Below are 1,107,500 nucleotides of genomic sequence, written 5' to 3' on the forward strand. Positions count from 1 at the left end.
ACGTCACTCGTGTGACCGACTGTTACATCAACTCGGGTGGCTGACTGTGACGTCAACTCGGGTGGCTGACTGTGACGTCAATTCGGGTGGCTGACTGTGACGTCAACTCGGGTGGCTGACTGTGACGTCAACTCGGGTGGCTGACTGTGACGTCAATTCGGGTGGCTGACTGTGACGTCAACTCGGGTGGCTGACTGTGACGTCAACTCGGGTGGCTGACTGTGACGTCAACTCGGGTGGCTGACTGTGACGTCAATTCGGGTGGCTGACTGTGACGTCAACTCGGGTGGCTGACTGTGACGTCAACTCGGGTGGCTGACTGTGACGTCAACTCGGGTGGCTGACTGTGACGTCAATTCGTGTGGCCGACTGTGACGTCAACTGTCGACTGTTACGTCATAATGATCGTGAGTATAAACAGTGCCGCGGATTTATTCTTCTTGTAGCGAGTAGGCGATTGTGAAATTACTATATACATTTACATTATGTGCATCTGAGTTGTGCATATTAGTAGGGAAATTGATACAAAATTGATTATTCAAATAATCTCTTCTGTTTCTCTTTCTTTAGTGTTTCACAGATATAAATTGCAAGAAGTATTGTTCACTTCTAGTTCATTTTCGAGTATGTCAACCATGCCCACCATTTTTGAGAGTGCAGAGCAGTCCTCATCAACTGAATTGTCAGATGAGCTCACTACAGCCCTTGCTGCGGGGCGGTGGTGGGCGATAATGGAAGTTTCAGACCCCATATCTAAGTATCCTGACTATGAGGACCTCATCTCAGACCAGTGGTGGGAAACAGTGGAGGAAGGAGAAACATCATGCCCCACATCCCCGGTCTTCAGTGAAGCATCTGAGAAGGCTCATTCCCAGCACTCGGGCTTCTCAGATGGGAAATATAAGGGGGGAGAACTGAAGACAACGAAGCAGTGGAGGCAGCAGAACTCTCCCAGTGCTAAAAAAGAGGATCTCACCTCATCCCTGGTCTTCGGTGATACATTGGAGAAAGCTCAGCACTCAGCACCTGTGCCTGTTGTGTCCCCAAAGCGAGCACCTGTGCCTGCTGCATCTCCAAAGGGAGCACCTGTGCCTGCTGCATCTCCAAAGGGAGCACCTGTGCCTGCTGCGTGCCCAAAGGGAGCACCTGTGCCCATAGGGTCCCAAAAAAGAGGAAAACTCAGGATCCCCGAATATTTGACTAAACATCTGAAAAAGGCCGCTTTAGAAACACCCACACCCATCCAGTCACTACAGAGGGCACCAGTGGCTTCCTCAAAGGTGCTCACATGCTCCTCACATGGAGCACCAATGCCAGACAAGATCTCCAAGAGGAGAAATCCTAAAAACCCTGAGCTGCTGAGGCAGCATTTGCAAAATGCACCAGTGCTTGTGTCTTCCGCAAACCTCAGGATCCCTAAGCAGCAGAGGCAGAAGAATATCCAAAAGGGAGTGTCTGTGCCTGCCAAGATCCCACAGAGAACACTTGCTCCACCGTGTTCCCCACAGCAACCACCCAGTTGCTACCAAATTGACTATTTATGTAGCATATTTGCTAAATGTTGTGTCATTTCAAATATTTAATTGAAATTGTACATGATTTATATGAATGCATGTACACATTAATAAAAGGTTTTCAACCTCATCCAATAAAACATTTGTCTTAGTTTCAATTCATTTTACCATTATTTGTTTTATTTTGCAGGTAATATTTTTTTCGTTCAAAACATTGTTAAATATAAATATTTTTCATTAAGAGCTCAACTAAGAAATATTTGTTTTTCGACGAATGTACAATTTCAAGGTTACTCGGCGAAGCCAGCGCACGGGCATTAAACACATATCTCGACCAGTCACTACTGCAGCGTTAAACAGATTTCAACAAGATTTCAACGTCAAACAAACCAGACAACTCGTTTAAATAGTATTTTTCTACAAACTGTTAGCTAATAATTTTGTCAAGATGGCTACTGTAGTGGCACAGTCTCATTATATATTCGGATTGCGGACAGGAGTGAGGAATAATTTGTTGTATTTTGATGAGCAAACCATCATATTTCCGTGCGGAAACAACTGTGTGCGCTATAACATCAACCAAAAATGCCAGAAGTTTATTCCAGGTACTTTATTATAGTAAACATACATTTTTAGACACTTCATACGTATTTTAATAGGCTATATATTATATGTAATATATAGTAGGCCTATGTCTTGTAGCCTATATTATAGGCTCATAATATCATATGATAAGTATTAACGTAAATTATATCATTATCACTTGTCTCACTAGTCTTAATATAACTATTACTGGTTATTAACTGTATTTCTTGTGAATATCTGGGCCAGTGACAAATAAGGTTTTCAACTGATAAAAAATTCAAAAAGGTTAAAACTGCACATCAAAGTAGTTATTATCTTTATGGGGGTGTTTTTTACTTATTACTAAAATCTCAATTTTAAACAATGTATTTTAAGCGGTTTAACTGAGAATCATGTGACGACACCAGTCAAAATGTCATACGGGATAACGTTAATGCATTTTCTAAATATTATGATATTAAAACTTTTCAAATCAATAATACTTAATGAATATATAAAGTGATGCAGTAAACAATATTTGGAGCACAGAAAAAAATGTTTTGCACAAAAATGTGTGCACGTTCTACGCAATGCTACGTGCTGCAGCGTTCTGAAAGCTGCCAGTTTACACCAATGAGATGAAATGGGACGGTGTATAGCAACAACTCTGTACTTCCATTCCAATTTTTGACTTTTCAACAATGTTTTTTTTTTACAGTTGGATATCATTTGTAGCATCATAAAATACAACGGGGACAGAGATAGTGAGAATCTTTTTATTTTTAAATTTTTTTTACTGCAAGATGTACATAAATTGGGATCACAAACAGGGAAAACAAATAAACAAACAAACAAACAACCAAAACAAAACCAATACAGTCAGGAACTGACAGATGCGTGCGTTTGTGTGTGTGCGTGTGTGCATGTGTGCGTGTAAAGGTAACTGGGTGGACGTGTCACAGTACATACTTTGAAGAACAAGAGATAGATAAAAAAAAAAAAAAAAAAAGGAAGATAGTGAGATACTGACTACAGCTGCATTTCGAGTAGTGATGAAACTGAGAAATTGTCACATTTCCCTAATTCACTGCATTGTTCTCGGTTAAGGCTGTTGTTTTCTAAGGTCAATGTTTGCCAGCTCTTAGAAGTTGAAAATCTGACACTTGAGTACTGAAATTGTGGATATGTGTAAGTAATGTATAAGTTAATAAATATCTATGTAATGAAAATTCTTTCTTTTTTTAATTATTTTGGACAAGATTAAATATTAAGAAATGTTCCTTAATGGTAAACATGTTTTATTAAATCCATATCTTTTTGTTTGTTTAAAATAAATCATTTCAATTAATTTGTATTTTTAAAAATGAGAAATAATTGTATAATTAAATCTATATCTATTTGATTGGAGAAAACAAATAATGTCTAATACATATTTCTTAAATGTGATTTTTTATTATATTAAATCTATATATTTTTGTTTAGATCAAAAACAGAATTTAAATTAATTGACTTTCTTCAATAAGAAAAATATACTTTGTGCCAAGGTTTAGAAAATACATAGAAAATATTGGTTAGGGCAAGTTATTTATTTTTCATTGGCTCAAGTTATAAAATATAGATGTGAACCCTACATTTTTTTTAATTGGATGAATGAAACCTTTTTTTCAGTGTGTGTGTGTGTGTGTGTGTGTGTGTGTGTTTGTGCGTACTGTTTTGGAAATATTTTTCTTTCTATATATAGATATGTAAACTGTATATTTATTTATTTGTCAATGACAACACACATTAATTAGCACATTAGGCTAATATGGATTTATTCCCATGGAAATTCTTGGCTCTAAGAATATATATTTGTAAATCTCATCAAAAGACAAAATTAAATGTTAAAACTAAATTCACTGTAAATATAATCTTAATTTGAGTTTCATAAACTCGGCGTTGCGTTTGAAATCCGAATTTTATTATTCTCCATTTTTTCAATCAATACATATTACATAGCGAAAATAACCTGCTGAAAGAAGCAGTTTTTTTGACAAGAGACATCGTTATGTTTCGCTCCTCTGTCTGCGCTTCAGAGAGCATCTAAAGCCGCTAAACGTAGGCCTATGGAAAGTTTTCAGTCAGGGAAACTGTTTCTCAAAGATGAGCAACGATTTATAGATTTATTTGGAACTATTTTCGTTGCCGATATATAGAGCAAAATGTAAGTCATGTCATATTTACGACTTAATATAAAAAAAAACGTCCTGCTGATGTTCGGGACAGCACTCTTTCTCGTCCTATCTGTTGCTTTTTTAAATAATTGTCATAAATAGAAAGCCTTAAAAAAGCCTACAGGAACTTTTTTTGTGAATTATATTCTGTTTCAGAAATGTTTCAGATGGCAGATGCTTTTATTGTAGGCTAATATCTGTAAAAAACAAAACAAAACAAAAAAACAAAAAAAACAGTGGTCTGTTATTCTTAATAACAAAATGTATGCCAGCTTCACTTGCTCCCGTTTATGCACCAGCTGCAAATGCTAAAAATAAATAATAAACAGCGCTAGTTTTTCTATGAACAATCATGAATTAAAAAAGCTAAGTCAGTCTTTGTTTGTATTGCATGTTCACTTTTAATACAGCGAAACAGCCTAGGTCTTCCATTCCTCTCAAACTCTTGTGGTCGACTGTGACGTCACTCGTGTGTGACCGACTGTTACGTCAACTCGGGTGGCTGACTGTGACGTCAACTCGGGTGGCTGACTGTGACGTCAATTCGTGTGGCCGACTGTGACGTCAACTGTCGACTGTTACGTCATAATGATCGTGAGTATAAACAGTGCCGCGGATTTATTCTTCTTGTAGCGAGTAGGCGATTGTGAAATTACTATATACATTTACATTATGTGCATCTGAGTTGTGCATATTAGTAGGGAAATTGATACAAAATTGATTATTCAAATAATCTCTTCTGTTTCTCTTTCTTTAGTGTTTCACAGATATAAATTGCAAGAAGTATTGTTCACTTCTAGTTCATTTTCGAGTATGTCAACCATGCCCACCATTTTTGAGAGTGCAGAGCAGTCCTCATCAACTGAATTGTCAGATGAGCTCACTACAGCCCTTGCTGCGGGGCGGTGGTGGGCGATAATGGAAGTTTCAGACCCCATATCTAAGTATCCTGACTATGAGGACCTCATCTCAGACCAGTGGTGGGAAACAGTGGAGGAAGGAGAAACATCATGCCCCACATCCCCGGTCTTCAGTGAAGCATCTGAGAAGGCTCATTCCCAGCACTCGGGCTTCTCAGATGGGAAATATAAGGGGGGAGAACTGAAGACAACGAAGCAGTGGAGGCAGCAGAACTCTCCCAGTGCTAAAAAAGAGGATCTCACCTCATCCCTGGTCTTCGGTGATACATTGGAGAAAGCTCAGCACTCAGCACCTGTGCCTGTTGTGTCCCCAAAGCGAGCACCTGTGCCTGCTGCATCTCCAAAGGGAGCACCTGTGCCTGCTGCGTGCCCAAAGGGAGCACCTGTGCCTGCTGCATCTCCAAAGGGAGCACCTGTGCCTGCTGCATCTCCAAAGGGAGCACCTGTGCCTGCTGCATCTCCAAAGGAAGCACCTGTGCCTGTTGTGTCCCCAAAGCGAGCACCTGTGCCTGCTGCATCTCCAAAGGGAGCACCTGTGCCTGTTGTGTCCCCAAAGCGAGCACCTGTGCCTGCTGCATCTCCAAAGGGAGCACCTGTGCCTGCTGCGTGCCCAAAGGGAGCACCTGTGCCTGCTGCATCTCCAAAGGGAGCACCTGTGCCTGCTGCATCTCCAAAGGGAGCACCTGTGCCTGCTGCATCTCCAAAGGGAGCACCTGTGCCTGCTGCGTGCCCAAAGGGAGCACCTGTGCCCATAGGGTCCCAAAAAAGAGGAAAACTCAGGATCCCCGAATATTTGACTAAACATCTGAAAAAGGCCGCTTTAGAAACACCCACACCCATCCAGTCACTACAGAGGGCACCAGTGGCTTCCTCAAAGGTGCTCACATGCTCCTCACATGGAGCACCAATGCCAGACAAGATCTCCAAGAGGAGAAATCCTAAAAACCCTGAGCTGCTGAGGCAGCATTTGCAAAATGCACCAGTGCTTGTGTCTTCCGCAAACCTCAGGATCCCTAAGCAGCAGAGGCAGAAGAATATCCAAAAGGGAGTGTCTGTGCCTGCCAAGATCCCACAGAGAACACTTGCTCCACCGTGTTCCCCACAGCAACCACCCAGTTGCTACCAAATTGACTATTTATGTAGCATATTTGCTAAATGTTGTGTCATTTCAAATATTTAATTGAAATTGTACATGATTTATATGAATGCATGAACACATTAATAAAAGGTTTTCAACCTCATCCAATAAAACATTTGTCTTAGTTTCAATTCATTTTACCATTATTTGTTTTATTTTGCAGGTAATATTTTTTTCGTTCAAAACATTGTTAAATATAAATATTTTTCATTAAGAGCTCAACTAAGAAATATTTGTTTTTCGACGAATGTACAATTTCAAGGTTACTCGGCGAAGCCAGCGCACGGGCATTAAACACATATCTCGACCAGTCACTACTGCAGCGTTAAACAGATTTCAACAAGATTTCAACGTCAAACAAACCAGACAACTCGTTTAAATAGTATTTTTCTACAAACTGTTAGCTAATAATTTTGTCAAGATGGCTACTGTAGTGGCACAGTCTCATTATATATTCGGATTGCGGACAGGAGTGAGGAATAATTTGTTGTATTTTGATGAGCAAACCATCATATTTCCGTGCGGAAACAACTGTGTGCGCTATAACATCAACCAAAAATGCCAGAAGTTTATTCCAGGTACTTTATTATAGTAAACATACATTTTTAGACACTTCATACGTATTTTAATAGGCTATATATTATATGTAATATATAGTAGGCCTATGTCTTGTAGCCTATATTATAGGCTCATAATATCATATGATAAGTATTAACGTAAATTATATCATTATCACTTGTCTCACTAGTCTTAATATAACTATTACTGGTTATTAACTGTATTTCTTGTGAATATCTGGGCCAGTGACAAATAAGGTTTTCAACTGATAAAAAATTCAAAAAGGTTAAAACTGCACATCAAAGTAGTTATTATCTTTATGGGGGTGTTTTTTACTTATTACTAAAATCTCAATTTTAAACAATGTATTTTAAGCGGTTTAACTGAGAATCATGTGACGACACCAGTCAAAATGTCATACGGGATAACGTTAATGCATTTTCTAAATATTATGATATTAAAACTTTTCAAATCAATAATACTTAATGAATATATAAAGTGATGCAGTAAACAATATTTGGAGCACAGAAAAAAATGTTTTGCACAAAAATTTGTGCACGTTCTACGCAATGCTACGTGCTGCAGCGTTCTGAAAGCTGCCAGTTTACACCAATGAGATGAAATGGGACGGTGTATAGCAACAACTCTGTACTTCCATTCCAATTTTTGACTTTTCAACAATGTTTTTTTTTTACAGTTGGATATCATTTGTAGCATCATAAAATACAACGGGGACAGAGATAGTGAGAATCTTTTTATTTTTAAATTTTTTTTACTGCAAGATGTACATAAATTGGGATCACAAACAGGGAAAACAAATAAACAAACAAACAAACAACCAAAACAAAACCAATACAGTCAGGAACTGACAGATGCGTGCGTTTGTGTGTGTGCGTGTGTGCATGTGTGCGTGTAAAGGTAACTGGGTGGACGTGTCACAGTACATACTTTGAAGAACAAGAGATAGATAAAAAAAAAAAAAAAAAAAGGAAGATAGTGAGATACTGACTACAGCTGCATTTCTAGTAGTGATGAAACTGAGAAATTGTCACATTTCCCTAATTCACTGCATTGTTCTCGGTTAAGGCTGTTGTTTTCTAAGGTCAATGTTTGCCAGCTCTTAGAAGTTGAAAATCTGACACTTGAGTACTGAAATTGTGGATATGTGTAAGTAATGTATAAGTTAATAAATATCTATGTAATGAAAATTCTTTCTTTTTTTAATTATTTTGGACAAGATTAAATATTAAGAAATGTTCCTTAATGGTAAACATGTTTTATTAAATCCATATCTTTTTGTTTGTTTAAAATAAATCATTTCAATTAATTTGTATTTTTAAAAATGAGAAATAATTGTATAATTAAATCTATATCTATTTGATTGGAGAAAACAAATAATGTCTAATACATATTTCTTAAATGTGATTTTTTATTATATTAAATCTATATATTTTTGTTTAGATCAAAAACAGAATTTAAATTAATTGACTTTCTTCAATAAGAAAAATATACTTTGTGCCAAGGTTTAGAAAATACATAGAAAATATTGGTTAGGGCAAGTTATTTATTTTTCATTGGCTCAAGTTATAAAATATAGATGTGAACCCTACATTTTTTTTAATTGGATGAATGAAAACCTTTTTTTCAGTGTGTGTGTGTGTGTGTGTGTGTGTGTGTGTGCGTACTGTTTTGGAAATATTTTTCTTTCTATATATAGATATGTAAACTGTATATTTATTTATTTGTCAATGACAACACACATTAATTAGCACATTAGGCTAATATGGATTTATTCCCATGGAAATTCTTGGCTCTAAGAATATATATTTGTAAATCTCATCAAAAGACAAAATTAAATGTTAAAACTAAATTCACTGTAAATATAATCTTAATTTGAGTTTCATAAACTCGGCGTTGCGTTTGAAATCCGAATTTTATTATTCTCCATTTTTTCAATCAATACATATTACATAGCGAAAATAACCTGCTGAAAGAAGCAGTTTTTTTGACAAGAGACATCGTTATGTTTCGCTCCTCTGTCTGCGCTTCAGAGAGCATCTAAAGCCGCTAAACGTAGGCCTATGGAAAGTTTTCAGTCAGGGAAACTGTTTCTCAAAGATGAGCAACGATTTATAGATTTATTTGGAACTATTTTCGTTGCCGATATATAGAGCAAAATGTAAGTCATGTCATATTTACGACTTAATATAAAAAAAAACGTCCTGCTGATGTTCGGGACAGCACTCTTTCTCGTCCTATCTGTTGCTTTTTAAAATAATTGTCATAAATAGAAAGCCTTAAAAAAGCCTACAGGAACTTTTTTTGTGAATTATATTCTGTTTCAGAAATGTTTCAGATGGCAGATGCTTTTATTGTAGGCTAATATCTGTAAAAAACAAAACAAAACAAAAAAACAAAAAAAACAGTGGTCTGTTATTCTTAATAACAAAATGTATGCCAGCTTCACTTGCTCCCGTTTATGCACCAGCTGCAAATGCTAAAAATAAATAATAAACAGCGCTAGTTTTTCTATGAACAATCATGAATTAAAAAAGCTAAGTCAGTCTTTGTTTGTATTGCATGTTCACTTTTAATACAGCGAAACAGCCTAGGTCTTCCATTCCTCTCAAACTCTTGTGGTCGACTGTGACGTCACTCGTGTGACCGACTGTTACGTCAACTCGGGTGGCTGACTGTGACGTCAACTCGGGTGGCTGACTGTGACGTCAATTCGTGTGGCCGACTGTGACGTCAACTGTCGACTGTTACGTCATAATGATCGTGAGTATAAACAGTGCCGCGGATTTATTCTTCTTGTAGCGAGTAGGCGATTGTGAAATTACTATATACATTTACATTATGTGCATCTGAGTTGTGCATATTAGTAGGGAAATTGATACAAAATTGATTATTCAAATAATCTCTTCTGTTTCTCTTTCTTTCATAGTGTTTCACAGATATAAATTGCAAGAAGTATTGTTCACTTCTAGTTCATTTTCGAGTATGTCAACCATGCCCACCATTTTTGAGAGTGCAGAGCAGTCCTCATCAACTGAATTGTCAGATGAGCTCACTACAGCCCTTGCTGCGGGGCGGTGGTGGGCGATAATGGAAGTTTCAGACCCCATATCTAAGTATCCTGACTATGAGGACCTCATCTCAGACCAGTGGTGGGAAACAGTGGAGGAAGGAGAAACATCATGCCCCACATCCCCGGTCTTCAGTGAAGCATCTGAGAAGGCTCATTCCCAGCACTCGGGCTTCTCAGATGGGAAATATAAGCGGGGAGAACTGAAGACAACGAAGCAGTGGAGGCAGCAGAACTCTCCCAGTGCTAAAAAAGAGGATCTCACCTCATCCCTGGTCTTCGGTGATACATTGGAGAAAGCTCAGCACTCAGCACCTGTGCCTGTTGTGTCCCCAAAGCGAGCACCTGTGCCTGCTGCATCTCCAAAGGAAGCACCTGTGCCTGCTGCATCTCCAAAGGAAGCACCTGTGCCTGTTGTGTCCCCAAAGCGAGCACCTGTGCCTGCTGCATCTCCAAAGGGAGCACCTGTGCCTGCTGCGTGCCCAAAGGGAGCACCTGTGCCTGCTGCATCTCCAAAGGGAGCACCTGTGCCTGCTGCATCTCCAAAGGGAGCACCTGTGCCTGCTGCGTGCCCAAAGCGAGCACCTGTGCCTGCTGCATCTCCAAAGGGAGCACCTGTGCCTGCTGCATCTCCAAAGGGAGCACCTGTGCCTGCTGCGTGCCCAAAGGGAGCACCTGTGCCCATAGGGTCCCAAAAAAGAGGAAAACTCAGGATCCCCGAATATTTGACTAAACATCTGAAAAAGGCCGCTTTAGAAACACCCACACCCATCCAGTCACTACAGAGGGCACCAGTGGCTTCCTCAAAGGTGCTCACATGCTCCTCACATGGAGCACCAATGCCAGACAAGATCTCCAAGAGGAGAAATCCTAAAAACCCTGAGCTGCTGAGGCAGCATTTGCAAAATGCACCAGTGCTTGTGTCTTCCGCAAACCTCAGGATCCCTAAGCAGCAGAGGCAGAAGAATATCCAAAAGGGAGTGTCTGTGCCTGCCAAGATCCCACAGAGAACACTTGCTCCACCGTGTTCCCCACAGCAACCACCCAGTTGCTACCAAATTGACTATTTATGTAGCATATTTGCTAAATGTTGTGTCATTTCAAATATTTAATTGAAATTGTACATGATTTATATGAATGCATGTACACATTAATAAAAGGTTTTCAACCTCATCCAATAAAACATTTGTCTTAGTTTCAATTCATTTTACCATTATTTGTTTTATTTTGCAGGTAATATTTTTTTCGTTCAAAACATTGTTAAATATAAATATTTTTCATTAAGAGCTCAACTAAGAAATATTTGTTTTTCGACGAATGTACAATTTCAAGGTTACTCGGCGAAGCCAGCGCACGGGCATTAAACACATATCTCGACCAGTCACTACTGCAGCGTTAAACAGATTTCAACAAGATTTCAACGTCAAACAAACCAGACAACTCGTTTAAATAGTATTTTTCTACAAACTGTTAGCTAATAATTTTGTCAAGATGGCTACTGTAGTGGCACAGTCTCATTATATATTCGGATTGCGGACAGGAGTGAGGAATAATTTGTTGTATTTTGATGAGCAAACCATCATATTTCCGTGCGGAAACAACTGTGTGCGCTATAACATCAACCAAAAATGCCAGAAGTTTATTCCAGGTACTTTATTATAGTAAACATACATTTTTAGACACTTCATACGTATTTTAATAGGCTATATATTATATGTAATATATAGTAGGCCTATGTCTTGTAGCCTATATTATAGGCTCATAATATCATATGATAAGTATTAACGTAAATTATATCATTATCACTTGTCTCACTAGTCTTAATATAACTATTACTGGTTATTAACTGTATTTCTTGTGAATATCTGGGCCAGTGACAAATAAGGTTTTCAACTGATAAAAAATTCAAAAAGGTTAAAACTGCACATCAAAGTAGTTATTATCTTTATGGGGGTGTTTTTTACTTATTACTAAAATCTCAATTTTAAACAATGTATTTTAAGCGGTTTAACTGATGTCATGTGACGACACCAGTCAAAATGTCATACGGGATAACGTTAATGCATTTTCTAAATATTACGATATTAAAACTTTTCAAATCAATAATACTTAATGAATATATAAAGTGATGCAGTAAACAATATTTGGAGCACAGAAAAAAATGTTTTGCACAAAAATTTGTGCACGTTCTACGCAATGCTACGTGCTGCAGCGTTCTGAAAGCTGCCAGTTTACACCAATGAGATGAAATGGGACGGTGTATAGCAACAACTCTGTACTTCCATTCCAATTTTTGACTTTTCAACAATGTTTTTTTTTTACAGTTTGATATCATTTGTAGCATCATAAAATACAACGAGGACAGAGATAGTGAGAATCTTTTTATTTTTAATTTTTTTTTATTGCAAGATGTACATAAATTGGGATCACAAACAGGGAAAACAAATAAACAAACAAACAAACAAACAACCAAAACAAAACCAATACAGTCAGGAACTGACAGATGCGTGCGTTTGTGTGTGTGCATGTGTGCGTGTAAAGGTAACTGAGTGGACGTGTCACAGTACATACTTTGAAGAACAAGAGATAGATGAAAAAAAAAAAAAAAAAAAGGAAGATAGTGAGATACTGACTACAGCTGCATTTCTAGTAGTGATGAAACTGAGAAATTGTCACATTTCCCTAATTCACTGCATTGTTCTCGGTTAAGGCTGTTGTTTTCTAAGGTCAATGTTTGCCAGCTCTTAGAAGTTGAAAATCTGACACTTGAGTATTGAAATTGTGGATATGTGTAAGTAATGTATAAGTTAATAAATATCTATGTAATGAAAATTCTTTCTTTTTTAAATTATTTTGGACAAGATTAAATATTAAGAAATGTTCCTTAATGGTAAACATGTTTTATTAAATCCATATCTTTTTGTTTGTTTAAAATAAATCATTTCAATTAATTTGTATTTTTAAAAATGAGAAATAATTGTATAATTAAATCTATATCTATTTGATTGGAGAAAACAAATAATGTCTAATACATATTTCTTAAATGTGATTTTTTATTATATTAAATCTATATATTTTTGTTTAGATCAAAAACAGAATTTAAATTAATTGACTTTCTTCAATAAGAAAAATATACTTTGTGCCAAGGTTTAGAAAATACATAGAAAATATTGGTTAGGGCAAGTTATTTATTTTTCATTGGCTCAAGTTATAAAATATAGATGTGAACCCTACATTTTTTTTAATTGGATGAATGAAAACCTTTTTTTCAGTGTGTGTGTGTGTGTGTGTGTGTGTGTGTGTGTGTGTGTGCGTACTGTTTTGGAAATATTTTTCTTTCTATATATAGATATGTAAACTGTATATTTATTTATTTGTCAATGACAACACACATTAATTAGCACATTAGGCTAATATGGATTTATTCCCATGGAAATTCTTGGCTCTAAGAATATATATTTGTAAATCTCATCAAAAGACAAAATTAAATGTTAAAACTAAATTCACTGTAAATATAATCTTAATTTGAGTTTCATAAACTCGGCGTTGCGTTTGAAATCCGAATTTTATTATTCTCCATTTTTTCAATCAATACATATTACATAGCGAAAATAACCTGCTGAAAGAAGCAGTTTTTTTGACAAGAGACATCGTTATGTTTCGCTCCTCTGTCTGCGCTTCAGAGAGCATCTAAAGCCGCTAAACGTAGGCCTATGGAAAGTTTTCAGTCAGGGAAACTGTTTCTCAAAGATGAGCAACGATTTATAGATTTATTTGGAACTATTTTCGTTGCCGATATATAGAGCAAAATGTAAGTCATGTCATATTTACGACTTAATATAAAAAAAAACGTCCTGCTGATGTTCGGGACAGCACTCTTTCTCGTCCTATCTGTTGCTTTTTTAAATAATTGTCATAAATAGAAAGCCTTAAAAAAGCCTACAGGAACTTTTTTTGTGAATTATATTCTGTTTCAGAAATGTTTCAGATGGCAGATGCTTTTATTGTAGGCTAATATCTGTAAAAAACAAAACAAAACAAAAAAACAAAAAAAACAGTGGTCTGTTATTCTTAATAACAAAATGTATGCCAGCTTCACTTGCTCCCGTTTATGCACCAGCTGCAAATGCTAAAAATAAATAATAAACAGCGCTAGTTTTTCTATGAACAATCATGAATTAAAAAAGCTAAGTCAGTCTTTGTTTGTATTGCATGTTCACTTTTAATACAGCGAAACAGCCTAGGTCTTCCATTCCTCTCAAACTCTTGTGGTCGACTGTGACGTCACTCGTGTGACCGACTGTTACGTCAACTCGGGTGGCTGACTGTGACGTCAACTCGGGTGGCTGACTGTGACGTCAATTCGTGTGGCCGACTGTGACGTCAACTGTCGACTGTTACGTCATAATGATCGTGAGTATAAACAGTGCCGCGGATTTATTCTTCTTGTAGCGAGTATAGGCGATTGTGAAATTACTATATACATTTACATTATGTGCATCTGAGTTGTGCATATTAGTAGGGAAATTGATACAAAATTGATTATTCAAATAATCTCTTCTGTTTCTCTTTCTTTAGTGTTTCACAGATATAAATTGCAAGAAGTATTGTTCACTTCTAGTTCAGTTTCGAGTATGTCAACCATGCCCACCATTTTTGAGAGTGCAGAGCAGTCCTCATCAACTGAATTGTCAGATGAGCTCACTACAGCCCTTGCTGCGGGGCGGTGGTGGGCGATAATGGAAGTTTCAGACCCCATATCTAAGTATCCTGACTATGAGGACCTCATCTCAGACCAGTGGTGGGAAACAGTGGAGGAAGGAGAAACATCATGCCCCACATCCCCGGTCTTCAGTGAAGCATCTGAGAAGGCTCATTCCCAGCACTCGGGCTTCTCAGATGGGAAATATAAGGGGGGAGAACTGAAGACAACGAAGCAGTGGAGGCAGCAGAACTCTCCCAGTGCTAAAAAAGAGGATCTCACCTCATCCCTGGTCTTCGGTGATACATTGGAGAAAGCTCAGCACTCAGCACCTGTGCCTGTTGTGTCCCCAAAGCGAGCACCTGTGCCTGCTGCATCTCCAAAGGGAGCACCTGTGCCTGCTGCGTGCCCAAAGGGAGCACCTGTGCCTGCTGCATCTCCAAAGGGAGCACCTGTGCCTGCTGCGTGCCCAAAGGGAGCACCTGTGCCCATAGGGTCCCAAAAAAGAGGAAAACTCAGGATCCCCGAATATTTGACTAAACATCTGAAAAAGGCCGCTTTAGAAACACCCACACCCATCCAGTCACTACAGAGGGCACCAGTGGCTTCCTCAAAGGTGCTCACATGCTCCTCACATGGAGCACCAATGCCAGACAAGATCTCCAAGAGGAGAAATCCTAAAAACCCTGAGCTGCTGAGGCAGCATTTGCAAAATGCACCAGTGCTTGTGTCTTCCGCAAACCTCAGGATCCCTAAGCAGCAGAGGCAGAAGAATATCCAAAAGGGAGTGTCTGTGCCTGCCAAGATCCCACAGAGAACACTTGCTCCACCGTGTTCCCCACAGCAACCACCCAGTTGCTACCAAATTGACTATTTATGTAGCATATTTGCTAAATGTTGTGTCATTTCAAATATTTAATTGAAATTGTACATGATTTATATGAATGCATGTACACATTAATAAAAGGTTTTCAACCTCATCCAATAAAACATTTGTCTTAGTTTCAATTCATTTTACCATTATTTGTTTTATTTTGCAGGTAATATTTTTTTCGTTCAAAACATTGTTAAATATAAATATTTTTCATTAAGAGCTCAACTAAGAAATATTTGTTTTTCGACGAATGTACAATTTCAAGGTTACTCGGCGAAGCCAGCGCACGGGCATTAAACACATATCTCGACCAGTCACTACTGCAGCGTTAAACAGATTTCAACAAGATTTCAACGTCAAACAAACCAGACAACTCGTTTAAATAGTATTTTTCTACAAACTGTTAGCTAATAATTTTGTCAAGATGGCTACTGTAGTGGCACAGTCTCATTATATATTCGGATTGCGGACAGGAGTGAGGAATAATTTGTTGTATTTTGATGAGCAAACCATCATATTTCCGTGCGGAAACAACTGTGTGCGCTATAACATCAACCAAAAATGCCAGAAGTTTATTCCAGGTACTTTATTATAGTAAACATACATTTTTAGACACTTCATACGTATTTTAATAGGCTATATATTATATGTAATATATAGTAGGCCTATGTCTTGTAGCCTATATTATAGGCTCATAATATCATATGATAAGTATTAACGTAAATTATATCATTATCACTTGTCTCACTAGTCTTAATATAACTATTACTGGTTATTAACTGTATTTCTTGTGAATATCTGGGCCAGTGACAAATAAGGTTTTCAACTGATAAAAAATTCAAAAAGGTTAAAACTGCACATCAAAGTAGTTATTATCTTTATGGGGGTGTTTTTTACTTATTACTAAAATCTCAATTTTAAACAATGTATTTTAAGCGGTTTAACTGAGAATCATGTGACGACACCAGTCAAAATGTCATACGGGATAACGTTAATGCATTTTCTAAATATTATGATATTAAAACTTTTCAAATCAATAATACTTAATGAATATATAAAGTGATGCAGTAAACAATATTTGGAGCACAGAAAAAAATGTTTTGCACAAAAATTTGTGCACGTTCTACGCAATGCTACGTGCTGCAGCGTTCTGAAAGCTGCCAGTTTACACCAATGAGATGAAATGGGACGGTGTATAGCAACAACTCTGTACTTCCATTCCAATTTTTGACTTTTCAACAATGTTTTTTTTTTACAGTTGGATATCATTTGTAGCATCATAAAATACAACGGGGACAGAGATAGTGAGAATCTTTTTATTTTTTAATTTTTTTTACTGCAAGATGTACATAAATTGGGATCACAAACAGGGAAAACAAATAAACAAACAAACAAACAACCAAAACAAAACCAATACAGTCAGGAACTGACAGATGCGTGCGTTTGTGTGTGTGCGTGTGTGCATGTGTGCGTGTAAAGGTAACTGGGTGGACGTGTCACAGTACATACTTTGAAGAACAAGAGATAGATAAAAAAAAAAAAAAAAAAAGGAAGATAGTGAGATACTGACTACAGCTGCATTTCTAGTAGTGATGAAACTGAGAAATTGTCACATTTCCCTAATTCACTGCATTGTTCTCGGTTAAGGCTGTTGTTTTCTAAGGTCAATGTTTGCCAGCTCTTAGAAGTTGAAAATCTGACACTTGAGTACTGAAATTGTGGATATGTGTAAGTAATGTATAAGTTAATAAATATCTATGTAATGAAAATTCTTTCTTTTTTTAATTATTTTGGACAAGATTAAATATTAAGAAATGTTCCTTAATGGTAAACATGTTTTATTAAATCCATATCTTTTTGTTTGTTTAAAATAAATCATTTCAATTAATTTGTATTTTTAAAAATGAGAAATAATTGTATAATTAAATCTATATCTATTTGATTGGAGAAAACAAATAATGTCTAATACATATTTCTTAAATGTGATTTTTTATTATATTAAATCTATATATTTTTGTTTAGATCAAAAACAGAATTTAAATTAATTGACTTTCTTCAATAAGAAAAATATACTTTGTGCCAAGGTTTAGAAAATACATAGAAAATATTGGTTAGGGCAAGTTATTTATTTTTCATTGGCTCAAGTTATAAAATATAGATGTGAACCCTACATTTTTTTTAATTGGATGAATGAAACCTTTTTTTCAGTGTGTGTGTGTGTGTGTGTGTGTGTGTGTGTTTGTGCGTACTGTTTTGGAAATATTTTTCTTTCTATATATAGATATGTAAACTGTATATTTATTTATTTGTCAATGACAACACACATTAATTAGCACATTAGGCTAATATGGATTTATTCCCATGGAAATTCTTGGCTCTAAGAATATATATTTGTAAATCTCATCAAAAGACAAAATTAAATGTTAAAACTAAATTCACTGTAAATATAATCTTAATTTGAGTTTCATAAACTCGGCGTTGCGTTTGAAATCCGAATTTTATTATTCTCCATTTTTTCAATCAATACATATTACATAGCGAAAATAACCTGCTGAAAGAAGCAGTTTTTTTGACAAGAGACATCGTTATGTTTCGCTCCTCTGTCTGCGCTTCAGAGAGCATCTAAAGCCGCTAAACGTAGGCCTATGGAAAGTTTTCAGTCAGGGAAACTGTTTCTCAAAGATGAGCAACGATTTATAGATTTATTTGGAACTATTTTCGTTGCCGATATATAGAGCAAAATGTAAGTCATGTCATATTTACGACTTAATATAAAAAAAAACGTCCTGCTGATGTTCGGGACAGCACTCTTTCTCGTCCTATCTGTTGCTTTTTTAAATAATTGTCATAAATAGAAAGCCTTAAAAAAGCCTACAGGAACTTTTTTTGTGAATTATATTCTGTTTCAGAAATGTTTCAGATGGCAGATGCTTTTATTGTAGGCTAATATCTGTAAAAAACAAAACAAAACAAAAAAACAAAAAAAACAGTGGTCTGTTATTCTTAATAACAAAATGTATGCCAGCTTCACTTGCTCCCGTTTATGCACCAGCTGCAAATGCTAAAAATAAATAATAAACAGCGCTAGTTTTTCTATGAACAATCATGAATTAAAAAAGCTAAGTCAGTCTTTGTTTGTATTGCATGTTCACTTTTAATACAGCGAAACAGCCTAGGTCTTCCATTCCTCTCAAACTCTTGTGGTCGACTGTGACGTCACTCGTGTGTGACCGACTGTTACGTCAACTCGGGTGGCTGACTGTGACGTCAACTCGGGTGGCTGACTGTGACGTCAATTCGTGTGGCCGACTGTGACGTCAACTGTCGACTGTTACGTCATAATGATCGTGAGTATAAACAGTGCCGCGGATTTATTCTTCTTGTAGCGAGTAGGCGATTGTGAAATTACTATATACATTTACATTATGTGCATCTGAGTTGTGCATATTAGTAGGGAAATTGATACAAAATTGATTATTCAAATAATCTCTTCTGTTTCTCTTTCTTTAGTGTTTCACAGATATAAATTGCAAGAAGTATTGTTCACTTCTAGTTCATTTTCGAGTATGTCAACCATGCCCACCATTTTTGAGAGTGCAGAGCAGTCCTCATCAACTGAATTGTCAGATGAGCTCACTACAGCCCTTGCTGCGGGGCGGTGGTGGGCGATAATGGAAGTTTCAGACCCCATATCTAAGTATCCTGACTATGAGGACCTCATCTCAGACCAGTGGTGGGAAACAGTGGAGGAAGGAGAAACATCATGCCCCACATCCCCGGTCTTCAGTGAAGCATCTGAGAAGGCTCATTCCCAGCACTCGGGCTTCTCAGATGGGAAATATAAGGGGGGAGAACTGAAGACAACGAAGCAGTGGAGGCAGCAGAACTCTCCCAGTGCTAAAAAAGAGGATCTCACCTCATCCCTGGTCTTCGGTGATACATTGGAGAAAGCTCAGCACTCAGCACCTGTGCCTGTTGTGTCCCCAAAGCGAGCACCTGTGCCTGCTGCATCTCCAAAGGGAGCACCTGTGCCTGCTGCATCTCCAAAGGGAGCACCTGTGCCTGCTGCATCTCCAAAGGAAGCACCTGTGCCTGTTGTGTCCCCAAAGCGAGCACCTGTGCCTGCTGCATCTCCAAAGGGAGCACCTGTGCCTGTTGTGTCCCCAAAGCGAGCACCTGTGCCTGCTGCATCTCCAAAGGGAGCACCTGTGCCTGCTGCATCTCCAAAGGGAGCACCTGTGCCTGCTGCATCTCCAAAGGGAGCACCTGTGCCTGCTGCGTGCCCAAAGGGAGCACCTGTGCCCATAGGGTCCCAAAAAAGAGGAAAACTCAGGATCCCCGAATATTTGACTAAACATCTGAAAAAGGCCGCTTTAGAAACACCCACACCCATCCAGTCACTACAGAGGGCACCAGTGGCTTCCTCAAAGGTGCTCACATGCTCCTCACATGGAGCACCAATGCCAGACAAGATCTCCAAGAGGAGAAATCCTAAAAACCCTGAGCTGCTGAGGCAGCATTTGCAAAATGCACCAGTGCTTGTGTCTTCCGCAAACCTCAGGATCCCTAAGCAGCAGAGGCAGAAGAATATCCAAAAGGGAGTGTCTGTGCCTGCCAAGATCCCACAGAGAACACTTGCTCCACCGTGTTCCCCACAGCAACCACCCAGTTGCTACCAAATTGACTATTTATGTAGCATATTTGCTAAATGTTGTGTCATTTCAAATATTTAATTGAAATTGTACATGATTTATATGAATGCATGAACACATTAATAAAAGGTTTTCAACCTCATCCAATAAAACATTTGTCTTAGTTTCAATTCATTTTACCATTATTTGTTTTATTTTGCAGGTAATATTTTTTTCGTTCAAAACATTGTTAAATATAAATATTTTTCATTAAGAGCTCAACTAAGAAATATTTGTTTTTCGACGAATGTACAATTTCAAGGTTACTCGGCGAAGCCAGCGCACGGGCATTAAACACATATCTCGACCAGTCACTACTGCAGCGTTAAACAGATTTCAACAAGATTTCAACGTCAAACAAACCAGACAACTCGTTTAAATAGTATTTTTCTACAAACTGTTAGCTAATAATTTTGTCAAGATGGCTACTGTAGTGGCACAGTCTCATTATATATTCGGATTGCGGACAGGAGTGAGGAATAATTTGTTGTATTTTGATGAGCAAACCATCATATTTCCGTGCGGAAACAACTGTGTGCGCTATAACATCAACCAAAAATGCCAGAAGTTTATTCCAGGTACTTTATTATAGTAAACATACATTTTTAGACACTTCATACGTATTTTAATAGGCTATATATTATATGTAATATATAGTAGGCCTATGTCTTGTAGCCTATATTATAGGCTCATAATATCATATGATAAGTATTAACGTAAATTATATCATTATCACTTGTCTCACTAGTCTTAATATAACTATTACTGGTTATTAACTGTATTTCTTGTGAATATCTGGGCCAGTGACAAATAAGGTTTTCAACTGATAAAAAATTCAAAAAGGTTAAAACTGCACATCAAAGTAGTTATTATCTTTATGGGGGTGTTTTTTACTTATTACTAAAATCTCAATTTTAAACAATGTATTTTAAGCGGTTTAACTGAGAATCATGTGACGACACCAGTCAAAATGTCATACGGGATAACGTTAATGCATTTTCTAAATATTATGATATTAAAACTTTTCAAATCAATAATACTTAATGAATATATAAAGTGATGCAGTAAACAATATTTGGAGCACAGAAAAAAATGTTTTGCACAAAAATTTGTGCACGTTCTACGCAATGCTACGTGCTGCAGCGTTCTGAAAGCTGCCAGTTTACACCAATGAGATGAAATGGGACGGTGTATAGCAACAACTCTGTACTTCCATTCCAATTTTTGACTTTTCAACAATGTTTTTTTTTTACAGTTGGATATCATTTGTAGCATCATAAAATACAACGAGGACAGAGATAGTGAGAATCTTTTTTTTTATTTTATTTTTTTTATTGCAAGATGTACATAAATTGGGATCACAAACAGGGAAAACAAATAAACAAACAAACAAACAACCAAAACAAAACCAATACAGTCAGGAACTGACAGATGCGTGCGTTTGTGTGTGTGCGTGTGTGCATGTGTGCGTGTAAAGGTAACTGGGTGGACGTGTCACAGTACATACTTTGAAGAACAAGAGATAGATAAAAAAATAAATAAATAAAGGAAGATAGTGAGATACTGACTACAGCTGCATTTCTAGTAGTGATGAAACTGAGAAATTGTCACATTTCCCTAATTCACTGCATTGTTCTCGGTTAAGGCTGTTGTTTTCTAAGGTCAATGTTTGCCAGCTCTTAGAAGTTGAAAATCTGACACTTGAGTACTGAAATTGTGGATATGTGTAAGTAATGTATAAGTTAATAAATATCTATGTAATGAAAATTCTTTCTTTTTTTAATTATTTTGGACAAGATTAAATATTAAGAAATGTTCCTTAATGGTAAACATGTTTTATTAAATCCATATCTTTTTGTTTGTTTAAAATAAATCATTTCAATTAATTTGTATTTTTAAAAATGAGAAATAATTGTATAATTAAATCTATATCTATTTGATTGGAGAAAACAAATAATGTCTAATACATATTTCTTAAATGTGATTTTTTATTATATTAAATCTATATATTTTTGTTTAGATCAAAAACAGAATTTAAATTAATTGACTTTCTTCAATAAGAAAAATATACTTTGTGCCAAGGTTTAGAAAATACATAGAAAATATTGGTTAGGGCAAGTTATTTATTTTTCATTGGCTCAAGTTATAAAATATAGATGTGAACCCTACATTTTTTTTAATTGGATGAATGAAACCTTTTTTTCAGTGTGTGTGTGTGTGTGTGTGTGTGTGTGTGTGTGTGTGTGTGTGTTTGTGCGTACTGTTTTGGAAATATTTTTCTTTCTATATATAGATATGTAAACTGTATATTTATTTATTTGTCAATGACAACACACATTAATTAGCACATTAGGCTAATATGGATTTATTCCCATGGAAATTCTTGGCTCTAAGAATATATATTTGTAAATCTCATCAAAAGACAAAATTAAATGTTAAAACTAAATTCACTGTAAATATAATCTTAATTTGAGTTTCATAAACTCGGCGTTGCGTTTGAAATCCGAATTTGATTATTCTCCATTTTTTCAATCAATACATATTACATAGCGAAAATAACCTGCTGAAAGAAGCAGTTTTTTTGACAAGAGACATCGTTATGTTTCGCTCCTCTGTCTGCGCTTCAGAGAGCATCTAAAGCCGCTAAACGTAGGCCTATGGAAAGTTTTCAGTCAGGGAAACTGTTTCTCAAAGATGAGCAACGATTTATAGATTTATTTGGAACTATTTTCGTTGCCGATATATAGAGCAAAATGTAAGTCATGTAATATTTACGACTTAATATAAAAAAAAAACGTCCTGCTGATGTTCGGGACAGCACTCTTTCTCGTCCTATCTGTTGCTTTTTTAAATAATTGTCATAAATAGAAAAAAACAAGGATAGCCTACAGGAACTTTTTTTGTGAATTATATTCTGTTTCAGAAATGTTTCAGATGGCAGATGCTTTTATTGTAGGCTAATATCTGTAAAAAACAAAACAAAACAAAAAACAGTGGTCTGTTATTCTTAATAACAAAATGTATGCCAGCTTCACTTGCTCCCGTTTATGCACCAGCTGCAAATGCTAAAAATAAATAATAAACAGCGCTAGTTTTTCTATGAACAATCATGAATTAAAAAAGCTAAGTCAGTCTTTGTTTGTATTGCATGTTCACTTTTAATACAGCGAAACAGCCTAGGTCTTCCATTCCTCTCAAACTCTTGTGGTCGACTGTGACGTCACTCGTGTGTGACCGACTGTTACGTCAACTCGGGTGGCTGACTGTGACGTCAACTCGGGTGGCTGACTGTGACGTCAATTCGTGTGGCCGACTGTGACGTCAACTGTCGACTGTTACGTCATAATGATCGTGAGTATAAACAGTGCCGCGGATTTATTCTTCTTGTAGCGAGTAGGCGATTGTGAAATTACTATATACATTTACATTATGTGCATCTGAGTTGTGCATATTAGTAGGGAAATTGATACAAAATTGATTATTCAAATAATCTCTTCTGTTTCTCTTTCTTTAGTGTTTCACAGATATAAATTGCAAGAAGTATTGTTCACTTCTAGTTCATTTTCGAGTATGTCAACCATGCCCACCATTTTTGAGAGTGCAGAGCAGTCCTCATCAACTGAATTGTCAGATGAGCTCACTACAGCCCTTGCTGCGGGGCGGTGGTGGGCGATAATGGAAGTTTCAGACCCCATATCTAAGTATCCTGACTATGAGGACCTCATCTCAGACCAGTGGTGGGAAACAGTGGAGGAAGGAGAAACATCATGCCCCACATCCCCGGTCTTCAGTGAAGCATCTGAGAAGGCTCATTCCCAGCACTCGGGCTTCTCAGATGGGAAATATAAGGGGGGAGAACTGAAGACAACGAAGCAGTGGAGGCAGCAGAACTCTCCCAGTGCTAAAAAAGAGGATCTCACCTCATCCCTGGTCTTCGGTGATACATTGGAGAAAGCTCAGCACTCAGCACCTGTGCCTGTTGTGTCCCCAAAGCGAGCACCTGTGCCTGCTGCATCTCCAAAGGAAGCACCTGTGCCTGTTGTGTCCCCAAAGCGAGCACCTGTGCCTGCTGCATCTCCAAAGGGAGCACCTGTGCCTGCTGCATCTCCAAAGGGAGCACCTGTGCCTGCTGCATCTCCAAAGGGAGCACCTGTGCCTGTTGTGTCCCCAAAGCGAGCACCTGTGCCTGCTGCATCTCCAAAGGGAGCACCTGTGCCTGCTGCGTGCCCAAAGGGAGCACCTGTGCCTGCTGCATCTCCAAAGGGAGCACCTGTGCCTGCTGCATCTCCAAAGGGAGCACCTGTGCCTGCTGCGTGCCCAAAGCGAGCACCTGTGCCTGCTGCATCTCCAAAGGGAGCACCTGTGCCTGCTGCATCTCCAAAGGGAGCACCTGTGCCTGCTGCGTGCCCAAAGGGAGCACCTGTGCCCATAGGGTCCCAAAAAAGAGGAAAACTCAGGATCCCCGAATATTTGACTAAACATCTGAAAAAGGCCGCTTTAGAAACACCCACACCCATCCAGTCACTACAGAGGGCACCAGTGGCTTCCTCAAAGGTGCTCACATGCTCCTCACATGGAGCACCAATGCCAGACAAGATCTCCAAGAGGAGAAATCCTAAAAACCCTGAGCTGCTGAGGCAGCATTTGCAAAATGCACCAGTGCTTGTGTCTTCCGCAAACCTCAGGATCCCTAAGCAGCAGAGGCAGAAGAATATCCAAAAGGGAGTGTCTGTGCCTGCCAAGATCCCACAGAGAACACTTGCTCCACCGTGTTCCCCACAGCAACCACCCAGTTGCTACCAAATTGACTATTTATGTAGCATATTTGCTAAATGTTGTGTCATTTCAAATATTTAATTGAAATTGTACATGATTTATATGAATGCATGTACACATTAATAAAAGGTTTTCAACCTCATCCAATAAAACATTTGTCTTAGTTTCAATTCATTTTACCATTATTTGTTTTATTTTGCAGGTAATATTTTTTTCGTTCAAAACATTGTTAAATATAAATATTTTTCATTAAGAGCTCAAAGAAATATTTGTTTTTCGACGAATGTACAATTTCAAGGTTACTCGGCGAAGCCAGCGCACGGGCATTAAACACATATCTCGACCAGTCACTACTGCAGCGTTAAACAGATTTCAACAAGATTTCAACGTCAAACAAACCAGACAACTCGTTTAAATCGTATTTTTCTACAAACTGTTAGCTAATAATTTTGTCAAGATGGCTACTGTAGTGGCACAGTCTCATTATATATTCGGATTGCGGACAGGAGTGAGGAATAATTTGTTGTATTTTGATGAGCAAACCATCATATTTCCGTGCGGAAACAACTGTGTGCGCTATAACATCAACCAAAAATGCCAGCAGTTTATTCCAGGTACTTTATTATAGTAAACATACATTTTTAGACACTTCATACGTATTTTAATAGGCTATATATTATATGTAATATATAGTAGGCCTATGTCTTGTAGCCTATATTATAGGCTCATAATATCATATGATAAGTATTAACGTAAATTATATCATTATCACTTGTCTCACTAGTCTTAATATAACTATTACTGGTTATTAACTGTATTTCTTGTGAATATCTGGGCCAGTGACAAATAAGGTTTTCAACTGATAAAAAATTCAAAAAGGTTAAAACTGCACATCAAAGTAGTTATTATCTTTATGGGGGTGTTTTTTACTTATTACTAAAATCTCAATTTTAAACAATGTATTTTAAGCGGTTTAACTGAGAATCATGTGACGACACCAGTCAAAATGTCATACGGGATAACGTTAATGCATTTTCTAAATATTATGATATTAAAACTTTTCAAATCAATAATACTTAATGAATATATAAAGTGATGCAGTAAACAATATTTGGAGCACAGAAAAAAATGTTTTGCACAAAAATTTGTGCACGTTCTACGCAATGCTACGTGCTGCAGCGTTCTGAAAGCTGCCAGTTTACACCAATGAGATGAAATGGGACGGTGTATAGCAACAACTCTGTACTTCCATTCCAATTTTTGACTTTTCAACAATGTTTTTTTTTTTACAGTTGGATATCATTTGTAGCATCATAAAATACAACGAGGACAGAGATAGTGAGAATCTTTTTTTTATTTTTTATTTTTTTATTGCAAGATGTACATAAATTGGGATCACAAACAGGGAAAACAAATAAACAAACAAACAAACAACCAAAACAAAACCAATACAGTCAGGAACTGACAGATGCGTGCGTTTGTGTGTGTGCGTGTGTGCATGTGTGCGTGTAAAGCAGTGGTGTAGTCTAGTTTTTTGTAGTGAGTATACTCTAATACACCCCCCCCCCCCCCGCACGCCGCATACTCACCCATCCCAGAGCGTCACCCCATAAGCACCACCACACTCACTATGCATACAGTATGCATCGACATGTAATTGAGAGCATTATGAAATACTAAGTGTTATCAACATGTCAATTTATTATAAGCAACACAAGACTTTTACAGCCAATGACATTTACAGCTGGGGAGGCTGGACTGATTTTCTACTGTTTAGTGTTAATCACCATCTAACCATCTAGCTACCTTTAGCCTTAGATGTTATATGAATAATGGTCCCTGAAGCACAGGTTTTATCAGCTGACAATTTTCAAAAAAAAAAATTTTTTTAAACATTATAGGCACAAATACAAATTTACTTTTAGAAATGGTGTTTTTGAAAAAAAAAAAAAGTGTTATTTTAAAATACATTTTACTGTGCAATTTCTTTCTAATTAATTTGAGTTAGACCGAACTTTTATTTTGGTGGGTTGTAGACATTTGAGTTTCTGTGTGTTTTAATAAACTGTTATTATTATTATTATTATTATTAGGCCTGAAGTATACTCTACTGTGCAATAGTAATATATTTCTGTTATAATTTCTTCAAGTTATACCGAACTTTTATTTTGACAGGTTGTCGTAAAGACATTACAGTTTCTGTGTGTATATGAAACGAATGAATGACGATAGTTTTATCAAATGAAATGGTGAAATTCGTCAAGTGACTCTCATAGCAGCTCTGCGATGAAATGCACTGAAATGTAGCTGTAGCCTACCTCATTCATGTCTCAATACAGTGAAACGCTGAAAACACCACGAGCGTGAGTCACCCGTGCTTCTCTGTGTGTGTGTGTGTGTGTGTGTGTAGTGGAGCACACACTGAGCGCTCATTCCCAGAGACGCGTAGAGCAATTGCAGTCTCTTTTAGCTTTAATATTCATAGACACTAGTCCATATCGAGATTTGATTCATTGTACAGCCCTACTTTTGATTTATTCATTAAAAAATAGCCAAAATCCGTGACGTTCTGCCCTATAGCAAGTTCCATTTGTGACTGGATTCCGCGATTCGATCCGTGTCGCTTCGCAAACACAGACGGGGTGAATTTATGAATGAAAGTGAAAGTTCTGACACAAAACGAAGTTGTTACGTATCCTCACGCTTTTTTAAGTGGGTATACGCAAATCCTTGGCCTTTTCTAGTGGGTTTACGGCGTATACCTGCGTATCACGTAGACTACACCACTGGTGTAAAGGTAACTGGGTGGACGTGTCACAGTACATACTTTGAAGAACAAGAGATAGATAAAAAAAAAAAAAAAAAAAGGAAGATAGTGAGATACTGACTACAGCTGCATTTCGAGTAGTGATGAAACTGAGAAATTGTCACATTTCCCTAATTCACTGCATTGTTCTCGGTTAAGGCTGTTGTTTTCTAAGGTCAATGTTTGCCAGCTCTTAGAAGTTGAAAATCTGACACTTGAGTACTGAAATTGTGGATATGTGTAAGTAATGTATAAGTTAATAAATATCTATGTAATGAAAATTCTTTCTTTTTTTAATTATTTTGGACAAGATTAAATATTAAGAAATGTTCCTTAATGGTAAACATGTTTTATTAAATCCATATCTTTTTGTTTGTTTAAAATAAATCATTTCAATTAATTTGTATTTTTAAAAATGAGAAATAATTGTATAATTAAATCTATATCTATTTGATTGGAGAAAACAAATAATGTCTAATACATATTTCTTAAATGTGATTTTTTATTATATTAAATCTATATATTTTTGTTTAGATCAAAAACAGAATTTAAATTAATTGACTTTCTTCAATAAGAAAAATATACTTTGTGCCAAGGTTTAGAAAATACATAGAAAATATTGGTTAGGGCAAGTTATTTATTTTTCATTGGCTCAAGTTATAAAATATAGATGTGAACCCTACATTTTTTTTAATTGGATGAATGAAAACCTTTTTTTCAGTGTGTGTGTGTGTGTGTGTGTGTGTGTGTGTGTGTGTGTGCGTACTGTTTTGGAAATATTTTTCTTTCTATATATAGATATGTAAACTGTATATTTATTTATTTGTCAATGACAACACACATTAATTAGCACATTAGGCTAATATGGATTTATTCCCATGGAAATTCTTGGCTCTAAGAATATATATTTGTAAATCTCATCAAAAGACAAAATTAAATGTTAAAACTAAATTCACTGTAAATATAATCTTAATTTGAGTTTCATAAACTCGGCGTTGCGTTTGAAATCCGAATTTTATTATTCTCCATTTTTTCAATCAATACATATTACATAGCGAAAATAACCTGCTGAAAGAAGCAGTTTTTTTGACAAGAGACATCGTTATGTTTCGCTCCTCTGTCTGCGCTTCAGAGAGCATCTAAAGCCGCTAAACGTAGGCCTATGGAACGTTGCAACCCAGAGTCCAGTGAAACCTGCAGTACCTGCACATGTCCACTTGATGGCGAAGTCTGTCAAGAAACCCCAAACATTATACTTCCATCAAATCTGAACACAAGGTGACAGTAAAGTCATGAGATATAGTTCAAATGCTTTTCATGTAAGTCCATAAACTAGTCTTAATTGTACTTTATCATAATCTCTCAGATGTTTTATTAATTTAGTGTTTATAACTTTATTAAAAAAGCCTGTTTATACTGATAGTGGCTTAATTGCTGGCAACAGCAAACAGTCTACAGTTACATAAGGAAATATTACTTGGTGGAATTATTCTTTTTGGATATTATTAATAAAAATGATTTATTTATCATTTTTATTCCTATTGCTGTTGTTGACATGTGTAGCTTATTTCTTTAAGGGTTGAAATACAAATAAATAAACTGACAAGGCAAACAAAAAGTTTTTCCCTCTTGAAGAGATAGTTCATCATCATTCACTCAAACACTCATGTTGTTCCAGACCTCAATTACTTTATTCTGTCAAACACACAAAAAAAACAAATAAAATAAAATAATAATTATAATAATTAATCAGTTTTTTCCCCTTCATGTAGTAGAAGTCAATGGTAACCAAACCGGTTTGCTTTATCAACATTCTTCCCAATATCTTTATATATATAATGACTGAGCATCCTGGATTGGATCCTGTTTGTTTAAACGTGTATTCTCTTCAGAATGCATACATTTATCGAGCCGACTATGGAACCTTACCCTGGTATTCCAGAGTTCTCGCGAGAGCACAAGTTGAATTTGCTCAGCGAGTTAGATTTAGGTCTGGATTTCCAGGCTGTGTGGTGATGAGGGTTCGCCGTGAGTTTCCAGATGATCAGGGCAGATATGTTGGTTTCCTACCAGCTGATGATTGAATCTGGACACCATGGTGGAAATGACCTCCTCCTTGTCTGGCCGCTCATACTCCGCACAAAGGTCTGATAGTATGGGTATCTTAAGTACCTCATCCATGTATGGAGCAGGGTCCACAAAAACATGCTCAAATATTAGGTCCTGCAGGTCATCTAGGTACTCTGTGCAATAAAACAAAATGTATTTATAAATGTATATCCTGTTGATGATGTTGCTTGTGCACGACCAGCATTTTCATTGTAATGAAACACAGCCAGGTTTAGTCTGCAAGTGCACAGACACAATTCAGGAAAATAGCCTATAGTGATGTAAAGTTATTTTAACAGCAGTTAAATTACCTGCACAACATTCCAAGAAATGGGAACACTGTTACGTCAGAAACGAGGACACAATGTGCAAGTAAAAAGCTTTTATTTAATAGTCAATGATGATGATGATGATGATGATGATGAATAATCCAGGTGATGCAGGAGGTGGCACAGGGACTTTGATGGTCAGACACGGAGTGATGGATGAAGTGCAGCGTGCTCTGATGAGTGATGACGTGATCCAGACATGAAACGTAATCCAACAAAGACGCGAAACCGGAACACAGGAACTCAAGACGGGACACGAGGCACGGGAACAGGATCAGACAACACAGAGACTTCATGCAACGATCTGACAAAGGAGATGAGAAAGTGGTGAGCATTTCTAGGAGATGAGATGAGTGGCAGCTGGTGATGATGAGTGATTGCAGCTGGATACTGATCAACCGTAACGATCCGGACACACCCACTCACACACATGTAAACAACAAGGCACGAGACTAGAGAGAGACATTGGATCTATGAACCGTGACAAACACCACATTTTTTGGGGCAAACCGTAGAATGTCACTATGAAATGACTCCAAAGATGAAGTCTGGTGATGTGGACTTAGTTTGGTGATGTCCTTCAAAATCCGCGTGTTTGTCATCACTTTCTCCAGCTTGTAGAATGCCTGAGTTCCTATGAGAAATGATACAAAAATTGCATTAATTACAACTAATAACTTTAATTTTAGGTTATTTACACTTCGACTAACAAAATGATAAAATAATTTTGCATCTGGCTTTATCATATGTTCAGATCTATCTACCGAAAATATATGCAAAATCGTACATATTTAATGAGATAATGCCTAATTTGCATAATTAAACATATACATTTCTAAAACTTGTAATACATTTTTTTTATATACTTGTGTAAGTAATCAACTGAGGAAGTTTCATGGTGATATCTATTATTTAAACATTTTACCCTATTCACCTGTAGAGTCTCGCCTTAAAAATAAAAAATCCACCCGCAAACCGCCTATATTCTTTGATTTAGATCTGCATCTGATCATCACATTACAATTATTCAAATTCTTAGTGTTAAGCATGATAATATGGTAACATCACACTGAAGTAGGCTGATTTAAAATGAACATTTATTTAAAATAAAAGTTCTTCTTTTGGCAAAATTACATTTCCTTAATAGCCTAAACAGAGGCTTTACTCCCTTCAAGCTTAAATTGTCAATGTTTCATTACATCACTGTTTGAAAACACTCAGAATCATTTTTTGTACCTTTATAAAGGGCATTTTCCCCTAATTTTATTAAATGTATGCTCCATCTTTCATTTCAAATTCTTAAATTTGATAAATATATTCAATTAAAATAATTAGACACTAGGCTGTTACCAATAAAATTAAATCATTTACATTGAAAAATTATAACTATTAAATTAGATTATTTTAAATATTTTTGAATATACAAATAAGGAATGTTGAAAAGAATGATACTTTATGAAACTAGCGTTTTGTCATTCAACGTTGACACTTGCTTGAGAAGTTGAAGTCGTTCTCTATCGCCATGGTGGTTAAAAATGGTACGGTCCACAATAGGGGTGTCTGAAATCGCTTTACATTAAAATGTTCCTACAGTGAAAATAGGAGTTGACTTGTATTGTAACTGTAATTATATTTTTTCACAATATCAGAAAAATTATCTGACCCCCCCAAAACTGATATTTCTGTCCCCTACTGGGTCTTCATTGGGGGGTATAGTACCCCCCAGTACCCCCTGTAATTCGGCGGTCAGTTACAATACACTCCAGAGTAACACCACGAGCTTCCAACAGGGCAAGGCTCCTCTGTAATCCTTTTTCCATGTGGTAGCTTCCTCCCACTTCGTTACTCTGAAATAGACAAGTATAGGGAACGAAACAATCAACTTAGACAAACCAGAAGTTTTAAACTTCTCAAAATGTAATTTTTTTAAATACTGATATTTCTTCTCTCCCACCTGAACCAGCTCTGGTGTGTCCACAACGGTGTTGGTCTGAAGGTCCATCAATGTATAGCTTCCAAACTTTGCAGAGTGGCCTTTGAAAGTAATATTACACAAAGCATTATTACCACGAGTGCATTGAATTCAGTTAGATACTAGGGGTGTAAATCGGACAGTTCATCACGATACGATACGATATCGATTCTCTCAGCCAGCGATACGATATTTGCCGATACTTCAAAAAATTCTACGATACGATTCGATTCGATTCGATTCAGGGCTATATCGATCGATTAATTGATATATTTAGATATTATGTTCACACAACCAGTTACGTTTTTATTAACTCACAAATGCAACCAAAATATATAACATGAATGTTTAATTAAACTCTTTGAAAATTGCACACTCTCTCCCAATTGGGACATTTACAACAGAAGAGGTAATTTGCAAGTACTCCGTTCTTGTTCATTTTCATAAATCATGTTTTTTATTATTATTATTGTGCATTCCAAGTAATATCAATCAAACTGCAGCTGGGTTGTTTTGATTAATAATAATAATAATAACTTAAATACAGGTAAATTACAAAATCAAAGTTAATTGAAAGTATGCTTTAATATGTTAAAAGTTTTTTGTTTTTTTTGCAGAGCAGATTCACATTTCTCTGAGTCAAACAAAATCAAGTAATTGCTATGATAAATAATACAACACTCGGTTAATCTTCGTAACGTTAATCTCCTCAGCTGACATAGACGCCTGACAAACTTTGTTGTTGTGATAACGTACACGCAGTACAGAGAGCTTTTCTCTCACCACTAAACGAACTGCTTTAGTAAGGTTCTGTGAAAATGTTTCCGGTTTTATTTTCCTTTTACACCCTGAAGAAGATATCACGAGTTCATTGAAATTATCCACCCTCGATCACTTAGTCAGCTTTGACGAAACTCCTCTTAGCCAGCGCGTCTTTTCAAAGTGACATCTGACCTGAATACTGCGCACTGAGTAGCTAAAACGGACTCGCGTTCACCAACAAGGGTGCGAGTGCTTGTCTCTGCTCTGTAAAACATGAACTCGCGATGCCTTGACAGCGGACAACCGGCTTTTGTGAAAAAACGTAGGGTTTAGTCAGTCTTGTCAGGCGTCTATTTCAGATGAGGAGATTAATGTTATAAAGACACACCGGCAGGCGGTTGGTGAGTAAACGAAAATGTGCGCTTTGGCGGAAGGATGTTACGTGAGAATGTGGAGTGTCAAAATAAAGGTGTATATCGATATTTTAAGAGTGGAATCGATGCATCGTATCGTTAGACGTTATATCGATGTATCGTTACACCCCTATTAGATACTACCTATGCATGTTATGCTTCATGATCCGGAAAATACCCGAGCATCCATGCATCCTTCTTATTTACAACTATGTACCTGGTGAGTCAGCCCTCATGTCACCTCCAACGATGACCCTTTCCCTTTCACTCAGGCGATCTAGCGTCTCATTTTGCCATTTTGCTTGAGCACTAAGAAACAAAAACTCGTACTGGTTAACAAATATTAAATACAAAAGTAACAAAATATAATAATAATAAAAATAATAAAATTCTGAACCAGGGGTGTTAAACTCAGTTCCAGAAGGATCAACAGGCATACTTGAACTTTTTTAATGAGCCTTAGAGAGTTGATTAGCTGCCTCAGGTGTGTTTAATAATGATTAGAGCAGGGCTCCAGACTCACTTTTTTCACCTCCGTCCTGGAACCGTCCTGAAAAACGATTTGAACTGTCCTAAAGTGAATGTCAACCGTCCCAAAATAAACATGTTGTTTTTGTACTTTGTTATTATCATCTATAGTTGTTTGTTGTTAGTCTCATAATAAAAACACCATTGAAATGTTTTTGATATATAGCCTATTATTATATGTATTTAGCTCCATTCAAAGGAGTTATCTGTAAACAGGAAAAAAACAGATTTAATAAAAAATAACAGGAGTAAAATACTTTTTTGTATTCATGCAGAACTCATCTTTTTTTTTTTCTTTTTTTTTTTTCATATATGAAAATTAAGATAAAAATACATACAGCTCAAAACGTTTTTGAGTTGGTTGGATTAAAAAAATAACAAATAAATACTGGTGACGACATATCTCAAAAATATCATCATTCTTTATTCTTTCAAGCAGCAGACATATTTATTTGTATGAATTAAATATAATGAATCATTATTAAAGCTATTAACGAGCAGTGAATGCTTTTCTCTTTTTCTTTTGTTGCTTGATCAATATTAAGGACACAGACCGCATTAGGTTTATTACCCACTGTCACTTTAAGACATCATGTCCAATGACATGCGGATCCAATGCACTGATGCACATCCGATACACTCAAAACTGTTTAAGACATAACCAACATAGTTTACGTGAATACTCTCCAAAACTGACATTTCGACATAATGTTGTGTGTATTTGTCCATTCAGACACGAAAGAGAGCTCAGTTCAGTACTCGCGCGCTGTATAGGTGTCTCTGTGCATGGCTGCACGCTTCGGGTCGGGTGTGTGCGCACAGAAAACCGTACCGAATAGAGCTCTTTTTTTTTTTTGCGTCGTCACTCTTATTCAGATCTTCATGTCTGCTCCACTCATTCTCCCAGACGTTTACATTTTTTAACGTTTTATGAGACATGCAGCGCATGTCAGCCCGTGTGCCGCTGGGTAGATCAGCACGTTACAGTACAAATGTGCGCATCTAACACAAACGCAGGACATCAGTTCTGACTGGATCGCTTCCCAAATCGTCACTATCTAACATTTGTGTCTAGTTTTTATTCGTTGATGAAAATGTCAATAGATTTTCGTCTCGTTTTTGTCTGTGAAAATAAGCCATGTGATAGATGTACCGCGAAACAAGTCTCCGGGTGAGTAGCCGGCCAGTGATAGTAACTATAGTAACAGCATGAGAAGACGCGCTCCGTTGTAGTCAGCGCTTGGTCGGCATTTACTAAGTAAGTTAACGTTACCCTAATAGGTAATAAATGAACACACATACAAAAATGTCTTTCGTCCTGTAGGCGTCCTGGAGAATATTTCTGTACGTCCTAAACACATTTTCTATCGTCCCCAGGACGATAGGACGCCGTTAGTCTCGAGCCCTGGATTAGAGGTAAACTCTGCAGTGCTGTGGCCAACAAGGAACTCAGTTTGACACCCCTGTTCTAAAACAAATGCACAGTTTTGAAACTTACGACATGTCTGCTGTCTCCGTTAAAGTTGTGTCCGTCTCTGCTGGATCAAATGTATAATCTTGCTCTTCAGGTGCTACTACAGATGATGTGTCCATTAGGGTTTCTTCGTCATCCTCTTCCTCCAGTTCCACACGAGGTCTCTTTGATGGCCACTTTATAGGTGTAGAGGTCCTAAATATTAAAAGGTCCCATGACATGCTACTTTTTGTAGGCTTTAATATAGGCCTTAGTGGTCCCTAGTACTGTATCTGAAATCTCTTCCCAAAAATTCAGCCTCGGTGCAGAATTATAGCCACTACAAGCCAGTCCCAGAATGAGCTTCCTTCAGACAGGCCGTTTCGGTGTCTGTAGCCTTAAATACTAATAAGGAGGAGAAAGGTGGCGCAAGGTGGAGGGCGGGTGTGGCCTTGACCATCTTGCGCAACGGTACCGTGGCGTGCATGTTTACGTTGGATATTGCAATGGCACGAAGACACGCAGTCTTTCAAGCATTTCAGTTTGACCCAGAATCTGATCCAGATGGAGAAGCAACGGATGAAGAAGTTGCAACTCAGCGGCTCCAGCAGGACGTTTCCGAATGGTTAGTTTAAAATATTATGTCTGGATACAGTACTTTATTCGGATGGTTTACAGTTATTATCATGTAGCTAATGCTAACCTACTGTTGCCTTTTCATGAGAGATCTGTAACGTCTGTATTTATCTTATTACAATTACATCAAGCTCTGCGATCTTGAAATGCGGATATCGATCGCGCGCGCCATATAACCAACAGGAAAACGGTTATCCAAATAACAAAGAAGTGTACAACACTCGCGTTACAGTGTGTGTATTCACACACATAAACTGCATAGCTGAATAGCTAATGTTACAGCCACATTCTACGTGTAACAATCTAGGTAACCATAAACAGTAAAGCAACACACTTATATATCATTAGTTGACTTACTTGTCCGAGGTGTGTAGCTGAGCCAAAGAGAGTGATCCAGACTTTAGTTTCAGACGTTCAGCAAGCCCAGCTCTGTATTTGACCCTTCGGTGTTCATTTGTACATCCAATTATTGAGCAATTATTATGCTTCGCTCGCTCAAAAGCCATAATATCTCTCGTGGACAAACTAAAATCGCGCGCGCGCGTTCCTACTTCCTAGCGCATTTTCTCATGGGCGGAAAATATTCTCTGGGCGGGCAAAGCAGAGACAGGGGAGGTAACATTTCCTCCTTATGACGTCATAAAGAGGAGATTCAAGATCAGCGTGTATGAGCCTCCATTTTCTCAAAGGCAGAGAAAGATAGCAAAAGCTCGATTTACACCGATTGAAATTTCTAGAAACTTGGGGACCATATACAGGCTAGGGGAACTCATATTAATGTTAAAAAACCTCAGAAAGTGAAAATTTCATGTCATGGGACCTTTAAACCAGCTGCTGGTGACAAACTGTCAATGTCTGAAACTGTATCTGTCGTCTGGACACCTGTAATATACAAAGTAGTTGTGTGTTACTGTTATGTGACACTTGTTGTGTAACAAGACTAGTTATAGGTCCTCTGTATAAGCAGTATCATATAATACATAAACATACCTGAACTCCTGTAGCGAACATGAAACGTCTTCATTGATGACTGAGTACCAACAGACTTGGTCAGCGGTTTTGCGTCTGTCTGGCAAGCAACATCTCTGGTTTGGCTGCTCTGTTCTGATGTGCTGTCCTTAACAAATAAAGATTCCACTATCAGCGTGATAAAAAAATAACAACATAGCTGGACTCATGGTGCTTTATAAGTCAAACTTTATAAGTCTAACATGTTATTATGAACTTGACAAATTCAAAGGCAATTTGGAAAACCAACGCGTAATACATACTTCTAGATGTGTAGCTGGATCACGAACAGTTGGCACTGCTACATCCTTCAGGAGCCATTTTTTTGCAAAACCTGCTTTATACTGAGCCTCATTCAAAAAGCTGTCCGGTGTAAAATGATTGGCGCAGACATAAACGAATTTTGGTAGAGTTGAGGGAGCATTTTCTTCAAAAACAAACTTAATCCACCTCGTCTTCAGCGGTTCAGATTTCGGGAGTAAATAGAGAGAGGCTATGTGGATTATTACATCCAGCCCAACGCTTGGGAGACATTCTCGTCAGTGCAGCGATGGCGGATGTGATGCCCGGAGAAACATCTGTGGAAGCAGTTTTCCAGGATCTGGAGCAGCCTGAGGATGGAACATTTCAGATATCAAAAACTGTTTTTGTTTTATTTATTTTTTTATAATATTAATGATCAATGTCAGTGGTCACATCAAATTGTTACTTTGGTTTCACTTTATTTTGGTCCCTTTAAGACATTCTATAAGTCTATAGGAAACATTGCACCTACATGTCGACTAACTCTCATTAGAGTATTAGTAGAGTATTAGTAGAGGGTTAGAATAAGTTGACATGTAGTTGAAAAGTTACTTAAAGTCAGTAGAGTGTCTGTTGCTAGATCCATTGTTTTATTTAAAAAATGTCAGCGCTGGTCGAGAAAATAATATTATAATGGGGGAAATAATTTTAATATTCTGTAAAAACAAGCCTTATTTTTTAGTGGAAAACAAGATAATACTTTTTAAAATAATGTTGGAGAAATAATGATTTACCATTATTACATAGTATCAAGCGCTATATAAATGAAGGTGATTTGACTATAACAAGAACATTACAATGAACACAAATTTGAAAATCTCACTACAAATAATGCAGAATTTAAGACAAAAGATAATAATCCTACTCTGCTTGTTACACTTCCACACACCTGAAACTGATCGAGTGAATCTCCTCAGCTTCTTCAATCTAGCGTTGTGTACGAACAAACCATTGATGTTGTAACATCTGCTCTAAGCTGGGGCGTTCAGCTGGATCGCGAGCTAGACACTGTCCAATCAGATCCCTGCAGTCTGTACACATTTTAATAAGGAGAGAGCTGGTTAGTCATGACCATGTGACCTGGCATTTTTGAAAACAGCGATGCTCTCGGTGTACGTTGAGCTACAGTATATATAAAAATTCTGACACACTACAACCTTTAACTTTCTGTACAACTCGTTTGCTTTATGTGTGTTTATCCATGTTATCATCATTATTCACTCACGTTTGGATAAGTTGGGGTTCTGAAATGTAACTTCGGCTTGTGTGATTTCCGTTCTATTACAAAAAGGAAGACATGTGTTCGACAACTCGTACAGCACCACTCCTAGAGACCAGACATTTGCAGGGACGGCGTGGAATCGAGGTTCTGTAAAGACTTCAGGTGGGCAGTAATCCAGAACTCCTGTAAGGAAGACATTTGCACATTGTTGAGCTTTTTTTTTAAAGCATCATCCAAAAATTTGTAAGTCACTACCTTCAGGTTTCCACACTCCCAAAATGCTCACCCCTGTATCTGTTTCTCTCGTAGCCTTCACTACTAAACAGCTGACCGCAGCCAAAGTCTATCAGCTTGAGATCTAGCGTGTCTTTCTCAAACAGGACATTCTGTGGATGAATGTCACTATGGAAAACACCATGATGGATGCAGTGTAGCACTGCCCGCACAGCCTGTCTCATGACGACCCGTGAGAACCAGTCACTCCAAGGTTGACGATAGATTATGTCAAACAAGCTCTCGCAGTGCCCCGGATACTCCATAACCAGAGTGAATTCTTTAGGATGTTCAAACCACTCGTACAGTTGTATGACGAAGGGACTTATGGGTTCTAGCCTCATCATCATCAGCAGCGCCACTTCTGTGACGAGAGGTTTGGGATTCCCAGGCTAGAGAGAAGAAGCAGACAGAAGGTTAGCTGGGTAAAAATCTGAAGAAAACATCATTTTGAAATGTACTATTCTTTGATCTTTTTAGATGCGTTCAAAAGAGCCTTTTCAGCTCAAAGTTATTTGGTGCCTCTAGGCTTATTTGTTGATCACATTTATACCTAATGCTTCCTACGGGTGTATTAACTACAGTAATCTGCACTTAAACAACTCAATACACATTCAGGTTTTGGCCAACTTACAATATAAAGATAACGATAATTGGCACTCTTGAGCATCCGCTTGATGGCAACCTGCACAAAAAAAACACAAAAAAAACAGTTTCAATAACAGTAACAGTTTTCAAGCACCTGGCTTTGTATTAAGTATTAAACCATCTGTAAATTGTTTTAAATGTGTTTTGATGCATGCAAGAGCAAAATGTTTGTGCAATTCAGTAAGATTTACCTTTTTGCCATCAAATTTGCGTGTTCCCAGGAACACTCTGCCAAATCCTCCGGATCCAATTAACTGTTCCACGTTATAGAGAGACTCAAAGGACTCTGAAAAACAAACAGAAAAATATGAGACAATTATTAGCTTGCTAGATTCATTGTTTTATTTGAAAAATATCAGTGCTGGTCGAGCAACAGTAAATGTGATCGGACGTGTTAAAAACTTGACTCAGTTATGCATGAAATAGCTAAATCTCTATCTGTAGACTTTGCACTGCCAAGCCTTATTTCAGTCTCACCTGTTGAGCTCTCGTTCACAGGAGAAGCCTCCACGGCACCCTGAGCAGTTCGGCCAGTTGATGTCTCTGTTGGCTCGACAGGAACTTGACCCGGCAGCGGAGGACACAGAAACCCTTCGAGGCTGTTGGACCTGGACAAACTCTTTTCGCTTGGGCTCTCCCATCCATCGCCACTCCTGCTCCCCTCGACGCTGTCTGAGCCTCGGCTGCACAGATTCAACGACTCTCTACTTCCTCTCTCGACATGGGCCTCAGGGGGGGGGGGGTGAGGACCAGGGTGAGGACCAAGCTGAGGATGGCGTGATGCCCGGAGAGGAATCTGTGGAAACAGTTCTCCGGGATCCGGAGCGGCCTGATGATGGAACATTTCAGATATCAAAAACTGTTTTTACTATTATTTATTATATTAATTATCAATGTCAGTGGTCACATCAAATTGTTACTTTGGTTTCACTTTATTTTGGTCCCTTTAAGACATTCTATAAGTCTATCAGAAACACTGCACCTACATGTCAACTAACTCTCAATAGAGTATTAGTAGAGTATTAGTAGACTTTATTTAAAAAATGTCAGCGCTGGTCGAGAAAATAATTTTATAATGGGGGAAATCATTTTAATATTCTGTAAAAACAAGCCTTATTTTGAGTGGAAAACAAGATAATACTGTTTAAAATAATGATGGAGAAATAATGATTTACCATTATTTGGCTTGACGCCGGAGTGATCTGAACCAGGTGACGATGATGGTTCAGGAAAAAAAGGCTCCACAACAGTCACAGCATCACTGGAAGAGCTGCTGAAAACACCCTTCGTATCCTCCAAGATACATTCTGGAGCTTTTTCTGAAATGAAGAAAAAACAAATGAAAACAACTATTAGACCCATCTCTGACGTCAAATTAAGCAATGACATAATGATATAACTTACATTTTACTATTCAAATCTTAATAGTGTAACAAAGTCTCTGCTTAATATCTGCAAACTCTTTATTGTGATGCTCCTCCAACAGACATTCAGTTGTCTATAAGTAACATTGCACCTACATGTCGACTAACTCTCAGAGTATTAGTAGAGTATTAGTAGACTGGTAGGGTTTAGGGCTGGGACAACGCGTCGAAGTCATCGATGACGTCGATGCAAAAAATACGTAGACGCAAAATATGCGTGTCGATTCGTCGACCTGTTTTCATTTCTCTAAAAAACGTGTGCAAATTACTTCACAGTGTGTACCTTAAGTGCGCTGATACGCGATGGCCATCATTCTATCCATCCAGGGGTTTTCCTGCATTGAATTTTTTGGGGGGCGGCCGCCAAAGCCTTATTTGATCGGTGAGTGATGTAGAATAGAATGACTGACTGCGCTTGACAGGGCGCATATAAGTACGAGAGAGAGCGCCGGCCGCGCGCGCGCGCGCTCACCGTCTTCAAACAACACGAGCGCTGTCTTGCTCTCTCTCTCTCCCTCGTGCATATTAATCAAAATCATTAGACACGATAGAAAAAGGGCGGAAGACCAAAGTTTCACGTGGAGCATTCGGAGATTTTTTTCTCTTGAATTACCGCGGAGTGTGAATTGTGGTAAAAAATAAACTGCCGGGATAATCACACAACGCTTGCCGTAGGCTACACGTCCACTAATGACACGTCCGATTCGCGAACTAATGACTCATTTGAACCGATTCACTTCAATGAATGGTTAAAACAACTGATCTGTCCAACACTGAACTCACGAGGCGTCTGAATCGGTGTATAACAAATCGGTAACACTTTACAATAATGTTCCATTTATTAAATTCTAGTTAAGTACTTTTTTTTATTAGTATTTTTATTTATTTTTTAAGAAAAAGGTGAGTGGCAGAGTGTATTACTATACGTTGTTGTTATTTTTATGTGAATGAAGAATTAAAATATGCACTTTTTTCAGTAAGCTAGGACTATGCGTTTTCAACATAAATGTTCAATTCTGTTGGTTCAGGAAGGACGCCATGACAGGCTGCTGGCTCCCACTGTTCATTTATATTTATTTTTTGTTGGAAAAGCACTCTCTGTATTAGCTTAAAGCCCTCAAGTTTACATTGGTTACTGTATTCTTTCAATTGCTCTAAACAAGTATTTTGGGTGACCTTTTTATTTTTTTATTGAATACTAGACATCAAGTTGTTGTTATTTTCATCTGAAAGAAGAACTTTTTTTTCAGTAAGCTAGGCCCTATGTGTTCAGTAAGCTTGTTTCAGTAAGCTAGGCCCTATGTGTTCAGTAAGCTTGTTTCAGTAAGCTAGGCCCTATGTGTTCAGTAAGCTTGTTTCAGTAAGCTAGGCCCTATGTGTTCAGTAAGCTTGTTTCAGTAAGCTATGTGTTTTCAAGGCTTTAAGGTTTTATTGAATGCTACCTCTGACTAAGAATGCATTACTATGCACTTGTATAGTCTTTTATTTTGGAATTTTAAGAGCAATAAACATATATTGCAATGTTAAGGAATTCATGTTTTTTTCATTCAGATATGTAAATTAACATGTATAAATTGCTATTAGTCAATTAATGGGGATTGGGGAGATAATCGATAATCGAATCGAATCGGACTGGAAAAATGAATCGTTAGATTAATCGATGCATCGAAAAAATAATCGCTAGATTAATCGTTTAAAAAATAATCGTTTATCCCAGCCCTAGTAGGGTTAGAATAAGTTGACATGTAGTTGAAAAGTTACTTATAGTCAGTAGAGTGTCTGTTGCTAGATCCATTGTTTTATTTAAAAAATGTCAGCGCTGGTCGAGAAAATAATTTTATAATGGGGGAAATAATTTTAATATTCTGTAAAAACAAGCCTTATTTTGAGTGGAAAACAAGATAATACTGTTTAAAATAATGATGGAGAAATAATGATTTACCATTATTTGGCTTGACGCCGGAGTGATCTGAACCAGGTGACGATGATGGTTCAGGAACAGGATCTGCTGGAGGAATAAAAGGCTCCACAACATTTCTTGAGCTGCTGAAAAAACCCTTCCAGCGCTTCTGGAAACGACCAGGTTTCTTCATACGTTCTGGAGCTTTTTCTGAAATGAAGAAAAAACTAATGAAAACAACTATTAAACCCATCTCTGACGTCAAATTAAGCAATGACATAATGATATAACTTACATTTTACTATTCAAATCTTATCTGTAAAGTTACAAATCTAAAGTAATGGGAATTGTTCACGCTATCCACCTGACTTCTGCTTAATGCCTGCATAAATGTCCCAACATATTATTTCACAATATTAATAGTAATTTTATTTCACTATTATCACGATTACGAGGTGATTCCGATTCAACGCTAAAGTTATTTTTCTTATTTTATCTGATCTTTAATTAAAAAGAAAACATACATTTCCAGGCTTCATTTGGCCAACTCTGGCACATGTGGCTCAGTTCTTGTAATGGTAAAGATCATATGGGCCATATCTAAATATAGATATATTTTATTAAACACATTTATTAAATGCATAGCAATGTCTTATTTATGACATAACTGACTCTGTTATACTCGGCACGACAGCCATTTTGACAATTTTGCATGTTTTTGACAATTCAAGAGAAATAAGTGGTGAAATTGAATTCTTTTCTGGATCGTATGCTGTCTGTGAAGCGGCTTTCTGTGCGTGTGTTTCTGGTGTGTGTCAGACAGCCATCGAGCTCATGCCTTATTGAGAACATTTTGCTAACATTCCCACTCAATTAAGAAAACATTATTTCTAAATGTTCCCTGAACGTTCAAAACATCCAGTTTTTTCAACGTTTCAAAAATGTTTTATCTTGGTTAAAGGAACATTCTATTTTATAATTTTTCATTATTGGAACTTTACTTTTGAATGTTCTCGGAATGTTCCGAAAATGTCAGATGAATGTTGGAAAAAATTGGTTTCACTTTATTTTGGTCCCTTTAAGACATTCTATAAGTCTATAGGGGAATTATCACCCTACGTCACACGGCGTCACGCAGGTTTCTACTGCGCATGTCGGGACCAAAAGTGGTCAAAAAAATATGCGGAGAACATTACGAAAATTAAATATAAAATGTTTTAAATCGAGCTATTAGTATTATTCTTATCCGTATCCGTGTAAGGATCAGCTGTTAAACGGGTCTTTCTGCAACCACGATGCGCACGCATCCCGGATGTTTACAAACCTATAATTGGTCTATAAGTAACACTGCACATGTCTACTAACTCTCATTAGAGTATTAGTAGAGTATTAGTTGACCGTTAGGGTTAGATGTTAATGTTGGAGAAATAATGATTTACCATTATTTGGCTTGACGCCGGAGTGATCTGGAGAAGGTGACGATGGTTCCGGAATAAAAGGCTCCACAACAGTCACAGCACTACCGGAACAGCAGCTGAAAAGTCCCTTCGTAGCCTTCCAGATCCTGAGGCAAAGACGTTCTGGAGCTTTTTCTGAAATGAAGAAAAAACTAATGAAAACAACTATTAGACCCATCTCTGACGTCAAATTAAGCAATGACATAATGATATAACTTACATTTTACTATTCAAATCTTAATAGTAAAATGCTCCTCCCAACAGACATTCAGTTGTCTACAAGTAAAATTGCACCTACATGTCTACTAACTCTCATTAGAGTATTACAGGGTACCTGCACAATTTTTAAAGTCAAATTTAAGGCTTTTTAAGACCTTTTTAAGACCTGAAGAAATCAAAATGAATACCGTACATTAGGGGTGCGCAATATTGACAAAAATATGTCTCGATATTTTCAACGTTTTGTCGATAATAATTAGATGATATTTTAAAATTATTTAATGATTTACTGTACAGTTTTTTAATGTTTTAATTAAAGAATACTTTAAATATGAAACTAAAACCACCAGTAGGTGGCGGCAAGTCACTGTCTTAATAAGCGAGTTGTTGGAGTCATTTATTCAACCGATTTGTTCAAACCATAGATATTATATAGAGACTAGATGCCCTATTGGCCGCTGGGCACTGAGAAATGCGGCCGCCATCTTAAACCGGTCGTGTTCCTAGTTTCGTTGTGTGGCAGCAGTTAAGATGCTAGAGCACTGTGGAGTATTTTCCTGTTCTAATCGGCGGACCATCGCAAATAGGGCCCGGGGGATTACTTTTAACATTACCGTACTATTGGTTGTATTTTGTGAATAGAATATTACCAGATAATTGAGAAGGAGCAAGGATCTTTGATATTACTGTACTGATATCGTAGCCAGCTAACGTTAGCTAGGCAATGTTTACTGCACCAGCCGGTGTTCACCTGACATGGAGAGGTGGGGTAGAGTAATAATTACAAGAGCTTCTCGGTTATTTTAGTCCCGTCCGAATGTGCCATCTCAGTAATCATTTCGGACAATGTCAGTAAAGATTACGGCGACTTTTACCTTCTGTAAAAAGGTCCAGGAAAATTACCTCAGGTAACGTTAACGTTTATAAACGTGCCAATAGACCCTCTGTAAATCAAGTAATTTCGTGTTTAAAAGTAGTTTCCTGTGGTTTTTCAAGTATTGAGACGCTTGAAAAGGCATTCAGTTGCGTGTTTTCTCCCTCCCTCAACTCAAGTGTTTTCCACATACCATTCAGATCAGAAAGAAGTTCGAAAGCACTTGTAAGAGGCACGAAACTTACTTTTACCGCAATCCAATCTTAAGTTAATTCATACATTGTTCGACCGGACATAACTGTTTTATATATATATAAATATAGGTTATTTGTGTTTGCGCACGTGATATCAGGAAGCAATGTAAATGTAAAACACACACGTTTCTTCAGCTTATTAAAATATCTTACTTTACTGCAACTATCTGTTTCTGCTTCTTTATCATATTTATAGTGTGTGATTTATAAAATAGCTTATATCCTACATCACATATTTTGATTTTGGACGTCTGGTCACTTTATATCTTATATCAGAATATTATATTACTGTTAAGCCTACTATGAATATTAAAATACGCCGAACCATGTGTCCTGTATAATAGCTACATGAATGACCTTTGCAGCAAACAAACCCGCCTGAAAATCAGTTCGGTATTCAGTGAGGTATGATTAATTAAATGCGCTGACAGCTCATTGCACCTGCCATACAGATTACACTGAGTGGAGCGGGTGACCGGTCTAAGATGGCGGCCCCACGGCTCACCCGCGCCAGTAGGCAGTAGCGGTCGATAGGGCGTCTATCTATATGAAGTCTATGGTTCAAACGGCTGATTCATTCAGAAAACAAGTGATTGTTCATTGAATCGTTAAAATGATTCGTTCAAAACGCGGATTTCAGTAAAAAACAAATCTGTCTGTTGGACTACGGCTTCATTATGAAATTCTCGTCGGCGATATAAAGTGAAAATTGACAATATTGTGTCCAAAAAGTAACTCACAATGTTAACTTTATTGTTAATTTAACTGTTGTATAAAATAAATAGCACATTTGCAATTGTGCAAAAGAAAACGGCACTCTTGATCATGTGATATTCTAATATAACAACATAATATGATATAAATATAAGACAAAAACTAATTTGGGGACATCTATAACTGCACTGACACATCACGCAGTGAAAGCAAGCCTGAGAGACAAACGCGATGTCAGCTCGCACTCGCAGTGCCTCGTACATAGTTAAAACAATGATTAAAATATCATCATAGTTCATATTAAGGAGAGAGTCTACTGATGCTCTAATGAGAGTTAGTCGACATGTAGTTGCAAAGTTACGTATAGTCGACAGAATGTTCAAAAGGGACCATCAAAATAAAGTGTTATCGTTACTTTAGTTGGTTTAGTTGACAAATCAGCCATTGAAAATATAAATAGAAACTAAGCCATTACATCTTTATTAAAAGCCTATTCTGACCTCTGCGAGAGTGGTTAGATGAAGTGGACGGACGTCCAACATCTGGGTTCTGCTTCGCCCTCGTCCCGTGAGCCTGACCTGTGGACACAGAAACAGAAAACTCAGAAGACAGAGATGGTAAATATCCAGGACGATCCTGGCTCTGTGTCTGGGTCGGGTCTGGCAGCGGCAGAGGTGGACAGTAACAAAGTACATTTATTTGAGTACTGTACTTAAGTACACTTTTTGAGTATCTGTACTTTACTTGAGTACTATTTTTTCTGGAAACATTTTACTTTAACTTCACTACACTTGAAAGACAAGTATCATACTTTTTACTCCACTAACGTTACATTTCTGTCAAGGTCCTTGAGTAGAAAGTAGTTGGATTCTGACATCAATCTGACTTTCATTTTCAATGTTGGGTTTGGTCTTTTAAATGCTCATTTTGTCATTGTTTTGGAGCACACTAGCTTATAACAGTGGCTGACATATTCATCCTAAAAGCCAAAAATCTTTAAATAGGGCACTATTTGAGGGAACAGCCCGAAACTATTGTGGACGTTATTGAGAGCACTTATTCAATCTCACATTCAATCCCACTACAGGAACTGTGTTCTAGAAATAAATGATATATTGATATGAGGGTGGGTAGGTAGGCAGGCATAGATTCAGAGGCATAAGGTACTGTAAGTATTACAAACAATAATAAAACAATGCATTGACATTTACTTTTTACTTTTGATACTTAAGTACTTTTAAAAACAAGTACTTCTGTACTTTTACTCAAGTAAAAATCAGTCTTTTCAACTTTTACTTGTAACTGAGTAATATTTGACCAGAAGTAACGTTATCTGTAACTTACTTTGTCCATCTCTGGGCAGCGGATCCTGATCACGGTCATCAGAATCGGGCCTCCAAACCTCCCGACCAGCCGTCTGCCAGAAAGCAGCTCTCCTGGATCTGGAGTGCTCTAAGGATGGAATATTTCACATATCACATAACGTTAGTTTAATCATAATCAATAATCAATGTCTGTGGTCAATTACAGATTTTTACTTCAGTTAAGTTGCTCAAATTCAATTCAAGTTTATTTCACATGCAATGAATCAAATAAATGGGATCAAATGGGATCAGTCAGTCATTGTACAACACACCATAAAAAAATAATACAAAATTAAAGCACTCACTTCCTCTTCCACCCATCATGCGATTAGTGCTACGAGCCATCGCCATTCGCCAACCTGCAAGAAAATCAGTAACGTACAAAACACAAGACAAGACAATACAATACAATACAAATCTCCTCAGAAATAGCGTTAACGTTAACGTTACTCCCCTGAAAAAAATATCAAACAAACTAACGTTAACGTTACTTCTAAAATAAGAAAAGAACTATCAAATAAAAGTATTATAAGAAATTATATGACGCTTTCAAAAAGTATATATCCTCCGATGTCCTTCAAGAATATAGGTCTCCTCTCAGCAATCCAGAAAAGCTTCAAATTTGCAAGTTTCGGCCAGAAAATTCTCCGCAAAAGTCAGTCTGTTAATTCGCCTCGTCTCTCAACCAACAGACAGCGGTCGATCGTTGAGCAGAGAGATACATGCAGATCGCAGAATTCATAAAACGCGTCGCCATAGCAACTAACATTCGAATCATAACATGCATGCACGTCCAGACAGCGACTGTAAATATATATGCAGTCAGAATTCATAACCTACATAGCAACTAAAATTCGAACCACGCATGCACGCGCACATCGACTCTGATTTATTAAATAATTGCAACCTTAATGTTGACGTTTTCTTTAATATGATTTTCATTCTTTAAGACCAGTTTTATTATTAAAACCCGTGGAAAATGCGCGCAAAAAGGCACAAGAGAGAATAAATCGGACATCATATAAATTAATAATTAAATTGGCCCTTTTCCGCATATATATCAAGGCCAATCAGCTTTCAATATCACTAATACACCATCCAACCGGTTAGTAGTAGTGGTGAAGAAATCCAAATTATTTTTGAATTCTCTATTAAAATTGTTCACAATTGCTACCCAGTTGAGTTAACTATAAACGTGCTAAATTTGCTCTGCAAGTGAACGTCGTCTTGTGGTGCCATCTTATATATTTTTTTAATAATATTTATTATCAATGTCAGTGGTCTGGTCACTTCAAATTGTTACGTTGGTTTCACTTTGTTTTGGTCCATTTAAAAAACAGCCTAAGCGAATGTTATATTTGTTTATTTTTCTGATTCATCACATTACAATAAAATCAACTGTATTTAGATGGGAAAATGATTCTCATCTGTTTCATTTCATTAGCCTCCAGACTTGCTTAAAAAAAACAAAAAAAAAACAGAACCATTAAAGCTATTTTTGTGACAGTAACGTCATATAATATATAATATTGAAAGTATTGATTTTAGAAATATATATTATTACGTATGGTATACATAACATATTGTGCTTTTTATTTATTTAGTTAAATTACAAACATTTCAAGTAGCCTACAATGCAACAAAAAACTAAATGAATACAAGGCACTGTAAATACAATTCAAAATGTATAAACCAAAGAATAACAACAACAACTAAAGTATAAATGTACATAATAATAATAAAATAAAAAATAAATAATAAATACAGAAATGAAAGTTTATAATATCAGGGCAGTTATATGTATTTGAAAAGCTTTAAAATTTGTATTGTTTTTATAAGCTTTTTGTTTTGTGATCTCATGTTTAAAAGATATTCTAAGTATATTGTGAGATCAGTGTTATAAAAGGTAATATAGGAGGATTTCTTTTGAGTTATTTTTGTCTTATGGATATAAAACTTCGCCAAAATAATTAAAAGATTAATGATATAATTTTGTTTTTCAGAAAAAGAATTCACAAATCTAATGACTAGGCAATTTTAAATATTAATATTGCACATATTAATTCCATTGGCTGGTCCAGCAACCAATCGCATTGCATCTCGCGTGGGCCGAGGTTCCATATCTGCTTTACTTTTTGAAATGGATGATCCCCATGGAGGGAGAACCTGGATTTGTAAAGTTGGGACGGTTGTTTTATTCTCAACGATATGAAAAGTGTTGCCACTCCCATTTATTGCACATGTTCCCCCGAAATTATATTGCACGACCCGTAAATATGCAGGCAAACGCGGTTGCCTACTATATCAGTCGAGCCAATAGTGCGGCAAGATACTGAAATAGGATTATTATTAACCAATCAGATGTAGCTTATTTAGAACAGCTGTTACACGTATGATTCAGCTTTCGGACACGAGCAGCAGTTGCGGCGACAGCAAATTGACCATCGCCAAGGACATTATTTCTGTGATTGTAAGTATTCATTTAATTAGAATATGATATCTATATAAAATGTTTGTTTTGTACGCTGTGTTGTTAAGCGTCTCGTTAGTGTCGTTTTAACCCTTGTATGGTGTTCGGGTCTGTAGGACCCGGTTTCATTTTTTATCAAGAGAAAAATTATACGATTAATTATTTTTTCAAACTCAGACTCATTGGCCTTGGCTCATTTTCTGTGAAGAATATATATCTGAACACATTTTCAATGACCACACACCCACACCCACACAGGCTGTCCGGCCGGCTAGACCCGGGGCTAATAAAAGTGTGGGAATTGTAGGTCCTGTGTACCTTTACTCTGTCCTCCTCCTGTCAGAGCATATTGTGTGTGTGTGTGTGTGTGTGTGTGTGTGTGTGTGTGTGTGTGTGTGTGTGTGTGTGTGTGTGTGTGTGTGTGTGTGTGTGTGTGTGTGTCTCAGAGCATATTGTTTGTTTGTGTGTGTGTGTGTGTGTGTGTGTGTGTGTGTGTGTCAGAGCATATTGTTTGTGTGTGTGTGTGTGTGTGTGTGTGTGTGTGTGTGTGTGTGACGTGTGTGTTCTTGTATATGGTTTATGAGGACACAAATGTGTATAATGACATGGGTATTACAACGTAAACATGGTTTATGAGGACATATGTGTCCTTCTAAACCAAACGGCTTAAAAAACATACTAAATCTGTGATTGGTAGGTTTAGGGGTAGGGTTAGTGTAGGGGGATAGATTATACAGTTTGTACATTAGAAAAACCATTACGCCTATGGAGAGTCCTCATAAACCACATATCTGTGTGTGTGTGTGTGTGTGTGTGTGTGTGTGTGTGTGTGTGTGTGTGAGATTGTAAGTGTGAGTGCAAGAGTGAGTTCTGTGTTTCTTAAAGGGATACTCCACCGAAAAATGAAAATTCTGTCATGATATGTCAATGATAATAATAATAGCTAATTATTATTTTTTCCCGACCAAATGTGACCAAAACGGTTATAAAAATGCTGTCGTTATAACATTTCATGGTGTGACACAGACTTCAGATTGGCCAAAGCGTCAACAAGCTTCCCGTACCTTTTGACAAGCGTCCTTGACAGGGCGGCCAGAGCTTCTTTGCAGCTCAAGTCGGCGGCGGTGTGAACGTACAGTTAGCTCTCCAGTTAGAATATTGGCTTCTTACTGACCCTTTAAAGGGATACTCCACCGAAAAATGAAAATTCTGTCATCATATACTCACCCTCATGTTGTTTCAAACCTGTATGAATTTCTTTCTTTTGCTGAACAGAAAGGAAGATATCTAGAAGAATGTGAGTAACCAGACAGTTTTAGATACCATTGACTTCCATAGTAGGAAAAAAATATACTATGGAAGTCAATGGTATCTAAAACTGTCTGGTTACTGACATTCTTCTAGATATCTTCCTTTCTGTTCAGCAGAAGAAAGAAATTCATACAGGTTTGAAACAACATGAGGGTGAGTATATGATGACAGAATTTTCATTTTTCGGTGGAGTATCCCTTTAAAGGGTCAGTAAGAAGCCATTATTCTAACCGGAGAGCTAAGAGCTCAAGTTAGAACTGCATGTAATAGAAACAAAATTATAAGTATAACTATCAAACATAGTATTTTGGTTATTTAACTTTAAAATCTATATTTTATTGGATATATTTTATTGTATTTTGGTTAACTGGCCGGTATTTTGAGATCGCAATAGACGTGAAGGACTATAATGCGTTAAGAGCTCGCTCAAGTACTGGGGAGCTAAACCATTTAGTGCTTAACATAACCCATAACATTACTATAGTAGAAGTTTGGGGACTAAACGCATAAATAGAAACCGGTTTATTCCACGATCTCGACACCTCAGTGTGGAGATAGGGAAAAAACGGCATTGCCCGACGAGGAGGCTGAGATATAGAGTTTTACTTATATTTTCACTCTCATAATAACCGGCTGGCCAGTAATATTTAACTTAGCAACAGCACTAGATAAAACCTCCTTTTAAAAGCTCCTCTTTATTCAACAGAGTTATGAGCTGACTTGTTTATTTATTTATTGAAAATTCATAAACATCTGCTTTGTTCTTTATATTTTTAATTGTTTTGTTCTCTTAACAAAAACACTAACGATACCAATTCCTCGGAACTGGAAATCGCAGCATGAGTGCCTCATCCCGGGGAGGAGAAACCGCAGAGCGTTTAAAGGCAGAGATAGGGCGGGGCCCGTCTCAAACCCCGCTGTTCGATCCATTTGCGATCCCCAAGATGCGCGTCGACGCCGTGCCTCGGCAGCAGCGGGACCCGCGCCTCGGGGAGCGCGCACCGAACCGTCCTCCTCGAAGAATGGCCGGCGGGAGCGGAGCGTCCTCACGGACAGCTCCTCGCAATGCTCACAGTCAGCCCCCTCGAGAACTGACTGTTGGCATGCTCCACTCCCAAACAAGCAACACAAAGCTGAAGTGTGTGTCCTCCCCACCCGTGATATAACGTGGGCAGGGAACAACACAAGGCTTGCTTGCTCTCTTTTGCCATAAAATATATATATATATATATATACAGTACCAGTCAAAAGTTTGGAAACATTACTATTTTTAATGTTTTTGAAAGAAGTCTCTTATGCTCATCAAGCCTGCAGTTAAAAAACAAAACAAAACAAAAAACAGTAATATTATGAAATATTATTACAATTGAAAATAATGGTTCTCTTTTTTAATATATTTTAAAATGTAATTTATTTTTGTGATGCAAAGCTGAATTTTCATCAGCAAGTACTCCAGTCTTTGGTGTCTTATGATCCTTCAGAAATCATTCTAATATGATGATTTGATACTCAGTTATTATCAATGATGGAAACAGTTGTGCTGTTTAATATATTTTTTTGGAATACTTTTTTCAGGATTCATTGAGTAAAACGTTAACAGCATTTATTCATTAAAACAGCATTTATTCAAAATAAAAACATTTCTAACAATATAAATCGTTACCATCACCTTTTATCAATTTAACGCATCCTTGTTGAATTAAAGTACTAATTTCTTTAAAAAAAAAAAATTATTGTTACCAAACTTTTGAACGGTAGTGTATATTGTTACAAAAGATTTCTATTCTAAATAAATACAGTTCTTTTTAACTTTTTATTCATCAAATTATCCTGAAAAAAGTATCTCAGGTTATAAAAAAAAATATTAAGCAGCACAACTGTTTCCAACATTGATCATAAATCAGCATATTAGAATGATTTCTGAAGGATCATAAGACACCAAAGACTGGAGTACTTGCTGATGAAAATTCAGCTTTGCATCACAAAAATAAATTGCATTTTAAAGTATATTAAAAAAGAGAACCATTATTTTAAATTGTAATAATATTTCATAATATTACAGTTTTTTTTTGTTTTGTTTTAAACTGCAGGCTTGATGAGCATAAGAGACTTCTTTCAAAAACATTAAATAGTAACATTTCCAAACTTTTGACTGGTACTGTGTGTATATATATATATATATATATGTATATGTATATGTACTCTGCAGTGCCAAATGGGAGGAGCTAGAGCTCCAGCTCCTCCCCTCGCTGGAGCTCCAGCTTCACCCCGCTGGATTTAGTGGGCGGGGCCGCGCATGCGCAGGTTAACTTTCTCGCTATCAAAGAGTTACGTCACGATCTGATTTTTTTTCCTGGAATGGGATCAAATATGGACTTTTAATGAAAAATAAAAAAGTTGAATATTTGATAAATAATATTATACTGTTTGTTAAATTCTATATCCACAAATGTCGTCTCACAAAATCTCTTCCAAATGTGAATGCATTAAAAAATTACTTTTCTTTATTTTGTAAATCCTTAAAGAAAATTGATACAGTCCCTGCTATTAAATTCTTCTTACTTATATTAGAATATCAGTTTATATAAACCCCTATGTTAGGGAATTTGAATTGTTCTTAAGTTTGCTTATTTATTTTTTAGAATATTGCAATCAGTATTTACTCATCAAATGTTCTCTCCTGAATCGTATGGTAAATTAACTTATTTATAACTGTCTTAATTTATGTTTCAAGAACAATAGTTATTGCACATAGAGTAAGTCGAGACTTTCTTATTTTACAGTCCAGTTATAAGACCAGTCCTATATCAACGCAAGCTAATCGAATAAGTCCTTTGTTTCGGGTGAGGAAGGAACATCTGGTGCCCAAAGAAGACAGAAAGGTGCGTGAGTCCATTGGTATGTCTTGTATTGAAACAATGCTGTAATATGTAGTACATAATTTGATCACAGTAAATTTGAAATCTGGAAATCAACACCAATAGAGTTAATTTCAACACTTTGAAAGTGTATATATGGGAACCACCCACAAAGTGTTACTTCAACACTTTCAAAAGTGTTGCCTCTCGCAACACCGACACAGTGTAACAATATGAACACTGAGAGAGTAAAATTTTAACACCAATGCAGAGAACAACAACACTGTTACAGAGCTGGGTGCAGCTTTGTAGCAAACACTGGCAGAGTTAAACTTCTACACTGTTCTGGTGTTGACCTAACACTTTAAAAAAATGGAAATGACAATCTTCTCAACCTTATAGGAGTCAAATTTTACACCATCCTGGTGTTGATGGAACACCTATTTACAAATAAAAAACAACACTAAAGGAGTTACCAGTTTTTCTTATTAGGGTTTTGCATTACCTACTTTAAAGAACTGTAAAATAAACTAATAATTATTTAATCTGAAAAGAATAAATTCACTTTGAAATAAACACATCACTCTGTATTACTCTTTCAAAACTTTATTCCAGCACAGAGCACCAATACATCTAGCCAGTACTTTAAATTACATGAATACATTTATTTTTATTTTATTTTATTTTTTATTTTTACAAATAACAGTCCAAAACGATGTAAAATAGACTGTCATTTCCATAGGACATTTGTAAATCAAACGGCTTGTGGTAAAACAATTCGTCAGGTTTTTTGAGCACAAGACTGTTCTCTTGTGCAAAAACACTGAAAGCATGAAGATGTTCAACAAACTCTGATTCCATACATGATGGCAAAAAAAAAATTCCATCCATAATAAAAATGTAAACAATTTTTCCAAAGACAGGTGCATCATCAACCAAGTCTAAGCACACAACAAGACCACTACGATACTCCGTACCATGACACTTAACCCACGGTGTGACCGTTAAGATCAATGTGGAGCTGCTCAGAAATAAAATCACCGTTTTCAAGGTCGGACAACAATTCTTTTGAAACAGGGCCAGACTCAATACCTTTGATAGTACAGTGCTCCCAGTGATAGGCAATGGCTAGCTGGTGTTTTTTGGCAAGTGATTTGGTCAGGTTTTTGAAATTTTTTAGATTTTTCTTAAAAAACCTGTGTTTTGCTTCATACCTCATAGTCCATACATGAATTAATGGGCCAATTTGCCTGATCCAATCAGGGTAGTGAATCATAAGGTGGTGCTTTGGAATCAGATTCCTAGAAGGGTACAACTCCTTGAACAATCGATGATGCTCCACTATCAGATGCTTCAAAAATATTGTCATTCCTTCAGAGATGCAAGGAGAAAATATAATGTTAACAATATGTAAGAGGAGCAACATCAAATGCCAGTGCTTATCCCCTTCTGGGACTACATCTCCAAATATGAGAGGGATGTTCCTAATGAGACACAATTAGTGGTGCACGATATATCGGCCGCCGATATAATATCGGCCGATATGGTCATTTTTTTACACATCGGTATCGTTCCGATGTCAAAATATGGCCGATGTGAACAGGCCGATATTTGACGTGTGAAGTTGAAGATGAAGTTGACGATGCTGACTCGATCTTAGCAGTAGTGAATGTGCCGGAGATAAATACACATTTCATACAGATGACATAAGCAGAGAACAGTCTGTTTTCTTTCGTTTTGAATTGTTCTGTTTAAAAATAGACATTTCAAGCTTTCTATATATGTCCGGTCTGTGAGGCAGGTAGATTTCGGTTCATTTATGAGACGTGCTCCAGGTTCACGCGCCCTCGCCTCCGTGTCCTGATTAAATATTTTCTACTATATTTACTTCTTATTTAATTCAATCCAGGCAAATGGTTGATGAAACATTTATCAAAATTAAGATACAATTAATACAAAACGAAATTAAATTTAAAGACAGGCTTTTTGTGCTTTCTGTTTGAGGTCTCTGTGAAAGTTTTAAAGCAGTCTTAGTGGCGCTCTCAGAGCGCTCACGTCAACTGTCCCGTCCGTAACATTGTTAACGCAGTCCAGTGCGACTTATGTTTTTTTCCTCTTCATGACACATTTTTGACTGATCGTTTTTTTGACTCGTAGATATTTGAATATATTGCTTGATATTTCATACCCGTTCGAATTAGATTTTTCTCAAAAGTGACAGCACGTGTGATTTGTGGATTACTGATAAGCGCGAGTCTGGAGAAACAGGCGTTTATTGATTCATTCTCAGTGTTGAGAAACGTAGCCTTCATGTGTTACGTTATTGTATTAATAATAACTAAAGTAGCCTACCTAATTATGTTACATATCTATTTTGTATGAAAACTAGCGCGTTCGTTACTTATGGATTAAAAAGTAGGCTACCGTTGTATCAGTGCTGCGCGAGCTCTCTCTCTCACAAACACGGACGCGCGCACACACAGAGAGAGAAGATAATTGTAAAATGAAAAATTGACGGGCTAAGTTAAAATTTTGTTCTTGCTTGTTTTTTTTCTGTCAAAATATCAGAAAGTATTTTGTATTATCCATCCGTGTTTTTAAAATTCGTTAAATGACGGACGTTTTACTGTTAACACAGCCCATGTCGGATTCGTCTTATAGCCTAGGCTACTTGTTATTATTTTTTAGAATGATTCGTTATGCTATTATTGGACTCCTGTCTATTCATTGTCAACTGTTTTCTATAAATATGTTTGTATTGGCTAACATTTATTCAGTTAATGAGTGTCCTGTTTAAAATGTGCAATGTTCAAACAGACAGCACGTCACAAATAGAAGCCCTTTTCCCTGAGGTATTTTTTAGTATCATATTTGGATATTGGAATAATAAATAAAGTAGCCTATCTTAATTTTACACAATGTTCCTGGTTTTTTGTTGTTGTTGTTTTTACTGTTTTCTAAGGGTTTCTTAATTTTAGACAAGTTGACCAGCACACATTACTGTATATGCAATGCAGTATAATGCATGTGTGTCGTATGTGACATATTTTGCACACAGGTAAAGGTGCCCAATATCAGTCATTTCTAAAGTAAAAAAAAAAGTGTTTTGGAAAATAGCTCTTTATTTGATAATCATTAAAATTTGTTTTCTATACAGAGATATCGACATCGGTAAATATCGGTATCGGCCATAACAGCAATATTAATATCGGTTATCGGTATCGGACACAATTTTCACATCGGTGCATCACTAGACACAATGTCTGACTTGCGTTGAGTCCAATGCTGTTTCCAGCTTGTTGAAGGTTAACCTTGGTTGGGCGATTATTTTTGTCCAAATAGCCATAGTTGAAGGCATACAATCTTTGAGGAATGCAATCGCAAGAAATTAGATTGCAACTCATGTATTCAAAAAGCAGTTTCACTTCATACTGTGCAACTCCCTCCAGGATATCATGCATAATATCCAGCACAAAGTTCTCTGATACATTAAAGTAAGTCAAGGTATTGAGTACAGAATTTCTTTTAATACCATAACAGGAGTTTTCATTAGGGTTGTCAGCTAGATACTTATAATGTTCCTCATTTAGGTTTCTGCTACGCAATATCACCCGCGGATCATCCTCACTAAATACTTCCTGTGCTAACACCTTGTCAGTGAGGCACAGTCTGCAGTAATGTTTCGCAGAAAAAGATTCAACGTAACCAAGAATACCATTTAGACCAAGGTTATCGCCGTAAATTGCGCAATAGTACCAAAGATGGGCTCCTCAGAAAATGACACCTTCATTCCCTCCTGCTCAAGTATTTTCACATCATCAACCAATGGGCCAAGTATTTTGTCCATGCCATAGTTTTTTCCATCCTCAGAATGGAACAAAGAAATTAGATGTATGTTCATTAAGGAAGAATTTATGTGTGCTGGCAGGTTACGAAGCACAAAATATAAACAGCCAAGTTTATGAATCCCATGTTGAGATCCTAATGGGTTTGCCGTTTCGAAATCATCGTAGTAAATTTGGATCTGAAGGGCATTGCTATGGATGGAGTACAAAGGATGGTTTTTGTAATACTGTCCGTCACACAAATCTCGATACGTGTCACTTTGCCGTTTCTCTTGAATAAGATTACACACCTCATTATTCCTAAAAATGAATTCAAGAGTCTTCAGAAGAGGGATATATATGAAAGTGTCATTAACTGGAATCTGTTCATACATTCCAGAGATCTTATTCTTTCTTGTATCGTATCTGACACCTAAGTGTATTTCAGCAGGTTCAACAACCCCCCCCATTTCTCACTGAAATATTTTCTCCATTTTGTATCGGTATTAAAATCGGAGAATGGATTATGAAAACTATTAAAAACATCTTCAACTGAACTTCTACTTGTGCTGTCAACAGGCACAACATTTAAAATGTTTTCCCTTAAACTTGTATGGAAATCAGTGACAAAATCCTCCATGCTTTCAACAACTGACATAATAACACTGTTTGCAACACAGTTACCCTGCAATTTAGCTATTATGGATGCACACATTTCTTTGGAACAATCCCTTGAAACAGAAGAACATTCATGCAAACTTGCATCATTATCTGAACTTTGCTCTGTGTTAGACACAACAAGTGATGCTGCTTCACCGGGATTTGGAGCTTGTTGATTTTGTAGTGATACATTCTCACTGTTTGATGCTACACCACTAAAATGAAATCTAGTTAAATGTTTTTTAAAACCTGCATAACTTTTAAATTGCAAGCAACAACCATCCTGAGCACAAACCAGCTCAAATTTCTTGCCAGGATACAAACCATGTACAAGTTTAAGGTGCCGAATTAATTTTACTGTTGTAGCAAGCAGCGTTTTACAGATGTAGCATCTAAACATCATTCAATAACTTCGCTTTGAGCTCCTTTACCCTTGGGCTCTCACTTGTGGTGCCAACATCAATTCCGTAGATTGTAGTCTGGAGAAAAGTGTACATATTTTTGAGTGGAAGATCATAACTGATGCTGAAAACAAAATGGACCTTGAAGAGTTCATCAATTGCTGCAAGTGAAGAGGATTCTTGACAGGGGATGAGCTTTTTATCAACCACAATGAAGAACTGACTGATAGTTTCCTTGCTGCTCCCTGTGGCAAGAATGTATGGTTGACGATTCTCTTCCGCCTCAAGATGTTCCTGTATACTCCGGCATGCCTGAATGAAGAAAACAAACAAACAAAAACACAAATTTGATTAATAGTAATGACAAACAAGTGCAGGTTTATCAGTTAGTAGGGGTGTGACGAGACGCTTACTCCACGAGACGAGACGAGACACGAGAATGGGTTCACGAGAACGAGACAAGACGAGATTTTTACACAATTTTTAAGAAATCCTCAATGATGAAATATATGAATGGAAAATAGTCTTTTATTCAACTGAAAATCACAAAATGCAAAACAATTTAGGTGCATTTTGAAATCAACTTGTAATGAATGTTATTTTACTTCTATTTTAATTAATTCTATGCAGTAAAGGACATGCAAACACTGCAAAATGTTTTGCTATAAACTCTACCGTCTGGCTTCTCCCCTGTACGATTTCACATGAGAACTCTAACTCCTTTCCACAAATCGAACATAAAAAAATAAAACAGTATAAATAAAATAAATATAAATAACTGAAATAACACTTTAAATGCAAACCGTAAGTGTGTATCCATAATCAAAGTACTGCTTTCTCAAAACTACAAGTTCAAACAGAAACACATTTTTTTCTTCAAGCATGAAAAAGAGATAAATGAACTACACAGAACAGCCTAAGATTATGGTAATGTTCTTTTTCAAGAATATAAGCATGTCGACGATTTCTGGCAGCAGTTGAGACCTTTGGGCAGGGCTGCACGATATGAGGAAAAGCTGCGATGTGCGATAACGTACTCGGTTACTAACGTAACCTTGGTTCTCTCTAGAAGAGGGAACGAGTACTGCGTAAGATATCTTACGCTAGGGGAAAATCCTTTTTCCGCGAGATATTGAAGCCAAAAATTATCCTTAATATTGTAATAATGCAAAACGCGTTGCGGCAGCATGCAGACATAGGCGAGACAGCTCGCGCGCCTATTGGCTGCTCTGCGGCAACTGCAGCAGCCTATCGAGCGAGGCCTGGCGTGACGCCAGACCCAATCAGGGCACTTCGCGCCCGCTGCGTCACGTCCCGCCGAAATGGGCGTGGTCTAGGCCTATAAATACCGCTCGCAGGCAGCTATTATCTGGTTTTTCATCATCGAAGCAACCAGAGCGTGTGCATGCACGGCAAGATACGCAGTACTCGTTCCCTCTTCTAGAGAGAACCGAGGTTACGTTAGTAACCGAGTACGTTCTCTTACGAGAGGTCTCTCGTACTGCGTAAGATATCTTACGCTAGGGGACCCAATGCAAAACGCTGTGCATGCTGAGATCTGACACCAAAGACCCAAAGGTGAAAACCCGGGGTACATATAGTGCACAATCACTCAGGGAACTCACAGGGAGTCCGGGAAGAGGGAGGGGCGAAGCCGCACTCTTCCACATATGGCAGCGTCGCTGAGACGCGAATTTCATCATACAGACAGGGCGGGGTACGGCCTGAACTGATGGGGGAATGTGGGTCTTACACAGTTTTCCCAGGCACATCTCGTGCTGCTACTTTTTTACTGTCGAACATTGAGCTGTGCTCAGTAGACGCAGCATTCTGAGCTGATCGCATCAGGTCAGACAATACTGGTAAACTTAGACCGACAGCAGCCTGGCCTGCAGGGCGGGAACCTCTAGGTTATAAAACCTTATAAATGTAGACGGGGAGGCCCAGCCTGCCGCCATACAAATGTCTTGCAAGGCAATCCCACTTGACCAGGCCCACGAAGAGGCCATGCCTCTCGTGGAGTGCGCTCTGACACCCAACGGGCACTGCATGCCCTTGGAGGCGTATGCCAGCGCTATAGCATCAACTATCCATCTGGATAGGCTCTGTTTCGACGCGGCTAGTCCCTTAGAACGTCCGCTAAACGAAACAAAGAGCTGCTCCGTCTGTCTGAAACCAGACGAGCGAGACACATAAGCTCGTAATGCCCTGACTGGGCAAAGGAGGCTCGCGTCTCTTTCCTCATCAGGGACCGGTAGGGCTGACAGGGAGATAACCTGCGCCCTAAACGGTGTGTTGAGGGATTTTGGAACATAACCGTGCTTAGGTTTGAGTATAACTTTTGAGTCATTAGGCCCAAACTCCATGCACGCTGCGCTCACAGAGAGCGCGTGTAGGTCCCCTATGCGCTTCACTGGAGCGAGAGCCAGCAGAAACACAGTCTTGAAAGACAGGTGTTTCAAATCGATTGACTGTAAAGGCTCAAATGGCGCATCTTTCATGGCTTCCAGAACCGTAGAAAGGTCCCATACGGGGACTGAGGGAGGTCTGGGAGGATTCAGTCTCTTAGCCCCTCTAAGGAAGCGGATGACTAAATCGTTCCTTCCTATTGACTGACCAAGCGTTGTTTCTGAGAACGCTGCTATAGCCGCCACATAAACTTTGAGCGTGGAGGGGGCCCTGCCCCCATCCAACAGCTCTTGTAGGAAGGAAAGCACCTCCGCCACACCACAGTCTGTGGGTGACACACCACGGGATGTGCACCAGCCCGAAAACACTGACCATTTCGAGGAATAGAGTCGTCTCGTAGAAGGGGCTCTAGCCTGCGTGATCGTGTTTAATACTCCTTTAGGGAGTCCAACATGTACCCGTTGATGGCCCAGACATGAAGGGACCATAGTTCCGGGTGAGGATGCCAGATCGAACCGTGGGCCTGTGAGAGGAGGTCTCTCCTCACTGGTACTGGCCATGGGGCAGTACTTGCTAACTGCATCACGACTGGGAACCAAGGTTGGTTTTTCCAGAACGGTGCCACCAGCAGTACTGAGCATCCTTCTTCCCTGATCCGTTCTATCACCTGAGGCAGGAGAGAGACGGGGGGAAAAGCATAGAGCGGGCGGCGGGGCCACACATGGGCCAGCGCGCTCCTGCTCTTGGAGAAAAATTCCTGACAGTGAGCGTTTTCTTGAGACGCAAACAGGTCTACTTCCGCTCTGCCGAATTTCTTCCACAGCAGTTGGACTGTCTAAAAATGTCTAAAAGGTGTCTAAAAATCGTCAGGCACCTCAAACACCGAAGCCTGCGCGCCGAGCTCGCCCGCCCCCTCCTCCTGTGAGAGCTCTTCGGCCTCTTCGGCCAAAACGCCAGGGCCCACACCCTCCTCCATCTGCTCGAGGTGAACCAAAAACAACTGATACCAGCTCTCAGTGATGTGTTTTGGGTTCCTGTTATGATAACAGTAACTTTCTCAAATGTTTACAGAACAAGCGGGAACCCAGTGTGCCTGTATCTTTCTCTATTGCTGTTCAATTACAAGATAGAAAGTCTAAGGCCTTCAATAGCCGTACAGAAAACCCAACTAATCTGGTGCCTATTACATGTCAAACTAAGACTGCTGTGGGGACAAAAAGTAAGACTGTTAAGTTAGCACTTTTAAACATTCGCTCACTTAAAAATAAATCACTTCTAGTCAACGACTTAATAACCACAAACAACCTGGACTTTGTTTCTAAATGAAACCTGGCTAGAAGACAGCTGCAGTGCAACAATCCTCAATGAAACAGCCCCTCCTAACTTTACTTTTATGAGTGTCTGCAGAGCTGTTAAGAGAGGTGGGGGTCTAGCTGCTCTTTTTAAAGATATCTATCAATGTAAGCAAATATCATTTGGGAATTACCCGTCTTTCGAATATCTGGGTACTGTGTTAAAAGGTGCTCCTCGCATTTTACTTATCATTATTTACAGGCCTCCAAAATATTCTCCAGACTTTGCTGAGGACTTTACAGAACTGTTATCAACAATTACCTCAGAGTTTGACTGTTTTGCCATTGCTGGAGATTTTAACATTCACATAGATAATGCAGAAAACAATATGGCAAAAGAAATCAAAACTGTTTTAAAAACTTTTGATCTGACTCAGCATGTACATGGACCCCCACACAATCATGGACACACTCTAGATTTACTTATCAGTAAGGGTCTAAACATTTCATCGATTTTTATTAAGGATGTAGCACTGTCTGATCATTTCTGTATTTTCTTTGATATATTGATCTCTCCTGCCACTGAAGCTAGATCTGTGTCTGTCAAGAAGAGATGCTTAAATGAGAACACTAGTGTACTATTTATGAAGGCTATATCCTTAACACCAAGCATATCTGCTGACTCTGTTGATTTTCTCCTTGATTCTTTTAACTCAAAAGTTAAAAATATAATTGATGATATTGCTCCTGCTAAAGTCAGGAAGAAGAGTGGCAGACAAAAAGCACCTTGGAGAAACTCAACAGCAGTGCAACATATGAAAAGACAATGCAGAAAAGCAGAGCGCATGTGGCGGAAGACAAAACTTGTAGTCCATTATAACATCTACAAAGACAGCCTGCATGCTTTCAATATGGAACTAGGCAAAGCTAGACAGACTTTCTTCTCAAATATTATAAACAGCAATTTAAACAACACACGCACTCTTTTTGCTACTGTAGAGAGACTGACAAACCCCCCAAGCCAGATTCCTAGTGAAATGCTCTCAAACAGCAAGTGCAGTGAGTTTGCTTCTTTCTTCTCTGAGAAAATCAATAATATCAGAAAGGTGATCAGCACATCCTTGAGTTGCACTGGGGTCAGACAGATCAGACCACCTGAGAAAGTAGTTACTATGTCTGACTTCAAAGAAATTGATGGCAAAATTTTGGAAGAAACCGTACAACACCTTAAAACATCAACATGCGCCCTTGACACACTTCCCACATCTTTCTTCAAAATTGTGCTAAACAGTTTAGAAGCAGATCTTCTAGAATTGGTAAATGCCTCACTTCTCTCTGGGAGTTTTCCAAACTCCCTGAAAACTGCAGTTGTCAAGCCCCTCCTGAAAAAGAGCAATCTGGATAAGACCATATTAAGCAACTATAGACCGATCTCAAATCTTCCTTTCATAGGCAAGATCATTGAAAAAGTTGTCTTCAATCAGCTGAACAAATTCTTAAGCTCGAATGGATACTTTGACAATTTTCAATCTGGTTTCCGACCGCACCACAGCACAGAGACAGCGCTCATAAAGATAATAAACGATATTCGCTTAAATACTGATTCAGGAAAATTATCAGTGCTGGTACTACTCGACCTCAGTGCTGCATTTGACACTGTCGATCACAACATACTTCTTGACAGGCTGGAAAACTGGGTGGGGCTTTCTGGGATAGTCCTAAAATGGTTCAGGTCATACTTAGATGGGAGAGGTTATTATGTGAGTATAGGAGACCATAAGTCTGAGTGGACATCCATGACATGCGGAGTCCCTCAAGGCTCAATTCTTGCGCCACTCCTGTTCAACCTGTATATGCTCCCAATGAGCCAAATAATGAGAAATAACCAAATTGCTTACCACAGCTATGCAGACGACACACAGCTGTACTTAGCCCTATCGCCTAACGATTACAGCCCCATTGACTCCCTGTGCCGATGCATTGACGAAGTCAACAGTTGGATGTGTCAAAACTTTCTTCAATTAAACAAAGACAAAACTGAAGTTATTGCGTTTGGAAACAAAGATGAAGTTCTCAAAGTGAACGCATACCTTCACTCTAGGGGTCAAACAACTAAACATCAAGTCAGGAATCTTGGTGTGACACTAGAGTCAGACCTTAGTTTCAGTAGTCATGTCAAAGCAATAACTAAATCAGCATACTATCATCTGAAAAATATTGCAAGAATTAGATGCTTTGTTTCCAGACAAGACTTAGAGAAACTTGTGCATGCTTTCATCACCAGCAGGGTGGATTATTGTAATGGACTCCTCACTGGCCTTCCCAAAAAGACCATAAGACAGTTGCAGCTCATACAGAACGCTGCCGCCAGGATTCTGAGCAGAACCAGGAAATATGAACATATCACACCAGTCCTCAGGTCTTTACACTGGCTCCCAGTTAGATTTAGGATTGATTTTAAAGTATTATTACTGGTATATAAATCATTCAATGGCCTAGGACCTCAATACATTGCAGATATGCTCACTGAATATAAACCCAACAGATCACTCAGATCATTAGGATCATATCAGCTAGAAATACCAAGGGTTCATTCTAAACATGGTGAGTCTGCTTTTAGCTATTATGCCAGCCACAGCTGGAACCAGCTTCCAGAAGAGATCAGAGGTGCTCCTACAGTGGTCACATTCAAATCCAGACTCAAAACACTTCTGTTTAGCTGTGCATTTACTGAATGAGCACTGTGCCGCTGTTCGTCCGACTGTTTGTACTGTACTGTATTTTACTCTATTTTTCTAAACTGTTTTAATTATTCTTATTTCTTTTAATTATTTTAATTTCTCCTATGTCAGCAGGGCATTTAGCCCGAAACTGTAAATGCCCACTCAGAAGGTGATAATGTGAAAGTGATTAATGTGGGTTTGAAAGTAGAACAGTATTTAAATGACGATATTAAAGTTTTCGTCTGAGAAAGAATGTGAACGCAGTGCTAAAGTGCTAAAGAAAGTGAAAACAACGTGTGAGTAAATGAGGGAGAAAAGAAAGTTAAAGGAAAGTTGATAGATGGAAGTCGTAAGAAGATTGAAGGTTAAAAGAAGGTTGAAAGATTTAAGTCTTAAGGGAATCCTTTGAAAGAAAGATCTATAATAAATATTATTTTTTATTTTTTAAAAGTACTGTATTTTATTTTATTTTTCTAAACTGTTTTAATTATTCTTATTTCTTTTCATTATTTTAATTTCTTCTATGTAAAGCACTTTGAATTGCCATTGTGTATGAAATGTGCTATATAAATAAACTTGCCTTGCCTTGCCTTGCCTTGCCTTGCCTTGCCTTGCCTTGCCTTGCCTTGCCTTGCCTTGCCTTGTGGGTGTAGAGACCACTCGCCTGCCGGAACATTGTTCCTGGACAGTCTGTCCGGTCCTATATTCAGGAGCCCTGGCACGTGCGCTGCTCTGAGCGAGCGCAGGTCGCACTGAGCCCATACAAGGAGGCGTTCTGCCAGCCTGTACAGCAGGGAACGGCAACTGGCGGCCCACGGGCCAAAACTGGCCCGCCAGCAATATTTTCTGGCCCGCCGGATTATTTTGGTAGTCCTAAATGCTGCACAAAACTCTTCCACTACTTGAGAAAAGCCGTAGTCGAACCGACCGCCGCATACTGTGTGAAACACCCATAGGGAATCATGCGGCGCGGGATTACATTTTAAAGTATAACTGCGTTCACACCGGACGCGAATAGCGCGTCAAATTCGCGCCTTCCGCGTCTAGTTATACGCTTGACCACTTTGTGTCCATTCGCGCGTCAAAAGACGGTAGCGGTCAGAACTCTGGTGTACTTTGGACGGAGCGGGCGGTCTGACTGACAATAGCCCACTCGCACTCCCGACATCTTTTGACAGCGTATCCGCACTTAATTCTGACCGCCTGTACACCTATCTCTGAGGAGCTGTTTGGTACTGAAACCATTGTCAGTCAACAACATTCTTTTTTTGCAAGGATGTTTGAAATAGTTCGGCAGAAAATAGCCTACTTCATTTCGTCAGTAGGGCAATATGATTTTCGTTTATGTTGCTTAGAAATTTGAGTGATAGGCTTTGTCCTATTTAATTTATGTTATTTATATTTCTTTTCTTTTTTTCTGTGGCATTTTTTTTTTCTCTGCTGACAGTACAATGTTAAAATAGCCTAATATTTATATTGACAAGAACACAATTTTTGTATAGCCTAGCATTTATAATTATTATAGGCTACTTAATCTCCTTCTTTCCGTTAGAGACATTTGAATGTGAGATCATGGAAACGAGATCTAAATTTTGTGGACCCGTCAGGTCGGGAAATAAAGCGGGGTGAACACAGAGTATATTTTAAGCGGTTGCTGAATAGAACCTTGTGGGAGCGGGACTGAAAAAAAAACAGTCCCGCGCAGACCTCCTTAAACCTTAGGTGTGTGTATGTGTGTGTCCCCGAATAAATAATAATAAAAAAATTAAAGGAATAAAGTTCAAAAGTCGGACTGTACGGAATGAGGAACGATTGCTATTCACACTTTTATTAAAATGGCTGTAATCTGTTACCACAATAGTACTTGATCTGTTTAAAATGATTTCCTTGATATATGCATAAGGTGTTAAATTAAAAATTAAAAATCAAAATTAAAATTTGTCTAATCCAGTAATTCATTTTTTCTATTTTATCTGAGCACAACCAGAAAATCAGAAAACCCGTCCTTATTCGTTTTTTTCATTTCAGTTCAGGAAATAAATAATGGAAAAACAAGTCGTTTTTCATCTTTTTATTTTTGGTTTTAATTTGAAAAAAAAAAAGATTGAATGAATGATCCAGGGACGGTGACGGACACATCATATTCCACAATTATAGGCCTATATAAGAGTATTTAATTTGTATCCATAGGCCTACTCCGTGTAGCTGGCCCGCCATCTACTGGCTAAAAAAAATATTGGCCCGCAGCCAAAGTTACTTGCCGACCCCTGCTGTACAGGTTCTTGGACCTGAGGCCGCCCTGGCGATTTATGTAGGACACCACAGACATGTTGTCCGAATGGACCAAGACGTGGCGTCCTTTTATCTGGGGACAAAAACGCGTCAGCGCGTTGTCTACTGCCAGCATTTCGAGGCAGTTTATGTGCAGGAGCTTCTCCCGTTCCAACCACTGGCCGAAGAACGGTCTGCCCTCGAGCAGCGCTCCCCATCCCGAGGTGGACGCGTCCGTGGACACCACTTTCACCCTCGAGGAAGTCCCCAGGCTTACACCTGATTGGTATCAGTCGTTCGCTCTCCAAGGTTTCAGAGCTGTGACGCACTTCTGATTGACCCTGAGGCGAAGCGAACCGGATGCCCACGCCCTGCGTGGGACTCGCGCTTTCAGCCAAAACTGCAGCGGGCGCATGCGGAGCAGGCCCATCTGGAGCACTGACGATGCTGAGGCCATGAGACCTAGCATCTTCTGAAATTTCTTGAGCGGGACAGACGCGCCGCAGCGAAACGCGTTCGCTGTGCGTTGAATGTCTACCGCGCTGTGGCGATAGTCGCGCTATCATGGACAGCGAGTCCAATTCTGTGCCCAGGAAAGATATCTTCTGACTGGGTAACAGAGAGCTCTTCGCCCAATTGACACTGAGACCCAAATCCTCGAGGTGATCGAGTAAAATGGTCGTGTGTTCTATGAGCACTGCGCGAGATTGCGCTAGAATCAGCCAATCGTCCAAATAGTTCAGCACTCGCATGCCTCTCATTCTGAGGGGTGCGAGCGCCGCGTCCATGCACTTCGTAACTGTACGGGGTGCCAGGGACAAACCGAATGGCAGGACTGTGTACTGATATGCCTGGCCCTCGAAGGCGAATCTCAAATATCGCCTGTGACGTGACGTTATCTGTATTTGAAAATACGCGTCTTTCAGATCTATTGACACAAACCAATCTCCTTGGCGAATCTGCACAAGGATTTGTCTGGTCGTGAGCATCCTGAACTGTCGCTTCACAAGCACTTTGTTCAGTTGCCTTAGATCTAGTATGGGTCTGAGACCCCCGTCTTTTTTCGGTACCAGGAAGTATCTGCTGTATAGCCCTCCTTCGCTCTGGACTTGAGAGAGGGGCTCTATGGCCCCTTTGCTCAATAGTTTCGCCACTTCGGCTCGAAGTAAATGTGCTACTTCTGTTTTTACCGTGGTCTCGAAGCGCGCCACATAGCGGTGAGGGCGTCGGCGAAACTGCAGCTGTGCTAGGACGACTTCGGGGCCTCGGGCTTCACCGTAATCCTAGGTCGCGAGCCACGTACAGCGGGGCGGCGACCGGATGAGCGGGAGCGCGGTCTCGCGCTTCGGGCCTGGCGGCGCTGTGAAGTGGAGGCAGTGGACGGTGGCTGTGGCTGTGAGCTCTGAGCAGACGGTTTCGCACGGCCTGCTGCAGAGCTGGAGCGCTTCGGGAGGAAGTGCTTCATAGCCTGTGACGCTTTCTGTACCTCTGCGAATCTCTCCGCGAAATCCTTGACGGAGGATCCAAAGAGGCCTGTGGCGGAAAGCGGGGCGTCGAGGAACGCGGTGCGCTCAGACTCGGCCATTTCCGAGAGCGTCAGCCAAAGATGTCTCTCAGTCACGGTGAGAGAAGGCCATATTCCGTCCAATGGCTTGCGCTGCAGACTTAGTAGCACGGAGAGCGAGGTCCGTGGCACTCCTTAAGTCCGGCACGCAGATCGCGTCAGGTCCTTCCTCATCCAGCTTACGGAGGAGATCGGCCTGGAAGATCTGAAGCGTTGCCATGGTGTGCAGCGCTGACGCAGCTTGCCCGGCGGCGGAGAAAGCGCGGCGGAGCAGGCTTGACGTCGTGCGGCAAGCTTTAGAGGGTAGGGCCGACTTAGCACGCCGTCCAGTGACTCGTCCCGCTGAAGGTGCTCTCTCTCAGACGGCGCGGCTTCTTCTCCGGCTCCAGCGATGCGTGTGCTTCGCTTGAAGGATGAAAAATCAGATAATAGCTGCCTGCGAGCGGTATTTATAGGCCTAGACCACGCCCATTTCGGCGGGACGTGACGCAGCGGGCGCGAAGTGCCCTGATTGGGTCTGGCGTCACGCCAGGCCTCGCTCGATAGGCTGCTGCAGTTGCCGCAGAGCAGCCAATAGGCGCGCGAGCTGTCTCGCCTATGTCTGCATGCTGCCGCAACGCGTTTTGCATTATTACAAAATTAAGGATAATTTTTGGCTTCAATATCTCACGGAAAAAGGATTTTCCCCTAGCGTAAGATATCTTACGCAGTACGAGAGACCTCTCGTAAGAGAACATTGTTTAATATTGCGATGTCGGATATGTGAATGTTAGCTATACTGTTCCCATGTCTTAGTGCTTTAATAGGTTATTTGCATGATAGGTCAAATGTTTATTACCTGCCTGGTTCAGATTACACTATTTTAGCACGATTTTGGCACGATCCGTTTCGTGGAGATTCGGACAACGGGCGTCGGGACGCAAGATTCGATCGTTTCATTTCGTATAGTGTGTCATAGTGGGCGATAACCTACGCGTCTGCGATGCTTCAGGACATCACGACAGAAAGACTAGCATGTTTAATTTTAACGGTCCTCCACGACGGGTTGAATGCGAGCGAGAGTGAGTGTGCGCGAGTGAGTGAGAGTGCGAGCAACAGTGAGTGAGCGTGTGTGTGCGCAAGTGAGTGAGTGAGCGAGGGACAGTGAGTGTGTGTGTGTGTACGCGGAGTGTGTGTGTGATTGGCCCAGCACACAAATGATTTAAAAGTGGCAGGGGCATCTTCAATACTAATTTCACCCTCACGCTCCATCACTGACATCACAACAACTCACGAGACAATAGGCTTGTTTGAGATGAGCAAAATCTGCGCAGAATCGATCACCGGTGATCAGCGCGAGATGCATGCCGGTTAGAAATGTGTCCGAGTGCGGTCCGCCTTGCTCTGATGTCATGCTGACGTATGTCAAAAAACTCTCGCGAGCGCAAGCCGCACGTGTCGGATTCTGCAGTCGAGCGCAGTTGCTCTCCACTGACTGCGCTGATCAAAAGCATGATGGGAAACGACTTACTGACGACACAGCTTAATGATCATTGGTTTAAACAACCGTGATGTATTGTTCTCTTTTAAAATGTTTGATTTTAAAACTCTGATATCATGTTTTATGTCGTCGCTGCCCGATGAAACTCACGTATGTCCAAAACGGTTACTTTTCAGGAAGTGAAAAAAACACCGTAATTTCGAAAGCAGTTGAACGTAGCATTGTCATACTTGGTACGGCATCTTTAAATGTAACCATATTCTTGCCAGTGTAATGATATAATCCACATTTGACCAAAATCGAGTTTAAATGGACATACGTGCATATTTTACAGTAACGGTGGTCGATACGCGTTCTTCCGATCATTAATTAGAATGGCCAAGTCGCGTTTCATATTGACAGATGAATAGGCTACGCTCAATTTATTAAATAGCCTACGTCTCAGTTTATTAAATGTCTCTTGCAAACTATGAAGGGACAATGAATCAACACTCATTGCTGGGCCGGCGCGTCCATATAGGCGAACTAGGCAATTGCCTAGAGCGGCACTTTTGTAAGGGCAGCAAAATGTGTGCCAACCGGGAATGAACAATTCACAAAATAGGCTAGGCTATATGATCATATAATCATACATAATCAGAGAGCCTTTTTCTTTTCGTTTTGAATTATTTCGTTTAAAGACTTTTCAAGCTTTGTGTATTTGATGTATTTCTCATGTCTGTGTGAGGCATACACTGAGTTTCGTTAAGTTAGGATGAGATGCGCTCCAGTTAACGTGCAATGCAAGTGACCGCGCGGGCGCCTCCATGATTATATTGTCTGCTATATATTTGCTTCTTATTTATTAAATCCACTCCAGGCAATTGGTTGATGAAAAATTTATTAAAATTAAGATACAATTTATACAAAACGAAATTCACTTTAAAGAAAGGTTTTCTACAAAACCAAACTTAATGAAGTGGTCAAAATCATGTTTGACCCGTCTCAAATTGTGCATCCTATTACTCGTGCTGTTCACTTTTCATACTTTTAACAGTATAGTAGACCTACAGACTCTATTTGTACAAATTGCTGCACATTCATTTAATTCTGCATTTTGCACACACAAGTTGAAAGGCTTCAAATCAAGTTCACGGATAATTGTGCGTGCATTTATTAATCATTATGATACTAAAATCATAACAAAGTAGGCTATGCTATGTACAAAAAAATACAGCCATTTCAGTTTTTTTCTTTAAAACAAAAAAACAAGCTGCACCCTTTTTTTTACATTTCATCTTTCATTCCGAAATAGAATAATGAATGAACGAAAAAGTACACGGACCCAACATGTAGGCCAGTGGTTCCCAAACCTGTCCTGAAGGACCCCCAACACTGCACGTTTTCTTTGTCTCACTAATCAAACACACCTGATTCAACTCATCAGCTCATTAACCCATGTGATAATGAGCTGATGAGTTGAATCAGGTGTGTTTGATTAGGGAGACAAAGAAAACGTGCAGTGGTGGGGGTCCTTCAGGACAGGTTTGGGAACCACTGATGTAGGCTATTAGCCTTTTTACCCATTATCAATCTAAATTAATCTCGTTTTTAATTTAACTTAATTTAGTTTTTCTTTATTTAAATTTAGTTTTTCTTTATTTAAATTTCGGGTTTTTCTTTATTTAAGTTTCGTTTTTTCTTTATTTAAATGTCATTTTTCTTTATTTAAATTTCGTTTTTTCTTTATTTAAATTTCATTTTTCGTTTTTTAAATTTCGTTTTTTTCTTTATTTAAATTTAGTTTTTCTTTATTTAAAATTCGTTATTCTTTATTTAAATCTACCCTTTACTGTGTCAGTAATTTATTAGTCAGGAAAATATTAGACTACCTTAAAAGTATTGCTTAAGTTAACAGACCCGTGCGTGAACATCTCCACAATAAAAAGTGACAATTACTTCGTCTAGACCATTTACCGGTAAATAACAGTTGTGAATATATTGCGAATATATATATAATAAACTTGAACAGTTGTCAAAAACAAACGTTTGCTGATACTTTACCTCACAGAGTTATTCAGCTATCCAATGCTGAGCTTCCAGAGACGCTTAGACCGGCGAGATGCCTCCACAGGGCGGGAGATACGCGGCGTGATTGACAGCTTTGACACCAAATGGATATACGTGAAAATCAGATGACATGATTTCACAACTTTTCATTGGTCATTTAGATATGTGAAGCATACTGTATACGGAAATGAACCTGGACATTCTATCCGTCGAAAAATCTCAAAATCGGCAAAATGGACATACGCGGTTTTCATCGGACAACGACGATGTGTATACGTTATGTGTGAATATTCCCAAACTATCTGACAGTGCGATCTCTATGGGTTATGCAATGTAATTTTTATAATAAAAAATAAAAATAAAAACACATGTCTGTATTAAAGAAAAAAAAGATTGATAAACATGTATTTGGAATGGAATTAAATAAGTAGGCTACTTATGGGTGTCTTGTTCATTATATTTATTTTCATATAAAAGCAACAGAACTTAAATTCCATCCAGTTTATTAGCAACACTGTGCACGAGCGTGAATCCCGTGAATCCCGCGATATCCATCTTTGATCTCACAGGTGTTAGATCCACTGCGTGAAGAGCGAACTGTCCGGCTTGCCTGCTCTTTTTTCACTCCTCCTCTCACTGCAGCCGCCTACTCTCGCATACATTTCAGGCGAGGCAAGTCGCATCTCAAACAAGCCTAAAGTTTCACCTCGACGAGAAATCTCGTCGCGTTTTAATCTCGCGAGATCTCGTAACACGAGATCTCGTCACACCCCTATCAGTTAGCATAAATTTTAGTCTTTTTAGCTTGATTGAACATTGTACAGAACAAGAGACACTCCAGAAGAAAACAGTATATGCACCAACTAGCTGTTAAAGGTGATTTTTAAGCATGACATTTTTTATTTATTTTTTGTAAGCCATGAAATGACTTGAGACTCGACTCGGACTTCAGCTTAAAGACTTGTGAACATCTCTGGTTTAGATCATTTACATTTAGATAACTTACTATATTTACCCCCATTTACAGTTCATCTAATAGTGAATTATAAGATGGAGAAATTAACGGCGCAAATCTAAGTATAACGCTTATAGCCCTTGTATTTTGTCACCAATAACCTACTTTTTGAAATACCACCACGTGATCAACAGCCTGAGAAATACTGATCTTGTGGGGTTTTTTTCTTCCTGAAGCCTGGGGTGACAAGAGATGCAGAAGTAGAAGGAAGGATGATAGGTCACTGTCCCATTCTGAAAAACACAAAACATATGTTAAATGTAGGGCTGGGGTAAACGATTATTAATTAAACGATTAGTCGGGCGATTATTTTATCGATTAGTCGACTAATCTAACGACTAATTGGAATTATTTATCCTGTCTGTTATTCGCATATCTCTGTCGAGCCGTTACTCCGATGGATTTCAAACTCGACAGCTGTCTGGGCACGAGTAAGTGCAGTGCCAAGTTTGACGTTGTTTGGATGAGAAATGCAAAAGATATGTTAAATATATTGGTAAAAGAAGCACTTAGAAGGTTGTGGTTTAAAAATAAACATTCTGACATAAACACACTGTCAGCTACAATGTTTACTTCTGAATAATATAGTATAAATGTGATAAATCCTTTTTTTTTTCATGCAATTAATCCATTGAATCAATATAAAAGTTAATTTTCACATTGAAACTGTTGAAAATACACAACAAAGTAAGTTGATCCACATATGACAGCCTCTGAACTCGGTCAATACTAATCTGGACTAAACATAGGCTACATTCAATCAGCCATCGCTAGAAATACCTGCTGAACGACGGCGACCTTCTTTTTTGACGGCGATCAGCTGTAAAATGGCTTAGGTCCTGCTCGGTTTTCGTTGACTTTGAGTACAAGAATTGAAAGTTTTTTAAAAGATCCTCTGGGGTTAACGTGTCAGCATTCGACAGAAGTTTGACGCTGTCGTGTGAGAACAAGCATCAGTCGGCATTTCTCTTCCTCCCGCGTGCCTCATCTTCTTAATCTCCTCACGTAAATGATTAGATTTCGATGGCTTACGTTTCTTCCCTACGGCAGAATCCACCACAGGTTCATCAATGTATTATTTTTTTTGTTTGTTTGTTGATCAAAAAGTGCAAAGTAGATAAGGAAAACTAGGATGCCGGGTGTCAGAGCGCCACCGTTACTGTTTACAATGCGTGGAATGGTGCGCTGTGATTGGTTGAGCGGATTTGTGGCATTCTGCAGAGAAAGGAGACGTGTGTGTGTGGCGAGCTGTACCTCCGGGAATGGTGCAAAAAAAAAAAATAGATAATAAATAAAGAAGCGTCGACGCAAAAAATATGACGTCGACGTAATTTTGGCGTCGACGCGTCGATGTCATCGACGCACCGCTACAGCTCTAGTTAAATGTCTACACTACAATAACTAAGTTAAGCAGATTTTAAACCATTGCAAGTTAGTTCTGTACAACTCTACCTGGGGAATCCTGTTCCTCCCTTTTCTCTTTGGCAGATGACAGTAATCTTTTCAGCAGTGGAGTGGAAGTCAAGGTTTCTGCTAGCCTGATAACCTTTGGTTTGAAGACAGTTGGCCACCTTTCAAAAAGTCTGGAAGCAGATTCTGACCCAAAGAGGAGCGTGAAGTCCTGAAGAATCTGAAGCAGTTAGCAGAAAACATGTAAAGAAATTACCATAAAATATTACATTTCTTAACAAGCTAAATGTGTTTTCAACAAAGCAGACTATTTGACAATTCTCTGAAACTAGCATTTCAATTTGGTCAAAAAAAAGGAAAGACAAAATCCATACCAATCCTTTAGTATCCAGGAATCGAGGAAAAACTGAGAGAATGGTGGTGGATTTCTCTGGATCATGGATAAGGTGCTGTCTGTATTCAAACGTGGTCCTCATCTTCTGCATGATGACATCACGGTCACTTGTATGATTCATCAAGGAGATAGCCTCTAAACTTTGGTCATTATCTAGCTGATCTTCACGGTGACACAGCTGTCTGTCAAGCAAAGGGCCTCCCTTTTCCTATGTTTTTGGATCATCCTTATTTGCAGAAGGTTTTGTCCCCCGTTGTACTGTTTTGAGGCGCCATGACAAGAACCCAGTGTTTTTTTGGCCATCATAAAAATGTTCCTTATGAAATGAGACAAATTAAAACTCAAAATTGTAACCCTCCATCGAAAATGACAACTTCTTAGAAAGACATTTCTAAATGATCACAAAAATACTGAATGTTCTAATCTCACATTATGACTTACATATCCAGTCCTCCCTTGGGGATCTCTGAGTGAGGGAAACAAGGTGATAATTCCCAAACCATAGTTCTGTTTGGTAAGTCGATGTGGGACTCTCCTGAAAAATGGAAACACTCAATGTTACTTCACAATGATGAGAATTGTTTAAAAATATATAACTAAACTACTCTTATTTTCAGAACAATCAACAGCTTATTACTTAAAATTTGTAGCACCCAACTAATATAGTTCACAATTTATATACTATCTTATACTACAGGGCCGTTGAATGCTTGAATCTGATTGGTTGACGAACGTTCTAAGGTGTGCATTATTTTCAGGGAAACGCATGGCTAAAGTAGTTCCAGGCAGGTCTCGACCGCATTACAGTTCCATATCACTTCGCGTAGTCAACTGTAATAACGGAAAATAGGATACAATTCATAACAAGAAAAAGCATTTCGCCCCATGCGCTTGATCTGCAATTTTCAATGTCTAGCTTCACAATCAATAGAAACATGTTGTTTAATTTGAATAAATAAACCATAAAGTCCTATCTATAATCAATAGAAAATTAAACTGAATATAGGCTAAATAAATGGATAGTCCTGCAGCATGGATTTTTATTGCAGATAATTTAACAAATAAATTAATTATTGATAGGCCTACTTGTTAAAAGGGCTTTGGGTTTCATTTATTTGGCTAGTCTACTGTCATCTGTCAATAATAGAAAAAAAAGAATTAACGAATTAATTAAAACGAACTGAATGAATTAAAAAATAATAATATTGACGCACATGCTTTTCTGTCTCATTATTGCAACATCTCTCTCTAATAACTGCATTAATAACTGCATAAAGCCGGGAACACACTTTAAGGCCGGTTATGAATGTAATTTGATACTTATGACTGATCATGCCCAAACGCGTGTTCAGCGCGTTCAGTCTGTGTTCATAGTCGGTGTTTAAAATCTGCTGCAGTCGATGAAAACAGTCAGAGAATGTGTCAGCTAGTCGTGTGTCCCCAGCATTAGTCTGCTATCAGCGGCTCAAACCTCCGTTACTAACTCTACCTAACCCTAACCCTGCATTAGTCTGCTATCAGCGGCTCAAACCTCCGTTACTAACTCTACCTAACCCTAACCCTAACCCAGCATTAGTCTGCTATCAGCAGTGTTGGGTAAGTTACTTAAAAAAAGTAATTAGTTATAGTTACTAGTTACTTCTCACAAAAAGTAACTGCGTTAGTAACTGAATTACATCATTACAAAAGTAACTAATTACCAGGGAAAGTAACTATTGCGTTACTTAAAAAAAAAAAAAAAAAGTTTAAATATAAGACATTTCTTGGATACCCCCAATATGAAATGTTAAATGAATGAAATTGACACTAAATAGAACATCTTATTATTATAAAACATTGTACACTAATCTACACTATTTTAATGTTGCTGTGGGACAATGTGAGAGACCTATTAACACCTATTAACTTAAATATAAAAATATTATCATTACTATAGTGCAACAATAAAACAATAGATGGTTTAGAACTTTTAATATTTATTGCACAGGCCACAACTGGCCAACAAATAAGTCTAAACATAAATTATGCTTCTTAAGAAATGTACCAAAAATAAATAAATAGTAGCCTAATAAAAATATACGTACACATACACTAGTGCATATAATTAAAATGATAAAACTCACACACCTTTACAACTGGTAGACATTCTGTATAGCCTACTTGAAGTATTTTCTTCCTCACAATTGTAAGTTTAACAAAAAGTGCTCTCAATATAATACTGAACAATGTATCAACATAAATAATAATAATACAATATAATCTTTTGGGGGTTTATTTTTATAACCTACAGAGAACGTCATCATCAGAGGTTATTTTAGCCAAATTCTAGTCGTGTTTGCCGCACGTGCTCACAACCGTAAAACAAATTGAGAACGTTCCCTGCAGGTTATTTTGGAGTTTATGTTATATAAACTAATTAAAACATTGCATATGATACCAATATGCTACAGAGATTATTCAAATGCTGATATGTGTAATTTATTTATAAATAAAGTATTTATGCTCTGACACATTCGGTCTCTGTCGCGCACTGTCGAGCGCGTTCTCGGACACACTCGGTCTCTCGCGCACTGTCGAGCGCGTTCTCGGACACACTCGGTCTCTCTCGCGCACTGTCGAGCGCGTTCTCGGACACACTCGGTCTCTCTCGCGCACTGTCGAGCACGCTCGCGGCATTCGCCTCGCTTTTGTCGAGTCCCGCGCCTCATAAACACTCAGAGAAAAAACTTTGCAGCTCCTATGGCTGAGAGCGAGCCTACTAGGATGAAAACCGCTTCAGTGAGCTCAATTATAGTAACGCCACATTTTTATTGACAGTAACGGTAACGGCGTTGTAATGGAGGAAGCAGTAATTGGTTTGATTACTCGTTACTGAAAAAAATAACGCCGTTAGTAACGCCGTTTATTTATAACGCCGTTATTCCCATCACTGGCTATCAGCGGCTCAAACCTCCGTTACTAACTCTGAAATGACGTTTTGGAATTAGCAACGGAGGCATGGGATTAGATGCGTAAGAAATTAGTCCCACATACAAGAGCGTTTTAATGACAAAAACTTTACAAACGTCTTGAAATACATAATCTGAACAATGTTTCGAGGTGTGGTAATGTTGTGGCCAATTCTCTGTCTCTGGTTCAGGTCTTCAATATCAGGTTCAGGTCTCAGAAGAAATCTTTCAGAGTCGAAGTTTCAGGTCTCAGAAGTAACTTTATTGAACAATTCAACAAAGTGAGATGGTAGCTAAGCATCTAATTTTACAATGGTTTTCTCTCAGATCTTATACCTTTTCTCTCATCCCTTGGTGTCCAATTTCCTCGCTTGGTGACCAATTAGCGTTATCATGGTTATCTTTTTCTCTTTGCTCCTCCTTGTCACGTCGCCACGATTAGAAACACCTGCATTAATGTCCAATTTCTATTGGTGGCCATACTGGCGCATGCGCTTTATTAAATATGATTTCATATATGGTTTTTCGGGTACTTTTCCACTCTTGTCCTTAGACTACCTTTCACCCAGTTTTTGTCCTGTCCTCACACAACCTCTTCCTCGTAAACACTTTTGACAGGTTCAGTGTTTCCCATCATTTTGTCCCCTTTGACCTGTTCTCTCTGTTTCCCATGATTTTAGGCCTTCGTTTCCCCTGCTTTTGGGCCTCCCATATTCTAGGCCTAGTTTCCCTAATATTCATATCATGCATTTGTCTAGGATTTATGTGTGACACAGATGAGACAAAGAAAATTCTCCAACAGTAACTGTAGTATAAGCGGAATAATTGACTTCAGGCCGTTGAATTATTAGAAAAATAATGCACACCCGAGGTGTAACGGCCACTCCGCTTCGCGTCGTGACCGCATTACCACCTCGGGTGTGCATTATTTTTCTAATAATTCAACGGCCTGTCGTCAATTATTCCTTACATAATCACTAACAAATTAAATAACCCAAGACTATTACATTTTGATAATTACCCTTCTGTCTCAATCACGTGTGCAACCAAGATGTTCACCATCAGTTTTCTCATGTCATCGCTAATTGTCCCTGTATCTTCATTAGGGGTGGGAGAAAAAATCGATTCTTCGATGCATCGCGATGCGGACGTGGACGATTCTGAATCGATTCACAAATGTCAAAAAATCGATTTTCTAAAAAAAAAAAAATATTTTTTCTAATAACGTAATATTGACGGAACGCAAAAGGCGGAACTATAAGCGGACGTGCAGTGCGCGGACAGTCTGTGGCGTGCACATAACAGAGACGCGCACATAACAGAGTCGCGCACATACATAACAGACTCATGATGGCTGAGCGCCAAATTCGAACGGCACCTTCTTCGTTAAAAGCTAACGTATGTAAAATTGGCAATTTCATTGTTACCTATTTAGTATTTTTGTATGAGAGCTGCTTTCTGTATTGTTTAGTTTTCACATCAGTACACTGTGTAAACCGATCTGTTACGTACGTTATACTGCAATATGTGCAATTTCAGTCACAAAAAGTTACATTTTAACTGTGCTCTCTGCAGATGTTCATTCACTTTTTTTGTATAAGCTGTTTTTGATTGTAGTATACAGCAAACATTTCAAGTCATAACTCTTTATTATTTAGTTGTGTATAAGTATTTAGTATTTAGTAGAGTGGCTTTGTATGTTACTAATTGAAGCTGCAGTAAGTTGTTAAAAAATGTTGATTTTGTCTTCTTAATGATTAAATTGGACAATTTTCTTCTAGAAAGACAAGGTGTTCAGGTGGAGAAAAAACTTTTTCTTTACCTTGACATGTTTCGACTGCAACCTGCAGTCTTCTTCCACCTGAACACCTTGTCTTTCTAGAAGAAAATTGTCCAATTTCTACAGTATGTTGGTTCTGATCTACTTCCTAAAGGAAATAAGCCTTTAATTTATTTGTTATTGTTTAGTTCAACTTGATGAGTCACAACACAATGTGATGTATTCATTTCTGTGTTCTACAGAACATAAGCTACATACAAATAATTCTGAAGTTATAACTACACGACACAGAAAGTGCTTTGAGTTGTTGTTACTCAATAAAAGAGTTAAGTAATTCCGCAGCTGACTTTTTTTAATACTGCAATCACTTTGTAGTGTATTTTTGTTTACTGTTGTGAAATGGAAAATCAATAATCGCTAATCGAGAATCGTTAATAATCGAAAATCGACTGTAATCGTAATCGAATCGAATCGGGAAATCAGACAGATTAACCACCCCTAGCATTAATAAATGCATAAAATTTCCTTATTTCCTTATTCCTTCTTTTTCTTTTCAGTCACATATATCGTGATATATCGTTGATGAAATTTCTTCCAATATATTGAATATCGTAGATATCGCGAATCGTGATATTATCATATCGTGGACCACATATCGCCACAGAATTGAATCGTGAGGTACCTGTATCGTCCCACCCCTAATCTTCATACTCCTTCAGCACATTTGCTCCACCTGGTCTTGTGTGTAGAATTTCTTTTATCAACTATATAAAGAGGAACATTAACCAATTATGTAAGGGATGAAATGCATCCAGCCAGTTGTTATAGCAGAATAAACTCCGACAGGCTGATCAGGATATGAAGCGGTGGGTTCTTGAAAATTTTAAATATGAAGGGGTTTTACTTTAGCTCTCCTGCCCTCCATCTCTCAATAACCATGACAAATATATATATATATATATATATATATATATATATATATATATATATATATATATATATATATTTGCACAGATTAACTGTTCACCAAAAGACTAGTAATGTGCGCTAACGAAGTAAATGGGGTCAATTGACCAATCAGAATCAAATGTTCCACAGAGCCATGTAATAAGAGAGTAGAAAATGCAGGAATATTTAAATGCCCTGAACGATGGTCCTGAACTGGAAAATTACTATTGTGTATAAAAAAAAATAAAAAAAATATATGAATTAAACTTTTAGCATCTAAAGCTCAAGGTTATGATAAGTAAATCCCCCAATGTCTGTGTAAGGCTACTGGGACTCACATCTCTGGCCTGTAAGCTTTGAGAAGCCTCATTATCATCCTTCCTGAATCGTTTTGGACTAAACCAGTCACTGTCCTCACTGCTTTTTGAAGTTAGAGACAGTGTATCTGTATCCAAGCTGACTGAAGATTGAGGTGTGGAAGGTCCTGTTAATGTTCAAACTAGGTTAATAGACATATTTGGAATACATTTATCCACACATCATCAACACTAGCTACAACATTTAAAATACTGTACATATTAAACACTACCAGCATTCATTCAGATATTGGGATTTGATATCATTCAATAGCTCCTGTTATCACTCACCAATGTCATTCAATTAATTTATGACAAAAACCAACCCACTGGTGGTCATTAGATCAGGAAACACATCTTTATCCACCTCTGTGCCAGTGTCATCTGTAACTGTAACTGCAAGATCTTCCGGAATTGAGAACTTCTCTTTCACTGCACAACAAAAGTTTTATCAAATTTAGGCAATGCTTTATTCACAATTTGACACATAAGGATAGCTATATATATATATATATATATATATATATATCCCCTTATGTGTCAAATTGTGAATAAAGCATTGCCTAAATTCTTGCAGTTACAGTTACAGATGACACTGGCACAGAGGTGGATAAAGATGTGTTTCCTGATCTAATGACCACCAGTGGGTTGGTTTTTGTCATAAATTAATTGAATGACATATATACAATATATATCATATATAAAACTATATACAATATATATAGTTTTAGGTTGGTAAGATTTTTAATGTTTTTTTTTTTTTTTTAAGTCTCTTTTGCTAATCAAGGCTGCATTTATTTGATTAAAAAATTACAAAAGAATATTAATAATATTGTGAAATATTATTACAATTTAAAACAGTTATTTTCTGTGTAATATACAGTAATAGTGTAATTTATTCCTGTGATCGCTGAATTTTTAGCATCATTACTCCAGTCTTCAGTGTCACATGATCCTTCAAATTCTAATATGATGATTTAAATGCACACCAAACATTTCTGGTTATTATCAGTGTTGAAAACAGTTTTTTACATTTTTATTTCAGGATTTTTTTTAAAAGAAAGTTCAAAAGAACAGCATTTATCTGAAACGGAAAGCTTTTGTAACATTAAACACTACCCGTTCAAAAGTTTGGGGTCAGTAATAATTTAAATTTTTTTTGGGGGGGAAAATAAATAACATAAATCAATAATTTTATTCATCAAGGGTGAGTTAAATTGTTCAAACCAGTGCTCGAAGTGGGGCGGTACTCACCGGTACGCAGTACCGGCACTTCTGCATTTTACTCCAAAGCGTACCTGCACTTTTTCTTGCGTACCGCTACTTCTCGCATGTAGCCGGTACTCTACCACTGACAGAAAAAGCGTCAGTGTCACGCCCATTTCACATATACTCCGTTTGCAGTGCGTATTTTTTTCCCGCACCCATATTAACAGGTTAGAGCTTTCACACTGCATGCGGATGCGGTCCGGCAATGCGTTCCAGGAGCGGTGCGTATACAGCAGTGCAACGATCGTTTCCACACCGAGTCCATTTCTGCTGTGCTGCACGCGCTTAATTAAAGTGACAGCGTATGGTTCGTGGTCAAAATTAACACAGAATATGACATGAAAATATAATAATCTCACTATAAATGCATTTAATTAAATAAAATGTAGTAATCTCACCATAAATGTATTTTTGGACTTGCAGACTTGTTGTTCCGTTTTTATACACACACACACACGCACGCACGCACGCACGCACACACACACATACACGACTTGTTTAAATACATTTATGTTGTTAATAAATATCAATAAATTGTTGTTGTACCAGCAATATCTCCAAGTTTTGTTTTTCACTGTAGAAATCTCAAATGTCATGATTACTTGCCAATGCAAGAGAGTACCGGCACCTTTCCCCCCCCACTTCAAGCACTGGTTCAAACGTTACAGTAAAGACATTTATAATATTAGAAAAAATTCTATTTTAAATAAATACTGTTCTTTTGAACTTTCTATTCATCAAATAATTCTGAGAAAAAAATTGTACACAACTGTTTTCAACATTGAAAATAATAGGTAATGAATGTTTGAGCATCAAATCATCATATTAGAATGATTTCTGAAGGATCAGACACTGAAGACTGGAGTAATGATGCTGAAAATTCAGCTTTGATCACAGGAATGAATTACACTTTACTATATATTACATAGAAAACAATAATTTTACATTGTCATATAATTTCACAATATTAATGTTTTTTATTTATTTTTTTATCAAATAAATGCATCCTTGGTGAGCAGAAGAGACTTCTTTTAAAAACATAAAAAATCGTACCGATCTAAAACTTTTGACCGGTAATGAATATATACACCTAATTATTAATAACGACTTCATTACTTACCTTCTGCTATAAATATATCAAAGCAAGCCTCTGGGATTTTTATGAACTTCTTCTGATGTCTAAATTGTGCTTTGACTATCATAGTGATTTTACCTCTGAACTCCTGTGGGAGAGGAATAAACATCTTACTGGGTTGCTAACTTGCTATAAATAAAATTTGATTCAATATGAAACCATTTTCTTTTTTTACGTGATAAAATAAATTACATTTCAAAATATCAAAACATCAAAGATGCCATTTTCATTTTCTCCATGTAAACGCAAATTTGTGAAACCGACGTCTTACGCATACACATTACGAGATCAATATATCGATTGACTACTGTCCACGTCTGACTTTGCTCCATTAAATATGAGTAAAATGTACAAATAAACAAAAATAAATCAGCTGCATGTGAACAAATCTATATTTTTTTTTCTTTTTTCTTTTCTGTCCGTCGACTCTTTTTAAAAAAAATTTTTTTTTTATTGCAGAACTTGCACATAATTACAAGCTCAGGGAAGTGAAGCAAGGTTGTATCTCTTACAATGAACAAACAATGAAACGAGGAGAAAAAAAAAATACATATCCTGGATTTGCATGAAGCACATTATGTAATTATACATACAAAAAAAGAAAAGAAAAGCATAACAACAAGGTTAAGTCATATCTTTTAATAAATCATCATAATGCATCAAAAATGTTGCACTTTTTTTGTTATTTATAAGTCTAAGGGAAGAAATAAAATAATTAAGGTCAGCAAGAAAAAGAGGGAAGCTCAAAGGAGACTTAAACCATTTTTGCTTGTGGATGAAGAATTTTGCATATAAGATAAGGAAATTAACAACATGTTCAAGGGACATCCGCTTTGGGTTTTCATAATAAAAGATAATCTCTTTAAGAATGAAGGTGTGGGTCACATTTGTAGGGCCAAAAACAAAAGCACTTAAATTAGCCCAAAATCGATTGGTTACATTACACTCACAAAATAAATGGGGGACAGTTTCCTCAACAAAACCACAAAAAGAGCAAGTCTCATCAATATCAGAATATTTAGAAATGGAAGAGTTAACAGGATAGATTTTATGAAGGATTTTATAATGAATTTCCTTAACTTTGTTGGATACACAAAATTTACTAGGCAAAAGCCAGGCCTTTCTCCAAATTACATTTGTTACAAGGGATCCCCAATAGAATTTACCCCTTGGAGTAACTTTTCTCTTCATTTGAAAAATTGAGCGAATATGTCTGTTGTTGCATTTTCGATCTAAAAAATCTATCTCGCCCAAGCGTAAAGCCGGATAAACACTATATTACCTTTACTGAAGTTAAGGTGATTTTTAATTAGCTGAATTAAGCCTGCTGGGATAGCTTTTATCAAGGTATTATATTCCTTTGGTGGAATTGGAAAGTTATGGTGATTCAAAAATTGCTTGTAAGTTAGAATATGACCAGAATCATCAAAGACCGATAGAATGCAATTAAAATTATTGTTAAACCATCTAGGGAAAAAGAGAGATTTATTTCTAACGGTTATATCCGCGTTATTCCAAAGGAGAACTTTGTGGGGGGAAAAGCAATGGACAAAACACAATTTCCACGAGAGAAGGCATTGCTGATGAAAGTTAGATAAGGAGATGGGTAACTTGCTAGGTAAAAAGTTACACTTTAATAGGAAAGACAGGCCACCGAGTTTGTTGAAGATATTATTAGGAATGAAAAACCATAACGACACTGGATTCACAAGGCATCTTTTCAGCCAGTTTACTTTAAAGGTGTTTATAGTATCAGCAAAATCTAAAAAGTCAAGGCCACCTTCACCTCTGGAATTAGAGAGTACTTCTTTTTTCAATTTGTGAGGCCTATTTTTCCAAATAAAATCCAAAAATATTTTGTTAATTTCCCTTATAGCTTTATCATTGATAAACAAAAAAAGAGCAGGGTATACAAAGCGAGAGAGCCCTTCCACCTTAGATAAAAGGACTCTACCGTATAATGAAAGATCTCTCTGAAGCCAGATGTTAAAGACGTTTTTAGTTTTTGTCATTTTATCAGAAAAGTTTAAAAGATGTCTGGTAACTGGATTTTTAGGGATATGGATACCTAGATATTTTACACAGTTTTTAACAGGGATCCCCTCCAATGATGTCTCATCTATATCATGAATTGAGATAATTTCGAAATATTAAGTTTTAGACCCGAAGCACAAGAAAATTGTTCCACCAATTCCAGAGCATTAGGTAACTGTTTTTTATCCTCCAAGAATAGTGTGGTGTCGTCAGCTAACTGTGCAATTTTAAACTCTCGATCAAATATAGAGATTCCTGTCAAACTTTCATTTTGGTTAATCCTTAGACAAAGTAGTTCAGTGGCTAAAAGAAATAAAAACGGGGAGATTGGACAGCCCTGTCTGACTCCATGATGGATGTCAAACCTTTTGGATGTATCAAAGTTAACGATCACTGAGCTGTTAATATCTCTATAAAACATGGTTACAGTATCAATAAATGATTTACCGAATCCAAATAACTCTAGAGTGCGAAAAAGAAATTTGTGTTCTAAGGAATCAAAAGCTTTTTGAAAATCAAGAAAAAGTATGAGACCATCTGAGTGAATTAAATTAGAGTAATCTAGCACATCTAATACTAACCTTATATTATTAGATATGTGACGGCCTTTCATGAAGCCCGACTGAGATTCTGAAATAATGTTATTTAGACCAGTACGTAATCTTTTAGCATAAACAGAGGCTAACATTTTATAATCTAATGTTAAAAGAGTAATAGGCCGCCAATTGTCAATTAATAAAGGGTCCTTGCTTGACTTGGGTATAAGGGATTTCATTTCATTTCATTTCATTTATTAAGATCCCCATTAGCGCCTGAAATATCAGTTGCTATTCTTCCTGGGGTCTCCTCTTCATTACATCACAAATTTACATAATTCATCATTTTGTACATTATTCACACACACGCACACACACACACACACACACACACACACACACACACACACTCACTCACTCACACCCATCCACAAACTGGACATCATCTACAATAGCCCAATGCAATTAAATAAATAAACAAACAAAAAACAAAAAAAATGCTATACATTTGAACATATAATCCATAAATAGCTCTCCAATACAAACTATAAAACATCTTTCCATATTACCATACTCTTCCAACATCATGACTCTTGTGTGAACAGAAACAATTTTAATTTCTTTTAAAAAAAATTTCTATTATTTTCCAACAACAAAAATCCTGGTAATCCATTCCATGCAACCATGGCCCGATTAAAAACTGCTTTCTGAAACTGATTAGTTCTTACTTGAGGCAAAACAAATTGCATTCCAGTGGTTTGTCTTGTGCAGTAATTATGTTGATCAGCAAAAAATGTCAATTTTCTGTAAATTATTTCAGGAATTTTTGTTTCAATGATATTATAAATAAATGATAAAAGAAAATATTTTAATCTATATTTTACAGTTAACCATGCCAAATTATTATGCATTGTGATTATATTAGTTGTATATGGACAACCCAAAACGATACGTGCCACTTTATTCTGTGCGACTTGCAATTTGTATAAATTATTTTCATTGGTATTTGACCAAACAACTGACGCGTAGTCTAAATGAGCTAATACTAAAGATTGGGCTAATCGTTTAGTCAGCCATTTGGGAATACATTTCTTACAGTATCTAATCATTCCCATACTACGACCCATTCTTTGCAATATTTTATTTATTTGGCTATTCCAAGACAGTGAGCTATCCACAATTACACCCAATAGATGAATTTCTTCTACTTGCTGAATCACATTTCCTCCTATATCTAAGTCAAGTCAAGTCAAGTCAAGTTTATTTGTATAGCGCTTTTCACAATACAGATTGCATCAAAGCAGCTTCACAGTATTAAATTAAAATAATACAACAAAGTTTGTTTCAAGAGGAATTTATTGATTGATAAAATTAAATTAAATATCCCCAAAATATCCCCAACTGAGCAAGCCAAAGGCAACAGTGGCAAGGAACCGAAAAACTCCATCAAGTGACCTAATGGTGTCCTAAAACTCCATCAGGTGCCTTAATGGAGAAAAAAAACCTTGGGAGAACCCAGGCTCAGTCGGGGGCCAGTTCTCCTCTGGCATTTATGAGCTAGAGGCCGGATTGTAGTTTGATCTGTAGGATTATATGAATGCCTGGCTGAAGAGATGCGACTTTAATCTAGTTTTAAACTGGGAGAGCGAGTCTGAGCAACGAACAGTATCAGGAAGACTATTCCAGAGTTTTGGAGCCAAATGTGAAAATGCTCTCCCTCCTTTGGTGGTTCTGGATATCCTAGGTATGACCAAAAGCCTTGAATTTAGTGATCTCAAAGAGCGCGATGGATTATAGGGCGATAGAAGATCCGTTAAATAGACTGGAGCTAAGCCGTTTAGGGCTTTATAAGTCAGTAGCAATACCTTGTAATTAATACGGAACTTTATAGGTAACCAATGCAGTGATGATAAAATCGGTGTTATATGATCATATTTTCTTGATCTCGTAAGAACTCTAGCGGCGGCATTTTGGACTAACTGTAGCTTATTTATTGAGGATGCAGGACAACCAGCTAATAAAGCATTACAGTAATCCAGTCTCGAGGTCATGAATGCATGAACTAACTTTTCTGCATCAGAAACTGATAGCATATTACGTAGCTTAGCAATGTTTCTAAGGTGGAAAAAGGCTGTTTTTGTAACATAAGAAATATGATTTTCAAAAGACAGGTTGCAATCGAGTATAACACCCAGGTCTTTTACTGTAGAGGATAAAGTAACAGGACATCCTATGATGTTAAAGTTGTATTGTGCGAGGTTTTGTGGGCGGTTTTTTGAACCGATAAGTATTACCTCTGTCTTGTCTGGATTTAATAAAAGAAAATTACGCGTCATCCAATCTTTTATATCTTTAACACACTCTGTCAATTTGGAAAATGTAGCGTTTTCATCCGGCCGTGATGAAATATATATTTGAGTGTCATCAGCATAACAATGGAAACTAATTCCATGTTTCCTTATAATATTTCCAAGTGGCATCATATATATTGAAAATAACAGGGGGCCTAATACAGATCCCTGCGGCACTCCATAGTTTACTGGAGTTATGATCGATTTTTCTCCATTTAAATAGACAAAATGGTAGCGGTCAGATAGGTATGATTTGAACCAGCTTAGTGCTTGTCCTTGAACACCAGTATAATTTTGTAGTCGATCTAAGAGTATTGTGTGATCTATAGTATCGAACGCAGCACTAAGATCAAGTAAAACTAGTATTGAGATACAGCCTTGGTCAGAAGCTAAAAGTAAATCATTTGTGATTTTAACGAGCGCAGTTTCAGTGCTATGATGCGGTCTGAATCCAGACTGAAACTTTTCATAGATATCATTTTGTTGCAAGAAAGAGCCCAGTTGAGCGGACACCACTTTTTCTAATATTTTAGACATAAATGGAAGATTTGAAATGGGTCTATAATTTGCTAGATTATTATGATCTAATTGTGGTTTCTTAATGAGAGGTTTTATAACTGCCAGTTTAAATGTTCTTGGAACATGACCTAAAGATAAAGACGAGTTAATAATATTGAGGAGAGGCTCTTCCACTACAGATAACACTTCTTTCAGTAGTTTAGTTGGTATAGGATCTAATAAACATGTTGTTGTTTTAGATGAAGTGATAAGTTTATTTAACTCTTTTTGTTCTATAGTTGTAAAGCACTGTAATTGTTCTTTCGGGGTGATAATTGAAGCTGAATTGTAAGGCGCGATTGAAGATTGAACGTTTATAATTGTGGTTCTGATGCTTTCTATTTTCTCAGTGAAGTAGTTCATGAAATCATTACTACTGAACTGTAACGGGATATTTTGTTCGGGTGACGTCTGTTTATTTGTTAGTCTAGCCACGGTGTTAAATAGAAACCTTGGATTGTTTTGGTTGTTTTCTATTAGTTTGCGGAGGTGCTCAGCCCTGGCAGCTTTTAGGGCCTTTTTATAACGTGACATACTGTCTTTCCACGCGATTCTAAAGACCTCTAAATTAGTTTGTTTCCATTTACGCTCTAAAATACGGGTTTCTCTCTTTAAAACATGCGTAGTATTGTTATACCATGGTGCTTTATTTTTCTCTCTGACCTTTTTTAATTTAATAGGTGCAACCACATCCAATGTTCTAGAGAGAATGGTGCTCATAGTGCTAGTTAGTTCTTCTAGTTCATCTGTTTGTTTGGGTTCAGGCAGCAGCTGAGACAGATTAGATAAGCAATTTGAGAAATTATCTATGGTGGATGGGAGGATTGTTCTGCCTGGTTGATAACGCGACGCCGCATGACATATTACAGCAGTACGTAATATGCAAGTTACCATGTAGTGATCAGTGACTTCATCACTTTGTGGAATGATATCTATATCGGTTGGATCGGTTCCGTGTGATATAATTAAATCGAGTGTATGATTAAGACGATGAGTTGGTCCGGTGACGTTTTGCTTGACCCCAAATGAATTTAATAAATCTGTAAACGCAGCTCCTAACGCATCATTTGGATTATCTACGTGTATGTTAAAATCTCCAACAATTAATGCTTTATCGACATTGACTAATAGGTCTGAGAGAAAATCTGCAAACTCTTTTAGGAAATCAGCGTAAGGCCCTGGCGGTCTATATACGGTAGCCAAGGCTAGAGATAATAGGGATGTTTTTCTAACATCTAAGAGCGTAACATTTAGTACAAGTACTTCAAATGAAATAAACTTATAACCCGTTTTCTGAGTAACATTTAGAATATCTTTATAAATGGTTGCAACACCTCCGCCACGGCCAATCAGACGGGGCTCATGCTTATAGCAGTATCCAGGAGGAGTAGACTCATTAATACCGAAATAATCATTTGGTTTAAGCCAGGTTTCAGTAAGGCAAAGTACATCGAAGCTATTATCTGTGACTATTTCATTTACAATAACTGCCTTAGGTGTGAGTGATCTAATGTTTAGAAGACCTAGCTTTAGAAATAGTTTTTGTTTACTAATAGCAACATTTTCTGTTTTAATAACAATTAGATTTTTCCTAGATCCTGCATTAGATTTATTATTTGATCTCACTAAACGAGGAATAGACACGGTTTCTATGCAATGTTCTACACTAGTATTTATATCAGTTGAATTGGTGCAGCAGAGACTATGATTTGGACTTTTGGTTACTAGTCAAAGGGTATTTAACATTTTGGAGATGTTATCTGACAGAAGATCCGCTCCGAATCTGCTTGGGTGTAAGCCATCAGCACGGAAAAGCCTAGGACGCTCCCAAAACAGATTCCAATTATTTACAAAGAGCAGTTTCTGCTCATTGCACCATGACATTAACCATTCATTTAGCGCAAATAATCTGCTGAATTTTTCATGCCCTAGTCGGTACGTGGGAAGCGGTCCTGACACAATGATCGTTGTTTCAGGCGATGTGCTGCGTACCGTATCGATTAGATTCCTGAAGTCTTTCTTCAGAATCTCCGTCTGGCGCAGCCTGATGTCGTTCACTCCCGCGTGCAGGACCACAGTTCCGACGCGCTCGTCACCGTTCAGGATCTCGGGAACGCGAGCAGCGATTTCAGAAACACGAGCACCAGGGAAGCAGTGACTTTGCACCTTACTTGTACCTAACGTAGCGTGTACGTGCCGAACGATGGAATCGCCGATGATCACAGCATCGCGTTCTGTTTCGCGTAGAGGGGAGAAGCGGTTTTGTGTCGATAACTCGAAAACCGGGAGGGTCGGAGAAAGTCTTGGTCTAAACCTGACTCGCGTCTTCCGCTGCGGAACCACCCAGGCTTCGTGGTGGCGTGTTGGAGCCGGAGTGAACGAGACCATGGCTGATTGCGACCGATGCTGAGGAACGCACGGAGTAGACGCGGTCGGAGTCAGCGGGTTAGTAACGTTAAACACTGATTTGTGTGCGTCGGCGCGTGATGTTTCAAGAGCCAAACACCGGTCTCTCAGCTCGGCCTGTCTCAATAAAAGGTTGTGGATCTGTTTCTCAACAGCTTCCAGCTCAGACTGCAGTGCGTGAAGCTCAAATGTGTCCTCACCTGCACCAAGCGGTAGACTACTTACATCTGATATATTCGCCATTTTAACAGATGGACAGTGAGTTAGCAACGAAGCTACCAGTGATGCTATCAATATTAATACTAATTTATATTATAAGTTTGTTTGTAAATGAGTGTGGAGAAGACGCGTTCAGCCGTGATCCACGGACGTAACCTTTAAGAGTATGCAGCGTTGGATCACTAATAGGCTTGAGACGCGTCTGCTCAACAGTCCGCGTTGTAACTATGAGGTTTTTTAGTGGTAGGGGTGTAGAGTAGACGCACGATAGGCGAAAAAAAAGTGTTTGTTTATAAGTGAGTGTGGAGAAGACTCGTTCAGCCGTGATCCACGGACGTAACCTTTAAGAGTATGCAGCGTTGGATCACTAATAGGCTTGAGACGCGTCTGCTCAACAGTCCGCGTTGTAACAATGAGGTTTGAGCAGTAGTGCTTCTCAGTGAGGAAGAGTAGAAAATGTTCGTTGTAAGCGGGTTTAAAGAGAAAAATCAAGAATTATAAATCAAATCGATAGAGCTCCAAAAACAACAACGCATTCAGACGCAACGCATGATAATGACAGGACAAGACATTATTCACCGTGTTTGTTGAGTGTTTCTTATTCACCTGAGCTTTTATGAACTCAAAGGCGCGAGAGAAAATAAATAAATAAAAATAGCTGAGCGCAAGGGTGGCGCGTTAACAGGCTAGCGAATTACTAGCGTGTTATGCGTCAGGGTTGGGTAAGCTGTATTTAGTAGTAATATAAACAACTAGAAATTGTAGTAAATGATGGTTCAAAACAAGGAAATACGAGGCTAAGACGGAGCTTACAGCTCCGAAGCAAACACACTCACAGCAGGCAGCGAGAAAAATCAAGAATTATAAATCAAATCGATAGAGCTCCAAAAACAACAACGCATTCAGACGCGACGCATGATAACAACAGGACAAGACATTACTCACCGTGTTTGTTGAGTGATTCTTACTCACCTGAGCTTTTATGAACTCAAAGGCGCGAGCGCGCGAGAGACAAATAAATAAATAAAAATAGCTGAGCGCACGGGTGGCGCGTTAGCAGGCTAGCGAATTACTACCGTGTTGTGCTAGTAGCAACGGAAGCCAGCGATGTTGGGCAAGCCGTATTTAGTAGTAGTATAAACAACTAGAAATTGTAGTAAATTCTGGTTCAAAACAAGGAAATACGAGACTAAGACGGAGCTTACAGCACCGAAGCAAAACACACTCTAAGTGCAATGTTAATGATGGCTTAAGAAAATATTTTGACCCAAGTATCATACATTTTGTTAATAAGTAATTTATTGTCAGTAATCCATTGTATAACCAAGTCTAACTCCATATTTAACATAATATTCAGTTGATCTTTATCTCTTGCTGATTGACACAATGTTGTGTAATCTGCATACATTGCCATGGTTGCATGTTTAATTACAAGTGGAAAATCATTTGTGAAAACAGAAAATAAAAGGGGTCCTAAACAACTGCCTTGGGGCACCCCACAACTCATTTCTTCCACCTCAGAGTAGCTACCATTAAAGTAAACTGTGTACTCACGTTTTCTAAGATCGCTTTCAATCCATCTAACAGCAGTTGGTTCAAATCCATAACAAACTAACTTTTTTAATAAAATATTATGGTCTAGAACATCAAAGGCTGCGCTTAGATCTAAAAATACTGTGCCCACTAAATTCTTTATCAATTTCCTGTAGCCAATAGTCAGTTAACTGAGTGAGTGCTGTTGTTGTGGAATGACCCATTTTATAAGCATGCTGATACATTGTGTTTAACCCATTTACTTCCAAATACTCTTGTATTTGATCATACACAACTTTTTCCATCACTTTGCTTACTGCCGGTAATAAACTTATTGGTCTGCTATTCTGACCTGAAAACTGTTCTTTATTATTTTTTATTAAAGGTAAAATTTTTGCTTTTTTCCATTGTGAGGGAAAAACACCTGCTGTTAAACTCAGATTAATAATATGAGAAATGGGCAAAGCAATGACATCTACCACCATCTTCAACAATTTAACATCTAAGTGATCTATTCCACAGGGTTTATCTTTACTTGCTTGTAATATTTTCTTCACATTGTCCTCTGTTACAGTGTTAAATTTAAATGTGCAATCTTTTGTTTTCATTATCCTATTTGATATTAGATCATATGAGATATTTTCATCTTGTCCCAAATCCATGGCTTGTCTAATTTTTTGTATTTTATGCTTAAAAAAATTGGCTCAAATAATTAGCAATCTCTTTTGGTCTAGTAAGACAAATCCCATCAGCCTCTAATGATGTTGTATTACATTTTGTTTTCCTTCCCAGTAATTCAGTGTTTTCCATACCTTTGCACTGTCCATTCCAGCATCTCTTAATTTATTTTGATAATATATTTGTTTTTTACGTTTGTTCATTTTAGTCACCTGATTTCTAAATTTACGATACTAATTCCACTGAACCACGTCATTCTGTTTAATAGCTTCTGCTTTAGCTTGATTCCTGTGCCTCATATATTCTTTGAGCTCTTGATCCAGCCATGGAGTTGAAACATTTCTTACAGTTTGTTTCCTTAAAGGAGCGTGTTTGTCTATTACTCTGGTTATCAAGTTATCAAAAATGGCCACAGCTCTAGTAGGATTCTGCTGCTGTGTAACCTCCAACCAATCTACACTTCTCATTTCTTCTACGAAATCATTCTCTTTAAACTTTTTATATGTCCTTTTATGAATAAAATTTTGACCGGATTTAGATACTTTTGTAATTCTTTTCACAGCTATTAAATTATGGTCACTACAACCGACCGGAATAGAGACTGCCTCCGAACATAAATCTTTTACATTTGTAAAAATTAAATCAATAAGAGTTGCTGAATATGTGCCATCGGCTTTCAAATTTACTCGTGTATAATCCTTAACTATTTGAGACAGATTACAAGTATTAGCTAAAGAAAGTAATTTACCCTTTGATGTACAATTCATAGACTTCCAATCTATATTAAAATCTCCTAAGAAATAGATTTCATCTCCCATTTCACATGCTTTATCCAACAATTCACATATTTGATCCAAATACATTACAGTAGCATTTGGTGGTCTATAACAGCATCCAATAAGAATAGGCTTTACATAAGGTAATTGTAGCTGTACCCATATTACTTCAACTCCTGGTATATTAAGATCTCCTCTAACTTTGACTGGAATATTATTTTTAACATAACAAGCTACTCCTCCTCCATACAAATTTCTGTCCTGCCTATATAAATTATAGCTATCTATATTCAATACAGTAGTACAGTACTATTAATAGTTGAGTCTAAATGTGTTTCTGAAATGGCTAATATGTCGAAATTATAATTCTGTAATATTTCTGAGATATCATTTATTTTATTCCTTAAACTACAGATATTCAAATGAGCTATTTCAAACATCCCTTTTTGTACCAAAAAATATTTTTCAACCATCTAACACATGTTTGTCCATCAATACTCATGCCTGTAGTATTACATTGAGCTCTCATTAATGCAAATATAACATCCAACCACTCACACATCACACACATACACACACACACACAAATATCTTCTGCATTGTAATGAAATAAACAAAATACATCAGTAGAGCAACGCTTGCTCATGACAAATTATTCATTTTCCTAAACTAAATCTTAGCAATGTGGTCTTAAATTCAAGAACAAAAACTTTTAAAATCAAGCTTAACCAAAATTTGAAATTCATTTTCTATTTACCTTGCCCACATCATAATTAGCTTAACAGAAAAATCACTCTTAAATTCAGTGTTTAACTTATAGTCCATTTTATCTGTTATCATATGACCTTATAGTTTATCCGATCTAATCCCTAACATTCAATCCAGTATCGATTATGGTCTTTACATACACTTCTGCTGCACTGCGTTCTGTGAACTTCTTAGTCTCTCCTTTAAATGTTATTATCAGCGTCGCTGGATGAATTCTGCCATGTCTCACCCCTGCGTCCTTCAATTTACTCCTTATTTCATGAAATCCTGCACGTTTTTTTGCCATTTCTGTAGTGAGATCTGGAAAAATCCTTAACTTCATCCCTCGTACTTGTAGCACTCCCTCTTTCTTGGCGATTTTTATGATCTCTTCTCTCGTTGTGAGTTTGTGAAGACGTACAATCATCACTCGAGCTGCACCTTTCCCAACCGGTCCAACCCTGCGGGCCATCTCCACCTGTGGCTCCCCCCGTAGTTTATCTTGAAATAAATCCTCAAACAAAGCAGACATGTAGCTGGTCGGATTCCCTTTTTCGATCTCATTCGTCAGGCCAAATACACGCACATTGTATTTGCGACTGTACATTTCCAAGTCGCTCGGCTTTACCTTTCAACTCCTCGTTGGCCTTAATAAGTCCATCACACAGTCTCCAGCTTTGTCACACGTGAATCAAAGTTCGACATTGTCACATCAACTTCACCAAGCCTTTGTGTGCAGAAAGATATGTCTTTCGCGAGGTTATTTAGTTTATCCACCACCACGTTCAACTCCTCTCGCATTATATTACGTATGAGGGCTGGAAGCTCCAGCACGTTACACTCCTCACCCGCCATGTTACTTGCTCCCACTTGCTGAGACGCTTCTTCACCTTGTTTCGGCTGTACTTTAGACTTCTTAGGAGACATAACACAGCATAGAGTCTTTATTGGTGGCAAACTTATATTTTGGTCACTCTTGCCGTAAGTTAAGCACCACACTGCACGATATTTAGACTAATTGTCAGAGCTCAGTGTCCTCACCGTCTACTCAACTCCGCGCATGCGTGCACACATAACTCCCTGTTTCATTGTAGAGGTCATCTCTCCCTGACTGATGCATTCCTTATACATATGAAATAAAGGCAATTTAATAAACTCCCAAAAGTGAAGATAGAATTCTACTGAAAGCCCGTCAATACCAGGGGATTTACCTATTTTCATTGAGTGCAGAGCTTGATTAATTTCCTCTATTGACAAATCAGCGTCACAAATTCGACTAAACTCACGATCAATAATTGGTATACGGTGTTTAATTGTATTAATAAATTTCTCACAGCTGTCATAGTTAAATTCAGATGTATAAAGATTGCTGTAAAATTTGCTAACAAATTCTGATATTTCTTTAGGGTCTTTAGAGGTAACTCCATCGATGTTAAGCGCTGAAAGAGCTTTCCTCTGACCGTTTCTTTTTTCCAGGGCAAAAAAATAGTTAGAATTTTTCTCCCCCTCCTCAAGCCATTTCACTCGAGATCTAATATATGCACCTTTGGCCATCTCTAAATAAGCTCTGTCGAATTCCAGATTTAATTTTTTTTATTTCCATATCTTCTTCTTCTGTAATCTTATCTTTAGCTAGTAAAACATTAAGTCTATTAACCAACTCTGAATCGGTTTTATGTTTAATATTTTTAAGTTCCTTACTTCTTTTAACTGCAATATCTGCAATAGCTGCGTCAGCAGCCATGTCACCCTGTAGCCCAAGACTGGTTGCCCACTGAAGCTAAGCAGGGCTGAGCCTGGTTAGTACCTGGATGGGAGACCTCCTGGGAAAACCAGGTTGCTGCTGGAAGAGGTGTTAGTGAGGCCATCAGGGGGTGCTCACCCTGTGGTCTGTGTGGGTCCTAATGCCCCAGTATAGTGACGGGGACACTATACTGTCAAAGAGCACCGTCCTTCGGATGAGACGTAAAACTGAGGTCCTGACTCTCTGTGGTCATTAAAAATCCCAGGATGTCTTTCGAAAGAGTAGGGGTGTAACCCCGGCATCCTGGCCAAATTTGCCCAGTGGCCTCTGTCCATCATGGCCTCCTAATCATCCCCATATACTGATTGGCTTCATCACTCTGTCTCCTCTCCACCAGTAAGCTGGTGTGTGGTGGGCGTTCTGGCGCAATATGGCTGCCGTCGCATCATCCAAGTGGATGCTGCACATTGGTGGTGGTTGAGGAGATTCCCCCTTCTATGTAAAGCGCTTTGAGTGCCGAGAAAAGCGCTATATAAATGTAATGAATTAATTATATATCTAGCTTTATATTTAAAGAACTCCCAGTTTTTTTTTATAATCTCTGGTTGATCCGGTAAATATTTCTTTGGTAAGATTGATGATACTATTATTAAATTGTTTGTCTTGTAACAAGGTATTATTAAGTTTCCAATAGCCCCTCATTCTCGGGTTATCATTGATGTCACTCAATTTTATTGCAACTAATTTATGATCTGATAAGGGGGCAGTGACATGAGAAACATCTTTTACATATTTAAGGATAGAAGATGAAATTAGAAAAAAGTCAATCCTAGATCTAAGAGATAAACTTCTATTGGACCAGGTAAAATCTTTTGTAGAAGGATTAAAGAACCGCCATGCATCAGTAAGAGAGAGATCGGAGCACAGGGAAAAAATTAGATCATTGATAGATCCTGCTATCAAGTCTAGGGGGGTATCTATCCAGGTGATCGTCCATACATTCATTAAAATCTCCCCCCAAAATAAACATTATTATATTTTTTGTGTAACTTTTTAAGCTTGTCCACTAGAGAGAACATTACTCTATTGGATGCACGAGAGTTGTGTCCATATACACAACAAGCTATAAAGGTGGCGTCATCTTGTTTAATTACAGCACAAACCCATCTGCCTTCATCAGAACATACTGTTTCTAATACAGTCCCTTTAAATCTATGTAACATTATAGCAGTCCCAGCCGAGTGGCTGCTGCCATGGCTAAAGAAAATTGAGCTTCCCCATTGCGTTCTCCAAAATTTAACATCTGTTTCCCCTGAATGAATTTCTTGAAGAAAGATAAGATCAGCTGCACTTCTTTTACAAAACAAAAAAATTGCTTTTCTTTTCAGATTGTCCCGCAAACCTCTAACATTTAAAGTTACAACCGACAAGGAGTTAAACGAATACTCCATAACAAGAACCCCTAAACAAAATGAGAAAAAACAACAAAAAAGTTACTTTCTTTAGACTAGCTACCAGAATGTAAAGGGAGAGGTGGATAATAACCAAAGCACATGTTATCGAGGTGATAAACAAATAAGGAGATTAATAGTAAAGGTAACAATAATTAAAGAAGAACAAAAATAGTTCCTATTTGTGCACAACTTAAAAGTTTTTGCACAGTTTATATTGTTAGTCGTCAAGTTTCATCTTTTCGATTTTTGCATGAGAAAAGTAACCAGTGCGAGCAGCAGCTTGGCTTACACGACATCAGCATAGAAGATTTGTTTCCCATCAATCAAAGCAAATGAGTTGCGAAAGGTTGCCTTCTTGCCCTCCTCCCTTGCCTTCTTCACAAGAGGCCACAGCTTATCCCGCGCTGCTCTATCTTCAGGAGACAGCGGCTCCGAGAGACGCAGTTTATTGTCAGTTAGAAACTTGCAACCTTTAGCAGCACTCCAAATGATGTCACGAATGCGGCGCTGTGAGAAGAGAATTATGATCGATCTGGTCTTTCCATCCGTCCGCTTCGGACCCAGACGATGAACGACATCGACACTGTCCTGTAGCCCGTCTCCGACTCCAGGAGCAATCTTCCCTAAGATGTTGAGGACCACACTTCGGACATCCTCATTGTCTTTTTCCGCAACGCCGTGCAACTTTAGAAACCATCGCCAACTGTAACGTCTACACTCCTGTACACTTGCTTTCAGTGATTTGTTTTCCTTTCTCAGAGCGTGGACCTCAGATTCCATATGATCGAGAGCCTCTTTATGCACGCCAACATCCAAAATAAGCTGTTGTACCGTCGCTGTTAGACTTTTGACTTGTTTGGAAGTTGCCTCGGTGGTAGTTTCAATCGCCGAAATCTTCTGGAACGTTTTGTCTAATTTAGAATCAAGCTCACGAATAGCCGCCAAGACATTCTCATTCCCGTTTCCACTAACGTTAGATTCTGCGCGTTTAGTTTTTTTAGCAGCTGGCCTCTGAGGAGTATCCGAGAGGGATGTGACAACAACCTCATTGTCGAAATTTGGACGTGTCAAACCACTGTGATTCGGTATCTTTCTTAAGTTTAAATCCAGCACTACTCAAGGCTGATGCTGAATTCTCAAATTGATCAGTTGAGCCAGATGCGTCGGAAGACATGGTGTCAAGCCAAACTTGTTTAACTTTCTTCTTGCCTCTTTTTCCCATGCATAAAGATGTCAAATCAGAATCATATAACGTTTTCACGTATTTTTTTCACGTTATCACCAGTCCGATTAATAGGTTATATCACCACTTCACCTTTATTTCCCTGAAGAGCAAAGAAACACTACCACCTACACCGCCGCCATCTTGGCCTCACAAATCTATATTAAATAAAGCAGCACCATTAAAAGCTTCAACCGCCATCTTCTATTGCATCAGCTGCAATACAGCCTTGCACTACAGCGTCCCAACGGTTAAACCGCGTTATTGCAGGCGTTATTAGTTGAAAATATCTGTCGACAATATCTGTTTTGACGTTTATCGATAATGTCGACTACATTTTTCAGCCCTAGGGAGATGAGTGAAGAGCTGTGCCTTATTTCTAACGTTACCTATATTTCACGACGAGTGTTCCACACAGTGTTAGAGCGAACACTAACAAATATTACTGGATTTCGTTCCTTAAAAGGCAACTGAGAGCTTTAATTCACTACAAAATTTTAAATTAATTGCGTTTGACACCCATATTTGGCAGAAAATAATACCACGCAGATCAATCATTTCACAACATGATAAACTTAACGTTACCACAGTTCAGAACCACGACTATCACAGAACCACGGTCAACGAAAGAATATTCAAATTAAAATCATAACAATTAGTTTTAGTCCAGTGATCTTCCTGATAGGCCAATTTAACGTTACTGGTAGAACACTCTAGAAATTCAACAGTTAACCTTGTAAAATGTCCTGTGCTTCGCGCGCGCAAAACTTTAGGCTTTGTCGAGTGTGCTCAGAAAGAAAATGCCTGTGAACGTGCATAAAAACAATTACAGTGCGCGAGACGTGATGATAGACAAAACTAAGCTTAATCGAGGCTTTACTACCTTTACATAATTTATAAAGTGGCATGACATTGGCAAAAATCAAAATACAAAAATCAGACGTCAGAGCTCGTTGGCTGTCTAATGTTAATTATTCATTATTACAGTGATTTGTGATCGAATAATAGATTAAACTAATAAACTGTATACATTGAAATCAATTTACAGTCTGATTTATCTGTATTACTATCAAGTTAAAGTATTAGACTTACCCCACGCTTGACTCTTCCACAAGTAAAATGGCGTTCGCATGTGGTCTGGACTCTGGTTCAGTCAAAACGACGGTTGCACGTAAACGGAGGTGTGGCTTGGTTAACTCTAAAAGAGAGTTATGTTTGCAACAACGCAAAATGACACCAACTCTTATTTAAAATGGACACTTCTGGTGTTAAACCCAATCTGTTTAGTGTTGATTCAACACTTTATTTTAATACTTTATTGTAACACTGGAAAATCAACACCGGTCAATTTACTGTGATGTTGACAATTTTACATTGTACAGGTTATCACTTGGTTTTTGACCAAGTGAAGCTCTTGAAACAATTCACAGAAGAGTATGTTGTCTGGAAAGAAATCAAGCATCACTGGCAAAGGCTCAAAAGAGACCATGCCTTTCTTAAAAATCTTTTAAAATAGGTTGCTGTTGATATAACTGTTTTTGTTCAGTACTTCGATTATATTATGTGCTGCAATACTATATTCAATTCAATTCAATTCAATTCAAATTTATTTGTATAGCGCTTTTCACAATACATATTGTCTCAAAGCAGCTTTACAGAAAGTGCATTTCAAAAAAAGGTACATAGAAAAAATACAGTTAGTTAATCATGCATTAATTTAGGGCATAACATATCGCCTGCGTGGAGTCGTCTCCTCACGGGCGTGGAGTCGTCTCCTCACGGGCTTCGAGTCGTCTCTGCATGGGTGTTGGGGCATCTGAAGTTTCCATGAGAGGCTGGATACAAACTGGAGCTGTCGTACTCTTATTTACCTCGGGACTAGCGTCCCGAGATGATAACAGAAAAGCAGATGGGAAATAATTAGCGTAGCTGCTGTTCCTAATATTAATGCATTCAATCTGATTCAACTGTAGTATAAAAGGTAAGTATTATGTGAATGCTTGGCTAAAGAGATGCGTCTTTAATCTAGTTTTAAACTGGGACAGCGAATCTGAGCCTCGAACAATATCAGGAAGGCCATTCCAGAGTTTAGGAGCTAAATGTGTATATATAACACTTCAATGTGTATATTATATAATGTACTGACTGCTGCTTTGTAAATTTATGTAAGGAACAGGCAACTCTGGCCCTTTGCATTCTACTTTTTGAGGTTAATTAAGAGTTAACCTCCAACCCTAATCGAGCACATCTGAAAATTTGAACCAAAGTCTTCAGGTTTACTTATAGACAATAGGCAGGAGGGTTTGAGGTTGGAGCTAAATCTGCAGGACAGTGGACGCTGAGGGCCAGAGTAAACCATCACTGCTTTAAATAACGCAGAACATAAGCTGACCCGACTGTCCATTAAACAACTTCATTTGAATGGTTTGTGTTTTTTGTTTTACTTTCAGACCAGCACTGGAGAACGCCTGACAATGGGATGTTGAGACTTCTTCCTCTGGTTGAGAAAAAGCTACACCACATCAGTGATCACATCTTCTGTTCTTCAACTGAACAAACTGTTTAGACGAGGTAGAAGAACACAAACATGATAGAGACGTACAGGGAAGAGCAAGAAACCAGTTTAGCTGTGATAATGAATCATTATTTTCCAACACAATATCAAATCTGTTTTCTGTAGGTGACTGAATATGATTCTCTGGCACTCGTTTGGTGGCTTCAGCAGCTGTGAATGGATTCATATGATGGTAACGTATTTTTGAAGACACATTTTTATTTATCTTGAATCTCATTTTTCTTTATGCTACTTTATCAACTTTATGCTTTGTCCTCCAATAAAGTGTTGTTTAATAAAGTATGGTGACTATTGTGTATTGAAAGTGGTGTTTGGTACAGTAAATATACATTTTTATTTGAGAAATTTTTATTTCTTATTTCTTTAGTTTAATTAATTTAAAAAATAACTACATATAATTAAAAATAATAATAATTACAACTGGCCTGTTGGAGTATGCTTTTACTTCTACAAAAAGGGCAGATTAGGTACCTAGTCTTATTATTTTTTATTTCATAAATTAATCAGATGATTTAGATTAATTCACAAATAACACACACGTAAATGCGGTGGACAAAAAATAAATAGGGGTGCACTATCTAAGCTTTCACATTGCCTTTTAAGTCTAGTAATTTACATAATCATAGCAGATGCTTTTGTCCAAAGCAGCTTTAAAAGTGAGGAAAACAACGAAACCGTTATAAAGATAAAATAATAGGCTACTTAGATACGTTTCAACCGTTTTTAGAAACAGACACACACACACAGTGTGAGCAATGTTCTTATTAGGTGTTTTTATGCATTTGTCACAGAAACGATAAATATTTAATCAATCACGACAAATATTAGAGAAAAATACAATATGATGTATGCCAGCATCTTGCGCATCAAAACAAACTTGTCCTTCCTCCATCACGGTTGAACTCGCACTAGATCCAGCAAGGGTGAGCTAGAACTCTAGCTCCTCCCATTTGACGCTGCAGCGAATCCCCGCTCACTAAATTTAGCAAGGTGGAGCTGGAGCTCCAGAAAAGGGGGAGCTCGAGCTCTAGCTCCTCCCATTTGGCTCTGCATCGAGCACCATCTCACCCGCCTATTACGTCTCGTCTTTCCATTGGACTGGTTATACACGTGCTTCACGACGCAATCACGCAGGGCGTTCCCACCGCGTCTCGACGCAGCTCGAGTTCCCTTGAAAGGGAAGCTGATGTTTCGCCATGTAATCAGACAGTCGATTCCTAAGTTCCGATACAAAATAGTAGTAAGTATTTCACAGAAACTTTTATAAAACCGTAGACAGGAATGTGTGTACTAGCTACTTGATGGAAAAGATGGAGGAGTTTGTGAATCGGTTGGATATCTAGACTAAATATGGATCAAGGGGACTTTTTATGTCTTGAGGCCCTTTACAGGTGACGTCCACATTAATACTTTTTTTCTGAAAGGACGTGTTTGACATTTTTCATCCTGTAGTAAAGGAACGGGGTTTCTTTTGTGTATCGTGCTGTAAGTTAGGCTATGTGATGATTTTTCAAATTACTTTTTTGAGTGAACGCATCGATGTCATTATCTATTTACCTCCAACTCTCATGATCAGATCAATGATAAAGATGTTTAATTAAGTTTAATTACTTTAGTTTTGTGTTTGTTCGTCATTTACATCCAGTGTCAGTGGAGATCAGACTGTTTCAACTGTTCAGCTTCATCATGGATGACAGACAAACATCCAGAGTTGAAGATTTTTCTCCAGTTTGCAGGTACTTTAAATTAATACATTAAATAACCCTTTATAGACCCATAATAAAAGAGATGTCTGTTTTAAATGAATTTCTTGAAAACAATGCAAACCCTCCTCAAGTGCTTTTCATCCACTTCATCCAACATTTCTTAAAGACATGATTAACATTTTAATATTATGGTGTTTTGTATTTTGTATTTATGATATTCATAATAGACATTGTCTTCACCTGATGCAAGAGAGACATATCTATGAGTGTTCCAATTTCATGGCTTGGAATCAGATAAATAGCATTTTATTGAAAGAGATGCTTATATTATTTGAAACACCCAACTTTTGTGGTCATTTTAAATGGATTGTAGTCCTTTTTGTTGGTACCTGGGCGTTGTGGAATTGCAGGTAATGTGCAGCAGTGCTGCTGTGGCCTTACATGTATATTCAGAGCTCAAAAAAATACCCTATTCTATATTCTGACCTCAAACCCATTATAACCTCCTCCAAAATGACTCCTCCAAAAATGACCAACAGATGGTATCAAAATAATACAATTAAAGGGGTCATATGACGGTTCTAAAAAGAACATTATTTGGTGTATTTGGTTTAATGCAATGTGTTTATGCGGTTTTAGGTTAAAAAACAAACATACTCATTATTCTACACATACTGTACATTATTGTTGCTTCTCTATGCCCCGCCTTTCTGAAATGCGTTGATTTTTACAAAGCTCATCGTTCTGAAAAGCGCGGCTTGCTCTGATTGGCCAGCTAGCCAGTACATTGTGATTGGCCCAATAATCTTAAAGGGGTGGTATAATGCTCTTTTCACAAGATGTAAAATAAATCTTTGATGTCCCCAGTGTGTGTATGTTAAGTTTTAGCTCAAAATACCCCACAGATATTTTATCCTTTTACCTCACACAGACATGCACTGAAAATGTCAATGTTTATGTTCAAACCAGAGTCAGACAATAATGGAGAGACTCAAGAAGTGACAACATGTTGAATGCAACAGTACATTTCTGAATGGCTAGTTGATGAATTTAGGTAGCTTGTGTTATCTTCTATTCATTGATTAGCATTTTTTAAGGACTTCGTCTTCAACATTAAACACTAACTAAAGTTAAAAAAGTGAAATCATAATCAACCACCCCTTCAAGCGTGTGACGGAAATGTCTCGCCCCTTACCATATTTGGAACATCAGCTCCAGAAGCAATAAAGGCATGTGATCATGTCAGAACTACCTTATCAATTCGAGCCCGATTCTGATCCGGAAAATGCAGATGTCCAAGATGAGCGATCATCTTTGCATGGCGGCGCTGGCGGCAACAATAATACAGCGAGAACAAAAGTTACGCCTTCTTTCTTTGCGTATACATTTATTTATGAAACTCTGCCCCCACTCTCTGACCTAGATTTGTTGGGGCGTGTTTGAAAGAAGAGTTTTAGGAAGGTGTGGCTGAGCCTTTATAACTTTTATAAAGAATATCTCTTAAGGTTTTACACTTTGAGCTTTGTAACTCTGCAGATCTTATACTTGCACTAACAGCTACATAACACACTAAAGAAAAAGGAAAACAAGAAATGGCATCATATGACCTTTAAACTTTATGAAATTAATCCTGTTGTTGATAGAAAACATTGTTTCTACTCTGATAATCACTGGGACCAAATCATCTGCACATATTGCCAAATAGGCACAAGGTTTTGTTATCAGTTGAAGATCCTCCTTTATGCCTCTTATGACAGAGTCCACTATCTTTAAAGCAGATTTTAAAGGAATGTGATGCTTTTAACTCTTCTAGGACTCTGTTTTTATTCTGTTGATTCGTATTAATAGATTTTTTATTTTTATTAAGTGAGGCTGAATTAGTTTAAAAACTTTTGTAAATTTAGTTTAGTTTATTTCTCTTTTTATATTTTGCTACTTTTATTCTCACCATTAAAATAGCTCTGACAACTGACATGATGTTAAATTATAAGAAATCAATCAATAATATATTATTTTAATATAATATTTACAATATATAAAAAGCTTTCTCAAGCTAACACAAAGTTTGTCTTTTTTTATAGTTTTTGTTTTTAGTATTATTACAGTGGTGGCCTTGAGCAGTTGATTTATTAATAAGTGCATTTACTTATTATCTGTTTTAGGAGGGTGACAGTGAATTATTAAGGTAATATAAAACAAATCCACCAATATCACAGTGTCTGATTCTTGATTCTCTTCATGATGTTTAAAGACCCACTCCGATGAAAATCATGTTTTTCTAGGTGTTAACATGTTCTTGTGGCATTTTTCTTATGCTAGAGGACATATCTTGAGAAAAATAAGCTCAAAGTTGTATTTCTGAGTATTTCTGCATTCAAATGGCTGTGAATCAGTAGCAGACGCTAAAATGCCGGCTAAAATAGACTGGAGTTGTGACGTAGTAACTCCACTGGGCGGGGCCCGCCCGGTCGGTCAGGTTCTGAGGAGGAGTAGAGAAGACGATGGCGGATCAATACCTATGTGCGGTAGCGGGTTGCAATGCTAAGAGGAGAGATATTGGTATTAGCTTTCATGCTTTACCAAAACATGTTGCTGTGAGAGATGAATGGATTACGTTCCAGGGTTCCAGACTGCGACCATTTTTTGAGAATGTGCGAGTTAAAATTTTATGTGGTCGCATTTGTGCGAGTGCATGGTCATGTACTACTCAGTTAAATTCACGCATGAATTTTCCTGCATTGAACTTGTTTTAGCGCCCGCCAAAGTGATTTTTTGTCCCGCCAAAGTCTTATTTGATCGGTGAGTAATGTAGATGAACTTCTGCGCTTGTGACAGGACATGTTTATAACTGAAAGAACGAGCAGAGAGAGAGACCCGGACGCGCGCGCGCGCGCACTCTCTGTCTTCGGAGCCAGGCGAAAATGTAAACAAGACCTCACCGTCTCCAAACTAAGCGCTGTCTTGCTCTCTCTCCCTCACACATATTAATCAAAATAAATCGACACGGCGGTAAAAGGTCGGAAGACCAAAGTTTCATGTGGAGCATTCTGAGATTTTTTTTTCTTTTTCTGAATTGCCGCTGGGTGTGAATTGTGCTAAAAAAGTTGCCTTATCTTCTCTGAAAAGCGTTCCGGACATTCAGCTGACATAAAACAACACTTTAATTAAACGAAAAAAACTATCCAGTGATGAAATGTTTTCTGTGTTGACAGAAAGAAAGAAAGACAGAAAGAGGCTGTTGCTGCCTATGTATCTCGCTTCAGCCAACGGCTCCGCCCACAACGCAGAGGCGAATTGCTAATGAGCTACTGCCGCTCTGCTGAAGCGAAGTCCCAGAAAACGGAACAGGTTTTGTGATTTTGGCTAAAAACGGCATAATCATCATTTAAAGACCACTGAGAATGTTTAAAAATAAATCAAAATATGATCGGAGTGGGACTTTAAGGTCAATCCCACCACAAAGATCAGCAGTAACAAAACCCGCCTGTAAGAAGAATGACCAATCTATGAATCAACTACAAGACTTTAATGAAAGCAGGGATGCTGGTGTTAGGTAAAGCAAACAAACAGGTAAACAAATGCAACATTTTACTCTATATATTTAACTTATGTAATACCATGTTATTTAAATTTTACAGCCATGAAGTCCTCAACACATTTAGATCAAATCTGATGAAGAAGTTTAAGTGTCTGAATGAGGGAACAGCAAAGCAGGGAAACCCAACACTCCTGAATGAGATCTACACAGAGCTCTACATCACAGAGGGTGACAGTGGAGAGATCTGTAATGAACATGAGGTGAGACAGATTGAGACACAATCCAGGAGATCAGCAACAGAGGACAAACCCATCAAATGCAATGACATCTTTAAACCTTTACCTGGACAAAACAAACCCATCACAACTGTGCTGACAAAGGGAGTCGCTGGCATTGGAAAAACAGTCTCTGTGCAGAAGTTCATCCTAGACTGGGCTGAAGGCAAAGAGAATCAGGACGTCCAGCTCATATTTCCACTACCTTTCAGAGAGATCAATCTGATGAAGGGTGAAACATTCAGCCTTTCAGATCTTCTTCATGTGTTTTTTCCTGAAACAAAAGAAATGGAAATATCCAGTGACAAATATAAAGTGTTGTTCATCTTTGATGGTCTGGATGAGTGTCGTCTTCCCTTACATTTTCAAAGGAATGAGACTCTACGAGATGTAAACAAAAAGAAATCAGTGGACGTACTGCTGACGAACCTCATTGCGGGGAATCTGCTTCCCTCTGCTCTGATCTGGATCACCTCTAGACCAGCAGCAGCCGATCTCGTCCCCTCTGAGTGTGTCCATCGAGTGACAGAGGTACGAGGCTTCAATGAGCCACAGAAGGAGGAATACTTCAGGAAGAGAATCAGTGATCAGAGTCTGGCCAATACAATCATCTCACACCTGAAGTCATCAAGGAGCCTCTACATCATGTGCCACATCCCAGTGTTCTGCTGGATCTCAGCCACTGTTCTAGAGAAGATGTTGAGTGAAGCAGAGAGTGGAGAGATTCCCAAGACTCTAACTCAAATGTACACACACTTCCTGATCCTTCAGTCCAACATAAAACATGAGAAGAACTATAAGAAGAACCTGACAGATGAAGACATGATCCTCAAACTGGGGAAAGTGGCTTTTCAGCAGCTTGTGAAAGGCAATGTGATCTTCTATGAGAAAGACCTGAGAGAGTGTGGCATTGATGTGACAGAAGCATCAGTGTACTCAGGATTGTGCACTCTGATCTTCAGAGAGGAGTCAGGCCTGTATCAGGGCGAAAGTCTTCTGCTTTGTTCACCTGAGTGTTCAGGAACATCTAGCAGCTCTATATGTGCATCTCTGCTTCACAAACAACAACAGAAATGTATTTGACATAGTCTCTATAGTGTTGTCTATGTTTAAGAACTGGTCTAAACTCGATTTACCAGAATATGTTTCATTTTCTGAGCTCCATGAGAGAGCCGTGAATGAGGCTCTACAGAGTAAAAATGGGCATCTGGACCTTTTCCTGCGCTTCCTTCTGGGTTTGTCAGTGGAGTCTCATCAGATTCTCCTTCAGAGACTAATGACACTGAGAAGAAGAAGGTCTGACAGCAATGAGAAAACAGTTGAGTACATCAAGAAGAAGATCAGGACCATTGACTCTCCAGAGAAATCCATCAATCTGTTCCACTGTCTGAATGAACTGGGTGACCACTGACCAGTCACTAGTGGAGGAAATACAAAAGTATCTGAAATCTGGAACAATAAGTGAAGCCAGACTCTCTTCATCTCAGTGGTCAGCTGTAGTTTTTGTGTTGTTGACATCAGAGAAGAGTCTGGAGAAGTTTGATATTGATACATTTGTTGGAGAAAACAATAAAGCTGAAAAACTGAAGGTTCTTCAGAAGCTGCTGCCCTTGATTAAAGTTCAGTAAGTATCAGTGAAAACTATCACTTTACTGTTAAAACAAAAGAAAATCAAAAGATCATAAATCTAAGAAACATACGAACATTTATTGTATCAGTAATAGGAGCAATATGGCAGCATACTTGTTTTTATTTCTGATTTTTTTAAATTTGAATTTATCTATTTTATTGATGGGAATAATGACGGGGAGATGTGATTGGGAAACAATACAAGCTGACTCAAACTTGTGTTAAAGCACCTGACAGCCAATGTCTTCAACATGAGGATTCATTTAAAATAAACAAGTTTAATGTTACAAATGAATTAGTACTTAAACCATTTATATGGATTTGATCCACGTTAAAAGTTAATTCTTTATTGTTGCAAATTTGACAATGAAACTTGACTACTTAGTTGGTATACTGTCCATGTCCAGAAAGGTAATAAAAACATCATCAAAGTAGTCCATTTGACATCAGTGGGTTAGTTAGAAGTTTGACCACACACATGACCAGCGTCGGCCAATAGTGAGCTTACGTGTGACGTATAACACAGAAGCGCTACGCTGTTACACTACGACGTGAACTAACTCGAGGCCCAGAGAGAAGGAAATTAATAGTGGAATAAAGTGGGGTTTGTTGTTTTTTTTGCACAAAAAGTATTTTCGATGCTTCAAAAACTTCTAACTAACCCACTGATGTCACATGGACTACTTTGATTATGTTTTTATTACCTTTCTGGACATGGACAGTATACCGTACATACATTTTCAATGGAGGGACAGAAAGCTCTCGGACTAAATCTAAAATATCTTAAACTGTGTTCCGAAGATGAACGGAGGTCTTACGGGCTTGGAATGACATGCGGGTGAGGGGTGAGTCATTAATGACATCATTTTCCTTTTTGGGTGAACTAATCCTTTAACATTTTAAGTATTACATTTTAAACAGACAAACAAAGCCCAACTCTTATAATAGAGGTAAACAACATCAACTGGATAGAGCCAAAGACTGGACTAAAAAGGCAAAGGTCAAAATCTATAAATATGACATCATAATATGACATAATAAAGCACAAATGTTATTTTTAAAAAAAGGCTATCATGGTTGAGATATCAGTTGATGGTTGTAAAATTCTTGTCATGGGAATAATTTTTCTTAATTATATGCTAGACAAAGAGAGTGATTTATCACTGATCCAGTTTTATAAAGTCGTTTTCCTGGCAACAACGGACAAAAAATGTAATATTCATATAGCATGTTTATTGGTTATTCACCTGCAAGGGAGGCCAAGAATTCTAGCCCAAGAATGCGGTCTTACATTTAGAGCAAAGCGTGGAGTTAGTTGGTTTAATTTTATGTTGTATATGTCGTGTCTGTTCAGAATCTTGTTCTTTTGCACACTGAGAGTTTGTTATCCTGAGTCCACACCATGTCCCATTTGTCTTTTATTCACACTTAACTCTCTCCAATTGTAATCTGTGACACCATTACCTCAAGGTTCCTGAGTAATTTTGAGACAATGCCATCCATTGGTGACCAAGTGCAGTGTTTTCTTTACTCAATCTACAAATTGTCTATTTTTTCTCAATTTTCTATTGCTTTTTGTTTTCAGTTCATAGTGTTTACCAAGTATGATTTTCATCTCTCTACAGTTTGAGTGATTGTGGAGTCACAGAGAAAGATTGTGCTGCTCTGACTTCAGTTCTGATATCAAACCCCTCACAACTGAGAGAACTGGATCTGAATAATAGAAACCTACGAGATCCGGGTGTGAAGCTTCTCTCTGTTGTACTGGAGGATCCTGACTGTAAACTGGAGAAACTCTGGTAAGATCATCTACAGTATATCATAGTCAGACATGTTAATGTCTTCTGTAAGACTAAATCAGGGTTCCACAAATCTGGCACTGGAGGGCCACTGCCTTACTGAGTTACTTACCTTACTAAACTCAGCAGGACAGCGGCACTTCAAAACCGGATTTGAGGAACCCTGGACTAAATTCTTTGATGTAAATTTTAGGACTACCCCGCAGAAAAAAAATTTCTTTCTCCGTATTTTTGTCGTCTTTTCTTTTTTGTATTCTTAATTTAAGATAAATTTAGCACAATAACTTAAAATGTTAAGTCTTGTATACTGAAAAATTGCTTATGTATCTTGATTTAAGAATTTTTAGATATTAGATATTCAGACTACGTCTGGATCGGATTCAGAAGTTCAAGTCCAACAACACCCCCAAAGCTTCACAGTCCTATACCTCGTCCTGCGTCGACATTTCATCAAGTAACATTAGGCAGTTTTCTGCAAGTCTGCTGACATACGTGACCCGTTCTGGCAAAATGAGTCGCAATGAGCAAATGTTCATGACTGAGCTACACCTGTTTGACTTTAATTGTCAAAGTCAATTTTGAACGTTTAAACGTTTTCTGAAGGTTCCAAAACAAAATCATCTACCAACCATACCTTAAAATCTCTGGTAATAACACCAAATTTTTTATTTTTCCCCCATGGTACCACAATTGTTTGATTAACATTAATGAAAAAGACTATATATTCAGACCTACTGTACTGCACAGGTCTAATATAATGTTACACATCAGATGTTTTTCCCCAACAGTTAACCAAACGTTCACTTAACACATAGCAGATTATGTTTGCTTGAATACTCACCAAGACAGATATTTTGAAACACTGTAATTCTGTGTAGGTATAAGAGTATATCGGGATCACGCGCTGTCTGAGGCGTCTTTGAGGCACGCTTCGGATGTGTCAGTCAGTGTGGGTAAAATCATTTAGTTTAAATCAGTATGAGTTTGAAAATCACATTTCATTGGTTCTAGAGGTGGGAATTGGCAAAAATTTGACAATCCGATAGTATTGTGATATTTGGGCCACGATTCGATATTATTGTGATTCTTAACATATTGCGATACAGCAAGTATTGCGTTTCGATTCTGCGATATATTGCGATTCATGTCCCCCATATTATTCAAAGGCATTACAAAAAATGTGGATAATAAGACTGCTCAACTCACTTCAAATGTCACATCTACACATTTACTGAAGTGCAACTTAGGAGGGAAGTGCAAAAACTTTGTCCTTGAACATTCAGGACACAGGACCTTATTACAGAACGTAATTATATGAACGCGTCACCACCGCATTAGCACCAAAAACATGGATATTTTATTTTAGAGAATAATTACACAACCTATTCGATATTCTATAATTCATTAATTAAATAAACTAATCGAATATTCAAAAATCATGACTCATCCCTGCATGTAATCTCTTGTTTTTTCCCCTCAAATCTTCAGTCACGTCTCGATTTTCTAAGGGGATTATAAACGTTTCTTCCTTGGTTTGCTTTTAATTAGGCCTATTATATTCAGATTCTTTACTGTGGTAAAGTAGAAAAACGTTGTTGGACAGATAGCCTACATTTTTACTTGCACGTCAGATTCATTTTAACACAGTTTTTGTTTGTTATTAGACATGCAAGGCGCGTCAAGTTTATTTGTAAAGCGCGTTTCACACGCGCGGGTGATTTTTAGTCTCGCTCTCTCTGGAAACGCAATTTAGGTCACAAATAGGTCAAAAATGAAAGTCATATTGACGTCAAAGTGTCGATGTCAAGATTTTGACCTCTGCTGATGTCATTTTGCCAAACAAAAAGGTGAAATGCATGGCCGTACACTTATTACACGCTTCACTTAAAACGAACCAGATTTACTTTATTTAATTTCCGGTTTAAAGAAATCATATTTTGTATTTTAAAGACACCATGATGGTGGTTAGCGTTTGCTTTAGTTGCGCTCTTGACGCTTGACTTTTTAATATAAAAATGTCTCTGGCTGCTATAATTGTGAGTTTATGAAGCACAATTGTTGTAGCAAAAAAAGCCATGAGAAAATGAGATCAGGTGATGTTGGCTGTTTATTGATGATGATGACGATATCATCATGTAATTGCCTGAATCCCTGATCTTATTCTGGGTCTAATGTTTTGATCATATTGGACTTGTGGTTTTAATATTGTTTTATAATAGAAGCCATTTAATTTTACAGCATGAGAGTAATGTTGTTTATCAAATAATGTAAAGGATTTTAAAAGCATTTAAAGCATTAAACTTTTTCCTCTACATTATTACTTAGCCATCAGTGTATGACTCTCAACAATGGTGACAGTCAATGAAATGCTTCATGCTGCAGTGCATGCTGGGTACCACCAATCAAAACTCACCCTTATCTCCCAGCATGCATTGCGGCTTTAACAAATTATGCAGCTGGATTTTTTATAGCTTGTTTTATGCTCAGAGTTGATCTGATTATCTGGATATTTAGTTTGAATGTCACCATTGTTGAGATTCATATGCTGTTTCTTGATGTCTGTGTGCGTCTAAGTAATGCCATAGATGAAAGGTTTTTGTGCACTAAATACTAGTTTTTAAAAACCAAGTATATTATTTGATAAACAACACTGCTAGACATGACTTCTTTTGCCATTAATGATTATGAATAAAACAGTTTTATATAATCATAGCATTAGACATTGAATAAGATCAGGGATTCAGGCAATTACATGATGATATCGTCATCATCATCAATAAACAGCCAACATCACCTGATCTCATTTTCTCATGGCTTTTTTTGCTACAACAATTGTGCTTTATAAACACACAATTATAGCAGCCAGAGACATTTTTATATTAAAGGTCCCATATTATGCAACATTCACTTTTGCATGCTGTTTGGACATAAATGTGTGTTGGCAGTGTGTGTACAGAACCACCCAATAGTGATAAAAATCCACTCACTCCTTTTTTATTAATCCCCATAAATCATCAGCAGTGTCTCCCAACGACCTGTTTTCAGAATGCTGTTTTAGTGACGTCACTACAGCACAGGCCCCGCCCACGAGTGTTGACAGACACTGCCGTTTGAACATAGACCCGCCCTGATCGAGTTCACAGCTGCTGCACTGACGAGAATGTCTCCCAAGCGTTGTAAGTGTTGTGTGGCTGGATGTATTAATCCACATAGCTCTCTCTCTATTTACTCCCGAAATCTGAGGCAGCCGCTGAAGACGAGGTGGAATTATTTAGTTTTTTAAAGAAAATGCTCCCTCAACTCTACTGAAATTTGTTTATGTACTTGCGCACTTCTTATAACTTACTGTGTTTACTCAGCTCTTACGGTGATTTTCTGAAGTAAAACTGACGCTTCATCTTTTGTGTTATGTACAATAAACTTTATTAAACTCATCAGTATATGTTTGATCATCATTCGGACCTGGTCCGAAACAGCAGACTTGTAGGCTATTAATAGTGGATACATACAAGCAGATGACAAATACGTTATAACCGTAATACCTGTTCCATCTCTATACAGCACTCTGACTCTGTAGGCATTATTGTCCGACTCCGGGTCGAAATGAACACCGTTACTGAGAGTTTCTGATATTATTATCATCATTCCGTGAGATGAAATTGTCCTGAGACTGAGCGCGAGCTCATGAAGCTCCGCCCCCTGTGTTGTGCAGCAGCAGCTTATTTGCATTTAAAGGGCACACACTAAAACAGTGTGTTTTTCTGAGCCCCAAAAAATGACAATTTAAACATGCTGTAAAAAATGATCTGTTGGGTATTTTGAGCTAAAACTTCACATACACACTCTGGGGACATCAGAGACTTATTTTACATCTTGTCAAAAGGGGCATAATAGGGGACCTTTAAAAAGTCAAGCGTCAAGAGCCCAACTAAAGCAAACGCTAACCACCATCATGGTGACTTTAAAATGCAAAATATGATTTCATTAAACCGGAAATTAAATAAAGTAAATCTGGTTAGTTTTAAATGAAGTGTGTAATAAGTGTACGGCCATGGATTTCACCTTTTTGTTTGGCAAAATGACATCAGCAGAGGTCAAAATCTTGACATCAAATTGACATCGACACTTTGACGTCAATATGACTTTCATTTTTGACCTATTTCGTGACGTCATTTTGACATCAATGTTGATGTCATATTGATGTTAAATTGACTTCAAGGTGCCCGCTGGGTTGTGGAAGATTAAATTCGCTTTTCATACCTTATACAACAAGTAGCCTAGAAAACATGAAGATATCAGAAAATAGATTGATGGTCTCTGACTCTTTCCTCCTCGTGTCCCACATCCCTCTCAAAGCGCAGAACTGTAGGCTTCATGTGGAATCACGCGTCTTTGTGTGGAAGTAGGCTATTAAACGAAAGTTTTTTGTTGTTTTTTTAATAGATTTAACTTTATATTATTTAAGTTTCCAATATTTACTGATATTTATTTCAATGCTTTACAGGCTTTGTGTTGCTTCTTTGACGGAATTGCTCAAATTAACACTTTTTTGCTCGAACAAACCATAGACTGTAAAAAATATGGACAAAGCGTCTGTGACGTCACCCATAGACTTTCTGAAGAACGGGTTTGGAGCCGTTTATGGGGGGTATGGGCGGCGCCATCTTGGAAAATCTCGGGAAATCCTAACCCCGCCCACCTTCTGGCCAATCCATATATGGGTAAAAGGGCGGGCTTTGTGTGAGACTGGAACGATGTCATTTCCGCGTGAAGAAAGCAACATAAACAGCAATGGATGACATACAGCAGATCTTGTTCTTGCTTCCCAGCGTGTTTGTCACAAGAAGCCAAGCGCCGACATTAGGCGTTTCTCGATAGCAAGTACACAAAGTTCGGATTGCCAAGTTAATTGCCAAGTCCGACTCAGGAGAATGACTCCCGAGGACGCGAGTCCGGTTTATGGGATCAAATTCCCGCCAAATATATAGCGGTCACGTATAAAAAAATAATAAGCGTGAATCAAAAATTTTAAAACACATGTAAAAATATATTGCACAAACTGAAAAAAAAGAATGCAAAATGATCAGAATAGCAAACAACGTGGTCATGGATCAAAATATAATAAGCGTGAATCAAGAAATAACAAGCATGAATAAAAACTTTAAACACATTAAAAGTTATTTTGCAGAAAACTTAAACTTATGGTCATGCTTTCTTAAAAAGTATGTTTTCCTTGGTTTTATTACTGTGTACTTTGTGCTTTCTTGCATTTTCTGCTCATATTTTACTCTTTTGTACGCTTGTGCTGTTTTTCTCTTCGCTCTTCTTTCTATGTTCTGCGCTTGCTTTCCCAAATGTTGCAGTTCGAGTTTCATGTAAATTAGGGCAGGCTTAAGCGTCACCATTGGTCCACTAGTTCTAGATTGACAGCTACTCCTCTAGCCAATCAATCGAAGAGGGGAGTTGACGTCACACCAATGCGACTCGTGGCTACTGATGCTTATGTAGGAGTACAAGCTGTTTTTGTTTGTACAATTTCTTCAATGCCATTATAATATACTAAAATGTTATTTTTCTAATACTTTTATATACTGTTCAATTTCTTATTTGTGCTTTGTTATGTGCATTTATTAAATTAATTATTTTCGCTTGGCATACCAGCGTGATTACGTCACCACACACTTCAGTGGGTGGTGCGCGCCCGTGATGCACTTCATTCTGAGTAAATATAACAACAAAGAAGCACTGCTGCGCTCTCTTTTATTTCATTTTTCTTTAATCCTTACTCTTTTTCAGGAGTGCTGCACTTACTTATACAGGGGAAGACGGCAGTTCAATTTAACTTTACAAAGACTTTCAAGCAGTAAAGCTATCTGAACTCTGGACATAAATAATTAAATTCATCTTTTTTGAGATACATGAGAATGTTAATGTGCACACTGGTAATTGGTGTTAAACAATATTACTTGGCTCATGATGTCAATATGCTAAGGCTGCTGTAAGTAAAACATCCTGCAGTTATGAAACGCTGATTGTCACACATGTCTTTGTCCTCAGTAAGACGAATCATTTGATGTAAATTTTAGGACTAAAATTAGCTTGTAAAATTTTCTGTAAACACTGAATCTCAGCACAGAAATCACAGGTGTACACAAATGTCTAATCTCATGATCTGGTACCAGTGTTCACTTTTACATTTAAAAAAAAATCCTTTACATTTGATCAATATTTCATTATATTCAATAATTTTAGTCTGTTTCACTCTGACTACAATGACATTCCTGTTCCCCCATGTTATTCAACAGTGTTTTCCCCAATGATGTTCCTGTATAATAATTCAGTGGTTCTCAGCCCTGATCCTGGAGTTTCACCAGCACTGCACAGTTTTAGATGTCTCTCTAATCAAACACAGCTGACTCAACTCATCAGCTCGTTAGTAAAGACTCCAAGATCTCAGGTGTGTTTGTCAGACAAGAGAGACATCCAAAATGTGCAGTGATGGGGTTCTCCTGGGTGGTTTCTCAGATCTAAGAACAGACTTGTGTTCTTGTGGAGAAAGAATGAAAGAATGTACGTGCCCGAATGAATAGTTCAGTATTATGTATGATTTTGATGCACAGAAGCAGGAAACGTAAATCATGTGTCTATCTCGTTAATCTAAATCTGGAGCGCCCAAAACTGTTCCTGGAGATCTACCTATCAGCAGAGTTCAGATCCAACACACTAAACCAGCTCATTAAGCTCTTCAGGAGCACTTCAGAATGACAGTGAGTGGTGTTTGTTACAGCAGTGTTTCCCACTGTTTCTGTGTCCTGTTGCATGAAGCCAGTTTCAGTTGCTCCCCTTGTAAATTTGAGATTATTTTGAGCAAACTCTATTTTTTCGGGCTCGAGAAGGTGGATTGGTTTTTAGCGGGTTCGATCACCATGGTAACTTGCGCTGCAGGATGACCTTGAATAAAATGAATGTATTCTGTGTTCGAGATCACAAACCAAAACTGGACCAATCAGCTGTGAGTAAAGTGACATGTATCTGATGCAATAAAGCCACTCCCCCTGTATCTCTCACTCCAAATTAAAGCAGTTTAGAGTGAAAGAATTTTATGTTTATATTAAATGAATTGTAATTATTTATAATTCATATAGTATATTCATATAATTGAAGAGTTCAGATGCAAAAGCCTCTAAGTGCCATCTGAAATTTTCTTCTAGAATGATCATTTTTATCAAGCTTGTATATTTAAGTTCAGTAATTTCACTTAAATGACAATTAATAGGTCATTTTCATTGCCATTTAAGTGAAATTACTGAACTTAAATATACGAGCTTGATAAAAATGATCATTCTAGAAGAAAATTTCAGATGGCACTTAGAGGCTTTTGCATCTGAACTCTTCAATTATTCTCTTAATTTAAAATTAACCCTAAAAGGGGCGATGTATCCTGAGATAAGCAGGGAAAGTGTTGGTTTAATTTCTCAGTTTTCATGTTGAAAGGGTGTTTGTTGTGAATATTTAGATCTGGTGACTTCATTCATACATTCTCTGTTTAGCTCATGGACAGCATTTAAAAACAACATGACCTGTAGTGGGAAATCTACTCGCCTTCAGTGATACATTTCACATATTTACAATATTTGAGGAGACTTGCATGTTTGAAGAGTTGTTGTTAAGTGTTAGCTTATTATGTTTATGTTGAAATTTTATGGATTTAATTTTTCCATTTTCCATAATCTGCCTGTAAATGTTTGTATCTCCCAGGATACGTTTCCCCTTTGGGAGTTTAAATTAATTGGAAAAAAAGAATGCTTGTTTGGCAATGCGTGTTACAAGATTTTAATACGAATTTTAAAACATTTATTCTCTCATAACTTTAACTAAACATTCTTTGTAAAATTCGGTTGAACAATAAGTAAATGCCTATTTATGAATATATTAGCCTACTGTATCAAATTTAAAATGCAAATTTCTAGGGCCTATAAATTATCAATATGACCAACACTTTGCTGAGAAACATCGTGTACACAATCTTCTTCATACCTTCTGTCCTCTGATTAATTGTTTATATATATATATATTTTTTTTTTTTCAAGTAAGGTCCCTTTGCTCAGAAAATCTTGAATTATTTTTATAAAGTAAATGTAAGAAACATTTACTAGACTGAAGCAACTGGGGTTTGATTATTAATACATTTAATTTTTTATGTTAAAAATTGCATATATGATCCATAAAAGCTGTTTGTGTGTGTGTGTGTGTGTGTGTGTGTGTGTGTGTGTGTGTGTGTGTGTGTGTGTGTGTGTGTGTAATATGATACTCAACAAAAAAACGATACAAACTTGTATATGCATGTATGTGTGTTTTTTGTTTTTTTGTTTTTTTTTTGAGTATCATATTTATACATCGCTTTTATGGCTCATATGCAATTCAGTGCAAATCAATGATAATTAAGAGATGGAAAATGTTCCCCAAAAGCCTGTTGCGTCATATTTGACGTTTATATTAGCATGAAAAAATGTCAGAAGAATTACATTTTTAACATTAACAAATGGTGAATGAATATCAATAAACCCAGTTGCTTCAGTCCAGTAAATGTTTCTTACATTAATTTATAATAATCATGAATTATTAATAAATCATTTCTCAGCAAAAAATACTTTTTTTTTATTTTTATTTTTTTTATAAACTATCAATCAGAGGACAGAATGCATGAAGTAGATTGTGTGCAAGAGCAAAACAGAGAGGCAGAAGGTAGCATTAGGAAGACAGAAACAATCACTGCATATCCAGTAAAACCTCATGTTATGTTCACTGTCAGCAACAGTGTTGTCATAATTATCAGTTTAGGTTTGACCATATTGGTTTCACTTTATTTTAATGGTCCCTTGAACACATTCTGTTGACTATCAGTACAGTTGCACATGTCTACTAACTCCCATTGGAGTGTTAATAGATTTATTAGTAGACTGGTAGGGTTAGGGTTAGAATAAGTTGGCATGTAGTTGCAAAGTTACTTATAGTCAGTAGTTAACCTACCATACTCTTGTGTGCTTTCATCTTCACGATGAGTCTGTCACAGAGAAGAGGTGTAGTTGTGTTTGAGCTCATTTAGAACGGTTGGATTTATGAAGAACATGTGTTGAAAGCTTTTTGAATTTTTAAATTTTTTTATGACTGATAAATCTCCAATTGAAATTTAGACATATGTATAGTCTGTGTAGAATTGTGGCTTGTACGTGTTGATCTGAACTGAGAGAGTGAAGAGTGTGTCATTGTTCTCTACAGGTTGAGGGATTGTGGAGTCACAGATGAAGGTTGTTCTGCTCTGGCTTCAGCTCTGAGATCAAACCCCTCACACCTGAGATATCTGAATCTGTCTGTGAATAAACTAGGAGAATCAGTTCATCTGCTCTCTGCTGTACTGGAGGATCCTCACTGTAAACTGGAGACACTGGGGTAAGTTTGTCTCTCTGATTGTCACACATGTCTTTGTCCTCAGTAAGAATTTTAGGACTAAAATTAGCTTGTAAAATGTTCTGTAAACACTAAATCTCAGCACAGAAATCACAGGTGTACACAAATGTCTAATCTCATGATCTGGTATTAGTGTTCATTTTTACATTCTTTTTAAAATATATCCTTTAAATTTTTTCAGTATTTCATTATATTCATTATGTTCAATAATTTTAGTCTGTTTCACTCTGACTACAATGACAACTCTTTTCCCCCACGTTTACTCAACAGTGTTTTCCCTAATGATGTTTCTGTGTAATAATAGTGTTTCCCAACCCTGATCCTATAGTTCCCCCGGCACTGCACAGTCCTTAATCGTTGAAGTTTCTGCTTTGAACGGCTCTTTCCGTGGCTACAAAAATACAATTCTTCAAAGTAGCTTTTCAAACACTACTAATGTACTAATATGAAAGATAATTAGCAAAAGAAATGTAATAACTTCATGCTGATCTTCATTATCTTATATGCAGGGAAAACACCTGAACTTCTGCGGAGCAGTAATGAATAAAGTAACATGGTCAGCGCCGCGCTGGTGAGATTAGTTTGCTCTGTCCATTCGGTTTCGCTAGCAAACACGTCCTCCCTGCGATGTCGAGTCGGTCACACAGCTCGGTCCATTGAGCCGCACCGATGATGTCAGCACGGCACGAGCTCTGTAACACCGCTCCGTTTCGTCCCACTGTTGGTGTGTTTGGCTTCCCATACAACTCGTTACAACTAACAGACATTGCTTAAAAGAGTTTGTGAGACGCGCCAAATTAAACAGAAGTGCGGACACACAACTTCCTTTTCAAGGGAAATTAGCCATCATCAACTACCGAAATCTCTTCTTATTTCAGTAATGCGTATGAATGAATTTCACCAAGGTTGATCAATGTTTTTTGTTTCACTAGTGTTGAGGCTTTTCAATAATTGTTGCCTAACGGCCCTTCATACTGGAGATCTCATATTTGTCTCCTCGAAAGTTTAGAAGAAATCTCAGCAACATCACACACTGTGCTCAGATTTCTCTCTGTAGAATTGGGATCGCTCACATTTGTCTCTTTTGAAGTTTAGAAGTGATCTCAACAACATCACACACTGTGCTCAGAGTTTTTCCCTGAACTAAAGACCCTGGTGGTCTCATATTTGTCTCCTCCAAAGTTTCAGACAAGAATGAACATTGATCTAGTTCATTTGTACAGTATGGTGCACTGGCAGAATAGTTTTGTATAATTAGTGTAGAAATATGTGAAATGCTTATAAATCATTAAATGTTTAAGTTTTATAGGCCCCATTATTACACATTTTTCAAGTGTCCAGACATATATTGTTATCCATTTAATATGAAGAGACAATTTTATTAGTCTTTTTCATTATAATATATATTATAACATTTCTAAAGACACTTATTTACTGTTGTGGTAATAAACACTTATGTGTTAAACTGCAAGCATGAAGTTTAAGGCAACGCAAATAATAGAAATAAGTGATACACATGAAAATGGTCTTGATATAAAAGCTTCAGGTCAGGGGCATTCAGTCCGTATACTGTACGCTGTGAATGCTCTGCAGACCCAAGCCATTTAAGAGAATGAGTTTGTGAACTCGCAAATTAATATTAGCACTATAAATATGACTATAAATTTCCTTGTCGTTTGAGGTGTAAAATAAAGCTTACATAATAAAATTATGTTAATACTTTACGTATGTTACTGTCTGTCATTTATTTATTTGCCATCCGACTATTTTATTCTGAATTAGTGCCAGTTATAAATTAAATAAAATTTATTAAAAAAAAATTATTATTACATTATTAGCTAACTGTGTGATTTGTATATGTACATTTCTGAAATACATAACTTGCACACAGTCACCTCTGATAACAGATCACTCTAAATTGTAATGTAGAGTTGCATTTTCTGTAAAGCTGCTTTGAAACAATATGTATTGTGAAAAGCGCTATACAAATAAATGTGAAATTAATTGAAAAGTTATGGAGGGTTTTGGGTAAGTGTATCCACAACGTTGTTGCCTACGTTCTGTTATTATTTATCATCATCATTGTTTCGCGTTCTACGGAAGCATATGGGTAGCAATATTCAATTTGAAATGTAATATGTAAAATGGCAATGCATTTCTGTATTTAAATTTATGTTTTCCATTACATTTGTGCAACGTTTGGTACAAAATTCAAATTCAATTATATTATTTACATTTGCCATTTCATACACTAGTTTTAATATGTAAATTGAATACATATATTTTAACATATTTTAAGTTTGCAGTGGCTTCATAAATTAATAAAAAATATAAAAAAACTAAGTACACCTGATGCACATTTCTTTGTTCTTCATTTTCTAGAACTAGTTTAAGAACCTTGCTGTATTTATATGTAATTAATTAAGAGGAAGTACACCGCCATCTTATTCTGACGAAAGTGACTTGAACGCACTGCCGTAAACACGACTTCCCAGGAGGACTTATGATGACGTCACCGGGGGGCCAACTTCACACAGTGATTGACAGGGAGGGGGCGGGGCCAACTTCACACAGTGATTGACAGGGAGGGAGGGGGCAGGGCCAACTTCACACAGTGATTGACAGGAAGGGGGCGGGGCCAACTTCACACAGTGATTGACAGGGAGGGGGTGGGGCCAACTTCACACAGTGATTGACAGGGTGGGAGGGGGCGGGGTCAATTTCACACAGTGGTTGACAGGGTGGGAGGGGGCGGGGCCAACTTCACACAGTGATTGACAGGGTGGGAGGGGGCGGGGCCAACTTCACACAGTGATTGGTGGGAGGGGACGGGGCCAACTTCACACAAGGCTTGTTCGACTTCATGCAGCTCTGCGCAGACCGATCGGCGGCTGACTTGAAGCAGTGCATGCCGGTTAGAAATTTTGTCCGACTTGATACAGCGCCAACGCCACGTGACTGTGACGTATGCCATCAAAGTGCTTGCTTCCACTCAACAGCAAATATGACCTGAATAAAATAAAATGGCTTAATTTTAAAATGTTCTGTATACACGCATAAAAAAATAAATAAAAAAAAACTTGCGGTGACCACATGCTATTAATCCATCAAATTTAGGTTTAAAATCATGTGATTTAAAATGTTGTAAAATTAACTATTTTGCATGTATGTAGAGAGAAACTAGGATAACTTAAGATTCACATTTATGTAAATAATTATTCATTGATAATTACTTATTACTATTTATCAGTACTACTACTACACAGGTTAGGCAAGGCAAGTTTATTTATATAGCACATTTCATACACAATGGCAATTCAAAGTGCTTTACATAGAAGAAATTAAAATAATAAAAAGAAATAAGAATAATTAAAACAGTTTAGAAAAATAAAATACAGTACAAACAGTCGGACGAACAGTGGCACAGTGCTCATTCAGTAAATGCATAGTTAAACAGATGTGTTTTGAGTCTGGATTTGAATGTGACTACAGTAGGAGCACATCTGATCTCCTCTGGAAGCTGGTTCCAGCTGCGGCTGGCATAATAGCTAAAAGCAGACTCGCCATGCTTAGAGTGAACCCTTGTTATTTCAAGCTGATATGATCCTAATGATCTGAGTGATCTGTTGGGTTTATATTCAGTGAGCATATCTGCAATGTATTGAGGTCCTGGGCCATTGAATGATTTATATACCAGTAATAATACTTTAAAATCAATCCTAAGTTTAACTGGGAGCCAGTGTAAAGACCTGAGGACTGGTGTGATATGTTCATATTTTCTGGTTCTGCTCAGAATCCTGGCGGCAGCGTTCTGTATGAGCTGCAACTGTCTTATGGTCTTTTTGGGAAGGCCAGTGAGGAGTCCATTACAATAATCCACCCTGCTGGTGATGAAAGCATGCACAAGTTTCTCTAAGTCTTGTCTGGAAACAAAGCATCTAATTCTTGCAATATTTTTCAGATGATAGTATGCTGATTTAGTTATTGCTTTGACATGACTACTGAAACTAAGCTCTGACTCTAGTGTCACACCAAGATTCCTGACTTGATTTTTGGTTGTTTGACCCCTAGAGTGAAGGTATGCGTTCACCTTGAGAACTTCATCTTTGTTTCCAAACGCAATTACTTCAGTTTTGTCTTTGTTTAACTGAAGAAAGTTTTGACACATCCAACTGTTGACTTCATCAATGCATTGGCACAGAGAGTCAATGGGGCTATAATCGTTGGGCGATAGGGCTAAGTAGAGCTGTGTGTCGTCTGCATAGCTGTGGTAAGCAATTTGGTTCTTTCTCATTATTTGGCTCATTGGGAGCATATACAGGTTGAACAGGAGTGGCGCAAGAATTGAGCCTTGAGGTACTCCGCATGTCATGGATGTCCACTCAGACTTATGGTCTCCTATACTCACATAATAACCTCTCCCATCTAAGTATGACCTGAACCATTTTAGGACTATCCCAGAAAGCCCCACCCAGTTTTCCAGCCTGTCCAGAAGTATGTTGTGATCGACAGTGTCAAATGCAGCACTGAGGTCGAGTAGTACCAGCACTGATAATTTGCCTGAGTCAGTATTTAAGCGAATATCATTTATTATCTTTATGAGCGCTGTCTCTGTGCTGTGATGCGGTCGGAAACCAGATTGAAAATTGTCAAAGTATCCATTCGAGCATAAGAATTTGTTCAGCTGATTGAAGACAACTTTTTCAATGATCTTACCTATGAAAGGAAGATTTGAGATTGGTCTATAGTTGCTTAATATGGTCTTATCCAGATTGCTCTTTTTCAGGAGGGGCTTGACAACTGCAGTTTTTAGGGAGTTTGGAAAACTCCCAGAGAGAAGTGAGGCATTTACCACTTCTAGAAGATCTGCTTCTAAACTGTTTAACACACTTTTGAAAAACGATGTGGGAAGTGTGTCAAGAGCGCAGGTTGATGTTTTAAGGTGCTGTACGGTTTCTTCCAAAATTTTGCCATCAATTTCTTTGAAATCAGACATAGTAACTACTTTCTCAGGTGGTTTGATCTGTCTGACCCCAGCGCAAGTCAAGGATGTGCTGATCACCTTTCTGATATTATTGATTTTCTCAGAGAAGAAAGAAGCAAACTCACGGCACTTGCTGTCTGAGAGCATTTCACTGGGAATCTGGCTTGGGGGGTTTGTCAGTCTCTCTACAGTAGCAAAAAGAGTGCGTGTGTTGTTTAAATTACTGTTTATAATATTTGAGAAGAAAGTCTGTCTAGCTTTGCCTAGTTCCATATTGAAAGCATGAAGGCTGTCTTTGTAGATGTTAAAATGGACTACAAGTTTTGTCTTCCGCCACATGCGCTCTGCTTTTCTGCATTGTCTTTTCATATTTTGCACTGCTGTTGAGTTTCTCCAAGGTGCTTTTTGTCTGCCACTCTTCTTCCTGACTTTCACAGGAGCAATATCATCAATTACACCTTTAACTTTTGAGTTAAAAAAATCAAGGAGAAAATCAACAGAGTCTGCAGATATGCTTGGTGTTAAAGATATAGCCTTCATAAATAGGACACTAGTGTTCTCATTTAAGCATCTCTTCTTGACAGACACAGATCTAGCTTCAGTGGCAGGAGAGATCAATATATCAAAGAAAATACAGAAATGATCAGACAGTGCTACATCCTTAATAACAATCGATGAAATGTTTAGACCCTTACTGATAAGTAAATCTAGAGTGTGTCCATGATTGTGTGTGGGTCCATGTACATGCTGAGTCAGATCAAAAGTTTTTAAAACAGTTTTGATTTCTTTTGCCATATTGTTTTCTGCATTATCTATATGGATGTTAAAATCTCCAGCAATGGCAAAACAGTCAAACTCTGAGGTAATTGTTGATAACAGTTCTGTAAAGTCCTCAGCAAAGGCTGGAGAGTATTTTGGAGGCCTGTAAATAATGAAAAGTAAAATGCGTGGAGCACCTTTTAACACAATACCCAGATATTCGAAAGACAAGTAATTCCCAAATGATATTTGCTTACATTGATAGATATCTTTAAAAAGAGCAGCTAGACCCCCACCTCTCTTAACAGCTCTGCAGACACTCATAAAAGTAAAGTTAGGAGGGGCTGCTTCATTGAGGATTGTTGCACTGAAGCTGTCTTCTAGCCAGGTTTCATTTAGAAGCATAAAATCCAGGTTGTTTGTGGTTATTAAGTCGTTGACTAGAAGTGATTTATTTTTAAGTGAGCGAATGTTTAAAAGAGCTAACTTAACAGACTTACTTTTCCCCACAGCAATATTAGTTTGACGTGTAATAGGCACCAGATTAGTTGGCTTTGCTGTACGGCTATTGAAGGCCTTAGACTTTCTATCATGTAATAGAACAGCAATAGAGAAAGATACAGGCACACTGGGTTCCCGCTTGTTTTGTAAACATTTGAGAAAGTTACTGTTATCAAAACGGGGACCCGACACATATCACTGAGAGCTGGTATCAGTTGTTTTTGGTTCACCTCGAGCAGAAGGAGGAGGGTGTGGGCCCTGGCGTTGTGGCAGAGGCCGAAGAGCTCTCACAGGAGGGATAGGGCGAGCTGGGCCTGCAGGCTTTGGTGGTAGTGGTGCCTGTCTTTTTTTAGTTGGTATCTGGGGGCTTGCAGCAAAAGAGTGGGATAGTCTGGTTCCAGCATGCACCAGTTCTTCCATTTTCTGTGAGAAGCACAGTAATGGCGTTGCAGGGGAGAGGGAGAAAGTATCTGGTGAAAGGGGCTGTTGCTCTGGTGTTATAGGAGGCTGTAATATGCTGTCCTGGCTTCCCTGGCTGTTTTCCAGGAAGTCGTCCTTGGGTGCTGAATCTTCAAGCAGTTCTGATATGGCTGTCTGCGGTGAGCTCTGTGTGCAGGGCTCAGCTGAGATTGTGTCCGTGAGCAGAGGTTGTTGTGGCGGAGTGGTGTTATCATGTCCATTTTGCTGCTGAAGTGAAGTCCCGTGGTCATTCATACTGTGTCCAGGTGTGTGTGTGCCATTCAGATTGAGTGGATTGGCACAAACCGCAGAAGGATGATTTAGGGAGAAGTAGATATTGTCCTTTAACACTCTTGAACCAAGTTTGTTTGGGTGATGGCCATCCCGATGAAACAGTTGTCGTTGACTCCAGAAAAGATTGAAATTGTCAATGAAGTTCACTGCTTTTATATTGCAGGTTTTTTGCAGCCATGTATTTAGCCCAAGCAACCGTGAAAACCTGTTTGTTCCTCTTGCTGGTAGTGGTCCACTGATGAATGTTTGAACTTTCAGTCTTTTAAGTGTTTCAAAAAGTTTATTGAAATCCTTCTTAAGGAGTTCTGACTGCTCTTTATGAATATCATTCTTCCCCACATGTATGATGAGTCGATTAGCAGTCTTATGTTTCATCAGAATGTTCTGAAGTTCCCTGTTTATATCAGAAGTTGTTGCTTGTGGAAGGCAGCATGTAGTTGTATCCCTGCTGCTAATGTTTCTGATTATGGAGTCCCCCACTATCAGAGTCCTGGGCTCGGCTGCGCTCTGAGCTGAGTGCCGCTGTCTGCTCGACCTTGAGCGCCAGTTAGCATCAGTGTTAGCTACTGGCCTATTCAGTCTGTGTTCGATCACATTCATCACATTTGTGGATTTCTCATTTACATTCATTAGTACTTCAAATCTGTTCTCAAGATGTATAGGCAGTGGTAGCAGACTAGTGTTTGCAATCCTTGTCAGAGCTGTATCTGGGGTAGAGGATGCTACTGCGGTAATATGTAATGCTCGTGACAATCTGATGTCTCGAGTGCCTTTGGGTTTAGCTCCCTGTTTGTGCCATCGATTAGTAAGTCGATCGGCTTGTTTCTCTACCTGTCGAGGAGTACTAGTTTCATGGGACTCACCGGTATGCTGAGGGTGTCCATGACGAAGCTCTGTTGTGTGCTCCTGCTGGTTTGGTGGTCCCGTAAATAACTTTGTTTCTAGAACTGCAATCCTTTGTAAAAGTCTGTGGCAGTTAGTGCAGCAAGTAGATTCCAGAAGAGGCATTTTCTCTTATCCTTGTAGGCAGTTGTGTTTTCCTTTCCCGGTATGTAAGCTGGTCGGGTAAAAGAATTCTCAGTTTTTGTAGTAATCCAAACTTTGTCGTATGAGCACTGTGCTGATTTGCTGAAGTTAAAATTAGGTGATAAAAGGAAATAAAATAAAGGAAATAAAATATAGAAAAAATAGGAGATAAAATGTAAAAGCGATAGAGCAAAACGCGGAGCAGTAAGCAAGAGCGTCCGAACAGTAGCTGAGCAGGAAGTCAATTTTAGAACATCATCTCAATACAATATTGAGCATACTAATACCCTCAAAATTAATGGGTTAAAATTTTGTTTCAAAAAACCTTCTTTGTGGAATTTTATTCCTAATTTAATTTTTGACCGACTTGGGGGTCTTTCTTTTTTACTAATGTGTGATTATAAAATTGACAAATTGCCAGTGAAACTTTCTGCCTTTCATGCTCAAGCTTTATTGGCTTGGAAACTGATCTACAAACACAACTTCTCTCCGCACCGTTTTCTTATTTGGAATAATCGTTGTATTTTGTATAAACACAAGTATTTTTTTAAAAGCTGGTTTGAAAAGGGTATTGTTTTAGTTTGTCATTTGTTTAACTCTCAAGGATACCTTATGACTTCACACAGTGATTGACAGGGAGGGAGGGGAGGGGGCGGGGCCAACTTCACACAGTCATTGACAGGGAGGGAGGGAGGGAGGGGGCGGGGCCAACTTCACGTAGTGATTGACAGGGTGGAATGCATTTTCAATTTGCACATTGAATTTTGCTTCATTCATTGCGGGACAGGTTGTCTACAGGTTGAGGGATTGTGGAGTCACAGATGAAGGTTGTTCTGCTCTGGCTTCAGCTCTGAGATCAAACCCCTCACACCTGAGACATCTGGATCTGTCTGGGAATAATAAACTAGGAGATTCAGTTCATCTGCTCTCTGCTGTACTGGAGGATCCTCACTGTAGACTGGACACACTGTGGTAAGATTGTCTCTCTGATAAACACATATATTTTGTCCTTGGTAAATATATTATGTATTAGTTATTTAATAGTTTTTAACTTTTTTACTCAGTGATGACCAACTTTGCTTGTTAAACTCTAGCTTGTTTTCGGGTCTGGGGCCCGTTCTTCGTACGTTGCTTAGAACATCCGAGATCAAATGAGACATCCAAGATGATATCATCGTGGTAATCATGATCTGGCTAATTAGGTTCTTGGAACACACCTGCCAGTTATGATTAGTATCGCTGGATTGAGTTAGTGAGATAATTGCGCGTTCGTGCGCTGGGTTAAAAGGGGATATGTATCGATAGTAGAAACATTGATCAGCAACGCTGCTATTGGCTGTTCAGCGTGGCCAAAGAGCGCGCTCAGTTTTTCTCCTCAGCAGAGCAAGAACTAATAGTCCAAGTTTATTCGGAATTTTAATGTTTAATTAAAACGCCAGGGAACACATCAAAGTCTGCAAAAGCCAGGAGAGAGGGCTGGCAAAAAGTAGCAGACAATTTAAATCCGTTAGAAGTGGCCATGTTAGATGTTTTTATCACTTATAAGCCTATATTTTTGTATTTTAATAATTGCATAATTACTTTGTTCATTGTAATGTCAGAGTCACCACACTAGAACATGGGAACAAACAAAAGTGAAGTACAAAAATATTCTACATAATGGTAATTTTTAGTTAGCCTATATTATAGTCTCTTTTATAAAAGGCACTGTTAAATAAATGGTTGTCTGTTTATAAAAGCAACCAAGAAAAAGGCAAAAAAAAAAAAAAAAAAGATCTTAGTTGCTTACACTGTAAAATATTTTTTGCTGCATTAAATTAAGGCCGTGTAGTCATTTCAACTGTTAAATCTTGAGTAATGATGAATTGCTTTTAACTTATGTTAATGTAAAAATATATATATATTTTTTTTATCCTCTTTTGTGCACCTTTACATAATACACCAACACTTGTATCTGTTCCCAAGAAAGTGGTGGCTGAAATATGTGCAGTAAGTGGACATTTTCTAACTTTCCAAAGGAAAGAAAGTATAAGACTTTGTAATGTCCATTTGTTTCCATTGCACTGGACAGTGAATAAACCCTCTCAGATAACTGTCATATGGAGGAACTAGCCTACCTGCAAGTGCATAAATAACTTTACTTCATTTATACTTGTATGCTTTATGGCTGCAATATAAGTTGCAGGATTCCACATCTACAGAAAGGCCTACAGAAGAGTCTGCACAGACAGAGGAGACATAGGCCTACAGGTGGGCAGTGTATAGACAACTTTTCCTTTTTATTTGTTGCATGAGGCATGTGTCTAATATCTCTTGTTGCAGGCACTTGACCACTGGCTTTTCTTTACAAAGAACAATTGAAATAAAACTCAAGGAACTAAGTATATTGGTCTTTTATTAAACATATAATGAAAAGGTTTTTTTTTTTTTTTTTTTTTTAATGTTGTGTAATATGGCACATGCAGCAATGTCCCAGGCCCTGTCAGGTGTGCAACCCTCAGTCTTATCAGACACTGAAATCTTCCCTTTAGTTAGCCAAAGTTCATTTCATTGTGTGCCCTTGTCCTGGCTACTGCATTGTAACTGGTTTGGGTCAGGGAATGGGGTCATAAAGCACCTGTCTGCAGGAACATGTCATAATCACCTATGAAGAAATGCAGTTCTGTTAGGATCAGCATAAGTGTATGTAATACAGTGAGCTTGATATTTAATTGTGGAACTTTCCTTACCACTTTCAAATAATGTGCATAAATGTGAATTTCTGAAAATTCTTAAGTCATGCACAGATCCTGCCCATTTTGCTTTCACATTTGTGATATGGAAGATTTTAGTCAACTGCCTTTTTTAAATTTGATATAATATTATTAATCTGGAATATTAAGAATCCCAATAGTAACTGGGCTGCACATTTACATTGTGAACCCCCTTTCTGTTCACATAATCCCCTTCATTGAGGCCTTGATGGCAGCCTATGGTCTAGCTATATAAGGTACCAATCACGTTAGTGAAGCCTGAGTGACACATACTGTAATCGGCATGGTCATGATGGCATGATCTTCATTAAAAATTATGATAGCCAAAAAAAAAAAAAAAACTGCTTTAAAAAAAACTGCTTTACAACATTGGGTCTTAAGTGGCTTGGAAATGCCACAAAAAAACCTAAAACTGTTTTTTAAACCTAAAAGCGCCAGGTAAACTCCGAATGACACGACAGACAGCACTTTCCATCAAGTTCTCCGCATCTCCAATAGTGTAGGGAAAGAGCCACTCGCAAATAATCTTAGGGCAATGCAAACAGTTTGTTCTGTAGTTAAAGCCCGACTCCGACAAGTCGAAAATAAATATGCGTTTCCAACAAATTAATAATGTAAACGACAATCTCACGAGTCACGAGAAAAAAAGATATATCTCTGAAAGTGCACTATCGCGCTGCGCTGGACTTCCCGTATCAGCTCCGCTTATAAAGCTCCCATCTAATCCTGTTTACATGAAATAAGCCTCTGCTCCCGAGCAGGTTTAAGATCGCGCACCTGTTGCTATGACAGCAAGTCCAGGATGAGCGTCGAAGAACCAAACAATCCAAGATCATGCCAAATCGCCAACAATCAAATCCAGCTAAGTGAGTTAGCGACGTACGAAGAACGGGCCCCTGAAGAAGGAGTCCAACCAAACAATTACACATCCACACAACACAAATGAGAGACAATTGAATACATTTCATTGAGAGCTCATTTTCTGTACAATTATAGTTTGACCAGGAAAACCAAAACCAGTATTTTTATGTGTGATTCATAGACACTCAGTTAAACAATAAATTACAAGTGATTCTTACTTCAGTCCAAATGCACAGTATTTATTTAGAATATATACTAAATAAATATTCAGTTAAATCAGTGAACATCACAGGTGAGCCAATGCTTGATTAAACATGCTAATCCTAAAACATAAATGTTCTCCCCAGTGTATACAGTACTGTGCAAAAGTCTTAGGCATGTTAATATCCCCCCCCCCCCCCCCCCCAAAAGATGGTTTTAAGACAGTTTTTTATATATTTTGCTGTAATGTGTCAGTAGGAAATATCAGTTTAGATTTCCAAACATTCTTTTTGCCATTAATTGTAATAATCCAGTGAGATTTGTGTATGCACAAGGAATCTGACAACAGCCGGTATGATCTGATCTCACCATCATCGAGTCCGTCTGTGATTACATGAAGAAACAGAAAAATGATTAACATGCCTAAGACTTTTGCACAGTAATATATAGTATATATATATAATTACTCCACATCACAAACAAGACAAAACATTACACAAATACACAAAGTATAAATGTTATATTAAAACAACAGTGTTTTTGAACTGACAGTTACAACACCCACAGACTTCCATAGGAATCGAGGAATGCGGAAGTAAAGTTTTGTATTGCAGTAAATATCATTACAATAAGGCAAAACAAAACTATAATAAATGTCTTAAAGAACAGAGCACAATATAAAAAAGGAAAAAGAAATAGAAAAAAAATAATAATATCAGGGACAAAAAGGTTTCTAATAATTACAATTTCTTTAATAAATTGATTATAAATTGATTAATCTTCCACTTTTCAATGTTGACATTCTCTGATCCTCTTCGGTTTAAAAATGACCGAACACGTTTTTAATTTAATCTGAATGGGATGACACTTGGTGACGATTGTTGTATTAGCTTTGTGAACACACACAAAATAATCATAGACATGATTCGGATATGGTAAAGGGTCGTAAAAAAAAAAGTGTCACACTTGGTTCCTTCAAAAATGACCGACAGGAAATTAATGGGAAATACGAAAACTCAGAGAAACTTTTGGTGGTACAAACTACAAATCAGCCGCTGTGCAGAAAAAAAGTGCACAGCAATGAAGGAGTGACACTCTAACACATCAAGAGTGCAAATAAGACTGGTAAGACTGCAAAGGCAAACTTTGAGAATATGCGAAAGAAAATCAATAAATTAAAAAATACAAAAGAGACTCTCTTGCTCAAATGCACACGCACACACACTCACACTCTCTCTCTCTCTCTCTCTCTCTCTCTCTCTCTCTCTCTCACACACTAATAATAATTGTTTGGTCTTATTTTAGCCTAATAGGTGTTCCTGATATCTGCTGCATATGCAACAATACATAAATTACAGTTTTTATGTACATAGTTAAAATAATATTTATTATTATAATTCAATTTTTATTCCTGTTTTTTAACCTACAGTTTGATAATGATTGTTTGCTGTTGTTATTTTATTGTTTTTGCTGTTAGATCATAATTGCTGTTCCCTTCTGAAGTTGTATTACCATTTATAGAATTAAACTGAATAAAATACCAATTAATTGCAAAATGTCTGTATAAAGTGTTTTGAATTATCACTATCCATCCCTTATTTTGTTAGATTTTTTGAATTATCAAATACTGATTAACAAAAATGCTTGCATTGTGTTCCTTTTCTAACCAAACATTATTGTTTGATTGTAATCATAATGCAAAACCTGATACTTATGTAACAAAATTATCTAAACCTTGACAAAAATAGTCTTTTAGAATGTCTAAATATATATCTAAATAAATTTTAAAAAACTAATAAAATGGAGAAATCATGTCTAAAAAAAACAATGGGAATCAAAAAGCCTCTCTATGTATTTATATAGGGAGCAACAGTACAGCCTACAGGCGGTTACACGACATTACACAAGTTTTTACTTTTTAACGCCACTGGATGACGCTTTTCTCACTTCAAAAAAATGGATTTTAAAGGCCTGCACTAATGTGACATGTTGCATTTATTGAAAAATAATAATAATACAAATATGAATTCTAATGGAACAAAATGCTCATTTTTTTTAGTAGTACCATAGAAACCTTTCTAAATTCGAAATAATAATAAAAAAATATTATTGAACAAAAATATATTACATTGGTTTTCCTGAAAAAAAAAAAAAAATGCAACAAAAAAAGACATTTTAAGGCTTCGGTCACTTTTGACTGTGAAGGAGCCAAGTGTGACCCCTAAACGAAGAGGACCAGAGGGATTTACAGTAAATCCAAAATTGTTTTTAAAATACAGAAAACAATAAACTGAAAAAGTGTGTTGGATTTAAATGATTGAATCATGCACATCAGCGCCACATGAACCAATTAAGTTCAACAAAGATCATTTGTTCACATAATGTCAACATCGTGGAATCAAGTCATTTCCAAGTAACCCAATGAAGAAGTTTTAAAGTGATTTTAATATGGTTCCCTAACTGGATTAATTCATTCAATTTCTTATATTTGTGTCACATGACTGAGTTATAAGATTGTATTAGATTGCTACGAAACTATTAATTAGCAATAGCATATATTAGCATGCTAAATGCTAAGCATGAAATCTAATTGTAATATAAGTAATAAACATATTAGAAAAAAATATTCTTTTAAATGGCCATTAATGGATCATTATTGGACAAATATTTAGAAACAAAAATATCTTCAAAATATTAAATTAATATTATTGAACTAAAATATAGTACATTTAATTGATAAAGTTACACTTCAGGTGTTATTAATGTTATCTCTTTATCACTCCATAGTTACAGCACTGCATGGCATTTGTCCCTCAGTTTCTCCTCAAGTTCATGGAGAACCGGCATCCTTTATAAAGCAGTGTAGGATATAGAGGCATTGCTTGTCACTACATTCAAATCACATCACACATTGCAATCTTTAATAAAATGGTCATTTTACACACTGTTTACACAGCGTCATTGTTCTCTACAGGTTGAAATATTGTGGAGTCACAGATGAAGGTTGTTTGAGGAAGATCTTGCATTCGTTTGAGAGTGCTTATATTTAAATTTGACTTAGTGATGTTTTTTACCCATGTTTTCATTTTTTAACAAAAAATTATTTGTGATCAAGCATTAATTGACGGACCCCCTGCAGTACGGCTGCGGACCCTTGTGTTAAACTGATCTGATCTGAACTGAGAGAGTGAAGAGTGTGTCATTGTTCTCTACAGGTTGAGGGATTGTGGAGTCACAGATGAAGGTTGTTCTGCTCTGGCTTCAGCTCTGAGATCAAACCCCTCACACCTGAGATATCTGAATCTGTCTGAGAATAAACTAGGAGAATCAGCCGTGAAGCTTCTCTCTGATCTGAAGAATGATCCACATTATAAACTGGAGACACTATCTTGTAAGTAGATTATTTACTAAAGATTACAAAATACAGTCATTTGTAACATATTTCTAAATAATTTAGAATACTTTGGAATACTAATAAGGTTTCTTATTATAGAAGGTATAATATCTCACTACTGTAATAGAGGAAATGCAAACTGTCAAAAGTAGCTCTCATTTGTCCACTGGCCAAAGTGTTTTAAAGACACAGCTGTGCAGTGTTGAGCTCACTGCTGTCCTGGGACACTTAAACCATTGTGGAACATTACCTTGAATATGTGCAGGAAGAGCTTCTCTGATCTGATCAAACTCTGTTTCTGTGCAAATCAATCCATGCATTATAACTGTAACCATAATAATAGCAGGCATGTGTGACAGTGAGTATCTGTTGTCTCATTTCACTGGCCAGCTCTGTGTAATTCTCTCTGCAGTGGCTCTGAGCTCCAGTCCAGGGCTGCGTTTCCCAGAAGCATTGTGAAGTTGATCGTGAAGACCATTTGCCACCAATGTCCTCTACGATCAACTTATCTCACAATGCTTTGGGAAACGCAGCCCAGGTTTTTCTCTCAGATACCCAGACATTGGCCTATTGTGAGAGGAGATTTCTTTGTACCGCATATATCCAGAGTCTTTATTGCGCAACCACAAACTCTAAAATACAAATCTGGCAATCCCCATTCCCCAGGTTTAACAGTTTCATTTTCAATACTCTCTACCCCAGGCTCTGGGCAGACTTGTCTTAATATTTTCACACATCGAGTCCACTTTTGACATTTCGATTTCATCATCCCACTCCGAAACACAATCATATAAGGCTCTATTAGGTAAGAACCCTCTTACATCATATGCTATATCCTTAACTTGTCTCACTCCTGCTTTCATATACAATTTGTCATAAAACACTCTCTCTTTCATTAAAATTTTTTCGGATATAAAAATAATGGTTGTTTTAAGACTTGATTTATATTTTCACACTCATACTGTATATTTCTGTATATGACCTCTGCCCACACTTAGCACTTCCTGATAAAACAGCGGCATTTTGTCATACATCGGCTTTTTCAATCCCATAAAAAGCCCTTCTTCCCCACATCCACTACATTTGTCCAGCACATCCTTCATATAACCTTTCCATCTATACTCCACTTTATCACATTAATACTTTTTCATCGTTTTTACCCTTATGGCCTTCTTTTTAACATCTAAGTCAATCAATCCTAATCCTCCTTCTTTATAACTTGCAATTAATGTTTCCTTGCTATTTTAACTCCTTTCCCTCCCCACATAAAATCATTTGTTATCTCAGTCATCTCATTAAGAAAGCATGACAAATCATCAAGGGTGTTTCAGGCTATGATTAGGTTAGGGTGGGCTGTGTTTTATGTTTGTCAAGCAATTTTAGCAATATTTAGGACTAATCCTAAAGTGTGGCATGAGGGGCACTGGCAATCAAATTGTGATTTTAGTGTGTCATCCACTGTCTCTGCTATGCAACTGCAGCTCAATAACATATGTAATCAAAACTATGCTAATATCACCAACTGTCCATTTGAAGAAAAATGAATATTAGCAAAGCATGAACTAATACTGAAAACCCAAGTAAGTTGTTACCCAACCCTTTGTTGTTTTGAGAACAAAAAAACATTGATTAAAGATTCAATCCCTGAAAAATGAATGGTTCCACAAATCTGTAGAGAATGACAGGGAAACAATAGCGAAAACAACTAAATGAAGTGTTATTATCTTGGCCTTCTCAGGTGTGTATATCAGGTGTGTGTCATGTTCATATGGTCACTGTGATCTGCTTTCTTCATCCTCAAATTCAAAAAGAATCCCAATACATCAAGTATCTGTGTTGTGATGATGAGTTGACCATGACTCTGTGGGTGACTGGGATACGTATTGCAAAGGTGAGCAGAAACCAGGCCACACACCAAAAACCAAAATAGATAATGATTAATTATTGCATAAATGCAAGAAGACACTAAGTTGAACTTTATGCAGCAAATTAAATTATAAATTATAGTTTACAATGCAAAAACATACAGTAAATTGTAGCTGTATTGTGTTGGGTCCTATTGTGAGCTGTCTACTTTGTCAAAAAAAAAAAAGTTCTTCTACTTTATTAACGGTCTTGTTTTGTCATGATTTTGTCATAGTATGGTAAGCAGTTATATGAAAACTACAAAGCCGCTGTGAGGAAAGCAGCCGGCACTGGAAGCTGGGCTAACCGCACTATCCAGGCCTCCTCCAGTGCATCCACACCCTCTCCTACACCTAAAGGTAGAGATAATGAGCTAAATAGATTGTTATAAAATGTATCAAAGATCTTGATATATTAAAGGATTTTGATGACATTTTTGTGCTTATCTTTCAGCCAAAGCTGCGAATGGACACGCTCCTCAGCTTCCAAAGGACACCAAGGTACCTCTAAATCTATCAGTTAGTAATGAAGAACACCATAATATAATACCATAAATAATATAAGTTCATGGACCATACTGAAGTGTGAACTATAATGTTTTCAGACACTTAACTGCATGTTAATTGCAATTAAACAAAATATAGTTTACATTTATTGACACACTTAAGTACATCATTTTATAACATTTCATAATTACTTCTACTTTCAATGAAATATGAAGTTTACTGCAGAATGTACTGAGAAGCATTTATAGTAAACTAAAATATACATATATTATTTCTATTGAAACTTGACATGTTTTCAATATTTAATTACACATTTGTCATGATGAAGTTGCCAATTGGTAAATTTAAAATATATTAACATTAAATGTATTAACAAATAACACACTACAGTTGAAATTATAATCAAATTTGCATGTGCTCTAGTATGTTTGTCAATATCTAAATAAATGTACTGCAAAAGATTACTAAACCATAATTTAAAAAGTATAACTGTTAATTTGTCATGATTGCAAAGTACACTTTTTAAAATTGCACTAAACTCTGTTAAGAAACAGTCATGAAAGTGCAGTGTCTTTAAATACACATAGAGTGGCCTTTTATTTAATGAATATATTATCTGAAAATATATATATTTTTAAATATACTTTAAAGATTTAAAGTATACTTCAAGAGCAGTAAAATTAAGCACACTACTTTTCCACAAAGGGTGACGGTTCCTTTAGAGCTGTTTTAATCCCCTTGTAATTTCATCATTTATCTGAAATGCTCCTGAATGCTACTTTTGGTTTGTTTTTGAAGGGTCCTGGCAACCAAACATCTTTCCCACCACCTCCGCCTTCAATGGAAACCCTGCCTCCTCCACCACCCGACCCCATGTTGCCTCCTCCTCCCCCTGCTCCTCCTGCCAGCACAACCAAAGTCAACAAGTTTCCTCCTCCACCTCGATTCCCACAATCCTCCTTCCCACCTCCACCCATGGATGACCTGCCTCCACCACCACCTCCTCCAGAAGATGGCGAGCTGCCCCCTGACTTTCTTCCTCCACCGCCTCCTAGTTTTGCACCTTACAGGGGAGACTCGCTCCCCCCACCACCTCCAGACCCCATCACCTCCCTTCCACCTCCTCCTCCACCTCCTCCTCCTCCACCTCCTCTTCCACCTCCTCTTCCACCTCCTCTTCCACCTCCTCCTCCACCTCCTCCTCCACCTCCTCCTCCTCCACCTCCTCCTCCTCCTCCCCAAAACTTTGCATCTGCAGGTGGAGCTCCACCACCTCCACCCCCACCCCCGCCTCCACCACCAGCTCCACCACCAGCTCCTGCACCGGCTGCCAACCCATCCGCCGGCTCCGTCAGAAAAATGCCTCCAGCTCCACCAAAGAGAACTACACCTCTACACACAGCGCCCCCAGGTGGCGAACTCATGTCAGAACTGATGACAGCAATGCTGAAAAAGCGCAGTCAACAATGATCTTGAAGACAGATAGAGCTAATTGACATGTTTTTGTAGTTGGACTGAGGAACTGACCGCCAAACAAGTTCTCGGCGTGACATACGGACACACATCTTTAATTATTTTGTTTAATATTCTTGCATTACACCACCAGACTAAAATATGTAAATACTTTGTACTTACGCACCTAATCAGATTATTTGTATTACAAATATGCTATATCATCATTGCTAATGGAATGTCATAATAAATAAGGTCTTGCAAAGTTAACTGTTTAACAGATTTTGACATGCCTAATTGTTAAACAGGAGTAAACGAGATGCATGATGAAACGTTTTTTGCAGTTTTGTAGAAATGCAGAAACAGCAATATTACAAAAGACATCCATGTCCATTGTCCATATATAACGTGCATATGTACATATATAACTTCGAACATGACTCATCCTCCAATCAGATCATCCATTAGGAAGTGTGATTACAATGTCATAAACAATATTTTTGGTTCAAATGATGCTGACATTTGTGACTTTTTTTTTTCATTCGACCCTGAGTTAGGAAGAACAGCTGACCCTCAGCTGCTGAGCCCAGGATGGAGGTTTACTGGCATATCCGGCTCTCTCAGCCTCTTCCTGCTCCATAAATGGCTCCATTAAAGTCTTCTGCAACAGTGTCACCTAGAAATACATCAAACATACTGTCAACAAGCCATAATGGTCTGTCTGAAGATGTTACATTGTATGTATAATTGTCAAGTCTTCATTTCACAGTAATATATTAAAGCAAACACTCTAAGATATATGATAAGCATGATCATGACAGTATATTAGTTTGACATCACATGTAATAATACCTCTGAAAAGTCATTTTTCTCTGCTTTTCTGACAGCAGATTCAGCCATCCAGTTCCTCAACACATACCGTGGGTTTACTCCTGAACAATAGAAAAATTACTAATAACATTAAATACAACATAACACATCGTAAAAAAACACACACTACCGTTTAAACATTTACGCTCAGTAAGGCTTTTAAAAAAAAAAAAAGAAATTAATAATATTATTCAGCAAGGATGCATAAAAAGGGACAATAAAGACATTTATAATATTACAAAACATTCAAATAAACGCTGTTCTTTTGAACTTTATATTAATCAAAACATGTATCAGGGTTTCCTCAGAAATATTAAGCAGCTCAACTGTTTTCAAATGTTTCTTGAGCAGCAAATCATCATATTAGAATGATTTCTGAAGGATCATGTGACACTGAAGACTGGAGAAATGATCACAGGAATAAATTACATTCAACTGAACAAATATATTAATTACACAAATACTGTATATTCAAATAGAATAATTTATTTTATATTGTAATAATATCTCATAGTATAATAATATATTATAGTATTACAAAATTACTGTTTTTATTGTATTTTTGATTAAATAAATGCAGCCTTCGTGAGCATAAGAAACTTCTTTCAAAAACAAATCTTACCAATCATGAACATTTCAGCGGTAGTGTTACTGTAACAATATATAAACACATAATATATAACACTGCATCATATAACATATACAAAAACACACCTTGCATTCTGTGCTGCCGTTCTTCATCTGAGTCACTCATTATCCTGAAGAAGACGATTAACACATCAAGTGATGTTCATTTTTAATCCTCTAAAGAGTTTGAGTTTACATTACAGCAACATTACCTTGACAGACGCTGTAAATACAGCTGAACCCAGTCTCTGAAATGCTTGTGTGATGAGAGGTCTGAAAGAGCCCACAAAGACTGTCAAGAGAGACACAGTCACAGTTAATGGACTGAAATCATGATTATGGATATTGCGGCTGCTGTGGGAGTGAATGGAGAGGAAACGTACCGGAGCAAAGGATCCCTTCTGAAGCCGGGACAGGGTCACTTCACTCAGCTGTCTGAAAGTCATAGTGAAGTCTGCTCCAGTGTCCTCCATTAGCTCAACACATCACACATCATACAACATTATATGGGTCATTCTCAGGAAATGCTGCCATTTGTGTGATCTACTACTGATACCATACTGGACTTCACTATTTCTGACAGTTTGGCCGTTAAATATATAATTCTAAAAAAAAAAACTATCTAATTAAAAAAGTTTATAATTAAATTGTGTGTGTATATATATCAGTGTGTGTGTGTGTCTTACTGATTCCTTACTGATGGAAAAGGATGATTTTACCTGTTTGTGTATTCACCCAACAAATGTGCTCTTCCATCCCCCAGCTGTCCGGCCCAATAATCAAATTAACTAGATGTACCGCATGGCAGTACAAAATATGACCGCCGCTCAGGCCTGCACTGGCTTTCCACAAAAATAAATGACGTGGAGCAATTTGGCTATATTGCGTGTTTATGTATATACCTAAAAAAAGTAGTAGTATGTGCATGTCTGTCTGTGTGTGTTGTGTATGTGTGTGTGTTTGTGTATGTGTGTGTCTGTGTGTGTGTGTGTGTGTCTGTGCGTGTATGTATGCGTGTGTGTTTGTGTGTGTGTGTCTGTGCATGTGGATTTGTATGTGTGTGTATGGGTGTGTGTCTGTGCGTGTGGATGTCAGTGTGTGTGCATGCTTGCGTTTGTTTGTATTCCTGCATGTGTGTGTGTGACAGTATCATCCTAAACCAGCAACCCTTCGCTCAACAGCACCATCTACAGGCCGATGAGTGTACAGTCACTAAATGTGCACATAAATGAATTTATTTTATACCCCCCCATGGATGAAATTCTACGAAACTTAGCAGAGGATACCCCCAGAGGTTGTCAAGTTAATCATACACATGAAATATGGTGCAGTTCTGAACATCTCCACTGAAGATAGGGGCGATTAAAGCAGAAAAATATTGCATTTTCATTTTTTATGGGAGGGGCGCAAATCACAAATGAGTGATTATGGGCTAGGTTGATGTGGGCCATTAAGAGCAACATACCATAAAAATGTCTTCATCCTCGGTGCCACGGTTCAGGTAGTTATTTAGGAAAAACTGCATTTTTTGGGTTTGGGGGGGCCCAGCGCGGGGGGGGGGGGGGGGGTGGCCCCCGGGGACCAAACGAAATTTTTCCGTAAAAGTCTAGTGGGGCTACATGCCCACCAAATTTCATGTTCCCCAGTGTTTCGGTGTCCCTGGTATCGTTGACGAAAAATTCAGTAGATGACAAAAAAAAAAAAAAAAAAACGTTGACAATCCCTATATGACCGCTTTCGCTAGCTATGCTAGCGGCGGTCATAATTATAGTACAATTAGAGAAAAAAACAATCCAGCTAATATTTACCTTTAGAAGAAATGCAATCACATATGAATCCTTTTCTTCATTTCCCAGAAAGCCCAACTTTGCTTTGAACAGCTCATGAAATCTATAACAGAAACAGTAAAGTGAGATCAGGAACGACTCAGAGAGGAATACAGTGATCTATATTGTCTAATGACAGGCTCACCTTTGATGGTAGATTTGTGGATACTCTCTCAATATTTGCTGAGATCTGAAGTAAATGAATTGACATGAATCACCCGTATTTATTCCAGACCAATACCAACAGAAAATAAAAGGATCTCTTACTGTGAAAGCTGATCTGAGGTCAGCAGTGGTTTCAGAGCTTCTAGAAGTTTCTGTAGATTGAACAGGCCAACATTAGCCTGAGCTCCTATACTGTACCGGCCCTCGTCATCAGACGTGTTGGGGACAAAATCTATACAGAGGAAACAATGCTGGAGCAATAACACACATTTAACAATACAAATATTATATGTTATTATTATGGCTGTCTGTTTCACTTTAACTTATTAGAATATAATAAAGTAAAATAAAACAAGTAATGGATAAAAAAAATGATGCAATTAATCATGCCCCTCAACCCATACTGTAAGTATATACAAAATTTATAGTAGATCTAAAGTAGCTTACTATTCATACAATTTACCACTTTTGCAGTATTGTATATATGTATATATATGTATGCGTGTGTGTGTGTTCTCGTATATGGTTTAGGAGGACACAAATGTGTATAATGACAACGTAAACATCTTCACACTTCCTGTGTCCTCATAGGTTTAGGGGTAGGGTTAATATACAGAGTCCCTGTGTGTATGTGTGTGTGTGTGTGTGTGTGTGTGTGTGTGTGTGTGTGTGTGTGTGTGTGTGTGTGTGTGAAATGTTATATGACAAAAAAGCTTAAAAACTAAACGTATAGGAAGATGATTGCTAATATTATGAAAGTTTAAGTTAGACAAAGAAACATACTTGGGTCATATGATTCCATAAATCCAAATGGGCCATAATCAAAAGTGATAGAAAGCAGACTGAAGTTATCTGTGTTACAGACTCCTGTGTGAAGATGCAGATCATGATGTTGTGCATTTTGCGTATTAAGCTCGATCTATAATGATAAATCTATGTGATAACTAAACAAGTAAAGCAGAGTGAACTAACCATGAGCAAAACCAACCGACATCCAGTGGGCGATTAAATGTGCCGTTTCATTCAGCACTCGAGAGAAAAACACCTTCACACAACATGAAAACCATTCAAATATAGTGAGACTGATCAGACAATATAAAATAATCTTGTATTACAGCTAAACAGCAGAGAGACACAGATACTCACCACATACTTGTCAGGGTCATTTGTTGCTATAGATTTAAAATGCTCTTTAATTACAAAGTCCAACAATGTCCTGAAAATAAAAAATAAAAATAAATTAAAAAGCAAATAAGAGTGAGAAAAAAATATTATCTCCCAAGTTAAAGTTAATATACCGTAGGACATCTAACTCTCCAGTTCTAGTTAATATCTCCAGTGAACCGATACGAAACCAGGACTTGGCCAGACGCAGAACAACCGCTCCTGATAGATACAGAGAACAATCACATAAAGCTGAGGAGGATAAAGAACTTAGTTACTCGATTTTTCCAAATCTGATCGTATTTTACCTCTTTCTTTTATGACACTGCCATTATAAAACGGATCCCTCCAAACAGGTTCCTCACTCACAACCAGACTGACAAACAATAAAGGCAAAAAAATGGAAAAGGTATAAATGAAAAAAAAAAACTGTTGGAGTATAGAAGCAACCCTAATGCTCTACCAACTCAGATGGCTTGGTCATGTTGTGAGAATGCCGCCAAGTCGCCTTCCACGTAAGATACTCTATGGTCAATTACATCTTGGCTCCCGATTTACAGGCGCTCAAAAAAAGAGGCTGAAAGACCAACTAAAAGGAAGAAGTGTGTGATAAAGCCCACATCCCTGGAAACTAGTGCAGCGAATCGCACGCTCTGGCAACAACTCTGTCAGAATGGAGTACAAGCTACGAAGACAGGAGAACTGAACATCGCCTGACTAAAAGACATCAGAGAAAGCAGGCCATGCTTGTTCCTGCCCCCTTAAGGCCATCAGGAGAAACTTTTACATGCCCTGTCTGTAAAAGACAGTGTGCATCCCGCATCGGACTATATAGTCATCAAAGAACCCACAAATTATAGGAGAAGTTATCATCGGACGACGATGGACTACCCAGAAGTGTGTACCTGAGGGCTCTGCTGGTACATGTGTGTGTGTGTGTGTGTGTGTGTGTACCTGAGGGCTCTGCTGGTACGTGTGTGTGTGTGTGTGTGTGTGTGTGTGTGTGTGTGTGTGTGTACCTGAGGGCACTGCTGGTACATGTGTGTGTGTGTGTGTGTGTGTGTGTACCTGAGGGCACTGCTGGTACGTGTGTGTGTGTGTGTGTGTGTGTGTGTGTGTACCTGAGGGCTCTGCTGGTACATGTGTGTGTGTGTGTGTGTGTGTGTGTGTGTGTGTGTGTGTGTGTGTGTGTGTGTGTGTGTGTGTACCTGAGGGCTCTGCTGGGGCATTCGCACGGGATAAACGAAGCCTGTGATTTTACTCGAAATTACTGACATATCTCCCGGATATGATGTCAACTGGCTATTGCTTGGAAATATCTTGTCGTTATTATAGGTCTGTATGATATAACATAAACAGAAGAATGTTCCTTACCGCCAAGGCCGCCTTAATGCACGGGCTTACCTGGGCTGAAGCCCAGGGGCCTCCCAAGTTCAGGTTCATGATGAGCTGAAAAGGTCATATTGTTTTGTAACTTGTCAGATTTTGTCGCTGTATGTCGCTAGTCTCTATACTGTGAAGTCGCTTGTGGGCGTTGGTAGTGCTGTCGCTCTAATGTTATTGGTAGACTGCTCGTCTGGCCACATCTATACAAAACGTATTTTAACTATATTATTTTAATTTGACTAGGAATTAGGCTCGAAAGAAACAGTATGCTGTTCGGGAGAGTGTTTTTATATTACCACACAGCAGTGTTCAGTGGATTAAATAATTTACTAGATTAACGATCGATCAATCTATAAATTAAACTCACTCATACTGTCATAAATTACTAAAACGTCATCCGAATTTGACAAATAATACATTTTCTTGTCCCTAATAGTCAACATAATGCAGGGGAAACTGTAAAATGAACTGCAGCAGTGCTAAACTTGCATCATAAAACTGCAACACTCGATCTATAAATGTATGAATGAAACTCACTGAGACTGTCGACAGTTTCTTTTCCATGCATCATTTTATTATATCCATGTTTGTGGTTAGTTACAGTCAAATCATATAAAACAGTGAAATCGCCCTTGAACTCTTCTGTCTTGCAGTGCGCACTCGAGACGGTGACGGGAGCTGAGCGCCACTGAAAGGCTTCTTTCCTATTGGTTGTCGCTCGCAAAAATCGCTTCTCATTTGCATAAAGTTGAAATTTAGTTGCTGTGTGTGATTGTTAAATAAAGTGTCTTGTGTTTATGCTCAAGTGGGCTCAGTGATATGTTATTAACAATATTATGGTGTTTTCTGGCTCAAAGAGGGAAAACTCACTGTTGTAGGTCTCGAAAGAAACTAATGCATTTTGTGATGTAGATTACCTAGATATTACACTTTTTTTAAATGAGACTCTATAAATCGAGGGGATGGGGGGCCTACAAAACCTCTCAGCCCCGGGGCCTAACATTAAGGCGGCTCTGCTTACCGCATGCTGCTATACATGTCTGTAAGGAACATGGAACAATGTGCCGCTGCTCACCGCTCACAGCCAACATTCACTGGCAATCCTATAGCTACGATCCGCTTATTTGGGACTATTTCGGCTACAAAAAGAGGTACTTTAACTGCAGTGTTATAAAGTTGTGGATGGTTGTCTTTTTTTAAAAGTATTTTGTCTTTTATTTTTCGTGTTCGCATTTATGAGGAAAACGACCGTTCTGAACGCAGCACTAAAAGACTGCTTTAAAACTTTCACAGATACCTAAAACAGAAAGCACAAAGCCTTTCTTTAAAACGAATTTCGTTTTGTATTAATTGTATCTTAATTTTAATCAGTGTTTTATTATCCAATTTCCTGGATTTAATAAGTAAGAAGTAGCCTACATATAGATATTCAAGACACGGAGGGCGCCAGCGCCTCAACTGAACAGCGCTATCATCCATGAACCGAAACTCAGCGTATAAGGTAGCCTACTCTCCTCACACACGTAACAAAAAAAAAAAATATATATATATATATATATATATATAATCTACAGAAATCTCTACTTTTAAACAAAACCATTCAAAACAAAATTAAATTAAATGTGCATTTCTCTCCAGCGCGTTCACTAGGATACTGCGAAGATCGTGAGTCAGTAGCCTATCGTCATCTTTGCAGCCGACACAGAAAACACTTGTTTATTAATAAACAATTAAAATGTTTCATTGCAATAGTTTACATATTCAGAATCATTACTTTTGCTGGTTCTTAGTGACAGCTTTTAGGTGCCGTTTACATGAACGCGTCACTGCATCAGCACCAGAGAGAGAGAGAGAGATTTCATTTACTTATTTTTAGGAATTATAGCCTAATGAACAAACAAATATATTAAGAGCGCCGCCAAGTTGTATTGCGTAGAACTCTCTACCCCTGCACCACCACCCCCACCACCAGTCACTTTCAGACGAAACCTGCGCTCACTTTCCCCCTCCCATCTTTCCTCTGCCGTGTCATCCTCTCTTCCCCCACCCTCACAATTCTCATCTCTGGATGTGAATACCGCAACGGACACCTTATGCTCCACTCTAATCTCTTCTCTAGACATTATCTGCCCTCTCTCCTCCAGGCCAGCACGCGCTACTCCCTCTAACCCCTGGTTATCTGAGGTTCTTCGGGAACACCGGACCGAACTCAGGGCAGCAGAGAGGAAATGGCACAAATCAAAAGACGCATCTGACCTGAGTATGTATCAATCTCTCCTCTCTTCCTTTTCTGTTGATGTTCATGCTGCAAAATCTTCATACTTCCACAACAAGATCAACAGCTCCTCCAACACACGATTACTCTTCAAGACATTCAACTCTCTCCTCTGTCCACCTCCACCACCACCCGCCTCCTCCTTAACTGCTGACGATTTTGCGAACTTCTTCACCACCAAAACAACAGCTATCAGCAGTCAGTTCTCAGCTCCACACACACAGGAACCCAGACCGACCCCTTCCATAGCCAATATCCCTCTGTCCTCCTTTTCTTCGCTAACCGAGGAAGAAGTATCTACACTTCTCCTCTCCAGTCACCCTACCACCTGCCCTCTTGACCCCATCCCCTCACACCTTCTACAAGCCATCTCTCCCACACTTCTACCATCACTCACACACATCATCAACTCATCCCTCCATACTGGCACCTTCCCTACAGCATTCAAGCAGGCTCGGGTTACTCCACTGCTCAAAAAACCAACGCTAAACACATCATTTGTAGAGAATTACAGACCTATCTCTCTCCTACCATTCATTGCGAAGACACTTGAAAGAGCTGTCTTCAACCAACTAACATCCTTCTTGTCTCTAAACAACCAGCTGGATGTCAACCAATCTGGCTTCAAGAAAGGGCATTCAACTGAGACTGCATTACTGTCAGTCACAGAAGCCCTACGGATCGCAAAAGCTGCTTCCAAATCTTCAGTCCTCATTCTCCTGGATCTGTCTGCTGCCTTCGACACTGTGAATCATCAGATCCTTCTGTCCACCCTCTCATCACTGGGCATCACAGGAACTTCACTCCACTGGTTTGAGTCCTATCTCACAGGTAGGTCCTTCAAGGTCGCATGGAGAGGTGAGGTATCCAGAGCACATCAGCTGACCACAGGTGTTCCCCAGGGTTCAGTTCTTGGTCCCCTCCTCTTCTCCATCTACACCACATCACTGGGACACATCATACAGGCACACGGTTTTTCCTACCACTGCTATGCTGATGACACGCAGCTCTTCCTCTCATTTCAACCAGATGATCCCACAGTAGCTGCACGGGTCTCAAGCTGTCTGGCGGACATCTCCACATGGATGAAGGAACATCACCTGCAGCTCAACCTGGCAAAGACTGAGCTTCTCGTCCTCCCTGCCAATCCGTCTCTACAGCACGACTTCACCATCCAGCTAGAGTCATCATTAATCACCCCATCAAGATCGGTCAGAAATCTTGGAGTAACGTTTGATGACCAGCTGACCTTCACTGATCACATTTCAAAGACAGCTCGATCATGCAGGTTTGCACTGCACAACATCAGGAAGATCAGGCCTTTCCTAACTGAGCATGCAACACAACTTATCGTCCAGGCCCTGGTCATCTCTAGGCTTGACTACTGCAATGCTCTTCTGGCAGGACTTCCAGCATGTGCGACCAAACCCCTACAGATGATCCAGAATGCTGCAGCTCGTCTTGTCTTCAACGAGCCCAAGAGGGCCCACGTCACTCCTCTGTTCACCTCTCTGCACTGGCTACCTCTCGCTGCTCGCATCAAGTTCAAGGCACTGACGCTTGCTTACAGATCCATCACAGGCTCAGCTCCCTCCTACTTTCACTCACTCCTACGAGTCTACATCCCTACCAGACACCTACGATCGGTCAACGAGCGACGTCTCGTGGTTCCATCACAGAAAGCCACAAAATCACTTTCCAGAACATTCTCATTCACAGTTCCATGCTGGTGGAACGCTCTCCCCACCCTCATCCGGAATGCAGAATCCCTGACAACATTCAAAAGACAGCTGAAAACCCATCTCTTCCGTGAGAACTTAACCTTATAAAAAAAATAATAATAATAAAAAAAAATCCTTTCCCTTTGAAACATCACTTATCAGGCTTATGCTACTCTGAATAATACCTGAACTTCGTATTTTGAGCACTTCTTGCGTTGTTGTTGTTTTTGCCTCTTTATGATGACTCGCTGAATTTTTGTCCTAATTTGTAAGTCGCTTTGGATACAGGCGTCTGCTAAATGACTAAATGTACAATAAATGAACTGTTTGTGACTAAATAAATGTATGATAAAGTGTTTCTATTGGTATGTAAGTGTTTGGTCCAATTTTGAAGCTAGCATTATATAATATCTATATATATAATAGAGTATAATAGCTAAAAAATAATTTGCCCACAACCTAAAGTAGACATTTATTTGAGGAGTTGGGTGGTTCAAATTTATTTATTTTTTTAAGTGATCTGCTTCACCCTTGTAAAAAATAAGTGTTAAAAATAAAAATGGAAAACTATGTTTCTTTTAAAAAAGTTATTGCAGATAATACAAAATTAATGAAATAAAAAGCCACTTAACGAGTATACTTTCATGACCGTTTCTTAACAAACTATAATAAATGTTCATTTAATTTCAGTTAACATGATGCAATTAAGTGTCCGAAACATTATATTCAGTTTGCACCAAAGTATATTCTTTTAAAGTAGCCTATATTATTTTCATATAATTTCTCTTTTTAAAAGTATGATGAAGTGTACTTCTTTGTAACAACAGCCTGAATAAGTTCAAAATTATGCTGACGACGACAATGTTATTGGTGGTGATGATGATGATTCATTTATTACTATTTTAAAATGTGGACAAGAAAAATGATAAAGAATGGGTGGGTGTGACCAAACTTTTGACTGGTGGTTAGATGGCACTAGCTCCATTGTATTTTTCTGTTTCATAAATTATACACAGTTACTGCAACAATATCCCCAGGTTTGACTGCAGTGAAGCACAAGTTCTCTGTAAATGATGATGAGTGGATGGGTTTATTGACCTGTGACACAGCAGCCAGTGTCAGGGGCTCTTTCAGAGGAGAGGGCTGAGACTCTGAAAACACACTTCTCTTCACAGTACGAATAACATTACCATCAACCTCATCAAGAGGCAGAGCATCTGTAAAACACACAGAAGTTATTAAAACATATCAACGTGTAAAATAGCATGTTGGCACTCATATCTGTATCTTACCTAGTAGTTTATGTGATAATGCCAGTAGTATTTCTCCACAGTGTTTCACATTGCTATAAAAGTGACTCTTATCGAACTCTCTTTCATTACAACTTTCATTCTCACAGAATTCTTGTTCGTCCCTAAATGTAGCGATGGCGACGGCCGATAAAAATAAAAATAACGTGAAACCATGTTTTGTCATTACATCAAACTCACAGGCATATTTTTTTAACTATATATGTCCTGTACTTCCTTACATCACGTAACTAGAGGAAAACATCAGAACTGTCACACAAACAATCCTTCAATGTTCCACCAGAGGGCGCTCATCGGCTCAAAAACACGAATGCTCCATTTATGCAATATTCGGGACTTTTTTGTCTTTTTGGAAATGTATGCGCGTTATAAACCATAACCGATTAAATCTATTAATTGTATGGGTTTAGAAGCTGTCGTACTTTCTCACTATAATGATTAAATAAGCGTCTCTAGCCAATGATCAGAGACAACTGTGATTGGTCAACCTCCAATCTGTACTGTAACAAGTAACAAGTAACAAGTAACAGGTACCATGTGTATGGAAGCTTATGGGTAGCAATATTCAATTTGAAATGCAATATGTAAAATGGCAATGCATTTCTGTATTTAAATTTAAATTTCCCCATACATTTGTGCAACGTTTGGTGCAAAATGAAAATGAAAATTCAATTATATAATTTACATTTGCCATTTCATACAATAGTTTTAATATGTAAATTGAATACATATTTTAACACTTTATAAGTTGCAAAATTTAAATAAAAATGTATTACAGAAATGATTAGATATGTTTAACATGTTCATGCAAAAACTGTGGCAAAATTGTAATTTAAATTAATTTTTTTCTTCATTGCATTTACACTCACATTTAAGACACTTGCGATTTCCAAGCGCCACCTACTGACAGAAAGTGAATTTGCGTTTTCATTCAGTCCGTCTGCTGTTTTTGTTTTGTGCAGGTGTCTTCTAGCATAATTTCACAAAACAAAAGTCAGACCATTTTGTTTTTGCTTTAAATCTTGAAATTATACAATCTAATTTAAATAAAAAATAAATTATCATGCTACATGTGTGTAGCCTCTTTGTTTGCATCATGATTACATTTCAAATGGCTGGCAACAGATGTTATAGAGCAAATAAACAACAAATAAATTTGCTTAAAGGAAAAAATCGGCTATCGGAATTGGCCAATTTGCTTGAAAAAAATTGTTATCAGCAATAGAAAATCATAATCGGGCCACCCTAATAATAATTTAAAAAAAGAAATAAAACATTATTAACAGTCTTTTCACTGTTTTCACAGTTTTATTTTTCTAGTTTTATTAATTTGTAGTTTGTATGGTTAATATTAATGTAGGCTTATTGTCAGCGCACTAAGGTTTAAAAAAGGTAATTGGTATTATCAATGCTTATTGAGTCAATGTTTATTTTCTGTCACCCTCCAGAATGTCTGTTGCAAGCCAACCGTACAGCCGACCTGCTTTCACCCGGCTCATCTGAGTGGACAACCGCACAAACCGCCGCACAAAAACATGAAGTGTCCACAGATAAAGTTAAGATTGGGTCTTTCTAAACGACCACCATCAGTGCCCTCACTAATGTTGAGAGAACCTTTATGGCTCCAGTGGACGGTGACACCCAACTGTTTGAAACGGGTGTGGTTCATATTATTAAAAATTACATATTGTCCATGAAATTTGCGTGTACTTTTCTTGGTCCTGCATCCAAAAAATGCAAAACTGCTCCCTTTGAGTTGCCAGAGGAGGTAGAAAGCAGAAATGGCAAAAACAGTATATATCTCCCTGAAAGGACAAATTGAAAAAGTGAGTAAATTCATCTATCTATCATCTCAAAAATAGTATAAATTTAAGATAATCTCAGTCATAATTTTTATAGCTTTTGCATGAATAAGTGAAAGGTGATTACGGCTTTTAATACATACAGGTTGAATTATGATAATGTTTTGTGTAAAGACACATTTTATTCAGATTCACTGCCAATGTTGCACCCACTCCCTACTGCTCCAACACTCAACAATGGGCAAGCAATTCAAAGCTGCACACTACAGCCGTAACAACACATTTAAGCGTAACAACACACTTAAGCTTAACATACACCAACAAGAGCAACACTCCAAGTCTGGTAACACAACAGTCTCAGGCCACATTTACACATAGCCGGGTATTTAGAGAAACGAATATTTCTCCCCCTCCGTTTTCAAAAATAACATCGTGCACGCAATATCGTTTTCAAAAAAAGTTGTCGTTTACATCAACCCGCATAAATACAAAGGGGCGGCAGTGTAAGGAGAAGGATAAAGCCATGCAAGCCAATCAGAATCCTCAAAATCGACAACGACGAATAGCACGAGCGACTTCCTGTTCCTTTCAAAACAATAGACATGGCGCGAGGTTCGTTCGTGTGGACAGACAGCGAAGCAAATGCAAACAGGCCAAAAGCGTTTTCACAAAAGTAAAAATGAGTACCACTTTAACAGCATCCATGATCAAATAGTAGCCAAACAAACTCATAGACAGTATGGAACAAACTCTGAACATAGGGCGCTCACATGACGTAAGCATTTTCTGGCGCATAATGTGACGTTTGAGAACCTAAAACCCCGTTTCTCCCAGTTGACACGGCAACACATAACCGGCGTTTTCAGAAATCTCCACTTTGGCCGGAGTTTTTAGAAATAATCGTTCTCTGGGATAAAAACTGCGTTTTCGTGTAAATGACAGGCCAAAACGCAGGGAAATATCTGCGTTTTCCCATCGTGTAAACGGGGCCTCAGGCTCTTGGGAGAAGAAACCTCTCCCAGTCCCAGTCCCAGTCCCAGTCCCAGTCCCAGTCCCAGTCCCAGTCCCAGTCTCTCTCTCTCCCCCCCCGGCTCTGCTGAAATACTGGATCCTCTTGCCATTGATGAGGAACAGCTGGTAGGTCCCATCACCTAGATTAGGACAGGGAGGAGCACAAGAAATTGGACAAAAAAAAACCAAACAAAAAAACCTTTTAATATATGTCCAAATAGAAACTGTTATTTAAAATGGTAATAATATATCACAATACTGTAGTTTATAGCCTAGGCTACTATATTTTAATCAAATAAATGCAGGCTGGGGGAGCAGCGCAAGAGACTTATTTCAAAAACATTAAAAAAATCCACCTGACACACACACACACAAGTTTCAAGTTTTGAAAAATACAACAACAAACAGTAATATTGTAAAGTATAATAACAATTGAATTTATAATTAGCCTATATAGGATTATGTAATGGTTCACAAAATTCACGGTTCAATCACTGTCTGTTGTTGCATTGAGACTCTGGTAGGGCTTTATTTTGAAATTCTCGTCAGCAAAATAGAGGGAAAACAAACAATATTGACAATATTGTTTATAAAATGTTACTCACCATGTTCATTTATGGTAAATCTGACTGTTCCGTTGCGTTCGCACCACATACTTGATAATCGTGCTGTAAACATTGCCTACGCCAATAGAGCATCACAGTCCCGCCCACAGCCCGAGAGCGCTTCGGTGCCGGAAGTAAATTTCCCATTCATTTCTCCCATTGACGTTTTCGAAAATCCGTATCTAAAGAGTTTTAGAGCATGTCTGAGGATAACCAGCTACGGCTGAACTCATAGGCATACAACATATCATTTCGAGTGAAAAAACGGCGAGAAAATCCAAAAAAAGTCAAAGGTACAAGACTGTGTACATATTTTCATTTCCGAGCGAAGGAACTACTCATCCCATAAACCACCGCGCCTCACTGAAGTCGACTGAAGCCACAACCGCGAAAGAGCCTTTAGAGCGACTTTAAAATCTGACGACAGCCACGCGAACTTTTTCTTGTGCCGTTTATAGCAGTTCTTTCAGTAGTAATTGTGTAAATAGACTGGAAAGCATGGCTGGTGGTCCGCGGCTCACGGGTGCAGATCTGGCAGTCCGCGCGGCGTTCTGCTCATCAGTTTCAGCGGCCCACGGGCAGGTTGCTGACAAATGCCTCAACAATTTCCCACTTGTGATCCATGCTCATTTTATTCATGAAGTTATAGTTCATCCTTAATTTTAATAACATTTAATGTATTTTCTTAATAACAACAAGTGAAAATTAAAAAGTGAAGGTCAGCAAACCAGAAAGTGCATCATATTCAGTTTATTAACTTGCCATAAATTATTACACAAATGTTCAGTAAATGCATGAAGAGCTCTCTATGGCTCTGGGTATGCCTAAGCTAAATATTGTTTTGACAGTGGTATCATAAAATGCTTGATATGACTCATACCATATATGAAGACTCCTCGGTTCAAATGTCACATCAGTGATACAGTGCAAAAAAACGCAACAGTTTTTTTTTTTTTTTCTATTTATCTTGAGTCTTCACGAACTTTCGCGGGGTTTACACGAGCTCCACCAATCAGATGCATCACTGTGGGATTGTGGGATTGTTTAGGATTGTGGGTAATGAAGTACTTCTCCAAGACATCGCGAATAAAAGGCATTTATCTCAAAACAAGGTTAGTGCCCCATGAACTTTTGGCGGTTATATGAGCATATACAATCGCTTAGTACAGCCGTAGCTGGTTTTAAGTCTACCATGTATGGTTACGTTTTTATGGCTTATACCCCAACTGTCAATGGAGAAATTGTATTGAATTTTTACTTCCGGCACCGGCTGTGGGCGGGACTGTGATGCTCTATAGCAGGCGCTTATAATCGTGACGTGCGCCAATGGCAGCTGCAAAGGAGAAGCAATATGGGAAATACCGACTGTTTTAAGGAATAAACGCAGAATTTTTGGTTCTTGTCGTGTTTAACACAATCTACACTCGATCGCGCGAGGATATCCATCGTGAAAAATCGCAGCTTGAATTTTTTTTTAGTTACCATCGAAGTGAAAGACAGGTCCTTTCTGTGGTATAAATACAACGTACAACAAAACTACAACTCCCAGCAGGCCGTTGGGTCCATTGGCTGCGCGCGCACACACACTCAATAAATCAATCAATGACACTTACCCATTAGAAAACGCAAATGCATACGTCCTGGGACGGTAACACCAGTCAAATTAAATCATTCAAGGAAAATACATCTTTGCAGTGCATACACAGAAGTGCCAATAATATATTTTCACTGCATTTACAATTGCAGAAATAAAGCTATGAGATCGTTATTACAATTAGAAATCAGAAAAAAAAAAAAAAAAAAAAAAAAAAATTTTTTTTTATTTTTTTATATATGTCCAAATAGAAACTGTTATTTAAAATGGTAATAATACATCACAATACTGTAGTTTATAGCCTAGGCTACTATATTTTAATCAAATAAATGCAGGCTGGGGGAGCAGTGCAAGAGACTTATTTCAAAAACATTAAAAAAAATCCACCTGACACACACACACACAAGTTTCAAGTTTTGAAAAATACAACAACAAACAGTACTTTTGAACGGTACAGTTGGTTTCATTACAACATTTACACTACATTTATTCATTTAACATAACCTTTATTGACTTAGAAAATGAAGAAAATGACAGGCTAATTAATATGTTATATGAATTTGTGTTTCAATATGTGGCATCGTCAGGTTTTCATACCTCAGATTAAAACCCAGTGATGTCTAATGGTAACAAAATAAAAACGAAACTAAGATTATGCCCTGTATCATGAAGAAAACATAGGTTTATTTTGTGTTACATGACACCTATTGTTGCCTATATGAACAGTGCTAATTCAGGTTAAGAATACACTGTGACAGAGGCAAAACAATTTATTAAAATAATAATAACAACAATAACAATAATGATTATGACGACGCATGCAAAACAGAGAGAAAAGACTCAATTCTATTCGAATAATTACACAATACCACTGTTACGTTCCCAATTCATTTTCTAGGGGCAAAAGGGAAAGTCGCTTTAAAGCTAAAATGAACAGCGACAAAGAAAAGTTAACCTATCTGAGTCCCAGCACACAATACACAAAGTAAGATTTCCAATACATTTATTTACAATAAGTGATAAATACAGTGCAAAAAGAATCCTAAACAAACAGCTCCAAAAGAAAAAGAAATGAAGCCTGTTCTTCAGGAGCAGGTAAAGCCAAAACAAACAAAAGATCTCACTACCCGGTAGAAGGAACACCTAATTGACCTACAACAATCAACACAAATAAACAACAGAACTCTTACCTTACTTCCTAACTAACAAAAAACAGGAGAAAATGAGAAAAGAAAAATGGCACCCACTCCCTACTGCTCCAACACTCAACAATGGGCAAGCAATTCAAAGCTGCACACTACAGCCGTAACAACACATTTAAACGTAACAACACACTTAAGCTTAACATACACCAACAAGAGCAACACTCCAAGTCTGGTAACACAACAGTCTCAGGCCACATTTACACATAGCCGGGTATTTAGAGAAACGAATATTTCTCCCCCTCCGTTTTCAAAAATAACATCGTGCACGCAATATCGTTTTCAAAAAAAGTTGTCGTTTACATCAACCCGCATAAATACAAAGGGGCGGCAGTGTAAGGAGAAGGATAAAGCCATGCAAGCCAATCAGAATCCTCAAAATCGACAACGACGAATAGCACGAGCGACTTCCTGTTCCTTTCAAAACAATAGACATGGCGCGAGGTTCGTTCGTGTGGACAGACAGCGAAGCAAATGCAAACAGGCCAAAAGCGTTTTCACAAAAGTAAAAATGAGTACCACTTTAACAGCATCCATGATCAAATAGTAGCCAAACAAACTCATAGACAGTATGGAACAAACTCTAAACAAAAAAAACAAAAAAATTTTATATAAGACAATACAATACAATACAAATCTCCTCAGAAATAACATTAACTTACTCCCCTGAAAAGAACTATCAAATAAAAGTATTATCAGAAATTATATGATGCTTTCAAAAAGTATATATCCTCCGATGTCCTTCAAGAATATAGGTCTCCTCTCAGCAATCCAGAAAAGCTTCAAATTTGCAAGTTTCGGCCAGAAAATTCTCCGCAAAAGTCAGTCTGTTAATTCGCCTCGTCTCTCAACCAACAGACAGCGGTCGATCGTTGAGCAGAGAGATACATGCAGATCGCAGAATTCATAAAACGCGTCGCCATAGCAACTAACATTCGAATCATAACATGCACGCACGCCCAGACAGCGACTGGTTCGAGTGTAAATATATATGCAGTCAAAATTCATAACCTACATAGCAACTAAAATTCGAACCACGCATGCACGCGCACATCGACTCTGATTTATTAAATAATTGCAACCTTAATGTTGACGTTTTCTTTAATATGATTTTCATTCTTTCAGACCAGTTTTATTATTAAAACCCGTGGAAAATGCGCGCAAAAAGGCACAAGAGAGAATAAATCGGACATCATATAAATTAATAATTAAATTGGCCCTTTTCCACATATATATCAAGGCCAATCAGCTTTCAGTATCACTAATACACCATCCAACCGGTTAGTAGTAGTAGTGGTGAAGAAATCCAAATTATTTTTGAATTCTCTATTAAAATTGTTCACAATTGCTACCCAGTTGAGTTAACTATAAACGTGCTAAATTTGCTCTGCAAGTGAAAGTTGTCTTGTGGTGCCATCTTATATATATTTTTTGATAATATTCATTATCAATGTCAGTGGTCTGGTGTTACGGAAAAATTCAGTATTACTTATATTCATTTGTTTCCAAACTGTTAATTTCATTTAATCATCTGTTTCTGTGAGGGTTTTCTAGCAGCTGAAGGGGGGGACAAGCAAAACAAACGTAATAAAAGCAGATGGGCCAGGAAGATAGACACCTAGGGCACGAGAAGGGATCCAGGCAGGAGAATGCAGGAGGTAATTTAGGTCGTAAACGAAAGCCTTTTGGTATCTCAGAGACAAAGAACAGTTTGACCAGCCAAGGGGGGTAGAAAACCAGTTGAAGATATCCCATATCTTTAAGGAAAACTGCAGAAACTTGGAAGGAGGGGTCATGATGACAGAGAAAACTGTATAAAATGTCTATGTTTTATTGGGTCACCAGGCATTCTGTTTCAAGGCTGGGTGGCTGCGGTCTGTGGAAAGAATCCTCAAAGAATAAACCTTTTCTCTTTATAACAATTTTGCCTCTTGAAAGTTTCTTACACCTTTGATGCTGTTTTTATTAATCTCTGAAAATTGCTCTTACATCATGGTCACTTCAAATTATTACTTTGGTTTCACTTTATTTTGGTCCATTTAAAAAACAGCCTAAGCGAATGTTATATTTGTTTATTTTTCTGATTCATCACATTACAATAAAATCAACTGTATTTAGATGGGAAAATGATTCTCATTTGTTTCATTTCATTAGCCTCCAGACTTGCTTAAAAAAAAAAAAAAAAAACACACAGAATCATTAAAGCAATTTTTGTGACAGTGACGTCATATAATATTATAATATTGAAAGTATTGATTTTAGAAATATATCTTATTACGTATGGTATACATAACATATTGTGCTTTTTATTTATTTATTTAAATTACAAACATTTCAAGTAGCCTACAATGCAACAAAAAACAAAATGAATACAAGGCACTGTAAATACAATTCAAAATGTATAAACCAAAGAATAACAACAACAACTAAAGTATAAATGTACATAATAATAATAAAATAAATACAGAAATGAAAGTTTATAATATCAGGGCAGTTATATGTATTTGAAAAGCTTTAAAATTTGTATTGTTTTTATAAGCTTTTTGTTTTGTGATCTCATGTTTAAAAGATCTTCTAAGTATATGTGAGATCAGTGTTATAAAAGGTAATATAGGAGGGTTTCTTTTGAGTTATTTTTGTCTTATGGATATAAAACTTCGCCAAAATAATTAAAAGATTAATGATATAATTTTGTTTTTCAGAAAAAGAATTCACAAATCTAATGACTAGACAATTTTAAATATTAATATTACACATATTAATTCCATTGGCTGGTCCAGCAACCAATCGCATTGCATCTCGCGTGGGCCGAGGTTCCGTATCTGCTTTACTTTTCGAAATGGAAATGGATGATCCCCATGGAGGGAGAACCTGGATTTGTAAAGTTGGGACGGTTGTTTTATTCTCAACGATATGAAAAGTGTTGCCACTCCCATTTATTGCACATGTTCCCCCGAAATTATATTGCACGACCCGTAAATATGCAGGCAAACGCGGTTGCCTACTATATCAGTCGAGCCAATAGTGCGGCAAGATACTGAAATAGGATTATTATTAACCAATCAGATGTAGCTTATTTAGAACAGCTGTTACACGTATGATTCAGCTTTCGGACACGAGCAGCAGTTGCGGCGGCAGCAAATTGACCATCGCCAAGGACATTATTTCTGTGATTGTAAGTATTCATTTAATTAGAATATGATATCTATATAAAATGTTTGTTTTGTACGCTGTGTTGTTAAGCGTCTCGTTAGTGTCGTTTTAACCCTTGTATGGTGTTCGGGTCTGTAGGACCCGGTTTCATTTTTTATCAAGAGAAAAATTATACGATTCATTATTTTTTCAAACTCAGACTCATTGGCCTTGGCTCATTTTCTGTGAAGAATATATATCTGAACACATTTTCAATGACCCCACACACACACACACACCCCCCCACACACAGGCTGTCCGGCTAGACCCGGGGCTAATAAAAGTGTGGGAATTGTAGGTCCTGTGTACCTTTACTCTGTCCTCCTCCTGTCAGAGCATATTGTTAGTGTGTGTGTGTGTGTGTGTGTGTGTGTGTGTGTGTGTGTGTGTGTGTGTGTGTGTGTGTGTGTTCTTGTATATGGTTTATGAGGACACAAATGTGTATAATGACATGGGTATTACAACGTAAACATGGTTTATCCGGACATATGTGTCCTTCTAAACCAAACGGCTTAAAAAACATACTAAATCTGTGATTGGTAGGTTTAGGAGTAGGGTTAGTGTAGGGGGATAGATTATACAGTTTGTACATTAGAAAAACCATTATGCCTATGGAGAGTCCTCATAAACCACATATCTGAGAGTGTGTGTGTGTGTGTGTGAGATTGTAAGTGTGAGTGCAAGAGTGAGTTCTGTGTTTCTTAAAGGGATACTCCACCGAAAAATGAAAATTCTGTCATCATATACTCACCCTCATGTTGTTTCAAATCTGTATGAATTTCTTTCTTCTGCTGAACAGAAAGGAAGATATCTAGAAGAATGTGAGTAACCAGACAGTTTTAGATACCATTGACTTCCATAGTAGGAAAAAAAATATACTATGGAAGTCAATGGTATCTAAAACTGTCTGGTTACTGACATTCTTCTAGATATCTTCCTTTCTGTTCAGCAAAAGAAAGAATTTCATACAGGTTTGAAACAACATGAGGGTGAGTATATGATGACAGAATTTTCATTTTTCGGTGGAGTATCCCTTTAAAGGGTCAGTAAGAAGCCAATATTCTAATCGGAGAGCTAAGAGCTCAAGTTAGAACTGCATGTAATAGAAACAAAATTATAAGTATAACTATCAGACATAGTATTTTGGTTATTTAACTTTAAAATATATATTTTATTGGATATATTTTATTGTATTTTGGTTATTCAGGGTGGCCGCGGGTCCTTAAAAAGTCTTAAATAAAATGTTCCTAATAAAAGGCCTTAAAAAGTATTAAATATTTCTGGTCACATTACCGCTAAAATTTCTCCAGTCTGACGGACCTAATGTCCGTCAAATAACCAGTAAAGCATCGAATCGCGAGAATGATTCAGATTTTATTACTTAAACAGCTATTGATAATGATAATGTAGGCTTTTTCTGGTAACGCTGTTGAGGCTCGCTCTGCTTGTCTCTGTGATAGATTTTATAGTAAGAAATCAAAACAAATGAGCATAACGGCACATCAAAAACTCACAGAAGAAACATACTGAGGTAAAAATTCTAAATGTTGATTTATTTTATTTTATTTATAACATGTGATATAGTTAAGTAACATAAGATGACGGGAGCTATTTTGCTGAATATTCTCACGATTGCAAATGTTACATTGATTTTAGTTCAATAAACAAGTAGTTAATATTAAATTATTTAAATTACTTAGGTTAAATATTACATATACGTATGCAATATAATGTGTATTTCCATCACAGGTTTGATCTTAAATTTAATTCAAATTGGCATTAAAAAGGTCTTAAAATGTCTTAAATTGAACTTGTTTATATCTGTAGACACCCTGTATTAACTGGCCGGAATTTTGAGATCGCAATAGACGTGAAGGACTATAATGCGTTAAGAGCTCGCTCAAGTACTGCGGAGCTAAACCATTTAGTGCTTTGTAAGTAATCAGCAGTATTTTAAAATGTATACGATGTTTAATAGGGAGCCAATGCAGTGTTGACAGAACAGGGCTAATATGGTCATACTTCCTGGTTCTGGTAAGAACTCGAGCTGCTGCGTTTTGGACCAGCTGTAATTTGTTTATTAAGCGTGCAGGGCAACCACCCAGTAGAGTATTACAATAATCTAGCCTTGATGTCATGAACGCATGAACTAATTGTTCCGCATTTGTCATTGAGAGCATATGACGTAATTTAGATATATTTTTAAGATGGAAAAATGCGGTTTTACAGATACTAGACACGTGACTTTCAAATGAAAGATTGGTATCAAAGAGCACACCCAGGTTCCTAACCAACGATGAAGACTTAACATAGCAGCCATCAAGTGTTAGACAGTATTCCAGGTTATTACGTGAGGGAGTTTTTTGTCCAATAATTAGAATCACTGTTTTTTCTGAATTAAGTAGTAGGAAATTACTAGTCATCCAATTTTTTATATCAGGTATGCATTCCGTTAATTTTGTGAATTGGTAAGTTTCGTCTGGGCGTGAAGAAAGTCCTACTATTATTCCTTTCAATAAGTTGTTACATTAAGATATCACAATGCAGAAGAAAAGATCTGTCTATACTTCCGTTTCATTGTGACTTTTAAGGCCCTGTTCTAAACGGCACACTTCATGTGCATCTGTGGTGTTCCACAAGACTGCAGGGTGTCCCATTTGTCATTTTAGGTTTCAGAAGGAAGCAGACTTACACCCGACAGACAAAGCAGCGTTATGTCATGAAAGCGTGGAACTGGAGAAAGACGTCGAAGGCCTAGGGTTCCATTGGGACGGGCTGTGTCTTTATTAAAACAAATCTTTACATAGATTAAACCAATAGGCCTTTATCTCATTTCCTGGTTTTGGAACGTTCGAAATCACCAAGCAGTGTACTCGCACTTCCGGTGACGCGATATAGACCAGTGTCTGTCAATATTAAACCACATAAAGACCATTTAAATAGGAATCATGCATGTTCTGTGTATCTCTGTGAATGAATGGTTTCATTTACCACACACACACTGAGGCACGCATTATGTTTTCAGCCAAACATATTAACATTAATGCACTTTATCAACACAGCTGCTCTGAGAGTCACTTCAGCAGCATTTTAGCTTCATTTGAGAAAAAACTATCATATCATAAAACACAGAGAGACTCAAAGGTGTACAAAGCAACCCGTCGAAATAAAAGTTTGGTTTAACCTTTGAAGAAAGTTTGGCTTAAATCATTACATTTTAAATAATTGGTTATAACAATTTAATCAAACCATTAAAATGGAATCAAGAAAACAAAACAAAAAAATAAACTTTTGGCAGATGCGAGAGCGAAGTAGTCCAGTGCAATAACCGGAAGACGCCGTACACTGCTTCGCGACTACTTCCAGCGTTCTATTGTGTTGCGATAAAGGCCTATACAATATCCCTCAGTTTCACAGACAAGTCTTAAGATAGTCCCAGACTAAAATGTATGTTTGAGCTGTTTTAACTAAAAGCATCTTGCACTGACATATCTTAAAATATGTCAGTGCCATTGTTTTGTTTCAAGATGCACACCAGTCATGTTTTTTTCTAAGACACGTTTATTAAAGCTACTCAAATGCTCTAATTTAACTAAGGCCTAATCCTGGCTTACTCTAAGCCCTGTCTGTGAAACCAGGCCTAAACATTACATTTTGTATTTTAGCAAATTATCTGTAATCTACTGACATGATTTTAATTCTGAAACATATTTCTGCTTCCTAGATTATTTGATCTTTTTTCTAAGATGATCCCTGCAAGTTTCGGCCAGCTGTTGGCTAAAGTGAGCAAGCTGAGGACCCACCTGCTATTTGCTCCTTCATACTTCACTACAGCACGGCTATCAAATCAAAACTCTAAACCGGGGGAAAGAAACATTCTCCTGATGGGTCCTCCTGGAGCAGGGAAGACCTGTGTTGGGCGGATTCTGGGACATAGACTAGGTATGCCTGTTATTGATATAGATGACGATGTTCTCGAAAGGACGTGGGGAATGAGTGTGGCAGACAAGCTCTCTGAAATTGGTGGTGATGGTTTTATTGAAGAAGAAGGTAAAGCAGTGTGCAGGTTTGCAGCCACAGGAAGTGTCATCTCTCTGACCGGCTCCAATCCCCTGCATTTGGACGCCATGCGGCACCTGAAGCGCTCTGGACTGGCCGTGTACCTGGATGTGGACACAGAAGATATCATGCAGAGACTCTCTCGAATGAAGGTGAACAGGATTGTGGGTCAGGATGCTGGTGTTTCTATGAGAGAGATATTACATTACAGGAAGCAGTTTTATGAGAAATGGCTAGATGCGAGAGTCCTTTGTGGGACGGGAGACTCCGTGGAGGACGTGGCTGATAAAGTCCTGAGGACTCTGCTCAGATATGAGGATTCAGAATCAGAGGTGTTTGTTTCAACAAGGAGCCAAATGTCAAGTGACCCCAAGTTCTTCAGTGATGTCGTCATAGAGGGTCTTGCACCAGATGGAGGGCTTTACGTACCAAAAAAAGGTTTCCCCAAACTGGAACCTTCAGAATGGTTGAGAATATCCAGCCATGCCACGAGAGCTGTGGCCATACTGGAAAACTGTATCCATCCTATGGATGTGTCCCCTGTAGAATTGAGCACAATGGTGTGTCGTGCTTACGGCCAGAACTTCGCCGATCAGTCGGTTGTGCCTTTAAAGCACCTCACTGATCATCAGTATCTTCTAGAACTCTTTCACGGCCCAACTGCCTCGTTTAAAGACCTGGCACTGCAGTTGATGCCTCAGCTGTTTGCCCACTGCCTGCCACAGATGTGCAACTACCTGATTCTAGTGGCCACATCTGGAGATACCGGAAGCGCGGTGCTGAACGGCTTCAGAAATCTTAAAGACAGTGACCGGGAGAGGATCGGCGTGCTTGTGGTTTTCCCTGAGAACGGAGTGAGTGAGATTCAGAAGCTACAGATGACAGGATTTCAGGAGGGCAATGCCAAGTCCATCAGCGTCCTGTCCAATTTTGACTTCTGCCAGAGGAGCATTAAACGAATGTTTGGGGACTCGAGCTTGATCGGACATTTAGCTGTGGAATATGCCACGGTTCTCAGCACCGCAAACTCGATAAACTGGGCCCGACTGCTCCCTCAGGTGGTCTATCACTGCTCGGCGTACATGGACCTGCTTAGAAATCGCACGCTGACTTTCGGAGACCCCATTGACGTGTGCATCCCTACCGGAAACTTTGGCGATGCCATGTCAGCCCTGTATGCCAAACAAATGGGAATACCCATACGGAAGGTGATCTGTGCATCCAATCATAACTGCATCATATCCGACTTCATCGCTAGTGGCAAGTATGATCTCCGCAACCGGAAGCTGCAGGTTTCAAACTCTCCTGCCATTGATATCCTGAAGTCTTCCAACCTTGAGAGGTTCATCCATCACGCTTCCGGTGGGGATGGAAGTCAAGTCAAGTCAAGTTTATTTGTATAGCGCTTTTCACAATACAGATTGTATCAAAGCAGCTTCACAGTATTAAATTTAAATAATACAACAAAGTTTGTTTCAAGAGGAATTTATTGATTGATAAAATTAAATTAAATATCCCCAAAATATCCCCAACTGAGCAAGCCAAAGGCAACAGTGGCAAGGAACCGAAAAACTCCATCAAGTGACCTAATGGTGTCCTAAAACTCCATCAGGTGACCTAATGGAGGAAAAAAACCTTGGGAGAACCCAGGCTCAGTCGGGGGCCAGTTCTCCTCTGGCATTTATGAGCTAGAGGCCGGATTGTAGTTTGAACTGTGGGATTATATGAATGCCTGGCTGAAGAGATGCGACTTTAATCTAGTTTTAAAATGGGAGAGCGAGTCTGAGCAACGAACAGTATCAGGAAGACTATTCCAGAGTTTTGGAGCCAAATGTGAAAATGCTCTCCCTCCTTTGGTGGTTCTGAATATCCTAGGTATGACCAAAAGCCTTGAATTTAGTGATCTTAAAGAGCGCGATGGATTATAGGGCGATAGAAGATCCGTTAAATAGACTGGAGCTAAGCCGTTTAGGGCTTTATAAGTCAGTAGCAATACCTTGTAATTAATACGGAACTTTATAGGTAACCAATGCAGTGATGATAAAATCGGTGTTATATGATCATATTTTCTTGATCTCGTAAGAACTCTAGCGGCGGCATTTTGGACTAACTGTAGCTTGTTTATTGAGGATGCAGGACAACCAGCTAATAAGGCATTACAGTAATCCAGTCTCGAGGTCATGAATGCATGAACTAACTTATCTGCATCAGAAACTGATAGCATATTACGTAGCTTAGCAATGTTTCTAAGGTGGAAAAAGGCTGTTTTTGTAACATATGAAATATGATTTTCAAAAGACAGGTTGCAATCGAGTATAACACCCAGGTCTTTTACTGTAGCGGATAAAGTAACAGGACATCCTATGATGTTAAAGTTGTATTGTGCGAGGTTTTGTGGGCGGTTTTTTGAACCGATAAGTATTACCTCTGTCTTGTCTGGATTTAATAAAAGAAAATTACGCGTCATCCAATCTTTTATATCTTTAGTCTTGTCAGAGATCTGTTTTTGAATCTAGAAAGAGAGCGCATCTTTAAAGTGTCGGAGACTTTACGGCAGAAGATAAATCTGGAACTTCAAGCTGGTTGGTGCTCTGAAGAAGACTGTTTGAGGGCCATACAGGAGGTGCACGCGACAACAGGCTTCATAATGGACACTCACACAGCGGTTGGGAAAGTAGTCGCCGATCGTATACATGTCAAAACCTGCGATATGCTCCACTGCACCTTGTGATATGCTCCACTGCACACCACGGGAAGTTTGCTCCGGCTGTCTTAAAAGCCCTTCAGTGTCAAGATATCCCACCGGATCCTGTTGAGCAGTTGGATAAACTCTGCAGCATTGGAGGCCGAGAGCAGATGCATGACGCTCTGCTGAAGTGCATGGGAAACAGTGGACATCATCCACATAAAGTATGTCAGGCTGACTATAACAAGCTCACAGATGAAGTAGAAACTATGATACAAGACTCATTTCTGCAACCCAGGCTCATTGGAAATACGTTACTCTGGGTACTTTTTCAGAGTACAAACCCTGAAATACGTACCTGAAAGTACATTTCCCTGCACTTTCCGGGTGAAACGTCCACTAGAGGCACTATACATACATTTAAGCTTGGCATACATTTCCCCCGTTCCAGATGCTTGTTTATAAGCTTATAAAGGCGACAATATTAATAAATGATGTTCAGCATACACTTATTTTAATATAAATTAGGAATTATTTCCACGCCTTTGAGGTGCCAAACATGCCAGACTGAGGATAGACGTCCGACGAGCACATTGGATCGCACTTCCCCGAGGTAACTTACCGAAATAGTATGGTATTGCCTCGCAAAAGGAACAATTCATAATAAAAATGCTTTTGCATGTTTTAGTTTTCATGTGTTTTGTGTAAATTAAACGGCAGGGAATCGCGCAATCATGACCGTGTTGATTACGTACCAAACCGCACAAAACTTGTTGGCAAACTATTCGCGAACAGCCAGCCAAAAAATATTATACCTTTGCTATGTGTCTCACTATGTCTCACACTAGTATGATTTAATAAGATATCAAACGCATTAACAAGTTTTGCCAGAACGATACGTTTCAGTCAGGTGATTTGTTTTATTAACACTTTATTGCAGCGCTACAAATATGTACCACTCGGTACGTAAAGTTATTGCTCAATGCTCAAACATCCATTGGAGTCGCTAAAGAGAAGGACTGTCACTGTATGTGGCATTGCGATCGACAGTCGGAGAGGTATGTACTGTAGTATATCCAATTTCCTAAAACTGTGTTATTTAATGATAAATGTTAAGTGGTACGTGTTGTTTTACTTGATCTTGTTTTCTGTAATGATAAATCTAACTTTAGAACCATGTGAGTGATCATGACGTCAGTAGGACAAATGAATGCCTCGTGATTTAGCTGAAGTTCGTAAAGTTACATCGGCAAAGTACGCATGTAGCCAGCTGGCCAGCTAGCTGCTAGCTAGCGCTTGTTAAGTTATTTTTTAGTGATATGTTTGCTGTAATGGTAAATATGACGTTAGAATCGTATGTGAGCACTCTCGATGAAACCAATGGCCTTCAGTTACGTATCCTGTAATGTTTTGTAAAGTTAGTTAACGTTACGTATTTAGTGAGCTAACCCTGTACTGTTTGAACGATATATATTTGCACATACACACATTCTTCAACAAATATGTGCAAACAAATGCGAGATATATTGCATTACTTTCATGTAGATAAGCTGCGTGTAGGCCTATGCCTTAAGAACTACAGATCCCATGAAACTTTCGACCAATTAAGTCACGTGTTCCTGCCATAATGGTGCGTTCAAGTCATCTCGTATAGATCGTATTTACGAGTTGAATGCACATGAACGCCACCACAATGTCGTAAATACCAGTGGGGAGCTCGGGATTTTCTTTAAGCCCCAATCTGTACGAGTTGGGGGCGTGTCAGTGAGAAACATGGCGGAATCAATGAATGCAACGTCTGTAGTTGAGCAAAGTGATAGTAAAATATATCACAATATACAGGTATTTAGCAGTGACATTGTAAGGCTTTTTCATTTATAACAAAGTAAGCTCTCTGCACAATATATGATATAGCCTACTTGTAATATAAAAATTATATATATACTAATTATATAATGATACAGTTAATTTACATTGGCTTCATAAGTTAATTAAAAACAAAAAGAAAAACACACCCGATGCGCATTCTTTGTTCTTCATTTTCTATAAGCAGAGTTAACAAATCTTGCTATATTTTCGTGTTATTCATTAAAAGAAGGTACCACCATCTTGCTCCGACGAAACTGACTTGAACGCACCTCACGTCGTCAACACGACTTCCCACCTCGTACGTACGAAATTCCCAGGAGGACTTGAACGCACCATTATACAGCGTGTACTATGGTACAAACCTTACGTACAAATTAAAAATGTGTATTTTTTCTGCACAACATGATGTTCATTTTTTATATAGTATAACGTACACAGACAGGTGAGTTGATTAATGCTAGTTGGTTGCTTTTTTTATATATAAAATATAATGTTTGCCTATCCAAAATTTTAATTTATTTATTTTATAATTTAACAGCAACATTACACTAACTAAAGTTAGAAAAGTGAAATCATATTCAACCACCCCTTTACTTTTTAAATGCTTTTTAAATGTGATTTTTGGTTTAACCCAACATTATAATTGTGCCTCTTGTTACTGGATCTCATGTTACAAAAACAAGTTGTATATAGGTTTTAATATAATTTTTTCTTCATTTTAGAGATGCCAGGAAGTTCTCAGAAAATGTGCACAGGGTGCAACACCCTAATAAGTGTTGCATACAACCTGTCCAGCTTGCAAACAACTGCAGCCGTACAAAGCCAAAGTTGCAGCCAAGAGACGCAACTTTGAAAATCAAAAAATCAAGTGGAAGGATTCAATAAATAAAAAAAACAACAGGACAGTTGTTCTTAATAGCAGTCATCTGTTGGTAAGATTAGTTCAGAGTTAAGGATGCTAATATGGATTTATGAAATTAAGTCAATTGACCCTTTGCAGGGAGCTCGATTGACAGGACGATTGACACCCCCTGATGAATCATACTTCGCCATCTGCCATTTTGCCCGACAACTTTTCGGTTACTTTTGATATTAAACATATTAAAGGCACAATATGTAGTTTTTTTGCTTTAAAAATTGCAAAAATCAATATATCTATGTTATGTATCTTTTTAGTTGTGTACTTACATTATCCCGACTCTTTTCAACAACTTTCAAATAAGGATACATTTGTAATTTAATTCTAAGACATGGGACGTGTCTTTATTTTCGTTTTGTCTCCCGTCAATGGCGTCATATCCGCTTCTCTCTGGTTTCCGCTCGTACTGACATACACCCATATACAGTCTATGCATACACCAGAGCACCTTAACCAAGGCGACAGACATGGACAACTGTGTAGCTTGTAATGTCTATCTGCATGCTGTTGTTGTTTCGTTCAAACATTATGCATCATGGCAAGCAGACTTTGGATAAAAAAAGGTGAACTAAAACGAGGATTAAGATCAGCGCTGTGTTTTTGAGATGTTGAGATCGAGTTCCACGTCTATGACTAACTTCGACCGCTCGTACATGTACTTTATTAAACAGGTGAGCACATTTACATAAACTAATCAATGTTATATAGTTCAGCAATGATAAAATGTTATAATATGATCTGTAGGGCCTACGTTATTCTAATATTAATTGAGCTTACTGCTACAGCTTACTGTTCGTTTGTCATACAGACAAACGAACACATAGAATAACATAAATGTTTATTGTGTTTATGTGCAGTTTTGTGTGAAGGTGTAACGTTAGACCAAGTGAAACAGTGCTGCATTACCTCACACGTTTAATTTGTTTAATAAACTGACCTGTGAGTAGTAATTCTGCACTTTGGTAGAATGAAATGTCCATATTCCTTTTGACGTTACATTTGCGTGGGACTCGATTCGCGTGTGATTCTGCTGATAGCTGAAATGTCCATAGCATATTCCTTTTAACGTTAGCTGTTATATCTGCTGGACTCACGTCGCGTTTGGAACTGATAGCTGTCTCTTAGCAAACGCGCCCTGCTTAATATCACATTGATGTATTTACTCATCCATAAACAATATTAGATTGGTGGACTTGAAGTTGACCACAAGATCCATAATTCTTCTTAGCAAGTGTTGCGTCATCAAAATACGCCTTTGTTATTGTAAGAGGTTAGCGACCCCTAGCGGCGAAAAAATTACATATTATACGTTTAAACAAAGGCTCACCTTTCAAATTTGGTCATTTTTTTAAAAGAAATATAAACAATAAATATCGTAATAATGTGTCGTGAGACTCTTGACAGATCATTGTAGAGCATCAGTTACAGCTTCTCGTGACGCGATCATCTCTTCCTTCCAGTTCAGTTATATCATCAAATAAACATGAATGAACATAAGAAGAAATGTTGTTTTAACCACGGAAAGACATTAGTACACTCCGTTTCTCAAGTTCAAATCCTCACGTTAATCTGCTATCTCTTCTGACTGCATTGTCGGGCAAAATGGCAAAGTATGATTTGTCAGATCACCTGTCAATTAAGCTCCCTGTGAAGGGTCAATTGACACAGTAAAGGTCAACAGTCAATAGCCATGTTTCCATTTATTTGTCAAGTGAAATTTTTAAATGTTTCGAAAAAGAGACATTTTTTGTAAAATATGAATCAGGTGTTTCTATCAACTGGTTTGGAGGGAATTAATTAAGATCCAGCTAGGGAAATTACAGGTTTGCCTTACACCACATTTCCCATTCCGCCTGTCAGATAAGTATTAAGTGCTGGGATCTTTGCTCACTGCTACTGAGAGTTTCCTGGTTAGTTTATTTTCTTCCACTTAGTAATGTGCCTGACTGCATATACAGCTTGGAACTTTGTCAAAGCTTTTTCCATATCCCGTTCAGCACATTAACTCTTTTTCGAAAAAGGCAAATACCACCTCAAACAACAGTTAAAATAAAGTTTTTTGCTAAATTGAGGATATTTTTTTCTCTAATGTTGATGAAAACATGGTTAGTGAAACATATAGTATAGTAATGAATTCCTTGATATGAGCTGTACATTAAATATTACCATTAAACAGCTGTCATGAAATTCATATTTAAATCTTTTTTTAATATTTAAATGTAAAAAAATATGTGCATGTTTTTTATTTAATGTTTTTATATTTCAGCTTGACAAACGTGCTGCCCTTGATTTCTACCCCGTATTACTTTTGGGGAAGAAATACAAAGGAAGCTTAGTGGCCGATGTCATCCTAGGAGGGGATTATGTTTTGGATCCTGATTTGCTTCAGAGGGTTCAAATTATGTATGAAGCTGTGCTAAAGAGTAAGTATTTTTGTACAAACACGGAGCTCTGTAATGTGGAAACACTGGTAACCCAAAGGAATGTGAACCCACAAGTATCTTTCTCTTTATTTTTCATATTGACGCAAAGGATGAGCATTACTTTCAGCCATAATAGGATAAAGTAGCATGTGATCACCCAATAGTTTTTTTTAGCAGTTGAGCCAAGTCAACAAGCTAGATAAAAAGTAAGCAGAAAATCAAGAATGCTCTGATCAGCACAGCATTACCTTGACTGAGAACTAGATGACTAGATTTGTTGACATAGACTGTAGATAATTAATGGCACTTTTCAGTCATAACATAAACCGAGAACCCTCCAGAAGCTACTGTCAGCGAGACCGAGAACCCTCCAGAAGCTACTGTCAGCGAGGCCGAGAACCCTCCAGAAGCTACTGTCAGCGAGACCGAGAACCCTCCAGAAGCTACTGTCAGCGAGACCGAGAACCCTCCAGAAGCTACTGTCAGCGAGACCGAGAACCCTCCAGTAGCTACTGTCAGCGAGACCGAGAACCCTCCAGAAGCTACTGTCAGCGAGACCGAGAACCCTCCAGTAGCTACTGTCAGCGAGACCGAGAACCCTCCAGAAGCTACTGTCAGCGAGACCGAGAACCCTCCAGAAGCTACTGTCAGCGAGACCGAGAACCCTCCAGTAGCTACTGTCAGCGAGACCGAGAACCCTCCAGTAGCTACTGTCAGCGAGACCACAGGCTCATCAGAAGCTACAAGACCCCGGGGCCCTAAGGCAAAAAAAAGACAAAGAAGTGAAGTATATTTCCTTAATTGTCAGTAATGTCTTAATAGTGAATAATATGTGGGGCATCTCAGAACTATGTCTTTTAATACAGTACCTGTCAAAAGTTGGAACCCACATACCCATTTGAGAGAATGGGAAAGCGTGCCCAATCTTTTGACTGATACTGTACATTCTAAATGAGTCTGTAGAACCCAGTTCTGGCAGGTCACGTTAGACAAGCTCGCATCAGCTGATCCACGTCTACCTATAGGAATACAACGCCTATCACTGAATACATATATACGCTCCTCCAGTATTATTAAAAGCTATTGCGTTTCCCAGGAGCTATTTACTCTCCTCCATCCCCAGCTCCTCCTCTCATCAATCAGTATGTGGCATTCTGATTCCCTCTGAATGAGACTTAAATTCTCTAATAATGTTGTACATTACAAATAATTAATGATATCTGCAATACATTAATGTTGGTTCTGTTCTGTTATTGCTGCTCTCCCTGCTCTTATTCATGCTAGGCAGCATGGATGCGCATGGAGTTCTTGTCCAGAGCAAAACTAGATCGCCAATCAAAACTGTATGCTAACTGTCAATCATGTTTGATGATTGTGGTCCTGACTGAAATAATGTTTAATAAAATGTGGTATGTTGTATATTCTTTATACAGATTCAGTCCAACAGAGGGTAGCCAGCAAGATGAAGCAAAAAAAAAAGTGTTAAGTAAATTTTCTCTATTTAAAATGATATGATGTATCAATTACACATTGATTCAGGGTATTTGGTAACAGTTTGCCACAGTTTGGTATTGTCTATACTGGTATATTGGTATACTTATTTCAATGTTATATTGCCTATCTTTCAGATGAGTGTCCAGAATGCTGTATGAGAGTGAGGCAAAACAACTTTGAGTACTCCAAAGTTTTGAAAAGAAGAGTGAGAGAGGTTTGTCTTTCTAAAGCCATTTCAAACTGTCTTGCTTTATATCAATGTACCCTCATTCACTCATTATTAATATTTTAATCCTTTTTGATTCTACAATGAAAAAAGGCCATGTGTCCACCAAAGCGGTTTTTTCACGCGACTGCCGTATTTTTCCAATTGTTTTTAATGGGAGCGCCGTGGTTTTAAAACATGCATGGGTGTAACAAGGTGCTGAGCGTATTTTACACGCTGATATACCGAGCCTTCTGCGTTTTTTACCAGTCGCCGAGAGTTGACGAATGTTCAACTTTGGGTAAAACGCAGCGCTCATCACTGTCACTTTTTACCCAGCCGTCCAATCACAGTGGAGGAGGGGCTGGACAAATGCCACACAGACCAACTGTCACATTCTGCTTGCTCACATTTAAATTTATTGGAATTTTTAACAATACAGAAATAAAATGATCTCAGCAGAGAGCCTAGCGTTTTCAGCTGGCTAAAAACGGTTTGGTGGACATGCGGTTTAATACTGCGTTAAAAACATTTCTTCATTGTTTGAGCACTTGACTCTACAACTGGATGTTTGGAGAACAATAATCTGGATTTAGTGTTCATGCACTGAGCACTAATTTAACCAGAGTTTTACAAACAAGATGCATACATACTTTACAATAACAGAAAATAATTTGGCTGTACGTATTGCTCATATGATGTAGACTGCTGTCCAATCAATACTTCGGTTACCAACCAATATATGTTTAGGTAGGTCTTATGTTGGAATTTATTTAACGTTACTTGTTGTAGTTATTAGTTGTCTGTCTGTCTGACAAATATGAAAACTACAATTGCACATTAATGTAATTTTGCAAGTAATTATTCGTCTTTGATTTTCCTTATAGCCTTCATACTTTTTTGCAAGTATTGACATGAAATAGGTCTTAAATTCTTAAAATCTTAAAAATCTTTATTTACTAATTAAATGTAATTTACTTTTTGAAACTTGCAGAAACCTTGAAAACATTAATGTAAAGATAAAATAGTAGAATGAATACGTTGGTAATGTAAAGTTAACATGAATTGAAACTGTCACAATGTTTTCATGTAATTTACTAGACCACTCAGATGTATGATATTGTACTGTACCACTTTGAAACACCACCTTACAGCAATAAATGTTCTTGTTTTAATGTTATTACATGTTAATATTTTCCAACAAAGTATATTTTGAGTACTCCTGACATGACTTACTTGCTACCACCACAATTGCAAGACTTGTGCCAAGACAAACGTTGCTGGATGTTGTGTTGTGATAGTTTTTCTGTGTGTGTTTATTCTATAGGGAACCGAGGAGGTCCTTATTTGTTGGGTTCCATGCAAGACCTGGTAGGTGTACTAATGTACAGTTTATTACACACTGACACCATACACAACAGTTTAAACATTACAAATGTTAACAGTTTTTTTTAATAGTTATATTTCATAAAATGATATACCATTTTGCTAGCCTGACAGAGTTACTCAGCAAATGTAAATTTTTACTTTAAACGTTGTATCTTTACAGTGGGACCAAATGGAAGGACTCCTGGGAGCCCCTCCTCCCTTCTTGAAGAATGAGTTAAGCATTTTGTTTGTTAATTTTAAAATTATAATGAATAAAATAACTACAAAGTTTTTGGCTTGTTATTCATCGTCTAAAAAACTATGCTATATACAGTTCATACAGATCTTTAGAAATAACTTAATTTAAAATATTGTATTAAATGTCAGTTTTGTATGAATAAATGTTCACTAGTTCACACTTACATATAATTTCAGGTAGCAAGGTTTAATGCCTATTTGGCGTGCTGTCCGGAGGGAGGGCTCCGAGCTCGGATTAGGCCCGAATCCAGAGTACTCCCCCGTGTAAGTGTTCAGAACTAGAAGTGTGGAGAAGGGGTGGTGGAGGGATGATGCAAACTGTTAATGGATCGAGGTAAAACTGTTGAGTCTATAGATGACCTCTTGTCATTGTTTGCTGAGTGCTATCCACTCGTGTTAATTATCTGAACGTGTTCCTCCCAAACTTAGTTAATAAAACTTCATTTATATTTATGTCTGTGAAAGATGTTATTTTTTTTTCACCTGTGTTTTTCTGTATGTGTCTTGTTTGTAAACAGGATTACTTGTAACTTGATGGATGGGTGGGGCATGGTCCAGGTAGGAAACTATCAAATTTTTTATTAGGGTTTAGATTAATTAAAATGGATGTATTTGGAGACATTTGCTTTACTATATGCCCTTGATGTTCAGGTTTGTGTCCCTTTGTTCAGATGACATTGTGTGGTAAACATCATAATGGTCCTGGTTCCACACTAGGGAAGGAAGTGGAACAGTAGTTGGCATGCCATGTAATGGCAGTTTTCCACTACACAGTACCAGCTTGGCTCGGCTAGCTTTTCACTGTGTTTTCCATTGCAGCTAGTACCTCCACAATAGTGTCATAGCGACACACTCCCGCTACCCACACACACAGGGCAATGGAGGAAATCGAGTGTATATGCTGTTTTTGATCCTCTGGATGTGGCTGTTTCTCATAGCAAAAAGTAAACTATTTAAAAATGACGGGGTTATTCACTCGTTACTTTGCAGTGATGCAGTGAATAGTGACGATTCTCTCTGACCAATCAGCAGTCTGCCTGGTTTTCACAATGTTTTAGTATCGCCTCAGCTCGCTCAGAACCTGGCCGGAGGTGATACGAAAAAAAGTACCTGGAAGCAGTTACAGGTACAACTTTTATACATGTGGAAAACCAAACAAAGGCGAGTCGGGGCGAGCTGGTACTGTGTAGTGGAAAAGCGCCATAGATGTGCCAAGTGCCATCATTATATGCCTCTGTATTTGGATAGAAGACCAGTAGCAGTTGTATCTTTTCATCTATTATTCATTGGCAATGCAATAATTATGCCTTCTAAGCATCAAACTGATTTAATATTGGCATAAAATTACATATAAATTTAAATACATAAAAAAGAGACCTGTTTAATATCCAAGAAACAAATGTAACTTGTTTTTAACAATATGAACATGATTAAACAGAATAACCTGAATTATCAAGTAATCAGATAACAAAAATCAAATGGTGGTTCGTACACTAATAATAAGTTTCTTGTAATTTTAGACTTCTAAAGCAGATCCACTTTGGGACCTGGAAACCCTGAAAGCACCAGCTGCAAATGAGAGAGTGGGCAGATGGTAAGAAAATAATGAACATGATCTGACATGAAGAAGTTTTGTGTTTATTACGAAGTTGACCACAATGTTATTCTGCTGTAGTAATCTGTAATTAAATGCTTGTCTGTCACAATTTCACAATATCTCCAGCCAAATATTTATAGCCACTTGTATGATATCTTGGTATCGTTTTAAATGAAGCTGCATTTTCTTTTGACGAGTAAAGATAATGATTAAAAAGTTATTTTGATGTTGGAAATGCAGCATTGTAGACTATTTGTAGATATTTGGAATTGTCATGTTTTTTTGGGACCTTGACTGCTGTGTGATGTCATCTTTTTCTTTCTGTTTTTCCTTACAATTCCTCTACAGGTTCCTGTGACTTGATAGAGGACGCTAGATGTGGGCACAACAGTTCTATCAATCGTCTGTTTGTCTGTTGGAAAATAGTGCAATTGAATTTGACATTTCAAACCAAAGCTAATAAGTGTCTCTCTTGACTGGCATCACCAGTAGCGAAATAATAATGTTAAAAGTTTGTTAGTGAACTAAAAAGTCCTTAGTAGCCTACTGCTTTAATAAATCACTGTAACTTTTGCATGAAGTACATTGACAGGGTATGTAATATTGCCTCTGATCTTCTTCAATTTCTTCATATTATTCTATATGTTTTTCTGTTATGTTTTCCATATTGTATCATCAATAAAATCCACTTTCACTGACATCCTGTAAATCTGTGGAGAAATGTCTTCCTTTGTCTTGATGCATACATATGTTCACTACTGTAATAAACACAATTGTAATGGCCGGTTGTGTGAACTTAACAGAATACATATTTAAAAAAATTAATTAAAGAAAGTAGACTTATAATTTTATTCAGCAAGGATACATTACATTAATTAAAAGTGACAGTAAAGACATTTACAATGCTACAAAAGCTTTCTGTTAAATAATATATAATAATTATTTTAAACTTTCCATTCATCAAATAAACAAAACTTAAATGTATCATGCTTACTAAAGTTTTTATTTCTCACAAGTTCATGACTCATGCAAAAGCACTTAGGCCTATAGTGTAGCCTATTTTACTGTGGTACATACGTATGTGCACTAATAAACACCATTGTGATGGCATTGCCTGCTATGAAAGTACCATTTGGACACCTAATTGACTTATTCTCTATAATGCAGATGCTCACAAGTAGGCTACATGAATTGTGCAAAAACACTTAGCAAACACTTTCGTGCAAAAACACTTAAATGGTGCATATTTTACTTGTGTGGTGCGTACACTACTGTAAAGACAATTGTTAAGACAATTATAAAGACAATTGTGATGGCATTGCCTGTTGAGTGAACTACACTACAGTTTACCGTAGTAAAAACAAAACAGTAGGCTACACTTTATCAGGGTTCTGTAGTATTCATTAACAAAGTGTTGTAATACAGTTAGGCCTACTACAATTTACTAAAGTAAGTTTCACATCCAAAAGTAAATGCAAACTACAAACAGCGTCATGTTCACCCAAATAGCATTATTCATATCACATTAATCCTACACTGTTAACAACATGCTAACTGCTAATTTCTAAGTAAGGGGGCAGTTTAGTAAAGCCATGGCCAAACAAACGTTTTAAAACTCCAGCTGCAGTAAAACCTTTTTATATTATGTGCATAGATGGTTTTATAACCCTATATTTAACCCCTAATTTGCTAAGACAACGAGAGTGGTGCTGCTGATGTTTTTATAAAGCTGCTCCAAAATATTAACTAACATCTTTACTTTTTCTCAACATAGATCTATAAATACAGTGTAAGTATGACTTCGGTTTTAGGCTACTATAGGTTTGATATATTCCGTAGATGTATCTTTTTACAACCCTATTCACAGCAATACTTTGGTAACTGGAAGAACTACAAATATGGCGCTAATTTGTGTCAAGCTGGAAGGTGCTGCTATAGGAAATTGTAGTTTTAAATAAATATAGCTTATTACTTAAAATTGAAAGTAATAAATACTGAATTAAGAGTACAATTAGGCGGGATTTAAGTGGATGTAATTGCATTTGTGTGATAATATTTTATATAACTGCTAAATAGGTGAGAATCAATTTTGACCATAATTGACTGCACCCCATTTTAGTGACTCTATCCTTAAGAGTATAGTCACATAGCTAAAGAGCTCTCTATAACAATTGGTCCGATGTATTTCGCCCCTTCTGTATTTTGAATGACAAGGCTTAACACCCTGCTGAAAAATCCAGCTAAAACCAGCCTAAGACAGTTGGCTGGTCTAAGCTGGTTTAAACTGGAAGTAGCTATAGCAGATTGGTTTTAGAAGGGTTTTGAACATTTTTTAGCTGGTCTTAGCTGGTTTTAGCTGGTCAGGCTAAAACCAGCTAGGCCAGGCTGGAAAAAAGCTAGGCCAGGCTGGGAGACCAGCCATGGCTAGCTGGAATTTTCAGCAGGGCATGCACTGAGGTCAAAGTTCAGAGGTCAATATTCCAAAGCAGGAGCCATTTCCAATCTTCATACTGGCATATATTATTCTCTAATCCTACGTCAAGGCTTTAATTTCAACATTTCATTGACACAGCTTTGTCCCAGGGATAGTTTCAGTGAAACCTTTGGAAGCCCAACCTCCAGCCTCCAACCTCACAGGCATCCCATCACAATTGTGTTTATTACAGTAGTGCACATATGCATGTACCATGTACCACACCCAAGTAAAATATGCACTATTTAAGTGTTTTTGTATGAGTCATGAACTTGTCAGCATGGGGTCAACCCTATGTTCCCACATTTCTAAGAATTTTTTTTTTCTTGTTACGAAGAATTTAGAAAATTAGGCCCTATGTTTCCACAGTCTTATGTTCCCACAGCCCTATGATCCCACAGTCTCGTTTATATTGGGTTTAGGGTTAGGGTTAAAGAAAATCAACCTTGGAAATGATGGAACATAGGGCTGTGGGAACATAGACACGCTCCCGTGAGCATCTGCATTGACTTATCAAATGACTCTCTTTACTAATCAAAAAGAGAGTAATCAAATTAGGTGTCCAAATGTTACGTTCACAGGAAGTTCGCTCAACAGGCAATGTCCCTATTTGATCATCTAAGCCAGTATATGTGGGGTTTCCTCAGGCTTAACCCTAACCCTAACCTTCTCTGGTTTCCCTACAACAGTCCAAAAACATGCATCATAGTTCAATTGGAGACATAAACTGTCATTAGGTGTGAATGTGACCCCTGTTATAGACTGGCCATTCATCCAGGGTATTTCTCTACATGTGGCCCAAGATGTTGGGGAAGGCAAACCAGCCTCTGAAGTCTCATGCCTCTAAAGAGGATTAGTGGTCTGGAGAATGAGTGGATGGATTATATTGACAACTTAAAGTGATAGGTCATAAAGAAATTGTTTATTTCTTTTCTTAAACAGAGTAGATTTTTTTTCTCCCCATATTATTAAAGTCAAAGGGGGCTATCAACTGCTTGGTACGCAGAATCTTCAACATATCTTCTCTTATGTTTAACAGAAAAAAAACTCAACAACTTGAGGGTGAGTAAATGATGATAGAAGTTTCATTTTTGGGTGAATAATACTTTTAAGCAGTTTAAGAAACCTGATTTGAAGTGTAGTGTGTATATATTTGGCTAAAGGGCATTTAAGGGTGAGGAGAAAACATCATCCTGCACAAACATTCATTACAAAGCAATTTAAACTATGTGACCAGATTCACTAGAATGGATCATGTTTAGTGTCGTTAATTTTGATTAACTTATATAATTTATAAAATAGTCTGTTGAGGGAATATATTTTTCACAATTAGATTACAGGTTTTTTTTTTTTTAGAACAGCTAAAAATAAAAATTAACATTACCCTTAACATGGTTATAAGGAGCCACTAATGGTCTAACCTGTAAATGTATCCTTACTGGAAGAAATGCTATAGAAATCCTTTCAGATATTCTAAGAGATGACAGAAAATTAACATTTTCAATATACGGTAAGTAAATTAAGTTATTTAAGTTATTTTTTTTTTTTAACTGATAGGGTTTTATGATTTAGAATAATATAAAATGCATCATATAACCAATGCAAACAAGTAATTGTTAACTAAGCTATTACTTTATTGTAGTTGTTATCAGCAAATAATGCATATGGATGATCCTACTAAAGGAAATTTTGCTAAAATAAATGAACAAACAGGAAAACAAAAATGTCATAATAGAGCATGCCCTGGGACTGTTTAGGCCTATTTTAAACAAAAAGAGTGAGTCAAACATTTCTTTAACTTTTTAATCCATGCAATAGTGCTTTTTGAACCATTCTTTACTCCAGAAGTGCAATCTACAATGTTGTACATTTTTATGCAGATAAAAAAAAATTAAATACATTGGAAATCTCTGGAAAATCAGAAATGTGGATCTACGCTGTCTTCGTCAGCTGATTCGTAGGAATCTGTAGACATGCTTTCATAGTTGCCAGTCATCTTTTTAATCCATGCAATAGTGCTTTTTGAACCATTCTTTACTCCAGAAGTGCAATCTACAAATCTTGTACATTTTTAGGCAGATACAAAAAATAAAAATACATTGGAAATCTCTGGAAAATCAGAAATGTGGATCTACGCTGTCTTCGTCAGCTGATTCGTAGGAATCTGTAGACATGCTTTCATAGTCGCCACAGTCATCTTCTTCAAGGACATCCAAACTATCCCATCCAGTCACTAATCGGTGATATGCTTCCTTCACCCTTTGTTTTTCAGTCTTCAGATCATGCAGCTGCTTTCGAAGAAGACAGAGCAAGCCACAATATGCATCCTCTGACAGTCCTGATGGATAGGCTAAAAAAATAAATAAAATTAGGCATTATAAATATAGGTAATATAGGTAACATGAAACCAGGGGTGGATCTACAGGGTGGCAGCTGCCACCCATGGGATAAAGCCTTGCCACCCATGTTGCCACCCCATTTATAAGTCAGATAATATTTCTTAAAGGAATCATGAACTGGATTGTTTTATTATTTTATAATGTTGCCTGGGGTGCCCTTATAATGTTAGTATGATTTTTACATCAAAAAATGTCATAATTTATAAATAAAAGCCATTTTTCCAAGCCTGATTTCAGCCTCAGATTTGAACGCTCTGTTTTAAGGGGCGTGTCTGCTGTGAGACTGCAGTGCAAACGCCCACTGCTGTGATTGGCTGACATGCTTGCATATGAAATAGCTAATAGTATTACATGAACTCTGTCGAAAACTTTTACTACGTTTTTACTATTACAGCTATCGAGATTAACAAATCGTGAAAAGTATCGTTTAAAGCATTATATTTAAATCTGTTCCATCACATGAAAGGTTGCAGCATGATGAGCACTGACTGAGCAGATGACAGACAGTCTGTTGATCGCGTGAATAAAGATCTTATCATTGCAACGCAATTTTTGTAAAATGTTTAGCACAGACACCTAAGCCAGTGGGAAGGGTTGTAGGAACCGCGTCATTAAAATGAATTTAATCCACTGGTCCCTGATAGCTTGGTCCGTTCTTGGGAGAGAAAAAACTTTTCCATGTTGATTCTGGCAGTCAACAACAGAGAAACTCACGTGTACACCACGTTTCTGCATCTTACACGGTCGAGTGCGTACTTCGAATCGGAATTCATGGCGGCGCTCGACTGAATATGAGGGGGAGAGGGGCAGGGCGGGCTTCCTGCAGCATAGGTCAGCGGTGTCCATATATGGTATATCTTGCGCCGACTTGACGTCAAGTCGGCGCAGAAATTAACATCACGTATTTGAGTGCACGTGCACGTGGGCTGGTTGACGAACCCAGGGGTAAACAAACGCTTCACTTTTAAATATTGGCTTTCCGGCCAGTGTATAATCGTTAGGCAATCATAACATACATTTTTTCTCGTGGAAAAGTAAAAATTACAGGTCATGACTCCTTTAAAGGTGCATTATGTGATCCTGGTTGGTATAACCTCTTGTTGATATTTGAAATTATCATCAAACAAAACGGACGCTAACTAGCCCCTCCCTTCTCCTCATACTTTCCCCGAACCCCACCCCCACATCATTCTAGTCAGTTATTGACTGGAACAGTCTGTTATGTTTACTGCTTACGGGTCGAACTGTTTTTGCTCAGTTTGTTTGAGCTGCTTTTGTGGAGAATAGGCTGTCTGCAGAGACCTCGTTTCTCTACAGTGTGTTCAGGAGACAGCCAGCTAGCGGATCGTGAGATGTTGTTTGCGGTAGGTGAAAAAAAAATGTTTTGGCCTAAAAGACGCCTGACATCACTGATAGCACCTTTAAGTATATTTTATGTTCATAGCCTACGTTGAAGACCAAGGAGACCCGCATCAAACAGAAATCGCCGATTTAGAATCCCCTCCCCTTCACAATGGTTTCACCCATCATCAGCACAGCAGTGACCCCTGCGAAATTTTACAGTCTGCAGTACGCAGTGTCTCCATTGACGGTATATAATAAGTGTCTCGGAAAAGAGAGGCTGATAAGCAGTTAGCAGTGAGTTTAGAGGTAAGTTTTTCACCAAGTTGAAAAAGTCCATAAGCAGACAGTTAAGTAACCCTGCAACAACCACATTGTTACGTTATTTACATACGCAATACTTTCAAATTTTTCTATGATTGTCAGGTCTCTAAGATAAGGTTCTAACAACGTTAGTCTAGCTCTTTGGGTGTTAAACTAATTAACATTAAAAATAATGTTTGATTAAAAAGGTACTTTACTGAGTCTTTATGGAATTAGAGGGAAATGTTTGAACGTCATGGTTATCATTGCAACAATCCTGCATTATAATATTGTTTCAATCCAGATAACCTAAATCTACAGACCCTTTCCAAAAATTTGAATATCGTGGAAAAAGTTCATTTATTTCAGGAATAAAATGTGAAACTAATATATAGACTCATTGCATGCAAAATGAGATAGCCTATTTCAAGCCTTTTTTGTTGTAATTTTGATGAAACCTTTATTTGTTGTGATTTTGATGAAGCTTGTTAATTAAATGATTACAGCTTGTGAAAACAACAAAATCGAAATGTCAGAAAATGATAATATTGCATGAAATCACACAGTAGTTACACAGTAATCTCATGCTCATTGAACCAGGTTTTGGTTATTTTGGCAGTGTGGGCAGGTGCAAGTCCTGCTGGAAAATTAACTCAGCATCTGCATAAAGCTTTTCTGCTGAAGGAAGCATAAAGCGTTCTAAATGTCCTGGAAGACGGCTGCGTTGACTGGTCATAAATCTAATCCTGATTTTGTGGTTTTCACAAGCTGTAAGCCATAATCATCAAAATTATAACAAATAAAGGCTTGGAATATCTCACTTTGCATGCAATGAGTCTATAATATTAGTTTCACATTTTAAGTTGAATTCCTGAAATAAATGAACTTTTTTAATTTTTTGGAAAGGGTCTGTATTGATGGCTTATGTTTTATGACAAACGATAGTTTGCCTCAGGTAGATTAACAAGACGACCCTAGGTTGCATTTTGGCGAGAGTTACCTTTTAAGAAGCAACTTAGCGATGTATATCAATACACTAAATTTGACATGCCTGTCAAAATTCTTAAGTAAACTCCAATGAGAGGTAAAATATTTATAATTTAATAATCAATGATTTCTGAGAAAACAAACACTTACTCTTAGTAGTGAGGCCATCTGACAACGCATCAGTCTGATCGTTTAGATCTTTGACACGTCTGCAGATGTGATCCCAGTGTCTCTTCATCTCCTCCACAAGTATAGCCTCTTCTTCCTCAAGTCTCTGTACTTGCATCAGCTTGTCAAACACCTTTTTTTTCATGGCCAGAGAAGCATCACCAACTGAAAATGAACTTGTAACAAAAAATAAAAGGTATGATACAAGTTTTTGCACGTTTATCAATTAAATAAATTGTTTACATAAATTAAAAGATTTAATCACGTCAATATAAACATTTCTTGATCATCTACTCATCCCAATGCCAACCAAAATGTTCATTTCTCTATTTCTTAAGGTTTTTAATAAAACATTTCAGGATTTTTCTCCCCATGATGGACTTCAACTAACCAGGGAAAACACAGACCAACTTCTGGCAAATGTAGATTTGCTCTGCAAGTTAGTCTGGCCAAGAGTCCATTTAAGCTCATTTCTAATCTTTCCAAACCTTGGCAATAATCTCAAAAGTTGAGGTGGCTTTACACAATGATGATCGCTCTGATTAGTTTTAGGTCTATCCAATTACCCCCAGCGACATCCGTTGGTGAAGCGCAACAACTTTGAAATGCGTTATTATATTAAAATTGCAAACACATGAGGACAGTCTCAATGAAAGACCCACGACTGACAGAGGAACGTGCTATTACATTTCTCTCCTAAATGGTATTAAATTAGATTTAATGGAGCATTTTAACTGTGACAAGATGATTGACAGGGCAGTTTATGTGACAGGATGTATATGAAAGATCCGTCCAATAAAGATAACAAAGTAGTATGTCCCAAAGCTTGCCTACTCTTTTGCTACACATTCAAAAGTAAATACCTTTTATTCACAAAAAGAGTAAGTAGGCAAATTGGGACGCAGCATATGGCTTTACACAATGACGATCGCTCCGATTGGTTTTTGGTCTATTCAATTGCGCCCAGAGGCATTTGAGCAACGTCTGTTTGTGTTCTTTGAAAATGAGTTGTTAATGAAGCTTTTCCAGACCCTATCTCAGTTACGACTGAGAAGGGTCTGGTTTTAACCAGGCTAGACTTCAACCACAACCAACATATTGAAGTCTAAATCAATGCAGTTTCAAAGGGCTCTACACAATAGGGTCTTTATCTAGCATTTATATACTCTTTAACCACAGTTGTTCATCTTGTGATGGTCTGCCAGGCATCCGGTTCAAAAAGGCAGGGAAGGGGTGAAAAATTCCATCTCATTCTCCTCCAAATTCAAAATTGTTGTCGGACATCTTTGATTTAGTTTATTATTACCATTTAAAAAAACAAAACTCTTGTGACATTTCCAACATGATGACGTAATTTCCGGCACGTCGCAGACCAGCACAAGATGAACAATTGTGGTTAAAGTATATCAATGTATATATATATATTTTAGAAAATGACCAATCGTTTAGCTAGATAAGACCCTATTCCTCAGCTGAGATTAGGGCTGGGCGATATGGACCACAACACTTCTAATATACATGCATTTGAAAAGCAGATTTCGGTTTGCTTTCAGCTTAGACATAACCAACTTTCTTTATGTAAACCTTGTGTGTATTTGAGAGTATTAGCAAAATAAGACTCGAAAGATAACTTAGTCCAAAAGTAACCAGGCGCTGTTAAATAGGCTTCAGTGCATGTGCGCTTCAGGTGTTCGTGCTCAGTAAAGCGCATGTTAGAACAGCCCATCAGCAGTGAATGACACGTTTAACTGGGAAGGCTTTAAAGCACATGGAAATAATGAACTTTTGTGAACTCACTAAACTGCAGTGTCCCGTTCCTCTGCGTTAACATTCGATGCAAGTATGTGTCGCGCTGTACCCTAGGCTGTTGAGACGCACTCTACATAAGCAGTCAGCAGCTTGCTTGGAGCAATGATCACAGTGCAAATTTGAACTATATCGAGATATATGCGATATGGTCGAATTTTGTATCGCATTTTAAAATATATCGATATATTGACCAGCCCTATAGCTGATATTCTACAAAGCCCTTTGAAACTGCATTGATTTTGACATCAACATATTGGTTGCAGTTGAAGTCCATTGTGTTGAGAAAAATCCTGAAATGTTTTTCTAAAAAAAATATATATATATTTTACACTGAAGAAAGAGAGACCTTGACATCTTGGATGGCACTGAGGGGAGTAAATTATCAGGAAACTAATCATTTATGGTCATACCCATTTCCCATGGCCAGATAGGCGTTTCTGCAGCAAGCAAGTCATCTGCAGAATTCAAAGCTTTGGTACTTGTTGGAAGAGAATTGTACTTGGATATTGCATCGGATAACTTCTTCTCTTCGACAATCCTCCGTCGGACTTTGTGCCGCTGCTTGTTGCGATCTGGGTTATATAAAAAAAGGTGATTAAAACAGGCCATTTAAAAGAAATTAGGATTATCCAAATAAGAAACAACAGATTAGGGGTGTGACGAGACACCTATCTCACGAGATGAGACGCAATGGGTTCACGAGAACGAGGAAAGATTTTTGCACAATATTTTATTCAAATCCTCAATGGTCAGGCCAAATCATGACTTGAAAAATTTGAATTGTTTTACTGATAATCTTCTAATGAATGTCATTTCAGTACTACTTCATTGGAGTATCAATTATCAAATGCTTACAGACAATTATATACAAGCACTTTAAAAGGTTTTGCCAAACTCAACTGACTGGTTTTTCTCCTATATTATTTAAGTCTCTTCAGACCTTACTGTACATGAAAACATAAAAATAAAAACAGCATAACTTATAATAAAAATAAAATTTTCTTATTAAAGGAATAGTTCACCTCAAAATCAAAAACTGTGTCATCATTTACTCACCCTCAAGTTGTTTTAAACCTGTATGAATTTCTTTCTTCTGCTGAACACAAAGAAAGATATTTTGAAGAATGCCGGTAACCAGACAGTTCATGGACCCCATTGACTTCCATAGTAGGAAAAAAAATACTATGGGAAGTCAATGGGACCCAAGTTACCAACATTATTCAAAATATCGTTGTGTTCAGCAGAAGAAAAATTCATACAGGTTTGAAACAACTTGAGGGTCAGTAAATGATGACACAATTTTAAATTTTTTTGGAAAAAATAAATTCTCTCTCAGTTTTGAAGTGCAAACAAACCAAAAACAGAGACCAGAGTCACAGTACAGAGATATAAGTTTGATATTAGGTTATTGTATGCAGCTTAAATTGCACACATTAGAAAGAGCTCTTGTTTTACTTTCACTTTCAAATTCACGATTGCACGTACTATGTACCCGGAGCAGCGGTGCTGAACACGTGTTCTACAATACAATACATGCAGGCTCTTTTATGCAACAAATCCGTCGCAATCTTCACGCAATCAGTGAAATGTGATTCCTGTTACACTATTAGCAACTGCAACTCATGTTGGATGAGCAGAGCAGACTTTACAATAGTTTACAATGGTTATATTTATTTTTTTAACAGCAAAACATCAGTGGAGGCATGTAATGGGAATGTAACTGTGACATTCTATGCTAATTTCATCTTGTCACATTTTAGTCAAGCAAGATATTGTAGCAAGAGATCTCGACACACCCCTACAGCATATATAGAGCATTTTATTTACCTGTTAGCCGATACAAATCTCTCTTTTTCTGCTGAATGCCTAAATACAACCCTTCAATCTGATGCTGCAACCCCACTGGATCGTCGGTTCTACTGCCATCGGGAACTGTTTAAAATAGCATATCAGATTACTGAATCAGGACATTAAGCAAGAAAAGTATTTTAAGATTTTACTTCAAATAAATTATTAAAAACTATGATATTTACTTAATATAAAAACTGTCAAAATATGAAAAACAAAAAATTGAGAATGCACCTTGAGTTGCCCATTGCTTAACATCGCACACCCATTGCTGCAGCTCTATTTTGGACTTAGCCAGGACTGCCTGAACCGCCTCGACATCTTCCTTGGCTTCCTTCATCTTTTGCCCAGTCTTAAACATAGATGAGATTAAACATTTAACTGAATATGACTATTTAAAAATAAATTAATAGTAAATGTATGGCTTAAAACAACTGTTTTAAATGCGTGGTACCTTGATATACCGCTTAGACAAGTAAATGTGAAGGTTCTTCCTCTTTCTCTCATTCCATTCTTTAGCATGAAGGGTGATCATGTCCACTCGTGCTAAACAAAAACAAAAAACAAACACACACAAACATATATACATACACACACACATATATATATATATATATATATATATATTTTTTATTTTTTATTTTTTTTAAATGTCTATTCACTGCACATTGATATTCCAAGATTAAAGGAATTGTCCATTTCAAAATAAAAATTCTGTCAAGATTCATCCTCAATTGGTATGGAAGTTGTTCACCCTGAATTTTTTATACAAGAGAACACAACATATATTTTGAAGAATGTTGGTAACCACGCAGGTGATGGACCCGATTGACTTCCATAGTAGGAAAAAAAATACTATGGAAGTCAACAGGGTCAATCAATGATGAAAAAAATATTATTTTGAATGAACTATGTGATTTACGAAAAGCTAAACAACTAATATGAGCACAAATATAAATTTAAATAATAATAATTAACTGAACAATTCCAATAGGGTCCTCACACCATTGCTACTCAGGCCCTAAATCAGGCATCATTTTCATTTTTAAATTTGATTATGAAATTTTAGATTATTTTGTCTAAATCTATGGACTACAAAAATACAAGGCTGTGTACATGACACTTACCAGCCTTACTCAAATATTTTGTTGTAAGAGCAACACGTGATAAAAAACTGTTAACTTTCTCCACTTCTTCACCAATAGTAGTGCCTGCTCCCGTTTGATTTTTACCACTCCACTGAACCTATAAAACAAACCGGCACAATTTTACAGACAAATCAAGTTTAAAGTGAAAATGAGTATGCAGAAAAAGATATTTATATAAAAATATAACAAATTATAATTGTTACCTTTAACAATAATAATTAAGACCTTTAACAATTTCATGTTATTTAAAACAATCGATCAACGATTACCTTTACACAACTGCGGGTAAAAAAAAAAAAAAAATCCTGTACACGGTCAATACTTGCACAACTGTTATTAAAGTTTAGATCCCATGACCATCATGAATGTAGGTATATTACTGTGATGAAGGTCATGGGACCAAAACGTTGTTAATGGGCTATTTTGATACATGTGCAGGATTTTTTTTTTTTTTATGTCATTTAAAACAGAGTTACCTCACAGCTAGTAGAGTGTCCCTTTGCGTGCATAACAGAAAGAAAAGGCTTCATCTCTGTTAACGGCTGCAGACGTGGAACTGCCTGTGCAACTTTTTGCAAATAGGGCCAATATCGACACATAATGTCTGTGCAGAAGAATCTGCAGTTGGTTTTTGTAGGCACTTCATTTGTCAAAAACATTGGATAGGCAAATATTTCCCCCCTCTTCATGTTGAGTCCTTTAAGCAAAATGTTGTGTCTGCACACTGCCACCTCCAACCCTTCCTCATCCAATTTATTGCTTGACTTTTTTGAGGTCTCCCTGGCAGCAGCCCATGTTGACTGTCCACATGTGCCTCTCCCTTTTACCTGCAAGACAGTAATAATCATAATAATAAACAACATTATCAGTAAAGATGTATAACATATATACAGTTAAACAACGAAAATACTAATAAAATGATGGAAACATACAGGGTTGGTGTTTTGCTGAATGAAATCAACAAATGCTGCCACATCTTCATCCTTGGAAATGAAAATACCTTCGTAGAAAGGCTGCTCCTCTACTCTATATTAATTACAGTGGAACAAATTGGATTAGAGGGCCAATATACACTAAACATGTATAGAAATATTCTTTTAATATATTAGTTATGCTATTACTCTTTGGCTTTGTTAAACCGGTATAGTTTACGGTTTCCATCTGCAGACACAGCAACTGCATCTGGGACACATGCAGGGCACAAGAAATGATCGACTCCACTGAGCTTCTCTTTCTCATGACGACAATAAGTCCATTCCAAAAATGCTTTTTGGAATGTTTTGCCACAAATAGTATCAATCTAGCAGTGAAAAAAAAAACTAAAATTAATTGGGGATAAGGAAAAGTTCATTAACAAAATTAATTGTAATTTTTTAAAAGTACCCGTCCAAATGTCCGTGACCTATTCTCTAACATGTTCACAAAGGCTTGTCTTGAGAGGCCTGGTGCAGTGACTTTGAACTGCTCAAAAGATGTAAATAGGTCAATCTGATATATAGTTTGAAATGCAAAAGAGCCTGGCCAGTAACCACTTTGGATAAGGTCCTGCAGCTCAGGTGTCCATGTTTTGTGGCATGTAATGCAGCGCCAAACAGGCAAAGAGAGGTCATAGCGACCTACAATACAGTCCAAATAAGTAAGTGACAAGCCTGAATATCAAAAATTTTGGATCGAGTAAATACTTTGGTTTTAAGGAGTACATACCATTTATGTTGATGAGATGTACTAATCGGCCAGCACTTACAGACATGTTTTGAGCCACACAACTGCAAATGTTTTGCGGTTGTTGGATGGGTAACAAACATGCTAAAGAAAAGAAAAAAAAGAACGTAACTAACATATGACTTAGATTTTTAGACAACACATCTTAAAAATGTTTTACTTACCTTGCTCACATAATGTGTGTTGGCCATTGATGTTCTTTATGACATTTGATGGAGGAATAGGTTTAAAAAAAAAATCTAAAAAACACTCCCTGTTATGCAAAACAAGGTATTGGTGGGTTGACACATCACAGTTGTCGCAGTAATGTGGTTTTGGCAAACAGTCCTTGCACCTTATCACTGCTGCATTCACTCTGCAGTGATCACAAGATACGGAAAATACCCTGTCCGAGGCAAGCGAGCGGTCCAAGAGCTTTTGTCTTGCTTCCATCCAATGGTTTTCAGACACTATTTTTCTTACTGTCCAGTTGTGAGATGCAGACATACTTTTCTCTGAGATAAGTGCATCATGGAGCTGATGTAACTGTATATCTTAAAAGCCAAAAGTCATATAAAAAACAAAGTCATTATCTATTATAATTGATCAAAACACAGATAATGGTTTTGACAAGATGGAAGACTTTTGTTACTTACCAATAGCACACTGTGCATTGATGCGTGTATCTGAACAATCCTCATTCATAGACTCAGAGTCAGCAGCACTTGAATTTACTAGAATATATATTTTTTTTAAATCAGTAAACCCATTATTGTATTTTTGATTGGCTCTTTTATAAACTACTAAATGGACACAATCGGCTTACCAGGATCAATCAAAGTTTGGTTGCTTGTTGATGCATGGACCACTGAAGCTCTGGATTTACCTGTAACGTACCAGTGTAAAAGTGATAAGCCTCTATACGATTTTTGAAAACAGAAACATTAAGAGAAAATAAACATGATATTATCACTTACCTCCTTTTCCTTGTTTGGCTTCTCTTTTTGTATACACCAAATTACCACTTTTGTCTCTTTTTTTCCATCTGATCCTTGGAACGTCTTTCTTTTTTTTTAGGTCGTGATTTAAGAGCAGTATTCTCCTAGCCATAATGATATATGTTATCAGAATAAAATGCTACAAAACGAACAGTATCAATACTTACAGACATTTCAAGAGACAATTTACTTCCTGCAACTCCTGCAAATCAGACATTATTTCATCGATGTCGAGTTCAAATTCCTTTTCCATGTCTTCTGCAGATGGATCAGAGAAATGATTGGTGGCCATTATAACAGAATGGTTTTCAGGTTTACAGATGGTTATTTACAGGTATAGGCCTGTAAATTCACAGCCAGGCAGCGGGTCTTCTTCTTTTTTTAAATTGCAGTTGTCAAACAACTTTTAAGTGTGCATTACCGCCACCTTCTGATATGGAGTGTGGATCACATTCGCCGTTGCTCACTACTCTATAAATAAATAAATAAATATATAACCCCATAAATATCTAAAGCATTTACGATGCTGATCGTAGCCTGATCAGTCTGTGAATGTTCAATGTAAGACTATTTATATTTGCTTACATTCACTGATAACAAAAATAATAAAACGTTATTAATTAGCCTAAATGTGAGCAGTCCCCTCTATATGTAGCCTATATGTAAAATTCAAAAGAATATGTATGTATATAATATAGATATGATTATGGGGTCAACGTACTATTTTTTTTTTACCAGGGTTAATTGAAGCTCAGCTGGGTGTCCTCATGCTCACTAACGTTAACTTGCTGTAGTACGTTTCACGGAGTAGTCTACATAAAACAATCACCTGACTGAAACTTAGCCTTGGCTACATATCGTAAGGTTCTGGCAAAACTTGTTAAAGCGAGTGATTACACTGTAAAAAGTGAACAGTTGGATCAACTTAAAAAAAAAGACTTCAATTGGTAACACCTAAAGAAATTAAGTTTTCTCAACTTAAATTATCACGTTTTCGTGATAATTTAAGTTGAGAAAACTTCATTTCTTTCTTAATTTCTTAAATTCTTAATTTCTTTTTTGAGTACATTTTTTTTAAGTTGATCCAACTGCTCACTTTTTACAGTGTATGTACATTCACTGAATGAATATTATGAAAATAAAATATATATTTCTCGCTAGAAATGTAATCAAAACTTATTTTTATCCAGAATCTAACTCAAAATATTGTTTTTTTTTCACTAAAAATGATAGAAATGTCCGCCATGTTATTTTGTTCTCGCGACCGGAATCTTGAAAGTCACGTGACTTGGACATAGTGCCTCTAGTGGACGTTTCACCCAGAAAGTGCAGGGAAATGTACTTTCAGGTACGTATTTCAGGGTTTGCAAAAAAGTACCCAGAGTAACGTATTTCCAATGAGCCTGGGTTAAAACTTCTGATCAAAAAAAATAAAGACAGAGACACAATTTTTTCAATAAACCATTTAACCACAAATTCACATTACATAAACCCCTATTCACATTCCATGCTGCATTCCTTTCAAGCTGACAGTCATAGATGCCTTTGGAAATCTAAAAACTGTGAACCCAACATTCTTTTGTTAAATTTTCAAATGAAATAATACTCTGTATAAAAACAAGATTTGGTCTTCAAAAAGCTGTTTTTCAAAAATGAGTGAAAAATAGGGGGTGGTCTTATATTCAGGCCAATACGGTATTAGCTGGCCTGAATATAAGAATATACGGTATTAGCCTGCGGGCCGTCTGAATGTTAAGAGGTTAATCTGGGGGAAACCCAAGCTTTATCGATTCCTTATTCTTTTCCTAAATTCTTTTCCAGGTGTCGGAGAAGGAAGAGGCTGAAAAAAATCTTCAGCAAGAAAGCATGGCAATCTTCGTCATCAGAGATGCACAAGCTGTACCCACAAACATTGGCATCATACTTGAGGGACAAGAGGTTCTGAGCGACTTGCTGTCTGTCGCAAATGCTGTTGCCATTCTCCTGGGCCTTCTTTATGCCTTATTCAGTCTGGAATATCCCAAGACATTTGAATATATCCAGAAAGTCATCATGGACCCAAAAGGCATGACAAACAATGTCAAGAGGCTCTGTGACCAGCTCTACAATAGAGCTTAATTCTGGGTTCCCACACATCCCAGTTTACTCCCGTAAATGATGTCATGTTTGAGTGGCTGGCTATGGTTCGGCGTTCTACGCAATGCTACGTGCTGCAGCGTTCTGAAAGCTGCCAGTTTACACCAATGAGATGAAATGGGACAGTGTATAGCAACAACTCTGTACTTCCATTCCAATTTTTGACTTTTCAACAATGTTTTTTTTACAGTTGGATATCATTTGTAGCATCATAAAATACAACGAGGACAGAGATAGTGAGAATCTTTTTATTGCAAGATGTACATAAATTGGGATCACAAACAGGGAAAACAAATAAACAAACAAACAACCAAAACAAAACCAATACAGTCAGGAACTGACAGATGCGTGCGTTTGTGTGTGTGTGTGTGTGTGTGTGTGCATGTGTGCGTGTAAAGGTAACTGGGTGGACGTGTCACAGTACATACTTTGAAGAACAAGAGATAGATGGAGAAAAAAAAAAAAAGGAAGATAGTGAGATACTGACTACAGCTGCATTTCTAGTAGTGATGAAACTGAGAAATTGTCACATTTCCCTAATTCACTGCATTGTTCTCGGTTAAGGCTGTTGTTTTCTAAGGTCAATGTTTGCCAGCTCTTAGAAGTTGAAAATCTGACACTTGAGTACTGAAATTGTGGATATGTGTAAGTAATGTATAAGTTAATAAATATCTATGTAATGAAAATTCTTTCTTTTTTTAATTATTTTGGACAAGATTAAATATTAAGAAATGTTCCGTAATGGTAAACATGTTTTATTAAATCCATATCTTTTTGTTTGTTTAAAATAAATCATTCCAATTAATTTGTATTTTTAAAAATGAGAAATAATTGTATAATTAAACCTATATCTATTTGATTGGAGAAAACAAATAATGTCTAATACATATTTCTTAAATGTGATTTTTTATTAGGCCTATATTAAATCTATATATTTTTGTTTAGATCAAAAACAGAATTTAAATTAATTGACTTTCTTCAATAAGAAAAATATACTTTGTGCCAAGGTTTAGAAAATACATAGAAAATATTGGTTAGGGCAAGTTATTTATTTTTCATTGGCTCAAGTTATAAAATATAGATGTGAACCCTACATTTTTTTTAATTGGATGAATGAAAACCTTTTTTTCAGAGTGTGTGTGTGTGTGTGTGTGTGTGTGTGTGTGTGTGTGTGTGTGTGTGTGTGTGTGTGTGTGTGTGTGTGTGTGTGTGTGTGTGTATTGTTTTGGAAATATTTTTCTTTCTATATATGTAAACTGTATATTTATTTATTTGTCAATGACAACACACATTAATTAGCACATTAGGCTAATATGGATTTATTCCCATGGAAATTCTTGGCTCTAAGAATATATATTTGTAAATCTCATCAAAAGACAAAATTAAATGTTAAAACTAAATTCACTGTAAATATAATCTTAATTTGAGTTTCATAAACTCGGCGTTGCGTTTGAAATCCGAATTTTATTATTCTCCATTTTTTCAATCAATACATATTACATAGCGAAAATAACCTGCTGAAAGAAGCAGTTTTTTTGACAAGAGACATCGTTATGTTTCGCTCCTCTGTCTGCGCTTCAGAGAGCATCTAAAGCCGCTAAACGTAGGCCTATGGAAAGTTTTCAGTCAGGGAAACTGTTTCTCAAAGATGAGCAACGATTTATAGATTTATTTGGAACTATTTTCGTTGCCGATATATAGAGCAAAATGTAAGTCATGTAATATTTACGACTTAATATAAAAAAAAACGTCCTGCTGATGTTCGGGACAGCACTCTTTCTCGTCCTATCTGTTGCTTTTTTAAATAATTGTCATAAATAGAAAAAAACAAGGAAAGCCTACAGGAACTTTTTTTGTGAATTATATTCTGTTTCAGAAATGTTTCAGATGGCAGATGCTTTTATTGTAGGCTAATATCTGTAAAAAACAAAACAAAACAAAACAAAAAAACAAAAAAAACAGTGGTCTGTTATTCTTAATAACAAAATGTATGCCAGCTTCACTTGCTCCCGTTTATGCACCAGCTGCAAATGCTAAAAATAAATAATAAACAGCGCTAGTTTTTCTATGAACAATCATGAATTAAAAAAGCTAAGTCAGTCTTTGTTTGTATTGCATGTTCACTTTTAATACAGCGAAACAGCCTAGGTCTTCCATTCCTCTCAAACTCTTGTGGTCGACTGTGACGTCACTCGTGTGGCCGACTGTTACGTCAACTCGGGTGGCTGACTGTGACGTCAACTCGGGTGGCTGACTGTGACGTCAACTCGGGTGGCAGACTGTGACGTCAATTCGTGTGGCCGACTGTGACGTCAACTGTCGACTGTTACGTCATAATGATCGTGAGTATAAACAGTGCCGCGGATTTATTCTTCTTGTAGCGAGTAGGCGATTGTGAAATTACTATATACATTTACATTATGTGCATCTGAGTTGTGCATATTAGTAGGGAAATTGATACAAAATTGATTATTCAAATAATCTCTTCTGTTTCTCTTTCTTTCATAGTGTTTCACAGATATAAATTGCAAGAAGTATTGTTCACTTCTAGTTCATTTTCGAGTATGTCAACCATGCCCACCATTTTTGAGAGTGCAGAGCAGTCCTCATCAACTGAATTGTCAGATGAGCTCACTACAGCCCTTGCTGCGGGGCGGTGGTGGGCGATAATGGAAGTTTCAGACCCCATATCTGAGTATCCTGACTATGAGGACCTCATCTCAGACCAGTGGTGGGAAACAGTGGAGGAAGGAGAAACATCATGCCCCACATCCCCGGTCTTCAGTGAAGCATCTGAGAAGGCTCATTCCCAGCACTCGGGCTTCTCAGATGGGAAATATAAGGGGGGAGAACTGAAGACAACGAAGCAGTGGAGGCAGCAGAACTCTCCCAGTGCTAAAAAAGAGGATCTCACCTCATCCCTGGTCTTCGGTGATACATTGGAGAAAGCTCAGCACTCAGCACCTGTGCCTGTTGTGTCCCCAAAGCGAGCACCTGTGCCTGTTGTGTCCCCAAAGCGAGCACCTGTGCCTGCTGCATCTCCAAAGGAAGCACCTGTGCCTGCTGCGTGCCCAAAGGGAGCACCTGTGCCTGCTGCATCTCCAAAGCGAGCACCTGTGCCTGCTGCATCTCCAAAGCGAGCACCTGTGCCTGCTGCATCTCCAAAGGGAGCACCTGTGCCTGCTGCATCTCCAAAGGGAGCACCTGTGCCTGCTGCATCTCCAAAGGGAGCACCTGTGCCTGCTGCGTGCCCAAAGGGAGCACCTGTGCCTGCTGCATCTCCAAAGGGAGCACCTGTGCCTGCTGCATCTCCAAAGGGAGCACCTGTGCCTGCTGCATCTCCAAAGGGAGCACCTGTGCCTGCTGCGTGCCCAAAGGGAGCACCTGTGCCCATAGGGTCCCAAAAAAGAGGAAAACTCAGGATCCCCGAATATTTGACTAAACATCTGAAAAAGGCCGCTTTAGAAACACCCACACCCATCCAGTCACTACAGAGGGCACCAGTGGCTTCCTCAAAGGTGCTCACATGCTCCTCACATGGAGCACCAATGCCAGACAAGATCTCCAAGAGGAGAAATCCTAAAAACCCTGAGCTGCTGAGGCAGCATTTGCAAAATGCACCAGTGCTTGTGTCTTCCGCAAACCTCAGGATCCCTAAGCAGCAGAGGCAGAAGAATATCCAAAAGGGAGTGTCTGTGCCTGCCAAGATCCCACAGAGAACACTTGCTCCACCGTGTTCCCCACAGCAACCACCCAGTTGCTACCAAATTGACTATTTATGTAGCATATTTGCTAAATGTTGTGTCATTTCAAATATTTAATTGAAATTGTACATGATTTATATGAATGCATGTACACATTAATAAAAGGTTTTCAACCTCATCCAATAAAACATTTGTCTTAGTTTCAATTCATTTTACCATTATTTGTTTTATTTTGCAGGTAATATTTTTTTCGTTCAAAACATTGTTAAATATAAATATTTTTCATTAAGAGCTCAAAGAAATATTTGTTTTTCGACGAATGTACAATTTCAAGGTTACTCGGCGAAGCCAGCGCACGGGCATTAAACACATATCTCGACCAGTCACTACTGCAGCGTTAAACAGATTTCAACAAGATTTCAACGTCAAACAAACCAGACAACTCGTTTAAATAGTATTTTTCTACAAACTGTTAGCTAATAATTTTGTCAAGATGGCTACTGTAGTGGCACAGTCTCATTATATATTCGGATTGCGGACAGGAGTGAGGAATAATTTGTTGTATTTTGATGAGCAAACCATCATATTTCCGTGCGGAAACAACTGTGTGCGCTATAACATCAACCAAAAATGCCAGAAGTTTATTCCAGGTACTTTATTATAGTAAACATACATTTTTAGACACTTCATACGTATTTTAATAGGCTATATATTATATGTAATATATAGTAGGCCTATGTCTTGATTATAGGCTCATAATATCATATGATAAGTATTAACGTAAATTATATCATTATCACTTGTCTCACTAGTCTTAATATAACTATTACTGGTTATTAACTGTATTTCTTGTGAATATCTGGGCCAGTGACAAATAAGGTTTTCAACTGATAAAAAATTCTAAAAGGTTAAAACTGCACATCAAAGTAGTTATTATCTTTATGGGGGTGTTTTTTACTTATTACTAAAATCTCAATTTTAAACAATGTATTTTAAGCGGTTTAACTGAGAATCATGTGACGACACCAGTCAAAATGTCATACGGGATAACGTTAATGCATTTTCTAAATATTATGATATTAAAACTTTTCAAATCAATAATACTTAATGAATATATAAAGTGATGCAGTAAACAATATTTGGAGCACAGAAAAAAATGTTTTGCACAAAAATTTGTGCACGTTCTACGCAATGCTACGTGCTGCAGCGTTCTGAAAGCTGCCAGTTTACACCAATGAGATGAAATGGGACGGTGTATAGCAACAACTCTGTACTTCCATTCCAATTTTTGACTTTTCAACAATGTTTTTTTTTTACAGTTGGATATCATTTGTAGCATCATAAAATACAACGAGGACAGAGATAGTGAGAATCTTTTTTTTATTTCTTTTTTTTTATTGCAAGATGTACATAAATTGGGATCACAAACAGGGAAAACAAATAAACAAACAAACAAACAACCAAAACAAAACCAATACAGTCAGGAACTGACAGATGCGTGCGTTTGTGTGTGTGCGTGTGTGCATGTGTGCGTGTAAAGGTAACTGGGTGGACGTGTCACAGTACATACTTTGAAGAACAAGAGATAGATGAAAAAAAAAAAAAAAAAAGGAAGATAGTGAGATACTGACTACAGCTGCATTTCTAGTAGTGATGAAACTGAGAAATTGTCACATTTCCCTAATTCACTGCATTGTTCTCGGTTAAGGCTGTTGTTTTCTAAGGTCAATGTTTGCCAGCTCTTAGAAGTTGAAAATCTGACACTTGAGTACTGAAATTGTGGATATGTGTAAGTAATGTATAAGTTAATAAATATCTATGTAATGAAAATTCTTTCTTTTTTTAATTATTTTGGACAAGATTAAATATTAAGAAATGTTCCTTAATGGTAAACATGTTTTATTAAATCCATATCTTTTTGTTTGTTTAAAATAAATCATTTCAATTAATTTGTATTTTTAAAAATGAGAAATAATTGTATAATTAAATCTATATCTATTTGATTGGAGAAAACAAATAATGTCTAATACATATTTCTTAAATGTGATTTTTTATTATATTAAATCTATATATTTTTGTTTAGATCAAAAACAGAATTTAAATTAATTGACTTTCTTCAATAAGAAAAATATACTTTGTGCCAAGGTTTGGAAAATACATAGAAAATATTGGTTAGGGCAAGTAATTTATTTTTCATTGGCTCAAGTTATAAAATATAGATGTGAACCCTACATTTTTTTTAATTGGATGAATGAAAACCTTTTTTTCAGTGTGTGTGTGTGTGTGTGTGTGTGTGTGTGTGTGTGTGTGTGTGTGCGTACTGTTTTGGGAATATTTTTCTTTCTATATATAGATATGTAAACTGTATATTTATTTATTTGTCAATGACAACACACATTAATTAGCACATTAGGCTAATATGGATTTATTCCCATGGAAATTCTTGGCTCTAAGAATATATATTTGTAAATCTCATCAAAAGACAAAATTAAATGTTAAAACTAAATTCACTGTAAATATAATCTTAATTTGAGTTTCATAAACTCGGCGTTGCGTTTGAAATCCGAATTTTATTATTCTCCATTTTTTCAATCAATACATATTACATAGCGAAAATAACCTGCTGAAAGAAGCAGTTTTTTTGACAAGAGACATCGTTATGTTTCGCTCCTCTGTCTGCGCTTCAGAGAGCATCTAAAGCCGCTAAACGTAGGCCTATGGAAAGTTTTCAGTCAGGGAAACTGTTTCTCAAAGATGAGCAACGATTTATAGATTTATTTGGAACTATTTTCGTTGCCGATATATAGAGCAAAATGTAAGTCATGTAATATTTACGACTTAATATAAAAAAAAAACGTCCTGCTGATGTTCGGGACAGCACTCTTTCTCGTCCTATCTGTTGCTTTTTTAAATAATTGTCATAAATAGAAAAACACAAGGATAGCCTACAGGAACTTTTTTTGTGAATTATATTCTGTTTCAGAAATGTTTCAGATGGCAGATGCTTTTATTGTAGGCTAATATCTGTAAAAAAACAAAACAAAACAAAAAAACAAAAAAAACAGTGGTCTGTTATTCTTAATAACAAAATGTATGCCAGCTTCACTTGCTCCCGTTTATGCACCAGCTGCAAATGCTAAAAATAAATAATAAACAGCGCTAGTTTTTCTATGAACAATCATGAATTAAAAAAGCTAAGTCAGTCTTTGTTTGTATTGCATGTTCACTTTTAATACAGCGAAACAGCCTAGGTCTTCCATTCCTCTCAAACTCTTGTGGTCGACTGTGACGTCACTCGTGTGACCGACTGTTACGTCAACTCGGGTGGCTGACTGTGACGTCAACTCGGGTGGCTGACTGTGACGTCATTTGTGGCCGACTGTGACGTCAACTGTCGACTGTTACGTCATAATGATCGTGAGTATAAACAGTGCCGCGGATTTATTCTTCTTGTAGCGAGTAGGCGATTGTGAAATTACTATATACATTTACATTATGTGCATCTGAGTTGTGCATATTAGTAGGGAAATTGATACAAAATTGATTATGCAAATAATCTCTTCTGTTTCTCTTTCTTTAGTGTTTCACAGATATAAATTGCAAGAAGTATTGTTCACTTCTAGTTCATTTTCGAGTATGTCAACCATGCCCACCATTTTTGAGAGTGCAGAGCAGTCCTCATCAACTGAATTGTCAGATGAGCTCACTACAGCCCTTGCTGCGGGGCGGTGGTGGGCGATAATGGAAGTTTCAGACCCCATATCTAAGTATCCTGACTATGAGGACCTCATCTCAGACCAGTGGTGGGAAACAGTGGAGGAAGGAGAAACATCATGCCCCACATCCCCGGTCTTCAGTGAAGCATCTGAGAAGGCTCATTCCCAGCACTCGGGCTTCTCAGATGGGAAATATAAGGGGGGAGAACTGAAGACAACGAAGCAGTGGAGGCAGCAGAACTCTCCCAGTGCTAAAAAAGAGGATCTCACCTCATCCCTGGTCTTCGGTGATACATTGGAGAAAGCTCAGCACTCAGCACCTGTGCCTGTTGTGTCCCCAAAGCGAGCACCTGTGCCTGCTGCATCTCCAAAGGGAGCACCTGTGCCTGCTGCGTGCCCAAAGGGAGCACCTGTGCCTGCTGCATCTCCAAAGGGAGCACCTGTGCCTGCTGCATCTCCAAAGGAAGCACCTGTGCCTGTTGTGTCCCCAAAGCGAGCACCTGTGCCTGTTGTGTCCCCAAAGCGAGCACCTGTGCCTGCTGCATCTCCAAAGGGAGCACCTGTGCCTGCTGCATCTCCAAAGGGAGCACCTGTGCCTGCTGCATCTCCAAAGGGAGCACCTGTGCCTGCTGCGTGCCCAAAGCGAGCACCTGTGCCTGCTGCATCTCCAAAGGGAGCACCTGTGCCTGCTGCGTGCCCAAAGGGAGCACCTGTGCCCATAGGGTCCCAAAAAAGAGGAAAACTCAGGATCCCCAAATATTTGACTAAACATCTGAAAAAGGCCGCTTTAGAAACACCCACACCCATCCAGTCACTACAGAGGGCACCAGTGGCTTCCTCAAAGGTCCTCACATGCTCCTCACATGGAGCACCAATGCCAGACAAGATCTCCAAGAGGAGAAATCCTAAAAACCCTGAGCTGCTGAGGCAGCATTTGCAAAATGCACCAGTGCTTGTGTCTTCCGCAAACCTCAGGATCCCTAAGCAGCAGAGGCAGAAGAATATCCAAAAGGGAGTGTCTGTGCCTGCCAAGATCCCACAGAGAACACTTGCTCCACCGTGTTCCCCACAGCAACCACCCAGTTGCTACCAAATTGACTATTTATGTAGCATATTTGCTAAATGTTGTGTCATTTCAAATATTTAATTGAAATTGTACATGATTTATATGAATGCATGTACACATTAATAAAAGGTTTTCAACCTCATCCAATAAAACATTTGTCTTAGTTTCAATTCATTTTACCATTATTTGTTTTATTTTGCAGGTAATATTTTTTTCGTTCAAAACATTGTTAAATATAAATATTTTTCATTAAGAGCTCAAAGAAATATTTGTTTTTCGACGAATGTACAATTTCAAGGTTACTCGGCGAAGCCAGCGCACGGGCATTAAACACATATCTCGACCAGTCACTACTGCAGCGTTAAACAGATTTCAACAAGATTTCAACGTCAAACAAACCAGACAACTCGTTTAAATAGTATTTTTCTACAAACTGTTAGCTAATAATTTTGTCAAGATGGCTACTGTAGTGGCACAGTCTCATTATATATTCGGATTGCGGACAGGAGTGAGGAATAATTTGTTGTATTTTGATGAGCAAACCATCATATTTCCGTGCGGAAACAACTGTGTGCGCTATAACATCAACCAAAAATGCCAGAAGTTTATTCCAGGTACTTTATTATAGTAAACATACATTTTTAGACACTTCATACGTATTTTAATAGGCTATATATTATATGTAATATATAGTAGGCCTATGTCTTGTAGCCTATATTATAGGCTCATAATATCATATGATAAGTATTAACGTAAATTATATCATTATCACTTGTCTCACTAGTCTTAATATAACTATTACTGGTTATTAACTGTATTTCTTGTGAATATCTGGGCCAGTGACAAATAAGGTTTTCAACTGATAAAAAATTCTAAAAGGTTAAAACTGCACATCAAAGTAGTTATTATCTTTATGGGGGTGTTTTTTACTTATTACTAAAATCTCAATTTTAAACAATGTATTTTAAGCGGTTTAACTGAGAATCATGTGACGACACCAGTCAAAATGTCATACGGGATAACGTTAATGCATTTTCTAAATATTACGATATTAAAACTTTTCAAATCAATAATACTTAATGAATATATAAAGTGATGCAGTAAACAATATTTGGAGCACAGAAAAAAATGTTTTGCACAAAAATTTGTGCACGTTCTACGCAATGCTACGTGCTGCAGCGTTCTGAAAGCTGCCAGTTTACACCAATGAGATGAAATGGGACGGTGTATAGCAACAACTCTGTACTTCCATTCCAATTTTTGACTTTTCAACAATGTTTTTTTTTTACAGTTGGATATCATTTGTAGCATCATTAAATACAACGAGGACAGAGATAGTGAGAATCTTTTTATTTATTTTTTATTTTTTATTGCAAGATGTACATAAATTGGGATCACAAACAGGGAAAACAAATAAACAAACAAACAAACAACCAAAACAAAACCAATACAGTCAGGAACTGACAGATGCGTGCGTTTGTGTGTGTGCGTGTGTGCATGTGTGCGTGTAAAGGTAACTGGGTGGACGTGTCACAGTAGGGGAGAGCAGGGGCGAAAGTACCATTTTTCAGAAAAACATTATTTGAAAAGATGATGTTTTAGACAGAGATATATTTTTGCTGTGGTCAGTCACTCACAAGTGTGGTCTATCAATACCAGGTGGTATTTTGTAAAAATGTAGAAGGACTTCAGTATAATTTCACTTTGAACTTAAGACTGCTCATGTTACTTTCGACCCCGTCAGTTGGGACGAAAGTAACACACAGGTGGGTCAAAAGTAACACAACAATATACAAGCTAGATTGTTTGTGTTACTCTTGTTTTTTTTGTTTTTTTTATTAGCCTAAATATACCTGAGTATATGACCTTGTTAACATGTAACTGCAAACATATTTTGGCCTTTATATTTGTAAAAAAAAATTAATTTACATTTTCATTTTAAATTTCAGTTTCATCAATGTTTCAAATAACCCAACAGTACAAATTTGAATTGTTTAGAATATATTTTTTTTATTGGCAATGTCAATCTATTTTATAAAATGTGTTTTCAACATGAACAATATGAAAATTAAATTAAATTACCATAATATAATTTCTCAACATAATGTAATAGTCATGTTTCCATCAAGGTTTTATGCATAAATTTAAAATCTGCATTAAAACATCAGGATGGAAACCCTGAAAATACATAGGTGGAGGTGGAAAAGCTATAAGGTATGGCTAAAACCTAAATGTGACTAAGGTAAATGGAATGGTGACACAGAAATCAGCTGATTTAAATGTGAACGCCCTCTCTTAAACATCTGGCTGAATCAGACCTCTATCTGTCTTACTGACCCTCACTCTTGCCATGTTCTGTTGGTATAATATGACATAAACATGTTTTAATAAATGCTGCAACACAGAGAAAGTCACCACATTAGCAGCGCGACAAAAGAAACACTTGTTTTCACTATAGCGGGACAAAAGTAACAAGTGTTACTTTCGTCCCGACAGGAACTCCTGACGTTTAAACCCGATTTACTTTTATACTGAAAAACTCTAACAAGGCAAACTTCAGGATGTGTTACAGCACTTAATAACATGTAGATTGATCATTACTGTTTGACATGAAACGAAAAACACATCTTGTAATTAGAAAAAAAAGTACCGCTTCAGTAATTTACTTATCGAACTCGAAAACTGCTTACTGGACCTAACTGCGGGAAACGATGACGAAATCACGTGATATCTGGCAGCTCCGTCAATGGTTGCGTACTGAACGTGCTGTCATAGCTTGAAATGCTAATATAGTCAGGGCTCTGAGAAAATCGCTTTGTTACTTTCGTCCCGCGTTACTTTCGCCCCGGTTCTCCCCTACATACTTTGAAGAACAAGAGATAGATGAAAAAAAAAAAAAAAAAAGGAAGATAGTGAGATACTGACTACAGCTGCATTTCTAGTAGTGATGAAACTGAGAAATTGTCACATTTCCCTAATTCACTGCATTGTTCTCGGTTAAGGCTGTTGTTTTCTAAGGTCAATGTTTGCCAGCTCTTAGAAGTTGAAAATCTGACACTTGAGTACTGAAATTGTGGATATGTGTAAGTAATGTATAAGTTAATAAATATCTATGTAATGAAAATTCTTTCTTTTTTTAATTATTTTGGACAAGATTAAATATTAAGAAATGTTCCTTAATGGTAAACATGTTTTATTAAATCCATATCTTTTTGTTTGTTTAAAATAAATCATTTCAATTAATTTGTATTTTTAAAAATGAGAAATAATTGTATAATTAAATCTATATCTATTTGATTGGAGAAAACAAATAATGTCTAATACATATTTCTTAAATGTGATTTTTTATTATATTAAATCTATATATTTTTGTTTAGATCAAAAACAGAATTTAAATTAATTGACTTTCTTCAATAAGAAAAATATACTTTGTGCCAAGGTTTAGAAAATACATAGAAAATATTGGTTAGGGCAAGTTATTTATTTTTCATTGGCTCAAGTTATAAAATATAGATGTGAACCCTACATTTTTTTTAATTGGATGAATGAAAACCTTTTTTTCAGTGTGTGTGTGTGTGTGTGTGTGTGTGTGTGCGTACTGTTTTGGGAATATTTTTCTTTCTATATATAGATATGTAAACTGTATATTTATTTATTTGTCAATGACAACACACATTAATTAGCACATTAGGCTAATATGGATTTATTCCCATGGAAATTCTTGGCTCTAAGAATATATATTTGTAAATCTCATCAAAAGACAAAATTAAATGTTAAAACTAAATTCACTGTAAATATAATCTTAATTTGAGTTTCATAAACTCGGCGTTGCGTTTGAAATCCGAATTTTATTATTCTCCATTTTTTCAATCAATACATATTACATAGCGAAAATAACCTGCTGAAAGAAGCAGTTTTTTTGACAAGAGACATCGTTATGTTTCGCTCCTCTGTCTGCGCTTCAGAGAGCATCTAAAGCCGCTAAACGTAGGCCTATGGAAAGTTTTCAGTCAGGGAAACTGTTTCTCAAAGATGAGCAACGATTTATAGATTTATTTGGAACTATTTTCGTTGCCGATATATAGAGCAAAATGTAAGTCATGTAATATTTACGACTTAATATAAAAAAAAAACGTCCTGCTGATGTTCGGGACAGCACTCTTTCTCGTCCTATCTGTTGCTTTTTTAAATAATTGTCATAAATAGAAAAACACAAGGATAGCCTACAGGAACTTTTTTTGTGAATTATATTCTGTTTCAGAAATGTTTCAGATGGCAGATGCTTTTATTGTAGGCTAATATCTGTAAAAAAAAAAAAAAAAAAAAAAAAAAAAAAAAAACAGTGGTCTGTTATTCTTAATAACAAAATGTATGCCAGCTTCACTTGCTCCCGTTTATGCACCAGCTGCAAATGCTAAAAATAAATAATAAACAGCGCTAGTTTTTCTATGAACAATCATGAATTAAAAAAGCTAAGTCAGTCTTTGTTTGTATTGCATGTTCACTTTTAATACAGCGAAACAGCCTAGGTCTTCCATTCCTCTCAAACTCGTGTGGTCGACTGTGACGTCACTCGTGTGACCGACTGTTACGTCAACTCGGGTGGCTGACTGTGACGTCAACTCGGGTGGCTGACTGTGACGTCAATTCGTGTGGCCGACTGTGACGTCAACTGTCGACTGTTACGTCATAATGATCGTGAGTATAAACAGTGCCGCGGATTTATTCTTCTTGTAGCGAGTAGGCGATTGTGAAATTACTATATACATTTACATTATGTGCATCTGAGTTGTGCATATTAGTAGGGAAATTGATACAAAATTGATTATTCAAATAATCTCTTCTGTTTCTCTTTCTTTAGTGTTTCACAGATATAAATTGCAAGAAGTATTGTTCACTTCTAGTTCATTTTCGAGTATGTCAACCATGCCCACCATTTTTGAGAGTGCAGAGCAGTCCTCATCAACTGAATTGTCAGATGAGCTCACTACAGCCCTTGCTGCGGGGCGGTGGTGGGCGATAATGGAAGTTTCAGACCCCATATCTAAGTATCCTGACTATGAGGACCTCATCTCAGACCAGTGGTGGGAAACAGTGGAGGAAGGAGAAACATCATGCCCCACATCCCCGGTCTTCAGTGAAGCATCTGAGAAGGCTCATTCCCAGCACTCGGGCTTCTCAGATGGGAAATATAAGGGGGGAGAACTGAAGACAACGAAGCAGTGGAGGCAGCAGAACTCTCCCAGTGCTAAAAAAGAGGATCTCACCTCATCCCTGGTCTTCGGTGATACATTGGAGAAAGCTCAGCACTCAGCACCTGTGCCTGTTGTGTCCCCAAAGCGAGCACCTGTGCCTGCTGCATCTCCAAAGGAAGCACCTGTGCCTGCTGCGTGCCCAAAGGGAGCACCTGTGCCTGCTGCATCTCCAAAGGGAGCACCTGTGCCTGCTGCATCTCCAAAGGGAGCACCTGTGCCTGCTGCATCTCCAAAGGGAGCACCTGTGCCTGCTGCGTGCCCAAAGCGAGCACCTGTGCCTGCTGCATCTCCAAAGGGAGCACCTGTGCCTGCTGCATCTCCAAAGGGAGCACCTGTGCCTGCTGCGTGCCCAAAGGGAGCACCTGTGCCCATAGGGTCCCAAAAAAGAGGAAAACTCAGGATCCCCAAATATTTGACTAAACATCTGAAAAAGGCCGCTTTAGAAACACCCACACCCATCCAGTCACTACAGAGGGCACCAGTGGCTTCCTCAAAGGTCCTCACATGCTCCTCACATGGAGCACCAATGCCAGACAAGATCTCCAAGAGGAGAAATCCTAAAAACCCTGAGCTGCTGAGGCAGCATTTGCAAAATGCACCAGTGCTTGTGTCTTCCGCAAACCTCAGGATCCCTAAGCAGCAGAGGCAGAAGAATATCCAAAAGGGAGTGTCTGTGCCTGCCAAGATCCCACAGAGAACACTTGCTCCACCGTGTTCCCCACAGCAACCACCCAGTTGCTACCAAATTGACTATTTATGTAGCATATTTGCTAAATGTTGTGTCATTTCAAATATTTAATTGAAATTGTACATGATTTATATGAATGCATGTACACATTAATAAAAGGTTTTCAACCTCATCCAATAAAACATTTGTCTTAGTTTCAATTCATTTTACCATTATTTGTTTTATTTTGCAGGTAATATTTTTTTCGTTCAAAACATTGTTAAATATAAATATTTTTCATTATGAGCTCAACTAAGAAATATTTGTTTTTCGACGAATGTACAATTTCAAGGTTACTCGGCGAAGCCAGCGCACGGGCATTAAACACATATCTCGACCAGTCACTACTGCAGCGTTAAACAGATTTCAACAAGATTTCAACGTCAAACAAACCAGACAACTCGTTTAAATAGTATTTTTCTACAAACTGTTAGCTAATAATTTTGTCAAGATGGCTACTGTAGTGGCACAGTCTCATTATATATTCGGATTGCGGACAGGAGTGAGGAATAATTTGTTGTATTTTGATGAGCAAACCATCATATTTCCGTGCGGAAACAACTGTGTGCGCTATAACATCAACCAAAAATGCCAGAAGTTTATTCCAGGTACTTTATTATAGTAAACATACATTTTTAGACACTTCATACGTATTTTAATAGGCTATATATTATATGTAATATATAGTAGGCCTATGTCTTGTAGCCTATATTATAGGCTCATAATATCATATGATAAGTATTAACGTAAATTATATCATTATCACTTGTCTCACTAGTCTTAATATAACTATTACTGGTTATTAACTGTATTTCTTGTGAATATCTGGGCCAGTGACAAATAAGGTTTTCAACTGATAAAAAATTCAAAAAGGTTAAAACTGCACATCAAAGTAGTTATTATCTTTATGGGGGTGTTTTTTACTTATTACTAAAATCTCAATTTTAAACAATGTATTTTAAGCGGTTTAACTGAGAATCATGTGACGACACCAGTCAAAATGTCATACGGGATAACGTTAATGCATTTTCTAAATATTATGATATTAAAACTTTTCAAATCAATAATACTTAATGAATATATAAAGTGATGCAGTAAACAATATTTGGAGCACAGAAAAAAATGTTTTGCACAAAAATTTGTGCACGTTCTACGCAATGCTACGTGCTGCAGCGTTCTGAAAGCTGCCAGTTTACACCAATGAGATGAAATGGGACGGTGTATAGCAACAACTCTGTACTTCCATTCCAATTTTTGACTTTTCAACAATGTTTTTTTTTTACAGTTGGATATCATTTGTAGCATCATAAAATACAACGAGGACAGAGATAGTGAGAATCTTTTTTTTATTTCTTTTTTTTTATTGCAAGATGTACATAAATTGGGATCACAAACAGGGAAAACAAATAAACAAACAAACAAACAACCAAAACAAAACCAATACAGTCAGGAACTGACAGATGCGTGCGTTTGTGTGTGTGCGTGTGTGCATGTGTGCGTGTAAAGGTAACTGGGTGGACGTGTCACAGTACATACTTTGAAGAACAAGAGATAGATGAAAAAAAAAAAAAAAAAAGGGAAGATAGTGAGATACTGACTACAGCTGCATTTCTAGTAGTGATGAAACTGAGAAATTGTCACATTTCCCTAATTCACTGCATTGTTCTCGGTTAAGGCTGTTGTTTTCTAAGGTCAATGTTTGCCAGCTCTTAGAAGTTGAAAATCTGACACTTGAGTACTGAAATTGTGGATATGTGTAAGTAATGTATAAGTTAATAAATATCTATGTAATGAAAATTCTTTCTTTTTTTAATTATTTTGGACAAGATTAAATATTAAGAAATGTTCCTTAATGGTAAACATGTTTTATTAAATCCATATCTTTTTGTTTGTTTAAAATAAATCATTTCAATTAATTTGTATTTTTAAAAATGAGAAATAATTGTATAATTAAATCTATATCTATTTGATTGGAGAAAACAAATAATGTCTAATACATATTTCTTAAATGTGATTTTTTATTATATTAAATCTATATATTTTTGTTTAGATCAAAAACAGAATTTAAATGAATTGACTTTCTTCAATAAGAAAAATATACTTTGTGCCAAGGTTTAGAAAATACATAGAAAATATTGGTTAGGGCAAGTTATTTATTTTTCATTGGCTCAAGTTATAAAATATAGATGTGAACCCTACATTTTTTTCTAAGTGGATGAATGAAAACCTTTTTTTCAGTGTGTGTGTGTGTGTGTGTGTGTGTGTGTGTGTGTGTGTGTGTGTGTGTGTGTGTGTGTGTGTGTGTGTGTGCGTATTGTTTTGGAAATATTTTTCTTTCTATATATAGATATGTAAACTGTATATTTATTTATTTGTCAATGACAACACACATTAATTAGCACATTAGGCTAATATGGATTTATTCCCATGGAAATTCTTGGCTCTAAGAATATATATTTGTAAATCTCATCAAAAGACAAAATTAAATGTTAAAACTAAATTCACTGTAAATATAATCTTAATTTGAGTTTCATAAACTCGGCGTTGCGTTTGAAATCCGAATTTTATTATTCTCCATTTTTTCAATCAATACATATTACATAGCGAAAATAACCTGCTGAAAGAAGCAGTTTTTTTGACAAGAGACATCGTTATGTTTCGCTCCTCTGTCTGCGCTTCAGAGAGCATCTAAAGCCGCTAAACGTAGGCCTATGGAAAGTTGCAACCCTGAGTCCAGTGAAACCTGCAGTACCTGCACATGTCCACTTGATGGCGAAGTCTGTCAAGAAACCCCAAACATTATACTTCCATCAAATCTGAACACAAGGTGACAGTAAAGTCATGAGATATAGTTCAAATGCTTTTCATGTAAGTCCATAAACTAGTCTTAATTGTACTTTATCATAATCTCTCAGATGTTTTATTAATTTAGTGTTTATAACTTTATTAAACAAGCCTGTTTATACTGATAGTGGCTTAATTGCTGGCAACAGCAAACAGTCTACAGTTACATAAGTAAATATTACTTGGTGGAATTATTCTTTTTGGATATTATTAATAAAAATGATTTATTTATCATTTTTATTCCTATTGCTGTTGTTGACATGTGTAGCTTATTTCTTTAAGGGTTGAAATACAAATAAATAAACTGACAAGGCAAACAAAAAGTTTTTCCCTCTTGAAGAGATAGTTCATCATCATTCACTCAAACACTCATGTTGTTCCAGACCTCAATTACTTTATTCTGTCAAACACAAAAAAAAAATAAAAAAAAAAATAATAATAATTATAATAATTAATCAGTTTTTTCCCCTTCATGTAGTAGAAGTCAATGGTAACCAAACCGGTTTGCTTTATCAACATTCTTCCCAATATCTTTATATATATAATGACTGAGCATCCTGGATTGGATCCTGTTTGTTTAAACGTGTATTCTCTTCAGAATGCATACATTTATCGAGCCGACTATGGAACCTTACCCTGGTATTCCAGAGTTCTCGCGAGAGCACAAGTTGAATTTGCTCAGCGAGTTAGATTTAGGTCTGGACTTCCAGGCTGTGTGGTGATGAGGGTTCGCCGTGAGTTTCCAGATGATCAGGGCAGATATGTTGGTTTCCTACCAGCTGATGATTGAATCTGGACACCATGGTGGAAATGACCTCCTCCTTGTCTGGCCGCTCATACTCCGCACAAAGGTCTGATAGTATGGGTATCTTAAGTACCTCATCCATGTATGGAGGAGGGTCCACAAAAACATGCTCAAATATTAGGTCCTGCAGGTCATCTAGGTACTCTGTGCAATAAAACAAAATGTATTTATAAATTTATATCCTGTTGATGATGTTGCTTGTGCACGACCAGCATTTTCATTGTAATGAAATGCAGCCAGGTTTAGTCTGCAAGTGCACAGACACAATTCAGGAAAATAGCCTATAGTGATGTAACGTTATTTTAACAGCAGTTAAATTACCTGCACAACATTCCAAGAAATGGGAACACTGTTACGTCAGAAACGAGGACACAATGTGCAAGTAAAAAGCTTTTATTTAATAGTCAATGATGATGATGATGATGATGATGATGATGATGATGAATAATCCGGGTGATGCAGGCGGTGGCACAGGGACTTTGATGGTCAGAGACACGGAGTGATGGATGAAGTGCAGCGTGCTCTGATGAGTGATGACGTGATCCAGACATGAAACGTAATCCAACAAAGACGCGAAACCGGAACACAGGAACTCAAGACGGGACACGAGGCACGGGAACAGGATCAGACAACACAGAGACTTCATGCAACGATCTGACAAAGGAGATGAGAAAGTGGTGAGCATTTCTAGGAGATGAGATGAGTGGCAGCTGGTGATGATGAGTGATTGCAGCTGGATACTGATCAACCGTAACGATCCGGACACACCCACTCACACACATGTAAACAACAAGGCACGAGACTAGAGAGAGACATTGGATCTATGAACCGTGACAAACACCACATTTTTGGGGGCAAACCGTAGAATGTCACTATGAAATGACTCCAAAGATGAAGTCTGGTGATGTGGACTTAGTTTGGTGATGTCCTTCAAAATCCGCGTGTTTGTCATCACTTTCTCCAGCTTGTAGAATGCCTGAGTTCCTATGAGAAATGATACAAAAATTGCATTAATTACAACTAATAACTTTAATTTTAGGTTATTTACACTTCGACTAACAGTCCCCCTTTTTTTTTTTTTTTTACATGTCGTGTTGCCTAAAAATAATATTTGTTTACAGTATCATACTGGCAACAAGCCACTTGTTTCTATCTCTGCTTCCCTTTAGATGATGTAGACGAGCAGGAAAGTTTGGATCCTCTGTGTACGTTCCTGACATGGTTCAGAATCGATTTCCATTTTGCCACTCTTTCTGGTCCAGTGGTTGAAGATGATGCAGTCCAGTAAATGTGGTTTTTAATGCTTCTCTGCCATTTCCGTAATTTTTCACAAGTCTTTCATCTTGGAAATGTTTTCAAGTTTCCTCACAATCCCTGTAAATAAAAATATAGACAAGCATTTTACTGCTGAGAATAAATAAAGTGATGTTCACAGTTTGCCAGTACTAAATATTTGTGATATGCCTATAAACTGTCACAATTTCTTAATTTTCACATTAAACCCACTTATAAATCTATGTTATTGAATTTGTACGATTTATAATGAATAAAACCTTTTTCGATGTGCCACACATCATAAAACTGGTTGATGAACATAATCTCTGAGGCAGAGTGCGAATTACCCCACCATAATTGGGGGGAACTGCTCCTTCACTTCTTCTATGACCATCATGGTCCACTACCATATCAATCCCCACCGTGATCGCCAAGTGCAACATGTGTTGTGCAACACACATACAAGGTCTAAACATGCGACAAACTGATAATCAATAGGCTACAGAATATCTCATTGTTATTATATATCCAAAAGAGAACTGTTTTGATCAACTCCCAAAAGTTAGAAGTTAAGTGCACTGAAATACCATTCTAATTACTAGTAAATAGTAATACCTTTACAAGAAGCCTATTGCCTATTTCAGGGTTTTCCTGGCTCAAAATGAGGCGCAGGTGGTAAAATCATAATAATGTATTTTAATAATAAGATAATAAAAATGTGTATTTTTTTGTAGATCATCATATAGCCTAATGTGTTTTCCACCATTTTTTCTGTTGGTGGAGCTTGGTACCTCTAGGGGGGTCTGGGGGCATGCCCCCCATAAGAAAATGTTGTACATTTTAAAGATAAATTCATTAATCTGGTGCACTTTGAGTCGCCCGAATCCACTATTAAGGCGAGACACGGCAGGCAAAAACAAAGATTTTTCATGCAGTGGTTGTCATAATGACTGGATACGAGACAGGAAGCAATTGCAAGTGATTTATTCAGATAGTGCAAACAACAGTCCAACTGTGCAACAGTGCAAGCCGATGGGAAGAGTGACGCAGGGACTTCGATGGTCAGGATCCGTGAAGAAGTGCAGTGAAGGTGACGGTGAGACAACGGGTGAATCCACAACGAAGACTTGGAACAGGAACACAAGGCAGGAACTGGGAACAGGAACTGGGAACAGGAACACAAGGCAGGAACTGGGAACAGGAACACAAGGCAGGAACTGGGAACAGGAACACAAGGCAGGAACTGGACACCGGAACACCAACGACATCCACCAACGACATCCACCAACGACATCCACCAACGACATCCACCAACGACATCAACCAACGACATCAACCAACGACATCAAACAACGATCTGACAAGGATGATAGAACAACGGTAAGTATTTAAGGAGTCATGATATTGCTTGCAGCTGGTGATGAGATGATGATCAGCTGGAGCGGATCAAGTGATGTCATACACTCACGCCCACAACACACGCGCTCACACAACAACATAAACACAAGACTAGAAGGAACAGAGAATACCTCTACCGTGACAGTGGTCAGTTTTGAGATTTTGGGCTAGTTTACTCCTTCAATATGTGTTCTTTCAAGCTGCTATAAAGAAAACGTTGAAAATATACATTAAGATGTTTATTTTATTACATTTTGTTTACTTGCGGCAGTAAGTTTCTCCCGAATTTACCAAGAAGTTATCATTCCCACACGACACGCCGAGATCCGTCTGTTTACTGAAGTCTGTCATGACCGGGATCGCTGTAAAGCTCTGAGTCTCCTGCTCTGTAACCCAAATATGGGCATTTCCTTTCTATCAGTAACCAATGGTGAATGTCCAAAGGGGGATTTAAAGCTAACGACGAAATCTCATTTAGAGCTATTTAACTCTTTAACTGCCGTTTTCTCAAAATGAGTTTTTTGTCATTCTCCAGTAGAAACATCTCAGCCTGTGTAGCACCTGTGTACACCAAACTCTCCAGTTATACACTTAGCAGTATTCTGAAGATATTTTCAGAGGGATTTGTTAATAAATCATTCCTGGCCTGATTTATGTGACATTTAAAAAAAAAAAAAAAGGTGAAAATCGATTTTTTAAGGCTATGGACAGTATATTTTAATTTCCTAGGTAATGAAAGCATATATCCTGAAATCCCTCCGAGTTTTTATTTTCATCTTGTGTGTAAACAAAATGAAAAAATAATTTTGCATCTGGCTTTATCATATGTTCAGATCTATCTACCGAAAATATATGCAAAATCGTACATATTTAATGAGATAATGCCTCATTTGCATAATTAAACATATACATTTCTAAAACTTGTAATACATTTTTTTATATACTTGTGTAAGTAATCAACTGAGGAAGTTTCATGGTGATATCTATTATTTAAACATTTTACCCTATTCACCTGTAGAGTCTCGCCTTAAAAATAAAAAATCCACCCACAAACCGCCTATATTCTTTGATTTAGATCTGCATCTGATCATCACATTACAATTATTCAAATTCTTAGTGTTAAGCATGATAATATGGTAACATCACACTGAAGTAGGCTGATTTAAAATGAACATTTATTTAAAATAAAAGTTCTTCTTTTGGCAAAATTACATTTCCTTAATAACCTAAACAGAGGCTTTACTCCCTTCAAGTTTAAATTGTCAATGTTTCATTACATCACTGTTTGAAAACACTCAGAATCATTTTTTGTACCTTTATAAAGGGCATTTTCCCCTAATTTTATTAAATGTATGCTCCATATTTCATTTCAAATTCTTAAATTTGATAAATATATTCAATTAAAATAATTAGACACTAGGCTGTTACCAATAAAATTAAATCATTTACATTGAAAAATTATAACTATTAAATTAGATTATTTTAAATATTTTTGAATATACAAATAAGGAATGTTGAAAAGAATGATACTTTCTGAAACTAGCGTTTTGTCATTCAACGTTGACACTTGCTTGAGAAGTTGAAGTCGTTCTCTATCGCCACGGTGGTTAAAAATGGTACGGTCCACAATAGGGGTGTCTGAAATCGCTTTACATTAAAATGTTCCTACAGTGAAAATAGGAGTTGACTTGTATTGTAACTGTAATTATATTTTTTCACAATATCAGAAAAATTATCTGACCCCCCCAAAACTGGGGGGGTCATTGGGGGGTATAGTACCCCCCAGTACCCCCTGTAATTCGGCGGTCAGTTACAATACACTCCAGAGTAACACCACGAGCTTCCAACAGGGCAAGGCTCCTCTGTAATCCTTTTTCCATGTGGTAGCTTCCTCCCACTTCGTTACTCTGAAATAGACAAGTATAGGGAACGAAACAATCAACTTAGACAAACCAGAAGTTTTAAACTTCTCAAAATGTAATTTTTTTAAATACTGATATTTCTTCTCTCCCACCTGAACCAGCTCTGGTGTGTCCACAACGGTGTTTGTCTGAAGGTCCATCAATGTATAGCTTCCAAACTTTGCAGAGTGGCCTTTGAAAGTAATATTACACAAAGCATTATTACCACGAGTGCATTGAATTCAGTTAGATACTAGGGGTGTAAATCGGACAGTTCATCACGATACGATACGATATCGATTCTCTCAGCCAGCGATACGATATTTGCCGATACTTCAAAAAATTCTACGATACGATTCGATTCGATTCAGGGCTATATCGATCGATTAATCGATATATTTAGATATTATGTTCACACAACCAGTTACGTTTTTATTAACTCACAAATGCAACCAAAATATATAACATGAATGTTTAATTAAACTCTTTGAAAATTGCACACTCTCTCCCAATTGGGACATTTACAACAGAAGAGGTAATTTGCAAGTACTCCGTTCTTGTTCATTTTCATAAATCATGTTTTTTATTATTATTATTGTGCATTCCAAGTAATATCAATCAAACTGCAGCTGGGTTGTTTTGATTAATAATAATAATAATAACTTAAATACAGGTAAATTACAAAATCAAAGTTAATTGAAAGTATGCTTTAATATGTTAAAAGTTTTTTGTTTTTTTTGCAGAGCAGATTCACATTTCTCTGAGTCAAACAAAATCAAGTAATTGCTATGATAAATAATACAACACTCGGTTAATCTTCGTAACGTTAATCTCCTCAGCTGACATAGACGCCTGACAAACTTTGTTGTTGTGATAACGTACACGCAGTACAGAGAGCTTTTCTCTCACCACTAAACGAACTGCTTTAGTAAGGTTCTGTGAAAATGTTTCCGGTTTTATTTTCCTTTTACACCCTGAAGAAGATATCACGAGTTCATTGAAATTATCCACCCTCGATCACTTAGTCAGCTTTGACGAAACTCCTCTTAGCCAGCGCGTCTTTTCAAAGTGACATCTGACCTGAATACTGCGCACTGAGTAGCTAAAACGGACTCGCGTTCACCAACAAGGGTGCGAGTGCTTGTCTCTGCTCTGTAAAACATGAACTCGCGATGCCTTGACAGCGGACAACCGGCTTTTGTGAAAAAACATAGGGTTTAGTCAGTCTTGTCAGGCGTCTATTTCAGATGAGGAGATTAATGTTATAAAGACACACCGGCAGGCGGTTGGTGAGTAAACGAAAATGTGCGCTTTGGCGGAAGGATGTTACGTGAGAATGTGGAGTGTCAAAATAAAGGTGTATATCGATATTTTAAGAGTGGAATCGATGCATCGTATCGTTAGACGTTATATCGATGTATCGTTACACCCCTATTAGATACTACCTATGCATGTTATGCTTCATGATCCGGAAAATACCCGAGCATCCATGCATCCTTCTTATTTACAACTATGTACCTGGTGAGTCAGCCCTCATGTCACCTCCAACGATGACCCTTTCCCTTTCACTCAGGCGATCTAGCGTCTCATTTTGCCATTTTGCTTGAGCACTAAGAAACAAAAACTCGTACTGGTTAACAAATATTAAATACAAAAGTAACAAAATATAATAATAATAAAAATAATAAAATTCTGAACCAGGGGTGTTAAACTCAGTTCCAGAAGGATCAACAGGCATACTTGAACTTTTTTGATGAGCCTTAGAGAGTTGATTAGCTGCCTCAGGTGTGTTTAATAATGATTAGAGGTAAACTCTGCAGTGCTGTGGCCAACAAGGAACTCAGTTTGACACCCCTGTTCTAAAACAAATGCACAGTTTTGAAACTTACGACATGTCTGCTGTCTCCGTTAAAGTTGTGTCCGTCTCTGCTGGATCAAATGTATAATCTTGCTCTTCAGGTGCTACTACAGATGATGTGTCCATTAGGGTTTCTTCGTCATCCTCTTCCTCCAGTTCCACACGAGGTCTCTTTGATGGCCACTTTATAGGTGTAGAGGTCCTAAATATTAAAAGGTCCCATGACATGCTACTTTTTGTAGGCTTTAATATAGGCCTTAGTGGTCCCTAGTACTGTATCTGAAATCTCTTCCCAAAAATTCAGCCTCGGTGCAGAATTATAGCCACTACAAGCCAGTCCCAGAATGAGCTTCCTTCAGACAGGCCGTTTCGGTGTCTGTAGCCTTAAATACTAATAAGGAGGAGAAAGGTGGCGCAAGGTGGAGGGTGGGTGTGGCCTTGACCATCTTGCGCAACGGTACCGTGGCGTGCATGTTTACGTTGGATATTGCAATGGCACGAAGACACGCAGTCTTTCAAGCATTTCAGTTTGACCCAGAATCTGATCCAGATGGAGAAGCAACGGATGAAGAAGTTGCAACTCAGCGGCTCCAGCAGGACGTTTCCGAATGGTTAGTTTAAAATATTATGTCTGGATACAGTACTTTATTCGGATGGTTTACAGTTATTATCATGTAGCTAATGCTAACCTACTGTTGCCTTTTCATGAGAGATCTGTAACGTCTGTATTTATCTTATTACAATTACATCAAGCTCTGCGATCTTGAAATGCGGATATCGATCGCGCGCGCCATATAACCAACAGGAAAACGGTTATCCAAATAACAAAGAAGTGTACAACACTCGCGTAACAGTGTGTGTATTCACACACATAAACTGCATAGCTGCATAGCTAATGTTACAGCCACATTCTACGTGTAACAATCTAGGTAACCATAAACAGTAAAGCAACACACTTATATATCATTAGTTGACTTACTTGTCCGAGGTGTGTAGCTGAGCCAAAGAGAGTGATCCAGACTTTAGTTTCAGACGTTCAGCAAGCCCAGCTCTGTATTTGACCCTTCGGTGTTCATTTGTACATCCAATTATTGAGCAATTATTATGCTTCGCTCGCTCAAAAGCCATAATATCTCTCGTGGACAAACTAAAATCGCGCGCGCGCGTTCCTACTTCCTAGCGCATTTTCTCATGGGCGGAAAATATTCTCTGGGCGGGCAAAGCAGAGACAGGGGAGGTAACATTTCCTCCTTATGACGTCATAAAGAGGAGATTCAAGATCAGCGTGTATGAGCCTCCATTTTCTCAAAGGCAGAGAAAGATAGCAAAAGCTCGATTTACACCGATTGAAATTTCTAGAAACTTGGGGACCATATACAGGCTAGGGGAACTCATATTAATGTTAAAAAACCTCAGAAAGTGAAAATTTCATGTCATGGGACCTTTAAACCAGCTGCTGGTGACAAACTGTCAATGTCTGAAACTGTATCTGTCGTCTGGACACCTGTAATATACAAAGTAGTTGTGTGTTACTGTTATGTGACACTTGTTGTGTAACAAGACTAGTTATAGGTCCTCTGTATAAGCAGTATCATATAATACATAAACATACCTGAACTCCTGTAGCGAACATGAAACGTCTTCATTGATGACTGAGTACCAACAGACTTGGTCAGCGGTTTTGCGTCTGTCTGGCAAGCAACATCTCTGGTTTGGCTGCTCTGTTCTGATGTGCTGTCCTTAACAAATAAAGATTCCACTATCAGCGCGATAAAAAAATAACAATATAGCTGGACTCATGGTGCTATCACAAACTATAAGTCTAACATGTTATTATGAACTTGACAAATTCAAAGGCAATTTGGAAAACCAACGCGTAATACATACTTCTAGATGTGTAGCTGGATCACGAACAGTTGGCACTGCTACATCCTTCAGGAGCCATTTTTTTGCAAAACCTGCTTTATACTGAGCCTCATTCAAAAAGCTGTCCGGTGTAAAATGATTCGAGCAGACATAAACGAATTTTGGTAGAGTTGAGGGAGCATTTTCTTCAAAAACAAACTTAATCCACCTCGTCTTCAGCGGTTCAGATTTCGGGAGTAAATAGAGAGAGGCTATGTGGATTATTACATCCAGCCCAACGCTTGGGAGACATTCTCGTCAGTGCAGCGATGGCGGATGTGATGCCCGGAGAAACATCTGTGGAAGCAGTTTTCCAGGATCTGGAGCAGCCTGAGGATGGAACGTTTCAGATATCAAAAACTGTTTTTGTTTTATTTATTTTTTTATAATATTAATGATCAATGTCAGTGGTCACATCAAATTGTTACTTTGGTTTCACTTTATTTTGGTCCCTTTAAGACATTCTATAAGTCTATAAGAAACATTGCACCTACATGTCGACTAACTCTCATTAGAGTATTAGTAGAGTATTAGTAGAGGGTTAGAATAAGTTGACATGTAGTTGAAAAGTTACTTATAGTCAGTAGAGTGTCTGTTGCTAGATCCATTGTTTTATTTAAAAAAATGTCAGCGCTGGTCGAGAAAATAATATTATAATGGGGGAAATAATTTTAATATTCTGTAAAAACAAGCCTTATTTTTTAGTGGAAAACAAGATAATACTTTTTAAAATAATGTTGGAGAAATAATGATTTACCATTATTATATAGTATCAAGCGCTATATAAATGAAGGTGATTTGACTATAACAAGAACATTACAATGAACACAAATTTGAAAATCTCACTACAAATAATGCAGAATTTAAGACAAAAGATAATAATCCTACTCTGCTTGTTACACTTCCACACACCTGAAACTGATCGAGTGAATCTCCTCAGCTTCTCCAATCTAGCGTTGTGTACGAACAAACCATTGATGTTGTAACATCTGCTCTAAGCTGGGGCGTTCAGCTGGATCGCGAGCTAGACACTGTCCAATCAGATCCCTGCAGTCTGTACACATTTTAATAAGGAGAGAGCTGGTTAGTCATGACCATGTGACCTGGCATTTTTGAAAACAGCGATGCTCTCGGTGTACGTTGAGCTACAGTATATATAAAAATTCTGACACACTACAACCTTTAACTTTCTGTACAACTCGTTTGCTTTATGTGTGTTTATCCATGTTATCATCATTATTCACTCACGTTTGGATAAGTTGGGGTTCTGAAATGTAACTTCGGCTTGTGTGATTTCCGTTCTATTACAAAAAGGAAGACATGCGTTTGACAACTCGTACAGCACCACTCCTAGAGACCAGACGTTTGCTGGGACGGCGTGGAATCGAGGTTCTGTAAAGACTTCAGGTGGGCAGTAATCCAGAACTCCTGTAAGGAAGACATTTGCACATTGTTGAGCTTTTTTTTTAAAGCATCATCCAAAAATTTGTAAGTCACTACCTTCAGGTTTCCACACTCCCAAAATGCTCACCCCTGTATCTGTTTCTCTCGTAGCCTTCACTACTAAACAGCTGACCGCAGCCAAAGTCTATCAGCTTGAGATCTAGCGTGTCTTTCTCAAACAGGAAATTCTGTGAATGAATGTCACTATGGAAAACACCATGATGGATGCAGTGTAGCACTGCCCGCACAGCCTGTCTCATGACGACCCGTGAGAACCAGTCACTCCAAGGTTGACGATAGATTATGTCAAACAAGCTCTCGCAGTGCCCCGGATACTCCATAACCAGAGTGAATTCTTTAGGATGTTCAAACCACTCGTACAGTTGTATGACGAAGGGGCTTATGGGTTCTAGCCTCATCATCATCAGCAGCGCCACTTCTGTGACGAGAGGTTTGGGATTCCCAGGCTAGAGAGAAGAAGCAGACAGAAGGTTAGCTGGGTAAAAATCTGAAGAAAACATCATTTTGAAATGTACTATTCTTTGATCTTTTTAGATGCGTTCAAAAGAGCCTTTTCAGCTCAAAGTTATTTGGTGCCTCTAGGCTTATTTGTTGATCACATTTATACCTAATGCTTCCTACGGGTGTATTAACTACAGTAATCTGCACTTAAACAACTCAATACACATTCAGGTTTTGGCCAACTTACAATATAAAGATAACGATAATTGTCACTCTTGAGCATCCGCTTGATGGCAACCTGCACAAAAAAAACAAAAAAAAAACAGTTTCAATAACAGTAACAGTTTTCAAGCACCTGGCTTTGTATTAAGTATTAAACCATCTGTAAATTGTTTTAAATGTGTTTTGATGCATGCAAGAGCAAAATGTTTGTGCAATTCAGTAAGATTTACCTTTTTGCCATCAAATTTGCGTGTTCCCAGGAACACTCTGCCAAATCCTCCGGATCCAATTAACTGTTCCACGTTATAGAGAGACTCAAAGGACTCTGAAAAACAAACAGAAAAATATGAGACAATTATTAGCTTGCTAGATTCATTGTTTTATTTGAAAAATATCAGTGCTGGTCGAGCAACAGTAAATGTGATCGGACGTGTTAAAAACTTGACTCAGTTATGCATGAAATAGCTAAATCTCTATCTGTAGACTTTGCACTGCCAAGCCTTATTTCAGTCTCACCTGTTGAGCTCTCGTTCACAGGAGAAGCCTCCACGGCACCCTGAGCAGTTCGGCCAGTTGATGTCTCTGTTGGCTCGACAGGAACTTGACCCGGCAGCGGAGGACACAGAAACCCTTCGAGGCTGTTGGACCTGGACAAACCCTTTTTGCTTGGGCTCTCCCATCCACCGCTACTCCAGCTCCCCTCGACGCTGTCTGAGCCTCGGCTGCACAGATTCAACGACTCTCTACTTCCTCTCTCGACATGGGCCTCAGGGAGGGACCAAGATGAGGATGGCGTGATGCCCGGAGAGGAATCTGTGGAAACAGTTCTCCGGGATCCGGAGCGGCCTGATGATGGAACATTTCAGATATCAAAAACTGTTTTTACTATTATTTATTATTTATTATATTAATTATCAATGTCAGTGGTCACATCAAATTGTTACTTTGGTTTCACTTTATTTTGGTCCCTTTAAGACATTCTATAAGTCTATCAGAAACACTGCACCTACATGTCGACTAACTCTCAATAGAGTATTAGTAGAGTATTAGTAGACTTTATTTAAAAAATGTCAGCGCTGGTCGAGAAAATAATTTTATAATGGGGGAAATCATTTTAATATTCTGTAAAAACAAGCCTTATTTTGAGTGGAAAACAAGATAATACTGTTTAAAATAATGATGGAGAAATAATGATTTACCATTATTTGGCTTGACGCCGGAGTGATCTGAACCAGGTGACGATGATGGTTCAGGAAAAAAAGGCTCCACAACAGTCACAGCATCACTGGAAGAGCTGCTGAAAACACCCTTCGTATCCTCCAAGATACATTCTGGAGCTTTTTCTGAAATGAAGAAAAAACAAATGAAAACAACTATTAGACCCATCTCTGACGTCAAATTAAGCAATGACATAATGATATAACTTACATTTTACTATTCAAATCTTAATAGTGTAACAAAGTCTCTGCTTAATATCTGCAAACTCTTTATTGTGATGCTCCTCCAACAGACATTCAGTTGTCTATAAGTAACATTGCACCTACATGTCGACTAACTCTCATTAGAGTATTAGTAGAGTATTAGTAGAGTATTAGTAGAGTATTAGTAGACTGGTAGGGTTTAGGGCTGGGACAACGCGTCGAAGTCATCGATGACGTCGATGCAAAAAATACGTAGACGCAAAATATGCGTGTCGATTCGTCGACCTGTTTTCATTTCTCTAAAAAACGTGTGCAAATGACTTCACAGTGTGTACCTTAAGTGCGCTGATACGCGATGGCCATCATTCTATCCATCCAGGGGTTTTCCTGCATTGAATTTTTTGGGGGGCGGCCGCCAAAGCCTTATTTGATCGGTGAGTGATGTAGAATAGAATGACTGACTGCGCTTGACAGGGCTCATATAAGTACGAGAGAGAGCGCCGGCCGCGCGCGCGCGCACTCACCGTCTTCAAACAACACGAGCGCTGTCTTGCTCTCTCTCTCTCCCTCGTGCATATTAATCAAAATCATTAGACACGATAGAAAAAGGACGGAAGACCAAAGTTTCACGTGGAGCATTCGGAGATTTTTTTCTCTTGAATTACCGCGGAGTGTGAATTGTGGTAAAAAATAAACTGCCGGGATAATCACACAACGCTTGCCGTAGGCTACACGTCCACTAATGACACGTCCGATTCGCGAACTAATGACTCATTTGAACCGATTCACTTCAATGAATGGTTAAAACAACTGATCTGTCCAACACTGAACTCACGAGGCGTCTGAATCGGTGTATAACAAATCGGTAACACTTTACAATAATGTTCCATTTATTAAATTCTAGTTAAGTACTTTTTTTTATTAGTATTTTTATTTATTTTTTAAGAAAAAGGTGAGTGGCAGAGTGTATTACTATACGTTGTTGTTATTTTTATGTGAATGAAGAATTAAAATATGCACTTTTTTCAGTAAGCTAGGACTATGCGTTTTCAACATAAATGTTCAATTCTGTTGGTTCAGGAAGGACGCCATGACAGGCTGCTGGCTCCCACTGTTCATTTATATTTATTTTTTGTTGGAAAAGCACTCTCTGTATTAGCTTAAAGCCCCCAAGTTTACATTGGTTACTGTATTCTTTCAATTGCTCTAAACAAGTATTTTGGGTGACCTTTTTATTTTTTTATTGAATACTAGACATCAAGTTGTTGTTATTTTCATCTGAAAGAAGAACTTTTTTTTCAGTAAGCTAGGCCCTATGTGTTCAGTAAGCTTGTTTCAGTAAGCTATGTGTTTTCAAGGCTTTAAGGTTTTATTGAATGCTAGACATCAAGTTGTTGTTATTTTCATCTGAAAGAAGAACTTTTTTTTCAGTAAGCTAGGCCCTATGTGTTCAGTAAGCTTGTTTCAGTAAGCTAGGCCCTATGTGTTCAGTAAGCTTGTTTCAGTAAGCTATGTGTTTTCAAGGCTTTAAGGTTTTATTGAATGCTACCTCTGACTAAGAATGCATTACTATGCACTTGTATAGTCTTTTATTTTGGAATTTTAAGAGCAATAAACATATATTGCAATGTTAAGGAATTCATGTTTTTTTCATTCAGATATGTAAATTAACATGTATAAATTGCTATTAGTCAATTAATGGGGATTGGGGAGATAATCGATAATCGAATCGAATCGGACTGGAAAAATGAATCGTTAGATTAATCGATGCATCGAAAAAATAATCGCTAGATTAATCGTTTTAAAAATAATCGTTTATCCCTGCCCTAGTAGGGTTAGAATAAGTTGACATGTAGTTGAAAAGTTACTTATAGTCAGTAAAGTGTCTGTTGCTAGATCCATTGTTTTATTTAAAAAATGTCAGCGCTGGTCGAGAAAATAATTTTATAATGGGGGAAATAATTTTAATATTCTGTAAAAACAAGCCTTATTTTGAGTGGAAAACAAGATAATACTGTTTAAAATAATGATGGAGAAATAATGATTTACCATTATTTGGCTTGACGCCGGAGTGATCTGAACCAGGTGACGATGATGGTTCAGGAACAGGATCTGCTGGAGGAATAAAAGGCTCCACAACATTTCTTGAGCTGCTGAAAAAACCCTTCCAGCGCTTCTGGAAACGACCAGGTTTCTTCATACGTTCTGGAGCTTTTTCTGAAATGAAGAAAAAACTAATGAAAACAACTATTAAACCCATCTCTGACGTCAAATTAAGCAATGACATAATGATATAACTTACATTTTACTATTCAAATCTTATCTGTAAAGTTACAAATCTAAAGTAATGGGAATTGTTCACGCTATCCACCTGACTTCTGCTTAATGCCTGCATAAATGTCCCAACATATTATTTCACAATATTAATAGTAATTTTATTTCACTATTATCACGATTACGAGGTGATTCCGATTCAACGCTAAAGTTATTTTTCTTATTTTATCTGATCTTTAATTAAAAAGAAAACATACATTTCCAGGCTTCATTTGGCCAACTCTGGCACATGTGGCTCAGTTCTTGTAATGGTAAAGATCATATGGGCCATATCTAAATATAGATATATTTTATTAAACACATTTATTAAATGCATAGCAATGTCTTATTTATGACATAACTGACTCTGTAATACTCGGCACGACAGCCATTTTGACAATTTTGCATGTTTTTGACAATTCAAGAGAAATAAGTGGTGAAATTGAATTCTTTTCTGGATCGTATGCTGTCTGTGAAGCGGCTTTCTGTGCGTGTGTTTCTGGTGTGTGTCAGACAGCCATCGAGCTCATGCCTTATTGAGAACATTTTGCTAACATTCCCACTCAATTAAGAAAACATTATTTCTAAATGTTCCCTGAACGTTCAAAACATCCAGTTTTTTCAACGTTTCAAAAATGTTTTATCTTGGTTAAAGGAACATTCTATTTTATAATTTTTCATTATTGGAACGTTACTTTTGAATGTTCTCGGAATGTTCCGAAAATGTCAGATGAATGTTGGAAAAAATTGGTTTCACTTTATTTTGGTCCCTTTAAGACATTCTATAAGTCTATAGGGGAATTATCACCCTACGTCACACGGCGTCACGCAGGTTCTACTGCGCATGTCGGGACCAAAAGTGGTCAAAAAAATATGCGGAGAACATTACGAAAATTAAATATAAAATGTTTTAAATCGAGCTATTAGTATTATTCTTATCCGTATCCGTGTAAGGATCAGCTGTTAAACGGGTCTTTCTGCAACCACGATGCGCACGCATCCCGGATGTTTACAAACCTATAATTGGTCTATAAGTAACACTGCACATGTCTACTAACTCTCATTAGAGTATTAGTAGAGTATTAGTTGACCGTTAGGGTTAGATGTTAATGTTGGAGAAATAATGATTTACCATTATTTGGCTTGATGCCGGAGTGATCTGGAGAAGGTGACGATGGTTCAGTCACAGCACTACCGGAACAGCAGCTGAAAAGTCCCTTCGTAGCCTTCCAGATCCTGAGGCAAAGACGTTCTGGAGCTTTTTCTGAAATGAAGAAAAAACTAATGAAAACAACTATTAGACCCATCTCTGACGTCAAATTAAGCAATGACATAATGATATAACTTACATTTTAATATTCAAATCTTAATAGTAAAATGCTCCTCCCAACAGACATTCAGTTGTCTACAAGTAAAATTGCACCTACATGTCTACTAACTCTCATTAGAGTATTACAGGGTACCTGCACAATTTTTTAAGTCAAATTTAAGGCTTTTTAAGACCTTTTTAAGACCTGAAGAAATCAAAATGAATACCGTACATTAGGGGTGCGCAATATTGACAAAAATATGTCTCGATATTTTCAACGTTTTGTCGATAATAATTAGATGATATTTTAAAATGATTTAATGATTTACTGTACAGTTTTTTAATGTTTTAATTAAAGAATACTTTAAATATGAAACTAAAACCACCAGTAGGTGGCGGCAAGTCACTGTCTTAATAAGCGAGTTGTTGGAGTCATTTATTCAACCGATTTGTTCAAACCATAGATATTATATAGAGACTAGATGCCCTATTGGCCGCTGGGCACTGAGAAATGCGGCCGCCATCTTAAACCGGTCGTGTTCCTAGTTTCGTTGCGTGGCAGCAGTGAAGATGCTAGAGCACTGTGGAGTATTTTCCTGTTCTAATCGGCGGACCATCGCATATAGGGCCCGGGGGATTACTTTTAACATTACCGTACTACTGGTTGTATTTTGTGAATAGAATATTACCAGATAATTGAGAAGGAGCAAGGATCTTTGATATTACTGTACTGATATCGTAGCCAGCTAACGTTAGGCAATGTTTACTGCACCAGCCGGTGTTCACCTGACATGAGGTGGGGTAAAGTAATAATTACAAGAGCTTCTCGGTTATTTTAGTCCCGTCCGAATGTGCCATCTCAGTAATCATTTCGGACAATGTCAGTAAAGATTACGGCGACTTTTACCTTCTGTAAAAAGGTACAGGAAAATTACCTCAGGTAACGTTAACGTTTATAAACGTGCGAATAGACCCTCTGTAAATCAAGTAATTTCGTGTTTAAAAGTAGTTTCCTGTGGTTTTTCAAGTATTGAGACGCTTGAAAAGGCATTCAGTTGCGTGTTTTCTCCCTCCCTCAACTCAAGTGTTTTCCACATACCATTCAGATCAGAAAGAAGTTCGAAAGCACTTGTAAGAGGCACGAAACTTACTTTTACCGCAATCCAATCTTAAGTTAATTCATACATTGTTCGACCGGACATAACTGTTTTATATATATATAAATATAGGTTATTTGTGTTTGCGCATGTGATATCAGGAAGCAATGTAAATGTAAAACACACACGTTTCTTCAGCTTATTAAAATATCTTACTTTACTGCAACTATCTGTTTCTGCTTCTTTATCATATTTATAGTGTGTGATTTATAAAATAGCTTATATCCTACATCACATATTTTGATTTTGGACGTCTGGTCACTTTATATCTTATATCAGAATATTATATTACTGTTAAGCCTACTATGAATATTAAAATACGCCGAACCATGTGTCCTGTATAATAGCTACATGAATGACCTTTGCAGCAAACAAACCCGCCTGAAAATCAGTTCGGTATTCAGTGAGGTGTGATTAATTAAATGCGCTGACAGCTCATTGCACCTGCCATACAGATTACACTGAGTGGAGCGGGTGACCGGTCTAAGATGGCGGCCCCACGGCTCACCCGCGCCAGTAGGCAGTAGCGGTCGATAGGGCGTCTATCTATATGAAGTCTATGGTTCAAACGGCTGATTCATTCAGAAAACAAGTGATTGTTCATTGAATCGTTAAAATGATTCGTTCAAAACGCGGATTTCAGTAAAAAACAAATCTGTCTGTTGGACTACGGCTTCATTATGAAATTCTCGTCGGCGATATAAAGTGAAAATTGACAATATTGTGTCCAAAAAGTAACTCACAATGTTAACTTTATTGTTAATTTAACTGTTGTATAAAATAAATAGCACATTTGCAATTATGCAAAAGAAAACGGCACTCTTGATCATGTGATATTCTAATATAACAACATAATATGATATAAATATAAGACAAAAACTAATTTGGGGACATCTATAACTGCACTGACACATCACGCAGTGAAAGCAAGCCTGAGAGACAAACGCGATGTCAGCTCGCACTCGCAGTGCCTCGTACATAGTTAAAACAATGATTAAAATATCATCATAGTTCATATTAAGGAGAGAGTCTACTGATGCTCTAATGAGAGTTAGTCGACATGTAGTTGCAAAGTTACGTATAGTCGACAGAATGTTCAAAAGGGACCATCAAAATAAAGTGTTATCGTTACTTTAGTTGGTTTAGTTGACAAATCAGCCATTGAAAATAGAAATAGAAACTAAGCCATTACATCTTTATTAAAAGCCTATTCTGACCTCTGCGAGAGTGGTTAGATGAAGTGGACGGACGTCCAACATCTGGGTTCTGCTTCGCCCTCGTCCCGTGAGCCTGACCTGTGGACACAGAAACAGAAAACTCAGAAGACAGAGATGGTAAATATCCAGGACGATCCTGGCTCTGTGTCTGGGTCGGGTCTGGCAGCGGCAGAGGTGGACAGTAACAAAGTACATTTATTTGAGTACTGTACTTAAGTACACTTTTTGAGTATCTGTACTTTACTTGAGTACTATTTTTTCTGGAAACATTTTACTTTAACTTCACTACACTTGAAAGACAAGTATCATACTTTTTACTCCACTAACGTTACATTTCTGTCAAGGTCCTTGAGTAGAAAGTAGTTGGATTCTGACATCAATCTGACTTTCATTTTCAATGTTGGGTTTGGTCTTTTAAATGCTCATTTTGTCATTGTTTTGGAGCACACTAGCTTATAACAGTGGCTGACATATTCATCCTAAAAGCCAAAAATCTTTAAATAGGGCACTATTTGAGGGAACAGCCCGAAACTATTGTGGACGTTATTGAGAGCACTTATTCAATCTCACATTCAATCCCACTACAGGAACTGTGTTCTAGAAATAAATGATATATTGATATGAGGGTGGGTAGGTAGGCAGGCATAGATTCAGAGGCATAAGGTACTGTAAGTATTACAAACAATAATAAAACAATGCATTGACATTTACTTTTTACTTTTGATACTTAAGTACTTTTAAAAACAAGTACTTCTGTACTTTTACTCAAGTAAAAATCAGTCTTTTCAACTTTTACTTGTAACTGAGTAATATTTGACCAGAAGTATCTGTAACTTACTTTGTCCATCTCTGGGCAGCGGATCCTGATCACGGTCATCAGAATCGGGCCTCCAAACCTCCCGACCAGCCGTCTGCCAGAAAGCAGCTCTCCTGGATCTGGAGTGCTCTAAGGATGGAATATTTCACAAATCACATAACGTTAGTTTAATCATAATCAATAATCAATGTCTGTGGTCAATTACAGATTTTTACTTCAGTTAAGTTGCTCAAATTCAATTCAAGTTTATTTCACATGCAATGAATCAAATAAATGGGATCAAATGGGATCAGTCAGTCATTGTACAACACACCATAAAAAAATTATACAAAATTAAAGCACTCACTTCCTCTTCCACCCATCATGCGATTAGTGCTACGAGCCATCGCCATTCGCCAACCTGCAATAAAATCAGTAACGTACAAAACACAAGACAAGACAATACAATACAATACAAATCTCCTCAGAAATAGCGTTAACGTTACTCCCCTGAAAAAAATATCAAACAAACTAACGTTACTTCTAAAATAAGAAAAGAACTATCAAATAAAAGTATTATAAGAAATTATATGACGCTTTCAAAAAGTATATATCCTCCGATGTCCTTCAAGAATATAGGTCTCCTCTCAGCAATCCAGAAAAGCTTCAAATTTGCAAGTTTCGGCCAGAAAATTCTCCGCAAAAGTCAGTCTGTTAATTCGCCTCGTCTCTCAACCAACAGACAGCGGTCGATCGTTGAGCAGAGAGATACATGCAGATCGCAGAATTCATAAAACGCGTCGCCATAGCAACTAACATTCGAATCATAACATGCACGCACGCCCAGACAGCGACCGGTTCGAGTGTAAATATATATGCAGTCAGAATTCATAACCTACATAGCAACTAAAATTCGAACCACGCATGCACGCGCACATCGACTCTGATTTATTAAATAATTGCAACCTTAATGTTGACGTTTTCTTTAATATGATTTTCATTCTTTCAGACCAGTTTTATTATTAAAACCCGTGGAAAATGCGCGCAAAAAGACACAAGAGAGAATAAATCGGACATCATATAAATTAATAATTAAATTGGCCCTTTTCCGCATATATATAAAGGCCAATCAGCTTTCAATATCACTAATACACCATCCAACCGGTTAGTAGTAGTGGTGAAGAAATCCAAATTATTTTTGAATTCTCTATTAAAATTGTTCACAATTGCTACCCAGTTGAGTTAACTATAAATGTGCTAAATTTGCTCTGCAAGTGAACGTCGTCTTGTGGTGCCATCTTATATATTTTTTTAATAATATTTATTATCAATGTCAGTGGTCTGGTCACTTCAAATTGTTACGTTGGTTTCACTTTGTTTTGGTCCATTTAAAAAACAGCCTAAGCGAATGTTATATTTGTTTATTTTTCTGATTCATCACATTACAATAAAATCAACTGTATTTAGATGGGAAAATGATTCTCATCTGTTTCATTTCATTAGCCTCCAGACTTGCTTAAAAAAAACAAAAAAAACAGAACCATTAAAGCTATTTTTGTGACAGTAACGTCATATAATATATAATATTATAATATTGAAAGTATTGATTTTAGAAATATATCTTATTACGTATGGTATACATAACATATTGTGCTTTTTATTTATTTAGTTAAATTACAAACATTTCAAGTAGCCTACAATGCAACAAAAAACGAAATGAATACAAGGCACTGTAAATACAATTCAAAATGTATAAACCAAAGAATAACAACAACAACTAAAGTATAAATGTACATAATAATAATAAAATAAAAAATAAATAATAAATACAGAAATTAAAGTTTATAATATCAGGGCAGTTATATGTATTTGAAAAGCTTTAAAATTTGTATTGTTTTTATAAGCTTTTTGTTTTGTGATCTCATGTTTAAAAGATATTCTAAGTATTATTGTGAGATCAGTGTTATAAAAGGTAATATAGGAGGGTTTCTTTTGAGTTATTTTTGTCTTATGGATATAAAACTTCGCCAAAATAATTAAAAGATTAATGATATAATTTTGTTTTTCAGAAAAAGAATTCACAAATCTAATGACTAGGCAATTTTAAATATTAATATTGCACATATTAATTCCATTGGCTGGTCCAGCAACCAATCGCATTGCATCTCGCGTGGGCCGAGGTTCCGTATCTGCTTTACTTTTCGAAATGGATGATCCCCATGGAGGGAGAACCTGGATTTGTAAAGTTGGGACGGTTGTTTTATTCTCAACGATATGAAAAGTGTTGCCACTCCCATTTATTGCACATGTTCCCCCGAAATTATATTGCACGACCCGTAAATATGCAGGCAAACGCGGTTGCCTACTATATCAGTCGAGCCAATAGTGCGGCAAGATACTGAAATAGGATTATTATTAACCAATCAGATGTAGCTTATTTAGAACAGCTGTTACACGTATGATTCAGCTTTCGGACACGAGCAGCAGTTGCGGCGGCAGCAAATTGACCATCGCCAAGGACATTATTTCTGTGATTGTAAGTATTCATTTATTAGAATATGATATCTATATAAAATGTTTGTTTTGTACGCTGTGTTGTTAAGCGTCTCGTTAGTGTCGTTTTAACCCTTGAATGGTGTTCGGGTCTGTAGGACCCGGTTACATTTTTTATCAAGAGAAAAATTATACGATTAATTTTTTTTTCAATCTCAGACTCATTGGCCTTGGCTCATTTTCTGTGAAGAATATATATCTTAACACATTTTCAATGACCACACCACACACACACACACACACACACACACACACACAGGCTGTTCGGCTAGACCCGGGGCTAATAAAAGTGTGGGAATTGTAGGTCCTGTGTACCTTTACTCTGTCCTCCTCCTGTCAGAGCATATTGTTATTGTGTGTGTGTGTGTGTGTGTGTGTGTGTGTGTGTGTGTGTGTGTGTGAGACGTGTGTGTTCTTGTATATGGTTTATGAGGACACAAATGTGTATAATGACATGGGTATTACAACGTAAACATGGTTTATGAGGACATATGTGTCCTTCTAAACCAAACGGCTTAAAAAACATACTAAATCTGTGATTGGTAGGTTTAGGGGTAGGGTTAGTGTAGGGGGATAGATTATACAGTTTGTACATTAGAAAAAGGAGGAAAAAAATATACTATGGAAGTCAATGGTATCTAAAACTGTCTGGTTACTCACATTCTTCTAGATATCTTCCTTTCTGTTCAGCAAAAGAAAGAAATTCATACAGGTTTGAAACAACATGAGGGTGAGTATATGATGACAGAATTTTCATTTTTCGGTGGAGTATACCTTTAAAGGGTCAGCAAGAAGCCAATATTCTAACCGGAGAGCTAAGAGCTCAAGTTAGAACTGCATGTAATAGAAACAAAATTATAAGTATAACTATCAAACATAGTATTTTGGTTATTTAACTTTTAAAGGGGTCATATAATGGTACATGCACTTTTACAAGTTGATTGCACTGAAATGTCTTTGTTTTAATCTCCTTATATGTTTGACCATCTATGAAATCCAACATTATGAAGCTGCAGACTCGGAGCCTGCATCTACAGTCCCGCACCCAGAGTCCCGCATTCTCAGACCCCTCATTTTTCGAGACAGCGCCTCCTGCTGTTCGGAAAATCGTATAACACCCTTATCCAAATGCCATTGAAAACAATAGGATGCAATACGGTCTCGTTTTATTTAAAGTTATCCAAATAAATATTTGTGTTCCCTGCTTAATGCATGTGCCAAAAAAAAAAAACTCATTGTGTTCTCTGACTAACAAATGACCCAGTAGTTATTTTTTGAGCGTGGGTGTAATTGAAAGAAAATTACTGATGGAAGGGATACAATTACTATGGAAGCTTGACTCCGCCACTGAATAATAAATAAATAAATAATAATAATTGCGACTTTTTATCTCACAATTCTGATTTTTTTTTCTCACAATTGCAATATATCAAGTCAGAGTTGTGACTTTTTCTCAGAATTGCGAGATATAAAGTCGCAATTCTGAGAAATAAAGTCGCAATTGCATATTGAACTATCTTCTGAAAAATATTATGTGATATTATACTGTATTGCTACAATGTTTTTTTTTTTTTATTCAAATTCCAATTTTTCTTTCAGTTCAATAATGGTCTAATTAACATTATACCATGCTAACATTACAAAACCTGTTTTTTTGATATTTTGAATGCGAAGCAAAACTCAAATAAGAATAGACAAAACACCAATAATAAACAATTCTGTACTTTATTTAACGATCACCTAAGCATCATCTTGCTGTAAACAGGACAAAGGAAAGAAAAAAGGAAAGAATTGTGTTGGTGACTTTACTTTTCGTCTTCAGTTGCATTAAAAAAAAAAACTCCTCATTTATAAGTCGCTTTGGATAAAAGCGCGTCTGCTAAATGAATAAATGTAAAATGTAAATGCATAAGGTAAAATAATTTCTGGTAGGCGAATGTTCCTTCTTTTTGGAATCGCTCTGTCAAATTCCTCGACTTCACTAAAATAAAAGATGAATGCCATTGTCAAAAATATTGTGTAATAATAAATAATATTTTTTTGCAAATGCAAATTACAAGCATACCTAGGCCATAAAATAAGTAGGGCCACGGAGGAAATGGCTGGCAACAACTTCATATCAGTTAAATTAATATTGATTCATTTTAATACTACGTTTTATAATAACTAATTTAAGTAATCTACATAAATTATATAAAGTAAAATAATTACTCCGGCATTAATTAATTCAACTTAATAGTTTAAGGAAAAAAGGTCCGGTAATAAAAAAAAAGGTAAAATGGTGAATCTGATTAAATAATTAATGATGACATTCTTTGATATTAACACACTTAATGTATTTAATTGGTCTACTTTAATGTCAACGAATTTTAATCAAATTTTTACAATGGCTTGTCTACCAAAAGTCCAAGGTTAAAGGCTAACGTAAGCTATCAAAATATTTTCTGGGAAAAAAGGCGAAAAAACATACATTAACGGCTCAAATTTAGTTACAAACTACTTTACAAATATTAAATGGACTATTCATATGTTGGTGTATCGATGAGCTATAAAGTAGTTTGATTAAAAAGGAAATCGATTGAGGTATGATTCGCTAAATAAAATTGACGATACTCACGTTTCGGCTTAAGTTCTTCACATGTTTATCCGATCTAATTTGATAGGAGGCGCTGTCTCGAAAAACGAGGGGTCTGAGAATGCGGGACTCTGGGTGCGGGACTGTAGATGCAGCAGGCTCCGAGTCTGCAGCTTCATACTACTTGTCGGTACACGATCCGTTCCACCTGCACGATCCGTACACGCATGCGCGTAATTACGTAGTAGAAAACGTCACGGTTTTCCTACACTATCGGAACCACGCATGCGATGGCACAACTTGCGGCATATTTGTGTAACGTTGTATTGTGTTTAACATTTCACAGCGGGTCTATTTTGATGCTTTTAAATGTAGCTTACGCTATGCATTACGATGTGTTTACGTGGTTGCCAATCCAAAAATAATAAAGGAGTTGTGAGTTGTTACATTACCATTAGGGGTGTAACGATACACCAATGCCACGGTTCGGTTCATATCACGGTTTTGGAGCCACGGTTCGGTTCGGTTCGGTTCTGTTTGCTGTGGGGGCAGGGTTCATGGCAGGGCACCAGCAATAATAACGCTAGATTAACTTTAACTTTATTAACTGAACTTTATACAGTGGCTTCAGCCTTTCTTTAGAGCACTTAGCACACCTGAGTTAACTAAAATGAAATAAATGCCTCCACTGACTAGTCAGAAATAAACTGCACACCTGAGTAGGGTTGCCAACTTCAGAAAAGTAAAATGCGGGACAATCGTGGTTCTTTATAGGAAAACAAGGGACACTCAAAATATTTGTACTGCATCGCACAATGTACATCATTTCATTGTCTGCAGACAGTTAAGTATATGTTTAAAAGGTTATCAGACAAACACATTTGTATTGCTTAACCTATTTATGTACAATTTAATTCTAAAAATTATTGTAAAGTCATACAAACAAAATGTCACATTACAAACAAACCACCATTCAAAATAACAGCATTTATCTGAAATAGAAAGCTTTTTTAACATTATACATAGGCCTACAGTTCAAAAGTTTGAGGTTTGTAAGATAATTTTTTGGGGGAAAGAAATTAAAGAAAGTAATTGCCTACTTTTATTCAGCAAGGATGCATTACGTTAATCAAAAGTGACAGTAGCCTACATTTATAGTGTTACACAAGCTTTCTATTTCAAATAAATATCTTATGATCTTTACATTCTTCATAGAATCCTGGGGGGGAAAAAACAAACCAGTCTTAAACATTAATAATAATCAGAAATGTTTTGTGAGCATATTATTCCCTCAGGTAGATTACATGCGTGGCTGGATGTTGGACTCATGAACAATAATCACGTTGTTTGCATTCGAAAATTAATTTGCCGAAATCAAAACGTGGACAGTGAAAAGGAATTACCGTTAGCGCGAGACGAGTCCGGCTTGAAGCGGAAGCAACCAGACGGCAGAGGATTATGTTCGCAAAACAAACAATGATTTGTCTCAAAACGATGATTAAAAAATGCTGTGATATGTCATCATATTGGATGATGACAGGTGTCGGTGATTCGTGATCAGCAATGCTGCTGTTGCTGCTGTATCAGTCAGTGGTTGTGACCGGAGGGTCTTCAATCTCAATATGAGTTGCCATCCTGAAGTGCGTATGTAAACTCTCGAGCGTGATCGATCACCCAAATCACGTGACATGCACTTTATTTAGTAAATAATATTATAATAATATTTAGTAAAACTACAGCTCTTATTAGTTGTTAAAAGTGTACTCATTAATAACTATTTAATCAAATGTCAAGGAAGAAAAAAATAGTTTTGTGACAAAGTGATGTGAGAGTTGGGCTGGGGCAGCAGGGGGCGGGGCGCGTTCGGTTCGACATGAGAGTATCGCGGTTCGAACCGTGGCTGTTGTATCGCGGTTTGTCGGTTCGGTTTGAATATCGTTACACCCCTAATTAACATACATGATCAGTTTCCTCCATAGGCTACTCTCCTTTGCGATTCACTGCTGTATGGTATTAGGCTTAACTTGCCGTGTTTTGGTCTGAGGTCAGTAGTATTGTCAAAGACGGTTTGTGTCGTTTTTTTATTATTAAAAGCTGCTAATATTAGTTAACTTTTAAGTTGAGTAATTTTGTATTAGTATGGTATGGGTCTATATAATCTAAATGAGGAAAATGATCCCTTCAATGTTGTTTACAGAAGACAATAAGGAACATAATATGCATTTCTGCCTAGACAATCTGCACTTACATGAAGAAAGAACTACGTGGAACAGATCGTGCAGTGTCGTAAATCGTCGCAAAACAGAATTATCATTTGCGCATGTGCGTTTTCTACTGCGTCTACTACGCATGCGTGAAACGGATCGTGCAGGTGGAACGGATCGTGTACCGACACTACTCATGAAATCAAGCCGTTCGATATTGTGACGTCATAAGATCGTACGCCCCTCCCGCGATTGTGATTGACAGCCGTGCTTCAACACAAGACCCGCCCTGAGCAAGCTGTGACAGCCGTCGTCATAGTAGTCCGCCATTGTTGATATGCTGGAGTAGAATGGCGTCTACACGATTGTGGTGTTCTGATCTTAGATGTAATAAGGAACACAGCAGTCATTTGGATGTTCCTAAATCTGAGCCGTTATAGATGCAGTGGCTGAGTTTTGTTTTTGAAGCGATATGCCCAAAGGATTGATGCGGGGATTCCCCACGATCGTCCATGCTTTCATGTTTACGCGAATCATTTCACACCAGACAGCTTTACAAACGAGAAAAAACGGATCGGTACCAACGTGTTACTGCTGAACCTCCAGAAGATGTGAGTGTAATGTTTTATTAACCTTTATATTAGTATTTATATTAATCTTTGCGAAATTTGCAAACCTTGCTGCAGGCTTCACGATGAATGCGTCTAAGGTTTACACTCAGGGTACATTACAGCATGTTTTCTATGTACGACGTTCTCAATATAATTCATAATCCCACGTTTATAATGAACAACGCGTGGTTATTGTGTTACAAACGGTGTACGCACAGAACAGAGGGGCGGGGTGAGCAAAGCTCATTATCATTTAAAGACACATGCACTGAAACGGCGTGCTGAAAACAGAGCTGTTTTTGACCAGGTAAAATTAGTGTTTTCTTACAATACTAATGAGAATTTTTTATTAAAGTATATTACAAACTTTTAATTTAGACCCTAAAGAATCATATTAGCTTGTACAAAAATGGCATTATATGACCCCTTTAAAAATATATTTTATTGGATATATTTTATTGTATTTTGGTTAACTGGCCGGTATTTTGAGATCGCAATAGACGTGAAGGACTATAATGCGTTAAGAGCTCGCTCAAGTACTGGGGAGCTAAACCATAGTGCTTAACATAACCCATAACATTACTATAGTAGAAGTTTGGGGACTAAACACATAAATAGAAACCGGTTTATTCCACGATCTCGACACCTCAGTGTGGAGATAGGGAAAAAACGGCATGCCCGACGAGGAGGCTGAGATATAGAGTTTTACTTATATTTTCACTCTCATAATAACCGGCTGGCCAGTAATATTTAACTTAGCAACAGCACTAGATAAAACCTCCTTTTAAAAGCTCCTCTTTATTCAACAGAGTAATGAGCTGACTTGTTTATTTATTTATTGAAAATTCATAAACATCTGCTTTATTCTTTATATTTTTAATTGTTTTGTTCTCTTAACAAAAACACTAACGATACCAATTCCTCGGAACTGGAAATCGCAGCATGAGTGCCTCATCCCGGGGAGGAGAAACCGCAGAGCGTTTAAAGGCAGAGATAGGGCGGGGCCCGTCTCAAACCCCGCTGTTCGATCCATTTGCGATCCCCAAGATGCGCGTCGACGCCGTGCCTCGGCAGCAGCGGGACCCGCGCCTCGGGGAGCGCGCACCGAACCGTCCTCCTCGAAGAATGGCCGGCGGGAGCGGAGCGTCCTCACGGACAGCTCCTCGCAATGCTCACAGTCAGCCCCCTCGAGAACTGACTGTTGGCATGCTCCACTCCCAAACAAGCAACACAAAGCTGAAATGTGTGTCCTCCCCACCCGTGATATAACGTGGGCAGGGAACAACACAAGGCTTGCTTGTTCTCTTTTGCCATAAAATATATATATATATATATAGGTACTCGATGCAGCGCCAAATGGGAGGAGCTAGAGCTCCAGCTCCTCCCCTCGCTGGAGCTCCAGCTTCACCCCGCTGGATTTAGTGGGCGGGGCCGCGCATGCGCAGGTTAACTTTCTCGCTATCAAAGAGTTACGTCACGATCTGATTTTTTTTCCTGGAATGGGATCAAATATGGACTTTTAATGAAAAATAAAAAAGTTGAATATTTGATAAATAATATTATACTGGTTGTTAAATTCTATATCCACAAATGTCGTTTCACAAAATCTCTTCCAAATGTGAATGCATTAAAAAATGACTTTTCTTTATTTTGTAAATCCTTAAAGAAAATTGATACAGTCCCTGCTATTAAATTCTTCTTACTTATATTAGAATATCAGTTTATATAAACCCCTTTGTTAGGGAATTTGAATTGTTCTTAAGTTTGCTTATTTATTTTTTAGAATATTGCAATCAGTATTTACTCATCAAATGTTCTCTCCTGAATCGTATGGTAAATTAACTTATTTATAACTGTCTTAATTTATGTTTCAAGAACAATAGTTATTGCACATAGAGTAAGTCGAGACTTTCTTGTTTTACAGCAGAGAAGGAAGACCAGTCCTATATCAACGCAAGCTAATCGAATAAGTCCTTTGTTTCGGGTGAGGAAGGAACATCTGGTGCCCAAAGAAGACAGAAATGTGCGCGAGTCCATTGGTATGTCTTGTATTGAAACAATGCTGTAATATGTAGTACATAATTTGATCACAGTAAATTTGAAATCCGGAAATCAACACCAATAGAGTTAATTTCAACACTTTGAAAGTGTATATATGGGAACCACCCACAAAGTGTTAGTTCAACACTTTCAAGAGTGTTGCCTCTCGCAACACCGACACAGTGTAACAATATGAACACTAAGAGAGTAAAATTTTAACACCAATGCAGAGAACAACAACACTGTTACAGAGCTGGGTGCAGCTTTGTAGCAAACACTGGCAGAGTTAAACTTCTACACTGTTCTGGTGTTGACCTAACACTTTAAAAAAATGGAAATGACAATCTTCTCAACCTTATAGGAGTCAAATTTTACACCATCCTGGTGTTGATGGAACACCTATTTACAAATAAAAAACAACACTAAAGGAGTTACCAGTTTTTCTTATTAGGGTTTTGCATTACCTACTTTAAAGAACTGTAAAATAAACTAACAATTATTTAATCTGAAAAGAATAAATTCACTTTGAAATAAACACATCACTCTGTATTACTCTTTCAAAACTTTATTCCAGCACAGAGCACCAATACATCTAGCCAGTACTTTAAATTACATGAATACATTTTTTTATTTTTTATTTTTTTTACAAATAACAGTCCAAAACGATGTAAAATAGACTCTCATTTCCATAGGACATTTGTAAATCAAACGGCTTGTGGTAAAACAATTCGTCAGGTTTTTTGAGCACAAGACTGTTCTCTTGTGCAAAAACACTGAAAGCATGAAGATGTTCAACAAACTCTGATTCCATACATGATGGCAAAAAAAAAATTCCATCCATAATAAAAATGTTAACAATTTTTCCAAAGACAGGTGCATCATCAACCAAGTCTAAGCACACAACAAGACCACTACGATACTCCGTACCATGACACTTAACCCACGGTGGGACCGTTAATTCACTTGAGAGATCAATGTGGAGCTGCTCAGAAATAAAATCACCGTTTTCAAGGTCGGACAACAATTCTTTTGAAACAGGGCCAGACTCAATACCTTTGATAGTACAGTGCTCCCAGTGATAGGCAATGGCTAGCTGGTGTTTTTTGGCAAGTGATTTGGTCAGGTTTTTGAAATTTTTCAGATTTTTCTTAAAAAAACCTGTGTTTTGCTTCATACCTCATAGTCCATAGGCAAGGCAAGGCAAGGCAAGTTTATTTATATAGCACATTTCATACACAATGGCAATTCAAAGTGCTTTACATAGAAGAAATTAAAATAATGAAAGGAAATAAGAATAATTAAAACAGTTTAGAAAAATAAAATAAAATACAGTACTTTTAAAAAATAAAAAAGAATATTTATTATAGATCTTTCTTTCAAAGGATTCCCTTAAGACTTAAATCTTTCAACCTTCTTTTAACCTTCAATCTTCTTACGACTTCCATCTATCAACTTTCCTTTAACTTTCTTTTCTCCCTCATTTACTCACACGTTCTTTCCACTTTCTTTAGCACTTTAGCACTGCGTTCACATTCTTTCTCAGACGAAAACTTTAATATCGTCATTTAAATACTGTTCTACTTTCAAACCCACATTAATCACTTTCACATTATCACCTTCTGAGTGGGCATTTACAGTTTCGGGCTAAATGCCCTGCTGACATAGGAGAAATTAAAATAATTAAAAGAAATAAGAATAATTAAAACAGTTTAGAAAAATAGTGTAAAATACAGTACAGTACAAACAGTCGGACGAACAGCGGCACAGTGCTCATTCAGTAAATGCACAGCTAAACAGAAGTGTTTTGAGTCTGGATTTGAATGTGACCACTGTAGGAGCACATCTGATCTCTTCTGGAAGCTGGTTCCAGCTGTGGCTGGCATAATAGCTAAAAGCAGACTCGCCATGTTTGACTGAATACATGAATTAATGGGCCAATTTGCCTGATGCATTCAGGGTAGTGAATCATTAGGTGGTGCTTTGGAATCAGATTCCTAGAAGGGTACAACTCCTTGAACAATCGATGATGCTCCACTATCAGATGCTTCAAAAATATTGTCATTCCTTCAGAGATGCAAGGAGAAAATATAATGTTAACAATATGTAAGAGGAGCAACATCAAATGCCAGTGCTTATCCCCTTCTGGGACTACATCTCCAAATATGAGAGGGATGTTCCTAATGAGACACAATGTCTGACTTGCGTTGAGTCCAATGCTGTTTCCAGCTTGTTGAAGGTTAACCTTGGTTGGGTGATTTCTTTTTGTCCAAATAGCCATAGTTGAAGGCATACAATCTTTGAGGAATGGAATCGCAAGAAATTAGATTGCAACTCATGTATTCAAAAAGCAGTTTCACTTCATACTGTGCAACTCCCTCCAGGATATCATGCATAATATCCAGCACAAAGTTGTCTGATACATTAAAGTAAGTCAAGGTATTGAGTACAGAATTTCTTTTAATACCATAACAGGAGTTTTCATTAGGGTTGTCAGCTAGATACTTATAATGTTCCTCATTTAGGTTTCTGCTACGCAATATCACCCGCGGATCATCCTCACTAAATACTTCCTGTGCTAACACCTTGTCAGTGAGGCACAGTCTGCAGTAATGTTTCGCAGAAAAAGATTCAACGTAACCAAGAATACCATTTAGACCAAGGTTATCGCCGGTAAATTGCGCAATAGTACCAAAGATGGGCTCCTCAGAAAATGACACCTTCATTCCCTCCTGCTCAAGTATTTTCACATCATCAATCAATGGGCCAAGTATTTTGTCCATGCCATACTTTTTTCCATCCTCAGAATGGAACAAAGAAATTAGATGCATGTTCATTAAGGAAGAATTTATGTGTGCTGGCAGTAGTGTTGTCAAAAGACCCGGTACTTCGGTACCAAGTCGGTACTAATTTTTTTTTAAACGTCACGGTACCAGGTTTTCTCAAACCCGGTATTTGATGCGCGTGCATGCCCGAAGCGCGTGCAGTTGGTCCTCTTCATAAAAGCGCTGATGGCGATCGGCGGTGCTGCTGCTGATGTGGTGCTGATGTTTTTGCGCGTGCAGATACGTTATTTCAAATGGCGCGCGGCAAGCGCGCTCATAATAGAAGCGGCGCGCTCACTTTTCCATGTGCGTTCATGGATGCATAGCAACGACAGACGCCACGGGAGTACAAACGCTTGTGCGAACTGCGCTCTCCATGACGACGAGGAAGTGTGACATAGGCCTATTAATTGATTTCTAGCCCTTGCATTAGCTTTACTACTAGATATATTTATGGAGATGAGAAATAAAAAGCCGTCATTAATATCAGTCCGTCAGAAAAGTAGTTCTAGTCTTATTCTTGGCTGGATAACTCTTAGCAGGTTTAAAAAGCCCTTTTAAAGTTAAATATGAATACAGTTTTGGATTAAATAAAAGTATAGTCAAGTCAAATAAAACATATTTTATCTCATTAACATCACTTAATGCGTTATATAAAAAACAATATATTTTTACAACATTAATTAATGTTTGTGAATGTTATTTAATACAAAACACTTGATTGGTCATGTTTGTTCACTTCATTCATTGTGCATTAAATAATGTTAACAGAAATAATGTTAACTTTTGATTTTAAAAATGTATTTTTAAATTAACCCCTAAAGGAGAATAATTGCGACAGTATATAACTATTGTTTTTTTTTGTTAGGTCATTTTATCTAATGTTATCTAACAAATGGAATCTTATTGTAAAGTGTTTTTAATACTACAGTTTCCATCTTTGTGATATACACTTTAATATAATTATGTACATTTAATCTAAATTAAGCTTTGGTACCGAGAACCGTGGATTTTCACTGGTATCGGTACCGAATACTGAAATTTTGGTACCGTGACAACACTAGCTGGCAGGTTACGAAGCACAAAATATTAACAGCCAAGTTTATGAATCCCATGTTGAGATCCTAATGGGTTTGCCGTTTCGAAATCATCGTAGTAAATTTGGATCTGAAGGGCATTGCTATGGATGGAGTACAAAGGATGGTTTTTGTAATACTGTCCGTCACACAAATCTCGATACGTGTCACTTTGCCGTATCTCTTGAATAAGATTACACACCTCATTATTCCTAAAAATGAATTCAAGAGTCTTCAGAAGAGGGATATATATGAAAGTGTCATTAACTGGAATCTGTTCATACATTCCAGAGATCTTATTCTTTCTTGTATCGTATCTGACACCTAAGTGTATTTCAGCAGGTTCAACAACCCCCCATTTCTCACTGAAATATTTTCTCCATTTTGTATCGGTATTAAAATTAGAAAATGGATTATGAAAACTATTAAAAACATCTTCAACTGAACTTCTACTTGTGCTGTCAACAGGCACAACATTTAAAATGTTTTCCCTTAAACTTGTATGGAAATCAGTGACAAAATCCTCCATGCTTTCAACAACTGACATAATAACACTGTTTGCAACACCGTTACCCTGCAATTTAGCTATTATGGATGCACACATTTCTTTGGAACAATCCCTTGAAACAGAAGAACATTCATGCAAACTTGCATCATTATCTGAACTTTGCTCTGTGTTAGACACAACAAGTGATGCTGCTTCACCGGGATTTGGAGCTTGTTGATTTTGTAGTGATACATTCTCACTGTTTGATGCTACACCACTAAAATGAAATCTAGTTAAATGTTTTTTAAAACCTGCATAACTTTTAAATTGCAAGCAACAACCATCCTGAGCACAAACCAGCTCAAATTTCTTGCCAGGATACAAACCATGTACAAGTTTAAGGTGCCGAATTAATTTTACTGTTGTAGCAAGCAGCGTTTTACAGATGTAGCATCTAAACATCATTCAATAACTTAGCTCTGAGCTCCTTTACCCTTGGGCTCTCACTTGTGGTGCCAACATCAATTCCGTAGATTGTAGTCTGGAGAAAAGTGTACATATTTTTGAGTGGAAGATCAAACAAACAAAATGGACCTTGAAGAGTTCATCAATGGCTGCAAGTGAAGAGGATTCTTGACAGGGGATGAGCTTTTTATCAACCACAATGAAGAACTGACTGATAGTTTCCTTGCTGCTCCCTGTGGCAAGAATGTATGGTTGACGATTCTCTTCCGCCTCAAGATGTTCCTGTATACTCCGGCATGCCTGAATGAAGAAAACAAACAAACAAAAACACAAATTTGATTAATAGTAATGACAAACAAGTGCAGGTTTATCAGTTAGTAGGGGTGTGACGAGACGCTTACTCCACGAGACGAGACGAGACACGAGATTGGGTTCACGAGAACAAGACGACGAGATTTTTACACAATTTAAGAAATCCTCAATGATGAAATATATGAATGGAAAATAGTCTTTTATTCGACTGAAAATCACAAAATGCAAAACAATTTAGGTGCATTTTGAAATCAACTTGTAATGAATGTTATTTTACTTCTATTTTAATTAATTCTATGCAGTAAAGGACATGCAAACACTGCAAAATGTTTTGCTATAAACTCTACCGTCTGGCTTCTCCCCTGTACGATTTCACATGAGAACTCTAACTCCTTTCCACAAATCGAACATAAAAAAATAAAACAGTATAAATAAAATAAATATAAATAACTGAAATAACACTTTAAATGCAAACCGTAAGTGTGTATCCATAATCAAAGTACTGCTTTCTCAAAACTACAAGTTCAAACAGAAACAAATTTTTTTCTTCAAGCATGGAAAAAAAAAGAGATAAATGAACTACACAGAACAGCCTAAGATTATGGTAATGTTCTTTTTCAAGAATATAAGCATGTCGACGATTTCTGGCAGCAGTTGAGACCTTTGGGCAGGGCTGCACGATATGAGGAAAAGCTGCGATGTGCGATAACATTGTTTAATATTGCGATGTAGGATATGTGAATGTTAGCTATACTGTTCCCATGTCTTAGTGCTTTAATAGGTTCTTTGCATGATAGGTCAAATGTTTATTACCTGCCTGGTTCAGATTACACTATTTTAGCACGATTTTGGCACGATCCGTTTCGTGGAGATTCGGACAACGGGCGTCGGGACGCAAGATTCGATCGTTTCATTTCGTATAGTGTGTCATAGTGGGCGATAACCTACGCGTCTGCGATGCTTCAGGACATCACGACAGAAAGACTAGCATGTTTAATTTTAACGGTCCTCCACGACGGGTTGAATGCGAGCGAGAGTGAGTGTGCGCGAGTGAGTGAGAGTGCGAGCAACAGTGAGTGAGCGTGTGTGTGTGTGTGTGCGCGAGTGAGTGAGTGAGCGAGGGACAGTGAGTGTGTGTGTGTGTGTACGCGGAGTGTGTGTGTGATTGGCCCAGCACACAAATGATTTAAAAGTGGCAGGGGCATCTTCAATACTAATTTCACCCTCACGCTCCATCACTGACATCACAACAACTCACGAGACAATAGGCTTGTTTGAGATGAGCAAAATCTGCGCAGAATCGATCACCGGTGATCAGCGCTAGATGCATGCCGGTTAGAAATGTGTCCGAGTGCGGTCCGCCTTGCTCTGATGTCATGCTGACGTATGTCAAAAAACTCTCGCGAGCGCAATCCGCACGTGTCGGATTCTGCAGTCGAGCGCAGTTGCTCTCCACTGACTGCGCTGATCAAAAGCATGATGGGAAACGACTTACTGACGACACAGCTTAATGATCATTGGTTTAAACAACCGTGATGTATTGTTCTCTTTTAAAATGTTTGATTTTAAAACTCTGATATCATGTTTTATGTGTATACGTTATGTGTGAATATTCCCAAACTATCTGACAGTGCGATCTCTATGGGTTATGCAATGTAATTTTTATAATAAAAAAATAAAATAAAAACACATGTCAGTATTAAAGAAAAAAAAGATTGATAAACATGTATTTGGAATGGAATTAAATAAGTAGGCTACTTATGGGTGTCTTGTTAATTATATTTATTTTCATATAAAAGCAACAGAACTTAAATTCCATCCAGTTTATTAGCAACACTGTGCACGAGCGTGAATCCCGTGAATCCCGCGATATCCATCTTTGATCTCACAGGTGTCAGATCCACTGCGTGAAGAGCGAACTGTCCGGCTTGCCTGCTCTTTTTTCACTCCTCCTCTCACTGCAGCCGCCTACTCTCGCATACATTTCAGGCGAGGCAAGTCGCATCTCAAACAAGCCTAAAGTTTCACCTCGACGAGAAATCTCATCGCGTTTTAATCTCGCGAGATCTCGTCACACCCCTATCAGTTAGCATAAATTTTAGTCTTTTTTTAGCTTGATTGAACATTGTACAGAACAAGAGACACTCCAGAAGAAAACTGTATATGCACCAACTAGCTGTTAAAGGTGATTTTTAAGCATGACATTTTTTATTTATTTTTTGTAAGCCATGAAATGACTTGAGACTCGACTCGGACTTCAGCTTAAAGACTTGTGAACATCTCTGGTTTAGATCATTTACATTTAGATAACTTACTATATTTACCCCCATTTACAGTTCATCTAATAGTGAATTATAAGATGGAGAAATTAACGGAGCAAATCTAAGTATAACGCTTATAGCCCTTGTATTTTGTCACCAATAACCTACTTTTTGAAATACCACCATGTGGTCAACAGCCTGAGAAATACTGATCTTGTGGGTTTTTTCTTCTTCCTGAAGCCTGGGGTGACAAGAGATGCAGAAGTAGAAGGAAGGATGATAGGTCACTGTCCCATTCTGAAAAACACAAAACATATGTTAAATGTCTACACTACAATAACTAAGTTAAGCAGATTTTAAACCATTGCAAGTTAGTTCTGTACAACTCTACCTGGGGAATCCTGTTCCTCCCTTTTCTCTTTGGCAGATGACCGTAATCTTTTCAGCAGTGGAGTGGAAGTCAAGGTTTCTGCTAGCCTGATAACCTTTGCTTTGAAGACAGTTGGCCACCTTTCAAAAAGTCTGGAAGCAGATTCTGACCCAAAGAGGAGCGTGAAGTCCTGAAGAATCTGAAGCAGTTTGCAGAAAACATGTAAAGAAATTACCATAAAATATTACATTTCTTAACAAGCTAAATGTGTTTTCAACAAAGCAGACTATTTGACAATTCTCTGAAACTAGCATTTCAATTTGGTCAAAAAAAAGGAAAGACAAAATCCATACCAATCCTTTAGTATCCAGGAATCGAGGAAAAACTGAGAGAATGGTGGTGGATTTCTCTGGATCATGGATAAGGTGCTGTCTATATTCAGACGTGGTCCTCATCTTCTGCATGATGACCTCACGGTCACTTGTATGATTCATCAAGGAGATAGCCTCTAAACTTTGGTCATTATCTAGCTGATCTTCACGGTGACACAGCTGTCTGTCAAGCAAAGGGCCTCCCTTTTCCTCTGTTGTTGGATCATCCTTATTTGCAGAAGGTTTTGTCCCCCGTTGTACTGTTTTGAGGCACCATGACAAGAACCCAGTGTTTTTTTGGCCATAATAAAAATGTTCCTTATGAAATGACACAAATTAAAACTCAAAATTGTAACCCTCCATCGAAAATGACAACTTCTTAGAAAGACATTTCTAAATGATCACAAAAATACTGAATGTTCTAATCTCACATTATGACTTACATATCCAGTCCTCCCTTGGGGATCTCTGAGTGAGGGAAACAAGGTGATAATTCCCAAACCATAGTTCTGTTTGGTAAGTCGATGTGGGACTCTCCTGAAAAATGGAAACACTCAATGTTACTTCACAATGATGAGAATTGTTTAAAAATATATAACTAAACTACTCTTATTTTCAGAACAATCAACAGCTTATTACTTAAAATTTGTAGCACCCAACTAATATAGTTCACAATTTAATCACTAACAAATTAAATAACCCAAGACTATTAAATTTTGATAATTACCCTTCTGTCTCAATCACGTGTGCAACCAAGATGTTCACCATCAGTTTTCTCATGTCATCGCTAATTGTCCCTGTATCTTCATACTCCTTCAGCACATTTGCTCCACCTGGTCTTGTGTGTAGAATTTCTTTTATCAACTATAAAAAGAGGAACATTAACCAATTATGTAAGGGATGAAATGCATCCAGCCAGTTGTTATAGCAGAATAAACTCCGACAGGCTGATCAGGACATGAAGCGGTGGGTTCTTGAAAATTTAAAATATGAAGGGGTTTTACTTTAGCTCACCTGCCCTCCATCTCTCAATTACCATGACAAAAAAAAAAAAAAATATATATATATATATATGTATTTGCACAGATTAACTGTTCACCAAAAGACTAGTAATGTGCGCTAACGAAGTAAATGGGGTCAATTGACCAATCAGAATCAAATGTTCCACAGAGCCATGTAATAAGAGAGTAGAAAATGCAGGAATATTTAAATGCCCTGAACGATGGTCCTGAACTGGAAAATTACTATTGTGTATAAAAAAAAATATAATCTTAATTAAACTTTTAGCATGTAAAGCTCAAGGTTATGATAAGTAAATCCCCCAATGTCTGTGTAAGGCTACTGGGACTCACATCTCTGGCCTGTAAGCTTTGAGAAGCCTCATTATCATCCTTCCTAAATCGTTTTGGACTAAACCAGTCACTGTCCTCACTGCTTTTTGAAGTTAGAGACAGTGTATCTGTATCCAAGCTGACTGAAGATTGAGGTGTGGAAGGTCCTGTTAATGTTCAAACTAGGTTAATAGACATATTTGGAATACATTTATCCACACATCATCAACACTAGCTACAACATTTAAAATACTGTACATATTAAACACTACCAGCATTCATTCAGATATTGGGATTTGATATCATTCAATAGCTCCTGTTATCACTCACCAATGTCATTCAATTCATTTATGACAAAAAACCAACCCACTGGTGGTCATTAGATCAGGAAACACATCTTTATCCACCTCTGTGCCAGTGTCATCTGTAACTGCAAGATCTTCCGGAATTGAGAACTTCTCTTTCACTGCACAACAAAAGTTTTATCAAATTTAGGCAATGCTTTATTCACAATTTGACACATAAGGATAGCTATATAAAAAAATAAAAAAGAATAATAATAATATTGTGAAATATTATTACAATTTAAACCAGTTATTTTCTGTGTAATATACAGTAATAGTGTAATTTATTCCTGTGATCGCTGAATTTTTAGCATCATTACTCCAGTCTTCAGTGTCACATGATCCTTCAGAAAATATTCTAATATGATGATTTGATGCACACCAAACATTTCTGGTTATTATCAGTGTTAAAAACAGTTTTTTACATTTTTATTTCAGGATTTTTTTTAAAAGAAAGTTCAAAAGAACAGCATTTATCTGAAACGGAAAGCTTTTGTAACATTAAACACTACCGTTCAATAGTTTGGGGTCAGTAATAATTTACATTTTATTTTTGGGGGGAAAATAAATAACATAAATCAATAATTTTATTCATCAAGGGTGAGTTAAATTGTTCAAACGTTACAGTAAAGACATTTATAATATTAGAAAATATTCTATTTTAAATAAATACTGTTCTTTTGAACTTTCTATTCATCAAATAATTCTGAGAAAAAAATTGTACACAACTGTTTTCAACATTGAAAATAATAGGTAATGAATGTTTGAGCATCAAATCATCATATTAGAATGATTTCTGAAGGATCAGACACTGAAGACTGGAGTAATGATGCTGAAAATTCAGCTTTGATCACAGGAATGAATTACACTTTACTATATATTACATAGAAAACAATAATTTTACATTGTCATATAATTTCACAATATTAATGTTTTTTTATTTATTTTTTATCAAATAAATGCAGCCTTGGTGAGCAGAAGAGACTTCTTTTAAAAACATTAAAAATCGTACCGATCTAAAACTTTTGACCGGTAATGAATATATACACATAATTATTAATAACGACTTCATTACTTACATTCTGCTATAAATATATCAAAGCAAGCCTCTGGGATTTTTATGAACTTCTTCTGATGTCTAAATTGTGCTTTGACTATCATAGTGATTTTTACCTCTGAACTCCTGTGGGAGAGGAATAAACATCTTACTGGGTTGCTAACTTGCTATAAATAAAATTTGATTCAATATTCAATATTTTTTTAAGTGATAAAATAAATTACATTTCAAAATATCAAAACATCAAATATGCCATTTTCATTTTCTCCATGTAAACGCAAATTTGTGAAACCGACGTCTTACGCATACACATTACGAGATCAATATATCGATTGACTACTGTCCACGTCTGACTTTGCTCCATTAAATATGAGTAAAATGTACAAATAAACAAAAATAAATCAGCTGCATGTGAACAAATCTATATATTTTTTTCTTTTTTTTCTTTTTTTTTTCTGTCCGTCGACTCTCTCTCTTTTTTTTTTTATCGCAGAACTTACACATAATTACAAGCTCAGGGAAGTGAAGCAAGGTTGTATCTCTTACAATGAACAAACAATGAAACGAGGAGAAAAAAAAAAAACATAAATATCCTGGATTTGCATGAAGCACATTATGTAATTATACATACAAAAAAAGAAAAGAAAAGCATAACAACAAGGTTAAGTCATATCTTTGAATAAATCATCATAATGCATAAAAATTTTTTCACTTTTTTTGTTATTTATAAGTCTAAGGGAAGAAATAAAATAATTAAGGTCAGCAAGAAAAAGAGGGAAGCTCAAAGGAGACTTAAGCCATTTTTGCTTATGGATGAAGAATTTTGCATATAAGATAAGGAATTTAACAACATGTTCAAGGGACATCCGCTTTGGGTTTTCATAATAAAAGATAATCTCTTTAAGAATGAAGGTGATGGGTCACATTTGTAGGGCCAAAAACAAAAGCACTTAAATTAGCCCAAAATCGATTGGTTACATTACACTCACAAAATAAATGGGGGACAGTTTCCTCAACAAAACCACAAAAAGAGCAAGTCTCATCAATATCAGAATATTTAGAAATGGAAGAGTTAACAGGATAGATTTTATGAAGGATTTTATAATTAATTTCCTTAACTTTGTTGGATACACAAAATTTACTAGGCAAAAGCCAGGCCTTTCTCCTAATTACATTTGTTACAAGGGATCCCCAATAGAATTTCCCCCTTGGAGTAACTTTTCTCTTCATTTGAAAAATTGAGCGAATATGTCTGTTGTTGCATTTTCGATCTAAAAAATCTCTCGCCCAAGTGTAAAGCCGGATAAAGTACTTATTTTTTCAATTTGTGAGGCTTATTTTTCCAAATAAAATCCAAAAATATTTTGTTAATTTCCCTTATAGCTTTATCATTGATAAACAAAGAAAGAGCAGGGTATACAAAGCGAGAGAGCCCTTCCACCTTAGATAAAAGGACTCTACCGTATAATGAAAGATCTCTCTGAAGCCAGATGTTAAAGACGTTTTTAGTTTTTGTCATTTTATCAGAAAAGTTTAAAAGATGTCTGGTAACTGGATTTTTAGTGATATGGATACCTAGATATTTTACACAGTTTTTAACAGGGATCCCCTCCAATGATGTCTCATCTATATCATGAATTGAGATAATTTCGAAATATTAAGTTTTAGACCCGAAGCACAAGAAAATTGTTCCACCAATTCCAGAGCATTAGGTAACTGTTTTTTATCCTCCAAGAATAGTGTGGTGTCGTCCGCTAACTGTGCAATTTTAAACTCTCGATCAAATATAGAGATTCCTGTCAAACTTTCATTTTGGTTAATCCTTAGACAAAGTAGTTCAGTGGCTAAAAGAAATAAAAACGGGGAGATTGGACAGCCCTGTCTGACTCCACGATGGATGTCAAACCTTTTGGATGTATCAAAGTTAACGATCACTGAGCTGTTAATATCTCTATAAAACATGGTTACAGTATCAATAAATGATTTACCGAATCCAAATAACTCTAGAATGCGAAAAAGAAATTTGTGTTCTAAGGAATCAAAAGCTTTTTGAAAATCAAGAAAAAGTATGAGACCGTCTGAGTGAATTAAATTAGAGTAATCTAGCATATCTAATACTAACCTTATATTATTAGATATGTGACGGCCTTTCATGAAGCCCGACTGAGATTCTGAAATGTTATTTTGACCAGTACGTAATCTTTTAGCATAAACAGAGGCTAACATTTTATAATCTAATGTTAAAAGAGTAATAGGCCGCCAATTGTCAATTAATAAAGGGCCCTTGCTTGACTTGGGTATAAGGGATATAACTCCCTGTTTCATTGTAGAGGTCATCTCTCCCTGACTGATGCATTCCTTATACATATGAAATAAAGGCAATTTAATAAACTCCCAAAAGTGAAGATAGAATTCTACTGAAAGCCCGTCAATACCAGGGGATTTACCTATTTTCATTGAGTGCAGAGCTTGATTAATTTCCTCTATTGACAAATCAGCGTCACAAATTCGACTAAACTCACGATCAATAATTGGTATACGGTGTTTAATTGTATTAATACATTTTTCACAGCTGTCATAGTTAAATTCAGATGTATAAAGATTGCTGTAAAATTTGCTAACACATTCTGATATTTCTTTAGGGTCTTTAGAGGTAACTCCATCGATGTTAAGCGCTGAAAGAGCTTTCCTCTGACCGTTTCTTTTTTCCAGGGCAAAAAAATAGTTAGAATTCTTCTCCCCCTCCTCAAGCCATTTCGCTCGAGATCTAATATATGCACCTTTGGCCATCTCTAAATAAGCTCTGTCGAATTCCAGATTTAATTTTTTTTATTTCCATATCTTCTTCTTCTGTAATCTTATCTTTAGCTAGTAAAACATTAAGTCTATTAACCAACTCTGAATCGGTTTTATGTTTAATATTTTTAAGTTCCTTACTTCTTTTAACTGCAATATATCTAGCTTTATATTTAAAGAACTCCCAGTTTTTTTTTTATAATCTCTGGTTGATCCAGTAAATAATTCTTTGGTAAGATTGATGATACTATTATTAAATTGTTTGTCTTGTAACAAGGTATTATTAAGTTTCCAATAGCCCCTCATTCTCGGGTTATCATTGATGTCACTCAATTTTATTGCAACTAATTTATGATCCGATAAGGGGGCAGTGACATGAGAAACATCTTTTACATATTTAAGGATAGAAGATGAAATTAGAAAAAAGTAAATCCTAGATCTAAGAGAGAAACTTCTATTGGACCAGGTAAAATCTTTTGTAGAAGGATTAAAGAACCGCCATGCATCAGTAAGAGAGAGATCGGAGCACAGGGAAAAAATTAGATCATTATTCATCCTGCTATCAAGTCTAGGGGGGTATCTATCCAGGTGATCGTCCATACATTCATTAAAATCTCCCCCCAAAATAAAATAAACATTATTATATTTTTTGTGTCACTTTTTAAGCTTGTCCACTAGATGAGAGAACATTACTCTATTGGATGCACGAGAGTTGTGTCCATATACACAACAAGCTATAAAGGTGGCGTTATCTTGTTTAATTACAGCACAAACCCATCTGCCTTCATCAGAACATACAGTTTCTAATACAGTCCCTTTAAATCTATGTAACATTATAGCAGTCCCAGCCGAGTGGCTGCTGCCATGGCTAAAGAAAATTGAGCTTCCCCATTACGTTCTCCAAAATTTAACATCTGTTTCCCCTGAATGAATTTCTTGAAGAAAGATAAGATCAGCTGCACTTCTTTTACAAAACAAAAAAATTGCTTTTCTTTTCAGATTGTCCCGCAAACCTCTAACATTTAAAGTTACAACCGACAAGGAGTTAAACAAATATTCCATAACAAAAACCCCTAAACAAAATGAGAAAAAACAACAAAGTTACTTTCTTTAGACTAGCTACCAGAATGTAAAGGGAGAGGTGGATAATAACCAAAGCACATGTTATCGAGGTGATAAACAAATAAGGAGATTAATAGTAAAGGTAACAATAATTAAAGAAGAACAAAACTAGTTCCTATTTGTGCACAACTTAAAAGTTTTTGCACAGTTTATATTGTTAGTCGTCAAGTTTCATCTTTTCGATTTTTGCATGAGAAAAGTAACCAGTGCGAGCAGCAGCTTGGCTTACACGACATCAGCATAGAAGATTTGTTTCCCATCAATCAAAGCAAATGGTTGCCTTCTTGCCCTCCTCCCTTGCCTTCTTCACAAGAGGCCACAGCTTATCCCGCGCTGCTCTATCTTCAGGAGACAGCGGCTCCGAGAGACGCAGTTTATTGTCAGTTAGAAACTTGCAACCTTTAGCAGCACTCCAAATGATGTCACGAATGCGGCGCTGTGAGAAGAGAATTATGATCGATCTGGTCTTTCCATCCGTCCGCTTCGGACCCAGACGATGAACGACATCGACACTGTCCTGTAGCCCGTCTCCGACTCCAGGAGCAATCTTCCCTAAGATGTTGAGGACCACACTTCGGACATCCTCATTGTCTTTTTCCGCAACGCCGTGCAACTTTAGAAACCATCGCCAACTGTAACGTCTTGTAACGACAATGACTATGACATGCGGTCACATGCTGCTCAAATTAGTAGATCCTGATCTCCCAACACATCCTTCGTTGTCTCCTTAGACAACGAGTTTGTTCATGGCGCCTCTGAGTCTGCTTGAACGGTCAAAATGGCATCTTTGTGGCTCCCCAGAGGGACATTCGATTCACATAGGGAACCCTGTTTGGGAGAATACCCTCTAAAACCCCCATTTCAGCATGGACTCCCTGTGACTTTACAGCCTCATGACATTCCAACGCAGGCACTCATGACACACACACACACACACACACACACACCAGCATCCTTTAATGTATGTAACTCAGACTTGTATCTGAACTTCCTGTATGCATGTGTGATTAATGTTGTTTTTATCATATAGTTATGATCTTCGAGTGTTTGGCTCTGAAATGTATTTCTGAAGAATGTTCTCCCAGTAGAATCGCATCCCGTAATCCGATCTCATTGGCAGGTCATAAAAGTTGACCACCAACCCACACACAAACACACTCTGGACTTTGAAACAGAAACCCCCTACAGAAAAGGACTTTTACCCATAAAGTCACTCTTAAATGTACTAAATATATAAATTTGTGTGTTAAGAGGTGTGTGTAAACCATAGGAAAGCATACATGTCCTATTTGTAACATTAATAGAACTGCAAATGCCTATACAAATGCATAATAATGTATCTTTGCATTGCTACAACGCCTATATTCTATTTTTGATATCTCTGTAATCCTCTCCAGCTAACGGAGCTGAATTCCGATAGCAGAATTCAGTGATGCGCATTGTTTTATAAGTTCATATGTCTGGAGAAAATCCTCTCAAGTTAAAGTCAATCATGACTCATTCGAGTGGGCGTTTCTAACCGGACAAAGGAATCTTCCCGCTCGAAAAATCTCGACAGCTGATTCGTCCTACACGAAGGAGGGGACGGCACATGCGACACTGATAAAAGTCCAAACCTTCAGTTTCCTCTCTCTCTCATCCTCTCAACTCATCCTCTCTTCGGACCTTCTCCTCCACGCGCAGCGTTTCTCCAAGGAACATCTGAAGGAGGCCCTGGCCTTCTCCATCGAACAAACCCATGTTCGAGTCGTAGCTGCCGGTCTTTGCAACTAAGATTTCCAGCCTCTCCCATCCCGGGAGACGAATCTGAATTTTCTCGGTAACGTAAAATTCAAGTGAGCCTTTACATCGTCTTGCGAAACGACCCGGAAGACGAAGCTAGACGCAAACCAGCCGGACACGCGCACCACACTGAAAGAGCACAGAAACTTAACCGCTGAAAACTCTAAACGCTGATTTCAGGTGTCCCGTTCTTAGGTCTGTGAATTAAGTTACCCTCTATCTCTTTTCTCTTCTCTTTCTTTCTTTCTTTCCTTTATTCATTTCATTTATTCTGACCACGCGATGTTTTCTGTTTTGTTTGGTTAAATGTTGTCTGTTTTACTGTTTGCATTTTTACGTACGTTTATATTGTAGTTTATTAGTCATTTTATTAATAAACCCATTTATACTTTTAATTGTCTCTGTGTTTGAAAACCCACTTTATAAAGTCAATGAAACTAAAAGATCTAAGCTACAAAGCTCGATATTGTAAACTACATTGATTAGTTTTAATTAATAAACTCAGAAAGTTTGATGTTCGTGGCCAGAAAATAAAACTTTCTTGGAGTTTGTAAAGGGATACCCCTTTCTTAACTGAGATAATCTTACATTTATTCGCTGGACGAATAACTGATGATTATTACCAGTTACATATTAAGGTAATCTCGATAATTGATCAAATAAATGTACATGCGACTTATGAATTATGACCATGAGTTATAATTATTAATATTTCCAAAATTCCCTATATTCTTGAGCTAATTCAAATTTACCCCGAGTCGTTATTGTTACAGTCTACACTCCTGTACACTTGCTTTCAGTGATTTGTTTTCCTTTCTCAGAGCGTGGACCTCAGATTCCATATGATCGAGAGCCTCTTTATGCACGCCAACATCCAAAATAAGCTGTTGTACCGTCGCTGTTAGACTTTGACTTGTTTGGAAGTTGCCTCGGTGGTAGTTTCAATCGCCGAAATCTTCTGGAACGTTTTGTCTAATTTAGAATCAAGCTCACGAATAGCCACCAAGACATTCTCATTCCCGTTTCCACTAACGTTAGATTCTGCGCGTTTAGTTTTTTTAGCAGCTGGCCTCTGAGGAGTATCCGAGAGGGATGTGACAACAACCTCATTGTCGAAATTTGGACATGTGTCAAACCACTGTGATTCGGTATCTTTCTTAAGTTTAAATCCAGCACTACTCGAGGCTGATGCTGAATTCTCAAATTGATCAGTTGAGCCAGATGCGTCGGAAGACATGGTGTCAAGCCAAACTTGTTTAACTTTCTTCTTGCCTCTTTTTCCCATGCATAAAGATGTCAAATCAGAATCATATAACGTTTTCACGTATTTTTTCACATTATCACCAGTCCGATTAATAGGTTATATCACCACTTCACCTTTATTTCCCTGAAGAGCAAAGAAACACTACCACCTACACCGCCGCCATCTTGGCCTCACAAATCTATATTAAATAAAGCAGCACCATTAAAAGCTTCAGCCGCCATCTTCTATTGCATCAGCTGCAATACAGCCTTGCACTACAGCGTCCCAATGGTTAAACCGCGTTATTGCAGGCGTTATTAGTTGAAAATATCTGTCGACAATATCTCTTTTGACGTTTATCGATAATGTCGACTACATTTTTCAGCCCTAGGGAGATGAGTGAAGAGCTGTGCCTTATTTCTAACGTTTCCTATATTTCACGATGAGTGTTCCACACAGTGTTAGAGCGAACACTAACAAATATTACTGGATTTCGTTCCTTAAAAGGCAACTGAGAGCTTTAATTCACTACAAAATTTTAAATTAATTGCGTTTGACACCCATATTTGGCAGAAAATAATACCACGCAGATCAATCATTTCACAACATGATAAACTTAACGTTACCACAGTTCAGAACCACGACTATCACAGAACCACGGTCAACGAAAGAATATTCAAATTAAAATCATAACAATTAGTTTTAGTCCAGTGATCTTCCTGATAGGCCAATTTAACGTTACTGGTAGAACACTCTAGAAATTCAACAGTTAACCTTGTAAAATGGCCTGTGCTTCGCGCGCGCAAAACTTTAGGCTTTGTCGAGTGTGCTCAGAAAGAAAATGCCTGTGAACGTGCATAAAAACAATTACGGTGCGCGAGACGTGATGATAGACAAAACTAAGCTTAATCGAGGCTTTACTACCTTTACATCATTTATAAAGTGGCATGACATTGGCAAAAATCTAAATACAAAAATCAGACGTCAGAACTCGTTGGCTGTCTAATGTTAATTATTCATTATTACAGTGATTTGTGATCGAATAATAGATTAAACTAATAAACTGTATACATTGAAATCAATTTACAGTCTGATTTATCTGTATTACTATCAAGTTAAAGTATTAGACTTACCCCACGCTTGACTCTTCCACAAGTAAAATGGCGTTCGCATGTGGTCTGGACTCTGGTTCAGTCAAAACGACGGTTGCACGTAAACGGAGGTGTGGCTTGGTTAACTCTAAAAGAGAGTTATGTTTGCAACAACGCAAAATGACACCAACTCTTATTTAAAACGGACACTTCTGGTGTTAAACCCAATCTGTTTAGTGTTGATTCAACACTTTATTTTAACACTTTATTGTAACACTGGAAAATCAACACCGGTCAATTTACTGTGATGTTGACAATTTTACATTGTACAGGTTATCACTTGGTTTTTGACCAAGTGAAGCTCTTGAAACAATTCACAGAAGAGTATGTTGTCTGGAAAGAAATCAAGCATCACTGGCAAAGGCTCAAAAGAGACCATGCCTTTCTTAAAATTCTTTTAAAATAGGTTGCTGTTGATATAACTGTTTTTGTTCAGTACTTCGCTTATATTATGTGCTGCAATATTATATATATATATATATATATATATATATATATATATATATATATAATACTTCAATGTGTATATTATATAATGTACTGACTGCTGCTTTGTAAATTTATGTAAGGAACAGGCAACTCTGGCCCTTTGCATTCTACTTTTTGAGGTTAATTAAGAGTTAACCTCCAACCCTAATCGAGCACATCTGAAAATTTGAACCAAAGTCTTCAGGTTTACTTATAGACAATAGGCAGGAGGGTTTGAGGTTGGAGCTAAATCTGCAGGACAGTGGACGCTGAGGGCCAGAGTAAACCATCACTGCTTTAAATAACGCAGAACATAAGCTGACCCGACTGTCCATTAAACAACTTCATTTGAATGGTTTGTGTTTTTTGTTTTACTTTCAGACCAGCACTGGAGAACGCCTGACAATGGGATGTTGAGACTTCTTCCTCTGGTTGAGAAAAAGCTACACCACATCAGTGATCACATCTTCTGTTCTTCAACTGAACAAACTGTTTAGACGAGGAAGAAGAACACGAACATGATAGAGACGTACAGGGAAGAGCAAGAAACCAGTTTAGCTGTGATAATGAATCATTATTTTCCAACACAATATCAAATCTGTTTTCTGTAGGTGACTGAATATGATTCTCTGGCACTCGTTTTGTGGCTTCAGCAGCTGTGAATGGATTCATATGATGGTAACGTATTTTTGAAGACACATTTTTCTTTATCTTGAATCTCATTTTTCTTTATGCTACTTTATCAACTTTATGCTTTGTCCTCCAATAAAGTGTTGTTTAATAAAGTATGGCGACTATTGTGTATTAAAAGTGGTGTTTGGTACAGTAAATATACATTTTTATTTGAGAAATTTTCATTTCTTATTTCTTTAGTTTAATTAATTTAAAAATAACTACATATAATTAATAACTTATAAATAACTACATATAATTAAAAATAATAATAATTACAACTGGCCTGTTGGAGTATGCTTTTACTTCTACAAAAAGGGCAGATTAGGTACCTAGTCTTATTATTTTTTATTTCATAAATTAATCAGATGATTTAGATTAATTCACAAATAACACACACGTAAATGCGGTGGACAAAAAATAAATAGGGGTGCACTATCTAAGCTTTCACATTGCCTTTTAAGTCTAGTAATTTACATAATCATAGCAGACGCTTTTGTCCAAAGCAGCTTTAAAAGTGAGGAAAACAACGAAACCGTTATAAAGATAAAATAATAATAGGCTACATAGATACGTTTCAACCGTTTTTAGAAACACACACACACACACACACACACACACACACACACACACACACACACACACACACACACACAGAGTGTGAGCAATGTTCTTATTGGGTGTTTACGCGTTTGTCACAGAAACGATAAATATTTAATCATAATCACGACAAATATTAGAGAAAAATACAATATGATGTATGCCAGAATCTTGCGCATCAAAACAAACTTGTCCTTCCTCCATCACGGTTGAACTCGCACTAGATCCAGCAAGGGTGAGCTAGAACTCTAGCTCCTCCCATTTGACGCTGCAGCGAATCCCCGCTCACTAAATTTAGCAAGGTGGAGCTGGAGCTCCAGAAAAGGGGGAGCTCGAGCTCTAGCTCCTCCCATTTGGCTCTGCATCGAGCACCATCTCACCCGCCTATTACGTCTCGTCTTTCCATTGGACTGGTTATACACGTGCTTCACGACGCAATCACGCAGGGCGCTCCCACCGCGTCTCGACAGCTGGAGTTCCCTTGAAAGGGAATCTGATGTTTCGCCATGTAATCAGACAGTCGATTCCTAAATTCCGATAACAAAATATTAGTAAGTATTTCACAGAAACTTTTATAAAACCGTAGACAGGAATGTGTGTACTAGCTACTTGATGGAAAAGATGGAGGAGTTTGTGAATCGGTTGGATATCTAGACTAAATATGGATCAAGGGGACTTTTTATGTCTTGAGGCCCTTTACAGGTGACGTCCACATTAATACTTTTTTTCTGAAAGGACGTGTTTGACATTTTTCATCCTGTAGTAAAGGAACGGGGTTTCTTTTGTGTATCGTGCTGTAAGTTAGGCTATGTGATGATTTTTCAAATTACCTTTTTGAGTGAACGCATCGATGTCATTATCTATTTACCTCCAACTCTCATGATCAGATCAATGATAAAGATGTTTAATTAAGTTTAATTACTTTAGTTTAGTGTTTGTTCGTCATTTACATCCAGAGTCAGTGGAGATCAGACTGTTTCAACTGTTCAGCTTCATCATGGATGACAGACAAACATCCAGAGTTGAAGATTTTTCTCCAGTTTGCAGGTACTTTAAATTAATACATTAAATAACCCTTTATAGACCCATAATAAAAGAGATGTCTGTTTTAAATGAATTTCTTGAAAACAATGTCTAAACCCTCCTCAAGTGCTTTTCATCCAAACAGTATGAAAATCTTACATATTATGATTATCATCAAAAACTAATTAAATCTGTTCTGTTATAGTTCAGTTCAGCAGGAGAGATCAGAACCAGCGCCCAGCTGTGTGTCTTTGAGGAGTGACGGGTCTATGGATTATCCAATACATTTTAAGAATGACAATACACAGACTGATCTCAGGTAGGCTACAACATTTCTTAAAGACATGATTAACATTTTAATATTATGGTGTTTTGTATTATGTATTTATGATATTCATAATAGACATTGTCTTCACCTGATGCAAGAGAGACATAATCTATGAGTGTTCCAATTTCATGGCTTGGAATCAGATAAATAGCATTTTATTGAAAGAGATGCTTATATTATTTGAAACACCCAGCTTTTGTGGACATTTTAAATGGACTGCAGTCCTTTTTGTTGGTACCTGGGCGTTGTGGAATTGCAGGTAATGTGCAGCAGTGCTGCTGTGGCCTTACATGTATATTCAGAGCTCAAAAAAATACCCTATTCTATATTCTGACCTCAAACCCATTATAACCTCCTCCAAAATGACTCCTCCAAAAATGACCAACAGATGGTATCAATGTAATACAATTAAAGGGGTCATATGACGGTTCTAAAAAGAACATTATTTTGTGTATTTGGTTTAACCCTCTGAGGTCTGAGGGGTTTTTGGGGTCCTTGAGATGTTCTGACATGCCCTGACATTTGTGCTTTTTTCAGTTGCTTATAAACATATTAATGGCAAAGGTATAATTACACTCTATTTAGCACAAACAGGGCTACCATAATATGTGAGCAACATGCATATACATGTTTGTATTTTTGAGAGAATAATGTTTATGCATGGTTATTGAAAAAACTAAAAACTAAAGTTTCTGAAATAAGGCCACAAAACACATACTAAATACGTGTCAATAAGACTTTTGACTAATTGATGTCTTTGCCTAGAATTTTTTCTTCAAAATGATGTGAAAATCATCCTGCCCTTATCATTCACATAACACAATACATTGATTTAAATCTTGTAAAACACTTTTTGTTTGTAAAGGCAATATGCGCAAGGGGCGTCAACCATTCAACAGCATCATGCATATGTAGTGCTTCACACCTCAGGAGACAATGGGGCCCGCATACTTAATGAGCCATTCATTCAGGTGTGTCACCTATAGCCACAAGAAAGAATGCAAGAGCTATATATATATATATATATATATATATATTCTACCAAATTGGTTCACAGTTGGAAGCATGTCAATTTTTTTTTTTTTCACAAATTTTGCTTGCAAATTGTATAATATCCAAGGAAAACATGTCTATTAATTGTGCAGTTAATTCTCATACTGTATTTTCAGTTTTGGAATATGTATCCTCTCCCCAAATTTGTCAATAATAAAACACAATAAAAATTATTTAAAGAAAATGCTTATATTTACCTTTTAAAATTTGTTTACATCTACCTTGTAAATATATATTTTTTTATTAAAAAGGTTACAATTACAACAACAATTGAAGTGTAATCTTTCTTTGTAAAAACTAAAGTATACATTTTATCATACATATTTCAAACTTCGAATATAGCCTACATTGACAAAACATACTATATTTAACATATTAGCAAAAATTGGCAAACAAAAGCTTATTTGAGGTGGCAGATATTTTACAGTAAAAATGTGTAATCTATCCAAAACTAATCAACGAAATGTTGTCTTTCATTTGTCTGTAAAATAGGTCTTTCGTTTTTATTATAAGGAATATAAATGTTAATTTGCAGTTTAATACGTTGCTTATACAAATACATTTTATTTCAACATTTCAATCGATTTTACTCAGTATAGCAAAATAGTTTGCTAAAAGCAGATCATTTATTCACACACAGAAACGCAATTCAAATTTAAACCGTCTTTTTGCGAGTTGTGGTAAACAGCGCATCTCTGCGTTCATTCATTCACACAGAAACGCGATTTACTTGAGAATGAAAAAAAAAAACTTACTACATTATTCCATCCGTTGCTCCTCGAAATACCAGCACTTCTGAGGTAAGTTTTCCATTATTATTATTCCTCACAGCGCTGCGAGACAGTGTAGACGACTACACTTATCTGAATAAACTTGATGGGTTTTCTCGAGCTGATATGGGGGCGTTCACAGTTTGTATGGGATCGTCTCAGTCATTTGCGTTTGAATAGCGCGCGCTCTCCGTGGGCGGGGCCGATTATAACGTAATGAGATGAGATGAGCTCGACTGGAATCGCTCTCTTTTAATACAGATTTCACAAGATTAGAATATTTGTTTTTTATATAAATTACTTCATTTAAAAGAAGAAAATTCAAGCTTCATGCCTGTGTGTCTGTATGCCTGTTTGACTGAGTATTCGCTGAGTTATTGTTCATTTTCGGACGCGTTTCAGAATGGACTTCACTGGCAGAGAGAAGGCAGAACTCGCTTCGTGTTTATTTTTCTTTATTTGGCAAAAAGCACAACACTTTGTTTTTATTGTGAGTATACACAAAAATAATACACATTTAACAGAATCGATTGATGTATGAAACTCCTATGGAAAATCAAAGTCAACAGAGTATTTATGAGTTTCTTTTACATTGACAAAAAAAAAGCGAGCTGGTATCGCCGGCGATACCGTAGACCTCAGGGGGTTAATGCAATGTGTTTATGCGGTTTTAGGTTAAAAAACAAACATACTCATTATTCTACACATACTGTACATTATTGTTGCTTCTCTATGCCCCGCCTTTCTGAAATGCGTTGATTTTTACAAAGCTCATCGTTCTGAAAAGCGTGGCGTGCTCTGATTGGCCAGCTAGCCAGTACATTGTGATTGGCCCGATAACCTTAAAGGGGTGGTATAATGCTCTTTTCACAAGATGTAAAATAAGTCTTTGATGTCCCCAGTGTGTGTATGTGAAGTTTTAGCTCAAAATACCCCACAGATATTTTATATCCTTTTACCTCACACAGACATGCACTGAAAATGTCAATGTTTATGTTCAAACCAGAGTCAGACAATAATGGAGAGACTCAAGAAGTGACAACATGTAGAATGCAACAGTACATTTCTGAATGGTTAGTTGATGAATTTAGGTAGCTTATGTGTTATCTTCTATTCATTGATTAGCATTTTTTAAGGACTTCGTCTTCAACATTACACACTAACTAAAGTTAAAAAAGTGAAATCATAATCAACCACCCCTTCAAGCGTGTGACGGAAATGTCTCGCCCCTTACCATATTTGGAACATCAGCTCCAGAAGCAATAAAGGCATGTGATCATGTCAGAACTACCTTATCAATTCGAGCCCGATTCTGATCCGGAAAATGCAGATGTCCAAGATGAGCGATCATCTTTGCATGGCGGCGCTGGCGGCAACAATAATACAGCGAGAACAAAAGTTACAACATTGTTTCTACTCAGACAATTCATGGGACCATATCATCTGAACATATTTCCAAATGAAATAACCTTTTATAGGCCCATAATAAAAGAGATGTCTGTTTTAAATGAATTTCTTGAAAACAATGTCTAAACCCTCCTCAGGTGCTTTTCATCCAAACAGTATGAAGATCTTGCATATGATGATTATCATAAAAAACGAATTAAATCTGTTCTGTTATAGTTCAGTTCAGCAGGAGAGATCAGAACCAGCGCCCAGCTGTGTGTCTTTGAGGAGTGACGGGTCTATGGGTCATCCAATAGATTTTAAGAATGACGATACACAGACTGATCTCAGGTAGGCTATAACATTTCTTAAAGACATTTAAATATTTGAATGAAAGAGATTTTTGAATAGTCAGTAGCAAATTCTTAAAATATAAAAAAAACATACTTACTTACTTGGCTGTGTGTGAGTCAGAAGCGCCAGAATGTACAAGCAAATATGGAATTGCCCCACTTTTTAGAATCAGCTTTGTGCACGGCCTGCCTTGTACTCTCGCAGGGTCTGGAAACAGTCCTCTGAAAATTGCGCATCACACAGTCGAATATTTTAGTTGTACTGTTCTGGAACAGTTGTAAATAAAGTTTAAGCATTGTTTTCTAATTGTGTCCTCTTTTGGAAGGCCAAACTCATTTAGTTTGGCTTTCGCAGCGAAAAACACAGTGTCTCCACGACATGGCGGCGCTGGCGGCAACAATAATACAGCGAGAACAAAAGTTACGCCTTCTTTCTTTGCGTATACATTTATTTATGAAACTCTGTCCCCACACACTGACCTAGATTTGTTGGGGCGAGTTTGAAAGAAGAGTTTTAGGAAGGCGTGGCTGAGCCTTTATAACTTTTATAAAGAATATCTCTTAAGGTTTTACACTTTGAGCTTTGTAACTCTGCAGAGCTTATACTTGCACTAACAGCTACATAACACACTAAAGAAAAAGGAAAACAAGAAATCGCATCATATGACCTTTAAACTTTATGAAATGAATCCTGTTGTTGATAGAAAACATTGTTTCTACTCTGATAATCACTGGGACCAAATCATCTGCACATATTGCCAAATAGGCACAAGGTTTTGTTATCAGTTGAAGATCCTCCTTTATGCCTCTTATGACAGAGTCCACTATCTTTAAAGCAGATTTTAAAGGAATGCGATGGTTTTAACTCTTCTAGGACTCTGTTTTTATTCTGTTGATTCGTATTAATAGATTTTTTTTTTATTAAGTGAGGCTGAATTAGTTTAAAAACATTTGTAAATTTAGTTTTTAGTTTATTTCTCTTTTTATATTTTGCTACTTTTATTCTCACCATTAAAATAGCTCTGACAACTGACATGATGTTAAATTATAAGCAATCAATCAATAATATATTATTTTAATATAATATTTACAATATATAAAAAGCTTTCTCAAGCTAACACAAAGTTTGTCTTGACAAACGTTTTTTTTTATATAGTTTTTGTTTTTAGTATTATTACAGTTGTGGCCTTGAGCAGTTGATTTATTAATAAGTGCATTTACTTATTATCTGTTTTAGGAGGTTGACAGTGAATTATTAAGGTAATATAAAACAAATCCACCAATATGTCTGATTTTTGATTCTCTTCATGATGTTTAAGGTCAATCCCACCACAAAGATCAACAGTAACAAAACCCGCCTGTAAGAAGAATGACCAGCCTATGAATCAACTACAGGACTTTAATGAAAGCAGGGATGCTAGTGTCAGGTAAAGTAAACAAACAGGTAAACAAATACAACATTTTACTCTATATATTTAACTTATGTAATACCATGTTATTTTAATTTTACAGCCATGAAGTCCTGAACACATTTAGATCAAAACTGATGGAGAAGTTTAAGCGTCTGAATGAGGGAACAGCAAAGCAGGGAAACCCAACACTCCTGAATGAGATCTACACAGAGCTCTACATCACAGAGGGTGACAGTGGAGAGATCTGTAATGAACATGAGGTGAGACAGATTGAGACACAATCCAGGAGAGCAGCAACAGAGGACAAACCCATCAAATGCAATGACATCTTTAAACCTTTACCTGGACAAAACAAACCCATCACAACTGTGCTGACAAAGGGAGTTGCTGGCATTGGAAAAACAGTCTCTGTGCAGAAGTTCATCCTAGACTGGGCTGAAGGCAAAGTGAATCAGGACATCCAGCTCATATTTCCACTACCTTTCAGAGAGATCAATTTGATGAAGGACAAAACACTCAGTCTTTCAGATCTTCTTCATGTGTTTTTCCCTGAAACAAAAGAAATGGAAATATCCAGTGACAAATATAAAGTGTTGTTCATCTTTGATGGTCTGGATGAGTGTCGTCTGTCTCTGGATTTTCAGAGTGATGTGAGGTTTTGTGATGTAAGTGAATCAGCCTCAGTGGACGTACTGCTGACGAACCTCATTGCGGGGAATCTGCTTCCCTCTGCTCTGATCTGGATCACCTCTAGACCAGCAGCAGCCGATCTCGTCCCCTCTGAGTGTGTCCATCGAGTGACAGAGGTACGAGGCTTCAATGAGCCACAGAAGGAGGAATACTTCAGGAAGAGAATCAGTGATCAGAGTCTGGCCAATACAATCATCTCACACCTGAAGTCATCAAGGAGCCTCTACATCATGTGCCACATCCCAGTGTTCTGCTGGATCTCAGCCACTGTTCTAGAGAAGATGTTGAGTGAAGCAGAGAGTGGAGAGATTCCCAAGACTCTCACTCAAATGTACACACACTTCCTGATCCTTCAGTCCAACATCAAACAGGAGAAAGACTATGAGAAGAACCTGACAGATGAAGACATGATCCTCAAACTGGGAAAAGTGGCTTTTCAGCAGCTTGTGAAAGGCAATGTGATCTTCTATGAGAAAGACCTGAGAGAGTGTGACATTGATGTGACAGAAGCATCAGTGTACTCAGGATTGTGCACTCAGATCTTCAGAGAGGAGTCAGGCCTGTATCAGGCGAAAGTCTTCTGCTTTGTTCATCTGAGTGTTCAGGAACATCTAGCAGCTTTATATGTGCACCTCTGCTTCACAAACAACAACAGGAATGTATTTGACCCAGTCTCTGAACCAGATTTGTTGTTTGTATTAAAGGACTGGTTTCAAGTTAAGTTTAAACATGTTTCATTTTCTGAGCTCCATGAGAGAGCCGTGAATGAGGCTCTACAGAGTAAAAATGGGCATCTGGACCTTTTCCTGCGCTTCCTTCTGGGGTTGTCAGTGGAGTCTCATCAGATTCTCCTTCAGGGACTAATGACACTGAGAAGAAGAATAAAGTCTGACAGCAATGAGAAAACAGTTGAGTACATCAAGGAGAAGATCAGGACCATTGACTCTCCAGAGAAATCCATCAATCTGTTCCACTGTCTGAATGAACTGGGCGACCAGTCACTAGTCGAGGAAATACAACAGTATCTGAAATCTGGAACAATAAGTGAAGCCAGACTCTCTTCATCTCAGTGGTCAGCTGTAGTTTTTGTGTTGTTGACATCAGAGAAGAGTCTGGAGAAGTTTGATATTAATACATTTGTTGGAGAAAACAATAAAGCTGAAAAACTGAAGGTTCTTCAGAAGCTGCTGCCCGTGATTAAAGTTCAGTAAGTATCAGTGAAAACTATCACTTTACTGTTAAAACAAAGAAAATAAAAAGCTCATAAATCTAAGAAACATACAAACATTTATTGTATCAGTAATAGGAGCAATATGGCAGCATACTTGATTTGATTGTTTTTCTGATTTTTTTAAATCTATTTTATTGATGTGAATAATGACGGGGAGATGTGATTGGGAAACAATACAAGCTGACTCAAACTTGTGTTAAAGCACCTGACACCCAATGTCTTCAACATGAGGATTCATTTAAAACAAACAAGTTTAATGTTACAAATGATTTATAAAGTAGTTTTCCTGGCAACAACGGACAAAAAATTTAATATTCATATAGCATGTTTATTGGTTATTCACCTGCAAGGGAGGCCAAGAATTCTAGCCCAAGAATGCGGTCTTACATTTAGAGCAAAGCGAGGAGTTAGTTGGTTTAATTTTATGTTGTATATGTCGTGTCTGTTCAGAATCTTGTTCTTTTGCACACTGAGAGTTTGTTATCCTGAGTCCATGTCCCATTTGTCTTTTATTCACACTTAACTCTCTCCAATTGTAATCTGTGACACCATTACCTCAAGGTTCCTGAGTAATTTTGAGACAATGCTATCCATTGGTGACCAAGTGCAGTGTTTTCTTTACTCCATCTACAAATTGTCTACTTTTTCTAAATTTTCTATTGCTTTTTGTTTTCAGTTCATAGTGTTTACCAAGTATGATTTTCATCTCTCTACAGTTTGAGTGATTGTGGAGTCACAGAGAAAGATTGTGCTGCTCTGACTTCAGCTCTGATATCAAACCCCTCACAACTGAGAGAACTGGATCTGAATAATAGAAAACTGCGAAATCCGGGTGTGAAGCTTCTCTCTGTTGTACTGAAGGATCCTGACTGTAAACTGGAGAAACTCGGGTAAGATCATCTACGGTATATCATAGTCAGACATGTTATTGTCTTCTGTAAGACTAAATCAGGGTTCCACAAATCTGGCACTGGAGGGCCGCTGCCTTACTGAGTTTAGCTCAAACCCTGATAAAACTCTCCTTCCTGTAACTCTGAAGACATGGATTAGCTTGTTCAGGCGTCTTTAATTAGGGTTGGAGAAACTCTGCAGGACAGCGGCACTTCAAAACCGGATTTGAGGAACCCTGGACTAAATGCTCTGATGTAAATTTTAGGGCTACACTGCAGAAAATAAATTTCTTTCTCAGTATTTTTGTTTTCTTTTCTTTTTTGTATTCTTAATTGAAGATAAATTTACTTGAGAAGCAAAATAACTTAAGCAATTTTTCAGTATACAAGACTTAACAGTTTATGTAACTTGATTTAAGAATTTTTAGATATTAGATATTTAGACTACGTCTGGATCGGATTCAGAACGATGATCAAAACACAGATGGAGTAGATAAAGTCCAGCAACACCCCCAAAGCTTCACAGTCCTATACCTCGTCCTGCGTCGACATTTCATTAAGTAACATTAGGCAGTTTTGATTTTACATATGCGTCTGCTGACATACGTGACCCGTTCTGGCAAAATGAGTCGCAATGAGCAATTGTTCATGACTGAGCTACACCTGTTTGACTTTAATAGTCAAAGTCAATTTTGAGAAAAATCGAGTTAAAGTTTTCTGAAGGTTCCAAAACAAAATCATCTACCAACCATACCTTAAAATCTCGGGTAATAACACCACATTTGGCACACACCACCGAGTCAAAACCAAATATTTATAGGAACAATATATATTCAACTTTTTTCCCCCATGGTACCACAATTGTTTGATTAAAATTAATGAAAAAGACAGCCTATATATTCAGACCTACTGTACTGCACAGGTCTAATATAATGTTACACATCAGCTGTTTTTCCCCAACAGTTAACCAAATGTTCACTTAAAGGTATAGCGGAGGATCTTTCCAAATTTTAGATAAGACCCGCCCTCTCCACTTTTTGAAAAGTTTGATTGATTCACCAGAATGATTGACAATTAGGAGGACCAATAGTATAGGTTACCCACCAGGAAGTAAAACATCCTCCGCTATACCTTTAAGACATAGCAGATTATGTTTGCTTGAATACTCGCCAAGACAGATATTTTGAAACACTGTAATTCTGTGTAGGTATAAGAGTATATCGGGATCACGCGCTGTCTGAGGCGTCTTTGAGGCACGCTTCGGATGTGTCAGTCAATGTGAGTAAAATCATTTTGTTTAAATCAGTATGAGTTTGAAAATCACATTTCATTGGTTCAGACTCATGCCATCGAGAATTCGCTATTAATATTCACAAAGTTGGATTGCTACGTTTTAAAACAATACCAAACTTGTGCTGAGGGAAAGCACAGTCGTCGAGAAGCGAGCAGAGAAAACTGAATTTTTCATGGACAAAGGAAAACATACAAATAAAGATACTTTTAAATGTTTAATTGGTATTTTGACCCTTGGGATCACTAGATGAGGGCTTAATGAACTCATTTTTGTGAACACCTCAAATTCGACCATTTTGCCTGTAGCTCAGAATTATCCTGTACGCATTCTGACTCATTTAGCCAGCACGGGTCACATATGATATTGCATGTTTCTGCTTCTTCTTCGCCTGTGTTTTTATCAGGAGATTTAATACTTTTTCAAAAGTGAAAGATCTCAAACTAAACCGCCTTCAGTGATACATGTGTTAAATAGTTGTTGTTAAGTGTTAGCTTATTATATTTATGTTGAAATTTTATGGATTTAATTTTTACATTTTCCATAATCTGCCTGTAAATGTTTGTATCTCCCAGGATACGTTTCCCCTTTGGGAGTATAAATTAATTGGAAAAAAGAATGTTTGTTTGGCAATGCGTGTTACAACATTTTAATAACAATTTTAAAACATGTATTCTCTCATAACTTTAAACATTCTTTGTAAAATTCGGTCGAACAATGCCTGTTTATGAATATATTAGCCTACTGTATCATATTTAATATGCAAATTTCTAGGGCCTATGAATGATCAATATGACCAAAACTATGCTGAGAAACATTGTGTACACAGTCTTCTTCATGCCTTCTGTCCTCTGATTGATAGTTTATACTTAAAAAACAAAAACAAAATTCAAGTAAAGTCCTTTTGCTCAGAAAGTTTTTATTTTTATAAATGTAAATGTAAGAAACATTTATTAGACTGAAGCAACTGGGGTTTATTGATTATTAATAAACCATTTTTTTTATGTTAAAAATTGCATATATGATCCATAAAAGCCGTGTGTGTGTGTAATGTGATACTCAACAAAAAACAGATGCTAACTTGTATATGCATGCATGTGTGTTTTTTTGTTGAGTATCATATTTATACATCGCTTTTATGGCTCATACTGTCAGAAACACAGGGTTAGGACTAGTGTGAAAACTTGAACACAGTCAAAAGGTGAACCCAAATGCAGAAAACCAGATGACAGTTCTGGGAAATATAAATCTTTTATTTGATGAAAAGGAACGTCCAAACTTTCCTAGGATAAAGCCAAAAAGTAAACTCCAAAAAACTTCCACAAATAGTTTGATAACAGTTCCAAAAAGTAAATCCAAAAAGTCCACAAAGTAAATCCAGAAGGAATTTGAAAAAAAGTTCACAAAAAGATCTGTGAGTACTCCAAAATTTCAAAGAGCAAAAGTCAATTAAACAAAACAAAGGAACCATACCAGGTACACAAATTAGATTTAGATAACTCCAAAAGAGGCACAGCAAGAGAATGACCTAGACTTGGCCATGGCACTGGAAACACTGAGCAAAGTACTCAGGAGAAGGGTGACAAACAGGGAACAAGGCACAGGAGACATAATGACAGAGACTGAAAACCAACAAGAGACACAATGAACATATATAATCTATGTGGCCAAACATAAGTCTAAAACCTTGACACCAGTGTTGTGCCTGAACGCGTTCATTGAACGATAGATAGTTCATGAACTCGTTCATATTTTGGGTGAACGTGAACTGAACGTACTCTGTTACTGCCTGATGAACGTTACTGTGAACTCGTTCATTCTGGTGTCTGTGAACGGCACGCTCTCTCAGTTTAACTTCGTTCAAAAGGGTGCAAGATTTCTATAGAAATGTATTTGTCCCGTTCGGAACCTCCGTTGTCCCGTTTATTGACGCTGATCTAACCACTGATGTATGACTGAATCTGATACAACAGCAACACTTGATCACGACACCGGTTATCATCCAATCACAGTCCACACTCACGCGCATCAGACCCAGAGATCAGACCATACGAATAACAAACTCTAAATTGAGAATTAATTATTATTTTGGGACAAATCATTGTTTGATTTGCGCACAGAATCCTCCGCTGTCTGGTCGCTTCGATCCGGACTCGCGCTAACGGCAAATCCCTTTCACTGTCCGACTGGGTTTTGATTTCGGCAAATCAGTTTTAACGAATTCAAACAACGTGATTATTGTGAGTCCAACATACATCCAGCCACGCAAGAAAGCATCAAATCGTCCTGAGTCGAATAATATACTGATGTGATTTGCTGACCAAGAAACATTTCTGATTATTATTAATGTAAAAAAAAAAATCATCAGGATTCTTTGATGAATAAAAGGTTCAAAGTAAATTTATCCGAAATAAAAAAAACGTAACATTATAAATGTACTTGCTGAATAAAAGTGTAATATGACTTTAATCAAAACAAATGTGTTGTCTGAAAACCTTTTAAACGCATACGAACCTGAAATGACATATAGGCCTACTGTGTTATGTTGGCCTAGCCTATAGCCTACAAATATTTTGAGTGTCCCTCATTTTCCTGTAAAGAACCATGCACGATTGTCCCGCATTTGTTTAGTTGGCAACCCTACCCTCAATGCTATGTAAACCCTGGTTGGATAAGGATTTTAAAATTGGATATGAAGATGAAATCTGACGCATAGTTTCAGTGTTAAAACTGATAACATAATTGCTGTCTGTGGTTTTATATGGGCTGTGGCAATAATTTTGAAAAATAATAGTTTGCAGCAACATATGGAAAAAAAGAACTGAACTAGTTCATTTTTTGGAACTGTGAACTTTAGTTCAAAATTTTGAAGTTTGAACTATGAACTGAACTAGTTCATTTAACCCTCTGGAGTCTGAGCGTTTTTTTGGGCCCTGGGGGTGTTCTGACATGCTCTGACATTTGTGCTTTTTTCAGTTGCTTATAAACATATTAATGGCAAAGGTGTAAATTCACTCTATATAGCACAAACAGGACTACAATAATATGTGAGCCACATGTATGTACATGTTTTCATTTTTGAGAGAATAATGTTTATGCGTGGTTATCGAAAAAACTAAAAATTTAAGTTTTTGAAATAAGGCCACAAAACACATACTAAATATGTGGCAATAAGACTTTTGATTAATGGATGTCGTCGCCTATAGTTTTTTCTTAAAAATTATGTGAAAATAGTCTTGCTTTATCGTTCACATAAAACCATACATTGATTTAAATTGATGTAAAAGAGGTTTTGCTTGGAAAGCCAATATGCGAGGGGGGCGTGAACGAGGAGTGGTTTACACCTTAGAATACACCCACTCTGCATAATGATGAGCCATTCACTCAGGTGTGACACTGACTGAGCCACAATGCAAGGACAAAAGATATATTTAGAAGAAGACTTATATTGACCATTTAAGATTTTGCTTACATCTATCTTGTAAATATGTTTTGCTATTTTATTAAAACGGTTACAATTACAACAATAATTACAATTTCAACAATATTTCAAGTGTACTCTTTCTTTGTAAAAAAAAATGATTATAGGCCTACATTTTATCTATGTATTCATTAGTTTGAATATAACCAACATTGGAACAGCTAACATCTTAGTTGATGACTTTATTTTTGACAAAAATAGTATTTTATATATAGAAATTGCTAAACAAAAGCTTATTTGATGTGGCAGTATATTCTACAGTAAAAACTGTACCCAAATCTAGTCAACAAAATGTTGTCTTTCATATTTCGTCTGACTGTAACGTTGTTTTCATGAAATATTAGGGGATATTGTTAATTTGCAGTTTAATACGTTGCTTATACAAATAGCCTACATTTTATTTCAACATTCAGTCGATGTTTACTTATCTCAGTATAGCAATGCAGTTTGCTAAAACATCATCATTCATTCACACACGCAATTTAAATTTAAACTGTCTTTTGCCAGCTGTGGTAAACAGCGCGCATCTCTCCCATTTATTCATTCATAAACAGAAACCCACGTGAAGAAATTCACGTGAGAAGGAAAAAACTTACTTGTATTCCTCAGCTCGCTCCTCGATATACCCGCACTTCTGAGGGACATTTTCCATTAGTATTATTCCTCACAGCGCTGCAAGACGGTGTAAACAATGATCTAAATAAACTTGTGTGTTTTCTCGAGCTGATGGGGGGCGTTCACAGGATTGCCTCAGCCATTTGCGTTTGAATAGCGCGCGCTCTCCGTGGGCGTGGCCGATTATAACGTAATGAGATGAGATGAGCTCGACTGGAATCGCTCTCTTTTAATACAGATTTCACAAGATGAGAATATTTGTTTTTTATATAAATTACTTCATTTAAAAGAAGAGAATTCAAGCTTCATGCCTGTGTGTCTGTATGCCTGTTTGACTGAGTATTCGCTGAGTTATTGTTAATTTTCGGACGCGTTTCAGAATGGACTACACTGGCAGAGAGAAGGCAGAACTCGCTTCGTGTTTATTTTTCTTTATTTGGCAAAAAGCACAACACTTTGTTTTTATTATGAGTATACACAAAAATAATACACATTTAACAGAATCGATTGATGTATGAAACTCCTATGGAAAATCAAAGTCAACAGAGTATTTATGAGTTTCTTTTACACTAATAAAAAAAAAGCGAGCTGGTATCGCCGGCGATACCGTAGACCTCAGGGGGTTAAAAATGTGTTAACTGAACTTTGAACTAGTTCATGTAGAAAGTGAACTTTCCCAACACTGCCTGACACATATATGCAATTCAATATAAATCAATAATAATTAAGAGATGGAAAATGTTCCCCAAAAGCCTGTTGTGTCATATTTGACATTTATATTAACATGAAAAAATGTCAAAAGAATTAAAATTTTAACATTAACAAATGGTGAATAATAAATAAACCCAGTTTCTTCAGTCCAGTAAATGTTTCATTAATAAATAATTTCTCAGCAAAAAATACTTTATTTCATAAAAAAAAAAAGTATAAACTATCAATCAGAGGACAGAAGGCATGAAGTAGATTGTGTGCAAGAGCAAAACAGAGAGGCAGAAGGTAGCATTAGGAAGACAGAAACAATCACTGCATATCCAGTAAAACCTCATGGTATGTTCACTGATAATTATGACAACACTGTCACTGTAAGTTTCAGACAAGAATGAACATTGATCTAGTTCATTTGTACAGTATGGTGCACTGGCAGAATAGTTATGTATAATTAGTGTAGAAATATGTGAAATGCTTATAAATCATTAAATGTTTTAAAAGTTTTATAGACCCCATTATTACACATTTTTCAAGTGTCCAGACATATATTGTTATCCATTTAATATGAAGAGACAATTTTATTAGTCTTTTTCATTATAAAATATATAATAATATTTCTAAAGACACTTATTTAGTGTTGTGGTAATAAACACTTATGTGTTAAACTGCAAGCATGAAGTTATAAGGCAATGATAAACATGAAAATGGTCTTGATATAAAAGCTTCAGGTCAGGGGCATTCAGTCCGTATACTGTACGCTGTGAATGCTCTGCAGACCCAAGCCATTTAAGAGAATGAGTTTGTGGACTCGCAAATTAATATTAGCACTATAAATATGACTATAAATTCCCTTGTCGGTTGAGGTGTAAAATAAAGCTTACATAATAAAAGTCCGTCATTTATTTATTTGCCATTCAACAATTTTTTTTCCAAATAAGTGCCAGTTATAAAGTAAATAAAATGAATACATTATTAGTTAACTGTGTGATTTGTATATGTACATTTCTGAAATACATAACTTGCACACAGTCACCTCTGATAACAGATCACTCTAAATTGTAATGTAGATGTGCATTTTCTGTAAAACTGCTTTGAAACAATATGTATTGTGAAAAGCGCTATACAAATAAAATGTGAAATTAATGGAAAAGTTATGGAGGGTTTTGGGTAAGTGTATCCACAACGCTGGCGTTATTATGCATCATCATCATTGTTTCGCGTTCTATGGAAGCATATGGGTAGCAATATTCAATTTGAAATGTAATATGTAAAATGGTAATGCATTTCTGTATTTAAATTTACGTTTTCCATTACATTTGTGAAACGTTTGGTGCAAAATTAAAATTAAAATTAAATTAAATTATTTACATTTGCCATTTCATACACTAGTTTTAATATGTAAATTGAATACATATTTTAACATATTTTAAGTTTGCAGTGGCTTCATAAATTAATGAAAAATATAAAAAAACAAAGTACACCTGATGCACATTTCTTTGTTCTTCATTTTCTAGAACTAGTTTAAGAATCTTGCTGTATTTATATGTAATTAATTAAGAGAAAGTACACCGCCATCTTATTCTGACGAAAGTGACTTGAACGCACTGCCGTAAACACGACTTCCCAAGAGGACTTATAGACGATGACGTCACCAGGGGGGCCAACTTCACACAGTGATTGACAGGTTGGGAGGGGGCGGGGCCAACTTCACACAGTGATTGACAGGTTGGGAGGGGGCGGGGCCAACTTCACACAGTGATTGACAGCGAGGGAGGGGGAAGGGCCAACTTCACACAGTGATTGACAGGGTGGGAGGGGGCGGGGCTAACTTCACACAGTGATTGACAGGGTGGGAGGGGGCGGGGCTAACTTCACACAGTGATTGACAGGGTGGGAGGGGGCGGGGCCAACTTCACACAGTGATTGACAGGGTGGGAGGGGGCGGGGCCAACTTCACACAGTGATTGACAGGGTGGGAGGGGGCGGGGCCAACTTCACACAGTGATTGACAGGGTGGGAGGTGGGAGGGGGCGGGGCCAACTTCACACAGTGATTGACAGGGTGGGAGGGGACAGGGCCAACTTCACACAAGGCTTGTTCAACTTCACACAGCTCTGCGCAGACCGATCGGCGGCTGACTTGAAGCAGTGCATGCCGGTTCGAAATTTTGTCCGACTTGATAAAGTGCCGACGCCATGTGACTGTGACATATGCCATCAAAGTGCCGCGAGAGCGATTCGAGAGTAGCCGGAGAACTCAGCCAGCGCAGCTTCTCAAGAGCGGCTGCACGAGCTCTGATGACGACACAGCTGTTCCACGATTGGCCGGATTCACCGCATGACAACGATCACGTGTGTTTCGTGTTTATTCGAACACCTTTAGTTCCTCTAAAGCTCACAAATCAGGTTTTTTTATAACAGTAAAAACTCTTTTCATGTAGTTGCGATGTTATATTGTGTCATATTTATCAAATTAAAACGGATTAAAAAACGGAGACTCCACTTCATTGATAGAAGTTTATGTTGAACTTTATTCTTGTTCAAACAGACGCTGTATGAAGCAGTACATAAAGTATTGAATGAAAATGTCTCTGAAACATCTGTGTATTATTTGGCAAATATTGAATTTATTTCACTTCAGCTGTGGTAAAGTATCAGTGATGTGATCAGTTTGTATTTTAAACTTAAAATCTTTTTTTTTTTTTTTTTGTGCGTACATGTTATACAGCAAATTAAGAGGAACCTTATGTACAGATCACTGTGGAAAAATTAGCCATTAAAGAAGGAACTCTTACCAGACAAAATATCTTTAAGCACTTTTTTTTTTTTTTTTTTTTGACATCTGACAAGATTTCTTTTCTTGATGCTGTTATTATTTTTGCATTTTCTCTTGAATGTGTACTGGTATGTTAAGTTGTTTACAGACCATATCTTATTGTAGCTTTAGGATTAAAATTACAGAGACAATTACTTGACTCATGTTTGCTTCCACTCAACAGCAAATATGACCTGAATAAAATAAAATGGCTTAATTTTAAAATGTTCTGTATACACGCATTAAAATAATAATAATACTTGCGGTGACCACATGCTATTAATCCATAAAATTTAGGTTTAAAATCATGTGATTTAAAATGTTGTAAAATGAACTATTTTGCATGTATGTAGAGAGAAACTAGGATAACTTAAGCATCACATTTATGTAAATAATTATTCATCAATAATTACTTATTACTATTTATCAGTACTACTACTACACAGGTTAGAACATCATCTCAATACAATATTGAGCATACTAATACCCTCAAAATTAATTGGTTAACATTTTGTTTGAAAAAACCTTCTTTGTGGAATTTTATTCCTAATTTTATTTTTGACCGACTTGGGGGTCTTTCTTTTTTACTAATGTGTGATTATAAAATTGACAAATTGCCAGTGAAACTTTCTGCCTTTCATGCTCAAGCTTTATTGGCTTGGAAACTGATCTACAAGCACAACTTCTCTCCGCACCGTTTTCTTATTTGGAATAACCGTTGTATTTTGTATAAACACAAAAGTTTTTTTTTAAAAGCTGGTTTGAAAAGGGTATTGTTTTAGTTTGTCATTTGTTTAACTCTCAAGGATACCTTATGACGTATGACGAGTTTCTTCTGCACTTTAATTTTCCTGACTCCCAAGGAATTTGCTCTTGTATTTTCTGCAATCAATTCTGGTATAATTTCCTTATGTAGAAGTGTGTTGTCATCAGTTGATATGGCCATAATTAACCCAGCTGACACAGTATGTGGCAAAATTTGTTTTTTACAGTACAAAAACAATAACCAATCTATTCGTTCTCTATTTTTAAAGGAGGTTGTCACCAAATCTTGCTCTATTGCTTATTGGACTAAATTTGTTAATGACCTTGATTGGGAAAGTGTCTGGTTATTACCTCCTAAGTTTTTGGTTACAAACAAGGTGAAAGAAATCTCTTTCAAGATATTGCACAAATTCTACCCTGTCAAACATTTCCTTAGTAAGTTTAAGACATTGATGTAAGTTGCTCGTTTTGCTCTTTGCACTTGGAAACAGTTCCCCACATTTTCTGGCATTGTAGTCATGTGAAAAAGTTATGGGATGAAGTGTCTATGTTTATTAAGGAAAAGGTACTCTCTAATTTAGTTTTGCATTTTGAAAATGTAATTTTTGGATATTCAAAGTATGATAACAGTGTGATTAAGGAGGCTTTTGTAATTAATCTGTTAATTTTATTAGTCAAATTTCACATCCATAAGTGTAAGTTTTCTAACAAAAAGCCCCTTTTCTCAGTATTCCTTAAAGAATTTCATTCTAGTACTAATGGAAAAGCTATTAAGACTGTTAATTTGTGTACTGTCTTCAAAATCGTTGATTGATACAATGGTATTGTATTCTTGTGATTTATTATTATTTATTTAGATTTGTGTGTGTGTGTGTGTGAGAGAGTTTTCTTTGCTCCCCTGACTCTAAAATTGTATGTTGTATTGTTTTGTTGTTTAAAAAAAAAAATTATATTGAGTATACTAAGACCAGCGCATTATAACCCAGAGATCGGTACTGCGCATGCGTCTATGACGTCGCCAAAACACACCACCATCCAGTATGTACTGGATCTGATCCAGCTACGTCATCGTGCTACAGGCTGCAGTGCCGGCCCGAGCCTTTTGGGGGCCTTAAGCAGAATTTGATTTGGGGGCCCCCTCCCACCACGCGGAGTCACCTGTTTGACGATTATTGACACAAATGTCACAATATAATGTTACATTATAAATGAATACAATGAGGTTATGTATTAATACAAAATAAATACTTAATAAAAAATAGATACTTAAAAAGTTTTAACTCTTTGAAACTTCTGAAAACAAACTGTCACAAAACATATTAAATAAATTATTTACAAAATATCCTCCAACGTTTTGCAACACTTTGCAGTTTGAATGATGTCTTGTATGAACATGACGGAGTATGCATGGGCATAGATTACGCGGGGGACGTGTCCCCCCCACTTTTTATAAAATGTAAATTCGTCCCCCGCACTTTTTCATAGGGCAAGTGTGTCCACCACACCCGGTTTTCGCGGGTGTGTATAGCCTACATCGAGATTTAAAATCCAAAGAGTCAAGTCTATCTACAAACGTGACTTTCACGTTTCCATGGTAATCAGTCACTCGTGCATCACGACACGCCCATGCTCGCACCCGCGCCCAATCCATTTTTTTTCATAGAGGTTGCAGTGAGTTCAAAACGACAACAAACTCTTCAGTCTTCACTCGATCCTTTTTCACGAAAAAGTCAAGCGCTGTAAGTAAGTTGTCATGTGGTATCTGAATTGTGTTGCACAATGATGAATAACTCTGCCTATTTCTCTTGTTGAATAATTAACAAGTTTCGTTGTAAATTGAAAATATTCACTACCCGCACAAACGTGCGTTTATTTTCAATCTTTTTTTATTCGTAATGTCTTTTATTTTCACAGATGTTATCAAAGCCCTTCAAATTAGAATAAACATGGTGATTGTTAGCCTAATGCTGAATTTGTATTTTCATGCATTAACAGCCTGCTTGAATCAGGCAGCGTTGTAACATGTGTACATGATGACAAAATGTAAGTTCTCTTGAAAAAGCCTAACCAGAAAGTTTGAAGTAGTTTTAAAAGCTTGAAGTTTGAAGGTTTTCAATTGGAAAGTTTTAGTTTAGTAAGACAGACAGGCAGATAGATAGATAGATAGATAGATAGATAGATAGATAGATAGATAGATAGATAGATAGATAGATAGATAATATTAATAATAAATAGGGAATCACAGATAATGCAAGGATGATTCTGATTTAATTTAATTTAATGTTAAGTGGCGATTGATAGGCTATAGTTGATAATAATACACTGACGGTAACAAAGTTTCAATTTGAAATGAAAGATGGAGCATAGGCTACATTTAATAAAATTAAGGAAAAAATGCCCTTTATAAAGGTAAAAAACTTATTCTGATAAAAATGTTTTCCAACAGTGATGTAATAATTGTAGTTTGAATAATTGTAATGTGATGATCAAATATCATAGGTTTGGGCGGTTGGCGGGTGGATTATTTATTTTTTAACAGCAGATTCGGGTGACTCAAAGTGCACCAGATTAATGCATTTATCTTTAAAATGTACACATTTTCTTCCAGGGGGGCATGCCCCCCGACCCCCCTAGGGGTACCGAGCTCCACCCACAAACACAGTAGGCTATATGATGGTCTATGAAAAATACAAATTTCATTATCTTATTATTAAAATGCATGATCAGGATTTTACCACTTCCGCCTAGTTTTGAGCCAGGAAAAACCCTGCATGTGCAATATAAAGTAATGAACATCGTTCTTTCTTTCTGTTTTATTGCTTTAAAAATAAATAGCATATTAAGCCAATTAAGCAAAAACCTGTCAACAAAAGTCTGAAAAAAACTGGTATTACACTTGACATTCTGTCCCCCTCACTTTTGAAATGATGGCTACGCCCCTGGGAGTATGTTTTTATGTTTCCACTTTTCGATCGCGCCTCACACACACACACACACACACACAACATATTCCAGCATTGTAATCTTGCAGCCTGTTCATTATAGCCGTAATAAAATATAATAATAAAATAGTCAACCTAACATATAAAAATTGCACTGCTCTGTTTAAATAGTCAGAGGTATAATTCGTACATTCACAGTAAGCACCGCTCCACTGTGATGTTTCCAAGCACATTTTTGCACATGTGAAGAGGATGATTTTTTCCGTCGATAATGGAACGTGAGTGAAGTAAAAAGCCTATAATAAAGAATAGTTTACCATCCAAATACATCACGAATGTTGAAACATTTTGATTCTAATGAGAGAGATGCGTGAGCCCAACGCCACTTACTTTCACTTTCGCTTTAAATTATTTCGTTTCGGCTTGTTTATAGTTATTTTTTGTATTCTTGTTCTGTTCTGAATATTATTAAATTTAACTTCATTTAACTTAAATTTAAATCCAACTTCACGCAGTGATTGACGGCGGAATGCATTTTCAATTTGCACATAGAATTTTGCTTCATTCATTGCGGGACATTTAATGAAAATGCAATCGCAAGTGTCTTAACTGTGGGTGTAAATGCAATTAAGAAAAATAACATTTGAATGATCATTTTGCTACATTATTTGTTTGAACATGTTAAACATATCTAATCATTTCTGTAATACATTTTAATTTTAATTTTGCAACTTATAAAGCGTTAAAATGTTCAATTTACATATTAAAACTAGTGTATGAAATGGCAAATGTAAATTATATAATTGAATTTTCATTTTGCACCAAAAGTTGCACAAATGTAATAGAAAATGTAAATTTAAATACAGAAATGCATTACCATTTTACATATTACATTTCAAATTGAATATTGCTACCCATAAGCTTCCATAGCATTCTCATTGGTTTGCTGGCATTTGGGGGGTTTCATGCGAAAGGAAAGCTGACTGTGAATAGAGCTACAGGGATGACATCAAAACCTGGAAGACTAATTCGCCACTGGTTGCCTCTAATTTATGGAAGATTATTTCCGCCACGAAATAAAACAATTTAAAAGATAATTGTGACTTTTTATCTCACAATTCTGACTGTTTTTCCCCTCAGAATTGCAAGGTACAAACTCGCAATTCTGACTTTTTCTTGCAATTGCTATTTATGTCACGCAATTGTGAGTTTGGCCCTGTCACAAACGGCACCCTAAACACTCGCGGTCTTCCTCTGAGTCCGCACTTTCCTGACGTAACGCCGCTTTGACTGTCGGGAACAAGTCAGCTGTGGAGCTCGCTTCAGTGCGCATTTAGGGCACATATCGACCACAGAGGGGCGCTCGTGAGTACCCTTCTGAAACCTAACATTACTAAATGGGACACCCTATGGACTTAACGTGCACGCAGAAGCCATTGTAAGTCTACAAGACTGAAAGTGCATATGAAGTGTGCCATTTAGGACAGGGCCTTTATATCTCGGTGAGTGGATTCTGACAAAATGAAACACCTCTGATTGGCCACTGCGTTCAATAGACCAACAAACATGACTGTGATTGGCTACATTTCTCACCGCTGTAAAAACATTTGACGTTCTCCAGAGCTCAAACACAAAAACACACTTGAGAGTTTGCCAGTATGATATTATTACAGAATCAACTGAGGGTGATCTTGCATTCGCTTGAGAGTGCTTATATTTAAATTTGACTTTGTGATGTTTTTTTCCATTTTTTAATTTAACAAACTATTTGTGATCAAGCATTAATTGACGGACCCCCTGCAGTACGGCTGCGGACCCTTGTGTTAAACTGATCTGTTCTGAACTTAGTGAGTGAAGAGTGTGTCATTGTTCTCTATAGGTTGAGTGATTGTGGAGTCACAGATGAAGGTTGTTCTGCTCTGGCTTCAGCTCTGAGATCAAACCCCTCACACCTGAGAGATCTGAATCTGACTGTGAATAAACTAGGAGATTCAGTTCATCTGCTCTCTGCTGTACTGGAGGATCCTCACTGTAAACTGGAGAAACTGTGGTAAGACGAACTCTCTGATAAACACATATTTTGTCCTTGGTAAATATATTCTTTATTAGTAATGTAATAGTTTTTAACTTTTTTACTCAATGATCACCAACTTTGCTTGTTAAACTCTAGCTTGTTTTCGGGTCTGAAGAAGGAGTCCAAACAAACAATTACACATCCACACAACACAAATGAGAGACAATTGAATAAATTGTATTGAGAGCTCATTTTCTGTACAATTATAGTTTGACCAGGAAAACCAAAACCAGTATTTTATGTGTGATTCATAGACACTCAGTTAAACAATAAATTACAAGTGATACTTACTTCAGTCCAAATGCACATTAAATAAATATTCAGTTAAATCAGTGAACATCACAGGTGAGCCAATGCTTGATTAAACATGCTAATCCTAAAACATAAATGTTCTCCCCAGTATATACAGTACTGTGCAAAAGTCTTAGGCATGTTAATAGACTTCCATAGGAATCGAAGAATGCGGAAGTAACGTCAAAGTTTTGTATTGCAGTAAATATCATTACAATAAGGCAAAACAAGACTATAATAAATGTCCTAAAGAACAGAGCACAACATAAAAAAAGGAAAAAGAAATAGAAAAAAATTATAATATCAGGGACAAAAAGGTTTCTAATAATTACAATTTCTTTCAAATTGATTAATCTTCCACTTTTCAATGTTGACATTCTCTGATCCTCTTCGGTTTAAAAATGACCGAACACGTTTTTAATTTAATTGTTTTGCTTCATCGGAATGGGATGACACTTGGTGACGATTGTTGTATTAGCTTTGTGAACACACACAAAATAATCATAGACATGATTCGGATATGGTAAAGGGTCGTAAAAAAAAAAAAAAAATGTCACACTTGGTTCCTTCAAAAATGACCGACAGGAAATGAATGGGAAATACGAAAACTCAGAGAAACTTTTGGTGGTAAAATTACAAATCAGCCGCTGTGCAGAAAAAAAGTGCACAGCAATGAAGGAGTGACACTCTAACACATCAAGAGTGCAAATAAGACCCCCCCCCTCCCACACACCCACAAACACACACACACACACACACACAGAGAGAGAGAGAGAAATTAACTGGTAAGACTGCAACAGTAAATTTTGAGAATATGCGTAATAAAATCAATAAATGAAGAAAATACAAAAAAGACTCTCTCGCTCGCACGCACACACACACACACACACACACACACACACACACACACAAACACACACACATATTAATTGTTTGGTCTTATTTTAGCCTAATAGGTGTTCCTGATATCTGCTGCATATGCAACAATACATAAATTACAGTTTGTATGTACATAGTTAAAATAATATTTATTATTATAATTCAATTTTTATTCCTGTTTTTTAACCTACAGTTTGATAATGATTGTTTGCTGTTATGTTATTTTATTGTTTTTGCTGTTAGATCATAATTGCTGTTCCCTTCTGAAGTTTTATTACCATTTATAGAATTAAACTGAATAAAATACCAATTAATTGCAAAATGTCTGTATAAAGTGTTTTGAATTATCACTATCCATCCCTTATTTTGTTAGATTTTTTGAATTATCAAATACTGATTAACAAAAATGCTTGCATTGTGTTCCTTTTCTAACCAAACGTTGTTTACATTTACATTTAGTCATTTAGCAGACGCCTTTCTCCAAAGCGACTTACAAATTAGGACAAAAGTCAGCGAGTCATCATAAAAAGGCAAAAGCAACAACAACGCAAGAAGTGCTCAAAATACGAAGTTCAGGTATTATTCAGAGTAGCATAAGCCTGATAAGTGATGTTTCAAAGGGAAAGGAAAATTTTTTTTTTGTTTTTTTTTTTTCTATAAGGTTAAGTGCTCACGGAAGAGATTGGTTTTCAGCTGTCTTTTGAATGTTGTCAGGGATTCTGCATTCCGGATGAGGGTGGGGAGAGCGTTCCACCAGCATGGAACTGTGAATGAGAATGTTCTGGAAAGTGATTTTGTGGCTTTCTGTGATGGAACCACGAGACGTCGCTCGTTGACCGATCGTAGGTGTCTGGTAGGGATGTAGACTCGTAGGAGTGAGTGAAAGTAGGAGGGAGCTGAGCCTGTGATAGTTCTGTAAGCAAGCGTCAGTGCCTTGAACTTGATGCGAGCAGCGAGAGGTAGCCAGTGCAGAGAGATGAACAGAGGAGTGACGTGGGCCCTCTTGGGCTCGTTGAAGACAAGACGAGCTGCAGCATTCTGGATCATCTGTAGGGGTTTGGTTGCACATGCTGGAAGTCCAGCCAGAAGAGCATTGCAGTAGTCAAGCCTAGAGATGACCAGGGCCTGGACGATGAGTTGTGTTGCATGCTCAGTTAGGAAAGGCCTGATTTTCCTGATGTTGTGCAGTGCAAACCTGCATGATCGAGCTGTCTTTGAAATGTGATCTGTGAAGGTCAGCTGGTCATCAAACGTTACTCCAAGATTTCTGACCGATCTTGATGGGGTGATTAATGATGACTCTAGCTGGATGGTGAAATCTATCTGGCGGCGCGAGTACATCGCGAGGCTCGCGGACTCTCCAGATTCTGCAATTTAGCAGTATTTTTCTTGCTCATTTCGGGTCTGTTCGTGCAGAACAGTTGTGCCTTAACATCGTACACCCAAGGTGAGCTTTTGGATATTGGTTTGCGAATTTCCGACAGTTTTATGGACAACCTTCGACTCCTTCCTGAGATCGCCAAAACACCCGAGGCTATGCACTCTGCCCGGGCGGGCGGAAGTGCTCGCAGGCGGCGTCGAGATCGTAAACAAAGGCGGGGGAAGCGCGGAGGACTAAGAGCTAAGCTAAAGCTAACACCACACCGGCTCTCTTTACCCAGCATTTTCCTTGCCAATGTACGGTCGCTGTTGAACAAAATGGAGGAGATTCGACTCAACATCACATACAGCAAGAGACTTTTGAACTGTAATGTTCTAATTTTCACGGAAACATGGTTAAACAGCGGAATACCGGACAACGCTATTGAGCTAGCGGGACGCCATACATTCCGGGCGGATAGAACATTAGATGGCTCCGGTAAGACCAGAGGTGGTGGATTGTGCATTTACATTAACAAAGCTTGGTGCACAAACTCTGCTATTGTTGGGAGACATTGTTCAGCTAACCTTGAGTTTCTCATGGTTAAATGTACATTTACATTTACATTTACATTTAGTCATTTAGCAGACGCCCTTATCCAAAGCGACTTACAAATTAGGACTAAATTTAGCGAGTCATCATAAAGAGGCAAAAGCAACAACAACGCAGGAAGTGCTCAAAATACGAAGTTCAGGTATTATTCAGAGTAGCATAAGCCTGATAAGTGATGTTTCAAAGGGAAAGGAAATTTTTTTTTTTTTTTTTTTTTTTTTTTTTTGTAGACCGTTTTATCTACCGCGGGAGTTCACTTCCACTATTATAACTGCAGCCTATATTCCCCCGGATGCTGATGCCAAGTTTGCTATGAAAGAACTTCACGCAGCCATCAGTAAACAACAGACCGTTCACCCGGAAGCTGCGTTTATTGTTGCGGGTGATTTTAATCATTCAAACTTAAAGTCAGTGCTACCGAAATTTCACCAGCATGTTTCCTGTCACACCAGAGGAAACAAAACCTTAGACCATGTTTACACAAACATGGCTGGAGCTTACGTCGCGACACCCCTCCCCCACCTGGGACAGTCAGATCACCTTTCTTTGTTCCTCACCCCCAAATATGCACCTCTCATCAATCGCGTGAAGCCATCAGTGAAGACCATCAAGGTGTGGCCTGTGGGGGCAGATTCCTCACTCCAGGAAAGGTTTCTACACACAGACTGGAGTATGTTTGCTTCTCAAGCCACCAGTGGCTCTCACACGGACATTGACTGATACACCTCCTCTGTACTGGATTATATCAATACCACCATTGACAGTGTTACAACCCAGAAGCAGATCACCACATACCCAAATCAGAAGCCATGGATGAACAGGGAAGTGCGACTCCTATTGAAGACACGCAACACTGCCTTCAGATCAGGAGATGCACAAGCCTATAGCACATCCAGAGCAAATCTGAAATGGGGCATCAAAGAGGCCAAGCACTGCTACAAGCTTAAGATAGAGGGACACTTTTCCAACGCTGACCCTCGGCGCATGTGGCAGGGCATTCAGGCCATCAGTGACTACAAACCCTCTCACTCCACCCCCGCAGCCACTGATGTCAACTTCCTGAACGAGCTAAATGACTTTTATGCTCGCTTAGAAAGAGACAACAGAGAAACTGCCACCAAGCTCAAATCCTCAGCTGACCACCCGCCGATCACACTCTCCTCCACAGATGTCTGCAATGCACTGAGCAGGATCAGCGCGCACAAGGCTGCTGGACCAGACAACATCCCTGGACGCGTACTCAGGGCATGTGCGGAGCAGCTCGCTGGGGTTTTGACAGACATTTTCAACCTGTCTCTTGCCCAAGCAGCTGTACCAACATGCTTTAAATGCACTTCCATTGTGCCAGTGCCAAAACACTCCAGCCCAAAGTGCCTTAACGACTACCGCCCTGTAGCACTCACACCCATCGTAATGAAGTGCTTTGAGCGGCTGGTCCTGGCACACCTAAAAGACTCTCTTCCATCCACATTGGACTCACACCAGTTTGCCTACCGTAGCAATAGGAGCACAGAGGATGCAGTTTCCATGGCACTGCACTCTGTGCTCACACATCTGGACAATAAGAACACTTATGCACGCATGCTGTTTGTTGACTTCAGCTCAGCATTCAACACTGTCATCCCAACTAAGTTAATAGCCAAACTTGGAGACCTGGGCATCAACACCTCCATGTGCAACTGGATTTTGGACTTTTTGACCAACAGACCCCAGAATGTTCGATCAGGCTCCAACTGCTCCACGTCCATCACACTCAACACTGGTGTACCACAGGGCTGTGTGCTAAGCCCGTTTCTCTACTCCCTCTTCACCTCCGACTGCAAGCCTGTGTACGGATCTAATTCCATCGTCAAGTTTGCGGACGACACTACGGTGATTGGTCTCATCAGCAACAACGATGAGACTGCCTATAGGGAGGAGATCAAGCACCTGGCCACATGGTGCACTGAAAATAACCAGCTCCTCAACACCACCAAAACGAAGGAGCTCATCGTGGACTTCAGGAAAGTGTCAAGAGGCACACACGACACCATCCACATCAATGGAATGGCTGTTGAGCGTGTCTCCAGTTTCAAGTTCCTGGGGACCCACATCTCGGCGGACATGACCTGGACAACCAACACCTCCAGCCTGGTCAAGAAGGCTCACCAGCGCCTTTTCTTCCTGAGGACACTGAGGAAGAATCAGCTTTCCTCCACTATCCTGGTGAACTTCTATCGCTGTGCAATAGAAAGCATCCTGACCAACTGTGCTACAGTGTGGTATGGGAGCTGTTCTGTTGCAGAGCGCAAGGCACTGCAGCGGGTGGTGAAAACCGCCCAGCGCATCACTGGGACTCCACTACCTGCCATCGAGCACATCCAGAGGAAACGCTGTCTGCATCGAGCTCGCAGCATCCTTAAGGACTCCTCTCACCCAGCCCACAGACTGTTTTCTCTCCTGCCCTCCGGCAGGCGTTTCAGGTGCCTACGGACCAGGACCAGCAGACTAAAGAACAGTTTTTTCCCCAGAGCTGTCTCTTTATTAAACTCTAACCCTCATTGATCCCACTCCCCTCATATACTGATTGACTCTCCTCTCCCTCCTCACACCTGCCTCCATTTTGTTATTTGCAATACTATAATGTTCATTTGCACTGCTGACTGTTATTATAGAAACAACTGTTTACATATGCATCTTGCACTACTACCTTGACTGGAATATGCTCAATTTGCACTGCCGACTGTTTATTTACAGTACCGACTGTTTACATATACATTTGCAATACCGTACTTTAACTGTAATATGCAATTACTTCCACTGCACTTTCACTCGGATAGCTTCTGTCCAAACTTTATTTGCACTACTTTAAATCCATTGTTATACTGCTCATTTTAGCCTAACTTATACATATATCTATTTGTAAAATTCTGTTTATAGTAATAGCCATCTGTATATTATGCTCACATTCTGTTTATAGTAACACCCATCTGTATATATATTCATAGTACATATCTATCGGTAAAATTCTGTGTATAGTAATAGCCATCTGTATATTATGCTCACATTCTGTTTATAGTAACAGCCATCTGTATATATATTCATAGTACATATCTATCTGTAAAATTCTGTTTATAGTAACAGTCATCTGTATATTATATTCAGTACATATCTATCTGTAAAAATTCTGTTTATAGTAATAGCCATCTGTATATTATATTCAGTACATATCTAGCTGTAAATTCTGTTCACAGTAATAGTTATCTGTATATTATATTCATAGGACAAATCTATCTGTAAATTTTTGTTTATAATAGTATTCAACTCTATATTTATTCAGTACATATCCATGTTCTGCACTTATGGAACCACTGTATATCCTGCACTTGCTGCTATTGCACTTCTGGTTAGACCTAAACTGCATTTCGTTGCCTTGTACCTGTACTTGTGTAATGACAATAAAGTTGAATCTAATCTAATCTAATCTAATCTAAATGGTGAAGTCGTGCTGTAGAGATGGATTGGCAGGGAGGACGAGAAGCTCAGTCTTTGCCAGGTTGAGCTGCAGGTGATGTTCCTTCATCCATGTGGAGATGTCCGCCAGACAGCTTGAGACCCGTGCAGCTACTGTGGGATCATCTGGTTGAAAGGAGAGGAAGAGCTGCGTGTCATCAGCATAGCAGTGGTAGGAAAAACCGTGTGCCTGTATGATGTGTCCCAGTGATGTGGTGTAGATGGAGAAGAGGAGGGGACCAAGAACTGAACCCTGGGGAACCCCTGTGGTCAGCTGATGTGCTCTGGATACCTCACCTCTCCATGCGACCTTGAAGGACCTACCTGTGAGATAGGACTCAAACCAGTGGAGTGAAGTTCCTGTGATGCCCAGTGATGAGAGGGTGGACATAAGGATCTGATGATTCACCGTGTCGAAGGCAGCAGACAGATCCAGGAGAATGAGGACTGAAGATTTGGAAGCAGCTTTTGCGATCCGTAGGGCTTCTGTGACTGACAGTAATGCAGTCTCAGTTGAATGTCCTTTCTTGAAGCCAGATTGGTTGACATCCAGCTGGTTGTTTAGAGACAAGAAGGATGTTAGTTGGTTGAAGACAGCTCTTTCAAGTGTCTTCGCAATGAATGGTAGGAGAGAGATAGGTCTGTAATTCTCTACAAATGATGTGTTTAGCGTTGGTTTTTTGAGCAGTGGAGTAACCCGAGCCTGCTTGAATGCTGTAGGGAAGGTGCCAGTATGGAGGGATGAGTTGATGATGTGTGTGAGTGATGGTAGAAGTGTGGGAGAGATGGCTTGTAGAAGGTGTGAGGGGATGGGGTCAAGCGGGCAGGTGGTAGGGTGACTGGAGAGGAGAAGTGTAGATACTTCTTCCTCGGTTAGCGAAGAAAAGGAGGACAGAGGGGTATTGGCTGTGGAAGCAGTCGGTCTGGGTTCCTGTGTGTGTGGAGCTGAGAATTGACTGCTGATAGCTGTTGTTTTCTTGGTGAAGAAGTGCGCAAAATCGTCAGCAGTTAAGGAGGAGGCGGGTGGTGGTGGAGGTGGACAGAGGAGAGAGTTGAATGTCTTGAAGAGTAATCGTGTGTTGGAGGAGCTGTTGATCTTGTTGTGGAAGTATGAAGATTTTGCAGCATGAACATCAACAGAAAAGGAGGAGAGGAGAGATTGATACATACTCAGGTCAGATGCGTCTTTTGATTTGTGCCATTTCCTCTCCGCTGCCCTGAGTTCGGTCCGGTGTTCCCAAAGAACCTCAGATAACCAGGGGTTAGAGGGAGTAGCGCGTGCTGGCCTGGAGGAGAGAGGGCAGATAATGTCTAGAGAAGAGATTAGAGTGGAGCATAAGGTGTCCGTTGCGGTATTCACATCCAGAGATGAGAATTGTGAGGGTGGGGGAAGAGAGGATGACACGACAGAGGAAAGATGGGAGGGGGAAAGTGAGCGCAGATTGTTTGATTGTAATCATAATGCAAAACCTGATACTTATGTAACAAAAATATCTAAACCTTGACAAAACGTAGTCTTTTAGAATGTCTAAATATATATCTAAATACATTTAAAAAAACTAATAAAATGGAGAAATCATGTTTAAAAAAACAATGGGAATCAAAAAGCCTCTCTATGTATTTATATAGGGAGCAACCGTACAGCCTACAGGCGGTTACACGACATTACACAAGTTTTTACTTTTTAACGCCACTGGATGACGCTTTTCTCACTTCAAAAAATGGATTTTAAAGGCCTGCACTAATGTGACATGTTGCATTTATTGAAAAATAATAATAATAAAAATAAAAATATGAATTCTAATGGAACAAAATGCTCATAATTTTTTTTAGTAGTACCATAGTACCATAGAAACCTTTCTAAATTCGAAATAATAATAAAAAAATATTATTGAACAAAAATATATTACATTGGTTTTCCTGAAAAAAAAAAAATGCAGAAAAAAAAAGACATTTTAAGGCTTCGGTCACTTTTGACCGCGAAGGAGCCAAGTGTGACCCCTAAACGAAGAGGACCAGAGGGATTTACAGTAAATCCAAAATTGTTTTTAAAATACAGAAAACAATGCACTGAAAAAGTGTGTTGGATTTAAATGATTGAATCATGCACATCAGTTCCACATGAACCAATTAAGTTCAACAAAGATAATTTGTTCACATAATGTCAGCATCGTGGAATCAAGTCATTTCCAAGTAACCCAATGAAGAAGTTTTAAAGTCATTTTAATATGGTTCCCTAACTGGATTAATTAATTCAATTTCTTATATTTGTGTCACATGACTGAGTTATAAGATTGTATTAGATTGCTACGAAACTATTAATTAGCAATAGCATATATTAGCATGCTAAATGCTAAGCATGAAATCTAATTGTAATATAAGTAATAAACATATTAGAAAAAAATATTCTTTTAAATGGCCATTAATGGATCATTATTGGGCAATATTTAGAAACAAAAATATCTTCAAAATATTAAATTAATATTATTGAACTAAAATATAGTACATTTAATTGATAAAGTTACACTTCAGGTGTTATTAATGTTATCTCTTTATCACTCCATAGTTACAGCACTGCATGGCATTTGTCCCTCAGTTTCTCCTCAAGTTCATGGAGAACCGGCATCCTTTATAAAGCAGTGTAGGATATAGTGGCATTGCTTGTCACTACATTCAAATCACATCACACATTGCAATCTTTAATAAAATGGTCATTTTACACACTGTTTACACAGCGTCATTTTTCTCTACAGGTTGAAATATTGTGGAGTCACAGATGAAGGTTGTTTGAGGAAGATCTTGCATTCGTTTGAGAGTGCTTATATTTAAATTTGACTTTGTGATGTTTTTTACCCATGTTTGAATTTTTTAACAAAAAATGATTTGTGATCAAGCATTAATTGGCGGACCCCCTGCAGTACGGCTGCGGACCCTTGTGTTAAACTGAACTGATCTGAACTGAGAGAGTGAAGAGTGTGTCATTGTTCTCTACAGGTTGAGGGATTGTGGAGTCACAGATGAAGGTTGTTCTGCTCTGGCTTCAGCTCTGAGATCAAACCCCTCACACCTGAGATCTCTGTATCTGTCTGTGAATAAACTAGGAGATTCAGTTCATCTGCTCTCTGCTGTACTGGAGGATCCTCACTGTAAACTGGAGATACTGTGGTAAGATGAACTCTCTGATAAACACATATTTTGTCCTTGGTAAATATATTATGTATTAGTTATGTAATAGTTTTTAACTTTTTTACTCAATGATCACCAACTTTGCTTGTTTTTTTTTGTGATCAAATTTTTATTAATTTTTTCTTTTAGAAAAAACAATACATACAGGTATATACAAGCCACAAAAATAGAGTATAAACATATATATATATATATATATATATATATATATATATTTTATATATTATGTTAATCATATGCTTAATTATATATGCTTATGTATAGGTATGTATGTGAAAATATATATGTATGTGTGTGTGTGAATATATATATATATATATATATATATATGTATGTGTGTGTGTGTGTGTGAATATATATATATATATATATATATATATATATATATATATATATATATATATATATATATATATATATATATATATATAAAAAAAAAACCCTAAAAAAAAACCCCAGGTATAACCCATCCGCCCCCTGGATCCAGATCTCCAAATCTCAGTTACAACTTAAATCTGAAGCCCACGAAGAGTGGTTAGCAGTGAATGCCAAGCCTCTATTGCTGACTCTTTTGCACCGTGGACTCTAGCAGTCGACAACTCCAAGTAAACAATATCCATATATGTTAAAACCCAAGCCCGAAAAGAGAGTGAATGTGGAGGTTTCCAACGTGTGGCAATTAATTTTTTTGCAGCCGTAAGTCCAGCCAGCAATGCTCTTCTCTTATCCAATGTCAAACCCAACCTTGAAAGATCATTCAAAATGAGTGTATCAGGTGTACAAGGTAATCTAATCTTAAACAACCTAGAGAGGTTAAAGGCAATCATCTTCCAAAAGTCGGCCACTGGGGTACATTCCCAGAACATGTGAAAGTAACTGCCAATCACTTTGGAAGAACATAAAGTACACGTAGGATCGTTGATAACCTTCATCATATGAAGCTTCCTAGGAGTTAAATAAACCCTATGTACATAATTATAATGTATTTGCTGATGATCGGGGTTCCTGGACGCTAAACCCATACTGATCCACACTTTATCCCAATCAAATGTGGGTGCCAAATCTGGAACATCTCTCCTCCACACCGTGTCCAACGCCAGAGGTCTATAAGCATACCGCAGCACGAACCAGTAGAGTCTCGACACAAAACCCCTTGTACTCCCAACAGAGTGAAACAACTTTCGAAGTGGGTGTGGTGTGAGAGGGGCCTGTAAAGGGGCACCATTGCTTTTTAAAGCCGATCTCAACTGCAAATAAAAGAAAAAGGAGGTACGTGGTATACCATGCTTAATACAGATGTTCTGAAAAGTGAGTAACCCCCCCTCCCCATAAATATCACCAAGTGTACAAACGTTTTTGTTTTCCCAATCAGGAAATCGAATAGGACAACCGCCAATCAACAACCTCTCATTGTTAAATATAGGAAAGTGTGGGTCCCAAACAGAAGAGCAACCAGTCAATTTCTCCACCCTCCTCCATACCAATAACAAATATGAAATCATAGGACCAAATCTCAAACGGCACTGATGGGGTGAGATTTTAGCATGCAGAATGTTAGTAAAAGAGTATGGAGCTATCATCCGTTCCTCCAAAGTTCGCCAAGACACTTGAGCATCAGATTGAAACCAGGATAGGAGAGGTCTAAGTGTAAAGGCCCACTCATAGAACTTAAAATTTGGGAGAGACAGGCCACCGGCCTGCCTTTCTCGCTGCATAGTGGTGAGCTTAATGCGAGGTCGTTTGCCATGCCACAGAAATGTAGTTATTGCTGACTGTAATTTGCTCCAATAATTAGGGGGCGGGGGAAGGGGGAGCATCGAGCTGACGAAATTGACTCTGGGCAGAATATTCATTTTGATTATGGCTACCCTGCCACGAAGCGAATTTGGCAGGTTTGACCACCTGTCCAGATCCGCCACAACTTTAAGTGTTTTACAAAAATTGTTTTTAATAATTGTCTGTATGGAGGAAGAGATATCTATCCCCAGATAAGTGAAGTTTTTAGTGACTGGAATAGATGCAGGGATGGGAACATTACACATTGCCTGATTTAAAGGTAGCAAAGCTGATTTCTGCCAGTTTATTTTGAAACCAGAAAGCCATAAAGATCAAAGGTAGACAGAACATGTGGGATACATTGCACTGGGTTGTTAAAATACAATAAAACATCGTCAGCATACAGTGAGACATGATGATGTGTTCCTCTAATGGAAATTGGAGAGATTGTGGGTGAGCCGTGGATAGCTTGCACCAGTGGTTCAAGAGAAAGGGCGAATAACAGAGGGCTAAGAGGGCAGCCTTGTCTTGATCCTCTCGAGACAGCAAAGGGAGAAGAACTAATTTTGCCCGTAAGTACTACAGCTGTAGGGTTTTTATACAGGACCTTAATCATATTAATAAACGGCAAACCGACTCCCATGAACTCTAACACTGACCACAGAAATGGCCACTCCAGGCGGTCAAAGGCCTTCATTGCATCTAGTGAAAGGACAGCAGCAGGAGAACTTAAGCTTTGAGCTCCATCTATAACGTGTAAAAGTCTTCTAACATTATCTGTAGCAAGTCTAGACTTTATAAACCCTGTCTGGTCACTATGAACCAGTTCTGTCATATGACCTTGAAGCCGTCGGGCCAGTAATTTCGCGTAAATCTTTAAATCTGCATTTAAAAGCGAAAGAGGCCTGTAGCTGGAGCACTCAACTGGGTCCTTTCCTTTTTTAAGAAGCAGTGAAATTAATGCAGAATTAACATCCCTAGAAAATGATCCCACTCTGATCGAGTAAAGGATCATATCTAATAAAAGCGGACCGATCAGGGGCCAAAAGGTAAGATAAAATTCGGGTGGAATTCCGTCTGGCCCTGGTGATCTACCTTTACGCATGTCCCTAGCAGCTGCCTCGCACTCCTGCAATGTAATAGGGCGATCTAGGTTTATGGAGTCATCAGTGCTAAGGCGGGATAGTTTAACGCCATTCAGGAAATTATCGCAGACATGTTTATCAAAATTACTTTCCGAATGATATAACTCCTGATAAAAGGAGGCAAAAGAAGCATTTACTTTCTTTGGGTCACATTGTATAGTGCAGTCTTTGTCTTTAATGCAAAAAATATCAGCAAAGTGCTCATCCGTCCGGAGTTTCATTGCTAGTAAACGACTGGGTTTTGAGGAGTTAAAATAGTAAGTTTGTCTTGTTTTGTGCATGAGGAATTCTGAACGGCGCCTCAGAAGAGAGTTAATCTCTTTTTTAATCAGTTCCTTCTGTAGGGCTGTGTAATCGTTAAAATTATGTTGCAGTGAAGCATCAAGGGTGGCATATTTTAATTCTAAAGCTTCCAATTTGGCTGCACGTGCTTTGTTTCGCGTTGAAGCATATAAAGTGGTGTTACTCCTTATAAAGCCTTTTACCGCCTCCCAAAGTATCCTTGGATCAAAAACAGAGCCGACATTAAATTCCAAAAATTCGCAAAAAATTTTTTCAAACTGAGTTTTGAATGATTCATCACGCAGTAGGGAAGTGTTAAAACGCCACCTGGGGGCTTTAGTGGAAGATGGGCGAACAGTAACCGAACAATATATGGGTTTGTGATCAGACCAGGTAACCGGAATGTAATGCGCATTTTGAATATTTTGAAATAAATCTTTTGAGGCAAAGATAAAATCTAGCCTCGAGAAGGATTTATGTCTCGCTGAGTAAAATGAAAAGTCTTTTAAAGAAGGGTTTAACAAACGCCAAATGTCGACCATGCCTGTATCGGATGCCCAGTGGCGCAACGCCTCAGATGCAAGATGTTGGTCCCTAGTCTCGCTGCCACCTGATCTGTCCATGCCGCTGTCCCACACCGCATTGAAATCTGCCCCAAGAACTAAATGAAACCCTGTGAGATCAAGCAAAGATTTAGTTAATAGTTGAAAAAAAGTGCGATCAAATGCATTAGGGGCATAAGCAGAAATAAGTGCAATGTTTTTCCCATCCATGCAAATCTTTGCAATGGCTATCCGACCTGCATCATCCGCCCAAGAGTCAATCACATCAAATTTTAGTTTGCGTTTACACAAAACCATTACCCCTTTACATTTTGTAGCTGCAGATGAAGTTGCAATAGGGTGATAAAACTTATTGGCTAGTCGACCCACATCTTTGCACAATAAATGTGACTCCTGAATCATAGCAAAATCTATATTTTTCTTCCGGAGAAATTCTAGTACAGTGGTCCTTTTGTGTGGAACGTTAAGACCCCTGGCGTTGATTGAAATAAGATTAAGAGCTGTCATATGCTAGAAAAATGTGTAAAAAAGGAAGAAAGAAAAATGGAGTTGTCCCCACAATAGTAGAAGAGAAGTCTGGATCCATAAAAGAAAAAACACCCCAAAAACAGGGAAAGACAAAAAAAAACAAAAAAAACATCAAAAACACCCAAAAAGAAAAAAGGAAGGTGAGGAAACAAGGTACTGTCGAACCTTCCTGATAAATCCACAACTGGATAACTAACTCAAGGAACTAAGAGTTTCTGGCCACTCAAGTGTGGCAGCGGCACCACCAAATATCAAAAAACGAAACAGCAGCAGTGTGAACATTTTCTCTGCCATATAACAATGTGCTATACCCTTTAACAGACCACCAACTTTGCTTGTTAAAGTCTAGCTTGTTTTCGGGTCTGAAGAAGGAGTCCAACCAAACAATTACACATCCACACAACACAAATGAGAGACAAATGAATACATTTCATTGAGAGCTCATTTTCTGTACAATTATAGTTTGACCAGGAAAACCAAAACCAGTATTTTATGTGTGATTCATAGACACTCAGTTAAACAATAAATTACAAATGATACTTACTTCAGTCCAAATGCACAATAAATAAATATTCAGTTAAATCAGTGAACATCACAGGTGAGCCAATGCTTGATTAAACATGCTAATCCTAAAACATAAATGTTCTCCCCAGTATATACAGTACTGTGCGAAAGTCTTAGGCATGTTAATATCCCCCCCCCCCCCCCCCCCAAAAGATGGTTTTAAGTCAGTTATTTATATATTTTGCTGTAATGTGTCAGTAGGAAATATCAGTTTAGATTTCCAAACATTCTTTTTGCCATTAATTGTAATAATCCAGTGAGATTTGTGTATGCACAAGGAATCTGACAACAGCCGGTATGATCTGATCTCACCATCATCGAGTCCGTCTGTGATTACATGAAGAAACAGAAAAATGATTAACATGCCTAAGACTTTTGCACAGTAATATATAGTATATATATATAATTACTCCACATCACAAACAAGACAAAACATTACACAAATACACAAAGTATAAATGTTATATTAAAACAACAGTGTTTTTGAACTGACAGAGTTACAACACCCACAGACTTCCATAGGAATCGAGGAATGCGGAAGTAAAGTTTTGTATTGCAGTAAATATCATTACAATAAGGCAAAACAAAACTATAATAAATGTCGTATAGAACAGAGCACAATATAAAAAAGGAAAAAGAAATAGAAAAAATAATAATATCAGGGACAAAAAGGTTTCTAATAATTAACATTTCTTTAATAAATTGATTAATCTTCCACTTTTCAATGTTGACATTCTCTGATCCTCTTCGGTTTAAAAATGACCGAACACATTTTTAATTTAATTGTTTTGCTTCATCGGAATGCGATGACACTTGGTGACGTTTGTTGTATTAGCTTTTGTGAACACACACAAAATAATCATAGACATGATTCGGATATGGTAAAGGGTCGTAAAAAAAAAATGTCACACTTGGTTCCTTCAAAAATGACCGACAGGAAATGAATGGGAAATACGAGAAACTCAGAGAAACTTTTGGTGGTACAAACTACAAATCAGCCGCTGTGCAGAAAAAAAGTGCACAGCAATGAAGGAGTGACACTCTAACACATCAAGAGTGCAAATAAGACCCTCCCCACACACACACACACACACACACACACACACACACACACACACACACACACACACACACACACACACACACACACACACACACACACACAGAGAGAGAGAAATGAACTAGTTAGACTGCAACAGCAAATTTTGATAATATGCAAAATAAAATCAATAAATGAAGAAAAATACAAAAGAGACTCTCTCGCTCAAATGCGCACACACACACACACAAAGAAATTAACTGGTAAGACTGCAACAGCAAACTTTGAGAATATGCGAAATAAAACCAATAAATTAAAAAATACAAAAGAGACTCTCTCGCTCAAATGCACACGCACACTCTCTCTCTCTCTCTCTCTCTCTCTCTCTCTCTCTCTCTCTCTGTCTCTCTCACACACACACACACAAATAATAATAATAATTGTTTGGTCTTATTTTAGCCTAATAGGTGTTCCTGATATCTGTTGCATATGCAACAATACATAAAATAATTACAGTTTGTATGTACATAGTTAAAATAATATTTATTATTATAATTACATTTTTATTCCTGTTTTTTAACCTACAGTTTGATAATGATTGTTTGCTGTTATGTTATTTTATTGTTTTTGCTGTTAGATCATAATTGCTGTTCCCTTCTGAAGTTTTATTACCATTTATAGAATTAAACTGAATAAAATACCAATTAATTGCAAAATGTCTGTATAAAGTGTTTTGAATTATCACTATCCATCCCTTATTTTGTCAGATTTTTTGAATTATCAAATACTGATTAACAAAAATGCTTGCATTGTGTTCCTTTTCTAACCAAACATTATTGTTTGATTGTAATCATAATGCAAAACCTGATACTTATGTAACAAAAATATCTAAACCTTGACAAAACGTAGTCTTTTAGAATGTCTAAATGTATATCTAAATAAAAAATAAAAAATAAACTAATAAAATGGAGAAATCATGTCTAAAAAAAACAATGGGAATCAAAAAGCCTCTCTATGTATTTATATAGTGAGCAACAGTACAGCCTACAGGCGGTTACACGACATTACACAAGTTTTTACTTTTTAACGCCACTGGATGACGCTTTTCTCACTTCAAAAAATGGATTTTAAAGGCCTGCACTAATGTGACATGTTGCATTTATTGAAAAATAATAATAATACAAATAAAAATATGAATTCTAATGGAACAAAATGCTCATTTTTTTTTTTTTATATAATTATTGCATAGTACCATAGAAACCTTTCTAAATTCGAAATAATAATAAAAAAATATTATTGAACAAAAATATATTACATTGGTTTTCCTGAAAAAAAAGACATTTTAAGGCTTCGGTCACTTTTGACCGCGAAGGAGCCAAGTGTGACCCCTAAACGAAGAGGACCAGAGGGATTTACAGTAAATCCAAAATTGTTTTTAAAATACAGAAAACAATGCACTGAAAAAGTGTGTTGGATTTAAATGATTGAATCATGCACATCAGTTCCACATGAACCAATTAAGTTCAACAAAGATTGCTACGAAACTATTAATTAGCAATAGCATATATTAGCATGCTAAATGCTAAGCATGAAATCTAATTGAAATATACTGTAAGTAATAAACATATTAGAAAAAAATATTCTTTTAAATGGCCATTAATGGATCATTATTGGACAAATATTTAGAAACAAAAATATCTTCAAAATATTAAATGAATATTATTGAACTAAAATATAGTACATTTAATTGATAAAGTTACACTTCAGGTGTTATTAATGTTATCTCTTTATCACTCCATAGTTACAGCACTGCATGGCATTTGTCCCTCAGTTTCTCCTCAAGTTCATGGAGAACCGGCATCCTTTATAAAGCAGTGTAGGATATAGTGGCATTGCTTGTCACTACATTCAAATCACATCACACATTGCAATCTTTAATAAAATGGTCATTTTACACACTGTTTACACAGCGTCATTGTTCTCTACAGGTTGAGATATTGTGGAGTCACAGATGAAGATTGTTTGAGGAAGATCTTGCATTCGCTTGAGAGTGCTTATATTTAAATTTGACTTTGTGATGTTTTTTACCCATGTTTGAATTTTTTAACAAAAAATGATTTGTGATCAAGCATTAATTGACGAACCCCCTGCAGTACGGCTGCGGACCCTTGTGTTAAACTGATCTGATCTGAACTGAGAGAGTGAAGAGTGTGTCATTGTTCTCTACAGGTTGAGGGATTGTGGAGTCACAGATGAAGGTTGTTCTGCTCTGGCTTCAGCTCTGAGATCAAACCCCTCACACCTGAGAGATCTGAATCTGTCTGTGAATAAACTAGGAGATTCAGTTCATCTGCTCTCTGCTGTACTGGAGGATCCTCACTGTAAACTGGAGAAACTGTGGTAAGATCATATATGACTCACACATGAAACACAATGTAAAGTCTCCTATATTTGAAATGTTCAGCCTTTTTCTGCTGCTGTGTTATTGATCTTATTGAACTGTAAGTGATTTGTAAGCTCACGCTAAATCGGCCCAAAGTCCGGCATCCGACCAGCGCGGAAGGTCTTAACGTGTTACTGTCCTTTTCTCGAGGCAAAGTATTTTTTGATTTAATGCAATACATCTGAATATGTATTCTCTGGTTATTTCATCTGACTCCATGAATGAAAAGGTTTTAATGATATCTGTGGATCATTAATTGTGAGCGAATGTTTGACTTTTCCTTTTAACTCTTTAATGCAAATAATGCCAAAGTCAGTTAAAATAATCAAATGTAACAATTTATTATGTCAGGTAAATGTATCATGCCAATTTCTTAATCAATTCAAATATAATCGATACAAAACATCAAATACTCTGGAAAATGAGAAGAGATGCAAACCCAACAATAAGAAATACATGAGGCTGAAGATCTCTCTCTCTCTCTCTCTCTCTCTCTCTCTCTCTCTCTCTCTCTCTCTCTCTCTCTCTCAGCCTCACGGGCGAATCTGAGGTACAGAAAAAGGCCTCGAATTCCCTGCTGCATTTCATTAAATAGCCAGGACCTCTTTCACTTGGAAATATCTTTTAACAATGGAAATTTGCATTCAGAGGTTACACCTTTGGGTGTAGGGAGACCATTTGTCTAGAGGCCAACCCCTCCTAGTGTGCTAGTTATCCATAAACTCTCAAAAACCTTATTACCTTTTGTTTTACTTATTTGGAAACGAGACATTTGTACCAGTCGCACTGTGACATTTTAAATGATACCAAACATGAAAAATACTCTGTGATAATCATTCACATTAAACTATACATTTTCTTGGGTGATTTACATGTGGTCTCAGCATGTGAGAGGGGGAGTGAGGAAGAGGAGGAGAGATGTGTTCTGAGGTGTGACTTTGCCTCACAAATGCTGAGTTCAAATGGTAATTTCCAGAGAGGTCCTTTGTCCTCTCAGGGTCTGGGTGCTCCCCAAACAGACTGTCCGGCATTTCCTAATTGATCAATTCTTACAGATTGAACACATGAGCTGCTCTTCAGGAACATGATTCTGCAGGACTGAGTCACTGAAATACACACTGTCACATCACAATCAACACTTCAGTCTCTTGATTTTAAACCGACTCGATCTCAACACATTCAGAACCAGGGCTGGACTGGGACAAAAAATCGGCCCGGGCATTTTGGCCCAGACTGGCCCACTATATGATCATAAACACAACCCATCTTTGCACGCCCTTAATTATATGCATACCAACTCCTATTCCTTAAAACCACTAATGCCATGTCATGAGTGAGTATAGGAACGAGTGAAAATTTGACATTTATTAATTAATACAGTTGAACTATACTCCACAGTGATGAATCCTAAAACAAGCTATAAGCTGCAATGGCATAGCAATACCATTGTTTCTCACAGGATTTTTGGTAAAACTGTGGTGGGTGGACCTTGGTTCTTCTAGGGGGGTCCGGGGGCATGCCCCCACGTGAGAAAATTTTGTGCATTTTAATGTTAAATTCATCAATCTGGTGCACTTTGAGAGTTCAAAATTAAAATCTCCAACCCATATTCAGTGTGCAAATTAAACGAAAAATTCAAACCTCTTTTAGTTACAGTGTCTATTTACATTACACCTACTACATAATAATAGTTATAATATTAATCCAATGACAGTAATAGCCATATTTTGTAAAACAAATGCACTAAAAAATAAAGGAAACTTTCATAATTAGTTTTGTACCAATTTCTATACTTGAAAGAGATAAGCACATGATCTTTTATTTTGACGCAAACTGCATCAAGCTTTTATTTTGGCGGAAAACATTGTTTACAAACGCCTCTAATTAAATTTCTAGTGAATTGCGGTAATCGTCTTTATATACTGTCTATGTAATCGTCAACTATGCAATGTGGAAATAATCTGTAACTGGGTTATGGGTTCCTACACTCGATCATGACATAGCATAAGTGTTTTGAAAGTAGTTCTGCTTACCGCAGGCTCTACACTTTCTCATCTCTCTCCTGATCCTCCTCACTATCATCATCATCACAGGAGCTGATGAAGGGCAGAAAACATATATTTTGACACATTTTACTGTGTCTGCTTTAAGGGCCTGGTTCAATTTTTTCACGCTATTTCTCTGCACAATCCTTGCGTTTCTTCTCCATCTCGCAGACTACTTTGACAGATACAACTGAAACTGCTGCACGCGCGCTCACTAGTTTAAAGTTGTGATTGGGCCAGCCCAGTGTCAATCAAGAAAATAACCAATAGAAACACGTAGGCCGCTGATCTACGTGTTTCATGGGCTGGTCTGTCAGAAAAAAATAAATAACACTGACTTTTTTTGACCACTGACTGCATTACACCGGCACAAACCCAGCGCCGCCAATTAAGCAAAACAAAACAAAACGAATGGGCCGCCGATGTACAAATTTTATGGGCCGTAAAAAAAAAATAAAAAAAAAAAAAAATTATGTATGAGTATGAGATGTATCGGCCCAAAAAGCACGTCGGCCCACCGGGCAAATGCCCGGTATGCCCGATGGCCAGTCCAGCCCTGTTCAGAACTGAGAAATGAAGAACATGCTGGATTTATTCTTGCAGTTCATCACGTTCATCTTTCTGCAGGGACTGTTTTTTTAAATATTCTTTACACGATTAAAACAAATCATTACTCCATACGTACTGTATTAGTACAGATCTAAAGACTAGATGTTTAATAATCATGTTTTGAGCTCTTTGACATTTTAGATCTCAGTCCAATGATCCATCAAAACATTTTATTTGTGCTTTAAGTTTGTATTTTCTCTTTAATAATGGATTCACTGCTAAACTGATCTGATCTGAACTGAGAGAGTGAAGAGTGTGTCATTGTTCTCTACAGGTTGAGGGATTGTGGAGTCACAGATGAAGGTTGTTCTGCTCTGGCTTCAGCTCTGAGATCAAACCCCTCACACCTGAGAGAACTGGATCTGTCTGGGAATAAACTAGGAGAATCAGCCGTGAAGCTTCTCTCTGATCTGAAGAATGATCCACATTATAAACTGGAGACACTATATTGTAAGTATATTATTTACTAAAGATTACAAAATACAGTAATTTGTAACATATTTCGTTAGATTACACAAGCTTTGTAACCTAATCTAAATAATTTAGAATACTTTGGAATACTAATAAGGTTTGTAACACAAAGGGTCCACCAAACATAGGATTTGATTTTCCCTGCATATTATTTTAATAACATCAGTTTTACACAGTATTTCTTGAAGAAAAAAATGTTTTTTTAGTTTTTAGTAAACATTTAGTTTAATATTTTAGTAAAATATTTGTTATATATATATATATAATTTTTTTTTTTTTTACTGATGCAACACAATGCATTAAAAGCTGGGGTGTGTAAACTTTTTAAATTGCATGAACAGGATAAATTGTAATTATTTTGTCTTCTGTGAAACCGGGAAGTATTCACTTCTGAAGGGCAGTACTGGATGAAAAAAAAAAAGATGATCTTTGAACAAAATGTACACATCATCATAATCCTGTTTAAAGTTTACACCCCCTGCTCTTAATGCATCGTTTCCTCCTTGAGCATCAGTAAATGTTTTTACCTTTTGTAATAGTTGTGTATGAGTCACTCAATTGTCCTTAATGTAAAAATATGGATCTCAAAATCATACAGTCATTGTTGGAAAGGTGTCAAATATGCAGAAGATTCTGGGAAACCTAAAAATGTGCAAAACCTGGAGGATTTTTCTGGAGAACAGCGAGTTTAACTGCTCATGATTCTTACTAGGACTGTAAGTTTCACTCTCGGTCCCATCACCGATCAGTAAAAAAAAAAAAAACTGTTTTTTGTACAGTGTATTTACATAATAATTTGAATGTAATAAGATAACGTTCATTTTGGATGAAGACCTATTTAGCCTACACAAAATGATCATATTCATCTGAAATGATGGGTCAATCTGATGATCATCATGTTCACAAGAAAGCAAACAGAAGACAGAGCATAAAAGATTATTGAATTTACAGTTTGCTTGTTTTTGTGTGTAACATGATGTTTATTCATTTATTCTTATTATAGAAGGTATAATATCTCACCACTGTAATAGAGGAACTGCAAACTGTCAAAAGTAGCTCTCATTTGTCCACTGGCCAAAGTGTTTTAAAGACACAGCTGTGCAGTGTTGAGCTCACTGCTGTCCTGGGACACTGAAACCATTGTGGAACATTACCTTGAATATGTGCAGGAAGAGCTTCTCTGATCTGATCAAACTCTGTTTCTGTGCAAATCAATCCATGCATTATAACTGTAACCATAATAATAGCAGGCATGTGTGACAGTGAGTATCTGTTGTCTCATTTCACTGGCCAGCTCTGTGTAATTCTCTCTGCAGTGGCTCTGAGCTCCAGTCCAGGGCTGCGTTTCCCAGAAGCATTGTGAAGTTGATGGTGAAGACCATTTGCCACCAATGTCCTCTACGATCAACTTATCTCACAATGCTTTGGGAAACGCAGCCCAGGTTTTTCTCTCAGATACCCAGACATTGGCCTATTGTGAGAGGAGATTTCTTTGTACCGCATATATGCAGAGTCTTTATTGCGCAACCACAAACTCTAATGATCACAGTACATCTATGTGTGTAAGTCGCATAGTTGTACTATGTTTTACTAGTTTTACGACGTAGGCAATTGCATAGATACAAATAGAAATCCTTTTCATTGCTGAATGTGTTCCTAACAATTCAACTATTAATTTTCCCACACAGGGCCTCTGATGTGAGTTCACGAGAGCGCCACGGCGCATGCGCGAGAACTGAGAAGTTTTTCCCTTCATAAAACGCTTAGTTTCTCCTTGCCCATACTGCATATCTTGCATGACTCAGTACATAATTGCAGAGATTCACTTTCATATCTTTATAGTCTACACAATCTCCAATTTTTTTCCATTCGTCTTGTTTAACATTTCCCCCCCCAGTTTTCTTTGATTAGCTCTTTTAGCTTTTCATGAAAACCATCAAGTTCTCTGCACTCTAAAAAAACATGCATCAACGTTTCTGGAGCAGATCTACACACATCACAATCCCTCTTTATGTTCTTGTTTATCTGGTGGAGGACCACTTTCCTGTGGATTCTGTTGTGTCTTAATTTAAAATCCAGGTTTTCACATTCTATTCCATTGTACTTTACACATAGATTTTCCCAAATTTCCTTAACCTTTAAGCCAGGGAGCACCTTTAGGCCACACATTTTCTGATGCTGGTAATTTGATCTCTTTTTTCAAAATAAATGTGTACATCATATTAGTGGATACTCCTTCTAGTAGTCTTTTCCCATCACCTCCGTCAAAATACAAATCTGGCAATCCCCATTCCCCAGGTTTAACAGTTTCATTTTCAATACTCTCTACCCCAGGCTCTGGGCAGACTTGTCTTAATATTTTCACACATCGAGTCCACTTTTGACATTTCGATTTCATCATCCCACTCCGAAACACAATCATATAAGGCTCTATTAGGTAAGAACCCTCTTACATCATATGCTATATCCTTAACTTGTCTCACTCCTGATTTCATATACAATTTGTCATAAAACACTCTCTCTTTCATTCTAATTTTTTCGGATATAAAAATATTGGTTGTTTTAAAACTTGATTTATATTTTCACACTCATACTGTATATTTCTGTATATGACCTCTGCCCACACACTTAGCACTTCCTGATAAAACAGCGGCATTTTGTCATACATCGGCTTTTTCAATCCCATAAAAAGCCCTTCTTCCCCACATCCACTACATTTGTCCAGCACATCCTTCATATAACCTTTCCATCCATACTCCACTTTATCACATAAATACTGTTTCATCGTTTTTACCCTTATGGCCTTCTTTTTAACTTCTAAGTAAATCAATCCTAATCCTCCTTCTTTATAACTTGCAATTAATGTTTCCTTGCTATTTTAACTCCTTTCCCTCCCCACATAAAATCATTTGTTATCTCAGTCATCTCATTAAGAAAGCATGACAAATCATCAAGGGTGTTTCAGGCTATGATTAGGTTAGGGTGGGCTGTGTTTATGTTTGTCAAGCAATTGGGAAATAAAACGCAAAAAATGCAATAAATGTAAATACATGCACAATTAAACCCCGACTCCGACAGAAAAGGGACATACATTCTTTGTATGTATGAAATAATTCAAAATTATAAAGCAAAAGATTTTTGTGGTTCATTTTAGCAATATTTAGAGCTAATCCTAAAGTGTGGCATGAGGGGCACTGGCAATCAAATTGTGATTTTAGTGTGTCATCCACTGTCTCTGCTATGCAACTGCAGCTCAATAACATATGTAATCAAAACAATGTTAATATCACCAACTGTCCAATTTGAAGAAAAACTAATATTAGCAAAGCATGAACTAATACTGAAAACCCTAGTAAGTTGTTACCCAACCCTTTGTTGTTTTGAGAACAAAAAAACATTGATTAAAGATTCAACCCCTGAAAAATGAATGGTTCCACAAATCTGTAGAGAATGACAGGGAAACAATAGCGGATACAGCTAAATGAAGTGTTATTATCTTGGCCTTCTCAGGTGTGTATATCAGGTGTGTGTCATGTTCATATGGTCACTGTGATCTGCTTTCAGCATCCTCAAATTCAAAAAGAATCCCAATACATCAAGTATCTGTGTTGTGATGATGAGTTGACCATGACTCTGTGGGTGACTGGGATACGTATTGCAAAGGTGAGCAGAAACCAGGCCACACACCAAAAACCAAAATAGATAATGATGATAAATGCAAGAAGACACTAAGTTGAACTTTATGCAGCAAATTAAATGATAAATTATAGTTTACAATGCAAAAACATACTGTAAATTGTAGCTGTATTGTGTTGGGTCCTATTGTGAGCTGTCTACTTTGTCAAAAAATTATAATAATGAAAACCTACCTTATTAATGGTCTTGTTTTGTCATGATTTTGTCATAGTATGGTAAGCAGTTTTATGAAAACTACAAAGCCGCTGTGAGGAAAGCAGCCGGCACTGGAAGCTGGGCTAACCGCACTATCCAGGCCTCCTCCAGTGCATCCACACCCTCTCCTACACCTAAAGGTAGAGATAATGAGCTAAATAGATTGTTATAAAATGTATCATAGATCTTGATATATAAAAGGATTTTAATTACATTTTTGTGTTTATCTTTCAGCCAAAGCTGCGAATGGACACGCTCCTCAGCTTCCAAAGGACACCAAGGTACCTCTAAATCTATCAGTTAGTAATGAAGAACACCATAATATAATACCATAAATAATATAAGTTCATGGACCATACTGAAGTGTGAACTATTATGTTTTCAGACACTTAACTGCATGTTAATTGCAATTAAACAAAATATAGTTTAAATTTATTAACACACTTAAGTACATAATTTTATAACATTTCATAATTACTTCTACTTTCAATGAAATATGAAGTTTACTGCCGAATGTACTGAGAAGCATTTATAGTAAACTAAAATATACATATATCATTTCTATTGAAACTTGACATGTTTTCAATATTTAATTACACATTTGTCATGATGAAGTTGCCAATTGGTAAATTTAAAATATATTAACATTAAATGTATTAACGAATAACACACTACAGTTGAAATTATAATCAAATTTGCATGTGCTCTAGTATGTTTGTCAATATCTAAATAAATGTACTGCAAAAGATTACTAAACCATAATTTAAAAAGTATAACTGTTAATTTGTCATGATTGCAAAGTACACTTTTTAAAATTGCACTAAACTCTGTTAAGAAACAGTCATGAAAGTGCAATGTCTTTAAATACACATAGAGTGGCCTTTTATTTAATGAACAATATATTATCTGAAAATATATATTTTTAAATATACTTCAAAGATTTAAAGTATACTTCAAGAGCAGTAAAATTAAGCACACTACTTTTCCACAAAGGGTGACGGTTCCTTTAGAGCTGTTTTAATCCCCTTGTAATTTCATCATTTATCTGAAATGCTCCTGAATGCTACTTTTGGTTTGTTTTTGAAGGGTCCTGGCAACCAAACATCTTTCCCACCACCTCCGCCTTCAATGGAAACCCTGCCTCCTCCACCACCCGACCCCATGTTGCCTCCTCCTCCCCCTGCTCCTCCTGCCAGCACAACCAAAGTCAACAAGTTTCCTCCTCCACCTCGATTCCCACAATCCTCCTTCCCACCTCCACCCATGGATGACCTGCCTCCACCACCACCTCCTCCAGAAGATGCCGAGCTGCCCCCTGACTTTCTTCCTCCACCGCCTCCTAGTTTTGCACCTTACAGGGAGACTCGCTCCCCCCACCACCTCCAGACCCCATCACCTCCCTTCCACCTCCCTTCCACCTCCTCCTCCTCCTCCACCTCCTCCTCCTCCTCCACCTCCTCCTCCTCCTCCTCCTCCTCCTCCTCCTCCTCCACCTCCACCTCCACCTCCTCCACCTCCTCCTCCTCCTCCTCCTCCACCTCCTCCTCCTCCTCCTCCTCCTCCTCCACCTCCTCCTCCACCTCCACCTCCTCCTCCACCACCTCCTCCTCCTCCTCCTCCACCTCCTCCTCCACCTCCTCCTCCTCCTCCTCCTCCTCCACCACCTCCTCCACCACCTCCTCCACCACCTCCTCCTCCACCTCCACCTCCTCCTCCACCTCCTCCTCCTCCTCCACCTCCTCCTCCTCCTCCTCCTCCCCAAAACTTTGCATCTGCAGGTGGAGCTCCACCACCTCCACCCCCACCCCCGCCTCCACCACCAGCTCCTGCACCGGCTGCCAACCCATCCGCCGGCTCCGTCAGAAAAATGCCTCCAGCTCCACCAAAGAGAACTACACCTCTACAAACAGCGCCCCCAGGTGGCGAACTCATGTCAGAACTGATGACAGCAATGCTGAAAAAGCGCAGTCAACAATGATCTTGAAGACAGATAGAGCTAATTGACATGTTTTTGTAGTTGGACTGAGGAACTGACCGCCAAACAAGTTCTCGGCGTGACATTAGGACACACATCTTTAATTATTTTGTTGTTTAATATTCTTGCATTACACCACCAGACTAAAATATGTAAATACTTTGTACTTACGCACCTAATCAGATTATTTGTATTGCAAATATGCTATATCATCATTGCTAATGGAATGTCATAATAAATAAGGTCTTGCAAAGTTAACTGTTTAACAGATTTTGACATGCCTAATTGTTAAACAGGAGTAAACGAGATGCATGATGCAAAGATTTTTGCACTTTTGTAGAAATGCAGAAACAGCAATATTACAAAAGACATCCATGTCCATTGTCCATATATAACATGCATATATGTACATATATAACATCAAACATGACCCATCCTCCAATCAGATCATCCATTAGGAAGTGTGATTACAATGTCATAAACAATATTTTTGGTTCAAATGATGCTGAAATTCATGATTTTTTTTTTTTCATTCGACCCTGAGTTAGGAAGAACAGCTGACCCTCAGCTGCTGAGCCCAGGATGGAGGTTTACTGGCATATCCGGCTCTCTCAGCCTCTTCCTGCTCCATAAATGGCTCCATTAAAGTCTTCTGCAACAGTGTCACCTAGAAATACATCAAACATACTGTCAACAAGCCATAATGGTCTGTCTGAAGATGTTACATTGTATGTATAATTGTCAAGTCTTCATTTCACAGTAATATATTAAAGCAAACACTCTAAGATATATGATAAGCATGATCATGACAGCATATTAGTTTGACATCACATGTAATAATACCTCTGAAAAGTCATTTTTCTCTGCTTTTCTGATAGCAGATTCAGCCATCCAGTTCCTCAACACATACCGTGGGTTTACTCCTGAACAATAGAAAAATTACTAATAACATTAAATACAACATAACACATCGTAAAAAAACACACACTACCGTTTAAACATTTACGGTCAGTAAGGCTTTTTAAAAAAAAAAGAAATTAATAATATTATTCAGCAAGGATGCATAAAAAGGGACAATAAAGACATTTATAATATTACAAAAGATTCAAATAAACGCTGTTCTTTTGAACTTTATATTAATCAAAACATGTATCAGGGTTTCCTCAGAAATATTAAGCAGCTCAACTGTTTTCAAATGTTTCTTGAGCAGCAAATCATCATATTAGAATGATTTCTGAAGGATCATGTGACACTGAAGACTGGAGAAATGATCACAGGAATAAATTACATTCAACTGAACGAATATATTAATTACACAAATACTGTATATTCAAATAGAATAATTTATTTTATATTGTAATATCTCATAGTATAATAATATATTATAGTAATACAAAATTACTGTTTTTATTGTATTTTTGATTAAATAAATGCAGCCTTCGTGAGTATAAGAAACTTCTTTCAAAAACAAATCTTAACAATCATGAACATTTCAGCGGTAGTGTTACTGTAACAATATATAAACACATAATATATAACACTGCATCATATAACATATACAAAAACACACCTTGCATTCTGTGCTGCCGTTCTTCATCTGAGTCACTCATTATCCTGAAGAAGACGATTAACACATCAAGTGATGTTCATTTTTAATCCTCTAAAGAGTTCGAGTTTACATTACAGCAACATTACCTTGACAGACGCTGTAAATACAGCTGAACCCAGTCTCTGAAATGCTTGTGTGATGAGAGGTCTGAAAGAGCCCACAAAGACTGTCAAGAGAGACACAGTCACAGTTAATGGACTGAAATCATGATTATGGATATTGCGGCTGCTGTGGGAGTGAATGGAGAGGAAACGTACCGGAGCAAAGGATCCCTTCTGAAGCCGGGACAGGGTCACTTCACTCAGCTGTCTGAAAGTCATAGTGAAGTCTGCTCCAGTGTCCTCCATTAGCTCAACACATCACACATCATACAACATTATATGGGTCATTCTCAGGAAATGCTGCCATTTGTGTGATCTACTACTGATTTAACTCCATACTGGACTTAACTATTTCTGACAGTTTGGCTGTTAAATATATAATAAAAAAAATAAAAAAATGAATTAATGAATTAATTATAGTACAATCAGAGAAAAAAAACTATCCAGTTAATATTTACCTTTAGAAGAAATGCAATCACATATGAATCCTTTTCTTCATTTCCCAGAAAGCCCAACTTTGCTTTGAACAGCTCATGAAATCTATAACAGAAACAGTAAAGTGAGATCAGGAACGACTCAGAGAGGAATACAGTGATCTATATTGTCTAATGACAGGCTCACCTTTGATGGTAGATTTGTGGATACTCTTTCAATATTTGCTGAGATCTGAAGTAAATGAATTGACATGAATCACCCTTATTTATTCCAGACCAATACCAACAGAAAATAAAAGGATCTCTTACTGTGAAAGCTGATCTGAGGTCAGCAGTGGTTTCAGAGCTTCTAGAAGTTTCTGTAGATTGAACAGGCCAACATTAGCCTGAGCTCCTATACTGTACCGGCCCTCGTCATCAGACGTGTTGGGGACAAAATCTATACAGAGGAAACAATGCTGAAGCAATAACACACATTTAACAATAAAATTATTATATGTTATTATTATGGCTGTCTGTTTCACTTTAACTTATTAGAATATAATGAAGTAAAATAAAACAAGTAATGGATTAAAAAAAGTATGCAATTAATCATGCCCCTCAACCCATGTATATTATACTGTAAGTATATACAAAATTTATAGTAGATCTAGCTTACTATTCATACAATGTTCCTCCACTTTTGCAGTATTGTATATATGTGTGTGTGTGTGTGTGTGTGTGTGTGTGTGTGTGTGTGTGTGTGTGTGTGTGTGTGTGTGTGTGTGTGTGTGTGTGTGTGTGTGTGTGTAATGTCAAAATGACAAAAAGCTTAAAAACTAAACGTATAGGAAGATGATTGCTAATATTATGAAAGTTTAAGTTAGACAAAGAAACATACTTGAGTCATATGATTCCATAAATCCAAATGGGCCATAATCAAAAGTGATAGAAAGCAGACTGAAGTTATCTGTGTTACAGACTCCTGTGTGAAGATGCAGATCATGATGTTGTGCATTTTGCGTATTAAGCTCGATCTATAATGATAAATCTATGTGATAACTAAACAAGTAAAGCAGAGTGAACTAACCATGAGCAAAACCAACCGACATCCAGTGGGCGATTAAATGTGCCGTTTCATTCAGCACTCGAGAGAAAAACACCTTCACACAACATGAAAACCATTCAAATATAGTGAGACTGATCAGACAATATAAAATAATCTTGTATTACAGCTAAACAGCAGAGAGACACAGATACTCACCACATACTTGTCAGGGTCATTTGTTGCTATAGATTTAAAATGCTCTTTAATTACAAAGTCCAACAATGTCCTGAAAATTAAAAAGAAAAAGAAATTAAAAAGCAAATAAGAGTGAGAAAAAAAATATTATCTCCCAAGTTAATGTTAATATACCGTAGGACATCTAACTCTCCAGTTCTAGTTAATATCTCCAGTGAACCGATACGAAACCAGGACTTGGCCAGACGCAGAACAACCGCTCCTGATAGATACAGAGAACAATCACATAAAGCTGAGGAGGATAAAGAACTTAGTTACTCGATTTTTCCAAATCTGATCGTATTTTACCTCTTTCGTTTATGACACTGCCATTATAAAACGGATCCCTCCAAACAGGTTCCTCACTCACAACCAGACTGACACACAATAAAGGCAAAAAAATGGAAAAAGTATAAATAAAAATAAAACTAATATTCAACACCAAGCATTTGAATGTGATAAATCCATATATTACTCTTCTTGTGCATGTCCATTCATATATATTGTGTGTGTGTGTGTGTGTGTGTGTGTGTGTGTGTGTGTGTGTGTGTGTGTGTGTGTGTGTGTGTGTGTGTGTGTGTGTGTGTGTGTGTGTGTGTGTGTACCTGAGGGCTCTGCTGGTATGTGTGTGTGTGTGTGTGTGTGTGTGTGTGTGTGTGTACCTGAGGGCTCTGCTGGTATGTGTGTGTGTGTGTGTGTGTGTGTGTGTGTGTGTGTGTGTGTGTGTGTGTGTGTGTGTGTGTGTGTGTGTGTGTGTGTGTGTACCTGAGGGCTCTGCTGGTATGTGTGTGTGTGTGTGTGTGTGTGTGTGTGTGTGTGTGTGTGTGTGTGTACCTGAGGGCTCTGCTGGTACGTGTGTGTGTGTGTGTGTGTGTGTGTGTGTGTGTGTGTGTGTGTGTGTGTGTGTGTGTGTGTGTGTGTGTGTGTGTGTGTGTGTACCTGAGGGCTCTGCTGGTACATGTGTGTGTGTGTGTGTGTGTGTGTGTGTGTGTGTGTGTGTGTGTGTGTGTGTGTGTGTGTGTGTGTGTGTGTGTGTGTGTGTGTGTGTGTGTGTGTGTGTGTGTGTGTGTGTGTGTGTGTGTGTGTGTGTGTACCTGAGGGCTTCACTGCACAGGAACTCCCTCACAGAGGAGCGAATCACAGCCCGTCCATCACCAGACCTGCACACAAAACATCATGTACAGTAAACAGCATAACCATTACACTCCTGCCAGACAGAGAATCACACACTATGAGTCATAATGTAAGATCATTTACAACTAAATATATTTCAGAATTACTTAAAAAGCATATCAAAAATATTGAGCAGCAGGAACTCATATTCACCTTGAGTACGGTGTCTTTCCTGAGCCTTTCAACTGGACTTCCCATCTTTCACCCTTTCTGGATAAAAGAGAGATTGTATACCGCTCTAACGGTTAACACTTGTCAGTTCTAAACTGAGAGATGTCATTGTTCAGACGCATGTTTAAGCATTAAGTGAGAATTAGATAAAAAAAATGCCAGAATCATCTATTTGCTGAAAAAACAGTAAGTATAGATCACACTTTCCATTCTTTAATCTTAAACAACATTATGGGAAAGTTGACATGCATTACAACAGAAAAGTCACATCTGACAATAACAACTGATGATTTGTGTTGAACGCTGATGGAAAAGGATGATTTTACCTGTTTGTGTATTCACCCAACAAATGTGCTCTTCCATCCCCCAGCTGTCCGGCCCAATAACCAAACTATAATAATAATAACACATGGTTGACATGTTTGCTCTGGTTGTCTTACGCCATCGCTGTCGGGTTTGAAGTGACGGTCAGTTTTACCTGATGGCCCCCGTATCTGTGTGCCAGTGGAACAGAGCCAGGAAACAGTTTCCCACCACTGACACAACGGACAAACTCTTCATTCTGAATCACAGACTCATTCAGATCCAAAATATTCCTCAACACATCCTGAAATACACAAAAGAGCCTGAATATATGCAGAAACAACATTTACACAAAAGTACTGTGGTGGTACCATGGTCCAGTTTGGTTTTAAAGCAGTTTTCTCAGACTGTGATCCTCAGACCACTGGTGGTTCTGTAAAGAGTCCAAGTGGCCCACGAGTTCATTAGCTGATTAAAAGCTTTATGACTGAATAAATAAATAAAAGTATAACTGACAAAAAAAACAAAAAAAAAAGAATTAACTGAATTTATTAACTCAATACAATAAATGAACTGTTTGTGACTAAATAAATGTATGATAAAGTGTTTCTATTGGTATGTAAGTGTTTGGTCCAATTTTGAAGCTAGCATTATATAATATCTATATATATAATAGAGTATAATAGCTAAAAAATAATTTGCCCACAACCTAAAGTAGACATTTATTTGAGGAGTTGGGTGGTTCAAATTTATTTATTTTTTTAAGTGATCTGCTTCACCCTTGTAAAAAATAAGTGTTAAAAATAAAAATGGAAAACTATGTTTCTTTTAAAAAAGTTATTGTAGATAATACAAAATTAATGAAATAAAAAGCCACTTAACGAGTATACTTTCATGACCGTTTCTTAACAAACTATAATAAATGTTCATTTAATTTCAGTTAACATGATGCAATTAAGTGTCCGAAACATTATATTCAGTTTGCACCAAAGTATATTCTTTTAAAGTAGCCTATATTATTTTCATATAATTTCTCTTTTTAAAAGTATGATGAAGTGTACTTCTTTGTAACAACAGCCTGAATAAGTTCAAAATTATGCTGACGACGACAATGTTATTGGTGGTGATGATGATGATTAATTTATTACTATTTTAAAATGTGGACAAGAAAAATGATAAAGAATGGGTGGGTGTGACCAAACTTTTGACTGGTGGTTAGATGGCACTAGCTCCATTGTATTTTTCTGTTTCATAAATTATACACAGTTACTGCAACAATATCCCCAGGTTTGACTGCAGTGAAGCACAAGTTCTCTGTAAATGATGATGAGTGGATGGGTTTATTGACCTGTGACACAGCAGCCAGTGTCAGGGGCTCTTTCAGAGGAGAGGGCTGAGACTCTGAAAACACACTTCTCTTCACAGTACGAATAACATTACCATCAACCTCATCAAGAGGCAGAGCATCTGTAAAACACACAGAAGTTATTAAAACATATCAACGTGTAAAATAGCATGTTGGCACTCATATCTGTATCTTACCTAGTAGTTTATGTGATAATGCCAGTGGTATTTCTCCACAGTGTTTCACATTGCTATAAAAGTGACTCTTATCGAACTCTCTTTCATTACAACTTTCATTCTCACAGAATTCTTGTTCGTCCCTAAATGTAGCGATGGCGACGGCCGATAAAAATAAAAATAACGTGAAACCATGTTTTGTCATTACATCAAACTCACAGGCATATTTTTTTAACTATATATATCCTGTACTTCCTTACATCACGTAACTAGAGGAAAACATCAGAACTGTCACACAAACAATCCTTCAATGTTCCACCAGAGGGCGCTCATCGGCTCAAAAACCCGAATGCTCCATTTATGCAATATTCGGGACTTTTTTGTCTTTTTGGAAATGTATGCGCGTTATAAACCATAACCGATTAAATCTATTAATTGTATGGGTTTAGAAGCTGTCGTACTTTCTCACTATAATGATTAAATAAGCGTCTCTAGCCAATGATCAGAGACAACTGTGATTGGTCAACCTCCAATCTGTACTGTAACAAGTAACAAGTAACAGGTACCATGTGTATGGAAGCTTATGGGTAGCAATATTCAATTTGAAATGCAATATGTAAAATGGCAATGCATTTCTGTATTTAAATGTAAATTTCCCCATACATTTGTGCAACGTTTGGTGCAAAATGAAAATGAAAATTCAATTATATAATTTACATTTGCCATTTCATACAATAGTTTTAATATGTAAATTGAATACATATTTTAACACTTTATAAGTTGCAAAATTTAAATAAAAATGTATTACAGAAATGATTAGATATGTTTAACATGTTCATGCAAAAACTGTGGCAAAATTGTAATTTAAATTAAATTTTTTCTTCATTGCATTTACACTCACATTTAAGACACTTGCGATTTCCAAGCGCCACCTACTGACAGAAAGTGAATTTGCGTTTTCATTCAGTCCGTCTGCTGTTTTTGTTTTGTGCAGGTGTCTTCTAGCATAATTTCACAAAACAAAAGGCAGACCATTTTGTTTTTGCTTTAAATCTTGAAATTATACAATCTAATTTAAATAAAAAATAAATTATCATGCTACATGTGTGTAGCCTCTTTGTTTGCATCATGATTACATTTCAAATGGCTGGCAACAGATGTTATAGAGCAAATAAACAACAAATAAATTTGCTTAAAGGAAAAAATCGGCTATCGGAATTGGCCAATTTGCTTGAAAAAAATTGTTATCAGCAATAGAAAATCATAATCGGGCCACCCTAATAATAAAAAAAAAAAGAAATAAAACATTATTAACAGTCTTTTCACTGTTTTCACAGTTTTATTTTTCTAGTTTTATTAATTTGTAGTTTGTATGGTTAATATTAATGTAGGCTTATTGTCAGCGCACTAAGGTTTAAAAAAGGTAATTGGTATTATCAATGCTTATTGAGTCAATGTTTATTTTCTGTCACCCTCCAGAATGTCTGTTGCAAGCCAACCGTGTACGGTTGAAAGCACTCATTTTGCACTCAGTACAGATGAGCCGGGTGAAAAGCCGACCTGCTTTCACCCGGCTCATCTGAGTGGACAACCGCACAAACCGCCGCACAAAAACATGAAGTGTCCACAGATAAAGTTAAGATTGGGTCTTTCTAAACGACCACCATCAGTGCCCTCACTAATGTTGAGAGAACCTTTATGGCTCCAGTGGACAGCGACACTCAACTGTTTGAAACGGGTGTGGTTCATATTATTAAAAATTACATATTGTCCATGAAATTTGCGTGTACTTTTCTTGGTCCTGCATCCAAAAAATGCAAAACTGCTCCCTTTGAGTTGCCAGAGGAGGTAAAAAGCAGAAATGGCAAAAACAGTATATATCTCCCTGAAAGGACAAATTGAAAAAGTGAGTAAATTCATCTATCTATCCTCTCAAAAATAGTATAAATTTAAGATAATCTCAGTCATAATTTTTATAGCTTTTGCATGAATAAGTGAAAGGTGACTACGGCTTTTAATACATACAGGTTGAATTATGATAATGTTTTGTGTAAAGACACATTTTATTCAGATTCACTGCCAATGTTGCACCCACTCCCTACTGCTCCAACACTCAACAATGGGCAAGCAATTCAAAGCTGCACACTACAGCCGTAACAACACATTTAAGCGTAACAACACACTTAAGCTTAACATACACCAACAAGAGCAACACTCCAAGTCTGGTAACACAACAGTCTCAGGCCACATTTACACATAGCCGGGTATTTAGAGAAACGAACATTTCTCCCCTTCCGTTTTCAAAAATAACATTGTGCACGCAATATCGTTTTCAAAAAAAGTTGTCGTTTACATCAACCCGCATAAATACAAAGGGGCGGCAGTGTAAGGAGAAGGATAAAGCCATGCAAGCCAATCAGAATCCTCAAAATCGACAACGACGAATAGCACGAGCGACTTCCTGTTCCTTTCAAAACAATAGACATGGCGCGAGGTTCGTTCGTGTGGACAGACAGCGAAGCAAATGCAAACAGGCCAAAAGCGTTTTCACAAAAGTAAAAATGAGTACCACTTTAACAGCATCCATGATCAAATAGTAGCCAAACAAACTCATAGACAGTATGGAACAAACTCTGAACATAGGGCGCTCACATGACGTAAGCATTTTCTGGCGCATAATGTGACGTTTGAGAACCTAAAACCCCGTTTCTCCCAGTTGACACGGCAACACATAACCGGCGTTTTCAGAAATCTCCACTTTGGCCGGAGTTTTTAGAAATAATCGTTCTCTGGGATAAAAACTGCGTTTTCGTGTAAATGACAGGCCAAAACGCAGGGAAATATCTGCGTTTTCCCATCGTGTAAACGGGGCCTCAGGCTCTTGGGAGAAGAAACCTCTCCCAGTCCCAGTCCCAGTCCCAGTCCCAGTCCCAGTCCCAGTCCCAGTCCCAGTCCCAGTCCCAGTCCCAGTCCCAGTCTCTCTCTCTCTCTCTCTCTCTCTCTCTACCCCCCGGCTCTGCTTAAATACTGGATCCTCTTGCCATTGATGAGGAACAGCTGGTAGGTCCCATCACCTAGATTAGGACAGGGAGGAGCACAAGAAATTGGACAAAAAAAAAAAAAAAAAAACCTTTTAATATATGTCCAAATAGAAACTGTTATTTAAAATGGTAATAATATATCACAATACTGTAGTTTATAGCCTAGGCTACTATATTTTAATCAAATAAATGCAGGCTGGGGGAGCAGCGCAAGAGACTTATTTCAAAAACATTAAAAAAATCCACCTGACACACACACACACAAGTTTCAAGTTTTGAAAAATACAACAACAAACAGTAATATTGTAAAGTATAATAACAATTGAATTTATAATTAGCCTATATAGGATTATGTAATGGTTCACAAAATTCACGGTTCAATCACTGTCTGTTGTTGCATTGAGACTCTGGTAGGGCTTTATTTTGAAATTCTCGTCAGCAAAATAGAGGGAAAACAAACAATATTGACAATATTGTTTATAAAATGTTACTCACCATGTTCATTTATGGTAAATCTGACTGTTCCGTTGCGTTCGCACCACATACTTGATAATCGTGCTGTAAACATTGCCTACGCCAATAGCAGGCGCTTATAATCGTGACGTGCGCCAATGGCAGCTGCAAAGGAGAAGCAATATGGGAAATACCGACTGTTTTAAGGAATAAACGCAGAATTTTTGGTTCTTGTCGTGTTTAACACAATCTACACTCGATCGCGCGAGGATATCCATCGTGAAAAATCGCAGCTTGAATTTTTTTTTAGTTACCATCGAAGTGAAAGACAGGTCCTTTCTGTGGTATAAATACAACGTACAACAAAACTACAACTCCCAGCAGGCCGTTGGGTCCATTGGCTGCGCGCGCACACACACTCAATAAATCAATCAATGACACTTACCCATTAGAAAACGCAAATGCATACGTCCTGGGACGGTAACACCAGTCAAATTAAATCATTCAAGGAAAATACATCTTTGCAGTGCATACACAGAAGTGCCAATAATATATTTTCACTGCATTTACAATTGCACAAATAAAGCTATGAGATCGTTATTACAATTAGAAATCAGAAAAAAAAAAAAAAAAAATATATATATATATATATTTTTTTATATATGTCCAAATAGAAACTGTTATTTAAAATGGTAATAATACATCACAATACTGTAGTTTATAGCCTAGGCTACTATATTTTAATCAAATAAATGCAGGCTGGGGGAGCAGTGCAAGAGACTTATTTCAAAAACATTAAAAAAATCCACCTGACACACACACACACACAAGTTTCAAGTTTTGAAAAATACAACAACAAACAGTACTTTTGAACGGTACAGTTGGTTTCATTACAACATTTACACTACATTTATTCATTTAACATAACCTTTATTGACTTAGAAAATGAAGAAAATGACAGGCTAATTAATATGTTATATGAATTTGTGTTTCAATATGTGGCATCGTCAGGTTTTCATACCTCAAATTAAAACCCAGTGATGTCTAATGGTAACAAAATAAAAACGAAACTAAGATTATGCCCTGTATCATGAAGAAAACATAGGTTTATTTTGTGTTACATGACACCTATTGGTGTTGCCTATATGAACAGTGCTAATTCAGGTTAAGAATACACTGTGACAGAGGCAAAACAATTAATTAAAATAATAAGGCCAAAACGCAGGGAAATATCTGCGTTTTCCCATCGTGTAAACGGGGCCTCAGGCTCTTGGGAGAAGAAACCTCTCCCAGTCCCAGTCCCAGTCCCAGTCCCAGTCCCAGTCCCAGTCCCAGTCCCAGTCCCAGTCCCAGTCTCTCTCTCTCTCTCCCCCCCGGCTCTGCTTAAATACTGGATCCTCTTGCCATTGATGAGGAACAGCTGGTAGGTCCCATCACCTAGATTAGGACAGGGAGGAGCACAAGAAATTGGACAAAAAAAAACAAAAAAAAAACCTTTTAATATATGTCCAAATAGAAACTGTTATTTAAAATGGTAATAATATATCACAATACTGTAGTTTATAGCCTAGGCTACTATATTTTAATCAAATAAATGCAGGCTGGGGGAGCAGCGCAAGAGACTTATTTCAAAAACATTAAAAAAATCCACCTGACACACACACACACAAGTTTCAAGTTTTGAAAAATACAACAACAAACAGTAATATTGTAAAGTATAATAACAATTGAATTTATAATTAGCCTATATAGGATTATGTAATGGTTCACAAAATTCACGGTTCAATCACTGTCTGTTGTTGCATTGAGACTCTGGTAGGGCTTTATTTTGAAATTCTCGTCAGCAAAATAGAGGGAAAACAAACAATATTGACAATATTGTTTATAAAATGTTACTCACCATGTTCATTTATGGTAAATCTGACTGTTCCGTTGCGTTCGCACCACATACTTGATAATCGTGCTGTAAACATTGCCTACGCCAATAGCAGGCGCTTATAATCGTGACGTGCGCCAATGGCAGCTGCAAAGGAGAAGCAATATGGGAAATACCGACTGTTTTAAGGAATAAACGCAGAATTTTTGGTTCTTGTCGTGTTTAACACAATCTACACTCGATCGCGCGAGGATATCCATCGTGAAAAATCGCAGCTTGAATTTTTTTTTAGTTACCATCGAAGTGAAAGACAGGTCCTTTCTGTGGTATAAATACAACGTACAACAAAACTACATCTCCCAGCAGGCCGTTGGGTCCATTGGCTGCGCGCGCACACACACTCAATAAATCAATGAATGACACTTACCCATTAGAAAACGCAAATGCATACGTCCTGGGACGGTAACACCAGTCAAATTAAATCATTCAAGGAAAATACATCTTTGCAGTGCATACACAGAAGTGCCAATAATATATTTTCACTGCATTTACAATTGCACAAATAAAGCTATGAGATCGTTATTACAATTAGAAATCAGAAAAAAAAAAAAAAAAAATAATAATATTTTTTTTTTATTTTTTATATATGTCCAAATAGAAACTGTTATTTAAAATGGTAATAATACATCACAATACTGTAGTTTATAGCCTAGGCTACTATATTTTAATCAAATAAATGCAGGCTGGGGGAGCAGTGCAAGAGACTTATTTCAAAAACATTAAAAAAATCCACCTGACACACACACACACACACACACACAAGTTTCAAGTTTTGAAAAATACAACAACAAACAGTACTTTTGAACGGTACAGTTGGTTTCATTACAACATTTACACTACATTTATTCATTTAACATAACCTTTATTGACTTAGAAAATGAAGAAAATGACAGGCTAATTAATATGTTATATGAATTTGTGTTTCAATATGTGGCATCGTCAGGTTTTCATACCTCAAATTAAAACCCAGTGATGTCTAATGGTAACAAAATAAAAACGAAACTAAGATTATGCCCTGTATCATGAAGAAAACATAGGTTTATTTTGTGTTACATGACACCTATTGGTGTTGCCTATATGAACAGTGCTAATTCAGGTTAAGAATACACTGTGACAGAGGCAAAACAATTTATTAAAATAATAATAACAACAATAACAATAATGATTATGACGACGCATGCAAAACAGAGAGAAAAGACTCAATTCTATTCGAATAATTACACAATACCACTGTTACGTTCCCAATTCATTTTCTAGGGGCAAAAGGGAAAGTAGCTTTAAAGCAAAAATGAACAGCGACAAAGAAAAGTTAACCTATCTGAGTCCCAGCACACAATACACAAAGTAAGATTTCCAATACATTTATTTACAATAAGTGATAAATACAGTGCAAAAAGAATCCTAAACAAACAGCTCCAAAAGAAAAAGAAATGAAGCCTGTTCTTCAGGAGCAGGTAAAGCCAAAACAAACCAAAGATCTCACTACCCGGTAGAAGGAACACCTAATTGACCTACAACAATCAACACAAATAAACAACAGAACTCTTACCTTACTTTCTAACTAACAAAAAACAGGAGAAAATGAGAAAAGAAAAATGGCATGAATAATGTCTAAGCACTAGTAGTTGTGTTCACTTGCAGTGCATTAGCAATCTTCCCACTGTGAAGTTGTACATGCTGGTATTCAGGATGATGCGAGTCGCTGATGCAGAGGTCTCCGTCAGGAACTCTGAGGTGTGGCCTCAAGGTCTTTAAGGTGTCCCTCTGACGAGATGAGGCTCTGGTTGAGCTGGCCAAATCCAGCTATAGATAGATTTACGATGACGTCACATTTCTCCCGCAACTCCTTACGGCGCCATCTTGTGTGTCAAGTGGGTCAAAGCATTTGTGTTACGGAGCATTATAATATCCTGAATCGGCATTATTCTGAACATGAAAATCATACGATTATTCTCCGTTTGGCTGGAGTTAATGTTCAGTGCTGCTCTTGTGAACATTTAGAGGTTTTGTGCTCTGGAGATGTGACACTTTATCTAATAATTTCCAAGATGGGCTAGCTAAACGCGCTAGCTCTCATCGGCTGTCAAATCGCTGTAACGTTACCCAGGTGGCTACTATCGACACAGCCCTTGAGAGGTGTTGGCTGGGCAGAAGCACACTCTGACGATTGTCCACCTTCATCACTTTCTCTGTGGCCACATCAGCTGGTCGAGCCAGAGGCAGAGGCAGAGGCTACACCTGGAGCACATCGCTCCGTGCCTCTGCTCTCCATCTCTCTCCTACACTAAATTAGTTCGGAGCGTTGTGTTGTTGTTTTTTTACCCAGATGGTGTTGTCTTGACACTGAGTCTAAATGTACCGTATAATAAGGGCTGTGCAGATATCAGCCGCCTGGCTACAGCGATGTGAACCGTCAATGCAGGGCTCCAGACTAACTTTTCCATGAGGGAGAGAGAGCAAGACAGCGCTTAGTTTGGAGACGGTGAAGTCTTGTTTACACTTTCGCCTGGCTCCGAAGAGAGAGGGAGTGCGCGCGCGACCGGCTCTCTCTCTCTCTCTGCTCGTTCTTTCAGTTAAACATGCGCCCAGTTCATCTACATTACTCACCGATCAAATAAGACTTTGGCGGGCGCTAAAACAAGTTCAATGCAGGAGAATTCATGCGTGAATTTAACTGAGTAGTACATGACCATGCACTCGCACAAATGCGACCACATACAATTTTAACTCGCACATTCTAACAAAATAATTGTATGCTTCCAGAGACTTTCTTCCTCTTAATTCGTCACGCACTAACGGTGTGGATGAGATACTTGGCAATGTCCATTTCCTGAATATCGGGGTACGCCGCAGGATTAGCCTACATAACCAGTCCTCTTTCGACATTGTGTAAGGATCCTTTCCATCGATATAACTCAATTTCTCATCATATCTTGCCTTGCAAACATCGTCTAATGTGTCCCTGTAAATAACCTTCACCTTGTCGCCAGGTTTGGAGGAATTTGTCATCGTTATCTCAACACAAAAGAGTCAAAAATACTTTATATTAACTGGCTTTCTATTAATGTAGCACAGTGAATGAGCCGTGTCTCCCAGTGGCTTACTGACAGTTTTGACACACAACATGGCGGCGCGCCGCAGAGGATAATGGGTAATTCGAGAAACGGAAACCCATCTATTGAGCTGTGGAGGTACACAACATCATGCATCATGTTACCTTATTATTCCCTAATTGATCTGTCTTCAACTTCCTACTCTTGCAAGTGTACCAAGTGGATATACATTTCTGAACTTTTTATACTTTACATTCATTGGTACATTTCAAATATTGGTCACACTTTAGAATAAGGCCCTATTAGTTAATGTCAATGCATACATAGGCCTATGAATCTTTGTTACAGAAAATAAAATACAACAGTTCCACAACGAGGCAAGGCAGCGAATGATCCATCTGTTGTATTCTTCATTTCACAGGAAACGAAGGACACTTTTGGAGGCTGCATGTGAAGGAGGCTTAGAATTGGATCAGCCTTCGTCGTGCCACGGTGACTCAGTCGGATGCAGCCTCTGAATTGGGAAGCAGCAATGGATCCTTCATGGCCTTACCTTCCCCAGAATTCATTCAGACGACAGGATTTCTTTGAGAGAAATTGCCGAATTACACTTTTAAATGCAAGTAATGCTTTTTTAAACAAACAAACAAAACATTATTTTGGCTAAAGACAATTTCAAAAGAAAGTATGCAATAAAGCATCAGTTGTATAAAAAAAGTATAATGATTAAATTACACTTAATTTTACACTATTGGTTATTTTCGGTCTCTATCCTCTGTGAGTTCATGGAGTAATGGAGTGTTTGAGAATAGGTTTGTTAAATACATGGACAGAGGATAGGTTTAGAATACTTAGATATAATGAATTATGTTTTCCTTCAAGAAACCTATATAAATAGAAAATATTATAGGGTAGACTGTGTACAGTTGAGACACCTTAAATAACTTGCGCGCGCAGCATGCACAAGTTGTGATTTTTGCTGTGCACATGCGTATTAGTGTCCTCTTTTATCCTGCAAAATCTGAAGACTGGACGCGTCTCCGATCAGAAGATATCTGCAAAAGTTTTTTTTCTAAGGTAAGGCTTGCATCGTTTTTTGCGCACTCAACTATGAATAACCTATTATCCTTCTGTGACTGTTAAACGTAACTGGTACCATTACAAACGTTATTCTGTGCCCTAAAAATTGGCATATTTCATGGTATTGAGTCATGCAAGCTCAATGCAAAATCTAGAGAAATGTGCGAAGTGGCCAGCGGGGGATAGTTGAGACACCGTACCCCAATAGAGTTATATTACAAAACACGCTGTTTATTTGTTCAGTGTTATGATAACAGGTTAAACGTCATAATTGGCCAGCATAGGACGCAATTAAAAATACAATTTCATATTTATTATATTTAAACTGTAATACAGTTACTGTATATTATTAATGAATATATTTTTCTAACATGCATGTTAAAGATAACCTAGCAAGTTGTCAAATAGACAAGGTGGTAAAATGATATCTGTTTGTTAAATATCTTGTTCATGTTTTATACATTTTAACGGTGCTAATTTACATCAAATTAATGAATTTAGAAAGGATGAACAAACAGACATGTTGCCCAATTGTTATTTTCTTCATTTCCCTCATTAGAAATGGGTGTCTCAACTGTACCATAGTACTGTCTCAACTGTCCCGTACATTGGTACAGTTGAGACAGAGTTGACACAAAAAGCACCTTATTTTTATTCGCTAATTGTGGAAAATATAAACTACTTATGGGTATTATTGATTGATAATATATTTGATTGATAATATATTAGTCTACAAGCTAATGTAATGTCATGTGGCATTTCATGTGAAAATTCAATTCTTTTCAGTATGTATTTTTGTGTGAAAAATCAAAACTCAAAAAGTGTCTCAACTGTACACAGTCTACCCTAATGAATGGGATGTGGTGGGAGAACAATTTGCTTTTAGTCATGGAACAAACAACAGTGCCCGTTTTATTTTATTTGTTGAAGAAATATAAAAAGGTGTTTATTGCTAACAGAGTTTGGGGTAAACATGTAGGTCCTATTTGAAACTATACACACACACACACAAATTGTGTATAGAAGAAGACTGGAGCTAAAAAAGAAAGGATCCTCATGGTCAATGTTGTGAGGTCTAGTTAAGTTTATTTAGTGAATGTGAAGAAGATGATGAGTGTAGAAGTGGTTTAGAGTTGCCTATTAAATAAGAAGAAAGTAGTGCTACATAGATTCTATTTAAGTGAGATGTGGAATAATAGGCTAATGAACGCTTAAATGTTTTATTACTGACTGATAAAGACAGGGGACCTGATCTGCACGCCTGTCTCGCACACCCGCTTTCACTACACAGCGCACACCGCCCTCTACTGGCGAACACAGGTATGAATAATCTGCTGTGGCTCCTACAAATGCATTAATCCGTGTAATAAATATGTTTGTTTTGAGTTTATCAGCACACAAAACTGACTGGAGTTATTAACTGTAAACCTTACTGGTGATTAAACTCAAGTCATTTGCCAATAAGGGCAACCATTATACACTAACTTACTAACTAAGAGTGAAACTTCATTCTCTGCTATAATGTTGGTTAGTAAGTTAGTATATGTTATATGTTAGGTCAGCATATCTTCAGAAGGCCACCTTCAAAGTTCTACCACTGGACCATTAAGATATACGTTAGTTAAGTAGGCGGATCTATTTATGTAGGCTATTCGGACAAATTCTAGAGCTGACTTTATGTACAGGACTCGTTGCACAGTTGATTTTTTTTCCCTTTGAAATAAATAGCAAAAAGTCATAGCTGAGACTATGTGCATGATTATGCTGTATTATTCTACTTGATAAAAACGTATTGCAGCGAGATTATGCGTGCAATAGAACTAGAACAGCTACGTCCGTGTGACTGTTATTCATGCGCAATTGAGCATCCACATCAAAGAGCAGGGCCTCGCATTTCAAGTTCACACAGGGCCTCGCACCGATTTCAAATACATAAATATTGACAATTTGTAGGCTGGCCTTTATGTATTTACTTATTAGGGTGGGGGTGCTGCTTTTGTATAAGAAACAAAATCAAGTCTATGAAACTCGTCAAAACTCTGCGAATCACAACAAGCGAATCGGTGGGTTTTGATGCTTTCAATCGAGTTGCGTGTCCTCCTGGATGAACTTTCACCGATGATCCTTCAGTGACAAGCACTAAAACACTGTAACGAGATGAATAATTGTGATTTCATGACCAAATGTTTTGATGGAAATCACTTGACTTGGCAATCACAATCATGATCTGGATCAATGTGATCATTTGCATTTAATCATTTAACACATGCTTTTATCCAAAGCAACTTACAAGTGATGAACATCACAGTGTTATCATAAAGTGACAACTGATTTTGATTTCTGAAGCTTGAATATGTTTATGGGCCAGAATCTTAACCAGAGCCCTGTGTGGAAAAACTCAAAATTGAGAGATATAAACTCGCAATTCTGACTTTTTTTCTCGCAATTGCGAGTTTAGGCTAGCCTATATCTCGCTTCTCGCAATTCTGAAATCTTTTCTCAGACGTGATACACTGTAAAATCTAATTAGTTGGACTTACTTAAAAAAAAGCATGCAAACCTATTGCCTTAAAAAAAAAAAAAAGTAAAGTGAAATAGGAATAGTATGTGGTACTGACAAATGCTTAGTTAGTATAGTTCACTTACACAAGAGTTCTAGTAATTAAACAAGAACTGTAGAGAGTGCTTGATAATTTACTTTAAATAAAATATAATTGTTACCATTGTTGTGTTTTGCATGCTGAATGTTGAAGTCTGTGTGACTCAAGTATGATCAATTGCAAGATTGTCACAAATATAGAGGGATTATATCAACACAATTAAAAGTTTCACAAGATGTGTAGGACATAAGTGTTAGCAACAAAATTACAAAAGATCATTAATTGACATGAAATATGTTATACTTCATACATATACATACATACATAACTTCTCTTCATTTGAAACCAAATAACTGATTTCTTGTTGCAATCACTGCATCAATGGGAAGATAATTAAAGTTCCAAGTGTCCAACCAAAGGGATCACTAATTGCCATAAAGGTGACTAAAAACATTTTAGGAAAATCAACATCAATTTATGAAGTCAGCTTATGTGATGTTCTCTCAAATAGTCACCCTCCTAAAATAATTGCCTAAGTCATTTTTTGACAAAAATGAATTTTTTTTTTTTTTTTTTTCATAAGTCATCTTCTCATGATGCTGGCCACCTCTGGTAAAATCACCCACATCCTCAGTTGAACAGATCATGCAATTCTACCCCTGTAGTATAATGGCCTATGTCAAGAGTTTGACTTAGGCTGTTTTATTTTGCCTAAGTCAAAAGACAATGAGACTTAGGCAATTTTACAAGCTTTTCAAGATGGCAGTTGCATCAAGAAGAACGAAAATCTACTCGGCCTCTGAAGTTAGGTTCAATTTTTTGTGTTTTCTGAGAAACCTGCAAAAATGACTTGGGCAATTATTTTAGGAAGGTGACTAAATGTATCAGTTGTATTCAAATTTCATCATTCAAGATGACTTTGGGAAATGAGTGAATGCAAACAGAGTCCATTAAGTGAAAAGTCCATTAAGATTTTCCCTGCCTCAAAAACCACACTCAAACTAATCAATTAATCTGAACTTGGGTTTTCTTAGTAAACAAAGCTTAGTATGTGAATAGTACAGATTACTAGATTTTTACAATTAAGTTAAGACATTAAGGAAAGTTAACTAAACCAATGGTGGATTTTACAGTGTATAAAGTCACAATTGTGAGTTATAAAGTCCAATTGCAAGTTATATCTCACAATTCTGACTTTATAACATGCAATTACGACTTTATGTCAGTGTCACGCAATTCTGACTTTATAACACACAATTGCGACTATATCACAAAATTCTGACTTTAAAACTTGCAATTGCGACTTAATATCACGCAATTCTATAAAAATAAAAAATAGAGATGAAAAAACAGAATTGCGAGATAAAAAGTCACAATTACCTTTTTTATTTTTTATTCTGTGGAGGAAACAAGCTTCCATAGGCTCTGTAGAATAGTTATTCTGGTGAAAAGAAAACAATACATTTAAAACAGTGCCATCTAGTGGCCATTAGTTCAAACAGGTAAGGTAGGCTACTGTAGGTGAAGGTAGGATTCCAATCCGTTTATTAAACTGGCCTGAACTGTCAATCTACAAGTTCTAAATGTAAACTGACATCCTGAGGTGACATTCAATTGTAATTGACATCATCCTCTACTGCAGTTTCCTGTGTTAACACCGTGACTGTGATGTTATGTTTATTGTACGGCTACAAACCACAAAGAGAGAGAGAGAGAGAGAGAGAGAGACAGAGAAAATGATCCTAAGACAGTTTTTAAGCGAGTAAGTGAAATTATATTTGATAAGCAAACATAGAACTGCAAATACTCTAATTTGACATATTTTTGACTATGGAATGGTAAAATACTTGTCATAAATATGTATGTAAGAGCTCCTGAAAAAAATAAAACAAATTCCTTGTGTGTTTGCGCACACTTGGCGAATAAAGCTCATTCTGACTCTGATTTTGATTCAGTTATCTTTAAGCTGATCACATTCTCATTCTTTTTGCTTTCCAGGGTGAAATAAAGTTAGGTCATTTTATGATGAGACGTGAGGAATGGACACTGACGGAAGTTATTTATACACCACTGAATAATATTTGTTAAATCATAATTTCAAAATTCTTTATACACTTACAGTAACATGTTTTGCACTCACATTAACAAGTTATTGAATTTGCACTGAATATGTTAAAACAAATGATCTTGTTGTGATTATGTGGCATCCTAAAGCACCAATTTCTGACTAAACTTTAAACAACATTGGCTTGATGGATACATTTATTATCAATGTGTTTTCTATTTGTAATTTTTGATGAGATTACAAACAGTTAAAAAAAAGCAAATAGCAACATTTCTAAAGAAGTGCATATACAAACAAAGAAGTAAAACTCTTTTCATGAGTTCACACTTACATTTGAGGGGGTAAAGTTTAATGCGTATTTGGCGTGCTCTCCGGCACTCTCATTTTTCTATATTCAATATTAATTCAAAAAACGACTGAACGAATGATACACGGATTCTATATAACTTCCCAATATTACCCTTTTTGTTTTTTAACGTCTTGTTTGGGGATGTGTGCGTACAGTAGCCTATGCAAAGTAAAAAAAAAAAAAAATGTTTATTTCTGTTTATGCCTTTGCTTGTGAATCTATCCCATAACATGTTTCATTTGTTTATTTGCTAAGCCAAATAAACACTGGTTGAGAGTTTTTTGGCTGATAAATTGCATAACCTACTCTGTGCATTAGGTGCTGTTCTCCACTAGAGGGCGAACTTTCTATTACTGTAACACAATTAATTAGTATACTACATACAAATGTTTCACCCAAAAACGAAAATTCTCTTATAATCTGCAAAATATTAGTATTCTGTTATCTTTTTTCCCATTCAATTACAGTCAATGGGGACTGGCTCTTTTTTTTTAACCTCAAAAAGGACTCGGAAGCAATAGTATCATTATAAGAGAGAAGAAGAGAGAAAGTAATTCTGATTCTTAATAACACGAGGATTTATATGTGAACCTGGACCACAAAACCAGTCACATGGGTCAATTTTTTTTTAAAATTGGGACAAAAAGGACAATAGGACAATATTTGTCTGAGATACAGCTATTTGAAAATCTGGAATCTGAGGGTGCAAAAAATCGAAACAAAATAAATGTTTTATATATTTACGGTAGGAAATTTACAAAATATCTTCATGGAACATGATCTTTACTTAATATCCTGATGATTTTTGGTATAAAAGAAAAATCCATAATTTTGACCCATATGTGTTGTTGGCTATTGCCACAAATTTATACCCGTGCGACTTGTGAGTGGTTTTGTGATCCAGGGTCACATATTTCTTTAATGATCTAGCTTAAATATGATTAAATACAGTACAAACTGTTACAGAGAAAAGGCTGGATGTAAGTAAGCAGTGTCATTTTTCCACCAAAAGTGCATTTCAAATTTAAAGGAGATAAAACAAAGCAATTAAGTGAAACTTCTTTTAACTTTCACATAAGCTAAAGGGGTCTAATGGGACCTTTTTTGCCTAAATAAACATATATATTCTATTTGAATAAATTGATATAGATAGATTTGCGGCATCTTTAGGCCTCCATTGGCTCAGTCCTCAATCTCCTTCAGACCTGAAGGAAAGATGATCATGTTATACGTTTTTTTAATTTTATTTTTTATCAATACACAAGCATCATATTAAGATGTCATATTAATATAGGCTCGTACCTTTCAGTCTGAATTGAATCCAGCGCGCTGTTGGATCAGAGCAGTACTTGTCTTTCTCTGTGTAGAATCTGCAGGACAGATATACAGTACCACTGAAATGAACACAATATCAGGCATATAAAACTGTGAAATGTGTGTAGAGAGAGCTTACACTATAGCATCCACACACGGACTCAGAGCATTCTGATGCTTGTATCCAATCAGTTTACAGTTTTGCTCGATTGCTTAAACACATATTCTCAAAACAGTAAACACAAATCTATAACATCTCACCCAATTCCCCAAACATCTTATTTTCAGGTCAAAATGAAGCTCTACACTCAAAACCATTCACTCTTGCTGAAAAACCAAACTTTGCCCTCAGACATCACACACACTAACATAGTCTTACACACTGGTGCAATACATTTAAAACAACATTTCCAAAACTGGTAAGTTATGTTGCTTGTGGTTGCTCTATCTCTATCTATATGTGAGGCAATTTGATGCATTTCTTTTTATTACAGTATAGTGCAACAGCGACAGTACATGTATGTGTTGTAACAGCACATAGTACAGCTCTCAAAAGTTACAGAGCAGTCTGAAGTAAATCTCCTGTACCTGTTTTTCTCCCGGAAGGTTCTTATGATTGAGGCGACGGTGAAACGACTCAAATTTGGCCTTACTCGTATCCCAGCCTCCCTCATAGTCATACCATGGACAAAGACATGGGCAACTAGAGTGTCTTGTCTCCTTGCCCTTGCCCTTCACCTTCCTCATCCTCTTCCTTCACCTCTTCCTCCACTCCCATCTACATCTGATATTGAATACTAATGCTTTCTAAATGACAACATGGTGTAGGCAATGAGAAATGAAGGGATTTGTGTGTAGAGTTTATAGTGACAGTTCAACAAATCTGACTCATGTGTCAAAACAGGGGAATCGTGTTTATAGTTTCGGGAAATGGGTGTGCTTTTTGATAAATGGCGTTATGGTTTTGAAATTTTAGTTCTAAAGCCTGGTTAAAGTATTTAAGCAATCAAGAAAAACTGTGACAGCTGTATTTCTGCATGATTTGAGATAGATGTCATGCAGAAAGGGGAGAGCAGACCCTGTGATGTACTCAGCTAAGTGCCCTATATACTCTCTGCAGAGCTTTACAGTCCTGATTAGTGCAGTTCCCATAACACACTGAAATACATTGAGTTTGTACGCTTTCTATTGTTGCTGAATAGAAAGTTTTCAGGATTGCTTGAGAGACCCTGAATTTCCTCAGCTGTCGTAGATGGTACAGTTGTTGTCTGGCTTTATTCACCTGGGAACTTGGCTTGTACATGTACAGATCAGGTCAAGTTCTCAGAGATGTTTATTTCAACATATTTGAAGCCTCTCACCCTCTCTACGGGGGTCCCGCCAATCAAGAGTAGGGAGAAGGTTCTCTGCTGATGGTGAATCCATAACAGATTGCATTTAGCTATAGCACAGTTTTCTTTGATGGAGCCCTTATCAAGATCAAGATCGTCTTGTTTTCACACATACTGTATACAGTACAGTATAAGTGCTTTGGAGATTCCAATCTCTGTCTCTCTTTCAGATCGTCGGCCCACTAGAGTTGGAGTGACTTGCTGTAAGGAAGTGTCGAAGGGAAGAATCCCTCCTGAAGTTACAGTTTTTTTTCAATTGCTTACACACTAAAATTAAAACTTTCCCACAATTAGCAAAACCTTACAGTCACGGAGCAAACCTCCGGCCGAGATTTGCACGATTGTAAGCACATGGTCAGCTTCACACTTTTTGCAAAACATCATGTGGTGTTGGTGAATATATTTTTACACTCTCTCTGTGTAAATGCTAAAAGTGTTTTAAGTTGAGCACAGGAGTGTGTAACTGATTCAAACAGAATTAGACCATTATGATGGTTGTTTATGTTATGACAACAAAATAAGGTTTTATAAGACATTGTATAGTTTTGACGAAAGTGTTCCATTTTGCAAATGATCTGAGGTGTTGTGCTACTTTGGTGTAGTGTTGTGCTAATTGTGTGAAGGGGTGTGAAAAACCGAGCCCTGTTTTCAAAATTGTGCTTAAGCAATTGAAAAAAACTGTAACCTCCCTCAGTATTAGTCCGTGGTTTATTACATGGTCCACAATTGTTTCCAAAAACAACTATTGTCAAATGTATACAAGTGTGTTTATTGTTTTGCAAATCACTGTGTGTAATGTTTTGCAAAAAGTGTGAAGCGGACCATGTGTTTACAATCGTGCAAATCTAGGCCGGTGTTTTGCTCCGTGAGTGTAATGTTTTGCTAATTGTGGGAAAGTTTTAATTTTAGTGTGTAAGCAACTGAAAAAAACTGTAAATGGATCATTAATGCAAAATCTGATTATAAATGTAAAAAAAATCATTAAAATCAGTAGATCCATTAGCCTGGATGCCAGCCGAACTTAGCCCTGCCCACAACATTTGAGGTCGGGAAGTATTCTGACTAGAATCTGAGTATGACAACGTCAGCCTATAGATCCATAATAATCAATAACAAAGGCTCTTATAAAAATACTAGGGCTGGGAATCGATTAAAAAAAATTAACTAATTAATTGCACAATTTCTGTAATTAATTGCAATTAATTGCGCTTCCCCCAAGCTTGTAATCATCAATATTTAAACTTAGAATCACCTAATTAAACAACACAGGAAAAAAAGGGAACAGAAAATAGCCCTATATTAAAATATTAAACATCAATATATCAATATATTATTCTTTTTCAATAATCAATCAACATAATCAATTTAACAGATTATTATTATTATTATTATTTTATTAATTATTAAAACAAAATATAGTCCTACAAAGCTATTATTACCAGAGCATGTGATCAGAGCAGGTCATTTTACCATTGTTGCCCAGCATGGCTATACCAGCTCAGCAAACAGAAGTCAACAGAGAAATTTCACGTTACTTGAGTGGACTTTACTTTTCCAGTGCTTAGTACATGATTGAAGCCTTTGGGCCGTTAACGACAGAGCCGCCGACACACACACACACACACACACACACACACACGGAACGGAGAGCTCGCCGCTGCTGGGCCATTAACGACAGAGCGAGCCGACACACACACACATACACACACACACACACACACACACACACGCACGCACGCGCGCGCGGAGCACAGAGCGCGCCTACCACAGAGCGCGCCGACCGACCGACACACACACACACACACTCACGCGCGCGTGCGCGCGGAGCACAGAGCGCGACGCACATACCGAGCGGAAAAGACCCGCTCATGAAAGCTGCCCGCTCATGAAACCTGACCGCCGAACATGGAGGGGCGGGACGGCATATTTCGGCCTTTTTAATAGCAGACGCAACAGGAAATCATTAAAACGAGGCAAAAAAAAAAAGTGCTGCGTCAATTGCATTATTTTTTTTTTACGCGTTAAACATTTCAAATTAATCGCAAAGATTAACGCGTTAATTCCCCCAGCCCTAAAAAATACAAATCCAATGATAAAAAAATCCTCATCCTCAAAATCCTAAAACTCATATCTGATGAGTTAGTAAAAGCCAATTTCCTAATTGTTCACACAGCTGTCTTAATTACAACAACTACAAAAGGGGAAGAGAAAAACAACAAAGAAGACGAATGAGGAGAAAATAAAAATAAGAAGAAGAAGAATGAGCAGTGGAAAAGGAAGAGGTGTAAGAGTGAGAGGTGGTGGACAGGGTAGAGGGAGAAGAAGAGGAAGAGGAGATGGAGAAAGAGCAAGAAGAGCTGAAGATGTAGAAGGAGCAAGAAGAGCTGAAGATGTAGGAGAAAGAGAAAGAAGAGCTGAAGATGTAGGAGAAAGAGAAAGAAGAGCTGAAGATGTAGGAGAAAGAGAAAGAAGAGCTGAGGATGTAGGAGAAAGAAAGAAGAGCTGAGGATGTAGGAGAAAGAGAAAGAAGAGCTGAGGATGTAGGAGAAAGAGAAAGAAGAGCTGAGGATGTAGGAGAAAGAGAAAGAAGAGCTAAGGATGAAGCAGCAAGAGAAAGAAGAGCTGAGGATGTAGGAGAAAGAGAAAGAGAAAGAAGAGCTGAGGATGTAGGAGAAAGAGAAAGAAGAGCTGAAGATGTAGGAGAAAGAGAAAGAGAAAGAAGAGCTGAGGATGTAGGAGAAAGAGAAAGAAGAGCTGAGGATGTAGGAGAAAGAGAAAGAAGAGCTAAGGATGAAGCAGCAAGAGAAAGAAGAGCTGAGGATGTAGGAGAAAGAGAAAGAGAAAGAAGAGCTGAGGATGTTGGAGAAAGAGAAAGAAGAGCTGAGGATGTAGGAGAAAGAGAAAGAGAAAGAAGAGCTAAGGATGAAGCAGCAAGAGAAAGAAGAGCTGAGGATGTAGGAGAAAGAGAAAGAAGAGCTGAGGATGTAGGAGAAAGAGAAAGAAGAGCTGAGGATGTAGGAGAAAGAGAAAGAAGAGCTGAGGATGTAGGAGAAAGAGAAAGAAGAGCTGAGGATGTAGGAGAAAGAGAAAGAGAAAGAAGAGCTGAGGATGTAGGAGAAAGAGAAAGAAGAGCTGAGGATGTAGGAGAAAGAGAAAGAGAAAGAAGAGCTAAGGATGAAGCAGCAAGAGAAAGAAGAGCTGAGGATGTAGGAGAAAGAGAAAGAAGAGCTGAGGATGTAGGAGAAAGAGAAAGAGAAAGAAGAGCTGAGGATGTAGGAGAAAGAGAAAGAGAAAGAAGAGCTGAGGATGTAGGAGAAAGAGAAAGAAGAGCTGAAGATGTAGGAGAAAGAGAAAGAAGAGCTGAGGATGTAGGAGAAAGAGAAAGAGAAAGAAGAGCTGAGGATATAGGAGAAAGAGAAAGAAGAGCTGAGGATGTAGGAGAAAGAGAAAGAAGAGCTGAGGATGTAGGAGGAAGAGAAAGAAGAGCTGAGGATGTAGGAGAAAGAGAAAGAAGAGCTGAGGATGTAGGAGAAAGAGAAAGAAGAGCTGAGGATGTAGGAGAAAGAGAAAGAAGAGCTGAGGATGTAGGAGGAAGAGAAAGAAGAGCTGAGGATATAGGAGAAAGAGAAAGAAGAGCTGAGGATGTAGGAGAAAGAGAAAGAAGAGCTGAGGATGTAGGAAGAGATGTAGGAAGTAGAGGGAGAAAGAGATGGATAGATTGGAGGGCAATGGTATAGTGGAAAGAGAAAGAGTAGAAAATATAAGAAGAGATGGACAGAGAGGAAGAGGAGCGCAAGGTGTAAGAGGAGGGCAAGCTGTAAGAGGAGGGAGGAGAGGTAGAAGGATAGGGTACACACTTGTTTCAAATGAAATCGGAGCAACACTTATTGACCATATCATAAATCATGGTCTCTCACTGAGAGAAGCTGGGAAGAGAGTTCAGTCCAATATAAACAGATCCACAGTGGCTTCAATTATCCGCACATTTCAGAGGGAAAACCGGTAAGTAACTATATCATTCTACTTCTACAATGAGAGTCCATGTAGTCTTGTTTGACACAGGTCTAGATTTCTACAGTAAATGTTTCTGCTTGTCCAAATATTTTTCAGATTTGAAGTTAGAGAACATTCAGGTGGACTAACAAGACTCCTTTCAATTGAACAAGAGCATGCCATTGTTGACATGGTGGTCCAGAACAACACCCTCCACCTCAAAGAAATTCAGCAAAGAATAACACAGGACAATCAATTGTTCCACAATATCCACCAATGCAGTCTCTCCACAATTGATCGTGTTCTAAGGAGAAATGCAATCCGAATGAAACAAGTATACAAAGTGCCCTTTGAGAGGAACTCCGTTAGAGTGAAGGAGTTGCAATTCCAGTTTGTTCAAGTGCAACCCAATTACTGCACTTTTACTGTCAACACAAAGATATATATTTCCTGAATTTTAAGTATGTGTCCATAAACTATTCCATGCTACTGTAAGTGAAGAGATTTAAGCATATCTATGTATACTGCTGCTTCAAAGTGTGAACTCAAACTTCAGCAACAGTTTCACAGTAGTATTGACTGCAATCAATGCCATTACTGTAAAACACTAACTTACTGTATTGTACCTTGTGTTCTTTTTACTCTAGAGAATCTTGGAGTTGGATAGCAGTGCAACTCATTATGAGTACCTATATATTGATGAAGCAGGCTTCAATCTTCACAAAAAAAAAGGATAAGAGGGAGAAATGTGATTGGCCATCGTGCTATAGTCAATGTCCCTGGACAACGAGGGGGCAACATCACTCTCTGTGCCACAACTTCTACAACTGGTGTTGTGGCACACAATGCTGTCTTGGGACCATACAACATGGCAAGGCTCCTACATTTTTTTTTAACCTCCTCAATGAAATCCTCTTTCCGCAGGGTGATCAGGAGCAAATGGTGCGGAATTTTGTAGTTGTTTGGGACAATGTCCAATTCCACCATTCAGCACTAGTGCGAGAATGGTTTGAGAATCACCCACACCCACATTTCAGGATGGTGTTCCTTCCACCATATTCTCCTTTCTTGAATCCAATTGAGGAATTATTCTCCTCTTGGAGATGAAAGGTACATGATCACAACCCTTACAACCAAGTAAGTCTTCAAGCGATGGAAGAGGCCAGTGGAGATATTGGGGCACAAGCATGTCAAGGATGGATACAGCATTCAAGGCATTTTTTCCCACGATGCATGACTCGTGAAAATATTTGCTGTGATGTTGATGAATTTCTCTGGCCAGATGTAATTGAGAGGCATTATCAATAAATTAATTGATTCAATGAATGCAGTAAATTTTATTTATTTACCTACGTACTTATTTGCATAATTTTTTTTGTGGGGTGACAACTCATTGTAATACACCTGAACTCCTCATTAAAGTACTTAATGAAAAACATGTATTTTCATTTATTTCTTTGTGTATCTTCAGCTGAATTTGTTATCAAATGAACAGAGAACACACTTTTAGTTTTGATGTTAATATTGAATTTTAATAAATGCATTACTAGAATAAAATGCTGTGTTTCATTGTGCAGTGAATACTTAACTGTTTCACCAACATAAGAGTGTGTTTAGTTTGCTGTGTTTACTGTTTTGAGAGCTGTTACCTGAGTTTGAAATGTACCAACTCGATTGAGAAAAACGAACTCAAAAGCCCTTACTTGGAATTGTTTTATACCAACACTAACAAAGTTGTGTTAAATTCAATTCCTAATTCTGTCTTAAAAATGTAAGAATACATACCTGGTAAAAAAACCCCGATATAAACAGCAACCTCCGTGTGATCATCTCCTGAAACAGACACTCATCAAAACCAGTGTCCACTTGGAAAATGATAGGGCCTATCATTTTCCAAGTGGTAAACTAACGTTAGATGTTTTAAGTGTGACTTGACTGCAAATATGGTTACTTTAAATATGAGCATTATTACATTAATATAATCATAGGCTGAGTTTGCGGGGGGGGGGGGGGGGTTGTCCCCACCACTTTTAAAACAAAATGCACACAAACGTGTCCCTGCTTGATATACAACCACTGATAAACATAATAGATTTTGATGAGGAAAATATTTTTTGCGGAATAGAACCCAGAACCTCTGACACGCTTGGCAAAAGTTATACCACTGGTCCTGGACCATAAAGTACAACAGTCGGATCTATGTATTTATTCACGTGAAAATTCTTGCCACTAACAACATATTAGATCTCATTAAACGCCAAATTAAACCCAATGTACGATTTATCGATTACTGGACATCGTAATGCTATTGTACATACATCTGATTTATGATTTAGCACTGTAACCCCCCTCACATACACCTGTCCCACCCACTTTTTAAAACAAAGTTAACCCACTTAATATAATTACAGTCTTTTTTTCACGAGCTTCAACAGTAAGCTACTGCCTTAATCACCTTATAGGGTTCATGTTAACGTAGTAGATAGCCAACTGTTCTTTGCAATATGTGCCTCTAGAGAGCAGCACAGTATGTGTTATGCATATTATGTGCACTACAGTGCTGTTTTGCAGATGATTAATATTGAGGGATGGTTAAAATTTTGGAAGGCATCACGTCATGATAATTTAATAACAAAAAAACCTTTCAAACAGCCAGTGTGAATATTAATATTTGTTCAGTATGGGACACTCCTGATGGAGTAATATTTGTACACTAAAAAATTATGTTGGTTCAACAACAATTCTAATAAAATAACACAACTGTTTGCATCAACCTTTTTTTAGTCATGGCTCTAATGAAATTGTTAAATCTAAACTAAACTGAGTTAGAAGAACTTGATCATTTTTAGCTACTCCTATTTAGTTACTCACACAAATGGAGTTGTGGCCCTGGAACTAATTAATTGGATCTTTTTCAGTTAAAATCAGCAGCTAGCATAAGCTAATTTAAGTTAATGCAACTTATTAAGCGTGTAAATTAAATGAACAAGTAAGATATCTGCCACTGGCATTAGCACAGTAATTGCTCATATAGTCATTTACCTGCAAGTATCGACTCTTCAGCACAATGGTAAACATACAAAAACAGAAACTCAACATAACAGAAACTATTTTAAATGTCGAACATAACAGCATTTAACACTAACAGGCATTTTCCTTTACCTAAAAGCACATAAAATAACACTTAATTTCAACATTTATTCTCCTTATTCAGTCTTATGCAAAGCATATGCAAATAAATCTACTGCCCAATTTCGAAGTTAACAAGAAAATTTTAAGTTACTTCAACTTATTTTTTTTAGAAAATAAGTTAACAGAGACATTTGAGTTTACATTACATGCAACATTAACTTAATGTAATGATCAACATTATTATCTCAACAGAACTAGTTCTGTTTGTTGTTGTTCAAGATTTTGATTGACCTTTTACACCTTAAAGTTTATTCAAATTAGGGGAAAATAGTATGTATGCATCATCTGAAAACATGTTTGTCTGTGGAGGGTGTGTCATGATCAAAACATTTCGAACAATTTACTTGCATGCAAATAGTTGAAAGCATTCAGCGGTTTCAAATGTATGAGCAGCAGTACATACATGTTCAACTTTCTGACAGAATTCTTCTTACAAAGTTATGGTAAACTTACCAAGACCAAAAGTATTTGGAATGTGTGTAGTAATAAAATAAATATTTTTACTTGTACACTAATTGTAGTGTTGTCTATTGGGTTGAACAAAATAGAGGCATGATAGCTAGCTAGATAGACAGACATACTTTATCATCTCAGGAGTAAATTTTAATGTTTTTATTGGCTAGTCATAAAACTAGCTAAGAAACAAATTTCATTAAGCCTACTTTAATGATTCTTCCTCTTTTTGTAACCCCATATTTCTCTCTGTGCATTTAGATTTCAGCTTGTTTATATGCAAATGAAATAAGAGACCCAAGTCAAGCGCATATATATATATATATATATATATATATATATATATATATATATATATATATATATATATATATATATATATATATATACAGTGAGGAAAATAAGTATTTGAACACCCTGCTATTTTGCAAGTTCTCCCACTTGGAAATCATGGAGGGGTCTGAAATTGTCATCGTAGGTGCATGTCCACTGTGAGAGACATAATCAAAAAAAATAAAAATCCAGAAATCACAATATATGATTTTTTAACTATTTATTTGTGTGATACAGCTGCAAATAAGTATTTGAACACCTGTCTATCAGCTAGAATTCTGACCCTCAAATACCTGTTAGTCTGCCTTTAAAATGTCCACCTCTACTCCATTTATTATCCTAAATTAGATGCACCTGTTTGAGGTCGATAGCTGCATGAAAACACCTGTCCACCCCATACAATCAGTAAGAATCCAACTACTAACATGGCCAAGACCAAAGAGCTGTCCAAAGACACTAGGGACAAAATTGTACACCTCCACAAGGCTGGAAAGGGCTACGGGGAAATTGCCAAGCAGCTTGTTGAAAAAAGGTCCACTGTTGGAGCAATCATTAGAAAATCTCCCTCGGACTGGGGCTCCATGCAAGATCTCACCTCGTGGGGTCTCAATGATCCTAAGAAAGGTGAGAAATCAGCCCAGAACTACATGGGAGGAGCTGGTCAATGACCTGAAAAGAGCTGGGACCACCGTTTCCAAGGTTACTGTTGGTAATACACTAAGACGTCATGGTTTGAAATCATGCATGGCACGGAAGGTTCCCCTGCTTAAACCAGCACATGTCAAGGCCCGTCTTAAGTTTGCCAATGACCATTTGGATGATCCAGAGGAGTCATGGGAGAAAGTCATGTAGTCAGATGAGACCAAAATAGAACTTTTTGGTCATAATTCCACGAACCGTGTTTGGAGGAAGAAGAATGATGAGTACCATCCCAAGAACACCATCCCTACTGTGAAGCATGGGGGTGGTAGCATCATGCTTTGGGGGTGTTTTTCTGCACATGGGACAGGGCGACTGCACTGTATTAAGGAGAGGATGACCGGGGCCATGTATTGCGAGATTTTGGGGAACAACCTCCTTCCCTCAGTTAGAGCATTGAAGATGGGTCGAGGCTGGGTCTTCCAACATGACAATGACCCGAAGCACACAGCCAGGACAACCAAGGAGTGGCTCTGTAAGAAGCATATCAAGGTTCTGGCGTGGCCTAGCCAGTCTCCAGACCTAAACCCAATAGAGAATCTTTGGAGGGAGCTCAAACTCCGTGTTTCTCAGCGACAGCCCAGAAACCTGACTGATCTAGAGAAGATCTGTGTGGAGGAGTGGGCCAAAATCCCTCCTGCAGTGTGTGCAAACCTGGTGAAAAACTACAGGAAACGTTTGACCTCTGTAATTGCAAACAAAGGCTACTGTACCAAATATTAACATTGATTTTCTCAGGTGTTCAAATACTTATTTGCAGCTGTATCACACAAATAAATAGTTAAAAAATCATACATTGTGATTTCTGGATTTTCATGTCTCTCACAGTGGACATGCACCTACGATGACAATTTCAGACCCCTCCATGATTTCTAAGTGGGAGAACTTGCAAAATAGCAGGGTGTTCAAATACTTATTTTCCTCACTGTATACATATATATACAGTGGTGTGAAAAAGTGTTTGCCCCCTTGGTAAATATGAGCAAATATGGCTGTAAAAAATAAATCTGCATTTTTAATCCTTTTGATATTTTATTTAAAAAATGTGCACAAATCTAACCTTTCATTGAAGTAAAATAATTGAAAGTGGGGGGAAAATCACATTATGAAATAAATGTTTTTCTCCAAAACACGTTGGGAACAATTGTTTAAGTTTCTGTTTAAGTGGCATGCTATAAATTAATTCAGTAGTGAACTTTGAGCCATTACAAAATAGCATGGATAGTGCTGTTGACCTTAATCAGACTGATTCAAAGAAAACCATTATAACTTGAACCATTATATGTTAAAGTAAATGCATTCAACAACAATAAATAATGTTTAGCTTTCGTTTAACTGAATGTACTGTTTTGTGTAAACCGGTTTAACCGGACTTGTTTGACCTATTCCGGTGAAAAATGAACCTGGGGTAATTAACACATGGTTACCGACATTGGCGTCGGAAGAAGAAAAAAAGTGGGTGGGTCCTCCCCCAGAAAACTGTTACTGGAGTAAATACAAGTAAACTAAACTCCACTTCACGTCGGGCGGTTCTTTGCCTCCACGTCGTGCATTAAATGCACAGCTATCCGTGGATTATCCCCCTAATACGGTAATTTGCCAGCAATGACAACTTAAAGCTGTTATTGATGTTTGCAATGCAATATTTGACTGGAAAGGTACAACGGGCGGTTACTTTCGTCAGTTGCGGCTCGTTGAGAAATATAATGTAGTGATTCAGTGGAAATGGAGTTTAATTTATTAATTTTAATTAAAAAAAAAATTTATTTTAATTCCTCAAGTGGAATGGATTTGACTGACGGCGCTCTGAAAAGCGAACAGACAAATGCGCTGAATTAGAGATGGTAAAAGTGAGTGGGTATAATATCATTGATCTTAAAAAGTGGGTGGGTCCTGTCCCACCCATATACAATGGTTCCGACGCCCATGGTTACCGAGTCGAACGTTCTCTGGGATGCGTTTTCATGATAATCGAATGTAAAGAGTTTTATCTCTAAAAACAGATTAGCTTATAACGCTAGTATATGGGGCATAGAATAAGTAAAAGTAAATCACTAGTTAATACCACTAACAAGGCTCAAAATAGCCTCACACTAACACGGTAGCATAATGAGGATCCCTACATGTAAACCAAAACATTGTGAACTTTGTAAGTGTACAGACAGTTTAATAAGAAGATACTTTATAAAGACAGTACATTACAGGCAGGAGCCATCTTGGAAAACAATAGGTTACTGTCGTAACCCCGGTTCTCTGAAACATCGAGTGGAGAGATCCACCTATGGGAAGGGCATCCGTACCTGACCTCTGCAGAAGCATCCAATTGCACCAAGTCTGGCTAGACAGACAGAAGCGCGCAGCCAATGCCAGGTAAGGCCACACCCCCTTACCCAAGGCATATAGCTGTCAGGCGCGCTGCTATTCCTCAGTAAGTATATTCGCTTCTCGTGCGGCAAGCGGGGCGAAGCTGGTGGATCTCTCCACTCGATGTTTCAGAGAACCGGGGTTACGACAGTAACCTATTGTTCTCTTTCATCATCTCGTTTCGAGATCCACCTATGGGAGAGACATGGACAGCTCCCCGATTGCCCAATACACTCACAGTGAGGTTCTGAAGGCCAGAGAAGGACGGTCACCTCAGAGAGGCGGTGCCTGACACGTCCCACAAACATGACCCTGCAAGGGTGACGCCACGCTAAACTGCTGTGGACAAGCAGGGCATGAAACATGCATGAGACCCATACATGATAATGACCCCCGCACCACCAATGCACATAGCTAAACCCAAGAAGGAATGCGAATGCTTGGTGACAGGAATGAACATGGCCAGCCGGCCCATTCACTCTTCGTTGGTTAACCCAACGGGGCTGTGGGAAAGGGCTAAGAGGACCCTACCCATAGGACCGAATGTGCCACCGAGGTTCTGGTGACATCCAACCGGTAGTAACGCTCAAAGGTATGAGGAGAGGCCCAGCTGGCCGTGGAGCAGATGTCTTGCAGTGGCACTCCCCTGAACAAAGCCCAGGAGGCGGCTAAGCCCCTTGTAGAATGAGCTCTGATGCCCCCTGGGGGCTGCACTCCCTTTGCTTCATAAGCCATAGTATAGCGTCCACAAGCCAATGTGAGAGGCATTGCTTTGAAATGGGACTCCCCTTGTGCGGGGGAGCCCTTGAAACAAAGAGCTGGTCGCTCTTGCGGAAAGCACTGGTCCTGGTCATACATGCTTGCAGAGCGCGACCGGGACACAGAGCATTCAGCCCCTGATCCTCCGAGGAGGCAAAGGGTGGAGGGTGAAAAGCGGATAGCTCCAAAACCTCCGAAGTGAACACAGGGAAGCATTTCGGCATGAAGGCCGGGTTAGGCTCAAGGGAAACCTTATCTCCACTTAAGGAGAATTTGGCGCACGAGGGTTGAACCAAGAGTGCATGTAGCTCACTGACCCGTTTAGCAGATGCCAAGGCCGAGAGCAAAGCTGTCTTGAGGGACAGCAGCTTAAGGGAAATACTTCCCAGAGGCTCAAAAGGATAAAGAGACCGCGCTTCCAGCACCATGGAGAGGTCCTACCCTGGAACAGATCTCCTGATGACCGGCAAAGAGCGGCGTGCACCCTTCATAAAACTGCGGGTTAGAGGGTGCTGCCTGACGGTGGAGCCCTCAAAACCCACATGACAGGCTGAAAACGCAGCCAGGTAGACCTTAATGGTGGAAAAGGACCTGCCTCTTTCCATGAGGTCTTGCAGGAAACACAAAATATCAGGCACCGAGCACTGATAAGATGTGAGACCACGCCCATCACACCACCCTTCGAACACTTGCCACTTCCAGCCATATAGGGATCGTGTGGAAACGGCCCTGGCATTCTGAGTGGTGGCGATTACACGCGGCGGGAGCCACAGTGCATTTAGGTTCGTCCTCTCAAAGGCCAGGCCCAGAGAGTCACCCTGTCCGGGTGAGGGTGGTAAATCTCCCCGTTGGCTTGGGACAGTATGTCCGTGCGATGGGGGAGGCGCCATGGCACAACAGAGGGATTATCTCTGCCAGCCACAGGGCTTTGAGCCACCTGGGTGCTATCAGAATGAGAGACAGGCCGTGCTCTCTCACCCTGGCCAGTGTGAAAATATCAGGCACAGGGGAGGAAAAGCATACAGCAGCACTTTGGGCCATGGGTGGGCCAGTGCGTCTGCCCTGAGGGGCGTGTCCACGTCCTTTAGTCGAGAAGAACATAGGACAATGGTGGTTTTCGCGCGAGGCGAAAAGATCTACGGCTGCCTGTCTAAATCTCATCCATAACATCTCCACTATCTGCGGGTGAAGACGCCAATCCCCTTAGATTGGGTTTCCCCTCGATAGCAGATCCGCGCCTCTGTTCAGAATGCTCGAACATGAGTCACGCGTAATGACAGAAAAACCCGTCTGCTCCACACCAACAGCCTGTAAGCTAGAGCGTGGAGTTTCGACGAGCGCATGCCGCCCTGACGGTTGATATAAGCCACTGCCGTGGTATTATCGCACCGTACTAGAACGGGATGTCCCTGCAGGCGAGGCAGAAAATGATTCAGAGCTTTCCAAATGGTAAAAGCTCTAAATAGTTAATGTGCGCTGAACGTAGTCTGCTCAGCCACAGACCGTTCACCATTCTGCCTTCCCGGGTGGTTCCCCAGCCTGTTAAGGACGCATCTGTCGTCACAACTTTCCGCATCGTAACCGTCCCAAGGGGGTTCCCCGAGCGTAAAGTTCTCGCTCTCCCAATGGCGCAGGGCCGCCGAGCAGGCGCGCGTCACTGTTACCGAGCGGCAGAGATCGCGAATCGGGCTGAAATGTAGTGACAAAACCCATTTCGTGAACGCTCTCATTCTCAGGAGACCCAACGGCACAACTTGGATAGATGAAGCCATGAGACCCTGCAGCCTGAGGCATGTGCGATATTGTACTCTCGCCCCTTCTCTGAACTGAGACAGACAGTTCATCAGAGAGCGAACGCGCTCTTGAGAGAGACGCGCTCGCAAGGAGACTGAGTTCAATTCCAAGCCCAGGAAAAAGACATTCTGACTGGGAGTCAGATTGTTTTTGCTCGCATTCACCTTGAACACGAGGGATGTGATGTACGCGAGCACCCGGCCGGTGTCCAGCGACACCTTCTCCTTCGATTTGGCTATGATGAACCAATCGTATATGTAATTCAGAATTCTCAGCCCTGATAGTCTCAGGGGCGCCACGCCCGCCTCCGCACACAGACAGAAAGTTCGGGGACTCAAATTTCGCCCGAACGGAAGAACTGTGAATTCGTAACAAATGCCTTGGTAGGCGAGACGAAGATATTTCCTGTGTGGAGGGTAGATACTTATGTGAAAGAAAGCATCTTTCAGATCGACTGATGTGAACCAGTCGTTCTGCTTTATGGCACTAGAGAGCCTTGTGTCACATTCTGAAATTGTATTTCCTCAAATGTTTGTTCAACATTCGAAGGTCCATATAGGGCGGGGGGCACCACGCCTTTTGGAAACATAAAAATACCAGGAATAAAAACCATGGTTTATAAGATTGGGTGGCACCATCTGAATCGCTCCCTTGTTTAGGAGGGAGGAAATTTCTTCTTTCAGAATGTGTGAGGCATTTTCTTCTGTGTGAGAAGAGAGAACGCCGTTGAAAAGTGGAGGTTTTATTGCAAACTGCAGCCTGTAACCCTAGGTTACGGTACGCAAAACCCACTCGGGCGCTGAAATGGCTTGCCAAGCCACTTCGTGACTCGAGAGCGCCCCCGCTCGGGCCGGAGCGGGGGTGTATGGGCCCAGCTGGTTCATTCGTGATTCAAAGGCGCCATCTAGTGGGCACACTAGAGGCGACATGCAGGGGTTCGGAGGGATTTCCTCCCTCTGCAGTGAGAAGTTTTCTCTGCGGAGAGAGGTCTTCTCTCCAAAACGAATTCATTTGATTCGTAACTTTGTGTGTTTTGTGTTGGGCAAACACTGGGGCCGGAGCCTTTATTGACAGAGTGAGGGGAACATAGTGTGGTGTCCACTGTGCTAAACTTTCCCTCACAAGGCCTGAAAGTGGGCGGAAAACACACATATCTCCTGAACACATGAACTGGGCAGTCTTAAGTGCAGGCAGAAAAATAATATCCGCGGAGAGAGAAATTCTCTCTGTAACGGATTTATTTAATTTGTATGTTTTAAAGTGTTATTTAGTTATGTGTGTGTTTTGTGTTGGGGAACACAGGGGCCGAAGCCTTCCACACACAACGTCCACTAAAAACACACTGCAGGCAGAAAAATTATATCCCCGGAGAGAGATACTCTCTCTGTAACGGATTTATTTAATTCGTTTGTTTTAAAGTGTTATTTAGTTATGTGTGTGTTTTGTGTTGGGGAACACAGGGGCCGAAGCCTTCCACACACAACGTCCACTAAAAACACATGGCTGGGCAGCCGCAACTGAGCTGTGTGAGCCCAGCTAGTTGATTTGTGAGGCAATGGAGCCCTCTTGTGGACGGACTCAGGGCGACATGCATGGGATCAGAGAGATTTGCTCTCTATGTTGGCAGATATATAAATCTGCACGAATTCATTTGATTCGTTTGTTAAATGTGTTGTTTAGTAATGTGTGTGTTTTGTGTTGGGAAACACTGGGGCCGAAGCCTTTAATAACTGGGTGAGGGGAACCAAGTGCGTGCAGTGTGGTAACACTGCTACGTACTTTTCCTCACGACAGCCCCGCTTGGGGGGGGGGTACACACACACAACGTCCACTAAACGTCCTCGTGGCCCGTGAACGCGGGCTCGATACTCCCAACGGTCGAACAACAGGCAGGCCGCTTGCGTCCGGGGCCGCCTTCCTAGGAAGGCATAAATTGAAAGCCTCAACACGTAATCGTAACACATCAAGGCCCGTGAGACCGTGTTAACAGTCTAGCGGGACGCTCCAGTTTTAAGAGTTGTTTCCTCAGACTGGGCGGTGGTCTCAGCGCTTACCCGTCATAAATATTCCTATCCTGGTCGGTGGCGCTCTGTGGAGCTGGCCACACAATGTTGAGACGAACGGCCGCTCGCTCACAAACTTCCAGGAGGATGGACAGAGGCAAAGCCGCGTGAGCGCTAGCCTAGGGAACGCTAAAAGGACCGCGTCATCCCCGTCGCCGGAACCGGCCAGTTAGTCAACGAGAGTGAGGTTTTCCCGCGAAGATGTCCTCTTCAGGGAATGCGGATTGGGCTGATGTCAGCTCAAATATTTAGAGAGGTGGCGCTCCGGGAGTCCCCCGGTAGTGCGTCATCATCACCGTGTCCCCCATCCGAGTCAGAAAGGCCGAGCACGGCGCGCTGGGTCGTGCAACTAAAAGCCGGCTTAGTAAAAAGCTACATGTAATTACAATGACCGCAATTCTCCGGGTTCTCCAAAGCTTCTTGAGCGTGTTAAGCTCAAGCAAACAGCGCAGAACGAGAGGGTCCTTAGCGGCGATTATTAGAGCACCACACGCGGCCGGGCAGGCTCGTCGTGATAGGCTGTTCCCCGGAGAAGCGGCTGTTTAGACGGTCACATAGCCATGGGTGGGCTAGCGGTGAAGAACTCGGAAAAATCCGTGGCGGGCAGCCATGTAAGGAGGAGCAGGTGAAGGACAGCGAGAGCGCGGGCGGCTCCGGATGCAAAAAACACAGCGGATAGGCTGAAGAAACGACTGTCACTCACGTCTGGCGGAGGCTGATCTGGCGATATGTCCTCCTGAAGACTCGAAAGTGAGCAGCGTAACGTTAATCCAACCGAACTGTGTCAGTGCAGAGATCGCGAGAAGCGAATGTCAACTGAGGAATAGCAGCGCGCCTGACAGCTATATGCCTTAGGTAAGGGGGTGTGGCCTTACCTGGCATTGGCTGCGCGCTTCTGTCTGTCTAGCCAGACTTGGTGCAATTGGATGCTTCTGCAGAGGTTAGGTACGGATGCCCTTCCCATAGGTGGATCTCGAAACGAGATGATGAAAGAGAACAGTCTCGACTAGTCGAGCCATGAACTGTAATGAACGAATGTAATTTCATCGGCTTCATTCCCCTGAAACAATAGAGATAAGTGTAAGTTACCAGAAAAAGGTTTGTAAGACTTAATCAGTTTAACAGGCCAGGTCATTAAATACTTTAACTTTATATATCAAGTGTACTTAATATTTAAAGTTGCTAACCAAACAAAAATAATTGAATTTAACAAATATAAACAACTTTTCAGAAGTCTAAAGATGAATACCTGTTCGTCTCGTGTACTTTTATATAATGACTTTGATGCCTTTAAGTTTCCTGAAAAAAGAAAAGAAATGTGTAATTTGTACAGCTGAACAGTTAAACTGAATTTAGGCAACATGAATTGTGATATGTGCCGCTAACCTTTTTTTGGTCTTTTTATTCTCCAGCACATGCCAACCCAGTCTCACGGCAGTTCGTGAAGTGGTCACGTAATTTAATCTATTTATTCGTGGCAGGGACACGTTTATTTCGTTATTTTCGTAACTCCAGCACGTTTTTTAAACTAATGCATTTCAATTGGATGAATCTTTCGTGCATCCAGCACGATTCTTTCTGCCGTTATTTTCAATTGGAACAGCACGATTCTTTCTGCCGTTATTTTCGTAATTTCAGCACGTTTTTTAAACTAATGCATTTCAATTGGATGCATCTTTCGTACAACAGCACGATTCTTTCTGCCAATCGGGCTGGAGCACAGAAGCTGTTTAATCAACATTTATTCACGAGATCTTATCACGGTTTATATATTTATTATGTATTATTATTTCGGTCTTTTTCGGTTATTATTTCGAAGCTGGATTGCTTTGCTGTTTATTGATAGGATTTTTAAAACTATAACGCTACATCTATCAACATTTATTTAGATGTCATCATTGTATTCATTAATTTCTTTATTTTAATAATATTATTTCGGTCTTGAAATATTACAGTAAGCCAGAACACGGGCCGAGCGGGTTTTTGTAAAAAGTTTTTTTTTTTAATTGAAAAGTCCAAAGATCTGTAGGCCTATCTCTGCTAAATGAATTTAACATACGTTTGTGATGCCCTTTATTTTTTTATTTTTTGGTTCTTTTTATTTAAACTATATTGTTACGAAATGTGAAAATGTGTAAAAGTTATGTGTCAAGGACTTGATATTGAATTCTGTAATTAAATTTTTTTTTTATTATTATTATTATTATATATTTTTTTACAGTAAGTTAAGCTCCGAAATATATATTTTAAACGTTCCAGGGAGTTTCTTCTGATGCTCTGTTGAAATAATAAAAATAAAAATAATTTGTTTAATTATTTATTTATTTTTTAATAAAATAAATAAATTTATTTAGTCGTTGATTAAGGTAGGCTAAAATTATTACCTCATGAACAAGTAGCCTATAAATATACATGCAAAAGTGTAGTCAAGTATGTAACGTTATGTTGCTGGGGTATTGTCATGACTGCCTTATGCCCTATTTTAACTTTTTTGTGACATTGCTTTGGTGTTTCCATTTGTCTGATATACAACCCTATAAAGTGCTAACTGCATGTCTTAGCATGCCACATGTTAGTGTAGCCTACTAGTTCACAAACTTTTTCTCAACTCTTCCTTTTCACTTTTCGTGTATTTTAATAATGTGATATTAACATTTGACATGCATTAGACATGAAATTGTCACATTTTTCCTTTATCAATAGGACGATGTTCTGTCTCTCATCTGGGCAACACACACACACACACACACACACACACACACACACACACACACACACACACACACACACACACACACACACACACACACACACACACACACACACACACACACACACACACACACACGCACACACACACACTGTATTATTGTGTAAATGGCAGTTAAAAATCAGATAAATGTTTACCCTTATCACAATGTCATCACGAACAAAGTTCAAAACTCAGAAGAATGACTGGTTAAGACAATTTGACCATTGAAATTAAGAAAGCATATAGCATCCCTTGCATAGTGTGATTTTAAATCATAGTGTGATATTAATTCAGAATGTTTCTATCGGTATTTATGCCTATATTATACATAAATAACTTTCTCTTTTTTCTTTCTTTTTTTCCTCAGACAATATGGTTTCTAATCAAAAGAAATGCCCCAACTGCCCCCAGGTCATGCCCTGTGCCACTAAGGTTTGTAAGGCCTGTGGGGCAGAGCAGCCCAAGAAGGCTCGTTTGATGAAGAGGCTGCAGGCCCTTGATATGAAGAAGGGGGAGTGGCTTGCCAATCTTAAAAAAAAACCACAATGAGGCAGCCATGCGGGACGAAGCCATCATTTTGGTGTGTACAATTAACACTACCTTTTTTAATAGGGTCGCCACATTTACCAGTCCTGATTGAGTGACATTTTTGACAGAAGATCATAATATATTTTTCAAATTCTTTTATTTTTATTTTTGAAAAGAGCGATTTAAGCCAGACTTCTGAAATATAGGGTTTACCGACCTCTAAACATTTTAAACACAAAATGCAACTTTAAGGTTCTCTTTCACACAGTTAAAGCCTAGTGCAGGCGTGTTAAACTCAAATACACGGTGGTCCAAAATTAAAAACTGGGTCCAAGTTGCGGGCCAGGTAAATCTTTATTGAAAAAGGTGCACAGTTCTAATAAGCTATATACATTAAAATAGAAAGATAAATATGGTTTGTATACTGTGTGATTTTGATTGTATCAGAAGTATTAAATATTAAGTATTAAATATTGAACAGTAATGAAATTGCACAGAATATCAGTGTTATCAAAAGTATTAAATGTTAAATATTGCACAGTAGGTGGGTAGAAGAAAGGTATAAGGGTTCGGGGGGTGAGTGTGGAGTCAGTGCCTGTGTGAGTTCAAATTGGTTATGGCTTTTGGGAACAGGCCAGCAGATTTAACCATTAAGGTCACTGACTGTTAACTTGAAAGGCATTAATGAACTAAGTAACCTTTGCCAAAAAAATCACTCTCCAGAACATTCTCATTCACGGTTCCATGCTGGTGGAATGATCTCCCCACCGTCATCCAGAATGCAGAATCCCTGAAAACATTCAAACGATAACCGAAAATTCATTTATTTCGTGAGCACTTAACCTTAAAAAAAACATACAGTATGAATAGGTTCACCAAAGTAAAGAACAAAGCTATATTGTGTATTTTACTAAATCCTGGATCCTAGATGTCCCACCTTCCTCCTCGTAGAACTAATCCTGTTATGTACTGTATTTGCAATGAATTGAAATGCATTGATTTTCAGTGTAAACCTATTCATTTGGGGTGGTAAACATGAAAGATGGGTGAAAAAAATCATATACAGGGCTGAACATTAATGTTTGCCCTTGGCTACCAAATTCATACAAGTGGCAACCAGATTTTGACTTTTAACCACTTTTAAAATTTAACGTTGAGTCCTTGATCTGTTAATAATTCTAACATCAAATTCAAGCCAGAGATAATTTTTCATACACAGTAAATTTGACAAAATAGAAACTTCACTTTTGAGGATGACTCAGTAATTTTGCTTTTGCTGGTCATAAGTGCATTTGAATTATGTCAATATGATCAGAGGAACTTAGTATAATATGACATGTAATAATGTGCAGTTTTTTGTCAATGTTTGGTCTTTGAACAAATTTCAAGTCTTGCCTCAAACTGAATTTACACTCAGGTTTTTTGATAACATACATTTTTTATCCTTTACAAATAAATGTCTTTGCAGCTTGAGAAGCTACATGCAATGGGCTACAAGCCACTCCTCCTCCTTCAGAAGGAAGGCAATGGGAAGAAACCTAAAATAACTTCCCTCACCCCAAGATGTGAGCTGGACCCGCTGGCTACACAACACCTCAGCAAAATGTCAGCATTTTATGAGTTGGTTTGTGCAGGTGAGATGTACAGTATATTTTTTTCAGTCGCCATACAGTGTACAGTTGATTGTCAATCCTTCCCTATTTTTTCAGCACTTATCAAATATTTATATTTTATAAAACAAATGACAACCTTATTACATTTCAACGTTGTGGAATGTTGGTTACATGGCAAGACAATCGTGGCAAACAAGACACTGTCCACTGAAGGTAGAACTACTTTTTGTTGTGGAGAAACTAAGTCGAAAAATAAATAAATAAACAATACTCTGATGTTTTAAGGTTATAATTCCAGCCATGTTCAATACATAGCCCTGTTAATATAGGTTACCAAGTGTAGGCTAGTCTGAAAATTTGGTAAAACATAGTTGGGTTTTCTTTAGATGGCAGTTCGGTGTATGTTGCACCAAGTTTCCCTGTTTTCCCCATTGTTTTGCCTTTAGCTCATGTAAACTTGCATCCAGTGTGAAAAATAGCCTATAGCCCATTTTTTGCCTGTGTTTCAGAAATATGTAAATGCATACAAGATAAGAAATATAGTCTTAAAATGATTTTGTGTGGGAATGTCAAATAATATGCCTGTTTGAATTTTTATAATACATTATATTTCAGCCTCATTCCTACTTTTTTTTCTAATCAAATTTGAACAGGTTGGAAGGCGAGTGAGGACACTGTCCTCACCCTAACCCTCACCCCCTGTGACGAGCAGGGCACCTCAGGAGAGGCGGGGCCAGAAATCCTCGTGGAGGAGGCGGGGCCGGAAGGCCTCGTGGAGGAGGAGGGGTCCGGAAGGCCTCGTGGAGGAGGCGGGGCCGGAAGGCCTCGTGGAGGAGGAGGGTCCGGAAGGCCTCGTGGAGGAGGCGGGTCCGGAAGGCCTCGTGGAGGAGGCGGGGCCGGAAGGCCTCGTGGAGGAGGCGGGGCCGGAAGGCCTCGTGGAGGAGGCGGGGCCCGAAGGCCTCGTGGAGGAGGCGGGGCCGGAAGGCCTCGTGGAGGAGACGGGGCTGGAAGGCCCCGCTGTGGTGACGGCAGGCCTTTTGGAGAAGGTGGGGCTGGAAAGCCCTGCTGTGGAGGCAGAAGGCCTTGTGGAGAAGGCAGGTGAAATACATCTACCTAAAAAAGGTAACTCTTACAGCTAACTACAAAGCTCTTAAAGCAACATTCCACTGTGTTTAAGTTAATTCGCTCACTTGCTGTCTACCAGAGAGTTAGATTAGGCAGGGACATGTAAGGAATATGACTTAGCTCAAATGATTATAGGGAATCAAAATTATGAATCGGGTTGATTCATCTATATTCTTACAATATTAATAAATTATTGAAGCTGAAATTTTGACTTATTCGTATACATCAATGTTCAATTACAATGAATTATAATTCAATCATTAATATACCAAAATGTCCCTCTTTCAGATCAATTAATCAGAATAATTTTAAGGGAAATTAATGTATTAATTAAACAGTTGTTTGTCCCGCAAACTGGTCGTAAAATTAATTCCATCAACTTCTCAACAAAATTATCTCTTTCTTATAATTCGAAGAAAGCTATATTTTCTGGCCAAGAAAATTACTTTCTTGTTCTTATAAAATGTAGGTTACTTAACAGTAGCGCATTTGTAAAGCGTAGCTTGATCGTCATTTCATTGACTTGTAAAATGAACACTTATACAGAGACAATCTAGGATATAATGGGTCTTTAATAATTTGACTAATACTACATCGAACTAAGGAATACAAGTTCTACAATTTACATGAGTATGCATATAACAATACAAACAGTAAAGACAAATACAAGACTAAACGAATAACGAAAATGAGAGAGAGAGAGAGAGAGAGAGAGAGAGAGAGAGAGAGAGAGAGAGAGAGAGAGAGAGAGAGAGAGAGAGAGAGAGAGATCGGACAATGAGAGAGATGAGAGAAAGTGAAACTAACATGTGCGATCAAAGATCGATCACAGTTAGGCAAAGTCACAGGCAGGGTAACCTCAAGAGACAACAAGGAATCAAATCACCTTAAAAGTTCAATAAACTTATCTTGCAAAATGGTTCTCTTTGTTGCTGAAGAACGCCGAGTTCGTGCGTGTGTCCTAAGAGCAGCTGCGTGTGTTTCTTTAAGAAAGCAGGGCTTGCTTCGGTGTGCGCGGCCGCGGGATTTTCAAAAGAGTCTTTTTCTTTGAGTTGAAGTTGCTTGCTGCGTTTGCTTCGCTGAGTCCGAATACGAAAATAAAGAAAAGACTTAAAGAAAAGAAAAGAGAAATTCATTCACGAAAACGGTGAATGAATGCTCCCAACGGGAGCCATATGGGTCTTCTCGCTGATGAAGCGGGTTCGTAAAAGTGCTCCCGGAGATTTCCTGAGTTGGTCTTTTATGGAAAATATGGGTTGACGCCTCTGTTCGCACGAACAACCAATGAACGTCCAAAGATCTGAAGCGGGAAAAAGTTCTTTGTCTCTGGGGGGCGACACCCACTCGAGGGAGTTATGGTGTTGTCTTAATACTCTAGTAAGATGATTCATATAGTAATAATCATATCATTGCAATCTATTATCGAGATTCAACTCCGTTAAGTCTCAAGATTTAAAATGATATAAAACATGTCATATGAAAGATTATGGGAATACACAAAGTTACATACTTGTATGCATCTTACAAACATTTTAAAGTTTTGATTAATACACGATAACATTGCAGATACACAAATTTGATATGGGAAAATCAAATCCTTGTTTATACATTTCTTAAGTGGTTATACATAAATGTAGGATTAACACTTTATTCCTACTCCTCTCCTGGAATCTCAGTTTGCTTGACATTCTGTTAGGGCAATAAAAACCAAGTGGGGGGAAGGCAATTGCCAGACAATCTTGAATGCTGATTCTAGATTACACATTAGAAAACTACACCTCTATTATAAAGCAAAGCTAATCACACATGCATAATGGCATTGTACTTATATGAAAATGATATTTCTAAGTTCTAATACAAAGGTGTGTGTGTGTGGGGGTGTGATGTCACGTAGCAGGAGGAAGTTTCGTTATCTTTCTGTGGTCCAGAGAGGGGAAGGGGGTTTGGAATGTCTCTGAGGTGCAATTAGTGTCGTAAAAGTCCATTTGTCGCCGACTAGCTGGAGCCGACGTATGATATACATTTGGGAGTCAGGAGGTTACAAGCTTTAGTAAGCTTAGCAAAGAACGTTTTGGGAAGGAATGTGCTTAGAAAACACAGAGAGTCTGAATTTGTTAATTCAGGACAAACGAACGAATGATTCAAATAGCCCAGTCGCTACAGTCCCCCTTTCCGTAGGATGAAGTCCCTGCGTGGACATCATCGGACGGCAATCATCACGATGGGCAGATGACAGGTGAATCATGAAGGTCGTGTAGCAGGTGGATCATGATGGTCGTGTAGCGGGTGGATCATGATGGGGGAAGGCAGGTGGTTCTTGGAGCTGAGGATTCAGCTCGATGAGGTTCGGCGTGGTCTCTGACTTGGCACCCCCTTTCCGGGGATTCCGTCTGAAACCTCCAGGCACGGCTTTCGTGAGCTTGGCTGGATTGCATCCCGTTGAGTCTTCTGTACAGGATGGAGGCCAACCTAGTGTCAGGGTGTGGCTGATTACCTGCAGAGATGCACAGCACAATGTCGGCAGCGGTCCAGGCTTGGACCGCAGATGAAGTGTTCAGAACGGGCAGTCGAGACAGTGCTCGGAGGGCTGTGTTGACAGGAGCAGGGTCGATGAGTTGGGACCCCCTTTTCTCAATCCAGAGTTCCAGTTCTGGATCTAAGGTGAAGTTGTAGTTCTTGAAGGATGGGAGTTCCAGTGCTGTTTGGTACTCTTTGCTAGGAAGATGGTACAATGCCAGGCCATCAAGGTGTAGGGTGACACCTTTCGGTACTTGAAGTCCCGTATCCTGGTTGAGCATGTTGACACGGCTGGTTCTGTCATGCTGGTCGTGAGTGACGGTGGCTGTGCGCACAGGTGTGTTAGCGAGCCACCTTTTACCTACAATCTCTGCTTGCGTGACTTGTGTGCGAGGCTTAGCTTCGGCAGGGCAGAGATAATGAATGTCTTTAGTCAAAGTACACATGTGCGGGTTTGAAGCCGAGTACAGTTGTGTGTCGCTGTCGTGGTAGGCCACCACGTCTGGAGTGCGTATCTTGATGTGGGCGTCGTCTTTCCAAAACCTGACCTTGACAATGTCTGTAAGTCTGTAGACTTGGCTTGACTCGCTGATGGGTAGGTTTAGGAGAAAGCCCACTTCTCTCTGTTCGGGATCGACGTAGAGTGGGATGGCGCTACCCAGAGAGTAGGCCAGGTGTATTTGTAGAGGGTCAGCCGGCATGGTGATGGCGGAAGCCAGCACAGTTAGCACGAAGCTTAAGGGTATCATGAACGGTGGGCTTCTACCCGTGGCTAGGCTGTCATTGGAGGAGCTAACCTCCCACAGCATGTCTGTCGTTGTGACCAGCTGAGTCGGGGCAAGGTCATTCTGTAAGACAGTAAACAGTGGTTTCATGGAGTTCACAGTCTGGTTCGCTGCATTGACATTGGACATACCAATGGCTCCGAGCAACGCTCCCAGGAACCATCTGGAGTGGTGGTTGGTGCTTAGGAGTCCCGATTGTGCAACAGTCACTTTCTCAAGTTGGTTGAGCATGTGTTTGACCTTGGCCTCGGCATGAGAGAGGGAGTCCTCTGTCCATTGGGCACTTGTCCAGATGTATTGGGCTACGGAGCTGGGGTAGTGTGCTCTGTGGACCGGGCAGGGCTGGATGAGTCGAACGTGCACTTGCTGGGGGTAGGTCCTGCAGTCGGTGATCATGAGTCTCAGTTGTTCTCTCGGTGGCAGCTGTTCTCTGGTTGGCTGACAGTACAGCATGGCGAACCACAGCAGCAACCTGGTACAGACAACAGGGAGAGAGAGAGAGAAAGGGGAGGAAGAAGCCAGCAAGGGTTGTCTTTGATTGGACAGGGCAGTCTTTTTACTTCGTGGGCGGCGACTGGGTTTAGTTCGCCTTGGCCCATGTTTTGCCACATCTTGCTGTCGGCTTGTCGCTTGCTTCAGTGTCTCGTCAGTGTCTCTGGTGCTGCGGTGTGCAGCGCATGATGCGTCGTGGGCATATATTACCCCCCCTTTGCTCCGTTGCCTCACAAGCTTTGGCGCTGTGATGTCAGACGGTGCACAACCCAGAATTGTTTTCCGCGCTCGCAGCATGTGCTTGGTGTCATGCAGTGTTCTGAGGCATTGGTTGTCAGTGAGGTCAGACGGCGTGTGAGGGTGGATAAGCAAAGTCTTTATGTAGATGTCAGAAGCCCGCATGTCCATTATGTTTTTCTTTGTAAACAGCGGAGCCAGCGTAAGCGGCTCTGAGGTAGGCAGTGTAGCTTGTAAAGTTCTTATGCTGTGTGTAATCACTTCACGCTTGAGGGTGGGTGGGTGGGTTTGAAGTGACCACAGCTTGTTGTTTAGTGCGCCAGGTTTGGCGATGGCATGAGTGAGGTCATGTCGCTGCAGGTCAGTCATGACCTTGAGGCAGCAGGTGTCAAAGTCTTTGGTGGGCTGTAAGGTGCAGGGTAGCGGATTCGAACCTTCAGTTGGTGCTGAGTCTGTGTCTTCATGGCTGGCTGTGGGAGTTCCCATGAACTCTGTGGCCTGAAAGTCTGGCTCTGCGGAAGTTCTCGTGACCTCTGTGACCTGACCGTCTGGTTCAGATGACCTGTGTGGCTGAAGAGGAAGAGGTTCTCGCACTTGAGCCCAGACTTTGAGCTGTTTCAAGTCCAGTAATGGTTCAAAACGATCTAGAAGGTCTCTGCCGATGAGGAACGGAAAAGTGTCCATTTTTGAGATGAACACTGGATGGAGTAGACTCAGAGGACCAATTGTCAGGTGAATGTGAGCTACCTGTTCGAGCCGGATGTCATGTTGACTGTATGACTGTACGTTCAGTTCACAAGTTTGAGGTGTAAGAGTTTGATCTTGTCTCTTAGCTTCACATTGGAGTCTTTTGAAAAGTTGATTTGAGATCACCGTAATGTCTGATCCTGTGTCTATCAGGCTTCCATGCTCACTGCCTTTTCCAACGTGATGTTCAGGTAGAGTTTTTGGGCCACCCCCTTTTTGATCAGGTTGCCCAAAAACATTGGCATCGGGACAGGTGTAACGGTCGTTGGGTGGTTAGGACCGGTCTCGTGTAGCTTGCTGTGGAGGCAGTTAGACAGAACAGCGTTTCCTGGTACCTTGGTATTTTGGTACCTGGTGTGAGGAAGTGTGCCGTCTCGTTCAGGGTGTGCAGCTGTCAGCTGTGGAGCTTTGGTGATGCTGTCACCTTGTGATGTGACAGTTAGCTCTGTGGTCTGTGGATGATGAGCAGTGTTCGAGGTGCTTGGCTCAGTCAAATGGCGGTCAGACGGTTTGGTTTCAGTTCTTATGCTTAGGCATAAGATGTCTGGCTCGTCCTTCTTGTCTTTCTTGCAACGTTCCTGGTGAAGAAGCTCTTTCAGCACCCTTAGGATCTCTGCTGTTTCAGACGTGGCTGCACTGTGGTTATCTGATGTGAGCTCAGGCTTGAGCTTACCAGTGTCGTGTCGAGAGTGGTTCCACTCTCTGTCGGGGCTTGTTGTCCTGGACGGTGGAGATCGGCTCTTCTTGGGTCGCCGGCCGGCTTCCCAGAATCTTTCAGAGCGCTCGCTCTGGTGCTTTGGACGAGCACCACCGCGATTGTGTTGCCCTCTGCTGGTTTGGAACGGTCGTGACTCTCTGTAAAAATGTCTGTGACTGTGGTGTTGTGGGTCACCCTCTAAAGTCAGTTCTGAACAGTGCTCAGAGACAGAATAGATTGTGGGGTTTTTCACAGTCTTTTCAGAAATAGTCTTTTGCTTGGTGTAAGCTTTATGGGCTAAGTCACGCAGCTGTTGGGTAGACATGGTCCGTGCATCGGCCAAAACCCCAATATGATGGGATAAGGTTGGATGGAGATTCCGCAGGAAAAGAGTTTTAAAGGTAACATCCTGTTCCATCCTGGGCTCATTCCGTGCTCCGAAGAAGGCTTGTCGGAGTCGGTTGTAGTAGATCTGGGGGTGTTCACGCCGACCTTGCTTGAGGTCTACAGCAACGATGAAACCTTGATCGGAGTCTGGATCAGAGAATTCACGGATCAAAGCTTGCCTTAATTGTTGGGAGTCCGTTTTGACAGTCTCAGGTTGGCGGTCTAGGAAGCCACGAACATCACTACTAGCCGTTATTCTTAACAGATACAAATTGTCCCAAGCTGTCACGTTGGCGACAGTTTGCAAGTAAAAGTCAATGTCTTTTAAATAAGCATGAATGTCACAACCTTCTGCAGAATTTGGATCGAACATAGGAATGTTTCGAGCTAGCTTGTCAAGTTCTCGGGGGGTCGTGCCGTGGTTAGTGGCATGGGTTGTCTGAAGGGGTCCTCCCCCTTTTGCTGCTGACAGGTGATCTTGAAAGCTGGCTGGTGATGTCTTGAGCGGTGGGCTTATATCTCCCTTTTCAGCTCTGGGTTCTTGGCTGAAAGGGTTGGGGTGGCTGGATGGGAGAAACTCTGTGATGTGTGTTTCTCCGTTCCAGCCACTCTGCAGTCTGTAAGAATGTCTCAGTTCTGCATGAACAGTGTCAAGTTCATCTTGGAGCTCGTCTCTCTGCAGAGTAAGCTCGCCGATTTTAGCTCGGGCCTTTTGCAAATGTTTTTCGCAGGCCCTGGCTTTTGCGTCTGTTTCTTTTAGTTCAGTCTCGGCTCTCCGTAGAAGAGCGTCACTTTGTTGGAGTTTTTCGTTGAGTTCTTTTCTGGTTTCTCTCTCCAACTGTTCTCTTTGGTCTGTGTCAAGGCGCAGATCTTGCAGGGCATTTCGAAGTCTTTCTACTTCTTTCTGTAGCTCTGGATCTGTGGCGTCCTCTTTCTCGCGCCGGTACTGGGTCTCGAGGAGGAGCTGATCTAGACGACTCTGGGTTCGGGCCTGGTCCCTCCGGGCCTCCTCCGCTTGAAGCTTAAGCGCTGCGGCTTGCTGCTCCAGGTCGATGTTGCTCCGTTCGCTGAGCCTCGCCTGGGCAACGACATTGTGGGCGACGCTGCTGACGATCCTGGCCCCGTCTTTGTAGTTGTAGCTTTGGGTAGGATCGTGTGTTATCAGTTCGTTTAACTCGGTGTCCAGTTGCGTTTGGCTCAGATGCTGCAGGTCACTGGCGTCCTTGGCTAAGTGCTCCCGACGGACCGCGGGACTGGATGCACGGGACATATTGGCTTCACTGTAGGCGAGAGAAGCACAGCACACACACAAAGAGACCAATGCAAGTTCGTTCTAAGGTTGATGAGCTATACTCATACGGGCTATGCCGTTTATGAGAATTTTGGGCTAACTGATGCACAGTTAGACAGTTAGCGGAGCCAATTGACTTGGGTCGAAGGACCCGAACTAGAGATTTGACAGGCAGTAGCCTCGCGGGTCATGTGATGACACCGGCTGCTTGGTCTGTCGCCCTATTATTTAGCTTCCTTGGTGGCTCTCACAGGTTACTTGTCTCTAGGTGAAATGAAAGAAACAAATCACAACAGAACAAAGGATAGAAAAGACTGAGGTAAAACAAAACACTAGTGATGACTAGGTCTGAAATTAAATAATCAGAATAGTAACACAGTACGTGTTCAAGAGGATAAAGAGACCTAAGCTATTACCACTGCTAGGGTTTAGGATAGGCCAACAGGTGAGTGGGGGCTATCGGGGGGGGGGGGGGGGGGTAGGAAACCTAGGAAGATGGTATGGCTTAGAGAAGAGATGGGCCAAACACCTAGACTGTACCCGGGGGAATATCTAATATTCTGTGGCTTATAGTAAGTGGAATGGGTTTTACTAAATTTAGATTAACCTGTGGTGAATTGAAGCCGCTCTGGTGGGATCCGTGGCTCAGTCAACCCCTCCGACGGTTCCCAACTCTTGATCGCAGTGTTCTCGGGCAACTTCGTTTTCTCCCTGTACCTTGCTGCGCCCTCTCAGACAACTTGCGACTTTAAAACACAACCTGGCAACACCAAGGTTTCCCCGGCCAGACAACACGTCAAAATTGGGTTTTAGCCCGGAACTCTCTCGAAGAGTGGCCCACTTTTAGGCCTCAGTTCGGGTTTATTGTCCCAAAATTGCTTTGTGTGTGTCGGCTGGCGCGGTTGACCTTTGGAGTGCCAAATTGCTAATGTCGAAGTTGCGTGCCGCAACGATGGTACGGGATTTGAAAGTGTCCGAAACTCACGGAACGGCAAGTGTCAGTAACGCCGGTTGGGCAACCTCGCTCGCGGAAACCAACCCGAGATGACTGCAACTCCCCACAGTGCTCTAGTGAATGCCACCTATAAATACACAAAGGATAAACAAGTGAAACTTAAAGTGAATTAAGGTTAGTTTGTTTAAACCAAATTGATTAATTATTTATGTGGCAATAAGAGTCAAAGGTTTTACTAAACAAAGGGAGATTATGATAATGTTACTTATCAAAATGACCTAACCCAAAAGAGAGATAGGGAAAGAATAACAGTAGATATAAAATAATAGAATAATAATTAAAATTTAAAAATAAAATCAAAATGAAATGACAGGATGAACCCAGGAGAAGAGGCAGGCCGCAGTAGTGGGTTTTCACCACAAGGGGGCGTGCTCCCTCTCTGTGCTTAACCTGGCAAACAGAGAACTTAATTCAAATCAAAAATTCAAAACTTGTTTAAATTAAAATTTAAAATAAGCATGTAAGGAAATGTAAAAATAAGAATGATCTCTTATAATAATCCAGATACAATAAAGTATCAGTCCTATTTATAAAAATAATCAGGAGAGAAAGACGATATAAAAGAGTGAAAGGAGGAAAATAGTGATGCCGACTTAGTATCCACAAGGCCACACGATGGTGCTGTTTCCTTCAAGTGGATGTAAGTGGCTGAATACACAACTCAATTTAAATTTAAAATTCAAACTAGTTTAAATCAAATTTGAATGAGCATGTAAATAACATGTAAAAGGAAAACTCAGAATAATATCCCATAATAATTAATGGTAACAGTGAAGTCTCATCACTAATTATTAAGATAATCAAAAGAGAAACGTGGAAGTAAACAATTCCCGACAGGATTTGTAAAGAGAGAAAAGAGAGCTGAGTGGACCGACCTAGCGGGAGGCGGCCACTAGGTGCCGTTGTTTCCTCTAAGGCAGTGGTTCCCAAACCTGTCCTGCCGGCACCCCAACACTGCACATTTTCTTTGTCTCCCTAATCAAACACACCTGATTCAACTCATCAGCTCATTAACCCATGTGATAATGAGCTGATGAGTTGAATCAGGTGTGTTTGATTAGGGAGACAAAGAAAACGTGCAGTGTTGGGGTGCCGGCAGGACAGGTTTGGGAACCACTGCTCTAAGGGAATGGCTGAGATTTAATCTAAGTTTTAATTCAAATCTTGTTTGAACCAAACTCAGAGTAAATGTATCAGTTAAAAGCAGGAAAATTGTCTAACACAAAATAATATTCGCACGAGCAAAGCTGTAAATGCGAATAGTTATTTAGAGTTTAAACATTAATTCACAGGGAAATGAATTCAGCCATAAAGAGAGCGTTATCTGATAACTGGCCACGAGATGGCGTTGTTGCGCTCATGCAGGCGGAAATCAGAGGGGCAAAGGGTTAATTTGGGGCTGCTAAACACTTACGCCCTCTGGCGTTTAGTCAATGGAATTACACCACTTCAATGTGATTCAAACGCTAAAGCCGCTTGTCCACCAGCGTCCGATCAATTTTTGTTCCGACGCGACGCCAGTGACGTTTTCGCTGCTTTTCGCGCCGGGAAAAATGTTAAAAAAAATATGAAACCATAGCAACGGCCATACACAAATTCTCGCCGCCGAGTTTCCATTGGCTGCTGCCCCGCGTTTTGACGCTCTCATTTGCATAAAGTATCCACCGAGATACTTTTTTGCAGCGCCGCTGTTGACCAAATCGACGCGACGCGACCCATCATGCTTTGCGGGGGCGTTTTTGCTGCCTGACGTAGTTCCATTGGAAATGAATGGGCTTTGGCGTCGCGTCAGAAATCGAGACGCTGGTGGACAAGCGGCTTAAGAGCTTTCAGCTCGCGTCACGCGCTGATTTTCTGCAACAGTCACAAATTAGACAGGTCTCGGCGGACCTTTTGGTGCTATTAATTCTGCACAGGAGAGTATGGCGGGGTTTCTTCGCCGCAAATACTCAAATGTGGACAACAGGAATTTTCCGTCTGTTGCTAGACTCCATACACACTTTATCAAAATAGCACTTATGATTTAATGTGTCGGTTTAAAAATTGGGTAGCTAATCCATTTTTTTCGACCAGGAGTTTTATCGTTTATTTTTGAATATCACTGTGGCTAACCACGAATTCAATAACGATAGCATGCATGCAAGGCCTAAATGTTTAAAAAGGAATCTCGCTTTAGAAACATATTTATTAATACCGGTAGTATGCACGTGAGAATTCTTCGTTCACAGCGATGTAAAACAAATATTAGAAATGTATCAACTGCAGAGATATTTCTTCATCTCTTAACAGGACATTTGTAATATCAAATAGGCTACTGCAGTGTACGTAGCATTTAACAGTGCTAAAATTGTTTAGGCATATTTTAGCAACTTGTTAAAATGTAACGTTAGGCCTACTGACTTCGTTTTTTTTACCTTGGACAGTTAGGAGTGAGTTCGCGATGCGACTTCATTTCATAATTTCATAAAATATGTGCACAAAAATTATTAATAACCATATAAACAGATTGAAATTGAATATTGTTCATAAAACAAAGTTTGAAACGTGCCCGCATTCTCCACCATCTGTAAGGAATATGACTTAGCTCAAATGATTATAGGGAATCAAAATTATGAATCGGGTTGATTCATCTATATTCTTACAATATTAATAAATTATTGAAGCTGAAATTTAGACTTATTCGTATACATCAATGTTCAATTACAATGAATTATAATTCAATCATTAATATACCAAAATGTCCCTCTTTCAGATCAATTAATCAGAATAATTTTAAGGGAAATTAATGTATTAATTAAACAGTTGTTTGTCCCGCAAACTGGTCGTAAAATTAATTCCATCAACTTCTCAACAAAATTATCTCTTTCTTATAATTCGAAGAAAGCTATATTTTCTGGCCAAGAAAATTACTTTCTTGTTCTTATAAAATGTAGGTTACTTAACAGTAGCGCATTTGTAAAGCGTAGCTTGATCGTCATTTCATTGACTTGTAAAATGAACACTTATACAGAGACAATCTAGGATATAATGGGTCTTTAATAATTTGACTAATACTACATCGAACTAAGGAATACAAGTTCTACAATTTACATGAGTATGCATATAACAATACAAACAGTAAAGACAAATACAAGACTAAACGAATAACGAAAATGAGAGAGAGAGAGAGAGAGAGAGAGAGAGAGAGAGAGAGAGAGAGAGAGAGAGAGAGAGAGAGAGAGAGAGAGATCGGACAATGAGAGAGATGTCCCTGTCAAATGAATGTGTCTGTCATTCATTTGGTTGTCAAAACAAAAAAACATAGCTTTCATTTTAAGGAATCAGGATTAATAGCCTTTGTATTTAATTTAGTCAGGACTAAAATACTACCCAGTGTTATTTTACATTTGATTACTTTATTCAGTCTCTGTAGTATTTCTGAATACTAGTGTTAGACCGAAGCAAAAACTTTTCTCTTTATTTCTATTTATTGGTATCTTTATTCTATTGTATTTATTTGTGCTACTTTTTTCAATTTAATTCAAAGATTGAAATCAAGCTTCCTTGTGTTGTGTAAATTCTTAAGAACAAAATTACCCCATTGTAAAAATGCAATGAGTGAGCATACATTTAGGCGAGATAAATGTAATAAAAAAAAAGTCTAAACTCCCCCCTCAAATAAAAAATCCCCCCCATAAGAATCACCTAAGGGGGGATTTCCCCCATTTTCCAAAATGAAATTCAGGCCCTGCATAAGAAAGAGTATGGTATGTACTGTATCCAACAACTTTTTCAGCAATTTTGCTGGGCAACTTCTCAACCGATTGATTTAGTTCTGATTGGGTGTTCATGATCATTTTTGTGGTAGGACATAGGTTACACATGAGGGTGTGTGTGTGTGTGTGTGTGTGTGTGTGTGTGTGTGTGTGTGTGTGTGTGTGTGTGTGTGTGTGTGTGTGTGTGTGTGTGTGTGTGTGTGTGTGTGTGTGTGTGTGTGTGTGTGTGTGTGTGTGTGTGTGTGTGTGTGTGTGTGTGTGTGTGTGTGTGAGCGAGCGAGCAAGTGAGTGTGTGAATGTGTGCCTGTTTTAATGAACATGTATAAAAAGACATACCTAGATAGTCCTTAATTGTTTGCCATGCACTCCATACTTAGTTTGACATCTGATTTCTTCAAAACCACAGGGTCAACAGGGAAGAGAAAGCGGAAGTCAGGCATGTTTTGCATTTGTCAGTTTTTTTTAATGATATTGTTATTTGTAATAAATTCTATGATGAGCAAGACCGTTTCTGAATTGTTTGCCTTTTTTTAGTGGATATATGTATTTTTCTATCCCACAGAGGCAGAAATGGATAAAAGCAAAAGAAAACAAAAAAGTAAGTTTAAATGACTTAATACATTTGCATTCAGACTTGATATTTGATCATTTTGATGTGAATGCTTGACCTGAATATGTTAATGATGTTGTTGTGTTCCTAATCTGAGTTTTGATGCCTTCAGATTGCTCCTACCACACAGGCCTGGGTATTTATCCAATTAGGAGTGCTCTGAAAGAAAGAGTGAGAAAGGTAAGACATGCATAACTGAACACCATACTACTCTTTATTTGTTCTATTTACGTCAAAATAAAGTCAAGATGTTAAGTTAAAATACCCGTCAATCACAGAAGTAAAGATGGCAAATAGTCAAATAATGTAAATATTGTATAAAGTATACTACAGTCTCTTGACTAAAATACTTTAAATATCATGGTAAAACATGAAACAGGAAACATGGTGGCTGTTACCAAAGCCTGATGCAAAAGAATTGTAAGCATGTATTGTTGTTCCTGTCATAGGGCCAAACAGAATTACTTATTGACTGGGAGCCTTGTGAAGCATGGTATGTGATCTACTATATGACAAATACAGAAATAAGATTGCTCTGACTCTCTATTTCACTCTCACTCTTACACATGTTTTGAAGTCAAACGCTTTTACCTAGACCTGTTTTGAAGAATGTGCAAATGTGTTTGAAGTTAACATTCCCAATCTAATAATTGAAATATCACATGTAACGTCATTCTTTCCCTTCTGTTTTCAGTGGGAAACAGTGGACTCCTACTTGGGAGCCCAAGGAGTCATTTGTTTAAGTTTTTTAATTTTGTTCATTTTGTAATATATGTAGTTTTATGTATTTTTATTGTACATTCCATATTCAATAACTTTTTTTATAGTAATTTTGTTATATTTCTATTCAAAATAAAGTGTTGTTTACAAGCCCTGAGTTGAAGATGGTAGATGTTCAACATTTTCTGCCATTTCAGAACTGGATAATTCAAGAATGCCTAACATACAGAAACAGGTTCTTCTTTTGATATGTGGTTTATCAAGAGGTTAGTAAATTATTCAACCGAGCAAAATGTGTGCACAAATGGAAGCAGGACTCTTCATTCTCTCTATGCTGAGTAACTGACATGCTGTAAGTCAGATGCAATTTATTGTAAAAAAAAAAAAAAAAAATTCCCTCACTGATGACAGTGTTAATTATTTAAAATGAATGTGCAATATCCATAATGGTCATCACAAACACGTTTCCAACCTGGCAGTTTCCAACATTCATACAATAGAAGGTGATGTAGTGTGATTATTTACAATATTTGATAATTTGTGATTGTTTTGGGGGGTTGTGTGTGTGATTGATTTAGCTGAAACTTTATATTCTTGGTGTTTTAAATGACCTTACATCTGTCCCTTTACTGATGTTTTACCAGTCACTGCTCCTGATAGGCTGATGTGGTCCCACTCCATTATTTGGTTTCAGTTCCATCAGTGGTCCTTGGTAAGGTAGATAAGTAAGTGTTGTACTGTTTTGGACATCCTCAATTTTTTACTTTACCAACTTCTGTACACCCACTGGAAAATGTCAGCTGAGCATTACATATTTGTCTCCCCCCAACCAGAAGCAAGCTGAAGAAGCCGGTCTTTCTCGTGTCCCACTTCTCTGTAGAAGTACCTCTCCACTGTTTGGTCGTTGATCCTTGGTAAGTACATCTTTCACTTTCATTTCACAGCCACACAATATGTCTGTGAATGACTGTAGTAATTTAATAAGTAAGGGATCATGTGTAGAACGCCAGTCATTATATTGAAAATAACTCCCTACAAGGCGAACAGGTCTTGCTTCATTCTGAAGGGACTTATTTCCCAATAATGACTGGCATTTTGGCCATAAATCTATGTTTTTCCAATTTGATTTTTAGGCTCTCCTGTTATATTGTGGTGGTGAGACTGTAGAAGGACCCAAAAAGAAGACCCAAGACGATAAGAATGCTCCAGTGGACAATGGTGGTGGTGGTGGTGCCGCTTTTACCTCATGCCGCTTTTAGCACACGGCTGTCCAATCAAACAGCCTGTTAAGCCTAAACACAACCCCACACACCTGTCCACCTATCATCTGCTTGCATCCCTGTAGTTTCCATTAAATGTATATTAAATTCAATTTTTGCAAAATATTGAGATATTTTTGTCACTTTCATACATATATGCATAGAGAAGACAATAATTTTGAGATACTTTTGTCACTTTCAAATAGACAACATTCAACAAAGTACAAATTAATTAAAAGAAGCAATGTCTGTAAATGAAATTAGTATGCATTACATTAATAAATATGGAATAGTTTTTAAATTTAGTATGTTAACAGTGTTTTATTGTTAAAGGTAGTTGTGCAGTTTGTGATCTGAGTTTATTTGATGTTTACAGTCAAAAAGATTATTCCCACTACTCCGGGTGTGCCCCCAATGTGTGTGGAGTGGACACTCTTCCTCTGATTGAATGTTCATGTATTGATAATCCATAGCATAAGTAACAATAAAATTTTTTTCCTTCTAACAATGACTCAGTGCGTAATTGGGTGATATTATAAAGTTCTGTAGTTTCATGCAGCCTGTTTATTGTTCTTTAGCCAAGCTGTACAGGGTGTTGCCTAGCAACAGGGGTCAGAAGTACACATTTTTGATATATTTTGTATAATTACACTTTTAATCGTTTGTCATTGAATGATGTGGTTCATATAACATAATTGCACATGAGATGGACCAATAACCGATATAATTGTAAACCATATCTTAAGTAATAAGCATAACACATTTCAGAAAGATCTGACAGTGTTTTAAGGATTCAAGCCCTTTTAAATGTGCCATTTTTTACACCTTCGGTGGGCTCTACTGAGGTAACCTGGGGTCCAGGGGCAGTAACATTTTCTCAGATGCTTCCTTCTATCTGGTTAAATATCATATGTAATTTTATTGCCACACACACACACCAGGCATATCATATGCAGAGATACAGTACAATATCATGAGTATGTCATGAACAATAATCACGACCATAAAACATAAAGATATGTGCAATTTTGGCAAAATAAATTCAGATTTATATGTTTTGCTAAATATATCCAGTTTCATAGCTAACCTGCTTTGGCAAGTCAAGGGCTCAGACTCGGATCCTCAGACAGCATGTGGACAGTAATTTTCGGGACAAACCAGTTCACTAAATAATTCTCCAACCATTGACAGAACTGGTTAGGGTTAGGGTTAGGGTTAGTCATTGTCACAAGCTATAGGCTTTTAGAAAAATATATGGTTTTGGTAGTTGAATCAGCTGTCCTTCAGTGGTAAATAGGCCAAAATGTACCACCTGTAAAGTTGGTTCCACAATCTACAATATGGGGCTATGTAAACTGTAACCCATATGCTAAAAGCCTGTGCATGTCAGTTCATATGAATTAAGACATGTTCTATCCTCCTGCTTACTTCGGTGCATCATACTGCATACATAGCCCCATATTCTATATTGATGAACTAATTCTCCAATGCATCAATCTCATCCATGCCCTCATCACCTCCAGACTGGACTACTGCAACAGTACTCTCTATGGCAGTATTTACCATGCTCCTGAAGGACCCCCAACACTGCACATTTTCTTTGTCTCCCCAATCAAACAAATTAAATGTATTATTATTATTTAATGCCTCTAGTGCTGCTCTGTATTTGCATATACACTCACCTAAAGGAAGGATTATTAGAAACACCATACTAATACTGTGTTTGACCCCCTTTCACCTTCAGAACTGCCTTAATTCTATGTGGCATTGATTCAACAAGGTGCTGAAAGCATTCTTTAGAAATGTTGGCCCATATTGATAAGATAGCATCTTGCAGTTGATGGAGATTTGTGGGATGCACATCCAGGGCACGAAGCTCCCGTTCCACCACATCCCAAAGATGCTCTATTGGGTTGAGATCTGGTGACTGTGGGAGCCATTTTAGTACAGTGAACTCATTGTCATGTTCAAGAAACCAATCTGAAATGATTCAAGCTTTGTGACATGGTGCATTATCCTGCTGGAAGTAGCCATCAGAGGATGGGTACATGGTGGTCATAAAGGGATGGACATGGTCAGAAACAATGCTCAGGTAGGCCGTGGCATTTAAACGATACCCAATTGGCACTAAGGGGGCTAAAGTGTGCCAAGAAAACATCCCCCACACCATTACACCACCACCACCAGCCTGCACAGTGGTAACAAGGCATGATGGATCCATGTTCTCATTCTGTTTACGCCAAATTCTGACTCTACTATCTGAATGTCTCAACAGAAATCGAGACTCATCAGACCAGGCAACATTTTTCCAGTCTTCAACTGTCCAATTTTGGCGAGCTCGTGCAAATTGTAGCCTCTTTTTCTTGTAGTGGAGATGAGTGGTACCCGGTGGGGTCTTCTGCTGTTGTAGCCCATCCGCCTCAAGGTTGCTTCACAAATGCTTTGCTGCATACCTCGGTTGTAACGAGTGGTTATTTTTCCCTTTTCACACCATTCTTTGTAAACCCTAGAAATGGTTGTGCGTGAAAATCCCAGTAACTGAGCAGATTGTGAAATACTCAGACCGGTCCGTCTGGCACCAACAACCATGCCACGCTCAAAATTGCTTAAATCACCTTTCTTTCCCATTCTGACATTCAGTTTGGAGTTCAGAAGATTGTCTTGACCAGGACCACACCCCTAAATGCATTGAAGCAACTGCCATGTGATTGGTTGATTAGATAATTGCATTAATGAGAAATTGAACAGGTGTTCCTAATAATCCTTTAGGTGAGTGTACATTTGATGTATGTTTTAAAAATATATTAATTTTTTTGACAATTGGTCAACAAAAGTTCTGAAATCATACACAAACCATTAAAACATCCATATTTTGATTGATTATTATGATAAAAAGAGGTGTGTTTTGAGATAAACCCAATTTCACTGACCTTACCAGCCGTGGCAAGCTTGATGTACCGGATATACTTGTAACACCTTGTACAGTATATAAGTGTTACACCCATTAATTTATGAAATGTCAGCATGTGGCACATATTTTGATTCAGGGACCTCCAGCTGCTTGTGTGTTGTCAGGAGGCAGAGCATAAGATTGGAAAAATTTTGATTTCTAGAAAGCGCTATTGTCAGTGAATGAGTAAGGTGTGATTTTACTTAGCTCATATATAAACCTTACAAGTCCAGAAAAGTGGAACAACAGTGTAACCCTGACCAGGCTCCTTTTTGCCCAGGCAAAATTAAATGGGAGACCACACATGGATTAAGATACAAAAAATAGTGATTTATTACAGTAAATATATGAGATGAAAAATGAGAAATAAGCAATAATCAGTATAAATGATATGGTATGAAATAAAAGTGTGGCGTAATCAGTCATATGGCAAAAAGGCGAACAAAAAGAAAACAATGTGATACAGGAGCGGAATAGCAGCCATAAAAGTCCCTCACACTGCCCAGGCTGCAATCAATCGATTACAGACACCTGCCCGGTAGCTCCTCCCTGAGAGACACAGACACAAACAGAGTAAACATTAAACATGTCCCTATTCAAACTCTGGAAAACAAATGTAGTATTAATGTTATCTTTACTCAATTTGACAGGTTACATAAATCAAGGGTATTAAAAAAAAAAAAAGACACTTTTCACATAATCATTACCTGCACTCCTCCTCTTCATTTTCACTGGTGTCTGGACTGCTGAAATCACTTTCATTTTCCTCTTCCAGCTCTATAGCAGAGCCCCGAGGACCCAAAACAGCCTTGTATTGAAGATGCACCTCTTTCAACGTATCCGAAACTTCAGATAGACGTCTTCTGCAGAGACAGGAAAGGCCCTTGTTTTGCTTGTCTGTAAGTGAAAAGTGAAAAACATCCAAATTACCATGACATACATTTACATTAATTCATTTAGCAGACGCTTTTAGTTAAACCCACAGTAGGACAACAATATGCAAGTGCTATGACCTTTCTCAGTTTGATCTAACGCAGTACAGAAACGTTTTTGGGTTTATTTTTTGAAGAGAAGAGTAATGTTAGTATACTAGATCAAGTGCTTTTGAAAAAGATGCATCTTCAGATGTTTCTTAATAGTGGCTACGGACTCAGCAGCTCTGGTTGAGATAGGCAGATCATTCCACCAGCAGGGAAGTCATGGTAAAGGTCTGAGAAAGAGATTTTGAGCCTCTTTAAGATGGCACCACAAGACGTTGTTCGCTTGCAGAGCGCAAGTTTCTGGATGGCACATACCCACCTTGCTTTATAATATTTGTTATAACTCATCAAAATTAGATGGTCAGTGTAATGTTTTTCAACTGCTTTCTAGTAAGATATGTCTGTTGTTAGGTAAAGTTAAAGTATGGTGTCCTTAACACCATTACTTCCTTGTTTGATTGGTATGGTTACAAAGATGAAACTTGCCTTCCTCTGAAGTCTTTCTTTTAAGAGTTGCCTGCAACTTCTGCAACCATGAGCAGTGCTGGGCCATCTCCTGAACAAGTATTGTCCTTTCCTCCTCCAGTCTCATTTTCAGCATGGCTTTGTTGAAAATGTTTAACTTGTCTTGGATTTGTGCTACAACAGAAGTAAAGAAAATGTATAAATAACAATTTTGACTTGAATCTTTACAAAATAAATCAGATGCCTCAGGAAACTCTGCTTACCGCTGCCATGAACCTCCCACGGCCATGTTGGGGATGGGTTGTCTCCTGATAGTGACTGCTCCACTTCATTTAGATCAATTGCCATGGCAGGCTCATGACTGTTATATGTCTCTATGTCTTTCAACAGCAGTCTCTTGCTCTCAGCAATTTTTCTCCGCAGGCGGTGACGGAACTTGCCGCTATCTGTAAAGACAAGCAGAAGGTATAAAAAAATGACCAAAAATACAGTGAGCAATTATCTATAGACAATGTAATTCTACCATTTTGGCGGTATAGAGCCTGCTTCCGCTGCCTCACGTTAAGGTAACGTCCCTCAATGGACTGCTCTAGGGAAGTACCTGTTGTATCTGGAAACACAACACAAAAACACAGGCTTACAGAGATAGTGGCATGCAGTATAGTAAGCAGTAGACAGCTTAAATATCATGATCTATGATCGCCGCCAATGAGGAAGCACAAAGTGAAACATGTTATTGGTTCAAACTTACCACCAGCTGCCCATTTCCTCACATCAGACACCCACACTGCTTCATCAGTGCAAGCCAAGCTTTCTTTAAGCTCCGCTAGACTTGCTGTCTCCTCCTGAAGCCTCTGGCAAGTCTAATTCGACAGTTAAACAATACAGTTACACAAAGCTACACAATAACCACAAATTGAAACCATTTACAGAGAACACACCTTCACATATCTTGCAGACAATGCCCGATGCAGTGTTGTGAATTTTTTGTAGTTCCAGGCCATAGCATGGATTGTAAGCATATCCACACGTGCTGTTGAGAGTAAATGTTGAGTGAAAATCATGCAATAAAGCAATAAAAAAAATTACATTAGAAGAGAAATTCTACAATTACCTCCTTTCGACATGTATTTAGTTGTTAAGGCACAGCGGGAGAGGTAGCTGTTCACCTGTTCAACTTCCTCCCCTGCAGTTGACCCTGCTCCTTCTTGGTTTTTGCCACTCCATGTAATCTAGAAGAAGGCATGTAAGGGATAATGTAATGTCCGCCGATCATATCGGATAATAAGTAACGACAAGGCGAACCGGACCCTGACGCACAGCAGAGGGACTTATTTTCCGATGATAGTTAAACATAATAAACACTGAACATACCTCACACTTAGAGGAATGTGCTGTAGCGTGCATGACGCTTAGGAAAGGCCTGGTTGATGTTAGCCCCTGGAGATCAGGAAGGATGTTTGCTGATTTGTGTAAATATGGCCAGTATTTACACATTACATCCATGGCGATAAACCTTGGCTTTAAACTCATCAACTCCTTGTGCAGATACATGGGGTAGGCAAAGATTTCACCTAGGGATATAAAAATTATTATTGTACATTCTGAAGAGATCATAATGGGAAACTCAACCAAGCAGGGGTATATAAGCTGCATACAAACAACAACAATACAAAGTTACATTTAACAGCAAACAATTTATTATAATCTCACCTCTGAACATATTGAGCGCTTTAAGGAGGAAACCATGCCGACACACCGCAACCTCCATGCCCTCTTCGTCCAACTTGAAGGTCCTCCTAGAAGTCTCCTTCGCTGCTGTCCACGAGGAGCTCCCACATCTGCCTTGTCCAGGTAGCTGTGATGTAAATGAAACACACTATAAACATACTGTATATACTCCTTGTAATTTGAAGCTGAGGGCAGTTTTTTCACCAATGCAAATACAATCTGGGCTGTAAAAGCATACTAATTATATTAAGAAATAATTTGAAACCTGCCTGTTTCACAGCTTTATGCAGGACATCAACAAATGTTGACACAGATGTGTCTTCTGCAATAAATGCTCCTTCAAAAAACGAAGAGTCGGAGCTGAGGAAGAAACCAAACAGAACATTAATCTATGCTGAATATTAAATATAAAAAAATCCAGATCAATCTATACTGGAAGAAAAAAATATCACCTTCCGCTTCGGAGAAACCGGTATAGCTTCCTGTTGCCATCCACAGAGATTGCCAGCATGTCTGGGGTGCAAGCAGGGCAGGTGAAAGGTGCACCGCAGGACATGCTGTCTTCCTCAAAAGCACAATATGAAAATTCGAGGAAGCTGCGCTGCAGCGTGTCCCCGCACACTGGTCCTGACTGAAAGATGCATTATATTAAATGTTACTTTGGAGATGTCTACATATGGTAAAGAATTCTATAATATGGTGAATACTTACCCACCCACCACACTTTGTACGGTGCTCCAGCAGCTTTGCCAAGGCTTGTCTGGACAGTGCCGGAGCGATGACTTTTAGTTCCCTCACACTGCTGAAAAGGTTGAGGGAATACAAAGTGGAAGAGCTGGTGGAAGCTGGCCAGTATCCACTGTTTATGAGGTCCATGAACTCTGGAGCCCACTGCTGCTGGCATGTTTGGCATGCAAACAATGGCTGGTGCATGTCATAACGCCCTTGGGTAATAAGAAAACAAACCCATGAATACCTGAGTTTTTAGAAACAATCAGCTGGCACACCTTAAGACACTTGGGCTACATCTTGAGTAGAATCACACCAGCATAGTTCAAATAAGTATATATTTTTTGGTTTATCATAATGACAAGATGTATTCTGTCGTTTTAGTTAAAGTACTATTATTTTCATTTTAAAGCAAAGGCAAAAAAAGGGGGAAACAGCTGAATATTCAAAAAAGATCAGAGTTTAGAAATATTACCATTGATGGAAATTAAAATGACTGCTTTGCCAGGTGACACAGTTATGCTGGGGACTTCACAGGGACATTTTTGAGTCACTCTCACCGTTGGCAAAATACAAGCTAGCAAAGGAAAGATAAACACAAAATTAGCCTACTAGATTTATTACATAAGAGTACAAAAGAGTTTTGCAATTACCTACCTTGGTCGTGTGAGCTGTATCCTCCCTCCCCTCTAACAAAATATTTAGATGGGGGAATAGCTTTAAAAAAGCCCTCAAGGACTGACTCCCTATCGTGGAGTGGCCATCTTCTGTGAGTCTTGCTATCGCAGGTTTCACAGAACCACTGGTCTGGCAGACACTCTCTGCATCTAGGAACGAAATAAATGAACCAATATAGTCATTGAACCAACTCTTTAAAACAGCCCTGACTCCACCATAAACGTGCAGTTTATCCGAAACATGAAGACATCAATTAGTGATGCACTCTAAAAACCTACAAAGTATGAGATCTCATTAATGAGATCTCACCTAACAACTGCAGGCTTGCAGCAATGGCTACAAAATGGTTGGCCAACATCCTGAGTTTGGATGAGGCATTTAAGGTGGAATGGCCTTGCCTCCTTCCATCTTTGTGAGGCTTGCTGCTGCCTGAAAGCCCATGATGATGATGCCCTCTGGATTTCAGGGGAGTCCGACATAGCAGAGAGGCTCTCCATGTTTTTTTCTGCAAAGACAAATATTAATTTAATTGACAAAGGACCATTTCTATGCAGACCCATGATTTCATAAAAATGGGTAAATATATTGCCAATGCTTTCAGTAACATAAATTTCAGAACTTTTCCAAATCAACTTTCCAACAATCTAGGGCCAAATTCAGCATACTTTGAAACATGTATCAGGGTAAATTGTATGAACGTGAAAATTGAGACGTAATTCCATTGGGACAAAATTGAAAATACTAAATGTGTGATTGAAACTACCAAAAAAGTGGTTCAATAATAGGACTCAGGCCATTGTGGACACAATTTGTGGCTTTGATGATTTATAAGCAGTTGATGTGGGTACAACTGACCCTTCGCTAAGCCACGTCCGATACCGCCACAGGCCAATTCATGCCTTAGCAGGCCTTAACTAGGCACGGGAGGTCTGGCAAGCTTTCGAGTTTTAACATTTTATGCCAGAATTTTACATGAATCCAGGATTTGGGTGAACCCTGCTTTCAGAACTGCCTCAGAAAATTACCTAAAAATAATTCAAATGTATTCGACCATATTTTACCAAATTCCACTTGAGGATCAAGACTGGCTGCAGGAAGATCTTCAGTGAGCAGGTAGTTCCCGATCTGGTTGTGTGTAACTACAACAGAGCACACAGAGAAATAAAACCAAGTTAGACCACCAACACAACTTGATTTATTGACATGATGTGTAACCAATTACTATTATTATTATTACCGGTAGCTGAGGCTTTGGGCCGCCCTCCACGCCTCCCCCTTGGCTTGCCAAGCCCTCCACGCCTCCCCCTTGGCTTGCCACGCCCTAAACACACCCTTTTTGGGATTGGCGGAGGGGGAACTTGCCTCTGCTCCTCGGATTCTTTCTGGGGGTTGAAGTGAAAATCATGATTAGGCTGTTAAATATATTTTTAACAAAAGATGCAATGGATATGAAAAAAAAAAAAACTCTTATCATAAACTTTATACCCTATATATTTTGAGGTGGAAAAACAATTTCAAGAAAGAATCCTTGATCAATGCATTCAGTTTGGCTGGACCAAGGAGTTCAAAAGTAAAAACCAAATCTATACCCCTTTCATAAAAATGTTTGACAATTGAGAGGAGCTAGATACAATCACAGACTGAATGAGTCTGAGGTACCTAGGCTTATATAATAGTCTACAAGAGTGATTATTATAGCCTAAATATTTCTTCAACCATTAAGGTACAATGGATTTTTTTGTATGTGGTAATACATAGAATAGGACTAGGACCCAATGTAGGCACTCTACTTCATTGCATCTGAAAATTAATTTTAAAAAAAATAAACGCCTAAAAAACACCTACCCTGGCTTCAGTCAGAACATGTTCTAAGCTCATTTCAAGAGCCATCCGTCTCCCCTCCATGTAATTGTCATCTTGACAATCGGTGACACGTGTAGTGGTCATCACAGAAACGAGGGGCAGACAGAAAAAGAAGGACAGACACAGAGATGGACAGACAGAGATAAGAGACACAGACAGAAATGAGAGACAGACCGAAAGACAAACAGTGCACAAATCCAGAGAGGTTGGCGCTTAAAAGGGCCTTTGGTTGTGGTGGTGTAATGATAATCTACTAGTAGGTGGGTAATGTTGGAAGAATCTAAAAACAAAAACAAAAAAACACTTGTTTACGGGGAGGGAGTTAATGGGACAGAGACAATGAAATGACTTAACAATGGATAAAATATAACATTTTTGTGACTGTTATGCACAGAGCTAAATATACCTTTTTTTAATGAGCACTGAAGTGCTCAATTAAAAAACTAAAATGGACTTGGTTCTGTTCACTCTATTTTCTTTAGCGAATTTTTTTCTATTTTCTCTATTATCTTTTATTTCATATTGAAAAATTGTGATTAGCCACAATAGTAGTTATGAATTTGTATAGTTTATTATGGATTTATGTGGGTGTTTATTATATAATTTTGCGTGGATTTTTAACAATGATACGTTAGGCTGTAAAACTAACCAATCTGGCAACACCGTTCTTCATTCTGAACATTTAATGTTGGATAATAATTGTGGCCTAATGTAATACTGAAAATCTTATATTCCCCTATGATTGTAGGCTACCTTACATGATTATATATGCGACAAAAATGAACTTGAATTCAATTAACGTTAGCTAACTTTGCTAGCCTGCAAAAATCGATATTTTGGTGCAGAAAGCTATAAAGTCTTCGATCATTTATCGTCATAAGAATGAAATGGCCACCTTACAAAGTTTCTAAACACAACTTCTTGTCCTAATTCAACAGTTTTTGATGTGTAAATGTAAGAATAGTATCCATCTCTATTAATTAACTCTTCTACTTACCGAGTGGAAAATCGCAATGGACCTTGGGATCGACCCATACGGTGACGTCAGCGTTATTAATTAGAGGATTTAATAATAATAAAAAATACAAATAAAACTGATTAATTGAACACAATCGTAGCATATGATATATATATATATATATTTATTAAAATCAGCAAACCTCCGATAAAAATACGTTTTTATCCAGCATGCTCTCTAGTTAAAGCAGTCAGCGTCCTAACTTACCTATGACAAGAAAATGCTTAAACTGCTTACTTGCACGCGCCTTGGAGCGTTGTTAAACTCATCTTTTAATGCCGTTTTACCTGCAGTTGAGCGTTGGTTTGGTCAAACTCACCTCTGATTTCCGGTTTACCTGCAGTTGAGTGTTGTTAAAATCACCGCTGAATGCGGTTGCACACCGTGTGCGTTGTTAAACTCACCGCTGATGAACGCGCTAAACCTTTGCGCAGAGGGCACTTTGATATCAGATTGCGAGGGTTTTTAAACATCAAAAACCTGTTGGAGGGCCAGATAAAAATGTTCTAGGGGCAGCCATTTGACTCGCCCTGAATATTTTTTTGGGTCGTGCTTATATATTCGGATTGCGGACAGGAGTGAGGAATAATTTGTTGTATTTTGATGAGCAAACCATCATATTTCCGTGCGGAAACAACTGTGTGCGCTATAACATCAACCAATTTTACATTTTCAACTAGCAGAATAGTACAGAATCATATTAGCAAGGCTCCTCAGCTCCACTCCCGCCCCGCCTCTTTGCCTATTTTCTGTTATCCGGGAGTGACGCAAGGCCAAGATGGCGACGGCCGGCTCCGCCTACTTTAGGCTTCAAAAATGCTCTTCAGAAACCTACGGGTGACGTCACGGACACTACGTCCATATTTTTTTTACAGTCTATGGTTATCACACGCGCAACAACTTAAAAGATTTGAACGACACGTTTAATTCATCTATCTGTAAATATCTTGATATTGATTAAACTTGCTCATTTTGTGGTCTTTTTGAAGAAACTGCTGCCCATTTATTTTGTGAACACATTTATGGTTTGATTTAAGTTATATTTAACCCTACTAATGTGACCCACCGTTATATCCTTAAAGGTATAGTTCACTTTGAAATTAAATGTTGGTATGTTTTAGCTTACCTCAAGGGCATCCAAGACGTAGGTGTCTTTTTTTCCGCAGTAGTTTCAATTTTGATATTTTTAGGTCAAACGGTTTCGCAGTAGCCAAGGCGACATCTAGTGTATATATCTATACCCGCCCGCGCTCTCAGATCACTTGGACGTGGCTGAGTTCAAGAGGTAAAAACGATATAAAAACTCTTCGTTTTCTCACACAAACCGCTCGTTTCGTGTCTTAGGCCATCAATGTGTACTTACGATGGGGAATTGTTTAATTTGGACGACGGGGAATTGTTTTAATTTGGACTCTGTGCATGCTCTTTGAGACCGTGACCATAGACCTGCATTATATGACTGACAGACAAGAACGGTTTGACCTAAAAATATCAAAATTGAAACTACTGCGGAAAAAAAGACACCTACATCTTGGATGCCCTTGAGGTAAGCTAAAACATACCAACATTTAATTTCAAAGTGAACTATCCCTTTAACGATATTATTTATTTTTATTACGAAATCCCAAAATTGTCATCTCTTGAATATGTTGTTAATTTCTTTATTTTATATCCAAACATTTTCATCCACAAGCAAAAGTGGCTTATTGCTTTGTTTTCCTCTTTTTCTTGTTGAATTTAACTCTCGTTTCATCCCTCAGGCCTGGGCCTATAACTAACAAAAAAATGATTTTTTTAAATGTATTATAATGAATTATTTAAGAAAATATATATTAAGATATTCAATCTTGTAGATTCTTTTTTCCTGTGTAAAAAATCTCATATTATGTATGCAAACCCATGATTGATATATATATATATACCTCATAACATAGTAACTCAACAGCCCTACCTAGAACGGTTTTCCTCACTGTAAACCCGGATAAGTAGAATCTACTTAAAAAAACCAAGGTAACTCGTTGCCTTAAATTTTTTAAGTAATGAAGCATTAGTTGAATAAGACAAGTGGACTACGTTCAATGTACTTAAGCCCATAATGGAATGGAATAGAACATTTAAGTTGAATGTACTTATAACCGAGTTACAGTAACTGAAGATACTTAGTTTAAACTAAGGGTAGTGGTGGTGGGGGTAGTGGTGGCGCAATGGATAAGACACATGCCTTTGGTGTGAGAGACCCGGGTTCGAATCCACTGTGAGACACCAATGTGTCCCTGAGCAAGACACTTAACCCCTAGTTGCTCCAGAGGCGTGCGACCTCTGACATAATTAGCAATTGTAAGTCGCTTTGGATAAAAGCGTCAGCTAAATGAATAAATGTAAATGTAAATGTAAACAATCATTCCCCACCCATTTATTTAACTCAGCTTGTTAAGTAAGCATTACTCCATTACCAATTCAACTAAATTATATATTCTAACGGGCCCAACTTAACTTTTAGTTCCTGAAACTCAAAATATCTTTCAATCAATAGAGCCATGTAAAATACACACATACAACTGCAACATTACACTGATCCAATTATATTTTTATTGAACATGTCTTTTTTTTAGCAACAAAAGAAACAATGCCATGGCCTAATAGGCTTCTAGTGTGTAGTTTCCTCACATACTGTATTTTTACAGCACTAGTACAGTAAAAAGCATTTACAGTACTCCACTGTAATTACCAAATACAGTATAACCCACATACTTTTACAATATTAAACTTGTCTACAGCAATAAATTGTATTTTACAGGGAATGCTGCTTTTATAATTACATAATTAAAATATTATACGTTAAGGTTTCATAAGAGTAGCCACACTAGGAAAAAGAAAACAACATTTGGTTAAAAGCAAAGATCAGAAAATTGCCTTCTGTGAACATGTTGGCTGAATTTTTTAAAACATAAAATGCAATTTTAACACTTTAACAACAAACAGGTATAACTAAGCGCTTAATTAAAGGGATAGTTCACCCAAAAATTTTTAATTAGCACATGATTTACTCACCCTCAAGTCATCCTAGGTCTAGATGACATTCTTCTTTCAGACGAATACAATCGGAGTTATTTAAAGGGATACTTTAACGTTTTTTCATATTAAACTATGTTATTCCCTTAACTAAGACGAGTTGATACATACCTCTCTCGTCTCAGTGCGTGCACTAAATCCCTCTGTCTTGCGGCGAAACTTTGTTAGCCCAGTTCATTTAATATGGGCCAAGCAGAGAAGCTACCAAACACCTCCACGTTTTCCCTATTTAAATACAGTTACTCGCGAAGTGTAACTCGACCTAGAACGGTGACACAAAACAAAACGTTGCGCTTTTCTAAGCGTGTAAAATGGATAACTATTTTGTATGGCGGAATACCATAGCAAGTGCTTGTAAGCACTTCGACTTGGCGCAGTAATATCTTCACTAGAGGGAGCGGGGGCCGGTGAGAGGATTTTTCCACGAGTGAAGATATTACTGCGCCAAGTCGAAGTGCTTACAAGCACTTGCTATGGTATTCCGCCATACAAAATAGTTATCCATTTTACACGCTTAGAAAAGCGCAACGTTTTGTTTTGTGTCACCGTTCTAGGTCGAGTTACACTTCGCGAGTAACTGTATTTAAATAGGGAAAACGTGGAGGTGTTTGGTAGCTTCTCTGCTTGGCCCATATTAAATGAACTGGGCTAACAAAGTTTCGCCGCAAGACAGAGGGATTTAGTGCACGCACTGAGACGAGAGAGGTATGTATCAACTCGTCTTAGTTAAGGGAATAACATAGTTTAATATGAAAAAACGGTAAAGTATCCCTTTAAAAAAATGTCCTGGCTCTTCCAAGCTTTATAATGGCGGTGAAGTGCTGTTTCTGTTTTGAAGTCCATAAAAGTGCAAACGAAATCCCATTCAAAGTCTGCAAGTTTTCGCAGAAGTGAGGAAACCTGTAGGCTTACAGTGGTGTTCTTTTTTTTTTCATAACTTGGCCAGTTTTCTTTGAAATTACTTGTCCTTTCTTTGTTTTTGATCCACGTTCAGGATTGATGTCAAGAAAGCGTCTAAAAGGCAGAAAAGAAAGAGAAAAAAAACAATGAAATATTATGGACTGAGTTTATATATTTTGACAGAGAGAGACAGCACAAAAGACGTGTAAATAAAAACCAGATATCGGTTTTAACGACTAATTTGTTTGGATAAAACTAAACAACATGAAAAAAAAAATGCAATGTTGGATGTTGTGATCAATAACTGATATTTCTTCTGCCCTGGTTAAAATACATCAACTCAATGTGTCTGTTTACAAGCGCACTGTCAACTAACTAAACTTTTGGAAGTGGGGTTGCCAGATTTAAAGTTTATTCTACTACTTTTGTCTACTCATCACCCAGCTCATTAACAATATCATCCCCTCATCAGGTCCCATCAGAGTATCAGTGGAAAGGCAGTCATAGACTCTCAGTTTATATAGAGCACACATTGCCAGAATCCAGCCCAAACCTTTGTGACAGAAATAATTTAACTTAATTGCAAGCCTTGCAATGTGAATTGCATACATGACTACATGATAATGTTAAACATGACATTTACCAGACTAAAATGCATGTTTGCACCCAAAAATGAAAATTCTGTCATTATTACTCACCCTCAAGACTTTCGTTCATCTTCGGGACACAAATTAAGATATTTTTTATGAAATCTGAGAGGTTTCTGTCCCTCCATTGACATCAATGTCATTGCAACTGTCAAAGCCCAGAAAGGTAGTAAAAACATCAGTAAATAGTATATAACAACGTTGGTTCAACCTTAACCCTGGAGAACCCAAGAACACTTTTCTTCTTTGGAAAATTATGAACTATGCATTAAATTACTTCTATAAGTTCACTGAACACCAAAATATCCACTTTTTAAATTTTAACCCTTTATTCCCTAATTTAGGATTAGGGCCAAATTTGACCCATGGGCTTTAGGTGTATCATTTCACAGAATAACAATAACAAACACCGTCAATGCAAACTATTTTAAATTTAGGAAAATAATCAGTCAACCACACAGCTACATTTAACAATGTTTTTTTGTTGTTTTTTTTGCTTTATTTGTTGCATGTTAGAACTGGATATCAAATGTACAAACACTTTGGCCAATGGAAACAAGAACACAAGGCCAAAATCACGACTGAAAAAAACTAACACCATGGGTCTTTGCTTATCCAAAAATCTGTTCTGCTAGAGAGAGGAACTCACACTATCATCAGCTTCAAGTTGCTCCAATACTTGTGTTACAGTGACCTTTCTCTGCTGCTTTCCCTGTCCTGAAAAGGGAGTGGCCATACTCCCTGAAAAGATATACTACTTTATTTATTTCAAGGCTTTAGCCAAACACAGGACTGTCACCATTCTCCATAAAAGTCACTCAAAGAACCAGAGGGTCATTTTTGACCCAACATGTTTTTAACCCATACACCCAGAGGGTCATTTTTGGCCCATCGTTTTTTGAACTAGCTCAGAGTTGCTAATTTATCCCAAAATAATATAAAACATACTTCTAGGCATTCTGCAAGCTAATACTAAATAGATGAACAAAAAAGACACAATTTTACCATCCGCTGGTTTGCTGAGAAGACGATTTTGTTTGGCTAGGTTTCCAGCTCAACAAAACAGCATGTGGTCAGCCATCATATTACTACCACTCTGGCACTTGTGAGTTCAATATTCATCCACTAGGTGTCTCTATGCAGGGGCCAGAAGTGGCACTCTGGGCTTTTGAAGTAAAATTTGACCATTTTTTTTTTTTGGGGGTAGCAGCAATTAACAGGGGTCAAATTTGACCCCGTGGTTTTGTGCGCAAAATAACCCCAAAATAACAACATTGTTGAATAATCTCTTCTTTTCCATGTCATTCTCCTACACTGTTGACGTAGTGTAAACAGTGCAGCGCTTATGGATTGTACATCAGAGCGTAGGCTCACTATTGGCTAGCTCCTGGGTCATCACACACGACCAGAGTCGGCCAATAATAAGCCTACGTTCTGACGTAGAACCCAGAAGCACTGCACTGGCTTTTTTTCAAGGCTTGCACCTTGAAATCTATAACAGGGTTTGCGTTCTCGAGCCACCAGGCACTGTTTTGTGTAGATGAGTGGGCCGGAGAGCGTTAAAGGATAACTCTTGCCAAAATGCAACCTCTTTTTGTTAATCTACCCGAGGCAAACTTTCGTTTAAAAGCATAATTAGGATGGAAACGTCACTTTTAAGTTTGACCGTATTTTCGTTTTCGGTCAAATTGCCTTTTGAATGGGAGTGCTTGGGGCACGACTATGATAGCATCAAAAATCGCTATTTTTAAAACACTAAGAAGGCTCGACACAACATGAAACTTTGCTCTCAGTATCACCAGGGGCTCTACACATGAACTCCAGCATGGAGAACATTGTTTGTGTACACAGAGTTTACTAAAAAGAAAGATTTTGAACAACTCACTGAAGCTGTGTCCGCCGGCATTTTGACGGTCAAAAATAGTCGATCTGATCAATTTATTCTAGAGCTGCTGTAAAGCCTAAACAATCTATGTTACTGTACTTTCCTATTATCACTGTAAAGCTGCTTTGAAACAATCTATATTGTTAAAAGCGCTATATAAATGAAGGTGACTTGACACTGTTTACACTACGTCAACAGCGTAGGAGAATGACATGAAAGAGTAGAGATTGTTGAATAATGTCGTTATTTTGTTTTTGTGCACAAAAGGAATTCTCATCGCTTCATAATATTAAGATTGCACCACTGTAGTTACATGGATTATATAAACGATGTTTTGACTACCTTGAAAGTTGCAAAGACGTTGCTGTCTATGGGTGGTTCAGAAACCTCTCAGATTTCATCAAAAAATATCTTATCTTTGTGTTCTGAAGATTAACAAAGGTCTTACAGGTTTGGAACGACATGAGGGTGAGTAATTAATGACAGAATTTTCACTAATCATTTAACTGAAAACAACTTGCACTGACATATCTTAAAATATGTGACTGCCACTGTTTTGTCTCGAGATGCACACCAGTAATGTTTTTTTTTTTTTATTAGACATTTTTATAAAAGCTGCTTAAATACCCTAATTTGATTAAGGCCTAGACCCGGCTTAAGCTAAGCCCAGTATGGATACCATGGCCATATTGTTTATACCAGTAGTCAGCTATTTATATATTATTATATTTATAATATTTATATGAATGGCAAATATGCTAATGACTAACCTCTGAACAAACTCAAGGTGCTGCCTCTTCCTGGTACTGCAAGCTGAACTCATAGGAGGAGGCAAACAGCGCTGCCAGGCCAGTGATGAAGATGCTGTGATCCTTTCACACACACCTTGACCTTCCAAACGTAATGTCCACTACTGGTCGCTTAGAGATTGACCTGTAATTAAAAAATGTTTAAAAAAAATTAATGAATAAATAAATAATATTAATAATTAAAATAACTATTGTGGGTTTCACTGTGGTTCGATGTAGTTGTCTATTCATAGTTCTATGAATAAAATTTTTCACCTAAACATTAAAATTGATTAGGGTTAGAATGTTAAAACGCACTGGCATATTATTTTGCTTGTTTTAAGCATAAACTCACTTAATTTTGACTTATTCTTTCAGAAAACAATCCAATTTTTACTTGTCTATTAAATGCTTCTTCATAAGAATTTTAGATATCTGGACTGGAAACAAGAAAAAAACACTAATTAAGAAAAACATATTTTGCAGTGGGGTGAGTAAATGATGGCTTTTCATTTTAGGTTAAAACTACCCAATGTTTACATACCAAGCAACATAAAGTGTGGACTCCACTGGCAAATGTAGATTGCAGGACATCAGCGTTGCAAATTCCTGAAACAATTTTTTAAAAGGACAGCACAACCATGATCAACAGAACCAAAACATAAAACATTACAGATTAATGAGATTTGTTGAATAATCTCTACTTATCTGCTTTAAGGATAACACCGTCTAACTTCTCTTTGAATGGTGGGAGTAGTTGTAGGACCATGGCATGGCAATCAGGAATACTAGCCTACATTTAAAAACAACATTAGGAACATGGATTTTCTTGTGCTAGCAAAATTCTGACAACGATTCAAAAGCACGATCACAGAACTGACAATTTTTTTTTTTTTTTACCACACAGATAGACTAACGTTATAACTGTAGTAACTACTACTTAAAAGCACTTACATTAGCACTGGACCGTCATCAGCTTCAAGGTGCTGGATACTGAAGGAGAGGTTTGATCAGGTTGGTCTGAAAACACTGCTGTGGTGGACCAGTATCCTGAATTTAAACCAAAGGTCACTGAAGGTGCAGCTGAACATGTTTAAGCTCCAAAACACATACCCAACCAGTTCAGAGGCCGCAACTATTCTGAGGAATCAGTTGCCTGAACTTCGTGGCCTTTTCAACCAAGTAGAAGCACTTGTACGACTTCTTGTGGTTGTTCCTGCCTCTGCTGAAGAGGAGAGGAGCTTCGGTGCTCCGAGGAGGTTGAAGACCTGGCTGAGAAGCACAATGTTGCATATTCACATTGTATCAGTCTATCACATTCACAAAGTAATACTGGATAAAGTCAGAAAGGAAAACATTTGCCAGGAGTTTATCCTGGTGAATAAGTACAGGAAGCAAGTGTTTTGTTCTTTCGTGTGAGAAGACGAGACAGGACAGTATAGAAGGGTGGATAGTTAGGATACATGGAGAGATGTGATTGAAAGGATAGATGGAGGGCAAGGAAAAATGTTCTTTATATTAAAGTTAAATGTTTGTTTTTATGTTTGTGAGATAGTGTGACAATCTTGCAGCTTGTGTCCCAAATAAGTAGTGCATCTATTGTGTTATCAATTTTCCCATACTTTTGGATTACAGAAGTAATGATTACAGATCGTTTTATATTTTCAGGTACAGCGGTTCGTTTTAAATAAGTTTATTTAACAGATTTTATTCACACACAAATTGGATTCAAATAAAACATTTGGAGTTGGCTAAATTAGTAATGTAAACAGAGCACAAACAATTAGCCTAAGTATATTAACTTATTTTAACTAAGTTAACAGTGCATAATTGTTTACAGTGCAGCATGAAAGTTCTTTGATTCTTTATTTTCTCCTCATTAATTCCACACAGCTTCAATAAAGGTTCAGCACATAAGCACAAATGAGTACACTGGTGTTTTCATGGGTGTGTGGTCTAAAGCAACGCATATAATAATATAAATCAATATATAACATAACAGAAACACAATTCAATAGGCTAACTAAACAGATGCATACAATGAGATGTAGCAGAAACACTTTCATGAACAATAAGCAACATCATTTGAATACATGAACACAAATCAATCACTACTTCTATGTAAAGCTTCCTTAAACAAGGAATATCAACCAACATAATAAATTGACTTCATCAAACAGTTAACATGAGCTGAAGTACATAAATCAAGTTGGTACTATACGCACACATCAAACGTGAGGAAAGCATGCATGAGTCTGTTTGCTACACTCACTCACTCCATGCGGACTGGTGTTTTCTATCGACGCTAATACTGAACGCCCCCTGCTGGAGATTGGCGGAGCAGCGTCTTAACGTGCTTTGACAGCGCGCTGTTTTTAGCTCAAATTTTAGTCTTGATGTGTTCCTGGACTCAAAAAACTGTAGCATATAAATTGCAATGAATTAATTAATTAACCTTTATGTATCCAGGCAAGTCACTTAAGAACAATATCTTATTTTCGACAACAGCCTGGCAGGAGAGATCTCCTGAAATTCGAACAAACATGATGAACAATGAATTATGATATATTTTAAAATATGTGATATGTGTATTTTTAATTGAATCGACACACTACCTTTGATCATTGAAAAAAAAAGTTTAGAAATTGTTTGGTTTGATTTCTTCCTGCCGTCGACTACTCAATGAAAGAACCATATTTGTATCGAGAGCATCGGTTCCCGAGCAGACTGTGGAACATCTACGTTTACACTAGTAGTGCATTTTCGTTTTAAAACGCATACATTTATTTAGCTACGGTTAAGCCTGCCGTTAGACTATTTAGACCCGTCAGTCAAGTCCGAAGCAAGACACACGCAAGTGACATATTGCGTTATGGCAACGAAGTCTCAGACTGACAGATACATAAAAATAAAGGTGAATTTAGGCTACTTTAGTTTTGAACGTACGTTATCATGTTAATTATAATCAAATTGATTTTGTTTTATTGACCACAATATTATCACTGATATTTGTTTGAGATGGGCACATTTGATTAATTTTGGGGGGAAAATTAATGCACAGCAAGCCGTGGATTTTCCCTTACATATAAGTTTATAAAGATATACATTTTCTGTCAAAACAATAGCAGTTATCTTTGCAAGTTTCATTCGAAAAAAAACATTCTAAAAAATCCATTGGCAACCGGCCGACGCGCGTCACTACTCGTGACGTCACAGGCAGAGTCGCCCATAGAACTCTTCTCTGGTTTTCTAGCAGTTCAGTTGATTTCTGGTCTGTAGTACAAGCGATCTGACTAGTATTTCTGTTACATCTGTGGTGAAAAATTGCTCTAATTGTTTTATATCTCTCGATCTGTGTTATATCTCATGATTTTTTGTATTTCATTTCGATCTGTGCAATTTACGTTCAGTGAACTTGTGATAAGTTAGTGACAGAACATCAGAGAGACATCTGGAGCAATGGGTCAGTGCAAATCTCACAGTTACATTGTAAAGGAAGATGCTGCTGCATCTGTGTCGCCAAGGCCTGTCCCAGAGAAAGTAGAGAAGAAGAAGAAAGGGAAGTTCCTTAGATGGGTTTTGTCTCGGAAATCCAAGAACACTTCCACCAAAGCCCAACAGAGTCAGTGCAGAAATGACAGCAGCCAACAGCCTGAGAGATGCTCTGATGGGGAAGCTGAACACAACAGCGACACTGAACACAACTCAGTGTACAGCAGGCACAGCTGTGTGTCTTCTCCCACCAGTGTGCCGGATGGTGATAAAGACATCACCAGGCAAGAGCAAAGTGGCATCATCTCACACAACAGCAATCCTTCTCTGCCTGTGCCATCTATGACTGAGGAGAACATCAACTCAGCTTCGACATCGGATGACATTTCTTGGAAGAATGAGGATGAAATTATCCATATAAGTTCAAAGGGAAAGACAGGTCAGTTTATATAACAAGCCCCAACATGACTCATAAAATGTGCAAAAAGTACCTACATTTTAACATGTTTTTCTGGACATTGTCTTTATTATCCAAATGAAAATGTGAACTTAGGATGGATTTTGGTTGTGTGAGGCACCACAATAATGTGTCCATTCTACAGCTATTTTTAATGTGAATTTTTAATGTTTTTTTGTGGTTTATACTGTAAATTTTGTATGTCCCTCTTTTTTTTTAACAGGGGAAGTCTTGCAGCACTATGAAACTATGAAAATGCTGGGTAGAGGATCATATGGATGCGTCTACGACGGGATCCGTTTGTCTGATTCAAGAAAGGTAGTTTTTTTGCACTCTTGGAAGTTGGAATTTAAATTCATTAAAAGTTACATCAAGGTTAATTACTGGAATCATGTGACCTCTGCACATATAGTTAATTAATTGTAAAACATTCTTACAAAAAAATTCTTATTTTTTCTTTCCCTTGGAGAACAGGTGGCAATCAAACATGTGCTGAAGACAGAAGCCATGGAAAATGTCCGTATTGTAAGTAGGCAATTCCTCTCTTCGTTTTATTACTCTCAGAGTACACAGTCACATTAATAATAGGACATTTTAACAAAATTTTGCAGTCACAAAAGGACCATTGTCAATAGCGTATGAACTTCCGAACCAAGCAGCTTTCTGTTAGTCAGCACAGTTCATTCGTGTGACTTTACCCTCACGCAAAAATTCCCATTAAAATGACAAAATTTTGCCCTGAAAATTTTTGCCGGTCGACAGTAAAAGTGACCGAAACTTTAGTAACTATTTCCAGTATTTCAATTACTTAACTCTTCAAACCTATACTTACCCAAATGCAGGACATAATTCTGTAGCAATTCATTTAAATTAAACCATGTCCCCTAATTATCTCACTTTTGTATAACTATTATCTCTCCTGTAGGGTCTATTCGGCAAATCCCCTCCAAATGAGGTCGCTATGATGGCTCTTATGAACAAAAATCCCAGTGTTCCTCAAATAATAAAGCTGCTGGACTGGTACGAGACACCAGAGGAATATCTACTGGTCTTAGAGCGGCCCACGCCATGTGTAGATATGAGGATATTTTTACTGCAAAATGGTGGCATCCTCAAGGAATCGACGGCACGAGCTGTGATGCGTCAGGTTGTCACTGCTGCAAGAATATGCAGTGAGAGGGGCGTCTTCCACAGCGACATCAAGCTGGAAAACCTGCTCATCAACCCAAACACCTTGCAGGTCAAATTAATAGACTTCGGTTGTAGCAAACGCTTGAAGAAGTCTTCTTATTCGAAATTCAGTGGTACGTATTATTCCACAAATCTATGGTGAATAAATCGACAAAAAGCTATGGAAATACAAATTCATTGCAATGGACGAAATCTTGTTCTTTCTTCCAGGCACAAGAGATTATGCTCCCCCTGAGTGGGTCAGGCATGGAAAGTATCATGGCAAGCCTGCAACAGTGTATTGTTTAGGCGTACTGATGTTCAAGATGCTGTCAGGGAAGTATCCTGGCGAGTACCGGTACCTCCCTCAGATGTTTGGTGAGCCCTCCTACACAGAAGACATTTCCAAAGGTGAGAGCATGTGGACGGGTCATACAGGAACTTTTATTACTGCTTAAAATAATGTGAGCAGTTACACAAAGTATAACACTTACAATAATAACCGGACATCTCTCCCCTCTTCACAGAATGCAGGGATCTGATCCATTCATGCATGGAAAGTAATCCAGCCAAGCGGATTAATATGGAAAAGATCCTCCTCCACGACTGGTTCCAGGTATCGATCCTCACCTAAAAATGTTTGGAAATAAGATACCGTCATGAGAGGAAGAACGAGAAACAAAAGAAACCCAGAGAGTAGGTAAAGAAAAAACCTCATGTGCCTAAAAGAAAAAAGGTAAGGAAAGGAAGTATATGTAAGCGCTTTGAGGTCTCAGAAAAAGCGCTATATAAATGTAACGAATTATTATATATATATCCATATATGCAATCACAGGTCAAAGCACAGCTTACATGCACTATTGGTTGACGATGAGACGCTATAGTCGCAGGACAAAACACCGCTCTTCCGTTCCGATAACAACATTAAACAGGTTCTCCCCACTCAGTGAATCACCCACTGAGAATCCTGTTGATTGTGCCCTAGTTATTGGTGATTCTATTACACAGAACATGAAAATAGAGACACCAGCCACCATAGTCACATGTTTGCCGGGAGCCAGAGCGCCTGACATCAAAGCAAATTTAAAAGTGCTGCTGGCTAATGCTAATCGTAAATTCTCTAAGATTATTATTCACGTCGACACAAATGATGTTTGACTCCGCCAGTCGGAGATCACCAAAATTAATATTAAAGAGGTGTGTGAACTTTCCAGTACGATGTCAGGCACTGTAATTTGCTCTGGCCCCCTTCCTGTTCGCAGGAGTGATGAGATAGTTAGTAGATTGTGTTCACTCAATGGCAAAATAATATAGAATTCATAGACAATTGGAAAAGTTTTTGGGGCAGACCTGACCTGTTGAAAAGAGATGGTATTCATCCCTCCTGGGATGGTGCTGCTCTTCTCTCCAGTAATTTGGCTCATAGTCTTAGAGATAAAACATGACAATCTGCGGCTGGTTTCACAAAGATAGACTTTGACTATGGCTTAGATATAGTAGATAGTCAGACTTCAGATAGACATCTAAATCAGACCGTTGCACAAAGCACTTAAGACTCTGACTATCTTAAGTAGGACTACACTGCAATGCATTCTGGGTAAAATAAGACATTTTCAAAACAAAAAACATGGCGGATCGAGTAAGCGCATTCAACCGCTCAGTGCAGTTTACCCCAGCGGAAAATATGTGTTTGTTGGAGTATAACAGTTACAAGGACATTTTACTTGAAATTTAGCGGAGAATGTAGTAACAAGAAGAAATGTTTAATTTGGAAAAAGATTGCTTCGACAGTTAAAGGGATAGTTCAGCAAAAAATGATATTAAACCCATGATTTACTCACCCTCAAGCCGTTCGAGATGCATATGTCAATCATTTTTCAGACGAACACATTTTCAGTTATTTTAGAAAATGTCTTAGATCTTTCAGTGGTTATATGTATATTTTTACGACAAAACCGCACGGATTACACCCTCAGAAGGCCTTCGTTTATCCCCCTGGAGCCGGATGGATTAGTTTTGTGAAGGATGCATGCACATTTTTGGGACTTGAAGGAGGTGGACCCCATAACTTGACATTATAACCACTGAAAGATCCAAAACATTTTCTAAAATAACTGAAAATGTGTTCGTCTGAAAAATGATTGACATATGTATCTCGAACGGCTTGAGGGTGAGTAAATCATGGGTTTAATATAATTTTTGGCCGAACTATCCCTTTAACAGCGTTAATCCGATCACTGAGCGGAGCGTTAAAGACGTACAGAAAAGATACAAAAACATGGTACAAGATACCCTGTATACCACCCATGACACAGAAGCTTTACTGAGACCCACTGTGTCACCAACAGCATTCAGAAAAGTTCCTGTTGCATAAAATCTCAACGCAGTGCAAACCTGCGCGCCATTCGGCGTCTGTCCGCGGCGCCCATCAACGGCTCAGGACCTTGTTCAAAATCCTGCTGTGCCACAGAGCGCCATTTACATTTTTGTCTCATATTTGTCTAAAATCGTCGTTAATGTATACTGACTTCACCCTGTCCTGCAATATACATTTAGTTTTACATTCATTTGAGGAAATCAGCTGTGTGGATGAAAACGGCTGATGTTATCGGATTTTCAGGTGATATTCTCAATTCATTCAGTTAACGGACGCTCTGAGGTAAAGTGTTCAGACTGCAGACTTTAGTTTGCAACGATTGTATTTAATTGTACAGTACAATCATAACATAGTACAGACATTATCTTAATTCCATAATGTCCTTAACCCTTGTGCATTGTTCAAATTCACTACCCTTTCGTTATGTTCGTGGCTGAAAACAGCCACTACTTTAAACTGCTGTAAAAATGTATCAGATAAATATTTTTTTCAATTTTTTTGCATAAATCTATTAATCAACCTCAGTCCTGATCAAAACTACTAAATGTTTAAAACTCTTTAATTGCCAAATTCATAAATGATGTCACTGATTTTGGAGAAAAAAAAACACAAAATGACTTATTTTCAATATAAAATGTGAATGTGGACTGGATTTTTTTTTACCTTTTATCACAGTCTTGGACATGTCAAAGATTAGAAACAACATTGGTTTTGATGCATTGTTAGTTTTTGTGCAGCATCAGATTTGAACTTTTTCTCCCTCATTTACTGTTTGTGGCTGTTTTTGCACCATAGACTTCCATTATAACCACATTTTTTGATTGCAAAGCCATAACACCATATAATCATGCATTTTTGATTGTTGGTGGTTTTCCCTGTTGGGAAGAGGTAAAATTTGTAATTTTTACTGTTGATAACCAGGTGGCACCATTAACCCTTTAGATAGGCCTGTGCAAAAAAAAAGCTTAGTTTCTGGCTTTTACATGGAGTTATATGGAGTATAATAAGATATTTGTGTGTGTGTGTGTGTGTGTGTGTGTGTGTGTGTGTGTGTGTGTGTGAGAGAGAGAGAGAGTGTGAGTGTGTGTGTGTGAGAGAGAGAGTGTGAGTGTGTGTGTGTGTGTGTGTGTGTGTGAGAGAGAGAGTGTGAGTGTGAGTGTGAGTGTGTGTGTGTGTGTGTGTGTGTGTGTGTGTGTGTGTGTGTGTGTGTGTGTGTGTGTGTGTGTGTGTGAGTGTGTGAGTGTGTGAGTGAGAGAATATGAGAACTCACCTTGATACGTCTGAGAAAATCAAAATATGCACCTCAGCTCTCAGAACTACATGGAGTAAACAAAAACAAAGTAAGTGTATTTATGCATCTGCTGCCTTTTGATGGTGAGAAATGCAGACTAAACAAAGCAAGTGGATTTAAACACTTGCATGCAAGCCTGCTGGTCATTTGATGGTGAGAAGAGCAGCAAGCAACATGAGAAAGGGCTTGACTTGTAGTGAAGTTTTAGAGATGATTATGCAGCCTGACCCCTCCAGCGAGCTGCAGGATGTATCGTCTTCTCCCTCTGACCACAGACTCAGGAGAGTCAGATCCTGATTTGGATGTGGCATCCTCATCATCCTCTCTAGCTTCCACTGAAGGCGAGGAAGATTCGGAGGATCCTGGATCTGGGTGGATTGGGAGAAACGGCGAAGTGTGGTTTTCCACCAACGCGGAGACAACTTTCTTCAGCCTGCCAACTCCCGTGACTCCAGGGCCGACGCGCTATGCCATCGCAAGGGTCCAGAACATGGATTCTGTGTTCAATCTGTTTTTTACGGAGTAAAAATAGGAGGGGAAGGCGATGATCCCACAGACCCCATGTAGGCACGGAGATCTGTGGAGTCCACCCCGGTCCAGTCTCTCAATTTTTGTGCGGCGCGCATGGAGGTTGGTCATGCTGACAATGAGGTCAGTCATCTGCTCCGTAAAAAACAGAATCCGTTGAACACAGAATCCATGTTCTGGACCCTTGCGATGGCATAGCGCGTCGGCCCTGGAGTCACGCCTCTGGCAGGCTGAAGAAAGGGAATTGTCACCGCGTTGGTGGAAAACCACACTTCGCCGTTTCTCCCAATCCACCCAGATCCAGGATCCTCTGAATCTTCCTCGCCTTCAGTGGAAGCTAGAGAGGATGATGAGGATGCCACATCCAAATCAGGATCTGACTCTCCTGAGTCTGTGGTCAGAGGGAGAAGACGATACATCCTGCAGCTCGCTGGAGGGGTCAGGCTGCATAATCATCTCTAAAACTTCACTACAAGTCAAGCCCTTTCTCATGTTGCTTGCTGCTCTTCTCACCATCAAATGACCAGCAGGCTTGCATGCAAGTGTTTAAATCCACTTGCTTTGTTTAGTCTGCATTTCTCACCATCAAAAGGCAGCAGATGCATAAATACACTTACTTTGTTTTTGTTTACTCCATGTAGTTCTGAGAGCTGAGGTGCATATTTTGATTTTCTCAGACGTATCAAGGTGAGTTCTCATACTCTCTCTCACAAACACAAACACGCACACACACGCACACACACACACACACAAATATGCTATTATACTCCATATAACTCCATGTAAAAGCCAGAAACTAAGCTTTTTTTTGCACAGGCCTATCTAAAGGGTTAATGGTGCCACCTGGTTATCAAAAGTAAAAATTACAAATTTTACCTCTTCCCAACAGGGAAAACCACCAACAATCAAAAATGCATGATTATATGGTGTCATGGCTTTGCAATCAAAAAATGTGGTTATAATGGAAGTCTATGGGGCAAAAACAGCCACGAACAGTAAATGAGAGAGAAAAAGTTAAAATCTGATGCTACACAAAAACTAACAATGCATCAAAACCAATGTTGTTTCTAATCTTTGACATGTCCAAGACTGTGATAAAAGCTAAAAAAAAAAATCCAGTCCACATTCACATTTTATATTGAAAATAAGTCATTATGTGTGTTTTTTTTCCCAAATCGGTGACATCATTTATGAATTTGGCAATTAAAGAGTTAAAATCCTGATTTTTTTAAAAAACATTTAGTAGTTTTGAGCAGGACTGAGGTTGATTAATAGATTTATGCAAAAAAAATTGAAAAAAATATTTATCTGATAAATTTTTACATCTGATCCCTTAACTTCAAAAGCACATATTGTTATTGATATGATTACAGACAGTAATCTAGATGTGCTGTGTTTGACAGAAACCTGGCTAAAACCAAACGATTACATTACTTTAAATGAGACCACCCCTCTAGATTACAGTTATAAACATGAGCCTCATCTGAAAGGCAAACGGGGAGGTGTTGCTGTAATTTATAGTAATATTTTTAGAATTACCAAGAAGTCTAGTTTCAAATATAATTATTTTGAAGTGTTGGTGCTTAATATAGCAATATATAGTGTAAATGATAAATCACGTTTGAGATTTGTGCTGGCTACTGTATACAGGCCACCAGGGCACCATAAAGACTTTATCAAAGAATTTGCTGATTTTCTATCAGAGTTAGTATTGGCTGCAGATAAAGTACTAATTGTTGGTGATTTTAATATACAGTACATATAGATAATGAAAAAGATGCATTGGGATTGGCATTTAAAGACATTCTGAACTCTACTGGAGTTAGACAACACGTGTCAGGACCTACTCATTCTCGTAATCATACTCTAGATCTAATATTATCACACGGAATAAATGTTGATGCCGTTGAAATTCTGCAGCAGAGCGATGACATCTCAGATCATTATCTAGTCTCGTGTAAACTTCATTTAGCCAAGGCTGCAAAGCCGACCCCGTGTTACAAATATGTTAGACCTATCACTTCTGCCACTAAAGATTGCTTTATTAATAATCTTCCTAATCAGTTTCATCATCTCAGCATCCCAGATAGCTTAGAAGAACTCGATATTGCAACAGAAACTTTTAACTCTCTCTTTTCCAGCACTTTAGACACAGTTGCTCCGTTGCGCTTAAAGGGATAGTTCACTTTGAAATTAATTTTTGGTATGTTTTAGCTTACCTCAAGGGCATCCAAGATGTAGGTGTCTTTTTTTCCGCAGTAGTTTCAATTTAGATATTTTTAGGTCAAACCGTTCTTGTCTGTCAGTCATAATTATAATGCAGGTCTATGGTCACGGTCTCAAAACACAAGCACAGAGTCCAAATTAAAACAATTCCCCGTCGTCCAAATTAAAAATTGTTTTAATTTGGACTCTGTGCTTGTGTTTTGAGACCGTGACCATAGACCTGCATTATATGACTGACAGACAAGAACGGTTTGACCTAAAAATATCAAAATTGAAACTACTGCGGAAAAAAAGACACCTACATCTTGGATGCCCTTGAGGTAAGCTAAAACATACCAAAAATTTATTTCAAAGTGAACTATCCCTTTAAAGGGCATCTTGCAGGTTAGTATGGAAGCCCGTTTCCGCCACATTGAGTAAAAAAAATAAAGATTCTTTAAGTCATAATAATGAGAAACTTTCTCGAAATAATGACTTAACATCTCGTAATAATGAGAAACTTTCTCGAAATAATGACTTAACATCTCGTAATAATGAGAAACTTTCTCGAAATAATGACTTAACATCTCGTAATAATGAGAAACTTTCTCGAAATAATGACTTAACATCTCGTAATAATGAGAAACTTTCTCGAAATAATGAGTTAACATCTCGTAATAATGAGAAACTTTCTCGAAATAATGAGTTAACATCTCGTAATAATGAGAAACTTTCTCGAAATAATGACTTAACATCTCGTAATAATGAGAAACTTTCTCGAAATAATGACTTAACATCTCGTAATAATGAGAAACTTTCTCGAAATAATGACTTAACATCTCGTAATAATGAGAAACTTTCTCGAAATAATGACTTAACATCTCGTAATAATGAGAAACTTTCTTGTAATAATGAGAAACTTTCTCGTAATAATGACTTAACATCTCATAATAATGAGAAACTTTCTCGAAATAATGACTTAACATCTCGTAATAATGAGAAACTTTCTCGAAATAATGACTTAACATCTCGTAATAATGAGAAACTTTCTTGTAATAATGAGAAACTTTCTCGTAATAATGACTTAACATCTCGTAATAATGAGAAACTTTCTCGAAATAATGACTTAACATCTCGTAATAATGAGAAACTTTCTCGAAATAATGACTTAACATCTCGTAATAATGAGAAACTTTCTCGAAATAATGACTTAACATCTCGTAATAATGAGAAACTTTCTTGTAATAATGAGAAACTTTCTCGAAATAATGACTTAACATCTCGTAATAATGAGAAACTTTCTCGAAATAATGACTTAACATCTCGTAATAATGAGAAACTTTCTCGAAATAATGACTTAACATCTCGTAATAATGAGAAACTTTCTTGTAATAATGAGAAACTTTCTCGTAATAATGACTTAACATCTCATAATTAGGGCTGGGACAACGCGTCGAGGTCATCGATGACGTCGACGCAAAAAATACGTCGACGCAAAATATGCGCATCGATTCGTCGACCTGTTTTTATTTCTCTAAAAAACGTTTGCAAAACGTTTACCTTATGTGCGCTGAATATATGCGATGGCCGGATCAACATTCTGTCCAACGTTATATAACCAATCCAGGGGTTTTTCTGCATTGATCTTTTTTTTGGCGGCTGTCAAAGCCTTATTTGATCGGTGAGTGATGTAGAATAGAATGACTGCTGGGGCGCGTACGAGAGAGAGCCCCGGCGGCCCGGCCGCGCGCGCGCACTCACAGTCTTCAAACAACACGAGCGCTGCATGCTCTCTCTCTCCCTCGTGCATATTAATCAAAATCATTAAACACGATAGAAAAAGGGCGAAACACCAAAGTTTCACGCGCGCTCGCGCACTCACAGTCTTCAAACTACACGAGCGCTGTCTTGCTCTCTCTCTCTCTCCCTCGTGCATATTAACCAAAATCATTAGACACGATAGAAAAAGGGCGGAACACCAAAGTTTCACGTGGAGCATTCGGAGATTTTTGTTTTCTCCATGACAGGCTGCTGGCTCCCACTGTTCATTTTTATTTATTTTTTGTTGGAAAAGCACTCTCTGTATTAGCTTAAAGCCCTCAAGTTTACATTGGTTACTGTATTCTTTCAGTTGCTCTAAACAAGTATTTTGGGTGACCTTTTTTATTTTTGTATTGAATGCTAGTCATCAAGTTGTTGTTATTTTCATCTGAAAGAACTTTTTTTCAGTAAGCTAGGCCCTATGTGTTCAGTGAGCTTGTTTCAGTAAGCTAGGCCCTATGTGTTCAGTAAGCTTGTTTCAGTAAGCTAGGCCCTATGTGTTCAGTAAGCTTGTTTCAGTAAGCTATGTGTTTTCAAGGCTTCAAGGTTTTATTGAATGCTATCTCTGACTAAGAATGCATTACTTTGCACTTGTATAGTCTTTTATTTTGTAATTTTAAGAGCAATAAACATATATTGCAATGTTAAGGAATTCATGTTTTTTCATTCAGATATGTAAATCAACATGTATAAATTGTTAGTAGTCAATTAATGGGGAGATAATCGATAATCGAATCGAAATCGAATCGGTCTGGAAAAATTAATCGTTAGATTAATCGATGCATCGAAAAAATTATCGCTAGATTAATCGTTTAAAAAATAATCGTTTATCCCAGCCCTACTCATAATAATGAGAAAGTTTCTCGTAATAATGACTTCTGATTACTGATTTTCTCGCACTTCTACGCATGCGCAAAGCAGCGGAGCAGAAGGGCGTGCCGCACTAGCGACATCCGCTGGTCAAAGCCGTGTAAATGCATCACAGCAAACATGGCACGCTCTGCAAAACAGTTGTTTTCATTAAAGTCAGTGTGATCTACTAAGTGCAATCTGTAGTATCATTAAATAACATCATCAGTAGGCCTATATCTTCCATACTTTTCCATGCGCACGATAAGGTGTGAAAGTGGAATGCAGAAGCAGGATGGTTACCATGGTAAATTGTTACATGAATTTACAAAACTATCAGATTAACGTTGGAATATTACATTTATTCATCAAGTTTAAGTGTAACATCTTCATAAAATATATGGGTACGTGTGTTAATATAACACGTATTTTGCAGATGCTTCTAGGATATTTGATGTGCAGGTTCATCTGGAAGATATCAATACAGAAATCACCTTTAAGATGTTTATGACTTTGGCGACATTTAAACATAGTTGGGCAGTGGAATGGGGGAAAACGCAAGGTCGAGACGTGTTTTTAAAAGCTGAACTTCTTTTCAATTGAGCGCCGCATTTTTAGAACGCCGTGTCATGCGCGAGACGCTGCAGAAGAGCGAGCGAGCGTCCGTCTAGTGCGCATATGCCTAGAAAAGCAATGAAAAAGCGCGTTCTGTATGAACGGACCCTTACACAGATTTCCAGATAAGTGTTCTTAAACAGATTTGGAAAGGTGTGCTGTCTTATCATTCCTCCATCTATTTGAAATCCATGGATCACCCTTCTGTGTTGCTGCTTGTTCATATACAAAAATACAAATGAATATTACAAATGAATAAAATACGATCTAGCTATGGAAGCCCATCTCATATATTGATCATTTATCATTAATGTTATTCACTGCAGAGCGTGCCATGTTTGCTGTGATGCATTTACACGGCTTTAACCAGGGGATGTCGCTAGTGCGGCACGCCCTTCTGCTCCGCTGCTTTGCGCATGCGTAGAAGTGCGAGAAAATAAGTCATTATTACGAGAAAGTTTCTCATTATTACGAGAAAGTTTCTCATTATTACGAGATGTTAAGTGATTATTACGAGAAAGTTTCTCATTATTACGAGATGTTAAGTCATTATTACGAGGAAGTTTCTCATTATTACGAGAAAGTTTCTCATTATTATGACTTAAAGAATCGTTTTTTTTTTTTACTCAATGTGGTGGAAACGGGCTTCCATACTAACCTGCAAGATGCCCTTTAAGAGCAAATCATTTGTGACTCTAATGAGAGCTGTCTCAGTACTATGGTACGGTCTAAATCCTGACTGAAAATCCTCGCAGATATCATTTCTTTCTAAAAAGGAACATAGTTGTGAAGATACTGCCTTTTCTAGTATCTTTGACAGAAAAGGTAGATTCGAGATCAGCCTGTAATTGACTAATTTTGTAGGATCAAGTTGTGTTTTTTTTAACAAGTGGTTTAATCATAGCCAGCTTAAAGGTTTTTGGTACGTATCCTAGAGACAAAGATTAATTAATGAAAGTAAGAAGAGAATCTATGACCTCTGGAAGCATCTCTTTCATTAGCTTAGTCGGTATAGGGTATAACATACATGTTGTCGGTTTAGATGATTTAATGAGTTTAGCGAATTCTTCCTCTCCTATAGCAATAAATGAATCAAATTTTTCCTTAGGGAGACTAAAATGCACTCCCTGATGCGATACTGTAGTCGACGGTTGCATAATTATAATTTTGTCCCTGATATTATCAATCTTATAAGTGAAGAAGTACATGAAGTCATTACTGCTGTGTTTACATTTCTGGGCTTGAAGCTTTCTTTTTCGTTAGTTTAGCCACTGTTTAAAAAAAAATACCTAGGGTTTTGTTTATTTTCTTCTAATAGGATTGAAAAATAAGCAGATCTAGCAGCTTTTAAGGCCTATCTGTATGCAATCGTGCTCTCTTTCCATGAAATGCGGAAAAAAACTCTAGTTTTGTTTTCTTCCAGTTGCACTCCATTTTTCTGGCTGCTCTCTTAAGGGCTGATTTTATTTAATCTTCTTTAAAGGGATAGTTCACTTTGAAATACATTTTTGGTATGTTTTTGCTTACCTCAAGGGCATCCAAGATGTAGGTGTCTTTTTTTCCGCAGTAGTTAAAATTTTGATATTTTTAGGTCAAACCATTCTTGTCTGTCAGTCATATAATGCAGGTCTATGGTCACGGTCTCAAAGAGCATGCACAGAGTCCAAATTAAAACAATTCCCCGTCGTCCAAATTAAACAATTCCCCATCGTAAGTACACATTGATGGCCTAAGACACGAAACGAGCGGTTTGTGTGAGAAAACGAACAGTATTTATATCGTTTTTACCTCTTATACGCAGCCATGTCCAAGTGATCTGATCTGACGTGTACGCAGACTGGTGCATAGGTATACACACTAGATGTCGCCTTGTCTACGGCAGTTAATTGGAACGAATGTCTTTAAGGCGACATCTAGTGTATATATCTATGCACCAGTCTGCGTACACGTCAGATCAGATCACTTGGACATGGCTGTGTATAAGAGGTAAAAACGATATAAATACTGTGTCTTAGGCCATCAATGTGTACTTACGATGGGGAATTGTTTAATTTGGACGACGGGGAATTGTTTTAATTTGGACTCTGTGCATGCTCTTTGAGACCGTGACCATAGACCTGCATTATATGACTGACAGACAAGAACGGTTTGACCTAAAAATATCAAAATTTAAACTACTGCGGAAAAAAAGACACCTACATCTTGGATGCCCTTGAGGTAAGCAAAAACATACCAAAAATGTATTTCAAAGTGAACTATCCCTTTAAAGAAGATTAAATAAAATCAGCCCTTAAGAGAGCAGCCAGAAAAATGGAGTGCAACTGGAAGAAAACAAAACTAGAGTTTTTTTCCGCATTTCATGGAAAGAGAGCACGATTGCATACAGATAGGCCTTAAAAGCTGCTAGATCTGCTTATTTTTCAATCCTATTAGAAGAAAATAAACAAAACCCTAGGTATTTTTTTAAACAGTGGCTAAACTAACGAAAAAGAAAGCTTCAAGCCCAGAAATGTAAACACAGCAGTAATGACTTCATGTACTTCTTCACTTATAAGATTGATAATATCAGGGACAAAATTATAATTATGCAACCGTCGACTACAGTATCGCATCAGGGAGTGCATTTTAGTCTCCCTAAGGAAAAATTTGATTCATTTATTGCTATAGGAGAGGAAGAATTCGCTAAACTCATTAAATCATCTAAACCGACAACATGTATGTTATACCCTATACCGACTAAGCTAATGAAAGAGATGCTTCCAGAGGTCATAGATTCTCTTCTTACTTTCATTAATTAATCTTTGTCTCTAGGATACGTACCAAAAACCTTTAAGCTGGCTATGATTAAACCACTTGTTAAAAAAAACACAACTTGATCCTACAAAATTAGTCAATTACAGGCTGATCTCGAATCTACCTTTTCTGTCAAAGATACTAGAAAAGGCAGTATCTTCACAACTATGTTCCTTTTTAGAAAGAAATGATATCTGCGAGGATTTTCAGTCAGGATTTAGACCGTACCATAGTACTGAGACAGCTCTCATTAGAGTCACAAATGATTTGCTCTTAAAGGGCATCTTGCAGGTTAGTATGGAAGCCCGTTTCCGCCACATTGAGTAAAAAAAAAAAAGATTCTTTAAGTCATAATAATGAGAAACTTTCTCGTAATAATGACTTAACATCTCATAATAATGAGAAACTTTCTCGTAATAATGACTTAACATCTCGTAATAATGAGAAACTTTCTCGTAATAATCACTTAACATCTCGTAATAATGAGAAACTTTCTCGTAATAATGACTTAACATCTCGTAACAATGAGAAACTTTCTCGTAATAATGACTTAACATCTCGTAATGAGAAACTACAGAACGCGCTTTTTCATTGCTTTTCTAGGCATATGCGCACTAGACGGACGCTCGCTCGCTCTTCTGCAGCGTCTCGCGCATGACACGGCGTTCTAAAAATGCGGCGCTCAATTGAAAAGAAGTTCAGCTTTTAAAAACACGTCTCGACCTTGCGTTTTCCCCCATTCCACTGCCCAACTATGTTTAAATGTCCCCAAAGTCATAAACATCTTAAAGGTGATTTCTGTATTGATATCTTCCAGATGAACCTGCACATCAAATATCCTAGAAGCATCTGCAAAATACGTGTTATATTAACACACGTACCCATATATTTTATGAAGATGTTACACTTAAACTTGATGAATAAATGTAATATTCCAACGTTAATCTGATAGTTTTGTAAATTCATGTAACAATTTACCATGGTAACCATCCTGCTTCTGCATTCCACTTTCACACCTTATCGTGCGCATGGAAAAGTATGGAAGATATAGGCCTACTGATGATGTTATTTAATGATACTACAGATTGCACTTAGTAGATCACACTGACTTTAATGAAAACAACTGTTTTGCAGAGCGTGCCATGTTTGCTGTGATGCATTTACACGGCTTTGACCAGCGGATGTCGCTAGTGCGGCACGCCCTTCTGCTCCGCTGCTTTGCGCATGCGTAGAAGTGCGAGAAAATAAGTCATTATTACGAGAAACTTTCTCATTATTATGAGATGTTAAGTCATTATTTCGAGAAAGTTTCTCATTATTACGAGATGTTAAGTCATTATTTCGAGAAAGTTTCTCATTATTACGAGCTGTTAAGTCATTATTACGAGAAAGTACGAGATGTTAAGTCATTATTTTGAGAAAGTTTCTCATTATTACGAGATAAGTCATTATTTCTAGAAAGTTTCTCATTATTATGAGATGTTAAGTCATTATTTCGAGAACGCTTCTCGTTATTATGAGATGTTAAGTCATTATTACGAGAAAGCTTCTCATTATTATGAGATGTTAAGTCATTATTACGAGGAAGTTTCTCATTATTACGAGATGTTAAGTCATTATTTCGAGAAAGTTTCTCCTTATTACGAGATGTTAAGTCATTATTTCGAGAAAGTTTCTCATTATTACGAGCTGTTAAGTCATTATTACGAGAAAGTACGAGATGTTAAGTCATTATTACGAGAAAGTTTCTCATTATTACAAGAAAGTTTCTCATTATTACGAGATGTTCAAGTCATTATTATGAGAAAGTTTCTCATTATTACAAGAAAGCTTCTCATTATTACGAGATGTTTAAGTCATTATTATGAGAAAGTTTCTCATTATTACAAGAAAGCTTCTCATTATTACGAGATGTTTAAGTCATTATTATGAGAAAGTTTCTCATTATTACAAGATGTTTAAGTCATTATTACAAGAAAGCTTCTCATTATTACGAGATGTTAAGTCATTATTATGAGAAAGCTTCTCATTATTACGAGATGTTTAAGTCATTATTATGAGAAAGTTTCTCATTATTACGAGATGTTTAAGTCATTATTACGAGAACGTTTCTCATTATTACAAGAAAGTTTCTCATTATTACGAGATGTTAAGTCATTATTACGAGAAAGTTTCTCATTATTTTGAGATGTTAAGTCATTATTACGAGAAAGTTTCTCATTATTTTGAGATGTTAAGTCATTATTACGAGAAAGTTTCTCATTATTACGAGATGTTAAGTCATTATTATGAGAAAGTTTCTCATTATTACGAGATGTTAAGTCATTATTACGAGAAAGTTTCTCATTATTACGAGATGTTAAGTCATTATTACGAGAAAGTTTCTCATTATTTTGAGATGTTAAGTCATTATTACGAGAAAGTTTCTCATTATTTTGAGATGTTAAGTCATTATTACGAGAAAGTTTCTCATTATTTTGAGATGTTAAGTCATTATTACGAGAAAGTTTCTCATTATTATGACTTAAAGAATCTTTTTTTTTTTACTCAACGTGGCGGAAACGGGCTTCCATAGGTTAGACTACCCAGTGAGTCAAGGTATAGAAAAATAATGTAGGAACTAGATTAAAATATAAATATATACTTAAACGCTATTAAGGCTTCTAGAGTCGTTTTTGTGAGAAAATGTTACTTCCGCATCTGAAAACCGCCGGAAGTGACGTAACAGGAGGGAGTGCGGTCAAAGTAAACAATAGGAAAGCAATGGATCACAATGACAGTTCGGACGCTGAGGAAATTGTAAATGTTTACTCGTATGACGGACCTCAGCCATATAAGTTAATTATGAGCCTGCTATGCAGCCAAGAGAGCAGGACAGGCCAGGCAACTACTTTTATTTGTGTAAACTCACAACAACAAGAAAACGTTGTGCTTTTGTAAAATAAAATAAAATTGAACAGGTTCATGATCTCTGTGAATTGGAGCGCGTCTCAAATTAACCCTCTGAGGTCGGAAAACGCGCCCCCGCGTTTTGCTGGATTTTCTTCACATTGTAGTACAATAAACTTAAATTACTCCGTCATTTATGGTTATACAGAAAAAAGAAATATAAAAAAAGAATCTGTGATATTTCTACTTTTGTATGTGTCCACTTACAATCAAATCAAAACATTGTGCTTTTGTAAAATAAAGAAAATAAACAGGGTGTGCGTTCTGCCTCTCCGTCGCGGTGAACTTTTTTTTCTTGAGCACGTCTATAAACTGAAACAAAACTCAGCGAATCCTTCTCACACATTTATGAGCCATACACCTTTATACACATTTAAGTGTGTACTTTTAAATGATCGGATTCAAACTGAAAACAAATATTCTCTGTTTAAGTAATTTGTATAAAACCAACAGGATGTCCAGTATCTCAAACGCTTGCTAATTACTTTTAATTCGGCCACGCCCACTCGCGCAAAAAAGATTCACATGCAAATCTCCACATGGAACGCGAACGCCCTCGTTACCTCAAACACAAAACACCAAAAAACTTCACAAGTCTCTGCTTTTCGTCGAGTTTGGAAGACGCGCTGTGAGCTTACATTGGATTTACATCAGAAGAAGAAGAACGCGATTTGAAGACAAGAAAGATGTAAGGTAAGAAATTCTTACTTATTAGTTTATGGTATTGTTGCATAAACTTCACATTGCAGTTGAACTGTTGCTAGATATATGGTGAATATTATACTATTTAGACCCGTGTTTACTGTTAAATACTGTTTGTGGATATCTGCTCAAACATAGATATGTATAACCATAATGTTTAATATTTTGGAGCGCGATGGCGTTTGAATGTATCATATTTTGGAGCGCGCTGTGGGTTTGAATGTATCATATTTTGGAGCGCGCTGTGGGTTTGAATGTATCATATTTTGGAGCGCGCTGTGGGTTTGAGTATCATATTTTGGAGCGCGCTGTGGGTTTGAAAGTATCATATTTTGGAGCGCGATTGCGTTTGAAAGGAAAAATGCACCAAACATTAGGCTTTATGTTTTTACTATTATCTCATTTCATATCATCATAACGAATGGAAACATTTGAAGTAACATAAGATAATCAATATATTTTTCTCTAGCAGTTACTGAAATCTTTTGGAAGATTTATAGGCTTCTTTGTAAAATAAAATTATTTTATGCAGTACTGCACATAGCTTATGCCTACAAGGCACAACAAATATGGTGTTCTTTATATTATATATTGTTGGAAACATTTGTGTGTGTGTGTGTGTGTATTCTGTGAATTTTAAAAAGCAATTTTAACCAGAAAAATCTCAAATGTATTCCCAAAATCGTGCAGGCCTAGTTTCTCTTGATACCAGTATGTTCACTTTTTTCTTTTCTTTCAGGGACCAGATGCAACTGAGTCCTGCTGACTTCAACATTCACATGTGTCTCTGTACATGAACATGGTAAAGTGAAAATCAAACACCTTGGAAATGGTATGTACAATGTTTTTAGGAATGGCACAAAGGTCTCTGTCTTTGGATCATTGTTTTCAATGTGCTCTTTTGTCATTTGTATTTTTGGATTGTGTTGTGTTGTAAATAAATCCAAACAATCTAAAAGCCATTCTTTTTTAAATCTCCTCATTCTTTGTGCAAGGTTGCTCTGAATGAGCAACTAATAGGGCAGTTAGGGGAGTGTCTTTGTCTTTCTCAGGTGTTAAAAGCTTACATATTCATGAGATGATCACGCCTCTTCGAATATGGCTTTGTCACACAAAACACGTCTTAGAAATTTTAAATCAATATATTGTCTTATCTGAATGAGCAGTCAGGGTGATTTTCACATAGTTTTGGAGCAAATATTCTAGGCTACGTCATACAATTTTCAAAAGTCTTGTGAAGAAATAATCAGTATGGGTTTCATGGCCTTATTTCAGTGACAATTTTTTTTGGTATTTTCACAAACCACGCATAAATGTCATTATCTCAAAACTACAAACTTTTACATACATGCTGCTGATATATTATTGTAGCAGAGTTTGTGCTGAATACAGTGTAATTAGACTTTAGCCATGAAAATGTCACTAGTAACAGAAAAAAACACAAATGTCAGAGCATGTCAGAACACCTCCAGGCCCAGAAAACAGCTCAGACCTCAGAGGGTTAACTGAAAAACAGTGTATAGACAAGCCTCACAGACATGAGAAATATAACTATCTATATAAAGTCTGTCCACCAACGAAAAAAATTCAATCGAAAGCAAATACGGTACCATCTGATTATATCGAAATGAATGAATCTTTCGAGTCGAATCTTTTTCAATGATCCACTCACGATTCGGCTGCGATTAAAAGCTATCAAGAGGTAAAGCTCATCAGTGATTATAATATAACGACTTAAATTGCAGTTTGTTCGTCACATAAAGCTATCATATGAATAAATAACGATATTTATATAACGGACGAGTCGTATTAGATCACTTGTATGATACTTTTGTGATGTTTTTTTGTCTTTTATTATTATAATTTTTTGCGTGACAGCCCCCAGTAGGCTAACGTTACTCATTCACTTTCATTACATCGACAAGAAGAGTCTCCATTAGGCTACATATTCAAAAATGTCCCTTTGTCTTCCATGGAAAGTCAACTTAAGGATTTGCACATGAAGGTGAGTAAATGATGGCAGAATTATCATTTTTGGAAGAACTAGTCCTTTAATATGCTTTTTAAGGCAGAGATTATGCATCGTCTGCAGAGCTAACGTTACTTACACAAAATAACATCTAAAGCGCATGTGACGAAGACAATATCTTTTAAAGTCTTTTAAATAAATGATTCTCTCTTCTATCCTTTTCTTTTGGTATAGAATAAAATACCAGTTCGGGGTTCCTCTTTCGGCTGTTGTTGCAGCCAACTGCACATCATTTTAAATATAAAACGCATGTGTATACTGATATTTTTCTAACGTCTGAACTCCTGTTTATACATCCATACTCCCTTAATTAAGATGTTTCAATATATTAGTATTAAACGCATTTTCTGATAATTTATATTTCAAGTTTTGACTGCAAATGTCACGTCCATTACGCTAGAACTGCCCAATAGTAATGTAAAGATGTGGTAGCATTGGATCTGGACGGGAAGGATAACTCTGGGAGTTGGAAGGGATGTGTCGTGATTCTGCCTTCTCACACCGCGACAGGCGACACAGGTTCGTGGATCTGAGTGTCGTGATTTCGGTTTCATTTCGCATATAGCCTACAGCCCTTATAATCATAGATGACGCCACGGGTTTTTATTTAAAAGAAAGAGCGTAGCCTACGTTTGTATGTAGGCTTATGGGAAATTTATATTCACAATAGCGAAGAAAAAAAAAAATCGGTAGGTCTTAACGCAAGTTAACTTATGTTTACATTAATTATTTGAGTGTTTTCCATGGTTGTGTTGACATTTCTGCCTTTATAACTGAGGGGATTATAATCAGAGGAAGGTTAAGTTTAAAATAAAAAAACCTTTCAATGTAATGTATTTGTCTCCTGGTCCTTATTTTAGATAGGTCATAAAAAAATATCAATAATTATCGATATCGACCGATATGAAACCCTTATATTGTGATACAGTTTTCAGCCATATCGCCCAGCCCTATTTCAATGTTTAAGTTTTCTTTACTGACTGACTCACTCATAAAAGATAGTTTTTTGCTGAAATAATGTATGTAACTTCTGTTGCTGTTTGCGGTCAGGGACTATTATTTCCAGCGGAAGGAAGGCTTTTAGTGATTTTACTTCATGAAAGTTGCACAGATACATATTTTTCGGCTTTAATAAATGTATTGTGTAGTAACTGTTTTATAAAAGCAGTAAGGTACTCAAGGCTAGTGTTGGATCATAATTAAATGATCACCTTAATGCTTACATGGTTGAAACCAACAAAAGCACATCCATGTATGACGTAGCAGAAGCGTTTTTGAACTGCAAGATTCTTTAATCTGTAGATAAAAAATAAAATAAAGTACCTGATAGTGAAGTTTGTGGGATGAGAGACAAGATCTATAGCAAAATGATGGCCTCTCACGGTGGCTCCATACAAAGACCAGTCGCTGATGGAGGCACCACAGCCAAAATGGACAGGAGTTCTGCACGAGTCAGGTAAGCAGAATAAAATACACTGTAAATAAACAGTATTAAAACAAAGGGTTAAGTCACTAGTACACATGACCTTCCATGGCTTAATGCTTCCATAAATTAAATTTAGGAACTTCATTTTTAATATTCATAATAATTTAACAGAGGTGGAAAGTAACTAACTACAAACACTTTCGGGTAAGGTGTAAACAGCCCCTTAGTGGCGAAACAATGTAATCGATAAATGCGTTACTCTATATGCTGATATGCTGATTTACTCTATTTTGATCGCTATCGTAGACATCAGTGTTTATATTTGAACTTTGCACTTTTATCCCAGTACTATGATAATTTGAACTATTGTGTCACAGAAATAATGGTACTATGAGGTTGAAAAGGCTTTTCAATGCATTCAATCTCACGTCGCTTCCACGCGTCCACTTGAAAGGGATATTACGTCACTCAACACTAAAAGATAACGACACATTTCATCCTCTGTTGAAACAAAAGTGGCAAACTTCTGTCAACCTCATCTATAAGCAAGGACAAAAATAAAAATAAAATAATTTAATTCTTTATTAAGCAATATTATTTAACCCTCTGATTATCTTCATTTGGGACGACACTAGTTATCTTTGGGGTCCCCAGACAACAACATTTAATTTTGTAACAGAATAATAGTTGTTTTTTAAAAAATTTAATTTTACACTGTTTATTAATGTTTTTACTCAACATTTGTGCAGTTTTTGGAAGATTTATGATATATTTTCAATTTCTTTAAATAAATAAATATTTATTTAAATAGGCTTTTTACAAAAAACAGCATTTTATGTAAAATTCACTTTATAAAAGACCCATATTTCTAACTTTCATTCATGGGGATAACATGGATAATTTTACATGGTTTAGTGTAAACTTTTTGCCCATATTTTGTAAAATGTCGTTTTAAAAGTAAAAAATTATAATTTTAGCTACTAGATGGCTATAGAGCTCCACTATATGCTATTTGACTAACTGAAAGATATCTTTTCACAAGATTTTCCAGTTGGATTCATATCTAAATATTGTGAAATCACAATTCTAACAATAATTTTTTTTTTTTTTTTTACTGAAATTTTTTTTTTTCAAATAATGTTACATTATGATTAGAATCAAACCTGAAAAGGATAAAAGTTGAAATTTTAGAGTTTATCATTTATTTCATCATCTTTTTTTCATATAATTGTACAAATGTGATCTACACTTCAGTTACTAACTGTAACAGAACAGATATGTACAGTTAGATTATATATTGAGTACAAATACATGACATGAACATTAAAATGCAATGAATTGAACAGCATAAGTTAACAAATAAGCAAGTAAAGCCACCTCCGTTTCTCATAACAAGCGCGGGTGAAGCTCCGGGTGTAGCGTTAGCTTCGTCCTGTCACTGGCCTGTAAATCGGGTTGGTCCGGTCGGAGATCCTTTATTTCTTAAAGGTCTTGTGAAAGGTTTTTATTTGTAAATCAATAACAGAATTTGGTTTAACTTCTGCCATTCTCTCTACGAAAATGATCAGCCTAGCGATGTTTTGACGTAGTCGGAGTGACGGTGTCGCCCGCGCACTCGCGGTAGTGGCAAAGAGCGTTGAGTTGAATGGCAAGTGACGAGAACCAATCAGATTGGATAAAATAACATGTATCCAATTCTGATTCGCCAGGGACGCAGCGACCTGCGTCCGGGGGAGAATCTTTAAGAAACCAATTAGAGACCAGCTTCAGGTCACATGCTGCCCGAAAATTTAAAGAGTCCATAGACCAGTGGTTCTCAACTCCAGTCCTCGGGACCCGCTGCTCTGCACATTTTGTATGTCTCCCTTATTTAACACACCTGAACCAGATCATCAGCTCGTCAGGAGAGACTCCATGAACTGATTTGAGTGTGTCAGATAAGAGAGACATACAAAATGTGCAGAGCACCGGGTCCCGAGGACTGGAGTTGCCATAGATCCATTTGTCCGGCGTCCCTCTCACATGAAACCAGAGAATGTCTAATAGGAAGAGAATTGACACTCTCTGGTTACTTCCGGTTTCTGGACTGGCTGCAGTAACACGTCTCTGTCCATGCGGGGGCGCTCGCAGGCGAGTGCAGAATGAATGGAGGTCTATGGCGCTATACCCATCAAATTCCACTTTTCTCAGGATATTATTTTTTGTCTAGTAATTTGAATGTTGTATCCGAAAGGAGATGCAAAGAAATTACACATTGCTGGGTGTTAGATTTTTTAGAGTCACTTATTTGCTTTAAAAAGTCTTTTAAAATGTCAATGACGTCATACACAGTGATAGTGCTTTACGGCATCGGTTCCCAACAGGGGGGTCGCGGCCCACAAGGGGGCCTCAGCGAGCTCTGTGGGGGGTCGCGTCATATTTTGAAAAGTTTTGAGCAATTTGCATTAAATAAAAGTCCTTAACTTTTTTCTGTTCAAAATTTATATAATGAGCGAGTTCATCATGAATCCATTTTCCAAACCGTGTTTTTGTCTTATCCTGAATCACTATGGTGGTACACCTATAATAAGTGATTACATTGGGACTATTTTACCCTGGTTCGGATCGCTGCCGCTGCGGAGTAGCCCAGTACCTCGCACACAGAGAGAGAAGTAGTTCCGGCTACAATGTTCTTCCGAAAGATGCATTATTCTGTTAAAGAAGAAAAAACTGGCACTAGAGATTGAGTTGCTTCAAAAGGAACTTCAGAGTAAGTGCTAAATACACTATTTCACACAGAGTACTATTGCTGACCTTGGATAACAATATATCTTATTGCAGGCAAAAGATGACCATCATTGGCTTTTCTTGACAAAGAATAATTGAAATAAAACTCAAGGAACTAAGCATGTTGTCTTGTCTTCTATTCATTTAATGAAGGTTTTTGTTTTGAATTTTTTTTTTAAAAAAATGGTGTTCCACAATTCTGTCCCGTGCAGCTCTGCCACTTGGTTGGTCCAAGTGCACTGGCTGGAGGTCATCATCAGGCTGCACCTCCACCACAGGGGTCCTCTCCTTTCTGATGGTGGCACTATTGTGGAGTATGGCACATGCAACAATAATGTCACAGGCCCTGTCAGGTGCAACCCGCAGACACTGAAATCTTTCCTTTAGTTGCCCAAAGGTCATTTCAATGCGTGCCCTTGTCCTGGCTAGAGCTGCATTGAAACGGGTTTGTGGTCCGGGGTTTGGGTCAGGGAATGGCGTCATGAAATACTGCCTGCAGGTATAGCCCCTGTCACCAAGCAGGATCCCGTCGTAAGCACCTGGAAAAATGCAGTTTTGTTAGGCTCAGAATAAATGTATGTAATACAGTGAGCTTGATATTAAATATTTCCTTACCACGTTCAAATAATGTGCATAAATGTGACTCTCTGAAAATCCTGGAGTCATGCACAGAACCAGGCCATTTTGCTTCCACATTTGTGATGTAGGACATGGAGTCACACACCATCTAAGATATTTTTAATCAGTCAACTGCATACTTTTTGATTACATTACTTTTTGTATTATTTGATATATTCTGGACTCGCTTCTCCAAGGTAAATGGTGAATTGTTTGATGTCAGGCTGCATGCTCAGAAAGCGGCAGTGGATTGTGCAGAGTGAGACCACCTTCAGCAACAGGTTCTTGTCGTAAAAACGGACAAGACATGGCTGCGAAAGACTTCCCGTATCACCTCCGCTTATAAAGCCGGGATCTAATCCTGTTAACATGAAATAAGCCTGCTCCCGAGCAGGTTTAAGCTTGCGCACCTGCTGCTATGACAGCAAGTCCAGGATGAGCGTCGAAGAACCAAACAATCCAAGATCATGCCAAATCTCCAACAATCAAATCCAGCTAACTGAGTTAGCGACGTACGAAGAACGGGCCCCTGGGGCCTGTTTCAGAAAGGAGGTTCAACTGAGTTGACTTACCCTGAGATGGGAAAGAGTTTTCGGTTACAGAACAGCTGAAATTAGTTAGTTCAATCAACTCTGAGTTGACTGACTCTGAGATAAGCGCGTGCACCACCACTATAAAAAGCCATTATCAATGGAGTGCAGATATTATGAGTCACCATGGTAACAGCGCCAGACAAAAAGAGGTCTGCATATTTCTCACCAGCTTCTGCAAGCGTACGAAGACATATTATTATTTTTTTAAATATCGGCTGCAGCAGCGAAGGACAGAGAGTTAGCTAGGGAGAAAATAGTTGCTCGAGTCAATGCGTATGTTTACATTTTAATTAGTTATACAGTGTTGGGTGTAATTAATTACCAAGTCATCTAAATACTGTCATTTAATTAAAGGGATTACTCTTAATTCTTCTGTAATTTGAAGTAAAATCTGATGTAATTGCATTAGACTATAGAACAATTCTGTATATTTAACATACATTTTTAAAAGGTTTATTTTTTATGTAACCTTCTCCCTCTACACACTTTGGTCAATTCAAGAAAAATCCATGCAATTGTATATTGTTTATTTGAAAGCATTAAAAGTGCAGTTTCTTGTCTCTCCTTGTATTGTTCAAGTGGTTGAGGTTGATATGGGATTTATTAATAAGTAGACTTTCTAAAGATAGTCATTATTACATGAATCTAATTACACGGTTGAAGATGTCATTTGTAGTTAGTAATTAATAACTATTTTAGAGTAACTTACCCAACTGTTATAATATCAGAGGTGAAACTGGAAGAACAGTATGTTATTCAACCTAATTTTAATTTTCATGGGTGCAATCCTGCAGGTATTAAAAGAACATGGCAGCAGCTGAAAATTAAATATAAGAACATAATTCAATCAGGTAAGGTTTGAGCATATCATGGGTGTAGGCTACCTGAATTTACAAATATTTGACATATTAAATAACTAAATAGCATCCCAGTGTCTAGCAGTGCAGCAGCATTTTTGGCTGGGAGAATTCCTGGAGGGACTTCAGAGCCAGTCACTCCCGAAGATCCAAGGGCCTTCATAAAATGTAAGAGGTTTACATATGTGTTATTTCTTATAGGCTATTTTTGATATTTCCATTTATTTTACTTTGGGTTGGGTTTTTTGTTGGTCCCAACAGATTCCGATGGTAATATCTGTCTTTTGGAGCCTCCTGTCCCAACAAAACCTGCAGGCAGTTGTAAGTAGCCTACTCAATACACCAGAAATTATGACAAATAGTGTTATAAAGTGTACTCATCTTCACAGGACAATGGGGATAATGTTATGTGTCACATCAAACAATCTACACATTCAGATTTTTTCACATTTTTATGTGGAGTAGAATCTAAGTTTAAAGCTAAGTATAAATGGGTAGTCTTATCTCTCCCCCCCGCCCCCAAAGTGGAAGAACAGCAGGAGGACGGTCCATCAACTTCTGTTGCACAGATGAACAGAGTTCAGTGATTTTCGGTAAATGCACAGTTTAATTCTGTAGAATTTGTTTAGAACTACATTATGTAACTCTAATCTACTACTGTATATTCAGTTGCCAGTTAAGGAGTTAATAGACTTCATCTTATTTAAAAAATTGAAATTAAAAATAGCAATATTGTATTTATTAATTAAAGATTCATTTTATTAATAAAAATGTACTGAAAGAATGAATGAGGTGTTTAAACACCACTTCCTCTTTAAAAAAGGGGAGGAGACCGAAAGAAACTCTGGGTTTACCGAAGAAAACCTGCTCCCGACCAGGTTAGGTTCACAGAGTAAGTTACCATGGTAACTGACTCTGAGTATAAGTTACCTCTCTTTCAGAAACGGGCTTGACTTACTCTGCTTTCTCAGGTTTAACATACCTCCCATTCTGAAACAGAAAACCCAGAGTTTCCCTCATTTCAGGGTTAACATACTCTGAGTTTTCACTTAACCTCCTTTCTGAAACAGGCGCCCCTGGTCTTTTCACGATCGGATAGCTATCCGATCTGAGAAAACGCATGAAGTGGCCAGGTGTAAACAGCCCCAGAAATCATTCTAATATTCTGATTTATTATGAGTGTTGGAAACAGTTCTGCTGCCTAATATATTTGATGAATAAAAGGTTCAAAAGAACTGCATTTATTAAAAAATATATATAATTTCTAATAATATAAATCTTCTTTACTATCACTTTTATTTATCAATTTAACACATCCTTGCTGAATAAAAGTATTGATTTATAAAAATAAAAAATAAATAAAAAAAAATACTGACCTCAAATTACTGACCAGTAGTGTATATTGTTGTTACAAAAGATTTCTATTTTTAAAAAAATTTGCTTTTTTTTTTTTTTTTTTTACTTTTTATTCATCAAAGTATCCTAAAAAAAAGTATCACAGGTTATGAAAAAATATTAAGCAGCAGAACTGTTTCCAACTTTGATAATGAATCATCATATTAGAATTATTTCTAAAGGATCATGTGATAGACTGGAGTAATGATCCTGAAAATTCAGCTTTGCATCACAGAAATAAATTATCATTTAAACTAATTATTTTAAATTGTAAAAATATATCACAATATTACTTTTTTTTCTGTATTTTTGATCAAATAAATGCAGGCTTGATGAGCAGAGGAAACTTCTTTCAAAAACATTAAAAAATACTAATACTTATACTTTCCCTGTAATACATGTATTCTTTGTTTTAGATGTTATTAACTTAAATTCTTATGAATAATAAAAATGTTGTAATGTCTATTTGTTATTTATGGCCTGTATGCCTCATTATTGATCTGAGCTTCTACATCTTGAATTCGAATAACATTCGATAAAACATAATTGCTGGATTATTTTGACTATAATAAATAAGCAGATGAAACATAGTAGGCCTATACACTGTTTATCACAGATTACTTTGGACCAAAGTTACCATATTATAATTAATTATTATATAGTTCTATTCATTCATTTTATTTAAATTAGCACTGGTTAAAATGTATAAAGCATGAACAAGATATGAAACAATATTTATTAATAATACACAGTTTAAATATCACAAATATCAAATTGTATTTTCATTTGCGTCATATGCTGGCTAATTACGACGTTTAACCTGTTATCATAACACTGAATAACTAAACTGTGTGACCAATAGAATTCTATCGGGGGTACAGTTGATGATACACCTGTGTCTCCCCCGCTGGCCACCTCGCACATTTCTCTAGATTTTGCAATTACCTTGCATGACACAATACCATGAAATATACCAGTTTTTAGGGCACAGAATAACGTTTCTGGTGATACCAGTTACGTTTAACAGTCACATAAGGATAATAAGCTATTCGTTGTGCATGGTGAAGTGAACGTCATCTACCTTAAAAAAACAAAACAAAACAAAACAACGTTTCCGATATCTTCGGATCGGAGATGCGTCCGTTGTTCAAATTTCCCACGATCAAAGAGGACACTAATACGCATGTGCACAGCAAAAATCACAACTTGTGGTTGCTGCGAACGCAAGTTATTTAAGGTGTCGAAACTGTACACAGTCTACCCTATTCATTTTATTTTATTTTCGTGTTCGCATTTATGAAGAAACAATGTACGAACGAGACCGCTCTGAAAGCAGCACTAAACGACTACTTTAAAACTTTCACAGAGACCTCAAACAGGCATTTAAAACACCAAATATTAAGGATTGGCATATCAGGCAAAATAATATTCGATGATTGATCGAAAATCGTATCTCTCCCCCTACATGCTCACCGGCAAGCAGGGATGGGCAGTATGATACATGTATTTAAAATACGTATTTGAAATAAAAAAATACTATTTTCTATTTTACCAGCATCTGGCACACGTGAACTGATGCCAAATATCGCGATGTGTTCAGAATGAGACATTTCTTCAGCGCGATTTCACAATACTACTACTACTACTACTAATAATAATAATAATATATCACAATACTGTTGTTGGTTGTTTATACTGTTGATCAAATAAATGCAGGCTGGATGAGCATAAGAGACTTAATTCAAAAAACATTTAAAAATCCAACTGACCCCAAACTTTTGTACAGCAGGGGTCTCCAACCCGCAGTGAGTGACTGAGGGCTCCCTGAAGGGATAAAATAGTCTAGAGGGCTACTTGTTTGATATAGGCTACTCATACTCACTTGCTGCGTTCGAAACCGCATACTCAATGAGTAGGTACTTCATTTCAATAAGTACTTACTTAACGAGCGCTAAAAGAGTAGCTACTTTATAGCCAGATCTCGTTGAGTATGAATGCGAACCGGACATCTGCTATGTTGACGTTGTCATGTGACCTACGACGCGTTATCACCCAAGCGGCAACCTCCCCGTCTCTCTCTTGAAACCAACACGGAAGTGAGTTAAACTGCAATTCATTAACTGGCCGCTTGGGCTGGCTGCAGAAGTGAGTCAAATCTGTATCTCCCCCATGTTAAAATGACCAACTTTACAGCGGGAAAAAACATGTTTACAGCCTGGATCTCTATGTGGCTTTGGTCTATACAGCTAATTTTGCCCTTCATAACAAATGTGAGGGGGGTGAATTTTTTTATAACTCATCCGTTTAGTTGATTAATACTTAAAGTTCTGCATAATTAAGGGTGTGGCCACTTGAGTGACAGATGGATTCCCGCTGATGTCATTGCTAGCTGTTTGTCTGCTGTTGTTACTAGCCGTCACTTCACCTCAGCAAATTTTAGCTGCTGAACTTGCCATCTCTGCAGTGTTTTGTGCTTTTTTCCGGGATTATTTCATACAATTTAATACACCCATTACTTCGCCCACGGCTTAGGATTCCGTCGTCGAGTATCGTTCGAGAGAACAACCAGCGCTGTATTTCAGTTGTTTTCCTCTGTGAACATGCACTAATGGATGTCTGACAATTTCGTAGCTTTTTGGAGTTTTCAGATTTAAAAACGTCAATAAAGGCTCGTTCGTTCTGCTCTCACGGAACAGATAGATTATAATATGCTTAAGTACCGTCAGATGAAATCCTGCAGGTGTCGGTGCTTTCTCCGTCCATGCAATAAATGCACATCCATGAATGAGCGCGGATTTTCTAGCGCATTTACTTGAACTTCATAGGCAATATATCTATGGTTTAACCCATTTGAGAGGCGGCCAAAATCAGAATTTAAAATGGACTGAATAAGCTCATCTCTACGAACTTGAGCGATGCCGCGCTGACGGACCATAGACTATAAAAAGAGAGTGACTGACATGTAACGTTAAGCACATAAATCACTGTCACACACACACTCTCAGAGTAATATTAAGTTACTGCATAATAAAAATGCCAGAAGTTTATTCCAGGTACTTTATTATAGTAAACATACATTTTTAGACACTTCATACGTATTTTAATAGGCTATATATTATATGTAATATATAGTAGGCCTATGTCTTGTAGCCTATATTATAGGCTCATAATATCATATGATAAGTATTAACGTAAATTATATCATTATCACTTGTCTCACTAGTCTTAATATAACTATTACTGGTTATTAACTGTATTTCTTGTGAATATCTGGGCCAGTGACAAATAAGGTTTTCAACTGATAAAAAATTCAAAAAGGTTAAAACTGCACATCAAAGTAGTTATTATCTTTATGGGGGTGTTTTTTACTTATTACTAAAATCTCAATTTTAAACAATGTATTTTAAGCGGTTTAACTGAGAATCATGTGACGACACCAGTCAAAATGTCATACGGGATAACGTTAATGCATTTTCTAAATATTACGATATTAAAACTTTTCAAATCAATAATACTTAATGAATATATAAAGTGATGCAGTAAACAATATTTGGAGCACAGAAAAAAATGTTTTGCACAAAAATTTGTGCACGTTCTACGCAATGCTACGTGCTGCAGCGTTCTGAAAGCTGCCAGTTTACACCAATGAGATGAAATGGGACGGTGTATAGCAACAACTCTGTACTTCCATTCCAATTTTTGACTTTTCAACAATGTTTTTTTTTTACAGTTGGATATCATTTGTAGCATCATAAAATACAACGAGGACAGAGATAGTGAGAATCTTTTTTTTATTTTTATTTTTTATTGCAAGATGTACATAAATTGGGATCACAAACAGGGAAAACAAATAAACAAACAAACAAACAACCAAAACAAAACCAATACAGTCAGGAACTGACAGATGCGTGCGTTTGTGTGTGTGTGTGTGTGCGTGTGTGCATGTGTGCGTGTAAAGGTAACTGGGTGGACGTGTCACAGTACATACTTTGAAGAACAAGAGATAGATGAAAAAAAAAAAAAAAAAGGAAGATAGTGAGATACTGACTACAGCTGCATTTCTAGTAGTGATGAAACTGAGAAATTGTCACATTTCCCTAATTCACTGCATTGTTCTCGGTTAAGGCTGTTGTTTTCTAAGGTCAATGTTTGCCAGCTCTTAGAAGTTGAAAATCTGACACTTGAGTACTGAAATTGTGGATATGTGTAAGTAATGTATAAGTTAATAAATATCTATGTAATGAAAATTCTTTCTTTTTTAAATTATTTTGGACAAGATTAAATATTAAGAAATGTTCCTTAATGGTAAACATGTTTTATTAAATCCATATCTTTTTGTTTGTTTAAAATAAATAATTTCAATTAATTTGTATTTTTAAAAATGAGAAATAATTGTATAATTAAATCTATATCTATTTGATTGGAGAAAACAAATAATGTCTAATACATATTTCTTAAATGTGATTTTTTATTATATTAAATCTATATATTTTTGTTTAGATCAAAAACAGAATTTAAATGAATTGACTTTCTTCAATAAGAAAAATATACTTTGTGCCAAGGTTTAGAAAATACATAGAAAATATTGGTTAGGGCAAGTTATTTATTTTTCATTGGCTCAAGTTATAAAATATAGATGTGAACCCTACATTTTTTTTAATTGGATGAATGAAAACCTTTTTTTCAGTGTGTGTGTGTGTGTGTGTGTGTGTGTGTGCGCGTACTGTTTTGGAAATATTTTTCTTTCTATATATAGATATGTAAACTGTATATTTATTTATTTGTCAATGACAACACACATTAATTAGCACATTAGGCTAATATGGATTTATTCCCATGGAAATTCTTGGCTCTAAGAATATATATTTGTAAATCTCATCAAAAGACAAAATTAAATGTTAAAACTAAATTCACTGTAAATATAATCTTAATTTGAGTTTCATAAACTCGGCGTTGCGTTTGAAATCCGAATTTTATTATTCTCCATTTTTTCAATCAATACATATTACATAGCGAAAATAACCTGCTGAAAGAAGCAGTTTTTTTGACAAGAGACATCGTTATGTTTCGCTCCTCTGTCTGCGCTTCAGAGAGCATCTAAAGCCGCTAAACGTAGGCCTATGGAAAGTTTTCAGTCAGGGAAACTGTTTCTCAAAGATGAGCAACGATTTATAGATTTATTTGGAACTATTTTCGTTGCCGATATATAGAGCAAAATGTAAGTCATGTAATATTTACGACTTAATATAAAAAAAAACGTCCTGCTGATGTTCGGGACAGCACTCTTTCTCGTCCTATCTGTTGCTTTTTTAAATAATTGTCATAAATAGAAAAACACAAGGATAGCCTACAGGAACTTTTTTTGTGAATTATATTCTGTTTCAGAAATGTTTCAGATGGCAGATGCTTTTATTGTAGGCTAATATCTGTAAAAAACAAAACAAAACAAAAAAACAAAAAAAACAGTGGTCTGTTATTCTTAATAACAAAATGTATGCCAGCTTCACTTGCTCCCGTTTATGCACCAGCTGCAAATGCTAAAAATAAATAATAAACAGCGCTAGTTTTTCTATGAACAATCATGAATTAAAAAAGCTAAGTCAGTCTTTGTTTGTATTGCATGTTCACTTTTAATACAGCGAAACAGCCTAGGTCTTCCATTCCTCTCAAACTCTTGTGGTCGACTGTGACGTCACTCGTGTGACCGACTGTTACGTCAACTCGGGTGGCTGACTGTGACGTCAACTCGGGTGGCTGACTGTGACGTCAATTCGTGTGGCCGACTGTGACGTCAACTGTCGACTGTTACGTCATAATGATCGTGAGTATAAACAGTGCCGCGGATTTATTCTTCTTGTAGCGAGTAGGCGATTGTGAAATTACTATATACATTTACATTATGTGCATCTGAGTTGTGCATATTAGTAGGGAAATTGATACAAAATTGATTATTCAAATAATCTCTTCTGTTTCTCTTTCTTTAGTGTTTCACAGATATAAATTGCAAGAAGTATTGTTCACTTCTAGTTCATTTTCGAGTATGTCAACCATGCCCACCATTTTTGAGAGTGCAGAGCAGTCCTCATCAACTGAATTGTCAGATGAGCTCACTACAGCCCTTGCTGCGGGGCGGTGGTGGGCGATAATGGAAGTTTCAGACCCCATATCTGAGTATCCTGACTATGAGGACCTCATCTCAGACCAGTGGTGGGAAACAGTGGAGGAAGGAGAAACATCATGCCCCACATCCCCGGTCTTCAGTGAAGCATCTGAGAAGGCTCATTCCCAGCACTCGGGCTTCTCAGATGGGAAATATAAGGGGGGAGAACTGAAGACAACGAAGCAGTGGAGGCAGCAGAACTCTCCCAGTGCTAAAAAAGAGGATCTCACCTCATCCCTGGTCTTCGGTGATACATTGGAGAAAGCTCAGCACTCAGCACCTGTGCCTGTTGTGTCCCCAAAGCGAGCACCTGTGCCTGCTGCATCTCCAAAGCGAGCACCTGTGCCTGCTGCGTGCCCAAAGGGAGCACCTGTGCCTGCTGCATCTCCAAAGGGAGCACCTGTGCCTGCTGCGTCTCCAAAGGGAGCACCTGTGCCTGCTGCGTGCCCAAAGGGAGCACCTGTGCCTGCTGCATCTCCAAAGGGAGCACCTGTGCCTGCTGCGTCTCCAAAGGGAGCACCTGTGCCTGCTGCGTCTCCAAAGGGAGCACCTGTGCCCATAGGGTCCCAAAAAAGAGGAAAACTCAGGATCCCCGAATATTTGACTAAACATCTGAAAAAGGCCGCTTTAGAAACACCCACACCCATCCAGTCACTACAGAGGGCACCAGTGGCTTCCTCAAAGGTGCTCACATGCTCCTCACATGGAGCACCAATGCCAGACAAGATCTCCAAGAGGAGAAATCCTAAAAACCCTGAGCTGCTGAGGCAGCATTTGCAAAATGCACCAGTGCTTGTGTCTTCCGCAAACCTCAGGATCCCTAAGCAGCAGAGGCAGAAGAATATCCAAAAGGGAGTGTCTGTGCCTGCCAAGATCCCACAGAGAACACTTGCTCCACCGTGTTCCCCACAGCAACCACCCAGTTGCTACCAAATTGACTATTTATGTAGCATATTTGCTAAATGTTGTGTCATTTCAAATATTTAATTGAAATTGTACATGATTTATATGAATGCATGTACACATTAATAAAAGGTTTTCAACCTCATCCAATAAAACATTTGTCTTAGTTTCAATTCATTTTACCATTATTTGTTTTATTTTGCAGGTAATATTTTTTTCGTTCAAAACATTGTTAAATATAAATATTTTTCATTAAGAGCTCAACTAAGAAATATTTGTTTTTCGACGAATGTACAATTTCAAGGTTACTCGGCGAAGCCAGCGCACGGGCATTAAACACATATCTCGACCAGTCACTACTGCAGCGTTAAACAGATTTCAACAAGATTTCAACGTCAAACAAACCAGACAACTCGTTTAAATAGTATTTTTCTACAAACTGTTAGCTAATAATTTTGTCAAGATGGCTACTGTAGTGGCACAGTCTCATTATATATTCGGATTGCGGACAGGAGTGAGGAATAATTTGTTGTATTTTGATGAGCAAACCATCATATTTCCGTGCGGAAACAACTGTGTGCGCTATAACATCAACCAAAAATGCCAGAAGTTTATTCCAGGTACTTTATTATAGTAAACATACATTTTTAGACACTTCATACGTATTTTAATAGGCTATATATTATATGTAATATATAGTAGGCCTATGTCTTGTAGCCTATATTATAGGCTCATAATATCATATGATAAGTATTAACGTAAATTATATCATTATCACTTGTCTCACTAGTCTTAAGGCGGCCGCACACCGGACGCGCAGCTCAGCGCCGCGTCGCGCCACGTCTAGGACAACTGTCACCTGAAAATCCGATAACATCAGCAATTTTCTGATTTCTGTAAATAAATATAAAACTAAATGTATATTGCAGCACAGGGTGAGGTCCGTATATATATTAACTACGATTTGAGACACATACATGTAAATTTAATATAAAACTATGTAAATGGCGCTCTGTGGCGCGGCAGGATTTTGAACACGGTCCTGAGCCGCCGCGGACAGACGCCGAAAGGCGCCGCCGGTGTGTGTACTCTCATAGAGAATAGTGTGTTCGAATTTAAAAGACGTGGCGCTGCGCGGCGCGCCGCTGAGCTGCGCGTCCGGTGTGCGACCCCCTTGTGGCGCGGCAGGATTTTGAACACTGTCCTGAGCCGCCGCGGACAGACGCCGAAAGGCGCCGCCGGTGTGTGTACTCTCATAGAGAATAGTGTGTTCGAATTTAAAAGACGTGGCGCTGCGCGGCGCGCCGCCGAGCTGCGCGTCCGGTGTGCGACCGCCTTTAATATAACTATTACTGGTTATTAACTGTATTTCTTGTGAATATCTGGGCCAGTGACAAATAAGGTTTTCAACTGATAAAAAATTCAAAAAGGTTAAAACTGCACATCAAAGTAGTTATTATCTTTATGGGGGTGTTTTTTACTTATTACTAAAATCTCAATTTTAAACAATGTATTTTAAGCGGTTTAACTGAGAATCATGTGACGACACCAGTCAAAATGTCATACGGGATAACGTTAATGCATTTTCTAAATATTACGATATTAAAACTTTTCAAATCAATAATACTTAATGAATATATAAAGTGATGCAGTAAACAATATTTGGAGCACAGAAAAAAATGTTTTGCACAAAAATTTGTGCACGTTCTACGCAATGCTACGTGCTGCAGCGTTCTGAAAGCTGCCAGTTTACACCAATGAGATGAAATGGGACGGTGTATAGCAACAACTCTGTACTTCCATTCCAATTTTTGACTTTTCAACAATGTTTTTTTTTACAGTTGGATATCATTTGTAGCATCATAAAATACAACGAGGACAGAGATAGTGAGAATCTTTTTATTTTTTTTATTTTTTTATTGCAAGATGTACATAAATTGGGATCACAAACAGGGAAAACAAATAAACAAACAAACAAACAACCAAAACAAAACCAATACAGTCAGGAACTGACAGATGCGTGCGTTTGTGTGTGTGCGTGTGTGCATGTGTGCGTGTAAAGGTAACTGGGTGGACGTGTCACAGTACATACTTTGAAGAACAAGAGATAGATGAAAAAAAAAAAAAAGGAAGATAGTGAGATACTGACTACAGCTGCATTTCTAGTAGTGATGAAACTGAGAAATTGTCACATTTCCCTAATTCACTGCATTGTTCTCGGTTAAGGCTGTTGTTTTCTAAGGTCAATGTTTGCCAGCTCTTAGAAGTTGAAAATCTGACACTTGAGTACTGAAATTGTGGATATGTGTAAGTAATGTATAAGTTAATAAATATCTATGTAATGAAAATTCTTTCTTTTTTTAATTATTTTGGACAAGATTAAATATTAAGAAATGTTCCTTAATGGTAAACATGTTTTATTAAATCCATATCTTTTTGTTTGTTTAAAATAAATCATTTCAATTAATTTGTATTTTTAAAAATGAGAAATAATTGTATAATTAAATGTATATCTATTTGATTGGAGAAAACAAATAATGTCTAATACATATTTCTTAAATGGGATTTTTTATTATATTAAATCTATATATTTTTGTTTAGATCAAAAACAGAATTTAAATGAATTGACTTTCTTCAATAAGAAAAATATACTTTGTGCCAAGGTTTAGAAAATACATAGAAAATATTGGTTAGGGCAAGTTATTTATTTTTCATTGGCTCAAGTTATAAAATATAGATGTGAACCCTACATTTTTTTTTAAGTGGATGAATGAAAACCTTTTTTTCAGTGTGTGTGTGTGTATTGTTTTGGAAATATTTTTCTTTCTATATATAGATATGTAAACTGTATATTTATTTATTTGTCAATGACAACACACATTAATTAGCACATTAGGCTAATATGGATTTATTCCCATGGAAATTCTTGGCTCTAAGAATATATATTTGTAAATCTCATCAAAAGACAAAATTAAATGTTAAAACTAAATTCACTGTAAATATAATCTTAATTTGAGTTTCATAAACTCGGCGTTGCGTTTGAAATCCGAATTTTATTATTCTCCATTTTTTCAATCAATACATATTACATAGCGAAAATAACCTGCTGAAAGAAGCAGTTTTTTTGACAAGAGACATCGTTATGTTTCGCTCCTCTGTCTGCGCTTCAGAGAGCCTCTAAAGCCGCTAAACGTAGGCCTATGGAAAGTTGCAACCCAGAGTCCAGTGAAACCTGCAGTACCTGCACATGTCCACTTGATGGCGAAGTCTGTCAAGAAACCCCAAACATAATACTTCCATCAAATCTGAACACAAGGTGACAGTAAAGTCATGAGATATAGTTCAAATGCTTTTCATGTAAGTCCATAAACTAGTCTTAATTGTACTTTATCATAATCTCTCAGATGTTTTATTAATTTAGTGTTTATAACTTTATTAAAAAAGCCTGTTTATACTGATAGTGGCTTAATTGCTGGCAACAGCAAACAGTCTACAGTTACATAAGGAAATATTACTTGGTGGAATTATTCTTTTTGGATATTATTAATAAAAATGATTTATTTATCATTTTTATTCCTATTGCTGTTGTTGACATGTGTAGCTTATTTCTTTAAGGGTTGAAATACAAATAAATAAACTGACAAGGCAAACAAAAAGTTTTTCCCTCTTGAAGAGATAGTTCATCATCATTCACTCAAACACTCATGTTGTTCCAGACCTCAATTACTTTATTCTGTCAAACACACAAAAAAAAAACAAATAAAATAAAATAATAATTATAATAATTAATCAGTTTTTTCCCCTTCATGTAGTAGAAGTCAATGGTAACCAAACCGGTTTGCTTTATCAACATTCTTCCCAATATCTTTATATATATAATGACTGAGCATCCTGGATTGGATCCTGTTTGTTTAAACGTGTATTCTCTTCAGAATGCATACATTTATCGAGCCGACTATGGAACCTTACCCTGGTATTCCAGAGTTCTCGCGAGAGCACAAGTTGAATTTGCTCAGCGAGTTAGATTTAGGTCTGGATTTCCAGGCTGTGTGGTGATGAGGGTTCGCCGTGAGTTTCCAGATGATCAGGGCAGATATGTTGGTTTCCTACCAGCTGATGATTGAATCTGGACACCATGGTGGAAATGACCTCCTCCTTGTCTGGCCGCTCATACTCCGCACAAAGGTCTGATAGTATGGGTATCTTAAGTACCTCATCCATGTATGGAGCAGGGTCCACAAAAACATGCTCAAATATTAGGTCCTGCAGGTCATCTAGGTACTCTGTGCTATAAAACAAAATGTATTTATAAATGTATATCCTGTTGATGATGTTGCTTGTGCACGACCAGCATTTTCATTGTAATAAAATGCAGCCAGGTTTAGTCTGCAAGTGCACAGACACAATTCAGGAAAATAGCCTATAGTGATGTAAAGTTATTTTAACAGCAGTTAAATTACCTGCACAACATTCCAAGAAATGGGAACACTGTTACGTCAGAAACGAGGACACAATGTGCAAGTAAAAAGCTTTTATTTAATAGTCAATGATGATGATGATGATGATGATGATGATGATGATGATGATGATGATGAATAATCCGGGTGATGCAGGCGGTGGCACAGGGACTTTGATGGTCAGACACGGAGTGATGGATGAAGTGCAGCGTGCTCTGATGAGTGATGACGTGATCCAGACATGAAACGTAATCCAACAAAGACGCGAAACCGGAACACAGGAACTCAAGACGGGACACGAGGCACGGGAACAGGATCAGACAACACAGAGACTTCATGCAACGATCTGACAAAGGAGATGAGAAAGTGGTGAGCATTTCTAGGAGATGAGATGAGTGGCAGCTGGTGATGATGAGTGATTGCAGCTGGATACTGATCAACCGTAACGATCCGGACACACACACTCACACACATGTAAACAACAAGGCACGAGACTAGAGAGAGACATTGGATCTATGAACCGTGACAAACACCAAATTTTTGGGGGCAAACCGTAGAATGTCACTATGAAATGACTCCAAAGATGAAGTCTGGTGATGTGGACTTAGTTTGGTGATGTCCTTCAAAATCCGCGTGTTTGTCATCACTTTCTCCAGCTTGTAGAATGCCTGAGTTCCTATGAGAAATGATACAAAAATTGCATTAATTACAACTAATAACTTTAATTTTAGGTTATTTACACTTCGACTAACAGTCCCCCTTTTTTTTTCTTTTTTTTTACATGTCGTGTTGCCTAAAAATAATATTTGTTTACAGTATCATACTGGCAACAAGCCACTTGTTTCTATCTCTGCTTCCCTTTAGATGATGTAGACGAGCAGGAAAGTTTGGATCCTCTGTGTATGTTCCTGACATGGTTCAGAATCGATTTCCATTTTGCCACTCTTTCTGGTCCAGTGGTTGAAGATGATGCAGTCCAGTAAATGTGGTTTTTAATGCTTCTCTGCCATTTCCGTAATTTTTCACAAGTCTTTCATCTTGGAAATGTTTTCAAGTTTCCTCACAATCCCTGTAAATAAAAATATAGACAAGCATTTTACTGCTGAGAATAAATACAGTGATGTTCACAGTTTGCCAGTACTAAATATTTGTGATATGCCTATAAACTGTCACAATTTCTTAATTTTCACATTAAACCCACTTATAAATCTATGTTATTGAATTTGTACGATTTATAATGAATAAAACCTTTTTCGATGTGCCACACATCATAAAACTGGTTGATGTTATGTTCTCTGAGGCCATAATTGGGGGGAACTGCTCCTTCACTTCTTCTATGACCATCATGGTCCACTACCATATCAATCCCCACCGTGATCGCCAAGTGCAACATGTGTTGTGCAACACACATACAAGGTCTAAACCTGCGACAAACTGATAATCAATAGGCTACAGAATATCTCATTGTTATTATATATCCAAACGAGAACTGTTTTGATCAACTCCCAAAAGTTAGAAGTTAAGTGCACTGAAATACCATTCTAATTACTAGTAAATAGTAATACCTTTACAAGAAGCCTATTGCCTATTTCAGGGTTTTCCTGGCTCAAAATGAGGCGCAGGTGGTAAAATCATAATAATGTATTTTAATAATAAGATAATAAAAATGTGTATTTTTTTGTAGATCATCATATAGCCTAATGTGTTTTCCACCATTTTTTCTGTTGGTGGAGCTTGGTACCTCTAGGGGGGTCCGGGGGGCATGCCCCCCATAAGAAAATGTTGTACATTTTAAAGATAAATTCATTAATCTGGTGCACTTTGAGTCGCCCGAATCCACTATTAAGGCGAGACACGGCAGGCAAAAACAAAGATTTTTCATGCAGTGGTTGTCATAATGACTGGATACGAGACAGGAAGCAATTGCAAGTGATTTATTCAGATAGTGCAAACAACAGTCCAACTGTGCAACAGTGCAAGCCGATGGGAAGAGTGACGCAGGGACTTCGATGGTCAGGATCCGTGAAGAAGTGCAGTGAAGGTGACGGTGAGACAACGGGTGAATCCACAACGAAGACTTGGAACAGGAACACAAGGCAGGAACTGGGAACAGGAACACAAGGCAGGAACTGGGAACAGGAACACCAACACGAACGACATCAAACAACGATCTGACAAGGATGATAGAACAACGGTAAGTATTTAAGGAGTCATGATATTGCTTGCAGCTGGTGATGAGATGATGATCAGCTGGAGCGGATCAAGTGATGTCATACACTCACGCCCACAACACACGCGCTCACACAACAACATAAACACAAGACTAGAAGGAACAGAGAATACATCTACCGTGACAGTGGTCAGTTTTGAGATTTTGGGCTAGTTTACTCCTTCAATATGTGTTCTTTCAAGCTGCTATAAAGAAAACGTTGAAAATATACATTAAGATGTTTATTTTATTACATTTTGTTTACTTGCGGCAGTAAGTTTCTCCCGAATTTACCAAGAAGTTATCATTCCCACACGACACGCCGAGATCCGTCTGTTTACTGAAGTCTGTCATGACCGGGATCGCTGTAAAGCTCTGAGTCTCCTGCTCTGTAACCCAAATATGGGCATTTCCTTTCTATCAGTAACCAATGGTGAATGTCCAAAGGGGGATTTAAAGCTAACGACGAAATCTCATTTAGAGCTATTTAACTCTTTAACTGCCGTTTTCTCAAAATGAGTTTTTTGTCATTCTCCAGTAGAAACATCTCAGCCTGTGTAGCACCTGTGTACACCAAACTCTCCAGTTATACACTTAGCAGTATTCTGAAGATATTTTCGGAGGGATTTGTTAATAAATCATTCCTGGCCTGATTTATGTGACATTTAAAAAAAAAAAAAAAGGTGAAAATCGATTTTTTAAGGCTATGGACAGTATATTTTAATTTCCTAGGTAATGAAAGCATATATCCTGAAATCCCTCCGAGTTTTTATTTTCATCTTGTGTGTAAACAAAATGAAAAAATAATTTTGCATCTGGCTTTATCATATGTTCAGATCTATCTACCGAAAATATATGCAAAATCGTACATATTTAATGAGATAATGCCTCATTTGCATAATTAAACATATACATTTCTAAAACTTGTAATACATTTTTTTATATACTTGTGTAAGTAATCAACTGAGGAAGTTTCATGGTGATATCTATTATTTAAACATTTTACCCTATTCACCTGTAGAGTCTCGCCTTAAAAATAAAAAATCCACCCACAAACCGCCTATATTCTTTGATTTAGATCTGCATCTGATCATCACATTACAATTATTCAAATTCTTAGTGTTAAGCATGATAATATGGTAACATCACACTGAAGTAGGCTGATTTAAAATTAACATTTATTTAAAATAAAAGTTCTTCTTTTGGCAAAATTACATTTCCTTAATAACCTAAACAGAGGCTTTACTCCCTTCAAGCTTAAATTGTCAATGTTTCATTACATCACTGTTTGAAAACACTCAGAATCATTTTTGTACCTTTATAAAGGGCATTTTCCCCTAATTTTATTAAATGTATGCTCCATCTTTCATTTCAAATTCTTAAATTTGATAAATATATTCAATTAAAATAATTAGACACTAGGCTGTTACCAATAAAATTAAATCATTTACATTGAAAAATTATAACTATTAAATTAGATTATTTTAAATATTTTTGAATATACAAATAAGGAATGTTGAAAAGAATGATACTTTATGAAACTAGCGTTTTATCATTCAACGTTGACACTTGCTTGAGAAGGTGAAGTCGTTCTCTATCTCAGTTGCTTCTGGCCACGGTGGTTAAAAATGGTACGGTCCACAATAGGGGTGTCTGAAATCGCTTTACATTAAAATGTTCCTACAGTGAAATTAGGAGTTGACTTGTATTGTAACTGTAATTATATTTTTTCACAATATCAGAAAAATTATCTGACCCCCCCAAAACTGATATTTCTGTCCCCTACTGGGTCTTCATTGGGGGGTATAGTACCCCCCAGTACCCCCTGTAATTCGGCGGTCAGTTACAATACACTCCAGAGTAACACCACGAGCTTCCAACAGGGCAAGGCTCCTCTGTAATCCTTTTTCCATGTGGTAGCTTCCTCCCACTTCGTTACTCTGAAATAGACAAGTATAGGGAACGAAACAATCAACTTAGACAAACCAGAAGTTTTAAACTTCTCAAAATGTAATTTTTTTAAATAGTGATATTTCTTCTCTCCCACCTGAACCAGCTGTGTGTCCACAACGGTGTTGGTCTGAAGGTCCATCAATGTATAGCTTCCAAACTTTGCAGAGTGGCCTTTGAAAGTAATATTACACAAAGCATTATTACCACGAGTGCATTGAATTCAGTTAGATACTACCTATGCATGTTATGCTTCATGATCCGGAAAATACCCGAGCATCCATGCATCCTTCTTATTTACAACTATGTACCTGGTGAGTCAGCCCTCATGTCACCTCCAACGATGACCCTTTCCCTTTCACTCAGGCGATCTAGCGTCTCATTTTGCTTGAGCACTAAGAAACAAAAACTCGTACTGGTTAACAAATATTAAATACAAAAGTAACAAAATATAATAATAATAAAATTCTGAACCAGGGGTGTTAAACTCAGTTCCAGAAGGATCAACAGGCATACTTGAACTTTTTTGATGAGCCTTAGAGAGTTGATTAGCTGCCTCAGGTGTGTTTAATAATGATTAGAGGTAAACTCTGCAGTGCTGTGGCCAACAAGGAACTCAGTTTGACACCCCTGTTCTAAAACAAATGCACAGTTTTGAAACTTACGACATGTCTGCTGTCTCCGTTAAAGTTGTGTCCGTCTCTGCTGGATCAAATGTATAATCTTGCTCTTCAGGTGCTACTACAGATGATGTGTCCATTAGGGTTTCTTCGTCATCCTCTTCCTCCAGTTCCACACGAGGTCTCTTTGATGGCCACTTTATAGGTGTAGAGGTCCTAAATATTAAAAGGTCCCATGACATGCTACTTTTTGTAGGCTTTAATATAGGCCTTAGTGGTCCCTAGTACTGTATCTGAAATCTCTTCCCAAAAATTCAGCCTCGGTGCAGAATTATAGCCACTACAAGCCAGTCCCAGAATGAGCTTCCTTCAGACAGGCCGTTTCGGTGTCTGTAGCCTTAAATACTAATAAGGAGGAGAAAGGTGGCGCAAGGTGGAGGGTGGGTGTGGCCTTGACCATCTTGCGCAACGGTACCGTGGCGTGCATGTTTACGTTGGATATTGCAATGGCACGAAGACACGCAGTCTTTCAAGCATTTCAGTTTGACCCAGAATCTGATCCAGATGGAGAAGCAACGGATGAAGAAGTTGCAACTCAGCGGCTCCAGCAGGACGTTTCCGAATGGTTAGTTTAAAATATTATGTCTGGATACAGTACTTTATTCGGATGGTTTACAGTTATTATCATGTAGCTAATGCTAACCTACTGTTGCCTTTTCATGAGAGATCTGTAACGTCTGTATTTATCTTATTACAATTACATCAAGCTCTGCGATCTTGAAATGCGGATATCGATCGCGCGCGCCATATAACCAACAGGAAAACGGTTATCCAAATAACAAAGAAGTGTACAACACTCGCGTAACAGTGTGTGTATTCACACACATAAACTGCATAGCTGCATAGCTAATGTTACAGCCACATTCTACGTGTAACAATCTAGGTAACCATAAACAGTAAAGCAACACACTTATATATCATTAGTTGACTTACTTGTCCGAGGTGTGTAGCTGAGCCAAAGAGAGTGATCCAGACTTTAGTTTCAGACGTTCAGCAAGCCCAGCTCTGTATTTGACCCTTCGGTGTTCATTTGTACATCCAATTATTGAGCAATTATTATGCTTCGCTCGCTCAAAAGCCATAATATCTCTCGTGGACAAACTAAAATCGCGCGCGCGCGTTCCTACTTCCTAGCGCATTTTCTCATGGGCGGAAAATATTCTCTGGGCGGGCAAAGCAGAGACAGGGGAGGTAACATTTCCTCCTTATGACGTCATAAAGAGGAGATTCAAGATCAGCGTGTATGAGCCTCCATTTTCTCAAAGGCAGAGAAAGATAGCAAAAGCTCGATTTACACCGATTGAAATTTCTAGAAACTTGGGGACCATATACAGGCTAGGGGAACTCATATTAATGTTAAAAAACCTCAGAAAGTGAAAATTTCATGTCATGGGACCTTTAAACCAGCTGCTGGTGACAAACTGTCAATGTCTGAAACTGTATCTGTCGTCTGGACACCTGTAATATACAAAGTAGTTGTGTGTTACTGTTATGTGACACTTGTTGTGTAACAAGACTAGTTATAGGTCCTCTGTATAAGCAGTATCATATAATACATAAACATACCTGAACTCCTGTAGCGAACATGAAACGTCTTCATTGATGACTGAGTACCAACAGACTTGGTCAGCGGTTTTGCGTCTGTCTGGCAAGCAACATCTCTGGTTTGGCTGCTCTGTTCTGATGTGCTGTCCTTAACAAATAAAGATTCCACTATCAGCGTGATAAAAAAATAACAACATAGCTGGACTCATGGTGCTATCACAAACTTTATAAGTCTAACATGTTATTATGAACTTGACAAATTCAAAGGCAATTTGGAAAACCAACGCGTAATACATACTTCTAGATGTGTAGCTGGATCACGAACAGTTGGCACTGCTACATCCTTCAGGAGCCATTTTTTTGCAAAACCTGCTTTATACTGAGCCTCATTCAAAAAGCTGTCCGGTGTAAAATGATTGGCGCAGACATAAACAAATTTTGGTAGAGTTGAGGGAGCATTTTCTTCAAAAACAAACTTAATCCACCTCGTCTTCAGCGGTTCAGATTTCGGGAGTAAATAGAGAGAGGCTATGTGGATTATTACATCCAGCCCAACGCTTGGGAGACATTCTCGTCAGTGCAGCGATGGCGGATGTGATGCCCGGAGAAACATCTGTGGAAGCAGTTTTCCAGGATCTGGAGCAGCCTGAGGATGGAACATTTCAGATATCAAAAACTGTTTTTGTTTTATTTATTTTTTTATAATATTAATGATCAATGTCAGTGGTCACATCAAATTGTTACTTTGGTTTCACTTTATTTTGGTCCCTTTAAGACATTCTATAAGTCTATAAGAAACATTGCACCTACATGTCTACTAACTCTCATTAGAGTATTAGTAGAGTATTAGTAGACTTATAGTCAGTAGAGTGTCTGTTGCTAGATCCATTGTTTTATTTAAAAAAATGTCAGCGCTGGTCGAGAAAATAATATTATAATGGGGGAAATAATTTTAATATTCTGTAAAAACAAGCCTTATTTTTTAGTGGAAAACAAGATAATACTTTTTAAAATAATGTTGGAGAAATAATGATTTACCATTATTATATAGTATCAAGCGCTATATAAATGAAGGTGATTTGACTATAACAAGAACATTACAATGAACACAAATTTGAAAATCTCACTACAAATAATGCAGAATTTAAGACAAAAGATAATAATCCTACTCTGCTTGTTACACTTCCACACACCTGAAACTGATCGAGTGAATCTCCTCAGCTTCTCCAATCTAGCGTTGTGTACGAACAAACCATTGATGTTGTAACATCTGCTCTAAGCTGGGGCGTTCAGCTGGATCGCGAGCTAGACACTGTCCAATCAGATCCCTGCAGTCTGTACACATTTTAATAAGGAGAGAGCTGGTTAGTCATGACCATGTGACCTGGCATTTTTGAAAACAGCGATGCTCTCGGTGTACGTTGAGCTACAGTATATATAAAAATTCTGACACACTACAACCTTTAACTTTCTGTACAACTCGTTTGCTTTATGTGTGTTTATCCATGTTATCATCATTATTCACTCACGTTTGGATAAGTTGGGGTTCTGAAATGTAACTTCGGCTTGTGTGATTTCCGTTCTATTACAAAAAGGAAGACATGTGTTCGACAACTCGTACAGCACCACTCCTAGAGACCAGACGTTTGCTGGGACGGCGTGGAATCGAGGTTCTGTAAAGACTTCAGGTGGGCAGTAATCCGGAACTCCTGTAAGGAAGACATTTGCACATTGTTGAGCTTTTTTTTTTAAAGCATCATCAAAAAATTTGTAAGTCACTACCTTCAGGTTTCCACACTCCCAAAATGCTCACCCCTGTATCTGTTTCTCTCGTAGCCTTCACTACTAAACAGCTGACCGCAGCCAAAGTCTATCAGCTTGAGATCTAGCGTGTCTTTCTCAAACAGGACATTCTGTGGATGAATGTCACTATGGAAAACACCATGATGGATGCAGTGTAGCACTGCCCGCACAGCCTGTCTCATGACGACCCGTGAGAACCAGTCACTCCAAGGTTGACGATAGATTATGTCAAACAAGCTCTCGCAGTGCCCCGGATACTCCATAACCAGAGTGAATTCTTTAGGATGTTCAAACCACTCGTACAGTTGTATGACGAAGGGGCTTATGGGTTCTAGCCTCATCATCATCAGCAGCGCCACTTCTGTGACGAGAGGTTTGGGATTCCCAGGCTAGAGAGAAGAAGCAGACAGAAGGTTAGCTGGGTAAAAATCTGAAGAAAACATCATTTTGAAATGTACTATTCTTTGATCTTTTTAGATGCGTTCAAAAGAGCCTTTTCAGCTCAAAGTTATTTGGTGCCTCTAGGCTTATTTGTTGATCACATTTATACCTAATGCTTCCTACGGGTGTATTAACTACAGTAATCTGCACTTAAACAACTCAATACACATTCAGGTTTTGGCCAACTTACAATATAAAGATAACGATAATTGGCACTCTTGAGCATCCGCTTGATGGCAACCTGCACAAAAAAAACACAAAAAAAACAGTTTCAATAACAGTAACAGTTTTCAAGCACCTGGCTTTGTATTAAGTATTAAACCATCTGTAAATTGTTTTAAATGTGTTTTGATGCATGCAAGAGCAAAATGTTTGTGCAATTCAGTAAGATTTACCTTTTTGCCATCAAATTTGCGTGTTCCCAGGAACACTCTGCCAAATCCTCCGGATCCAATTAACTGTTCCACGTTATAGAGAGACTCAAAGGACTCTGAAAAACAAACAGAAAAATATGAGACAATTATTAGCTTGCTAGATTCATTGTTTTATTTGAAAAATATCAGTGCTGGTCGAGCAACAGTAAATGTGATCGGACGTGTTAAAAACTTGACTCAGTTATGCATGAAATAGCTAAATCTCTATCTGTAGACTTTGCACTGCCAAGCCTTATTTCAGTCTCACCTGTTGAGCTCTCGTTCACAGGAGAAGCCTCCACGGCACCCTGAGCAGTTCGGCCAGTTGATGTCTCTGTTGGCTCGACAGGAACTTGACCCGGCAGCGGAGGACACAGAAACCCTTCGAGGCTGTTGGACCTGGACAAACTCTTTTCGCTTGGGCTCTCCCATCCATCGCCACTCCTGCTCCCCTCGACGCTGTCCGAGCCTCGGCTGCACAGATTGAACGACTCTCTACTTCCTCTCTCGACATGGGCCTCAGGGGGGGGTGAGGACCAGGGTGAGGACCAAGCTGAGGATGGCGTGATGCCCGGAGAGGAATCTGTGGAAACAGTTCTCCGGGATCCGGAGCGGCCTGATGATGGAACATTTCAGATATCAAAAACTGTTTTTACTATTATTTATTATATTAATTATCAATGTCAGTGGTCACATCAAATTGTTACTTTGGTTTCACTTTATTTTGGTCCCTTTAAGACATTCTATAAGTCTATCAGAAACACTGCACCTACATGTCGACTAACTCTCAATAGAGTATTAGTAGAGTATTAGTAGACTTTATTTAAAAAATGTCAGCGCTGGTCGAGAAAATAATTTTATAATGGGGGAAATCATTTTAATATTCTGTAAAAACAAGCCTTATTTTGAGTGGAAAACAAGATAATACTGTTTAAAATAATGATGGAGAAATAATGATTTACCATTATTTGGCTTGACGCCGGAGTGATCTGAACCAGGTGACGATGATGGTTCAGGAAAAAAAGGCTCCACAACAGTCACAGCATCACTGGAAGAGCTGCTGAAAACACCCTTCGTATCCTCCAAGATACATTCTGGAGCTTTTTCTGAAATGAAGAAAAAACAAATGAAAACAACTATTAGACCCATCTCTGACGTCAAATTAAGCAATGACATAATGATATAACTTACATTTTACTATTCAAATCTTAATAGTGTAACAAAGTCTCTGCTTAATATCTGCAAACTCTTTATTGTGATGCTCCTCCAACAGACATTCAGTTGTCTATAAGTAACATTGCACCTACATGTCGACTAACTCTCAGAGTATTAGTAGAGTATTAGTAGACTGGTAGGGTTTAGGGCTGGGACAACGCGTCGAAGTCATCGATGACGTCGATGCAAAAAATACGTAGACGCAAAATATGCGTGTCGATTCGTCGACCTGTTTTCATTTCTCTAAAAAACGTGTGCAAATTACTTGACAGTGTGTACCTTAAGTGCGCTGATACGCGATGGCCATCATTCTATCCATCCAGGGGTTTTCCTGCATTGAATTTTTTGGGGGGCGGCCGCCAAAGCCTTATTTGATCGGTGAGTGATGTAGAATAGAATGACTGACTGCGCTTGACAGGGCGCATATAAGTACGAGAGAGAGCGCCGGCCGCGCACGCGCGCACTCACCGTCTTCAAACAACACGAGCGCTGTCTTGCTCTCTCTCTCTCCCTCGTGCATATTAATCAAAATCATTAGACACGATAGAAAAAGGGCGGAAGACCAAAGTTTCACGTGGAGCATTCGGAGATTTTTTTCTCTTGAATTACCGCGGAGTGTGAATTGTGGTAAAAAATAAACTGCCGGGATAATCACACAACGCTTGCCGTAGGCTACACGTCCACTAATGACACGTCCGATTCGCGAACTAATGACTCATTTGAACCGATTCACTTCAATGAATGGTTAAAACAACTGATCTGTCCAACACTGAACTCACGAGGCGTCTGAATCGGTGTATAACAAATCGGTAACACTTTACAATAATGTTCCATTTATTAAATTCTAGTTAAGTACTTTTTTTTATTAGTATTTTTATTTATTTTTTAAGAAAAAGGTGAGTGGCAGAGTGTATTACTATACGTTGTTGTTATTTTTATGTGAATGAAGAATTAAAATATGCACTTTTTTCAGTAAGCTAGGACTATGCGTTTTCAACATAAATGTTCAATTCTGTTGGTTCAGGAAGGACGCCATGACAGGCTGCTGGCTCCCACTGTTCATTTATATTTATTTTTTGTTGGAAAAGCACTCTCTGTATTAGCTTAAAGCCCTCAAGTTTACATTGGTTACTGTATTCTTTCAATTGCTCTAAACAAGTATTTTGGGTGACCTTTTTATTTTTTTATTGAATACTAGACATCAAGTTGTTGTTATTTTCATCTGAAAGAAGAACTTTTTTTTCAGTAAGCTAGGCCCTATGTGTTCAGTAAGCTTGTTTCAGTAAGCTAGGCCCTATGTGTTCAGTGAGCTTGTTTCAGTAAGCTATGTGTTTTCAAGGCTTTAAGGTTTTATTGAATGCTAGACATCAAGTTGTTGTTATTTTCATCTGAAAGAAGAACTTTTTTTTCAGTAAGCTAGGCCCTATGTGTTCAGTAAGCTTGTTCCAGTAAGCTAGGCCCTATGTGTTCAGTAAGCTTGTTTCAGTAAGCTATGTGTTTTCAAGGCTTTAAGGTTTTATTGAATGCTACCTCTGACTAAGAATGCATTACTATGCACTTGTATAGTCTTTTATTTTGGAATTTTAAGAGCAATAAACATATATTGCAATGTTAAGGAATTCATGTTTTTTTCATTCAGATATGTAAATTAACATGTATAAATTGCTATTAGTCAATTAATGGGGATTGGGGAGATAATCGATAATCGAATCGAATCGGACTGGAAAAATGAATCGTTAGATTAATCGATGCATCGAAAAAATAATCGCTAGATTAATCGTTTTAAAAATAATCGTTTATCCCAGCCCTAGTAGGGTTAGAATAAGTTGACATGTAGTTGAAAAGTTACTTATAGTCAGTAAAGTGTCTGTTGCTAGATCCATTGTTTTATTTAAAAAATGTCAGCGCTGGTCGAGAAAATAATTTTATAATGGGGGAAATAATTTTAATATTCTGTAAAAACAAGCCTTATTTTGAGTGGAAAACAAGATAATACTGTTTAAAATAATGATGGAGAAATAATGATTTACCATTATTTGGCTTGACGCCGGAGTGATCTGAAGCAGGTGACGATGATGGTTCAGGAACAGGATCTGCTGGAGGAATAAAAGGCTCCACAACATTTCTTGAGCTGCTGAAAAAACCCTTCCAGCGCTTCTGGAAACGACCAGGTTTCTTCATACGTTCTGGAGCTTTTTCTGAAATGAAGAAAAAACTAATGAAAACAACTATTAAACCCATCTCTGACGTCAAATTAAGCAATGACATAATGATATAACTTACATTTTACTATTCAAATCTTATCTGTAAAGTTACAAATCTAAAGTAATGGGAATTGTTCACGCTATCCACCTGACTTCTGCTTAATGCCTGCATAAATGTCCCAACATATTATTTCACAATATTAATATTCTTCTTGTAATGGTAAAGATCATATGGGCCATATCTAAATATAGATATATTTTATTAAACACATTTATTAAATGCATAGCAATGTCTTATTTATGACATAACTGACTCTGTAATACTCGGCACGACAGCCATTTTGACAATTTTGCATGTTTTTGACAATTCAAGAGAAATAAGTGGTGAAATTGAATTCTTTTCTGGATCGTATGCTGTCTGTGAAGCGGCTTTCTGTGCGTGTGTTTCTGGTGTGTGTCAGACAGCCATCGAGCTCATGCCTTATTGAGAACATTTTGCTAACATTCCCACTCAATTAAGAAAACATTATTTCTAAATGTTCCCTGAACGTTCAAAACATCCCGTTTTTTCAACGTTTCAAAAATGTTTTATCTTGGTTAAAGGAACATTCTATTTTATAATTTTTCATTATTGGAACGTTACTTTTGAATGTTCTCGGAATGTTCCGAAAATGTCAGATGAATGTTGGAAAAAATTGGTTTCACTTTATTTTGGTCCCTTTAAGACATTCTATAAGTCTATAGGGGAATTATCACCCTACGTCACACGGCGTCACGCAGGTTCTACTGCGCATGTCGGGACCAAAAGTGGTCAAAAAAATATGCGGAGAACATTACGAAAATTAAATATAAAATGTTTTAAATCGAGCTATTAGTATTATTCTTATCCGTATCCGTGTAAGGATCAGCTGTTAAACGGGTCTTTCTGCAACCACGATGCGCACGCATCCCGGATGTTTACAAACCTATAATTGGTCTATAAGTAACACTGCACATGTCTACTAACTCTCATTAGAGTATTAGTAGAGTATTAGTTGACCGTTAGGGTTAGATGTTAATGTTGGAGAAATAATGATTTACCATTATTTGGCTTGACGCCGGAGTGATCTGGAGAAGGTGACGATGGTTCCGGAATAAAAGGCTCCACAACAGTCACAGCACTACCGGAACAGCAGCTGAAAAGTCCCTTCGTAGCCTTCCAGATCCTGAGCCAAAGACGTTCTGGAGCTTTCTCTGAAATGAAGAAAAAACGAATGAAAACAACTATTAGACCCATCTCTGACGTCAAATTAAGCAATGACATAATGATATAACTTACATTTTACTATTCAAATCTTAATAGTAAAATGCTCCTCCCAACAGACATTCAGTTGTCTACAAGTAAAATTGCACCTACATGTCTACTAACTCTCATTAGAGTATTACAGGGTACCTGCACAATTTTTAAAGTCAAATTTAAGGCTTTTTAAGACCTTTTTAAGACCTGAAGAAATCAAAATGAATACCGTACATTAGGGGTGCGCAATATTGACAAAAATATGTCTCGATATTTTCAACGTTTTGTCGATAATAATTAGATGATATTTTAAAATTATTTAATGATTTACTGTACAGTTTTTTAATGTTTTAATTAAAGAATACTTTAAATATGAAACTAAAACCACCAGTAGGTGGCGGCAAGTCACTGTCTTAATAAGCGAGTTGTTGGAGTCATTTATTCAACCGATTTGTTCAAACCATAGATATTATATAGAGACTAGATGCCCTATTGGCCGCTGGGCACTGAGAAATGTGGCCGCCATCTTAAACCGGTCGTGTTCCTAGTTTCGTTGCGTGGCAGCAGTGAAGATGCTAGAGCACTGTGGAGTATTTTCCTGTTCTAATCGGCGGACCATCGCAAATAGGGCACGGGGGATTACTTTTAACATTACCGTACTATTGGTTGTATTTTGTGAATAGAATATTACCAGATAATTGAGAAGGAGCAAGGATCTTTGATATTACTGTACTGATATCGTAGCCAGCTAACGTTAGCTAGGCAATGTTTACTGCACCAGCCGGTGTTCACCTGACATGGAGAGGTGGGGTAAAGTAATAATTACAAGAGCTTCTCGGTTATTTTAGTCCCGTCCGAATGTGCCATCTCAGTAATCATTTCGGACAATGTCAGTAAAGATTACGGCGACTTTTACCTTCTGTAAAAAGGTCCAGGAAAATTACCTCAGGTAACGTTAACGTTTATAAACGTGCGAATAGACCCTCTGTAAATCAAGTAATTTCGTGTTTAAAAGTAGTTTCCTGTGGTTTTTCAAGTATTGAGACGCTTGAAAAGGCATTCAGTTGCGTGTTTTCTCCCTCCCTCAACTCAAGTGTTTTCCACATACCATTCAGATCAGAAAGAAGTTCGAAAGCACTTGTAAGAGGCACGAAACTTACTTTTACCGCAATCCAATCTTAAGTTAATTCATACATTGTTCGACCGGACATAACTGTTTTATATATATATAAATATAGGTTATTTGTGTTTGCGCACGTGATATCAGGAAGCAATGTAAATGTAAAACACACACGTTTCTTCAGCTTATTAAAATATCTTACTTTACTGCAACTATCTGTTTCTGCTTCTTTATCATATTTATAGTGTGTGATTTATAAAATAGCTTATATCCTACATCACATATTTTGATTTTGGACGTCTGGTCACTTTATATCTTATATCAGAATATTATATTACTGTTAAGCCTACTATGAATATTAAAATACGCCGAACCATGTGTCCTGTATAATAGCTACATGAATGACCTTTGCAGCAAACAAACCCGCCTGAAAATCAGTTCGGTATTCAGTGAGGTATGATTAATTAAATGCGCTGACAGCTCATTGCACCTGCCATACAGATTACACTGAGTGGAGCGGGTGACCGGTCTAAGATGGCGGCCCCACGGCTCACCTGCGCCAGTAGGCAGTAGCGGTCGATAGGGCGTCTATCTATATGAAGTCTATGGTTCAAACGGCTGATTCATTCAGAAAACAAGTGATTGTTCATTGAATCGTTAAAATGATTCGTTCAAAACGCGGATTTCAGTAAAAAACAAATCTGTCTGTTGGACTACGGCTTCATTATGAAATTCTCGTCGGCGATATAAAGTGAAAATTGACAATATTGTGTCCAAAAAGTAACTCACAATGTTAACTTTATTGTTAATTTAACTGTTGTATAAAATAAATAGCACATTTGCAATTGTGCAAAAGAAAACGGCACTCTTGATCATGTGATATTCTAATATAACAACATAATATGATATAAATATAAGACAAAAACTAATTTGGGGACATATATAACTGCACTGACACATCACGCAGTGAAAGCAAGCCTGAGAGACAAACGCGATGTCAGCTCGCACTCGCAGTGCCTCGTACATAGTTAAAACAATGATTAAAATATCATCATAGTTCATATTAAGGAGAGAGTCTACTGATGCTCTAATGAGAGTTAGTCGACATGTAGTTGCAAAGTTACGTATAGTCGACAGAATGTTCAAAAGGGACCATCAAAATAAAGTGTTATCGTTACTTTAGTTGGTTTAGTTGACAAATCAGCCATTGAAAATAGAAATAGAAACTAAGCGATTACATCTTTATTAAAAGCCTATTCTGACCTCTGCGAGAGTGGTTAGATGAAGTGGACTGACGTCCAACATCTGGGATCTGCTTCGCCCTCGTCCCGTGAGCCTGACCTGTGGACACAGAAACAGAAAACTCAGAAGACAGAGATGGTAAATATCCAGGACGATCCTGGCTCTGTGTCTGGGTCGGGTCTGGCAGCGGCAGAAGTGGACAGTAACAAAGTACATTTATTTGAGTACTGTACTTAAGTACACTTTTTGAGTATCTGTACTTTACTTGAGTAAGTTACTGTTTTTTCTGGAAACATTTTACTTTAACTTCACTACATTTGAAAGACAAGTATCATACTTTTTACTCCACTAACGTTACATTTCTGTAGAAAGTAGTTGGATTCTGACATCAATCTGACTTTCATTTTCAATGTTGGGTTTGGTCTTTTAAATGCTCATTTTGTCATTGTTTTGGAGCACACTAGCTTATAACAGTGGCTGACATATTCATCCTAAAAGCCAAAAATCTTTAAATAGGGCACTATTTGAGGGAACAGCCCGAAACTATTGTGGACGTTATTGAGAGCACTTATTCAATCTCACATTCAATCCCACTACAGGAACTGTGTTCTAGAAATAAATGATATATTGATATGAGGGTGGGTAGGTAGGCAGGCATAGATTCAGAGGCATAAGGTACTGTAAGTATTACAAACAATAATAAAACAATGCATTGACATTTACTTTTTACTTTTGATACTTAAGTACCTTTAAAAACAAGTACTTCTGTACTTTTACTCAAGTAAAAATCAGTCTTTTCAACTTTTACTTGTAACTGAGTAATATTTGACCAGAAGTATCTGTAACTTACTTTGTCCATCTCTGGGCAGCGGATCCTGATCACGGTCATCAGAATCGGGCCTCCAAACCTCCCGACCAGCCGTCTGACAGAAAGCAGCTCTCCTGGATCTGGAGTGCTCTAAGGATGGAATATTTCACATATCACATAACGTTAGTTTAATCATAATCAATAATCAATGTCTGTGGTCAATTACAGATTTTTACTTCAGTTAAGTTGCTCAAATTCAATTCAAGTTTATTTCACATGCAATGAATCAAATAAATGGGATCAAATGGGATCAGTCAGTCATTGTACAACACACCATAAAAAAATTATACAAAATTAAAGCACTCACTTCCTCTTCCACCCATCATGCGATTAGTGCTACGAGCCATCGCCATTCGCCAACCTGCAAGAAAATCAGTAACGTACAAAACACAAGACAAGACAATACAATACAATACAAATCTCCTCAGAAATAGCGTTAACGTTAACGTTACTCCCCTGAAAAAAATATCAAACAAACTAACGTTAACGTTACTTCTAAAATAAGAAAAGAACTATCAAATAAAAGTATTATAAGAAATTATATGACGCTTTCAAAAAGTATATATCCTCCGATGTCCTTCAAGAATATAGGTCTCCTCTCAGCAATCCAGAAAAGCTTCAAATTTGCAAGTTTCGGCCAGAAAATTCTCCGCAAAAGTCAGTCTGTTAATTCGCCTCGTCTCTCAACCAACAGACAGCGGTCGATCGTTGAGCAGAGAGATACATGCAGGTCGCAGAATTCATAAAACGCGTCGCCATAGCAACTAACATTCGAATCATAACATGCACGCACGCCCAGACAGCGACCGGTTCGAGTGTAAATATATATGCAGTCAGAATTCATAACCTACATAGCAACTAAAAGTCGAACCACGCATGCACGCGCACATCGACTCTGATTTATTAAATAATTGCAACCTTAATGTTGACGTTTTCTTTAATATGATTTTCTTTCTTTAAGACCAGTTTTATTATTAAAACCCGTGGAAAATGCGCGCAAAAAGGCACAAGAGAGAATAAATCGGACATCATATAAATTAATAATTAAATTGGCCCTTTTCCACATATATATCAAGGCCAATCAGCTTTCAGTATCACTAATACACCATCCAACCGGTTAATATTAGTGGTGAAGAAATCCAAATGATTTTTGAATTCTCTATTAAAATTGTTCACAATTGCTACCCAGTTGAGTTAACTATAAACGTGCTAAATTTGCTCTGCAAGTGAAAGTCGTCTTGTGGTGCCATCTTATATATTTTTTTTAATAATATTTATTATCAATGTCAGTGGTCTGGTCACTTCAAATTGTTACGTTGGTTTCACTTTGTTTTGGTCCATTTAAAAAACAGCCTAAGCGAATGTTATATTTGTTTATTTTTCTGATTCATCACATTACAATAAAATCAACTGTATTTAGATGGGAAAATGATTCTCATCTGTTTCATTTCATTAGCCTCCAGACTTGCTTAAAAAAAACAAAAACAAAAACAGAACCATTAAAGCTATTTTTGTGACAGTAACGTCATATAATATATAATATTGAAAGTATTGATTTTAGAAATATATCTTATTACGTATGGTATACATAACATATTGTGCTTTTTATTTATTTAGTTAAATTACAAACATTTCAAGTAGCCTACAATGCAACAAAAAAACTAAATGAATACAAGGCACTGTAAATACAATTCAAAATGTATAAACCAAAGAATAACAACAACTAAAGTATAAATGTACATAATAATAATAAAACATAAAATAAATACAGAAATGAAAGTTTATAATATCAGGGCAGTTATATGTATTTGAAAAGCTTTAAAATTTGTATTGTTTTTATAAGCTTTTTGTTTTGTGATCTCATGTTTAAAAGATATTCTAAGTATATTGTGAGATCAGTGTTATAAAAGGTAATATAGGAGGGTTTCTTTTGAGTTATTTTTGTCTTATGGATATAAAACTTCGCCAAAATAATTAAAAGATTAATGATATAATTTTGTTTTTCAGAAAAAGAATTCACAAATCTAATGACTAGGCAATTTTAAATATTAATATTACACATATTAATTCCATTGGCTGGTCCAGCAACCAATCGCATTGCATCTCGCGTGGGCCGAGGTTCCGTATCTGCTTTACTTTTCGAAATGGATGATCCCCATGGAGGGAGAACCTGGATTTGTAAAGTTGGGACGGTTGTTTTATTCTCAACGATATGAAAAGTGTTGCCACTCCCATTTATTGCACATGTTCCCCCGAAATTATATTGCACGACCCGTAAATATGCAGGCAAACGCGGTTGCCTACTATATCAGTCGAGCCAATAGTGCGGCAAGATACTGAAATAGGATTATTATTAACCAATCAGATGTAGCTTATTTAGAACAGCTGTTACACGTATGATTCAGCTTTCGGACACGAGCAGCAGTTGCGGCGGCAGCAAATTGACCATCGCCAAGGACATTATTTCTGTGATTGTAAGTATTCATTTAATTAGAATATGATATCTATATAAAATGTTTGTTTTGTACGCTGTGTTGTTAAGCGTCTCGTTAGTGTCGTTTTAACCCTTGTATGGTGTTCGGGTCTGTAGGACCCGGTTTCATTTTTTATCAAGAGAAAAATTATACGATTCATTATTTTTTCAAACTCAGACTCATTGGCCTTGGCTCATTTTCTGTGAAGAATATATATCTGAACACATTTTCAATGACCACACCACACACACACACACACACACACACACACACACCCCCACACACAGGCTGTCCGGCTAGACCCGGGGCTAATAAAAGTGTGGGAATTGTAGGTCCTGTGTACCTTTACTCTGTCCTCCTCCTGTCAGAGCATATTGTTAGTGTGTGTGTGTGTGTGTGTGTGTGTGTGTGTGTGTGTGTGTGTGACGTGTGTGTTCTTGTATATGGTTTGAGGACACAAATGTGTATAATGACATGGGTATTACAACGTAAACATGGTTTATGAGGACATATGTGTCCTTCTAAACCAAACGGCTTAAAAAACATACTAAATCTGTGATTGGTAGGTTTAGGGGTAGGGTTAGTGTAGGGGGATAGATTATACAGTTTGTACATTAGAAAAACCATTACGCCTATGGAGAGTCCTCATAAACCACATATCTGAGAGTGTGTGTGTGAGAGAGAGATTGTAAGTGTGAGTGCAAGAGTGAGTTCTGTCTTTCTTAAAGGGATACTCCACCGAAAAATGAAAATTCTGTCATCATATACTCACCCTCATGTTGTTTCAAATCTGTATGAATTTCTTTCTTCTGCTGAACAGAAAGGAAGATATCTAGAAGAATGTCAGTAACCAGACAGTTTTAGATACCATTGACTTCCATAGTTGGAAAAATATATACTATGGAAGTCAATGGTATCTAAAACTGTCTGGTTACTGACATTCTTCTAGATATCTTCCTTTCTGTTCAGCAAAAGAAAGAAATTCATACAGGTTTGAAACAACATGAGGGTGAGTATATGATGACAGAATTTTCATTTTTCGGTGGAGTATCCCTTTAAAGGGTCAGTAAGAAGCCAATATTCTAACTGGAGAGCTAACTGTACGTTCACACCGCCGCCGACTTGAGCTGCAAAGAAGCTCTGGCCGCCCTGTCAAGGGCGCTTGTCAAAAAGTACGGGGAAGCTTGTTGATGCTTTGGCCGCTCTGAAGTCTGTGTCACACCATGAAATGTTATAACGACAGCATTTTTAAAACCGTTTTGGAGAACAATAGGTTGAGAAGATTGTCATTTCCATTTTTTTAAAGTGTTAGGTCAACACCAGAACAGTGTAGAAGTTTAACTCTGCCAGTGTTTGCTACAAAGCTGCACCCAGCTCTGTAACAGTGTTGTTGTTCTCTGCATTGGTGTTAAAATTTTACTCTCTTAGTGTTCATATTGTTACACTGTGTCGGAATACTCACCCCAAATGGGAGGAGCTAGAGCTCCAGCTCCTCCCCTCGCTGGAGCTCCAGCTTCACCCCGCTGGATTTAGTGGGCGGGGCCGCGCATGCGCAGGTTAACTTTCTCGCTATCAAAGAATTACGTCACGATCTGATTTTTTTTCCTGGAATGGGATCAAATATGGACTTTTAATGAAAAATAAAAAAGTTGAATATTTGATAAATAATATTATACTGTTTGTTAAATTCTATATCCACAAATGTCGTTTCACAAAATCTCTTGCAAATGTGAATGCATTAAAAAATGACTTTTCTTTATTTTGTAAATCCTTAAAGAAAATTGATACAGTCCCTGCTATTAAATTCTTCTTACTTATATTAGAATATCAGTTTATATAAACCCCTATGTTAGGGAATTTGAATTGTTCTTAAGTTTGCTTATTTATTTTTTAGAATATTGCAATCAGTATTTACTCATCAAATGTTCTCTCCTGAATCGTATGGTAAATTAACTTATTTATAACTGTCTTAAGTTATGTTTCAAGAACAATAGTTATTGCACATAGAGTAAGTCGAGACTTTCTTGTTTTACAGCAGAGAAGGAAGACCAGTCCTATATCAACGCAAGCTAATCGAATAGGTCCTTTGTTTCGGGTGAGGAAGGAACATCTGGTGCCCAAAGAAGACAGAAAGGTGCGTGAGTCCATTGGTATGTCTTGTATTGAAACAATGCTGTAATATGTAGTACATAATTTGATCACAGTAAATTTGAAATCCGGAAATCAACACCAATAGAGTTAATTTCAACACTTTGAAAGTGTATATATGGGAACCACCCACAAAGTGTTAGTTCAACACTTTCAAAAGTGTTGCCTCTCGCAACACCGACACAGTGTAACAATATGAACACTAAGAGAGTAAAATTTTAACACCAATGCAGAGAACAACAACACTGTTACAGAGCTGGGTGCAGCTTTGTAGCAAACACTGGCAGAGTTAAACTTCTACACTGTTCTGGTGTTGACCTAACACTTTAAAAAAATGGAAATGACAATCTTCTCAACCTTATAGGAGTCAAATTTTACACCATCCTGGTGTTGATGGAACACCTATTTACAAATAAAAAACACTAAAGGAGTTACCAGTTTTTCTTATTAGGGTTTTGCATTACCTACTTTAAAGAACTGTAAAATAAACTAACAATTATTTAATCTGAAAAGAATAAATTCACTTGTTATAACGACAGCATTTTTATAACCGTTTTGGTCACATTTGGTCGGGAAAAAATAATAATTAGCTATTATTATTATCATTAATAGTGAGTGCGCGCGCGCGTCCGGGGCTCTCTCTCTCTCTCTCTCTGCTCGTTCTTATATGCCCTGTCAAGCGCGCCCTGTTAAACTGACAGGACTAAAAAAACACATGCAAATGGTAAACTTTCACTCTATGGTTAAACTGTGCAATTAATCCGATAATGATCAACTTCTCCTCCATTTTCTCGGAACTAATGTTTTGGTAGGAACGAAAGTTTACATCGTATGTTTCTCCGGAATCAGCCATCGCGAAGGACGTCTATATTCTGATTGGTTTCTGACGTTTTGCCGCTGCTTGCCGCTGAACCGCGTCATAGCTCATTACCATAAAGTTGAGCTACTTTCAACTTTCTGATTGACGCCCAAAACGCGACGCCAATGGATTTGCCGCTCCTTGCAGCTGAGAGAAGAGAGAAGCCAGCTTCCATTGAAAATGAATGAATGACTTCCGGTAACTTTGGAAGCTCAAGTCGGCGGCGGTGTGAACGTACAGCTCAAGTTAGAACTGCATGTAATAGAAACAAAATTATAAGTATAACTATCAAACATAGTATTTTGGTTATTTAACTTTAAAATCTATATTTTATTGGATATATTTTATTGTATTTTGGTTAACTGGACGGTATTTTGAGATCGCAATAGACGTGAAGGACTATAATGCGTTAAGAGCTCGCTCAAGTACTGGGGAGCTAAACCATTTAGTGCTTAACATAACCCATAACATTACTATAGTAGAAGTTTGGGGACTAAACGCATAAATAGAAACCGGTTTATTCCACGATCTCGACACCTCAGTGTGGAGATAGGGAAAAAACGGCATTGCCCGACGAGGAGGCTGAGATATAGAGTTTTACTTATATTTTCACTCTCATAATAACCGGCTGGCCAGTAATATTTAACTTAGCAACAGCACTAGATAAAACCTCCTTTTAAAAGCTCCTCTTTATTCAACAGAGTTATGAGCTGACTTGTTTATTTATTTATTGAAAATTCATAAACATCTGCTTTGTTCTTTATATTTTTAATTGTTTTGTTCTCTTAACAAAAACACTAACGATACCAATTCCTCGGAACTGGAAATCGCAGCATGAGTGCCTCATCCCGGGGAGGAGAAACCGCAGAGCGTTTAAAGGCAGAGATAGGGCGGGGCCCGTCTCAAACCCCGCTGTTCGATCCATTTGCGATCCCCAAGATGCGCGTCGACGCCGTGCCTCGGCAGCAGCGGGACCCGCGCCTCGGGGAGCGCGCACCGAACCGTCCTCCTCGAAGAATGGCCGGCGGGAGCGGAGCGTCCTCACGGACAGCTTCTCGCAATGCTCACAGTCAGCCCCCTCGAGAACTGACTGTTGGCATGCTCCACTCCCAAACAAGCAACACAAAGCTGAAATGTGTGTCCTCCCCACCCGTGATATAACGTGGGCAGGGAACAACACAAGGCTTGCTTGCTCTCTTTTGCCATAATATATATATATATATATATATATATACAGTACCAGTCAAAAGTTTGGAAACATTACTATTTTTAATGTTTTTGAAAGAAGTCTCTTATGTTCATCAAGCCTGCAGTTAAAAAACAAAACAAAACAAAAAACAGTAATATTATGAAATATTATTACAATTTAAAATAATGGTTCTCTTTCTTAATATATTTTAAAATGTAATTTATTTTTGTGATGCAAAGCTGAATTTTCATCAGCAAGTACTCCAGTCTTTGGTGTCTTATGATCCTTCAGAGATCATTCTAATATGATGATTTGATACTCAGTTATTATCAATGATGGAAACAGTTGTGCTGTTTAATATATTTTTTTGGAATACTTTTTTCAGGATTCACTGATGAGTAAAACGTTAACAGCATTTATTCATTAAAACAGCATTTATTCAAAATAAAAACATTTCTAACAATATAAATCGTTACCATCACCTTTTATCAATTTAACGCATCCTTGTTGAATTAAAGTACTAATTTCTTTAAAAAAAAAAATTATTGTTACCAAACTTTTGAACGGTACTGTATATTGTTACAAAAGATTTCTATTCTAAATAAATACAGTTCTTTTTAACTTTTTATTCATCAAATAATCCTGAAAAAAGTATCTCAGGTTATAAAAAAAAAATATTAAGCAGCACAACTGTTTCCAACATTGATCATAAATCAGCATATTAGAATGATTTCTGAAGGATCATAAGACACCAAAGACTGGAGTACTTGCTGATGAAAATTCAGCTTTGCATCACAAAAATAAATTACATTTTAAAGTATATTAAAAAAGAGAACCATTATTTTAAATTGTAATAATATTTCATATTACAGTTTTTTTTTTTTTTTTAACTGCAGGCTTGATGAGCATAAGAGACTTCTTTCAAAAACATTAAATAGTAACATTTCCAAACTTTTGACTGGTACTGTATGTATATATATATATATATATATATATATATATATATATATATATATATGTACTCTGCAGTGCCAAATGGGAGGAGCTAGAGCTCAAGCTCCTCCCCTCGCTGGAGCTCCAGCTTCACCCCGCTGGATTTAGTGGGCGGGGCCGCGCATGCGCAGGTTAACTTTCTCGCTATCAAAGAGTTACGTCACGATCTGATTTTTTTTCCTGGAATGGGATCAAATATGGACTTTTAATGAAAAATAAAAAAGTTGAATATTTGATAAATAATATTATACTGTTTGTTAAATTCTATATCCACAAATGTCGTTTCACAAAATCTCTTCCAAATGTGAATGCATTAAAAAATGACTTTTCTTTATTTTGTAAATCCTTAAAGAAAATTGATACAGTCCCTGCTATTAAATTCTTCTTACTTATATTAGAATATCAGTTTATATAAACCCCTATGTTAGGGAATTTGAATTGTTCTTAAGTTTGCTTATTTATTTTTTAGAATATTGCAATCAGTATTTACTCATCAAATGTTCTCTCCTGAATCGTATGGTAAATTAACTTATTTATAACTGTCTTAATTTATGTTTCAAGAACAATAGTTATTGCACATAGAGTAAGTCGAGACTTTCTTATTTTACAGCGGAGAAGGAAGACCAGTCCTATATCAACGCAAGCTAATCGAATAAGTCCTTTGTTTCGGGTGAGGAAGGAACATCTGGTGCCCAAAGAAGACAGAAATGTGCGTGAGTCCATTGGTATGTCTTGTATTGAAACAATGCTGTAATATGTAGTACATAATTTGATCACAGTAAATTTGAAATCCGGAAATCAACACCAATAGAGTTAATTTCAACACTTTGAAAGTGTATATATGGGAACCACCCACAAAGTGTTAGTTCAACACTTTCAAAAGTGTTGCCTCTCGCAACACCGACACAGTGTAACAATATGAACACTAAGAGAGTAAAATTTTAACACCAATGCAGAGAACAACAACACTGTTACAGAGCTGGGTGCAGCTTTGTAGCAAACACTGGCAGAGTTAAACTCCTACACTGTTCTGGTGTTGACCTAACACTTTAAAAAAATGGAAATGACAATCATCTCAACCTTATAGGAGTCAAATTTTACACCATCCTGGTGTTGATGGAACACCTATTTACAAATAAAAAACAACACTAAAGGAGTTACCAGTTTTTCTTATTAGGGTTTTGCATTACCTACTTTAAAGAACTGTAAAATAAACTAACAATTATTTAATCTGAAAAGAATAAATTCACTTTGAAATAAACACATCACTCTGTATTACTCTTTCAAAACTTTATTCCAGCACAGAGCACCAATACATCTAGCCAGTACTTTAAATTACATGAATACATTTTTTTTTTTTTTTTTTTTTTTTTTTTTTTTTCAAATAACAGTCCAAAACGATGTAAAATAGACTGTCATTTCCATAGGACATTTGTAAATCAAACGGCTTGTGGTAAAACAATTCGTCAGGTTTTTTGAGCACAAGACTGTTCTCTTGTGCAAAAACACTGAAAGCATGAAGATGTTCAACAAACTCTGATTCCATACATGATGGCAAAAAAAAAATTCCATCCATAATAAAAATGTTAACAATTTTTCCAAAGACAGGTGCATCATCAACCAAGTCTAAGCACACAACAAGACCACTACGATACTCCGTACCATGACACTTAACCCACGGTGTGACCGTTAATTCACTTGAGAGATCAATGTGGAGCTGCTCAGAAATAAAATCACCGTTTTCAAGGTCGGACAACAATTCTTTTGAAACAGGGCCAGACTCAATACCTTTGATAGTACAGTGCTCCCAGTGATAGGCAATGGCTAGCTGGTGTTTTTTGGCAAGTGATTTGGTCAGGTTTTTGATTTTTTTTTTAGATTTTTCTTAAAAAACCTGTGTTTTGCTTCATACCTCATAGTCCATACATGAATTAATGGGCCAATTTGCCTGATCCAATCAGGGTAGTGAATCATAAGGTGGTGCTTTGGAATCAGATTCCTAGAAGGGTACAACTCCTTGAACAATCGATGATGCTCCACTATCAGATGCTTCAAAAATATTGTCATTCCTTCAGAGATGCAAGGAGAAAATATAATGTTAACAATATGTAAGAGGAGCAACATCAAATGCCAGTGCTTATCCCCTTCTGGGACTACATCTCCAAATATGAGAGGGATGTTCCTAATGAGACACAATTAGTGGTGCACGATATATCGGCCGCCGATATAATATCGGCCGATATGGTCATTTTTTTACACATCGGTATCGTTCCGATGTCAAAATATGGCCGATGTGAACAGGCCGATATTTGACGTGTGAAGTTGAAGATGAAGTTGACGATGCTGACTCGATCTTAGCAGTAGTGAATGTGCCGGAGATAAATACACATTTCATACAGATGACATAAGCAGAGAACAGTCTGTTTTCTTTCGTTTTGAATTGTTCTGTTTAAAAATAGACATTTCAAGCTTTCTATATATGTCCGGTCTGTGAGGCAGGTAGATTTCGGTTCATTTATGAGACGTGCTCCAGGTTCACGCGCCCTCGCCTCCGTGTCCTGATTAAATATTTTCTACTATATTTACTTCTTATTTAATTCAATCCAGGCAAATGGTTGATGAAACATTTATCAAAATTAAGATACAATTAATACAAAACGAAATTAAATTTAAAGACAGGCTTTTTGTGCTTTCTGTTTGAGGTCTCTGTGAAAGTTTTAAAGCAGTCTTAGTGGCGCTCTCAGAGCGCTCACGTCAACGGTCCCGTCCGTAACATTGTTAACGCAGTCCAGTGCGACTTATGTTTTTTTCCTCTTCATGACACATTTTTGACTGATCGTTTTTTGACTCGTAGATATTTGAATATATTGCTTGATATTTCATACCCGTTCGAATTAGATTTTTCTCAAAAGTGACAGCACGTGTGATTTGTGGATTACTGATAAGCGCGAGTCTGGAGAAACAGGCGTTTATTGATTCATTCTCAGTGTTGAGAAACGTAGCCTTCATGTGTTACGTTATTGTATTAATAATAACTAAAGTAGCCTACCTAATTATGTTACATTTATTTTGTATGAAAACTAGCGCGTTCGTTACTTATGGATTAAAAAGTAGGCTACCGTTGTATCAGTGCTGCGCGAGCTCTCTCTCTCACAAACACGGACGCGTGCACACACAGAGAGAGAAGATAATTGTAAAATGAAAAATTGACGGGCTAAGTTTAAATTTTGTTCTTGCTTGTTTTTTTTCTGTCAAAATATCAGAAAGTATTTTGTATTATCCATCCGTGTTTTTAAAATTCGTTAAATGACGGACGTTTTACTGTTAACACAGCCCATGTCGGATTCGTCTTATAGCCTAGGCTACTTGTTATTATTTTTAGAATGATTCGTTATGCTATTATTGGACTCCTGTCTATTCATTGTCAACTGTTTTCTATAAATATGTTTGTATTGGCTAACATTTATTCAGTTAATGAGTGTCCTGTTTAAAATGTGCAATGTTCAAACAGACAGCACGTCACAAATAGAAGCCCTTTTCCCTGTGGTATTTTTTAGTATCATATTTGGATATTGGAATAATAAATAAAGTAGCCTATCTTAATTTTACACAATGTTCCTGTTTTTTTGTTGTTGTTGTTTTTACTGTTTTCTAAGGGTTTCTTAATTTTAGACAAGTTGACCAGCACACATTACTGTATATGCAATGCAGTATAATGCATGTGTGTCGTATGTGACATATTTTGCACACAGGTAAAGGTGCCCAATATCAGTCATTTCTAAAGTAAAAAAAAAAAAAAAAAAGTGCTTTGGGAAATAGCTCTTTATTTGATAATCATTAAAATTTGTTTTCTATACAGAGATATCGACATCGGTAAATATCGGTATCGGCCATAACAGCAATATTAATATCGGTTATCGGTATCGGACACAATTTTCACATCGGTGCATCACTAGACACAATGTCTGACTTGCGTTGAGTCCAATGCTGTTTCCAGCTTGTTGAAGGTTAACCTTGGTTGGGCGATTATTTTTGTCCAAATAGCCATAGTTGAAGGCATACAATCTTTGAGGAATGCAATCGCAAGAAATTAGATTGCAACTCATGTATTCAAAAAGCAGTTTCACTTCATACTGTGCAACTCCCTCCAGGATATCATGCATAATATCCAGCACAAAGTTCTCTGATACATTAAAGTAAGTCAAGGTATTGAGTACAGAATTTCTTTTAATACCATAACAGGAGTTTTCATTAGGGTTGTCAGCTAGATACTTATAATGTTCCTCATTTAGGTTTCTGCTACGCAATATCACCCGCGGATCATCCTCACTAAATACTTCCTGTGCTAACACCTTGTCAGTGAGGCAGAGTCTGCAGTAATGTTTCGCAGAAAAAGATTCAACGTAACCAAGAATACCATTTAGACCAAGGTTATCGCCGGTAAATTGCACAATAGTACCAAAGATGGGCTCCTCAGAAAATGACACCTTCATTCCCTCCTGCTCAAGTATTTTTACATCATCAACCAATGAGCCAAGTATTTTGTCCATGCCATAGTTTTTTCCATCCTCAGAATGGAACAAAGAAATTAGATGTATGTTCATTAAGGAAGAATTTATGTGTGCTGGCAGGTTACGAAGCACAAAATATAAACAGCCAAGTTTATGAATCCCATGTTGAGATCCTAATGGGTTTGCCGTTTCGAAATCATCGTAGTAAATTTGGATCTGAAGGGCATTGCTATGGATGGAGTACAAAGGATGGTTTTTGTAATACTGACCGTCACACAAATCTCGATACGTGTCACTTTGCCGTTTCTCTTGAATAAGATTACACACCTCATTATTCCTAAAAATGAATTCAAGAGTCTTCAGAAGAGGGATATATATGAAAGTGTCATTTACTGGAATCTGTTCATACATTCCAGAGATCTTATTCTTTCTTGTATCGTATCTGACACCTAAGTGTATTTCAGCAGGTTCAACAACCCCCCATTTCTCACTGAAATATTTTCTCCATTTTGTATCGGTATTAAAATCGGAGAATGGATTATGAAAACTATTAAAAACATCTTCAACTGAACTTCTACTTGTGCTGTCAACAGGCACAACATTTAAAATGTTTTCCCTTAAACTTGTATGGAAATCAGTGACAAAATCCTCCATGCTTTCAACAACTGACATAATAACACTGTTTGCAACACCGTTACCCTGCAATTTAGCTATTATGGATGCACACATTTCTTTGGAACAATCCCTTGAAACAGAAGAACATTCATGCAAACTTGCATCATTATCTGAACTTTGCTCTGTGTTAGACACAACAAGTGATGCTGCTTCACCGGGATTTGGAGCTTGTTGATTTTGTAGTGATACATTCTCACTGTTTGATGCTACACCACTAAAATGAAATCTAGTTAAATGTTTTTTAAAACCTGCATAACTTTTAAATTGCAAGCAACAACCATCCTGAGCACAAACCAGCTCAAATTTCTTGCCAGGATACAAACCATGTACAAGTTTAAGGTGCCGAATTAATTTTACTGTTGTAGCAAGCAGCGTTTTACAGATGTAGCATCTAAACATCATTCAATAACTTCGCTCTGAGCTCCTTTACCCTTGGGCTCTCACTTGTGGTGCCTGTCGGTACACGATCCGTTCCACCTGCACGATCCGTACACGCATGCGCGTAATTACGTAGTAGAAAACGTCACGGTTTTCCTACACTATCGGAACCACGCATGCGATGGCACAACTTGCGGCATATTTGTGTAACGTTGTATTGTGTTTAACATTTCACAGCGGGTCTATTTTGATGCTTTTAAATGTAGCTTACGCTATGCATTACGATGTGTTTACGTGGTTGCCAATCCAAAAATAATAAAGGAGTTGTGAGTTGTTACATTAACATACATGATCAGTTTCCTCCATAGGCTACTCTCCTTTGCGATTCACTGCTGTATGGTATTAGGCTTAACTTGCCGTGTTTTGGTCTGAGGTCAGTAGTATTGTCAAAGACGGTTTGTGTCGTTTTTTTATTATTAAAAGCTGCTAATATTAGTTAACTTTTAAGTTGAGTAATTTTGTATTAGTATGGTATGGGTCTATATAATCTAAATGAGGAAAATGATCCCTTCAATGTTGTTTACAGAAGACAATAAGGAACATAATATGCATTTCTGCCTAGACAATCTGCACTTACATGAAGAAAGAACTACGTGGAACAGATCGTGCAGTGTCGTAAATCGTCGCAAAACAGAATTATCATTTGCGCATGTGCGTTTTCTACTGCGTCTACTACGCATGCGTGAAACGGATCGTGCAGGTGGAACGGATCGTGTACCGACAGTGCCAACATCAATTCCGTAGATTGTAGTCTGGAGAAAAGTGTACATATTTTTGAGTGGAAGATCATAACTGATGCTGAAAACAAAATGGACCTTGAAGAGTTCATCAATTGCTGCAAGTGAAGAGGATTCTTGACAGGGGATGAGCTTTTTATCAACCACAATGAAGAACTGACTGATAGTTTCCTTGCTGCTCCCTGTGGCAAGAATGTATGGTTGACGATTCTCTTCCGCCTCAAGATGTTCCTGTATACTCCGGCATGCCTGAATGAAGAAAACAAACAAACAAAAACACAAATTTGATTAATAGTAATGACAAACAAGTGCAGGTTTATAAGTTAGTAGGGGTGTGACGAGACGCTTACTCCACGAGACGAGACGAGATTGGGTTCACGAGAACGAGACAAGACGAGATTTTTACAAAATTTTTAAGAAATCCTCAATGATGAAATATATGAATGGAAAATAGTCTTTTATTCAACTGAAAATCACAAAATGCAAAACAATTTAGGTGCATTTTGAAATCAACTTGTAATGAATGTTATTTTACTTCTATTTTAATTAATTCTATGCAGTAAAGGACATGCAAACACTGCAAAATGTTTTGCTATAAACTCTACCGTCTGGCTTCTCCCCTGTACGATTGCACATGAGAACTCTAACTCCTTTCCACAAATCGAACATAAAAAAATAAAACAGTATAAATAAAATAAATATAAATAACTGAAATAACACTTTAAATGCAAACCGTAAGTGTGTATCCATAATCAAAGTACTGCTTTCTCAAAACTACAAGTTCAAACAGAAACACATTTTTTTCTTCAAGCATGAAAAAGAGATAAATGAACTACACAGAACAGCCTAAGATTATGGTAATGTTCTTTTTCAAGAATATAAGCATGTCGACGATTTCTGGCAGCAGTTGAGACCTTTGGCCAGGGCTGCACGATATGAGGAAAAGCTGCGATGTGCGATAACGTACTCGGTTACTAACGTAACCTCGGTTCTCTCTAGAAGAGGGAACGAGTACTGCGTAAGATATCGTACGCTAGGGGAAAATCCTTTTTCCGCGAGATATTGAAGCCAAAAATTATCCTTAATTTTGTAATAATGCAAAAAAACGCGTTGCGGCAGCATGCAGACATAGGCGAGACAGCTCGCGCGCCTATTGGCTGCTCTGCGGCAACTGCAGCAGCCTATCGAGCGAGGCCTGGCGTGACGCCAGACCCAATCAGGGCACTTCGCGCCCGCTGCGTCACGTCCCGCCGAAATGGGCGTGGTCTAGGCCTATAAATACCGCTCGCAGGCAGCTATTATCTGGTTTTTCATCATCGAAGCAACCAGAGCGTGTGCATGCACGGCAAGATACGCAGTACTCGTTCCCTCTTCTAGAGAGAACCGAGGTTACGTTAGTAACCGAGTACGTTCTCTTACGAGAGGTCTCTCGTACTGCGTAAGATATCTTACGCTAGGGGACCCAATGCAAAACGCTGTGCATGCTGAGATCTGAGACCAAAGATCCAAAGGTGAAAACCCGGGGTACATATAGTGCACAATCACTCAGGGAACTCCCAGGGAGTCCGGGAAGAGGGAGGGGCGAAGCCGCACTCTTCCACATATGGCAGCGTCGCTGAGACGCGAATTTCATCATACAGACAGGGCGGGGTACGGCCTGAACTGATGGGGGAATGTGGGTCTTACACAGTTTGCCCAGGCACATCTCGTGCTGCTACTTTTTTACTGTCGAACATTGAGCTGTGCTCAGTAGACGCAGCATTCTGAGCTGATCGCATCAGGTCAGACAATACTGGTAAACTTAGACCGACAGCAGCCTGGCCTGCAGGGCGGGAACCTCTAGGTTATAAAACCTTATAAATGTAGACGGGGAGGCCCAGCCTGCCGCCATACAAATATCTTGCAAGGCAATCCCACTTGACCAGGCCCACGAAGAGGCCATGCCTCTCGTGGAGTGCGCTCTGACACCCAACGGGCACTGCATGCCCTTGGAGGCGTATGCCAGCGCTATAGCATCAACTATCCATCTGGATAGGCTCTGTTTCGACGCGGCTAGTCCCTTAGAATGTCCGCTAAACGAAACAAAGAGCTGCTCCGTCTGTCTGAAACCAGACGAGCGAGACACATAAGCTCGTAATGCCCTGACTGGGCAAAGGAGGCTCGCGTCTCTTTCCTCATCAGGGACCGGTAGGGCTGACAGGGAGATAACCTGCGCCCTAAACGGTGTGTTGAGGGATTTTGGAACATAACCGTGCTTAGGTTTGAGTATAACTTTTGAGTCATTAGGCCCAAACTCCATGCACGCCGCGCTCACAGAGAGCGCGTGTAGGTCCCCTATGCGCTTCACTGAAGCGAGAGCCAGCAGAAACACAGTCTTGAAAGACAGGTGTTTCAAATCGATTGACTGTAAAGGCTCAAATGGCGCACCTTTCATGGCTTCCAGAACCGTAGAAAGGTCCCATACGGGGACTGAGGGAGGTCTGGGAGGATTCAGTCTCTTAGCCCCTCTAAGGAAGCGGATGACTAAATCGTTCCTTCCTATTGACTGACCAAGCGTTGTTTCTGAGAACGCTGCTATAGCCGCCACATAAACTTTGAGTGTGGAGGGGGCCCTGCCCCCATCCAACAGCTCTTGTAGGAAGGAAAGCACCTCCGCCACACCACAGTCTGTGGGTGACACACCACGGGCTGTGCACCAGCCCGAAAACACTGACCATTTCGAGGAATAGAGTCGTCTCGTAGACGGGGCTCTAGCCTGCGTGATCGTGTTTAATACTCCTTTAGGGAGTCCAACATGTACCCGTTGATGGCCCAGACATGAAGGGACCATAGTTCCGGGTGAGGATGCCAGATCGAACCGTGGGCCTGTGAGAGGAGGTCTCTCCTCACTGGTACTGGCCACGGGGCAGTACTTGCTAACTGCATCACGACTGGGAACCAAGGTTGGTTTTTCCAGAACGGTGCCACCAGCAGTACTGAGCATCCTTCTTCCCTGATCCGTTCTATCACCTGAGGCAGGAGAGAGACGGGGGGAAAAGCATAGAGCGGGCGGCGGGGCCACACATGGGCCAGCGCGCTCCTGCTCTTGGAGAAAAATTCCTGACAGTGAGCGTTTTCTTGAGACGCAAACAGGTCTACTTCCGCTCTGCCGAATTTCTTCCACAGCAGTTGGACTGTCTGTGGGTGTAGAGACCACTCGCCTGCCGGAACATTGTTCCTGGACAGTCTGTCCGGTCCTATATTCAGGAGCCCTGGCACGTGCGCTGCTCTGAGCGAGCGCAGGTTGCACTGAGCCCATACCAGGAGGCGTTCTGCCAGCCTGTACAGGTTCTTGGACCTGAGGCCGCCCTGGCGATTTATGTAGGACACCACAGACATGTTGTCCAAACGGACCAAGACGTGGCGTCCTTTTATCTGGGGACAAAAACGCGTCAGCGCGTTGTCTACTGCCAGCATTTCGAGGCAGTTTATGTGCAGGAGCTTCTCCCGTTCCGACCACTGGCCGAAGAACGGTCTGCCCTCGAGCGGCGCTCCCCATCCCGAGGTGGACGCGTCCGTAGACACCACTTTCACCCTCGAGGAAGTCCCCAGGCTTACACCTGATTGGTACCAGTCGTTCGCTCTCCAAGGTTTCAGAGCTGTGACGCACTTCTGATTGACCCTGAGGCGAAGCGAACCGGATGCCCATGCTCTGCGTGGGACTCGCGCTTTCAGCCAAAACTGCAGCGGGCGCATGCGGAGCAGGCCCAGCTGGAGCACTGACGATGCTGAGGCCATGAGACCTAGCATCTTCTGAAATTTCTTGAGCGGGACAGACGCGCCGCAGCGAAACGTGTTCGCTGTGCGTTGAATGTCTACCGCGCGCTGTGGCGATAGTCGCGCTACCATGGACAGCGAGTCCAATTCTGTGCCCAGGAAAGATATCTTCTGACTGGGTAACAGAGAGCTCTTCGCCCAATTGACACTGAGACCCAAATCCTCGAGGTGATCGAGTAAAATGGTCGTGTGTTCTATGAGCACTGCGCGAGATTGCGCTAGAATCAGCCAATCGTCCAAATAGTTCAGCACTCGCATGCCTCTCATTCTGAGGGGTGCGAGCGCCGCGTCCATGCACTTCGTAACTGTACGGGGTGCCAGGGACAAACCGAATGGCAGGACTGTGTACTGATATGCCTGGCCCTCGAAGGCGAATCTCAAATATCGCCTGTGACGTGACGCTATCTGTATTTGAAAATACGCGTCTTTCAGATCTATTGACACAAACCAATCTCCTTGGCGAATCTGCACAAGGATTTGTCTGGTCGTGAGCATCCTGAACTGTCGCTTCACAAGCACTTTGTTCAGTTGCCTTAGATCTAGTATGGGTCTGAGACCCCCGTCTTTTTTCGGTATCAGGAAGTATCTGCTGTATAGCCCTCCTTCGCTCTGGACTTGAGAGAGGGGCTCTATGGCCCCTTTGCTCAATAGTTTCGCCACTTCGGCTCGAAGTAAATGTGCTACTTCTGTTTTTACCGTGGTCTCGACGCGCGCCACATAGGCAGCGAATAGCCTCTTTTTATAATGTTCAGCACCCACTTCGAAACCCCGGGCAGCTTTGCCCACGCTGGTTTCGTTTTTACAGAAACCGTGAGACATGCATAACGCGGTGTTAGTGGGCACTGGGTAGTGGGCACATTCACCATGTTTGAAGCGCAACCGATCGGAGTCGGTTTTATGTGCGCGAGCCCTGTGTGACAGGCTGTGCTTGTGTGTAGGGATGGGCACTGGGCAGTGGGCATTCTTACTACACATGAAACACCATCGGCCGTGGCCGGGACACCAGAAAATACACTCTTTTGGGGATTTATCTGGGTAGCCGTGAAAACGGCATTTGTGTGCAGGCAAGCGGGTGACAGAACCGACTTGTTGGCTGCAGAAAACACTGGAACAGTCACATTTGCTGGAACTGGACGAGCGAATAGCTTTGGTGTGAGTCTGGCCGCAGCGGGACTTAAACACCGTCGTTTTCCTAGCTGTGCTAGGACGACTTCGGGGCCTCGGGCTTCACCGTAATCCTAGGTCGCGAGCCACGTACAGCGGGGCGGCGACCGGATGAGCGGGAGCGCGGTCTCGCGTTTCGGGCCTGACGGCGCTGTGAAGTGGAGGCAGTGGACGGTGGCTGTGGCTGTGAGCTCTGAGCAGACGGTTTCGCACGGCCTGCTGCAGAGCTGGAGCGCTTCGGGAGGAAGTGCTTCATAGCCTGTGACGCTTTCTGTACCTCTGCGAATCTCTCCGCGAAATCCTTGACGGAGGATCCAAAGAGGCCTGTGGCGGAAAGCGGGGCGTCGAGGAACGCGGTGCGCTCAGACTCGGCCATTTCCGAGAGCGTCAGCCAAAGATGTCTCTCAGTCACGGTGAGAGAAGGCCATATTCCGTCCAATGGCTTGCGCTGCAGACTTAGTAGCACGGAGAGCGAGGTCCGTGGCACTCCTTAAGTCCGGCACGCAGATCGCGTCAGGTCCTTCCTCATCCAGCTTACGGAGGAGATCGGCCTGGAAGATCTGAAGTGTTGCCATGGTGTGCAGCGCTGACGCAGCTTGCCCGGCGGCGGAGAAAGCGCGGCGGAGCAGGCTTGACGTCGTGCGGCAAGCTTTAGAGGGTAGGGCCGACTTAGCACGCCGTCCAGCGGAGGGCGGGCATAAGTGGGCCGCTATCGCCTCTTCGACCGGCGGCAGCGAAAGGTATCCTTTGTTCTTGGCATCGTCAACAGCGGAGAATGCCAAAGAAACAGCAGGACGCACTCTAGCCGAATAGGGGGCGTTCCAGGACTTGGCGACTTCTCCGTGTAACTCAGGAAGAAAAGGCGCCGGTCTGGACGCAGGCGAAGCGCGCTCCCCAGGCAGGAAAAATCCATCCAGCCGGTTGTGAGCAGGCTGCTCAGGCGAAGACCACTCGAGGCCGAGGCTCGCCGCGGCCTGTGCGAGTACTCGCATGAGCTCCGTCTCGATGGACGCTCTCTTGCCTGACGACGTGCGGGCAGGGGGCTTGGGGTCCTCAGAGCCCGCCCAATCCTCACTGCCTGACGCCAGGATAGAGCAGGAATCATCCTCTCCCAGCAGGGCTTCCTCATCCACGATGTCAACGGAAGCGGCGGCAGACGGCGGCCGCTGTCCGTCAGGAAGCGAGGCTGACGAAGCCGGGGAAGCAAGCGGGCGAACCGGCGAGCTTTGGCGGCTGAGGGAGGGTTCCGGGGCCCGCTGGGCACGGCGCTTTTTACGGCGCGACGCTGCAGCGGGCAGGGGAGCAGTCTCGGTGAAGAAGGCTAGGCGAGTCCTCAGAGTCGCCATTGCCATCAGCTCGCAGTGAGGGCAGCCGCCGTCAGCGAGCGCGAGAACTGCATGTTCCTCACCCAGGCAGGAAACGCAAACCACGTGGCGGTCCCCGTCGCTGAGTGTGGCTCTGCACGAGCCGCAGGAAGGCATCTTTAAAAAGACGCTAGCTCTTTTAGAATGTGTGTCGCGGCGACACACACACACAAAAGTACAGTGTAATAAGGAAAGGATATAAGCGCCGGAAAGCGCAGCAGGAAGGCAGGAAGGCGGCGCGGCCAGCGACTTCAGTGACTCGTCCCGCTGAAGGTGCTCTCTCTCAGACGGCGCGGCTTCTTCTCCGGCTCCAGCGATGCGTGTGCTTCGCTTGAAGGATGAAAAATCAGATAATAGCTGCCTGCGAGCGGTATTTATAGGCCTAGACCACGTCCATTTCGGCGGGACGTGACGCAGCGGGCGCGAAGTGCTGCTGCAGTTGCCGCAGAGCAGCCAATAGGCGCGCGAGCTGTCTCGCCTATGTCTGCATGCTGCCGCAACGCGTTTTGCATTATTACAAAATTAAGGATAATTTTTGGCTTCAATATCTCGCGGAAAAAGGATTTTCCCCTAGCGTAAGATATCTTACGCAGTACGAGAGACCTCTCGTAAGAGAACATTGTTTAATATTGCGATGTCGGATATGTGAATGTTAGCTATACTGTTCCCATGTCTTAGTGCTTTAATAGGTTATTTGCATGATAGGTCAAATGTTTATTACCTGCCTGGTTCAGATTACACTATTTTAGCACGATTTTGGCACGATCCGTTTCGTGGAGATTCGGACAACGGGCGTCGGGACGCAAGATTCGATCGTTTCATTTCGTATAGTGTGTCATAGTGGGCGATAACCTACGCGTCTGCGATGCTTCAGGACATCACGACAGAAAGACTAGCATGTTTAATTTTAACGGTCCTCCACGACGGGTTGAATGCGAGCGAGAGTGAGTGTGCGCGAGTGAGTGAGAGTGCGAGCAACAGTGAGTGAGCGTGTGTGTGTGTGTGCGCGAGTGAGTGAGTGAGCGAGGGACAGTGAGTGTGTGTGTGTGTACGCGGAGTGTGTGTGTGATTGGCCCAGCACACAAATGATTTAAAAGTGGCAGGGGCATCTTCAATACTAATTTCACCCTCACGCTCCATCACTGACATCACAACAACTCACGAGACAATAGGCTTGTTTGAGATGAGCAAAATCTGCGCAGAATCGATCACCGGTGATCAGCGCGAGATGCATGCCGGTTAGAAATGTGTCCGAGTGCGGTCCGCCTTGCTCTGATGTCATGCTGACGTATGTCAAAAAACTCTCGCGAGCGCAAGCTGCACGTGTCGGATTCTGCAGTCGAGCGCAGTTGCTCTCCACTGACTGCGCTGATCAAAAGCATGATGGGAAACGACTTACTGACGACACAGCTTAATGATCATTGGTTTAAACAACCGTGATGTATTGTTCTCTTTTAAAATGTTTGATTTTAAAACTCTGATATCATGTTTTATGTGTATACGTTATGTGTGAATATTCCCAAACTATCTGACAGTGCGATCTCTATGGGTTATGCAATGTAATTTTTATAATAAAAAAAATAAATAAAAACACATGTCTGTATTAAAGAAAAAAAAGATTGATAAACATGTATTTGGAATGGAATTAAATAAGTAGGCTACTTATGGGTGTCTTGTTCATTATATTTATTTTCATATAAAAGCAACAGAACTTAAATTCCATCCAGTTTATTAGCAACACTCTGCACGAGCGTGAATCCCGTGAATCCCGCGATATCCATCTTTGATCTCACAGGTGTCAGATCCACTGCGTGAAGAGCGAACTGTCCGGCTTGCCTGCTCTTTTTTCACTCCTCCTCTCACTGCAGCCGCCTACTCTCGCATACATTTCAGGCGAGGCAAGTCGCATCTCAAACAAGCCTAAAGTTTCACCTCGACGAGAAATCTCGTCGCGTTTTAATCTCGCGAGATCTCGTAACACGAGATCTCGTCACACCCCTATCAGTTAGCATAAATTTTAGTCTTTTTAGCTTGATTGAACATTGTACAGAACAAGAGACACTCCAGAAGAAAACAGTATATGCACCAACTAGCTGTTAAAGGTGATTTTTAAGCATGACAATTTTTTTTTTTTTTTTTTTAAGCCATGAAATGACTTGAGACTCGACTCGGACTTCAGCTTAAAGACTTGTGAACATCTCTGGTTTAGATCATTTACATTTAGATAACTTACTATATTTACCCCCATTTACAGTTCATCTAATAGTGAATTATAAGATGGAGAAATTAACGGCGCAAATCTAAGTATAACGCTTAAACCCCTTGTATTTTGTCACAAATAACCTACTTTTTGAAATACCACCACGTGATCAACAGCCTGAGAAATACTGATCTTGTGGGTTTTTTCTTCTTCCTGAAGCCTGGGGTGACGAGATACAGAAGTAGAAGGAAGGATGATAGGTCACTGTCCCATTCTGAAAAACACAAAACATATGTTAAATGTCTACACTACAATAACTAAGTTAAGCAGATTTTAAACCATTGCAAGTTAGTTCTGTACAACTCTACCTGGGGAATCCTGTTCCTCCCTTTTCTCTTTGGCAGATGACAGTAATCTTTTCAGCAGTGGAGTGGAAGTCAAGGTTTCTGCTAGCCTGATAACCTTTGCTTTGAAGACAGTTGGCCACCTTTCAAAAAGTCTGGAAGCAGATTCTGACCCAAAGAGGAGCGTGAAGTCCTGAAGAATCTGAAGCAGTTTGCAGAAAACATGTAAAGAAATTACCATAAAATATTACATTTCTTAACAAAGCAGACTATTTGACAATTCTCTGAAACTAGCATTTCAATTTGGTCAAAAAAAAGGAAAGACAAAATCCATACCAATCCTTTAGTATCCAGGAATCGAGGAAAAACTGAGAGAATGGTGGTGGATTTCTCTGGATCATGGATAAGGTGCTGTCTGTATTTAAACGTGGTCCTCATCTTCTGCATGATGACATCACGGTCACTTGTATGATTCATCAAGGAGATAGCCTCTAAACTTTGGTCATTATCTAGCTGATCTTCACGGTGACACAGCTGTCTGTCAAGCAAAGGGCCTCCCTTTTCCTCTGTTTTTGGATCATCCTTATTTGCAGAAGGTTTTGTCCCCCGTTGTACTGTTTTGAGGCGCCATGACAAGAACCCAGTGTTTTTTTGGCCATCATAAAAATGTTCCTTATGAAATGACACAAATTAAAACTCAAAATTGTAACCCTCCATCGAAAATGACAACTTCTTAGAAAGACATTTCTAAATGATCACAAAAATACTGAATGTTCTAATCTCACATTATGACTTACATATCCAGTCCTCCCTTGGGGATCTCTGAGTGAGGGAAACAAGGTGATAATTCCCAAACCATAGTTCTGTTTGGTAAGTCGATGTGGGACTCTCCTGAAAAATGGAAACACTCAATGTTACTTCACAATGATGAGAATTGTTTAAAAATATATAACTAAACTACTCTTATTTTCAGAACAATCAACAGCTTATTACTTAAAATTTGTAGCACCCAACTAATATAGTTCACAATTTATATACTATCTTATACTACAGGGCCGTTGAATGCTTGAATCTGATTGGTTGACGAACGTTCTAAGGTGTGCATTATTTTCAGGGAAACGCACGGCTAAAGTAGTTCCAGGCAGGTCTCGACCGCATTACAGTTCCATATCACTTCGCGTAGTCAACTGTAATAACGGAAAATAGGATACAATTCATAACAAGAAAAAGCATTTCGCCCCATGCGCTTGATCTGCAATTTTCAATGTCTAGCTTCACAATCAACATGTTGTTTAATTTGAATAAATAAACTATAAAGTCCTATCTATAATCAATAGAAAATTAAACTGAATATAGGCTAAATAAATGGATAGTCCTGCAGCATGGATTTTTATTGCAGATAATTTAACAAATAAATAATTATTGATAGGCCTACTTGTTAAAAGGGCTTTGGGTTTCATTTATTTGGCTAGTCTACTGTCATCTGTCAATAATAGAAAAAAAAGAATTAACGAATTAATTAAAACGAACTGAATGAATTAAAAAATAATAATATTGACGCACATGCTTTTCTGTCTCATTATTGCAACATCTCTCTCTAATAACTGCATTAATAACTGCATAAAGCCGGGAACACACTTTAAGGCCGGTTATGAATGTAATTTGATACTTATGACTGATCATGCCCAAACGCGTGTTCAGCGCGTTCAGTCTGTGTTCAAAGTCGGTGTTTAAAATCTGCTGCAGTCGATGAAAACAGTCAGAGAATGTGTCAGCTAGTCGTGTGTCCCCAGCATTAGTCTGCTATCAGCGGCTCAAACCTCCGTTACTAACTCTACCTAACCCTAACCCTAACCCTAACCCAGCATTAGTCTGCTATCAGCGGCTCAAACCTCCGTTACTAACTCTACCTAACCCTAACCCAGCATTAGTCTGCTATCAGCGGCTCAAACCTCCGTTACTAACTCTGAAATGACGTTTTGGAATTAGCAACGGAGGCATGGGATTAGATGCGTAAGAAATTAGTCCTACATACAAGAGCGTTTTAATGACAAAAACGTCTTGAAATACATAATCTGAACAATGTTTCGAGGTGTGGTAATGTTGTGGCCAATTCTCTGTCTCTGGTTCAGGTCTTCAATATCAGGTTCAGGTCTCAGAAGAAATCTTTCAGAGTCGAAGTTTCAGGTCTCAGAAGTAACTTTATTGAACAATTCAACAAAGTGAGATGGTAGCTAAGCATCTAATTTTACAATGGTTTTCTCTCAGATCTTATACCTTTTCTCTCATCCCTTGGTGTCCAATTTCCTCGCTTGGTGACCAATTAGCGTTATCATGGTTATCTTTTTCTCTTTGCTCCTCCTTGTCACGTCGCCACGATTAGAAACACCTGCATTAATGTCCAATTTCTATTGGTGGCCATACTGGCGCATGCGCTTTATTAAATATGATTTCATATATGGTTTTTCGGGTACTTTTCCACTCTTGTCCTTAGACTACCTTTCACCCAGTTTTTGTCCTGTCCTCACACAACCTCTTCCTCGTAAACACTTTTGACAGGTTCAGTGTTTCCCATCATTTTGTCCCCTTTGACCTGTTCTCTCTGTTTCCCATGATTTTAGGCCTTCGTTTCCCCTGCTTTTGGGCCTCCCATATTCTAGGCCTAGTTTCCCTAATATTCATATCATGCATTTGAATAGGATTTATGTGTGACACAGATGACACAAAGAAAATTCTCCAACAGTAACTGTAGTATAAGCGGAATAATTGACTTCAGGCCGTTGAATTATTAGAAAAATAATGCACACCCGAGGTGTAACGGCCACTCCGCTTCGCGTCGTGACCGCATTACCACCTCGGGTGTGCATTATTTTTCTAATAATTCAACGGCCTGAAGTCAATTATTCCTTACATAATCACTAACAAATTAAATAACCCAAGACTATTACATTTTGATAATTACCCTTCTGTCTCAATCACGTGTGCAACCAAGATGTTCACCATCAGTTTTCTCATGTCATCGCTAATTGTCCCTGTATCTTCATACTCCTTCAGCACATTTGCTCCACCTGGTCTTGTGTGTAGAATTTCTTTTATCAACTATAAAAAGAGGAACATTAACCAATTATGTAAGGGATGAAATGCATCCAGCCAGTTGTTATAGCAGAATAAACTCCGACAGGCTGATCAGGACATGAAGCGGTGGGTTCTTGAAAATTTTAAATATGAAGGGGTTTTACTTTAGCTCACCTGCCCTCCATCTCTCAATAACCATGACAAAAAATATATATATATATATATATATATATTTGCACAGATTAACTGTTCACCAAAAGACTAGTAATGTGCGCTAACGAAGTAAATAGGGTCAATTGACCAATCAGAATCAAATGTTCCACAGAGCCATGTAATAAGAGAGTAGAAAATGCAGGAATATTTAAATGCCCTGAACGATGGTCCTGAACTGGAAAATTACTATTGTGTATAAAAAAAAAAAAAAAAAAAATATATGAATTAAACTTTTAGCATGTAAAGCTCAAGGTTATGATAAGTAAATCCCCCAATGTCTGTGTAAGGCGACTGGGACTCACATCTCTGGCCTGTAAGCTTTGAGAAGCCTCATTATCATCCTTCCTGAATCGTTTTGGACTAAACCAGTCACTGTCCTCACTGCTTTTTGAAGTTAGAGACAGTGTATCTGTATCCAAGCTGACTGAAGATTGAGGTGTGGAAGGTCCTGTTAATGTTCAAACTAGGGTTAATAGACATATTTGGAATACATTTATCCACACATCATCAACACTAGCTACAACATTTAAAATACTGTACATATTAAACACTACCAGCATTCATTCAGATATTGGGATTTGATATCATTCAATAGCTCCTGTTATCACTCACCAATGTCATTCAATTAATTTATGACAAAAACCAACCCACTGGTGGTCATTAGATCAGGAAACACATCTTTATCCACCTCTGTGCCAGTGTCATCTGTAACTGTAACTGCAAGATCTTCCGGAATTGAGAACTTCTCTTTCACTGCACAACAAAAGTTTTATCAAATTTAGGCAATGCTTTATTCACAATTTGACACATAAGGATAGCTATATATATATATATCCCCTTATGTGTCAAATTGTGAATAAAGCATTGCCTAAATTCTTGCAGTTACAGTTACAGATGACACTGGCACAGAGGTGGATAAAGATGTGTTTCCTGATCTAATGACCACCAGTGGGTTGGTTTTTGTCATAAATTAATTGAATGACATATATACAATATATATCATATATAAAACTATATACAATATATATAGTTTTAGGTTGGTAAGATTTTTAATGTTTTTTTGTTTTTTTTTAAGTCTCTTTTGCTAATCAAGGCTGCATTTATTTGATTAAAAAATTACAAAAGAATATTAATAATATTGTGAAATATTATTACAATTTAAAACAGTTATTTTCTGTGTAATATACAGTAATAGTGTAATTTATTCCTGTGATCGCTGAATTTTTAGCATCATTACTCCAGTCTTCAGTGTCACATGATCCTTCAGAAAATATTCTAATATGATGATTTAAATGCACACCAAACATTTCTGGTTATTATCAGTGTTGAAAACAGTTTTTTACATTTTTATTTCAGGATTTTTTTTTAAAGAAAGTTCAAAAGAACAGCATTTATCTGAAACGGAAAGCTTTTGTAACATTAAACACTACCCGTTCAAAAGTTTGGGGTCAGTAATAATTTAAATTTTATTTTTGGGGGGAAAATAAATAACATAAATCAATAATTTTATTCATCAAGGGTGAGTTAAATTGTTCAAACCAGTGCTCGAAGTGGGGCGGTACTCACCGGTACGCAGTACCGGCACTTCTGCATTTTACTCCAAAGCGTACCTGCACTTTTTCTTGCGCACCGCTACTTCTCGCATGTAGCCGGTACTCTACCACTGACAGAAAAAGCGTCAGTGTCACGCCCATTTCACATACACTCCGTTTGCAGTGCGTATTTTTTTCCCGCACCCATATTAACAGGTTAGAGCTTTCACACTGCATGCGGATGCGGTCCGGCAATGCGTTCCAGGAGCGGTGCGTATACAGCAGTGTAACGATCGTTTCCACACCGAGTCTATTTCTGCTGTGCTGCACGCGCTTAATTAAAGTGACAGCGCATGGTTCGTGGTCAAAATTAACACAGAATATGACATGAAAATATAATAATCTCACTATAAATGCATTTAATTAAATAAAATGTAGTAATCTCACCATAAATGTATTTTTGGACTTGCAGACTTGGAGTTCCGTTTTTATACACACGCACGCACGCACGCACGCACGCACGCACGCACACACACACACACACACATACACGACTTGTTTAAATACATTTATGTTGTTAATAAATATCAATAAATTGTTGTTGTACCAGCAATATCTCCAAGTTTTGTTTTTCACTGTAGAAATCTCAAATGTCATGATTACTTGCCAATGCAAGAGAGTACCGGCACCTTTCCCCCCCCCACTTCAAGCACTGGTTCAAACGTTACAGTAAAGACATTTATAATATTAGAAAAAATTCTAATCTAAATTATACAAAAATAAATCAGCTGCATGTGAACAAATCTATATTTTTTTTCTTTTTTTTTTTCTGTCCGTCGACTTTTTAAAAAAATTTTTTTTTTTATTGCAGAACTTACACATAATTACAAGCTCAGGGAAGTGAAGCAAGGTTGTATCTCTTACAATGAACAAACAATGAAACAAGGAGAAAAAAAAAATACATATCCTGGATTTGCATGAAGCACATTATGTAATTATACATACAAAAAAAGAAAAGAAAAGCATAACAACAAGGTTAAGTCATATCTTTTAATAAATCATCATAATGCATCAAAAATGTTGCACTTTTTTTGTTATTTATAAGTCTAAGGGAAGAAATAAAATAATTAAGGTCAGCAAGAAAAAGAGGGAAGCTCAAAGGAGACTTAAACCATTTTTGCTTGTGGATGAAGAATTTTGCATATAAGATAAGGAAATTAACAACATGTTCAAGGGACATCCGCTTTGGGTTTTCATAATAAAAGATAATCTCTTTAAGAATGAAGGTGTGGGTCACATTTGTAGGGCCAAAAACAAAAGCACTTAAATTAGCCCAAAATCGATTGGTTACATTACACTCACAAAATAAATGGGGGACAGTTTCCTCAACAAAACCACAAAAAGAGCAAGTCTCATCAATATCAGAATATTTAGAAATGGAAGAGTTAACAGGATAGATTTTATGAAGGATTTTATAATGAATTTCCTTAACTTTGTTGGATACACAAAATTTACTAGGCAAAAGCCAGGCCTTTCTCCAAATTACATTTGTTACAAGGGATCCCCAATAGAATTTACCCCTTGGAGTAACTTTTCTCTTCATTTGAAAAATTGAGCGAATATGTCTGTTGTTGCATTTTCGATCTAAAAAATCTATCTCGCCCAAGTGTAAAGCCGGATAAACACTATTACCTTTACTGAAGTTAAGGTGATTTTTAATTAGCTGAATTAAGCCTGCTGGGATAGCTTTTATCAAGGTATTATATTCCTTTGGTGGAACTGGAAAGTTATGGTGATTCAAAAATTGCTTGTAAGTTAGAATATGACCAGAATCATCAAAGACAGATAGAATGCAATTAAAATTATTGTTAAACCATCTAGGGAAAAAGAGAGATTTATTTCTAACGGTTATATCCGCGTTATTCCAAAGGAGAACTTTGTGGGGGGAAAAGCAATGGACAAAACACAATTTCCACGAGAGAAGGCATTGCTGATGAAAGTTAGATAAGGAGATGGGTAACTTGCTAGGTAAAAAGTTACACTTTAATAGGAAAGACAGGCCACCGAGTTTGTTGAAGATATTATTAGGAATGAAAAACCATAACGACACTGGATTCACAAGGCATCTTTTCAGCCAGTTTACTTTAAAGGTGTTTATAGTATCAGCAAAATCTAAAAAGTCAAGGCCACCTTCACCTCTGGAATTAGAGAGTACTTCTTTTTTCAATTTGTGAGGCCTATTTTTCCAAATAAAATCCCAAAATATTTTGTTAATTTCCCTTATAGCTTTATCATTGATAAACAAAGAAAGAGCAGGGTATACAAAGCGAGAGAGCCCTTCCACCTTAGATAAAAGGACTCTACCGTATAATGAAAGATCTCTCTGAAGCCAGATGTTAAAGACGTTTTTAGTTTTTGTCATTTTATCAGAAAAGTTTAAAAGATGTCTGGTAACTGGATTTTTAGTGATATGGATACCTAGATATTTTACACAGTTTTTAACAGGGATCCCCTCCAATGATGTCGATAATTTCGAAATATTACGTTTTAGACCCGAAGCACAAGAAAATTGTTCCACCAATTCCAGAGCATTAGGTAACTGTTTTTTATCCTCCAAGAATAGTGTGGTGTCGTCCGCTAACTGTGCAATTTTAAACTCCCGATCAAATATAGAGATTCCTGTCAAACTTTCATTTTGGTTAATCCTTAGACAAAGTAGTTCAGTGGCTAAAAGAAATAAAAACGGGGAGATTGGACAGCCCTGTCTGACTCCACGATGGATGTCAAACCTTTTGGATGTATCAAAGTTAACGATCACTGAGCTGTTAATATCTCTATAAAACATGGTTACAGTATCAATAAATGATTTACCGAATCCAAATAACTCTAGAGTGCGAAAAAGAAATTTGTGTTCTAAGGAATCAAAAGCTTTTTGAAAATCAAGAAAAAGTATGAGACCGTCTGAGTGAATTAAATTAGAGTAATCTAGCATATCTAATACTAACCTTATATTATTAGATATGTGACGGCCTTTCATGAAGCCCGACTGAGATTCTGAAATAATGTTATTTAGACCAGTACGTAATCTTTTAGCATAAACGGAGGCTAACATTTTATAATCTAATGTTAAAAGAGTAATAGGCCGCCAATTGTCAATTAATAAAGGGTCCTTGCTTGACTTGGGTATAAGGGATTTCATTTCATTTCATTTCATTTATTAAGATCCCCATTAGCGCCTGAAATATCAGTTGCTATTCTTCCTGGGGTCTCCTCTTCATTACATCACACATTTACATTATATTATATTTTGGGATATTTAATTTAATTTTATCAATCAATAAATTCCTCTTGAAACAAACTTTGTTGTATTATTTTAATTTAATACTGTGAAGCTGCTTTGATACAATCTGTATTGTGAAAAGCGCTATACAAATAAACTTGACTTGACTTGACTTGACATAATTCATCATTTTGTACATTATACACACACACACACACACTCACTCACTCACTCACTCACTCACTCACTCACTCACTCACTCACTCACTCACTCACTCACTCACTCACTCACTCACTCACTCACTCACTCACATCCACAAACTGGACATCATCTACAATAGCCCAATGCAATTAAATAAATAAACAAACAAAAAACAAAAAAAATGCTATACATTTGAACATATAATCCATAAATAGCTCTCCAATACAAACTATAAAACATCTTTCCATATTACCATACTCTTCCAACATCATGACTCTTGTGTGAACAGAAACAATTTTAATTTCTTTTTAAAACAATTTCTATTATTTTCCAACAACAAAAATCCTGGTAATCCATTCCATGCAACCATGGCCCGATAAAAAACTGCTCTCTGAAACTGATTAGTTCTTACTTGAGGCAAAACAAATTGCATTCCAGTGGTTTGTCTTGTGCAGTAATTATGTTGATCAGCAAAAAATGTCAATTTTCTGTAAATTATTTCAGGAATTTTTGTTTCAATGATATTATAAATAAATGATAAAAGAAAATATTTTAATCTATATTTTACAGTTAACCATGCCAAATTATTATGCATTGTGATTATATTAGTTGTATATGGACAACCCAAAACGATACGTGCCACTTTATTCTGTGCGACTTGCAATTTGTATAAATTATTTTCATTGGTATTTGACCAAACAACTGACGCGTAGTCTAAATGAGCTAATACTAAAGATTGGGCTAATCGTTTAGTCAGCCATTTGGGAATACATTTCTTACAGTATCTAATCATTCCCATACTACGACCCATTCTTTGCAATATTTTATTTATTTGGCTATTCCAAGACAGTGAGCTATCCACAATTACACCCAATAGATGAATTTCTTCTACTTGCTGAATCACATTTCCTCCTATATCTAAGTGCAATGTTAATGATGGCTTAAGAAAATATTTTGACCCAAGTATCATACATTTTGTTAATAAGTAATTTATTGTCAGTAATCCATTGTATAACCAAGTCTAACTCCATATTTAACATAATATTCAGTTGATCTATATCTCTTGCTGATTTACACAATGTTGTGTCATCTGCATACATTGCCATGGTTGCATGTTTAATTACAAGTGGAAAATCATTTGTGAAAACAGAAAATAAAAGGGGTCCTAAACAACTGCCTTGGGGCACCCCACAACTCATTTCTTCCACCTCAGAGTAGCTACCATTAAAGTAAACTGTGTACTCACGTTTTCTAAGATCGCTTTCAATCCATCTAACAGCAGTTGGTTCAAATCCATAACAAACTAACTTTTTTAATAAAATATTATGGTCTAGAACATCAAAGGCTGCGCTTAGATCTAAAAATACTGTGCCCACTAAATTCTTATTATCAATTTCCTGTAGCCAATAGTCAGTTAACTGAGTGAGTGCTGTTGTTATGGAATGACCCATTTTATAAGCATGCTGATATATTGTGTTTAACCCATTTACTTCCAAATACTCTTGTATTTGATCATACACAACTTTTTCCATCACTTTGCTTACTGCCGGTAATAAACGTATTGGTCTGCTATTCTGACCTGAAAATGGTTCTTTATTATTTTTTATTAAAGGTAAAATTTTAGCTTTTTTCCATTGTGAGGGAAAAACACCTGCTGTTAAACTCAGATTAATAATATGAGAAATGGGCAAAGCAATGACATCTACCACCATCTTCAACAATTTAACATCTAAGTGATCTATTCCACAGGGTTTATCTTTACTTGCTTGTAATATTTTCTTCACATTGTCCTCTGTTACAGTGTTACATTTAAATGTGCAATCTTTTGTTTTCATTATCCTATTTGATATTAGATCATATGAGATATTTTCATCTTGTCCCAAATCCATGGCTTGTCTAATTTTTGGTATTTTATGCTTAAAAAAATGGCTCAAATAATTAGCAATCTCTTTTGGTCTAGTAAGACAAATCCCATCAGCCTCTAATGATGTTGTATTACATTTTGTTTTCCTTCCCAGTAATTCATTAAGTGTTTTCCATACCTTTGCACTGTCCATTCCAGCATCTCTTAATTTATTTTGATAATATATTTGTTTTTTACGTTTGTTCATTTTAGTCACCTGATTTCTAAATTTACGATACTAATTCCACTGAACCACGTCATTCTGTTTAATAGCTTCTGCTTTAGCTTGATTCCTGTGCCTCATATATTCTTTGAGCTCTTGATCCAGCCATGGAGTTGAAACATTTCTTACAGTTTGTTTCCTTAAAGGAGCGTGTTTGTCTATTACTCTGGTTATCAAGTTATCAAAAATGGCCACAGCTCTAGTAGGATTCTGCTGCTGTGTAACCTCCAACCAATCTACACTCCTCATTTCTTCTACGAAATCATTCTCTTTAAACTTTTTATATGTCCTTTTATGAATAAAATTTTGACCGGATTTAGATACTTTTGTAATTCTTTTCACAGCTATTAAATTATGGTCACTACAACCGACCGGAATAGAGACTGCCTCCGAACATAAATCTTTTACATTTGTAAAAATTAAATCAATAAGAGTTGCTGAATATGTGCCATCGGCTTTCAAATTTACTCGTGTATAATCCTTAACTATTTGAGACAGATTACAAGTATTAGCTAAAGAAAGTAATTTACCCTTTGATGTACAAATCAGAATCAGAAAGAGCTTTATTGCCAAGTGTGCTTGCACCCACAAGGAATTTTTCTTGGTACTGAAGCTTCCAGTGCACATATACAAATACAACAAGAAACATAGTAATACAAATTCTAAGAATAAAATATATATAAAAAATAAATAAAAATAGTATAAAAAGTAAAAAAAGGGGTCACAGTTGGGTTTAGTCTGAATAAACATTTACAGATTATGAACATATTTACAGTATGTTGAGTAGTATGAATTATAATATAAATATAAATATCACCTGAGTTAGAGAATATTACACTAGACAGTGGGAGTCTAGTGCATGTTACAGATTATGAACATATTTACAGTATTTTGAGTAGTATGAATAATATAAATATAAATATCACCTGACTTAGAGAATATTGTACTAGACAGTGGGAGTATTGCACTTACAGGCATATGCATTGGGGGGCATGTTAAGTGTTCAGAAGGGAAATGGCCTGTGGAAAGAAACTGTTCCTGTGCCTGGATGTTCTTGTGGCCAGTGATCTGTGTCGCCGTCCTGACGGTAACAGTTCAAACAGGGGGTGTCCAGGGTGAGTGGAGTCTGTGATGATTTTACCTGCTCTCTTCCTCACTCTGGAAGAGTACAGGTCCTGGAGGGTTGGCAAGGGGGCACCAATAATCCTCTCTGCAGTCCGGACTGTCCGTTGTAGTCTCCTGATGTCCGATTTGGTAGCTGAACCAAACCAGACAGTGATGGAAGTGCTTAAAACGGACTCAATGACGGCTGAGTAGAACTGGATCAGCAGCTCCTGTGGCAGATTGAACTTCTTCAGCTGGCGAAGGAAGTACAGTCTCTGCTGGGCCTTTTTCACAATGGAGTCAATGTGATTTGCCCACTTCAGGTCCTGAGAGATGGTAGAGCCCAGGAACCTGAATGACTCCACTGCTTCCACAGTGCTGTTCATGATGGTGAGAGGGGGGAGTGCTGGGGATTTTCTCCTGAAGTCCACAATCATCTCCACTGTTTTGAGCGTGTTCAGCTCAAGGTTGTTATAGCTGCACCAGACAGCCAGCTGTTCAACCCCCAGTCTGTAAGCAGACTCGTCACCATTTTGGATGAGACCGATGACGGTGGTGTCGTCTGCAAATTTCAGGAGCTTGACAGAGGGGTCTTTAGAAGTGCAGTCATTAGTGTACAGGGAGAAGAGCAGTGGGGAGAGAACGCACCCTTGGGGGGCGCCAGTGCTGATGGTGAGGGTCCTGGATGAGAGCTTCCCCAGTCTCACTCGCTGCTGCCGGTCCGTCAGGAAGCTGGAGTATGGAGGTATTTTTGGTGCAAAACTACTGAACGCCTGTGAGTGGGACTGCACTATATCCTGCAACATCTTGACAGACCTGGGACTTATGCACAGATCCTATTTGTGGACTTCAGTTCGGCCTTCAATACCATCATCCCTGATCTTCTCACAGCCAAACTGACTCAGCTCTCCATGCCATCCTCAATCTGTCAGTGGATCTCCAGTATGGAGGTATTTTTGGTGCAAAACTACTGAACGCCTGTGACAGTGAAATTTGTAGTTGTAGAGAATAGCCACACATGTGTATCAGTAAATTTGAAGTCACAGAGAGAAATGTTTTAAGAGTTGCAAACTTGTAGACTTTTTTTTATCTTTCACAAACACAACACAACAGTTACACCTTCTCAAATTCTTCATTGCAGGTGCACAAATCCTATTCTACAAATCACAAATTAAGAAACTCATACACTCACATTTTTGCTACAGTTGCTGCAGTGAATATGGTGCAAAACGCATTTAAACACCTGCATCAAAAAATGTGAAGTCACGGAGAAATTTTGCTCATCTGCAAATCAGTATATGAATTAATCCAATGAGAGTTGCACACTTGTAGAATATTTTCTCACAAATGTCTTGTATATTTTTCTAGCACAAACACAAGTACATGACTACAGCTGCTTGCATCTGCTGCGACGAATCTCAAACACTGTTTTTCGCTTTCAGGTGACAAGTTTCGCGCGCTCTCCCTTTTGCACCAAGTGCACCTCGAAATGTGGGGCAAAAGTGAGTTGTGCATCTGTAGAGGCAGTGGGCGGAGCCTACATGAATATTCATGAGTTTCCCGGGCATGTGCGTGGAACTGCTCATTCTAGTTCACGCTCCTCGTTTCTCAGCAGGTTTAATGGATTATTTCAAAAAAAGGTAAATATAGTTTCAGCGCGAAATTAAACTACAATTGTGTATCGTTTTGTTAAACTCATAATGTTTTTATTAATTCGTCACTGACTGAATGATTGCTACAATTCACTTCGTGTAGGCCTATATAAAGCACAGCAAACTTCAACTCGTTCATTTCGTTGTGCTTTTCCTCTGTACATTGCAATGCTTTAAACTGTCTTTTGTTATAATTTGTTGAATGTCACTGCAACATTTTTTTTTATAATAATACGTCCCACTTTTACCATAAAACCAAAAATTCCAGAACACCTGAATGATTATAGCACTTATTTCCAACAGAAGAGCAGAATATTTCTAAATACATGAACCATTACCATTTAATTTATTTATTGCTAAGCTCTTCTGATAACTTACCTTATGAAGCTTTACAACTGTGTCATCTCTGGCAATAATCTCTGGGAAATAACTCCACAACCATATCAATGTCCAAATAAACATTTAAGATTTGCATGACAAAATTTTGGAATCACTATGATTTAAGAAATGTTATACTTGTAAAGCAGGCAAGGTCAATTTCCACACTTCATTAAGCAGCACAACCATTTTCAACTGTGATAATAATCAGAAATGTTTCTTGATCAGCAAATCAGTATTAGAATGATTGAAGGGTCATGTGACACTGAAATCTAGAGTAAAATTAGCTCTGCCATCACAACATTAAAATAGAAAACAGTTGATAAAAATATTTCACAATATTACTGTTAAATGATAAACTCAGATAAATGTAGTCTTGGTACCTTAGAGGTACCTTACCTTAGAACCTTACTAATACCAAACTTTTAAACAGTGTATATATATTATTAAAACCAGCACAAGTACACCTTGCAATCAAAACATTAAAAAATAATATTGTTACATTATTTTGCCAGTATGTTTGTAAATATTTTTTTAGAACATCAAATTGGTGGCTTATTATATTCCGTAAAATAATTCTAAGTGTTTTTTTTTATTTCTCATTTACAGTAACCTAGTTGTATCAAATGTAATTTATCCACTTTTGTCCATACAATTTAGTTTAATCCAAATTGTACGTATGTATTAAAGCAACACATTCATGCTTGAGTTTGGTCTTAAATGATTTGGCTTATTTAAACGAACAAGAATTTAAGAACAATCACACCAGGATATATTATATATATTTTAAAAAGTGTTAGCCCACAGATACATTTATGAGTTTTTTTTTTGTTTATTGCAATCAACAAATGATAACAATTAGTAAAAGCCACAGTTTTAAAGCTTTGCCAGGTGCAATTTATACAACGAGTTGAAGTTTGCTGTAGCTACTGTATATAGGCCTACACGAAGTGAATTGTAGCAATCATTCAGTCAGTGACGAATTAATAAAAACATTATGAGTTTAACAAAACGATACACAATTGTAGTTTAAGGTCGCGCTGAAACTATATTTACCTTTTTTGAAATAATCCATTAAACCTGCTGAGAAACGAGGAGCGTGAACTAGAATGAGCAGTTCCACGCACATGCCCGGGAAACTCATGAATATTCATGTAGGCTCCGCCCACTGCCTCTACAGATGCACAACTCACTTTTGCCCCACATTTCGAGGTGCACTTGGTGCAAAAGGGAGAGCGCGCGAAACTTGTCACCTGAAAGAGAAAAACAGTGTTTGAGATTCGTCGCAGCAGATTCAAGCAGCTGTAGTTATGTACTTGTGTTTGTGCTAGAAAAATATACAAGACATTTGTGAGAAAATATTCTACAAGTGTGCAACTAGTGAATTCATATACTGATTTGCAGATGAGCAAAATTGCTCCGTGACTTCACATTTTTTGATGCAGGTGTTTAAATGCGTTTTGCACCATATTCACTGCAGCAACTGTAGCAAAAATGTGAGTGTATGAGTTTCTTAATTTGTGATTTGTAGAATAGGATTTGTGCACCTGCAATGAAGAATTTGAGAAGGTGTAACTGTTGTGTTGTGTTTGTGAAAGATAAAAAAAAGTCTACAAGTTTGCAACTCTTAAAACATTTCTCTCTGTGACTTCAAATTTACTGATACACATGTGTGGCTATTCTCTACAACTACAAATTTCACTGTCACAGGCGTTCAGTAGTTTTGCACCAAAAATACCTCCATACTGGAGATCCACTGACAGATTGAGGATGGCATGGAGAGCTGAGTCAGTTTGGCTGTGAGAAGATCAGGGATGATGGTATTGAAGGCCGAACTGAAGTCCACAAATAAGATCTGTGCATAAGTCCCAGGTCTGTCAAGATGTTGCAGGATATAGTGCAGTCCCATGTTGACTGCATCATCCACAGACCTGTTTGCTCTGTAAGCAAACTGAAAGGGATCCAGCAGGGGTCCAGTGATGTCCTTCAGATAGGCCAACACCAGTCTTTCAAACGACTTCATGACCACAGACGTGAGAGCGACAGGTCTGTAGTCATTAAGTCCAGTGATTTTAGGTTTTTTGGGAACCGGAATGATAGTGGAGCGTTTGAAGCAGCAGGGAACTTCACACTGCTCCAATGATCTGTTGAAGATCTGCGTGAAGACTGGGGCCAGTTGGTCAGCGCAGGCTTTTAGACAAGCAGATGAGATGCCGTCTGGGCCTGAAGCTTTCCTAGTCTTCTGTTTTTTGAAGACTCGGCTCACGTCCTCCACACAGACCTTAAGCTCAGGTTGGATGGCAGAAGGGGGGAGGAGAGGGGTTGCAGGAGGTGATGGTGGATGTGTGAAGTGCACATCAGAGCGGGTGTGAGGTGTGAGTCTGGGCTTCTCAAACCTGCAATAGAATGCATTGAGAGTGTCAGCCAGTTGTTGATTCTCCACAGATGGGGGGGATGGTGATTTGTAGTTGGTGATGTTCCTCAGGCCTCTCCAGACTGATGCCGGGTCGTTGGCTGAAAACTGGGTTTTCAGCTTTTCAGAGTAGCTTCTTTTAGCAACTCTGATCTCCTTTGTCAGTCTGTTTCTGTTTCTGTTTCTGTAAGCATCCTCTTTGGCATGACGAAGCTGTTTGAGTTTCCCAGTAAACCATGGTTTATCATTAGTGAATGATAAGAATGTCCTGGTAGGAATGCATGTATCCTCACAGAAACTGATATATGATGTTACAGTATCTGTGAGCTCATCCAGATCGGTGGCTGCAGCTTCAAAAACAGTCCAATCAGTGCAATCGAAGCAGGCCTGTAGATCCTGCTCTGCTTCATTGGTCCATCTTTTTACAGTCCTTATTACAGGTTTAGCTGATTTCAGTTTCTGCCTGTAGGTCGGTATAAGATGAACCAAACAGTGATCAGAGAGCCCCAAAGCTGCCCGTGGGACGGAGTGATACGCATTCTTTATCGTGGTGTAACAGTGGTCCAATATATTACTGTCTCTGGTAGGACATGTAACATGCTGTCTGTATTTTGGCAGTTCACGGGAGAGATTTGCTTTGTTAAAATCCCCAAGAATGATTAAAAGAGAGTCTGGGTACCTTTGTTCCATTTCAGCTATATGTTCAGCCAGCTGTTGTATCGCCGCGCTCACACACGCGTCTGGAGGAATGTAAACATTCGCGAGAATGAATGAGGAAAACTCCCGTGGCGAGTAGAAAGGTTTACAGTTTATGAAATGCACCTCTAAGTTAGGAGAGCACATCTTGATTTGATTTGATTTGATTCAACTTTATTGTCATTACACAAGTACAGGTACAAGGCAACGAAATGCAATTTAGGACCGACCTGAAGTTATTAAGAGATACAGCATAACATGAGGAGAGTTGAGGAGAAAAAAAGGCAACCCCCAGACTATGTTCCAATAGGGAGTACAGTTTGGGGACAGTAAAACACCTCAGCACATTTGCACATAATCAGTACACAACATGAACACACAAGACTTGCAACAGGGGAGGGGACAGGGGGGTTGGAGGTAACCCAGCACTGGCAAGCAGCCATCCGGTCCTGCAGCCATTTCGGCGCTGGTCACAGACCCGCCTGTCAGACTGGTGGTAAAAAGCGTCGAAGGCGTGGGATGGGGGCTGGGGGTTGGTGATTGCATATCTGTATCTATGTAAGAGTTTCTGTATGTGTGGGCCTGAAGAGTCGCTACGGCTGGCATCCCAATCTAGGTGCCTCAGTCCGCAGGATGTCATAGCGAAACACAGCAGTTGCCATGGAGACAACCTTGATCAGGTCCCAGACAGAGTCAACAATCAGCAGGTGTCAGTGTGGAGTCGGGGAAGGAACGCAAGAGCGTCTCTTTGCAGTGCTCTCTCCAGAGGGGGTTGTTGTTCCAGCAGCGGCCTCGGCCAAGGCCAGTGCTGATAGAGTGGGGCCGAAAGTAGATAAGATTGTGGTTGTTTGGTCTGGGGACGAGTAGCCGCATTCCAATTTACACAGCTCCTGGTCCGTTTGGGTCTCCGAAACGATCCATTTGCCTTTGCAAAGCTGTGAGCTTCTCCATGATGTTACCCATATTGTGGTTCATAGTCACAGTCTGAGTGCCGACAGCTCTGCCCACTGCTTCAATCATAACGGGCAGCCTTGTGGGGCTTTGGACAGCTGTCACCGTCTTCTTAATTCCTCGATAAACCAGGGCAGTGCCTAATCCAAACAGCAGAAAACCTGTTATCATGGTTCCGAATAGGTAGATATCTTCAACGTCCTCCACGGAAAGAGCCGCCAGACACACGACCCGCCACTTCCCCCACGCGTCCATCGTGTAGCCAGCTGCGAACGTTCCGGCAGGGCAGTCAGGCTCCCCCGAACCCAAGCTTCTCGTCGAGAAGATGGTGTCAATTGCGTTGAGAGACCAGTTGATCAATTCCATAATTTCTTAGTTTGGAGAGCAGTGCGGAGAGAGTCTCTCAAAGTACAAGACAGTAACGAGACGAGAGGAGCAAAGCAGGGAAGATAAGGGAGAGGAGGGTAAGAAAATGCGACCGCCTTCGTTGAGAGCCAAAGCAAGCAGTGAAGAAGCTTCTTCTTCAGTGTTGTTACATCTGAACACCAACTTTCGTTAATGTAGAAACACAATCCACCACCTCTCGTTTTCCCCGTTAGTTCCGCGATGCGATCCGCTCGGAACAGCTGAAAGCCCGGCAGATGTAGTGCGTTGTCCGGTATGGCTTCACTCAGCCAGGTTTCAGTGAAGCACAGAGCAGCGGAGTTTAAAAAATCCTTGTTAGTGCGGGTGAGGAGAAGAAGTTCGTCCATTTTGTTAGGAAGAGATCGGAGATTTGCAAGATGAATACTGGGGAGTGCAGTGCGGAGGCCGCGCTCGCGGAGTTTCACCAGCGCGCCAGCGCGCTTCCCGCGTTTGCGTCTGACCGCGCGTTTGAACAACACCGCTGCCCCTCCGACGAGAATGTCCAGTAAAACGTCTGAGTAATCAAAATCTGTAAAAAAGTTGTCTGGTGTGTGTTTCCTAATGTCCAGTAGTTCGTCTTTGGTGAAACTGATAGGAAAAGAATGACTAAACGCAGAACAAACCAACAAAAACAACACAATAACTGGAGAGCTCCACACCGAGGCAGCCATCCGCAGCGCCATCTTGTTCGAGATACGCGAACAAGTATCATAGACTTCCAATCTATATTAAAATCTCCTAAGAAATAGATTTCATCTCCCATTTCACATGCTTTATCCAACAATTCACATATTTGATCCAAATACATTACAGTAGCATTTGGTGGTCTATAACAGCATCCGATAAGAATAGGCTTTACATAAGGTAATTGTAGCTGTACCCATATTACTTCAACTCCTGGTATATTAAGATCTCCTCTAACTTTGACTGGAATATTATTTTTAACATAACCTACTCCTCCTCCATACAAATTTCTGTCCTGCCTATATAAATTATAGCCATCTATATTCAATACAGTACTATTAATAGTTGAGTCTAAATGTGTTTCTGAAATGGCTAATATGTCGAAATTATAATTCTGTAATATTTCTGAGATATCATTTATTTTATTCCTTAAACTACAGATATTCAAATGAGCTATTTCAAACATCCCTTTTTGTACCAAAAAATATTTTTCAACCATCTAACACATGTTTGTCCATCAATACTCATGCCTGTAGTATTACATTGAGCTCTCATTAATGCAAATATAACATCCAACCACTCACACATCACACACATACACACACACACACACACACAAATATCTTCTGCATTGTAATGAAATAAACAAAATACATCAGTAGAGCAACGCTTGCTCATGACAAATTATTCATTTTCCTAAACTAAATCTTAGCAATGTGGTCTTAAATTCAAGAACAAAAACTTTTAAAATCAAGCTTAACCAAAATTTGAAATTCATTTTCTATTTACCTTGCCCACATCATAATTAGCTTAACAGAAAAATCACTCTTAAATTCAGTGTTTAACTTATAGTCCATTTTATCTGTTATCATATGACCTTATAGTTTATCCGATCTAATCCCTAACATTCAATCCAGTATCGATTATGGTCTTTACATACACTTCTGCTGCACTGCGTTCTGTGAACTTCTTAGTCTCTCCTTTAAATGTTATTATCAGCGTCGCTGGATGAATTATGCCATGTCTCACCCCTGCGTCCTTCAATTTACTCCTTATTTCATGAAATCCTGCACGTTTTTTTGCCATTTCTGTAGTGAGATCTGGAAAAATCCTTAACTTCATCCCTCGTACTTGTAGCACTCCCTCTTTCTTGGCGATTTTTATGATCTCTTCTCTCGTTGTGAGTTTGTGAAGACGTACAATCATCACTCGAGCTGCACCTTTCCCAACCGGTCCAACCCTGCGGGCCATCTCCACCTGTGGCTCCCCCCGTAGTTTATCTTGAAATAAATCCTCAAACAAAGCAGACATGTAGTCGGATTCCCTTTTTCGATCTCATTCGTCAGGCCAAATACACGCACATTGTATTTGCGACTGTACATTTCCAAGTCGCTCGGCTTTACCTTTCAACTCCTCGTTGGCCTTAATAAGACCATCACACAGTCTCCAGCTTTGTCACACGTGAATCAAAGTTCGACATTGTCACATCAACTTCACCAAGCCTTTGTGTGCAGAAAGATATGTCTTTCGCGAGGTTATTTAGTTTATCCACCACCACGTTCAACTCCTCTCGCATTATATTACGTATGAGGGCTGGAAGCTCCAGCACGTTACACTCCTCACCCGCCATGTTACTTGCTCCCACTTGCTGAGACGCTTCTTCACCTTGTTTCGGCTGTACTTTAGACTTCTTAGGAGACATAACACAGCATAGAGTCTTTATTGGTGGCTAACTTATATTTTGGTCACTCTTGCCGTAAGTTAAGCACCACACTGCATGATATTTAGACTAATTGTCAGAGCTCAGTGTCCTCACCGTCTACTCAACTCCGCGCATGCGTGCACACATAACTCCCTGTTTCATTGTAGAGGTCATCTCTCCCTGACTGATGCATTCCTTATACATATGAAATAAAGGCAATTTAATAAACTCCCAAAAGTGAAGATAGAATTCTACTGAAAGCCCGTCAATACCAGGGGATTTACCTATTTTCATTGAGTGCAGAGCTTGATTAATTTCCTCTATTGACAAATCAGCGTCACAAATTCGACTAAACTCACGATCAATAATTGGTATACGGTGTTTAATTGTATTAATACATTTCTCACAGCTGTCATAGTTAAATTCAGATGTATAAAGATTGCTGTAAAATTTGCTAACAAATTCTGATATTTCTTTAGGGTCTTTAGAGGTAACTCCATCGATGTTAAGCGCTGAAAGAGCTTTCCTCTGACCGTTTCTTTTTTCCAGGGCAAAAAAATAGTTAGAATTCTTCTCCCCCTCCTCAAGCCATTTCGCTCGAGATCTAATATATGCACCTTTGGCCATCTCTAAATAAGCTCTGTCGAATTCCAGATTAAATTTTTTTTATTTCCATATCTTCTTCTTCTGTAATCTTATCTTTAGCTAGTAAAACATTAAGTCTATTAACCAACTCTGAATCGGTTTTATGTTTAATATTTTTAAGTTCCTTACTTCTTTTAACTGCAATATATCTAGCTTTATATTTAAAGAACTCCCAGGTTTTTTTTTATAATCTCTGATCCGGTAAATAATTCTTTGGTAAGATTGATGATACTATTATTAAATTGTTTGTCTTGTAACAAGGTATTATTAAGTTTCCAATAGCCCCTCATTCTCGGGTTATCATTGATGTCACTCAATTTTATTGCAACTAATTTATGATCTGATAAGGGGGCAGTGACATGAGAAACATCTTTTACATATTTAAGGATAGAAGATGAAATTAGAAAAAAGTCAATCCTAGATCTAAGAGATAAACTTCTATTGGACCAGGTAAAATCTTTTGTAGAAGGATTAAAGAACCGCCATGCACCAGTAAGAGAGAGATTGGAGCACAGGGAAAAAATTAGATCATTATTCATCCTGCTATCAAGTCTAGGGGGGTATCTATCCAGGTGATCGTCCATACATTCATTAATCTCCCCCCAAAATAAAATAAACATTATTATATTTTTTGTGTAACTTTTTAAGCTTGTCCACTAGAGAGAACATTACTCTATTGGATGCACGAGAGTTGTGTCCATATACACAACAAGCTATAAAGGTGGCGTTATCTTGTTTAATTGCAGCACAAACCCATCTGCCTTCATCAGAACATACAGTTTCTAATACAGTCCCTTTAAATCTATGTAACATTATAGCAGTCCCAGCCGAGTGGCTGCTGCCATGGCTAAAGAAAATTGAGCTTCCCCATTGCGTTCTCCAAAATTTAACATCTGTTTCCCCATAATGAATTTCTTGAAGAAAGATAAGATCAGCTGCACTTCTTTTACAAAACAAAAAAATTGCTTTTCTTTTCAGATTGTCCCGCAAACCTCTAACATTTAAAGTTACAACCGACAAGGAGTTAAACGAATACTCCATAACAAGAACCCCTAAACAAAATGAGAAAAAACAACAAAAAAGTTACTTTCTTTAGACTAGCTACCAGAATGTAAAGGGAGAGGTGGATAATAACCAAAGCACATGTTATCGAGGTGATAAACAAATAAGGAGATTAATAGTAAAGGTAACCATAATTAAAGAAGAACAAAAATAGTTCCTATTTGTGCACAACTTAAAAGTTTTTGCACAGTTTATATTGTTAGTCGTCAAGTTTCATCTTTTCGATTTTTGCATGAGAAAAGTAACCAGTGCAAGCAGCAGCTTGGCTTACACGACATCAGCATAGAAGATTTGTTTCCCATCAATCAAAGCAAATGAGTTGCGAAAGGTTGCCTTCTTGCCCTCCTCCCTTGCCTTCTTCACAAGAGGCCACAGCTTATCCCGCGCTGCTCTATCTTCAGGAGACAGCGGCTCCGAGAGACGCAGTTTATTGTCAGTTAGAAACTTGCAACCTTTAGCAGCACTCCAAATGATGTCACGAATGCGGCGCTGTGAGAAGAGAATTATGATCGATCTGGTCTTTCCATCCGTCCGCTTCGGACCCAGACGATGAACGACATCGACACTGTCCTGTATCCCGTCTCCGACTCCAGGAGCAATCTTCCCTAAGATGTTGAGGACCACACTTCGGACATCCTCATTGTCTTTTTCCGCAACGCCGTGCAACTTTAGAAACCATCGCCAACTGTAACGTCTACACTCCTGTACACTTGCTTTCAGTGATTTGTTTTCCTTTCTCAGAGCGTGGACCTCAGATTCCATATGATCGAGAGCCTCTTTATGCACGCCAACATCCAAAATAAGCTGTTGTACCGTCGCTGTTAGACTTTTGACTTGTTTGGAAGTTGCCTCGGTGGTAGTTTCAATCGCCGAAATCTTCTGGAACGTTTTGTCTAATTTAGAATCAAGCTCACGAATAGCCGCCAAGACATTCTCATTCCCGTTTCCACTAACGTTAGATTCTGCGTGTTTAGTTTTTTTAGCAGCTGGCCTCTGAGGAGTATCCGAGAGGGATGTGACAACCTCATTGTCGAAATTTGGACATGTGTCAAACCACTGTGATTCGGTATCTTTCTTAAGTTTAAATCCAGCACTACTCGAGGCTGATGCTGAATTCTCAAATTGATCAGTTGAGCCAGATGCGTCGGAAGACATGGTGTCAAGCCAAACTTGTTTAACTTTCTTCTTGCCTCTTTTTCCCATGCATAAAGATGTCAAATCAGAATCATATAACGTTTTCACGTATTTTTTTCACGTTATCACCAGTCCGATTAATAGGTTATATCACCACTTCACCTTTATTTCCCTGAAGAGCAAAGAAACACTACCACCTACACCGCCGCCATCTTGGCCTCACAAATCTATATTAAATAAAGCAGCACCATTAAAAGCTTCAACCGCCATCTTCTATTGCATCAGCTGCAATACAGCCTTGCACTACAGCGTCCCAATGGTTAAACCGCGTTATTGCAGGCGTTATTAGTTGAAAATATCTGTCGACAATATCTGTTTTGACGTTTATCGATAATGTCGACTACATTTTTCAGCCCTAGGGAGATGAGTGAAGAGCTGTGCCTTATTTCTAACGTTACCTAAATTTCACGACGAGTGTTCCACACAGTGTTAGAGCGAACACTAACAAATATTACTGGATTTCGTTCCTTAAAAGGCAACTGAGAGCTTTAATTCACTACAAAATTTTAAATTAATTGCGTTTGACACCCATATTTGGCAGAAAATAATACCACGCAGATCAATAATTTCACAACATGATAAACTTAACGTTACCACAGTTCAGAACCACGACTATCACAGAACCACGGTCAACGAAAGAATATTCAAATTAAAATCATAACAATTAGTTTTAGTCCAGTGATCTTCCTGATAGGCCAATTTAACGTTACTGGTAGAACACTCTAGAAATTCAACAGTTAAAGCTGCCGTCGGCAACATTTTTTTGATCATATTCAGTGTAATCGACACTATAATCCGACAGAACAACATAAATAAGGTGGTTTTAGAAAAAAACCTGAGCTTCTAACTCCACCTGGAGCGTGTTATTTGTTTTGCAAAAATCCAGCGCTCCCGCTTCATCAGGTCCAATCAGCGCAGGGGGGTGTGAGATCTGACTGTCAATCACAGGTCGTGCACACGCCACAGATCCCCCCTCACTCACGTTAATATCACATGCACACGCCACGCCTGAAGTTCGCCTGGAGATTGCATGAAGCGTGATGGCGGAGAGAAAATCTACTAACAAGCTTCCAATTCCTCGGTTATTGCTATCTATGGATCAGTGATGCGCGGGTCAATGTATAAACAACCCGGACCCGACCGACGTTTTCAACTAACCCGCCCGCAACTCGGACCGCAAAAAAAAAGAAAGAAAATATTGTACCCGACCCGCTTCCTGACCCGCATTTTTTAAAAGTAGGCTAGTAAATGCATAGCAAGAAATACACATGACAAAGCCAGCACTTTGGTCATTATCTTTCATTATTTCGGCAACTTTGCTCTTTCTGTTTGTGTATTTGCGGAGCTTCCACTCCCCAGTCTTCACCTTTTCTCTTGCCGCCTCCATCTCTACCTGCAGACTGAGCTCGTGCGTCATCTTCGCGCCAGTTATTCAGCCAATAAAGTGTAGGCCTATGTATTTCATAGAAAATTGCATGTGAGCGGAGTGGAGCGGGAGCAAGCGGGCGGATCTTGGACAGAACGCAGAGCGGCATTTTTAAAAGGATGGAGCGTCGCCCTATTTCCCGCTCCGCGCACACCAAGATTCTGAAGCATGCTCAGTCAAGCCTGACTCAGTCTACTGTTGATGACTGCAAGATGGATTCTATTTTCAGTCAAAACTCGGCTCAATAATGGAGTTCAAAAAGTAGGCTACTTCAAAAAGGAAAATAAGAAGTCATACAGGTGTAAAACTAACTATTATGTGGTAGAAGAAAACGACATCGTTTCAGTCAGTAGGCCTAAAGATTAATTTTGGAATCTAAAAAGACACATCTCTCGAAAACATGCAGTGTGATATGTGAACACGCTGGGAAGAAAGCAAAAGGTTAGCAAATTGAATACGGTAACTTAAAGTGTAGCCTAAATTAAATACAGCGTAAAATGCAAACAATTGATACAAGCCCATTTAAATTGTAATCCTGCGCGCTGCGCACAAGTTCAGTTATAAGAATGTTGTCCTAATAGTTAATTTAGCCTAGGCCTACTTTTAAAACGTTTATGTATATTTATTTTATATTTTTGTTTATATAAATTTTATTTATATTATTAGGCCCATTTATTCGTTTTATTTTACAGCAGTTTGTGTGTACAATGGATATAAGCCCATTTAAATTTTAATCGTGCGCGTTGCACAAAAGTTAACTTATCAAAATTCTGGCCTAATAGTAAATTTACTTTTAAAATTTTTATGTAGGCTATATTTTTGTTTATATAATTGTTATTCATATTATTAGGCCCATTTATTCGTTTAATTTTACAGGACTTTGTGTAGGCTATATTCCTTCTTACATAGGCCTAATTTGTCATTTGAAATAAAACATTTCTATTTGAAAAATGTTGTTGTTGCTCATTAGTTCTTTAGGAGGTAAGGCTGTGGTCTAAGCTAACAGTGATATAGGCTACATGTAGATTTTTTTTCCCCTTTTTGGAGCGAGCGGGGGGCGATTTGAGTGGAGCGCGGATCAAACTGCGTTGAGCGCTGATCGAGCGATAATGAGCGGAGCGGCCTGATGTAGCTTTGAGCGGGGGAGCGGAGGGGTGGACAGTTCCGTGAGCGATGAGCGAAGATTCTCACCGCTCCACTCCGCTTATGCTCTCTATACTACTATATAAATTACAAAGGTTTAATTGGCATCTTTATTTCAAACGACCCGACCGACCGCGACCCGAATATCATTAAAACATTTTTGGGATGACTCGTAACCGCGGGTAACCGCGGGTGACCGCAGGCACCCGCTCATTTCGGATCAACCCGCGCATCACTGCTATGGATAGATTAGCCAGGGCAGCCTACCTCCGAGTCCATGGTGTTGATAGATGCTGAAGAGACGGACGCGTTCACAGAAAATCAGGTACACACGCACAGTGACACACTGATGAGCACGACCTCGATGGGAGGGTGCTCGCTGGTAGTGGGGAGGGGCATGAGAGTTGTAAACATTCAAAATTTTGGCTAATCGACCCAATCTGCCAGACTTGCCGACGGCAGCTTTAACCTTGTAAAATGGCCTGTGCTTCGCGCGCGCAAAACTTTAGGCTTTGTCGAGTGTGCTCAGAAAGAAAATGCCTGTGAACGTGCATAAAAACAATTACAGTGCGCGAGACGTGATGATAGACAAAACTAAGCTTAATCGAGGCTTTACTACCTTTACATAATTTATAAAGTGGCATGACATTGGCAAAAATCAGACGTCAGAGCTCGTTGGCTGTCTAATGTTAATTATTCATTATTACAGTGATTTGTGATCGAATAATAGATTAAACTAATAAACTCTATACATTGAAATCAATTTACAGTCTGATTTATCTGTATTACTATCAAGTTAAAGTATTAGACTTACCCCACGCTTGACTCTTCCACAAGTAAAATGGCGTTCGCATGTGGTCTGGACTCTGGTTCAGTCAAAACGACGGTTGCACGTAAACGGAGGTGTGGCTTGGTTAACTCTAAAAGAGAGTTATGTTTGCAACAACGCAAAATGACACCAACTCTTATTTAAAATGGACACTTCTGGTGTTAAACCCAATCTGTTTAGTGTTGATTCAACACTTTATTTTAATACTTTATTGTAACACTGGAAAATCAACACCGGTCAATTTACTGTGATGTTGACAATTTTACATTGTACAGGTTATCACTTGGTTTTTGACCAAGTGAAGCTCTTGAAACAATTCACAGAAGAGTATGTTGTCTGGAAAGAAATCAAGCATCACTGGCAAAGGCTCAAAAGAGACCATGCCTTTCTTAAAAATCTTTTAAAATAGGTTGCTGTTAATATAACTGTTTTTGTTCAGTACTTCGCTTATATTATGTGCTGCAATACTATATTCAATTCAATTCAATTCCATTCAATTCAATTCAATTCAAATTTATTTGTATAGCGCTTTTCACAATACATATTGTCTCAAAGCAGCTTTACAGAAAGTGCATTTCAAAAAAAGGTACATAGAAAAATACAGTTAGTTAATCATGCATTAATTTAGGGCATAACATATCGCCTGCGTCGAGTCGTCTCCTCACGGGCGTGGAGTCGTCTCCTCACGGGCTTCGAGTCGTCTCTGCATGGGTGTTGGGGCATCTGAAGTTTCCATGAGAGGCTGGATACAAACTGGAGCTGACGTACTCTATTTACCTCGGGACTAGCGTCCCGAGATAACAACAGAAAAGCAGATGGGAAATAATTAGCGTAGCTGCTGTTCCTAATATTAATGCATTCAATCTGATTCAACTGTAGTATAAAAGGTAAGTATTATGTGAATGCTTGGCTAAAGAGATGCGTCTTTAATCTAGTTTTAAACTGGGACAGCGAATCTGAGCCTCGAACAATATCAGGAAGGCCATTCCAGAGTTTAGGAGCTAAATGTGTATATATAACACTTCAATGTGTATATTATATAATGTACTGACTGCTGCTTTTTAAATTTATGTAAGGAACAGGCAACTCTGGCCCTTTGCATTCTACTTTTTGAGGTTAATTAAGAGTTAACCTCCAACCCTAATCGAGCACATCTGAAAATTTGAACCAAAGTCTTCAGGTTTACTTATAGACAATAGGCAGGAGGGTTTGAGGTTGGAGCTAAATCTGCAGGACAGTGGACGCTGAGGGCCAGAGTAAACCATCACTGCTTTAAATAACGCAGAACACAAGCTGACCCGACTGTCCATTAAACAACTTCATTTGAATGGTTTGTGTTTTTTGTTTTACTTTCAGACCAGCACTGGAGAACGCCTGACAATGGGATGTTGAGACTTCTTCCTCTGGTTGAGAAAAAGCTACACCACATCAGTGATCACATCTTCTGTTCTTCAACTGAACAAACTGTTTAGACGAGGAAGAAGAACACGAACATGATAGAGACGTACAGGGAAGAGCAAGAAACCAGTTTAGCTGTGATAATGAATCATTATTTTCCAACACAATATCAAATCTGTTTTCTGTAGGTGACTGAATATGATTCTCTGGCACTCGTTTTGTGGCTTCAGCAGCTGTGAATGGATTCATATGATGTTAACGCATTTTTGAAGACACATTTTTATTTATCTTGAATCTCATTTTTCTTTATGCTACTTTATCAACTTTACTTTATTAAACACTTTATTGGAGGACAAAGCATAAAGACTATTGTGTATTGAAAGTGGTGTTTGGTACAGTAAATATACATTTTTATTTGAGAAATTTTTATTTCTTATTTCTTTAGTTTAATTAATTTAAAAATAACTACATATAATTAAAAATAATAATAATTACAACTGGCCTGTTGGAGTATGCTTTTACTTCTACAAAAAGGGCAGATTAGGTACCTAGTCTTATTATTTTTTATTTCATAAATTAATCAGATGATTTAGATTAATTCACAAATAACACACACGTAAATGCGGTGGACAAAAAATAAATAGGGGTGCACTATCTAAGCTTTCACATTGCCTTTTAAGTCTAGTAATTTACATAATCATAGCAGACGCTTTTGTCCAAAGCAGCTTTAAAAGTGAGGAAAACAACGAAACCGTTATAAAGATAAAATAATAGGCTACATAGATACGTTTCAACCGTTTTTAGAAACACACACACAGTGTGAGCAATGTTCTTATTAGGTGTTTTTATGCGTTTGTCACAGAAACGATAAATATTTAATCAATCACGACAAATATTAGAGAAAAATACAATATGATGTATGCCAGCATCTTGCGCATCAAAACAAACTTGTCCTTCCTCCATCACGGTTGAACTCGCACTAGATCCAGCAAGGGTGAGCTAGAACTCTAGCTCCTCCCATTTGACGCTGCAGCGAATCCCTGCTCACTAAATTTAGCAAGGTGGAGCTGGAGCTCCAGAAAAGGGGGAGCTCGAGCTCTAGCTCCTCCCATTTGGCTCTGCATCGAGCACCATCCATAGACTGTAAAAGGCACCATCTCACCCGCCTATTACGTCTCGTCTTTCCATTGGACTGGTTATACACGTGCTTCACGACGCAATCACGCAGGGCATTCCCACCGCGTCTCGACGCAGCTCGAGTTCCCTTGAAAGGGAAGCTGATGTTTCGCCATGTAATCAGACAGTCGATTCCTAAGTTCCGATACAAAATAGTAGTAAGTATTTCACAGAAACTTTTATAAAACCGTAGACAGGAATGTGTGTAATAGCTACTTGATGGAAAAGATGGAGGAGTTTGTGAATCGGTTGGATATCTAGACTAAATATGGATCAAGGGGACTTTTTATGTCTTGAGGCCCTTTACAGGTGACGTCCACATTAATACTTTTTTTCTGAAAGGACGTGTTTGACATTTTTCATCCTGTAGTAAAGGAACGGGGTTTCTTTTGTGTATCGTGCTGTAAGTTAGGCTATGTGATGATTTTTCAAATTACTTTTTTGAGTGAACGCATCGATGTCATTATCTATTTACCTCCAACTCTCATGATCAGATCATTGATAAAGATGTTTAATTAAGTTTAATTACTTTAGTTTAGTGTTTGTTCGTCATTTACATCCAGTGTCAGTGGAGATCAGACTGTTTCAACTGTTCAGCTTCATCATGGATGACACACAAACATCCAGAGTTGAAGATTTTTCTCCAGTTTGCAGGTACTTTAAATTAATACATTAAATAACCCTTTATAGACCCATAATAAAAGAGATGTCTGTTTTAAATGAATTTCTTGAAAACAATGTCTAAACCCTCCTCAAGTGCTTTTCATCCAAACAGTAAGAAGATCTTGCATATGATGATTTATCATCAAAAACTAATTAAATCTGTTCTGTTATAGTTCAGTTCAGCAGGAGAGATCAGAACCAGCGCCCAGCTGTGTGTCTTTGAGGAGTGACGGGTCTATGGGTCATCTAATAGATTTTAAGAATGACAATACACAGGCTGATCTCAGGTAGGCTACAACATTTCTTAAAGACATGATTAACATTTTAATATTATGGTGTTTTGTATTTTGTATTTATGATATTCATAATAGACATTGTCTTCACCTGATGCAAGAGAGACATATCTATGAGTGTTCCAATTTCATGGCTTGGAATCAGATAAATAGCATTTTATTGAAAGAGATGCTTATATTATTTGAAACACCCAACTTTTGTGGTCATTTTAAATGGACTGTAGTCCTTTTTGTTGGTACCTGGGCGTTGTGGAATTGCAGGTAATGTGCAGCAGTGCTGCTGTGGCCTTACATGTATATTCAGAGCTCAAAAAAATACCCTATTCTATATTCTGACCTCAAACCCATTATAACCTCCTCCAAAATGACTCCTCCAAAAATGACCAACAGATGGTATCAATGTAATACAATTAAAGGGGTCATATGACGGTTCTAAAAATAACATTATTTGGTGTAATGCAATGTGTTTATGCGGTTTTAGGTTAAAAAACAAACATACTCATTATTCTACACATACTGTACATTATTGTTGCTTCTCTATGCCCCGCCTTTCTGAAATGCGTTGATTTTTACAAAGCTCATCGTTCTGAAAAGCGTGGCGTGCTCTGATTGGCCAGCTAGCCAGTACATTGTGATTGGCCCGATAACCTTAAAGGGGTGGTATAATGCTCTTTTCACAAGATGTAAAATAAGTCTTTGATGTCCCCAGTGTGTGTATGTGAAGTTTTAGCTCAAAATACCCCACAGATATTTTATATCCTTTTACCTCACACAGACATGCACTGAAAATGTCAATGTTTATGTTCAAACCAGAGTCAGACAATAATGGAGAGACTCAAGAAGTGACAACATGTAGAATGCAACAGTATATTTCTGAATGGTTAGTTGATGAATTTAGGTAGCTTATGTGTTATCTTCTATTCATTGATTAGCATTTTTTAAGGACTTCGTCTTCAACATTACACACTAACTAAAGTTAAAAAAGTGAAATTATAATCAACCACCCCTTCAAGCGTGTGACGGAAATGTCTCGCCCCTTACCATATTTGGAACATCAGCTCCAGAAGCAATAAAGGCATGTGATCATGTCAGAACTACCTTATCAATTCGAGCCCGATTCTGATCCGGAAAATGCAGATTTCCAAGATGAGCGATCATCTTTGCATGGCGGCGCTGGCGGCAACAATAATACAGCGAGAACAAAAGTTACGACATCGTTTCTACTCAGACAATTCATGGGACCATATCATCTGAACATATTTCCAAATGAAATAACCTTTTATAGGCCCATAATAAAAGATATGTCTGTTTTAAATGAATTTCTTGAAAACAATGTCTAAACCCTCCTCAAGTGCTTTTCATCCAAACAGTATGAAGATCTTGCATATGATGATTATCATCAAAAACTAATTAAATCTGTTCTGTTATAGTTCAGTTCAGCAGGAGAGATCAGAACCAGCGCCCAGCTGTGTGTCTTTGAGGAGTGACGGCTCTATGGGTCATCTAATACATTTTAAGAATGACGATACACAGACTGATCTCAGGTAGGCTATAACATTTCTAAAGACATTTAAATATTTGAATGAAAGAGATTTTTGAATAGTCAGTAGCAAATTCTTAAAATATAAAAAAAACATACTTATCTTCTGTGTGTGAGTCAGAAGCGCCAGAATGTACAAGCAAATATGGAATTGCCCCACTTTTTAGAATCAGCTTTGTGCACGGCCTGCCTTGTACTCTCGCAGGGTCTGGAAACAGTCCTCTGAAAATTGCGCATCACACAGTCGAATATTTTATTTGTACTGTTCTGGAACAGTTGTAAATAAAGTTTAACCCTCTGGGGACCAAGCTGTTTTTGGGGCCCTTGAGATGTTCTGACATGCTCTGACATTTGTGCTTTTTTCAGTTATTTATAAACATGTTAATGGCAAAGGTGTAAATTCACTCTATATAGCACAAACAGGCCTACCATAATATGCGAGCAACATGTATGTAGATGTTTGTATTTTTAAGAGAATAATGTTTATGCGTGGTTATTTAAAAAAATAAAAATGAAAGTTGCTGAAATAAGACCACAAAACTCATACAAAATATGTGCCCACAAGACTTTTGACTAATGGATGTTGTCCCTTTCAGTTCTAGCTTCAAAATTATGTGAAAATAGTCTTGCTTTATCGTTCACAAAAAAAAAATACATTGATTTAAATGGTGTAAAACAGGTTTTGCTTGGAAAGCCAATATGCGAGGGGGAGGAGTAGTTTACACCTTAGTCCCACCCACTCTGCATAATGACTCTGCATAATTAGCCATTCATTCAGGTGTGACACTGACTGAGCCACAATGCAAGGACAAAATTTTGAAGAAGACTTATATTGACCATTTAAGATTTTGCTTACATCTATCTTGTAAATATGTTTTGCTATTTTATTAAAAAGGTTACAATTACAACAATAATTACAATTTCAGCAATATTTCTGCAAAAAAGTACTCTTTCTTTGTAAAAAAAAAAAAAAAAAGATTATAGGCCTACATTTTATCATAGCCTATGTATTCATTAGTTTGAATATAGCCAACATTGGAACATCTTAGTCTATGACTTTATTTTTGACAAAATAGTATTTTATATATATGAGCAGAAAAGCTTATTTCAATTTCAATTTATTAATGGATAGCCCCTTGAGATGCAACATCTCATTTTCAAGAGGGTCCAAGTACACACAGACATAAAACAACAACAAAAACAAAAAACAAACAAAAAACAAAACAAAAAAACACACAAACAAGCAAAAAACAAATGCTCAAAACCATTGAGTTACTAGGCAGCCTACACCATTACCCTAAACCTAAGACACATCATAGCTCTGACATGTTATAACTGTCTCAAAAAACACATCACATTTACCTCATTATACAATTGGAACAATAATGCAAGAAATTCAATAAACAAAAGGATGTCACATAAGAAGGACCAAGGTTGAATCCACAGGAGGTAGATCAATTCAACAATTACATGAAACAAAAGACAATACCAAGCATTACTATTCAGTCCAACATCAGTAGCATGCACACACATTGTTCAAATATTGGAATAAAGTTAACTTGAATCTATGAAAAGATAAGATGGACCTCAAAGAAAGAGGAAGATTATTCCAATCACTAGTAGCTTTGTAGTGAAAAGTTTTACGACCAATGGCTGAAAAGATTCCTGGTACAGTAAAGGCGAGAGATTGCATATCTCTAAGGGGATACAAAGAACTACGTGGGACCAAGAGTTCTCTCAGATATGAAGGACATTCGAAGTAGGCACATTTAAAAATAAAAATAAACCAATGAAAGTCTCTTCTTGAATTCAGCTGAAGCCAATTCAATGATGCATACATTACGCAATGATGTGTTTTAAAAGGACACCTCAGAACAAATCTACATAGAGAGTTAGCTTATTTGATGTGACAGTATATTCTACAGTAAAAACTGTACCCAAATCTAGTAAACAAAATGTTGTCTTTCATACTTCGCCTGACTGTAACGCAGTAACTGTAACTGTAAAAGCAGTTTATTCTTTCACACACAGACGCGCGATTCATATTTAGGCTAAACACTCTTTACAAATAGACGCGCGATTCATAGAAACGCGATTCATCTTTTTGTTTACATAAGCCTACAACGTTATTCCATAACGTTATTCCACATTAACACTTGAGAAAGGATAACTTAGCCTACCTCACTCCTCAGCGGGATCTGCTCCTCATATCAGCACGGAAAATTTTCTCCATAAGGTAGGCTATATTATGCCTCTTTGTTTACAGCTGATGTGGGGGCGTTTCACAGACTGAAATGGTTCTCAGAATTTGCGTTTGAATAGCACGCGCTCTCCGGGGCGTGGTCAAATTACTTTTGAATGGCTCCTAATGAGCTCGACTGGAGTCGCTCTCTTTTTATACAGATTACAGAAGCTGATAATATTTGTTTTTTATATAAATTACTTCATTTAAAAGCTGCGATCTCAAGCTTTATGCCCGTGGGTCTGTTTGCCTGTTTGACTGAATTTTCGCGGAGTTATAGATAATTTTCGAACGCGTTTCAAATGGGAGTTTACTGACAGAGAGAAGGCAGAAATAGCATCATGTTAGTTTTTCTTTATTTGTCAAAAAGCAAAACACTTTATTTGTATTGTGAGTATACAGAAAAAAAATAGAAACTGAACAGGATCGATTGATGTATTACACGAAAATGAAAGATCAAAATTAACAGAGCATTTTGTGTTTATTTTTCATTGCTAAAAAAAAAAAACGAGCAAAACGCGCGGGCGCGTTTTTGGTCCCCAGAGGGTTAAGCATTGTTTTCTAATTGTGTCCTCTTTTGGTAGGCCAAACTCATTTAGTTTGGCTTTCGCAGCGAAAAACACAGTGTCTCCACGACATGGCGGCGCTGGCGGCAACAATAATACAGCGAGAACAAAAGTTACGCCTTCTTTCTTTGCGTATACATTTATTTATGAAACTCTGTCCCCACTCTCTGACCTAGATTTGTTGGGGCGAGTTTGAAAGAAGAGTTTTAGGAAGGCGTGGCTGAGCCTTTATAACTTTTATAAAGAATATCTCTTAAGGTTTTACACTTTGAGCTTTGTAACTCTGCAGATCTTATACTTGCACTAACAGCTACATAACACACTAAAGAAAAAGGAAAACAAGAAATCGCATCATATGACCTTTAAACTTTATGAAATTAATCCTGTTGTTGATAGAAAACATTGTTTCTACTCTGATAATCACTGGGACCAAATCATCTGCACATATTGCCAAATAGGCACAAGGTTTTGTTATCAGTTGAAGATCCTCCTTTATGCCTCTTATGACAGAGTCCACTATCTTTAAAGCAGATTTTAAAGGAATGCGATGGTTTTAACTCCTCTAGGACTCTGTTTTTATTCTGTTGATTCGTATTAATAGATTTTTTTTTTATTAAGTGAGGCTGAATTAGTTTAAAAACATTTGTAAATTTAGTTTTTAGTTTATTTCTCTTTTTATATTTTGCTACTTTTATTCTCACCATTAAAATAGCTCTGACAACTGACATGATGTTAAATTATAAGCAATCAATCAGTAATATATTATTTTAATATAATATTTACAATATATAAAAAGCTTTCTCAAGCTAACACAAAGTTTGTCTTGACAAACGTTTTTTTTTTATAGTTTTTGTTTTTAGTATTATTACAGTTGTGGCCTTGAGCAGTTGATTTATTAATAAGTGCATTTACTTATTATCTGTTTTAGGAGGTTGACAGTGAATTATTAAGGTAATATAAAACAAATCCACCAATATGTCTGATTCTTGATTCTCTTCATGATGTTTAAGGTCAATCCCACCACAAAGATCAACAGTAACAAAACCCGTCTGTAAGAAGAATGACCAGCCTATGAATCAACTACAGGACTTTAATGAAAGCAGGGATGCTAGTGTCAGGTAAAGTAAACAAACAGGTAAACAAATACAACATTTTACTCTATATATTTAACTTATGTAATACCATGTTATTTTAATTTTACAGCCATGAAGTCCTGAACACATTTAGATCAAAACTGATGAAGAAGTTTAAGTGTCTGAATGAGGGAACAGCAAAGCAGGGAAACCCAACACTCCTGAATGAGATCTACACAGAGCTCTACATCACAGAGGGTGACAGTGTAGAGATCTGTAATGAACATGAGGTGAGACAGATTGAGACACAATCCAGGAGAGCAGCAACAGAGGACAAACCCATCAAATGCAATGACATCTTTAAACCTTTACCTGGACAAAACAAACCCATCACAACTGTGCTGACAAAGGGAGTCGCTGGCATTGGAAAAACAGTCTCTGTGCAGAAGTTCATCCTAGACTGGGCTGAAGGCAAAGAGAATCAGGACGTCCAGCTCATATTTCCACTACCTTTCAGAGAGATCAATTTGATGAAGGACAAAACACTCAGTCTTTCAGATCTTCTTCATGTGTTTTTCCCTGAAACAAAAGAAATGGAAATATCCAGTGACAAATATAAAGTGTTGTTCATCTTTGATGGTCTGGATGAGTGTCGTCTGTCTCTGGATTTTCAGAGTGATGTGAGGTTTTGTGATGTAAGTGAATCAGCCTCAGTGGACGTACTGCTGACGAACCTCATTGTGGGGAATCTGCTTCCCTCTGCTCTGATCTGGATCACCTCTAGACCAGCAGCAGCCGATCTCGTCCCCTCTGAGTGTGTCCATCGAGTGACAGAGGTACGAGGCTTCAATGAGCCACAGAAGGAGGAATACTTCAGGAAGAGAATCAGTGATCAGAGTCTGGCCAATACAATCATCTCACACCTGAAGTCATCAAGGAGCCTCTACATCATGTGCCACATCCCAGTGTTCTGCTGGATCTCAGCCACTGTTCTAGAGAAGATGTTGAGTGAAGCAGAGAGTGGAGAGATTCCCAAGACTCTCACTCAAATGTACACACACTTCCTGATCCTTCAGTCCAACATCAAACAGGAGAAAGACTATGAGAAGAACCTGACAGATAAAGACATGATCCTCAAACTGGGAAAAGTGGCTTTTCAGCAGCTTGTGAAAGGCAATGTGATCTTCTATGAGAAAGACCTGAGAGAGTGTGGCATTGATGTGACAGAAGCATCAGTGTACTCAGGATTGTGCACTCAGATCTTCAGAGAGGAGTCAGGCCTGTATCAGGCTAAAGTCTTCTGCTTTGTTCACCTGAGTGTTCAGGAACATCTAGCAGCTTTATATGTGCACCTCTGCTTCACAAACAACAACAGGAATGTATTTGACCCAGTCTCTGAACCAGATTTGTTGTTTGTATTAAAGGACTGGTTTCAAGTTAAGTTTAAACATGTTTCATTTTCTGAGCTCCATGAGAGAGCCGTGAATGAGGCTCTACAGAGTAAAAATGGGCATCTGGACCTTTTCCTGCGCTTCCTTCTGGGGTTGTCAGTGGAGTCTCATCAGATTCTTGTTCAGGGACTAATGACACTGAGAAGAAGAATAAAGTCTGACAGCAATGAGAAAACAGTTGAGTACATCAAGGAGAAGATCAGGACCATTGACTCTCCAGAGAAATCCATCAATCTGTTCCACTGTCTGAATGAACTGGGCGACCAGTCACTAGTCGAGGAAATACAACAGTATCTGAAATCTGGAACAATAAGTGAAGCCAGACTCTCTTCATCTCAGTGGTCAGCTGTAGTTTTTGTGTTGTTGACATCAGAGAAGAGTCTGGAGAAGTTTGATATTAATACATTTGTTGGAGAAAACAATAAAGCTGAAAAACTGAAGGTTCTTCAGAAGCTGCTGCCCGTGATTAAAGTTCAGTAAGTATCAGTGAAAACTATCACTTTACTGTTAAAACAAAAGAAAAGAAAAAGCTCATAAATCTAAGAAACATACAAACATTTATTGTATCAGTAATAGGAGCAATATGGCAGCATACTTGATTTTATTGTTTTTCTGATTTTTTTAAATCTATTTTATTGATGTGAATAATGACGGGGAGATGTGATTGGGAAACAATACAAGCTGACTCAAACTTGTGTTAAAGCACCTGACACCCAATGTCTTCAACATGAGGATTCATTTAAAACAAACAAGTTTAATGTTACAAATGATTTATAAAGTAGTTTTCCTGGCAACAACGGACAAAAAATTTAATATTCATATAGCATGTTTATTGGTTATTCACCTGCAAGGGAGGCCAAGAATTCTAGCCCAAGAATGCGGTCTTACATTTAGAGCAAAGCGAGGAGTTAGTTGGTTTAATTTTATGTTGTATATGTCGTGTCTGTTCAGAATCTTGTTCTTTTGCACACTGAGAGTTTGTTATCCTGAGTCCATGTCCCATTTGTCTTTTATTCACACTTAACTCTCTCCAATTGTAATCTGTGACACCATTACTTCAAGGTTCCTGAGTAATTTTGAGACAATGCCATCCATTGGTGACCAAGTGCAGTGTTTTCTTTACTCCATCTACAAATTGTCTACTTTTTCTCAATTTTCTATTGCTTTTTGTTTTCAGTTCATAGTGTTAACCAAGTATGATTTTCATCTCTCTACAGTTTGAGTGATTGTGGAGTCACAGAGAAAGATTGTGCTGCTCTGACTTCAGCTCTGATATCAAACCCCTCACAACTGAGAGAACTGGATCTGAATAATAGAAAACTGCGAAATCCGGGTGTGAAGCTTCTCTCTGTTGTACTGAAGGATCCTGACTGTAAACTGGAGAAACTCGGGTAAGATCATCTATGGTATATCATAGTCAGACATGTTATTGTCTTCTGTAAGACTAAATCAGGGTTCCACAAATCTGGCACTGGAGGGCCGCTGCCTTACTGAGTTTAGCTCAAACCCTGATAAAACTCTCCTTCCTGTAACTCTGAAGACATGGATTAGCTTGTTCAGGCGTCTTTAATTAGGGTTGGAGATAAACTCTGCAGGACAGCGGCACTTCAAAACCGGATTTGAGGAACCCTGGACTAAATGCTCTGATGTAAATTTTAGGGCTACACTGCAGAAAATAAATTTCTTTCTCAGTATTTTTGTTTTCTTTTCTTTTTTGTATTCTTAATTGAAGATAAATTTACTTGAGAAGCAAAATAACTTAAAATGTTAAGTCTTGTATACTGAAAAATTGCTTATGTATCTTGATTTAAGAATTTTTAGATATTAGATATTTAGACTACGTCTGGATCGGATTCAGAACGATGATCAAAACACAGATGGAGTAGATAAAGTCCAGCAACCCCCCCAAAGCTTCACAGTCCTATACCTCGTCCTGCGTCGACATTTCATTAAGTAACATTAGGCAGTTTTGATTTTACATTTGCGTCTGCTTACATACGTGACCCGTTCTGGCAAAATGAGTCGCAATGAGCAATTGTTCATGACTGAGCTACACCTGTTTGACTTTAATAGTCAAAGTCAATTTTGAAAAAAATCGAGTTAAAGTTTTCTGAAGGTTCCAAAACAAAATCATCTACCAACCATACCTTAAAATCTTGGGTAATAACACCACATTTGGCACACACCACCGAGTCAAAACCAAATATTTATAGGAACAATATATATTCAACTTTTTTCCCCCATGGTACCACAATTGTTTGATTAAAATTAATGAAAAAGACAGCCTATATATTCAGACCTACTGTACTGCACAGGTCTAATATAATGTTACACATCAGCTGTTTTTCCCCAACAGTTAACCAAATGTTCACTTAAAGGTATAGCGGAGGATCTTTCCAAATTTTAGATAAGACCCGCCCTCTCCACTTTTTGAAAAGTTTGATTGATTCACCAGAATGATTGACAATTAGGAGGACCAATAGTATAGGTTACCCACCAGGAAGTAAAACATCCTCCGCTATACCTTTAAGACATAGCAGATTATGTTTGCTTGAATACTCGCCAAGACAGATATTTTGAAACACTGTAATTCTGTGTAGGTATAAGAGTATATCGGGATCACGCGCTGTCTGAGGCGTCTTTGAGGCACGCTTCAGATGTGTCAGTCAATGTGAGTAAAATCACTTTGTTTAAATCAGTATGAGTTTGAAAATCACATTTCATTGGTTCAGACTCATGCCATCGAGAATTCGCTATTAATATTCACAAAGTTGGATTGCTACGTTTTAAAACAATACCAAACTTGTGCTGAGGGAAAGCACAGTCGTCGAGAAGCGAGCAGAGAAAACTGAATTTTTCATGGACAAAGGAAAACATACAAATAAAGATACTTTTAAATGTTTAATTGGTATTTTGACCCTTGGGATCACTAGATGAGGGCTTAATGAACTCATTTTTGTGAACACCTCAAATTCGACCATTTTGCCTGTAGCTCAGAATGATCCTGTACGCATTGACTCATTTTGCCAGCACGGGTCACATATGATATTGCATGTTTCTGCTTCTTCTTCGCCTGTGTTTTTATCAGGAGATTTAATACTTTTTCAAAAGTGAAAGATCTCAAACTAAACCGCCTTCAGTGATACATGTGTTAAATAGTTGTTGTTAAGTGTTAGCTTATTATATTTATGTTGAAATTTTATGGATTTAATTTTTACATTTTCCATAATCTGCCTGTAAATGTTTGTATCTCCCAGGATACGTTTCCCCTTTGGGAGTATAAATTAATTGGAAAAAAGAATGTTTGTTTGGCAATGCGTGTTACAACATTTTAATAACAATTTTAAAACATGTATTCTCTCATAACTTTAAACATTCTTTGTAAAATTCGGTCGAACAATGCCTGTTTATGAATATATTAGCCTACTGTATCATATTTAATATGCAAATTTCTAGGGCCTATGAATGATCAATATGACCAAAACTTTGCTGAGAAACATCGTGTACACAGTCTTCTTCATGCCTTCTGTCCTCTGATTGATAGTTTATACTTAAAAAACAAAAACAAAATTCAAGTAAAGTCCTTTTGCTCAGAAAGTTTTTATTTTTATAAATGTAAATGTAAGAAACATTTATTAGACTGAAGCAACTGGGGTTTATTGATTATTAATAAACCATTTTTTAATGTTAAAAATTGCATATATGATCCATAAAAGCCGTGTGTGTGTGTAATGTGATACTCAACAAAAAACAGATGCTAACTTGTATATGCATGCATGTGTGTTTTTTTGTTGAGTATCATATTTATACATCGCTTTTATGGCTCATACTGTCAGAAACACAGGGTTAGGACTAGTGTGAAAACTTGAACACAGTCAAAAGGTGAACCCAAATGCAGAAAACCAGATGACAGTTCTGGGAAATATCTTCAAATCTTGTATTTGATGAAAAGGAACGTCCAAACTTTCCTAGGATAAAGCCAAAAAGTAAACTCCAAAAAACTTCCACAAATAGATTGACAACAGTTCCAAAAAGTAAATCCAAAAAGTCCACAAAGTAAATCCAGAAGGAATTTGAAAAAAAGTTCGCAAAAAGATCTGTGAGTACTCCAAAATTTCAAAGAGCAAAAGTCAATTAAACAAAACAAAGGAACCATACCAGGTACACAAATTAGATTTAGATAACTCCAAAAGAGGCACAGCAAGAGAATGACCTAGACTTGGTCATGGCACTGGAAACACTGAGCAAAGTACTCAGGAGAAGGGTGACTTAAATACACAAACAGGGAACAAGGCACAGGAGACATAATGACAGAGACTGAAATCCAACAAGAGACACAATGAACATATATAATCTATGTGGCCAAACATAAGTCTAAAACCTTGACACCGGTGTTGTGCCTGAACGCGTTCATTGAACGATAGATAGTTCATGAACTCGTTCATATTTTGGGCGAACGTGAACTGAACGTACTCTGTTACTGCCTGATGAACGTTACTGTGAACTCGTTCATTCTGGTGTCTGTGAACGGCACGCTCTCTCAGTTTAACTTCGTTCAAAAGGGTGCAAGATTTCTATAGAAATGTATTTGTCCCGTTCGGAACCTCCGTTGTCCCGTTTATTGACGCTGATCTAACCACTGATGTATGACTGAATCTGATACAACAGCAACACTTGATCATAGCTGTCAACATTGAACATTGAAAATAAGGGAGATTTCCCAGAATCCATCCCCAAAATAAGGGATTTTTTTTACACGATTCTTACCCACAAACTTTTTAAAAAAGCACTGATCATTAACAGTCTAAAGAGTTTATAACTACACAATATATATAAAAAAATGGCAGACCAATGGATATGTTTTGTTTTACTTTTCAAAAAAGTGCTTTATTTATGAACAAAGTAAACATTACTTACACATTTTCATTTGCTACAACGTATTTTTAGCTTAATGTTGAGAGACAGAGTGAGAAAGAAACAGAGAGAAAGAGACAGACAGGCAGAAAGAATGTGTAAGAGGCAGTTGAACAAATGGATAGAGACAGTGAAGACAACTGTACACTGTCTTTCTCTTTCACACACACACACAAACTGTCTTTCTCTCTCTCGCACACACACACAGAGTCTTTCTCACACACACACTGTCTCTTTCTCTCTCACACACACACACACAAACACACACACACACACACACAGAGTTGATATTTTTATGAGAGGTCGTAACACAACGTATTATTCAATGCATTACTTCTATATAGATTATATAAGTTGCTCAAGCAGAACCATGTAGCTACTTATATTAAAATTGCATACATTTTAAATTAAAACTTAATTTACCAAAACAGCAGATTTCATACCTTTTCTAAATCGTTATACATAAAGTCTTGCATGTCACAACTAACTTGTTTTTCCACATCCACGAATGAGACGAGTGTCGTTATGTTACCTTGTTGAAGTAAATTGTAGTTTTCCTTGCTTTACCTCGTCTTAAAATAAAAAGATGACTGTGAAAAATGGTACTATTTAATTACATGCATGAATGGTAAGATTACTAGCCTACATTTTATTTAATTAAACGCATTTATGGTGAAACTATTACATTTTAATGTCAATCTGTGTGCATTTTAAACACGAACCATGCGTTGTCACTTTACAGCACAGCAAAAAATAGACTCGGTATGGAAACGATCTCTGCACTGCTGTATACGCACCACAACTGGAACGGATCGACGGACTGCATCCGTGTGCAGTGTGAAAGCTCTAACTGTTACTGTAACATGGGTGCGGGAAAAAATACGCATCGCACACGCACTGCAAACGGAGTATGTGTGAAACGGGCGTCAGAGGAAGACCGCGAGTGCTTAGGGTTCCATTTGGGACAGGGCGACAGATAGTTGCGTGTTCTGAGTTAACACAATCAGAGCGTAAAAATACCGGATATTTTACGGGAAAATACTAAAACGGGAAGACAGCGGGAAAAGAGCTAAAATACGTGTGAAACCCGGAAAAAACGGGAGGGTTGACAGCTATGACTTGATCACGACACCGGTCATCATCCAATCACAGTCCACACTCACGCGCATCAGACCCAGAGATCAGACCATACGAATAACAAACTCAAAATTGAGAATTAATTATTATTTTGGGACAAATCATTGTTTGATTTGCACACAGAATCCTCCGCTGTCTGGTCGCTTCGATCCGGACTCGCGCTAACGGCAAATCCCTTTCACTGTCCGACTGGGTTTTGATTTCGGCAAATCAGTTTTAACGAATTCAAACAACGTGATTATTGTGAGTCCAACATACATCCAGCCACGCAAGAAAACATCAAATCGTCCTGAGGGAATAATATAGTGATGTGATTTGCTGACCAAGAAACATTTCTGATTATTATTAATGTAAAAAAAAAGAAAGAAAAAAAATCAGGATTCTTTGATGAATAAAAGGTTCAAAGTAAATTTATCCGAAATAAAAAAAACGTAACATTATAAATGTACTTGCTGAATAAAAGTAGGCTATTAATTTCTTTAAAAGTAGTGTATAATTACAAAAGCTTTCTATTTCAGATAAATGCTATTATTTTGAAATATGGTTTGTGTGTAATATGACTTTAATCAAAACAAATGTGTTGTCTGAAAACCTTTTAAACGCATACGAACCTGAAATGACATATAGGCCTACTGTGTTATGTTGGCCTAGCCTATAGCCTACAAATATTTTGAGTGTCCCTCATTTTCCTGTAAAGAACCATGCACGATTGTCCCGCATTTGTTTAGTTGGCAACCCTACCCTCAATGCTATGTAAACCCTGGTTGGATAAGGATTTTAAAATTGGATATGAAGATGAAATCTGACGCATAGTTTCAGTGTTAAAACTGATAACATAATTGCTGTCTGTGGTTTTATATGGGCTGTGGCAATAATTTTAAAAAATAATAGTTTGCAGCAACATATGGAAAAAAAGAACTGATTTTTTGGAACTGTGAACTTTAGTTCAAAATTTTGAAGTTTGAACTATGAACTGAACTAGTTCATTTAAAAATGTGTTAACTGAACTTTGAACTAGTTCATGTAGAAAGTGAACTTTCCCAACACTGCCTGACACATATATGCAATTCAATGCAAATCAATAATAATTAAGAGATGGAAAATGTTCCCCAAAAGCCTGTTGTGTCATATTTGACATTTATATTAACATGAAAAAATGTCAAAAGAATTACATTTTTAACATTAACAAATGGTGAATAATCAATAAACCCAGTTGCTTCAGTCCAGTAAATGTTTCTTACATTAATTTATAAAAATCATGAATCATTAATAAATCATTTCTCAGCAAAAGGCATGAAGGCATGAAGTAGATTGTGTGCAAGAGCAAAACAGAGAGGCAGAAGGTAGCATTAGGAAGACAGAAACAATCACTGCATATCCAGTAAAACCTCATGGTATGTTCACTGTCAGCAACAGTGTTGTCATAATTATCAGTTTAGGTTAGACCATATTGGTTTCACTTTATTTTAATGGTCCCTTGAACACATTCTGTTGACTATAAGTACAGTTGCACATGTCTACTAACTCCCATTGGAGTGTTAATAGATTTCCCAGCCGGCATTTCAACGTTGATTCACCGTTGAAACAACGTCAGGTACCATGGTTGAATCAACGGTGAATTACCTTTCGATTTTGCAAAACGGATCAACGTTGATATTATGACGTCGTTTCACCGCGGAAGAAACAACGTTGATTCACCGTTGAAATCGCGACGTCATTTCACTCTTACCTTTCGGGTTATGGTCTTCTGTCGACGTTGAATCAACGTTGAATTACCTTTCGATTTTGCAAATTGAATCAACGTTGATATCGTGACGTTGTTTCACCGTCTTACCTTTCATCATGGGATAATACAATTGTACATTCAATTACAAACTAGTTTGCAGTTGGAACATGAGTCATGACAATGCTGACTGAATTTGTGATTAACTGTCCATACTGTACACTAAAAATTGTTAACTGTCAAATGACTGGTAGCAATGGCTTAATTAAACACATTAAATAATGAGTTAACACATGCTCAAGATTGTAAAACAAGTTTTATTCTGAAAAAACAAGTCTAAAAATACTTTCTAAAACAGATGAAAAACATCTCAAACTTTAAATTGCAGCGTTTTCGAAGTAATGTTAAAAACCTGTAGAAGTAAACATCTAAATGGAATATTTAAAGACAGTTTTTGTTCAATTACAGTAACCCTTAAATTAAACATTTAATATTTAAAATGTACAGTAAAAAAAAAAAGTTTTTAAATTCTCAATAAAATGTGACAGCCTTGTGCAGTGCTCCGACAGAGTCCCAGCTCGAGGTCCATTCCGATGCCATCACTTCCTCTTCACTTCTTGCCCGCTGTATGCTACTATCCTATAAATAAAAGCAAAAACACTGAAAACAAAATAAATCATGTACAAGATTTTCACTTTACAGTTCAATTTGTCGGGTAGAAAACAAAGTATACAACACTATCCATTCTAAAACACATATTTGATGTATTCAGATGTACATTTACACAAGAAATTCTTCAGAGCCCCAAGGTGGAATTGTAAAAAATGTAATATTACTTCAATGTGTCAGTTACGGTTACTATAATCATAAGGTCATGATTTCATCCTTAAAACAGATGAAGAAATCAACAAATTGTGGTGTTGAGCTGAGAGGGTTGAGGTCTGTTGTTCTTTATATCTTTCAATGCAGGTTTATATTGTTTCAACAATTATATATTTCTGTATATTTCTGATAATATTTGTGGAGAAACATTACACTGTTTTAATTCAGAATCCTAACCATACATTGTACTAATTAAAAGTAATTTATTAAATCAAGTAAAAAAAAAAAAAAATTATTTAAAAAAATAAAAAAATAACACAAAAGGCCAATGAATCCGTACCAGAAGTGATAGTGCAATGTAGCAGTTAAAGAATAATCCTCCAACAAATTGCCAGTAATCAGCTGGATCCTTGGTGAATCTGAAGGGGGAAAGAAGAAATTATTCAATGAAAAGTCCTTAAAAAGCAGTATTTTTTTTTTTTTTTTACCATTCCTTTAAACAATCTTAAAATTGATTTAAATTGTAAAAACGTTTGCCATTATAACATTCACACAACATGAACGGAGTAATGTCATCTTTGAGACTGTTAGTATTACATGATTAAAAATGTAAACATACACTTAAAGCATGGCAATCCCATCAGAAATGTGTACAGTATCATAGCAAGGGAAGCACACACACAAAAAAGCCAAATGGTACCAAAATCAAATCATCAAATAATTTTACCTGCAGCCGAATTTATCCTATTATGACACGTCTGAGGGTCTTTCCCTTAATGGTTTACAGTGATTAAAGAAAGGACTGATGAAGGTGACATGAATCCACTTTCAGTGCGCCACTTCAGCAGAATAAAGACAAAAGGACAAAAAGTTACTCAGACTTTCTATCAGTAACGTTAAATGTCTTACTTTAAAGATGAAAATCATACTTAATACTATTAATCCCAGTGTAGGTTTTCGAACAGTGGGTAAAATTGACTTACTGTAGTTGGTGAATGGGTCTTTCTGTTGGGTGTTCTCCCCCGATAAAAATCTTATTCCAATGCTTGATCTAAAAAAAATTTAAACAAAAATCTTTTCAATATCGTTATCAGTGTTTGAAGAGGTTATGTAAACTTCTAACGAATAAATGACGGTTTTATCACTTTACTCATTCCCACGCTGTTTTACCTCTCATGCGTTTTTAAACTAACGTTAGCTGACAACATTAAACACATAACATTACAACAAAACACAGCAATGTCAGATGGTACTAACTTACATTGAAATACATGCTAATATCGCTACGCTAATGGTGAAGCAATACAAAAACACACACAGAGATACCTATGACCGTTACCCGTGTCCCTAAACGTTAGACTGTTAAGGACTGAAAAATGTTTTCTTACCTGATATCGCCAGTATTTTTACAGACCACGTACGACCCCTTCCTCTGTTCACATTCCAGCTTTTGTTCTTCGTTGACATATCAACTCAAATTCGCTCAAAATGTAAGAATTCAACAGGCAGATATAAAATAATCCAGGTCTGACCGAGTAATCAACGCAAGCAGTAGCTGCGCAGCTCACCGTCACCGACCGAGAGTAACGGACGTATTTTCAAACTTAAAATAAGCGCGCAGAGCTGCGCACACTCTCATTGGACAGTTTCCTGGAAGACAGACAGATTAACCAATCATGCTCAAAGTAAAACGGCGAAACAACCAATAACAATAGTTTGCGCGAGTTAACATTTGCCGTCTGAATTAATATTTAATTAATTGGTCAAATGACATGACAGTGTGAAATGTGAATACTAATGTAATAATGCAATGTGTTAGGCAAGCAGACAAAATTGTAAATTCACACAAAATCACATAAGGCAAAAGGTTTCTGCTGCACTGCTCTCTTGAGGGTGAAAATATTATTGTTAATAATGATAATAATTGTATTTTAACATATATAGTGAAGAGCTGTTATGATAAAAAAAATCATTAAATGCTAATTAATTATCATAATAATACGTTAAAAGGCAGATATTTCTTGTAGTATGTTGTCGAAAACATTACGTTGTTTCAACGTACAGATCTTGTAAAAATTTCAATGTTGATTTAGAAGTGTTTTTGTTAACCTTTTTCCACCATTTAGCATTAAACGTTATTTCAACGTTGAAACAACAACTGACATTATTTCAACCATATTTCAACGTTGAAGGTCGGTCATGTGCCGGCTGGGTTATTAGTAGACTGGTAGGGTTAGGGTTAGAATAAGTTGGCATGTAGTTACAAAGTTACTTATAGTCAGTAGTTAACCTACCATACTCTTGTGTGCTTTCATCTTCACAATGAGTCTGTCACAGAGAAGAGGTGTAGTTGTGTTTGAGCTCATTTAGAACGGTTGGATTTATGAAGAACATGTGTTGAAAGCTTTTTGAATTTCTTTATTCTTTTTTTTATGACTGATAAATCTCCAACTGAAATTTAGACATATTTAATAGTCTGTGTAGAATTGTGGCTTGTACGTGTTGATCTGAACTGAGAGAGTGAAGAGTGTGTCATTGTTCTCTACAGGTTGAGGGATTGTGGAGTCACAGATGAAGGTTGTTCTGCTCTGGCTTCAGCTCTGAGATCAAACCCCTCACACCTGAGAGATCTGGATCTGACTGGGAATAAACTAGGAGATTCAGTTCATCTGCTCTCTGCTGTACTGGAGGATCCTCACTGTAAACTGGAGATACTGTGGTAAGATTGTCTCTCTGATTGTCACACATGTCTTTGTCCTCAGTAAGAATTTTAGGACTAAAATTAGCTTGTAAAATGTTCTGTAAACACTAAATCTCAGCACAGAAATCACAGGTGTACACAAATGTCTAATCTCATGATCTGGTATTAGTGTTCATTTTTACATTCTTTTTAAAATATATCCTTTCAATTTAGTGAGTATTTCATTATTCATTATGTTCAATAATTTTAATAATCTGTAATTATTAAATTATTATTATTTAATAATTTAATAACAATAATCTGATCCTATAGTTCCCCCGGCACTGCACAGTCCTTTGAAGTTTTTGCTTTGAACGGCTCTTTCCGTGGCTACAAAAATACAATATACAAATAATCGTTGTATTTTGTACACAAAAGTATTTTTTTAAAAGCTGGTTTGAAAAGGGTATTGTTTTAGTTTGTCATTTGTTTAACTCTCAAGGATTCCTTATGACGTATGACGAGTTTCTTCTGCACTTTAATTTTCCTGACTCCCAAGGAATTTGCTTGGGGCCAACTTCACACAGTGATTGACAGGGAGGGGGCGGGGCCAACTTCACACAGTCATTGACAGGGAGGGGGCGGGGCCAACTTCACACAGTGATTGACAGGGTGGGAGGGGGCGGGGCCAACTTCACACAGTCATTGACAGGGAGGGGGCGGGGCCAACTTCACACAGTGATTGACAGGGTGGGAGGGGGCGGGGCCAACTTCACACAGTGATTGACAGGAAGGAGGCGGGGCCAACTTCACGCAGTGATTGACAGGGTGGAATGCATTTTCAATTTGCACAATGAATTTTGCTTCATTCATTGCGGGACATTTAATGAAAATGCAATTGCAAGTGTCTTAACTGTGGGTGTAAATGCAATTAAGAAAAATAACATTTGAATGATAATTTTGCTACATTATTTGTTTGAACATGTTAAACATATCTAATCATTTCTGTAATACATTTAAATTTTACTTTTGCAACTTATAAAGTGTTAAAATGTTCAATTTACATATTAAAACTAGTGTATGAAATGGCAAATGTAAATTATATAATTGAATTTTCATTTTCATTTTGCACCAAAAGTTGCACAAATGTAATGGAAAATGTCAATTTAAATACAGAAATGCATTACCATTTTACATATTACATTTCAAATTGAATATTGCTACCCATAAGCTTCCATAGCATTCTCATTGGTTTGCTGGCATTTGGGGGGTTTCATGCGAAAGGAAAGCTGACTGTGAATAGAGCTACAGGGATGACATCAAACCTGGAAGACTGATTCGCCACTGGTTGCCTCTAATTTATGGAAGATTATTTCCGCCACGAAATAAAACAATTTAAAAGATAATTGTGATTTTTTATCTCACAATTCTGACTGTTTTTCCCCTCAGAATTGCAAGGTACAAACTCGCAATTCTGACTTTTTCTTGCAATTGCTATTTATGTCACGCAATTGTGAGTTTGGCCCTGTCACAAACGGCACCCTAAACACTCGCGGTCTTCCTCTGAGTCCGCACTTTCCTGACGTAACGCCACTTTGACTGTCGGGAACAAGTCAGCTGTGGAGCTCGCTTCAGTGCGCATTTAGGGCACATATTGACCGCAGAGGGGCGCTCGTGAGTACCCTTCTGAAACCTAACATTACTAAATAGGACACCCTACGGTCTCATGGACTTAACGGGCACGCAGAAGCCCTTGTAAGTCTACAAGACTGAAAGTGCATATGAAGTGTGCCATTTAGGACAGGGCCCTTATATCTCGGTGAGTGGACTCTGACAAAATGAAACACCTCTGATTGGCCACTGCGTTCAATAGACCAACAAACATGACTGTGATTGGCTACATTTCTCACCGCTGTAAAAACATTTGACGTTCTCCAGAGCTCAAACACAAAAACACACTTGAGAGTTTGCCAGTATGATATTATTACAGGATCAACTGAGGGTGATCTTGCATTCGCTTGAGAAATTTAAATTTAAATTTATATTTAAATTTGACTTTGTGATGTTTTTTACTATTTTTTTAATTTAACAAATTATTTGTGATCAAGCATTAATTGACGGACCCCCTGCAGTACGGCTGCGGACCCTTTTTTTACAGTCTATGAGGCACACACACTCACTCTCACTCTCTCTCTCTCTCTCTCTCTCTCTCTCTCTCTCTCTCTCTCTCTCTCTCACTCACTCACTCACTCACTCACTCACTCACTCACTCACTCACTCACTCACTCACTCACTCACTCACTCACACACACACACACACACACACACACACACACACACACACACACACAAATAAATTAACTGGTAAGACTGCAACAGCAAACTTTGAGAATATGCGAAATAAAGTCAATAAATTAAAAAATACAAAAGAGACTCTCGCTCAAATGCACACGCACACACACTCTCTCTCTCTCTCTCTCTCTCTCTCACACACACACACACACACACACACACACACACACACACACACACACACACACACACACACACACACACACACACACACACACACACAAATAATAATTGTTTGGTCTTATTTTAGCCTAATAGGTGTTCCTGATATCTGTTGCATATGCAACAATACATAAATTACAGTTTTTATGTACATAGTTAAAATAATATTTATTATTATAATTCAATTTTTATTCCTGTTTTTTGACCTACAGTTTGATAATGATTGTTTGCTGTTGTTATTTTATTGTTTTTGCTGTTAGATCATAATTGCTGTTCCCTTCTGAAGTTTTATTACCATTTATAGAATTAAACTGAATAAAATACCAATTAATTGCAAAATGTCTGTATAAAGTGTTTTGAATTATCACTATCCATCCCTTATTTTGTTAGATTTTTTAAATTATCAAATACTGATTAACAAAAATGCTTGCATTGTGTTCCTTTTCTAACCAAACGTTATTGTTTGATTGTAATCATAATGCAAAACCTGATACTTATGTAACAAAAATATCTAAACCTTGACAAAACGTAGTCTTTTAGAATGTCTAAATATATATCTAAATAAATTAAAAAAAACTAATAAAATGGAGAAATCATGTCTAAAAAAAACAATGGGAATCAAAAAGCCTCTCTATGTATTTATATAGGGAGCAACAGTACAGCCTACAGGCGGTTACACGACATTACACAAGTTTTTACTTTTTAACGCCACTGGATGACGCTTTTCTCACTTCAAAAAATGGATTTTAAAGGCCTGCACTAATGTGACATGTTGCATTTATTGAAAAATAATAATAATACAAATAAAAATATGAATTCTAATGGAACAAAATGCTCATAATTTTTTTTAGTAGTTCCATAGAAACCGTTCTAAATTCGAAATAATAATAAAAAAATATTATTGAACAAAAATATATTACATTGGTTTTCCTGAAAAAAAAAATGCAAAAAAACCCAAAACATTTTAAGGCTTCGGTCACTTTTGACAGCGAAGGAGCCAAGTGTGACCCCTAAACGAAGAGGACCAGAGGGATTTACAGTAAATCCAAAATTGTTTTTAAAATACAGAAAACAATGCACTGAAAAAGTGTGTTGGATTTAAATGATTGAATCATGCACATCAGTTCCACATGAACCAATTAAGTTCAACAAAGATCATTTGTTCACATAATGTCAACATCGTGGAATCAAGTCATTTCCAAATAACCCAATGAAGATGTTTTAAAGTGATTTTAATATGGTTCCCTAACTGGATTAATTTATTCAATTTCTTATATTTGTGTCACATGACTGAGTTATAAGATTGTATTAGATTGCTACGAAACTATTAATTAGCAATAGCATATATTAGCATGCTAAATGCTAAGCATGAAATCTAATTGTAATATAAGTAATAAACATATTAGAAAAAAATATTATTTTAAATGGCCATTAATGGATCATTATTGGACAAATATTTAGAAACAAAAATATCTTCAAAATATTAAATTAATATTATTGAACTAAAATATAGTACATTTAATTGATAAAGTTACACTTCAGGTGTTATTAATGTTATCTCTTTATCACTCCATAGTTACAGCACTGCATGGCATTTGTCCCTCAGTTTCTCCTCAAGTTCATGGAGAACCGGCATCCTTTATAAAGCAGTGTAGGATATAGAGGCATTGCTTGTCAATACATTCAAATCACATCACACATTGCAATCTTTAATAAAATGGTCATTTTACACACTGTTTACACAGCGTCATTGTTCTCTACAGGTTGAAATATTGTGGAGTCACAGATGAAGTTTGTTTGAGGAAGATCTTGCATTCGTTTGAGAGTGCTTATATTTAAATTTGACTTTGTGATGTTTTTTACCCATGTTTTAATTTTTTTACAAAAAATGATTTGTGATCAAACATTAATTGACGGACCCCCTGCAGTACGGCTGCGGACCCTTGTGTTAAACTGATCTGATCTGAGCTGAGAGAGTGAAGAGTGTGTCATTGTTCTCTACAGGTTGAGGGATTGTGGAGTCACAGATGAAGGTTGTTCTGCTCTGGCTTCAGCTCTGAGATCAAACCCCTCACACCTGAGAGATCTGGATCTGTCTGAGAATAAACTAGGAGATTCAGTTCATCTGCTCTCTGCTGTACTGGAGGATCCTCACTGTAAACTGGAGATACTGTGGTAAGATCATATATGACTCACACATGAAACACAATGTAAAGTCTCCTATATTTGAAATGTTCAGCCTTTTTCTGCTGCTGTGTTATTGAGCTTATTGAACTGTAAGTGATTTGTAAGCTCACGCTAAATCGGCCCAAAGTCCGGCATCCGACCAGCGCGGAAGGTCTTAACGTGTTACTGTCCTTTTCTCGAGGCAAAGTATTTTTTGATTAAATGCAATACATCTGAATATGTATTCTCTGGTTATTTCATCTGACTCCATGAATGAAAAGGTTTTAATGATATCTGTGGATCATTAATTGTGAGCGAATGTTTGACTATTCCTTTTAACTCTTTAAAGGGATAGTTCACTTTGAAATTAATTTTTGGTATGTTTTAGCTTACCTCAAGGGCATCCAAGATGTAGGTGTCTTTTTTTCCGCAGTAGTTTCAATTTTGATATTTTTAGGTCAAACCGTTCTTGTCTGTCAGTCATATAATGCAGGTCGATGGTCACGGTCTCAAAACACATGCACAGAGTCCAAATTAAAACAATTCCCCGTCGTCCAAATTAAACAATTCCCCATCGTAAGTACACATTGATGGCCTAAGACACGAAACGAGCGGTTTGTGTGAGAAAACGAACAGTATTTATATCGTTTTTACCTCTTATACGCTGACATGTCCGAGTGATCTGATCTGTCGTGTACGCAGACTGGTGCATAGATATATACACACTAGATCTCGCCTTAAAGACATTCGTTCCAATGAACTGCCGTAGACAAGGCGACATCTAGTGTTTATATGTCTATGCACCAGTGTGAGTCTATCTGGAAATATACAGTCTATCTGGAAATATACTGTTCCATGTTACTCTGATCCGCTTTTTCCCACATACATCTGGCAAACATCAAATTACACTGGAGTTTACCATGCCCGTATTTTGCCGGATTTGAGTCTTTTCATGCAGTGATAGTGGCTCTTAAAGGGGAAATGCACAATAAATAATAAAGTGGCATAGCTATATATAGCCTAGACATTTTTTCCCAAGCGCCACCTACTGACAGAAAGTGAATTTGCGTTTTCATTCAGTCCGTCTGCTGTTTTTGTTTTGTGCAGGTGTCTTCAAGCATAATTTCACAAAACAAAAGTCAGACCATTTTGTTTTTGCTTTAAATCTTGAAATTATACAATCTAATTTAAATTTTAAAAAAAAATTATCATGCTACATGTGTGTAGCCTCTTTGTTTGCATCATGATTACATTTCAAATGGCTGGAGACAGATGTTATAGAGCAAATAAACAACAAATACATTTGCTTAAAGGAAAAAAGGTCAGCTATTGGAATTGGCCAATTTGCTTGAAAAAAATTGGAATCCACAATAGAAAATCATAATCGGGCCACCCTTATAAAAAATATTAAATAAAACATTATTAACAGTCTTTTCACAGTTTTATTTTTCTAGTTTTATTAATTTGTAGTTTGTTTGGTTAATATTAATGTAGGTTTATTGTCAGGCTCTGGTTGAGCTCAGCTTGGGAGCTCAAGTTGAGATTTCTTACCTCAAGGCGACTCTCAGGCCCGACGGACTGGCCAAATCCAGCTATTGAGCTGTGGAGGTACACAACATCATGCATCATGTTACCTTATTATTCCCTAATTGATCTGTCTTCATCTTCCTACTCTTGTAAGTGTACCAAGTGGATGTACGTTTCTGAACTTTTTATACTGTACATTCATTGGTACATTTCAAATATTGGTCACACTTTAGAATAAGACCCTATTAGTTAATGTCAATGCATACATATGAATCTTTGTTACAGAAAATAAAATACAACAGTTCCACAACGAGGCAAGGCAGCGAATGATCCATCTGTTGTATTCTTCATTTCACAGGAAACGAAGGACACTTTTGGAGGCTGCATGTGAAGGAGGCTTAGAATTGGATCAGCCTTCGTCGTGCCACGGTGACTCAGTCGGATGCAGCCTCTGAATTGGGAAGCAGCAATGGATCCTTCACGAATTACACTTTTAAATGCAAGTACTGGGTTTCAGCTTACTCAAATATCTAATGATATGAATATTAAAGTCCGGCCTTCGAAGGATGCACCCTTTGAATTGGGACGCAGCCCCAGAGTCGGGGTCGACTCCAGCACAGGAATCTACTCTCATACTGACTCTGTTTCTGTGTCCGAAATCTATCACTTGTTTACTGATTCTCTAATCCCTATATAGTGCATGGCAGTTGAGTGCCTATGAAAGTTAGATAAGCAAGGAGTGAAAGAAATGAAGCGAGGAATGCGGACACTGACGTATTACACCTCGTCAAAGAACTGTCGCAGAAACTTTGCCACATACATTTATCCGACATGTAGCTTACTTTAAAAATAGATAAAAGTCATATTGGCTTTAGTTTGTAATTATACATTCCTCCGTGCCAGCTTTAGTTTAACTGATGTTATATTAATGAATGAGGGAGTGTATGTGGTTTTAACTGTAGTCGGAGTCTACTCCAAAAAACCTGTATTGAACAGCACTAGTTCTACGCACATGTCCGGGAAACTCATGAATATTAATATGAGCTCTGCCCACTGAAACAGAACATTTCAGAAATAAAAATCTCATAACACCAGTCGACGTTATTTTCCATGTCGGTTCACAGTTTAAAGCTGCAGTCCGTAACTTTTTGGGGTTAAAAATTATCCAAAATAATTTTTTGAGCAAGTACATAACCAGCCAGTGTTCAAAACTGCTTGCCTTAGCTCGATTCAAAACGGTAAGCTTGTAATGATGTTTTTAATCCCAGTGGCACTGGTGGATTTCTGCGGGAAATTCAAGCACGTCTTTGCGTCATTACGTCACATCTGTACACATGAAGAAGAGTCTCGGCTATATTGCGTGAGGATGTTGGAGGTGGAGATTTATAGCCTTTTCTCACAGCACTTGATATAATTAAACTTATCAGTTTGATGGCGGATCCAGAAAGGTTCAAACGACAAACGACAAACGGTAACTGGAGATTCACCCGTTGTAAAATGGACTTCGGACTTCGGAGTGGCTACAGAAAAAAAGAGACTGCAACCGGCCCATGCGAAAACAAGGATAAATATCGGAAGGGCATTAAATGTAGTCACGCAATGCTGATGTTGTTAACATTAACAATTTGAGAACAAAGTATAATTTGCATGGTTTGGCGTGATATGATAAGCTTCATACTTCCAAAAAGTAGTATCTGTGATTGCGAATGACAGTATCCACACCGGCGGCGACTGACAGCCACATATTCTCCTCAAAACATTGGATTCATCAGCGCTGTGCCGTGCCGAGGCAAAACCCACGTAAAGTTGATCATTCTGCGAATAACTGCAATTGCAGATTTCGAACAGAGATGGCGACAAAGAGGAAAAACTACGGACTGCAGCTTTAACTGTAATGTTAATATTTAAATAGGTGTTTCTGTCAGTTCACAGTTACGATAACTTTAGCAAGTGTGTTTCTGTATGTTCACAGTTTAGCTATAACGTTAGCATTTCGTTAGTGTTTCTGGCTCTCTGACATTAGAGAATGTGCTAAATAGTTCTTATAAAGGTCATAAAGCTCTTATTAATTTCCTGAATATAACAGTTACATGATTATACAAAATAATAAAATATAGGTAATTTATTTTATTTTTTTACATTTTCCCTTGATATTAACGCCTCACACTCCATTCCAGTAGGTGTCAGGATATGCACCATTAGCTGGTTTACCAACAAAGAAGTGTTTCAGGCGGTTAAAGGGATGGTTCGGAGTAAAATCAACCTAGGGTCCTTTACACCATGACCTCGAGCCAAACACCCCCCAGAAGCTTTTTTTCCCTTGGTTGAATATTATTAAAGTTAGAGCTTATTTAGAGAAATCAGCCGGATGGCGTAGTGCAAGCGCTAATGGATCCTATGATGTATCTCGTAAATTACCCCACTAATAATGCTCAGAATTGTACCAAACTTATACAGTAGTTATAAACTTATACAGCATACACTCCAAATAAAAATAAATATGTGAACTAATGATTTTAAGTAAAGACTACTAATGTAAACTTGATTTGTCTACTGCATCCACTTAATGTGTTATGCTTGATCTCTTTAGTTTCACCTTGTGTAAAACTGAAATGGTTTAAGGCATCCTTATGCATTGCTTTCTGCCAGGACTTTTACGTGCTTTTCCCAAACCACTGAAGTGACGTCGACGTCCGGGTTAGCAGTAGCATGACCCCTTCTCTGGGGGTGTTTGGCTCGAGGTCATGGTGCAAAGGACCCTAGGTTGATTTTACTCCGAACCATCCCTTTAACAGTAGCATGTTGCTTTTAGTGAATGCTAGTTTGTCACTGATATGTTTTTTGTAAAAATTCATAATTTTGTTTCTTATGTTTATTTGTTCCATTTATAGTAATAACCTAACGAACTTTTAAGTAAATTAACAGCAAATGTTCATTTTTAAGGTGAACTATCCCTTTTTCCATTTATAATGGAACCTGATAAGTTTCTGTCTCTCCATTGAGAAAGTCAATTTAACCAAAACTTTAAAGATCCAAAACGGTCTTAAAGGCGTCGTAAAATGAATCGAGCTGTTTAATCCAAATCACTTTATATGATGAACAGATTTACTTCTATATATCTAAAGAAAAAAAACGACACACATTCATAGAGCACATCACGTATGGTAAACACAGAAAACATGCGTGAGGAATGAGAACCAATGGGGTTTGTTCTGGTGTGTGATGCATGAACAAGCTTCTGTGTTTACCATGAATGATGTGCTTTAACCTGTTAACTGTCACCACCCCCCCCCCCCCCCCCCCTTTTTTTTTTGAGTAGACATGAAAATGCACATTTTGAACTTAAATGGTTGTGATTAAAGAATGCTTTGGAGTATAGACGTACAATTGGTCTTGTTTTAAAGAAGACATTTGGCAGATTTTTGTAAAAGTTAAATAAATTAAGAAAGTGAAACAGAAAACAAGTTATAGAAGTTTGAGTTTATGGAAATGTACAATGTAAAAAATGTAATTATTCATATTTTATATAAAATATATATTTTTAAAACCTGGGCGACTCTAAAACTGCAAAAAAATCTAAGTCAAAAATCTGAACAAGTTGTTTTTCAAAATTTAGGTTGATATCTCAAAAAATGAGCTTTCAGTAAGATTTTGTTTGGGCGCAGTACCACATTTTTTTACTAGGTGACAACCTGACTCCATTTCTGCCCATATAAGGGCGCCGCCATTTCCATATGTGGTTTGAGTGATCTGAACCATTATTTCCACAATTTTAATACAATTTATGAAGTAGACATTCTATTCAGAAGTAATATGGGAAGTTTCTACCATTCTTTCAGGATTTTTCATGTTCATTGCTATTTCAAAATAAAGGTCTGAACACACCTTAGGAATATGAAAATATTCTTGTTGCAAATTGATAAATTACGGCTCCTCTGTAATTTATTTTGAAAATCAGTCACCAAATATGAAAACTAGAGATTGTAAACTTTCAAATGATATATAGTTTGTCGAGATTAGTTTAGGTTTAGTATAGGATATTACTGTTTTAAATATGTAATGGCTTTGGGCCCACGATCATTGTGATGACGGAATTGTTATTTTTGGGTAGACTATCTCTTTAATATACTCCAGCAGTCATAACCAGTTCACACATTCCCTCATGTGTTTGATTGTCTCATGACTAGACTCTATTGCTTAACATTATTGATGGTTATTTAATGAGAAATGTCATGATTGTGCTCTTATGTTAGGACTCTAATGACGATGACTCATTCTGCCATCTGGACATTAGAATCCTCCTCATTGAGCATGAAGGTGTTGTGCTCTCGTCTTCTCTCCGTCTCAATCAAGCGTCATTGAACATCATCATTGAGGAAGAAGTTATGATGGACAGCATTGAAACCGTGCTAAAAGCTATGTGCATTCTGATTGGACTTGCAAGCAGTTTCAATTCTTATTTTTACTTGTCTTTTGGTTGACAAGTTTATTACATTGAAGTGTTACCTGTTGTTTTGTTTTGTTTTTGTCGTCAACAATTAATAAAAAAAACATTGGAACATTGAAATGAATGGTTTCATTTTCTTCCCTTCCAATTTATGTGACAGAATGCATTTATTACAATAAATCTCAAAATAATATAAGACATTACATAAATATAACATTTGTGTAACATAAAATAGTTATTTTATACAACGTACACTCCAAATAAAAATAAATATGTGAACTAATGATTTTAAGTAAAGACTACTAATGTAAACTTGATTTGTCTACTGCATCCACTTAATGTGTTATGCTTGATCTCTAGTTTCACCTTGTGTAAAAACTTAAATGGTTTAAGACAACAGGTTTCCGTGCAATTTTCTAGTAAAGTCAAGTAATTCGGGTTAAGAGTGGGATATAGATGCATGCATCTGACTTGACTTTGTCCATTGTTGTAATCAGAAATAGGAAGAAACCAAACACGGCACACAATGCTTTTTTAAACAAACAAACAAAAAATTATTTTGGCTAAAGACAATTTCAAAAGAAAGTATGTAATAAAGCATCAGTTGTACATAAAAAAGTATAATGATTAAATTATACTTAATTTTACACTATTGGTTCTTTTCAGTCTCTATCCTCTGTGAGTTCATGGAGTTATGGAGTGTTTGAGAATAGGTTTGTTAAATACATGGACAGACGATAGGTTTAGAATACTTAGAGATAATGAATTATGTTTTCCTTCGAGAAACCTATAGAAATAGAAAACAGAGTATTGATAACAGAGTTTGGGGTAAACATGTAGGTCCTATTTGAAACTATACACACACACAAAAAATTTGTGTATAGAAGAAGACTGGAGCTAAACAAGAAGGATCCTTCCTCATGGTCAATGTTGTGAGGTCTATATAGTCAAGTCAAGTCAAGTATATTTGTATAGCGCTTTTCACAATACAGATTGTATCAAAGCAGCTTAACAGTATTAAATTAAAATAATACAACAAAGTTTGTTTCAAGAGGAATTTATTGATTGATAAAATTAAATTAAATATCCCCAAAATATCCCCAACTGAGCAAGCCAAAGGCAACATTATATAGTTAAGTTTATTTAGTGAATGTGAAGAAGAGGATGAATGTAGAAGTGGTTTAGAGTTGCCTATTAAATAAGAAGAAAGTGGTGCTAGATAGATTCTATTTAAGTGAGATGTGGAATAATAGGCTAATGAACGCTTAAATGTTTTATTACTGACTGATATAGACAGGGGACCTGATCTGCACTCCTGTCTCGCACACCCGCTTTCACTACACAGCGCACACCGCCCTCTACTGGCGAACACAGGTATGAATAATCTGCTGTGCCTCATACAAATGCATTAATAATCCGTGTAATAAATATGTTTGTTTTGAGTTTATCAGCACACAAAACTGACTGGAGTTATTAACTGTAAACCTTACAGGTGATTAAACTAAAGTCATTTGTCAATAAGGGCAACCATTAAAACACTAACTTACTAACCAACATTACAGTGACTTCAGAAGTTTAATCACGTGTCCCTTTCGTCACAGATAATAGCGAAAGTAAAAGAAAGCTGATGTTTCGCCATTTTAATAAAATAGTCGATTCCTTTCTTATGTGTAGCTAGCCTACTCGATGGAACAGATGGAGGAGTTTGTGAATCGGTTGGCTATTTAGATACATTTTGATAAAGGTTAGTCGTGCACTCGAGGTGACTTCCACATTAATATTTTCTCTGAAAGGAAATGAACGAGGTTTATTTTGTGTATCGTGTATATGATGATTTATCAAAATATCTCTATCTATTTCTCCAACTCTCGCGATCTAGTCAGATAAATTATAAAGATGTTTAACAATGTTTAATTACATTAGTTTTGTGTTTGTTTGTCATTTCCATCCAGAGTCAGTGGAGATCAGACTGTTACTGTTCAGCTTCATCATGGATGACAGACAAACATCCAGAGATGAAGATTTTTCTAAAGGATGCAGGTACTATGAATAAACACATTAATTAACCTTTTATATAATAAAAAAGATGTCTCCTGAAGAAAATAATGTGACATTCATTTTTTTTTAATACATTATTTTAAAGGAAATTTCTTGAAAACAATGTCTAAACCCTCCTCAAGTGCTTTCCATTAAAACGTTTTGTTTTTACGTTTCGTTGTTCTGTTATAGTTCAGTTCAGCAGGAGAGATCGGAACCAGCGCCCAGCTGTGTGTCTTTGAGGAGTGACTGGTCTATGGGTCATCCAATAGAATTTAAGAATGACAATACACAGGCTGATCTCAGGTAGCTATAACATTTTTTAAATACATGATTGAAAATTTTTTTTATGGTATTTTTGTATTTTGCGTTTATGATATTCATACTAGACATTGTCTTCACCTGATGCGAGAGAGACATATCTACAAAGTGTTACATTTTTTTGGCTTGGACTCAGATATAGCATTTTATTGAATGAGATGCTTATATTGTTTTAAACACCCAGCTTTTGTGTACATTTTAAATGGACTGTAGTCATTTTTGTTGGTACCTGGGCGTTGTGGAACTCCAGGTAATGTGCAGCAGTGCTGCTGTGGAGGCCTTATATTCAGAGCTCAAATAATGCCCTATATATTCTGACCTCAAACCCATCATAACCTCCTCCAAAATGAGTCCTCCAAAAATTACCAACAAATGGTATCAATGTAATACAATTAAACTTAATGAAATGAATCATGTTGTTGATAGAAAACATTGTTTCTACTCATATAATCACTGGGACCATATCATCTGCACATATTGCCAAATAGGCACAAGGTTTTGTTATCAGTTGAAGATCCTCCTCTATGCCTCTTATGACAGAGTCCACTATCTTTAAAGCATATTTTAAAGAAATGCGATGGTTTTAACTCCTCAAGGACTCTGTTTTTATTTAGTTGATTCTTATGAAAATAATAGTGAGGCCGATTTAGTTTAAAAACTTTTGTAATTGTATTTTTTTGTTTATTTCTCTTTTTATATTTTGCTACTTTTATTCTCACAATTAAAATAGCTCTGATAACTGACATGATGTTAAATTATAAGCAATCAATAAACAATGTATTATTTTAATTTAATATGTACAATATTGTCAAATTTATAGTTTTTTTTTTTGTGTGTGTGTTATTACAGTTGTGCCCTTTAGCAGTTGATTTATTAATGTGCATTAACTTATTAACTGTTGATAGAATTATTCAGGTGATGTAAAACAAATCCACCAATATCAGAGTGTCTGATTCTTGATTCTCTTCATGATGTTTCAGTTCAATCCCACCACAAAGATCAGCAGTAACAAAACCCGTCTGTAAGAAGAATGACCAGCCTATGAATCAACTACAGGACTTTAATGAAAGCAGGGATGCTGGTGTCAGGTAAAGTGTGACATTTTTGATTGAGATCAAAATTAAAACACATTAATAATTAACACATTTCATAAATATTATGATATGTTCTTGGTCATGATACAGAGAATAAGACATTTTACTCTATATATTTATCTCTATATTTAACTTATGTAATACATGTACCATGGAATTTGAATTTTACAGCCATGAAGTCCTCAACACATTTAGATCAAATCTTATGAAGAAGTTTAAGCGTCTGAATGAGGGAACAGCAAAGCAGGGAAACCCAACACTCCTGAATGAGATCTACACAGAGCTCTACATCACAGAGGGTGACAGTGGAGAGATCTGTAATGAACATGAGGTGAGACAGATTGAGACACAATCCAGGAGAGCAGCAACAGAGGACAAACCCATCAAATGCAATGACATCTTTAAACCTTTACCTGGACAAAACAAACCCATCACAACTGTGCTGACAAAGGGAGTCGCTGGCATTGGAAAAACAGTCTCTGTGCAGAAGTTCATCCTAGACTGGGCTGAAGGCAAAGAGAATCAGGACGTCCAGCTCATATTTCCACTACCTTTCAGAGAGATCAATTTGATGAAGGACAAAACACTCAGTCTTTCAGATCTTCTTCATGTGTTTTTCCCTGAAACAAAAGAAATGGAAATATCCAGTGACAAATATAAAGTGTTGTTCATCTTTGATGGTCTGGATGAGTGTCGTCTTCCCTTACATTTTCAAAGGAATGAGACTCTACGAGATGTAAACAAAAAGAAATCAGTGGACGTACTGCTGACGAACCTCATTGCGGGGAATCTGCTTCCCTCTGCTCTGATCTGGATCACCTCTAGACCAGCAGCAGCCGATCTCGTCCCCTCTGAGTGTGTCCATCGGGTGACAGAGGTACGAGGCTTCAATGAGCCACAGAAGGAGGAATACTTCAGGAAGAGAATCAGTGATCAGAGTCTGGCCAATACTATCATCTCACACCTGAAGTCATCAAGGAGCCTCTACATCATGTGCCACATCCCAGTGTTCTGCTGGATCTCCTCCACTGTTCTAGAGAAGATGTTGAGTGAAGCAGAGAGTGGAGAGATTCCCAAGACTCTCACTCAAATGTACACACACTTCCTGATCCTTCAGTCCAACATAAAACATGAGAAGGACTATAAGAAGAACCTGACAGATGAAGACATGATCCTCAAACTGGGGAAAGTGGCTTTTCAGCAGCTTGTGAAAGGCAATGTGATCTTCTATGAGGAAGACCTGAGAGAGTGTGGCATTGATGTGACAGAAGCATCAGTGTACTCAGGATTGTGCACTCAGATCTTCAGAGAGGAGTCAGGCCTGTATCAGGCGAAAGTCTTCTGCTTTGTTCACCTGAGTGTTCAGGAACATCTAGCAGCTTTATATGTGCATCTCTGCTTCACAAACAACAACAGAAATGTATTTGACCCAGTCTCTGAACCAGGTTTGTTGTTTGTATTAAAGGACTGGTTTCAACTTATGTTTAAACATGTTTCATTTTCTGAGCTCCATGAGAGAGCCGTGAATGAGGCTCTACAGAGTAAAAATGGACATCTGGACCTTTTCCTGCGCTTCCTTCTGGGTTTGTCAGTGGAGTCTCATCAGATTCTCCTCCAGGGACTAATGACACTGAGAAGAAGGAGTTCTGACAGCAATGAGAAAACAGTTGAGTACATCAAGGAGAAGATCAGGACCATTGACTCTCCAGAGAAATCCATCAATCTGTTCCACTGTCTGAATGAACTGGGTGACCAGTCACTAGTGGAGGAAATACAACAGTATCTGAAATCTGGAACAATAAGTGAAGCCAGACTCTCTTCATCTCAGTGGTCAGCTGTAGTTTTTGTGTTGTTGACATCAGAGAAGAGTCTGGAGAAGTTTGATATTAATACATTTGTTGGAGAAAACAATAAAGCTGAAAAACTGAAGGTTCTTCAGAAGCTGCTGCCCGTGATTAAAGTTCAGTAAGTATCAGTGAAAACTATCACTTTACTGTTAAAACAAAAGAAAATCAAAAGCTAATAAATCTAAGAAACATACAAACATTTATTGTATCAGTAATAGGAGCAAAATGGCAGCATACTTGATTTTATTGTTTTTCTGATTTTTAAAAATTTGAATTTATCTATTTTATTGACGGGAATAATGACGGGGAGATGTGATTGGGAAACAATACAAGCTGACTCAAACTTGTGTTAAAGCACCTGACAGCCAATGTCTTCAACATGAGGATTCATTTAAAATAAACAAGTTTAATGTTACAAATGAATTAGTACTTAAACCATTTATATGGATTTGATCCACGTTAAAAGTTAATTCTTTATTGTTGCAAATTTGACAATGAAACTTGACAACTTAGTTGAGGTTTTCATTAAAGGGTTAGTTCATCCAAAAATGAAAATTATGTAATTAATGACTCACCCGCATGTCATTCCAAGCCCGTAAGACCTGGAACAGTTTAAGATATTTTAGATTTAGTCCGAGAGCTTTCTGTCTCTCCATTGAAAATGTATGTACGGTATACTGTCCATGTCCAGAAAGGTAATAAAAACATCATCAAAGTAGTCCATTTGACATCAGTGGGTTAGTTAGAAGTTTGACCACACACATGACCAGCGTCGGCCAATAGTGAGCTTATATAATATCTATTATAATAGATATTACTGCGCCAAGTCGAAGTGCTTACAAGCACTTGCTATGGTATTCCGCGCATACAAAATAGTTATCCATTTTACACGCTTAGAAAAGCGCAACGTTTTGTTTTGTGTCACCATCCTAGGTCGAGTTACACTTCGCGAGTAACTGTATTTAAATAGGGAAAACGTGGAGGTGTTTGGTATCTTCTCTGCTTGGCCCATATTAAATGAACTGGGCTAACAAAGTTTCGCCGCAAGACAGAGGGATTTAGTGCACGCACTGAGACGAGAGAGGTATGTATCAACTCGTCTTAGTTAAGGGAATAACATAGTTTAATATGAAAAAACGGTAAAGTATCCCTTTAAGTATTACATTTTAAACAGACAAACAAAGCCCAACTCTTATAATAGAGGTAAACAACATCAACTGGATAGAGCCAAAGACTGGACTAAAAAGGCAAAGGTCAAAATCTATAAATATGACATCATAATATATATATAATAAAGCATGTATAATATGACATAATAAAGCACAAATGTTATTTAAAAAAAAAAGGCTATCATGGTTGAGATATCAGTTGATGGTAGTAAAATTCTTGTCATGGGAATAATTTTTCTTAATTATATGCTAGACAAAGAGAGTGATTTATCACTGATCCAGTTTTATAAAGTCGTTTTCCTGGCAACAACGGACAAAAAATGTAATATTCATATAGCATGTTTATTGGTTATTCACCTGCAAGGGAGGCCAAGAATTCTAGCCCAAGAATGCAGTCTTACATTTAGAGCAAAGCGTGGAGTTAGTTGGTTTAATTTTATGTTGTATATGTCGTGTCTGTTCAGAATCTTGTTCTTTTGCACACTGAGAGTTTGTTATCCTGAGTCCACACCATGTCCCATTTGTCTTTTATTCACACTTAACTCTCTCCAATTGTAATCTGTGACACCATTACCTCAAGGTTCCTGAGTAATTTTGAGACAATGCCATCCATTGGTGACCAAGTGCAGTGTTTTCTTTACTCCATCTACAAATTGTCTATTTTTTCTCAATTTTCTATTGCTTTTTGTTTTCAGTTCATAGTGTTTACCAAGTATGATTTTCATCTCTCTACAGTTTGAGTGATTGTGGAGTCACAGAGAAAGATTCTGCTGCTCTGACTTCAGTTCTGATATCAAACCCCTCACAACTGAGAGAACTGGATCTGAATAATAGAAAACTGCGAGATCCGGGTGTGAAGCTTCTCTCTGTTGTACTGGATGATCCTGACTGTAAACTGGAGAAACTCCGGTAAGATCATCTACAGTATATCATAGTCAGACATGTTAATGTCTTCTGTAAGACTAAATCAGGGTTCCACAAATCTGGCACTGGAGGGCCGCTGCCTTACTGAGTTTAGCTCAAACCCTGATAAAACTCTCCTTCCTGTAACTCTGAAGACATGGATTAGCTTGTTCAGGCGTCTTTAATTAGGGTTGGAGATAAACTCTGCAGGACAGCGGCACTTCAAAACCGGATTTGAGGAACCCTGGACTAAATGCTCTGATGTAAATTTTAGGGCTACACTGCAGAAAATAAATTTCTTTCTCAGTATTTTTGTCTTCTTTTCTTTTTTGTATTCTTAATTTAAGATAAATTTAGCACAATAACTTAAAATGTTAAGTCTTGTATACTGAAAAATTGCTTATGTATCTTGATTTAAGAATTTTTAGATATTAGATATTCAGACTACGTCTGGATCGGATTCAGAAGTTCAAGTCCAACAACACCCCCAAAGCTTCACAGTCCTATACCTCGTCCTGCGTCGACATTTCATCAAGTAACATTAGGCAGTTTTGATTTTACATATGCGTCTGCTGACATACGTGACCCGTTCTGGCAAAATGAGTCGCAATGAGCAAATGTTCATGACTGAGCTACACCTGTTTGACTTTAATTGTCAAAGTCAATTTTGAGAAAAATCGAGTTAAACGTTTTCTGAAGGTTCCAAAACAAAATCATCTACCAACCATACCTTAAGATCTCTGGTAATAACACCAATTTTTTTATTTTCCCCCATGGTACCACAATTGTTTGATTAACATTAATGAAAAAGACAGCCTATATATTCAGACCTACTGTACTGCATGGGTCTAATATAATGTTACACATCAGATGTTTTTCCCCAACAGTTAACCAAATGTTCACTTAACACATAGCAGATTATGTTTGCTTGAATACTCGCCAAGACAGATATTTTGAAACACTGTAATTCTGTGTAGGTATAAGAGTTTATCGGGATCACGCGCTGTCTGAGGCGTCTTTGAGGCACGCTCCGGATGTGTCAGTCAGTGTGGGTAAAATCATTTTGTTTAAATCAGTATGAGTTTGAAAATCACATTTCATTGGTTCTAGAGGTGGGAATTGGCAAAAATTTGACAATCCGATAGTATTGTGATATTTGGGCCACGATTCGATATTATTGTGATTCTTAACATATTGCGATACAGCAAGTATTGCGTTTCGATTCTGCGATATATTGCGATTCATGTCCCCCATATTATTCAAAGGCATTACAAAAAATTTGGATAATAAGACTGCTCAACTCACTTCAAATGTCACATTAAATCTGTGAACATCTTCTACACATTTACTGAAGTGCAACTTAGGAGGGAAGTGCAAAAACTTTGTCCTTGAACATTCAGGACACAGGACCTTATTACAGAACGTAATTATATGAACGCGTCACCACCGCATTAGCACCAAAAACATGGATATTTTATTTTAGAGAATAATTACACAACCTATTCGATATTCTATAATTCATTAATTAAATAAACTAATCGAATATTCAAAAATCGTGACTCATCCCTGCATGTAATCTCTTGTTTTTTCCCCTCAAATCTTCAGTCACGTCTCAATTTTCTAAGGGGATTATAAACGTTTCTTCCTTGGTTCGCTTTTAATTAGGCCTATTATATTCAGATTCTTTACTGTGGTAAAGTAGAAAAACGTTGTTGGACAGATAGCCTACATTTTTACTTGCACGTCAGATTCATTTTAACACAGTTTTTGCTTGTTATTAGACATGCAAGGCGCGTCAAGTTTATTTGTAAAGCGCGTTTCGCACGCGCGGGTGATTTTTAGTCTCGCTCTCTCTGGAAACGCAATTTAGGTCACAAATAGGTCAAAAATGAAAGTCATATTGACGTCGATGTCAATTTGATGTCAAGATTTTAACCTCTGCTGATGTCATTTTGCCAAACAAAAAGGTGAAATGCATGGCCGTACACTTATTACACGCTTCACTTAAAACGAACCAGATTTACTTTATTTAATTTCCGGTTTAAAGAAATCATATTTTGTATTTTAAAGACACCATGATGGTGGTTAGCGTTTGCTTTAGTTGGGCTCTTGACCCTTGACTTTTTAATATAATAATGTCTCTGGCTGCTATAATTGTGTGTTTATAAAGCACAATTGTTGTAGCAAAAAAAGCCATGAGAAAATGAGATCAGGTGATGTCGGCTGTTTATTGATGATGATGACGATATCATCATGTAATTGCCTGAATCCCTGATCTTATTCTGGGTCTAATGTTTTGATCATATTGGACTTGTGGTTTTAATATTGTTTTATAATAGAAGCCATTTAATTTTACAGCATGAGAGTAATGTTGTTTATCAAATAATGTAAAGGATTTTAAAAGCATTTAAAGCATTAAACTTTTTCCTCTACATTATTACTTAGCCATCAGTGTATGACTCTCAACAATGGTGACAGTCAATGAAATGCTTCATGCTGCAGTGCATGCTGGGTACCACCAATCAAAACTCACCCTTATCTCCCAGCATGCATTGCGGCTTTAACAAATTATGCAGCTGGATTTTTTATAGCTTGTTTTATGCTCAGAGTTGATCTGATTATCTGGATATTTTGTTTGAATGTCACCATTGTTGAGATTCATATGCTGTTTCTTGATGTCTGTGTGCGTCTAAGTAATGCCATAGATGAAAGGTTTTTGTGCACTAAATACTAGTTTTTAAAAACCAAGTATATTATTTGATAAACAACACTGCTAGACATGACTTCTTTTGCCATTAATGATTATGAATAAAACAGTTTTAAAATCACAAGTCCTATATAATCATAGCATTAGACATTGAATAAGATCAGGGATTCAGGCAATTACATGATGATATCGTCGTCATCATCAATAAACAGCCAACATCACCTGATCTCATTTTCTCATGGCTTTTTTTGCTACAACAATTGTGCTTTATAAACACACAATTATAGCAGCCAGAGAAATTTTTATATTAAAGGTCCCATATAATGCAACATTCACTTTTGCATGCTGTTTGGACATAAATGTGTGTTGGCAGTGCGTGTACAGAACCACCCAATAGTGATAAAAATCCACTCACTCCTTTTTTATTAATCCCCATAAATCATCAGCAGTGTCTCCCAACGACCTGTTTTCAGAATGCTGTTTTAGTGACGTCACTACAGCACAGGCCCCGCCCACGAGTGTTGACAGACACTGCCGTTTGAACATAGACCCGCCCTGATCGAGTTCACAGCTGCTGCACTGACGAGAATGTCTCCCAAGCGTTGTAAGTGTTGTGTGGCTGGATGTATTAATCCACATAGCTCTCTCTCTATTTACTCCCGAAATCTGAGGCAGCCGCTGAAGACGAGGTGGAATTATTTAGTTTTTTAAAGAAAATGCTCCCTCAACTCTACTGAAATTTGTTTATGTACTTGCGCACTTCTTATAACTTACTGTGTTTACAGTTCAGATAATTAACCAAATTATGCACAGCTGGAGATTAATCAGTAATCAACTCAATGACAGAGTATAAATTCACAGCAGACCTATCTCTGTTCATTGAAAGTTTGTCAGCATCCCTCCTCCACCCCATCTCCTCACTTCCAGTTCCATCTACACAGAGCCGATCAGCCCTATACGCACACTACGCAAGGTGCGTAGGGCCCCGCAAATTACTCAAGGCCCCGCCTCCCCTCGTGTCAAAGCGCGTCAATCAATGTTTACAATATCGATGAGAAAAGGAAGCGGAACTATCTTTCTGGTCACGAAAAGAGAGAGAAAAAAACACCATGAGAGTTAATTGCAGGAACAGTTATCAGGTAGACTTGTGACTCTCCTCTCAAAGTTTGATGTCAGCAACAGTAGGCTAAAGTTAAGTTGATGTGCGTTGATTTATTATGTTTAATAAACGACAAAGGACAACGGTGTTTGTTTATAAACTGCAGCTCGGAAAAGATAACCGCGTCGCGCGTTAACATGCGATCATATGAACGTGCATGAAATGAAACGCGCACTTTCCAGCAGAAACATCTGTTGTGAGTCAGGACCAGTACAATATGGGCGTGATGGCACTCCTCATTATAGTTTTAAAACAAGACGATGATTATCTAGTCGCTAAGTCAAGGTTTAGTTACAACTCTGCACTAATGCAATATGGAAAGCAATGTATTGACATTGACTATTGATAGGCTCCATTGAATTTAAAATGTTGATTGGCTGGAGATTCTGGTCAATATGGATGCACATCCCTCAGTAAATAATAACCATCAAGAATCAAGAGTATCAAGAATTACTTTTATCATTTAAAAACACAGTGACATGCTATGGCGCCATTTTAGCTTTTATTCATTCACAGGATATGCATTTTTGATATCAATAATTCAATTTGTACTATTTAAAATGTGAATTCTTGATATTGAGAATTAACTTTTTACTAGTAACAATGTCTTCTGATATCAGGAATTACATTTTCACTAGAACTAGTTAAAGGAGGGATTGTAGTGGGAACACTGGGGTGTCAGGTGTGACTGTGTGGCAATGGCAAATACCGTATTTTCCGGACTATAAGTCGCACTTTTTTTCATACCTTGGCTGGTCCTGCGACTTATAGTCAGGTGCGACTTATATATCAACATTACCAAGATTTACTCGTCACAGGATCGCTCACTTGCCGAAATTGGGGGTGACATTACCGTCTACAGCCACGAGAGAGCGCTCTATGCGCTCTAGGCTACAGCTAGTTTTACCCCTGAAAAAAATAAATGAAAACAACTGAAAAACTGTTAAGTGAAATATTAACTTAAAGACAACTAAGAAAGACAGAACGCAAACAAAATGCCCCCAAAAAGAAAATCCTATTCTGCAGATTACAAACTGCAGGTAGTAAAATATGCAGCCGAAAACGGCAATCGAGCAGCAGAAAGAAAGTTTGGAGTGAGTGAGAAACTTGTGAGGGACTGGCGAAAAGCAGAGGTTACTTTAACTGTAATGAAGAAAACAAAGAAAGCTAATCGCGGGCTGAAAGCAAGATGGCCAGAGCTGGAGGAACGAGTCCACAGATGGGTTCTTGAACAACGCGCTGCCGGGAGAGGCTTGTCAACGGTGCAGTTGCGTCTCCACGCCCTGGTAGTTGCCAAGGAGATGAATATAAATGACTTTGCAGGCGGACCTTCTTGGTGTTACCGCTTCATGCAACGCAACCGCCTCTCTATCAGAGCACGGACAACGTTGTGTCAGAAACTGCCAGCAGACTTCCAAGCTAAGGTCGACAGTTTCCGTGAGTTTGTTAAAAAGCAGGTAACTGAACACAACGTGTCACCGGATCATATTATCAACATGGACGAGGTCCCCCTCACATTTGACATCCCCATGGGCCGAAGTGTCGCAGAGAAAGGGCAGAAAAGTGTGAATATAGTGACAACTGGTCATGAGAAATCACATTTCACAGTGGTGCTGGCATGTTGTGGAGATGGATCGAAATTGCCACCGATGGTCATTTTCAAACGGAAAACAATGCCCAAAGACGAATCTCCCCCCACAGTTGTCGTGGCCGTGAATGAGAAAGGGTGGATGAATCAAGAAATGATGAACATTTGGCTTACAAAGTGCTACACTAAGCGTCCTGATGGCTTCTTTAAAACACGCAAAGCTCTGCTTGTGATGGACAGTATGCGAGCGCACATAACGCCACAATTCAAAGATAAAATAAAAGCTTGCAACTCCATTCCTGTCATCATCCCTGGAGGCTTAACCAAAGTACTCCAGCCACTCGACATCTCTGTGAACCGGAGCTTTAAGGCAGTCTTGCGTCGCCTGTGGGAGGAGTGGATGGTGGATGGAGAGCACAGCTTCACGGCAACCGGGAGGATGCGCCATGCAACTTTCCAGCAAGTCCTTGGATGGATCGACACAGCATGGACTTCAGTGACAACCGAAACCATCCTGTCGGGATTCAGAAAGGCAGGAATAACTGGAACTGATGCCGAGTCTGACGACAGCCCCGCAGAAGAGGAGACGGCGCTTCATCTTCCTCCGGAATTGGCGGAGTTGTTCAGAAGCGACACAGAGGATGAAGAATTCAACGGATTCAGTGACGTGGAATGAGATCGCGGGAGCTTGGTGAACTTGCTTTACCGATAACTGTTGGACTCGCTGGCTTGTTATGTTAATTTAGCCTATTCAGCCTCCCGGGTATGTTCTGCTATTGTGTAGCTAACTGTTAATGTGTTACGTTAACATACACCTATTCAGCCTGTTTTTCTGTGTGCTATTGTGTACCGGTAGCTGAATAACTTAGACATTAAGTTATTAAAACAGACAGACATTTGTTTAAATAACTTGTTATTGGTCTTGGATTTTGTTAAATCCATTTCTAAATAAATGCGACTTATAGTCCAGTGCGACTTATGTATGTTTTTTTCCTCGTCATGACGCATTTTTGGACTGATGCGACTTATACTCCGGAGCGACTTATAGTCCGGAAAATACGGTAGTTCATGGGTCACGGGTCAGGTATGAGGGCCCCTAAACAGAATTTTGCTTAGGGCCCCAGGGAGGTCAGGATCGGCTCTGCATCTACACTTACCGACTGGGGGGAGTACTCTGGGTTCGGGCCTAACTCCGAGCTCGGAGCCCTCCCCCCGGACAGCACGCCAAATACGCATAAACTTATTGTACTAATTATATGTAGATGTGAACTCGTGAAACTTTATTAAACTCATCAGTATATGTTTTATCATCATTCGGACCTGGTCCGAAACAGCAGACTTGTAGGCTATTAATAGTGGATACATACAAGCAGATGACAAATACGTTATAACCGTAATACCTGTTCCATCTCTATACAGCACTCTGACTCTGTAGGCATTATTGTCCGACTCCGGGTCGAAATGAACACCGTTACTGAGAGTTTCTGATATTATTATCATCATTCCGTGAGATGAAATTGTCCTGAGACTGAGCGCGAGCTCATGAAGCTCCGCCCCCTGTGTTGTGCAGCAGCAGCTAATTTGCATTTAAAGGGCACACACTAAAACAGCGTGTTTTTCTGAGCCCCAAAAAATGACAATTTAAACATGCTGTAAAAAATGATCTGTTGGGTATTTTGAGCTAAAACTTCACATACACACTCTGGGGACATCAGAGACTTATTTTACATCTTGTCAAAAGGGGCATAATAGGGGACCTTTAAAAAGTCAAGCGTCAAGAGCCCAACTAAAGCAAACGCTAACCACCATCATGGTGACTTTAAAATGCAAAATATGATTTCATTAAACCGGAAATTAAATAAAGTAAATCTGGTTAGTTTTAAGTGAAGCGTGTAATAAGTGTACGGCCATGCATTTCACCTTTTTGTTTGGCAAAATGACATCAGCAGAGGTCAAAATCTTGACATCAAATTGACATCGACACTTTGACGTCAATATGACTTTCATTTTTGACCTATTTCGTGACGTCATTTTGACATCAATGTTGATGTCATATTGATGTTAAATTGACGTCAAGGTGCCCGCTGGGTTGTGGAAGATTAAATTCGCTTTTCATACCTTATACAACAAGTAGCCTAGAAAACATGAAGATATCAGAAAATAGATTGATGGTCTCTGACTCTTTCCTCCTCGTGTCCCACATCCCTCTCAAAGCGCAGAACTGTAGGCTTCATGTGGAATCACGCGTCTTTGTGTGGAAGTAGGACGTTTTTTTTTTTTTTTTTTTTTCGATTTAACTTTATATTATTTAAGTTTCCAATATTTACTGATATTTATTTCAATGCTTTACAGGCTTTGTGTTGCTTCTTTGACGGAATTGCTCAAATTAACACTTTTTTGCTCGAATAAACCATAGACTGTAAAAAATATGGACAAAGCGTCTGTGACGTCACCCATAGACTTTCTGAAGAACGGGTTTGGAGCCGTTTATGGGGGGTATGGGCGGCGCCATCTTGGAAAATCTCGGGAAATCCTAACCCCGCCCACCTTCTGGCCAATCCATATATGGGTAAAAGGACGGGCTTTGTGTGAGACTGGAACGATGTCATTTTCGCGTGAAGAAAGCAAAATAAACAACAATGGATGACATACAGCAGATCTTGTTCTTGCTTCCCAGCGTGTTTGTCACAAGAAGCCAAGCGCCGACATTAGGCGTTTCTCGATAGCAAGTACACAAAGTTCGGATTGCCAAGTTAATTGCCAAGTCCGACTCAGGAGAATGACTCCCGAGGACGCGAGTCCGGTTTATGGGATCAAATTCCCGCCAAATATATAGCGGTCACGTATAAAAAAATAATAAGCGTGAATCAAAAATTTTAAAACACATGTAAAAATATATTGCACAAACTGAAAAAAAAGAATGCAAAATGATCAGAATAGCAAACAACGTGGTCATGGATCAAAATATAATAAGCGTGAATCAAGAAATAACAAGCATGAATAAAAACTTTAAACACATTAAAAGTTATTTTGCAGAAAACTTAAACTTATGGTCATGCTTTCTTAAAAAGTATGTTTTCCTTGGTTTTATTACTGTGTACTTTGTGCTTGCTTGCATTTTCTGCTCATATTTTACTCTTTTGTACGCTTGTGCTGTTTTTCTCTTCGCTCTTCTTTCTATGTTCTGCGCTTGCTTTCCCAAATGTTGCAGTTCGAGTTTCATGTAAATTAGGGCAGGCTTAAGCGTCACCATTGGTCCACTAGTTCTAGATTGACAGCTACTCCTCTAGCCAATCAATCGAAGAGGGGAGTTGACGTCACACCAATGCGACTCGTGGCTACTGATGCTTATGTAGGAGTACAAGCTGTTTTTGTTTGTACAATTTCTTCAATGCCATTATAATATACTAAAATGTTATTTTTCTAATACTTTTATATACTGTTCAATTTCTTATTTGTGCTTTATGTGCATTTATTAAATTAATTATTTTCGCTTGGCATACCAGCGTGATTACGTCACCGCACACTTCAGTGGGTGGTGCGCGCCCGTGATGCACTTCATTCTGAGTAAATATAACAACAAAGAAGCACTGCTGCGCTCTCTTTTATTTCATTTTTCTTTAATCCTTACTCTTTTTCAGGAGTGCTGCACTTACTTATACAGGGGAAGACGGCAGTTCAATTTAACTTTACAAAGACTTTCAAGCAGTAAAGCTATCTGAACTCTGGACATAAATAATTAAATTCATCTTTTTTGAGATACATGAGAATGTTAATGTGCACACTGGTAATTGGTGTTAAACAATATTACTTGGCTCATGATGTCAATATGCTAAGGCTGCTGTAAGTAAAACATCCTGCAGTTATGAAACGCTGATTGTCACACATGTCTTTGTCCTCAGTAAGACGAATCATTTGATGTAAATTTTAGGACTAAAATTAGCTTGTAAAAGTTTCTGTAAACACTGAATCTCAGCACAGAAATCACAGGTGTACACAAATGTCTAATCTCATGATCTGGTACCAGTGTTCATTTAAAAAAAAAATCCCTTAAATTTGATCAATATTTCTTTATATTCAATAATTTTAGTCTGTTTCACTCTGACTACAATGACATTCCTGTTCCCCCATGTTATTCAACAGTGTTTTCCCCAATGATGTTCCTGTATAATAATTCAGTGGTTTTCAACCCTGATCCTGGAGTTTCACCAGCACTGCACAGTTTAGATGTCTCTCTAATCAAACACAGCTGACTCAACTCATCAGCTCGTTAGTAAAGACTCCAAGATCTCAGGTGTGTTTGTCAGACAAGAGAGACATCCAAAATGTGCAGTGATGGGGTTCTCCTGGGTGATTTCTCAGATCTAAGAACGGACTTGTGTTCTTGCGGAGAAAGAATGTACGTGCCCGAATGAATAGTTCAATATTATGTATGATTTTGATGCACAGAAGCAGGAAACGTAAATCATGTGTCTATCTCGTTAATCTAAATCTGGAGCGCCCAAAACTGTTCCTGGAGATCTACCTATCAGCAGAGTTCAGATCCAACACACTAAACCAGCTCATTAAGCTCTTCAGGAGCACTTCAGAATGACAGTGAGTGGTGTTTGTTACAGCAGTGTTTCCCACTGTTTCTGTGTCCTGTTGCATGAAGCCAGTTTCAGTTGCTCCCCTTGTAAATTTGAGATTATTTTGAGCAAACTCTATTTTTTCGGGCTCGAGAAGGTGGATTGGTTTTTAGCGGGTTCGATCACCATGGTAACTTGCGCTGCAGGATGACCTTGAATAAAATGAATGTATTCTGTGTTCGAGATCACAAACCAAAACTGGACCAATCAGCTGTGAGTAAAGTGACATGTATCTGATGCAATAAAGCCACTCCCCCTGTATCTCTCACTCCAAATTAAAGCAGTTTAGAGTGAAAGAATTGTATGTTTATTTTAAATGAATTGTAATTATTTATAATTCATATAGTATATTCATATAATTGAAGAGTTCAGATGCAAAAGCCTCTAAGTGCCATCTGAAATTTTCTTCTAGAATGATCATTTTTATCAAGCTTGTATATTTAAGTTCAGTAATTTCACTTAAATGACAATTAATAGGTAATTTTCAATGCCATTTAAGTGAAATTACTGAACTTAAATATACGAGCTTGATAAAAATGATCATTCTAGAAGAAATTTTTTTTTTTGCTTTTGCATCTGAACTCTTAAATTATTCTCTTAATTTAAAATTAACCCTAAAAGGGGCGCTGTATCCTGAGATAAGCAGGGAAAGTGTTGGTTTAATTTCTCAGTTTTCATGTTGAAAGGGTGTTTGTTGTGAATATTTAGATCTGGTGACTTCATTCATACATTCTCTGTTTAGCTCATTGGCAGCATTTAAAAACAACATGACCTGTAGTGGGAAATCTACTCGCCTTCAGTGATACATTTCACATATTTACAATATTTGAGGAGACTTGCATGTTTGAAGAGTTGTTGTTAAGTGTTAGCTTATTATGTTTATGTTGAAATTTTATGGATTTAATTTTTCCATTTTCCATAATCTGCCTGTAAATGTTTGTATCTCCCAGGATACGTTTCCCCTTTGGGAATTTAAATTAATTGGAAAAAAAGAATGCTTGTTTGGCAATGCGTGTTACAACATTTTAATACGAATTTTAAAACATTTATTCTCTCATAACTTTAACTAAACATTCTTTGTAAAATTCGGTTGAACAATAAGTAAATGCCTATTTATGAATATATTAGCCTACTGTATCAAATTTAAAATGCAAATTTCTAGGGCCTATAAATTATCAATATGACCAACACTTTGCTGAGAAACATCGTGTACACAATCTTCTTCATACCTTCTGTCCTCTGATTAATTGTTTTTATATATATATATATATATATATATATATATATATATATAATTTTTTTTTTTTTTTTTTTTTTCAAGTAAGGTCCCTTTGCTCAGAAAATCTTTAATTATTTTTATAAAGTAAATGTAAGAAACATTTACTAGACTGAAGCAACTGGGGTTTGATTATTAATACATTTAATTTTTTATGTTAAAAATTGCATATATGATCCATAAAAGCTGTTTGTGTGTGTGTGTGTGTGTGTGTGCGTGTGTGTGTGTGTGTGTGTGTGTGTGTGTGTGTGTGTGTGTGTGTGTGTAATATGATACTCAACAAAAAAACGATACAAACTTGTATATGCATGTATGTGTGTGTTTTTTTTAGTTTTTTTTGTTGAGTATCATATTTATACATCGCTTTTATGGCTCATATGCAATTCAGTGCAAATCAATGATAATTAAGAGATGGAAAATGTTCCCCAAAAGCCTGTTGCGTCATATTTGACGTTTATATTAGCATGAAAAAATGTCAGAAGAATTACATTTTTAACATTAACAAATGGTGAATGAATATCAATAAACCCAGTTGCTTCAGTCCAGTAAATGTTTCTTACATTAATTTATAATAATCATGAATTATTAATAAATCATTTCTCAGCAAAAAATACTTTATTTGATTTTTTTTTATTTTTTTATTTTTTTTATAAACTATCAATCAGAGGACAGAAGGCATGAAGTAGATTGTGTGCAAGAGCAAAACAGAGAGGCAGAAGGTAGCATTAGGAAGACAGAAACAATCACTGCATATCCAGTAAAACCTCATGGTATGTTCACTGTCAGCAACAGTGTTGTCATAATTATCAGTTTAGGTTTGACCATATTGGTTTTCACTTTATTTTAATGGTCCCTTGAACACATTCTGTTGACTATCAGTACAGTTGCACATGTCTACTAACTCCCATTGGAGTGTTAATAGATTTATTAGTAGACTGGTAGGGTTAGGGTTAGAATAAGTTGGCATGTAGTTACAAAGTTACTTATAGTCAGTAGTTAACCTACCATACTCTTGTGTGCTTTCATCTTCACGATGAGTCTGTCACAGAGAAGAGGTGTAGTTGTGTTTGAGCTCATTTAGAACGGTTGGATTTATGAAGAACATGTGTTGAAAGCTCTTTGTTTTTCTTTATTTTTTTATGACTGATAAATCTCCAATTGAAATTTAGACATATTTAATAGTCTGTGTAGAATTGTGGCTTGTACGTGTTGATCTGAACTGAGAGAGTGAAGAGTGTGTCATTGTTCTCTACAGGTTGAGTGATTGTGGAGTCACAGATGAAGGTTGTTCTGCTCTGGCTTCAGCTCTGAGATCAAACCCCTCACACCTGAGACATCTGAATCTGTCTGGGAATAAACTAGGAGATTCAGTTCATCTGCTCTCTGCTGTACTGGAGGATCCTCACTGTAAACTGGAGATACTGTGGTAAGACGAACTCTCTGATAAACACATATTTTGTCCTTGGTAAATATATTCTTTATTAGTAATGTAATAGTTTTTAACTTTTTTACTCAATGATCACCAACTTTGCTTGTTAAACTCTAGCTTGTTTTCGGGTCTGAAGAAGGAGTCCAACCAAACAATTACACATCCACACAACACAGATGAGAGACAATTGAATAAATTGTATTGAGAGCTCATTTTCTGTACAATTATAGTTTGACCAGGAAAACCAAAACCAGTATTTTATGTGTGATTCATAGACACTCAGTTAAACAATAAATTACAAGTGATACTTACTTCAGTCCAAATGCACATTAAATAAATATTCAGTTAAATCAGTGAACATCACAGGTGAGCCAATGCTTGATTAAACATGCTAATCCTAAAACATAAATGTTCTCCCCAGTGTATACAGTACTGTGCAAAAGTCTTAGGCATGTTAATAGACTTCCATAGGAATCGAAGAATGCGGAAGTAACGTCAAAGTTTTGTATTGCAGTAAATATCATTACAATAAGGCAAAACAAGACTATAATAAATGTCCTAAAGAACAGAGCACAACATAAAAAAAGGAAAAAGAAATAGAAAAAAATTATAATATCAGGGACAAAAAGGTTTCTAATAATTAACATTTCTTTAATAAATTGATTAATCTTCCACTTTTCAATGTTGACATTCTCTGATCCTCTTCGGTTTAAAAATGACCGAACACATTTTTAATTTAATTGTTTTGCTTCATCGGAATGGGATGACACTTGGTGACGATTGTTGTATTAGCTTTGTGAACACACACAAAATAATCATAGACATGATTCGGATATGGTAAAGGGTCGTAAAAAAAAAAAAAATGTCACACTTGGTTCCTTCAAAAATGACTGACAGGAAATGAATGGGAAATACGAAAACTCAGAGAAACTTTTGGTGGTACAAACTACAAATCAGCCGCTGTGCAGAAAAAAAGTGCACAGCAATGAAGGAGTGACACTCTAACACATCAAGAGTGCAAATAAGACCCCCCCCCTCCCACACACCCACAAACACACACACACACACACACACACACACACAGAGAGAGAGAGAAATTAACTGGTAAGACTGCAACAGTAAATTTTGAGAATATGCGTAATAAAATCAATAAATGAAGAAAATACAAAAAAGACTCTCTCGCTCGCACGCACACACACACACGCACACACACACACACACACACACACTAATATTAATTGTTTGGTCTTATTTTAGCCTAATAGGTGTTCCTGATATCTGCTGCATATGCAACAATACATAAATTACAGTTTGTATGTACATGGTTAAAATAATATTTATTATTATAATTCAATTTTTATTCCTGTTTTTTAACCTACAGTTTGATAATGATTGTTTGCTGTTATGTTATTTTATTGTTTTTGCTGTTAGATCATAATTGCTGTTCCCTTCTGAAGTTTTATTACCATTTATAGAATTAAACTGAATAAAATACCAATTAATTGCAAAATGTCTGTATAAAGTGTTTTGAATTATCACTATCCATCCCTTATTTTGTTAGATTTTTTGAATTATCAAATACTGATTAACAAAAATGCTTGCATTGTGTTCCTTTTCTAACCAAACGTTATTGTTTACATTTACATTTACATTTAGTCATTTAGCAGACGCCTTTCTCCAAAGCGACTTACAAATTAGGACAAAATTCAGCGAGTCATCATAAAGAGGCAAAAGCAACAACAACGCAAGAAGTGCTCAAAATACGAAGTTCAGGTATTATTCAGAGTAGCATAAGCCTGATAAGTGATGTTTCAAAGGGAAAGGAAAACTTTTTTTTTTTTTTTTTTCTTCTATAAGGTTAAGTGCTCACGGAAGAGATTGGTTTTCAGCTGTCTTTTGAATGTTGTCAGGGATTCTGCATTCCGGATGAGGGTGGGGAGAGTGTTCCACCAGCATGGAACTGTGAATGAGAATGTTCTGGAAAGTGATTTTGTGGCTTTCTGTCATGGAACCACGAGACGTCGCTCGTTGACCGATCGTAGGTGTCTGGTAGGGATGTAGACTCGTAGGAGTGAGTGAAAGTAGGAGGGAGCTGAGCCTGTGATAGTTCTGTAAGCAAGCGTCAGTGCCTTGAACTTGATGCGAGCAGCGAGAGGTAGCCAGTGCAGAGAGATGAACAGAGGAGTGACGTGGGCCCTCTTGGGCTCGTTGAAGACAAGACGAGCTGCAGCATTCTGGATCATCTGTAGGGGTTTGGTCGCACATGCTGGGAGTCCAGCCAGAAGGGCATTGCAGTAGTCAAGCCTAGAGATGACCAGGGCCTGGACGATGAGTTGTGTTGCATGCTCAGTTAGGAAAGGCCTGATTTTCCTGATGTTGTGCAGTGCAAACCTGCATGATCAAGCTGTCTTTGAAATGTGATCTGTGAAGGTCAGCTGGTCATCAAACGTTACTCCAAGATTTCTGACCGATCTTGATGGGGTGATTAATGATGACTCTAGCTGGATGGTGAAGTCGTGCTGTAGAGATGGATTGGCAGGGAGGACGAGAAGCTCAGTCTTTGCCAGGTTGAGCTGCAGGTGATGTTCCTTCATCCATGTGGAGATGTCCGCCAGACAGCTTGAGACCCGTGCAGCTACTGTGGGATCATCTGGTTGAAAGGAGAGGAAGAGCTGCGTGTCATCAGCATAGCAGTGGTAGGAAAAACCGTGTGCCTGTATGATGTGTCCCAGTGATGTGGTGTAGATGGAGAAGAGGAGGGGACCAAGAACTGAACCCTGGGGAACCCCTGTGGTCAGCTGATGTGCTCTGGATACCTCACCTCTCCATGCGACCTTGAAGGACCTACCTGTGAGATAGGACTCAAACCAGTGGAGTGAAGTTCCTGTGATGCCCAGTGATGAGAGGGTGGACAGAAGGATCTGATGATTCACCGTGTCGAAGGCAGCAGACAGATCCAGGAGAATGAGGACTGAAGATTTGGAAGCAGCTTTTGCGATCCGTAGGGCTTCTGTGACTGACAGTAATGCAGTCTCAGTTGAATGTCCTTTCTTGAAGCCAGATTGGTTGACATCCAGCTGGTTGTTTAGAGACAAGAAGGATGTTAGTTGGTTGAAGACAGCTCTTTCAAGTGTCTTCGCAATGAATGGTAGGAGAGAGATAGGTCTGTAATTCTCTACAAATGATGTGTTTAGCGTTGGTTTTTTGAGCAGTGGAGTAACCCGAGCCTGCTTGAATGCTGTAGGGAAGGTGCCAGTATGGAGGGATGAGTTGATGATGTGTGTGAGTGATGGTAGAAGTGTGGGAGAGATGGCTTGTAGAAGGTGTGAGGGGATGGGGTCAAGCGGGCAGGTGGTAGGGTGACTGGAGAGGAGAAGTGTAGATACTTCTTCCTCGGTTAGCGAAGAAAAGGAGGACAGAGGGGTATTGGCTGTGGAAGCGGTCGGTCTGGGTTCCTGTGTGTGTGGAGCTGAGAACTGACTGCTGATAGCTGTTGTTTTCTTGGTGAAGAAGTGCGCAAAATCGTCAGCAGTTAAGGAGGAGGCGGGTGGTGGTGGAGGTGGACAGAGGAGAGAGTTGAATGTCTTGAAGAGTAATCGTGTGTTGGAGGAGCTGTTGATCTTGTTGTGGAAGTATGAAGATTTTGCAGCATGAACATCAACAGAAAAGGAGGAGAGGAGAGATTGATACATACTCAGGTCAGATGCGTCTTTTGATTTGTGCCATTTCCTCTCCGCTGCCCTGAGTTCGGGCCGGTGTTCCCGAAGAACCTCAGATAACCAGGGGTTAGAGGGAGTAGCGCGTGCTGGCCTGGAGGAGAGAGGGCAGATAATGTCTAGAGAAGAGATTAGAGTGGAGCATAAGGTGTCCGTTGCGGTATTCACATCCAGAGATGAGAATTGTGAGGGTGGGGGAAGAGAGGATGACACGGCAGAGGAAAGATGGGAGGGGGAAAGTGAGCGCAGATTATTTGATTGTAATCATAATGCAAAACCTGATACTTATGTAACAAAAATATCTAAACCTTGACAAAACGTAGTCTTTTAGAATGTCTAAATATATATCTAAATACATTTTAAAAAACTAATAAAATGGAGAAATCATGTCTAAAAAAACAATGGGAATCAAAAAGCCTCTCTATGTATTTATATAGGGAGCAACAGTACAGCCTACAGGCGGTTACACGACATTACACAAGTTTTTACTTTTTAACGCCACTGGATGACGCTTTTCTCACTTCAAAAAATGGATTTTAAAGGCCTGCACTAATGTGACATGTTGCATTTATTGAAAAATAATAATAATAAAAATAAAAATATGAATTCTAATGGAACAAAATGCTCATAATTTTTTTTTGTAGTACCATAGTACCATAGAAACCTTTCTAAATTCGAAATAATAATAAAAAAATATTATTGAACAAAAATATATTACATTGGTTTTCCTGAAAAAAAAAAAAATGCAAAAAAAAAAAAGACATTTTAAGGCTTCGAATGAGCCAAGTGTGACCCCTAAACGAAGAGGACCAGAGGGATTTACAGTAAATCCAAAATTCTTTTTAAAATACAGAAAACAATGCACTGAAAAAGTGTGTTGGATTTAAATGATTGAATCATGCACATCAGTTCCACATGAACCAATTAAGTTCAACAAAGATAATTTGTTCACATAATGTCAACATCGTGGAATCAAGTCATTTCCAAGTAACCCAATGAAGAAGTTTTAAAGTCATTTTAATATGGTTCCCTAACTGGATTAATTAATTCAATTTCTTATATTTGTGTCACATGACTGAGTTATAAGATTGCAGGGTTCTCAAGTTTTATCAAAAGCTTGGAGTGAGATCACATGCGGTTAGGGGAGGAGCCCTAATGGAGGCCCGCCCCCGCCTGTCCCCGCCCCCCAATTTTACCCATTGTTCATAATTAACCAGCACAAATTGAAATTATAACAATTGGTAAATCTGATAAATGACAGAGCAATTCATCACATCAAATATACTATTTAATGTTATATTTCAAATTACAAATATACAAAAATATAACAAATTGCCCCCCGTGAGAAAATTTTGTGCATTTTAATGTTAAATCCATCAATCTGGTGCACTTTGAGAGTTCAAAATTAAAAGCTCCAAACTATATTCAGTGTGCAAATTAAACAAAGAAAAATTTAAACCTCTTTTAGTTACAGTGTCTATTTACATTACACCTACTACATAATAATAGTTATAATATTAATCCTATGACCGTAATAGCCATATTTTGTAAAAACAAATGCACTAAAAAATAAAGGAAACTTTCATAATTAGATTTGTACCTATTTCTATACTTGAAAGAGATAAGCACATGATCTTTTATTTTGACGCAAACTGCATCAAGCTTTTATTTTGGCGGAAAACATGGTTTACAAACGCCTCTCATTAAATTTCTAGTGAATTGCGGTAATCGTCAAATATGCAGATATGGAAATAATCTGTAACTGGGTTATGGGTTCCTACACTCATGACATGGCCTAAGTGTTTTGAAAGTAGTTATGCTTACCGCGGATTACTCATCTCTCTCCTGATCCTCCTCACTATCATCATCATCACAGGAGCTGATGAAGGGCAGAAAACATACTGTATATTTTGACACAGTTTACAGTGTCTGCTTTAAGGGCCAGTTTCTATTGTTTCACGCTATTTCTCTGCACATTCCTTGCGTTTCTTCTCCATCTCGCAGACTATTTTGACAGATACACACTGACACTGCTGCACGCTCGCTCACTCGTTTAAAGTTGTGATTGGGCCAGCCCAGTGTCAATCAAGAAAAGAACCAATGGGCCGCTGATCTACATGTTTCATGGGCTGGTCTGTCAGAAAAAAAAACCTACTTTTTTTGACCAATGCATTACACCAGCACAAACCCAGCGCGTTCGCGCGATGTTGTTGGTTACCTAGTAACGAACGTACGGCGCGTGTGCGTGCGCCTCGTACACAACGTTATAAAGCTTGCAGGACAACTTGGTTGGCATTGCCTTTTCAGCGTGAGAAATACATGGTGTGGCGTGTGAGCGTGTGAACTGGTTGAATTGCGTGTGTCTCACGGCCAATGCGTGAGACTTGAGAACCCTGAGATTGTATTAGATTGCTACGAAACTATTAATTAGCAATAGCATATATTAGCATGCTAAATGCTAAGCATGAAATCTAATTGTAATATACTGTAAGTAATAAACATATTAGAAAAAAATATTCTTTTAAATGGCCATTAATGGATCATTATTGGACAAATATTTAGAAACAAAAATATCTTCAAAATATTAAATTAATATTATTGAACTAAAATATAGTACATTTAATTGATAAAGTTACACTTCAGGTGTTATTAATGTTATCTCTTTATCACTCCATAGTTACAGCACTGCATGGCATTTGTCCCTCAGTTTCTCCTGAAGTTCATGGAGAACCGGCATCCTTTATAAAGCAGTGTAGGATATAGAGGCATTGCTTGTCACTACATTCAAATCACATCACACATTGCAATCTTTAATAAAATGGTCATTTTACACACTGTTTACACAGCGTCATTGTTCTCTACAGGTTGAAATATTGTGGAGTCACAGATGAAGGTTGTTTGAGGAAGATCTTGCATTCGTTTGAGAGTGCTTATATTTAAATTTGACTTTGTGATGTTTTTTACCCATGTTTTAATTTTTTAACAAAAAATGATTTGTGATCAAGCATTAATTGACGGACCCCCTGCAGTACGGCTGCGGACCCTTGTGTTAAACTGATCTGATCTGAACTGAGAGAGTGAAGAGTGTGTCATTGTTCTCTACAGGTTGTGGGATTGTGGAGTCACAGATGAAGGTTGTTCTGCTCTGGCTTCAGCTCTGAGATCAAACCCCTCACACCTGAGAGATCTGGATCTGTCTGAGAATAAACTAGGAGATTCAGTTCATCTGCTCTCTGCTGTACTGGAGGATCCTCACTGTAAACTGGACACACTGTGGTAAGATCATATATGACTCACACATGAAACACAATGTAAAGTCTCCTATATTTGAAATGTTCAGCCTTTTTCTGCTGCTGTGTTATTGAGCTTATTGAACTGTAAGTGATTTGTAAGCTCACGCTAAATCGGCCCAAAGTCCGGCATCCGACCAGCGCGGAAGGTCTTAACGTGTTACTGTCCTTTTCTCGAGGCAAAGTATTTTTTGATTAAATGCAATACATCTGAATATGTATTCTCTGGTTATTTCATCTGACTCCATGAATGAAAAGGTTTTAATGATATCTGTGGATCATTAATTGTGAGCGAATGTTTGACTATTCCTTTTAACTCTTTAATGCAAATAATGCCAAAGTCAGTTAGAATAATCAAATGTAACAATTTATTATGTCAGGTAAATGTATCATGCCAATTTCTTAATCAATTCAAATATAATCGATACAAAACATCAAATACTCTGGAAAATGAGAAGAGATGCAAACCCAACAATAAGAAATACATGAGGCTGAAGATCTCTCTCTCTCTCTCTCTCTCTCTCTCTCTCTCTCTCTCTCTCTCTCTCTCTCTCTCTCTCTCTCTCTCTCTCTCTCTCTCTCTCAGCCTCACGGGCGAATCTGAGGTACAGAAAAAGGCCTCGAATTCCCTGCTGCATTTCATTAAATAGCCAGGACCTCTTTCACTTGGAAATATCTTTTAACAATGGAAATTTGCATTCAGAGGTTACACCTTTGGGTGTAGGGAGACCATTTGTCTAGAGGCCAACCCCTCCTAGTGTGCTAGTTATCCATAAACTCTCAAAAACCTTATTACCTTTTGTTTTACTTATTTGGAAACAAGACATTTGTACCAGTCGCACTGTGACATTTTAAATGATACCAAACATGAAAAATACTCTGTGATAATCATTCACATTAAACTATACATTTTCTTGGGTGATTTACATGTGGTCTCAGCATGTGAGAGGGGGAGTGAGGAAGAGGAGGAGAGATGTGTTCTGAGGTGTGACTTTGCCTCACAAATGCTGAGTTCAAATGGTAATTTCCAGAGAGGTCCTTTGTCCTCTCAGGGTCTGGGTGCTCCCCAAACAGACTGTCCGGCATTTCCTAATTTATCAATTCTTACAGACTGAACACATGAGCTGCTCTTCAGGAACATGATTCTGCAGGACTGAGTCACTGAAATACACACTGTCACATCACAATCAACACTTCAGTCTCTTGATTTTAAACCGACTCGATCTCAACACATTCAGAACTGAGAAATGAAGAACATGCTGGATTTATTCTTGCAGTTCATCACGTTCATCTTTCTGCAGGGACTGTTTTTAAAATATTGTTTACACGATTAAAACAAATCATTACTCCATACGTACTGTATTAGTACAGATCTAAAGACTAGATGTTTAATAATCATGTTTTGAGCTCTGTGACATTTTAGATCTCAGTCCAATGATCCATCAAAACATTTTATTTGTGCTTTAAGTTTGTATTTTCTCTTTAATAATGGATTCACTGCTAAACTGATCTGAACTGAGAGAGTGAAGAGTGTGTCATTGTTCTCTACAGGTTGAGTGATTGTGGAGTCACAGATGAAGGTTGTTCTGCTCTGGCTTCAGCTCTGAGATCAAACCCCTCACACCTGAGATATCTGGATCTGACTGGGAATAAACTAGGAGAATCAGCCGTGAAGCTTCTCTCTGATCTGAAGAATGATCCACATTATAAACTGGAGAACCTATTTTGTAAGTAGATTATTTACTACAGATTACAAAATACAGTAATTTGTAACATATTTCGTTAGATTACACGAGCTTTGTAACCTAATCTAAATAATTTAGAATACTTTGGAATATTAATAAGGTTTGTAACACAAAGGGTCCACCAAACATAGGACTTGGTTTTCCCTGCATATTATTTTAATGACATCAGTTTTACACAGTATTTCTTGAAGAAAAATATTTTTAGTTTTTAGTAAACATTTAGTTTAATATTTTAGTAAAATATTTGTTATATATATATATATATATATATATATATATTATTTTTATTTTTTTACTGATGCAACACAATGCAATAAAAGCTGGGGTGTGTAAACTTTTTAAATTGCATGAACAGGATAAATTGTAATTATTTCGTCTTCTGTGAAACCGGGAAGTATTCGCTTCTGAAGGGCAGTACTGGATGAAGAAAAAAGATGATCTTTGAACAAAATGTACACATCATCATAATCCTGTTTAAAGTTTACACCCCCTGCTCTTAATGCATCGTTTCCTCCTTAAGCATCAGTAAATGTTTTTACCTTTTGTAATAGTTGTGTATGAGTCACTCAATTGTCCTTAATGTAAAAATATGGATCTCAAAATCATACAGTCATTGTTGGAAAGGTGTCAAATATGCAGAAGATTCTGGAAAACCTAAAAATGTGCAAAACCTGGAGGATTTTTCTGGAGAACAGCGAGTTTAACTGCTCAGTTATTTAGATCCTGTAATAAACATTATTTGTTCTCATTATTCTGAGAACACACACAGTCTCTATGGAATATGGACTACATATGCCGTATTATCATTTAATCAGTTAGTACATAGATGTTGTCCGACAGGAGGTCCGCTCTGACTCTCGGCTGCAGGACATTGTCACAGAAGAATCTAGATCACTCCCAGAAAAGATTACAATTAATTGAGAGAGTAGTTTCTGTTCATCACATCATTCATATAATGCGAATAATCGACTGAACCTTTCGTTTCCACGACAGTAAGTGGGAAGTGGTCCTGACACGATGATCTGTTCACAATGGTCTTGATCAGGATCTTCTTCATCTTGTCGTTCTCCCGCGTGCAGAACAACAGCTCTGATGTTCTCCTCACCTTTATATCTCTGGCTGTAATATTAATGTACTCTGTATGTATCTCTCCCTGTGTTTGTTCTGAAATGAATCTACTGATGTGATGTGACCGCAGTAATGTCTCATACTCCATATGTGACTCTGTGTGTTTAATTGTAGTTTAAGGATCAGCTGATGGTGAATAAGGAGCCGCTACAGAGACCGAAGACACAGAGACTGAAGACACAGAGACCGAAGACGCAGAGACCGAAGATTCATTTTATGACATTGATTAGATATTGCACGGCTTGATTACAATGTTGATGATGTAACTTCCAATATTCAATGACAATTAGATTATTTTAATCAACCAGATATAGACGGTGTATATTAGTAATTTATTATTTAGGAAAAGGTGACAGAGTTTAGAGAGTTTATAGATTTACAAGAATGTGATTACAGAAGAGTAATAGAAGTATTTTAAATGAATATGTTACCGGCAAATAGTGACGAAGATGATTTCATCAAACATTCATTTCTGGGTTTTTTCTTTTTCTTTTGTTTTTTAAATATCATGACCTATTAAATTTTATCCTTAAATCTCAGTTTTCCCTCATGTCTCAGTTTATCAGTAATTGCTACCAAGGCAATTCGAAATGTTATTTTTAAAGGGATACTTCACCGATTATCATTAAGCTTTGTCTCAGTAGAAACCCGGTAGTATTTTCGAGTGCCCGTGCTTCCCTCCCTCATGTCCCCCTGAGACGAGAGATTTCTGTTTTGTGTGTCTGGAAAAAAAACTCAGATGATGCAAAAATCATCATTTCGCGTCATCGGAGGATTTTTCGGCGAGAGACTCCAGCCAGTAGGAGGAGCTCGTTCCGCATGTTTTCAACCCGTCCATAGGGGGATCTCACCATAAAACGGCGTCTTTTCAGTTTCGAGTCGACTAGTAGCCTAGTTGTATAATTTCTTCCGATACTGCCCTCTGTAACCGGTAGGCGTGGCTCGGGAGTGGCCTCGTAGGGCAGCGAAGCAAGTGCATTCTGGGAGTTGTTGTCTTTCATCTATGAGCCAAAATACATTTTCTGGCTTTTCTCAGTCTAGAAGGCACCAACTTCTAAAATAATTTCACATTTCTACTACATAAATGACCCAATTTAAATACACATTCATCTTTCCAGCAGTGAAATTATATTTTAATGAGCTAAACGGTCTAGTCTGCTCAGAGGGAGTCGAGGGAGTATCTCAGGACTTTTGACCCTCATAGGAAAAAGAAAACTGAAAATGTTTGTCACTTAATGACTTAAAGCTCATTCAAAGTCTGATATCATTTAGATTTTATATGTGGAAACCTTCAATGCAGTCAATCAGGTCATACAACAAGGTTGCCATTTTTAGCACAGGCCTATAAGAAGTGTTAATGTTCAGACTCAACATATCATTTTAAAATGATTAAACAATATCGATCTTAGGCAATAGATGCCATATTTCCACGATTGAAAAAATGGCTGAGAGACAGACATACAGTCCATTCTATGGGATTTAGAAACTATCCAAAGTCCAACAACAATGAGGTCATGAGGTCTGTGTGATGTTCTCTGCAGTAACTCTGAGCTTCAGTCCAGTTATTGTACTGGGAAACAAACACATAACTTGCACTAGCATTCATTCTTCCTGTAAAAAAATATTGTTGTAATTACTTGAAAAGCCCAACAGCAGTTCTCACCATTAGTGGTTGAGACTGGTTGGTTATTTCAGAATGATTAACCTTGGTCTATATATAACATTGTCCTATAATGAAATTGCTCCGCCACCGTCATAGATAAATGGTAATTCACTATACCAGAGTAGCATAAGCCCGATAAGCGAGGATTTAAAGGAAAAGGAAAGAATTTTTTTTTTTTTTTATGAGGTTAAGATCTCACAGAAGAGAAGAGTTTTCAGCTCTTTTTTGAATGTTGTCATGGATTCTGCATTCCGGATGAGGGTGGGGAGATCATTCCACCAGCATGGAACTGTGAATGAGAATGTTCTGGAAAGTGATTTTGTGGCTTTCTGTGATGGAACCACGAGACGTCGCTCGTTGACCGATCGTAGGTGTCTGGTAGGGATGTAGACTCGTAGGAGTGAGTGAAAGTAGGAGGGAGCTGAGCCTGTGGTAGATCTGTAAGCAAGCGTCAATGCCTTGAACTTGATGCGAGCAGAGAGAGGTAGCCAGTGCAGTGAGATGAACAGAGGAGTGAAGTGGGCCCTTTTGGGCTCGTTGAAGACAAGACGAGCTGCAGCATTCTGGATCATTTGTAGAGGTTTAGTTGCACATGATGGAAGTCCAGCCAGAAGAGCATTGCAGTAGTCAAGCCTAGATATGACCAGGGCCTGGACGAGAAGTTGTGTTGCATGCTCAGTTAGGAAAGACCTGATCTTCCTGATGTTGTGCAGTGCAAACCTGCATGATCGAGCTTATGATTAACTGGTTTGTTTGGATCATTTTCAATGGTGGCCAAATCAATGTATTTATCTCTACAGTATCTCTGAGCTTCTGCCCAAGTCTTGGATTCTTTCACAGAGACATAATGACGAGGAACACTGAAGCTGAAAAAAACTATAAAATACATACGTTTAGTTGGGAATTCAAATGCAAAATGAGTAAGTGTAGATCAATAATTTTATTTGATAAATGATTTAAAAAAATAACTAACTGTAAAACCAGAAGCCTGACAAAGTCAAAATCTTTTTTAGCAACTTCTGTGATGATAAAATATTTAATGGAAATGTTTGGCTTACCTGATAACAGAAGCAGGATAAATATGTTTACTGTTAGAAACATTATATACTTTAAATGTGCAATACATTTTAAATGATTAATATTTTTTAGTTAGTTCCGTTCCATCTTGTTTTAAACATGCAGTAGTTCATCCGCTGCTCAAAAAGGCAAATTTGAATCCATCTGATCTAAATAACTATAGACCTATTTCAAAACTGTCTTCCTTATCGAAAGTATTGGAGAAAGCTGTTTTAAATCAGTTATCCCCTTACTTAATTGAGAATAATATACTCGATCCGTTTCAGTCTGGGTTTAGATCCAAGCATAGCACTGAATCAGCCTTGTTGAGAGTGGTAAACGACCTGTTGTTATTTGTGGATTCCGGAAACTGTGCAGTTCTGGTATTGTTGGATTTAAGTGCAGCTTTTGATACAGTGGATCACTGCATTCTTTTAAACAGGTTAAAAACTGAGGCTGGTACCTGTGATTCAGCTGTAGAGTGGTTTGGATCCTATTTCTCAGAGAGGAGTTTCTCTGTGGAGATAGGTCAGTCTCATTCATCACCTGTTCCTGTCACGGATGGAGTACCGCAAGGCTCCATTTTGGGACCGATTTTCTTTTCTTTATATATGCTCCCCCTTCGTTACATCTTTGAATCTCATCAGGTTCCTCATCATTTATGCGGATGATACCCAGTTGTACATGTCAGTAAAGCCTGGTTCTAAATCTTTATCTGATCTATTAGCCTGTGTAAATGACATTAAAAGTTGGATGGGCGAAAATTTTCTTCGGTTGAATGAAAAGAAGACTGAGGTTATTCTTCCCCCCCCCATTTGGTAGATGGCCTGACCGCTGAAAGCGAATATTCGCACTCATGTAAAAAACCTGCACTGTAAAAAAAAATCCTAATTTTACAGAAAATAACTGATTTTTTGACGATCATTTTCTTTAATTTTAAATTGTACTCAAAACACTGTAAAATTACAATTAATATCTGTAAAATAAAAATGCAGCTGTTAATTTAGGTATTGTGACATTAATGACAAATTACAGTAATTTACATTTTTTATACAGAAAATTGATTGTATTTTTCATACAGTATTTTTTCAGTTTTCTTAAATTACATAAAAATGTATGTAAAATTACAAATATAATCTGTAATTTAACAGAAACAAAACAGTTAAATGATAAAATGGTCAAATGACTGTCAGCTCCCCAAAAAACTGTAAAACATCCTAAATTAAATAAACTGAAAAACACTGTTATTTTACAGGTATTTCCTGAATAATCACGATCAAATACCTTCATTGTTAAAAAATCGTAAAAAAAAGGGTCAAATGACTGGCAGCTACGGCTGCCAAACAAAAACCCTAAAATTAAAGTAAAATATGCTAATTTAAATAAAGTGTAAAAAACTTTAAAATAAATTTGATGTCACCATGATTGAGATCAGTGTCTGCTTTAGTTGGGCTCATGACCCTTAAGTTTATAGCATTTGTTTTTTTCTGGCTGCTTTAATTGTGTATTTGATACACGTTTGTTATAGCAATAAATGCTGGAGAAAATATCAGATGATCTTGGTCATTCATTGATGATGTTATAGTCATTATATGATGATCTGATTCACTGATGTGTCAGTCAAATCTCTGAATATATTAGCTTAGGTTACATAATATGTAGATGGAATTTAGCTTTATAGAAAGTCTGTAATTAATGTCGGAATTTTTCACATAACCCTTGAAGTATTGTGGCATCAGTATTATAAAAATAAAAAAAAAGATATATATTGTACAGAAAAAGTTTTGAGCTGGTTCATTTTTTTAGTAGAGACATCAAGAATCAACATATGAATCTCAACAATGGTGACAACCAACAAAGCCTTTTTGTGACTTTATAGTGATTCAGTTTTTTTTTTCATTGTCACCATTGTTGTGATTCATACGCTGACTCTTGATGTCTGAGTGAGTCTATATGATTCTGTCAAAACATTTTCTGTATAATGACATCATAAAATCTTAGTTTCACAGCACTGTAGGATCTTCTATAGCAGTTTTATCATGCAAAATGAACAACTAATATTTAACAACTTAATCAGATATTTCACTTTAGGTGGTATTAATAAAGCAGGACACAACATGATGACTATTATCACTAAAAAGTGACCAACATTTTCAGATCTGAGTTTCTCTTGCATTGTTACAATTAGAAATATGCATCAGAGACACACAGTTAATGCAGCCAGAGAAACATTAAATTTAAACACTAAAAGTTTAAGAGCCCAACTAAAGCAAACACTGATCTCCATCATGGTGACATCAAACTTTATTCTTTCAATAAAACTTCAACTTCTAAACCTCTGTTAATTCTCAATAAGAATGTTAGTATGAAAGAAATAAAGTCTGGATTGTAATAAGTGAAGATGCTGAGATCCTGAGAGATCTGTTAGTGTTTAATGTTCTGTTGGGGTTTAAAGTGTTTCTGTATGGTGTGTTTCATGTGTCACCATTGTGTTGAAGAGTGGAGCCTGAGCTTCAGTTCAGGATGAGCAGAGAAACACTGATGAAATGCTGCATGTTGCTTTATTTAACAGACAGTAACTGTGTAGTTGCTGATGCAGTGACGTATAGTCACAGTAAATCATGCATATAATTAACTACGTTTTTTTCAGTAAAAAAATCAGAAAATAAATGTGAAATAACTGTGTTTTAACTTTGTTTCTGTTAAAAAAGATTAATGAAGATTTCTGTAAAAGTCTTTTGCACTTATTTAAATTAGGATATTTTACATTAATTTTACGGTTTTTGTATTGCAGCCGTTGCTGACAGTCATTTGACTGTTATTTTATGGGATTTTTTTTACAATGAAGGTGGTTGATGGTAATAATTCAGGAAATAGCTGTAAAATAACAGTGTTTTTCTGTAAAACATTTAAGGAAAATATCTGTAAAAGTTGTTTGCACTTCATTTAAATTAGAATATTTTACTTTATTTTTACGGTTTTTGTTTGGCAGCCGCAGCTGACAGTCATTGACCGTTTTTTTACGATTTTATTTTTTACAGTGTGGGTGTTGTTGTCGACTCAGAGTTAAAATTTGACAAGCAAATAAACTCTGTTGTCAGAGGCAGTTTCTTCCAGCTTAGAGGCTTACGGAAATTGAAATCTATTTTATATTTTGGCGACCTAGAGACAGTAATTCATGCTTTCATCTCAACAAGGCTGGATTATTGTAACGCCTTGTATGCTGGTATCAACCAGTTTTCGTTAATGCGTTTGCAACTGGTACAGAATGCTGCAGCCCGCTTCTTAATGGGGAAGGGAAAGTTTGAGCATATCACCCCTATTCTATTGCATTTACATTGGCTACCGGTCAAATACAGAATTGAGTACAAGGTTTTGACTTTTGTATTTAAAGTCTTGCATGGTCTTGCTCCAGTTTATATTTCAGACCTTATTTGTCCGTACTCTCCTCGAAGATCTCTTAGATCATCATCTGAGAGATTATTAACTATCCCGCACTCTCGCTTGAAATCTAAAGGTGACAGAGCGTTCTCCGTTCTTGGTCCTAGATTGTGGAATTCGTTACCTCAATCTGTCAGGTTGTCTTCTTCTTTATGTATTCAAGTCAGCACTGAAAACGCATCTTTTCTCTCAGGCCTATTCATAATTGTGGATATGTAGCTTTAGTGAGTTAAATTTTTTACTATGGAATTTGTACGACTTGTGTTTTTATTGTGTTTTTATTGTGTTTTTATTGTGTTTTTATTGTGTTTCTGTGAAGCACCTTGGTCAGCAGAAATGCTGTTTTATATATAAATAAAAGTGACCTTGAGCTAGTTAGTTATTTGCATGATTTATTACTGTAAAGTTTAAAATGCCAGAATGAATGTCCATTTCAGCAGTTGTTCAACAGTTTACCTTTGGATGTCTGCTCTTGTCATTTCTCTTGATATGCTGTTTTGCTGGTAGTTTATTGTCTTCATATTTATAGTGATTTACAGAATGGGTGTGAATCATGTCTGTAACACCCATGACATTATAAAACCTGTCTGATCACAAGTTGCCATGTCAGATGTGCATACATGCTGTACTTACAGACTGAAGAAAAAAATATAATTATTTTCCATATGCATAAAAATAGCAAAGGTTACATGTTGTACTTCTTTATGATTCGTTCAGTGCCCATTATTACTTTACCTTTATTACTAAGCAGATCAAAACATCTCAAACAAAAGAGAAACTGATTCTAGCTGGTATATTTCCCTTGTTCATAACCATCTGCACTCCCCAGATGAGGTCAATAAATCTTTAATGTTCATCTTTGTATATCAGAAACATTCCCTGTTGGTACAGGTATCACACATTTTGTTTGTCAGTGTAAACAATAATTGTGTAAACAAACAATATATATTTAAAACAAAATCTTTGGCAACTAACATGCTAACATTTATTGAAATGTTTGACTTACATTATCTGACTGTAAACATAGTTGAAGCATATCTACTGTGTGAAGAAACATTATGTACTTTTAAAGTGTGTAATAATAATATACATTATATATCACTAGTATTTACTATAGTTTTTCAAAATTGTTTAAACATAATTTCTGAAACTATGGCTACATTTCTTTAAAACAGAAACCCACAAAACATGCACATAACACGAAAAACACCACACATCTCTAACAAAAGCAAAAATACTATAGAAGAATTGTTTTTTGTTTTGTTTTTTCATAGGGACTTTAATTAATATTTTGTTGCGCCTCCTTGTGAATACTTGTCTTTAATCCAGCTAGATTATATATATATATATATTTAACCAATGAGTGTAATAATTTTTATACTATAACGTTATTGTTATTGTTTACAATAAGATCATTATTATTTTGAACTATCGCACCTAACCAATTAGTGACACGTTATGGGCCACCATGCACGCCCATTTTAGTTTGACGCCTATTCTTCCCGTTTATTCTATTTCTAAAACGACCCTCCTCTTCTGCATCACATCACGTGACAATATTATCTTCCGGTTCATGCTGCGGTTCCGTAACGTGTCGTCACTGGGCATGTGCCGCTGTTGGTCGGGGCATCATGGCGGTGCCGTGGAGCCTGTGCTGGAGGAGCAGTGCTGGAGCTGCTGTAGTTCTGGACTGGTGTTGTGGGATCAGCAGAAGAGCTTTCACACACACGGCTTCTTCCGCGTCTTCCTCCGCTGTGACACAGGTAACGCGATCACACTGATGATGATGATGATGAAGGTCACCGGTGTGAGCCGATGAATGACAGATCACTGCCTAACATGATCAGGTTTGAGATGAGGATGAGTGCGAATGTCTGGCGCTGTAATAGTGTAAGATGTCTTAGATCAGATGATTGCAGTCGTGTGTGTACAGAACTCCAGCCTGAACTCTGTGTTAAAGGTCATGAACTCATGCATTAGAGACTCACTGATCAGTGTTGCATGCCATTCAATGTCACTGCTACACAAGATTGTTGCACAGGAAGTCTTGTGTTGTGCTTGTGTAAGTTGTGTTGGTAAATGTTAAGACACACTATATCCTGAGCACAGTTTGTACTGTTGTTTTGATAAGTGTTGCACAACTTTCAGCTTTATATGATATGGTATTTATGTTTTTCAGGTTTTATTCCGGCAGGGCCCTGTACATAATTCTGTACATCATTTTAACAAACCAATGATCCTTGCAAGGTATGTCAATGTTGTAGTGACAATGGGTATGAACCAAACGCAGACTAATCTTCGTCCAGAATATTAATTCAAACTCTCTGTGAACAAAGAGGAAGATTTGGTCAGGACTTCGTATCCTCATCAATCTTGTCATGGGGTCCAGGCGCCAACCAGTCGGGCTATTTAAAAGAGCCCCCAGCACTAACACATAACTGATCAATGACTTGCTTTGTTGCCAAATTACTGATTGGTTAAGAGAAAGACAGAGACCAAGGCATCACACAAGTGTCTTCACATCCCAGAGCCATAACTCACCCAGGCTCCAGAGAGTCTGTAACCAAAGACTTTTATTGGTTAACTGAAGGCAGAACTGGTCAACTTCGATAGTTTGCAAGACGGATCGATACCAGCAGATGTTGTTTTCCCCCACAACATTCCTGACCCCTTCCCCCTTAAGACCTCTGAACGAACAAACAGAGTTCTTTTTCTCGTCAATCCAGAGAACTGATTCTTACCAATAACTATACATAAAATCATTCAAGAACAATTTTCAATGGACTCAGGATCAAACAATCATGCAACTACCTAATCATGTGTGGTTTCCACCACTTATATGCATATTTTAATAAGATAATATGTTTTGATCCCATATAATTCATGTAAGTGTTATAACTATTAGAAGTATGAATGAAAGTGTGTACTGTTTCATATCAATGCTATCTTACGAACACAACTAGCAAGATGACTGGAATTAAATCTGTGTAAAATGTTTCATATTCTGATAATTAGAAATCATGCCTAAACTGTTGCATCTGGTTTTTAAATAGAGAACCCCCAGGGAAGACATGATTGATGACTTTGCAAACAAAGCCAGTGTCTAATTGGTCCGCTCTCTTCAGGAGGGGGGACAAACTTTGAGTTTAAAATCTTGGATTCTCTGTTCGCTCTCTCGCTCAGAGTTCGTTCAAAATGTTCTGATACAGAAGACCTCTCAACAAGTGCAGAACAAAGACGGAGACGGCAGACGATGGTTATAGTAACCATGTAACGTTAACAGACGAGCAGATCAACCCAAATTAAGATCAGATGGGTTAGATTCATTTCCAGTCATCTAGCTCCTTTCCGTATCTCATTTTCTTTCTTTCTTTTGTGTTATTCTTCTTTTCCGATTGAAAGTCTCGGTTTTAAGTTTTGCTGCAAAGTTTCGGTCCACGATTCATGGCTGCAACGCACGCTTTCAACTTCAAAGACTTTTCAACCATCCGACATCAACGCCACAGACATTTATCCAAGCACGAGGAGGCAAGCCCATGAACGAACGAGGGAAACCCCCTTTGATGCTCAACAAAAGGGAATCCCCAAAAGCAAAGACCAGCAAGTATACCTCCAGACTAAAAGCTGAACTGGTGTAGGCTACTGATATAAATTTAATAACCTGTCTAAGAAACGATAGAAGGGTTAAATTAATGATTTGATGGTTCGTTCCAGGTCAAGTCTTATAAGTGCATAAACTTGAGATTTCATCATCTCACTCTTAAACTCACTCTTAAAACTCAATCTTTCCTTACTCTTTTTCCTTCTGCAACTCGTGTGAATGTGTGTGTGTGTGTGTGTGTGTGTGTGTGTGTTAGATATTAGTTTTTATGTGTTAGTATATAATCAATAAAGTATTGTTCGTATTTTAACAAAGAGATTACTTGTGTTAATCTGCGTTATACATTTTATTGTCTTGAACTTCGATCTAAGTTACCGATGCTTTTACCCGTGATTATTTCTTAATTTATTGTTAGCTGGGGATTAATTCTTTCTTGGCCAGGAAGATATTATATTTCCTAGAGTTAATACTTGTTTATGCTTTCTGTTCATTGGATGAACTGATAAAATTATCATACTATTGATTCTGCTACGGTAAATTCTGAAGATAATTAAAATAATTTAATTATTAATTATTGATCATAATTCGTTATGAATAATAATTATTTAGATTTATACGTGGGTGTATAAACGCTGCAATGTCATGGATAGTAAATTTGCACTACTAGTTTGTACATATGTGTATAGGTACACTGGGGCTAGTTGTCACAGGGAAGGTGTAACATGGATTATAACAAAAAAACTATTAGGGTCAAAGTCTAGTTGCATAATGTTATGAGTATTACTTATGACAGTTTCAGTTAGCCAAAACAGTTTTGTGTGTATTTTTTTTTTTTTTTTTATGAAATTATTGAAACAAAACTATTTAGCTGCTGTTCAGAAGTTTGAGGTTAGCTGGATATATATTTTTCTCTTTAAAGAAATAAATAGTTTTAGTTACAGTAAAGACATTTAAAATGTTACAGAAGATTGGTTTCAAGCAAATCAGCTTATTAATTCTTTTCTAAAGGATCATGTGACACACAAGACTGGAGTAATTAAAGGTGCTCTAAGCGATCCCGGGAGTCGTAACTTCTTGTTGACATTCGAATTGTTGTCAAACAAAACGGAGGCTAGCTAGACCCTCCCTCCTCCTCATCCCGTCTCCTCCCTCCTCCCCTCCCTTCCGACATAAAGGAAAGTCAAAATAGTCACTACAAACAAAGTTAAGTTTTACTGATACTTCATTCAATGTGTAATGTCGCCAAGTTAGATAAATGCTTTTATATATTGCAGAACAGAATGCAGAAAAAAAGAAACATTATCTTAATCGTTTCACCACCTGAGGTTATAACCAGTGTTGTGTGTAACGCATTACAAAGTAACGCGTTACAGTAACGTAACTACTTTTTTGGGTAAAAAGTAGTGTAACGCGTTACTACTAAAAATTTGGTAACGAAACGTAGTTCCGTTTTCAATTCGGCGCAACGTTACTTTTCCCATGGATATATTTGACAGCGACACTGCCTCAGCTGCGCGCTTGAGAGAAGAGAACTGTTGAGAACTGAAGAAAACGATTTAGTTTCATATTTATGTTTAAATTAAATTAAATAAAAAAATTGCGCAATATATCGGGAGACAAATGGAGTGTGGAGACATGATTTTGACCACTTTATTAAGTTTGTTTTTGTAGAAAACCTGTATTTAAAGAGAATTTCGTTTTGTATTAATTGTATCTTAATTTTAATCAATGTTTTATCAACCAGTTGGCTGAATTAAATAAGAAGTAAATTAAAGAAAACTATTTAGTTTCATATTTATGTTTAAATAAAATAAATAAATAAATAATTTAATCTATGTTGATTATATGAAAAGTGAAAAGCGTGAGTAAGATCATAATTTTGTGCAATATATCGGGAGATAAATGGAGTGGGCAGACATGATTTAGACCACTTTATTAAGTTTGTTTTTGTAGAAAGACTTTCTTTAAAACGAATTTCGTTTTGTATTAATTGTATCTTAATTTTAATCAATGTTTTACCAACCAATTAATTGCCTGATTTTAATAAATAAGTAAATATGGCATGCAAAATAATCATGACGGCACCAGAGGTGAACTGGAGCTCCACTCCATACTGTAAATGAACCGAAACTCATAAGCTACTTGTCTCACAGACCTGAGAAATATATAGAAAGCTTGAATATGTGTACTTTTAAACAAAACAAAAAAAAATTCTCTCAAAATCTCTTTTTTTTCTCCTACTCCCTTGATAGAGTGAGTCGTATGTCTGAAAACGAAGCTTATGTCTTCTATATCATTTTGTCCTATGCTATCAAGACGCGATTCGCACCGGTGTTAGAGAGCAGGGAAGCTTTATTGGCTGTTGCCGAAATTTAAAGTTCGGTGGATAGGGGAAGCGGAGCGGAGAGAAGTGGCGCGAGCACGCGGCTCATCGCGGAGTGTCGCACTCTACCCCATGATGCAGAGCCGGCTGAGAATAAAAGTTGCAGCACACAGCAGCGCCAATGAGAAGGACTTTTTTTCTTTTGAAATTGATACTATTTTTTATAATAAAGAGCACAAAATAATTACCTGTTAGCCTATGTCCTCCATTGTATAACTTTATGTCTACATATTTAGGAACAGATATTGGGTTCTGCCCAAAGTCAAGCAACATAAAAGTAACGTAAAAGTAACGAGTAACGTAAAAAGTTACTTTCCAAACGGGGTAACTATAAAGTAACGGATTACTTTTTTAAAAAGTAACGAGTAACGAGCAAACACTACTTTTTAAAAGTAACTTCCCCAACACTGGTTATAACTATAACTATAGCTTCCATACAAGGACGCAATAATAGCAAGATAACGTTAGCTTCGCGTTTCCCAGTGAGCATAAACAACGGCGGCGTCGTAAACTAATTTTGTCAAAGTTGTCAATAGCCTATAAATGAACATTCAAATTCATAACAAACCGTGGGTGAAAACAATCATTCACACAAATTGTCGCCCTACTGTGAATTTGCTTGATCATTTACAATAGAGATTGATCGCTGCTAGAAACATATATGTTGTATTCACCAAAGTTAACGCTGACTGCATAGTTCTAGCTAATTACATCCTTGTGTTGGTTTGGCGAACATGAACGTCAGTTTAGAAAGAAAAATGGATTTACCTGTTCTGCAAAAACAGAGCAACTGAATGTCGGATTGGAAGCCCTTCTGCCGGCGGAGTTCTCGCCACCTTTCGAGGGTTTTTCCGATGTAAATTCGGGACTTCACGCGTTCCTTATCCTTGTCCCTCTTCTTTGCAATTTGTTCATCGGAACGTCGTCTCTTTAGTCGTGTGTCGGCCATAATTCAAACTTCCCTCTTCATGCTTCTCTCTCCTCCACACACCCCCTTCATGTGTACACGCACTAACCCCCCAAACCCCACCCTCCAATACTTCTTGTCGGTGATTGGCTGGAGCACTGTTTGTTATGTTTCGTGGTGCGGGTAAGCCCAGTTTGTTTTTGTTGCCGTTTGTGGAGCCTTTGTGTCTAGAGAGACCGCGTTTTTTTACAGTGTGTTCAGGGGACAGGCAGCGAGCGGATAGTGAGGAGATGTTTGCTGTATGTGACAAAAAATGTTTGGGCCTAAAAAACGCGTCGCATCACTTAGAGCACCTTTAAAAAGAAATTAAGAATATTATTCAGCAAGGATGCATAAAAAGGGCCAATAAAGACATTTATAATATTACAAAAGATTCAAATAAACGCTGTTCTTTTGAACTTTATATTAATCAAAACATGTATCAGGGTTTCCTCAGAAATATTAAGCAGCTCAACTGTTTTCAAATGTTTCTTGAGCAGCAAATCATCATATTAGAATGATTTCTGAAGGATCATGTGACACTGAAGACTGGAGAAATGATCACAGGAATAAATTACATTCAACTGAACGAATATATTAATTACACAAATACTGTATATTCAAATAGAATAATTTATTTTATATTGTAATAATATCTCATAATATAATAAATAATATATTATAGTAATACAAAATGACTGTTTTTATTGTATTTTTGATTAAATAAATGCAGCCTTCGTGAGCATAAGAAACTTCTTTCAAAAACAAATCTTACCAATCCTGAACATTTCAGTGGTAGTGTTACTGTAACAATATATAATATATAACACTGCATCATATAACATATACAAAAACACACCTTGCATTCTGTGCTGCCGTTCTTCATCTGAGTCACTCATTATCCTGTAGAAGACGATTAACACATCAAGTGATGTTCATTTTTAATCCTCTAAAGAGTTCGAGTTTACATTACAGCAACATTACCTTGACAGACGCTGTAAATACAGCTGAACCCAGTCTCTGAAATGCTTGTGTGATGAGAGGTCTGAAAGAGCCCACAAAGACTGTCAAGAGAGACACAGTCACAGTTAATGGACTGAAATCATGATTATGGATATTGCGGCTGCTGTGGGAGTGAATGGAGAGGAAACGTACCGGAGCAAAGGATCCCTTCTGAAGCCGGGACAGGGTCACTTCACTCAGCTGTCTGAAAGTCATAGTGAAGTCTGCTCCAGTGTCCTCCATTAGCTCAACACATCACACATCACACAACATTATATGGGTCATTCTCAGGAAATGCTGCCATTTGTGTGATCTACTACTGATACCATACTGGACTTAACTATTTCTGACAGTTTGGCTGTTAAATATATAATTCTAAAAAAAAAAAACTATCTAATTAAAAAAGTTTATAATGAAAGTGTGTGTGTGTGTGTGTGTGTATATATATACACTACTGGTCAAAAGTTTTAGATCTGTAAGATTTTTTATGTTTTTAAAAGAAGTCTCTTCTGTTTACCAAGGCTGCATTTATTTGATAAAAAACAATTAAAAAAATTAAAAAACAGTAATATTGTGAAATATTATGACAATTTAAAAAAACTGTTTTCAATTTTAATATATTTTAAAATGTAATTTATTCCTCAGATGATAGCTGAATTTTCAGCATCATTACTCCAGTCTTCAGTGTCACATGATCCTTCAGAAATCATTTTAATATGCTGATTTTATGCTCAAAAAACATTCATTATTATTTTCAATGTTGAAAACAGTTGTGTACAATTATTAATTTTTTTTCTTTGATGAATAGAAAGTTCAAAAGAACTTTACTGTATATTCACATAGAAAACAGCTGTTTTAAATTGTAATAATATATCACAATATTTTTTAATCAAATAAATGCAGCCTTGGTGAGCAGAAGATAAAAAATCTTACCGATCTAAAACTTTTGACCGGTAGTGTGTGTGTGTGTGTGTGTCTTACTGATTCCTTACTTTTTTTATAAAAAATAAAATGAAAAAATTGTCACAAATGACACCATGTCCTGAGAATGGCCAAATAACTTTATCACATGAATTAATTATAGTACAATTAGAGAAAAAAACGATCCAGCTAATATTTACCTTTAGAAGAAATGCAATCACATATGAATCCTTTTCTTCATTTCCCAGAAAGCCCAACTTTGCTTTGAACAGCTCATGAAATCTATAACAGAAACAGTAAAGTGAGACCAGGAACGACTCAGAGAGGAATACAGTGATCTATATTGTCTAATGACAGGCTCACCTTTGATGGTAGATTTGTGGATACTCTCTCAATATTTGCTGAGATCTGAAGTAAATGAATTGACACGAATCACCCTTATTTATTCCAGACCAATACCAACAGAAAATAAAAGGATCTCTTACTGTGAAAGCTGATCTGAGGTCAGCAGTGGTTTCAGAGCTTCTAGAAGTTTCTGTAGATTGAACAGGCCAACATTAGCCTGAGCTCCTATACTGTACCGGCCCTCGTCATCAGACGTGTTGGGGACAAAATCTATACAGAGGAAACAATGCTGGAGCAATAACACACATTTAACAATACAATTATTATATGTTATTATTATGGCTGTCTGTTTCACTTTAACTTATTAGAATATAATGAAGTAAAATAAAACAAGTAATGGATTAAAAAAAGTATGCAATTAATCAAGCCCCTCAACCCATGTATGTATACTGTAAGTATATACAACATTTATAGTAGATCTAAAGTAGCTTACTATTCATACAATTTTCCTCCACTTTTGCAGTATTGTATATATATATGTGTGTGTGTGTGTGTGTGTGTGTGTGTGTGTGTGTGTGTGTGTGTGTGTGTGTGTGTGTGTGTGTGTGTGTGTGTGTGTGTGTGTGTGTGTGTGTGTGTGTGTGTGTAATGTCAAAATGACAAAAAGCTTAAAAACTAAACGTATAGGAAGATGATTGCTAATATTATGGAAGTTTAAGTTAGACAAAGAAACATACTTGGGTCATATGATTCCATAAATCCAAATGGGCCATAATCAAAAGTGATAGAAAGCAGACTGAAGTTATCTGTGTTGCAGACTCCTGTGTGAAGATGCAGATCATGATGTTGTGCATTTTGTGTATTAAGCTCGATCTATAATGATAAATCTATGTGATAACTAAACAAGTAAAGCAGAGTGAACTAACCATGAGCAAAACCAACCGACATCCAGTGGGCGATTAAATGTGCCGTTTCATTCAGCACTCGAGAGAAAAACACCTTCACACAACATGAAAACCATTCAAATATAGTGAGACTGATCAGACAATATAAAATAATCTTGTATTACAGCTAAACAGCAGAGAGACACAGATACTCACCACATACTTGTCAGGGTCATTTGTTGCTATAGATTTAAAATGCTCTTTAATTACAAAGTCCAACAATGTCCTGAAAATAAAAAATTAAAATAAATTAAAAAGCAAATAAGAGTGAGAAAAAAAATAATATCTCCCAAGTTAAAGTTAATATACCGTAGGACATCTAACTCTCCAGTTCTAGTTAATATCTCCAGTGAACCGATACGAAACCAGGACTTGGCCAGACGCAGAACAACCGCTCCTGATAGATACAGAGAACAATCACATAAAGCTGAGGAGGATAAAGAACTTAGTTACTCGATTTTTCCAAATCTGATCGTATTTTACCTCTTTCTTTTATGACACTGCCATTATAAAACGGATCCCTCCAAACAGGTTCCTCACTCACAACCAGACTGACAAACAATAAAGGCAAAAAAATGGAAAAGGTATAAATAAAAATAAAAATAATATTCAACACCAAACATTTGAATATGATAAATCCATATATTACTCTTCTTGTGCATGTCCATTCATATATATTGTGCATATATATGTGTGTGTGTGTGTGTGTGTGTGTGTGTGTGTGTGTGTGTGTGTGTGTGTGTGTGTGTGTGTGTGTGTGTGTGTGTGTGTGTGTGTGTGTGTGTGTGTGTGTGTGTGTGTGTGTGTGTGTGTGTGTGTGTGTGTGTGTGTGTGTGTGTGTGTGTGTACCTGAGGGCTTCACTGCACAGGAACTCCCTCACAGAGGAGCGAATCACAGCCCGTCCATCACCAGACCTGCACACAAAACATCATGTACAGTAAACAGCATAACCATTACACTCCTGCCAGACAGAGAATCACACACTATGAGTCATAATGTAAGATCATTTACAACTAAATATATCTCAGAATTACTTAAAAAGCATATCAAAAATATTGAGCAGCAGAAACTGATATTCACCTTGAGTACGGTGTCTTTCCTGAGCCTTTCAACTGGACTTCCCATCTTTCACCCTTTCTGGATAAAAGAGAGATTGTATACCGCTCTAACGGTTAACACTTGTCAGTTCTAAACTGAGAGATGTCATTGTTCAGACGCATGTTTAAGCATTAAACGAGAAATAGATAAAAAAAAATGCCAGAATCATCTATTTGCTGAAAAACCAGTAAGTATAGATCAAACTTTCCATTCTTTAATCTTAAACAACATTATGGGAAAGTTGACATGCATTACAACAGAAAAGTCACATCTGACAATAACAACTGATGATTTGTGTTGAACGCTGATGGAAAAGGATGATTTTACCTGTTTGTGTATTCACCCAACAAATGTGCTCTTCCATCCCCCAGCTGTCCGGCCCAATAACCAAACTATAATAATAATAACACATGGTTGACATGTTTGCTCTGGTTGTCTTACGCCATCGCTGTCGGGTTTGAAGTGACGGTCAGTTTTACCTGATGGCCCCCGTATCTGTGTGCCAGTGGAACAGAGCCAGGAAACAGTTTCCCACCACTGACACAACGGACAAACTCTTCATTCTGAATCACAGACTCATTCAGATCCAAAATATTCCTCAACACATCCTGAAATACACAAAAGAGCCTGAATATATGCAGAAACAACATTTACACAAAAGTACTGTGGTGGTACCATGGTCCAGTTTTGTTTTAAAGCAGTTTTCTCAGACTGTGATCCTCAGACCACTGGTGGTTCTGTAAAGGAGTCCAAGTGGCCCACGGGTTCATTAGCTGATTAAAAGCTTTATGACTGAATCAATTAATAAAAGTATAACTGACAAAAAAAAAAAAAAAAAATGAATTAACTGAATTAATTAACTCAATACAATAAATGAACTGTTTGTGACTAAATAAATGTATGATAAAGTGTTTCTATTGGTATGTAAGTGTTTGGTCCAATTTTGAAGCTAGCATTATAAAGAGTATAATAGCTAAAAAATAATTTGCCCACAACCTAAAGTAGACATTTATCTGAGGAATTTTTTTAAGTGATCTGCTTCACCCTTGTAAAAAATAAGTGTTAAAAATAAAAATGGAAAACTATGTTTCTTTTAAAAAAGTTATTGCAGATAATACAAAATTAATGAAATAAAAAGCCACTTAACGAGTATACTTTCATGACCGTTTCTTACAAACTATAATAAATGTTCATTTAATTTCAGTTAACATGATGCAATTAAGTGTCCGAAACATTATATTCAGTTTGCACCAAAGTATATTCTTTTAAAGTAGCCTATATTATTTTCATATAATTTCTCTTTTTAAAAGTATGAAGTGTACTTCTTTGTAACAACAGCCTGAATAATTTCAAAATGATGCTGACGACGACAATGTTATTGGTGGTGATGATGATGATTAATTTATTACTATTTTAAAATGTGGACAAGAAAAATGATAAAGAATGGGTGGGTGTGACCAAACTTTTGACTGGTGGTTAGATGGCACTAGCTCCATTGTATTTTTCTGTTTCATAAATTATACACAGTTACTGCAACAATATCCCCAGGTTTGACTGCAGTGAAGCACAAGTTCTCTGTAAATGATGATGAGTGGATGGGTTTATTGACCTGTGACACAGCAGCCAGTGTCAGGGGCTCTTTCAGAGGAGAGGGCTGAGACTCTGAAAACACACTTCTCTTCACAGTACGAATAACATTACCATCAACCTCATCAAGAGGCAGAGCATCTGTAAAACACACAGAAGTTATTAAAACATATCAACGTGTAAAATAGCATGTTGGCACTCATATCTGTATCTTACCTAGTAGTTTATGTGATAATGCCAGTAGTATTTCTCCACAGTGTTTCACATTGCTATAAAAGTGACTCTTATCGAACTCTCTTTCATTACAACTTTCATTCTCACAGAATTCTTGTTCGTCCCTAAATGTAGCGATGGCGACGGCCGATAAAAATAAAAATAACGTGAAACCATGTTTTGTCATTACATCAAACTCACAGGCATATTTTTTTAACTATATATGTCCTGTACTTCCTTACATCACGTAACTAGAGGAAAACATCAGAACTGTCACACAAACAATCCTTCAATGTTCCACCAGAGGGCGCTCATCGGCTCAAAAACCCGAATGCTCCATTTATGCAATATTCGGGACTTTTTTGTCTTTTTGGAAATGTATGCGCGTTATAAACCATAACCGATTAAATCTATTAATTGTATGGGTTTAGAAGCTGTCGTACTTTCTCACTATAATGATTAAATAAGCGTCTCTAGCCAATGATCAGAGACAACTGTGATTGGTCAACCTCCAATCTGTACTGTAACAAGTAACAAGTAACAGGTACCATGTGTATGGAAGCTTATGGGTAGCAATATTCAATTTGAAATGCAATATGTAAAATGGCAATGCATTTCTGTATTTAAATTTAAATTTCCCCATACATTTGTGCAACGTTTGGTGCAAAATGAAAATGAAAATTCAATTATATAATTTACATTTGCCATTTCATACAATAGTTTTAATATGTAAATTGAATACATATTTTAACACTTTATAAGTTGCAAAATTTAAATAAAAATGTATTACAGAAATGATTAGATATGTTTAACATGTTCATGCAAAAACTGTGGCAAAATTGTAATTTAAATAAAAAATTTTCTTCATTGCATTTACACTCACATTTAAGACACTTGCGATTTCCAAGCGCCACCTACTGACAGAAAGTGAATTTGCGTTTTCATTCAGTCCGTCTGCTGTTTTTGTTTTGTGCAGGTGTCTTCTTAGCCTGACTACGTCAGACTTCGTACTTCCGCTCAATTTCATTTCGCTTCTGTACTCAGTCTGAGACAGCGTCATAGCTTTCCGTTTTCCTCCGGCCTGAAAACAGCCGGGCCAATCAACGAACAGAGGGCGGGCTGAGAGCCGTGACGTAGACGCTGATTGTACCGTGGATGCATAGATTTACTTCACATAATCTGCAGAAGTCGTTCACAGCCATGTTCACTCCGGTGTTTCGCTCGATGGTTTTTGTTTTCGCATCATATGTGTGTTTACAGTGGAAGTTAGATGCGGCTGAGCATGCGCATAACACACGCCATAACCAAACATTATGTGATTGGCTTACGGGTAACCAATGATTTTAAACTTCAGACAAGCGCCCCCCCCCCCGCGAGAGAGAAAACACTTCTCTATTATGCCATCAGTGTTGCCAGATGTACGATAATTATCGTATTTGTACGATAAATTTGACCTCTGTACGATGTACGATCAATAATGAAAAAAATCCCATAATGTACGATAATTTCAGAGTTTTCAGTCGTTCGTCCAAACACACATCCTACCGCTTCTCTCTCTGACCCCGAATCATTTCGCAGGCTCGCCTGCCTGCACGCAAGCACACACACACACACACACACACACCACACGGTGTCGACCGCACGTCAACACTACACTACAGTTTTGCCGAAGAAGACAGTTCAGTTTAGATCAGTTCCATGACGGCATCCAATCTGTACCGTAAAAGGATTCCCCAACCAACAACATCTGCCAACACAGCACAAGTGGATGTGGCATCCGATGATGACAGCGACTTAGAGACGGAATTTGAATCTTTCTAGTGTTAATTGTGCACTTTTTTCTCTCTGTCTCATAGTTTAATTATGGTCTAGTTCAAAATGTGGACTGTCGGCATATCTTTTGCACTTTGGCAAAAAAAAAAGTTAAGTAGCCAGACTTCCTCCAGTTAGTGTGAGCGTATTACACAGCTTGTTTAAATTGGCTGTAAAATTATTTGGAAAATAAAATTGTTGGAAAATAGCTATATTTTATGTGTTTGGTTCGTGTACGATAATTTTTCTCAAAAAACGATAATTTTGAGGTTTTGGTACGATACTTCGACATTTCTAATCTGGCAACACTGATGCCATTCCAGACTCTGTCTACGAAGCAAAGCGAAGTAGCAGAGTTTGGTATTACCAGGCTAGTGTCTTCTAGCATAATTTCACAAAACAAAAGTCAGACCATTTTGTTTTTGCTTTAAATCTTGAAATTATACAATCTAATTTAAATAAAAAATAAATTATCATGCTACATGTGTGTAGCCTCTTTGTTTGCATCATGATTACATTTCAAATGGCTGGAGACAGATGTTATAGAGCAAATAAACAACAAATAAATTTGCTTAAAGGAAAAAATCGGCTATCGGAATTGGCCAATTTGCTTGAAAAAAATTGTTATCAGCAATAGAAAATCATAATCGGGCCACCCTAATAATAAAAAAAAAAAAGAAATAAAACATTATCAACAGTCTTTTCACAGTTTTATTTTTCTAGTTTTATTAATTTGTAGTTTGTATGGTTAATATTAATGTAGGCTTATTGTCAGCGCACTAAGGTTTAAAAAAGGTAATTGGTATTATCAATGCTTATTGAGTCAATATGAACAGTGCTAATTCAGGTTAAGAATACACTGTGACAGAGGCAAAACAATTTATTAAAATAATAATAACAACAATAACAATAATGATTATGACGACGCATGCAAAACAGAGAGAAAAGACTCAATTCTATTCGAATAATTACACAATACCACTGTTACGTTCCCAATTCATTTTCTAGGGGCAAAAGGGAAAGTAGCTTTAAAGCAAAAATGAACAGCGACAAAGAAAAGTTAACCTATCTGAGTCCCAGCACACAATACACAAAGTAAGATTTCCAATACATTTATTTACAATAATTGATAAATACAGTGCAAAAAGAATCCTAAACAAACAGCTCCAAAAGAAAAAGAAATGAAGCCTGTTCTTCAGGAGCAGGTAAAGCCAAAACAAACAAAAGATCTCACTACCCGGTAGAAGGAACACCTACAACAATCAACACAAATAAACAACAGAACTCTTACCTTACTTCCTAACTAACAAAAAACAGGAGAAAATGAGAAAAGAAAAATGGCACCCACTCCCTACTGCTCCAACACTCAACAATGGGCAAGCAATTCAAAGCTGCACACTACAGCCGTAACAACACATTTAAGCGTAACAACACACTTAAGCTTAACATACACCAACAAGAGCAACACTCCAAGTCTGGTAACACAACAGTCTCAGGCCACATTTACACATAGCCGGGTATTTAGAGAAACGAATATTTCTCCCCCTCCGTTTTCAAAAATAACATCGTGCACGCAATATCGTTTTCAAAAAAAGTTGTCGTTTACATCAACCCGCATAAATACAAAGGGGCGGCAGTGTAAGGAGAAGGATAAAGCCATGCAAGCCAATCAGAATCCTCAAAATCGACAACGACGAATAGCACGAGCGACTTCCTGTTCCTTTCAAAACAATAGACATGGCGCGAGGTTCGTTCGTGTGGACAGACAGCGAAGCAAATGCAAACAGGCCAAAAGCGTTTTCACAAAAGTAAAAATTTGTACCACTTTAACAGCATCCATGATCAAATAGTAGCCAAACAAACTCATAGACAGTATGGAACAAACTCTGAACATAGGGCGCTCACATGACGTAAGCATTTTCTGGCGCATAATGTGACGTTTGAGAACCTAAAACCCCGTTTCTCCCAGTTGACACGGCAACACATAACCGGCGTTTTCAGAAATCTCCACTTTGGCCGGAGTTTTTAGAAATAATCGTTCTCTGGGATAAAAACTGCGTTTTCGTGTAAATGACAGGCCAAAACGCAGGGAAATATCTGCGTTTTCCCATCGTGTAAACGGGGCCTCAGGCTCTTGGGAGAAGAAACCTCTCCCAGTCCCAGTCCCAGTCCCAGTCCCAGTCCCAGTCCCAGTCCCAGTCCCAGTCCCAGTCTCTCTCTCTCTCTCTCTCTCCCCCCCGGCTCTGCTTAAATACTGGATCCTCTTGCCATTGATGAGGAACAGCTGGTAGGTCCCATCACCTAGATTAGGACAGGGAGGAGCACAAGAAATTGGAAAAAAAAAAAAAAAAAAAAACCTTTTAATATATGTCCAAATAGAAACTGTTATTTAAAATGGTAATAATATATCACAATACTGTAGTTTATAGCCTAGGCTACTATATTTTAATCAAATAAATGCAGGCTGGGGGAGCAGCGCAAGAGACTTATTTCAAAAACATTTAAAAAATCCACCTGACACACACACACAAGTTTCAAGTTTTGAAAAATACAACAACAAACAGTAATATTGTAAAGTATAATAACAATTGAATTTATAATTAGCCTATATAGGATTATGTAATGGTTCACAAAATTCACGGTTCAATCACTGTCTGTGGTTGCATTGAGACTCTGGTAGGGCTTTATTTTGAAATTCTCGTCAGCAAAATAGAGGGAAAACAAACAATATTGACAATATTGTTTATAAAATGTTACTCACCATGTTCATTTATGGTAAATCTGACTGTTCCGTTGCGTTCGCACCACATACTTGATAATCGTGCTGTAAACATTGCCTACGCCAATAGCAGGCGCTTATAATCGTGACGTGCGCCAATGGCAGCTGCAAAGGAGAAGCAATATGGGAAATACCGACTGTTTTAAGGAATAAACGCAGAATTTTTGGTTCTTGTCGTGTTTAACACAATCTACACTCGATCGCGCGAGGATATCCATCGTGAAAAATCGCAGCTTGAATTTTTTTTTAGTTACCATCGAAGTGAAAGACAGGTCCTTTCTGTGGTATAAATACAACGTACAACAAAACTACAACTCCCAGCAGGCCGTTGGGTCCATTGGCTGCGCGCGCACACACACTCAATAAATCAATCAATGACACTTACCCATTAGAAAACGCAAATGCATACGTCCTGGGACGGTAACACCAGTCAAATTAAATCATTCAAGGAAAATACATCTTTGCAGTGCATACACAGAAGTGCCAATAATATATTTTCACTGCATTTACAATTGCAGAAATAAAGCTATGAGATCGTTATTACAATTAGAAATCAGAAAAAAAAAAAGAAAACATTTTTTTAATTTTTTTTTTTTATATATGTCCAAATAGAAACTGTTATTTAAAATGGTAATAATACATCACAATACTGTAGTTTATAGCCTAGGCTACTATATTTTAATCAAATAAATGCAGGCTGGGGGAGCAGTGCAAGAGACTTATTTCAAAAACATTAAAAAAATCCACCTGACACACACACACACAAGTTTCAAGTTTTGAAAAATACAACAACAAACAGTACTTTTGAACGGTACAGTTGGTTTCATTACAACATTTACACTACATTTATTCATTTAACATAATCTTTATTGACTTAGAAAATGAAGAAAATGACAGGCTAATTAATATGTTATATGAATTTGTGTTTCAATATGTGGCATCGTCAGGTTTTCATACCTCAAATTAAAACCCAGTGATGTCTAATGGTAACAAAATAAAAACGAAACTAAGATTATGCCCTGTATCATGAAGAAAACATAGGTTTATTTTGTGTTACATGACACCTATTGGTGTTGCCTATATGAACAGTGCTAATTCAGGTTAAGAATACACTGTGACAGAGGCAAAACAATTTATTAAAATAATAATAACAACAATAACAATAATGATTATGACGACGCATGCAAAACAGAGAGAAAAGACTCAATTCTATTCGAATAATTACACAATACCACTGTTACGTTCCCAATTCATTTTCTAGGGGCAAAAGGGAAAGTAGCTTTAAAGCAAAAATTAAAGCTGCAAGCAGCGATGAAAGGGCCCTCGCACCCGTGCCGCCGCCACCCGGTGGCTTTAGGAAGACAGAGCATGGTTGGACAATGTGCATTTAAGGAGGTATATATAGTAGTTGCTAGCATGTTTAGTATGTTTTTAGCATGCTTAGTACACAATAGTTAAGTGGTTAGTACTGCATTACTGTGTTAACCATGTCAGTTTCTGTTGCCAGTAGGTGGGGCTATGTCTATATCTGAATATCGCTATGTAGATGTGTTCAGTGCAGGACTTTTATCAAACATGTGGAGTTTGGGGCAGATTGGACATTGTATGCTTGAGTTGCAACAACTTCCTTTAGCATTTCTAGCATGTTTTATGATGTTTCTAGCATATAACATATTAATTTTGGGGTAGATTGGACATTGAATGCCTGAGTTACAGCAAATTCATATTTAATTGCAGTAATAGGATGCTTTAACACTTAGCTAAGTATTTGATTGCATGTTTCTAGTATGTTGCTAACATGTTTAACAGTTGGTGACACTTTTTTATATGTTATTAGGAGTCCAGAATAGTGTTAAACGTCACTTCCTGTTGCCAGCAGGCGGCGCTATGACTATATCTGAATATGAGCATGGACTTGTGTTCAGGAGATAACTATTATCAAACGTGTGAAGTTTGGGGTAGATTGGACATTGTATGCCTAAGTTACAACAACTTCCTTTAGCATTTCTAGCATGCTTTAGAACTTAGCTATGTGTTGCTAGCATGTTTCCTGCATGTTACATATTAAGTTTGGGGCAGATTGGACATTCCATGCCTGTGTTACAGCAAATTCATATTTAATTGCAGCAATAGCATGCTTTAGCACTTAGCTAAGTGTTTGCTAATATGTTTCTAGTATGTTGTTAGCATGTTTAGCACTTGCTGGCACTTTTTTATATGTTATCAGGAGTCCACAACAGTGTTTAACATGTCACTTCCTGTTGCCAGCAGGCGGTGCTATGACTGTAACTGAATGAGCATGGTCATGTGTTCAGGACAGAACGCTTATCAAAAGTGTGAAGTTTGGCGCAGATTGGACATTGCCTTCTTGAGTAACAACAACATCCTGTTTCATTGAATTAGCTAAGTATTGCTAGCATGTTTTAACATGTTTCTAGCATTTTTAGAAGTCAATGGCATTTTTAACATGTTGCTAGAACGGCATCAACGTGTTAAACATGACACTTCCTGCTACCAGTAGGTGGCGCTATTACTATAACTGAATATTCTCATGTAGATGTGTTCAGGCCATGACTCTTATCAAACGTGTGAAGTCTGGGGCAGATTGGACATTCTGTGCCTGAGTTACAACAAATTTCTATTTAATTGCAGTAATAGCATGCTTTAGCACTTAGCTAAGTGTTTGCTAGCATGTTTTAGCATGTTTCTAGTATGTTGTTAGCATGTTTAGCACTTGCTGGCACTTTTTTATATGTTATCAGGAGTCCACAAGAGTGTTAAACATGTCACTTCCTTTTGTCAGCAGGTGGCGCTATGACTATAACTGAATATGAGCATAGTCATGTGTTCAGGACAGAACGCTTATCAAAAGTGTGAAGTTTGGGGCAGATTGGACATTCCATGCCTTAGTTACAGCAACTTCCTATTTATTTGCAGCAATAGCATGCTTTAGCACTTAGCTAAGTGTTTGCTAACATGTTTCTAGTATGTTGTTAGCATGTTTAGCACTTGCTGGCACTTTTTTATATGTTATCAGGAGTTCACAACAGTGTTAAACATGTCACTTCCTGTTGCCAGCAGGTGGCGCTATGACTGTAACTGAATATGAGCATGGTCATGTGTTCAGGACAGAACGCTTATCAAAAGTGTGAAGTTTGGGGCAGATTGGACATTGCCTTCTTGAGTAACAACAACATCCTGTTTCATTGAATTAGCATGCTTTAGCACTCAGCTAAGTTTTGCTAGCATGTTTTAACATGTTTCTAGCATGTTTAGAAGTCAATGGCATTTTTAACATGTTGCTAGAATGGCATCAACGTGTTAAACATGACACTTCCTGTTACCAGTAGGTGGCGCTATTACTATAACTGAATATTCTCATGTAGATGTGTTCAGGCCATGACTCTTATCAAACGTGTGAAGTTTGGGGCAGATTGGACATTCCGTGCCTGAGTTACAGCAAATTCCTATTTAATTGCAGTAATAGCATGCTTTAGCACTTAGCTAAGTGTTTGCTAACATGTTTTAGCATGTGTCTAGTATGTTGTTAGCATGTTTAGCACTTGCTGGCACTTTTTTATATGTTATCAGGAGTTCACAACAGTGTTAAACATGTCACTTCCTGTTGCCAGCAGGTGGCGCTATGACTATAACTGAATATGAGCATGGTCATGTGTTCAGGACAGAACGCTTATCAAAAGTGTGAAGTTTGGGGCAGATTGGACATTCCATGCCTGAGTTACAGCAACTTCCTGTTTCATGGCGAAACATCAAAATTTGTCAGGCCGCCGAGGACCCGCCCTTCGACGAAAACTCAAGATCTTCGCAATTTAACATCGCAAAGGCCTTAAGATTACACTCACCAAATTTGAAGATGATCAGATTAAAACTGTAGGAGGAGTTCGTTAAAGTACGAGGCATGAAAATGGCAAAAACTGCAGAAAAATCTGAGAGGAAGTTGAAAATGGCTGACTTCCTGTTGTGTTTAGGGCTACGCTCCAAGAGACTTTTTTGTAGGTATTAGGTCCTTACATGTATGTACCGAATTTCGTATACGTACGTGGAACATAGCGGGAGGCGCACTCCGTTGAACTTTTATAGGTGGCGCTATCGAGCCATTTTGCCCCTCCCAATTCTGAAACCTATATCAGATGTAAATTTTCGCCAGTTCTGATGCGTGTGCAAAGTTTCGTGAGTTTTCGAGCATGTTTAGGCCCTCAAAAATGCGATTAAATTCGGAGAAGAATAATAATAATAATAAACAGAGCAATTCCAAGAGGGTCCTCACACCATCGGTGCTCGGGCCCTAATAAACAGAGCAATTCCAAGAGGGTCCTCACATGTTGCTAGAACGGCATCAACGTGTTAAACATGACACTTCCTGTTACCAGTAGGTGGCGCTATTACTATAACTGAATATTCTCATGTAGATGTGTTCAGGCCATGACTCTTATCAAACGTGTGAAGTTTGGGGCAGACTGGACATTCCGTGCCTGTGTTACAGCAAATTCCTATTTAATTGCAGTATTAGCATGCTTTAGCACTAAGCTAAGTGTTTGCTAGCATGTTTTAACATGTTTCTAGTATGTTGTTAGCATGTTTAGCACATGCTGGAACTTTTTTATATGTTATTAGGAGTCCACAACAGTGTTTAACATGTCACTTCCTGTTGCCAGCAGGTGGCGCTATGACTGTAACTGAATATGAGCATGGTCATGTGTTCAGGACAGAACGCTTATCAAACGTGTGAAGTTTGGCGCAGATTGGACATTGCCTTCTTGAGTAACAACAACATCCTGTTTCATTGAATTAACATGCTTTAGCACTTAGCTAAGTTTTGCTAGCATGTTTTAACATGTTTCTAGCATGTTTAGAAGTCAATGGCATTTTTAACATGTTGCTAGAACGGCATCAACGTGTTAAACATGACACTTCCTGTTACCAGTAGGTGGCGCTATTACTATAACTGAATATTCTCATGTAGATGTGTTCAGGCCATGACTCTTATCAAATGTGTGACGTTTGGGGCAGATTAGACATTCCGTGCCTGAGTTACAGCTAATTCCTATTTAATTGCAGTAATAGCATGCTTTAGCAATTAGCTAAGTGTTTGCTAGCATGTTTTAGCATGTGTCTAGTATGTTGTTAGCATGCTTAGCACTTGCTGGCACTTTTTTATATGTTATCAGGAGTTCACAACAATGTTAAACATGTCACTTCCTGTTGCCAGCAGGTGGCGCTATGACTGTAACTGAATATGAGCATGGTCATGTGTTCAGGACAGAACGCTTATCAAACGTGTGAAGTTTGGGGCAGATTGGACATTCCATGCCTGAGTTTCAGCAACTTCCTGTTTCATGGCGAAACATCGAAATTTGTCAGGCCGCCGAGGACCCGCCCTTCGACGAAAACTCAAGATCTTCGCAATTTAACGTCGCAAAGGCCTTAAGATTACACTCACCAAATTTGAAGATGATCAGATTAAAACTGTAGGAGGAGTTCGTTAAAGTATGAGGCATGAAAATGGCAAAAACTGCACAAAAATCTGAGAGGAAGTTGAAAATGGCTGACTTCCTGTTGTGTTTAGGGCTACGCTCCAAGAGACTTTTTTGTAGGTATTAGGTCCTTACATGTATGTACCGAATTTCGTAAACGTACGTGGAACATAGCGGGAGGCGCACTCCGTTGAACTTTTATAGGTGGCGCTATCGAGCCATTTTGCCCCGCCCAATTCTGAAACCTATATCAGATGTAAATTTTCGCCAGTTCTGACACGTGTGCAAAGTTTCGTGAGTTTTCGAGCATGTTTAGGCCCTCAAAAATGCGATTAAATGCGGAGAAGAATAATAATAATAATAATTAAAGCTGCAAGCAGCGATGAAAGGGCCCTCGCACCCGTGCCATCGTCACTCGTTGGCTTTAGGAAGACAGAGCATGGTTGGGCAATGTGCATTTAAGGAGGTATACAGTATATAGTAGTTGCTAGCATGTTTAGTATGTTTTTAGCATGCTTAGTACACAATAGGTATGTGGTTAGTACTGCATTACTGTGTTAACCAGTTCAGTTTCTGTTGGCAGTAGGTGGGGTTATATATCTAAATATTGCTTTGTAGATGTGTTCAGTGCAGGACTTTTATCAAGTATGTGAAGTTTGGGGCAGATTGGATATTGTATGTTTGAGTTACAGCAAATTCATATTTAATTGTAGTAATAGTATGGTTTAGTACTTATAGTGTTTACTAGTATGTTTTACCATGTTTCTAGTATGTTGGTAGGATGTTAAGCACCTACTGGCATTTTTTTTATATGTTATTAGGAGTCCACAACAGTGTTTAACATGTCACTTCCTGTTGCCAGCAGGTGGCGCTTTGACTGTAACTGAATATGAGCATTGTCATGTGTTCAAGACAGAACGCTTATCAAAAGTGTGAAGTTTGGCGCAGATTGGACATTGCCTTCTTGAGTAACAACAACATCCTGTTTCATTATATTAGCATGCTTTAGCACTTAGCTTAGTATTGCTAGCATGTTTTAACATGTTTCTAGCATGTTTAGAAGTCAATGGTATTTTTAACATGTTGCTAGAACGGCATCAACGTGTTAAACATGACACTTCCTGTTACCAGTAGGTGGCGCTATTACTATAACTGAATATTCTCATGTAGATGTGTTCAGGCCATGACTCTTATCAAACGTGTGAAGTTTGGGGCAGACTGGACATTCCGTGCCTGTGTTACAGCAAATTCCTATTTAATTGCAGTATTAGCATGCTTTAGCACTAAGCTAAGTGTTTGCTAGCATGTTTTAACATGTTTCTAGTATGTTGTTAGCATGTTTAGCACATGCTGGAACTTTTTTATATGTTATTAGGAGTCCACAACAGTGTTTAACATGTCACTTCCTGTTGCCAGCAGGTGGCGCTATGACTGTAACTGAATATGAGCATGGTCATGTGTTCAGGACAGAACGCTTATCAAAAGAGTGAAGTTTGGCGCAGATTGGACATTGCCTTCTTGAGTAACAACAACATCCTGTTTCATTGAATTAACATGCTTTAGCACTTAGCTAAGTTTTGCTAGCATGTTTTAACATGTTTCTAGCATGTTTAGAAGTCAATGGCATTTTTAACATGTTGCTAGAACGGCATCAACGTGTTAAACATGACACTTCCTGTTACCAGTAGGTGGCGCTATTACTATAACTGAATATTCTCATGTAGATGTGTTCAGGCCATGACTCTTATCAAACGTGTGACGTTTGGGGCAGACTGGACATTCCGTGCCTGTGTTTCAGCAAATTCCTATTTAATTGCAGTATTAGCATGCTTTAGCACTAAGCTAAGTGTTTGCTAGCATGTTTTAACATGTTTCTAGTATGTTGTTAGCATGTTTAGCACATGCTGGAACTTTTTTATATGTTATTAGGAGTCCACAACAGTGTTTAACATGTCACTTCCTGTTGCCAGCAGGTGGCGCTATGACTGTAACTGAATATGAGCATGGTCATGTGTTCAGGACAGAACGCTTATCAAAAGTGTGAAGTTTGGCGCAGATTGGACATTGCCTTCTTGAATAACAACAACATCCTGTTTCATTGAATTAACATGCTTTAGCACTTAGCTAAGTTTTGCTAGCATGTTTTAACATGTTTCTAGCATGTTTAGAAGTCAATGGCATTTTTAACATGTTGCTAGAACGGCATCAACGTGTTAAACATGACACTTCCTGTTACCAGTAGGTGGCGCTATTACTATAACTGAATATTCTCATGTAGATGTGTTCAGGCCATGACTCTTATCAAACGTGTGACGTTTGGGGCAGATTGGACATTCCGTGCCTGAGTTACAGCAAATTCCTATTTAATTGCAGTAATAGCATGCTTTAGCAATTAGCTAAGTGTTTGCTAGCATGTTTTAACATGTGTCTAGTATGTTGTTAGCATGCTTAGCACTTGCTGGCACTTTTTTATATGTTATCAGGAGTTCACAACAGTGTTAAACATGTCACTTCCTGTTGCCAGCAGGTGGCGCTATGACTGTAACTGAATATGAGCATGGTCATGTGTTCAGGACAGAACGCTTATCAAACGTGTGAAGTTTGGCGCAGATTGGACATTCCATGCCTGAGTTTCAGCAACTTCCTGTTTCATGGCGAAACATCGAAATTTGTCAGGCCGCCGAGGACCCGCCCTTCGACGAAAACTCAAGATCTTCGCAATTTAACGTCGCAAAGGCCTTAAGATTACACTCACCAAATTTGAAGATGATCAGATTAAAACTGTAGGAGGAGTTCGTTAAAGTACGAGGCATGAAAATGGCAAAAACTGCACAAAAATCTGAGAGGAAGTTGAAAATGGCTGACTTCCTGTTGTGTTTAGGGCTACGCTCCAAGAGACTTTTTTGTAGGTATTAGGTCCTTACATGTATGTACCGAATTTCATAAACGTACGTGGAACATAGCGGGAGGCGCACTCCGTTGAACTTTTATAGGTGGCGCTATCGAGCCATTTTGCCCCGCCCAATTCTGAAACCTATATCAGATGTAAATTTTCGCCAGTTCTGACGCGTGTGCAAAGTTTCGTGAGTTTTCGAGCATGTTTAGGCCCTCAAAAATGTGATTAAATGCGGAGAAGAATAATAATTAAAGCTGCAAGCAGCGATGAAAGGGCCCTCGCACCCGTGCCATCGTCACTCGTTGGCTTTAGGAAGACAGAGCATGGTTGGGCAATGTGCATTTAAGGAGGTATACAGTATATAGTAGTTGCTAGCATGTTTAGTATGTTTTTAGCATGCTTAGTACACAATAGGTATGTGGTTAGTACTGCATTACTGTGTTAACCAGTTCAGTTTCTGTTGGCAGTAGGTGGGGTTATATATCTGAATATTGCTTTGTAGATGTGTTCAGTGCAGGACTTTTATCAAGTATGTGAAGTTTGGGGCAGATTGGATATTGTATGTTTGAGTTACAACAACTTCCTTTAGCATTTCTATTATGTTTTATGATGTTTCTAGCATATTACATATTAATTTTGGGGTAGATTGGACATTGCATGCCTGAGTTACAGCAAATTCCTATTTAATTGCAGTAATAGCATGCTTTAGCACTTAGCTAAGTGTTTGCTAGCATGTTTTAGCATGTTTCTAGTATGTTGTTAGCATGTTTAGCACTTGCTGGCACTTTTTTATATGTTATCAGGAGTTCACAACAGTGTTAAACATGTCACTTCCTGTTGCCAGTAGGCGGCGCTATGACTGTAACTGAATATGAGCATGGTCATGTGTTCAGGACAGAACGCTTATCAAACGTGTGAAGTTTGGGGTAGATTGGACATTGTATGCTTAAGTTACAACAACTTCCTTTAGCATTTCTAACATGCTTTAGAACTTAGCTATGTGTTGCTAGCATGTTTCTTGCATGTTACATATTAAGTTTGGGGCAGATTGGACATTTCATGCCTGTGTTACAGCAAATTCCTATTTAATTGCAGCAATAGCATGCTTTAGCACTTAGCTAAGTGTTTGCAAGCATGTTTTAGCATTTTTCTAGAATGTTGTTAGCATGTTTAACACTTGCTGGCACTTTTTTATATGTTATCAGGAGTCCACAACAGTGTTTAACATGTCACTTCCTGTTGCCAGCAGGTGGCGCTTTGATTGTAACTGAATATGAGCATTGTCATGTGTTCAAGACAGAACGCTTATCAAAAGTGTGAAGTTTGGCGCAGATTGGACATTGCCTTCTTGAGTAACAACAACATCCTGTTTCATTATATTAGCATGCTTTAACACTTAGCTTAGTATTGCTAGCATGTTTTAACATGTTTCTAGCATGTTTAGAAGTCAATGGTATATTTTTAACATGTTGCTAGAACGGCATCAACGTGTTAAACATGACACTTCCTGTTACCAGTAGGTGGCGCTATTACTATAACTGAATATTCTCATGTAGATGTGTTCAGGCCATGACTCTTATCAAACGTGTGAAGTTTGGGGCAGACTGGACATTCCGTGCCTGTGTTACAGCAAATTCCTATTTAATTGCAGTATTAGCATGCTTTAGCACTAAGCTAAGTGTTTGCTAGCATGTTTTAACATGTTTCTAGTATGTTGTTAGCATGTTTAGCACATGCTGGAACTTTTTTATATGTTATCAGGAGTCCACAACAGTGTTTAACATGTCACTTCCTGTTGCCAGCAGGTGGCGCTATGACTGTAACTGAATATGAGCATGGTCATGTGTTCAGGAAAGAACGCTTATCAAAAGTGTGAAGTTTGGCGCAGATTGGACATTGCCTTCTTGAGTAACAACAACATCCTGTTTCATTGAATTAACATGCTTTAGCACTTAGCTAAGTTTTGCTAGCATGTTTTAACATGTTTCTAGCATGTTTAGAAGTCAATGGCATTTTTAACATGTTGCTAGAACGGCATCAACGTGTTAAACATGACACTTCCTATCACCAGTAGGTGGCGCTATTACTATAACTGAATATTCTCATGTAGATGTGTTCAGGCCATGACTCTTATCAAACGTATGACGTTTGGGGCAGACTGGACATTCCGTGCCTGTGTTACAGCAAATTCCTATTAATTGCAGTATTAGCATGCTTTAGCACTAAGCTAAGTGTTTGCTAGCATGTTTTAACATGTTTCTAGTATGTTGTTAGCATGTTTAGCACATGCTGGAACTTTTTTATATGTTATTAGGAGTCCACAACAGTGTTTAACATGTCACTTCCTGTTGCCAGCAGGTGGCGCTATGACTGTAACTGAATATGAGCATGGTCATGTGTTCAGGACAGAACGCTTATCAAACGTGTGAAGTTTGGGGCAGATTGGACATTCCATGCCTGAGTTTCAGCATCTTCCTGTTTCATGGCGAAACATCGAAATTTGTCAGGCCGCCGAGGACCCGCCCTTCGACGAAAACTCAAGATCTTCGCAATTTAACGTCGCAAAGGCCTTAAGATTACACTCACCAAATTTGAAGATGATCAGATTAAAACTGTAGGAGGAGTTCGTTAAAGTACGAGGCATGAAAATGGCAAAAACTGCACAAAAATCTGAGAGGAAGTTGAAAATGGCTGACTTCCTGTTGTGTTTAGGGCTACGCTCCAAGAGACTTTTTTGTAGGTATTAGGTCCTTACATGTATGTACCGAATTTCATAAACGTACGTGGAACATAGCGGGAGGCGCACTCCGTTGAACTTTTATAGGTGGCGCTATCGAGCCATTTTGCCCCGCCCAATTCTGAAACCTATATCAGATGTAAATTTTCGCCAGTTCTGACGCGTGTGCAAAGTTTCGTGAGTTTTCGAGCATGTTTAGGCCCTCAAAAATGCGATTAAATGCGGAGAAGAATAATAATAATAATAATAATTAAAGCTGCAAGCAGCGATGAAAGGGCCCTCGCACCCGTGCCATCAACACTCGGTGGCTTTAGGAAGACAGAGCATGGTTGGGAAATGTACATTTAAGGAGGTATATATAGTAAGAGTATGTCAAAGTAAGTTACAAAATGTTTTGTATAATGGTGATAATAGCATGCTTCATGACTCAGCTAAGTGTTGCTAGCATGTTTAGTCTGTTTCTAGCATGCTTAGTACACAATAATTATGTGGTTAGTACTGCATTACTGTGTTAACCATGTCAGTTTCTGTTGCCAGTAGGTGGCGTTATGACTATAACTGAATATGAGCATGGATGTGTGTTCAGGACAGAACTCTTATCAAACGTGTGAAGTTTGGTGCAAATTGGACATTGCCTTCTTGAGTAACAACAAAGTCATGTTTCGTTGAATTAGCATTCTTTAACACTTAGCTAAGCATTGTTAGCATGTTTTAACATGTTTCTAGCATGTTTAGAACTCAATGGCATTTTTAACATGTTGCTAGAACGGCATCAACGTGTTAAACATGTCACTTCCTGTTGCCAGTAGGTAGCGCTATTACTATAACTGAACATTCTCATTTAGATGTGTTCAGGCCATGACTCTTATTAAAAGTGTGAAGTTTGGGGCAGATTGGACATTCCATGCCTGAGTTACAGCAAATTCCTATTTAATTGCAATAATAGCATGCTTTAGCACTTAGCTAAGAGTTTGCTAGCATGTTTTAGCATGTTTCTAGTATGTTGTTAGCATGTTTAACACTTGCTGGCACTTTTTTATATGTTATTAGGAGTCCATAAAAGTGTTAAACATGTCACTTCCTGTTGCCAGCAGGTGGCGCTATGACTGTAACTGAATATAAGCATGGTCATGTGTTCAGGACAGAACGCTTATCAAAAGTGTGAAGTTTGGGGCAGATTGGACATTCCATGCCTGAGTTACAGCAAATTCATATTTAATTGCAGTAATATCATTCTTTAGCACTTAGCTAAGTGTTTGCTAGTATGTTTTAGCATGTCTCTAGTATGTTGGTAGGATGTTTAGCACCTACTGGCATTTTTTTATATGTTATTAGGAGTCAAGAACAGTGTTAAACGTCACTTCCTGTTGCCAGCAGGTGGCGCTATGACTATAACTAAATATGAGCATGGACATGTGTTCAAGAGATAACTCTTATCAAACGTGTGAAGTTTGGGGTAGATTGTACATTGCCTTCTTGAGTAACAACAAAGTCCTGTTTCATTGAATTAGCATGCTTTAGCACTTAGCTAAGTATTGCTAGCATGTTTTAATATGTTTCTAGCATGTTTAGAACTCAATGGCATTTTTAACATGTTGCTAGAACGGCATCAACGTGTTAAACATGTCACTTCCTGTTGCCAGTAGGTGGCGCTATTACTATAACTGAATTTGAGCATAGACATGTGTTCAGGCCATGATTCTTATCAAACGTGTGAAGTTTGGGGTAGATTGGACATTCCATGCCTGAGTTACAGCAAATTCCTATTTAATTGCAGTAATAGCCTGCTTTAGCACTTAGCTAAGTGTTTGCTAGCATGTTTCTAGTATGTTGCTAACCTGTTTAGCACTTGCTGGCTCTTTTTTATATGTTATTAGGAGACCACAACCGTGTTAAACATGTCACTTCCTGTTGACAGCAGGTGGCGCTATTACTATAACTGAACATTCTCATGTAGATGTGTTCAGACCATGACTCTTATCAAACGTGTGAAGTTTGGGGCAGATTGGACATTCCATGCCTGAGTTACATCAACTTCCTATTTAATTGCAATAATAGCATGCTTTAGCACTTAGCTAAGAGTTTGCTAGCATGTTTTAGCATGCTTCTAGTATGTTGTTAGCATGTTTAGCACTTGCTGGCACTTTTTTATATGTTATTAGGAGTCCATAACAGTGTTAAACATGTCACTTCCTGTTGCCAGCAGGTGGCGCTATGACTATAACTGAATATGAGCATGGTCATGTGTTCAGGACAGAACGCTTATCAAACGTGTGAAGTTTGGGGCAGATTGGACATTCCATGCCTGAGTTACAGCAACTTCCTGTTTCATGGCGAAACATCGAAATTTGTCAGGCCGCCGAGGACCCGCCCTTCGACGAAAACTCAAGATCTTCGCAATTTAACGTCGCAAAGGCCTTAAGATTACACTCACCAAATTTGAAGATGATCAGATAAAAACTGTAGAAGGAGTTCGTTAAAGTACGAGGCCTGAAAATGGCAAAAACTGCACAAAAATCTGAGAGGAAGTTGAAAATGGCTGACTTCCTGTTGTGTTTAGGGCTACGCTCCAAGAGACTTTTTTGTAGGTATTAGGTCCGTACATATATGTACCGAATTTCGTACACGTACGTGGAACACAGCGGGAGGCGCACTCCGTTGAACTTTTATAGGTGGCGCTATTGAGCCATTTTGGCCCGCCCAATTCTGAAACCTATATCAGATGTAAATTTTCGCCAGTTCTGACGCGTGTGCAAAGATTCGTGAGTTTTCGAGCATGTTTAGGCCCTCAAAAATGCGATTAAATTCGGAGAAGAATAATAATAATAAACGGAGCAATTCCAAGAGGGTCCTCACACCATCGGTGCTCGGGCCCTAATAATAAACAGAGCAATTCCAAGAGGGTCCTCACACCATCGGTGCTCGGGCCCTAATGAACAGCGACAAAGAAAAGTTAACCTATCTGAGTCCCAGCACACAATACACAAAGTAAGATTTCCAATACATTTATTTACAATAAGTGATAAATACAGTGCAAAAAGAATCCTAAACAAACAGCTCCAAAAGAAAAAGAAATGAAGCCTGTTCTTCAGGAGCAGGTAAAGCCAAAACAAACAAAAGATCTCACTACCCGGTAGAAGGAACACCTACAACAATCAACACAAATAAACAACAGAACTCTTACCTTACTTCCTAACTAACAAAAAACAGGAGAAAATGAGAAAAGAAAAATGGCACCCACTCCCTACTGCTCCAACACTCAACAATGGGCAAGCAATTCAAAGCTGCACACTACAGCCGTAACAACACATTTAAGCGTAACAACACACTTAAGCTTAACATACACCAACAAGAGCAACACTCCAAGTCTGGTAACACAACAGTCTCAGGCCACATTTACACATAGCCGGGTATTTAGAGAAACGAATATTTCTCCCCCTCCGTTTTCAAAAATAACATCGTGCACGCAATATCGTTTTCAAAAAAAGTTGTCGTTTACATCAACCCGCATAAATACAAAGGGGCGGCAGTGTAAGGAGAAGGATAAAGCCATGCAAGCCAATCAGAATCCTCAAAATCGACAACGACGAATAGCACGAGCGACTTCCTGTTCCTTTCAAAACAATAGACATGGCGCGAGGTTCGTTCGTGTGGACAGACAGCGAAGCAAATGCAAACAGGCCAAAAGCGTTTTCACAAAAGTAAAAATGAGTACCACTTTAACAGCATCCATGATCAAATAGTAGCCAAACAAACTCATAGACAGTATGGAACAAACTCTGAACATAGGGCGCTCACATGACGTAAGCATTTTCTGGCGCATAATGTGACGTTTGAGAACCTAAAACCCCGTTTCTCCCAGTTGACACGGCAACACATAACCGGCGTTTTCAGAAATCTCCACTTTGGCCGGAGTTTTTAGAAATAATCGTTCTCTGGGATAAAAACTGCGTTTTCGTGTAAATGACAGGCCAAAACGCAGGGAAATATCTGCGTTTTCCCATCGTGTAAACGGGGCCTCAGGCTCTTGGGAGAAGAAACCTCTCCCAGTCCCAGTCCCAGTCCCAGTCCCAGTCCCAGTCCCAGTCCCAGTCCCAGTCCCAGTCCCAGTCTCTCTCTCTCTCTCTCTCTCCCCCCCGGCTCTGCTTAAATACTGGATCCTCTTGCCATTGATGAGGAACAGCTGGTAGGTCCCATCACCTAGATTAGGACAGGGAGGAGCACAAGAAATTGGAAAAAAACAACAAAAAAAAAACCTTTTAATATATGTCCAAATAGAAACTGTTATTTAAAATGGTAATAATATATCACAATACTGTAGTTTATAGCCTAGGCTACTATATTTTAATCAAATAAATGCAGGCTGGGGGAGCAGCGCAAGAGACTTATTTCAAAAACATTTAAAAAATCCACCTGACACACACACACAAGTTTCAAGTTTTGAAAAATACAACAACAAACAGTAATATTGTAAAGTATAATAACAATTGAATTTATAATTAGCCTATATAGGATTATGTAATGGTTCACAAAATTCACGGTTCAATCACTGTCTGTGGTTGCATTGAGACTCTGGTAGGGCTTTATTTTGAAATTCTCGTCAGCAAAATAGAGGGAAAACAAACAATATTGACAATATTGTTTATAAAATGTTACTCACCATGTTCATTTATGGTAAATCTGACTGTTCCGTTGCGTTCGCACCACATACTTGATAATCGTGCTGTAAACATTGCCTACGCCAATAGCAGGCGCTTATAATCGTGACGTGCGCCAATGGCAGCTGCAAAGGAGAAGCAATATGGGAAATACCGACTGTTTTAAGGAATAAACGCAGAATTTTTGGTTCTTGTCGTGTTTAACACAATCTACACTCGATCGCGCGAGGATATCCATCGTGAAAAATCGCAGCTTGAATTTTTTTTTAGTTACCATCGAAGTGAAAGACAGGTCCTTTCTGTGGTATAAATACAACGTACAACAAAACTACAACTCCCAGCAGGCCGTTGGGTCCATTGGCTGCGCGCGCACACACACTCAATAAATCAATCAATGACACTTACCCATTAGAAAACGCAAATGCATACGTCCTGGGACGGTAACACCAGTCAAATTAAATCATTCAAGGAAAATACATCTTTGCAGTGCATACACAGAAGTGCCAATAATATATTTTCACTGCATTTACAATTGCAGAAATAAAGCTATGAGATCGTTATTACAATTAGAAAAAAAAAAAAAAAAATTTTTTTTTTATTTTTTTATATATGTCCAAATAGAAACTGTTATTTAAAATGGTAATAATACATCACAATACTGTAGTTTATAGCCTAGGCTACTATATTTTAATCAAATAAATGCAGGCTGGGGGAGCAGTGCAAGAGACTTATTTCAAAAACATTAAAAAAATCCACCTGACACACACACACACAAGTTTCAAGTTTTGAAAATTACAACAACAAACAGTACTTTTGAACGGTACAGTTGGTTTCATTACAACATGTTATATGAATTTGTGTTTCAATATGTGGCATCGTCAGGTTTTCATACCTCAAATTAAAACCCAGTGATGTCTACTTAGGTAAAGTTGGTTTTATATTCGCATATTCGCACTTTCACGTCTCAATAACAAGCGCAATAAAGCACATTTTTGCTAAATAAAAGCAGCTACATGATCTTTAGGACAAAGATGGTGAACTACAACACTCTCCACAATCAATCAAAACGGGCAAATGTTGTTTTAATGGCATACAAAGTTGCAACTGTTCACTGAACATTCAATGTGTGTGGTAAAGAAGATTAGGGACCGTCTAAAAAGGTCTATTTTTTCCATTGTGTGCAAACAGACAACTACATTTTTGCAAAGTACAGATGTACCAGCAAATCTCTCTCACATTATGTGTTCTAATGCTATTGATTGTACTTTAGCAACAATAAAAAATGCATTATAATGATTGTATTTAGGAAACCTGCCTCACTTTACATAATGTACATAAATATTTTTTGAATAAAATTACATTAATTCACCAAAGGGATTTTTTACTATCCGAAGGTTGTAGCATGTTCCTAGTGACCACACTGACTTACTACCTGGTGAAATTTTGACAAAAAGTCCCTTACTGTACATACAGTTGACAAATTATGTTTTTTTTTTTTAAATTACTGTAATTCACCCTAAGTATTTTTTCGTGTTCCAAAGGTTGTAGTATGTTCCTACTGACCAGACTGACTTACTACAGGTGGAATTTTCACAGTATCTCCCTTACTGTACGTTCAGTATACAAATATTAATTTAAAAAAAATACAGTAATTCCCCTAAAGTATTTTTCCTGTTCCAAAGCCTGTAGTGCTTTCTTATTGGCTTACACTATCCCACACTGACTTACTACAGGTGAAATTTTGACAATACCTCCCTTACTGTACGTACTGAAAGGTTGGGGTCAGAATCCCCTGTTTCTTCAATTAAATTATATATATCCTTTTGAATGATTACTTTATTCTTATTAAAAATTCAACAGTCAAGTAGTATCCTAATCATTTCTGTATTCATTTTCTTTTAGGTGCATTCCAGTGTGTGCCCTTGGGTTGTGTTCACATGCAAGGGGCCTTTTGATGATAATTGTCTTGGGATTGTCTTGGGACTCCTCCTGGAAACTCCATCTGCATACATTTAGTGTTTTACAGCCAATTGGTCAAACACAAAATCTTGAACTGTCATTATTTCTGGAAGACCCCTTAGGACTTTCACATATAAAACTCTTTGTCTCTTTGTCCTCTTTTTCTGGACCTTTCCATCATGGCTGTATCTTCTGTATCTCGTCCTCAACACATAGATGGCAATGATGGCATTTTTCTCCTTTCTTTTGCAAAGCTCTTTCTAATACATTTTCAATTCCTTTCTACTCTGCCACCATCATCTGCTTAATAAATGCTTACAACCTTCAGTGTGGAATGCTTTTCTTTAAAAAATATTTTCATAATAAAAATATTTATAAAACAAGTTACAGTGTTTTCCCTAATAAACCAGCTTCCTAATAAAAATCTTTATAAAACAAGTTCAGGTGTTTTTCTTAATAAACTATTTTCTCAATATATGGTTACAATGATTATTAATACACACTGTAAAAGAAAAGTTGACTAAACTTAAAATTCTAAGGCAACTTGCTGCACCGATTTTTTGAGTTGACTCAACTAATAGAGTTTACTCAACTGGAGATGTTATAGTCGAGTCAACTCAACTATAGAGATGTTTTAGTTGAGTCAACTCAAAAAAATCTGCAGCAAGTTGCCTTATAATTTTAAGTTAAGTCAACTTTTCTTTTTTTTTACAGTGAACACTTTCTAAATAAATTGTTTAACAACTACTTATGGTACTTTTCATTATAAAACCACTTTTTTAATAGTTACAATTGTGGTTTACTATGACCCATAAATACTTCATATACAACAAGCCATGATTACAATAGAATAATTGCATATTTCAAAACAATATCCACATATCTTCATCTATATATCTGTCTTAGTTGACTTGTATAAGTTTGAGGGTCAATTTATACATAATTTCACCTTATTTTCATCAAGTGAACATCTCATGTGTATTTCTTTAGGGAGTGGAGTAAAGGGGCATATTATCGTTCCTGCTTTCCTGGAGTGAAATGTTTTATCAGCCTGTTTAGGTGGACTGCTCTTCTGATAATGAGCTCAGGCCTTCTTCAGCCTCAAAGAGAACTGTTGTTTGTCAGGCAGTGTTGTGTGTGTGTGTGTGTGTGTGTGTGTGTGTGTGTGTGTGTGTGTGTGTGTGTGTGTGTGTGTGTGTGTGTGTGTGTGTGTGTGTGTGTGTGTGTGTGTGTGTGTGTGTGTGTGTGTGTGTGTGTGTGTGTGTGTGTGTGTGTGTGTGTGCGTTTTTTATTCTTTGCAGGTTCTGAACTTTGTGATATACAACATTCTTGGACCCTGGAAGAAGGTCACCACGGACTTAAATCTCGGAAATGGACGACAATTATTCTGATTAACGGCGATATACCCACTTATCTATCAAAAATGTATTATTGTTTAGACTTTATGTTCTCTTAGCCAATCAGAAGTAAACAATTATGTAATGCATGTCCTTGAAAAAGGTATAATTGTGTGAGATTTGTTTGTAAGGTAGAGTTGGCTTGCGACCTTCTCGTGACTGACGCTGGCTCTACCAATTTAACTGCAAACTATTCTTCAGTAAAATTTTACTTATTTGATTGAATTTCACGACTCCTGGTCTTCTTTCATCATATCTGGTCCTGGGTCTTACAACTGTACCCCCCCCCCCCCCCCCCCCCCCCCCAAACAGTACAATAATCAAATCATTTTTTCCTGTTCCAAAGGCTGTAGTGCTTTCCTTGTGACCACACTGACTTACTCCAGGTGGAATTTGGACAATAACTCCCTTACTGTACGTACAATAAACGAATATGTTTCCAAAAAAATTACTGTAATTCCCCTAAACAATTTTTTCCTGTTTCAAAGGCTGTAGTGCTTTCCTAGTGATCAGACTGACTTACTCCAGTTGAAATTTGGACAATAACTCCCTTACTGTACGTACAATAAACAAATAAGTCCAAGAAAAAATTACTGTAATTCCCCTAAACTATTTTTTCCTGTTTCAAAGGCTGTAGTGCTTTCCTAGTGACCTGACTGACTTACTCCAGGTGAAATTTGGACAATAACTCCCTTACTGTACGTACAATAAACTAATACGTTTCCAAAAAAATTACTGTAATTCCCCTAAACTATTTTTTCCTGTTCCAAAGACTATAGTGCTTTCCTAGTGATCAGACTGACTTACTACAGGTGAAATTTGGACAATAACTCCCTTACTGTACGTACAATAAACTAATACGTTTCCCAAAAAATGACTGTAATTCCCCTAAACTATTTTTTCCTGTTTCAAAGGCTGTAGTGCTTTCCTAGTGACCTGACTGACTTACTCCAGGTGAAATTTGGACAATAACTCCCTTACTGTACGTACAATAAACTAATACGTTTCCAAAAAAATTACTGTAATTCCCCTAAACTATTTTTTCCTGTTTCAAAGGCTGTAGTGCTTTCCTAGTGACCTGACTGACTTACTACAGATGGAATTTTGACAATACCTCTTTTACTGTACGTACAATAAACAAATACATTTAAGAAAAAATTACAGTAATTCCCCTCAAGTATTTTGTACTGTTCCAAAGGCTGTAGTGCTTTCCTAGTGATCAGACTGACATACTACAGGTGGAATTTTGACAATACCTCTTTTACTGTACGTACAATAAACAAATACATTTAAGAAAAAATTACTGTAATTCCCCTCAAGTATTTTGCGCTGTTCCAAAGGCTGTAGTGCTTTCCTAGTGATCAGACTGACATACTACAGGTGGAATTTTGACAATACCTCTTTTACTGTACGTACAATAAACAAATACATTTAAGAAAAAATTACAGTAATTCCCCTAAAGTATTTTTTCCTGTTCCAAAGGCTGTAGTGCTATCCTAGTGACCACACTGACTTACTACAGATGGAATTTTGACAATACCTCTTTTACTGTACGTACAATAAACAAATAAGTTCAAGAAAAAATTACAGTAATTCAAGTAAAGTTTTTTTTCCTATTCCAAAGGCTGTAGTGCTTTCCTAGTGACCACACTGACTTACTATTGGTGAAATTTTGACAATACCTCCCTTACTGTACGTTCAGTATAGAAATATTAATTAAAATAAATTACAGTAATTCACCTATAGTGTTTTTTAGATATTGCAAAGGTTGTAGTGCTTTCATAGCGATCAGACTGACTTACTACATGTTAAATACTGCCAATACCTTACTGTAAGTATAGTACAAACATATTATTATTAAAAAGTTACTGTAATTTCTCCTTTTTTCATGTTCCAAAGGTTATAGTATGTTCCCAGTGATCGCTCTACTCAATTAACTTTGATAAATGTATTAGGTAAAAGTATGTATTAGAACTGCTGTTCCTTGTACAACACAATTATTTCATTGATTAAAAATAGCAGATATTTTAGGTTAATAATATTTTCAATGTTATAAATAAGCAACGCCCTTATTGTAATTATTCAAGTTACGTTTTTGTTATGAAGTCCTGAAGAAGTGGATTCTGGAACACACTGCTGCTTCAATGTATATCTAATGAGTGATTATAATCAAGGTGTTAATCAATAGTTTTCCTTCTATATATCAAATGAGTTGAATGACTTCTCTAGGCTTATGAGATTTTACTTTGTTATATAAATTATCAGTGTGATTATCGAAAATGTTATTTCATGTATCATTTAAATATAAGTCTGTATTTGATATCTGAGGTGTAACGTAAGGGTCTGTCCCATGCCCGGAATGCAGTAACAGTGCTTGCTCATTTAGCCTGGCTTCCAGAGATGAAATATGGACTTCTTTAACAGGTGTCACTACATCCATCTGCTTTTCTAGGCTACCCTGATAGCAATGGTCTCAGGAGTCATTGAAACCTATAGTTGAGAGACCATTTCTTAGTTAAAGTCTTTACTTTACAGTTAGTTTTAAAGTATCCTCTCCTTGAGATAAATAACATGTTATATTAATGTTTTGAGAAGACTCTCCTCCTCACCAAATCCAATCTTGAAGAAACTGTGTCTGTGTGTGTTAGTATTCTTGGTTACATGTTAAGGAACAAGTGGAAATATAGCTGCAAGCAGCGATACGGGGCCAAGCCCCTGAAGCAGCAGTAAGAGCAGTAATAGTAAAAACAGCAGAAATTGAAGAAAAAAGAGCTGGTTTAGAAGTATAGGTGAAAATGAACTCATAATGAACAGAAGTTCAGATGAGAATGAACATATAATGAAGAAGATATATATATTAATCCAAAAGGAAGAAAGATTAGTACAACGTTGAATAATAAAGGAATCAACATGACACACAATTTTTTTTTAAATCATCCCACACGGGGCTCGAACCCATTATCTGGGTCAGATACCTGTCACTCATATCATTGCACCACTGGGAAGTTGGTTCACCCGGAATGGTTCAGGGCTCGTGGCATGTGGTTTAGTAGCTTGCACCACTCAGATGACGTTATCTTACCAAGCTGCCGAGGAGAGGCTTAAGTGTAAGAATGAGCACACAAAGGCATGTTAACCAGATTAGTTAAGTTAGCAAGTTAAGTTAGCTTAATGCTAATGTAGTTTATGGTTATCCTGATAGCTGAAGAGCCACATTAGAAAGAATGGCATCAGGTAGCATGCTAACCAATTAGCATGCTAAGCTAACTACCATAAGGCAAAAAATACAGGTCAAATTTGGAGAAATGTATATCAGGAACGATAGCAAAAAAAAAAAAATCTGTTCAGTCACTTCTGTGTGGCTTGGTCCAAAGATCATCTGAGCCAATTTTTATAAAAATTGAACACAATTTGAATGAGGAGTAGCACAAAAAAATTAACACTGTACTTTTCAAAATGGCCACTACTGTAATGGGCAGAGTCTTAATGTAAGATATTGATTGTGATCACCATAATGAATGGAATCAGGTGTACTAAGTTTCATTTTACATCTATTTACATTCACATCTAGATCAAAGGGTTCAAAAGCTATAATCCTTTTAATGTTGATTTTTTTAACTGGTGGTGGCGCTATAGAGTTGGTCCTAGACTGGAGACTCAAAAATGGTTCCAATTATTCATTACAATCAATACAAGTGTGGAAGGTCACGACGTGCCTAAATTCAGGGTCTGAATGTCAGCCGCATAATTGATGGAGATATGCTTCAGTCTATCTATGTGTAGAAAATGTGTGATTATTTATTAGCCAATCAGAATCATTCAACCTGAAGCAATGACAAAGCTTAGACCTTGGTGAAGGGTATAATTGCTGTGATTTTTGTAAATGTAAGGGGAAGCGGACTACTTTTGATCACTGGTTCTGATTCTTGACTTCTGCCTGATGAAACTGCAAACATTCTTCAGTAAAATTTCCTTTAATTTATTATAATTCTGACTCTTGTCTTAAATTGAGTGCACTTCTAACTCCTGGTCTTAATAAATCATATCTGGTCCTTTAACTGTAAATCCCAAAATACAGATATACAGTGGTAATCCATATTGAAACAAGGACAATAAAGCAGAAGTTTGAGCAGATATTCTTTTGATGTTCCACTGTTTAAGGTACACAGTGAGCACAACCATTGGGCATCTTTTTTCAGGTAGCTTGTCTGGTGATAGTCCAATGCAGCATACATTGGGTACACTGTAAAAAATAAAATCGTAAAAAAACAGTCATTGACTGTCAGCTACGGCTGCCAAACAAAAACCGTAAAAATAAAGTAAAATATCCTAATTTAAATTAAGTGCAAAAAACTTTTACAGAAATTTTCCTTAAATGTTTTACGGAAAAACAGTGTTTTTTACAGCTATTTCCTGAATTATTACGATCAAACACCTTCATTGTAAAAAAATCCCATAAAAAACAGTCAAATGACTGTCAGCAATGGCTGCCATACAAAAACCGTAAAATTAATGTAAAATATCCTAATTTAAATAAGTGGAAAATACTTTTACAGAAATCTTCATTAATCTTTTTTAACAGAAACACACAGTTAAAACACAGTTAATTCACATTTTGTCTGATTTTTTACTGAAAAACATGCAGTTAATTATATGCATGATTTGCTGTGACTATACGTCACTACATCAGCAACTACACAGTTACTGTCTGTTAAATAAAGCACACTGTAAAAAATTTATAACCCTCCCAAATCAAAAATTTCAAGTGACCGATAATATCTAAATTTTCCAATTGGCCCAAGTGAAATTCTGTAAATTATAAAATTAAATTTACAGAATTTCACTTGGGCCAATTGAAAAATTTAGATGTTATCGGTCACTTGAAATTTTTGATTTGGGAGGGTTAGAATTTTTTTACAGTGCAACATGCAGCATTTCATCAGTGTTTCTCTGCTCATCCTGGACTGAAGCTCAGGCTCTACTCTTCAACACAATGGTGACACACGAAACACACCATACAGAAACACTTAAAACCCCAACAGAACATTAAACACTACCAGATCTCTCAGGATCTCAGCATCTTCACTTATTACAATCCAGAATTTATTTCTTTCATACTAACATTCTTATTGAGCATTAACAGAGGTTTAGAAGTTGAAGTTTTATTGAAAAGAATAAAGTTTGATGTCACCATGATGGAGATTAGTGTTTGTTTTAGTTGGGCTCTTGACCTTTTAGTGTTTAACTTAAAATTTTCTCTGGCTGCTTTAACTGTGTGTCTTTGATGCATATTTGTTATGGTAGGAATCCAAGAGAAACTCAGATCAGATGATGTTGGACTCTTTTTAGTGATAATAGTCATCATGTAGTGTCCTGCTTCATTGATACCACCTGAAGTGTAATATCTGATTAAGTAATTAAATATTTGTTGTTAATTTTTGCATGATAAAACTGCTATATAATATCCTGCAGTGCTGTGATACTCAGATTTTATAATGTCATTATACATAAAATGTTTTGACAGGATTATATAGACTCACTCAGACATCAATAATCAGCGTATGAATCTCAACAATGGTGACAACGAAAAAAAATCTGAACTACTATAAAGTCACAAAAAGGCTTTGTTGGTTGTCACCATTGTTGAGATTCATATGTTGATTCTTGATGTCTATACTACAAAAAAAAAAAAAAAAAAAATTAACCAGCTCAAAACTTTTTCCATATAATACATATCTTTTTAAATTTCAGATTATTACAATATTGTTGCCAAGGATCATGTGAGAAATTATCATTATAGATAATAATGTAAAATTTAATAAAAATCATTATAGACTTTGTATACAGCTAAATTCAATCTACATATTATGTAATCTAAACTAATATATTCAGAGATTTGGCTGTCATATCAACGAATCAGATCATCACGAAGACTGTAACATCACTGATGAATGACCAATGATCATCTGATATTTCTCCTGCATTTATTGCTATAACAAAGGTGTATTAAATACACAGTTAAAGCAGCCAGAAAAAACTAATGTTAAAAACTCACGGATGAGCCCAACTAAAGCAGACACTGATCTCAATCATGGTGATATCAAATTTATTTTAAAGCTGTCAGCTGCGGCTGTCAAACAAAAACCGTAAAAATAAAGTAAAATATCCTATTTTAGAAGTGCAAAAAACTTTTACAGAAATTTTCCTTAAATGTTTTACAGAAAAACACTTATTTTACAGCTATTTCCTGAATTATTACGATTTTAAAAAATTATATGCATGTGAGAAATTATGACATTATAGATTTTGTATAAAGCCAAATTCCATCTACATGTAATCTAAGCTAATATATTCATATTTTTGACTGTCATATCAGAGAATTAAGCCATCATGCCATCATCAAAGAATGACTAAAATCATCTGAAATTTTCTCCAGCATTTATTGCTATAACAAATGTGCATGAAATACACAGTTAAAGCAGCCAAAAAAAACGTAAGTTAAAAATTGAAGTCATGAGCCCAACTAAAGCAGACACTAATCTCAATCATGGTGACATCAAATTTATTTCAAAGTTTTTTACAATTTATTTAAATTAGCATATTTTACTTTAATTTTAGGGTTTTTGTTTGGCAGCCGCAGCTGCCAGTCATTTGACCCTTTTTTTAAGATTTTTTTACAATGAAGGTATTTGATTATAATAATGCAGGAAATACCTGTGAAATAACAGTGCTTTTTCGGTTTATTTAAATTACCATATTTGGCTTTAATTTTAAGGTTTTTGTTTGGCAGCCGCAGCTGCCAGTCATTTAACCTTTTTTTTACGATTTTTTTTACAATGAAGGTTTTTGATCGTGATTATTCATGAAATACCTGTAAAATAACAGTGTTTTTCAGTTTATTTAATTTAGGATGTTTTACAGTTTTTTGGGGAGCTGACAGTCATTTGACCATTTTATCATTTAACTGTTTTCTTTCTGTTAAATTACAGATTATATTTGTAATTTTACATACATTTTTATGTAATTTAAGAAAACAGAAAAAATACTGTATGAAAAATACAACAAATGTTCTGTATAAAAAATGTGAATTACTGTAATTTGTCATTAATGTCACAATACCTAAAATAACAGCTGAATTTTTATTTTACAGATATTTTTTGTAATTTTACAGTGTTTTGAGTACAATTTAAAATGAAAGAAAATGATCGTAAAAAAATCACAGTTATTTTCTGTAAAATTAGGATTTTCTTTTTACAGTGTACCATCTTTGGCACTGTTCAAGTTAGTAAACATGACAAGGATTAATTATGTAACAAACCACTAACAGTAATAGTTATGTATGTTAACCAATTACATAATGCAATGAATAAATATTGAATAAAATGTTCAATTGCTTAAATATTTTTGTTTACCCAAAGTAGTCCTGACTGGAAACATTTGAAAAAATTGTATTCAAACACACACATTTGTTTTACTTAAACTTTTACGTCACTTCACTAAAAGAAAATAATATAGTAAAGTAAAAAGTACTTGACAAAACAATCAGTTAAAGGGTTTATGATAATATAAGAACAACTTAAACCAAGAGAGGATCAACAACAGCAACATTTTAAAGAGGTGATATTGAAATTTTACTCTAACCACAAGGAATTAATTACAACTTTTATGTATAATCTCAGTGGAACAATTAGAAAGATAATAGACATAAAACAGTGCACTGTACAGTATCTTGAATGCCTCCATGATCTTGCTGTTCATTATCTGTCAGATTTGCTGCACCAATGCGTACAGGTTCAGTCACTACTGTTAATAATAATGTAGCCCCTATTAATGTACTACAACCTTAAACAAACAAAACCCCCTTTAGTGAATTACAGTTATTATATATATTATGTAAAACAGTATTATTAGGTATTGTCAAAATTTCACCTGGAGTAAGTCGGTGTGGTCACTAGGAAAGCACTACAATCCTTGGAATATATATATATAAAAAACACTATAGGTGAATTACAGTTTATTACATAAGCATGTGTAATAAACACATGTAATAATGTTTATTACATAAAAATATTTGATAATTGTACAGTAAAGGAGGTATTTAGTATTTAAAAGAGGTATTGTCAAAATTCCACCTGTAGTAAGTCAGTGTGGTCACTAGGAAAGCACTACAGCCTTTGGAACATGAAAAAATACTTTAGGGGAATTACAGTATTTTTTTCTTAAATGTATTTGTTTATTGTACGTACAGTAAAAGAGGTATTGTCAAAATTCCACCTGTAGTATGTCAGTCTGATCACTAGGAAAGCACTACAGCCTTTGGAACAGGAAAAAAATACTTTAGGGGAATTACTGTATTTTTTTCTTAAACTTATTTGTTTATTGTACGTACAGTAAAGGAGGTTTTGTCAAAATTCCACCTGGAGTAAGTCAGTCTGGTCACTAAGATAGCACTACAGCCTTTGAAACAGGAAAAAATAGTTTAGGGGAATTACAGTAATTTTTTCTTGGACTTATTTGTTTATTGTACGTACAGTAAGGGAGTTATTGTCCAAATTTCACCTGGAGTAAGTCAGTCAGGTCACTAGGAAAGCACTACAGCCTTTGAAACAGGAAAAAATACTTTAGGGGAATTACAGTATTTTTTTCTTAAATGTATTTGTTTATTGTACGTACAGTAAAAGAGGTATTGTCAAAATTCCACCTGTAGTATGTCAGTCTGATCACTAGGAAAGCACTACAGCCTTTGAAACAGGAAAAAATAGTTTAGGGGAATTACAGTAATTTTTTTTTGAAACGTATTAGTTTTTTGTACGTACAGTAAGGGAGTTTTTGTCCAAATTCCACCTGGAGTAAGTCAGTCAGGTCACTAGGAAAGCACTACAGCCTTTGAAACAGGAAAAAATAGTTTAGGGGAATTACAGTAATTTTTTTGGAAACGTATTAGTTTTTTGTACGTACAGTAAGGGAGTTATTGTCCAAATTCCACCTGGAGTAAGTCAGTGTGGTCACTAGGAAAGCACTACAGCCTTTGAAACAGTAAAAAATAGTTTAGGGGAATTACAGTAATTTTTTTGGAAACGTATTAGTTTTTTGTACGTACAGTAAGGGAGTTTTTGTCCAAATTCCACCTGGATTAAGTCAGTGTGGTCACTAGGAAAGCACTACAGCCTTTGAAACAAGAAAAAATAGTTTAGAGGAATTACAGTAATTTTTTTTGAAACGTATTAGTTTTTTGTACGTACAGTAAGGGAGTTATTGTCCAAATTCCACCTGGAGTAAGTCAGTGTGGTCACTAGGAAAGCACTACAGCCTTTGAAACAGGAAAAAATAGTTTAGGGGAATTACAGTAATTTTTTTGGAAACGTATTAGTTTTTTGTACGTACAGTAAGGGAGTTTTTGTCCAAATTTCACCTGGAGTAAGTCAGTCTGATCACTAGGAAAGCACTACAGCCTTTGAAACAGTAAAAAATAGTTTAGGGGAATTACAGTAAATTTTTTTGAAACATATTAGTTTTTTGTACGTACAGTAAGGGAGTTTTTGTCCAAATTTCACCTGGAGTAAGTCAGTCAGGTCACTAGGAAAGCACTACAGCCTTTGAAACAGGAAAAAATAGTTTAGGGGAATTACAGTAATTTTTTTGGAAACGTATTAGTTTTTTGTACGTACAGTAAGGGAGTTATTGTCCAAATTCCACCTGGAGTAAGTCAGTGTGGTCACTAGGAAAGCACTACAGCCTTTGAAACAGGAAAAAATAGTTTAGGGGAATTACAGTAATTTTTTTGGAAACGTATTAGTTTTTTGTACGTACAGTAAGGGAGTTTTTGTCCAAATTCCACCTGGAGTAAGTCAGTCAGGTCACTAGGAAAGCACTACAGCCTTTGAAACAGTAAAAAATAGTTTAGGGGAATTACAGTAATTTTTTTGGAAACGTATTAGTTTTTTGTACGTACAGTAAGGGAGTTTTTGTCCAAATTTCACCTGGAGTAAGTCAGTCTGATCACTAGGAAAGCACTACAGCCTTTGAAACAGTAAAAAATAGTTTAGGGGAATTACAGTAATTTTTTTTGAAACGTATTAGTTTTTTGTACGTACAGTAAGGGAGTTTTTGTCCAAATTCCACCTGGAGTAAGTCAGTCAGGTCACTAGGAAAGCACTACAGCCTTTGAAACAGGAAAAAATAGTTTAGGGGAATTACAGTAATTTTTTTGGAAACGTATTAGTTTTTTGTACGTACAGTAAGGGAGTTATTGTCCAAATTCCACCTGGAGTAAGTCAGTGTGGTCACTAGGAAAGCACTACAGCCTTTGAAACAGTAAAAAATAGTTTAGGGGAATTACAGTAATTTTTTTGGAAACGTATTAGTTTTTTGTACGTACAGTAAGGGAGTTTTTGTCCAAATTCCACCTGGATTAAGTCAGTGTGGTCACTAGGAAAGCACTACAGCCTTTGAAACAAGAAAAAATAGTTTATAGGAATTACAGTAATTTTTTTTGAAACATATTAGTTTTTTGTACGTACAGTAAGGGAGTTATTGTCCAAATTCCACCTGGAGTAAGTCAGTGTGGTCACTAGGAAAGCACTACAGCCTTTGAAACAGGAAAAAATAGTTTAGGGGAATTACAGTAATTTTTTTGGAAACGTATTAGTTTTTTGTACGTACAGTAAGGGAGTTTTTGTCCAAATTTCACCTGGAGTAAGTCAGTCTGATCACTAGGAAAGCACTACAGCCTTTGAAACAGGAAAAAATAGTTTAGGGGAATTACAGTAATTTTTTTTGAAACGTATTAGTTTTTTGTACGTACAGTAAGGGAGTTTTTGTCCAAATTCCACCTGGAGTAAGTCAGTCAGGTCACTAGGAAAGCACTACAGCCTTTGAAACAGGAAAAAATAGTTTAGGGGAATTACAGTAATTTTTTTGGAAACGTATTAGTTTTTTGTACGTACAGTAAGGGAGTTATTGTCCAAATTCCACCTGGAGTAAGTCAGTGTGGTCACTAGGAAAGCACTACAGCCTTTGAAACAGTAAAAAATAGTTTAGGGGAATTACAGTAATTTTTTTGGAAACGTATTAGTTTTTTGTACGTACAGTAAGGGAGTTTTTGTCCAAATTCCACCTGGATTAAGTCAGTGTGGTCACTAGGAAAGCACTACAGCCTTTGAAACAAGAAAAAATAGTTTAGAGGAATTACAGTAATTTTTTTTTAAACGTATTAGTTTTTTGTACGTACAGTAAGGGAGTTATTGTCCAAATTCCACCTGGAGTAAGTCAGTGTGGTCACTAGGAAAGCACTACAGCCTTTGAAACAGGAAAAAATTGTTTAGGGGAATTACAGTAATTTTTTTGGAAACGTATTAGTTTTTTGTACGTACAGTAAGGGAGTTTTTGTCCAAATTTCACCTGGAGTAAGTCAGTCTGATCACTAGGAAAGCACTACAGCCTTTGAAACAGTAAAAAATTGTTTAGGGGAATTACAGTAATTTTTTTTGAAACGTATTAGTTTTTTGTACGTACAGTAAGGGAGTTTTTGTCCAAATTCCACCTGGAGTAAGTCAGTCAGGTCACTAGGAAAGCACTACAGCCTTTGAAACAGGAAAAAATAGTTTAGGGGAATTACAGTAATTTTTTTGGAAACGTATTAGTTTTTTGTACGTACAGTAAGGGAGTTATTGTCCAAATTCCACCTTGAGTAAGTCAGTGTGGTCACTAGGAAAGCACTACAGCCTTTGAAACAGGAAAAAATAGTTTAGGGGAATTACAGTAATTTTTTTTGAAACGTATTAGTTTTTTGTACGTACAGTAAGGGAGTTATTGTCCAAATTCCACCTGGATTAAGTCAGTGTGGTCACTAGGAAAGCACTACAGCCTTTGAAACAAGAAAAAATAGTTTAGAGGAATTACAGTAATTTTTTTGGAAACGTATTAGTTTTTTGTACGTACAGTAAGGGAGTTTTTGTCCAAATTCCACCTGGAGTAAGTCAGTCAGGTCACTAGGAAAGCACTACAGCCTTTGAAACAGTAAAAAATAGTTTAGGGGAATTACAGTAATTTTTTTGGAAACGTATTAGTTTTTTGTACGTACAGTAAGGGAGTTTTTGTCCAAATTCCACCTGGAGTAAGTCAGTGTGGTCACTAGGAAAGCACTACAGCCTTTGGAACAGGAAAAAATTATTTGATTATTGTACTGTTTGGTGTGTGTGTGTGTGTGGGGGGGGGGGGGGGTACAGTTGTAAGACCCAGGAACAGATATGATGAAAGAAGACCAGGAGTCGTGAAATTCAATCAAATAAGGAAAATTTTACTGAAGAATAGTTTGCAGTTAAATTGGTAGAGCCAGTGTCAAAGTCACGAGAAGGTCGCAAGCCAACTCTACCTTACAAACAAATCTCACACAATTATACCTTTTTCAATGTCATGCATTAAATAATCGTTTACTTCTGATTGGCTAAGAGAACATAAAGTCTAAACAATAATACATTTTTGATAGATAAGTGGGTATATCGCCATTAATCAGAATATTTGTCGTCCATTTCCGAGATTTAAGTCCGTGGTGACCTTCTTCCAGGGTCCAAGAATGTTGTATATCACAAAGTTCAGAACCTGCAAAGAATAAAAAATGCACACACACACACACACACACACACACACACACACACACACACACACACACACACACACACACACACACACACACACACACACACACACACACACACACACACACACACACACACACACACACACACACACACAACACTGCCTGACAAACAACAGTTCTCTTTGAGGCTGAAGAAGGCCTGAGCTCATTATCAGAAGAGCAGTCCACCTAAACAGGCTGATAAAACATTTCACTCCAGGAAAGCAGGAACGATAATATGCCCCTTTACTCCACTCCCTAAAGAAATACACATGAGATGTTCACTTAATGAAAATAAGGTGAAATTATGTATAAATTGACCCTCAAACTTATACAAGTCAACTAAGACAGATATATAGATGAAGATATGTGGATATTGTTGTGAAATATGCAATTATTCTATTGTAATCATGGCTTGTTGTATATGAAGTATTTATGGGTTATAGTAAACCACAATTGTAACTAATAAAAAAGTGGTTTTATAATGAAAGTTACCATAAGTAGTTGTTAAACAATTTATTAAGAAAGTGTTTACTGCACTGTAAAAAAAGAAAAGTTGACTTAACTTAAAATTATAAAGCAACTTACTGCAGATTTTTTGAGTTGACTCAACTAAAACATCTCTATAGTTGAGTTGACTCGATTATAACATCTCCAGTTGAGTAAACTATATTAGTTGAGTCAACTCAAAAAATCTGTGCAGCAAGTTGCCTTAGAATTTTAAGTTTAGTCAACTTTTCTTTTACAGTGTGTAAAACACTTGTATTAATAATCATTGTAACCATATATTGAGAAAATAGTTTATTAAGAAAAACACCTGAACTTGTTTTATAAAGATTTTATTATGAAGCTGGTTTACTAAGGAAAACACTGTAACTTGTTTTATAAACATTTTTATTATGAAAATAAAATAAAAAAATAAGAAAAGCATACCACACTGAAGGTTGTAAGCATTTATTAAGCAGATGATGGTGGCAGAGTAGAGAGGAATTGAAAATGTATTAGAAAGAGCTTTGCAAAAGACAGGAGAAAAATGCCATCATTATCGTCTATGTGTTGCAGACGAGATACAGAAGATACAGCCATGATGGAAAGGTCCAGAAAAAGAGGACAAAGAGACGAAGAGTTTTATATGTGAAAGTCCTAAGGGGTCTTCCAGAAATAATGACAGTTCAAGAATTTGTGTTTGACCAATGGGCTGTAATACACTGAATGTATGCAGATGGAGTTTCCAGGAGGAGTCCCAAGACAATCCCAAGACAATTATCATCAAAAGGCCCCTTGCATGTGAACACAACCCAAGGGCACACACTGGAATGCACCTAAAAGAAAATAAATACAGAAATGATTAGGATACTACTTGATTGTTAAATTTTTAATAAGAATAAAGTAATCATTCAAAAGGATATATATAATTTAATTGAAGAAACAGGGGATTCTGACCCCAACCTTTCAGTACGTACAGTAAGGGAGGTATTGTCAAAATTTCACCTGTAGTAAGTCAGTGTGGGATAGTGTAAGTCAATAAGAAAGCACTACAGGCTTTGGAACAGGAAAAATACTTTTGGGGAATTACTGTAATTTTTTTAAAATTAATATTTGTATACTGAACGTACAGTAAGGGAGATACTGTGAAAATTCCACCTGTATTAAGTCAGTCTGGTCAGTAGGAACATACTACAAACTTTGGAACATGAAAAAATCTCTTTGGTGAATAATTGTAACTTTTACATAAAACATTTTTGCGTACTGTATGTACAATAGCCTACACAAAAGTACACTAAAGCAGTCTAGGTGAATACACAGCAAATATCAAAACTGAAACTTTTTTTTTTTTTTTTTTTTACTTGACTTATGTTCACACTTGATCTTACATGATCAAGTCTGCAACTTGGGTATTGCTTTTTATATTTGCTTCGTATATTTGTGGTGTTCTGCGTTTAATATCTTGTGAGCTGAATATTGTTACTTCACAAATAACATTGTTTTAATATTTAAATCTTCTTCTTAAAATTAGCTTTCCTTCGGGTTTGCACTTTGCAGATGGTCCCTTCTTAGCAGCCTGCGCATAGAGATCAATGTATTTTGTCCAGTGAAAAGGAAAGATCGTTTTGAGGAAAATTATGTTGTAGCTTATGATGTTTAATCTGTAGTTATATGTGATAGGTGTTTTGTGTAGCAACGACGTTTAGTTCACGAGTTATTGAACGCGGAAGTCCGCGAATGTGCGAATATGCGAATATAAAACCAACTTTACCTAAGTGTGATGTCTAATGGTAACAAAATAAAAACGAAACTAAGATTATGCCCTGTATCATGAAGAAAACATAGGTTTATTTTGTGTTACATGACACCTATTGGTGTTGCCTATATGAACAGTGCTAATTCAGGTTAAGAATACACTGTGACAGAGGCAAAACAATTTATTAAAATAATAATAACAACAATAACAATAATGATTATGACGACGCATGCAAAACAGAGAGAAAAGACTCAATTCTATTCGAATAATTACACAATACCACTGTTACGTTCCCAATTCATTTTCTAGGGGCAAAAGGGAAAGTAGCTTTAAAGCAAAAATGAACAGCGACAAAGAAAAGTTAACCTATCTGAGTCCCAGCACACAATACACAAAGTAAGATTTCCAATACATTTATTTACAATAAGTGATAAATACAGTGCAAAAAGAATCCTAAACAAACAGCTCCAAAAGAAAAAGAAATGAAGCCTGTTCTTCAGGAGCAGGTAAAGCCAAAACAAACAAAAGATCTCACTACCCGGTAGAAGGAACACCTACAACAATCAACACAAATAAACAACAGAACTCTTACCTTACTTCCTAACTAACAAAAAACAGGAGAAAATGAGAAAAGAAAAATGGCACCCACTCCCTACTGCTCCAACACTCAACAATGGGCAAGCAATTCAAAGCTGCACACTACAGCCGTAACAACACATTTAAGCGTAACAACACACTTAAGCTTAACATACACCAACAAGAGCAACACTCCAAGTCTGGTAACACAACAGTCTCAGGCCACATTTACACATAGCCGGGTATTTAGAGAAACGAATATTTCTCCCCCTCCGTTTTCAAAAATAACATCGTGCACGCAATATCGTTTTCAAAAAAAGTTGTCGTTTACATCAACCCGCATAAATACAAAGGGGCGGCAGTGTAAGGAGAAGGATAAAGCCATGCAAGCCAATCAGAATCCTCAAAATCGACAACGACGAATAGCACGAGCGACTTCCTGTTCCTTTCAAAACAATAGACATGGCGCGAGGTTCGTTCGTGTGGACAGACAGCGAAGCAAATGCAAACAGGCCAAAAGCGTTTTCACAAAAGTAAAAATGAGTACCACTTTAACAGCATCCATGATCAAATAGTAGCCAAACAAACTCATAGACAGTATGGAACAAACTCTGAACATAGGGCGCTCACATGACGTAAGCATTTTCTGGCGCATAATGTGACGTTTGAGAACCTAAAACCCCGTTTCTCCCAGTTGACACGGCAACACATAACCGGCGTTTTCAGAAATCTCCCCTTTGGCCGGAGTTTTTAGAAATAATCGTTCTCTGGGATAAAAACTGCGTTTTCGTGTAAATGACAGGCCAAAACGCAGGGAAATATCTGCGTTTTCCCATCGTGTAAACGGGGCCTCAGGCTCTTGGGAGAAGAAACCTCTCCCAGTCCCAGTCCCAGTCCCAGTCCCAGTCCCAGTCTCTCTCTCTCTCTCTCTCTCTCCCCCCCGGCTCTGCTTAAATACTGGATCCTCTTGCCATTGATGAGGAACAGCTGGTAGGTCCCATCACCTAGATTAGGACAGGGAGGAGCACAAGAAATTGGAAAAAAACAACAAAAAAAAAACCTTTTAATATATGTCCAAATAGAAACTGTTATTTAAAATGGTAATAATATATCACAATACTGTAGTTTATAGCCTAGGCTACTATATTTTAATCAAATAAATGCAGGCTGGGGGAGCAGCGCAAGAGACTTATTTCAAAAACATTTAAAAAATCCACCTGACACACACACACAAGTTTCAAGTTTTGAAAAATACAACAACAAACAGTAATATTGTAAAGTATAATAACAATTGAATTTATAATTAGCCTATATAGGATTATGTAATGGTTCACAAAATTCACGGTTCAATCACTGTCTGTGGTTGCATTGAGACTCTGGTAGGGCTTTATTTTGAAATTCTCGTCAGCAAAATAGAGGGAAAACAAACAATATTGACAATATTGTTTATAAAATGTTACTCACCATGTTCATTTATGGTAAATCTGACTGTTCCGTTGCGTTCGCACCACATACTTGATAATCGTGCTGTAAACATTGCCTACGCCAATAGCAGGCGCTTATAATCGTGACGTGCGCCAATGGCAGCTGCAAAGGAGAAGCAATATGGGAAATACCGACTGTTTTAAGGAATAAACGCAGAATTTTTGGTTCTTGTCGTGTTTAACACAATCTACACTCGATCGCGCGAGGATATCCATCGTGAAAAATCGCAGCTTGAATTTTTTTTTAGTTACCATCGAAGTGAAAGACAGGTCCTTTCTGTGGTATAAATACAACGTACAACAAAACTACAACTCCCAGTAGGCCGTTGGGTCCATTGGCTGCGCGCGCACACACACTCAATAAATCAATCAATGACACTTACCCATTAGAAAACGCAAATGCATACGTCCTGGGACGGTAACACCAGTCAAATTAAATCATTCAAGGAAAATACATCTTTGCAGTGCATACACAGAAGTGCCAATAATATATTTTCACTGCATTTACAATTGCAGAAATAAAGCTATGAGATCGTTATTACAATTAGAAAAAAAAAAAAAATTTTTTTTTTTTTTTTTTTATATATGTCCAAATAGAAACTGTTATTTAAAATGGTAATAATACATCACAATACTGTAGTTTATAGCCTAGGCTACTATATTTTAATCAAATAAATGCAGGCTGGGGGAGCAGTGCAAGAGACTTATTTCAAAAACATTAAAAAAATCCACCTGACACACACACACACAAGTTTCAAGTTTTGAAAAATACAACAACAAACAGTACTTTTGAACGGTACAGTTGGTTTCATTACAACATTTACACTACATTTATTCATTTAACATAATCTTTATTGACTTAGAAAATGAAGAAAATGACAGGCTAATTAATATGTTATATGAATTTGTGTTTCAATATGTGGCATCGTCAGGTTTTCATACCTCAAATTAAAACCCAGTGATGTCTAATGGTAACAAAATAAAAACGAAACTAAGATTATGCCCTGTATCATGAAGAAAACATAGGTTTATTTTGTGTTACATGACACCTATTGGTGTTGCCTATATGAACAGTGCTAATTCAGGTTAAGAATACACTGTGACAGAGGCAAAACAATTTATTAAAATAATAATAACAACAACAATAACAATAATGATTATGACGACGCATGCAAAACAGAGAGAAAAGACTCAATTCTATTCGAATAATTACACAATACCACTGTTACGTTCCCAATTCATTTTCTAGGGGCAAAAGGGAAAGTAGCTTTAAAGCAAAAATGAACAGCGACAAAGAAAAGTTAACCTATCTGAGTCCCAGCACACAATACACAAAGTAAGATTTCCAATACATTTATTTACAATAAGTGATAAATACAGTGCAAAAAGAATCCTAAACAAACAGCTCCAAAAGAAAAAGAAATGAAGCCTGTTCTTCAGGAGCAGGTAAAGCCAAAACAAACAAAAGATCTCACTACCCGGTAGAAGGAACACCTACAACAATCAACACAAATAAACAACAGAACTCTTACCTTACTTCCTAACTAACAAAAAACAGGAGAAAATGAGAAAAGAAAAATGGCACCCACTCCCTACTGCTCCAACACTCAACAATGGGCAAGCAATTCAAAGCTGCACACTACAGCCGTAACAACACATTTAAGCGTAACAACACACTTAAGCTTAACATACACCAACAAGAGCAACACTCCAAGTCTGGTAACACAACAGTCTCAGGCCACATTTACACATAGCCGGGTATTTAGAGAAACGAATATTTCTCCCCCTCCGTTTTCAAAAATAACATCGTGCACGCAATATCGTTTTCAAAAAAAGTTGTCGTTTACATCAACCCGCATAAATACAAAGGGGCGGCAGTGTAAGGAGAAGGATAAAGCCATGCAAGCCAATCAGAATCCTCAAAATCGACAACGACGAATAGCACGAGCGACTTCCTGTTCCTTTCAAAACAATAGACATGGCGCGAGGTTCGTTCGTGTGGACAGACAGCGAAGCAAATGCAAACAGGCCAAAAGCGTTTTCACAAAAGTAAAAATGAGTACCACTTTAACAGCATCCATGATCAAATAGTAGCCAAACAAACTCATAGACAGTATGGAACAAACTCTGAACATAGGGCGCTCACATGACGTAAGCATTTTCTGGCGCATAATGTGACGTTTGAGAACCTAAAACCCCGTTTCTCCCAGTTGACACGGCAACACATAACCGGCGTTTTCAGAAATCTCCCCTTTGGCCGGAGTTTTTAGAAATAATCGTTCTCTGGGATAAAAACTGCGTTTTCGTGTAAATGACAGGCCAAAACGCAGGGAAATATCTGCGTTTTCCCATCGTGTAAACGGGGCCTCAGGCTCTTGGGAGAAGAAACCTCTCCCAGTCCCAGTCCCAGTCCCAGTCCCAGTCCCAGTCCCAGTCCCAGTCCCAGTCCCAGTCCCAGTCCCAGTCCCAGTCCCAGTCTCTCTCTCTCTCTCTCTCTCCCCCCCGGCTCTGCTTAAATACTGGATCCTCTTGCCATTGATGAGGAACAGCTGGTAGGTCCCATCACCTAGATTAGGACAGGGAGGAGCACAAGAAATTGGAAAAAAAAAACAAAAAAAAACCCTTTTAATATATGTCCAAATAGAAACTGTTATTTAAAATGGTAATAATATATCACAATACTGTAGTTTATAGCCTAGGCTACTATATTTTAATCAAATAAATGCAGGCTGGGGGAGCAGCGCAAGAGACTTATTTCAAAAACATTTAAAAAATCCACCTGACACACACACACAAGTTTCAAGTTTTGAAAAATACAACAACAAACAGTAATATTGTAAAGTATAATAACAATTGAATTTATAATTAGCCTATATAGGATTATGTAATGGTTCACAAAATTCACGGTTCAATCACTGTCTGTGGTTGCATTGAGACTCTGGTAGGGCTTTATTTTGAAATTCTCGTCAGCAAAATAGAGGGAAAACAAACAATATTGACAATATTGTTTATAAAATGTTACTCACCATGTTCATTTATGGTAAATCTGACTGTTCCGTTGCGTTCGCACCACATACTTGATAATCGTGCTGTAAACATTGCCTACGCCAATAGCAGGCGCTTATAATCGTGACGTGCGCCAATGGCAGCTGCAAAGGAGAAGCAATATGGGAAATACCGACTGTTTTAAGGAATAAACGCAGAATTTTTGGTTCTTGTCGTGTTTAACACAATCTACACTCGATCGCGCGAGGATATCCATCGTGAAAAATCGCAGCTTGAATTTTTTTTTAGTTACCATCGAAGTGAAAGACAGGTCCTTTCTGTGGTATAAATACAACGTACAACAAAACTACAACTCCCAGTAGGCCGTTGGGTCCATTGGCTGCGCGCGCACACACACTCAATAAATCAATCAATGACACTTACCCATTAGAAAACGCAAATGCATACGTCCTGGGACGGTAACACCAGTCAAATTAAATCATTCAAGGAAAATACATCTTTGCAGTGCATACACAGAAGTGCCAATAATATATTTTCACTGCATTTACAATTGCAGAAATAAAGCTATGAGATCGTTATTACAATTAGAAAAAAAAAAAAAAAAATTTTTTTATTTTTTTTTATATATGTCCAAATAGAAACTGTTATTTAAAATGGTAATAATACATCACAATACTGTAGTTTATAGCCTAGGCTACTATATTTTAATCAAATAAATGCAGGCTGGGGGAGCAGTGCAAGAGACTTATTTCAAAAACATTAAAAAAATCCACCTGACACACACACACACAAGTTTCAAGTTTTGAAAAATACAACAACAAACAGTACTTTTGAACGGTACAGTTGGTTTCATTACAACATTTACACTACATTTATTCATTTAACATAATCTTTATTGACTTAGAAAATGAAGAAAATGACAGGCTAATTAATATGTTATATGAATTTGTGTTTCAATATGTGGCATCGTCAGGTTTTCATACCTCAAATTAAAACCCAGTGATGTCTAATGGTAACAAAATAAAAACGAAACTAAGATTATGCCCTGTATCATGAAGAAAACATAGGTTTATTTTGTGTTACATGACACCTATTGGTGTTGCCTATATGAACAGTGCTAATTCAGGTTAAGAATACACTGTGACAGAGGCAAAACAATTTATTAAAATAATAATAACAACAATAACAATAATGATTATGACGACGCATGCAAAACAGAGAGAAAAGACTCAATTCTATTCGAATAATTACACAATACCACTGTTACGTTCCCAATTCATTTTCTAGGGGCAAAAGGGAAAGTAGCTTTAAAGCAAAAATGAACAGCGACAAAGAAAAGTTAACCTATCTGAGTCCCAGCACACAATACACAAAGTAAGATTTCCAATACATTTATTTACAATAAGTGATAAATACAGTGCAAAAAGAATCCTAAACAAACAGCTCCAAAAGAAAAAGAAATGAAGCCTGTTCTTCAGGAGCAGGTAAAGCCAAAACAAACAAAAGATCTCACTACCCGGTAGAAGGAACACCTACAACAATCAACACAAATAAACAACAGAACTCTTACCTTACTTCCTAACTAACAAAAAACAGGAGAAAATGAGAAAAGAAAAATGGCACCCACTCCCTACTGCTCCAACACTCAACAATGGGCAAGCAATTCAAAGCTGCACACTACAGCCGTAACAACACATTTAAGCGTAACAACACACTTAAGCTTAACATACACCAACAAGAGCAACACTCCAAGTCTGGTAACACAACAGTCTCAGGCCACATTTACACATAGCCGGGTATTTAGAGAAACGAATATTTCTCCCCCTCCGTTTTCAAAAATAACATCGTGCACGCAATATCGTTTTCAAAAAAAGTTGTCGTTTACATCAACCCGCATAAATACAAAGGGGCGGCAGTGTAAGGAGAAGGATAAAGCCATGCAAGCCAATCAGAATCCTCAAAATCGACAACGACGAATAGCACGAGCGACTTCCTGTTCCTTTCAAAACAATAGACATGGCGCGAGGTTCGTTCGTGTGGACAGACAGCGAAGCAAATGCAAACAGGCCAAAAGCGTTTTCACAAAAGTAAAAATGAGTACCACTTTAACAGCATCCATGATCAAATAGTAGCCAAACAAACTCATAGACAGTATGGAACAAACTCTGAACATAGGGCGCTCACATGACGTAAGCATTTTCTGGCGCATAATGTGACGTTTGAGAACCTAAAACCCCGTTTCTCCCAGTTGACACGGCAACACATAACCGGCGTTTTCAGAAATCTCCCCTTTGGCCGGAGTTTTTAGAAATAATCGTTCTCTGGGATAAAAACTGCGTTTTCATGTAAATGACAGGCCAAAACGCAGGGAAATATCTGCGTTTTCCCATCGTGTAAACGGGGCCTCAGGCTCTTGGGAGAAGAAACCTCTCCCAGTCCCAGTCCCAGTCCCAGTCCCAGTCCCAGTCCCAGTCCCAGTCCCAGTCCCAGTCCCAGTCTCTCTCTCTCTCTCTCTCCCCCCCCCGGCTCTGCTTAAATACTGGATCCTCTTGCCATTGATGAGGAACAGCTGGTAGGTCCCATCACCTAGATTAGGACAGGGAGGAGCACAAGAAATTGGAAAAAAACAACAAAAAAAAAACCTTTTAATATATGTCCAAATAGAAACTGTTATTTAAAATGGTAATAATATATCACAATACTGTAGTTTATAGCCTAGGCTACTATATTTTAATCAAATAAATGCAGGCTGGGGGAGCAGCGCAAGAGACTTATTTCAAAAACATTAAAAAAATCCACCTGACACACACACACAAGTTTCAAGTTTTGAAAAATACAACAACAAACAGTAATATTGTAAAGTATAATAACAATTGAATTTATAATTAGCCTATATAGGATTATGTAATGGTTCACAAAATTCACGGTTCAATCACTGTCTGTTGTTGCATTGAGACTCTGGTAGGGCTTTATTTTGAAATTCTCGTCAGCAAAATAGAGGGAAAACAAACAATATTGACAATATTGTTTATAAAATGTTACTCACCATGTTCATTTATGGTAAATCTGACTGTTCCGTTGCGTTCGCACCACATACTTGATAATCGTGCTGTAAACATTGCCTACGCCAATAGCAGGCGCTTATAATCGTGACGTGCGCCAATGGCAGCTGCAAAGGAGAAGCAATATGGGAAATACCGACTGTTTTAAGGAATAAACGCAGAATTTTTGGTTCTTGTCGTGTTTAACACAATCTACACTCGATCGCGCGAGGATATCCATCGTGAAAAATCGCAGCTTGAATTTTTTTTTAGTTACCATCGAAGTGAAAGACAGGTCCTTTCTGTGGTATAAATACAACGTACAACAAAACTACAACTCCCAGCAGGCCGTTGGGTCCATTGGCTGCGCGCGCACACACACTCAATAAATCAATCAATGACACTTACCCATTAGAAAACGCAAATGCATACGTCCTGGGACGGTAACACCAGTCAAATTAAATCATTCAAGGAAAATACATCTTTGCAGTGCATACACAGAAGTGCCAATAATATATTTTCACTGCATTTACAATTGCAGAAATAAAGCTATGAGATCGTTATTACAATTAGAAAAAAAAAAAAAAAAATTTTTTTTTTTTTTTTTTTATATATGTCCAAATAGAAACTGTTATTTAAAATGGTAATAATACATCACAATACTGTAGTTTATAGCCTAGGCTACTATATTTTAATCAAATAAATGCAGGCTGGGGGAGCAGTGCAAGAGACTTATTTCAAAAACATTAAAAAAATCCACCTGACACACACACACACAAGTTTCAAGTTTTGAAAATTACAACAACAAACAGTACTTTTGAACGGTACAGTTGGTTTCATTACAACATTTACACTACATTTATTCATTTAACATAACCTTTATTGACTTAGAAAATGAAGAAAATGACAGGCTAATTAATATGTTATATGAATTTGTGTTTCAATATGTGGCATCGTCAGGTTTTCATACCTCAAATTAAAACCCAGTGATGTCTAATGGTAACAAAATAAAAACGAAACTAAGATTATGCCCTGTATCATGAAGAAAACATAGGTTTATTTTGTGTTACATGACACCTATTGGTGTTGCCTATATGAACAGTGCTAATTCAGGTTAAGAATACACTGTGACAGAGGCAAAACAATTTATTAAAATAATAATAACAACAACAATAACAATAATGATTATGACGACGCATGCAAAACAGAGAGAAAAGACTCAATTCTATTCGAATAATTACACAATACCACTGTTACGTTCCCAATTCATTTTCTAGGGGCAAAAGGGAAAGTAGCTTTAAAGCAAAAATGAACAGCGACAAAGAAAAGTTAACCTATCTGAGTCCCAGCACACAATACACAAAGTAAGATTTCCAATACATTTATTTACAATAAGTGATAAATACAGTGCAAAAAGAATCCTAAACAAACAGCTCCAAAAGAAAAAGAAATGAAGCCTGTTCTTCAGGAGCAGGTAAAGCCAAAACAAACAAAAGATCTCACTACCCGGTAGAAGGAACACCTACAACAATCAACACAAATAAACAACAGAACTCTTACCTTACTTCCTAACTAACAAAAAACAGGAGAAAATGAGAAAAGAAAAATGGCACCCACTCCCTACTGCTCCAACACTCAACAATGGGCAAGCAATTCAAAGCTGCACACTACAGCCGTAACAACACATTTAAGCGTAACAACACACTTAAGCTTAACATACACCAACAAGAGCAACACTCCAAGTCTGGTAACACAACAGTCTCAGGCCACATTTACACATAGCCGGGTATTTAGAGAAACGAATATTTCTCCCCCTCCGTTTTCAAAAATAACATCGTGCACGCAATATCGTTTTCAAAAAAAGTTGTCGTTTACATCAACCCGCATAAATACAAAGGGGCGGCAGTGTAAGGAGAAGGATAAAGCCATGCAAGCCAATCAGAATCCTCAAAATCGACAACGACGAATAGCACGAGCGACTTCCTGTTCCTTTCAAAACAATAGACATGGCGCGAGGTTCGTTCGTGTGGACAGACAGCGAAGCAAATGCAAACAGGCCAAAAGCGTTTTCACAAAAGTAAAAATGAGTACCACTTTAACAGCATCCATGATCAAATAGTAGCCAAACAAACTCATAGACAGTATGGAACAAACTCTGAACATAGGGCGCTCACATGACGTAAGCATTTTCTGGCGCATAATGTGACGTTTGAGAACCTAAAACCCCGTTTCTCCCAGTTGACACGGCAACACATAACCGGCGTTTTCAGAAATCTCCCCTTTGGCCGGAGTTTTTAGAAATAATCGTTCTCTGGGATAAAAACTGCGTTTTCATGTAAATGACAGGCCAAAACGCAGGGAAATATCTGCGTTTTCCCATCGTGTAAACGGGGCCTCAGGCTCTTGGGAGAAGAAACCTCTCCCAGTCCCAGTCCCAGTCCCAGTCCCAGTCCCAGTCCCAGTCCCAGTCCCAGTCCCAGTCCCAGTCTCTCTCTCTCTCTCTCTCCCCCCCCCGGCTCTGCTTAAATACTGGATCCTCTTGCCATTGATGAGGAACAGCTGGTAGGTCCCATCACCTAGATTAGGACAGGGAGGAGCACAAGAAATTGGAAAAAAACAACAAAAAAAAAACCTTTTAATATATGTCCAAATAGAAACTGTTATTTAAAATGGTAATAATATATCACAATACTGTAGTTTATAGCCTAGGCTACTATATTTTAATCAAATAAATGCAGGCTGGGGGAGCAGCGCAAGAGACTTATTTCAAAAACATTAAAAAAATCCACCTGACACACACACACAAGTTTCAAGTTTTGAAAAATACAACAACAAACAGTAATATTGTAAAGTATAATAACAATTGAATTTATAATTAGCCTATATAGGATTATGTAATGGTTCACAAAATTCACGGTTCAATCACTGTCTGTGGTTGCATTGAGACTCTGGTAGGGCTTTATTTTGAAATTCTCGTCAGCAAAATAGAGGGAAAACAAACAATATTGACAATATTGTTTATAAAATGTTACTCACCATGTTCATTTATGGTAAATCTGACTGTTCCGTTGCGTTCGCACCACATACTTGATAATCGTGCTGTAAACATTGCCTACGCCAATAGCAGGCGCTTATAATCGTGACGTGCGCCAATGGCAGCTGCAAAGGAGAAGCAATATGGGAAATACCGACTGTTTTAAGGAATAAACGCAGAATTTTTGGTTCTTGTCGTGTTTAACACAATCTACACTCGATCGCGCGAGGATATCCATCGTGAAAAATCGCAGCTTGAATTTTTTTTTAGTTACCATCGAAGTGAAAGACAGGTCCTTTCTGTGGTATAAATACAACGTACAACAAAACTACAACTCCCAGCAGGCCGTTGGGTCCATTGGCTGCGCGCGCACACACACTCAATAAATCAATCAATGACACTTACCCATTAGAAAACGCAAATGCATACGTCCTGGGACGGTAACACCAGTCAAATTAAATCATTCAAGGAAAATACATCTTTGCAGTGCATACACAGAAGTGCCAATAATATATTTTCACTGCATTTACAATTGCAGAAATAAAGCTATGAGATCGTTATTACAATTAGAAAAAAAAAAAAAAAAATTTTTTTTTTTTTTTTTTATATATGTCCAAATAGAAACTGTTATTTAAAATGGTAATAATACATCACAATACTGTAGTTTATAGCCTAGGCTACTATATTTTAATCAAATAAATGCAGGCTGGGGGAGCAGTGCAAGAGACTTATTTCAAAAACATTAAAAAAATCCACCTGACACACACACACACAAGTTTCAAGTTTTGAAAATTACAACAACAAACAGTACTTTTGAACGGTACAGTTGGTTTCATTACAACATTTACACTACATTTATTCATTTAACATAACCTTTATTGACTTAGAAAATGAAGAAAATGACAGGCTAATTAATATGTTATATGAATTTGTGTTTCAATATGTGGCATCGTCAGGTTTTCATACCTCAAATTAAAACCCAGTGATGTCTAATGGTAACAAAATAAAAACGAAACTAAGATTATGCCCTGTATCATGAAGAAAACATAGGTTTATTTTGTGTTACATGACACCTATTGGTGTTGCCTATATGAACAGTGCTAATTCAGGTTAAGAATACACTGTGACAGAGGCAAAACAATTTATTAAAATAATAATAACAACAACAATAACAATAATGATTATGACGACGCATGCAAAACAGAGAGAAAAGACTCAATTCTATTCGAATAATTACACAATACCACTGTTACGTTCCCAATTCATTTTCTAGGGGCAAAAGGGAAAGTAGCTTTAAAGCAAAAATGAACAGCGACAAAGAAAAGTTAACCTATCTGAGTCCCAGCACACAATACACAAAGTAAGATTTCCAATACATTTATTTACAATAAGTGATAAATACAGTGCAAAAAGAATCCTAAACAAACAGCTCCAAAAGAAAAAGAAATGAAGCCTGTTCTTCAGGAGCAGGTAAAGCCAAAACAAACAAAAGATCTCACTACCCGGTAGAAGGAACACCTACAACAATCAACACAAATAAACAACAGAACTCTTACCTTACTTCCTAACTAACAAAAAACAGGAGAAAATGAGAAAAGAAAAATGGCACCCACTCCCTACTGCTCCAACACTCAACAATGGGCAAGCAATTCAAAGCTGCACACTACAGCCGTAACAACACATTTAAGCGTAACAACACACTTAAGCTTAACATACACCAACAAGAGCAACACTCCAAGTCTGGTAACACAACAGTCTCAGGCCACATTTACACATAGCCGGGTATTTAGAGAAACGAATATTTCTCCCCCTCCGTTTTCAAAAATAACATCGTGCACGCAATATCGTTTTCAAAAAAAGTTGTCGTTTACATCAACCCGCATAAATACAAAGGGGCGGCAGTGTAAGGAGAAGGATAAAGCCATGCAAGCCAATCAGAATCCTCAAAATCGACAACGACGAATAGCACGAGCGACTTCCTGTTCCTTTCAAAACAATAGACATGGCGCGAGGTTCGTTCGTGTGGACAGACAGCGAAGCAAATGCAAACAGGCCAAAAGCGTTTTCACAAAAGTAAAAATGAGTACCACTTTAACAGCATCCATGATCAAATAGTAGCCAAACAAACTCATAGACAGTATGGAACAAACTCTGAACATAGGGCGCTCACATGACGTAAGCATTTTCTGGCGCATAATGTGACGTTTGAGAACCTAAAACCCCGTTTCTCCCAGTTGACACGGCAACACATAACCGGCGTTTTCAGAAATCTCCCCTTTGGCCGGAGTTTTTAGAAATAATCGTTCTCTGGGATAAAAACTGCGTTTTCGTGTAAATGACAGGCCAAAACGCAGGGAAATATCTGCGTTTTCCCATCGTGTAAACGGGGCCTCAGGCTCTTGGGAGAAGAAACCTCTCCCAGTCCCAGTCCCAGTCCCAGTCCCAGTCCCAGTCCCAGTCCCAGTCCCAGTCCCAGTCCCAGTCCCAGTCTCTCTCTCTCTCTCTCTCCCCCCCGGCTCTGCTTAAATACTGGATCCTCTTGCCATTGATGAGGAACAGCTGGTAGGTCCCATCACCTAGATTAGGACAGGGAGGAGCACAAGAAATTGGAAAAAAAAAAAAAAAAAAAAACCTTTTAATATATGTCCAAATAGAAACTGTTATTTAAAATGGTAATAATATATCACAATACTGTAGTTTATAGCCTAGGCTACTATATTTTAATCAAATAAATGCAGGCTGGGGGAGCAGCGCAAGAGACTTATTTCAAAAACATTAAAAAAATCCACCTGACACACACACACAAGTTTCAAGTTTTGAAAAATACAACAACAAACAGTATTAAAGCTGCAAGCAGCGATGAAAGGGCCCTCGCACCCGTGCCATCGTCACTCGTTGGCTTTAGGAAGACAGAGCATGGTTGGGCAATGTGCATTTAAGGAGGTATACAGTATATAGTAGTTGCTAGCATGTTTAGTATGTTTTTAGCATGCTTAGTACACAATAGGTATGTGGTTAGTACTGCATTACTGTGTTAACCAGTTCAGTTTCTGTTGGCAGTAGGTGGGGTTATATATCTGAATATTGCTTTGTAGATGTGTTCAGTGCAGGACTTTTATGAAGTATGTGAAGTTTGGGGCAGATTGGATATTGTATGTTTGAGTTACAACAACTTCCTTTAGCATTTCTAACATGCTTTAGAACTTAGCTATGTGTTTCTAGCATGTTTCTTGCATGTTACATATTAAGTTTGGGGCAGATTGGACATTCCATGCCTGTGTTACAGCAAATTCCTATTTAATTGCAGCAATAGCATGCTTTAGCAATTAGCTAAGTGTTTGCTAGCATGTTTTAGCATGTTTCTAGAATGTTGTTAGCATGTTTAGCACTTGCTGGCACTTTTTTATATGTTATTAGGAGTCCACAACAGTGTTTAACATGTCACTTCCTGTTGCCAGCAGGTGGCGCTTTGACTGTAACTGAATATGAGCATTGTAATGTGTTCAAGACAGAACGCTTATCAAAAGTGTGAAGTTTGGCGCAGATTGGACATTGCCTTCTTGAGTAACAACAACATCCTGTTTCATTATATTAGCATGCTTTAGCACTTAGCTTAGTATTGCTAGCATGTTTTAACATGTTTCTAGCATGTTTAGAAGTCAATGGTATTTTTAACATGTTGCTAGAACGGCATCAACGTGTTAAACATGACACTTCCTGTTACCAGTAGGTGGCGCTATTACTATAACTGAATATTCTCATGTAGATGTGTTCAGGCCATGACTCTTATCAAACGTGTGAAGTTTGGGGCAGACTGGACATTCCGTGCCTGTGTTACAGCAAATTCCTATTTAATTGCAGTATTAGCATGCTTTAGCACTAAGCTAAGTGTTTGCTAGCATGTTTTAACATGTTTCTAGTATGTTGTTAGCATGTTTAGCACATGCTGGAACTTTTTTATATGTTATTAGGAGTCCACAACAGTGTTTAACATGTCACTTCCTGTTGCCAGCAGGTGGCGCTATGACTGTAACTGAATATGAGCATGGTCATGTGTTCAGGACAGAACGCTTATCAAACGTGTGAAGTTTGGCGCAGATTGGACATTGCCTTCTTGAGTAACAACAACATCCTGTTTCATTGAATTAACATGCTTTAGCACTTAGCTAAGTTTTGCTAGCATGTTTTAACATGTTTCTAGCATGTTTAGAAGTCAATGGTATTTTTAACATGTTGCTAGAACGGCATCAACGTGTTAAACATGACACTTCCTGTTACCAGTAGGTGGCGCTATTACTATAACTGAATATTCTCATGTAGATGTGTTCAGGCCATGACTCTTATCAAACGTGTGAAGTTTGGGGCAGACTGGACATTCCGTGCCTGTGTTACAGCAAATTCCTATTTAATTGCAGTATTAGCATGCTTTAGCACTAAGCTAAGTGTTTGCTAGCATGTTTTAACATGTTTCTAGTATGTTGTTAGCATGTTTAGCACATGCTGGAACTTTTTTATATGTTATTAGGAGTCCACAACAGTGTTTAACATGTCACTTCCTGTTGCCAGCAGTTGGCGCTATGACTGTAACTGAATATGAGCATGGTCATGTGTTCAGGACAGAACGCTTATCAAACGTGTGAAGTTTGGCGCAGATTGGACATTGCCTTCTTGAGTAACAACAACATCCTGTTTCATTGAATTAACATGCTTTAGCACTTAGCTAAGTTTTGCTAGCATGTTTTAACATGTTTCTAGCATGTTTAGAAGTCAATGGCATTTTTAACATGTTGCTAGAACGGCATCAACGTGTTAAACATGACACTTCCTGTTACCAGTAGGTGGCGCTATTACTATAACTGAATATTCTCATGTAGATGTGTTCAGGCCATGACTCTTATCAAATGTGTGACGTTTGGGGCAGATTAGACATTCCGTGCCTGAGTTACAGCAAATTCCTATTTAATTGCAGTAATAGCATGCTTTAGCAATTAGCTAAGTGTTTGCTAGCATGTTTTAGCATGTGTCTAGTATGTTGTTAGCATGCTTAGCACTTGCTGGCACTTTTTTATATGTTATCAGGAGTTCACAACAATGTTAAACATGTCACTTCCTGTTGCCAGCAGGTGGCGCTATGACTGTAACTGAATATGAGCATGGTCATGTGTTCAGGACAGAACGCTTATCAAACGTGTGAAGTTTGGGGCAGATTGGACATTCCATGCCTGAGTTTCAGCAACTTCCTGTTTCATGGCGAAACATCGAAATTTGTCAGGCCGCCGAGGACCCGCCCTTCGACGAAAACTCAAGATCTTCGCAATTTAACGTCGCAAAGGCCTTAAGATTACACTCACCAAATTTGAAGATGATCAGATTAAAACTGTAGGAGGAGTTCGTTAAAGTATGAGGCATGAAAATGGCAAAAACTGCACAAAAATCTGAGAGGAAGTTGAAAATGGCTGACTTCCTGTTGTGTTTAGGGCTACGCTCCAAGAGACTTTTTTGTAGGTATTAGGTCCTTACATGTATGTACCGAATTTCGTAAACGTACGTGGAACATAGCGGGAGGCGCACTCCGTTGAACTTTTATAGGTGGCGCTATCGAGCCATTTTGCCCCGCCCAATTCTGAAACCTATATCAGATGTAAATTTTCGCCAGTTCTGACACGTGTGCAAAGTTTCGTGAGTTTTCGAGCATGTTTAGGCCCTCAAAAATGCGATTAAATGCGGAGAAGAATAATAATAATTAAAGCTGCAAGCAGCGATGAAAGGGCCCTCGCACCCGTGCCATCGTCACTCGTTGGCTTTAGGAAGACAGAGCATGGTTGGGCAATGTGCATTTAAGGAGGTATACAGTATATAGTAGTTGCTAGCATGTTTAGTATGTTTTTAGCATGCTTAGTACACAATAGGTATGTGGTTAGTACTGCATTACTGTGTTAACCAGTTCAGTTTCTGTTGGCAGTAGGTGGGGTTATATATCTGAATATTGCTTTGTAGATGTGTTCAGTGCAGGACTTTTATGAAGTATGTGAAGTTTGGGGCAGATTGGATATTGTATGTTTGAGTTACAACAACTTCCTTTAGCATTTCTAACATGCTTTAGAACTTAGCTATGTGTTTCTAGCATGTTTCTTGCATGTTACATATTAAGTTTGGGGCAGATTGGACATTCCATGCCTGTGTTACAGCAAATTCCTATTTAATTGCAGCAATAGCATGCTTTAGCAATTAGCTAAGTGTTTGCTAGCATGTTTTAGCATGTTTCTAGAATGTTGTTAGCATGTTTAGCACTTGCTGGCACTTTTTTATATGTTATTAGGAGTCCACAACAGTGTTTAACATGTCACTTCCTGTTGCCAGCAGGTGGCGCTTTGACTGTAACTGAATATGAGCATTGTAATGTGCTCAAGACAGAACGCTTATCAAAAGTGTGAAGTTTGGCGCAGATTGGACATTGCCTTCTTGAGTAACAACAACATCCTGTTTCATTATATTAGCATGCTTTAGCACTTAGCTTAGTATTGCTAGCATGTTTTAACATGTTTCTAGCATGTTTAGAAGTCAATGGTATTTTTAACATGTTGCTAGAACGGCATCAACGTGTTAAACATGACACTTCCTGTTACCAGTAGGTGGCGCTATTACTATAACTGAATATTCTCATGTAGATGTGTTCAGGCCATGACTCTTATCAAACGTGTGAAGTTTGGGGCAGACTGGACATTCCGTGCCTGTGTTACAGCAAATTCCTATTTAATTGCAGTATTAGCATGCTTTAGCACTAAGCTAAGTGTTTGCTAGCATGTTTTAACATGTTTCTAGTATGTTGTTAGCATGTTTAGCACATGCTGGAACTTTTTTATATGTTATTAGGAGTCCACAACAGTGTTTAACATGTCACTTCCTGTTGCCAGCAGGTGGCGCTATGACTGTAACTGAATATGAGCATGGTCATGTGTTCAGGACAGAACGCTTATCAAACGTGTGAAGTTTGGCGCAGATTGGACATTGCCTTCTTGAGTAACAACAACATCCTGTTTCATTGAATTAACATGCTTTAGCACTTAGCTAAGTTTTGCTAGCATGTTTTAACATGTTTCTAGCATGTTTAGAAGTCAATGGCATTTTTAACATGTTGCTAGAACGGCATCAACGTGTTAAACATGACACTTCCTGTTACCAGTAGGTGGCGCTATTACTATAACTGAATATTCTCATGTAGATGTGTTCAGGCCATGACTCTTATCAAATGTGTGACGTTTGGGGCAGATTAGACATTCCGTGCCTGAGTTACAGCAAATTCCTATTTAATTGCAGTAATAGCATGCTTTAGCAATTAGCTAAGTGTTTGCTAGCATGTTTTAGCATGTGTCTAGTATGTTGTTAGCATGCTTAGCACTTGCTGGCACTTTTTTATATGTTATCAGGAGTTCACAACAATGTTAAACATGTCACTTCCTGTTGCCAGCAGGTGGCGCTATGACTGTAACTGAATATGAGCATGGTCATGTGTTCAGGACAGAACGCTTATCAAACGTGTGAAGTTTGGGGCAGATTGGACATTCCATGCCTGAGTTTCAGCAACTTCCTGTTTCATGGCGAAACATCGAAATTTGTCAGGCCGCCGAGGACCCGCCCTTCGACGAAAACTCAAGATCTTCGCAATTTAACGTCGCAAAGGCCTTAAGATTACACTCACCAAATTTGAAGATGATCAGATTAAAACTGTAGGAGGAGTTCGTTAAAGTATGAGGCATGAAAATGGCAAAAACTGCACAAAAATCTGAGAGGAAGTTGAAAATGGCTGACTTCCTGTTGTGTTTAGGGCTACGCTCCAAGAGACTTTTTTGTAGGTATTAGGTCCTTACATGTATGTACCGAATTTCGTAAACGTACGTGGAACATAGCGGGAGGCGCACTCCGTTGAACTTTTATAGGTGGCGCTATCGAGCCATTTTGCCCCGCCCAATTCTGAAACCTATATCAGATGTAAATTTTCGCCAGTTCTGACACGTGTGCAAAGTTTCGTGAGTTTTCGAGCATGTTTAGGCCCTCAAAAATGCGATTAAATGCGGAGAAGAATAATAATAATAATTAAAGCTGCAAGCAGCGATGAAAGGGCCCTCGCACCCGTGCCATCGTCACTCGTTGGCTTTAGGAAGACAGAGCATGGTTGGGCAATGTGCATTTAAGGAGGTATACAGTATATAGTAGTTGCTAGCATGTTTAGTATGTTTTTAGCATGCTTAGTACACAATAGGTATGTGGTTAGTACTGCATTACTGTGTTAACCAGTTCAGTTTCTGTTGGCAGTAGGTGGGGTTATATATCTGAATATTGCTTTGTAGATGTGTTCAGTGCAGGACTTTTATCAAGTATGTGAAGTTTGGGGCAGATTGGATATTGTATGTTTGAGTTACAGCAAATTCATATTTAATTGTAGTAATAGTATGGTTTAGTACTTATAGTGTTTACTAGTATGTTTTAGCATGTTTCTAGTATGTTGGTAGGATGTTAAGCACCTACTGGCATTTTTTTTATATGTTATTAGGAGTCCACAACAGTGTTTAACATGTCACTTCCTGTTGCCAGCAGGTGGCGCTTTGACTGTAACTGAATATGAGCATTGTCATGTGTTCAAGACAGAACGCTTATCAAAAGTGTGAAGTTTGGCGCAGATTGGACATTGCCTTCTTGAGTAACAACAACATCCTGTTTCATTATATTAGCATGCTTTAGCACTTAGCTTAGTATTGCTAGCATGTTTTAACATGTTTCTAGCATGTTTAGAAGTCAATGGTATTTTTAACATGTTGCTAGAACGGCATCAACGTGTTAAACATGACACTTCCTGTTACCAGTAGGTGGCGCTATTACTATAACTGAATATTCTCATGTAGATGTGTTCAGGCCATGACTCTTATCAAACGTGTGAAGTTTGGGGCAGACTGGACATTCCGTGCCTGTGTTACAGCAAATTCCTAATTAATTGCAGTATTAGCATGCTTTAGCACTAAGCTAAGTGTTTGCTAGCATGTTTTAACATGTTTCTAGTATGTTGTTAGCATGTTTAGCACATGCTGGAACTTTTTTATATGTTATTAGGAGTCCACAACAGTGTTTAACATGTCACTTCCTGTTGCCAGCAGGTGGCGCTATGACTGTAACTGAATATGAGCATGGTCATGTGTTCAGGACAGAACGCTTATCAAAAGAGTGAAGTTTGGCGCAGATTGGACATTGCCTTCTTGAGTAACAACAACATCCTGTTTCATTGAATTAACATGCTTTAGCACTTAGCTAAGTTTTGCTAGCATGTTTTAACATGTTTCTAGCATGTTTAGAAGTCAATGGCATTTTTAACATGTTGCTAGAACGGCATCAACGTGTTAAACATGACACTTCCTGTTACCAGTAGGTGGCGCTATTACTATAACTGAATATTCTCATGTAGATGTGTTCAGGCCATGACTCTTATCAAACGTGTGACGTTTGGGGCAGACTGGACATTCCGTGCCTGTGTTTCAGCAAATTCCTATTTAATTGCAGTATTAGCATGCTTTAGCACTAAGCTAAGTGTTTGCTAGCATGTTTTAACATGTTTCTAGTATGTTGTTAGCATGTTTGGCACATGCTGGAACTTTTTTATATGTTATTAGGAGTCCACAACAGTGTTTAACATGTCACTTCCTGTTGCCAGCAGGTGGCGCTATGACTGTAACTGAATATGAGCATGGTCATGTGTTCAGGACAGAACGCTTATCAAAAGTGTGAAGTTTGGCGCAGATTGGACATTGCCTTCTTGAATAACAACAACATCCTGTTTCATTGAATTAACATGCTTTAGCACTTAGCTAAGTTTTGCTAGCATGTTTTAACATGTTTCTAGCATGTTTAGAAGTCAATGGCATTTTTAACATGTTGCTAGAACGGCATCAACGTGTTAAACATGACACTTCCTGTTACCAGTAGGTGGCGCTATTACTATAACTGAATATTCTCATGTAGATGTGTTCAGGCCATGACTCTTATCAAACGTGTGACGTTTGGGGCAGATTGGACATTCCGTGCCTGAGTTACAGCAAATTCCTATTTAATTGCAGTAATAGCATGCTTTAGCAATTAGCTAAGTGTTTGCTAGCATGTTTTAGCATGTGTCTAGTATGTTGTTAGCATGTTTAGCACTTGCTGGCACTTTTTTATATGTTATCAGGAGTTCACAACAGTGTTAAACATGTCACTTCCTGTTGCCAGCAGGTGGCGCTATGACTGTAACTGAATACGAGCATGGTCATGTGTTCAGGACAGAACGCTTATCAAACGTGTGAAGTTTGGGGCAGATTGGACATTCCATGCCTGAGTTTCAGCAACTTCCTGTTTCATGGCGAAACATCGAAATTTGTCAGGCCACCGAGGACCCGCCCTTCGACGAAAACTCAAGATCTTCGCAATTTAACGTCGCAAAGGCCTTAAGATTACACTCACCAAATTTGAAGATGATCAGATTAAAACTGTAGGAGGAGTTCGTTAAAGTACGAGGCATGAAAATGGCAAAAACTGCACAAAAATCTGAGAGGAAGTTGAAAATGGCTGACTTCCTGTTGTGTTTAGGGCTACGCTCCAAGAGACTTTTTTGTAGGTATTAGGTCCTTACATGTATGTACCGAATTTCGTAAACGTACGTGGAACATAGCGGGAGGCGCACTCCGTTGAACTTTTATAGGTGGCGCTATCGAGCCATTTTGCCCCGCCCAATTCTGAAACCTATATCAGATGTAAATTTTCGCCAGTTCTGACGCGTGTGCAAAGTTTCGTGAGTTTTCGAGCATGTTTAGGCCCTCAAAAATGTGATTAAATGCGGAGAAGAATAATAATAATAATAATAATAAACAGAGCAATTCCAAGAGGGTCCTCACACCATCGGTGCTCGGGCCCTAATAAACAGAGCAATTCCAAGAGGGTCCTCACACCATCGGTGCTCGGGCCCTAATAATAATAATAATAAACAGAGCAATTCCAAGAGGGTCCTCACACCATCGGTGCTCGGGCCCTAAATATTGTAAAGTATAATAACAATTGAATTTATAATTAGCCTATATAGGATTATGTAATGGTTCACAAAATTCACGGTTCAATCACTGTCTGTGGTTGCATTGAGACTCTGGTAGGGCTTTATTTTGAAATTCTCGTCAGCAAAATAGAGGGAAAACAAACAATATTGACAATATTGTTTATAAAATGTTACTCACCATGTTCATTTATGGTAAATCTGACTGTTCCGTTGCGTTCGCACCACATACTTGATAATCGTGCTGTAAACATTGCCTACGCCAATAGCAGGCGCTTATAATCGTGACGTGCGCCAATGGCAGCTGCAAAGGAGAAGCAATATGGGAAATACCGACTGTTTTAAGGAATAAACGCAGAATTTTTGGTTCTTGTCGTGTTTAACACAATCTACACTCGATCGCGCGAGGATATCCATCGTGAAAAATCGCAGCTTGAATTTTTTTTTAGTTACCATCGAAGTGAAAGACAGGTCCTTTCTGTGGTATAAATACAACGTACAACAAAACTACAACTCCCAGCAGGCCGTTGGGTCCATTGGCTGCGCGCACACACACTCAATAAATCAATCAATGACACTTACCCATTAGAAAACGCAAATGCATACGTCCTGGGACGGTAACACCAGTCAAATTAAATCATTCAAGGAAAATACATCTTTGCAGTGCATACACAGAAGTGCCAATAATATATTTTCACTGCATTTACAATTGCAGAAATAAAGCTATGAGATCGTTATTACAATTAGAAATCAGAAAAAAAAAAAAGAAAACATTTTTTTTTAATTTTTTTTTTATATATGTCCAAATAGAAACTGTTATTTAAAATGGTAATAATACATCACAATACTGTAGTTTATAGCCTAGGCTACTATATTTTAATCAAATAAATGCAGGCTGGGGGAGCAGTGCAAGAGACTTATTTCAAAAACATTAAAAAAATCCACCTGACACACACACACACAAGTTTCAAGTTTTGAAAATTACAACAACAAACAGTACTTTTGAACGGTACAGTTGGTTTCATTACAACATTTACACTACATTTATTCATTTAACATAACCTTTATTGACTTAGAAAATGAAGAAAATGACAGGCTAATTAATATGTTATATGAATTTGTGTTTCAATATGTGGCATCGTCAGGTTTTCATACCTCAAATTAAAACCCAGTGATGTCTAATGGTAACAAAATAAAAACGAAACTAAGATTATGCCCTGTATCATGAAGAAAACATAGGTTTATTTTGTGTTACATGACACCTATTGGTGTTGCCTATATGAACAGTGCTAATTCAGGTTAAGAATACACTGTGACAGAGGCAAAACAATTTATTAAAATAATAATAACAACAACAATAACAATAATGATTATGACGACGCATGCAAAACAGAGAGAAAAGACTCAATTCTATTCGAATAATTACACAATACCACTGTTACGTTCCCAATTCATTTTCTAGGGGCAAAAGGGAAAGTAGCTTTAAAGCAAAAATGAACAGCGACAAAGAAAAGTTAACCTATCTGAGTCCCAGCACACAATACACAAAGTAAGATTTCCAATACATTTATTTACAATAAGTGATAAATACAGTGCAAAAAGAATCCTAAACAAACAGCTCCAAAAGAAAAAGAAATGAAGCCTGTTCTTCAGGAGCAGGTAAAGCCAAAACAAACAAAAGATCTCACTACCCGGTAGAAGGAACACCTACAACAATCAACACAAATAAACAACAGAACTCTTACCTTACTTCCTAACTAACAAAAAACAGGAGAAAATGAGAAAAGAAAAATGGCACCCACTCCCTACTGCTCCAACACTCAACAATGGGCAAGCAATTCAAAGCTGCACACTACAGCCGTAACAACACATTTAAGCGTAACAACACACTTAAGCTTAACATACACCAACAAGAGCAACACTCCAAGTCTGGTAACACAACAGTCTCAGGCCACATTTACACATAGCCGGGTATTTAGAGAAACGAATATTTCTCCCCCTCCGTTTTCAAAAATAACATCGTGCACGCAATATCGTTTTCAAAAAAAGTTGTCGTTTACATCAACCCGCATAAATACAAAGGGGCGGCAGTGTAAGGAGAAGGATAAAGCCATGCAAGCCAATCAGAATCCTCAAAATCGACAACGACGAATAGCACGAGCGACTTCCTGTTCCTTTCAAAACAATAGACATGGCGCGAGGTTCGTTCGTGTGGACAGACAGCGAAGCAAATGCAAACAGGCCAAAAGCGTTTTCACAAAAGTAAAAATGAGTACCACTTTAACAGCATCCATGATCAAATAGTAGCCAAACAAACTCATAGACAGTATGGAACAAACTCTGAACATAGGGCGCTCACATGACGTAAGCATTTTCTGGCGCATAATGTGACGTTTGAGAACCTAAAACCCCGTTTCTCCCAGTTGACACGGCAACACATAACCGGCGTTTTCAGAAATCTCCCCTTTGGCCGGAGTTTTTAGAAATAATCGTTCTCTGGGATAAAAACTGCGTTTTCGTGTAAATGACAGGCCAAAACGCAGGGAAATATCTGCGTTTTCCCATCGTGTAAACGGGGCCTCAGGCTCTTGGGAGAAGAAACCTCTCCCAGTCCCAGTCCCAGTCCCAGTCCCAGTCCCAGTCCCAGTCCCAGTCCCAGTCTCTCTCTCTCTCTCCCCCCCGGCTCTGCTTAAATACTGGATCCTCTTGCCATTGATGAGGAACAGCTGGTAGGTCCCATCACCTAGATTAGGACAGGGAGGAGCACAAGAAATTGGACAAAAAAAACCAAAAAAAAAACCTTTTAATATATGTCCAAATAGAAACTGTTAATTAAAATGGTAATAATATATCACAATACTGTAGTTTATAGCCTAGGCTACTATATTTTAATCAAATAAATGCAGGCTGGGGGAGCAGCGCAAGAGACTTATTTCAAAAACATAAAAAAAATCCACCTGACACACACACACACAAGTTTCAAGTTTTGAAAAATACAACAACAAACAGTAATATTGTAAAGTATAATAACAATTGAATTTATAATTAGCCTATATAGGATTATGTAATAGTTCACAAAATTCACGGTTCAATCACTGTCTGTTGTTGCATTGAGACTCTGGTAGGGCTTTATTTTGAAATTCTCGTCAGCAAAATAGAGGGAAAACAAACAATATTGACAATATTGTTTATAAAATGTTACTCACCATGTTCATTTATGGTAAATCTGACTGTTCCGTTGCGTTCGCACCACATACTTGATAATCGTGCTGTAAACATTGCCTACGCCAATAGCAGGCGCTTATAATCGTGACGTGCGCCAATGGCAGCTGCAAAGGAGAAGCAATATGGGAAATACCGACTGTTTTAAGGAATAAACGCAGAATTTTTGGTTCTTGTCGTGTTTAACACAATCTACACTCGATCGCGCGAGGATATCCATCGTGAAAAATCGCAGCTTGAATTTTTTTTTAGTTACCATCGAAGTGAAAGACAGGTCCTTTCTGTGGTATAAATACAACGTACAACAAAACTACAACTCCCAGCAGGCCGTTGGGTCCATTGGCTGCGCGCGCACACACACTCAATAAATCAATCAATGACACTTACCCATTAGAAAACGCAAATGCATACGTCCTGGGACGGTAACACCAGTCAAATTAAATCATTCAAGGAAAATACATCTTTGCAGTGCATACACAGAAGTGCCAATAATATATTTTCACTGCATTTACAATTGCAGAAATAAAGCTATGAGATCGTTATTACAATTAGAAATCAGAAAAAAAAAAAAGAAAACATTTTTTTTTAATTTTTTTTTTATATATGTCCAAATAGAAACTGTTATTTAAAATGGTAATAATACATCACAATACTGTAGTTTATAGCCTAGGCTACTATATTTTAATCAAATAAATGCAGGCTGGGGGAGCAGTGCAAGAGACTTATTTCAAAAACATTAAAAAAATCCACCTGACACACACACACACAAGTTTCAAGTTTTGAAAAATACAACAACAAACAGTACTTTTGAACGGTACAGTTGGTTTCATTACAACATTTACACTACATTTATTCATTTAACATAACCTTTATTGACTTAGAAAATGAAGAAAATGACAGGCTAATTAATATGTTATATGAATTTGTGTTTCAATATGTGGCATCGTCAGGTTTTCATACCTCAAATTAAAACCCAGTGATGTCTAATGGTAACAAAATAAAAACGAAACTAAGATTATGCCCTGTATCATGAAGAAAACATAGGTTTATTTTGTGTTACATGACACCTATTGGTGTTGCCTATATGAACAGTGCTAATTCAGGTTAAGAATACACTGTGACAGAGGCAAAACAATTTATTAAAATAATAATAACAACAATAACAATAATGATTATGACGACGCATGCAAAACAGAGAGAAAAGACTCAATTCTATTCGAATAATTACACAATACCACTGTTACGTTCCCAATTCATTTTCTAGGGGCAAAAGGGAAAGTAGCTTTAAAGCAAAAATGAACAGCGACAAAGAAAAGTTAACCTATCTGAGTCCCAGCACACAATACACAAAGTAAGATTTCCAATACATTTATTTACAATAAGTGATAAATACAGTGCAAAAAGAATCCTAAACAAACAGCTCCAAAAGAAAAAGAAATGAAGCCTGTTCTTCAGGAGCAGGTAAAGCCAAAACAAACAAAAGATCTCACTACCCGGTAGAAGGAACACCTACAACAATCAACACAAATAAACAACAGAACTCTTACCTTACTTCCTAACTAACAAAAAACAGGAGAAAATGAGAAAAGAAAAATGGCACCCACTCCCTACTGCTCCAACACTCAACAATGGGCAAGCAATTCAAAGCTGCACACTACAGCCGTAACAACACATTTAAGCGTAACAACACACTTAAGCTTAACATACACCAACAAGAGCAACACTCCAAGTCTGGTAACACAACAGTCTCAGGCCACATTTACACATAGCCGGGTATTTAGAGAAACGAATATTTCTCCCCCTCCGTTTTCAAAAATAACATCGTGCACGCAATATCGTTTTCAAAAAAAGTTGTCGTTTACATCAACCCGCATAAATACAAAGGGGCGGCAGTGTAAGGAGAAGGATAAAGCCATGCAAGCCAATCAGAATCCTCAAAATCGACAACGACGAATAGCACGAGCGACTTCCTGTTCCTTTCAAAACAATAGACATGGCGCGAGGTTCGTTCGTGTGGACAGACAGCGAAGCAAATGCAAACAGGCCAAAAGCGTTTTCACAAAAGTAAAAATGAGTACCACTTTAACAGCATCCATGATCAAATAGTAGCCAAACAAACTCATAGACAGTATGGAACAAACTCTGAACATAGGGCGCTCACATGACGTAAGCATTTTCTGGCGCATAATGTGACGTTTGAGAACCTAAAACCCCGTTTCTCCCAGTTGACACGGCAACACATAACCGGCGTTTTCAGAAATCTCCCCTTTGGCCGGAGTTTTTAGAAATAATCGTTCTCTGGGATAAAAACTGCGTTTTCGTGTAAATGACAGGCCAAAACGCAGGGAAATATCTGCGTTTTCCCATCGTGTAAACGGGGCCTCAGGCTCTTGGGAGAAGAAACCTCTCCCAGTCCCAGTCCCAGTCCCAGTCCCAGTCCCAGTCCCAGTCCCAGTCCCAGTCTCTCTCTCTCTCTCTCTCTCTCCCCCCCGGCTCTGCTTAAATACTGGATCCTCTTGCCATTGATGAGGAACAGCTGGTAGGTCCCATCACCTAGATTAGGACAGGGAGGAGCACAAGAAATTGGAAAAAAACAACAAAAAAAAAACCTTTTAATATATGTCCAAATAGAAACTGTTATTTAAAATGGTAATAATATATCACAATACTGTAGTTTATAGCCTAGGCTACTATATTTTAATCAAATAAATGCAGGCTGGGGGAGCAGCGCAAGAGACTTATTTCAAAAACATTTAAAAAATCCACCTGACACACACACACAAGTTTCAAGTTTTGAAAAATACAACAACAAACAGTAATATTGTAAAGTATAATAACAATTGAATTTATAATTAGCCTATATAGGATTATGTAATGGTTCACAAAATTCACGGTTCAATCACTGTCTGTGGTTGCATTGAGACTCTGGTAGGGCTTTATTTTGAAATTCTCGTCAGCAAAATAGAGGGAAAACAAACAATATTGACAATATTGTTTATAAAATGTTACTCACCATGTTCATTTATGGTAAATCTGACTGTTCCGTTGCGTTCGCACCACATACTTGATAATCGTGCTGTAAACATTGCCTACGCCAATAGCAGGCGCTTATAATCGTGACGTGCGCCAATGGCAGCTGCAAAGGAGAAGCAATATGGGAAATACCGACTGTTTTAAGGAATAAACGCAGAATTTTTGGTTCTTGTCGTGTTTAACACAATCTACACTCGATCGCGCGAGGATATCCATCGTGAAAAATCGCAGCTTGAATTTTTTTTTAGTTACCATCGAAGTGAAAGACAGGTCCTTTCTGTGGTATAAATACAACGTACAACAAAACTACAACTCCCAGTAGGCCGTTGGGTCCATTGGCTGCGCGCGCACACACACTCAATAAATCAATCAATGACACTTACCCATTAGAAAACGCAAATGCATACGTCCTGGGACGGTAACACCAGTCAAATTAAATCATTCAAGGAAAATACATCTTTGCAGTGCATACACAGAAGTGCCAATAATATATTTTCACTGCATTTACAATTGCAGAAATAAAGCTATGAGATCGTTATTACAATTAGAAAAAAAAAAAAAATTTTTTTTTTTTTTTTTTTATATATGTCCAAATAGAAACTGTTATTTAAAATGGTAATAATACATCACAATACTGTAGTTTATAGCCTAGGCTACTATATTTTAATCAAATAAATGCAGGCTGGGGGAGCAGTGCAAGAGACTTATTTCAAAAACATTAAAAAAATCCACCTGACACACACACACACAAGTTTCAAGTTTTGAAAAATACAACAACAAACAGTACTTTTGAACGGTACAGTTGGTTTCATTACAACATTTACACTACATTTATTCATTTAACATAATCTTTATTGACTTAGAAAATGAAGAAAATGACAGGCTAATTAATATGTTATATGAATTTGTGTTTCAATATGTGGCATCGTCAGGTTTTCATACCTCAAATTAAAACCCAGTGATGTCTAATGGTAACAAAATAAAAACGAAACTAAGATTATGCCCTGTATCATGAAGAAAACATAGGTTTATTTTGTGTTACATGACACCTATTGGTGTTGCCTATATGAACAGTGCTAATTCAGGTTAAGAATACACTGTGACAGAGGCAAAACAATTTATTAAAATAATAATAACAACAATAACAATAATGATTATGACGACGCATGCAAAACAGAGAGAAAAGACTCAATTCTATTCGAATAATTACACAATACCACTGTTACGTTCCCAATTCATTTTCTAGGGGCAAAAGGGAAAGTAGCTTTAAAGCAAAAATGAACAGCGACAAAGAAAAGTTAACCTATCTGAGTCCCAGCACACAATACACAAAGTAAGATTTCCAATACATTTATTTACAATAAGTGATAAATACAGTGCAAAAAGAATCCTAAACAAACAGCTCCAAAAGAAAAAGAAATGAAGCCTGTTCTTCAGGAGCAGGTAAAGCCAAAACAAACAAAAGATCTCACTACCCGGTAGAAGGAACACCTACAACAATCAACACAAATAAACAACAGAACTCTTACCTTACTTCCTAACTAACAAAAAACAGGAGAAAATGAGAAAAGAAAAATGGCACCCACTCCCTACTGCTCCAACACTCAACAATGGGCAAGCAATTCAAAGCTGCACACTACAGCCGTAACAACACATTTAAGCGTAACAACACACTTAAGCTTAACATACACCAACAAGAGCAACACTCCAAGTCTGGTAACACAACAGTCTCAGGCCACATTTACACATAGCCGGGTATTTAGAGAAACGAATATTTCTCCCCCTCCGTTTTCAAAAATAACATCGTGCACGCAATATCGTTTTCAAAAAAAGTTGTCGTTTACATCAACCCGCATAAATACAAAGGGGCGGCAGTGTAAGGAGAAGGATAAAGCCATGCAAGCCAATCAGAATCCTCAAAATCGACAACGACGAATAGCACGAGCGACTTCCTGTTCCTTTCAAAACAATAGACATGGCGCGAGGTTCGTTCGTGTGGACAGACAGCGAAGCAAATGCAAACAGGCCAAAAGCGTTTTCACAAAAGTAAAAATGAGTACCACTTTAACAGCATCCATGATCAAATAGTAGCCAAACAAACTCATAGACAGTATGGAACAAACTCTGAACATAGGGCGCTCACATGACGTAAGCATTTTCTGGCGCATAATGTGACGTTTGAGAACCTAAAACCCCGTTTCTCCCAGTTGACACGGCAACACATAACCGGCGTTTTCAGAAATCTCCCCTTTGGCCGGAGTTTTTAGAAATAATCGTTCTCTGGGATAAAAACTGCGTTTTCGTGTAAATGACAGGCCAAAACGCAGGGAAATATCTGCGTTTTCCCATCGTGTAAACGGGGCCTCAGGCTCTTGGGAGAAGAAACCTCTCCCAGTCCCAGTCCCAGTCCCAGTCCCAGTCCCAGTCCCAGTCCCAGTCCCAGTCCCAGTCCCAGTCCCAGTCTCTCTCTCTCTCTCTCTCTCCCCCCCGGCTCTGCTTAAATACTGGATCCTCTTGCCATTGATGAGGAACAGCTGGTAGGTCCCATCACCTAGATTAGGACAGGGAGGAGCACAAGAAATTGGAAAAAAACAACAAAAAAAAAACCTTTTAATATATGTCCAAATAGAAACTGTTATTTAAAATGGTAATAATATATCACAATACTGTAGTTTATAGCCTAGGCTACTATATTTTAATCAAATAAATGCAGGCTGGGGGAGCAGCGCAAGAGACTTATTTCAAAAACATTTAAAAAATCCACCTGACACACACACACAAGTTTCAAGTTTTGAAAAATACAACAACAAACAGTAATATTGTAAAGTATAATAACAATTGAATTTATAATTAGCCTATATAGGATTATGTAATGGTTCACAAAATTCACGGTTCAATCACTGTCTGTGGTTGCATTGAGACTCTGGTAGGGCTTTATTTTGAAATTCTCGTCAGCAAAATAGAGGGAAAACAAACAATATTGACAATATTGTTTATAAAATGTTACTCACCATGTTCATTTATGGTAAATCTGACTGTTCCGTTGCGTTCGCACCACATACTTGATAATCGTGCTGTAAACATTGCCTACGCCAATAGCAGGCGCTTATAATCGTGACGTGCGCCAATGGCAGCTGCAAAGGAGAAGCAATATGGGAAATACCGACTGTTTTAAGGAATAAACGCAGAATTTTTGGTTCTTGTCGTGTTTAACACAATCTACACTCGATCGCGCGAGGATATCCATCGTGAAAAATCGCAGCTTGAATTTTTTTTTAGTTACCATCGAAGTGAAAGACAGGTCCTTTCTGTGGTATAAATACAACGTACAACAAAACTACAACTCCCAGCAGGCCGTTGGGTCCATTGGCTGCGCGCGCACACACACTCAATAAATCAATCAATGACACTTACCCATTAGAAAACGCAAATGCATACGTCCTGGGACGGTAACACCAGTCAAATTAAATCATTCAAGGAAAATACATCTTTGCAGTGCATACACAGAAGTGCCAATAATATATTTTCACTGCATTTACAATTGCAGAAATAAAGCTATGAGATCGTTATTACAATTAGAAAAAAAAAAAAAAAAATTTTTTTTTTTTTTTTTATATATGTCCAAATAGAAACTGTTATTTAAAATGGTAATAATACATCACAATACTGTAGTTTATAGCCTAGGCTACTATATTTTAATCAAATAAATGCAGGCTGGGGGAGCAGTGCAAGAGACTTATTTCAAAAACATTAAAAAAATCCACCTGACACACACACACACAAGTTTCAAGTTTTGAAAATTACAACAACAAACAGTACTTTTGAACGGTACAGTTGGTTTCATTACAACATTTACACTACATTTATTCATTTAACATAACCTTTATTGACTTAGAAAATGAAGAAAATGACAGGCTAATTAATATGTTATATGAATTTGTGTTTCAATATGTGGCATCGTCAGGTTTTCATACCTCAAATTAAAACCCAGTGATGTCTAATGGTAACAAAATAAAAACGAAACTAAGATTATGCCCTGTATCATGAAGAAAACATAGGTTTATTTTGTGTTACATGACACCTATTGGTGTTGCCTATATGAACAGTGCTAATTCAGGTTAAGAATACACTGTGACAGAGGCAAAACAATTTATTAAAATAATAATAACAACAACAATAACAATAATGATTATGACGACGCATGCAAAACAGAGAGAAAAGACTCAATTCTATTCGAATAATTACACAATACCACTGTTACGTTCCCAATTCATTTTCTAGGGGCAAAAGGGAAAGTAGCTTTAAAGCAAAAATGAACAGCGACAAAGAAAAGTTAACCTATCTGAGTCCCAGCACACAATACACAAAGTAAGATTTCCAATACATTTATTTACAATAAGTGATAAATACAGTGCAAAAAGAATCCTAAACAAACAGCTCCAAAAGAAAAAGAAATGAAGCCTGTTCTTCAGGAGCAGGTAAAGCCAAAACAAACAAAAGATCTCACTACCCGGTAGAAGGAACACCTACAACAATCAACACAAATAAACAACAGAACTCTTACCTTACTTCCTAACTAACAAAAAACAGGAGAAAATGAGAAAAGAAAAATGGCACCCACTCCCTACTGCTCCAACACTCAACAATGGGCAAGCAATTCAAAGCTGCACACTACAGCCGTAACAACACATTTAAGCGTAACAACACACTTAAGCTTAACATACACCAACAAGAGCAACACTCCAAGTCTGGTAACACAACAGTCTCAGGCCACATTTACACATAGCCGGGTATTTAGAGAAACGAATATTTCTCCCCCTCCGTTTTCAAAAATAACATCGTGCACGCAATATCGTTTTCAAAAAAAGTTGTCGTTTACATCAACCCGCATAAATACAAAGGGGCGGCAGTGTAAGGAGAAGGATAAAGCCATGCAAGCCAATCAGAATCCTCAAAATCGACAACGACGAATAGCACGAGCGACTTCCTGTTCCTTTCAAAACAATAGACATGGCGCGAGGTTCGTTCGTGTGGACAGACAGCGAAGCAAATGCAAACAGGCCAAAAGCGTTTTCACAAAAGTAAAAATGAGTACCACTTTAACAGCATCCATGATCAAATAGTAGCCAAACAAACTCATAGACAGTATGGAACAAACTCTGAACATAGGGCGCTCACATGACGTAAGCATTTTCTGGCGCATAATGTGACGTTTGAGAACCTAAAACCCCGTTTCTCCCAGTTGACACGGCAACACATAACCGGCGTTTTCAGAAATCTCCCCTTTGGCCGGAGTTTTTAGAAATAATCGTTCTCTGGGATAAAAACTGCGTTTTCATGTAAATGACAGGCCAAAACGCAGGGAAATATCTGCGTTTTCCCATCGTGTAAACGGGGCCTCAGGCTCTTGGGAGAAGAAACCTCTCCCAGTCCCAGTCCCAGTCCCAGTCCCAGTCCCAGTCCCAGTCCCAGTCCCAGTCCCAGTCCCAGTCTCTCTCTCTCTCTCCCCCCCGGCTCTGCTTAAATACTGGATCCTCTTGCCATTGATGAGGAACAGCTGGTAGGTCCCATCACCTAGATTAGGACAGGGAGGAGCACAAGAAATTGGACAAAAAAAACCAAAAAAAAAACCTTTTAATATATGTCCAAATAGAAACTGTTAATTAAAATGGTAATAATATATCACAATACTGTAGTTTATAGCCTAGGCTACTATATTTTAATCAAATAAATGCAGGCTGGGGGAGCAGCGCAAGAGACTTATTTCAAAAACATAAAAAAAATCCACCTGACACACACACACACAAGTTTCAAGTTTTGAAAAATACAACAACAAACAGTAATATTGTAAAGTATAATAACAATTGAATTTATAATTAGCCTATATAGGATTATGTAATAGTTCACAAAATTCACGGTTCAATCACTGTCTGTTGTTGCATTGAGACTCTGGTAGGGCTTTATTTTGAAATTCTCGTCAGCAAAATAGAGGGAAAACAAACAATATTGACAATATTGTTTATAAAATGTTACTCACCATGTTCATTTATGGTAAATCTGACTGTTCCGTTGCGTTCGCACCACATACTTGATAATCGTGCTGTAAACATTGCCTACGCCAATAGCAGGCGCTTATAATCGTGACGTGCGCCAATGGCAGCTGCAAAGGAGAAGCAATATGGGAAATACCGACTGTTTTAAGGAATAAACGCAGAATTTTTGGTTCTTGTCGTGTTTAACACAATCTACACTCGATCGCGCGAGGATATCCATCGTGAAAAATCGCAGCTTGAATTTTTTTTTAGTTACCATCGAAGTGAAAGACAGGTCCTTTCTGTGGTATAAATACAACGTACAACAAAACTACAACTCCCAGCAGGCCGTTGGGTCCATTGGCTGCGCGCGCACACACACTCAATAAATCAATCAATGACACTTACCCATTAGAAAACGCAAATGCATACGTCCTGGGACGGTAACACCAGTCAAATTAAATCATTCAAGGAAAATACATCTTTGCAGTGCATACACAGAAGTGCCAATAATATATTTTCACTGCATTTACAATTGCAGAAATAAAGCTATGAGATCGTTATTACAATTAGAAAAAAAAAAAAAAAAATTTTTTTTTTTTTTTTTTATATATGTCCAAATAGAAACTGTTATTTAAAATGGTAATAATACATCACAATACTGTAGTTTATAGCCTAGGCTACTATATTTTAATCAAATAAATGCAGGCTGGGGGAGCAGTGCAAGAGACTTATTTCAAAAACATTAAAAAAATCCACCTGACACACACACACACAAGTTTCAAGTTTTGAAAATTACAACAACAAACAGTACTTTTGAACGGTACAGTTGGTTTCATTACAACATTTACACTACATTTATTCATTTAACATAACCTTTATTGACTTAGAAAATGAAGAAAATGACAGGCTAATTAATATGTTATATGAATTTGTGTTTCAATATGTGGCATCGTCAGGTTTTCATACCTCAAATTAAAACCCAGTGATGTCTAATGGTAACAAAATAAAAACGAAACTAAGATTATGCCCTGTATCATGAAGAAAACATAGGTTTATTTTGTGTTACATGACACCTATTGGTGTTGCCTATATGAACAGTGCTAATTCAGGTTAAGAATACACTGTGACAGAGGCAAAACAATTTATTAAAATAATAATAACAACAACAATAACAATAATGATTATGACGACGCATGCAAAACAGAGAGAAAAGACTCAATTCTATTCGAATAATTACACAATACCACTGTTACGTTCCCAATTCATTTTCTAGGGGCAAAAGGGAAAGTAGCTTTAAAGCAAAAATGAACAGCGACAAAGAAAAGTTAACCTATCTGAGTCCCAGCACACAATACACAAAGTAAGATTTCCAATACATTTATTTACAATAAGTGATAAATACAGTGCAAAAAGAATCCTAAACAAACAGCTCCAAAAGAAAAAGAAATGAAGCCTGTTCTTCAGGAGCAGGTAAAGCCAAAACAAACAAAAGATCTCACTACCCGGTAGAAGGAACACCTACAACAATCAACACAAATAAACAACAGAACTCTTACCTTACTTCCTAACTAACAAAAAACAGGAGAAAATGAGAAAAGAAAAATGGCACCCACTCCCTACTGCTCCAACACTCAACAATGGGCAAGCAATTCAAAGCTGCACACTACAGCCGTAACAACACATTTAAGCGTAACAACACACTTAAGCTTAACATACACCAACAAGAGCAACACTCCAAGTCTGGTAACACAACAGTCTCAGGCCACATTTACACATAGCCGGGTATTTAGAGAAACGAATATTTCTCCCCCTCCGTTTTCAAAAATAACATCGTGCACGCAATATCGTTTTCAAAAAAAGTTGTCGTTTACATCAACCCGCATAAATACAAAGGGGCGGCAGTGTAAGGAGAAGGATAAAGCCATGCAAGCCAATCAGAATCCTCAAAATCGACAACGACGAATAGCACGAGCGACTTCCTGTTCCTTTCAAAACAATAGACATGGCGCGAGGTTCGTTCGTGTGGACAGACAGCGAAGCAAATGCAAACAGGCCAAAAGCGTTTTCACAAAAGTAAAAATGAGTACCACTTTAACAGCATCCATGATCAAATAGTAGCCAAACAAACTCATAGACAGTATGGAACAAACTCTGAACATAGGGCGCTCACATGACGTAAGCATTTTCTGGCGCATAATGTGACGTTTGAGAACCTAAAACCCCGTTTCTCCCAGTTGACACGGCAACACATAACCGGCGTTTTCAGAAATCTCCCCTTTGGCCGGAGTTTTTAGAAATAATCGTTCTCTGGGATAAAAACTGCGTTTTCATGTAAATGACAGGCCAAAACGCAGGGAAATATCTGCGTTTTCCCATCGTGTAAACGGGGCCTCAGGCTCTTGGGAGAAGAAACCTCTCCCAGTCCCAGTCCCAGTCCCAGTCCCAGTCCCAGTCCCAGTCCCAGTCCCAGTCCCAGTCCCAGTCCCAGTCCCAGTCCCAGTCTCTCTCTCTCTCTCCCCCCCGGCTCTGCTTAAATACTGGATCCTCTTGCCATTGATGAGGAACAGCTGGTAGGTCCCATCACCTAGATTAGGACAGGGAGGAGCACAAGAAATTGGACAAAAAAAACCAAAAAAAAAACCTTTTAATATATGTCCAAATAGAAACTGTTAATTAAAATGGTAATAATATATCACAATACTGTAGTTTATAGCCTAGGCTACTATATTTTAATCAAATAAATGCAGGCTGGGGGAGCAGCGCAAGAGACTTATTTCAAAAACATAAAAAAAATCCACCTGACACACACACACACAAGTTTCAAGTTTTGAAAAATACAACAACAAACAGTAATATTGTAAAGTATAATAACAATTGAATTTATAATTAGCCTATATAGGATTATGTAATAGTTCACAAAATTCACGGTTCAATCACTGTCTGTGGTTGCATTGAGACTCTGGTAGGGCTTTATTTTGAAATTCTCGTCAGCAAAATAGAGGGAAAACAAACAATATTGACAATATTGTTTATAAAATGTTACTCACCATGTTCATTTATGGTAAATCTGACTGTTCCGTTGCGTTCGCACCACATACTTGATAATCGTGCTGTAAACATTGCCTACGCCAATAGCAGGCGCTTATAATCGTGACGTGCGCCAATGGCAGCTGCAAAGGAGAAGCAATATGGGAAATACCGACTGTTTTAAGGAATAAACGCAGAATTTTTGGTTCTTGTCGTGTTTAAAGGGATACTTCACCGTTTTTTCATATTACACTATGTTATTCCCTTAACTAAGACGAGTTGATACATACCTCTATCGTCTCAGTGCGTGCACTAAATCCCTCTGTCTTGCGGCGAAACTTTGTTAGCCCAGTTCATTTAATATGGGCCAAGCAGAGAAGCTACCAAACACCTCCACGTTTTCCCTATTTAAATACAGTTACTCGCGAAGTGTAACTCGACCTAGGACGGTGACACAAAACAAAACGTTGCGCTTTTCTAAGCGTGTAAAATGGATAACTATTTTGTATGGCGGAATACCATAGCAAGTGCTTGTAAGCACTTCGACTTGGCGTAGTAATATCTTCACTCGTGAAAAATCCTCTCACCGGCCCCCGCTCCCTCTAGTGAAGATATTACTGCGCCAAGTCGAAGTGCTTACAAGCACTTGCTATGGTATTCCGCCATACAAAATAGTTATCCATTTTACACGCTTAGAAAAGCGCAACGTTTTGTTTTGTGTCACCGTCCTAGGTCGAGTTACACTTCGCGAGTAACTGTATTTAAATAGGGAAAACGTGGAGGTGTTTGGTATCTTCTCTGCTTGGCCCATATTAAATGAACTGGGCTAACAAAGTTTCGCCGCAAAACAGAGGGATTTAGTGCACGCACTGAGACGATAGAGGTATGTATCAACTCGTCTTAGTTAAGGGAATAACATAGTTTAATATGAAAAAACGGTGAAGTATCCCTTTAACACAATCTACACTCGATCGCGCGAGGATATCCATCGTGAAAAATCGCAGCTTGAATTTTTTTTTAGTTACCATCGAAGTGAAAGACAGGTCCTTTCTGTGGTATAAATACAACGTACAACAAAACTACAACTCCCAGCAGGCCGTTGGGTCCATTGGCTGCGCGCACACACACTCAATAAATCAATGAATGACACTTACCCATTAGAAAACGCAAATGCATACGTCCTGGGACGGTAACACCAGTCAAATTAAATCATTCAAGGAAAATACATCTTTGCAGTGCATACACAGAAGTGCCAATAATATATTTTCACTGCATTTACAATTGCAGAAATAAAGCTATGAGATCGTTATTACAATTAGAAATCAGAAAAAAAAAAAAGAAAACATTTTTTTTTAATTTTTTTTTTATATATGTCCAAATAGAAACTGTTATTTAAAATGGTAATAATACATCACAATACTGTAGTTTATAGCCTAGGCTACTATATTTTAATCAAATAAATGCAGGCTGGGGGAGCAGTGCAAGAGACTTATTTCAAAAACATTAAAAAAATCCACCTGACACACACACACACACACACACAAGTTTCAAGTTTTGAAAAATACAACAACAAACAGTACTTTTGAACGGTACAGTTGGTTTCATTACAACATTTACACTACATTTATTCATTTAACATAACCTTTATTGACTTAGAAAATGAAGAAAATGACAGGCTAATTAATATGTTATATGAATTTGTGTTTCAATATGTGGCATCGTCAGGTTTTCATACCTCAAATTAAAACCCAGTGATGTCTAATGGTAACAAAATAAAAACGAAACTAAGATTATGCCCTGTATCATGAAGAAAACATAGGTTTATTTTGTGTTACATGACACCTATTGGTGTTGCCTATATGAACAGTGCTAATTCAGGTTAAGAATACACTGTGACAGAGGCAAAACAATTTATTAAAATAATAATAACAACAATAACAATAATGATTATGACGACGCATGCAAAACAGAGAGAAAAGACTCAATTCTATTCGAATAATTACACAATACCACTGTTACGTTCCCAATTCATTTTCTAGGGGCAAAAGGGAAAGTAGCTTTAAAGCAAAAATGAACAGCGACAAAGAAAAGTTAACCTATCTGAGTCCCAGCACACAATACACAAAGTAAGATTTCCAATACATTTATTTACAATAAGTGATAAATACAGTGCAAAAAGAATCCTAAACAAACAGCTCCAAAAGAAAAAGAAATGAAGCCTGTTCTTCAGGAGCAGGTAAAGCCAAAACAAACAAAAGATCTCACTACCCGGTAGAAGGAACACCTACAACAATCAACACAAATAAACAACAGAACTCTTACCTTACTTCCTAACTAACAAAAAACAGGAGAAAATGAGAAAAGAAAAATGGCACCCACTCCCTACTGCTCCAACACTCAACAATGGGCAAGCAATTCAAAGCTGCACACTACAGCCGTAACAACACATTTAAGCGTAACAACACACTTAAGCTTAACATACACCAACAAGAGCAACACTCCAAGTCTGGTAACACAACAGTCTCAGGCCACATTTACACATAGCCGGGTATTTAGAGAAACGAATATTTCTCCCCCTCCGTTTTCAAAAATAACATCGTGCACGCAATATCGTTTTCAAAAAAAGTTGTCGTTTACATCAACCCGCATAAATACAAAGGGGCGGCAGTGTAAGGAGAAGGATAAAGCCATGCAAGCCAATCAGAATCCTCAAAATCGACAACGACGAATAGCACGAGCGACTTCCTGTTCCTTTCAAAACAATAGACATGGCGCGAGGTTCGTTCGTGTGGACAGACAGCGAAGCAAATGCAAACAGGCCAAAAGCGTTTTCACAAAAGTAAAAATGAGTACCACTTTAACAGCATCCATGATCAAATAGTAGCCAAACAAACTCATAGACAGTATGGAACAAACTCTGAACATAGGGCGCTCACATGACGTAAGCATTTTCTGGCGCATAATGTGACGTTTGAGAACCTAAAACCCCGTTTCTCCCAGTTGACACGGCAACACATAACCGGCGTTTTCAGAAATCTCCCCTTTGGCCGGAGTTTTTAGAAATAATCGTTCTCTGGGATAAAAACTGCGTTTTCATGTAAATGACAGGCCAAAACGCAGGGAAATATCTGCGTTTTCCCATCGTGTAAACGGGGCCTCAGGCTCTTGGGAGAAGAAACCTCTCCCAGTCCCAGTCCCAGTCCCAGTCCCAGTCCCAGTCCCAGTCCCAGTCCCAGTCCCAGTCCCAGTCCCAGTCCCAGTCCCAGTCTCTCTCTCTCTCTCCCCCCCGGCTCTGCTTAAATACTGGATCCTCTTGCCATTGATGAGGAACAGCTGGTAGGTCCCATCACCTAGATTAGGACAGGGAGGAGCACAAGAAATTGGACAAAAAAAACCAAAAAAAAAACCTTTTAATATATGTCCAAATAGAAACTGTTAATTAAAATGGTAATAATATATCACAATACTGTAGTTTATAGCCTAGGCTACTATATTTTAATCAAATAAATGCAGGCTGGGGGAGCAGCGCAAGAGACTTATTTCAAAAACATAAAAAAAATCCACCTGACACACACACACACAAGTTTCAAGTTTTGAAAAATACAACAACAAACAGTAATATTGTAAAGTATAATAACAATTGAATTTATAATTAGCCTATATAGGATTATGTAATAGTTCACAAAATTCACGGTTCAATCACTGTCTGTTGTTGCATTGAGACTCTGGTAGGGCTTTATTTTGAAATTCTCGTCAGCAAAATAGAGGGAAAACAAACAATATTGACAATATTGTTTATAAAATGTTACTCACCATGTTCATTTATGGTAAATCTGACTGTTCCGTTGCGTTCGCACCACATACTTGATAATCGTGCTGTAAACATTGCCTACGCCAATAGCAGGCGCTTATAATCGTGACGTGCGCCAATGGCAGCTGCAAAGGAGAAGCAATATGGGAAATACCGACTGTTTTAAGGAATAAACGCAGAATTTTTGGTTCTTGTCGTGTTTAACACAATCTACACTCGATCGCGCGAGGATATCCATCGTGAAAAATCGCAGCTTGAATTTTTTTTTAGTTACCATCGAAGTGAAAGACAGGTCCTTTCTGTGGTATAAATACAACGTACAACAAAACTACAACTCCCAGCAGGCCGTTGGGTCCATTGGCTGCGCGCGCACACACACTCAATAAATCAATCAATGACACTTACCCATTAGAAAACGCAAATGCATACGTCCTGGGACGGTAACACCAGTCAAATTAAATCATTCAAGGAAAATACATCTTTGCAGTGCATACACAGAAGTGCCAATAATATATTTTCACTGCATTTACAATTGCAGAAATAAAGCTATGAGATCGTTATTACAATTAGAAAAAAAAAAAAAAAAATTTTTTTTTTTTTTTTTTATATATGTCCAAATAGAAACTGTTATTTAAAATGGTAATAATACATCACAATACTGTAGTTTATAGCCTAGGCTACTATATTTTAATCAAATAAATGCAGGCTGGGGGAGCAGTGCAAGAGACTTATTTCAAAAACATTAAAAAAATCCACCTGACACACACACACACAAGTTTCAAGTTTTGAAAATTACAACAACAAACAGTACTTTTGAACGGTACAGTTGGTTTCATTACAACATTTACACTACATTTATTCATTTAACATAACCTTTATTGACTTAGAAAATGAAGAAAATGACAGGCTAATTAATATGTTATATGAATTTGTGTTTCAATATGTGGCATCGTCAGGTTTTCATACCTCAAATTAAAACCCAGTGATGTCTAATGGTAACAAAATAAAAACGAAACTAAGATTATGCCCTGTATCATGAAGAAAACATAGGTTTATTTTGTGTTACATGACACCTATTGGTGTTGCCTATATGAACAGTGCTAATTCAGGTTAAGAATACACTGTGACAGAGGCAAAACAATTTATTAAAATAATAATAACAACAACAATAACAATAATGATTATGACGACGCATGCAAAACAGAGAGAAAAGACTCAATTCTATTCGAATAATTACACAATACCACTGTTACGTTCCCAATTCATTTTCTAGGGGCAAAAGGGAAAGTAGCTTTAAAGCAAAAATGAACAGCGACAAAGAAAAGTTAACCTATCTGAGTCCCAGCACACAATACACAAAGTAAGATTTCCAATACATTTATTTACAATAAGTGATAAATACAGTGCAAAAAGAATCCTAAACAAACAGCTCCAAAAGAAAAAGAAATGAAGCCTGTTCTTCAGGAGCAGGTAAAGCCAAAACAAACAAAAGATCTCACTACCCGGTAGAAGGAACACCTACAACAATCAACACAAATAAACAACAGAACTCTTACCTTACTTCCTAACTAACAAAAAACAGGAGAAAATGAGAAAAGAAAAATGGCACCCACTCCCTACTGCTCCAACACTCAACAATGGGCAAGCAATTCAAAGCTGCACACTACAGCCGTAACAACACATTTAAGCGTAACAACACACTTAAGCTTAACATACACCAACAAGAGCAACACTCCAAGTCTGGTAACACAACAGTCTCAGGCCACATTTACACATAGCCGGGTATTTAGAGAAACGAATATTTCTCCCCCTCCGTTTTCAAAAATAACATCGTGCACGCAATATCGTTTTCAAAAAAAGTTGTCGTTTACATCAACCCGCATAAATACAAAGGGGCGGCAGTGTAAGGAGAAGGATAAAGCCATGCAAGCCAATCAGAATCCTCAAAATCGACAACGACGAATAGCACGAGCGACTTCCTGTTCCTTTCAAAACAATAGACATGGCGCGAGGTTCGTTCGTGTGGACAGACAGCGAAGCAAATGCAAACAGGCCAAAAGCGTTTTCACAAAAGTAAAAATGAGTACCACTTTAACAGCATCCATGATCAAATAGTAGCCAAACAAACTCATAGACAGTATGGAACAAACTCTGAACATAGGGCGCTCACATGACGTAAGCATTTTCTGGCGCATAATGTGACGTTTGAGAACCTAAAACCCCGTTTCTCCCAGTTGACACGGCAACACATAACCGGCGTTTTCAGAAATCTCCCCTTTGGCCGGAGTTTTTAGAAATAATCGTTCTCTGGGATAAAAACTGCGTTTTCATGTAAATGACAGGCCAAAACGCAGGGAAATATCTGCGTTTTCCCATCGTGTAAACGGGGCCTCAGGCTCTTGGGAGAAGAAACCTCTCCCAGTCCCAGTCCCAGTCCCAGTCCCAGTCCCAGTCCCAGTCCCAGTCCCAGTCCCAGTCCCAGTCCCAGTCCCAGTCTCTCTCTCTCTCTCCCCCCCGGCTCTGCTTAAATACTGGATCCTCTTGCCATTGATGAGGAACAGCTGGTAGGTCCCATCACCTAGATTAGGACAGGGAGGAGCACAAGAAATTGGACAAAAAAAACCAAAAAAAAAACCTTTTAATATATGTCCAAATAGAAACTGTTAATTAAAATGGTAATAATATATCACAATACTGTAGTTTATAGCCTAGGCTACTATATTTTAATCAAATAAATGCAGGCTGGGGGAGCAGCGCAAGAGACTTATTTCAAAAACATAAAAAAAATCCACCTGACACACACACACACAAGTTTCAAGTTTTGAAAAATACAACAACAAACAGTAATATTGTAAAGTATAATAACAATTGAATTTATAATTAGCCTATATAGGATTATGTAATAGTTCACAAAATTCACGGTTCAATCACTGTCTGTTGTTGCATTGAGACTCTGGTAGGGCTTTATTTTGAAATTCTCGTCAGCAAAATAGAGGGAAAACAAACAATATTGACAATATTGTTTATAAAATGTTACTCACCATGTTCATTTATGGTAAATCTGACTGTTCCGTTGCGTTCGCACCACATACTTGATAATCGTGCTGTAAACATTGCCTACGCCAATAGCAGGCGCTTATAATCGTGACGTGCGCCAATGGCAGCTGCAAAGGAGAAGCAATATGGGAAATACCGACTGTTTTAAGGAATAAACGCAGAATTTTTGGTTCTTGTCGTGTTTAAAGGGATACTTCACCGTTTTTTCATATTAAACTATGTTATTCCCTTAACTAAGACGAGTTGATACATACCTCTATCGTCTCAGTGCGTGCACTAAATCCCTCTGTCTTGCGGCGAAACTTTGTTAGCCCAGTTCATTTAATATGGGCCAAGCAGAGAAGCTACCAAACACCTCCACGTTTTCCCTATTTAAATACAGTTACTCGCGAAGTGTAACTCGACCTAGGACGGTGACACAAAACAAAACGTTGCGCTTTTCTAAGCGTGTAAAATGGATAACTATTTTGTATGGCGGAATACCATAGCAAGTGCTTGTAAGCACTTCGACTTGGCGTAGTAATATCTTCACTCGTGAAAAATCCTCTCACCGGCCCCCGCTCCCTCTAGTGAAGATATTACTGCGCCAAGTCGAAGTGCTTACAAGCACTTGCTATGGTATTCCGCCATACAAAATAGTTATCCATTTTACACGCTTAGAAAAGCGCAACGTTTTGTTTTGTGTCACCGTCCTAGGTCGAGTTACACTTCGCGAGTAACTGTATTTAAATAGGGAAAACGTGGAGGTGTTTGGTATCTTCTCTGCTTGGCCCATATTAAATGAACTGGGCTAACAAAGTTTCGCCGCAAAACAGAGGGATTTAGTGCACGCACTGAGACGATAGAGGTATGTATCAACTCGTCTTAGTTAAGGGAATAACATAGTTTAATATGAAAAAACGGTGAAGTATCCCTTTAACACAATCTACACTCGATCGCGCGAGGATATCCATCGTGAAAAATCGCAGCTTGAATTTTTTTTTAGTTACCATCGAAGTGAAAGACAGGTCCTTTCTGTGGTATAAATACAACGTACAACAAAACTACAACTCCCAGCAGGCCGTTGGGTCCATTGGCTGCGCGCACACACACTCAATAAATCAATGAATGACACTTACCCATTAGAAAACGCAAATGCATACGTCCTGGGACGGTAACACCAGTCAAATTAAATCATTCAAGGAAAATACATCTTTGCAGTGCATACACAGAAGTGCCAATAATATATTTTCACTGCATTTACAATTGCAGAAATAAAGCTATGAGATCGTTATTACAATTAGAAATCAGAAAAAAAAAAAAGAAAACATTTTTTTTTTATTTTTTTTTTATATATGTCCAAATAGAAACTGTTATTTAAAATGGTAATAATACATCACAATACTGTAGTTTATAGCCTAGGCTACTATATTTTAATCAAATAAATGCAGGCTGGGGGAGCAGTGCAAGAGACTTATTTCAAAAACATTAAAAAAATCCACCTGACACACACACACACAAGTTTCAAGTTTTGAAAAATACAACAACAAACAGTACTTTTGAACGGTACAGTTGGTTTCATTACAACATTTACACTACATTTATTCATTTAACATAACCTTTATTGACTTAGAAAATGAAGAAAATGACAGGCTAATTAATATGTTATATGAATTTGTGTTTCAATATGTGGCATCGTCAGGTTTTCATACCTCAAATTAAAACCCAGTGATGTCTAATGGTAACAAAATAAAAACGAAACTAAGATTATGCCCTGTATCATGAAGAAAACATAGGTTTATTTTGTGTTACATGACACCTATTGGTGTTGCCTATATGAACAGTGCTAATTCAGGTTAAGAATACACTGTGACAGAGGCAAAACAATTTATTAAAATAATAATAACAACAATAACAATAATGATTATGACGACGCATGCAAAACAGAGAGAAAAGACTCAATTCTATTCGAATAATTACACAATACCACTGTTACGTTCCCAATTCATTTTCTAGGGGCAAAAGGGAAAGTAGCTTTAAAGCAAAAATGAACAGCGACAAAGAAAAGTTAACCTATCTGAGTCCCAGCACACAATACACAAAGTAAGATTTCCAATACATTTATTTACAATAAGTGATAAATACAGTGCAAAAAGAATCCTAAACAAACAGCTCCAAAAGAAAAAGAAATGAAGCCTGTTCTTCAGGAGCAGGTAAAGCCAAAACAAACAAAAGATCTCACTACCCGGTAGAAGGAACACCTACAACAATCAACACAAATAAACAACAGAACTCTTACCTTACTTCCTAACTAACAAAAAACAGGAGAAAATGAGAAAAGAAAAATGGCACCCACTCCCTACTGCTCCAACACTCAACAATGGGCAAGCAATTCAAAGCTGCACACTACAGCCGTAACAACACATTTAAGCGTAACAACACACTTAAGCTTAACATACACCAACAAGAGCAACACTCCAAGTCTGGTAACACAACAGTCTCAGGCCACATTTACACATAGCCGGGTATTTAGAGAAACGAATATTTCTCCCCCTCCGTTTTCAAAAATAACATCGTGCACGCAATATCGTTTTCAAAAAAAGTTGTCGTTTACATCAACCCGCATAAATACAAAGGGGCGGCAGTGTAAGGAGAAGGATAAAGCCATGCAAGCCAATCAGAATCCTCAAAATCGACAACGACGAATAGCACGAGCGACTTCCTGTTCCTTTCAAAACAATAGACATGGCGCGAGGTTCGTTCGTGTGGACAGACAGCGAAGCAAATGCAAACAGGCCAAAAGCGTTTTCACAAAAGTAAAAATGAGTACCACTTTAACAGCATCCATGATCAAATAGTAGCCAAACAAACTCATAGACAGTATGGAACAAACTCTGAACATAGGGCGCTCACATGACGTAAGCATTTTCTGGCGCATAATGTGACGTTTGAGAACCTAAAACCCCGTTTCTCCCAGTTGACACGGCAACACATAACCGGCGTTTTCAGAAATCTCCCCTTTGGCCGGAGTTTTTAGAAATAATCGTTCTCTGGGATAAAAACTGCGTTTTCATGTAAATGACAGGCCAAAACGCAGGGAAATATCTGCGTTTTCCCATCGTGTAAACGGGGCCTCAGGCTCTTGGGAGAAGAAACCTCTCCCAGTCCCAGTCCCAGTCCCAGTCCCAGTCCCAGTCCCAGTCCCAGTCTCTCTCTCTCTCTCTCTCTCCCCCCCGGCTCTGCTTAAATACTGGATCCTCTTGCCATTGATGAGGAACAGCTGGTAGGTCCCATCACCTAGATTAGGACAGGGAGGAGCACAAGAAATTGAAAAAAAAAAAAAAAAAAAAACCTTTTAATATATGTCCAAATAGAAACTGTTATTTAAAATGGTAATAATATATCACAATACTGTAGTTTATAGCCTAGGCTACTATATTTTAATCAAATAAATGCAGGCTGGGGGAGCAGCGCAAGAGACTTATTTCAAAAACATTAAAAAAATCCACCTGACACACACACACAAGTTTCAAGTTTTGAAAAATACAACAACAAACAGTAATATTGTAAAGTATAATAACAATTGAATTTATAATTAGCCTATATAGGATTATGTAATGGTTCACAAAATTCACGGTTCAATCACTGTCTGTGGTTGCATTGAGACTCTGGTAGGGCTTTATTTTGAAATTCTCGTCAGCAAAATAGAGGGAAAACAAACAATATTGACAATATTGTTTATAAAATGTTACTCACCATGTTCATTTATGGTAAATCTGACTGTTCCGTTGCGTTCGCACCACATACTTGATAATCGTGCTGTAAACATTGCCTACGCCAATAGCAGGCGCTTATAATCGTGACGTGCGCCAATGGCAGCTGCAAAGGAGAAGCAATATGGGAAATACCGACTGTTTTAAGGAATAAACGCAGAATTTTTGGTTCTTGTCGTGTTTAACACAATCTACACTCGATCGCGCGAGGATATCCATCGTGAAAAATCGCAGCTTGAATTTTTTTTTAGTTACCATCGAAGTGAAAGACAGGTCCTTTCTGTGGTATAAATACAACGTACAACAAAACTACAACTCCCAGCAGGCCGTTGGGTCCATTGGCTGCGCGCGCACACACACTCAATAAATCAATCAATGACACTTACCCATTAGAAAACGCAAATGCATACGTCCTGGGACGGTAACACCAGTCAAATTAAATCATTCAAGGAAAATACATCTTTGCAGTGCATACACAGAAGTGCCAATAATATATTTTCACTGCATTTACAATTGCAGAAATAAAGCTATGAGATCGTTATTACAATTAGAAATCAGAAAAAAAAAAAAAAAAAAAATTTTTTTTTTTTTTTTTTTTATATATGTCCAAATAGAAACTGTTATTTAAAATGGTAATAATACATCACAATACTGTAGTTTATAGCCTAGGCTACTATATTTTAATCAAATAAATGCAGGCTGGGGGAGCAGTGCAAGAGACTTATTTCAAAAACATTTAAAAAATCCACCTGACACACACACACACACAAGTTTCAAGTTTTGAAAAATACAACAACAAACAGTACTTTTGAACGGTACAGTTGGTTTCATTACAACATTTACACTACATTTATTCATTTAACATAACCTTTATTGACTTAGAAAATGAAGAAAATGACAGGCTAATTAATATGTTATATGAATTTGTGTTTCAATATGTGGCATCGTCAGGTTTTCATACCTCAAATTAAAACCCAGTGATGTCTAATGGTAACAAAATAAAAACGAAACTAAGATTATGCCCTGTATCATGAAGAAAACATAGGTTTATTTTGTGTTACATGACACCTATTGGTGTTGCCTATATGAACAGTCCTAATTCAGGTTAAGAATACACTGTGACAGAGGCAAAACAATTTATTAAAATAATAATAATAACAATAATGATTATGACGACGCATGCAAAACAGAGAGAAAAGACTCAATTCTATTCGAATAATTACACAATACCACTGTTACGTTCCCAATTCATTTTCTAGGGGCAAAAGGGAAAGTAGCTTTAAAGCAAAAATGAACAGCGACAAAGAAAAGTTAACCTATCTGAGTCCCAGCACACAATACACAAAGTAAGATTTCCAATACATTTATTTACAATAAGTGATAAATACAGTGCAAAAAGAATCCTAAACAAACAGCTCCAAAAGAAAAAGAAATGAAGCCTGTTCTTCAGGAGCAGGTAAAGCCAAAACAAACAAAAGATCTCACTACCCGGTAGAAGGAACACCTACAACAATCAACACAAATAAACAACAGAACTCTTACCTTACTTCCTAACTAACAAAAAACAGGAGAAAATGAGAAAAGAAAAATGGCACCCACTCCCTACTGCTCCAACACTCAACAATGGGCAAGCAATTCAAAGCTGCACACTACAGCCGTAACAACACATTTAAGCGTAACAACACACTTAAGCTTAACATACACCAACAAGAGCAACACTCCAAGTCTGGTAACACAACAGTCTCAGGCCACATTTACACATAGCCGGGTATTTAGAGAAACGAATATTTCTCCCCCTCCGTTTTCAAAAATAACATCGTGCACGCAATATCGTTTTCAAAAAAAGTTGTCGTTTACATCAACCCGCATAAATACAAAGGGGCGGCAGTGTAAGGAGAAGGATAAAGCCATGCAAGCCAATCAGAATCCTCAAAATCGACAACGACGAATAGCACGAGCGACTTCCTGTTCCTTTCAAAACAATAGACATGGCGCGAGGTTCGTTCGTGTGGACAGACAGCGAAGCAAATGCAAACAGGCCAAAAGCGTTTTCACAAAAGTAAAAATGAGTACCACTTTAACAGCATCCATGATGAAATAGTAGCCAAACAAACTCATAGACAGTATGGAACAAACTCTGAACATAGGGCGCTCACATGACGTAAGCATTTTCTGGCGCATAATGTGACGTTTGAGAACCTAAAACCCCGTTTCTCCCAGTTGACACGGCAACACATAACCGGCGTTTTCAGAAATCTCCACTTTGGCCGGAGTTTTTAGAAATAATCGTTCTCTGGGATAAAAACTGCGTTTTCGTGTAAATGACAGGCCAAAACGCAGGGAAATATCTGCGTTTTCCCATCGTGTAAACGGGGCCTCAGGCTCTTGGGAGAAGAAACCTCTCCCAGTCCCAGTCCCAGTCCCAGTCCCAGTCCCAGTCCCAGTCCCAGTCCCAGTCTCTCTCTCTCTCCCCCCCGGCTCTGCTTAAATACTGGATCCTCTTGCCATTGATGAGGAACAGCTGGTAGGTCCCATCACCTAGATTAGGACAGGGAGGAGCACAAGAAATTGGACAAAAAAAACCAAAAAAAAAACCTTTTAATATATGTCCAAATAGAAACTGTTAATTAAAATGGTAATAATATATCACAATACTGTAGTTTATAGCCTAGGCTACTATATTTTAATCAAATAAATGCAGGCTGGGGGAGCAGCGCAAGAGACTTATTTCAAAAACATAAAAAAAATCCACCTGACACACACACACACACAAGTTTCAAGTTTTGAAAAATACAACAACAAACAGTAATATTGTAAAGTATAATAACAATTGAATTTATAATTAGCCTATATAGGATTATGTAATGGTTCACAAAATTCACGGTTCAATCACTGTCTGTTGTTGCATTGAGACTCTGGTAGGGCTTTATTTTGAAATTCTCGTCAGCAAAATAGAGGGAAAACAAACAATATTGACAATATTGTTTATAAAATGTTACTCACCATGTTCATTTATGGTAAATCTGACTGTTCCGTTGCGTTCGCACCACATACTTGATAATCGTGCTGTAAACATTGCCTACGCCAATAGCAGGCGCTTATAATCGTGACGTGCGCCAATGGCAGCTGCAAAGGAGAAGCAATATGGGAAATACCGACTGTTTTAAGGAATAAACGCAGAATTTTTGGTTCTTGTCGTGTTTAACACAATCTACACTCGATCGCGCGAGGATATCCATCGTGAAAAATCGCAGCTTGAATTTTTTTTTAGTTACCATCGAAGTGAAAGACAGGTCCTTTCTGTGGTATAAATACAACGTACAACAAAACTACAACTCCCAGTAGGCCGTTGGGTCCATTGGCTGCGCGCGCACACACACTCAATAAATCAATCAATGACACTTACCCATTAGAAAACGCAAATGCATACGTCCTGGGACGGTAACACCAGTCAAATTAAATCATTCAAGGAAAATACATCTTTGCAGTGCATACACAGAAGTGCCAATAATATATTTTCACTGCATTTACAATTGCAGAAATAAAGCTATGAGATCGTTATTACAATTAGAAAAAAAAAAAAATTTTTTTTTTTTTTTTTTTTATATATGTCCAAATAGAAACTGTTATTTAAAATGGTAATAATACATCACAATACTGTAGTTTATAGCCTAGGCTACTATATTTTAATCAAATAAATGCAGGCTGGGGGAGCAGTGCAAGAGACTTATTTCAAAAACATTAAAAAAATCCACCTGACACACACACACACACACACACACACAAGTTTCAAGTTTTGAAAAATACAACAACAAACAGTACTTTTGAACGGTACAGTTGGTTTCATTACAACATTTACACTACATTTATTCATTTAACATAACCTTTATTGAATTAGAAAATGAAGAAAATGACAGGCTAATTAATATGTTATATGAATTTGTGTTTCAATATGTGGCATCGTCAGGTTTTCATACCTCAAATTAAAACCCAGTGATGTCTAATGGTAACAAAATAAAAACGAAACTAAGATTATGCCCTGTATCATGAAGAAAACATAGGTTTATTTTGTGTTACATGACACCTATTGGTGTTGCCTATATGAACAGTGCTAATTCAGGTTAAGAATACACTGTGACAGAGGCAAAACAATTTATTAAAATAATAATAATAACAATAATGATTATGACGACGCATGCAAAACAGAGAGAAAAGACTCAATTCTATTCGAATAATTACACAATACCACTGTTACGTTCCCAATTCATTTTCTAGGGGCAAAAGGGAAAGTAGCTTTAAAGCAAAAATGAACAGCGACAAAGAAAAGTTAACCTATCTGAGTCCCAGCACACAATACACAAAGTAAGATTTCCAATACATTTATTTACAATAAGTGATAAATACAGTGCAAAAAGAATCCTAAACAAACAGCTCCAAAAGAAAAAGAAATGAAGCCTGTTCTTCAGGAGCAGGTAAAGCCAAAACAAACAAAAGATCTCACTACCCGGTAGAAGGAACACCTACAACAATCAACACAAATAAACAACAGAACTCTTACCTTACTTCCTAACTAACAAAAAACAGGAGAAAATGAGAAAAGAAAAATGGCATGAATAATGTCTAAGCACTAGTAGTTGTGTTCACTTGCAGTGCATTAGCAATCTTCCCATTGTGAAGTTGTACATGCTGGTATTCAGGATGATGCGAGTCGCTGATGCAGAGGTCTCCGTCAGGAACTCTGAGGTGTGGCCTCAAGGTCTTTAAGGTGTCCCTCTGACGAGATGAGGCTCTGGTTGAGCTGGCCAAATCCAGCTATAGATAGATTTACGATGACGTCACATTTCTCCCGCAACTCCTTACGGCGCCATCTTGTGTGTCAAGTGGGTCAAAGCATTTGTGTTACGGAGCATTATAATATCCTGAATCGGCATTATTCTGAACATGAAAATCATACGATTATTCTCCGTTTGGCTGGAGTTAATGTTCAGTGCTGCTCTTGTGAACATTTAGAGGTTTTGTGCTCTGGAGATGTGACACTTTATCTAATCATTTCCAAGATGGGCTAGCTAAACGCGCTAGCTCTCATCGGCTGTCAAATCGCTGTAACGTTACCCAGGTGGCTACTATCGACACAGCCCTTGAGAGGTGTTGGCTGGGCAGAAGCACACTCTGACGATTGTCCACCTTCATCACTTTCTCTGTGGCCACATCAGCTGGTCGAGCCAGAGGCAGAGGCTACACCTGGAGCACATCGCTCCGTGCCTCTGCTCTCCATCTCTCTCCTACACTAAATTAGTTCGGAGCGTTGTGTTGTTGTTTTTTTACCCAGATGGTGTTGTCTTGACACTGAGTCTAAATGTACCGTATAATAAGGGCTGTGCAGATATCAGCCGCCTGGCTACAGCGATGTGAACCGTCAATGCAGGGCTCCAGACTAACTTTTCCATGAGGGAGAGAGAGCAAGACAGCGCTTAGTTTGGAGACGGTGAAGTCTTGTTTACACTTTCGCCTGGCTCCGAAGAGAGAGGGAGTGCGCGTGCGACCGGCTCTCTCTCTCTCTCTGCTCGTTCTTTCAGTTAAACATGCGCCCAGTTCATCTACATTACTCACCGATCAAATAAGACTTTGGCGGGCGCTAAAACAAGTTCAATGCAGGAGAATTCATGCGTGAATTTAACTGAGTAGTACATGACCATGCACTCGCACAAATGCGACCACATACAATTTTAACTCGCACATTCTAACAAAATAATTGTATGCTTCCAGAGACTTTCTTCCTCTTAATTCGTCACGCACTAACGGTGTGGATGAGATACTTGGCAATGTCCATTTCCTGAATATCGGGGTACGCCGCAGGATTAGCCTACATAACCAGTCCTCTTTCGACATTGTGTAAGGATCCTTTCCATCGATATAACTCAATTTCTCATCATATCTTGCCTTGCAAACATCGTCTAATGTGTCCCTGTAAATAACCTTCACCTTGTCGCCAGGTTTGGAGGAATTTGTCATCGTTATCTCAACACAAAAGAGTCAAAAATACTTTATATTAACTGGCTTTCTATTAATGTAGCACAGTGAATGAGCCGTGTCTCCCAGTGGCTTACTGACAGTTTTGACACACAACATGGCGGCGCGCCGCAGAGGATAATGGGTAATTCGAGAAACGGAAACCCATCTATTGAGCTGTGGAGGTACACAACATCATGCATCATGTTACCTTATTATTCCCTAATTGATCTGTCTTCAACTTCCTACTCTTGCAAGTGTACCAAGTGGATATACATTTCTGAACTTTTTATACTTTACATTCATTGGTACATTTCAAATATTGGTCACACTTTAGAATAAGGCCCTATTAGTTAATGTCAATGCATACATAGGCCTATGAATCTTTGTTACAGAAAATAAAATACAACAGTTCCACAACGAGGCAAGGCAGCGAATGATCCATCTGTTGTATTCTTCATTTCACAGGAAACGAAGGACACTTTTGGAGGCTGCATGTGAAGGAGGCTTAGAATTGGATCAGCCTTCGTCGTGCCACGGTGACTCAATCGGATGCAGCCTCTGAATTGGGAAGCAGCAATGGATCCTTCATGGCCTTACCTTCCCCAGAATTCATTGCGCACAATTGACGACAGGATTTCTTTGAGAGAAATTGCCGAATTACACTTTTAAATGCAAGTAATGCTTTTTTAAACAAACAAACAAAACATTATTTTGGCTAAAGACAATTTCAAAAGAAAGTATGCAATAAAGCATCAGTTGTATAAAAAAAGTATAATGATTAAATTACACTTAATTTTACACTATTGGTTCTTTTCGGTCTCTATCCTCTGTGAGTTCATGGAGTAATGGAGTGTTTGAGAATAGGTTTGTTAAATACATGGACAGAGGATAGGTTTAGAATACTTAGATATAATGAATTATGTTTTCCTTCAAGAAACCTATATAAATAGAAAATATTATAGGGTAGACTGTGTACAGTTGAGACACCTTAAATAACTTGCGCGCGCAGCATGCACAAGTTGTGATTTTTGCTGTGCACATGCGTATTAGTGTCCTCTTTTATCCTGCAAAATCTGAAGACTGGACGCGTCTCCGATCAGAAGATATCTGCAAAAGTTTTTTTTCTAAGGTAAGGCTTGCATAGTTTTTTGCGCACTCAACTATGAATAACCTATTATCCTTCTGTGACTGTTAAACGTAACTGGTACCATTACAAACGTTATTCTGTGCCCTAAAAATTGGCATATTTCATGGTATTGAGTCATGCAAGCTCAATGCAAAATCTAGAGAAATGTGCGAAGTGGCCAGCGGGGGATAGTTGAGACACCGTACCCCAATAGAGTTATATTACAAAACACGCTGTTTATTTGTTCAGTGTTATGATAACAGGTTAAACGTCATAATTGGCCAGCATAGGACGCAATTAAAAATACAATTTCATATTTATTATATTTAAACTGTAATACAGTTACTGTATATTATTAATGAATATATTTTTCTAACATGCATGTTAAAGATAACCTAGCAAGTTGTCAAATAGACAAGGTGGTAAAATGATATCTGTTTGTTAAATATCTTGTTCATGTTTTATACATTTTAACGGTGCTAATTTACATCAAATTAATGAATTTAGAAAGGATGAACAAACAGACATGTTGCCCAATTGTTATTTTCTTCATTTCCCTCATTAGAAATGCCTCAACTGTACCATAGTACTGTCTCAACTGTCCCGTACATTGGTACAGTTGAGACAGAGTTGACACAAAAAGCACCTTATTTTTATTCGCTAATTGTGGAAAATATAAACTACTTATGGGTATTATTGATTGATAATATATTTGATTGATAATATATTAGTCTACAAGCTAATGTAATGTCATGTGGCATTTCATGTGATAATTCAATTCTTTTCAGTATGTATTTTTGTGTGAAAAATCAAAACTCAAAAAGTGTCTCAACTGTACACAGTCTACCCTAATGAATGGGATGTGGTGGGAGAACAATTTGCTTTTAGTCATGGAACAAACAACAGTGCCCGTTTTATTTTATTTGTTGAAGAAATATAAAAAGGTCTTTATTGCTAACAGAGTTTGGGGTAAACATGTAGGTCCTATTTGAAACTATACACACACACACACACACAAATTGTGTATAGAAGAAGACTGGAGCTAAAAAAGAAAGGATCCTGTCAATGCTGTGAGGTCTATATAGTTAAGTTTATTTAGTGAATGTGAAGAAGATGATGAGTGTAGAAGTGGTTTAGAGTTGCCTATTAAATAAGAAGAAAGTAGTGCTACATAGATTCTATTTAAGTGAGATGTGGAATAATAGGCTAATGAACGCTTAAATGTTTTATTACTGACTGATAAAGACAGGGGACCTGATCTGCACGCCTGTCTCGCACACCCGCTTTCACTACACAGCGCACACCGCCCTCTACTGGCGAACACAGGTATGAATAATCTGCTGTGGCTCCTACAAATGCATTAATCCGTGTAATAAATATGTTTGTTTTGAGTTTATCAGCACACAAAACTGACTGGAGTTATTAACTGTAAACCTTACTGGTGATTAAACTCAAGTCATTTGCCAATAAGGGCAACCATTATACACTAACTTACTAACTATGAGTGAAACTTCTCGCCATATTAGACATTCTCTGCCATAATGTTGGTTAGTAAGTTAGTATATGTTATATGTTAGGTCAGCATATCTTCAGAAGGCCACCTTCAAAGTTCTACCACTGGACCATTAAGATACGTTAGTGAAGTAGGCGGATCTATGTATGTATTCGGACAAATTCTAGAGCTGACTTTATGTAGGCCTACAAGACTCGTTGCACAGTTGATTTTTTTTCCCTTTGAAATAAATAGCAAAAAGTCATCATTGTTATACATCATTCATTCATACATATACATACATACATAACTTCTCTTCATTTGAAACCAAATAACTGATTTCTTGTTGCAATCACTGCATCAATGGGAAGATAATTAAAGTTCCAAGTGTCCAACCAAAGGGATCACTAATTGCCATAAAGGTGACTAAAAACATTTTAGGAAAATCAACATCAATTTATGAAGTCAGCTTATGTGATGTTCTCTCAAATAGTCACCCTCCTAAAATAATTGCCTAAGTCATTTTTTGACAAAAATGATTTTTTTTTTTTTTTTTTTTTCTTCATAAGTCATCTTCTCATGATGCTGGCCACCTCTGGTAAAATCACCCACATCCTCAGTTGAACAGATCATGCAATTCTACCCCTGTAGTATAATGGCCTATGTCAAGAGTTTGACTTAGGCTGTTTTATTTTGCCTAAGTCAAAAGACAATGAGACTTAGGCAATTTTACAAGCTTTTCAAGATGGCAGTTGCATCAAGAAGAACGGAAATCTACTCGGCCTCTGAAGTTAGGTTCAATTTTTTGTGTTTTCTGAGAAACCTGCAAAAATGACTTGGGCAATTATTTTAGGAAGGTGATGAAATGTATCAGTTGTATTCAAATTTCATCATTCAAGATGACTTTGGGAAATGAGTGAATGCAAACAGAGTCCATTAAGTGAAAAGTCCATTAAGATTTTCCCTGCCTCAAAAACCACACTCAAACTAATCAATTAATCTGAACTTGGGTTTTCTTAGTAAACAAAGCTTAGTATGTGAATAGTACAGATTACTAGATTTTTACAATTAAGGTAAGACATTAAGGAAAGTTAACTAAAAAGTGTTAGTTAGAATCAATGGTGGATTTTACAGTGTATAAAGTCACAATTGTGAGTTATAAAGTCCAATTGCAAGTTATATCTCACAATTCTGACTTTATAACATGCAATTACGACTTTTTGTCAGTGTCACGCAATTCTGACTTTATAACACACAATTGCGACTATATCACAAAATTCTGACTTTAAAACTTGCAATTGCGACTTAATATCTCGCAATTCTATAAAAATAAAAAATAGAGATGAAAAAACAGAATTGCGAGATAAAAAGTCACAATTACCTTTTTTATTTTTTATTCTGTGGAGGAAACAAGCTTCCATAGGCTCCGTAGAATAGTTATTCTGGTGAAAAGAAAACAATACATTTAAAACAGTGCCATCTAGTGGCCATTAGTTCAAACAGGTAAGGTGGGCTACTGTAGGTGAAGGTAGGATTCCAATCCGTTTATTAAACTGGCCTGAACTGTCAATCTACAAGTTCTAAATGTAAACTGACATCCTGAGGTGACATTCAATTGTAACTGACATCATCCTCTACTGCAGTTTCCTGTGTTAACACCGTGACTGTGATGTTATGTTTATTGTACGGCTACAAACCACAAAGAGAGAGAGAGAGAGACAGAGAAAATGATCCTATAAGACAGTTTTTAAGCGAGTATGTGAAATTATATTTGATAAGCAAACATAGAACTGCAAATACTCTAATTTGACATATTTTTGACTATGGAATGGTAAAATACTTGTCATAAATATGTATGTAAGAGCTCCTGAAAAAAATAAAAAAAATTCCTCTGTGTTTGCGCACACTTGGCGAATAAAGCTCATTCTGACTCTGATTTTGATTCAGTTATCTTTAAGCTGATCACATTCTCATTCTTTTTGCTTTCCAGGGTGAAATAAAGTTAGGTGAGACGTGTTATGAAACGTTATAAAGTTATGATGAGACGTGAGGAATGGACACTGACGGAAGTTATTTATACACCACTGAATAATATTTGTTAAATCATAATTTCAAAATTCTTTATACACTTACAGTAACATGTTTTGCACTCAACTCTGACTAAACTTTAAACAACATTGGCTTGATGGATACATTTATTATCAATGTGTTTTCTATTTGTAATTTTTGATGAGATTACAAACAGTTAAAAAAAAGCAAATAGCAACATTTCTAAAGAAGTGCATATACAAACAAAGAAGTAAAACTATTTTCATGAGTTCACACTTACATTTGAGGGGGTAAAGTTTAATGCGTATTTGGCGTGCTCTCCGGAGGGAGGGATCCGAGCTCGGAGTTCGGCCCGAATCCAGAGTACTCCCCCCGTATGTAAGTGTTTAGGACTAGAAGTGTGGAGAAGGGGTGGTGGGGGGATGCTGCAAAAACTGTCAATGGATTGAGGTGAGACTGCTGAGTGTATATATACCTCTTACCATTGATTGCTGAGTGCTCTCCACTTGTGTTAATTATCTGAACGTGCTCCTCCCGAACTTTGTTAATAAAACCTCTTTTGGATACATTTGCTTGTGGGTGATGTCTAGGTAATGACTTTTGAACATCCTAAATGTTTTTAATGCCATATAGTTTAGTGACCATTAACCACATCTTGTTTTTCATAGTTGTCAGTCACACTGGCCATTTATAACCACACATAGCGCTTTACCACAGTGAACCACTAATGCATGGGCGTAGGTTTAGGGGGGGACGCTAGGTACTAGTCCCAATCAATATTTTGAGATGACAAATTTGTCCCCACCAATATTTAGCAAGCTCCTTTGAACTGCTATTTGGATCTTTGCGCTGCTATTTGGATCGATTCCAAAGGCCAAAACAACGACAGTACAAGAAACGCCGTAATTTGATTGGCGGCGGTGTATCTGACAGGCTACACGCGCGGGCCGGGACTACTTTTGTGCTTGCACTGGCAGCGAGCGGGTGGTGTGTGTGTGTGTGTGTGTGTGTGTGTGTGTGTGTGTGTGTGTGTGTGTGTGTGTGTGTGTGTGTGTGTGTGTGTGTGTGTGTGTGTGTGTGTGTGTGTGTGTGTGTGTGAGAACAACAGATGGAAATTCTCACCACAAGACTGCAAATGAGTTTATATCTTCTTATTTTAATGCATGATGGTTGTTTGAAAGGGCATTAGAGTGGATTGGTTCAGTTAATACAAATTTAATTAGTAAAAAAAAAAAAAAAAAAAACAGTGTTGAAGGGGTCATGAACTGGATTATGTTATTATTTTATAATGTTTCCTGGGGTGACCCTATAATGTTAATATGATTTTTACATCAAAAATTGTCATAATTTCGAAATAAAAGGCATTTTTTCTAGCCTGGGCGGTTTTCAGTTTGGCCGATTGGAAATGGAGCGTTCTTTGATCGCATTCTGTATATAATTTAAACAGTTTAAAAAATATTATTTTCATCCTACTAGAGAAACGATGTGAAGTTGATCTTTTAGTCACTGGCTTGATTTACTGATGCATAAACAGTATTGAACGATTTTGAGAGAAAGATAATCTGTCTGAACTTGAATAATTACACATCAGAAATCACTGATCACAGATCAGGCATTAGAATAAACATGGTTACTTACATGTGGCGTAACCCCTTCGAAAATTAGATGATTCATCTCAAGGGGTTAATCCTAATAAATTCATTTCTAATAATGTGTTCTCATTATGAGTTTGCTTTTAGATTTTTGTCCAGATCACAGATGAAAAAACCACAACAGCCAAACTCCTCATGAGGATCCTTTGTGTCTCCATTGTCACAGTCGATCTTCAACTTTCACTGCTTGTGTCTGAGAGATTATATTCAAGACTCTCACTAGCTCACCTTAAATAGTCAATAAAGCAGAGCTTAACCCTTGTGCTTTGTTGAAAACCCTGTAACACCTTTTGTGTACTCGGTCAAAAATGACCGGCCTTTTAAAAATTGCTTGTAAATCGTTTGTTATGCTATATTATCACCAAATATTGGATTCAATCTTTTTTATCAACTTGTCTGTCAATTGGCACAGGTTTTCTATTTCTTTTTGGAACTGATTGATCATAGGCCTATAGACCTCATCGATCTGAGCTCATGCACCTCAGCTTTTGAGTAATGAAAGCCTGATTTGTGGATAAATTTGTCAATATTCAACAAAATATGACAGAAGTGTGCTTTAATATTTAACTAGGAAGTTTATTTTGAAATGCTTTTATTTGTACAAAATGTAACAAAGTCACACTTGTGGAGTTCACGGTCAAAAATAAATTACAAAAAATTGCTTGTAAATCGCTCGTTATGCTATATCACCAAATATTGGATTCAATGTTTTTGACAACTTGTTTTATTTCAATTAGGACAGGTTTCATATTTGTTTTTGAAACTGATTGATTGTAGGCCTCATTGATCTGATGATAAGATAAAGTGATCTGTGAGAAAGAAAGCCTGTAATACTCAAAATAGTTTGATTGTGTACATGTGTGTGTGTGTGTGTGTGTGTGTGTGTGTGTGTGTGTGTGTGTGTGTGTGTGTGTGTGTGTGTGTGTGTGTGTGTGTGTGTGTGTGTGTGTGTGTGTGTGTGTGTGTGTGTGTGTGTGTGTGTGTGTGTGTGTGTGTGTGTGTGTGTGTGCACGGTAGTGAGAGTGTGCATATCCATGCATGCACAGGTCCGAGGCCTCCGAGATCTTTGCAAGCACACATGCAATTATGTGAACATGAACATGATGCTCCTGAACACTAAATGTTTGAAAACATATATTGTCTGATGTATTTTCGATCTCACCATTCATTTTCGATGGATGTTCATTTTTGACCAATATAAGCTCAGATTAATGAGGCTTACAATCAGTCAGTTTAAAAAATAATCAAAACACCTTAAAAAAAAACTAATTTAAAGAAGTTAAATTTGAAGAACAAGCTGACAAAAAGATTGAATCCAATTAATATTTGGTGATAATATAGCATAATGAGAGATTCAAAAGGTACTTTTTGTAGGCTGTTCAATTTTGACCGGGAGCACCACAAGTCTGACTTTGTGTTCCATTTGTACAAAATAAAAGCATTTCAAAACTAAATTCCTGGTAAAGCACACTAGTGTGATACAGTGTATACAGAAAAATTTTACATTTTATGCAATATTGCTAAAATTACACAAGAATAATGTTTTTTTTTGGTAAAAAAATTAGGTGCATAAGCTCAGATAAAGAGGTCTACAATCAATCAGATCTAAAAAAATAAAATTAAAATAAAAAAACCTGTCCTAATTGAAATAAAACAAGTTGACAAAAAGATTGAATCCAATATTTGAATATACATTTCGAAGGGAGTGTAACGTTTTATTAACCTTTATATTAATCTTTATATTAATCTTTGCAAATCGCTTGCACGCTTCACGATGAATGCGGCTGTTTACACTCAGGGTACATTACGGCATGTTTTCTATGTACAACGTTCTCAATATAATTCATAATCCCACGTTTATAATGAACAACGCGTTATGGTTATTGTGTTATTGTGTTACAAACGGTGTGTGCACAGAGCAGAGGGGCGGGGTGAGCAAAGCTCATTATCATTTAAAGACACATGCACTTAAACGGCGTGCTGAAAACAGAGCTGTTTTTGACCAGGTAAAATTTGTGTTTTCTTACAATACTAATGAGAATTTTTTAAATAAAGTATATTACAAACTTTTAATTTAGACCCTAAATAATCATATTAGCTTGTACAAAAATGGCATTATATGACCCCTTTAAGGCAAAAGTTAGAATGAAGGATAAACTGAAATTCACAGCATTTAAACATAACTTCTGCTCACGTATTTGAAGGCTACTACTGGGCCATTGAGGGTAAATGTCATATTTCCGAGTCCTTTTTGAGGTTAAAAAAAAAAGAGCCAGTCCCCATTGACTGTAATTGAATGGGAAAAAAGATAACAGCATACTATTATTTTGCAGATTATAAGAGAATTTTCGTTTTTGGGTGAAACATTTGTATGTAGTATACTAATTAATTGTGTTACAGTAATAGAAAGTTCGCCCTCTAGTGGAGAACAGCACCTAATGCACAGAGTAGGTTATGCAATTTATCAGCCAAAAAACTCTCAACCAGTGTTTATTTGGCTTAGCAAATAAACAAATGAAACATGTTATGGGATAGATTCACAAGCAAAGGCATAAACAGAAATAAACTTTTTTTTTTTTTACTTTGCATAGGCTACTGTACGCACACATCCCCAAACAAGACGTTAAAAAACAAAAAGGGTAATATTGGGAAGTTATATAGAATCCGTGTATCATTCGTTCAGTCGTTTTTTGAATTAATATTGAATATAGAAAAATGAGAAAACGACAGTAGCTATTAAATCCCCTGTTGAGCAACACATCCAAGTGATGTCGGGTGTCGCAGCCTGTTCGTTATTAAAATAAATCACAGTCAACCAAACATATAAAACGTTATTCTGCTTAATCGGTCTGTTGACATTCCAAACTAATTTCCCTTGCTGTGGAGATGCTGATTTACGTGTAGGCCTATTGGGACTCGAATGAAGTACGAAGACTTCTTTACATTATTAATTAGCATCCAAATGTTACATTGCAAATATGGATAGGCTAGGCCTACTGGACGAATAAGAGATGCCCGAAACCAACGTCTGCTCTGTACAGTTTCAGTTTCTCGTTAAAATACGCATATTATGTTATTAATAGTGTTTATAATGTTAATGTTGTATTTTATTTACCGGTCTTTTACACTATTTATGAATATGCTTTTTTTTACAACGATGTGACGCGCGCGTTTCCCTCTTAACATGACCCGGCGCGCCACGCACAAGCGCGCATCCTAGAGATATAAATGATAAAACATTTTAATAAAACACAAGGCCTACATCATAAAACTTCTCCAGTTGTTAGATAGGCTAGTCAGTCTGAATGACAGTTTATACGTTAACGTTAATATAGGCCAATTATATAGTCAATGCATTATTCTTTTCTTTTTGCATTAGTGTTAAAAATATTTATTTTACAACTAATTATATTGATTTAGGCCTATATCTTAATTTATAATATATTTTTTTAATTACTGGGCGAGTGCGACAATGATAACAGCCGTCATTTATCCTGCCCATATAGCCAGCTGATGCAAATCGTAGGTGAATTTATCTATACACAGAAGAAAGCCCTATCTAGGCTATTCCCCGGTACGGGTTGTGTCGAGACATTCGTTAGTCTGGTGGTTTGATGTGAAAAAGATTAAATGTAGTTGCAATAAATACGTTAAGAATCCGCACAACGGAGGACTCTTATTCTGCTGTGCAGAACTGATGACGGAACAGTTTGATCTTCGGCTGACAAATCAGAGGAAAGGGGCGTTTAATTCCCGCCCACGTGTAGAAATCGAATATTCAAGCTGTTTATTCATTTTTCTAACTGAGAACGAAAAACAAGAAATCCAGCTGAATTCTTGTTTTTCGTTTTTTTGTAAAAAATGAAAAAACGAAAAAGGAACCGTTTTCTCATTTTTCTATATTCAATATTAATTCAAAAAACGACTGAACGAATGATACACGGATTCTATATAACTTCCCAATATTACCCTTTTTGTTTTTTAACGTCTTGTTTGGGGATGTGTGCGTACAGTAGCCTATGCAAAGTAAAAAAAAAAAGTTTATTTCTGTTTATGCCTTTGCTTGTGAATCTATCCCATAACATGTTTCATTTGTTTATTTGCTAAGCCAAATAAACACTGGTTGAGAGTTTTTTGGCTGATAAATTGCATAACCTACTCTGTGCATTAGGTGCTGTTCTCCACTAGAGGGCGAACTTTCTATTACTGGAACACAATTAATTAGTATACTACATACAAATGTTTCACCCAAAAACGAAAATTCTCTTATAATCTGCAAAATATTAGTATGCTGTTATCTTTTTTCCCATTCAATTACAGTCAATGGGGACTGGCTCTTTTTTTTTTTAACCTCAAAAAGGACTCGGAAGCAATAGTATCATTATAAGTGAGAAGAAGAGAGAAAGTAATTCTGATTCTTAATAACACGAGGATTTATATGTGAACCTGGACCACAAAACCAGTCACATGGGTCAATTTTTTTTTTTTTAATTGGGACAAAAAGGACAATAGGACAATATTTGTCTGAGATACAGCTATTTGAAAATCTGGAATCTGAGGGTGCAAAAAATCGAAACAAAATAAATGTTTTATATATTTACGGTAGGAAATTTACAAAATATCTTCATGGAACATGATCTTTACTTAATATCCTGATGATTTTTGGTATAAAAGAAAAATCCATAATTTTGACCCATACAATGTGTTGTTGGCTATTGCCACAAATATACCCGTGCGACTTGTGACTGGTTTTGTGATCCAGGGTCACATATTTCTTTAATGATCTAGCTTAAATATGATTAAATACAGTACAAACTGTTACAGAGAAAAGGCTGGATGTAAGTAAGCAGTGTCATTTTTCCACCAAAAGTGCATTTCAAATTTAAAGGAGATAAAACAAAGCAATTAAGTGAAACTTCTTTTAACTTTCACATAAGCTAAAGGGGTCTAATGGGACCTTTTTTGCCTAAATAAACATATATATTCTATTTGAATAAATTGATATAGATAGATTTGCGGCATCTTTAGGCCTCCATTGGCTCAGTCCTCAATCTCCTTCAGACCTGAAGGAAAGATGATCATGTTATACGTTTTTTTAATTTTATTTTTTATCAATACACAAGCATCATATTAAGATGTCATATTAATATAGGCTCGTACCTTTCAGTCTGAATTGAATCCAGCGCGCTGTTGGATCAGAGCAGTACTTGTCTTTCTCTGTGTAGAATCTGCAGGACAGATATACAGTACCACTGAAATGAACACAATATCAGGCATATAAAACTGTGAAATGTGTGTAGAGAGAGCTTACACTATAGCATCCACACACGGACTCAGAGCATTCTGATGCTTGTATCCAATCAGTTTACAGTTTTGCTCGATTGCTTAAACACATATTCTCAAAACAGTAAACACAAATCTAACATCTCACCCAATTCCCCAAACATCTTATTTTCAGGTCAAAATGAAGCTCTACACTCAAAACCATTCACTCTTGCTGAAAAACCAAACTTTGCCCTCAGACATCACACACACTACAACATAGTCTTACACACTGGTGCAATACATTTAAAACAACATTTCCAAAACTGGTAAGTTATGTTGCTTGTGGTTGCTCTATCTCTATCTATATGTGAGGCAATTTGATGCATTTCTTTTTATTACAGTATAGTGCAACAGCGACAGTACATGTATGTGTTGTAACAGCACATAGTACAGCTCTCAAAAGTTACAGAGCAGTCTGAAGTAAATCTCCTGTACCTGTTTTTCTCCCGGAAGGTTCTTATGATTGAGGCGACGGTGAAGCGACTCAAATTTGGCCTTACTCGTATCCCAGCCTCCCTCATAGTCATACCATGGACAAAGACATGGGCAACTAGAGTGTCTTGTCTCCTTGCCCTTGCCCTTCACCTTCCTCATCCTCTTCCTTCACCTCTTCCTCCACTCCCATCTACATCTGATATTGAATACTAATGCTTTCTAAATTACAACATGGTGTAGGCAATGAGAAATGAAGGGATTTGTGTGTAGAGTTTATAGTGACAGTTCAACAAATCTGACTCATGTGTCAAAACAGGGGAATCGTGTTTATAGTTTCGGGAAATGGGTGTGCTTTTTGATAAATGCCGTTATGGTTTTGAAATTTTAGTTCTAAAGCCTGGTTAAAGTATTTAAGCAATCAAGAAAAACTGTGACAGCTGTATTTCTGCATGATTTGAGATAGATGTCATGCAGAAAGGGGAGAGCAGACCCTGTGATGTACTCAGCTAAGTGCCCTAAATACTCTCTGCAGAGCTTTACAGTCCTGATTAGTGCAGTTCCCATAACACACTGAAATACATTGAGTTTGTACGCTTTCTATTGTTGCTGAATAGAAAGTTTTCAGGATTGCTTGAGAGACCCTGAATTTCCTCAGCTGTCGTAGATGGTACAGTTGTTGTCTGGCTTTATTCACCTGGGAACTTGGCTTGTACATGTACAGATCAGGTCAAGTTCTCAGAGATGTTTATTTCAACATATTTGAAGCCTCTCACCCTCTCTACGGGGGTCCCGCCAATCAAGAGTAGGGAGAAGGTTCTCTGCTGATGGTGAATCCATAACAGATTGCATTTAGCTATAGCACAGTTTTCTTTGATGGAGCCCTTATCAAGATCAAGATCGTCTTGTTTTCACACATACTGTATACAGTACAGTATAAGTGCTTTGGAGATTCCAATCTCTGTCTCTCTTTCAGATCGTCGGCCCACTAGAGTTGGAGTGACTTGCTGTAAGGAAGTGTCGATGGGAAGAATCCCTCCTGAAGTTACAGTTTTTTTTCAATTGCTTACACACTAAAATTAAAACTTTCCCACAATTAGCAAAACCTTACAGTCACGGAGCAAAACTCCGGCCGAGATTTGCACGATTGTAAGCACATGGTCAGCTTCACACTTTTTGCAAAACATCATGTGGTGTTGGTGAATATATTTTTACACTCTCTCTGTGTAAATGCTAAAAGTGTTTTAAGTTGAGCACAGGAGTGTGTAACTGATTCAAACAGAATTAGACCATTATGATGGTTGTTTATGTTATGACAACAAAATAAGGTTTTATAAGACATTGTATAGTTTTGACGAAAGTGTTCCATTTTGCAAATGATCTGAGGTGTTGTGCTACTTTGGTGTAGTGTTGTGCTAATTGTGTGAAGGGGTGTGAAAAACCGAGCCCTGTTTTCAAAATTGTGCTTAAGCAATTGAAAAAAACTGTAACCTCCCTCAGTATTAGTCCGTGGTTTATTACATGGTCCACAATTGTTTCCAAAAACAACTATTGTCAAATGTATACAAGTGTGTTTATTGTTTTGCAAATCACTGTGTGTAATGTTTTGCAAAAAGTGTGAAGCGGACCATGTGCTTACAATCGTGCAAATCTAGGCCGGTGTTTTGCTCCGTGAGTGTAATGTTTTGCTAATTGTGGGAAAGTTTTAATTTTAGTGTGTAAGCAACTGATGCAAAATCTGATTATAAATGTAAAAAAAATCATTAAAATCAGTAGATCCATTAGCCTGGATGCCAGCCGAACTTAGCCCTGCCCACAACATTTGAGGTCGGGAAGTATTCTGACTAGAATCTGAGTATGACAACGTCAGCCTATAGATCCATAATAATCAATAACAAAGGCTCTTATAAAAATACAAATCCAATGATAAAAAAATCCTCATCCTCAAAATCCTAAAACTCATATCTGATGAGTTAGTAATCCACTCAACACAGAAAAAGCCAATTTCCTAATTGTTCACACAGCTGTCTTAATTACAACAACTACAAAAGGGGAAGAGAAAAACAACAAAGAAGACGAATGAGGAGAAAATAAAAATAATAAGAAGAAGAATGAGCAGTGGAAAAGGAAGAGGTGTAAGAGTGAGAGGTGGTGGACAGGGTAGAGGGAGAAGAAGAGGAAGAGGAGATGGAGAAAGAGCAAGAAGAGCTGAAGATGTAGAAGGAGCAAGAAGAGCTGAAGATGTAGGAGAAAGAGAAAGAAGAGCTGGAGATGTAGGAGAAAGAGAAAGAAGAGCTGAGGATGTAGGAGAAAGAGAAAGAAGAGCTGAGGATGTAGGAGAAAGAGAAAGAAGAGCTGAGGATGTAGGAGAAAGAGAAAGAAGAGCTGAGGATGTAGGAGAAAGAGAAAGAAGAGCTGAGGATGTAGGAGAAAGAGAAAGAAGAGCTGAGGATGTAGGAGAAAGAGAAAGAGAAAGAAGAGCTGAGGATGTAGGAGAAAGAGAAAGAAGAGCTGAGGATGTAGGAGAAAGAGAAAGAGAAAGAAGAGCTAAGGATGAAGCAGCAAGAGAAAGAAGAGCTGAGGATGTAGGAGAAAGAGAAAGAAGAGCTGAGGATGTAGGAGAAAGAGAAAGAAGAGCTGAGGATGAAAGAGAAAGAAGAGCTGAGGATGTAGGAGAAAGAGAAAGAAGAGCTGAGGATGTAGGAGAAAGAGAAAGAAGAGCTGAGGATGTAGGAGAAAGAGAAAGAAGAGCTGAGGATGTAGGAGAAAGAGAAAGAAGAGCTGAGGATGTAGGAGAAAGAGAAAGAAGAGCTGAGGATGTAGGAGAAAGAGAAAGAAGAGCTGAGGATGTAGGAGAAAGAGAAAGAGAAAGAAGAGCTAAGGATGAAGCAGCAAGAGAAAGAAGAGCTGAGGATGTAGGAGAAAGAGAAAGAAGAGCTGAGGATGTAGGAGAAAGAGAAAGAAGAGCTGAGGATGTAGGAGAAAGAGAAAGAAGAGCTGAGGATGTAGAAGAAAGAGAAAGAAGAGCTGAGGATGTAGGAGAAAGAGAAAGAAGAGCTGAGGATGTAGGAGAAAGAGAAAGAGAAAGAAGAGCTGAGGATGTAGGAGAAAGAGAAAGAAGAGCTGAGGATATAGGAGAAAGAGAAAGAAGAGCTGAGGATGTAGGAGAAAGAGAAAGAAGAGCTGAGGATATAGGAGAAAGAGAAAGAAGAGCTGAGGATGTAGGAGAAAGAGAAAGAAGAGCTGAGGATGTAGGAGAAAGAGAAAGAAGAGCTGAGGATGTAGGAGAAAGAGAAAGAAGAGCTGAGGATGTAGGAGAAAGAGAAAGAAGAGCTGAGGATATAGGAGAAAGAGAAAGAAGAGCTGAGGATGTAGGAGAAAGAGAAAGAAGAGCTGAGGATGTAGGAAGAGATGTAGGAAGTAGAGGGAGAAAGAGATGGATAGATTGGAGGGCAATGGTATAGTGGAAAGAGAAAGAGTAGAAAATATAAGAAGAGATGGACAGAGAGGAAGAGGAGCACAAGCTGTAAGAGGAGGGCAAGCTGTAAGAGGAGGGAGGAGAGGTAGAAGGATAGGGTACACACTTGTTTCAAATGAAATCGGAGCAACACTTATTGACCATATCATAAATCATGGTCTCTCACTGAGAGAAGCTGGGCAGAGAGTTCAGTCCAATATAAACAGATCCACAGTGGCTTCAATTATCCGCACATTTCAGAGGGAAAACCGGTAAGTAACTATATCATTCTACTTCTACAATGAGAGTCCATGTAGTCTTGTTTGACACAGGTCTAGATTTCTACAGTAAATGTTTCTGCTTGTCCAAATATTTTTCAGATTTGAAGTTAGAGAACATTCAGGTGGACTAACAAGACTCCTTTCAATTGAACAAGAGCATGCCATTGTTGACATGGTGGTCCAGAACAACACCCTCCACCTCAAAGAAATTCAGCAAAGAATAACACAGGACAATCAATTGTTCCACAATATCCACCAATGCAGTCTCTCCACAATTGATCGTGTTCTAAGGAGAAATGCAATCCGAATGAAACAAGTATACAAAGTGCCCTTTGAGAGGAACTCCGTTAGAGTGAAGGAGTTGCAATTCCAGTTTGTTCAAGTGCAACCCAATTACTGCACTTTTACTGTCAACACAAAGATATATATTTCCTGAATTTTAAGTATGTGTCCATAAACTATTCCATGCTACTGTAAGTGAAGAGATTTAAGCATATCTATGTATACTGCTGCTTCAAAGTGTGAACTCAAACTTCAGCAACAGTTTCACAGTAGTATTGACTGCAATCAATGCCATTACTGTAAAACACTAACTTACTGTATTGTACCATGTGTTCTTTTTACTCTAGAGAATCTTGGAGTTGGATAGCAGTGCAACTCATTATGAGTACCTATATATTGATGAAGCAGGCTTCAATCTTCACCAAAAAAAAGGATAAGAGGGAGAAATGTGATTGGCCATCGTGCTATAGTCAATGTCCCTGGACAACGAGGGGGCAACATCACTCTCTGTGCCACAACTTCTACAACTGGTGTTGTGGCACACAATGCTGTCTTGGGACCATACAACATGGCAAGGCTCCTACATTTTTTTTTAACCTCCTCAATGAAATCCTCTTTCCGCAGGGTGATCAGGAGCAAATGGTGCGGAATTTTGTAGTTGTTTGGGACAATGTCCAATTCCACCATTCAGCACTAGTGCGAGAATGGTTTGAGAATCACCCACACCCACATTTCAGGATGGTGTTCCTTCCACCATATTCTCCTTTCTTGAATCCAATTGAGGAATTATTCTCCTCTTGGAGATGGAAGGTACATGATCACAACCCTTACAACCAAGTAAGTCTTCAAGCGATGGAAGAGGCCAGTGGAGATATTGGGGCACAAGCATGTCAAGGATGGATACAGCATTCAAGGCATTTTTTCCCACGATGCATGACTCGTGAAAATATTTGCTGTGATGTTGATGAATTTCTCTGGCCAGATGTAATTGAGAGGCATTATCAATAAATTAATTGATTCAATGAATGCAGTAAAAAAATTTTATTTACCTATGTACTTATTTGCATAATTTTTTTTGTGGGGTGACAACTCATTGTAATACACCTGAACTCCTCATTAAAGTACTTAATGAAAAACATGTATTTTCATTTATTTCTTTGTGTATCTTCAGCTGAATTTGTTATCAAATGAACAGAGAACACACTTTTAGTTTTGATGTTAATATTGAATTTTAATAAATGCATTACTAGAATAAAATGCTGTGTTTCATTGTGCAGTGAATACTTAACTGTTTCACCAACATAAGAGTGTGTTTAGTTTGCTGTGTTTACTGTTTTGAGAGCTGTTACCTGAGTTTGGAGAAATGTACCAACTCGATTGAGAAAAACGAACTCAAAAGCCCTTACTTGGAATTGTTTTATACCAACACTAACAAAGTTGTGTTAAATTCAATTCCTAATTCTGTCTTAAAAATGTAAGAATACATACCTGGTAAAAAAAAAACGATATAAACAGCAACCTCCGTGTGATCATCTCCTGAAACAGACACTCATCAAAACCAGTGTCCACTTGGAAAATGATAGGGCCTATCATTTTCCAAGTGGTAAACTAACGTTAGATGTTTTAAGTGTGACTTGACTGCAAATATGGTTACTTTAAATATGAGCATTATTACATTAATATAATCATAGGCTGAGTTTGCGGGGGGGGGGGGTCCCCACCACTTTTAAAACAAAATGCACACAAACGTGTCCCTGCTTGATATACAACCACTGATAAACATAATAGATTTTGATGAGGAAAATATTTTTTGCGGAATAGAACCCAGAACCTCTGACACGCTTGGCAAAAGTTATACCACTGGTCCTGGACCATAAAGTACAACAGTCGGATCTATGTATTTATTCACGTGAAAATTCTTGCCACTAACAACATATTAGATCTCATTAAACGCCAAATTAAACCCAATGTACGATTTATCGATTACTGGACATCGTAATGCTATTGTACATACATCTGATTTATGATTTAGCACTGTAACCCCCCTCACATACACCTGTCCCACCCACTTTTTAAAACAAAGTTAACCCACTTAATATAATTACAGTCTTTTTTTCACGAGCTTCAACAGTAAGCTACTGCCTTAATCACCTTATAGGGTTCATGTTAACGTAGTAGATAGCCTACTGTTCTTTGCAATATGTGCCTCTAGAGAGCAGCACAGTATGTGTTATGCATATTATGTGCACTACAGTGCTGTTTTGCAGATGATTAATATTGAGGGATGGTTAAAATTTTGGAAGGCATCACGTCATGATAATTTAATAATAGAAAAACCTTTCAAACAGCCAGTGTGAATATTAATATTTGTTCAGTATGGGACACTCCTGATGGAGTAATATTTGTACACTAAAAAATTATGTTGGTTCAACAACAATTCTAATAAAATAACACAACTGTTTGCATCAACCTTTTTTTAGTCATGGCTCTAATGAAATTGTTAAATCTAAACTAAACTGAGTTAGAAGAACTTGATCATTTTTAGATACTCCTATTTAGTTACTCCAACAAATGGAGTTGTGGCCCTGGAAGTAATTAATTGGATCTTTTTCAGTTAAAATCAGCAGCTAGCATAAGCTAATTTAAGTTAATGCAACTTATTAAGCGTGTAAATTTAATGAACAAGTAAGATATCTGCCACTGGCATTAGCACAGTAATTGCTCATATAGTCATTTACCTGCAAGTATCGACTCTTCAGCACAATGGTAAACATACAAAAACATAAACTCAACATAACAGAAACTATTTTAAATGTCGAACATAACAGCATTTAACACTAACAGGCATTTTCCTTTACCTAAAAGCACATAAAATAACACTTAATTTCAACATTTATTCTCCTTATTCAGTCTTATGCAAAGCATATGCAAATAAATCTACTGCCCAATTTCGAAGTTAACAAGAAAATTTTAAGTTACTTCAACTTATTTTTTTTTAGAAAATAAGTTAACAGAGACATTTGAGTTTACATTACATGCAACATTAACTTAATGTAATGATCAACATTATTATCTCAACAGAACTAGTTCTGTTTGTTGTTGTTCAAGATTTTGATTGACCTTTTACACCTTAAAGTTTATTCAAATTAGGGGAAAATAGTATGTATGCATCATCTGAAAACATGTTTGTCTGTGGAGGGTGTGTCATGATCAAAACATTTCGAACAATTTACTTGCATGCAAATAGTTGAAAGCATTCAGCGGTTTCAAATGTATGAGCAGCAGTACATACATGTTCAACTTTCTGACAGAATTCTTCTTACAAAGTTATGGTAAACTTACCAAGACCAAAAGTATTTGGAATGTGTGTAGTAATAAAATAAATATTTTTACTTGTACACTAATTGTAGTGTTGTCTATTGGGTTGAACAAAATAGAGGCATGATAGCTAGCTAGATAGACAGACATACTTTATCATCTCAGGAATAAGTCATAAAACTAGCTAAGAAACAAATTTCATTAAGCCTACTTTAATGATTCTTCCTCTTTTTGTAACCCCATATTTCTCTCTGTGCATTTAGATTTCAGCTTGTTTATATGCAAATGAAATAAGAGACCCAAGTCAAGCGCATATATATATATATATATATATATATACAGTGAGGAAAATAAGTATTTGAACACCCTGCTATTTTGCAAGTTCTCCCACTTGGAAATCATGGAGGGGTCTGAAATTGTCATTGTAGGTGCATGTCCACTGTGAGAGACATAATCAAAAAAAATAAAAAATCCAGAAATCACAATATATGATTTTTTAACTATTTATTTGTGTGATACAGCTGCAAATAAGTATTTGAACACCTGTCTATCAGCTAGAATTCTGACCCTCAAATACCTGTTAGTCTGCCTTTAAAATGTCCACCTCTACTCCATTTATTATCCTAAATTAGATGCACCTGTTTGAGGTCGATAGCTGCATAAAAACACCTGTCCACCCCATACAATCAGTAAGAATCCAACTACTAACATGGCCAAGACCAAAGAGCTGTCCAAAGACACTAGAGACAAAATTGTACACCTCCACAAGGCTGGAAAGGGCTACGGGGAAATTGCCAAGCAGCTTGTTGAAAAAAGGTCCACTGTTGGAGCAATCATTAGAAAATCTCCCTCGGACTGGGGCTCCATGCAAGATCTCACCTCGTGGGGTCTCAATGATCCTAAGAAAGGTGAGAAATCAGCCCAGAACTACATGGGAGGAGCTGGTCAATGACCTGAAAAGAGCTGGGACCACCGTTTCCAAGGTTACTGTTGGTAATACACTAAGACGTCATGGTTTGAAATCATGCATGGCACGGAAGGTTCCCCTGCTTAAACCAGCACATGTCAAGGCCCGTCTTAAGTTTGCCAATGACCATTTGGATGATCCAGAGGAGTCATGGGAGAAAGTCATGTAGTCAGATGAGACCAAAATAGAACTTTTTGGTCATAATTCCACGAACCGTGTTTGGAGGAAGAAGAATGATGAGTACCATCCCAAGAACACCATCCCTACTGTGAAGCATGGGGGTGGTAGCATCATGCTTTGGGGGTGTTTTTCTGCACATGGGACAGGGCGACTGCACTGTATTAAGGAGAGGATGACCGGGGCCATGTATTGCGAGATTTTGGGGAACAACCTCCTTCCCTCAGTTAGAGCATTGAAGATGGGTCGAGGCTGGGTCTTCCAACATGACAATGACCCGAAGCACACAGCCAGGACAACCAAGGAGTGGCTCTGTAAGAAGCATATCAAGGTTCTGGCGTGGCCTAGCCAGTCTCCAGACCTAAACCCAATAGAGAATCTTTGGAGGGAGCTCAAACTCCGTGTTTCTCAGCGACAGCCCAGAAACCTGACTGATCTAGAGAAGATCTGTGTGGAGGAGTGGGCCAAAATCCCTCCTGCAGTGTGTGCAAACCTGGTGAAAAACTACAGGAAACGTTTGACCTCTGTAATTGCAAACAAAGGCTATTGTACCAAATATTAACATTGATTTTCTCAGGTGTTCAAATACTTATTTGCAGCTGTATCACACAAATAAATAGTTAAAAAATCATACATTGTGATTTCTGGATTTTCATGTCTCTCACAGTGGACATGCACCTACGATGACAATTTCAGACCCCTCCATGATTTCTAAGTGGGAGAACTTGCAAAATAGCAGGGTGTTCAAATACTTATTTTCCTCACTGTATACATATATATACAGTGGTGTGAAAAAGTGTTTGCCCCCTTGGTAAATATGAGCAAATATGGCTGTAAAAAATAAATCTGCATTTTTAATCCTTTTGATATTTTATTTTAAAAATGTGCACAAATCTAACCTTTCATTGAAGTAAAATAATTGAAAGTGGGGGGAAAATCACATTATGAAATAAATGTTTTTCTCCAAAACACGTTGGGAACAATTGTTTAAGTTTCTGTTTAAGTGGCATGCTATAAATTAATTCAGTAGTGAACTTTGAGCCATTACAAAATAGCATGGATAGTGCTGTTGACCTTAATCAAACTGATTCAAAGAAAACCATTATAACTTGAACCATTATATGTTAAAGTAAATGCATTCAACAACAATAAATAATGTTTAGCTTTCGTTTTAACTGAATGTACTGTTTTGTGTAAACCGGTTTAACCGGACTTGTTTGACCTATTCCGGTGAAAAATGAACCTGGGGTAATTAACACATGGTTACCGAGTCGAACGTTCTCTGGGATGCGTTTTCATGATAATCGAATGTAAAGAGTTTTATCTCTAAAAACAGATTAGCTTATAACGCTAGTATATGGGGCATAGAATAAGTAAAAGTAAATCACTAGTTAATACCACTAACAAGGCTCAAAATAGCCTCACACTAACACGGTAGCATAATGAGGATCCCTACATGTAAACCAAAACATTGTGAACTTTGTAAGTGTACAGACAGTTTAATAAGAAGATACTTTATAAAGACAGTACATTACAGGCAGGAGCCATCTTGGAAAACAATAGGTTACTGTCGTAACCCCGGTTCTCTGAAACATCGAGTGGAGAGATCCACCTATGGGAAGGGCATCCGTACCTGACCTCTGCAGAAGCATCCAATTGCACCAAGTCTGGCTAGACAGACAGAAGCGCGCAGCCAATGCCAGGTAAGGCCACACCCCCTTACCTAAGGCATATAGCTGTCAGGCGCGCTGCTATTCCTCAGTAAGTATATTCGCTTCTCGTGCGGCAAGCGGGGCGAAGCTGGTGGATCTCTCCACTCGATGTTTCAGAGAACCGGGGTTACGACAGTAACCTATTGTTCTCTTTCATCATCTCGTTTCGAGATCCACCTATGGGAGAGACATGGACAGCTCCCCGATTGCCCAATACACTCACAGTTACCCCTTTTCCACCAAGGCAGAGCTGGTGCTGGTTCGGAGCCAGAGCCTAGTTTCAAATCGGTTCTTTGTTTTTCCACCGCCAAAGCACCAGCTCCGAACCAGTAAAACTGGTTCTTAAGTAGCACCAAATCATTGCAGGGTCTAGAACGGAGCCAAGAAAGAACCGCTTGCGTCAGAGGCTGGGGGCGGGGTTACCGTGGCCAACAAGACTGAAGAGAAACTTGTGACCGCCATTTTTAAATAGCAGCTAGTCGAGCTAATAGCAGCTCGATTATAATATCCGTCTATGTAAGTTACGGCGAGCTGCACGAACACGTTGGATTCGCCGTGTTTGGATGCCGATTTATTTTCGCAAACCCATGAGCATCCATAGTAACGCAACGTCTAAGTTATTATTGTTGATGCCTTGGTCGAGATGCATCGGAGCAGCGTGGACCGATCAGAGCTGCGGGAGTGTTTGGAGATCATACGACTCCTTGTGCTTTTTGATCGCTTTCGCAGTGATTTGATTTCATGTGCTGATCGTTCTGCGAGAAGCCGATGCATCTCGAACAAGTCTGGTGTGTTTGTGTTTGGCGCTGCCGCATAGCGTTGCTGGGCAACATGATACGTATGCAGTGACGTAAGATATAGCTCTGTTGTGGCTCTCTGGCCGGTGGAAACGCAAACCGGTTCTTGTGTAAGCTCGTCAGTCGAACCAACTCCGAACTGGCAATAGCTCTGGCTCTGAACCAGCACCCGGTTCTTGTTGGTGGAAAAGGGGTAAGTGAGGTTCTGAAGGCCAGAGAAGGACGGTCACCTCAGAGAGGCGGTGCCTGACACGTCCCACAAACATGACCCTGCAAGGGTGACGCCACGCTAAACTGCTGTGGACAAGCAGGGCATGAAACATGCATGAGACCCATACATGATAATGACCCCCGCACCACCAATGCACATAGCTAAACCCAAGAAGGAATGCGAATGCTTGGTGACAGGAATGAACATGGCCAGCCGGCCCATTCACTCTTCGTTGGTTAACCCAACGGGGCTGTGGGAAAGGGCTAAGAGGACCCTACCCCTAGGACCGAATGTGCCACCGAGGTTCTGGTGACATCCAACCGGTAGTAACGCTCAAAGGTATGAGGAGAGGCCCAGCTGGCCGCGGAGCAGATGTCTTGCAGTGGCACTCCCCTGAACAAAGCCCAAGAGGCGGCTAAGCCCCTTGTAGAATGAGCTCTGATGCCCCCTGGGGGCTGCACTCCCTTTGCTTCATAAGCCATAGTATAGCGTCCACAAGCCAATGTGAGAGGCATTGCTTTGAAATGGGACTCCCCTTGTGCGGGGGAGCCCTTGAAACAAAGAGCTGGTCGCTCTTGCGGAAAGCACTGGTCCTGGTCATACATGCTTGCAGAGCGCAACCGGGACACAGAGCATTCAGCCCCTGATCCTCCGAGGAGGCAAAGGGTGGAGGGTGAAAAGCGGATAGCTCCAAAACCTCCGAAGTGAACACAGGGAAGCATTTCGGCATGAAGGCCGGGTTAGGCTTAAGGGAAACCTTATCTCCACTTAAGGAGAATTTGGCGCACGAGGGTTGAACCAAGAGTGCATGTAGCTCACTGACCCGTTTAGCAGATGCCAAGGCCGAGAGCAAAGCTGTCTTGAGGGACAGTGAGCTTAAGGGAAATACTTCCCAGAGGCTCAAAAGGATAAAGAGACCGCGCTTCCAGCACCATGGAGAGGTCCTACCCTGGAACAGATCTCCTGATGACCGGCAAAGAGCGGCGTGCACCCTTCATAAAACTGCGGGTTAGAGGGTGCTGCCTGACGGTGGAGCCCTCAAAACCCACATGACAGGCTGAAAACGCAGCCAGGTAGACCTTAATGGTGGAAAAGGACCTGCCTCTTTCCATGTGGTCTTGCAGGAAACACAAAATATCAGGCACCGAGCACTGATAAGATGTGAGACCACGCCCATCACACCACCCTTCGAACACTTGCCACTTCCAGCCATATAGGGATCGTGTGGAAACGGCCCTGGCATTCTGAGTGGTGGCGATTACACGCGGCGGGAGCCCCAGTGCATTTAGGTTCGTCCTCTCAAAGGCCAGGCCCAGAGAGTCACCCTGTCCGGGTGAGGGTGGTAAATCTCCCCGTTGGCTTGGGACAGTATGTCCGTGCGATGGGGGAGGCGCCATGGCTCGGCGTACAACAGAGGGATTATCTCTGCCAGCCACGGGGCTTTGAGCCACCTGGGTGCTATCAGAATGAGAGACAGGCCGTGCTCTCTCACCCTGGCCAGTGTGAAAATATCAGGCACAGGGGAGGAAAAGCATAGAGCAGCACTTTGGGCCATGGGTGGGCCAGTGCGTCTGCCCTGAGGGGCGTGTCCACGTCCTTTAGTCGAGAAGAACATAGGACAATGGTGGTTTTCGCGCGAGGCGAAAAGATCTACGGCTGCCTGTCTAAATCTCATCCATAACATCTCCACTATCTGCGGGTGAAGACGCCAATCCCCTTAGATTGGGTTTCCCCTCGATAGCAGATCCGCGCCTCTGTTCAGAATGCTCGAACATGAGTCACGCGTAATGACAGAAAAACCCGTCTGCTCCACACCAACAGCCTGTAAGCTAGAGCGTGGAGTTTCGACGAGCGCATGCCGCCCTGACGGTTGATATAAGCCACTGCCGTGGTATTATCGCACCGTACTAGAACGGGATGTCCCTGCAGGCGAGGCAGAAAATGATTCAGAGCTTTCCAAATGGTAAAAGCTCTAAATAGTTAATGTGCGCTGAACGTAGTCTGCTCAGCCACAGACCGTTCACCATTCTGCCTTCCTGGGTGGTTCCCCAGCCTTTTAAGGACGCATCTGTCGTCACAACTTTCCGCATCGTAACCGTCCCAAGGGGGTTCCCCGAGCGTAAAGTTCTCGCTCTCCCAATGGCGCAGGGCCGCCGAGCAGGCGCGCGTCACTGTTACCGAGCGGCAGAGATCGCGAATCGGGCTGAAATGTAGTGACAAAACCCATTTCGTGAACGCTCTCATTCTCAGGAGACCCAACGGCACAACTTGGATAGATGAAGCCATGAGACCCTGCAGCCTGAGGCATGTGCGATATTGTACTCTCGCCCCTTCTCTGAACTGAGACAGACAGTTCATCAGAGAGCGAACGCGCTCTTGAGAGAGACGCGCTCGCAAGGAGACTGAGTTCAATTCCAAGCCCAGGAAAAAGACATTCTGACTGGGAGTCAGATTGTTTTTGCTCGCATTCACCTTGAACACGAGGGATGTGATGTACGCGAGCACCCGGCCGGTGTCCAGCGACACCTTCTCCTTCGATTTGGCTATGATGAACCAATCGTATATGTAATTCAGAATTCTCAGCCCTGATAGTCTCAGGGGCGCCACGCCCGCCTCCGCACACAGACAGAAAGTTCGGGGACTCAAATTTCGCCCGAACGGAAGAACTGTGAATTCGTAACAAATGCCTTGGTAGGCGAGACGAAGATATTTCCTGTGTGGAGGGTAGATACTTATGTGAAAGAAAGCATCTTTCAGATCGACTGATGTGAACCAGTCGTTCTGCTTTATGGCAGTAGAGAGCCTTGTGTCACATTCTGAAATTGTATTTCCTCAAATGTTTGTTCAACATTCGAAGGTCCATATAGGGCGGGGGGCACCACGCCTTTTGGAAACATAAAAATACCAGGAATAAAAACCATGGTTTATAAGATTGGGTGGCACCATCTGAATCGCTCCCTTGTTTAGGAGGGAGGAAATTTCTTCTTTCAGAATGTGTGAGGCATTTTCTTCTGTGTGAGAAGAGAGAACGCCGTTGAAAAGTGGAGGTTTTATTGCAAACTGCAGCCTGTAACCCTAGGTTACGGTACGCAAAACCCACTCGGGCGCTGAAATGGCTTGCCAAGCCGCTTCGTGACTCGAGAGCGCCCCCGCTCGGGCCGGAGCGGGGGTGTATGGGCCCAGCTGGTTCATTCGTGATGCAAAGGCGCCATCTAGTGGGCACACTAGAGGCGACATGCAGGGGTTCGGAGGGATTTCCTCCCTCTGCAGTGAGAAGTTTTCTCTGCGGAGAGAGGTCTTCTCTCCAAAACGAATTCATTTGATTCGTAACTTTGTGTGTTTTGTGTTGGGCAAACACTGGGGCCGGAGCCTTTATTGACAGAGTGAGGGGAACATAGTGTGGTGTCCACTGTGCTAAACTTTCCCTCACAAGGCCTGAAAGTGGGCGGAAAACACACATATCTCCTGAACACATGAACTGGGCAGTCTTAAGTGCAGGCAGAAAAATAATATCCGCGGAGAGAGAAATTCTCTCTGTAACGGATTTATTTAATTTGTATGTTTTAAAGTGTTATTTAGTTATGTGTGTGTTTTGTGTTGGGGAACACAGGGGCCGAAGCCTTCCACACACAACGTCCACTAAAAACACACTGCAGGCAGAAAAATAATATCCCCGGAGAGAGATACTCTCTCTGTAACGGATTTATTTAATTCGTTTGTTTTAAAGTGTTATTTAGTTATGTGTGTGTTTTGTGTTGGGGAACACAGGGGCCGAAGCCTTCCACACACAACGTCCACTAAAAACACATGGCTGGGCAGCCGCAACTGAGCTGTGTGAGCCCAGCTAGTTGATTTGTGAGGCAATGGAGCCCTCTTGTGGACGGACTCAGGGCGACATGCATGGGATCAGAGAGATTTGCTCTCTATGTTGGCAGATATATAAATCTGCACGAATTCATTTGATTCGTTTGTTAAATGTGTTGTTTAGTAATGTGTGTGTTTTGTGTTGGGAAACACTGGGGCCGAAGCCTTTAATAACTGGGTGAGGGGAACCAAGTGCGTGCAGTGTGGTAACACTGCTACGTACTTTTCCTCACGACAGCCCCGCTTGGGGGGGGGGGGGGGGGGGGGGGGGGGTACACACACACAACGTCCACTAAACGTCCTCGTGGCCCGTGAACGCGGGCTCGATACACCCAACGGTCGAACAACAGGCAGGCCGCTTGCGTTCGGGGCCGCCTTCCTAGGAAGGCATAAATTGAAAGCCTCAACACGTAATCGTAACACATCAAGGCCCGTGAGACCGTGTTAACAGTCTAGCGGGACGCTCCAGTTTTAAGAGTTGTTTCCTCAGACTGGGCGGTGGTCTCAGCGCTTACCCGTCATAAATATTCCTATCCTGGTCGGTGGCGCTCTGTGGAGCTGGCCACACAATGTTGAGACGAACGGCCGCTCGCTCACAAACTTCCAGGAGGATGGACAGAGGCAAAGCCGCGTGAGCGCTAGCCTAGGGAACGCTAAAAGGACCGCGTCATCCCCGTCGCCGGAACCGGCCAGTTCGTCAACGAGAGTGAGGTTTTCCCGCGAAGATGTCCTCTTCAGGGAATGCGGATTGGGCTGATGTCAGCTCAAATATTTAGAGAGGTGGCACTCCGGGAGTCCCCCGGTAGTGCGTCATCATCACCGTGTCCCCCATCCGAGTCAGAAAGGCCGAGCACGGCGCGCTGGGTCGTGCAACTAAAAGCCGGCTTAGTAAAAAGCTACATGTAATTACAATGACCGCAATTCTCCGGGTTCTCCAAAGCTTCTTGAGCGTGTTAAGCTCAAGCAAACAGCGCAGAACGAGAGGGTCCTTAGCGGCGATTATTAGAGCACCACACGCGGCCGGGCAAGCTCGTCGTGATAGGCTGTTCCCCGGAGAAGCGGCTGTTTAGACGGTCACATAGCCATGGGTGGGCTAGCGGTGAAGAACTCGGAAAAATCCGTGGCGGGCAGCCATGTAAGGAGGAGCAGGTGAAGGAAAGCGAGAGCGCGGGCGGCTCCGGATGCAAAAAACACAGCGGATAGGCTGAAGAAACGACTGTCACTCACGTCTGGCGGAGGCTGATCTGGCGATATGTCCTCCTGAAGACTCGAAAGTGAGCAGCGTAACGTTAATCCAACCGAACTGTGTCAGTGCAGAGATCGCGAGAAGCGAATGTCAACTGAGGAATAGCAGCGCGCCTGACAGCTATATGCCTTAGGTAAGGGGGTGTGGCCTTACCTGGCATTGGCTGCGCGCTTCTGTCTGTCTAGCCAGACTTGGTGCAATTGGATGCTTCTGCAGAGGTCAGGTACGGATGCCCTTCCCATAGGTGGATCTCGAAACGAGATGATGAAAGAGAACAGTCTCGACTAGTCGAGCCATGAACTGTAATGAACGAATGTACGAATGTAATTTCATCGGCTTCATTCCCCTGAAACAATAGAGATAAGTGTAAGTTACCAGAAAAAGGTTTGTAAGACTTAATCAGTTTAACAGGCCAGGTCATTAAATACTTTAACTTTATATATCAAGTGTACTTAATATTTAAAGTTGCTAACCAAACAAAAATAATTGAATTTAACAAATATAAACAACTTTTCAGAAGTCTAAAGATGAATACCTGTTCGTCTCGTGTACTTTTATATAATGACTTTGATGCCTTTAAGTTTCCTGAAAAAAGAAAAGAAATGTGTAATTTGTACAGCTGAACAGTTAATCTGAATTTAGGCAACATGAATTGTGATATGTGCCGCTAACCTTTTTTTGGTCTTTTTATTCTCCAGCACATGCCAACCCAGTCTCACGGGTTAAACAGATTTCAACAAGATTTCAACGTCAAACAAACCAGACAACTCGTTTAAATAGTATTTTTCTACAAACTGTTAGCTAATAATTTTGTCAAGATGGCTACTGTAGTGGCACAGTCTCATTATATATTCGGATTGCGGACAGGAGTGAGGAATAATTTGTTGTATTTTGATGAGCAAACCATCATATTTCCGTGCGGAAACAACTGTGTGCGCTATAACATCAACCAATTTTACATTTTCAACTAGCAGAATAGTACAGAATCATATTAGCAAGGCTCCTCAGCTCCACTCCCGCCCCGCCTCTTTGCCTATTTTCTGTTATCCGGGAGTGACGCAAGGCCAAGATGGCGACGGCCGGCTCCGCCTACTTTAGGCTTCAAAAATGCTCTTCAGAAACCTACGGGTGACGTCACGGACACTACGTCCATATTTTTTTTACAGTCTATGGTTATCACACGCGCAACAACTTAAAAGATTTGAACGACACGTTTAATTCATCTATCTGTAAATATCTTGATATTGATTAAACTTGCTCATTTTGTGGTCTTTTTGAAGAAACTGCTGCCCATTTATTTTGTGAACACATTTATGGTTTGATTTAAGTTATATTTAACCCTACTAATGTGACCCACCGTTATATCCTTAAAGGTATAGTTCACTTTGAAATTAAATGTTGGTATGTTTTAGCTTACCTCAAGGGCATCCAAGACGTAGGTGTCTTTTTTTCCGCAGTAGTTTCAATTTTGATATTTTTAGGTCAAACGGTTTCGCAGTAGCCAAGGCGACATCTAGTGTATATATCTATACCCGCCCGCGCTCTCAGATCACTTGGACGTGGCTGAGTTCAAGAGGTAAAAACGATATAAAAACTGTTCGTTTTCTCACACAAACCGCTCGTTTCGTGTCTTAGGCCATCAATGTGTACTTACGATGGGGAATTGTTTAATTTGGACGACGGGGAATTGTTTTAATTTGGACTCTGTGCATGCTGTTTGAGACAAGTGACCATCGACCTGCATTATATGACTGACAGACAAGAACGGTTTGACCTAAAAATATCAAAATTGAAACTACTGCGGAAAAAAAGACACCTACATCTTGGATGCCCTTGAGGTAAGCTAAAACATACCAAAATTTAATTTCAAAGTGAACTATCCCTTTAACGATATTATTTATTTTTATTACGAAATCCCAAAATTGTCATCTCTTGAATATGTTGTTAATTTCTTTATTTTATATCCAAACATTTTCATCCACAAGCAAAAGTGGCTTATTGCTTTGTTTTCCTCTTTTTCTTGTTGAATTTAACTCTCGTTTCATCCCTCAGGCCTGGGCCTATAACTAACAAAAAAATGATTTTTTTAAATGTATTATAATGAATTATTTAAGAAAATATATATTAAGATATTCAATCTTGTAGATTCTTTTTTCCTGTGTAAAAAATCTCATATTATGTATGCAAACCCATGATTGATATATATATATACCTCATAACATAGTAACTCAACAGCCCTACCTAGAACGGTTTTCCTCACTGTAAACCCGGATAAGTAGAATCTACTTAAAAAAACCAAGGTAACTCGTTGCCTTAAATTTTTTAAGTAATGAAGCATTAGTTGAATAAGACAAGTGGACTACGTTCAATGTACTTAAGCCCATAATGGAATGGAATAGAACATTTAAGTTGAATGTACTTATAACCGAGTTACAGTAACTGAAGATACTTAGTTTAAACAATCATTCCCCACCCATTTATTTAACTCAGCTTGTTAAGTAAGCATTACTCCATTACCAATTCAACTAAATTATATATTCTAACGGGCCCAACTTAACTTTTAGTTCCTGAAACTCAAAATATCTTTCAATCAATAGAGCCATGTAAAATACACACATACAACTGCAACATTACACTGATCCAATTATATTTTTATTGAACATGTCTTTTTTTTAGCAACAAAAGAAACAATGCCATGGCCTAATAGGCTTCTAGTGTGTAGTTTCCTCACATACTGTATTTTTACAGCACTAGTACAGTAAAAAGCATTTACAGTACTCCACTGTAATTACCAAATACAGTATAACCCACATACTTTTACAATATTAAACTTGTCTACAGCAATAAATTGTATTTTACAGGGAATGCTGCTTTTATAATTACATAATTAAAATATTATACGTTAAGGTTTCATAAGAGTAGCCACACTAGGAAAAAGAAAACAACATTTGGTTAAAAGCAAAGATCAGAAAATTGCCTTCTGTGAACATGTTGGCTGAATTTTTTAAAACATAAAATGCAATTTTAACACTTTAACAACAAACAGGTATAACTAAGCGCTTAATTAAAGGGATAGTTCACCCAAAAATTTTAAATTAGCACATGATTTACTCACCCTCAAGTCATCCTAGGTCTAGATGACATTCTTCTTTCAGACGAATACAATCGGAGTTATTTAAAAAAATGTCCTGGCTCTTCCAAGCTTTATAATGGCAGTGAAGTGCTGTTTCTGTTTTGAAGTCCATAAAAGTGCAAACGAAATCCCATTCAAAGTCTGCAAGTTTTCGCAGAAGTGAGGAAACCTGTAGGCTTACAGTGGTGTTCTTTTTTTTTGCATAACTTGGCCAGTTTTCTTTGAAGTTACTTGTCCTTTCTTTGTTTTTGATCCACGTTCAGGATTGATGTCAAGAAAGCGTCTAAAAGGCAGAAAAGAAAGAGAAAAAAACCAATGAAATATTATGGACTGAGTTTATATATTTTGACAGAGAGAGACAGCACAAAAGACGTGTAAATAAAAACCAGATATCGGTTTTAACGACTAATTTGTTTGGATAAAACTAAACAACATGAAAAAAAAAATGCAATGTTGGATGTTGTGATCAATAACTGATATTTCTTCTGCCCTGGTTAAAATACATCAACTCAATGTGTCTGTTTACAAGCGCACTGTCAACTAACTAAACTTTTGGAAGTGGGGTTGCCAGATTTAAAGTTTATTCTACAACTTTTGTCTACTCATCACCCAGCTCATTAACAATATCATCCCCTCATCAGGTCCCATCAGAGTATCAGTGGAAAGGCAGTCATAGACTCTCAGTTTATATAGAGCACACATTGCCAGAATCCAGCCCAAACCTTTGTGACAGAAATAATTTAACTTAATTGCAAGCCTTGCAATGTGAATTGCATACATGACTACATGATAATGTTAAACATGACATTTACCAGACTAAAATGCATGTTTGCACCCAAAAATGAAAATTCTGTCATTATTACTCACCCTCAAGACTTTCGTTCATCTTCGGGACACAAATTAAGATATTTTTAATGAAATCTGAGAGGTTTCTGTCCCTCCATTGACATCAATGTCATTGCAACTGTCAAAGCCCAGAAAGGTGTAAAAACATCAGTAAATAGTATATAACAACGTTGGTTCAACCTTAACCCTGGAGAACCCAAGAACACTTTTCTTCTTTGGAAAATTATGAACTATGCATTAAATTACTTCTATAAGTTCACTGAACACCAAAATATCCACTTTTAAAATTTTAACCCTTTATTCCCTAATTTAGGATTAGGGCCAAATTTGACCCATGGGCTTTAGGTGTATCATTTCACAGAATAACAATAACAAACACCGTCAATGCAAACTATTTTAAATTTAGGAAAATAATCAGTCAACCACACAGCTACATTTAACAATGTTTTTTTGTTGTTTTTTTTTGCTTTATTTGTTGCATGTTAGAACTGGATATCAAATGTACAAACACTTTGGCCAATGGAAACAAGAACACAAGGCCAAAATCACGACTGAAAAAAACTAACACCATGGGTCTTTGCTTATCCAAAAATCTGTTCTGCTAGAGAGAGGAACTCACACTATCATCAGCTTCAAGTTGCTCCAATACTTGTGTTACAGTGACCTTTCTCTGCTGCTTTCCCTGTCCTGAAAAGGGAGTGGCCATACTCCCTGAAAAGATATACTACTTTATTTATTTCAAGGCTTTAGCCAAACACAGGACTGTCACCATTCTCCATAAAAGTCACTCAAAGAACCAAAGGGTCATTTTTGACCCAACATGTTTTTAACCCATACACCCAGAGGGTCATTTTTGGCCCATCGTTTTTTGAACTAGCTCAGAGTTGCTAATTTATCCCAAAATAATATAAAGCATTCTGCAAGCTAATACTAAATAGATGAACAAAAAATACACAATTTTACCATCCGCTGGTTTGCTGAGAAGACGATTTTGTTTGGCTAGGTTTCCAGCTCAACAAAACAGCATGTGGTCAGCCATCATATTACTACCACTCTGGCACTTGTGAGTTCAATATTCATCCACTAGGTGTCTCTATGCAGGGGCCAGAAGTGGCACTCTGGGCTTTTGAAGTAAAATTTGACCATTTTTTTTTTTTTGGGGTAGCAGCAATTAACAGGGGTCAAATTTGACCCCGTGGTTTTGTGCGCAAAATAACCCCAAAATAACAACATTGTTGAATAATCTCTTCTTTTCCATGTCATTCTCCTACACTGTTGACGTAGTGTAAACAGTGCAGCGCTTATGGATTGTACATCAGAGCGTAGGCTCACTATTGGCTAGCTCCTGGGTCATCACACACGACCAGAGTCGGCCAATAATAAGCCTACGTTCTGACGTAGAACCCAGAAGCACTGCACTGGCTTTTTTTCAAGGCTTGCACCTTGAAATCTATAACAGGGTTTGCGTTCTCGAGCCACCAGGCACTGTTTTGTGTAGATGAGTGGGCCGGAGAGCGTTAAAGGATAACTCTTGCCAAAATGCAACCTCTTTTTGTTAATCTACCCGAGGCAAACTTTCGTTTAAAAGCATAATTAGGATGGAAACGTCACTTTTAAGTTTGACCGTATTTTCGTTTTCGGTCAAATTGCCTTTTGAATGGGAGTGCTTGGGGCACGACTATGATAGCATCAAAAATCGCTATTTTTAAAACACTAAGAAGGCTCGACACAACATGAAACTTTGCTCTCAGTATCACCAGGGGCTCTACACATGAACTCCAGCATGGAGAACATTGTTTGTGTACACAGAGTTTACTAAAAAGAAAGATTTTGAACAACTCACTGAAGCTGTGTCCGCCGGCATTTTGACGGTCAAAAATAGTCGATCTGATAAATTTATTCTAGAGCTGCTGTAAAGCCTAAACAATCTATGTTACTGTACTTTCCTATTATCACTGTAAAGCTGCTTTGAAACAATCTATATTGTTAAAAGCGCTAAGGTGACTTGACACTGTTTACACTACGTCAACAGCGTAGGAGAATGACATGAAAGAGTAGAGATTGTTGAATAATGTCGTTATTTTGTTTTTGTGCACAAAAGGAATTCTCATCGCTTCATAATATTAAGATTGCACCACTGTAGTTACATGGATTATATAAACGATGTTTTGACTACCTTGAAAGTTGCAAAGACGTTGCTGTCTATGGGTGGTTCAGAAACCTCTCAGATTTCATCAAAAATATCTTATCTTTGTGTTCTGAAGATTAACAAAGGTCTTACAGGTTTGGAACGACATGAGGGTGAGTAATTAATGACAGAATTTTCACTAATCATTTAACTGAAAACAACTTGCACTGACATATCTTAAAATATGTGACTGCCACTGTTTTGTCTCGAGATGCACACCAGTAATGTTTTTTTTTTTTTATTAGACATTTTTATAAAAGCTGCTTAAATACCCTAATTTGATTAAGGCCTAGACCCGGCTTAAGCTAAGCCCAGTATGGAAACCATGGCCATATTGTTTATACCAGTAGTCAGCTATTTATATATTATTATATTTATAATATTTATATGAATGGCAAATATGCTAATGACTAACCTCTGAACAAACTCAAGGTGCTGCCTCTTCCTGGTACTGCAAGCTGAACTCATAGGAGGAGGCAAACAGCACTGCCAGGCCAGTGATGAAGATGCTGTGATCCTTTCACACACACCTTGACCTTCCAAACGTAATGTCCACTACTGGTCGCTTAGAGATTGACCTGTAATTAAATTTTTTTTTTTTTAAATGTATGAATAAATAAATAATATTAATAATTAAAATAACTATTGTGGGTTTCACTGTGGTTCGATGTAGTTGTCTATTCATAGTTCTATGAATAAAATTTTTCACCTAAACATTAAAATTGATTAGGGTTAGAATGTTAAAACGCACTGGCATATTATTTTGCTTGTTTTAAGCATAAACTCACTTAATTTTGACTTATTCTTTCAGAAAACAATCCAATTTTTACTTGTCTATTAAATGCTTCTTCATAAGAATTTTAGATATCTGGACTGGAAACAAGAAAAAAACACTAATTAAGAAAAACATATTTTGCAGTGGGGTGAGTAAATGATGGCTTTTCATTTTAGGTTAAAACTACCCAATGTTTACATACCAAGCAACATAAAGTGTGGACTCCACTGGCAAATGTAGATTGCAGGACATCAGCGTTGCAAATTCCTGAAACAATTTTTTAAAAGGACAGCACAACCATGATCAACAGAACCAAAACATAAAACATTACAGATTAATGAGATTTGTTGAATAATCTCTACTTATCTGCTTTAAGGATAACACCGTCTAACTTCTCTTTGAATGGTGGGAGTAGTTGTAGGACCATGGCATGGCAATCAGGAATACTAGCCTACATTTAAAAACAACATTAGGAACATGGATTTTCTTGTGCTAGCAAAATTCTGACAACGATTCAAAAGCACGATCACAGAACTGACAATTTTTTTATTTATTTTACCACACAGATAGACTAACGTTATAACTGTAGTAACTACTACTTAAAAGCACTTACATTAGCACTGGACCGTCATCAGCTTCAAGGTGCTGGATACTGAAGGAGAGGTTTGATCAGGTTGGTCTGAAAACACTGCTGTGGTGGACCAGTATCCTGAATTTAAACCAAAGGTCACTGAAGGTGCAGCTGAACATGTTTAAGCTCCAAAACACATACCCAACCAGTTCAGAGGCCGCAACTATTCTGAGGAATCAGTTGCCTGAACTTCGTGGCCTTTTCAACCAAGTAGAAGCACTTGTACGACTTCTTGTGGTTGTTCCTGCCTCTGCTGAAGAGGAGAGGAGCTTCGGTGCTCCGAGGAGGTTGAAGACCTGGCTGAGAAGCACAATGTTGCATATTCACATTGTATCAGTCTATCACATTCACAAAGTAATACTGGATAAAGTCAGAAAGGAAAACATTTGCCAGGAGTTTATCCTGGTGAATAAGTACAGCAAGCAAGTGTTTTGTTCTTTCGTGTGAGAAGACGAGACAGGACAGTATAGAAGGGTGGATAGTTAGGATACATGGAGAGATGTGATTGAAAGGATAGATGGAGGGCAAGGAAAAATGTTCTTTATATTAAAGTTAAATGTTTGTTTTTATGTTTGTGAGATAGTGTGACAATCTTGCAGCTTGTGTCCCAAATAAGTAGTGCATCTATTGTGTTATCAATTTTCCCATACTTTTGGATTACAGAAGTAATGATTACAGATCGTTTTATATTTTCAGGTACAGCGGTTCGTTTTAAATAAGTTTATTTAACAGATTTTATTCACACACAAATTGGATTCAAATAAAACATTTGGAGTTGGCTAAATTAGTAATGTAAACAGAGCACAAACAATTAGCCTAAGTATATGAACTTATTTTAACTAAGTTAACAGTGCATAATTGTTTACAGTGCAGCATGAAAGTTCTTTGATTCTTTATTTTCTCCTCATTAATTCCACACAGCTTCAATAAAGGTTCAGCACATAAGCACAAATGAGTACACTGGTGTTTTCATGGGTGTGTGGTCTAAAGCAACGCATATAATAATATAAATCAATATATAACATAACAGAAACACAATTCAATAGGCTAACTAAACAGATGCATACAATGAGATGTAGCAGAAACACTTTCATGAACAATAAGCAACATCATTTGAATACATGAACACAAATCAATCACTACTTCTATGTAAAGCTTCCTTAAACAAGGAATATCAACCAACATAATAAATTGACTTCATCAAACAGTTAACATGAGCTGAAGTACATAAATCAAGTTGGTACTATACGCACACATCAAACGTGAGGAAAGCATGCATGAGTCTGTTTGCTACACTCACTCACTCCATGCGGACTGGTGTTTTCTATCGACGCTAATACTGAACGCCCCCTGCTGGAGATTGGCGGAGTAGCGTCTTAACGTGCTTTGACAGCGCGCTGTTTTTAGCTCAAATTTTAGTCTTGATGTGTTCCTGGACTCAAAAAACTGTAGCATATAAATTGCAATGAATTAATTAATTAACCTTTATGTATCCAGGCAAGTCACTTAAGAACAATATCTTATTTTCGACAACAGCCTGGCAGGAGAGATCTCCTGAAATTCGAACAAACATGATGAACAATGAATTATGATATATTTTAAAATATGTGATATGTGTATTTTTAATTGAATCGACACACTACCTTTGATCATTGAAAAAAAAAGTTTAGAAATTGTTTGGTTTGATTTCTTCCTGCCGTCGACTACTCAATGAAAGAACCATATTTGTATCGAGAGCATCGGTTCCCGAGCAGACTGTGGAACATCTACGTTTACACTAGTAGTGCATTTTCGTTTTAAAACGCATACATTTATTTAGCTACGGTTAAGCCTGCCGTTAGACTATTTAGACCCGTCAGTCAAGTCCGAAGCAAGACACACTCAAGTGACATAATGCGTTATGGCAACGAAGTCTCAGACTGACAGATACATAAAAATAAAGGTGAATTTAGGCTACTTTAGTTTTGAACGTACGTTATCATGTTAATTATAATCAAATTGATTTTGTTTTATTGACCACAATATTATCACTGATATTTGTTTGAGATGGGCACATTTGATTAATTTTGGGGGGAAAATTAATGCACAGCAAGCCGTGGATTTTCCCTTACATATAAGTTTATAAAGATATACATTTTCTGTCAAAACAATAGCAGTTATCTTTGCAAGTTTCATTCGAAAAAAAACATTCGAAAAAATCCCTTGGCAACCGGCCGACGCGCGTCACTACTCGTGACGTCACAGGCAGAGTCGCCCATAGAACTCTTCTCTGGTTTTCTAGCAGTTCAGTTGATTTCTGGTCTGTAGTACAAGCGATCTGACTAGTATTTCTGTTACATCTGTGGTGAAAAATTGCTCTAATTGTTTTATATCTCTCGATCTGTGTTATATCTCATGATTTTTAGTATTTCATTTCGATCTGTGCAATTTACGTTCAGTGAACTTGTGATAAGTTAGTGACAGAACATCAGAGAGACATCTGGAGCAATGGGTCAGTGCAAATCTCACAGTTACATTGTAAAGGAAGATGCTGCTGCATCTGTGTCGCCAAGGCCTGTCCCAGAGAAAGTAGAGAAGAAGAAGAAAGGGAAGTTCCTTAGATGGGTTTTGTCTCGGAAATCCAAGAACACTTCCACCGAAGCCCAACAGAGTCAGTGCAGAAATGACAGCAGCCAACAGCCCGAGAGATGCTCTGATGTGGAAGCTGAACACAACAGCGACACTGAACACAACTCAGTGTACAGCAGGCACAGCTGTGTGTCTTCTCCCACCAGTGTGCCGGATGGTGATAAAGACATTACCAGGCAAGAGCAAAGTGGCATCATCTCACACAACAGCAGTCCTTCTCTGCCTGTGCCATCTATGACTGAGGAGAACATCAACTCAGCTTCGACATCGGATGACATTTCTTGGAAGAATGAGGATGAAATTATCCATATAAGTTCAAAGGGAAAGACAGGTCAGTTTATATAACAAGCCCCAACATGACTCATAAAATGTGCAAAAAGTACCTACATTTTAACATGTTTTTCTGGACATTGTCTTTATTATCCAAATGAAAATGTGAACTGAGGATGGATTTTGGTTGTGTGAGGCACCACAATAATGTGTCCATTCTACAGCTATTTTTAATGTGAATTTTTTATGTTTTTTTGTGGTTTATACTGTAAATGTTGTATGTCCCTCTTTTTTTTTAACAGGGGAAGTCTCGCAGGACTATGAAACTATGAAAATGCTGGGTAGAGGATCATATGGATGCGTCTACGACGGGATCCGTTTGTCTGATTCAAGAAAGGTAGTTTTTTTGCACTCTTGGAAGTTGGAATTTAAATTCATTAAAAGTTACATCAAGGTTAATTACTGGAATCATGTGACCTCTGCACATATAGTTAATTAATTGTAAAACATTCTTACAAAAAAATTCTTATTTTTTCTTTCCCTTGGAGAACAGGTGGCAATCAAACATGTGCTGAAGACAGAAGCCATGGAAAATGTCCGTATTGTAAGTAGGCAATTCCTCTCTTCGTTTTATTACTCTCAGAGTACACAGTCACATTAATAATAGGACATTTTAACAAAATTTTGCAGTCACAAAAGGACCATTGTCAATAGCGTATGAACTTCCGAACCAAGCAGCTTTCTGTTAGTCAGCACAGTTCATTCGCGTGACTTTACCCTCACGCAAAAATCCCCATTAAAATGACAAAATTTTGCCCTGAAAATTTTTGCCGGTCGACAGTAAAAGTGACCGAAACTTTAGTAACTATTTCCAGTATTTCAATTACTTAACTCTTCAAACCTATACTTACCCAAATGCAGGACATAATTCTGTAGTAATTCATTTAAATTAAACCATGTCCCCTAATTATCTCACTTTTGTATAACTATTATCTCTCCTGTAGGGTCTATTCGGCAAATCCCCTCCAAATGAGGTCGCTATGATGGCTCTTATGAACAAAAATCCCAGTGTTCCTCAAATAATAAAGCTGCTGGACTGGTACGAGACACCAGAGGAATATCTACTGGTCTTAGAGCGGCCCACGCCATGTGTAGATATGAGGATATTTTTACTGCAAAATGGTGGCATCCTCAAGGAATCGACGGCACGAGCTGTGATGCGTCAGGTTGTCACTGCTGCAAGAATATGCAGTGAGAGGGGCGTCTTCCACAGCGACATCAAGCTGGAAAACCTGCTCATCAACCCAAACACCTTGCAGGTCAAATTAATAGACTTCGGTTGTAGCAAACGCTTGAAGAAGTCTTCTTATTCGAAATTCAGTGGTACGTATTATTCCACAAATCTATGGTGAATAAATCGACAAAAAGCTATGGAAATACAAATTCATTGCAATGGACGAAATCTTGTTCTTTCTTCCAGGCACAAGAGATTATGCTCCCCCTGAGTGGGTCAGGCATGGAAAGTATCATGGCAAGCCTGCAACAGTGTATTGTTTAGGCGTACTGATGTTCAAGATGCTGTCTGGGAAGTATCCTGGCGAGTACCGGTACCTCCCTCAGATGTTTGGTGAGCCCTCCTACACAGAAGACATTTCCAAAGGTGAGAGCATGTGGACGGGTCATACAGGAACTTTTATTACTGCTTAAAATAATGTGAGCAGTTACACAAAGTATAACACTTACAATAATAACCGGACATCTCTCCCCTCTTCACAGAATGCAGGGATCTGATCCATTCATGCATGGAAAGTAATCCAGCCAAGCGGATTAATATGGAAAAGATCCTCCTCCACGACTGGTTCCAGGTATCGATCCTCACCTAAAAATGTTTGGAAATAAGATACCGTCATGAGAGGAAGAACGAGAAACAAAAGAAACCCAGAGAGTAGGTAAAGAAAAAACCTCATGTGCCTAAAAGAAAAAAGGTAAGGAAAGGAAGTATATGTAAGCGCTTTGAGGTCTCAGAAAAAGCGCTATATAAATGTAACGAATTATTATATATATATATATATATATATATATATATATATATATATATATATATATATATCCATATATGCAATCACAGGTCAAAGCACAGCTTACATGCACTATTGGTTGACGATGAGACGCTATAGTCGCAGGACAAAACACCGCTCTTCCGTTCCGATAACAACATTAAACAGGTTCTCCCCACTCAGTGAATCACCCACTGAGAATCCTGTTGATTGAGACCTAGTTATTGGTGATTCTATTACACAGAACATGAAAATAGAGACACCAGCCACCATAGTCACATGTTTGCCGGGAGCCAGAGCGCCTGACATCAAAGCAAATTTAAAAGTGCTGCTGGCTAATGCTAATCGTAAATTCTCTAAGATTATTATTCACGTCGACACAAATGATGTTTGACTCCGCCAGTCGGAGATCACCAAAATTAATATTAAAGAGGTGTGTGAACTTTCCAGTACGATGTCAGGCACTGTAATTTGCTCTGGCCCCCTTCCTGTTCGCAGGAGTGATGAGATAGTTAGTAGATTGTGTTCACTCAATGGCAAAATAATATAGAATTCATAGACAATTGGAAAAGTTTTTGGGGCAGACCTGACCTGTTGAAAAGAGATGGTATTCATCCCTCCTGGGATGGTGCTGCTCTTCTCTCCAGTAATTTGGCTCATAGTCTTAGAGATAAAACATGACAATCTGCGGCTGGTTTCACAAAGATAGACTTTGACTATGGCTTAGATATAGTAGATAGTCAGACTTCAGATAGACATCTAAATCAGACCGTTGCACAAAGCACTTAAGACTCTGACTATCTTAAGTAGGACTACACTGCAATGCATTCTGGGTAAAATAAGACATTTTCAAAACAAAAAACATGGCGGATCGAGTAAGCGCATTCAACCGCTCAGTGCAGTTTACCCCAGCGGAAAATATGTGTTTGTTGGAGTATAACAGTTACAAGGACATTTTACTTGAAATTTAGCGGAGAATGTAGTAACAAGAAGAAATGTTTAATTTGGAAAAAGATTGCTTCGACAGTTAAAGGGATAGTTCAGCAAAAAATGATATTAAACCCATGATTTACTCACCCTCAAGCCGTTCGAGATGCATATGTCAATCATTTTTCAGACGAACACATTTTCAGTTATTTTAGAAAATGTCTTAGATCTTTCAGTGGTTATATGTATATTTTTACGACAAAACCGCACGGATTACACCCTCAGAAGGCCTTCGTTTATCCCCCTGGAGCCGGATGGATTAGTTTTGTGAAGGATGCATGCACATTTTTGGGACTTGAAGGAGGTGGACCCCATAACTTGACATTATAACCACTGAAAGATCCAAAACATTTTCTAAAATAACTGAAAATGTGTTCGTCTGAAAAATGATTGACATATGCATCTCGAACGGCTTGAGGGTGAGTAAATCATGGGTTTAATATCATTTTTGGCCGAACTATCCCTTTAACAGCGTTAATCCGATCACTGAGCGGAGCGTTAAAGACGTACAGAAAAGATACAAAAACATGGTACAAGATACCCTGTATACCACCCATGACACAGAAGCTTTACTGAGACCCACTGTGTCACCAACAGCATTCAGAAAAGTTCCTGTTGCATAAAATCTCAACGCAGTGCAAACCTGCGCGCCATTCGGCGTCTGTCCGCGGCGCCCATCAACGGCTCAGGACCTTGTTCAAAATCCTGCTGTGCCACAGAGCGCCATTTACATTTTTGTCTCATATTTGTCTAAAATCGTCGTTAATGTATACTGACTTCACCCTGTCCTGCAATATACATTTAGTTTTACATTCATTTAAGGAAATCAGCTGTGTGGATGAAAACGGCTGATGTTATCGGATTTTCAGGTGATATTCTCAATTCATTCAGTTAACGGACGCTCTGAGGTAAAGTGTTCAGACTGCAGACTTTAGTTTGCAACGATTGTATTTAATTGTACAGTACAATCATAACATAGTACAGACATTATCTTAATTCCATAATGTCCTTAACCCTTGTGCATTGTTCAAATTCACTACCCTTTCGTTATGTTCGTGGCTGAAAACAGCCACTACTTTAAACTGCTGTAAAAATGTATCAGATAAATATTTTTTTCAATTTTTTTTGCATAAATCTATTAATCAACCTCAGTCCTGATCAAAACTACTAAATGTTTAAAACTCTTTAATTGCCAAATTCATAAATGATGTCACTGATTTTGGAAAAAAAAAAACACAAAATGACTTATTTTCAATATAAAATGTGAATGTGGACTGGATTTTTTTTTACCTTTTATCACAGTCTTGGACATGTCAAAGATTAGAAACAACATTGGTTTTGATGCATTGTTAGTTTTTGTGTAGCATCAGATTTTAACTTTTTCTCTCTCATTTACTGTTTGTGGCTGTTTTTGCACCATAGACTTCCATTATAACCAAATTTTTGGATTGCAAAGCCATAACACCATATAATCATGCATTTTTGATTGTTGGTGGTTTTCCCTGTTGGGAAGAGGTTAAATTTGTAATTTTTACTGTTGATAACCAGGTGGCACCATTAACCCTTTAGATAGGCCTGTGCAAAAAAAAAAACTTAGTTTCTGGCTTTTACATGGAGTATAATAGCATATTTGTGTGTGTGTGTGTGTGTGTGTGTGTGTGTGTGTGTGTGTGTGTGTGTGTGTGTGTGTGTGTGTGTGTGTGAGAGAGAGAGAGAGAGAGAGAGAGATAGAGAGAGAGAGAGAGAGAGAGAGAGAGAGAGAGAGAGAGAGAGTGTGTGTGTGTGTGTGTGTGTGTGTGTGTGTTGTGTGTGAGAGAGAGAGAGAGAGAGAGAGAGAGAGAGAGAGAGAGAGAGAGAGAGAGAGAGAGAGAGAGAGAGAGAGAGAGAGAGAGAGAGAGAGAGAGAGAGAGAGAGAGAGAGAGAGAGAGAGAGAGAGAGAGAGTGAGTGTGTGTGTGTGTGTGTGTGTGTGTGTGTGTGTGTGTGTGTGTGTGTGTGTGTGTGTGTGTGTGTGTGTGTGTGTGTGTGTGTGTGTGTGTGTGTGTGTGTGTGTGTGTTCTGGACCCTTGCGATGGCATAGCGCGTCGGCCCTGGAGTCACGCCTCTGGCAGGCTGAAGAAAGGGAATTGTCTCCGCGTTGGTGGAAAACCACACTTCGCCGTTTCTCCCAATCCACCCAGATCCAGGATCCTCTGAATCTTCCTCGCCTTCAGTGGAAGCTAGAGAGGATGATGAGGATGCCACATCCAAAATCAGGATCTGACTCTCCTGAGTCTGTGGTGTCAGAGGGAGAAGACGATACATCCTGCAGCTCGCTGGAGGGGTCAGGCTGCATAATCATCTCTAAAACTTCACTACAAGTCAAGCCCTTTCTCATGTTGCTTGCTGCTCTTTCCACCATCAAATGACCAGCAGGCTTGCATGCAAGTGTTTAAATCCACTTGCTTTGTTTAGTCTGCATTTCTCACCATCAAAAGGCAGCAGATGCATAAATACACTTACTTTGTTTTTGTTTACTCCATGTAGTTCTGAGAGCTGAGTTGCATATTTTGATTTTCTCAGACGTATCAAGGTGAGTTCTCATATTCTCTCTCTCACAAACACAAACACGCACACACACGCACACACAAATATGCTATTATACTCCATATAACTCCATGTAAAAGCCAGAAACTAAGCTTTTTTTTGCACAGGCCTATCTAAAGGGTTAATGGTGCCACCTGGTTATCAACAGTAAAAATTACAAATTTTACCTCTTCCCAACAGGGAAAACCACCAACAATCAAAAATGCATGATTATATGGTGTCATGGCTTTGCAATCAAAAAAATGTGGTTATAATGGAAGTCTATGGGGCAAAAACAGCCACGAACAGTAAATGAGAGAGAAAAAGTTAAAATCTGATGCTACACAAAAACTAACAATGCATCAAAACCAATGTTGTTTCTAATCTTTGACATGTCCAAGACTGTGATAAAAGCAAAAAAAAAAAATCCAGTCCACATTCACATTTTATATTGAAAATAAGTCATTATGTGTGTTTTTTTTCCCAAATCGGTGACATCATTTATGAATTTGGCAATTAAAGAGTTAAAATCCTGATTTTTTTTTAAAACATTTAGTAGTTTTGAGCAGGACTGAGGTTGATTAATAGATTTATGCAAAAAAATTTGAAAAAAATATTTATCTGATAAATTTTTACATCTGATCCCTTACTTCAAAAGCACATATTGTTATTGATATGATTACAGACTGTAATCTAGATGTGCTGTGTTTGACAGAAACCTGGCTAAAACCAAACGATTACATTACTTTAAATGAGACCACCCCTCTAGATTACAGTTATAAACATGAGCCTCATCTGAAAGGCAAACGGGGAGGTGTTGCTGTAATTTATAGTAATATTTTTAGAATTACCAAGAAGTCTAGTTTCAAATATAATTATTTTGAAGTGTTGGTGCTTAATATAGCAATATATAGTGTAAATGATAAATCACGTTTGAGATTTGTGCTGGCTACTGTATACAGGCCACCAGGGCACCATAAAGACTTTATCAAAGAATTTGCTGATTTTCTATCAGAGTTAGTATTGGCTGCAGATAAAGTACTAATTGTTGGTGATTTTAATATACAGTACATATAGATAATGAAAAAGATGCATTGGGATTGGCATTTAAAGACATTGTAATCATACTCTAGATCTAATATTATCACACGGAATAAATGTTGATGCCGTTGAAATTCTGCAGCAGAGCGATGACATCTCAGATCATTATCTAGTCTCGTGTAAACTTCATTTAGCCAAGGCTGCAAAGCCGACCCCGTGTTACAAATATGTTAGACCTATCACTTCTGCCACTAAAGATTGCTTTATTAATAATCTTCCTAATCAGTTTCATCATCTCAGCATCCCAGATAGCTTAGAAGAACTCGATATTGCAACAGAAACTTTTAACTCTCTCTTTTCCAGCACTTTAGACACAGTTGCTCCGTTGCGCTTAAAGGGATAGTTCACTTTGAAATTAATTTTTGGTATGTTTTAGCTTACCTCAAGGGCATCCAAGATGTAGGTGTCTTTTTTTCCGCAGTAGTTTCAATTTTGATATTTTTAGGTCAAACCGTTCTTGTCTGTCAGTCATAATTATAATGCAGGTCTATGGTCACGGTCTCAAAGAGCATGCACAGAGTCCAAATTAAAACAATTCCCCGTCGTCCAAATTAAACAATTCCCCATCGTAAGTACACATTGATGGCCTAAGACACGAAACGAGCGGTTTGTGTGAGAAAACGAACAGTATTTATATCGTTTTTACCTCTTATACACAGCCATGTCCAAGTGATCTGATCTGACGTGTACGCAGACTAGTGCATAGATATATACACACTAGATCTCGCCTTGTCTACGGCAGTTCATTGGAACGAATGTCTTTAAGGCGACATCTAGTGTATATATCTATGCACCAGTCTGCGTACACGTCAGATCAGATCACTTGGACATGGCTGCGTATAAGAGGTAAAAACGATATAAATACTGTTCGTTTTCTCACACAAACCGCTCGTTTCGTGTCTTAGGCCATCAATGTGTACTTACGATGGGGAATTGTTTAATTTGGACGACGGGGAATTGTTTTAATTTGGACTCTGTGCTTGTGTTTTGAGACCGTGACCATAGACCTGCATTATATGACTGACAGACAAGAACGGTTTGACCTAAAAATATCAAAATTGAAACTACTGCGGAAAAAAAGACACCTACATCTTGGATGCCCTTGAGGTAAGCTAAAACATACCAAAAATTAATTTCAAAGTGAACTATCCCTTTAAAGGGCATCTTGCAGGTTAGTATGGAAGCCCGTTTCCGCCACATTGAGTAAAAAAAATAAAGATTCTTTAAGTCATAATAATGAGAAACTTTCTCGAAATAATGACTTAACATCTCGTAATAATGAGAAACTTTCTCGAAATAATGACTTAACATCTCGTAATAATGAGAAACTTTCTCGAAATAATGACTTAACATCTCGTAATAATGAGAAACTTTCTCGAAATAATGACTTAACATCTCGTAATAATGAGAAACTTTCTCGAAATAATGAGTTAACATCTCGTAATAATGAGAAACTTTCTCGAAATAATGACTTAACATCTCGTAATAATGAGAAACTTTCTTGTAATAATGAGAAACTTTCTCGTAATAATGACTTAACATCTCATAATAATGAGAAAGTTTCTCGTAATAATGACTTAACATCTCGTAATAATGAGAAACTTTCTTGTAATAATGAGAAACTTTCTCGTAATAATGACTTAACATCTCATAATAATGAGAAAGTTTCTCGTAATAATGACTTCTGATTACTTATTTTCTCGCACTTCTACGCATGCGCAAAGCAGCGGAGCAGAAGGGCGTGCCGCACTAGCGACATCCGCTGGTCAAAGCCGTGTAAATGCATCACAGCAAACATGGCACGCTCTGCAAAACAGTTGTTTTCATTAAAGTCAGTGTGATCTACTAAGTGCAATCTGTAGTATCATTAAATAACATCATCAGTAGGCCTATATCTTCCATACTTTTCCATGCGCACCATAAGGTGTGAAAGTGGAATGCAGAAGCAGGATGGTTACCATGGTAAATTGTTACATGAATTTACAAAACTATCAGATTAAAGTAGGAATATTACATTTATTCATCAAGTTTAAGTGTAACATCTTCATAAAATATATGGGTACGTGTGTTAATATAACACGTATTTTGCAGATGCTTCTAGGATATTTGATGTGCAGGTTCATCTGGAAGATATCAATACAGAAATCACCTTTAAGATGTTTATGACTTTGGCGACATTTAAACATAGTTGGGCAGTGGAATGGGGGAAAACGCAAGGTCGAGACGTGTTTTTAAAAGCTGAACTTCTTTTCAATTGAGCGCCGCATTTTTAGAACGCCGTGTCATGCGCGAGACGCTGCAGAAGAGCGAGCGAGCGTCCGTCTAGTGCGCATATGCCTAGAAAAGCAATGAAAAAGCGCGTTCTGTATGAACGGACCCTTACACAGATTTCCAGATTAGTGTTCTTAAACAGATTTGGAAAGGTGTGCTGTCTTATCATTCCTCCATCTATTTGAAATCCATGGATCACCCTTCTGTGTTGCTGCTTGTTCATACACAAAAATACAAATGAATATTACAAATGAATAAAATACTATCTAGCTATGGAAGCCCATCTCATATATTGATCATTTATCATTAATGTTATTCACTGCAGAGCGTGCCATGTTTGCTGTGATGCATTTACACGGCTTTAACCAGGGGATGTCGCTAGTGCGGCACGCCCTTCTGCTCCGCTGCTTTGCGCATGCGTAGAAGTGCGAGAAAATAAGTCATTATTACGAGAAAGTTTCTCATTATTACGAGAAAGTTTCTCATTATTACGAGATGTTAAGTATGTAAGTACACATTGATGGCCTAAGACACGAAACGAGCGGTTTGTGTGAGAAAACGAACAGTATTTATATCGTTTTTACTTCTTATACGCAGCCATGTCCAAGTGATCTGATCTGACGTGTACGCAGACTGGTGCATAGGTATATACACACTAGATGTCGCCTTGTCTACGGCAGTTCATTGGAACGAATGTCTTTAAGGCGACATCTAGTGTATATATCTATGCACCAGTCTGCGTACACGTCAGATCAGATCACTTGGACATGGCTGTGTATAAGAGGTAAAAACGATATAAATACTGTGTCTTAGGCCATCAATGTGTACTTACGATGGGGAATTGTTTAATTTGGACGACGGGGAATTGTTTTAATTTGGACTCTGTGCATGCTCTTTGAGACCGTGACCATAGACCTGCATTATATGACTGACAGACAAGAACGGTTTGACCTAAAAATATCAAAATTTTAACTACTGCGGAAAAAAAGACACCTACATCTTGGATGCCCTTGAGGTAAGCTAAAACATACCAAAAATGTATTTCAAAGTGAACTATCCCTTTAAAGAAGATTAAATAAAATCAGCCCTTAAGAGAGCAGCCAGAAAAATGGAGTGCAACTGGAAGAAAACAAAACTAGAGTTTTTTTCCGCATTTCATGGAAAGAGAGCACGATTGCATACAGATAGGCCTTAAAAGCTGCTAGATCTGCTTATTTTTCAATCCTATTAGAAGAAAATAAACAAAACCCTAGGTATTTTTTTAAACAGTGGCTAAACTAACGAAAAAGAAAGCTTCAAGCCCAGAAATGTAAACACAGCAGTAATGACTTCATGTACTTCTTCACTTATAAGATTGATAATATCAGGGACAAAATTATAATTATGCAACCGTCGACTACAGTATCGCATCAGGGAGTGCATTTTAGTCTCCCTAAGGAAAAATTTGATTCATTTATTGCTATAGGAGAGGAAGAATTCGCTAAACTCATTAAATCATCTAAACCGACAACATGTATGTTAGACCCTATACCGACTAAGCTAATGAAAGAGATGCTTCCAGAGGTCATAGATTCTCTTCTTACTTTCATTAATTAATCTTTGTCTCTAGGATACGTACCAAAAACCTTTAAGCTGGCTATGATTAAACCACTTGTTAAAAAAAACACAACTTGATCCTACAAAATTAGTCAATTACAGGCTGATCTCGAATCTACCTTTTCTGTCAAAGATACTAGAAAAGGCAGTATCTTCACAACTATGTTCCTTTTTAGAAAGAAATGATATCTGCGAGGATTTTCAGTCAGGATTTAGACCGTACCATAGTACTGAGACAGCTCTCATTAGAGTCACAAATGATTTGCTCTTAAAGGGCATCTTGCAGGTTAGTATGGAAGCCCGTTTCCGCCACATTGAGTAAAAAAAATAAAGATTCTTTAAGTCATAATAATGAGAAACTTTCTCGTAATAATGACTTAACATCTCATAATAATGAGAAACTTTCTCGTAATAATGACTTAACATCTCGTAATAATGAGAAACTTTCTCGTAATAATGACTTAACATCTCGTAATAATGAGAAACTTTCTCGTAATAATGACTTAACATCTCGTAATAATGAGAAACTTTCTCGTAATAATGACTTAACATCTCGTAATGAGAAACTACAGAACGCGCTTTTTCATTGCTTTTCTAGGCATATGCGCACTAGACGGACGCTCGCTCGCTCTTCTGCAGCGTCTCGCGCATGACACGCCGTTCTAAAAATGCGGCGCTCAATTGAAAAGAAGTTCAGCTTTTAAAAACACGTCTCGACCTTGCGTTTTCCCCCATTCCACTGCCCAACTATGTTTAAATGTCCCCAAAGTCATAAACATCTTAAAGGTGATTTCTGTATTGATATCTTCCAGATGAACCTGCACATCAAATATCCTAGAAGCATCTGCAAAATACGTGTTATATTAACACACGTACCCATATATTTTATGAAGATGTTACACTTAAACTTGATGAATAAATGTAATATTCCAACGTTAATCTGATAGTTTTGTAAATTCATGTAACAATTTACCATGGTAACCATCCTGCTTCTGCATTCCACTTTCACACCTTATCGTGCGCATGGAAAAGTATGGAAGATATAGGCCTACTGATGATGTTATTTAATGATACTACAGATTGCACTTAGTAGATCACACTGACTTTAATGAAAACAACTGTTTTGCAGAGCGTGCCATGTTTGCTGTGATGCATTTACACGGCTTTGACCAGCGGATGTCGCTAGTGCGGCACGCCCTTCTGCTCCGCTGCTTTGCGCATGCGTAGAAGTGCGAGAAAATAAGTCATTATTACGAGAAACGTTCTCATTATTATGAGATGTTAAGTCATTATTTTGAGAAAGTTTCTCATTATTACGAGATATTAAGTCATTATTTCGAGAAAGTTTCTCATTATTACGAGATGTTAAGTCATTATTTCGAGAAAGTTTCTCATTATTACGAGCTGTTAAGTCATTATTACGAGAAAGTACGAGATGTTAAGTCATTATTTTGAGAAAGTTTCTCATTATTACGAGATAAGTCATTATTTCGAGAAAGTTTCTCATTATTATGAGATGTTAAGTCATTATTTCGAGAACGCTTCTCGTTATTATGAGATGTTAAGTCATTATTACGAGGAAGTTTCTCATTATTACGAGATGTTAAGTCATTATTTCGAGAAAGTTTCTCATTATTACGAGATGTTAAGTCATTATTTCGAGAAAGTTTCTCATTATTACGAGCTGTTAAGTCATTATTACGAGAAAGTACGAGATGTTAAGTCATTATTACGAGAAAGTTTCTCATTATTACAAGAAAGTTTCTCATTATTACGAGATGTTCAAGTCATTATTATGAGAAAGTTTCTCATTATTACAAGAAAGCTTCTCATTATTACGAGATGTTTAAGTCATTATTATGAGAAAGTTTCTCATTATTACGAGATGTTTAAGTCATTATTATGAGAAAGCTTCTCATTATTACGAGATGTTTAAGTCATTATTATGAGAAAGTTTCTCATTATTACGAGATGTTTAAGTCATTATTACGAGAACGTTTCTCATTATTACAAGAAAGTTTCTCATTATTACGAGATGTTAAGTCATTATTACGAGAAAGTTTCTCATTATTACGAGATGTTAAGTCATTATTATGAGAAAGTTTCTCATTATTACGAGATGTTAAGTCATTATGACGAGAAAGTTTCTCATTATTACGAGATGTTAAGTCATTATTACGAGAAAGTTTCTCATTATTTTGAGATGTTAAGTCATTATTACGAGAAAGTTTCTCATTATTTTGAGATGTTAAGTCATTATTACGAGAAAGTTTCTCATTATTTTGAGATGTTAAGTCATTATTACGAGAAAGTTTCTCATTATTATGAGATGTTAAGTCATTATTACGAGAAAGTTTCTCATTATTTTGAGATGTTAAGTCATTATTACGAGAAAGTTTCTCATTATTTTGAGATGTTAAGTCATTATTACGAGAAAGTTTCTCATTATTTTGAGATGTTAAGTCATTATTATGAGAAAGTTTCTCATTATTTTGAGATGTTAAGTCATTATTACGAGAAAGTTTCTCATTATTATGACTTAAAGAATCTTTTTTTTTTTACTCAACGTGGCGGAAACGGGCTTCCATAGGTTAGACTACCCAGTGAGTCAAGGTATAGAAAAATAATGTAGGAACTAGATTAAAATATAAATATATACTTAAACGCTATTAAGGCTTCTAGAGTCGTTTTTGTGAGAAAATGTTACTTCCGCATCTGAAAACCGCCGGAAGTGACGTAACAGGAGGGAGTGCGGTCAAAGTAAACAATAGGAAAGCAATGGATCACAATGACAGTTCGGACGCTGAGGAAATTGTAAATGTTTACTCGTATGACGGACCTCAGCCATATAAGTTAATTATGAGCCTGCTATGCAGCCAAGAGAGCAGGACAGGCCAGGCAACTACTTTTATTTGTGTAAACTCACAACAACAAGAAAACGTTGTGCTTTTGTAAAATAAAATAAAATTGAACAGGGTGCGCGTTCATGATCTCTGTGAATTGGAGCGCGTCTCAAATTAACTGAAAAACAGTGTATAGACAAGCCTCACAGACATGAGAAATATAACTATCTATATAAAGTCTGTCCACCAACGAAAAAAATTCAATCGAAAGCAAATACGGTACCATCTGATTATATCGAAATGAATGAATCTTTCGAGTCGAATCTTTTTCAATGATCCACTCACGATTCGGCTGCGATTAAAAGCTATCAAGAGGTAAAGCTCATCAGTGATTATAATATAACGACTTAAATTGCAGTTTGTTCGTCACATAAAGCTATCATATGAATAAATAACGATATTTATATAACGGACGAGTCGTATTAGATCACTTGTATGATACTTTTGTGATGTTTTTTTGTCTTTTATTATTATAATTTTTTGCGTGACAGCCCCCAGTAGGCTAACGTTACTCATTCACTTTCATTACATCGACAAGAAGAGTCTCCATTAGGCTACATATTCAAAAATGTCCCTTTGTCTTCCATGGAAAGTCAACTTAAGGATTTGCACATGAAGGTGAGTAAATGATGGCAGAATTATCATTTTTGGAAGAACTAGTCCTTTAATATGCTTTTTAAGGCAGAGATTATGCATCGTCTGCAGAGCTAACGTTACTTACACAAAATAACATCTAAAGCGCATGTGACGAAGACAATATCTTTTAAAGTCTTTTAAATAAATGATTCTCTCTTCTATCCTTTTCTTTTGGTATAGAATAAAATACCAGTTCGGGGTTCCTCTTTCGGCTGTTGTTGCAGCCAACTGCACATCATTTTAAATATAAAACGCATGTGTATACTGATATTTTTCTAACGTCTGAACTCCTGTTTATACATCCATACTCCCTTAATTAAGATGTTTCAATATATTAGTATTAAACGCATTTTCTGATAATTTATATTTCAAGTTTTGACTGCAAATGTCACGTCCATTACGCTAGAACTGCCCAATAGTAATGTAAAGATGTGGTAGCATTGGATCTGGACGGGAAGGATAACTCTGGGAGTTGGAAGGGATGTGTCGTGATTCTGCCTTCTCACACCGCGACAGGCGACACAGGTTCGTGGATCTGAGTGTCGCGATTTCGGTTTCATTTCGCATATAGCCTACAGCCCTTATAATCATAGATGACGCCACGGGTTTTTATTTAAAAGAAAGAGCGTAGCCTACGTTTGTATGTAGGCTTATGGGAAATTTATATTCACAATAGCGAAGAAAAAAAAAAATCGGTAGGTCTTAACGCAAGTTAACTTATGTTTACATTAATTATTTGAGTGTTTTCCATGGTTGTGTTGACATTTCTGCCTTTATAACTGAGGGGATTATAATCAGAGGAAGGTTAAGTTTAAAATAAAAAAACCTTTCAATGTAATGTATTTGTCTCCTGGTCCTTATTTTAGATAGGTCATAAAAAAATATCAATAATTATCGATATCGACCGATATGAAACCCTTATATTGTGATACAGTTTTCAGCCATATCGCCCAGCCCTATTTCAATGTTTAAGTTTTCTTTACTGACTGACTCACTCATAAAAGATAGTTTTTTGCTGAAATAATGTATGTAACTTCTGTTGCTGTTTGCGGTCAGGGACTATTATTTCCAGCGGAAGGAAGGCTTTTAGTGATTTTACTTCATGAAAGTTGCACAGATACATATTTTTCGGCTTTAATAAATGTATTGTGTAGTAACTGTTTTATAAAAGCAGTAAGGTACTCAAGGCTAGTGTTGGATCATAATTAAATGATCACCTTAATGCTTACATGGTTGAAACCAACAAAAGCACATCCATGTATGACGTAGCAGAAGCGTTTTTGAACTGCAAGATTCTTTAATCTGTAGATAAAAAATAAAATAAAGTACCTGATAGTGAAGTTTGTGGGATGAGAGACAAGATCTATAGCAAAATGATGGCCTCTCACGGTGGCTCCATACAAAGACCAGTCGCTGATGGAGGCACCACAGCCAAAATGGACAGGAGTTCTGCACGAGTCAGGTAAGCAGAATAAAATACACTGTAAATAAACAGTATTAAAACAAAGGGTTAAGTCACTAGTACACATGACCTTCCATGGCTTAATGCTTCCATAAATTAAATTTAGGAACTTCATTTTTAATATTCATAATAATTTAACAGAGGTGGAAAGTAACTAACTACAAACACTTTCGGGTAAGGTGTAAACAGCCCCTTAGTGGCGAAACAATGTAATCGATAAATGCGTTACTCTATATGCTGATATGCTGATTTACTCTATTTTGATCGCTATCGTAGACATCAGTGTTTATATTTGAACTTTGCACTTTTATCCCAGTACTATGATAATTTGAACTATTGTGTCACAGAAATAATGGTACTATGAGGTTGAAAAGGCTTTTCAATGCATTCAATCTCACGTCGCTTCCACGCGTCCACTTGAAAGGGATATTACGTCACTCAACACTAAAAGATAACGACACATTTCATGCTCTGTTGAAACAAAAGTGGCAAACTTCTGTCAACCTCATCTATAAGCAAGGACAAAAATAAAAATAAAATAATTTAATTCTTTATTAAGCAATATTATTTAACCCTCTGATTATCTTCATTTGGGACGACACTAGTTATCTTTGGGGTCCCCAGACAACAACATTTAATTTTGTAACAGAATAATAGTTGTTGTTTTTTTTAATGTAATTTTACACTGTTTATTAATGTTTTTACTCAACATTTGTGCAGTTTTTGGAAGATTTATGATATATTTTCAATTTCTTTAAATAAATAAATATTTATTTAAATAGGCTTTTTACAAAAAACAGCATTTTATGTAAAATTCACTTTATAAAAGACCCATATTTCTAACTTTCATTCATGGGGATAACATGGATAATTTTACATGGTTTAGTGTAAACTTTTTGCCCATATTTTGTAAAATGTCGTTTTAAAAGTAAAAAATTATAATTTTAGCTACTAGATGGCTATAGAGCTCCACTATATGCTATTTGACTAACTGAAAGATATCTTTTCACAAGATTTTCCAGTTGGATTCATATCTAAATATTATGAAATCACAATTCTAACAATAATTTTTTTTTTTTTTTTTACTGAAATTTTTTTTTTTCAAATAATGTTACATTATGATTAGAATCAAACCTGAAAAGGATAAAAGTTGAAATTTTAGAGTTTATCATTTATTTCATCATCTTTTTTTCATATAATTGTACAAATGTGATCTACACTTCAGTTACTAACTGTAACAGAACAGATATGTACAGTTAGATTATATATTGAGTACAAATACATGACATGAACATTAAAATGCAATGAATTGAACAGCATAAGTTAACAAATAAGCAAATAATAAAGCCACCTCCGTTTCTCATAACAAGCGCGGGTGAAGCTCCGGGTGTAGCGTTAGCTTCGTCCTGTCACTGGCCTGTAAATCGGGTTGGTCCGGTCGGAGATCCTTTATTTCTTAAAGGTCTTGTGAAAGGTTTTTATTTGTAAATCAATAACAGAATTTGGTTTAACTTCTGCCATTCTCTCTACGAAAATGATCAGCCTAGCGATGTTTTGACGTAGTCGGAGTGACGGTGTCGCCCGCGCACTCGCAGTTGAATGGCAGGTGACGAGAACCAATCAGATTGGATAAAATAACATGTATCCAATTCTGATTCGCCAGGGACGCAGCGACCTGCGTCCGGGGGAGAATCTTTAAGAAACCAATTAGAGACCAGCTTCAGGTCACATGCTGCCCGAAAATTTAAAGAGTCCATAGACCAGTGGTTCTCAACTCCAGTCCTCGGGACCCGCTGCTCTGCACATTTTGTATGTCTCCCTTATTTAACACACCTGAACCAGATCATCAGCTCGTCAGGAGAGACTCCATGAACTGATTTGAGTGTGTCAGATAAGAGAGACATACAAAATGTGCAGAGCACCGGGTCCCGAGGACTGGAGTTGCCATAGATCCATTTGTCCGGCGTCCCTCTCACATGAAACCAGAGAATGTCTAATAGGAAGAGAATTGACACTCTCTGGTTACTTCCGGTTTCTGGACTGGCTGCAGTAACACGTCTCTGTCCATGCGGGGGCGCTCGCAGGCGAGTGCAGAATGAATGGAGGTCTATGGCGCTATACCCATCAAATTCCACTTTTCTCAGGATATAATTTTTTGTCTAGTAATTTGAATGTTGTATCCGAAAGGAGATGCAAAGAAATTACACATTGCTGGGTGTTAGATTTTTTAGAGTCACTTATTTGCTTTAAAAAGTCTTTTAAAATGTCAATGACGTCATACACAGTGATAGTGCTTTACGGCATCGGTTCCCAACAGGGGGGTCGCGGCCCACAAGGGGGCCTCAGCGAGCTCTGTGGGGGGTCGCGTCATATTTTGAAAAGTTTTGAGCAATTTGCATTAAATAAAAGTCCTTAACTTTTTTCTGTTCAAAATGTATATAATGAGCGAGTTCATCATGAATCCATTTTCCAAACCGTGTTTTTGTCTTATCCTGAATCACTATGGTGGTACACCTATAATAAGTGATTACATTGGGACTATTTTACCCTGGTTCGGATCGCTGCCGCTGCGGAGTAGCCCAGTACCTCGCACACAGAGAGAGAAGTAGTTCCGGCTACAATGTTCTTCCGAAAGACGCATTATTCTGTTAAAGAAGAAAAAACTGGCACTAGAGATTGAGTTGCTTCAAAAGGAACTTCAGAGTAAGTGCTAAATACACTATTTCACACAGAGTACTATTGCTGACCTTGGATAACAATATATCTTATTGCAGGCAAAAGATGACCATCATTGGCTTTTCTTGACAAAGAATAATTGAAATAAAACTCAAGGAACTAAGCATGTTGTCTTGTCTTCTATTCATTTAATGAAGGTTTTTGTTTTGAATTTTTTTTTTTTTTAAATGGTGTTCCACAATTCTGTCCCGTGCAGCTCTGCCACTTGGTTGGTCCAAGTGCACTGGCTGGAGGTCATCATCAGGCTGCACCTCCACCACAGGGGTCCTCTCCTTTCTGATGGTGGCAATATTGTGGAGTATGGCACATGCAACAATAATGTCACAGGCCCTGTCAGGTGCAACCCGCAGACACTGAAATCTTTCCTTTAGTTGCCCAAAGGTCATTTCAATGCGTGCCCTTGTCCTGGCTAGAGCTGCATTGAAACGGGTTTGTGGTCCGGGGTTTGGGTCAGGGAATGGCGTCATGAAATACTGCCTGCAGGTATAGCCCCTGTCACCAAGCAGGATCCCGTCGTAAGCACCTGGAAAAATGCAGTTTTGTTAGGCTCAGAATAAATGTATGTAATACAGTGAGCTTGATATTAAATATTTCCTTACCACGTTCAAATAATGTGCATAAATGTGACTCTCTGAAAATCCTGGAGTCATGCACAGAACCAGGCCATTTTGCTTCCACATTTGTGATGTAGGACATGGAGTCACACACCATCTAAGATATTTTTAATCAGTCAACTGCATACTTTTTGATTACATTACTTTTTGTATTATTTGATATATTCTGGACTCGCTTCTCCAAGGTAAATGGTGAATTGTTTGATGTCAGGCTGCATGCTCAGAAAGCGGCAGTGGATTGTGCAGAGTGAGACCACCTTCAGCAACAGGTTCTTGTCGTAAAAACGGACAAGACATGGCTGCGAAAGACTTCCCGTATCACCTCCGCTTATAAAGCCGGGATCTAATCCTGTTAACATGAAATAAGCCTGCTCCCGAGCAGGTTTAAGCTTGCGCACCTGCTGCTATGACAGCAAGTCCAGGATGAGCGTCGAAGAACCAAACAATCCAAGATCATGCCAAATCTCCAACAATCAAATCCAGCTAACTGAGTTAGCGACGTACGAAGAACGGGCCCCTGGGGCCTGTTTCAGAAAGGAGGTTCAACTGAGTTGACTTACCCTGAGATGGGAAACTCTGAGTTTTCGGTTACAGAACAGCTGAAATTAGTTAGTTCAATCAACTCTGAGTTGACTGACTCTGAGATAAGCGCGTGCACCACCACTATAAAAAGCCATTATCAATGGAGTGCAGATATTATGAGTCACCATGGTAACAGCGCCAGACAAAAAGAGGTCTGCATATTTCTCACCAGCTTCTGCAAGCGTAAGAAGACATATTATTATTTTTTTAAATATCGGCTGCAGCAGCGAAGGACAACTAGAGTTAGCTAGGGAGAAAATAGTTGCTCGAGTCAATGCGTATGTTTACATTTTAATTAGTTATATAGTGTTGGGTGTAATTAATTACCAAGTCATCTAAATACTGTCATTTAATTAAAGGGATTACTCTTAATTCTTCTGTAATTTGAAGTAAAATCTGATGTAATTGCATTAGACTATAGAACAATTCTGTATATTTAACATACATTTTTAAAAGGTTTATTTTTTATGTAACCTTCTCCCTCTACACACTTTGGTCAATTCAAGAATAATCCATGCAATTGTATATTGTTTATTTGAAAGCATTAAAAGTGCAGTTTCTTGTCTCTCCTTGTATTGTTCAAGTGGTTGAGGTTGATATGGGATTTATTAATAAGTAGACTTTCTAAAGATAGTCATTATTACATGAATCTAATTACACGGTTGAAGATGTCATTTGTAGTTAGTAATTAATAACTATTTTAGAGTAACTTACCCAACTGTTATAATATCAGAGGTGAAACTGGAAGAACAGTATGTTATTCAACCTAATTTTAATTTTCATGGGTGCAATCCTGCAGGTATTAAAAGAACATGGCAGCAGCTGAAAATTAAATATAAGAACATAATTCAATCAGGTAAGGTTTGAGCATATCATGGGTGTAGGCTACCTGAATTTACAAATATTTGACATATTAAATAACTAAATAGCATCCCAGTGTCTAGCAGTGCAGCAGCATTTTTGGCTGGGGGAATTCCTGGAGGGACTTCAGAGCCAGTCACTCCCGAAGATCCAAGGGCCTTCATAAAATGTAAGAGGTTTACATATGTGTTATTTCTTATATAGGCTATTTTTGATATTTCCATTTATTTTACTTTGGGTTGGGTTTTTTGTTGGTCCCAACAGATTCCGATGGTAATATCTGTCTTTTGGAGCCTCCTGTCCCAACAAAACCTGCAGGCAGTTGTAAGTAGCCTACTCAATACACCAGAAATTATGACAAATAGTGTTATAAAGTGTACTCATCTTCACAGGACGATGGGGATAATGTTATGTGTCACATCAAACAATCTACACATTCAGATTTTTTCACATTTTTATGTGGAGTAGAATCTAAGTTTAAAGCTAAGTATAAATGGGTAGTCTTATCTCTCCCCCCCGCCCCCAAAGTGGAAGAACAGCAGGAGGACGGTCCATCAACTTCTGTTGCACAGATGAACAGAGTTCAGTGATTTTCGGTAAATGCCACAGTTTAATTCTGTAGAATTTGTTTAGAACTACATTATGTAACTCTAATCTACTACTGTATATTCAGTTGCCAGTTAAGGAGTTAATAGACTTCATCTTATTTAAAAAATTGAAATTAAAAATAGCAATATTGTATTTATTAATTAAAGATTCATTTTATTAATAAAAATGTACTGAAAGAATGAATGAGGTGTTTAAACACCACTTCCTCTTTAAAAAAGGGGAGGAGACCGAAAGAAACTCTGGGTTTACCGAAGAAAACCTGCTCCCGACCAGGTTAGGTTCACAGAGTAAGTTACCATGGTAACTGACTCTGAGTATAAGTTACCTCTCTTTCAGAAACGGGCTTGACTTACTCTGCTTTCTCAGGTTTAACATACCTCCCATTCTGAAACAGAAAACCCAGAGTTTCCCTCATTTCAGGGTTAACATACTCTGAGTTTTCACTTAACCTCCTTTCTGAAACAGGCGCCCCTGGTCTTTTCACGATCGGATAGCTATCCGATCTGAGAAAACGCATGAAGTGGCCAGGTGTAAACAGCCCCAGAAATCATTCTAATATTCTGATTTATTATGAGTGTTGGAAACAGTTCTGCTGCCTAATATATTTGATGAATAAAAGGTTCAAAAGAACTGCATTTATTAAAAAATATATATAATTTCTAATAATATAAATCTTCTTTACTATCACTTTTATTTATCAATTTAACACATCCTTGCTGAATAAAAGTATTGATTTATAAAAAAAAAAAAAAAATACTGACCTCAAATTACTGACCAGTAGTGTATATTGTTGTTACAAAAGATTTCTATTTAAAAAAAAAATTGCTTTTTTTTTTTTTTTTTACTTTTTATTCATCAAAGTATCCTAAAAAAAAGTATCACAGGTTATGAAAAAATATTAAGCAGCAGAACTGTTTCCAACTTTGATAATGAATCATCATATTAGAATTATTTCTAAAGGATCATGTGATAGACTGGAGTAATGATCCTGAAAATTCAGCTTTGCATCACAGAAATAAATTATCATTTAAACTAATTATTTTAAATTGTAAAAATATATCACAATATTACTTTTTTTTCTGTATTTTTGATCAAATAAATGCAGGCTTGATGAGCAGAGGAAACTTCTTTCAAAAACATTAAAAAATACTAATACTTACTTGCCCTGTAATACATGTATTCTTTGTTTTAGATGTTATTAACTTAAATTCTTATGAATAATAAAAATGTTGTAATGTCTATTTGTTATTTATGGCCTGTATGCCTCATTATTGATCTGAGCTTCTACATCTTGAATTCGAATAACATTCGATAAAACATAATTGCTGGATTATTTTGACTATAATAAATAAGCAGATGAAACATAGTAGGCCTATACACTGTTTATCACAGATTTGGACCAAAGTTACCATATTATAATTAATTATTATATAGTTCTATTCATTCATTTTATTTAAATTAGCACTGGTTAAAATGTATAAAGCATGAACAAGATATGAAACAATATTTATTAATAATACACAGTTTAAATATCACAAATATCAAATTGTATTTTCATTTGCGTCATATGCTGGCTAATTACGACGTTTAACCTGTTATCATAACACTGAACAACTAAACTGTGTGACCAATAGAATTCTATCGGGGGTACAGTTGATGATACACCTGTGTCTCCCCCGCTGGCCACCTCGCACATTTCTCTAGATTTTGCAATTACCTTGCATGACACAATACCATGAAATATACCAGTTTTTAGGGCACAGAATAACGTTTCTGGTGATACCAGTTACGTTTAACAGTCACATAAGGATAATAAGCTATTCGTTGTGCATGGTGAAGTGAACGTCATCTACCTTATAAAAAAAAAAAAAAAAAAAAAAAAAAAACGTTTCCGATATCTTCGGATCGGAGATGCGTCCGTTGTTCAAATTTCCCACGATCAAAGAGGAGACTAATACGCACGTGCACAGCAAAAATCACAACTTGTGGTTGCTGCGAACGCAAGTTATTTAAGGTGTCGAAACTGTACACAGTCTACCCTATTCATTTTATTTTATTTTTCGTGTTCGCATTTATGAAGAAACAATGTACGAACGAGACCGCTCTGAAAGCAGCACTAAACGACTACTTTAAAACTTTCACAGAGACCTCAAACAGGCATTTAAAACACCAAATATTAAGGATTGGCATATCAGGCAAAATAATATTCGATGATTGATCGAAAATCGTATCTCTCCCCCTACATGCTCACCGGCAAGCAGGGATGGGCAGTATGATACATGTATTTAAAATACGTATTTGAAATAAAAAAATACTATTTTCTATTTTACCAGCATCTGGCACACGTGAACTGATGCCAAATATCGCGATGTGTTCAGAATGAGACATTTCTTCAGCGCGATTTCACAATACTACTACTACTACTACTAATAATAATAATAATATATCACAATACTGTTGTTGGTTGTTTATACTGTTGATCAAATAAATGCAGGCTGGATGAGCATAAGAGACTTAATTCAAAAAACATTTAAAAATCCAACTGACCCCAAACTTTTGTACAGCAGGGGTCTCCAACCCGCAGTGAGTGATGAGGGCTCCCTGAAGGGATAAAATAGTCTAGAGGGCTACTTGTTTGATATAGGCTACTCATACTCACTTTCTGCGTTCGAAACCGCATACTCAATGAGTAGGTACTTCATTTCAATAAGTACTTACTTAACGAGCGCTAAAAGAGTAGGTAGGCTACTTTATAGCCAGATCTCGTTGAGTATGAATGCGAACCGGACATCTGCTATGTTGACGTTGTCATGTGACCTACTATGGGGTGAGATTTCGGTCACAATTCTGCGCGCGCAAGATCACATTTTGAGCGTGGAAAAGGGCATTTCGCACGCGCGTGAACTGAGTTTTGCGGAGAAATGTTCGTCTCGCAGATAAGAAAATATTGCGAGCGAACGAAAATCAATTTTGCATTTAAAATAAGTATTTGGATGTGCGCGGACGTTCTCTTTCGCGTGTGCAAAGTTTCACTTTCTTGCTCCTTTCATACCAGCCGTGAGCGCTCTCTAAGCGCAGACGGCTCGCTTGCTCAACACAACCCAGCGTTACAATATGCCATAATTCCAGCCAATCAGAGATGAGACTGCTAAATTCTGATTGGCTGGCTTGAAAACCAATCACAAGACTCCCTGCATCACCTACTGCGGATTCAGAGAACTAGTGCAGTTGAGAGTAAAGTTGGCAGTAAATTCACAGATTCGAACTTCCCGGGTCAATAACTCGTGAGCTAAACGTTGTTACTGCACAAATGACACCTCTTTTTATAACAACACTTATTTTGTATAAATATCGTTTTGCATATATTCTTTATGATTATTATTTATGAAAAATATTCAATAATTTCACTGTAATTCACTGTATTGTTGGCAAATTCAGTTCACATCACTGCTGTCCTGATGGTTATACAACAACACTTATTTTGGTAAAATATATAGGCCTATTTTAAATTGTATATACAATTGTACTGTAAATGTATAATTTTTATGAAAATATTAAATAACTTCACTGTAATTCACTGTATTGTTGCCTAATTTAGTTCACACATCACTGCTGTCCTGAAGGTTATACTACAACACTTATTTTGGGAAAATATATATTTTAAATTTTATACAATTGTAAATGTATAATTTTTATGATTTTTATGAAACATATCTTTACTGTAATTCACTGTATTGTTGCTAAATTCAGTTCACACATCACTGCTGTCCTGATGGTTATACAACAATCGAATCTGTGAATTTACTGCCAACTTTACTCAACTGCACTAGTTCTCTTCCGACAAACATTATTTTTCTGGTCCCTTTTGTACAAACACAATTTTTCTCCCAGTAGGTGTTTTATATGGAACAATAGTAATATCATTCATAATAAAAAATCTTTGTACATGGAGAATTGGGTCCAACACAACATTTTAATTGTTAGCCAACTAATTGACAAAAATGGGCAATTTTACACCTACCCTAATTTTATTTCAAAATATGGTTTATTTGTAAATGAAAAAGAATTTAACAAAGTAATTAAGGCTATTCCTAATGGCATACTAATATTAAACAAATTTTCAGATGTAGATATCAATAATACATCTTTACAAAATCCTCAACTCTTTGTAAATGGTCTCTCTTTATTTGATAAAGGTTTTAATAACAACTTTATAAGAAACTCCTTTAATGTTGGATCCAGTCCTCCATGTAAATCAAAGTGGCTTAAACCTTATTGTATATCTTGGCGCAACATTTGGACTATGCCCTATAAGTTTATTATTTCTAATAAAGTCAAAGAAGTAATGTACAAAATTATTCATAGATGCTATCCTGTAAATGCAACCATTAGTAGATATATTCACGCTGTTTGTGATAAGTGCACTTTTTGTAACACATCACTTGAAGACAGAAAAAGGGCAATATAAAAATAAATGTTCAATTTCTTTTTGGACTGACTTTAAAATAGATATGACAAAAAAATTGAACAGATGTCTTGATTTAGACCCTCATGACATTTTACTTTGTTTCAAAAACCCTTTTTTTTCTGAAAAACAAAATTATATAATTAATCTTTTTATCATTTTGGCGAAATTTTATATTCATAAGACAAGAATAAAACAAAAGAAAACCTCCTACGGTATATTGCCTTCTATAACACTGATCTAACAATATATTTTGAAACTCTTTCAAACATGAGATCACAAAATAAAAAGCTTATAAAAACAATACAAATATTAAAGCTTTTCAAATACATATAAATGCCCTGATATTTTATACTTATATTTTTGTATTTGTTCTTATGTTTGTTTATTTTATAATAATAATTATTATTATTATTATTATTATTTTGGTAAAATATTTTGAGCTGTATTGTCAATACTTTGTAACCATTTTTTTTTTTTTTTTGCATTGTACTGAAATGTTTTTGTATTTGAACTGACTAAATAAAAAAATAAAAAAATAAAAAAAAAATAGTTCTCTTCCGCAGTAGGTGATGCAGGGAGTCTTGTGATTGGTTTTCAAGCCAGCCAATCAGAATTTAGCAGTCTCATCTCTGATTGGCTGGAATTATGGCATATTGTAACGCTGGGTTGTGTTGAGCAAGCGAGCCGTCTGCGCTTAGAGAGCGCTCACGGCTGGTATGAAAGGAGCAAGAAAGTGAAACTTTGCACACGCGAAAGAGAACGTCCGCGCACATCCAAATACTTATTTTAAATGCAAAATTGATTTTCGTTCGCTCGCAATATTTTCTTATCTGCGAGACGAACATTTCTCCGCAAAACTCAGTTCACGCGCGTGCGAAATGCCCTTTTCCACGCTCAAAATGTGATCTTGCGCGCGCAGAATTGTGACCGAAATCTCACCCCATAACCTACGACGCGTTATCACCCAAGCGGCAACCTCCCCGTCTCTCTCTTGAAACCAACACGGAAGTGAGTCAAACTGCAATTCATTAACTGGCCGCTTGGGCTGGCTGCAGAAGTGAGTCAAATCTGTATCTCCCCCATGTTAAAATTACCAACTTTACAGCGGAAAAAAACATGTTTACAGCCTGGATCTCTATGTGGCTTTGGTCTATACAGCTAATTTTGCCCTTCATAACAAATGTGAGGGGGGTGAATTTTTTTATAACTCATCCGTTTAGTTGATTAATACTTAAAGTTCTGCATAATTAAGGGTGTGTCCACTTGAGTGACAGATGGATTCCCGCTGATGTCATTGCTAGCTGTTTGTCTGCTGTTGTTACTAGCCGTCACTTCACCTCAGCAAATGTTAGCTGCTGAACTTGCCATCTCTGCAGTGTTTTGTGCTTTTTTCCGGGATTATTTCATACAATTTAATACACCCATTACTTCGCCCACGGTTTAGGATTCCGTCGTCGAGTATCGTTCGAGAGAACAACCAGCGCTGTATTTCAGTTGTTTTCCTCTGTGAACATGCACTAATGGATGTCTGACAATTTCGTAGCTTTTTGGAGTTTTCAGATTTAAAAACGTCAATAAAGGCTCGTTCGTTCTGCTCTCACGGAACAGATAGATTATAATATGCTTAAGTACCGTCAGATGAAATCCTGCAGGTGTCGGTGCTTTCTCCGTCCATGCAATAAATGCACATCCATGAATGAGCGCGGATTTTCTAGCGCATTTACTTGAACTTCATAGGCAATATATCTATGGTTTAACCCATTTGAGAGGCGGCCAAAATCAGAATTTAAAATGGACTGAATAAGCTCATCTCTACGAACTTGAGCGATGCCGCGCTGACGGACCATAGACTATAAAAAGAGAGTGACTGACATGTAACGTTAAGCACATAAATCACTGTCACACACACACTCTCAAAGTAATATTAAGTTACTGCATAATAAAAATGCCAGAAGTTTATTCCAGGTACTTTATTATAGTAAACATACATTTTTAGACACTTCATACGTATTTTAATAGGCTATATATTATATGTAATATATAGTAGGCCTATGTCTTGTAGCCTATATTATAGGCTCATAATATCATATGATAAGTATTAACGTAAATTATATCATTATCACTTGTCTCACTAGTCTTAATATAACTATTACTGGTTATTAACTGTATTTCTTGTGAATATCTGGGCCAGTGACAAATAAGGTTTTCAACTGATAAAAAATTAAAAAAGGTTAAAACTGCACATCAAAGTAGTTATTATCTTTATGGGGGTGTTTTTTACTTATTACTAAAATCTCAATTTTAAACAATGTATTTTAAGCGGTTTAACTGAGAATCATGTGACGACACCAGTCAAAATGTCATACGGGATAACGTTAATGCATTTTCTAAATATTACGATATTAAAACTTTTCAAATCAATAATACTTAATGAATATATAAAGTGATGCAGTAAACAATATTTGGAGCACAGAAAAAAATGTTTTGCACAAAAATTTGTGCACGTTCTACGCAATGCTACGTGCTGCAGCGTTCTGAAAGCTGCCAGTTTACACCAATGAGATGAAATGGGACGGTGTATAGCAACAACTCTGTACTTCCATTCCAATTTTTGACTTTTCAACAATGTTTTTTTTTTACAGTTGGATATCATTTGTAGCATCATAAAATACAACGAGGACAGAGATAGTGAGAATCTTTTTTTTATTTTTTATTTTTATTGCAAGATGTACATAAATTGGGATCACAAACAGGGAAAACAAATAAACAAACAAACAAACAACCAAAACAAAACCAATACAGTCAGGAACTGACAGATGCGTGCGTTTGTGTGTGTGCGTGTGTGCATGTGTGCGTGTAAAGGTAACTGGGTGGACGTGTCACAGTATACTTTGAAGAACAAGAGATAGATAAAAAAAATAAATAAAAAAAAAGGAAGATAGTGAGATACTGACTACAGCTGCATTTCTAGTAGTGATGAAACTGAGAAATTGTCACATTTCCCTATAATTCACTGCATTGTTCTCGGTTAAGGCTGTTGTTTTCTAAGGTCAATGTTTGCCAGCTCTTAGAAGTTGAAAATCTGACACTTGAGTACTGAAATTGTGGATATGTGTAAGTAATGTATAAGTTAATAAATATCTATGTAATGAAAATTCTTTCTTTTTTTAATTATTTTGGACAAGATTAAATATTAAGAAATGTTCCTTAATGGTAAACATGTTTTATTAAATCCATATCTTTTTGTTTGTTTAAAATAAATCATTTCAATTAATTTGTATTTTTAAAAATGAGAAATAATTGTATAATTAAATCTATATCTATTTGATTGGAGAAAACAAATAATGTCTAATACATATTTCTTAAATGTGATTTTTTATTATATTAAATCTATATATTTTTGTTTAGATCAAAAACAGAATTTAAATGAATTGACTTTCTTCAATAACAAAAATATACTTTGTGCCAAGGTTTAGAAAATACATAGAAAATATTGGTTAGGGCAAGTTATTTATTTTTCATTGGCTCAAGTTATAAAATATAGATGTGAACCCTACATTTTTTTTAAGTGGATGAATGAAAACCTTTTTTTCAGTGTGTGTGTGTGTGTGTGTGTGTGTGTGTGTGTGTGTGTGTGTGTGTGTGTGTGTGTGTGTGTGTGTGTGTGTATTGTTTTGGAAATATTTTTCTTTCTATATATAGATATGTAAACTGTATATTTATTTATTTGTCAATGACAACACACATTAATTAGCACATTAGGCTAATATGGATTTATTCCCATGGAAATTCTTGGCTCTAAGAATATATATTTGTAAATCTCATCAAAAGACAAAATTAAATGTTAAAACTAAATTCACTGTAAATATAATCTTAATTTGAGTTTCATAAACTCGGCGTTGCGTTTGAAATCCGAATTTTATTATTCTCCATTTTTTCAATCAATACATATTACATAGCGAAAATAACCTGCTGAAAGAAGCAGTTTTTTTGACAAGAGACATCGTTATGTTTCGCTCCTCTGTCTGCGCTTCAGAGAGCATCTAAAGCCGCTAAACGTAGGCCTATGGAAAGTTTTCAGTCAGGGAAACTGTTTCTCAAAGATGAGCAACGATTTATAGATTTATTTGGAACTATTTTCGTTGCCGATATATAGAGCAAAATGTAAGTCATGTAATATTTACGACTTAATATAAAAAAAAACGTCCTGCTGATGTTCGGGACAGCACTCTTTCTCGTCCTATCTGTTGCTTTTTAAAATAATTGTCATAAATAGAAAAACACAAGGATAGCCTACAGGAACTTTTTTTGTGAATTATATTCTGTTTCAGAAATGTTTCAGATGGCAGATGCTTTTATTGTAGGCTAATATCTGTAAAAAACAAAACAAAACAAAAAAACAAAAAAAACAGTGGTCTGTTATTCTTAATAACAAAATGTATGCCAGCTTCACTTGCTCCCGTTTATGCACCAGCTGCAAATGCTAAAAATAAATAATAAACAGCGCTAGTTTTTCTATGAACAATCATGAATTAAAAAAGCTAAGTCAGTCTTTGTTTGTATTGCATGTTCACTTTTAATACAGCGAAACAGCCTAGGTCTTCCATTCCTCTCAAACTCTTGTGGTCGACTGTGACGTCACTCGTGTGACCGACTGTTACGTCAACTCGGGTGGCTGACTGTGACGTCAACTCGGGTGGCTGACTGTGACGTCGATTCGTGTGACCGACTGTGACGTCAACTGTCGACTGTTACGTCATAATGATCGTGAGTATAAACAGTGCCGCGGATTTATTCTTCTTGTAGCGAGTCGGCGATTGTGAAATTACTATATACATTTACATTATGTGCATCTGAGTTGTGCATATTAGTAGGGAAATTGATACAAAATTGATTATTCAAATAATCTCTTCTGTTTCTCTTTCTTTAGTGTTTCACAGATATAAATTGCAAGAAGTATTGTTCACTTCTAGTTCATTTTCGAGTATGTCAACCATGCCCACCATTTTTGAGAGTGCAGAGCAGTCCTCATCAACTGAATTGTCAGATGAGCTCACTACAGCCCTTGCTGCGGGGCGGTGGTGGGCGATAATGGAAGTTTCAGACCCCATATCTAAGTATCCTGACTATGAGGACCTCATCTCAGACCAGTGGTGGGAAACAGTGGAGGAAGGAGAAACATCATGCCCCACATCCCCGGTCTTCAGTGAAGCATCTGAGAAGGCTCATTCCCAGCACTCGGGCTTCTCAGATGGGAAATATAAGGGGGGAGAACTGAAGACAACGAAGCAGTGGAGGCAGCAGAACTCTCCCAGTGCTAAAAAAGAGGATCTCACCTCATCCCTGGTCTTCGGTGATACATTGGAGAAAGCTCAGCACTCAGCACCTGTGCCTGTTGTGTCCCCAAAGCGAGCACCTGTGCCTGCTGCATCTCCAAAGGGAGCACCTGTGCCTGCTGCATCTCCAAAGGGAGCACCTGTGCCTGCTGCGTGCCCAAAGGGAGCACCTGTGCCCATAGGGTCCCAAAAAAGAGGAAAACTCAGGATCCCCGAATATTTGACTAAACATCTGAAAAAGGCCGCTTTAGAAACACCCACACCCATCCAGTCACTACAGAGGGCACCAGTGGCTTCCTCAAAGGTGCTCACATGCTCCTCACATGGAGCACCAATGCCAGACAAGATCTCCAAGAGGAGAAATCCTAAAAACCCTGAGCTGCTGAGGCAGCATTTGCAAAATGCACCAGTGCTTGTGTCTTCCGCAAACCTCAGGATCCCTAAGCAGCAGAGGCAGAAGAATATCCAAAAGGGAGTGTCTGTGCAAGATCCCACAGAGAACACTTGCTCCACCGTGTTCCCCACAGCAACCACCCAGTTGCTACCAAATTGACTATTTATGTAGCATATTTGCTAAATGTTGTGTCATTTCAAATATTTAATTGAAATTGTACATGATTTATATGAATGCATGTACACATTAATAAAAGGTTTTCAACCTCATCCAATAAAACATTTGTCTTAGTTTCAATTCATTTTACCATTATTTGTTTTATTTTGCAGGTAATATTTTTTTCGTTCAAAACATTGTTAAATATAAATATTTTTCATTAGGAGCTCAACTAAGAAATATTTGTTTTTCGACGAATGTACAATTTCAAGGTTACTCGGCGAAGCCAGCGCACGGGCATTAAACACATATCTCGACCAGTCACTACTGCAGCGTTAAACAGATTTCAACAAGATTTCAACGTCAAACAAACCAGACAACTCGTTTAAATAGTATTTTTCTACAAACTGTTAGCTAATAATTTTGTCAAGATGGCTACTGTAGTGGCACAGTCTCATTATATATTCGGATTGCGGACAGGAGTGAGGAATAATTTGTTGTATTTTGATGAGCAAACCATCATATTTCCGTGCGGAAACAACTGTGTGCGCTATAACATCAACCAAAAATGCCAGAAGTTTATTCCAGGTACTTTATTATAGTAAACATACATTTTTAGACACTTCATACGTATTTTAATAGGCTATATATTATATGTAATATATAGTAGGCCTATGTCTTGTAGCCTATATTATAGGCTCATAATATCATATGATAAGTATTAACGTAAATTATATCATTATCACTTGTTGTCTCACTAGTCTTAATATAACTATTACTGGTTATTAACTGTATTTCTTGTGAATATCTGGGCCAGTGACAAATAAGGTTTTCAACTGATAAAAAATTCAAAAAGGTTAAAACTGCACATCAAAGTAGTTATTATCTTTATGGGGGTGTTTTTTACTTATTACTAAAATCTCAATTTTAAACAATGTATTTTAAGCGGTTTAACTGAGAATCATGTGACGACACCAGTCAAAATGTCATACGGGATAACGTTAATGCATTTTCTAAATATTATGATATTAAAACTTTTCAAATCAATAATACTTAATGAATATATAAAGTGATGCAGTAAACAATATTTGGAGCACAGAAAAAAATGTTTTGCACAAAAATTTGTGCACGTTCTACGCAATGCTACGTGCTGCAGCGTTCTGAAAGCTGCCAGTTTACACCAATGAGATGAAATGGGACGGTGTATAGCAACAACTCTGTACTTCCATTCCAATTTTTGACTTTTCAACAATGTTTTTTTTTTACAGTTGGATATCATTTGTAGCATCATAAAATACAACGAGGACAGAGATAGTGAGAATCTTTTTATTTTTTATTTTTTTTTATTGCAAGATGTACATAAATTGGGATCACAAACAGGGAAAACAAATAAACAAACAAACAAACAACCAAAACAAAACCAATACAGTCAGGAACTGACAGATGCGTGCGTTTGTGTGTGTGCGTGTGTGCATGTGTGCGTGTAAAGGTAACTGGGTGGACGTGTCACAGTACATACTTTGAAGAACAAGAGATAGATAAAAAAAAAAAAAAAAAAAAAAAAGGAAGATAGTGAGATACTGACTACAGCTGCATTTCTAGTAGTGATGAAACTGAGAAATTGTCACATTTCCCTATAATTCACTGCATTGTTCTCGGTTAAGGCTGTTGTTTTCTAAGGTCAATGTTTGCCAGCTCTTAGAAGTTGAAAATCTGACACTTGAGTACTGAAATTGTGGATATGTGTAAGTAATGTATAAGTTAATAAATATTTATGTAATGAAAATTCTTTCTTTTTTAAATTATTTTGGACAAGATTAAATATTAAGAAATGTTCCTTAATGGTAAACATGTTTTATTAAATCCATATCTTTTTGTTTGTTTAAAATAAATCATTTCAATTAATTTGTATTTTTAAAAATGAGAAATAATTGTATAATTAAATCTATATCTATTTGATTGGAGAAAACAAATAATGTCTAATACATATTTCTTAAATGTGATTTTTTATTATATTAAATCTATATATTTTTGTTTAGATCAAAAACAGAATTTAAATTAATTGACTTTCTTCAATAAGAAAAATATACTTTGTGCCAAGGTTTAGAAAATACATAGAAAATATTGGTTAGGGCAAGTTATTTATTTTTCATTGGCTCAAGTTATAAAATATAGATGTGAACCCTACATTTTTTTTAATTGGATGAATGAAAACCTTTTTTTCAGTGTGTGTGTGTGTGTGTGTGTGTGTGTGTGTGTGTGTGTGCGCGTACTGTTTTGGAAATATTTTTCTTTCTATATATAGATATGTAAACTGTATATTTATTTATTTGTCAATGACAACACACATTAATTAGCACATTAGGCTAATATGGATTTATTCCCATGGAAATTCTTGGCTCTAAGAATATATATTTGTAAATCTCATCAAAAGACAAAATTAAATGTTAAAACTAAATTCACTGTAAATATAATCTTAATTTGAGTTTCATAAACTCGGCGTTGCGTTTGAAATCCAAATTTTATTATTCTCCATTTTTTCAATCAATACATATTACATAGCGAAAATAACCTGCTGAAAGAAGCAGTTTTTTTGACAAGAGACATCGTTATGTTTCGCTCCTCTGTCTGCGCTTCAGAGAGCATCTAAAGCCGCTAAACGTAGGCCTATGGAAAGTTTTCAGTCAGGGAAACTGTTTCTCAAAGATGAGCAACGATTTATAGATTTATTTGGAACTATTTTCGTTGCCGATATATAGAGCAAAATGTAAGTCATGTAATATTTACGACTTAATATAAAAAAAAACGTCCTGCTGATGTTCGGGACAGCACTCTTTCTCGTCCTATCTGTTGCTTTTTTAAATAATTGTCATAAATAGAAAAACACAAGGATAGCCTACAGGAACTTTTTTTGTGAATTATATTCTGTTTCAGAAATGTTTCAGATGGCAGATGCTTTTATTGTAGGCTAATATCTGTAAAAAACAAAACAAAACAAAAAAACAAAAAAAACAGTGGTGTTATTCTTAATAACAAAATGTATGCCAGCTTCACTTGCTCCCGTTTATGCACCAGCTGCAAATGCTAAAAATAAATAATAAACAGCGCTAGTTTTTCTATGAACAATCATGAATTAAAAAAGCTAAGTCAGTCTTTGTTTGTATTGCATGTTCACTTTTAATACAGCGAAACAGCCTAGGTCTTCCATTCCTCTCAAACTCTTGTGGTCGACTGTGACGTCACTCGTGTGACCGACTGTTACGTCAACTCGGGTGGCTGACTGTGACGTCAACTCGGGTGGCTGACTGTGACGTCGATTCGTGTGACCGACTGTGACGTCAACTGTCGACTGTTACGTCATAATGATCGTGAGTATAAACAGTGCCGCGGATTTATTCTTCTTGTAGCGAGTCGGCGATTGTGAAATTACTATATACATTTACATTATGTGCATCTGAGTTGTGCATATTAGTAGGGAAATTGATACAAAATTGATTATTCAAATAATCTCTTCTGTTTCTCTTTCTTTAGTGTTTCACAGATATAAATTGCAAGAAGTATTGTTCACTTCTAGTTCATTTTCGAGTATGTCAACCATGCCCACCATTTTTGAGAGTGCAGAGCATGTCACGGTTCATAAATCCTATGCCTCCTTCTTGTCTCGTGTTTCTGTTGTTGTGTGTGTGTGCTGATTGTGTGGGCGTGCCGACTAATTGACGCTCATCAGCGATCCCGTTCATCACTTTCATCACCAGCTGCAGCTCATCTCATCACCTATATATACTCACGCATTTCTCATCTCCCTTGTCAGATTGTTGTTTGTGATTCCCGGTTGTGTTGTTCCCGTCGTCGTTCGAGTCTGGTGCCTTCTTCGTTCCTGTTCCTGTTCGTGTTCCTGTGGATGTTAGGGATGGGGAAATGAAGCCTCATGAATCACTGAGGCTTTCCCCTGACTGTTCCGGGAAAAGATTCAAAGCTTCGAGAGTGTCGAGAACAGCGCCGAGAGCAGCGCCATCTGGTGCTTATTTAAAATAAAGCAGCCAGAAGCCTGTGTTAGAAGCTCTGGCAGATGAAGCAACCACAACACACTCCATAGTTTCAATGTTATGTGTACAAATAAAAACCTTACATGTTTGTGTTTGATTTGTTCATTAAATAAATTATTTTACCCATTAAAGTGTGACAATTAAAATGAGCTTATATGATTCAATAAAATCTAATGTAGGCTCTCTCTCTCTATATTTCTCTCTCTCTCTCTCTCTCTCTCTCTCTCTCTCTCTCTCTCTCTCTCTCTCTCTCTCTCTCTCTCTCTCTCTCTCTCTCTCTCCACACACACACACACACACACACACACAATGAATAAGGACATTGTCTGATAGGATCATCTGTTATTAAATGTGATTATGACACTTGTTAGTGCTTAATCAACTGTAGGAATGACAGAAAGTTGATAAAGTTTTTAATTATTTTTATATTTTTGGATGTTGCCATTGCTCTAAATACAAACCCTTCACCAAACACCAACACCCCTCTCCCCTAATCCCACCCTAAACCCCAATACCAACACCAAATTACCTAAAATCACCAAAAAGTGCAAAGATTTTACAAAAACAAAAAGACACAACAACAAAAAATAATAGCCTAAGTAGCGAAAAATTAATTTTGCTTATTTAAATGTAATATATTGTTTAACTTTCAAAGTACAGCACTCTCCTCACAAACCCATCAACCAGACTGAGGCAACAATGACTCGTTAAATACGATCTGGAGTTCGAGCCTTCTGACACCCAAAGCGAAACGCGCACGTGACTGGAGAGAAAGTGAGGCTTCGTTTGTCATCGATCACGTGACTCTAGTAAACCAATACACACCCCGATACGGGGCTTCACTAGAAATTGTTTCGCTTGTGTGATACGCGCATCGAAGCTTCAGTGTCATATGTAACATCACTAGTGGATGTTCACTCTGGATTTGTCACGTCACCTCAGCACTTCCCATCACGGCACTCATCTGACCATCGAAGTCCCTGCGTCACTAACCTGTTTCTTTCTGGACACTTCCCTACCATCATTACATTACTCAAATAAAAGAGAGTTTTTACTTGCAATTGCTTCCGTGTTTCCATCATGACAGAACAATCTGACCAAGCAATGGAAGCAGCGAGTACCGGATCACTGGAAGAGTTCGTGAACAGCAGCATACTTCGAATGGACTCCCAGGAGAAGAACCTCAACGATACAGCGCGCGCTGTTCAGGCTCTAGTGACGCAGGTGTCCGAGCTCACCCAACAGCTTCAACAACTGCGAGCTCCCACTGCGCCCCCCACACCGCCGGTTCCCCCACCACCACCAGAGAACCCCTCCCAGTCGGAGCCACGCCTACCAGTTCCCGAGTTATATGCAGGTGAACCCAACTTCTGTCGAGCTTTCCTAACACGATGCTCCATGCACTTTTCCCTCCAACCCAGAACATTCAATAATGAGCGAGCCAAGGTCGCCTTTGTGTTGACGCTACTGACTGGGAGAGCGGCACTCTGGGGAACAGCGGTGTGGGAGAATCAAGATCCATGCTGCGCCTCGTTCCGGGAGCTCTCCGCCGAAATGAAACGGGTTTTCGATCGGGCCGTCGCTGGAAGAGAGGCAGCAAGGATGCTGGCTGATCTGCGACAAGGAGAGAGGTCCGTTTCGGACTTTTCAATCGAGTTTCGGACCCTAGCGGCGGAGAGTCAATGGAACGAGGAGGCGCAGTGGGACATGTTCCTGCATGGGCTGGCTGACCGCGTCCAGAAGGAGATTTATGCCATGGACCTTCCCTCATCACTCAACGACCTGATCGCGTTGGCATTAAGAGTGGACGCTCGAATATAGTGCGAATGGATCGCCGCACTCAGCCCAGTCGTCCCACAGGAGGGTTCGAGGGCCCACGATTTGGAGGCGGGGACGCGGTCAGCCCTGTCTGCGATCACGAGCCCATGCAGGTGGGGCGAGCTCGGCTTTCCCGGGAGGAGAAGGAAAGGCGGAGGTCCCAGGGCCTCTGCATGTACTGTGGAGGAGCGGGCCACTTCGCCTATAACTGTCCGTTAAAAGGCCCAGCCCGATAGTAAGTATGAGGCTACTATCGGGTGGGATCTCCGCCGAGAAGTCCTCATCCACATCTACTCTCCTTCCGGTAAGACTGAGATGGTCAACTCACCTTCACGACTGTCGAGCACTTCTGGATTCTGGGGCAGAAGGTAATTTTATGGATCACTCATTCGCACGCAAACTCCAAGTTCCCCTCAGACCCCTCACACACAAGATCTCAGTACACGCTCTCAACGGCCAGGAACTTCCCACCATCTCACTCATCACGGAGGACATCACTCTCATAACATCTGGAAATCACACAGAGACTATTTCCTTTTACATACTGGACACTCCCCTCGCACCCATCGTCCTTGGTCACCCCTGGCTCACCCGTCACAACCCTAGAGTGGACTGGCAATTGAAGTCTGTGTCGGCGTGGAGCAGTTTTTGTCATAAGTCTTGTCTAGTGTCTGCCTGTCCGTCTGTTTCTGTCCCTGTGTTTCAGGAGGAGGCAGTGGATTTATCTAACGTGCCCGCGGAGTACCTGGACCTGAAGGAGGTGTTCAGTAAGTCTCGGGCTGCTTCTCTTCCTCCGCATCGTCCCTATGACTGTGCCATAGAGTTACTGCCAGGTACGTCTCCGCCTAAGGGCAAATTATATTCACTCTCTGCTCCAGAGAGGGAGGCTATGGAGAAATATATTTCTGATTCTCTAGCAACGGGGTTCATCCGTCCTTCCTCTTCTCCAGCGGGGGCGGGGTTCTTTTTTGTGGGGAAGAAGGACGGGTCCCTGCGACCTTGTATTGACTACCGGGGGCTGAACAGCATCACGGTAAAGAATACTTATCCTTTGCCGTTGATGTCTTCAGCCTTCGAGAGGTTGCAGGGGGCGTCGGTCTTCACAAAATTGGATTTACGTAATGCTTATCATTTGGTCCGCATCAGGGAGGGGGATGAATGGAAGACCGCCTTTAATACCCCCAGGGGGCACTTTGAATACTTGGTCATGCCTTTCGGGCTGTCCAACTCCCCAGCGGTCTTTCAAGCACTTGTCAACGACGTGCTGCGAGACATGGTCGATCAGTTCATATATGTCTACCTGGACGACATATTGATTTTTTCTTCGTCTCTCCAGGAACATGTGCAGCACGTCCGACAAGTGCTCCAGAGGTTGCTAGAGAATGGGCTTTTTGTCAAGGCGGAGAAATGCGATTTTCATGCACAGTCTGTTCCTTTTTTTAGGTTACATCGTGTCGGTTGAGGGAATGCGTATGGATCCTGAGAAGATCAAGGCTGTGGTAGAATGGCCAAGCCCAGATTCCCGTAAGGCCCTACAGCGGTTTCTGGGGTTCGCCAATTTCTACCGGCGTTTCATTCGCAATTTCAGCCAACTAGCCGCACCTCTGACCGCCTTGACCTCCCCCAGAACGACGTTCAGGTGGTCAGACGCAGCCGAGGCTGCGTTTGCCAAACTCAAGGGTTGCTTCGTTTCAGCCCCCATCCTGATAACCCCTGATCCATCACGTCAGTTCGTGGTGGAGGTCGATGCGTCAGAGGTGGGGGTAGGTGCAGTGCTATCCCAGCGTTCTCCTTCAGACGATAAGATGCATCCTTGCGCGTTTTTATCTCATCGTTTATCCCCTGCCGAGCGCAATTATGACATTGGCAACAGAGAGTTGTTGGCAGTCAAGTTAGCATTGGAGGAATGGCGCCACTGGTTAGAAGGGTCGGGGGTACCTTTTATCGTCTGGACCGATCATAAGAACTTGGAATATATTCGGACTGCTAAAAGACTAAACTCCAGGCAGGCTCGGTGGGCTCTTTTTTTCGGTCGTTTTGACTTTACTCTTTCGTACCGCCCGGGTTCTAAAAACATCAAACCCGACTCTTTATCGCGTATTTTTGACCGTTCCGAACGCCCGTCTACTCCCGAGTGCATTTTACCAGAGACTCTATTCATCTCTACACTCACATGGGAGATCGAATCGAAGGTCAAGAAGGCCTTAGAAGGGGTAACGCCTCCGGCCCGTTGTCCACCGAATCGTTTATTTGTGCCCGAGGGTTTACGGTCCAGCGTTATTCAGTGGGGACATTGTTCCAATGTGGCTTGCCATCCAGGAGTTAATTGCACTAAATTTTTGGTCAAGCAACGATTCTGGTGGCCTCTCATGGCTCGTGACGTTCACAATTTTGTCTTGGCTTGCTCAGTTTGCGCCACGGGTAAGACTTCCAATCGACCCCCAGATGGGTTACTTCAACCGCTGCCGGTGCCTTCGAGACCTTGGTCCCATATCGCTCTAGATTTTATCACCGCCCTCCCACCCTCCCAGGGTCACACGGTAGTTTTGACCGTGGTGGACCGGTTTTCGAAGGCGGCCCATTTCATTCCCTTGCCCAAATTACCCTCAGCCAAGGAGACAGCGTTGATAGTCGTTGACCACGTCTTTCGGCTACATGGCCTCCCGACGGACGTGGTTTCTGACAGGGGACCCCAATTTATGTCCAAATTTTGGCGAGAGTTTTGTAAATGCCTGGGTGCGACTGTCAGTCTGTCCTCTGGGTTCCATCCCCAGAGCAATGGTCAAACTGAGCGAGCCAACCAGGATTTGGAGAGAGCGTTGCGATGTTTAGTGTCCAAGAATCCTTCCTCTTGGAGTCAGCAACTGTCTATGGTGGAGTACGCCCACAACACGTTGCCAGTGTCATCCACGGGCCTATCACCGTTTGAGGGTAGTGTAGGATACCAGCCACCAATTTTTCCTAGTCTGGAATCCGAAGTCGCGGTCCCCTCCGCCCACGCCTTCGTCCAGAGGTGTCGTCGCACTTGGACTAGAGCCCGTGAGACTCTACTCCAAGTGGGGGCGCGCACCAAGGCCAAAGCCGATCGCCACCGGCGTAGGCCTCCCGTATACGTTGTCGGTTCCAAAGTGTGGCTTTCTACCAAGGACATTCCTCTCCGCTCCATTTCTAATAAGCTTGCACCCAAATTCATTGGCCCGTTCTCTGTCACTAAAATCATTAATCCAGTGACAGTCCGTCTCAACCTCCCTCCAGTGTACAGGAGGATTCATCCCGTCTTTCATGTGTCCAAAATTAAGCCTGTTTTCTTTGCTCGCATTAATCCGCCAGCCCCGGTTCCCCCCCCGCCGCGACTCGTAGACGGGGAACCTACTTATTCGGTCAATCGTGTTCTGGACTCGAGACGGAGGGGGCGCGGATTTCAGTACTTGGTGGACTGGGAAGGTTACGGTCCGGAGGAGAGAAGTTGGGTTCCTGCTAGGGACATCCTGGATCACTCCCTTATCGATGATTACAATCGGCAGGTAAGGGAGTCTGGGAACGCCAGGAGGCGTTCCTAGGGAGGGGGGTACTGTCACGGTTCATAAATCCTATGCCTCCTTCTTGTCTCGTGTTTCTGTTGTTGTGTGTGTGTGCTGATTGTGTGGGCGTGCCGACTAATTGACGCTCATCAGCGATCCCGTTCATCACTTTCATCACCAGCTGCAGCTCATCTCATCACCTATATATACTCACGCATTTCTCATCTCCCTTGTCAGATTGTTGTTTGTGATTCCCGGTTGTGTTGTTCCCGTCGTCGTTCGAGTCTGGTGCCTTCTTCGTTCCTGTTCCTGTTCGTGTTCCTGTGGATGTTCACTCTGGATTTGTCACGTCACCTCAGCACTTCCCATCACGGCACTCATCTGACCATCGAAGTCCCTGCGTCACTAACCTGTTTCTTTCTGGACACTTCCCTACCATCATTACATTACTCAAATAAAAGAGAGTTTTTACTTGCAATTGCTTCCGTGTTTCCATCATGACAGAGCAGTCCTCATCAACTGAATTGTCAGATGAGCTCACTACAGCCCTTGCTGCGGGGCGGTGGTGGGCGATAATGGAAGTTTCAGACCCCATATCTAAGTATCCTGACTATGAGGACCTCATCTCAGACCAGTGGTGGGAAACAGTGGAGGAAGGAGAAACATCATGCCCCACATCCCCGGTCTTCAGTGAAGCATCTGAGAAGGCTCATTCCCAGCACTCGGGCTTCTCAGATGGGAAATATAAGGGGGGAGAACTGAAGACAACGAAGCAGTGGAGGCAGCAGAACTCTCCCAGTGCTAAAAAAGAGGATCTCACCTCATCCCTGGTCTTCGGTGATACATTGGAGAAAGCTCAGCACTCAGCACCTGTGCCTGTTGTGTCCCCAAAGCGAGCACCTGTGCCTGCTGCATCTCCAAAGGAAGCACCTGTGCCTGCTGCATCTCCAAAGGGAGCACCTGTGCCTGCTGCATCTCCAAAGGGAGCACCTGTGCCTGCTGCATCTCCAAAGGGAGCACCTGTGCCTGCTGCGTGCCCAAAGGGAGCACCTGTGCCCATAGGGTCCCAAAAAAGAGGAAAACTCAGGATCCCCGAATATTTGACTAAACATCTGAAAAAGGCCGCTTTAGAAACACCCACACCCATCCAGTCACTACAGAGGGCACCAGTGGCTTCCTCAAAGGTGCTCACATGCTCCTCACATGGAGCACCAATGCCAGACAAGATCTCCAAGAGGAGAAATCCTAAAAACCCTGAGCTGCTGAGGCAGCATTTGCAAAATGCACCAGTGCTTGTGTCTTCCGCAAACCTCAGGATCCCTAAGCAGCAGAGGCAGAAGAATATCCAAAAGGGAGTGTCTGTGCCTGCCAAGATCCCACAGAGAACACTTGCTCCACCGTGTTCCCCACAGCAACCACCCAGTTGCTACCAAATTGACTATTTATGTAGCATATTTGCTAAATGTTGTGTCATTTCAAATATTTAATTGAAATTGTACATGATTTATATGAATGCATGTACACATTAATAAAAGGTTTTCAACCTCATCCAATAAAACATTTGTCTTAGTTTCAATTCATTTTACCATTATTTGTTTTATTTTGCAGGTAATATTTTTTTCGTTCAAAACATTGTTAAATATAAATATTTTTCATTAAGAGCTCAACTAAGAAATATTTGTTTTTCGACGAATGTACAATTTCAAGGTTACTCGGCGAAGCCAGCGCACGGGCATTAAACACATATCTCGACCAGTCACTACTGCAGCGTTAAACAGATTTCAACAAGATTTCAACGTCAAACAAACCAGACAACTCGTTTAAATAGTATTTTTCTACAAACTGTTAGCTAATAATTTTGTCAAGATGGCTACTGTAGTGGCACAGTCTCATTATATATTCGGATTGCGGACAGGAGTGAGGAATAATTTGTTGTATTTTGATGAGCAAACCATCATATTTCCGTGCGGAAACAACTGTGTGCGCTATAACATCAACCAAAAATGCCAGAAGTTTATTCCAGGTACTTTATTATAGTAAACATACATTTTTAGACACTTCATACGTATTTTAATAGGCTATATATTATATGTAATATATAGTAGGCCTATGTCTTGTAGCCTATATTATAGGCTCATAATATCATATGATAAGTATTAACGTAAATTATATCATTATCACTTGTTGTCTCACTAGTCTTAATATAACTATTACTGGTTATTAACTGTATTTCTTGTGAATATCTGGGCCAGTGACAAATAAGGTTTTCAACTGATAAAAAATTCAAAAAGGTTAAAACTGCACATCAAAGTAGTTATTATCTTTATGGGGGTGTTTTTTACTTATTACTAAAATCTCAATTTTAAACAATGTATTTTAAGCGGTTTAACTGAGAATCATGTGACGACACCAGTCAAAATGTCATACGGGATAACGTTAATGCATTTTCTAAATATTATGATATTAAAACTTTTCAAATCAATAATACTTAATGAATATATAAAGTGATGCAGTAAACAATATTTGGAGCACAGAAAAAAATGTTTTGCACAAAAATTTGTGCACGTTCTACGCAATGCTACGTGCTGCAGCGTTCTGAAAGCTGCCAGTTTACACCAATGAGATGAAATGGGACGGTGTATAGCAACAACTCTGTACTTCCATTCCAATTTTTGACTTTTCAACAATGTTTTTTTTTTACAGTTGGATATCATTTGTAGCATCATAAAATACAACGAGGACAGAGATAGTGAGAATCTTTTTATTTTTTATTTTTTTTTATTGCAAGATGTACATAAATTGGGATCACAAACAGGGAAAACAAATAAACAAACAAACAAACAACCAAAACAAAACCAATACAGTCAGGAACTGACAGATGCGTGCGTTTGTGTGTGTGCGTGTGTGCATGTGTGCGTGTAAAGGTAACTGGGTGGACGTGTCACAGTACATACTTTGAAGAACAAGAGATAGATAAAAAAAAAAAAAAAAAAAAAAAAGGAAGATAGTGAGATACTGACTACAGCTGCATTTCTAGTAGTGATGAAACTGAGAAATTGTCACATTTCCCTATAATTCACTGCATTGTTCTCGGTTAAGGCTGTTGTTTTCTAAGGTCAATGTTTGCCAGCTCTTAGAAGTTGAAAATCTGACACTTGAGTACTGAAATTGTGGATATGTGTAAGTAATGTATAAGTTAATAAATATTTATGTAATGAAAATTCTTTCTTTTTTAAATTATTTTGGACAAGATTAAATATTAAGAAATGTTCCTTAATGGTAAACATGTTTTATTAAATCCATATCTTTTTGTTTGTTTAAAATAAATCATTTCAATTAATTTGTATTTTTAAAAATGAGAAATAATTGTATAATTAAATCTATATCTATTTGATTGGAGAAAACAAATAATGTCTAATACATATTTCTTAAATGTGATTTTTTATTATATTAAATCTATATATTTTTGTTTAGATCAAAAACAGAATTTAAATTAATTGACTTTCTTCAATAAGAAAAATATACTTTGTGCCAAGGTTTAGAAAATACATAGAAAATATTGGTTAGGGCAAGTTATTTATTTTTCATTGGCTCAAGTTATAAAATATAGATGTGAACCCTACATTTTTTTTAATTGGATGAATGAAAACCTTTTTTTCAGTGTGTGTGTGTGTGTGTGTGTGTGTGTGTGTGTGTGTGTGCGCGTACTGTTTTGGAAATATTTTTCTTTCTATATATAGATATGTAAACTGTATATTTATTTATTTGTCAATGACAACACACATTAATTAGCACATTAGGCTAATATGGATTTATTCCCATGGAAATTCTTGGCTCTAAGAATATATATTTGTAAATCTCATCAAAAGACAAAATTAAATGTTAAAACTAAATTCACTGTAAATATAATCTTAATTTGAGTTTCATAAACTCGGCGTTGCGTTTGAAATCCAAATTTTATTATTCTCCATTTTTTCAATCAATACATATTACATAGCGAAAATAACCTGCTGAAAGAAGCAGTTTTTTTGACAAGAGACATCGTTATGTTTCGCTCCTCTGTCTGCGCTTCAGAGAGCATCTAAAGCCGCTAAACGTAGGCCTATGGAAAGTTTTCAGTCAGGGAAACTGTTTCTCAAAGATGAGCAACGATTTATAGATTTATTTGGAACTATTTTCGTTGCCGATATATAGAGCAAAATGTAAGTCATGTAATATTTACGACTTAATATAAAAAAAAACGTCCTGCTGATGTTCGGGACAGCACTCTTTCTCGTCCTATCTGTTGCTTTTTTAAATAATTGTCATAAATAGAAAAACACAAGGATAGCCTACAGGAACTTTTTTTGTGAATTATATTCTGTTTCAGAAATGTTTCAGATGGCAGATGCTTTTATTGTAGGCTAATATCTGTAAAAAACAAAACAAAACAAAAAAACAAAAAAAACAGTGGTGTTATTCTTAATAACAAAATGTATGCCAGCTTCACTTGCTCCCGTTTATGCACCAGCTGCAAATGCTAAAAATAAATAATAAACAGCGCTAGTTTTTCTATGAACAATCATGAATTAAAAAAGCTAAGTCAGTCTTTGTTTGTATTGCATGTTCACTTTTAATACAGCGAAACAGCCTAGGTCTTCCATTCCTCTCAAACTCTTGTGGTCGACTGTGACGTCACTCGTGTGACCGACTGTTACGTCAACTCGGGTGGCTGACTGTGACGTCAACTCGGGTGGCTGACTGTGACGTCGATTCGTGTGACCGACTGTGACGTCAACTGTCGACTGTTACGTCATAATGATCGTGAGTATAAACAGTGCCGCGGATTTATTCTTCTTGTAGCGAGTCGGCGATTGTGAAATTACTATATACATTTACATTATGTGCATCTGAGTTGTGCATATTAGTAGGGAAATTGATACAAAATTGATTATTCAAATAATCTCTTCTGTTTCTCTTTCTTTAGTGTTTCACAGATATAAATTGCAAGAAGTATTGTTCACTTCTAGTTCATTTTCGAGTATGTCAACCATGCCCACCATTTTTGAGAGTGCAGAGCATGTCACGGTTCATAAATCCTATGCCTCCTTCTTGTCTCGTGTTTCTGTTGTTGTGTGTGTGTGCTGATTGTGTGGGCGTGCCGACTAATTGACGCTCATCAGCGATCCCGTTCATCACTTTCATCACCAGCTGCAGCTCATCTCATCACCTATATATACTCACGCATTTCTCATCTCCCTTGTCAGATTGTTGTTTGTGATTCCCGGTTGTGTTGTTCCCGTCGTCGTTCGAGTCTGGTGCCTTCTTCGTTCCTGTTCCTGTTCGTGTTCCTGTGGATGTTAGGGATGGGGAAATGAAGCCTCATGAATCACTGAGGCTTTCCCCTGACTGTTCCGGGAAAAGATTCAAAGCTTCGAGAGTGTCGAGAACAGCGCCGAGAGCAGCGCCATCTGGTGCTTATTTAAAATAAAGCAGCCAGAAGCCTGTGTTAGAAGCTCTGGCAGATGAAGCAACCACAACACACTCCATAGTTTCAATGTTATGTGTACAAATAAAAACCTTACATGTTTGTGTTTGATTTGTTCATTAAATAAATTATTTTACCCATTAAAGTGTGACAATTAAAATGAGCTTATATGATTCAATAAAATCTAATGTAGGCTCTCTCTCTCTATATTTCTCTCTCTCTCTCTCTCTCTCTCTCTCTCTCTCTCTCTCTCTCTCTCTCTCTCTCTCTCTCTCTCTCTCTCTCTCTCTCTCTCCACACACACACACACACACACACACACAATGAATAAGGACATTGTCTGATAGGATCATCTGTTATTAAATGTGATTATGACACTTGTTAGTGCTTAATCAACTGTAGGAATGACAGAAAGTTGATAAAGTTTTTAATTATTTTTATATTTTTGGATGTTGCCATTGCTCTAAATACAAACCCTTCACCAAACACCAACACCCCTCTCCCCTAATCCCACCCTAAACCCCAATACCAACACCAAATTACCTAAAATCACCAAAAAGTGCAAAGATTTTACAAAAACAAAAAGACACAACAACAAAAAATAATAGCCTAAGTAGCGAAAAATTAATTTTGCTTATTTAAATGTAATATATTGTTTAACTTTCAAAGTACAGCACTCTCCTCACAAACCCATCAACCAGACTGAGGCAACAATGACTCGTTAAATACGATCTGGAGTTCGAGCCTTCTGACACCCAAAGCGAAACGCGCACGTGACTGGAGAGAAAGTGAGGCTTCGTTTGTCATCGATCACGTGACTCTAGTAAACCAATACACACCCCGATACGGGGCTTCACTAGAAATTGTTTCGCTTGTGTGATACGCGCATCGAAGCTTCAGTGTCATATGTAACATCACTAGTGGATGTTCACTCTGGATTTGTCACGTCACCTCAGCACTTCCCATCACGGCACTCATCTGACCATCGAAGTCCCTGCGTCACTAACCTGTTTCTTTCTGGACACTTCCCTACCATCATTACATTACTCAAATAAAAGAGAGTTTTTACTTGCAATTGCTTCCGTGTTTCCATCATGACAGAACAATCTGACCAAGCAATGGAAGCAGCGAGTACCGGATCACTGGAAGAGTTCGTGAACAGCAGCATACTTCGAATGGACTCCCAGGAGAAGAACCTCAACGATACAGCGCGCGCTGTTCAGGCTCTAGTGACGCAGGTGTCCGAGCTCACCCAACAGCTTCAACAACTGCGAGCTCCCACTGCGCCCCCCACACCGCCGGTTCCCCCACCACCACCAGAGAACCCCTCCCAGTCGGAGCCACGCCTACCAGTTCCCGAGTTATATGCAGGTGAACCCAACTTCTGTCGAGCTTTCCTAACACGATGCTCCATGCACTTTTCCCTCCAACCCAGAACATTCAATAATGAGCGAGCCAAGGTCGCCTTTGTGTTGACGCTACTGACTGGGAGAGCGGCACTCTGGGGAACAGCGGTGTGGGAGAATCAAGATCCATGCTGCGCCTCGTTCCGGGAGCTCTCCGCCGAAATGAAACGGGTTTTCGATCGGGCCGTCGCTGGAAGAGAGGCAGCAAGGATGCTGGCTGATCTGCGACAAGGAGAGAGGTCCGTTTCGGACTTTTCAATCGAGTTTCGGACCCTAGCGGCGGAGAGTCAATGGAACGAGGAGGCGCAGTGGGACATGTTCCTGCATGGGCTGGCTGACCGCGTCCAGAAGGAGATTTATGCCATGGACCTTCCCTCATCACTCAACGACCTGATCGCGTTGGCATTAAGAGTGGACGCTCGAATATAGTGCGAATGGATCGCCGCACTCAGCCCAGTCGTCCCACAGGAGGGTTCGAGGGCCCACGATTTGGAGGCGGGGACGCGGTCAGCCCTGTCTGCGATCACGAGCCCATGCAGGTGGGGCGAGCTCGGCTTTCCCGGGAGGAGAAGGAAAGGCGGAGGTCCCAGGGCCTCTGCATGTACTGTGGAGGAGCGGGCCACTTCGCCTATAACTGTCCGTTAAAAGGCCCAGCCCGATAGTAAGTATGAGGCTACTATCGGGTGGGATCTCCGCCGAGAAGTCCTCATCCACATCTACTCTCCTTCCGGTAAGACTGAGATGGTCAACTCACCTTCACGACTGTCGAGCACTTCTGGATTCTGGGGCAGAAGGTAATTTTATGGATCACTCATTCGCACGCAAACTCCAAGTTCCCCTCAGACCCCTCACACACAAGATCTCAGTACACGCTCTCAACGGCCAGGAACTTCCCACCATCTCACTCATCACGGAGGACATCACTCTCATAACATCTGGAAATCACACAGAGACTATTTCCTTTTACATACTGGACACTCCCCTCGCACCCATCGTCCTTGGTCACCCCTGGCTCACCCGTCACAACCCTAGAGTGGACTGGCAATTGAAGTCTGTGTCGGCGTGGAGCAGTTTTTGTCATAAGTCTTGTCTAGTGTCTGCCTGTCCGTCTGTTTCTGTCCCTGTGTTTCAGGAGGAGGCAGTGGATTTATCTAACGTGCCCGCGGAGTACCTGGACCTGAAGGAGGTGTTCAGTAAGTCTCGGGCTGCTTCTCTTCCTCCGCATCGTCCCTATGACTGTGCCATAGAGTTACTGCCAGGTACGTCTCCGCCTAAGGGCAAATTATATTCACTCTCTGCTCCAGAGAGGGAGGCTATGGAGAAATATATTTCTGATTCTCTAGCAACGGGGTTCATCCGTCCTTCCTCTTCTCCAGCGGGGGCGGGGTTCTTTTTTGTGGGGAAGAAGGACGGGTCCCTGCGACCTTGTATTGACTACCGGGGGCTGAACAGCATCACGGTAAAGAATACTTATCCTTTGCCGTTGATGTCTTCAGCCTTCGAGAGGTTGCAGGGGGCGTCGGTCTTCACAAAATTGGATTTACGTAATGCTTATCATTTGGTCCGCATCAGGGAGGGGGATGAATGGAAGACCGCCTTTAATACCCCCAGGGGGCACTTTGAATACTTGGTCATGCCTTTCGGGCTGTCCAACTCCCCAGCGGTCTTTCAAGCACTTGTCAACGACGTGCTGCGAGACATGGTCGATCAGTTCATATATGTCTACCTGGACGACATATTGATTTTTTCTTCGTCTCTCCAGGAACATGTGCAGCACGTCCGACAAGTGCTCCAGAGGTTGCTAGAGAATGGGCTTTTTGTCAAGGCGGAGAAATGCGATTTTCATGCACAGTCTGTTCCTTTTTTTAGGTTACATCGTGTCGGTTGAGGGAATGCGTATGGATCCTGAGAAGATCAAGGCTGTGGTAGAATGGCCAAGCCCAGATTCCCGTAAGGCCCTACAGCGGTTTCTGGGGTTCGCCAATTTCTACCGGCGTTTCATTCGCAATTTCAGCCAACTAGCCGCACCTCTGACCGCCTTGACCTCCCCCAGAACGACGTTCAGGTGGTCAGACGCAGCCGAGGCTGCGTTTGCCAAACTCAAGGGTTGCTTCGTTTCAGCCCCCATCCTGATAACCCCTGATCCATCACGTCAGTTCGTGGTGGAGGTCGATGCGTCAGAGGTGGGGGTAGGTGCAGTGCTATCCCAGCGTTCTCCTTCAGACGATAAGATGCATCCTTGCGCGTTTTTATCTCATCGTTTATCCCCTGCCGAGCGCAATTATGACATTGGCAACAGAGAGTTGTTGGCAGTCAAGTTAGCATTGGAGGAATGGCGCCACTGGTTAGAAGGGTCGGGGGTACCTTTTATCGTCTGGACCGATCATAAGAACTTGGAATATATTCGGACTGCTAAAAGACTAAACTCCAGGCAGGCTCGGTGGGCTCTTTTTTTCGGTCGTTTTGACTTTACTCTTTCGTACCGCCCGGGTTCTAAAAACATCAAACCCGACTCTTTATCGCGTATTTTTGACCGTTCCGAACGCCCGTCTACTCCCGAGTGCATTTTACCAGAGACTCTATTCATCTCTACACTCACATGGGAGATCGAATCGAAGGTCAAGAAGGCCTTAGAAGGGGTAACGCCTCCGGCCCGTTGTCCACCGAATCGTTTATTTGTGCCCGAGGGTTTACGGTCCAGCGTTATTCAGTGGGGACATTGTTCCAATGTGGCTTGCCATCCAGGAGTTAATTGCACTAAATTTTTGGTCAAGCAACGATTCTGGTGGCCTCTCATGGCTCGTGACGTTCACAATTTTGTCTTGGCTTGCTCAGTTTGCGCCACGGGTAAGACTTCCAATCGACCCCCAGATGGGTTACTTCAACCGCTGCCGGTGCCTTCGAGACCTTGGTCCCATATCGCTCTAGATTTTATCACCGCCCTCCCACCCTCCCAGGGTCACACGGTAGTTTTGACCGTGGTGGACCGGTTTTCGAAGGCGGCCCATTTCATTCCCTTGCCCAAATTACCCTCAGCCAAGGAGACAGCGTTGATAGTCGTTGACCACGTCTTTCGGCTACATGGCCTCCCGACGGACGTGGTTTCTGACAGGGGACCCCAATTTATGTCCAAATTTTGGCGAGAGTTTTGTAAATGCCTGGGTGCGACTGTCAGTCTGTCCTCTGGGTTCCATCCCCAGAGCAATGGTCAAACTGAGCGAGCCAACCAGGATTTGGAGAGAGCGTTGCGATGTTTAGTGTCCAAGAATCCTTCCTCTTGGAGTCAGCAACTGTCTATGGTGGAGTACGCCCACAACACGTTGCCAGTGTCATCCACGGGCCTATCACCGTTTGAGGGTAGTGTAGGATACCAGCCACCAATTTTTCCTAGTCTGGAATCCGAAGTCGCGGTCCCCTCCGCCCACGCCTTCGTCCAGAGGTGTCGTCGCACTTGGACTAGAGCCCGTGAGACTCTACTCCAAGTGGGGGCGCGCACCAAGGCCAAAGCCGATCGCCACCGGCGTAGGCCTCCCGTATACGTTGTCGGTTCCAAAGTGTGGCTTTCTACCAAGGACATTCCTCTCCGCTCCATTTCTAATAAGCTTGCACCCAAATTCATTGGCCCGTTCTCTGTCACTAAAATCATTAATCCAGTGACAGTCCGTCTCAACCTCCCTCCAGTGTACAGGAGGATTCATCCCGTCTTTCATGTGTCCAAAATTAAGCCTGTTTTCTTTGCTCGCATTAATCCGCCAGCCCCGGTTCCCCCCCCGCCGCGACTCGTAGACGGGGAACCTACTTATTCGGTCAATCGTGTTCTGGACTCGAGACGGAGGGGGCGCGGATTTCAGTACTTGGTGGACTGGGAAGGTTACGGTCCGGAGGAGAGAAGTTGGGTTCCTGCTAGGGACATCCTGGATCACTCCCTTATCGATGATTACAATCGGCAGGTAAGGGAGTCTGGGAACGCCAGGAGGCGTTCCTAGGGAGGGGGGTACTGTCACGGTTCATAAATCCTATGCCTCCTTCTTGTCTCGTGTTTCTGTTGTTGTGTGTGTGTGCTGATTGTGTGGGCGTGCCGACTAATTGACGCTCATCAGCGATCCCGTTCATCACTTTCATCACCAGCTGCAGCTCATCTCATCACCTATATATACTCACGCATTTCTCATCTCCCTTGTCAGATTGTTGTTTGTGATTCCCGGTTGTGTTGTTCCCGTCGTCGTTCGAGTCTGGTGCCTTCTTCGTTCCTGTTCCTGTTCGTGTTCCTGTGGATGTTCACTCTGGATTTGTCACGTCACCTCAGCACTTCCCATCACGGCACTCATCTGACCATCGAAGTCCCTGCGTCACTAACCTGTTTCTTTCTGGACACTTCCCTACCATCATTACATTACTCAAATAAAAGAGAGTTTTTACTTGCAATTGCTTCCGTGTTTCCATCATGACAGAGCAGTCCTCATCAACTGAATTGTCAGATGAGCTCACTACAGCCCTTGCTGCGGGGCGGTGGTGGGCGATAATGGAAGTTTCAGACCCCATATCTAAGTATCCTGACTATGAGGACCTCATCTCAGACCAGTGGTGGGAAACAGTGGAGGAAGGAGAAACATCATGCCCCACATCCCCGGTCTTCAGTGAAGCATCTGAGAAGGCTCATTCCCAGCACTCGGGCTTCTCAGATGGGAAATATAAGGGGGGAGAACTGAAGACAACGAAGCAGTGGAGGCAGCAGAACTCTCCCAGTGCTAAAAAAGAGGATCTCACCTCATCCCTGGTCTTCGGTGATACATTGGAGAAAGCTCAGCACTCAGCACCTGTGCCTGTTGTGTCCCCAAAGCGAGCACCTGTGCCTGCTGCATCTCCAAAGGAAGCACCTGTGCCTGCTGCATCTCCAAAGGGAGCACCTGTGCCTGCTGCATCTCCAAAGGGAGCACCTGTGCCTGCTGCATCTCCAAAGGGAGCACCTGTGCCTGCTGCGTGCCCAAAGGGAGCACCTGTGCCCATAGGGTCCCAAAAAAGAGGAAAACTCAGGATCCCCGAATATTTGACTAAACATCTGAAAAAGGCCGCTTTAGAAACACCCACACCCATCCAGTCACTACAGAGGGCACCAGTGGCTTCCTCAAAGGTGCTCACATGCTCCTCACATGGAGCACCAATGCCAGACAAGATCTCCAAGAGGAGAAATCCTAAAAACCCTGAGCTGCTGAGGCAGCATTTGCAAAATGCACCAGTGCTTGTGTCTTCCGCAAACCTCAGGATCCCTAAGCAGCAGAGGCAGAAGAATATCCAAAAGGGAGTGTCTGTGCCTGCCAAGATCCCACAGAGAACACTTGCTCCACCGTGTTCCCCACAGCAACCACCCAGTTGCTACCAAATTGACTATTTATGTAGCATATTTGCTAAATGTTGTGTCATTTCAAATATTTAATTGAAATTGTACATGATTTATATGAATGCATGTACACATTAATAAAAGGTTTTCAACCTCATCCAATAAAACATTTGTCTTAGTTTCAATTCATTTTACCATTATTTGTTTTATTTTGCAGGTAATATTTTTTTCGTTCAAAACATTGTTAAATATAAATATTTTTCATTAAGAGCTCAACTAAGAAATATTTGTTTTTCGACGAATGTACAATTTCAAGGTTACTCGGCGAAGCCAGCGCACGGGCATTAAACACATATCTCGACCAGTCACTACTGCAGCGTTAAACAGATTTCAACAAGATTTCAACGTCAAACAAACCAGACAACTCGTTTAAATAGTATTTTTCTACAAACTGTTAGCTAATAATTTTGTCAAGATGGCTACTGTAGTGGCACAGTCTCATTATATATTCGGATTGCGGACAGGAGTGAGGAATAATTTGTTGTATTTTGATGAGCAAACCATCATATTTCCGTGCGGAAACAACTGTGTGCGCTATAACATCAACCAAAAATGCCAGAAGTTTATTCCAGGTACTTTATTATAGTAAACATACATTTTTAGACACTTCATACGTATTTTAATAGGCTATATATTATATGTAATATATAGTAGGCCTATGTCTTGTAGCCTATATTATAGGCTCATAATATCATATGATAAGTATTAACGTAAATTATATCATTATCACTTGTTGTCTCACTAGTCTTAATATAACTATTACTGGTTATTAACTGTATTTCTTGTGAATATCTGGGCCAGTGACAAATAAGGTTTTCAACTGATAAAAAATTCAAAAAGGTTAAAACTGCACATCAAAGTAGTTATTATCTTTATGGGGGTGTTTTTTACTTATTACTAAAATCTCAATTTTAAACAATGTATTTTAAGCGGTTTAACTGAGAATCATGTGACGACACCAGTCAAAATGTCATACGGGATAACGTTAATGCATTTTCTAAATATTACGATATTAAAACTTTTCAAATCAATAATACTTAATGAATATATAAAGTGCTGCAGTAAACAATATTTGGAGCACAGAAAAAAATGTTTTGCACAAAAAGTTGTGCACGTTCTACGCAATGCTACGTGCTGCAGCGTTCTGAAAGCTGCCAGTTTACACCAATGAGATGAAATGGGACGGTGTATAGCAACAACTCTGTACTTCCATTCCAATTTTTGACTTTTCAACGTTTTTTTTTTACAGTTGGATATCATTTGTAGCATCATAAAATACAACGAGGACAGAGATAGTGAGAATCTTTTTATTTTTTTATTGCAAGATGTACATAAATTGGGATCACAAACAGGGAAAACAAATAAACAAACAAACAAACAACCAAAACAAAACCAATACAGTCAGGAACTGACAGATGCGTGCGTTTGTGTGTGTGCGTGTGTGCATGTGTGCGTGTAAAGGTAACTGGGTGGACGTGTCACAGTACATACTTTGAAGAACAAGAGATAGATAAAAAAAAAAAAAAAAAGGAAGATAGTGAGATACTGACTACAGCTGCATTTCTAGTAGTGATGAAACTGAGAAATTGTCACATTTCCCTAATTCACTGCATTGTTCTCGGTTAAGGCTGTTGTTTTCTAAGGTCAATGTTTGCCAGCTCTTAGAAGTTGAAAATCTGACACTTGAGTACTGAAATTGTGGATATGTGTAAGTAATGTATAAGTTAATAAATATCTATGTAATGAAAATTCTTTCTTTTTTTAATTATTTTGGACAAGATTAAATATTAAGAAATGTTCCTTAATGGTAAACATGTTTTATTAAATCCATATCTTTTTGTTTGTTTAAAATAAATCATTTCAATTAATTTGTATTTTTAAAAATGAGAAATAATTGTATAATTAAATCTATATCTATTTGATTGGAGAAAACAAATAATGTCTAATACATATTTCTTAAATGTGATTTTTTATTATATTAAATCTATATATTTTTGTTTAGATCAAAAACAGAATTTAAATTAATTGACTTTCTTCAATAAGAAAAATATACTTTGTGCCAAGGTTTAGAAAATACATAGAAAATATTGGTTAGGGCAAGTTATTTATTTTTCATTGGCTCAAGTTATAAAATATAGATGTGAACCCTACATTTTTTTTAAGTGGATGAATGAAAACCTTTTTTTCAGTGTGTGTGTGTGTGTGTGTGTGTGTGTGTGTGTGTGTGTGTGTGTGTGTGTGTGTGTGTGTGTATTGTTTTGGAAATATTTTTCTTTCTATATATAGATATGTAAACTGTATATTTATTTATTTGTCAATGACAACACACATTAATTAGCACATTAGGCTAATATGGATTTATTCCCATGGAAATTCTTGGCTCTAAGAATATATATTTGTAAATCTCATCAAAAGACAAAATTAAATGTTAAAACTAAATTCACTGTAAATATAATCTTAATTTGAGTTTCATAAACTCGGCGTTGCGTTTGAAATCCGAATTTTATTATTCTCCATTTTTTCAATCAATACATATTACATAGCGAAAATAACCTGCTGAAAGAAGCAGTTTTTTTGACAAGAGACATCGTTATGTTTCGCTCCTCTGTCTGCGCTTCAGAGAGCATCTAAAGCCGCTAAACGTAGGCCTATGGAACGTTGCAACCCTGAGTCCAGTGAAACCTGCAGTACCTGCACATGTCCACTTGATGGCGAAGTCTGTCAAGAAACCCCAAACATTATACTTCCATCAAATCTGAACACAAGGTGACAGTAAAGTCATGAGATATAGTTCAAATGCTTTTCATGTAAGTCCATAAACTAGTCTTAATTGTACTTTATCATAATCTCTCAGATGTTTTATTAATTTAGTGTTTATAACTTTATTAAAAAAGCCTGTTTATACTGATAGTGGCTTAATTGCTGGCAACAGCAAACAGTCTACAGTTACATAAGGAAATATTACTTGGTGGAATTATTCTTTTTGGATATTATTAATAAAAATGATTTATTTATCATTTTTATTCCTATTGCTGTTGTTGACATGTGTAGCTTATTTCTTTAAGGGTTGAAATACAAATAAATAAACTGACAAGGCAAACAAAAAGTTTTTCCCTCTTGAAGAGATAGTTCATCATCATTCACTCAAACACTCATGTTGTTCCAGACCTCAATTACTTTATTCTGTCAAACACAAAAAAAAAACAAATAAAATAAAATAAAATAATAATTATAATAATTAATCAGTTTTTTCCCCTTCATGTAGTAGAAGTCAATGGTAACCAAACCGGTTTGCTTTATCAACATTCTTCCCAATATCTTTATATATATAATGACTGAGCATCCTGGATTGGATCCTGTTTGTTTAAACGTGTATTCTCTTCAGAATGCATACATTTATCGAGCCGACTATTGAACCTTACCCTGGTATTCCAGAGTTCTCGCGAGAGCACAAGTTGAATTTGCTCAGCGAGTTAGATTTAGGTCTGGACTTCCAGGCTGTGTGGTGATGAGGGTTCGCCGTGAGTTTCCAGATGATCAGGGCAGATATGTTGGTTTCCTACCAGCTGATGATTGAATCTGGACACCATGGTGGAAATGACCTCCTCCTTGTCTGGCCGCTCATACTCCGCACAAAGGTCTGATAGTATGGGTATCTTAAGTACCTCATCCATGTATGGAGCAGGGTCCACAAAAACATGCTCAAATATTAGGTCCTGCAGGTCATCTAGGTACTCTGTGCAATAAAACAAAATGTATTTATAAATTTATATCCTGTTGATGATGTTGCTTGTGCACGACCAGCATTTTCATTGTAATAAAATGCAGCCAGGTTTAGTCTGCAAGTGCACAGACACAATTCAGGAAAATAGCCTATAGTGATGTAAAGTTATTTTAACAGCAGTTAAATTACCTGCACAACATTCCAAGAAATGGGAACACTGTTACGTCAGAAACGAGGACACAATGTGCAAGTAAAAAGCTTTTATTTAATAGTCAATGATGATGATGATGATGATGATGAATAATCCGGGTGATGCAGGCGGTGGCACAGGGACTTTGATGGTCAGACACGGAGTGATGGATGAAGTGCAGCGTGCTCTGATGAGTGATGACGTGATCCAGACATGAAACGTAATCCAACAAAGACGCGAAACCGGAACACAGGAACTCAAGACGGGACACGAGGCACGGGAACAGGATCAGACAACACAGAGACTTCATGCAACGATCTGACAAAGGAGATGAGAAAGTGGTGAGCATTTCTAGGAGATGAGATGAGTGGCAGCTGGTGATGATGAGTGATTGCAGCTGGATACTGATCAACCGTAACGATCCGGACACACACACTCACACACATGTAAACAACAAGGCCCGAGACTAGAGAGAGACATTGGATCTATGAACCGTGACAAACACCACATTTTTTGGGGCAAACCGTAGAATGTCACTATGAAATGACTCCAAAGATGAAGTCTGGTGATGTGGACTTAGTTTGGTGATGTCCTTCAAAATCCGCGTGTTTGTCATCACTTTCTCCAGCTTGTAGAATGCCTGAGTTCCTATGAGAAATTATACAAAAATTGCATTAATTACAACTAATAACTTTAATTTTAGGTTATTTACACTTCGACTAACAAAATGATAAAATAATTTTGCATCTGGCTTTATCATATGTTCAGATCTATCTACCGAAAATATATGCAAAATCGTACATATTTAATGAGATAATGCCTAATTTGCATAATTAAACATATACATTTCTAAAACTTGTAATACATTTTTTTTATATACTTGTGTAAGTAATCAACTGAGGAAGTTTCATGGTGATATCTATTATTTAAACATTTTACCCTATTCACCTGTAGTGTCTCGCCTTAAAAATAAAAAATCCACCCGCAAACCGCCTATATTCTTTGATTTAGATCTGCATCTGATCATCACATTACAATTATTCAAATTCTTAGTGTTAAGCATGATAATATGGTAACATCACACTGAAGTAGGCTGATTTAAAATGAACATTTATTTAAAATAAAAGTTCTTCTTTTGGCAAAATTACATTTCCTTAATAGCCTAAACAGAGGCTTTACTCCCTTCAAGCTTAAATTGTCAATGTTTCATTACATCACTGTTTGAAAACACTCAGAATCATTTTTTGTACCTTTATAAAGGGCATTTTCCCCTAATTTTATTAAATGTATGCTCCATCTTTCATTTCAAATTCTTAAATCTGATAAATATATTCAATTAAAATAATTAGACACTAGGCTGTTACCAATAAAATTAAATCATTTACATTGAAAAATTATAACTATTAAATTAGATTATTTTAAATATTTTTGAATATACAAATAAGGAATGTTGAAAAGAATGATACTTTATGAAACTAGCGTTTTGTCATTCAACGTTGACACTTGCTTGAGAAGTTGAAGTCGTTCTCTATCGCCATGGTGGTTAAAAATGGTACGGTCCACAATAGGGGTGTCTGAAATCGCTTTACATTAAAATGTTCCTACAGTGAAAATAGGAGTTGACTTGTATTGTAACTGTAATTATATTTTTTCACAATATCAGAAAAATTATCTGACCCCCCCAAAACTGATATTTCTGTCCCCTACTGGGTCTTCATTGGGGGGTATAGTACCCCCCAGTACCCCCTGTAATTCGGCGGTCAGTTACAATACACTCCAGAGTAACACCACGAGCTTCCAACAGGGCAAGGCTCCTCTGTAATCCTTTTTCCATGTGGTAGCTTCCTCCCACTTCGTTACTCTGAAATAGACAAGTATAGGGAACGAAACAATCAACTTAGACAAACCAGAAGTTTTAAACTTCTCAAAATGTAATTTTTTTAAATACTGATATTTCTTCTCTCCCACCTGAACCAGCTCTGGTGTGTCCACAACGGTGTTGGTCTGAAGGTCCATCAATGTATAGCTTCCAAACTTTGCAGAGTGGCCTTTGAAAGTAATATTACACAAAGCATTATTACCACGAGTGCATTGAATTCAGTTAGATACTACCTATGCATGTTATGCTTCATGATCCGGAAAATATCCGAGCATCCATGCATCCTTATTTACAACTATGTACCTGGTGAGTCAGCCCTCATGTCACCTCCAACGATGACCCTTTCCCTTTCACTCAGGCGATCTAGCGTCTCATTTTGCCATTTTGCTTGAGCACTAAGAAACAAAAATTCTCGTACTGGTTAACAAATATTAAATACAAAAGTAACAAAATATAATAATAATAAAAATAATACAATTCTGAACCAGGGGTGTTAAACTCAGTTCCAGAAGGATCAACAGGCATACTTGAACTTTTTTAATGAGCCTTAGAGAGTTGATTAGCTGCCTCAGGTGTGTTTAATAATGATTAGAGGTAAACTCTGCAGTGCTATGGCCAACAAGGAACTCAGTTTGACACCCCTGTTCTAAAACAAATGCACAGTTTTGAAACTTACGACATGTCTGCTGTCTCCGTTAAAGTTGTGTCCGTCTCTGCTGGATCAAATGTATAATCTTGCTCTTCAGGTGCTACTACAGATGATGTGTCCATTAGGGTTTCTTCGTCATCCTCTTCCTCCAGTTCCACACGAGGTCTCTTTGATGGCCACTTTATAGGTGTAGAGGTCCTAAATATTAAACCAGCTGCTGGTGACAAACTGTCAATGTCTGAAACTGTATCTGTCGTCTGGACACCTGTAATATACAAAGTAGTTGTGTGTTACTGTTATGTGACACTTATTGTGTAACAAGACTAGTTATAGGTCCTCTGTATAAGCAGTATCATGTAATACATAAACATACCTGAACTCCTGTAGCGAACATGAAACGTCTTCATTGATGACTGAGTACCAACAGACTTGGTCAGCGGTTTTGCGTCTGTCTGGCAAGCAACATCTCTGGTTTGGCTGCTCTGTTCTGATGTGCTGTCCTTAACAAATAAAGATTCCACTATCAGCGCGATAAAAAAATAACAACATAGCTGGACTCATGGTGCTATCACATGCTATCACAAACTTTATAAGTCTAACATGTTATTATGAACTTGACAAATTCAAAGGCAATTTGGAAAACCAACGCGTAATACATACTTCTAGATGTGTAGCTGGATCACGAACAGTTGGCACTGCTACATCCTTCAGGAGCCATTTTTTTGCAAAACCTGCTTTATACTGAGCCTCATTCAAAAAGCTGTCCGGTGTAAAATGATTGGTGCAGACATAAACGAATTTTGGTAGAGTTGAGGGAGCATTTTCTTCAAAAACAAACTTAATCCACCTCGTCTTCAGCGGTTCAGATTTCGGGAGTAAATAGAGAGAGGCTATGTGGATTATTACATCCAGGGAACTTGACCCGGCAGCGGAGGACACAGAAACCCTTCGAGGCTGTTGGACCTGGACAAACCCTTTTCGCTTGGGCTCTCCGATCCATCGCCACTCCAGCTCCCCTCGACGCTGTCCGAGCCTCGGCTGCACAGATTCAACGACTCTCTACTTCCTCTCTCGACATGGGCCTCAGGGGGGGGTGAGGACCAGGGTGAGGACCAAGCTGAGGATGGCGTGATCCCCGGAGAGGAATCTATGGAAACAGTTCTCCAGGATCTGGAGCAGCCTGAGGATGGAACATTTCAGATATCAAAAACTGTTTTTATAATTTTTTTATTTTTATTATATTAATTATCAATGTCAGTGGTCACATCAAATTGTTACTTTGGTTTCACTTTATTTTGGTCCCTCTAAGACATTCTATAAGTCTATAAGAAACATTGCACCTACATGTCTACTAACTCTCATTAGAGTATTAGTAGAGTATTAGTAGACTTATAGTCAGTAGAGTGTCTGTTGCTAGATGCATTGTTTTATTTAAAAAATTTCAGCGCTGGTCGAGAAAATAATATTATAATGGGGGAAATCATTTTAATATTCTGTAAAAACAAGCCTTATTTTTTAGTGGAAAACAAGATAATACTTTTTAAAATAATGTTGGAGAAATAATGATTTACCATTATTATATAGTATCAAGCGCTATATAAATGAAGGTGATTTGACTATAACAAGAACATTACAATGAACACAAATTAGAAAATCTCACTACAAATAATCCAGAATTTAAGACAAAAGATAATAATCCTACTCTGCTTGTTACACTTCCACACACCTGAAACTGATCGAGTGAATCTCCTCAGCTTCTCCAATCTAGCGTTGTGTACGAACAAACCATGGATGTTGTAACATCTGCTCTAAGCTGGGGCGTTCAGCTGGATCGCGAGCTAGACACTGTCCAATCAGATCCCTGCAGTCTGTACACATTTTAATAAGGAGAGAGCTGGTTAGTCATGACCATGTGACCTGGCATTTTTGAAAACAGCGATGCTCTCGGTGTACGTTGAGCTACAGTATATATAAAAATTCTGACACACTATAACCTTTAACTTTCTGTACAACTCGTTTGCTTTATGTGTGTTTATCCATGTTATCATCATTATTCACTCACGTTTGGATAAGTTGGGGTTCTGAAATGTAACTTCGGCTTGTGTGATTTCCGTTCTATTACGAAAAGGAAGACATGTGTTCGACAACTCGTACAGCACCACTCCTAGAGACCAGACGTTTGCTGGGACGGCGTGGAATCGAGGTTCTGTAAAGACTTCAGGTGGGCAGTAATCCGGAACTCCTGTAAGGAAGACATTTGCACATTGTTGAGCTTTTTTTTTTAAAGCATCATCAAAAAATTTGTAAGTCACTACCTTCAGGTTTCCACACTCCCAAAATGCTCACCCCTGTATCTGTTGCTCTCGTAGCCTTCACTACTAAATAGCTGACCGCAGCCAAAGTCTATCAGCTTGAGATCTAGCGTGTCTTTCTCAAACAGGACATTCTGTGGATGAATGTCACTATGGAAAACACCATGATGGATGCAGTGTAGCACTGCCCGCACAGCCTGTCTCATGACGACCCGTGAGAACCAGTCACTCCAAGGTTGACGATAGATTATGTCAAACAAGCTCTCGCAGTGCCCCGGATACTCCATAACCAGAGTGAATTCTTTAGGATGTTCAAACCACTCGTACAGTTGTATGACGAAGGGGCTTATGGGTTCTAGCCTCATCATCATCAGCAGCGCCACTTCTGTGACGAGAGGTTTGGGATTCCCAGGCTAGAGAGAAGAAGCAGACAGAAGGTTAGCTGGGTAAAAATCTGAAGAAAACATCATTTTGAAATGTACTATTCTTTGATCTTTTTAGATGCGTTCAAAAGAGCCTTTTCAGATCAAAGTTATTTGGTGCCTCTAGGCTTATTTGTTGATCACATTTATACCTAATGCTTCCTACAGGTGTATTAACTACAGTAATCTGCACTTAAACAACTCAATACACATTCAGGTTTTGGCCAACTTACAATATAAAGATAACGATAATTGGCACTCTTGAGCATCCGCTTGATGGCAACCTGCACAAAAAAAAACAAAAAAAACAGTTTCAATAACAGTAACAGTTTTCAAGCACCTGGCTTTGTATTAAGTATTAAACCATCTGTAAATTGTTTTAAATGTGTTTTGATGCATGCAAGAGCAAAATGTTTGTGCAATTCAGTAAGATTTACCTTTTTGCCATCGAATTTGCGTGTTCCCAGGAACACTCTGCCAAATCCTCCGGATCCAATTAACTGTTCCACGTTATAGAGAGACTCAAAGGACTCTGAAAAACAAACAGAAAAATGTGAGACAATTATTAGCTTGCTAGATTCATTGTTTTATTTTAAAAATATCAGTGCTGGTCGAGCAACAGTAAATGTGATCGGACGTGTTAAAAACTTGACTCAGTTATGCATGAAATAGCTAAATCTCTATCTGTAGACTTTGCACTGCCAAGCCTTATTTCAGTCTCACCTGTTGAGCTCTCGTTCACAGGAGAAGCCTCCACGGCACCCTGAGCAGTTCGGCCAGTTGATGTCTCTGTTGGCTCGACAGGAACTTGACCCGGCAGCGGAGGACACAGAAACCCTTCGAGGCTGTTGGACCTGGACAAACCCTTTTCGCTTGGGCTCTCCGATCCATCGCCACTCCTGCTCCCCTCGACGCTGTCCGAGCCTCGGCTGCACAGATTCAACGACTCTCTACTTCCCGTCTCGACATGGGCCTCAGGGGGGGGTGAGGACCAGGGTGAGGACCAAGCTGAGGATGGCGTGATGCCCGGAGAGGAATCTGTGGAAACAATTATCAATGTCAGTGGTCACATCAAATTGTTACTTTGGTTTCACTTTATTTTGGTCCCTTTAAGACATTCTATAAGTCTATCAGTAACATTGCACCTACATGTCGACTAACTCTCATTAGAGTATTAGTAGAGTATTAGTAGACTTATAGTCAGTAGAGTGTCTGTTGCTAGATCCATTGTTTTATTTAAAAAATGTCAGCGCTGGTCGAGAAAATAATTTTATAATGGGGGAAATAATTTTAATATTCTGTAAAAACAAGCCTTATTTTGAGTAGAAAACAAGATAATACTGTTTAAAATAATGATGGAGAAATAATGATTTACCATTATTTGGCTTGACGCCGGAGTGATCTGAAGCAGGTGACGATGGTTCAGGAATAAAAGGCTCCACAACAGTCACAGCATCACTGGAAGAGCTGCTGAAAACACCCTTCGTATCCTCCAAGAACTTGAGAGAACATTCAGGAGCTTTTTCTGAAATGAAGAAAAAACAAATGAAAAGAACTATTAGACCCATCTCTGACGTCAAATTAAGCAATGACATAATGATATAACTTACATTTTACTATTCAAATCTTAATAGTGTAACAAAGTCTTTGCTTAATATCTGCAAACTCTTAATTGTGATGCTCCTCCAACAGACATTCAGTTGTCTATAAGTAACATTGCACCTACATGTCGACTAACTCTCATTAGAGTATTAGTAGAGTATTAGTAGACTGGTAGGGTTTAGGGCTGGGACAACGCGTCGAAGTCATCGATGACGTCGACGCAAAAAATACGTCGACGCAAAATATGCGTGTCGATTCGTCGACCTGTTTTCATTTCTCTAAAAAACGTGTGCAAATGACTTCACAGTGTGTACCTTAAGTGCGCTGATACGCGATGGCCATCATTCTATCCATCCAGGGGTTTTCCTGCATTGAATTTTTTGGGGGGGGGCCGCCAAAGCCTTATTTGATCGGTGAGTGATGTAGAATAGAATGACTGACTGCGCTTGACAGGGCTCATATAAGTACGAGAGAGAGCGCCGGCCGCGCGCGCGCGCACTCACCGTCTTCAAACAACACGAGCGCTGTCTTGCTCTCTCTCTCTCCCTCGTGCATATTAATCAAAATCATTAGACACGATAGAAAAAGGGCGGAAGACCAAAGTTTCACGTGGAGCATTCGGAGATTTTTTTCTCTTGAATTACCGCGGAGTGTGAATTGTGGTAAAAAATAAACTGCCGGGATAATCACACAACGCTTGCCGTAGGCTACACGTCCACTAGTAATGACACGTCCGATTCGCAAACTAATGACTCATTTGAACCGATTCACTTTAATGAATGGTTAAAACAACTGATCTGTCCAACACTGAACTCACGAGGCGTCTGAATCGGTGTATAACAAATCGGAAACACTTAACAATAATGTTCCATTTATTAAATTCTAGTTAAGTACTTTTTTTTATTAGTTTTTTTTTTTTTTTTTTTTGAAAAAGGTGAGTGGCAGAGTGTATTACTATATGTTGTTGTTATTTTTATGTGAATGAAGAATTAAAATATGCACTTTTTTCAGTAAGCTAGGACTATGTGTTTTCAACATAAATGTTCAATTCTGTTGGTTCAGGAAGGACGCCATGACAGGCTGCTGGCTCCCACTGTTAATTTTTATTTATTTTTTGTTGGAAAAGCACTCTCTGTATTAGCTTAAAGCCCTCAAGTTTACATTGGTTACTGTATTCTTTCAATTGCTCTAAACAAGTATTTTGGGTGACCTTTTTATTTTTTTATTGAATGCTAGACATCAAGTTGTTGTTATTTTCATCTGAAAGAAGAACTTTTTTTTTCAGTAAGCTAGGCCCTATGTGTTCAGTGAGCTTGTTTCAGTAAGCTATGTGTTTTCAAGGCTTTAAGGTTTTATTGAATGCTACCTCTGACTAAGAATGCATTGCTATGCACTTGTATGGTCTTTTATTTTGGAATTTTAAGAGCAATAAACATATATTGCAATGTTAAGGAATTCATGTTTTTTTCATTCAGATATGTAAATTAACATGTATAAATTGCTATTAGTCAATTAATGGGGATTGGGGAGATAATCGAATCGAATCGAAATCGAATCGGACTGGAAAAATGAATTGTTAGATTAATCGATGCATCGAAAAAATAATCGCTAGATTAATCGTTTTAAAAATAATCGTTTATCCCAGCCCTAGTAGGGTTAGAATAAGTTGACATGTAGTTGAAAAGTTACTTATAGTCAGTAGAGTATCTGTTGCTAGATCCATTGTTTTATTTAAAAAATGTCAGCGCTGGTCGAGAAAATAATTTTATAATGGGGGAAATAATTTTAATTTTCTGTAAAAACAAGCCTTATTTTGAGTGGAAAACAAGATAATACTGTTTAAAATAATGATGGAGAAATAATGATTTACCATTATTTGGCTTGACGCCGGAGTGATCTGAACCAGGTGACGATGATGGTTCAGGAACAGGATCTGCTGGAGGAATAAAAGGCTCCACAACATTTCTTGAGCTGCTGAAAAAACCCTTCCAGCGCTTCTGGAAACGACCAGGTTTCTTCATACGTTCTGGAGCTTTTTCTGAAATGAAGAAAAAACAAATGAAAACAACTATTAAACCCATCTCTGACGTCAAATTAAGCAATGCCATAATGATATAACTTACATTTTACTATTCAAATCTTATCTGTAAAGTTACAAATCTAAAGTAATGGGAATTGTTCACGCTATCCACCTGACTTCTGCTTAATGCCTGCATAAATGTCCCAACATATTATTTCACAATATTAATAGTAATTTTATTTCACTATTATCACGATTACGAGGTGATTCCGATTCAACGCTAAAGTTATTTTTCTTATTTTATCTGATCTTTAATTAAAAAGAAAACATACATTTCCAGGCTTCATTTGGCCAACTCTGGCACATGTGGCTCAGTTCTTGTAATGGTAAAGATCATATGGGCCATATCTAAATATAGATATATTTTATTAAACACATTTATTAAATGCATAGCAATGTCTTATTTATGACATAACTGACTCTGTAATACTCGGCACGACAGCCATTTTGACAATTTTGCATGTTTTTGACAATTCAAGAGAAATAAGTGGTGAAATTGAATTCTTTTCTGGATCGTATGCTGTCTGTGAAGCGGCTTTCTGTGCGTGTGTTTCTGGTGTGTGTCAGACAGCCATCGAGCTCATGCCTTATTGAGAACGTTTTGCTAACATTCCCATTCAATTAAGAAAACATTATTTCTAAATGTTCCCTGAACGTTCAAAACGTCCAGTTTTTTCAACGTTTCAAAAATGTTTTATCTTGGTTAATAGGCCGCTGTACGTGAGCTGTATCGTTCAGTTTCGTTCCGACAAACGGGGCACTAATTTTTCTTTTGCTCAATATGTTCAACGTTAATAAAAGGTATCCAAGCAAAAAGTTCTCCACGCATTATCCTGCAGTTAATGAGAAATTGTAATTTATTGGCGCACTATATTGACTGCGTATTGAGACATGTAAACCTGTTGAGCTAGATTTTCAACCAATCAGCATCGAAAATGTAAGTAGGTCACAGCCGAAATCAAGCCAATATCACTACGCACATGTAAACATGGAGGAGGACGTAAGCAGCGCATCTTCATCTGATAGCGGCGATCAAGCTCGATTAACACCCGTAAAGTGTATTCTTCATGTCGGAAAAGATGGTGGGAAAGTTCCGCAGCCCTTTACTGAAGTCCGGTGGGAAAAAATCAAGCATAGGAATGGCTCAAAACGTCGGACACTACGGAGCTAACGTTAGCTATTGCTAATAAACATGTTGCCCTCTTGGACAAACCGGTCTCTGATGTCCCAACAACTACGGGTTTCACCCGGCCTGCTATCTGCGTTTTATAGACGCTTGACTTGTGTGTATGTGTGTGATGGGTAGGTTTAGGGGTCGGGTTAGTGTGTGTGTGTGTGAGAGAGAGAGAGGTGGGTAGGTAAATAAAGTGCAGACTAACTTTTTTTTTTATACATGCCATGGGATTAATCAATGCATGCTGATGAATGATGTATAATAATAATAATTAATCTGCATACCCTAGTTTTGCACTGATGTAACAAGACTGACCGTGACACAATAAGACCTCATGTTAGCATCTTTTTACTCTTAAAAAAAAAATATTAAAAAACATGTATGTTAGGGATGGGATTTGATAAGATTTTATCAATAATAACGCCACTGACGATTCTGATTATCGATCCAATTCTTTAACGATTCTCTTATCGATTCTTGATAGCACTGTGTGGAAAAATGTTTAAAATGCTTTTAAAAAAAAAGTGGTTTTATTTATTTTAAAGTTTAAGCTTGAGTTAGCAAACTGTACTTTTTATATAATGTATGTAATAAATAGAACCTTATTGTAAAGTGTTACTGATTAGTTATACACCGATTCAGACGTCTCCTGAGTTCACTGTTGGAAAGATCAGTTGTTTTAACGATTCATTAAAATGAATCGGTTCAAAGGAGTCATTATTAGTTCGCGAATTGGACGTGTCGTGCGCATTGTGTGATTACCCCAGCAGTTAGGACATGGACATCCAAGATTTGTGTCAAGTTGTCAACATAGAAAACATTTCATCACTGTATAGTTTTATTTGGTTTAATTAAAGTGTTGTTTTATGTCAGCTGAATGTCCGGAACGCTTTTCTGAGAAGATAAGGAAACTTATTTAGCACAATTCACACCCAGCAGTATAATTCAGGGAAAAAAATCTCCGAATGCTCCACACGAAACTTTGGTCTTCCGACCTTTTACCACCGTGTCGATTTATTTTGATTAATATGTGCGAGGGAGAGAGAGCAACACAGCGCCTAGTTTGGAGACGGTGAAGTCGTTTACACAGAGAGTGCGCGCGCGCGACCGGCTCTCTCTCTCTCTGGTCGTTCTTTTAGTTAAAACATGCGCCATGTCACAAACGCAGCCGTTCATCTACATTACTCACGGATCAAATAAGACTTTGGCGGGACAAAAATTCACTTTGGCGGGCGCTAAAACAAGTTCAATGCAGGAAAATTCATGCGTGAGTTTCCATTAGACTCGCACGGTAGCCAGGCAAATGGCGAGCTCAGCTGTTGTTGACGCTGTGTGTGTCATGGTGTGTGTGCTTCAAGATTATGACGCAAGTGCTAAGATTCCGATTGGCCAAGAGAAAAAGTGCTAAGATTCCGATTGGCCCAGAGAAATGTAAATTATAAGAATTATCCAATAATGTTTCGCAATTTCGTCAGCGAAATAAAGGGATAACAACAATATTGACAATATGAACAAGTATATACACGTGAACAAGCAAATCCACAAAGATAGAATAATAAATAAAAAAGTATGCTAATTAGATGGTTCTAATTTGGAAAACATTTAGATATGTGTAAGTCAAATTGCCATCGAAAATTTAAGACCTTTCATAAGTAAAAATAAGACTTTTAAAGACTTTTTAAGGCCTTAAATAAAAAAAATCGAATTTAAGACTTTTTAAGGATCCGCGGACACCCTGTAATACTGTTTAAAATAATGTTGGAGAAATAATGATTTACCATTATTTGGCTTGACGCCGGAGTGATCTGGAGAAGGTGACGATGGTTCAGTCACAGCACTACCGGAACAGCAGCTGAAAACACCCTTCGTAGCCTTCCAGATCCTGAGCCAAAGACGTTCTGGAGCTTTCTCTGAAATGAAGAAAAAACTAATGAAAACAACTATTAGACCCATCTCTGACGTCAAATTAAGCAATGACATAATGATATAACTTACATTTTACTATTCAAATCTTAATAGTAAAATGCTCCTCCCAACAGACATTCAGTTGTCTACAAGTGAAATTGCACCTACATGTCTACTAACTCTCATTAGAGTATTACAGGGTACCTGCACAATTTTTAAAGTCAAATTTAAGGCTTTTTAAGACCTTTTTAAGACCTGAAGAAATCAAAATGAATACCGTACATTAGGGGTGCGCAATATTGACAAAAATATGTCTCGATATTTTCAACGTTTTGTCGATAATAATTAGATGATATTTTAAAATTATTTAATGATTTACTGTACAGTTTTTTAATGTTTTAATTAAAGAATACTTTAAATATGAAACTAAAACCACCAGTAGGTGGCGGAAAGTCACTGTCTTAATAAGCGAGTTGTTGGAGTCATTTATTCAACCGATTTGTTCAAACCATAGATATTATATAGAGACTAGATGCCCTATTGGCCGCTGGGCACTGAGAAATGTGGCCGCCATCTTAAACCGGTCGTGTTCCTAGTTTCGTTGTGTGGCAGCAGTGAAGATGCTAGAGCACTGTGGAGTATTTTCCTGTTCTAATCGGCGGACCATCGCAAATAGGGCCCGGGGGATTACTTTTAACATTACCGTACTATTGGTTGTAATTTGTGAATAGAATATTACCAGATAATTGAGAAGGAGCAAGGATCTTTGATATTACTGTACTGATATCGTAGCCAGCTAACGTTAGCTAGGCAATGTTTACTGCACCAGCCGGTGTTCACCTGACATGGAGAGGTGGGGTAAAGTAATAATTACAAGAGCTTCTCGGTTATTTTAGTCCCGTCCGAATGTGCCATCTCAGTAATCATTTCGGACAATGTCAGTAAAGATTACGGCGACTTTTACCTTCTGTAAAAAGGTCCAGGAAAATTACCTCAGGTAACGTTAACGTTTATAAACGTGCGAATAGACCCTCTGTAAATCAAGTAATTTCGTGTTTAAAAGTAGTTTCCTGTGGTTTTTCAAGTATTGAGACGCTTGAAAAGGCATTCAGTTGCGTGTTTTCTCCCTCCCTCAACTCAAGTGTTTTCCACATACCATTCAGATCAGAAAGAAGTTCGAAAGCACTTGTAAGAGGCACGAAACTTACTTTTACCGCAATCCAATCTTAAGTTAATTCATACATTGTTCGACCGGACATAACTGTTTTATATATATATATAAATATAGGTTATTTGTGTTTGCGCACGTGATATCAGGAAGCAATGTAAATGTAAAACACACACGTTTCTTCAGCTTATTAAAATATCTTACTTTACTGCAACTATCTGTTTCTGCTTCTTTATCATATTTATAGTGTGTGATTTATAAAATAGCTTATATCCTACATCACATATTTTGATTTTGGACGTCTGGTCACTTTATATCTTATATCAGAATATTATATTACTGTTAAGCCTACTATGAATATTAAAATACGCCGAACCATGTGTCCTGTATAATAGCTACATGAATGACCTTTGCAGCAAACAAACCCGCGTGAAAATCAGTTCGGTATTCAGTGAGGTATGATTAATTAAATGCGCTGACAGCTCATTGCACCTGCCATACAGATTACACTGAGTGGAGCGGGTGACCGGTCTAAGATGGCGGCCCCACGGCTCACCCGCGCCAGTAGGCAGTAGCGGTCGATAGGGCGTCTATCTATATGATGTCTATGGTTCAAATGGCTGATTCATTCAGAAAACAAGTGATTGTTCATTGAATCGTTAAAATGATTCGTTCAAAACGCGGATTTCAGTAAAAAACTAATCTGTCTGTTGGACTACGGCTTCAGTATGAAATTCTCGTCGGCGATATAAAGTGAAAATTGACAATATTGTGTCCAAAAAGTAACTCACAATGTTAACTTTATTGTTAATTTAACTGTTGTATAAAATAAATAGCACATTTGCAATTGTGCAAAGGAAAACGGCACTCTTGATCATGTGATATTCTAATATAACAACATAATATGATATAAATATAAGACAAAAACTAATTTGGGGACATCTATAACTGCACTGATACATCACGCAGTGAAAGCAAGCCTGAGAGACAAACGCGATGTCAGCTCGCACTCGCAGTGCCTCGTACATTAGTTAAAGTTCATATTAAGGAGAGAGTCTACTGATGCTCTAATGAGAGTTAGTCGACATGTAGTTGCAAAGTTACGTATAGTCGACAGAATGTTCAAAAGGGACCATCAAAATAAAGTGTTATCGTTACTTTAGTTGGTTTAGTTGACAAATCAGCCATTGAAAATAGAAATAGAAACTAAGCCATTACATCTTTATTAAAAGCCTATTCTGACCTCTGCGAGAGTGGTTAGATGAAGTGGACTGACGTCCAACATCTGGGTTCTGCTTCGCCCTCGTCCCGTGAGCCTGACCTGTGGACACAGAAACAGAAAACTCAGAAGACAGAGATGGTAAATATCCAGGACGATCCTGGCTCTGTGTCTGGGTCGGGTCTGGCAGCGGCAGAGGTGGACAGTAACAAAGTACATTTATTTGAGTACTGTACTTAAGTACACTTTTTGAGTATCTGTACTTTACTTGAGTACTATTTTTTCTGGAAACATTTTACTTTAACTTCACTACATTTGAAAGACAAGTATCATACTTTTTACTCCACTAACGTTACATTTCTGTAGAAAGTAGTTGGATTCTGACATCAATCTGACTTTCATTTTCAATGTTGGGTTTGGTCTTTTAAATGCTCATTTTGTCATTGTTTTGGAGCACACTAGCTTATAACAGTGGCTGACATATTCATCCTAAAAGCCAAAAATCTTTAAATAGGGCACTATTTGAGGGAACAGCCCGAAACTATTGTGGACGTTATTGAGAGCACTTATTCAATCTCACATTCAATCCCACTACAGGAACTGTGTTCTAGAAATAAATGATATATTGATATGAGGGTGGGTAGGTAGGCAGGCATAGATTCAGAGGCATAAGGTACTGTAAGTATTACAAACAATAATAAAACAATGCATTGACATTTACTTTTTACTTTTGATACTTAAGTACTTTTAAAAACAAGTAACGTTACTTCTGTACTTTTACTCAAGTAAAAATCAGTCTTTTCAACTTTTACTTGTAACTGAGTAATATTTGACCAGAAGTATCTGTAACTTACTTTCACTCAAGTAAGGAAATTGTGTAACTTACTTTGTCCATCTCTGGGCAGCGGATCCTGATCACGGTCATCAGAATCGGGCCTCCAAACCTCCCGACCAGCCGTCTGGCAGAAAGCAGCTCTCCTGGATCTGGAGTGCTCTAAGGATGGAATATTTCACATATCACATAACGTTAGTTTAATCATAATCAATAATCAATGTCTGTGGTCAATTACAGATTTGTTCTTCAGTTAAGTTACTCAAATTCAATTCAAGTTTATTTCACATGCAATGAATCAAATAAATGGGATCAAATGGGATCAGTCAGTCATTGTACAACACACCATAAAAAATTAATTAAAAATTAAAGCACTCACTTCCTCTTCCACCCATCATTCGATTACGAGCCATCGACAACCTGCCAAGAAAATCAGAACAAAATACAAGACAAGACAATACAATAGAAATATCCTCAGAAATAGAGTTACTCCCCTGAAAAAAATATCAAACAAGCTAACGTTACTTCTAAAATAGGAAAAGAACTATCAAATAAAAGTATTATCAGATGACGCTTTCAAAAAGTATATATCCTCCGATGTCCTTCAAGAATATAGGTCTCCTCTCAGCAATCCAGAAAAGCTTCAAATTAGCAAGTTTCGGCCAGAAAATTATCCGCAAAAGTCAGTCTGTTAATTCGCCTCGTCTCTCAACCAACAGACAGCGGTCGATCGTTGAGCAGAGAGATACATGCAGATCGCAGAATTCATAAAACGCGTCGCCATAGCAACTAACATTCGAATCATAACATGCACGCACGCCCAGACAGCGACCGGTTCGAGTGTAAATATATATGCAGTCAGAATTCATAACCTACATAGCAACTAAAATTCGAACCACGCATGCACGCGCACATCGACTCTGATTTATTAAATAATTGCAACCTTAATGTTGACGTTTTCTTTAATATGATTTTCATTCTTTCAGACCAGTTTTATTATTAAAACCCGTGGAAAATGCGCGCAAAAAGACACACAAGAGAGAATAAATCGGACATCATATAAATTAATAATTAAATTGGCCCTTTTCCGCATATATATCAAGGCCAATCAGCTTTCAATATCACTAATACACCATCCAACCGGTAGTAGTAGTGGTGAAGAAATCCAAATTATTTTTGAATTCTCTATTAAAATTGTTCACAATTGCTACCCAGTTGAGTTAACTATAAACGTGCTAAATTTGCTCTGCAAGTGAAAGTCGTCTCGTGGTGCCATCTTATATATATATTTTAATAATATTTATTATCAATGTCAGTGGTCTGGTCACTTCAAATTGTTACGTTGGTTTCACTTTATTTTGGTCCATTTAAAAAACAGCCTAAGCGAATTTTATATTTGTTTATTTTTCTGATTCATCACATTACAATAAAATCAACTGTATTTAGATGGGAAAATGATTCTCATTTGTTTCATTTCATTAGCCTCCAGACTTGCTTAAAAAAAACAAAAAAACAGAACCATTAAAGCTATTTTTGTGACAGTAACGTCATATAATATATAATATTATAATATTGAAAGTATTGATTTTAGAAATATATCTTATTACGTATGGTATACATAACATATTGTGCTTTTTATTTATTTAGTTAAATTACAAACATTTCAAGTAGCCTACAATGCAACAAAAAACTAAATGAATACAAGGCACTGTAAATACAATTCAAAATGTATAAACCAAAGAATAACAACAACAACTAAAGTATAAATGTACATAATAATAATAAAATAAAAAATAAATAATAAATACAGAAATGAAAGTTTATAATATCAGGGCAGTTATATGTATTTGAAAAGCTTTAAAATTTGTATTGTTTTTATAAGCTTTTTGTTTTGTGATCTCATGTTTAAAAGATATTCTAAGTATATTGTGAGATCAGTGTTATAAAAGGTAATATAGGAGGATTTCTTTTGAGTTATTTTTGTCTTATGGATATAAAACTTCGCCAAAATAATTAAAAGATTAATGATATAATTTTGTTTTTCAGAAAAAGAATTCACAAATCTAATGACTAGGCAATTTTAAATATTAATATTGCACATATTAATTCCATTGGCTGGTCCAGCAACCAATCGCATTGCATCTCGCGTGGGCCGTTCCGTATCTGCTTTACTTTTCGAAATGGATGATCCCCATGGAGGGAGAACCTGGATTTGTAAAGTTGGGACGGTTGTTTTATTCTCAACGATATGAAAAGTGTTGCCACTCCCATTTATTGCACATGTTCCCCCGAAATTATATTGCACGACCCGTAAATATGCAGGCAAACGCGGTTGCCTACTATATCAGTCGAGCCAATAGTGCGGCAAGATACTGAAATAGGATTATTATTAACCAATCACATGTAGCTTATTTAGAACAGCTGTTACACGTATGATTCAGCTTTCGGACACGAGCAGCAGTTGCGGCGGCAGCAAATTGACCATCGCCAAGGACATTATTTCTGTGATTGTAAGTAATAATTTAATTAGAATATGATATCTATATAAAATGTTTGTTTTGTACGCTGTGTTGTTAAGCGTCTCGTTAGTGTCGTTTTAACCCTTGTATGGTGTTCGGGTCTGTAGGACCCGGTTTCATTTTTTATCAAGAGAAAAATTATACGATTAATTATTTTTTCAAACTCAGACTCATTGGCCTTGGCTCATTTTCTGTGAAGAATATCTGAACACATTTTCAATGACCACACACCCACACCCACACCCACACAGGCTGTCCGGCTAGACCCGGGGCTAATAAAAGTGTGGGAATTGTAGGTCCTGTGTACCTTTACTCTGTCCTCCTCCTGTCAGAGCATTTTGTGTGTGTGTGTGTGTGTGTGTGTGTGTGTGTGTGTGTGTCAGTGTGTCAGAGCATATTGTTTGTGTGTGTGTGTGTGTGTGTGTGTGTGTGTGTGACGTGTGTCGTGTGTGTTCTTGTATATGGTTTATGAGGACACAAATGTGTATAATGACATGGGTATTACAACGTAAACATGGTTTATGAGGACATATGTGTCCTTCTAAACCAAACGGCTTAAAAAACATACTAAATCTGTGATTGGTAGGTTTAGGGGTAGGGTTAGTGTAGGGGGATAGATTATACAGTTTGTACATTAGAAAAACCATTACGCCTATGGAGAGTCCTCATAAACCACATATCTGAGTGTGTGTGTGTGTGTGAGTGCAAGAGTGAGTTCTGTGTTTCTTAAAGGGATACTCCACCGAAAAATGAAAATTCTGTCATGATATGTCAATGATAATAATAATAGCTAATTATTATTTTTTCCCGACCAAATGTGACCAAAACGGTTATAAAAATGCTGTCGTTATAACATTTCATGGTGTGACACAGACTTCAGAGCGGCCAAAGCGTCAACAAGCTTCCCCGTACTTTTTGACAAGCGTCCTTGACAGGGCGGCCAGAGCTTCTTTGCAGCTCAAGTCGGCGGCGGTGTGAACGTACAGTTAGCTCTCCAGTTAGAATATTGGCTTCTTACTGACCCTTTAAAGGGATACTCCACCGAAAAATGAAAATTCTGTCATCATATACTCACCCTCATGTTGTTTCAAACCTGTATGAATTTCTTTATTTTGCTGAACAGAAAGGAAGATATCTAGAAGAATGTCAGTAACCAGACAGTTTTAGATACCATTGACTTCCATAGTAGGAAAAAAATATACTATGGAAGTCAATGGTATCTAAAACTGTCTGGTTACTGACATTCTTCTAGATATCTTCCTTTCTGTTCAGCAAAATAAAGAAATTCATACAGGTTTGAAACAACATGAGGATGAGTATATGATGACAGAATTTTCATTTTTCGGTGGAGAATCCCTTTAAAGGGTCAGTAAGAAGCCAATATTCTAACCGGAGAGCTAAGAGCTCAAGTTAGAACTGCATGTAATAGAAACAAAATTATAAGTATAACTATCAAACATAGTATTTTGGTTATTTAACTTTAAAATCTATATTTTATTGGATATATTTTATTGTATTTTGGTTAACTGGCCGGTATTTTGAGATCGCAATAGACGTGAAGGACTATAATGCGTTAAGAGCTCGCTCAAGTACTGGGGAGCTAAACCATTTAGTGCTTAACATAACCCATAACATTACTAGAAGTTTGGGGACTAAACGCATAAATAGAAACCGGTTTATTCCACGATCTCGACACCTCAGTGTGGAGATAGGGAAAAAACGGCATTGCCCGACGAGGAGGCTGAGATATAGAGTTTTACTTATATTTTCACTCTCATAATAACCGGCTGGCCAGTAATATTTAACTTAGCAACAGCACTAGATAAAACCTCCTTTTAAAAGCTCCTCTTTATTCAACAGAGTTATGAGCTGACTTGTTTATTTATTTATTCATAAACATCTGCTTTATTCTTTATATTTGTAATTGTTTTGTTCTCTTAACAAAAACACTAACGATACCAATTCCTCGGAACTGGAAATCGCAGCATGAGTGCCTCATCCCGGGGAGGAGAAACCGCAGAGCGTTTAAAGGCAGAGATAGGGCGGGGCCCGTCTCAAACCCCGCTGTTCGATCCATTTGCGATCCCCAAGATGCGCGTCGACGCCGTGCCTCGGCAGCAGCGGGACCCGCGCCTCGGGGAGCGCGCACCGAACCGTCCTCCTCGAAGAATGGCCGGCGGGAGCGGAGCGTCCTCACGGACAGCTCCTCGCAATGCTCACAGTCAGCCCCCTCGAGAACTGACTGTTGGCATGCTCCACTCCCAAACAAGCAACACAAAGCTGACATGTGTGTCCTCCCCACCCGTGATATAACGTGGGCAGGGAACAACACAAGGCTTGCTTGCTCTCTTTTGCCATAATATATATACATATATACAGTACCAGTCAAAAGTTTGGAAACATTACTATTTTTAATGTTTTTGAAAGAAGTCTCTTATGCTCATCAAGCCTGCAGTTAAAAAACAAAACAAAACAAAAAACAGTAATATTATGAAATATTATTACAATTTAAAATAATGGTTCTCTTTCTTAATATATTTTAAAATGTAATTTATTTTTGTGATGCAAAGCTGAATTTTCATCAGCAAGTACTCCAGTCTTTGGTGTCTTATGATCCTTCAGAAATCATTCTAATATGATGATTTGATACTCAGTTATTATCAATGATGGAAACAGTTGTGCTGTTTAATATATTTTTTTGGAATACTTTTTTCAGGATTCACTGAGTAAAACGTTAACAGCATTTATTCATTAAAACAGCATTTATTCAAAATAAAAACATTTCTAACAATATAAATCGTTACCATCACCTTTTATCAATTTAACGCATCCTTGTTGAATTAAAGTACTAATTTCTTAAAACAAATTAAATTATTGTTACCAAACTTTTGAACGGTAGTGTATATTGTTACAAAAGATTTCTATTCTAAATAAATACAGTTCTTTTTAACTTTTTATTCATCAAATTATCCTGAAAAAAGTATCTCAGGTTATAAAAAAAAATATTAAGCAGCACAACTGTTTCCAACATTGATCATAAATCAGCATATTAGAATGATTTCTGAAGGATCATAAGACACCAAAGACTGGAGTACTTGCTGATGAAAATTCAGCTTTGCATCACAAAAATAAATTACATTTTAAAGTATATTAAAAAAGAGACATTAACATTTCCAAACTTTTGACTGGTACTGTATATATATATATATATATATATATATATATAAATATGTACTCGATGCAGCGCCAAATGGGAGGAGCTAGAGCTCCAGCTCCTCCCCTCGCTGGAGCTCCAGCTTCACCCCGCTGGATTTAGTGGGCGGGGCCGCGCATGCGCAGGTTAACTTTCTCGCTATCAAAGAGTTACGTCACGATCTGATTTTTTTTTCCTGGAATGGGATCAAATATGGACTTTTAATGAAAAATAAAAAAGTTGAATATTTGATAAATAATATTATACTGTTTGTTAAATTCTATATCCACAAATGTCGTTTCACAAAATCTCTTCCAAATGTGAATGCATTAAAAAATGACTTTTCTTTATTTTGTAAATCCTTAAAGAAAATTGATACAGTCCCTGCTATTAAATTCTTCTTACTTATATTAGAATATCAGTTTATATAAACCCCTATGTTAGGGAATTTGAATTGTTCTTAAGTTTGCTTATTTATTTTTTAGAATATTGCAATCAGTATTTACTCATCAAATGTTCTCTCCTGAATCGTATGGTAAATTAACTTATTTATAACTGTCTTAATTTATGTTTCAAGAACAATAGTTATTGCACATAGAGTAAGTCGAGACTTTCTTGTTTTACAGCAGAGAAGGAAGACCAGTCCTATATCAACGCAAGCTAATCGAATAAGTCCTTTGTGTCGGGTGAGGAAGGAACATCTGGTGCCCAAAGAAGACAGAAAGGTGCGTGAGTCCATTGGTATGTCTTGTATTGAAACAATGCTGTAATATGTAGTACATAATTTGATCACAGTAAATTTGAAATCCGGAAATCAACACCAATAGAGTTAATTTCAACACTTTGAAAGTGTATATATGGGAACCACCCACAAAGTGTTAGTTCAACACTTTCAAAAGTGTTGCCTCTCGCAACACCGACACAGTGTAACAATATGAACACTAAGAGAGTAAAATTTTAACACCAATGCAGAGAACAACAACACTGTTACAGAGCTGGGTGCAGCTTTGTAGCAAACACTGGCAGAGTTAAAATTCTACACTGTTCTGGTGTTGACCTAACACTTTAAAAAAATGGAAATGACAATCTTCTCAACCTTATAGGAGTCAAATTTTACACCATCCTGGTGTTGATGGAACACCTATTTACAAATAAAAAACAACACTAAAGGAGTTACCAGTTTTTCTTATTAGGGTTTTGCATTACCTACTTTAAAGAACTGTAAAATAAACTAACAATTATTTAATCTGAAAAGAATAAATTCACTTTGAAATAAACACATCACTCTGTATTACTCTTTCAAAACTTTATTCCAGCACAGAGCACCAATACATCTAGCCAGTACTTTAAATTACATGAATACATTTTTTTTTAGTTTTTTTTTTTTTACAAATAACAGTCCAAAACGATGTAAAATAGACTGTCATTTCCATAGGACATTTGTAAATCAAACGGCTTGTGGTAAAACAATTCGTCAGGTTTTTTGAGCACAAGACTGTTCTCTTTGTGCAAAAACACTGAAAGCATGAAGATGTTCAACAAACTCTGATTCCATACATGATGGCAAAAAAAAAATTCCATCCATAATAAAAATGTTAACAATTTTTCCAAAGACAGGTGCATCATCAACCAAGTCTAAGCACACAACAAGACCACTACGATACTCCGTACCATGACACTTAACCCACGGTGTGACCGTTAATTCACTTGAGAGATCAATGTGGAGCTGCTCAGAAATAAAATCACCGTTTTCAAGGTCGGACAACAATTCTTTTGAAACAGGGCCAGACTCAATACCTTTGATAGTACAGTGCTCCCAGTGATAGGCAATGGCTAGCTGGTGTTTTTTGGCAAGTGATTTGGTCAGGTTTTTGAAATTTTTTAGATTTTTCTTAAAAAACCTGTGTTTTGCTTCATACCTCATAGTCCATACATGAATTAATGGGCCAATTTGCCTGATCCAATCAGGGTAGTGAATCATAAGGTGGTGCTTTGGAATCAGATTCCTAGAAGGGTACAACTCCTTGAACAATCGATGATGCTCCACTATCAGATGCTTCAAAAATATTGTCATTCCTTCAGAGATGCAAGGAGAAAATATAATGTTAACAATATGTAAGAGGAGCAACATCAAATGCCAGTGCTTATCCCCTTCTGGGACTACATCTCCAAATATGAGAGGGATGTTCCTAATGAGACACAATTAGTGGTGCACGATATATCGGCCGCCGATATAATATCGGCCGATATGGTCACTTTTTTACACATCGGTATCGTTCCGATGTCAAAATATGGCCGATGTGAACAGGCCGATATTTGACGTGTGAAGATGAAGTTGACGATGCTGACTCGATCTTAGCAGTAGTGAATGTGCCGGAGATAAATACACATTTCATACAGATGACATAAGCATAGAACAGTCTGTTTTCTTTCGTTTTGAATTGTTCTGTTTAAAAATAGACATTTCAAGCTTTCTATATATGTCCGGTCTGTGAGGCAGGTAGATTTCGGTTCATTTATGAGACGTGCTCCAGGTTCACGCGCCCTCGCCTCCGTGTCCTGATTAAATATTTTCTACTATATTTACTTCTTATTTAATTCAATCCAGGCAAATGGTTGATGAAACATTTATCAAAATTAAGATACAATTAATACAAAACGAAATTAAATTTAAAGACAGGCTTTTTGTGCTTTCTGTTTGAGGTCTCTGTGAAAGTTTTAAAGCAGTCTTAGTGGCGCTCTCAGAGCGCTCACGTCAACTGTCCCGTCCGTAACATTGTTAACGCAGTCCAGTGCGACTTATGTTTTTTTCCTCTTCATGACACATTTTTGACTGATCGTTTTTTGACTCGTAGATATTTGAATATATTGCTTGATATTTCATACCCGTTCGAATTAGATTTTTCTCAAAAGTGACAGCACGTGTGATTTGTGGATTACTGATAAGCGCGAGTCTGGAGAAACAGGCGTTTATTGATTCATTCTCAGTGTTGAGAAACGTAGCCTTCATGTGTTACGTTATTGTATTAATAATAACTAAAGTAGCCTACCTAATTATGTTACATATTTATTTTGTATGAAAACTAGCGCGTTCGTTACTTATGGATTAAAAAGTAGGCTACCGTTGTATCAGTGCTGCGCGAGCTCTCTCTCTCACAAACACGGACGCGCGCACACACAGAGAGAGAAGATAATTGTAAAATGAAAAATTGACGGGCTAAGTTTAAATTTTGTTCTTGCTTGTTTTTTTTCTGTCAAAATATCAGAAAGTATTTTGTATTATCCATCCGTGTTTTTAAAATTCGTTAAATGACGGACGTTTTACTGTTAACACAGCCCATGTCGGATTCGTCTTATAGCCTAGGCTACTTGTTATTATTTTTAGAATGATTCGTTATGCTATTATTGGACTCCTGTCTATTCATTGTCAACTGTTTTCTATAAATATGTTTGTATTGGCTAACATTTATTCAGTTAATGAGTGTCCTGTTTAAAATGTGCAATGTTCAAACAGACAGCACGTCACAAATAGAAGCCCTTTTCCCTGTGGTATTTTTTAGTATCATATTTGGATATTGGAATAATAAATAAAGTAGCCTATCTTAATTTTACACAATGTTCCTGTTTTTTTGTTGTTGTTGTTTTTACTGTTTTCTAAGGGTTTCTTAATTTTAGACAAGTTGACCAGCACACATTACTGTATATGCAATGCAGTATAATGCATGTGTGTCGTATGTGACATATTTTGCACACAGGTAAAGGTGCCCAATATCAGTCATTTAAAAAAAAAAAAAAAAAAAAAAAAAGTGTTTTGGAAAATAGCTCTTTCTTTGATAATCATTAAAATTTGTTTTCTATACAGAGATATCGACATCGGTAAATATCGGTATCGGCCATAACAGCAATATTAATATCGGTTATCGGTATCGGACACAATTTTCACATCGGTGCATCACTAGACACAATGTCTGACTTGCGTTGAGTCCAATGCTGTTTCCAGCTTGTTGAAGGTTAACCTTGGTTGGGCGATTATTTTTGTCCAAATAGCCATAGTTGAAGGCATACAATCTTTGAGGAATGCAATCTCAAGAAATTAGATTGCAACTCATGTATTCAAAAAGCAGTTTCACTTCATACTGTGCAACTCCCTCCAGGATATCATGCATAATATCCAGCACAAAGTTCTCTGATACATTAAAGTAAGTCAAGGTATTGAGTACAGAATTTCTTTTAATACCATAACAGGAGTTTTCATTAGGGTTGTCAGCTAGATACTTATAATGTTCCTCATTTAGGTTTCTGCTACGCAATATCACCCGCGGATCATCCTCACTAAATACTTCCTGTGCTAACACCTTGTCAGTGAGGCAGAGTCTGCAGTAATGTTTCGCAGAAAAAGATTCAACGTAACCAAGAATACCATTTAGACCAAGGTTCTCGCCGGTAAATTGCGCAATAGTACCAAAGATGGGCTCCTCAGAAAATGACACCTTCATTCCCTCCTGCTCAAGTATTTTTACATCATCAACCAATGGGCCAAGTATTTTGTCCATGCCATAGTTTTTTCCATCCTCAGAATGGAACAAAGAAATTAGATGTATGTTCATTAAGGAAGAATTTATGTGTGCTGGCAGGTTACGAAGCACAAAATATAAACAGCCAAGTTTATGAATCCCATGTTGAGATCCTAATGGGTTTGCCGTTTCGAAATCATCGTAGTAAATTTGGATCTGAAGGGCATTGCTATGGATGGAGTACAAAGGATGGTTTTTGTAATACTGTCCGTCACACAAATCTCGATACGTGTCACTTTGCCGTTTCTCTTGAATAAGATTACACACCTCATTATTCCTAAAAATGAATTCAAGAGTCTTCAGAAGAGGGATATATATGAAAGTGTCATTAACTGGAATCTGTTCATACATTCCAGAGATCTTATTCTTTCTTGTATCGTATCTGACACCTAAGTGTATTTCAGCAGGTTCAACAACCCCCCATTTCTCACTGAAATATTTTCTCCATTTTGTATCGGTATTAAAATCGGAGAATGGATTATGAAAACTATTAAAAACATCTTCAACTGAACTTCTACTTGTGCTGTCAACAGGCACAACATTTAAAATGTTTTCCCTTAAACTTGTATGGAAATCAGTGACAAAATCCTCCATGCTTTCAACAACTGACATAATAACACTGTTTGCAACACCGTTACCCTGCAATTTAGCTATTATGGATGCACACATTTCTTTGGAACAATCCCTTGAAACAGAAGAACATTCATGCAAACTTGCATCATTATCTGAACTTTGCTCTGTGTTAGACACAACAAGTGATGCTGCTTCACCGGGATTTGGAGCTTGTTGATTTTGTAGTGATACATTCTCACTGTTTGATGCTACACCACTAAAATGAAATCTAGTTAAATGTTTTTTAAAACCTGCATAACTTTTAAATTGCAAGCAACAACCATCCTGAGCACAAACCAGCTCAAATTTCTTGCCAGGATACAAACCATGTACAAGTTTAAGGTGCCGAATTAATTTTACTGTTGTAGCAAGCAGCGTTTTACAGATGTAGCATCTAAACATCATTCAATAACTTCGCTCTGAGCTCCTTTACCCTTGGGCTCTCACTTGTGGTGCCAACATCAATTCCGTAGATTGTAGTCTGGAGAAAAGTGTACATATTTTTGAGTGGAAGATCATAACTGATGCTGAAAACAAAATGGACCTTGAAGAGTTCATCAATGGCTGCAAGTGAAGAGGATTCTTGACAGGGGATGAGCTTTTTATCAACCACAATGAAGAACTGACTGATAGTTTCCTTGCTGCTCCCTGTGGCAAGAATGTATGGTTGACTATTTTCTTCCGCCTCAAGATGTTCCTGTATACTCCGGCATGCCTGAATGAAGAAAACAAACAAACAAAAACACAAATTTGATTAATAGTAATGACAAACAAGTGCAGGTTTATCAGTTAGTAGGGGTGTGACGAGACACTCACTCCACTCCACGAGACGAGACACGAGATTGGGTTCACGAGAACGAGACAAGACGAGATTTTTACACAATTTTTAAGAAATCCTCAATGATGAAATATATGAATGGAAAATAGTCTTTTATTCAACTGAAAATCACAAAATGCAAAACAATTTAGGTGCATTTTGAAATCAACTTGTAATGAATGTTATTTTACTTCTATTTTAATTAATTCTATGCAGTAAAGGACATGCAAACACTGCAAAATGTTTTGCTATAAACTCTACCGTCTGGCTTCTCCCCTGTACGATTTCACATGAGAACTCTAACTCCTTTCCACAAATCGAACATAAAAAAAAAAACAGTATAAATAAAATAAATATAAATAACTGAAATAACACTTTAAATGCAAACCGTAAGTGTGTATCCATAATCAAAGTACTGCTTTCTCAAAACTACAAGTTCAAACAGAAACACATTTTTTTCTTCAAGCATGAAAAAGAGATAAATGAACTACACAGAACAGCCTAAGATTATGGTAATGTTCTTTTTCAAGAATATAAGCATGTCGACGATTTCTGGCAGCAGTTGAGACCTTTGGGCAGGGCTGCACGATATGAGGAAAAGCTGCGATGTGCGATAACGTACTCGGTTACTAACGTAACCTCGGTTCTCTCTAGAAGAGGGAACGAGTACTGCGTAAGATATCTTACGCTAGGGGAAATCCTTTTTCCGCGAGATATTGAAGCCAAAAATTATCCTTAATTTTGTAATAATGCAAAACGCGTTGCGGCAGCATGCAGACATAGGCGAGACAGCTCGCGCGCCTATTGGCTGCTCTGCGGCAACTGCAGCAGCCTATCGAGCGAGGCCTGGCATGACGCCAGACCCAATCAGGGCACTTCGCGCCCGCTGCGTCACGTCCCGCCGAAATGGCCGTGGTCTAGGCCTATAAATACCGCTCGCAGGCAGCTATTATCTGGTTTTTCATCATCGAAGCAACCAGAGCGTGTGCATGCACGGCAAGATACGCAGTACTCGTTCCCTCTTCTAGAGAGAACCGAGGTTACGTTAGTAACCGAGTACGTTCTCTTACGAGAGGTCTCTCGTACTGCGTAAGATATCTTACGCTAGGGGACCCAATGCAAAACGCCGTGCATGCTGAGATCTGACACCAAAGACCCAAAGGTGAAAACCCGGGGTACATATAGTGCACAATCACTCAGGGAACTCACAGGGAGTCCGGGAAGAGGGAGGGGCGAAGCCGCACTCTTCCACATATGGCAGCGTCGCTGAGACGCGAATTTCATCATACAGACAGGGCGGGGTACGGCCTGAACTGATGGGGGCATGTGGGTCTTACACAGTTTGCCCAGGCACATCTCGTGCTGCTACTTTTTTACTGTCGAACATTGAGCTGTGCTCAGTAGACGCAGCATTCTGAGCTGATCGCATCAGGTCAGACAATACTGGTAAACTTAGACCGACAGCAGCCTGGCCTGCAGGGCGGGAACCTCTAGGTTATAAAACCTTATAAATGTAGACGGGGAGGCCCAGCCTGCCGCCATACAAATGTCTTGCAAGGTAATCCCACTTGACCAGGCCCACGAAGAGGCCATGCCTCTCGTGGAGTGCGCTCTGACACCCAACGGGCACTGCATGCCCTTGGAGGCGTATGCCAGCGCTATAGCATCAACTATCCATCTGGATGGGCTCTGTTTCGACGCGGCTAGTCCCTTAGAACGTCCGCTAAACGAAACAAAGAGCTGCTCCGTCTGTCTGAAACCAGACGAGCGAGACACATAAGCTCGTAATGCCCTGACTGGGCAAAGGAGGCTCGCGTCTCTTTCCTCATCAGGGACCGGTAGGGCTGACAGGGAGATAACCTGCGCCCTAAACGGTGTGTTGAGGGATTTTGGAACATAACCGTGCTTAGGTTTGAGTATAACTTTTGAGTCATTAGGCCCAAACTCCATGCACGCCGCGCTCACAGAGAGCGCGTGTAGGTCCCCTATGCGCTTCACTGAAGCGAGAGCCAGCAGAAACACAGTCTTGAAAGACAGGTGTTTCAAATCGATTGACTGTAAAGGCTCAAATGGCGCACCTTTCATGGCTTCCAGAACCGTAGAAAGGTCCCATACGGGGACTGAGGGAGGTCTGGGAGGATTCAGTCTCTTAGCCCCTCTAAGGAAGCGGATGACTAAATCGTTCCTTCCTACTGACTGACCAAGCGTTGTTTCTGAGAACGCTGCTATAGCCGCCACATAAACTTTGAGCGTGGAGGGGGCCCTGCCCCCATCCAACAGCTCTTGTAGGAAGGAAAGCACCTCCGCCACACCACAGTCTGTGGGTGACACACCACGGGCTGTGCACCAGCCCGAAAACACTGACCATTTCGAGGAATAGAGTCGTCTCGTAGACGGGGCTCTAGCCTGCGTGATCGTGTTTAATACTCCTTTAGGGAGTCCAACATGTACCCGTTGATGGCCCAGACATGAAGGGACCATAGTTCCGGGTGAGGATGCCAGATCGAACCGTGGGCCTGTGAGAGGAGGTCTCTCCTCACTGGTACTGGCCACGGGGCAGTACTTGCTAACTGCATCACGACTGGGAACCAAGGTTGGTTTTTCCAGAACGGTGCCACCAGCAGTACTGAGCATCCTTCTTCCCTGATCCGTTCTATCACCTGAGGCAGGAGAGAGACGGGGGGAAAAGCATAGAGCGGGCGGCGGGGCCACACATGGGCCAGCGCGCTCCTGCTCTTGGAGAAAAATTCCTGACAGTGAGCGTTTTCTTGAGACGCAAACAGGTCTACTTCCGCTCTGCCGAATTTCTTCCACAGCAGTTGGACTGTCTGTGGGTGTAGAGACCACTCGCCTGCCGGAACATTGTTCCTGGACAGTCTGTTCGGTCCTATATTCAGGAGCCCTGGCACGTGCGCTGCTCTGAGCGAGCGCAGGTTGCACTGAGCCCATACCAGGAGGCGTTCTGCCAGCCTGTACAGGTTTTTGGACCTGAGGCCGCCCTGGCGATTTATGTAGGACACCACAGACATGTTGTCCGAACGGACCAAGACGTGGCGTCCTTTTATCTGGGGACAAAAACGCGTCAGCGCGTTGTCTACTGCCAGCATTTCGAGGCAGTTTATGTGCAGGAGCTTCTCCCGTTCCGACCACTGGCCGAAGAACGGTCTGCCCTCGAGCAGCGCTCCCCATCCCGAGGTGGACGCGTCCGTGGACACCACTTTCACCCTCGAGGAAGTCCCCAGGCTTACACCTGATTGGTACCAGTCGTTCGCTCTCCAAGGTTTCAGAGCTGTGACGCACTTCTGATTGACCCTGAGGCGAAGCGAACCGGATGCCCACGCTCTGCTTGGGACTCGCGCTTTCAGCCAAAACTGCAGCGGGCGCATGCGGAGCAGGCCCAGCTGGAGCACTGACGATGCTGAGGCCATGAGACCTAGCATCTTCTGAAATTTCTTGAGCGGGACAGACGCGCCGCAGCGAAACGCGTTCGCTTTGCGTTGAATGTCTACCGCGCGCTGTGGCGATAGTCGCGCTATCATGGACAGCGAGTCCAATTCTGTGCCCAGGAAAGATATCTTCTGACTGGGTAACAGAGAGCTCTTCGCCCAATTGACACTGAGACCCAAATCCTCGAGGTGATCGAGTAAAATGGTCGTGTGTTCTATGAGCACTGCGCGAGATTGCGCTAGAATCAGCCAATCGTCCAAATAGTTCAGCACTCGCATGCCTCTCATTCTGAGGGGTGCGAGCGCCGCGTCCATGCACTTCGTAAATGTACGGGGTGCCAGGGACAAACCGAATGGCAGGACTGTGTACTGATATGCCTGGCCCTCGAAGGCGAATCTCAAATATCGCCTGTGACGTGACGCTATCTGTATTTGAAAATACGCGTCTTTCAGATCTATTGACACAAACCAATTTCCTTGGCGAATCTGCACAAGGATTTGTCTGGTCGTGAGCATCCTGAACTGTCGCTTCACAAGCACTTTGTTCAGTTGCCTTAGATCTAGTATGGGTCTGAGACCCCCGTCTTTTTTCGGTACCAGGAAGTATCTGCTGTATAGCCCTCCTTCGCTCTGGACTTGAGAGAGGGGCTCTATGGCCCCTTTGCTCAATAGTTTCGCCACTTCGGCTCGAAGTAAATGTGCTACTTCTGTTTTTACCGTGGTCTCGACGCGCGCCACATAGCGGCAAGGGCGTCGGCGAAACTGCAGCGAATAGCCTCTTTTTATAATGTTCAGCACCCACTTCGAAACCCCGGGCAGCTTTGCCCATGCGTCTGCATGGATAGCTAGGGGTTGAATACGAAGCGCGCTCCGCTCGCTCAGCGATGGAGAAGCTTCGGCGTGCTGCAACACAAGCATCGCGCTCGTGACATTTGAGGCATGGGGCGCGCTGATAACAGCGGGCAGATTGCCCGCGCTCGACTCCTCTGCGGTGGTCAGCCGCGAGGGGGAGGGCTGGGCGGTTCCCGTGGGAACTGTCATGTCTATATGTGGATGTGGGCGCGGGACAGCGGGCACATTTATCACACCGAAAGCATCGTTCGCTTGCGTGAAGCGAGTGCACGTTGGTTTCGTTTTTACAGAAACCGTGAGACATGCATAACGCGGTGTTAGTGGGCACTGGGTAGTGGGCACATTCACCATGTTTGAAGCGCAACCGATCTGAGTCGGTTTTATGTGCGCGAGCCCTGTGTGACAGGCTGTGCTTGTGTGTAGGGATGGGCACTGGGCAGTGGGCATTCTTACTACACATGAAACACCATCGGCCGTGGCCGGGACACCAGAAAATACACTCTTTTGGGGATTTATCTGGGTAGCCGTGAAAACGGCATTTGTGTGCAGGCAAGCGGGTGACAGAACCGACTTGTTGGCTGCAGAAAACACTGGAACAGTCACATTTGCTGGAACTGGACGAGCGAATAGCTTTGGTGTGAGTCTGGCCGCAGCGGGACTTAAACACCGTCGTTTTCCTAGCTGTGCTAGGACGACTTCGGGGCCTCGGGCTTCACCGTAATCCTAGGTCGCGAGCCACGTACAGCGGGGCGGCGACCGGATGAGCGGGAGCGCGGTCTCGCGCTTCGGGCCTGGCGGCGCTGTGAAGTGGAGGCAGTGGACGGTGGCTGTGGCTGTGAGCTCTGAGCAGACGGTTTCGCACGGCCTGCTGCAGAGCTGGAGCGCTTCGGGAGGAAGTGCTTCATAGCCTGTGACGCTTTCTGTACCTCTGCGAATCTCTCCGCGAAATCCTTGACGGAGGATCCAAAGAGGCCTGTGGCGGAAAGCGGGGCGTCGAGGAACGCGGTGCGCTCAGACTCGGCCATTTCCGAGAGCGTCAGCCAAAGATGTCTCTCAGTCACGGTGAGAGAAGGCCATATTCCGTCCAATGGCTTGCGCTGCAGACTTAGTAGCACGGAGAGCGAGGTCCGTGGCACTCCTTAAGTCCGGCACGCAGATCGCGTCAGGTCCTTCCTCATCCAGCTTACGGAGGAGATCGGCCTGGAAGATCTGAAGCGTTGCCATGGTGTGCAGCGCTGACGCAGCTTGCCCGGCGGCGGAGAAAGCGCGGCGGAGCAGGCTTGACGTCGTGCGGCAAGCTTTAGAGGGTAGGGCCGACTTAGCACGCCGTCCAGCGGAGGGCGGGCATAAGTGGGCCGCTATCGCCTCTTCGACCGGCGGCAGCGAAAGGTATCCTTTGTTCTTGGCATCGTCAACAGCGGAGAATGCCAAAGAAACAGCAGGACGCACTCTAGCCGAATAGGGGGCGTTCCAGGACTTGGCGACTTCTTCGTGTAACTCAGGAAGAAAAGGCGCCGGTCTGGACGCAGGCGAAGCGCGCTCCCCAGGCAGGAAAAATCCATCCAGCCGGTTGTGAGCGGGCTGCTCAGGCGAAGACCACTCGATGCCGAGGCTCGCCGCAGCCTGTGCGAGTACTCGCATGAGCTCCGTCTCGATGGACGCTCTCTTGCCTGACGACGTGCGGGCAGGGGGCGTGGGGTCCTCAGAGCCCGCCCAATCCTCACTGCCTGACGCCAGGATAGAGCAGGAATCATCCTCTCCCAGCAGGGCTTCCTCATCCACGATGTCAACGGAAGCGGCGGCAGACGGCGGCCGCTGTCCGTCAGGAAGCGAGGCTGACGAAGCCGGGGAAGCAAGCGGGCGAACCGGCGAGCTTTGGCGGCTGAGGGAGGGTTCCGGGGCCCGCTGGGCACGGCGCTTTTTACGGCGCGACGCCGCAGCGGGCGGGGGAGCAGTCTCGGTGAAGAAGGCTAGGCGAGTCCTCAGAGTCGCCATTGCCATCAGCTCGCAGTGAGGGCAGCCGCCGTCAGCGAGCGCGAGAACTGCATGTTCCTCACCCAGACAGGAAACGCAAACCACGTGGCGGTCCCCGTCGCTGAGTGTGGCTCTGCACGAGCCGCAGGAAGGCATCTTTAAAAAGACGCTAGCTCTTTTAGAATGTGTGTTGCGGCGGCGACACACACACACAAAAGTACAGTGTAATAAGGAAAGGATATAAGCGCCGGAAAGCGCAGCAGGAAGGCAGGAAGGCGGCGCGGCCAGCGACTTCAGTGACTCGTCCCGCTGAAGGTGCTCTCTCTCAGACGGCGCGGCTTCTTCTCCGGCTCCAGCGATGCGTGTGCTTCGCTTGAAGGATGAAAAATCAGATAATAGCTGCCTGCGAGCGGTATTTATAGGCCTAGACCACGCCCATTTCGGCGGGACGTGACGCAGCGGGCGCGAAGTGCCCTGATTGGGTCTGGCGTCACGCCAGGCCTCGCTCGATAGGCTGCTGCAGTTGCCGCAGAGCAGCCAATAGGCGCGCGAGCTGTCTCGCCTATGTCTGCATGCTGCCGCAACGCGTTTTGCATTATTACAAAATTAAGGATAATTTTTGGCTTCAATATCTCGCGGAAAAAGGATTTTCCCCTAGCGTAAGATATCTTACGCAGTACGAGAGACCTCTCGTAAGAGAACATTGTTTAATATTGCGATGTCGGATATGTGAATGTTAGCTATACTGTTCCCATGTCTTAGTGCTTTAATAGGTTATTTGCATGATAGGTCAAATGTTTATTACCTGCCTGGTTCAGATTACACTATTTTAGCACGATTTTGGCACGATCCGTTTCGTGGAGATTCGGACAACGGGCGTCGGGACGCAAGATTCGATCGTTTCATTTCGTATAGTGTGTCATAGTGGGCGATAACCTACGCGTCTGCGATGCTTCAGGACATCACGACAGAAAGACTAGCATGTTTAATTTTAACGGTCCTCCACGACGGGTTGAATGCGAGCGAGAGTGAGTGTGCGCGAGTGAGTGAGAGTGCGAGCAACAGTGAGTGAGCGTGTGTGTGTGTGTGTGTGCGCGAGTGAGTGAGTGAGCGAGGGACAGTGAGTGTGTGTGTGTGTACGCGGAGTGTGTGTGTGATTGGCCCAGCACACAAATGATTTAAAAGTGGCAGGGGCATCTTCAATACTAATTTCACCCTCACGCTCCATCACTGAGATCACAACAACTCACGAGACAATAGGCTTGTTTGAGATGAGCAAAATCTGCGCAGAATCGATCACCGGTGATCAGCGCGAGATGCATGCCGGTTAGAAATGTGTCCGAGTGCGGTCCGCCTTGCTCTGATGTCATGCTGACGTATGTCAAAAAACTCTCGCGAGCGCAAGCCGCACGTGTCGGATTCTGCAGTCGAGCGCAGTTGCTCTCCACTGACTGCGCTGATCAAAAGCATGATGGGAAACGACTTACTGACGACACAGCTTAATGATCATTGGTTTAAACAACCGTGATGTATTGTTCTCTTTTAAAATGTTTGATTTTAAAACTCTGATATCATGTTTTATGTGTATACGTTATGTGTGAATATTCCCAAACTATCTGACAGTGCGATCTCTATGGGTTATGCAATGTAATTTTTATAATAAAAAAAATAAATAAAAACACATGTCTGTATTAAAGAAAAAAAAGATTGATAAGCATGTATTTGGAATGGAATTAAATAAGTAGGCTACTTATGGGTGTCTTGTTCATTATATTTATTTTCATATAAAAGCAACAGAACTTAAATTCCATCCAGTTTATTAGCAACACTCTGCACGAGCGTGAATCCCGTGAATCCCGCGATATCCATCTTTGATCTCACAGGTGTCAGATCCACTGCGTGAAGAGCGAACTGTCCGGCTTGCCTGCTCTTTTTTCACTCCTCCTCTCACTGCAGCCGCCTACTCTCGCATACATTTCAGGCGAGGCAAGTCGCATCTCAAACAAGCCTAAAGTTTCACCTCGACGAGAAATCTCGTCGCGTTTTAATCTCGCGAGATCTCGTAACACGAGATCTCGTCACACCCCTATCAGTTAGCATAAATGTTAGTCTTTTTAGCTTGATTGAACATTGTACAGAACAAGAGACACTCCAGAAGAAAACAGTATATGCACCAACTAGCTGTTAAAGGTGATTTTTAAGCATGACATTTTTTTTTTTTTTTTTGTAAGCCATGAAATGACTTGAGACTCGACTCGGACTTCAGCTTAAAGACTTGTGAACATCTCTGGTTTAGATCATTTACATTTAGATAACTTACTATATTTACCCCCATTTACAGTTCATCTAATAGTGAATTATAAGATGGAGAAATTAACGGCGCAAATCTAAGTATAACGCTTATAGCCCTTGTATTTTGTCACCAATAACCTACTTTTTGAAATACCACCACGTGATCAACAGCCTGAGAAATACTGATCTTGTGGGTTTTTTTTCTTCCTGAAGCCTGGGGTGACAAGAGATGTAGAAGTAGAAGGAAGGATGATAGGTCACTGTCCCATTCTGAAAAACACAAAACATATGTTAAATTTCTACACTACAATAACTAAGTTAAGCAGATTTTAAACCATTGCAAGTTAGTTCTGTACAACTCTACCTGGGGAATCCTGTTCCTCCCTTTTCTCTTTGGCAGATGACAGTAATCTTTTCAGCAGTGGAGTGGAAGTCAAGGTTTCTGCTAGCCTGATAACCTTTGCTTTGAAGACAGTTGGCCACCTTTCAAAAAGTCTGGAAGCAGATTCTGACCCAAAGAGGAGCGTGAAGTCCTGAAGAATCTGAAGCAGTTTGCAGAAAACATGTAAAGAAATTACCATAAAATATTACATTTCTTAACAAGCTAAATGTGTTTTCAACAAAGCAGACTATTTGACAATTCTCTGAAACAAGCATTTCAATTTGGTCAAAAAAAAGGAAAGACAAAATCCATACCAATCCTTTAGTATCCAGGAATCGAGGAAAAACTGAGAGAATGGTGGTGGATTTCTCTGGATCATGGATAAGGTGCTGTCTGTATTCAAACGTGGTCCTCATCTTCTGCATGATGACATCACGGTCACTTGTATGATTCATCAAGGAGATAGCCTCTAAACTTTGGTCATTATCTAGCTGATCTTCACGGTGACACAGCTGTCTGTCAAGCAAAGGGCCTCCCTTTTCCTCTGTTTTTGGATCATCCTTATTTGCAGAAGGTTTTGTCCCCCGTTGTACTGTTTTGAGGCGCCATGACAAGAACCCAGTGTTTTTTTGGCCATCATAAAAATGTTCCTTATGAAATGACACAAATTAAAACTCAAAATTGTAACCCTCCATCGAAAATGACAACTTCTTAGAAAGACATTTCTAAATGATCACAAAAATACTGAATGTTCTAATCTCACATAATGACTCACATATCCAGTCCTCCCTTGGGGATCTCTGAGTGAGGGAAACAAGGTGATAATTCCCAAACCATAGTTCTGTTTGGTAAGTCGATGTGGGACTCTCCTGAAAAATGGAAACACTCAATGTTACTTCACAATGATGAGAATTGTTTAAAAATATATAACTAAACTACTCTTATTTTCAGAACAATCAACAGCTTATTACTTAAAATTTGTAGCACCCAACTAATATAGTTCACAATTTATATACTATCTTATACTACAGGGCCGTTGAATGCTTGAATCTGATTGGTTGACGAACGTTCTAAGGTGTGCATTATTTTCAGGGAAACGCACGGCTAAAGTAGTTCCAGGCAGGTCTCGACCGCATTACAGTTCCATATCACTTCGCGTAGTCAACTGTAATAACGGAAAATAGGATACAATTCATAACAAGAAAAAGCATTTCGCCCCATGCGCTTGATCTGCAATTTTCAATGTCTAGCTTCACAATCAATAGAAACATGTTGTTTAATTTGAATAAATAAACTATAAAGTCCTATCTATAATCAATAGAAAATTAAACTGAATATAGGCTAAATAAATGGATAGTCCTGCAGCATGGATTTTTATTGCAGATAATTTAACAAATAAATAATTATTGATAGGCCTACTTGTTAAAAGGGCTTTGGGTTTCATTTATTTGGCTAGTCTACTGTCATCTGTCAATAATAGAAAAAAAAGAATTAACGAATTAATTAAAACGAACTGAATGAATTAAAAAATAATAATATTGACGCACATGCTTTTCTGTCTCATTATTGCAACATCTCTCTCTAATAACTGCATTAATAACTGCATAAAGCCGGGAACACACTTTAAGGCCGGTTATGAATGTAATTTGATACTTATGACTGATCATGCCCAAACGCGTGTTCAGCGCGTTCAGTCTGTGTTCAAAGTCGGTGTTTAAAATCTGCTGCAGTCGATGAAAACAGTCAGAGAATGTGTCAGCTAGTCGTGTGTCCCCAGCATTAGTCTGCTATCAGCGGCTCAAACCTCCGTTACTAACTCTACCTAACCCTAACCCAGCATTAGTCTGCTATCAGCGGCTCAAACCTCCGTTACTAACTCTACCTAACCCTAACCCTAACCCAGCATTAGTCTGCTATCAGCGGCTCAAACCTCCGTTACTAACTCTACCTAACCCTAACCCAGCATTAGTCTGCTATCAGCGACTCAAACCTCCGTTACTAACTCTGAAATGACGTTTTGGAATTAGCAACGGAGGCATGGGATTAGATGCGTAAGAAATTAGTCCTACATACAAGAGCGTTTTAATGACAAAAACTTTACAAACGTCTTGAAATACATAATCTGAACAATGTTTCGAGGTGTGGTAATGTTGTGGCCAATTCTCTGTCTCTGGTTCAGGTCTTCAATATCAGGTTCAGGTCTCAGAAGAAATCTTTCAGAGTCGAAGTTTCAGGTCTCAGAAGTAACTTTATTGAACAATTCAACAAAGTGAGATGGTAGCTAAGCATCTAATTTTACAATGGTTTTCTCTCAGATCTTATACCTTTTCTCTCATCCCTTGGTGTCCAATTTCCTCGCTTGGTGACCAATTAGCGTTATCATGGTTATCTTTTTCTCTTTGCTCCTCCTTGTCACGTCGCCACGATTAGAAACACCTGCATTAATGTCCAATTTCTATTGGTGGCCATACTGGCGCATGCGCTTTATTAAATATGATTTCATATATGGTTTTTCGGGTACTTTTCCACTCTTGTCCTTAGACTACCTTTCACCCAGTTTTTGTCCTGTCCTCACACAACCTCTTCCTCGTAAACACTTTTGACAGGTTCAGTGTTTCCCATCATTTTGTCCCCTTTGACCTGTTCTCTCTGTTTCCCATGATTTTAGGCCTTCGTTTCCCCTGCTTTTGGGCCTCCCATATTCTAGGCCTAGTTTCCCTAATATTCATATCATGCATTTGAATAGGATTTATGTGTGACACAGATGAGACAAAGAAAATTCTCCAACAGTAACTGTAGTATAAGCGGAATAACTCCGCTTCGCGTCGTGACCGCATTACCACCTCGGGTGTGCATTATTTTTCTAATAATTCAACGGCCTGTCGTCAATTATTCCTTACATAATCACTAACAAATTAAATAACCCAAGACTATTACATTTTGATAATTACCCTTCTGTCTCAATCACGTGTGCAACCAAGATGTTCACCATCAGTTTTCTCATGTCATCGCTAATTGTCCCTGTATCTTCATACTCCTTCAGCACATTTGCTCCACCTGGTCTTGTGTGTAGAATTTCTTTTATCAACTATATAAAGAGGAACATTAACCAATTATGTAAGGGATGAAATACATCCAGCCAGTTGTTATAGCAGAATAAACTCCGACAGGCTGATCAGGACATGAAGCGGTGGGTTCTTGAAAATTTTAAATATGAAGGGGTTTTACTTTAGCTCACCTGCCCTCCATCTGTCAATTACCATGACAAAAAAAAAAAAAAAAAATAAATATATATATATATATATATATATATATATATATATTTGCACAGATTAACTGTTCACCAAAAGACTAGTAATGTGCGCTAACGAAGTAAATGGGGTCAATTGACCAATCAGAATCAAATGTTCCACAGAGCCATGTAATAAGAGAGTAGAAAATGCAGGAATATTTAAATGCCCTGAACGATGGTCCTGAACTGGAAAATTACTATTGTGTATAAAAAAAAAAAAAAAAAAAAATATGAATTAAACTTTTAGCATGTAAAGCTCAAGGTTATGATAAGTAAATCCCCCAATGTCTGTGTAAGGCTACTGGGACTCACATCTCTGGCCTGTAAGCTTTGAGAAGCCTCATTATCATCCTTCCTGAATCGTTTTGGACTAAACCAGTCACTGTCCTCACTGCTTTTTGAAGTTAGAGACAGTGTATCTGTATCCAAGCTGACTGAAGATTGAGGTGTGGAAGGTCCTGTTAATGTTCAAACTAGGGTTAATAGACATATTTGGAATACATTTATCCACACATCATCAACACTAGCTACAACATTTAAAATACTGTACATATTAAACACTACCAGCATTCATTCAGATATTGGGATTTGATATCATTCAATAGCTCCTGTTATCACTCACCAATGTCATTCAATTAATTTATGACAAAAACCAACCCACTGGTGGTCATTAGATCAGGAAACACATCTTTATCCACCTCTGTGCCAGTGTCATCTGTAACTGTAACTGCAAGATCTTCCGGAATTGAGAACTTCTCTTTCACTGCACAACAAAAGTTTTATCAAATTTAGGCAATGCTTTATTCACAATTTGACACATAAGGATAGCTATATATATATATATATATCCCCTTATGTGTCAAATTGTGAATAAAGCATTGCCTAAATTCTTGCAGTTACAGTTACAGATGACACTGGCACAGAGGTGGATAAAGATGTTTCCTGATCTAATGACCACCAGTGGGTTGGTTTTTGTCATAAATTAATTGAATGACATATATACAATATATATAATATTTAAAACTATATACAATATATATAGTTTTAGGTTGGTAAGATTTTTAATGGTTTTTTATTTTTTAAGTCTCTTTTGCTAATCAAGGCTGCATTTATTTGATTAAAAAATTACAAAAGAATATTAATAATATTGTGAAATATTATTACAATTTAAAACAGTTATTTTCTGTGTAATATACAGTAATAGTGTAATTTATTCCTGTGATCGCTGAATTTTTAGCATCATTACTCCAGTCTTCAGTGTCACATGATCCTTCAGAAAATATTCTAATATGATGATTTAAATGCACACCAAACATTTCTGGTTATTATCAGTGTTGAAAACAGTTTTTTACATTTTTATTTCAGGATTTTTTTGAAAAGAAAGTTCAAAAGAACAGCATTTATCTGAAACGGAAAGCTTTTGTAACATTAAACACTACCCGTTCAAAAGTTTGGGGTCAGTAATAATTTAAATTTTATTTTTTGGGGGAAAATAAATAACATAAATCAATAATTTTATTCATCAAGGGTGAGTTAAATTGTTCAAACCAGTGCTCGAAGTGGGGCGGTACTCACCGGCACGCAGTACCGGCACTTCTGCATTTTACTCTAAAGCGTACCTGCACTTTTTCTTGCGTACCGCTACTTCTCGCATGTAGCCGGTACTCTACCACTGACAGAAAAAGCGTCAGTGTCACGCCCATTTCACATATACTCCGTTTGCAGTGCGTATTTTTTCCCCGCACCCATATTAACAGGTTAGAGCTTTCACACTGCATGCGGATGCGGTCCGGCAATGCGTTCCAGGAGCGGTGCGTATACAGCAGTGCAACGATCGTTTCTGCACCGAGTCCATTTCTGCTGTGCTGCACGCGCTTAATTAAAGTGACAGCGCATGGTTCGTGGTCAAAATTAACACAGAATATGACATGAAAATATAATAATCTCACTATAAATGCATTTAATTAAATAAAATGTAGTAATCTCACCATAAATGTATTTTTGGACTTGCAGACTTGTTGTTCCGTTTTTATACACACGCACGCACGCACGCACGCACACACACACACACATACACGACTTGTTTAAATACATTTATGTTGTTAATAAATATCAATAAATTGTTGTTGTACCAGCAATATCTCCAAGTTATTGATAGAAATAAGTTCCAAGTCTCCAAGTTTCACTGTAGAAATCTCAAATGTCATGATTACTTGCCAATGCAAGAGAGTACCGGCACCTTTCCCCCCCCACTTCAAGCACTGGTTCAAACGTTACAGTAAAGACATTTATAATATTAGAAAATATTCTATTTTAAATAAATACTGTTCTTTTGAACTTTCTATTCATCAAATAATTCTGAGAAAAAAATTGTACACAACTGTTTTCAACATTGAAAATAATAGGTAATGAATGTTTGAGCATCAAATCATCATATTAGAATGATTTCTGAAGGATCAGACACTGAAGACTGGAGTAATGATGCTGAAAATTCAGCTTTGATCACAGGAATGAATTACACTTTACTATATATTACATAGAAAACAATCATTTTACATTGTCATATAATTTCACAATATTAATGTTTTTTATTTATTTTTTTATCAAATAAATGCAGCCTTGGTGAGCAGAAGAGACTTCTTTTAAAAACATTAAAAATCGTACCGATCTAAAACTTTTGACCGGTAATGAATATATACACATAATTATTAATAACGACTTCATTACTTACATTCTGCTATAAATATATCAAAGCAAGCCTCTGGGATTTTTATGAACTTCTTCTGATGTCTAAATTGTGCTTTGACTATCATAGTGATTTTACCTCTGAACTCCTGTGGGAGAGGAATAAACATCTTACTGGGTTGCTAACTTGCTATAAATAAAATTTGATTCAATATGAAACCATTTTTCTTTTTTTAAGTGATAAAATAAATTTCATTTCAAAATGTCAAAACATCAAAGATGCCATTTTCATTTTCTCCATGTAAACGCAAATTTGTGAAACCGACGTCTTACGCATACACATTACGAGATCAATATATTGATTGATTACTGTCCACGTCTGACTTTGCTCCATTAAATATGAGTAAAATGTACAAATAAACAAAAATAAATCAGCTGCATGTGAACAAATCTATATTTTTTTCTTTTCTTTTTTTTTCTTTTTTCTGTCCGTCGACTCTCTTTTTTTTTTTTTATTGCAGAACTTACACATAATTACAAGCTCAGGGAAGTGAAGCAAGGTTGTATCTCTTACAATGAACAAACAATGAAACGAGGATAAAAAAAATAAATAATAATAATAATAAAAATACATAAATATCCTGGATTTGTAATTATACATACAAAAAAAGAAAAAGAAAAGAAAAGCATAACAACAAGGTTAAGTCATATCTTTGAATAAATCATCATAATGCATCAAAAATTTTGCACTTTTTTGTTATTTATAAGTCTAAGGGAAGAAATAAAATAATTTAGGTCAGCAAAAAAAAGAGGGAAGCTCAAAGGAGACTTAAGCCATTTTTGCTTGTGGATGAAGAATTTTGCATATAAGATAAGGAAATTAACAACATGTTCAAGGGACATCCGCTTTGGGTTTTCATAATAAAAGATAATCTCTTTAAGAATGAAGGTGTGGGTCACATTTGTAGGGCCAAAAACAAAAGCACTTAAATTAGCCCAAAATCGATTGGTTACATTACACTCACAAAATAAATGGGGGACAGTTTCCTCAACAAAACCACAAAAAGAGCAAGTCTCATCAATATCAGAATATTTAGAAATGGAAGAGTTAACAGGATAGATTTTATGAAGGATTTTATAATGAATTTCCTTAACTTTGTTGGATACACAAAATTTACTAGGCAAAAGCCAGGCCTTTCTCCAAATTACATTTGTTACAAGGGATCCCCAATAGAATTTACCCCTTGGAGTAACTTTTCTCTTCATTTGAAAAATTGAGCGAATATGTCTGTTGTTGCATTTTCGATCTAAAAAATCTCGCCCAAGCGTAAAGCCGGATAAACACTATTACCTTTACTGAAGTTAAGGTGATTTTTTTAATTAGCTGAATTAAGCCTGCTGGGATAGCTTTTATCAAGGTATTATATTCCTTTGGTGGAACTGGAAAGTTATGGTGATTCAAAAATTGCTTGTAAGTTAGAATATGACCAGAATCATCAAAGACAGATAGAATGCGATTAATATTATTGTTAAACCATCTAGGGAAAAAGAGAGATTTATTTCTAACAGTTATATCCGCGTTATTCCAAAGGAGAACTTTGTGGGGGGAAAAGCAATGGACAAAACACAATTTCCACGAGAGAAGGCATTGCTGATGAAAGTTAGATAAGGAGATGGGTAACTTGCTTGGTAAAAAGTTACACTTTAATAGGAAAGACAGGCCACCGAGTTTGTTGAAGATATTATTAGGAATGAAAAACCATAACGACACTGGATTCACAAGGCATCTTTTCAGCCAGTTTACTTTAAAGGTGTTTATAGTATCAGCAAAATCTAAAAAGTCAAGGCCACCTTCACCTCTGGAATTAGAGAGTACTTCTTTTTTCAATTTGTGAGGCCTATTTTTTCCAAATAAAATCCAAAAATATTTTGTTAATTTCCCTTATAGCTTTATCATTGATAAACAAAGAAAGAGCAGGGTATACAAAGCGAGAGAGCCCTTCCACCTTAGATAAAAGGACTCTACCGTATAATGAAAGATCTCTCTGAAGCCAGATGTTAAAGACGTTTTTAGTTTTTGTCATTTTATCAGAAAAGTTTAAAAGATGTCTGGTAACTGGATTTTTAGTGATATGGATACCTAGATATTTTACACAGTTTTTAACAGGGATCCCCTCCAATGATGTCGATAATTTCGAAATATTACGTTTTAGACCCGAAGCACAAGAAAATTGTTCCACCAATTCCAGAGCATTAGGTAACTGTTTTTTATCCTCCAAGAATAGTGTGGTGTCGTCAGCTAACTGTGCAATTTTAAACTCCCGATCAAATATAGAGATTCCTGTCAAACTTTCATTTTGGTTAATCCTTAGACAAAGTAGTTCAGTGGCTAAAAGAAATAAAAACGGGGAGATTGGACAGCCCTGTCTGACTCCACGATGGATGTCAAACCTTTTGGATGTATCAAAGTTAACGATCACTGAGCTGTTAATATCTCTATAAAACATGTAAATGAAATAGTCACAGATAATAGCTTCGATATACTTTGCCTTACTGAAACCTGGCTTAAACCAAATGATTATTTCGGTATTAATGAGTCTACTCCTCCTGGATACTGTTATAAGCATGAGCCCCGTCTGATTGGTCGTGGCGGAGGTGTTGCAACCATTTATAAAGATATTCTAAATGTTACCCAGAAAACGGGTTATAAGTTTATTTCATTTGAAGTACTTGTACTAAATGTTACGCTCTTAGATGTTAGAAAAACATCCCTATTATCTCTAGCCTTGGCTACCGTATATAGACCGCCAGGGCCTTACGCTGATTTCCTAAAAGAGTTTGCAGATTTTCTCTCAGACCTATTAGTCAATGTCGATAAAGCACTAATTGTTGGAGATTTTAACATACACGTAGATAATCCAAATGATGCGTTAGGAGCTGCGTTTACAGATTTATTAAATTCATTTGGGGTCAAGCAAAACGTCACCGGACCAACACATCGTCTTAATCATACACTCGATTTAATTATATCACATGGAACCGATCCAACCGATATAGATATCATTCCACAAAGTGATGAAGTCACTGATCACTACATGGTAACTTGCATATTACGTACTGCTGTAATATGTCATGCGGCGTCGCGTTATCAACCAGGCAGAACAATCCTCCCATCCACCATAGATAATTTCTCAAATTGCTTATCTAATCTGTCTCAGCTGCTGCCTGAACCCAAACAAACAGATGAACTAGAAGAACTAACTAGCACTATGAGCACCATTCTCTCTAGAACATTGGATGAGGTTGCACCTATTAAATTAAAAAAGGTCAGAGAGAAAAATAAAGCACCATGGTATAACAATACTACGCATGTTTTAAAGAGAGAAACGCGTATTTTAGAGCGTAAATGGAAACAAACTAATTTAGAGGTCTTTAGAATCGCGTGGAAAAGACAGTATGTCACGTTATAAAAAGGCCCTAAAAGCGGCCAGGGCTGAGCACCTCCGCAAACTAATAGAAAACAACCAAAACAATCCAAGGTTTTTATTTAACACCGTGGCTAGACTAACAAATAAACAGACGTCACCCGAACAAAATATCCCGTTACAGTTCAGTAGTAATGATTTCATGAACTTCTTCACTGAGAAAATAGAAAGCATCAGAACCACAATTGTAAACGTTCAATCTTCAATCGCGCCTTATAATTCAGCTTCAATTATCACCCCGCAAGAACAATTACAGTGCTTTACAACTATAGAACAAAAAGAGTTAAATAAACGTATCACTTCATCTAAAACAACAACATGTTTATTAGATCCTATACCAACTAAACTACTGAAAGAAGTGTTACCTGTAGTGGAAGATCCTCTCCTCAATATTATTAACTCGTCTTTATCTTTAGGTCATGTTCCAAGAACATTTAAACTGGCAGTTATAAAACCTCTCATTAAGAAACCACAATTAGATCATAATAATCTAGCAAATTATAGACCCATTTCAAATCTTCCATTTAGGTCTAAAATATTAGAAAAAGTGGTGTCCGCTCAACTGGGCTCTTTCTTGCAACAAAATGATATCTATGAAAAGTTTCAGTCTGGATTCAGACCGCATCATAGCACTGAAACTGCGCTCGTTAAAATCACAAATGATTTACTTTTAGCTTCTGACCAAGGCTGTATCTCAATACTAGTTTTACTTGATCTTAGTGCTGCGTTCGATACTATAGATCATACATTACTCTTAGATCGACTACAAAATTATACTGGTGTTCAAGGACAAGCACTAAGCTGGTTCAAATCATACCTATCTGACCGCTACCATTTTGTCTATTTAAATGGAGAAAAATCGATCATAACTCCAGTAAACTATGGAGTGCCGCAGGGATCTGTATTAGGCCCTCTGTTATTTTCAATATATATGATGCCACTTGGAAATATTATAAGGAAACATGGAATTAGTTTCCATTGTTATGCTGATGACAATCAAATATATATTTCATCACGGCCGGATGAAAACGCAAAATTTTCCAAATTGACAGAGTGTGTTAAAGATATAAAAGATTGGATGACCCGTAATTTTCTTTTATTAAATCCAGACAAGACAGAGGTAATACTTATCGGTTCAAAAAACCGCCCACAAAACCTCGCACAATACAACTTTAACATCATAGGATGTCCTGTTACTTTATCCTCTACAGTAAAAGACCTGGGTGTTATACTCGATTGCAACCTGTCTTTTGAAAATCATATTTCATATGTTACAAAAACAGCATTTTTCCACCTTAGAAACATTGCTAAGCTACGTAATATGCTATCAGTTTCTGATGCAGAAAAGTTAGTTCATGCATTCATGACCTCGAGACTGGATTACTGTAATGCTTTACTAGCTGGTTGTCCTGCATCCTCAATAAACAAGCTACAGTTAGTCCAAAATGCCGCCGCTAGAGTTCTTACTAGATCAAGAAAATATGATCATATAACACCGATTTTATCATCACTGCATTGGTTACCTATAAAGTTCCGTATTAATTATAAGGTATTGCTACTGACTTATAAAGCCCTAAACGGCTTAGCTCCAGTCTATTTAACGGATCTTTTATCACCCTATAATCCATCGCGCTCTTTAAGATCACTAAATTCAAGGCTTTTGGTCATACCTAGGATATCCAGAACCACCAAAGGAGGGAGAGCATTCTCACATTTGGCTCCAAAACTCTGGAATAGTCTTCCTGATACTGTTCGTTGCTCAGACTCGCTCTCCCAGTTTAAAACTAGATTAAAGTCGCATCTCTTCAGCCAGGCATTCATATAATCCTACAGTTCAAACTACAATCCGGCCTCTAGCTCATAAATGCCAGAGGAGAACTGGCCCCCGACTGAGCCTGGGTTCTCCCAAGGTTTTTTTTTTCTCCATTAGGTCACCTGATGGAGTTTTAGGACACCATTAGGTCACTTGATGAAGTTTTTCGGTTCCTTGCCACTGTTGCCTTTGGCTTGCTCAGTTGGGGATATTTTGGGGATATTTAATTTTATCAATCAATAAATTCCTCTTGAAACAAACTTTGTTGTATTATTTTAATTTAATACTGTGAAGCTGCTTTGATACAATCTGTATTGTGAAAAGCGCTATACAAATAAACTTGACTTGACTTGACTCTCCTGAAAAATGGAAACACTCAATGTTACTTCACAATGATGAGAATTGTTTAAAAATATATAACTAAACCACTCTTATTTTCAGAACAATCAACAGCTTATTACTTAAAATTTGTAGCACCCAACTAATATAGTTCACAATTTATATACTATCATAATCAGTAACAAATTAAATAACCCAAGACTATTACATTTTGATAATTACCCTTCTGTCTCAATCATTTGTGCAACCAAGATGTTCACCATCAGTTTTCTCATGTCATCGCTAATTGTCCCTGTATCTTCATACTCCTTCAGCACATTTGCTCCACCTGGTCTTGTGTGTAGAATTTCTTTTATCAACTATAAAAAGAGGAACATTAACCAATTATGTAAGGGATGAAATACATCCAGCCAGTTGTTATAGCAGAATAAACTCCGACAGGCTGATCAGGACATGAAGCGGTGGGTTCTTGAAAATTTAAAATATGAAGGGGTTTTACTTTAGCTCACCTGCCCTCCATCTCTCAATTACCATGACAAAAAAAAAAAAAAAAAATATATATATATATATATATATATATATATATATATATATATTTTGCACAGATTAACTGTTCACCAAAAGACTAGTAATGTGCGCTAACGAAGTAAATAGGGTCAATTGACCAATCAGAATCAAATGTTCCACAGAGCCATGTAATAAGAGAGTAGAAAATGCAGGAATATTTAAATGCCCTGAACGATGGTCCTGAACTGGAAAATTACTATTGTGTATAAAAAAAAAGAAAAAAAAAAGATCTGAATTAAACTTTTAGCATGTAAAGCTCAAGGTTATGATAAGTAAATCCCCCAATGTCTGTGTAAGGCTACTGGGACTCACATCTCTGGCCTGTAAGCTTTGAGAAGCCTCATTATCATCCTTCCTGAATCGTTTTGGACTAAACCAGTCACTGTCCTCACTGCTTTTTGAATTTCGAGACAGTGTATCTGTATCCAAGCTGACTGAAGATTGAGGTGTGGAAGGTCCTGTTAATGTTCAAACTAGGGTTAATAGACATATTTGGAATACATTTATCCACACATCATCAACACTAGCTACAACATTTAAAATACTGTACATATTAAACACTACCAGCATTCATTCAGATATTGGGAACCTTGAGTCCTCAGAAAGGCGCTATATAAAACAAACATTATTATTATTATTATTATTATTATTGGGATTTGATATCATTCAATAGCTCCTGTTATCACTCACCAATGTCATTCAATTAATTTGTATCTAATGACCACTGGTGGTCATTAGATCAGGAAACACATCTTTATCCACCTCTGTGCCAGTGTCATCTGTAACTGCAAGATCTTCCGGAATTGAGAACTTCTCTTTCACTGCACAACAAAAGTTTTATCAAATTTAGGCAATGCTTTATTCACAATTTGACACATAAGGATATATATTAGGGGTGGGCGGTATGACCAAAATTCGGTTTCACGGTATGACTAATTTTATTTCACGGTAACGGGTTGTTCTCCAAAAATCGACAAAAAGGGCTTTATAATAAATAAACCCAAATACTTTAGAAATGAAAAGTACTTCACTTTGTTTGAATTTTCTTTTTCTTTTATTTGGTAAATTATTTCTTTGGTAAACTATTTTTAATAGCTAAATATAGTAAACAAAACACTCTCATCAACTTTTAGATGAACTGCCCCCAACTTATTGATATTAAATACAACTCATAGGTGCAATTCAACTTTAAATAAAGTGTTGCTGAATAATTTTTCAATCTCATGTTATTGCTTTACTTCATCAATCAGTTTATAATATCTGAATATTTTATATTGAACTATTCTATTCATAATAAATGAGTTACTTTCTTTTAATTTGGTAGGATATTAGTAAATACTAGTTATGTTTAAATGTTTTCCCGGTACATTTTTGCCATGTCTGCTTTTAAAGGGCTTGTTTTGTTCTTTTTGTGATCTGGCAACCCGTCACCTAAAGCTTTAACCAGATGTTCAGAAGCGTCAAGTTCATAAGTGACTAGGAGAACAGCAGTATGAAAACCGAACAGCAGCTACTGTTAGCGTTGACTAAGTAGTGTAAATTATACACACCTTGTAACTGCGTCATTATTTTACATAGCTCGGTGAACACCGACACACCGCGCTCCCTCTCAGTGCGTGTGCACGCGCGCTTCTTTTGCATCAGTAAAATGCAATCGGTTAATTTGAGTGACAAGTTGTAATCACGCATTGAATCGAAGCAAGATTTTATCAGCTGTTTCAGTGGCCAATTGTTTGGAGTTAGAAATATATAACTCGCGCTGCATATTTAGTAATTTTGCCTCAGATACAGATTAACATGTTATACATTTGCTTTAACAAGCAGGTTGTTCATTACCACGGCAACCGCTCTCGTGTCATACTGAATGCGAGTTTCATGTTTAAAAAGTAACTATACATAGACAGAAAGATGATAACTATACATTATTTAAGGTTATTTCTATTCGTTACGATATGATATATGAACTGTTGTTGTCAAGTAGCTTCATGCTTTCCCCGTTGCGATCGTGCACTCCTCTAACTGTAGCCTACGGGTGCCGCACTGCTCTAGTTGACTGCTGCGCCTTCCCCCCCCCAAAAATATCACGTTAACAACAACCCTTTAGAAAACGTAATGACTTTGTGGATCCTCTTGATCTGCTTTCTCCATGTTTCTTTGACAAATCTCAGTGTCTCAGTCTCTTGCACGCTGCATGTGAGTTAACCACGCCCACTTATTTACATGTCGCGGTATCACGGAATGAAAAAATCTGTTACGGTTGACATTTTCTACCGCGGTAACGATATATACCGTCATACCGCCCAGCCCTAATATATATATATATATATATATATATATATATATATATATATATATATATATATATATATATATATATATATATATATATATATAGTTTTAGGTTGGTAAGATTTTTAATGTTTTTTTTTTTTAAGTCTCTTTTGCTAATCAAGGCTGCACTTATTTGATTAAAAAATTAAAAAAGAATAATAATAATATTGTGAAATATTATTACAATTTAAAACAGTTATTTTCTGTGTAATATACAGTAATAGTGTAATTTATTCCTGTGATCGCTGAATTTTCAGCATCATTACTCCAGTCTTCAGTGTCACATGATCCTTCAGAAAACATTCTAATATGATGATTTGATGCACACCAAACATTTCTGGTTATTATCAGTGTTGAAAACAGTTTTTTACATTTTTTATTTCAGGATTTTTTTTAAAAGAAAGTTCAAAAGAACAGCATTTATCTGAAACGGAAAGCTTTTGTAACATTAAACACTACCGTTCAAAAGTTTGGGGTCAGTAATAATTTAAATTTTATTTTTTGGGGGAAAATAAATAACATAAATCAATAATTTTATTCATCAAGGGTGAGTTAAATTGATCAAACGTTACAGTAAAGACATTTATAATATTAGAAAATATTCTATTTTAAATAAATACTGTTCTTTTGAACTTTCTATTCATCAAATAATTCTGAGAAAAAAATTGTACACAACTGTTTTCAACATTGAAAATAATAGGTAATGAATGTTTGAGCATCAAATCATCATATTAGAATGATTTTTGAAGGATCAGACACTGAAGACTGGAGTAATGATGCTGAAAATTCAGCTTTGATCACAGGAATGAATTACACTTTACTATTATATTACATAGAAAACAATAATTTTACATTGTCATATAATTTCACAATATGAATGTTTTTTAATTTATTTTTTATCAAATAAATGCAGCCTTGGTGAGCAGAAGAGACTTCTTTTAAAAACATTAAAAATCGTACCGATCTAAAACTTTTGACCGGTAATGAATATATACACATAATTATTAATAACGACTTCATTACTTACCTTCTGCTATAAATATATCAAAGCAAGCCTCTGGGATTTTTATGAACTTCTTCTGATGTCTAAATTGTGCTTTGACTATCATAGTGATTTTACCTCTGAACTCCTGTGGGAGAGGAATAAACATCTTACTGGGTTGCTAACTTGCTATAAATAAAATTTGATTCAATATGAAACCATTTTCTTTTTTTAAGTGATAAAATAAATTACATTTCAAAATATCAAAACATCAAAGATGCCATTTTCATTTTCTCCATGTAAACGCAAATTTGTGAAACCGACGTCTTACGCATACACATTACGAGATCAATATATCGATTGACTACTGTCCACGTCTGACTTTGCTCCATTAAATATGAGTAAAATGTACAAATAAACAAAAATAAATCAGCTGCATGTGAACAAATCTATATTTATTTTTTATTTTTTTTATTTTTTTTTTCTGTCTGTCGACTCTTTTTTATTTATTTTTTATTGCAGAACTTGCACATAATTACAAGCTCAGGGAAGTGAAGCAAGGTTGTATCTCTTACAATGAACAAACAATGAAACGAGGAGAAAAAAAAAATACATATCCTGGATTTGCATGAAGCACATTATGTAATTATACATACAAAAAAAGAAAAGAAAAGCATAACAACAAGGTTAAGTCATATCTTTGAATAAATCATCATAATGCATCAAAAATGTTGCACTTTTTTTGTTATTTATAAGTCTAAGGGAAGAAATAAAATAATTAAGGTCAGCAAGAAAAAGAGGGAAGCTCAAAGGAGACTTAAGCCATTTTTGCTTGTGGATGAAGAATTTTGCATATAAGATAAGGAAATTAACAACATGTTCAAGGGACATCCGCTTTGGGTTTTCATAATAAAAGATAATCTCTTTAAGAATGAAGGTGTGGGTCACATTTGTAGGGCCAAAAACAAAAGCACTTAAATTAGCCCAAAATCGATTGGTTACATTACACTCACAAAATAAATGGGGGACAGTTTCCTCAACAAAACCACAAAAAGAGCAAGTCTCATCAATATCAGAATATTTAGAAATGGAAGAGTTAACAGGATAGATTTTATGAAGGATTTTATAATGAATTTCCTAAACTTTGTTGGATACACAAAATTGACTAGGCAAAAGCCAGGCCTTTCTCCAAATTACATTTGTTACAAGGGATCCCCAATAGAATTTTCCCCTTGGAGTAACTTTTCTCTTCATTTGAAAAATTGAGCGAATATGTCTGTTGTTGCATTTTCGATCTAAAAAATCTATCTCGCCCAAGCGTAAAGCCGGATAAACACTATTACCTTTACTGAAGTTAAGGTGATTTTTAATTAGCTGAATTAAGCCTGCTGGGATAGCTTTTATCAAGGTATTATATTCCTTTGGTGGAACTGGAAAGTTATGGTGATTCAAAAATTGCTTGTAAGTTAGAATATGACCAGAATCATCAAAGACAGATAGAATGCAATTAAAATTATTGTTAAAACCATCTAGGGAAAAAGAGAGATTTATTTCTAACGGTTATATCCGCGTTATTCCAAAGGAGAACTTTGTGGGGGGAAAGCAATGGACAAAACACAATTTCCACGAGAGAAGGCATTGCTGATGAAAGTTAGATAATGAGATGGGTAACTTGCTAGGTAAAAAGTTACACTTTAATAGGAAAGACAGGCCACCGAGTTTGTTGAAGATATTATTAGGAATGAAAAACCATAACGACACTGGATTCACAAGGCATCTTTTCAGCCAGTTTACTTTAAAGGTGTTTATAGTATCAGCAAAATCTAAAAAGTCAAGGCCACCTTCACCTCTGGAATTAGAGAGTACTTCTTTTTTCAATTTGTGAGGCCTATTTTTTCCAAATAAAATCCAAAAATATTTTGTTAATTTCCCTTATAGCTTTATCATTGATAAACAAAAAAAGAGCAGGGTATACAAAGCGAGAGAGCCCTTCCACCTTAGATAAAAGGACTCTACCGTATAATGAAAGATCTCTCTGAAGCCAGATGTTAAAGACGTTTTTAGTTTTTGTCATTTTATCAGAAAAGTTTAAAAGATGTCTGGTAACTGGATTTTTAGTGATATGGATACCTAGATATTTTACACAGTTTTTAACAGGGATCCCCTCCAATGATGTCTCATCTATATCATGAATTGAGATAATTTCGAAATATTAAGTTTTAGACCCGAAGCACAAGAAAATTGTTCCACCAATTCCAGAGCATTAGGTAACTGTTTTTTATCCTCCAAGAATAGTGTGGTGTCGTCCGCTAACTGTGCAATTTTAAACTCTCGATCAAATATAGAGATTCCTGTCAAACTTTCATTTTGGTTAATCCTTAGACAAAGTAGTTCAGTGGCTAAAAGAAATAAAAACGGGGAGATTGGACAGCCCTGTCTGACTCCACGATGGATGTCAAACCTTTTGGATGTATCAAAGTTAACGATCACTGAGCTGTTAATATCTCTATAAAACATGGTTACAGTATCAATAAATGATTTACCGAATCCAAATAACTCTAGAGTGCGAAAAAGAAATTTGTGTTCTAAGGAATCAAAAGCTTTTTGAAAATCAAGAAAAAGTATGAGACCGTCTGAGTGAATTAAATTAGAGTAATCTAGCACATCTAATACTAACCTTATATTATTAGATATGTGACGGCCTTTCATGAAGCCCGACTGAGATTCTGAAATAATGTTATTTAGACCAGTACGTAATCTTTTAGCATAAACAGAGGCTAACATTTTATAATCTAATGTTAAAAGAGTAATAGGCCGCCAATTGTCAATTAATAAAGGGTCCTTGCTTGACTTGGGTATAAGGGATATAACTCCCTGTTTCATTGTAGAGGTCATCTCTCCCTGACTGATGCATTCCTTATACATATGAAATAAAGGCAATTTAATAAACTCCCAAAAGTGAAGATAGAATTCTACTGAAAGCCCGTCAATACCAGGGGATTTACCTATTTTCATTGAGTGCAGAGCTTGATTAATTTCCTCTATTGACAAATCAGCGTCACAAATTCGACTAAACTCACGATCAATAATTGGTATACGGTGTTTAATTGTATTAATAAATTTCTCACAGCTGTCATAGTTAAATTCAGATGTATAAAGATTGCTGTAAAATTTGCTAACAAATTCTGATATTTCTTTAGGGTCTTTAGAGGTAACTCCATCGATGTTAAGCGCTGAAAGAGCTTTCCTCTGACCGTTTCTTTTTTCCAGGGCAAAAAAATAGTTAGAATTCTTCTCCCCCTCCTCAAGCCATTTCACTCGAGATCTAATATATGCACCTTTGGCCATCTCTAAATAAGCTATTAAAAATAAAAATTATTTTTTTATTTCCATATCTTCTTCTTCTGTAATCTTATCTTTAGCTAGTAAAACATTAAGTCTATTAACCAACTCTGAATCGGTTTTATGTTTAATATTTTTAAGTTCCTTACTTCTTTTAACTGCAATATATCTAGCTTTATATTTAAAGAACTCCCAGTTTTTTTTATAATCTCTGGTTGATCCAGTAAATAATTCTTTGGTAAGATTGATGATACTATTATTAAATTGTTTGTCTTGTAACAAGGTATTATTAAGTTTCCAATAGCCCCTCATTCTCGGGTTATCATTGATGTCACTCAATTTTATTGCAACTAATTTATGATCTGATAAGGGGGCAGTGACATGAGAAACATCTTTTACATATTTAAGGATAGAAGATGAAATTAGAAAAAAGTCAATCCTAGATCTAAGAGATAAACTTCTATTGGACCAGGTAAAATCTTTTGTAGAAGGATTAAAGAACCGCCATGCATCAGTAAGAGAGAGATCGGAGCACAGGGAAAAAATTAGATCATTATTCATCCTGCTATCAAGTCTAGGGGGGGGGTATCTATCCAGGTGATCGTCCATACATTCATTAAAATCTCCCCCCAAAATAAAATAAACATTATTATATTTGTTGTGTAACTTTTTAAGCTTGTCCACTAGATGAGAGAACATTACTCTATTGGATGCACGAGAGTTGTGTCCATATACACAACAAGCTATAAAGGTGGCGTTATCTTGTTTAATTACAGCACAAACCCATCTGCCTTCATCAGAACATACAGTTTCTAATACAGTCCCTTTAAATCTATGTAACATTATAGCAGTCCCAGCCGAGTGGCTGCTGCCATGGCTAAAGAAAATTGAGCTTCCCCATTGCGTTCTCCAAAATTTAACATCGGTTTCCCCTGAATTAATTTCTTGAAGAAAGATAAGATCAGCTGCACTTCTTTTACAAAACAAAAAAATTGCTTTTCTTTTCAGATTGTCCCGCAAACCTCTAACATTTAAAGTTACAACCGACAAGGAGTTAAACGAATACTCCATAACAAGAACCCCTAAACAAAATGAGAAAAAACAACAAAAAAGTTACTTTCTTTAGACTAGCTACCACAATGTAAAGGGAGAGGTGGATAATAACCAAAGCACATGTTATCGAGGTGATAAACAAATAAGGAGATTAATAGTAAAGGTAACAATAATTAAAGAAGAACAAAAATAGTTCCTATTTGTGCACAACTTAAAAGTTTTTGCACAGTTTATATTGTTAGTCGTCAAGTTTCATCTTTTCGATTTTTGCATGAGAAAAGTAACCAGTGCAAGCAGCAGCTTGGCTTACAAGACATCAGCATAGAAGATTTGTTTCCCATCAATCAAAGCAAATGAGTTGCGAAAGGTTGCCTTCTTGCCCTCCTCCCTTGCCTTCTTCACAAGAGGCCACAGCTTATCCCGCGCTGCTCTATCTTCAGGAGACAGCGGCTCCGAGAGACGCAGTTTATTGTCAGTTAGAAACTTGCAACCTTTAGCAGCACTCCAAATGATGTCACGAATGCGGCGCTGTGAGAAGAGAATTATGATCGATCTGGTCTTTCCATCCGTCCGCTTCGGACCCAGACGATGAACGACATCGACACTGTCCTGTAGCCCGTCTCCGACTCCAGGAGCAATCTTCCCTAAGATGTTGAGGACCACACTTCGGACATCCTCATTGTCTTTTTCCGCAACGCCGTGCAACTTTAGAAACCATCGCCAACTGTAACGTCTACACTCCTGTACACTTGCTTTCAGTGATTTGTTTTCCTTTCTCAGAGCGTGGACCTCAGATTCCATATGATCGAGAGCCTCTTTATGCACGCCAACATCCAAAATAAGCTGTTGTACCGTCGCTGTTAGACTTTTGACTTGTTTGGAAGTTGCCTCGGTGGTAGTTTCAATCGCCGAAATCTTCTGGAACGTTTTGTCTAATTTAGAATCAAGTTCACGAATAGCCGCCAAGGCATTCTCATTCCCGTTTCCACTAACGTTAGATTCTGCGCGTTTAGTTTTTTTTAGCAGCTGGCCTCTGAGGAGTATCCGAGAGGGATGTGACAACAACCTCATTGTCGAAATTTGGACATGTGTCAAACCACTGTGATTCGGTATCTTTCTTTTTTTTTTTTTTTTTTTTTTTTTTACTTTATTTTTCACAAATGTTATTTTACAAAAATAACAAAACAGCAGACCACAAAACAAAAACAGAAACACAGAAACGCAAAGCATCTAGTTTGCACACACACAATACCATTAGACTATTACACTTAATATTTTAGCATAATAAAATAGAGTAATACTTGTCAATACCTTAAGGCAGAGTTCTGTTTCATATAACTGTCCCATTTTTTCCAATAATGTTTACATTTGTCCGAGGCCAACCTTATTGAGAATGTGAGTCTTTCCATTTCGCGAATGTCTGTGATGATCTGGAACCAGTCTGTTTTGGAGGGAACATCTTCACACAGCCATTTGCGTGTTATGGCTTTCTTTGCACCAGCTAATAGTATTGACAGAAGATACTTCTCTGATTTTGTTAGCTCTTGAGGTAGATTACCTAAATAGACTATTGTGAAATCGCATAGCAAGTCCAGTCCAGTTATGCTTTTTTATTTCTTTTACCACCATTGACCAGTAGGGTGTAATTTTGGTACAGCTCCAAAAAACGTGAAAATGGTTTGCTTTGATGTCACCACAGTTTCTCCAACACACAGCTTTGTCTGGATCTTTACATTGTTTACTCTTAACATATGGTGAAATGAAGAAACGTACAATGTTTTTCCATGTAAACTCCTTCCAAGTACCAGAAGATGAGGTATTCATGGCAGTCTTACATATGTTCAACCAATCATCTTCAGAAATTAATATATCTGCTTCTTTTTCCCATGTTTTTCTAATATATGTGGTTGAGAGGTTTCTTGTAGCTTGTAAACATGTATATACCTTTGATATTTGTTTCTTAGGAGCATTACCTTTGCAAGATTCTAACAGAAGTTTAACCAGTCCAACTTCTTCCATAAAATGTATATTCTTGTCATAATAGTGCCTTAGCTGAAGATATCGGAACAAATCATGTTTTTGTAAATTATATGTCTCTGAAAGTTGTGAGTAACTTTTAAGAACCTTCTTATCTGAAAGAGCCCAATATCCCGTGATGCCTTTTTGGGACCAATGCACAAAACCACAATCTGTCTTTGAAGGTAAAAACTCAGAATCATAGGCTGGCCATCTTAAAAATCTGGCACTCCTCTCAGTATTGCTGTTTTTTAGTATTTTAAACCAAATTTCTATTGGTACTGTTATCCAGGAAGGTAGCAATTGTGAATTTAAATGTTTATTGAGAAGAGGTTTATCGCCGAGTATGGACTGTAGGGGGGTGTCAAAATATGACTGATCTATTTCCTTCCATTTAGCCTCGCATGTTGGGTCACTCCAGCCTATCAGTAATCGCAGCTGTGCTGCTTTGTAGTAATCTTCCAAACATGGCAAAGCCAATCCGCCTTTCTCCTTTTGCAACTGCAATGTTTGGAACTTTATTCTTGGTTTTTGTTTTGCCCAAATAAAATGTGACATCATTCTATTCCAATCATAAAATTGTTTGGGTGGTATCCGAATTGGCAGTGCCAGGAACAAATAGAGAAACCTTGGTAACACATTCATTTTGATAATATCAATCCTATTATACAGTACATATTCATTGGCAGCAGAGACCACCGCTGTATATCAACTTTAATATTTGAGGTCAATATAGCATAATTTTCCTCAAACAATCTAGAAAGATCTTTTGGAATTTGGATTCCTAAATATTTTATTTTGTTATTTTTCCAGTTGAATTTTGACAACTTTTTAATATCTATGGATGGGTGATAGTTAAATGAGATAATCTGAGTTTTCTGCAAATTTAATTTGTATCCTGAATAGGTACCAAATTCTTTAAGTAAGGACAAGAGGTTGGGTAAACTCACTTTAGGGTTAGATAATGTTAAGAGGACATCATCAGCATACAAGCATGCTTTATGTTCCGAGTCTCCTATGATAATACCTGAGATGTTTTTATGTTCTCTGATTGCTTGAGCAAGAGGTTCAATAAAAGAGAGCAAAAAACGTCGCACTTAGGGGGCAGCCCTGTCGACAGCCTCTTTCTAAATTCACAGTGTCGGAAAGGTCCCCATTTATTTTAATTCTGGCAGATGGCGAGTCATACAAAGATCTTATACATCCAATAATATTACTATTAAATCCAAATCTGTTTAAAACTAGGTATAAATATTCCCAACCAACAGAATCAAATGCTTTTTCAGTATCGAGACTAACGGCTATTGGTTCTTTATTTTTCATTTTATCAAAAAGATGGAGGGCCCGCCTTACATTATCATGAGTTTGTCGGTTTCGGACAAATCCAGATTGATCTGTGTCTGTTAGTTCAGGGACAATTGATTCAAGCCTCTTGGCTAATATTGTTGCAAATATACGGTAATCAATGTTTAAAACCGATATTGGCCTATACGAACCACATTCAATTTTGTCTTTGCCTGGTTTGTGGATAATTGAAATCACCGGCCGTTTCCAGGATGGTGGTATTTTTCCTCCTGTTAAGACGTGGTTAAAACAATTTTTAAGTTGGGGAATAATTAATTGTCGGAAATGTTTGTACCACTCTGCGGGGTAACCATCCTCACCTGCCATTTTGTTTACTTTCAATTTAGAAATTGTTCTACTAATTTCCTCCTCTGTTATTAATTGATTTAACCTTTCGTTCTGTTCTGTTCCTATTGATGGTAGGTCAAGCGAGGACAGAAAACGGTTTGTAGCTTCTTGATCCATTGGGTGTGGTTGGGTATATAGTTGCGTATAGAAAGCTGCAAAAGAATTTTGTATGTCTTTCAAATTATAGTGTATGTTGTCATCCTGAGGGTTTTCAGCCTGCTGTTTACGTAACCTCCAAGCAAGAAAATTCTATTCTGAATTGATCTGCTCTTGGGTTCCTATTGTCTCTGCACCTCCCTAACAGTACACACTGACCAGGATGGATCCAGCAGACCAATCTCAGCTACGCTCGGCTGTGGAGGCCCAGGGTGCGTTACTGGGACAGCATCAGGGGGAGCTGGTGGCCGCTCATCAAACCATGGACTCTCTAGTCAGCCAGGTTACTGAACTTACAGAGACTATTCGCCGGATGCAGACCGATCGCAACCCTGTGGCACCGGTCATCGAACGCCCTCTTGTCACTCCGGAACCACGCATCAACAACCCTCCCATATATTCCGGTGAGCCTACAATGTGTCGTGCATTCATGATTCAGTGTGAGGTGATATTTTCTCTGCAACCCCTCACTTATGCCTCAGACACTGCCAGAGTGGCATTCGTCATCTCCCTTCTCGCCAGCCGGGCCCGGGAATGGGCTACTTCTGTCTGGGCTGCAGAGGCAGCGTGCTGCGAGGATTTTTTCAGCTTCAAGGCAGAATTTGTCAAGATATTCGACTGGAGGACGACATAAAGGATGAGATGTATGCTCACAAACTCCCTGAACACCTGGATGAACTTGTTGACCTGGCCATCCGCCTAGACAACCGTCGGGATCTTCGTAGGAGAGCTCGGTTCCCTCCATCTCCGTCATTAGTCGACCTCGCACCTACCTCCTCCGTGTCTGCTGCTCCAGACCACCTACCTGCTCCGGAAGCTATGCAGTTGGGCAGGTACCGTTTGTCTGCAGAGGAGAAACAGAAACGTCTGTCTAAGGGACAATGTCTCTACTGTGGTCGTCTCGGACATTTTGCTTCTTCCTGCCCGGCAAAAGCCAACGCTCGCCAGTAAACGTGGGGATACTGGCGAGCGCTACTTCCACCACCCCACCCACTGGTTCCCGCTCCATGCTTCCAGCCTCAGTCATTCATAAAGGTGCTGTTCACCAACTCTCTGCCCTCATTGATTCGGGAGCCGAAGGAAATTTTATTGATTTTTCTTGGGCCTCAAAGAGAGGCGTCTCTTTCTCCTATCCTTACTGCTCTCGCCTTAGATGGCAGGGAACTGACCACTATTTCTCAGACCTCTGTTCCTTTAGAGCTTATCACCTCTGGCAATCACCGAGAAGAAATAGTGTTTTTTGTTTGTCACTCACCCCTCACTCCCGTGATCCTTGGTCACCCCTGGTTAACCACTCACAATCCTCACATAAACTGGTCAGACAGCACTATCTTATCGTGGAGTCCACATTGCCATGCCCATTGTCTTGTGTCTGCCTTGTCTCCTGTCTCCTCTGTCCCTGTGTTGCAGGAAGAGCCGAGCGATCTTTCCGGAGTTCCTGAGGTCTACCACGATCTGAGGGCGGTCTTCAGCCACTCCCGGGCCTCATCTCTTCCTCCGCACCGTCCCTATGATTGCGCCATCAACCTTCTTCCTGGCACTTCTCCGCCTAAGGGACGGTTGTTCTCCTTGTCCGCCCCTGAACGGGCGGCCATGGAGAAATATCTATCAGAGTCTCTGGCGGCCGACATTATTCGTCCTTCTTCCTCTCCGGCGGGGGCGGGGTTCTTCTTCGTGAAGAAGAAGGATGGTTCCTTGCGCCCCTGCATTGATTATCGGGGGCTGAACGACATCACCGTTAAAAACAGGTATCCCCTGCCATTGATGTCGTCGGCCTTCGAGATCCTGCAGGGGGCAAGGTACTTCACGAAGCTGGACCTCCGCAACGCATATCATTTGGTTCGGATCAGGGAGGGGGACGAGTGGAAGACGGCTTTTAATACCCCCACGGGACACTTCGAGTACCGGGTTCTTCCCTTCGGTTTGACTAACGCCCCAGCCGTCTTCCAGGCGCTCGTCAACGACGTGCTGAGAGACATGATCAACAAGTTTGTCTTTGTGTATCTGGATGACATTTTGATCTTTTCTCGTTCACTCCAGGTACACATTCAGCATGTTAGACGGGTGCTGCAGCGCCTGCTGGAGAACCAACTGTTTGCTAAGGCGGAGAAGTGTTCTTTCCACAACCAGTCGGTTCCGTTCTTGGGACACATCGTTTCGGTGGAGGGGATTCGTGTGGATCCCGCTAAGGTAAGAGCCGTCTCCGACTGGCCCACACCTGGCAACCGAAAATCACTACAGAGTTTTATCGGATTTGCTAATTTCTACAGGCGGTTTATCCGTAATCTTGGCCAGGTGGCGGCCCCTCTGACTGCATTAACCTCCACAAGGACACCGTTTTGCTGGTCCTCGTCCGCTCAGGCGGCCTTTGATGAACTCAAGAAGAGGTTTTCATCCGCACCTATATTAATTACTCCAGACCCTACCCGGCAGTTCATTGTGGAGGTTGATGCGTCAGAGATAGGTGTCGGAGCGGTTCTTTCCCAGCGATATTCCCTTGACAACAAATTGCACCCTTGTGCATTCTTCTCTCACCGCTTGTCTCCCACAGAACGGAACTACGACATCGGCAATCGTGAGCTGTTGGCAGTGCGGCTGGCTTTGGGGGAGTGGCGCCACTGGTTGGAGGGTGCGGCGGAGCCTTTTCTGGTTTGGACCGATCACCGGAACTTGGAGTATATCCAAACCGCCAAACGGTTGAATTCCAGGCAGGCTCGCTGGGCACTTTTCTTCGGTCGCTTTAATTTTACCCTGTCTTACCGGCCTGGTTCCAAAAACGTCAAGCCTGACGCACTCTCTCGTCAGTTTCCTGTCCCGGAGGACGCAACCCCGCCAGACACCATCCTTCCTCTAGGTTGTGTGGTGGGGTCCGTCACCTGGGACATCGAGAGATGCGTCAGGCAGGCCCAGTCGGGGGCAGAGGTACCAGAGAGGGTCCCGGCGGGTCTGCTGTTCGTTCCGGAGTCGGTTCGGCCGGGGGTTCTGGAGTGGGGCCACTCGTCCAGGCTGGCCTGTCACCCAGGAGTGAGGAGAACGTTGGCTTCCATCCGCCAGCGTTTCTGGTGGCCGGGCATGGGGGGGGATGTCCGGGGTTTTGTAGTCGCTTGCTCGGTCTGTGCTCAAAACAAGTCCTCTAATTCTGTACCCACTGGTTTGCTCCAACCCCTTCCCGTTCCCTCCCGTCCCTGGTCCCACATTGCGCTGGACTTCGTGTCGGGGTTACCGGAGTCCAGTGGCAATACAGTTGTCCTTACCGTAGTGGATCGCTTTTCCAAGGCGGTCCACTTCATTCCCCTTCCCAAACTCCCCTCTGCCAAGGAGACCGCCCAGAAGGTCGTCGACCACGTCTTTCGGATCCACGGTCTTCCGGAGGACGTGGTCTCCGACCGGGGGCCCCAGTTCATCTCCCATTTCTGGAGGGAGTTCTGTCGACAGATTGGCGCTACTGCTAGTTTGTCATCAGGATTCCATCCACAAACCAACGGCCAGACCGAGCGTGCGAACCAGGACCTCGGGAGGGCTCTCCGCTGTCTGGCCTCTCATAACCCTTCTTCCTGGTGCCAGCAGCTTACGTGGGTTGAGTATGCTCACAATACCTTGCCGGTGTCGTCTACTGGGTTATCCCCGTTTTCTTGTTGTCTTGGGTATCAACCTCCTCTGTTTCCTTCACAGGGTCCCGAAGCTGCGGTTCCCTCAGTTCAGGCGTTTATCAATCGATGCCGGCGGACCTGGAGGAGGGCCAGGGAAGCACTTCTAAGAACTAGGGACCGCACCAAGAGATTGGCGGACCGCCGTCGGGCTGAGGCACCCAAGTATGTTTGTGGACAAAAGGTGTGGCTCTCCACCAAGGACCTGCCCCTTAAGGTGCCATCCAAGAAGTTGGCACCGCGGTTCATTGGGCCATACCCCATTGTTAAGGTGATCAGCCCGGTGGCGGTTCGGCTTCGGCTTCCGCATCCCCTTCGTCGAGTGCACCCGGTGTTTCATGTGTCTTGTGTTAAACCTTTTATTCGTTCCCTTTCTTCGTCTCCCTCCATCCCTTCAAAAAATAAACCTCCCCCCCCCTTGATGGTTGAGGGCGCTCCCGCCTTCACAGTTAGGAAGATTCTGGATTCCAGGCGTCGGGGCAGAGGATACCAGTACCTGGTCGATTGGGAAGGGTACGGTCCGGAGGAGAGATGTTGGGTCCCGACCCGGGACATTCTGGACCGTTCTCTTATTGAGGAATACCATCGATCTGCTCCTCGTCCTGGGAAGCCTGGTGGCATTCCTGGGGCGGGGGGTACTGTCAGGACTCTGGTTTGATCTTCAGCCTTTCTGCTGTGTTTGTCTTGTGTCTTGATTGTCAGTTCACCTCACTCTACCATCACAGCTGAATCCCATCCTAATTAGTGCTCTCACTCTCATTACTCACACACCTGTTTCCCATTTTCTGCACTGATTTTCTCCACTACTTATGCTTCTCTCTTTCTTTGGTTCTCTGTCAGTGTGTCTTGGTTTCAGTCCGCTTCACCACTGTCCCCTTGCCTGAAAGTCTTGTTTTGGTTGCCTCTAAAACCTTTAAAGCCTTGTCTGATTATTTGATCCTGTTTTGTTTATTTGCCCAGTTCCTGTTCCCTATCTCAACTCAGCTTGCTCACCCGGCTTTTGACCCCCCTGCCTTCGTCCTGGACTATTGCCTTGGCCTCTTCCCTGAAACTGTTGGTCCACTACTGGTTTTGACCCCAGCCTGTCCATTGGATTTCGCCTCTGTCTCGCCCTCTTACTTGGTGGCTCGGCTACCAATTATTTTATGTTTTGTGTTGTTTTCTTTCAACCTTTTGGACAATAAATTCTATTCTGAATTGATCTGCTCTTTGGTTCCTATTGTCTCTGCACCTCCCTAACAAGAAGTTTCTTAGCTTTGGGACCATTTTCATAGTCATTTTGCTTCATAAATTTGGTTTTCTTTTCTATTTGATCCTCATAGGCCCTGTTTAAAGTTTGCTTTATTTCTGCTATATTTTCTAATAAGTCATTATTATTATTTTGCATATGTTCTTTTTCAAGGGACTTTAGTTCTGCGGTCAAATCATTGATACGCCTTTCTCTTTCTTTTTTCTTCATAGAAGACCACATAATCAATTTTCCCCTAAGAACGGCTTTTGAGGCGTCCCATAATATACTTGGAGAAGTGCAAGTGTCATTGTTATAGTCTGTATAGTCTCTAATTTCTTTTCCAACTAAATTATGAAATTCACCATCTTTTAAAAAACTGGTGTTCAATCTCCATAATGTTTCTTTACGGTCATTATCCAAATGTAATGTTAAACATACATCTGCATGATCGGATATGTCCTTCACTCCTATTTCACATTCTACAATTCTATGTCTGTCAGCGTTTAGCATAAAAAATTGTCTAATCGTGAATACACACGATGAGAATGAGAAAAAAAAGTATAACTCCTGTTTGTTGGATACAGACTTCTCCATACAGTACATCCATCATCCCAACTTCCTTAAGCATTTTCTTAACAAGGATTGCCTCTGCTTGAGGTTTTTTAATTTTGCTCGAAGAATCTATGGAGGTGTTAAGACAAATATTCCAGTCACCTCCACAAATAAACACTCCCGATATTTCTGTTGCAATAAGGTCAAAAATTCTCTTAATTAGACAATTGTCTTTACCTGGTGGTCTATATACATTTAAGAGAGTCACTTCTTTATGATCTATATATCCTTTAACCAATATATAACGTCCCTCCTTGTCGCTAACTTGAGATGAAAATTGGAAATTTAGCCTGCTTGGAAGAAGAATAGCAACTCCTCTAGAATTGCCTTTTGAGTATGAAGAGTAATACAAGTTTTTAAATCCCATTTTGCGTATCTTTTCGTGCTCTGCGTCTGAAAAATGCGTTTCTTGACAGAATATTATGTCATATTTCCCACGTTTCATTTTAGCAATAGCCTTGCTTCTTTTAATTGGGTTATGTAAACCATTTACATTAAGGGTAATTACCTTATAATGCTGTTTTACCGTCATCTTTATGGGGGTATAGAATAATGTACATATATCTCTCTAGATGCTCTGTTGAACAAACAAAGGTCTGCAAAGAAGAACGTAAAACACACCTGAACAAAAAAGAAAAAAAGGGGTGACTTCCAAAAGTGAAGTTTAGGTCCACCTTCATGTTTGGGGGGTGGAGGGAGGGCCTGGAGAACCAGGGCATCCCTCTCAGTGCTGCCACTCTTCCTCTCCTCTATCGTAGCAGCGCAAAGAGAAAGCGTTCCTCATGCGACGGTCAATAACAATGTCACTCTTTTTTAAGGGCGGAGTCATAATCCTCTGTATACTTTCCTATTCCAGCACGTAGAGATGATAAGCTGGGGTGTATTAGTTAGTCCTTATTATCGGGGCGCTTGAATCTTTTCAGCTTTTCCTGAATATGTTTTGTGCGCTCCTCTCTGTTCCGACCGGTTCCACGCGCTGTTTCCCAAGGGGTTTTCCTCAACCTGTGAGTGGGTGCGGCGGGTGCGGTGTCCTCCACCAGATCATCTTGTATTAGCCCTCTCTTCTTCAAGTCGTCCGTAGCTTCCTCTAGACTTTTGTAGATGATTGGGCCTTCATCAAAGAACACGCGAAGTCTGGCCGGGTACATAGTTTGGAAACGACACCCTTTCTCTTTCAGCATTTTTCTGATTGGGTTGTAAGATTTGCGCTTGGAGAGAATGTCACTGGGGTAGTCGTGGTCAAAATACACACGTTTTCCATGGAATTGAATAGTCTTTTTCTCCCATGCCGCGCGCAGCACTTTCTCCTTCGTTGTGTGCTCCAGAAAGCACATGACAATGGATCTGGGATTAGCACTCGGTGGTGGTTTGGAGCCTAGTGAGCGGTGGCAGCGCTGTATGTTAAGTGTCGTATTAGCGAGAGAAAGCTCTGATTTTAAAAAGTTCTCCATGAAAAGTTGAATATTAGTGCCTTCGGATTCTTCGGTTATACCATGTATGCGAATATTGTTCCTGCGTGAACGTGCTTCCAGCTCTGTTACTTGTGTTTGGAGCTCCTTTTGCATGTACAGAGCGTGTTCCAGGGCATCATAAACATCGGCATTGATCTCCTCAATGTCGGCCACTCTCTGCTCTGTCTCCTCCACTCTTGTGAGTCACTCCTTTTAATTCTTCAGCAATGTCGTCCATACGTTTCCCCATTTCTTCTCGGAAACCACTCACTTCAGTATTTAATGCCCCAATCTTGTCAATCAGCTCATTTTTAGCGTCATCTTGAACTTTTTTTAGCTCTGCAATGATGGTAGCTTGAATAGCTTCCATGCTTTTGTTATCTTTAGCTAGCTCGGTAGCTGCGATGGTTTCCGAGGATAAAAGATCTGCCGGTTGAGTAGTTGTTTGCTGATTCGCCCTTGTTCTTCTTTGTTTACCCCCTGACATACTATATTGGACTATAATTTTCAGGTTTTGAGGTATTTTTCAGTCAGGGAGCGTAAGACCGTCAGGGAGCTAAGATATTACGCTTTTGCTCGCTTCCTCATTATCCCGGAAGTCCATTTGGTATCTTTCTTAAGTTTAAATCCAGCACTACTCGAGGCTGATGCTGAATTCTCAAATTGATCAGTTGAGCCAGATCCGTCGGAAGACATGGTGTCAAGCCAAACTTGTTTAACTTTCTTCTTGCCTCTTTTCCCCATGCATAAAGATGTCAAATCAGAATCATATAACGTTTTCACGTTTTTTTTTTCACGTTATCACCAGTCCGATTAATAGGTTATATCACCACTTCACCTTTATTTCCCTGAAGAGCAAAGAAACACTACCACCTACACCGCCGCCATCTTGGCCTCACAAATCTATATTAAATAAAGCAGCACCATTAAAAGCTTCAACCGCCATCTTCTATTGCATCAGCTGCAATACAGCCTTGCACTACAGCGTCCCAATGGTTAAACCGCGTTATTGCAGGCGTTATTAGTTGAAAATATCTGTCGACAATATCTGTTTTGACGTTTATCGATAATGTCGACTACATTTTTCAGCCCTAGGGAGATGAGTGAAGAGCTGTGCCTTATTTCTAACGTTACCTATATTTCACGACGAGTGTTCCACACAGTGTTAGAGCGAACACTAACAAATATTACTGGATTTCGTTCCTTAAAAGGCAACTGAGAGCTTTAATTCACTACAAATTTTTTAATTAATTGCGTTTGACACCCATATTTGGCAGAAAATAATACCACGCAGATCAATCATTTCACAACATGATAAACTTAACGTTACCACAGTTCAGAACCACGACTATCACAGAACCACGGTCAACGAAAGAATATTCAAATTAAAATCATAACATTTAGTTTTAGTCCAGTGATCTTCCTGATAGGCCAATTTAACGTTACTGGTAGAACACTCTAGAAATTCAACAGTTCACCTTGTAAAATGGCCTGTGCTTCGCGCGCGCAAAACTTTAGGCTTTGTCGAGTGTGCTCAGAAAGAAAATGCCTGTGAACGTGCATAAAAACAATTACAGTGCGCGAGACGTGATGATAGACAAAACTAAGCTTAATCGAGGCTTTACTACCTTTACATCTATAAAGTGGCATGACATTGGCAAAAATCAAAATACAAAAATCAGACGTCAGAGCTCGTTGGCTGTCTAATGTTAATTATTCATTATTACAGTGATTTGTGATCGAATAATAGATTAAACTAATAAACTGTATACATTGAAATCAATTTACAGTCTGATTTATCTGTATTACTATCAAGTTAAAGTATTAGACTTACCCCACGCTTGACTCTTCCACAAGTAAAATGGCGTTCGCATGTGGTCTGGACTCTGGTTCAGTCAAAACGACGGTTGCACGTAAACGGAGGTGTGGCTTGGTTAACTCTAAAAGAGAGTTATGTTTGCAACAACGCAAAATGACACCAACTCTTATTTAAAACGGACACTTCTGGTGTTAAACCCAATCTGTTTAGTGTTGATTCAACACTTTATTTTAACACTTTATTGTAACACTGGAAAATCAACACCGTCAATTTACTGTGATGTTGACAATTTTACATTGTACAGGTTATCACTTGATTTTTGACCAAGTGAAGCTCTTGAAACAATTCACAGAAGAGTATGTTGTCTGGAAAGAAATCAAGCATCACTGGCAAAGGCTCAAAAGAGACCATGCCTTTCTTAAAAATCTTTTAAAATAGGTTGCTGTTGATATAACTGTTTTTGTTCAGTACTTCGCTTATATTATGTGCTGCAATATTATATATATATATAATACTTCAATGTGTATATTATATAATGTACTGACTGCTGCTTTGTAAATGTATGTAAGGAACAGGCAACTCTGGCCCTTTGCATTCTACTTTTTGAGGTTAATTAAGAGTTAACCTCCAACCCTAATCGAGCACATCTGAAAATTTGAACCAAAGTCTTCAGGTTTACTTATAGACAATAGGCAGGAGGGTTTGAGGTTGGAGCTAAATCTGCAGGACAGTGGACGCTGAGGGCCAGAGTAAACCATCACTGCTTTAAATAACGCAGAACATAAGCTGACCCGACTGTCCATTAAACAACTTCATTTGAATGGTTTGTGTTTTTTGTTTTACTTTCAGACCAGCACTGGAGAACGCCTGACAATGGGATGTTGAGACTTCTTCCTCTGGTTGAGAAAAAGCTACACCACATCAGTGATCACATCTTCTGTTCTTCAACTGAACAAACTGTTTAGACGAGGTAGAAGAACACGAACATGATAGAGACGTACAGGGAAGAGCAAGAAACCAGTTTAGCTGTGATAATGAATCATTATTTTCCAACACAATATCAAATCTGTTTTCTGTAGGTGACTGAATATGATTCTCTGGCACTCGTGTTGTGGCTTCAGCAGCTGTGAATGGATTCATATGATGGTAACGTATTTTTGAAGACACATTTTTATTTATCTTGAATCTCATTTTTCTTTATGCTACTTTATCAACTTTATGCTTTGTCCTCCAATAAAGTGTTGTTTAATAAAGTATGGTGACTATTGTGTATTGAAAGTGGTGTTTGGTACAGTAAATATACATTTTTATTTGAGAAATTTTAATTTCTTATTTCTTTAGTTTAATTAATTTAAAAATAACTACATATAATTAAAAATAATAATAATTACAACTGGCCTGTTGGAGTATGCTTTTACTTCTACAAAAAGGGCAGATAAGGTACCTAGTCTTATTATTTTTTTATTTCATAAATTAATCAGATGATTTAGATTAATTCACAAATAACACACACGTAAATTATAAAAAAATAAATAGGGGTGCACTATCTAAGCTTTCACATTGCCTTTTAAGTCTAGTAATTTACATAATCATAGCAGACGCTTTAAAGATAAAATAATAGGCTACATAGATACGTTTCAACCGTTTTCAGAAACACACACACACACACACACACACACACACACACACACACACACACACACACACACACACAGTGTGAGCAATGTTCTTATTAGGTGTTTACGCGTTTGTCACAGAAACGATACATATTTAATCATAATCACGACAAATATTAGAGAAAAATACAATATGATGTATGCCAGCATCAAAAAAAACGTGTCCTTCCTCCCTCACGGTTGAACTCGCACTAGATCCAGCAAGGGTAAGCTAGAACTCTAGCTCCTCCCATTTGACGCTGCAGCGAATCCCCGCTCACTAAATTTAGCAAGGTGGAGCTGGAGCTCCAGAAAAGGGGGAGCTCGAGCTCTAGCTCCTCCCATTTGGCTCTGCATCGAGCACCATCTCACCCGCCTATTACGTCTCGTCTTTCCATTGGACTGGTTATACACGTGCTTCACGACGCAATCACGCAGGGTGTTCCCACCGCGTCTCGACGCAGCTCGAGTTCCCTTGAAAGGGAAGCTGATGTTTCGCCATGTAATCAGACAGTCGATTCCTAAGTTCCGATACAAAATAGTAGTAAGTATTTCACAGAAACTTTTATAAAACCGTAGACAGGAATGTGTGTACTAGCTACTTGATGGAAAAGATGGAGGAGTTTGTGAATCGGTTGGATATCTAGACTAAATATGGATCAAGGGGACTTTTTATGTCTTGAGGCCCTTTACAGGTGACGTCCACATTAATACTTTTTTTCTGAAAGGACGTGTTTGACATTTTTCATCCTGTAGTAAAGGAACGGGGTTTCTTTTGTGTATCGTGCTGTAAGTTAGGCTATGTGATGATTTTTCAAATTACTTTTTTGAGTGAACGCATCGATGTCATTATCTATTTACCTCCAACTCTCATGATCAGATCAATGATAAAGATGTTTAATTAAGTTTAATTACTTTAGTTTTGTGTTTGTTCGTCATTTACATCCAGAGTTGAAGATTTTTCTCCAGTTTGCAGGTACTTTAAATTAATACATTAAATAAATACATTAAATAACCCTTTATAGACCCATAATAAAAGAGATGTCTGTTTTTAAATGAATTTCTTGAAAACAATGTCTAAACCCTCCTCAAGTGCTTTTCATCCAAACAGTATGAAGATCTTACATATGATGATTATCATCAAAAACTAATTAAATCTGTTCTGTTATAGTTCAGTTCAGCAGGAGAGATCAGAACCAGCGCCCAGCTGTGTGTCTTTGAGGAGTGACAGGTCTATGGGTCAGCCAATAGATTTTAAGAATGACAATACACAGGCTGATCTCAGGTAGGCTACAACATTTCTTAAAGACATGATTAACATTTTAATATTATGGTGTTTTGTATTTTGTATTTATGATATTCATAATAGACATTGTCTTCACCTGATGCAAGAGAAACATATCTATGAGTGTTCCAATTTCATGGCTTGGAATCAGATAAATAGCATTTTATTGAAAGAGATGCTTATATTATTTGAAACACCCAGCTTTTGTGTACATTTTAAATGGACTGTAGTCCTTTTTGTTGGTACCTGGGCGTTGTGGAACTCCAGGTAATGTGCAGCAGTGCTGCTGTGGAGGCCTTATATTCAGAGCTCAAATAATGCCCTATATATTCTGACCTCAAACCCATCATAACCTCCTCCAAAATGAGTCCTCCAAAAATTACCAACAAATGGTATCAATGTAATACAATTAAACTTAATGAAATGAATCATGTTGTTGGTAGAAAACATTGTTTCTACTCAGATAATCACTGGGACCATATCATCTGCACATATTGCCAAATAGGCACAAGGTTTTGTTATCAGTTGAAGATCCTCCTTTATGCCTATTATGACAGAGTCCACTATCTTTAAAGCATATTTTAAGGAAATGCGATGGTTTTAACTATTTTAGGACTCTGTTGATTCTTATGAAAAGAATAGTGAGGCCGATTTACTTAAAAAACTTTTGTAATTGTAGTTTTTTGTTTATTTCTCTTTTTATATTTTGCTACCGGTACTTTTATTCTCACCATTAAAATATCTCTGACAACTGGCATGAAGTTAAATTATAAGCAATCAATAAACAATGTATTATTTTAATTTAATATGTACAATATTTAATACAACATATTGTCAAACTTATAGTTTTTGTTTTTAGTATTATTACAGTTGTGCCCTTTAGGAGTTGATTTATTAATGTGCATTTACTTATTAACTGTTCATAGAATTATTCAGGTGATGTAAAATAAATTCACCAATATCACAGTGTCTGATTCTTGATTCTCTTCATGATGTTTAAGGTCAATCCCACCACAAAGATCAGCAGTAACAAAACCCGTCTGTAAGAAGAATGACCAATCTATGAATCAACTACAGGACTTTAATGAAAGCAGGGATGCTGGTGTCAGGTAAAGTGTGGAATTTTAGATTGAGATCAAAATTAAAACACATTAATAATTAACACATTTCCTAAATATTATGATATGTTCTTGGTCATGATACAGAGAATAAATAAGACATTTTACTCTATATATTTATCTCTATATTTAACTTATGTAATACATGTAACATGGAATTTGAATTTTGCAGCCATGAAGTCCTCAACACATTTAGATCAAATCTGATGAAGAAGTTTAAGCGTCTGAATGAGGGAACAGCAAAGCAGGGAAACCCAACACTCCTGAATGAGATCTACACAGAGCTCTACATCACAGAGGGTGACAGTGGAGAGATCTGTAATGAACATGAGGTGAGACAGATTGAGACACAATCCAGGAGAGCAGCAACAGAGGACAAACCCATCAAATGCAATGACATCTTTAAACCTTTACCTGGACAAAACAAACCCATCACAACTGTGCTGACAAAGGGAGTCGCTGGCATTGGAAAAACAGTCTCTGTGCAGAAGTTCATCCTAGACTGGGCTGAAGGCAAAGTGAATCAGGACGTCCAGCTCATATTTCCACTACCTTTCAGAGAGATCAATCTGATGAAGGGTGAAACATTCAGCCTTTCAGATCTTCTTCATGTGTTTTTCCCTGAAACAAAAGAAATGGAAATATCCAGTGACAAATATAAAGTGTTGTTCATCTTTGATGGTCTGGATGAGTGTCGTCTGTCTCTGGATTTTCAGAGTGATGTGAGGTTTTGTGATGTAAGTGAATCAGCCTCAGTGGACGTACTGCTGACGAACCTCATTGCGGGGAATCTGCTTCCCTCTGCTCTGATCTGGATCACCTCTAGACCAGCAGCAGCCGATCTCGTCCCCTCTGAGTGTGTCCATCGAGTGACAGAGGTACGAGGCTTCAATGAGCCACAGAAGGAGGAATACTTCAGGAAGAGAATCAGTGATCAGAGTCTGGCCAATACAATCATCTCACACCTGAAGTCATCAAGGAGCCTCTACATCATGTGCCACATCCCAGTGTTCTGCTGGATCTCAGCCACTGTTCTAGAGAAGATGTTGAGTGAAGCAGAGAGTGGAGAGATTCCCAAGACTCTCACTCAAATGTACACACACTTCCTGATCCTTCAGTCCAACATAAAACATGAGGAGGACTATGAGAAGAACCTGACAGATGAAGACATGATCCTCAAACTGGGGAAAGTGGCTTTTCAGCAGCTTGTGAAAGGCAATGTGATCTTCTATGAGAAAGACCTGAGAGAGTGTGGCATTGATGTGACAGAAGCATCAGTGTACTCAGGATTGTGCACTCTGATCTTCAGAGAGGAGTCAGGCCTGTATCAGGGCGAAAGTCTTCTGCTTTGTTCATCTGAGTGTTCAGGAACATCTAGCAGCTTTATATGTGCACCTCTGCTTCACAAACAACAACAGGAATGTATTTGACCCAGTCTCTAAACCAGGTTTGTTGTCTATGTTTAAGAACTGGTTTAAACTCAATTTATCAGAACATGTTTCATTTTCTGAGCTCCATGAGAGAGCCGTGAATGAGGCTCTACAGAGTAAAAATGGACATCTGGACCTTTTCCTGCGCTTCCTTCTGGGTTTGTCAGTGGAGTCTCATCAGATTCTCCTTCAGGGACTAATGACACTGAGAAGGAGTTCTGACAGCAATGAGAAAACAGTTGAGTACATCAAGAAGAAGATCAGGACCATTGACTCTCCAGAGAAATCCATCAATCTGTTCCACTGTCTGAATGAACTGGGTGACCAGTCACTAGTGGAGGAAATACAACAGTATCTGAAATCTGGAACAATAAGTGAAGCCAGACTCTCTTCATCTCAGTGGTCAGCTGTAGTTTTTGTGTTGTTGACATCAGAGAAGAGTCTGGAGAAGTTTGATATTAATACATTTGTTGGAGAAAACAATAAAGCTGAAAAACTGAAGGTTCTTCAGAAGCTGCTGCCCGTGATTAAAGTTCAGTAAGTATCAGGGAAAACTATCACTTTACTGTTAAAACAAAAGAAAATCAAAAGATCATAAATCTAAGAAACATACGAACATTTATTGTATCAGTAATAGGAGCAATATGGCAGCATACTTGTTTTTATTGTTTTTCTGATTTTTTAAAATTTATCTATTTTATTGATGTGAATAATGACGGGGAGATGTGATTGGGAAACAATACAAGCTGACTCAAACTTGTGTTAAAGCACCTGACAGCCAATGTCTTCAACATGAGGATTCATTTAAAATAAACAAGTTTAATGTTACAAATGAATTAGTACTTAAACCATTTATATGGATTTGATCCACATTAAAAGTTAATTCTTTATTGTTGCAAATTTGACAATGAAACTTGACTACTTAGTTGAGGTTTTCATTAAAGGGTTAGTTCACCCAAAAATGAAAATTATGTCATTAATGACTCACCCTCATGTCGTTCCAAGCCCGTAAGACCTCCGTTCATCTTCGGAACAGTTTAAGATATTTTAGATTTAGTCCGAGAGCTTTCTGTCCCTCCATTGAAAATGTATGTACGGTATACTGTCCATGTCCAGAAAGGTAATAAAAACATCATCAAAGTAGTCCATGGGGCATCAGTGGGTTAGTTAGAAGTTTGACCACACACATGACCAGCATCGGCCAATAGTGAGCTTACGTGTGACGTATAAAACAGAAGCGCTACGCTGTTACACTACGTGAACTAACTCGAGGCCCAGAGAGAAGGAAATTAATAGTGGAATAAAGTCTGTTTTTTTTGTTTGTTTGTTTTCGCACTAAAAGTATTTTCGATGCTTCAAAAACTTCTAACTAACCCACTGATGTCACATGGACTACTTTGATGATGTTTTTATTACCTTTCTGGACATGGACAGTATACCAGAAAAGACAGAAAGCTCTCGGACTAAATCTAAAATATCTTTAACTGTGTTCCGAAGATGAACGGAGGTCTTACGGGCTTGGAACGACATGAGGGTGAGTCATTAATGACATAATTTTCATTTTTGGGTGAACTAATCCTTTAACATTTTAAGTATTACATTTTAAACAGACAAACAAAGCCCAACTCTTATAATAGAGGTAAACAACATCAACTGGATAGAGCCAAAGACTGGACTAAAAAGGCAAAGGTCAAAATCTATAAATATGACATCATAATATATATATAATAAAGCATGTATAATATGACATAATAAAGCACAAATGTTATTTAAAAAAAAAAGGCTATCATGGTTGAGATATCAGTTGATGGTAGTAAAATTCTTGTCATGGGAATAATTTTTCTTAATTATATGCTAGACAAAGAGAGTGATTTATCACTGATCCAGTTTTATAAAGTAGTTTTCCTGGCAACAACGGCAACAAATTGTGCCGTTTAAAAGGCTACTGATGTAGCCGAAAACACTTAAGTTAAGATAAAAAAAATTTCTTCTCATATTATTTATATATATTATATATTATATTACGTATTATATATTATAGACTTTTACAAAACAGAGAAATATCTGACACTGAGCAGACATATTTAACACACATAGTATAGCCTCATATAAATATACTTGATATACGTACTTGATATGCAAGATTTGCAGTTGGCATTAAAATACTAGACTTACCCGAAGAGGAACACTGCAGCTGAACTTGAACTTTAGTCAAGAGTGTCAGAGGTTTTGGGTTCTAATCCGCATTCGTAGTTTTTTGTTTGTTTGTTGTTGTTGTTTTTTTAAACCGATTATGCTCATCAGTGGTTGTATATCAAGCAGGGACACTTTGTGTGCATTAGGCTATATTTTTTTGATTTCACCAGAACTCTCCGCGCACACTCATCTGAGACGCGAGCACACACACACACACACACACACACACACACACACACACACACACACACAAACTCACGCACTCATCTGAGACGCGAGCGCACACACACACACACAAACTCGCGCACATACTCATCTGAGACGCGAGCACACACACACACACACAAACTCGCGCACATACTCATCTGAGACGCGAGCACACACAAACTCTACACACACGAGACGCGCGGAACTCTCCGCGCACATGCTCATCTGAGACGCGAGCTCACACACACACACACACACACACACACACAAACTCACGCACTCATCTGAGACGCGAGCGCACACACACACACACACACACACACAAACTCGCGCACATACTCATCTGAGACGCGAGCACACACACACACACACACACACACACACACACAAACTCGCGCACATACTCATCTGAGACGCGAGCACACACACAAACTCTACACACGAGACGCGCGGAACTCTCCGCGCACATGCTCATCTGAGACGCGAGCTCACACACACACAAACTCACGCACATACTCATCTGAGACGCGAGCACACACACACACTCGCGCACATACTCATCTGAGACGCGAGCACGCACACACAAACTCTCCGCGCACATACTCATATAGACGACGCCTCATAAATAGATCGATCTCTGCAACGTATTGAAGCGCGCGTGAAGAAAGTGCGGTGTGCGCGAGCCACAAGAATCCGCGCCACTGATCGCAGCGGCAACGAGCACTTTGATCATTTAAAAAACACAGTTCAGCGCTAGATCGTCTCTTATTTAACAAACAAACTAAATGAATGCTCTGCTGGTTAACTGGAGATGTTTTGTTATTGGATCATTCGTGCCGCGAGATGTTTTATAGGGGGCGGTGAAAAAAGTCAGGCACCGAAATCAGGCACCGAAAGTTGCGTTCTTATTCGGTCTCGATACTACCGTTTACGTCGGAACCAGTTCTCTATTGGAACCGGGTTTCGGTACCCAACCCTAATTTTGAGACAATGCCATCCATTGGTGACCAAGTGCAGTGTTTTCTTTACTCCATCTACAAATTGTCAATTTTTTCTCCATTGCTTGGAGCTTTTTGTTTTCAGTTCATAGTGTTTACCTAGTATGATTTTCATCTCTCTACAGTTTGAGTGATTGTGGAGTCACAGAGAAAGATTGTGCTGCTCTGACTTCAGCTCTGATATCAAACCCCTCACAACTGAGAGAACTGGATCTGAATAATAGAAACCTACGAGATCCGGGTGTGAAGCTTCTCTCTGTTGTACTGGAGGATCCTGACTGTAAACTGGAGAAACTCCGGTAAGATCATCTACAGTATATCATAGTCAGACATGTTAATGTCTTCTGTAAGACTAAATCAGGGTTCCACAAATCTGGCACTGGAGGGCAGAGCCTTACTGAGTTTAGCTCAAACCCTGATAAAACACTCCTTCCTGTAACTCTGAAGACATGGATTAGCTTGTTCAGGCGTCTTTAATTGGGGTTGGAGAAACTCTGCAGGACAGCGGCACTTCAAAACCGGATTTGAGGAACCCTGGACTAAATGCTTTGATGTAAATTTTAGGACTTACCCCGCAGAAAATAAATTTCTTTCTCCGTATTTTTGTCTTCTTTTCTTTTTTATATTCTTAATTTAAGATAAATTTAGCACAATAACTTAAAATGTTAAGTCTTGTATACTGAAAAATTGCTTATGTATCTTGATTTAAGAATTTTTAGATATTAGATATTCAGACTACGTCTGGATCGGATTCAGAAGTTCAAGTCCAACAACACCCCCAAAGCTTCACAGTCCTATACCTCGTCCTGCGCCAACATTTCATCAAGTAACATTAGGCAGTTTTGATTTTACATATGCGTCTGCTGACATACGTGACCCGTTCTGGCAAAATGAGTCGCAATGAGCAAATGTTCATGACTGAGCTACACCTGTTTGACTTTAATTGTCAAAGTCAATTTTGAGAAAAATCGAGTTAAACGTTTTCTGAAGGTTCCAAAACAAAATCATCTACCAACCATACCTTAAAATCTCTGGTAATTGTTAACTTCATGTGCGAGTGAATGTATTATCGCGAGAGTCTACAAGAATGTATTGTCGCGTGAGTCGGCGAGACTTGTTGTTCTTCTATGGTTTTTGTCTCGTGGGAATGGAGAGTGTGGAGTAATAAAAAAACTTTCTGTGGAACTACGTTGTATCTTTGGCTATTTTCAATGGTAGCAGAGGATGGTTTCCAACTACAGAGTACCGCCTAAGCTTGACGAAGCCCGACCATACGAGTGCTGGAAAAATGAAGTTAGTATGTGGAGACTTGTTACGGCCTTAGAAAAGAAGAAGCAGGCACTCGCGGTGGTGCTGGGGCTCGAGGGGCGAGCCAGAGAGACCGCTTTAGAAATACCCGCGAACGATCTAAACAAAGATGACGGTATGGAAACCTTGCTAGCTAAGCTGGACGCGATATTCTTGAGAGAAGAAAAAGACCGCGCTTATGAAGAATACTCTCATTTCGACTCGATTTCCAAAGACAGTGCGGTGTCCATGACGGACTACATCATAGACTTTGAGCAGAGATACAACCGCATGAAGAAGTACAACATGACCCTGCCTGACGCTGTGTTAGCGTTTAAACTCCTGGACACGGCTTGTCTCGAGGAGAAGAGTAGGCAGCTAGCACTAACAGCGTGCACGGATCTGACATTCGCATCCATGAAGTCAGCGTTGAAGCGGATTTTCGGAGGAAAAACCAGTGGAGCAAGCGGCGGCAGCGAGACTCAAGATGCGGCGTTTTTCACGGAGCAGAGGCCACCGGACAAATTCAGACGGAACAACGGCCCGTCACAGAGCAGACAGCGGCAGCCACAGCAAGGTACAAACCCACTCGACAAATATGGTAAGAGAACAAAATGCGTCATTTGTCAGAGCACGTACCATTGGGCCAAAGACTGTCCTCATCGGAGAAATGAAGTAAAGCTAGCAGAAGATGTGGAAGAGTGTAACATTACACTATTTACAAAAGTCATGACGGACTCTGAGATCTTCCTAACTGAATCACTGGGATCAGCTATCATTGACACGGCATGCACACGTACAGTTTGTGGTGAGAAGTGGCTGGATAGTTACATGAAAGACCTGAGCCAAAGCCAAATGAGTAAACTGCTGCAAACAGAATCTTCAAGCAGCAGACCTTTCAGATTTGGTGACGGTCAGGTGGTACACTCCAACAGAAAGGTGAAGCTTCCTGCTAAGATCGGACAAACAAAATGTCACATTGAAACGGAAGTTGTTGTTGATATTCATACATGAAAATGTATCAACATATCCTGTTGATATTCCTTTACTGCTGAGCAAAATGTCTCTAAAGAGAGCAGGAACTGTTTTAGACATGGAGAATGACAGAGTTGTCATGTTCAAACAACCAGTGCCTCTTGAGCTCACTAGTTCGGGACACTATTGTGTTGACATTAGAGATGGTAATACTGAAGCGGATACCAATGAAAGTGAAATCCTTGTCGTTACAGCAGAGATGTCTACAAAAGAGAAGCGTAAAGTTCTCCTGAAGCTTCACAAGCAGTTTGGCCATGCCTCCGCAGACCGGCTGCAGAGGCTCATCCTCAGCTCTGGAAATACTGACAAAGACTGTCCAGTTATTCTGCAAGAGATCATCCGTGACTGTGAGGTATGTCAAAGATACAGCAGGACCAAGCCCAGGCCTGCTGTTGGTTTGCCTTTAGCCTCAGAGTACAATGAGACGGTGGCAATGGATCTACATGAGCTGGAACCTGGCGTATGGTACCTCCACATCATCGACCACTTCACACGCTTCAGCGCTGGAAACATTGTGAGAACAAAGAAAGCCTCGGAGATAGTCAACTCCTTCATCCACTCGTGGATAAGTGTTCATGGTGCCCCTAAACGAATATACACAGACAACGGTGGCGAGTTCAACAACGAGGAGGTAAGAGAGATGGCAGAAAAATTCAACACTGAGATAAAGACTACAGCGGGATACAGTCCTTGGAGCAACGGGCTGCTGGAGAGACACAACATGACACTGACTGAGATCCTCCTGAAGGTGAAAAGGGAAAACGGGTGTGGCTGGCAGACTGCTCTAGACTGGGCTCTAATGGCCAAAAATAGTATGATCAATGTGCATGGTTATAGTCCACACCAGCTTGTGTTTGGTCACAGTCCTAATCTTCCCTCTGTTTTGGTTGATAAACTGCCTGCTCTAGAGAGCACTTCTATGAGTACTAGAGTAGGACAGCATCTAGCAGCATTGCATGCTTCCAGAAGAGCATTCACAGAGGTGGAATGCTCAGAAAGAATAAGAAGAGCTTTACGAAAGCAGCTCAGGCCTACAGATGAAAAGTATGAGACAGGAGACAGAGTGTACTACAAACGAGCAGACAGTACAGAGTGGAAAGGCCCTGCTGTAGTTATCGGTCAGGATGGCTCTGTAGTGTTTATCAGACATGGTGGGATTCTTGTCAGAGTACACCAGTCCAGGCTGAATAAAGTCAATGCACAGGATGAGGATAAACCTGTACTACCTGATATTCCTGAAAATAGTAAAGAAAATGAAAATGTAATACACACGGATGTGTCAGAGAATTCAGATGATGAAATGAGTGTTAATGGAGACGTGCAAATCCCTGAAAACACAGAAACAGGTGATAGAGAAGACATGAGACAAACTGATGAGACAGAGAGTGATGCTACTAATACAGTGGGTTCCACTGGTGTCAAACTGAGAACAGGTCAGACAGTGACATTTACAAACAGAGATGATGGTACTAAGCACACTGCCAGAGTTTTAGGGGCTGTTTACACCTGGCCACTTCATGCGTTTTCTCAGATCGGATAGCTATCTGATTTATCAAAACGATTCCATTTACACCTGGTCACATAAATGTGTTTTTGCGAAACGGATTTAAATCCGATCTTCAGTTCCCGCGCTATATGCAGATTTAATGGAGTGCACGTCACCGAAAGCAACAGATATGATCTGCATTTTATTGATCATCAGCTAAAATTTCAAATCAAAGACCGCAATAAGAGAGAGCAGTAACAGCCCTGGTAAGATCATTTCGTTTCTTTACTTTTAATGATGAAGATGGTGTGTTAAGCGTCTGCGACTTACTTTCACTTTGATTTGCGATAGTTTGCACGTTGGCTTAATGAAGAGATGCTCAGCTTCTCATCTGCGGTGATGCATGTTCCGGTTGCGTCGTCATATCTGGCTATAACATTACATATAGCCTATAACACGCTCTCACACGCTTATTTTTAGCATTTTTGGGAGGAGTACAATTTACATATGTGGTTTCAACAACCAGATGCGTTTACACTTGTCCAGTTTCGTCTGGAATGCGGCCCAGACCACCTCCTGAAGTGGTTTGAGCGATCGGATTCAAATCCGTCTCGAATGCGTTTCGGAGGGCATTTACACCTGGTCTTTTCACGATCGGATAGCTATCCGATCTGAGAAAACGCATGAAGTGGCCAGGTGTAAACAGCCCCTTAGGCAGAGCAGGAAAAGCAAAAGGGCAATATAAAAACTGGTACAATGTGCAGTATTTTGAACCAAATGGCAGCGAGGGCCAAAAGGAAGCTTTAGACATGTCACAAGTTGATGATCTTCTCACTGAATGTGATAACACCGATGCTGATGTACTCATTACCAAAGACATCTCTTTTGATGCTGCTAAACAGCAAGAGATTGAAAACTGGCAAAATAATAATGTTTACGAAGAGGTCACAGACAAGGGTCAGAAATGTATTTCTACTAGATGGGTCTGTACGTTGAAGGAGACTTCTAATGGTATTGTTCCCAAAGCTCGCCTTGTGGCGAGAGGTTTTTGAAGAAGTCAATATTCATGAACTACAAAAAGATTCTCCCACATGTGCATCAGAGTCACTCAGGCTGCTGTTAACTGTTATTTGTCAAAACAAATGGAAAGTAAATTCTATGGATATTAAGTCTGCCTTTTTGCAGGGAATGGAACTCTCAAGAGACATTTACATTCGTCCTCCACCAGAAGCAGGCGTGGACAATGCATTGTGGAAACTAAAGAAATGTGTGTATGGACTTGCAGACGCTTCCCTCTACTGGTACAACAAGGTCAAAGAACTCATGCTGAACAGTGGTGGTAAAATGTCACGGGTTGATCCTGCAGTGTTTTATTGGCAGAATGAGCAGTCTGAGGTGACAGGTGTACTGGCATGCCATGTGGATGATTTTTTTTGGGCAGGTTCAGAGCACTTTGTAACTAATGTCATCCCTGTACTTAAATCTGCATTTCACGTGGGTCGTGAAGAGCATGACAGTTTTTCATACGTGGGGATGGACATTGCTACTGTGGGTGATGTAGTGCAGGTGCATCAGCACAGTTACATTGAAAACCTACAACCAGTTCACTTACAGGCAGCACGTGCTGTACAGAGAGAGGCTCCACTAAACGAGAAAGAAAGAGAACAACTCAGGTCCAAAATAGGACAGATTCTCTGGGTTGCTAAACAGACAAGACCAGATGTTATGTTTGACACATGTAGCCTAGCATCCAACATTAAGAATGCTACTGTTCAGTCCATACATGAAGTGAACAAAGTGATCCGTAAACTTAAGTCAGAGAAGGTTACACTTAAGTTTCAACACTTGGGCAACAGTGATGATTTGAGTTTGGTGGTCTTCAGTGATGCTTCACTGGGCAATCTTCCAGATGGAGGTACACAGGGAGGGGCTTTAATTGCCCTCATGGAAAAAACAGGAAAATTCTCTCCCCTGTTTTGGCAATCTAAGAAAATCAGACGTGTGGTAAGAAGCACGCTGGCAGCAGAAACCCTTGCCATGTCAGATGGTATTGACAATGCTATGTTCTTGGCTATGCTCTACTCTGAGCTTACCACTGGTAAAGCTGATCTTAATGCTCTCCCCCTTATTTGTGTTACTGATAACCATTCCCTGTTTGACGCTCTTAAGTCTACAAAACAGGTCACAGAGAAGAGACTAAGATTAGAAATAAGCGGTGTCAAAGAGCTCCTACATGCTAACAAAATCAAAGAAGTGCGTTGGTCAGAAGGCAAGTCACAACTTGCTGACTGTTTGACGAAGAAAGGTGCTTCCTCACTTATGCTTCTTAAAGAGCTGTATGAGGGTGTATGGAAACTGTAATATCTTCACTATTGAGCATTTATCTTGGTACAGTTTTTTTTGTTTAAATACTCAAGCTCATTTAAATGTTACAGTGTTCTGAAAATCGTTTGTATTTGGTGACGATGTTTAATATGTCAAAGTCCCCCGTTCATTTTTTTATTTTAAGAAGAGAGGGAGATTGTTAACTTCATGTGCGAGTGAATGTATTATCGCGAGAGTCTACAAGAATGTATTGTCGTGTGAATCGGCGAGACTTGTTGTTCTTCTATGGTTTTTGTCTCGTGGGAATGGAGAGTGTGGAGTAATAAAAAAACTTTCTGTGGAACTACGTTGTATCTTTGGCTATTTTCAGTAATAACACCAAATTTTTTATTTTTCCCCCATGGTACCACAATTGTTTGATTAACATTAATGAAAAAGACTATATATTCAGACCTACTGTACTGCATGGGTCTAATATAATGTTACACATCAGATGTTTTTCCCCAACAGTTAACCAAACGTTCACTTAACACATAGCAGATTATGTTTGCTTGAATACTCGCCAAGACAGATATTTTGAAACACTGTAATTCTGTGTAGGTATAAGAGTATATCGGGATCACGCGCTGTCTGAGGCGTCTTTGAGGCACGCTTCGGATGTGTCAGTCAGTGTGGGTAAAATCATTTTGTTTAAATCAGTATGAGTTTGAAAATACATTTCATTGGTTCTAGAGGTGGGAATTGGCAAAAATTTGACAATCCGATAGTATTGTGATATTTGGGCCACGATTCAATATTATTGCAATTCTTAACATATTGCGATACAGCAAGTATTGCGTTTCGATTCTGCCATATATTGCGATTCATGTCCCCCATATTATTCAAAGGCATTACAAAAAATTAGGATTAAGACTGCTCAACTCACTTCAAATGTCACATTAAATCTGTGAACATCTTCTACACATTTACTGAAGTGCAACTTAGGAGGGAAGTGCAAAAACTTTGTCCTTGAACATTCAGGACACAGGACCTTATTACAGAACGTAATTATATGAACGCGTCACCACCGCATTAGCACCAAAAACATGGATATTTTATTTTAGAGAATAATTACACAACCTATTCGATATTCTATAATTCATTAATTAAATAAACTAATCGAATATTCAAAAATCATGACTCATCCCTGCATGTAATCTCTTGTTTTTTCCCCTCAAATCTTCAGTCACGTCTCGATTTTCTAAGGGGATTATAAACGTTTCTTCCTTGGTTCACTTTTAATTAGGCCTATTATATTCAGATTCTTTACTGTGGTAAAGTAGAAAAACGTTGTTGGACAGATAGCCTACATTTTTACTTGCACGTCAGATTCATTTTAACACAGTTTTTGCTTGTTATTAGACATGTAAGGCGCGTCAAGTTTATTTGTAAAGCGCGTTTCACACGCGCGGGTGATTTTTAGTCTCGCTCTCTCTGGCAACGCAATTTAGGTCACAAATAGGTCAAAAATGAAAGTCATATTGACGTCAAAGTGTCGATGTCAATTTGATGTCAAGATTTTGACCTCTGCTGATGTCATTTTGCCAAACAAAAACTAACCAGATTTACTTTATTTAATTTCCGGTTTAAAGAAATCATATTTTGTATTTTAAAGACACCATGATGGTGGTTAGCGTTTGCTTTAGTTGGGCTCTTGACCCTTGACTTTTTAATTTAAAAATGTCTCTGGCTGCTATAATTGTGTGTTTATAAAGCACAATTGTTGTAGCAAAAAAAGCCATGAGAAAATGAGGTCGGGTGATGTTGGCTGTTTATTGATGATGATGACGATATCATCATGTAATTGCCTGAATCTCTGATATTATTCTGGGTCTAATGTTTTGATCATGTTGGACTTGTGGTTTTAATATTGTTTTATAATAGAAGCCATTTAATTTTACAGCATGAGAGTAATGTTGTTTATCAAATAATGTAAAGGATTTTAAAAGCATTTAAAGCATTAAACTTTTTCCTCTACATTATTACTTAGCCATCAGTGTATGACTCTCAACAATGGTGACAGTCAATGAAATGCTTCATGCTGCAGTGCATGCTGGGTACCACCAATCAAAACTCACCCTTATCTCCCAGCATGCATTGCGGCTTTAACAAATTATGCAGCTGGATTTTTTTATAGCTTGTTTTATGCTCAGAGTTGATCTGATTATCTGGATATTTTGTTTGAATGTCACCATTGTTGAGATTCATATGCTGTTTCTTGATGTCTGTGTGCGTCTAAGTAATGCCATAGATGAAAGGTTTTTGTGCACTAAATACTAGTTTTTAAAAACCAAGTATATTATTTGATAAACAACACTGCTAGACATGACTTCTTTTGCCATTAATGATTATGAATAAAACAGTTTTAAAATCACAAGTCCTATATAATCATAGCATTAGACATTGAATAAGATCAGGGATTCAGGCAATTACATGATGATATCGTCGTCATCATCAATAAACAACCAACATCACCTGATCTCATTTTCTCATGGCTTTTTTTGCTATAACAATTGTGCTTTATAAACACACAATTATAGCAGCCAGAGAAATTTTTATATTAAAGGTCCCATATTATGCAACATTCACTTTTGCATGCTGTTTGGACATAAATGTGTGTTGGCAGTGTGTGTACAGAACCACCCAATAGTGATAAAAATCCACTCACTCCTTTTTTATTAATCCCCATAAATCATCAGCAGTGTCTCCCAACGACCTGTTTTCAGAATGCTGTTTTAGTGACGTCACTACAGCACAGGCCCCGCCCACGAGTGTTGACAGACACTGCCGTTTGAACATAGACCCGCCCTGATCGAGTTCACAGCTGCTGCACTGACGAGAATGTCTCCCAAGCGTTGTAAGTGTTGTGTGGCTGGATGTATTAATCCACATAGCTCTCTCTCTATTTACTCCCGAAATCTGAGGCAGCCGCTGAAGACGAGGTGGAATTATTTAGTTTTTTAAAGAAAATGCTCCCTCAACTCTACTGAAATTTGTTTATGTACTTGCGCACTTCTTATAACTTACTGTGTTTACTCAGCTCTTACGGTGATTTTCTGAAGTAAAACTGACGCTTCATCTTTTGTGTTATGTACAATAAATTATGTTTTATTAACAAAGTTCGGGAGGAGCAGGTTCAGATAATTAACCAAATTATGCACAGCTGGAGATTAATCAGTAATCAACTCAATGACAGAGTATAAATTCACAGCAGACCTATCTCTGTTCATTGAAAGTTTGTCAGCATCCCTCCTCCACCCCATCTCCTCACTTCCAGTTCCATCTACACTTACCGACTGGGGGGAGTACTCTGGGTTCGGGCCTAACTCCGAGCTCGGAGCCCTCCCGGACAGCACGCCAAATACGCATAAACTTATTGTACTAATTATATGTAGATGTGAACTCGTGAAACTTTATTAAACTCATCAGTATATGTTTTATCATCATTCGGACCTGGTCCGAAACAGCAGACTTGTAGGCTATTAATAGTGGATACATACAAGCAGATGACAAATACGTTATAACCGTAATACCTGTTCCATCTCTATACAGCACTCTGACTCTGTAGGCATTATTGTCCGACTCCGGGTCGAAATGAACACCGTTACTGAGAGTTTCTGATATTATTATCATCATTCCGTGAGATGAAATTGTCCTGAGACTGAGCGCGAGCTCATGAAGCTCCGCCCCCTGTGTTGTGCAGCAGCAGCTTATTTGCATTTAAAGGGCACACACTAAAACAGCGTGTTTTTCTGAGCCCCAAAAAATGACAATTTAAACATGCTGTAAAAAATGATCTGTTGGGTATTTTGAGCTAAAACTTCACATACACACTCTGGGGACATCAGAGACTTATTTTACATCTTGTCAAAAGGGGCATAATAGGGGACCTTTAAAAAGTCAAGCGTCAAGAGCCCAACTAAAGCAAACGCTAACCACCATCATGGTGACTTTAAAATGCAAAATATGATTTCATTAAACCGGAAATTAAATAAAGTAAATCTGGTTAGTTTTAAGTGAAGCGTGTAATAAGTGTACGGCCATGCATTTCACCTTTTTGTTTGGCAAAATGACATCAGCAGAGGTCAAAATCTTGACATCAAATTGACATCGACACTTTGACGTCAATTTGACTTTCATTTTTGACCTATTTCGTGACGTCATTTTGACATCAATGTTGATGTCATATTGATGTTAAATTGACGTCAAGGTGCCCGCTGGGTTGTGGAAGATTAAATTCGCTTTTCATACCTTATACAACAAGTAGCCTAGAAAACATGAAGATATCAGAAAATAGATTGATGGTCTCTGACTCTTTCCTCCTCGTGTCCCACATCCCTCTCAAAGCGCAGAACTGTAGGCTTCATGTGGAATCACGCGTCTTTGTGTGGAAGTAGGCTATTAAACGAAAGTTTTTTGTTGTTTTTTTAATAGATTTAACTTTATATTATTTAAGTTTCCAATATTTACTGATATTTATTTCAATGCTTTACAGGCTTTGTGTTGCTTCTTTGACGGAATTGCTCAAATTAACACTTTTTTGCTCGAATAAACCATAGACTGTAAAAAATATGGACAAAGCGTCTGTGACGTCACCCATAGACTTTCTGAAGAACGGGTTTGGAGCCGTTTATGGGGGGTATGGGCGGCGCCATCTTGGAAAATCTCTGGAAATCCTAACCCCGCCCACCTTCTGGCCAATCCATATATGGGTAAAAGGGCGGGCTTTGTGTGAGACTGGAACGATGTCATTTTCGCGTGAAGAAAGCAAAATAAACAACAATGGATGACATACAGCAGATCTTGTTCTTGCTTCCCGGCGTGTTTGTCACAAGAAGCCAAGCGCCGACATTAGGCGTTTCTCGATAGCAAGTACACAAAGTTCGGATTGCCAAGTTAATTGCCAAGTCCGACTCAGGAGAATGACTCCCGAGGACGCGAGTCCGGTTTATGGGATCAAATTCCCGCCAAATATATAGCGGTCACGTATAAAAAAATAATAAGCGTGAATCAAAATTTTTAAAACACATGTAAAAATATATTGCACAAACTGAAAAAAATGAATGCAAAATGATCAGAATAGCAAACAACGTGGTCATGGATCAAAATATAATAAGCGTGAATCAAGAAATAACAAGCATGAATAAAAACTTTAAACACATTAAAAGTTATTTTGCAGAAAACTTAAACTTATGGTCATGCTTTCTTAAAAAGTATGTTTTCCTTGGTTTTATTACTGTGTACTTTGTGCTTTCTTGCATTTTCTGCTCATATTTTACTCTTTTGTACGCTTGTGCTGTTTTTCTCTTCGCTCTTCTTTCTATGTTCTGCGCTTGCTTTCCCAAATGTTGCAGTTCGAGTTTCATGTAAATTAGGGCAGGCTTAAGTGTCACCATTGGTCCACTAGTTCTAGATTGACAGCTACTCCTCTAGCCAATCAATCGAAGAGGGGAGTTGACGTCACACTAATGCGACTCGTGGCTACTGATGCTTATGTAGGAGTACAAGCTGTTTTTGTTTGTACAATTTCTTCAATGCCATTATAATATACTAAAATGTTATTTTTCTAATACTTTTATATACTGTTCAATTTCTTATTTGTGCTTTATGTGCATTTATTAAATTAATTATTTTCGCTTGGCATACCAGCGTGATTACGTCACCGCACACTTCAGTGGGTGGTGCGCGCCCGTGATGCACTTCATTCTGAGTAAATATAACAACAAAGAAGCACTGCTGCGCTCTCTTTTATTTCATTTTTCTTTAATCCTTACTCTTTTTCAGGAGTGCTGCACTTACTTATACAGGGGAAGACGGCAGTTCAATTTAACTTTACAAAGACTTTCAAGCAGTAAAGCTATCTGAACTCTGGACATAAATAATTAAATTCATCTTTTTTGAGATACATGAGAATGTTAATGTGCACACTGGTAATTGGTGTTAAACAATATTACTTGGCTCATGATGTCAATATGCTAAGGCTGCTGTAAGTAAAACATCCTGCAGTTATGAAACGCTGATTGTCACACATGTCTTTGTCCTCAGTAAGACGAATCATTTGATGTAAATTTTAGGACTAAAATTAGCTTGTAAAAGTTTCTGTAAACACTGAATCTCAGCACAGAAATCACAGGTGTACACAAATGTCTAATCTCATGATCTGGTACCAGTGTTCATTTAAAAAAAAAATCCCTTAAATTTGATCAATATTTCTTTATATTCAATAATTTTAGTCTGTTTCACTCTGACTACAATGACATTCCTGTTCCCCCATGTTATTCAACAGTGTTTTCCCCAATGATGTTCCTGTATAATAATTCAGTGGTTTTCAACCCTGATCCTGGAGTTTCACCAGCACTGCACAGTTTTAGATGTCTCTCTAATCAAACACAGCTGACTCAACTCATCAGCTCGTTAGTAAAGACTCCAAGATCTCAGGTGTGTTTGTCAGAGAAGAGAGACATCCAAAATGTGCAGTGATGGGGTTCTCCTGGGTGGTTTCTCAGATCTAAGAACGGACTTGTGTTCTTGCGGAGAAAGAATGTACGTGCCCGAATGAATAGTTCAGTATTATGTATGATTTTGATGCACAGAAGCAGGAAACGTAAATCATGTGTCTATCTCGTTAATCTAAATCTGGAGCGCCCAAAACTGTTCCTGGAGATCTACCTATCAGCAGAGTTCAGATCCAACACACTAAACCAGCTCATTAAGCTCTTCAGGAGCACTTCAGAATGACAGTGAGTGGTGTTTGTTACAGCAGTGATTCCCACTGTTTCTGTGTCCTGTTGCATGAAGCCAGTTTCAGTTGCTCCCCTTGTAAATTTGAGATTATTTTGAGCAAACTCTATTTTTTCGGGCTCGAGAAGGTGGATTGGTTTTTAGCGGGTTCGATCACCATGGTAACTTGCGCTGCAGGATGACCTTGAATAAAATGAATGTATTCTGTGTTAGAGATCACAAACCAAAACTGGACCAATCAGCTGTGAGTAAAGTGACATGTATCTGATGCAATAAAGCCACTCCCCCTGTATCTCTCACTCCAAATTAAAGCAGTTTAGAGTGAAAGAATTTTATGTTTATATTAAATGAATTGTAATTATTTATAATTCATATAGTATATTCATTATTCTCTTAATTTAAAATTAACCCTAAAAGGGGCGATGTATCCTGAGATAAGCAGGGAAAGTGTTGGTTTAATTTCTCAGTTTTCATGTTGAAAGGGTGTTTGTTGTGAATATTTAGATCTGGTGACTTCATTCATACATTCTCTGTTTAGCTCATTGGCAGCATTTAAAAACAACATGACCTGTAGTGGGAAATCTACTCGCCTTCAGTGATACATTTCACATATTTACAATATTTGAGGAGACTTGCATGTTTGAAGAGTTGTTGTTAAGTGTTAGCTTATTATGTTTATGTTGAAATTTTATGGATTTAATTTTTCCATTTTCCATAATCTGCCTGTAAATGTTTGTATCTCCCAGGATACGTTTCCCCTTTGGGAGTTTAAATTAATTGGAAAAAAAGAATGCTTGTTTGGCAATGCGTGTTACAACATTTTAATACGAATTTTAAAACATTTATTCTCTCATAACTTTAACTAAACATTCTTTGTAAAATTCGGTTGAACAATAAGTAAATGCCTATTTATGAATAAAATTAGCTTGTAAAATGTTCTGTAAACACTAAATCTCAGCACAGAAATCACAGGTGTACACAAATGTCTAATCTCATGATCTGGTATTAGTGTTCATTTTTACATTCTTTTTAAAATATATCCTTTAAATTTTTTCAGTATTTCATTATGTCCAATAATTATGACCGCCGCTAGCGTAGCTAGCCGGTCATATAGGGATTGTCAAAGTTTTTTTTTTTTTTTTTTTTGTCACCTTACTGAATTTTTCGTCAACGATACCAGGGACACCGAAGCACCGGGGAACATGAAATTTGGTGGGCATGTAGCCCCACTAGACTTCTAAGGAAAAATTTCGTTTGGTCCCCGGGGGCCACTCCCCCCCCGCGCTGGGCCCCCCCAAACCCCCAAAAATGCAGTTTTTCCTAAATAACTACCTGAACCGTGGCACCGAGGATGAAGAAATTTTTATGGTATGTTGGTCTACTAGACTTTTACGGAAAAATTTCGTTTGGTCCCCGGGGGCCACTTCCCCCCCCGCGCTGGGGCCCCCTTAAATTTTTCGTCAACGATACCAGGGACACCGAAACACCGGGGAACATGAAATTTGGTGGGCATGTAGCCCCACTAGACTTCTAAGGAAAAATTTCGTTTGGTCCCCGGGGGCCACTCCCCCCCCCCGCGCTGGGCCCCCCCAAACCCAAAAAAATTCAGTTTTTCCTAAATAACTACCTGAACCGTGGCACCGAGGATGAAGAAATTTTTATGGCACATCAACCTAGCCCATAATCACTCATTTGTGATTTGCGCCCCTCCCATAAAAAATGAAAATGCAATATTATTCTGCTTTAATCGCCCCTATCTTCAGTGGAGATGTTCAGAACTGCACCATATTTCATGTGTATGATTAACTTGACAACCTCTGGGGGTATCCTCTGCTAAGTTTTGTAGAATTTCATCCATGGGGGGGTATAAAATAAATTCATTTATGTGCACATTTAGTGACTGTACACTCATCGGCCTGTAGATGGTGCTGTTGAGCGAAGGGTTGCTGGTTTAGGATGATACTGTCACACACACACATGCAGGAATACAAACAAACGCAAGCATGCACACACACTGACATCCACACGCACAGACACACACCCATACACACACATACAAATCCACATGCACAGACACACACACACACAAACACACACGCGCACACATGTACGCACACATACATACACGCACAGACACACGCACACACACACACACACACACACACACACACACACACACACACACACATACACAAATACACACACACACACACACACACACACACACACACACACACACACACACACACACACACACACAGACAGACATGCACATACTATTACTTTTTTTAGGTATATACATAAACACGCAATACAGCCAAATTACTCCACGTCATTTATTTTTGTGGAAAGCCAGTGCAGGCCTGAGCGGCGGTCATATTTTGTACCGCGATGCGGTACATCTAGTTTTAGTCTGTTTCACTCTGACTACAATGACAACTCGTTTCCCCCACGTTTACTCAACAGTGTTTTCCCTAATGATGTTTCTGTGTAATAATAGTGTTTCCCAACCCTGATCCTATAGTTCCCCCGGCACTGCACAGTCCTTAATCGTTGAAGTTTCTGTTTTGAACGGCTCTTTCCGTGGCTACAAAAATACAATTCTTCAAAGTAGCTTTTCAAACACTACTAATGTACTAATATGAAAGATAATTAGCAAAAGAAATGTAATAACTTCATGCTGATCTTCATTATCTTATATGCAGGGAAAACACCTGAACTTCTGCAGAGCAGTAATGAATAAAGTAACATGGTCAGCGTCGCGCTGGTGAGATTAGTTTGCTCTGTCCATTCGGTTTCGCTAGCAAACACGTCCTCCCTGCGATGTCGAGTCGGTCACACAGCTCGGTCCATTGAGCCGCACCGATGATGTCAGCACGGCACGAGCTCTGTAACACCGCTCCGTTTCGTCCCACTGTTGGTGTGTTTGGCTTCCCATACAACTCGTTACAACTAACAGACATTGCTTAAAAGAGTTTGTGAGACGCGCCAAATTAAACAGAAGTGCGGACACACAACTTCCTTTTCAAGGGAAATTAGCCATCATCAACTACCGAAATCTCTTCTTATTTCAGTAATGCGTATGAATGAATTTCACCAAGGTTGATCAATGTTTTTTGTTTCACTAGTGTTGAGGCTTTTCAATAACTGTTGCCTAACGGCCCTTCATACTGGAGATCTCATAGTTGTCTCCTCCAAAGTTTAGAAGAAATCTCAGCAACATCACACACTGTGCTCAGATTTCTCTCTGTAGAAACTCGGGATCGCTCACATTTGTCTCTTTTGAAGTTTAGAAGTGATCTCAACAACATCACACACTGTGCTCAGAGTTTTTCCCTAAACTAAAGACCCTGGTGGTTTCATATTTGTCTCCTCCAAAGTTTCAGACAAGAATGAACATTGATCTAGTTCATTTGTACAGTATGGTGCACTGGCAGAATAGTTTTGTATAATTAGTGTAGAAATATGTGAAATGCTTATAAATCATTAAATGTTTAAGTTTTATAGACCCCATTATTACACATTTTTCAAGTGTCCAGACATATATTGTTATCCATTTAATATGAAGAGACAATTTTATTAGTCTTTTTCATTATAAAATATATTATGAGTAAGTAAAATGTATTTATACAGCGCCTTTCACAGACTAGGTCACAAAGCGCTTTACAATAGACAATAAAACATAATAAAGAACAAAATAAAATAAAATAGATACAATTTTCAATATATAAAAGGACAGAGATTACCCGAAAGCTAACCTGAACAAATGAGTCTTCACTTGTCCCCTAAAACTGTCCACATTCTCAGCAAACCTAAAACTGGTTGGCAAAGCATTCCATAGTCTGGGTGCCATAGCGGCGAAGGCTCTATCCCCACCTGTCTTTAAACGAGTGCGTAGCGTAGATAGCAGATTATTAGACCTGAGAGACCGGAGAGGGGTATGAAGATGAATTATGTCAGCAAGATAAGCAGGGGCCTGACCATGTAAAGCCCTATAGGTTATGGTTACAATTTTGAATTGGATCCTGTAAATTACAGGAAGCCAGTGAAGGGAGCAAAGTATCGGGGTGATATGGGTGCGCCTATTTGATCTAGTGAGTAACCTAGCAGCAGAATTTGGAATAGATTGCAGTCGATAAAGAACAGATTTGTTAAGTGAGGAGAAAAGTGAGTTATAATAATCAAATATATTATAACATTTCTAAAGACACTTATTTACTGTTGTGGTAATAAACACTTATGTGTTAAACTGCAAGCATGAAGTTATAAGGCAACGCAAATAATAGAAATAAATGATAAACATGAAAATGGTCTTGATATAAAAGCTTCAGGTCAGGGGCATTCAGTCCGTATACTGTACGCTGTGAATGCTCTGCAGACCCAAGCCATTTAAGAGAATGAGTTTGTGGACTCGCAAATTAATATTAATAAATATGACTATAAATTCCCTTGTCGTTTGAGGTGTAAAATAAAGCTTACATAATAAAATTATGGTAATACTGTACATATGTTACTGTCCGTCATTTATTTATTTGCCATTCGACTTTTTTTTCCAGATAAGTGCCAGTTATAAATAAAATAAAATTAATTTTCTGTAAAGCTGCTTTGAAACAATATGTATTGTGAAAAGCACTATACAAATAAATGTGAAATTAATTGAAAAGTTATGGAGGGTTTTGGGTAAGTGTATCCACAACGCTGGCGTTATTATGCATTATCATCATTGTTTCGCGTTCTATGGAAGCATATGGGTAGCAATATTCAATTTGAAATGTAATATGCAAAATGATAATGCAATATGTAAAATGGTAATGCATTTCTGTATTTAAATTTACGTTTTCCATTACATTTGTGCAACATTTGGTGCAAAATGAAAATGATAATGATATTATATTATTTACATTTGCCATTTCATACACTAGTTTTAATATGTAAATTGAACATTTTACCGCTTTATAAGTTGCAAAAGTAAAATTAAAATGTATTACAGAAATGATTAGATATGTTAAACATGTTCAAACAAATAATGTAGCAAAATGATCATTCAAATGTTATTTTTCTTAATTGCATTTACACCCACAGTTAAGACACTTGCGATTTGCATTTTCATTAAATGTCCCGCAATGAATGAAGCAAAATTCAAATATGTAATATGTTTTAATATGTAAATTGAATACATATTTTAACATATTTTAAGTTTGCAGTGGCTTCATAAATTAATAAAAATATAAAAAAACAAAGTACACCTGATGCACATTTCTTTGTTCTTCATTTTCTAGAACTAGTTTAAGAACCTTGCTGTATTTATATGTAATTAATTAAGAGGAAGTACACCGCCATCTTATTCTGACGAAAGTGACTTGAACGCACTGCCGTAAACACGACTTCCCAAGAGGACTTATAGACGATGACGTCACAGGGGGGGGCCAACTTCACACAGTGATTGACAGGGAGGGAGGGTGGGTGGGTGGGGACGGGGCCAACTTCACACAGTGATTGACAGGGTGGGAGTGGGAGGGGGAGGGGGAGGGGGAGGGGCCAACTTCACACAGTGATTGACAGGGGGGAGGGGGCGGGGCCAACTTCACACAGTGATTGACAGGGTGGGAGGGGGCGGGGCCAACTTCACACAGTGATTGACAGGGTGGGAGGGGGCGGGGCCAACTTCACACAGTGATTGACAGGGTGGGAGGGGGCGGGGCCAACTTCACACAGTGATTGACAGGGTGGGAGGGGGCGGGGCCAACTTCACACAGTGATTGACAGGGTGGGAGGGGGCGGGGCCAACTTCACACAGTGATTGACAGGGTGGGAGGGGGCGGGGCCAACTTCACACAGTGATTGACAGGGTGGGAGGGGGCGGGGCCAACTTCACACAGTGATTGACAGGGTGGGAGGGGGAGGGGGCGGGGCCAACTTCACACAGTGATTGACAGGGTGGGTGGGGACGGGGCCAACTTCACACGATGATTGACAGGGTGGGTGGGGACGGGGCCAACTTCACACAGTGATTGACAGGGTGGGAGGGGGCGGGGCCAACTTCACACAGTGATTGACAGAGGGGGAGGGGGAGGGGGAGGGGCCAACTTCACAGTGATTGACAGGGTGGGAGGGGGCGGGGCCAACTTCACACAGTGATTGACAGGGCGGGAGGGGGCGGGGCCAACTTCACACAGTGATTGACAGGGCGGGAGGGGGCGGGGCCAACTTCACACAGTGATTGACAGGGTGGGAGGGGAGGGGGCGGGGCCAACTTCACGCAGTGATTGACAGGGTGGGAGGGGACGGGGCCAACTTCACGCAGTGATTGACAGGGTGGGAGGGGGCGGGGCCAACTTCACACAAGGCTTGTTCGACTTCATGCAGCTCTGCGCAGACCGATCGGCGGCTGACTTGAAGCAGTGCATGCCGGTTAGAAATTTTGTCCGACTTGATAAAGTGCCGACGCCATGTGACTGACGTATGCCATCAAAGTACCGCGAGAGCGATTGGAGAGTAGCCGGAGAACTCAGCCAGCGCAGCTTCTCAAGAGCGGCTGCACGAGCTCTGATGACGACACAGCTGTTCCACGATTGGCCGGATTCACCGCATGACAACGATCACGTGTGTTTCGTGTTTATTCGAACACCTTTAGTTCCTCTAAAGCTCACAAATCAGTTTTTTATAACAGTAAACACTCTTTTCATGTAGTTGCGATGTTATATTGTGTCATGTTTATCAAATTAAAACCGATTAAAAAACGTAGACTCCTCTTCATTGATAGAAGTTTATGTTGAACTTTATTCTTGTTCAAACAGACGCTGTATGAAGCAGTACATAAAGTATTGAATGAAAATGTCTCTGAAACATCTGTGTATTATTTGGCAAATATTGAATTTATTTCACTTCAGCTGTGGTAAAGTATGCAAACACCACGTGAGCGGTCACTACGGGAACCAGAAAGTGTCCGACTTCACGTGTCCATTTGCAGCTCCTCCCCGCCTGCACTCGACTACTCTCAAGAAGTCCTCTCTGCAGCCTGTAGCACGATGACGTATAGCTGGATCAGATCCAACACGTACTGGACGCTGTTACGCGCATGCGCGGTGGTGTGTTTAGGTGACGTCATATAGGCCTATGCATGCGCACTACAAGAGAGTTGATCAGTGATGTGATCAGTTTGTATTTTAAACTTAAAATCTTTTCTTTTTTTTTTTTTTGTGCGTACATGTTATACAGCAAATTAAGAGGAACCTTATGTACAGATCACTGTGGAAAAATTAGCCATTAAAGAAGGAACTCTTACCAGACAAAATATCTTTAAGCACTTTTTTTTTTTTTTTTTGACATCTGACAAGATTTCTTTTCTTGATGCTGTTATTATTTTTGCATTTTCTCTTGAATGTGTACTGGTATGTTAAGTTGTTTACAGACCATATTTTATTGTAGCTTTAGGATTAACATTACAGAGACAATTACTTGACTCATTTTTGCTTCCACTCAACAGCAAATATGACCTGAATAAAACTAAATGGCTTAATTTTAAAATGTTCTGTATACACGCATTAAAATAATAATAATACTTGCGTTGACCACATGCTATTAATCCATAAAATTTAGGTTTAAAATCATGTGATTTAAAATGTTGTAAAATGAACTATTTTGCATGTATGTAGAGAGAAACTAGGATAACTTAAGCATCACATTTATGTAAATAATTATTCATCAATAATTACTTATTACTATTTATCAGTACTACTACTACACAGGTTAGAACATCATCTCAATACAATATTGAGCATACTAATACCCTCAAAATTAATTGGTTAATTGGCTTCTTTGTGGAATTTTATTCCTAATTTAATTTTTGACCGACTTGGGGGTCTTTCTTTTTTACTAATGTGTGATTATAAAATTGACAAATTGCCAGTGAAACTTTCTGCCTTTCATGCTCAAGCTTTATTGGCTTGGAAACTGATCTACAAGCACAACTTCTCTCCGCACCGTTTTCTTATTTGGAATAACCGTTGTATTTTGTATAAACACAAAAGTATTTTTTTAAAAGCTGGTTTGAAAAGGGTATTGTTTTAGTTTGTCATTTGTTTAACTCTCAAGGATTCCTTATGACGTATGACGAGTTTCTTCTGCACTTTAATTTTCCTGACTCCCAAGGAATTTGCTCTTGAATTTTCTGCAATCAATTCTGGTATAATTTCCTTGTGTAGAAGTGTGTTGTCATCAGTTGATATGGCCATAATTAACCCAGCTGACACAGTATGTGGCAATATTTGTTTTTTACAGTACAAAAACAATAACCAATCTATTCGTTCTCTATTTTTAAAGGAGGTTGTCACCAAATCTTGCTCTATTGCTTATTGGACTAAATGTGTTAATGACCTTGATTGGGAAAGTGTCTGGTTATTACCTCATAAGTTTTTGGTTACAAACAAGGTGAAAGAAATCTCTTTCAAGATATTGCACAAATTCTACCCTGTCAAACATTTCCTTAGTAAGTTTAAGACATTGATGTAAGTTGCTCGTTTTGCTCTTTGCACTTGGAAACAGTTCCCCACATTTTCTGGCATTGTAGTCGTGTGAAAAAGTTATGGTATGAAGTGTCTATGTTTATTAAGGAAAAGGTACTCTCTAATTTAGTTTTGCATTTTGAAAATGTAATTTTTGGATATTCAAAGTATGATAACAGTGTGATTAAGGAGGCTTTTGTAATTAATCTGTTCATTTTATTAGTCAAATTTCACATCCATAAGTGTAAGTTTTCTAACAAAAAGCCCCTTTTCTCAGTATTCCTTAAAGAATTTGAAAATTACTTTTCTACTATTCATTCTAGTACTAATGGAAAAGCTATTAAGACTGTTAATTTGTGTACTGTCTTCAAAATCGTTGATTGATACAATGGTATTGTATTCTTGTGATTTATTATTATTTATTTAGATTTGTGTGTGTGTGTGTGAGAGAGTTTTCTTTGCTCCCCTGACTCTAAAATTGTATGTTGTATTGTTTTGTTGTTTAAAAAAAAAAATCATATTGAGTATACTAAGACCAGCGCATTATAACCCAGAGATCGGTACTGCGCATGCGTCTATGACGTCGCCAAAACACACCACCATCCAGTATGTACTGGATCTGATCCAGCTACGTCATCGTGCTACAGGCTGCAGTGCCGGCCCGAGCCTTTTGGGGGCCCTAAGCAGAATTTGATTTGGGGGCCCCCTCCCACCACGCGGAGTCACCTGTTTGACGATTATTGACACAAATGTCACGATATAATGTTACATTATAAATGAATACAATGAGGTTATGTATTAATACAAAATAAATACTTAATAAAAAATAGATACTTAAAAAGTTTTAACTCTTTGAAACTTCTGAAAACAAACTGTCACAAAACATATTAAATAAATTATTTACAAAATATCCTCCAACGTTTTGCAACACTTTGCAGTTTGAATGATGTCTTGTATGAACATGACGGAGTATGTTTTTATGTTTCCACTTTTCGATCGCGCCCGCGCCTCACACACACACACACACATACAACATATTCCAGCATTGTAATCTTGCAGCCTGTTCATTATAGCCGTAATAAAATATAATAATAAAATAGTCAACCTAACATATAAAAATTGCACTGCTCTGTTTAAATAGTCAGAGGTATAATTCGTACATTCACAGTAAGCACCGCTCCACTGTGATGTTTCCAAGCACATTTTTGCACGTGTGAAGAGGATGATTTTTTCCGTCGATAATGGAACGTGAGTGAAGTAAAAAGCCTATAATAAAGAATAGTTTACCATCCAAATACATCACGAATGTTGAAACATTTTGATTCTAATGAGAGAGATGCGTGAGCCCAACGCCGCTTACTTTCACTTTCGCTTTAAATTATTTCGTTTCGGCTTGTTTATAGTTATTTTTTGTATTCTTGTTCTGTTCTGAATATTATTAAATTTAACTTCATTTAACTTAAATTTAAATCCAACTTCACGCAGTGATTGACGGCGGAATGCATTTTCAATTTGCACATTGAATTTTGCTTCATTCATTGCGGGACATTTAATGAAAATGCAATCGCAAGTGTCTTAACTGTGGGTGTAAATGCAATTAAGAAAAATAACATTTGAATGATCATTTTGCTACATTATTTGTTTGAACATGTTAAACATATCTAATCATTTCTGTAATACATTTTAATTTTAATTTTGCAACTTATAAAGCGTTAAAATGTTCAATTTACATATTAAAACTAGTGTATGAAATGGCAAATGTAAATTATATAATTGAATTTTCATTTTGCACCAAAAGTTGCACAAATGTAATAGAAAATGTAAATTTAAATACAGAAATGCATTACCATTTTACATATTACATTTCAAATTGAATATTGCTACCCATAAGCTTCCATAGCATTCTCATTGGTTTGCTGGCATTTGGGGGGTTTCATGCGAAAGGAAAGCTGACTGTGAATAGAGCTACAGGGATGACATCAAAACCTGGAAGACTAATTCGCCACTGGTTGCCTCTAATTTATGGAAGATTATTTCCGCCACGAAATAAAACAATTTAAAAGATAATTGTGACTTTTTATCTCACAATTCTGACTGTTTTTCCCCTCAGAATTGCAAGGTACAAACTCGCAATTCTGACTTTTTCTTGCAATTGCTATTTATGTCACGCAATTGTGAGTTTGGCCCTGTCACAAACGGCACCCTAAACACTCGCGGTCTTCCTCTGAGTCCGCACTTTCCTGACGTAACGCCACTTTGACTGTCGTGAACAAGTCAGCTGTGGAGCTCGATCGCTTCAGTGCGCATTTAGGGCACATATCGACCGCAGAGGGGCGCTCGTGAGTACCCTTCTGAAACCTAACATTACTAAATGGGACACCCTATGGACTTAACGGGCACGCAGAAGCCATTGTAAGTCTACAAGACTGAAAGTGCATATGAAGTGTGCCATTTAGGACAGGGCCTTTATATCTCGGTGAGTGGATTCTGACAAAATGAAACACCTCTGATTGGCCACTGCGTTCAATAGACCAACAAACATGACTGTGATTGGCTACATTTCTCACCGCTGTAAAAACATTTGACGTTCTCCAGAGCTCAAACACAAAAACACACTTGAGAGTTTGCCAGTATGATATTATTACAGAATCAACTGAGGGTGATCTTGCATTCGCTTGAGAGTGCTTATATTTAAATTTGACTTTGTGATGTTTTTTTCCATTTTTTAATTTAACAAACTATTTGTGATCAAGCATTAATTGACGAACCCCCTGCAGTACGGCTGCGGACCCTTGTGTTAAACTGATCTGATCTGAACTGAGAGAGTGAAGAGTGTGTCATTGTTCTCTACAGGTTGAGGGATTGTGGAGTCACAGATGAAGGTTGTTCTGCTCTGGCTTCAGCTCTGAGATCAAACCCCTCACACCTGAGAGTTCTGAATCTGTCTGAGAATAAACTAGGAGATTCAGTTCATCTGCTCTCTGCTGTACTGGAGGATCCTCACTGTAAACTGGACACACTGTGGTAAGATGAACTCTCTGATAAACACATATTTTGTCCTTGGTAAATATATTATGTATTAGTTATGTAATAGTTTTTAACTTTTTTACTCAATGATCACCAACTTTGCTTGCTTTTTTTTTGTGATCAAATTTTTATTCATTTTTTCTTTTAGAAAATAAAAGAAACATACAGGTATATACAAGCCACAAAAATAGAGTATAAACATATATATATATATATTTTTTTTTTTTATATTATGTTAATCATATGCTTAATTATATATGCTTATGTATAGGTATGTATGTGAAAATATATATATATATATGTATGTGTGTGTGTGTGAATATATATATATATATATATATAGCCTATATAAAAAAAACCTAAAAAAAACCCCCCAGGTATAACCCATCCGCCCCCTGGATCCAGATCTCCAAATCTCAGTTACAACTTAAATCTGAAGCCCACGAAGAGTGGTTAGCAGTGAATGCCAAGCCTCTATTGCTGACTCTTTTGCACCGTGGACTCTAGCAGTCGACAACTCCAAGTAAACAATATCCATATATGTTAAAACCCAAGCCCGAAAAGAGAGTGAATGTGGAGGTTTCCAACGTGTGGCAATTAATTTTTTTGCAGCCGTAAGTCCAGCCAGCAATGCTCTTCTCTTATCCAATGTCAAACCCAACCTTGAAAGATCATTCAAAATGAGTGTATCAGGTGTACAAGGTAATCTAATCTTAAACAACCTAGAGAGGTTAAAGGCAATCATCTTCCAAAAGTCGGCCACTGGGGTACATTCCCAGAACATGTGAAAGTAACTGCCAATCACTTTGGAAGAACATAAAGTACACGTAGGATCGTTGATAACCTTCATCATATGAAGCTTCCTAGGAGTTAAATAAACCCTATGTACATAATTATAATGTATTTGCTGATGATCGGGGTTCCTGGACGCTAAACCCATACTGATCCACACTTTATCCCAATCAAATGTGGGTGCCAAATCTGGAACATCTCTCCTCCACACCGTGTCCAACGCCAGAGGTCTATAAGCATACCGCAGCACGAACCAGTAGAGTCTCGACACAAAACCCCTTGTACTCCCAACAGAGTGAAACAACTTTCGAAGTGGGTGTGGTGTGAGAGGGGCCTGTAAAGGGGCACCATTGCTTTTTAAAGCCGATCTCAACTGCAAATAAAAGAAAAAGGAGGTACGTGGTATACCATGCTTAATACAGATGTTCTGAAAAGTGAGTAACCCCCCCTCCCCATAAATATCACCAAGTGTACAAACGTTTTTGTTTTCCCAATCAGGAAATCGAATAGGACAACCGCCAATCAACAACCTCTCATTGTTAAATATAGGAAAGTGTGGGTCCCAAACAGAAGAGCAACCAGCCAATTTCTCCACCCTCCTCCATACCAATAACAAATATGAAATCATAGGATCAAATCTCAAACGGCACTGATGGGGTGAGATTTTAGCATGCAGAATGTTAGTAAAAGAGTATGGAGCTATCATCCGTTCCTCCAAAGTTCGCCAAGACACTTGAGCATCAGATTGAAACCAGGATAGGAGAGGTCTAAGTGTAAAGGCCCACTCATAGAACTTAAAATTTGGGAGAGACAGGCCACCGGCCTGCCTTTCTCGCTGCATAGTGGTGAGCTTAATGCGAGGTCGTTTGCCATGCCACAGAAATTTAGTTATTGCTGACTGTAATTTGCTCCAATAATTAGGGGGCGGGGGAAGGGGGAGCATCGAGCTGACGAATTTGACTCTGGGCAGAATATTCATTTTGATTATGGCTACCCTGCCACGAAGCGAATTTGGCAGGTTTGACCACCTGTCCAGATCCGCCACAACTTTAAGTGTTTTACAAAAATTGTTTTTAATAATTGTCTGTATGGAGGAAGAGATATCTATCCCCAGATAAGTGAAGTTTTTAGTGACTGGAATAGATGCAGGGATGGGAACATTACACATTGCCTGATTTAAAGGTAGCAAAGCTGATTTCTGCCAGTTTATTTTGAAACCAGAAAGCTTGCCATAAAGATCAAAGGTAGACAGAACATGTGGGATACATTGCACTGGGTTGTTTAAATACAATAAAACATCGTCAGCATACAGTGAGACATGATGATGTGTTCCTCTAATGGAAATTGGAGAGATTGTGGGTGAGCCGTGGATAGCTTGCGCCAGTGGTTCAAGAGAAAGGGCGAATAACAGAGGGCTAAGAGGGCAGCCTTGTCTTGATCCTCTCGAGACAGCAAAGGGAGAAGAACTAATTTTGCCCGTAAGTACTACAGCTGTAGGGTTTTTATACAGGACCTTAATCATATTAATAAACGGCAAACCGACTCCCATGAACTCTAACACTGACCACAGAAATGGCCACTCCAGGCGGTCAAAGGCCTTCATTGCATCTAGTGAAAGGACAGCAGCAGGGGAACTTAAGCTTTGAGCTCCATCTATAACGTGTAACAGGGTTCCCGCGGGGTCTTAAAAAGTCTTAAAAAGTCAAAAATTCTGAACTTTAAATTTAAGGCCTTAAAATGTCTTAAAAACGGCCAGATTTTCATCCGTGGTCTTAAATTTCATTTAGTCAGGTCTAAAAAAGGTCTCGCCAACAGGCCGTTCACATATCGCATCTTTTGCGTGCTCAAGTTCGTTCAAATGTAGGCGCGCGCTCATAATTGAAGCGACGCACTCGTTTTTTTCCAGGCGCATCGAGATAAAAAAAATCTCAACTCTTCAGAATGCCGCAAACGCACCGCAGGTCATGTGACAAGAACCAACCAATCAGCTTCGCCCCTTTCCGTAACAACATTGAAAGCTCACTCAACTGGAAGGATGCGGGTGCACCCGAACACTAAGGGTGTTTTTCTCTTCTCCGTAAATAAATCTTGAAGCAGAGCGACAGCAAGCGTTTCTCGCCGGTGGAAATCCATTAGCCACTAAAACTTCTTTGTCATTGTGGAGAGCGCAGTGCATGGTTGCATAGCAACGACAGACGCCACGGGAAAATCCGACCGAATTTTACTATTAATAATAAAAGATAAGCTAAAGTGCATTGTAAATGTCAGTAATTTATCTTTTTATAAAAAATGATTTAAAGTCTGAAATATGTGAGGTTTATCTTTTTATAAAAAAACTTTTTTGTCTAAACTTTATTTGAACTTGTACATGTTAGTATATAACATGTTGCAAGACACTTTTAAAATCTGGCTATCATTTTTAATGGTATTATTTTAATGTTTATGTAAAAAAAAAGTGCATATTGATGCTAATTTTATTTGTTATCTGCTGGTTTTCGACATTGTGTAGTATTAGTACTTTTTGAACAGGATTCTGTGATAACCGTGGTAATTTTTGTCACTATAATCATTGAAATGAAATGTTCATGCCATTTCATCTCTAGTTATGATCAACTATGATCAACTAAAATCAACTAATTATGTGTTTTTTACAGTATAATATGCATAGTACAATTTTCTATAAAAAAAATTATATATCTGATTCTGATTCTGACACACGTTGTTGGGTGTGGAAGGTTACTAATGTGATTGTTTTATCTGTAAATTAAATTAATGTTTTTTCAATTACTTAATTCATTGAAATAAAATGAATTCTTTGATTTGAATTTTTTTTTTGGCAATGCGTCGTGTAGGTCTTAAATGTCAAACTTTATGGTCTTAAAATGTCTTAAAAAGGTCTTAAATTTGACTTGCTGAAACCTGCAAGAACCCTGGTGTAAAAGTCTTCTAACATTATCTGTAGCAAGTCTAGACTTTATAAACCCTGTCTGGTCACTATGAACCAGTTCTGTCATATGACCTTGAAGCCGTCGGGCCAGTAATTTCGCGTAAATCTTTAAATCTGCATTTAAAAGCGAAAGAGGCCTGTAGCTGGAGCACTCAACTGGGTCCTTTCCTTTTTTAAGAAGCAGTGAAATTAATGCAGAATTAACATCCCTAGAAAATGATCCCACTCTGATCGAGTAAAGGATCATATCCAATAAAAGCGGACCGATCAGGGGCCAAAAGGTAAGATAAAATTCGGGTGGAATTCCGTCTGGCCCTGGTGATCTACCTTTACGCATGTCCCTAGCAGCTGCCTCACACTCCTGCAATGTAATAGGGCGATCTAGGTTTATGGAGTCATCAGTGCTAAGGCGGGATAGTTTAACGCCATTCAGGAAATTATCGCAGACATGTTTATCAAAATTACTTTCCGAATGATATAACTCCTGATAAAAGGAGGCAAAAGAAGCATTTACTTTCTTTGGGTCACATTGTATAGTGCAGTCTTTGTCTTTAATGCAAAAAATATCAGCAAAGTGCTCATCCGTCCGGAGTTTCATTGCTAGTAAACGACTGGGTTTTGAGGAGTTAAAATAGTAAGTTTGTCTTGTTTTGTGCATGAGGAATTCTGAACGGCGCCTCAGAAGAGAGTTAATCTCTTTTTTAATCAGTTCCTTCTGTAGGGCTGTGTAATCGTTAAAATTATGTTGCAGTGAAGCATCAAGGGTGGCATATTTTAATTCTAAAGCTTCCAATTTGGCTGCACGTGCTTTGTTTCGCGTTGAAGCATATAAAGTGGTGTTACTCCTTATAAAGCCTTTTACCGCCTCCCAAAGTATCCTTGGATCAAAAACAGAGCCGACATTAAATTCCAAAAATTCGCTAAAATTTGTTTCAAACTGAGTTTTGAATGATTCATCACGCAGTAGGGAAGTGTTAAAACGCCACCTGGGGGCTTTAGTGGAAGATGGGCGAACAGTAACCGAACAATATATGGGTTTGTGATCAGACCAGGTAACCGGAATGTAATGCGCATTTTGAATATTTTGAAATAAATCTTTTGAGGCAAAGATAAAATCTAGCCTCGAGAAGGATTTATGTCTCGCTGAGTAAAATGAAAAGTCTTTTAAAGAAGGGTTTAACAAACGCCAAATGTCGACCATGCCTGTATCGGATGCCCAGTGGCGCAACGCCTCAGATGCAAGATGTTGGTCCCTAGTCTCGCTGCCACCTGATCTGTCCATGCCGCTGTCCCACACCGCATTGAAATCTGCCCCAAGAACTAAATGAAACCCTGTGAGATCAAGCAAAGATTTAGTTAATAGTTGAAAAAAAGTGCGATCAAATGCATTAGGGGCATAAGCAGAAATAAGTGCAATGTTTTTCCCATCCATGCAAATCTTTGCAATGGCTATCCGACCTGCATCATCCGCCCAAGAGTCAATCACATCAAATTTTAGTTTGCGTTTACACAAAACCATTACCCCTTTACATTTTGTAGCTGCAGATGAAGTTGCAATAGGGTGATAAAACTTATTGGCTAGTCGACCCACATCTTTGCACAATAAATGTGACTCCTGAATCATAGCAAAATCTATATTTTTCTTCCGGAGAAATTCTAGTACAGTGGTCCTTTTGTGTGGAACGTTAAGACCCCTGGCGTTGATTGAAATAAGATTAAGAGCTGTCATATGCTAGAAAAATGTGTAAAAAAGGAAGAAAGAAAAATGGAGTTGTCCCCACAATAGTAGAAGAGAAGTCTGGATCCATAAAAGAAAAAACACCCCAAAAACAGGGAAAGACAAAAAAAAAACAAAAAAAACATCAAAAACACCCAAAAAGAAAAAAGGAAGGTGAGGAAACAAGGTACTGTCGAACCTTCCTGATAAATCCACAACTGGATAACTAACTCAAGGAACTAAGAGTTTCTGGCCACTCAAGTGTGGCAGCGGCACCACCAAATATCAAAAAACGAAACAGCAGCAGTGTGAACATTTTCTCTGCCATATAACAATGTGGTATACCCTTTAACAGACCACCAACTTTGCTTGTTAAACTCTAGCTTGTTTTCGGGTCTGAAGAAGGAGTCCAACCAAACAATTACACATCCACACAACACAGATGAGAGACAAATGAATACATTTCATTGAGAGCTCATTTTCTGTACAATTATAGTTTGACCAGGAAAACCAAAACCAGTATTTTATGTTTTATGTATTTATTAGATTTCCAAACATTCTTTTTGCCATTAATTGTAATAATCCAGTGAGATTTGTGTATGCACAAGGAATCTGACAACAGCCGGTATGATCTGATCTCACCATCATCGAGTCCGTCTGTGATTACATGAAGAAACAGAAAAATGATTAACATGCCTAAGACTTTTGCACAGTAGTATATATATATATATATATATATAATTACTCCACATCACAAACAAGACAAAACATTACACAAATACACAAAGTATAAATGTTATATTAAAACAATAGTGTTTTTGAACTGACAGAGTTACAACACCCACAGACTTCCATAGGAATCGAGGAATGTGGAAGTAAAGTTTTGTATTGAAGTAAATATCATTACAATAAGGCAAAACAAAACTATAATAAATGTCCTAAAGAACAGAGCACAATATAAAAAAGGAAAAATAAATAGAAAAAATAATAATATCAGGGACAAAAAGGTTTCTAATAATTAACATTTCTTTAATAAATTGATTAATCTTCCACTTTTCAATGTTGACATTCTCTGATCCTCTTCGGTTTAAAAATGACCGAACACATTTTTAATTTAATTGTTTTGCTTCATCTGAATGGGATGACACTTGGTGACGATTGTTGTATTAGCTTTGTGAACACACACAAAATAATCATAGACATGATTCGGATATGGTAAAGGGTCGTAAAAAAACAAAAACAAATGTCACACTTGGTTCCTTCAAAAATGACCGACAGGAAATGAATGGGAAATACGAAAACTCAGAGAAACTTTTGGTGGTACAAACTACAAATCAGCCGCTGTGCAGAAAAAAAGTGCACAGCAATGAAGGAGTGACACTCTAACATCAAGAGTGCAAATAAGACCCCCCCCCCCCCTCCCACACACCCACAAACACACACACACACACACACACACACACACCCACCCACATACACACACACACACACACACACACACACACACAGAGAGAGAGAGAGAGAGAGAGAGAAATGAACTAGTTAGACTGCAACAGTAAATTTTGAGAATATGTGTAATAAAATCAATAAATGAAGAAAATACAAAAGAGACTCTCTCGCTCAAACACACACACACACTCACGCACACACACACACACACACACACAGAGAGAGAAATGAACTGGTAAGACTGCAACAGCACATTTTGATAATATGCTAAATAAAATCAATAAATGAATAAAAATACAAAAGAGACTCTCTCTCGCTCAAATGCACACACACACACGCACGCACGCACGCACGCACGCACGCACGCACGCACGCACGCACGCACGCACGCACGCACGCACACACACACACACACACACACACACAAACACACACACACTAATAATAATTGTTTGGTCTTATTTTAGCCTAATAGGTGTTCCTGATATCTGCTGCATATGCAACAATACATAAATTACAGTTTTTATGTACATAGTTAAAATAATATTTATTATTATAATTACATTTTTATTCCTGTTTTTTAACCTACAGTTTGATAATGATTGTTTGCTGTTGTTATTTTATTGTTTTTGCTGTTAGATCATAATTGCTGTTCCCTTCTGAAGTTTTATTACCATTTATAGAATTAAACTGAATAAAATACCAATTAATTGCAAAATGTCTGTATAAAGTGTTTTGAATTATCACTATCCATCCCTTATTTTGTTAGATTTTTTTAATTATCAAATACTGATTAACAAAAATGCTTGCATTGTGTTCCTTTTCTAACCAAACATTATTGTTTAATTGTAATCATAATGCAAAACCTGATACTTATGTAACAAAAATATCTAAACCTTAAAAAAAGTCTTTTAGAATGTCTAAATATATATCTAAATAAATTTTAAAAAACTAATAAAATGGAGAAATCATGTCTAAAAAAAACAATGGGAATCAAAAAGCCTCTCTATGTATTTATATAGGGAGCAACAGTACAGCCTACAGGCGGTTACACGACATTACACAAGTTTTTACTTTTTAACGCCACTGGATGACGCTTTTCTCACTTCAAAAAATGGATTTTAAAGGCCTGCACTAATGTGACATGTTGCATTTATTGAAAAATAATAATAATACAAATAAAAATATAAATTTTAATGGAACAAAAATAATTTTTATAATTATTGCATAGTACCATAGAAACCTTTCTAAATTCGAAATAATAATAAAAAAATATTATTGAACAAAAATATATTACATTGGTTTTCCTGGAAAAAAAAAAGAAAAAAAAAAAGACATTTTAAGGCTTCGGTCACTTTTGACTGCGAAGGAGCCAAGTGTGACCCCTAAACGAAGAGGACCAGAGGGATTTACAGTAAATCCAAAATTGTTTTTAAGATACAGAAAACAATGCACTGAAAAAGTGTGTAGGATTTAAATGATTGAATCATGCACATCAGTTCCACATGAACCAATTAAGTTCAACAAAGATCATTTGTTCACATAATGTCAACATCGTGGAATCAAGTCATTTCCAAGTAACCCAATGAAGAAGTTTTAAAGTCATTTTAATATGGTTCCCTAACTGGATTAATTCATTCAATTTCTTATATTTGTGTCACATGACTGAGTTATAAGATTGTATTAGATTGCTACGAAACTATTAATTAGCAATAGCATATATTAGCATGCTAAATGCTAAGGATGAAATCTAATTGTAATATACTGTAAGTATCAAAACACTTCTGTTTAGCTATGCATTTACTGAATGAGCACTGTGCCGCTGTTCGTCCGACTGTACTGTACTGTATTGTATTTCATTTTATTTTTCTAAACTGTTTTAATTATTCTTGTTTCTTTTTATTATTTTAATTTCTTCTATGTAAAGCACTTTGAATTGCCATTGTGTATGAAATGTGCTATATAAATAAACTTGCCTTGCCTTGCCTCTAAGTAATAAACATATTAGAAAAAAATATTATTTTAAATGGCCATTAATGGATCATAATTATTGGACAAATATTTAGAAACAAAAATATCTTCAAAATATTAAATTAATATTATTGAACTAAAATATAGTACATTTAATTGATAAAGTTACACTTCAGGTGTTATTAATGTTATCTCTTTATCACTCCATAGTTACAGCACTGCATGGTATTTGTCCCTCAGTTTCTCCTGAAGTTCATGGAGAACCGGCATCCTTTATAAAGCAGTGTAGGATATAGTGGCATTGCTTGTCACTACATTCAAATCACATCACACATTGCAATCTTTAATAAAATGGTCATTTTACACACTGTTTACACAGCGTCATTGTTCTCTACAGGTTGAAATATTGTGGAGTCACAGATGAAGATTGTTTGAGGAAGATCTTGCATTCGTTTGAGAGTGCTTATATTTAAATTTGACTTTGTGATGTTTTTTACCCATGTTTGATTTTTTTTAACAAAAAATTATTTGTGATCAAGCATTAATTGACGGACCCCTGCAGTACGGCTGCGGACCCTTGTGTTAAACTGATCTGATCTGAACTGAGAGAGTGAAGAGTGTGTCATTGTTCTCTACAGGTTGTGTGATTGTGGAGTCACAGATGAAGGTTGTTCTGCTCTGGCTTCAGCTCTGAGATCAAACCCCTCACACCTGAGAGATCTGGATCTGTCTGTGAATAAACTAGGAGATTCAGTTCATCTGCTCTCTGCTGTACTGGAGGATCCTCACTGTAAACTGGAGAAACTGTGGTAAGATCATATATGACTCACACATGAAACACAATGTAAAGTCTCCTATATTTGAAATGTTCAGCCTTTTTCTGCTGCTGTGTTATTGAGCTTATTGAACTGTAAGTGATTTGTAAGCTCACGCTAAATCGGCCCAAAGTCCGGCATCCGACCAGCGCGGAAGGTCTTAACGTGTTACTGTCCTTTTCTCGAGGCAAAGTATTTTTTGATTAAATGCAATACATCTGAATATGCATTCTCTGGTTATTTCATCTGACTCCATGAATGAAAAGGTTTTAATGATATCTGTGGATCATTAATTGTGAGCGAATGTTTGACTATTCCTTTTAACTCTTTAATGCAAATAATGCCAAAGTCAGTTAGAATAATCAAATGTAACAATTTATTATGTCAGGTAAATGTATCATGCCAATTTCTTAATCAATTCAAATATAATCGATACAAAACATCAAATACTCTGGAAAATGAGAAGAGATGCAAACCCAACAATAAGAAATACATGAGGCTGAAGATCTCTCTCTCTCTCTCTCTCTCTCTCTCTCTCTCTCTCTCTCTCTCTCTCTCTCTCTCTCTCAGCCTCACGGGCGAATCTGAGGTACAGAAAAAGGCCTCGAATTCCCTGCTGCATTTCATTAAATAGCCAGGACCTCTTTCACTTGGAAATATCTTTTAACAATGGAAATTTGCATTCAGAGGTTACACCTTTGGGTGTAGGGAGACCATTTGTCTAGAGGCCAACCCCTCCTTGTGTGCTAGTTATCCATAAACTCTCAAAAACCTTATTACCTTTTGTTTTACTTATTTGGAAACGAGACATTTGTACCAGTCGCACTGTGACATTTTAAATGATACCAAACATGAAAAATACTCTGTGATAATCATTCACATTAAACTATACATTTTCTTGGGTGATTTACATGTGGTCTCAGCATGAGAGAGGGGGAGTGAGGAAGAGGAGGAGAGATGTGTTCTGAGGTGTGACTTTGCCTCACAAATGCTGAGTTCAAATGGTAATTTCCAGAGAGGTCCTTTGTCCTCTCAGGGTCTGGGTGCTCCCCAAACAGACTGTCCGGCATTTCCTAATTGATCAATTCTTACAGATTGAACACATGAGCTGCTCTTCAGGAACATGATTCTGCAGGACTGAGTCACTGAAATACACACTGTCACATCACAATCAACACTTCAGTCTCTTGATTTTAAACCGACTCGATCTCAACACATTCAGAACTGAGAAATGAAGAACATGCTGGATTTATTCTTGCAGTTCATCACGTTCATCTTTCTGCAGGGACTGTTTTTTTAAATATTCTTTACACGATTAAAACAAATCATTACTCCATACGTACTGTATTAGTACAGATCTAAAGACTAGATGTTTAATAATCATGTTTTGAGCTCTGTGACATTTTAGATCTCAGTCCAATGATCCATCAAAACATTTTATTTGTGCTTTAAGTTTGTATTTTCTCTTTAATAATGGATTCACTGCTAAACTGATCTGAACTGAACTGAGAGAGTGAAGAGTGTGTCATTGTTCTCTACAGGTTGAGGGATTGTGGAGTCACAGATGAAGGTTGTTCTGCTCTGGCTTCAGCTCTGAGATCAAACCCCTCACACCTGAGAGATCTGGATCTGTCTGGGAATAAACTAGGAGAATCAGCCGTGAAGCTTCTCTCTGATCTGAAGAATGATCCACATTATAAACTGGAGACACTATTTTGTAAGTAGATTATTTACTAAAGATTACAAAATACAGTAATTTGTAACATATTTCTAAATAATTTAGAATACTAATAAGGTTTTCCCCTGCATATTATTTTAATGACATCAGTTTTACACAGTATTTCTTGAAGAAAACAAAAATATTTTTAGTTTTTAGTAACCATTTAGTTTAATATTTTAGTAAAATATTTGTTTTATATATATATATATATATATATATATATATATATATTTTTTTTTTTTTTTTTTTTTACTGATGCAACACAATGCAATAAAAGCTGGGGTGTGTAAACTTTTTAAATTGCATGAACAGGATAAATTGTAATTATTTCGTCTTCTGTGAAACCGGGAAGTATTCGCTTCTGAAGGGCAGTACTGGATGAAAAAAAAAAGAAGATCTTTAAACAAAATGTACACATCATCATAATCCTGTTTAAAGTTTACACCCCCTGCTCTTAATACATCGTTTCCTCCTTAAGCATCAGTAAATGTTTTCACCTTTTGTAATATTTGTGTATGAGTCACTCAATTGTCCTTAATGTAAAAATATGGATCTCAAAATCATACAGTCATTGTTGGAAAGGTGTCAAATATGCAGAAGATTCTGGAAAACCTAAAAATGTGCAAAACCTGGAGGATTTTTCTGGAGAACAGCGAGTTTAACTGCTCAGTTATTTAGATCCTGTAATAAACATTATTTGTTCTCATTATTCTGAGAACACACACAGTCTCTATGGAATGGACTACATATGCCGTATTATCATTTAATCAGTTAGTACATAGATGTTGTCCGACAGGAGGTCCGCTCTGACTCTCGGCTGCAGGACATTGTCACAGAAGAATCTAGATCACTCCCAGAAAAGATTACAATTAATTGAGAGAGTAGTTTCTGTTCATCACATCATTCATATAATGCGAATAATCGACTGAACCTTTCGTTTCCACGACAGTAAGTGGGAAGTGTTCCTGACACGATGATCTGTTCACAATGGTCTTGATCAGGATCTTCTTCATCTTGTCGTTCTCCCGCGTGCAGAACAACAGCTCTGATGTTCTCCTCACCTTTATATCTCTGGCTGTAATATTAATGTACTCTGTATGTATCTCTGCCTGTGTTTGTTCTGAAATGAATCTACTGATGTGATGTGACCGCAGTAATGTCTCATACTCCATATGTGACTCTGTGTGTTTAATTGTAGTTTAAGGATCAGCTGATGGTGAATAAGGAGCCGCTACAGAGACGTCACAGTCACACAGTCAACAGAGACTGAAGACACAGAGACCGAAGACACAGAGACCGAAGACACAGAGACCGAAGACACAGAGACCGAAGACACAGAGACCGAAGACACAGAGACCGAAGACACAGAGACCGAAGACACAGAGACCGAAGACACAGAGACCGAAGACACAGAGACCGAAGACACAGAGACAGAAGACACAGAGACAGAAGACGCAGAGACTGAAGACGCAGAGACCGAAGACGCAGAGACCGAAGACGCAGAGACCGAAGACGCAGAGACCGAAGACGCAGAGACTGAAGACACAGAGACTGTGACATTACTATTTTATTTATTTTTTCTGTATGTGCAGCTGCAAGTTTTTTTGTTTGTTTGTTGTTGTTTTTTTACTTTTGGTTCAGATCCAAAGACAGTTTGAAAAAGCATGAAACCTTAATACATTTTCTTTGTGTACAGGAATGCACCCTTATGTCTCTTATGAACTGGTTATACATTTATCAATGGTGAAGTTGCTCGGAAGTCATCATCTAAGAAATTCTTCTTGAACTGAAAATTTGTTTTGTTACTTAATTATTTAAACTTTCATGATGGTTTCACATTGCGACATTGTTTTTCTTTAACCTATTCTACACTTGTAAGTTTCACTCTCGGTCCCATCACCGATCACAAAAAAAAAAAAAAAAAAGTGTTTTTTGTACAGTGTATTTACATAATAATTTGAATGTAATAAGATAACGTTCATTTTGGATGAAGACTTATTTAGCCTACACAAAATGATCATATTCATCTGAAATGATGGGTCAATCTGATGATCATCATGTTCACAAGAAAGCAAACAGAAGACAGAGCATAAAAGATTATTGAATTTACAGTTTGCTTGTTTTTGTGTGTAACATGATGTTTATTCATTTATTCTTATTATAGAAGGTATAATATCTCACCACTGTAATAGAGGAACTGCAAACTGTCAAAAGTAGCCTCTCATTTGTCCACTGGCCAAAGTGTTTTAAAGACACAGCTGTGCAGTGTTGAGCTCACTGATGTCCTGGGACACTGAAACCATTGTGGAACATTACCTTGAATATGTGCAGGAAGAGCTTCTCTGATCTGATCAAACTCTGTTTCTGTGCAAATCAATCCATGCATTATAACTGTAACCATAATAATACCAGGCATGTGTGACAGTGAGTATCTGTTGTCTCATTTCACTGGCCAGCTCTGTGTAATTCTCTCTGCAGTGGCTCTGAGCTCCAGTCCAGGGCTGCGTTTCCCAGAAGCTTTGTGAAGTTGACCGTGAAGACCATTTGCCACCAATGTCCTCTACGATCAACTTATCTCACAATGCTTTGGGAAACGCAGCCCAGGTTTTCCTCTCAGATACCCAGACATTGGCCTATTGTGAGAGGAGATTTCTTTGTACCGCATATATCCAGAGTCTTTATTGCGCAACCACAAACTCTAAAATACAAATCTGACAATCCCCATTCCCCAGGTTTAACAGTTTCATTTTCAATACTCTCTACCCCAGGCTCTGGGCAGACTTGTCTTAATATTTTCACACATCGAGTCCACTTTTGACATTTCGATTTCATCATCCCACTCCGAAACACAATCATATAAGGCTCTATTAGGTAAGAACCCTCTTACATCATATGCTATATCCTTAACTTGTCTCACTCCTGCTTTCATATACAATTTGTCATAAAACACTCTCTCTTTCATTCTAAAATTTGGATATAAAAATATCGGTTGTTTTAAAACTTGATTTATATTTTCACACTCATACTGTATATTTCTGTATATGACCTCTGCCCACACACTTAGCACTTCCTGATAAAACAGCAGCATTTTGTCATACATCGGCTTTTTCAATCCCATAAAAAGCCCTTCTTCCCCACATCCACTACATTTGTCCAGCACATCCTTCATATAACCTTTCCATCCATACTCCACTTTATCACATAAATACTGTTTCATAGTTTTTACCCTTATGGCCTTCTTTTTAACTTCTAAGTCAATCAATCCTAATCCTCCTTCTTTATAACTTGCAATTAATGTTTCCTTGCTATTTTAACTCCTTTCCCTCCCCACATAAAATCATTTGTTATCTCAGTCATCTCATTAAGAAAGCATGACAAATCATCAAGGGTGTTTCAGGCTATGATTAGGTTAGGGTGGGCTGTGTTTTATGTTTGTCAAGCAATTTTAGCAATATTTAGGACTAATCCTAAAGTGTGGCATGAGGGGCACTGGCAATCAAATTGTGATTTTAGTGTGTCATCCACTGTCTCTGCTATGCAACTGCAGCTCAATAACATATGTAATCAAAACAATGCTAATATCACCAACTGTCCATTTGGAGAAAAATGAATATTAGCAAAGCATGAACTAATACTGAAAACCCTAGTAAGTTGTTACCCAACCCTTTGTTGTTTTGAGAACAAAAAAACATTGATTAAAGATTCAATCCCTGAAAAATGAATGGTTCCACAAATCTGTAGAGAATGACAGGGAAACAACAGCGGATACAGCTAAATGAAGTGTTATTATCTTGGCCTTCTCAGGTGTGTATATCAGGTGTGTGTCATGTTCATATGGTCACTGTGATCTGCTTTCTTCATCCTCAAATTCAAAAAGAATCCCAATACATCAAGTATCTGTGTTGTGATGATGAGTTGACCATGACTCTGTGGGTGACTGGGATACGTATTGCAAAGATGAACAGAAACCAGGCCACACACCAAAAACCAAAATAGATAATGATTAATTATTGCATAAATGCAAGAAGACACTAAGTTGAACTTTATGCAGCAAATTAAATTATAAATTATAGTTTACAATGCAAAAACATACTGTAAATTGTAGCTGTATTGTGTTGGGTCCTATTGTGAGCTGTCTACTTTGTCAAAAAAAAAAAAGTTCTTCTACTTTATTAATGGTCTTGTTTTGTCATGATTTTGTCACAGTATGGTAAGCAGTTATATGAAAACTACAAAGCCGCTGTGAGGAAAGCAGCCGGCACTGGAAGCTGGGCTAACCGCACTATCCAGGCCTCCTCCAGTGCATCCACACCCTCTCCTACACCTAAAGGTAGAGATAATGAGCTAAATAGATTGTTATAAAATGTATCATAGATCTTGATATATTAAAGGATTTTGATGACATTTTTGTGCTTATCTTTCAGCCAAAGCTGCGAATGGACACGCTCCTCAGCTTCCAAAGGACACCAAGGTACCTCTAAATCTATCAGTTAGTAATGAAGAACACCATAATATAATACCATAAATAATATAAGTTCATGGACCATACTGAAGTGTGAACTATTATGTTTTCAGACACTTAACTGCATGTTAATTGCAATTAAACAAAATATAGTTTAAATTTATTAACACACTTAAGTACATAATTTTATAACATTTCATAATTACTTCTACTTTCAATGAAATATGAAGTTTACTGCCGAATGTACTGAGAAGCATTTATAGTAAACTAAAATATACATATATTATTTCTATTGAAACTTGACGACATGTTTTCAATATTTAATTACACATTTGTCATGATGAAGTTGCCAATTGGTAAATTTAAAATATATTAACATTAAATGTATTAACGAATAACACACTACAGTTGAAATTATAATCAAATTTGCATGTGCTCTAGTATGTTTGTCAATATCAAAATAAATGTACTGCAAAAGATTACTAAACCATAATTTAAAAAGTATAACTGTTAATTTGTCATGATTGCAAAGTACACTTTTTAAAATTGCACTAAACTCTGTTAAGAAACAGTCATGAAAGTGCAGTGTCTTTAAATACACATAGAGTGGCCTTTTATTTAATGAATATATTATCTGAAAATATATATATTTTTAAATATACTTTAAAGATTTAAAGTATTCTTCAAGAGCAGTAAAATTACGCACACTAATATTTTACGAAGGGTGACGGTTCCTTTAGAGCTGTTTTAATCCCCTTGTAATTTCATCATTTATCTGAAATGCTCCTGAATGCTACTTTTGGTTTGTTTTTGAAGGGTCCTGGCAACCAAACATCTTTCCCACCACCTCCGCCTTCAATGGAAACCCTGCCTCCTCCACCACCCGACCCCATGTTGCCTCCTCCTCCCCCTGCTCCTCCTGCCAGCACAACCAAAGTCAACAAGTTTCCTCCTCCACCTCGATTCCCACAATCCTCCTTCCCACCTCCACCCATGGATGACCTGCCTCCACCACCTCCTCCAGAAGATGCCGAGCTGCCCCCTGACTTTCTTCCTCCACCACCTCCTAGTTTTGCACCTTACGGGGGAGACTCGCTCCCCCCACCACCTCCAGACCCCATCACCTCCCTTCCACCTCCTCCTCCACCTCCTCCTCCTCCTGGTCCCCAAGACTTTGCATCTGCAGGTGGAGCTCCACCACCCCCGCCTCCACCCCCGCCTCCACCACCAGCTCCTGCACCGGCTGCCAACCCATCCGCCGGCTCCATCAGAAAAATGCCTCCAGCTCCACCAAAGAGAACGACACCTCTACAAACAGCGCCCCCAGGTGGCGAACTCATGTCAGAACTGATGACAGCAATGCTGAAAAAGCGCAGTCAACAATGATCTTGAAGACAGATAGAGCTAATTGACATGTTTTTGTAGTTGGACTGAGGAACTGACCACCAAACAAGTTCTCGGCGTGACATACGGACACACATCTTTAATTATTTTGTTTCATATTCTTGCATTACACCACCAGACTAAAATATGTAAATACTTTGTACTTACGCACCTAATCAGATTATTTGTATTGCAAATATGCTATATCATCATTGCTAATGGAATGTCATAATAAATAAGGTCTTGCAAAGTTAACTGTTTAACAGATTTTGACATGCCTAATTGTTAAACAGGAGTAAACGAGATGCATGATGCAAAGATTTTTGCACTTTTGTAGAAATGCAGAAACAGCAATATTACAAAAGACATCCATGTCCATTGTCCATATATAACGTGCATATATGTACATATATAACATCAAACATGGCGCATCCTCCAATCAGATCATCCATTAGGAAGTGTGATTACAATGTCATAAACAATATTTTTGGTTCAAATGATGCTGAAATTTGTGATTTATTTTTTTCATTCGACCCTGAGTTAGGAAGAACAGCTGACCCTCAGATGCTGAGCCCAGGATGGAGGTTTACTGGCATATCCGGCTCTCTCAGCCTCTTCCTGCTCCATAAATGGCTCCATTAAAGTCTTCTGCAACAGTGTCACCTAGAAATACATCAAACATACTGTCAACAAGCCATAATGGTCTGTCTGAAGATGTTACATTGTATGTATAATTGTCAAGTCTTCATTTCACAGTAATATATTAAAGCAAACACTCTAAGATATATGATAAGCATGATCATGACAGTATATTAGTTTGACATCACATGTAATAATACCTCTGAAAAGTCATTTTTCTCTGCTTTTCTGATAGCAGATTCAGCCATCCAGTTCCTCAACACATACCGTGGGTTTACTCCTGAACAATAGAAAAATTACTAATAACATTAAATACAACATAACACATCGTAAAAAAACACACACTACCGTTTAAACATTTACGGTCAGTAAGGCTTTTTAAAAACAAAAAAGAAATTAATAATATTATTCAGCAAGGATGCAAAAAAAGGGACAATAAAGACATTTATAATATTACAAAACATTCAAATAAACGCTGTTCTTTTGAACTTTATATTAATCAAAACATGTATCAGGGTTTCCTCAGAAATATTAAGCAGCTCAACTGTTTTCAAATGTTTCTTGAGCAGCAAATCATCATATTAGAATGATTTCTGAAGGATCATGTGACACTGAAGACTGGAGAAATGATCACAGGAATAAATTACATTCAGCTGAACAAATATATTAATTACACAAATACTGTATATTCAAATAGAATAATTTATTTTATATTGTAATAATATCTCATAATATAATAAATAATATATTATAGTAATACAAAATACTGTTTTTATTGTATTTTTTATTAAATAAATGCAGCCTTCGTGAGCATAAGAAACTTCTTTCAAAAACAAATCTTACCAATCCTGAACATTTCAGTGGTAGTGTTACTGTAACAATATATAAACACATAATATATAACACTGCATCATATAACATATACAAAAACACACCTTGCATTCTGTGCTGCCGTTCTTCATCTGAGTCACTCATTATCCTGTAGAAGACGATAAACACATCAAGTGATGTTCATTTTTAATCCTCTAAAGAGTTCGAGTTTACATTACAGCAACATTACCTTGACAGACGCTGTAAATACAGCTGAACCCAGTCTCTGAAATGCTTGTGTGATGAGAGGTCTGAAAGAGCCCACAAAGACTGTCAAGAGAGACACAGTCACAGTTAATGGACTGAAATCATGATTATGGATATTGCGGCTGCTGTGGGAGTGAATGGAGAGGAAACGTACCGGAGCAAAGGATCCCTTCTGAAGCCGGGACAGGGTCACTTCACTCAGCTGTCTGAAAGTCATAGTGAAGTCTGCTCCAGTGTCCTCCATTAGCTCAACACATCACACATCATACAACATTATATGGGTCATTCTCAGGAAATGCTGCCATTTGTGTGATCTACTACTGATACCATACTGGACTTAACTATTTCTGACAGTTTGGCCGTAAAATATATAATAAAAAAAAAAAAAAAAAACCTATCTAATTAAAAAAGTTTATAATGAAATTGTGTGTGTATATATATATATCAGTGTGTGTGTGTGTGTGTGTGTGTCTTACTGATTCCTTACTTTTTTTTATTTCTTTTTTTTATTGTCACAAATGACACCATGTCCTGAGAATGGCCAAATAACTTTATCACATGAATTAATTATAGTACAATTAGAGAAAAAAACAATCCAGCTAATATTTACCTTTAGAAGAAATGCAATCACATATGAATCCTTTTCTTCATTTCCCAGAAAGCCCAACTTTGCTTTGAACAGCTCATGAAATCTATAACAGAAACAGTAAAGTGAGATCAGGAACGACTCAGAGAGGAATACAGTGATCTATATTGTCTAATGACAGGCTCACCTTTGATGGTAGATTTGTGGATACTCTCTCAATATTTGCTGAGATCTGAAGTAAATGAATTGACATGAATCACCCTTATTTATTCCAGACCAATACCAACAGAAAATAAAAGGATCTCTTACTGTGAAAGCTGATCTGAGGTCAGCAGTGGTTTCAGAGCTTCTAGAAGTTTCTGTAGATTGAACAGGCCAACATTAGCCTGAGCTCCTATACTGTACCGGCCCTCGTCATCAGACGTGTTGGGGACAAAATCTATACAGAGGAAACAATGCTGGAGCAATAACACACATTTAACAATAAAATTATTATATGTTATTATTATGGCTGTCTGTTTCACTTTAACTTATTAGAATATAATGAAGTAAAATAAAACAAGTAATGGATTAAAAAAAGTATGCAATTAATCATGCCCCTCAACCCATGTATATTATACTGTAAGTATATACAAAATTTATAGTAGATCTAAAGTAGCTTACTATTCATACAATTTTCCTCCACTTTTGCAGTATTGTATGTGTGTGTGTGTGTGTGTGTGTGTGTGTGTGTGTGTGTGTGTGTGTGTGTGTGTGTGTGTGTGTGTGTGTGTGTGTGTGTGTGTGTGTGTGTGTGTGTGTGTGTGTGTGTGTGTGTGTGTGTGTAATGTCAAAATGACAAAAAGCTTAAAAACTAAACGTATAGGAAGATGATTGCTAATATTATGGAAGTTTAAGTTAGACAAAGAAACATACTTGGGTCATATGATTCCATAAATCCAAATGGGCCATAATCAAAAGTGATAGAAAGCAGACTGAAGTTATCTGTGTTACAGACTCCTGTGTGAAGATGCAGATCATGATGTTGTGCATTTTGTGTATTAAGCTCGATCTATAATGATAAATCTATGTGATAACTAAACAAGTAAAGCAGAGTGAACTAACCATGAGCAAAACCAACCGACATCCAGTGGGCGATTAAATGTGCCGTTTCATTCAGCACTCGAGAGAAAAACCCCTTCACACAACATGAAAACCATTCAAATATAGTGAGACTGATCAGACAATATAAAATAATCTTGTATTACAGCTAAACAGCAGAGAGACACAGATACTCACCACATACTTGTCAGGGTCATTTGTTGCTATAGATTTAAAATGCTCTTTAATTACAAAGTCCAACAATGTCCTGAAAATTAAAAAGAAAAAGAAATTAAAAAGCAAAAAAGAGTGAGAAAAAAAATATTCTCTCCCAAGTAAAAGTTAATATACCGTAGGACATCTAACTCTCCAGTTCTAGTTAATATCTCCAGTGAACCGATACGAAACCAGGACTTGGCCAGACGCAGAACAACCGCTCCTGATAGATACAGAGAACAATCACATAAAGCTGAGGAGGATAAAGAACTTAGTTACTCGATTTTTCCAAATCTGATCGTATTTTACCTCTTTCTTTTATGACACTGCCATTATAAAACGGATCCCTCCAAACAGGTTCCTCACTCACAACCAGACTGACAAACAATAAAGGCAAAAAAATGGAAAAAGTATAAATAAAAATAAAACTAATATTCAACACCAAGCATTTGAATGTGATAAATCCATATATTACCCTTCTTGTGCATGTCCATTCATATATATTGTGCATGTATATGTGTGTGTGTGTGTGTGTGTGTGTGTGTGTGTGTGTGTGTGTGTGTGTGTGTGTGTGTGTGTGTGTGTGTGTGTGTGTGTGTGTGTGTGTGTGTGTGTGTACCTGAGGGCTTCACTGCACAGGAACTCCCTCACAGAGGAGCGAATCACAGCCCGTCCATCACCAGACCTGCACACAAAACATCATGTACAGTAAACAGCATAACCATTACACTCCTGCCAGACAGAGAATCACACACTATGAGTCATAATGTAAGATCATTTACAACTAAATATATCTCAGAATTACTTAAAAAGCATATCAAAAATATTGAGCAGCAGAAACTGATATTCACCTTGAGTACGGTGTCTTTCCAGAGCCTTTCAACTGGACTTCCCATCTTTCACCCTTTCTGGATAAAAGAGAGATTGTATACCGCTCTAACGGTTAACACTTGTCACAGTTCTAAACTGAGAGATGTCATTGTTCAGACGCATGTTTAAGCATTAAGTGAGAATTAGATTTTAAAAATGCCAGAATCATCTATTTGCTGAAAAACCAGTAAGTATAGATCACACTTTCCATTCTTTAATCTTAAACAACATTATGGGAAAGTTGACATGCATTACAACAGAAAAGTCACATCTGACAATAACAACTGATGATTTGTGTTGAACGCTGATGGAAAAGGATGATTTTACCTGTTTGTGTATTCACCCAACATATGTGCTCTTCCATCCCCCAGCTGTCCGGCCCAATAACCAAACTATAATAATAATAACACATGGTTGACATGTTTGCTCTGGTTGTCTTACGCCATCGCTGTCGGGTTTGAAGTGACGGTCAGTTTTACCTGATGGCCCCCGTATCTGTGTGCCAGTGGAACAGAGCCAGGAAACAGTTTCCCACCACTGACACAACGGACAAACTCTTCATTCTGAATCACAGACTCATTCAGATCCAAAATATTCCTCAACACATCCTGAAATACACAAAAGAGCCTGAATATATGCAGAAACAACATTTACACAAAAGTACTGTGGTGGTACCATGGTCCAGTTTGGTTTTAAAGCAGTTTTCTCAGACTGTGATCCTCAGACCACTGGTGGTTCTGTAAAGAGTCCAAGTGGCCCACAAGTTCATTGGCTGATTAAAAGCTTTATGACTGAATAAATAAATAAAAGTATAACTGACAAAAAAAAAAAAAAAAAAATGAATGAACTGAATTAATTAACTCAATACAATAAATGAACTGTTTGTGACTAAATAAATGTATGATAAATTGTTTCTATTGGTATGTAAGTGTTTGGTCCAATTTTGAAGCTAGCATTATATAATATCTATATATATAATAGAGTATAATAGCTAAAAAATAATTTGCCCACAACCTAAAGTAGACATTTATTTGAGGAGTTGGGTGGTTCAAATTTATTTATTTTTTTAAGTGATCTGCTTCACCCTTGTAAAAAATAAGTGTTAAAAATAAAAATGGAAAACTATGTTTCTTTTAAAAAAGTTATTGCAGATAATACAAAATTAATGAAATAAAAAGCCACTTAACGAGTATACTTTCATGACCGTTTCTTACAAACTATAATAAATGTTCATTTAATTTCAGTTAACATGATGCAATTAAGTGTCCGAAACATTATATTCAGTTTGCACCAAAGTATATTCTTTTAAAGTAGCCTATATTATTTTCATATAATTTCTCTTTTTAAAAGTATGATGAAGTGTACTTCTTTGTAACAACAGCCTGAATAAGTTCAAAATTATGCTGACGACGACAATGTTATTGGTGGTGATGATGATGATTAATTTATTACTATTTTAAAATGTGGACAAGAAAAATGATAAAGAATGGGTGGGTGTGACCAAACTTTTGACTGGTGGTTAGATGGCACTAGCTCCATTGTATTTTTCTGTTTCATAAATTATACACAGTTACTGCAACAATATCCCCAGGTTTGACTGCAGTGAAGCACAAGTTCTCTGTAAATGATGATGAGTGGATGGGTTTATTGACCTGTGACACAGCAGCCAGTGTCAGGGGCTCTTTCAGAGGAGAGGGCTGAGACTCTGAAAACACACTTCTCTTCACAGTACGAATAACATTACCATCAACCTCATCAAGAGGCAGAGCATCTGTAAAACACACAGAAGTGATTAAAACATATCAACGTGTAAAATAGCATGTTGGCACTCATATCTGTATCTTACCTAGTAGTTTATGTGATAATGCCAGTGGTATTTCTCCACAGTGTTTCACATTGCTATAAAAGTGACTCTTATCGAACTCTCTTTCATTACAACTTTCATTCTCACAGAATTCTTGTTCGTCCCTAAATGTAGCGATGACGACGGCCGATAAAAAAAAAAAAAACGTGAAACCATGTTTTGTCATTACATCAAACTCACAGGCATATTTTTTTTTAACTATATATGTCCTGTACTTCCTTACATCACGTAACTAGAGGAAAACATCAGAACTGTCACACAAACAATCCTTCAATGTTCCACCAGAGGGCGCTCATCGGCTCAAAAACCCGAATGCTCCATTTATGCAATATTCGGGACTTTTTTGTCTTTTTGGAAATGTATGCGCGTTATAAACCATAACCGATTAAATCTATTAATTGTATGGGTTTAGAAGCTGTCGTACTTTCTCACTATAATGATTAAATAAGCGTCTCTAGCCAATGATCAGAGACAACTGTGATTGGTCAACCTCCAATCTGTACTGTAACAAGTAACAAGTAACAGGTACCATGTGTATGGAAGCTTATGGGTAGCAATATTCAATTTGAAATGCAATATGTAAAATGGCAATGCATTTCTGTATTTAAATGTAAATTTCCCCATACATTTGTGCAACGTTTGGTGCAAAATGAAAATGAAAATTCAATTATATAATTTACATTTGCCATTTCATACAATAGTTTTAATATGTAAATTGAATACATATTTTAACACTTTATAAGTTGCAAAATTTAAATAAAAATGTATTACAGAAATGATTAGATATGTTTAACATGTTCATGCAAAAACTGTGGCAAAATTGTAATTTAAATTTAATTTTTTCTTCATTGCATTTACACTCACATTTAAGACACTTGCGATTTCCAAGCGCCACCTACTGACAGAAAGTGAATTTGCGTTTTCATTCAGTCCGTCTGCTGTTTTTGTTTTGTGCAGGTGTCTTCTAGCATAATTTCACAAAACAAAAGTCAGACCATTTTGTTTTTGCTTTAAATCTTGAAATTATACAATCTAATTTAAATAAAAAATAAATTATCATGCTACATGTGTGTAGCCTCTTTGTTTGCATCATGATTACATTTCAAATGGCTGGCAACAGATGTTATAGAGCAAATAAACAACAAATAAATTTGCTTAAAGGAAAAAATCGGCTATCGGAATTGGCCAATTTGCTTGAAAAAAATTGTTATCAGCAATAGAAAATCATAATCGGGCCACCCTAATAATAATAAAAAAAAGAAATAAAACATTATTAACAGTCTTTTCACTGTTTTCACAGTTTTATTTTTCTAGTTTTATTAATTTGTAGTTTGTATGGTTAATATTAATGTAGGCTTATTGTCAGCGCACTAAGGTTTAAAAAAGGTAATTGGTATTATCAATGCTTATTGAGTCAATGTTTATTTTCTGTCACCCTCCAGAATGTCTGTTGCAAGCCAACCGTACAGCCGACCTGCTTTCACCCGGCTCATCTGAGTGGACAACCGCACAAACCGCCGCACAAAAACATGAAGTGTCCACAGATAAAGTTAAGATTGGGTCTTTCTAAACGACCACCATCAGTGCCCTCACTAATGTTGAGAGAACCTTTATGGCTCCAGTGGACGGTGACACCCAACTGTTTGAAACGGGTGTGGTTCATATTATTAAAAATTACATATTGTCCATGAAATTTGCGTGTACTTTTCTTGGTCCTGCATCCAAAAAATGAAAAACTGCTCCCTTTGAGTTGCCAGAGGAGGTAGAAAGCAGAAATGGCAAAAACAGTATATATCTCCCTGAAAGGACAAATTGAAAAAGTGAGTAAATTCATCTATCTATCCTCTCAAAAATAGTATAAATTTAAGATAATCTCAGTCATAATTTTTATAGCTTTTGCATGAATAAGTGAAAGGTGACTACGGCTTTTAATACATACAGGTTGAATTATGATAATGTTTTGTGTAAAGACACATTTTATTCAGATTCACAGCCAATGCACCCACTCCCTACTGCTCCAACACTCAACAATGGGCAAGCAATTCAAAGCTGCACACTACAGCCGTAACAACACATTTAAGCGTAACAACACACTTAAGCTTAACATACACCAACAAGAGCAACACTCCAAGTCTGGTAACACAACAGTCTCAGGCCACATTTACACATAGCCGGGTATTTAGAGAAACAAATATTTCTCCCCCTCCGTTTTCAAAAATAACATCGTGCACGCAATATCGTTTTCAAAAAAAGTTGTCGTTTACATCAACCCGCATAAATACAAAGGGGCGGCAGTGTAAGGAGAAGGATAAAGCCATGCAAGCCAATCAGAATCCTCAAAATCGACAACGACGAATAGCACGAGCGACTTCCTGTTCCTTTCAAAACAATAGACATGGCGCGAGGTTCGTTCGTGTGGACAGACAGCGAAGCAAATGCAAACAGGCCAAAAGCGTTTTCACAAAAGTAAAAATGAGTACCACTTTAACAGCATCCATGATCAAATAGTAGCCAAACAAACTCATAGACAGTATGGAACAAACTCTGAACATAGGGCGCTCACATGACGTAAGCATTTTCTGGCGCATAATGTGACGTTTGAGAACCTAAAACCCCGTTTCTCCCAGTTGACACGGCAACACATAACCGGCGTTTTCAGAAATCTCCACTTTGGCCGGAGTTTTTAGAAATAAAAACTGCGTTTTCGTGTAAATGACAGGCCAAAACGCAGGGAAATATCTGCGTTTTCCCATCGTGTAAACGGGGCCTCAGGCTCTTGGGAGAAGAAACCTCTCCCAGTCCCAGTCCCAGTCCCAGTCCCAGTCCCAGTCCCAGTCCCAGTCCCAGTCCCAGTCCCAGTCCCAGTCCCAGTCCCAGTCTCTCTCTCTCTCTCTCTCCCCCCCGGCTCTGCTTAAATACTGGATCCTCTTGCCATTGATGAGGAACAGCTGGTAGGTCCCATCACCTAGATTAGGACAGGGAGGAGCACAAGAAATTGGACAAAAAAACCCCAAAAAAAAACCTTTTAATATATGTCCAAATAGAAACTGTTATTTAAAATGGTAATAATATATCACAATACTGTAGTTTATAGCCTAGGCTACTATATTTTAATCAAATAAATGCAGGCTGGGGGAGCAGCGCAAGAGACTTATTTCAAAAACATTAAAAAAATCCACCTGACACACACACACACAAGTTTCAAGTTTTGAAAAATACAACAACAAACAGTAATATTGTAAAGTATAATAACAATTGAATTTATAATTAGCCTATATAGGATTATGTAATGGTTCACAAAATTCACGGTTCAATCACTGTCTGTTGTTGCATTGAGACTCTGGTAGGGCTTTATTTTGAAATTCTCGTCAGCAAAATAGAGGGAAAACAAACAATATTGACAATATTGTTTATAAAATGTTACTCACCATGTTCATTTATGGTAAATCTGACTGTTCCGTTGCGTTCGCACCACATACTTGATAATCGTGCTGTAAACATTGCCTACGCCAATAGCAGGCGCTTATAATCGTGACGTGCGCCAATGGCAGCTGCAAAGGAGAAGCAATATGGGAAATACCGACTGTTTTACGGAATAAACGCAGAATTTTTGGTTCTTGTCGTGTTTAACACAATCTACACTCGATCGCGCGAGGATATCCATCGTGAAAAATCGCAGCTTGAATTTTTTTTTAGTTACCATCGAAGTGAAAGACAGGTCCTTTCTGTGCTATAAATACAACGTACAACAAAACTACAACTCCCAGCAGGCCGTTGGGTCCATTGGCTGCGCACACACACTCAATAAATCAATCAATGACACTTACCCATTAGAAAACGCAAATGCATACGTCCTTGGACGGTAACACCAGTCAAATTAAATCATTCAAGGAAAATACATCTTTGCAGTGCATACACAGAAGTGCCAATAATATATTTTCACTGCATTTACAATTGCAGAAATAAAGCTATGGAGATCGTTATTACAATTAGAAATCAGAAAAAAAAAAAAAAAAAAGAAAAAAAAAATGTTTTTTTTTTTTTTATATATGTCCAAATAGAAACTGTTATTTAAAATGGTAATAATACATCACAATACTGTAGTTTATAGCCTAGGCTACTATATTTTAATCAAATAAATGCAGGCTGGGGGAGCAGTGCAAGAGACTTATTTCAAAAACATTAAAAAAATCCACCAGACACACACACACACAAGTTTCAAGTTTTGAAAAATACAACAACAAACAGTACTTTTGAACGGTACAGTTGGTTTCATTACAACATTTACACTACATTTATTCATTTAACATAACCTTTATTGACTTAGAAAATGAAGAAAATGACAGGCTAATTAATATGTTATATGAATTTGTGTTTCAATATGTGGCATCGTCAGGTTTTCATACCTCAAATTAAAACCCAGTGATGTCTAAAGGCGGCCGCACACCGGACGCGCAGCTCAGCGCCGCGTCGCGCCACGTCTAGGACAACTGTCACCTGAAAATCCGATAACATCAGCAATTTTCTGATTTCTGTAAATAAATATAAAACTAAATGTATATTGCAGCACAGGGTGAGGTCCGTATATACATTAACTACGATTTGAGACACATACATGTACATTTTATATAAAACTATGTAAATGGCGCTCTGTGGCGCGGCAGGATTTTGAACACGGTCCTGAGCCGCCGCGGACAGACGCCGAAAGACGCCGCCGGTGTGTGTACTCTCATAGAGAATAGTGTGTTCGAATTTAAAAGACGTGGCGCTGCGCGGCGCGCCACTGAGCTGCGCGTCCGGTGTGCGACCCCCTTAATGGTAACAAAATAAAAACGAAACTAAGATTATGCCCTGTATCATGAAGAAAACATAGGTTTATTTTGTGTTACATGACACCTATTGGTGTTGCCTATATGAACAGTGCTAATTCAGGTTAAGAATACACTGTGACAGAGGCAAAACAATTTATTAAAATAATAATAACAACAATAACAATAATGATTATGACGACGCATGCAAAACAGAGAGAAAAGACTCAATTCTATTCGAATAATTACACAATACCACTGTTACGTTCCCAATTCATTTTCTAGGGGCAAAAGGGAAAGTAGCTTTAAAGCAAAAATGAACAGCGACAAAGAAAAGTTAACCTATCTGAGTCCCAGCACACAATACACAAAGTAAGATTTCCAATACATTTATTTACAATAAGTGATAAATACAGTGCAAAAAGAATCCTAAACAAACAGCTCCAAAAGAAAAAGAAATGAAGCCTGTTCTTCAGGAGCAGGTAAAGCCAAAACAAACAAAAGATCTCACTACCCGGTAGAAGGAACACCTACAACAATCAACACAAATAAACAACAGAACTCTTACCTTACTTCCTAACTAACAAAAAACAGGAGAAAATGAGAAAAGAAAAATGGCACCCACTCCCTACTGCTCCAACACTCAACAATGGGCAAGCAATTCAAAGCTGCACACTACAGCCGTAACAACACATTTAAGCGTAACAACACACTTAAGCTTAACATACACCAACAAGAGCAACACTCCAAGTCTGGTAACACAACAGTCTCAGGCCACATTTACACATAGCCGGGTATTTAGAGAAACGAATATTTCTCCCCCTCTGTATTCAAAAATAACATCGTGCACGCAATATCGTTTTCAAAAAAAGTTGTCGTTTACATCAACCCGCATAAATACAAAGGGGCGGCAGTGTAAGGAGAAGGATAAAGCCATGCAAGCCAATCAGAATCCTCAAAATCGACAACGACGAATAGCACGAGCGACTTCCTGTTCCTTTCAAAACAATAGACATGGCGCGAGGTTCGTTCGTGTGGACAGACAGCGAAGCAAATGCAAACAGGCCAAAAGCGTTTTCACAAAAGTAAAAATGAGTACCACTTTAACAGCATCCATGATCAAATAGTAGCCAAACAAACTCATAGACAGTATGGAACAAACTCTGAACATAGGGCGCTCACATGACGTAAGCATTTTCTGGCGCATAATGTGACGTTTAAGAACCTAAAACCCCGTTTCTCCCAGTTGACACGGCAACACATAACCGGCGTTTTCAGAAATCTCCACTTTGGCCGGAGTTTTTAGAAATAATCGTTCTCTGGGATAAAAACTGCGTTTTCGTGTAAATGACAGGCCAAAACGCAGGGAAATATCTGCGTTTTCCCATCGTGTAAACGGGGCCTCAGGCTCTTGGGAGAAGAAACCTCTCCCAGTCCCAGTCCCAGTCCCAGTCCCAGTCCCAGTCCCAGTCCCAGTCCCAGTCTCTCTCTCTCTCTCTCCCCCCCCCCGGCTCTGCTTAAATACTGGATCCTCTTGCCATTGATGAGGAACAGCTGGTAGGTCCCATCACCTAGATTAGGACAGGGAGGAGCACAAGAAATTGGACAAAAAAAAAAACCAAAAAAAAAACCTTTTAATATATGTCCAAATAGAAACTGTTATTTAAAATGGTAATAATATATCACAATACTGTAGTTTATAGCCTAGGCTACTATATTTTAATCAAATAAATGCAGGCTGGGGGAGCAGCGCAAGAGACTTATTTCAAAAACATTAAAAAAATCCACCTGACACACACACACAAGTTTCAAGTTTTGAAAAATACAACAACAAACAGTAATATTGTAAAGTATAATAACAATTGAATTTATAATTAGCCTATATAGGATTATGTAATGGTTCACAAAATTCACGGTTCAATCACTGTCTGTTGTTGCATTGAGACTCTGGTAGGGCTTTATTTTGAAATTCTCGTCAGCAAAATAGAGGGAAAACAAACAATATTGACAATATTGTTTATAAAATGTTACTCACCATGTTCATTTATGGTAAATCTGACTGTTCCGTTGCGTTCGCACCACATACTTGATAATCGTGCTGTAAACATTGCCTACGCCAATAGCAGGCGCTTATAATCGTGACGTGCGCCAATGGTATGGAGCTTATAATATGACAAAATGATTTGAATTTGAATTGTGTAAATTTGAATTATTTCCAAGTGTAATCTAACAAAATTGAATTTTAGGTGGTAGTTTAAATAGTTCTGAATTAGATTTTTTTTTAAACGAATATTGAACGTTTGAAATTTAACAAATTGAAATGTTTTTATGGCTGAATTGTATAGACATGTATTTTCAAACAGCTAGTTTTTTTGTTCTGAATTCGTATAGTGCAAATATTCAGTTTAAAAAAATACAGATTCAAATTTTCAAGATGAAGAAATTCGGAACTTCAAATTCAGTTTTCTAAAATTCAAGTTCAAAAATTCAAGTTCAAAAATTCAGATCTTACAGAAAGTAGGTCACAGGTCATCCACAGGGAAGAGTAAAGGATCTCAGATAAGTCGAACAGAGCATTTTGGCTGCACTGCAGTAGTTTTCTGCCGCAAACGCGGTGGTGGTTCAAGAGAATCCGTGTATCTTTCGTTCAGTCGTTTTTTTATTTAATATTAAGAGTAGAAAAATGAGAAAACAGCTTGAGTATTAGATTTCTTCTAATATTCTAGTAATAATAGTCCGCTGCAGCAGTTGCACGGAGCTTACAAAACGAGTGTATTGCAACTATAGGCTACATTTAATTTTCTCATCAAACAACTAGACTAACGAATGGCTCGGCACAACAGAAGAGCTTAGACAGGGCTTTCTCTCTGTGTAGACCAGCAGTTGGTCTGAATTTGCTATAACCTATAGCCTATTTTCTCGACTGTATAGGCTAAGTCACGTTTTATCATGAAACACGCTGTGATTAATTCCAAAGTGACTCAGGCATATATAATGCATTTAACGTTAAATAATCTAAATGTTGACTTTCAAAAGTAGGCGCGCCAAGAAGGCTATTCTCTGTATTTTGGTTCATTTTTGGTGAGCGCCAGAAAGATCTAAAGAGACCGAGACGCGCTAAAGCAGCGCATCATGTTGTTTTATTTATTTTTCAATGGCATGATATTTTGTAGTCATTTTGAATGTACACAAATAAAAATATACATTTTACTGTTTCGGATGATGTCATATTATCTGTATGACTAAATAACAGAGTATTAAGTTATTTCCCAGCAGTGGAACAAATCCAAGTGATGGCGCTCGTGCATCGCGCTCTCACACAACATAGTAGGATATCAGTTCTGGCGTTGCTTCATATCGCAGACTGTTCATTATCAAAATGAAACACAGTCAACCAAACATATAAAAATTTATTCTGCATAATTTAATTGGTCTGTTGTACAATATAAAGGGCAAGCTGTGCCACACACAGTCCTACTCCAAACATTTCCCTTGCTGTGAAGACGCTGATTTAGCCTACGTGTATTTTGGGACTCGACTGAAGTATGAAGCCTTCTTTATATTAATAGTTAGCATCCACATGTTACATTGCAATGAAAACTTTTGACTGAATGAGAGATGCGCGACCGTTTCGATTTAAATAAATTTGTTTAGGCTTGGCGTTTATAAAGGGCACAATATAGGCTATTTTTATAGTCTGTAGCCAATATATTATTTTATTATAGCCTAGCCTACATACTTATTTTTCATTCTTGTTGTTTTCTGCATTCATTTGTCATAATGGAAAGTAAAATAGGCAACACATAGCCTACATGTTAATAGTGTTTATCATGTAAATGTTGTATTTTATTTACAGGTCTTTTACACTATTGCTGAATAGGCTAATATAAAAATAAAATAAAAAAATATTATGACGCCTTTCTCTCTCAACATGATCCAGTGTGACTTGCACTCATGTGCATGCGACTTATTTTCTGGCAAATACGGTCAGTTAAAAAATGTTGCTGTATTATTACAAAATGCATAGAGTGGAGACCATTTGGGCAAAAAAACAAACAAACAAAAAAAACATATTGTGTTCATTACCCCCACCCACATTTGGGCTTAATCACTGTTATTATTAGGAAATGTATTTAGGTGTAGACAAAATCAGTTACGTTTATTTATATATATGAACGTACCTCGCATTTCCCGGACACTAGCCGTTAGTCTACTTCTTTGGCCTATTTTTTTTAGCTGGCCAGTTCTCAAAATCTGTGTGGAAAAGCTGCGGAGCGAGGAGAGAACGCACAATGGCTTTGCTTTGGAAGTTTTTTTTTTTTTGGAAGTTTAGTTGCCAGAGAAAATAACACACCGTTTTGTTTAACATCAATTGATACTCAATATTAATTAAATAGCCTAAATAAATATAATGTCAGAGAATGCACAAAGCGCATCCTTTTGAGATGTAAATTATAATACATTTTAATAAAACACACAAGGCCTACATCATAAAACTCAGAAGATTATGTATTATTATATTATAATACAAATAAAAAGGCGTCATACTTCAGTCGAGTCCCAAAATACACGGCTAAATCAGCGTCTTTACAGCAAGGGAAATGTTTGGAATAACAAGTAGGACTGTGTGCGGCACAGCTTGCCCTTCATATTGTACAACAGACCAATTAAATTATGCAGAATAACTTTTTATATGTTTGGTTGACTGTGTTTCATTTTGATAATGAACAGTCTGCGATATGAAGCAACGCCAGAACTGATATTCTACTATGTTGTGTGAGAGCGCGATGCACGAGCGCCATCACTTGGATTTGTTCCACTGCTGGGAAATAACTTAATACTCTGTTATTTAGTCATACAGATAATATGACATCATCCGAAACAGTAAAATGTATATTTTTATTTGTGTACATTCAAAATGACTACAAAATATCATGCCATTGAAAAATAAATAAAACAACATGATGCGCTGCTTTAGCGCGTCTCGGTCTCTTTAGATCTTTCTGGCGCTCACCAAAAATGAACCAAAATACAGAGAATAGCCTTCTTGGCGCCCCTACTTTTGAAAGTCAACATTTAGATTATTTAACGTTAAATGCATTATATATGCCTGAGTCACTTTGGAATTAATCACAGCGTGTTTCATGATAAAACGTGACTTAGCCTATACAGTCGAGAAAATAGGCTATAGGTTATAGCAAATTCAGACCAACTGCTGGTCTACACAGAGAGAAAGCCCTGTCTAAGCTCTTCTGTTGTGCCGAGCCATTCGTTAGTCTAGTTGTTTGATGAGAAAATTAAATGTAGCCTATAGTTGCAATACACTCGTTTTGTAAGCTCCGTGCAACTGCTGCAGCGGACTATTATTACTAGAATATTAGAAGAAATCTAATACTCAAGCTGTTTTCTCATTTTTCTACTCTTAATATTAAATAAAAAAAACGACTGAACGAAAGATACACGGATTCTCTTGAACCACCACCGCGTTTGCGGCAGAAAACTACTGCAGTGCAGCCAAAATGCTCTGTTCGACTTATCTGAGATCCTTTACTCTTCCCTGTGGATGACCTGTGACCTACTTTCTGTAAGATCTGAATTTTTGAACTTGAATTTTTGAACCTGAATTTTAGAAAACTGAATTTGAAGTTCCGAATTTCTTCATCTTGAAAATTTGAATCTGTATTTTTTTAAACTGAATATTTGCACTATACGAATTCAGAACAAAAAAAACTAGCTGTTTGAAAATACATGTCTATACAATTCAGCCATAAAAACATTTCAATTTGTTAAATTTCAAACGTTCAATATTCGTTTAAAAAAAATCAAATTCAGAACTATTTAAACTACCACCTAAAATTCAGTTTTGTTAGATTACACTTGCAAATAATTCAAATTTACACAATTCAAATTCAAATCATTTTGTCATATTATAAGCTCCATACAATGGCAGCTGCAAAGGAGAAGCAATATGGGAAATACCGACTGTTTTAAGGAATAAACGCAGAATTTTTGGTTCTTGTCGTGTTTAACACAATCTACACTCGATCGCGCGAGGATATCCATCGTGAAAAATCGCAGCTTGAATTTTTTTTTAGTTACCATCGAAGTGAAAGACAGGTCCTTTCTGTGGTATAAATACAACGTACAACAAAACTACAACTCCCAGCAGGCCGTTGGGTCCATTGGCTGCGCGCACACACACTCAATAAATCAATGAATGACACTTACCAATTAGAAAACGCAAATGCATACGTAACACCAGTCAAATTAAATCATTCAAGGAAAATACATCTTTGCAGTGCATACACAGAAGTGCCAATAATATATTTTCACTGCATTTACAATTGCAGAAATAAAGCTATGGAGATCGTTATTACAATTAGAAATCAGAAAAAAAAAAGAAAAAAAAAAGATTTTTATTTTTATTTTTTATATATGTCCAAATAGAAACTGTTATTTAAAATGGTAATAATACATCACAATACTGTAGTTTATAGCCTAGGCTACTATATTTTAATCAAATAAATGCAGGCTGGGGGAGCAGCGCAAGAGACTTATTTCAAAAACATTAAAAAAATCCACCTGACACACACACACACACACAAGTTTCAAGTTTTGAAAAATACAACAACAAACAGTACTTTTGAACGGTACAGTTGGTTTCATTACAACATTTACACTACATTTATTCATTTAACATAACCTTTATTGACTTAGAAAATGAAGAAAATGACAGGCTAATTAATATGTTATATGAATTTGTGTTTCAATATGTGGCATCGTCAGGTTTTCATACCTCAAATTAAAACCCAGTGATGTCTAATGGTAACAAAATAAAAACGAAACTAAGATTATGCCCTGTATCATGAAGAAAACATAGGTTTATTTTGTGTTACATGACACCTATTGGTGTTGCCTATATGAACAGTGCTAATTCAGGTTAAGAATACACTGTGACAGAGGCAAAACAATTTATTAAAATAATAATAACAACAATAACAATAATGATTATGACGACGCATGCAAAACAGAGAGAAAAGACTCAATTCTATTCGAATAATTACACAATACCACTGTTACGTTCCCAATTCATTTTCTAGGGGCAAAAGGGAAAGTAGCTTTAAAGCAAAAATGAACAGCGACAAAGAAAAGTGAACCTATCTGAGTCCCAGCACACAATACACAAAGTAAGATTTCCAATACATTTATTTACAATAAGTGATAAATACAGTGCAAAAAGAATCCTAAACAAACAGCTCCAAAAGAAAAAGAAATCAAGCCTGTTCTTCAGGAGCAGGTAAAGCCAAAACAAACAAAAGATCTCACTACCCGGTAGAAGGAACACCTACAACAATCAACACAAATAAACAACAGAACTCTTACCTTACTTCCTAACTAACAAAAAACAGGAGAAAATGAGAAAAGAAAAATGGCACCCACTCCCTACTGCTCCAACACTCAACAATGGGCAAGCAATTCAAAGCTGCACACTACAGCCGTAACAACACATTTAAGCGTAACAACACACTTAAGCTTAACATACACCAACAAGAGCAACACTCCAAGTCTGGTAACACAACAGTCTCAGGCCACATTTACACATAGCCGGGTATTTAGAGAAACGAATATTTCTCCCCCTCCGTTTTCAAAAATAACATCGTGCACGCAATATCGTTTTCAAAAAAAGTTGTCGTTTACATCAACCCGCATAAATACAAAGGGGCGGCAGTGTAAGGAGAAGGATAAAGCCATGCAAGCCAATCAGAATCCTCAAAATCGACAACGACGAATAGCACGAGCGACTTCCTGTTCCTTTCAAAACAATAGACATGGCGCGAGGTTCGTTCGTGTGGACAGACAGCGAAGCAAATGCAAACAGGCCAAAAGCGTTTTCACAAAAGTAAAAATGAGTACCACTTTAACAGCATCCATGATCAAATAGTAGCCAAACAAACTCATAGACAGTATGGAACAAACTCTGAACATAGGGCGCTCACATGACGTAAGCATTTTCTGGCGCATAATGTGACGTTTGAGAACCTAAAACCCCGTTTCTCCCAGTTGACACGGCAACACATAACCGCCGTTTTCAGAAATCTCCACTTTGGCCGGAGTTTTTAGAAATAATCGTTCTCTGGGATAAAAACTGCGTTTTCGTGTAAATGACAGGCCAAAACGCAGGGAAATATCTGCGTTTTCCCATCGTGTAAACGGGGCCTCAGGCTCTTGGGAGAAGAAACCTCTCCCAGTCCCAGTCCCAGTCCCAGTCCCAGTCTCCCAGTCTCCCAGTCTCCCAGTCTCCCAGTCTCCCAGTCTCCCAGTCTCCCAGTCTCCCAGTCTCCCAGTCTCTCTCTCTCTCTCTCTCTCTCTCTCTCTCTCTCCCCCCCGGCTCTGCTTAAATACTGGATCCTCTTGCCATTGATGAGGAACAGCTGGTAGGTCCCATCACCTAGATTAGGACAGGGAGGAGCACAAGAAATTGGACAAAAAAAAAAAAAAAAAAAAAAAAACCTTTTAATATATGTCCAAATAGAAACTGTTATTTAAAATGGTAATAATATATCACAATACTGTAGTTTATAGCCTAGGCTACTATATTTTAATCAAATAAATGCAGGCTGGGGGAGCAGCGCAAGAGACTTATTTCAAAAACATTAAAAAAATCCACCTGACACACACACACAAGTTTCAAGTTTTGAAAAATACAACAACAAACAGTAATATTGTAAAGTATAATAACAATTGAATTTATAATTAGCCTATATAGGATTATGTAATGGTTCACAAAATTCACGGTTCAATCACTGTCTGTTGTTGCATTGAGACTCTGGTAGGGCTTTATTTTGAAATTCTCGTCAGCAAAATAGAGGGAAAACAAACAATATTGACAATATTGTTTATAAAATGTTACTCACCATGTTCATTTATGGTAAATCTGACTGTTCCGTTGCGTTCGCACCACATACTTGATAATCGTGCTGTAAACATTGCCTACGCCAATAGCAGGCGCTTATAATCGTGACGTGCGCCAATGGCAGCTGCAAAGGAGAAGCAATATGGGAAATACCGACTGTTTTAAGGAATAAACGCAGAATTTTTGGTTCTTGTCGTGTTTAACACAATCTACACTCGATCGCGCGAGGATATCCATCGTGAAAAATCGCAGCTTGAATTTTTTTTTAGTTACCATCGAAGTGAAAGACAGGTCCTTTCTGTGGTATAAATACAACGTACAACAAAACTACAACTCCCAGCAGGCCGTTGGGTCCATTGGCTGCGCGCGCACACACACTCAATAAATCAATGAATGACACTTACCAATTAGAAAACGCAAATGCATACGTAACACCAGTCAAATTAAATCATTCAAGGAAAATACATCTTTGCAGTGCATACACAGAAGTGCCAATAATATATTTTCACTGCATTTACAATTGCAGAAATAAAGCTATGGAGATCGTTATTACAATTAGAAATCAGAAAAAAAAAAGAAAAAAAAAAGATTTTTATTTTTATTTTTTATATATGTCCAAATAGAAACTGTTATTTAAAATGGTAATAATACATCACAATACTGTAGTTTATAGCCTAGGCTACTATATTTTAATCAAATAAATGCAGGCTGGGGGAGCAGCGCAAGAGACTTATTTCAAAAACATTAAAAAAATCCACCTGACACACACACACACACACAAGTTTCAAGTTTTGAAAAATACAACAACAAACAGTACTTTTGAACGGTACAGTTGGTTTCATTACAACATTTACACTACATTTATTCATTTAACATAACCTTTATTGACTTAGAAAATGAAGAAAATGACAGGCTAATTAATATGTTATATGAATTTGTGTTTCAATATGTGGCATCGTCAGGTTTTCATACCTCAAATTAAAACCCAGTGATGTCTAATGGTAACAAAATAAAAACGAAACTAAGATTATGCCCTGTATCATGAAGAAAACATAGGTTTATTTTGTGTTACATGACACCTATTGGTGTTGCCTATATGAACAGTGCTAATTCAGGTTAAGAATACACTGTGACAGAGGCAAAACAATTTATTAAAATAATAATAACAACAATAACAATAATGATTATGACGACGCATGCAAAACAGAGAGAAAAGACTCAATTCTATTCGAATAATTACACAATACCACTGTTACGTTCCCAATTCATTTTCTAGGGGCAAAAGGGAAAGTAGCTTTAAAGCAAAAATGAACAGCGACAAAGAAAAGTGAACCTATCTGAGTCCCAGCACACAATACACAAAGTAAGATTTCCAATACATTTATTTACAATAAGTGATAAATACAGTGCAAAAAGAATCCTAAACAAACAGCTCCAAAAGAAAAAGAAATCAAGCCTGTTCTTCAGGAGCAGGTAAAGCCAAAACAAACAAAAGATCTCACTACCCGGTAGAAGGAACACCTACAACAATCAACACAAATAAACAACAGAACTCTTACCTTACTTCCTAACTAACAAAAAACAGGAGAAAATGAGAAAAGAAAAATGGCACCCACTCCCTACTGCTCCAACACTCAACAATGGGCAAGCAATTCAAAGCTGCACACTACAGCCGTAACAACACATTTAAGCGTAACAACACACTTAAGCTTAACATACACCAACAAGAGCAACACTCCAAGTCTGGTAACACAACAGTCTCAGGCCACATTTACACATAGCCGGGTATTTAGAGAAACGAATATTTCTCCCCCTCCGTTTTCAAAAATAACATCGTGCACGCAATATCGTTTTCAAAAAAAGTTGTCGTTTACATCAACCCGCATAAATACAAAGGGGCGGCAGTGTAAGGAGAAGGATAAAGCCATGCAAGCCAATCAGAATCCTCAAAATCGACAACGACGAATAGCACGAGCGACTTCCTGTTCCTTTCAAAACAATAGACATGGCGCGAGGTTCGTTCGTGTGGACAGACAGCGAAGCAAATGCAAACAGGCCAAAAGCGTTTTCACAAAAGTAAAAATGAGTACCACTTTAACAGCATCCATGATCAAATAGTAGCCAAACAAACTCATAGACAGTATGGAACAAACTCTGAACATAGGGCGCTCACATGACGTAAGCATTTTCTGGCGCATAATGTGACGTTTGAGAACCTAAAACCCCGTTTCTCCCAGTTGACACGGCAACACATAACCGCCGTTTTCAGAAATCTCCACTTTGGCCGGAGTTTTTAGAAATAATCGTTCTCTGGGATAAAAACTGCGTTTTCGTGTAAATGACAGGCCAAAACGCAGGGAAATATCTGCGTTTTCCCATCGTGTAAACGGGGCCTCAGGCTCTTGGGAGAAGAAACCTCTCCCAGTCCCAGTCCCAGTCCCAGTCCCAGTCTCCCAGTCTCCCAGTCTCCCAGTCTCCCAGTCTCCCAGTCTCCCAGTCTCCCAGTCTCTCTCTCTCTCTCTCTCTCTCTCTCTCTCTCTCTCTCTCTCTCTCTCTCTCCCCCCCGGCTCTGCTTAAATACTGGATCCTCTTGCCATTGATGAGGAACAGCTGGTAGGTCCCATCACCTAGATTAGGACAGGGAGGAGCACAAGAAATTGGACAAAAAAAAAAAAAAAAAAAAAAAACCTTTTAATATATGTCCAAATAGAAACTGTTATTTAAAATGGTAATAATATATCACAATACTGTAGTTTATAGCCTAGGCTACTATATTTTAATCAAATAAATGCAGGCTGGGGGAGCAGCGCAAGAGACTTATTTCAAAAACATTAAAAAAATCCACCTGACACACACACACAAGTTTCAAGTTTTGAAAAATACAACAACAAACAGTAATATTGTAAAGTATAATAACAATTGAATTTATAATTAGCCTATATAGGATTATGTAATGGTTCACAAAATTCACGGTTCAATCACTGTCTGTTGTTGCATTGAGACTCTGGTAGGGCTTTATTTTGAAATTCTCGTCAGCAAAATAGAGGGAAAACAAACAATATTGACAATATTGTTTATAAAATGTTACTCACCATGTTCATTTATGGTAAATCTGACTGTTCCGTTGCGTTCGCACCACATACTTGATAATCGTGCTGTAAACATTGCCTACGCCAATAGCAGGCGCTTATAATCGTGACGTGCGCCAATGGCAGCTGCAAAGGAGAAGCAATATGGGAAATACCGACTGTTTTAAGGAATAAACGCAGAATTTTTGGTTCTTGTCGTGTTTAACACAATCTACACTCGATCGCGCGAGGATATCCATCGTGAAAAATCGCAGCTTGAATTTTTTTTTAGTTACCATCGAAGTGAAAGACAGGTCCTTTCTGTGGTATAAATACAACGTACAACAAAACTACAACTCCCAGCAGGCCGTTGGGTCCATTGGCTGCGCGCGCACACACACTCAATAAATCAATGAATGACACTTACCAATTAGAAAACGCAAATGCATACGTAACACCAGTCAAATTAAATCATTCAAGGAAAATACATCTTTGCAGTGCATACACAGAAGTGCCAATAATATATTTTCACTGCATTTACAATTGCAGAAATAAAGCTATGGAGATCGTTATTACAATTAGAAATCAGAAAAAAAAAAGAAAAAAAAAAGATTTTTATTTTTATTTTTTATATATGTCCAAATAGAAACTGTTATTTAAAATGGTAATAATACATCACAATACTGTAGTTTATAGCCTAGGCTACTATATTTTAATCAAATAAATGCAGGCTGGGGGAGCAGCGCAAGAGACTTATTTCAAAAACATTAAAAAAATCCACCTGACACACACACACACACACAAGTTTCAAGTTTTGAAAAATACAACAACAAACAGTACTTTTGAACGGTACAGTTGGTTTCATTACAACATTTACACTACATTTATTCATTTAACATAACCTTTATTGACTTAGAAAATGAAGAAAATGACAGGCTAATTAATATGTTATATGAATTTGTGTTTCAATATGTGGCATCGTCAGGTTTTCATACCTCAAATTAAAACCCAGTGATGTCTAATGGTAACAAAATAAAAACGAAACTAAGATTATGCCCTGTATCATGAAGAAAACATAGGTTTATTTTGTGTTACATGACACCTATTGGTGTTGCCTATATGAACAGTGCTAATTCAGGTTAAGAATACACTGTGACAGAGGCAAAACAATTTATTAAAATAATAATAACAACAATAACAATAATGATTATGACGACGCATGCAAAACAGAGAGAAAAGACTCAATTCTATTCGAATAATTACACAATACCACTGTTACGTTCCCAATTCATTTTCTAGGGGCAAAAGGGAAAGTAGCTTTAAAGCAAAAATGAACAGCGACAAAGAAAAGTGAACCTATCTGAGTCCCAGCACACAATACACAAAGTAAGATTTCCAATACATTTATTTACAATAAGTGATAAATACAGTGCAAAAAGAATCCTAAACAAACAGCTCCAAAAGAAAAAGAAATGAAGCCTGTTCTTCAGGAGCAGGTAAAGCCAAAACAAACAAAAGATCTCACTACCCGGTAGAAGGAACACCTACAACAATCAACACAAATAAACAACAGAACTCTTACCTTACTTCCTAACTAACAAAAAACAGGAGAAAATGAGAAAAGAAAAATGGCACCCACTCCCTACTGCTCCAACACTCAACAATGGGCAAGCAATTCAAAGCTGCACACTACAGCCGTAACAACACATTTAAGCGTAACAACACACTTAAGCTTAACATACACCAACAAGAGCAACACTCCAAGTCTGGTAACACAACAGTCTCAGGCCACATTTACACATAGCCGGGTATTTAGAGAAACGAATATTTCTCCCCCTCCGTTTTCAAAAATAACATCGTGCACGCAATATCGTTTTCAAAAAAAGTTGTCGTTTACATCAACCCGCATAAATACAAAGGGGCGGCAGTGTAAGGAGAAGGATAAAGCCATGCAAGCCAATCAGAATCCTCAAAATCGACAACGACGAATAGCACGAGCGACTTCCTGTTCCTTTCAAAACAATAGACATGGCGCGAGGTTCGTTCGTGTGGACAGACAGCGAAGCAAATGCAAACAGGCCAAAAGCGTTTTCACAAAAGTAAAAATGAGTACCACTTTAACAGCATCCATGATCAAATAGTAGCCAAACAAACTCATAGACAGTATGGAACAAACTCTGAACATAGGGCGCTCACATGACGTAAGCATTTTCTGGCGCATAATGTGACGTTTGAGAACCTAAAACCCCGTTTCTCCCAGTTGACACGGCAACACATAACCGCCGTTTTCAGAAATCTCCACTTTGGCCGGAGTTTTTAGAAATAATCGTTCTCTGGGATAAAAACTGCGTTTTCGTGTAAATGACAGGCCAAAACGCAGGGAAATATCTGCGTTTTCCCATCGTGTAAACGGGGCCTCAGGCTCTTGGGAGAAGAAACCTCTCCCAGTCCCAGTCCCAGTCCCAGTCCCAGTCTCCCAGTCTCCCAGTCTCCCAGTCTCCCAGTCTCCCAGTCTCCCAGTCTCCCAGTCTCTCTCTCTCTCTCTCTCTCTCTCTCTCTCTCTCTCTCCCCCCCGGCTCTGCTTAAATACTGGATCCTCTTGCCATTGATGAGGAACAGCTGGTAGGTCCCATCACCTAGATTAGGACAGGGAGGAGCACAAGAAATTGGACAAAAAAAAAAAAAAAAAAAAAAAACCTTTTAATATATGTCCAAATAGAAACTGTTATTTAAAATGGTAATAATATATCACAATACTGTAGTTTATAGCCTAGGCTACTATATTTTAATCAAATAAATGCAGGCTGGGGGAGCAGCGCAAGAGACTTATTTCAAAAACATTAAAAAAATCCACCTGACACACACACACAAGTTTCAAGTTTTGAAAAATACAACAACAAACAGTAATATTGTAAAGTATAATAACAATTGAATTTATAATTAGCCTATATAGGATTATGTAATGGTTCACAAAATTCACGGTTCAATCACTGTCTGTTGTTGCATTGAGACTCTGGTAGGGCTTTATTTTGAAATTCTCGTCAGCAAAATAGAGGGAAAACAAACAATATTGACAATATTGTTTATAAAATGTTACTCACCATGTTCATTTATGGTAAATCTGACTGTTCCGTTGCGTTCGCACCACATACTTGATAATCGTGCTGTAAACATTGCCTACGCCAATAGCAGGCGCTTATAATCGTGACGTGCGCCAATGGCAGCTGCAAAGGAGAAGCAATATGGGAAATACCGACTGTTTTAAGGAATAAACGCAGAATTTTTGGTTCTTGTCGTGTTTAACACAATCTACACTCGATCGCGCGAGGATATCCATCGTGAAAAATCGCAGCTTGAATTTTTTTTTAGTTACCATCGAAGTGAAAGACAGGTCCTTTCTGTGGTATAAATACAACGTACAACAAAACTACAACTCCCAGCAGGCCGTTGGGTCCATTGGCTGCGCGCGCACACACACTCAATAAATCAATGAATGACACTTACCAATTAGAAAACGCAAATGCATACGTAACACCAGTCAAATTAAATCATTCAAGGAAAATACATCTTTGCAGTGCATACACAGAAGTGCCAATAATATATTTTCACTGCATTTACAATTGCAGAAATAAAGCTATGGAGATCGTTATTACAATTAGAAATCAGAAAAAAAAAAGAAAAAAAAAAGATTTTTATTTTTATTTTTTATATATGTCCAAATAGAAACTGTTATTTAAAATGGTAATAATACATCACAATACTGTAGTTTATAGCCTAGGCTACTATATTTTAATCAAATAAATGCAGGCTGGGGGAGCAGCGCAAGAGACTTATTTCAAAAACATTAAAAAAATCCACCTGACACACACACACACACACAAGTTTCAAGTTTTGAAAAATACAACAACAAACAGTACTTTTGAACGGTACAGTTGGTTTCATTACAACATTTACACTACATTTATTCATTTAACATAACCTTTATTGACTTAGAAAATGAAGAAAATGACAGGCTAATTAATATGTTATATGAATTTGTGTTTCAATATGTGGCATCGTCAGGTTTTCATACCTCAAATTAAAACCCAGTGATGTCTAATGGTAACAAAATAAAAACGAAACTAAGATTATGCCCTGTATCATGAAGAAAACATAGGTTTATTTTGTGTTACATGACACCTATTGGTGTTGCCTATATGAACAGTGCTAATTCAGGTTAAGAATACACTGTGACAGAGGCAAAACAATTTATTAAAATAATAATAACAACAATAACAATAATGATTATGACGACGCATGCAAAACAGAGAGAAAAGACTCAATTCTATTCGAATAATTACACAATACCACTGTTACGTTCCCAATTCATTTTCTAGGGGCAAAAGGGAAAGTAGCTTTAAAGCAAAAATGAACAGCGACAAAGAAAAGTGAACCTATCTGAGTCCCAGCACACAATACACAAAGTAAGATTTCCAATACATTTATTTACAATAAGTGATAAATACAGTGCAAAAAGAATCCTAAACAAACAGCTCCAAAAGAAAAAGAAATCAAGCCTGTTCTTCAGGAGCAGGTAAAGCCAAAACAAACAAAAGATCTCACTACCCGGTAGAAGGAACACCTACAACAATCAACACAAATAAACAACAGAACTCTTACCTTACTTCCTAACTAACAAAAAACAGGAGAAAATGAGAAAAGAAAAATGGCACCCACTCCCTACTGCTCCAACACTCAACAATGGGCAAGCAATTCAAAGCTGCACACTACAGCCGTAACAACACATTTAAGCGTAACAACACACTTAAGCTTAACATACACCAACAAGAGCAACACTCCAAGTCTGGTAACACAACAGTCTCAGGCCACATTTACACATAGCCGGGTATTTAGAGAAACGAATATTTCTCCCCCTCCGTTTTCAAAAATAACATCGTGCACGCAATATCGTTTTCAAAAAAAGTTGTCGTTTACATCAACCCGCATAAATACAAAGGGGCGGCAGTGTAAGGAGAAGGATAAAGCCATGCAAGCCAATCAGAATCCTCAAAATCGACAACGACGAATAGCACGAGCGACTTCCTGTTCCTTTCAAAACAATAGACATGGCGCGAGGTTCGTTCGTGTGGACAGACAGCGAAGCAAATGCAAACAGGCCAAAAGCGTTTTCACAAAAGTAAAAATGAGTACCACTTTAACAGCATCCATGATCAAATAGTAGCCAAACAAACTCATAGACAGTATGGAACAAACTCTGAACATAGGGCGCTCACATGACGTAAGCATTTTCTGGCGCATAATGTGACGTTTGAGAACCTAAAACCCCGTTTCTCCCAGTTGACACGGCAACACATAACCGCCGTTTTCAGAAATCTCCACTTTGGCCGGAGTTTTTAGAAATAATCGTTCTCTGGGATAAAAACTGCGTTTTCGTGTAAATGACAGGCCAAAACGCAGGGAAATATCTGCGTTTTCCCATCGTGTAAACGGGGCCTCAGGCTCTTGGGAGAAGAAACCTCTCCCAGTCCCAGTCCCAGTCCCAGTCCCAGTCTCCCAGTCTCCCAGTCTCCCAGTCTCCCAGTCTCCCAGTCTCCCAGTCTCCCAGTCTCCCAGTCTCCCAGTCTCTCTCTCTCTCTCTCTCTCTCTCTCTCTCTCTCTCTCTCTCTCTCTCTCCCCCCCGGCTCTGCTTAAATACTGGATCCTCTTGCCATTGATGAGGAACAGCTGGTAGGTCCCATCACCTAGATTAGGACAGGGAGGAGCACAAGAAATTGGACAAAAAAAAAAAAAAAAAAAAAAAACCTTTTAATATATGTCCAAATAGAAACTGTTATTTAAAATGGTAATAATATATCACAATACTGTAGTTTATAGCCTAGGCTACTATATTTTAATCAAATAAATGCAGGCTGGGGGAGCAGCGCAAGAGACTTATTTCAAAAACATTAAAAAAATCCACCTGACACACACACACAAGTTTCAAGTTTTGAAAAATACAACAACAAACAGTAATATTGTAAAGTATAATAACAATTGAATTTATAATTAGCCTATATAGGATTATGTAATGGTTCACAAAATTCACGGTTCAATCACTGTCTGTTGTTGCATTGAGACTCTGGTAGGGCTTTATTTTGAAATTCTCGTCAGCAAAATAGAGGGAAAACAAACAATATTGACAATATTGTTTATAAAATGTTACTCACCATGTTCATTTATGGTAAATCTGACTGTTCCGTTGCGTTCGCACCACATACTTGATAATCGTGCTGTAAACATTGCCTACGCCAATAGCAGGCGCTTATAATCGTGACGTGCGCCAATGGCAGCTGCAAAGGAGAAGCAATATGGGAAATACCGACTGTTTTAAGGAATAAACGCAGAATTTTTGGTTCTTGTCGTGTTTAACACAATCTACACTCGATCGCGCGAGGATATCCATCGTGAAAAATCGCAGCTTGAATTTTTTTTTAGTTACCATCGAAGTGAAAGACAGGTCCTTTCTGTGGTATAAATACAACGTACAACAAAACTACAACTCCCAGCAGGCCGTTGGGTCCATTGGCTGCGCGCGCACACACACTCAATAAATCAATGAATGACACTTACCAATTAGAAAACGCAAATGCATACGTAACACCAGTCAAATTAAATCATTCAAGGAAAATACATCTTTGCAGTGCATACACAGAAGTGCCAATAATATATTTTCACTGCATTTACAATTGCAGAAATAAAGCTATGGAGATCGTTATTACAATTAGAAATCAGAAAAAAAAAAGAAAAAAAAAAGATTTTTATTTTTATTTTTTATATATGTCCAAATAGAAACTGTTATTTAAAATGGTAATAATACATCACAATACTGTAGTTTATAGCCTAGGCTACTATATTTTAATCAAATAAATGCAGGCTGGGGGAGCAGCGCAAGAGACTTATTTCAAAAACATTAAAAAAATCCACCTGACACACACACACACACACAAGTTTCAAGTTTTGAAAAATACAACAACAAACAGTACTTTTGAACGGTACAGTTGGTTTCATTACAACATTTACACTACATTTATTCATTTAACATAACCTTTATTGACTTAGAAAATGAAGAAAATGACAGGCTAATTAATATGTTATATGAATTTGTGTTTCAATATGTGGCATCGTCAGGTTTTCATACCTCAAATTAAAACCCAGTGATGTCTAATGGTAACAAAATAAAAACGAAACTAAGATTATGCCCTGTATCATGAAGAAAACATAGGTTTATTTTGTGTTACATGACACCTATTGGTGTTGCCTATATGAACAGTGCTAATTCAGGTTAAGAATACACTGTGACAGAGGCAAAACAATTTATTAAAATAATAATAACAACAATAACAATAATGATTATGACGACGCATGCAAAACAGAGAGAAAAGACTCAATTCTATTCGAATAATTACACAATACCACTGTTACGTTCCCAATTCATTTTCTAGGGGCAAAAGGGAAAGTAGCTTTAAAGCAAAAATGAACAGCGACAAAGAAAAGTGAACCTATCTGAGTCCCAGCACACAATACACAAAGTAAGATTTCCAATACATTTATTTACAATAAGTGATAAATACAGTGCAAAAAGAATCCTAAACAAACAGCTCCAAAAGAAAAAGAAATCAAGCCTGTTCTTCAGGAGCAGGTAAAGCCAAAACAAACAAAAGATCTCACTACCCGGTAGAAGGAACACCTACAACAATCAACACAAATAAACAACAGAACTCTTACCTTACTTCCTAACTAACAAAAAACAGGAGAAAATGAGAAAAGAAAAATGGCACCCACTCCCTACTGCTCCAACACTCAACAATGGGCAAGCAATTCAAAGCTGCACACTACAGCCGTAACAACACATTTAAGCGTAACAACACACTTAAGCTTAACATACACCAACAAGAGCAACACTCCAAGTCTGGTAACACAACAGTCTCAGGCCACATTTACACATAGCCGGGTATTTAGAGAAACGAATATTTCTCCCCCTCCGTTTTCAAAAATAACATCGTGCACGCAATATCGTTTTCAAAAAAAGTTGTCGTTTACATCAACCCGCATAAATACAAAGGGGCGGCAGTGTAAGGAGAAGGATAAAGCCATGCAAGCCAATCAGAATCCTCAAAATCGACAACGACGAATAGCACGAGCGACTTCCTGTTCCTTTCAAAACAATAGACATGGCGCGAGGTTCGTTCGTGTGGACAGACAGCGAAGCAAATGCAAACAGGCCAAAAGCGTTTTCACAAAAGTAAAAATGAGTACCACTTTAACAGCATCCATGATCAAATAGTAGCCAAACAAACTCATAGACAGTATGGAACAAACTCTGAACATAGGGCGCTCACATGACGTAAGCATTTTCTGGCGCATAATGTGACGTTTGAGAACCTAAAACCCCGTTTCTCCCAGTTGACACGGCAACACATAACCGCCGTTTTCAGAAATCTCCACTTTGGCCGGAGTTTTTAGAAATAATCGTTCTCTGGGATAAAAACTGCGTTTTCGTGTAAATGACAGGCCAAAACGCAGGGAAATATCTGCGTTTTCCCATCGTGTAAACGGGGCCTCAGGCTCTTGGGAGAAGAAACCTCTCCCAGTCCCAGTCCCAGTCCCAGTCCCAGTCCCAGTCTCCCAGTCTCCCAGTCTCCCAGTCTCCCAGTCTCCCAGTCTCCCAGTCTCCCAGTCTCCCAGTCTCTCTCTCTCTCTCTCTCTCTCTCTCTCTCTCTCCCCCCCCCCGGCTCTGCTTAAATACTGGATCCTCTTGCCATTGATGAGGAACAGCTGGTAGGTCCCATCACCTAGATTAGGACAGGGAGGAGCACAAGAAATTGGACAAAAAAAAAAAAAAAAAAAAAAACCTTTTAATATATGTCCAAATAGAAACTGTTATTTAAAATGGTAATAATATATCACAATACTGTAGTTTATAGCCTAGGCTACTATATTTTAATCAAATAAATGCAGGCTGGGGGAGCAGCGCAAGAGACTTATTTCAAAAACATTAAAAAAATCCACCTGACACACACACACAAGTTTCAAGTTTTGAAAAATACAACAACAAACAGTAATATTGTAAAGTATAATAACAATTGAATTTATAATTAGCCTATATAGGATTATGTAATGGTTCACAAAATTCACGGTTCAATCACTGTCTGTTGTTGCATTGAGACTCTGGTAGGGCTTTATTTTGAAATTCTCGTCAGCAAAATAGAGGGAAAACAAACAATATTGACAATATTGTTTATAAAATGTTACTCACCATGTTCATTTATGGTAAATCTGACTGTTCCGTTGCGTTCGCACCACATACTTGATAATCGTGCTGTAAACATTGCCTACGCCAATAGCAGGCGCTTATAATCGTGACGTGCGCCAATGGCAGCTGCAAAGGAGAAGCAATATGGGAAATACCGACTGTTTTAAGGAATAAACGCAGAATTTTTGGTTCTTGTCGTGTTTAACACAATCTACACTCGATCGCGCGAGGATATCCATCGTGAAAAATCGCAGCTTGAATTTTTTTTTAGTTACCATCGAAGTGAAAGACAGGTCCTTTCTGTGGTATAAATACAACGTACAACAAAACTACAACTCCCAGCAGGCCGTTGGGTCCATTGGCTGCGCGCGCACACACACTCAATAAATCAATGAATGACACTTACCAATTAGAAAACGCAAATGCATACGTAACACCAGTCAAATTAAATCATTCAAGGAAAATACATCTTTGCAGTGCATACACAGAAGTGCCAATAATATATTTTCACTGCATTTACAATTGCAGAAATAAAGCTATGGAGATCGTTATTACAATTAGAAATCAGAAAAAAAAAAGAAAAAAAAAAGATTTTTATTTTTATTTTTTATATATGTCCAAATAGAAACTGTTATTTAAAATGGTAATAATACATCACAATACTGTAGTTTATAGCCTAGGCTACTATATTTTAATCAAATAAATGCAGGCTGGGGGAGCAGCGCAAGAGACTTATTTCAAAAACATTAAAAAAATCCACCTGACACACACACACAAGTTTCAAGTTTTGAAAAATACAACAACAAACAGTACTTTTGAACGGTACAGTTGGTTTCATTACAACATTTACACTACATTTATTCATTTAACATAACCTTTATTGACTTAGAAAATGAAGAAAATGACAGGCTAATTAATATGTTATATGAATTTGTGTTTCAATATGTGGCATCGTCAGGTTTTCATACCTCAAATTAAAACCCAGTGATGTCTAATGGTAACAAAATAAAAACGAAACTAAGATTATGCCCTGTATCATGAAGAAAACATAGGTTTATTTTGTGTTACATGACACCTATTGGTGTTGCCTATATGAACAGTGCTAATTCAGGTTAAGAATACACTGTGACAGAGGCAAAACAATTTATTAAAATAATAATAACAACAATAACAATAATGATTATGACGACGCATGCAAAACAGAGAGAAAAGACTCAATTCTATTCGAATAATTACACAATACCACTGTTACGTTCCCAATTCATTTTCTAGGGGCAAAAGGGAAAGTAGCTTTAAAGCAAAAATGAACAGCGACAAAGAAAAGTGAACCTATCTGAGTCCCAGCACACAATACACAAAGTAAGATTTCCAATACATTTATTTACAATAAGTGATAAATACAGTGCAAAAAGAATCCTAAACAAACAGCTCCAAAAGAAAAAGAAATGAAGCCTGTTCTTCAGGAGCAGGTAAAGCCAAAACAAACAAAAGATCTCACTACCCGGTAGAAGGAACACCTACAACAATCAACACAAATAAACAACAGAACTCTTACCTTACTTCCTAACTAACAAAAAACAGGAGAAAATGAGAAAAGAAAAATGGCACCCACTCCCTACTGCTCCAACACTCAACAATGGGCAAGCAATTCAAAGCTGCACACTACAGCCGTAACAACACATTTAAGCGTAACAACACACTTAAGCTTAACATACACCAACAAGAGCAACACTCCAAGTCTGGTAACACAACAGTCTCAGGCCACATTTACACATAGCCGGGTATTTAGAGAAACGAATATTTCTCCCCCTCCGTTTTCAAAAATAACATCGTGCACGCAATATCGTTTTCAAAAAAAGTTGTCGTTTACATCAACCCGCATAAATACAAAGGGGCGGCAGTGTAAGGAGAAGGATAAAGCCATGCAAGCCAATCAGAATCCTCAAAATCGACAACGACGAATAGCACGAGCGACTTCCTGTTCCTTTCAAAACAATAGACATGGCGCGAGGTTCGTTCGTGTGGACAGACAGCGAAGCAAATGCAAACAGGCCAAAAGCGTTTTCACAAAAGTAAAAATGAGTACCACTTTAACAGCATCCATGATCAAATAGTAGCCAAACAAACTCATAGACAGTATGGAACAAACTCTGAACATAGGGCGCTCACATGACGTAAGCATTTTCTGGCGCATAATGTGACGTTTGAGAACCTAAAACCCCGTTTCTCCCAGTTGACACGGCAACACATAACCGCCGTTTTCAGAAATCTCCACTTTGGCCGGAGTTTTTAGAAATAATCGTTCTCTGGGATAAAAACTGCGTTTTCGTGTAAATGACAGGCCAAAACGCAGGGAAATATCTGCGTTTTCCCATCGTGTAAACGGGGCCTCAGGCTCTTGGGAGAAGAAACCTCTCCCAGTCCCAGTCCCAGTCCCAGTCTCCCAGTCTCCCAGTCTCCCAGTCTCCCAGTCTCCCAGTCTCCCAGTCTCCCAGTCTCCCAGTCTCCCAGTCTCTCTCTCTCTCTCTCTCTCTCTCTCTCTCTCTCTCCCCCCCGGCTCTGCTTAAATACTGGATCCTCTTGCCATTGATGAGGAACAGCTGGTAGGTCCCATCACCTAGATTAGGACAGGGAGGAGCACAAGAAATTGGACAAAAAAAAAAAAAAAAAAAAAAAACCTTTTAATATATGTCCAAATAGAAACTGTTATTTAAAATGGTAATAATATATCACAATACTGTAGTTTATAGCCTAGGCTACTATATTTTAATCAAATAAATGCAGGCTGGGGGAGCAGCGCAAGAGACTTATTTCAAAAACATTAAAAAAATCCACCTGACACACACACACAAGTTTCAAGTTTTGAAAAATACAACAACAAACAGTAATATTGTAAAGTATAATAACAATTGAATTTATAATTAGCCTATATAGGATTATGTAATGGTTCACAAAATTCACGGTTCAATCACTGTCTGTTGTTGCATTGAGACTCTGGTAGGGCTTTATTTTGAAATTCTCGTCAGCAAAATAGAGGGAAAACAAACAATATTGACAATATTGTTTATAAAATGTTACTCACCATGTTCATTTATGGTAAATCTGACTGTTCCGTTGCGTTCGCACCACATACTTGATAATCGTGCTGTAAACATTGCCTACGCCAATAGCAGGCGCTTATAATCGTGACGTGCGCCAATGGCAGCTGCAAAGGAGAAGCAATATGGGAAATACCGACTGTTTTAAGGAATAAACGCAGAATTTTTGGTTCTTGTCGTGTTTAACACAATCTACACTCGATCGCGCGAGGATATCCATCGTGAAAAATCGCAGCTTGAATTTTTTTTTAGTTACCATCGAAGTGAAAGACAGGTCCTTTCTGTGGTATAAATACAACGTACAACAAAACTACAACTCCCAGCAGGCCGTTGGGTCCATTGGCTGCGCGCGCACACACACTCAATAAATCAATGAATGACACTTACCAATTAGAAAACGCAAATGCATACGTAACACCAGTCAAATTAAATCATTCAAGGAAAATACATCTTTGCAGTGCATACACAGAAGTGCCAATAATATATTTTCACTGCATTTACAATTGCAGAAATAAAGCTATGGAGATCGTTATTACAATTAGAAATCAGAAAAAAAAAAGAAAAAAAAAAGATTTTTATTTTTATTTTTTATATATGTCCAAATAGAAACTGTTATTTAAAATGGTAATAATACATCACAATACTGTAGTTTATAGCCTAGGCTACTATATTTTAATCAAATAAATGCAGGCTGGGGGAGCAGCGCAAGAGACTTATTTCAAAAACATTAAAAAAATCCACCTGACACACACACACACACACAAGTTTCAAGTTTTGAAAAATACAACAACAAACAGTACTTTTGAACGGTACAGTTGGTTTCATTACAACATTTACACTACATTTATTCATTTAACATAACCTTTATTGACTTAGAAAATGAAGAAAATGACAGGCTAATTAATATGTTATATGAATTTGTGTTTCAATATGTGGCATCGTCAGGTTTTCATACCTCAAATTAAAACCCAGTGATGTCTAATGGTAACAAAATAAAAACGAAACTAAGATTATGCCCTGTATCATGAAGAAAACATAGGTTTATTTTGTGTTACATGACACCTATTGGTGTTGCCTATATGAACAGTGCTAATTCAGGTTAAGAATACACTGTGACAGAGGCAAAACAATTTATTAAAATAATAATAACAACAATAACAATAATGATTATGACGACGCATGCAAAACAGAGAGAAAAGACTCAATTCTATTCGAATAATTACACAATACCACTGTTACGTTCCCAATTCATTTTCTAGGGGCAAAAGGGAAAGTAGCTTTAAAGCAAAAATGAACAGCGACAAAGAAAAGTGAACCTATCTGAGTCCCAGCACACAATACACAAAGTAAGATTTCCAATACATTTATTTACAATAAGTGATAAATACAGTGCAAAAAGAATCCTAAACAAACAGCTCCAAAAGAAAAAGAAATCAAGCCTGTTCTTCAGGAGCAGGTAAAGCCAAAACAAACAAAAGATCTCACTACCCGGTAGAAGGAACACCTACAACAATCAACACAAATAAACAACAGAACTCTTACCTTACTTCCTAACTAACAAAAAACAGGAGAAAATGAGAAAAGAAAAATGGCACCCACTCCCTACTGCTCCAACACTCAACAATGGGCAAGCAATTCAAAGCTGCACACTACAGCCGTAACAACACATTTAAGCGTAACAACACACTTAAGCTTAACATACACCAACAAGAGCAACACTCCAAGTCTGGTAACACAACAGTCTCAGGCCACATTTACACATAGCCGGGTATTTAGAGAAACGAATATTTCTCCCCCTCCGTTTTCAAAAATAACATCGTGCACGCAATATCGTTTTCAAAAAAAGTTGTCGTTTACATCAACCCGCATAAATACAAAGGGGCGGCAGTGTAAGGAGAAGGATAAAGCCATGCAAGCCAATCAGAATCCTCAAAATCGACAACGACGAATAGCACGAGCGACTTCCTGTTCCTTTCAAAACAATAGACATGGCGCGAGGTTCGTTCGTGTGGACAGACAGCGAAGCAAATGCAAACAGGCCAAAAGCGTTTTCACAAAAGTAAAAATGAGTACCACTTTAACAGCATCCATGATCAAATAGTAGCCAAACAAACTCATAGACAGTATGGAACAAACTCTGAACATAGGGCGCTCACATGACGTAAGCATTTTCTGGCGCATAATGTGACGTTTGAGAACCTAAAACCCCGTTTCTCCCAGTTGACACGGCAACACATAACCGCCGTTTTCAGAAATCTCCACTTTGGCCGGAGTTTTTAGAAATAATCGTTCTCTGGGATAAAAACTGCGTTTTCGTGTAAATGACAGGCCAAAACGCAGGGAAATATCTGCGTTTTCCCATCGTGTAAACGGGGCCTCAGGCTCTTGGGAGAAGAAACCTCTCCCAGTCCCAGTCCCAGTCCCAGTCCCAGTCCCAGTCTCCCAGTCTCCCAGTCTCCCAGTCTCCCAGTCTCCCAGTCTCCCAGTCTCCCAGTCTCTCTCTCTCTCTCTCTCTCTCTCTCTCTCTCTCTCCCCCCCGGCTCTGCTTAAATACTGGATCCTCTTGCCATTGATGAGGAACAGCTGGTAGGTCCCATCACCTAGATTAGGACAGGGAGGAGCACAAGAAATTGGACAAAAAAAAAAAAAAAAAAAAAAACCTTTTAATATATGTCCAAATAGAAACTGTTATTTAAAATGGTAATAATATATCACAATACTGTAGTTTATAGCCTAGGCTACTATATTTTAATCAAATAAATGCAGGCTGGGGGAGCAGCGCAAGAGACTTATTTCAAAAACATTAAAAAAATCCACCTGACACACACACACAAGTTTCAAGTTTTGAAAAATACAACAACAAACAGTAATATTGTAAAGTATAATAACAATTGAATTTATAATTAGCCTATATAGGATTATGTAATGGTTCACAAAATTCACGGTTCAATCACTGTCTGTTGTTGCATTGAGACTCTGGTAGGGCTTTATTTTGAAATTCTCGTCAGCAAAATAGAGGGAAAACAAACAATATTGACAATATTGTTTATAAAATGTTACTCACCATGTTCATTTATGGTAAATCTGACTGTTCCGTTGCGTTCGCACCACATACTTGATAATCGTGCTGTAAACATTGCCTACGCCAATAGCAGGCGCTTATAATCGTGACGTGCGCCAATGGCAGCTGCAAAGGAGAAGCAATATGGGAAATACCGACTGTTTTAAGGAATAAACGCAGAATTTTTGGTTCTTGTCGTGTTTAACACAATCTACACTCGATCGCGCGAGGATATCCATCGTGAAAAATCGCAGCTTGAATTTTTTTTTAGTTACCATCGAAGTGAAAGACAGGTCCTTTCTGTGGTATAAATACAACGTACAACAAAACTACAACTCCCAGCAGGCCGTTGGGTCCATTGGCTGCGCGCGCACACACACTCAATAAATCAATGAATGACACTTACCAATTAGAAAACGCAAATGCATACGTAACACCAGTCAAATTAAATCATTCAAGGAAAATACATCTTTGCAGTGCATACACAGAAGTGCCAATAATATATTTTCACTGCATTTACAATTGCAGAAATAAAGCTATGGAGATCGTTATTACAATTAGAAATCAGAAAAAAAAAAGAAAAAAAAAAGATTTTATTTTTTATTTTTTATATATGTCCAAATAGAAACTGTTATTTAAAATGGTAATAATACATCACAATACTGTAGTTTATAGCCTAGGCTACTATATTTTAATCAAATAAATGCAGGCTGGGGGAGCAGCGCAAGAGACTTATTTCAAAAACATTAAAAAAAATCCACCAGACACACACACACACAAGTTTCAAGTTTTGAAAAATACAACAACAAACAGTACTTTTGAACGGTACAGTTGGTTTCATTACAACATTTACACTACATTTATTCATTTAACATAACCTTTATTGACTTAGAAAATGAAGAAAATGACAGGCTAATTAATATGTTATATGAATTTGTGTTTCAATATGTGGCATCGTCAGGTTTTCATACCTCAAATTAAAACCCAGTGATGTCTAATGGTAACAAAATAAAAACGAAACTAAGATTATGCCCTGTATCATGAAGAAAACATAGGTTTATTTTGTGTTACATGACACCTATTGGTGTTGCCTATATGAACAGTGCTAATTCAGGTTAAGAATACACTGTGACAGAGGCAAAACAATTTATTAAAATAATAATAACAACAATAACAATAATGATTATGACGACGCATGCAAAACAGAGAGAAAAGACTCAATTCTATTCGAATAATTACACAATACCACTGTTACGTTCCCAATTCATTTTCTAGGGGCAAAAGGGAAAGTAGCTTTAAAGCAAAAATGAACAGCGACAAAGAAAAGTGAACCTATCTGAGTCCCAGCACACAATACACAAAGTAAGATTTCCAATACATTTATTTACAATAAGTGATAAATACAGTGCAAAAAGAATCCTAAACAAACAGCTCCAAAAGAAAAAGAAATCAAGCCTGTTCTTCAGGAGCAGGTAAAGCCAAAACAAACAAAAGATCTCACTACCCGGTAGAAGGAACACCTACAACAATCAACACAAATAAACAACAGAACTCTTACCTTACTTCCTAACTAACAAAAAACAGGAGAAAATGAGAAAAGAAAAATGGCACCCACTCCCTACTGCTCCAACACTCAACAATGGGCAAGCAATTCAAAGCTGCACACTACAGCCGTAACAACACATTTAAGCGTAACAACACACTTAAGCTTAACATACACCAACAAGAGCAACACTCCAAGTCTGGTAACACAACAGTCTCAGGCCACATTTACACATAGCCGGGTATTTAGAGAAACGAATATTTCTCCCCCTCCGTTTTCAAAAATAACATCGTGCACGCAATATCGTTTTCAAAAAAAGTTGTCGTTTACATCAACCCGCATAAATACAAAGGGGCGGCAGTGTAAGGAGAAGGATAAAGCCATGCAAGCCAATCAGAATCCTCAAAATCGACAACGACGAATAGCACGAGCGACTTCCTGTTCCTTTCAAAACAATAGACATGGCGCGAGGTTCGTTCGTGTGGACAGACAGCGAAGCAAATGCAAACAGGCCAAAAGCGTTTTCACAAAAGTAAAAATGAGTACCACTTTAACAGCATCCATGATCAAATAGTAGCCAAACAAACTCATAGACAGTATGGAACAAACTCTGAACATAGGGCGCTCACATGACGTAAGCATTTTCTGGCGCATAATGTGACGTTTGAGAACCTAAAACCCCGTTTCTCCCAGTTGACACGGCAACACATAACCGCCGTTTTCAGAAATCTCCACTTTGGCCGGAGTTTTTAGAAATAATCGTTCTCTGGGATAAAAACTGCGTTTTCGTGTAAATGACAGGCCAAAACGCAGGGAAATATCTGCGTTTTCCCATCGTGTAAACGGGGCCTCAGGCTCTTGGGAGAAGAAACCTCTCCCAGTCCCAGTCCCAGTCCCAGTCCCAGTCTCCCAGTCTCCCAGTCTCCCAGTCTCCCAGTCTCCCAGTCTCCCAGTCTCCCAGTCTCCCAGTCTCTCTCTCTCTCTCTCTCTCTCTCTCTCTCTCTCTCCCCCCCGGCTCTGCTTAAATACTGGATCCTCTTGCCATTGATGAGGAACAGCTGGTAGGTCCCATCACCTAGATTAGGACAGGGAGGAGCACAAGAAATTGGACAAAAAAAAAAAAAAAAAAAAAAAAAAAAAAACCTTTTAATATATGTCCAAATAGAAACTGTTATTTAAAATGGTAATAATATATCACAATACTGTAGTTTATAGCCTAGGCTACTATATTTTAATCAAATAAATGCAGGCTGGGGGAGCAGCGCAAGAGACTTATTTCAAAAACATTAAAAAAATCCACCTGACACACACACACAAGTTTCAAGTTTTGAAAAATACAACAACAAACAGTAATATTGTAAAGTATAATAACAATTGAATTTATAATTAGCCTATATAGGATTATGTAATGGTTCACAAAATTCACGGTTCAATCACTGTCTGTTGTTGCATTGAGACTCTGGTAGGGCTTTATTTTGAAATTCTCGTCAGCAAAATAGAGGGAAAACAAACAATATTGACAATATTGTTTATAAAATGTTACTCACCATGTTCATTTATGGTAAATCTGACTGTTCCGTTGCGTTCGCACCACATACTTGATAATCGTGCTGTAAACATTGCCTACGCCAATAGCAGGCGCTTATAATCGTGACGTGCGCCAATGGCAGCTGCAAAGGAGAAGCAATATGGGAAATACCGACTGTTTTAAGGAATAAACGCAGAATTTTTGGTTCTTGTCGTGTTTAACACAATCTACACTCGATCGCGCGAGGATATCCATCGTGAAAAATCGCAGCTTGAATTTTTTTTTAGTTACCATCGAAGTGAAAGACAGGTCCTTTCTGTGGTATAAATACAACGTACAACAAAACTACAACTCCCAGCAGGCCGTTGGGTCCATTGGCTGCGCGCGCACACACACTCAATAAATCAATGAATGACACTTACCAATTAGAAAACGCAAATGCATACGTAACACCAGTCAAATTAAATCATTCAAGGAAAATACATCTTTGCAGTGCATACACAGAAGTGCCAATAATATATTTTCACTGCATTTACAATTGCAGAAATAAAGCTATGGAGATCGTTATTACAATTAGAAATCAGAAAAAAAAAAGAAAAAAAAAAGATTTTTATTTTTATTTTTTATATATGTCCAAATAGAAACTGTTATTTAAAATGGTAATAATACATCACAATACTGTAGTTTATAGCCTAGGCTACTATATTTTAATCAAATAAATGCAGGCTGGGGGAGCAGCGCAAGAGACTTATTTCAAAAACATTAAAAAAATCCACCTGACACACACACACACACACAAGTTTCAAGTTTTGAAAAATACAACAACAAACAGTACTTTTGAACGGTACAGTTGGTTTCATTACAACATTTACACTACATTTATTCATTTAACATAACCTTTATTGACTTAGAAAATGAAGAAAATGACAGGCTAATTAATATGTTATATGAATTTGTGTTTCAATATGTGGCATCGTCAGGTTTTCATACCTCAAATTAAAACCCAGTGATGTCTAATGGTAACAAAATAAAAACGAAACTAAGATTATGCCCTGTATCATGAAGAAAACATAGGTTTATTTTGTGTTACATGACACCTATTGGTGTTGCCTATATGAACAGTGCTAATTCAGGTTAAGAATACACTGTGACAGAGGCAAAACAATTTATTAAAATAATAATAACAACAATAACAATAATGATTATGACGACGCATGCAAAACAGAGAGAAAAGACTCAATTCTATTCGAATAATTACACAATACCACTGTTACGTTCCCAATTCATTTTCTAGGGGCAAAAGGGAAAGTAGCTTTAAAGCAAAAATGAACAGCGACAAAGAAAAGTGAACCTATCTGAGTCCCAGCACACAATACACAAAGTAAGATTTCCAATACATTTATTTACAATAAGTGATAAATACAGTGCAAAAAGAATCCTAAACAAACAGCTCCAAAAGAAAAAGAAATCAAGCCTGTTCTTCAGGAGCAGGTAAAGCCAAAACAAACAAAAGATCTCACTACCCGGTAGAAGGAACACCTACAACAATCAACACAAATAAACAACAGAACTCTTACCTTACTTCCTAACTAACAAAAAACAGGAGAAAATGAGAAAAGAAAAATGGCACCCACTCCCTACTGCTCCAACACTCAACAATGGGCAAGCAATTCAAAGCTGCACACTACAGCCGTAACAACACATTTAAGCGTAACAACACACTTAAGCTTAACATACACCAACAAGAGCAACACTCCAAGTCTGGTAACACAACAGTCTCAGGCCACATTTACACATAGCCGGGTATTTAGAGAAACGAATATTTCTCCCCCTCCGTTTTCAAAAATAACATCGTGCACGCAATATCGTTTTCAAAAAAAGTTGTCGTTTACATCAACCCGCATAAATACAAAGGGGCGGCAGTGTAAGGAGAAGGATAAAGCCATGCAAGCCAATCAGAATCCTCAAAATCGACAACGACGAATAGCACGAGCGACTTCCTGTTCCTTTCAAAACAATAGACATGGCGCGAGGTTCGTTCGTGTGGACAGACAGCGAAGCAAATGCAAACAGGCCAAAAGCGTTTTCACAAAAGTAAAAATGAGTACCACTTTAACAGCATCCATGATCAAATAGTAGCCAAACAAACTCATAGACAGTATGGAACAAACTCTGAACATAGGGCGCTCACATGACGTAAGCATTTTCTGGCGCATAATGTGACGTTTGAGAACCTAAAACCCCGTTTCTCCCAGTTGACACGGCAACACATAACCGCCGTTTTCAGAAATCTCCACTTTGGCCGGAGTTTTTAGAAATAATCGTTCTCTGGGATAAAAACTGCGTTTTCGTGTAAATGACAGGCCAAAACGCAGGGAAATATCTGCGTTTTCCCATCGTGTAAACGGGGCCTCAGGCTCTTGGGAGAAGAAACCTCTCCCAGTCCCAGTCCCAGTCCCAGTCCCAGTCCCAGTCTCCCAGTCTCCCAGTCTCCCAGTCTCCCAGTCTCCCAGTCTCTCTCTCTCTCTCTCTCTCTCTCTCTCTCTCCCCCCCGGCTCTGCTTAAATACTGGATCCTCTTGCCATTGATGAGGAACAGCTGGTAGGTCCCATCACCTAGATTAGGACAGGGAGGAGCACAAGAAATTGGACAAAAAAAAAAAAAAAAAAAAAAACCTTTTAATATATGTCCAAATAGAAACTGTTATTTAAAATGGTAATAATATATCACAATACTGTAGTTTATAGCCTAGGCTACTATATTTTAATCAAATAAATGCAGGCTGGGGGAGCAGCGCAAGAGACTTATTTCAAAAACATTAAAAAAATCCACCTGACACACACACACAAGTTTCAAGTTTTGAAAAATACAACAACAAACAGTAATATTGTAAAGTATAATAACAATTGAATTTATAATTAGCCTATATAGGATTATGTAATGGTTCACAAAATTCACGGTTCAATCACTGTCTGTTGTTGCATTGAGACTCTGGTAGGGCTTTATTTTGAAATTCTCGTCAGCAAAATAGAGGGAAAACAAACAATATTGACAATATTGTTTATAAAATGTTACTCACCATGTTCATTTATGGTAAATCTGACTGTTCCGTTGCGTTCGCACCACATACTTGATAATCGTGCTGTAAACATTGCCTACGCCAATAGCAGGCGCTTATAATCGTGACGTGCGCCAATGGCAGCTGCAAAGGAGAAGCAATATGGGAAATACCGACTGTTTTAAGGAATAAACGCAGAATTTTTGGTTCTTGTCGTGTTTAACACAATCTACACTCGATCGCGCGAGGATATCCATCGTGAAAAATCGCAGCTTGAATTTTTTTTTAGTTACCATCGAAGTGAAAGACAGGTCCTTTCTGTGGTATAAATACAACGTACAACAAAACTACAACTCCCAGCAGGCCGTTGGGTCCATTGGCTGCGCGCGCACACACACTCAATAAATCAATGAATGACACTTACCAATTAGAAAACGCAAATGCATACGTAACACCAGTCAAATTAAATCATTCAAGGAAAATACATCTTTGCAGTGCATACACAGAAGTGCCAATAATATATTTTCACTGCATTTACAATTGCAGAAATAAAGCTATGGAGATCGTTATTACAATTAGAAATCAGAAAAAAAAAAGAAAAAAAAAAGATTTTATTTTTTATTTTTTATATATGTCCAAATAGAAACTGTTATTTAAAATGGTAATAATACATCACAATACTGTAGTTTATAGCCTAGGCTACTATATTTTAATCAAATAAATGCAGGCTGGGGGAGCAGCGCAAGAGACTTATTTCAAAAACATTAAAAAAAATCCACCAGACACACACACACACAAGTTTCAAGTTTTGAAAAATACAACAACAAACAGTACTTTTGAACGGTACAGTTGGTTTCATTACAACATTTACACTACATTTATTCATTTAACATAACCTTTATTGACTTAGAAAATGAAGAAAATGACAGGCTAATTAATATGTTATATGAATTTGTGTTTCAATATGTGGCATCGTCAGGTTTTCATACCTCAAATTAAAACCCAGTGATGTCTAATGGTAACAAAATAAAAACGAAACTAAGATTATGCCCTGTATCATGAAGAAAACATAGGTTTATTTTGTGTTACATGACACCTATTGGTGTTGCCTATATGAACAGTGCTAATTCAGGTTAAGAATACACTGTGACAGAGGCAAAACAATTTATTAAAATAATAATAACAACAATAACAATAATGATTATGACGACGCATGCAAAACAGAGAGAAAAGACTCAATTCTATTCGAATAATTACACAATACCACTGTTACGTTCCCAATTCATTTTCTAGGGGCAAAAGGGAAAGTAGCTTTAAAGCAAAAATGAACAGCGACAAAGAAAAGTGAACCTATCTGAGTCCCAGCAAACAATACACAAAGTAAGATTTCCAATACATTTATTTACAATAAGTGATAAATACAGTGCAAAAAGAATCCTAAACAAACAGCTCCAAAAGAAAAAGAAATCAAGCCTGTTCTTCAGGAGCAGGTAAAGCCAAAACAAACAAAAGATCTCACTACCCGGTAGAAGGAACACCTACAACAATCAACACAAATAAACAACAGAACTCTTACCTTACTTCCTAACTAACAAAAAACAGGAGAAAATGAGAAAAGAAAAATGGCACCCACTCCCTACTGCTCCAACACTCAACAATGGGCAAGCAATTCAAAGCTGCACACTACAGCCGTAACAACACATTTAAGCGTAACAACACACTTAAGCTTAACATACACCAACAAGAGCAACACTCCAAGTCTGGTAACACAACAGTCTCAGGCCACATTTACACATAGCCGGGTATTTAGAGAAACGAATATTTCTCCCCCTCCGTTTTCAAAAATAACATCGTGCACGCAATATCGTTTTCAAAAAAAGTTGTCGTTTACATCAACCCGCATAAATACAAAGGGGCGGCAGTGTAAGGAGAAGGATAAAGCCATGCAAGCCAATCAGAATCCTCAAAATCGACAACGACGAATAGCACGAGCGACTTCCTGTTCCTTTCAAAACAATAGACATGGCGCGAGGTTCGTTCGTGTGGACAGACAGCGAAGCAAATGCAAACAGGCCAAAAGCGTTTTCACAAAAGTAAAAATGAGTACCACTTTAACAGCATCCATGATCAAATAGTAGCCAAACAAACTCATAGACAGTATGGAACAAACTCTGAACATAGGGCGCTCACATGACGTAAGCATTTTCTGGCGCATAATGTGACGTTTGAGAACCTAAAACCCCGTTTCTCCCAGTTGACACGGCAACACATAACCGCCGTTTTCAGAAATCTCCACTTTGGCCGGAGTTTTTAGAAATAATCGTTCTCTGGGATAAAAACTGCGTTTTCGTGTAAATGACAGGCCAAAACGCAGGGAAATATCTGCGTTTTCCCATCGTGTAAACGGGGCCTCAGGCTCTTGGGAGAAGAAACCTCTCCCAGTCCCAGTCCCAGTCCCAGTCCCAGTCCCAGTCTCCCAGTCTCCCAGTCTCCCAGTCTCCCAGTCTCCCAGTCTCCCAGTCTCCCAGTCTCCCAGTCTCTCTCTCTCTCTCTCTCTCTCTCTCTCTCTCTCTCCCCCCCGGCTCTGCTTAAATACTGGATCCTCTTGCCATTGATGAGGAACAGCTGGTAGGTCCCATCACCTAGATTAGGACAGGGAGGAGCACAAGAAATTGGACAAAAAAAAAAAAAAAAAAAAAAACCTTTTAATATATGTCCAAATAGAAACTGTTATTTAAAATGGTAATAATATATCACAATACTGTAGTTTATAGCCTAGGCTACTATATTTTAATCAAATAAATGCAGGCTGGGGGAGCAGCGCAAGAGACTTATTTCAAAAACATTAAAAAAATCCACCTGACACACACACACAAGTTTCAAGTTTTGAAAAATACAACAACAAACAGTAATATTGTAAAGTATAATAACAATTGAATTTATAATTAGCCTATATAGGATTATGTAATGGTTCACAAAATTCACGGTTCAATCACTGTCTGTTGTTGCATTGAGACTCTGGTAGGGCTTTATTTTGAAATTCTCGTCAGCAAAATAGAGGGAAAACAAACAATATTGACAATATTGTTTATAAAATGTTACTCACCATGTTCATTTATGGTAAATCTGACTGTTCCGTTGCGTTCGCACCACATACTTGATAATCGTGCTGTAAACATTGCCTACGCCAATAGCAGGCGCTTATAATCGTGACGTGCGCCAATGGCAGCTGCAAAGGAGAAGCAATATGGGAAATACCGACTGTTTTAAGGAATAAACGCAGAATTTTTGGTTCTTGTCGTGTTTAACACAATCTACACTCGATCGCGCGAGGATATCCATCGTGAAAAATCGCAGCTTGAATTTTTTTTTAGTTACCATCGAAGTGAAAGACAGGTCCTTTCTGTGGTATAAATACAACGTACAACAACATTACAACTCCCAGCAGGCCGTTGGGTCCATTGGCTGCGCGCGCACACACACTCAATAAATCAATGAATGACACTTACCAATTAGAAAACGCAAATGCATACGTAACACCAGTCAAATTAAATCATTCAAGGAAAATACATCTTTGCAGTGCATACACAGAAGTGCCAATAATATATTTTCACTGCATTTACAATTGCAGAAATAAAGCTATGGAGATCGTTATTACAATTAGAAATCAGAAAAAAAAAAGAAAAAAAAAAGTTTTTTTTTTTTTTTTTTATATATGTCCAAATAGAAACTGTTATTTAAAATGGTAATAATACATCACAATACTGTAGTTTATAGCCTAGGCTACTATATTTTAATCAAATAAATGCAGGCTGGGGGAGCAGCGCAAGAGACTTATTTCAAAAACATTAAAAAAATCCACCAGACACACACACACACAAGTTTCAAGTTTTGAAAAATACAACAACAAACAGTACTTTTGAACGGTACAGTTGGTTTCATTACAACATTTACACTACATTTATTCATTTAACATAACCTTTATTGACTTAGAAAATGAAGAAAATGACAGGCTAATTAATATGTTATATGAATTTGTGTTTCAATATGTGGCATCGTCAGGTTTTCATACCTCAAATTAAAACCCAGTGATGTCTAATGGTAACAAAATAAAAACGAAACTAAGATTATGCCCTGTATCATGAAGAAAACATAGGTTTATTTTGTGTTACATGACACCTATTGGTGTTGCCTATATGAACAGTGCTAATTCAGGTTAAGAATACACTGTGACAGAGGCAAAACAATTTATTAAAATAATAATAACAACAATAACAATAATGATTATGACGACGCATGCAAAACAGAGAGAAAAGACTCAATTCTATTCGAATAATTACACAATACCACTGTTACGTTCCCAATTCATTTTCTAGGGGCAAAAGGGAAAGTAGCTTTAAAGCAAAAATGAACAGCGACAAAGAAAAGTGAACCTATCTGAGTCCCAGCACACAATACACAAAGTAAGATTTCCAATACATTTATTTACAATAAGTGATAAATACAGTGCAAAAAGAATCCTAAACAAACAGCTCCAAAAGAAAAAGAAATCAAGCCTGTTCTTCAGGAGCAGGTAAAGCCAAAACAAACAAAAGATCTCACTACCCGGTAGAAGGAACACCTACAACAATCAACACAAATAAACAACAGAACTCTTACCTTACTTCCTAACTAACAAAAAACAGGAGAAAATGAGAAAAGAAAAATGGCACCCACTCCCTACTGCTCCAACACTCAACAATGGGCAAGCAATTCAAAGCTGCACACTACAGCCGTAACAACACATTTAAGCGTAACAACACACTTAAGCTTAACATACACCAACAAGAGCAACACTCCAAGTCTGGTAACACAACAGTCTCAGGCCACATTTACACATAGCCGGGTATTTAGAGAAACGAATATTTCTCCCCCTCCGTTTTCAAAAATAACATCGTGCACGCAATATCGTTTTCAAAAAAAGTTGTCGTTTACATCAACCCGCATAAATACAAAGGGGCGGCAGTGTAAGGAGAAGGATAAAGCCATGCAAGCCAATCAGAATCCTCAAAATCGACAACGACGAATAGCACGAGCGACTTCCTGTTCCTTTCAAAACAATAGACATGGCGCGAGGTTCGTTCGTGTGGACAGACAGCGAAGCAAATGCAAACAGGCCAAAAGCGTTTTCACAAAAGTAAAAATGAGTACCACTTTAACAGCATCCATGATCAAATAGTAGCCAAACAAACTCATAGACAGTATGGAACAAACTCTGAACATAGGGCGCTCACATGACGTAAGCATTTTCTGGCGCATAATGTGACGTTTGAGAACCTAAAACCCCGTTTCTCCCAGTTGACACGGCAACACATAACCGCCGTTTTCAGAAATCTCCACTTTGGCCGGAGTTTTTAGAAATAATCGTTCTCTGGGATAAAAACTGCGTTTTCGTGTAAATGACAGGCCAAAACGCAGGGAAATATCTGCGTTTTCCCATCGTGTAAACGGGGCCTCAGGCTCTTGGGAGAAGAAACCTCTCCCAGTCCCAGTCCCAGTCCCAGTCCCAGTCCCAGTCCCAGTCTCCCAGTCTCCCAGTCTCCCAGTCTCCCAGTCTCCCAGTCTCCCAGTCTCCCAGTCTCTCTCTCTCTCTCTCTCTCTCTCTCTCTCTCTCTCTCCCCCCCGGCTCTGCTTAAATACTGGATCCTCTTGCCATTGATGAGGAACAGCTGGTAGGTCCCATCACCTAGATTAGGACAGGGAGGAGCACAAGAAATTGGACAAAAAAAAAAAAAAAAAAAAAACCTTTTAATATATGTCCAAATAGAAACTGTTATTTAAAATGGTAATAATATATCACAATACTGTAGTTTATAGCCTAGGCTACTATATTTTAATCAAATAAATGCAGGCTGGGGGAGCAGCGCAAGAGACTTATTTCAAAAACATTAAAAAAATCCACCTGACACACACACACAAGTTTCAAGTTTTGAAAAATACAACAACAAACAGTAATATTGTAAAGTATAATAACAATTGAATTTATAATTAGCCTATATAGGATTATGTAATGGTTCACAAAATTCACGGTTCAATCACTGTCTGTTGTTGCATTGAGACTCTGGTAGGGCTTTATTTTGAAATTCTCGTCAGCAAAATAGAGGGAAAACAAACAATATTGACAATATTGTTTATAAAATGTTACTCACCATGTTCATTTATGGTAAATCTGACTGTTCCGTTGCGTTCGCACCACATACTTGATAATCGTGCTGTAAACATTGCCTACGCCAATAGCAGGCGCTTATAATCGTGACGTGCGCCAATGGCAGCTGCAAAGGAGAAGCAATATGGGAAATACCGACTGTTTTAAGGAATAAACGCAGAATTTTTGGTTCTTGTCGTGTTTAACACAATCTACACTCGATCGCGCGAGGATATCCATCGTGAAAAATCGCAGCTTGAATTTTTTTTTAGTTACCATCGAAGTGAAAGACAGGTCCTTTCTGTGGTATAAATACAACGTACAACAAAACTACAACTCCCAGCAGGCCGTTGGGTCCATTGGCTGCGCGCGCACACACACTCAATAAATCAATGAATGACACTTACCAATTAGAAAACGCAAATGCATACGTAACACCAGTCAAATTAAATCATTCAAGGAAAATACATCTTTGCAGTGCATACACAGAAGTGCCAATAATATATTTTCACTGCATTTACAATTGCAGAAATAAAGCTATGGAGATCGTTATTACAATTAGAAATCAGAAAAAAAAAAGAAAAAAAAAAGATTTTTATTTTTATTTTTTATATATGTCCAAATAGAAACTGTTATTTAAAATGGTAATAATACATCACAATACTGTAGTTTATAGCCTAGGCTACTATATTTTAATCAAATAAATGCAGGCTGGGGGAGCAGCGCAAGAGACTTATTTCAAAAACATTAAAAAAAATCCACCAGACACACACACACACAAGTTTCAAGTTTTGAAAAATACAACAACAAACAGTACTTTTGAACGGTACAGTTGGTTTCATTACAACATTTACACTACATTTATTCATTTAACATAACCTTTATTGACTTAGAAAATGAAGAAAATGACAGGCTAATTAATATGTTATATGAATTTGTGTTTCAATATGTGGCATCGTCAGGTTTTCATACCTCAAATTAAAACCCAGTGATGTCTAATGGTAACAAAATAAAAACGAAACTAAGATTATGCCCTGTATCATGAAGAAAACATAGGTTTATTTTGTGTTACATGACACCTATTGGTGTTGCCTATATGAACAGTGCTAATTCAGGTTAAGAATACACTGTGACAGAGGCAAAACAATTTATTAAAATAATAATAACAACAATAACAATAATGATTATGACGACGCATGCAAAACAGAGAGAAAAGACTCAATTCTATTCGAATAATTACACAATACCACTGTTACGTTCCCAATTCATTTTCTAGGGGCAAAAGGGAAAGTAGCTTTAAAGCAAAAATGAACAGCGACAAAGAAAAGTGAACCTATCTGAGTCCCAGCACACAATACACAAAGTAAGATTTCCAATACATTTATTTACAATAAGTGATAAATACAGTGCAAAAAGAATCCTAAACAAACAGCTCCAAAAGAAAAAGAAATGAAGCCTGTTCTTCAGGAGCAGGTAAAGCCAAAACAAACAAAAGATCTCACTACCCGGTAGAAGGAACACCTACAACAATCAACACAAATAAACAACAGAACTCTTACCTTACTTCCTAACTAACAAAAAACAGGAGAAAATGAGAAAAGAAAAATGGCACCCACTCCCTACTGCTCCAACACTCAACAATGGGCAAGCAATTCAAAGCTGCACACTACAGCCGTAACAACACATTTAAGCGTAACAACACACTTAAGCTTAACATACACCAACAAGAGCAACACTCCAAGTCTGGTAACACAACAGTCTCAGGCCACATTTACACATAGCCGGGTATTTAGAGAAACGAATATTTCTCCCCCTCCGTTTTCAAAAATAACATCGTGCACGCAATATCGTTTTCAAAAAAAGTTGTCGTTTACATCAACCCGCATAAATACAAAGGGGCGGCAGTGTAAGGAGAAGGATAAAGCCATGCAAGCCAATCAGAATCCTCAAAATCGACAACGACGAATAGCACGAGCGACTTCCTGTTCCTTTCAAAACAATAGACATGGCGCGAGGTTCGTTCGTGTGGACAGACAGCGAAGCAAATGCAAACAGGCCAAAAGCGTTTTCACAAAAGTAAAAATGAGTACCACTTTAACAGCATCCATGATCAAATAGTAGCCAAACAAACTCATAGACAGTATGGAACAAACTCTGAACATAGGGCGCTCACATGACGTAAGCATTTTCTGGCGCATAATGTGACGTTTGAGAACCTAAAACCCCGTTTCTCCCAGTTGACACGGCAACACATAACCGCCGTTTTCAGAAATCTCCACTTTGGCCGGAGTTTTTAGAAATAATCGTTCTCTGGGATAAAAACTGCGTTTTCGTGTAAATGACAGGCCAAAACGCAGGGAAATATCTGCGTTTTCCCATCGTGTAAACGGGGCCTCAGGCTCTTGGGAGAAGAAACCTCTCCCAGTCCCAGTCCCAGTCCCAGTCCCAGTCTCCCAGTCTCCCAGTCTCCCAGTCTCCCAGTCTCCCAGTCTCCCAGTCTCTCTCTCTCTCTCTCTCTCTCTCTCTCTCTCTCTCCCCCCCGGCTCTGCTTAAATACTGGATCCTCTTGCCATTGATGAGGAACAGCTGGTAGGTCCCATCACCTAGATTAGGACAGGGAGGAGCACAAGAAATTGGACAAAAAAAAAAAAAAAAAAAAAAAACCTTTTAATATATGTCCAAATAGAAACTGTTATTTAAAATGGTAATAATATATCACAATACTGTAGTTTATAGCCTAGGCTACTATATTTTAATCAAATAAATGCAGGCTGGGGGAGCAGCGCAAGAGACTTATTTCAAAAACATTAAAAAAATCCACCTGACACACACACACAAGTTTCAAGTTTTGAAAAATACAACAACAAACAGTAATATTGTAAAGTATAATAACAATTGAATTTATAATTAGCCTATATAGGATTATGTAATGGTTCACAAAATTCACGGTTCAATCACTGTCTGTTGTTGCATTGAGACTCTGGTAGGGCTTTATTTTGAAATTCTCGTCAGCAAAATAGAGGGAAAACAAACAATATTGACAATATTGTTTATAAAATGTTACTCACCATGTTCATTTATGGTAAATCTGACTGTTCCGTTGCGTTCGCACCACATACTTGATAATCGTGCTGTAAACATTGCCTACGCCAATAGCAGGCGCTTATAATCGTGACGTGCGCCAATGGCAGCTGCAAAGGAGAAGCAATATGGGAAATACCGACTGTTTTAAGGAATAAACGCAGAATTTTTGGTTCTTGTCGTGTTTAACACAATCTACACTCGATCGCGCGAGGATATCCATCGTGAAAAATCGCAGCTTGAATTTTTTTTTAGTTACCATCGAAGTGAAAGACAGGTCCTTTCTGTGGTATAAATACAACGTACAACAAAACTACAACTCCCAGCAGGCCGTTGGGTCCATTGGCTGCGCGCGCACACACACTCAATAAATCAATGAATGACACTTACCAATTAGAAAACGCAAATGCATACGTAACACCAGTCAAATTAAATCATTCAAGGAAAATACATCTTTGCAGTGCATACACAGAAGTGCCAATAATATATTTTCACTGCATTTACAATTGCAGAAATAAAGCTATGGAGATCGTTATTACAATTAGAAATCAGAAAAAAAAAAGAAAAAAAAAAGATTTTATTTTTTATTTTTTATATATGTCCAAATAGAAACTGTTATTTAAAATGGTAATAATACATCACAATACTGTAGTTTATAGCCTAGGCTACTATATTTTAATCAAATAAATGCAGGCTGGGGGAGCAGCGCAAGAGACTTATTTCAAAAACATTAAAAAAAATCCACCAGACACACACACACACAAGTTTCAAGTTTTGAAAAATACAACAACAAACAGTACTTTTGAACGGTACAGTTGGTTTCATTACAACATTTACACTACATTTATTCATTTAACATAACCTTTATTGACTTAGAAAATGAAGAAAATGACAGGCTAATTAATATGTTATATGAATTTGTGTTTCAATATGTGGCATCGTCAGGTTTTCATACCTCAAATTAAAACCCAGTGATGTCTAATGGTAACAAAATAAAAACGAAACTAAGATTATGCCCTGTATCATGAAGAAAACATAGGTTTATTTTGTGTTACATGACACCTATTGGTGTTGCCTATATGAACAGTGCTAATTCAGGTTAAGAATACACTGTGACAGAGGCAAAACAATTTATTAAAATAATAATAACAACAATAACAATAATGATTATGACGACGCATGCAAAACAGAGAGAAAAGACTCAATTCTATTCGAATAATTACACAATACCACTGTTACGTTCCCAATTCATTTTCTAGGGGCAAAAGGGAAAGTAGCTTTAAAGCAAAAATGAACAGCGACAAAGAAAAGTGAACCTATCTGAGTCCCAGCACACAATACACAAAGTAAGATTTCCAATACATTTATTTACAATAAGTGATAAATACAGTGCAAAAAGAATCCTAAACAAACAGCTCCAAAAGAAAAAGAAATCAAGCCTGTTCTTCAGGAGCAGGTAAAGCCAAAACAAACAAAAGATCTCACTACCCGGTAGAAGGAACACCTACAACAATCAACACAAATAAACAACAGAACTCTTACCTTACTTCCTAACTAACAAAAAACAGGAGAAAATGAGAAAAGAAAAATGGCACCCACTCCCTACTGCTCCAACACTCAACAATGGGCAAGCAATTCAAAGCTGCACACTACAGCCGTAACAACACATTTAAGCGTAACAACACACTTAAGCTTAACATACACCAACAAGAGCAACACTCCAAGTCTGGTAACACAACAGTCTCAGGCCACATTTACACATAGCCGGGTATTTAGAGAAACGAATATTTCTCCCCCTCCGTTTTCAAAAATAACATCGTGCACGCAATATCGTTTTCAAAAAAAGTTGTCGTTTACATCAACCCGCATAAATACAAAGGGGCGGCAGTGTAAGGAGAAGGATAAAGCCATGCAAGCCAATCAGAATCCTCAAAATCGACAACGACGAATAGCACGAGCGACTTCCTGTTCCTTTCAAAACAATAGACATGGCGCGAGGTTCGTTCGTGTGGACAGACAGCGAAGCAAATGCAAACAGGCCAAAAGCGTTTTCACAAAAGTAAAAATGAGTACCACTTTAACAGCATCCATGATCAAATAGTAGCCAAACAAACTCATAGACAGTATGGAACAAACTCTGAACATAGGGCGCTCACATGACGTAAGCATTTTCTGGCGCATAATGTGACGTTTGAGAACCTAAAACCCCGTTTCTCCCAGTTGACACGGCAACACATAACCGCCGTTTTCAGAAATCTCCACTTTGGCCGGAGTTTTTAGAAATAATCGTTCTCTGGGATAAAAACTGCGTTTTCGTGTAAATGACAGGCCAAAACGCAGGGAAATATCTGCGTTTTCCCATCGTGTAAACGGGGCCTCAGGCTCTTGGGAGAAGAAACCTCTCCCAGTCCCAGTCCCAGTCCCAGTCCCAGTCCCAGTCCCAGTCTCCCAGTCTCCCAGTCTCCCAGTCTCCCAGTCTCCCAGTCTCCCAGTCTCCCAGTCTCTCTCTCTCTCTCTCTCTCTCTCTCTCTCTCTCTCTCCCCCCCGGCTCTGCTTAAATACTGGATCCTCTTGCCATTGATGAGGAACAGCTGGTAGGTCCCATCACCTAGATTAGGACAGGGAGGAGCACAAGAAATTGGACAAAAAAAAAAAAAAAAAAAAAACCTTTTAATATATGTCCAAATAGAAACTGTTATTTAAAATGGTAATAATATATCACAATACTGTAGTTTATAGCCTAGGCTACTATATTTTAATCAAATAAATGCAGGCTGGGGGAGCAGCGCAAGAGACTTATTTCAAAAACATTAAAAAAATCCACCTGACACACACACACAAGTTTCAAGTTTTGAAAAATACAACAACAAACAGTAATATTGTAAAGTATAATAACAATTGAATTTATAATTAGCCTATATAGGATTATGTAATGGTTCACAAAATTCACGGTTCAATCACTGTCTGTTGTTGCATTGAGACTCTGGTAGGGCTTTATTTTGAAATTCTCGTCAGCAAAATAGAGGGAAAACAAACAATATTGACAATATTGTTTATAAAATGTTACTCACCATGTTCATTTATGGTAAATCTGACTGTTCCGTTGCGTTCGCACCACATACTTGATAATCGTGCTGTAAACATTGCCTACGCCAATAGCAGGCGCTTATAATCGTGACGTGCGCCAATGGCAGCTGCAAAGGAGAAGCAATATGGGAAATACCGACTGTTTTAAGGAATAAACGCAGAATTTTTGGTTCTTGTCGTGTTTAACACAATCTACACTCGATCGCGCGAGGATATCCATCGTGAAAAATCGCAGCTTGAATTTTTTTTTAGTTACCATCGAAGTGAAAGACAGGTCCTTTCTGTGGTATAAATACAACGTACAACAAAACTACAACTCCCAGCAGGCCGTTGGGTCCATTGGCTGCGCGCGCACACACACTCAATAAATCAATGAATGACACTTACCAATTAGAAAACGCAAATGCATACGTAACACCAGTCAAATTAAATCATTCAAGGAAAATACATCTTTGCAGTGCATACACAGAAGTGCCAATAATATATTTTCACTGCATTTACAATTGCAGAAATAAAGCTATGGAGATCGTTATTACAATTAGAAATCAGAAAAAAAAAAGAAAAAAAAAAGATTTTTATTTTTATTTTTTATATATGTCCAAATAGAAACTGTTATTTAAAATGGTAATAATACATCACAATACTGTAGTTTATAGCCTAGGCTACTATATTTTAATCAAATAAATGCAGGCTGGGGGAGCAGCGCAAGAGACTTATTTCAAAAACATTAAAAAAAATCCACCAGACACACACACACACAAGTTTCAAGTTTTGAAAAATACAACAACAAACAGTACTTTTGAACGGTACAGTTGGTTTCATTACAACATTTACACTACATTTATTCATTTAACATAACCTTTATTGACTTAGAAAATGAAGAAAATGACAGGCTAATTAATATGTTATATGAATTTGTGTTTCAATATGTGGCATCGTCAGGTTTTCATACCTCAAATTAAAACCCAGTGATGTCTAATGGTAACAAAATAAAAACGAAACTAAGATTATGCCCTGTATCATGAAGAAAACATAGGTTTATTTTGTGTTACATGACACCTATTGGTGTTGCCTATATGAACAGTGCTAATTCAGGTTAAGAATACACTGTGACAGAGGCAAAACAATTTATTAAAATAATAATAACAACAATAACAATAATGATTATGACGACGCATGCAAAACAGAGAGAAAAGACTCAATTCTATTCGAATAATTACACAATACCACTGTTACGTTCCCAATTCATTTTCTAGGGGCAAAAGGGAAAGTAGCTTTAAAGCAAAAATGAACAGCGACAAAGAAAAGTGAACCTATCTGAGTCCCAGCACACAATACACAAAGTAAGATTTCCAATACATTTATTTACAATAAGTGATAAATACAGTGCAAAAAGAATCCTAAACAAACAGCTCCAAAAGAAAAAGAAATGAAGCCTGTTCTTCAGGAGCAGGTAAAGCCAAAACAAACAAAAGATCTCACTACCCGGTAGAAGGAACACCTACAACAATCAACACAAATAAACAACAGAACTCTTACCTTACTTCCTAACTAACAAAAAACAGGAGAAAATGAGAAAAGAAAAATGGCACCCACTCCCTACTGCTCCAACACTCAACAATGGGCAAGCAATTCAAAGCTGCACACTACAGCCGTAACAACACATTTAAGCGTAACAACACACTTAAGCTTAACATACACCAACAAGAGCAACACTCCAAGTCTGGTAACACAACAGTCTCAGGCCACATTTACACATAGCCGGGTATTTAGAGAAACGAATATTTCTCCCCCTCCGTTTTCAAAAATAACATCGTGCACGCAATATCGTTTTCAAAAAAAGTTGTCGTTTACATCAACCCGCATAAATACAAAGGGGCGGCAGTGTAAGGAGAAGGATAAAGCCATGCAAGCCAATCAGAATCCTCAAAATCGACAACGACGAATAGCACGAGCGACTTCCTGTTCCTTTCAAAACAATAGACATGGCGCGAGGTTCGTTCGTGTGGACAGACAGCGAAGCAAATGCAAACAGGCCAAAAGCGTTTTCACAAAAGTAAAAATGAGTACCACTTTAACAGCATCCATGATCAAATAGTAGCCAAACAAACTCATAGACAGTATGGAACAAACTCTGAACATAGGGCGCTCACATGACGTAAGCATTTTCTGGCGCATAATGTGACGTTTGAGAACCTAAAACCCCGTTTCTCCCAGTTGACACGGCAACACATAACCGCCGTTTTCAGAAATCTCCACTTTGGCCGGAGTTTTTAGAAATAATCGTTCTCTGGGATAAAAACTGCGTTTTCGTGTAAATGACAGGCCAAAACGCAGGGAAATATCTGCGTTTTCCCATCGTGTAAACGGGGCCTCAGGCTCTTGGGAGAAGAAACCTCTCCCAGTCCCAGTCCCAGTCCCAGTCCCAGTCTCCCAGTCTCCCAGTCTCCCAGTCTCCCAGTCTCCCAGTCTCCCAGTCTCCCAGTCTCTCTCTCTCTCTCTCTCTCTCTCTCTCTCTCTCTCCCCCCCGGCTCTGCTTAAATACTGGATCCTCTTGCCATTGATGAGGAACAGCTGGTAGGTCCCATCACCTAGATTAGGACAGGGAGGAGCACAAGAAATTGGACAAAAAAAAAAAAAAAAAAAAAAAACCTTTTAATATATGTCCAAATAGAAACTGTTATTTAAAATGGTAATAATATATCACAATACTGTAGTTTATAGCCTAGGCTACTATATTTTAATCAAATAAATGCAGGCTGGGGGAGCAGCGCAAGAGACTTATTTCAAAAACATTAAAAAAATCCACCTGACACACACACACAAGTTTCAAGTTTTGAAAAATACAACAACAAACAGTAATATTGTAAAGTATAATAACAATTGAATTTATAATTAGCCTATATAGGATTATGTAATGGTTCACAAAATTCACGGTTCAATCACTGTCTGTTGTTGCATTGAGACTCTGGTAGGGCTTTATTTTGAAATTCTCGTCAGCAAAATAGAGGGAAAACAAACAATATTGACAATATTGTTTATAAAATGTTACTCACCATGTTCATTTATGGTAAATCTGACTGTTCCGTTGCGTTCGCACCACATACTTGATAATCGTGCTGTAAACATTGCCTACGCCAATAGCAGGCGCTTATAATCGTGACGTGCGCCAATGGCAGCTGCAAAGGAGAAGCAATATGGGAAATACCGACTGTTTTAAGGAATAAACGCAGAATTTTTGGTTCTTGTCGTGTTTAACACAATCTACACTCGATCGCGCGAGGATATCCATCGTGAAAAATCGCAGCTTGAATTTTTTTTTAGTTACCATCGAAGTGAAAGACAGGTCCTTTCTGTGGTATAAATACAACGTACAACAAAACTACAACTCCCAGCAGGCCGTTGGGTCCATTGGCTGCGCGCGCACACACACTCAATAAATCAATGAATGACACTTACCAATTAGAAAACGCAAATGCATACGTAACACCAGTCAAATTAAATCATTCAAGGAAAATACATCTTTGCAGTGCATACACAGAAGTGCCAATAATATATTTTCACTGCATTTACAATTGCAGAAATAAAGCTATGGAGATCGTTATTACAATTAGAAATCAGAAAAAAAAAAGAAAAAAAAAAGATTTTATTTTTTATTTTTTATATATGTCCAAATAGAAACTGTTATTTAAAATGGTAATAATACATCACAATACTGTAGTTTATAGCCTAGGCTACTATATTTTAATCAAATAAATGCAGGCTGGGGGAGCAGCGCAAGAGACTTATTTCAAAAACATTAAAAAAAATCCACCAGACACACACACACACAAGTTTCAAGTTTTGAAAAATACAACAACAAACAGTACTTTTGAACGGTACAGTTGGTTTCATTACAACATTTACACTACATTTATTCATTTAACATAACCTTTATTGACTTAGAAAATGAAGAAAATGACAGGCTAATTAATATGTTATATGAATTTGTGTTTCAATATGTGGCATCGTCAGGTTTTCATACCTCAAATTAAAACCCAGTGATGTCTAATGGTAACAAAATAAAAACGAAACTAAGATTATGCCCTGTATCATGAAGAAAACATAGGTTTATTTTGTGTTACATGACACCTATTGGTGTTGCCTATATGAACAGTGCTAATTCAGGTTAAGAATACACTGTGACAGAGGCAAAACAATTTATTAAAATAATAATAACAACAATAACAATAATGATTATGACGACGCATGCAAAACAGAGAGAAAAGACTCAATTCTATTCGAATAATTACACAATACCACTGTTACGTTCCCAATTCATTTTCTAGGGGCAAAAGGGAAAGTAGCTTTAAAGCAAAAATGAACAGCGACAAAGAAAAGTGAACCTATCTGAGTCCCAGCACACAATACACAAAGTAAGATTTCCAATACATTTATTTACAATAAGTGATAAATACAGTGCAAAAAGAATCCTAAACAAACAGCTCCAAAAGAAAAAGAAATCAAGCCTGTTCTTCAGGAGCAGGTAAAGCCAAAACAAACAAAAGATCTCACTACCCGGTAGAAGGAACACCTACAACAATCAACACAAATAAACAACAGAACTCTTACCTTACTTCCTAACTAACAAAAAACAGGAGAAAATGAGAAAAGAAAAATGGCACCCACTCCCTACTGCTCCAACACTCAACAATGGGCAAGCAATTCAAAGCTGCACACTACAGCCGTAACAACACATTTAAGCGTAACAACACACTTAAGCTTAACATACACCAACAAGAGCAACACTCCAAGTCTGGTAACACAACAGTCTCAGGCCACATTTACACATAGCCGGGTATTTAGAGAAACGAATATTTCTCCCCCTCCGTTTTCAAAAATAACATCGTGCACGCAATATCGTTTTCAAAAAAAGTTGTCGTTTACATCAACCCGCATAAATACAAAGGGGCGGCAGTGTAAGGAGAAGGATAAAGCCATGCAAGCCAATCAGAATCCTCAAAATCGACAACGACGAATAGCACGAGCGACTTCCTGTTCCTTTCAAAACAATAGACATGGCGCGAGGTTCGTTCGTGTGGACAGACAGCGAAGCAAATGCAAACAGGCCAAAAGCGTTTTCACAAAAGTAAAAATGAGTACCACTTTAACAGCATCCATGATCAAATAGTAGCCAAACAAACTCATAGACAGTATGGAACAAACTCTGAACATAGGGCGCTCACATGACGTAAGCATTTTCTGGCGCATAATGTGACGTTTGAGAACCTAAAACCCCGTTTCTCCCAGTTGACACGGCAACACATAACCGCCGTTTTCAGAAATCTCCACTTTGGCCGGAGTTTTTAGAAATAATCGTTCTCTGGGATAAAAACTGCGTTTTCGTGTAAATGACAGGCCAAAACGCAGGGAAATATCTGCGTTTTCCCATCGTGTAAACGGGGCCTCAGGCTCTTGGGAGAAGAAACCTCTCCCAGTCCCAGTCCCAGTCCCAGTCCCAGTCCCAGTCTCCCAGTCTCCCAGTCTCCCAGTCTCCCAGTCTCCCAGTCTCCCAGTCTCCCAGTCTCCCAGTCTCTCTCTCTCTCTCTCTCTCTCTCTCTCTCTCTCCCCCCCGGCTCTGCTTAAATACTGGATCCTCTTGCCATTGATGAGGAACAGCTGGTAGGTCCCATCACCTAGATTAGGACAGGGAGGAGCACAAGAAATTGGACAAAAAAAAAAAAAAAAAAAAAAACCTTTTAATATATGTCCAAATAGAAACTGTTATTTAAAATGGTAATAATATATCACAATACTGTAGTTTATAGCCTAGGCTACTATATTTTAATCAAATAAATGCAGGCTGGGGGAGCAGCGCAAGAGACTTATTTCAAAAACATTAAAAAAATCCACCTGACACACACACACAAGTTTCAAGTTTTGAAAAATACAACAACAAACAGTAATATTGTAAAGTATAATAACAATTGAATTTATAATTAGCCTATATAGGATTATGTAATGGTTCACAAAATTCACGGTTCAATCACTGTCTGTTGTTGCATTGAGACTCTGGTAGGGCTTTATTTTGAAATTCTCGTCAGCAAAATAGAGGGAAAACAAACAATATTGACAATATTGTTTATAAAATGTTACTCACCATGTTCATTTATGGTAAATCTGACTGTTCCGTTGCGTTCGCACCACATACTTGATAATCGTGCTGTAAACATTGCCTACGCCAATAGCAGGCGCTTATAATCGTGACGTGCGCCAATGGCAGCTGCAAAGGAGAAGCAATATGGGAAATACCGACTGTTTTAAGGAATAAACGCAGAATTTTTGGTTCTTGTCGTGTTTAACACAATCTACACTCGATCGCGCGAGGATATCCATCGTGAAAAATCGCAGCTTGAATTTTTTTTTAGTTACCATCGAAGTGAAAGACAGGTCCTTTCTGTGGTATAAATACAACGTACAACAAAACTACAACTCCCAGCAGGCCGTTGGGTCCATTGGCTGCGCGCGCACACACACTCAATAAATCAATGAATGACACTTACCAATTAGAAAACGCAAATGCATACGTAACACCAGTCAAATTAAATCATTCAAGGAAAATACATCTTTGCAGTGCATACACAGAAGTGCCAATAATATATTTTCACTGCATTTACAATTGCAGAAATAAAGCTATGGAGATCGTTATTACAATTAGAAATCAGAAAAAAAAAAGAAAAAAAAAAGATTTTTATTTTTATTTTTTATATATGTCCAAATAGAAACTGTTATTTAAAATGGTAATAATACATCACAATACTGTAGTTTATAGCCTAGGCTACTATATTTTAATCAAATAAATGCAGGCTGGGGGAGCAGCGCAAGAGACTTATTTCAAAAACATTAAAAAAATCCACCAGACACACACACACACAAGTTTCAAGTTTTGAAAAATACAACAACAAACAGTACTTTTGAACGGTACAGTTGGTTTCATTACAACATTTACACTACATTTATTCATTTAACATAACCTTTATTGACTTAGAAAATGAAGAAAATGACAGGCTAATTAATATGTTATATGAATTTGTGTTTCAATATGTGGCATCGTCAGGTTTTCATACCTCAAATTAAAACCCAGTGATGTCTAATGGTAACAAAATAAAAACGAAACTAAGATTATGCCCTGTATCATGAAGAAAACATAGGTTTATTTTGTGTTACATGACACCTATTGGTGTTGCCTATATGAACAGTGCTAATTCAGGTTAAGAATACACTGTGACAGAGGCAAAACAATTTATTAAAATAATAATAACAACAATAACAATAATGATTATGACGACGCATGCAAAACAGAGAGAAAAGACTCAATTCTATTCGAATAATTACACAATACCACTGTTACGTTCCCAATTCATTTTCTAGGGGCAAAAGGGAAAGTAGCTTTAAAGCAAAAATGAACAGCGACAAAGAAAAGTGAACCTATCTGAGTCCCAGCACACAATACACAAAGTAAGATTTCCAATACATTTATTTACAATAAGTGATAAATACAGTGCAAAAAGAATCCTAAACAAACAGCTCCAAAAGAAAAAGAAATCAAGCCTGTTCTTCAGGAGCAGGTAAAGCCAAAACAAACAAAAGATCTCACTACCCGGTAGAAGGAACACCTACAACAATCAACACAAATAAACAACAGAACTCTTACCTTACTTCCTAACTAACAAAAAACAGGAGAAAATGAGAAAAGAAAAATGGCACCCACTCCCTACTGCTCCAACACTCAACAATGGGCAAGCAATTCAAAGCTGCACACTACAGCCGTAACAACACATTTAAGCGTAACAACACACTTAAGCTTAACATACACCAACAAGAGCAACACTCCAAGTCTGGTAACACAACAGTCTCAGGCCACATTTACACATAGCCGGGTATTTAGAGAAACGAATATTTCTCCCCCTCCGTTTTCAAAAATAACATCGTGCACGCAATATCGTTTTCAAAAAAAGTTGTCGTTTACATCAACCCGCATAAATACAAAGGGGCGGCAGTGTAAGGAGAAGGATAAAGCCATGCAAGCCAATCAGAATCCTCAAAATCGACAACGACGAATAGCACGAGCGACTTCCTGTTCCTTTCAAAACAATAGACATGGCGCGAGGTTCGTTCGTGTGGACAGACAGCGAAGCAAATGCAAACAGGCCAAAAGCGTTTTCACAAAAGTAAAAATGAGTACCACTTTAACAGCATCCATGATCAAATAGTAGCCAAACAAACTCATAGACAGTATGGAACAAACTCTGAACATAGGGCGCTCACATGACGTAAGCATTTTCTGGCGCATAATGTGACGTTTGAGAACCTAAAACCCCGTTTCTCCCAGTTGACACGGCAACACATAACCGCCGTTTTCAGAAATCTCCACTTTGGCCGGAGTTTTTAGAAATAATCGTTCTCTGGGATAAAAACTGCGTTTTCGTGTAAATGACAGGCCAAAACACAGGGAAATATCTGCGTTTTCCCATCGTGTAAACGGGGCCTCAGGCTCTTGGGAGAAGAAACCTCTCCCAGTCCCAGTCCCAGTCCCAGTCCCAGTCCCAGTCCCAGTCCCAGTCTCTCTCTCTCTCTCTCCCCCCCCCCCCCCGGCTCTGCTTAAATACTGGATCCTCTTGCCATTGATGAGGAACAGCTGGTAGGTCCCATCACCTAGATTAGGACAGGGAGGAGCACAAGAAATTGGACAAAAAAAAACAAACAAAAAAACCTTTTAATATATGTCCAAATAGAAACTGTTATTTAAAATGGTAATAATATATCACAATACTGTAGTTTATAGCCTAGGCTACTATATTTTAATCAAATAAATGCAGGCTGGGGGAGCAGCGCAAGAGACTTATTTCAAAAACATTAAAAAAATCCACCTGACACACACACACAAGTTTCAAGTTTTGAAAAATACAACAACAAACAGTAATATTGTAAAGTATAATAACAATTGAATTTATAATTAGCCTATATAGGATTATGTAATGGTTCACAAAATTCACGGTTCAATCACTGTCTGTTGTTGCATTGAGACTCTGGTAGGGCTTTATTTTGAAATTCTCGTCAGCAAAATAGAGGGAAAACAAACAATATTGACAATATTGTTTATAAAATGTTACTCACCATGTTCATTTATGGTAAATCTGACTGTTCCGTTGCGTTCGCACCACATACTTGATAATCGTGCTGTAAACATTGCCTACGCCAATAGCAGGCGCTTATAATCGTGACGTGCGCCAATGGCAGCTGCAAAGGAGAAGCAATATGGGAAATACCGACTGTTTTAAGGAATAAACGCAGAATTTTTGGTTCTTGTCGTGTTTAACACAATCTACACTCGATCGCGCGAGGATATCCATCGTGAAAAATCGCAGCTTGAATTTTTTTTTAGTTACCATCGAAGTGAAAGACAGGTCCTTTCTGTGGTATAAATACAACGTACAACAAAACTACAACTCCCAGCAGGCCGTTGGGTCCATTGGCTGCGCGCGCACACACACTCAATAAATCAATGAATGACACTTACCAATTAGAAAACGCAAATGCATACGTAACACCAGTCAAATTAAATCATTCAAGGAAAATACATCTTTGCAGTGCATACACAGAAGTGCCAATAATATATTTTCACTGCATTTACAATTGCAGAAATAAAGCTATGGAGATCGTTATTACAATTAGAAATCAGAAAAAAAAAAGAAAAAAAAAAGATTTTTATTTTTATTTTTTATATATGTCCAAATAGAAACTGTTATTTAAAATGGTAATAATACATCACAATACTGTAGTTTATAGCCTAGGCTACTATATTTTAATCAAATAAATGCAGGCTGGGGGAGCAGCGCAAGAGACTTATTTCAAAAACATTAAAAAAATCCACCAGACACACACACACACAAGTTTCAAGTTTTGAAAAATACAACAACAAACAGTACTTTTGAACGGTACAGTTGGTTTCATTACAACATTTACACTACATTTATTCATTTAACATAACCTTTATTGACTTAGAAAATGAAGAAAATGACAGGCTAATTAATATGTTATATGAATTTGTGTTTCAATATGTGGCATCGTCAGGTTTTCATACCTCAAATTAAAACCCAGTGATGTCTAATGGTAACAAAATAAAAACGAAACTAAGATTATGCCCTGTATCATGAAGAAAACATAGGTTTATTTTGTGTTACATGACACCTATTGGTGTTGCCTATATGAACAGTGCTAATTCAGGTTAAGAATACACTGTGACAGAGGCAAAACAATTTATTAAAATAATAATAACAACAATAACAATAATGATTATGACGACGCATGCAAAACAGAGAGAAAAGACTCAATTCTATTCGAATAATTACACAATACCACTGTTACGTTCCCAATTCATTTTCTAGGGGCAAAAGGGAAAGTAGCTTTAAAGCAAAAATGAACAGCGACAAAGAAAAGTGAACCTATCTGAGTCCCAGCACACAATACACAAAGTAAGATTTCCAATACATTTATTTACAATAAGTGATAAATACAGTGCAAAAAGAATCCTAAACAAACAGCTCCAAAAGAAAAAGAAATCAAGCCTGTTCTTCAGGAGCAGGTAAAGCCAAAACAAACAAAAGATCTCACTACCCGGTAGAAGGAACACCTACAACAATCAACACAAATAAACAACAGAACTCTTACCTTACTTCCTAACTAACAAAAAACAGGAGAAAATGAGAAAAGAAAAATGGCACCCACTCCCTACTGCTCCAACACTCAACAATGGGCAAGCAATTCAAAGCTGCACACTACAGCCGTAACAACACATTTAAGCGTAACAACACACTTAAGCTTAACATACACCAACAAGAGCAACACTCCAAGTCTGGTAACACAACAGTCTCAGGCCACATTTACACATAGCCGGGTATTTAGAGAAACGAATATTTCTCCCCCTCCGTTTTCAAAAATAACATCGTGCACGCAATATCGTTTTCAAAAAAAGTTGTCGTTTACATCAACCCGCATAAATACAAAGGGGCGGCAGTGTAAGGAGAAGGATAAAGCCATGCAAGCCAATCAGAATCCTCAAAATCGACAACGACGAATAGCACGAGCGACTTCCTGTTCCTTTCAAAACAATAGACATGGCGCGAGGTTCGTTCGTGTGGACAGACAGCGAAGCAAATGCAAACAGGCCAAAAGCGTTTTCACAAAAGTAAAAATGAGTACCACTTTAACAGCATCCATGATCAAATAGTAGCCAAACAAACTCATAGACAGTATGGAACAAACTCTGAACATAGGGCGCTCACATGACGTAAGCATTTTCTGGCGCATAATGTGACGTTTGAGAACCTAAAACCCCGTTTCTCCCAGTTGACACGGCAACACATAACCGGCGTTTTCAGAAATCTCCACTTTGGCCGGAGTTTTTAGAAATAATCGTTCTCTGGGATAAAAACTGCGTTTTCGTGTAAATGACAGGCCAAAACACAGGGAAATATCTGCGTTTTCCCATCGTGTAAACGGGGCCTCAGGCTCTTGGGAGAAGAAACCTCTCCCAGTCCCAGTCCCAGTCCCAGTCCCAGTCCCAGTCCCAGTCCCAGTCCCAGTCCCAGTCCCAGTCCCAGTCCCAGTCCCAGTCCCAGTCTCTCTCTCTCTCTCTCCCCCCCCCGGCTCTGCTTAAATACTGGATCCTCTTGCCATTGATGAGGAACAGCTGGTAGGTCCCATCACCTAGATTAGGACAGGGAGGAGCACAAGAAATTGGACAAAAAAAAACAAACAAAAAAACCTTTTAATATATGTCCAAATAGAAACTGTTATTTAAAATGGTAATAATATATCACAATACTGTAGTTTATAGCCTAGGCTACTATATTTTAATCAAATAAATGCAGGCTGGGGGAGCAGCGCAAGAGACTTATTTCAAAAACATTAAAAAAATCCACCTGACACACACACACAAGTTTCAAGTTTTGAAAAATACAACAACAAACAGTAATATTGTAAAGTATAATAACAATTGAATTTATAATTAGCCTATATAGGATTATGTAATGGTTCACAAAATTCACGGTTCAATCACTGTCTGTTGTTGCATTGAGACTCTGGTAGGGCTTTATTTTGAAATTCTCGTCAGCAAAATAGAGGGAAAACAAACAATATTGACAATATTGTTTATAAAATGTTACTCACCATGTTCATTTATGGTAAATCTGACTGTTCCGTTGCGTTCGCACCACATACTTGATAATCGTGCTGTAAACATTGCCTACGCCAATAGCAGGCGCTTATAATCGTGACGTGCGCCAATGGCAGCTGCAAAGGAGAAGCAATATGGGAAATACCGACTGTTTTAAGGAATAAACGCAGAATTTTTGGTTCTTGTCGTGTTTAACACAATCTACACTCGATCGCGCGAGGATATCCATCGTGAAAAATCGCAGCTTGAATTTTTTTTTAGTTACCATCGAAGTGAAAGACAGGTCCTTTCTGTGGTATAAATACAACGTACAACAAAACTACAACTCCCAGCAGGCCGTTGGGTCCATTGGCTGCGCGCGCACACACACTCAATAAATCAATTAATGACACTTACCAATTAGAAAACGCAAATGCATACGTCCTGGGACGGTAACACCAGTCAAATTAAATCATTCAAGGAAAATACATCTTTGCAGTGCATACACAGAAGTGCCAATAATATATTTTCACTGCATTTACAATTGCAGAAATAAAGCTATGGAGATCGTTATTACAATTAGAAATCAGAAAAAAAAAAGAAAAAAAAAAGATTTTTATTTTTATTTTTTATATATGTCCAAATAGAAACTGTTATTTAAAATGGTAATAATACATCACAATACTGTAGTTTATAGCCTAGGCTACTATATTTTAATCAAATAAATGCAGGCTGGGGGAGCAGCGCAAGAGACTTATTTCAAAAACATTAAAAAAATCCACCAGACACACACACACACAAGTTTCAAGTTTTGAAAAATACAACAACAAACAGTACTTTTGAACGGTACAGTTGGTTTCATTACAACATTTACACTACATTTATTCATTTAACATAACCTTTATTGACTTAGAAAATGAAGAAAATGACAGGCTAATTAATATGTTATATGAATTTGTGTTTCAATATGTGGCATCGTCAGGTTTTCATACCTCAAATTAAAACCCAGTGATGTCTAATGGTAACAAAATAAAAACGAAACTAAGATTATGCCCTGTATCATGAAGAAAACATAGGTTTATTTTGTGTTACATGACACCTATTGGTGTTGCCTATATGAACAGTGCTAATTCAGGTTAAGAATACACTGTGACAGAGGCAAAACAATTTATTAAAATAATAATAACAACAATAACAATAATGATTATGACGACGCATGCAAAACAGAGAGAAAAGACTCAATTCTATTCGAATAATTACACAATACCACTGTTACGTTCCCAATTCATTTTCTAGGGGCAAAAGGGAAAGTAGCTTTAAAGCAAAAATGAACAGCGACAAAGAAAAGTGAACCTATCTGAGTCCCAGCACACAATACACAAAGTAAGATTTCCAATACATTTATTTACAATAAGTGATAAATACAGTGCAAAAAGAATCCTAAACAAACAGCTCCAAAAGAAAAAGAAATGAAGCCTGTTCTTCAGGAGCAGGTAAAGCCAAAACAAACAAAAGATCTCACTACCCGGTAGAAGGAACACCTACAACAATCAACACAAATAAACAACAGAACTCTTACCTTACTTCCTAACTAACAAAAAACAGGAGAAAATGAGAAAAGAAAAATGGCACCCACTCCCTACTGCTCCAACACTCAACAATGGGCAAGCAATTCAAAGCTGCACACTACAGCCGTAACAACACATTTAAGCGTAACAACACACTTAAGCTTAACATACACCAACAAGAGCAACACTCCAAGTCTGGTAACACAACAGTCTCAGGCCACATTTACACATAGCCGGGTATTTAGAGAAACGAATATTTCTCCCCCTCCGTTTTCAAAAATAACATCGTGCACGCAATATCGTTTTCAAAAAAAGTTGTCGTTTACATCAACCCGCATAAATACAAAGGGGCGGCAGTGTAAGGAGAAGGATAAAGCCATGCAAGCCAATCAGAATCCTCAAAATCGACAACGACGAATAGCACGAGCGACTTCCTGTTCCTTTCAAAACAATAGACATGGCGCGAGGTTCGTTCGTGTGGACAGACAGCGAAGCAAATGCAAACAGGCCAAAAGCGTTTTCACAAAAGTAAAAATGAGTACCACTTTAACAGCATCCATGATCAAATAGTAGCCAAACAAACTCATAGACAGTATGGAACAAACTCTGAACATAGGGCGCTCACATGACGTAAGCATTTTCTGGCGCATAATGTGACGTTTGAGAACCTAAAACCCCGTTTCTCCCAGTTGACACGGCAACACATAACCGGCGTTTTCAGAAATCTCCACTTTGGCCGGAGTTTTTAGAAATAATCGTTCTCTGGGATAAAAACTGCGTTTTCGTGTAAATGACAGGCCAAAACACAGGGAAATATCTGCGTTTTCCCATCGTGTAAACGGGGCCTCAGGCTCTTGGGAGAAGAAACCTCTCCCAGTCCCAGTCCCAGTCCCAGTCCCAGTCCCAGTCCCAGTCCCAGTCCCAGTCCCAGTCCCAGTCTCTCTCTCTCTCTCTCCCCCCCCCCGGCTCTGCTTAAATACTGGATCCTCTTGCCATTGATGAGGAACAGCTGGTAGGTCCCATCACCTAGATTAGGACAGGGAGGAGCACAAGAAATTGGACAAAAAAAAAACAAAAAAAAAAACCTTTTAATATATGTCCAAATAGAAACTGTTATTTAAAATGGTAATAATATATCACAATACTGTAGTTTATAGCCTAGGCTACTATATTTTAATCAAATAAATGCAGGCTGGGGGAGCAGCGCAAGAGACTTATTTCAAAAACATTAAAAAAATCCACCTGACACACACACACAAGTTTCAAGTTTTGAAAAATACAACAACAAACAGTAATATTGTAAAGTATAATAACAATTGAATTTATAATTAGCCTATATAGGATTATGTAATGGTTCACAAAATTCACGGTTCAATCACTGTCTGTTGTTGCATTGAGACTCTGGTAGGGCTTTATTTTGAAATTCTCGTCAGCAAAATAGAGGGAAAACAAACAATATTGACAATATTGTTTATAAAATGTTACTCACCATGTTCATTTATGGTAAATCTGACTGTTCCGTTGCGTTCGCACCACATACTTGATAATCGTGCTGTAAACATTGCCTACGCCAATAGCAGGCGCTTATAATCGTGACGTGCGCCAATGGCAGCTGCAAAGGAGAAGCAATATGGGAAATACCGACTGTTTTAAGGAATAAACGCAGAATTTTTGGTTCTTGTCGTGTTTAACACAATCTACACTCGATCGCGCGAGGATATCCATCGTGAAAAATCGCAGCTTGAATTTTTTTTTAGTTACCATCGAAGTGAAAGACAGGTCCTTTCTGTGGTATAAATACAACGTACAACAAAACTACAACTCCCAGCAGGCCGTTGGGTCCATTGGCTGCGCGCGCACACACACTCAATAAATCAATGAATGACACTTACCAATTAGAAAACGCAAATGCATACGTCCTGGGACGGTAACACCAGTCAAATTAAATCATTCAAGGAAAATACATCTTTGCAGTGCATACACAGAAGTGCCAATAATATATTTTCACTGCATTTACAATTGCAGAAATAAAGCTATGGAGATCGTTATTACAATTAGAAATCAGAAAAAAAAAAGAAAAAAAAAAGTTTTTTTTTTTTTTTTTTATATATGTCCAAATAGAAACTGTTATTTAAAATGGTAATAATACATCACAATACTGTAGTTTATAGCCTAGGCTACTATATTTTAATCAAATAAATGCAGGCTGGGGGAGCAGCGCAAGAGACTTATTTCAAAAACATTAAAAAAATCCACCAGACACACACACACACACACACAAGTTTCAAGTTTTGAAAAATACAACAACAAACAGTACTTTTGAACGGTACAGTTGGTTTCATTACAACATTTACACTACATTTATTCATTTAACATAACCTTTATTGACTTAGAAAATGAAGAAAATGACAGGCTAATTAATATGTTATATGAATTTGTGTTTCAATATGTGGCATCGTCAGGTTTTCATACCTCAAATTAAAACCCAGTGATGTCTAATGGTAACAAAATAAAAACGAAACTAAGATTATGCCCTGTATCATGAAGAAAACATAGGTTTATTTTGTGTTACATGACACCTATTGGTGTTGCCTATATGAACAGTGCTAATTCAGGTTAAGAATACACTGTGACAGAGGCAAAACAATTTATTAAAATAATAATAACAACAATAACAATAATGATTATGACGACGCATGCAAAACAGAGAGAAAAGACTCAATTCTATTCGAATAATTACACAATACCACTGTTACGTTCCCAATTCATTTTCTAGGGGCAAAAGGGAAAGTAGCTTTAAAGCAAAAATGAACAGCGACAAAGAAAAGTTAACCTATCTGAGTCCCAGCACACAATACACAAAGTAAGATTTCCAATACATTTATTTACAATAAGTGATAAATACAGTGCAAAAAGAATCCTAAACAAACAGCTCCAAAAGAAAAAGAAATGAAGCCTGTTCTTCAGGAGCAGGTAAAGCCAAAACAAACAAAAGATCTCACTACCCGGTAGAAGGAACACCTACAACAATCAACACAAATAAACAACAGAACTCTTACCTTACTTCCTAACTAACAAAAAACAGGAGAAAATGAGAAAAGAAAAATGGCACCCACTCCCTACTGCTCCAACACTCAACAATGGGCAAGCAATTCAAAGCTGCACACTACAGCCGTAACAACACATTTAAGCGTAACAACACACTTAAGCTTAACATACACCAACAAGAGCAACACTCCAAGTCTGGTAACACAACAGTCTCAGGCCACATTTACACATAGCCGGGTATTTAGAGAAACGAATATTTCTCCCCCTCCGTTTTCAAAAATAACATCGTGCACGCAATATCGTTTTCAAAAAAAGTTGTCGTTTACATCAACCCGCATAAATACAAAGGGGCGGCAGTGTAAGGAGAAGGATAAAGCCATGCAAGCCAATCAGAATCCTCAAAATCGACAACGACGAATAGCACGAGCGACTTCCTGTTCCTTTCAAAACAATAGACATGGCGCGAGGTTCGTTCGTGTGGACAGACAGCGAAGCAAATGCAAACAGGCCAAAAGCGTTTTCACAAAAGTAAAAATGAGTACCACTTTAACAGCATCCATGATCAAATAGTAGCCAAACAAACTCATAGACAGTATGGAACAAACTCTGAACATAGGGCGCTCACATGACGTAAGCATTTTCTGGCGCATAATGTGACGTTTGAGAACCTAAAACCCCGTTTCTCCCAGTTGACACGGCAACACATAACCGCCGTTTTCAGAAATCTCCACTTTGGCCGGAGTTTTTAGAAATAATCGTTCTCTGGGATAAAAACTGCGTTTTCGTGTAAATGACAGGCCAAAACACAGGGAAATATCTGCGTTTTCCCATCGTGTAAACGGGGCCTCAGGCTCTTGGGAGAAGAAACCTCTCCCAGTCCCAGTCCCAGTCCCAGTCCCAGTCCCAGTCCCAGTCCCAGTCCCAGTCCCAGTCCCAGTCCCAGTCCCAGTCCCAGTCTCTCTCTCTCTCTCTCCCCCCCCCCGGCTCTGCTTAAATACTGGATCCTCTTGCCATTGATGAGGAACAGCTGGTAGGTCCCATCACCTAGATTAGGACAGGGAGGAGCACAAGAAATTGGACAAAAAAAAACAAACAAAAAAACCTTTTAATATATGTCCAAATAGAAACTGTTATTTAAAATGGTAATAATATATCACAATACTGTAGTTTATAGCCTAGGCTACTATATTTTAATCAAATAAATGCAGGCTGGGGGAGCAGCGCAAGAGACTTATTTCAAAAACATTAAAAAAATCCACCTGACACACACACACAAGTTTCAAGTTTTGAAAAATACAACAACAAACAGTAATATTGTAAAGTATAATAACAATTGAATTTATAATTAGCCTATATAGGATTATGTAATGGTTCACAAAATTCACGGTTCAATCACTGTCTGTTGTTGCATTGAGACTCTGGTAGGGCTTTATTTTGAAATTCTCGTCAGCAAAATAGAGGGAAAACAAACAATATTGACAATATTGTTTATAAAATGTTACTCACCATGTTCATTTATGGTAAATCTGACTGTTCCGTTGCGTTCGCACCACATACTTGATAATCGTGCTGTAAACATTGCCTACGCCAATAGCAGGCGCTTATAATCGTGACGTGCGCCAATGGCAGCTGCAAAGGAGAAGCAATATGGGAAATACCGACTGTTTTAAGGAATAAACGCAGAATTTTTGGTTCTTGTCGTGTTTAACACAATCTACACTCGATCGCGCGAGGATATCCATCGTGAAAAATCGCAGCTTGAATTTTTTTTTAGTTACCATCGAAGTGAAAGACAGGTCCTTTCTGTGGTATAAATACAACGTACAACAAAACTACAACTCCCAGCAGGCCGTTGGGTCCATTGGCTGCGCGCGCACACACACTCAATAAATCAATTAATGACACTTACCAATTAGAAAACGCAAATGCATACGTCCTGGGACGGTAACACCAGTCAAATTAAATCATTCAAGGAAAATACATCTTTGCAGTGCATACACAGAAGTGCCAATAATATATTTTCACTGCATTTACAATTGCAGAAATAAAGCTATGGAGATCGTTATTACAATTAGAAATCAGAAAAAAAAAAGAAAAAAAAAAGATTTTTTTTTTTATTTTTTATATATGTCCAAATAGAAACTGTTATTTAAAATGGTAATAATACATCACAATACTGTAGTTTATAGCCTAGGCTACTATATTTTAATCAAATAAATGCAGGCTGGGGGAGCAGCGCAAGAGACTTATTTCAAAAACATTAAAAAAATCCACCAGACACACACACACACAAGTTTCAAGTTTTGAAAAATACAACAACAAACAGTACTTTTGAACGGTACAGTTGGTTTCATTACAACATTTACACTACATTTATTCATTTAACATAACCTTTATTGACTTAGAAAATGAAGAAAATGACAGGCTAATTAATATGTTATATGAATTTGTGTTTCAATATGTGGCATCGTCAGGTTTTCATACCTCAAATTAAAACCCAGTGATGTCTAATGGTAACAAAATAAAAACGAAACTAAGATTATGCCCTGTATCATGAAGAAAACATAGGTTTATTTTGTGTTACATGACACCTATTGGTGTTGCCTATATGAACAGTGCTAATTCAGGTTAAGAATACACTGTGACAGAGGCAAAACAATTTATTAAAATAATAATAACAACAATAACAATAATGATTATGACGACGCATGCAAAACAGAGAGAAAAGACTCAATTCTATTCGAATAATTACACAATACCACTGTTACGTTCCCAATTCATTTTCTAGGGGCAAAAGGGAAAGTAGCTTTAAAGCAAAAATGAACAGCGACAAAGAAAAGTGAACCTATCTGAGTCCCAGCACACAATACACAAAGTAAGATTTCCAATACATTTATTTACAATAAGTGATAAATACAGTGCAAAAAGAATCCTAAACAAACAGCTCCAAAAGAAAAAGAAATGAAGCCTGTTCTTCAGGAGCAGGTAAAGCCAAAACAAACAAAAGATCTCACTACCCGGTAGAAGGAACACCTACAACAATCAACACAAATAAACAACAGAACTCTTACCTTACTTCCTAACTAACAAAAAACAGGAGAAAATTTGAAAAGAAAAATGGCATGAATAATGTCTAAGCACTAGTAGTTGTGTTCACTTGCAGTGCATTAGCAATCTTCCCATTGTGAAGTTGTACATGCTGGTATTCAGGATGATGCGAGTCGCTGATGCAGAGGTCTCCGTCAGGAACTCTGAGGTGTGGCCTCAAGGTCTTTAAGGTGTCCCTCTGACGAGATGAGGCTCTGGTTGAGCTGGCCAAATCCAGCTATAGATAGATTTACGATGACGTCACATTTCTCCCGCAACTCCTTACGGCACCATCTTGTGTGTCAAGTGGGTCAAAGCATTTGTGTTACGGAGCATTATAATATCCTGAATCGGCATTATTCTGAACATGAAAATCATACGATTATTCTCCGTTTGGCTGGAGTTAATGTTCAGTGCTGCTCTTGTGAACATTTAGAGGTTTTGTGCTCTGGAGATGTGACACTTTATCTAATCATTTCCAAGATGGGCTAGCTAAACGCGCTAGCTCTCATCGGCTGTCAAATCGCTGTAACGTTACCCAGGTGGCTACTATCGACACAGCCCTTGAGAGGTGTTGGCTGGGCAGAAGCACACTCTGACGATTGTCCACCTTCATCACTTTCTCTGTGGCCACATCAGCTGGTCGAGCCAGAGGCAGAGGCAGAGGCTACACCTGGAGCACATCGCTCCGTGCCTCTGCTCTCCATCTCTCTCCTACACTAAATTAGTTCGGAGCGTTGTGTTGTTGTTTTTTTACCCAGATGGTGTTGTCTTGACACTGAGTCTAAATGTACCGTATAATAAGGGCTGTGCAGATATCAGCCGCCTGGCTACAGCGATGTGAACCGTCAATGCAGGGCTCCAGACTAACTTTTCCATGAGGGAGAGAGAGCAAGACAGCGCTTAGTTTGGAGACGGTGAAGTCTTGTTTACACTTTCGCCTGGCTCCGAAGAGAGAGGGAGTGCGCGCGCGACCGGCTCTCTCTCTCTCTCTGCTCGTTCTTTCAGTTAAACATGCGACCAGTTCATCTACATTACTCACCGATCAAATAAGACTTTGGCGGGCGCTAAAACAAGTTCAATGCAGGAGAATTCATGCGTGAATTTAACTGAGTAGTACATGACCATGCACTCGCACAAATGCGACCACATACAATTTTAACTCGCACATTCTAACAAAATAATTGTATGCTTCCAGAGACTTTCTTCCTCTTAATTCGTCACGCACTAACGGTGTGGATGAGATACTTGGCAATGTCCATTTCCTGAATATCGGGGTACGCCGCAGGATTAGCCTACATAACCAGTCCTCTTTCGACATTGTGTAAGGATCCTTTCCATCGATATAACTCAATTTCTCATCATATCTTGCCTTGCAAACATCGTCTAATGTGTCCCTGTAAATAACCTTCACCTTGTCGCCAGGTTTGGAGGAATTTGTCATCGTTATCTCAACACAAAAGAGTCAAAAATACTTTATATTAACTGGCTTTCTATTAATGTAGCACAGTGAATGAGCCGTGTCTCCCAGTGGCTTACTGACAGTTTTGACACACAACATGGCGGCGCGCCGCAGAGGATAATGGGTAATTCGAGAAACGGAAACCCATCTATTGAGCTGTGGAGGTACACAACATCATGCATCATGTTACCTTATTATTCCCTAATTGATCTGTCTTCAACTTCCTACTCTTGCAAGTGTACCAAGTGGATATACATATCTGAACTTTTTATACTTTACATTCATTGGTACATTTCAAATATTGGTCACACTTTAGAATAAGGCCCTATTAGTTAATGTCAATGCATACATAGGCCTATGAATCTTTGTTACAGAAAATAAAATACAACAGTTCCACAACGAGGCAAGGCAGCGAATGATCCATCTGTTGTATTCTTCATTTCACAGGAAACGAAGGACACTTTTGGAGGCTGCATGTGAAGGAGGCTTAGAATTGGATCAGCCTTCGTCGTGCCACGGTGACTCAATCGGATGCAGCCTCTGAATTGGGAAGCAGCAATGGATCCTTCATGGCCTTACCTTCCCCAGAATTCATTGCACACAATTGACGACAGGATTTCTTTGAGAGAAATTGCCGAATTACACTTTTAAATGCAAGTAATGCTTTTTTAAACAAACAAACAAAACATTATTTTGGCTAAAGACAATTTCAAAAGAAAGTATGCAATAAAGCATCAGTTGTATAAAAAAAGTATAATGATTAAATTACACTTAATTTTACACTATTGGTTCTTTTCGGTCTCTATCCTCTGTGAGTTCATGGAGTAATGGAGTGTTTGAGAATAGGTTTGTTAAATACATGGACAGAGGATAGGTTTAGAATACTTAGATATAATGAATTATGTTTTCCTTCAAGAAACCTAAATAAATAGAAAATATTATAGGGTAGACTGTGTACAGTTGAGACACCTTAAATAACTTGCGCGCGCAGCATGCACAAGTTGTGATTTTTGCTGTGCACATGCGTATTAGTGTCCTCTTTTATCCTGCAAAATCTGAAGACTGGACGCGTCTCCGATCAGAAGATATCTGCAAAAGTTTTTTTTCTAAGGTAAGGCTTGCATCGTTTTTTGCGCACTCAACTATGAATAACCTATTATCCTTCTGTGACTGTTAAACGTAACTGGTACCATTACAAACGTTATTCTGTGCCCTAAAAATTGGCATATTTCATGGTATTGAGTCATGCAAGCTCAATGCAAAATCTAGAGAAATGTGCGAAGTGGCCAGCGGGGGATAGTTGAGACACCGTACCCCAATAGAGTTATATTACAAAACACGCTGTTTATTTGTTCAGTGTTATGATAACAGGTTAAACGTCATAATTGGCCAGCATAGGACGCAATTAAAAATACAATTTCATATTTATTATATTTAAACTGTAATACAGTTACTGTATATTATTAATGAATATATTTTTCTAACATGCATGTTAAAGATAACCTAGCAAGTTGTCAAATAGACAAGGTGGTAAAATGATATCTGTTTGTTAAATATCTTGTTCATGTTTTATACATTTTAACGGTGCTAATTTACATCAAATTAATGAATTTAGAAAGGATGAACAAACAGACATGTTGCCCAATTGTTATTTTCTTCATTTCCCTCATTAGAAATGGGTGTCTCAACTGTACCATAGTACTGTCTCAACTGTCCCGTACATTGGTACAGTTGAGACAGAGTTGACACAAAAAGCACCTTATTTTTATTCGCTAATTGTGGAAAATATAAACTACTTATGGGTATTATTGATTGATAATATATTTGATTGATAATATATTAGTCTACAAGCTAATGTAATGTCATGTGGCATTTCATGTGAAAATTCAATTCTTTTCAGTATGTATTTTTGTGTGAAAAATCAAAACTCAAAAAGTGTCTCAACTGTACACAGTCTACCCTAATGAATGGGATGTGGTGGGAGAACAATTTGCTTTTAGTCATGGAACAAACAACAGTGCCCGTTTTATTTTATTTGTTGAAGAAATATAAAAAGGTCTTTATTGCTAACAGAGTTTGGGGTAAACATGTAGGTCCTATTTGAAACTATACACACACAAATTGTGTATAGAAGAAGACTGGAGCTAAAAAAGAAAGGATCCTCATGGTCAATGTTGTGAGGTCTATATAGTTAAGTTTATTTAGTGAATGTGAAGAAGATGATGAGTGTAGAAGTGTTTTAGAGTTGCCTATTAAATAAGAAGAAAGTAGTGCTACATAGATTCTATTTAAGTGAGATGTGGAATAATAGGCTAATGAACGCTTAAATGTTTTATTACTGACTGATAAAGACAGGGGACCTGATCTGCACGCCTGACTCGAACACCCGCTTTCACTACACAGCGCACACCGCCCTCTACTGGCGAACACAGGTATGAATAATCTGCTGTGGCTCCTACAAATGCATTAATCCGTGTAATAAATATGTTTGTTTTGAGTTTATCAGCACACAAAACTGACTGGAGTTATTAACTGTAAACCTTACTGGTGATTAAACTCAAGTCATTTGCCAATAAGGGCAACCATTATACACTAACTTACTAACTAAGAGTGAAACTTCTCGCCATATTAGACATTCTCTGCTATAATGTTGGTTAGTAAGTTAGTATATGTTATATGTTAGGTCAGCATATCTTCAGAAGGCCACCTTCAAAGTTCTACCACTGGACCATTAAGATACGTTAGTTAAGTAGGCGGATATATTTATGTATTCGGACAAATTCTAGAGCTGACTTTATGTACAGGACTCGTTGCACAGTTGATTTTTTTTCCCTTTGAAATAAATAGCAAAAAGTCATAGCTGAGACTATGTGCATGATTATGCTGTATTATTCTACTTGATAAAAACGTATTGCAGCGAGATTATGCGTGCAATAGAACTAGAACAGCTACGTCCGTGTGACTGTTATTCATGCGCAATTGAGCATCCACATCAAAGAGCAGGGCCTCGCATTTCAAGTTCACACAGGGCCTCGCACCCCACCTGCGACGGTGCTACCTACAATATCACATCAACAAGAGTGCCGTTTTCCGTGCACAACTGCAAATGTGATATTTATTTTATATAACAGTTAAATTAACAATAAATGAACATTGTGAGTTATTGAACGAATCAATTTAATATGTTAGACAAACGTCCGACTAAAATATTTTGGAAATCATTTCGGAAAGAAAATTTCAGCTAAATTTTGCTGAGCAACGGTAAATATGACTAGACCTTAACCTGTTAAAAGCTTGAAGCAGTCTTATACACGAAATCTGTATCCGTACACTTTACACCCCCCAGCCTTATTTCAATCTCACCTGTTGAGTTCTTGTTCGCAGGAGAAGCCTCCACGGCACCCTGAGCTGTTAGGCGAGTCTGTAATAGTGTAATAGTGAGTACAGGCCGTTTGTGTTTGTACATTTCTTTGTAATATAGTGTGATGTTAATTTTCCAATACTTTTAAATATGGTTTAAATGTTTATTTGTGCTTTATGTTTAAAAAGGAGTGTGTGTTATGTGCATTTATTCATATCATTATTTTCGCTTGGCATACCAGCGTGATGACGTCATCGCACGCATTTCATAGTAACCCGCACGCCACGCGAGTGATGCTTCATTCGTAGTAAATGCAGAGAAGAGAAGCCATCACAAATGCGTTCTTCTCTTCATTGTCTTGTTACTTACAGGTAACTGCAAAGTATAATGCAAAACACTCTTCCGATTTAAGCATAAACACTGTTAATATAATATGAATGAGTTGTGCGTGGGTTTGTTTTGTTATATGAATAGTGCGTCATGAGTTTGTCATGTTGAGCACATGGTTAGCATAAGTGCTCCGCGATTAGTGCCAGAGTCCGCCACATAACTGATTAAAGTATAAATACTATTCGAATCTATAATGTATAATATTGTTTAGCGTTATAAATTATTTCTAATTTACATACGTGGTCGTAATCGACGGTGATGTCTGTAAACTGTGTAATGCGTTACATTTGAGTGAATGTAGTTGAGTGAATTTCACATGTCTTGTCATTCAATGTAATACATCAGACAACGAACTTGTATGTGTTCTAAACTGAGAATAGGGAGTGGATTCTTAATGTGTTTTACATCATTCTCATGTTATTATTGTGTTTTATATATAAAAATTATCCATTAGGGTGTCACTTTGGCAATTGTAAACCCTGAATATGCAAAATGTTTACAGTTGTAATATGCATATACTTTTATTGATTCGTAGTAAATGCATAGACGAGAAGCCATCACGAATGCGTTCTTCTCTTCATTGTCTTGTTACTTACAGGAGTACTACAAGTCCAGGTCACTTTTGGCTCCACAGGAACTTGACCTGGCAGCGGAGGGCACATCATCTCTTGGAGGCGGTCGGAGCTCCACTCGACGCTGTACATCCCTCCATCTGGGCTCTGCTGGCTGCCGCTCTGCCTCTTCCCGTAAGCCTGACCTGTGAACACAGAGACAGAAAACTCAGAAGGCAGAGGAGCGAAATCATCAGAACAGAAACTACAAACCTCCAGATCATCCGTCTGAGTGGAAGCAGCTCCTCCGGATCTGGAGCGGCCTGAGGCTGCAATATTTCAGACATCACATAGTTAGTTATGTTTTGATAATAATCAATGATCAATGTCAGTGGTCAATTACAAATTGTTACAATTGTTACTCAAATTGAAAGGTTTATTTCACATGCAAGGAATCAAATACATGTGATCACTTAGCTGGGAAAATTGGCGGATCAAATGGGTTAACGTTCCCTCGCACAAGTTTCTGCACATTAATTTAGTCCATCATCATACCATAACAAACCATAAACAAATGAAAAACTAGAGCACTCACCTCCTCTTTCACCCATGTGAGCCATCAACGTCCTCCTCCAACCTGCAATAGAAACAATACAAAATACAATACAAAAACAATAATACAATACAACCCTCCTCTGAAATACTACCAAAAAAAGTCTAATAATAAATAAATAAAACAAAAATAATCAAATTAAACACAAAATTAAATAAAACTACAAACTCCTAGTTTAACTCCCAAATAATAACAATTAGATAAAAGTGTCCTCAGAAATAATATGAATATGAAAAAAAGGAAAATATTATTATTATTATTATAAAGCTTCATATATATCCTCCGATCTGCTCCTTCTAGAATATAATAGGTTTTCTCTCAGGAATTCTCCGAATAGCTTCAAAATCGCAAGATCTGCACAGAAAATACTCGGCAAAAGTCAATCTGAATTCGCCTCGTTTCTCAATCAACAGACAGCGATGTTTGAGTGTATATTTTTGATTTTGAAGTCAGAATTAATATCATATCACACGTCGCTAATAGCAACTAAAATTCGAATCATCATCGCACGCACATCTGAAGTCGGCATCAATTAATCTACTACGCAACCAATCGCAGCGTTCGGGAGGAATCACATGACCTCCAGTCAGCTGATCATCAAATCCTGCGTCCTGTAGCTCGGGTCATAGCGATGGTATTATAATCATTTAATCGTGATATTACTTGCAAAACAACCCGATATACATGCGAAAATGTCATCATTCAAAACAAATAAAACTATCCGGACATAAATACAAAAGATGGAGTATTTGCATGCTGATGATGACTATATAGTGACGTTTAAAGCCCGACACGCTTCTGAAAGGATTGTTGTGTGTGAGAGAACGTTGTGTGTGTTTGTGTGTGTGTGTGTGTGTGTGCCTCCAGGTATGTTAGGTCAGCATATCTTCAGAAGGCCACCTTCAAAGTTCTACCACTGGACCATTAAGATATACGTTAGTTAAGTAGGCGGATCTATTTATGTATTCGGACAAATTCTCGAGCTGACTTTATGTACAGGATTCGTTGCACAGTTGATTTTTTCCGTCTGAAATAAATAGCAAAAAGTCATAGCTGAGACTATGTGCATGATTATGCTGTATTATTCTACTTGATAAAAACGTATTGCAGCGAGATTATGCGTGCAATAGAACTAGAACAGCTACGTCCGTGTGACTGTTATTCATGCGCAATTGAGCATCCACATCAAAGAGCAGGGCCTCGCATTTCAAGTTCACACAGGGCCTCGCACCCCACCTGCGACGGCGCTGATTTCAAATACATAAATATTGACAATTTGTAGGCTGGCCTTTATGTATTTACTTATTAGGGTGGGGGTGCTGCTTTTGTATAAGAAACAAAATCAAGTCTATGAAACTCGTCAAAACTCTGCGAATCACAACAAGCGAATCGGTGGGTTTTGACATTGTTGATGCTTTCAATCGAGTTGCGTGTCCTCCTGGATGAACTTTCACCGATGATCCTTCAGTGACAAGCACTAAAACACTGTAACGAGATGAATAATTGTGATTTCATGACCAAATGTTTTGATGGAAATCACTTGACTTGGCAATCACAATCATGATCTGGATCAATGTGATCATTTGCATTTAATCATTTAACACATGCTTTTATCCAAAGCAACTTACAAGTGATGAACATCACAATGTTATCATAAAGTGACAACTGATTTTGATTTCTGAAGCTTGAATATGTTTATGGGCCAGAATCTAAACCAGAGCCCTGTGTGGAAAAACTCAAAATTGAGAGACATAAACTCGCAATTCTGACTTTTTTTCTCACAATTGCGAGTTTAGGCTAGCCTATATCTCGCTTCTCGCAATTCTGAAATCTTTTCTCAGACGTGATACACTGTAAAATCTAATTAGTTGGACTTACTTAAAAAAAAAGCATGCAAACCTATTGCCTTAAAAAAAAAAAAAGTAAGTGAAATAGGAATAGTATGTGGTACTGACAAATGCTTAGTTAGTATAGTTCACTTACACAAGAGTTCTAGTAATTAAACAAGAACTGTAGAGAGTGCTTGATAATTTACTTTAAATAAAATATAATTGTTACCATTGTTATGTTTTGCATGCTGAATGTTGAAGTCTGTGTGACTCAAGTATGATCAATTGCAAGATTGTCACAAATATAGAGGGATTATATCAACACAATTAAAAGTTTCACAAGATGTGTAGGACATAAGTGTTAGCAACAAAATTACAAAAGATCATTAATTGACACGAAATATGTTATACATCATTCATTCATACATATACATACATACATACATAACTTCTCTTCATTTGAAACCAAATAACTGATTTCTTGTTGCAATCACTGCATCAATGGGAAGATAATTAAAGTTCCAAGTGTCCAACCAAAGGGATCACTAATTGCCATAAAGGTGACTAAAAACATTTTAGGAAAATCAACATCAATTTATGAAGTCAGCTTATGTGATGTTCTCTCAAATAGTCACCCTCCTAAAATAATTGCCTAAGTCATTTTTTGACAAAAATGAATATATATATATATTTTTTCATAAGTCATCTTCTCATGATGCTGGCCACCTCTGGTAAAATCACCCACATCCTCAGTTGAACAGATCATGCAATTCTACCCCTGTAGTATAATGGCCTATGTCAAGAGTTTGACTTAGGCTGTTTTATTTTGCCTAAGTCAAAAGACAATGAGACTTAGGCAATTTTACAAGCTTTTCAAGATGGCAGTTGCATCAAGAAGAACGAAAATCTACTCGGCCTCTGAAGTTAGGTTCAATTTTTTGTGTTTTCTGAGAAACCTGCAAAAATGACTTGGGCAATTATTTTAGGAAGGTGATGAAATGTATCAGTTGTATTCAAATTTCATCATTCAAGATGACTTTGGGAAATGAGTGAATGCAAACAGAGTCCATTAAGTGAAAAGTCCATTAAGATTTTCCCTGCCTCAAAAACCACACTCAAACTAATCAATTAATCTGAACTTGGGTTTTCTTAGTAAACAAAGCTTAGTATGTGAATAGTACAGATTACTAGATTTTTACAATTAAGTTAAGACATTAAGGAAAGTTAACTAAAAAGTGTTAGTTAGAATCAATGGTGGATTTTACAGTGTATAAATTCACAATTGTGAGTTATAAAGTCCAATTGCAAGTTATATCTCACAATTCTGACTTTATAACATGCAATTACGACTTTATGTCAGTGTCACGCAATTCTGACTTTATAACACACAATTGCGACTATATCACAAAATTCTGACTTTAAAACTCGCAATTGCGACTTAATATCACGCAATTCTATAAAAATAAAAAATAGAGATGAAAAAACAGAATTGCGAGATAAAAAGTCACAATTACCTTTTTTATTTTTTATTCTGTGGAGGAAACAAGCTTCCATAGGCTCCGTAGAATAGTTATTGTGGTGAAAAGAAAACAATACATTTAAAACAGTGCCATCTAGTGGCCATTAGTTCAAACAGGTAAGGTAGGCTACTGTAGGTGAAGGTAGGATTCCAATCCGTTTATTAAAGGGATAGTTCACTTTGAAATAAATTTTTGGTATGTTTTAGCTTACCTCAAGGGCATCCAAGATGTAGGTGTCTTTTTTTCCGCAGTAGTTTCAATTTTGATATTTTTAGGTCAAACCGTTCTTGTCTGTCAGTCATATAATGCAGGTCTATGGTCACGGTCTCAAAACACAAGCACAGAGTCCAAATTAAAACAATTCCCCGTCGTCCAAATTAAACAATTCCCCATCGTAAGTACACATTGATGGCCTAAGACACGAAACGAGCGGTTTGTGTGAGAAAACGAACAGTATTTATATCGTTTTTACCTCTTATACACAGCCATGTCCAAGTGATCTGATCTGACGTGTGCGCAGACTGGTGCATAGATATATACACTAGATGTCGCCTTAAAGACATTCGTTCCAATGAACTGCCGTAGACAAGGCGACATCTAGTGTGTATATATCTATGCACCAGTCTGCGTACACGTCAGATCAGATCACTTGGACATGGCTGCGTATAAGAGGTAAAAACGATATAAATACTGTTCGTTTTCTCACACAAACCGCTCGTTTCGTGTCTTAGGCCATCAATGTGTACTTACGATGGGGAATTGTTTAATTTGGACGACGGGGAATTGTTTTAATTTGGACTCTGTGCTTGTGTTTTGAGACCGTGACCATAGACCTGCATTATATGACTGACAGACAAGAACGGTTTGACCTAAAAATATAAAAATTTAAACTACTGCGGAAAAAAAGACACCTACATCTTGGATGCCCTTGAGGTAAGCTAAAACATCCCAAAAATTAATTTCAAAGTGAACTATCCCTTTAAACTGGCCTGAACTGTCAATCTACAAGTTCTAAATGTAAACTGACATCCTGAGGTGACATTCAATTGTAACTGACATCATCCTCTACTGCAGTTTCCTGTGTTAACACCGTGACTGTGATGTTATGTTTATGTTATGTTTATTGTACGGCTACAAACCACAAAGAGAGAGAGAGAGAGAGAGAGAGAGAGAGACAGAGAAAATGATCCTATAAGACAGTTTTTAAGCTAGTAAGTGAAATTATATTTGATAAGCAAACATAGAACTGCAAATACTCTAATTTGACATATTTTTGACTATGGAATGGTAAAATACTTGTCATAAATATGTATGTAAGAGCTCCTGAAAAAAATAAAACAAATTCCTTGTGTGTTTGCGCACACTTGGCGAATAAAGCTCATTCTGACTCTGATTTTGATTCAGTTATCTTTAAGCTGATCACATTCTCATTCTTTTTGCTTTCCAGGGTGAAATAAAGTTAGGTCATTTTATGATGAGACGTGAGGAATGGACACTGACGGAAGTTATTTATACACCACTGAATAATATTTGTTAAATCATAATTTCAAAATTCTTTATACACTTACAGTAACATGTTTTGCACTCACACACATTAACAAGTTATTGAATTTGCATTGAATATGTTAAAACAAATGATCTTGTTGTGATTATGTGGCATCCACTGTCTCCTCTCCACCAGTAAGCTGGTGTGTGGTGGGCGTTCTGGCGCAATATGGCTGCCGTCGCATCATCCAAGTGGATGCTGCACATTGGCGGTGGTTGAGGAGATTCCCCCCCCTTCTATGTAAAGCGCTTTGAGTGCAGAGAAAAGCGCTATATAAATGTAATGAATTATTATTATTAAAGCACCAATTTCTGACTAAACTTTAAACAACATTGGCTTGATGGATACATTTATTATCAATGTGTTTTCTATTTGTAATTTTTGATGAGATTACAAACAGTTAAAAAAAAGCAAATAGCAACATTTCTAAAGAAGTGCATATACAAACAAAGAAGTAAAACTCTTTTCATGAGTTCACACTTACATTTGAGGGGGTAAAGTTTAATGCGTATTTGGCGTGCTCTCCGGAGGGAGGGCTCCGAGCTCGGAGTTCGGCCCGAACCCAGAGTACTCCCCCCGTATGTAAGTGTTTAGGACTAGAAGTGTGGAGAAGGGGTGGTGGGGGGATGCTGCAAAAACTGTCAATGGATTGAGGTGAGACTGCTGAGTGTATATATACCTCTTACCATTGATTGCTGAGTGCTCTCCACTTGTGTTAATTATCTGAACGTGCTCCTCCCGAACTTTGTTAATAAAACCTCTTTTGGATGCATTTGCTTGTGGGTGATGTCTAGGTAATGACTTTTGAACATCCTAAATGTTTTTAATGCCATATAGTTTAGTGACCATTAACCACATCTTGTTTTTCATAGTTGTCAGTCACACTGGACATTTATAACCACACATAGCGCTTTACCACAGTGAACCACTAATGTGAAATGTGCTGTTGTATCTGAGCTACAGACCACAGCCGGTCCAGAAAGTGTGTGATCATTTCAGAGAACAACAGATGGAAATTCTCACCACAAGACTGCAAATGAGTTTATATCTTCTTATTTTAATGCATGATGGTTGTTTGAAAGGGCATTAGAGTGGATTGGTTCAGTTAATCCAAATTTAATTAGTAAAAAAAAAAAAAAAAAAACAGTGTTGATGGGGTCATGAACTGGATTATGTTATTATTTTATAATGTTTCCTGGGGTGACCCTATAATGTTAATATGATTTTTACATCAAAAATTGTCATAATTTCGAAATAAAAGGCATTTTTTCTAGCCTGGGCGGTTTTCAGTTTGGCCGATTGGAAATGGAGCGTTCTTTGATCGCATTCTGTATATAATTTAAACAGTTTAAAAAATATTATTTTCATCCTACTTAGAGAAACGATGTGAAGTTGATCTTTTAGTCACTGGCTTGATTTACTGATGCATAAACAGTATTGAACGATTTTGAGAGAAAGATAATCTGTCTGAACTTGAATAATTACACATCAAAAATCACTGATCACAGATCAGGCATTAGAATAAACATGGTTACTTACATGTGGCGTAACCCCCTCGAAAATTAGATGATTCATCTCAAGGGGTTAATCCTAATAAATTCATTTCTAATAATGTGTTCTCATTATGAGTTTGCTTTTAGATTTTTGTCCAGATCACAGATGAAAAAACCACAACAGCCAAACTCCTCATGAGGATCCTTTGTGTCTCCATTGTCACAGTCGATCTTCAACTTTCACTGCTTGTGTCTGAGAGATTATATTCAAGACTCTCACTAGCTCACCTTAAATAGTCAATAAAGCAGAGCTTAACCCTTGTGCTTTGTTGAAAACCCTGTAACACCTTTTGTGTACTCGGTCAAAAATGACCGGCCTTTTAAAAATTGCTTGTAAATCGTTTGTTATGCTATATTATCACCAAATATTGGATTCAATCTTTTTTATCAACTTGTCTGTCAATTGGCACAGGTTTTCTATTTCTTTTTGGAACTGATTGATCATAGGCCTATAGACCTCATCGATCTGAGCTCATGCACCTCAGCTTTTGAGTAATGAAAGCCTGATTTGTGGATAAATTTGTCAATATTCAACAAAATATGACAGAAGTGTGCTTTAATATTTAACTAGGAAGTTTATTTTGAAATGCTTTTATTTGTACAAAATGTAACAAAGTCACACTTGTGGAGTTCACGGTCAAAAATAAATTACAAAAAATTGCTTGTAAATCGCTCGTTATGCTATATCACCAAATATTGGATTCAATGTTTTTGACAACTTGTTTTATTTCAATTAGGACAGGTTTCATATTTGTTTTTGAAACTGATTGATTGTTCAAAAAAACAAAAAAAACGACTGAACGAATGATACACGGATTCTATATAACTTCCCAATATTACCCTTTTTGTTTTTTAACGTCTTGTTTGGGGATGTGTGCGTACAGTAGCCTATGCAAAGTAAAAAAAAAAAGTTTATTTCTGTTTATGCCTTTGCTTGTGAATCTATCCCATAACATGTTTCATTTGTTTATTTGCTAATCCAAATAAACACTGGTTGAGAGTTTTTTGGCTGATAAATTGCATAACCTACTCTGTGCATTAGGTGCTGTTCTCCACTAGAGGGCGAACTTTCTATTACTGTAACACAATTAATTAGTATACTACATACAAATGTTTCACCCAAAAACGAAAATTCTCTTATAATCTGCAAAATATTAGTATTCTGTTATCTTTTTTCCCATTCAATTACAGTCAATGGGGACTGGCTCTTTTTTTTTTTACCTCAAAAAGGACTCGGAAGCAATAGTATCATTATAAGAGAGAAGAAGAGAGAAAGTAATTCTGATTCTTAATAACACGAGGATTTATATGTGAACCTGGACCACAAAACCAGTCACATGGGTCAATTTTTTTTTTAAATTGGGACAAAAAGGACAATAGGACAATATTTGTCTGAGATACAGCTATTTGAAAATCTGGAATCTGAGGGTGCAAAAAATCGAAACAAAATAAATGTTTTATATATTTACGGTAGGAAATTTACTAAATATCTTCATGGAACATGATCTTTACTTAATATCCTGATGATTTTTGGTATAAAAGAAAAATCCATAATTTTGACCCATATGTGTTGTTGGCTATTGCCACAAATATACCCGTGCGACTTGTGACTGGTTTTGTGATCCAGGGTCACATATTTCTTTAATGATCTAGCTTAAATATGATTAAATACAGTACAAACTGTTACAGAGAAAAGGCTGGATGTAAGTAAGCAGTGTCATTTTTCCACCAAAAGTGCATTTCAAATTTAAAGGAGATAAAACAAAGCAATTAAGTGAAACTTCTTTTAACTTTCACATAAGCTAAAGGGGTCTAATGGGACCTTTTTTGCCTAAATAAACATATATATTCTATTTGAATAAATTGATATAGATAGATTTGCGGCATCTTTAGGCCTCCATTGGCTCAGTCCTCAATCTCCTTCAGACCTGAAGGAAAGATGATCATGTTATACGTTTTTTTTATTATTTTTTTTATCAATACACAAGCATCATATTAAGATGTCATATTAATATAGGCTCGTACCTTTCAGTCTGAATTGAATCCAGCGCGCTGTTGGATCAGAGCAGTACTTGTCTTTCTCTATAGAATCTGCAGGACAGATATACAGTACCACTGAAATGAACACAATATCAGGCATATAAAACTGTGAAATGTGTGTAGAGAGAGCTTACACTATAGCATCCACACACGGACTCAGAGCATTCTGATGCTTGTATCCAATCAGTTTACAGTTTTGCTCGATTGCTTAAACACATTTCTTGAAACTATGCCTCATATTCTCAAAACAGTAAACACAAATCTATAACATCTCACCCAATTCCCCAAACATCTTATTTTCAGGTCAAAATGAAGCTCTACACTCAAAACCATTCACTCTTACTGAAAAACCAAACTTTGCCCTCAGACATCACACACACTACAACATAGTCTTACACACTGGTGCAATACATTTAAAACAACATTTCCAAAACTGGTAAGTTATGTTGCTTGTGGTTGCTCTATCTCTATCTATATGTGAGGCAATTTGATGCATTTCTTTTTATTACAGTATAGTGCAACAGCGACAGTACATGTATGTGTTGTAACAGCACATAGTACAGCTCTCAAAAGTTACAGAGCAGTCTGAAGTAAATCTCCTGTACCTGTTTTTCTCCCGGAAGGTTCTTATGATTGAGGCGACGGTGAAGCGACTCAAATTTGGCCTTACTCGTATCCCAGCCTCCCTCATAGTCATACCATGGACAAAGACATGGGCAACTAGAGTGTCTTGTCTCCTTGCCCTTGCCCTTCACCTTCCTCATCCTCTTCCTTCACCTCTTCCTCCACTCCCATCTTCATCTGATATTGAATACTAATGCTTTCTAAATGACAACATGGTGTAGGCAATGAGAAATGAAGGGATTTGTGTGTAGAGTTTATAGTGACAGTTCAACAAATCTGACTCATGTGTCAAAACAGGGGAATCGTGTTTATAGTTTCGGGAAATGGGTGTGCTTTTTGATAAATGGCGTTATGGTTTTGAAATTTTAGTTCTAAAGCCTGGTTAAAGTATTTAAGCAATCAAGAAAAACTGTGACAGCTGTATTTCTGCATGATTTGAGATAGATGTCATGCAGAAAGGGGAGAGCAGACCCTGTGATGTACTCAGCTAAGTGCCCTATATACTCTCTGCAGAGCTTTACAGTCCTGATTAGTGCAGTTCCCATAACACACTGAAATACATTGAGTTTGTACGCTTTCTATTGTTGCTGAATAGAAAGTTTTCAGGATTGCTTGAGAGACCCTGAATTTCCTCAGCTGTCGTAGATGGTACAGTTGTTGTCTGGCTTTATTCACCTGGGAACTTGGCTTGTACATGTACAGATCAGGTCAAGTTCTCAGAGATGTTTATTTCAACATATTTGAAGCCTCTCACCCTCTCTACGGGGGTCCCGCCAATCAAGAGTAGGGAGAAGGTTCTCTGCTGATGGTGAATCCATAACAGATTGCATTTAGCTATAGCACAGTTTTCTTTGATGGAGCCCTTATCAAGATCAAGATCGTCTTGTATTCACACATACTGTATACAGTACAGTATAAGTGCTTTGGAGATTCCAATCTCTGTCTCTCTTTCAGATCGTCGGCCCACTAGAGTTGGAGTGACTTGCTGTAAGGAAGTGTCGAAGGGAAGAATCCCTCCTGAAGTTACAGTTTTTTTTCAATTGCTTACACACTAAAATTAAAACTTTCCCACAATTAGCAAAACCTTACAGTCACGGAGCAAAACTCCGGCCGAGATTTGCACGATTGTAAGCACATGGTCAGCTTCACACTTTTTGCAAAACATCATGTGGTGTTGGTGAATATATTTTTACACTCTCTCTGTGTAAATGCTAAAAGTGTTTTAAGTTGAGCACAGGAGTGTGTAACTGATTCAAACAGAATTAGACCATTATGATGGTTGTTTATGTTATGACAACAAAATAAGGTTTTATAAGACATTGTATAGTTTTGACGAAAGTGTTCCATTTTGCAAATGATCTGAGGTGTTGTGCTACTTTGGTGTAGTGTTGTGCTAATTGTGTGAAGGGGTGTGAAAAACCGAGCCCTGTTTTCAAAATTGTGCTTAAGCAATTGAAAAAAAACTGTAACCTCCCTCAGTATTAGTCCGTGGTTTATTACATGGTCCACAATTGTTTCCAAAAACAACTATTGTCAAATGTATACAAGTGTGTTTATTGTTTTGCAAATCACTGTGTGTAATGTTTTGCAAAAAGTGTGAAGCGGACCATGTGCTTACAATCGTGCAAATCTAGGCCGGTGTTTTGCTCCGTGAGTGTAATGTTTTGCTAATTGTGGGAAAGTTTTAATTTTAGTGTGTAAGCAACTGAAAAAAACTGTAAATGGATCATTAATGCAAAATCTGATTATAAATGTAAAAAAAATCATTAAAATCAGTAGATCCATTAGCCTGGATGCCAGCCGAACTTAGCCCTGCCCACAACATTTGAGGTCGGGAAGTATTCTGACTAGAATCTGAGTATGACAACGTCAGCCTATAGATCCATAATAATCAATAACAAAGGCTCTTATAAAAATACAAATCCAATGATAAAAAAATCCTCATCCTCAAAATCCTAAAACTCATATCTGATGAGTTAGTAATCCACTCAACACAGAAAAAGCCAATTTCCTAATTGTTCACACAGCTGTCTTAATTACAACAACTACAAAAGGGGAAGAGAAAAACAACAAAGAAGACGAATGAGGAGAAAATAAAAATAATAATAAGAAGAATGAGCAGTGGAAAAGGAAGAGGTGTAAGAGTGAGAGGTGGTGGACAGGGTAGAGGGAGAAGAAGAGGAAGAGGAGATGGAGAAAGAGCAAGAAGAGCTGAAGATGTAGAAGGAGCAAGAAGAGCTGAAGATGTAGGAGAAAGAGAAAGAAGAGCTGAAGATGTAGGAGAAAGAGAAAGAAGAGCTGAGGATGTAGGAGAAAGAAAGAAGAGCTGAGGATGTAGGAGAAAGAGAAAGAAGAGCTGAGGATGTAGGAGAAAGAGAAAGAAGAGCTGAGGATGTAGGAGAAAGAGAAAGAAGAGCTGAGGATGTAGGAAGAGATGTAGGAAGTAGAGGGAGAAAGAGATGGATAGATTGGAGGGCAATGGTATAGTGGAAAGAGAAAGAGTAGAAAATATAAGAAGAGATGGACAGAGAGGAAGAGGAGCGCAAGGTGTAAGAGGAGGGCAAGCTGTAAGAGGAGGGAGGAGAGGTAGAAGGATAGGGTACACACTTGTTTCAAATGAAATCGGAGCAACACTTATTGACCATATCATAAATCATGGTCTCTCACTGAGAGAAGCTGGGCAGAGAGTTCAGTCCAATATAAACAGATCCACAGTGGCTTCAATTATCCGCACATTTCAGAGGGAAAACCGGTAAGTAACTATATCATTCTACTTCTACAATGAGAGTCCATGTAGTCTTGTTTGACACAGGTCTAGATTTCTACAGTAAATGTTTCTGCTTGTCCAAATATTTTTCAGATTTGAAGTTAGAGAACATTCAGGTGGACCAACAAGACTCCTTTCAATTGAACAAGAGCATGCCATTGTTGACATGGTGGTCCAGAACAACACCCTCCACCTCAAAGAAATTCAGCAAAGAATAACACAGGACAATCAATTGTTCCACAATATCCACCAATGCAGTCTCTCCACAATTGATCGTGTTCTAAGGAGAAATGCAATCCGAATGAAACAAGTATACAAAGTGCCCTTTGAGAGGAACTCCGTTAGAGTGAAGGAGTTGCAATTCCAGTTTGTTCAAGTGCAACCCAATTACTGCACTTTTACTGTCAACACAAAGATATATATTTCCTGAATTTTAAGTATGTGTCCATAAACTATTCCATGCTACTGTAAGTGAAGAGATTTAAGCATATCTATGTATACTGCTGCTTCAAAGTGTGAACTCAAACTTCAGCAACAGTTTCACAGTAGTATTGACTGCAATCAATGCCATTACTGTAAAACACTAACTTACTGTATTGTACCTTGTGTTCTTTTTACTCTAGAGAATCTTGGAGTTGGATAGCAGTGCAACTCATTATGAGTACCTATATATTGATGAAGCAGGCTTCAATCTTCACAAAAAAAAAGGATAAGAGGGAGAAATGTGATTGGCCATCGTGCTATAGTCAATGTCCCTGGACAACGAGGGGGCAACATCACTCTCTGTGCCACAACTTCTACAACTGGTGTTGTGGCACACAATGCTGTCTTGGGACCATACAACATGGCAAGGCTCCTACATTTTTTTTTAACCTCCTCAATGAAATCCTCTTTCCGCAGGGTGATCAGGAGCAAATGGTGCGGAATTTTGTAGTTGTTTGGGACAATGTCCAATTCCACCATTCAGCACTAGTGCGAGAATGGTTTGAGAATCACCCACACCCACATTTCAGGATGGTGTTCCTTCCACCATATTCTCCTTTCTTGAATCCAATTGAGGAATTATTCTCCTCTTGGAGATGGAAGGTACATGATCACAACCCTTACAACCAAGTAAGTCTTCAAGCGATGGAAGAGGCCAGTGGAGATATTGGGGCACAAGCATGTCAAGGATGGATACAGCATTCAAGGCATTTTTTTCCCACGATGCATGACTCGTGAAAATATTTGCTGTGATGTTGATGAATTTCTCTGGCCAGATGTAATTGAGAGGCATTATCAATAAATTAATTGATTCAATGAATGCAGTAAATTTTATTTATTTACCTATGTACTTATTTGCATAATTTTTTTTGTGGGGTGACAACTCATTGTAATACACCTGAACTCCTCATTAAAGTACTTAATGAAAAACATGTATTTTCATTTATTTCTTTGTGTATCTTCAGCTGAATTTGTTATCAAATGAACAGAGAACACACTTTTAGTTTTGATGTTAATATTGAATTTTAATAAATGCATTACTAGAATAAAATGCTGTGTTTCATTGTGCAGTGAATACTTAACTGTTTCACCAACATAAGAGTGTGTTTAGTTTGCTGTGTTTACTGTTTTGAGAGCTGTTACCTGAGTTTGGAGAAATGTACCAACTCGATTGAGAAAAACGAACTCAAAAGCCCTTACTTGGAATTGTTTTATACCAACACTAACAAAGTTGTGTTAAATTCAATTCCTAATTCTGTCTTAAAAATGTAAGAATACATACCTGGTAAAAAAAAAACGATATAAACAGCAACCTCCGTGTGATCATCTCCTGAAACAGACACTCATCAAAACCAGTGTCCACTTGGAAAATGATAGGGCCTATCATTTTCCAAGTGGTAAACTAACGTTAGATGTTTTAAGTGTGACTTGACTGCAAATATGGTTACTTTAAATATGAGCATTATTACATTAATATAATCATAGGCTGAGTTTGCGGGGGGGGGGGGGGCGACATGTCCCCACCACTTTTAAAACAAAATGCACACAAACGTGTCCCTGCTTGATATACAACCACTGATAAACATAATAGATTTTGATGAGGAAAATATTTTTTGCGGAATAGAACCCAGAACCTCTGACACGCTTGGCAAAAGTTATACCACTGGTCCTGGACCATAAAGTACAACAGTCGGATCTATGTATTTATTCACGTGAAAATTCTTGCCACTAACAACATATTAGATCTCATTAAACGCCAAATTAAACCCAATGTACGATTTATCGATTACTGGACATCGTAATGCTATTGTACATACATCTGATTTATGATTTAGCACTGTAACCCCCCTCACATACACCTGTCCCACCCACTTTTTAAAACAAAGTTAACCCACTTAATATAATTACAGTCTTTTTTTCACGAGCTTCAACAGTAAGCTACTGCCTTAATCACCTTATAGGGTTCATGTTAACGTAGTAGATAGCCTACTGTTCTTTGCAATATGTGCCATAGAGAGCAGCACAGTATGTGTTATGCATATTATGTGCACTACAGTGCTGTTTTGCAGATGATTAATATTGAGGGATGGTTAAAATTTTGGAAGGCATCACGTCATGATAATTTAATAATAAAAAAAACCTTTCAAACAGCCAGTGTGAATATTAATATTTGTTCAGTATGGGACACTCCTGATGGAGTAATATTTGTACACTAAAAAATTATGTTGGTTCAACAACAATTCTAATAAAATAACACAACTGTTTGCATCAACCTTTTTTTAGTCATGGCTCTAATGAAATTGTTAAATCTAAACTAAACTGAGTTAGAAGAACTTGATCATTTTTAGCTACTCCTATTTAGTTACTCCAACAAATGGAGTTGTGGCCCTGGAAGTAATTAATTGGATCTTTTTCAGTTAAAATCAGCAGCTAGCATAAGCTAATTTAAGTTAATGCAACTTATTAAGCGTGTAAATTTAATGAACAAGTAAGATATCTGCCACTGGCATTAGCACAGTAATTGCTCATATAGTCATTTACCTGCAAGTATCGACTCTTCAGCACAATGGTAAACATACAAAAACATAAACTCAACATAACAGAAACTATTTTAAATGTCGAACATAACAGCATTTAACACTAACAGGCATTTTCCTTTACCTAAAAGCACATAAAATAACACTTAATTTCAACATTTATTCTCCTTATTCAGTCTTATGCAAAGCATATGCAAATAAATCTACTGCCCAATTTCGAAGTTAACAAGAAAATTTTAAGTTACTTCAACTTATTTTTTTTAGAAAATAAGTTAACAGAGACATTTGAGTTTACATTACATGCAACATTAACTTAATGTAATGATCAACATTATTATCTCAACAGAACTAGTTCTGTTTGTTGTTGTTCAAGATTTTGATTGACCTTTTACACCTTAAATTTTATTCAAATTAGGGGAAAATAGTATGTATGCATCATCTGAAAACATGTTTGTCTGTGGAGGGTGTGTCATGATCAAAACATTTCGAACAATTTACTTGCATGCAAATAGTTGAAAGCATTCAGCGGTTTCAAATGTATGAGCAGCAGTACATACATGTTCAACTTTCTGACAGAATTCTTCTTACAAAGTTATGGTAAACTTACCAAGACCAAAAGTATTTGGAATGTGTGTAGTAATAAAATAAATATTTTTACTTGTACACTAATTGTAGTGTTGTCTATTGGGTTGAACAAAATAGAGGCATGATAGCTAGCTAGATAGACAGACATACTTTATCATCTCAGGAATAAGTCATAAAACTAGCTAAGAAACAAATTTCATTAAGCCTACTTTAATGATTCTTCCTCTTTTTGTAACCCCATATTTCTCTCTGTGCATTTAGATTTCAGCTTGTTTATATGCAAATGAAATAAGAGACCCAAGTCAAGCGCATATATATATATATATATATATATATATATATACAGTGAGGAAAATAAGTATTTGAACACCCTGCTATTTTGCAAGTTCTCCCACTTGGAAATCATGGAGGGGTCTGAAATTGTCATCGTAGGTGCATGTCCACTGTGAGAGACATAATCAAAAAAAAAAAAAAAAATCCAGAAATCACAATATATGATTTTTTAACTATTTATTTGTGTGATACAGCTGCAAATAAGTATTTGAACACCTGTCTATCAGCTAGAATTCTGACCCTCAAATACCTGTTAGTCTGCCTTTAAAATGTCCACCTCTACTCCATTTATTATCCTAAATTAGATGCACCTGTTTGAGGTCGATAGCTGCATAAAAACACCTGTCCACCCCATACAATCAGTAAGAATCCAACTACTAACATGGCCAAGACCAAAGAGCTGTCCAAAGACACTAGAGACAAAATTGTACACCTCCACAAGGCTGGAAAGGGCTACGGGGAAATTGCCAAGCAGCTTGTTGAAAAAAGGTCCACTGTTGGAGCAATCATTAGAAAATCTCCCTCGGACTGGGGCTCCATGCAAGATCTCACCTCGTGGGGTCTCAATGATCCTAAGAAAGGTGAGAAATCAGCCCAGAACTACATGGGAGGAGCTGGTCAATGACCTGAAAAGAGCTGGGACCACCGTTTCCAAGGTTACTGTTGGTAATACACTAAGACGTCATGGTTTGAAATCATGCATGGCACGGAAGGTTCCCCTGCTTAAACCAGCACATGTCAAGGCCCGTCTTAAGTTTGCCAATGACCATTTGGATGATCCAGAGGAGTCATGGGAGAAAGTCATGTAGTCAGATGAGACCAAAATAGAACTTTTTGGTCATAATTCCACGAACCGTGTTTGGAGGAAGAAGAATGATGAGTACCATCCCAAGAACACCATCCCTACTGTGAAGCATGGGGGTGGTAGCATCATGCTTTGGGGGTGTTTTTCTGCACATGGGACAGGGCGACTGCACTGTATTAAGGAGAGGATGACCGGGGCCATGTATTGCGAGATTTTGGGGAACAACCTCCTTCCCTCAGTTAGAGCATTGAAGATGGGTCGAGGCTGGGTCTTCCAACATGACAATGACCCGAAGCACACAGCCAGGACAACCAAGGAGTGGCTCTGTAAGAAGCATATCAAGGTTCTGGCGTTGCCTAGCCAGTCTCCAGACCTAAACCCAATAGAGAATCTTTGGAGGGAGCTCAAACTCCGTGTTTCTCAGCGACAGCCCAGAAACCTGACTGATCTAGAGAAGATCTGTGTGGAGGAGTGGGCCAAAATCCCTCCTGCAGTGTGTGCAAACCTGGTGAAAAACTACAGGAAACGTTTGACCTCTGTAATTGCAAACAAAGGCTATTGTACCAAATATTAACATTGATTTTCTCAGGTGTTCAAATACTTATTTGCAGCTGTATCACACAAATAAATAGTTAAAAAATCATACATTGTGATTTCTGGATTTTCATGTCTCTCACAGTGGACATGCACCTACGATGACAATTTCAGACCCCTCCATGATTTCTAAGTGGGAGAACTTGCAAAATAGCAGGGTGTTCAAATACTTATTTTCCTCACTGTATACATATATATACAGTGGTGTGAAAAAGTGTTTGCCCCCTTGGTAAATATGAGCAAATATGGCTGTAAAAAATAAATCTGCATTTTTAATCCTTTTGATATTTTATTTTAAAAATGTGCACAAATCTAACCTTTCATTGAAGTAAAATAATTGAAAGTGGGGGGAAAATCACATTATGAAATAAATGTTTTTCTCCAAAACACGTTGGGAACAATTGTTTAAGTTTCTGTTTAAGTGGCATGCTATAAATTAATTCAGTAGTGAACTTTGAGCCATTACAAAATAGCATGGATAGTGCTGTTGACCTTAATCAAACTGATTCAAAGAAAACCATTATAACTTGAACCATTATATGTTAAAGTAAATGCATTCAACAACAATAAATAATGTTTAGCTTTCGTTTAACTGAATGTACTGTTTTGTGTAAACCGGTTTAACCGGACTTGTTTGACCTATTCCGGTGAAAAATGAACCTGGGGTAATTAACACATGGTTACCGAGTCGAACGTTCTCTGGGATGCGTTTTCATGATAATCGAATGTAAAGAGTTTTATCTCTAAAAACAGATTAGCTTATAACGCTAGTATATGGGGCATAGAATAAGTAAAAGTAAATCACTAGTTAATACCACTAACAAGGCTCAAAATAGCCTCACACTAACACGGTAGCATAATGAGGATCCCTACATGTAAACCAAAACATTGTGAACTTTGTAAGTGTACAGACAGTTTAATAAGAAGATACTTTATAAAGACAGTACATTACAGGCAGGAGCCATCTTGGAAAACAATAGGTTACTGTCGTAACCCCGGTTCTCTGAAACATCGAGTGGAGAGATCCACCTATGGGAAGGGCATCCGTACCTGACCTCTGCAGAAGCATCCAATTGCACCAAGTCTGGCTAGACAGACAGAAGCGCGCAGCCAATGCCAGGTAAGGCCACACCCCCTTACCTAAGGCATATAGCTGTCAGGCGCGCTGCTATTCCTCAGTAAGTATATTCGCTTCTCGTGCGGCAAGCGGGGCGAAGCTGGTGGATCTCTCCACTCGATGTTTCAGAGAACCGGGGTTACGACAGTAACCTATTGTTCTCTTTCATCATCTCGTTTCGAGATCCACCTATGGGAGAGACATGGACAGCTCCCCGATTGCCCAATACACTCACAGTGAGGTTCTGAAGGCCAGAGAAGGACGGTCACCTCAGAGAGGCGGTGCCTGACACGTCCCACAAACATGACCCTGCAAGGGTGACGCCACGCTAAACTGCTGTGGACAAGCAGGGCATGAAACATGCATGAGACCCATACATGATAATGACCCCCGCACCACCAATGCACATAGCTAAACCCAAGAAGGAATGCGAATGCTTGGTGACAGGAATGAACATGGCCAGCCGGCCCATTCACTCTTCGTTGGTTAACCCAACGGGGCTGTGGGAAACGGCTAAGAGGACCCTACCCCTAGGACCGAATGTGCCACCGAGGTTCTGGTGACATCCAACCGGTAGTAACGCTCAAAGGTATGAGGAGAGGCCCAGCTGGCCGCGGAGCAGATGTCTTGCAGTGGCACTCCCCTGAACAAAGCCCAAGAGGCGGCTAAGCCCCTTGTAGAATGAGCTCTGATGCCCCCTGGGGGCTGCACTCCCTTTGCTTCATAAGCCATAGTATAGCGTCCACAAGCCAAAGTGAGAGGCATTGCTTTGAAATGGGACTCCCCTTGTGCGGGGGAGCCCTTGAAACAAAGAGCTGGTCGCTCTTGCGGAAAGCACTGGTCCTGGTCATACATGCTTGCAGAGCGCAACCGGGACACAGAGCATTCAGCCCCTGATCCTCCGAGGAGGCAAAGGGTGGAGGGTGAAAAGCGGATAGCTCCAAAACCTCCGAAGTGAACACAGGGAAGCATTTCGGCATGAAGGCCGGGTTAGGCTTAAGGGAAACCTTATCTCCACTTAAGGAGAATTTGGCGCACGAGGGTTGAACCAAGAGTGCATGTAGCTCACTGACCCGTTTAGCAGATGCCAAGGCCGAGAGCAAAGCTGTCTTGAGGGACAGTGAGCTTAAGGGAAATACTTCCCAGAGGCTCAAAAGGATAAAGAGACCGCGCTTCCAGCACCATGGAGAGGTCCTACCCTGGAACAGATCTCCTGATGACCGGCAAAGAGCGGCGAGCACCCTTCATAAAACTGCGGGTTAGAGGGTGCTGCCTGACGGTGGAGCCCTCAAAACCCACATGACAGGCTGAAAACGCAGCCAGGTAGACCTTAATGGTGGAAAAGGACCTGCCTCTTTCCATGAGGTCTTGCAGGAAACACAAAATATCAGGCACCGAGCACTGATAAGATGTGAGACCACGCCCATCACACCACCCTTCGAACACTTGCCACTTCCAGCCATATAGGGATCGTGTGGAAACGGCCCTGGCATTCTGAGTGGTGGCGATTACACGCGGCGGGAGCCCCAGTGCATTTAGGTTCGTCCTCTCAAAGGCCAGGCCCAGAGAGTCACCCTGTCCGGGTGAGGGTGGTAAATCTCCCCGTTGGCTTGGGACAGTATGTCCGTGCGATGGGGGAGGCGCCATGGCTCGGCGTACAACAGAGGGATTATCTCTGCCAGCCACGGGGCTTTGAGCCACCTGGGTGCTATCAGAATGAGAGACAGGCCGTGCTCTCTCACCCTGGCCAGTGTGAAAATATCAGGCACAGGGGAGGAAAAGCATACAGCAGCACTTTGGGCCATGGGTGGGCCAGTGCGTCTGCCCTGAGGGGCGTGTCCACGTCCTTTAGTCGAGAAGAACATAGGACAATGGTGGTTTTCGCGCGAGGCGAAAAGATCTACGGCTGCCTGTCTAAATCTCATCCATAACATCTCCACTATCTGCGGGTGAAGACGCCAATCCCCTTAGATTGGGTTTCCCCTCGATAGCAGATCCGCGCCTCTGTTCAGAATGCTCGAACATGAGTCACGCGTAATGACAGAAAAACCCGTCTGCTCCACACCAACAGCCTGTAAGCTAGAGCGTGGAGTTTCGACGAGCGCATGCCGCCCTGACGGTTGATATAAGCCACTGCCGTGGTATTATCGCACCGTACTAGAACGGGATGTCCCTGCAGGCGAGGCAGAAAATGATTCAGAGCTTTCCAAATGGTAAAAGCTCTAAATAGTTAATGTGCGCTGAACGTAGTCTGCTCAGCCACAGACCGTTCACCATTCTGCCTTCCTGGGTGGTTCCCCAGCCTGTTAAGGACGCATCTGTCGTCACAACTTTCCGCATCGTAACCGTCCCAAGGGGGTTCCCCGAGCGTAAAGTTCTCGCTCTCCCAATGGCGCAGGGCCGCCGAGCAGGCGCGCGTCACTGTTACCGAGCGGCAGAGATCGCGAATCGGGCTGAAATGTAGTGACAAAACCCATTTCGTGAACGCTCTCATTCTCAGGAGACCCAACGGCACAACTTGGATAGATGAAGCCATGAGACCCTGCAGCCTGAGGCATGTGCGATATTGTACTCTCGCCCCTTCTCTGAACTGAGACAGACAGTTCATCAGAGAGCGAACGCGCTCTTGAGAGAGACGCGCTCGCAAGGAGACTGAGTTCAATTCCAAGCCCAGGAAAAAGACATTCTGACTGGGAGTCAGATTGTTTTTGCTCGCATTCACCTTGAACACGAGGGATGTGATGTACGCGAGCACCCGGCCGGTGTCCAGCGACACCTTCTCCTTCGATTTGGCTATGATGAACCAATCGTATATGTAATTCAGAATTCTCAGCCCTGATAGTCTCAGGGGCGCCACGCCCGCCTCCGCACACAGACAGAAAGTTCGGGGACTCAAATTTCGCCCGAACGGAAGAACTGTGAATTTGTAACAAATGCCTTGGTAGGCGAGACGAAGATATTTCCTGTGTGGAGGGTAGATACTTATGTGAAAGAAAGCATCTTTCAGATCGACTGATGTGAACCAGTCGTTCTGCTTTATGGCACTAGAGAGCCTTGTGTCACATTCTGAAATTGTATTTCCTCAAATGTTTGTTCAACATTCGAAGGTCCATATAGGGCGGGGGGCACCACGCCTTTTGGAAACATAAAAATACCAGGAATAAAAACCATGGTTTATAAGATTGGGTGGCACCATCTGAATCGCTCCCTTGTTTAGGAGGGAGGAAATTTCTTCTTTCAGAATGTGTGAGGCATTTTCTTCTGTGTGAGAAGAGAGAACGCCGTTGAAAAGTGGAGGTTTTATTGCAAACTGCAGCCTGTAACCCTAGGTTACGGTACGCAAAACCCACTCGGGCGCTGAAATGGCTTGCCAAGCCGCTTCGTGACTCGAGAGCGCCCCCGCTCGGGCCGGAGCGGGGGTGTATGGGCCCAGCTGGTTCATTCGTGATGCAAAGGCGCCATCTAGTGGGCACACTAGAGGCGACATGCAGGGGTTCGGAGGGATTTCCTCCCTCTGCAGTGAGAAGTTTTCTCTGCGGAGAGAGGTCTTCTCTCCAAAACGAATTCATTTGATTCGTAACTTTGTGTGTTTTGTGTTGGGCAAACACTGGGGCCGGAGCCTTTATTGACAGAGTGAGGGGAACATAGTGTGGTGTCCACTGTGCTAAACTTTCCCTCACAAGGCCTGAAAGTGGGCGGAAAACACACATATCTCCTGAACACATGAACTGGGCAGTCTTAAGTGCAGGCAGAAAAATAATATCCGCGGAGAGAGAAATTCTCTCTGTAACGGATTTATTTAATTTGTATGTTTTAAAGTGTTATTTAGTTATGTGTGTGTTTTGTGTTGGGGAACACAGGGGCCGAAGCCTTCCACACACAACGTCCACTAAAAACACACTGCAGGCAGAAAAATAATATCCCCGGAGAGAGATACTCTCTCTGTAACGGATTTATTTAATTCGTTTGTTTTAAAGTGTTATTTAGTTATGTGTGTGTTTTGTGTTGGGGAACACAGGGGCCGAAGCCTTCCACACACAACGTCCACTAAAAACACATGGCTGGGCAGCCGCAACTGAGCTGTGTGAGCCCAGCTAGTTGATTTGTGAGGCAATGGAGCCCTCTTGTGGACGGACTCAGGGCGACATGCATGGGATCAGAGAGATTTGCTCTCTATGTTGGCAGATATATAAATCTGCACGAATTCATTTGATTCGTTTGTTAAATGTGTTGTTTAGTAATGTGTGTGTTTTGTGTTGGGAAACACTGGGGCCGAAGCCTTTAATAACTGGGTGAGGGGAACCAAGTGCGTGCAGTGTGGTAACACTGCTACGTACTTTTCCTCACGACAGCCCCGCTTGGGGGGGGGGGGGGGTACACACACACAACGTCCACTAAACGTCCTCGTGGCCCGTGAACGCGGGCTCGATACACCCAACGGTCGAACAACAGGCAGGCCGCTTGCGTTCGGGGCCGCCTTCCTAGGAAGGCATAAATTGAAAGCCTCAACACGTAATCGTAACACATCAAGGCCCGTGAGACCGTGTTAACAGTCTAGCGGGACGCTCCAGTTTTAAGAGTTGTTTCCTCAGACTGGGCGGTGGTCTCAGCGCTTACCCGTCATAAATATTCCTATCCTGGTCGGTGGCGCTCTGTGGAGCTGGCCACACAATGTTGAGACGAACGGCCGCTCGCTCACAAACTTCCAGGAGGATGGACAGAGGCAAAGCCGCGTGAGCGCTAGCCTAGGGAACGCTAAAAGGACCGCGTCATCCCCGTCGCCGGAACCGGCCAGTTCGTCAACGAGAGTGAGGTTTTCCCGCGAAGATGTCCTCTTCAGGGAATGCGGATTGGGCTGATGTCAGCTCAAATATTTAGAGAGGTGGCGCTCCGGGAGTCCCCCGGTAGTGCGTCATCATCACCGTGTCCCCCATCCGAGTCAGAAAGGCCGAGCACGGCGCGCTGGGTCGTGCAACTAAAAGCCGGCTTAGTAAAAAGCTACATGTAATTACAATGACCGCAATTCTCCGGGTTCTCCAAAGCTTCTTGAGCGTGTTAAGCTCAAGCAAACAGCGCAGAACGAGAGGGTCCTTAGCGGCGATTATTAGAGCACCACACGCGGCCGGGCAAGCTCGTCGTGATAGGCTGTTCCCCGGAGAAGCGGCTGTTTAGACGGTCACATAGCCATGGGTGGGCTAGCGGTGAAGAACTCGGAAAAATCCGTGGCGGGCAGCCATGTAAGGAGGAGCAGGTGAAGGAAAGCGAGAGCGCGGGCGGCTCCGGATGCAAAAAACACAGCGGATAGGCTGAAGAAACGACTGTCACTCACGTCTGGCGGAGGCTGATCTGGCGATATGTCCTCCTGAAGACTCGAAAGTGAGCAGCGTAACGTTAATCCAACCGAACTGTGTCAGTGCAGAGATCGCGAGAAGCGAATGTCAACTGAGGAATAGCAGCGCGCCTGACAGCTATATGCCTTAGGTAAGGGGGTGTGGCCTTACCTGGCATTGGCTGCGCGCTTCTGTCTGTCTAGCCAGACTTGGTGCAATTGGATGCTTCTGCAGAGGTCAGGTACGGATGCCCTTCCCATAGGTGGATCTCGAAACGAGATGATGAAAGAGAACAGTCTCGACTAGTCGAGCCATGAACTGTAATGAACGAATGTACGAATGTAATTTCATCGGCTTCATTCCCCTGAAACAATAGAGATAAGTGTAAGTTACCAGAAAAAGGTTTGTAAGACTTAATCAGTTTAACAGGCCAGGTCATTAAATACTTTAACTTTATATATCAAGTGTACTTAATATTTAAAGTTGCTAACCAAACAAAAATAATTGAATTTAACAAATATAAACAACTTTTCAGAAGTCTAAAGATGAATACCTGTTCGTCTCGTGTACTTTTATATAATGACTTTGATGCCTTTAAGTTTCCTGAAAAAAGAAAAGAAATGTGTAATTTGTACAGCTGAACAGTTAATCTGAATTTAGGCAACATGAATTGTGATATGTGCCGCTAACCTTTTTTTGGTCTTTTTATTCTCCAGCAGGTTGCAACCCAGTCTCACGGCAGTTCGTGAAGTGGTCACGTAATTTAATCTATTTATTCGTGGCAGGGACACGTTTATTTCGTTATTTTCGTAACTCCAGCACGTTTTTTAAACTAATGCATTTCAATTGGATGAATCTTTCGTGCATCCAGCACGATTCTTTCTGCCGTTATTTTCAATTGGAACAGCACGATTCTTTCTGCCGTTATTTTCGTAATTTCAGCACGTTTTTTAAACTAATGCATTTCAATTGGATGCATCTTTCGTAGCACGATTCTTTCTGCCAATCGGGCTGGAGCACAGAAGCTGTTTAATCAACATTTATTCACGAGATCTTATCACGGTTTATATATTTATTATGTATTATTATTTCGGTCTTTTTCGGTTATTATTTCGAAGCTGGATTGCTTTGCTGTTTATTGATAGGATTTTTAAAACTATAACGCTACATCTATCAACATTTATTTAGATGTCATCATTGTATTCATTAATTGACACACACTGTATTATTGTGTAAATGGCAGTTAAAAATCAGATAAATGTTTACCCTTATCACAATGTCATCACGAACAAAGTTCAAAACTCAGAAGAATGACTGGTTAAGACAATTTGACCATTGAAATTAAGAAAGCATATAGCATCCCTTGCATAGTGTGATTTTAAATCATAGTGTGATATTAATTCAGAATGTTTCTATCGGTATTTATGCCTATATTATACATAAATAACTTTCTCTTTTTTCTTTCTTTTTTTCCTCAGACAATATGGTTTCTAATCAAAAGAAATGCCCCAACTGCCCCCAGGTCATGCCCTGTGCCACTAAGGTTTGTAAGGCCTGTGGGGCAGAGCAGCCCAAGAAGGCTCGTTTGATGAAGAGGCTGCAGGCCCTTGATATGAAGAAGGGGGAGTGGCTTGCCAATCTTAAAAAAAACCACAATGAGGCAGCCATGCGGGACGAAGCCATCATTTTGGTGTGTACAATTAACACTACCTTTTTTAATAGGGTCGCCACATTTACCAGTCCTGATTGAGTGACATTTTTGACAGAAGATCATAATATATTTTTCAAATTCTTTTATTTTTATTTTTGAAAAGAGCGTTTTAAGCCAGACTTCTGAAATATAGGGTTTACCGACCTCTAAACATTTTAAACACAAAATGCAACTTTAAGGTTCTCTTTCACACAGTTAAAGCCTAGTGCAGGCGTGTTAAACTCAAATACACGGTGGTCCAAAATTAAAAACTGGGTCCAAGTTGCGGGCCAGGTAAATCTTTATTGAAAAAGGTGCACAGTTCTAATAAGCTATATACATTAAAATAGAAAGATAAATATGGTTTGTATACTGTGTGATTTTGATTGTATCAGAAGTATTAAATATTAAGTATTAAATATTGAACAGTAATGACAGGGCTGCCAACTTTTGAGTTTAGCTTGGAGTGAGATTTTTGTTGGGGGGGGGGTTATGTAAAAACAAATATTGCATCACAATTGATTGTCAAAACATTTGGTAACTAAATAGAATTTTATGAAGTTTAGTGACAACATGTTACAATGTTTACATTGTACAATGACTGGTAGGATACAGTTTTTATTATTGCTTGACAAAAATTTCAAGATTTCAATTCCATTCTTGTGATTTGATTCCGATTTTGATTCAATATTGACTACTTTGGATACATGTTTATTTTAAATTTTATTTAAAAAAATAATCTCACCTAATGCTGTAAACATAGAGGGCCCAATCTGCTGGTATTATTAAAGGTTAAAAATAACAAATGAAATTAAATATAATTCAGTTTTTGTTATAATAACAATTATTTAATGACATAAGTAAAAATATAATAAATATGTAATATAGTGCTCAGCAAAATCTCCTCTCTAGCTATTTTTTCTATTCAATTAACATGCTATGGTCATTAAATGGCTTTCCTGAGGTAAATGTAACATTATGTGACATAATTGTTCTCCTGCTATTATATATTGACCTCTTTCCGTGGTTGAAAAACACTAATTGGTCGATATTATGTATACTTTCGGTAAGTTGTACTGCATCTTTAAATAAAAAAGTAACAGCTGATCGGTTCACGTGCACTTGAACTGAGGCGCTCAGCGATCTGTCACGTCACATTTACAAACGCCAAACGTATTTTTTGTCTGAATTTCGTAATAAAATTGACGGAATCTAAGAGCTGATAATTAGTTTAATATTAAAAGTACCTCTTTGCTCCGCAATTTTTCTGTGCGTGAGAAAATGGATGTGTGGCGTGAGAGCGTGTGAAAAGTGTCAATTGCGTGAGTCTCACGCTCAATGCGTGAGAGTTGGCAGCCCTGTAATGAAATTGCACAGAATATCAGTGTTATCAAAAGTATTAAATGTTAAATATTGCACAGTAGGTGGGTAGAAGAAAGGTATAAGGGTTCGGGGGGTGAGTGTGGAGTCAGTGCCTGTGTGAGTTCAAATTGGTTATGGCTTTTGGGAACAGGCCAGCAGATTTAACCATTAAGGTCACTGACTGTTAACTTGAAAGGCATTAATGAACTAAGTAACCTTTGCCAAAAAAATCACTCTCCAGAACATTCTCATTCACGGTTCCATGCTGGTGGAATGATCTCCCCACCGTCATCCAGAATGCAGAATCCCTGAAAACATTCAAACGATAACCGAAAATTCATTTATTTCGTGAGCACTTAACCTTAAAAAAAACATACAGTATGAATAGGTTCACCAAAGTAAAGAACAAAGCTCAGTAATTTTGCTTTTGCTGGTCATAAGTGCATTTGAATTATGTCAATATGATCAGAGGAACTTAGTATAATATGACATGTAATAATGTGCAGTTTTTTGTCAATGTTTGGTCTTTGAACAAATTTCAAGTCTTGCCTCAAACTGAATTTACACTCAGGTTTTTTGATAACATACATTTTTTATCCTTTACAAATAAATGTCTTTGCAGCTTGAGAAGCTACATGCAATGGGCTACAAGCCACTCCTCCTCCTTCAGAAGGAAGGCAATGGGAAGAAACCTAAAATAACTTCCCTCACCCCAAGATGTGAGCTGGACCCGCTGGCTACACAACACCTCAGCAAAATGTCAGCATTTTATGAGTTGGTTTGTGCAGGTGAGATGTACAGTATATTTTTTTCAGTCGCCATACAGTGTACAGTTGATTGTCAATCCTTCCCTATTTTTTCAGCACTTATCAAATATTTATATTTTATAAAACAAATGACAACCTTATTACATTTCAACGTTGTGGAATGTTGGTTACATGGCAAGACAATCGTGGCAAACAAGACACTGTCCACTGAAGGTAGAACTACTTTTTGTTGTGGAGAAACTAAGTCGAAAAATAAATAAATAAACAATACTCTGATGTTTTAAGGTTATAATTCCAGCCATGTTCAATACATAGCCCTGTTAATATAGGTTACCAAGTGTAGGCTAGTCTGAAAATTTGGTAAAACATAGTTGGGTTTTCTTTAGATGGCAGTTCGGTGTATGTTGCACCAAGTTTCCCTGTTTTCCCCATTGTTTTGCCTTTAGCTCATGTAAACTTGCATCCAGTGTGAAAAATAGCCTATAGCCCATTTTTTGCCTGTGTTTCAGAAATATGTAAATGCATACAAGATAAGAAATATAGTCTTAAAATTATTTTGTGTGGGAATGTCAAATAATATGCCTGTTTGAATTTTTATAATACATTATATTTCAGCCTCATTCCTACTTTTTTTTCTAATCAAATTTGAACAGGTTGGAAGGCGAGTGAGGACACTGTCCTCACCCTAACCCTCACCCCCTGTGACGAGCAGGGCACCTCAGGAGAGGCGGGGCCAGAAATCCTCGTGGAGGAGGCGGGGCCGGAAGGCCTCGTGGAGGAGGAGGGTCCGGAAGGCCTCGTGGAGGAGGCGGGGCTGGAAGGCCTCGTGGAGGAGGCGGGTCCGGAAGGCCTCGTGGAGGAGGCGGGGCCGGAAGGCCTCGTGGAGGAGGCGGGTCCGGAAGGCCTCGTGGAGGAGGCGGCGCTGGAAGGCCCCGCTGTGGTGACGGCAGGCCTTTTGGAGAAGGTGGGGCTGGAAAGCCTTGCTGTGGAGGCAGAAGGCCTTGTGGAGAAGGCAGGTGAAATACATCTACCTAAAAAAGGTAACTCTTACAGCTAACTACAAAGCTCTTAAAGCAACATTCCACTGTGTTTTAGTTAATTCGCTCACTTGCTGTCTACCAGAGAGTTAGATTAGGCAGGGACATATAATTTTTTTGTATTTGCATGCAACATCCCAGTTCAACATATCCCCCTATTAGCCTAATTCAATTGAAGTCGGAGGGGCCGACTAGCATGTAAGCTAAAGGCTAGTTGTCTCCAACTGAAATCATTAGCTTAGATTGGCCCAAGTACTCCTCCTGGGATTTGGCCAAGCTAAGCTAATGATGTCAGTTGTTACAATGGAGTTTATTGCACACATAACAGGGCTTGAATTTCGGCGCGGGATTGCGGGTATAGCGCATAATTTTAATAATTCCCGCAGGTCTCCCACTTATAATGCGGGAAATTCCCGCAAACATTGATGCACTTTAGCCTGTAGGTTGTATTAGTAAATGAATCCACACAGATTATAAAATCAAATCAGTAATTTTAAAACTGTCTGCGAGACGCAATTTCACAAACAGCGCGAGTGATTCAGCGGTGCTGTGTCTTCTATCAGCTCGTTAAGCGCTGCAAGCGGAGATAATACACTCTCACGTTTCGGGAATCGGGCCAGCATTGCATCATGAGTAACTAAAGTTTACCTTTTGCACGTCTTTTTAAGTCTTACCAGTTTATGCATTCACGCGATTTTAAACTATTCGGTACGTGCGCGCTGTCCGAGATGCTTTTCTCTGCGCACACACACATAGAGTAAAGCCGCCTCACACACAGCTCGTGGGTAACAAAAGTTATTTTTCGTGGATTATATCGCTTTAACAGTCAAAAACATGCAAAAATTATGTCATTTTCGGTCTTGGTGAGTATCCTGTAAACACAGTCTGTTATGTCTTAAATAAGCATAAATCGCACGTGACCGTATAATGAACACAGGATCCGTGCACTAGCTCTTAAAGGGACAGCAGCCGTATGTGTCTGTCATTCATTTGGTTGTCAAAACAACAAAACATAGCTTTCATTTTAAGGAATCAGGATTAATAGCCTTTGTATTTAATTTAGTCAGGACTAAAATACTACCCAGTGTTATTTTACATTTGATTACTTTATTCAGTCTCTGTAGTATTTCTGAATACTAGTGTTAGACCGAAGCAAAAACTTTTCTCTTTATTTCTATTTATTGGTATCTTTATTCTATTGTATTTATTTGTGCTACTTTTTTCAATTTAATTCAAAGATTGAAATCAAGCTTCCTTGTGTTGTGTAAATTCTTAAGAACAAAATTACCCCATTGTAAAAATGCAATGAGTGAGCATACATTTAGGCGAGATAAATGTAATAAAAAAAAAGTCTAAACTCCCCCCTCAAATAAAAAATCCCCCCCATAAGAATCACCTAAGGGGGGATTTCCCCCCCCCATTTTCCAAAATGAAATTTTTCTATCCCACAGAGGCAGAAATGGATAAAAGCAAAAGAAAACAAAAAAGTAAGTTTAAATGACTTAATACATTAGCATTCAGACTTGATATTTGATCATTTTGATGTGAATGCTTGACCTGGATATGTTAATGATGTTGTTGTGTTCCTAATCTGAGTTTTGATGCCTTCAGATTGCTCCTACCACACAGGCCTGGGTATTTATCCAATTAGGAGTGCTCTGAAAGAAAGAGTGAGAAAGGTAAGACATGCATAACTGAACACCATACTACTCTTTATTTGTTCTATTTACATCAAAATAAAGTCAAGATGTTAAGTTAAAATACCCGTCAATCACAGAAGTAAAGATGGCAAATAGTCAAATAATGTAAATATTGTATAAAGTATATACTACAGTCTCTTGACTAAAATACTTTAAATATCATGGTAAAACATGAAACAGGAAACATGGTGGCTGTTACCAAAGCCTGATGCAAAAGAATTGTAAGCATGTATTGTTGTTCCTGTCATAGGGCCAAACAGAATTACTTATTGACTGGGAGCCTTGTGAAGCATGGTATGTGATCTACTATATGACAAATACAGAAATAAGATTGCTCTGACTCTCTATTTCACTCTCACTCTTACACATGTTTTGAAGTCAAACGCTTTTACCTAGACCTGTTTTGAAGAATGTGCAAATGTGTTTGAAGTTAACATTCCCAATCTAATAATTGAAATATCACATGTAACGTCATTCTTTCCCTTCTGTTTTCAGTGGGAAACAGTGGACTCCTACTTGGGAGCCCAAGGAGTCATTTGTTTAAGTTTTTTAATTTTGTTCATTTTGTAATATATGTAGTTTTATTTATTTTTATTGTACATTCCATATTCAATAACTTTTTTTATAGTAATTTTGTTATATTTCTATTCAAAATAAAGTGTTGTTTACAAGCCCTGAGTTGAAGATGGTAGATGTTCAACATTTTCTGCCATTTCAGAACTGGATAATTCAAGAATGCCTAACATACAGAAACAGGTTCTTCTTTTGATATGTGGTTTATCAAGAGGTTAGTAAATTATTCAACCGAGCAAAATGTGTGCACAAATGGAAGCAGGACTCTTCATTCTCTCTATGCTGAGTAACTGACATGCTGTAAGTCAGATGCAATTTATTGTAAAAAAAAAAAAAAAAAAAATTCCCTCACTGATGACAGTGTTAATTATTTAAAATGAATGTGCAATATCCATAATGGTCATCACAAACACGTTTCCAACCTGGCAGTTTCCAACATTCATACAATAGAAGGTGATGTAGTGTGATTATTTACAATATTTGATAATTTGTGATTGTTTTGGGGGGTTGTGTGTGTGATTGATTTAGCTGAAACTTTATATTCTTGGTGTTTTAAATGACCTTACATCTGTCCCTTTACTGATGTTTTACCAGTCACTGCTCCTGATAGGCTGATGTGGTCCCACTCCATTATTTGGTTTCAGTTCCATCAGTGGTCCTTGGTAAGGTAGATAAGTAAGTGTTGTACTGTTTTGGACATCCTCAATTTTTTACTTTACCAACTTCTGTACACCCACTGGAAAATGTCAGCTGAGCATTACATATTTGTCTCCCCCCAACCAGAAGCAAGCTGAAGAAGCCGGTCTTTCTCGTGTCCCACTTCTCTGTAGAAGTACCTCTCCACTGTTTGGTCGTTGATCCTTGGTAAGTACATCTTTCACTTTCATTTCACAGCCACACAATATGTCTGTGAATGACTGTAGTAATTTAATAAGTAAGGGATCATGTGTAGAACGCCAGTCATTATATTGAAAATAACTCCCTACAAGGCGAACAGGTCTTGCTTCATTCTGAAGGGACTTATTTCCCAATAATGACTGGCATTTTGGCCATAAATCTATGTTTTTCCAATTTGATTTTTAGGCTCTCCTGTTATATTGTGGTGGTGAGACTGTAGAAGGACCCAAAAAGAAGACCCAAGACGATAAGAATGCTCCAGTGGACAATGGTGGTGGTGGTGGTGCCGCTTTTACCTCATGCCGCTTTTAGCACACGGCTGTCCAATCAAACAGCCTGTTAAGCCTAAACACAACCCCACACACCTGTCCACCTATCATCTGCTTGCATCCCTGTAGTTTCCATTAAATGTATATTAAATTCAATTTTGCAAAATATTGAGATATTTTTGTCACTTTCATACATATATGCATAGAGAAGACAATAATTTTGAGATACTTTTGTCACTTTCAAATAGACAACATTCAACAAAGTACAAATTAATTAAAAGAAGCAATGTCTGTAAATGAAATTAGTATGCATTACATTAATAAATATGGAATAGTTTTTAAATTTAGTACGTTAACAGTGTTTTATTGTTAAAGGTAGTTGTGCAGTTTGTGATCGGAGTTTATTTGATGTTTACAGTCAAAAAGATTATTCCCACTACTCCGGGTGTGCCCCCAATGTGTGTGGAGTGGACACTCTTCCTCTGATTGAATGTTCATGTATTGATAATCCATAGCATAAGTAACAATAAAAATTATTTCCTTCTAACAATGACTCAGTGCGTAATTGGGTGATATTATAAAGTTCTGTAGTTTCATGCAGCCTGTTTATTGTTCTTTAGCCAAGCTGTACAGGGTGTTGCCTAGCAACAGGGGTCAGAAGTACACATTTTTGATATATTTTGTATAATTACACTTTTAATCGTTTGTCATTGAATGATGTGGTTCATATAACATAATTGCACATGAGATGGACCAATAACCGATAAAATTGTAAACCATATCTTAAGTAATAAGCATAACACATTTCAGAAAGATCTGACAGTGTTTTAAGGATTCAAGCCCTTTTAAATGTGCCATTTTTTACACCTTCGGTGGGCTCTACTGAGGTAACCTGGGGTCCAGGGGCAGTAAAATTTTCTCAGATGCTTCCTTCTATCTGGTTAAATATCATATGTAATTTTATTGCCACACACACACACCAGGCATATCATATGCAGAGATACAGTACAATATCATGAGTATGTCATGAACAATAATCACGACCATAAAACATAAAGATATGTGCAATTTTGGCAAAATAAATTCAGATGTATATGTTTTGCTAAATATATCCAGTTTCATAGCTAACCTGCTTTGGCAAGTCAAGGGCTCAGACTCGGATCCTCAGACAGCATGTGGACAGTAATTTTCGGGACAAACCAGTTCACTAAATAATTCTCCAACCATTGACAGAACTGGTTAGGGTTAGGGTTAGGGTTAGTCATTGTCACAAGCTATAGGCTTTTAGAAAAATATATGGTTTTGGTAGTTGAATCAGCTGTCCTTCAGTGGTAAATAGGCCAAAATGTACCACCTGTAAAGTTGGTTCCACAATCTACAATATGGGGCTATGTAAACTGTAACCCATATGCTAAAAGCCTGTGCATGTCAGTTCATATGAATTAAGACATGTTCTATCCTCCTGCTTACTTCGGTGCATCATACTGCATACATAGCCCCATATTCTATATTGATGAACTAATTCTCCAATGCATCAATCTCATCCATGCCCTCATCACCTCCAGACTGGACTACTGCAACAGTACTCTCTATGGCAGTATTTACCATGCTCCTGAAGGACCCCCAACACTGCACATTTTCTTTGTCTCCCCAATCAAACAAATTAAATGTATTATTATTATTTAATGCCTCTAGTGCTGCTCTGTATTTGCATATACACTCACCTAAAGGAAGGATTATTAGAAACACCATACTAATACTGTGTTTGACCCCCTTTCACCTTCAGAACTGCCTTAATTCTACGTGTCATTGATTCAACAAGGTGCTGAAAGCATTCTTTAGAAATGTTGGCCCATATTGATAAGATAGCATCTTGCAGTTGATGAACATTTGTGGGATGCACATTCAGGGCACGAAGCTCCCGTTCCACCACATCCCAAAGATGCTCTATTGGGTTGAGATCTGGTGACTGTGGGAGCCATTTTAGTACAGTGAACTCATTGTCATGTTCAAGAAACCAATCTGAAATGATTCAAGCTTTGTGACATGGTGCATTATCCTGCTGGAAGTAGCCATCAGAGGATGGGTACATGGTGGTCATAAAGGGATGGACATGGTCAGAAACAATGCTCAGGTAGGCCGTGGCATTTAAACGATACCCAATTGGCACTAAGGGGCCTAAAGTGTGCCAAGAAAACATCCCCCACACCATTACACCACCACCACCAGCCTGCACAGTGGTAACAAGGCATGATGGATCCATGTTCTCATTCTGTTTACGCCAAATTCTGACTCTACCATCTGAATGTCTCAACAGAAATCGAGACTCATCAGACCAGGCAACATTTTTCCAGTCTTCAACTGTCCAATTTTGGCGAGCTCGTGCAAATTGTAGCCTCTTTTTCTTGTAGTGGAGATGAGTGGTACCCGGTGGGGTCTTCTGCTGTTGTAGCCCATCCGCCTCAAGGTTGCTTCACAAATGCTTTGCTGCATACCTCGGTTGTAACGAGTGGTTATTTTTCCCTTTTCACACCATTCTTTGTAAACCCTAGAAATGGTTGTGCGTGAAAATCCCAGTAACTGAGCAGATTGTGAAATACTCAGACCGGTCCGTCTGGCACCAACAACCATGCCACGCTCAAAATTGCTTAAATCACCTTTCTTTCCCATTCTGACATTCAGTTTGGAGTTCAGAAGATTGTCTTGACCAGGACCACACCCCTAAATGCATTGAAGCAACTGCCATGTGATTGGTTGATTAGATAATTGCATTAATGAGAAATTGAACAGGTGTTCCTAATAATCCTTTAGGTGAGTGTACATTTGATGTATGTTTTAAAAATATATTAATTTTTTTGACAATTGGTCAACAAAAGTTCTGAAATCATACATAAACCATTAAAACGTCCATATTTTTGATTGATTATGATATAAAGAGGTGTGCTGTGGTGAAATAAACCTAATTATGCTTATCTTAGGTGCTGTGGGAATTTTGATGCACAAGATATCTTCAACAACAACCGTTCAGAGAGCATATTTTTGACATGTTGGTCAACAAAAGTTCTGAAATCATACACAAACCATTAAAACATCCATATTTTGATTGATTATTATGATAAAAAGAGGTGTGTTTTGAGATAAACCCAATTTCACTGACCTTACCAGCCGTGGCAAGCTTGATGTACCGGATATACTTGTAACACCTTGTACAGTATATAAGTGTTACACCCATTAATTTATGAAATGTCAGCATGTGGCACATATTTTGATTCAGGGACCTCCAGCTGCTTGTGTGTTGTCAGGAGGCAGAGCATAAGATTGGAAAAATTTTGATTTCTAGAAAGCGCTATTGTCAGTGAATGAGTAAGGTGTGATTTTACTTAGCTCATATATAAACCTTACAAGTCCAGAAAAGTGGAACAACAGTGTAACCCTGACCAGGCTCCTTTTTGCCCAGGCAAAATTAAATGGGAGACCACACATGGATTAAGATACAAAAAATAGTGATTTATTACAGTAAATATATGAGATGAAAAATGAGAAATAAGCAATAATCAGTATAAATGATATGGTATGAAATAAAAGTGTGGCGTAATCAGTCATATGGCAAAAAGGCGAACAAAAAGAAAACAATGTGATACAGGAGCGGAATAGCAGCCATAAAAGTCCCTCACACTGCCCAGGCTGCAATCAATCGATTACAGACACCTGCCCGGTAGCTCCTCCCTGAGAGACACAGACACAAACAGAGTAAACATTAAACATGTCCCTATTCAAACTCTGGAAAACAAATGTAGTATTAATGTTATCTTTACTCAATTTGACAGGTTACATAAATCAAGGGTATTAAAAAAAAAAGAAGACACTTTTCACATAATCATTACCTGCACTCCTCCTCTTCATTTTCACTGGTGTCTGGACTGCTGAAATCACTTTCATTTTCCTCTTCCAGCTCTATAGCAGAGCCCCGAGGACCCAAAACAGCCTTGTATTGAAGATGCACCTCTTTCAACGTATCCGAAACTTCAGATAGACGTCTTCTGCAGAGACAGGAAAGGCCCTTGTTTTGCTTGTCTGTAAGTGAAAAGTGAAAAACATCCAAATTACCATGACATACATTTACATTCATTCATTTAGCAGACGCTTTTAGTTAAACCCACAGTAGGACAACAATATGCAAGTGCTATGACCTTTCTCAGTTTGATCTAACGCAGTACAGAAAAGTTTTTGGGTTTATTTTTTGAAGAGAAGAGTAATGTTAGTATACTAGATCAAGTGCTTTTGAAAAAGATGCATCTTCAGATGTTTCTTAATAGTGGCTACGGACTCAGCAGCTCTGGTTGAGATAGGCAGATCATTCCACCAGCAGGGAAGTCATGGTAAAGGTCTGAGAAAGAGATTTTGAGCCTCTTTAAGATGGCACCACAAGACGTTGTTCGCTTGCAGAGCGCAAGTTTCTGGATGGCACATACCCACCTTGCTTTATAATATTTGTTATAACTCATCAAAATTAGATGGTCAGTGTAATGTTTTTCAACTGCTTTCTAGTAAGATATGTCTGTTGTTAGGTAAAGTTAAAGTATGGTGTCCTTAACACCATTACTTCCTTGTTTGATTGGTATGGTTACAAAGATGAAACTTGCCTTCCTCTGAAGTCTTTCTTTTAAGAGTTGCCTGCAACTTCTGCAACCATGAGCAGTGCTGGGCCATCTCCTGAACAAGTATTGTCCTTTCCTCCTCCAGTCTCATTTTCAGCATGGCTTTGTTGAACATTTTTAACTTGTCTTCGATTTGTGCTACAACAGAAGTAAAGAAAATGTATAAATAACAATTTTGACTTGAATCTTTACAAAATAAATCAGATGCCTCAGGAAACTCTGCTTACCGCTGCCATGAACCTCCCACGGCCATGTTGGGGATGGGTTGTCTCCTGATAGTGACTGCTCCACTTCATTTAGATCAATTGCCATGGCAGGCTCATGACTGTTATATGTCTCTATGTCTTTCAACAGCAGTCTCTTGCTCTCAGCAATTTTTCTCCGCAGGCGGTGACGGAACTTGCCGCTATCTGTAAAGACAAGCAGAAGGTATAAAAAAATGACCAAAAATACAGTGAGGAATTATCTATAGACAATGTAATTCTACCATTTTGGCGGTATAGAGCCTGCTTCCGCTGCCTCACGTTAAGGTAACGTCCCTCAATGGACTGCTCTAGGGAAGTACCTGTTGTATCTGGAAACACAACACAAAAACACAGGCTTACAGAGATAGTGGCATGCAGTATAGTAAGCAGTAGACAGCTTAAATATCATGATCTATGATCGCCGCCAATGAGGAAGCACAAAGTGAAACATGTTATTGGTTCAAACTTACCACCAGCTGCCCATTTCCTCACATCAGACACCCACACTGCTTCATCAGTGCAAGCCAAGCTTTCTTTAAGCTCCGCTAGACTTGCTGTCTCCTCCTGAAGCCTCTGGCAAGTCTAATTCGACAGTTAAACAATACAGTTACACAAAGCTACACAATAACCACAAATTGAAACCATTTACAGAGAACACACCTTCACATATCTTGCAGACAATGCCCGATGCAGTGTTGTGAATTTTTTGTAGTTCCAGGCCATAGCATGGATTGTAAGCATAGCCACACGTGCTGTTGAGAGTAAATGTTGAGTGAAAATCATGCAATAAAGCAATAAAAAAAATTACATTAGAAGAGAAATTCTACAATTACCTCCTTTCGACATGTATTTAGTTGTTAAGGCACAGCGGGAGAGGTAGCTGTTCACCTGTTCAACTTCCTCCCCTGCAGTTGACCCTGCTCCTTCTTGGTTTTTGCCACTCCATGTAATCTAGAAGAAGGCATGTAAGGGATAATGTAATGTCCGCCGATCATATCGGATAATAAGTAACGACAAGGCGAACCGGACCCTGACGCACAGCAGAGGGACTTATTTTCCGATGATAGTTAAACATAATAAACACTGAACATACCTCACACTTAGAGGAATGTGCTGTAGCGTGCATGACGCTTAGGAAAGGCCTGGTTGATGTTAGCCCCTGGAGATCAGGAAGGATGTTTGCTGATTTGTGTAAATATGGCCAGTATTTACACATTACATCCATGGCGATAAACCTTGGCTTTAAACTCATCAACTCCTTGTGCAGATACATGGGGTAGGCAAAGATTTCACCTAGGGATATAAAAATTATTATTGTACATTCTGAAGAGAACATCATAATGGGAAACTCAACCAAGCAGGGGTATATAAGCTGCATACAAACAACAACAATACAAAGTTACATTTAACAGCAAACAATTTATTATAATCTCACCTCTGAACATATTGAGCGCTTTAAGGAGGAAACCATGCCGACACACCGCAACCTCCATGCCCTCTTCGTCCAACTTGAAGGTCCTCCTAGAAGTCTCCTTCGCTGCTGTCCACGAGGAGCTCCCACATCTGCCTTGTCCAGGTAGCTGTGATGTAAATGAAACACACTATAAACATACTGTATATACTCCTTGTAATTTGAAGCTGAGGGCAGTTTTTTCACCAATGCAAATACAATCTGGGCTGTAAAAGCATACTAATTATATTAAGAAATAATTTGAAACCTGCCTGTTTCACAGCTTTATGCAGGACATCAACAAATGTTGACACAGATGTGTCTTCTGCAATAAATGCTCCTTCAAAAAACGAAGAGTCGGAGCTGAGGAAGAAACCAAACAGAACATTAATCTATGCTGAATATTAAATATAAAAAAATCCAGATCAATCTATACTGGAAGAAAAAAATATCACCTTCCGCTTCGGAGAAACCGGTATAGCTTCCTGTTGCCATCCACAGAGATTGCCAGCATGTCTGGGGTGCAAGCAGGGCAGGTGAAAGGTGCACCGCAGGACATGCTGTCTTCCTCAAAAGCACAATATGAAAATTCGAGGAAGCTGCGCTGCAGCGTGTCCCCGCACACTGGTCCTGACTGAAAGATGCATTATATTAAATGTTACTTTGGAGATGTCTACATATGGTAAAGAATTCTATAATATGGTGAATACTTACCCGCCCACCACACTTTGTACGGTGCTCCAGCAGCTTTGCCAAGGCTTGTCTGGACAGTGCCGGAGCGATGACTTTTAGTTCCCTCACACTGCTGAAAAGGTTGAGGGAATACAAAGTGGAAGAGCTGGTGGAAGCTGGCCAGTATCCACTGTTTATGAGGTCCATGAACTCTGGAGCCCACTGCTGCTGGCATGTTTGGCATGCAAACAATGGCTGGTGCATGTCATAACGCCCTTGGGTAATAAGAAAACAAACCCATGAATACCTGAGTTTTTAGAAACAATCAGCTGGGACACCTTAAGACACTTGGGCTACATCTTGAGTAGAATCACACCAGCATAGTTCAAATAAGTATATATTTTTTGGTTTATCATAATGACAAGATGTATTCTGTCGTTTTAGTTAAAGTACTATTATTTTCATTTTAAAGCAAAGGCAAAAAAAGGGGGAAACAGCTGAATATTCAAAAAAGATCAGAGTTTAGAAATATTACCATTGATGGAAATTAAAATGACTGCTTTGCCAGGTGACACAGTTATGCTGGGGACTTCACAGGGACATTTTTGAGTCACTCTCACCGTTGGCAAAATACAAGCTAGCAAAGGAAAGATAAACACAAAATTAGCCTACTAGATTTATTACATAAGAGTACAAAAGAGTTTTGCAATTACCTACCTTGGTCGTGTGAGCTGTATCCTCCCTCCCCTCTAACAAAATATTTAGATGGGGAATAGCTTTAAAAAAGCCCTCAAGGACTGACTCCCTATCGTGGAGTGGCCATCTTCTGTGAGTCTTGCTATCGCAGGTTTCACAGAACCACTGGTCTGGCAGACACTCTCTGCATCTAGGAACGAAATAAATGAACCAATATAGTCATTGAACCAACTCTTTAAAACAGCCCTGACTCCACCATAAACGTGCAGTTTATCCGAAACATGAAGACATCAATTAGTGATGCACTCTAAAAACCTACAAAGTATGAAAGAACATTAATGAGATCTCACCTAACAACTGCAGGCTTGCAGCAATGGCTACAAAATGGTTGGCCAACATCCTGAGTTTGGATGAGGCATTTAAGGCGGAATGGCCTTGCCTCCTTCCATCTTTGTGAGGCTTGCTGCTGCCTGAAAGCCCATGATCATGATGCCCTCTGGATTTCAGGGGAGTCCGACATAGCAGAGAGGCTCTCCATGTTTTTTTCTGCAAAGACAAATATTAATTTAATTGACAAAGGACCATTTCTATGCAGACCCATGATTTCATAAAAATGGGTAAATATATTGCCAATGCTTTCAGTAACATAAATTTCAGAACTTTTCCAAATCAACTTTCCAACAATCTAGGGCCAAATTCAGCATACTTTGAAACATGTATCAGGGTAAATTGTATGAACGTGAAAATTGAGACGTAATTCCATTGGGACAAAATTGAAAATACTAAATGTGTGATTGAAACTACCAAAAAAGTGGTTCAATAATAGGACTCAGGCCATTGTGGACACAATTTGTGGCTTTGATGATTTATAAGCAGTTGATGTGGGTACAACTGACCCTTCGCTAAGCCACGTCCGATACCGCCACAGGCCAATTCATGCCTTAGCAGGCCTTAACTAGGCACGGGAGGTCTGGCAAGCTTTCGAGTTTTAACATTTTATGCCAGAATTTTACATGAATCCAGGATTTGGGTGAACCCTGCTTTCAGAACTGCCTCAGAAAATTACCTAAAAATAATTCAAATGTATTCGACCATATTTTACCAAATTCCACTTGAGGATCAAGACTGGCTGCAGGAAGATCTTCAGTGAGCAGGTAGTTCCCGATCTGGTTGTGTGTAACTACAACAGAGCACACAGAGAAATAAAACCAAGTTAGACCACCAACACAACTTGATTTATTGACATGATGTGTAACCAATTACTATTATTATTATTACCGGTAGCTGAGGCTTTGGGCCGCCCTCCACGCCTCCCCCTTGGCTTGCCACGCCCTAAACACACCCTTTTTGGGATTGGCGGAGGGGGAACTTGCCTCTGCTCCTCGGATTCTTTCTGGGGGTTGAAGTGAAAATCATGATTAGGCTGTTAAATATATTTTTAACAAAAGATGCAATGGATATGAAAAAAAAAAAAACTCTTATCATAAACTTTATACCCTATATATTTTGAGGTGGAAAAACAATTTCAAGAAAGAATCCTTGATCAATGCATTCAGTTTGGCTGGACCAAGGAGTTCAAAAGTAAAAACCAACTCTATACCCCTTTCATAAAAATGTTTGACAATTGAGAGCAGCTAGATACAATCACAGACTGAATGAGTCTGAGGTACCTAGGCTTATATAATAGTCTACAAGAGTGATTATTATAGCCTAAATATTTCTTCAACCATTAAGGTACAATGGATTTTTTTGTATGTGGTAATACATAGAATAGGACTAGGACCCAATGTAGGCACTCTACTTCATTGCATCTGAAAATTAATAAAAAAAAAAATAAACGCCTAAAAAACACCTACCCTGGCTTCAGTCAGAACATGTTCTAAGCTCATTTCAAGAGCCATCCGTCTCCCCTCCATGTAATTGTCATCTTGACAATCGGTGACACGTGTAGTGGTCATCACAGAAACGAGGGGCAGACAGAAAAAGAAGGACAGACACAGAGATGGACAGACAGAGATAAGAGACACAGACAGAAATGAGAGACAGACCGAAAGACAAACAGTGCACAAATCCAGAGAGGTTGGCGCTTAAAAGGGCCTTTGGTTGTGGTGGTGTAATGATAATCTACTAGTAGGTGGGTAATGTTGGAAGAATCTAAAAACAAAAACAAAAAAACACTTGTTTACGGGGAGGGAGTTAATGGGACAGAGACAATGAAATGACTTAACAATGGATAAAATATAACATTTTTGTGACTGTTATGCACAGAGCTAAATATACCTTTTTTTTAATGAGCACTGAAGTGCTCAATTAAAAAACTAAAATGGACTTGGTTCTGTTCACTCTATTTTCTTTAGCGAATTTTTTTCTATTTTCTCTATTATCTTTTATTTCATATTGAAAAATTGTGATTAGCCACAATAGTAGTTATGAATTTGTATAGTTTATTATGGATTTATGTGGGTGTTTATTATATAATTTTGCGTGGATTTTTAACAATGATACGGCTGTAAAACTAACCAATCTGGCAACACCGTTCTTCATTCTGAACATTTAATGTTGGATAATAATTGTGGCCTAATGTAATACTGAAAATCTTATATTCCCCTATGATTGTAGGCTACCTTACATGATTATATATGCGACAAAAATGAACTTGAATTCAATTAACGTTAGCTAACTTTGCTAGCCTGCAAAAATCGATATTTTGGTGCAGAAAGCTATAAAGTCTTCGATCATTTATCGTCATAAGAATGAAATGGCCACCTTACAAAGTTTCTAAACACAACTTCTTGTCCTAATTCAACAGTTTTTGATGTGTAAATGTAAGAATAGTATCCATCTCTATTAATTAACTCTTCTACTTACCGAGTGGAAAATCGCAATGGACCTTGGGATCGACCCATACGGTGACGTCAGCGTTATTAATTAGAGGATTTAATAATAATAAAAAATACAAATAAAACTGATTAATTGAACACAATCGTAGCATATGATATATATATATATATATATATATATATATATATATATATATATATATATATATATATATATATTTATTAAAATCAGCAAACCTCCGATAAAAATACGTTTTTATCCAGCATGCTCTAGTTAAAGCAGTCAGCGTCCTAACTTACCTATGACAAGAAAATGCTTAAACTGCTTACTTGCACGCGCCTTGGAGCGTTGTTAAACTCATCTTTTAATGCCGTTTTACCTGCAGTTGAGCGTTGGTTTGGTCAAACTCACCTCTGATTTCCGGTTTACCTGCAGTTGAGTGTTGTTAAAATCACCGCTGAATGCGGTTGCACACCGTGTGCGTTGTTAAACTCACCGCTGATGAACGCGCTAAACCTTTGCGCAGAGGGCACTTTGATATCAGATTGCGAGGGTTTTTAAACATCAAAAACCTGTTGGAGGGCCAGATAAAAATGTTCTAGGGGCAGCCATTTGACTCGCCCTGAATATTTTTTTGGGTCGTGCTGACCCAAGACGTCAAATTTCAACGCTGCAGGCCAGGGTTCCAGAAAGAATCGTGCTGTTCCAATTGAAATGCATTAGTTTAAAAAACGTGCTGAAATTACGAAAATAACGGCAGAAAGAATCGTGCTGGATGCACGAAAGATTCATCCAATTGAAATGCATTAGTTTAAAAAACGTGCTGGAGTTACGAAAATAACGAAATAAACGTGTCCCTGCCACGAATAAATAGATTAAATTACGTGACCACTTCACGAACTGCCGTGAGACTGGGTTGACCAGTCACTACTGCAGCGTTAAACAGATTTCAACAAGATTTCAACGTCAAACAAACCAGACAACTCGTTTAAATAGTATTTTTCTACAAACTGTTAGCTAATAATTTTGTCAAGATGGCTACTGTAGTGGCACAGTCTCATTATATATTCGGATTGCGGACAGGAGTGAGGAATAATTTGTTGTATTTTGATGAGCAAACCATCATATTTCCGTGCGGAAACAACTGTGTGCGCTATAACATCAACCAATTTTACATTTTCAACTAGCAGAATAGTACAGAATCATATTAGCAAGGCTCCTCAGCTCCACTCCCGCCCCGCCTCTTTGCCTATTTTCTGTTATCCGGGAGTGACGCAAGGCCAAAATGGCGACGGCCGGCTCCGCCTACTTTAGGCTTCAAAAATGCTCTTCAGAAACCTACGGGTGACGTCACGGACACTACGTCCATATTTTTTTTACAGTCTATGGTTATCACACGCGCAACAACTTAAAAGATTTGAACGACACGTTTAATTCATCTATCTGTAAATATCTTGATATTGATTAAACTAGCTCATTTTGTGGTCTTTTTGAAGAAACTGCTGCCCATTTATTTTGTGAACACATTTATGGTTTGATTTAAGTTATATTTAACCCTACTAATGTGACCCACCGTTATATCCTTAAAGGTATAATTCACTTTGAAATTAAATGTTGGTATGTTTTAGCTTACCTCAAGGGCATCCAAGACGTAGGTGTCTTTTTTTCCGCAGTAGTTTCAATTTTGATATTTTTAGGTCAAACGGTTTCGCAGTAGCCAAGGCGACATCTAGTGTATATATCTATACCCGCCCGCGCTCTCAGATCACTTGGACGTGGCTGAGTTCAAGAGGTAAAAACGATATAAAAACTGTTCGTTTTCTCACACAAACCGCTCGTTTCGTGTCTTAGGCCATCAATGTGTACTTACGATGGGGAATTGTTTAATTTGGACGACGGGGAATTGTTTTAATTTGGACTCTGTGCATGCTGTTTGAGACAAGTGACCATCGACCTGCATTATATGACTGACAGACAAGAACGGTTTGACCTAAAAATATCAAAATTGAAACTACTGCGGAAAAAAAGACACCTACATCTTGGATGCCCTTGAGGTAAGCTAAAACATACCAAAATTTAATTTCAAAGTGAACTATCCCTTTAACGATATTATTTATTTTTATTACGAAATCCCAAAATTGTCATCTCTTGAATATGTTGTTAATTTCTTTATTTTATATCCAAACATTTTCATCCACAAGCAAAAGTGGCTTATTGCTTTGTTTTCCTCTTTTTCTTGTTGAATTTAACTCTCGTTTCATCCCTCAGGCCTGGGCCTATAACTAACAAAAAAATGATTTTTTTAAATGTATTATAATGAATTATTTAAGAAAATATATATTAAGATATTCAATCTTGTAGATTCTTTTTTCCTGTGTAAAAAATCTCATATTATGTATGCAAACCCATGATTGATATATATATATACCTCATAACATAGTAACTCAACAGCCCTACCTAGAACGGTTTTCCTCACTGTAAACCCGGATAAGTAGAATCTACTTAAAAAAACCAAGGTAACTCGTTGCCTTAAATTTTTTAAGTAATGAAGCATTAGTTGAATAAGACAAGTGGACTACGTTCAATGTACTTAAGCCCATAATGGAATGGAATAGAACATTTAAGTTGAATGTACTTATAACCGAGTTACAGTAACTGAAGATACTTAGTTTAAACAATCATTCCCCACCCATTTATTTAACTCAGCTTGTTAAGTAAGCATTACTCCATTACCAATTCAACTAAATTATATATTCTAACGGGCCCAACTTAACTTTTAGTTCCTGAAACTCAAAATATCTTTCAATCAATAGAGCCATGTAAAATACACACATACAACTGCAACATTACACTGATCCAATTATATTTTTATTGAACATGTCTTTTTTTTAGCAACAAAAGAAACAATGCCATGGCCTAATAGGCTTCTAGTGTGTAGTTTCCTCACATACTGTATTTTTACAGCACTAGTACAGTAAAAAGCATTTACAGTACTCCACTGTAATTACCAAATACAGTATAACCCACATACTTTTACAATATTAAACTTGTCTACAGCAATAAATTGTATTTTACAGGGAATGCTGCTTTTATAATTACATAATTAAAATATTATACGTTAAGGTTTCATAAGAGTAGCCACACTAGGAAAAAGAAAACAACATTTGGTTAAAAGCAAAGATCAGAAAATTGCCTTCTGTGAACATGTTGGCTGAATTTTTTAAAACATAAAATGCAATTTTAACACTTTAACAACAAACAGGTATAACTAAGCGCTTAATTAAAGGGATAGTTCACCCAAAAATTTTAAATTAGCACATGATTTACTCACCCTCAAGTCATCCTAGGTCTAGATGACATTCTTCTTTCAGACGAATACAATCGGAGTTATTTAAAAAAATGTCCTGGCTCTTCCAAGCTTTATAATGGCAGTGAAGTGCTGTTTCTGTTTTGAAGTCCATAAAAGTGCAAACGAAATCCCATTCAAAGTCTGCAAGTTTTCGCAGAAGTGAGGAAACCTGTAGGCTTACAGTGGTGTTCTTTTTTTTTGCATAACTTGGCCAGTTTTCTTTGAAGTTACTTGTCCTTTCTTTGTTTTTGATCCACGTTCAGGATTGATGTCAAGAAAGCGTCTAAAAGGCAGAAAAGAAAGAGAAAAAAAACAATGAAATATTATGGACTGAGTTGATATATTTTGACAGAGAGAGACAGCACAAAAGACGTGTAAATAAAAACCAGATATCGGTTTTAACGACTAATTTGTTTGGATAAAACTAAACAACATGAAAAAAAAAATGCAATATTGGATGTTGTGATCAATAACTGATATTTCTTCTGCCCTGGTTAAAATACATCAACTCAATGTGTCTGTTTACAAGCGCACTGTCAACTAACTAAACTTTTGGAAGTGGGGTTGCCAGATTTAAAGTTTATTCTACAACTTTTGTCTACTCATCACCCAGCTCATTAACAATATCATCCCCTCATCAGGTCCCATCAGAGTATCAGTGGAAAGGCAGTCATAGACTCTCAGTTTATATAGAGCACACATTGCCAGAATCCAGCCCAAACCTTTGTGACAGAAATAATTTAACTTAATTGCAAGCCTTGCAATGTGAATTGCATACATGACTACATGATAATGTTAAACATGACATTTACCAGACTAAAATGCATGTTTGCACCCAAAAATGAAAATTCTGTCATTATTACTCACCCTCAAGACTTTCGTTCATCTTCGGGACACAAATTAAGATATTTTTAATGAAATCTGAGAGGTTTCTGTCCCTCCATTGACATCAATGTCATTGCAACTGTCAAAGCCCAGAAAGGTAGTAAAAACATCAGTAAATAGTATATAACAACGTTGGTTCAACCTTAACCCTGGAGAACCCAAGAACACTTTTCTTCTTTGGAAAATTATGAACTATGCATTAAATTACTTCTATAAGTTCACTGAACACCAAAATATCCACTTTTTAAATTTTAACCCTTTATTCCCTAATTTAGGATTAGGGCCAAATTTGACCCATGGGCTTTAGGTGTATCATTTCACAGAATAACAATAACAAACACCGTCAATGCAAACTATTTTAAATTTAGGAAAATAATCAGTCAACCACACAGCTACATTTAACAATGTTTTTTTTGCTTTATTTGTTGCATGTTAGAACTGGATATCAAATGTACAAACACTTTGGCCAATGGAAACAAGAACACAAGGCCAAAATCACGACTGAAAAAAACTAACACCATGGGTCTTTGCTTATCCAAAAATCTGTTCTGCTAGAGAGAGGAACTCACACTATCATCAGCTTCAAGTTGCTCCAATACTTGTGTTACAGTGACCTTTCTCTGCTGCTTTCCCTGTCCTGAAAAGGGAGTGGCCATACTCCCTGAAAAGATATACTACTTTATTTATTTCAAGGCTTTAGCCAAACACAGGACTGTCACCATTCTCCATAAAAGTCACTCAAAGAACCAAAGGGTCATTTTTGACCCAACATGTTTTTAACCCATACACCCAGAGGGTCATTTTTGGCCCATCGTTTTTTGAACTAGCTCAGAGTTGCTAATTTATCCAAAAATAATATAAAACATACTTCTAGGCATTCTGCAAGCTAATACTAAATAGATGAACAAAAAATACACAATTTTACCATCCGCTGGTTTGCTGAGAAGACGATTTTGTTTGGCTAGGTTTCCAGCTCAACAAAACAGCATGTGGTCAGCCATCATATTACTACCACTCTGGCACTTGTGAGTTCAATATTCATCCACTAGGTGTCTCTATGCAGGGGCCAGAAGTGGCACTCTGGGCTTTTGAAGTAAAATTTGACCATTTTTTTTTTTTTGGGGTAGCAGCAATTAACAGGGGTCAAATTTGACCCCGTGGTTTTGTGCGCAAAATAACCCCAAAATAACAACATTGTTGAATAATCTCTTCTTTTCCATGTCATTCTCCTACACTGTTGACGTAGTGTAAACAGTGCAGCGCTTATGGATTGTACATCAGAGCGTAGGCTCACTATTGGCTAGCTCCTGGGTCATCACACACGACCAGAGTCGGCCAATAATAAGCCTACGTTCTGACGTAGAACCCAGAAGCACTGCACTGGCTTTTTTTCAAGGCTTGCACCTTGAAATCTATAACAGGGTTTGCGTTCTCGAGCCACCAGGCACTGTTTTGTGTAGATGAGTGGGCCGGAGAGCGTTAAAGGATAACTCTTGCCAAAATGCAACCTCTTTTTGTTAATCTACCCGAGGCAAACTTTCGTTTAAAAGCATAATTAGGATGGAAACGTCACTTTTAAGTTTTTACTATGTTTTCGGTCAAATTGCCTTTTGAATGGGAGTGCTTGGGGCACGACTATGATAGCATCAAAAATCGCTATTTTTAAAACACTAAGAAGGCTCGACACAACATGAAACTTTGCTCTCAGTATCACCAGGGGCTCTACACATGAACTCCAGCATGGAGAACATTGTTTGTGTACACAGAGTTTACTAAAAAGAAAGATTTTGAACAACTCACTGAAGCTGTGTCCGCCGGCATTTTGACGGTCAAAAATAGTCGATCTGATAAATTTATTCTAGAGCTGCTGTAAAGCCTAAACAATCTATGTTACTGTACTTTCCTATTATCACTGTAAAGCTGCTTTGAAACAATCTATATTGTTAAAAGCGCTATATAAATGAAGGTGACTTGACACTGTTTACACTACGTCAACAGCGTAGGAGAATGACATGAAAGAGTAGAGATTGTTGAATAATGTCGTTATTTTGTTTTTGTGCACAAAAGGAATTCTCATCGCTTCATAATATTAAGATTGCACCACTGTAGTTACATGGATTATATAAACGATGTTTTGACTACCTTGAAAGTTGCAAAGACGTTGCTGTCTATGGGTGGTTCAGAAACCTCTCAGATTTCATCAAAAATATCTTATCTTTGTGTTCTGAAGATTAACAAAGGTCTTACAGGTTTGGAACGACATGAGGGTGAGTAATTAATGACAGAATTTTCACTAATCATTTAACTGAAAACAACTTGCACTGACATATCTTAAAATATGTGACTGCCACTGTTTTGTCTCGAGATGCACACCAGTAATGTTTTTTTTTTTTTATTAGACATTTTTATAAAAGCTGCTTAAATACCCTAATTTGATTAAGGCCTAGACCCGGCTTAAGCTAAGCCCAGTATGGAAACCATGGCCATATTGTTTATACCAGTAGTCAGCTATTTATATATTATTATATTTATAATATTTATATGAATGGCAAATATGCTAATGACTAACCTCTGAACAAACTCAAGGTGCTGCCTCTTCCTGGTACTGCAAGCTGAACTCATAGGAGGAGGCAAACAGCGCTGCCAGGCCAGTGATGAAGATGCTGTGATCCTTTCACACACACCTTGACCTTCCAAACGTAATGTCCACTACTGGTCGCTTAGAGATTGACCTGTAATTAAAAAATGTTTTTAAAAAATTTATGAATAAATAAATAATATTAATAATTAAAATAACTATTGTGGGTTTCACTGTGGTTCGATGTAGTTGTCTATTCATAGTTCTATGAATAAAATTTTTCACCTAAACATTAAAATTGATTAGGGTTAGAATGTTAAAACGCACTGGCATATTATTTTGCTTGTTTTAAGCATAAACTCACTTAATTTTGACTTATTCTTTCAGAAAACAATCCAATTTTTACTTGTCTATTAAATGCTTCTTCATAAGAATTTTAGATATCTGGACTGGAAACAAGAAAAAAACACTAATTAAGAAAAACATATTTTGCAGTGGGGTGAGTAAATGATGGCTTTTCATTTTAGGTTAAAACTACCCAATGTTTACATACCAAGCAACATAAAGTGTGGACTCCACTGGCAAATGTAGATTGCAGGACATCAGCGTTGCAAATTCCTGAAACAATTTTTTAAAAGGACAGCACAACCATGATCAACAGAACCAAAACATAAAACATTACAGATTAATGAGATTTGTTGAATAATCTCTACTTATCTGCTTTAAGGATAACACCGTCTAACTTCTCTTTGAATGGTGGGAGTAGTTGTAGGACCATGGCATGGCAATCAGGAATACTAGCCTACATTTAAAAACAACATTAGGAACATGGATTTTCTTGTGCTAGCAAAATTCTGACAACGATTCAAAAGCACGATCACAGAACTGACAATTTTTTTTTTTTTTACCACACAGATAGACTAACGTTATAACTGTGTAACACTACTTAAAAGCACTTACATTAGCACTGGACCGTCATCAGCTTCAAGGTGCTGGATACTGAAGGAGAGGTTTGATCAGGTTGGTCTGAAAACACTGCTGTGGTGGACCAGTATCCTGAATTTAAACCAAAGGTCACTGAAGGTGCAGCTGAACATGTTTAAGCTCCAAAACACATACCCAACCAGTTCAGAGGCCGCAACTATTCTGAGGAATCAGTTGCCTGAACTTCGTGGCCTTTTCAACCAAGTAGAAGCACTTGTACGACTTCTTGTGGTTGTTCCTGCCTCTGCTGAAGAGGAGAGGAGCTTCGGTGCTCCGAGGAGGTTGAAGACCTGGCTGAGAAGCACAATGTTGCATATTCACATTGTATCAGTCTATCACATTCACAAAGTAATACTGGATAAAGTCAGAAAGGAAAACATTTGCCAGGAGTTTATCCTGGTGAATAAGTACAGGAAGCAAGTGTTTTGTTCTTTCGTGTGAGAAGACGAGACAGGACAGTATAGAAGGGTGGATAGTTAGGATACATGGAGAGATGTGATTGAAAGGATAGATGGAGGGCAAGGAAAAATGTTCTTTATATTAAAGTTAAATGTTTGTTTTTATGTTTGTGAGATAGTGTGACAATCTTGCAGCTTGTGTCCCAAATAAGTAGTGCATCTATTGTGTTATCAATTTTCCCATACTTTTGGATTGCAGAAGTAATGATTACAGATCGTTTTATATTTTCAGGTACAGCGGTTCGTTTTAAATAAGTTTATTTAACAGATTTTATTCACACACAAATTGGATTCAAATAAAACATTTGGAGTTGGCTAAATTAGTAATGTAAACAGAGCACAAACAATTAGCCTAAGTATATGAACTTATTTTAACTAAGTTAACAGTGCATAATTGTTTACAGTGCAGCATGAAAGTTCTTTGATTCTTTATTTTCTCCTCATTAATTCCACACAGCTTCAATAAAGGTTCAGCACATAAGCACAAATGAGTACACTGGTGTTTTCATGGGTGTGTGGTCTAAAGCAACGCATATAATAATATAAATCAATATATAACATAACAGAAACACAATTCAATAGGCTAACTAAACAGATGCATACAATGAGATGTAGCAGAAACACTTTCATGAACAATAAGCAACATCATTTGAATACATGAACACAAATCAATCACTACTTCTATGTAAAGCTTCCTTAAACAAGGAATATCAACCAACATAATAAATTGACTTCATCAAACAGTTAACATGAGCTGAAGTACATAAATCAAGTTGGTACTATACGCACACATCAAACGTGAGGAAAGCATGCATGAGTCTGTTTGCTACACTCACTCACTCCATGCGGACTGGTGTTTTCTATCGACGCTAATACTGAACGCCCCCTGCTGGAGATTGGCGGAGCAGCGTCTTAACGTGCTTTGACAGCGCGCTGTTTTTAGCTCAAATTTTAGTCTTGATGTGTTCCTGGACTCAAAAAACTGTAGCATATAAATTGCAATGAATTAATTAATTAACCTTTATGTATCCAGGCAAGTCACTTAAGAACAATATCTTATTTTCGACAACAGCCTGGCAGGAGAGATCTCCTGAAATTCGAACAAACATGATGAACAATGAATTATGATATATTTTAAAATATGTGATATGTGTATTTTTAATTGAATCGACACACTACCTTTGATCATTGAAAAAAAAAGTTTAGAAATTGTTTGGTTTGATTTCTTCCTGCCGTCGACTACTCAATGAAAGAACCATATTTGTATCGAGAGCATCGGTTCCCGAGCAGACTGTGGAACATCTACGTTTACACTAGTAGTGCATTTTCGTTTTAAAACGCATACATTTATTTAGCTACGGTTAAGCCTGCCGTTAGACTATTTAGACCCGTCAGTCAAGTCCGAAGCAAGACACACTCAAGTGACATATTGCGTTATGGCAACGAAGTCTCAGACTGACAGATACATAAAAATAAAGGTGAATTTAGGCTACTTTAGTTTTGAACGTACGTTATCATGTTAATTATAATCAAATTGATTTTGTTTTATTGACCACAATATTATCACTGATATTTGTTTGAGATGGGCACATTTGATTAATTTTGGGGGGAAAATTAATGCACAGCAAGCCGTGGATTTTCCCTTACATATAAGTTTATAAAGATATACATTTTCTGTCAAAACAATAGCAGTTATCTTTGCAAGTTTCATTCGAAAAAAAACATTCTAAAAAATCCCTTGGCAACCGGCCGACGCGCGTCACTACTCGTGACGTCACAGGCAGAGTCGCCCATAGAACTCTTCTCTGGTTTTCTAGCAGTTCAGTTGATTTCTGGTCTGTAGTACAAGCGATCTGACTAGTATTTCTGTTACATCTGTGGTGAAAAATTGCTCTAATTGTTTTATATCTCTCGATCTGTGTTATATCTCATGATTTTTAGTATTTCATTTCGATCTGTGCAATTTACGTTCACTGAACTTGTGATAAGTTAGTGACAGAACATCAGAGAGACATCTGGAGCAATGGGTCAGTGCAAATCTCACAGTTACATTGTAAAGGAAGATGCTGCTGCATCTGTGTCGCCAAGGCCTGTCCCAGAGAAAGTAGAGAAGAAGAAGAAAGGGAAGTTCCTTAGATGGGTTTTGTCTCGGAAATCCAAGAACACTTCCACCGAAGCCCAACAGAGTCAGTGCAGAAATGACAGCAGCCAACAGCCTGAGAGATGCTCTGATGTGGAAGCTGAACACAACAGCGACACTGAACACAACTCAGTGTACAGCAGGCACAGCTGTGTGTCTTCTCCCACCAGTGTGCCGGATGGTGATAAAGACATTACCAGGCAAGAGCAAAGTGGCATCATCTCACACAACAGCAGTCCTTCTCTGCCTGTGCCATCTATGACTGAGGAGAACATCAACTCAGCTTCGACATCGGATGACATTTCTTGGAAGAATGAGGATGAAATTATCCATATAAGTTCAAAGGGAAAGACAGGTCAGTTTATATAACAAGCCCCAACATGACTCATAAAATGTGCAAAAAGTACCTACATTTTAACATGTTTTTCTGGACATTGTCTTTATTATCCAAATGAAAATGTGAACTGAGGATGGATTTTGGTTGTGTGAGGCACCACAATAATGTGTCCATTCTACAGCTATTTTTAATGTGAATTTTTTATGTTTTTTTGTGGTTTATACTGTAAATTTTGTATGTCCCTCTTTTTTTTTAACAGGGGAAGTCTTGCAGCACTATGAAACTATGAAAATGCTGGGTAGAGGATCATATGGATGCGTCTACGACGGGATCCGTTTGTCTGATTCAAGAAAGGTAGTTTTTTTGCACTCTTGGAAGTTGGAATTTAAATTCATTAAAAGTTACATCAAGGTTAATTACTGGAATCATGTGACCTCTGCACATATAGTTAATTAATTGTAAAACATTCTTACAAAAAAATTCTTATTTTTTCTTTCCCTTGGAGAACAGGTGGCAATCAAACATGTGCTGAAGACAGAAGCCATGGAAAATGTCTGTATTGTAAGTAGGCAATTCCTCTCTTCGTTTTATTACTCTCAGAGTACACAGTCACATTAATAATAGGACATTTTAACAAAATTTTGCAGTCACAAAAGGACCATTGTCAATAGCGTATGAACTTCCGAACCAAGCAGCTTTCTGTTAGTCAGCACAGTTCATTCGCGTGACTTTACCCTCACGCAAAAATTCCCATTAAAATGACAAAATTTTGCCCTGAAAATTTTTGCCAGTCGACAGTAAAAGTGACCGAAACTTTAGTAACTATTTCCAGTATTTCAATTACTTAACTCTTCAAACCTATACTTACCCAAATGCAGGACATAATTCTGTAGTAATTCATTTAAATTAAACCATGTCCCCTAATTATCTCACTTTTGTATAACTATTATCTCTCCTGTAGGGTCTATTCGGCAAATCCCCTCCAAATGAGGTCGCTATGATGGCTCTTATGAACAAAAATCCCAGTGTTCCTCAAATAATAAAGCTGCTGGACTGGTACGAGACACCAGAGGAATATCTACTGGTCTTAGAGCGGCCCACGCCATGTGTAGATATGAGGATATTTTTACTGCAAAATGGTGGCATCCTCAAGGAATCGACGGCACGAGCTGTGATGCGTCAGGTTGTCACTGCTGCAAGAATATGCAGTGAGAGGGGCGTCTTCCACAGCGACATCAAGCTGGAAAACCTGCTCATCAACCCAAACACCTTGCAGGTCAAATTAATAGACTTCGGTTGTAGCAAACGCTTGAAGAAGTCTTCTTATTCGAAATTCAGTGGTACGTATTATTCCACAAATCTATGGTGAATAAATCGACAAAAAGCTATGGAAATACAAATTCATTGCAATGGACGAAATCTTGTTCTTTCTTCCAGGCACAAGAGATTATGCTCCCCCTGAGTGGGTCAGGCATGGAAAGTATCATGGCAAGCCTGCAACAGTGTATTGTTTAGGCGTACTGATGTTCAAGATGCTGTCTGGGAAGTATCCTGGCGAGTACCGGTACCTCCCTCAGATGTTTGGTGAGCCCTCCTACACAGAAGACATTTCCAAAGGTGAGAGCATGTGGACGGGTCATACAGGAACTTTTATTACTGCTTAAAATAATGTGAGCAGTTACACAAAGTATAACACTTACAATAATAACCGGACATCTCTCCCCTCTTCACAGAATGCAGGGATCTGATCCATTCATGCATGGAAAGTAATCCAGCCAAGCGGATTAATATGGAAAAGATCCTCCTCCACGACTGGTTCCAGGTATCGATCCTCACCTAAAAATGTTTGGAAATAAGATACCGTCATGAGAGGAAGAACGAGAAACAAAAGAAACCCAGAGAGTAGGTAAAGAAAAAACCTCATGTGCCTAAAAGAAAAAAGGTAAGGAAAGGAAGTATATGTAAGCGCTTTGAGGTCTCAGAAAAAGCGCTATATAAATGTAACGAATTATTATATATATATATATATATATATATATATATATATATATATCCATATATGCAATCACAGGTCAAAGCACAGCTTACATGCACTATTGGTTGACGATGAGACGCTATAGTCGCAGGACAAAACACCGCTCTTCCGTTCCGATAACAACATTAAACAGGTTCTCCCCACTCAGTGAATCACCCACTGAGAATCCTGTTGATTGTGCCCTAGTTATTGGTGATTCTATTACACAGAACATGAAAATAGAGACACCAGCCACCATAGTCACATGTTTGCCGGGAGCCAGAGCGCCTGACATCAAAGCAAATTTAAAAGTGCTGCTGGCTAATGCTAATCGTAAATTCTCTAAGATTATTATTCACGTCGACACAAATGATGTTTGACTCCGCCAGTCGGAGATCACCAAAATTAATATTAAAGAGGTGTGTGAACTTTCCAGTACGATGTCAGGCACTGTAATTTGCTCTGGCCCCCTTCCTGTTCGCAGGAGTGATGAGATAGTTAGTAGATTGTGTTCACTCAATGGCAAAATAATATAGAATTCATAGACAATTGGAAAAGTTTTTGGGGCAGACCTGACCTGTTGAAAAGAGATGGTATTCATCCCTCCTGGGATGGTGCTGCTCTTCTCTCCAGTAATTTGGCTCATAGTCTTAGAGATAAAACATGACAATCTGCGGCTGGTTTCACAAAGATAGACTTTGACTATGGCTTAGATATAGTAGATAGTCAGACTTCAGATAGACATCTAAATCAGACCGTTGCACAAAGCACTTAAGACTCTGACTATCTTAAGTAGGACTACACTGCAATGCATTCTGGGTAAAATAAGACATTTTCAAAACAAAAAACATGGCGGATCGAGTAAGCGCATTCAACCGCTCAGTGCAGTTTACCCCAGCGGAAAATGTGTGTTTGTTGGAGTATAACAGTTACAAGGACATTTTACTTGAAATTTAGCGGAGAATGTAGTAACAAGAAGAAATGTTTAATTTGGAAAAAGATTGCTTCGACAGTTAAAGGGATAGTTCAGCAAAAAATGATATTAAACCCATGATTTACTCACCCTCAAGCCGTTCGAGATGCATATGTCAATCATTTTTCAGACGAACACATTTTCAGTTATTTTAGAAAATGTCTTAGATCTTTCAGTGGTTATATGTATATTTTTACGACAAAACCGCACGGATTACACCCTCAGAAGGCCTTCGTTTATCCCCCTGGAGCCGGATGGATTAGTTTTGTGAAGGATGCATGCACATTTTTGGGACTTGAAGGAGGTGGACCCCATAACTTGACATTATAACCACTGAAAGATCCAAAACATTTTCTAAAATAACTGAAAATGTGTTCGTCTGAAAAATGATTGACATATGCATCTCGAACGGCTTGAGGGTGAGTAAATCATGGGTTTAATATCATTTTTGGCCGAACTATCCCTTTAACAGCGTTAATCCGATCACTGAGCGGAGCGTTAAAGACGTACAGAAAAGATACAAAAACATGGTACAAGATACCCTGTATACCACCCATGACACAGAAGCTTTACTGAGACCCACTGTGTCACCAACAGCATTCAGAAAAGTTCCTGTTGCATAAAATCTCAACGCAGTGCAAACCTGCGCGCCATTCGGCGTCTGTCCGCGGCGCCCATCAACGGCTCAGGACCTTGTTCAAAATCCTGCTGTGCCACAGAGCGCCATTTACATTTTTGTCTCATATTTGTCTAAAATCGTCGTTAATGTATACTGACTTCACCCTGTCCTGCAATATACATTTAGTTTTACATTCATTTAAGGAAATCAGCTGTGTGGATGAAAACGGCTGATGTTATCGGATTTTCAGGTGATATTCTCAATTCATTCAGTTAACGGACGCTCTGAGGTAAAGTGTTCAGACTGCAGACTTTAGTTTGCAACGATTGTATTTAATTGTACAGTACAATCATAACATAGTACAGACATTATCTTAATTCCATAATGTCCTTAACCCTTGTGCATTGTTCAAATTCACTACCCTTTCGTTATGTTCGTGGCTGAAAACAGCCACTACTTTAAACTGCTGTAAAAATGTATCAGATAAATATTTTTTCAATTTTTTTTGCATAAATTTATTAATCAACCTCAGTCCTGATCAAAACTACTAAATGTTTAAAACTCTTTAATTGCCAAATTCATAAATGATGTCACTGATTTTGGAGAAAAAAAAACACAAAATGACTTATTTTCAATATAAAATGTGAATGTGGACTGGATTTTTTTTTACCTTTTATCACAGTCTTGGACATGTCAAAGATTAGAAACAACATTGGTTTTGATGCATTGTTAGTTTTTGTGCAGCATCAGATTTGAACTTTTTCTCCCTCATTTACTGTTTGTGGCTGTTTTTGCACCATAGACTTCCATTATAACCACATTTTTTGATTGCAAAGCCATAACACCATATAATCATGCATTTTTGATTGTTGGTGGTTTTCCCTGTTGGGAAGAGGTTAAATTTGTAATTTTTACTGTTGATAACCAGGTGGCACCATTAACCCTTTAGATAGGCCTGTGCAAAAAAAAAGCTTAGTTTCTGGCTTTTACATGGAGTTATATGGAGTATAATAAGATATTTGTGTGTGTGTGTGTGTGTGTGTGTGTGTGTGTGTGTGTGTGTGTGTGTGTGTGTGAGAGAGAGAGAGAGTGTGAGTGTGTGTGTGTGAGAGAGAGAGTGTGAGTGTGTGTGTGTGTGTGTGTGTGTGTGAGAGAGAGAGTGTGAGTGTGTGTGTGTGTGTGTGTGTGTGTGTGTGTGTGTGTGTGTGTGTGTGTGTGTGAGTGTGTGAGTGTGTGAGTGAGAGAATATGAGAACTCACCTTGATACGTCTGAGAAAATCAAAATATGCACCTCAGCTCTCAGAACTACATGGAGTAAACAAAAACAAAGTAAGTGTATTTATGCATCTGCTGCCTTTTGATGGTGAGAAATGCAGACTAAACAAAGCAAGTGGATTTAAACACTTGCATGCAAGCCTGCTGGTCATTTGATGGTGAGAAGAGCAGCAAGCAACATGAGAAAGGGCTTGACTTGTAGTGAAGTTTTAGAGATGATTATGCAGCCTGACCCCTCCAGCGAGCTGCAGGATGTATCGTCTTCTCCCTCTGACACCACAGACTCAGGAGAGTCAGATCCTGATTTGGATGTGGCATCCTCATCATCCTCTCTAGCTTCCACTGAAGGCGAGGAAGATTCGGAGGATCCTGGATCTGGGTGGATTGGGAGAAACGGCGAAGTGTGGTTTTCCACCAACGCGGAGACAACTTTCTTCAGCCTGCCAACTCCCGTGACTCCAGGGCCGACGCGCTATGCCATCGCAAGGGTCCAGAACATGGATTCTGTGTTCAATCTGTTTTTTACGGAGTAAAAATAGGAGGGGAAGGCGATGATCCCACAGACCCCATGTAGGCACGGAGATCTGTGGAGTCCACCCCGGTCCAGTCTCTCAATTTTTGTGCGGCGCGCATGGAGGTTGGTCATGCTGACAATGAGGTCAGTCATCTGCTCCGTAAAAAACAGAATCCGTTGAACACAGAATCCATGTTCTGGACCCTTGCGATGGCATAGCGCGTCGGCCCTGGAGTCACGCCTCTGACAGGCTGAAGAAAGGGAATTGTCTCCGCGTTGGTGGAAAACCACACTTCGCCGTTTCTCCCAATCCACCCAGATCCAGGATCCTCTGAATCTTCCTCGCCTTCAGTAGAAGCTAGAGAGGATGATGAGGATGCCACATCCAAATCAGGATCTGACTCTCCTGAGTCTGTGGTGTCAGAGGGAGAAGACGATACATCCTGCAGCTCGCTGGAGGGGTCAGGCTGCATAATCATCTCTAAAACTTCACTACAAGTCAAGCCCTTTCTCATGTTGCTTGCTGCTCTTCTCACCATCAAATGACCAGCAGGCTTGGATGCAAGTGTTTAAATCCACTTGCTTTGTTTAGTCTGCATTTCTCACCATCAAAAGGCAGCAGATGCATAAATACACTTACTTTGTTTTTGTTTACTCCATGTAGTTCTGAGAGCTGAGGTGCATATTTTGATTTTCTCAGACGTATCAAGGTGAGTTCTCATACTCTCTCTCACAAACACAAACACGCACACACACGTACACACACACACACACACACACACACAAATATGCTATTATACTCCATATAACTCCATGTAAAAGCCAGAAACTAAGCTTTTTTTTGCACAGGCCTATCTAAAGGGTTAATGGTGCCACCTGGTTATCAACAGTAAAAATTACAAATTTTACCTCTTCCCAACAGGGAAAACCACCAACAATCAAAAATGCATGATTATATGGTGTCATGGCTTTGCAATCAAAAAATGTGGTTATAATGGAAGTCTATGGGGCAAAAACAGCCACGAACAGTAAATGAGAGAGAAAAAGTTAAAATCTGATGCTACACAAAAACTAACAATGCATCAAAACCAATGTTGTTTCTAATCTTTGACATGTCCAAGACTGTGATAAAAGCAAAAAAAAATCCAGTCCACATTCACATTTTATATTGAAAATAAGTCATTATGTGTGTTTTTTTTCCCAAATCGGTGACATCATTTATGAATTTGGCAATTAAAGAGTTAAAATCCTGATTTTTTTTAAAAACATTTAGTAGTTTTGAGCAGGACTGAGGTTGATTAATAGATTTATGCAAAAAAAATTGAAAAAAATATTTATCTGATCAATTTTTACATCTGATCCCTTACTTCAAAAGCACATATTGTTATTGATATGATTACAGACTGTAATCTAGATGTGCTGTGTTTGACAGAAACCTGGCTAAAACCAAACGATTACATTACTTTAAATGAGACCACCCCTCTAGATTACAGTTATAAACATGAGCCTCATCTGAAAGGCAAACGGGGAGGTGTTGCTGTAATTTATAGTAATATTTTTAGAATTACCAAGAAGTCTAGTTTCAAATATAATTATTTTGAAGTGTTGGTGCTTAATATAGCAATATATAGTGTAAATGATAAATCACGTTTGAGATTTGTGCTGGCTACTGTATACAGGCCACCAGGGCACCATAAAGACTTTATCAAAGAATTTGCTGATTTTCTATCAGAGTTAGTATTGGCTGCAGATAAAGTACTAATTGTTGGTGATTTTAATATACAGTACATATAGATAATGAAAAAGATGCATTGGGATTGGCATTTAAAGACATTGTAATCATACTCTAGATCTAATATTATCACACGGAATAAATGTTGATGCCGTTGAAATTCTGCAGCAGAGCGATGACATCTCAGATCATTATCTAGTCTCGTGTAAACTTCATTTAGCCAAGGCTGCAAAGCCGACCCCGTGTTACAAATATGTTAGACCTATCACTTCTGCCACTAAAGATTGCTTTATTAATAATCTTCCTAATCAGTTTCATCATCTCAGCATCCCAGATAGCTTAGAAGAACTCGATATTGCAACAGAAACTTTTAACTCTCTCTTTTCCAGCACTTTAGACACAGTTGCTCCGTTGCGCTTAAAGGGATAGTTCACTTTGAAATTAATTTTTGGTATGTTTTAGCTTACCTCAAGGGCATCCAAGATGTAGGTGTCTTTTTTCCCGCAGTAGTTTCAATTTTGATATTTTTAGGTCAAACCGTTCTTGTCTGTCAGTCATAATTATAATGCAGGTCTATGGTCACTGTCTCAAAGAGCATGCACAGAGTCCAAATTAAAACAATTCCCCGTCGTCCAAATTAAACAATTCCCCATCGTAAGTACACATTGATGGCCTAAGACACGAAACGAGCGGTTTGTGTGAGAAAACGAACAGTATTTATATCGTTTTTACCACTTATACACAGCCATGTCCAAGTGATCTGATCTGACGTGTACGCAGACTGGTGCATAGATATATACACACTAGATCTCGCCTTGTCTACGGCAGTTCATTGGAACGAATGTCTTTAAGGCGACATCTAGTGTATATATCTATGCACCAGTCTGCGTACACGTCAGATCAGATCACTTGGACATGGCTGCGTATAAGAGGTAAAAACGATATAAATACTGTTCGTTTTCTCACACAAACCGCTCGTTTCGTGTCTTAGGCCATCAATGTGTACTTACGATGGGGAATTGTTTAATTTGGACGACGGGGAATTGTTTTAATTTGGACTCTGTGCTTGTGTTTTGAGACCGTGACCATAGACCTGCATTATATGACTGACAGACAAGAACGGTTTGACCTAAAAATATCAAAATTGAAACTACTGCGGAAAAAAAGACACCTACATCTTGGATGCCCTTGAGGTAAGCTAAAACATACCAAAAATTAATTTCAAAGTGAACTATCCCTTTAAAGGGCATCTTGCAGGTTAGTATGGAAGCCCGTTTCCGCCACATTGAGTAAAAAAAATAAAGATTCTTTAAGTCATAATAATGAGAAACTTTCTCGAAATAATGACTTAACATCTCGTAATAATGAGAAACTTTCTCGAAATAATGACTTAACATCTCGTAATAATGAGAAACTTTCTCGAAATAATGACTTAACATCTCGTAATAATGAGAAACTTTCTCGAAATAATGACTTAACATCTCGTAATAATGAGAAACTTTTCTTGTAATAATGAGAAACTTTCTCGTAATAATGACTTAACATCTCATAATAATGAGAAAGTTTCTCGTAATAATGACTTAACATCTCGTAATAATGAGAAACTTTCTCGAAATAATGACTTAACATCTCGTAATAATGAGAAACTTTCTCGTAATAATGAGAAACTTTCTCGAAATAATGACTTAACATCTCGTAATAATGAGAAACTTTCTTGTAATAATGAGAAACTTTCTCAAAATAATGACTTAACATCTCATAATAATGAGAAAGTTTCTCGTAATAATGACTTATTTTCTCGCACTTCTACGCATGCGCAAAGCAGCGGAGCAGAAGGGCGTGCCGCACTAGCGACATCCGCTGGTCAAAGCCGTGTAAATGCATCACAGCAAACATGGCACGCTCTGCAAAACAGTTGTTTTCATTAAAGTCAGTGTGATCTACTAAGTGCAATCTGTAGTATCATTAAATAACATCATCAGTAGGCCTATATCTTCCATACTTTTCCATGCGCACGATAAGGTGTGAAAGTGGAATGCAGAAGCAGGATGGTTACCATGGTAAATTGTTACATGAATTTACAAAACTATCAGATTAAAGTAGGAATATTACATTTATTCATCAAGTTTAAGTGTAACATCTTCATAAAATATATGGGTACGTGTGTTAATATAACACGTATTTTGCAGATGCTTCTAGGATATTTGATGTGCAGGTTCATCTGGAAGATATCAATACAGAAATCACCTTTAAGATGTTTATGACTTTGGGGACATTTAAACATAGTTGGGCAGTGGAATGGGGGAAAACGCAAGGTCGAGACGTGTTTTTAAAAGCTGAACTTCTTTTCAATTGAGCGCCGCATTTTTAGAACGCCGTGTCATGCGCGAGACGCTGCAGAAGAGCGAGCGAGCGTCCGTCTAGTGCGCATATGCCTAGAAATACGTCAGATCAGATCACTTGGACATGGCTGCGTATAAGAGGTAAAAACGATATAAATACTGTTCGTTTTCTCACACAAACCGCTCGTTTCGTGTCTTAGGCCATCAATGTGTACTTACGATGGGGAATTGTTTAATTTGGACGACGGGGAATTGTTTTAATTTGGACTCTGTGCATGCTCTTTGAGACCGTGACCATAGACCTGCATTATATGACTGACAGACAAGAACGGTTTGACCTAAAAATATCAAAATTTAAACTACTGCGGAAAAAAAGACACCTACATCTTGGATGCCCTTGAGGTAAGCAAAAACAGACCAAAAATGTATTTCAAAGTGAACTATCCCTTTAAAGAAGATTAAATAAAATCAGCCCTTAAGAGAGCAGCCAGAAAAATGGAGTGCAACTGGAAGAAAACAAAACTAGAGTTTTTTTCCGCATTTCATGGAAAGAGAGCACGATTGCATACAGATAGGCCTTAAAAGCTGCTAGATCTGCTTATTTTTCAATCCTATTAGAAGAAAATAAACAAAACCCTAGGTATTTTTTTAAACAGTGGCTAAACTAACGAAAAAGAAAGCTTCAAGCCCAGAAATGTAAACACAGCAGTAATGACTTCATGTACTTCTTCACTTATAAGATTGATAATATCAGGGACAAAATTATAATTATGCAACCGTCGACTACAGTATCGCATCAGGGAGTGCATTTTAGTCTCCCTAAGCAAAAATTTGATTCATTTATTGCTATAGGAGAGGAAGAATTCGCTAAACTCATTAAATCATCTAAACCGACAACATGTATGTTAGACCCTATACCAACTAAGCTAATGAAAGAGATGCTTCCAGAGGTCATAGATTCTCTTCTTACTTTCATTAATTAATCTTTGTCGCTAGGATACGTACCAAAAACCTTTAAGCTGGCTATGATTAAACCACTTGTTAAAAAAAACACAACTTGATCCTACAAAATTAGTCAATTACAGGCTGATCTCGAATCTACCTTTTCTGTCAAAGATACTAGAAAAGGCAGTATCTTCACAACTATGTTCCTTTTTAGAAAGAAATGATATCTGCGAGGATTTTCAGTCAGGATTTAGACCGTACCATAGTACTGAGACAGCTCTCATTAGAGTCACAAATGATTTGCTCTTAAAGGGCATCTTGCAGGTTAGTATGGAAGCCCGTTTCCACCACATTGAGTAAAAAAAATAAAGATTCTTTAAGTCATAATAATGAGAAACTTTCTCGTAATAATGACTTAACATCTCATAATAATGAGAAACTTTCTCGTAATAATGACTTAACATCTCGTAATAATGAGAAACTTTCTCGTAATAATGACTTAACATCTCGTAATAATGAGAAACTTTCTCGTAATAATGACTTAACATCTCGTAATGAGAAACTACAGAACGCGCTTTTTCATTGCTTTTCTAGGCATATGCGCACTAGACGGACGCTCGCTCGCTCTTCTGCAGCGTCTCGCGCATGACACGGCGTTCTAAAAATGCGGCGCTCAATTGAAAAGAAGTTCAGCTTTTAAAAACACGTCTCGACCTTGCGTTTTCCCCCATTCCACTGCCCAACTATGTTTAAATGTCGCCAAAGTCATAAACATCTTAAAGGTGATTTCTGTATTGATATCTTCCAGATGAACCTGCACATCAAATATCCTAGAAGCATCTGCAAAATACGTGTTATATTAACACACGTACCCATATATTTTATGAAGATGTTACACTTAAACTTGATGAATAAATGTAATATTCCAACGTTAATCTGATAGTTTTGTAAATTCATGTAACAATTTACCATGGTAACCATCCTGCTTCTGCATTCCACTTTCACACCTTATCGTGCGCATGGAAAAGTATGGAAGATATAGGCCTACTGATGATGTTATTTAATGATACTACAGATTGCACTTAGTAGATCACACTGACTTTAATGAAAACAACTGTTTTGCAGAGCGTGCCATGTTTGCTGTGATGCATTTACACGGCTTTGACCAGCGGATGTCGCTAGTGCGGCACGCCCTTCTGCTCCGCTGCTTTGCGCATGCGTAGAAGTGCGAGAAAATAAGTCATTATTACGAGAAACTTTCTCATTATTATGAGATGTTAAGTCATTATTTTGAGAAAGTTTCTCATTATTACGAGATATTAAGTCATTATTTCGAGAAAGTTTCTCATTATTACGAGATGTTAAGTCATTATTTCGAGAAAGTTTCTCATTATTACGAGCTGTTAAGTCATTATTACGAGAAAGTACGAGATGTTAAGTCATTATTTTGAGAAAGTTTCTCATTATTACGAGATAAGTCATTATTTCGAGAAAGTTTCTCATTATTATGAGATGTTAAGTCATTATTTCGAGAACGCTTCTCGTTATTATGAGATGTTAAGTCATTATTACGAGAAAGCTTCTCATTATTATGAGATGTTAAGTCATTATTTTGAGAAAGTTTCTCTATTACGAGATAAGTCATTATTTCGAGAAAGTTTCTCATTATTATGAGATGTTAAGTCATTATTTCGAGAACGCTTCTCGTTATTATGAGATGTTAAGTCATTATTACGAGAAAGCTTCTCATTATTATGAGATGTTAAGTCATTATTACGAGGAAGTTTCTCATTATTACGAGATGTTAAGTCATTATTTCGAGAAAGTTTCTCATTATTACGAGATGTTAAGTCATTATTTCGAGAAAGTTTCTCATTATTACGAGCTGTTAAGTCATTATTACGAGAAAGTACGAGATGTTAAGTCATTATTACGAGAAAGTTTCTCATTATTACAAGAAAGTTTCTCATTATTACGAGATGTTCAAGTCATTATTATGAGAAAGTTTCTCATTATTACAAGAAAGCTTCTCATTATTACGAGATGTTTAAGTCATTATTATGAGAAAGTTTCTCATTATTACAAGAAAGCTTCTCATTATTACGAGATGTTTAAGTCATTATTACAAGAAAGCTTCTCATTATTACGAGATGTTAAGTCATTATTATGAGAAAGCTTCTCATTATTACGAGATGTTTAAGTCATTATTATGAGAAAGTTTCTCATTATTACGAGATGTTTAAGTCATTATTACGAGAACGTTTCTCATTATTACAAGAAAGTTTCTCATTATTACGAGATGTTAAGTCATTATTACGAGAAAGTTTCTCATTATTACGAGATGTTAAGTCATTATTATGAGAAAGTTTCTCATTATTACGAGATGTTAAGTCATTATTACGAGAAAGTTTCTCATTATTACGAGATGTTAAGTCATTATTACGAGAAAGTTTCTCATTATTTTGAGATGTTAAGTCATTATTACGAGAAAGTTTCTCATTATTTTGAGATGTTAAGTCATTATTACGAGATGTTAAGTCATTATTACGAGATGTTAAGTCATTATTACGAGAAAGTTTCTCATTATTTTGAGATGTTAAGTCATTATTACGAGATGTTAAGTCATTATTACGAGAAAGTTTCTCATTATTTTGAGATGTTAAGTCATTATTACGAGAAAGTTTCTCATTATTTTGAGATGTTAAGTCATTATTACGAGAAAGTTTCTCATTATTACGAGAAAGTTTCTCATTATTTTGAGATGTTAAGTCATTATTACGAGAAAGTTTCTCATTATTTTGAGATGTTAAGTCATTATTATGAGAAAGTTTCTCATTATTTTGAGATGTTAAGTCATTATTACGAGAAAGTTTCTCATTATTATGACTTAAAGAATCTTTTTTTTTTTACTCAACGTGGCGGAAACGGGCTTCCATAGGTTAGACTACCCAGTGAGTCAAGGTATAGAAAAATAATGTAGGAACTAGATTAAAATATAAATATATACTTAAACGCTATTAAGGCTTCTAGAGTCGTTTTTGTGAGAAAATGTTACTTCCGCATCTGAAAACCGCCGGAAGTGACGTAACAGGAGGGAGTGCGGTCAAAGTAAACAATAGGAAAGCAATGGATCACAATGACAGTTCGGACGCTGAGGAAATTGTAAATGTTTACTCGTATGACGGACCTCAGCCATATAAGTTAATTATGAGCCTGCTATGCAGCCAAGAGAGCAGGACAGGCCAGGCAACTACTTTTATTTGTGTAAACTCACAACAACAAGAAAACGTTGTGCTTTTGTAAAATAAAATAAAATTGAACAGGGTGCGCGTTCATGATCTCTGTGAATTGGAGCGCGTCTCAAATTAACTGAAAAACAGTGTATAGACAAGCCTCACAGACATGAGAAATATAACTATCTATATAAAGTCTGTCCACCAACGAAAAAAATTCAATCGAAAGCAAATACGGTACCATCTGATTATATCGAAATGAATGAATCTTTCGAGTCGAATCTTTTTCAATGATCCACTCACGATTCGGCTGCGATTAAAAGCTATCAAGAGGTAAAGCTCATCAGTGATTATAATATAACGACTTAAATTGCAGTTTGTTCGTCACATAAAGCTATCATATGAATAAATAACGATATTTATATAACGGACGAGTCGTATTAGATCACTTGTATGATACTTTTGTGATGTTTTTTTGTCTTTTATTATTATAATTTTTTGCGTGACAGCCCCCAGTAGGCTAACGTTACTCATTCACTTTCATTACATCGACAAGAAGAGTCTCCATTAGGCTACATATTCAAAAATGTCCCTTTGTCTTCCATGGAAAGTCAACTTAAGGATTTGCACATGAAGGTGAGTAAATGATGGCAGAATTATCATTTTTGGAAGAACTAGTCCTTTAATATGCTTTTTAAGGCAGAGATTATGCATCGTCTGCAGAGCTAACGTTACTTACACAAAATAACATCTAAAGCGCATGTGACGAAGACAATATCTTTTAAAGTCTTTTAAATAAATGATTCTCTCTTCTATCCTTTTCTTTTGGTATAGAATAAAATACCAGTTCGGGGTTCCTCTTTCGGCTGTTGTTGCAGCCAACTGCACATCATTTTAAATATAAAACGCATGTGTATACTGATATTTTTCTAACGTCTGAACTCCTGTTTATACATCCATACTCCCTTAATTAAGATGTTTCAATATATTAGTATTAAACCCATTTTCTGATAATTTATATTTCAAGTTTTGACTGCAAATGTCACGTCCATTACGCTAGAACTGCCCAATAGTAATGTAAAGATGTGGTAGCATTGGATCTGGACGGGAAGGATAACTCTGGGAGTTGGAAGGGATGTGTCGTGATTCTGCCTTCTCACACCGCGACAGACGACACAGGTTCGTGGATCTGAGTGTCGCGATTTCGGTTTCATTTCGCATATAGCCTACAGCCCTTATAATCATAGATGACGCCACGGGTTTTTATTTAAAAGAAAGAGCGTAGCCTACGTTTGTATGTAGGCTTATGGGAAATTTATATTCACAATAGCGAAGAAAAAAAAAAATCGGTAGGTCTTAACGCAAGTTAACTTATGTTTACATTAATTATTTGAGTGTTTTCCATGGTTGTGTTGACATTTCTGCCTTTATAACTGAGGGGATTATAATCAGAGGAAGGTTAAGTTTAAAATAAAAAAACCTTTCAATGTAATGTATTTGTCTCCTGGTCCTTATTTTAGATAGGTCATAAAAAAATATCAATAATTATCGATATCGACCGATATGAAACCCTTATATTGTGATACAGTTTTCAGCCATATCGCCCAGCCCTATTTCAATGTTTAAGTTTTCTTTACTGACTGACTCACTCATAAAAGATAGTTTTTTGCTGAAATAATGTATGTAACTTCTGTTGCTGTTTGCGGTCAGGGACTATTATTTCCAGCGGAAGGAAGGCTTTTAGTGATTTTACTTCATGAAAGTTGCACAGATACATATTTTTCGGCTTTAATAAATGTATTGTGTAGTAACTGTTTTATAAAAGCAGTAAGGTACTCAAGGCTAGTGTTGGATCATAATTAAATGATCACCTTAATGCTTACATGGTTGAAACCAACAAAAGCACATCCATGTATGACGTAGCAGAAGCGTTTTTGAACTGCAAGATTCTTTAATCTGTAGATAAAAAATTAAAATAAAGTACCTGATAGTGAAGTTTGTGGGATGAGAGACAAGATCTATAGCAAAATGATGGCCTCTCACGGTGGCTCCATACAAAGACCAGTCGCTGATGGAGGCACCACAGCCAAAATGGACAGGAGTTCTGCACGAGTCAGGTAAGCAGAATAAAATACACTGTAAATAAACAGTATTAAAACAAAGGGTTAAGTCACTAGTACACATGACCTTCCATGGCTTAATGCTTCCATAAATTAAATTTAGGAACTTCATTTTTAATATTCATAATAATTTAACAGAGGTGGAAAGTAACTAACTACAAACACTTTCGGGTAAGGTGTAAACAGCCCCTTAGTGGCGAAACAATGTAATCGATAAATGCGTTACTCTATATGCTGATATGCTGATTTACTCTATTTTGATCGCTATCGTAGACATCAGTGTTTATATTTGAACTTTGCACTTTTATCCCAGTACTATGATAATTTGAACTATTGTGTCACAGAAATAATGGTACTATGAGGTTGAAAAGGCTTTTCAATGCATTCAATCTCACGTCGCTTCCACGCGTCCACTTGAAAGGGATATTACGTCACTCAACACTAAAAGATAACGACACATTTCATCCTCTGTTGAAACAAAAGTGGCAAACTTCTGTCAACCTCATCTATAAGCAAGGACAAAAATAAAAATAAAATAATTTAATTCTTTATTAAGCAATATTATTTAACCCTCTGATTATCTTCATTTGGGACGACACTAGTTATCTTTGGGGTCCCCAGACAACAACATTTAATTTTGTAACAGAATAATAGTTGTTTTTTTTTAAATGTAATTTTACACTGTTTATTAATGTTTTTACTCAACATTTGTGCAGTTTTTGGAAAGTTTATGATATATTTTCAATTTCTTTAAATAAATAAATATTTATTTAAATAGGCTTTTTACAAAAAACAGCATTTTATGTAAAATTCACTTTATAAAAGACCCATATTTCTAACTTTCATTCATGGGGATAACATGGATAATTTTACATGGTTTAGTGTAAACTTTTTGCCCATATTTTGTAAAATGTCGTTTTAAAAGTAAAAAATTATAATTTTAGCTACTAGATGGCTATAGAGCTCCACTATATGCTATTTGACTAACTGAAAGATATCTTTTCACAAGATTTTCCAGTTGGATTCATATCTAAATATTATGAAATCACAATTCTAACAATAATTTTTTTTTTTTTTTTTACTGAAATTTTTTTTTTTCAAATAATGTTACATTATGATTAGAATCAAACCTGAAAAGGATAAAAGTTGAAATTTTAGAGTTTATCATTTATTTCATCATCTTTTTTTCATATAATTGTACAAATGTGATCTACACTTCAGTTACTAACTGTAACAGAACAGATATGTACAGTTAGATTATATATTGAGTACAAATACATGACATGAACATTAAAATGCAATGAATTGAACAGCATAAGTTAACAAATAAGCAAGTAAAGCCACCTCCGTTTCTCATAACAAGCGCGGGTGAAGCTCCGGGTGTAGCGTTAGCTTCGTCCTGTCACTGGCCTGTAAATCGGGTTGGTCCGGTCGGAGATCCTTTATTTCTTAAAGGTCTTGTGAAAGGTTTTTATTTGTAAATCAATAACAGAATTTGGTTTAACTTCTGCCATTCTCTCTACGAAAATGATCAGCCTAGCGATGTTTTGACGTAGTCGGAGTGACGGTGTCGCCCGCGCACTCGCAGTAGTGGCAAAGAGCGTTGAGTTGAATGGCAAGTGACGAGAACCAATCAGATTGGATAAAATAACATGTATCCAATTCTGATTCGCCAGGGACGTAGCGACCTGCGTCCGGGGGAGAATCTTTAAGAAACCAATTAGAGACCAGCTTCAGGTCACATGCTGCCCGAAAATTTAAAGAGTCCATAGACCAGTGGTTCTCAACTCCAGTCCTCGGGACCCGCTGCTCTGCACATTTTGTATGTCTCCCTTATTTAACACACCTGAACCAGATCATCAGCTCGTCAGGAGAGACTCCATGAACTGATTTGAGTGTGTCAGATAAGAGAGACATACAAAATGTGCAGAGCACCGGGTCCCGAGGACTGGAGTTGCCATAGATCCATTTGTCCGGCGTCCCTCTCACATGAAACCAGAGAATGTCTAATAGGAAGATAATTGACACTCTCTGGTTACTTCCGGTTTCTGGACTGGCTGCAGTAACACGTCTCTGTCCATGCGGGGGCGCTCGCAGGCGAGTGCAGAATGAATGGAGGTCTATGGCGCTATACCCATCAAATTCCACTTTTCTCAGGATATAATTTTTTGTCTAGTAATTTGAATGTTGTATCCGAAAGGAGATGCAAAGAAATTACACATTGCTGGGTGTTAGATTTTTTAGAGTCACTTATTTGCTTTAAAAAGTCTTTTAAAATGTCAATGACGTCATACACAGTGATAGTGCTTTACGGCATCGGTTCCCAACAGGGGGGTCGCGGCCCACAAGGGGGCCTCAGCGAGCTCTGTGGGGGGTCGCGTCATATTTTGAAAAGTTTTGAGCAATTTGCATTAAATAAAAGTCCTTAACTTTTTTCTGTTCAAAATGTATATAATGAGCGAGTTCATCATGAATCCATTTTCCAAACCGTGTTTTTGTCTTATCCTGAATCACTATGGTGGTACACCTATAATAAGTGATTACATTGGGACTATTTTACCCTGGTTCGGATCGCTGCCGCTGCGGAGTAGCCCAGTACCTCGCACACAGAGAGAGAAGTAGTTCCGGCTACAATGTTCTTCCGAAAGACGCATTATTCTGTTAAAGAAGAAAAAACTGGCACTAGAGATTGAGTTGCTTCAAAAGGAACTTCAGAGTAAGTGCTAAATACACTATTTCACACAGAGTACTATTGCTGACCTTGGATAACAATATATCTTATTGCAGGCAAAAGATGACCATCATTGGCTTTTCTTGACAAAGAATAATTGAAATAAAACTCAAGGAACTAAGCATGTTGTCTTGTCTTCTATTCATTTAATGAAGGTTTTTGTTTAAAAAAAAAAAAAAAAAAAATGGTGTTCCACAATTCTGTCCCGTGCAGCTCTGCCACTTGGTTGGTCCAAGTGCACTGGCTGGAGGTCATCATCAGGCTGCACCTCCACCACAGGGGTCCTCTCCTTTCTGATGGTGGCAATATTGTGGAGTATGGCACATGCAACAATAATGTCACAGGCCCTGTCAGGTGCAACCCGCAGACACTGAAATCTTTCCTTTAGTTGCCCAAAGGTCATTTCAATGCGTGCCCTTGTCCTGGCTAGAGCTGCATTGAAACGGGTTTGTGGTCCGGGGTTTGGGTCAGGGAATGGCGTCATGAAATACTGCCTGCAGGTATAGCCCCTGTCACCAAGCAGGATCCCGTCGTAAGCACCTGGAAAAATGCAGTTTTGTTAGGCTCAGAATAAATGTATGTAATACAGTGAGCTTGATATTAAATATTTCCTTACCACGTTCAAATAATGTGCATAAATGTGACTCTCTGAAAATCCTGGAGTCATGCACAGAACCAGGCCATTTTGCTTCCACATTTGTGATGTAGGACATGGAGTCACACACCATCTAAGATATTTTTAATCAGTCAACTGCATACTTTTTGATTACATTACTTTTTGTATTATTTGATATATTCTGGACTCGCTTCTCCAAGGTAAATGGTGAATTGTTTGATGTCAGGCTGCATGCTCAGAAAGCGGCAGTGGATTGTGCAGAGTGAGACCACCTTCAGCAACAGGTTCTTGTCGTAAAAACGGACAAGACATGGCTGCGAAAGACTTCCCGTATCACCTCCGCTTATAAAGCCGGGATCTAATCCTGTTAACATGAAATAAGCCTGCTCCCGAGCAGGTTTAAGCTTGCGCACCTGCTGCTATGACAGCAAGTCCAGGATGAGCGTCGAAGAACCAAACAATCCAAGATCATGCCAAATCTCCAACAATCAAATCCAGCTAACTGAGTTAGCGACGTACGAAGAACGGGCCCCTGGGGCCTGTTTCAGAAAGGAGGTTCAACTGAGTTGACTTACCCTGAGATGGGAAACTCTGAGTTTTCGGTTACAGAACAGCTGAAATTAGTTAGTTCAATCAACTCTGAGTTGACTGACTCTGAGATAAGCGCGTGCACCACCACTATAAAAAGCCATTATCAATGGAGTGCAGATATTATGAGTCACCATGGTAACAGCGCCAGACAAAAAGAGGTCTGCATATTTCTCACCAGCTTCTGCAAGCGTACGAAGACATATTATTATTTTTTTAAATATCGGCTGCAGCAGCGAAGGACAGAGAGTTAGCTAGGGAGAAAATAGTTGCTCGAGTCAATGCGTATGTTTACATTTTAATTAGTTATACAGTGTTGGGTGTAATTAATTACCAAGTCATCTAAATACTGTCATTTAATTAAAGGGATTACTCTTAATTATGACCACCGCTAGCGTAGCTAGCGAAAGCGGTCATATAGGGATTGTCAAAGTTTTTTTTTTTTTTTTTTTTGTCACCTTACTGAATTTTTCGTCAACGATACCAGGGACACCGAAGCACCGGGGAACATGAAATTTGGTGGGCATGTAGCCCCACTAGACTTCTAAGGAAAAATTTCGTTTGGTCCCCGGGGGCCACTCCCCCCCCGCGCTGGGCCCCCCCAAACCCCAAAAAATGCAGTTTTTCCTAAATAACTACCTGAACCGTGGCACCGAGGATGAAGAAATTTTTATGGTATGTTGGTATTCTAGACTTTTACGGAAAAATTTCGTTTGGTCCCCGGAGGCCACTTCCCCCCCCCGCGCTGGGGCCCCCGTAAATTTTTCGTCAACGATACCAGGGACACCGAAGCACCGGGGAACATGAAATTTGGTGGGCATGTAGCCCCACTAGACTTCTAAGGAAAAATTTCGTTTGGTCCCCGGGGGCCACTCCCCCCCCGCGCTGGGCCCCCCCAAAACCAAAAAAATTCAGTTTTTCCTAAATAACTACTTGAACCGTGGCACCGAGGATGAAGAAATTTTTATGGTATGTTGGTCTACTAGACTTTTACGGAAAAATTTCGTTTGGTCCCCGGGGGCCACTTCCCCCCCCTGCGCTGGGGCCCCCGTACATTTTTCGTCAACGATACCAGGGACACCGAAACACCAGGGAACATGAAATTTGGTGGGCATGTAGCCCCACTAGACTTCTACGGAAAAATTTCGTTTGGTCCCCGGGGGCCACTCCCCCCCCGCGCTGGGCCCCCCCAAACCCCAAAAAATGCAGTTTTTCCTAAATAACTACCTGAACCGTGGCACCGAGGATGAAGAAATTTTTAAGGTATGTTGCTCTTAAGGGCCCACATCAACCTAGCCCATAATCACTCATTTGTGATTTGCGCCCCTCCCATAAAAAATGAAAATGCAATATTATTCTGCTTTAATCGCCCCTATCTTCAGTGGAGATGTTCAGAACTGCACCATATTTCATGTGTATGATTAACTTGACAACCTCTGGGGGTATCCTCTGCTAAGTTTTGTAGAATTTCATCCATGGGGGGGTATAAAATAAATTCATTTATGTGCACATTTAGTGACTGTACACTCATCGGCCTGTAGATGGTGCTGTTGAGCGAAGGGTTGCTGGTTTAGGATGATACTGTCACACACACACATGCAGGAATACAAACAAACGCAAGCATGCACACACACTGACATCCACATGCACAGACACACACCCATACACACACATACAAATCCACATGCACAGACACACACACACAAACACACATGCGCACACATGTACGCACACATACATACACGCACAGACACACACACACACACACACAGACACACACATACACAACACACACACACACACACACACACACACACACACACACACACACACACACACACACACACACACACACACACACACACACACACACACACAGACAGACATGCACATACTATTACTTTTTTTAGGTATATACATAAACACGCAATACAGCCAAATTACTCCACGTCATTTATTTTTGTGGAAAGCCAGTGCAGGCCTGAGCGGCGGTCATATTTTGTACTGCGATGCGGTACATCTAGTTCTTCTGTAATTTGAAGTCAAATCTGATGTAATTGCATTAGACTATAGAACAATTCTGTATATTTAACATACATTTTTAAAAGGTTTATTTTTTATGTAACCTTCTCCCTCTACACACTTTGGTCAATTCAAGAAAAATCCATGCAATTGTATATTGTTTATTTGAAAGCATTAAAAGTGCAGTTTCTTGTCTCTCCTTGTATTGTTCAAGTGGTTGAGGTTGATATGGGATTTATTAATAAGTAGACTTTCTAAAGATAGTCATTATTACATGAATCTAATTACACGGTTGAAGATGTCATTTGTAGTTAGTAATTAATAACTATTTTAGAGTAACTTACCCAACTGTTATAATATCAGAGGTGAAACTGGAAGAACAGTATGTTATTCAACCTAATTTTAATTTTCATGGGTGCAATCCTGCAGGTATTAAAAGAACATGGCAGCAGCTGAAAATTAAATATAAGAACATAATTCAATCAGGTAAGGTTTGAGCATATCATGGGTGTAGGCTACCTGAATTTACAAATATTTGACATATTAAATAACTAAATAGCATCCCAGTGTCTAGCAGTGCAGCAGCATTTTTGGCTGGGAGAATTCCTGGAGGGACTTCAGAGCCAGTCACTCCCGAAGATCCAAGGGCCTTCATAAAATGTAAGAGGTTTACATATGTGTTATTTCTTATATAGGCTATTTTTGATATTTCCATTTATTTTACTTTGGGTTGGGTTTTTTGTTGGTCCCAACAGATTCCGATGGTAATATCTGTCTTTTGGAGCCTCCTGTCCCAACAAAACCTGCAGGCAGTTGTAAGTAGCCTACTCAATACACCAGAAATTATGACAAATAGTGTTATAAAGTGTACTCATCTTCACAGGACGATGGGGATAATGTTATGTGTCACATCAAACAATCTACACATTCAGATTTTTTCACATTTTTATGTGGAGTAGAATCTAAGTTTAAAGCTAAGTATAAATGGGTAGTCTTATCTCTCCGCCCCGCCCCCAAAGTGGAAGAACAGCAGGAGGACGGTCCATCAACTTCTGTTGCACAGATGAACAGAGTTCAGTGATTTTCGGTAAATGCCACAGTTTAATTCTGTAGAATTTGTTTAGAACTACATTATGTAACTCTAATCTACTACTGTATATTCAGTTGCCAGTTAAGGAGTTAATAGACTTCATCTTATTTAAAAAATTGAAATTAAAAATAGCAATATTGTATTTATTAATTAAAGATTCATTTTATTAATAAAAATGTACTGAAAGAATGAATGAGGTGTTTAAACACCACTTCCTCTTTAAAAAAGGGGAGGAGACCGAAAGAAACTCTGGGTTTACCGAAGAAAACCTGCTCCCGACCAGGTTAGGTTCACAGAGTAAGTTACCATGGTAACTGACTCTGAGTATAAGTTACCTCTCTTTCAGAAACGGGCTTGACTTACTCTGCTTTCTCAGGTTTAACATACCTCCCATTCTGAAACAGAAAACCCAGAGTTTCCCTCATTTCAGGGTTAACATACTCTGAGTTTTCACTTAACCTCCTTTCTGAAACAGGCGCCCCTGGTCTTTTCACGATCGGATAGCTATCCGATCTGAGAAAACGCATGAAGTGGCCAGGTGTAAACAGCCCCAGAAATCATTCTAATATTCTGATTTATTATGAGTGTTGGAAACAGTTCTGCTGCCTAATATATTTGATGAATAAAAGGTTCAAAAGAACTGCATTTATTAAAAAATATATATAATTTCTAATAATATAAATCTTCTTTACTATCACTTTTATTTATCAATTTAACACATCCTTGCTGAATAAAAGTATTGATTTATTTAAAAAAAAAAAAAAAAAAAAAAATACTGACCTCAAATTACTGACCAGTAGTGTATATTGTTGTTACAAAAGATTTCTATTTTTAAAAAATTGTGCTTTTTTTTTTTTTTTTTACTTTTTATTCATCAAAGTATCCTAAAAAAAAGTATCACAGGTTATGAAAAAATATTAAGCAGCAGAACTGTTTCCAACTTTGATAATGAATCATCATATTAGAATTATTTCTAAAGGATCATGTGACAGATTGGAGTAATGATCCTGAAAATTCAGCTTTGCATCACAGAAATAAATGATCATTTAAACTAATTATTTTAAATTGTAAAAATATATCACAATATTACTTTTTTTTCTGTATTTTTGATCAAATAAATGCAGGCTTGATGAGCAGAGGAAACTTCTTTCAAAAACATTAAAAAATACTAATACTTATACTTGCCCTGTAATACATGTATTCTTTGTTTTAGATGTTATTAACTTAAATTCTTATGAATAATAAAAATGTTGTAATGTCTATTTGTTATTTATGGCCTGTAGGGGAGAATGGGGTAATGTGAGACATCGGGTAATGTGAGACACCCCCTGTATCTAGGCAATGGAACACAATTTTGGTCATTTGACCATTATGTTTTCAAGCCCCTCTAATTTCCCCTTGCCCATGAAGGAGAGGACCTCATGGTGCTGTAGTAAGCATGTTTTTTTCACAAAAATATTTTTTTTGCATGTAAAAGTAAATTTTCTTGGTGTCAACTTAATCAACTGTTGTGCCAAAGCAAATTGATTCAGGTAGAAAAACGTATATCATACATGTTGATGAACTACCAACATATAAAACCATGTGATGATGCTAGCTGAAGATAAGCCTGAATTGCTAAGAGAGATCGTTTTTTTCTAAAATGTGGCGGTGGGGTAAAGTGAGACAAATGCTGTGGGGTAAAGTGAGACATGAGGCACAAGTTAAGTTTAGTCTTAAACATATTTTAACGTAATATTACATGACATATGTTTTATTTTTAATATCATAAACATTGTAGAAAAGCCATCAAAAAGAAGGAGGAAGTAAAATCAGTAACCTAGGGTGCAGTAGCTTAGGCAAAGAGGTGGAGCACCTTCTCCCTCTCACCTTGTCCGAATGGAGCGTTTGTCCCCTCCTCGACAAAACCCCCAAGGTTCGTTTTAGGACCGAGGTCGTCTCTGACAGGAGCTCCGCACTCTCCCTGGGAGCCTTCTAAGAATTAAAGTCAGCATGGGAATCTCATTTATCTGCAACCTCACGGACACTGTCCGTTTTTGTTTTCGGAGGAGGACCTTCCTCCACCGCTTTTTCTCCAGGGTGTCTCAAGCCCCTGGAGTCGCTTCGCCGTTTATCCAGACCGACCGTTCGACAAGCATACGTTTTACCTTTGGGATCAACCGAGAAGCCCCAGACGGTGAACCGCGATGCGCAGGCTAGAGCTGTAATCGGGCCTTAAAAGTTCGGCCCGAAAAGGCCCGAGCCCGACAGAGTTTGGCCCGAGCCCGACAAGTACATTTTGATTGACAGCTTTTTAAAAGCCCGAACCCGTTTACAGCCCGACTGTCCAAAAGGCCGTCTATCAGCAGTGATAAGAGTGTCGGAGAATAGCGCGGACACGCGCTTCACACCGCGAGCCGGCACACGCACCACTCGGCGGAAAAGGGAGAGAAAGGAAAAAAGAGACTGCGCCGCACGCACACAGCTTTGTCTTTCGTAAAAAAAAGGAGTAATTTATACATTTTTTAACATCATTTATTCATGACTAACGGAGGCTAGAGGCCACTTGGAAGTTGGAACAAAGAAATAAAATAAGTCCTCCAGAGACCAGCCTCCATTTCACCTCCTCAAGATCCATTTTCACGCTAATCTAAACACATCACCTGACCGCTCATTTACCACGCAACCCGAAGCGCGAGCCCGAGCCCGGCCCGAGCCCGTGTAAAATAATAGAAATTAAGACCGAACCCGACCAAACCCGTCGGGTCCCGTCGGGTCCCGTCGGGTTCGGGCAAAGATCTTCAGCTCTAGCGCAGACTCCCTACACACGGGTCTCGCTCCACCCGGGCCTGGGCTCGAGACGACACGGCCACTCACAGGCTGCGTGAGGAACCATCCACCGGGGGCAGGGGCGGGAGGCATCTGGATCGAGGCCGTAACCGGGAAGGATGCATTCAAAGCGGGGGGAGGCGCAGGGCGAAGTTTGGCACTTAAGGCATGCCAGGGGTGCCCCAACTAACCCAAGCGTCTGTGTTTGGACCGTCGTTGCTTCAGCAGGAGCGCCAGCAGGTGTGGCCCGGAAGGTCTGCGAGCATGAAGCTCTTCTTCAAATACAAGATATTTTTGGACATTTTTATGAGGAGGAATATCCTCCAGTGTGTATTTCACCCCTAGCTCACCCAGGATGGTGCATGTTCACCGGTATGCACGCCCTGGCACCGATGGACTAGGTGTCCAAACCAGACCCTATTTACTGGAAGTCTCGCCCGCACAAAATGCACTTTCTCTGGGCTGGGTCAGGCGGTTTCCCCACCCGGTCTGACCACCACGGTTCTCTGGTCCGTGTTCCTTGTCCAAGTGGAGCATTGTCCCACCTCCACAAAGACCGAAAGGTCCGTTTTAGGACCGACTTTGCTCCAGACGGAACTCCAGCGGTGGCGGACAAATCCAAATCTGGCCCAGGATGGGCCACCCTCCTTGGGCTGGCCATGCAGGGGAGGTCTGACTGCATTGAGCTTCCAAATGTATCACAATATTTTGGACATAGTTCTTTTTTTTTAGGAGGAATTTCCTCCAGTGTGCCATTCACCCTTAGCACGCCAAGGGCGTTGCACCTTCACTTGGATGCGCACCGGTGGGTCATCAAAAAAATTTGCTTAATTGACCAATACCCATGATTCTGTTACTAGTTCTGGAATGTGTGGTTGTCAAGCTAGCTGTCAGAATTCTAACTGTTACAACATGTGTTGTTATGGAAGTTTCAGAGTGGAAAAAGTAAGTGGATCAGTTTACCCCCAGCTGGTTCACTTTACCCCCTTGATTTCTCTGGTCTGTCTCAGTTTACCCCTAAGCTGGGGTAAAGTGAGACACAAGACCACTTTTTTAAAAACAATCATATTTTCACTGCCCTTCGTCCTGAATACATTCTAATAATTTCCATTGCTAGGAAACATCCTGAATTAATAGGAAATGTGTAAATTTGACTGATATATCATTTTAGCTCACTTAGAGGGGAACAAATGTAAAAAATGTCTCACTTTACCCCACTCTCCCCCTATGCCTCATTATTGATATTATAGACCGACTGCGCTGATCAAAAGCATGATGGGAAACGACTTGCTGACGACACAGCTTAATGTTCATTGGTTTAAACAACCGTGATGTATAGAGCATCACAGTCCCGCCCACAGCCGGTGCCGGAAGTAAAAATTCAATACAATTTCTCCATTGACAGTTGGGGTATAAGCCATAAAAACGTAACCATACATGGTAGACTTAAAACCAGCTACGGCTGTACTAAGCGATTGTATATGCTCATATAACCGCCAAAAGTTCATGGGGCACTAACCTTGTTTTGAGATAAATGCCTTTTATTCGCGATGTCTTGGAGAAGTACTTCATTACCCACAATCCTAAACAATCCCACAATCCCACAGTGATGCATCTGATTGGTGGAGCTCGTGTAAACCCCGCGAAAGTTCGTGAAGACTCAAGATAAAAAAAAATAAAAATAAAAACTGTTGCGTTTTTTTGCACTGTATCACTGATGTGACATTTGAACCGAGGAGTCTTCATATATGGTATGAGTCATATCAAGCATTTTATGATGCCACTGTCAAAACAATATTTAGCTTAGGCATACCCAGAGCCATAGAGAGCTCTTCATGCATTTACTGAACATTTGTGTAATAATTTATGGCAAGTTAATAAACTGAATATGATGCACTTTCTGGTTTGCTGACCTTCACTTTTTAATTTTCACTTGTTGTTATTAAGAAAATACATTAAATGTTATTAAAATTAAGGATGAACTATAACTTCATGAATAAAATGAGCATGGATCACAAGTGGGAAATTGTTGAGGCATTTGTCAGCAACCTGCCCGTGGGCCGCTGAAACTGATGAGCAGAACGCCGCGCGGACTGCCAGATCTGCACCCGTGAGCCGCGGACCACCAGCCATGCTTTCCAGTCTATTTACACAATTACTACTGAAAGAACTGCTATAAACGGCACAAGAAAAAGTTCGCGTGGCTGTCGTCAGATTTTAAAGTCGCTCTAAAGGCTCTTTCGCGGTTGTGGCTTCAGTCGACTTCAGTGAGGCGCGGTGGTTTATGGGATGAGTAGTTCCTTCGCTCGGAAATGAAAATATGTACACAGTCTTGTACCTTTGACTTTTTTTGGATTTTCTCGCCGTTTTTTCACTCGAAATGATATGTTGTATGCCTATGAGTTCAGCCGTAGCTGGTTATCCTCAGACATGCTCTAAAACTCTTTAGATACGGATTTTCGAAAACGTCAATGGGAGAAATGAATGGGAAATTTACTTCCGGCACCGAAGCGCTCTCGGGCTGTGGGCGGGACTGTGATGCTCTATTGTTCTCTTTTAAAATGTTTGATTTTAAAACTCTGATATCATGTTTTATACGCATGCGTTATGTGTGAATATTCCCAAACTATCTAACAGTGCGATCTCTATATATGGGTTATGCAATGTAATTTTTATAAAAAAGAAAAGAAAAGAAAAAGAAAAAAACAATACATGTCTGTATTAAAGAAAAAAAGATTAATAAACATGTATTTGGAATGGAATTAAATAAGTAGGCTACTTTGGGTGTCTTGTTCATTATATTTATTTTCATATAAAAGCAACAGAACTTAAATTCCATCCAGTTTATTAGCAACACTGTGCACGAGCGTGAATCCGGTGAATCCCGCGATATCCATCCCCTCGCGTACATTTCAGGCGAGGCAAGGCGCATCTCAAACAAGCCTATTTCTTCAGCGCGATTTCACAATACTACTACTACTACTACTACTAATAATATATCACAATACTGTTGTTGGTTGTTTATACTGTTGATCAAATAAATGCAGGCTGGATGAGCATAAGAGACTTAATTCAAAAAACATTTAAAAATCCAACTGACCCCAAACTTTTGAACGTATGTACAGCAGGGGTCTCCAACCTTTTGTGAGTGAGGGCTCCCTGAAGGGATAAAATAGTCTAGAGGGCTACTTGTTTGATATAGGCTACTCATAGGCCTACTCACTTGCTGCGTTCGAAACCGCATACTCAATGAGTAGGTAGGCTACTTCATTTCAATAAGTACTTACTTAACGAGCGCTAAAAGAGTAGGTAGGCTACTTTATAGCCAGATCTCGTTGAGTATGAATGCGAACCGGACATCTGCTATGTTGACGTTGTCATGTGACCTACGACGCGTTATCACCCCTATTTTTTTTACAGTCTATGGTTATCACACGCGCAACAACTTAAAAGATTTGAACGACACGTTTAATTCATCTATCTGTAAATATCTTGATATTGATTAAACTTGCTCATTTTGTGGTCTTTTTGAAGAAACTGCTGCCCATTTATTTTGTGAACACATTTATGGTTTGATTTAAGTTATATTTAACCCTACTAATGTGACCCACCGTTATATCCTTAAAGGGATAGTTCACTTTGAAATTAAATGTTGGTATGTTTTAGCTTACCTCAAGGGCATCCAAGACATAGGTGTCTTTTTTTCCGCAGTAGTTTCAATTTTGATATTTTTAGGTCAAACGGTTTCGCAGTAGCCAAGGCGACATCTAGTGTATATATCTATACCCGCCCGCGCTCTCAGATCACTTGGACGTGGCTGAGTTCAAGAGGTAAAAACGATATAAAAACTGTTCGTTTTCTCACACAAACCGCTCGTTTCGTGTCTTAGGCCATCAATGTGTACTTTCGATGGGGAATTGTTTAATTTGGACGACGGGGAATTGTTTTAATTTGGACTCTGTGCATGCTGTTTGAGACAAGTGACCATCGACCTGCATTATATGACTGACAGACAAGAACGGTTTGACCTAAAAATATCAAAATTGAAACTACTGCGGAAAAAAAGACACCTACATCTTGGATGCCCTTGAGGTAAGCTAAAACATACCAAAATTTAATTTCAAAGTGAACTATCCCTTTAACGATATTATTTATTTTTATTACGAAATCCCAAAATTGTCATCTCTTGAATATGTTGTTAATTTCTTTATTTTATATCCAAACATTTTCATCCACAAGCAAAAGTGGCTTATTGCTTTGTTTTCCTCTTTTTCTTGTTGAATTTAACTCTCGTTTCATCCCTCAGGCCTGGGCCTATAACTAACAAAAAAATGATTTTTTAAAATGTATTATAATGAATTATTTAAGAAAATATATATTAAGATATTCAATCTTGTAGATTCTTTTTTCCTGTGTAAAAAATCTCATCTTATGTATGCAAACCCATGATTGATATATATATATATACCTCATAACATAGTAACTCAACAGCCCTACCTAGAACGGTTTTCCTCACTGTAAACCCGGATAAGTAGAATCTACTTAAAAAAACCAAGGTAACTCGTTGCCTTACATTTTTTAAGTAATGAAGCATTAGTTGAATAAGACAAGTGGACTACGTTCAATGTACTTAAGCCCATAATGGAATGGAATAGAACATTTAAGTTGAATGTACTTATAACCGAGTTACAGTAACTGAAGATACTTAGTTTAAACAATCATTCCCCACCCATTTATTTAACTCAGCTTGTTAAGTAAGCATTACTCCATTACCAATTCAACTAAATTATATATTCTAATGGGCCCAACTTAACTTTTAGTTCCTGAAACTCAAAATATCTTTCAATCAATAGAGCCATGTAAAATACACACATACAACTGCAACATTACACTGATCCAATTATATTTTTATTGAACATGTCTTTTTTTTAGCAACAAAAGAAACAATGCCATGGCCTAATAGGCTTCTAGTGTGTAGTTTCCTCACATACTGTATTTTTACAGCACTAGTACAGTAAAAAGCATTTACAGTACTCCACTGTAATTACCAAATACAGTATAACCCACATACTTTTACAATATTAAACTTGTCTACAGCAATAAATTGTATTTTACAGGGAATGCTGCTTTTATAATTACATAATTAAAATATTATACGTTAAGGTTTCATAAGAGTAGCCACACTAGGAAAAAGAAAACAACATTTGGTTAAAAGCAAAGATCAGAAAATTGCCTTCTGTGAACATGTTGGCTGAATTTTTTAAAACATAAAATGCAATTTTAACACTTTAACAACAAACAGGTATAACTAAGCGCTTAATTAAAGGGATAGTTCACCCAAAAATTTTTAATTAGCACATGATTTACTCACCCTCAAGTCATCCTAGGTCTAGATGACATTCTTCTTTCAGACGAATACAATCGGAGTTATTTAAAAAAATGTCCTGGCTCTTCCAAGCTTTATAATGGCAGTGAAGTGCTGTTTCTGTTTTGAAGTCCATAAAAGTGCAAACGAAATCCCATTCAAAGTCTGCAAGTTTTCGCAGAAGTGAGGAAACCTGTAGGCTTACAGTGGTGTTCTTTTTTTTTGCATAACTTGGCCAGTTTTCTTTGAAGTTACTTGTCCTTTCTTTGTTTTTGATCCACGTTCAGGATTGATGTCAAGAAAGCGTCTAAAAGGCAGAAAAGAAAGAGAAAAAAAACAATGAAATATTATGGACTGAGTTTATATATTTTGACAGAGAGAGACAGCACAAAAGACGTGTAAATAAAAACCAGATATCGGTTTTAACGACTAATTTGTTTGGATAAAACTAAACAACATGAAAAAAAAAAAGCAATATTGGATGTTGTGATCAATAACTGATATTTCTTCTGCCCTGGTTAAAATACATCAACTCAATGTGTCTGTTTACAAGTGCACTGTCAACTAACTAAACTTTTGGAAGTGGGGTTGCCAGATTTAAAGTTTATTCTACAACTTTTGTCTACTCATCACCCAGCTCATTAACAATATCATCCCCTCATCAGGTCCCATCAGAGTATCAGTGGAAAGGCAGTCATAGACTCTCAGTTTATATAGAGCACACATTGCCAGAATCCAGCCCAAACCTTTGTGACAGAAATAATTTAACTTAATTGCAAGCCTTGCAATGTGAATTGCATACATGACTACATGATAATGTTAAACATGACATTTACCAGACTAAAATGCATGTTTGCACCCAAAAATGAAAATTCTGTCATTATTACTCACCCTCAAGACTTTCGTTCATCTTTGGGACACAAATTAAGATATTTTTAATGAAATCTGAGAGGTTTCTGTCCCTCCATTGACATCAATGTCATTGCAACTGTCAAAGCCCAGAAAGGTAGTAAAAACATCAGTAAATAGTATATAACAACGTTGGTTCAACCTTAACCCTGGAGAACCCAAGAACACTTTTCTTCTTTGGAAAATTATGAACTATGCATTAAATTACTTCTATAAGTTCACTGAACACCAAAATATCCACTTTTTAAATTTTAACCCTTTATTCCCTAATTTAGGATTAGGGCCAAATTTGACCCATGGGCTTTAGGTGTATCATTTCACAGAATAACAATAACAAACACCGTCAATGCAAACTATTTTAAATTTAGGAAAATAATCAGTCAACCACACAGCTACATTTAACAATGTTTTTTTGTTGTTTTTTTTTGCTTTATTTGTTGCATGTTAGAACTGGATATCAAATGTACAAACACTTTGGCCAATGGAAACAAGAACACAAGGCCAAAATCACGACTGAAAAAAACTAACACCATGGGTCTTTGCTTATCCAAAAATCTGTTCTGCTAGAGAGAGGAACTCACACTATCATCAGCTTCAAGTTGCTCCAATACTTGTGTTACAGTGACCTTTCTCTGCTGCTTTCCCTGTCCTGAAAAGGGAGTGGCCATACTCCCTGAAAAGATATACTACTTTATTTATTTCAAGGCTTTAGCCAAACACAGGACTGTCACCATTCTCCATAAAAGTCACTCAAAGAACCAAAGGGTCATTTTTGACCCAACATGTTTTTAACCCATACACCCAGAGGGTCATTTTTGGCCCATCGTTTTTTGAACTAGCTCAGAGTTGCTAATTTATCCCAAAATAATATAAAGCATTCTGCAAGCTAATACTAAATAGATGAACAAAAAATACACAATTTTACCATCCGCTGGTTTGCTGAGAAGACGATTTTGTTTGGCTAGGTTTCCAGCTCAACAAAACAGCATGTGGTCAGCCATCATATTACTACCACTCTGGCACTTGTGAGTTCAATATTCATCCACTAGGTGTCTCTATGCAGGGGCCAGAAGTGGCACTCTGGGCTTTTGAAGTAAAATTTGACCATTTTTTTTTTTTTGGGGTAGCAGCAATTAACAGGGGTCAAATTTGACCCCGTGGTTTTGTGCGCAAAATAACCCCAAAATAACAACATTGTTGAATAATCTCTTCTTTTCCATGTCATTCTCCTACACTGTTGACGTAGTGTAAACAGTGCAGCGCTTATGGATTGTACATCAGAGCGTAGGCTCACTATTGGCTAGCTCCTGGGTCATCACACACGACCAGAGTCGGCCAATAATAAGCCTACGTTCTGACGTAGAACCCAGAAGCACTGCACTGGCTTTTTTTCAAGGCTTGCACCTTGAAATCTATAACAGGGTTTGCGTTCTCGAGCCACCAGGCACTGTTTTGTGTAGATGAGTGGGCCGGAGAGCGTTAAAGGATAACTCTTGCCAAAATGCAACCTCTTTTTGTTAATCTACCCGAGGCAAACTTTCGTTTAAAAGCATAATTAGGATGGAAACGTCACTTTTAAGTTTGACCGTATTTTCGTTTTCGGTCAAATTGCCTTTTGAATGGGAGTGCTTGGGGCACGACTATGATAGCATCAAAAATCGCTATTTTTAAAACACTAAGAAGGCTCGACACAACATGAAACTTTGCTCTCAGTATCACCAGGGGCTCTACACATGAACTCCAGCATGGAGAACATTGTTTGTGTACACAGAGTTTACTAAAAAGAAAGATTTTGAACAACTCACTGAAGCTGTGTCCGCCGGCATTTTGACGGTCAAAAATAGTCGATCTGATAAATTTATTCTAGAGCTGCTGTAAAGCCTAAACAATCTATGTTACTGTACTTTCCTATTATCACTGTAAAGCTGCTTTGAAACAATCTATATTGTTAAAAGCGCTAAGGTGACTTGACACTGTTTACACTACGTCAACAGCGTAGGAGAATGACATGAAAGAGTAGAGATTGTTGAATAATGTCGTTATTTTGTTTTTGTGCACAAAAGGAATTCTCATCGCTTCATAATATTAAGATTGCACCACTGTAGTTACATGGATTATATAAACGATGTTTTGACTACCTTGAAAGTTGCAAAGACGTTGCTGTCTATGGGTGGTTCAGAAACCTCTCAGATTTCATCAAAAATATCTTATCTTTGTGTTCTGAAGATTAACAAAGGTCTTACAGGTTTGGAACGACATGAGGGTGAGTAATTAATGACAGAATTTTCACTAATCATTTAACTGAAAACAACTTGCACTGACATATCTTAAAATATGTGACTGCCACTGTTTTGTCTCGAGATGCACACCAGTAATGTTTTTTTTTTTTTATTAGACATTTTTATAAAAGCTGCTTAAATACCCTAATTTGATTAAGGCCTAGACCCGGCTTAAGCTAAGCCCAGTATGGAAACCATGGCCATATTGTTTATACCAGTAGTCAGCTATTTATATATTATTATATTTATAATATTTATATGAATGGCAAATATGCTAATGACTAACCTCTGAACAAACTCAAGGTGCTGCCTCTTCCTGGTACTGCAAGCTGAACTCATAGGAGGAGGCAAACAGCGCTGCCAGGCCAGTGATGAAGATGCTGTGATCCTTTCACACACACCTTGACCTTCCAAACGTAATGTCCACTACTGGTCGCTTAGAGATTGACCTGTAATTAAAAAATGTTTAAAAAAAATTAATGAATAAATAAATAATATTAATAATTAAAATAACTATTGTGGGTTTCACTGTGGTTCGATGTAGTTGTCTATTCATAGTTCTATGAATAAAAATTTTCACCTAAACATTAAAATTGATTAGGGTTAGAATGTTAAAACGCACTGGCATATTATTTTGCTTGTTTTAAGCATAAACTCACTTAATTTTGACTTATTCTTTCAGAAAACAATCCAATTTTTACTTGTCTATTAAATGCTTCTTCATAAGAATTTTAGATATCTGGACTGGAAACAAGAAAAAAACACTAATTAAGAAAAACATATTTTGCAGTGGGGTGAGTAAATGATGGCTTTTCATTTTAGGTTAAAACTACCCAATGTTTACATACCAAGCAACATAAAGTGTGGACTCCACTGGCAAATGTAGATTGCAGGACATCAGCGTTGCAAATTCCTGAAACAATTTTTTAAAAGGACAGCACAACCATGATCAACAGAACCAAAACATAAAACATTACAGATTAATGAGATTTGTTGAATAATCTCTACTCATCTGCTTTAAGGATAACACCGTCTAACTTCTCTTTGAATGGTGGGAGTAGTTGTAGGACCATGGCATGGCAATCAGGAATACTAGCCTACATTTAAAAACAACATCAGGAACATGGATTTTCTTGTGCTAGCAAAATTCTGACAACGATTCAAAAGCACGATCACAGAACTGACAATTTTTTTTTTTTTTTTACCACACAGATAGACTAACGTTATAACTGTAGTAACTACTACTTAAAAGCACTTACATTAGCACTGGACCGTCATCAGCTTCAAGGTGCTGGATACTGAAGGAGAGGTTTGATCAGGTTGGTCTGAAAACACTGCTGTGGTGGACCAGTATCCTGAATTTAAACCAAAGGTCACTGAAGGTGCAGCTGAACATGTTTAAGCTCCAAAACACATACCCAACCAGTTCAGAGGCCGCAACTATTCTGAGGAATCAGTTGCCTGAACTTCGTGGCCTTTTCAACCAAGTAGAAGCACTTGTACGACTTCTTGTGGTTGTTCCTGCCTCTGCTGAAGAGGAGAGGAGCTTCGGTGCTCCGAGGAGGTTGAAGACCTGGCTGAGAAGCACAATGTTGCATATTCACATTGTATCAGTCTATCACATTCACAAAGTAATACTGGATAAAGTCAGAAAGGAAAACATTTGCCAGGAGTTTATCCTGGTGAATAAGTACAGGAAGCAAGTGTTTTGTTCTTTCGTGTGAGAAGACGAGACAGGACAGTATAGAAGGGTGGATAGTTAGGATACATGGAGAGATGTGATTGAAAGGATAGATGGAGGGCAAGGAAAAATGTTCTTTATATTAAAGTTAAATGTTTGTTTTTATGTTTGTGAGATAGTGTGACAATCTTGCAGCTTGTGTCCCAAATAAGTAGTGCATCTATTGTGTTATCAATTTTCCCATACTTTTGGATTACAGAAGTAATGATTACAGATCGTTTTATATTTTCAGGTACAGCGGTTAGTTTTAAATAAGTTTATTTAACAGATTTTATTCACACACAAATTGGATTCAAATAAAACATTTGGAGTTGGCTAAATTAGTAATGTAAACAGAGCACAAACAATTAGCCTAAGTATATTAACTTATTTTAACTAAGTTAACAGTGCATAATTGTTTACAGTGCAGCATGAAAGTTCTTTGATTCTTTATTTTCTCCTCATTAATTCCACACAGCTTCAATAAAGGTTCAGCACATAAGCACAAATGAGTACACTGGTGTTTTCATGGGTGTGTGGTCTAAAGCAACGCATATAATAATATAAATCAATATATAACATAACAGAAACACAATTCAATAGGCTAACTAAACAGATGCATACAATGAGATGTAGCAGAAACACTTTCATGAACAATAAGCAACATCATTTGAATACATGAACACAAATCAATCACTACTTCTATGTAAAGCTTCCTTAAACAAGGAATATCAACCAACATAATAAATTGACTTCATCAAACAGTTAACATGAGCTGAAGTACATAAATCAAGTTGGTACTATACGCACACATCAAACGTGAGGAAAGCATGCATGAGTCTGTTTGCTACACTCACTCACTCCATGCGGACTGGTGTTTTCTATCGACGCTAATACTGAACGCCCCCTGCTGGAGATTGGCGGAGCAGCGTCTTAACGTGCTTTGACAGCGCGCTGTTTTTAGCTCAAATTTTAGTCTTGATGTGTTCCTGGACTCAAAAAACTGTAGCATATAAATTGCAATGAATTAATTAATTAACCTTTATGTATCCAGGCAAGTCACTTAAGAACAATATCTTATTTTCGACAACAGCCTGGCAGGAGAGATCTCCTGAAATTCGAACAAACATGATGAACAATGAATTATGATATATTTTAAAATATGTGATATGTGTATTTTTAATTGAATCGACACACTACCTTTGATCATTGAAAAAAAAAGTTTAGAAATTGTTTGGTTTGATTTCTTCCTGCCGTCGACTACTCAATGAAAGAACCATATTTGTATCGAGAGCATCGGTTCCCGAGCAGACTGTGGAACATCTACGTTTACACTAGTAGTGCATTTTCGTTTTAAAACGCATACATTTATTTAGCTACGGTTAAGCCTGCCGTTAGACTATTTAGACCCGTCAGTCAAGTCCGAAGCAAGACACACTCAAGTGACATATTGCGTTATGGCAACGAAGTCTCAGACTGACAGATACATAAAAATAAAGGTGAATTTAGGCTACTTTAGTTTTGAACGTACGTTATCATGTTAATTATAATCAAATTGATTTTGTTTTATTGACCACAATATTATCACTGATATTTGTTTGAGATGGGCACATTTGATTAATTTTGGGGGGAAAATTAATGCACAGCAAGCCGTGGATTTTCCCTTACATATAAGTTTATAAAGATATACATTTTCTGTCAAAACAATAGCAGTTATCTTTGCAAGTTTCATTCGAAAAAAAACATTCTAAAAAATCCCTTGGCAACCGGCCGACGCGCGTCACTACTCGTGACGTCACAGGCAGAGTCGCCCATAGAACTCTTCTCTGGTTTTCTAGCAGTTCAGTTGATTTCTGGTCTGTAGTACAAGCGATCTGACTAGTATTTCTGTTACATCTGTGGTGAAAAATTGCTCTAATTGTTTTATATCTCTCGATCTGTGTTATATCTCATGATTTTTAGTATTTCATTTCGATCTGTGCAATTTACGTTCAGTGAACTTGTGATAAGTTAGTGACAGAACAACAGAGAGACATCTGGAGCAATGGGTCAGTGCAAATCTCACAGTTACATTGTAAAGGAAGATGCTGCTGCATCTGTGTCGCCAAGGCCTGTCCCAGAGAAAGTAGAGAAGAAGAAGAAAGGGAAGTTCCTTAGATGGGTTTTGTCTCGGAAATCCAAGAACACTTCCACCGAAGCCCAACAGAGTCAGTGCAGAAATGACAGCAGCCAACAGCCCGAGAGATGCTCTGATGTGGAAGCTGAACACAACAGCGACACTGAACACAACTCAGTGTACAGCAGGCACAGCTGTGTGTCTTCTCCCACCAGTGTGCCGGATGGTGATAAAGACATTACCAGGCAAGAGCAAAGTGGCATCATCTCACACAACAGCAGTCCTTCTCTGCCTGTGCCATCTATGACTGAGGAGAACATCAACTCAGCTTCGACATCGGATGACATTTCTTGGAAGAATGAGGATGAAATTATCCATATAAGTTCAAAGGGAAAGACAGGTCAGTTTATATAACAAGCCCCAACATGACTCATAAAATGTGCAAAAAGTACCTACATTTTAACATGTTTTTCTGGACATTGTCTTTATTATCCAAATGAAAATGTGAACTGAGGATGGATTTTGGTTGTGTGAGGCACCACAATAATGTGTCCATTCTACAGCTATTTTTAATGTGAATTTATGTTTTTTTGTGGTTTATACTGTAAATTTTGTATGTCCCTCTTTTTTTTTAACAGGGGAAGTCTCGCAGGACTATGAAACTATGAAAATGCTGGGTAGAGGATCATATGGATGCGTCTACGACGGGATCCGTTTGTCTGATTCAAGAAAGGTAGTTTTTTTGCACTCTTGGAAGTTGGAATTTAAATTCATTAAAAGTTACATCAAGGTTAATTACTGGAATCATGTGACCTCTGCACATATAGTTAATTAATTGTAAAACATTCTTACAAAAAAATTCTTATTTTTTCTTTCCCTTGGAGAACAGGTGGCAATCAAACATGTGCTGAAGACAGAAGCCATGGAAAATGTCTGTATTGTAAGTAGGCAATTCCTCTCTTCGTTTTATTACTCTCAGAGTACACAGTCACATTAATAATAGGACATTTTAACAAAATTTTGCAGTCACAAAAGGACCATTGTCAATAGCGTATGAACTTCCGAACCAAGCAGCTTTCTGTTAGTCAGCACAGTTCATTCGCGTGACTTTACCCTCACGCAAAAATTCCCATTAAAATGACAAAATTTTGCCCTGAAAATTTTTGCCGGTCGACAGTAAAAGTGACCGAAACTTTAGTAACTATTTCCAGTATTTCAATTACTTAACTCTTCAAACCTATACTTACCCAAATGCAGGACATAATTCTGTAGTAATTCATTTAAATTAAACCATGTCCCCTAATTATCTCACTTTTGTATAACTATTATCTCTCCTGTAGGGTCTATTCGGCAAATCCCCTCCAAATGAGGTCGCTATGATGGCTCTTATGAACAAAAATCCCAGTGTTCCTCAAATAATAAAGCTGCTGGACTGGTACGAGACACCAGAGGAATATCTACTGGTCTTAGAGCGGCCCACGCCATGTGTAGATATGAGGATATTTTTACTGCAAAATGGTGGCATCCTCAAGGAATCGACGGCACGAGCTGTGATGCGTCAGGTTGTCACTGCTGCAAGAATATGCAGTGAGAGGGGCGTCTTCCACAGCGACATCAAGCTGGAAAACCTGCTCATCAACCCAAACACCTTGCAGGTCAAATTAATAGACTTCGGTTGTAGCAAACGCTTGAAGAAGTCTTCTTATTCGAAATTCAGTGGTACGTATTATTCCACAAATCTATGGTGAATAAATCGACAAAAAGCTATGGAAATACAAATTCATTGCAATGGACGAAATCTTGTTCTTTCTTCCAGGCACAAGAGATTATGCTCCCCCTGAGTGGGTCAGGCATGGAAAGTATCATGGCAAGCCTGCAACAGTGTATTGTTTAGGCGTACTGATGTTCAAGATGCTGTCTGGGAAGTATCCTGGCGAGTACCGGTACCTCCCTCAGATGTTTGGTGAGCCCTCCTACACAGAAGACATTTCCAAAGGTGAGAGCATGTGGACGGGTCATACAGGAACTTTTATTACTGCTTAAAATAATGTGAGCAGTTACACAAAGTATAACACTTACAATAATAACCGGACATCTCTCCCCTCTTCACAGAATGCAGGGATCTGATCCATTCATGCATGGAAAGTAATCCAGCCAAGCGGATTAATATGGAAAAGATCCTCCTCCACGACTGGTTCCAGGTATCGATCCTCACCTAAAAATGTTTGGAAATAAGATACCGTCATGAGAGGAAGAACGAGAAACAAAAGAAACCCAGAGAGTAGGTAAAGAAAAAACCTCATGTGCCTAAAAGAAAAAAGGTAAGGAAAGGAAGTATATGTAAGCGCTTTGAGGTCTCAGAAAAAGCGCTATATAAATGTAACGAATTATTATATATATATATATATATATATATATATATATATCCATATATGCAATCACAGGTCAAAGCACAGCTTACATGCACTATTGGTTGACGATGAGACGCTATAGTCGCAGGACAAAACACCGCTCTTCCGTTCCGATAACAACATTAAACAGGTTCTCCCCACTCAGTGAATCACCCACTGAGAATCCTGTTGATTGTGCCCTAGTTATTGGTGATTCTATTACACAGAACATGAAAATAGAGACACCAGCCACCATAGTCACATGTTTGCCGGGAGCCAGAGCGCCTGACATCAAAGCAAATTTAAAAGTGCTGCTGGCTAATGCTAATCGTAAATTCTCTAAGATTATTATTCACGTCGACACAAATGATGTTTGACTCCGCCAGTCGGAGATCACCAAAATTAATATTAAAGAGGTGTGTGAACTTTCCAGTACGATGTCAGGCACTGTAATTTGCTCTGGCCCCCTTCCTGTTCGCAGGAGTGATGAGATAGTTAGTAGATTGTGTTCACTCAATGGCAAAATAATATAGAATTCATAGACAATTGGAAAAGTTTTTGGGGCAGACCTGACCTGTTGAAAAGAGATGGTATTCATCCCTCCTGGGATGGTGCTGCTCTTCTCTCCAGTAATTTGGCTCATAGTCTTAGAGATAAAACATGACAATCTGCGGCTGGTTTCACAAAGATAGACTTTGACTATGGCTTAGATTTAGTAGATAGTCAGACTTCAGATAGACATCTAAATCAGACCGTTGCACAAAGCACTTAAGACTCTGACTATCTTAAGTAGGACTACACTGCAATGCATTCTGGGTAAAATAAGACATTTTCAAAACAAAAAACATGGCGGATCGAGTAAGCGCATTCAACCGCTCAGTGCAGTTTACCCCAGCGGAAAATGTGTGTTTGTTGGAGTATAACAGTTACAAGGACATTTTACTTGAAATTTAGCGGAGAATGTAGTAACAAGAAGAAATGTTTAATTTGGAAAAAGATTGCTTCGACAGTTAAAGGGATAGTTCAGCAAAAAATGATATTAAACCCATGATTTACTCACCCTCAAGCCGTTCGAGATGCATATGTCAATCATTTTTCAGACGAACACATTTTCAGTTATTTTAGAAAATGTCTTAGATCTTTCAGTGGTTATATGTATATTTTTACGACAAAACCGCACGGATTACACCCTCAGAAGGCCTTCGTTTATCCCCCTGGAGCCGGATGGATTAGTTTTGTGAAGGATGCATGCACATTTTTGGGACTTGAAGGAGGTGGACCCCATAACTTGACATTATAACCACTGAAAGATCCAAAACATTTTCTAAAATAACTGAAAATGTGTTCGTCTGAAAAATGATTGACATATGCATCTCGAACGGCTTGAGGGTGAGTAAATCATGGGTTTAATATCATTTTTGGCCGAACTATCCCTTTAACAGCGTTAATCCGATCACTGAGCGGAGCGTTAAAGACGTACAGAAAAGATACAAAAACATGGTACAAGATACCCTGTATACCACCCATGACACAGAAGCTTTACTGAGACCCACTGTGTCACCAACAGCATTCAGAAAAGTTCCTGTTGCATAAAATCTCAACGCAGTGCAAACCTGCGCGCCATTCGGCGTCTGTCCGCGGCGCCCATCAACGGCTCAGGACCTTGTTCAAAATCCTGCTGTGCCACAGAGCGCCATTTACATTTTTGTCTCATATTTGTCTAAAATCGTCGTTAATGTATACTGACTTCACCCTGTCCTGCAATATACATTTAGTTTTACATTCATTTAAGGAAATCAGCTGTGTGGATGAAAACGGCTGATGTTATCGGATTTTCAGGTGATATTCTCAATTCATTCAGTTAACGGACGCTCTGAGGTAAAGTGTTCAGACTGCAGACTTTAGTTTGCAACGATTGTATTTAATTGTACAGTACAATCATAACATAGTACAGACATTATCTTAATTCCATAATGTCCTTAACCCTTGTGCATTGTTCAAATTCACTACCCTTTCGTTATGTTCGTGGCTGAAAACAGCCACTACTTTAAACTGCTGTAAAAATGTATCAGATAAATATTTTTTTCAATTTTTTTTGCATAAATCTATTAATCAACCTCAGTCCTGATCAAAACTACTAAATGTTTAAAACTCTTTAATTGCCAAATTCATAAAGGATGTCACTGATTTTGGAAAAAAAAAACACAAAATGACTTATTTTCAATATAAAATGTGAATGTGGACTGGATTTTTTTTTTACCTTTTATCACAGTCTTGGACATGTCAAAGATTAGAAACAACATTGGTTTTGATGCATTGTTAGTTTTTGTGCAGCATCAGATTTGAACTTTTTCTCCCTCATTTACTGTTTGTGGCTGTTTTTGCACCATAGACTTCCATTATAACCACATTTTTTTATTGCAAAGCCATAACACCATATAATCATGCATTTTTGATTGTTGGTGGTTTTCCCTGTTGGGAAGAGGTTAAATTTGTAATTTTTACTGTTGATAACCAGGTGGCACCATTAACCCTTTAGATAGGCCTGTGCAAAAAAAAAGCTTAGTTTCTGGCTTTTACATGGAGTTATATGGAGTATAATAAGATATTTGTGTGTGTGTGTGTGTGTGTGTGTGTGTGTGTGAGAGAGAGAGAGAGTGTGAGTGTGTGTGTGTGAGAGAGAGAGTGTGAGTGTGAGTGTGTGTGTGTGTGTGTGTGTGTGTGTGTGTGTGTGTGTGTGTGTGTGTGTGTGTGTGAGAGAGAGAGTGTGAGTGTGAGTGTGAGTGTGTGTGTGTGTGTGTGTGTGTGTGTGTGTGTGTGTGTGTGTGTGTGTGTGTGTGTGTGTGTGTGTGTGTGTGTGTGTGTGTGTGTGTGTGTGTGTGTGTGTGAGTGTGTGAGTGAGAGAATATGAGAACTCACCTTGATACGTCTGAGAAAATCAAAATATGCACCTCAGCTCTCAGAACTACATGGAGTAAACAAAAACAAAGTAAGTGTATTTATGCATCTGCTGCCTTTTGATGGTGAGAAATGCAGACTAAACAAAGCAAGTGGATTTAAACACTTGCATGCAAGCCTGCTGGTCATTTGATGGTGAGAAGAGCAGCAAGCAACATGAGAAAGGGCTTGACTTGTAGTGAAGTTTTAGAGATGATTATGCAGCCTGACCCCTCCAGCGAGCTGCAGGATGTATCGTCTTCTCCCTCTGACACCACAGACTCAGGAGAGTCAGATCCTGATTTGGATGTGGCATCCTCATCATCCTCTCTAGCTTCTACTGAAGGCGAGGAAGATTCGGAGGATCCTGGATCTGGGTGGATTGGGAGAAACGGCGAAGTGTGGTTTTCCACCAACGCGGAGACAACTTTCTTCAGCCTGCCAACTCCCGTGACTCCAGGGCCGACGCGCTATGCCATCGCAAGGGTCCAGAACATGGATTCTGTGTTCAATCTGTTTTTTACGGAGTAAAAATAGGAGGGGAAAGCGATGATCCCACAGGCAACGTGTGGACTCCACGCCGGCCAAAATCAGTAGCCCCATGTAGGCACGGAGATCTGTGGAGTCCACCCCGGTCCAGTCTCTCAATTTTTGTGCGGCACGCATGGAGGTTGGTCATGCTGACAATGAGGTCAGTCATCTGCTCCGTAAAAAACAGAATCCGTTGAACACAGAATCCATGTTCTGGACCCTTGCGATGGCATAGCGCGTCGGCCCTGGAGTCACGCCTCTGGCAGGCTGAAGAAAGGGAATTGTCTCCGCGTTGGTGGAAAACCACACTTCGCCGTTTCTCCCAATCCACCCAGATCCAGGATCCTCCGAATCTTCCTCGCCTTCAGTAGAAGCTAGAGAGGATGATGAGGATGCCACATCCAAATCAGGATCTGACTCTCCTGAGTCTGTGGTGTCAGAGGGAGAAGACGATACATCCTGCAGCTCGCTGGAGGGGTCAGGCTGCATAATCATCTCTAAAACTTCACTACAAGTCAAGCCCTTTCTCATGTTGCTTGCTGCTCTTCTCACCATCAAATGACCAGCAGGCTTGCATGCAAGTGTTTAAATCCACTTGCTTTGTTTAGTCTGCATTTCTCACCATCAAAAGGCAGCAGATGCATAAATACACTTACTTTGTTTTTGTTTACTCCATGTAGTTCTGAGAGCTGAGGTGCATATTTTGATTTTCTCAGACGTATCAAGGTGAGTTCTCATACTCTCTCTCACAAACACAAACACGCACACACACGCACACACACACACACAAATATGCTATTATACTCCATATAACTCCATGTAAAAGCCAGAAACTAAGCTTTTTTTTGCACAGGCCTATCTAAAGGGTTAATGGTGCCACCTGGTTATCAACAGTAAAAATTACAAATTTTACCTCTTCCCAACAGGGAAAACCACCAACAATCAAAAATGCATGATTATATGGTGTCATGGCTTTGCAATCAAAAAATGTGGTTATAATGGAAGTCTATGGGGCAAAAACAGCCACGAACAGTAAATGAGAGAGAAAAAGTTAAAATCTGATGCTACACAAAAACTAACAATGCATCAAAACCAATGTTGTTTCTAATCTTTGACATGTCCAAGACTGTGATAAAAGCTAAAAAAAAAAATCCAGTCCACATTCACATTTTATATTGAAAATAAGTCATTATGTGTGTTTTTTTTCCCAAATCGGTGACATCATTTATGAATTTGGCAATTAAAGAGTTAAAATCCTGATTTTTTTTTTCAACATTTAGTAGTTTTGAGCAGGACTGAGGTTGATTAATAGATTTATGCAAAAAAAATTGAAAAAAATATTTATCTGATAAATTTTTACATCTGATCCCTTACTTCAAAAGCACATATTGTTATTGATATGATTACAGACTGTAATCTAGATGTGCTGTGTTTGACAGAAACCTGGCTAAAACCAAACGATTACATTACTTTAAATGAGACCACCCCTCTAGATTACAGTTATAAACATGAGCCTCATCTGAAAGGCAAACGGGGAGGTGTTGCTGTAATTTATAGTAATATTTTTAGAATTACCAAGAAGTCTAGTTTCAAATATAATTATTTTGAAGTGTTGGTGCTTAATATAGCAATATATAGTGTAAATGATAAATCACGTTTGAGATTTGTGCTGGCTACTGTATACAGGCCACCAGGGCACCATAAAGACTTTATCAAAGAATTTGCTGATTTTCTATCAGAGTTAGTATTGGCTGCAGATAAAGTACTAATTGTTGGTGATTTTAATATACAGTACATATAGATAATGAAAAAGATGCATTGGGATTGGCATTTAAAGACATTGTAATCATACTCTAGATCTAATATTATCACACGGAATAAATGTTGATGCCGTTGAAATTCTGCAGCAGAGCGATGACATCTCAGATCATTATCTAGTCTCGTGTAAACTTCATTTAGCCAAGGCTGCAAAGCCGACCCCGTGTTACAAATATGTTAGACCTATCACTTCTGCCACTAAAGATTGCTTTATTAATAATCTTCCAAATCAGTTTCATCATCTCAGCATCCCAGATAGCTTAGAAGAACTCGATATTGCAACAGAAACTTTTAACTCTCTCTTTTCCAGCACTTTAGACACAGTTGCTCCGTTGCGCTTAAAGGGATAGTTCACTTTGAAATAAATTTTTGGTATGTTTTTGCTTACCTCAAGGGCATCCAAGATGTAGGTGTCTTTTTTTCCGCAGTGGTTTCAATTTTGATATTTTTAGGTCAAACCGTTCTTGTCTGTCAGTCATATAATGCAGGTCTATGGTCACTGTCTCAAAGAGCATGCACAGAGTCCAAATTAAAACAATTCCCCGTCGTCCAAATTAAACAATTCCCCATCGTAAGTACACATTGATGGCCTAAGACACGAAACGAGCGGTTTGTGTGAGAAAACGAACAGTATTTATATCGTTTTTACCTCTTATACGCAGCCATGTCCAAGTGATCTGATCTGACGTGTACGCAGACTGGTGCATAGATATATACACACTAGATCTCGCCTTGTCTACGGCAGTTAATTGGAACGAATGTCTTTAAGGCGACATCTAGTGTATATATCTATGCACCAGTCTGTGTACACGTCAGATCAGATCACTTGGACATGGCTGCGTATAAGAGGTAAAAACGATATAAATACTGTTCGTTTTCTCACACAAACCGCTCGTTTCGTGTCTTAGGCCATCAATGTGTACTTACGATGAGGAATTGTTTAATTTGGACGACGGGAAATTGTTTTAATTTGGACTCTGTGCTTGTGTTTTGAGACCGTGACCATAGACCTGCATTATATGACTGACAGACAAGAACGGTTTGACCTAAAAATATCAAAATTGAAACTACTGCGGAAAAAAAGACACCTACATCTTGGATGCCCTTGAGGTAAGCTAAAACATACCAAAAATGTATTTCAAAGTGAACTATCCCTTTAAAGGGCATCTTGCAGGTTAGTATGGAAGCCCGTTTCCGCCACATTGAGTAAAAAAAATAAAGATTCTTTAAGTCATAATAATGAGAAACTTTCTCGAAATAATGACTTAACATCTCGTAATAATGAGAAACTTTCTCGAAATAATGACTTAACATCTCGTAATAATGAGAAACTTTCTCGAAATAATGACTTAACATCTCGTAATAATGAGAAACTTTCTCGAAATAATGACTTAACATCTCGTAATAATGAGAAACTTTCTCGTAATAATGACTTAACATCTCATAATAATGAGAAAGTTTCTCGTAATAATGACTTATTTTCTCGCACTTCTACGCATGCACAAAGCAGCGGAGCAGAAGGGCGTGCCGCACTAGCGACATCCGCTGGTCAAAGCCGTGTAAATGCATCACAGCAAACATGGCACGCTCTGCAAAACAGTTGTTTTCATTAAAGTCAGTGTGATCTACTAAGTGCAATCTGTAGTATCATTAAATAACATCATCAGTAGGCCTATATCTTCCATACTTTTCCATGCGCACGATAAGGTGTGAAAGTGGAATGCAGAAGCAGGATGGTTACCATGGTAAATTGTTACATGAATTTACAAAACTATCAGATTAAAGTAGGAATATTACATTTATTCATCAAGTTTAAGTGTAACATCTTCATAAAATATATGGGTACGTGTGTTAATATAACACGTATTTTGCAGATGCTTCTAGGATATTTGATGTGCAGGTTCATCTGGAAGATATCAATACAGAAATCACCTTTAAGATGTTTATGACTTTGGGGACATTTAAACATAGTTGGGCAGTGGAATGGGGGAAAACGCAAGGTCGAGACGTGTTTTTAAAAGCTGAACTTCTTTTCAATTGAGCGCCGCATTTTTAGAACGCCGTGTCATGCGCGAGACGCTGCAGAAGAGCGAGCGAGCGTCCGTCTAGTGCGCATATGCCTAGAAAAGCAATGAAAAAGCGCGTTCTGTATGAACGGACCCTTACACAGATTTCCAGATAAGTGTTCTTAAACAGATTTGGAAAGGTGTGCTGTCTTATCATTCCTCCATCTATTTGAAATCCATGGATCACCCTTCTGTGTTGCTGCTTGTTCATACACAAAAATACAAATGAATATTACAAATGAATAAAAGACTATCTAGCTATGGAAGCCCATCTCATATATTGATCATTTATCATTAATGTTATTCACTGCAGAGCGTGCCATGTTTGCTGTGATGCATTTACACGGCTTTAACCAGGGGATGTCGCTAGTGCGGCACGCCCTTCTGCTCCGCTGCTTTGCGCATGCGTAGAAGTGCGAGAAAATAAGTCATTATTACGAGAAAGTTTCTCATTATTACGAGAAAGTTTCTCATTATTACGAGATGTTAAGTGATTATTACGAGAAATTTTCTCATTATTACGAGATGTTAAGTCATTATTACGAGGAAGTTTCTCATTATTATGAGATGTTAAGTCATTATTTCGAGAAAGTTTCTCATTATTATGACTTAAAGAATCTTTATTTTTTTTACTCAATGTGGCGGAAACGGGCTTCCATACTAACCTGCAAGATGCCCTTTAAGAGCAAATCATTTGTGACTCTAATGAGAGCTGTCTCAGTACTATGGTACGGTCTAAATCCTGACTGAAAATCCTCGCAGATATCATTTCTTTCTAAAAAGGAACATAGTTGTGAAGATACTGCCTTTTCTAGTATCTTTGACAGAAAAGGTAGATTCGAGATCAGCCTGTAATTGACTAATTTTGTAGGATCAAGTTGTGTTTTTTTTAACAAGTGGTTTAATCATAGCCAGCTTAAAGGTTTTTGGTACGTATCCTAGAGACAAAGATTAATTAATGATAGTAAGAAGAGAATCTATGACCTCTGGAAGCATCTCTTTCATTAGCTTAGTCGGTATAGGGTATAACATACATGTTGTCGGTTTAGATGATTTAATGAGTTTAGCGAATTCTTCCTCTCCTATAGCAATAAATGAATCAAATTTTTCCTTAGGGAGACTAAAATGCACTCCCTGATGCGATACTGTAGTCGACGGTTGCATAATTATAATTTTGTCCCTGATATTATCAATCTTATAAGTGAAGAAGTACATGAAGTCATTACTGCTGTGTTTACATTTCTGGGCTTGAAGCTTTCTTTTTCGTTAGTTTAGCCACTGTTTAAAAAAAAAAACCTAGGGTTTTGTTTATTTTCTTCTAATAGGATTGTAAAATAAGCAGATCTAGCAGCTTTTAAGGCCTATCTGTATGCAATCGTGCTCTCTTTCCATGAAATGCGGAAAAAAAAACTCTAGTTTTGTTTTCTTCCAGTTGCACTCCATTTTTCTGGCTGCTCTCTTAAGGGCTGATTTTATTTAATCTTCTTTAAAGGGATAGTTCACTTTGAAATAAATTTTTGGTATGTTTTAGCTTACCTCAAGGGCATCCAAGATGTAGGTGTCTTTTTTTCCGCAGTAGTTTCAATTTTGATATTTTTAGGTCAAACCGTTCTTGTCTGTCAGTCATATAATGCAGGTCTATGGTCACGGTCTCAAAGAGCATGCACAGAGTCCAAATTAAAACAATTCCCCATCGTAAGTACACATTGATGGCCTAAGACACAGTATTTATATCGTTTTTACCTCTTATACGCAGCCATGTCCAAGTGATCTGATCTGACGTGTACGCAGACTGGTGCATAGATATATACACACTAGATGTCGCCTTGTCTACGGCAGTTCATTGGAACGAATGTCTTTAAGGCGACATCTAGTGTATATATCTATGCACCAGTCTGCGTACACGTCAGATCAGATCACTTGGACATGGCTGTGTATAAGAGGTAAAAACGATATAAATACTGTGTCTTAGGCCATCAATGTGTACTTACGATGGGGAATTGTTTAATTTGGACGACGGGGAATTGTTTTAATTTGGACTCTGTGCATGCTCTTTGAGACCGTGACCATAGACCTGCATTATATGACTGACAGACAAGAACGGTTTTACCTAAAAATATCAAAATTTTAACTACTGCGGAAAAAAAGACACCTACATCTTGGATGCCCTTGAGGTAAGCAAAAACATACCAAAAATGTATTTCAAAGTGAACTATCCCTTTAAAGAAGATTAAATAAAATCAGCCCTTAAGAGAGCAGCCAGAAAAATGGAGTGCAACTGGAAGAAAACAAAACTAGAGTTTTTTTCCGCATTTCATGGAAAGAGAGCACGATTGCATACAGATAGGCCTTAAAAGCTGCTAGATCTGCTTATTTTTCAATCCTATTAGAAGAAAATAAACAAAACCCTAGGTATTTTTTTTAAACAGTGGCTAAACTAACGAAAAAGAAAGCTTCAAGCCCAGAAATGTAAACACAGCAGTAATGACTTCATGTACTTCTTCACTTATAAGATTGATAATATCAGGGACAAAATTATAATTATGCAACCGTCGACTACAGTATCGCATCAGGGAGTGCATTTTAGTCTCCCTAAGGAAAAATTTGATTCATTTATTGCTATAGGAGAGGAAGAATTCGCTAAACTCATTAAATCATCTAAACCGACAACATGTATGTTATACCCTATACCGACTAAGCTAATGAAAGAGATGCTTCCAGAGGTCATAGATTCTCTTCTTACTATCATTAATTAATCTTTGTCTCTAGGATACGTACCAAAAACCTTTAAGCTGGCTATGATTAAACCACTTGTTAAAAAAAACACAACTTGATCCTACAAAATTAGTCAATTACAGGCTGATCTCGAATCTACCTTTTCTGTCAAAGATACTAGAAAAGGCAGTATCTTCACAACTATGTTCCTTTTTAGAAAGAAATGATATCTGCGAGGATTTTCAGTCAGGATTTAGACCGTACCATAGTACTGAGACAGCTCTCATTAGAGTCACAAATGATTTGCTCTTAAAGGGCATCTTGCAGGTTAGTATGGAAGCCCGTTTCCGCCACATTGAGTAAAAAAAATAAAGATTCTTTAAGTCATAATAATGAGAAACTTTCTCGAAATAATGACTTAACATCTCATAATAATGAGAAACTTTCTCGTAATAATGACTTAACATCTCGTAATAATGAGAAACTTTCTCGTAATAATGACTTAACATCTCGTAATAATGAGAAACTTTCTCGTAATAATGAGAAACTTTCTCGTAATAATGACTTAACATCTCATAATAATGAGAAACTTTCTCGTAATAATGACTTAACATCTCGTAATAATGAGAAACTTTCTCGTAATAATGACTTAACATCTCGTAATAATGAGAAACTTTCTCGTAATAATGAGAAACTTTCTCGTAATAATGACTTAACATCTCGTAATAATGAGAAACTTTCTCGTAATAATCACTTAACATCTCGTAATAATGAGAAACTTTCTCGTAATAATCACTTAACATCTCGTAATAATGAGAAACTTTCTCGTAATAATGAGAAACTTTCTCGTAATAATGACTTAGCATCTCGTAATAATGAGAAACTTTCTCGTAATAATCACTTAACATCTCGTAATAATGAGAAACTTTCTCGTAATAATGAGAAACTTTCTCGTAATAATGACTTAACATCTCGTAATAATGAGAAACTTTCTCGTAATAATGACTTAACATCTCGTAATAATGAGAAACTTTCTCATAATAATGACTTAGCATCTCGTAATAATGAGAAACTTTCTCGTAATAATCACTTAACATCTCGTAATAATGAGAAACTTTCTCGTAATAATGAGAAACTTTCTCGTAATAATGACTTAACATCTCGTAATAATGAGAAACTTTCTATAATGAGAAACTTTCTCGTAATAATGACTTATTTTCTCGCACTTCTACGCATGCGCAAAGCAGCGGAGCAGAAGGGCGTGCCGCACTAGCGACATCCCCTGGTTAAAGCCGTGTAAATGCATCACAGCAAACATGGCACGCTCTGCAGTGAATAACATTAATGATAAATGATCAATATATGAGATGGGCTTCCATAGCTAGATAGTCTTTTATTCATTTGTAATATTCATTTGTATTTTTGTGTATGAACAAGCAGCAACACAGAAGGGTGATCCATGGATTTCAAATAGATGGAGGAATGATAAGACAGCACACCTTTCCAAATCTGTTTAAGAACACTTATCTGGAAATCTGTGTAAGTCAAGTCAAGTCAAGTCAAGTTTATTTGTATAGCGCTTTTCACAATACAGATTGCATCAAAGCAGCTTCACAGTATTAAATTAAAATAATACAACAAAGTTTGTTTCAAGAGGAATTTATTGATTGATAAAATTAAATTAAATATCCCCAAAATATCCCCAACTGAGCATGCCAAAGGCAACAGTGGCAAGGAACCGAAAAACTCCATCAAGTGACCTAATGGTGTCCTAAAACTCCATCAGGTGCCTTAATGGAGAAAAAAAAAACCTTGGGAGAACCCAGGCTCAGTCGGGGGCCAGTTCTCCTCTGGCATTGGATAGAGGCCGGATTGTAGTTTGAACTGTAGGATTATATGAATGCCTGGCTGAAGAGATGCGACTTTAATCTAGTTTTAAACTGGGAGAGCGAGTCTGAGCAACGAACAGTATCAGGAAGACTATTCCAGAGTTTTGGAGCCAAATGTGAAAATGCTCTCCCTCCTTTGGTGGTTCTGGATATCCTAGGTATGACCAAAAGCCTTGAATTTAGTAAGGGTCCGTTCATACAGAACGCGCTTTTTCATTGCTTTTCTAGGCATATGCGCACTAGACGGACGCTCGCTCGCTCTTCTGCAGCGTCTCGCGCATGACACGGCGTTCTAAAAATGCGGCGCTCAATTGAAAAGAAGTTCAGCTTTTAAAAACACGTCTCGACCTTGCGTTTTCCCCCATTCCACTGCCCAACTATGTTTAAATGTCCCCAAAGTCATAAACATCTTAAAGGTGATTTCTGTATTGATATCTTCCAGATGAACCTGCACATCAAATATCCTAGAAGCATCTGCAAAATACGTGTTATATTAACACACGTACCCATATATTTTATGAAGATGTTACACTTAAACTTGATGAATAAATGTAATATTCCAACGTTAATCTGATAGTTTTGTAAATTCATGTAACAATTTACCATGGTAACCATCCTGCTTCTGCATTCCACTTTCACACCTTATCGTGCGCATGGAAAAGTATGGAAGATATAGGCCTACTGATGATGTTATTTAATGATACTACAGATTGCACTTAGTAGATCACACTGACTTTAATGAAAACAACTGTTTTGCAGAGCGTGCCATGTTTGCTGTGATGCATTTACACGGCTTTGACCAGCGGATGTCGCTAGTGCGGCACGCCCTTCTGCTCCGCTGCTTTGCGCATGCGTAGAAGTGCGAGAAAATAAGTCATTATTACGAGAAACTTTCTCATTATTACGAGATGTTACGTCATTATTACGAGAAACTTTCTCATTATTACGAGATGTTAAGTCATTATTTCGAGAAACTTTCTCATTATTACGAGATGTTAAGTCATTATTTCGAGAAAGTTTCTCATTATTACGAGATGTTAAGTCATTATTTCGAGAAAGTTTCTCATTATTACGAGCTGTTAAGTCATTATTACGAGAAAGTACGAGATGTTAAGTCATTATTACGAGAAAGTTTCTCATTATTACAAGAAAGTTTCTCATTATTACGAGATGTTTAAGTCATTATTATGAGAAAGTTTCTCATTATTACAAGAAAGCTTCTCATTATTACGAGATGTTTAAGTCATTATTATGAGAAAGTTTCTCATTATTACGAGATGTTTAAGTCATTATTACAAGAAAGCTTCTCATTATTACGAGATGTTAAGTCATTATTACGAGAAAGTACGAGATGTTAAGTCATTATTACGAGAAAGTTTCTCATTATTACAAGAAAGTTTCTCATTATTACGAGATGTTCAAGTCATTATTATGAGAAAGTTTCTCATTATTACAAGAAAGCTTCTCATTATTACGAGATGTTTAAGTCATTATTATGAGAAAGTTTCTCATTATTACGAGATGTTTAAGTCATTATTACAAGAAAGCTTCTCATTATTACGAGATGTTAAGTCATTATTATGAGAAAGCTTCTCATTATTACGAGATGTTTAAGTCATTATTACGAGAAAGTTTCTCATTATTACGAGAACGTTTCTCATTATTACAAGAAAGTTTCTCATTATTACGAGATGTTAAGTCATTATTACGAGGAAGTTTCTCATTATTACGAGATGTTAAGTCATTATTTCGAGAAAGTTTCTCATTATTACGAGATGTTTAAGTCATTATTATGAGAAAGCTTCTCATTATTACGAGATGTTTAAGTCATTATTACGAGAAAGTTTCTCATTATTACGAGAACGTTTCTCATTATTACAAGAAAGTTTCTCATTATTACGAGATGTTAAGTCATTATTACGAGGAAGTTTCTCATTATTACGAGATGTTAAGTCATTATTTCGAGAAAGTTTCTCATTATTACGAGATGTTTAAGTCATTATTATGAGAAAGCTTCTCATTATTACGAGATGTTTAAGTCATTATTATGAGAAAGCTTCTCATTATTACGAGATGTTTAAGTCATTATTATGAGAAAGTTTCTCATTATTACGAGATGTTTAAGTCATTATTACAAGAAAGCTTCTCATTATTACGAGATGTTAAGTCATTATTATGAGAAAGTTTCTCATTATTACAAGAAAGTTTCTCATTATTACGAGATGTTTAAGTCATTATTACAAGAAAGCTTCTCATTATTACGAGATGTTAAGTCATTATTATGAGAAAGCTTCTCATTATTACGAGATGTTTAAGTCATTATTACGAGAACGTTTCTCATTATTACAAGAAAGTTTCTCATTATTACGAGATGTTAAGTCATTATTACGAGGAAGTTTCTCATTATTACGAGATGTTAAGTCATTATTTCGAGAAAGTTTCTCATTATTACGAGATGTTAAGTCATTATTTCGAGAAAGTTTCTCATTATTACGAGCTGTTAAGTCATTATTACGAGAAAGTACGAGATGTTAAGTCATTATTACGAGAAAGTTTCTCATTATTACAAGAAAGTTTCCCATTATTACGAGATGTTTAAGTCATTATTATGAGAAAGTTTCTCATTATTACAAGAAAGCTTCTCATTATTACGAGATGTTTAAGTCATTATTATGAGAAAGTTTCTCATTATTACGAGATGTTTAAGTCATTATTACAAGAAAGCTTCTCCAACTTAAGGATTTGCACATGAAGGTGAGTAAATGATGGCAGAATTATCATTTTTGGAAGAACTAGTCCTTTAATATGCTTTTTAAGGCAGAGATTATGCATCGTCTGCAGAGCTAACGTTACTTACACAAAGTAACATCTAAAGCGCATGTGACGAAGACAATATCTTTTAAAGTCTTTTAAATAAATGATTCTCTCTTCTATCCTTTTCTTTTGGTATAGAATAAAATACCAGTTCGGGGTTCCTCTTTCGGCTGTTGTTGCAGCCAACTGCACATCATTTTAAATATAAAACGCATGTGTATACTGATATTTTTCTAACGTCTGAACTCCTGTTTATACATCCATACTCCCTTAATTAAGATGTTTCAATATATTAGTATTAAACGCATTTTCTGATAATTTATATTTCAAGTTTTGACTGCAAATGTCACGTCCATTACGCTAGAACTGCCCAATAGTAATGTAAAGATGTGGTAGCATTGGATCTGGACGGGAAGGATAACTCTGGGAGTTGGAAGGGATGTGTCGTGATTCTGCCTTCTCACACCGCGACAGGCGACACAGGTTCGTGGATCTGAGTGTCGCGATTTCGGTTTCATTTCGCATATAGCCTACAGCCCTTATAATCATAGATGACGCCACGGGTTTTTATTTAAAAGAAAGAGCGTAGCCTACGTTTGTATGTAGGCTTATGGGAAATTTATATTCACAATAGCGAAGAAAAAAAAAAATCGGTAGGTCTTAACGCAAGTTAACTTATGTTTACATTAATTATTTGAGTGTTTTCCATGGTTGTGTTGACATTTCTGCCTTTATAACTGAGGGGATTATAATCAGAGGAAGGTTAAGTTTAAAATAAAAAAACCTTTCAATGTAATGTATTTGTCTCCTGGTCCTTATTTTAGATAGGTCATAAAAAAATATCAATAATTATCGATATCGACCGATATGAAACCCTTATATTGTGATACAGTTTTCAGCCATATCGCCCAGCCCTATTTCAATGTTTAAGTTTTCTTTACTGACTGACTCACTCATAAAAGATAGTTTTTTGCTGAAATAATGTATGTAACTTCTGTTGCTGTTTGCGGTCAGGGACTATTATTTCCAGCGGAAGGAAGGCTTTTAGTGATTTTACTTCATGAAAGTTGCACAGATACATATTTTTCGGCTTTAATAAATGTATTGTGTAGTAACTGTTTTATAAAAGCAGTAAGGTACTCAAGGCTAGTGTTGGATCATAATTAAATGATCACCTTAATGCTTACATGGTTGAAACCAACAAAAGCACATCCATGTATGACGTAGCAGAAGCGTTTTTGAACTGCAAGATTCTTTAATCTGTAGATAAAAAATTAAAATAAAGTACCTGATAGTGAAGTTTGTGGGATGAGAGACAAGATCTATAGCAAAATGATGGCCTCTCACGGTGGCTCCATACAAAGACCAGTCGCTGATGGAGGCACCACAGCCAAAATGGACAGGAGTTCTGCACGAGTCAGGTAAGCAGAATAAAATACACTGTAAATAAACAGTATTAAAACAAAGGGTTAAGTCACTAGTACACATGACCTTCCATGGCTTAATGCTTCCATAAATTAAATTTAGGAACTTCATTTTTAATATTCATAATAATTTAACAGAGGTGGAAAGTAACTAACTACAAACACTTTCGGGTAAGGTGTAAACAGCCCCTTAGTGGCGAAACAATGTAATCGATAAATGCGTTACTCTATATGCTGATATGCTGATTTACTCTATTTTGATCGCTATCGTAGACATCAGTGTTTATATTTGAACTTTGCACTTTTATCCCAGTACTATGATAATTTGAACTATTGTGTCACAGAAATAATGGTACTATGAGGTTGAAAAGGCTTTTCAATGCATTCAATCTCACGTCGCTTCCACGCGTCCACTTGAAAGGGATATTACGTCACTCAACACTAAAAGATAACGACACATTTCATCCTCTGTTGAAACAAAAGTGGCAAACTTCTGTCAACCTCATCTATAAGCAAGGACAAAAATAAAAATAAAATAATTTAATTCTTTATTAAGCAATATTATTTAACCCTCTGATTATCTTCATTTGGGACGACACTAGTTATCTTTGGGGTCCCCAGACAACAACATTTAATTTTGTAACAGAATAATAGTTGTTTTTTTTTAAATGTAATTTTACACTGTTTATTAATGTTTTTACTCAACATTTGTGCAGTTTTTGGAAAGTTTATGATATATTTTCAATTTCTTTAAATAAATAAATATTTATTTAAATAGGCTTTTTACAAAAAACAGCATTTTATGTAAAATTCACTTTATAAAAGACCCATATTTCTAACTTTCATTCATGGGGATAACATGGATAATTTTACATGGTTTAGTGTAAACTTTTTGCCCATATTTTGTAAAATGTCGTTTTAAAAGTAAAAAATTATAATTTTAGCTACTAGATGGCTATAGAGCTCCACTATATGCTATTTGACTAACTGAAAGATATCTTTTCACAAGATTTTCCAGTTGGATTCATATCTAAATATTATGAAATCACAATTCTAACAATAATTTTTTTTTTTTTTTTTACTGAAATTTTTTTTTTTCAAATAATGTTACATTATGATTAGAATCAAACCTGAAAAGGATAAAAGTTGAAATTTTAGAGTTTATCATTTATTTCATCATCTTTTTTTCATATAATTGTACAAATGTGATCTACACTTCAGTTACTAACTGTAACAGAACAGATATGTACAGTTAGATTATATATTGAGTACAAATACATGACATGAACATTAAAATGCAATGAATTGAACAGCATAAGTTAACAAATAAGCAAGTAAAGCCACCTCCGTTTCTCATAACAAGCGCGGGTGAAGCTCCGGGTGTAGCGTTAGCTTCGTCCTGTCACTGGCCTGTAAATCGGGTTGGTCCGGTCGGAGATCCTTTATTTCTTAAAGGTCTTGTGAAAGGTTTTTATTTGTAAATCAATAACAGAATTTGGTTTAACTTCTGCCATTCTCTCTACGAAAATGATCAGCCTAGCGATGTTTTGACGTAGTCGGAGTGACGGTGTCGCCCGCGCACTCGCAGTAGTGGCAAAGAGCGTTGAGTTGAATGGCAAGTGACGAGAACCAATCAGATTGGATAAAATAACATGTATCCAATTCTGATTCGCCAGGGACGTAGCGACCTGCGTCCGGGGGAGAATCTTTAAGAAACCAATTAGAGACCAGCTTCAGGTCACATGCTGCCCGAAAATTTAAAGAGTCCATAGACCAGTGGTTCTCAACTCCAGTCCTCGGGACCCGCTGCTCTGCACATTTTGTATGTCTCCCTTATTTAACACACCTGAACCAGATCATCAGCTCGTCAGGAGAGACTCCATGAACTGATTTGAGTGTGTCAGATAAGAGAGACATACAAAATGTGCAGAGCACCGGGTCCCGAGGACTGGAGTTGCCATAGATCCATTTGTCCGGCGTCCCTCTCACATGAAACCAGAGAATGTCTAATAGGAAGAGAATTGACACTCTCTGGTTACTTCCGGTTTCTGGACTGGCTGCAGTAACAGGTCTCTGTCCATGCGGGGGCGCTCGCAGGCGAGTGCAGAATGAATGGAGGTCTATGGCGCTATACCCATCAAATTCCACTTTTCTCAGGATATAATTTTTTGTCTAGTAATTTGAATGTTGTATCCGAAAGGAGATGCAAAGAAATTACACATTGCTGGGTGTTAGATTTTTTAGAGTCACTTATTTGCTTTAAAAAGTCTTTTAAAATGTCAATGACGTCATACACAGTGATAGTGCTTTACGGCATCGGTTCCCAACAGGGGGGTCGCGGCCCACAAGGGGGCCTCAGCGAGGTCTGTGGGGGGTCGCGTCATATTTTGAAAAGTTTAGAGCAATTTGCATTAAATAAAAGTCCTTAACTTTTTTCTGTTCAAAATGTATATAATGAGCGAGTTCATCATGAATCCATTTTCCAAACCGTGTTTTTGTCTTATCCTGAATCACTATGGTGGTACACCTATAATAAGTGATTACATTGGGACTATTTTACCCTGGTTCGGATCGCTGCCGCTGCGGAGTAGCCCAGTACCTCGCACACAGAGAGAGAAGTAGTTCCGGCTACAATGTTCTTCCGAAAGACGCATTATTCTGTTAAAGAAGAAAAAACTGGCACTAGAGATTGAGTTGCTTCAAAAGGAACTTCAGAGTAAGTGCTAAATACACTATTTCACACAGAGTACTATTGCTGACCTTGGATAACAATATATCTTATTGCAGGCAAAAGATGACCATCATTGGCTTTTCTTGACAAAGAATAATTGAAATAAAACTCAAGGAACTAAGCATGTTGTCTTGTCTTCTATTCATTTAATGAAGGTTTTTGTTTAAAAAAAAAAAAAAAAAAAATGGTGTTCCACAATTCTGTCCCGTGCAGCTCTGCCACTTGGTTGGTCCAAGTGCACTGGCTGGAGGTCATCATCAGGCTGCACCTCCACCACAGGGGTCCTCTCCTTTCTGATGGTGGCAATATTGTGGAGTATGGCACATGCAACAATAATGTCACAGGCCCTGTCAGGTGCAACCCGCAGACACTGAAATCTTTCCTTTAGTTGCCCAAAGGTCATTTCAATGCGTGCCCTTGTCCTGGCTAGAGCTGCATTGAAACGGGTTTGTGGTCCGAGGTTTGGGTCAGGGAATGGCGTCATGAAATACTGCCTGCAGGTATAGCCCCTGTCACCAAGCAGGATCCCGTCGTAAGCACCTGGAAAAATGCAGTTTTGTTAGGCTCAGAATAAATGTATGTAATACAGTGAGCTTGATATTAAATATTTCCTTACCACGTTCAAATAATGTGCATAAATGTGACTCTCTGAAAATCCTGGAGTCATGCACAGAACCAGGCCATTTTGCTTCCACATTTGTGATGTAGGACATGGAGTCACACACCATCTAAGATATTTTTAATCAGTCAACTGCATACTTTTTGATTACATTACTTTTTGTATTATTTGATATATTCTGGACTCGCTTCTCCAAGGTAAATGGTGAATTGTTTGATGTCAGGCTGCATGCTCAGAAAGCGGCAGTGGATTGTGCAGAGTGAGACCACCTTCAGCAACAGGTTCTTGTCGTAAAAACGGACAAGACATGGCTGCGAAAGACTTCCCGTATCACCTCCGCTTATAAAGCCGGGATCTAATCCTGTTAACATGAAATAAGCCTGCTCCCGAGCAGGTTTAAGCTTGCGCACCTGCTGCTATGACAGCAAGTCCAGGATGAGCGTCGAAGAACCAAACAATCCAAGATCATGCCAAATCTCCAACAATCAAATCCAGCTAACTGAGTTAGCGACGTACGAAGAACGGGCCCCTGGGGCCTGTTTCAGAAAGGAGGTTCAACTGAGTTGACTTACCCTGAGATGGGAAACTCTGAGTTTTCGGTTACAGAACAGCTGAAATTAGTTAGTTCAATCAACTCTGAGTTGACTGACTCTGAGATAAGCGCGTGCACCACCACTATAAAAAGCCATTATCAATGGAGTGCAGATATTATGAGTCACCATGGTAACAGCGCCAGACAAAAAGAGGTCTGCATATTTCTCACCAGCTTCTGCAAGCGTACGAAGACATATTATTATTTTTTTAAATATCGGCTGCAGCAGCGAAGGACAGAGAGTTAGCTAGGGAGAAAATAGTTGCTCGAGTCAATGCGTATGTTTACATTTTAATTAGTTATACAGTGTTGGGTGTAATTAATTACCAAGTCATCTAAATACTGTCATTTAATTAAAGGGATTACTCTTAATTATGACCACCGCTAGCGTAGCTAGCGAAAGCGGTCATATAGGGATTGTCAAAGTTTTTTTTTTTTTTTTTTTTGTCACCTTACTGAATTTTTCGTCAACGATACCAGGGACACCGAAGCACCGGGGAACATGAAATTTGGTGGGCATGTAGCCCCACTAGACTTCTAAGGAAAAATTTCGTTTGGTCCCCGGGGGCCACTCCCCCCCCGCGCTGGGCCCCCCCAAACCCCAAAAAATGCAGTTTTTCCTAAATAACTACCTGAACCGTGGCACCGAGGATGAAGAAATTTTTATGGTATGTTGGTATTCTAGACTTTTACGGAAAAATTTCGTTTGGTCCCCGGAGGCCACTTCCCCCCCCCCGCGCTGGGGCCCCCGTAAATTTTTCGTCAACGATACCAGGGACACCGAAGCACCGGGGAACATGAAATTTGGTGGGCATGTAGCCCCACTAGACTTCTACTGAAAAATTTCGTTTGGTCCCCGGGGGCCACTCCCCCCCCGCGCTGGGCCCCCCCAAAACCAAAAAAATTCAGTTTTTCCTAAATAACTACTTGAACCGTGGCACCGAGGATGAAGAAATTTTTATGGTATGTTGGTCTACTAGACTTTTACGGAAAAATTTCGTTTGGTCCCCGGGGGCCACTTCCCCCCCCTGCGCTGGGGCCCCCGTACATTTTTCGTCAACGATACCAGGGACACCGAAACACCAGGGAACATGAAATTTGGTGGGCATGTAGCCCCACTAGACTTCTACGGAAAAATTTCGTTTGGTCCCCGGGGGCCACTCCCCCCCCGCGCTGGGCCCCCCCAAACCCCAAAAAATGCAGTTTTTCCTAAATAACTACCTGAACCGTGGCACCGAGGATGAAGAAATTTTTAAGGTATGTTGCTCTTAAGGGCCCACATCAACCTAGCCCATAATCACTCATTTGTGATTTGCGCCCCTCCCATAAAAAATGAAAATGCAATATTATTCTGCTTTAATCGCCCCTATCTTCAGTGGAGATGTTCAGAACTGCACCATATTTCATGTGTATGATTAACTTGACAACCTCTGGGGGTATCCTCTGCTAAGTTTTGTAGAATTTCATCCATGGGGGGGTATAAAATAAATTCATTTATGTGCACATTTAGTGACTGTACACTCATCGGCCTGTAGATGGTGCTGTTGAGCGAAGGGTTGCTGGTTTAGGATGATACTGTCACACACACACATGCAGGAATACAAACAAACGCAAGCATGCACACACACTGACATCCACATGCACAGACACACACCCATACACACACATACAAATCCACATGCACAGACACACACACACAAACACACATGCGCACACATGTACGCACACATACATACACGCACAGACACACACACACACACACACACAGACACACACATACACAAACACACACACACACACACACACACACACACACACACACACACACACACACACACACACACACACACACACACACACACACACACAGACAGACATGCACATACTATTACTTTTTTTAGGTATATACATAAACACGCAATACAGCCAAATTACTCCACGTCATTTATTTTTGTGGAAAGCCAGTGCAGGCCTGAGCGGCGGTCATATTTTGTACTGCGATGCGGTACATCTAGTTCTTCTGTAATTTGAAGTCAAATCTGATGTAATTGCATTAGACTATAGAACAATTCTGTATATTTAACATACATTTTTAAAAGGTTTATTTTTTATGTAACCTTCTCCCTCTACACACTTTGGTCAATTCAAGAAAAATCCATGCAATTGTATATTGTTTATTTGAAAGCATTAAAAGTGCAGTTTCTTGTCTCTCCTTGTATTGTTCAAGTGGTTGAGGTTGATATGGGATTTATTAATAAGTAGACTTTCTAAAGATAGTCATTATTACATGAATCTAATTACACGGTTGAAGATGTCATTTGTAGTTAGTAATTAATAACTATTTTAGAGTAACTTACCCAACTGTTATAATATCAGAGGTGAAACTGGAAGAACAGTATGTTATTCAACCTAATTTTAATTTTCATGGGTGCAATCCTGCAGGTATTAAAAGAACATGGCAGCAGCTGAAAATTAAATATAAGAACATAATTCAATCAGGTAAGGTTTGAGCATATCATGGGTGTAGGCTACCTGAATTTACAAATATTTGACATATTAAATAACTAAATAGCATCCCAGTGTCTAGCAGTGCAGCAGCATTTTTGGCTGGGAGAATTCCTGGAGGGACTTCAGAGCCAGTCACTCCCGAAGATCCAAGGGCCTTCATAAAATGTAAGAGGTTTACATATGTGTTATTTCTTATATAGGCTATTTTTGATATTTCCATTTATTTTACTTTGGGTTGGGTTTTTTGTTGGTCCCAACAGATTCCGATGGTAATATCTGTCTTTTGGAGCCTCCTGTCCCAACAAAACCTGCAGGCAGTTGTAAGTAGCCTACTCAATACACCAGAAATTATGACAAATAGTGTTATAAAGTGTACTCATCTTCACAGGACGATGGGGATAATGTTATGTGTCACATCAAACAATCTACACATTCAGATTTTTTCACATTTTTATGTGGAGTAGAATCTAAGTTTAAAGCTAAGTATAAATGGGTAGTCTTATCTCTCCGCCCCGCCCCCAAAGTGGAAGAACAGCAGGAGGACGGTCCATCAACTTCTGTTGCACAGATGAACAGAGTTCAGTGATTTTCGGTAAATGCCACAGTTTAATTCTGTAGAATTTGTTTAGAACTACATTATGTAACTCTAATCTACTACTGTATATTCAGTTGCCAGTTAAGGAGTTAATAGACTTCATCTTATTTAAAAAATTGAAATTAAAAATAGCAATATTGTATTTATTAATTAAAGATTCATTTTATTAATAAAAATGTACTGAAAGAATGAATGAGGTGTTTAAACACCACTTCCTCTTTAAAAAAGGGGAGGAGACCGAAAGAAACTCTGGGTTTACCGAAGAAAACCTGCTCCCGACCAGGTTAGGTTCACAGAGTAAGTTACCATGGTAACTGACTCTGAGTATAAGTTACCTCTCTTTCAGAAACGGGCTTGACTTACTCTGCTTTCTCAGGTTTAACATACCTCCCATTCTGAAACAGAAAACCCAGAGTTTCCCTCATTTCAGGGTTAACATACTCTGAGTTTTCACTTAACCTCCTTTCTGAAACAGGCGCCCCTGGTCTTTTCACGATCGGATAGCTATCCGATCTGAGAAAACGCATAAAGTGGCCAGGTGTAAACAGCCCCAGAAATCATTCTAATATTCTGATTTATTATGAGTGTTGGAAACAGTTCTGCTGCCTAATATATTTGATGAATAAAAGGTTCAAAAGAACTGCATTTATTAAAAAATATATATAATTTCTAATAATATAAATCTTCTTTACTATCACTTTTATTTATCAATTTAACACATCCTTGCTGAATAAAAGTATTGATTTATTTAAAAAAAAAAAAAAAAAAAAAAATACTGACCTCAAATTACTGACCAGTAGTGTATATTGTTGTTACAAAAGATTTCTATTTTTAAAAAATTGTGCTTTTTTTTTTTTTTTTTACTTTTTATTCATCAAAGTATCCTAAAAAAAAGTATCACAGGTTATGAAAAAATATTAAGCAGCAGAACTGTTTCCAACTTTGATAATGAATCATCATATTAGAATTATTTCTAAAGGATCATGTGACAGATTGGAGTAATGATCCTGAAAATTCAGCTTTGCATCACAGAAATAAATGATCATTTAAACTAATTATTTTAAATTGTAAAAATATATCACAATATTACTTTTTTTTCTGTATTTTTGATCAAATAAATGCAGGCTTGATGAGCAGAGGAAACTTCTTTCAAAAACATTAAAAAATACTAATACTTATACTTGCCCTGTAATACATGTATTCTTTGTTTTAGATGTTATTAACTTAAATTCTTATGAATAATAAAAATGTTGTAATGTCTATTTGTTATTTATGGCCTGTAGGGGAGAATGGGGTAATGTGAGACATCGGGTAATGTGAGACACCCCCTGTATCTAGGCAATGGAACACAATTTTGGTCATTTGACCATTATGTTTTCAAGCCCCTCTAATTTCCCCTTGCCCATGAAGGAGAGGACCTCATGGTGCTGTAGTAAGCATGTTTTTTTCACAAAAATATTTTTTTTGCATGTAAAAGTAAATTTTCTTGGTGTCAACTTAATCAACTGTTGTGCCAAAGCAAATTGATTCAGGTAGAAAAACGTATATCATACATGTTGATGAACTACCAACATATAAAACCATGTGATGATGCTAGCTGAAGATAAGCCTGAATTGCTAAGAGAGATCGTTTTTTTCTAAAATGTGGCGGTGGGGTAAAGTGAGACAAATGCTGTGGGGTAAAGTGAGACATGAGGGACAAGTTAAGTTTAGTCTTAAACATATTTTAACGTAATATTACATGACATATGTTTTATTTTTAATATCATAAACATTGTAGAAAAGCCATCAAAAAGAAGGAGGAAGTAAAATCAGTAACCTAGGGTGCAGTAGCTTAGGCAAAGAGGTGGAGCACCTTCTCCCTCTCACCTTGTCCGAATGGAGCGTTTGTCCCCTCCTCGACAAAACCCCCAAGGTTCGTTTTAGGACCGAGGTCGTCTCTGACAGGAGCTCCGCACTCTCCCTGGGAGCCTTCTAAGAATTAAAGTCAGCATGGGAATCTCATTTATCTGCAACCTCACGGACACTGTCCGTTTTTGTTTTCGGAGGAGGACCTTCCTCCACCGCTTTTTCTCCAGGGTGTCTCAAGCCCCTGGAGTCGCTTCGCCGTTTATCCAGACCGACCGTTCGACAAGCATACGTTTTACCTTTGGGATCAACCGAGAAGCCCCAGACGGTGAACCGCGATGCGCAGGCTAGAGCTGTAATCGGGCCTTAAAAGTTCGGCCCGAAAAGGCCCGAGCCCGACAGAGTTTGGCCCGAGCCCGACAAGTACATTTTGATTGACAGCTTTTTAAAAGCCCGAACCCGTTTACAGCCCGACTGTCCAAAAGGCCGTCTATCAGCAGTGATAAGAGTGTCGGAGAATAGCGCGGACACGCGCTTCACACCGCGAGCCGGCACACGCACCACTCGGCGGAAAAGGGAGAGAAAGGAAAAAAGAGACTGCGCCGCACGCACACAGCTTTGTCTTTCGTAAAAAAAAGGAGTAATTTATACATTTTTTAACATCATTTATTCATGACTAACGGAGGCTAGAGGCCACTTGGAAGTTGGAACAAAGAAATAAAATAAGTCCTCCAGAGACCAGCCTCCATTTCACCTCCTCAAGATCCATTTTCACGCTAATCTAAACACATCACCTGACCGCTCATTTACCACGCAACCCGAAGCGCGAGCCCGAGCCCGGCCCGAGCCCGTGTAAAATAATAGAAATTAAGACCGAACCCGACCAAACCCGTCGGGTCCCGTCGGGTCCCGTCGGGTTCGGGCAAAGATCTTCAGCTCTAGCGCAGACTCCCTACACACGGGTCTCGCTCCACCCGGGCCTGGGCTCGAGACGACACGGCCACTCACAGGCTGCGTGAGGAACCATCCACCGGGGGCAGGGGCGGGAGGCATCTGGATCGAGGCCGTAACCGGGAAGGATGCATTCAAAGCGGGGGGAGGCGCAGGGCGAAGTTTGGCACTTAAGGCATGCCAGGGGTGCCCCAACTAACCCAAGCGTCTGTGTTTGGACCGTCGTTGCTTCAGCAGGAGCGCCAGCAGGTGTGGCCCGGAAGGTCTGCGAGCATGAAGCTCTTCTTCAAATACAAGATATTTTTGGACATTTTTATGAGGAGGAATATCCTCCAGTGTGTATTTCACCCCTAGCTCACCCAGGATGGTGCATGTTCACCGGTATGCACGCCCTGGCACCGATGGACTAGGTGTCCAAACCAGACCCTATTTACTGGAAGTCTCGCCCGCACAAAATGCACTTTCTCTGGGCTGGGTCAGGCGGTTTCCCCACCCGGTCTGACCACCACGGTTCTCTGGTCCGTGTTCCTTGTCCAAGTGGAGCATTGTCCCACCTCCACAAAGACCGAAAGGTCCGTTTTAGGACCGACTTTGCTCCAGACGGAACTCCAGCGGTGGCGGACAAATCCAAATCTGGCCCAGGATGGGCCACCCTCCTTGGGCTGGCCATGCAGGGGAGGTCTGACTGCATTGAGCTTCCAAATGTATCACAATATTTTGGACATAGTTCTTTTTTTTTAGGAGGAATTTCCTCCAGTGTGCCATTCACCCTTAGCACGCCAAGGGCGTTGCACCTTCACTTGGATGCGCACCGGTGGGTCATCAAAAAAATTTGCTTAATTGACCAATACCCATGATTCTGTTACTAGTTCTGGAATGTGTGGTTGTCAAGCTAGCTGTCAGAATTCTAACTGTTACAACATGTGTTGTTATGGAAGTTTCAGAGTGGAAAAAGTAAGTGGATCAGTTTACCCCCAGCTGGTTCACTTTACCCCCTTGATTTCTCTGGTCTGTCTCAGTTTACCCCTAAGCTGGGGTAAAGTGAGACACAAGACCACTTTTTTAAAAACAATCATATTTTCACTGCCCTTCGTCCTGAATACATTCTAATAATTTCCATTGCTAGGAAACATCCTGAATTAATAGGAAATGTGTAAATTTGACTGATATATCATTTTAGCTCACTTAGAGGGGAACAAATGTAAAAAATGTCTCACTTTACCCCACTCTCCCCCTATGCCTCATTATTGATATTATAGACCGACTGCGCTGATCAAAAGCATGATGGGAAACGACTTGCTGACGACACAGCTTAATGTTCATTGGTTTAAACAACCGTGATGTATAGAGCATCACAGTCCCGCCCACAGCCGGTGCCGGAAGTAAAAATTCAATACAATTTCTCCATTGACAGTTGGGGTATAAGCCATAAAAACGTAACCATACATGGTAGACTTAAAACCAGCTACGGCTGTACTAAGCGATTGTATATGCTCATATAACCGCCAAAAGTTCATGGGGCACTAACCTTGTTTTGAGATAAATGCCTTTTATTCGCGATGTCTTGGAGAAGTACTTCATTACCCACAATCCTAAACAATCCCACAATCCCACAGTGATGCATCTGATTGGTGGAGCTCGTGTAAACCCCGCGAAAGTTCGTGAAGACTCAAGATAAAAAAAAATAAAAATAAAAACTGTTGCGTTTTTTTGCACTGTATCACTGATGTGACATTTGAACCGAGGAGTCTTCATATATGGTATGAGTCATATCAAGCATTTTATGATGCCACTGTCAAAACAATATTTAGCTTAGGCATACCCAGAGCCATAGAGAGCTCTTCATGCATTTACTGAACATTTGTGTAATAATTTATGGCAAGTTAATAAACTGAATATGATGCACTTTCTGGTTTGCTGACCTTCACTTTTTAATTTTCACTTGTTGTTATTAAGAAAATACATTAAATGTTATTAAAATTAAGGATGAACTATAACTTCATGAATAAAATGAGCATGGATCACAAGTGGGAAATTGTTGAGGCATTTGTCAGCAACCTGCCCGTGGGCCGCTGAAACTGATGAGCAGAACGCCGCGCGGACTGCCAGATCTGCACCCGTGAGCCGCGGACCACCAGCCATGCTTTCCAGTCTATTTACACAATTACTACTGAAAGAACTGCTATAAACGGCACAAGAAAAAGTTCGCGTGGCTGTCGTCAGATTTTAAAGTCGCTCTAAAGGCTCTTTCGCGGTTGTGGCTTCAGTCGACTTCAGTGAGGCGCGGTGGTTTATGGGATGAGTAGTTCCTTCGCTCGGAAATGAAAATATGTACACAGTCTTGTACCTTTGACTTTTTTTGGATTTTCTCGCCGTTTTTTCACTCGAAATGATATGTTGTATGCCTATGAGTTCAGCCGTAGCTGGTTATCCTCAGACATGCTCTAAAACTCTTTAGATACGGATTTTCGAAAACGTCAATGGGAGAAATGAATGGGAAATTTACTTCCGGCACCGAAGCGCTCTCGGGCTGTGGGCGGGACTGTGATGCTCTATTGTTCTCTTTTAAAATGTTTGATTTTAAAACTCTGATATCATGTTTTATACGCATGCGTTATGTGTGAATATTCCCAAACTATCTAACAGTGCGATCTCTATATATGGGTTATGCAATGTAATTTTTATAAAAAAGAAAAGAAAAGAAAAAGAAAAAAACAATACATGTCTGTATTAAAGAAAAAAAGATTAATAAACATGTATTTGGAATGGAATTAAATAAGTAGGCTACTTTGGGTGTCTTGTTCATTATATTTATTTTCATATAAAAGCAACAGAACTTAAATTCCATCCAGTTTATTAGCAACACTGTGCACGAGCGTGAATCCGGTGAATCCCGCGATATCCATCCCCTCGCGTACATTTCAGGCGAGGCAAGGCGCATCTCAAACAAGCCTATTTCTTCAGCGCGATTTCACAATACTACTACTACTACTACTACTAATAATATATCACAATACTGTTGTTGGTTGTTTATACTGTTGATCAAATAAATGCAGGCTGGATGAGCATAAGAGACTTAATTCAAAAAACATTTAAAAATCCAACTGACCCCAAACTTTTGAACGTATGTACAGCAGGGGTCTCCAACCTTTTGTGAGTGAGGGCTCCCTGAAGGGATAAAATAGTCTAGAGGGCTACTTGTTTGATATAGGCTACTCATAGGCCTACTCACTTGCTGCGTTCGAAACCGCATACTCAATGAGTAGGTAGGCTACTTCATTTCAATAAGTACTTACTTAACGAGCGCTAAAAGAGTAGGTAGGCTACTTTATAGCCAGATCTCGTTGAGTATGAATGCGAACCGGACATCTGCTATGTTGACGTTGTCATGTGACCTACGACGCGTTATCACCCCTATTTTTTTTACAGTCTATGGTTATCACACGCGCAACAACTTAAAAGATTTGAACGACACGTTTAATTCATCTATCTGTAAATATCTTGATATTGATTAAACTTGCTCATTTTGTGGTCTTTTTGAAGAAACTGCTGCCCATTTATTTTGTGAACACATTTATGGTTTGATTTAAGTTATATTTAACCCTACTAATGTGACCCACCGTTATATCCTTAAAGGGATAGTTCACTTTGAAATTAAATGTTGGTATGTTTTAGCTTACCTCAAGGGCATCCAAGACATAGGTGTCTTTTTTTCCGCAGTAGTTTCAATTTTGATATTTTTAGGTCAAACGGTTTCGCAGTAGCCAAGGCGACATCTAGTGTATATATCTATACCCGCCCGCGCTCTCAGATCACTTGGACGTGGCTGAGTTCAAGAGGTAAAAACGATATAAAAACTGTTCGTTTTCTCACACAAACCGCTCGTTTCGTGTCTTAGGCCATCAATGTGTACTTTCGATGGGGAATTGTTTAATTTGGACGACGGGGAATTGTTTTAATTTGGACTCTGTGCATGCTGTTTGAGACAAGTGACCATCGACCTGCATTATATGACTGACAGACAAGAACGGTTTGACCTAAAAATATCAAAATTGAAACTACTGCGGAAAAAAAGACACCTACATCTTGGATGCCCTTGAGGTAAGCTAAAACATACCAAAATTTAATTTCAAAGTGAACTATCCCTTTAACGATATTATTTATTTTTATTACGAAATCCCAAAATTGTCATCTCTTGAATATGTTGTTAATTTCTTTATTTTATATCCAAACATTTTCATCCACAAGCAAAAGTGGCTTATTGCTTTGTTTTCCTCTTTTTCTTGTTGAATTTAACTCTCGTTTCATCCCTCAGGCCTGGGCCTATAACTAACAAAAAAATGATTTTTTAAAATGTATTATAATGAATTATTTAAGAAAATATATATTAAGATATTCAATCTTGTAGATTCTTTTTTCCTGTGTAAAAAATCTCATCTTATGTATGCAAACCCATGATTGATATATATATATATACCTCATAACATAGTAACTCAACAGCCCTACCTAGAACGGTTTTCCTCACTGTAAACCCGGATAAGTAGAATCTACTTAAAAAAACCAAGGTAACTCGTTGCCTTACATTTTTTAAGTAATGAAGCATTAGTTGAATAAGACAAGTGGACTACGTTCAATGTACTTAAGCCCATAATGGAATGGAATAGAACATTTAAGTTGAATGTACTTATAACCGAGTTACAGTAACTGAAGATACTTAGTTTAAACAATCATTCCCCACCCATTTATTTAACTCAGCTTGTTAAGTAAGCATTACTCCATTACCAATTCAACTAAATTATATATTCTAATGGGCCCAACTTAACTTTTAGTTCCTGAAACTCAAAATATCTTTCAATCAATAGAGCCATGTAAAATACACACATACAACTGCAACATTACACTGATCCAATTATATTTTTATTGAACATGTCTTTTTTTTAGCAACAAAAGAAACAATGCCATGGCCTAATAGGCTTCTAGTGTGTAGTTTCCTCACATACTGTATTTTTACAGCACTAGTACAGTAAAAAGCATTTACAGTACTCCACTGTAATTACCAAATACAGTATAACCCACATACTTTTACAATATTAAACTTGTCTACAGCAATAAATTGTATTTTACAGGGAATGCTGCTTTTATAATTACATAATTAAAATATTATACGTTAAGGTTTCATAAGAGTAGCCACACTAGGAAAAAGAAAACAACATTTGGTTAAAAGCAAAGATCAGAAAATTGCCTTCTGTGAACATGTTGGCTGAATTTTTTAAAACATAAAATGCAATTTTAACACTTTAACAACAAACAGGTATAACTAAGCGCTTAATTAAAGGGATAGTTCACCCAAAAATTTTTAATTAGCACATGATTTACTCACCCTCAAGTCATCCTAGGTCTAGATGACATTCTTCTTTCAGACGAATACAATCGGAGTTATTTAAAAAAATGTCCTGGCTCTTCCAAGCTTTATAATGGCAGTGAAGTGCTGTTTCTGTTTTGAAGTCCATAAAAGTGCAAACGAAATCCCATTCAAAGTCTGCAAGTTTTCGCAGAAGTGAGGAAACCTGTAGGCTTACAGTGGTGTTCTTTTTTTTTGCATAACTTGGCCAGTTTTCTTTGAAGTTACTTGTCCTTTCTTTGTTTTTGATCCACGTTCAGGATTGATGTCAAGAAAGCGTCTAAAAGGCAGAAAAGAAAGAGAAAAAAAACAATGAAATATTATGGACTGAGTTGATATATTTTGACAGAGAGAGACAGCACAAAAGACGTGTAAATAAAAACCAGATATCGGTTTTAACGACTAATTTGTTTGGATAAAACTAAACAACATGAAAAAAAAAATGCAATATTGGATGTTGTGATCAATAACTGATATTTCTTCTGCCCTGGTTAAAATACATCAACTCAATGTGTCTGTTTACAAGCGCACTGTCAACTAACTAAACTTTTGGAAGTGGGGTTGCCAGATTTAAAGTTTATTCTACAACTTTTGTCTACTCATCACCCAGCTCATTAACAATATCATCCCCTCATCAGGTCCCATCAGAGTATCAGTGGAAAGGCAGTCATAGACTCTCAGTTTATATAGAGCACACATTGCCAGAATCCAGCCCAAACCTTTGTGACAGAAATAATTTAACTTAATTGCAAGCCTTGCAATGTGAATTGCATACATGACTACATGATAATGTTAAACATGACATTTACCAGACTAAAATGCATGTTTGCACCCAAAAATGAAAATTCTGTCATTATTACTCACCCTCAAGACTTTCGTTCATCTTCGGGACACAAATTAAGATATTTTTAATGAAATCTGAGAGGTTTCTGTCCCTCCATTGACATCAATGTCATTGCAACTGTCAAAGCCCAGAAAGGTAGTAAAAACATCAGTAAATAGTATATAACAACGTTGGTTCAACCTTAACCCTGGAGAACCCAAGAACACTTTTCTTCTTTGGAAAATTATGAACTATGCATTAAATTACTTCTATAAGTTCACTGAACACCAAAATATCCACTTTTTAAATTTTAACCCTTTATTCCCTAATTTAGGATTAGGGCCAAATTTGACCCATGGGCTTTAGGTGTATCATTTCACAGAATAACAATAACAAACACCGTCAATGCAAACTATTTTAAATTTAGGAAAATAATCAGTCAACCACACAGCTACATTTAACAATGTTTTTTTGTTGTTTTTTTTTGCTTTATTTGTTGCATGTTAGAACTGGATATCAAATGTACAAACACTTTGGCCAATGGAAACAAGAACACAAGGCCAAAATCACGACTGAAAAAAACTAACACCATGGGTCTTTGCTTATCCAAAAATCTGTTCTGCTAGAGAGAGGAACTCACACTATCATCAGCTTCAAGTTGCTCCAATACTTGTGTTACAGTGACCTTTCTCTGCTGCTTTCCCTGTCCTGAAAAGGGAGTGGCCATACTCCCTGAAAAGATATACTACTTTATTTATTTCAAGGCTTTAGCCAAACACAGGACTGTCACCATTCTCCATAAAAGTCACTCAAAGAACCAGAGGGTCATTTTTGACCCAACATGTTTTTAACCCATACACCCAGAGGGTCATTTTTGGCCCATCGTTTTTTGAACTAGCTCAGAGTTGCTAATTTATCCAAAAATAATATAAAACATACTTCTAGGCATTCTGCAAGCTAATACTAAATAGATGAACAAAAAATACACAATTTTACCATCCGCTGGTTTGCTGAGAAGACGATTTTGTTTGGCTAGGTTTCCAGCTCAACAAAACAGCATGTGGTCAGCCATCATATTACTACCACTCTGGCACTTGTGAGTTCAATATTCATCCACTAGGTGTCTCTATGCAGGGGCCAGAAGTGGCACTCTGGGCTTTTGAAGTAAAATTTGACCATTTTTTTTTTTTTTGGGGTAGCAGCAATTAACAGGGGTCAAATTTGACCCCGTGGTTTTGTGCGCAAAATAACCCCAAAATAACAACATTGTTGAATAATCTCTTCTTTTCCATGTCATTCTCCTACACTGTTGACGTAGTGTAAACAGTGCAGCGCTTATGGATTGTACATCAGAGCGTAGGCTCACTATTGGCTAGCTCCTGGGTCATCACACACGACCAGAGTCGGCCAATAATAAGCCTATTATCACTGTAAAGCTGCTTTGAAACAATCTATATTGTTAAAAGCGCTAAGGTGACTTGACACTGTTTACACTACGTCAACAGCGTAGGAGAATGACATGAAAGAGTAGAGATTGTTGAATAATGTCGTTATTTTGTTTTTGTGCACAAAAGGAATTCTCATCGCTTCATAATATTAAGATTGCACCACTGTAGTTACATGGATTATATAAACGATGTTTTGACTACCTTGAAAGTTGCAAAGACGTTGCTGTCTATGGGTGGTTCAGAAACCTCTCAGATTTCATCAAAAATATCTTATCTTTGTGTTCTGAAGATTAACAAAGGTCTTACAGGTTTGGAACGACATGAGGGTGAGTAATTAATGACAGAATTTTCACTAATCATTTAACTGAAAACAACTTGCACTGACATATCTTAAAATATGTGACTGCCACTGTTTTGTCTCGAGATGCACACCAGTAATGTTTTTTTTTTTTTATTAGACATTTTTGTAAAAGCTGCTTAAATACCCTAATTTGATTAAGGCCTAGACCCGGCTTAAGCTAAGCCCAGTATGGAAACCATGGCCATATTGTTTATACCAGTAGTCAGCTATTTATATATTATTATATTTATAATATTTATATGAATGGCAAATATGCTAATGACTAACCTCTGAACAAACTCAAGGTGCTGCCTCTTCCTGGTACTGCAAGCTGAACTCATAGGAGGAGGCAAACAGCACTGCCAGGCCAGTGATGAAGATGCTGTGATCCTTTCACACACACCTTGACCTTCCAAACGTAATGTCCAGCACTGGTCGCTTAGAGATTGACCTGTAATTAAAAAATGTTTAAAAAAAATTAATGAATAAATAAATAATATTAATAATTAAAATAACTATTGTGGGTTTCACTGTGGTTCGATGTAGTTGTCTATTCATAGTTCTATGAATAAAATTTTTCACCTAAACATTAAAATTGATTAGGGTTAGAATGTTAAAACGCACTGGCATATTATTTTGCTTGTTTTAAGCATAAACTCACTTAATTTTGACTTATTCTTTCAGAAAACAATCCAATTTTTACTTGTCTATTAAATGCTTCTTCATAAGAATTTTAGATATCTGGACTGGAAACAAGAAAAAAACACTAATTAAGAAAAACATATTTTGCAGTGGGGTGAGTAAATGATGGCTTTTCATTTTAGGTTAAAACTACCCAATGTTTACATACCAAGCAACATAAAGTGTGGACTCCACTGGCAAATGTAGATTGCAGGACATCAGCGTTGCAAATTCCTGAAACAATTTTTTAAAAGGACAGCACAACCATGATCAACAGAACCAAAACATAAAACATTACAGATTAATGAGATTTGTTGAATAATCTCTACTCATCTGCTTTAAGGATAACACCGTCTAACTTCTCTTTGAATGGTGGGAGTAGTTGTAGGACCATGGCATGGCAATCAGGAATACTAGCCTACATTTAAAAACAACATTAGGAACATGGATTTTCTTGTGCTAGCAAAATTCTGACAACGATTCAAAAGCACGATCACAGAACTGACAATTTTTTTTTTTTTTTTTTCACACAGATAGACTAACGTTATAACTGTAGTAACTACTACTTAAAAGCACTTACATTAGCACTGGACCGTCATCAGCTTCAAGGTGCTGGATACTGAAGGAGAGGTTTGATCAGGTTGGTCTGAAAACACTGCTGTGGTGGACCAGTATCCTGAATTTAAACCAAAGGTCACTGAAGGTGCAGCTGAACATGTTTAAGCTCCAAAACACATACCCAACCAGTTCAGAGGCCGCAACTATTCTGAGGAATCAGTTGCCTGAACTTCGTGGCCTTTTCAACCAAGTAGAAGCACTTGTACGACTTCTTGTGGTTGTTCCTGCCTCTGCTGAAGAGGAGAGGAGCTTCGGTGCTCCGAGGAGGTTGAAGACCTGGCTGAGAAGCACAATGTTGCATATTCACATTGTATCAGTCTATCACATTCACAAAGTAATACTGGATAAAGTCAGAAAGGAAAACATTTGCCAGGAGTTTATCCTGGTGAATAAGTACAGGAAGCAAGTGTTTTGTTCTTTCGTGTGAGAAGACGAGACAGGACAGTATAGAAGGGTGGATAGTTAGGATACATGGAGAGATGTGATTGAAAGGATAGATGGAGGGCAAGGAAAAATGTTCTTTATATTAAAGTTAAATGTTTGTTTTTATGTTTGTGAGATAGTGTGACAATCTTGCAGCTTGTGTCCCAAATAAGTAGTGCATCTATTGTGTTATCAATTTTCCCATACTTTTGGATTACAGAAGTAATGATTACAGATCGTTTTATATTTTCAGGTACAGCGGTTCGTTTTAAATAAGTTTATTTAACAGATTTTATTCACACACAAATTGGATTCAAATAAAACATTTGGAGTTGGCTAAATTAGTAATGTAAACAGAGCACAAACAATTAGCCTAAGTATATGAACTTATTTTAACTAAGTTAACAGTGCATAATTGTTTACAGTGCAGCATGAAAGTTCTTTGATTCTTTATTTTCTCCTCATTAATTCCACACAGCTTCAATAAAGGTTCAGCACATAAGCACAAATGAGTACACTGGTGTTTTCATGGGTGTGTGGTCTAAAGCAACGCATATAATAATATAAATCAATATATAACATAACAGAAACACAATTCAATAGGCTAACTAAACAGATGCATACAATGAGATGTAGCAGAAACACTTACATGAACAATAAGCAACATCATTTGAATACATGAACACAAATCAATCACTACTTCTATGTAAAGCTTCCTTAAACAAGGAATATCAACCAACATAATAAATTGACTTCATCAAACAGTTAACATGAGCTGAAGTACATAAATCAAGTTGGTACTATACGCACACATCAAACGTGAGGAAAGCATGCATGAGTCTGTTTGCTACACTCACTCACTCCATGCGGACTGGTGTTTTCTATCGACGCTAATACTGAACGCCCCCTGCTGGAGATTGGCGGAGCAGCGTCTTAACGTGCTTTGACAGCGCGCTGTTTTTAGCTCAAATTTTAGTCTTGATGTGTTCCTGGACTCAAAAAACTGTAGCATATAAATTGCAATGAATTAATTAATTAACCTTTATGTATCCAGGCAAGTCACTTAAGAACAATATCTTATTTTCGACAACAGCCTGGCAGGAGAGATCTCCTGAAATTCGAACAAACATGATGAACAATGAATTATGATATATTTTAAAATATGTGATATGTGTATTTTTAATTGAATCGACACACTACCTTTGATCATTGAAAAAAAAAGTTTAGAAATTGTTTGGTTTGATTTCTTCCTGCCGTCGACTACTCAATGAAAGAACCATATTTGTATCGAGAGCATCGGTTCCCGAGCAGACTGTGGAACATCTACGTTTACACTAGTAGTGCATTTTCGTTTTAAAACGCATACATTTATTTAGCTACGGTTAAGCCTGCCGTTAGACTATTTAGACCCGTCAGTCAAGTCCGAAGCAAGACACACTCAAGTGACATATTGCGTTATGGCAACGAAGTCTCAGACTGACAGATACATAAAAATAAAGGTGAATTTAGGCTACTTTAGTTTTGAACGTACGTTATCATGTTAATTATAATCAAATTGATTTTGTTTTATTGACCACAATATTATCACTGATATTTGTTTGAGATGGGCACATTTGATTAATTTTGGGGGGAAAATTAATGCACAGCAAGCCGTGGATTTTCCCTTACATATAAGTTTATAAAGATATACATTTTCTGTCAAAACAATAGCAGTTATCTTTGCAAGTTTCATTCGAAAAAAAACATTCGAAAAAATCCCTTGGCAACCGGCCGACGCGCGTCACTACTCGTGACGTCACAGGCAGAGTCGCCCATAGAACTCTTCTCTGGTTTTCTAGCAGTTCAGTTGATTTCTGGTCTGTAGTACAAGCGATCTGACTAGTATTTCTGTTACATCTGTGGTGAAAAATTGCTCTAATTGTTTTATATCTCTCGATCTGTGTTATATCTCATGATTTTTAGTATTTCATTTCGATCTGTGCAATTTACGTTCAGTGAACTTGTGATAAGTTAGTGACAGAACATCAGAGAGACATCTGGAGCAATGGGTCAGTGCAACTCTCACAGTTACATTGTAAAGGAAGATGCTGCTGCATCTGTGTCGCCAAGGCCTGTCCCAGAGAAAGTAGAGAAGAAGAAGAAAGGGAAGTTCCTTAGATGGGTTTTGTCTCGGAAATCCAAGAACACTTCCACCGAAGCCCAACAGAGTCAGTGCAGAAATGACAGCAGCCAACAGCCTGAGAGATGCTCTGATGTGGAAGCTGAACACAACAGCGACACTGAACACAACTCAGTGTACAGCAGGCACAGCTGTGTGTCTTCTCCCACCAGTGTGCCGGATGGTGATAAAGACATTACCAGGCAAGAGCAAAGTGGCATCATCTCACACAACAGCAGTCCTTCTCTGCCTGTGCCATCTATGACTGAGGAGAACATCAACTCAGCTTCGACATCGGATGACATTTCTTGGAAGAATGAGGATGAAATTATCCATATAAGTTCAAAGGGAAAGACAGGTCAGTTTATATAACAAGCCCCAACATGACTCATAAAATGTGCAAAAAGTACCTACATTTTAACATGTTTTTCTGGACATTGTCTTTATTATCCAAATGAAAATGTGAACTGAGGATGGATTTTGGTTGTGTGAGGCACCACAATAATGTGTCCATTCTACAGCTATTTTTAATGTGAATTTTTTATGTTTTTTTGTGGTTTATACTGTAAATTTTGTATGTCCCTCTTTTTTTTTAACAGGGGAAGTCTTGCAGCACTATGAAACTATGAAAATGCTGGGTAGAGGATCATATGGATGCGTCTACGACGGGATCCGTTTGTCTGATTCAAGAAAGGTAGTTTTTTTGCACTCTTGGAAGTTGGAATTTAAATTCATTAAAAGTTACATCAAGGTTAATTACTGGAATCATGTGACCTCTGCACATATAGTTAATTAATTGTAAAACATTCTTACAAAAAAATTCTTATTTTTTCTTTCCCTTGGAGAACAGGTGGCAATCAAACATGTGCTGAAGACAGAAGCCATGGAAAATGTCCGTATTGTAAGTAGGCAATTCCTCTCTTCGTTTTATTACTCTCAGAGTACACAGTCACATTAATAATAGGACATTTTAACAAAATTTTGCAGTCACAAAAGGACCATTGTCAATAGCGTATGAACTTCCGAACCAAGCAGCTTTCTGTTAGTCAGCACAGTTCATTCGCGTGACTTTACCCTCACGCAAAAATTCCCATTAAAATGACAAAATTTTGCCCTGAAAATTTTTGCCGGTCGACAGTAAAAGTGACCGAAACTTTAGTAACTATTTCCAGTATTTCAATTACTTAACTCTTCAAACCTATACTTACCCAAATGCAGGACATAATTCTGTAGTAATTCATTTAAATTAAACCATGTCCCCTAATTATCTCACTTTTGTATAACTATTATCTCTCCTGTAGGGTCTATTCGGCAAATCCCCTCCAAATGAGGTCGCTATGATGGCTCTTATGAACAAAAATCCCAGTGTTCCTCAAATAATAAAGCTGCTGGACTGGTACGAGACACCAGAGGAATATCTACTGGTCTTAGAGCGGCCCACGCCATGTGTAGATATGAGGATATTTTTACTGCAAAATGGTGGCATCCTCAAGGAATCGACGGCACGAGCTGTGATGCGTCAGGTTGTCACTGCTGCAAGAATATGCAGTGAGAGGGGCGTCTTCCACAGCGACATCAAGCTGGAAAACCTGCTCATCAACCCGAACACCTTGCAGGTCAAATTAATAGACTTCGGTTGTAGCAAACGCTTGAAGAAGTCTTCTTATTCGAAATTCAGTGGTACGTATTATTCCACAAATCTATGGTGAATAAATCGACAAAAAGCTATGGAAATACAAATTCATTGCAATGGACGAAATCTTGTTCTTTCTTCCAGGCACAAGAGATTATGCTCCCCCTGAGTGGGTCAGGCATGGAAAGTATCATGGCAAGCCTGCAACAGTGTATTGTTTAGGCGTACTGATGTTCAAGATGCTGTCTGGGAAGTATCCTGGCGAGTACCGGTACCTCCCTCAGATGTTTGGTGAGCCCTCCTACACAGAAGACATTTCCAAAGGTGAGAGCATGTGGACGGGTCATACAGGAACTTTTATTACTGCTTAAAATAATGTGAGCAGTTACACAAAGTATAACACTTACAATAATAACCGGACATCTCTCCCCTCTTCACAGAATGCAGGGATCTGATCCATTCATGCATGGAAAGTAATCCAGCCAAGCGGATTAATATGGAAAAGATCCTCCTCCACGACTGGTTCCAGGTATCGATCCTCACCTAAAAATGTTTGGAAATAAGATACCGTCATGAGAGGAAGAACGAGAAACAAAAGAAACCCAGAGAGTAGGTAAAGAAAAAACCTCATGTGCCTAAAAGAAAAAAGGTAAGGAAAGGAAGTATATGTAAGCGCTTTGAGGTCTCAGAAAAAGCGCTATATAAATGTAACGAATTATTATATATATATCCATATATGCAATCACAGGTCAAAGCACAGCTTACATGCACTATTGGTTGACGATGAGACGCTATAGTCGCAGGACAAAACACCGCTCTTCCGTTCCGATAACAACATTAAACAGGTTCTCCCCACTCAGTGAATCACCCACTGAGAATCCTGTTGATTGTGCCCTAGTTATTGGTGATTCTATTACACAGAACATGAAAATAGAGACACCAGCCACCATAGTCACATGTTTGCCGGGAGCCAGAGCGCCTGACATCAAAGCAAATTTAAAAGTGCTGCTGGCTAATGCTAATCGT

The 1,107,500-nt window shown here is 38.1% G+C and overlaps 11 protein-coding genes, 14 long non-coding RNA genes and 2 pseudogenes across 30 annotated transcripts; 11 read left to right on the plus strand and 16 right to left on the minus strand.

Annotated features, from left to right (window-relative positions):
• Window positions 1–110,000: 110,000 nt before the first annotated feature.
• Window positions 110,001–140,634, plus strand: LOC309508778 (NACHT, LRR and PYD domains-containing protein 3-like; the record flags this gene model as incomplete). Its single annotated transcript, XM_082183248.1, has 7 exons — window positions 110,001–110,249; window positions 111,880–112,053; window positions 121,333–121,503; window positions 136,575–136,750; window positions 139,112–139,158; window positions 139,963–140,179; window positions 140,423–140,634. The coding sequence occupies exons 1-7, from the start codon at window positions 110,017–110,019 to the stop codon at window positions 140,632–140,634; spliced, it is 1,230 nt and encodes a 409-aa protein (XP_082039374.1). The 5' UTR covers window positions 110,001–110,016.
• Window positions 140,635–140,730: 96 nt separating this feature from the next.
• On the minus strand, window positions 140,731–142,743 carry LOC309509591 (protein adenylyltransferase SelO-like). Its single transcript, XM_082184406.1, has 5 exons — window positions 142,497–142,743; window positions 142,326–142,405; window positions 142,201–142,244; window positions 141,469–141,548; window positions 140,731–141,292 (listed from the first exon to the last, which is right to left on the minus strand). The coding sequence occupies exons 1-5, from the start codon at window positions 142,584–142,586 to the stop codon at window positions 141,170–141,172; spliced, it is 417 nt and encodes a 138-aa protein (XP_082040532.1). The 5' UTR covers window positions 142,587–142,743; the 3' UTR covers window positions 140,731–141,169.
• A 1,109-nt stretch (window positions 142,744–143,852) lies between these two features.
• On the minus strand, window positions 143,853–146,491 carry LOC309509603. Of its 2 annotated transcripts, XR_014209923.1 has the most exons (6): window positions 145,577–146,491; window positions 145,403–145,490; window positions 145,077–145,320; window positions 144,888–144,971; window positions 144,207–144,336; window positions 143,855–144,129 (listed from the first exon to the last, which is right to left on the minus strand). It is a non-coding gene; the product is annotated as an uncharacterized lncRNA (long non-coding RNA). The 2 variants fall into 2 exon arrangements; XR_014209922.1 differs by having other exon boundaries at window positions 143,853–144,129; window positions 145,077–146,491.
• Window positions 146,492–165,112: 18,621 nt separating this feature from the next.
• LOC309508779 (threonine synthase-like 1) lies at window positions 165,113–168,431 on the plus strand (annotated as a pseudogene). Its single transcript has 2 exons — window positions 165,113–166,809; window positions 167,922–168,431. The product of its transcript is annotated as a threonine synthase-like 1 (transcript).
• A 4,869-nt stretch (window positions 168,432–173,300) lies between these two features.
• On the plus strand, window positions 173,301–178,880 carry LOC309508780 (uncharacterized protein; the record flags this gene model as incomplete). The annotated part of the gene is made up of 10 exons (XM_082183249.1): window positions 173,301–173,322; window positions 173,664–174,104; window positions 174,756–174,803; window positions 174,951–175,030; window positions 176,349–176,392; window positions 176,571–176,623; window positions 176,825–176,981; window positions 177,166–177,205; window positions 178,168–178,241; window positions 178,593–178,880. 6 exons carry the CDS (start codon window positions 173,301–173,303, stop codon window positions 176,614–176,616), a joined length of 681 nt encoding a protein of 226 aa, XP_082039375.1. The 3' UTR covers window positions 176,617–176,623; window positions 176,825–176,981; window positions 177,166–177,205; window positions 178,168–178,241; window positions 178,593–178,880.
• A 3,720-nt stretch (window positions 178,881–182,600) lies between these two features.
• Window positions 182,601–193,546, minus strand: LOC309508763 (uncharacterized protein). Of its 2 annotated transcripts, XM_082183224.1 has the most exons (16): window positions 193,399–193,546; window positions 193,248–193,307; window positions 193,078–193,155; window positions 192,607–192,975; window positions 192,425–192,526; window positions 192,104–192,336; window positions 191,842–192,020; window positions 191,653–191,746; window positions 191,197–191,547; window positions 190,700–190,817; window positions 190,027–190,118; window positions 189,807–189,924; window positions 189,552–189,656; window positions 188,135–188,296; window positions 185,898–186,080; window positions 182,601–183,067 (listed from the first exon to the last, which is right to left on the minus strand). In XM_082183224.1, the coding sequence occupies exons 1-16, from the start codon at window positions 193,529–193,531 to the stop codon at window positions 182,835–182,837; spliced, it is 2,610 nt and encodes an 869-aa protein (XP_082039350.1). In that variant the 5' UTR covers window positions 193,532–193,546; the 3' UTR covers window positions 182,601–182,834. The 2 variants fall into 2 exon arrangements, with proteins under 2 accessions (XP_082039350.1, XP_082039351.1); XM_082183225.1 differs by lacking the exon at window positions 192,104–192,336 and having other exon boundaries at window positions 191,842–191,902.
• A 48,674-nt stretch (window positions 193,547–242,220) lies between these two features.
• LOC309509533 (NACHT, LRR and PYD domains-containing protein 3-like) lies at window positions 242,221–886,193 on the plus strand. Its single transcript, XM_082184301.1, has 19 exons — window positions 242,221–242,331; window positions 262,172–262,468; window positions 264,019–264,109; window positions 264,291–264,404; window positions 267,860–267,973; window positions 269,295–269,402; window positions 269,488–271,284; window positions 272,025–272,198; window positions 286,694–286,864; window positions 296,517–296,687; window positions 522,370–522,540; window positions 527,020–527,190; window positions 540,359–540,532; window positions 553,140–553,310; window positions 560,135–560,305; window positions 872,500–872,670; window positions 882,188–882,358; window positions 883,906–884,081; window positions 885,283–886,193. Exons 2-19 carry the CDS (start codon window positions 262,453–262,455, stop codon window positions 885,285–885,287), a joined length of 4,137 nt encoding a protein of 1,378 aa, XP_082040427.1. The 5' UTR covers window positions 242,221–242,331; window positions 262,172–262,452; the 3' UTR covers window positions 885,288–886,193.
• Window positions 314,111–321,404, minus strand: LOC309509597 (protein adenylyltransferase SelO-like). Its single transcript, XM_082184412.1, has 19 exons — window positions 320,634–321,404; window positions 320,440–320,558; window positions 319,267–319,395; window positions 319,115–319,179; window positions 318,771–318,827; window positions 318,539–318,604; window positions 317,754–317,872; window positions 317,580–317,667; window positions 317,427–317,496; window positions 317,253–317,325; window positions 317,064–317,147; window positions 316,493–316,622; window positions 316,371–316,415; window positions 316,208–316,289; window positions 315,906–315,998; window positions 315,735–315,814; window positions 315,610–315,653; window positions 314,883–314,962; window positions 314,111–314,706 (listed from the first exon to the last, which is right to left on the minus strand). The coding sequence occupies exons 1-19, from the start codon at window positions 320,815–320,817 to the stop codon at window positions 314,584–314,586; spliced, it is 1,731 nt and encodes a 576-aa protein (XP_082040538.1). The 5' UTR covers window positions 320,818–321,404; the 3' UTR covers window positions 314,111–314,583.
• LOC309509600 lies at window positions 336,326–336,699 on the minus strand. Its single transcript, XR_014209919.1, has 3 exons — window positions 336,643–336,699; window positions 336,492–336,559; window positions 336,326–336,394 (listed from the first exon to the last, which is right to left on the minus strand). It is a non-coding gene; the product is annotated as an uncharacterized lncRNA (long non-coding RNA).
• On the plus strand, window positions 371,997–372,857 carry LOC309509633. The gene is made up of 4 exons (XR_014209955.1): window positions 371,997–372,083; window positions 372,208–372,275; window positions 372,545–372,588; window positions 372,790–372,857. It is a non-coding gene; the product is annotated as an uncharacterized lncRNA (long non-coding RNA).
• LOC309509632 lies at window positions 373,251–374,419 on the plus strand. The gene is made up of 3 exons (XR_014209954.1): window positions 373,251–373,540; window positions 373,649–373,729; window positions 373,949–374,419. It is a non-coding gene; the product is annotated as an uncharacterized lncRNA (long non-coding RNA).
• LOC309509541 (uncharacterized protein) lies at window positions 377,341–382,913 on the minus strand. The gene is made up of 18 exons (XM_082184317.1): window positions 382,845–382,913; window positions 382,669–382,746; window positions 381,917–382,112; window positions 381,587–381,756; window positions 381,405–381,506; window positions 380,912–381,144; window positions 380,653–380,831; window positions 380,470–380,560; window positions 380,183–380,327; window positions 379,844–380,043; window positions 379,584–379,701; window positions 379,411–379,502; window positions 379,221–379,332; window positions 378,993–379,079; window positions 378,733–378,915; window positions 378,491–378,643; window positions 377,732–377,921; window positions 377,341–377,573 (listed from the first exon to the last, which is right to left on the minus strand). The coding sequence occupies exons 3-18, from the start codon at window positions 382,102–382,104 to the stop codon at window positions 377,546–377,548; spliced, it is 2,271 nt and encodes a 756-aa protein (XP_082040443.1). The 5' UTR covers window positions 382,105–382,112; window positions 382,669–382,746; window positions 382,845–382,913; the 3' UTR covers window positions 377,341–377,545.
• Window positions 386,683–511,736, plus strand: LOC309509553 (NLR family CARD domain-containing protein 3-like). The gene is made up of 2 exons (XM_082184337.1): window positions 386,683–386,825; window positions 509,905–511,736. The coding sequence occupies exon 2, from the start codon at window positions 509,939–509,941 to the stop codon at window positions 511,703–511,705; it is 1,767 nt and encodes a 588-aa protein (XP_082040463.1). The 5' UTR covers window positions 386,683–386,825; window positions 509,905–509,938; the 3' UTR covers window positions 511,706–511,736.
• LOC309509631 lies at window positions 438,055–438,741 on the minus strand. The gene is made up of 3 exons (XR_014209953.1): window positions 438,704–438,741; window positions 438,490–438,566; window positions 438,055–438,382 (listed from the first exon to the last, which is right to left on the minus strand). It is a non-coding gene; the product is annotated as an uncharacterized lncRNA (long non-coding RNA).
• On the minus strand, window positions 519,297–522,002 carry LOC309509609. 2 transcript variants are annotated; one of them, XR_014209928.1, is made up of 4 exons: window positions 520,805–522,002; window positions 520,549–520,660; window positions 520,162–520,240; window positions 519,297–519,638 (listed from the first exon to the last, which is right to left on the minus strand). It is a non-coding gene; the product is annotated as an uncharacterized lncRNA (long non-coding RNA). The 2 variants fall into 2 exon arrangements; XR_014209929.1 differs by having other exon boundaries at window positions 519,297–520,240; window positions 520,805–522,001.
• Window positions 570,789–573,269, plus strand: LOC309509602. Its single transcript, XR_014209921.1, has 2 exons — window positions 570,789–571,115; window positions 571,532–573,269. It is a non-coding gene; the product is annotated as an uncharacterized lncRNA (long non-coding RNA).
• Window positions 579,423–581,454, minus strand: LOC309509605. The gene is made up of 3 exons (XR_014209924.1): window positions 580,344–581,454; window positions 579,804–580,045; window positions 579,423–579,720 (listed from the first exon to the last, which is right to left on the minus strand). It is a non-coding gene; the product is annotated as an uncharacterized lncRNA (long non-coding RNA).
• On the minus strand, window positions 686,477–686,850 carry LOC309509601. The gene is made up of 3 exons (XR_014209920.1): window positions 686,794–686,850; window positions 686,643–686,710; window positions 686,477–686,545 (listed from the first exon to the last, which is right to left on the minus strand). It is a non-coding gene; the product is annotated as an uncharacterized lncRNA (long non-coding RNA).
• Window positions 774,588–778,248, minus strand: LOC309508782 (serine/threonine-protein kinase pim-2-like; the record flags this gene model as incomplete). Its single annotated transcript, XM_082183251.1, has 8 exons — window positions 774,588–774,632; window positions 775,179–775,320; window positions 775,515–775,694; window positions 775,799–776,177; window positions 776,420–776,470; window positions 776,624–776,718; window positions 777,051–777,224; window positions 778,230–778,248. The coding sequence occupies 7 exons, from the start codon at window positions 778,246–778,248 to the stop codon at window positions 775,217–775,219; spliced, it is 1,002 nt and encodes a 333-aa protein (XP_082039377.1). The 3' UTR covers window positions 774,588–774,632; window positions 775,179–775,216.
• Window positions 804,887–805,832, plus strand: LOC309509617. Its single transcript, XR_014209939.1, has 2 exons — window positions 804,887–805,231; window positions 805,265–805,832. It is a non-coding gene; the product is annotated as an uncharacterized lncRNA (long non-coding RNA).
• Window positions 842,131–845,667, plus strand: LOC309509550 (NLR family CARD domain-containing protein 3-like; annotated as a pseudogene). Its single transcript, XR_014211643.1, has 3 exons — window positions 842,131–842,280; window positions 843,282–843,389; window positions 843,571–845,667. The product of XR_014211643.1 is annotated as an NLR family CARD domain-containing protein 3-like (transcript).
• A 5,216-nt stretch (window positions 886,194–891,409) lies between the features above and the next one.
• On the minus strand, window positions 891,410–896,427 carry LOC309508802 (protein adenylyltransferase SelO-like; the record flags this gene model as incomplete). Its single annotated transcript, XM_082183273.1, has 16 exons — window positions 891,410–891,547; window positions 891,629–891,708; window positions 891,800–892,337; window positions 892,419–892,463; window positions 892,541–892,670; window positions 893,147–893,230; window positions 893,336–893,408; window positions 893,510–893,579; window positions 893,663–893,750; window positions 893,837–893,955; window positions 894,147–894,212; window positions 894,379–894,435; window positions 894,725–894,789; window positions 894,877–895,005; window positions 896,050–896,168; window positions 896,244–896,427. 14 exons carry the CDS (start codon window positions 896,425–896,427, stop codon window positions 892,139–892,141), a joined length of 1,428 nt encoding a protein of 475 aa, XP_082039399.1. The 3' UTR covers window positions 891,410–891,547; window positions 891,629–891,708; window positions 891,800–892,138.
• An 82,059-nt stretch (window positions 896,428–978,486) lies between these two features.
• On the minus strand, window positions 978,487–979,318 carry LOC309509843. The gene is made up of 2 exons (XR_014210090.1): window positions 978,913–979,318; window positions 978,487–978,614 (listed from the first exon to the last, which is right to left on the minus strand). It is a non-coding gene; the product is annotated as an uncharacterized lncRNA (long non-coding RNA).
• Window positions 979,319–981,566: 2,248 nt separating this feature from the next.
• Window positions 981,567–981,798, minus strand: LOC309509936. The gene is made up of 2 exons (XR_014210123.1): window positions 981,733–981,798; window positions 981,567–981,635 (listed from the first exon to the last, which is right to left on the minus strand). It is a non-coding gene; the product is annotated as an uncharacterized lncRNA (long non-coding RNA).
• A 22,638-nt stretch (window positions 981,799–1,004,436) lies between these two features.
• Window positions 1,004,437–1,005,312, plus strand: LOC309508725. The gene is made up of 3 exons (XR_014209695.1): window positions 1,004,437–1,004,726; window positions 1,004,835–1,004,915; window positions 1,005,135–1,005,312. It is a non-coding gene; the product is annotated as an uncharacterized lncRNA (long non-coding RNA).
• Window positions 1,005,313–1,008,710: 3,398 nt separating this feature from the next.
• Window positions 1,008,711–1,012,986, minus strand: LOC309509020 (uncharacterized protein). Its single transcript, XM_082183522.1, has 15 exons — window positions 1,012,960–1,012,986; window positions 1,012,778–1,012,879; window positions 1,012,285–1,012,517; window positions 1,012,026–1,012,204; window positions 1,011,843–1,011,933; window positions 1,011,556–1,011,700; window positions 1,011,214–1,011,413; window positions 1,010,954–1,011,071; window positions 1,010,781–1,010,872; window positions 1,010,591–1,010,702; window positions 1,010,363–1,010,449; window positions 1,010,103–1,010,285; window positions 1,009,861–1,010,013; window positions 1,009,102–1,009,291; window positions 1,008,711–1,008,943 (listed from the first exon to the last, which is right to left on the minus strand). The coding sequence occupies exons 3-15, from the start codon at window positions 1,012,504–1,012,506 to the stop codon at window positions 1,008,916–1,008,918; spliced, it is 1,800 nt and encodes a 599-aa protein (XP_082039648.1). The 5' UTR covers window positions 1,012,507–1,012,517; window positions 1,012,778–1,012,879; window positions 1,012,960–1,012,986; the 3' UTR covers window positions 1,008,711–1,008,915.
• An 85,040-nt stretch (window positions 1,012,987–1,098,026) lies between these two features.
• On the minus strand, window positions 1,098,027–1,101,886 carry LOC309509998. The gene is made up of 3 exons (XR_014210147.1): window positions 1,101,812–1,101,886; window positions 1,101,250–1,101,412; window positions 1,098,027–1,098,630 (listed from the first exon to the last, which is right to left on the minus strand). It is a non-coding gene; the product is annotated as an uncharacterized lncRNA (long non-coding RNA).
• Window positions 1,101,887–1,107,500: the final 5,614 nt, after the last annotated feature.

Source organism: Leuciscus leuciscus (assembly GCF_965113295.1).
Source record: "Leuciscus leuciscus genome assembly, chromosome: 11".
Lineage (NCBI taxonomy): Eukaryota > Metazoa > Chordata > Actinopteri > Cypriniformes > Leuciscidae > Leuciscus > Leuciscus leuciscus.

Bases quoted from the DNA above. Each gene is read 5' to 3' on its own strand.
- LOC309508763 (XM_082183224.1), bottom strand. From the start codon at position 193,531: ATGGCTAGGAGAATACTGCTCTTAAATCACGACCTAAAAAAAAAGAAA. The intron at 190,119-190,699 runs GTAAGTGTCATG...GTTTTTGTTTAG, and splicing joins AAAATATTTGAGTAAGGCTG to CACGAGTGGACATGATCACC. The intron at 186,081-188,134 runs GTATGACCATAA...GTTCATTTTCAG, and splicing joins TATCTGGCCATGGGAAATGG to TTGGTGATGCTTCTCTGGCC.
- LOC309509020 (XM_082183522.1), bottom strand. From the start codon at position 1,012,506: ATGCACCAGCCATTGTTTGCATGCCAAACATGCCAGCAGCAGTGGGCT. The intron at 1,011,934-1,012,025 runs GTGATATTTTTT...TTTCTTCCTCAG, and splicing joins CGGTTTCTCCGAAGCGGAAG to CTCCGACTCTTCGTTTTTTG. The intron at 1,010,450-1,010,590 runs GTAAGTTTGAAC...TTGTGTTTCCAG, and splicing joins GAGGAAATGGGCAGCTGGTG to ATACAACAGGTACTTCCCTA.
- LOC309509553 (XM_082184337.1), top strand. From the start codon at position 509,939: ATGAAGAAGTTTAAGTGTCTGAATGAGGGAACAGCAAAGCAGGGAAAC.
- LOC309509533 (XM_082184301.1), top strand. The intron at 267,974-269,294 runs GTAGGCTATAAC...ATGATGTTTAAG, and splicing joins GATACACAGACTGATCTCAG to GTCAATCCCACCACAAAGAT. The intron at 560,306-872,499 runs GTAAGATCATAT...TGTTCTCTACAG, and splicing joins TGTAAACTGGACACACTGTG to GTTGAGGGATTGTGGAGTCA.
- LOC309509541 (XM_082184317.1), bottom strand. From the start codon at position 382,104: ATGGAGAGCCTCTCTGCTATGTCGGACTCCCCTGAAATCCAGAGGGCA. The intron at 381,145-381,404 runs GTAATATTTCTA...TTATTACCCAAG, and splicing joins CATTTTAATTTCCATCAATG to GGCGTTATGACATGCACCAG. The intron at 379,503-379,583 runs GTAATTGTAGAA...TACTCTCAACAG, and splicing joins TAAATACATGTCGAAAGGAG to CACGTGTGGATATGCTTACA.
- LOC309509591 (XM_082184406.1), bottom strand. From the start codon at position 142,586: ATGGAGGACACTGGAGCAGACTTCACTATGACTTTCAGACAGCTGAGT. The intron at 142,245-142,325 runs GTAATGTTGCTG...CGTCTTCTTCAG, and splicing joins TATTTACAGCGTCTGTCAAG to GATAATGAGTGACTCAGATG. The intron at 141,293-141,468 runs GTATTATTACAT...ATGTATTTCTAG, and splicing joins AGAAAAATGACTTTTCAGAG to GTGACACTGTTGCAGAAGAC.
- LOC309509597 (XM_082184412.1), bottom strand. From the start codon at position 320,817: ATGACAAAACATGGTTTCACGTTATTTTTATTTTTATCGGCCGTCGCC. The intron at 317,326-317,426 runs GTGAGTATCTGT...TGTTGTGTGAAG, and splicing joins ATGACCCTGACAAGTATGTG to GTGTTTTTCTCTCGAGTGCT. The intron at 316,623-317,063 runs GTATGTTTCTTT...TCCTCTGTATAG, and splicing joins TATGGAATCATATGACTCAA to ATTTTGTCCCCAACACGTCT.